A 1153433-nucleotide genomic window follows, 5' to 3' on the forward strand; every position below is an offset into this window, starting at 1 on the left:
TCTTGTATTAGTCCTTTTACATAATTTTGCACAAACAGGTGCTGTCCGGTCGCGGTGGTCATGTCTTGGCCACTGTAGTCGGAGAACACTGTCTCAAATCGGGAGAAGTATTCTGACACATCTTCCTGGGGTTTCTGTCGACAGGCCGTGACTATCGACCAGTCTACTTTTCTTTCCGGGACCAGTGTTTTTAATTTCTGAACTATTTTATCTGGGAGTTCCAGTATGTCCTTCACTGGTTTACTCCCCGGCTCTCGCTGTCTATCTAGTTTACCGAGTTGGTCCCAGGTATGTCCAAACAGATCCGTGTGGTCAGCCTTCCGGATTTGCTTCCACACGTCAGCCGGCAGACATAGCCCAAAGAACAAGTCAATATCTGCTAAAGTCATTATTGTCGAACCCAAGGCTGTGCCTAATTCGGTATAAAATGCTGTCGGGTTCTTTCTTAAGTCGGGCAGGGTTTGCTTAAAGGTTAGGATATCTTGTCGGTCCCATGGTTGGTAAACCCAATTGTACACAACCCTTCCCTTTGCATTTTCGTTATTAATATCATCGCTCGTTCCCTGGCCCCGTGGCGGGATCCAGTAAGGAGCCGCTTCTCTGATAGGCATCATAGTATTGGCTACTTCTGCCGAGGTTGTTTCAGGGACCGTAACCTTGGCTTCTGGTTTCTGTTCCGCGAGGTGGCGGAAGACCTCAAGCATTTGCATGAAGAGCTCCGTCGCCTCATGTTCCGTCCCATCTCCAACATCAATTTTCCTATACAGTGTTGTTAGTTTAGCGGGTCCCTTGCTCTGATACCTATCTTCATACGCGTTCAGGGTATAGTAGCTGAATCGCAAGATGAAATGCCGTCTGTGGCTGTCGGCATGTGAATTGTATATGCTCATTGTATAATCTTCGCTCTCCCTTCGTTCTACTAATGTCTTTGCTATTTTGTCGATCCCATCCCGCTCATCTTTGCTCAACCTATTTAGTCTGGCTGGTGATTGTTTGCTAGGCTCGGGGTCGTCTGATGAGGTTGTTAATGTGGCTGGTGCAAAGGCCGTAAGGGCTGGTGCACTAGCACTGAGATCGCTTTCGCTCACACTCGGAGCGTGAAAGCTTTGTCGGCAGGGGGCATATGGAGGGGGCATGTAGATGATTGGGGGACCTAGTAGTAACTCATCGTTCGCCCGTTGTTTGGAGGGCAATTCAGGGTAGAGCGCAGAGGGGGTCCTAACAGGACATTGGCCTGTCGACCCTGATTCTTGGTTTTACATAGTATCTTTTCTTTCTTTTATTTCTTCTTCTAGTTGCTTCGCGGCTAGGTGGGCTGCCTTTCGTAATTCTTTCCCTATTTTTGCTTCTTCTCTTTTCTTTCGTTGTTCCGTTTCTTTGCGCCACATGCCGATACTGTCGAGCATAGTGGGCGTGGTTTTATTCTTCTGGAGCGCTATTTCTAATGTTTTTATTTTATTTTCGTCAAAGGAACCTATCAGTGGCCACTGACTTTCAGGGTTCTTTTTCGTATATTTATGCCATAGTTTAGTGTAAGCTATAGCGACTAGTCCATACTTAGTGAACATGTCCTTATTAGGGGTGCCCTCCAGTGGAGCTGGATGGTTCATCTCTAATAAGCGGTCCGGGCTAAACAGGCTACCAACCAGTGGGGAGAAGACAGGCATGACGGATTACAACGGGGACAAAAGTCTGCACTACCTATCTTATCACGGCGGACAAAGACTAGACAGAATATTTCTATTCTACGTTATTTGGAGGCCGTGAATACCTCAAAAGAACCAATACCGAATAATCGGCCAATCAGACAATCCAGTGGGGAGAATAAGTAGGCACGAAAAGTTATCGTTACCCACTCTTTCTCTACCTGCAAAGAGAGACCTTGTTCTTCCCTGTTTGCAGACAAAGAATCTCCAGACAATAATCCATGAACGACAGTTCGGGAAACAGTGGGGGAGGAAGATAGGCACGACGGATTACAATGGGGACAAAAGTCTGCGTTACCTATCCTTCACTGCTTGCAAAGAGAGAGCCTGTTTGTTTTTCCCCGTTTGCAGACAGTGAATCTCCAGAGGGTTTCAACAAAGCGTAATACTAGTATTATCCAAACAAAAACAATTTTCCTCAATTCGTCGTGTTTACACGACCTTACCCGGACCGCATGGACGGTTTCCTGTCCTCTGGATCCAGCGCCCGATCGTCCTCTCTCCTTCGTGTTGTTCGCGGCACTCCTGATGGTTCCCAGTCAGGACCGTAGATCACTCGAGAGAGGTCTGTTCAGAACTAGTGAAGGTCGGATGATCGGCTGTCAGACGAGGGTCTATCGGACACGAGCTCTTCCCGATCGTTGCAGTCGTTCACTCTGTCATCGGGACCTCTCCCACTGGATCCACGTGTCGCTGATGGGCCCCACGCTTTGGGACGCCAATTGTAGAAAAAGGTAGGGCTAGGACCTTTCTCAAGATTTGCCCGGCGCTAACCGCCCTTGTACCATTCAAGTTTACCAAGCAATGAGGCAGGCGCCGGAGACCAGAAGGCAGGAAACAGAAGTTTTATTCCGACGGAGCAGAACACATCAGATCAGACAACAAGGTATCATCTCGAGGTGCTCTAACAAGTGAGCTTGAGACTCTTGCTTTTATACCTTGCAAAACATTTGATGGTACAATCAGGACAGTATGACGCAAAAGAAAGACATCCCTATAATCCTCGTGGTGATCCTACTCCACATACGTTCACAATGGGGACCCTTGACCTGCTGATAAGAGGGGAGGGCAATCACGCAGCTGAGTGTTTCGTAGGATGTGTACGCCTGATCATGGCCCAGGGGGTGGGGTGGCTAGGCATACAATAAGGGCAGTAAATGGTATCTCCTGGCTTAGGTGATGGCCTCGGACATGTGTGGTCAGCCGGACACGGGGTGAGGGGCCATCAATGGAGTGGTATTCATGCTGCGTGGACAATCCAGCGCAGGAGGGAGGTTTATCAACAGAGGGGCATTCATGGGAGGAGAGGAGGTGTTGGTCAGGCGCTGGCGTGACTCCCAAGGACAGGGTCATGCAGAAGGATCATGCTCATAAGGAGGGGGAGGGAGGGGGAGCCAGGGTGTGCGGAGGATGCTTGCTGGGTCAGAGGGACGTGCTGGCGATCGATCGTGGACAGGGAGACCATGATATCTAAAATGGCTGCCGTGCACGTAGTACATAGGTGACAAGCTGGCGCAGATAATGTTCAGATCGCAAATTAAAATTCCACAGGATCTGATCACATTCATGAGTGTTCAACGTAGATTCCTCAGGGCTGCGTAGAATGCTCTTTTCCGCATTTGTTATTGTGCCCCTGAGATCCTTTTGTGACATTCCCTAACTAAGGCGAAGAAGAATTTGAAGTACAACAGATCCTAGACTCTAGAAGACAGAGAGGAAAACTCCAATATCTGATAGATTGGGTTGGGTATTCCCCAGAAGACAGAACTTGGGAACCTGCTGAGGATGTACATGCTCCTAGATTGATAAGGAGGTTCCACCGATTGCATCCAATGAAACCCGGCCCGGGAGGGGGGTTTTGAGGGGGAGAACTGTTAGGGGTGGTCGGATCTGATCACATTCATGAGTGTTCAACGTAGATTCCTCATGGCTGCGTAGAATGCTCTTTTCCGCATTTGTTATTGTGCCCCTGAGATCCTTTTGTGACATTCCCTAACTCTCTTACTGCTTTAGGCTACGGTATTTGAGACGCTCCCTAACTAGCAGAAAAGGGAGTTTCACCCGCCAATCCTTGCTTGGCTTACTGTTTGGTTAGTGACCACGCCCCCTCTACTCAGCGTTCTGCTCTGTGAGGTTCCCGTAGCGTTCTGAGATCCTGTTTTCCCTAGCGATCCCGTTTAGGCTCCTTTCCTGTTCCTGTGGCATTCGCCCTTGAGTCACGGTATTTCTTTTCCTTGCCTGTGTCCTGCCCGTTGTTTGTACCTCCCGCTCTGTTCCGCTAACTTGCTCCTTCCCGGCACGACCTCCCCCGGTGCCTATCTCTCCCTTCCGCCTCGTTTCCCCGGCTATCCTTCTCTCCTAGTTTCTGTCAGTTAGTCTGGCACTTCAGCCCTGAATTTCTCAGCGGTCATTTCTGTCGTCATTTGCAGAGTGATCGAAGGGGTTCTGTTTGTGTGTGTTTACGCGCTCCGCTCCATCTTTTGTTTACGAGTGGAGCGCTGCGTCGTCTATCTCGTATTGTTACATGTACACCCGCTCCACTCCGTCCTAAGTTTACGAGTTGGACGTGGTGTGTATATTGTGGGGATTGTCTGTGTTGTGTGTTATTTGTTCCTCACTCCGCTCTGTCTTAAGTTTAGGAGCGGGAAGTGGGGATTGTCTGTGTTGTGTGTTATTTGTTCCTCACTCCGCTCTGTCTTAAGTTTATGAGCTGGAAGTGGGAGTTTCCGTGTCACTTTGTCTTTAGCTCTATAAGTGACACGAGCTTGTCATCTGCTGCTCTTGTGGCCCAGTCTTGCTCTGTCTTCAGTTTAAGAGCAGGACTGGAATTGTGTACCTTCTGCCTTAGAGGTATCCTTGCTGGTAGTCATCCAGGTTCCCTTCTGTACCTCCTGGTTCTCCACTTGACTGCTAGCTTAAAGCCCTGACGCTCACCTGGTGAGGTAAGTGGAATGCTATGTTGAACACTTATGTATCAGTCCTGTAAATTACTGGTGAGGTTAGTATTGTTGTACGTTTATTTCCAGCCATCTCCTGCCATCAAGACTGCAGCTACATCGTCCTGGCTGGGGGAGAGTGGTATACTCCCTGGGAAAATTCCCCCCACACTTTTTGGTAGCAGCTGACTTTGAACAAGTTATCTCTTCTCGCTTGGGTCGTTGTTGTCTGGAAGTGTGTGGGACATTCATCTTTGCTCATGTGGATGAACAGCCTCCTCTACCGAGGGGGATCCTTGACAGCATCACTCACCCACTGTGCTGCCGAGCGCCGCGGTCGCTTGGGGCCAACTGCCACACACTCCGGGACACCAAGGCCGAGCAGGTCACCACGCCCCGCCTCACGAGGACGCGAACCGCGTCCTTGACGACGTTCAAGGCCATGCCCCAAATTCCGAAAAAACACCTCAGCGTGAAAGGAGGGGCCGTTGCCACAAACAAACACTGCCAGACGAATCCCTCAAGTGAGGCGTTCCCGCCCAGGAAAAACCTGCCTACGCCACCCGCACTAAGGTCCCGCCCACTACCTCGCTCCTGCCCTATTGCGTTCGATGGATTGTTCCATGGCGCGAACAATCTCAGGGGGACACCGGCTCGCGCCAGGATCCCCCTGGGTCCCATTCTCCAGCCCTGCTGTTCAATGCAGCCGTGCTGGAGAAACCTAAGTGTGCATTTGTGTTTGGCAGCCCGAGAAGGCCGGCCAAACACACATGAGCACTTAGAACTTAGTGCACCTAGCACTCCTCCTCCCCCTTCTATGCCTTGGCCCTGCCCTAATCTGCTCACGCTGGCTCACACCTGATGAATTAAAAATAAAACAATGATAGAGCATCGTTTTATTTTTCCTTGCGGAGGAGCCGCGGCTGTTACTGAATATAGCTAAAAATGGAATGAAGAATTGGTACACAAAATGTATACCAATTTATGGAGGGAAAGATCAATTGATAATACTTGTGCGTCTGACTCAACAAACATAAAAAACACTTTACTTCTTCCTAGTAAAACAATTCGGACACCAGCACATTCATAAAAGCAAATCCAAGGACAGCCATACATCGCGCACACAGTCAAAACAAAATTGGCTTATATAAGCAATTTTTTTTTTATTGCACCAGATGAATATCTTCTGTAAAGACGTATGCAGCAAATTCTAATATATTTTGAATATAGCAACACTACTTAACTTACACCCAACCATTTTCGGGCTTAGATCCACCTTAGAAAAATATACATGCAATTTTGTTGGCATTACATTATTACACACAATTGGAAAGTCTATAATTATTTGTCCCGGTGAAGCAGCGAAAAATTTTATAGGTATCATTTGGAAAGGAATTCTTTAGATTCTCTGAGAAAATTCCAGATATTTGAAAAATATTGATATTCTCTTTAGAAATATGTATTTGAAAATGCTCTATGGGAGGTAAAAAGTACTTAATCAACCATAATTTAATTTTATGGCATGTCTATTCCTTATTATGAATTTCCACAGCCTCATACTATCAAGTTCCTGATTGCCAATTTGTCTCTTTTTATCCAGTATATGATTGTTGATCAATTTGTTTTTATTTAACGGAGTATTTTAGGATTACATTGCATACAGAATTGAGGCTCTATAATTTATAATTGAATTCATTGACCTACTTTGACTGTTGTGAGCAAAATGAACAATAACATTGGTAACAAAAATACGATGATAAAATGTTATTGAAAAATATTCATGAATGCACGTGAAAATAGCAAACAACTGAACCAAGGTTAGATTCACGGGGGCGGGGGGGGGGGGGGGGGGGTTCTGATGTGAATTGATGAATATGTACAGTTACAACCGAAAGCCTGGTCAGAGCTTGTAGAATCCCATTTAGAATGATTAAGTTAGACATCAGACATGGTGACAAAGGCATAATAAAACGAGGAACTGGAATAGAATAAACCCTAGCCCTCCTACTTTAAAATGCTCATAATTTCAACAAGTGTCCCCATCCTCTACCTAGGGTTTACATGAGAGCGGGGAGTTAGATTTTGGTCAGTAATTAAAACACGTTTCTGTGTCCAGTGAGGCTGGTTGTTGAGAGGATCACTCTGGTTTCTTTAAGGGCCCCTGAAATAGATTCATTGTAACATCTAACATTTCCTTCTGGGTAGGTGCTTTCAAACCAACCAAAGGGGGTTCCGAGTGAGGCAGTTTTATGATAGTTGTATTATTTTCTGGAGAAGGTGCAATTAAAATTGCCTGACCTGATTAACATTGATTGGATGGTTTTCCAATGCATAAATGCAGATGGCTGCATACTGGTAATCGCTCATCCCATCTGTGTCGTCTGAATGGTGATGGCGGATGCTACCCACAAAAGGGTGTGGTGATTAGTGGGTGGTCCATGTACAGGAATCCCCTACACACTGACACCCAGAGGATAATCTGGTGTTAACAGCATCCTCCGGATAATGTTGCTACTTCACTGTCATGGTTTTTCTTGGGTGGATTTACCATCTAATGTTCATAAGAATGTGGACAACTGGAATGTTTAGGCGTACCCTACCAGAAAACTGCACGGTGCACCTGTGTCCTCAGCATTTTTGCCAAAGATATACCTCCTGGTGGTACTTGTGGAGCATAAAAGCATGTGCCAGCACAAATAGTACAAAAAACACAGTTGATGGACAGAATGCAGAACAATGTCTTACATTCACCCCCATTACAAAGATCTGGGCCTAAATCCATAGTATTTTTGCACTCCACACCACCCTAGGTCAGACACTGGCTATATGCAAATCAGCCTTGACCCTGTGCCTCATGGGAACAGTCCAGCCCGAACTACCAAGCCATGTCTTTCCTAGACCGGAATCAAGCATCCAAGGACCGGTTTCTGGCCATCAGCCTTCTTCAGCCTGGATAGCTTAACTCCAGTGATGTGGAGAGCCTGGTACTCAAGTCTGAGCATACCCAGCCCACTCGGGGTGAAAATTGCAAAAAACACAGTTGATGGACAAAATGCAGAACAATGTCTTACATTCACCCCAGTACAAAGATCTGGGCCTAAATCCATCGTTTTTTTGCACTCCACACCACCCTAGGTCAGACACTGGCTATATGCAAATCAGCCTTGACCCTGTGCCTCATGGGAACAGTCCAGCCCGAACTACCAAGCCATGTCCTTCCTAGACCGGAATCAAGCATCCAAGGATCTGCTTCTGGCTATCAGCCTTCTTCAGCCTGGATAGCTTGACTCCAGTGAGGTGGAGAGCCTGGGACTCACGTCTGAGCATACCCAGCCCACTCGGGGTGAAAATTGCAAAAAACACAGTTGATGGGCAGAATGCAGAACAATGTCTTACATTCACCCCAGTACAAAGATCTGGGCCTAAATCCATCGTTTTTTTGCACTCCACACCACCCTAGGTCAGACACTGGCTATATGCAAATCAGGCTTGACCCTGTGCCTCATGGGAACAGTCCAGCCCGAACTACCAAGCCATGTCTTTCCTAGACCGGAATCAAGCATTCAAGGACCGGTTTCTGGCTATCAGCCTTCTTCAGCCTGGATAGCTTGACTCCAGTAATGTGGAGAGCCTGGGACTCACGTCTGAGCTTACTCAGCCCACTCGGGGTGAAAATTGCAAAAAACACAGTTGATCGACAGAATGCAAAACAATGCCTTACATTCACCCCAGTACAAAGATCTGGGCCTAAATCCATCGTTTTTTTGCACTCCACACCACCCTAGGTCAGACACTGGCTATATGCAAATCAGCCTTGACCCTGTGCCTCATGGGAACAGTCCAGCCCGAACTACCAAGCCATGTCTTTCCTAGACCGGAATCAAGCATCCAAGGACCGGTTTCCTATAGCCATGTCTGAACTGGGGAGGCAGAGTGATGGATTAAACCCAGATCCTTTGACTGGGTGTGAGTGTTTGATTGATTCTGATGCTCCGTCCATCACCACCCCCTTTTGTACCGCTTTTGGCCACCATAAGTGTGGCAGGATATGCTCAGACGTGAGTCCCTTGCTCACTTTGCCACTGGATTCAAGCAAGACGGGTCGAAGATGGCTGGAATGCCAGAAACCGGTCCTCGGAAGCTTGTTTCCGGTCCAGGGAAGACATGGCTTGGCAGTTCGGGCTGGACTGTTCCCATGAGGCACATGGTCAGACTGATTTGCATATAGCCATGTCTGAACTGGGGTGGCAGAGTGGGCTAAAGAACGGTGATGGATTAAACCCAGATCTTTTGACTGGGTGTGAGTGTTTGATTGATTCAGATGCTCCGTCCATCACCACCCCCTTTTGTACCGCTTTTGGCCGCCATAAGTGTGGCAGGGTATGCTCAGACGTGAGTCCCTTGCTCACTCTGCCACTGGATTCAAGCAAGCCGGGCTGAAGATGGCTGGAATGCCAGAAACCGGTCCTCGGAAGCTTGTTTCCGGTCCAGGGAAGACATGGCTTGGCAGTTCGGGCTGGACTGTTCCCATGAGGCACAGGGTCAGACTGATTTTCATATAGCCATGTCTGAACTGGGGTGGCAGAGTGGGCTAAAGAACGGTGATGGATTAAACCCAGATCTTTTGACTGGGTGTGAGTGTTTGATTGATTCAGATGCTCCATCCATCACCACCCCCTTTTGTACAGCACAAATAGTACAGCGCAAATGTGTGCATTGTCATTAGGGCCCTGCACACTATTAACCGTTATTATGTCACCTCTGTATGATGGTTCAATAATGTTCATGTAAAGTTCACCAATTTCACTGTTGCTCTAAGGTTCCTTTCTCCTCTACGGCATCTAGTACCCCAACCAGACCCAGGGGACACAAGATTAACATGACTCTCTCCTTCCAAGTTCTCAATCTGAGTTGAGGTGCTGATTGGTCACCAGTGGCCGCACCCCAGATCCTAGCTGCGTCATGTCACGGTCCCTCTCACTGGCCTCGTGAGAGTTCTCCATCTTTTCTTGATATCATTTCCTTGCTCAACAGTAAGTGGACATTGCGTTCAACTTGTCTTCATCAGCCAGCCAATTCTTGCACCTGGCTTTGGGTGTTGTCTTCATCATCAGGCGGCCAAAAAACTTGGCTTAACTTCAACTCAAATAGTCTGCCAGTTCCGAAATGCTATTTCTAGGTGTTTATGCATGTACGACAATTGTACATGCAGTACAATCACATGCAGTTGTAGCACCAGGTGGAGCATTCGTGAATATTGATACAGTGCAAAGTAATTTTTAGGAGCAGTGGTGTTTGTTGTATGCAGTGTTACTGTACATTAATAGTATTAATCAATGCTGCTCTTTTTTGAAGTTTTACAGCCATGCACAGAATGAACGTGTAGGTGTTCACAATAATATGTGGAAGTAGGGTGGATAAACTCTTGTTTAAAATTAGTGTCAATTTGAGTAACTCTATCCCAGCCTATGGATTTTTTCCATCTTTTTGACTTTTTCCTTTAACTTTTTTATAATACACTTCAATCTTACTACTTTGATAACTGTCTAAGTATACTCAGACATTTGAACTCTGTCTTCATTATTGCCCCTTACGTCTCCACTCTAACAAGGGATCGGTGATGTATGGCCTATGCAAATACGCTATTTACTTCCTAAATTAGCCTAAACATGACACCCATTCAGAAACCTCGTCTATTCTTTGTGCACACGCCTCTCTGCCTGCCTGTTATTCACGAAGCCCTTTCACACAAACTTTGTTTAGGAACTGCTTGGCACAGTTTGGTAATCGTAAAGTACCTTTTTTTTCATTATACGATTTATTCATTCATGTCTATTAGCTATTGTGTATGTCACATAGAACTGTAACATATAATGTGCAATTCACTGATGCAGGAGCTTTGATTTGACTACACCAGAAGCGATTGGAGTTTGTCTCAGCTCGATGCCTTAGCTCTCTACACAGGAATGTTTTTTTCAAACAGCTGAAGACAATAATGTATGGCTTGACTACAAAGGTACCAAGTGTGCTTCTCAAAAGCGCAATGTTTGTATTCATCCTCAAAGTTCCAATGTGGGTAGAACTAGTACCAATTCTGACACACACCACATTGAATCTATTGCTGACTATTCTACTGTTGATAATTTTGTGTTACAAAAAAGTACTGCCAAGGTACCTAAAAAGTTTGATGATTAAATGTTGCAATTTCTTTTTTATGTATTTCTTTTCTTAAAGGAAACATGTGGTAATAGTATCCTACCTTTATTTTCCTTATAGAATGTAGAGTCATTCAAGGGTAATAGCTATTGTTTATGTCACATGCAACTGTAACATGTAATATGCAATTCACTGATGCAGAAGCTTACATTTGAATACAGCAGAAGTGGTTCAACTTTGCATCATCTGGTTGCCCTAACTCTTGCACCAGTAGGTCCAATTATGGCACTTAAATAAAGACACTTTCTACATAATTTTCACACTCCATCCCTTTATTACACACAGCCGCTTTTTTAGACATACCTCATTTCACCATTTGTCTTCTATGGCATTGCAACATTCTGCATTATATTCTTCACAATTATTTCTTTATTCCTGCTTTCTAAAACACTTCATTTGAGTCTTCAGACCGGTAGGGGTGAGTAGTTCACTTCCCACTCCGTGTATAGTATAAACACACACTAACACTACTTACACAGGCATGCTACAGTGGCCAGTATTCGACAGCGCCCACAGCACATCACTTTACAGCAATAAACAAAGGACTTACACTCACAGTTTCATCCCTGAGTCTTCAGACCGGTACCAATTATTAAATTCCTTCCCACTTCCGCTATACTCTAAATGCATACTAACACCACCTTCACACATATGCTACAGCAGCCAGTATGCTACAGCGCCCACAGCACATCAGTTAACAGCTCTCAGCTCATAGTTTAAGCACACGCTTTCATGCCCGACTTTACCAGTACCTCACCTCAACACCATCTCACTCTAGGCAAAAAAGCACTTTCACACCGGTAAGGGTAAATACTTTGCTTCTACCAGTATGCTACAAAGCACTCAGCTCACAGTTTAGGCACATGCTTTCATCGGCGAGTTCACCGGCCCCTCACCTCCGCACCATCTCACAGTGGGCAAAACAGCACTTTCACACCTGTAGGGGTAAATACTTTGCTTCGGCTAGTATGCTACAGCGTCCAGAGCACATCAGTTTACAGCACTCAGCTCACGGTTTACACGCACGCTTTCACAGCTCTCCTACCCTCCTCTTTCCCACTTTTTTCTCCCTTTTTTCCCCTTACTCGCTTCAACTGAATCACAAAATGGTGGCCAACACTTCCTGGTTGCAACTGCTTGCACCGATCGCAGCCAATCAGCAGCAAGCTCGTGCTTGTAACACCTCAGCCAATCAGATGGCAGAATTCCCAAATATAAATATCTGCTACATTTTGATATTTCTCAAAAACTACTGAACCGATTTACACCAAATAAACAAAAGCATACTTTCTAGACCAAGGCCCTTCTCCCTACCAAATTTGGGGCAATTCTGTTTTTGGGCCCCCCTTTTTTCTCAGCCCCCCCCTTGACGAATCACCCCCAAACTTTCAACATAGGAGCTGATATGAACAAAGAATTAGTTTTGGAAATTTCATGAGGATTCACAACACGACGCCAAAGTTATAAGCAAAATAAAAATGTTCTTCCCATGGAAAGTCGGTCCTAACTATAACTACCTACTGGCAACCGCCAGTAGGTAATATATAAATATATATATATATATGTATATATATATGAAACAGCAGTCCTATCTCATCTTCTCCAATGCGGAGGATTCAATGCAGGTACGGACCTAAAAAAACGCCTCCGCAGAATCCAATGTATTTCGCAGTTCTTATTTCATTTTCTTGAACACCACACAGTGAAACAGACAAGTGTTAACCCTGATGCGTTTTGATCGCTCCACTGACACTGATGAATCACTACTAAAATACCAAGGGTATCCAATCATTGCAGAGGAGTGGTAAAAATTAGTTCACAGAAGTAAAAAACAGTCTATTAAATGTATTTGTTAAGAAAACAGACTAAAATACATAAACACTTGTAGAAATTAGGCACCTAAATACATGGATATATTCTATTAGTGCGGAAATAAATATTGCCTTAGGTTTAAAAACATATAAATGCTTAAAGGAGAGAGCAGATTAAAACATATATCATATTGAAAAATATCATGATAAAATAACATGTAAAACAACAGTCAGAGCACATAAGCAAAATAAAATTGTGGTCTGTGCCACGTAATAATAAAGTGCAAGTGCAAAGAATGAAAACTAACGCATGTTTATCAATAAACTCTCCTCTCCTATATAAACCCTATTATGCTACAAACCATATGGGCAAAATACACTATAATAAATTACACAATGTAAAAATTATTATTTGTGCAAACAAGTATAAATATTATCAATTAAAAGTCTATTAAAAAATGACTATCATCTGAAACATATGTGCAAATGTGCAAACAAATGTGCAAATAACCTAGGTAAACCCTATACACAATATGAAAAGTATTGGAGGCTGTGCAAAGGCGCAAGAAATACTCATAGAATGCAACCACCAGGTTACTGATCAAAGTGCTAGTGCTGAATCTACATGGTACCTGTGCCAAATACACAATTTATATGGAGATACAGTCATAGGATGGAAAACACAAAACATTCATGTATATACAGCAAACAGTGAGGCTTTAAGAATCATATAAGCACAGTACTGACAAGATGAAGAGACACTGAGTCATATAGACACAAGCAGGCTCTCAGAGCACTGCAAATAAAAGAAACTTAGTTTCTAATAATGCTATCAAAAAATTATGCAAGTCCCCGCATATGTTAAACCCGTTTGGCATCTTAGTATCAAGAGTCATAATAAAATATGACTCAAGTTGTCACAGCTTCCTCTCTCCATTACCCGAGAATAGATAAGGGGACTGCCCCGATCACAGAATATTTTAATTCATTGACTTTATACTGGTGTACTGCTTTGAAGTGGATAATTTGGGTCAAAGTTGATGATTGCTCGTAAGTGCCTTAGAATTCTGTTAAACACAGGGAGCTTTGTACTGCCAATATATTTTAGATGACAAGTGCACTCTAACATGTATACCGCGTATTCAGTACGACAGGTATAATGATCCTTTAAAGGAACCGGACTAGCACTAAAGGCAGTCCTATACTCAGTTAAATTGGCCCCAAATTTGCAGGCCTGCCACGACGAACTTTAAAAAAGAATTGTCTTATAAAGCCAAGTGTTTTTTGTGTCAGTTCAGGACTAGATTTAACTAGAGCATCCCTCATGGAGGGTGCTCTTCCAAACGTAATAGCAGGAAGTGGCGGCAAGAGTGTATTAAGAGTTAAATCTGTGAGTACAATGGGCCACTGAGCATATATTATTTTGCGAATATGTTTTTCCTGCTTGCTGTACCGTGTTAGTAATCTGATAGGTTGAATGTCAATATTGTCCTCATCAGCTGCTGACTGGGCTGAAGAGTCTAAATTACGCTCCCTCTTCGGTATTTAATAGAACTCACCTGGTTGAGAATTAGCTTTGCCCAAAGCCCTCTGTAAATCCAGTTGTTTGTACCCACGTTCTAAGAAGCAATCAAAGGTCTCTTGTTGGAAATGGTCTAAGTCTGAGTCAAGGCTGCAGATACACTGTATGTGAAGAAATTCGCCATACGGTATACTGCGAATCAAGTGTTGGGGTGTGAGCTGGTGAAATGTAATGTAGAATTTCGGGCAGTACTCTTTCTGTGTAATTTAGTTTGAATTCTATTCTCATGAATATACACTTCCACATCAAGAAATTCTACCTTATGGTCATTGATGGTGGCAGTAAAACTGAGCTTGTGCTCATTGTTATTGATTGTCGTCACAAACTGAGATGCTTCCTCCTTTGTACCCTCCCACACAATAAAGACATCATCAATGTACCTACAATAGTATTTAATACAGGTGTCCCAGATGTCTTTGTGAAGTGTCCTGAGAGCGTGCTCCTCCCACCAGCCCACCAGTAAACAAGCATAGGTGGGGGAGAAGCACGTCCACACAGCCACTCCTCTCAGTTGTTGATACAAAATTTTGTTGAAAAGGAACAAGTTATTATTGAGGCACAAATCAATCATAGTTAACAGCATACAGTTGTGATCATGTAAAGAAATGGCTCTATCATTAAGGAAATATTTGACTGCCTCATGTCCATCAGTGTGGTGAATGCTCGTATATAGAGAAGCTATGTCCATTGCAATCACCAAGCAATTTGAATGCCACTCAACTTCATTGATTTTCCTCAAAAAAACACCTGTGTCCTTAATAAAGGAGGGCAATCTGGTCATGTGGTCTTGCAGAAAGAAGTCTACATATTTAGACATAGCTTCAAATATGTTGTTCCTAGCTGAGATTATAGGTCTGCCTGGAACCGGAGATATGCCTTTATGTACCTTAGCAATGAAGTACAACATTGGAATGGTGGGGTGGTCATTCTTCAAGAAATTGTATTAATTCTTGGACAATAGGCCTGTTCTTTTCCATTGCAGGAGATATTTGAAGACGTTATCTTTTACTGTGCTCAGATGTTGACGAGAGACTATGCAATAGCAACTGGTGTCAGAAAATTGACGTTGAGCTTCAATTAAGTAATCAGATTTGGGCCATAAGGCGACATTACCTCCCTTGTCGGCACTGCTCACAATAACCTCATGTTTAGTTTGTAATTTTTTCATGAGGGCACAGTAGCATTTTAATTGATGGTTGTTATGATTGCGTTTAGAGTTGATGGAACTATAGAGTCGTTTCATTTCATCAATAAACGTATCGCTAAAGACGTCGATAGAATCCCTAGGCATAAGTGAATAAAAAGAAGATGGAGGACGAAAAGGACTGGAAGCTGCAACTCCCATGTGGATACCTTCTACAGACAGACTGTCATTAACAGAACTAGAAAAATCAGGATTCTCATTTGCCAGAGACTGTAACAAACGAATGGTTGCTAAGTCCTTGACTTGTAAATTGCTAGTATCAGTAGCTACTCCTGCTGGATCGATGATTTTCGTAGAAGGCTTGTTAAGTTGGAAAAATGTCCTATGTTTCAATTTACGGATAAACTTGTATATGTCTTTTTCTGTGATTGTATGAAAAGTTAGACTCCGGGTAGAATGTTAAGCCCAATGTTAAAAGTTGCTTGTCTGCTTTGGTAAGTACTGACATTATCAGTAAGGTTGATAATGGTACTGACCTCATGCTTGATTAACGTCTCCATTTCCTTGTTGATGTTCCCCTGTTTGAAATCACTGTTAGGTTACTGCACTTGTAAATTACATATGATCGGCTCCATGGGTCACGAGAGGGGGTGGTAGCATATTTGGCACACCGCCCTAGACGCCAGGCACCCTCTCAGAACCTGCTGCTCCCTCGACCGGACCCCGACTTGTAATTTACAAGTGCAGTAACCTTACAGTTGGTAAGCCTCCTAAACCAGGAGTTACCGGGAAGGAGCAAGCTCTTTCCTATTGCACTTTTTACTTTTTCATCTTTAACTTTCACTTCCCATGGTTAGAGTGAGCCTAAGGGTGCTCAGACCACCAGGGTTTAGTCCATTTTGTTGTCCTGACGAATGCCTGGTAAAATTACTCCGTTTCAAAGGCAGAAACATGTTGACTGATGTAAACATCTATTGGAATTAACCTAACAATTAATTTGGGTTCATCTTCCAACACTAGATTTTACTAATGTCCTAGTGATCATATAATAAATTATTTTTGACACACTGAAGACATTTTTTATCTCACACTACCACTAATTAGTTTCACATCACGCCTGAACTCACAAAAAAACCCACTCCGCAGTAGATCTGGCGTCGCAGCACACTGAAGAGGCACTCGGCCTCTTCAGTGGGGCCCGATGATGAAGCATGTCATCGACCAGGTCGGTGAGTGAGGGCTTTTCTAACTGACCAAAGCGAGGCCAGTGACATTTCCCTTCTCTTTGCTCCAAGTGTGGTTCTCTATGTACCATTGAACACTCTTTCTTTGTTTGCAAAAACTTGACCGGGGATTAAGAGTGGTTCCTTATTCTCCCTACCTCTCTTCTTGTTGTTTGATGCTATAAATTACTCAAGTCTGCCCGAATTGTGTGGGTAAAATTGATACCTGGTCACTTTGAATAAGAATGTACTTACGTCTCGTCTAACATTTGGAATAAATATCTAGTTATATGACAACAGGATACTGACATCACTCTTTGCCCTGACCTACTTCCAGGAACCTAAAAAAAGCTCTACAGGACACTCACCTGCTTTCCACCTCCAGAGAGCAGCGGCGGCCGGCTGGGTGCTGATCGTCTCGGCGGGCTCTCAGCGGCCGGGGGCGCCATCTTGGGTTGGGTTGGTCAGGCAAATGTGACATCATCGCCACACCCCCCGAGATTCGCCCCTACTTAGGAGAGACATCCCCGCTTTCCAGTGATTGCAGGCTGGCAACCCGGTGGCAGGGGGTCCACGCCTGTTGCTGAAGAAGCAGCGATGTTGTGACTATGACTTGGGCACTTGTATAGTGATTTTACTAGCGCTTTGCTGAACCAAAAGCAGAGGCGCGTTTTATCTTGTGATCATTACTCTTTGCCCTGACCTACTTCCAGGAACCTATAAAAAGCTCTACAGGACACTCTTCTGCTTTCCACCTCCAGAGAGCACCGGCGGCCTGCTGGGTGCTGATCGTCTCGGCGGGCTCTCAGCGGCCGGGGGTGCCATCTTGGGTTGGGTTGGTCAGGCGAGTGACATCATCGCCCCACCCCCCGAGATCCGCCCCTACTTAGGAGAGACATCCCCGCCTTCCAGTGATTGCAGGCTGGCGACCTGGTGGCAGGGGGTCCACACCTGTTGCTGAAGAAGCAGCGATGTTGTGACTGTGACTTGGACACTTGTATAGTGATTTTACCAGCGCTTTGCTGAACCAAAAGCAGAGGCACGTTTTATCTCGTGATCATTACTCTTTGCCCTGACCTACTTCCAGGAACCTAAAAAAAGCTCTACAGGACACTCACCTGCTTTCCACCTCCAGAGAGCACCGACGGCCGGCTGGGTGCTGATCGTCTCGGCGGGCTCTCAGCGGCCGGGGGCGCCATCTTGGGTTGGGTTGGTCAGGCGAGTGACATCATCGCCACACCCCTCGAGATCCGCCCCTACTTAAACGGGCCTCATGTGTCTGCGCAGCGGACGAGCCCAACGGGCGCGACGAAGGCGCGCCGGAGGTGCGCCTGAGTTAAGCCCGTCTGCGCCCGTCCGCGGCCGACTGGGGCACGGGGCACGTCATTATGCCTGTCCTCTTGCATATTCCCGCTCTTCCCTTATTCATCTCCATGATTTCACGCTCCCCCCCCCCTGAGTCCTACTCCAGGCTTGCTTCATTGGGTTTGCTTACGGCTAGAAAGGTCTTTCCCGAGATTACATCTCTATCGAGCGCCTCCAGACCGGCTGACCTGGTTTCCAGGACTAGTTCCCCACCATCTGTAAGGGCCCGCAAACCTAAATTATCAGTGATCTACCTCAACACTCGCTCCCTGGTTAGCCATCAGCTGGATGTTTTCCATCTTCTGGGGTCCGAGCAACCTGATATTTTATTTCTCACCGAGACCTGGCTCACTGAAGACTCCTCTCCCGACATTTTGGCTGCAATCCCGCCGGGCTATTACATACTTCAAGTAAACCGCCCTTCTGGCAAATCAGGCGGTGGCGTTGCAGCCATCATCAGGCACCTGATTTGTTTCTCCCCAGTGGTCACTACCAGTATTCCTATGACCGACTGCTTGGTGCTTAGGTTGGAGCAGCCAGGTTTGTCTCTTATATGCGTCCTGGTCTATCGTCCTCCCCAGCCTATGCCCAGCTTTTCGGCCCAGTTTGGTGATCTTATCTCCCAACTTGCCATTAACAACACTAACATCTTGGTCCTAGGTGACTTTAACTATTGGCCTTCCGATGCTCATGAATCCCCATGTTCTCTTGCTTTCTCTGACCTTATTTTGGGTCTGAACTGCACCCAGCACATACTCTCACCCACTCACATTAAGGGCCACATTTTGGACCAGGTCTGGACCTCCTGTCTGGACATCTCCACTCCCCTCATCCTCCCATGTCTCTGGTCAGACCATTCCATGATCACCTTCACTTTAGCCATGCCCTTGCCTGTTACCAATGTTTTAGAAACCAACTTTCCCGCGCGTAACTGGAACAGGGCTGACCTGAGCAAATTCACCTCCCTTCTTAGCACATCCGTCCCTTCTAGCACTGGATCTATTGACTCTCAAGCCCAGGGCCTGACCTGTTGGCTCACTTCTGCCTCCGACTCCGTGGCACCTTTAAAACTGGTTAAAGCCAGGCGCCGCCATGATGCCCAAAGGTGGTTTACTGAAGATCTTAAAGCGATGAAACTCGGGCTTCGACAGGCTGAACGGCGCTGGCGCCGGGGCTACTCCCCTGAAACCAAACTGATATTCTCTTCTCTGCTTAAAAAGTATAAGCTAGCTATATTTTCAGCCAAGTCTTTTTACTTTTCTAATAAAATTTCGGATTCAGCCAACAAATCTAGGGACATCTTTTCAATAGTTGAGGAACTATCCAACCCTGAAAGAGTAACTATTGCACCTCTCCCTTCCCAGTCACTTTGTGACTCTCTTAATCAATTCTTTGTCGATAAAATAATTAAGATTAAAAACAGTATCCCCGCTCAAGCCTCGCTTGCCCTCCCTCAGCCTGTTGTTTTCTGTCCCCCACCAGACTCCCACACTTTAACCCAGATTCCCCCCATCTTGAAGGAAGGCTTTCTTGCCCTCCTACACAAAGTCTCCTCTGGTTCTCCCAGCGATTGCTGCCCTCCCATAGTTCTCCGCGAAGCCTTCACTGTCTGCCCCGAACCCCCCCTGGCTCTTTTGAACAACTCTCTCGCCATGGGCGAGGTCCCTCGCTCCTTTAAGCAGGCAGAGGTGGTGGCCATTTTAAAGAAACCCTCGGCAGATCCTTCCATCATGAGCAACTTTCGGCCCATATCTCTCCTCCCTTTCCTCAGTAAGGTTCTGGAGTCACATGTTACCCAGACTCTCAGCTCTTTTATTGAGGAATCTCGCTTTTTGGATTCCCAGCAAGCTGGGTTCAGACCTGCGCACTCCACAGAGGCAGTTATACTCTCTGTGATGGAGGAATTGCGCAGAGGGGCCGACGCCAACATCTGTCAGGCCCTGGTGCTTCTGGATTTGTCAGCCGCCTTCGACACGGTCGACCATGGTATCCTTGTCGACCGTGTCAGAGAGGCCGGCATCCAGGGCACCGCCCTTGACTGGATCCACTCTTTCCTGCCTGGCCGCCAACAGGCAGTCAGACTGTCCCAATTTTCAGCAGTTCAGGTTGGGATGACCTGCGGTGTCCCTCAGGGTTCCTCCTTGTCCCCACTCCTTTTTAATTTGTACCTGGCTCCTTTGATCCGCTCTCTCCGTAGGTTGAATGTCACCGCGTTTAACTATACGGATGACATTCAACTGGTCTTTACCATCGACCCCTCGGATGAATCAATCTCCACTTTTCAAACCACCCTTTGCTTCATCAGTGACTGGATGAGCTCAAACCATCTTAAGCTTAACCCCGACAAGACCGAGCTGGTTCTTGTCGGGGGCCCTCTATTCCCTGGCAACCCTCTTTTTGGCCGTCAAGTTTAGGCAGCCCCCCTTGCCCAGTGAACTCAGCTAAAAGCTTGGGGGTTATCATAAGCAGCGATCTTTCTATGAAACCCCAGATTAGCGCGGTAGTGTCTTCCAGCCACTTTCAGCTAAGGAAGATTCGTAAAATCTCCCGCCTCCTCACTATCGAGTCCCTCACCCTGGCCCTGTTAGCGTTAGTCATTTCAAGACTTGACTACGCAAACGAGCTTTACGTAGGCATTCCTGACTACCAAGCCAAGAGACTCCAGCTGATTCAAAACCAGGCCGCCCGTCTCATCTTCCGCCAACCCAGACACCAACATGTTCGCCCTCTTCTAAAAAGTCTTCTTTGGCTTCCGGTCACTGCACGCTGCAAGTTTAAATTAGGCTGCATAATCTTTAAATCCCTTGCAGGCGGAGGCCCCTCTTTCATTTCTTCTCTCCTTCACCCATATGTCCCTTCACGCAATCTTCGCTCGTCTCAACTGGCTTTGTTATCAGTCCCGAGATTCAAGAGGAAGAAATATGGTGGCCTTAGGTTTTCTTTTTTAGCCCCCTTTTTCTGGAATGCCCTCCCCTCCCTCTAAGGCTGTCCTCCTCCTATTCTAGGTTCAGATCCCTCCTAAAAACCTTTTTGTTTACTGAGGCCTACAATTAGCTTTGTCCCTCACTTTTTCTCTGTTCCCTCAGCACAAGCGCCAAGAAACCTTCAGGTGTTAGCAGCACTATATAAATTTTTTAACATAACATAACATTTAACATGACATAACTTGAAGGAAATAAGAACGCCCTGAAGAAGTTCTGTTGTACAGAATGAAACGCGTCGGCTGGCTGTGGTACATAAAATTAAGGAAAATAAAAGCATTTGAAAATACACCAAGATTCAGCGCTTCAATAAGGACTCTAAGTGATATGATTTGATTGGACTTGTTGTGCAAGTGGTTCTGTGCCAAACTTTGGAATATTCTCCACTACTCTCTTCTACTCACTCTCTACTACTCCACTACTCTCTAATACTCACTCTCTACTACTCATTCTCTACTACTCTAGTACTCTCTATTACTCTCTCTCTACTACTCACTCCCTACTACTCACTATCTACTACTCTCTACTACTCACTCTCTACTACTCTCTACTCTCTACTACTCACTCTCTACTACTCTCTCTCTACTACTCACTCTTTACTACTCACTCTCTACTACTCTCTACTACTCACTCTCTACTTCTCACTCTCTACTACTCTCTACTACTCTCTACTCTCTACTACTCACTCTCTACTACTCTCTCTCTACTACTCACTCTTTACTACTCACTCTCTACTACTCTCTACTACTCACTCTCTACTTCTCACTCTCTACTACTCTCTACTACTCACTCTCTACTACACTCTCTCTACTACTCTCTACTACTCACTCTCTACTACTCACTCTACTACTCACTCTACTACTCTCTACTACTCACTCTCTACTACTCTCTCTACTACTCTCTACTACTCACTCTCTACTACTCACTCTACTACTCACTCTACTACTCACTCTCTGCTACTCTCTACTACTCACTCTCTACTACTCTCTCTCTACTACTCTCTACTACTCACTTTACTACTTACTCTCTACTACTCTCTGCTATTCTCTCTCTCTGCTACTCACTGTCTACTACTCACTCTCTACTACTCTCTACTACTCACTCACTACTACTCACTCTCTGCTACTCTCTACTATGCACTCTTTATTACTCTCTACTACTCACTCTCTACTGCTCTCTACTACTCACTCTACTACTTACTCTCTACTACTCCCTACTACTCACTCTCTACTACTCTCTACTACTCACTCTACTACTCTCTACTACACACTCTCTGCTACTCTCTCTACTGCTCTCTACTACTCTCTATTACTCACTCTCTACTCTCTATTACTCACTCTCTACTCTCTACCTCTCTACCTCTCTCTACTAGTCTCTACCTCTCTACCGCTACCTCTCTACTTCTCTCTACACACACACATATACACATATATATATGCATATATATGCATATGCATTTATATATATCTATGTGTGTATATATTTATACATACATATATAAACATATATAATCTACATATCTATATAAATACAAATATAAATGCATGCATACATATACATATATGCATATTATATATATGAAAGTTTGAAAAACACTAATAAAAGCAAAGCTAAAAAGCCACCTCATTACCAACAGAATGGCTTTAACTTAAACGAGGGCGAGATCTATTCCATTTTCAATGCTTGTTTATTTTGGTTCCATCAAGAAGGCATTCAGATGTGTCACACGTTTGCCATAAATTCTGAATGTTAGCACTCTAGTTGCTCATTAGATCACTGTAGTAAAGCTACTGCTCACCAGGGAAGTCCGCTGCTGGTACTCAAAGTGCATGTTTCAGTCTGCATGTCAGAATTGTTTTAATGAAATAAAAGAGGATTTGAGAAGTCACTAAAAATGTGCCCTAGTTTTTCTTTCTGAAGCACTAATCATACTTTCTATGGCTAAATGAACCCCCTCATTTTGTTCCTTTTTAAATTAAATGTTTTCAGACTTACCACTTCATTCCAATCAAGATGGCTTCTGGTGTGCCATACTTTTGTCATAAGTAAGACTGTTAGGGCTCTGTCATTGGGCTATACTTGGGCTACATCTGGGTGATATTTGGGTTACATTTGGGCTCTTTTGTCTCCTTCCTGCAAGTCTCTACACTACCTCCCCTACAAACTAGCCTCACTGACACACCACCCTCCACGGTAGTTCCTGCACTTGAATTTGTCAATGATCCAATGGACCACAAGGGAACTAACAGCATTATCTCCAATCCCCAATTGAAAAACAACACAAGCTGGTCGGTCTTCAAACCCATTACAGAAATTGAAGTCTTCAACATTATTGCGCAGCTAAAGCCCACTTCACCCCCTAATGATACCCTCCCTTCAAAAATAATACATAATCTAAGCCACATCAGTGCCCCATATTGGACAAAAATCATCAACACTTCTCTTGCCTCAGGTTGTATACCTGATTCCCTCCAACTTTGTCACATCACACCTATTCTTGAAAAATCCCAGAGCTGACCCAAATGATTTTGACAACCTCAGACCTATCGCCAACCTCCTAGCCAAAACTATGGAAAAATGTGTCTTACAACAACTCAACCTACATATTGGAGAATTCAACCTACTTGACTCCTTCCAATCTGGGTTCAGGAAAGACTGTAGCACCGAAACTACCCTGCTCAATATCTCAGATGACATCCATAGTTCCTTAGAGGGAGGTGATGCATGGCTACTTTTCCTATTCGACTTATCAGCTGCTTTTGATAGAGTTAATCACCCAGCCTTACTGGAGTCACTGACGATCCACTCCAGTATCAATTGCACTGTGTTAAAATGGTTCACATCTTAACTACAACACAGTTCACAACAATTCAAAATAAAATCTTGCCTCTCAAAACACACACCTATCACACTTGGTGTCTCTCAGGGCTCAATCCTCTTTCCTTCACTTTTCAATCTCTTCATGGAACCCCTCACTATCATCCTGACACAAGCAGGGATCAAATATCACCTTTATGCCAACAACACTCAACTGTACTACAAAATCAAATCAGCCAGCGACTTCCTACATCTCAACGTCACAATGAGTAAGATACAAGCTTGGTTTAACTCCAACCATCTCAAATTAACCCCATCAAAACAGAAGTTCTTCTGTTTTCTCCCAAAAACAACCACTTTCCAATCCAAGATTGGCTCAGGGACCTGAAGGCTCTAAATTGTTCTCTTACCCTATCTAACTCAGCTAAATCCTTGGGCTTCACTCTGGACAAAAACTTGTCAATGAAGGATCGCATAAAAAAACTCAGCCAAGGGAGTGCTGTACACATTAAAACACCTTGAAAAAATCAAACCATTCATCTCCTCAGAGGATTTCAAGTGGGTTGTGCAATCTCTGGTCCTCTCCAAACTCGACTACGGGAATGGTATCCTCACAAGGACCACGAAAACCCACCTAATCCCCCCTCAGATCAGTATTAAACATTGCAGCCCGGTTCCTAACAGATACTAAACTATACTAAACGATTTGAACACATCACTCCTGCCCTCAAGACCCTCAACTGGCTTTCCATTGAAGGAAGATGTACCTACAAGACTGCCTGCATCACCCACAAAGCCCTTCACTCACATTCCCTAGACTATTTAGACAATAAAATCACAAAAGCAGGAAGAACCCAAACTCTGAGAAGCTCCAACATGCTTCTTCTTGTTCTGCCCAAACTTAAAAGGAAATAAACCCAGGCACACTCCACCCACCCAGCAAATGGAACTCTCTCCCAATGGACTACAATGCAACCCTTTCTTCTCCAGATTCAAAATAGACCTGAAACTCTATCTCCTCACCAAATACTGGAACACATGAACAATCTTGAACTCTGTTCAAGTTGGCTCTCTTTGAAGGTTTTCTGACCCCATTGACAAGTTGGCTGGAATTTGTGTTTGCTTCTATTGTCTAGAAAATCTTCCTCTTCTTGGTCTCATACTGTGCTTATTTGCCACAAGCAGAAATTCCTTCCTAATGTTCTAACAATATTTTGCGTTTATATATCCTATTGTGTTCCACACGCACTGCCTAATTACTTTTCCCTTGCATGTATTTCGTATGTGCTTGAACCTAGATTGTTGCACGTCCTTCTCTCAGCAACTGGATTATTGCCTTGCTCCGGATTTCTGGAAAGCACTCTGATACCTTTGGGTCTAGCTAGCGCTATGCAAAACCTATAAATGAAGGAAAATAAATTAAATGGAGGGAGGGCATCAGAAAAGAGTTGGGCGGAGTCTTCATCATCTGCATCTCTAGAATGTAGGAAGGGAGAAGTTCCTAGCCAATGGGTCAACCATCACCCTTAGACTTTCTCGAGTAATGGTGGGGCTAGGCAAAACACAAATGTAAAACTTGTTATGATCATCAATGTCAGAGATGTCATTCCTTTTTATATTCCATATGTTTTACTTAATCTTGTATTATATTTTTGTTTACGAATTCCAGGATGCTGTGTTTCTTTATTTTTTCTTCATGTAGCATAGTAATCTTGTATACTGCATACTTTGAACTGAGTCCCACCATAACAGGTCATGATTGGGAACTCTGGAGTTGAAGGCCTGTTTCTCACAGTATCTGTCAGTGAGTGAGAAAGATGTTCAGAATACGTGGCTGTGGTTCTGTGAAAACGGGCCTTGTTACTTAAGGTTATGGTTCCGTCATGATTTTGGTGATGTCGAACCGTATTTAGTGAGTGCGGCTAATGTGGAGTGAATTTGTCACGTTAGCTAGCGAGTACGTTATGTATTTGGAGATTTTGTTTCGAACATGGTTCCATTTTGTTTAAGTCTCCATTTTGTCTTGCCATCATGCAGGCCGACGAATATGGTCGAACGAATAAAGCGGCCTGGCCTTCATGTATTGGTATACATTAACAGGGTCTTTCTTGACTCCGAGGTGAATTGGAAGGATTTGATTCCTTCACCTGAAACTGACCCTGCCTAGTCATTTTCCCTGGTTTGATCGTTGTATGAGATTGCCAATCATTGTTCAGGACATCGTTAACTTTTAACCTCCTTACACATGCCTTATCTTGCTCACTATCAGACATTGTTTCCTTTTCTATGTTCTTTATTACATGCATTGTGCCTTTCAATTATGGGTTTGTCCGGCTTGTGAAGATTGGATTTGGGACATTCCCAATGATTAACTTTGGGTTGGGATGTTGCAAACTGAGCTTTTAGTCATGTGATACTTTGTTTGAGAATGTACCTCATTGGTCAACTTTTTGCGCAGTGGGAGTATGTTTGTAAATGTGAATATTGTGTATAAAAGGAGATGTCTTGCTCTACGAATTTGAGCAGTCTCCTGAAATACCCCCATGCTGTATTTCTAGGATCACTGTTACTGGCTGCAGCTAATACACTTGGTCTTTGACGCCACCCAGAAGTATTCCGTGTCTCTGTAAACCAAGACAGGTGAATCCGAAGACTTTGGGCATGCCCCTGGCGCAGCTGGGTTCTAAAAAGCCCGATTCTTCAGTTGGCGCCTAACGTTGGGTGACTTCAGCGGTACCGGTCCAAGCCCGAAGATTGTGAGGAGCTTCATGAGGAAGCTCTGGAAGAGGGCCCCACTTCATCGACCCCGGCATGTCGAATGGGGACTGAAGGTTTTTGTTGCAAGGCTTCCTCTTTCTGACGGCTACGAAGGACTGCTGCCCTGACTGTCGCCCTGTCTTGGACCCTTTTGTGATGATTTGTAGAGCGAGACGATAGACAGTCTTCTGGTGGCGTGACAAGACATTTTGGTTAAGTATAAGTGGGTTGCTCCCACGACTTGGTTTTGTTTCTTGGGTTCTTTGATTTGGTTTTTGCAAATACCAAAGCCGAGGGGCTCGTACATTTGTGAGTATATCGTGTTTGATAACCCCTTGAAGTTTGAAGCTAGATTAGTGAGCGAAGATGCCTGGTCTTAGCAAACTTAGGAATTTTTTTTGTTGTACTTGCAACAGAGATTCCCGATTGGAGGACTCGTATCCGATACCTCCGGTTGGAACTCCGACTTATGAGCTCTATTCAAAGCATGGTGTGGGTCCGATTACGTATAATGAAGTATGGGTCCGCTATACACGTAAAGATGGTGTCTTAAAATGGCCACAACATGGTAGTTTCGAATCAGATGTTTTAGATAATTTGGAAGTTGCGCTATTTAGGAAGAAAGCCCGGCCGGCGATGTTTGACTCTTTCCGCCTCTGGCGTAAGGAAGCCAAACAGCGAGAAATTAATCAAGCTAAAAGAGATAGGAAAGATAAGAATATGTTGATAATGCAAGCTGCTAGGCAGTTTAAAGAAGATGAAGAAGATAGTGCGTTTGAGGTGTCAGATAGACAACATTGCATGGCCATTGATAAGTGTTATCCGGCTTTGCTACCTCTTGTCCCGAATGTGACTAAGGACCCTGAAAGGATCCTTTGATGTCGCATTTGTTGAGATTACCACGCCCTTATGTGCAAAGTGCTACGGCACCTCCACAACCCCCAGTTGTTTAACCTCCTGCTGTTGTTCAGCCACCCGTTCTTCCACAGTTGTTTCTCTCTCCATTGGTGAAGCCTTCTCCAGAGCCGCCAGCTTTGCCTCAAACTCCTTTGCCTTCTACTCCTTTGCCTTTAACTTCTTTTTCTACTGACCCTATGTCTTTGTCGTCTCAAAACATTTTGTCTCCTGTCCTCATGTTGACTTCTTCTCCTTCTGCTCGTCAACGAATGACTGAGACTGTCACTAGCCTTTTGTCTTCTCTTTTTGGGTCACTAAATATGACCCCAGTTTCTGTACGGAAACAAACGCGTAGTCAGCTCCCGAGTTCTGAGGAGCGGGCAGTGTTAGATCTCCTTGCTCGTAGATGGGTTTTGAATGCCTCTAGGTATGACCTGCAAGCGGTTATGGATGTTTTCCTACAGTGGGAAGCGCCAAAACAAAGGTATGTTTTTGATGTTTTTGATGGAGTGGTGTGGCTCACTGGTTATAGGTGGCAGACCCGGAAGCAGAGAACGGCCCGGGACCAGGGTTCAATTCCCGAGGCGGCAGGGTCGTGGACCAGGGTCTGAAGAAAAGTGGAAAATGACTCACTCTCCCCACCAGGGATCTATCCAGCAGTTTGCATAATAAAGCAGCAAAGGAAATTGACAGCCAATCTGTAAAATTAAAAGACATCTTTATTATAATTAATTATGAGGCTTCGTCGTCCAACCGTAGTTTTACAATTGAAAGAGGGAGCCTGCCTGAGCTTTCTCAGGCAGGCCTTTTATACAAAAAGTTTGGCCCTAGGCTCACATTCTTGCTGACGAACACATCATTGTAGGTCGCTCCCATGGTACCATAACAAAGCAGGCTATAATTATGAATTCCATTCTACTTGCCCAAACTGACCAACCCATCTTCCATCATGAACATATGTCAAACTTCACATATTTTCCTGTGCAGGCCGGAGGAGCTCACCATAGAACTGGTTTCCTCCCCATCATATAAACAGTCACCTCCCCATTGTAAAAGCCCAGAAGCAGAGAAACAGAGCCAGGTGTGGAAGATAGAAATGTAGGATAAGGGATGCTTGTGGGTCATAAACAGGCATGGCTACTGTATTCGGCCTTCTAATCTTGCTCAGGCCAATGTACACAACAAGTTGCTCAGATCTTTAATATAGATTGACTAGAGGGCATGGACTGGTTTGGTGAGGCCAACATCACGTAGGCAGATTCAGCCTGTTCAGGTCAAATGGGAGTCAGGAAGAACTCAAGCTAAGGAATACGTGTCCTTTAAGAATCATTGGCTCATGTATATGCCTATGTAAAGGGCAACAACTAAAATGGACGCTTGTTCACAACCTAGAGCCTGTGGGCTCAGAATGAATTTGCCAATAACTCCTGCATGCATCATTGTATCGTGATGAAAATACACAGGCATAATGTCCTGATCATTACCGGTCTATTGATACCAAATTCGTCGTGGTATGATGATATTTTCTGCACGAGTGTTTAGGCCATGGTACACCATTATGGCAGGGTCCGGAATTTTCAGAACCACAGACGCCCCTTTTGCCCTTATATAGGCAATAACCTAAACCCATGTCAGTCTGAATCTAGGTCTATACTTATCAGATCATCAAAGGGGTTGCTGTAGTATTATCTTACTACTTAGCAACTCTCTCGGGACAAGTCTTCTTACACACGTAGTGGTACAAAGGCCATATATGGCAGGACCAAATAGTGAACACCTCTATCTGTAGTATGTGGTATAAGATCACCCACCCAACAATTATTGATGTTCTAGTGTTGATGTAGAAGCTGTACAGAAGGGTCTATCAGTAAACTCTGGCCTAACCAATGTATGTTCAGGTAAAATATGAAAGTCATGTGAAGAAACAGTAAAGAAAGAGTAGGTTGAGAAGTTGGTGCAGACGTAATATAATAACTAATAGAATACATAAAAGTATTAAAATAGATAAAGTTATACCACACTTAGAGAACAACATTCTATAATTTCGGTTTTTCATCTCTTGCTTTTCATCGTCATTCCTCAATACAATCTCCATTTTCTAATGTCGCTCACGCGATCTTGATAGAGTACTTCAGCTGTGATTATTAGCAGGTCATAGGGACACTGCAAGTCCTGCAGGCCTACTGCCACTACTCAGGTCACAAACTGAACCGTTGGTACTCCTACGTGACCCTGCAACTGGCAAATGGTAACCAATCAAAAATTTAACAAAAAACCATAATACAATTTCAGAAAAAGCAAGAGAAAAAGAAAAACAAAAGTCAAATGCAAAATACTTGCACAATCCTAAACAAAAAGCAAATCCTAGAATTTAATAACATTTTATATAGCTTCCTATGCATTTCAGTAATCTATTATATGTTCAAGTGAAACAGTGGCGTTCCTGATCAATGCTCTCAGATGAAAAAGGGATACACTTCCACAGAGAGACTTCATTCTGCTTATACTAAACAGAATAGTACTTTAAAACAAATGCCAGCAAAGCAGCAAAAATTAGTTTCCAAACTCCAATTCTATGCAAGCTCACAGAAAATACCCAGAGTCCGCCAAAGCCTCTCATTGCAGGCTTCTATTGTCCATCAAATCCGCTTCCAGTGTCTTCTTCGCGTTGGGCCTCTTCAATTCAGGCTTTTTCATGAGAAGACAATACTGTTTAGTACGAGTGCCCTCCGGGCAAACACTCACAGCTCACTCGAAAGTCTCAATGTCTTAAAACAATGCACCAGTGTCTCTTCTTTGTGGCAGACACTACAAATGATGCGCTCTTCATTAATCAAGGGCACAAAGCATCTCGTGCAGATCCAAGCACTACTTAGCAAAAAACCTAGCAAGGTCAGCAGCACTTTCAGACTCCAACACTCATCATTTAGTGTCAGAGGACGCTCAAGCTGCTCTCTTATGGGCACCGGAATGTAGTGCCTTTTCCAAACTTGGATTCTCAGGTGCACTGCCTTTCTGCTGGAGCAAAGGGAAAAGAGGTGTGTGTGGGGAAAGGCCAAAAACTCAGGCCAAGGGGGTCAGGGGACCGCGCGCTGCCAGAGGTTCAAGCACATGACAGTTTGAACAAATTGCACAAAGTGGATGACAGTCCTGCCATCAAAAGCAGGGATCCTTCGCATCTTTGCACTGAACTTCTGAGGCAAAACAGAAAATCAGCTCCTTTTTTCTTTTCTTTTCACAACGCCTTCTGATGAAACAAATGGCTTGCTTAGGAGGTACCACTGGAGGCACGCTGATGATCGCTGTCCATGCTGATGACCGCTGCCCACGCTGCTGATTGCTGTTCACGCTGCTGATTGCTGTTCACGCTGCTGATTGCTGTCACGCTGCTGATTGCTGTCAGGAATTGCAAGGCCAAGAAGTCTGTAGTCGTCTGCCATGTTTACTGAAGGGGACCAGGCTTTTTTGATTACCGGTCTGCAGGGTAACATTCTTCCTTTTTGACTCTGGAAGATTCCCGCAGAACCTAGTGGTATAGGAAGTGTAACACAATTGTTAGTTTCCTTCAAGTCAGATATAAAAACAGTTCATGGGTTGGCTTTTTGACAAGAGGGCTGCAAGCAAGTGGCCTGCAATCTGTAAAGGAGTGGCAATACGTCATGGCAACCTAAATGGATGCCCTCATACAGTGGCATTATCTAATAGGATACATTATTTAATGGGGTAAATACATATTCTCCTTAATGATGAAGCCTAGGTGTTCCTAAACTCCTTATCTAGAACATCTCAAATAGAGCAATGGCATAATACACATTATCAAGGACATGAAGAAAAGTCCCTTTTTAAAACAATGTGCATCAAGTGCGCTATGTAATACAAAGGCTAATGATCAACTGTGCAGACAAGAGGACAAGAACTAGAGAGTCCTGGTATCTGCATGATTAGAACACATCTTATTAAAAAATTGAAACAGCAGAAACAGAAGGGAACTGAAAAATTAAAAATAGACATAAAAATATGCCGTACTAAAAAAGAATGTAAACTTGAGATATCTCCTATTGAGATGGAAAACTTGTATTGGGTCATTTAACCAGGCTATCACTATCCTGACAGTCAGTCTGAAAAAGACATTTGAAGTGGGCCTAAAGTAAATTCTTGAAAATTAGTCTCATCAATCAAAAGGGAATGTATGTGGAACATGAACAATACACCCATAATAATAAATGGGCTGACTGGTGAAAGGAAGATGGAGAAGGGAAAAAAAATGGAAGTAGGACACAACTAAAATCTTCAATAACTAAACATGATGCAACATTGGTCAGGGAAAAAGCAAAAAGAAAAATCTATAGGAAGGACAAGAGTTTGCTTGGGTGGCCTAAGGCATGTGACACAGCACCAAGAGCACGGGGATACATGAAAAGACCAATGTTACAGAATTTTAACTCTACCACTGACAATCTATAACCTACACGATAATTCTAACATATGTTCAGTTGTCTCTTCAGCGAAAAAAATGAATCCATAGGCTTATTCAGGAATCAAAAAATGCGATCAAAAAAATGCGATATCAAAATTAGGCCACCTTTAGTCACGGATCTATAATTCCATCCTTAGGCCCAATCAAGGATACATAAATGCAGAGCTGCCTGTCCTTAAGGAAAAAGGCAGTTAAGTGACTAACAACGGATGGCAATCTATGATCCAGTATATCATTTTAGTTTTCTTAAAAAAATTATTACAGCCAAATTTAGGCGTGCACTGGAAAAACTGCTGCCTTACTGCTCACAGTATGAGATCCATATCTGTGAAATTTATCTTAATACAAATTCATCCACATTATTGTGAAACAATGCATATCGTCATATGTGTTCCTTCACAACAAAAACGGGAACTTGTAATTCAAAGTAGCACCATAGAACAGAACATACACAAAAAACATTAAAAAATAAATACACATATCAAGCCATCTCAAGCCATAAGATATACCTGCTGTATATCAAGCACAAGGAAAAACAGCCCAGACAAACAAACAGCATATATGAATAAACGGTCATGCATAATATTATGGCACATGCCCTTCTTTTGACAGCAGGGCATCAGGTAATTGATACCCTGCAGTCAACTATAATGTCGCTGTGTCAAATAACGCGTTTCAATGGACCAAATGTACAAATGAAACATAAACACACACATTTTTTCTTAAAGAAATTACGCAAAAAAAAACATTTCTCTTCAACCAGCCAACTCACGTGTCTTGTGAATTAATCCATGAATTATCTGTAGGAAGAAGCAGAAAAGATACACAACACACACATTTCTTATAATACAACATTAATTTTAACCCTTTTTATCAGACTACAAAACATGGCACAACGTGACATACAAAAACTTTTCATTACTTACCTGTAACCTATTTTCCATGTACCTTGCAAAAACGCGCATTCTCACTCAGGCCTAAAGCCTTTAAGTTGCAGAATTTTGGGGAAGGGCTTCTACTTATTGCCTATCTAAAACTCAATGTAACACTTCGTTTTTCATTTTGTCAAATAAACTTAACTAAAAAAAATTCGTTCCTAGCATGGAGACACACATATACCAGTTCTACAGATCATTTAGCAGAACGTTTGATATTTGTTTTCTCAAAGAAATCACTTTTGCATTTGCCCTTTTTAAATCATGTTCCTTCATTTTACACAGTGCTTAATTTGTAAGACATGAAGTGCAGGTGCTACAATTTTGCATGAGGAATACCTTTCCTATTTGTTTATTATCTCAGATGTGCGCTTTTAACGCAGATGTAATGTGAATGCGGCAAAAGAGAACAAGCCAGCCTGCAATGAATGAAGGTTACATATTTAAATCATATACAATCAACTACATCTCATATAAAGCGCTTGTGTGCAGCATTTTGAAAGCAACTGGGAGCTATGCAAACCACGTGTGGGCTGTACAATCCTTTAGGGTACTGACAAATGAGGCTGCAGTTTTACAAATTAAATAGTGTTCCTTTTATTATTATTAGCGGGATGCAATGCTGTGTCAACCCTGCCGTATTTCTAATTTGAGATAAATGTGTTGAGGACATAATTTACCGAACAACAAGCGTTTTGTGGGAACATGCTGGAGCTATTATTTATTCTTTGGCTAAAATGCAATCATCATTGCTGTACATATGCCTTGCATCCTCTGCTCATTTTAGTTCAAAAAAAACAAAAACCCCATCCCAGCTAATGTCAAATTTGTAACACTTTAAGAAGACACTTTTAAACAAGTCAGGCTATTCAAGTGACCTCAGGTCAGGACCGTGGCATGGGCAGGGATTTAAATACAAAGAGGCAGCTGATGCATGTTTAACCATGGCATGCTGCATTCCACAGGCGAGGCCCTAATTAAAAGGTCACAAATGTCAACAAGACAGCCTTACAAGATAACATCTCAGCCGCTACTGCTGGAAACACGTTATACAGGTTCTGCCAGTCCCCTGCTCCTGGTAACTGAAGCTGACAAGGCCAGTAGGTTTAACCATTTTCACATAACCTGCAATATTTCACTATATTTAAAACAATTTCTATGACACATTGCCTCGCTGAATCCTAAGAAGGCACAACCTGCAAACATATATATTAAGATCTAAATGTATGTATTTTACTGAAAAGACACTTTAAAAAGGGGCCCTGAAACCATTTAAAACAGTCTATTTATCTGAAAATCGACTTTTGTATTCTGGATACTAAGAAATAAATATTCTATAATTTTATTGGTTAATGGGTATTACTAGAATGTCTACTACCCAATTTACGAGAAATGCTTTTGAAAATACTAAGTTATACCTTATAGAAATGAGCTTGTTTGCGCCTGGGGTAAGGGAAATTGCGCACAGAAGTGTTTGGTCATTTTCGTGGTACAACATAACTTAAATCAAACATTTTAATGCTAGGGGGTCATAGCATGAGTGTTAAGCTTCACAAATATTAAAAAACGATTTTTGTAGCACTTTGTTTTTAATAATTATTTTTCATAATTAATAATTATTTTTTCCTAATGAAGCCTAATTATTGCTATTTGTGACTGTTCTACATATAAAATGCTCACTACATCCCTTGCCTATTATTTAGATACATATTAACACACAAGGCTAAGCGCAGCTACCTAACTGGGAATGCGTGAGATTACTGCGCCACATTTAGAAAGGACTGTTTGCAAAATTCCACCACCCGTGTTTAACTAGAGAGGTGCTGGCTGAATGATTAGATATACTGCAGCTGAAAAGACTTGGCTGTGAACATCTAACACTGTGCGTCTAAAGAACAGGCAATTTCGTTTTTTCATTTTTTTTCTTTGGAGCCTTATTTACATCTATTGAAGGTGACCCATACACATACATACATTGAGCTCATTCCAGACACAAAACAGAAGGGGGGTCAAACACTCAGGACACACAAAGCAGCGCGCTCTAAACATTTCTTGTAAATCGCGCAGTCGCAATTTACAACAAAACCCACAAACAACATAGACATTTAAACACACATTTTAACCCGTAGGTCAACACTTAGGACAGGAACAAGGAACAGCCTACGGACTGTCTTCAAAAATAACCTGCCAAAACTAGTTGTAAACCATATTTACAACAAAAACGTTTTAGTTCCTTTTTTTTAAAAATTCTTCAACAGATTTCCAGAAGGCTGCAAAAGAGACAGCCTCACAGACCTTTAAAGAGAGCTCATAAATTGGAGTTCCAACTGGAGGTATCAGACGCGAATCCTCCAACCGGGAATCCTTTGTTGCAACCTAGTCAATACTAATACCAAACAAAATACCGCGACCAGGCATCTGCGCTCACTAGTCGGGTTTCAAACTTCATGGGGCTATCTCCAACGATATACACGCAAATGTACGTGACCCACGGTTTTTGAATACTGCAGTGTTCAAATAAAACCAAGGAACCAATACTGAGGAAGATTATCCAACGATAATCTGAACCACAGCAACCAAAAGGCCTACCAACTGAACCAAATGTACCGGTACCCAAACCAAAACGTCACATTTCTGCGACCAATAAATAACCAAGGACTGCGTCACATTTCTGCGACCAATAAATAACCAAGGACTCAGAACCAAAAAAGGACTGGGAGCGACCCATTTTTATTCTTCAACTAAAACAGATGGAGAAAATATCTCTTGAACTGCCTATACAAATTGCAATTTGCATATACACAAATATTTGTCCAGATTATAACTGTCAATTCCCCACTGCACTAACAGTCTGTTAAAAAAAAACTTACAGCAAAAAAAGAATGGGTTCCTTAGTCAGGAGTGACATCTTTAGGAGAGTTTTAAGTCAGAAAAATCAAAAAAACGTACTGTGCCACAGAGACAGATAATCCCCCAGAAAACCCTGTGCCCAGAGTACCTCTTTTTGGTAGAATTCTGTCCTGCCTCCAGTAGTTTTTCCATCCTTTGACAAAACACTCCTGCAGATAACCACTCCATGATAAGGCCCCGAGTTGGGCAGCCAACTGAAGAAAAGTGGAAAATGACTCACTCTCCCCACCAGGGATCTATCCAGCAGTTTGCATAATAAAGCAGCAAAGGAAATTGACAGCCAATCTGTAAAATTAAAAGACATCTTTATTATAATTAATTATGAGGCTTCGTCGTCCAACCGTAGTTTTACAATTGAAAGAGGGAGCCTGCCTGAGCTTTCTCAGGCAGGCCTTTTATACAAAAAGTTTGGCCCTAGGCTCACATTCTTGCTGACGAACACATCATTGTAGGTCGCTCCCATGGTACCATAACAAAGCAGGCTATAATTATGAATTCCATTCTACTTGCCCAAACTGACCAACCCATCTTCCATCATGAACATATGTCAAACTTCACATATTTTCCTGTGCAGGCCGGAGGAGCTCACCATAGAACTGGTTTCCTCCCCATCATATAAACAGTCACCTCCCCATTGTAAAAGCCCAGAAGCAGAGAAACAGAGCCAGGTGTGGAAGATAGAAATGTAGGATAAGGGATGCTTGTGGGTCATAAACAGGCATGGCTACTGTATTCGGCCTTCTAATCTTGCTCAGGCCAATGTACACAACAAGTTGCTCAGATCTTTAATATAGATTGACTAGAGGGCATGGACTGGTTTGGTGAGGCCAACATCACGTAGGCAGATTCAGCCTGTTCAGGTCAAATGGGAGTCAGGAAGAACTCAAGCTAAGGAATACGTGTCCTTTAAGAATCATTGGCTCATGTATATGCCTATGTAAAGGGCAACAACTAAAATGGACGCTTGTTCACAACCTAGAGCCTGTGGGCTCAGAATGAATTTGCCAATAACTCCTGCATGCATCATTGTATCGTGATGAAAATACACAGGCATAATGTCCTGATCATTACCGGTCTATTGATACCAAATTCGTCGTGGTATGATGATATTTTCTGCACGAGTGTTTAGGCCATGGTACACCATTATGGCAGGGTCCGGAATTTTCAGAACCACAGGTCAGCGGACTCGATAATTCTCGCCTCGGTGTCTACTCTAACCAGGGATCACACTCGGCAACTCTGGGCATTAGCTTGCCTCATCTCTACAACGGCCCCCCACATTCGCCGGGGATGCCTGGTTTCAACTTGGAGATACCCAGTAGGGACCATCTCAAAGGGATAGCCAGGACGGGTTCCCCAGCGGTCTACAGTGCCACGACGCCTCAGGGCAGCAGTGCCCTTTACAAGACACATTACATTACATTACATGTTATGTGTACTTTCCTCCATGAAGAGTGGGACGATGCTAAATTGGGTCCGATTCCATCGGAGTTACTTAATGGTCAGTCCGACTTTGCTAAAGGGACGATAGTGGGTTCCGATGTTGAAAAAGCGGTAGAGACGCTTCTTGCGTTTAGGTATAGACTTCCTTCTCAGTTGTTGTTTGAACCTGATCCTTCGGTTAGGAGAAAAGTGAAGCAATATCCGATGAGAGAGGTTCCTACTGTATGGAGAGAGGAAGTTGTGGCTAATCTTAATCAGGGTATTCATGGAGTACCAGCTCATTTTCAGCGTGTTTGGGTACATGTTCCTTGGAAGAGAGCTGAAGTTCTGGCTCTTAAGCAGACTCTACCTGACCCCCGTAAAAATCCTGCAGGTTATTATAAAGAGTTGTCCCAGACAGTTGATGCGTGTGTGTTGAATTTGGCTGATATAGATATGTTGTTGGGGAATGTAGTCCCTCAACCTTTGTGGGCGAAGATCCGTCACAAGGATCATGCAGTAGAGTTAGGAGATACATGGGTTAATATTGTTGCTACAGATGGTCGACAGGTAGGAGGGGCTAAACCTGAGCCTTTAGTTGCGGATCTACCAGGTAGGATTATTAATTTAATGAAGACTTTGATGCCTCCTATGCAAGTGAATTGGGATAAGTTAGCAGCATGTAAGCAGAAGAAAGATGAAAGTGTGTCTGATTTCTTCACTAGGTTTGAAGAAACATTCATCGATCATAGTGGTCAAGATATGAGTACAGAAGGTGGCCAAAGGTTGTTTGTGGATAAATTTGTCTATAATTTGCTCCCCGAGCTTTGTAATAAGTTGAAGGACTCTGAGAGTTCATGGGCTGTTTCTTCTTCGGCACAGATATTGGCTACTGCACAATATTACGAGAATAGAGATAAAGATGAGAAAGATAGAGCAGAGAAAAAGACGAAAGAATTGAAGACGAAGGTTTGTTTGCAGTGGGCGTATCCGACTCGTTTTAATCAGAGTGAGTTTCAGCAACCTCCACAGTTTCAGAAAGTGTTGCAGAAGCCCAAGTCTTTTCCTCAGCGAATTCCGGTAGGCCCTAATCAGTGCGCTTATTGTAAGGAAGAAGGCCACTTCAAGCATAGTTGTCCGATTCTGCTACAACGTGCGAATGGTACGTCTGGTGTGAGAGGTCGAGGTGTCCAGCAAGTACCTAGGGGTAGAGGACGTGGTGTGTTCCCCCAGAATGGACGTTCCTTTCCCGCACAGAATTCTATGAATTGTTTTGATCAGCAGAATGCCGCGACTGGTCAGTCGGCTCAATAATTTGCTGATGATTACTATTTTGAGAGTGAGAATGCTGACTTCAATGATTGCTAGGACAGTCATAGACAAAGAGAGGGAGTAGTGTCAGTTCCAGTAGACCAGAGTGGACCTTATGTTGTAGTGATTACATCAGGTGTGTCAGAACCTTTTCTTTTGGATACTGGTGCGGTGAAGAGTTCTATCATGCACTCTAAACTCCCTGGCGCACCTTTATCTGGCTTGACAAATGTTTCGGTAGGTTTTTCTGACGCCCCAGTTCGTAACCCGGTTTCTTGTCCTTTGTCTCTTTCTGTTGGGCTTTGTGAATTGGAAGCACCTCTTATTCTAACGACAGGTTGTGGTGAGAATCTGTTGGGTTTGGACTTGTTGAAAAGATTGCATACGACATTGTATTGTTCTCCTTCGGGTGTACATCTTACATTGGGTAAGAGAGTGATTTCTCCGATGTATTTGCCTAAAGATCGGCTTCCGCTGGAATTGCGTTCTCTCCCTGATACTCTTTGGGCTACGGGTCCAAATGATGTTGGCCTTTTGCAGATTCCCCCATACGTTGTTACCCTCAAGGCGAATGTTAAGTTGCCTCGCATTCCACAATACTGAATCTCTAGCGATGGTGAGAGAGCTCTTTTAGTGATTATCTATGATTTGGTTAAGAAAGATGTAATTAAAGAAACAAGATGTAATGTGTGTAACAGTCCGGTTTTGCCTGTTCTTAAACGAACTGACTCTTCCCAGCCACCTGTGTATCGGTTTGTGATCGACCTTCGAGAGGTTAACAAGATTGTTGTTCTGCAGTTTCCTGTTGTTCCGGACATTACTGCTTTATTGACTATGATCCCTGCTTCGGCTGCTTGGTTTTCTGTTATAGATCTGAAGAATGCTTTCTTTAGTATTCCTATTGCTGAAGAAAGTAGAGATATTTTTGGCTTCTCTTTAGGAGGCCGAAGCTTCCGGTTTAATCGTGCTCCTCAAGGTTATTGTGAGAGTCCATCAATCTATAGTCAGGCTTTAAATACTCAGCTTGATTCTTTTGTTTTGCCTTCTGGTGCGACTCTTATTCAGTACCTGGATGATTTGTTGTTTGCTGCTGATGATGAAGAGACTTGTAAAGAAGCTACGCTTTCTTTGTTACGACATTTGTCTGACCTTCATCATAAAGTGTCACTTTCGAAGTTGCAATATTGTCGCCAAGAAGTGACCTACTTAGGTCCTCTCTTGTCGAAGGAGTGAAGACGATTGACCCCAGAGCATATACATGCGATTGCGCAAATAACTGTACCATCCACACAGAGAGAAGTGCGTGCTTTCTTGGGTATCACCTCGTATTGTAGACAGTAGATTCCGAATGTTTCTTTGTTGGCGAAACCTCTGTTGGCACTTACTCTTAAGGATACACCGAATCCTCTTCCTTGGTCTGACGAATGTTAGAGAAGTTTTTCTGAATTGCGCGATGCGCTGTGTTCTGCGCCGGTGTTGGGTACCCCCGATTACAGTTAGCCTTTTACGCTGTACGTGCACGAGAGAAAAGGATGTGCGTTGTCAGTGTTGACACAACAGTTTGGGGACAAGCAACGCCCATGCGCGTATTTTTCAGCTACTTTAAATCCGGAAGCTAAAGCATTGCCGAGTTGTTTGAGAGCTACAGCGGCAGCAGCTGTTTCTATCCGACAGTCTGCTGGTCTGGTATTGGATAATACGTTGAATGTGATGGTCCCACATGCAGTGGATACCTTATTGAATAAAACAAACACTCAGCACCTTACTAGTGCATGTTTGTCAGGTTATGAGTTGACGCTTTTGGCGAGTCACGTGCATATAAAACGATGTAACATGTTGAATCCAGCTACGTTGTTGCCGATTTCTGTAGAGACAGATGTTCAGGAACAGTATGATTGCTTTCTTCGGACAGAGGAAGAAACGAAGGGTAGAATTGATTTGAAAGATACTCCTCTTTCGAATTCTGATGGTACCTTATGGGTAGACGGTTCATGCTTTAAGCTCCCGAATGGAGATAAGACTGCAGCGTATGCGGTTACGACTTTGCACACGATTGTTGAAGCTGCACGTATTCCACAGAATTCAGCTCAAGTAGCAGAGTTGATTGCATTGACAAGAGCGTGTGTGTTGTCGAAAGGAAAGAGAATGACTGTTTATACCGATAGCCAATATGCGTTTGGTGTTGCTCATAGTTTTGGACGTTTGTGGAGAGAAAGAGGATTTCTTACTTCCCATGGTACGAAGATTCAGCTTGGACAGTTGGTGAATGAACTTCTTGAGTCACTTACTTTGCCGACACAAGTTGCGATTGTGAAATGCAGTGCACATAAGAAGGTTACGGATGATGTTGGTCGTGGTAATGCGTTTGCGGATGAAGTAGCGAGAGAAACGGCGAAAGATGTGACGAGCCGAATATATGTTTCAGGCCCTGCTAGATGGGTTCCGGAAAGAGGAATGTGTGAAGATACAATAGAGAGTGTGAAATCGATTCAGGCTGAAGCTACTGAGAAATATTTGAATGTGTGGAGAGAGACTACGGGAATGTTGGATTCAACTGGCTGTTGGATTGAGTTGTCAGAACACCAGCGATGGTTGTTGTCTGATGTGCATGTGCTTCCAGTGGTTACGATGGCACATGGATTGGCTCACATCAGTTCGAAAGGGATATGTAAATTGTTGGCTCCAGTACGGCAGAATGCTGAAATTCCTAAATGTGCTGAGAATCTGGTGAAAAATTGTATGGTTTGTTTGAAGCATAATCCTGGTAAGGGAACCCCAACTCCAGCAGGTCATTTCGCTCCTCCGACGTATTCGTTTGAGGTTCTACAGTTGGACTTTATTCATATGGAGGGATGCAACAACCCAAAGTATGTCCTTGTGGTTGTTTGTGCCTTTTCAAGATGGATAGAGGCTTACCCTCTAAAGGATAATACTGCCTTATCGACAGCCAAGGTCTTATTGAAGGAGTTCTTCCCCAGATTTGGATTGCCGAGAATGGTATGGAGTGACAACGGAAGTGAATTTGTGGGTCAGATTATGAAGAAAGTGTGTGTAGGTTTGGGAATAAGGCAGAAATTTCATGCTGCGAATCACCCCCAGTCAGCTGGTTTGGTCGAATGCTACAATGGCACCCTTAAGCTAAAGTTGGCTAAGATACAAGCAAGCTCTGGCCTAGCATGGCCCGATGCTTTGCCGTTGGCACTTTTGTCAACGAGGACGACAGTACATTCTCGTGTGGGACTTAGCCCATACAAGATTGTTTTTGGTCGCCCGGCGAATGTTTGGGGTGTGCCGAGGCCAAAGAAGTATAGCGACATCGAGTACTCTATGTTGGTTGACTATTTACATGATTTGACTGCTAAATTGCGTGTTCTTCACCAACAGGTGCACGATACCTTGCCTTCAGCTTCTGTGGATGCAGGCCACTCGATTCAACCTGGAGATTGGGTGTTAATCCGGAATTTCCAAAGGGCGAAGAACCTCGAGCCGAGGTGGAACAGTCCTTTCCAGGTCCTGTTAACTACTCGAACAGCCGTCAAGGTTTTCGGCAAGAAAAACTGGTTGCACGCCACCCACTCCAAGAAGCTTCCACTTCCCTTGGCATATGACCGATGGATTGCTGATGGTGTTGCTGATTCAGAGAACGAGAGAGTTGTGGAGTTTGTCCCCTTTAGTGATGCGCATTTGAAATGGACTCAGTCGGAACGTGAGGATGATGAAGTTTTGCAAGAAGCTGTGCCTCCGCTGATGAGACTCGATACTATACATCCAGAGACACTCTTCTAGGATCAGACCGTGTCTGGTAAAGAACGCTATAATCTGAGGCAGATTGGACAAATAATGATCACACATTTTTTTGGTGCACTATACTCTATCAGACAAGAGACTTTTTTTGTCTTTTTTCTTTTTTGAACCACCATCCGGGTTCAGCTTCAGGGTCACGGTATAAGTTCTTAAGGGGTGACCCTCGTATTGACACAAGGTCTGCGGTCCCGGGAGTGTCTAGGACGCCTGGACACACACTTAAGTGAAGAAGGAAAATTGCCGTGAGCAGCACGGTAGAGGATGGAGTCTTTTGTAATGGATAGAGTTGTTGAGAAAATGAATTTTAAGATGAGATTGTGTACATTGGTCCGTAACAAATGTTTTATTATACTGTGTTCTTTTGTGTTTTTAAGTATCACATTGGCTTGTGTGGGTTGGATTGTATATGCTACACCATTGATTTCTGCACCCACCATCCAACCTATGCTTTCTTCTACTACTGTTTCTTTGCACCAATTCTATACGTTGCCTGAACATGAACAGACAAGACAATTGGAATTTGTTAACAATTCATTTATACAGCTCCTGCATCAGCATCAGTTGGTAGACAATACTACAAATTGCTGGGTATTTGGTCTTATGCCTCATACGACAGATAGAGGTATGCCATATCTGGTTTTGCCTTTTTCTTTCAATGGGTCTGTATGGGCTTTTCAGACCATGTTCATCTATGCGAATGAGGTATACCCTATGCGTTCCATGAGAGACAACCCGAGCAATAGTGCTTTGATAAAGGGAATAGTAGATATGATCCGAGATATCGATGCATACAATGCTATCCCTAAGGATGAAGCGCAGGCATATATTTGTTGGAATGTCACTGGGTATAGCACTAGTTTGACAGAGAAGGAGAGACGAAAGAGGTCTCCCCCGATTTGGATTGTACCCCATCGAGGCCACTTTTGTCTACGAGGTAATGATCGAAATCCGAGAGCTCATCTAGGTGAGAGTGTGTGTGCTCAAACCTATGTTTATGCATCCCAGACTTCTCCTCCGTTTGTGCCAGCTAAAGGTACATATTTTGTATGCCACGATAGAGCTTATACATGGTTGCCACCTGATTTTTCAGGCACATGTTATGTGGCATTTTTGCTTCCCCTTACATATACGGCTGCTATGGATTATCACAGAACAAGATATGTTAGGGGTCTCTTTGATCAGGAAGATACCGCGACAGGAAGTAGGAGATTTTTCAAGGGTTTCCTACCCTTTTGGGGTCCTATGGCCAATGGCAGACATATACGAAAGCTTACGAGAGTGGTTGAGGCCACTATAAATGAAACTGCAGGTGCTCTCGGCAATATCACGGTGGAGCTCCAAGCTGATCGTGTTATGACATTGCAGAATCGTGTTGCGTTAGATGTCATACTTGCTGATCGAGGAGGGGTATGCAAATTGATCCAATCTAGTTGCTGTATTTACATACCAGATAATGCCCCGACAGTGTACCAAGCCATTTCCAGATTGCATAAGGTTTCTGAGTCTATTCATGTAGTCGAAGAAAACTGGTCGTTGATTGGATTGAAGAACCGGGCTTTTAGAACCCAGCGGCGCCAGGGGCACGCCCAAAGTCTTCGGATTCACCTGTCTTGGTTTACAGAGACACAGAATACTTCTGGGTGGCGTCAGAGACCAAGTTTATTAGCTGCAGTCAGTAACAGTGATCCTAGAAACACAGCATGGAGATATGTCAGGAGACTGCTCAAATTCGTAGAGCAAGACATCTCTTTTTATACACAATATTCACATTTTAAGAGCAAACACTCCCACTGCGCCAACAGTTAACCAATGAAATACATTCTCAAAGAAAGTATCACATGACGAAAAGCTCAGTTTGCAACGTCCCAACCCAAAGTTAATCATTGGGAATGTCCCAAATCCAATTTCCACAAGCAGGACAAACCCATAATTGAAAAGCACAATGCATGTAATAAAGAACATAGGAAAGGAAACAATGTCTGATAGTGAACAAGATAAGGCATGTGTAAGGAGACTAAAAGTTAAGAATGTCCTGAACAATGATTGGCAATCTCAGACAACAATCAAACCAGGGAAATTGACTCGGCAGGGTCAGCTTCAGGTGAAGGAATCAGATTCTTACAATTCACCTCGAAAGTCAAGAAAGACCCTATTAATGAATGGCAATACATGAAGGCCAGGTTGCTTCGTTCGTTTGACCATATTCGTCGGCCTGTGTGATGGCAAGACAAAATTGAGGCTTAAACAAAATGGAACCCATGTTCGAACTGAGATCTCCAAATACTTGGTGAACTCGCTAGCTAACGTGACGAATTCACTCCACATTAGCCACATTCGCTAAATACGGTCCGACATCACCAAAATCGTGACGGTACCATGACCTTACGTAACAAGGCCCGTTTTCACAGAACCACAGACCCTCCTTTTGCCATTACGTAGGCAATCACCTAAACTCACGTCAATCTGAATCTAGGTCTATCATCATCAGACCATCTAGGTGTTGCTGGAGCATCATCCTATTACTCTCCACTTCTCTCGAGACAGGTCTCCGCACACACATCGTAGCACAAAGACCACAAATGGTGGGAGCACACTGGATACAAACACAACAAGAGAAGAGAATAGCTAGAGCCATACCAAGGAAAATCAGAACTTTCCATCCCCATTTAGACAACAATTCCCAAAACCATCCAATCAACGACCAGTTCCCTTCATCTACATGAATAGACTCAGAAACCTTATGCAATCTGGAAATGGCTTGGTACACTGTCCGGGCATTATCTGGTATGTAAATGCAACAACGAGATTGGATCAATTTGCATACCCCTCCTCGATCAGCAAGTATAACATCCAACGCAACACGATTCTGCAATGTCATAACACGATCAGCCTGTAGCTCCATTGTAATATTGCTGAGAGCACCTACAGTTTCATTTATAGTGGCCTCAACCACTCTCGTCAGCTGTCGTATATGTCTGCTATTGGCCATAGGACCCCGAAAGGGTAGGAAACGCTTGAAGAAATCTACTTCCTGTGCTGCGGTATCTTCCTGATCAAAGACACCTCTAACATATCTTGTCCTGTGGTAATCCACAGCAGCCGTGTACGTAGGTGGAAGCAAAAACGCTACATAACATGTGCCTGAAAAATCAGGTGGCAACCATGTAAAGGCTCTGTCGCGACATACAAAATATGTACCTTTAGCTGGCACAAACGGAGGAGAAGTCTGGGATGAATAAACGTAGGTTTGAGCACATACACTCTCACCTAGCTGAGCTCTCGGATTTCGTCCATTACCACATAAACAAAAGTGGACTCGATGGGGTCCGATCCAAATCGGGGGAGACCTCTTCCGTCTCTCCTTCTCTGTCAAACTAGTGCTATACCCAGTGACATTCCAACCAATATATGCCTGCGCTTCATCCTTAGGGATAGCATTGTATGCATCGATATCTCTGATCATATCTACTATTCCCTTTATCAAAGCACGGGTTGTCTCTCATGTAAAGCATAGGGTATACCTCATTCGCATAAATGAGCATAGTCTGCAAAGCCCATACAGACCCATTTGAAGAAAAGGCAAAACCAGATAGGGCATACCTCTATCCGTCGTATGGGGCATAAGGCCACATACCCAGCAATTTGTAGTATTGACTACCAACTGATGCTGATGCAAAAGCTGTATGAATGAGTTGTTTATGAATTCCGATCTTCGTGTCTGTTCATGTTCAGGCAACGTATAGAATTTGTGCAAAGAAACAGTAGTAGAAAAAAGCATAGGTTGTATGGTGGGTGCAGAAATCAGTGGTGTAGCATATACAACCCATCCCACACAAGCCAATGTGATACTCAAAAACACAAAATAACACAGTATAATAAAACATTTGTTACGAACCAATCTACACAATCTCATTCTAAAATTCATTTTCTCAACAACTCTATCCATTACAAAAGACTCCATCCTCTAACCGTGCTGTTCGCGGCAGTTGTTTTTTTTTCGCTCAAGTGTGCGTCTGTAAGTCCAGGGAACGCCCTAGAACAAACCAGAACCGCTGACCTTGCGTCCACACGGCTCACAACCTTGAGTCTTTATACCGCGACCCTACAGCTGAACCCAGATGGTGGTTGGAAAAAGAAAAACACAAAAAAAAATCTCTTGTCTGATAGAGTATAGTTCACTCAAAAATATCGAAAACACTCGTAATCTTTATTAGTCCAATCTGCTTCGCAGATTATAGCGCTCTTTACCAGAAACAGTCTGATCCCGAAACAATGTCTCTGGATTGGTAGTGTCGAGTCTCATCGACGGAGGCACAGCTTCTTGCAAAACTTCATCATCCTCACGTTCCGACTGAGTCCATGTCAAATGTGCATCACTAAAGGGGACAAACTCCACAACTCTCTCGCTTTCAGAATCGGGAATACCATCAGCAATACATTGATCATACGGCAAAGGAAGTGGAAGCTTCTTGGTGTGGGTGGCATGCACCCAATTTTTCTTCCAGGAAACTTTGACGGCCGTTCGAGTAGTTAGAAGAACTTGAAAAGGGCCGATCCACCTTGGCTCGAGGTTCTTCGTCCTCTGGAAGTTCCGGACCAGTACCCAATCACCAGGTTGGATCGTATGTCCTGCATCCACAGAAGCTGAAGGTAAGGTATCGTGAACCTGTTGGTGAAGAATACGCAATATAGCAGTCAAATCATGTAAGTTGTCAACCAACATAGGGTACTCGATGTCACTGTATTTCTTTGGCCGCGGCACACCCCAATCATTCGCCGGACGACCAAACACAACTTCATACGGACTAAGTCTCATACGAGAATGCACTGTCGTCCTCGTTGACACAAGTGCCAACGGCAAAGCATCGGCCATGCTAGGCCAGAGCTCGCTTGTATCTTAGCCAACTTCAAATTAAGGGTGCCATTATAGCATTCAACCAAAACCAGCTGACTGGGGATGATTTGCAGCATGAAACTTCTGCCTTATTCCCAAACCTGCACACACTTTCTTCATAATCTGACCCACAAATTCAAGCCATCCTGACAGCCAAAACAGAATACTTTTCTGGGCGCATCTTAGCCGCAGAAAACCAGTCTCGGGAGATTTTCTCCACCGTCCACGAGCTGGCATTATCAGACAGAACCTCACCCAAAATCCCCCCCTCCCAGTCCTTATGCAACTCGCTTAACGAGTTCTTCATCGAAAAAATAGTCCGCATCAAAGCCAACATCCCACCTCCCTCGCCCACTTTCACCCATCCGCAGCCACCGGACAATAATTGGTCCCTCACTACTATTCCCTCACTGACTAAAGATTCTCTGCTCCCTCTACTGAGGCGTGTCAAGTCAGGCTCCCCAGCTGACATCTGCCCGGCACGAATCCTCTGTCAGATCTTTACTCAATGCCCAGCCCCCGCCCTCACCCTCCTGAATAATTCCTTTACGCTTGGTTCTGTCACTGCTTCCTTCAAAACTGCCACAATTCTTCCAATACTAAAAAAAAACGTCCTCCCCGGCAAACTATCGCCCCATATCCCTTTTCCCTTATCTGGGAAAGGTAGCTGAGTCCCACGTCACTCAGGTGCTCAGCTCTTTTATAGAGGACAGTAATTACCTTGCACCCTGTCAGGCGGGCTTTCGTCCCCGCCTCTCCACTGAGAAGGTGGTCATCTCCATCATGGACCAACTCAGGGAGAGACTTGACACTAACACCCCTCAAGCCCTGGTCCTCCTAGATCTGTCCGCCATATTTGACACGGTGGACCATTCCATCCTTTTGTCCCGTGTCAAGGCGGCGGGCATGGGGGGAACAGGTACTGACCCGGATTGGTTCCTTCCTGGCCGATCGTACTCAGGCAGTCCACCTTGCTGAATTCTCTGCCCTGCCTTGCAGGGTGAATTGTGGTGTTCCCCAGGGATCTTCCCTCTCCTCCCTCTTATTCAATCTTTACATTTTCCCCCTTATTTCTGCACTGCAACAACTGGAGGTCACAGTCTACAACTATGCTGATGACCTCCAACACATTCTTAATTTCTCCTCCCCCCTATCTGGCGCCGCTAGCCTCCAGTCCGGCATGCTGTTTATCCGGGATTGGATGAATGCAAACCATCTCAAACTCAACCCAGATAAGACAGAACTGATTTTGACTGAAGGCAGTGGCAACCCCTGGTCTCCTTCATTTTGGCCCCCTTCCCTTGGCTCACCTCCCACTTCCTCTTTTTCTGTCAAAACCCTTATTATTACTCTCAATCAGGATTTGACACTCCATTCTCACATCAGTTCTGTTGTTTCTTCTTGTTTTTTCACCCTGCGCATTATCAGGAAAGTATCCCGGTTCTTTTCCCTCTCTGCACTGAAACTTATAGTGATGGCCATGGTCTTATCCAAGATCGATTACGGGAACATAATTTATAATGGTGCTCCCGCCTACGCACTCCAGCGTCTCCAACTGGTGCAGACCCAGGCTGCTCGCCTGGTACATAGCCTATCCAAATATCATCACTCTTCACCCCTTCTCATTGCCCTTCACTGGCTCCCCATCAAACAACGCGCTCTTTTCAAACTTGGCTGTCTCACTTTTCAAGCACGGGCGGGCACTTCCCCTGCATTTATCAACTCCACCATCGCTAATTACTGCCCCTCTAGAGCGCTACGCTCCTCTTCTAAATCTTTATTAGTTATCCCCCGATTTAAGAAAAAAAGATCGGGAGGTCAGAAATTCTCGGTTCTTGCACCCACCTTTTGGAACTCTCTCCCACCCCAAGTCAGACTTTCCCCCTCCTATCTTGAGTTTCGCAAAGCTCTCAAGACTTTTCTGTTCCAACAAGCTTTCAGCCCATAGCCCCTTGTGTCCGCCTTAGTTCAAGAACCCTCTAGCGCCAAGAAACTGCACAGTGAACGCGCGCTTTATAAATTTTTTAAAATTCAAATTCAAATACAAATTCACTTCCGTTGTCACTCCATACCATTCTCGGCAAACCAAACCTAGGGAAAAACTCCTTCAGTAAAACCTTAGCTGTAGATAAGGCAGTATTGTCCTTTAGAGGGTAAGCCTCTTCCCATCTTGAAAAGGCGCAAACAACCACAAGGACATACTTTAGGTTGTTGCATCTCTCCATATGAATAAAGTCCAACTGTAGAACCTCAAACGGATAAGTCAGAGGAGCAAAATGGCCTGCTGGAGTTGGGATTCCCTTACCAGGATTGTGCATCAAACAAACCATACAATTTCTCACCAGATTCTCAGCACATTTTGGAATTCCAGAATTCTGCCATACTGGAGCCAACAATTTACATATCCCCTTCACACTGATGTGAGCCATTCCATGTGCCATCGTAACCACTGGAAGCACATACGCATCAGACAAACAACCATTGCTGGTGTTCTGACAACTCAATCCAACAACCAGTCGAATCCAACATTCCCGTACTCTCTCTCCACACACCCAATTCTTTCTCAGTAGCTTCAGACTGAATCGATTACACATTCTCTATTGTATCTTCACACATTACTCTATCCGGAACCCATCTCGCAGGGCCTGCAACATCCATTCGACTCTTCACATCTTTTGCTGTTTCTCTCGCCTCTTCATCCGCAAACGCATTACCACGACCAACGTCATCCGTAACCTTCTTATGTGCACTTCATTTCACAATCGCAAGTTGCACCGGCAAAGTAAGTGACTCAAGAAGTTCATTCACCAACTGTCCATGCTGAATCTTCGTACCATGGCAAGTAAGAAACCCTTGTTCTCTCCACAAACGTCCAAAGCTATGGGCAACACCAAACGCATATTGGCTATCAGTATACACAGTTACTCTCTTTCCTTTCGACAACACACATGCTCTCGTCAGTGCAATCAACTCTGCTGCTTGAGCTGAATTCTGTGGAATACGTGCAGCTTCAACAATCGTGTGCAAAGTCGTAACCGCATACGCTGCAGTCGTATCTCCATTCGGGAGCTCAAAGCATGAACCATCTACCCATAAGGTACCATCGGAATTCGAAAGAGGAGTATCTTTCAGATCAATTCTACCCTTCGTTTCTTCCTCTGTCTTGAGAAAGCAATCATGCTGCTCCTGAACATCTGTCTCCACAGAAATTGGCAACAACGTAGCTGGATTCAACATGTTGCATCGTTTTATATGCACATGACTCGCCAAGAGCGTCAACTCATAACCTGACAGACGTGCACTAGTAAGGTGCTGTGTCTTAGTCTTATTCAATAAAGTATCCACTGCATGTGGGACCATCACAATCAACGTATTATCCAATACCAGACCAGCAGACTGTCGGAGAGAAACAGCCGCTGCAGCTCTCAAACAACTCAGCAACGCCTTAGCTACTTGAGCTAAAGTAGCCATAAAATACGCTCTGGGGTCAATCGTCTTCACTCCTTCGACAAGAGAGGACCTAAGTAGGTCACTTCTTGGCGACAATATTGCAACTTCGAAAGCGACAATTTATGATGGAGGTCAGACAAATGCCGTAACAAAGAAAGCGTAGCTTCTTCACAAATCTCCTCATCATCAGCAGCAACCAACAAATCATCCACGTATTGGATAAGAGTCGCACCAGAAGGCAAAACAAAAGAATCAAGCTGAGTCTTTAAAGCTTGACTATAGATTGATGGACTCTCACAATAACCTTGAGGAGCACGCTTAAACCGGAAGCTTGGGCCTCCTAAAGAGAAGCTAAAAATATCTCTACTCTCTTCAGCAATAGGAATACTAAAGAAAGCATTCTTCAGGTCAGTCACAGAAAACCAAGTAGCCGAAGCTGGAATCATAGTCAGTAAAGCAGTAATGTCCGGGACAACAGGAAACTGCGGAACAACAATCTTGTTAACCTCACGAAGGTTGATCACAAACCGAAACACAGGTGGCTGAAAGGAGTCAGTACTTTTAAGGACAGGCAAAACCGGACTGTTAAACACATTACCTCTCGTTTCCTCAGTCACATCTTTCTCAACCAAATCATAGATGATCGCTAAAAGAGCCCTCTCACCATCACTCGAGAGTCGGTATTGTGGAATGCGAGGCAACTTAGCATTCGCCTTAAGGGTAACCACGTGTGGTGGAATCTGCAAAAGGCCAACATCATTCGGACCCGTAGCCCAAAGAGTATCAGGGAGAGAACGCAATTCCAGTGGAAGCCGATCTTCAGACAAGTACATCGGAGAAATCACTCTCTTACCCAATGTAAGATGTACTCCCGTAGGAGAACAATACAATGTCGCATTCAATCTCTTCAACAAGTCCAAACACAACAGATTCTCACCACAACCTGTCGTTAGAATCAGAGGTGCTTCCAATTCACAAGGCCCAACAGAAAGAGACAAAGGACAAGAAACCGGGTCACGAACTTGGTCGCCAGAAAAACCTACCGAAACATTCGTCAAGCCAGACAAAGGTGCGCCAGGGAGTTTAGAGTGCATAATAGAACACTTTGCCGCACCAGTATCCAAAAGAAAGGCTCTGACACACCTGATGTAATCACTTCAACATAAGGTCCACTCTGGTCTACTGGAACTGACACTACTCCCTCTCTTTGTCTATGGCTGTCCTAACTATCATTACAGTCAGCATTCTCACTCTCAACATAGTAATCATCAGCGTAATATTGAGCCGACTGACCAGACGCAACATTCTGTTGGTCAAAACAGTTCATAGAATTCTGTGGGGGAAAGGAACGTTCATTCTGGGGGAACACACCACGTCCTCTGCCCCTAGGTACTTGCTGGACACCTCGACCTCTCACACCAGCACACCATTCGCACGTTGTAGCAGAATCGGACAACTATTCTTGAAGTGGCCCTCCTCCTTACAATAAGCGCACTGATTAGGGCCTACCGGAATCCGCTGCGGAAAAGACTCGGGCTTCTGCATCACTCTTTGAAACTGCTGAGGTTGCTGAAACTCATGCTGATTAAAACGAGGCGGATATGCCTGCTGCAAAAGTACCTTCGTCTTCAATTCTTTAGTCTTTTTCTCTGCTTTATCCTTCTCATCTTTATCTCTATTCTCGTAATATTGTGCAGTAGCCAATATCTGTAATCCTTAAATGCCCACGGGATTGGGTTGAGGGTTGTATTCCAAGACCTCTGCACTGTTCCACAGAAATAAGGACAGGACAGGCTGTAAGCAGTTAAGTAGTTTTATGTAGCACCAACAAAACCCTGTTTGAGTAAGTGTTATACCGTTTAGCACTTACAGAGAAAAGGAGTTAACGCCACCCTGGATTTCTCTCTCTGGGTTCTTACCGTCCTCCGCACGAGCGCCGTTCCTGACGCTCCCCAATGGAGGGCACAGTGCTAAGCAGTGGCCGACAATGCCACTCGGTACGTCAGCGTCTTTCTATTCGTCCCCCGCAGAATGCCGGTCCTGACACTCGCCAACGGGGGGCAAAGGAAAACCGAGGTTAACTTCACCTACCGGCTCCTCTGTCGTAGTATTATTGATGCACCCTGAGTAAGTGTGAGCGGGAAATCCGTTACACTCGCGGATTTTGCGGATTTTTGGAAAATCCGCAATCCGCGAACTTTGCGCATTTCCCGCAAAATCCGCAAAAAAAAATCCGCGAACGTAACGGGTTCAAAAGTTGAACCCCCACTCATGCAACTATTTTACAATGGCGCCAGCAAGCTGCCAGCGCCGTTGTAAAATAGTTACCAAGTTAGCTTGCACAGGAACCACTAGATAAAACGAAGCAGGTGCTGCTTTATTTTATCTAAGTGCTTCCTGTGCAAGCTAACTTTGTAACTATTTTACAACGGCGCTGGCAGCTTGCTGGCGCCATTGTAAAATAGTTGCATGGCTGGGCACAGGTCTGCAGCTCACTCAAGGGACCCCTGCGCCCTTCGGGGCGATTGCATAGTAACACACAAATGGTCGCTCGAACTAGTTGATGCTCAAATTCAGTGACTCATTCATTAGCCCAAAAACAATCGTGAGCGTCGTCGAGGCTGGATAGGTGTGCCTTCTTCCCAAATCTACCGTGGAAAATCAGCTGTGATGCTGGATAGGCTTTGCATCCTTGACTTTCACGAGCGCAATACCTGTGCTGTTCCTGTGACCAGGAGCTTCTTTCTCTTCATCTGCAGGACTGATCTTTCTCTGACCTTTTATTCACACAAGACGAGGCACATACCCTACTGGGCACATTGTGTTCGCACAGGTTTCTGCAAGTTCGCACGCGTTTTGTACAATTTCGCAATTTGCGAAATTGTACAAAACCCTCGCGAACTTGCAGAAACCCGTGCGAACATAAAAAAAAAAAATCCGCAAATACGCGGGAATTCGCAGATTTTGCGGATTGCGAGTTCGCAAATCCGCAAAATTCGCGAACGCGAGATTCGCAAAATTCGCCCATACTTAACCCTGAGCAGTGTCTCTCAAGTTCTGCAATGTCTCGGGTCTCGTTCTGCTTGTCCGACAAGTACCCAATAAGAGACTCCTTACAATGGTGAGTCACACCGGTACTGTCCTGTAACCCCTGGCGTGTATCGTGGATGTGGAGGAGCAGCCGCTCACTCGCTTCCTTTGTTCCGTTTACCAACCAAGGCTCGCAATACCCCTTAGTATTGCAACACAGACACAGTCTCACAGGGGCTTAAAACGTCCATACGTTCGTCTTGGCTATCGCAACTATAAGCTCTTAGAGATCCGGTCTCGGCACTACAACTAGGAAAGCAGTTTAGGAACGTCGTTCCTTACCTCACAGAGTCTCTCATAGCCTTCAGCGTTGCTCGATAATATCCGACATCGATTCCTGGCGCCGCCATCGTTAAATACCCCTCCGAAGTGTGCGCGTGCGCCGCGCGCGGCATCATGGGACATGTAGTTCGTTTAGAGCCCGATGCTGGGAATTATAGTTCCTTCCGTCTTTGTTGGCGATACGAGTGTTCTCCTGCCTCCTGGTGTTCGTATCCCCAATCCGGACCATGGCAATATCTGGGCCGAAGAAGAAACAGCCCATGAACTCTCGGAGTCCTTCAACTTATTACAAAGCTCGGGGAGCAAATTATAGACGAACTTATCCACAAACAACCTTTGGCCACCTTCTGTACTCATATCTTGACCACTGTGATCGATGAACGTCTCTTCAAACCTAGTGAAGAAATCAGACACATTTTTGTCTTTCTTCTGCTTACACGCTGCTAACTTATCCCAATTCACTCGCATAGCAGGCATCAAAGTCTTCATTAAATTAATAATTCTACCAGGGAGTTCTGTAACTAAAGGCTCAGGTTTAGCCCCTCCACCTTGACGACCATCTGCAGCAACAATATTAGCCCACGTATCTCCTAACTCTACTGCATGATCCTCGTGACAGATCTTCCCCCACAAAGGTTGAGGGACTACATTCCCCAACAACATATCTATCGGCTAAATTCGTCACATATGCATCAACTGTCTGAGACAACTCTTTATAATATCCCGCAGGATTCTTACGGGGGTCAGGTAGAGTCTGCTTAAGAGCCAGAACTTCAGCTCTCTTCCAAGGAACATGTACCCAAACACGCTGGTACACCCTGAATATTATTAGGGACATCAGCCAAAACTTCCTCTCTCCATACCGGAGGAACTTCTCTCATCGGATACTGCTTCACTTTTCTCCTAACAGAAGGATCAGGTTCAAACAACAACTGAGAAGAAAGTCTACACCTAAACGCAAGAAGCGTCTCTACCGCTTCTTCAACATCGGGACCCACTATCATCCCTTTTGCAAAGTCCGACTGAACATTAAGTAACTCCGATGGAATCTGACCCATTTTAGCATCGTCCCACTCTTCACGAAGGAAAGTACACATAACATCAAAAACATACCTTTGCTTTGGCGCTTCCCACTGTAGGAAAACATCCATAACCGCTTGCAGATCATACCTGGAAGCAGTCAAAACCCATCTACGAGTAAGGAGATCTAACACTGCTCGCTCCTCTGAACTCGGGAGCTGACTACGCGTTTGTTTCCTCACGGAAACTGGGGTCATATTAAACGACCCGAAAAGAGGAGACAAAAGGCTATTGACAGTTTCAGCCATTCGCTGTCGAGTAGAAGGAGAAGAAGTCGACATGAGAACAGGAGACAAAGTATTCTGAGAAGACAAAGACATAGGGTCAGTAGAAAAGGAAGTTAAAGGCAAAGGAGTAGAAGACAAAGGAGTTTGAGGCAAAGCTGTAAGCAAAGCTGGTGGCCCTAGAGAAGGCTATGCCAGAGGCGGGAGAACCAACTGTGGAAGAACCGGTGGCTGAACAAGAGCAGGAGGTTGAACAACTGGGGGTTGCGGAGGTGCCATAGCACTGTGCATATAAGGGGGTGGTGAACTCAACAAATGCGACATCAAAGGATCCTTTTCAGGGTCCTTAGTCACATTTGAGACAGGAGGTGGCAAAGCCGGATAACACTTATCAATGGCCATGCAACGTTGTCTATCTGACACCTCAATCGCACAATCTTCTTCATCTTCTTTAAACTGTCTAGCAGCTTGCATTATCGACATATTCTTATCTTTCCTATCTCTTTTAGATCGCTTAATTTATCGCTGTTTGGCTTCCTTATGCCAGAGGCGGAAAGAGTCAAACATCGCCGGCCGGGCTTTCTTCCTAAATAGTGCAACTTCCAAATTATCTAGAACATCTGATTCGAGACTACCATGTTGTGGCCATTTTAAGACACCATCTTTTCGTGTATAGCGGACCCATACTTCATTATACGTAATGGGACCCACTCCATGCTTTGAATAGAGCTCATAAGTCGGAGTTCCAACCGGAGGTATCGGACATGAGTCCTCCAATCGGGAATCCCTGTTGCAACTACAACAAAACAAATTCCTAAGTTTGCTAAGACCAGGCATCTTCGCTCACTAATCTAGCTTCAAACTTCAAGGGGTTATCTAACACGATATACTAGCAAATGTACGAGCCCCTCGGCTTTGGTATTTGCAAAAACCAAATCAAAGAACCCAAGAAACAAAACCAAGTCGTGGTAGCGACCCACTTATACTTAACCAAAATGTCTTGTCACGCCACCAGAAGACCGTCTATCGTCTCGCTCTACAAATCATCACAAAAGGGTCCAAGACAGGGTGACAGTCAGGGCAGCAGTCCTTCGTAGCCGTCGGAAAGGGGAAACCTCGCAGCAAAAACCTTCAGTCCACATTCAACATGCTGGGGTCGATGAAGTGGGGGCCCTCTTCCAGAATTTCCTCACGAAGCTCCTCACGATCTTCAGGCTTGGACCGGTACTGCTGAAGTCGCCCCACGTTGGGCGCCAGTTGAAGAATCGGGCTTTTAGAACCCAGCGGCGCCAGGGGCACGCCCAAAGTCTTTGGATTCACCTGTCTTGGTTTACAGAGACACGGAATACTTCTGGGTGGCGTCAGAGACCAAGTTTATTAGCTGCAACCAGTAACAGTGATCCTAGAAACACAGCATGGAGATATTTCAGGAGACTGCTCAAATTCGTAGAGCAAGACATCTCTTTTTATACACAATATTCACATTTTACGAGCATACACTCCCACTGCACCAAAAGTTAATCAATGAAATACATTCTCAAACTAAGTATCACATGACGAAAAGCTCTGTTTGCAACGTCCCAACCCAAAGTTAATCATTGGGAATGTCCCAAATCCAATTTCCACAATCAGGACAAACCCATAATTGAAAAGCACAATGCATGTAATAAAGAACATAGGAAAGGAAACAATGTCCGATAGTGAACAAGATAAGGCATGTGTAAGGAGACTAAAAGTTAACGATGTTCTGAACAATGATTGGCAATCTCAGACAACGATCAAACCAGGGAAATTGACTCGACAGGGTCAGCTTCAGGTGAAGGAATCAGAATCTTACAATTCACATCGAAGTCAAGAAAGACCCTATTAATGTATAGCAATACATGAAGGCCAGGTTGCTTCCTTCGTTTGACCATATTCGTCGGCCTGCGTGATGGCAAGACAAAATGGAGGCTTAAACAAAATGGAATCGGGTTGCTGTTGTCTCCGTGCACTCCTTTATTATCGGTCAAAGTTTAAGGAAATTTGTAAGGCGCAATCCTTGTCACACTGTGCCTGTCAGTGCCTTATATAATCAGGAGAATGTGTGATTTGGAAATTACTAAGGGCGCGCTCATTTAACGTGGAACCATAATGTTAGGAGAATGTGTGATTTGGAAATCACTAAGGGCGCGCTCATTTAGCATGAAACCATAATGTTTCACACATTCTCCTGATTAAACAAAATGGAACCCATGTTCGAAACGAGATCTCCAAATACGTGGTGAACTCGCTAGCTAACGTGACGAATTCGCTCCACATTAGCCGCATTCGCTAAATACGGTCCGACATCACCAAAATCATGATGGAACCATGACCTTACGTAACAAGGCCTGTTTTCACAGAACCACAGGATGGTTTTGGGAACTGTTGTCCAAATGGGGATGGAAAGTTCTGATTTTCCTTGGTATGCCTTTAGCTATTCTCTTCTCTTGTTGTCTTTGCATCCAGTGTGCTCCCGCCGGTTGTAGTCTTTGTGCTACCACATGTGTGCGGAGACCTGTCTCGAGAGAAGTACAGAGTAATAGGATGATGCTCCAGCAACACCTAGATGGCCTGATGAAGATTGATGTAGACCTAGATTCAGATTAACGTGAGTTTAGGTTATTGCCTACATAATGGCAAAAGGAGGGACTGTGGTTCTGTGAAAACAGGCCTTGTTACGTAAGGTTATGGTTCCGTCATTATTTTGGTGATGTCGAACCGTATTTAGTGAGTGCGGCTAATGTGGAGTGAATTTGTCACGTTAGCTAGCGAGTACATTATGTATTTGGAGATTTCGTTTCGAGCATGGGTTCCATTTTGTTTAAGTCTCCATTTTGTCTTGCCATCACGCAGGCCGATGAATATGGTCGAACGAATGAAGCGGCCTGGCCTTCATGTATTGGTATAGTGTAGTTCCTATTTTCCCTATAGGCCCTGCGCATTGGAATAACATAAACAGCAGTGTAGACGTAGGACTGCGGTCTTCTAGGTCTCTACTGACTATGTTAGACTTAATTGGGTTTGTACCAGCTAGCTCGGAGGTCACTGGAAACTTTCTTGACTGAATAGAAAGTGATCAGCTTCCCTGGCTCAGACAAGAAGGGATTCAGTTTTCAAACAACCGCATTAACATGACAACTTTGCTCCTCAGAATAAGAGTCAATCTCTAGAGTCGTGTGAAACAATAGACTGCTATTTCACTCAGTTAGTTGTGCAGAATTACTTTCACCAGTATGCAGAGAATAGAGAGACAGGCGTTTTCAATAAAAGGTATTATTTATTGAACAGTCTTCCTTCTCATGCAAGAGAAATGAATTGCCACAATTGCAAGACTTGTTATTATAAAAAGTGCGTACAGTAAAAGTAGTATTACGAAATAATACTGTAAAAGCATTGATATGTTTTCTTAGCCATACGATAGTTAAAATGAATAACATATATACATTCATATATACATTTGGCTAATGTCCTCAACTAGTGCTTCTAACTACGCCTACCCCAATGTACCTGACCTAAGCCTAATACGTGGGAGGGAGTAAGTAAGTAGCAGTTTAAGTTAAGTTGGTTTTGCCAAGGGTTTGCTTCAAGAATTCTCTCTAATGGTTTAGTCAGCACCGTACTTCTGGAATAGAATCCAGGAGGTCTGGTATCTTCTTCTTAGGACCCGATATCCCAGTCACCCGCAAGGGTAGGCTGGAACCGCCGGAGCTGGATTTTCTCGGCAGGAGAAAAGACAGCGTCTTTCTCAGCGCGTCAAGGAGGAGGGACAGCGTCCGTGGGCTTCTCGCATCTGCTGGGCTCTCTGCAAGGGACAGCTGTTCTGCTCCAGTATTCACCACCACCGTGTTTGCTTAAGGCAATGTTGGTATATTTATACCTGAAAGGTGCCGAGTTTGACGTAGGTTTTTGGACATAAGACGTCAATAAAGATGTCACTAAGAACTGGTCGTTCTTACAGTGCTCGCAAGAGTTCTATTACTAATCAAAACAAAGCAAGCGGGGCTTTCCCAGGTTACTGGTGGGTTTGAGCTGTCGAAAGACCTCGGTGTGTTATCTAGGAATCTAAGGAAGTGGCTTCTGCTGTGTCATGTACTGCAATGAGCTGCAGAGACGAGTTACTGAAATATGGCTCTGATCGTTTATGCCATTATAGGGATATCTATTGATTATAGCCGTATAGGGGCATGAGGTCACAATATTGATCGGGGTCCTAGATAGAACACAACATTGGTATACATTAACAGGGTCTTTCTTGACTCCGAGGTGAATTGCAAAGATTTGATTACTTCACCTGAAACTGACCCTGCTGAGTCAATTTCCCTGGTTTGATCGTTGTCTGAGATTGCCAATCATTGTTCAGGACATCGTTAACTTTTAGTCTCCTTACACATGCCTTATCTTGCTCACTATAAGACATTGTTTCCTTTTCTATGTTCTTTATTACATGCATTGTGCCTTTCAATTATGGGTTTCGTCGGCTTGTACAGATTGGATGGCGACATTCCCAATGATTAACTTTGGGTTGGGATTTTGAAAACTGAGCTTTTCGTCATGTGATACTTTGTTTGAGAATGTGCCTCATTGGTTAACTTTATGCGCAGTAGGAGTATGTTTGTAAATGTGAATATTATGTATAAAAGGAGATGTCTTGCTCTACGAATTTGAGCAGTCTCCTGAAATACCCCCATGCTGTATTTCTAGGATCACTGTTACTGGCTGCAGCTAATAAACTTGGTCTTTGACGCCACCCAGAAGTATTCCGTGTCTCTGTAAACCAAGACAGGTGAATCCGAAGACTTTGGGCGTGCCCCTGGCGCCGCTGGGTTCTAAAAAGCCCAGTTCTTCATGGCCATCCAATCCTTGGCTTCTGTGCAGAAGTCACATGCTCCAGTTGCAACTGTGATTTTTCTGCAAGTAGGTATGAAGTAGGTACACGCTTGTCAAAATATTGAGAGGGTGAAAATGAAAGAAAATGCATTGCATACAGGTGAGTGGGTGTGTTGCATGTTTGAGGGTGTTGCAGTGAGGGAGATACGAGGAAGTGCATTCAGTTTAGAGTGAAAAGAGGGCGCTGAAGAGGAAAGAGATGAGGTGCAGATGGACGAGATGTGAAGAGAAAAAGGACATACATGTCAGAGTGAAAATGACTAGAGTGATTGAGACATTCTGGAGACCACTACCCCTCCCTCATGCCTCAGCATTGTTTAATTCATTGTTTTGTACTTTCAGGTTGAAAACATTTCCAATATTAATTATTTACAACATAAATATTGTTGTCACTCATTTATCTTAAACAAATAACAATCATTGACAAAACCAATAATCCTGGCTGGTGTTATGTGTATGTCAATTGTATTATATAACTGGATGCACTAATAGAAAGCTCAGAGGCATCAAAATACTGGTCAAGTATGTAAATCACAGAAATGTAGTTTACACGTTTAAGTCACACCATTAATTACATAGGCTACACCCATTTTAGAGACCCCATACACTTTTTTTTATCCCACTTAAAGCCTTGGACCCATTCTCGGGACACCCCGGTTTATTAAAGAGGCCTGGTTAATGAGTCTGTGATCTGTCGTAGTATTGCATTTTCCGTCAATTTGCATGAGGCACTTAAACAAGGTCAACACCTCATCAAAGAAGACCACTTCCGGGGTGATGCAGAGCACTGCAGCTACAAGAAGTAATAAGAACACCTAACCCTGTCCATAGAGCACCATTCGTGCAAATGATTTTGGGATACGAAGGAAGCTCCCTGGTCTTTGAGTCCCCTGCGATTGAAACATGTGCATTGGTTTACTGGAAGCATTTTTATTTCATCTAAATTAATGGCAATGGTTATAGCTCAAAAGTGTCATGATGAGGAGAGCGCATTACATTTGCAACTGCGCATGGCATTATACCCTGTTACTTAACGGCTAAGAAAATGTGCTGTTCATAAACAGGGTTATTTCCAAGTTGAGGAAGTTAGAAAGCAGGCTGCAACTGGTGCGCCTGGGGAGCACACATGAAGGGGTGACCTCCCTCGTACGTGACCAGACGGGACCCGCACGAGTGCGTATCTGCTCAGCGCACCCAGGGTGCCAAGCAGGCGTGTCTCTGCGTGCAAACGCCCAGGCTAACAGGAGAAAATTAGGAATCCGCAAACTGGGTGGCCATCGCTGAAATTCAGACCCCCGCTAATAAGAAGCAGCCAGCCACACTACAGTGTACCACAGTTACAGATCCAAACATGGAACCACCTCTGCCTCCCGAGAGGCTGATAAAGGAATAAGGGTGAAAACACCACACAGCACCCCACGGAGCACTCACCAGTCTGCTGCAGCATCGCGCCACACTCCAACTCCCAGCTGTGCACGGACTCCCAGCTGTCCTCGGATGCAGTGGTGGCAGAGGGCTGAGATCTGTCAGTAATCCTTTGGCCGGGATGCGAGTGTCCTCCCGTGACCCGGCGGGACAGCAGGAGTCCCCATGCCCGAGACTGTGGTTTCACACCCGTCCAGTGCCCGGGTTCACTGCCATGGCGTGCAAGGACTTCTGTGGTGTTTACAAACACGCCTGCTCCAGCGCATTCACCTGCAGATATACTGCCCCTCCCCGCTTGATTTAGAAGATATGTTTTGCACAATGCAACAGAAGGTGACGGTTAAAACTCTAGCTCATTCCATTTTTCACAAATGTTTTTCCTCTTCATTTTCTTTGAAAGCTGTCAGTAGGAAGCCAACAGAAATGCGTACACAGAAGAGGAAATCACAACTAGCCCAAATCAGATCCTACAAAGAGCGTCACATGCTGGAGTCCAATCGGTGCTTCCTGTGGTTGCAAATGGAATAACAACGAGGCGAACGTGCGCTGCTGCATGTGCTAGCGATGGACGGGAATGGGCATTGCAAAGTCGTTACATGTGCCCGCCTTTGACCAATCGCGTGCCTTTTAAAAAAAAAATAAGCATGCGAAATCCAATGACTGCCAGTGAAAGGCTGATCACACGCACAAGCGTGTGGTCAGCTTTCAAATCCCCTTCCAAGAGGTCTTGCGCTGCGCAATAGTGCTATGCACTGCAACGCTAGGTGCGAGACCTAAAAAAGGCTTTCAAGTGGTAGAAATAGTTCAGTTCAGTGTAAGTTGTAAATGCAACACTTTTCTCAAAAGTACCTTAGATACATCACGCAAAACAAACAAAATGGCTGCAAGGAAGAGGTGAACCGGTTCCTTACACTCGGAGGAGGTGATGCGTCGATTCCTTACTGCGTGGGGAGTTGATGTGTCTGTTTCTTACTGCGGTCCCCAACAATGCTACAGTCTTGGCACCTCGATGCGATGTTGTGTCGAGTTCCCAGTTGGCAGCGACAAACAGTCTCCAGGGGTCCTAAACAGAATCAGGCACCTCTTTGCAGGTTGAAATTTGCAGCAAGGAAATTCAGAGGAGCTAGTGGTGAAGTCTTTGTGCCCATGAGACTTCAGAACAGGAGGCAAGCTCAGTTTCAAGCCATTGGAGATCTTCCTCAAGATGACAAAGCAAATAACAAAGTCCTTTTCTCCTTTTCTTGGCAGCAAGCAGCCACTGTAGGCCAACCCCAGACAGCAAACTGCAGAGGGGCAGTATTCCTCCTCAGCTTATCCGTCTCTACTCCTTGGCAAAGGTTTCTCTTGATTCTAAGAAGTGATCTAAAAATCTGGGGTCTGGGCCCCTTTTTTATATTCAAAAATTCTTTGTTCTCTGAATGCAGAGAGTGTCTGTACCCAGCGAAAACCAGTTCTGTGGGGCACTTTGCAAGTACACAACAACCTTAATTGTCAATGTCAGCCCTAGCTTAAGACACACAACAGGGAGGGGGGGGGCAGAGCCATCATTGTGGAAGGAAGGCACAGTCCTATTCTGGTGAAGGTGCTACTCCTCCCACCACTCCACATGCAGACCAGGCCAATTCAGCCAAACCCGACTTATCAGACTTCTGGAGCTGTTGTCACTCTCCAGCCCCTGTCATCCAAAATTATAGAACAACGGTTCCTGTGGTATGATATTTGTATAAGAAATTCAAATGTTTGCTAAATAGCAGTTTCTAGTGACACAGAAAGGTTGGACAGAGATGTCGAAAAGAAGTGCACAAAAAAGTTTGAGTCAGTCTCAACAATGTTTATATTTCAAAACATACGTAGCTTAGTTATACAACGATATACAGTTTGTCACATAATCATGTGAAAAGCACAACACAAAAACCATAAGGGTGCACAGTGTCCCAAGTGTATACATATGAAACCAAAAAATAATTCAAACAACACACAAATAAACGTAAGCACAACGGTTTCTTATAGGATGATCAGATAAGGAATATGACCCAAATATTGATAAATAATTCTAACTAGTGACCATATCTAGTCATAGGCACTAGTTGTAGGTTCAGTTCCTTATAGCGTCAACGGCGTTGTAACCCTTGAGAATATGGGTCTCATCAGGACAGGACATATGGGGACATCTGTATAGGGACTTGTTATCACCCATGCGTGATGAAAAGTTAGAAATAGACTTACAGGTAGCCCAGCAGGGTACCCTGTAGTGGTCAGCGACTCAAAATAATGAGGATAAGCACTCCAGGGAGTTTATTATATCTGCAGGACAATGCCTGAAAATATTATTGCGCTGGCACCTAATAGTGCAGGATGTATCAGCGTCGTGATAAAGTAATGTTTTCCATGCAGGACGATGCCTGAAAGGATCTTCTAACGCTCAATGGTGTTACAACAGTGTGTCTCCGTGGATCGTAGTCAATCGGCATTGTCCTGCAGATATAATAAACTCCCTGGAGTGCTTATCCTCATAATTTTGAGTCGCTGACCACTACAGGGTACCCGGCTGGGCTACCTGTAAGTCTATTTCTAACTTTTCATCACGCATGGGTGATAACAAGTCCCTATACAGATGTCCCCATATGACCTGTCCTGATGAGACCCATATTCTCAAGGGTTGAAACGCCGTCAACGCTATAAGGAACTGAACCTACAACTAGTGCCTATGACTAGATATGGTCACTAGTTAGAATTATTTATCAATATTTGGGTCATTTTCCTTATCTGATCATCCTATAAGAAACCGTTGTGCTTACGTTTATTTGTGTGTTGCTTGAATTATTTTTTGGTTTCATATGTATACACTTGGGACACTGTACACCCTTATGGTTTTTGTGTTGTGCTTTTCACATGATTATGTGACAAACTGTATATCGTTGTATAACTAAGCTACGTATGTTTTGAAATATAAACATTGTTGAGACTGACTCAAACTTTTTTGTACACTTCTTTTCGACATCTCTGTCCAACCTTTCTGTGTCACTAGAAACTGCTATTTAGCAAACATTTGAATTTCTTATACAAATATCATACCACAGGAACCGTTGTTCTATGATATAATAAGATGCCCTGGTTCCTATGTGAGTAGGGTTCTCCTTGTCCTCCTTAGAGGCCTGTCATCCAAAAGCCAGACATGCAATACACAAACCTAGCAGAGGCACACTGGATGGTTAGGAAAGAAAATACCTACTTTCTAAAAGTGGTATTTTTTAAACACAGAATGAAAATGTCACCCTCACTAAAAGATACACTTTATTTTTCTACCTTGTTCCCAGGGCCAGTTATGTTTATAAGATCTTATAAACAAACTCCCCTTTCTGTCCCATGGGAACAGGTAGCCTTGCAATAGTGGAAAACGAAATTGGCAGTAATTCACTATCAGGACATATCCCACACACCAGGGCATTTTCTAAATGTAAATGTAAATGTACAGGAATTTATATAGCGCAAATCACCGAGCGGTTTCTAAGCGCTTGCTTAGGGAACCCGTCCTGGTATTCCCCTGTGAGATAACCCCGGCAGGGTATCCGCAAGGTGAAAGCCAGGCATCCCGCCGCGAGGGGCCGTTGTGGAGATTAAGCAAGCTATTGCCCAGAGTCGCAGAGTGTGAACCCATGAATTTAGTAGGCACCGGAGCGAGAATTGTCAAGTCCATGGACATTTTAGGACTCAAGACCCCGCCAAGCCGGGAATTGAACCCTGGCCCCGGGCTGACCTCTGCTTCCAGGTCTGCCTCCTCTAACCAGTGAGCCACACTTCTCCAGAGTACAATGCACCCTGCCCACAGGGGTACCTTGGGCCTACCTTAGGGGTGACTAACCTGTAGAAAAGGGAAGGTTTAAGGACTGGCAAGTGTGTGCACTTGCCAAGTTGACATGGCAGTCCCAGACCGCACACAGGCTCTGCAATGGCAGTTACATTTTACAGGCTTCTCCTGTGGTTGGCACAATCAGTGCTGCAGCCCACTAGCAGCATTTGATTTACAGGCCCTGGGCACATACAGTGCACTATACTAGGGTCTGACAAGTAAATCAAATATGCCAATCATGGACTCATTCATTCATAACAATTTACATCGGGGAGCAATTGTACTGTTGCACTGAACAGCAGTGGCAAAGTGCCCAAAGCATCCAGACCAGCAAAATGGAGTCCAATACACAGTAAAAACACAGAAAGCAACAGCATAAAATGGAAGGGAGACCCATGCTGATGGTGCCAGGTCTAACATCACTCATTCATATAGTTCAAAAATAGAGAAACCCCAGAAATTCTATTGTGCTCGACCATCACCGCACTTGAAAACCTAGCTATCACTTGCCATCACACAATACCAACAGCACAGCCCACACATCCAGTGCTTAATTTGGGGCTGATTAGGATGGAGGATTTTCCGCATTCTCCGGGCCGGCGGAAGCCACCGCCGGCCTGGAGGATGCGGAAAATCCTCTGTGGACCCACCAAGACCCACCGCCACATTAGGATGGCTGGTGTGTCCTGGTTTCCGTCCGCAGCTTTTCCTCCGCGGTTGGCGGAAAAGCACTAATTTGGTGACGGTGTCTCTCAGACACCGTCAGCCAGATTAGGATGTGCTTGGAAACATGCTTTTCCGCGGCGGCTTTTCCGCCGTGGAAAAGCATGTGTAACTTCACTGCGGGGCCCGTTGCAGGCCCCCTAGGTGAAGGGGGTGTCGGGGTGCACATGGGGGGTACCTATGGTACCCCCCTGCATTTGTATGCAATAAGCGGCAGGCACCGCGCGGTGCCTGCCACTTTCTACATTCAAATGCAATGTGTGCATTTTTAACATTGCTGCGGGTGCAGCTTGAAGCTTCACCCGCCGCAATGTTAAAAATAGAGGATGTGACCGCCACCCTGGCGGTCACATCCTAATCTGCACAGAGGGAACGCCGCAGCCCATGCGGACGTTCCCTCCTACTCAGGGGTCGCGGACGGACTCAAGTCCATCCGCGATCCTTATGACCCTGTTAGTGCAGTCTGTTGCAGGTGGTCGCACGGACATTCAGTTTTGGGTTGTGCCACCACTATGCCACATGCTTTAAATAGCATGACAAAAAAATTGCATTCTCTATATTGCAAAGTAAGTCTAGGTAACCTGACCTCGTGATTAAAATAGAAATGTAAACTTACCTTGACGATGTAGTGGTATGCAAGGAACAGGATGCAATATTTTTGTAGGTTGATATTACTTACCTTGACAAAGGGCCCAATTACGATGGCAGACGGGCGAACGTTCGACCACTATCACAGTGGGATTGAGACCGACCAACAAGTAATTGGCAGTCCCACCAGCCAAATTATGATGCGACCCCGTATAGGCGGTCAAAAACGTGGCTTTTTCCATTGTGGCTTTTTTTTGGGCTGAAAAGGGCCACAGCACAATCTGCAATGGAAAAAAATATATTTTTAAACATTCATCCCCCCTGTGCCAAGCACCACATGGTGTCAGGCACACGGGGCTTGGATGTTTGGTGCCCCCAGGCTTCATAGAGGAGGCCCACGGGGGACAGGGGCCCTGCTATGGCCCCCCAAAGTCCCCTTCCGACAGCCTATCCATGGCGGTCGGACTGTCATGGAAATGCTTTCCGAAGGGTCATCATAACGGTGGGGCCGGAGCAGGCACCTCCGCTATTGTAGGGAATACCATTCAACCGACAGATCAACGGAGCATCAGTTGGTCCTTCCGACCGACCACATCATAATCCTGCGTTCGGATTGCTCTGCTGGATGTCAGTCGGACTGCCACCAATGACCTATCAGTGGCGGTCCGACCGACATCCTAATGAGGTCCGCAGTATCTTGCAAACAATTTGGGAGCCTGGAAGTTATTTTTCAGCACAAGACTGATCTAGAGCAAGAGAGAGAAAGGCAGAGGAAAGAGAAATTATGAAAACAATGGTAAAGGGTGAAGGGAATAAAAGAACCTGAGAGACTGAGATAAAGAGACGGAAAGTGTAGGGTAGTGGAACAAATTACATTTAAGCAGAGTAGGAAGCCAGCTATCACACACCGTCCACAATAAATATTCCAATTGCACTAAATACTGTAATTGTGAAATTCACACACTCTTTAATGGACCACACAGCATCGTGACGCCACCCACATGCTAATAAGAGTTTTAAAACCCCACTGATAACTTAAACCTAGCTAATTGGAGATTCGTCGGCGGGACCTTTCATTTCAGCATTTAGCAATCTTACAAACAAGTTAGCACAGCGGTTTTGTCAGTCACATTATTTCTTCCAAAGCTGCCGTGACTTTGAAAGCCAGTGAACTCTAACAACTTTGTGCATCTGTGAAGCTGAACATTTTTTCCCGAATAAAAATTGCAGTGTCTGCAGATTAGCTGTCCCTATCTGCTGTCAGACTATGTTTCTATATTCATTGGAGCCTGGTATTAGACTTGACATTGTGTGGTCTGTGTCCAGAAACTACTGTATCAGAGCAAGGAGGGCGGTGCACAAGCAATTTGTAACTGCGAGAAGTATTCTTCCGTTTGTGCTAGCCGCTTATGCAGAGAGCTCTGTGCATACCGTCAGAAGCAAGGCACGGGTGTTTGCAGTTGCAAAATTGCAAATCGGCTGTCCTAAGTGGGTTGCAACTTTGCAGATGAGTGCACTAAATTAGCAAATGGTTTCCAACGTTTAAAATGCTGTTTTTGCCTAAAGTTGTCACCTGCTCAGTCGGGGTGGAAACCAGTCCCAGGCATCAATACAGCAGGAGTTTGCACCTGGCACTCATAGCCATAATGGGAGCATTGCTCACATATTTAAAAAGAAAAAAAACAAAGAAAGAAAAAAAAGAGGGAGGCGGTGAGGTGGCATTGGTGGCTCTGGAGCTGTAACGCCGGAGGAGGGCGAGAGATGTGTGCAGCTGCATCCCCCCAGTCTCAGTAAACAGAGGAGCAGATGTGTCAGTGAGACCGGTTTTGCAAGGGCGCTGTTTTGTACCCTGTAACTTAGATGATCCAAGCCCTTCATCCACATTCACAGGAGAAACGCTTCAAATATTAGCTGCGTTTGTTTATCGCGCCTACTGGCCTCAGACACCTTCTGATCAATGGCAGCCATGAAATTGACACATCAACCAAGCCTCCCTTTAAAGTGCTCAAGAGCTTCTTACTAGGAATGATTGACATGTGTAGGTTTGTTTTTAGTGCCATCGTTGTTTTCATGTATATACCTCGCTCCTGGCGCTGCTGTGCCCCCTTGCCTTTGGAGGTATGCAGGTGCATGCATGTATGGAGAAGCATGCTTATTTTTGTGAGCTTTGATTAGAGCTCAGTGTTGTTCGGCTGAATACTCAGATGTGCTGCTGAGGTTATGGTTGGAGCAGTACTGTACTTAAGAAACATAAAAAGGAAATCAAATGATCTAGGAAGGGGGTGGGCAGAGAGCCTTGGCATAGTGGTGGGGCATCGGAGTCCAGACTGGTAGCAGCAGTGTACAGGTGTGCGGAGGTGGGCTGTTAGTATGTGTAGGTGGTGGGCTTGGGGGCGAGAGATGTGCTCTGATCATGCGGCAGTGAGTGGCATACACTGTCTAGATGTGGAGAAGCTGGTCAAAGATTAGGGAGCAATGCAGAGCCTTGTCGCCCTTCTGTAAGGCATTGCACAAGATGTGTGCACATACGTAGTTGCTGCATGTGAGTCTCAAACTTTGGCTATGGTCGTGGCACGGTGAGTGCAAGCACATACCAAGAGAAGGGAAAGCGTCTTTTTAAACATATCAATTGGTTGACAGGAATCTGTTGATCGGTTTAGTGCTGTTGCGCTGTCGTCGTCGCTCCTCAAAGGGCTTATGACAGAAGGCAATTATGGCCTGTAGGGAAAAACAAATTTTTAGACCTTTACAAAAGTTATTTATTTATTTATTAAAGTTTCTGATGCATCTAGAAATTCTAGAAGCACATCTGAATCGCCATTTATCTTCCTTTCTTGAGGCCTCTGAGTATCTTGACATCACCCAACATGGTTTTCGAAAACATCATAGCACAGAATCTGCTCTCACCTTTGTAGTCGACAACATCCGACGCAAAGTTGATGCTGGACAAACTACTGTTCTAGTGCTATTGGACCTCACGGCCGCATTCGACACCTTGTCTCCTGCCATCTTAACATCTCGGCTTAGGGAGGCAGGTGTCACTGGGTCGGCCCTGAGCCTCCTCAACTCCTTTCTCCTTGATAGGGAACAGAGAGTGATGCTCGGAAACCACCTCTCCCCAGCTAGGTCTTTGCAATGTGGGGTGCCACAGGGGTCGGCATTAAGTCTGACCCTGTTTAACATCTACGTGGCCCCCCTCGCCAGGCTTGTAAGATCGCAGGGGATGGAGGTGGTATCATACGCCGATGACACCCAGATTATGGTGTCATTCACCCAGTCCTCTGTCATAACATCTGCCTCTTGCTTCAGATCCTGTATGCAACATGTTGCAGATTGGATGGTCATCAACTCCCTGAAGCTAAATGGCGACAAGACTGAGGTGCTGGTCTTTGGGAAGGACCAAGATGTTTGGTCAAGTGAGTGGTGGCCTCCTTCTCTTGGAGCCTGCCCCACCCCCTCTTAATCTGCCAGAAATGTGGGTGTGGTGTTTGATACGTCACTCTCGATGTCCCTTCAGGTGAATCGGATGGTTGCAACCTGTTGGGGAGTAATCAGAACTCTCAATAGAATTCGCAGCTATTTGTCCCATCAAGCCCGTAAGCAGATTGCAGTCGCCCTTGTTGGTTCCAGGTTAGATTACTGCAACTCTCTCTACATGGAGTCCAACAAGGGCCTCATACATCGGCTGCAAATCGTGCAGAATGCTGCTGCACGTTTCGTCCTAGATCTCCCTAGGGCATCTTCTGCTACTACTGCGAGGAGAGACCTCCACTGGCTGCCTATCCAGCACAGAATTTACTTTAAAATTCTCTGCTTGACCTATAGAGCCCTCGAGGATGGATCTAAAGGCGCCATCAGTTCCCTGCTTACTCGCTACCACCCCACAAGGTGTCTCCGTTCTTCGGGACACTTCCAGCTTGTTGTCCCTCGTTTCAAGCTCACCAGATGGGGAGCCAGGGCCTTCTCTGTCTCTGCCCCCCAGATCTGGAACATCGTGCCTGTGGAGATCAAAACTCTACCCTCCCTAGACATGTTTAAAAAGGCCCTAAAAACGTGGTGCTTTTCAAGAGCCTACATAGGTTGAACTGCAGGGTTTTTGTTATGAGCTTTTTCTTGAATTAGGCGCCTTGACGCCGATTGGGCTAAGTTTGCGCACGACAAGATTCATTTATTATTATCTATTAATGGAGTTCCATACTTCTGCTCTCTATGCAAAAAGTCGACTTTAAAATTCATTAAGTATCGTAATAAGGGATTTCCATTCAGAACTAGAACTTTGAGTGAAATATTTCAGAGCTTCACAAAATGTCATATGTTCATGAAAGTTTCTGATGTATAAATGAAGGGAGTCCGAGATACATAATTTTACTGCCTGCGTGGAGAAATTTGAATTTACAAGCCCTGATCTACTGTGTTTCGAGATTTCAATTCAGAGAGAGGACTCTGTACATAAACTTTGTCTGTGCATGATAAGTTAGCCATGTCCTCTGGAGAAAAGAAGGTCCTGTTCCATGTACTGCATGGTTGACGATGCAGAGAGCTTTGAAAGAGACTGACCTTCTACTGGAAGCAAGTGCAAAGCATGAAAAGCTGGGCTAAGGTGCTCCTCAGGCTGTAGATGCAGAATAAATCCTGCTGCAAAGTTCTATGTTCATTGAAGAAAATAATCAAGTGCTCTAAGGTAGAGGATGCTAGGTTAGTAAAGATGTGAAAGCCTTGAGGCCACAGCCTAAAATTGGTGAGAGAAACCAAAGAAAGAGAATATTCTCCTGAGTATTCTCTGGAGATTTTGCTACATGCAGATTTTATGACTCCAGTCTATACTATGCCACAGGTCTAATATTATATTGGAAAGGACACTTCACCCACTGTTCATTGTTGCATGCCTCATCATCGGCATTCTTTCCAAATCTAGGTAGGTTAATATCACCTATTTGTACTTGATCGAGATCAGGAGGACAGAGATAGTTTCAACTAGATATAGTCAGGGACCTAGATAACTTAAAACTGCTTCGTGGTATAGTCAAAGTATGTTGCATTATTGGACAGGTACCACTGTCAAGATTAAAAATAGAATTGCATGGATTCCCGCAGAAGGCTGTAATAGCTTATTGCATCCAAAACCATTGCCTACATGTTTTGACCATTAGGCTGCCCCCTGGGTCAATGACCTTCTTCAGGGCTGCAGGATCCCAAATAAATGTGCACCATTGAAGATGCAACACCTGCTATGAGGCTGAATCAATCAATCAATCAAGCATTACTAGAACGCACCACTCACCCATGAGGGTCTCAAGGCGCTTGAAGGGGGGTCTTGAGAAGTCTTCTGAAGGTCAGATGGTCTTGAGTCATACCTGTCTCTCATACCTGTCACCAAAACCATTTTATTCAGTAGACCCTGTACAAAGTTCAATCTTTCTTTATTGCCAGTGCTTAATTTGAGCTGGTGGATGCCGGTGGGTTCCACCAGCTCTTATTTTTGGGGGCGGGCACTTATTTTCTGAATCAGAGGGGACAACACTCAAACGTGAAAGAAGGGGGAAGAGAAAAACAGAAAAGCAGCCACAAACTGAAAAATCAAGAGTGAGCTAAAGGGGAAGGGGTGTTTGGAGGTGGATTAGAGAGGCCTGAGATGAATTCACTACTGTGCAACCTTTGTATTCTGTGTGCTGACGTTCTCTTGCATTGGTTGTAGTCTCTGAGTAGATCTTTGGGTACCGGCACTCTTTCTTTACAAATTGAGCACTGTCCCATTGCCTGAGCGGATGGAGGCATTTCCCTGTGTTCACACATTCATCAAGGGACAGCGCCTTCAGGAAACCAATTTGGTCCTCTCTGCTGCCTATGAAAATCTGATTTTTGTGAAGCAAGATAATATATTGGGGGAGTGAAGGCAGATGATCATTCACTCCCAATCTCTTTTGTGTGTGACATATTCTCTGGCGATAAAGGGTTCTGGTAACTGAGCTGACTTGAGCTCCAAGGCTTAGGAGTTCAGGGCGACTGTAGTTTTCGTTGAAGGTACCAACATGGGTGGCCCATCTATATTAGTGGGCCACTAGGCTCTAACAAGGATCGACATGCTGACGTTTCTGCTTTACTGTTCTTAAGTTTCAGATGAGTTTTGGTCATCTAGTTATGAGGGGCAGTGTGGCAGAATTTGATCCCTGTACAATCAATGTCTTATTGTGGTTCTAGTGTTAGTAGAATCTGTGTATCATCAGCATAATTTCAGAAGCTGAGAGCAATTAGTTCAATGTGATAGCACAGTGTTCTGAAGAAAATGTGGAATAGAATTAGAAAGGTGGCAGAACCCTGTGATATGCCACAGTTGAGAGGATGAGGGGAGTTGAAATGTAGAGTCAAGATTATCTAAGGGTGATTGAAGATTAGGTAAGAGATCCAATGCAATACCAGAAGGCTTAAGGAGTATATTACTAAGATTATTTAGGCACTTGTAGGTAGAAGAGAATCTAACAACACACTTTTGTTCTTGTTATTTTTCATAGTACCCTTTTGTAGCCCAGAATTTGGGAGTTTTACTTAAACAGCAGCATTTAAGAAAGGCTACTTTTAGGATGTTCATACACAGCATATTCTTCTTCATCGGGCTCTGGATGCTTCACTGGGTGTATGTCAAGTGAACTAGTTGGTCGGTAATATCGGAAGAGAGCCCCACATCAGAGCTTTGTCAGTGTATATCAAGAAGCCTACTTCTGAGGGTCTCCGTACCTCTGCCAGGGCTGCATGCCAGGGCTGCATAGAGAGTTCAGGCTGGGATTTGGCGTACTTTAAGGACAGGAGGGCCGAACTGTATTAAAAGACAAACTTCTGTAATTACTCGACAAAGAGCACCTACTGTTATAATAATGTTGCACCTCTTGGCAGCCTTCAATATGGGTGACAATTGTATTCTGGCAAAATGACTTGCTAGATGTGCCAAAGAGGAAGGATATACACTTTTGGCTTTCCTAATGTATTAACGACAGAGATCATAAGATTAAGTGCTGAAGCTTTTCTTCCCATCCTCTCTGGTAACTTCTAGCATTCCTCTGATATACCTCATTCACCTCCCCAACTCTTTTAACAACTAAATGGTTGAGCTTTAGTTCCTCTTTTTAAATCCTAACCTATGCAATCAGTCATAGCATGTCAGAACAATCATATGCGAACATCACACCGATTTTCTTTAAGATCAAGAAAAGCACAGAGCTGTTTAACAACGTGCCTGACACCTTAGTGAAACAGAGCGATTTGTGCACCCTAGTTGGCTCAAGCTGATTGCTAGAAAAGCAGAATTCATTATGTTTGAGACAAAAACCATGATAAACATACGCCTTGGTATTAGTTTGCTGTTTATGTTTTGTGGTAAAAAAGTCTGTGTCCAATAAGATTAAAAACTATAATAGCACCTTGATAACATCTGTAATATTTAAAGCTATAATGCCTGATTACAGTATCATGCGATGGCCATGATTTTCTGCTCAAGGCAACTCTGCTTAGCTCATATGCAAAGCAAGATGCATCTTGGCACTCGAAACGTAGATTTTAGCAACCAGTTTGATCAGCAAGTTTGTTAACTTTATCATTATTTGCATAGGTCAAATGTCTGCTCTGGTGAGCTCCCCTATGAACCTGCTTTATATTCTTATTGAGAATTGATTCTGAACTTCTTCTGTAGTACTGTATGAATTTGCATCTTGCCTTCACTCTGAGACTTTGTCTCCGTATTACAGTGTAGTGAGATCGCCTTCTCAGTATGCTCCATGAATGTAAATTTTTGTGATAAATATATTAAAGACTTAGCCCAAACATGAGAGTGAGTTTTCATCTTTAAATACACAAATGGAGATGGGCGTAAAAGCCACTATCTGTCCTCCCTAGACTAAACACTTCAACACAAAAAGATATGGTAGCTCAAGCAAGAAAGAAACTTCCTCTTCTGTTCGGAAAGTCAAGTCGGACCCCTAGTTGGATGTCACAGGAATTCTGTCAGCTCAGAAGACCAATCTTTTGGAAGAGAAAGCCTCACACACCGTTTGTCATGCTTCATTATAGGCAACCTCTCTCCACCCTTGTAGGACATTGCCACCAGGGTAGACTTGACCTCCTGATGGACTCAAACAAAGGAGGGAGTTTTTAGATAGAGTTCGACTAGACAGATGGCAGGATCCAGACTAGTTAAAATACCTTGTGGTGCCCAGGTTTATCACCTTTAATGTTGGGGACCTCAGGTATATCTAAAATCATCAATTAGATGGCCAGTGAGGGCAATGGATCAATCTATCTCCCTAAGGCAACATGTTTCTGCTCATATAGTTAGCCTATTCAGGTCTTGGGCATTCTTCGGGGCCAAACATCCCTTATGCACTGGCCTAATCACCAAAAGACATACAGGTAGATTCACCAAGCCGAAATCGACTCGCAAAGGGCCAGATTCGGAGAATCTGGCCCTTTGGGAGCGCTATTTTTGCATTTGGGATTCATCATCCCAAATGCAAAAATCGCAATTCTAGAAATCGCTAAATTGCGATTAATTGCATTTAAGGAATCTCAATTTGAGATTCCTTAAATGCAATTCATGAACCATTTAAAAATTGCGAATTCACAATCTGGGGCCGCTATTTACCGCAAAGTCTAACTACGTGGTAAATAGCAAAAACTTAGAAAAATGCACTTTAGTGCATTTTTCTAAGTTGTATGTTACACACACACATGTCCTTTGGACATGTGTGTGCGGAACACCAGTGTACATTACCATTTCAGGGGTGCTACAGGGTGTCCTTTGGACACCCTGGCACCCTTGAAATTGCTTTCTTATTTGCGATTCGCTAATTGCTAATCGCAAATAAGGAATGACCCCCCATTCATTCCTATGGGCCTTCAGGCCCATAGAAATGAATGGGGCCACCAAACAATCCTGAGGCTTGGGGGACGTCCCCCAAGCCTCAGGATTGTTTGGTGGCACCGACGGAGAGTTAGTTGCACTGTGTTTTCACCATTTTTTTCTTTACCATCATAAACTGGCTAACAATTGGTGGTTCATAGCCAACTGTGGACCTGAATCAGTATCAACAACTTACTGTGTGGCATGGGGTCTCGATGATCAAGGGACCTGCCAGGTCACAGTTTGGACGGTCAATTATATGACTGATCATCTGGTCTGTTTGATAGTTATCCACTATGAGATGATCTGGATTTTGTTGACCAGTTTTTGAATAAGCTTTATGCTTTGTGGTCTGAGTTCACTGCACATGTGTTTCTCCTCTTTCTTGCTCCTTATAATTTGCTTAATGGTAACTGTAGCACCCACTGACATAGTGTAATACATGCCAGTTGGGCCAGAATAATTGGCTTATCGACCTCCTAGGTTCTTTGTGTTGTTCATATTGTGTAGCTGGGGAAGTGAACCAGTTCTTTAAACTCTACTTCCCTATGACCCTCCTTTCTCTGTTTGTTGTGATACAAAATAGGATGTTGCCATTTCTGCCAAAATTGTAGTTCCCTTTTCCAATGAGGTGCGGAAGAACAGGGTTTACACAGGCAGAGCTTCAGCTGCCTCCACCACAAAATCCCTTGTACTTGAGTCACATCTGCCACAGGCCGGCCAGGTAACAGCGACTTGTTAAGTGCAAGGCAACCCTCACTTCATTTCCATCCCGAGGACCTCTGTGCATGTTCAATCAATCAATCATTTGTAAAGCGCACTACAGAACTGCAAGGGTCTCAAGATGCAGGGGGGGAGGGCGCTACTGATCGAACAGCCAGGTCTTGAGTATCCTCCTGAAGGTCAGCAGGTCTTGGGTCTGTCGTAGGCTCAGTGGGAAGGGTGTTTCATGTCTTGGCGGCAGGTGGAAGAAGGATCTCCCACCGGTGGTTGTTCTTCGAATGCGTGGGACAGTGGCGAGTGAGAGGTCGGCGGAGCATAGCTGGCGGTTGGGGTTGTAGAAGGAGAGCTGTCTGTTGAGGTAGGCTGGGCCAGTCTTGTGGAGTGCCTTGTGTGCGTCGATGAGGAGCTTGAAGGATATCCTCTTGATGACGGGGAGCCAGTGCAGGTTTCTCAGGTGGGGGGTGATGTGGCCGTGGCATGGTACGTTGAGGATCAGTTGTGCTGAGGCGTTTTGGATGTGTTGTAGTCATTTGATGAGCTTGGTCGAGTCTGCTGCTGACAAGGGCCTGGGTGACTGTCTTTCTTGTATCAGTCGGGATCCATCTGTAAATCTTGCGGAGCCTGCGGAGGGTGTTAAAGCAGGAGGAGGAGACGGCATTGACTTGCTTGGTCATTGAGAGCGTTGATTCGAGGATGATTCCCAGTTTGTGTGCATGGTCGGTGGGTGTCGGGGCTGCCCCCAGTGCCGTCGGCCACCAGGGGTCATCCCAGGCTGAAGGGTTGGAGCCGAGGATGAGGACCTCCGTCTTGTCCGAGGTCAGCTTTAGGCGGCTGGTCTTCATCCAGTCGGCGACAGCCTTCATTCCTTCATGGAGGTTGGCTTTGGCTGTGATGGTCTCCTTGGTGAGGGAGAGGATCAGCTGAGTGTCGTCGGCGTAGGAGATTATGTTGAGGTTGTGCTGTCGGACTATGTGTGCAAGCGGGGCCATGTAAATTTGGAACAGTGTCGGGCTGAAAGAGTATCCCTGGGGTACATCGCATATGATCTCGGGGGCTTTGGAACAGAATGGGGGGAGGCAGACGTTCTGGGTTCTGCCGGAGAGGAAGGAGGTGGTCCAATCCAGAGCCTTGTCTCGGATCCCTGCAGCGTGGTGGCGTGCGCGTAGTGTGCGGTGGCAGACGGTGTCGAAGGCGGCAAAGAGGTCTGGGAGGATGAGCGCTGCGGTCTCGCCTTTGTCCAGCAGTGTCCTGATGTCGTCGGAGGCGGCGATGAGGGCAGTCTCGGTGCTGTGATTGCTGCAGATTCCTGACTTTTCTTCAAGGTATCGGGTTAGCTGTCTGTTGACGGTTTTCTCGATGACCTTGGCCGGGAATGGGAGCAGAGAGATGGGCCAGAAGTTCTTGAGGTCTCTTGGGTCTGCCTTAGGTTTTCTGAGTAGGGCGTTGACCTCAGCGTGTTTCCAGATCTCTGGGAAAGTTGCAGTCTTGAGGGAGGGATTGATGACGTTGCGCTGGTGGGGTGCGATGGTGCTGCTTGCTCTGTTGAAGATGGGGTGCGGGAAAGGGTCAGAGGGAGAGCCGGAGTGGATTGAGCGCATGGTGTCATCGATGCTCACGCTGGCCCAGACTAGCAGTGGGTTGTGGTCAATGGTGTACGGAGGGTCTGTTGTGTTGCTGTCTGTTGGGGCTGTCTGGGTGTTGAAGCTGTTGTGGATGTCTGCTATCTTGCGGTGGAAGAAGGAGGCGAGGGAGTAGCACAGGGCTTGTGACGACGGGATGTCATTGGTGTTGGAGCAGGGGTTGGAGAGTTCCTTCATGATGTTGAAGAGCCCCTTGCTATTGTGTGCGTTTTTGTTGAGGGGGTCTTTGAAGGAAGTTCTCTTGGCCGTCCTGATGAGGAGGTGGGGGTTACGGATGGCGTCCTTGTGTGCTGCGTGGCTGTCCGGAGTTTGTTCGCTGTGCCATTTCTTCTCTAGTTTCCCGCATGCTTGCTTGGAGGCTAGGAGCTCTGGGGTGAACCAGCTGGCCCTCTTGCTGGTGTCTCTGTGGGGGGTTTCTTCAGCGGGGCGAGGGTGTTGGCGCAGTCCTCGATCCAACATCTGAGGCTGTGGGCAGCATCGTCGGTGTTGAAGGGTTCGGTGCGTGGGCTGGGAGCGAGATTTGCGTGTAGTTGGTTTTCGGTGATTTTGCTGCAGCAGCGGCGGGGGATCTTTTGGGTGCATGGTGTGTGGAGGGTTTCTGGAAGGCGAAGTGGATGCAGCGGTGGTCGGTCCAGAGGAGTTTGGTGATGTGGCTGATGGAGACGTATGGCCTTCAGGAGAAGACTGGGTCAAGCGTATGGCCGGTGGAGTGGGTGGGCGTTGTGACGAGTTGCTTCAGTCCGAGGTTGGCGAGGTTATCGATCAGGGTTGTGGAGTTGTTGTTGTTGTTCTCAAGGTGAAAGTTCAGGTCTCAGAGGAGGATGTAGTCGGTGGAGGTTAGGGCGTGTGTGCTGATCAAGTCGGCGATGGAGTCGCTGAACTGGGGGCAGTAGATGAGGGTGCCTCTGAGGGTGGAATTAGGGTCTGTGTGGATCTGGAAATGCATGTGTTTGGCGGTGCTGAGTGTGTCGTTGGTGCTAGTCGAGACCCTGATGCTGTTCTTGTGGACGATGGCGATGATTCCTCCTCCGACTCCGTTGGTGCAGTCTCTGTGGGTGATCTTGTAGCCGTCTGGGATGGCTATGGTGATGTTGGGTGCGGTGGAGTCGTTAAACCAGGTCTCTGTCAGGAAGGCGACTTCAGGGGATGTTGTGTCGAGCAGGTCACAGAGCTCGACGGCATGCTTGCATGCGCAGCGGGTGTTCAGTAGTATGCATCGGAGGTAGTTGGGGTCTTTCTTGGTGGGTGGTTCGTCGGCTCTGAGGCTGGAGTAGCTGCAGTTCCGGCAGGTGAAGGGGCTATGTGTGCGTTTCGGGGCGGCCTTGAAGCAGGTGTGGCTCCGTCCGGAGTTGAGAGCGTGCAGAGTGCTGGTGTTGTAGAGGCGGCTGTCATCGTGGCGGGTGCGGGGGCCAGGGGTTCTGGTGCTGGGCACGGTCCAGGCGCAGACGGGAGCGGACGAGCGCAGACGGGCTCGCCTTAGGCCTGCGGGTGGTGGAGGGCCTCGAACGTCCTCAGCAGCTGCAGCTGGGGCAGGTAGGCACAGGTGGTGCTGTGCGGAGGGGGAGCAACCTACCTGGTGGGGTCAAGGGTCGCTGTTAGGGCAATTTTTTTAAACAAATAGCCTCTTTGGTAAGAATTGTGCAAAATGTTATTTACAGAACCTCTTAACTACACAGCTGTGACAGTAAGTATTTTATAAGTCATTGCATTTTTGCATTCTATTTCTGGCAGGACTCTTTGCTAGTGTCTGGTAGGGCGACATCTGAAGTTTCCTTCTTCAAACAATGTCTATAGTTAGTAGTTCCGCTAACCAGACCTGATTCTTAAACAGAAATTCAGGAGATACATTGTGGCATCCGTCTTGACAGGGCACCAGCAGGAAGTAAGCAATTTAACAATCACAATTGAAAATTAGCTGAGAGTTCGAGGATTGATACACTGTTGCTTCTTTCCGGGGGTGTTTTTGCGCAAAAATTAAAAAATATACAATCGTATATAGTGGCAAGGAATTTCAGGGTATACAGTCTACATCCAGATTTACGGCGCAGATGGCTGATAGGGAAAAGAGAAGTAAGTGTACACTGGCTAATGTAAGCAGATGTTTTAGGGCTATGCTGTGGCTTCTTTTCTGCCAGGCGGGCCTAGCAGGGGAAATCCCGGCCATTGTTTCTGCACCGGTCATCCCAAGAGCTGAATCTGTCAGCAAATCAACCTCTACTCAATGACAGCAGCCAGGAAAGACACCTAAGACTACTACTCCCGGCATGCTTTTAGCCTCCAGCGCGCAGGCGCGGTAAAGGCTTTCCAGTTAGCCGGGGGGAATCTTGGAGCTCGGGAGGGTGCAGGCAGCATCAGGGAAGCAGCGAAAGCGAGGAAAGGAAACCCGGGGAGCCGCAACGGGGACCTGCATCTCTGTCCCTTTAACATAATGCAATAAAGAAAGACCTCCCGTTGGCCTGGAGGGCACCCCTCTGCTGTGGGCAGTTCTGTTTTATCGCTATATATTTTTTTCGTGCAGAGACGCTGGTAGGATGGGTGCTGTCAGCCTCTTGCAATCAGCCTGTGGTGCCCTGCTCTGCTGCAGCGCCGGCTCCCCTACAGGAGACATGTAATTTCTGCTGAAGAAGGAAGGGGCCAGGAAAACACACCTATACATACATACATATATATTTATACGCTCCCATTTTTTTGTATTAATCTGAGGACGGTAGGGGTCGGAAGATGAAGAAACAGTTTAACCGTATGAGACAGCTCGCCAACCAGACAGTGGGCAGGTAAGAGAGCCGAACGCAGCATTGTTTTGTACGTGTGGTATTTATTAATAGTGTCCTGATGGTTGCAGAATTGCAATATGGAATGTGGCGTGCGCGAGCCTCTGCGAGGGTTGGCTGTTTACCCCAAACACACTCAGCGACGCTTTTCAAAAGCAAAAACAAAAAAAACGTAATATTGCTGAGACCCGGGGATGTGTGTAGAAATAGAATGGAGGTGGGAGAGGCACCCCGAGGGTGGCACCGAGGGTCTTTTTTTCTGGGTGTGGTGGGCACTTGCAATTTCCTCGGCCCATCTCTGGGTCTTATTAACACCCAGCGCTGATGCTCACTGGCGTGAGTAGGTGTGTGCGCTGGGGAGCCGAGGCAGGGACGCGCTTCTGGCAGATTGCTGCACAAGAGAAGAAAAAAAAACACACAAGGTTGGGCGCTGCTAAGATACCAGAAGACACTACATTTGCTGGGCGAGGGCATTCTTGTTCCGTCTCTGCTCTCCAGCTGTGTTTATACGATATCTATAGATCTTTATCTAGATAGATAGATAGATAGATAGATCGATAGATCGATAGATAATCTGTGAATAGCAGATGCGTGTGTTTAATGTTTAGCGGAGTGCAGACACACATATACACAAATATTGGGCGTGTTCATGCATGAATGTCTGACTAGAAATTGTTGCCATGAATCTGACCGCCGCTACCTTTGCTTACTTTGCAGACATAAATAATGCTTGTGCTGACAGTGAGTGAAGAGTCACGCTAATCGAGTCAACATGAATTATTGACGCGCTAACCCCTCCTATATGCTTATAGTCTGTGCAATATACATACGCATAAATACGTCCTCCATGTTACAATTTATATGACTATGGATACACATAAAAACACTATATATACTTTTACCTTTCTAAATGGCATGTGTGCCCTATATGGGTTTGAAGAGAGTATTATATATGTATATAAACTACAGGTGAACCCAGCTACACCTACATCCTGGCATGTGGGATCTCACACTTAATGGTTATTGAAACCGACAATCCACCAGTTCACCGTGCAAGCACATCCTCTGTGAGAAGGGATGGTGTATCCCACTGTCTACTGGTACATAAGTTCCTTAGGTTTTATTATGTACATTGATGAGAGAGGTAGCAGTTAACAAATATAGCAAAACTTGGGCATGGCAGGGAAATGTATGGAAATGAATTAGTTACTATTTACGTTCATTGCAATGTATTTGTACACCAATAAACATAAATATAAATATGTATACATTCATTCCTGAGACTATTAACTCCAGGAGTTCAGGTTGGAACGAGTCCAAGCAAAAGACACATGCACAGTAAGGTATGATGTGTTGTAGGACCCGTTTTAATTCTGTTTTTTGCTTGTTGTACACTCCTGGTATGTCTGTGTTTGATTTGTTGTGTTTCATGAATGTTGAATGTAGCCAGTGGTATTTTTTGTGAACATAACGAAAGGCAGAGCAGCAGCCCAGGGGCAAGAATAAGACCAAGGAAGAGTTTGTGGGTGGTGCTAAGACTTCCCCAGAGAATTCTCTTGGGACTATCAATGGGCAGATGTTTGGGACAAACATACTTATAATGTTTCGTACATATTCTGACCACTGAAGAAGGAGAAAAGGAAAACTGCAGTCAGTCCGCTGATCGGCACACGTTTGTACAGGCAGAGGAGCACTGCTCTTTACATAGGATGTACCAGCTGTACCCCTAGGATTGAAGGGAGGACACCCCGCTACCCTTTCTCGGTATTGGGTCACCTATCACTTATAGTTGGACAATGGTCTGGTTATGTCTTCAGGTGTATCTGACATTCAGAACAGTGCTGTTCTTTGGCCTGGATTGCTTTTCATTGAACTTCTCCACGGACAGCCGTACCTGCCCAATCAGGATCATCTTAACACGTTGTCATGGTTCTAGGCAGGTGTGCAGCAGAGCGTCAGGGCGCAAGAATGCATCATGGTCCTGCAGTGCCTGCTTCCTCATAAAGTATCAATATATTGTAACAGTCTATGGGTGAATTTATGTGATGTTACATTATTCTATGTTATGTTATCGGCTTGCGCAACCCACACAATGAGCCTTTGCTATGGCAATGCTCTTAGCCTGCAGTCCTAATGGTAGACTTTCTATATAGTTCACGGGTTACTATTGCAGAATGCTGTTATTGTCAGATTGTTGAAACAATCACAAGGGTAGTAATCACAAGCATGCTGTGTCCTAATTAAATGACCTATGGAGGGACAATTGTCATAATGTTAAAGATCTTTGTTGTGTTTCAGGACATTTGTGTAGTGCCATATTCCAATTTCATAGCATCACAGCGCTATTACTCTTTATCACCTTAGGCACACACTTCAAGGTCAAGCACTACATACACGAACCCTTCCAGATGGCACACACCCAAATAGTAAAGACCTCCAGACATACAGCCTTAATTAACACTAATATACAGCCAAACACACATAGAAAAGCGTAAGCAGCATATTAACCACACCCACACTATTGAAGATGCCACTTAAACAATCTGAAAACAGGCTCCATGCTGTGTGCACTACACATAGGTCCATTGTATATGCCTCCGTACCCATATACATGTATGCTTTCCCTCTTGCATCCAAGGATAATGTTGAGGGTCTGAGACCAAGAGGCCCCACAGAGCAGGGTATGAGGTGTGCGCCCATGCAACTTGCCAGCGGTTCTAAGACCCACATTCACTTTTCACGTGTTAGCTGCTTCTTGTTTTTTGTGCAGGGATGGTTCCTTTATTTCAGCCGGGCTTCGCTGGTCTGGAAGGCCGCTGGTGCACGCATCCCCAGCTGCGCGGAATACGAACCACAGATGAAACTTGCTGCAGGCATGAGGGAGGGAGGGAGGGAGGAAGGCTGTTGTTGTATGGAGACGTGCGATGCCGTTTTTGAGCGGCCTGCGTTGCACAGGGCAGAGGCAGTGATTGACAGCGGTGATGCTGTGGCGGATGAACGTTGGATGCGGATGGCTGTCCACAGCTTTGGTTACGTTTTGGCGCACGTGCGACAGCAGCAGCTTGGATGGTGCCCGCATTACAAGCCACAGCGTGGTATTCGGTCGAAGGTTGTCGGATGGGCGCCAAGAATCCACCTCCCTCAAATGCAGTAGCTCTTGGATTGTGGCGTCCCCAAGGGATCTCTGCAGCCCCGAGCTGGGCAGGCAGCTTTCCAAATCACCATTTCTCATGAATTCCTGCAACGCCATTTCTGGCTTTCTGCTGTGATTGTAGAATGCCGCTCGCTGGGGGTGACGGGCGTGTTTGTTTTGGGCACGTTCTCTCCTGGGTTTGGTCGTCTTGTCCTTGTGCAGGGCATCTGTCCTCGTCCACACCTAGCACGTTTTCCTGCCCAACCCCTTAGGCTGAGGCATTTGACGGGGGTGGGGGCTGAGGCGGGCATTTGTGTGTTCACATACTCACTGGGACCGCGGCCAAGCGCATGGTTTTGTTTATTGTTGTACAGTGCGCGGTGATTTTGCAATAGTCGCTCTCTCTTTCTTGATCTTAATGAGGCCCGCTAGACATGTTTTCTTTCTGCTAATGGAACTGGCGGAGAAGGGGAGGGACTCCTTTCTTTATTGCAAACACTACGGTCAGTGCCTTTCAGGCCACAAGCTGCAACCACGCGAGGACGGAACTGTGTTTCTTTTTGGTTTTCAAATGAATAATTCTCCTTCAAGGAACGAAATAGGAGGCGAGGCAGCTAAACGCTTTCACAGAATCTACAGGAGCACGCAGAGCCCTCCCACAGCGGGTAATCATTCAGCAAGATTCTGCCATGTACTACAAGCTTATGCTGGCTCAGTGTGTGCATAACGATTGCTATGTCGGTATGGCTGTAGGATTACCACACTGCTGCCCCACAACAAATCTATGGAATGTACTTGGTGGTCATGGACTTAGAAGAAATTCAGGGGCCTATTCTGCAAGTGGCTTTAGCCCATTCTGCTCAACATCTTCCCTCACACTTATGTGCCGGATCGAACTTGAGTGCTAGAACAAATGAGCTCACTCCAGCGCGTTTGCTCGTGGGAACCCATTGCTGCACCTTGTGTTTTTTGGGTACGTTGACCGTAAAGCTGCAGTTTAAAATCAACAAGGCCTAGGTGGTGAATTCCGCTCTGTTCGCGGAGTTTGTAGACTTTTTGCACTCCACTGTCTGTGGAAAGCGGAGCAGAGCTTTTTCCTCCCTCATACTCACCAACTTTAAGTTGGCAAGCACGAGCGAGGTAAATCCAATGTTACACCACCTCCCAGCATGATTTTTCAATGCGAGAGGTCGCGGATGGTCACTACCGCTCGCATTGAGAAACCTTCTGTTCGCGTTGAGGGAGCTGCTGTTCGAGTAGAACTTCTACTCGAGCAGCAGAAAGAAGCAGCGCCATCTTGAGCTGCGCATGATGCAGTTCGTGCTGCTTTACAGCTCAGGACACCCGGCACAAAAAATTTGCACACACAGCGTGAGGTAATGGACACAACCGCTTGCTGAACTCCTCATAACACAGCAGAGTTTTATTGTCACTTCATGGAGTTCCGCATAGCGGAACTTCACCCAGACGTAAAAACAAACTCCTTACTCCAGGTTCTGCACTCGAGGACAGTTACAGAATTTGGAAGTTCATGACCCAAGTGCACGGATGTGGCCACACGGTGGCTTGGATCTCAAAATGTCCTAGTGCTCAACAAACCTCCTAAACTGTATGCTTCCCTGGTTGGCATGGGCTATACTTAAGGTGAAGAGAGCACTCGTCTTTCCTACTAGTGCCACTCCGTGTCATGTTTCATGGGGCCATTCTTTGAAGCCCCCTAGATATTTGCCCTCTTGGAATCCGACTTCACCAGTTACTATTGGTTGCTGCTGAATCCAGATATCTGAGATGTACCATGATAGCTTTTGGCTAAATTACCATATTTGTGTAGCAAGGTCTTGTGACTCAGTTCCCAATGCAGGTATCTGTGGTTGAGCCCATAGTAACAGCTATGAATCACAGTGGTTTCCACTGTGCCTTCCACTGTGCCTTTCATCTTTCTGAGGTCGATAAAATGGATTTTTTTGAGTTGAGCAACAATAATCATCTGTTAATGATTAAACTCAAAATGTCTACCTTGGTGGTGTCTGAGTCTAGCCTAAGCTGTCATAACTGTGAAATAAGCTGATACACGTATGCATGACTGCTTGCTAAGTTGTGTAACTGTTTGTGTACTACTTGAGGCATTTTCAGGCTTCCCTCCCCGCCCCCTATGTTGTCTGAGTATTTTTTAGCAAACAAAACAATGTGGCTTGAGGCAGACCTTTTGCAAAACATCCTCAGAAGTCTGTTTCTGATTAGTTTCTTTTTTTTACAACATATAATAGTTTCTCTGTGCACCATGCTGTTTGACTCTAAATCTTGCAGTGATCCAGACAGCCGCACGAAGGAAGTAAACATTTCTTTAATTCCTTAAATCAATGTCATGAGAAGCAAGGGATGAGGTATCCAGTGGCCTCTGTAGCTAAGAATGGGTCAAACCATTTCACACGAGTGGAGACAGCCTTCTGCCACCTTTGCATGAATTTTCCGTAATCAGTACCATTGCTTATTTGTCAAAGGTGCCATGAAACACTAATTTCTCGAGAATTTTTTATTTTCAAACTTTTGCTTATTTTTCAATAGATTTATACAAATAAATAATACATGACATAGATATCAAACACACAACATTAAATTACATTCTTCATCCATAGCACAACTTCTCATAAAAGACACCACAAACATACCGACTTCTCTTTCATCCAATCATTCATTCCTGAAACATAGCCAGCTCCACACACTCACAAGATTCACCAGTGGGCCGCTATTCAACAATGGCCCAACCCACAAAAGAGAAATATGCATGAGCCTCCTAGAGAGAGTAATCTATCATCAGTTGAACAAAATACACGCTCCAGGCAAAAATGAGTAATTATATCAGTGCAAAATACATTTTGAACAGCAAATTAATTATACATAAACTAGCAGCCCGCCCGACCTTGTCGGGGAGCAATCAGGCTTCCCCAACCCCGCCCCCCCCGACATAGCAGCAAGTCCCGAAATGAGTGTTCAGGGCCCCCGCCCGCCCCGTCCCCGGCCATGAGTGTTTAGGGCCCCCGTCCCCCGCCTGCCCCGACCCCCGCCTGCCCCGACATTGTCCGTGGGTCCGCCGGAGCCTTACCTCAGCCGCCGCTCCTCCCCCGCGCTCCTCAGTTCACCACTCCGCCGCTCCTCGCCACTCGTCACCGCTCCTCCCCGCCTGTCGGCCACTCCTCACCGCCTGTCCGCCGCTCCTCACCGCTCCTCCCGCATGTCCGCCGCTCCTCCCCGCGCTCCTGACATCAGCATGCAGGCCGCGCCGGCGCTTCTTCCACTGGACTACTTTTTTTTCGCTAAATTTTATAAATAACGTATATTTTTTAACTTTATATAGCCTATGTCCATCTGCACACCCTGACGATTACAACGATGTATCAGGTGTGTGGATTGGCGCTGTGGTTCCCGAGTTTACCTGCCTCAAAGGTTCAAAGTTCTTCCTTTACAATAGTAGTATAGATCAATTTGGCTACACATTACGCAAGGTCGACGCATTTCGAACCCTATTGGTTAGCAGGGTTCTCCTCAGGACCAGCACAATCTTGCTCCAAAACGAGTTAGACTGTTCTATTCCTAGTCTATCCCAAGTGTCTTTAATGTACTCCTCAGTCCTTGTGAATCATCACCAAGTATTGATATCCATGGATCTTTATAGAGTATCAGTGTGAGGCTGTCAATGTATGAATGCAATCCTCGTAGCCTCTCCTTGCGGTGGTTTGAACCATATCCAATGTCGGCCGCTGATCTCCCAAATCCTCAACCTGCGTTTGTGCTCCTCTGCCCGGCGTAGCTCGGTGCGAGTGTCCCGCAAGTTACATATCAATTATGTATGAGATCTGATTAAGTTGAGTCTGCCTGGCCTCACTTGCCTTTGAGAGACATTGGCCTTGTTGGTAAATAGAAATCCTTTCAGTTTCTTCTGAGAATTTAAGTAGTCACTGCCTTATTCAGGGTGTTTATGCCCTATATGCTGGTATTACACACTTCAGTGCCATGGATGCAAAAATAAGGCTGAGACTTTGACTTATCAACTCCGCCTCTCTGGCTGCCTATTCTGTAACCCTTTCACCACAGACCCCTTCACTAGGGAACACTCCTCTTTGACATGTCTGCCATTGTCCATGGTAGTCTGGTCAGCATCCGCACCCACTTTTCATTGTCAACGTCCAACAAGAGATGCTTTCCCTTTAGCTAGAACCCTGCAACCTCACACTCTTCTCCTTTCTTCCCTGCTATAGTGTTACAGCTCAGTGTGGGATTCATCTCATATTCTCTCATTTTTCATACTCATTCCTTAACTTCAACTCCCAACTCCTTTCAACTCTATCATCCTCAATTATTCTACCAATGTGTGCACTCTACATGTGCATGTTTGCACCCCCACTCGAAACTAGGTGAAACTCAAATCATCACATAATCTAGCACCATTCTTGCCCTAAAGTGGACCTCACGCTTGTCACTGGAACCGATAGCCCGTTAGCAAATCTATCCTTCACCTTCAATCTCCATAACATCCCAGATAATAAAAGCCCTGTCTCTGCCAACTCTCGATGTACTCTCTCAGTTCTTAAAACTTATTCTAAACATTGAACTCTCATGTGATTGCTGTTAATGCTATCTGGTATCCCATTACAAAAATCCGTTGGAGGATCTTTATATCTTTTCAAGTAATGTTTCAACTGCTTTTTCCAGTTTTTTAAATGTTCCAGGAGATGCTAATCTTTTCGAGACTCAAGCAATACGACATACACTTATTCCTGGCTGCTTCCTGCAACTATGCTTCTATGGACACCACTTCTTTGAGAACCCTAGTCCCTTATCATACACCATCCCCTGGGCTAACCACAGCCATGAATGCTCATTTCATATTCTAGATATTTCTGTGACTTGTGACATTGTTGCTCTCACAATTTTCATGTACATCTCACTGCATCACTGCCGCAACACTGCCCCGGTATAGATTCCACCTGGACAATCATTCATAGGTTGTACCTTTGCTGTCAACCCCTGTCTTTCCAAAAGTATTGTTCTCTGTGTGCCCAACGGCTCTCCTCTGGTCCCAACATCTAGTAACACATTCGCCCCAATCCCAAAACATCCTCAATATTCAGGTCCTTTGTGTTCACAGGACACACAGGATCACCCTTCGACTGGAGAAGAAATCAGTAACCCCTTTTTGCACATTCAGAATGGTGCTCAGTTACAAATTCTAGCCATCTTATTAGTAAAAATCTGATCTTCAGTGAATTGTTAAAAATAATTCTTTAAAACAACATAATTTCAGTGAATGCTGGTGAATTAACCACCACTATTAAAGTAATAAAATATCTCTATATATATGAACGTGTTTTTATTTGTATACCTCTCTCTCTTTGGGGGGAGGGGGTGCCCAGGTTTGGTGCTTGGATACATTAAGATTGCAGGGCAAGCTAGAGTTACTACATATATGCAGTTGAGTAGGATTTTACAATGCAAGGAATTTTAGATATGTCCGTTCAGCTCTTAAGGTTATGGAACACCCTCCCTCTAAACATCAGAACCTCTCCCTCTCTTCTTAAGTTACATAAGAAGTGTAAGACCTGGCTGTTCGAATAGTCCGCCACCTACACTTAGGAAGCGTATGTACACTTGGAAGGTTGGAGTGAGGTCATATGGGTAGGGTTAAGAGTGAGAATATATGGGTAGAGAACTGGAAGTGCACAAGAGCCGGTAAAGTGAGCATACATGGGCAAGAGAAAGGGATTATAAGTGAGTAAAGAAATACTACGTTATTGGATTAGTTTCATGCAGTTGTGAGAGGAAGTTCATGAAAACTGTTTGAGTAGTTATGTGCTGATGATTGTAAGAAAAGTTTCATGCTGGTTTTGAAAGGAATTTCATGCAGTATTTGGACTGTAGGAGAAAAAAAACATGTTAATGCTATCTGGTATCAAATTCGTGCTAACTGCCAGAGCAATTTCATGTCAGCTATGGGAGCAATTTCATGTAAATTGTAAGGCCAATTTGAAGCTTTTTGTAAGAGCAGTCTCATAGTTTCATACTGATTAGAGGAGCACTGTTATTCAGTCTTAGAGCACTTTCATGCTCTTTAATGTAGATAATCCATGCCACTGTTAGATTCATTCTGATCAAAATGAATTCTATTAATTTCTTGTAGATTTTGAGCGATTGGCTACATATATAAGGTGACGTTTACCTCGGGAAGTCTCTTGATATAGGTCTTAGCAATGTAGTAGGACTGTCTTCACTGCTTTCCTGAATGCAACCAATGATTCATTTTGCCATAGTACATCAGAATCAGAATACATTTTATTGTTTTAGTTAATGAAATCCATAACAATATACCAATAGGGCTAAATACATTACACCATAAAATATACATTAAAATGTACCTGCAAAATAATTTCAAGTTGCTGCAGAATCACAAACATACAGTTAAGGTATACAATCTAGATTGTTATACAGTACAAAAGACGGGAGACATTGTCTCTAAAGTGCCGTTGTTCTTCACCCATAACCGTCTTACAATACTTTCTCACATTTGAAAAGAAAGGGTTTTACTAAGTCAGCATGCCATTTAGGATAAGCAAAATAAGTAAGTTATGCAATGCATAGGATAACAAAAAGGAGACACGAACATACAGCCTGATTCATCATAGACCCGTTTTGCGAGTCTATAATAGCGATTCATAAGGAATCGCTATTACAGACTCGCAAAACGGGATTCATGTAGGAATCGCAAAAAGATTTGCGATTCCTACACAATCATTATTTGCGATTAGCAAATTGCTAATCACAAATAAGGAATAACTCCCCATTCATTCCTATGGGCCAAAAGGCCCATAGGAATGAATGGGGAGTATTCCTTATTTGCGATTAGCTATTAGCTAATCGCAAATAAGATAGCGATTTAAAGGGTGCCAGGGGTGTCCAAAGGACACCCTATAGCACCCCTTAAATGCAAATTGAAACAGGTGTTGCGCACACACATGTCCAAAGGACATGTGTGTGTGCAACATGCAACTTAGAAAAATGCTTATAAAAGCATTTTTCTGAGTTTTCGCTATTTACCACGAGGTTTGACCTCGCGGTAAATAGCGGGCCGAAATTGCGAATTCGCAATTTTTAAATGGATGATGAATTGCATTTAAGGAATCTCAAATAGAGATTCCTTAAATGTAATTCCTCGCAAAATTGCGACATCGCTATTACCGATTTTTGCATTTGGGATGATGAATCCCAAATGCAAAAATAGTGCTTGCAAAGGGCCAGATTCTCAGAATCTGGCCCTTTGCGAGCCGATTTCGGCTTGATGAATCAGGCTGATGGTCTCTAAGGTGCTGTTGTGCTTCAACACTAGCCGTGTGTTAGAGTTTTCTCGTACTTCATACATTTTTTTACCAAATGATAGTTTAGCTGTGGGTCATTTGGGTTGAGGCATTTTAGTATAGCAGATCTACAGGTATGAATGCCTCTTGCATCAAGTAAATTCTTCAGCAGTTGGCGACGGTGCAGACTTAGCACTGGACAGATGCATATTAATTGAACAAAGTCCTGTATTGGAGCTTCAGAAACGCTGCATGACTTCGGACCCTGATACTTCCAGCTTGTCTGGTCTGCATTAGACGGCAGCATTTCAAATCGTATTAAAAAACAACTTGGTCTTTAGATGAGAAGAGAAAGACAGACCCAGATATGTTGCTGGTTGCAGTTTTGTATATGATTATAAGACCATCCATGCATGGGCTCGCTTGGATAGCCTTGCTTTGTCCTCTACAAATGAATGCTGCCTACCAGCCTTCTTCAGTGCTTGTTGAAAAGAAGTAAATGGTAGGTTCCACTGCCAACGGTCTACAGTGTTTGTAAGCTTTAGAGATGGTTGTAGGTACTTCATGTAGGCGGAGTGGGGATCGCCTTGTAGTGCCATCCAAAGTGCGTTGTTAATCTGGTTTCCTCGGTTACACCAGACTTTGTACCAGATTTTTATTGTCATGTATCTTCTATGTAGATACACTTCTGTTGCAGCCAAAATTCTAACCGAACCTGTGCCGGCGAGGAGTTAAAGGGTGAGGAGAAAACAGTTTTGTATATCTTTCTTTGAAGGCTGTCCAAGATCGCCAAATCTTTCCCGTGCTGGATTTTGCTTCCATAGGCTATAGTCACTAGAAGTTTTCCTTTAATGATGGTCAAAAGTGGGGTGAACAATGGGCCTTTTAGACGTGTTGATATTGAGCAGAAAGCAAATATTAGGCCATTTCCCTTTTTCAGCAGTGTCTCATTCTGCTTTTGAAAGGTTAATCGATTGTTCAAATATACCCCTAGGTATTTTCTAACGTCTGACCAATTCCAGTTCTATATTGCTAATTTTGAATGATGCCATTTTGCCATAGTAGAAAAAGCTCTACCACCTTAAGAATTTGGTTTAATACAGGAGTGAAAACACATATACTTTGTGGGTTTTCACAAACTTGCACCTGTGAGACGGTCTGAGTTTATTTCTGGGAAGGCTGCAGTTAGTCACCCAAGTAGTGAGTATATAAGGAAAGTGGATTCTCCTTGAGGAAACATATTTCCGTCAGGTTGGAAATGAAGTAACGTTAAAAAAAATACAATTGCCTAAATATGACGAAGTTTCACATGTACATTTGTAGACTATATAAATTTAAGTGTGTAGAATACCCTTCGCAGCGACGCAAGTATGGATTCACAAAACCTTTCCTGGACTACTCCTGGAAACGTGTCTGTGGCTGATTATCAGCATGCTGTATCACTGACAATTCCCAAAATGTGGAAATCTGTGACCAGGAGAGGTAGTAGACCTACGAAGCTCAGCTTCCGGCCTGCTATTTAAAAGCTCAGCAGGTCGCTGCGCCGTAGCAGTTGTGTGTATTTGCTTGGCAGTGGCTGTGATAACCAACATCCCTTTTTTCACTGAGTTATCTTTTGCTAGCCCCTTCTCTGCTACTAATGAGAGGTAGCTGCAAACAAAAAGTATAATAATATGTTATTCATGTTACCCGGGCTGGGGATATAGGCAGGTGTTCTACTGTATTATGCTGTTTAAGTTGTTTAAGTTATTTCTTCCTAAAATGTCGATATTGGTGTTGTTGGCACATGGTAGATGAAGATTGAACCATCCAACCAAAGCTTAATTTGTTGTTTCAACATGTCCTTAATGCAGCTCCGTAGCGTGGGTTACCAGTACCCGGGGCAAAGCAAGCATTACGTGGTGCAATTTGCCACCCTAAGAATTTTGGGTCCAGGGCAACAGCCCCTGTGGCCCCTCCCCAAGCTACGCCACTTCCTTAACCCCTTGGCTGTGGGGTGTTCCCCCCCCCCCGACCGTGCGGGAGGGGGGTGAGGGGAGCCGCTTGCGGCGCCGCTGTTCTGTCGATGAGCTCGGCTCGTCATGAGGCACAGCGGAGCTGCGGTCGTGACGAGCTGAGCTTGTCACACCACACCCGTTTTTAGAACGTTCAGCACAGCGGGGAAATATCCCCGCGTGCGAACGTTCCAATGGCTGTGGGCAGCTCAACCGTCCCTCATGACGAGCTGAGCTCGTCAACAGCACACAAGGGGTTAATGCATCTCTTCAGTGACGAGGGGCATAGCTGGCAAAATGCAGCCTCTTTTTTCTGCTTTTCTCTCTCTTTTGCTCCGGTTCAAAGTTTGATGCTTCAAAGCAATTCCTTGACCCCCAAAAATCAATGCCTTTGCTAACCACTTGAAATACTTGCATGAATTGACTATTGCAAGTGCTATTTCTCGGAGTGTGGGGTGAGGTCTGCCACGAAGGCTCCAAGCAGCAGGAAGTGTGAAGTGACCATGCCACACAGATATTTTTGCATGAAGAAGTGATAATTCTCAGACATCACTGTGACAACAGCTACTTCTCATCCAAAGGCATCCTCTTCAAACTGAGCGGCCAACATTCCATTCACATCAACATATGTTTTAGTGAACATTGTGAATAATACATTTGCTAGGGGTGGATCAAATGTGTGGGTTAAGATGAACATACAAAACACAATTCTAGCAATGATAACCTCAGTATGATATGGCGGCCTTCAAATCTACTACAGAGCGCTCACATGCACACAACACACTAATGACCAAAACACATATTTGCAACAGCACACAGATACAAAAAGCAATTAAATCGATATCAACATTGGAGTCGACCATTAGTTATTTCATGTTTGTGTGCATTTCTAAACATAATTGGCAACTTTCAGTGGTTTTACGTGTTTGAGCCTCAAACATACCTCACAATGTAAGTGTGTTTTTTCAGAGAATCTAGATATGGCTGTTAGTATTTATTTTTTATTGAAAAGCTGTTCTTTTTTCTTAATACCTTTAGTATCATTTGATAAATAAGCACAAAACATTCCAAAAAGAAGTTAATTCAATTTGGATTCAGCCTGGCAAATTTCCTGCGGATATATGTACCATTAATTTGTAGATCCTCTATGGGTTCATCAATTCCCTAGAAATCCACCAATAACTTCTGTTTTGTATACTATTACCAAAAACGGTGCACCGAGCACTATGCTGGAAAAAATAAAAACAAAAATGGTTTGTGAGCAATGCAAGCCTATACTGACCCATCTCCCAGCCCCCCCCCCCCCCACAGGTCTACAAGGGCAGATTGCTGGAATTAAAATACATAATAAAATAATTTTTTAATTGTATATTCGTGAACCCTGTGCTTGATTTGCAGTTTCTCCTGTTGGCCCTACTAGAGGTCTCCAGGATTTGTGAATCTGGAATTTTTCAAAAAAGAATGTGGCACACTACTGTATAATCAAATAACACATACATTTACTGAAAAACCTACAGTATTAGTAACGTTTGTATATCTTAAAGGACATTCATGTTTACCAAGTAAAACTAAAAAAGCACTGACATGTACAATATATGTTGGGCTCTGCAATCTATAACATGCTCAACAGCACCATGCAAGTTATTACTTGCACACTGAAACCAATGCTTATGACCTCACCCTTGATGTAAATGAGGTAATTACAAATGTTATAATTGATCATTAAGATTACATATCACATTAAGACTAACACTATCAATGAGCCAACTATAAATATAACATTACTCATTGGTTTGAGTGTTTGCTCTAATTTATTGAGCTTGTATTATTAGAAGTTGTTACTTATTTTTATAAATAGTGTTAGGTAGTAAATATGATATTTGGTATGCAAGTTATAGAAGCATGTGGCTGACACAGTGCCTGTGGGCCGACCAGGCACTATGCTTAAAACCCACTACACCCAGACCATTGCTTGTTCGCATAGGAGATCACACTTGTCTAGGCATTCCCTGCACCCAGAGCCCACAATCTATGGCCGAAGGCAGAAAGCTGTGTGCAGTGGGTTTCTAGGAATAGAGGTGAATGTCCATATCCAGTCGTGCAAGGCCAAAGGATGATCATAGAGGGCTTGGTAGCATTCTAGCATGTGACCGCATTCAACAGTACTAAGTCTTCGGGATTTGGTGGCTTGAACCCTGGTGCAGGTTTTGTACACATAGCCAACTGTGCAAGGCAAAAGGCCATGCATGGTGTGTTTTCTGGTTTTGGGACTGGTGGGCGCCTTATTTATAGACAAAGTCCAACACCAAGAGCCTGCAATACACAACCAAAGGCAATGCACATGCCAAGTCCTATACCTAGAGCCTTAAGAAACAGACAAAGGCCATGTATAGCAGACTCGCCTTTTAGCTGGCACAGAAACATGGCAGTAGGCCAATATCTGCTATCCGAGCCCACTGTGTATGGCCTTTGGCCTTGTGCAGCCACTCCATGGCACAGGGCGGGCACATTTTCTAATCACAGACCAGGACCGTTGGCCTGAAACCTCCTGCCAACTGCCTACACATTCTCTTATACCAGCATGGAAACTAAATCACAAAATTCACTAAAACACCTCTTAATGATAAGATATGGCAAATTTTGCTTATAAGACAATACAATTTGTTTAAAAAAGCACACATGCTTACTGAAAAATCATAGTTAAAATGACTTTATGGTTGTATTTTCTAGTAAAAAAAACCCTGCAAGTCACCAGTTATGTATAACCTTAAACGACCCCCACTGTTCATGACCTCACTCATGATGTGATGGTTGATATCACTGCTGTCATTACCGATCATTGTTGAGCTGTGAATTTGTATACATCTAGCAAAAACAATCCTGATTTTATAGCATTAATCATGTGATTCAGCATTTGATCCACAGGGAGGTTTGAACATGCATTAGCATTACTAACATAGGGGCCGATTAGGATTGCGGTGAATCCGTATCCTCGGGGCCGGCGGAAGCCACCGCCGGCCTGGAGGATGCGGATTCACCGCTGCGGTGATTGCAAAGACCCCCCGCCAGATTAGGATGGCAGGGGGGTCATCTGCGGACGTGAAGACCGTCCGCCGCTTTTCCGCCGCGGTCCCGCGGCGGAAAAGCTCTAATATGGTGGCAGTGTCTATCAGCCATATTAGGATTCATGCAGAAACATGCTTTTCCACGGCAGGTTTTCCACCGTGGAAAAGCATGTGGTCTTTGGTGTTTGGGGGCCCGTTGCGGGCCCCCAGGGTGTCGGGGGTTGGGGGGTGCACATGGGGGGTACCTATGGTACTCCCCAGCATTTACATGCACAAAGCGGCAGGCACCGCACGGTGCCTGCCGCTTTGTGCATGTAAATGTTAAACATACATTTTTAACATTTCAGCGGGTGCTCCTTCAAGCAGCACCCGCCGCAAGGTTAAAGGAACAGGATGTGACCGCCAGGGAGGCGGTCACATCCTAATTTGCATGGAGGGACCGCCGCTGCCTATGCGGACGGTCCCTCTTCCTCTGGGGTGGCGGACGGACGCAGGTCCGTCTGCCATCCTAATGACCCCCATTAGCATTACTACTGGTGATGGCTTCAGTATTTGTCCCCTCTAGTGGCAATTTTTTATTTAATGGTGATTTTGTTTTTGAAGAAGCAAACAACAGCTATGGGCACAATGTTTGCTCTCTCTTATGACAATTTATTAATTATTTTTGCATGTACATATTTGGATTAGATTTACTGGTGATATTTTAACATTTTGAATATAATTGGTTATGCAATATTACAATGCTGTTAGATCCTAAACACAAATTAAAGTCCCCTTGAACTATCTATGAATTGGAGTAAAAGTGGAATTGTATTTAGATAACTGGCGTGCTAAAATAGGGACATAATTACAACTGTTCCAAGGAACTCCATGGAATATACATTGAATCTAATCTGTAAATGATGACTTAGAAAATAGTTTATCTCCAAAACAAAATGCATGAATCAAGTGTTCAAAATGTGAGACTTGCACTTTTGCCAAAATAACACAAATCTTGTTTTGCCAAAATAACACAAATCTTGTCTTACAAAATATTTGACACTGAATTATGTTAATCCATTTCTCGCTAGACATGCAGGAAGTATACAAATACAAATATACAGCAGTCCCAGTATATACCTGTGGAACACAGCTAGGAATCAGGTAGGGATAATTTTCTTAGAGTCTTACTTTCTGAGGAACACAATAAGAATATCATTTAAATCAAAGGGCATTGACATAAAGCCAACCAATAAAAAAACAAAAGCAGATGCAAGCAGTGGTTTAAATTTTGTCTCGCAGCTCAGTTAAGGTAAATCACAGAACATTTTATGTGAGTGCAAGTCAAAAAATAGTTACCAATTTTGAACGCTTCATTCCCAAGGCACAATTTTATGTGTGCAGATGAAACCACATATGCTGGCTTGCACATTTCTGCAAAAAGAAGGTAGGCCTGTGGGTGTCACCAACAGGTGGGCTCATCTTTCACCCTTTCTTCCTTTGACTTTTGCAATGCTCCACTGTGTGGGTTAATAGCCACGGGTCTGATTTAGGGTTTGACAGATGGATACTTGTTAAAAAATGTGACAGACATTCCGGCTGCTTATTACAAGTGCATTATGGTATAATCTGAAATAATGCACTTGTAAGAAGGTAGGCATGATATCCATCATGTTTGTGACAGAGTACCTATCTGCAAACTCTAATTCAGGATCTAAGTTTCAGTGAATGGCCAATTTGTAATTATTCATGAAAGGTGGCCTACTGATCTGGTGGATTTATATTGGACATTCATCTGGCATGGATTCACATTTCATAATATTTTGCTGCATTGCCTCCTCTGATGGTCTCCTTATTAAATATATAATTTGTACTCTGATCAGCTACTCTGAAACAATTGTCTTTGTTATACACTTCTGCATTTATGTCCGGTTATCTCCCCTCAACCAAGAGTGAAGCTTTGTACCCCACACGAGACTGAGAGTCCTCCTTTGATATTGAACACAGACTATAAAATACTGAAAAAGATTCTTGCTAAGTGGTTAATGCTGGGCCTACCTAGGTTGATCCATATGAATCAAAACTGATGTATTCCAGGAATAAAAAGCTTCTTATATCTTAGATTAGAAAAAAAATACATGCTGCTCCCTCACACGGATTTGATCGACCTGCATATTGCTTGACCTAGATATGATATTTGACTCTGTAAGTTGGCAATACAAATTTTACGGCCATGAAAAGTCATCTTTTGTTCACAATACAATATAATGGCTAAAACTATTGATGCATAACTGGCTGGGTTAAGAACAGGCAAGCACACCTTTTCTGCATAAAAAGGGAATAGGATCACTTAGCAGGGTGCCAGCTTTCCTCCCTACTGTTTGCTTTAGCAATGGACCTGGTTACAGCCAGACTGCACCTGGAAGGGCACAAATGGGGCATCCAGTGATGGATGAAACCCACTCATTACCATGTTACTATTTATTACAGATGTGAGGTCCAACTTGGTCAGGCCTACAAGACTTTAAATAAGTTTTCAGTTTGGGAGTTATTCGGTCAAAACTGTAATTACTCTTATTAACCCTATTATGCCCGGGCATAGAATAGAAGTAGAGGGTGGGAGAGATTAAGCAGGAACAAATTAACTTTCATTATCTGGGGGTTAGAGTCTAGTAGTCAGAAGTAGATGAACTAGATGGAAATCTGAGTAAGGCTGTAGGTATTCTGAGATCTCGGGTAGGATTTTGGAAAATCCAGCTGGTGGCCTAACAAGTAGTATCACATTAGGTAAAATGGTTATGCTCATTCGCCTTCTTTATTATTCCACTATGGCATTTTTTAAGGAACTAGACATTATGTTGGGTGTCCTAGACTAGATTTCTCAAAGGCACAGGTTGGCAATGGCTAAACTAAAACTTTCAGTGGAATGAGGCAGCTTTGGCACACTGAATGTTGTGGGTGCTTGTTGGCTGTTGTGGAATTCTCTGGCTGAAGCTAATTGAAATCACTCCAGATTATAGATGGACTACTGGATAAGCTTTGTTTCCCCTATCCTCGATTGTTGGGGTATGCCCCATCTGGTAAGAGCAATAGAAATTTGAAGCAGAATTTAGAAATCACAGGGTTAATACACTGTATAGCACAGCAATACTGCTACGCATCATCCCTAAACAAAAAAGTTGTTATACAACAAGAGAATTAGTCTATTGGGAGGAGACAAGTATTATGACATTGGGAGAATTGCTCTATGAAAGCCATCTTGCCTTTGAGATACATGTAGAACAAATGGAGCTCCATAAGGGGCAATTTCTTACCCACAGGGATTTAGTATAGGCAATGCAAACATATTGCGGGATCACTGAACACAAGCTTCAAATGGAAGCGCTACGCCCTGTGGGCGATGGTGGAAGGCTGGCCAGCTGGTCTCTTAAGGCGGTCATGGTCCATATGAGAATATCTATTACTTGCCAAGGAGCAAAATAGGATGCCAAGACAGGGAATTTGAACAAGTCTTAGTCTAACCACATAACATATCCTGCATCACCATATTCATGTATATTCAATTTAATCTTCTGCATAGGGCTATCTAACCACAAGCAAAATTAATAGAATATTTCCTGGAATAACTTCTGTTAGCCCTGGGTGTCATGAATAGCAAGCTGGGTTTAAAGATATGATTTGAGAGTGTCCCGAAATAACTGGATAATCGCTGGTAGTCATCGATATAATAACAAACATAACAGGTTTCAAGATCTTATTAACATGGAGGGATGCATCCCAGGCCTTTTTCAGTAATCATAAACACACAAAGCAGATGTTAAATTCATAGATTTATCCTTGCTCTTCGCTCAGAGGGCTGTTACAATGAATGATATGTAAGGATCCGGCTTCCCCTTCGCTGGTTAAATGATGGAAAGTGTTTATCTAGGCCAGACCAGGGGCGGCTCTCGGCTCATGGTGGCCCTGGGCAGGGATCGTAGGTAGGGGGCCCCGGAAGAGGGAGTCCGGGCAGGGCCGAGCACAGAGGCCAGTGAAGAGGGGGGGGGTCAGAGTGTTTGGAAGTGGAACAGAGCTGGAGGCCCCCAAATCCCTGCCAGGGGCCGCCACGCAAATATGTATCCATCCTCAGAGGATTATTATATGAAGGATATATACTGGCGTGGTGGCCCCTGTGGTTTGGTGGCCCTGTGCAGGTGCACAGCTTGCACATGCCTAAGGCCGCCCCTGGCCAGACTGTCCGTACCGGGCATCGGGTGTTTCGCTGGAAGACTGGAAGGGTCCGGCAGGTTTGGTAAATGTCACCCGCTGCAGAGTTACTTGGATGTCCAGCAGTTTTCAGACAACAGTAAAAGTGCCCATACAACTTTGGTGATTAATCTTCCTGCTGGAGAAAGATCGAAGCTTTGTATAGTGGCAGTTTTGGCTCATCTAAAGTAGCTTAAAGGGTAAATATGCCTGCTGCAAATAACGTGCGCCATGCAGATCACAGAACTGCATTCTTTAAGCATAGCTCATTGCATTAATGCTTTTGTCACAGAGATCCTATTGTTACTGGGCTGTTCACAGGTTTCAGTCATAATCAAGCACAGTGAACTATAAACTGCCAGCAGAAAAACTGCATGCAAACTGCATGGTACAGGCTAGAAAGTTCTGTTTTTTTCAGTCTTAATTATACTAATGTTGTTAAAAAAGGGTTTGTTTGGATAGAAATAAATTGTTATCAATAAAGCTAACCCTAACCACTCTGTTACATTTTGAATAGCAAGTTTGCGCTTCTCCAGACCAAGCACTCATAAAAAATGCCTGTCAGTATGGATGACATGTGAATCCTACAACTCTTATTCCCCTTTGTCTTATGTAATATTTCCTAAACACTGATTTACAAACACATTATTCATTGTCTGTATGTCTATGAAATATAAAGTGCTCCGGCACCCAACACTGGTTTGATAGGTGCTATAAAACAAATTACATACATGTGATAAAGGGGCCATGGAGAGATAGGGAAACTGTTTAAAGGGGATAGGGCGGGAACCATTGAAGAGCCACAACAAGATTGTCACATCATGGTGCCAGGTCTTCATTTACTATGCTTTAAAAGCTAATATTCTTGAATATATAATGAAAGTTGTGTTGTAAAGTGCGGTATTTATGCCAGTTTTCCCAAAGTCTCTTGTATGGAGAACCCCCCCAAAGCCTCCTTGTAGTGGTCAGGCTTGCTGGCTGCGTTCACTCACTATGCAACATAATTTCCCAGGGCTTCTTTGGGTTCCCAGTCCAGCCATCGTGGTTATGCATCAGGCTGAGGCAGAGAGTACTGCACAGAGAGGGAACAAGAGGGCTCCGAAAATATCACATAGCCCGACAGTAGAACGAGCTGGTTTATACTTTAAGAAATGAAAATAGAGATGATGCTAGGCCACTGTGAGATTCAAAGTCATAAAACAGTAATATTTCATGTTTTTCAGTTTGTATGATTGCTATTAAACACTATGGTAATCCTCCTTCAGATGGGCTCCAATTCTTCCAGATATACTATAAGCAGAAACATTCAGTATTGTATCAATTGAAGTGTCCTCCAAACCTGTAACAAATTGTCTCACCTGTCAAGTTTGTTTTTGTTGTGAATGTCATTTGTTCACTTTTCGTAATGTACAATTTAATGCCAGTCATGTCACAAGAGAATGTGAACAAGACATTATTGTTTAATGTAATAAACCATAACATCAATATGAAGATGAACCACATTTATTTTCTAAGTGGGTGATGAGTCACTGAGGAAATGGTGATCATATTGAATAGGTGTAATTGATTGTTCAAGTATGGTATTGAATGTACGAACCAAAAGTCGATGGTTAAATAATTTCATGATTGTATTTAAAAAGGGTCTCTCTAACGTAATTAATTTAAAGGTTAACTGAGTCATATTCAACTGAAGCTTTTATAAAAACATCAGAACTGCATGATGAGTCTAGGACAATTGTGATTGTCCTATTACCATGACAAGAGAATCTGGATTTCATTAAAGACACGGAGTGTAACATTTTGCATATTTCTTTTAATGCCGTCCAAGCAGCCGCATACTTCATAAAGCAAAAAGGTTCCAGAACAGAACATTAAAAACATATAAAAGGCATGAACCCATAACAATCTGCTTCTTTTAAATGTGGTGAAGAATAGAATAAGTCCCAAAATTTTAAGTTTCCGAACACTTCTTTAAATCATCATAAAACGAAGGAAAAGGAAGAACGATGAAGAATCCAACGGTCAAAACCATGAAGTTATGAGAGATTACCTGAAAAAAGAGAGATATAACTACTTCAAGAAAAAGTAAAAAGTCAAACAATGTAATTAGACAGAGGTATTCTCTAGTCATGGTAATAGGAGAATCACAATTTTATTACAAGACCGGAGGCTACCATTATGCATGTAGGTAGCTTTGTAAGACTACATCAGACATGTGATCAATTGGTTAACAGTAATGCTGTGCGAAAGTCCTGGCATTAGACCAGTCAGCAGCTTTAAGAATGTCATCCAACTTACCAGTGGACCAGAAGGATTTACTGGCCATAGCACCTCTAAGAGAATGAGCTTAGAACTTCTTTAAATCAATATCTGCTAAATTCATAACAATTTTAACCCATCTGGCAATAGAGGTCGAAGTTATAGCTTTGTGAGGTTTAACAAAGGAAATAAGAAGCTGATTCACACCTTGAGCACGAAGTCCATTCCTTCTGCAGTCGTACTCTCTCATACAGTCTACCACACAAACATTTTTGCAAAGATCAAAATGTGGATAAATCAGACATGGTCTTGGTTCTTCTAAATAATTCAAATTTGACTCCAAACATGTTATAGGATCTATTGGTGATTTCAAGAGCTTTAACATCAGAGGCCCTATGACAAGAGACTAGGCATAACAGTGTAACAAGCTTGATAGATAGGTTTTTCCTATTCAAGTGAGTATTATCAGGCCACTTAGTGGAAAGATCTAGAATTAACTTAACATCCCAGAGAGACTGATATTTTGGTTTACGAGGTCTTCTGAGTCTAATACTTTTGAGGACTCTACAAATTATGGCGTTCTTACCTACTGTTTTACCGTTAACAAGAACATGTCCTGCGGAGATAGCCGATCTATAACAATTCATAGATCTATAGCTAAGACCCCTTTCAAATTGTTCAACAAGGAAGTTTACTATGTCAACGATAGGTTCCTCCAAGGTATCCAGGTTCCTCTCCACGCACCAACAAACCCAGCATTTCCATATGTTGTTATACCTGCAGTGAGTGCCTGGGGCCCAAGACTCTCCGAGGAGAGTTGCAGCTGTTGACGAAAGTTCCGAGATTTCATTGTAGCTCCTGACATTCTCCAGGCAAGAAGGTTCAAATTCCCTGCTGGAACTAGGGGATGAGCTCCTCCATCTACATCTGTAAGAAGGTCCACTCGGGATGGAATTAGGAAGGGAATGTTGCAAGCTAGCGCCAGCGTAGTGGGTAACCAGGCCAGGGATGGCTAGAAGGCTGTTACTAGAACAATGGAACATCATTCCTGTCTCACTTTCTGAATAACTCTCTGGATCATGGCAAAGGGGGGGGGGGGGAGCATATGCATTGACTCCTTTCCAGCATGGTAGAAATGCGTTCGCTGCCAGAGCACCCGGGTCTGGCATCCAGCTGTAATATTTCTCCAGCTGGAAGGTTAGTCTGCTCGCAAAGAGATCTATTTCCAGAGGATCCCCTATTTTGTTGAGAGACTTGAAACGGAAACATTGAGCTTCCAATCGCTCTGGTCTAAAAGGAATCTCAAAATCCAATCCGCAAATATGTTTGTTTTCCCTGGAAGGTATTCCGCTCTTATGGGGATCTTGTGTTCCAGACAGAACATTCACAGTTTCTTGGCTCAATTTGAGAGATCTGCAGACTTGGTATCCCGCAGACGATTTATATAGGCAACTGCGGACATGTTGTCCATCTTTAGAATGACTGACCGGCCCTGGAGGGAGTGTCTGAAGCTCATTAACTCGTAAAGACCAGCAGTCAGTTCTAAGTAGTTTATGGGGTGAGAGGATTCCTCTTGTGAGCAGACACCGCTGTGTTCTTATCGAGGAGGCAGGCTCACCAGCCGTGAAGGCTCGCATTTGATTCTAAAACAAATTCTGGTGCTGAACCAAATATTGCTGTGCCATTCCATGCATCCAAGTTCTCTAGCTACAAGATCAGTTCTAATGTGGCCTCCTAGTCTAGGGAAATGTGATCCCCGTACCAGAGGCCAGATCTTAGAGCTCTCGCTTTTACCCTTTAAAGAGCTCCATAATTTAGGGGGCCCGGAAAGATGGCTTGAATAGAGGAAGAAAGGAGACCTAGCAGCGTGGCTAGTTCTCTCAGGGATAGATTCTCTTGTTTCAGGACGTGTCTTATCTTTTTCCTGATCTTGGTTATTTTCTTTGATGGGAGTAAAAGGAGACATTTCATAGTATCTACCGTGAAACCTACGAATTCCAGGGGTCTGGAGGGAGACAATATCGATTTATCTTTGTTTATAATGAACCCCAAAGGCAAACAATGTAATTAGACAGAGGTGCCTCCATGTCTTTAATGATATCCAGATTCTCTAGTCATGGTAATAGGAGAATCGCAATTTCATTACAAGACCGGAGGCTACTATTATGCGTGTTGGTAGCTTTGTAAGACTACATCAAACATGTGATCGATTGGTTTACAGTAATGCTTTGCGAAAGTACTAGCATTAGACCAGTCAGCAGTTTTAAGAATGTCATCCAACTTACGGAACAGATGTGACGAATATCCAATATGACTTATTACAAGTGCATTATATTCCATGACACTTGTAATATGGTGAAGAGGGTATCCATTATATTTGTGATGGAATTATCCACCCACTAAACACGAACTAAGGCCCTAGGTGTTGGGTAGGAAGTGTAAAAAGACTGGTGTATTTCTCACGTGGTGGAGTCAGTCTGCCTTGTCTGCCTACTGGCAATTGCCTCATAATATTGTTAATTTTTTTCCTCATCATATAGCTGGCAACCTCACTACATATGGTTGCTGTTTATTCTGCACCATATTATTGTTGGTAACTCAGATATACTATTCTTCCTTTCCCACATATTATTTTTATTTCTGGTCTTTGATTCATTTTCTGGTGGACACCGTACCCTGACTGCTGGTAATTTTCTCTGCCAACATAATACAAACATTCAGTGCCACAACAATGATGCCCCATTTAATCTAGCGTGATGATAGGCACCTGTATTGGCTCAATGATAAACATATTCTCTAGGATAATCACTAAACTCAGTTATGTATGAGGTTATAATGCCATGTCCTAGAAAAGAAGGAGACTTCTCTGAATAAATTATAACAAGAATGACAGCATAACAGCTGATAGACCTAGGAGTAAAATTCACAGTGAGGTGGACGACCTTCACAATAAGTTGCCAGAGGCCCATAATCAGCTGCCACAGCTCTACTTTGACCTGCAGGTTTCACACTGTGAGCTATTAGAGCACATTAATGAGCCACAGGAGCCTCTCAGTACCTTCCAGGAATCCTTTGATCTCTAGGTAGGTGCTAGAAACCCACAGGGAGCCACATGTGCAATGGTGAACTCTAGGCGCCCCTGGTGTGTTATAAGAACCTCCCAGCAAGAAATTAAATTCTGCAGTGAGATGGAAGAATATCACCCTAATCTGAGGGACTTCCCATTAAGGCTGAAGGAGCACTGGAGTGAAGTAAATATGCCTCACAGTGAGCTTAGAAAATATCACAGGGAGCTGTAGAAGCCCCACAGTGGTCTGATGGGAGTCCCATACTTAGTGCTGTAGCACCAAAGGCAGCCACAGGAGCCCTGAAGCAAGCTAGAGAAGCGTGCAGTGTCCAGCTGGTGCCTAACAGTGAGTCAGTGAGCTGCAACACAGCTAGTTGCAGTAGCTACACAGTGGTATTCAGGAGTCCAGATCTTAGATGAGGAAGGACTCTCCACTTTGAGCAGAGGGATCTTATCAGTGTGCTACCTGAAGTCGAGAGTGATCTGCAGGAACTCTAAAGTGAACTACAGGAACCCTATCAATCAGACATTAAGTAAACCGACCACTATAGTGAGCAGCAGGGACCGAAACAGTTATCTTCATCAGTCTAGCAGTCAGCTGCAGAAGCCAACCCTTGGGCTGCAGGAACCTGCAGTGAGCTGCAGGAGCACACAATGAGCTGCAGAAACTGCATCCTGAGCAGCGGGTGCCACGCAGTGAGTAGTGGGATCCACAAGACGAGCTGCCTGCAGTAAGCTGCAGTCCTCGCTTTAGCTGCAGGAACTCTGCAGGAGAGCTGTAATAGTCTTGCATGCAGCTGGTAGCAGACATATTGGGTCCTCCCTTCTTTGAATTCCCAAAGGCTGAGAGAAAGAGTCCAATGCAATAGCTAATTGTGAGGTAGTCAGAAACTATTTCTTTGGCAAACAAGGTAGCTGGATAAAATATCCGAATTCTGACTACATCTGTCCTTCTTGGAAACCAGAGAACTTCGAGGACCAGCCAACCCGTACTTCACCTTTTGTTGGTGACTGGCAGGGCATGATAAGGGTGGGTATGATTCAGATAACCCAGTGTGACAGTGACATGGTAATTTGTTCCTTTCAATGGCTCCTAACAATGCATTCTCATATTTGTAATCCGGCCTCTCCCTTTCTAAGGAGATCATATATTGCATTTTGTTCAGAGATAGCCTAAATTCAAATGAATCTTCTTTATTAAATTGAGAGCTTTACCTGTTCTTTTATGTTACTCTATGGAATTACCAGGAACATATGTTCAAGCCTTTAAAACTACAGCTTGCTGTCTGATTTATGGAAATACTAGAGGGAGTGGAAAATTAAATCCTGTGACATTACGAAACATGCGGCCCGCATGGCATCAAATGCAGTGCCACATCATCTTTGACCCAAAAATGAACATCCACTAGTGTGCAGCCATGAAATAACAGAGGCATAGCTTTTAGGTATCATTCATTAAGCCACGAGAGTGGAAAACAGCATAAAAAATATAAATACATAGTAATAATTATTTCAGAGTTTAAAAAGAGAAAAACTGAATTCCACTTAAATATTTTAAAATTTGAAGTAAATCAGGACAAAATATAAGTAAATCAGAATTTTAAAACTCTGCTTAAATTAGCAAATACATATTTTTAAATACCTCCAAGAAAAGTAATTAAAAACTGTTATTAATTAAAAAATAGAAATTGTTTTAGAATAAAAAAGTAACATTTTTAATTACCTTTCTTTCACTTATGAATCAATTAGAATTTAATAATATCTTGTACAAAACACTATCCACCAATTCCCACAATATACAACAGAGCAGGTAATAAAAATTTAATTACCAAAGATTAATATACCTGTTAGAAATAACCCTACTCACCACTACACAAATACTTTTATAATTGAAAAATAAACATATGAAATATAATTTGCAGTTACAAAAAAGAAGCACATGAATGAATTGCTATCAATTAACATATATTTTATTTAAAACACTACCCAGCTAATCCCAAATAAAACCTGCAGTCTGAAATGTAAGTTAATTACATAATTAACAAATTAATAAAACATGTTAACACATAAATAAACCTTTTAGAAAAATTGATAACACATTTACCGATAAACATTGATTAATATATAATATAATTTTTTATTTAAACACTACCCACGATCCCCCAATAAATCCAACAACCCTGCCCTTGCATTTCGGCTGTAGTTTGAATAAAAGAAGCAGACCTAGTCACTGGTTCTTCTGTGGCAACACCCACCTGACTCACTCTATTGTAGAAAGTCCTTTGCACAGTGACCTTAGTGATCAAGGGCCATATGTATGGAGCCAATTTGCGATCGCAAAAGCTGAAATTCGCAGAATTTCAGCATTTGCAATCGCAAATTAGCAGTGTGCAATGTAGCACACAAAAACCCCCTCACAAAATAAGAAATCGCAAATTTTGCGATTCCCTATTTTGCGATTGCATTTAAGGAATCGCAAATTGCGATTCCTTAAATGCAATGTAAGAAGCACATAAGAAAGTGCGATTTAGCCTTAAGGAATCACAAATTACCACCAACTTCAAGTTGGTGGTAATTTGCGATTCCACTTAAAAATGCACTATTTTGAATTTTTTAAAGTGCCATGTGGCGCAAATATATGCCCTTAGGGCATGTATGTGTGCCACATGTGCACACATGCACATTTCAGGGGTGCAACATGGTGTCCTTTTGACACCCAGGCACCCTTGAAATTGCAATCTCAGTTCGCAATTCTCTATTTTCTAATCACAAATTGAGAATGCCTTCCCATTCATTCCTATGGGCCTCTCGGCCCATAGGAATGAATGGGAAGGTATTCCTTATTTGCGAATCTCAATTTGCGATTTGCAAATGAGGAATATGTGGAATTCGCAAAATTATTAACAAATCCCACATACATTGCATTTTGGGTTTCTCAATTTGCGATTAGCTGAAAATCGCAATTTGAGAATTGCAAAACTCTATTTTCATACATATGGCCCCAAGAGACTAGAATTATACATTTATCATCTGACATTTAAGAAACTTTACTGGCTTCTCATACCTACCCTCATCTTCAAGGTGAGTGTTGTCACCTAAACACTGCACCTCTCCTGAAGAGACAAATACCTCCTGTTGCCTATGCAACCTTATTAGATACTTCTTTACCAGTCTCCTAGAAAGAAATACCAGAAAGAGACGACCAAAAGATACGCCTTCTTCTACTTTGTGTACTGTATTTCGGAGTATAGCTGAATGTAGCTTCAACAAGCATTCTCCACACAACATTTCTAGAAGGAACAGAATATCCGTCTTTTTAAGGAACACGTCTGTTTGGTTACAGTCCTGTTGCTCCACGACCACCGACACTACAGAAAGTGATACTATTCCCTCATATACAATCTGTCAAGTCAAGTATACAACTAGAGAAATGTTACCAGTCTAAAATAGGTGGTAATTAAACATCTCCAATTGAAGGTAGGACTCCATCCCACTAACTGATTTCACAATAATATACTTTCCTATCGACTGTTTAATTAAAGCAGAGGCCTCCCGCTCAGCTACCACTCTGAGACAAACAAACACACCTTCAACCAAACAAGATCTATTTTCATGAAGCGAACTGAATCAAGAAGAGCTCAGGTCTCCCTAGGTCCTCAAGAGTGGACTTTATTTAGCGCAACCATGGAATATGTAACCTATTATCCAGGCCAAATCAAGCACAGATGATTAACCTATTTAACTTCAACTCTTCCTTCATCCAGACTGAGAACCAAAGTAAGAGGGGTCGGAGGTGTATAATGTCTAATAGATAGCCCATTCCCAACTCTTCGTGTACAATCTCTGAGGGGGTACCCTACACCACACCTAAGAGATCCCTCACAAATATATTTTCTAGAGCCTGAAGTGGGCATTAGGAACATACCCCCAGATTTCACAACCACAACTAGCTGTTGGGATACACTTAGCTTTACATGCATCTAGCAGGATCTTGATTGGTTTTAGTCACAATTTTAGCGAGAAATCTTTTAGGCTGTATATAACCCTCTTCAAGCGGACTGTATTAATCTTACTCAGGGTATGTCAACTAAATCCATAATCCAGAAGGATGCCCAAACAGGAGACATTTCCCCCCCACTAATATTCCGGCCCCAATCAAAAGCCTATTAGCTTTTAGTGCAACTAGCAGCTCTGTACGTTCCCTCGAACAATTCCTGTCAAACCATCTAAAAAGAGGAGGGGGTGTAGCTGTACCTAGTTTAGTTAGGGCCAATTTAATAAACCCACATAGTGAATCATACGCCATCAAGATACAGGCATCAGATAGGTCTTCCTTCAAAAAAATATGGACATCTGAATGACAAATTAATAACAACTTGTCTGTTGTGATATTTGCCCCTTTTTAACCTACACCTCTGATCTTTGAGAATGACAGGCTCCTTGAAAGTGGAGCATGTGCCCACTGGCTACTTTCCTCACAGGAGTGTAGCCAAGAGGGGATTATGGTCACTAGAAATATTCCATTCAAATGTATCACTGAAGAAAATAAGCCAGCAGAAACAAAAATGTCATCAATAATAGACCTTCTACCCGCTCCTTTAAAGATGGGCACTCCGTCTGCCAAATTTGTGCGTTTTTTGCTCCTTAGGTTGACTAAATTATATTCTGAAAACCAAATTATTTAACTTCAGTGTCAAGCAGATCATACCAATAATATTCCAGGTAAGGATGCATAATCTCCCATCAACATCAATTCTGTATGAGGAGAACGGCAGGAAGAAAAGAAATCCTTTAAAAACTTACTAAGGTCCCTGATCACCGAATTTTTCAAGCACAAGAGAAAACCGAGTAGGAAGGGCGAATTTGTGGTAATCAACTCCGAATTACCATTCAATTCCAGTTTGACTAGCATCATTAAACCCCCTCTAGCTCTACTCAGAGTAGAGGAAATAGCCTTAGAGCAGGAGGTAACATACCCATCTAAATAAATGATTCCCTCAGCATCTCGGGTCTCCTGGAGTCTAGTAACATCATAACAATTGAGGAACTTAACCCAACCTTCATGACATATTTTACCATGTACCTCCCCCCAAATGTTCCAACTTAATACCTTACAGATCTCTTTCAGTGCTAGTGCTAATGCCTCATCCATGATCTAGTTTAACCACCTCATGTCCCAGTCGACCTTGAGCGTGTAGCCCACCCAGGGGCTCAAAACGATTATTCAAGGCAATATTGGATACCTGCCCCTGAGAATCCATCCAATGAAGTCTCCCCTGTATAAGTTTGCCCTCTGCCCCTCCCTCCCATTCAAAGGTTTGATAAAGAACCATAGAGGAAGCACTGGGATTCTACTGGGATTTACTAAATTGGTGATACAATTGTTCCACATAAAACCCACCATCCCTGCGTTACACAAATTCACCACAATACAGTCCCCTTCAAAGGTTTTTGAAGAGTTCCCAATCCAGCCCACTCTCCGCATCAATATGATTTCCTCAAACAGAGCATGCCTGATATTAAAATTAACCCTCCCAGACAGCCAACGTACAACCTTATTTTTGAGTTGCTGGTGACTTTCCAATTCATTCTGTTTTAAAAGTGGGACATTGGTCAAGACAATAACATACGGGGTCAGGGTTGGATTGGGATAAATAATCGCCCCAGGCACACCAAAAAAAAAAGTGTCCCACATTTGTATATTGCCTTTCCGCAAAACACTGCTTCAGCAAAAAAAATTGTAAAGAAAGGGGGTGGGAGGCATGTTTTATTATCTTCACTTAGATAAAAAAAAATGCTCAGATTATTCACGCTGCTGAGCCACACATGAATGCAAGTAAGATCACTTCTGCTGAGGCCCACTGCCCCTTCTCAATCAGCATACATTAATTGGCCAGCCCAGCGAGAGAAAGGGAGTGATACCTCCGCCCATCTGCCTCTAGAAAGGCCACTCAGGCACCCACTGGGCCGTTGGCGGCATCCTAACAGCACAGACAGCCCCAAGGCTGTCCAAAAGAAGCCGACAGCTGGAACTCGGCCACCGGCCCTTTGGCCATTTCCAGAGTGCCTGCGTTACCAATCTGACCCTGTACGGGGTGCATGCTGGAGGTAGTTCAATTAACACATCACATGGAGCATTACCCTGGAGAAAGACTTGCCTACGATACAAGAGAGTCATCCTGAATTACCTTCTTCTAGGTATGAGCCATGCTGAATAGATGGGTTCCCCCATCCTGTCAACCCATTAGAGACCCCTGTGTCTATAACTGCCCCTGTGTTATTATTGGGATGTTAATGGAACTTATTTCTGAATTTCCTGGGTTCCTGCCTCTACCCTTGCATGCCTTAATGATTTAAAGAGGTAGGGCCTACAGGCACCTTCCCTCTTGTGCTGGATTATTATGGGTAGAGGGAGTCCGTCAGACACTTTGCTTAAAATATTTACAGCATAACCGCAGATGGAGCCCATTGATTCCCAAATTTTGCTCATGAATTCCTCCAACTTGGCAATTCACTCATTGAGGCCTTCAAAGGCAGTTTACATTTTTGAGTCCAGTGTAGCAGGGAAAAACCTGGTTCAAACCATTTCCCGAGGTCACTACAAGAGATCCCCCTTTCCTTCCTCTACAAGATGTATTACCTGATTTAGTTTTTCCGGGTGACACCCCTTTTTTGCTATTTAGGCCTAAATCCCCCCACCAATCTCCCGGACAATTGTGTAGATGCAAGCTGCCCCTGCAACTGATTAGGAATGTCATTGTCCTGCATGGCCTGCATGTCAGGACTACACACAGCTCTACATGTGCCATTTGTTTTAAAAACGTTATCCAATAAAACCATAGACAAGTCTGACAACTGGCTGGTTTGTATCAACTGCTCCTCCACACCCGGGATAACTTTGGTAAGCGTCCCTAAATTGTTCAAAAATGATAGAATTGTATTGCTTATCGACCACTTTTCGCAGCTCCACTTTTCTCTTTCCCATAGCACTAAAGCAAAGTGGGGACAGAGGAAAAAAACACGGTCTAGGCTGTCCAAACAACAAAGTGGGCAGTATGCCCCATGGTCGCTCCCGAACTAGGCCCAAAGTCAACTCACCACTGTTGTTGAAAATACGCTCTCAGAGGGGAGGCACAGTCCACCCTTCTCCAGCCTCTGACTGATGCAGACCAGGCACGTGCCCAGGTGAGTCCCGTGCTGCGATGCCACCCAGGAAATATATGGCTGTGCAGTAAGTGAAATGCTGGAGGACTTAGCTGCACCTAATATCAACAGGAGAGAGAGGGAAAATCCTTAAAAGAACACTCTTGGTCCCCCAGTGAAGGACTTAGCTTCACCCCAGCTGCGGACCTTGTCCAAATTGTGGGCTCCCCAGCACAAAGGGATGCTGAGAAGCACCACTTGGTTGCGGCCAAACCTAGAAAACTGACTCTCATGCTGCGGGAGCTGAGCGGCAAATATATGGGCATGGGCATCCCGCCTTGTATTCACTGGAATGCTGGGGATCGAGTCCCACCCTAGCTCCGTGCTTCAGTGGCGTAGCTCGACGTTGTGCCGCCTGAGGCGTTCACTGTGTTTTCTGCCAAGCGGGCTGCATGTAAGAGCGGGGGGATGTTGGTGAGTCCCAGAGTGTCCGCCCGCAAGGCCACAGGTAAGTGCAGGGTGGCGACGCCCCCAAAACTTGTGCCGTCTGGGGCAGATCACCCCCCCTGCATCCACCTGGACAACTCTGTACAGCACTTTCGCTTTGGAACTAGATTTGAATTATATAAATACACACATGCGTACATATAAGCAGGAATGGCTTTAGGGCGATGCAACCTGTGCAGTCGCAGCGGGCTGGGCACTGTGTTTAAAAATAACTTATGGGTTTAAGAGCACATGAACTTCCTTGTGCGTCCAGCAATTTTCAGGCAACTATAAAAATGTCAACATAACTTTGGTGATTATTGTTCCTGCTGGTGAGGGATTGAATTTTTTCTAGTGGCTGTTTTGACTCCTCATAAAGTAGCGCAGAGGGTTAATGTGCCTGCTGCAAAGAACATGTTCCATGCAGATTACACAACTGAGTGTGAGGCAACTATGAGTAGCACTATAAAAAAAATAATTATGTCAGAGAGGGGCAATGGAGAGGTGAGGAACACTGTTGGAGAGTGGCAGTGGGCCGGGAATGCGTGGAGAAGTAGATCATAGGAGGGTGGTGGTGGGGCATAAAAAAAAGACTGTTGCACCGTGCGCCACCAACGCTAAAGTCGTTCCTGCATAAATGCAAGGATACTTGCTGAAGAAGGAATCCCTACTTTGGTATGTTAGGAAAGCACACTGTCGGCTTCTTCATGTGCATAGATGAATTGAGGCCCAGATAACAGTGGCACAGATCTCAGGTGCTCAATGTGAGCGTACGAGAACTTTAGATACTGCTGATAAAGCGGACCGTCCCATCCCCCCTCCCCTCCAGAGGTGACGCAGTATGTGGAGCCCTGAGGGAATTCTCCCCAAATGAAACCAAGGTGTCTTTTACATGAGCTTCAAGAGGATAACATTAATAGAGAGTGGAGGGGGTCTTAAACTGTATATACATACATTTATGGGTACCACCTTTTGCCCCATGTGAACTCCTAACTGAATTTGTGATCTGCACTCCATGTTATAGTTGTGACGATTCATTGATGTGTATTTATTCTTGTGTGCTTCAAATGCACTCGTTTAATTCTCAAAGAACATAAGCAGTGTTCTACATCATGCTTTGGTTCAACAAGTGAAGCAGGGAGGCAGATCTGTTGCAAGTAAATTGCATCAAAACAAGATGGGGCGGGATTATACCCAGAGTTCCCTATCAGTAGAGTATGGGAGGGTGTTAATGTAGATAAAAGAAGAAACATAAGACGGGTTAGACTGCGGGGTGAAGGTCTCAAGATGTTGTGGGAGGAAGAGACGGTAGTTGCAGGCGCATATCGGTTTATCAAGGAATGTTCTAATTTGCACTAAGGTGTATATATATATATATATACCAACTTAACCCAGTCTTAGGAAAAATAAATCCACTGGTGCCGTGGCCACGTTTATATAAACGGTCTTTATTTAGGCTTTCGGGCAGACCCGACGCGTTTCGCAGTTACCTCACTGCCTTGACAAAGCAGTGAGGTAACTGCGAAACGCGTCGGGTCTGCCCGAAAGCCTAAATAAAGACCTTTATATAAACGTGGCCATGGCACCAGTGGATTTATTTTTCCTAAGACTGGGTTAAGTTGGAAATTGTGGGAGTGGCGTTCCCTGCCGTGTTGCCCGCCGTGACTGTGGCTTGGTTTTCTGCCAAAACTACGTCGTGATATATATATATATATATATATATATATATATATATATATATATGCTCTCAGAAAACAAAGTCAGTATCCCACGCTCTCAGGAAACGACACGGAGACACCAAATTGAAGCCAGTGCTGTTTTAATTCACAACGCGTTTCGCCGTGAAACGGCTTGATCACGTGAATTAGCGTTAACGAATCAGTGCCATATAATACAAAAAAGTGGAAATAAACAGAGGACTGTACTGGCATTTCATGGTATGAGTAAAGTTTCTGTTTACAGGCTCAACGCACACAATCGATAAAGATATGCTGAGAAAAAAATGTTAAGTAATCACATACTTTTCACACTGAAATATTTGCAATATAAAGATAACTTTTGCAATATCAAGATAACTGCGCCCACATGTAAAATAATAATACAAAAGAAAGTAAGCAACCAGAAATTGGCCAATAGCGCAATGAAAGAAAGGCAAATGCAGCCACTGGGTCTCCAAACGTTCTGCCTGCACGTCCAATTTGTGCGAGGCAGGGAGGCTCCCTTAGACTCACACGCGTATGACAGTGATTACGCGCCTGCGCACAAGAACAAATATAGGCACTTGTGACCATGAATGGATGTCAAGATAAACAATGCCACCTGGGAGGAGCAGGGGGAGAGAACTTAATGGCAAGTGCCCAAAGACATACTCTCAAAAAACTTAATCCAGGCACAAGAGCAATAACACAAGTGCTTAAAGAGTCACAGACTGTGCAGGGGAAAAGGTGATCTTAATGGCAAGTGCCTGAAAATAATCTCACAGCATAGTCAGTCCAGTTAAATTCCATTTCTTAGTGATGGCAGATCCATAACGCAAAAGTGCTCATGTGACAAGAACCGGATACGGGGAGAGGTCCCGTGAGGTGAAGTGCCGGTGAGTTGGGCCCCATATCCCGGTCCTACAACAAAACAAATAACAAAAAACAATTAAAAACAGTTTCATCAAATAGAAAAGTTACATGAAGCTAAAATATAATCTTCAGACAGTCAAACATGGTAAAAGACGAAGAACATTATTCCTTAAGGTGTACGGCTAGCTCCTCATCCTGGTTGAGACCCCCCGGGGTCTTGGTTTGGAAGTCTATGATAAGTTTGGACTCTCTTTGACGTAACTTGAGGACCCTATTGCCCCCTCTGGGATTTTTACCTATCTGTTCCAAGATGAAAAAACTCAGATCTTTGACATTAGAGAAATGTTTTTCTCTAAAGTGTCTTGCCACTGGGTATTTAGGGTCAAAGTTACTGATGGCTCTCGTATGTTCCAATATTCTTTTTTTGGCCATACATGTCGTACTCCCTATATACCATTTGTTGCATGTGCATGTAATGGCATATATCACATAAGTTGAGCTGCATGTCAGGAAAGGTGCAATCTTTTTCTGGACACCATTGTACGTCACTTCTTTCACAGATTTACTGTTGGCACAGGCTTTACAGTGCCCACATGGGAAGAAACCATCTAATCCCTGTATGGTACTGGGTGGGTACACTGTGATATCGCTGTGAACTAGCATATCCCGGATACTCCTACCCCTTCTGTATGTTATGTTAGGTCTTGGGGGTAGTTCATTCTCTATAACACTGTCTGCTTTGAGAATGACCCAATTTTTGGCTACAATTCTCTTGATGTCTTGGGAGTCAGTGCTATAGGTAAGGATGAGTCTGCTGATATCCTCCCCTTCCTCTTTGTTCTCAGTGTTGTCTAAGAGGGTATCAGGTCTTTGGATGTTGTTGGCTCTCTCCTTAGCTCTTTTAAGAACCCAATTAGGATAACCTCGCTCCTTGAATCTATCAAGAATGATACCACTCTCTTCCAAGTATGCTGTCTCAGTGTTACAGTTGCGTCTGGCCCTCAATAGTTCCCCAAAAGGAATACTCCATTTCAGTTTATCTGGATGACTACTGAGGGCATGAAGTACACTGTTGCCAGCAGTTGCCTTGCGAAAAAGTGAAGTATGGATCTCACTGTTCACAATCTTGATTTTGACATCAAGATATTCAATGTCTGTATGACTTTTACAGCCACTGAGAACGATGTTCCGGGAATTGCAGTTTAATTTCATAATGAAATTATCTGCTTCCTCCATGGTGCCCTTCCATACAATAAAAAGGTCATCGATGTACCTCAGCCACATCGATACCTTTTTGAAATCCTGTTGTAGAATGGGGTCAGATCGAATATCACTTTCCCATTTACCCATAAACAAGTTGGCAAAACTGGGCGAAAAGCACGAGCCCATGGCTGAACCACTGACCTGTCTAAACAGTTCACCATTGAACAGGAAGATGTTGTTTTCCAGACAGTATCTCACCATATTGAGCAACATGCGGGTATGTTCTCTAAATTTGATATGTCTACTTTTCAGAAATTCTTCACAGGCTTCCACACCTTGCTCGTGATTAATAATGGTATACAGACTCTGTACATCAAGTGTTATGAGCACTGAGCCTGCCTCCCATTTGAATTTCTCAATCTTATTGAGAAAATCCTTAGTATCACGAACATAGCTGTCTAGTTCCATGACGTGTTCTCTCAGAAAATGATCTATATATTTTGAGACTCTTTCAGACACACTACCCCGTGAAGACACAATAGGTCTTCCCGGTGGCACAGTGGCATTTTTGTGTACTTTAGGTAGCAAATAAAGTACCGGCAAAACAGGAAAATCACATTTCAAATATTCATATTCCTCCCATGTCAAAATACCCCTCTCTTTCCATTCAAACAGTAGATCCCACAAAACACCAATGCTTTTTTCATAAATTTCCATTTCAATGCATTCATAGAACTTGTTATCAGATAATTGTCTATTTGCTTCCTCCAAGTACATTTCCCTGTCGAGGACAACAATATTACCTCCCTTATCAGCAGGGCGGATGACGATAGTTTCATCTTCCATTAAAGATCTAATGGCCTCTCTTTGTTTGTATTTGAGATTCTGTTTGTTTCTAGTTTTGTGTCTCTGTTTGTGTCGTAGATCATTTAAGTTTTTGTTGACACACTCATGAAAAGAGTCAATATTGTCATGAGGTAGGATAGGTATAAAGTTAGATTTGTTCTTAAACTTGGTATTTGCTGCAGCGTCTGTACATATATCCAAGTCTGTAAGCATTTGTGTGGAACTACAAGGGGTGCCTCCCTCCCCATCATTGATACCCAATTCCATTACAGTGTCCAAATTCTCAACATCAGCTATGTTAAAATTATATACACTTGAGATGTCAGTAATGTCTGAAGGATTTTCACTGCGATCCCCCTTAAGTTTGTACCATTTCTGTAATTTCAATTTACGGGTATACTTGAATAAATCTATGCGGTTATCTGTATATCTAGATGGGAAAGAGGGGCAAAATGACAAACCTAAACACAGGGTTCTCTTCTCATTCATGTTGAGTTTTCTTTTTGATAGGTTCACTATGGTCATATTTACCATTTGGTCATCCATCAGTATTTCTTTTTGGCGCGTCCCTTGTTGGTTCCCATGTCGCCACGTCCCTTGTCGCTTTTGCCATCTTTGTCTGATCCGCGTTCTTCTGTTGTGGCGTTTCCCCTTCCTCGCCCTCTTCCGCGAGATCCCCGTCCCCTGGGCTTTGGTACCGGTGTCTCCCTGGTTGTTAAGCGCCCCCTTCTTAGGGTCCGGTACTCGTCTAAAAAAGTCTGCTTTTTTCCTTTTGGTGGTCCTGTTTCACTGACCAAAGAGATATCTGACTCACTCCCGCTGGTGATGATTTCTTCAGTGCCCCCTGTCGCTCCCAATTCCTCGGCACCTACTTCTTCATTTCTATATAAGTGGTCATATTTGTGGCTGAATGTAAGAATGCGACCACTGTCATAGTCAGCATAATCACGATCAAGTTTCCTCTCTTTTCTCGCTTTGATGTCTTCCTCATGTTTGGCTAATCTCTCTTGTATAGGTTTAAGTTTAGCCTCCAGGTTCTCAGCTGACAAGCTTTTTTTCAGATCTTCCATGATATCCTTGATTTCTTTCATCAACTCCTCTCGGTCTAACCACGCATACTTGATTAGAATTTCTAACATTCTGCGCGAGCTGTTGGCAGAGTTGGTTGACCATTCCTCTAGCATTGCTGGGTTCGGTTTTTCATAGGTCGGGGTCGTGAAGATACGTAAACCCCTAGGTACCATGTTTTGCTCCACATAGTATTGCAGGGATGTCGCTTCCCACCACTTAGTTATTTCTGTCTTTTTATGTTTTTCATACAGTTTCAGTTTCAGCTCTACTGGTTCGGTTTTCTTGATAGCATCACTCACTTTTGTGGCAGTTTTATTAGTGTTATCTTTTCTCACAAAAAGAGTTTTTGCAGCTCTAGTGCGTTCTTCGTCTTCCTCCATGCTGTCTTGATAAAACAGCGTTTGTTATCCTGGCTATGTAGTTTTTAAAGGTATCTCTCCGTTGTCTCCCCCCAGTAATTACCGGGTTCCTTTTGCCAGTTACAATATCCTGAAGGCAGTGTAATCGCCGCGATACCAGTGTCTGAGTGCCAATACAACGCGAGCACTCGGAAAATGTCACAGAGTGTGTAGACCCCCACAAGCAACCGTTTGCTACAGAATAGATCCAGGGCGGTATGCAAATAATCTCCCGCTGCCCCGGAGTGTCAAGGTAACGCCGAGCAACCTCCGCTGCCCGTTGTTCCCCCCCGCACCCCAAAGGACGGAAAGAAGAAGTGCTCCCGCTTACCTGGTGATGCGACTGCTGGGGTTCACAACTCTACCACTGCTCTCTTCAGGAAAGTTTGCTGGCCGGTCGGAAATGGGATCCTCCATACGTATTCGTTGCTCAACAGAACTCCTTCCGGGTCCCTTGACCCATGAAAGGTGGCGTGGACGTCGGCGGAGTGAATCCGACAAAAGTATGCTCTCAGAAAACAAAGTCAGTATCCCACGCTCTCAGGAAACGACACGGAGACACCAAATTGAAGCCAGTGCTGTTTTAATTCACAACGCGTTTCGCCGTGAAACGGCTTGATCACGTGAATTAGCGTTAACGAATCAGTGCCATATAATACAAAAAAGTGGAAATAAACAGAGGACTGTACTGGCATTTCATGGTATGAGTAAAGTTTCTGTTTACAGGCTCAACGCACACAATCGATAAAGATATGCTGAGAAAAAAATGTTAAGTAATCACATACTTTTCACACTGAAATATTTGCAATATAAAGATAACTTTTGCAATATCAAGATAACTGCGCCCACATGTAAAATAATAATACAAAAGAAAGTAAGCAACCAGAAATTGGCCAATAGCGCAATGAAAGAAAGGCAAATGCAGCCACTGGGTCTCCAAATCGTTTCCTGAGAGCGTGGGATACTGACTTTGTTTTCTGAGAGCATACTTTTGTCGGATTCACTCCGCCGACGTCCACGCCACCTTTCATGGGTCAAGGGACCCGGAAGGAGTTCTGTTGAGCAACGAATACGTATGGAGGATCCCATTTCCGACCGGCCAGCAAACTTTCCTGAAGAGAGCAGTGGTAGAGTTGTGAACCCCAGCAGTCGCATCACCAGGTAAGCGGGAGCACTTCTTCTTTCCGTCCTTTGGGGTGCGGGGGGGAACAACGGGCAGCGGAGGTTGCTCGGCGTTACCTTGACACTCCGGGGCAGCGGGAGATTATTTGCATACCGCCCTGGATCTATTCTGTAGCAAACGGTTGCTTGTGGGGGTCTACACACTCTGTGACATTTTCCGAGTGCTCGCGTTGTATTGGCACTCAGACACTGGTATCGCGGCGATTACACTGCCTTCAGGATATTGTAACTGGCAAAAGGAACCCGGTAATTACTGGGGGGAGACAACGGAGAGATACCTTTAAAAACTACATAGCCAGGATAACAAACGCTGTTTTATCAAGACAGCATGGAGGAAGACGAAGAACGCACTAGAGCTGCAAAAACTCTTTTTGTGAGAAAAGATAACACTAATAAAACTGCCACAAAAGTGAGTGATGCTATCAAGAAAACCGAACCAGTAGAGCTGAAACTGAAACTGTATGAAAAACATAAAAAGACAGAAATAACTAAGTGGTGGGAAGCGACATCCCTGCAATACTATGTGGAGCAAAACATGGTACCTAGGGGTTTACGTATCTTCACGACCCCGACCTATGAAAAACCGAACCCAGCAATGCTAGAGGAATGGTCAACCAACTCTGCCAACAGCTCGCGCAGAATGTTAGAAATTCTAATCAAGTATGCGTGGTTAGACCGAGAGGAGTTGATGAAAGAAATCAAGGATATCATGGAAGATCTGAAAAAAAGCTTGTCAGCTGAGAACCTGGAGGCTAAACTTAAACCTATACAAGAGAGATTAGCCAAACATGAGGAAGACATCAAAGCGAGAAAAGAGAGGAAACTTGATCGTGATTATGCTGACTATGACAGTGGTCGCATTCTTACATTCAGCCACAAATATGACCACTTATATAGAAATGAAGAAGTAGGTGCCGAGGAATTGGGAGCGACAGGGGGCACTGAAGAAATCATCACCAGCGGGAGTGAGTCAGATATCTCTTTGGTCAGTGAAACAGGACCACCAAAAGGAAAAAAGCAGACTTTTTTAGACGAGTACCGGACCCTAAGAAGGGGGCGCTTAACAACCAGGGAGACACCGGTACCAAAGCCCAGGGGACGGGGATCTCGCGGAAGAGGGCGAGGAAGGGGAAACGCCGCAACAGAAGAACGCGGATCAGACAAAGATGGCAAAAGCGACAAGGGACGTGGCGACATGGGAACCAACAAGGGACGCGCCAAAAAGAAATACTGATGGATGACCAAATGGTAAATATGACCATAGTGAACCTATCAAAAAGAAAACTCAACATGAATGAGAAGAGAACCCTGTGTTTAGGTTTGTCATTTTGCCCCTCTTTCCCATCTAGATATACAGATAACCGCATAGATTTATTCAAGTATACCCGTAAATTGAAATTACAGAAATGGTACAAACTTAAGGGGGATCGCAGTGAAAATCCTTCAGACATTACTGACATCTCAAGTGTATATAATTTTAACATAGCTGATGTTGAGAATTTGGACACTGTAATGGAATTGGGTATCAATGATGGGGAGGGAGGCACCCCTTGTAGTTCCACACAAATGCTTACAGACTTGGATATATGTACAGACGCTGCAGCAAATACCAAGTTTAAGAACAAATCTAACTTTATACCTATCCTACCTCATGACAATATTGACTCTTTTCATGAGTGTGTCAACAAAAACTTAAATGATCTACGACACAAACAGAGACACAAAACTAGAAACAAACAGAATCTCAAATACAAACAAAGAGAGGCCATTAGATCTTTAATGGAAGATGAAACTATCGTCATCCGCCCTGCTGATAAGGGAGGTAATATTGTTGTCCTCGACAGGGAAATGTACTTGGAGGAAGCAAATAGACAATTATCTGATAACAAGTTCTATGAATGCATTGAAATGGAAATTTATGAAAAAAGCATTGGTGTTTTGTGGGATCTACTGTTTGAATGGAAAGAGAGGGGTATTTTGACATGGGAGGAATATGAATATTTGAAATGTGATTTTCCTGTTTTGCCGGTACTTTATTTGCTACCTAAAGTACACAAAAATGCCACTGTGCCACCGGGAAGACCTATTGTGTCTTCACGGGGTAGTGTGTCTGAAAGAGTCTCAAAATATATAGATCATTTTCTGAGAGAACACGTCATGGAACTAGACAGCTATGTTCGTGATACTAAGGATTTTCTCAATAAGATTGAGAAATTCAAATGGGAGGCAGGCTCAGTGCTCATAACACTTGATGTACAGAGTCTGTATACCATTATTAATCACGAGCAAGGTGTGGAAGCCTGTGAAGAATTTCTGAAAAGTAGACATATCAAATTTAGAGAACATACCCGCATGTTGCTCAATATGGTGAGATACTGTCTGGAAAACAACATCTTCCTGTTCAATGGTGAACTGTTTAGACAGGTCAGTGGTTCAGCCATGGGCTCGTGCTTTTCGCCCAGTTTTGCCAACTTGTTTATGGGTAAATGGGAAAGTGATATTCGATCTGACCCCATTCTACAACAGGATTTCAAAAAGGTATCGATGTGGCTGAGGTACATCGATGACCTTTTTATTGTATGGAAGGGCACCATGGAGGAAGCAGATAATTTCATTATGAAATTAAACTGCAATTCCCGGAACATCGTTCTCAGTGGCTGTAAAAGTCATACAGACATTGAATATCTTGATGTCAAAATCAAGATTGTGAACAGTGCGATCCATACTTCACTTTTTCGCAAGGCAACTGCTGGCAACAGTGTACTTCATGCCCTCAGTAGTCATCCAGATAAACTGAAATGGAGTATTCCTTTTGGGGAACTATTGAGGGCCAGACGCAACTGTAACACTGAGACAGCATACTTGGAAGAGAGTGGTATCATTCTTGATAGATTCAAGGAGCGAGGTTATCCTAATTGGGTTCTTAAAAGAGCTAAGGAGAGAGCCAACAACATCCAAAGACCTGATACCCTCTTAGACAACACTGAGAACAAAGAGGAAGGGGAGGATATCAGCAGACTCATCCTTACCTATAGCACTGACTCCCAAGACATCAAGAGAATTGTAGCCAAAAATTGGGTCATTCTCAAAGCAGACAGTGTTATAGGGAATGAACTACCCCCAAGACCTAACATAACATACAGAAGGGGTAGGAGTATCCGGGATATGCTAGTTCACAGCGATATCACAGTGTACCCACCCAGTACCATACAGGGATTAGATGGTTTCTTCCCATGTGGGCACTGTAAAGCCTGTGCCAACAGTAAATCTGTGAAAGAAGTGACGTACAATGGTTTCCAGAAAAAGATTGCACCTTTCCTGACATGCAGCTCAACTTATGTGATATATGCCATTACATGCACATGCAACAAATGGTATATAGGGAGTACGACATGTATGGCCAAAAAAAGAATATTGGAACATACGAGAGCCATCAGTAACTTTGACCCTAAATACCCAGTGGCAAGACACTTTAGAGAAAAACATTTCTCTAATGTCAAAGATCTGAGTTTTTTCATCTTGGAACAGATAGGTAAAAATCCCAGAGGGGGCAATAGGGTCCTCAAGTTACGTCAAAGAGAGTCCAAACTTATCATAGACTTCCAAACCAAGACCCCGGGGGGTCTCAACCAGGATGAGGAGCTAGCCGTACACCTTAAGGAATAATGTTCTTCGTCTTTTACCATGTTTGACTGTCTGAAGATTATATTTTAGCTTCATGTAACTTTTCTATTTGATGAAACTGTTTTTAATTGTTTTTTGTTATTTGTTTTGTTGTAGGACCGGGATATGGGGCCCAACTCACCGGCACTTCACCTCACGGGACCTCTCCCCGTATCCGGTTCTTGTCACATGAGCACTTTTGCGTTATGGATCTGCCATCACTAAGAAATGGAATTTAACTGGACTGACTATGCTGTGAGATTATTTTCAGGCACTTGCCATTAAGATCACCTTTTCCCCTGCACAGTCTGTGACTCTTTAAGCACTTGTGTTATTGCTCTTGTGCCTGGATTAAGTTTTTTGAGAGTATGTCTTTGGGCACTTGCCATTAAGTTCTCTCCCCCTGCTCCTCCCAGGTGGCATTGTTTATCTTGACATCCATTCATGGTCACAAGTGCCTATATTTGTTCTTGTGCGCAGGCGCGTAATCACTGTCATACGCGTGTGAGTCTAAGGGAGCCTCCCTGCCTCGCACAAATTGGACGTGCAGGCAGAACGTTTGGAGACCCAGTGGCTGCATTTGCCTTTCTTTCATTGCGCTATTGGCCAATTTCTGGTTGCTTACTTTCTTTTGTATTATTATTTTACATGTGGGCGCAGTTATCTTGATATTGCAAAAGTTATCTTTATATTGCAAATATTTCAGTGTGAAAAGTATGTGATTACTTAACATTTTTTTCTCAGCATATCTTTATTGATTGTGTGCGTTGAGCCTGTAAACAGAAACTTTACTCATACCATGAAATGCCAGTACAGTCCTCCTGTTTATTTCCACTTTTTTGTATTATATGGCACTGATTCGTTAACGCTAATTCACGTGATCAAGCCGTTTCACGGCGAAACGCGTTGTGAATTAAAACAGCACTGGCTTCAATTTGGTGTCTCCGTGTCGTTTCCTGAGAGCGTGGGATACTGACTTTGTTTTCTGAGAGCATACTTTTGTCGGATTCACTCCGCCGACGTCCACGCCACCTTTCATGGGTCAAGGGACCCGGAAGGAGTTCTGTTGAGCAACGAATATATATATATATATATATATATATATATATATATATATATATATATATATATATATATATATATATATATTACACCCTTGATCCTTTTGCCGAGGTGCGTGTCCCGTTGACAAATGGCAAGTCAAACCGGGCAGGTCTCCCGGTGAAAATTTCTGAAAGAAGGACTTGCACTCAGAATCAATACCAAAAGTTTATTTCGCCGTGACGCGTTTCGTCAGTAGAACTGATCAATTCTACTGACGAAACGCGTCACGTTGAAAGAAGATTTGGTGGGAAAAATAAATATATAAATATAAATATATATATATATATATATATGCCAAACAGCTCCCAATTTCACCGCAGAGACGGCTAACAGTCAGGACACGGACCACACGGCAAGTTCCAAAATGAAGGTGCTTTATTTTCCCATCAGACAGACATGATGCGTTTCGTCCGGTCACCCCGGACTTGATCACATGGCATGCCGTGACCACCACAGTGCATAAATACTGTTATCAACTATCTATGGCTCCTCCCCTATTTTCAATGGATATGTAAAACAGACTTAGGAGATTATCTAAATACATGAATAAATAGATGCATGCAATATAATATGTGTATATGTACAAAAATCTTTCTTTACAATTATGTGAAAAAACGGAAAGAAACCTAGGACATAAATACAATTAATATTGAAAGGGGCTACAGATATAATGGGCAAGTGCCCATAATAACATAAGAGTATATATCCTATGTCCACCATGTATTCAATTAAAATTTTGGGCAAGTGCCCTCATATACACCAAATATATATTCATTACAAAACAGTCCTATTGTACATTTAGTCCAAAACTGAAAATTAAAAATAAGGAGCCCTATAGAAAAAGAAAACAGTTAATTATTCTAATAGATATTGTATAAGAAAACCCAAATAGTGCAATTATAAAGGTATAATCATTATTCGAATCCTTGGTAACTGATAAGTAGCATATTTCATCAATTTGTTACATCCTATTCAATGACAATATATAATAATAATTCATATGTACATCCGTATATATATCTTTTTCTGTATCTCTTAACATTCACCTATTCAAATGAAAGTGACTAGTGCAAAACCAAAGAAAATCAGAGTATCTACTCATAAATACCACACAGCCTTATTTCTTATTCATATTATCTTCAATGCACCCAATTATAACATCCCTCTTTTTCTCAGTCAAGGTGTATCTCAGTATCTGGATGTATATATAAGGTGGCATCTAAAATATAAAGTGGCAAGTGCAAAAAAGGAAAAAGCAGTAGTCCTGATTAAGACGTTTAGAAATATCAGTAGGCAAAGCTCACAAAAAATAGCTGTCCATATATGTGTAAATAGCAAAGCGTAAACATTCCACCCAAAAGACACCAGATAAAAACCAGTAAAACCAAGTAATTGGTAAAACTCGTTAAAATCTAGTATAAATAAGGCCAAAAATTCACACAATACCATCTACACACATAAAAACTATAAAAGACAGTTATAAAATATAGACATTAAAGTCATCCATATTGCAGAATATTAAGATACCAGCAGATATAAAAAAGACTCACAATATTTCTTAAAAGTTCCGCTCAAAAACATTTATAAGAAATTGTACAAATCCTCCCCTGTATTTAATCCATTTGGTATTTTAGTGTCAAATTGCATGATATACCGACTTTCCAGCTGTCTTAATTTTTTATCCCTGTTTCCTCCTCTTAGTTCCTTGGGCACCGCATCTAATACAAAATAAGTTAAATCATTAAGATTATTATTATGTACAAGTTTAAAATGGCGGACCACAGGGTAGCTGGCGTCCGAATTGACAATAGCTCGTAAGTGTTGTAAAATACGATTAGATACAGGTAACTTAGTACTGCCTATATATTTGAGTTTGCAAGTGCATTCAAGGACGTAAACTGCAAATTCAGTTTTGCACGAAAATAGACCTCTCAATTGATATAATTCTGTGGAAAAAGCATCTTGAATTTCCCTTATATTGATACCGAATTTGCAAGCTCTGCACGAGCTGCATTTATTGAAACCTTTCCTGTTAGTTAGCCAATCACTCTTAATTTTTATTTTAGTTGCTACCTCTGGCATAGTCCTATCTAAAAAATCCCGCATAGAAGGAGCTCTTCTATAGGTGATGCTAGGGGAGTCTTAAATTTCAGGTGCCAAAGTTATGTCAGATTTAAGAATGGGCCAATTTTTAGCTATTATCTGTCTTCCTTTTTATGTTGGCAATTGTAAGCAGTAATTAATCTAATAGGTGCTTTTTCATTAGTGGTTTCAGTGTTACCTTCTAACAGGGTCTCATCTGGCGTGGTTATAGGTGTCTCCAGTTTCAATAATGATTTCGTGAGATCCTCTATTTTATATCCTCTAGCTATAAATCTCTGCACTGCTTCATCTAGGCAAACCTTTAAGTTCTCATTATTGCTGCAAATTCTTTTAAACCTTAAAAATTCTCCATATGGGATGCTTTTAACAAGGTGTCTCGGGTGGGTACTGCTGGCATGAAGAATGGAGTTACCCGCTGTGGCTTTTCTGTGTAGTTTGGTGTTAATTTTGCCTTTAGAAATATAAATTTCTACGTCCAAGAACTCCATTCTTTCTTTGCTAATATTAGCCGTGAATCTGAGATTCAAATCATTAATGTTGATTTCATTAATAAATGTCTGAGCTGATTCTACAGAGCCGTGGCAAATAACACAAACGTCATCAATAAATCGCCACCAAGCAACTACCTTATTAGAGAAGTGTTCCTCCAGGATGGGCTTTAAGACATGCTCCTCCCACCAGCCTACATGTAAACATGCAAAACTGGGGGAGAAGTATGCCCCCATCGCCACACCCCGGAGTTGTTGGTACACCACTGCATTGAACAGGAAATAATTATATTTGAGACACATATCAGCCATTTGCAGGATATTTGTAGATTGGTTCCATCAGTCCTCCCTGCGCAGATATAATAGGGCGCCCTGGCACTGGGTTGGTCTGTTTATGTACCTTTGGCAGGAAATATAAAGTAGGAGTAATTGGATGATCTGTTTTTAAAAAATTGTACTCCTCTTTATTGATGAGACCTCTCCGTTTCCATTGGGCTAGTTCCTTGAACAACAGTTCTTTCCCAGTTCTAAGCTCTTTGAATGTTGCTTTTTTATAGCAACCCACATCATTCAAATGTTTGTTGGCCTCCTCAATGTACATCACTCTTGGCCATAAAACTATGTTCCCACCCTTGTCTGCATTTTTTACGATAATATTGTCTGCATCCTTGATTTTTTTCATCAGTTTAGTGTACTGTTGTTCTTTGAAACTTCTCTTAGGTTTTTTGTTACTCATGTCTCTGTTCAATTGCTTGAGGTCATCAATAACAACCTCGCTGAGTATATCAATAGCATCACGTGGCATGATCGGCATGAGAGTTGAAGCTTGTTTAAATGGGCTTTCTGCGGGGCTTGTACATATAATGCCCATATCTCTCAATTCTTGTTGAGTATTTTCATATTCTCTTTCATCTGTCGTATCAGCCAATGCTTGTACAGTTCTTAGTCCTGCAATGTCAGAGACTTGGAATTGCATGCTGGGTGTATTAGAGACAGCGATGTTCGTTGCCTTTTCATTGGCTTTTTTAATTTGTGAAACTTTACCAACTTTAATTTTCGAATACATCTGAAGACATCAATTCTAGCTTGTGTGTACTGAAAGCCGGTTTTAGGGCAAAATGAGAGGCCTAAGGATAATAGTTGTAGTTCCGCAGCATCAAGATCCAGGTCACTCAAGTTGATCACTGTATTCTTTTTACTTTCCTCATGCTCCGTTACTTGGGTAATTGTGTTTTCCCTGTATATATATATGTATATATATATATATATATATATATATATATATATATATATATATTCATATATATATATATATATATATATATATATATATATATATATATTCATATATTCATAGCCACTGCTGATCGCCGGGGTCTAGTCTTGATTCCACCTCATGTATCTCTTTCCTCCTCCATCACATGCTTCCTGTCTCTACATCTCAATCTTGCAGATTCGTGTTCATCCTTCCCTGCTTTGTTGCTGTTTTCCTACCTTCCGCTTCCTTCTTTCTCTCTTTGCTACCTTTCTTTCTCTTGCGTGGTCTAAAGACGGATGAAGGAAGACCAGTCCGGATCCCTAAAATGGTGCCCACCACCTGCAACGACCGACGTTAATTAGGCACTGAATGTGGCTTCACCCCAAATCATACTTTTATAGAGATGCTTCCTCGATCCATCAGTGTCTTCAGTAATTTGGTTTATAATGTCATACACTTCAACACTGTCATCAGAGCACAAGCCTGGGTCATGTGTCCCAGAGGTAACTATGAGCACACTATAACTATTAGAGATGGGTAAAGAGTAATGTTTGTTGTGAAAGGCACCTTAAGTATTATGGCCTCATTGTTTTCTGTTAATATTTTACACGACCTTTATGCAGTATATCTGGTCATAGCAGCATAAGTTTAGCCCAATGATTATTACTTTTCTGCCGGTAGATAATTAAGGGTCCAATAAAGTGAATGTTTTTTCTTTTAAATGGGAATTGCGTTGTATAGAACGTTTTTCCTGCCGTAAGAAAGACCCACGTTTGATCAATACACCTTGGCATAGAGTTACTTTTATTATCTGAGAGTGACTATTAATCATAAAATATACACCTGAGCTCAGAGTGTCACGAATTGAGTCTAACATATTTGCCGGACTAAGTTCGCAGGCGAACAAGCGCTTCTTGAAAGAGAATTGCGCTAGACAGAGTTTATTTAATATATTTATACCATTTAATTTGGCACATGGCATGTTGGGATCACTTAGTCTACAAATGTTGTTGAAATCAAAATATATGAGTAACTTATATGAGACCGATTAATAATTTTCTTGGACTTTCTGCAGTTTTTAACGTTTTACAGCCCCACCCCATCCAATTGCTGCTCTGGGTTGGGGCATCCATTGCTTGTATAATGGCTGAGTTGCAGGTTCATCCATGCATAGCTACAGTAGCCTGCAAACAACGAGCAACCAAAAGGATTGATACAAAAAAGCAATCATTACAATAAAAATGTGAGTTTCCCTTTAAACCAGATTGCTGCTTTGCCGTGCTCCAGGAGCAGCTGCATTCTCCATTTCCCCTGCCCTTTTCTCCCTGGCTGAATATGTAGGCCATTGGCAGCCGTCCATTCGCCGTCCGCGGGCTGAAGGAGCACGCTGAGGAAAGATGGCATCAGCGGGTTTCATTTCTTTCCACTCAGGGGCAGCGGCGGTATCTGATAGCAAACCCTTTGCTTTTTAGTAGCTTTGCTTTTGGCACTCGCAGTCATTTACTGTTCCTCATTTGTATCTGGATGCTTCAAAGTCTCAAAAGCCCAATGATAGCGGAACAAACAAGCGCCCCACAAAGGCGCTGCATCTGGATGGTGAGATTGTTCTAAAGCAGATGGTATCTGCTTCACCCTCGCTGGTGCCAAACCGGAGCAGAGAGGACGGCAGCGGCATCTGAAAAATTGGTGGACATTGAGTCCAGCGGCTGCTCATTTCAGTTGATGCCTAAACCCACAGCCGTAGCACTCGGCATCAATCTGAGCTGCCACGCTTTGGATTTATAAAGTACCTAATTTATTAGAAACCCAGTGATATCAACTGGGATGGGCTCAAAATGGTAGAAGGAAGCACATTTCTTGCTATGGCTATAGTCCAAAGCCTTCTGTACAAGACGTTTTGGAGCCTTTATGGAGCTCCTTTACCCCTTAAATAAATGCCAACTTTTAGACCATTAGTTGCAATTTAAAGCCATCTTGTGGTCAGTTATGGTGTTGCTTTAAGGCAGCTGCCTGTAATGGCCTTGATGTAGCACCATTTCCAATGAGATGAAAAAGGTGGCGGTTCTCTTAAAGTAGGGTGACCTAAAAAGCGTAACTGGCGACCCTCTACAAGAGATGTTGTCTGTGTAACTAGGAGTGTGAGTTTGTTGTTCGTCAAATTCATAAATAGAGTTTTATTGGACAAACAATCACCAGTGGCATAAGGCAATATAATATTTACTTAGCATAAGACAAATGTGCTTTATAATATGTTATCTATCATAGACTGTAAAAGGTAAATTGCATGTCTTTTCATCACTGACCTATAAGAGTTAAGTGTATAAAGGAGGATAACCTGTTTTGTCTCTTCAAATACATTGGACTGTGAGGCCATGGAATGTAAAAGTTGAACAACAGTATCCACCACAGTCAGTGAACCCCAAGAAAAGGCCTCACAAACTCCGACTGACTTTGGTCTCTTCCTGCAAACATTGAGAGTGCTTCGAAAGAAGGACAATTCATGCAGCGCTATAAAGAAATCCCCGTTTGACACCCAACAATGTGGGAAATGTACTGGGTTGGGAAGGTATATGTCACCACCTCACGAATAGCAGATGCCCAGTGCACGTGGCATCTAATCCTGGCTTTAGAAACAATATGTTGGTTTTAACATCTGGGCTTATCGCCCAACACTATGCTTTTCACTTGAGCTGTGATTTTTTTTTCACTTCAGCTGAGGAAAGAGGAATTAGCAGGCCCTATATGCCCCTGTTTCCTTGTCTGCTTTGTATTGCCTTTAAAGGCACAGACCTGCTCCAACCAGTGCTTAATTTGTAAAAAAATTAAGTGCATTGGCCCTTCTCAGAAGGTCACTGCAGCTTGCACCACCCATATCCTGCCATCACTGCCACGGACATACCAACATAACACCTATCCATCGCAGTCCTGCAAGTATGACAATTCAGACTATTTCAGGCCACACAAAGCTATAATAATGGCATGAGAAGCTGGTATTATTAATTTTCAATGTATATTGACTTAAACACGGTTGTTGTGCTCATCTCAAAATTAAAAAGGTAGTGCCACCATGTGGTGGGCTGCCTCTAGAGCAGGCGCTGACAATTAAGTGCAGATGCTGAGCACTGCAAACCACCAGTACAAATTAAGCATCTGGCCCCACCTAAGGGTTAAATCTACCTCCCAGTCATTCCTGCCATATCTCAAACTGAGAGACGTGGCTATAGCAAACAGAAATCCACACCTGTACTATACTTACACTTTTGAATGCAGCACCCTCTAGGATACAATATGTTCTGCTGAATGTATCCATTGCTGCAAGAGTTCAGGCACAGCATACTGATATCCTCTTCACTGTGACATCTTCTGCAAGAAAATGTACCCAAGGGCTACAATTTATGGTGCATAACCAGCACTTTTACAAGAGAGCAGAGGTATGTGCCCGCAATTGAGGATTCACAAGTAAATACAGCGGATCCGGAAAAGTGCAAAGACCAGGAGTGTAGTGTGAAGTCCAGGGTCAGTGATGCAGGATTCACTGTAAATTATAAACCTGCTGTAAGTGGGTTCCGGCCAGGAATAACGGATTCACTGCAAAACCAACCACTACTTCAAGAGCACAGAGGACAGAGGTACTAGATTCACCGCCGCAAAAGACGACTACAGAGATCATGGGCCCGATGTAGGTAAGTTCAATTTACCACTTCTTAAATACCGAATCATACCGATTCGGTATTTAAGAAGTGGTAAAATGGAGGGGGGGGGGGGGATGTAGGTATTTCAGATTCGGTAAATACCGAATCGTTAAGATTCGGTATTTACCGATTCTGTAAATACCGAATGGGTAAAGCCCATTGATTCCTATGGGCATTGAAGCCCATAGGAATCAATGGTCATTACCGAATCGGTATTTACCGATTCGGTAAATACCGATTTTTGCAAGGGTGCAGGGGTGTCACTTTGACACCCTCTAGGACCCTGAATTCAGGCACGTGTGCCATGTGGCACACAGACATGCCCTAAGGGCATGTCTGTCTGTCACATGGCACTGTTGTGCATGCACACATGTGCATGCACACCTGGATTCGGTATTTTACCACCCAATTGGATTGGGTGGTAAAATACCGAATCGGTAAGGCCTGTGGGACTCAGAAGAGTCCCACCTACATCTCCAATTTACCGAATCGGTAAAAATACCGATTCGGTATTTTACCGATTCGGTAAATTTACCGATTCGGCAAATTTACAGAATCGGTAAAATAGGTCACCTACATCAGGAATGACCATTTACCGATCGGTAACGGCCGTTACCGGTCGGTAAATGGACACCTACATCAGGCCATTAGTCACTACCTCAACAGAGCAGAGGTGAGGGATTAAATATTCTCTGCCACTAGAGCATAGGGACATGGGAATTATTGCTGTAAGGTATCCAAGTAAAGATATATCACTTTTCCTGTTCAGTACAGAAGTGATCCAAGAACGCAAATTCTAAGGATGGAGGAATCATCTCTGTAAAGATTCAGAGCAAATGTATACAGGATTCATGGATGTGAGAGAGAAGAGTACAGGGATACGAGATTCGTTAGTATGAGAAAGAAGAGTAGAGGAATATGGCATTCATTGATGCGAGAGAGAAGAGTACATGGATACAGGAGTGATTGATGCGAGTGAGAAGAGTACATTAATACAGGATTCGTTGATGCAAGAGCAAAGAGTACAGGGATACAGGATTCATTCATGCGAGAGAGAGAAGGGTACAGGGATACAGGAGTCATTGGTGTGAGGGAGAAGAGTACAGGGATATGAGATTCATTGATGCAAGAGAGAAGAGTGCAGGGATACGAGAGTCATTAGTATGAGAAAGAACAGTAAAGGAATATGGCATTCATTGATGCGAGAGAGAAGAGTACATGGATACAGGAGTGATTGATACGAGTGAGAAGAGTACATTAATATGGGATTCATTGATGCAAGAGCAAAGAGTACAGGGATACAGGATTCATTGATGTGAGAGAGAGAAGGGTACAGGGATGTGGGAGTCATTGGTGTGAGGGAGAAGAGTACAGGGATATGAGATTCATTGATGTGAGAGAGAAGAGTACAGGGATACGGGAATCATTGGTGCGAGAGTGAAGAGTACAGAAGTACAGGATTCATTGGTACGAGAGAGAAGAGTACAGGGATACAAGATTCATTGATGTAAGAGAGAAAAGTACAGGGATACAGGAGTCATTGATGTGAAAGTAAAGAGTATGGGGATACATGATTCATTGATGTCAGAGAGAAGAGTACGGGATATGAGATTCATTGATATGAGAGAGAAGAGTACAGGGATACGGGATTCATTGATGCTAGAGAAAAGAGTACAGGGAGACAGAAGTCATTGGTGTGAGAGAGAAGAGTACAGACATACGGGATTTATTGATGCAAGGGAGAAGAGTACAGGGAGACAGGAGTGTGATGCGAGAGAGAAGAGTATAGTGATACCAGATTCATTGATGTGTGAGAGAAGAGTTCGGGATACAGGATTCATCGATACGAGAGAGAAGAGTACGGGTATACAGGATTCATTGATGGGAGAGAGTAGAGTACGGGTATACAGGATTCATTGATGGGAGAGAGTAGAGTACAGGGATGCAGGATTCATTGAGAGAGAAGACTATGGGGATACAGTATTCATTTATGTGAGAGAGAAGAGTATGGGGATACTGTACTTATTGATGTGAAATAGGAGTATGGGTATACAGGATTAATTGATAAGAGAGAGAAAAGTTTAAAGTTTCAGGATTCTTTGGTGCGAGACATCGGACTACAGTGATGCAGGATTCATTGATACAAGAGAGAAGAGATTAGGGAGGTGGAATTCATTGATGCAAGAGAGAAGAGTACAGGGATACTAGATTCATTGATGTGAGGGGGAAAAACAGTACAGGGATACAGGATTCATTGGTGCAAGAGAGAAGAGTACTGCAATTAAGATTCATTGACGCAAGAGAGAAGAGTTTGGTGATGCAGGATTTGTTGGTGCGAGAGAGAGGAGTGCAGGGATACATGATTCGTTGATGCAAGAGGGAACAGTACGGGGATGCAGGAGTCATTGATACAAGAGAGAAGACTTTGGTGATGCAGGATTTATTGGTGAGAGAGAGAGGAGTACAGGGATACATGATTCATTGATGCGAGAGCGAACAGTACAGGGATGCAGTATTCATTGATGCGAGAGAGAAGAGTATAGGGATACAGTTGTCAATGATATGAGAGAGAAGAGTACAGGGATGGGGGATTCATTGATGGAAGAGAAGAGTAAAGGGATACAGGATTCATTGATGTGAGACAGAAGAGTACAGGGATACTGGAGCCATTGGTGCAAGAGAGAAGAAAACAGGAATACAGGATTCATTGATGCAAGAGACACGGATACAGGATTTATTGATGCAAGAGAGAAGAATACAGGGTTACAGGATTCACTGATGCAAAAGAGAAGAGTATAGGTATACAGGAGTCATTGGTGCAAGAGAACAGGGATACAGGATTCATTGATGCGAGGGAGAACAGCACAGGGAGACAGGAGTCATTGGTGCAAGAGAGAAGATAACAGGAATACAGGATTCATTGGTGCAAGAGAACCGGGATACAGGATTCATTGATGCAAGAGACAGGGATACAGGATTCATTGATGCAAGAGACACGGATACAGGATTTATTGATGCAAGAGAGAAGAATACAGGGTTACAGGATTCACTGATGCAAAAGAGAAGAGTATAGGTATACAGGAGTCATTGGTGCAAGAGAACAGGGATACAGGATTCATTGATGCGAGGGAGAACAGCACAGGGAGACAGGAGTCATTGGTGCAAGAGAGAAGATAACAGGAATACAGGATTCATTGGTGCAAGAGAACCGGGATACAGGATTCATTGATGCAAGAGACAGGGATACAGGATTCATTGGTGCAAGAGAGAAGAGTAGAGGGGTAAAGTATTCATTGATGCAAGAGTGAAGATTACAGGTGTACAGGATTCATCGGTGCAATAGAGGAGAGTGCAGGGATTCAGTATTCATTGGTGCAAGAGAGAAGAGTACAAGGATACCGAATTTGTCAGTACAGGAGAGAGGGGTACAGCGATACAAGATTCATCAGTGCAAGAGCAAGGAATACAGGGATACACAATTTATCATTCCAAGGGAGAAGAGTACAGTGAGACAGGATTCCTTGGTGCAAGAGAAAAGCTTACAGGGATACAAGATTCATTGATGCAAGAAAGAAGAGAACAGGGATACAGGATTCGTTTGTGCATGAGAGAATTTTAAAGGGATACAGGATTCACTGCTGCAGCAGCACTGAGCCAAGGAAATAGTATTCATTGTAAATACAACACTGCTGCTAGTACGGATCCGAGGGATAGTGGAATTATCTGTGCAAGAGCACAGAGCCCTGGTACACAAAGTTCACTGTAAAAAGGCATACCCAATACAAGAGAGCAGAGACTGTAGTACAGTATGTACTCCTAAAAGAGTAAGGAGTCCAGGGTTATAGAGTGCACTGTAAAATACATGTCGGCTACAAGAGTGCAGAGCTTATGGATAGAGAGTTTATAGACCAATTCATTGCCACGGCAAGAATGCAAAACCCGGTGATGTAGCAAGAGTGCAGAGTACACTATTCATCATATCAGGGGCCCAAAGCATGAGGATACAAATCGGCTCAGAAATTCACGATTGCAACAAGAACAAGGATACATGACTCAATGTTGCAGCTGGGTACAGTTCAAGAATACAGGATTCCTGCTGCAAGAGCGCAGAGGAGAGCGATACTAGTTTTATTGCTACAAATGCACAGAGTACATCAGTAAAGTATACACTGCATATTCTACAAACACTGCAGAAACATAGAGGCCGGGCCTAGAGATAGTGGCTTCACAGAGTCAAGCAGTATTGGATTTACTGCTTCATGTGAGCAGAACCAGAGGATACAACATTCACTGCAATTATCACCAATGCAACAGAGCCAGTAGATATAGGACTCACTGGTACCTAGATTAGGAATACAGGATTCCTGCAGGAAGAGCCCAGAGGGCGGGTATGCAACATTCACTGGAAATATCACGCATGCAACAGAGCCATCAGATATAGGACTCACTGGTGCTAGAGTACCTAGATTAGGAATACAGGATTCCTGCAGGAAAAGCCCAGAGGTATGGTAAGCAACATTCACTGCAAATATCATGCATGCAACAGAGCCATTAGATATAGGATTCACTGGTGCTAGAGTACCTAGATTAGGAATACAGGATTCCTGCGGCAAGAGCCAAGAGGACAGCTATGCAGAATTCACTGCAAATATCACTCATGGATCCGAACCATTAGATATTGGACTCACTGTTGCTAGAGTACCTAGATTAGGAATACAGCATTCCTGCAGGAAGAGCCCAGAGGGCAGGTATGCAACATTCAATGCAAATATCACGCATGCAACAGAGCCATTAGATATAGGACTCACTGGTGCTAGAGTACCTAGATTAGGAATACAGCATTCCTGCAGGAAGAGCCCAGAGGGCAGGTATGCAACATTCAATGGAAATATCACGCATGCAACAGAGCCATTAGATATAGGACTCACTGGTGCTAGAGTACCTAGATTAGGAATACAGGATTTCTGCAGCAAGAGCCCGGAGGACAGGATTTCAGAATTCACTGCAAATATCACTCCTGGATCTGAACCATTAGATATTGGACTCACTGGTGCTAGAGTACCTAGATTAGGAATACAGGATTCCTGCAGTAAAAGCCCAGAGGACAGGGATGCAGAATTCACTGCAAATATCACTCATGCATCAGAACCATTAGATATAGGACTCACTGGTGCTAGAGTACCTAGATTAGGAATACAGGATTCCTGCAGTAAAATCCCAGAGGACAGGGATGCAGAATTCACTGCAAATATCACTCATGCATCAGAACCATTAGATATAGGACTCACTGGTGCTAGAGTACCTAGATTAGGAATACAGGATTCCTGCAGTAAAATCCCAGAGGACAGGGATGCAGAATTCACTGCTGCTAAAAAGGATATCCCAGGAACAGGAATACAGGATTCCTGCAGTAAAAGCCCAGAGGACAGGGATGCAGAATTCACTGCAAATATCACTCATGCATCAGAACCATTAGATATAGGACTCACTGGTGCTAGAGTACCTAGATTAGGAATACAGGATTCCTGCAGTAAAATCCCAGAGGACAGGGATGCAGAATTCACTGCAAATATCACTCATGCATCAGAACCATTAGATATAGGACTCACTAGTGCTAGAGTACCTAGATTAGGAATACGGGATTCCTGCAGCAAGAGCCCGGAGGACAGGAATTCAGAATTCACTGCAAATATCACTCCTGGATCCGAACCATTAGATATTGGACTCACTGGTGCTAGAGTACCTAGATTAGGAATACAGGATTCCTGAAGTAAAAGCCCAGAGGACAGGGATGCAGAATTCACTGCAAATATCACTCATGCATCAGAACCATTAGATATAGGACTCACTGGTGCTAGAGTACCTAGATTAGGAATACAGGATTCCTGCAGGAAGAGCCCAGAGGGCAGGTATGCAACATTCACTGGAAATATCACGCATGCAACAGAGCCATTAGATATAGGACTCACTGGTGCTAGAGTACCTAGATTAGGAGTACGGGATTCCTGTAGGAAGAGCCCAGAGGTATGGTTAGCAACATTCACTGGAAATATCACGCATGCAACAGAGCCATTAGATATAGGATTCACTAGTGCTAGAGTACCTAGATTAGGAATACGGGATTCCTGTAGGAAGAGCCCAGAGGACAGGAATGCAGAATTCACTGAAAATATCACTCCTGGATCCGAACCATTAGATATTGGACTCATTAGTGCTAGAGTACCTAGATTAGGAATACAGGATTCCTGCAGTAAAAGCCCAGAGGACAGGGATGCAGAATTTACTGCAAATATCACTCATGCATCAGAACCATTAGATATAGGACTCACTGGTGCTAGAGTACCTAGATTAGGAATACAGGATTCCTGCAGGAAGAGCCCAGACCGCAGGTATGCAACATTCACTGCAAATATCACGCATGCAACAGAGCCATTAGATATAGGACTCACTAGTGCTAGAGTACCTAGATTAGGAATACAGGATTCCTGCAGGAAGAGCCCAGAGGACAGGAATTCAGAATTCACTGAAAATATCACTCCTGGATCCGAACCATTAGATATAGGACTCACTGGTGCTAGAGTACCTAGATTAGGAGTACGGGATGCCTGCAGCAAGAGCACAGAGGACAGGGATGCAGAATTCACTGCAAATATCACTCGTGGAAGAGAGCCATTAGATATAGGATCCACTGGTGCTAGAATACCTAGATTGGGATTACAGGTTTCCAGCACCAGGAGTCCAGAGGGCAGGGAGGCAGAATTCACTGCTGCTAAAAAGGATATCCCAGGAACAGGGATACAGGATTCCCACAGCGGAAGCCCAGAGGGCAGGGATGCAGAATTCACTGCTGCTGAAACGGATATTCCAGTCACAGGGAGACGGGATTTCTGCAGCAGAAGTCTAGAGGAAAGGAACGCAGAAATCGCTGCTGCTGAAACGGATATTCCAGGGATACTGGATTGCTCCATCAAAAGCGTGTAAATCATGGTTGTGAGATGCACTGCTGCATGTTTGAGTAAAAGGTGCTTGTGGTGTCTAACCCTGCAGTTCATTACATAGGTTAGGGCGGTGGAGGCTGTCTGCAGTGTTCTGATTGGATGGGCGTGCGATGTGCCCTGCCGCTCGGATGGGTGTGAAGAAGAGTGCTGGGAGAGGGGTACTGGTTTGTGTTCTGAGCTTCACGGCTTCTGACTACGCAGCGCTCCCAGCTTCACGTCCATTTTGGTCAAGAAAATGTTGTCGAAGGAAATCTCACGAACAGAATAAATATGTGATATGAAAGCTCGCCAGGTGCTTGGCATATCGACAGCCCCCCGCGTGGCACGGTGCTTGCTTCCTCACTGCAGCCGGCCGCCCTCTGAAAGGGGAATTCGTCTATCAGAGTTATCCAATTTCAGACACCTGCACCGAGCTCCAGGCCTAGGGCCAGCGCACTGCGAGCAGAGGCAAGCTCTTTTCAGCTCGCCAGGGTGGCCCTTTGGCAGCTTGGAGCGCGCACTGGTATTCAAAGAGCTAAAACCCGCAGTGTGTGGGCAAACTCAACCTGTGTAGCAACAGCCTTCTTCAGACACGCCACCAAAACCTACTGCCAGGTCGGAGATTATGGGTTCAAGAATTGCGATCTTGCCTACTTATGTAAAGCATGCTGCTGACTCGAGTTACTCTTGGCCAACAGATGAAGCCTCTGTTTATCACCCACAGAAGGATGAACTGCTGAGTAAACAATGATCTGAATATAGATTCATATTAGTTACATACAGGTGTCTTCAGACTAAGAGATGCTTCATCCGGTGGGGTGTATAACAAGAAAAAATGTCAATACTGATTCCTTATTCACAACTATTTGGCAAAAAAGCATAGGCCACAAGACAATGCATCTAAAAGCTCATTAGTAGCTTTTTATTCAAATGTACTATTTTTCAATCAGAGCAAAAAAAATGTTGCAAATAAAACCAAACCACATGTAATGAAATTGAGTGTGGACGCCGGGGCTAGTGAAAAAATCAAACAACCATTCATACAATCTCACAGACTCACTCTATTCATCACACACAAAACGCATTCAACATGCTGGGTGCAAACACAATAAGGGAAATTCAATAAACCTCTTGAGAAGCACCTGGACTGCCAAAACCTACTATTATATTTTTCTACTATACAACCAATCAAAAATAGTCACAATAATTAGGTGTAACTCCGCAGAAATTATTTTTTTGCAGGAGAACTAATTGGCAGAACCAATGGTCCGGTGTGGGGAGCACAGCGGAGTGGCTGATGGTTTATGTACTGCATGTATGGATACAATGGTGGCTCCTCCGCTAAGGCGCCCCACTGCTTTTAAGCAGTGTACTAAAGGAAAAGTTAAACAACATTAACTGAATGTTATTATCATTTAATTTGTTCCTTTGCGGCCGGGATGGGTGGGGCTTTTCTGCTCTCAGGGCCGGGGAGGAGTGGTATGCACACTCCAAGTGCGCATTAATGCTTGTCCGGCCCTCTTGGGTCGGTCAAACAGTCATGTACACTTTGCATGTTCTCCACGCAGGCTGCATTACAGCCTGTGTTGAGAACATGCCCAGGTCCACATTCCATGGTTCTCAGACCAATCACAACGTTGCATGGTTAGGGGAGCCTGGGTGCCAGTGTCGGATTGCCAATGTGGGAACTTGGGCATGGGCGGATGGGCAGGTGCTTAAGTGCCAGCAGGGGGCTTTTTTTAGGTCTCACTTATGCAGCGCACATACGCTGCATAGGAGTACTTTAGCCGTCGTGCAGCTCTTTTTCAAAGCACATACTCGCGCTTGTGGCGGCATACAGCTTGCGGGAGTGCGCAGCGGCGCGCCACAAGCACGAGTAGGTGCTTCGAAAAACAGCAGACTGCTCTCCACAGCGCGCAGTAACTTTTGCGGCCGTGGGGCCGCGCTTGTATTTACGTGCTTGTTTGCTTTTCTGTCTCTCTACCTATCGGTCTCTCATCTCCTTTTGTTTTACACACCACCACAGCATCACTCAGCACTACCACAGCATCACTCAGCGCCACAACAATATCACTCAGCACCACCTCAGCATCACTCAGCATCACTCAGCAGCACCACAGCATCACTCAGCAACACCACAGCATCACTCAGGGTCCCCATAGCATCACTCAGCACCACCACAGCATCACTCAGCACCACCACATCATCTCTCAGTGCCACCACAACATCACCACAGCATCACTCAGCACCACCACAGCATCACTCAGCACCACCACAGCATCACTCAGCACCACCACAGCATCACTCAGCGCCACCTCAGCACCACAACAATATCACTCAGCACCACCACAGCATCACTCAGCGTCACAACAATATCACTCAGCACTACCATAGCATCACTCAGTACCACAACAGCATCACTCAGCACCACCACAGCATCACTCAGCACCACCCCAGCATCACTCAGCGGCACCACAGCATCACTAAGCTCCACTACAGCATCACTCAGTGCCACCACATCATCACCACAGCATCACTCAGCACCACCACAGCATCACTCAGCACCACCACAGCACCACCACAGCATCACTCAGCACCACCACAGCATCACTCAGCACCACCACAGCATCACTCTACTCCACCACAGCATCACTCAGCACCAGCACAGCATCACTCAGCACCACGAAAATATCACTCAGCACCACCACAGCATCACACAGCTCCACCACAGCATCACTCAGTACCACCACATCATCACTCAGCACCACCGCAGCATCACTTAGCGCCACCACAGCATCACTCAGCGCCACAACAATATCACTCAGCACCACCACAGCATCACTCAGTACAACGACAGCATCACTCAGCACCACCACAGCATCACTCAGCACCACCACATCATCACTCAGCGCCACCACAGCATCACTCAGCACCACCACAGCATCACACAGTGCCACAAAAATATCACTCAGCACCACCACAGCATCACTCAGCACCACATCCGTATCACTCAGCATCGCCTTTGCACTAGTACACCACCACATCATCATCACTCAGCAAGACCTGAGTATCATTCAGCATCACCTCAGCATCGTCTCCGCACCAGTCACCACCCCCACCACCACCACTACCTCCTCAGCATCACTCAGCACCAGCTCAGCCTGCTCTCAGAATCTGGCATCTGTTGATTCTCCCCTAGCGTCTGGCCGCTGCCAGTGTTATAATAGAGGTACTAGTTCCCAACCTTCACCCACAGATTGTTTATGCCCCCTCAAAAAAACTTTTACAAACAACCATTGGAATAGGCAGAAACAAGTTGCCAGCATTGCAAGAACAAAAGAAAACCCGGGGACATTTTTTATCGTAAATACTTTTTTCTAATATGGTCGTTCAGTTGTACATAATGCCTTCTTGGTCATATATAAGGTATCAGAAGCATTTTTGTTACTTTTTTATTATAACTTTTCAACATGCTGCACAGCAGCCACACTTCTCTACTGCACAGCTTGAAGACGTTGGCAAAGTCAATAGCTCTGGCTAAACACTTATAAAGCCCCAAATGCGAGACCTATTGGCTATGCCAATGCTTGTTTTTTTTAGCCTCTTTCAAGTGCCCACAGTGTGCTTAGAGGCCAGGTGTTGTTGTGGCCTTTGGGCCATTCTCACCTAGTTGCCAGTTCTCACCTTGGCCCCCATGGACCAGCCCGTCCCAGAAGAGAAGCAATGCCATTCTATGTCACCTTGCCCCTCCTCCACTAGGACTTCACATTTAGGTTACAGAGGGAGGGGGTGGGGGAGTGCACAAAGGCTGACCGTCCTCTTTGGAAGGCCAGGCCAGGGCAGGTATTGTGTCGATTTTCCCCTTGACCTGGCTGGTTCAGATTTCATTAGGTAATCTACCCAGCACATGTCCAGTATATTTTGTTTACTTGTGGCATTTATTTACTGGGGAGATCTGTGTTTTGTCTAGTCAGGTTTAACTCATCAAAGGTTAGCAGAGAGGGTTTATATGCCTGCTGCAAACACAACATGTTGTAGCTAGCAGATCACAGATTTGTATTTTATGCAGAAAGTTAATTTGGTTTCTGCTCTTTTGTTACTTGCACCTTATAAATTATAATCACTGCCAATGGAGTTATGTGGTAGGTAGGACCAAATTATGCGTCAGTTGACTAAATTTGGGGCACGAAAAGATATATTATGCAACTTTTTGATGGTATTGTTTCATTATTTTGTAACTTTATAACATTGTCCTCCCGGTCTGAGAAAACGTTTCACCCCATTAGTATCAGCTTAACAATCAAATACAGCAATAAAAACAGAAAGATGACCAGTCAACCTTTGAGGAAGGTCTTTCAATGCGCAGGAACACGTGTCACCAAGTTTTTTGTAACTTTTCAACTGACTGAGCTACAAAAATGTTTTTCCTTAAAATCTGCATATTATGCAGTAGATGAAGAATTAAGCGGCAAATCCATAATTACACAGACATTGCTGTGCCTGCTGATTCACATAATACCGGTGCCCATAGTTATGGGCGCTATGAACCAGCATCAAGAAGCTGCATGCAGACTGCAAAGCATAGAAGATTATGGGAGAGGTGTGGCGCTGCGGCCAGGTTGATTGACTTCAGAATCTGGGGATCACGGTTCGATCCCCGGGGCCGGCGACAGATTAGCCCAGCACCATGTAATTCTGGGCAATAGCTTGCTTAATCTTCCTGACGGCCCCCAGCGCCTAGAGACCCTAACGGGTGATGGTTCGCGCTTAACAAATGTGGATTATTATTATTATTATTAGTATTACAAATGTGGAATATTATTATTATTAATATTATTAATATTTCATTTTTAATCAATCTTTCTTAATTTTGATATTTCTAAAAAAGGGTTCTTTGGGTAGTAATAAACTCTTATTAGTGCAAACAACCCCAACCACTGAGTTATGTTTTAATTCTTCTCTGTTTCACCAGACCAAGCACTCTTAACATATTATACCAACCAATATGGAAGATATGCTACTTTTACACCTTGTAAACATCATTGCCTTATGTAATATTTCCTATGAATTGATGTACACACTTTTATGATTCATATGTGAGTATGATGTAAATCGCAATGTAATCCTACACTAGGACACATAGCACTATAAAATAAATTAAAAATGAAAATAAATGGTGCCTGTCCCTTACATACAGGGGTTAATCAAAGTCAAAAAGCTGCTGCTTTGAAAGTGGAGTGGTGTAATACTTGCTCTGCATTCCTGTGAGTAAGCAAAGCGAGTATGCCCAAATTCAAAGAAGGGTCACGGGGTGTCTCCCCTAAAAAATTATTTTTAAAAGGAAGTTAAATAGTGTGCTTTAAAGCAGAATTTTTATATAAACTTGCTGAAAAACCATTGTCTCTCAAAGTGCACTTACTAAAAAATGAAGTACTTCAAATGTGTGCCAAGTCAATGAATACGTTTATTTATTTGTATTTTTATTTATTTATTTTGAAAGTTTTATAGAGCGCGAACAAGACCCTTGCGGGTATCAGAGCGCTTTACAGTCAAAGAGTATAGTTAAAGTGTGACTCAATGGTTAGAGGAGGCATACCCGGAAGCTGAGGTCAGACCCGGGACCAGGGTTCAATTCCCGACGCGGCAGGGTCTGAGCCCAAGTGTCCACGGACTTGATAATTCTCACTTCGGTGCCTACTCAAATCACGGGTTCACACTCTGCAACTCTGGGCAATAGCTTGCTTAATCTTCACTACGGCCCCCGCGGCGGGATGCCTGGCTTTCACCTTGGGGATGCCCAGTACGGGTTATCTCACAGGGAAAAGCCAGGACGGGTTCCCAATGCAAGCGCCGGGACACCCCGTTGGGGTAGCCGTGCGCTATATAAGATACACTAAAAAAAAAAAAAAAAATCACACAATAAAGATTTACCAGGATCATAGAGCATAACAACAGAAAGCACAACAAACAAATCAAAAAGATGTAGGACAGGAGCGGCCTGATGATTCATTGTAATACAATATTGATAAGCATGTCAAATAAAAACAACATTGAGCATATAAAAGAGGGGAAGTTAGGTGCAAAGCCAGGATGAACCGACAAAGAATAGTAATGGCAAATATAAAGATTAGGTTGACCGAATTGATAAAGGGTATGGAAGTCCATAGAAACAGAAACCTGGGACTGGGTTTACGTGAATTTTGCCATAAGGATGCCTTTTACTTCCAATTTGAAGGCTGAAGTGGAGGGGATCAGTCTAGTTTCCGGTGGAAGGGCATTCCATATCCTGGGTGCCATACCTGAGAACGATTGTTTATACGTTTTTTTCTTGTTGAATTTTTGTGGTTTCAAAATGAGGTTTTCAGCACTTCTTGTAGCTCTTGTTCCACCGGATATAGTGAGTTTTCGAGTGAGATAGCTGGGTGCATTCCGATGTATGGGCTTATGCGTCATGCACGCTATTTTCAGGTGGATTCTGGCTTCAAATGACAGCCAGTTTGGAGATTTAAGTTCAGTGGAGATGTGGTCTCTTCTTTTCGAGCCAGTGATGAGTCTTGCTGCAGCATTGGTAGAAGCTCTAAGGGGAGCTGTAGTGGCTTTGGGGAGGCCGCAAAGCGAGACACTTCCATAGTCCAGCCGTGGTAGAACTAGAGCTTGAACGGCCATCTTGAAGTCACTGGGGGGTAGGAAGGGCTTCAGCTTCCTTAGAGTATTAATCTGAAGGTTTGCTCCCTTTGTTGCGTTATTAATGTGTTTCTGCATATTGAGGTTGCAGTCCAGAGTTACACCCAATGATTTTGCTGAGTCCACAATGGTTGGTTGGACGTTGAGTGCTGTAAGATGTTTGATCCAGTTGTGCATTAAGGGGACTTTGGCAGGTGGGGCAATAAGGCAATAAGGGGGAATTCAGTTTTTAACGCATTCAGTTTGAGGTGATTCTCTGCAAGCCAAGTTTGGGTGGTCTTAAGAGTAGTGTTAAGCAGATTAATGTCATCCAGGGTGTTGATCTTGAGGTATAGCTGGGTAATATCAGCGTACATGTGGAATGTGCAGCGGGTGCCCTTATATGTTAATAATTATCTCCATGTATCAGGGCTAGAATTATTTTGGTAAAGATGGTTCCCATATGCCACAGGCACTCTGTTAATTCCAAGAATTACATACAGTATGCCAGGGGCAGAATGTTGCCATCGACTGCATCCATATACATGTGATGGGTGACCCAAAGTTCAAAATTACCACTAGAATGTCAAGGACAGAATTTTGTTCCACTTGCCTGCTTCCCCCGCCCCATATGCCATGGTTGTCCTGCCTAAAGTCCAGAATGATCTTGAGTAAGGTAGTACCAGCATTTTGCTGTAGGTGTCCCATATGCCAAGAATGATTTACAATATGCCAGTGCCAGCTTTTTAGCACTGGCGTCCCATAGACAACAAACAAACTACCTCTAGTGTGCCAGTACCACATTTTGCCATGGGTGCTGCAACCCATATGCCAAAAATTACCTCCAATATGCCAGTGCCTGCATTTTGCCATAGTTTACCTTGAACCAAGAATTATGCCCAGTGTGTCAGCACCAGCATTTTGCCACAGCTGTTCCATATGCCAGGAATTACAGCTTGTGTGCTTGCATTTTACATAGGTACATTATATTACAAGAATTACTGACGTCACTCTTCTTTATTCTCTCTCACTCAGTTACTCTAGCTCCCACTCACTTGCACTCACTTTAACTCACTCTCTAATACTACCTCTGTGTAAATTATTCCCACTCCAGCTGACTCACTCAATCTCACTTAGCTACACTATCACTCATATACACAGCACACATACACTTACACAACATTTCACAGGGTTTTATTTTACATCCTTACCTTCAGCTACCTGACCTGTTATGCTTCAGAAAATGGTATTGGATAGTCTCTCAGGGCAGGTACACAGCTTCTTCCAGCCTCAGGAACTGAAGTGCAAAGTCTGCACAGTGATGCATATGCTCCAGCTGTCAGTTTCTTGCTTTTTCACCTCATCTTGTCATAAGGTACGGGGCGGTGAATGAGACTCTTTCCAACCTCTCTCCCCGTGATGAGATGGTAGAGGTTGAGCTGACAGCTGATGGGTAGCCCTGGGCACAGTAGGGATTACCACAACAGCGCCCAGAGCTACCTGTACCTGTGATACTACATCATGCCACTTATGGGGGTGTCTTGAGTCCTGACTTGATCCAGAGGCCAAGGCTAGGACTTTGCTAGTCCTGGTCAATATCGCTGATGACTATTGCTGGTGCCTCTATGCGCCTTTGTCAGCCATGATTTACTGCCTCAGGCCGCAGAAAGGATGGGCATATTTTTTGTTATACTTGTGAATAATAGGTTATTATTAAGACTCCTTGTTTTCTGTTTTTACTGATTTTTTAAGATAACTACAGACAGAAAAACATTTATTTTCTTGTCTGTATTTATTTTTGACTGTGGCTAAAAACGGAAATTGGGTTATTTTTAGTGTTTCTAAATACACTTTGCCATGACTGCGAGGCCAATAACTGTGTGGATTGATAGGGAAGGGGGTTAGAAAAAGGACTTAGCAAAGAGGCTTAAACAGCAGTAGATAATCACAAGGCTCACACTGAAATGTGCATATTTTCATATACGTGCATTGATTTATCTTCTACGGGTGTTCATATCACTGAAACCTGGCAGGCATTCAAGCATGACTGCATATTTATTGGTTAAATAAATGTGGAAATATACCAGTTTCAGTTTTATTTTATTAAAAAAAATATAAAAAATATGGATAATACAGATAAAGTTGACAAAAAATAAATATAGGTCCATGCAGATGGAAATGTCAAAAAAATAAATACAAGAAACCCGGGAGCCCTAGTTATTATTAATTACTGGTGTTGTAGAAAAAGGGGCCGAAACAAGGGTGAGCGCTACTGAACGTAACTGATTTTATGCTATGAAACACATATGTAGTTAATCAAGAGGAGGTATTTCAGAGCCCCTTTTACTCTTCCACTTGTCATTGTAGGTTCTTTTCCCAGGGATCCTGACCTAACCCATTTTGCCTCTTCGATTTGAACTAGATTTCTGATTGATGTTATAATCAAAGTTGAGGACCTAGTTGATTGAGAGCAGGATTCTTGCAACCTTGTACAAAGCTGACTGAAATAAGTATTCAGTTTTTACAGCTGCAGTGGTTCCAGTCTTTACCAATAGAACTGACCCTTCAAGCTTAAAAATGCTTAATGTACCACAAATTTCTCAAACAATGAGCCTCCTGATGCTAACCAAGCAATGTTTTGTGAAAGGCCGCACACCTTCAATGTGGGCCACTTTTTTGGGGCTGCCCTGGCCTATTTTTGGTCCCAATCCGACCCTGCTGGGTGCTTCCTGCTTCCTGTTCCGGTTGAGTCGTGATGCAGAGGAGAGACTGGAGAGACGTCCCGGCGATAAGGTCCATTTTTGTTTTACATTTCCATATCCCCCTCCCATCACCCACTCCCATAAATCCGTGCCGGCCGCCACTGTATGGATATCATTCATGGGTAAATACTGTGCATGTGTATGTGGTGTTGGGCCTCAGGCCCACATAGCAGCAATAGTGGACACAGACACCAGGCGATGTGGTACGGTAAACTTGGGCACAAGCACGTGCACCCAGGCCCTTTAATTAGCGGGGGTCACGTCACTCGTGACACCCGTGATGGATGGGCGTGTGGGTGTAGTGTGTCCAGCCCTCAAGTGAGTGGCTGGAAGTCCAGCTTCCTGCAGAACACTAGAACGTGTCCCATAGGACACTACATTCCTCCCCAACTTTATTGAGGAATAAACAAAGTGTTAGTCCAACCTGTGGGGACAAAACAAACAGTTAACTAAATACCACAGGGTCCATCAGTCTATAGAGTCAGGTGGCAGGACGACATCGGACATAGGCTGGTGACTTTGCTTGCAGCATAACCTTCTCGGCGGTCACCTGTAGTTTAACCTGAGAGGCTCAGGACCCGACCGCTGACTTGGAGACGTCCGCTGCATACCGTCAGTTCGCCGATGATGACATGTCTTGCTGTCTTGCATGGCTTCCACTTTGCTGACGTCGATGATGGTCTGTGGTGAGTTCTAACAGTTCCTTTTAGGGGGTTGCATCGTTAATACGGATGGAGTCCCAGGTGAGAGTTCACAGAGGTGTGGCTGGACCGACTGTCCCTGTTGAACTGCTTGGCTGTGACTGGTAACCTGTTGGTGGGGCAATGTCTCTTCACGCTCGCCTGCCTGGGGAGGCCTGTCGACAGGGTTGCTGCAGGACTGTAGGAGGGATGTGCTGGGGGCCGCTTCTGTGCCTTCTGGGGGCAGCTGCAGGACCGCCGAGGAGCCGTTACTTAGTTGCACGCGCAACCCTCACAGGTGGATGAGTCTTGGCCAAGACTTGCACTTGCTGCCGTGGGTCCGTTGTAGGCCAGGTTCACAGGTGGCCTCTGGTTTCTTTTGTCCGCTGGTGTGACTCCAGTCCGCCGATATTCTGGGAGTGGTGTTGTTTGACGCCGGTGCTGATGGCTGGCATGATTGCGGTTGCCAGCCATGTGGTGGCTCGCGATGACAGGTGGTGGTGGCTTGCTTGGAGTGTTGGAGTGTTGGATGTAAGGAGGGACTTGGTAGCCATGTGCCTCCGCCTTGCTGAGGTGGAGTGTTTGTGGCTGCTTGACACGTAGAGTGTGGGGATACTCTCTTGCCTGGTTTGAGGCCCTGCCGACTTCATCTTGAGGCGGTGTGAGGACGGACACTCTGTGCTGATCTTCACCCGTGGCATCTGCGGACAGTAGCAGGGATGCTGCTTGACTTACACTGGCGATGCTCGGGGACGGATGGTCGCCTGGGGAAGCCTTAGGATGAGACGCGGTTGGCACTTGCTGCGGCTTACGTTTGGTTCACGCATGAGGCTGTATCCCGGGGACGTCGGTCTGCCTTGGTGGCTGTCTGGTGTGTCAGGGTGTGCTCTTGGCTTGGTGTGAATCCTCGGTCTCCTCTTTTTATTGGTTTGTACAGCCCACCTGTGCTCATCCGTTTTTCGGGGTGACAGGGCTGTCACTCTCTTTTTTTCTTCGAGGGCGTTGCGCTTGGACCTCAAGGCGGCGCTGTCATGACGCCGGCTTCTGCCTTCGCTCCGGTGTGCTTGTATGGACTGGTCACTTGCTTGCTGGGCGACGTGACGTCTGTTCTCGTGTCGCTGTTTGTTGGAGAGCATAGTGGTGTAGTGGCCTGCCACGTGGGGTGTACGACTCCTCTCTTGCCAATCTTGCGTCGCGGCCAACTCCGTCTTCAGGCAGTGTGAGGGAGGACACAGTGTGTGGTCTTCGGCCTACTGCGGGGCTTCGCTGGGGTGATGGAGACGTGGGTGCCCTCCTACCTTCATTCAGCAGTGCTTCTGTATGGAGAGGTCTCCTGGGTGCTGTCTGTTCAGTCAGGTTCACTGGCATGGCTCTCTGCATGCTTCTGGCTTTGCGTGCTCTTTGCGTGCTTGGTCTCGTTCTTGGACGCTTTCTTCTGGCACTTGGGGTGCCTGTGGTGTGGCTTGCGGTGGTGCCTGTACACTGGGAGGATCAAATGACGCGATCTCTTCTCCAACGCTGGTGTTTGGTCAGCCGCGTGTGGTGCGTGCTCTGCACCAGCATCTTCTTTCACCTTTGGCAGGGATAGCCACTTTGAGACGTTGCTGTCTGGCTGGTCTTCTCCTCTCTAGTGGGCTTGGTTCGCAGTGTCTTCGGTGTTGCTGCTTGAGCTTGATCGGCACTTGCTTGGACGAGAGAGGCTTTGGGGTTCCTGAGAGCCCTTTGTGACACGCAACAGTTTTTTTCCTTTGAAAATCTAAGCAGCCCATTGGGGCATGTGGTGCACTCTTCTCACCTGTGGTGGCAGGAGACAGCCTCTTGGGGGCGTGGACAGTGCACGTTGTTCTGATGAAGTCTGTTCCCCTCTGGGGGTGCGTGTAGCAGACCACTTGCTTGCCATGGCATCTGACGGCCACTGGTAGTTGCATGTTCTGCGCCCACTTCTTTGGTGCTTCAGAAGGGCTTGCTGCCTTCTTGGGCCTTGCTGCTCTCGGCTCCGTGTCTCTTGCTGTCCTCACCTGCAGGATGGAGAGGACCACTCTCTGGCATTTCTCTCTGAGGGCATGCCTCACTGTACTTGGTGCAGTCTGTCTTAATAATTGGGCTTGAGTAGGCAGTGTCTCATAATGGCAATGTGCACTCTTGGACCTGGTGACTGTTGTTGGTTGGTAATGCCTTGAGGTGCTCAAGGAACCACTGTCACCTGCCTGCGATGAGCAGGGTGCTGTATGGTCGCTTATTTGAATATGTGTGCTGTGCTCAAGTACCCTTGATCAGAAGGCTGCCATACCTCCCAATGCTGTGCCGCTCTCACCTCTGATCGTTGGCCGCTGTAGGCAGTCAGGGTGCTTGACTGTTCTGCAGGACCTGAGCCTGAATCTTTCTACCAGGTTCAGTGTTCCTTTCTGCTGACTTGGCACCTGCAGGCAATTTCCTGGTGCAGCAGGGCCTCTCACCCCACCTGTGTTCACAGTCTGGGAGACGAGGTCGTGGAGGCACTGCTGGCTACATGCTCGAGCCGGGTAGCATGTTTCCTTTTAGCCAGTTGCCTTTTGACAGCCACTAGGTGGCACTGTCCTTTCTTCTCCGCGCTCGCTGCCTCACTGCAGGCTGATGGGTGAGTGTAGTGAAACGGCTCCTAGGTGGCACTGTGCTGTGTTCCTTCTCGGCTGTCCATGGCACTCCTATTTCCTGCTCCTAGCCTTGCGGTTGTTTAACGCGTCAGTGCAGGATTCTTGGCGCTAGCCCTGTGACGCTGCTGATTTGGGGAAGAGAGGCTGCCGCCAGTCCAAAGTTGTGGCATGCAGTCTATGCCATTGATCACCAGGTGGTTCTGGCGTCGGTAGTGGAGGCCGCAGCAGGTTTATTATTGTGGTAGGCTTCCTGGGATGTGGGCGCAGGTACGGTGCTTCTCACCTCTTTCCCCGATCATGTGGTCGCAGGTACGGTGCTTCTCACCTCTTCCCTGGATGAGACGCGCTGCTGGCCCCTGGTAGCCTGTTGGCACCGCTGGCACTTTTCAGCTGGTGCGACTGGGTGCAAACCCCTCCTCTCCGGCTGCGATGTTGCAGATCATTACCGGGGAAGATGCATCCAACCAGTCGTGCCTCTGTGACCTGTCACGGCAGGGAGGACGTGACCCACAGTGCTTCACGCCACCCCAAGCCATGGCGCTGTGATGCATGTGACCAACCCACTGGGCACAGTTCAGCAGTAAGTGCTAGTTAGTGCGCCGTTATGCTAGTACTCACAGTGGGCAGGCTGCAGTGAGCGATCCTTGTCACTGGGGCCATGGGATGTACAGGCGATGCAGCTGCGCTGCATTTCCCGGTGATCCACCAGCTCGGGCCTCAGGCTGGTATTAGTAGTGCAGGGATCCGGCCTGTTGGGCCATGTCCGGACGCAGCCTTCTCGCTCTCGGGCCGGTCAGTGCCAGGGCTGCAGGGATATCCTCAGGCACTGGGAGACCTTCCTCCTCAGCACTCCCCTTATTTATTTATTTATTTATTTATTATAGTGTTTTGTATAGCGCGAACAAGACCCGTGGGTATCAGAGCGCTTAACATCGAGGTAGGTTACATATTGGCAATACAGAATCATTTATAAAAACAAACAGATATGAGGTAGAGGTAGCATGACCCTTACTTGTAGGGTGGGCAGCAGGCATGGGGAAGCCGACACGCAGGCCATACTTCTCCTCATGGGGATTGACAAGTCAGCCACCAGCCTACACGTGGGACTCAACCCCCTCGTCACCAATGTGGTGTTGGGCCTCAGGCCCACATAGCAGCAATAGTGAACACAGAGACCAGGCGATGTGGGACGGAAAACTAGCCACGAGCACATGCACCCGGTTCCTTTTATTAGCAGGGGTCACATCACTCGTGACACCCGTGATGGATGGGTGTGTGGGTGTAGTGTGTCCAGCCCTCAAGGGAGTGGCTGGAAGTCCAGCTTCCTGCGGAACACTAGAACGTGTCCTGCAGGACACTACAGTGTATTGCCTTCGTTTTTTATTCAGCACAAATAAAGGTCCCCTAAACTGACATTGCTGCTCCCGTGAGTTGGTGATCAGTTAGAGTTGGTGATCAGTTTCCCCTAAGGAGTTTCATACGAGTCCTGTGCGATGCAGGCTATGAATCAGAGCGCAAACAGTGAGCATGCCCTTTTTTTTTTACAGATGCTAAGACTGAAGAGCACTGAGGCCTGCTGGTTTTGCAAAATCTGTCCACTGCCTATGTAAAAGGCGGCACTCCAAACTTAGTGGTGGACTTCTGTAATAAGGAGAGCTCAGTCAGATATCTAAAAGTGAATGATGTAAAACGAGACCTATGCTGCTAATCAAGAAGCAGCTGTCACTTCGGGCATCCATTTGCAGAGATGGACGAGAGAGCTAGGCTTTCATCTAACACTGGAGGAGGCTGGGCTCATCATGTTGACATAACCATATGTGTCTTGTCCTCCTACAGTACGATGCATAGGATTCAAGCACTTGGGAGGTAGACGATGTGTTTTTTCTGCCAATTATATGATAGCTCCTTGAGGCAATTGTCACGTCACACAATGCATAATTTGACTTCTGTCCTTTTAGATTATAGAGAAAAGGAACCTACTCAAGCATGTGATTTGGGAGCCACCGTAGACAAAATAAACTAGTGGGCACATTCTATTCATATAAATTGGCTAAAAACACAAAGATTTTTTTAAAAAAGATTTGAGGTGTGGGGCTCATGAAATTTTTCAGCATCTTAAGATTTTGCATAGTTGTTTTACTACTCACTGTTGCACATTTATTTTGGACACATCAGAAAATGGTGGGTCTTTTCCTGTAGCACTGACTGGTGTTTGTGCCACATCGGAAATAATGACCATGTACGGTGCAGTGCAGGTCAAGGGATTCTAGGGAGGCATTGAGTGTGAATTTGTCGATGATTGCATATTCTGCAGCAAATTGAAGGCCATAGCATGTGGCAAAGTTACTGGTACATTCTAAAGTGCAATCGTGGCCATATCCTGTAGCACACTTCTGGTAACTTCCTCTTGTACAAATACTACGAAAAGTGATGGACATATTGTTTAGTGAGTTTTGTGACCATGGCTTAGTATTAAAAAAATTAATTCAGCCCATTTTTCTTAAAGGGAAGCAAATCTCATTAAAAATAGACCACAGTATTTAAATGCAATCACAGACATAGTGGTCTGCTGACCCAAAAGGCCCTGTGATGCCAACGAACCATAGTGGATCACAATTTGTGACCTCACTCGTTAATAGTAGAATTTTTTTAACTGACCTATTAGTACATAGATTGGTTCAGAAAATACCAGTGCATTCGGTAAAAGTCAGTGCTCAAATTGCGACGACTTTTAACTAATATATTTTTTATATACATCTGGCCCATATTTAGTTGTATATTTACAAAATGATAGCACTGGAAATGGTTTCCCTGCACCTATATTGACTGCACAACATAGGCTTCCAACATATCATCAAGGCATGGCGATGTAAAGTTTAAATGGGAAATTTAAAATTCCTAAAGTATGCTCACCTTGTTGATATTTTGTAAGTCGGAGTTTTGAAGTTGATGTATTTATAGGTGGACACTCTTGACCTCGATATTTTGATGTATCCTACCACTAAGTTATTCTTTCACCACAGTATAGAATGCACATGTTTGCAATAAAGGCAATTCTGAACTTAGAGTTATTTAAGTAGAATGCAAGAAAAGTCTGTAAAAAAGCGAAACAAGTGAAATCCACTGCAGTTCAGTTCAGTTCAGCTTTATTCGGATACAATAGCACATGAAACACAAATTCTATGTCAGGACCGGAGGCTTCAGATTATGCTATATCTTCCTTCGCTTTATTAACATAAAGACTCCACAGCAGCTTAGGAAAAGATATATAATAGTAACAAAAATGCTTTCAGACATAAAGCATTGACGGAACGTTCAACAAATCAAAACAACAACTCCCGAGAGTCTCTTTGTATAACGACAGTCCATAGTCCTTCCACTCTGTCCATCACCGCTATAAATCCGGCCTTCTCTTCCTCTTCCCCCTCTTTCTTCGCTGCTCCCGCAGCCAGATAAGTGCTTTTCATGTTTTTTCCTTTCGGTGTTTGCTAGATTGTATTGTGTGTACGATCGTTGGGGACTCACTCCATGGTTTATTCCCTTGCAGAGTCCCCGGTCGCGGGAACGCTCTATCGTCCCTACGCGATCTTTCTTTCCCACTTGTGTGCGGTGTGTAAGTAGGCCGCCAGGGGGCGCCCTGACGTCTCGCCGACCCTTCGGCGCGCCTCCGCAGTTACAGGGGCCGCGCCGTGGAGTCTGCTTGCGCAGGAGCCAGCCCTCGCGTACCCCTCTGACACCTGGTGCTCCGGGTCTGTACCTCCCTGCTCCTGACGCCCCGTTGGTGTCTGTATTGCGGCTTTGACCGCGTGAAACACCTTCGGGTGAACTTTGTGCACCTCTTTGATCGAAGTGTGGCTTAGCGCGCTAGAGGGGTGCGGAGACCCGGTCCCGGCGAGGAGGGTCTGCGCGCTGGGGTATTGGTGCAGCCCACCTGCCACTTCAGTTGGCCCAAAAAAGTGATCGCAGCCAGTTGGCCTGCCCATATCCGAGACCTATCTCGACTGCCGCCCTACAGGGTGCCCCGGATTTACCCCTGTGCTTCAGGATGGAAGGGGAGTACGAGGAGGAACCCTACCCCTATCTGCAGGACGACGAATTTTACCAGGCGGTGGACAATTCGATTTACCGCTGCGTGACGGAGGTGGTAGGCCCTATGGAGGACCGCCTCTCCGCCCGCATCGTGGAAGAGTGCGCGAAGCTGGCATCAGCGCACGTGCCTCCGAACCCTGATCTCCCAGGGACGTCTGGCGGGTTGCCACCCGCCCCGAAGAGGCCTTGTAAGGAAGGGCCGTCATCGGAGACCCAAGGAGTGGAGAGGGGCGCGTTTGAGCGTCTTCGGGACGCCTTCCTGGCGAAAGCAACGGCGGTGCCCCCTGCCCCCTTGGTGGATCCTGGGGCTTCGGGGGACGTGTCGACGGCCCCCGCTTCCCCTGTGTACGACTCTCCAGACAACGACGACGACGGGGAGTCGACCCGATCTTGGCTTCCGGCGTCCTCTGCCAAGGAGATGCCAAAGGATGAGTCGGGCATGCTGGATCCGGACGAGATCGTCCACCCCCGCTCCGCGGCTTGGACACCGGGGGTGATGGTGGCTAAGTTTGTGGCGGGCAGGCTGCGCAAGCCCCTGGAGAAGGAGGCGCGGGGTTGCCTGCGTGGGGAGTGCCCTAGGCCAACTCTGGAAGGTAAGGTGGCCATGACCCCGGAATTGGATGCCAAGATGGCCACCTTCCTGGCGAAGTTTATGAAGGATCCCAGGAAAGGCATCGATCGGTCCTGGCGGGCCTGCCAGGATAAACTGCTGGATGCGGTTGGGCCTGCCACGAAGATCCTCGATATGGCGGAGGAGGCGAAGGCGAATGGCACCGTCATTTCCCCGGAGGTGCTTTCGAATTGGGCCCAGAGGGTGATAGTGTTCTTAGGCAACGCCAACTGCGCCCTATCTACAGAGAGGCGGCGCTCACTCCTGATCAAATTAGACCCGAAATTGGGAGACCTGGCCTCGTCGGAGGCGGGTGCTGTGGCCCAGGGAGGCCTCTTTGGCGAACCCTTCATCAGGGAGCTGGGCAAGTTCGTGAACACGTTCACGTCGCTGGATAAGGCCCAATCCAGCATTAAACGGGTGTTTCACCAACGTTTCTCCGGAGGGGCCGGTCGCGGTAGGGGCCGCGCGATCGGCCGTGGCCAGCAGACCACCAATAAGGGACAAGGCTCCGGAAGAGGCCAATACCAGACCTCTGCGAACTTTAACAACTTCTACCCCACCAGAGGGCAGCGCTTCGGCGGCAGAGGGTTCAGGAAGAACTCCGGACAAGGAAATGCCCCCGGTAAGTGTCCTTTGTTTGGATCAAGTTCCAATTGGGGGGCGGCTGGCAACCTTTTACGAGGAGTGGGAATTGCTCACTGCCGACGCTTGGGTCTTGCAAACTGTACGTGGGTTCCACATAGAATTTTACGACCAGCCCACGCAAGCGATGCCCCCGCACCCAATGGTCTTTTCAGAGTCCGACGCGCGGTTGATAGACGGGGAGGTCTCGGACTTGCTCCGCAAAGGGGCCATCCGCCTATCAACGCGCCACCCGCACGGGTTCCTCAGCAACGTCTTTTTGGTGGACAAGACAGATGGGGGCAAGAGACCTGTGATCAATCTCAAGGATTTCAATGGGTGGTTGGTCTATCGACATTTCAAGATGGAGGGTATACACCTCCTTCGAGACGTACTCCTCCCTCGGGACTGGATGGTGAGACTGGATCTCAAGGATGCCTATTTAGTCGTCCCCATCCATCCCCCGCATCGTCGTTTTCTTCAGTTTCTATGGGACGGCAGGGTGTTCGAGTTCACCGCACTGCCGTTCGGTCTGTCGTCGGCCCCCTGGTGCTTCACGAAAGTTCTCAATCCGGTAGTGGAGTTCCTCGGAAGTCAGGGGGTCAGGATGTTGGTGTACTTGGACGACATCCTCCTCATGGGGCAGTGCCCGGAGGTGTTGGCGGGCCAGCTTCGGCAGGCCGTACACCTTCTCCAGAGGCTGGGGTTCGTGATCAACGGCTCCAAGTCGGTTTTGGTTCCTACTCAGAAGATCACCTTCTTAGGTTTCGTGGTGGACTCGGTGCAGGCGGTCTTGAGCCTGCCGGGTCGGAAAGTCGCGAAAATTCGACACCTGCTTCGGCAGACGATCGCAAAGGATCGCACTTCCTTGCGCCATATCGCCAAGGTGGTAGGGCTTCTGTCGTCCTCCATCCAGGCGATTTTCCCAGGCCCCCTGCATTACAGGGCGCTCCAGCGTCTGAAGGTGCAACACTTACGTCGTGGGATGAGTTACGATCAGTGGGTTCCCCTCACGGACGAAGTGAAGGAGGAAATGTCCTGGTGGCTGTCTCACATGGAGGCATGGAATGGTCGGGCGATCTTCGGTTCGGCCCCGGACCTGGTCATAGAGTCCGACGCCAGCAGGTCGGGCTGGGGCGCCCGGTGCGGGGATTTTTCCACCGGCGGCGCCTGGTCTTCAGAAGAACAACGGTTGCATATCAATTGTTTGGAGCTCCTGGCGGGCTCTTTCGCTGTCCGTTGTTGGACCAAGGATTCGGTCAGGGCCTGTGTCCTTTTGCGGATGGACAACGTTTCGGCGGTTCGTTATGTGAACCACCTAGGGGGTCCTCGTTCCCGCGCTTTGGCGGACCTGTCGAAGGACTTCTGGGACTATTGCCTGTCACGTCACATTGCGGTGACAGCGGAATATCTACCGGGTCAGTCCAACCAAGTAGCGGATTGGCACTCCAGACACCTCAGGGACGCCAGCCAGTGGAAACTGGATCCGGAGGTTTTCCGGTGGTTACAAACTCTCTGGGGTCCCTTTTCGGTGGACCTGTTTGCGTCCCGGCTCGACCACCAGCTGCCGCGTTTTTTCAGCTGGAGGCCGGACCCTCTGGCGGAGGCCACGGACGCCTTTCTGCAGGATTGGAGTCGGGAACAGCCGTTTGCGTTTCCCCCGTTCTCCATGATAATGCGAACGGCGGCCCAAATACGCCGCCAGGGAGCGGAGTTGGTGTTGGTTACACCGCTCTGGAGGTCTCAAGTGTGGTTTCCGGTTCTTCTGGAACTTTCTTGGGATTTTCCAATCCTACTCCCCCTGTTTCCTCTGCTCCTGACAAATCCGGATCGGGAACCGCATCCTCTCATCACGCAGAGTTCTCTCCGCCTCGTGGCGTGGAGGCTCTCAGGAGACGCTGGTCGCTCCCAGGCCTTTCGGGGTCTGCTGAACACTTGCTCTCCAAAGCATGGGCCGATAGTACGACGAAGCGCTACAGATCCGCTTGGCTTAAGTGGATGCGTTGGTGTCTACGAAGGGATTTGGATCCCTTGGTCGCAGGCCTCGTTCCCGTGCTGAATTTCCTGGCTCGCCTAGCCGACAAGGGCTTGGCCTATAGAACGATCAATGCTATTCGATCGGCGATTTCGGCAGGCCATGACAACATCGATGGCCACCCAGTAGGGGAACATCCTTTTGTTTGCCGGCTTCTGCGGGCTATTCGCCTCGCGTTACCTCATGAGCCCAGGTCCTCCGTCCTTTGGGACGTCAATTTGGTTCTGAACTTGTTCTTGTCCTGGCCGGCCAATTCCTATCTGTCTCTTAAGGAGCTGTCGGCGAAGTTGGCCATGTTGTTATGTTTGATCTCTTGCAGACGCGTCTCTGATGTGCGCGCGCTGGATGTCTCTGCACGCATTTTTTCCCCGGATGGGGTTACTTTTACCGTGGGCCGACGCACTAAAACGTCGTCGCGATCCATTTCCTATCCAGCTTTTCTTGACACTCCTAAGTTGTGTGTCGTGCAATGCCTCAAAGCATATGAGGATCTGACCTTGGAGTTGCGCCCTCCGGGCGAGCGTCAGTTGCTGATTGCCCTGCGAAAGCCACACAAAGCTGTCTCCTCCTCCACTATTGCTCGGTGGGTGCGGTGGGTCATGCAGGAAGCGGGCATCAATACTTCTCTCTTTGGAGCACACTCCGCCAGGGGGGCCATGGCCTCTAAGGCATTCTCAGTGGGTGCTCGCTTGGAGGACCTAATGCGAGCGGCGGATTGGTCCTCGGATTCCACCTTTAAGAGGTTTTATTTTAAGCCGGTGGTGGATTTGGCCCAGTTGGTGGTAAGTAAGCTTTGAACTAGCATAATCTGTAGCCTCCGGTCCTGACATAGAATCGAAATTTGCCTAGCTTACGTAACGGTAAGTTTCAATTCTATTAAGGACACGGAGGCGAGGATTATCCCACCCAGGCTACAGTGGTGTCTCTACCCACCCGTATGGCAGTAAGTAAAGCGTTTTCCTTTACATTGTCTGTACTGTACTAGTCACTGAATGCTCCTCGCCTTATTGTTGCATTCCTGGGCCACCTCGCTGATGCTGTTTCCTTTTTCGACAGGCAACGAGGGTGCTAAGCAGGATCAATGAGGTTCAGGCGTGATCTGCGCGAAGAAAGAGGAGGAAGAGGAAGAGAAGGCCGGATTTATAGCGGTGATGGACAGAGTGGAAGGACTATGGACTGTCGTTATACAAAGAGACTCTCAGGAGTTGTTGTTTTGATTTGTTGAACGTTCCGTCAATGCTTTATGTCTGAAAGCATTTTTGTTACTATTATATATCTTTTCCTAAGCTGCTGTGGAGTCTATATGTTAATAAAGCGAAGGAAGATATAGCATAATCCTCGCCTCCGTGTCCTTAATAGAATTGAAACTTACCGTTACGTAAGCTAGGCAAATTTCGATTCATCACAATAGTTAATACAAAAGATTAAAATTCAATATACAAATATCCAAAGTGCTTTGTGCAAGACTAACCATCATGTTGATATATACAATTATTAAAAACAATTCACAAATTATATCATACAGTGTCAGGGGTCCATTATAGATCTCCGCGCCCTTGTTGCGGTTTTGAGAATAGTGCCAGTGTGGAAGATTAGTTCAACACCATCTAAATCTAGTATTGATCGGTGCGCTACCTCCAGGGTGATTGGTCTTCTTTTGTTAAAATATGGATATAAAAACTGCTTAGAGTATTTGATGTAATGTTTATAGAAAAATATAAAGTGCATAATAGTTTGCTCACTCCTCCCATCACAAGAACACAAGTTAAAATTGAGATTTGGGCTATAACCAAGTGGAAAGCAAAGTGCAAATCGAATTGTACCAGCTCTTAGTCGAAACAATAGGCTCAATTCCCAGCGGCTCATCGGTAAAGTCAGATACATGTGAAGCGGATAACAATACTGTTCAATAGCCATGTAGTTACGCACAGTTGATTTCCTGGACTCTACCAACTCCCGCTCATTATTATATAGGGAGTAAAAAGCATTCTGCAGTTCCTTTTTTGCAACTGAGGCTGCTAATATATGATCCCGGAAGACGTTTTCTCTATACTGCGCAAGCTACTCAGCAATCTAAATCTACGAAACAATCCTTAATAATCAGCTGTGTCAAGGATGCCGCTCAGTTCTTCCACACTGATACCCACATAAGTGCCGTACATGCCCGGATAAAATCAGTTATAAAATTAATATTGAGCTCTTTGTGACATATGTATTGGGGGTAGAAATTGGGATGCTCAGTCATTTTCTGCAAAACCTGTTTTCTTCCTGCTGGATTACTGAGCAGTTGACTGTTCCCCAGATCTCGGCGCCGTATGTGGCCACGGGGTGCACTGAAGTTTATATATTTTCTGTACAGCTAAAAGAGCGCCCGTGGTCTTAGGACGAGGTAAACTTAAAATTGAATTGGTGGCCTTTGAGAACTTGCTCCTGGCGTGAGCTAAATGCTCCCTGCATGAGCCGTTCGCAGCAAAGGCCAATCCTAAATAAACAAAAGATCTTACGAAGTCAATTTTTGGCCATCTATTGTAATTGGGCCTATATCACGCTTCCCCGGGCCACTACTCATCAAAAAGGATTTCTTAAAAATCCACTGCATTTTAAATGGCATACCTGTAATGGAACCTAGAGTATTCTGCTATAAAATGCTCCTCCTTCTACCTCCTCAGAACTCCCTTTGCTATAGGAAGGCTGCATGGTGCTTCAGCCAATCAGATGATTAACTGCCGAGTTACCATTCAGATTGATCTATTTTCAGGTGTTAATCAGATTAGTTGCCTGATGCGTTGGCCTTACGTTGCGGTGCATCCCATGTAGAATGGTAGGATGCTGGATGTCACAAATCATTTTAACAGGGTAGCTGGACTCTTCTGCCTCGCCTGGTACTACACCCTATTTAAGATAATATTTCCACAGGTGTGGAACTCTGCTGAGGGGACGCAGAAAAACCAGCGCTTAATTTGTAAATAAAAACGTGACGCTGCCCCCCATCAGGAGGCCACTGCAGCTTGCACCACCCATTTCCCCTGTCAGTGCTGCTAATTACAGTATTAACGCTACTACTAACCCTCACACTCCTACAAGTGTGAGATTTTAGACTGTTCAGGGCTCCAAAGCTATCAGAATTAGTTGGGCGACATGTGTTAGTCATTTTAAATGTGCATTAAATTAATAAAATACTGTTGTGCTTATCTCTAAACTAGATAAACAGTGCCACCATGTGGCAGACTGTCATAGGAGCCGGTGTTGACAATTAGGTGTCGGTGCTGAGATCCAGAAATCATTGGCTCAAATTAAGCACTTGCAGAAATGCTTTGCACTCCGCTGTTGTGTTTCACAGAGAGTTGAGGTCAGTTCCCGCGCCTATATGTGTATTGCTCCTAAATTTGGCAGTGGTTAGAAGGTGGGATCATTGTTATGGGGTGTGAAGTGATCTAAACCTTCTTGCAAATTCAGTGCAGCTAAACAGACAGGGCACCCAAGTCCTTTAGATGGTCTGTCAACAAATAGAAAGAACTGGGTTAGGACTGTGGTAGGAGGCTTGTATAAAAGAAAGGGATCCTAAATCCTCTCCCATTTTCTGCATATTGATTATTGGACATTAACTTCACCCAAGAGAACTGTAGGAAAATTGGAGTCTGGCTTGCTCCGTACACAGACAGTATAGCTGTATTGATTTTAAAGGTCAGAGCTCAGCAGCATGCACCAGTGTCTTTTTAATATTCAATTTATGGTTGGAGTCACAGAAGAGAGTGTCAGATATTATGTGTGTTTTCGTTAGGCAGACAGAAACTCAGGGAGGCTTGCAACTGCGTTTAATTTTAGCTTCAGAGCTGTCACAACCGTTCTTTGACAATTTTGGGGCAAAGTTCCCAAAAGCGACAGCTGCACTGTGACAGAAGAAGAAACACAACATGGCCAGAAAACTGCTCTCTTTTATATTTTTCCAGTTCTAAACAAAGAGCCTGAAATACCGAACATGGCCTCCGGGGTGATTTTGTAGTGAGTCCAGAGATATCATGCTAGGCTGTCCCGTCTGCAAAGCTTGTTAGGCCAAGCAGAGAGTCAATTCGTCATCAAGCAATTGACCCTGCCCTGGTTCTAGGGATGCTGTTGGGAATTCTCTCGGGCTTAGATCGGACAATAGCCAATCCAAAGATGGGCTAAGAGAAGAAAAAACAGTCATTTAGAAACACACACACTTCCTATTTTATCTGAGAGTTAAGATTAGGAGGGGGAGATACAATTTCGCACAGCGTTGACACACATTCATTCATCCATCTGCTTCCCTTTGACAACTGATGACTCAGCATCTTCAACACCTCTGTGAATTCATGATACTGAACATCTGTGGTAATATAAACATGACTCCATACCTTCAACAAGAGGAAACAGAAAAACGTTCCTGCATGGCACTCCTATTTAAATGAAAAAGTGTGCAGAATAATCCAGCAGGGACATGCTCCCTTAGTATGTTCACTATCTAAGAACACAATAATGAAAGAATCGCTGTTGTCAGATGCGAACATAGTCCCAGGGCGCGCTGACACGCTTTCAGCCAGTCAGGAGCTTGAAGAACATGTACCCAAATATTCACAGAAATGTATCTATCAATGTTTGCGTTTTGCATTCTTTTCAAACCTTGTAAAATATACTGAGCATCCTCATGAATCCATATATTTTTCTAATGCATATTGTCATCCTCCAATAATAAATATGATTTATGAATCCAAAACAGATAAAAGTTTATATGCTGTTTTATAAGCACATGATGGCAACCCCAATGCATTTTGGACCCACCCGGCCCTTCATCAGGGGGAATGTTCTCATAGCCGAGGGTCACTGGTCATACTTCGACGGGTGTAAACTAAGGTGAATATTGCATACATGTTCGTCTAGCACTGGAGTGGCTTGAAAAGGGGCAGTGTGCCCTGGGACTATCTCCACGCCTGAGAACAGTGATTCCTTCACCATACCCTCAGCATCACATGGCCAGGATAGACCTTTACACGTCAATGTTCATACTGATGCCAAGGGCGTCCAGCATGGCTTGCTGCATCCAGAGTTTGAGTACAGTTGGTGCAACCTCATTCCGTGTGATGTGAACCCGCCCCCCAAACCAGAATTAATTTATTGTCTCGCTCCCCTTTTAAAGGGTATCTGTATACTGTACTGCGGTAATCTACGTTGAATGTGTATTTATAGGCTGACTAACTGGATAACATAAACTTTGACCTGAAGCCCAAAAAATATTTTCATTCTTGATCATATGGGAAATTGGCGCTGGTGGGCAGTTTGGTGATTTAACATTGATTTAATATTGATATTCAGCATGTGAATGTCACCTGGGTGGGCACGGCAGGGCAGTGTGAGATGGTCATACTACTACTGTGACGTATTATTTCTCCCCAAAAAGCTTATTTTACCTGCAGAGAATTAAATCTCAGAAGTGCCTAGTGGTGATTGTGTTTACCTAGTGCTCTAGCCTATCTCTTCTACCTTTGCTGTGTCACCTGTCCTTCTCTTTCTTCTACTCACTTCACTGTTCCTGCTAAGTGTCTTTCCAATCACAGAGACTCCAGTCCAATTTCTAGCCTAATGCAGCTAACCATATGAAATTTCAGTTTCTTAAAGAACCACATAATCGTGTGTATTATATTGTATTACAATTGAATTTATATAGCGCTTACTTCCCCTTACAAGGTTTTGAAGCACTTTACACCAGGCAGCACGCTGCTCAATAATTCAAGGTTTGTGGTTACTGTTGGTGATTGGGTTTAGTCTTGTTCTCTCAAGGAGAGTGTTCTATTCATTTATTTCAATGTCTTTGTGGTGGAATACATTAGTAGGAGTTAGATGTGGCCATTAGTGTGGGAGTTTGTGAGTTCATGCAGAAGGCTAGTAGGATTTGTGCACGAGCTAGAGGAAGTTAGGTATTGCTAAATTGCAGGGTATAACTTTCAAAGGAGAACAGGTTATGATCTAATGAGGTGCGGGCAATTTGCATACAAACAACAATGGAGATTAGTGCAAACATGCTCACGATCTGCAAATGTTAAAGCGGATGTCTTTTAATGTTTACCCTTACATTTTGTCTCACAGTATTATTTTCCAAGGCACAGTAGGATCCACTTGAATGCCCTTAGCTTAGCATGGAACTGTATTATTCCTGCAGCGGAAGGGAGGAGGGAGTACTGAACCTATGGCATAGGTGTGGATTGAGTGCCTCAGCCTGTGGTACAACCTTGGAACCAACCCTTATGGGTATACCTGTGTTTAATGGAGTGAGGCACTAGTACAAAAGTGATGGGTAAAAATGCTTTGATTAGCCTGAAATACCTTAAAATATTCTAGGCATAATCCACCCCATCATTTTGCCATTACAGGTAAAGTCCATCCTATTCATCTTTTCCATGGCCCCCACCCCTACATGAAGCTTGCAGCCCTATGGCCAGAGCTACCTACTTTCGAACTGGTGAACTAGGTTCTAATTTCGGAGTCGGTTCAACATCCTGTGATTCTGGGTAAATTATTTAATCTTCCCTTGCCTAAAACAGGAATTTGACCTTGTGTACTATAGCTGGTGCTCGTGCAAAGCGCTCCAATACCTGTGAATCGAGTTTGTCCTATATAAAACTGCAAAAAAAACAGCTGTAGGTCCACTGTCCGCTCAAGCAAACACAAATGTGTTTTGGATTTACTGGGCCACATTAATGTGTTGATCTTGAGTTTATATGGTACCGCAACCTCGAAACCCACCTATGGGCAAACCATTGCCTAGAACAAAGGCATGTTCTAGGAAGGGGTAATTCAAGAGGATTTCTATTTTAATTTTACATTTTTATAAAGCGTAAGTTCGATTGCGTGGGACATCAGGGCACTTTATAGGAGAGGGTGAATACATATTTATTTATTTTATTTATGGGTTTGTAACGCGCCGGAATCACACCCAAAGGTGTATCTCCGCGCAGTGCTGTCTGAGGGTGCAGGGAGAGGTAAGCTCTAGTACTGGAACAGAGTGGTCTTAAGACTCTTCCTGAATAATGAGTGGCTGGTACACTGCCTAAGGGAATAGGGAAGGCTGTTCCACAGACGGGGACCCATAACAGAGAGAGCACGTCCTCCCTGTCTGGTCTTGCTGAAACGGGGAATCTGCAGTAGGAGCTGGTTACTGGAACGCAGGTTACGTGAGGGGCGATGATAGACAAATTTTTCGGCTAGATAGGATGGCCCTAGATTATGCAGACTTTTGTGCACCACACAGCAGGTCTTAAATTCCACCGTTTCCGGATGGGCAGCCAGTGGAGCAGTTTAAGAAGGGGCCGGGAGGGAGTTCTGGGGGGAGCATTTGCCACCAGGCGTGCAGCGGTATTCTGTACCACTTGGAGTTTGTTTAACACTCCTTCATTGGCCGCTAGGAGAAGACCGTTACAGTAGTCAAGGCGACTCAACACGAGGGCCTGAACCAAGGTCTTCCTCGAGCTGTCGGGGAGAAGAGGGAACACCTTCCGAAGGAGGCTGATGACATGAAAGCAGGACCCCACCGTAATGTTGACATGATGTACAAGTGTGAGGTCGTGGTCAAGGCGGACCCCCAGATTTTTCACCACCTGTTTAGGGGAGGGGGCCTCTCCCAAACTAGTGGGCCACCAGTCAGGAGTCCACAAGATCTTAGCTTCCCCGAACAACATGACTTCAGACTTTCCCACATTACACTGGAGAAAGTTTTTGGCCATCCAGCTGGCGACCGCCGTCATGCCACTCGAGAAAGCCTGCCTTACCTCAGGGGTAAAGGTTTTAAAGGTAAACAACAACTGAGTGTCATCGGCGTATGAAATGGGTACAAACCCGTACGACCTCATAATGTTAGCCAAAGAGGCAACATAGATATTAAATAGCGTTGGGCAAAGGCAGGAGCCCTGCGGGACTCCTCTAGTGATTTTAGAAGGATTGGAACTGAAAGTGCCCATGTTCACCTACTGGGTACGTTCTGTAAGGAAGCTTGTGAACCACGCCAAGGCAGATTTTTCTAGGCCGATCTCCTCTAGTCTTCTTAGAAGAGTGGTGTGTGATATGGTGTCGAATGCTGCGGACAAGTCCAACAGCACCAACACCACAGACAGACCCCTGTCCAAGGACATACGTATAGTATCCGTAACCGAAAGAAGAGCAGTCTCGGTACTATACTTTCGCCTGAACCCTGATTGGGAATGGTCCAAGCAGCCGGTCCGCTCAATAAAACTGGAGAGGTGAAGGTTGACGTGTTTCTCCATCAGTTTGCTGACAAACGGCAAGAGGGAGATGGGCCTCAAGTTGGACATATCAGACCAAGGGACGGAGGTGTTTTTCCTTATGGGCTTAACCAGGGCATTTTTCCACTCCAGAGGAACTAAGCCTTCAGATAGCGAGCGGTTAATCAGGGTCTGAATAGTGGGACTAAGAACGTTCCCTATGAGATGCATCACTCGGCCAGGAACAAGGTCCGCCGGGCAACCCGATTTAATAGTGCCAATCAGAGAATTGGCCTCGTCCAGACTGATCTCAGGAATGCAGGACAGTTTAGTAGGGCCAGATTCAACAGTCTCTAGCTGAGCGCTTGGAAAGGAATCACTAGTATCGACCAAATTAGTAGATTGAGCAATTTTTTGGTAGATAGAGTCGATTTTATTCAAGAAGAACCCAGCAGTGTCATCACACAGTTGTTGGGACACCGTCTCTGGAATTTCACAAGCAACAGGCTTGGTGAAGGTTTGGAGAACCTGATAAAGTATTTTAGGGTCATTGCCTGCCTCCGATAGTTGAGTAATAATATGTTTTTTACGAGCAGCTCTGATGTTTCTGTGATAGGATCTCATGGCAGAGTGGTAGCGAAATTTGTCTACTACAGTATGGGAGCTTCTCCAGGTCTTCTCCAACTTCCTACATACTTTCTTTTCAGCACGCAGTAGGTCAGAGTACCATAATTCCTGCCTGTGGTTAGACCGCTGGTTACAAACTCGTAAAGGGGCAATGCGATTAACTGTCGTATTCAGAGCAGCATTGTATTTGGAATGGGCCATGTCCGGGGTATCCGAAGTGGAGATGTCCGGGGAGACAAAGATGTTTTTAAAGGCCTCCACGGACACCTTGTGCCACTGCCTGCGCCGTAAAGGGAGAGGAGCGGGTTGAGGGCGATCCTCAATAAGAGTTGGGAGGGTAAAACCTATCACAAAATGGTCAGTCCACTCCTCCTGAGTAGGAGGATGACAGGTCAACATACCAAAACATTTACATGCATGCAGAGTTTCAGAGGAGTATCACAGCTACATGTGAATATAATCTGACTTCTTTACAGGAGGAGGTTAGTTAATTCTTCACATCTCCCCTTCCTATTGTATACACAAAGGCAAGAGCTACAAACCAATGGAATGTATAGAGGTATTTTTCATAACAGCGGACAGTCTGTTATTTATGTCATTGTTGGGAAGATCTCGGGTCACTCTACACGTCCAGTGTAAATTAATGCACTGGGGGTTGGCGATGATTTTGTACAAAACCACGTCACTAGGTCAAGCTTGGCTGGTTGTCATTATCATATCCATTATTGACAGTAATGCATAAATAGAAACCCCAGTGATCAAAGGGGCGCCTTTTTATCCATCTGTAACAATTCTATCATTTCCATTGAGTTGGTCCAATTATAACATCAGGTATTTTATTGTGCTCAGAAAATGCAACTGTGGGACTAAGCATCTGATATACTTCGGCTGAGGCGCATAGCAGTCACTAGATTTTGGAAAGCAAACACCTTGCAACCTGATCTCAGTTTTGCACTGTGATGTGAATCCAAAAATGAAAAGTTGGCAAGATTTGTAAAATCCTGCTCCATAAATATGAATGAGGCTGCATTCAATTTGTAAATCCCACAAAATGGTCTGTAAATGCAGAGATGGAGGCATGCGACGGACAGCGGACCAGTATCCCTGCATATGCATTCACAGATTGGCAAGCTGTTTTTTAATGCAGCCTTTGCTCCTGTCCATTAAAGGGACAAGGCCATCATAAAAAACACAGCATTGGCAAAACCAGTGTAGGTGGCCTTGCCAAGGCAGTGTATTTTATTTTTATTGCAAGCATGTTCCACAAAATAAAAAAAGGATAGGAAATTATGCTGTTCCCTAAATGTGGTGATATGTTTGCAATAGATTTAAAATTAAAAAAAAAACAATAATCAACCTTTATAATTTTAACAGGACAGTACAGGAGCTTTCTAGTCGACGGGTGTACTTAAAACAGTTGTGGAAATAATTTTAGTTTTGATGCACATGGTAGTAAGTATGTTTCTTAAAGAAAAGTTACTATTGGCTTTGACTTGCCATCAACTAAAGACAGTTTAAAAAATAAAAAAAGATAAACAATAGGAAAAAATTACATTGGCAGAGTAAAGTATTGCCCCCCAGCCAGCACTGGTAATGAAGTGTATTTCTTTTTAGGTGAATGTGCACATGTGATCTGGAAAATGCTGCCACACTCATAGTGCAAGAATACAATAGCAGAAGTGGGCTGAACTACTGACCCACACTGTATTCTGTTCTATGCGGAAGCAAGATGTGTATGAGAGCTGAACAGACCAATGGATGAAGAGGACTGACCTAAAGCCTCTCTATGCAAGCATTTATATATCTATTATATGTTTTTAGTTATCATTTTTTCAATAACTTGAAGCTGGCAGACAGCTAGAGCTGTCTCTAAGACCAGACCTAACAAGTAGGGCAGGGGCTGCATTGAAAAACTGAAATTTGCATTCTGTCAATGGCCCTGATGGGAGTAATCAGCACTGTGGGGATGGGGGAGGCTGGGGTTTTTTGGACCTCTGCATGCTCCCCCAACATTCACAAAACAAAGCAAATAAATGCTAGCCTCTTGTGGGAATTGATATTTAGTCAATGGTTTGTGACTGCTATTGCAGTCGCAAAACAGTTATAAAGAGCAGCGCAGTTTGGAAGGAAGAGGAGGTGTCTCTTTTTGTACCACAATTATTCAATTTGCACTGTGCTTCATTTATAGCTTGAAAAGTACCTTTTAATCAGCCTGAATTGGTATTCTGCAATTACAAAACCTGTGATATTGTCAATTAGGGGAGGAATTGGCAGAATTTGGCGACTCCACGTTACTCTTGGAATGCGTAGTTCTGGCCAAATTCCTCTAATCGTCAAGTGGCGGAATTATTTCCAGAGAGGCTCCAGAAATTCGAGAAAGATTTGGTGTCCTCTAGCGTCATTTTCTAACACAGATGGTCACGGCCAGTCGCGAGCGGTTGCAGGCAGAGGGCTGCTTCTCAAGTAGATTTGCTGCCTTTCGAGTAGATTTTCTACTCGAGTGGGAGCAAAATCAACTCGAATGGCAGCATGATTTTGCACACTGCATGGTGCTGTTCGCACGATTTTTCAGTGCTGCTCGCGATACTGGCGGTAAATTGCAGCAGATCAGCATGACATGTATATTTTTCACCCGTTGGCGGAACTCTGTGGAATCTCATGGAGTCTTTATGTAACTCCGTAGAATTCCATGAGGTGTAACTCTGCTGCTTCCGCCCACCCCTAATTGCGATTAGCAGGCTGTCCAATCACAAAACCGTTTTATCTATTTGTCTCTGAATGCTCATATACATAATCAGATCATTCCTGTAATACTATTATCATCATCACTCTCGTTGTTATTATGATCAATAGTAGCATCACTTAATAATAATAATCATAATCATATGCATGCAAGAGAGAGGTTGTACACAGACAGGACAAGAGAGACATGCTTGATTCACCAGCACAGACAGAAGAAACATTCACTCTTGAGTATTCCTAGACAAAATTTAATCTAGCAATTTTATTCGAATTAAGAAAACCTGCTAGGGCTCAATGTGGTGGATAGTAGATTATATAGATGAGCTGGTAATGGAATGTAGCTGGAAGGGTGAAATGTTGACCCAGTGTGCAAACCTGCAGTACTATAGGGGGACACAGTCAAATTACTCTGAGTACCGACAACCATAGGCACAGTTAAGAGGACAATACTAAAACACACATTAAATGATTTCTGCATTCCCGGAAACCATATAGAGGGTATATGCTCCCCGTGGGCCTGAGATAGCCTGCAATGGAAGCAATTAGGTGAAATCAGTCACACTGTTTTCACAGTTTTGCGTTTCCTATAAGACTGCATGAAACATAATTGGATTTTTTCTCTTTCAAGATGTTTTCCTTCCCCAAAGGGTTTGGTAATCTGGGTCTGTGTGGATCATGGCATTCCTAATTTATCGTCCACTGACACTTTCTTGGGGTTGACATGGACACTGGAGCTAGCAGAACCAGATGGACACCTTTGTGTTCTGAAATTGAGATGGTGTGTGGGCCTTAATGGCCCTGAAGATCCTTAGAGTATTAGATTTTATTAATGAAAGATAAAACAAATATTAGCTGGAGCCTCAAGTCTCATAGTTATTGCAGCTGGGCGTGTTTTGAATTTTAGCTCATGCTGAAAGCGCCTGTAGGAAACGGGAAGAAAAAGATGTTTAATTGAAGCGTGTAGCTTCGACTCTCTTGCTCAGAATGCACATTGTGCAAGAATACACACAATTTACATCTTTTATTTTCCCATTAGCATACCAACGGGATTTGACACAAAGCCGGAAATATTACAGCCACGAGCTCACTTGTCATTTTCGCACCGCGGGGCATTTTTAAATTATATTTCTTTACGTGAGAGTGTTGTGAAGCAGCAACTTGGTCGTGGAATTATCGATCTGTAATTGGCGTGAGGGTATGGAGACGTACCTGGTGTAAGCCTAAGGGGATAAAGCGTAGCCTGGAGATACATTCAGTTGATCTCCTTGAGTAATTTGCAAATTGTTTTCAAGCACATACTGACAATAAGGTAGTTTTTTAGAGACAGAAATGTAAATGCAAATGTGTTTGTATTTATATAGCGCCTTCTACCCAGAGGTCTCGTAGCGCTGTATTCATACCGCTGTGGAACCCTTCCTGGCTTTCCTGTGAGATGTCCACTCCTGGGCACCCCCAAGGTGAAGCCAGGCATCCAAGCGCTGCTGGGGCCGTTGTGGAGATTAAGCAAGCTATTGCCCAGAGTCACAGAGTGGGACCCATGATTAGACTAGGCACCGAGGCGAGAATTATCAGGTCCGGGGAGATTGAGTCCAAGAGCCGCCGAGGCGGGCATTGAACCCTGGCTCTGGGCCAGACCTCTGCATCAGGGCCTGCCGCTCTAACCATTGAGCCACGCTTCTCCAAAGAGTGCAGTGTCTTTCAGGCTTTTAACAAGAATGTTTTTAAGTTGCTTGTGGTTTTGTATGAAGAGGTCTCTTCAGTAAACAGCAGAGTCGGCTAGAAGAAGAGAAGCACTTTAAGATCTTTCCCAATGTGCGGAAACCTATCTGCGTGTGATGTGGAACATGGATGTGGAACCCCTTTAACCATAGACCACCTGAGCCAAGCCTGGGATCATATCTTCTAAAAAACCCTAATGCCCGTAGTGTGCCATCTGGTTTCACGGTAGGGCTCCTCCACAGCCAAAGAGGCATGCTAATCCACTCCCCCTCCTGTGCCAAGTCTTCTGTCTCACATTCTTATGACCCATCTGTTTCCACCAGTGGCAACATTCCAGGTATATTCTTACCCATTACTTCCTTCTATGCCAATTCCTGGTAGTTGACCTTTTTCAGAAGCTCTAAGCAGAGAAAACGAGACTGTTATCCTCTGGATTGGGAATGACATCTGCTGAAAAAGTATGGATGGACAGATGGATGAATGGATAAATAAGCTTGTGATATCAACATAGGCGAATACATGACATTTACCCATAACCCTTTTGCCACGAAATTCTGCGAAGTGAGACTGTCCTATTAGGAAGTTTGAAACATTTCTGAAAGCCTTGCAATGCTGGGGCTGAACCAATAATATCTCACACAACTTGTCTGATACATTAAACAAAGCAGGCGGACTCCAGTCTCCAACCAGACATACAAGGAAAGACTGCAGTAAGACCTCACCATTGCGAGAAGGTTGCTATACAATGACATTAACCTAAATCTGTGAAATCGTGGTATTTCTCAAACATAGAGTGAACGTGCTTTATGCCCAGAATAATTAAACACATATTCAGTGCATGGCCCAGAGAAGTTTAAAAAGCCGCCTGCAAAGAGCTCAACCACAAACTACACCACAAGTAGGACTTATATCTACACTGGAAGAGATATTTTAATTTTTTTAGACTGCATCAACTATCAGAATCAATAAATTCAGTTTCAAGTAGACAGAGTGCAGATCTGCTCCTGCTAAAGTGACTGTCCGAAAGGTTCCCAAACTACCCTTGGCATTTGGCATGAGGCATGCGATGATTCTCTGTATAGTCAAAGATTTGGTGTGGTGGGCTACGGTGGATGTCGCTGGAGATGTGTGGTCACTCGGGATGTAGGAGGTATTTCAAGGTGGCGGCAACTAGCGGCAAACGGTACCTCCTTAGACCGAAGCAAGAGTAAATTGGAATATCTCAAGTGGCCCAGCAGGGTGCTGTGATTAGCCCAAGTGTGATGTCCCTCATGAAGGGTGGAGGCATGGGCCGTGCAGAGGTGCCAGTCAGACACCAGCATGTCTTTGATTGCTGACTAGAGCGAGGATCTGCAGCACTCAAGATGTATGGAGTAACTACAGAAAAACACTGCCGTTTAAATAGGCGAATGAAGAGGAAACCGAACACCTGTAGGGAAGAGGTTTAACCCCTCTAATGATCTATCACTGGCCATAAGATATTTGAACTGGGATTTAAAAACACAGGAAAGGAATGGTTTAAAGCTGCAAACATTTCAGCAAAGGTCTCTATAGGATTTAATGAAGTTCCTTAGATATTATACGTGGTGACCTATAAGCAGTTTTTTACTGCAATGTAATCATGCCTTTTAGTCTCATCATTTCTCATGATCTGTTTTCTTGAATATGGGTTTCCACCTATTTTTTGTGATCCGTTTTTTAGACTGGCCCTGATAATTCTGCTGCTGAATTACACACCACACATGAACCCCCTCCCCAGCCCCCCGCAGTCGAGCAATTTCTTCCCCCATAATTTGTGAGGCTCACATTTTCAGAAACTTATGCCCACTTTTTCCATTCAGCAATTCAAAGAAAAAGGTGCAATAATGTCACCGTATTTATTTATTTATTGAGTTTTATAGAGCGCCAACTTGACCCGTAAGGGTATCAGAGCGCCTTACAGGAATCAGCAGTGGTATGCAAAAGACTTGGAGCGGGGTGGGGAGGGGCTTGCTAGATAGGGATAAAAAGGACAAATAAGTACAATTTACATTTACATTTTACGAGAAACGAAGATCCCAAGGTCCACGGAGGGATGCCCAGAGGTGCTGGGAGGATAGTGTCTGGGTACTCAAGGGGATGCATTAGAAAGGAAATAGAGCAAGGTCTCTGGGTGAAGTAGAAGGAAAAATTCAGGTAAGGAATTTGCCCATTAGGAAGGTTTTGGCATCCTTTTTGTAAACCCTTTTGTTGGCTGTAGCCTCACTGGCCTAACTATTGGATATTAAGAGATCTCCTGCACACTGCCCTCTGTTGTATTTATACCACTCTGGGATTCAAGGTGTCTCATGTCTCTCCCCTGCCTCCTTTAATGTATTTGTACACGTGAATGGATATTAAGAGATCTACTGACAGGCCAATTCCTCTGAAATTCTGGTATCGATCAGTCGAAATCGTTTATTAAGCACTAAAACCTCAACAAGACAACTAGAGGTACCATCAAAACTGTTCTCATCCAACTTAATATGTGTGCTCATGACATGGATGAGTTGATAGATATTTCTCTATTAGGTAACACTGGAAGGCATTCCGTTGTAGACAGACATTCGACTGACCCTGCCACAACCCTACCCACCTTTTAGATTCTGCGCCTATTAGGAGAGTTCCCGACTCCTCTATGCCATTTTGGTTCTGTCCGGGATCTCACTCTCAAACTCCCCTCTCTGTTAAACTCTTTCCAGATGTTGTGCTGTGCGGCAGGCAGGTCCACTCGGGCACCTTTCCCAGGGACCCTGCCTTGAGGTCAAGTGAGGCAAACTTAGGAAGGAAGAAAGGAAGGGTGGGGAAGGAAGTAGCTTTCCTTACTCCTAGTGTTAATGCATCCGCAGACCTCACCGTGGTTGTCATCACTTGTAGCATTGCAATGTTTACCTTCAGTGGCCAATGTACACACAAATGCCCCTGATGTTTGGCCCGGGGCATAAATTAAAAATATTTTTTTTCTCGATAAATTGTCGGTACAAACACTGATCGTACACTGAAAGTACCGTTTTGCATCAGCTGGTTAGTCAGTGCAAATAGCAGTGTATAATTGCTTAGCACTGTTGCATGTGTGCAGTGCTGCCTTACAAAGTGGTAATTCGTCTAGTACAGGGGATAAAAGCACGAAAAAGATTGAATGAAGAACTATCCCCCTCTTCTCCTCCTACGGCCCCGCCCCCTTTAGCGGCTCTGGCCCCGCCCCTTTCTGCTCCTAGCAGCGCCTTGATGAGACCTAAGGGTTGCATTAAGTGCTTTGCAAGCACCAATAGGAAGCAACGTCACCCCCTGTCTCTCCTTTCAGCTGACACCTCTGTCCATTCTTTCCCATCCTGCTTCCAGCAGGGCTTTCAAGGCTGCAAGAATCTCTATCCATGTACCAAGATCACATGATAACAGCACATGGAGGCAGGGATCAGACATGCTAGCATGTTACAGGAGAAGCAGCGTCAAAGGGAGTGACTTTCAGAGAGATTGTGAGAGCCACTCACATAGACAGCATTGGATGAAGAGATTGATGACCACATTAACTACACACAAGGGCTGTGTTTGCAACCCGCCAGTATAGAAACGCTGTCCTCGGTTGTATTTATAACGCTGTGGGATTTAATGTATGTCTAATGTCTCTCCGTCCCACCCCTTCTGCATCTGTACCCTTGAATGGATCTCAAACCCGACCCTCCTCTACTGTGTCTGTCCCCTTGAGAGATTCAAATGTCTCTTTCATATCTCACCTCTTCTGGATATTTTGCATTATACGAGACATATCAACATGTCTCTATAATATCTCTCCCCTCCCTCTCTCATATCTTCCCTCTCCCACTACGGGTATAATCTGTTCCACAAACATGTGGATGTATCTCTAACCCTTCCCTTCTCTGCGTGGTCACAATAAACGCAGTTTGCAAAATCACTGGCTTTGCAATGGTATGGAAAACTCACTTTATGAGCTGGAAATGTGAAGGTGTGATTGGCAAACCATAACAAATTACAGAGGAAATGGGGTGTATAATGGGAGTCCACTTTCTTTTTATGACTGTAGGTAATATGTGTATGGCACAAACCCAGCCAAAAGGTAGCACAGTGTTGCGCCTGGTCAAAGTCGAGGACACAGTCAACAAGAGATTGAAGAGGTGGCTAGTTTGTGGACTGTTACTGCTTCATGGTGTGACGCTCTTCAAAGAGGAGCATCTTTAACTCTTTCCCGTGGATCCGGTTTGGAGTGGTCCTGATGGAAATGGAGATGTTCTTTCAGATTGTGGAAAAGGTCTGTCGCCTTGTTTTTTTTCTTTGCACTTCTTTGTCTCCAGTCTGATAGTGTCTTGGCTGAGGGTGTGCCGAATGCCACCAGCGATGGTGAGCTTGTCAGCCAGATAGGCAAGAGGGCAGGCCGTCACAGCTTTGTAAACCATGCAGCTTCTTCTGTAGATGGTGCAGGCCAACAAGGGGAGCCGGTGCAGTTACCTCAGGGTGGAGGTGTGACTTACTATACAATATACAATGCTTGTCACTAACGTTTATCTGCTGCTGACTTCTGTAGGTAGTTATGCATTGCAATGTGGACAACTTTCATCTTGTGAATAGGGGCAACCGATTGTAATCCAAGGGACTGCTGCATGCTTCCGCGAAAGTCATGTCATTGTCTCAGTACCAGCTTTCAAAATTGCAAACAGCCCCTGACTCCTAAGACAACAGGAACTGCGACTGAGTGAGTCCGAATGCAGGGATGGAGGTCCTCTGTGTCTTGCAGGCCTCATCTCTCCATTCACAATGTTTTCAGGGAGTTGCAAAAGGACTTCTGTCTCAAAATATAAATGTCTAGTAACTCCCTAAGTATGGGCATTTTATCCTCTGTCAGATTAGAGCATCCGTTACAGTGCAAAATAAAGGTGACGTCACAAGCACTCATGTGAAATATGCAAACTGCTTTGCACTGTATGGTGATTTCCCTTGTACAAACCTAGCATCATCTGGACCTCTCTCCAGTGGCCTGCCTCTCATCTGTCTTAATCCTTAAAGAGAGGTGTCCTTTAGAATGCTGTTCCCTACTGTTTAACAACACCTTAAAATTGTATGTCAGGTAAGGCAACCAGCCGAGTGTTCAGGGACACTATATCTAAAGGGATGGTCAACAGTCATCTTCTCTCAATGTGCTGCCATTTCACCCATCACTGCACATATCCCTAATACAGGTGTGAAGGCACCAGCTTTATGAGATTTTAGGAGGTCCATGCCTCTGAAAGAAATCTTACTGATTCCCAGTTTGAAAGATGTGCCATGGACCATACTTGGAGTTGGCCTTGATCACCAGTCTGACATTAATGCTCATGATTCAGTTGACTGGTGTTTTACATGCCCCCTTATTTGAGTCTGAGATGTCATTTGCAGCAGTGGGCCTTAATTTGCTGCTACGTATGACAAATGATGTCTTGCAACTTCCTGGAGTAATCTAGCATAGGTTTTAGGGAACAAAAAGCAAGCAAGGAAATAAGCCCTAAAACAAATGGCTAGGTAGCAAGAACCTGCCATAAGTTGTGTGAAGAGAGATCCTCAACACCTTTAACGCTGAAGCCGTTACACCTGATGCCCTAATACTAGTGACCCCATATTCTCGACCCATTTCCCTGCTAGCGGCACCTGCAAAAATTCTGGAACAAATAGATATGGAGCTACTGCAACAATCTGGAATCTAGAAATCTTTTTCATGACTCTCAATCCGGCTTCAGAGCTGGCTACAGCACGGAGACTGCCCTCCTTGAAGTATCCGAGAGTATCTGCGAGAGTATACATTTGGGCAAAGCAGCTATGCTTGTGCTACTCAATCTGTCCGCCGCCTTCGACAAGGTTGCCTATCCCATTCTAATGGATAGGTTAAGAGATTTGGGTATTCAGGACACGCCTCTGTCCTGGATCCAGTCCTTTCTGGGGAACCAGTCTCAACAAGTCTTTCTCCGTCCTTTCATCTTGGATGAGAAACCCTTGCTCTGCGGGGTTCCACAAAGCTCTGCCTTGAGTACTCTCTTCTTCAATGCCTACCTTTCACCCCTTGCGGCATTGGTGGAATCGTGCGGGATGAGGATGGTCTCCTACGCTGATGACACCCAACTGGTGTTCTCCTTCGAGGAGCACTCGGAAGATGCCTTTTCCAAGTTTAGAAATTGCCTGAGTAACATCTCGGCTTGGATGTCAATAAATTGTTCCAAGCTTAACTCAAACAAAACCAAGCTACTTTTTTTAACCAAAAATCTCCCCCCTCCAAACCCCCCATCCTTCCCTCTCCCTCCTGTGCTCTGGTGGTCACGGGAGATGAATCCTCCTCCTGAGTCTGCTGACTCAGTGAGAAATCTCGGTTTTAGATTCGACAACAACCTCTTCTGCAAAATACAAATCAGGCCAGTCTCCTCCTCATGCATTGGGAAGCGCCGCATGTTGCGGAAATTTCTACACTTTCTTCCTGTTGAATGCCGTCGCACAGTTGTTCATGCATTAAACACATCCCACCTTGATTACACGAACAGTCTCTATCTGGGTGTTCCAGCCTATCTGACTCGGCGTCTGCAGATACTTCAAAACGCGGCTGCCAGATTGATTTGTAAAATACCTTTCCAACACTCTATTACCTCCCACCTGAGGATCCTTCACTGGTTACCTGTCATCAAGCGCATTGAATTTGAGGCCCTTACCTTGGCATTCAGAGCATTCTGGGGACTAAGCCTGGCGTATCTGAGAGCTAGACTCCAACACTACTACCATGGCTGGACCTTGAGATCTAACCACCAGTATCCCCTTGCCATCCCCCGCTTTTGTAAGGCAAGGGCGGGTGGCAGAGCCTTTGCGATTAGAACCTCTAAACTTTGGAATGCCTCGCAACTCTCCATCCGCTTATCGGAGTCAGAACTAACTTTTCGGCGTGCCCTGAAAACCTGTTTTTTCACCAGCACCTAGTTTTCTTTTCTTGCCTGTCTTCTACAGTCTGTCTCAGAGTTGGGACACCCCCGTTGGGGGTAGCTGTACGCTCTACAAATTCCTTAATAATAATAATAATAATAATCATAATCATAATAATAATATAATACTAGCTATGCGACTGACCTCCTTGCTGTTCGAGTGACATACAAAGACACTAAGGAAGTAATTATTGCAAAATCACTGCTGAGGTTTATTACTTCATGTCCTGTGTTTGGCTTTTGCTGAAGCATTGCTTGTTTTAGGTCTTGACTGAGACAGTACAAATATTGTCACTTGCAAGTGTTTTGTTTACATACATCAGGCTTAGAGCTCACCCATTGCTTACCATTTGTTGGCTTTATTGTTAATGTTATTTGCTAGCTCCTGTTTGGTCAGTGTGTGCTGACTTCACTTTGGCTTCACTTTTTGTTTGTGTGTTTCCCCTTCTAGTTGGAGCACTTCGTAAGAGTGCATGTGTTTTTAAATGATCTTGTACCTTGTTTTGCACCGTTATATTATATCACCAATTGTTTTGTTCCCTTTTACTCTTTATCCTCCCTCATTCTACTCTTTGATGCAGCATAACAACAGCAGGCCACAGTTTGTTAGTGTCACTTTTAACAATGATTTCAAAATATATTGATGGCATAGTTTTCCCAGCTTTATTGGATGTTTAGTTTATGATTTAACCCCTTGCATGCTTCAGACGGCCTGGCCATCCGATGTCACGGTGGGCGTGTGCGGAGGACGGCCGGGGGCCGTCCGAATCCCGCGCACTATTGAAATCGCCCACACAGCATGAAAATGTGTGCAGCATGCAAGGGGTTAATGTTTTATTTTAAAACCAGGCTGTGTTTTCAATTGACTTACATTTCCACAAATGTGGGTTGAATAGAACATTTTAGCATGAAAATAACATTATATTGTAAAGTGTTTTTTACTTGTTTTCTGATCCTATTGTGTTTCCTTCCATAGCTTAATGTGTACATTGTAACACAAATTAACATACCGTACCATACTGCACAATTTCAGGTCATACCTACCATAATATACCATATCATACCATATATTGACAATACTTACTATACCATACCATACTATAAAATGACAGATCATACCATACCATACCATACCACATCATACAATGACAAGCCGTACCATACCAAACTATACAATGGCAGGCTTGGTCACACCATACTGTACAATGACAGGCCATACCATATACAATAAGAGGCCATACCATACTATACCATACCATACTATACTATACCACACCATACCATATGGTCTTTCACTATAGACCGTACCATATGGTTCGTCATTACAGACCATGACATACCATAACATAACATACCATCCAATCCCATACTATGACAGGCCATACAATACCTTTATCATACCATACTATACAATGCCAGGCGACACCATCCCATTCTATCCCATACTACACTCTACAATGACAGGTCATACCATATCATACTATACCATACGATGACTGACCATGCCATACCACATCATACTCTACAATGATAGACCATAACATACCTTACATTACATTGACAAGACATACCATGCCATTCCATATCACATCATACCATGCTATACAATGACAGGCCATGTAATTACAGGCTACATCATACTATATTATACAAAGACTGGCCATACTATATCAACTCATACAATGCTATACAATGACAGACCCTACCATATCATATCATATACCATACCATACAAGGATAGGCCATACCATGCCATACTACCCCATGACAGGCCATTCTATGCTGTACTATACAATACAATATCATACCATATTATGCCATAGCTTACTACATAAACATTATCATACCATCATAATACTGTTATGATGTATTATATTATAGTATAGTAATCATTGTACAACACGCCTAAAAAACATTGTGAAAGCTAATAAATCCCACATACGTGAGATGGATTGGCTTTACTAGTGCTTGTTAGGAATTACTGCCTACATACCTGAGTGTCCTCCATTTAACACCTTCTTCAAAATGTTTTCGTTCAAGAAAATACTACGGGGAAGTATAAGGAAAAATTACATAGCATGGGTGTTATGATACCACATAAATATATAGAAACAGAATATTTTTCGTCAAATATGTCTGCTCTGGTAATGCCCCCTCATATAACAAATAAAACAAACAAGCATTGGTAAAGCCAATAGGTCTTGTCTTTGGGACCTCTTCGCTTTGCCAGTGCCTTTTTGCAATGCTGTAGTTGGTCCGGTAATTGCAAATATTGTACAGAAAAAATGAAAAAAGGTTCAATAAAGAGATCGCTGCGGCTGGGGCAGGATCACAATATTTTTTAGCCGCACGCATGCATTATTATTCAGAGTGAAAAAAACAGGAGTATAACCCATAGACCAAAATGGGACTGGGTACGTTAATTGTAATAAGAAACAATGTCCCACTAGGTATCATTGATGAAGGCAGTTCAAAATTATGCATACAATATGTATTACAAGAAAGGAACACCAGGGAGTCTCAGTACATTTTGTGATAGGGTTATTAATCACCAATTGCATCAAACACGGGAAGCACAGTTAAAGGCAGCACTGTACATGAAAAAACATCATGAAGCAACCCAAAGAACACTTGGTGAAAATGTGATGACGCAGTGATAGTGACGACGCAAGTGAAAGTGAGAAAAACAGCGTGGTCGGCGCAAAGTGATAAAAACAATCAATTAAAGGCTTTCACATTAGGTATATACAATTAGACAAGTTGAATTTGAGATAGTGATAAGCCTATTGGTAGTGCGCCGTGAAATTGCGCTGTTGTAGTCGACGGCGTTTCGATCCTCTGTAAATCGGGATCCTCTTCAGGACAGGGTTGGCGTTGAATTAAGGTGCTGCATGGGAAGATAATTAAGATTAGGAGACAGGGCAAGAACCGGAGGCTAAAAGGACCGTGGGAGTGTGCCGGGTGATATGGCATTTCACAGTTATCGCAAAGTTAAAAAGGGGGGGGGGGAAAAGGGGGGGGGGAAAAATTAATTGGTGTGGCCGGTGCAGGATAGCATGCTGTAATAAGTGCTTAAGGAGGGTGATACTCGAGAGGAGGTGGTGCAGGGGACGGGAGGGGGCGGGGGGGAGGGCTGGGAGGGAATGGGGGGACAAGGGTTAAATGAGACCAACCTGGTAGATAGGTACATAGACTGGATCCAGAGATATATAGTGGGTCCAGGACCTAATACACACTGAAGGTGTATAGTGATTGCAGCGCCTGAAATTACACAAGGGGGTGCATCGATCAGTCTTCGGGTTTTAGACCATCGGTTGGATCAAGGTGACAATAGGTGTCTGATGCCGGCGAGTTTAGGGTCGGTGTAACAAGTACCTGAATCGCTGGAGGCAGAGCGTTGTCGGTTAGAAATCAGGCGATAACGCTGGGCGATTTGGAAACTCTATTCGGTCTGCAGTGCCTAAATGGTGGAAGGAAAGAGCGGTTAGGCGCTGAGGTGTGTGGCTCTGATCGGCGCTGACAATCGTAGCGTGAGTAAAAAACGGAAGGGCTGTTCCCACCCCTTCCCGCCCTCACCTCCATGCAGCCCCGCCCCCTCCGGATCGGTTACTTCCTGGTTTGGCTACCGACCGGCAGTCCACCCGCTACTCTGCACGGGACGACACTGCCTTGATCAAATCGGCTACCGCTGCCTGACTCATCCAGGTAACTAATTACCCCCGAGTTGTTTAACTCACGCTACGATTGTCAGCGCCGATCAGAGCCACACACCTCAGCGCCTAACCGCTCTTTCCTTCCACCATTTAGGCACTGCAGACCGAATAGAGTTTCCAAATCGCCCAGCGTTATCGCCTGATTTCTAACCGACAACGCTCTGCCTCCAGCGATTCAGGTACTTGTTACACCGACCCTAAACTCGCCGGCATCAGACACCTATTGTCACCTTGATCCAACCGATGGTCTAAAACCCGAAGACTGATCGATGCACCCCCTTGTGTAATTTCAGGCGCTGCAATCACTATACACCTTCAGTGTGTATTAGGTCCTGGACCCACTATATATCTCTGGATCCAGTCTATGTACCTATCTACCAGGTTGGTCTCATTTAACCCTTGTCCCCCCATTCCCTCCCAGCCCTCCCCCCCGCCCCCTCCCGTCCCCTGCACCACCTCCTCTCGAGTATCACCCTCCTTAAGCACTTATTACAGCATGCTATCCTGCACCGGCCACACCAATTAATTTTCCCCCCCCCCCCCATTTTTCCCCCCCCCTTTTTAACTTCGCGATAACTGTGAAATGCCATATCACCCGGCACACTCCCACGGTCCTTTTAGCCTCCGGTTCTTGCCCTGTCTCCTAATCTTAATTATCTTCCCATGCAGCACCTTAATTCAACGCCAACCCTGTCCTGAAGAGGATCCCGATTTACAGAGGATCGAAACGCCGTCGACTACAACAGCGCAATTTCACGGCGCACTACCAATAGGCTTATCACTATCTCAAATTCAACTTGTCTAATTGTATATACCTAATGTGAAAGCCTTTAATTGATTGTTTTTATCACTTTGCGCCGACCACGCTGTTTTTCTCACTTTCACTTGCGTCGTCACTATCACTGCGTCATCACATTTTCACCAAGTGTTCTTTGGGTTGCTTCATGATGTTTTTTCATGTACAGTGCTGCCTTTAACTGTGCTTCCCGTGTTTGATGCAATTGGTGATTAATAACCCTATCACAAAATGTACTGAGACTCCCTGGTGTTCCTTTCTTGTAATACATATTGTATGCATTATTATTCAGGCATCTTTACCTTTGTGTTTTATTTACTGATCCAAGATGGCGTACACCATTTGGATCAGTAAAACAAAAAGGACCACAGGGATTGGGGATGCAATGCAGGCGTGGGAGAGTGGTAACAGGTGGGGAGGAGGGAGAAAACAATTCATGAGGGAGACAGCAACCCAGGGTAGGGGAGAAGCACATGATGGAGAGAAGAATGCGAGGTGGAGAAGCACACAAGGGAGAAAGTAACACGGACTGAGGAGAAATTCATGAGAGAACAGCACATGTGAGAGAGCAACATGAAGCACGGGAGCATATGAGAGAGAAAGCTGGAAAATACACATTTTTTCATATGCACATTATGGAGTGCTTTTTCAAAACAAAACAAAAAGTTCCCAAAAGTGAGCAGTGGAATGATACAAATCAGCCAAACAAAGAGTTGGTAAAGGGGCTATGCTCTAGGGTACAAGACGAGATGGGTACGCTGTGACAAGGAAAGCCATCGAATAAGAAGCAAGCAAATGAGAGTGACAATAATGTCAACCGATGGTAAGCAATGGGTGGGATAGAAGCCTCTATAAGTTCTTTGTAAGCCCACAATAGGTTTTTCGCAACCATATGTGGACTCTAAAAAGACTGTCCTTGGCCCAGCACATGGATACCACAGGAGGGGGGATGAGGGGTGACACAACATACTTAGTTTCATTAGCAGCCCTTGTTCACCTAAGACTTGGTTTTCTGTTGAGTTTCTGGCACCTTTACAAGTGAAGTTATTGCTGCTACCCTGCACCACCCCTCCTGCAAGGAAACGGCGGCCCCACAATTGTTGTTAATGGCAGGACTTCACACACGATCTCCTGGGTGTGCTGCAGTGCCCTCTGCACTCCTCTCCTGCTATGCTCCATTCCATCTGTGTCTCAGAGATTTAAACGTAAAGGTTTACATTTAATGTGTGATTTATTAATCTTAGGGGTCAAAGGTTGCGTAGTATACCTTCTTGTGATGGTGGAGAAGGTCAAAGTTAATGTTATTTCACTTTCAGTGATGTGTTTTGGAGGTCAAAGGGCGAATGAAGTCACTTGTTTAATTTTTATGAATTTGATGAAATGATGCCAGTGGCAATGCTAGCCCCTAACTTTGCCTCTCTCTTGGAAAGGGAACCATTCCCTTGGCAAATGGAGGATCTGGGTTCAGAGAACTGAAAATGACTGTTGGCAAATATTACATTTTGCACTATATCTGGATTTTTTCACTTTCCTGAAACTCCACTCCTGTTTCGACGTTCAGTCCTTTATTTGGTTCCCGGTCTTCACATAGCAATGATATACCACTGCACGACTTGAGATGGGAGGCAAAAAACATAAAACATACAAAAACCGTAGCGTAATTCTGGTAAGCAAAGTGAACGTTGTGCATCAGGGTTTTAGCAAACACAGAAACTCATGAAGGAATTGTTTTAGAAGATCTTTCAAACATACATTTGATGTCAAATAAATCCAAGGAAAAACATCATTCAAACTCAAAAACAAAACAAAATATTATATCAGCTTACTCATCGCTGGGATTCTAATATAAATATTCATATACCTAACGTAAGCGTACAGTCTTTACAAGGCAGTAACATATATTAATCACAATCACTAGCAGTTTTTTAAAGTTGTTTTTTCAATTGAAAATCAACAATAGCATATTATCAAACAGTTGTAGAGTCAAATAGACATTTTTTACACAGCAAGGTCGTAAAGTATTCCCATGAGTGTTTCTGAGAATAGACCGTGCCTTATTGAGAACCACTCAACAAAATTCCAAAGACTCTATGCCTAAAGTACCAATGGTTTTGTTATCTAAATTGTAAAGGTTGATGTGGGGGAAAAGGAGGATGTTTGGGGCCAGATGTAGGTGGTAGATTTTGGCCATTTACCGGCCGGTAACGGCCGAATTCGGCCGTTACCGACCGGTAAATGGCCATGGAGATGTAGGGGGATAACAAACATGCATTTTCGGTAATCTTACCGAATCGGTAAATACCGATTTTTACCGATTCGGTAAAATTTTCCGAATTGGTACCTACATTAGAAATACCTACTCTTATTTACCGAATCGGTAAAATTCGGTAATTAAGAGTCGGTATTTCTGATTTTGCTACATCTGGCCCTTGGTCTCCTAGTGTGTCAAAATCATGAAACTATCTTCTAGACAGAATAGATTGAAAAGGACCCTTAGGTCTGTTAAAAAACTAAGAGTTTCATGGACATTTGTAGTGAGGGCAGTTTCAATTTTGTTTTTAGATGGACAAGGTCTGACTATCAAATGGACATGATGACAGCAGCTGAAAATCTGCTAACAGCAAGGTACAGGAGCCAGTTTGACTCCCTACTTGCTATGTACTAATTAATATATATATTTTGTTTATTTATTTTGATTGATTGGATCTGTTTAACCAATCATCCAATATAGATTTGAAAGATCTTCTAAAACAAGTCAGTGTCTGTGTTGATTGCATTACATACCCATCTCCTGAGGCAAGACGGGATTGCCCTTTTGTGGGTTTTAGGGTGTTATCGTGCTGATGATGAGCATAATGGGCACTCAGGGACACATTTGAACTCTGCTGGAAAGAAAGGGAATTGCAATGGGGCCCGTTTCAAGTAGCTGTTTCAGGCCAGATCTGGGATCCTGCTATGTTGAATTTGTCTTGGTGTCAATTTCTATTTGTGGCACTAACTGGGATGGGTTTGCCCAGCCGTGGGTCCTGTGCAAACAGTGTCACTGGAACCAAGCTATACATGGATAATCAGGGAATATCTGGTCCTGGGTTGCTTTTGTTCCGGTTCAGGTCTGGCAGTTCAGACCAGACTGTTTTCATTGGAGCCAGGTCAAGACTGATTTGGGTAAGGCTGGGTCCAAATTGAGGTGGCATGGTGTGTTGTCATGTGGTTACATTAGGCCCGGGCAAGAACACAGTTATTTTACATACCCACATTTAAAGTTGACATCTTTCCTTGAACAACAACGTTTGACTCACATTTGCTTGCGTGCTTGTATGGGATAATGTTCCATGAAATAACTTTGCTTACATTTACACATCTTCGTTGGCATATCATCAGAGCCTTGAACATTGTGTACGAAAGCTAAAGTTCACTGCGCAAAATATTGTATAGACTGGGATGTGGCCCAAGTAATTACCAGTGGCTGGGATTAATTGAAGCATTTCATCCATCACTTTTTGTATACTACAGTTGTCCTTGTAGGCAATTTCTGTGCAGGAGATTTGATTTTTAAATAAAGGTATAAAATGACATTCAGACTCTGCTTTTAAAGCTCCCATCCTCGTGACTTCACACCGTTATCTGCCACACCTTGAACCCCATTTACCCAGTTCCAGCACTGCTCTATTTTAACTTCGATTTTATAGTAAGAAACAGTAAAAAAAAGCCCATCTTGTCAATCTGTTTCCCTATCCTTTCTCAGTCTCCGGACTTCCCTAGCAAACTCAACTGATACTGTCTTGCATTGTGGGTGCTTGCTTTCCATTTCTGCTGTGAACCGTGGACAAGGACAGGCCAGTTAAAAGCAGGATTTCCTTCCCCACTCCTCTCCCCGCCCTTACGTAATGTCTAATGTTGTCTCAACGAGAATGATGCAGTCCAGGGTATCTGAGAAGACACTGGGCCAGATGTCTGAACAATTTTAGCATGCACAAATGGGTTAGCGATCCGTTTGCACATGCTAAAATTGTCATGGCCACGTACCAACACAATTTTGGGAGTCACAAATGAAGTCGACTCGCAAAAAAGTGTTTGGAGACTTGCTATTTGAAAGGGGCATTCCTTTCCAAATAGCGAGTCTCAAACCCATGTACTAATGTTTTGCGACGGCAATTGAGGTTGCAAAACACTTGCAATTATCACCTACTTCAAGTACGTGGTAATGCATTCTCAAATGGGAAAGGTTCCCCAGGGGACCCCTTGCAACTGGCGAATGCATGCAAAATTATTTTTTAAGGGCAGGCGGTGGTCCCAGGGCAGGCGGTGGTCCCAGGGACCACTGCCTTCCCTTAAAAAATTTAAACGAAAACATTTTCTTTTTTTTCTTTTTTATTCATCCCACTTTCCTTTAAGAAAAACAGGCTGCATTTTAAAAAAAACTGCTTTATTTAAAAGCAGCCCCAGACATGGTGGTCTGCTGAGCCCAGCAGGCCACCATCCCTGTGAGGGCCTGCCATTCCCAATGGGCTCGCAAATTGTGGGAGGCTCATTAATATTAATGAGCCTCGCAATTTGCGACCCCATTGGGAATCGCAAACAGTGTTAAACACACTGTTGTACATTTGACTTTGTACCTTCACAATTTGAAGACTCGCAATTTGTGACAAATTGCGTGGTGCAAAATCAAATGGTTATACATCTGGCCTACTAGTTTTAAAGTCGGCTTAGACACTTCATTGACATCTCCTTGGCATCAAGCCATAGTCTACATTTCCTTCAAGGGCCACCCAACCTACATATTGCACGAACGTAGGCAAGTTAATATCGAATTCGTCCTCACTGCAGGCGATGGCCTCGAGCCCTCGTGTGGATGTTCTGCTGCACGGCCTGCCTGGGCAGCTATTTATAGATTCCCGCCGCTTTGTTTTGCGTGCCATCCAGTGCCGGGTTTCCTTTCTGGCTATTCTTAGCTGGGGGCTGTACCTGTGTTTGCAAGTACTGCAGATCACACTTGCTCTGAACTCAGAGCCTTGTGGTCACACGAAGCCATGCATGGCAATGGGGTTCTTGTCCTCTTCATACCCGCTCACAATTAACCCTTTAGGGTTGTAGCTTTATGAATATGGCACCGAGTCTCCCCACTGTATCTCTAGGGATGCACCAGAAAAAAGCAGGAGTGCGGGGACAGGGCTGGGCGAACTGGCCGTGGCGTGCATGTTACCCAGAGACCGTAAGAACCAGAGGTGTCTCTGAAAGGTCAGTAGGGCTGGATTGAATCGGGGGCGGACTGGCCGAAAGGACAATCGCACAAAGCCAGACTGATCAGTCTGGCAGGCCAGTGTGTGGACGGGTGTGGTGTGGTGGGCTAGTTTTGTAGCTGTGTGTGGCATGGTGTTGTAAAATTCTTTCAGTAGACTAGGCGGCAGTAGCAAGCAGCTCTGAGCAGGCTGTGGATGCTGCTATCTCATCCCATGCAGAGTAGATGGACCAATCACACCAGAGCGGGGATTTGTCAATGTTTTTATCTCCATGATTGAGAAGGAGCATTATCCATTTCACTACCACATTTCCCTAACATTACCACTGACACTGCCCACAGCACGCACAAATACCTGTGGCTCCCCATCCCTCAGGGACCACTCAGCTGCATGTCTTAAAAGTCCAGAGATGATCGACTTACAAACGTGGGCCACTTGTTTTTACTACCCAGTTCATAAATCTGGGCCATATCATTTTGGTGCCCCAGCCTACTTTCAGCCCCATCCTATCCAAGCCGCATTGACATATTAGGCATGTTGCACATCACAATATGCTCCTTAGACATGTAGCAATCACTCATTCAGTCACTTTCTTAAAACTGTGATGAAAATGTTGTAAGTGAGCCCTGCCTCTCCTTGGCATATGAACTGTCCTGACGTGAGTAATGCATTGCTCAAACGGATTAGAATAGAGCATTGTATGTACCATTGGTGAAGGACCACACATTTACCAATAGTTGGACAACATGCTGCAGTATCAGAGAAGAAAAAAGTGTGTGTCCCTGCGTCAGAATATTATGCAGCAATACAACTATTGGAGGACCATAGATTTAAGAACATCTGGGTAGCATAGATCAGTGTCAGAGTAGTAAGGCTGTGCACGTGAGACAATCAGACTAAAACACAGCAACATTTGGTGATGGACATTGGGCATACCACCAATGGATAACGAACTTCAGTATCTGTGAAGACCATCAGAATAACAAAGTGCAGCATCAGTGAAGATGGGGTATGCCTGCATCCAGTTGCATATACCACCATTAGGATGAGAGTGAAGTGTCAGTCAGTGTGGAAGAGCCTTGCATGCACCAACCCCAGAATAACACATAATAGTGCCATTGTGGAAGTACCACACACACATTTTAAAGTGTTTGGAATGCATGCTAACACACAGCAATGACATCAGTGAAGGACTGTGCATTTACCACCATCAGGATAGAATATTGCACTGACAGTGGTTAAGGACTTTCGGGCAGATTCATCAAGCCAAAAACGGCTCACAAAGGGCCAGATTCTGAGAATCTGGCCCTTTGCGAGCGCTATTTTTGCATTTGGGATTCATCATCCCAAATGCAAAAATCGCATTTTTAGAAATTGCATATTTGCGAATAATTGCATTTAAGGAATCTCAATTAGAGATTCCTTAAATGCAATTCAAGAAGCATTTAAAAATTGCGAAATCACTATTTTTGGCCTCTATTTACCGTGAAGTCTGACTTCGTGGTAAATAGCGAAAACTGAGAAAAATGCACTTTTGTGCATTTTCCTCAGTTGTATGTTACACACACACATGTCCTTTGGACTTGTGTGTGCGCAACATCAGTCTACATTTTCATTTATGGGGTGCTACAGGGTGTCCTTTGGACACCCCTGGCACCCTTGAAATCGCATCCTGATTTGCGATTAGCAAATTGCTAATCGCAAATAAGGAATAACTCCCCATTCATTCCCATGGGCCTTTAGCCCATAGGAATGAATGGGGAGTTATTATTTATTTGCGATTAGCAATTTGCTAATCGCAAATAAGGAATGTGTAGGAATCGCTGTTTATTTAGCGATTCCTACATGAATCCTGTTTTGCAAGTCCTTACTAGCGATTCCTTAATAATCACTATTAAGGACTCGCAAAACGGGACAATGATGAATCTAGCTGTAAGCGTGCACTACCAACCGAATAACATACCGCGATTTCCCATGGAAGGAACATGCATTATCAGACACAGTTCACAAAGCTCAGTGTCTGTAAAAGAAGTCATGGCTTTGCCACCAAACACCATCTGGCTTAGGAGGACACATGCAGCTCTTTTTATGGAGAAGGATCACTACCTTACTACAAGTTCACTAATGCAACATGCGAGGCCTTGTACCTGGTGACGCCATGACTCTTGCAAGGATATTGGCAAGGTACACCCACACCTCTTACTGTGTTCTCGTCTTTGATGGTTATTCAGTAAGCAAGAGGAATCACTTCTACAGGGTTGAAGAGCAAAGTAAAATCAAAGGTGGAATGGACATCTGATGAGGTAGTAACCAAGTAGGTGGTAGCATCCCACGAATTAGAATTAGGAAGAAAGCATAAGGTACAGTACTCAAAGTATCCACAATGCACAGTGAGATGCAATATAACCATTTGATGCTCTATCTCTACTTCCCTTCAATTCTAAAGTCTTTGCCTACTACCTGGAACATAGAGCAAAGTGAAAAGCCACTGAGTGGGGGGACTTTTATTTATTAAAATTGAATTTCAAAACTTAGAACATTTGAATAGATTTGTAAAATACTTAGGAAACTGGTGGAGACCCAGTCTCAATTCTTGTGTTTGTAGTATCTCCTCTAGTTGCATAGACGCTGATTTGAGAAATGAGTCAATCTGAAATCTGCGGCTGATCTTCTGCAGCTGTAGTCAATGCTCTTTATGCATGAGGCTGAACTTCCTGCTAAGAAGAACAGTGGCCATCTTTTCTCAATTACTGGTCAGTGCCATGCATGATTGTGATTGGCCGCTTGCTTTCAGATAAACACATGTGCCATCTTGCACAACTGGGAACCGCCCTTCCAAAGACATATTCAGTGTGCAAGCCTCGAGGAAAGTTGCTGAATTGCTATTTGAAAGGTGTTTACGGGGGTGCATGAGGCCTTTAGTTGAGGTTATCTCAGCTGCACTGAATTGCTATGTCTCGACATCATTGTCCTTTTTGCACCATAGCCACCACAGCTGCACTCTCTGTGGCTCCCACAGCACCCAAGAAGAGCAGAGATCGTAGGAATCATTGGCAGAAAGCGTCATAACTTTATTAACACCTGGCTAATGTTGGGCAATATCACTGGAGATTGACCATAAATTGACCTCTATCCAATTTGCGTTTAATACCATTCAGCTAACATAGGAATTTAGTTGTATGTATGTATGTATTTGAGCTTGTAAAGCGCACTGCTACCCGTCCATAGGTCTCCTGGCGCTGTATAACTCTGGGGAACCCGTCCTGGCTTTCCCTGTGGGATGGTCCCTGCTGGGAGTCCCCAAGGTGGAGCCAGGCATCCCCGGAATTGATGGGGCCGTTGTGGAGATGAGGCAAGCTAATTCCCAGAGTTGCTGAGTGGAACCCCTGATTACAGTATGCACTGAAGTGAGAATTATCGAGTCTGCTGACCAAGGTCCACGACCCTGCCATGTCAGGAATTGAACCAAGGTCCCGGGCCGACTTCTGCTCTCGGGTCTGCCGCCTCTAACCAGTGAGCCACACTTCTCCACTAGTTGAAAAGGACAGTGTGTCATCCCCCCATCCATTTTTTATAAACTGTTTGAGAAGATCCTTAATATTACAGCCCTCCAACTATCATATGGCAATGGAATTTACCCAGCTCACATATTGTAAATTACTCATTTAAATACTTTATATTTTCCTCAGTCTGCCTCCGGAGCGTGAAGATAGTTCGAAAAGAATATACAATTCAACAGTCTGCTGCCAAAGTGTAATGAGAAGTGAAAGTGAGAAAAGCATGCTTCTAACACCATCTGAGAAGTATCATGCCGTTTCAGTTTCTAAGGAAGATCTATTTGGCTAACAAAGTGTAATTCCTGTTGAACTCAACCTCGGATTTATCATCATCTGTCTAACACACACCAGCATTCTGTAAGGAGGTCCATGCTTTCTGAAACTGACCACCATGGCATAATGACAATGCAGAAAGACGGTCAGCTTACCAGCAGACAGCTAACATCAGTGTCATTGGAGGACCATGAAATTGCCGCTTCTTGGTAACAAACTGCACTGTAAGGCAAATGCAGCCATCTGGTTGATAAACAGGACTTTACTACCACTTGGCTTCCAAAGGGAATTTTCAGATGAGAAGGAATATTAATGTACTTCTACTTGTCTAACATTGTGCAATGCAAGATGAGAATGTTCACAAATTTACGACCATCCGACTAAAATGACACCACTTCATTTGCGATTGGCAGTGCATTAACCACCATTAACCTAGCGCGTGAAAACAGCAGGGAAGCATATTCGCCATCACAAGGCTAACATAATGCGGTGTCCGTTTAGAAAGGCTTTTAAGTTTAAATTACCAGCATCTCACTAACATGGTGCAGCCTGACCGAAGAAAGGAAATTAACTCGCCGCTGTCTAGCTAACAAAGAACAATGTCGATAGAGAAGGAAGTGCAAGGTCAGCGACAGTGGAGCGGACCATGCATTTACCTCCATCTGGGTAACGTATTCTCATGTCAGTGGAGCGATACCATAAGTTATCAATATCCAGGTAACAACATACTGCCATTTGGGAATGATCATAAATTTATCACCGTTTTAAAACCCTGTGTGAAATCAGTTGAGAAGATGAGAAGAAAGAGAAATTAAGTTAACTAAGTAGAGAATCAGGGGATGACCGCCATGAATAAACCTACAGAAAGATAGCATTGCAACATTATTTGAGATGGGTCACCAACTTACCACCTGCAAAATAGTAGAATCCAACTCTGTGTGTTGTAGACTTTGAATATATTGTCACCTGCCTAAAGGCTGCAGTGTCAGTTTCAAAAAGCCCTAAAGTTACAACATGGGCTAAAGAGTGCACGACGAGTTGAGAAGCTTCATGAATGTATCACGCTCAGGCTGACACAGTGCAATATCATTGCAGAAGATGCACACATTTTACCTCCTTCAGACATAATTTACTTTAATTGGAGAAGGACTCTGAATGTATAGACAAAAATCAGGCCATTTACATTTACTGCATAGATTGATGATATAATGCAACCGAACGGGTGCATTCAGTGTGCTTGATCTCGGGAGGTGTCCCTGGAGCACACTGCTGTGTACTTGGAGCATCATCTTCTCCAGGCAGATGAGGTGAGAGGTTGTGAAGGAAGCTGCAGCCCCAGGGATTCAAGCCTTGCTGGAGCTGACAGCAGAGTTGTGGTTACTCGTGTTATTGCAAAGTGCATTTCAGTGTCTTTTCTCGTTCCATATGGTACTGCCTGCTTTCAGAACTAGGGGAGGGAATAAAATGCATCTATCTATCTATCTATCTATCTATCTATCTATCTATCTATCTATCTGTCTGTCTGTCTGTCTGTCTGTCTGTCTGTCTGTCTGTCTATCTCTCTGTCTATCTCTCTGTCTGTCTATCTCTCTGTCTATCTTTCTCTCTGTCTATCTTTCTCTCTATCTGTCTATCTCTCTAAATTTCTCTCTCTATCTTTCTCTCTCTCTGTCTGTCTACCTATCAAATCTAAAGAGATGAAGAAAAAGAGGAAGGGACCATTAAAACAGAGGAGGATAGAGTGAGAAATAAATTTAGTTGGGGTGAAAACAGACAAGACTACATAAGTTACAGGGTGGATGAATTTAAGAGAGAGACAGATATATGATTAAAGATGGTGAGGGAAGAGTGAGTTGTGAGAAGGTGATTGTTATAGCTGGGGGTCTCTAGTTGGCAGAGGTAGGTACCACTGTCCAAATAGGGACCCTTACTTCTAGTCAGGGTAAGAAGGATACACTCTCTAGATAACCCCTGCTCACCCCCTTGGTAGCTTGGCACGAGCAGTCAGGCTTATCAAAGGCAATGTGTAAAGTATTTGTACTAACACTCACAGTAACACAGTGAAAACACCACAAATGGACTCCACAAAAGTTTAGAAAAATAGAAGTATTTAATCTAAACTAACCAGGACCAAAACGAAAAAAATCCAACATACACAGTTCAAGAATATGGTTTCAAAAGAGTTCTTAAGGTTGCGTTAAAATAATCCACAGTTGCGTCACGTTTTAGCCAACAGTACCTTTAGATGCGACAAAAGTTCTAAGTGAAAGCTGCACCGTTGCAAAACAAGTGATGCATCACTCCTGAGACCCTGGGGAGGCGAAGTGACAACACCGCTGGACGCAGCGGGCGTGTTGCGATGACTCCGGTCTGTATGGGGAGGGATGTGATATCTTGTATGGATTCCGATGCGCAGGTATCGTAGAAAGCGTCTCGCAAAAGGTACGATACGACGATCTTCGGGATGGCGGCGATCCCAGGTGCAGCAACAATGCGCGGCACAGAGGCGATCTTCTCCTACCACGACCCCTTGATGCGATGGCTCTGCGATGTGATGCAGTCCGCAAGCAAGCGGTGCGACAATCTAACCCAGTGACGACCGGCTCTGCATCGATACTCGCAGCGATGATACTCTTCCCACACCGGAGTGATGCATTCCGCAAGCGAAGGATGTGTCAGTTCTTGCAAAGGCAGATCTCGATCTTCGCGGTGGTGAGAATTTCCTCGCACTGACGGGGATGCGATCCACGAGGGAGGCGTAAAACTTTGCAGAAAGTCTTTCGTATCTTCTTTTCCAGCTTTCCAAACAACTGGTACAACTTCCAGAGTCAGCACAACTGGCCCAAGCACTCTAGGAAGGACAGAACTCTCTCACTAGAGTTCAGAGGGGAAGCAGGGGGGTAAGTCCTTTTGTTCCTGGGACTTCTTAACAGGGAGCCAGCTCAACTCAGGCCCTTGGAGATCTCTTCAAGCAAGGGGACACAGAACAAAGCAAAGGCCTTCCCCTCTCCTTGGCAGCAAAGCAACTGCAGGTCAGCCCACAAACACACAGCAGGACAGTCCTTCCTCTTCAGTCTTCCAGCTTTCTCCTTGGCAGAGGTTCCTTCTTGATTCCAGGATGATATCATTTTCTGTAGTCTGGGGTCCTATACTCATACCCCTAAAAGTCTTTGTTCCCTTTATGCAGCAGGGATCCGAGCCCGGTCTGAACCAGTTCTGGGTGTTCCTTGAGCACTTCGTTTTCCTGGCTTCTCCTTTTCTTTCAGAGAGAGGGGCAGGGTCGTCAGCCGCCCAGCAGGAGGTGGAGCCAGCATTGTGGAAGGCAGGCACAGCTCTATTCAGGCCCAGGTGCTCCCCCCTCCACCACTCTGGATGCAGATGGAGCTATTCAACCTAGGGATGGCCCACTCAGCCTCTGGGAGCCACCCAGCCCCTGCCACTCACAAACCAGACAGTCAATACACAAACAGGCCAAGGCACAGAGAAAGGTCAGACAAGAGAACAGCAACTTTCTAAAAGTGCTGTTCTCAAACACAGGATTTAAAAAAACCCTTTCCTAAAAGATGTGTTATTACATTCTGAGTTCAGGGATACTAGACTCTTATGTCCTATTTGCTGCTATGGGAAGATATGCAGGTAGCCACTGTAGCCAGCATTCCGCATGATAGCCTATGGGCAAGATAGCCTTACAATAGTGAAAAACGAAAATGGCTGTAATTCACTACCAGAGCATGTCACCTGCACCAGTACATGCTCTACCTTTCACATACACTGCACCCTGCCCAAGGGGGTATCTTGGGCCTTCCATATGGGTGACCAATGTGTACAGAAGGGGAAGGTTTAGGCCTGGTCAGTGGAGACACTGTCCAGGTTGACATGGCAGTTCACAGACTGCACACAGGCACTGCGGTGGCAGGCCTGAGACACCATTTTAGGACTACTCATGTGGGTGGCACAATCAGTGCTGCAGGCCCACTAGTAGCATTTGTATCACCAGCCCTGGCACACTCAGTGCACTTTACTAGGGACTTCTTGGTGATACAAATATGCCAATCATGGATAACCAATTACAATAACAATTTACTCCGGGAGCACTTGCACTTGGACACTGATCAGCAGTGGCAAAGTGCCCAAAGCATCTAAACCAGCAAAAACAAAATCCAGCACAGCATCAAAAATACAGGCGGTAGAGGCAAAAAGACAGGGGAAACCACTCCAAAAATGCCAGGTCTAACAGCGATATGGAAATTAATTCAATATATAAAACATGAGAAAGATACAGTTCCGGAGAGTGAGTGGGGGGCACATGTAGAAGCAAGGAGAGTGGGTCTTTGAGTGATATGGTGGCAAGTGGAGAGAACAGTTTCAGTAGGAAGAGGGGAACCAAGAGTATAGAGGCAAGACCAGAGAGTGGCCGATAGAAGGAATGAGTGAGATACTACAACTGTTGCATAAAAAGTCATATAGGTGTAGATTTTTAGAGCAAAAGAAAGATCAGTCAGTAAGAACTTAAAGTTCAAGCTCTGTAAAGCCAGTTACCCTACGGCCCAATTCCTCTTTGGAGAAGCTCTGAATTTCCTCATAACTGGGATGCGTATGAGAAAGTATCTTACGCAGGGCCAAGATCGTATTGTTGACAAATGTTATCTATCTTTTTCACATGAGCTACTTAATTTGTTCAGTCTCTTTTGCTTGCAAGTTCAGGCTTTTTTTGTTCGGAATGTCTGTTGTTTGTTAATTTGAAAAAAGATATATTTTTAGGCTCTGTAGTGAGGAGATCTTTGCTTTCTTTGGCTACAAGGCGTCTGATGTATTATTTTACTGAGTTTGTATGGCATTGAACTAAAACGTTTTATTTCTTTTTGAAGGTAAATATACATATTACAGTCTTTTTTCTTTGGGTAATGGTGGGTGTTATCCTAGTTGTGATCAACATGCATTGTAAGGCACATTCTATATTTGCTTGCAGATTACTGGGTACACAATTTCCATATATTCAGGGTAGGCCTGTGAGAAGTAACAACGCTTTGCGGCCTGCAACTCTTACCCAACAGAGCATTAGAGCGCTAGGATAAAAGACACACACCAAACACATTTGAAACACTGGGACAGAAAACGTTGACTTATTGTCACCCCCTATTCCTTTCTATCTCCGGATCTCCGACCGACCCCTGCCCTCACCACATCTTCAACAAGGCCGACGCTGTCATCGCACCCCACCTGCGGGACATCATCAACACCTCCTTCGACACCGCCACCTTCCCGGAAAGCTGGAAGCACGCCGGACTCAGCGCTCTACTAAAGAAACCAACAGCGGACCCCACCGAACTCAAGAATTACCGCCCCATCTCGCTCCTCCCGTTTCCAGCCAAAGTCATCGAGAAGACCGTCAACAAACAAGTGGCCGCCTTCCTCGAGACGAATGGATCCCTCGACCCCTCACAGTCTGGCTTCCGAGCCAACCACAGCACCGAGACCGCCCTCATCGCTGCCACCGATGACATCCGAGCCCTGATGGACAACGGAGAAACAGCGGCCCTCATCCTCCTAGACCTCTCCGCGGCATTCGACACTGTCTGCCACCGCACCCTAGTGCAGCGCCTCAGCAACGTCGGAATCCAGAGAAGGCACTGGAATGGATCATCTCCTTCCTCGACGGAAGAACACAGAGAGTCCGGCTACCACCGTACAAGTCAGAGGCCACCGAAGTCCTCTGCGGCGTCCCTCAAGGATCCTCGCTGAGCCCCACCCTCTTCAACGTCTACATGAGCCCCCTCGCGGCCATCGCACGCCAACACAACCTCAACATCATTTCCTACGCCGACGACACCCAGCTGATCCTCTCCCTGACCAACGACCCCGCCGCCGCCAGAGCCAACCTTCACGAAGGGATGAAGGACGTAGCCGAATGGATGACGACCAGCCGCCTAAAACTGAACTCCGACAAGACGGATGTCCTCATCCTGGGCTCCTCGCCCTCCGACTGGGACGACTCCTGGTGGCCCCCCGCCCTGGGCACCGCACCCAAACCGACAGACCACGCACGCAACCTGGGCTTCATCCTGGACTCCTCCCTCTCCATGACCAGACAAGTCAACGCCGTCTCCTCGTCGTGCTTCAACATCCTGCGCATGCTACGGAAGATCTTCTGGTGGATCCCCACCGAGACCAGGAAGACGGTCACCCAGGCCCTCGTCACCAGCCGACTGGACTACGGCAACGCCCTCTACGCCGGAACCACCGCCAAGCTCCAGAAGAGACTCCAGCGGATCCAGAACACCTCAGCCAGACTCATCCTCGACATCCCACGACACAGCCACATCTCCGGACATCTGAGAGACCTGCATTGGCTCCCCGTCAACAAAAGAATCACCTTCCGTCTCCTCACCCACGCACACAAAGCCCTACACGATCAAGGCCCGAGCTACCTCAACAACCGCATCAACTTCTACGCTCCCAAACGCCACCTCCGATCAGCCAGTCACGCTCTCGCCGCCGTCCCCCGCATCCGAAGAAAGACAACAGGAGGAAGGTCCTTCTCCTACCTGGCGGCCAAGACCTGGAACTCCCTCCCGACCGACCTGCGCCTGACCCAAGACCACCTCTCCTTCAGGAAGAAGCTCAAGACCTGGCTGTTCGAGCAGTAGCAGCACCCCCCCCCCCCCCCCACCCCCCCTAGCGCCTTGAGACCCTCCGGGTAAGTAGAGCGCTCTATAAATGTCTTGATTGATTGATTGATTGATTGATTGATTGATTCTATGCCTCCAACACTGGTTAGCTATTCCTGAGTGGGCTAGTCACATCCAAAGAAGATAGTGAAATGGCTTTCTGTTATCCATCTAGTTTCCATAGAAGCTCTCAAAACCCTACTTCACTTTTCCTGGACAAGTTACAGAGAGCTAGTCCTCTGTTGAGAGGTAAGATTGACCGTCAACACCTTGTTGTATGGATCATATTTTCATGTTAGGCATCCTTCCATGTATCTCAGAGATCCACCTACTGCAAGCACTACTGGCCCTTTCTTTACTCATCACAGATGAAATCTATCTGCTTTGGTAATCCAACAACACAGAAGTGGTGACAGTCACATACTATCAATACTGACTGCCCAGGCGTGGAATTAGCCTTCAACAGCATTCACAGGAGTGGTTGCCATGTTAAGTTTTTGCTGCAGATCCTAGTCCTGGTTAAGGAGATCGCCTTATTAGTGTACACATGGCCAGTAATCCTATAAGAAATCATTTTTGTATTCTGGTTAGAATGTTTTTGCCATTGGTAAATGTCTGCCATGTTTGTGGAGGATGCACAGGACTCTTTTCTTGATGTGCTAGTTATGCAACTAATTTTGTTAATGTATTTGTTGGTATGCAAGAGGACATCTTTTTTTAATGTAGGTGTTGATAAGCACTTCCTACATGCTGTGAAGAACTGCCTTGAGTCGAGAGCTAGACTGAAAATGTTAGCCATTATTAAGGGATTTGTCTTTTCTGGTCCCATCCCTGTTTCTATGCTCCTCGTTTGCTCCTGCAGTTTCTTATGATGTGCCTCTGTGTGGTTCTGCTGTAGTTAATGCTGAGCTGGCAACATTCTAAAGGATATTTGAAAGGATTTGTATGTAGCAGATAGAGGCACTGGGTACTTTCTCGTACCTGTGTCTCAGAGGAGCTGTGTTCCCATTCCTATCTGTCGAACGTTTCCTGTTTTTACTAGGATGGTGTCTTGCAACGGCTCGTTAATAGATGGCACATGTACTTAGGTTTAGGATGGTAGTAGTGGTTGTAGCAGTATGTAGTGGTCGTAGCAGTGTGTAGATGAACCGATAGAGAGAGCCTCATTGAGGTATTCCAGTATTCCGGTGACTGAATAGTCTATCATAATTTACAGCCGGGGGGGTGGGGGTGGGGGGGGGGGGGCTGTGCATGCATTTTCCTCGTACGTCCCCTCTCATTCAGCCAGCAGATAGTTGCTGCTTTAAAGCATTGCAGGAATTAGGTAGTTTTCTTCCATGTCTCTGTGCCTTGGTTTAGTTTATTTAGTTTGACATTATTCTGCTCTGGACTCAGGTTTCTATGCCTGCTCTCGTGTGAAGGTCCAACCATGTTTGAGTATATGCCTAATGCCTTAGATTGCATGCAGAGGCTTTCTGGTTCCATTGTGTGTAGTGGCATATGTTGTTAAGTATAGTGAGCAGAGGCAAAGTTCTGCCTGTTCTTTGAATGATGTTCTTGATATATTAACCAATGTACGGCTCACGCCTCTTTCTGTGGTGTTGTGTTTGGCTAGTTCTCTCATGAAGCGTTTTTTATGTCTCCTGACTGCATTCCTTATTTTTTTTTGAGTTTCCAGGGATGGCATCTCCAGTTCTTGGCCTCTGATGCTACATTCCAGAATTGTTGCAGTCGTGTGCCCTATCTCACTAAAAATGATGACATTGAGGTTATCAGACTTTTACTCTTACTGTTTTTTCTCCATAGATAAATGACTTCATCTCTTGTACGTTTTGTTTACTGATAATAAAGAAAGTCTGTTCGATACAAGACTTCGGTTCTAGAGATTCTGTGAATTATATCAAGTTGTGGTTCTGAGAAATCAGTCTCTGCATCTGTTTCAGTTGTTTTGTTTCCCAAAGAACTGCCTTCCGTGCTGTGATTGATAAGCATGTGATACTCCCTTCCAGAGTTACTCTCAGATAATAAATATGGGTGTTCTTTTTAAAGCTGATGACATTGATCAAGGCTCATTGAGGGTGGGTCCATTTTAATGGAGAAAGGTCTAGGGGAATAGATTAAGTTTTAAAGGCCTCTGTGCAGCATACAAATAGCTAAGAATATGACATCTTCAAAGTTGACATTTTGGTATAGCATTAAGGAAAGAGCCAACATTTGGGGACTCAACCATCTGGACCTTTAGTGTTCTGTGGCGTGTCACATGATTGGCTGCGTAGAACATTGTGAAGGGAAATATGAGGACATGTAGACAATCTCACTTTTGCCCCGGAAGTGGAGTACATCGTCAACAACTTCTATGGTGCAAGTTAGCACGCTGAAAGCTGGCCTGCTTCCTGACTGTAATTCCCTCAGGAGCTTCTTTTCTCTGGCAAACTATGTTAATTGCATGTCTACACAGCTGGCAGCCATTTGACCGGAAATGATTGGCCTCTGGCCAGGTGGTAATGATTCACAATTGAATGGTTTGTTGTAGGTTCTTTGAAAAAAGGGGATACATGTTCTCATTTCTTTGTGGTAGGGAAACCCGGCTTCTAGTACAGGTTGATGACCTTGAGCATATTTGACCTGTACATTGGAGAGGCTTCTTTGGCATAGCTGTTGACCTTGGGTCTAAAGAGTTGTTGGACAACCTCATTGAGTGCAGTTATCGCTTTATCTAAGAGGTTCACTGAGAGGTGAATTCAAGCGAGCCTGCGGCCAATGTCCCGAGTGGCTTACTGATGGCATTTGTGAAATGTTGTCATTTCTTTTTCTTGTCCCATGTATTTAGTCAGCAAAAATTGCAGCAAAAAAGAGGCACTGTGCTTGATTGAGAGATTGGTGTCAGGGAGATTTGGGATTTATACTGCATGTTTGACAACTGCCTGCGGCTCCTAATATTTGAGGTGGTTTGAATTAGGCAGCAGTTTTTATTTTTGTTTCATGGAATACCGCACGATAAAACGATCTTTAGTTGGTTGTAATGCTCAAGAATTTTGTGTCTGTGCAAGACGAGTTTTTCAAGTTCCAGGCCACCGTGAACCATTCTGCAGATTATTTTTGCTTTTCCATCTGTAAAGTTAAAGGCACAACTTTGTTCATTATACTGATCATGACATTCAAGGATGTGCTTTCCTCTATCATCGTCCACTGCATCTACTGCGCACTAGCCATGGTCGTCAAATCTGGTCTTGACAGTGTGTTCTTGTTTCTGAACCGGTTTTTCCTACCCATGAGTTGACCTAATCAGCTGCTGGCATTGAAGTCTATATGTGCTAGAGAGAAAGTGATTTAAAAGTATCCCATTGTGCAAGTTGGTATGTCACTCCTCACACATGCCCGATGCCCTCTCTGAAAGAGTGGCCAGTCATATTTCTCAAAAGACATAGTGTTACACTGATTCTGATTTGATATTTAATCTATCAATCAGAATAGATCTGTGTGTTAGAACCATTCTGTAGTTTGTGAGAACCACTGTGGCATGAGGCACCCCTGGGTCGCTTGCAGGTTTCAGTCTTTCAGTCGTCCTCTGACTGCTGCGGATGCCACTTGTGGTTCTTAGGTCTTGTGTAGCGAATGCAGCACAGCTGCTTCGCTTGGCGAGCTCTATTGCTGTGGCTTTGGTTCGCAAAGGGAGACAGGAGGTGGCACGCGCGGACAGGAGATGTGCACTTCGTGCGCGTTCACATCTCCTGTCCCTGGAAGCTGGCACGAGCATGGTGCGCTTTCACTTTCGTGGTTTCTCTCCCCCCGTCAGCGCTGCCCGCCCCTCTGCCTGCTGTGCCTGGTCTGCTAACTCGTATCTGCATACTTTCGCTTTTTTTTTCTAGGCAGCATGTGAGCGCGTGTGGCGTGTTGCGCAAAGCAGGGTTCATAAACCCAGCCCGCTGCAGACACCAGCGAACCGGCAGGGCGCGCGACTCCTTGGGGCTTGTTTCAGCGGTAGCCCCAGCGCCAGTATACGTGCTTGCACGGACCCGAAGCGCTGCACTGTGCCGTATAAAAGCAGTGCCGTGACAGATGGGCCTATTCCTGACTTGTGTAATCCTCATTACTCCTGACCTCTGACCCTGTCACCCTGAGCGCCTTATCTTGGCCACATAGTGTGAAGGGAAGATCTCTCTGGCGTGGGGAGCGATGTTGAGAGAGTTGTAGTGCTTGCAGTGTGGTGTCGGGCTGGAGGACTGCTGTGCTCAGGCGACAGGTGTGACATGCGAGGCCAAAATATTCCTCTGAGCTTTCCCTCTAAAGCACGGGCCGGAGAGGCGGTGCATGTGCAGACCCAAGGAACGGATGTTCATGTCACATATTTTGTTGTTTCATTCAGAACGATAACGCCTGCTCCACCCGGCCGAGGTGACCTGCTTCTCAGTTTCACCAGGTCACCGGTCTGCCCTCATCTGAGGCACCCGGTGTCCCCATGGAGGTGAACCGGGCGGCCGGTGTACGGAGGGCACACCGCGGCGAGGGTGGCCTCTTGTGCTAGTGTGTGTAATGCCACACACTGTGTACCCTTTGCGTCCATCCGTTGTGCGACATCTCCCCTCTCATCTGTCTTCATTGTACTTGGTTTATGCTCCTCTTGTTACGCAATTAGGAATTGTGGCTCAGACTAAAAACAAGCATCGGCAAAGAACACAGGTCTCACCTGTGCCACATGGTGCTCAGAGGAGTAGTCAGAAAAAATAAATACCCCCCATTTGGACCTGAGAACGAGCAAGTCCATTTTCTCTATGTCTATTGCTCTTCCTTTTACCCAACCTCTAGCTTTTCTATATTCTCTCCCATCTTTTCGCATTGTCTGCCTCTACGAGAGGTTAGTGTAATCGCTGAAGGCTAACGCAAATATGGTTCGCTAAAATTACCAGTAGGTATTCATTTACAAATACATTCTCTGCACCTGTGATTGTCATGCACTACCAGTTCTGTGTTTTTTTTAATCTAATTTCGTTCACCATTCTGAAACATGGGAGCTCATGGGGAAAGAGCAATACTACAACTCCCAGAATGCAGAGCGCTGGTTCTTCCAACCTTGATTAGCGCAGGGTGTGTGATACATGGCATGAGGTAACTTGATAGCACTGCCAAAACATACTTTTGCCAGTGTTCCGCTATTGCTGTTTTTAAACACATAATAATTTGTTTAAACATCCAAATGTTTAGTTCACCGCACATTCCCTCAAACTCTTATGATGTGGGAGTAGTGTGTTATCGTGTTTGTAGCACAAGTTCTCATTCCATTTATCTGCTTGTTGGAAGTCACCTTGTAACGGTTTCCTGTGGTGGTACACACTTGCACATGGTAGGGCTTTACAGTAGCGATTTCAAATTGCATCAGCTTTCTTATCACCAGTGAGCTGAGGGCGGGTCCTGCACCAGAAACTTTCTTTTCCACGTTGCAAAGTTTCTTGATTGCACAGAAGTGGGGTGTGGGGACCGTACCGACATTACCAAATTGGTGTAAAGATATGGATATGATCATGGTAGCAGAGAAGGCCGCACTTGTAAATAGGAAATGCCCCCCAAAAATGGGGAAGGGTGTGGGGAAAAGGGAACTTATCTAGGGGTAATATTGCACACCCCGTAAGAAGATAGCGACTTAATGTTGTCAAAGTCCTATGGGGGCCAATATGGAAATCTAAGTCAAGTGACTGTAAAGAAATGCCATCAAGATTGTGAAATTGTATATGCAGATTATCGTTGTTTTAATTTTTTTTTTTAAATGACTACACGGGACAGATGTCCAAAGTTGGTGTAGGAAGGCTGAATAGGCACTGTAGCTATCATTAGTTGAGCAGATGCAGTTACACCGGGGATGATAGCTGTAACGTGTACGGAATTGGTGTTTTGTAATACGCAACAAGTGGGCAAGAGAACCCAATTTACTGGCTTGTATTAGGGCCTTGACTCCCTCGACGCCGCTGGGTTGGATCCATGCCAGATTTTAAGGATAGCCACATAGGATACATTTATGCACAGTTAGTGGCAAAAGTAATTATTTACTTAGGGGATAGTTATCTAAGAATGTTGCATTTGCTCTTCTCCTGAATCTCCATCCTTCTGCTTTGCGCTACTCTTCTCCTCAATCACCATCCTTCCGCTTCGGTAAACAACCTTTACAACAAAACTTTTACAATGCACTAACATTACGACGCAACTTTTACAATGCAAACCATTACAACGCATTGCGCTGGGAGGCGCTCTAGGATAGGGAATAGGTTTAATGTACTATCCAACACCTTCCCTACTATCCACAGGTACTGGAGTTGGAATAGTAAATTAAACTATTCACTATCCAGCGCCCCAAAGCACTATGCGTTGTAAAGGCATGCGTTGTAAAAACCACGTTGTAAAGGCATACGTGGTAAAAGCATGCGTTGTAACGTCATACATGCTTCTGCTTCACACTACTCTTCCCGTAACTCTCCATCCTTGTGCCTCACACTGCTCTTCTCACACTCTGTCCTTGTGCACACAATACTCTTCTCCCCACTCTCCTTCCTTGTGCCTCACGCTGCTCTTTTCTTCCTCACTCTCCTTCCTTGTGCCTCACGTTGCTCTCCTCCTCACTCTCCTTTCATGGGCGTCACGCTGCTCTTCTCCTCCTCACTCTCCTTCCTTGTGCCTCATGCTGCTCTTCACCTCCTCACTCTCCTTCCTTGTGCCTCATGCTGCTCTTCTCCTCGCTCTCCTTCCTTGTGCTTCACGCTTCTCTTCTCCTCACTCTCCTTCCTTATGCCTCATGCTGGTCTTCTCCTCCTCACTTTCTATCAATGTGCCTCACGCTGCTCTTCTCACTCTCCGTCCTTGTGCCTCGCAATACTCTTCTCCTCACTCTCCTTTCTTGTGCCTTGCACTGCTCTTCTCCTCCTCACTCTCCTTCCTTGTGCCTCACGCTGCTCTTCTCCTCCTCACTCTCCTTCCTTGTGCCTCACGCAGCACTTCTCCTCCTTACTATCCTTCCTTGTGCCTCACGCTGCTCTTCTCCTTCTCACTCTCCTTCCTCGTGCCTCATGCTGCACTTCTCCTCGCTCTCCTTCGTGTGCTTCACGCTTCTCTTCTCCTCACTCTCCTTCCTTATGCCTCAAGCTGCTCTTCTCCTCACTCTTTATCAATGTGCCTCACGCTGCTCTTCTCACTCTCCGTCCTTGTGCCTCGCAATACTCTTCTCCTCACTCTCCTTTCTTGTGCCTCGCACTGCTCTTCTCCTCCTCACTCTCCTTCCTTGTGCCTCACGCAGCACTTCTCCTCCTTACTATCCTTCCTTGTGCCTCACGCTGCTCTTCTCCTCACTCTCCTTCCTTGTGCCTCATGCTGCTCTTCTCCTCGCTCTCCTCCCTTGTGCTTCACGCTTCTCTTCTCTTCACTCTCCTTCCTTATGCCTCATGCTGCTCTTCTCCTCACTCTCCTTCCTTATGCCTCATGCTGCTCTTCTCCTCCTCACTTTCCATCAATGTGCCTCACACTGCTCTTCTCACTCTCCGTCCTTGTGCCTCTTGATACTCTTCTCCTCACTCTCCTTTCTTGTGTCTCACGCTGCTATTCTCCTCCTCACTCTCCTTCCTTGTGCCTCATGCTGCTCTCCTCCTCACTCTCCGTCCTTGTGCCTCTTGATACTCTTCTCCTCACTCTCCTTTCTTGTGCCTCACGCTGCTCTTCTCCTCCTCACTCTCCTTCCTTGTGCCTCAGGTTGCTCTTCTCCTCCTCACTCTCCATCCTTATGCCTCACGTTGCACTTCTCCTCCTCACTCTCTGTCCGTGTGCCTAACGCTACTCTTCTCCTCTTCGCTATTCATCTTTGTGCCTCACGCTGCCCTTCTCCTCCTCACTCTCCATCCTTGTGCCTCACACTGCTCTTCTCCTCACTCTCCGTCCTTGTGCCTCGTGCTACTTTTCTGCTCACCCCTTCCTTCTTCATGCTGCTCTTCTTACTCCTTCCTTCTGCTTCACGCTGCTCTACTCTCACTCTCCTTACTTATGCCACTCCACAATTAACAATTACAATCCAACCCACATAATTCCACTACACACCACATACATAAACTCCATTACACATGGGTAAAATACATTACCGTTTACAACACCAAAAGCTTTAACTCAAACAAATGCGAGACCTATTGCATTTCCAATGCTTGTTGTATTTCTTTTAGAACATGGTATGTGGAAGTGAATCCTTCCATACCCTAAAATAAATTCAGTCATAATAGCTGTTGGGAGCCTATGTCAGTCAATGTCTACTCAGACCACATTTCGTGGTCCAGAGTTGGGCAAACATCCTAAGGTGGGTAGTTTTTTCTGTGTTTGGGCATCATTTCCACCGGTTCATGTAGTGCACGGATTTTGGCAGTTTTTCAGATCAATTTCCTGTGTGTAGGCAGACTTAAATGAAGGATTTCACTGATTTTGCATTTCAGTTTTTTTCTTCTTACCTTTTCTAACTTGTCCTATGGTGAAGAGTGTTGCACACAGCGTCAAGATGCCTATGGTGACTGTGCGCCTTATAAATCTGTTATAACATAACATCAGTAGCGGTCGGTGGTGGGAGTAGCTGCTGAGCGGTGATGTGGGGAGGGGCAGGGTGGGGAGAAGTAATCTATGGATTACGGAGGATTACCAGTAAGTAAACATATAAATAAATAAAACGAATTTTGTTGCGTGCCCTGCATCGCATTTGGGGATGCAGTGCGCGCAACAAAATTCTTTTTATTTATTTATATGTTTACTTACCTGTAATCTTCAGTAATCCATAGATTACTACCCCCTACCCTACCACTCCCCCTTCCCACTTCACCTCCCGGCAGCTACTCCCACCACCGATCGCTACCGCATAACATAACACTACTGCTGTACACAAGGCAGTGATACTCCGGCAAGAGTACCAAGCGCTTGCTCATAATGAAGCGAAAGTACAGAATGTTGCCACACAACACAGTCTATAATTTGATGCGGGTGACAAAGTTTAACGAATACTGGCATGGCTGGGTAGAAAAGAGGCAGAGACACGATGGGTCCACACAATGACAGGGGACCAGGGAGAAACCTATGACACAGCTCAAGAGATAGCCCAAGAATGTACTACACAGACTTCGATAAGGCCCGTCCACTGACAGATGAAACTCAAATAAGAGAATATCTGCACAGGGTACCATCCCAAACGTAACACTAGAAGACAGGGTGACATTAGAGGAAGACGTAACACTTCCGGAGATTCTGGGCGCCATTGGTGGACACATGATGGAAAACCCCAGGCCCAAATGGGATACTGGCTGGATTCTTCATGAAAAATGCCGCGCTCTTAGGTCCACACTCGCTTTAACTGTATACAACAGCGAAGAAAGAGGAAACTGTCCTGCCAGAACTTAACTGCACTACCTCTGATCCATAAAGACCAATTTGGCTTTATGTCCAAAGGTCGAAAAGAGTCAACCTCCGCAGACTCTTCTACTGGCTAGATACAGTCAGAATGAGGGAGGACCCACACATATTCTTGCTATTAGATTCTGAAAAAGCATTTGATGCTGTCCACTGGCCTATTATGATACAGGCCCGGGAGAGGTTCGGATTCAGACCCAAATACTTGGCTTGGGTATAGTTATTATACTGAAACCCAGGGGAAAATGTAAAGAGTAAATGGTGAGATATTAATGGATTTCCCTATAGGGCTGCCCCTTGTCCCCTCTACTGTTTGCCCTAGTGCTGGAGCCACTGGCTTGCATAATAGAGGCAAGCCCAGGTATAACAGGCTTCCAAGGTAGGGTGGATGAGATGAAAGACGAGTTGATTTCACTCTATACAGATGTCCTCCTTTTGCATGTCACACGCCCAATGGAAAGACGACTGGATGGGCTCGGAGTCTTCGAACAATACGGGGCTCACGCAGGGTACACAATAAACAGGGACAAATCCGGTCTATACCTCACAAGGACAAACCTAGATGAACTTGTCCTACTATGGCGCCAAATTATAGACAGGGGAGCTTTCCACTACTTGGGGATATACGTGACGTCAGACAGGGAGAACAGTAAGAACTGAAATATTCGGAAAGTTCTGTTGGAGTTCCACAGAGATGTGAAAAGATGGAGAGTTCTGCCCCTAATGTTGCAGAGAAAGGTCGCCATGTAGAAAATGACAATTGCCCAAGCTCCTATACATTTTCCAAAACGTCTATCAAAAAGTGCCAGAAGAGATTTTCTTTAAAATAGACATGGAAGTTCGAAACCTACTATGGAGCATGGAACATCCAAGAGTGGCACTGAAAACACTACAGAGGATCCAGTATGGGGGGACTAGCCCTTTCAGACATACAAGCATATTACTGGGCAGCACATTTAATAGTGATCGGTCATTGGTGCTAGATACCCTGAGACCAACCCACGCTTGAGAGATTGTAATTTCAATACAGCTCCTACCTACAATATTTGTATGGCGGGGTAGCACGGAAATTACTACCAGGATGGGACAGAAGAGTCAACGGGGAAACTCCCTTATGAGTGGCGACACTCCTGAAAGAAATAGGGAAATTAAAGGCATACACAGACTGGGACATGATCAGAACATCCAATTTGGGGGACCTGCTGGAAGAAGGGACCCTGATCTCATTTAGCTCATTATAAAAAGAATACCAAGTGAGCAGGACACAATATTTCAAATACTGTCAGCTCAAACATGCATGGGGAGCAAAACAATTAATACAGGCATTTTCAAATATCAAAACAACACAGTGGTCCAGCACACCTAATTAGATTAGCAAATTGATTAACAAAGGTTTTTATTGAAGTGATCCTTGGTATAGTTGAAACAGTCATTCACAAATCAAATATCAAAACAGAAATGGCAATTCAGCAGTGTTGTTCTTTAAATCCTTTAGTGGAGACTTCTTTTTTCATACAAGGTAAAAACCGTAGCCATCCCCAAAAATACCCGCAGGTGGGGAGACTGCTTCTGGGAGAAATACAGGCCAAAGCAGTCTCTTAGACGTACAAAACAGTTAATAATAATGTGCCAGACAGCCTACTGAAATTCAGAAACAGGTGGGAGAATGATTTAGGGAGATAGATGACACAAACTACGGTGCGGCCCTGATGCACCCAAGAAAAACCAATATCAAATCCAGATTAAAGTTGATTCCGTTTATTAGAGCAAGGTCACCAGATTGTTTCAGATGTGGCACAGACCTGAGATCTTTCCTTAACACATTTTGGGAATGACCAAGATACAAGGGTACTGGACTGACATACTAGGGGAGTTGAATAATCTCCTGGGGTAAAATATCCCTGCAGACCCTAAATATATCCTATTGTGCGTACTGACAGAGGTCGATATTCACCAAATCAAGCTACTTTTCAGGAATCTGGGTCTGATACTGGCCAAAAGGGATGTGGCCAAAAACTGGGGAGCACCGGAGCAGCCGATCCTCAGAGAATGGAAAGTAGGGATGGACGTCTACATGGTGATGGAGAAGTTCACATATAAGGTCAGAGGTTGCCCGAGGAAGTTCTGTGAATTATTGGGCCCCTGGATGAAACATCATGATATAGACCAGGGGGATAATGAGGGTGGGCCACCTTCAACTCAACCTCACTAACCCATTTCAGACTTAAGTCGTTAATACCATGCTACTTTTAGACTAAATGATCGCTGAAATCGAATTTAAAGAATGTGATGTATTTACACAACTTGGTTCAAATATATTTCCACTTCAGTGCAGATGTGATTGCTGGTGCATTGTTGAGCACCCTGGTTGTCCGTAATAAAATCAATCAAAATATTTTTTCATTAAAGAGTATTGCACACAGTGATAGTTCAAGCAACGCCAATAAAGTGGTTCTCTCTCGTGAATTGAGCTGTTTCCCATAGGTTAAGAATCATGGTTCTTATTGTGTCTTTGGATATGACTCTGTGTTGTGTCCCTGGAGATGCATTTTCTCCAGGTGGATTTGGAGTGGGACGAGAAAGCTTAGAAAGGAGCTGTTGGTGATGTGACAAGAGTTATCATGGATCAAAGAATGCTGTCTTGAAAATCTGACTATACAATTATATGTTCAAGATTTGGGCACTGTAACTTCTTCAGATGGGATGCCGGTGGATTTGGAACTCCTATTGCTATAAACCTACCTGAGATGCATATCCTGAGATACTTAACGTGAGATATGGGTCTTTGGGACCGAATATGTTAAAGGACTGTAACCTTTTGTAATCAAATAAAGCAAAATGAATTTAAAGCATGGCAGGCCCTCTTTTTGAGGAATACTGTTTCCTCTCTGGAGACATTGAGCTGATCTTTTAGTTGGCTTGTGAGTGGTTGTTGATCAATGTGGAAGTGTTATTAACAAGGCTTAATTAAGTCATTAGGAGCCCCTAAACACTTAAAAGATTTTGGCCCTCCGTTCATATCTTATTCGAAATATAAATTATAAATAAACCATAAAATATAATGTTATTGTACAAAAGGAAACAAATCTTACAGTAACATGGAAAATAATCAATAATGTTTATTTTTGTATACTTCCACTTTATTTATAGGTTCAGCTGCACCATTTCCAGTTCTGCAGCATATGGTCCATGGTAAATTCGGCAATGGAAAATTTCTGTGGTGCCCCCTTCCCTTGATGCCCTAAGCACGTGCTTATTTGCTTAACTGTTAATCCAGCCGTGATTATTATTATTGTTGTTGATATTAATATTATTAGTATTATTATTCTGTACTTATATTTAGTTCTGCAACTTTGAGTGCCAGTTTTAATACTAATATAATAATAACTGTAATAGTTTAGAAACAAAATAATAATATGGCTTATTTTGTGCAGTAGCTAATTTTTTATATATGTAGCGCATCATACTGATGTTTGCCATTTTTAAACGCCTTAAGTGACAGAAGTCCTTTTAGTCAGTTTTAATGGTGTTCAATTTACCGACCTCAGAAGAATGGAAAGCTGAAACGGTCTTCAGAATTCAAACCATTCAACTATAGATCAGTTGATGTCAGCGGGGAGCATTAAGTCAACAACCCATAATGGTGGCATAGTACTAACTCACACAGGAATACCGGTGACCCAGAGGCTGTACACTGATCTCTGCAGCAGACTAGTTTACCAGTGGGTCTACTTCCAGAACCTAGACATTTCTTTAAGTAACCTCACATATTGCTCTTTCCATGAAATGACAATATTTTAATATGCAATTTAAATGTTTACTAATGGTTAACAGTGCACAAATATGAACAATTATTTCTAAAAGTCTGAGAGTCAACCAATAACAAGCAGAACAAGGAATCCCCTGTGCAGACGAAACTTTCACACAACATTGTGCTAGTATGAATTTCTGTTCCCTAGTCAAACAAGCATGGCAAAGCCAAAAGGTCTCACAGATGGGAGACCTATTGCTTGGTCAATCGGGTGGGGGTGGTTAACAGGGGTGGTGAAGAAACAGAGTGGAGGTGGGTAGGAGGCGAGGAAGACACATGGGTGAAAACACAGGGAGGGGTTGGGGATAAGTAAAGAACCACGTTTATAATGCCTTGCCTCTGTGTTTTTAAGCAGAATAAAGGGAGTCGTGCAGCCTCTGTGCTTTGGAAGTGCTGGTGGCCTAGGCAGTCTCAAAGTGTCTAGCATTCCACAGTCCATTATAGGAACTGGCCACCGCGCTGGCGCCTTCTGAAGTAACGAGCCATGCACAGAGAGTGTGCCAATGCTCAGTGTGCTGGGTGTTTGCCCGCCCTCTCATGAACGATTCTTTCAGGAGGTCTGGCTCTGCAAATGGATCGAGCGTTATCAGGATGAAAATGAGCAAAGGATTTTTACATCACATACCAACATTTTAAAAATAGAACTATGGTTAAAAGAAAGTAAAAACCAAAATGACAACACAATGGAAATAAAATGGCAAATGCGATGATTAACAGGAACGGATCTTGTGTATGTCGGAGAGACACCAACTTAAAAAGTAGAGCACCCCAACAAACAGAAATAGTCAAAAGTGAAAGCCTACTAGTAATTGGCTGGGCTCCGCGGGATGGAGCAAGATACCAAAAGGAGGTACAAAGAACGCATATTAACCAGATGGAAGCAAGACCTTTAGAAGGGCTTGGGAAGAAACAGATAGAAAGTGATGGGTGGGCTGTAAATACTTAGAGTAGCTACAGCATGTCTCAAAGAGGAAGCGCATGCACTGCCTAGGCGAGACCTAAAAAGGCATTAATCATGGCTACTGTGGAGAAAACATTATTTACTTTACTGGAAAATACGCTCACAGTTGTGATTTGAAGATGACCTGTTTTATTTTGTTTCCCTCCACTATCTGCTCATACTTTGAAAGTAGCATGCTAAGTGCCATGTATCAGGGGTTAGACTAATGCAATTTAGTGCTGATGTCTTCGCTAATGTCATGAGTTACTAACTCTTAGTAGCATTGACAAGGCATTGCTGACAGCTCTAAAGTAGTAATCAAAGCATCCGGTGTGCTTGCTGCGTGCTGCTGCTTCAGGCAATAATAAGCTTCCGGAACCAGGTTGAGGAGGACTTACTTGTTGCTAATTGTGATAGCCTGAGCCTGGTCAGGTTAGCCAGGCTAGAAGTTGTTAATTTGTAAATTCTTTCACTCACAAATTAAGCTGCCGCCTTCGAGTCACGTAGACCCAGGGCATCACTCACTTGAAAAGCAAAAACATGCTCTAGGCCCATCCTCTGGCACATTTTCTTCTCCAGGCCCACAGTTGTTGATTAGCCGGCCTCACTTAATTCTTTTTTTCCTGTTTCCACACCCTGCCCAGAGAATGTGTGCCACGTAGCACTCATGGATGCTCACTGGACTTTGATGGTCGCTAGTACAGTGGGTGTGGCACAAAATGTTTTTCACCTTGGGGTCTCTGGGGATCAGTTATCACCAGCTTCTCTACCTGGGCCTCACGTAAGCCATGGACATGCCACCAGATTTTGTTGACTCAAGTCGAGTCCACTATAACCCACCTATGCCCTCTTCTAGTCACATGACACACGTGTACACATCCAGTCCAGGCCGGGCAGTCCCATGATGAAGCCAGCCTATGGTCATAGTAGGGGCTCCCAGCAAGGGGAAGCAGGCCGTATTTCAGCACTTAACAGCACTGAAATTTGCAATAAATTTAAGAAGCACCTTCTCAGGCCAGTTCTGGCAGGCCTCCGCCTAAAATAAAAGTACCCCCGGTCTGGGCAGAAGACGCTCTGGCTCAGCCTGGCTTTGCTAGCGGACCTGCCCTACCCTACCCCACGGACAGTAGAGTGGGTGCAATGCAGGACAGTGAGGCCAGGATGGAGGTCGTGGGCACAGCCCCGACTCCAGATGACACGGTACCTTCTTAGTTGCCAGCCGGTCCTATACCAAGCTTCACGGGTAAAGAGAGCAGGCAGTGTGTGGGGCTGGCAGAGAAGAACAGTCACTGGGCACTTCTTGGCATAAGTGACTCCAACACTGGGAAATATTTACTTATTGCATGAGTATTAGTCATTACATTTACATGAGGGTCATGATAATCCTAGGCGGAGGATGGTGCAGAATGGGGATTGGAGTCTGAGAAATTTTGTATTTACCTGCATGTGTCTTCCATATGCCAATACAACTTTAATAAAATACTGCCTCCGAAGATTTGCTTATTGTTTAATATCATGGCACAACAATTATTTACAGTGCGATCATCTTAGAAAAGGGAAGTAGGTTAGTGTCCTTCCATTTCATGGGGTTTGCAGCATTTTCAAGACCCTTTTAGAGCTCAGTGCTCAAAAAGAGGTCTCTTTCAATGGACTTTATTGTTTGGTTTTACTCATAAAAAACAGTCAGTCAGTGTGTCACACATTTGGCAGGGGAATGTCACACTTACACCCACTGAAACCATGGAGACGCCACACACATTAGCAATGTGAAAACGTGCCTGCTATGCATGTGTGATCTTTTTCAGTCTGCACGTAACACATATGCCTGCACATTAGAAGAAGGCTTTACCTTGGAATTAGCTCAATTGATCATATATATGTGTGCAAAATATGCTGCATGTGTGAAACTTCTGTTAAGTGCATGCAAACATGCCATGCAGATATGTGTGCTTTAGGAATAGCCAGGTAACACCAACAGATTCACCAAGGAATGCTGCTGTGTTGGCACTCTCTTTAAACATCATGGCACACGACTGTTGTAGACAAAGTCACAATGCCCACGACGGCCACATGACTCCTCTCTTTGCGGTGTTCACCCCCTGAGGCCATGCACAAGTGTTAAACTTGTTAAGTAGCATTACATATTTTGCTGTTTAAACAAATATGTTTACCAGGTAGGTCTAGGGTAATGAACTTGCAGATTGCAATGTGAGATTGCTTCTAACATGCCTGTGTGTATCTGCCTCTCTATAAAGAAAATATTGCTTTTTGGGTCACCTGTGTGAATGGCCAGTGCTGTCAGGCCTTCTGCGGCCTGGTTGACCCTCTATGATGCATCATGCCACCATGCATTTAAATGAATACATTGCTGCCCTTAATTAGGAACAGGAGTGAACTCCGTAACAAGATGTAATATGACCCTCTAAAGCAGGGGCGTTTAAAGGCATGGCCGAAGTGGGCAATTGCTCAGGGTCCCCACCTGTCAGGGGTGCCCCTGGGATTGTGATTGTCCCTCCATATCACCTCTGTGACTCTATATCTGTATCTCATCCTCTCTCTCTCCCTCCCTCTGCCCACCTCTACTTCTCACTCGGATTCTGTTTGCCCAGAGTGATCGTAAGGATTTTTGGACCCCTGGCTTGGTATATTTCGACAGTTTTCAGCTAGCCCATATCTGAAAGTCTATTTGGCATGTGTGGGCTTAAATCAGTAGAAACAAAAATCGGTAATAAAATTCAAAATTGTTTTGTACAGGAGCCCCCAAAATATTTCTTGCCTAGGACCCCAGAAATCTTTGAGTTAACACTGCTCTAAGGCCCGTCCTGTAAAATGCACTGCTCAGCCACTCGGGTGCAGCTGCATAGGTGTTGTGACATCAGCAAGACCCACCCCTCCCTTCACCTGGCTGATTATAGACAATGCATACACGTGTTGTGTGTGCAGGAACAGGGCACGAATTTTCAGACGTCGAGGCCACATAGAACGTTGCATGCTGGAGTGCCCCCAAAGGACTGCAGGATGACTCAGTGAGCTGAACGTTTGCCCTTGAAACATGCAGTGATTTGAAAGTCATGAGTTTGAATAACAACAAAGTTGAAACAGCGTTCTGCCCAGTGAGATCGAGAGACCTTGCGTACCATCAAATTAGGTAACAGTAACACCCAATATTTACAGGTTATGGAAACATCAAATGTACAGTATGGCATCTTAAGTAGAACTTTTTTTTATAATATGCGAAAAATCATTTTTTGGCCATTTGCAGTTGTTTGGAACCACAACTATGGGCAACCCTGAGCAATAAAGTGGAGAAGTGTGGCTCACTGGTTAGAAGTGGCAGACCCTGAGGCAGAGGTCTGACCTGGGACCAGGGTTCAATTCCTGACACGGCAGGGTCTTGGTCTTGGGCTCAATGTCCACGGACACGATGATTCTCGCCTCTGTGGCCTACTCTAATCATGGGTCCCACTCTGCAACTCTGGGCAATAGCTTGCTTAATCTCCACAACGGCCCCGAAAGCACTGGGATACCTGGCTTCACCTTGGGGGTGCCCAGTAGGGGGCATCTCACAGGGAAAGCCAGGAAGGGTTCCACAGCGGTATACAGCGCCAAGATGCCTGTCAGGTGATAGTGCGCTTTACAAGTATACATACTTTTACACATACTTTTACATACATACATAAAAGCACTGATCGTGTGTGCATCAAATCGCTCATATTTCAGCAGTGCCAAAGAGCACTGCCAGTACATCCCTTCCTTTGCTTGACATCTAATCACACTTGTACATTTAACATGAGGATAGGGCAATTCCACTTCAGCGCCTTCAATGAGACAGCTGCTTGACCTCAGATCTCCAAGGCCACTCCTCTGAATCTGGCTCTGAATGTGTATGTGCAGAAAAGGAATAGGTAGAGACATCAGACTTTTCCCACACTGCCCACCCAAATACTGACTGGAATTCGCTGAATGGATGGTCAGTGATAATGGGGGCCTTCAGAATTTGAGTTCTGGTGCATCACTCCGTTTCTACTTTGTTCTGTGTCTCTAATTGAAGGCTGTATTTACAGTCTCTGCTCGGTAAGTGTGCCCTAACTTCCTCTGCTCCATCTGAGAAATTATAGAATTATATGCATTTATCAATGGCACCACTTTTAGTCTCACTGGCCTTCCAAGTCATGGTGTGGCCGCATGGGTAACTGCCTCATGGTCCACTCCGGATTGGCACTGTCCCTTTAAAAAATGAAAAATGTAGTGTTTTTCTCTCCAGTGTCTTTGGTCACAGAGCGCTCAAGCCTTGGAATCTACAACGCGTCCCTGCACACTCAAGCCTTCTTAATCTGAATAAAATAGCCTGATGATTAATAATAAATAGAGAAAATCTCTTTTATGTTACGGGTTGGCATTGAATGTCATCTGCAGTTGGATGGCATGAACGCTGAGGTCTTTATTTGTTCGCCATAAAAGCTTAGGTGTTTTAGTTTTGTATTCAGAGGCAAACTCCTTTTATCGGTCTAGTCCACCATGATCTGTGAGCAGAAGCAATACCACCAAAATCCTCGAAGGTTCAAGCCTGCTGGTTTGATGTGTAGAGCCTGGCCTCCTGCATTGTTGCAGGGATCTCTGATGCCACTTTTGGGCTTAAAGACCTGCTGGTTGTGCATTTGGTGGCCCCTTATTTTTTTACCTACTCCATGATAGACTTATTCACCCAGTACCCAACCAGAAATGTCTAGCAGTGTACCCAAGGTGCACTGCATACAAACATTTGTCTCTACAGAGAGGTGACTGCCTAGGTATCAGTTAAATGGGGCCGTCCCACAAAATATTCTTTAAAATCAGATAGAGTGAGGTAGATTTCAGTACTTGTAGACTTTGGGCCTGATTTAGAAATGTCATGTTTGAAATATCTCATTTCTGGAGGAAATCCCAAATACTGCATAGAATCCACCAAGTGAATTCCCCCCACAATATATGTCTAGGGTGGAGGAAGATCCACCGGTGGGTTGTCCTCGCTATTTAGCATTTCTACCAGAAATTGGAGCATTTTCAGTTATCACTAACTATTAGGCCCATTATTGAATAAGATTACTTTAAAACAACTCTGTGAACTATTCAAAGCCAGTATAGCAATGGATTTATCAAGTTTGTATGATAAGATATGCCTGTTCCCAAAGCACTAGCGATGCTACAGTTTTTTCCGAGTGATCTCAAGGTGTTAGCTGTGTGGTGCCTATTCTTAGTTCAGTCATTGAATTCTTACACTTATGGTTTGGTTTTTGCCTTTCTAAATGTCTGAGTATACATACCATGAGGCAAATGAAAATGACAGCACCTAATAGGCCGCTCCTTTTTTATGATGGGCAGATTGAGGTTTGGGCTTCCTTCGAGCTTTATCGCTCAGTAGATGATTGTTCCTGGTCTATCTCTTCCATTAGACGTGGTGATCCAGCCCTTGGACATCACCTTGAGGTGACACCAAATTACCAGTGTCCCTAAAACGTTCTCATTCTCCTGTATGAGGAGTTCTTCATCAGGCAAATTAACATTTTGGATAACGTGCTGGGAATCCTTGCTCTCTTCCCGGTGGCTGATGGCCATGCATAACTGCTGAGATTCACATGTGTATCCTTCCGCTCTAAGGCCCCAGCGCTTTGGAATGTGCTTCCTCTGTCCATTTGGAGTGTCCAGAACCACTGGACGTTCAAGAAAATGCTGAAGACCTGGCTACTCTCCTCTCAGCTGCTCCCTGTAGCACTTTGTGATTGGTCGCTTTTGGTAGTGCTCTCTTTGAGGACTAGCGTTGAGATGTCCAGTTGTTGGGGCAGCAACGCACTCTACAAATCTTTTAACATAACATGTTGAACTTCAGAATTTTTTTCTTGTTATGAATTACCAGATAATGCCATGGACGTCGATTACTCCTGATATCAACTGTGTTGTTACTCTAGGCTTACCTCTGGGAAACCAGAGGAAAGTAGCAGCTGAAGCAGAAATTATGCAGGGTGCTACAAGCCATTTTTATTATATTCTGCAGTCTCTTTTCCTTCCTTTGACCCCTCAACAAGAGCTCAATAAGGGGCTAAGTGAGTGGGATAAGAGTGTCAACCCTGGAATGTCACCTGGTGACATCAAAGGAATCATGATCGCTCTTCTGTCTCCTCTGATATATTACTGAATCTACATCTTTGGACAAGATTATTATAACCTGTGGATATTTGTAGGCATTAGGGCATCCAATTGATTAAAAAGGAGAGCATATTTACTTCAATAAATTTGTATTTACTTGTACTTAATCACTATTAAGTTCTATAAATTGATGATACGGTCTTCATATTTTGGAGCTTCCAGGAGAGTAAAGGTCCCACCACAAAAAAACAGAATGGCATGTACTTAGAGCATGTGCACACAATTAATTCGTATATTAAACAATATAATGCCTTTCAACAATGGCTTAGTAAAAATTTTTACATTCTTGGAGGAACCCTTCTTGCCAATGGTTAGTGCTCGCTGCACACTTGTCACTCACTCGATATCTATCCATTTTTGCAAGTACGCGAGCGTAATCATCTACCCAGCAATGATAATAGTCTCCATCTTTGATTTGAGAAAGTGATGGTGAACCAAGATAATGTTCCTCAACCATTAACCTCATGGCTTTCTAGCTCTATGTAAAAGAGTTCATCGTTTTTAGAAATGAATCAGCTGCATTTTTTAATTTCGTGAGTTTGTGCAGCTATTGTTTACGTTTGTTGTTGCTGTGGATCAGATGTTTGTATCATGGGGACTGTGCTTTGAACAGAGGCGTAACACAGGCCCCCACAGCCCCTCTGGTGCAGGGCGGACCCCGACTCTTCATAGTGCCCCCATTCCACCAAAGGCTAATGTAAAGCTGTGAGATATGGAATACTAAGGGGTTCACATTCTGCAGGAGACCCCTCCATTTTACATTGTGCCTCTTGTTTTGAGTACACATGGATCTATCACAAAAACACATGCCAACTGCGATGTGCACAGTCTACGCTTGAGTATGGTCTACTGCGCGAGAGCTGCTTCAAGGTGAGCTGTGCATGTTGGAGAAGGAAGGTTAAAAACACCTAGGGATTGGATCCTAACCTGTTCGGATACTGTCGGCCCAATCAGGAAAAAAAAGCTCATCTGTCCCCGTAAAGATACTCCTACGAAGAGGTACAGATTTACCACTTTTTGGTGTTCACAAGCATTGACAGTAGTAAGCCGAGAAAGCTGCTCTAGTCACAGGTTTCCAAGCACTACTGGCCCTGTCATCTGACACATTTACAAGGGGCCATTCCCCCCAAGGGTAAATGTACACACACTGAAATTAGCACTGAGAGGAAAAAATATTTGCTCTGCAATTGCACATTATTTAGTCTTTTTCTTCATTTTTTCATTTACTTGTGAAATGAGTTTTTGTCTGCTGAGAAACCCTTTCTTCCCCATCCCAATTCAACCTCCCATGAAGTTCGAGGTATTCCATTCGCCTTCCCACCCTGGAGGGGCATTTACCCCACATGTTTGCTTGAACAAATATTCAACCACTGCCAGGGTGGGATAGAGTTGGAGAATAGTTTGTGAATGCCCACAAGTTTTTAGTAGTTCAAAACTCTCAAAGGAAGCCACACCTTGCCTACCTATACCCCACCGTGTATGTGGTGTTATAAGTTAAGTAAGTAATCCTGGTGTACAATTACACAGTAGTAAGTTATTTATCCATGGCAGGTATCCTTTCGTGGACAGCTAGCAGGAGTAAATTGAGCCATTTTGGCCCATAAACAGTTCACGGCTGTAAAATGGTTTGTGAACTGGACCTTGCATTTCTAGGTGGAGATGTTTGTTTAAGGGTTCAGACCGCTGTCTTGGAGTTCAAAAGCTTGTCAGAAACGACGTATTTTAAGGACTTTTGATGATATAAGCAAGTGCGTTCTTTGCAAAGTGAGAAACTTTTTTTCCCTGTCTTTTCCCATCCCCCATGTGTTTCACTCTGCACCATGTATATATGCTTTTTTTCAATAACAATTACTGAAATAAAAAAGAAAGTCAATTCAGAGGGAAACCCTTTTACATATAATGTTCTGTGCTGAAAACGATTGCATTATATCAGATGAAGGAGAACCTGATTTTGAGTGGACAGCTTTAGGTATTGATTGTATGGTGCAGTGTCATCAGCTGTGACAAGATTGTGCATGAACCACGTAGTGCTGAAACCAACCCTTTTTTGGCGGTGTGACATTGGTGCTGGTGAGATCTAACCTGTTTGCGTTTGGCAGTGGATGATGTGGGTGCCATGGTTTTTTACTCTTCATCTTGACATGAAGCCCTCCGTAGACGCTGGTGCAGTTTTCACATCGCTAATATGGGCATTCTTTGTGGTAGGAGGAGCAGAGATGGAGTTCTGCAGATGACACAGAGGTAGTAAAAGGCATTTTGGAGTGGCAGCTCACCTATCGTTCACCATGGACAGGTTTGCATCAAGTTTAAACATGCAATATGCAGTATTCAACACAAAACAACAATTTAGAGACACTCTTTACGTGTTTGCATATGTGGCAGTTCTTTTCCCACACAGTTGCGATTCTGTGGAACTGTCTCCTGCTTGCACTTAATTGCATTGAGGAACATTTCTTGCGCCACAAAAACATATCATCCACCTTTTTTTCTTCCTTATGTTTTTTCTTCCTGGCCTTTTTCACCAATAGTACTAGAGTGCTGCATAAGCTCGTCATTTTACATGCATACATGGAGGCTCTGAAGGCAAGCTCAGTAACAGTGTCATTCCGAATTAAGGAGTTTGAGGGAGGTGGCAAATGAACAATGAATGGTGTTGTGGACGGGAAGCCGGTTTATGGGAACACTCAGGAAGGCTTTCAGTGGAGACCTCCCTCCCCGCTTCTTGAAGTAGTTCACATTCGTGCTGTGGCTCTTTATGCATCAAATATGTAAAGTGCCTGTTCCCAACCCTTTCTACCCCAGGAGAGCCGCAGAACACAACATTTCTTTTAAAAGCAGAAGGAAATGGTTCACTGACTTTCTGGGCGTCATCAACTATTTATAATGTTTTACTTAAACTACTGCAAAGGTCTGGTATGTTAGAAAAAAGTCAATGTTCATACCTTTCATAAATTAAGACTGACAAACTTCAGGGAGTGTGAGGGGTGGAAGGTTTTCGGGAAGATGCCTTTATTCATGTGCTTTATACTTGGACCAACTCAAAGTTCCTGCGTTGATGTCATTATTCTCTGTCCGAGTTTCCCTGCTCTTGATTCAATGGTTTCCCATCCTATTCTTGTGTTTGCGCCACCCAGGAGCGTGGCTTTTTACTGTCCCTTTGATGTTGAGTTGTATCCTTCCACTGCTGACATAAGGGAACTACTTCCTCCTTAGTCATTTAGTCCTCAATGGCAGAGGATAGCTTTCCTCCCTTTCCCTTCCACTCTTTTCCCGATGATTAAAAAACAGTTTCTAAGATTTGTGTAAAATGATTATTGTTTATTCTAGAGCCAAAACCTAAAGTTCTCTGAACCAGGTGTGAATGAATATTTCGACCAGTCCTGAATTTATCCTTTGCATTCTGGTACTTGCAGTTCTTTATTCTGTGTAATGGTAATTTGTCTGAATTTGAGTTTAGATCTAACATGTATAGATTGTGCACCCGTTCAACTGAATTTTCTCTGTTGGTTAGAGTAAATTGACATTTTGATTACATTGTTACATGAATGCTATGATTAAAAGTCTATAATTCACAGGACTGGCGTCTCCCCTTGAGCTGCAGGTTTTGAGCTCACTGGCAGGGATTTGGCAGCCTGCGGCTCTGTTCCACTTCCAAACACCCTGACCCTCCTCCCTCTTAACTGGCCTCCGTACTCCGCCCCGCCCGGACCCCCACTTCGGGGGGCCTCCTACCTACGCTCCCTGCAGGGGCGGCCTTAGGCATGTGCAAGCTGTGCACCTGCACAGCGCCACCAAACCCTAGGGGCCACCACGCCAATATATATCCTTAATATAATAATCCTCTGAGGGTGGATACATATTTGCGTGGTGGCCCCTGGCAGGGATTTGGTGGCCTCCGGCTCTGTTCCACTTCCAAATACCCTGACCCCCCCCCCTTTAAATTGGCCTCCACGCTCCGCCCCCCGCCCGGACGAACTCACTGGGCTTCAGCCCCCCCCCCCCCGTCGTGTGTGGCAGCCCGGGATGAGACAGATCCTGGGCGTACACAGAGCCGCACCCGAACGTTTAACAGGTCAGTTGTTTCACCCCATCTTAGAGCGCCTGCAGCACCACTCTGCATACTAAGGTTTAGCCCCCCAAAAATTTTTCTTAGCCCCCCCCCCTGAAATTTGGCTCTAGTTGCGCCTCTGGCTCCCTGCCCAGGGCCACCATGAGCCTAGAGCCGCTCCTGCTCACTGCTACCTCTGCCATACAAGTAGTGTAAAATCATGGTCAGCGACTGGCTGCCGCCCCCCTCCCAAATGACCACACCAACTCCCGGACACATGAACATGAAACATGGTTATCTTTGGAAGGCGGGGGGTCGCGAAACCCCCCGGCCGTATTTATTAAGATATAAAAATTAAAAAATTTTAATAGCATGATAAACAATTTATACAAAAATCAGCAGGACATTAGATACAATATTGTCAACAAGCTTGAGAGACTAACCTTAACAGAAACTCTGATACAGGTTGTTTCCTAACCGAATCTAACATCCTCATCTAGATTTTTGTATACTACATTTCTGGCCATATGGCAAGGTCGCTAACCGGTGTCAGGTCCTCCTAGCTGCGCCTCACCTAGAGATGTGCGCATGCGCAGCCGGGCCTGGTAATTACCCGGTCCACGCCGTGAACTCAATTACTAGCTGCGCCTCACCTAGAGATGTGCGCATGCGCAGCCGGGCCTGGTAATTACCCGGTCCACGCCGTGAACTTAATTACTAGCTGCGCCTCACCTAGAGATGTGCGCATGCGCAGCCGGGCCTGGTAATTACCCGGTCCACGCCGTGAACTCCATTTACCCACTAAAGGAGGGCCCTTACTCTGCGCCATCCGGTGACGTCATGAGTATGCGTGCGCGGGGTGGCTACCAGCCTAAGGAAAGCGTGACTACTCCAACCCGCGCCCCTTTGAAACAGCAATTACCTTGCCCCTGAAGTTCTGGGAGGTGCCAGGGGCTCCTCCCCTTGGGCGGGAACCTCCATGGGATGATGCCCGCCCCCTCAGACCTTAAAATAGCTGCTCACCGGTCATGACCTTACCGCATGCCCCAAACCTAATAAATACGACGACCTATGGGAAAAAACGCTAAAGGACAACTACTCTAACTAAATTACATTAAAAGTCAACGTATCGCTACAAAGGAAAAAAGGTCCTAACATAAACACCACAACAAAACATATTATAGCATATTTCACTAAACGGGGGAAAAAATTCCTAAAAGAAAACAGTATCAAACAATATATTAATCACATAAAACAAGGAATTGTACTAACAATAACCCAGCAAAGTATATATACATCGAACTAGTACAGCATCAACCATGTAGTTCCAGGGACGGTGGGTGGGAAAACAAGAAGCCCCGAGCGCGGGGCACGACACTCTGTGGGGGAGCGTCCAGAGAACAAGAGGGTCTCCTGGGCGCTCCTCGCTTCTTTATTCACAAGGGGCCAGGTGAGGGCGGTCACGCCCCCACCCAACCCCTCCTGCAGCCCGCCCCCCCTGACCCGGAAGTCCTACAATGACATCCGGGTCAGGGAGGGCGCAAACCAATCGGTGGTGAGACGCGCCCGGAAGGGCACGCCCCACCACCGAGAAGCACTGAGGAGGGGGACGATCGCCGCGCCGCCATGCGGGCAGGGGGGCCAAGAGCCCCCCCTTTTCACATGGTCAGCGACTGGCTGCCGCCCCCCTCCCAAATGACCACACCAACTCCCGGACACATGAACATGAAACATGGTTATCTTTGGAAGGCGGGGGGTCGCGAAACCCCCCGGCCGTATTTATTAAGATATAAAAATTAAAAAAATTTAATAGCATGATAAACAATTTATACAAAAATCAGCAGGACATTAGATACAATATTGTCAACAAGCTTGAGAGACTAACCTTAACAGAAACTCTAATACAGGTTGTTTCCTAACCGAATCTAACATCCTCATCTAGATTTTTGTATACTACATTTCTGGCCATATGGCAAGGTCGCTAACCGGTGTCAGGTCCTACTAGCTGCGCCTCACCTAGAGATGTGCGCATGCGCAGCCGGGCCTGGTAATTACCCGGTCCACGCCGTGAACTCAATTACTAGCTGCGCCTCACCTAGAGATGTGCGCATGCGCAGCCGGGCCTGGTAATTACCCGGTCCACGCCGTGAACTCCATTTACCCACTAAAGGAGGGCCCTTACTCTGCGCCATCCGGTGACGTCATGAGTATGCGCGCGCGGGGTGGCTACCAGCCTAAGGAAAGCGTGACTACTCCAACCCGTGCCCCTTTGAAACAGCAATTACCTTGCCCCTGAAGTTCTAGGAGATGCCAGGGGCTCCTCCCCTTGGGCGGGAACCTCCATGGGATGATGCCCGCCCCCTCAGACCGTAAAATAGCTGCTCACCGGTCATGACCTTACCGCCACAGGCCAGCATTGTTAACCGACGATCTGGCCTCCCCTATTCAAGAATTAACCCAGGAGTGTGTTTACCCAGCAAAACCTTCCAACCAGACCCAGAGATTATTAGACCACAGGACATTCCCTGCCTCCGTTAAATGAACCCCATCCTTCAGGTAGAACCTTTCGCCCCAGATGCACCCATGTGGAATTGTCTGCAACCGGGGGGCTCGAAATAGTTTGTCCAACTGAGTGTTGATCCTCTTTACTGAGTGATTCAAAGCCCTGACCGAGTCCCCCCCTCGCCACTGCCATCGAGGAATAAGTTGAGACCACACTACCGTGCAACCCGGGAAAGTCTTGGCCACCCACCCTGCAGTGGAGATGATCTCTTCAATCAGGATGCGCCTCCCCAGTTTTGCCAGGTCATTCTCCTCTAACTGGAGTATCACCACCGACGGGGTGGCGGGCTGCTGAGCTAAAAGTCCCTGGAAAAAACCCTTAAACTGGCTGAGGCACAGACCCCCTCTCCCAAAGAATGAGATAGCAAACCCTTTACGCGCCGCCCTTTCCTCACGGTCTCCTGAAAGAAAAACACGTTCAGCACACCTTACGTAAGAGTGCCCCACAATCCAGATAACCTTTGTCCTGTGTTCATCATGTTGCTTGTGCTGTGATGGTGCAGATCGCTGACGCCCGGCGGCGAGTTCCTCCCCCGCGTCACAGGTTTGAGAAACTGAAACCAAAACATACTAAGCGTGAGCACCCACTTGTTACAACATGTCAATTCGTATATAACGTTTATAACACTCAGATGTCCATCTCCCAATACTCTTCACATTTTCAGCGGAGAGACCCCTCAATGCCGCTTCAGTTGCTGCCCCTATATGCCTGCTTGCCGCCGCCACTGTGCGTCCTTTCTTGTGCATCCATTCTAAATAGGCCTCAAAACTGGCCTCTTGTGCCCACTTAACTTCCCATTCCTGACCCAAGAAAATACAGTAAGACAAAAACGCCCCTTCGTATGCTGTCCTGGTCCTGGGGGCTAAGCTAGCAACCACGAGGTCCTGTAATCTGGGGCACCAATCTGCCAAAGAACTGCCAGGAAGTGAGTTGGCAAGGGGTTTGCTGCAGGAAGGTGTTCCCTGAAGACCCGCATTTTAAAACGAGAAAGGGAATCGGCTGCATTGTTAAGGATGCCTGGGACATGCCTGGCTCTGAAAACTACATTCCACTTTAAGCATTGCAGCACAATCTCTTTTATCAGGCGTAGTATAAACGGACAGCGAGCCCCCTGTTGGTTTATACATTCCACCACTGTCATGTTATCCGACCAGAACACCACTGACTGGTTACATAGGTGTTCTGGCCAGACCTTTACTGCCACCCATATTGGGAAAAGTTCCAGGAACCCAATGTTGGTGGTCAGACCCCATGCTCTCCATTCTTCCGGCCACCGCTGTGAGACCCATTTGTTCCCAAGGATGGCACCGAAGCCCACACTCCCAGCAGCATCAGTCCACAGGCCTAACTCTGCTGATGTAGCAGGGGGACCTGACCACACTCCCTGCCATTAAAGTCCTCCAGGAATGCCATCCATATATGCAAATCCTGGCGCACCTCAGATGACAGCCTAGTGCGGTGATGCTTCTCCCGGAATCCCTTCATAGCCTGGGCAATGGAGCGTGAGAATGGGCGGGCCATAGGGATGACCCGTAGTGCAAAGTTCAACTGACCGATTACTTCTTGCAGCTGCTGCAAGGAAACCTTGTTTTTACATAGGCATTGGCGCAGAGCCGCCTTAAATTAGACACCTTGTCCTTGGGTAAACTGAAGCATCCCTAAACTGAGTCCATTTCGATGCCAAGGAATTCCAGGCAGGTGGCTGGCCCAACTGTCTTCCCCGGTGCCAGCGGGACCCCAAAAGCCCGCATGAGCACGCAAAATTCCTGCAATGCCCAAGCACACTCCTGAGAGTCCGCCGCACCTAAGAAAAGGAAGTCATCCAAGTAATGCATGACCTGTTGGTGGCCAGTGACCTGTCTCATAGCCCATTCTAGGAATGAGCTAAATGTCTCAAAGTATGCACATGATATGGAGCAGCCCATGGGCATGCATTTGTCCATGTAAAACTTGCCCTCAAAAGTGAAACCTAAGAGGTGGTGGTCCAACGGATGTACCGGGAGAAGACGGAAAGCAGACTCAATGTCAGACTTTGCCATTAGTGCTCCTGTACCCAGAGCACGCAATAAATCAACCGCCTGATCAAATGAGGCATACTTGACACTACAAATCCCCTCATCAATCGCATCATTCAAGGATGTCCCCCTCGGGGCCGACAGGTTGTGGATCAGTCTAAATTGACCTCTCTCCTTCTTGGGCACTACCCCCAGAGGAGAACAAACAAAATTGGGGACGGGCACCTCCTGGAAGGGGCTAGCTATTCTGCCTAGGGACAATTCTTTGGAAATCTTAGCGGCCACCACCTCTGGATTCTGTGCTACTGAAAGTTGATTTCTGCAGTGTGGGCTACCTGTGTAACCCATCGCTGGGATCCTAAAACCTTGAGAAAAACCCTCCTGAAGTAGAGTGGCCGCTGTGCGATCAGGGTATCTATTCAAAAAAGGGATCATTGCAAAAACGTCTATTGGCGTTGGGGGGGTGGGTCAGCTGGACTGAATTACTCAGGCTTCCCCCTTCCCCTGTGACCGTGGTTACCCTGCTTGTTCCTACACGTTGTCTCGGGGTGGGACGGGTGACCACAGATTGCACACGCATGTCTAAATCTACAGGTGCCCTGAGGCCTTGAGCAGGAGCGCTTATTAAAGTCCCAACACACCCCCTTTCTCTCTGACCCCCCCCCCCCCTTATTCTTCCCGGGGACCTCACTGCCCTGGTGTGACCGAAAGGGTTGTTGGGGCCTGGGGGAGAACACCCTGACAGCACTGGTAGACTGTGTAGGGGTCGTATCCCCTGAGAACTGCTTGTGCCATGACATGGAATCCACCCTGTCCCACGTTAATGATGTATCAAACTCTTTGGCCTTCCTGAAATTAACATCCTACTCCTTCCAGCCATCGCCGGTGTACTGTTCGCTCCACCCCACAATCCTACTCATGTAGCAAGACATAGCTGCCTGGACATTTGGGGGGCGTTCTGCCGTAATCGCGGAAAGGACGGCAAACGCCCTGATCCAATTCTTCAAAGTCTCCTCTACCTTGAACCTGGAGCACTGTGCACTCCATTCCCTTGGATGCATCCATTCCTTCAACAACTTAGCCTGTTCCATCTCCCTATTGTCTAACAACAAGGAAAAAATGTATACATACTTTCCCGCCCAAATCAATTCCTTCACTGCCTGAGACACATGTTGCCCCAAGTTTTCACTCCTGGGTGGCACTATGCCGTTACCCAAGAGGGGCAGTGCCACCTCCTTACCATTTACGGGCACCTGTGCTGGTGGCACACTATCTCCTTTTGGTTGGGCTGGACTGGAACCTGCAAATGAAGAATATACGGGCACCGCAGTACTATCAGCCGCCGTTGCAGCCTTAATCTTCTCTACTATTTTAACCGCTTCTGCCGCATGGTCGGATGAGGCAAGACACACACCCCCTTTACGCAGCCAAGGCAACAATGCCGCTATCTGAGATTCCAACTCAACCGGGACTGGGTCCGGGTTACCCGCTGGCACATTTGGGACCCCAGGAGGAACATCTGAGGGACCAGGCGTATTAGGCAATGGGGCCGGTGACGGTGGCCCACCCGGGACTGGTACCGGTCCCCCAGGCGCAGGCTGGGTAGGTGCCGCAGGAGGGGCCGGGGCAGCAGGAAGCACCAGTGCCACAGGCGCTGGGATCGCTGGCTGAGGTGCAAGTGGAACTGGTATCGCGGGTACTGGCACAGTAGGGACTGGTACTAAAGGTACAGGGGCTGGGGCACTGAACCTCGGCTTTTTAGCCCTGGATTTCCTAGGTGGGGTAACGAAATCCCCCCTTGGCAAAGGTGCCGTTCTCTCCCGCACTGGCCTACCTGATGGGCCCGGTGGGTCAGCGAATCTATCATTCATGCGGGCCTCTAGTTCATCAACCTTCCCCAACTTTTTGTTAATTTGAGCCATTTCACGCATCATGGCCTGCATCATCGCCTCCATGCTAGACCCCCTTTTTCCACCCCTTTGCCCTGGCATGGTTCGCACGCCCCTGCCCTACACTCCTTATAGTTGACAGACTGTGCGCCTTGTACCTTCACCAGTTGGAGGATGTACAGGGGGCTGTAAGCACCATGCAACAGCAACCGCAACGCCCCGGCTTATCCGGTTTGTCAGGGGTGAGTAAACTCTAACGTAGACCCACCCGGCGGCAACTAGAAGCTATGGAATGCTAGCCCCCCGCTTTCCTCTCACCGATAAACCCTGCGTGCACCAAGCCGGTATTGGATCAGCAACAACGTCTTATGTCCCTCTCCTTGCGCGAAGTGCCCCAAAATTGTCGTTAGTTGCCTGTAATAGAAGATTGCATCAATACCGTGGAACAAAGCAGGAGCAGATTTATGAACACACCAAAGGAAAATATAGGAGGCTTGAACCCCCTCAGTACACCCTTTGTGACTTCTAAACTAACAGAGTATCATCAAATGCACAATAAATCTCACTTTATACAGGAACGTTTATATTCAGTAAATAAACCCTCTTTGTAATTTCGAATTTTAAATTCACTGCTTTACATTAAAAACTGCCCGTTTTACCAAGGGTCTCCCATCCAGGTCCTGCCCTGGTCGACCCTGCTTCGCTTCCTCGCCGTGAATCCCTGCAAAGTATACACAGCCCGATTGTGGCGCCAGGCGCGCGGAAAACAAAGCGCTAATGCGGTCGGTTTCAAATTAACCCCCTCACTTTTCCCGCCCTGCCTGTACAGCGTGCAATCCTTCCTATCCGCCTAAAAAAGGAATATGACACCGCCGTTACTGCCCGAGTCCGTGTTTGCCCCAGAAACCTGTACGCCGACCTCTAAACAAATATCACACCGCCGTTACTGCCCGGGTCCGTGTGTGCCCCCGAGATCTACAATCCGGCCTCTGGACAAGCTGCCGGCTGGCACACCGCTCTCCCCTTCGGCGCCTCACCCCTCCCGCAAAATACCTTTGCCGTCCGATTCCAGCGCCTCCCTACAATTGCTCTCCAAACCCGCTCCGTGTCCCGGTCGATCTTCGCTCGAGCCCGATACCGCCGACGGCCTCCCTTCCCAATGTTGCGCGATGTCCTCGTGCAAACATCCGCCCTGGTATCCACGAAGCCTGTAAAATAAACGGAAAAAATTAAACAAAACAAGAAGCCCCGAGCGCGGGGCAATACACTCTGTGGGGGAGCGTCCAGAGAACAAGTGGGTCTCCTGGGCGCTCCCCGCTTCTTTATTCACAAGGGGCCAGGTGAGGGCGGTCACGCCCCCACCCAGCCCCTCCTGCAGCCCGCCCCCCCCTGACCCGGAAGTCCTACAATGACATCCGGGTCAGGGAGGGCGCAAACCAATCGGTGGTGAGGCGCGCCCGGAAGGGCACGCCCCACCACCGAGAAGCACTGAGGAGGGGGACGATCGCCGCGCCGCCATGCGGGCGGGGTGGGCCAAGAGCCCCCCCTTTTCAAATGTGTGTATTTGCGATGTCAGTGCGGTGCGTCCGTGGGAGTGCAGGGATGGTTCTCTTCAGGCGCGCAGGACGTGGGTATCACGACGGGGGCGGGCGGGGCAGATGGAATGAACGCTGCCCTCTGCCGTGGCTCCCGGGAGCGCTGCTAATGTGCTCCCACCCACGCTGGCGCGGATGATTGCCTGCAACAGTGACTAAACTCCTAATTGAATCGTTCATGTGTTCATTAAAGAGAGCTGCGGCTCGAGCCCTGCTTCCACAGAAAGACTTTCCCTGTTTTACTCTCCTCTTCGGAGCTTCTAACGCCTCTTACAAGCACGAGCAGCTGCCTACTATTGCAGAGTCGCGTGAGCTTCCAGGGCTTCCGGTGCGTAGAAAGCGCATGCAGATGCATTTCAAGTTGTTCTCAAAGACACGTGTTTCCAAATATACTGGCTAAAAAAGCATCAGTGTCTACGTCCATTAGTGTGAAGACACTTCTGTGCCCGCTGTAAAATTGTGTACCCTGCAGAAACAGGAGGTGACCAGCAGAAGCGCTTGGCACCACTGAAATATTAATAGTGCCTCTAGGATACGCTCTGCCTTAGAGGGAACTAGTCCAAACATCCCTGTGCTGCGAACAGATATAATGCATGTTTGTTTGCCTGATCAGACATAATATAAAGCTGCGAGAGTTTCTGCGACTGTACCCGAGGGAGACAGAGGTTGCCCGAAGGTTGCTCCGTGCTGATGAAATAACCCTTGGTTCTGAAAATTAAATCAAAAATCAAAATGCATTTTGGTATGGCAGGTGTGTAATCCATATGCCAGTGCAGGGCTATAGATATTAGGCACTCCGCCGATTTCTTGGGTGCTGTTTAATATGACCGGGTGCAGCTTAAAGAGGCTGCGGTGCTGATGACAAATGTTGAGGTGCTGCTAAAAGTGACTGCATGTTGCCTGAACTGCCGGGTTGCTTTTATGGATGCCAGCATACACTCGATCCGATGTGCCAACCTACTGGTCGGTGTGTCCCTCTACTGCTCAGATATGCTATGCTACTGTTCGGATGTGCCAGGGTGCTGCCCAAATAAGCCAGCGTTCTGGAAATATACTCAGCTTTTGATTAATTGTGCCAGAGTTCATACCTTTTTTTATTTGTATTCAATTCACAACTGACAAAAAGATTCCAGACCATCAACTTAACTTACTCAAATAAATAACCTTCAAGTTCAAACGCAGAATAGAACTATTACAACAAAGTATATATGGAGTCAGAAAAGAACTCTAGCTGCTGTAAACTAGTATTAGGTAAGAGATAATCAGACCATAGAACATCCATTATTTTCGAAGGCAACGCATGGAACTAATCATTCTTTTCAAGATGTGTATGATACATAAACCATACATTGGGGACTCAAATACCTGAGCGAGGTGACTACCTCCCCGCCAACCTCCTCATAACCTGAGATCTCTTACAGATACATTTGTTACAGCATCATTCATGAAAAAGGTTGATGGAGGGAGAGCCCCTCCTAGAGTATCCTGTCTCAACCATTGAAGCCAGCTAAACCCTGCACTAAGACAACACTTGTAGTATGTGGAGAAGTGTGGCTCAATGGTTAGAGCGGCAGACCCTGATGCAGAGGTCTGGCCCGGGACCAGGGTTCAATTTCCGCCTCGGCGGCTCTTGGACTCAATTTCCTCGGACCTGATCATTCTCGCCTCGGTGCCTACTCTAATCATGGGCCCCACTCTGCAACTCTGGGCAATAGCTTGCTTAATCTCCACAACGGCCCCAGCAGCGCTTGGATGCCTGGCTTCACCTTGGGGGTGCCCAGGAGTGGACATTTCACAGGAAAGCCAGGATGGGTTCCACAGCGGTATGAATACAGCGCTACGAGGCCTCCAGGTAGAAGTGCGCTATATAAATACTTTACATTCATTCTACTTCATGTCCATGATATAGGTAAGAGACACCTGTTTTATGAGGACATGAATGCCTGCTGACCTACAGAAACCTAGACTAGAGGAGGCAGGAGACTGTGGCTCAGACTCCTAGTACACAGGGAGCAGCCATGCCATGCCATCCCCTGGCAAGCTGCCAGTCAAACAGGACTGGGGCTTGATGAATCAAAGCTAGAAAGTGTCTGGTTTATCCCACGTGCCCTTTGTTTGCCCTCACTCCCATCCCTTGGGGTGCTCTGAAGTAGCACACAAATAAATCCCCAATACACAAAAAAAAATTGTACAGGGTAATACCATTTTTGATTTCTGATGATCATTCCAGTTGGCCACGTATGGTTTTGTAATCTCAGTGGTTCTGGAACAGCTTTCAGTGGGGGCGCTGCCAATCAATGTTACATCAGTGACGTTGCAGCTGTGAAAAAGCCAAGCTCCGCACAAAGAGCAAGCGAAGCAAATGAGCAAAACCTCCATTCAACAAGAGGGTGGTAAGGCTGTGGTATGTAGCCGGTGCTGCTTTTTGGCTCAAATATATAACTAAAGCATGGTGTGGTAGTGCCCCGTCATTTACAGACAGCAGATGTTCCATTGAAATGGCCACAAGATTCGCAAAGACATGCAATTTTAATGATAAAACTATATAGTGCACAACGATATCATGTGGAAATAGTTTTTCAGTAAATATTTACCATTTGAACAGCAAGTAAAGCATCTTAATTCGTGTTGATCGTCTCAAAATTTTTGTTTCCACCACCCTTCATATATACAAAAACATGTGCTTCATTTGTGCTTTCCTAATTACTGAAATTTTCGAAATATTCTTACAATTATTTTACAAGTATCAAATTCCTCTACTTTCCAGTAAGAGACAAAAGGAAACACTAATCTCCATGTTAAAAGAATAAGCAACAATTGATCAGGAGATATGTGACCACTGTCTTTGAACGCACAGGAAATGTGACTATATGCAAATAAAATATACAGGCATCTTTATTGCTCATTCACCTTCTGAACTCGAACATGGTTATTTTAGGGGTGCTGCAGCACTGCCCCACAACCCTACCAATTGATTATGCCATGGCCTCGCTTAGTTATACTTCCCTTCCGTGCTGCTTGCGTGGCCTGGGGTGCTGTTCAGTGTGTTGGAGGGCTCCTCAGAATGGATAGGATGGGGCTGGTACTCCTGAAGCATCCTAAATGGGGCAATGGGAGAGTACTGCCACACAGACACCAGGGGCTTTCATAAAGAGCAGGCGCAGCAGTCTGTCTCCAGGCAAGAGAAGGTCTGTCAGTGCCATGATGGTAGAGCACCTCCCTTTGTAACGTGGTGGCGTAGGAACCACGCCCCATAGATGGGAGAGGGCAGGGCTAGGCCTTGCAGCCCCCTTTGAGCCCATAAATGGCCAACCAATAGCTGAAGAGCTTGCATACAACAGGAAGTGGCAGCACTAACTTCCCTACACGCTGCACAGGAGCATCAGTAACAGCAGCAGTGCAAGCTTACTACGCTACGGTGACCAGACGTCCCCGTTTTCCCAGGACGGTCCTTGTTTTTAGAGAAGTGTCCCCGTGTCCCGACACTTGTCTCCAAGTGACTCAAATGTCCCTGTTTTCAAACAGTGTCCCCGTTAAACACAGAAATGTCCCTGTTTTTCATTGGCTGCCCTTCGGCAATGTAGCATTTTGCAGTTTACCTCCCATGCTTTTCTGTCATGAGCAACTAAGCAACATTAGTGAGTTGTACTTTACGTGGTGCTGACACGCAGCTATAGAAAAGAACATTGATAAAGCTAATAAATCTGGTGTTTGCTAGCCTATGATGTTTTATTGATTTTTGGCAAATATATGCTATAGTCCTTAAAAGTGTAAAGTAATAAAAAGTACTAATGCTGCTGCGTAAAGGAGAGGGTGCCAATAAAAGACCTAGGATTTGTTGTCTGTAATGCTTCATCTCGGTCTGTGGAGGGAGCTGTCATTGTAGTCCTTTTTCTGTCTATGACAGCTGTCAAATAGTCCTACTTTTATGTTGATGGTTACTGCAAACCGTAGTCCTACTTCTATGTCAATGACCTGTCCCCGTTTTTTGTTTTGAGAATCTGGTCACCCTATACTACGCACACATGCAGAACAGGTACAGCACAGAAAAAGCAGTGGTTTCTTCCCACGAATACGCTAACAGGTACTGCACGCGTTCTCGCATCTGTCACTAGTAATCACTGTGGTGTAGCAGATGGTGCATTAGATGCATAATTTATAGCACTTTAAATAAAATGCTTTATAAATAAGTAAACATTGACTTGTTGCTGTGAGCAACGCAGTGGTATGTCCTCGCTTGGTTAATGCTATGGATTGCAGTGACAAGTTCGTAAAATAACTTTGAGTGAACCATTTTTGTAAAATGACAGTCTGGCGCTAATGAGCAGTCAATCAGCACATACCCAAGTGTCAGTGGTAGCCCGTGCAGGTTTGCACGGTGTGGCGGGTGAAAGTGACAGTTGTCAATTTAACCCCCGCAATCCTCTCACCGCTCCCCTCTGCCCCATCGACCTACCGCGCTTACCTGCACGGGCTGCCACTGCCAAGTGTGCTTGTCATTGTGCATCTAAAGCCCTCATCCTTACACCTGCATTACTGGTGACTCCTTAAATTGTGCCCCCCTGGGCAAATATCTGTTTCTGAGGAAGTTGCAATTGCAAGAGTTGAAATAATGATCAACTCCTCTGGGTTTTTCCCCCATTTAACTTTTAGGCAGGCAAACTGGATTTTGTTATAGAAAGTACCAACAATGTCCATGTTATGCTCCATTTCAGGGTCTAATTAATTTTATTCATAGCATGTGGTGAATTCCAAATCCCAGGGCATTGGATTTTACAGGGTGCCATAAATAGCAATTGTGGCTACAGTTCATGTTCGTTGTTTTGTTTGTCTGTCTATCCACCCACCTTCCTGTAAGTCTGCTTCCCCATATCTTGCTCTTGTCTATACGTCCTTCAGTTCGTTCATCCATCTATTAATCTCAATTAACCCTGGCATTTTCTTCATGTGCGGCCTGCCATTTTTAAATAAGTGCAATACAGGTATAGCATTGCCACACACCATGACAGGGTAAAAAGGTTAAGACATCTTCCTTGAAAGGATCTGTACTTAGACATCACACACAAGTACATTAAGACATATTATACCTTTGCATTTATCCCACCCTTCCAGAAGCATTCAAAATAATCAGACAACATTCTCCTTCCTGTAAGTACATCACTATACATCTTAAGGATTTTACCACTATTTTAAATAGATATATTCGTACTTATGAATGTGCTATTCTTAATAAAAGTGTTAATCATATTTAGGTGCTAAACAAATGATGGTCATGTCAGTAAAGACTTAAGCACCTTCTCTTGATTTGGAAGGGAAATATCTCAGAAATTGTAAAATTCCCCTCACACACTGAAACCTGATTCAGTGTCATGCTTCATCATTGGGGTCTTCCCGCCCCTCTACGGTCGGGGCTTGCTAAGACCTACGTAGACGCGGGAGCACTTTGAATCGTGATTAGTGATTTTGTGTAGTGTGTGGGATTGTGAAAAAAATATATGTGCAGTAGTTAAAAATTCTCTGGCTAGTGGAAAAAATATATTTTATTGCCTTCCCTAGCTGAGAATAGTAAAAATAGGGCACCGCCATCCATATTATGATGTGGCATTTTCAATGCCTTTCCATGGCGGAGACTCCGCCATGGAAAGGCATGCAAAGTTTTCTTTGGGCCCCCAGGGGGATGGGGGACTGCACTTGGGGGATACCCATGGTACCCCCCAACATTGGCATGCACAAGGTAGCAGGCACCACGCGGTGCCTGTCACGTAGTGCATGCCAATGCACAACATGCATATATTGCATTGTGGCGGGTGCTGCTTACAGCACCACCCGCTACAATGTAATATATGCAGGATGCCACCGTGGCAGTGGCATCCTAATTGGCGGTGCGGGACCGCTGCACCACTGGCAGCCGGTCCCAGCACAGCTAGGGTTGCGGGCAGACTGGAGTACGCCCACCATCCTAATAGACCCCTAGGTGTTGATACTGTTTGTATGTCTCGGGGTCACAGGGAAACCCTTGCGTTAACACTGTCCTTAACGGGACAGGTAGTACTAGGTCAGCCTCAGGTCTGGCATTTGTTTGGTTTGATTTCAGTAGCTCACGTGGAAGATACAAGTGGGAGTTTCCTAAATTAATACATTATGCTAGACTAAATTGGTGGTCGTAATCTGCAGCTCTGTGAACTTTTTCAAGCTTTGGTCATGCTCTCCCTGCACCATGCTGACAAAGTCATATACTTTTCAGATGGCAAACAGCAGAACAGCATTCTATAATATGTGTATCAGGAGGGTTAGCAAATCCTAACATTTTGTAAATGTATCTACTAACAACGAATGTGTATACCAGGCAGCGAGTGGCTGCAGTGCTTAATTTGTAAGACAAATGTATGTATTTCTTAGGAGCCCAACACTGTTGCGGAAACACAAACAAAAAGCCTACAACCCCAGGGGCCGGCCGCGTTAAGTACAATTTCTATTCAATACTGTCGGAGTAACACAGCCCTTCAGCCGACAACCCTGGGGTCCGGCGGCGTGGTAGAGTAAGGTGTGCATAGATCAGGCAGTTCGTGTTCCGGATAACCTATAGGTCTAGGTTTTGTTTCATATAAACACTCTTGATTAAATAAGAAACTAACAGAGAACATACAGTGTAGCAGACACGGTAACTAGGGCACAACACTAGTCCAGTTGTTCAGGTGACACCTATTACTTGTGGGTGGACACATGTCTCTTATATCGTCGAGTTTAGTGTAGAACATACATTTGAGTGGGCATGCCAATCTGAGTGCCTCATTGGTTTAGGCAAGCAGGCCTCGTATACCCCACCTGCCTGTATTGCGTGCCTTTGGTTGTGGTTCAAGTCTCTGAGTTTGTCTACCCCACCTCACCCTGTCTCACTCTTCATCATCATCTTCGTCTCAGTCTGATTGTTCGTCCTCCTGCAGTGGTTCGCAAATCTCCCCCCTAAAGACGTTCCATTGGGTCTATATCTTGTTCCATCTGCGTGGGCTTGCCCTTGCTGTATAGACCGCCCGTTCCGTAATCATCACCCTATCCATGTCCGTACACCACTGTGCTAACGTGGGGGCATATGGCACATATTTTACTGGGTGTGCTGGGTGCAGATCTGGTTAGCGCGCCCTATTTCAGATAATGCGTTACTTCCAGGGCAGCTGGGATCTCGCACCTGCTCACGAGGCGGCGCATTAGTGATAGGAAGATCAGCTGTTTGAACGAGCTGCATCACCTTTCCCCTTGCAGGCAGCAAGTGCCGGGAACTTCAGAATATCCCCTTGCTGGCAGGTGCAGTGAGTGTCTGCCCTCAGGGGCACGCATGTGACTGTACCCCACCTTTTTGTGGTGCACCTCCTAACTGCCCCTTTGCTTCTACACCCATGTCTTTAATACTTTACCGGCACAGAGGCCAAATGTTCCCTCATTTGCATGAGGCCAGGTCCCAGGCAAATGAGAAAAACGCCCTATTGAGATGTAGCTAGTGCTACACGCACGCCGGCGCAGTCTACTATGGAAGGCGCCATGCGAGAGCCTGTGGCCCCTTCTGTAATTCCAAAGTGCTCGGGGGTGCAGAAAGTGGACATACACACATATTGCACCCCCTCCAACCCCGTTTGCTCTTTGCATAATACAGCCCTATTCTTCATTCCACCTTATGCCTCTTCCACCCTTCACTACCTGCCTCCTCATCTCACTCTTTCAGGATCTTTATCATCCCAGTTTTCTCCCTCTACCTCTCTTTTTGTCTCTTTCTCTTCCTTCTTTCTTTCTTTTCTGTCTCTTTCTCCTGGTCTGAGCCAAAGTCTGATGATGAAAAATAAGTCTCTGGCCCCAAAACGTAGTGCCGGTGCTCCAGCTCGACTACGTGCCGACCCACAAGAAACTCCTTTGCCAGCACCGCGCCTGTCGATGGCGTGCAGAAGTGTTTGCTTCCTCGATCACTCAGCCTGTCTTTGTCTTGCTTAATCAGCTTTCATCTCTGTCGAGCAGGCCCTCTCCCCGGGCTCCGGAGCGCTCAATACTCTACTCCATTGTTTTCCTGTTTTCATCTGAATTGTCAATCCTTCCGGGGATCACAGTTAATAGCCTGCGGCAGAGGCCCCCATGATCGACTGCAGAGGCAGCAGGGCCGTCGCATCCGCAAGGCCAATCGATACGATTTACGGGCTTACTTCCCTTTCTTCCTTTGGAATTATGGGATGGGAAGTACGCAGGTTCACGCATGAGACTGGGTTTTAGAGCAGAGTCCACAGGCCTCGGTTCCTTTCATTGGACTAACGGAGGTGATGCAATCCATAGGCTATGAAAGGCACAAAGACTTTTTGTTGAACGTGGGCCTGGAGGCATCTCATTGGTGGAGCTCCATTGGCCAGGAGTTGTAAGCGCATCATGGGCCCACAACAAACTAACGAGGAGCCAGGAACCATCCTTGGACACTGTTCCTCCATCCCCAGTGGGAGCATTGAATCAGAGCAATCCCCCTCGGCTGGCTCTGGGGAGAGCCATGCATTTAGACATGCATCACTGTGGTTAATTCCATATAAAAAGAAATGTGCTCCAAAGTATCATTCCACAGCGCGTCCTCCTTTTTAAGTGCCAAAGATTCACTGTGGAGCGCAAAATATAATACAACCCTGAGCTTGTAGAAATCGGAGACACTGATCAAAATGCCTGCCCACAATCAAAGAACTCTAAAGTAAATCTTATGTTTCACACTACCACTAATTAATAGTTGCAAAAACTGCAGTCTCCTAGAGCAATATAATTATGCCTTTAAAGTAGAGTGTTATTTTATTGGCTCACAATCCGTATTGTTGAGGCTGGTAAAAGGAGTAATATTGCATAGTGTTTGTCCCCATCCATTTTCCTTACACTACGTTATGAAATAGTCAGTAGTCAGAACTCTACAGGCAGCACAAGTTCTTAGGGGTAAGCACTGAGGTTCCACCTTTGGAGCTCTAGTTTTTTGGGTAGGAAAGTGGGGGATTAATAGGTGGGGTGGGGTATTCACCCACAACTAGTAATAATACACAATCACTAATTGGTCCTGTCAAGTCTCTGTAAATTTATCCTTGCTTAATGCTTGGTAGATTGGCAAACGAGCAGTCAGGCTTAACTTAGGAGAAAGGCATCTGTAAATCACTTAATATGACCAAAACAGTAAATAAGTGAAAGACACAACACAATAAACATCCAACGCCGATTTATAACAATAGAGAATATTTAGATTCTTAAAAGACACCAAAATGACAAAAATCCAATGTAGGGAATAAGCAGTATGAATTTTTAAAGATGAAATGTGCATTCTAGCGCCAAAAAGCTTTATGCGCCACTCACGGCTATCTGGCCGCGATGGATCAGGACAAAGTCAATCAATCAATGGATTTTTTAAAGCGCTGGCTACTCACCCGGAACGGGTCTCAAGGCTCGTTGGGAAGATGGGTAAGGATGGGGTCCGCAGATCCTAGAGGTTACCTGAGTTTCATCGAAGAGCCAGGTCTGAGGTCCTTTAGGAACTTAGGGAGTGATGGAGTCTACTGAAGGTGCAGAGGGAGGGAGTTCCATTCCTTGGCCTTGAGGCGGGAGAAGGAGCACCCTCCTGCTCTAGTTTTCTTGATCTGAGGTATCGTCGCGAGGGAGAGCTAGGCCGAGCTGAGTGAAGGCTGGGGAGCATGGAATGTGAGGCAGTGGTTAAGGTGGGCGTGTCCAGTGTTATGGAGGGCCTTGTGTGCGTGGGTGAGGAGCATGAAGGCCATTCTCTTCTCAACGGGGAGCCAGTGTAGAGTGCTTAGGTGTTGGCTGATGTGGCAGTGGCACAGTAGGTTAAGGACTAGTCTAGCAGCGGAGTTCTGGACATTCTGGAGTTTGCGGCTGAGGTTCTTGTTGATCCCAGCATAAAGTGTGTTGCCGTAGTCCAGTCTGCTACTGATAAGGGCGTGTGTGACAGTTTTCCTGTGTTAAGTGGGGATTGAGTTGAAGGTCTTTCGGAGTATATATAGCAGTGGTTCAGCACTCAATTTCAGGTTCCATTATATGTACAGCATAAATCTTCAATACACAGTGCGCAATTTGAAACAGTAAATCGTTATCATTTCAATAAACAAATCTGAGAGTGGTTTCTTCTTCCAAAAAATCTTTATTCGTCATTCTTTTCTTAAAAACACAGCAAACGTGCAGTAGCCAACACGTTTCGTCCACCAAAGATTTCTTCAGGTCTCAATACACATGTTGTCATCTCCTATATTCTTCATTATGTAAATGATGTAAATGGATGTTGTTTTAAAAAAATGATTGGAGTATAATTGCTCCGATAGAGTTCCAGCGGGGCATCCGGTTCTGACCAAATTTACTGTTTAAAATTGTGAACTGTGTATTGAAGATTTATGATATACATATAATGAAACCTGAAATTGAGTGCTGAAACACTGCTGTATATGTTCATTTTGGGAAGCAATCCCTTTTAGGGGTGTAGAAGGGTCGCACCTCTGGTTCGTTGCACCATTGTGAACTCTATTCCACGTTCTCTATTCAGTGCTGATGGGTGCAAGCTTTGTGTGCCTTGATACTTCTTTTGTGCTATTGTCTTTCGGAGTAGGCGGAGTGTGTGGTAGCAGGAGGAGGTGATGGCGTTCACCTGGTCCAGGATGATTCTGAGGTTGCGTGCGTGGTCCATGGGGCTGGGGAGATCCCTGAGGGTGGGGGGCCACCAGGGATTGGGGTGTGGGCCCATGATGAGTACCTCAGTTTTGTCCGTGTTGAGTTGTAGGCAGCTGTTCTTCATTCATCTGGCGACGGCCTCCGTTCCATCTTGAAATTTGCGTTTGGTGATGTTGGGTTCGTTGGATAGGGAGAGGATGAGTTGGGTGCTGTCTTCATACAATATGATGTTGAGTCCGTGTACTCCTACGATGGATGCGAGCGGGGCCATGTAGATGTTGAATAGTGTTGGGCTGATGGAGGATCCTTGTGTGACCTGCAGGTGGTTGGTGTCGGCTCTGAGAGAAATGGGGGGAGTCTGACTCGTTGTGTTCCGCCAGAGAGGAAAGCGAGGATCCAGTCGAGGGCCTCGTTCTGGATTCCTGCATCGTGGAGTCTGGGGGCTAGGGTGCAATGAGAGATAGTGTTGAAGGCAGCAGAAAGGACTTAGGAGGATGAGGGCCACAGTCTCTCGTTTGTCAAGGAAGGCGCAGATGTCATCTGTTGCCACGAGAAGTGTGATTTCAGTGCTGTGGTTTTTCCTGAAGCCTGATTGTGAAGATTCAGTGGTGTATGTTTTCTTCTATGAAGGCGGCGAGTTGGCTGTTGATATTTTTTTCCATGACTTTGGCTGGTTAAGGGTGTATGGAGATCGGTCTAAAATTCTTCAGGTCGGTGGAGTCTGCTGGAGTTTTGTTCAGGAGAGGGTTGATCTTGGTGTGTTTCCAGTCATCGGGGAAGGAGGCAGTCTCGAAGGAGTGGTTGATGATTCGTTGTAGCTCGAGGGTGATGATATCAGCCTCTGTGCGGTCGATATGGTGGGGGCAGGTGTCCTTGGGGGCCCTGCAGTTTGTGGACTTCATTATCTTCAGAGTGCTTTTGATGATGAGAGCGACCCAGCTGTGTCGTGTCAGCTGCGTGCTGCTGGAAGTTGAGGGAGCGGGTTCTTCGTGGGTGTTGTTGGCGTCGAAGTTGTCATAGATGGTCTTGATTATGTGATGGAAGAAAGCGCTGAGTCTGTTGCAGAGGTCTTGAGAGGGTGTGATGTCTATGCTTGCTGTTTGATAGGGCAAATTCTTTGATGATGAAGTAGAGTTCCTTGCTGTTGTATGCGTTGGTGGAGATTCTGTCCTGAAGTGCTTTCTTCCTGGTGAGTTTGATGAGTTTGTGGTAGGCAGCGGTAGCTGTTTTAAAGTTGTCGAGGTCTGCCTTAGTTTAAGAATACTTCCATAGTTTTTCGAGCCCTCTGCAGGTGCGTCTGGAGTCTCTTGAGGGGGACGATGATGTTAGCGCAGCCGGAGATCCAGTTGTTTAGAGTGCCGGCGGCGGCTGTGGGATCATCGTCTGTTGTGGTGGGAGCGGAGCTGCCGAGGGCAGCGTTAAGCTGGTCGTTTGAGATCTTGTTCCGATTCCTGCCCTGGAGCTGATGCGGGTGTCTGCGTGGTATGTTGGATTTGAAGAGGACACAGCGGTGGTCCATACATGGGAGTTCTGAGGTGTGGCTGAAGGTGATTGAGTTCTCTGCTGTGAAAACGGGATTGAAGATGTGCCCTGCTGAGTGCATTGGTTGTGGTACAATCTGCTTGAGTCCTATGATGTGGAGGTTGTGCAGGAGGGAATGGGGTTGGGGTCCTGGCGGTTGTCGAGGTGGAAATTGAGGTCTCTCAGCAGCGTGTAGTCTGTGGAGGTGATGGCATGTGCGTGATGATGTCGGTGATGGAGTCGGAGAACGGCCTCTGGATCCGGGGGTCTGTAGGTGAGGGTTCCTCAGGGGGTGGAGGACGGGTTGGTCTGGATCTTGACATGGAGGTGTTCCAGCAAGTCTGTGGGCCCATCGGAGTAGATGCCAGATGAAGATTATCCTTGTGGGCGACAGCAGTGCCTCCTCCGGGGCAGTTGGGACAATCCTTACGGGTGAACTTGAATCCTTCGGGGATGGCAATCGCGATGTCTGCTCCAGAGGCGGTTTTAGGCTGCCCATGATGGAATGCTGGTCGCATAGGCTGAGGGCTAAGTCCCTGTCAAAAATTTACCTTTGGAGCTTTTCCCTCGCTGACGAGTCCTTGGGTTCCTCAGATACGGAGCTTGATTCGACGACTTAGGCCTGCTGCAGCTCGATACCTCAGTGAGCCTCTGAAAATCTTTATCCTCAACATTGATGGCAAGGAGCTGTGGAACTTTCAGCAGGACAAACCATTGCAGTCAGACTGATTTGCATGTCAACAATGGCGGCTTGACTCTTTACATTGAGCTGATCTCCTCTTGGAGCTTTTTTGCAAAACTTTGGAGAAAGTTTACAAACTTTGAAATCTTCGTGTCTGAGTTCCTTTGGGAAAAATAAGTGTCCACTAACTTAGGCCAAGGGTTCAGAGACTCTGGATTGCCTCTTGGGGACTAGGACTTACTCTCCCTCAATGCACCTGTGCAGTCCAGGAAATTTCCACTTGCCACTGGTCAGCTGCCCAGTTCCTTTCTTTGGATTTGCAGGTGACTTCTTCCAGCTCTGTTGTACATGTTGCTGATCAGGAAGTCCACTCCTTTCTCTTTGAGTCAAGCACACTCTTGGTGGAGCCTTGTGAACTCAGCAGTTACAGTCATCCAGTTGCAGGCCTTCTATAGTGCACTCCAGGGATCCAGCAGAACAGTCCTTCTTCTGTTAGTCCAGGCAGAGATTTGAGGAGCTCCTGCAGCTCCTCCATATTTATTCTCCATTCTAGGCCGGCAGGAGGGGGTATCTTAACCAATAGGGTAAAGTACAGCTCTCTGCTATGACCACTTCCTGTGAAGTGTGTCATCTTTTTGTCCCAGAATGCACCCACAAATCAAAATGGAAAAATATTTCCTTGGTGTGTGTTTCTATGTAACCCAACCCAAAGGTGTGGTTAACAACTGACTGCAATCTCTACCATCCCCTCTCCTAATCTAATTAGGGGGCTCCCATCTGGCTGGGGATCAAGGAAGTGGGGACTGGCCTGAGTCTTGTGACATCTGTTCTCCTGCCTCAGAAGCCAAGCTTATTTCCCCAGCCACTTTCCTCTCCCTGGCTTCTCCAGGAAGCAAATCTCTTCCCACCAAATGGCTGTATTGTTGTAGCATATGGTACGGGGTAGTGAGATGCACACCTTCCCTTAAAACACTTTACTGTTCAGTATTATTTCATCATCTATGTAATCTTCCATTTAGGCTTTGTAGGCGTGCAAGCTTACTCCGCGCTCTGTCCCAATGCGCTGCAATAGAAATCCTGAACACGTGGGCACCACTTTACTGAACCCCTATCAAACTGCACTGTAAAAAACGAATCCAATGAATCAAGTTCATGAACCATTCAACTTTTCCCACATTTTTTCCGTGCAACTTCATCATTTTTACTCTTAAATATTTGTCAATTCATTTTACTAATTTTCATAGCCGTTCAATCTTATTAAAAAAAGGCCCAGGAATGCCGTTTATTTCCACGTGTCACGTTTTATTGGTCACCCAATGCATTTCGGGAAGATTCCCTTCGTCGGGGGTGTGCCTATAATGCAAAAGAATAAATCACCTAGTAGTTTTACATATAGTGTTAAAAAAGCTTAAAACATACTTCTCTTGTTACTTATGTTACCCTATAATCTGCCTATTATGTGCTCGTTTCTTAAATACTGTGCTTGTCCATGTTTTTATCATAGGTAAATATCCCTTTTATCTTTGTTGATTTAATACCCATATCTGTTCAGCCAACTCGCCCTTTCTCACTGAATCTCAACATCAAAAACTGACTAAAGCACTCATTGCACACTTTTAAATTAACCCACGTACTATTTATGTTACCGTACTCACTCTGAGTGTAACCAGCTTACCGTGGCATGAATAAATCTATCTCTATGTCAACCTCTCGTCAGCACATAATAAGCAGATGATGAAATAATACTGAACAGTAAAGTGTTTTAAGGGACGGTGTGCATCTCACTACCCCGTGCCATATACTGAATGACTTTCTGTCCTATTGTGAGATTGCACCCAGGAAATAGAAGCAACATGATGAACAATTTCGGAATAAACAGACAATACAATCTAAAAACTGGCCAGGAGTGCTGTTTCCCTATCACGCCTAAAGACAATCACGCAAAAGAATTGGATTTAATCACGTACTTTTTTATTAACACTAACTCAAGATAACGCATGTGTATAATGTTCTTATTTGTGCATAGTTCATCTTCGGTCAAAATGTTCACCACTCTTAAATGAGTAGATTTTCAAGATGTAGTTTAGCAGCACCGCAGTGATTTGGCAGTATATGTTTGTTCTAACGTAGTTGAGATGTGTTCTGGGTATTGCAGTTTATCACATTGGTAGAAGTAGAATGGCCTCATAAATTCAGATAGGTGATTGGTGTTGGTATAGAGTGCGTGTGAACAACACGTGATCGTTCGCCGTAGGCCAGTTTAATTGAAATTATCTGAGGCTAGTTTATTTAAAATAGGGAGGGAGAAACCGGAGACAGTTAAATTGACACCCTTTAGAAGGACAAGCAGCAGCATTTCAGCGGCGTGCACCGCAGAAAAAAGGTTAACAGCATGAAAGGGAAATGGAATTGCTGACGAGAGGTTGACATAGAGATAGATTTATTCATGCCACGGTAAGCTGGTTACACTCAGAGTGAGTACGGTAACACGAATAGTACGTTGGTTAATTTAAAAGTGTGCAATGAGTGCTTTAGTCAGCATTTGATGTTGAGATTCAGTGAGAAAGGGCGAGTTGGCTGAACAGATATGGGTATTAAATCAACAAAGATAAAAGGGATATTTACCTATGATAACAACATGGACAAGCACAGTATTTAAGAAACGAGCACATAATAAGCAGATTATAGGGTAACATAAGTAACGAGAGAAGTATGTTTTATGCTTTTTTAACACTATGTGTAAAACACTAGGGGCCCGATGTAGGTAAACTCCAATTTACCACTTCTTAAATACCGAATCATACCGATTCGGTATTTAAGAAGTGGTAAATTGGAGGGGGGGAGATGTGGGTATTTCAGAATCGGTAAATACCGAATCTGTAAGATTCGGTATTTACCGATTCTGTAAATACCGAATCGGTATCCCCCATTGATTCCTATGGGCCTTGAAGCCCATAGGAATCAATGTGCATTACCGAATCGGTATTTACCGATTCGGTAATTACCGATTTTGCAAGGGTGCAGGGGGTGTCACTTTGACACCCTCTAGCACCCCCAATACTGGCTTGTGTGCCATGTGGCACACAGACATGCCGTCTGTCACATGGCATAGGTGTGCATGCACACATGTGCATGCACACCTGGATTCGGTATTTTAAAACCCAATTGGATTGGGTGTTAAAATACCGAATCTGAAGGGCCTGTGGGACTCAGAAGAGTCCCACCTACATCCCGAATTTTAAAACTCGGTAAACTTACCGATTCGGTATTTTTCAAATTCGGTAATTTTACCGAATTGGTAAAATACCGAATCGTACAAAAAAAGGTCCCCTACATCTCTAAAGGCCAAATACCGGTCGGAAACGGCCGAATTCGGCTGTTTCCGACCGGTATTGGCCACCTACATCGGGCCCTAGGTGATGTATTCTTTTGCATTATAGGCACACCCCCGAAGAAGGGAATCTTCCCGAAATGCATTGGGTGACCAATAAAACGTGACACGTGGAAATAAACGGCATTCCTGGGCCTTTTTGAATAAGATTGAACGGCTATGAAAATGAGTAAAATGAATTGACAAATATTTAAGAGTAAAAATGATGAAGTTGCACGGAAAAAATGTGGGAAAAGTTGAAAGGTTCATGAACTTGATTCATTGGATTTGTTTTGGCAGTGCAATTTGAAAGGGGATCAGTAAAGTGGTGCCCACGTGTTCAGGATTTGTATTGTTGTAGCCCCATGCCTCTTCACATCTACTCAGGGAGCAGCTTGACTCAGGCTGTCAAAGGCTGGCCAATCAGAAGAGGCTGCTACAGGGCTGCTTCAGGCAACTTCAGGATAGTACGTTCTAAAGCTACTTTCCTGTACTAGTTGTATTAAATCCAAGTTGTTGCTTTTATTGGAATCATTATTAAGATACTCTGAATTACACTGCTAGCTAGCTCAGATGCAAAGATAGACGTTAGTACATTTAATAAAGCCTTCCCCATGTTATCTTATGGGGCTAAGAGCACTACAATAGGGAAAGACGACGTTGGCTTTTTTTTCCTTAGCAGGCCATATGAAACATCTTTAATGTTGTCCCTGCTTTTTACAACAACGCACCCTACCCTTGGGGCATCTAGGGCAGACCTTAGGGGTGACTTGAAAGTAACTAATAGGTAGTTTGAGATTTTGGACATACTTTTAATTTCAAAGTTGATATTTTAGGCAAGGCAGGCTTGGCTTAAACTCACAACAGACACCACAGTAGTGCACACTTAAGTGCATTAAGTCCACCAGAGTCTCGAAACCTACATGCCCTACCAAATACTTGGGACTTATAGGTAGATTGTCTTTGCCAATTAGAGTTACACTATTTGCCATATACCTTTAGGGGACAGAGCAATGGCCCTGGGTCTGGTTAGCAGAGCAGAGGGCACTTTCAGAATCGGTAGCCACCAGTATCAGCCGAAAAATGGGAGTGATCATGGCAAAAAGGATAACTTTCATACACCTTGTGATGGAGGCAGGTGCCTGAAACCTGAATGGTTGACTTTTCAAGGTTAAAAGGGCAGGCGTTCTAACTTTTGCTGCCACCTGCACGATAGTGATCACTGTTGTTGATTTTCACTGACACAATGTCAATGCAATCAACTGTCTTAAGAGTAGAGGCCTCTTTGCAAAGTCCAGTACTATGTTCTCTTCGTCATCACATCCTCATCTTTTCTGCTATTACAATACAGGTACCATGGACCACTTAGTGACATAGTCAACTTGTTTGTTTAGTTGAAAGAGTTGTCTGCAGTGGTTGCCCTAAGTTAGGCTAACCAGATGGTAAGGCAGCCAATCTTTAAGCTAAGAAGATAAATCGTAAAACTTCCCCATCATCAGTTTTGGTGAGTAAACAATTCACACCATTATCCTTTCGAAATAATCCTCTAAAAGCTTAAAAACAATTTGGCCACATCATCTACCCTTCCTGTTATGCACCGCATGCACCAAGAGCCTGTGCATGCCAGAACTGTTCACAGCTACTGTAAATAAAGCTCTTTCTTATAACAGTAGTTGATCAATTGTCCTTCCAGTCATAACTGGTGCCCACGTGCTTTCATTAGAGTTCTGTGAATGAAGAGATGGCCTGCCAAACTCTATATGAATAGGACTCTCTATGAGGTAATAGACCACCTTTCTCTAAGGAAAAGTGCTCTGACTGGTTAGGCTTGTCCTCATAACTCAAGGCTTCAGGCACTTTAATTATGGTTGTCACCTGGCCAGTACGTTTCCTATTCTTTAATATGAATCCCGGCCAAAAGTGAAAACGATTGTCTCTGTTGAAAAGGCCATATGACTGAAAATGGTTAGATTTGCATCTGTCAGGTATCCGCAAAAGCATACCTAATGGCATAATTGCACGTTTATCACTGTGTAATTGTATTCCCTAACTGCCTACACTTATACAGTAATACACCTCACACAAGGGGTGGGGAGTGGATGATAATTAATGGTGTGGTTTACCTTGCGAGTGGTGAATGCTCACAAATTGTGAGTTCACAAACACCTGCCCAACCCTTTTCCACCATGGAAATCATAAACGATGTTGGCCAGTGAAGGCCTTGAGTAAATCTCTTTCAGACTGGGAAGAGGAATGGAACTTTCTAAGACATTATGGGGACTGTAAGCAGAGAGGTTTATCCAAGGAGGGGGAAAAACATTTTGCTTCTGGAGAAGGAAAAACAAATATAAAAGGCGCTTTTCGAAAGGGGGGGGGGTGGTATGCAGATATGTTTTAGCCGAAGAGTCAGGTCTTGAGGGTCTTCTTGAAGGTGTTCAGGGGGGGGGGTTTGCGTCTGATGTCTGTCGGTACCTTTTTCCAGGTTTTGGCTGCAATGTGGGAGAACGATCTTCCGCCTACTCTGGCTCGGTGGATGCGCCGGGTTTCAGCTAGTGCAAGGTTGGCAGATCGGAGATTTATTTTGGGCACGTGAAAGTTTATTCTGTCGTTGGGGTATTTGGGTCCGCTGTTGTGCAGGCATTTGTAGGCGTGAGTGAGGATTTTGAAGGTGACTCTCTTCTCCATGGGGAGCCAGTGGAGTCTCTGCAGGTCTTGGCTGATATGTTCGTGCCGTGGGATGCCGAGGACGAGTCTGGCCGCGGTGTTCTGTATAGTCTGGAGTTTGCGGAGTAGGGATGTGTAAAATGTAAAAAATGTAAATTGATACTTGTATAGCGCACTACTCACCCACAAGGGTCTCAAGGCGCTTGTACGAATACCGCTGTGGAACCCATCCTGGCTTTCCCTGTGAGGCATCCACTCCTGGGCACTCCCAAGGTGAAGCCAGGCATCCTTAGTGTTGTGGGGGCCATTGTGGAGATTAAGCAAGCTATTGCCCAGAGTTGCAGAGTGGGACTCCATGATTGGTAAGGCACCGAGGCGAGAATTATCAGGTCTGTGGAATTTTTGAGCACAAGACCCGCCGAGGCGGGGACTTGAACCCTGGTCCCGGGCTAGACCTCTGCATCAGGGTCTGCCGCTCTAATCATTCAGCCACACTTCTCCACATATGTTGATGCCGACGCAGAGAGCATTTCCATGGTCAAGTTTGCTGATGATGCATGCGTGGGTGACTATCTTCCTTGACTCAGGGGAGATCCATTTGAAGGTCTTTCGAAGGATGCTGAGGGTGTTGAAGCAGCTGGAGGTGACAGCGTTGACCTTTCGGGTCATGGCGAGTGATGAATCGAGTATGTTGCTGTGGTTTTTGGCATGGTCTGAGGGGGTAGGCGGGCTTCTGAGGGCGGTGGGCCACCAGGTGTTCGTCCCATGCTGAAGGGGTGGTTCCAAGGGCGAGGACTTCAGTCTTTTTGGCGTTGAGTTTTAGGCAGCTGTTGGTCATCCAGACTGTGACATCTTGCATTGCTCTCTGGAAGTTGAGTTTTGCAGTGGTGGGTTCCCTGGTGATGGAGAGGATGAGGTGGGTGTTGTCGGCGTAGGAAAGAATGTTGAGGCCGTGACGTCTGACGATGGCTGTGAGGGGGGCCATGGAGAGCTATTGGGTTTGCCAGTATGTTTTAGCCATTTTGTACACCATTGTGGTTGCTGTTCAGCATAGCTAAAAATTAGTTAGTTAGGTAAAGGAAAGTGGAGTGGAGTGTCACAAAGTGGAGTGGCGTAGAGAGTCGTAGAGTGGTGTGGAGTGGCGTAGAGTTGTGTGGCGTGGCATGGAGTGAAGTGGAGTGTCATGGAGACGCATAGATTGGAAGGGTGTGGAGTGGTTTTGAGTAGCAGAGAGTGGAGTAAAGTGTCGGAGTGAAGTGGCATACTATGTCTCGGAGTGGTGTAGAGTGGAATGGCGTAGAGGGTGGTGAGTGAAGTGGAGTAGAGTGTTGTATTAGAGTAGAGTGACATAGAGTGGAGTAGATTGTTGTAGAGTGGAGTGGCATAGATGCTGTAGTGTAGGAGAGTGCCGTAGCATAGAGTTGACTAGACTGTTGGAGAGTCGAGCAGCTTAGAGTAGAGTTGAGTGGTATAGAGTGTCAGAGTGGAGTGACGTAGAGTGGAGTGGAGTAGAGTGGAGCAGTGGAGTAGTGTGTCGTAGAATAGATTGGAGTAAAGTGGCATGGAGTGGTGTATATGGAGTTACGTAGAGTGGAGTAGTGTCGTAGAGGGGAGTGTCATCGAATGAAGTATTGTAGAGTAGAGTGTTGTAGAGTGGACTATAGTGAAGTTGCATAAAGTATAATGTGGCAGAGAATACAGTAACGTAGAGTGGTTCAGCGTAGATTGTAGTGACATACAGTGCAATGGCATAGAGTAGAGTGGCGCAGAGTGGAGTAGAGTGGCATAGAGTGCAGTGACGTAGAGTAGATTGATTAAGAGTAGAATGAAGTGGTGTTGAGTGGAGTGATGCAGGGTAAAGTACACTGGCGTTGAGTGGTGCAGAGTAGAGTGCAGTGGCATAGAGTGCAGTAGCATGAAGTGTAATGGCATAAAGCATGAGTGGCATAGAGCAGAGTGACGTTGAGTTCAGTGGCAGAGATTGCATTATTGCAGACTAGAGAGTCATAGAGTGCATTGGCATAGAGCAGAGTGGTACAGAGTAGAGAGACGTAGCCTGAAGTGGTGTAGAGTACAGTGTCACAGAGTGCAGTAATGCACAGTGGATTAGAGTGGCAAAGAGTGGATTAGAGTGGCATTAGAGTAGAATGGCATAAAGTGCATTGGGATAGAGTGCAGGATAGTGGAGTAGATTGATGCAAGGTAGAGTGCAGTGGAACAGATTAGAGTGGCACAGAGTAGACTGGCATAGAATTCAGTGGCAGAGAGTTGTAGGAAAGTGGGTTTCTGTTTCAGTAACCCCCCACACTTTTTGCCAGACACTGATGCACTTTTTCTTGGTGTGCCCTGGGTCCCTGCCAATCAGGTTCCTAGGGCCTGTGTTCTTTCCCCAAAACGAGCCCAATTGGCATCTCTAGCCACAGGTCAGCCCCTGTTAAATGGTACCACAGGTACCCAGGGCACTGTCACCAGGGAAGACCTCTAAGGGCTGCAGCGCTTATTGTGCCACCCTTAGAGGCCCTGTACCCTGACATTCACACACTGCCTTTGCAGGCTGTGTGTCTTGGTGCAGAACAAAGTGCATCCCTGTGTGCCATGCCCACAAACCACTGCTATGGCATACATCAGTCACCCCTCTAGCTGGGTGCCCTGTGCCAGTGGTGAGGATACAGGTGCATTAGCCCTGTACCCCTTCAGCACCCAGGTACATTTCTGGACACTGAAAGTGCAGTGCTGCCATTAAGAGTATATGGTGCTGGGAGTTTGTCATTACGAACTCCACAGCACCATAATGGCTACACTGAAGACTGGGAAGTTTGATATCAAACTCCATAGCACATTAACCCACACAGATGCCAGTGTGAGGTTTAAGGTAAAATGCACAGCAGAGTGCATCTTAGAGATGCCCCCTGAAACTCGACCAACTCCTAGTGAGCTGACTGAGTGGCTGCTTAGGCTGCCACCACCAGACATGTTTCTGGACCCCTGGGTCGAGAGCTTGCTGCTCTCGGGGGCCTGAAACAATGCACATCCTGGGACAAGGTGCCAACCCTCCTCCCCCAGGATGGGCAGGGTTCACGAATGGGAAACGTCAAAGGCATGCCGCTTTTGTGAGCCTCTCCACACCATTTGCTGCTTTCAGCAACTGGTCCCCACTGGTTCTACCCCCCACTTTGGGCGGGTGAACCAGTGGGAAAAACAAGTGAGGAAGAGACTGCCAACTTTACCCCTAAGGTGGGGGAGGTGAGGTGAAGCAAAACCTCAAGTCCCGGTCATCTTGAGGATGGGGGGACCCAGCCAACCAGGGACAGGCTCCTGCCCCCCTCCCACTGGACAGTGGCAGAATAGGGGGTGTACCCACCCTAGGGAAGGGACCCATTGGTCCCTGACCTTTACTTACTTGTAACACCCTTAAATTTAGTATTTAGGGGGCACCCTGAACCTTCCTTCCTTAGATCCAGCAATCACAAGAAAAGGAGAGAAGAAGAAGAAGGATGAAATGCCCTGCAGAGCTAACAAGAGGACGACGCTCACTGACTTGGCCCCAGCCCTACAGGTCTGTGTCCCATCGAACCTCCTCCTGCAAAACCCCAGCGTGTCCAGTGGCCAGCAACCTCAAAAACCCCAGAGGACCTGCCTGCATTCACTTTCCAAGCTGTTTCTCCCGTGAACACCAGACGTGTTTGAACTTCAGCTTCTGGTGCCAGGCAGAAACCGCGAATCCAGCCCACTCTGCACCTGCCGAGCCCACCCGAGTTTGAGTGAACAAACACCACGAGGAGGTCCCCCTGACGACGCCTGCAGCCTCTATCCAGAGGCCCCCCCCACCGCGACCAGAGGGTAAGAAAATCCAACGTCTCAAGGCACCCCTGCACCCTACGCCCCACGGCCTTGTGTGTCCAGCCCAGTGGTGCCTATCCATCCCTCTACATCCCTACTTACCCTTCGAAGTTTTGGTCACCCCAGGAAGATCCTCGTCCCCGAGCCTGCAGTGTTTCTTTGTCCCGGAGAATCTCCTTTGGAATAAACAGGGCACCCGACCTCAAAACAGCACCCTGCACCCGGCCGCCCTAGTGCCACTGAGAGTGCCCCTTTTGTGCTAACTTGGTCACCAACTTGCCCTGAGCTTAACCCTAGGATCTTTGCTCCCACAACCCTGTGGCCTACTTGCCAGCAGCCACCAACTGGAGGACGGATAATATTGGGCCTGAACACCCGGCTGCCCGAGTGCCGCTGAGGGTGCAACAACAGTGCATCCCTGACCCTGGGAGACCCCTGAGTTTAACCCCAGGACCATAACTCCAAAGACCGATTACCTTCCTGGAAACCGATAACCTCTTTTTCCTCATACCATAATATTGACACTTTTTCTCCTAAAAAGTTTCCGTCGACTTTTAAAAACTACAAATATTCCTTAAAAATCAGCCGAATAACAAAAACACATTTTCTCAACTGTTTTCAGGAAATGTCCAAGTGCTGAATCCAGAATCCAGCACTGAATAAGAAAAAGTATTGATAACCTAACTTACCTGCTAAGTGAATTCCCTCCCATAGGATAACATTGGTGATTCTATGTGAAAAAGTTTTTGTGTCAACTTTTGAAATGAAATTATATTCTTAAAAAAATCGTACCTTTAACCAAAACGCATTTAGTCACATGTTTTCAGAAAATGTCCCAGGGCTGAATCTAGGATCCAGTCCTGTGTTAGCAAAAGTAATCTGAAAAGTAATTAAATGCATTTTACTTAAAAAGCCCATTTATCCAGATGTAATGTACCATCGATGTGTTGCAAACTGCTTACTTAAAACTGTAACCAAAACAGGTACAAGTTACACTGCAATTTTGAACTGTGTTCATACAAGTAATTTACTACTGAAAAGTATTTTTATGTTTACCTGTACCAGGCTTGCTTGGTTCTAGGAATAAAACAACAGTATATTTTTTATACAAAACAATTGGCCTAGAGTTCAGTTCTTGAGTGTGTGAGACCATTTGCTGACTGAGTGTGTACATGAAATGTTTTACACTGTCCTCTGATACTGCCTTACTGCTCGACCAAGCTACCACTTTAGAGAGTAAGGTTCTATCAACCTTTAATCTCTGCCAAACCTCTGGAGACCCGTGGACTCTATAAACACTGTAACACACTTTGGTGCAGTGTATACAGAGCCAGTTTCTTACAAGAGTGCAGTATTGCAGAGTAGAGTGCTGCAGAGTGCAATGGTGTAGACTGCATATAGTACATTGGTGTAGAGTAAAGTAGCGTTGAGTTGTACAGAGTAAAGTAACAGAGTGCAATGGTGTAGAGTAAAGTGACATAGAATGCAGTGGCACAGAGTAAAATGTTGCAGTGTAGAGTATCGTAGCGTACGGAGCAGAGTAGATTGGCGTAAGTTCAGTGGCGTAGAGTATATTGGTTTTGAGTAAAGTGGTCTAGAGTGCAGTGCCATAGATTGCAGTGGCATAAAATAGAGTGGCGTAAAGTGTTGCAGGTTAGATTGCAATGGCGAAGAGTGGAGTGGATTAGAGTAGAATGGTCCAGAGTGGAAAAGAGTGGTGTATAGTAAATTGTTTCAGATTAGAGTGAAATGGCATAGAGTGCAGTGGAATAGAGTAGAGTGTCATAGAGTGCAGTGCTGGAGAGTGAAATGGTGCAGAGCAGATTGAGTTGCTTAGAGTGGATTGGTCTAGAGTGCTGTGGCAAAGAGTGCAGTGGTGTATAGTAGAGTAGCACAGGGTAGAGTGTAGTGGCGCATCGTGGAATATTGTGGGGTAGAGTGCACTGGCATAGAGTAGAGTGGTGTAGAGTAGAGGGGTGCTGAGTGAAGAGGCGTTGAGTAGACTGACATAGAGTTTAATATATATGGTGTGGTAGCGCACACTGCCATTACAGAGAAAGCATCTTCAATTGAATCGACCATCACATTTGCACAGATATACACTACAGTTTCAATGATAAAAGTATACAGTGCACTAACCATAATTTGTGAAAATGTCATCACCTAGTGTTTTGATTTGTTTTGGTCGCATTTGCGGGGAATGAGATTTTGATATCTTTTCTGATCACTTTGATACCTATCTCATTCATCTATTTTGGATCGATTATTTTCTGTCATTGAGTAAAAGGCAAACCCCACATAGGTTAAATCAACCCCATAGACTGACGCAACTCTGAAGAACCACTTACGACTGATAAAGTTTTAAAAGTTTAATATAAAATCAGAATTAAGTGCATATACAATCCTCTCAGGATAAGATTCAACAAATACACAGGAACTAGAAGGAACATAAATTCCCTAAAGAACCTAAGTCTACAAAAGAATACGATTAAAGTCAATTCAAGAATCAGCAGATTAAAAAGCATAGATACAAAGTGGTTCCGTTGCGTCATCTATAAAAAGAAAAGAATACAAGTTAAATCTGTCCCTACTCTATGCTAGGTGACATCCCTACTTCTCAAGTTCCTTTTACCCTAAAAAGGTGTCAGCAGTTTGACTTCCAAAGAAGTTCAAACTCTCTTAGCCTCTAACGGTAACTTATGTCGAGAAGCAGTACCCTTTCTGCCTACCCATCCGCTCTCTAAGGGTCCTCGGCCTACTGCTCTCTTGCGCTCTGCTCTTTCTGCGCTCGCTCTGAGCTCTTGTGCTGCCCTTCTCCCCTGGGTGCTGTCACTAAATACACAATCACAGTATGGATGGAACGCCCCTTGACGCCCACCGCATACACATACATATGATGTCATTCTCTAGGTCTTTCCATAGCTTCGTCTCTTCGCGTCGTCCGTTAAGTTGACCTTTCTTCTTAGACGCCATCTTCGTCTTCGTGCTGGTGACTTCATTGACATTCCAGTTGACACTTTCAGAGCAAAGTCTATCACCTCATCAGAACTTCATTCTTTACGACTATGTTCTTAACCTCATTTGGTCCTGTGAATGGTCATTTCTAAACAAGACCCAAATTCCAAGCGTCTCTTATCTCACTTAGGCCATAAACTTCGTCTAGCATTGTCACCTTAAATCTAACAAAAACTTTGACTCTTGGCTCGCACATTTAGATCAAAGCTATCCACGATTCCTGTGAGCCCACTAAATTACATACAGCGGACTACACTCCTGCGAACCCTTGGTCAGTCAGGTTAAAATCACACATGACCAAACTCTTCTAACATTCCTACAAACTCTTCTACACAGTATAACCTTTAACACACATTTATATATAATCGAATTTAGCAAATCCCTTGATTATAAGCGAATGCATCTTACATAGAATAAATCTTACATAGAATAAATCTTACATAGAATAAAATGTTGTATTCTCATTCCTATACTTACACCGTGCTATATATGCTCTGCACATTTCTTCACTTTACATTTCTCGCCGCTTTCTCCATTTAGAATTATACACGTACATGAATTCTGTTTTGCACGTTCTGGTGTCCGTAAGCGTTTCTATACATTTCTATATTAGCCCAATACGTATACGGCCTTCTAATACTAATGTAAATACAAATACATTTCCTATTACATTGGTTACATCGGCTACTACATTTATGCTACAAGTGCTATTTCACGTTACAACTTCTACGTTTATGCGATATGCTTGTGACTATGGTTCGGATATACTTTTTATTCAAATTGCGCTCTCTCAGTTCCCCCCTTTGATGACCTCTAGGGGTCATCACTAAAATGCAATTTGAATAACTCTTTACACAGAACTAGTTACAAGATTCCCTCTTTTGATCGTTTCGAGAGCTCTTAAACTTTTATACTGTTGATCTTGTAAAGCAGCTAATCTCCTCTCTTGCTCTCTCATGGACCTTTGTAACCGGTTCGTCCTATACCATTTATACAGTTTCACTGACCCTAACAATGTGATTATGCAAATCAATATTATCAATACAGGTTTTAATATATACCACACAATGCTTTTACCAAGGTTGGCAAACCAACTTCCAACCTTTCCCACTCCATGACCTACTTTTTCCCAAACATTTATTTTTGTTAAATCTTCGATTTCTTGATGTATCTCTGTAATGTTATGTATGACTTTCTCAAGTGGTTTTGAATTATCAGGAATATAAGTACAACATTCCTGGACCTTCAGAGCCTTGCAGACTCCGCCCTCTTTTGCTAGCAGAACATCTAAAGCAAGACGGTTCTGAAGAACCATTGCTCTAATCGACTGCATCTCTCCTTCTACTAGCATCAATGACCTTGCAGTACTTGCAGATAATCTATCTACAACTATAGCTAGTCTCCTGATCTTAACATCGTTAAGTATTAAACCTAACATAGGAAACATTGCTCCAAATATGTCTCCAACTACTTCAGCATCTCCTACTTCTCTTTTCGTTCTTGTCGAAGCCTTTCCTTCTATGATCGCTAAATCCTTCGCATTATATATTTTGGGGAAGACAATTGCCAAGTAACACGAACCATACCAATTGTCAGGCAGTTTTACATAGGCATTTCTTCCACATACAAAATATACATTAGGAATAGCTTGCATCTCTTTCATGAAATCTTTCGTATAGTACTCTAACCTAAAAGCATGTTCGCAATTTACTTCACCTACAAATACACTCTCATAATATGTCTTGCTTCGAGTTAAACATAACTTTCCTTTTTGCGTTCTATCCAAAGGTATTGGACCATTGCTCCCTTTCTTCTTGTGTGCTTTTTCTTCTTCGGTCCAATCAGTTTTCCACTGTCCTGACATCTTCAGAATCTTCTGCCTCCTGTATCTGTCATCTACTTGTCCAATGAATTTCTTCTCTACCTCTGACACCTTGCAAGTCAGATTATTTCTGCGTGCATATGAAGTATCTAATGTATCCCAAGGAAGAAAGAATTTGGCTAATCTATCCTCCTTTTTATAATAGTCCCACTTATTCATTTGTTTATAATTCGGAACTTCAGGCAGTACCGAATCATAATTTGAAAAGTAGTACTCAAACCCTTCTCTACCATAAAATATACTGAGCAATAAACTACATGTTATCCCATATGTCAGTGGGAGATGATGATATCTGATGCCTTCATCTACAGAAGCCGGCAATTGCATACATACATAGCAATCTTTGGCCTCCATGGCATCGATATACTCGTACAATAGTTTGGCATATGCGTTTGACCTAAAATTTCCCTGCGACTCGTCTACGTGTAACCTACGAGCTTCATCTGCTAGTAACGCCTTTTCACGAATAACATTGCTCTCCTCCTTCTTCCCAACAAGAGCTGGTTTCAAAGTCGTTACAGGCTTTACATCTTCTGTTTCTTTATCACTTTCATGTCCTACTATGTATGATATGGTCACTACTGTAATAATAAGAAAAATTACTACTGCTATTAGTGTACCTATTATGCATTTAGCTTTTCGGTTTGGGTTGCCGTTCTCCATGTTATCAAACAGCGTAACTCTTTCTTTCTCGCGGAAAAGTTTTCTTTTTCAAGTCTTTATTTGCTTTATTTGATTTCTCAGTCTGTGAAGCGTTCTTAATCAACAAAAGTCTCTTTTTCACAACAATGTCTCTTTATCTTTAGCAACAGACAACCCTAACCCTTCTCCGTCCTCTAAATGTAATCCCTAATTTTATTCTTCTTTCCACTCGGCGCTAGGTTATCTTTTTCTTTATAGCTTAAACACAAAAGTCTTTATGCATCTACAATGATTCTCGTACCTGCAGCTTCAATAACATATTCCAATAGTTCCAAATGAATGACTTTTTCTTCTTGTGCTGGTATTTGATGTCCAAAAGTCGGAAACTCTAATCGATTTAGCACTAGATCTTTGATCCGACTTAGGTAAAGGGGAATGGGAAGTGTGAAAGTCAGTAACCCCTCAGTCTCGATTCCAGGCGTCAACATCCATATCTCCACTGCCACAAATGGATCGAGATTGATCACCTTCACGTCTCTCACTCTCCCAGATCTCTGTCCCCAAGACATCTGCTAGATAAGTCCACTCTGGGGTGGCGTACCTTCTGCAGGGCACACGTACCCTTCTTGATCTTCTCGGACTCTCAGAACCTGAATCCGTAACTTCTTCTTCTTGATCGGAATCTTCAGCGATCGGGACAAGGGTGCTCTCTGTATTCGCTCTCAAGCTTGACCTTCTCCTTTCCGGCCAACTAGCTTCTCCATTCCTTGTCCTCCTGCTCCTTGTTCTTGGACTCGTCTCTTGATCACTTATAGCTTGTTCGATGTCTGAGTCGAACTCCCAGCTACTTTCCTCTTCTGAGACAGCTTCGGTCTCACTGGTGTCTTGGCCGTCGTCGGCCTGCTCCGACACAGGTTCAACTTCTTCAATCACCTCTACAGCTTGACTTTCCCTCTCTGTGGCTTCTCCGCTTTCTGCTGGATTTTCATTCGAGAGAGGGGCTGTTTCTTCCAGAGGTGTTGGCACTCTTCGGGTGTGTGAGGCGTGTATCCAGTTGGGCAAGCCTCCACACTTTACTGCAGTGTTCGTAACTAGTATGACTTGAAATGGTCCTCGCCAGCGCACGTCTAGACAGTTCTTCCTGACATGCTTCTTCACAAGGACCCAGTCCCCTGGACACACGTCATGGCACAGGTCTTGAGCTGACGGAACCTCTGCAGCCTGGACCTGGAGGGACACAGAATGAATGGCATCAGATAGTCCCTTGCAGTAGTCCAAGATCAAATCGTCTGTGATGTTCAACAATGCTGCAGTCGGAACCGATGGCAATCTCATAGCTCTCCCCATTAGCACCTCGTGTGGTGAGAGACCTGTCCTTCTATCTGGTGTGCTACGTATGCTCATAAGAACCAATGGAAGTGCATCTGGCCAACTCAGGGATGTCGATGAACAAACTTTGGCAAGTCTGGACTTTATTGTGCAGTTGATTTGTTCTACGATCCCTGAAGCTTCTGGTCGATAACTGCAATGGAGCTTCTGATCGATACTCAAAGCTGAACATAGCATCTTCACTATTTCGCTGTTGAAATGAGTTCCTCTGTCCGATTCCAAAGAGGATGGCACCCCAAACCTCGGTATTAACTCTCTAAGCAACAATTTTGCTACTGTGAGTGTATCGCACCTACGTGTAGGATAAGCTTCAACCCATCTAGAAAATATACAGACAATCACTAAAACGTATCTGAGTCGATTGCATTTGGGCATTTCAATAAAATCCAGCTGCATTCTATTGAAAGGCCCCCCAGAACTCCCTATGTGACTCAATGTAACTGGTGTTCTCTTTCCTACGTTTAGTTGCTGACAGATCGCACAACGCTGACATACTGCTTCTGCCGCTACTCTAAACTTCGGATTAAACCACGTTTGTCTGAATACTCTCACCATAGCATCTCTACCTATGTGTGCTGATCCATGCAGTTTCCTTGCCATTGGACTAACAAGTTCATTTGGTAAAACTGCTCTCCCATCTGCAGAAACCCAAAAATTCATTTCACTTTTTGTACATCCAGCTGTTTCCCAGCCCTTTTTCTCATCATCTGGTGCATTTTCCTGAACACATTTTAATTTGTCCCACGTATCCACAGTGTCTAACAACATAGTCAAATCAGTTCTTTCTTGTATTCCCCCCACTTCTACATTGGTGTGAGAATACCCCTGTTCTGCACAATAACGTGCAACTTCGTCTGCGTATCGGTTGCCCTGCGACACAAAGTCTACATTCTTTGTGTGCGCGGCACATTTGACAACTGCGATAGCTGTTGGTCCTTGCAATGCTTCTAACAATAATCTCACGAATTCTCCATTCCTAATAGGAGAACCCGAGGAGGTCATGTAACCTCTTTGAGACCACAACTGCCCATAGTCATGAACTACCCCGAAACCATATTGGCTATCGGTGTATATGGTGACTCGAATTTTGTTGCCTGCCAGACAGGCACGCGTCAAAGCAATGATTTCAGCTACCTGAGCGGAATGTACTCCTTCCAGGCAAGCGGCTTCCACAACTCTGGTAATTGTACAAACTGCATATGCTGCTCTCAGCTGACCAATATCGTCTCTTACGCATGAACCATCAACAAAGAAAATTTCATCGGGGTCAGTCAATGGCTCATCTACGATATCCGGTCTCGGTTTGGTGCATAGTTCAGTCACATCAAGGCAGTCATGATCTGTACAAATTTCATCATCAATCTCACTTGGAAGTGGCATCAAAGTAGCAGGATTCAAAACAGAGCATCTCTTCAGGGTCACATTCTCGGCAGCCAATATGACTTGCTCGTAGCGTGTGAGCCTGCTATTCGTCAGATGCTGAGTCTTGGTCCTGGTCATTAACAATTCCACAGAATGCGGTACGTACACCACTAACTGATGTCCCATCACCACATTTTCACATCTTTCAATGCTGACACCCGTTGCAGCTACGGATTTGAGACATCCGGGCAACGCTGCGGCTACTGGATCTAATGTAGCCGAAAAATACGCAACTGGCCTACGCGCATTTCCGTGTATCTGGGCCAAAACTGCTAAAGCGCAACCCTCTCTCTCGCAGCAGTAAAGCAAGAATGGCTTCTCATAGTCAGGCATTCCCAAAGCCGGGGCACGACACAAGTCCTCCCTCAACTGCAAAAATGCCATCAAACAATCTTTGTCCCATGGTACCGGATCACTCACTCCTTTGTGCGTCAGTTGTAGTAACGGTTTTGCCTTCAGTGAAAAGTTGGCTATCCACTGCCGACAATAACCGACCATGCCTAGAAACATCCTGACTTCTCTTTGTGTTTTAGGCGCATTCATTTTCATGATCGCCTCTATTCTGTCTGGAGACACCTTCCGTTTTCCCTTTTCAATCCTATGGCCCAAGTATTGCACTTCGGTCAGACAATACTGCAATTTACTTGGAGACACCTTGTGTCCGTTCTCGGCCAAGTGATTCACCAAGGTGATGGTGTCTGTTTTGCATGCTTCCTCAGTTTCTGACGCCACTAGGAGGTCGTCTATGTACTGGACCAGAACGGAGTTCTTGGGCAGTACTAGACTTTCAAGATTTTTCTTCAGCAGCTGGTTAAAAATCGATGGGCTTTCTGTATACCCCTGGGGAATACGACACCATGTTAAAACGCGATTTTCCAGCTTAAAAGCGAAAAGATATTGGCTATCTTCATCTAAAGGAATCGAAAAGAAAGCCTGGCATAAGTCTATCACTGTGAACCATTCAGCTTGGAACGGTATCTGAAACAATATCACTGATGGATTCGGTACCACTGGACAACATGAAACAACAATATTATTAATCTTTCGAAGGTCCTGCACTATTCTGTATTTTCCACTAGGCTTCTGCAAACCCATAATCGGGGAGTTACATGGACTTCCCACGATCTCCTTCAGTATTCCCTGTTTAATCATTGACTCGATCACAGGCTTTATTCCTGCAATCGTCTCCGGTGTCAACTTATATTGTGGTATTCTTGGATACTCGGCATTGGGCTTTACCATGATCTTTACCGGTTCTACCCCTTTGATCAGTCCTATTTCTTCCCCAGTAAAATCCCACACCTCAGCTGACACAGTCTCCTTCAAATCCTGTGGAAGTTCCTCCACCGTTAAGGTAGGGTATAATTCCACGCATTCCTGCGAGTTTACAACCTTAAAATCTGCATCATCATCATTAGTCTGCACTTCTACTCCTTCAGGTGTGCAATATATTGTGCAATTTAATTTACACAACAGATCTCTTCCTAGCAAACACACAGGACTAGAATCACAAATCACAAACTGATGTTCATCACTGTAATTCCCTATTTTTACTGACACTGGTTCTGTCAGAGGATTCGCATTCTCCTATTTGCGACTCCTACCACCTGAATCGTCTCTCCCGACATTGGCAGACCTGGGACTACCGCTGATCTCAAAGTGGATCGAGTGGCCCCCGTATCCACCAAAAAGGTCGTAGGACATCCAGCTACTTCAGCTTCCACGTATGGTCCTCTCTGATCTACCTCCAGGGCTGCTCCTAGAGTACAGTCTTCATCCCTATTCACTTGTTGTCCCGTAAGGGGATCAACGTAGTAGCATTCTTCTCCTCCTACGAACAGTGGCATTTGTCTGTAGGTTTTCCCTCCATTTGCAATGCGAGGCGGTTGAGGAAACGGGGCTCGAGGAGTCTGAGTCCCCCCTTTGATAAACTTTCCCTTTGGGACTGCTGTTCCCTTTATCATGCTGGTTTGAACCTCATCCTCCTCCTGTTCTAATTCCCCCGTCTCGACATTATAAGGACACTCGCGTCTCCAATGTCCCACCTCGTTACACTGATGGCACCTCGTTGTCTTTTTCAGTGTCGCGATCTCTATCCTCGGTCTCGGCCTTTCTTCCTCTTCTCTGTTCTGATTATTCTGTTTCTTTCCTAGTGTTCCTGTTCCCTGTTGGCGCTGTCCACCCTTTCCAGCTGATTGCATCTGCACCAACATCAGCTTTTCCTTAAGTTTCTTTGCCTTCGAATCTATTTCATCGCTACAGTACCTCGCATACCTCAGAATCTCATCTAAAGGTTTGTTTTGCCAACAGATCAAATGCTGTTGAATCATCAGGCTTATGTCTGGTCTCAATCCTAGGACGAACTTCGACACAAACTGTCCTATGTCTTTGGGGTCCATTACATCCAACCCACTGTACTGTTTGAATGCTTTCAACAATCTCTCATAGAAATCGTGTACGGTCTCTTTAGGTTCCTGAGTTGTTCGATCTATCTTAACCCAGTCTATGTCCTGCACCGGCACTTTCTCTTTTAACCATGCAATTACCCTCTCGTACTTTTCCATGACTCTCTCTGATGGACCATTCGTCTGTGCATCCCTCGCGGGTTCACAAGTGGGCCATTCGATACTAAGCTTGCATGCCGTCCACAAATCTCTGGGTACTACGATATCGAACAGAGTGTTCAAATCGATCCACAGTTCCTTAGAGATCTTCACAAACCTCTCTACCTGCTTATACCACTCAACGGGGTTCTCTCTTAGCTTTGGAAAGGAATTGGTAAATGCCGCTAAATCCCCCCTACTCCAGGGCACATGCACGTAGTTTCCGTTCGCGATTTCTCGCAAAGGGAAAGCTTCCATTCGCATTAGCTCTCCGTCCGGGGACCTAGTAAGTGTACTCCTTCTGACGGATCCCCTCTTGGACCATCTTTCCTCCCATTTATCCAAATCCCTCCATACTCTGATACTCAGGATCAGTTCCTTTATGTGCACTTTCAGCCCAATCGTCCTACGCTCATCTAGATCCTGATCCGTGCAAGTTAGCCTATGGTTACCCTGTAAAGCTTTAGTTCGCGATAAGTCTATCATATATCTGTTTGCCAAATTAGATAAATTTTCATGAACTGACCTCGCTTTTCGAGTAACATCTTTAGACATATACAGTATCTCATCCGGTTCATACAGCTCTATCCTTTCCATTGGCAAGGTACCGTCTATTATGTCCTCCAAATCTGATTTTAAACTCATTACATCGAGCCGTTTTGCTTTTATCTCGGCTCTCAGTATCTCACTCCTAGGTGGTTCTTTTACATCCCTCTCACCCCCACTGCGAGTCCTACGTCTAGGTACAGGTGAGCTATGAGGAGTTCTTCTTGCTTCTCTTTGTTCCCACCTCTCTAAATCCCAAGCTTTCCCATCTTCCCTTGGGGTATGGTGGAACAATGATCTATTCCCCATCACTGCATCCTGTCTTTTCGGATCGGACTCTTTAGGTGCGAGATAGGATCCTCTGTTCTGTTCTAAAGCACTGTAACTCCCTTGCTGTCTGGTGTCGCTCAATAAACGATAAGATCCTTCACGGTCCTCCATGTTTCCGCGATCTCGTCCGTGATCACCGGATGTATGGCGAGACCCTTCGCGACTCCCTATACTCTCGTGATTCCAATGTCGCACATTTTCGCCCGGGGCATGGTGAGTGCACCTGAAACTATCTCGGTACTCCTGCGTCTTTCGTTCTCCCTCACTAAGGATGAGGCGAGGCACTCCCCCACACCCTGCACTCCTGTCGTCGCACACTTGCCTACTGCCACTGGTGGTATGGCAAGTATCTCCTTTGCTTCCTTGACTCCCTCTTTCCCACTCCGGGCTGCTTTCGCCAGCTCCGCAGTGAGAGAGGATCCTGTTATCCTGATCTCTCCATTCTGCTTCTGTTTCTAATCTTTTATTCTGAGTCTCTTCGGCAGCATCCCATTCTTTCAAATACTCCCTTAATTCCTTAAAGGTTTTCGGTTTCGGTCCCCTCAGATCCATCTGTCCTCTCTGACCCCCCTGTTCTATCCAGGGACCCGTTGCTGAATCTAATGGGGTACTCCGACTCTTTGGTGCTAGCAACTGCCTTTGGGAATTGATCGTATTATTCCTACTTTCCATCTCTGCCCTTTCCCTGTCCCATCGTGCCTGTTCCTCCTGCTGGGCTCCCTCTGGGTTGTAGATTGACACTATAGGACCTATGGTAACAGGTACTTGTAGAGCATCCGGCAATTGATACGACCTTGCATGCTCCGTTTCTGGCACCTTCTGGACCACGAATCTTCCTACTACTCTCTGTACTGGACTAGATTGAGATACTTCCTCACCTTTCTTGGGATCCCACTCTGATGTGGGGAGCGATTTATATTCCCCCATCTAGCTCCGTCCCCTTGCTGTAGTTCGGGACTTTCGACTTCCCTGTTGTACGGAGGTGGTCTATCTAATAATAGCCTCTCTATCAGATCCTCATCTGGCTCGCTATCCTCATCTTCTTCTAGAGGTTTCTTTTCTCCCGTAGTCTCTAACATTGTGAACAGTTTATCTGCTTCTATCCTTTGCACTCTCCACTTTTTAGCTTCATCGTCCCATTTAGCATCCTGCACTGCTTTTACCGATCGTCTCACTCTTTCTTGGCGTCTATTCAAGCTCTTTTCATGTGCTGCTCTAAACCATGCACTAAGGGCTTCGAACTGTGTTGGCCTCGGTAGAGGTCTCGTTGCGAGCATTACCGCTTTCAGTTGGTTCAATGCTTCTACCCTAAACGTCCCGTATCTCGGGAACGTCAGTTCCTTATTCCCTTCTGTTAGCTTATTCCACTCGGAGATCCATAGTATTGAGTGTAACCCTACATTCACAGCCATATGATAAGCTGGTGTGCCTTCTGGTGGAGCTTCTTCTCCTGCATACAAGTTTCCTCTATCTCTCTTAAAGATCGCCCTTAAACGCTTAAAACACTTCATTTTCAGTAATCTACGATTTTCCTTTATTACTTCTCTTCCTTGTTTACGTCCCGATGACAAACCACCAATCCCTACGCGTCTCTCGCTAACCAGCCTATCCCAGCGCGGTTCTACGCTGATCGGTCAATCTCAGCGCGGCTCTACGCTGACGTCACTCGTCCCCTCTGCAGCAGTTCCCCTCCTTTCTCAGCTTGCCTCGCGGTCTTGCATACGTCTCATTCATACGCCGAAAAATGACTACTTCCGTCCAAGCGATCACTTTTCTCTGACTGTACGGCCACAGTCTAACTGTAATTGTCACCTCAACTGACGAGACGTCTTCCTCTCACTTCAGACGCTCGCCTTAACTGATAGGTTACTTACACACAGTAAACGTACGACCAGCGTCCGTTACTCATACACTCACTCAAACACTCCCCCTATCATCGGTCTGCGGGCGATCAATGGTACCTCATGACCCCCTTTAAAATGGTAGACAAATTACTCTGGGTGTTCGATACACCCGAACCACTTAAGCCCTCTCTGGACTTAAGATTTTATCCGGTTGCGCGCACTCACAACCTTCCCTCAATCACACTACAGGCATTCAACTCCGCTTGACATTACAACACAGGTACAACACAAAACACCGCAATCTGGCAACGCATGACCCTTATACTCACTCTCGACCGACTCTGCTGCTTTTCTCTCGACACACCGTCAGCACCTTCTTCGGCAGGGATTCTTCTTCTGGTCGTCGATGACTAGGGACCTTGGGGTAATCTAGACCTGACCTAGGTTGCCTTCCTCAAGAAGAAAACCATCTTTCTCTGCTACCAACTGCGGGGAATGAGATTTTGATATCTTTTCTGATCACTTTGATACCTATCTCATTCATCTATTTTGGATCGATTATTTTCTGTCATTGAGTAAAAGGCAAACCCCACATAGGTTAAATCAACCCCATAGACTGACGCAACTCTGAAGAACCACTTACGACTGATAAAGTTTTAAAAGTTTAATATAAAATCAGAATTAAGTGCATATACAATCCTCTCAGGATAAGATTCAACAAATACACAGGAACTAGAAGGAACATAAATTCCCTAAAGAACCTAAGTCTACAAAAGAATACGATTAAAGTCAATTCAAGAATCAGCAGATTAAAAAGCATAGATACAAAGTGGTTCCGTTGCGTCATCTATAAAAAGAAAAGAATACAAGTTAAATCTGTCCCTACTCTATGCTAGGTGACATCCCTACTTCTCAAGTTCCTTTTACCCTAAAAAGGTGTCAGCAGTTTGACTTCCAAAGAAGTTCAAACTCTCTTAGCCTCTAACGGTAACTTATGTCGAGAAGCAGTACCCTTTCTGCCTACCCATCCGCTCTCTAAGGGTCCTCGGCCTACTGCTCTCTTGCGCTCTGCTCTTTCTGCGCTCGCTCTGAGCTCTTGTGCTGCCCTTCTCCCCTGGGTGCTGTCCCTAAATACACAATCACAGTATGGATGGAACGCCCCTTGACGCCCACCGCATACACATACATATGATGTCATTCTCTAGGTCTTTCCATAGCTTCGTCTCTTCGCGTCGTCCGTTAAGTTGACCTTTCTTCTTAGACGCCATCTTCGTCTTCGTGCTGGTGACTTCATTGACATTCCAGTTGACACTTTCAGAGCAAAGTCTATCACCTCATCAGAACTTCATTCTTTACGACTATGTTCTTAACCTCATTTGGTCCTGTGAATGGTCATTTCTAAACAAGACCCAAATTCCAAGCGTCTCTTATCTCACTTAGGCCATAAACTTAGTCTAGCATTGTCACCTTAAATCTAACAAAAACTTTGACTCTTGGCTCGCACATTTAGATCAAAGCTATCCACGATTCCTGTGAGCCCACTAAATTACATACAGCGGACTACACTCCTGCGAACCCTTGGTCAGTCAGGTTAAAATCACACATGACCAAACTCTTCTAACATTCCTACAAACTCTTCTACACAGTATAACCTTTAACACACATTTATATATAATCGAATTTAGCAAATCCCTTGATTATAAGCGAATGCATCTTACATAGAATAAATCTTACATAGAATAAATCTTACATAGAATAAAATGTTGTATTCTCATTCCTATACTTACACCGTGCTATATATGCTCTGCACATTTCTTCACTTTACATTTCTCGCCGCTTTCTCCATTTAGAATTATACACGTACATGAATTCTGTTTTGCACGTTCTGGTGTCCGTAAGCGTTTCTATACATTTCTATATTAGCCCAATACGTATACGGCCTTCTAATACTAATGTAAATACAAATACATTTCCTATTACATTGGTTACATCGGCTACTACATTTATGCTACAAGTGCTATTTCACGTTACAACTTCTACGTTTATGCGATATGCTTGTGACTATGGTTCGGATATACTTTTTATTCAAATTGCGCTCTCTCACATTCAAATATTTGTTTCCACCACACTTCAGAATTACAAAAACAAATGTGCTTCATTTGTGCTTTCCATATTCGGAAATATCAGCCTATTAATTTATGGACATTTATATTTTGTTTTGTGCTAGTAAAAAAAACGTTGTACAGCACACTTCGAGTATCCAGTTAGAAAAAATAAATTCCTACAGCCTTTCTGTATCATATTGGTACTCAGCAGAGTTCTCACATAAATCCTCTCACTTTGAAGTCAGAAAGTGAAAAGAAAAGAAGCTCCTTGGAGGACAAAGCCTGACATTTGACCCCTGCCTTTGAATGAAAGGCTAATGTGATAAGATAAGAACAAGATTTAAAGGCCTGTTAATAGAAATTCAGTACTGTGGAAGAATACAGTAAATAAAGTTTGTGCAAGGGAAGGTGCAAACTCAAGCTGGGCAACCTAAAACAAATAAAGTCAGCAAATAGAAAGCAAGGAAATGTGAGTTACAAATCGCAAAGCCAATGGTAAGCAATGGGCGGAATGCATTCTCAGGAAGCTTTCAGAATGTCCTCAAGATGTTGTTAGAAAACCAGACAACTGTGCTGTCTGGTAGGCTTTGACCTAAAAATATCACCTCACATTGCCAATTGCCAGAAGTTCACTTGGAAACCTGTGACTTGTGCACCCTCCGGAGGTACTACTCAGAATGTTTGAGATTTGCAAAAATGCAGCAGAGGAGTACTAATATGAGTGGAGATTTATGAGTTGGGTCCATTATTCCAAATTAGCCAAGCTATGGTGCTCTGTATGGGGGTAGAGACTCCTGAAGCGCTGCTCAATAGTGCAACCGGAGCGTCAGATCTATGGCTTTAATTCAGTGGTGTCCTATGCAGGTCCTCTACAATGGGATTCAAGCCAGATTATCAGAATAGCCACTGACTGTTTGAGATTCATTTACATTTGCTGTATGTAAAGTCAAATGATTTGGATATGATACATCTGTCATGGATCTGGCCGTCTTCGACCCACGTCGGACACGTCTGCTTTAATTATAGCCACTTGTAGCGTGGGGCATCTTTCAGGCCTCGTTGTCCCTATTGAAGCAATGCCATGGATAAATTCCTGAACCGAGAAAATGTAACATTGTTTGACCAATGTTCCTTGAAATCAAATATTCCAATATATCATGGCTAAAAATAACTCACAGCGACCAGGCCACACCAGATGGCAACCTTATTTTCCTAGTGCAGTTGTGAGAGCATTGTATTTCCACGATAGAAGTCATAATTCCACTATAAGGCAGTAACCACTCACTACAGTAATGAATGAATATTTATTTATCTGATCAATTGCTTGATCATTGCAAAAAGGAATACAGTTTAAAATAATAAAAATTTCTCATAAAACAACGATTAAAAAATTCTAGTTAAAAAACATTTGATCCCAAGACCCTTTAGCAGCAAACTTAATTAAGAACAAATCAGATAACAGTCATAATTCATCTGTCAGTGTGTACTAATGTGGGCATAGTCAGATTCCAAAAACAGTTACAATACATCAGCGTCAATACAGACTTATATAAACAGTATCGAGATCATAATCTACTCCCCAGAGTAGATTTGATTATCTTGTATCTCCTCCACCAAGCAAATAACAAATATCTGGAAAAAGCAAAAGCCAATCACCTCGCAGTGTCAGATGAAAATATTCTAAATGCCTCGACTGGCCTACTACAAGACAGTAGCCTACAAACTGGTACAATCCATTGTCTCCTATGGTCATCGTATTCATGGCAATGAAAAAGAAAATGTATGTTGGACTCAGATGCAGAAAAGCATGCAGGGCATAGTGAAGTTAAGCCAGTGTTACTCCAACTTGATCTCCAACTATTAAGGGGCAAAGTCCCATATCTAAATTGGAGAAACAATACTCTAGCTTGGGGTGGCTCGATATCATCCAGACATACCTCAACATCGTAACAAGCCTTTGCATTTAGGAAGCTGGATGTCAAGGAGCCATGTACATTGCACTCAAGACTAGATCGATTTTGGAATTCCCAGTACCTTAGTTTTAATGTAGGGACCATACTGCTTTTGATAGAGCCAGGATCCTCCCATAGGGAAGCCAGATTTAATCTGACTAACCAGTCCCTGATCAAATTTAGCCACTTTATACGTCTGGTTGTTTTTGAAGAGCAATCCGCTCTATCAAGGCTTCCATTATGGGAACTTGTGATTTACTATCCCAGATCCTGATCCAAAAGATCAGGGCTCTAAGGATAGCAAAGTGGCCAATCGGTCTGAGCCCCAGGTCCAATCTCAATGGTAACAAGGGAGTATTCTTTGGCAGATTCAGAATGGCCCTAATAAATTTATTCTCAGCGAGCTATAATTCCTGTAGATTTTCGAGACCCCACAGCTCTGCTCCATATAGTGCCGCTCCCAGGCCCTTGGCCCTGTGCAACTCAAGTAGCGGAGAAATGGGTCTAAACTGAGATGTTCTGGATCTCTTGACAATCGCGCTATCTATATGTTAGAGGCAAATGGTACTCTTTTCAATTTGATAAGACCATGCTAGATTCTCACTAATACAGACCCCAAGATAATCGAACACCTTAACCCACTCTAGGACTTAGGAATACAACATTAATTTTCCCTTATCATGTTTATATGGGTTAAACACCATTCTTACAATTAATCGTCAGTCCTCGAGCTCGACAAGCCCTTTTGAAACTACTTAGTAAATTCTGAATTCCCCTTGGGGTTCTAGCCATTAGGAGTGTATCATCCGCAAAGAGCAAGCAGGGTACCACTCTACCCCCATTTTAGGAGGATCACCACCACAATTAAAGAGATCACCTATAATCCCATTAATAAAGAGTGAAAATAGGGTGGGGACTAAGACACACCTTTGTCTGACACCTTTTTGGATCGGGATCTTTCCGGTTAGGCCACCATCACTGTTCCATCTAACTCTAGCAAAGGTATTAAAATGCATACAGATCAATATGTCAACTAGATATAATGGTAGGCCCATATCTCTCAGAACAGACCACAGGATGGATCGATCAATGGAATCAAAAGCAATCTTAAGGTCCACGAACACAACGTACAGGTGGCCTCTAGCGATGGTAACTTCTTTTGAGACTAACATCAGAAATCTGAACACCTGATCAGTTGTGCTTGTGGATATCCTGAAGCCTGCCTGGAGATCGAAAAGGATGTTATGTTCCACGATCCATAGATGAATTCTGGCTAGGACAATTTTGCCAAAGATTTTCTGGGAGACATCTATGAGGCTAATTGGCTTATAATTTTCCGGGGACCCATTATCTCCTTTCCTGTATATTGGGATGATTTCGGCACCTTTCCATGACCCTGGAATCTCACCTCCTCCCATGATGGCAATAAAGAATGAAGTAAGTAAGGGACCCCAGATTTCCGGTTCCGCCCCATACATGTCTCCTGGTAGCTTGTCCAAGCCAGGTGCCTTCCCTTTCTTGAGGGTTTTTATAGCCAATATGGTCTCACCAACCGTGATCAGACTACCATCCTCCGAGGTCAAGCTGGATGAATTTACTCTCAGGGGCATAACAGACCGATCACTCTGATCTAGGTACAGGTTCCGAAAGTACTCCTCCCAAATTTGAGGTTGCAGATGGAAATTTTCCACTATTTTGGGATTTGCCGTCTGATTGAAGACACCAAAAGGCTTGACTATTTCTCTCTTTAGATGCCACCAGAAGTGACCTCCACTTTTCACCCTCCCAATCCCTTTTTGCCTCCCCTTGCGCAGCCTTATACCTCTTCTTGCTTTCTGTAATGGCTTGTGGTGATTTATTTTTAACTGCAGTTATCAAGTTAGTGCTAGCTTGTTCACAGTTCCTGTTAAACCAGGGAGCATTGTGTCTTACAGGAATAATTTTTCCATACTCCCTAGAGAAGTGGGCTCTGAGCTTGGAATTTAGACGTGAAAAGATTGTCATAGTATCTGCCACTCCACCATTAATCAGCATAAGGTCAGAAAGAGCTAGCTCAACCTTTTGGTATATCTTAGGGAGAGATTCCCCATCAGATAGTATCATCGGCCACCTTATCCTTTTCTCATTATTACTTGCTGCCACAGGAGCGCTTTTTTGAATGGTTTCCCTTTGCCACGCTACTAGGTTAGACATTGTTAATACAAGGGCATTACGGTCGCTATCAGACCTATTCTGGACCATCATATCCTTTACATTGGGCATAGATCGATATCGACCAAGATGTAGTCTATTCTGGATCTACTTGACCCTCTCTGGAATGTATGGCTTGCAGTTCTTTCAGATGTTGTTCTGCCATTACAGGCCCGAACACCAAAATCAATAGTAAGGGACATGACCTGTTGTGCAAACCTTGTACTCTTTTTGATTGGCGGGATTTCTAGTTTCTTAATGCCTCTTACTTCATCTTTCTCAGCTATTAGTTCCTGAATATAATCTACCGGCTCAAACGAGACATTAAAATCGCCAGCAACTATCAATTGATGGTTCCCTCTATCTAGTTCTAAACGGTTTGACAATGTAGTTATAGTGTCAGAAAGTTTGTGTGGATTACAACAACGATTATATAAGTTTATTAACTATATTGGGGGTTTCCCTTTCAGAATCCCTAATGACAACCCCAAAATATCCACTGAGCCTAAATCGAGAACTTTGAGTTTGCAGGCTATTGTATTTTTAATCCAAATCAGAAGACCACCTACAGGTCGACCCATTTGCCCCTTTTTGGCTTCAATATTTAAAGTAGTATAGCCAACCCTGTACACCTTTTCTACTGCCCAGGTTTCTTGCAGAAGACAAATGTGAAATGTATCCATCATGGAACACCAGTCTGGATCATGTAGTTTCGGTGTAATACCTGCCACATTCCAGGAGATGATTTCCAGATCTTGGACGTTTTTCCCTATGGCCCGGGGATTCCTTTCAGAGAGGGATGTCCTCCCCTCACCCCCACCATCTAGCTGTGACAGGGAAAAGTTGCATAATACGGTAGGGGATTTAGGTATGACAGCTACCTTTCTGGGCTAGACAATCGATTTTGTCAGGTCTGTGCCTCACTACAGTAAAATACCACATTTAAACTTTGAATTGGAAACACAAACAGAAAATAAATGACAGGTTTTACAAGAGCTGTGTGATCCTCGCAGTCCAGCTTGTTAATCTTGCCCATTTTCGTGGTCAGAGAATTGATGTACGCTCGTGCCATGTGCTGCAGCCTGCCTGTGGTCCTCTGCCATCAATCGCTTTGTAATTCATGAAATAAAACTGAAGGCATTCCTATTCCCTGTAGGATGCTTGTCACTGTGTGCTAAATCAGCAAGCATTAAGACACCTTAGGCCAAACAAGCACTCTATAAGCAGCAGATAGTTTATGCTGGATCTGGTGAGAGCCGATGCATCTGGGATCTGAGTGTGCCCCGCTAGTCACAAGATCTCCCATACCAGCAAGTAAAGGAAGCCTTTCATCCTTTCGTGGTGATAACAAGAGTATGATTGATAATTTCAAAAATACAGCCAGCAGTGGTGTTTCTGGATGGCACCAGTCAAATATCCCAATCTTATTGTATTGCTTTTGCATTTATATAGCGCTTACTACCCCTGACGAGGTGTCGAAGCTGGAGTTCTGCCCACAAAACTCAAATCCAAAAATGTAGAAAATGTAATGTAAAAATAAGAACCAGAGTTGTTGATTTTAATAAGTGAGAAGTATTGATTACATGTTTTTAAAACAAAATGGGTTTAGGCCCTGATGAATTCCCTACAAGGGGTGAAACGTGGTGGCTGGGTCTGTTTGAAATATGATGGAATAGGATACTTAATAAAAAGAACTTAATGGAAAAAGACAACAACGTCTGGAAATTTATTGAAAAACTATATTTGGAAAGTAATGGAAAACAAAAGAGCGACTACAGATACATGCAATTCGAACTGGAAAGTTCAATGTGAACAAGGAAATTAGGTTTCCCTCCTCTTATTGTGAAAGCATGAATGTGAATGAGTTGCGCAACAATAGACATCCCTTATCTGTCACCACTGCCAAAATACTCCTTGGGGTGAATGTATGCTCTAAAAGCAAATCCTTTCAAGTCATATAATATCATGCTATGTTATGTTATGGAATTATTAGGCAAATCCAGATTATAGGAACCAGATTTATGAAAAATGCATGATGGTATTAGTGAAAAAGTAATACCCACAGTTGTGGAGTAAGATTTTCCATCTCATCAAAGATCAGAAACTGGCTTATTTTGAGTTCTCTTGTGATTTAGAGTCTGGGTTAAATAGGATTTTCCACCCCAACTAGGATTCCGTGTTGTTAGGAAAATCCCACACATCAGGTAATTTTCCCTGTTCACACTTCATCAGAAAAGTGATGAGATGTAAATTGAGACAAATACTCAGAAAGAGGCAAACCATGTGTAAATCAGTGCGTAGAAGATCAATCCTGCATGCATGCGTTATTCCAACGGAAAACATTTAAAACATATATCAATACTATACCCAGGCCAAATCAACCACACAGTATTGATAATTCTGTGTGCAGTAATACCTCTTCATTTTACTGGTAAGCTCATAGTAAGACCTGGAGTCTTCATTGTCCAGTCCTAAAATTTGACTGAACTGGACCTAAGTGAGGTTTCAATAATCTCTAGTAAAAAGTAGCTTTGCAGGTTCTCAAATGACTCCATTTTCTTTGAAGTGGGACAGAACCTTCATTGTGAGTTAACACAAGGAGAGTGGTGCTAGAGACTAGAAGGTAAGGGAAATTAGTGAAAACAAAGGTATTGAACGTTCGAGGTTTTTGATTAACAAAAATGGCTTTCAATAAAACATCTGTAAAGCCGAGGTTGCCTGGCTTCTTGCAGCTGAAGTAAGCCAGGGTGAGAAAGGCTCATTTTGAATCAACAAAAGGTTATCACTCCTTCTCAACTCATTGTGAGGCTTTGTGAATTGCAAGTTCAAGGCTGAGTTATTAATCCTCCTTCTGACTCACAAGGACACACTTGAATGCCTTGTGACTGCTTATGTTGCCTTTAAGCACTGTAAGATTATTGACTGCAATTGCTAGTCAGTAAAGTTTTGCAAAGTGGGAGCGGTTCGTGAAGGATGTTGCAAAAGTGAATGCATATATGGAGGTTGCCTCTTCCTTTCAGACCTCCACCTTGGCAGTTAGAGCTGTTTGCATGGTTTGCAGAAGAAATTCTGCTTCAGTTCTTTGATGAGGCTTGCATTTGTGCATGTAACTTTTTTACCTGTGGGAAAAAAAACATTACACTAACCCCTTATAAGTATGGGCGTACCCTCCCTTTTTCACACCCTGGAAAGGCCCTTACTCTTTTGATAGGAGCAAATTAGTATGTATTTACAGACTTGGAAACTTTCTGCAGTAGGCACAGAAGTGTGGCTCAATGATTAGAGCGCCAAACTCTGATGCAGAGGTCTAGCCCGGGACCAGGGTTCGATTCCCCGCCTCGGCGGGTCTTGGGCTCAAAATTCCAGGAACCTGATAATTCTTGCCTTGGTGCCTATTCCAATCATGGAGTCCCACTATGCAACTCTGGGCAATAGCTTGCTTAATCTCCACAATGGCCCCCACAACGCTAAGGATGCCTGGCCTCTACCTTGGGGGTGCCCAGGAGTGGTGCCTCTCAGGGAAAGCCAGGATGGGTTCCACAGCAGTATTAGTACAATCGCCTTGAGACCCTTGCGGGTGAATAGTGCGCTATACAAGTATCAATTTTATTTACATTTACTTAAAATTAATGTTCTTGTAGAGTTCACCTACTTTTTCAGGGAAGCTAACAAAGAAACACTCATGAAAATGCTTTTAATCCCAACATTGTGAATGTGAAATGTATGCTATTGAAGCAGAAGTTTCAATCTCTAAACACAACAGTCCACCAATCTTCATAAATGACATTTTATATCCAGAAAATGTTCTTGTTCTTTTGTTTATGCGTGTTCAAATTAAATGGAGAAAAGGCTTTGTGGATTTCAAATTAAATGGACAAAAGGCTTTTTGGATTGGACCCTGAATTTGGGGGGAAAATATGACAGTGTTTTATGCTTAAAGAGGAGCTATTCATAGGGGGTCACACATTCAGCTATGGCTTTGTAAAGTACTGGTCACATTTAGGGCTTAACTACAAGTGCTACAGTGAAGTCTGGAGTATTTATAGCACATGGTAAATGCAATTACCTCGGGTGAGGCTTTTACCAGGCATTGCCACTAACTCCTACTCTACATTTGTATAGCAAGATAGGAAATTAAATGCGGACTTTGTATTCCACATTTTCAGCCAATAAATTTCAACACATCTTACCTGGCAAAATGTGTCAGGGAAAATCGTGGTGTGTATAGTATTCTCTGTGTCCCCATTCCCTACATGTCTGAGTGTTATACTGTGCTAATATATGTTATGCTTCCATGTTGTGCTATGCCCTACATTATGTTATGTTACTATGTATAGCAAATTGTGGCATTAGTATAACTTCATAGCTGTCGTAGTCGGATGTGGCCGACCATACAGTTTAAATGATTCTTTATAAAAAAATTGAATATATATGGGATAAAGTACCCCTCCCATGTATTATAGGGATATTGCAAGTCACTGAGGAGTTACATGACCATATACAAGAACCAGGTGGAGGCCCAATTCCTTTATAAGGTTATGGAACTTCGAGATGACTTGTAATATCCTTAGCATGTATAGCAGGGAGTATTGTATTCCTTATAATTCATTGTCACCCCATCACCTTTCCCATAAACCACTTAAATCATGGGTACTTAACTCTTTCATATGGAAGAGAGAGCGTGTTTGCAAAAATAAAGAACACAAATAGAATCTTGCAGAAAGATTCTAAGTTTTCTCTAATTACCACAGGAGTGCATATAATAAACATATTGTCATAAATATCTCCTTTCTTCTTCTCAATGTACAGCTAAAAAAGCAGAGCAGAAGAAAGATAGGCAATGTTGCCATTTTTGCTCTGTAAACAGCTGCTTTAATTATGCTCTGTGATTTCACCTGCTTTTCCACTGGACTGCTGGCTCTGGCAGCAGACATTGTGATGTCATAACTCAACTGTAATAAGTTATTACAGTGGAATTCTAACATAATTCCTTTAAAATCGGCAACTGACTGTGTCACAATTCTCCAATAATATATAGAGTTATAGATGGATAACAGTGAATTACGGGGATGTTTTTCAATGAGGGGTTCTGAGTGTTGTCAAATAGACAACAAGAGCAATGCTCGAGTTGTCTATGTCACTCAGAACCCGGAGGTGAAAAAATCCTAGTAATTCACGTTTTACCCTTCTATAATTTTATATTATGCATGGCCCCCCAAAATTCATCTGCCCCTGCTTTCAACTACTGTGACCGGGTAGAGGATAATGGGAGGGCAACATAACATGCCCACTCCTCCCTGACGCAAATGTGAAAAACAAATATCTTACCTGCTATCCATAACCAAAACCTTCCCTACCTTCCTTTCCCCTTCTGCAGCTGTCTTTCTGCATTCAGTCAAAGCAGACAAGCAGAGCCTTACGGACAGGCTCTCAGAGAGCCAATTCACTTGGCCTGGAAAGCATTTATGACGTCACAACTGTTGAAAAACAGTTTTGTTATCAACTGTTGTGATGTCATAGCAATGAGTTATGAAATTCAGAAACTGAAATAAATGATAGAGCGCTCCATGAGAGCCATATAAAACAATTGGAATTATAGATGGGTAACTGTACAACAAGAGCATGCACAACAATAACTATGAACCCCATGGTAGCACGCGACTCATAGTGATGCATAACATTAGAACATTACAACATCTTCCCCCTTAGAAGGGCGAAAAAGGAGTGCGAAAACTTCAAAATGGAGCATGGAAACAATTGTACAGGAGTATGAAGATGAAGAAGCAAAAATGGTAAAAACAAGTAAACATTGTTATTCTAAAACATAATCTCTTAATATACAAGAAATTTGCCTAAGGCGTGAGGCCCTCTTACAAATTGCCTCTGGCGAGTATTTAATAACTTTGACCTGAGGCTGAGCAGTTTGGACAATAACTGGGTCAAAACCAACATCAGAATTTGCCTCTTTTCCCTGATATAAATCAAACCAGTCACAATGTTCAGACTCTGAAACGGTATGTTTACTGATAACAACCTGGAAGGGGGTAACCTTTACAAGCGCCCTTTTGTTCCACCATTCCTTATCAAGATGAGCGGAACCTCTACTCACTTGTATAACCAATATTGGTGAGGAGAACTTGGAACAACCTTTAGAATGTACAACAAAAACATGCACAGCAATAACCATGAGTTGTGTGGTAGCACGCGACTCATAGTGAAGCATAACATTATAACATTACTGTAACTGTGAATTATGGGGATATTTTTCACAGAGAGAATATAAGTGAAATCAAATAGACAATGAGGGCAAAGCACAATTTGTCCATGATGTCACTCAGAACCCCGTGGTGAAAAACATCCTTGTAGTAGACTTTTTACCTGTCTATAATTTTGTAATGTATGACCCTATAAATCAGCTGGCCCTGCTTTCAACTCCTACCGTGGCCTCTGTTATGTATCCGTGTCCCAAAGGCAGGGCCGGCTTTAGCACTGGTGACGCCTGGTGCAACAGCCTCTTTTGGCGCCCCCTCAAAGACCTCCTTCTCCACAGATTCCCCTACTACCACCCTCCAACAGTGCCCCTCATCTCTCCATAGCCTCCTCTTTGACATGCATTTCATTTTTTTTTTAGTGCTACATAGTTCACTCACACTTAGTTATGTGATCTGCATGGTACACATCCTTTGCAGCGGGCACCTTCACATCCACTCTAGAGTAGGATGAGTCAAAACTGCTGCCAGACAAAACTTTGATCTCTCTCCAGCAGGAAGATTAATCACCAGAGTTACCTTTTCTTTTTTATAGTTACCCGAAAACTACTGGACACAAGGATCTCTGCAGGATGTGCTTTTAAGCCGTGTTATTTTTAAACAGTGACCCCCCCCTCCCCCCCATGTCAGCATCAAGTGAGGCTGCATTGGTCTCACCGCCCTGAAGTTCGCCCTTCCCAAAGGTAGAAAAAAACCTTATCTACCATCCTTGCCCCAGCCCCACAACTCTCCCTGCTTTCCTTTCCTCTGGCAACAGTGGATAACGAGTTTTGTTATCAACTGTTGCTTTGTCGTAACAGTGGGTTATGAGATTTAGGGCCAGTATAACAAAGCCTTTTTGCTGTCGCAAATGGATTTGTCAATCCAAAAAGGCTTTTTTTAATGTATCAAAACCAAACTGCACAGTGATTAATTTGTAAAATAAGAAGTGCCAAGGAACAACACAATTCATAGGAGTCCACTCCAGCTGGCAACGCCAACAGACTTGCCACTGCTGCTGAATTCAATACCAGGATTTCCTGTGTGCAACATTCGTCAGTTTTAAATAAACACCTCACTGACAAATTTGGCAGAAGAATAGACACACAGCGCCACCATGTGGTGTAACCCCATGATAGGGGCTGGTGTCGAGAAATACGTGCTGGTGCTGAGCACTGGAAAATACTGCTACAAATTAAGCACTGAAATTGCAATACATTAACATGTTACGAAACAAATTGCAATACATTAACATGTTACGAAACTTCCATTTAGGTTTGTGACAAAATACTGATACAGTATTTGTAAAGGGTGTGTCTAAGGTGTCCCTTCAAATTAATGAATCGCAATGGTATGTATACATGTTTTGAGTCTGAATTCCCATTGCAAAACATTAATATTTTATCGTAAACCATTCGTAAATGAGAAGAGGTCCTCATGGGATGCCTTCCCCTTTGTGAATATTACAATTATACTTTTAAGAGCTGGAAGTGGTCTCACGGACCATTACCTACTCTTAAAAAATGAAAGTTAAACATTTCAATTTTTTTTACTGAAACACCTCCTGTTTTCCTACAAGGAATACAGGTTGTATTTAAAAAAAAATATTGTTTTAAAACCAATCTTAGACATAGTGGTCTGCTGACCCCTTGCAACCCACCTTCCCTGTGATGGCTTTCACTTCTAGTAGGTCGCAAACTGCGACCTACATCAAAATATTCATGATGTAGGTCGATTTGTGACCCACTAGGAATTAGTAATTTAAAAAGAAAGTTAGGAATGACAGACACTGATAACCATGCGATTGGCTATAGTTTGCTCGCTACGTATTTACAGCAAAATATATAAATGCACCTCTATGCCTATATAATACGGGTTCTTTATTACTCCCATTCCGACCCTGATATTGGCCCTTATGGACTTGCCTAACTTCGTCCTGGCGTGTGACGGACTTTGGAAGCCCTACAAACCTTTGCTAGAGGCAGCATCAGCCTACATGAACATCACACTGTTCCTAATTGCCCATACAGGTCCGGCAGCTGGCAATAGACAATGCAAGGTTCCAGCTTTATGAAATTAAAAAACGTATCAAGGGAAAAGCGCCAGAAAAAGGCGCGCATGGTAGTGGCTGACCCCAAATACATGTTTTGTGAGTTAGCGTACTTCCTCCAGGGGGTCGTGAATCATGAGCTGACAGCATCCCCCCCTGCTGACTCTCACTTCCATCTCTGAGCCAAGGGGTAAAGGGGGGCGGGGGTGGGGGGGGGGGGTGGCCTGTGAATTGTTTATTCAAAGTCTACAATAAAAACTTCATGGACACGCAGAGCAGTGCACACAGGCATGTACGCCGAGAGATTGGAAACGTGCCCATGCCTTGTGTTGTATCAGTGCATGCAATATCCTTGGCCAATGCTTGCAAGACATGATCGGGAACCATGCTCACTTCACCCAGTTGCAAGTAGCGGTCTATGTATGTTCTGGCATGTGCGGGCCGCAACAGAATTAACACATATCTCTGCAGCCCTTTCGTACCCCATGCATTCCTCACCGCACATTGAAGTCACATATGACGTCTTTCCACTCTATAGTACCACTGTACTACGGAGATTCAACCGCACCTACGAGCCACAGCCACACCTCTCACAGGACACAACACACTGCTTTCCTCTGCAAAACAGCAACACAACAAGCCTCAACATAGAACACCAGACACCACCGCCGATCCATAGTCAAACTCCAACAGACACGCCATGTTACATCACTGGAAAGATCATGCAATATAATCGGCTCGCAAAGAGCTACTGACACATAATCAATCAATCAATCATTGACACTTATAAAGCGCGCTACATACCCGTAGGGTCTCAAGGCGCTGGGGGGGGGCCGCTACTGCTCGAACAGCCAGGTCTTCAGCTTCTTCCTGAAGGAGAGGTGGTCTTGGGTCAGGCGCAGGTCGGTCGGGAGGGAGTTCCAGGTCTTGGCGGCCAGGTAGGAGAAGGACCTTCCTCCTGTAGTCGCTCTTCGGATGCGGGGGACGGCGGCGAGGGCGTGGTTGGCTGATCGGAGGTGGCGTTTGGGAGCGTAGAAGTTGACTCGGCTGTTGAGGTAGCTCGGGCCTTGGTCGTGTAGGGCTTTGTGTGCGTGGGTGAGGAGGCGGAAGGTGATTCTTTTGTTGACGGAGAGCCAGTGAAGGTCTCTCAGATGTTCGGAGATGTGACTGGTTCGTGGGATGTCGAGGATGAGTCTGGCTGAGGCGTTCTGGATACATAAATGATGTAATAGAAGAAACAAGGACCTTAACACCCATTCACGATAAAACGGCACAGCTTTGCGCCCAATCACTCACCACTCAGCAGCTTGCAAATCGTAACGTCCAATAAAGCAGATGTCTGCTCAAGGCACTTTAGCAAAAACATGCAGTGACAATCGATTCTGGATGCAACCGCACAACATGTACAATTCTGACATTCAACCACCGAGGGTTTGCGTTCACAGCGAACACGTGATAGCCATTCATTCAGTATGGGACAGCTCAATAAATACATGTGATGTCCGTCAAGTCAAGATTTGACAGCTCAGTAAATATCATGTGACTTCCGTCGGTTCAGTATGTGACAGCACAACAAACACATGTGGCATCTATCCGCTCAGGATGTGACACCACAGCCAACACATATGACCTCTATCCATTCAGGATGTGACAGCACAGGAAAAACTTGTGACGCCTGTCCTTTCAGGATGTGACAGCACAGCAAATATACATGTGACCCATGTAGAGTTTACCAGTGACAGACAACAGTATGAGATGGGGGATTAGAGGCTGCCACCCACTTGGACGGATATGGTGGAATGTCCCATCATCACAGGGGAAATGTTAATAAAAGGTTACGCCGGATTGAGGCCTGGCTGAAAAGGCTAGGACCGGATCGCAGCCAACCAGCCTCTGCAATGGTGGTGTTGAACATATCTTTTAGTCTTGTCGGTTTCACCTTAGCCTATGCAGGCTAGGGACGACACTGCCTCGCGCGTCAGGCCCAGGGCGAAGACAATCACAGAAGTGACCTTGAAGACATATGCAACACTAGTGACCGCCCTTAAAGCCCACTTTGATCCAATGGCTAATCAGGATTACAAACGATTCATCTTCTGACAAGCCAGACAAAGCCCGAAGAGTTGATAGGCACGCTCTATACTAGACTGAAGGAAGCTCCAAGCACATGAGCATTCGCAGAAGAGATCCAAGGAAAAATCATACAAGCATGTGCATCCACGAGGTTGAAAGAAAACATACTGCAAGAGTCAGGATAATCGCTGAAAGACATCCTGACATTAGGCCGTTCCAAAGAACTGTCCAAGGCGTGAGCTTCTCACATGGAGGCAGTGCTGCCAGAAGTGGTGATTACAGAACCGGTCAACACTGTGATCCCCAAATGAGGGCCTGAAAAACCTAAGGCGACCCTTGACATGCTCCTAGCCTGCGGTCACTGTCAATAGCGGGCCATCAACAGGCAGGCTGCCCAGCACGAGCAAAGAAATGTGCGTACAATCATTTTGTGTGAATCAAAATATTAACATGCACTCTATGTACTAAAAATAGTCTTGGTCTGGGAAAAATCGGAAGCCCCACCATCAATCAATGCCATGCCAGAAACCATAGCGAAGGTGGATGACATGGACGAAGATGATGTCCCAGAGTGCATGTTACACTCCATTTTCATCGTTGGATAACTCGCGAAGAGAACACACCAACTACCCCAATGCCTTATACAGTTTGGAACCCTCTCTTTGAAAGCCGTAGTAAATACAGAGGCCTCCACTGACATCATGTCTGCAGGCGTTTGTAAGACACTGTAACCTGCTCAGGCCCTCCAGAAAGCAAAGGTGCGAGTGTTTGCATACAGCCAGGATAGACCACTGCCCGTGCTTGGCATGTTCCAGGCACCTGTTCCGCGCAGAGAAGTGACGGTAGACACCAACATATATGGCGTGCAACAAAGGCAGAACATGTTACTGATTTACCATACCACAGAAATTAGTAACAAGAAAGCTGAAACACCCAGTAGAAGTCCACATCTGTGTGGATATGAGTCTCCCACATGTTGCCATAAAATGGAAACGACAACAGACCCTCACAATCAATGACCTGATCGTAAAACCAAGTACTAGTACTAAGAGCTGTACTGACACAACAGCAAGAGTGTGGAGAATGAGCACCATGGCCTATGCGAGTGGCTCACTGATCCGAATGGAACAAAGCTACTCGCAAATAGAAAAGGAAGCGATTGCTATCCACTCGGGGTGCCGGGACTTCCATCTCCATGTCTATGGGTACCACTTCATGGTCACCACGAACCATAAGCCCTTAATTCCCCTCATTCGAGGCACATCATTGAAACTGTTGACACGCATAGAAAAATGGATGTTACAGCCACAAGAATACAACTGGCAGGAAGATTACCATCCTGGATCCAACAACCTGGTGGACAATCTGCCACGGCACCCATGAGTGATGACGCTAGAGGAAGAGATTAGGCCCATGAAACAGAGAAGTATGTCCGCTATGTTTGACACAGGGCACGCCGCCTGCCGATCCTGTTAGACATGATATGTCCAGAGACCGCTAAGGATGAATGCCTACAACTTGCCCTAGAAGCTGTTAAATCTGGGCTGTGCCACGAGCTAAAAGTCAATGGTCCCAGCGAAAACCAGAGGCACAGCGCATCCTCTACTAACTCCATCAAGTATGCCATGAGGTGGGTGCCGATCCAGATAGATGCCTACTATTGCGATGCCAAATCATCATTCCCACCTGCCTAAGTGGTGCAATTGGCCCACGCTGGCCATCAACGATGGTCAAGACAAAAAAAAGTCCCCAGAGTAAGGTGCAGTTTCTCCTCATGGATGAGTTGGTAGAGATGACGATAAGGGTTCCTGAACTGCCTGCACTGATCATCATGGAACGGGGCAAGCAGCCATAGGTCTCCTGGATGGCAGATACGCCCTAGTCCTTAAAGATGACAACTCAAATACCGGGAGGTAGAAATCATTGACACCCAAGGGGCCAGCCATGTGCTCCCCAAGTTAGAAAGAATAATATTAAACCATGGACTCCTCAAAGAAATCAGGACAGACAATGGCTCACCATTCCATAGCCACAAAGTAGCCACTTACCTGAATCCCTAAACATCAAGCACAAAAAAATCCCCCCTTGCTGGCCTCGGGCTAATGGAGAAGTGGAACAAGTGCTGGGGACTCCAATCATGTGAACAAGATTACGCGTGCCAACCAACATCACTCGAGTGGGCCATCTACTGCTTTCGTAGGGAGTATCACCAGATTTCTCTACATTACCATCGGGCGAGCCCAAGGGCATCTGAGCAGGACCCTCAAAGGACACCTTCCCCCATTGACAGCCACCAGACACTAGCACTCTGAAGTACAACAAACACCAGTGCCAGCAAATGCAAGGTGGGGGTTCAAAAAATCAAACATTAAATAGAGTGACCATGTGCTAGTCAATGGTTGATTCCCTGGGAGCAAGTTTCGTCTTCTGTTTGAGCGCCGCCACCCATTGGTGTTCACAATAAGACGAGGCACTGAGAATACGGTCAAAAGAGGCAATGGAGAAATCACCAGAAACATCTTGTACTTTAAAAAATTCCACTATCTACCCAATCCCATATCCAAAGACAAATGGCCAGCCACCCCTGAGGCAGATTTCGAGGATTAAGGGTGGACAACCTCAAGCCTTACAGGAGCTTCATCATTGACTAATCAAATCCCTGAGAAGATGGTGCCAGTTCCAGCAGGAGCTTCTGAATGCCTAGAGTCACCTGATTGAACAACCCAACATAATCTAGTGGCAGGAGGTAGTCCAGAACGTCGGGAAAACAGGACCTGGTACCATCTTTGAGGGAACCCTGTTGACCAGACTTGAAGACCATGCAATATAGTACGAGAATTTTAGCCCGTGTTATGAGACAGTTCTGTATCTTTGCCAGTTGACATGTCGGGGTGCTGGCTAGTTATTGGCACCCAGAGTTTCTGTTTGTTTGGTAAACCTTCGTAATGATTGGTGTTTTTGTCTGTTTTTCTTGAGGAGGAGGACGTAATGTACTGTTTACCAGTGATACAACTGGTAAGCACCAACAGACAGCCTTATTGGAGGCGGGATTGGAGGCTGCCATCTATTGGGACAGATATGATGAAATGTCCCACAATCAAGTGGGAAACATTAATAATAGGTTAGGTCGGGATGAGGCGTTGCAGAAAAGGCAAGCCCGGACCACAGCCAACCAACTCAGCAATGGTGGGGTCCCATATATCTTTTAGTCAGCGCACTTTCACCATGGCTGACGCAGGCTGGGCCCGACACCACCTTACCCTCAGGCCTAGCAATGTATCACACACTGCCACCTCTACAACCACCATCCGTTTATGAGGTGATAGCTCAGCAAATACATGTAATTTGCACCTATTCAGCATATGACAGTACATCACATAAATCTATTGTCCATCTATTCACGATTTGGTAACACAGCAAATGCATGTGATGTACAAGACCATGTAACAGCCGTTCACTCTGGGTACAAACAACCGGCAGCACATGTGACTATTACATTTGTGTTTGAATGAATTACTCCCTTTCATAAAATGACAATCTCCAACAAATCACTAAACATCAAGCATGCAGACACGAGCATCACCTATATCTTGTGTTCTTGTAACTCACCAGGCTGAAGCAACATAAAGTACGTGGGTGATCTTTGTGAGAACCAACATAAGTTGCACATACTGCAGACAGCATTCCTCACGTCCTCACTGGAGCGGGAATGATGGCCAATGCTCAATACTTACCCATCACCCACCAAAACAAGTCACTGAATTGTAACTAACCTTGTAATAACAAAATTGACTCTAGATTAATTAGATGAGTAAGGTTGTCAATTGAGTTGAAACTTTAACTAGTGTCGCAAATCACTTGAATTCATAAACATGTAACATGTAAATTCAAATGCATGAAAGAAACCCATTCAGAGTCCAAGAACAATATTACCCTGAGTGACCATGTTTTAAACTTAATGAAGGAGCCAGTCTTATGTATGAACAGAGTAAAAACGAAATCCTGGCATTTTCAGTGATAACACCTCAGTTCTTCCCCTTCAACCTTTCCTCCCAACCACCTCACCGTGAATTAGTAATCTGGGCATCATCTTTGATGTAAAACTCTTGTCCACATTTCACGTCAATGCCTTAAATAAACCAGTCAATATGCAGCTCTCCATCCTTTGAAAATGACTCCCACTGATCCAAACTAGCCGCTGCATGGAACTCGCCAGATCTTTTCTCTTTGTATGCCTGGATTACTATGATAAAAGAACAATTGATGGACAGAATGCAGAACAATGTCATACATTCACCCCAGTACAGACATCTGGGCCTAAATCCATCGTTTTTAGCTCACCATGCCATTCCAGTTTGGACACAGCCATATGCAAATCAGTCTTGACCCTGCACCCAATGGGAACAGTGCAGCCCGAACTGCCAGGCCAGGTCCTCCCTGGACTGAAAACAAGCATCCTAGGACCTGTTTCGGGCTTTCAGCCCTCATCAGCCAGGATAGGTTGAATCCAGTGTGAGGAAGAGCACGGGACCCACGACTAGGCATACACGTCCCACTCGGGGTGACAAATGCAAAAAGAACAATTGATGGACAGAATGCAGAACAATGTCATACATTCACCCCAGTAAAGAGATCTGGGCCTAAATCGATCGTTTTTTTTCTCACCATGCCATTCCAGTTTGGACCCAGGCACATGCAAATCGGTCTTGACCCTGCACCCAAAGGGAACAGTTCAGCCCGAACTGCCAGGCCATGTCCTCCCTGGACTGGAAACAAGCATCCTAGGACCGGGCTTACTGTGTCACTGGATTCAAACTATCCTGGCTAAAGAGGGGTGAAACCCCGAAACCGGTCCTAGGATGCTTGTTTCCGGTCCAGGGAGGCACAGGGTCAAGACTGATTTGCATATGGCCAGGGCTAAAATGGGGTGGCATGATGAGAAAAAGAATGATGGATTTTACACAGATCTCTTGACTGGGGGAGAATGTTTTAATTTGATCTGCATTCCGTCCATCAATTGTGTGTCTTTTTCAATTGTGTGTCTTTCAATTACTATGATGTCATCTAGATTGTAGTCCCAAAGTACCACAAGGAGAGGCTTCAAAGACTGCGAAATATGGCAGCCTGAATGTCCCTGATCCTTCCCAAATGTGACACATTAAGTTAGCATTAAAAGGCCTACATTGGCTCCCAGTTGTAGGATTAACTTCAAAGTCCTCTTTACTGTCCACAAAGCATTCTGGGGAAAGAACCAAAGTATGTATGCCCTGTGCCCCTTTTTACTTACCATCTAGAACGATTCGCTCTTCAACAGCACATCAGTTAATACACTGTCATTTCAGAGGACTGAAGCATGGAGGCAGAAAGGATAGAGGAAAATGGATCCAGAGTTTTTGTAATGCGAAACATCAATATTCAGTAATTGAATATGAGCACCTTATCTGCATCTATGAAATAGAGTACTTCAGCATGCTCCTGCAGGAGTTTAACTTTGCGCCCTGCACAGACCTTAGGTGATCATGCTGTCTCCAGGCGGAGGAAGAACCCTAACTACCAGACTAGACCGGTTAGCTGCAAAACTTCAGGCTTTCCCGTTTGAAATCCAGAATGATGATTTGAAACACAATCAGCACACTGACTGTAGGTTAAGATTATCTTTGTCTGCCTATGATGGTCAGTAAAATGAAGAGAAATGTGGAGTAACTTTTACTGTTCGTGATGTGAGAACTGCAAGAGAATACTTTTTAGAAGAGATCATGCAATGCAGGCTGACACAGTTCTCATCAAAGTGAAAATCTACCTCTGAAGGCTAGAGGAGAGGAATTTGCAAGGTGAGATGAAATTATTTTTAAAGGTACAAAGGGAATTAGTGTGGGAAAACAATATTCTTATGAAAGCAGGCACAATCACACTGACTCTTGGCCTGAGGGTTACGATTGTCAAGCGGGTGAATGAAGAGCACCAAGGCAATTCAATTCTAAGAATTAGGATTGAATATTTTTATTTCAAACGATTTTATTAGGTATTTTCAATAATAATCCCCCCCCCCAAAATACATCATACGGCATACAGTGTACAGAAATATAAAATTGACCCGATGCAACAGTTGGGAAGAAAAATAACCGCCTCAGCAGTATGAAGAACAGGAAATATTATCACAAGCAATATACAAGAATCTAGGATTGAATACTTTTGCTGTCCATATTAGATAATATGATTGACAGATGAGTGAAGCAATGTACTCTCTGTGATAATTGCGACAAATGTGCCAATGCTTGTGTTGTGAATCCCACACCTGTTAACCTACCTGAGGGTCTCCAGAGTAATCCTAAATTAGGCATAATAGGTTACTGTCATGTCCTCGCTTAAATGTGTGTCCTTTTTTTCTGGTATCCAAATAATAACGTAGTACTGTATGTAATGTCTGACTGTGAGTATCTAGTCGGGTATGTGGTCCATGACAGAAGAATTGCAGTTTACCATCCAGAGGCAAGTGAACAGGTCGAATGCTTTACCGACATTATTAAGGAGACTATTTGAATGCCAATTTAAAGGACAATTAATTGGAATAAATCATTTCGGACAATGAAGCTAATATATAGAGCCACTGTCAACTCACAGCTGTCACATCATTTGAGTTTCTAAGATGTTGAAAGTAGGGATCGTCAATTGTTCACTGGTTGTTGAAAAAAAAGTTAGGAATATCAGGCAAGGGGATTGTCTTAAAAATTACCGTTTATAATGATACAAAGAGTAGTGCTATTAAGTACAAGTAAAGAATAGGGCAACATAAGTCCATTGCGGGTTGTATAGTCTCTCTTAGGAATCCTTGTGATGTAGACTTAGTTTGCATCAAGTTGCTGGGTGGACAGAGGAATTCCCATGCAAGATGGCTTGATGCTGTAAAGGTTATCAGTGCATGGAATAATGCTGTTAGCGAAGATGGAGGGGGGTTTGAAATCATGATAATGTATCAATTTTCAAAGGTATGGGTGTTATGGTCGCAGTATGACTAGAGCATCAGCAAAGGTTTATATGGGGCAGGGGTTACGCAAAATCAGGCCCCCTTAACATTGTGGAAAATAAATTCTTGTGCAGATTGTTATCAATCCACAAATCTTCCCCATCTCATTTCTCATAGTGATATGGCCTACGCTTCATAGAGGACGAGGTAAGCCTGTCACATATTCTATGGCATAAAGGGTTCGTTACTCCTGAAATGAGCTTCTCTTGCAAAAAAGTAGAGGATTTCCCAGGGTTGGTATCCCTCAAAGATCTTGGGTTAAGTAAATGTTTTGATGCCCCAACAAACACCACCATCATTGATAAAGTTAGATTAAGAAGATTGTTTTTTGTACACAGGGAGAGAGATAGAATTGTTTTATCTTTAAATATGGTCACCATCTCTCGATCTATTCCACTCTCCACAACCTTGGATATTGAGCCATATCTTAGCTGGATAGAGAACCCGGAGTAAAGATTTTACCATACCCTTAAGACTATGTACAATTCATTACCTAGTGGCTTTTCCTCAAACAAGGTCTTGGTTTAAATCACTCATGTGATGGCCCTGTGATGGCATTTTGACTCCATCTACTTTGCACTTTATGCTTTTTTGCACACTGTATAGCACTTTTAGAGACCACAATGTGTATTATTTTTATGGGCCATGAATTTTAGATCACATAAGAAAGGGTTGCAGTATATTCAGCACCTAAATTCCCCTGCTTGATGCCATTCGGTTTTAAATGTTATTGCCTCTGCTTTATAATTAAGGAAGATGTATGCTAATAGATCATGACTGAGTCTCGCTTAATGCCTAAATTAGTTTTATTTTACTATAACAAATTTTCTATTTAAAGGTATATAAATAGTTGATATTTTTGGGATAACATAACCATGTTTCTTGCATCTGTTTGCTGTGACCTTTTTTGGGAGACAACCATTTAGTAATGACTTTTTAAGTTTTGATTTTTAATTGTTTATTGATGATTCATTTTTGTGTGTTGTATGTATATTTTTATGTGTGCTTTTATGGTAATTAATTTGACCGAATAAAGAATTTTGATTAAATGATTGATTGACTAAAGCATTTGAGGAGAATGGTAATGTGTTTCATGGGCAGGATGTTGCCAGTTAGGAAAGTGGAGGGTCAGGAGGTCAAGTTGACAATATTCATTATCGGGGCTATTGAATGCTAGACATCTGATTTTCTTCATCTCTGGTATGTATTGTCTCTGGTAGAGGGGTTGGAGTGAGATGAAGTATTATGAACATAATTCTCCTGTAATAATCTCTTTTCGGATTAGAACTCTGTATGAAATAGCTTGTAATTACCAAATTGGATTGCTATTCATTACATCTTTATATAACTGTTATTGATGTAAATTGTACGATCCATACCTTTATTTTCACATCTACCCTTTCTCATGACTTAGAGCGTTCCATTTTGTTAGTTGATTAGCAACTGTTTGTTTGCCTTGAAGTGAGGCGGAGAGCTTGTGGACGAATAAAGAACCTGCTACACCAAATCTGTAGAGCGTTATTTTCTTATTTTAACACTAGTGACAAGCTATGCTGTGAAGGGGACAACATTTGTCGCCCTCCTCACGATACTCTCCGAGACATTGTGCTGCAGTATTCATCTGCATATAACTCATGAAGATTACCTCAAGTGTCGCTTGTTTTCACACTTCAGGATCAGCATGAAGTGAAGTGGAGTGTTGAGCAATTGAGGCAGGAATTGATGGCAAGGAAATACCATCAGAATGCCTCATTGAGCAATAAGAAGAAGGATCACTTTTCTGTGGTGGCACTGCGTTGAACTATCCGCAGCTGTTAAGTGTTAGCTGGGAAACGGAAGAGGAGAAGAAATCTAGCGTGGCATTGGAAAAAGGCAGAGCAGTGTCAATGGGAGTGCCATAGTATCGGTACTGGGCGGTGCAGTAACTATCAATCAGCAACGTATGAGTTGAGGCAGACTACTCGTCTACACCAAAATGAGTGGCGTAGTTTCCGAGCAGGGCTGTTCAGCATCCAACAGTCAGCGATGATCGACAAACTTTATCTCTTAGCTTGTATAGGAGTCATTTATAGCTACTGTGTGCAAAGGAGAGTAAGGGAGACAGATATATTTTAATCTTGCACACAAAGAATATTATACTCACATCTGGGGTATGACCTATGAGAAGCGTGTGGAAATACTCTAAGATATAAGTTCAAGACTTACATTTTTGCCCTTACATTTGAAAATAGTTTATAAAGTGAATTTTTTTTCTGTGTGCTACCTTTCTTAGAAATGGTATGGATTGAGAACTATTATTAGACTTAACAATTCAGTGTACACCAGTTGTTAATTAGTATTGATTGTTGCCCCTATGGTACAGTACTCTAGAATACAATATTATGTAAACCAAACTAATTTTGGAGATATTTAATAGCTCTTCATAGCTTGTTTAACAGTTACAAGTTCAACTCAAGTAAAGTGCTATTGCATTATGCTGTAAATTGTTGTTTCAGGGGCCTTTTATATACAATTAACGATATTTTAAGGTAAAAGTAATTGTGATAAGGATGGGGTTTCCAAATTGAGTAGGTGCATGTTAATACACCTCAGAATGTCAATACAACATAGTCATTGCACAGTATGCGTATTCATGGCAGCAGCAAGCATCAATCAGCCACCGTTATTTTTAAATGCTATAGGACAACAAGATTTACCGTGGAAGGAATGGGTTAAGTTATTTAAATCATGTTTAATTGCAGTAGGTGGAGAGAAATTCAGTGCTGTGAGAAAATAACATATACTCCCACATAACTTAGGTGTGTATGGTAGAAAGATTTATGAAACAGCCCAGAACTTAGACTATTCAGACGGTGCGGATGAAGCATACTTTGATGCCTAACAAGTTACCTTTATGAAACTAGAATTACACTTTGGTGATAAGATTAAAGTTGTACTAGATTGCCATAAATTCTCCAGCAGATGTCAAAATAAGGACAAAAGTATGACAAATTATATTGCGGTACTAAGGGGGCTGTCAAAGTTGCGTGACTTTGGTCCACTGGGTAACTCCTTATTCAGGGACCAACTTGTTAAATGCACTAATAACCCTCGGATCCAAGACACAATCCCAATTTATGAGAAGCAATAGAATTAAAAAAATCAATGGAACGCAGTGCATTAAAGAAATAAAAATTGGTATCAGAACTGAGAAACAAGGAGAAGATGGATGTAAAATAAAAGATGACAATGGCATTAAAAAAAAAACAGACACAGGAAACTAGCAAGTTGAAGTTTTTTCGTAATTGGAACAGTAACCATTTGTCTAAAATCCTAATTGTCAAGCTAAAAGTGCTGTATGTTAGAGGTGCAATAAGAGTGGCCACTTGCTGGGGTATGCAAGGAAATCAACTATAAACTAGTATATTCCATAGAAAACTTATTACATTAGGAGAAGTAATTTGTATTTCAAATGATGAACAATGGTCCTAAAGAAATAGTAAGTTATCCTGAATGTAAAATATCTTTAGATGGGAATTAAATATGAATATATGCAGACCTTGGCACATGTACATGTTAATAAATAAACAGTTCAACAATTTGGAAAAAATCACAGAGCATAGTCCAGAAACTGCTCCTAAGGGTTATAATATACATTCAATTCCTCTAGAAGGGGGAATTAATATGAGATCAATTTTAAAGATAGAGGAACATTTGGCAAGGTATATATTTTAAAGGAAGGTCCTAATGTGGTGGTGTGGCAACACCAATATAGAGTTTAGCATCAAACTTGATCCCAACAACAAGGAACACATGCTATCGGTTGATAGATGTATTGGTGCCAACTCTATTTGTGATGAGTTCCCTGAGTTAAAATAACATTGAAAGATGGAGCGAAACCATTTGTGCACGAGCATTTCAAGTACCTAATTTATTGAAAGATCCTTAGAAAAGGAATTATAAAACTATCTGATCATGGTGTAATTGAACCATAAGAATGCTCAGGATGGTTGTTACCTGATGTATTGTCCAAGAAAGCCCATGGGGAAGTTTAAAGGTTATGTGTGGACCATAGAGACCTGAATAATAATATTTGGTTAGAACGTCATCCCATATACCGAATAAATGAAATGTTGAGCACAATGGGAGAGGCATGTTGTTTCAGTGTAAAAGGCCTGTCAATGGCATACCAGCAGGTTGAACTTCATCCTGAGTCTATTGCCAACTAATCAATCAATCAATCAGTGAACTTGTAAAGCGCACTACTTACCTGTGAGGATCTCAAGGCACTGAGGGGGGTGCTGTTACTGCTCGAAGAGCCAGGTCTTGAGGAGCCTTCTGAAGGTGAGCAGGTCTTGGGTCTGCCGCAGATGGGTGGGGAGGGTGTTCCAGGTCTTGGTGGCTAGGAAGGAGAAGGATCTGCCTCCAGAGGTTGTTTGTTGGATGCGCGGGACGGTGGCGAGGGCGAGGCTGGCGGAGCGGAACTAGTGACTTTGAGAGAGCTGTTTAGTTTCATATTCTAGATGTTTTAGTGCCAGCTTTCTCAAAAAAGAATGGAGTGAAAGTATGGGAAACTTGCCTAAATAAAATCATGGACAACATATTGAAACAGTGGCATATGAAACATCCTGAGTTAGATTAAGAGATACATGTGATTTCTGGGCAGTCAGACACATATTGAACGTACAAAATAATATTTTTACCCAATTGAGACAATAATATCTCCTTCCAATTTGCAGGCCGAAATTATTGACCTTGCTCATGAAGGGCACTTGGGCTGTAGTTTCACGAAAAACAAAGTGAGATGCAATTTCTGATTTCCTAGAATAGATACATATGTAGAGAAAAAGTAAAATATTGCATTGCCTGTGCTAGAAGTGATGAGTAAAGTGACCAGGAAACCCCCTTTGTCTCCCGTTCCAGTACTGGACAAGCCCTGGAACAAGTTGTCATTAGACATTATAGGAACTATGAACTATAATGGCCATGCAAAAAAGATTTATGTTTGCACTAATTGATTACACATCTCAATGGAATGTCACAAAATTAACTTATCAAACTAGCACAGTAGAACTGATAAGCTTTCTAAGAGGCAGTTTCTGTGTTGAAGGAATACCTTCAGTGTTAGTCACTGATAATGGTGTTGAATTTTCTTCAGAAGAAATGATGGAGTTCCTGCCTGAGTTTTCAATCAAACACGAAAAAGCTTTTTCTTTATTGTCCCCAGACCAGTGGTTTGGTTGAAAAGACTCATATAATGTAGAAAGGATACATTCAGTTAGCAAGTATTAATGGTTTGTTAGTTGAAAGATCGTTAAAAAATGCTATGGTCCTCCCACAAAACCCCTAACATGATTAACAGGGGTAACTCAAGTCACAGCACATAAAGGGCGAGAATAAATCCCCAAACTCTGTCCAAGTTGGTTGGGTGGAGGCAGGTGTGTACAGTTTGAAGCTTAAGCATGTAGAGAAAGAGTGGTCAAACACTAAAACAAATATAAGCAGTGGTTTGATATTAAATATGGAGTAAAGAAACAGCTGCGGAAGGTGGGTGAATAGGCACAGATAAAAAAAAAGCTGCCTGTCCCTATGAGATACTTTCTGTACTCTTTCAGACTTTTGGTTGGCCGGGGTTTAATTGGCAAAGCCTATAAGAAACTTTTAGCTACTGCCAGTGAGGATGGTATACAAATTGCAGCAAAGTTAAGTCGGGTTTTTCAAACCAATATAACTAGTAATGAAATAAAGGAATCCATGGCGACCATAGATACAACAGAAGCATCGATCAACCTGAAGCTACAACAACACAGGGTAATTGTTATGCAGTACTATACTCCCGAGCTAATTTCTAAATAGGTTGTGAATCAAATATCTTCACCTAAAGCATACCGTCCAAAGTGTCAAAAGTATTCTGCTGATTTATGACATATGCTCATTATGTGTCCAGGGCTCAGTGTATTTTGGCTTAAAGTTAACCATGCTTTTTCAATTATGGCTGGGCACAGTATTCAGATGACAGAGAAGGAAATTGTGTTGGGGCTAATACAGGGTCTAGGTTGTCTTTTGGGTTCATTTGTATCAATTTTAGTTGTATGTGCTCGCCTGTTCATTGCTCGTGTTTGGATCCAAAAAACAGGACCCAGTATCAATGAACTTTAGACTTTGCTGTGTGAAATATATGTAATGGAAATGGCCCTTGCCAGCGCTAGAGGTCCACGTTCTTGGCGAAAATTGAAACGGATGTGGTCTGGTATTCAGTGGGGCTAGAATTGTGTTGTATACGTACTCTGTTGGAGTTTATATCTAGCAACTATATTTGAGTTCATAATTAATCGTTTTTTTCTGCCCTTTCATGTTCCCTTGTTCTCCCTCTTTCTTCTTTTTTGAAATTCGTTAATGTTATTTCCCGATGTGCTCATTTCCTGTATATTGTTTTGCATTTATGGCTAAATAAAAAATAAAAAAATAAAGCTGCCAAGTATAAGTACAATATCAATACGTTTTCCAAAACGTTCAAGATTGTAAAGATAAGAAACAACGTACTACAACTAAGTAAGTAAGGGCCAAATATACAGTATATATAGACTTGCCAGATCTTCAGACCTTATATCTAGAGATTGTCAACTAGACTCAGAAAATAAATCCAAGGGAGCAGCCATTTGTTCCAAGAAACGACTAAGATTTTCTCCCAAAGGGCACAATGACTATATGATGGACGAATAATAAATTGTGTATTTTGTTGCGAAGGGAAGGAGATGTGCTATAATCTCTTTTCAGATTAGAATTCTATATGAAATAGCTAGTAATCACCAAATTGTATTGTAGTAAATTACATCTTTATATAACTGTTATTACTGTAAATGGTACAATGCATACCTTTGTTTCCTCCTCTACCCTTTCTCATGTCTTAAAACGTTCCATTTTTACAGTTGCTTAGCGACAGTTTGTTTTCTCTGAAGGGAGGCAGAGAGCTTGTGGATGAATAAAGGAGCTACTACGCTTGATCTCTAGAGTCTTTTTTTATATTAACAAATCCCTAGTATATTGAAGTGATTTATTTCACATTAGTTATAAGGTGGATTGTATTTCCTTTGTCTTTCCCCTGGTGTATCTCTCTTTTTACTTTGCTCCTTGTTTATCATTTCCTTTCAATCTCTTTGCTCCTTGTCATGTTTAGAGAGGGATGGTGGGAGGTGGTCAGTTTGTCTGATGCCACCTGGATGGCAGTGTTCTGTGGAATAGTCATGGATGGAATGTAGAATCTGGAATGGGTTGTCATACGTGGGAGCTGTTGGAGAGAGCCATGGTCCATTTATCTTGTACTAGCAGCCCGCCCCGGCGTTGCCCGGGGCAGAAGGTGGGTGGGGGCAGCATCGCAGCAGGAGAGGCGCAGCAGAGTGGCCAGGAGCAGCAGAGCGTACTTACAGTGTTTCCTTGCTCCGGTTTTGTTGGTCCTGGCCGCTTCTGCCCACGCTCGTGTCCGCTGTTCCCCCCGACGTCCCGACTTTGAGAAAAAGGCTTCCGAGCACTCATGGCCCCCGCCCGTCCCCCCGCCTGTCCCTCGGTGCGCACCCGCGGCTCTTGTCCGCTGTTTCCCTCGATGTCCCGACTTTGAGTAAAAAGCTTGCGAGCACTCATGGCCCACGCCCGTCCCTCGGTGCGCACCCGCGGCTGCTTCACTTACCTCAGCCGCCGCTCCTCCCCGCGCTGCTGAGTTTACCGCTCCACTACTCCTCACCGCTTGTCCGCAGCTCGCCACTCCTCCCCCCCTGTCCGCAGCTCCTCTTGCTCCTGAACACCGCTCCTCCCCGCGCTCCCGATGTCATCACGCACGTCGCGGCCGGCGCTACTTGCAAGGGACTACTTTTTTTTTATTCCTAAATTTTTTAAAGAACGTATATTTTTTTTTTTTATATAGCCTATGTCCTTCTGCTTGCCCTGAGGTTTCCAAAGATGTCTTGGGTGTTTGGATTGGTGGTGTACTTTTCGAGTTTACCTGGCTCAAAGGACACAGTTCTCTCTTTATAATAGTAGTATAGATGCTGCCAACATGTTTCACATACAGATAAGCCGTATGGTCACGTAATGCACCTGCGGCCTCCATCAAAGGGGCCATGGAAGAATATTGGAATGGGTAATACCTTTCAAATTACTCTCCAGCACACCATTTAACTGTTAAATTCTCTGAAGATCGTAACATTTTGAAGTAACTGCAAAAAGAAATGGAGTGCTCTACACAATTTATAAATATATAAACAAATAAGTAAGTTTAAGAAGATACACAGTACCAGCACTCCTTGACTCCCACAATGGAGTCCAACCACCTCACTGGCAAGGGATATTTTGCCAAACTATAATTTTGGTGTGTGACTCAATACCTACACAGGATAACTTTCAATTTCCATGAATGTGTACAGCTTCAGACGCATCCATTTATGCAATTCCAGATTACATACCATAACAGTATAGTGGCCAGGGTGATGAGGTTAGTAAAGAGTCATTGTCAGTCCTTAAAACTGAGCCACCATATAAAAAATGTACGGTAAAATTGATTCATTTAATCTGAACATCCTTTATCTGCTCTCTAGAGTGGTATGCCCTCTTGCTGCTGATCTCCATTAAATCCTAATTTTTGTGTTTACATGGTGCAGGTTTTCTCAACTGCTGCATCCCTTTTTTCACACAGCATTCCTTTCACATGGCCACATGCGTACCCGATGCTCATCATCCTATTTTTGATTCTAGAAAGATTTATGCCACCAGTCCTTTCCCTGACATAATGATACACATTTCATGTCTAGTCACAGGTCTCCAACTAGCAATGATTTGGGAATGCATTTTGTAGCAACCACTTATAATGACATTTCAAGGCACTCCAGCCAATGCACATGCATAATAAACACCATTGTCCCAATGCAGTTTGGATGCTCATCACTAAATGAGTCTATTCATCAGGCATGTCCAACTGACATCCATGCCACGTTATCAATTTACCTGACCGTGTGGACTGTATCAGCTCAACAGAAAAGGTCCCTCTGATCCTCACCTCAGCTTCCTAAGGCAGCTGGATGGCCACATTTGCTGAAGGAATTTCAGTTACCCATAGATCCTCTGAGGATGCTTCAATTTTTAAGGTACTACTGGGCGTGCAGTAGCATGACGTCCTTCTCCCTCATTGCCACATATGGTATCTGAAGAGGATGCTATCATGAAGAAAGCAGGATACGATCAGATACCACATGCTTCTTTGTTAAGATGCATGGAATATTGCAAGAACAGATAGGACCCTCCAGAGGCACACTTTCTCCATTCTCAGGCCCATCCTCTGAATGACCTAGCCAATCGAGTGAATTCCACTCAAAACCAGACCCAATCCACAATTTATAGACACACATCAGTATATTATTCTACAGAGGAGGAAGGCACACTGATAAACACATCACACACATATACATAGCATAAGATAGAACAGCGCATGCTATAGACTGTAAGACATGTTTCAACAATCTAATCGAGCCTGAGCTGGCTGCCTTGTTATTTATTAGAGTTGGTTTGTAACAATAGAATGGGCTTGATTCACTAAGATTTTTCTGTGAGTAGGTGTGACTTACTTTGGACTTTCTTCTGAATTTCTGGGAGTAGATCACATGTAGTTATGAAAAACAAGACTTTGTGGACTAGGCTTAGTATACATACAGTAACTCTAGAATGACAGGATTATAGTAGAAAATCTTTGAGGCAAGTGTTGTGCTGTGTGGTCTTGGTACTTCTTTTATTTGAAGACATCCTAGGACCCTAGATGGAGATCATCCTGTAGGACTTGAAGAACGAGTCATAGTATATTGAACTTAACTCTGGCCGCCACCACCAGTTATGCAGCGCCCATCATGCCGTTGACGCAGAATACCATTTTTTAGCTTAGGCTGAAGCTCAATAGCAGTGTTCTGACTGGACTTGGATTTGTGGATGAGGCACAGAAGAAGCAACATGAATAAGAAGTTAGTATAGTCCGAAAAGGAGTTCAGTGACCCACAACGAGAAGACTGGCTCTGGAAGGGATGCGCTGGGCAATGAATTTCTGCAGAGAAAGGTGAAAGCAGTCTCACTTAGTAATTACTTTATATTTGACAGCTACTTTGGAAATGCCAATTAGTAATTACGAGATTGCAAACCGGGGTAGCCGCAAGGGTATTGGGTATAAAGAAGGTCTGAAGAGGTGACTCTTGAAGGCTTCTCTATTGATGCAAAGTAAGATTAGTTCAGGTTTACTCTAATTCAGTTGCGGTTGGCTTCTTGCCATTCAGCTTTTCAGATCTTTTAGAGCATTTATCCAGAGTGACTAATTAATCTGGTTGATAAATAGGCAAACTACTAGTTGGTTTTCGTCAGCAAATGGAGACATATTGATTTTTCCCTGTCAAGAAATCCTGGAACAAGCAACAGCCATGTTTGACACTCCCACCATGGATGGTAGGCAATCTCATCTCTGCAACGGGAGGGTAAATGTAGTAGGTAAGGAGTCCGTCTCCTCCCTAATATTACTCCACACTTCAAGGAGAGCAGCTTCAGTCCTTTGCAAAGTCTAGCGCATACATTTGTGCTGTTTCCATGAGCTTAAACAGGCGGGCAGGGAGAAGGAGTGGTGAATTGCTTGTAGCTGCGGAAGCCATATTTTCACATATTAGGTTGTTTATTACATTTAATTTCACTAATTTTCGAATCTTGGAATGCTCGCTCGGTTGTGTTGGCAGATCAGTTCCCTTTTCTTGGACAGGAACCAGCTGCTGTCTGCAGTCGCTTAGGGTGGTGCCTGCAAGCTATGATGTGTCTTTGTGTACGGCCCACGCTATGCTGGACGCGATACCCAGGCCTGGCACTGCTTACTTTGCCACCAGACATTATGGACTGTACTCTACAGCAGGGTGGGTGCCACCTGTGTCTGTCTGGTTGGTAAACCCTCTCAGCACATAGAAATCTGCGTGAGGACCTGTGCAGACCCATTGACTACAATGCGCTGGACACACTTCTGTTAGACACCACACACGTCTACAGTGACAACAGACTATTAGCAAGTGAAGTTGGTCTGTCGGAGGAACTGGTAGTCATGTCACCATGGCATTGGCACCTTGCAGGCTTGTATATCCTCCTTCTTAAGGTTAGAACATGTGGGAGGTAAATGCAGACTAAATATAATGGTAGTCAAAGAAATCTGAGGGATGTTCCAAATGAAACAGGATTCTCAGGCTCTTGTCCCCCTCATCATGGTCTGGTGACCTACCCCATCTCTGTTTTCACTTTTTTGAGATGCTTGACAATAAATAAGATAGAGAGAACGTAGTGTATAAGCCCAGTTTAGCACTCATCCAAAACCTTGTGGGCTGGTTCACAGCAGTTGTAATGTAATTTGGTTGCATGAAAAGAAAAGTGCATTTCAGAATCCTACATCCAGGTTTACAGAAGCAGGAGTAGTGGATTATTGGAAGTGCAAAGAGCACTCACGATAGAAAATGCCAATCGTATGGCAGATTTGCCACTATTACATATTTAGGATTTGTGAAGGAATATAATGGTGGCCTTGGAAGTAATTATCACTCACAGGTTGCTAAATTTGCAGTTATTCACAAATTTTTGTAGGTTAAAAACAGGAAAAAGTGCCCTTTCTAAGAGGCAGAAGAAAGTGACTATTCATAATGGGAAAGCAAAACGAGCAACACATATTTTATGAGGGTGTAGGAAAAGGTTTTTTCTCGTACAAAATTTCGCCCTAGAGGAAATCCTCGAGTACATTTTGACCTATCGGAGTTCACCTGGAATTCTTCTTGACCCTTCGAAAAGCTGGTAACCTGCGTTACCAAACAAACATTGACAGCACTGCTTTATGCTTCTGGTCCTGTGTGATTCAGTGGGAAAACAATACATATGTGCAAAGGAATATATAAAAAAAAACATTATTGTCTGTTGTGTATTTTATTTGCCTGCACTTTACCTTGAATCATTGCAGAGTATAACTGTGGTCGAGATGCTACGTTGATTTTTATTGTTGGGCGTTTTAGTGCCTTTCAACCTACTTTTCTCTGGAATGTACTAATGGTGTTTGTACTCTCGCCAACCTGTTCCCCCACTCACATAAATTGACGTTTTAGGAAACAGGAAATGCTAAAATGTGCAGGTCAGCAGAGAACTCTGGTACCTGGCGTTTGGCCATTGTAAAATATGTGCAGGATTCAGGAAGGGGACACTTGCTGGAAAAATATGTCGTTCCTTTGAATGTTTCCAAATACTGAAGTTCACCATAAAAACAAAAGTCTAGCGCGTCAGGATTGCGTGGCCAGCAGTACAGGCTGACTTATATCAATGCAGATTCTTAAATAATGTGTATTAAAGTAAAGAAATTAATATTTGCCAGAACCTATGTCAATGTGCCTGCGACCATGAACATTTGTGACCCAGGCTCAGGTTACCATTTAACGCATTGGTGGATGGTGGTAGCCCTTTGCAAAGGAGGCGCGAGTAACGATTCCTCCCTTGTTGAGATGCAGTGTTCTCTGTAGAGGGTACTATTTTTTGAAATGCAGGGTGTTTGGGGCAGTTTCCAAGTGGATAGAGATATTGTTCAAGATCTTGAACATAATCATACAAAATTCTGTCTTCTGGGTATCACTTTTCAGCAAGTTTTTGTTTCCCATTTTGTTGATCTCCTCACTACTGGTGTTGCTCTGTCCCCGTCAGGTGGTTCAGTTATTGGGGCCATTTCTGCTGGCATTTTATTTGATGTAGTTGGTCTTGTGCATGATGCTTTCTTGAAGTGGAAGCCAGTGAAGTTCCTTCAGGGTTGGGGTTAATATGATCGAAAAAAAATGCTGCTTATTGCGACAAGTAGAATGCATTAAGTATCAGGCAGTGTGATATTAGAGAATCCGTAGGATATCTCTCAAACTTTCTGAAAAAGATGGGCTAGATTAAGGCCTCAGTGGACTACGTGTCAAAACATGATATTCGACTGCTGTAATATTACGGAGAGTGACATCACAAGCCCTTTGACTGCATGCTTATCACAGGAAGTCAAAAGAACTAGTGCTAGGACTGGGGCGCCCATTCTGTTCCAAAGCCATCCATAAAATATTTGGGAATGTGGCTCGACCACAAGCTGTCCATGGAAACTCAAGCTATAAAACTCTTAGCTGTCTGTTTCGACATACTGCGCATGATTCGTAAGATCATTGACCTCATTCCGGGACAGGCACGCCAAACGGTGGTCCAGACCCTAGTAACCTCAAGATTGGACTATGGCAACTCCCTGTATTTGGGTTCTCCCAAATACTTTGTGGACAGGCTACAAGTTGTGCAGAATGCGGCAGCCAGGATGCTCCTAAAAATTCCCAGACAGAAGTCAGTCAGAGCCTCGCTTAAAAAACTGCACTGGATCCCCATCCAGTCCAGGGTGAGGTTCAAAAACCTTTGCATTGCTCACAGAAACATGTACGATAGGGGTCAAGCCCTGCTAACAACTATGGTCACCCTCTATGTCTCTAATAGATCTCTTAGGTCCTCCTCTGACTATCTTATGATGACTCAAATGATAAAAAGATCGAGATGGGGAGGGGGATCTTTTACACACCGGGCCCCAAAGCTCTGGATTCAATGACCAAGGAGCTGAGACTGACCAGGGATTAAGCATGAGCGGATTTTGAGGATTGGCAATCCGCGAATTTTGTGGATTTGCGGATTCGCAATCCGCAAAATCCGCGAATTCCCGCGAATTTGCAGATTTTTTTTTTTTTGTGTTCGCCCGTGTTTCTGCCAGTTCGCGAGGGTTTTTACAATTTCGCAATTTGCGAACTTACCTGTCGGGTCGCAAGTTTTGCGAACTTGTTGTTTTTACGTGTCCAGCCTGTTTGGGACACTCTTCTTCATCACTGCCACTCTCTGTCACCACTGCCACTCTCTGACTACTCATGCCACCCTCTGGCCCACCCATGCCACCCTCTGTTTCATCACCACACCCTCTGGTTGTCCAGTGTACATTATTTTCGGCAAAGCAAAGCACACCTTCCCTGCCTCAAGTGACCTGAATTAATTTGGGGCTGATTAATGTGTCACAGAATATTTTTTTAGCTGGCACCTGCTTCCTTAGTGCGCCCTGATTAGTGATCTTTTGCACTTGCTAAGTGCTTTCATTGTTGCAAAATTAGTTACAACACCTGCCCTGCCCCAACTGACAATAATGAATTAGGGGCTGATTAATGGATTTTAACTTCCAGCCTGGCTCCTGCTTGTCTCCCTTAGCTGTAATTCAGGACCTTTGTGGCATATGTGTAACTATTCTGAGGTTCAGAGCAGGGTCACATAATAGTTTCAACTGGCAACTGAACTCTGGAGGGGCCCCTCAGGAAGCACTACAGGAAATGGCTACTAATGATGTGCCTGAACTTTTGAACCTGGTAAGTAGTTACTTTCAGTTTTGCTAAGATCGTATTTCTGCAATTTTGCACTTATTCGCGGGGCGCGAACTCACGCGAACAGTGCGAGCAGTGCGAGCAAAATCCGCTGCTCGCGGATTTGCGGATTTTGCGGGAAATTCGCAAATCTCGCGGATTGCGGATTTCCCGAAAATCCGCAAAATCCGCGAGCGTAACGGATTTTCCGCCCATGCTTACCAGGGATGAAGGAAGTTTCAGGAAAAAACTCAAGACCTGGCTGTTTCCTTGATGTTCTTCTCCACACTCTGCTTCCCAGGGCACACGTCCTAAAATCAGAAGTGGGGGACGCTGACATCACGACAGGAAGTGATGTCATGAAAGGTGGCTTGCATCATCAGACTCATTGCCTCCCTATTCACCCCTTAGATACGATTGCATCAGAGAAGCCAGCCTGTGAGCAGTGTTCTGAATGAACTCTGATCTCGTACCAGAGAGGTCAAAGAGTGAATGGGTGGCTCCATTTGCTCCAGTTATCGAGCTCCCAGTATAATAAGTGGGGGGACGCCGTCCACCCTCGTGGTACACTGACTCGAGCCCTGCTGCTTCCTCTCGGCAGCGCTAGTAAGCCTCTGGCAGCCATGCGCTTTATAAATCACATAAACATAGTGCTCACATTCATAGAAAATACATTTTGGATCAAGCTGATTAAGACCATTCATACATTTTATTAGAGCGTTACCATAATATGCCAATCTACAACCATTAATGCACCAGTTAATGTAAAGTAAAGCTTTTGTACATCATTCTGAACAGTATTCCAACTGGTCAAGTCAGCTTTCACAGGCAGTCTGGCTACTCCTCGGTTCTGTGGAACATATCATGCTTGATATGCATGCATCTGTTTTTTTTGTTGGTTTATGCGCACCCACTGCAATGACAAATTGAAATGATGTGCCATGGTAAGAATCCGGAAGACTGCTGGCATGCGCTTCTGTTTCCAATTACATCTGCATTGCACTGTTGCTTATATGAATGCATCTTACAACTCAATGAAGTGACAATTTACAGTAAATTAAGCTAGCATGTCAGCGACCACCATCTTAGAACTGGTAACTGGCGACGGCAAATGAAGTGGTTTAGTTTCAGGGTGAGCAGGCCCTGTGACTGTCTAATGACACCCACCGACAGTGGGTGAGCTGATTAGAGAGGTATGCTGTACAGTAGGATGTTACCACCATCCAGGTACATGTGGACTAATGTTTGGACTGTTGCTCTAAACTAAGTATAAAGGAGAAAGGGTTTCATTTTCTTCAAGAGCGAGAGCTATTGCTATGCTCTCATGGAGAAATCCGTGTCAAAGTGGAATACTAGTAATTATGCATTGAATATCAGGTGGGGGTGAGTCAGGATTGTATCCGTGTTTCCTTTGCTGCTGTTGGCAAACAGGAGGAATTGTGTTTTGTCTGGTTAAGTCTTGGGTAGGTGCTGGACATTCTGAATGATACTGAGGCAGGGTTTGAGTTACTGAATGTCATGGGGAGTAGAGTTTTTCATGTAGAGCTGTGTATCACTGGCATATTAAACATAACGTGCATTTGTAAAGCGCACGTTCACCCATAGGTATCTTGGCGCTGAATAACAGATGTTTATTGTTGCCCAACTCAATGGTACTCATTTTATCGACCTCAGATGGATGAAAGGCTGAATGGATCGCCGGGATTTGAACCTGTGACCATGAGGTCGAACACAAGCCCCTGTAGTGGAAGCATTAGTCCACTATTCCACCAGAACCGGCATGGGATTTTGGTGCTGCTTTTGATGAATAAGGAGTTTCCAGTATAGGATGGAAATCATGAGGGACAGGAGGAGGCTTTTGGTAGTGTGTCACAAATAGGTAATTTATGGGATTTGAAGGTTCCCATGAGGATGGCCTGGTGGTTGGTAAGATAAGAAATGAGTTTCTAGTTTATATATCAAAAGTTGGTGGTTGACAAAGTTCCGGATGTAGTTTGCAAACGTACACTGTTTATCTTTTGCTTAAAATACACTGCAAGAATCATTCATTCATTCACTCACATGCTCAATTACTCTCTAACTCATGGGCACTCACAAACATTTTTGCAGGTGCCAAAAGGTTTATCTTTGATGTGACCAAAGGCCCCATGTTTTGACAGCAGGGTGGAGTTCGGGCGGGAGGTGGTCCAACACGGGGCCAGTAAGGTGGGTGTGGGGAAAGCGAAGAATATACATCCAATGGCTTAATTGCACAATGTGAAACCAGAAAACCTTGGATTAATCCCGGCTTCCCCACTTTACCAAACATTGTGATCCTAGGAAATTGTTTATTCAACTTTTCCTCCTTTTTCTTCATTATCATGCGTAAAGGGCATCAAAATACATGACTTCTAGATGTGCATTGTAGAAAACCTTCTCTTGGGTTTGTTTTAATAAACTATAATGTTTTTCATGTGTAATAGGAACGCAGCCCAAAGACTGCACTTAACAACTAACTTGCATTTTAGTTCACTATTGACATTATTGTCAGACTGTATGGGCCAGGTGGGGAGGACGAATGTTTAAAAAATCATGTTTTAAAACTTGTTTTCAAAAGAAATCTTTCTCAATGCACTGATATTAAGTTCTGCAGGTTAATGAAATACACTTTTGGAATTTTGAAGAGACCTCATCATATTTTTACACTTGTGCTGTATTTAAAAATACAAGTTTTTTTTAAAGTTAGTCATGCTGGAAGGCCTTCCTTTCTTTAACTTTAATTAAAGGCTTGCCTGTTTATTTAACTTCTTCCTCAGCGCTAGTGCGGAGTCCAGAAAACAACAGCCCAGAGCTGCTGTTGACCATAGGGCTGCATGAAGGTCAAGAGGGCCGCATGCAGCCCCTGGGCCGCACTTTGAGTATCACTGCTTTAACTCTTTCCTGCAGTCACACTTCAAGATACTCCTATACACACCCCTGACGGGGACTTTTGCCATATTCACCTCATCTACAGACATACCCGACTGAACTCACTCACTTACTTATTCTGCCATTGCAATCCAAGACCCTGAAATTCTAGATGGGTGCCCTAAACACGCCTAAATGTAAGATCTTGGAGTACAGCAAAGAAATGATTCCTCAAAGGATTGCATTAGAATTATGGGCTGACAAGACGCTTAAAATCATATGAAATCAAAAGAAATACTTAAATGTCTGACCGTATACTCATCTTTGACTTTTATTTTATTTTGCTCCTATCCAGTACTTTGGCATCATCACTAGAAATAAAATAATTGATTTAACTGCGTTCTGTGGCTAACAAAAGCATTTAATATTTTTTTTAAATTAAATGAAAATGAGAGCATGTTCTGAAGAAATGGGTTTTATAGAACTATGCCACCTTACAAACAGATTTGACTTAAACTTCTCCTGATCACTTGCCGCAAATAAATTGTTTTTCATGAAGCCAGTTGCCTCAAGATGTTGACCTTTGACCGAGCAGCGTAGTGTAGGTTGCCAGCTATCAGGGCAAATTTTTAAAAGTAAGTATGGCGCCCCCTGACCCGTAGACCATTAGCTCAGGAAGTGATAATGGTCCATGTGTTACGGGGCTCAATACTTTCTTTAAAAATGTTGCACCCCCTAAGAATATTGCACCCAAGGCAACCGCCCCTGTGGGCCACCCCATGCTACGCCACTACTTTAACCATACCTTGTGTTACTAAATGCCTTGTCCTTTGACTTGGTGGACAAAGGAGCAGTCAACTTTTCCAAGTGCTGCTAAGTAATAAAGTCTACAAGGATGACCCAGATATCTTGTGTAATGCTGTTACTACAATAGAGACACGCAAAACCACCAATGCCAGCATATGTACAGGAAAACACAGCTGTGCCAAACATAAACACAGTCCGTGAATATATGTAATTGTCGGTGTCTTGATCAATTTTCGTTTCACGTCGTCAATGGAAAGATACCTAATTAGAGTTTCCAGCTTAGCTTGAATAAGGGGTGATGCTGGAGAATTGTAGTGTGCGCATGGATGAGCAGATTCAAGACTTATTTTGTTTTGATTACATTTATCTAACAATTGGTACCAACAAAGTGCACTGGCATTTATTTACTTGTCACATTGGGATTGGCCAGATATTCGCTCTCTTGTTGGTCACACATCCATGTTCTGGGTCTAGTCACGGTCCAAGTTACAATGAATGCAATCGTATTTACTAAATTTACTATATAAAAATGCCAGTGACTACTTAACAAATGCTGTAGCGTGGCTCCAAGAAAAATGTGGCTATCTTGTCTTCAAGTTGGTGTTCTTATATACTTTGTAGTATATCATACATACTTTTTATCTGCTTTGTTTTTTAAGATCATGCTGGTTATTATACACATTACAAATCATAGAATTCATTCCTAAATAAAGATAGCTTAAATGTAACTTTAGAATAGGTATGCTGTGTTATGGATATTACAAACAATCAACACACTTTTTAAATAACAAAGGTGTCCTCTAGTTTAGATCTGTCTCCTCCACAGCCTAAGTGGTGTGTCTGCTAATTTTCTGACACCTCTGTATGCCAGTTCATATCTCAGCGTAGGAAAGGCATTAAAAATCACAATTATGTGAGTCTGTGCTATGATGCACCAAACAGTAGATGGTACTTTACTGCCAGCAACACTTTTGAGTATTTTGAGGTCTAGGCAATTTAGTGAGGTACAAGAAATAACAAAAATCTAATTAAGTAAAATGGAAGATGCCAGATGTGAGAAAGAGGATTATTAGTTGAGATGGATGGTAGTCCACCACAATTAATAATGTCACTGGTCTTACTAGCTCTAGTAAAGGGTTTAGCAATTTAAAGTAGAGCTCAACCAGTGGTAGCCATGGCACAGAGCAGAGAAGCTTAACTTAAGAAAATATGTAAACCATTTAGAAGTATCAAAACAGTTAAAAAGTCAAAAACACAATACCATAAAAATCCCACTCCAATTTATAAAAATAAAGGATTTTAAAATAAACAGAATTCCACAAAAAGGACAAAAGCCCCTTAAGGAGTACCAAAGATGTGAATTTTTTAATTAAAAAATAAAATTGTGCCAGGAAGCGGAAAGCGCCGACTGATCATGCTAGACTGGGACGAGGGTAAGGTTTGAGGCCGAGTGCGATGGATCACGAGTCAGATATGAGGACTAGGTTGGTCCTGGTCAAAGAGTTACCTTTGAACTTTCCTGAGAAGGTAGAGTCTTTAGCAGGGCAACACAGCAGTTTGGATACAAAGACGGGGTCAATGGCTGCGGGTGACTGCTTTTCGAAGTTCTGGTGAAGCTGTCAACAGAGGCGGGAAAAGCTTCTTAGCAGGAAAAGTCTGGGTTTCACACCCAGGATGTCTTCAGTGTCATTCAGCTTCCACTCGTTGTCAGGCCGAGAGAAGTTTACTACCTGTGGACATACATATTTTTCTGGAAGTCAGATTCCCAAAGTGGGGCAAGGCTTCAGGCTGATATCGAAGAGGCTCTGATGTTGTTGGTTGCTGGTCAGCCCCAGGCCTACTGAAACAGATGTGCTGCTGTGGAGAACACCATAATCAGGCCCACCAGCAATGCAGCTTTGGTGGTTTGGCTTGGCAGGTTGGTCCCAGACTTCTGTCGGTGCTCCAGGCAAAAAGTATTGAAAACTTTTCCAAGTTCCAGGTTTTAGGGTTAGGCAGGAGCTGTACAGGAGGAGTACACTCTGATACCATACAAAGGTTCCAGGGCCGCAGGAACAGCACTTGGGATTCAGGATATTTTCTCTAACAGAAGTCACCAGCAGGGTTTAGGGCATGTCCAGTACAAATTGTTCAGCTGGACTCTTCCAGGAAAGAGAAGGACAGCCAACTGACCCTTGGAGATCACTTCTTGGTCCTGGGTACAATAGGGAGCAGGTCCTTCCCTTAGGGCTCTCCTCACAGGTCTCAACAGCAGGTGTAGTCTTATATGTTCCACTGGTCCCGCAGTGATCTGAAGAGGGTGCTCAGTGGTGCCACATGTATGGCTGGCATTAGCCTTTGAGTGCAGTTAACACCTGCCTCCTCCCTAACCAATAGAGAAAAGGTTACCAAGGGTAACCCTTCCTACTTTTGCATCAGGTCCTCTACCTAAAAACAAGATGGCAGAACCTGTCTTACCCTGTGCAATGCTCCAGTACCCACCATAGAGTTGTGGGCAGGGAAATGAGCAACCTATCCTTTGTGGCCATTCAAACCTGTTTTGTAGTTAGCTCCTCTCCCACTGGGATTGGCGTCTGGTTGGCTAATAGGACAAAGGAGGTGGCAGACCCAGATATTAGCTACTTTTGCCCGTGACAGTCTAGGGCTCTGAAGATAATTAAGCACTGATGGTCATCCTGTCAGAGAATAAGGCACCTCCCCACATCCAAGGCCTTTGTCTGAGCTCTGGGAGCAAGTTCACACCTCATCAAGGAGCTATTCAGCTTCTCAGTGACAATTGGAAGCTAATGCAAATAAGCTTCTAGAGGATTTAGGTAGACAAAAAGTGACTTTTAAAAGTACCTTTTGTAAACATTTTGTACAAATCCAACTTTACTGATGAATTTGAAATGTAATAAATAGTTTACAAAGTACAGAAATTAACTTTTTAACTGATTTCTAGGTGGAGATAACATTATTTAATTTTAGCCATTTTGCTGCGGCTCTCGGGTATTGGCTGACAGCCACACTGCCTCCCCAGGGCGGATGTCGGGCATTGGCAGACACTAGAAAAGGCTGGCTGGTACTTTGCATTAGAATCTTTTTTTTCTTTTTCTGCAGCTCAGGCTGCTCAGTCAGAGCTTCCTGAGCAGCTTGAGTGTTTTTGTTAAATTGTAATGACGATCAGTAATGAACGTTTTTATTGGCACAAATGAGATGATGCTGGGTGGTAGGTATTTTGTGGATCCCTGCGGCTTCTGAAAGTTTCCATCACAAAAATGTAAGGAAAATGTGTGATTTCAGCCACATTTTGAGGTTTGTAGGGCACTGTGGGTATGTAAACTTTTTAGGATTTAAGTGAGGCGAATGACATTGGACTCCCCCAGGCAGGGCCGGACTGGAAACTTAAAACAGCCCTGGCAAAAATTAAAAATTCAGGCCGCATGGGCAGACGTCCTAATGTGTGCTAGAATAAAAGCAACTATTTTAAGTTGCGGCCGGGATCGGTAATGAGCACCACCATTCCAAGTGTCAATATCGGCCTCCTCGGGCTCGAGCCTCCCGGGGAATTGCCTGCTTGCCCGGCTGGCCAGTCCGGCATTGCCCCCAGGTATCATACTCTCAGGTACAAACACATCCTGAAAATCAGGAATTCAATCATACTCATACCAACAATACAAGAGATAAGAACAAATGGGCCAATTTTAACTGATAGAGATGATAATGATCATAATCTAAAAACAGATGAATATTCCAACATTTAAGTTGTTTCTACTCTATGGACCACATATAATTCATGATTTATACTCTTTGTTATCATCCTAATTCTAATGTATCTTGAGGACCCTGGATATATTTGGCACTACTTAAATGTTGGAGTATTCATCTGTTTTTAGATTATGATGGGTTGGGGCCTCCAGCAATTTTCAGGCATGATTTAAAACGTCAAGATAACTCTGGTGATTAATTGTGTTCCTGGAAAGAGACCGGAGGTTTGTCTAGTGGAAGTTTTGACTCATTCAAAGGTAGTGCAGAGGGTTAAAATGCCTGCTGCTAAGAACGTGTACCATGCAGATCACAAAGCGCATATAATGTGAATAGATCAGTGGGTTCCTGCTTCTGTAAAAGAGCTCTTTTTGTTATTTGTAGTTTATAAGTCAAAATCCTAATATAGAACATTGAGCTATCATCTGTCATCAAAGAGCTGCATGAAAACTGCAAGGTATATGTTAGAGCTATATGTTGAACAGTCTTTCATTATCCTCCTAATCTTCCCAAAAGGATACATTTGGGTAGAAAATAATTCTTATTATTAAAGAGAACCCCTAACAATGGTGTTACATTTCAAAGTCTGAATTTGTGCTTTTAAAGAATAAGGGCTCTTAAACTATATTACCTACCAGTACCGATGACATATCACTCCTACACTACACCTTGTAGTCCTGTCTGATATAACAATTCCTATACACTGATTTACACACAAATGATTGTCTCTGTGCAATGCCTGTGTGATGTAAAGTGCTCTGACACTGGTATGAGTGGTGCTATAGAACTAAATAAATCTGAGAGACAATGGTTATGGAGACTTGAGGGGCACTGTTAAAGGGTGCTGGTGAGGGAATCTGTGCTAAAGGTGGCCATTGGGGGGGCGCCAACAAACATTGTCGCACAGGGCGCCTCCAGTGTTAAAGCCGGCCCTGAGCGCTGGGCAATATTCCTGTTACCCAGAAGAAGATGAAGTGGGCTAACCCTGAACTCCATGCCGTGGTGGGCATATATCAACATGTGAATGACAGTCTAACTGGTCAAAGGATGAAGACAACTGCTCGAAGGTCCATAAAAGTAATATATTATATGATAGATAGATAGATAGATAGATAGATAGATAGATAGATAGATAGATAGATATAAAGGTGCGAAAATCAAAAGATATTGGCTAATACCAGAGCTAAAATGCAATACCGATCAACGAGAATTTAAAAGAACGAGGAGGAAAAAGATGAGCGTTGGTTAGAAAAATATTAAACCATGCTTAACACTGAATTTGACCTTAATTGTGGCATTCCACATCAAAATGAGGTCAGGAGACGTGAGCCTCAAATGGTCCCAGCACTCTTACGTGATGCGACTGCTGTCGAAACCATTGCCACCGAGACTTTGTAAGATGGAAGCCGGGCCGACGGGCTTGCAGAGCTACGACAAATGTATTTTTATCTCATTCCGGGGGCTGGGGACTGCACCGGCATCGCTTAGCAACATATTTTTACAGGCAGCATATTGAGGCATGAATCACACAGGTTGGGTGTGAGTATTCAGAAGCTGACACTGCTCTGATGGGGCAGCGCGCGCGGCTGCGGTTTGATTTTCTTTTCAGTGAAATGCATTTTATGAAATGACATTACAGCTGCACCAATCACGTGAGAGGGTTTGTTGTGATAGAGCCAAATATGTAAATTATGTTCATGATAACTGCAGTGTTTTTATTATTCAGGGCAGTGCATCTCTTCTCGATTAATCTTAAATCAGTTGCACGGAAGCATACATACATGTGCATACATGCTAAGGAGCACCTCTATGCGCAGATTACAGGATCACAGCGTTTTGATTGGTGTTTAACAAAGGTTTGAAAGCTGGTAATTAGCTGGGTGCAGATCAAGAGTGTAGAAGCAAGTTGTAAGTGATCTCATAAAGGACAACTAATTACAGCAGAGTCGGGGGTCGTCCCATAAGTCTGTGCTGCCTGCACAGAAGATGCACTTCCACCAGCCCGCCCTCCTGAATCTGGGGATGGGTGGTCCTACTTTGTCGGGACTTCCGGCATCGTGGTTTCCTTGTAGCTTTCGTTTCATTGGACACATCTGCATAACATTTTGCACATAATATTCTGTTGAGGTATGACATGCTAGTTTTAGTTTACGAGTAAAATGTATAAAAAAATTCCTGTGGAAACTTGGTCAGCTTCGTGACCAAGGTGCATGTTTTGCACTGAAACGCATTGGCGCTTGTGCCACTGCCGATGCGTGGAATACATTTCTTTACAACTGCACCCGGGTGCTGTGGGCTCCATTTATTGCTGCTTGGAACCATTTGAAAATAAATAAAATAAATTATATATATATATATATATATGTATATATCTCTATCACGATCAGAATTCTACTGATAACTCTACACGATTGAATGCGGTAAAGCGCACTGCAGTGGGGAAATTCTACACAGCTAATGCCCTACTAGGGTACCCATGTCACCGGGACACAGTCTGTTCAGGCCTGCACTTTCCGTTTACAAACCTTTCATTTCCAGTTGGCTCAAGTGAACTTGAACTGCGCGACGACTACAGCTCCCGGAATGGCGGAATGCACTGATTTGTTAAATTACAGCTAAGAAGCAAGCGTCTGGATGACGTGGAGCCATCTGGTCGCTCTAGGCACATCCTACTGTGAGAAGGTAAAGGCAGCAGCGCTGAAACCGCGGTTTTACTGCGGAGCTGCATGAGAGGGCCTTCCATGTTCATAGCAGCAGAGATGGCTGTACCAGGCTGTGGTATGGTATGCCTATCACTATCGGATTGCTCTGGTGCCTGCATTTGCATAGAACTTTGGAAGCATATGACACCGCTCGTCTAGCTTTTATTTCCCTTTTCTTCTTCCCCCTTCTCTTTTCTTTTCTCTCCCTTTCAACTTGTCTTTCTTTTATTGTTCATCAATCGGGTTAGCCTCTTGATACTCTCATATGCGTATTAACCTCATGTTTTGCTTTTATATGTGACATTATTGGCCTTATAAATATGATATGCTAACCCTCCAACAGAATCGCTCTTTGTATTTTTCTTCTGGAAAATCAATAAAGTATTTTGAACTTAAAAAAGAGAAGGCTTTATGCTTGGAGACAGGACGAGGAGGAAAATGAGAAGGCAGGCGGGATCACTGTAATATATAATGTTAAGCATCTCCAAGGGCTCACAATAGGACAGGGAAAGTCTATATTTCAGTAGCAAAAGCCACAAATTCTTTATCTTAACTACCGTTATTAATTTCATATTCGGCCCCTGAGCCGGTTCAGCACTAAAAGTTCCTTTCGCTTTCTCTTTTTATTTTTATTTATACTTATCTTTCTCTTTTATTCCTTTTTCTGTTTGTCTTTCATTTTCTTTGTCTGTTCTTCTCTTTCACTTTCTTTTTTCTCTATTTCTCTTTCTCTCTCTCCCTTTCTCTTTGTCTCACTCTGACTTGTCAGACAGTCTCATAAGTTTACTTAGATAGGGTAGGAATAAGATTAGATGAGTGATGTATACCAGACTGGATTACAGTGCCGTATTAATGCATGGCACGCTGGACAGTTGCCCGGGGCCCCATGAGCTTAGGGGCCCCAGGCAGACCAGAATTTAACACAAATTTTCTGTTAAACATTATTATTGCTGTGAGTGGTTGTGTAGGCAGCGCTCAGGGACCAATAATGCTGTTAAGACGGCCCAGCTGGGTAACATCTGTTGTACAGCACCAAGAAATGCCGCATGGTAAGTCTGCTTTACAAACACTCGTTGTGTTATGTTTGTGGAATGTTTGGTCCGTAGATTAAGAGATAGGATCAGCCTAACAAAGTCAACAAAATGTGATAAAGAAAGATTAGGTGACAACACAACACACTCGGCATCCCCATAGGTAATTTATGCTGCTAAAATGATCACATTTCTGGTAAGAATCTCCATAGGGGCTAATATTGGGAAAAGATTATCCTTATTGGGGGAATTCCATGTGTTTTTAAGGTTCCATTTAAATGCAACCTACGAGTCTGGTGAATTTGAAAGGTCGGCTTTGTTTGGAGTGATAGTGGGGAAAATTGAAGCAGATATTCTGGTGTAATAATGGTTGTTTCTTGTTTTAAAGCTCAGTAACAGTTCTACTCTTTCTCTATAGTAAGCCTTGCCCTTAAGTATCAAAGACAGTGCTTAGTATAATCGCAAATAGATCTGTAAAAAGCGACGGTGGCCGCTTCAGCGGGCTGCCATTTTCCTTGCTATCGTAAACCTCACCCAGTGTCCTCTCAACACGCTAGTGCAGTTTCAGACGCCTTTGAAAGTGAATCCTCGATCAGTTGAAGACTGCACTCTGTGCTCAAAGTAATGTGATGGACACAACGGTCGAGGGTATCAGATAAACCTCAAGGGTAATATATGTATAAATATGGAGAGCATGGAGCCACATCTCGTCTCTATGCAAACGCAACATATTGCCGTGGCTATTCTGGGACCCATCCAGCCACAATATCCCTTCTCAACTCAGTCATAAAGCTTCACCCTGATGATGGCATCCCTTTAAGACTATGATCTGTCACCACTCCAGCAAATCAGCCTGCAATCTAATCTATGCTGATTTAAAGCATTTTCAAACCATTTCAGATCTCAAATCCCTCCCTAAATACACCATTTTTTGAAGTCTAACGTTGCCCATTACAACACAGATTGGAAACAGGCTCATAGAAACTGGAAATATAGTGATCAAAATTAACACAAAGGCTGTGATCACTAGCGTTTAATGGTATTATCATGTGGACAACCGCCATTGAAGATGAGTGCACAACAACACATATCACCAAAACCATTTTGGAGAGGCTAACGGTTCCAGGGGTCTCCAACCTTTTCTGGATTGAGAGCTAATTATGTTCAATAAAACACATTAACATCTACTAATATTATGAATGCAGTATAATTTCAATTTCTTTATATGTATATTAATTCAACCAAGCAAAACCTTTCAAATTTAATAAGCTGGGCTGCACACAGGCGAGCTACTCAGAGTTAGCTCAAAAGCTACATTAGCTCACGAGCTACTGGTTGGAGACCCGTCACCTGACCATCACATCACTACTTTAGGAACCTGCTCCTGGATTGACAATAGGCCCGTGTGAAATGACTATTGATCAAAATCTCGCAGTAGGGTTGAAGCTCCATACCCTATTCTTTTCACTGGTACAAGACATGTGGATCAGCCCCACAGAGATTCCTTCACGGGCAAGGAGATGAATGCACAATGGACTTTTTACCAAGGTCTACCCATCTTGGGACTGTAAACTCTTTTCTTCATGACCTCATATTCACTTTGCGAATCTCAGTTTGTTTGAGTGCTGCACTTTGACACATTTACAGGCTGTTACACCCCAGAACATTACATTATTTTATATTCTTAACAACTCCTTCACTGTAGTCTCTATCATAAGGCGTGCTCTGGAAGGTCTCATTTCTATAAGGTCTATAAGGTGTCACCATGCTCTGGAGCGAGATACATGCCCCGATTATCCTGAGCCCATCATGCACAATATCGAGACTGTGGCTACATCGTCTTCTTATGGCACCTTCAGGCCCTACAAACCTATCTTTGACTCACACCGTTAACAATGCATGCATTTTGAAACCATGCACCAATCCGCTTAACACATGGAAATGCAGCGTCATTATGAAGAAAAGGAGGAAAATGTAGGGAAAAATGCCTGCAGATATTGCCTCATACATAATGAGACCAAAGAAAGACTTCTGCCGGGCATAGCGGTGAGAGGTCATTCAAGGGCAGAGCTCAGTGTTTGGCAATTTGATCAAGTGAGGCAACTCATGGAAGAATTACAGTTCCAGGCTTCCATTAGAAGTCCCCATCTTTGTCTCCACACAACAATTTCTCCTTAGATCCCCACATACATAACCTTTCAGCAGTGTATGCACAGTTCACGCCACTTTTCATTGCACAATGTCCCATATGCACTTTTAAGCCATGTAAACATGACTGGTGCTTAAGTATGCATAAGGCCGTGCCACTCGCCTCTATTGTGGAATGCCACCTTCTCAACCGCTTGCGATGTTTCACTCGACACATTCTCTTGATATTCTCAAACTAATCTCCACTGTTGTTCGTTAGCTGTGTAAACTTCACATTGCATAGTTACTTTTCCCTGCTGTCAATCTTGAATGGCTACATAGTAATGGATGAACAGCATTTTGCATGACACTGCTGTATAGGCTGTGCAGCTCTCACAATGCCCGCTTAATATTATTATTATTAAATGAATTTGTAAGGTGCAACAGCTACCCAAAAAGGGTTTCCCGGCACCAGAACAGGGACTGAGAGCAGGAAAAAGCAGAAATGGAAAGAAGTTACTGATTGAAGAACCAGGTCTTCAGGGAAGAGCGAAAACGAAAATAGTTAGAATCTTTGCGGATGGCAAGAGGGAGAGCATTCTTGAGAGTAGGACCAAGATAAGAAAAAGAGCGGCCCACCCATCCTAGCAAGTTTAAATCTGGGCTCCACGAATTTTTCCAGGTAAGCTGAACGGAGATGGCGAGGAGGAACATATGGGCAAGCCAAAGAGAGCAGTTATTGAGGAGCTAGATCCCATTTGATCTTAAACATATAACTCAGGGCTTTACATTTTATACAGTTTTCCACCCTGAGCCAATGTAAGTCGCAGAGATGACCGGAGATGGGTGTGAATCTGGCGACACTGCATAGTAGTTCTGCACCAGCTGCAGCCTTCGGGTCACAGCCTTATAGCACCCAGAAAAAGGACATTACCATAATCCAGCCGCGAGGTGATAAGGGCATGGATCACAGTCTTCTGGGTGGTCTTAGGTAACATCCAAAAGATTTTCCTAAGCCATTTTAAGATGGTGAAGCAGGTGGCTGTGACCTTGACTGCATGATGATGCATGGATAAAGAATCATCAATATAAACGCCCAGATTATGGACGTGACTGGAGGGCTGCGGGAGAATTCCCATCTCAGCAGGCCAATGGAATGGGCCCCATAGATCTTTCTCCTTGCCGAGAACTAATACCTCGTTTTTTTCACCGTTCAATTTCAAGAAGTTCTGGTTCAACCACGTAGCAATACGCATAAGGCCTGATTGGAGGCAGTATATAGAACCAGGGTCAGAACGAAATAATGAAAAGATGATCTGAGAATCATCAGCATAGGTAAAAAGAGTCAGGCCGACCTCCTCAGCAATATCCACTAGAGGTCTAACATATATATTAAAAAGTAAGGGACTCAGTGTCGAGCCCTGAGGTACCCCAAAGGAAGATGGTTAGATGTTAGACCTATCTGTAGCGGAAACGATCTGAAAGGTACGACCATCTAGAAAAGAAACAATCCAGTCCAGAGTAGAACCACAGATGCCAAAGGACCTCAGCATGTTAGCAAGTGTGGGATGGGAGATAGTTCCGAACGGTGCACTACGATCTAATAATACGAGCGCAACAGTTTCCCCATCATCCAGGAGGTGACAAAGCCTCTCTGTGACCCCCACCAAAGTGGTTTCAGTTGAAAATCCTGCTCTGAACCCAGATTGAGAAGGGTGAAGGATTGTATTGGTCTCAATAAACTGGGACAGATGAAAATGAATGTGCCTTTCAAGAATTTTAGAAAAAATCGGAAGGAGAGAAATCGGACGATAGTTAGTAAGAATAGCAGGATCAGCAGTCCTTTTTTTAAGAAGAGGAGTTACCATGGCATGTTTCCACAATAGAGGAACCTTGGACTCCGTTAGGGAAGAGTTTAATTTATCCAAGATAACCTTCATGTGGCAGCAGTCGAGTTGCTTAAGAATAGAAGTTGGTAATGGGTCATTAGGAGAGCCGGACTTGACTTTATCCAAAATAAGAGAGAGAGAGGACAAGTCAAGAGGGGGCCAACAATCCAAACGAGGGGAAGTAGTGCAACACTCCATAACTGAGTGTGACCTATCAGCAGTCGAGTTAGACGAAGATAGTGTGCTTAGCTTTAGCTCTGCCCATATCTACCCATATCTGACTTCAAAAATGGGACAGAAGCGGTGGACTAGATGTATTTTATTTTGTACTAGGCTTTTAAATATAGCACTCTATCCTTTCTCCTTAGATCCAGCTAATACCCAGCGTTCCTGTAATCCTTGACCCAGTTTAATGCCAGAATCACAAACTCACATTGGGGGCAGTCAAAAGCAAATGTAATTGGACCAAAAATGCCTGCTGATCTTTTGTCCTAAGCAAAATCCAAGAACTAAATATCTAAACACACATTGTTTATGTATGCACTTTGCTATTTATGTTAACAGAGAATGTCCTTAGAAATACTTAAAAAGTGGAAGTCGCAGTGTAATCTTTTCAGAGAAGCCCGAATGTGTACACAAAAGTAGAGGACGGTCAGACGTGGCTTCCAGAAGTGAGTCCTTAATAGTGTGGCTTCACTGTCTCTCTTTTTCCAACTCTCTCCTTTAGAGTGATCTTTGAGGTCATGCTAAAAAATCATTGAAAAGATGGAAGGGGTGATAGTGCAACGAATTGTTTGTGAAAGGAACCTTTAGATATGTTTTAGGGAATGGGAATGTAGTGTCCTGCTGGACACGTTCTAGTGTTCCACTTTGTATTACACCCACACTGTACACCCACCCATTCACAGGCGTCACCGGTCAGGTGACCCTGCTAATAAAAGGTGCCGGGGCGCACATGCCCTGCGCCAGTTCCAGTACACTACTACTGTGTCTGCGTGGTCACTTCATCCAGCATGTGGGCCTGGGACCCAAGACATTACAGGGGGAGGGGCACAGGGAGGTGAGCTGCTGAGCCTATATCTCAAAATGTTCTTCTTTGGGATTTTAACAAGGGTTTCCTGGATCGATAGTAAACAATCTGTCTACTAGAACATGTCTGCAGGCCACCCTCACCTTCCAATACGCACAGATAAAAGTCTTGATTGTCCATATTTCCTGCGGGCCCTCGCTGATACATTCTACACCCCCGTTGAGGATTGTATAATCCTCATTTTTCTCCCATACTTGAATCTATAGACCTCTTCAACTCTTCACGGTAGGAACCCCAACACCTCCTTTGCAAGCGAGACCTGCACCGTGGGGCCTTTGATAAGCCACTTTCAGCCATTGCAAATGAGGTGTGCCTAAAAGGTGAATTTACGCTGTGATGCACAATGTTTCTTAATTGACAAACACTTTGGCTACTTGAATCAAAGGATACATGACCTCCCCAAATACAGTAACATTGCGAATGTGGAGAGGATGGAAAAGCCACTAGGACTGTCTCAGACCCCAATGCCAGAACTACCAGTCGTGACAACTTTGTTAAAAGTTAGTGCAGCTCAACAAACAGCCTTCCGAAATATTTAACAACCACAGAGGAGCAAAAAACACTCCCAATAGCCTTTCAGACTGCTGCTGCTTATTTTTTTGTTTCAGATTTTATATAGCGCAAACTCGAAGCCAAGGCGTTGGAGCGCTTTACATGTACACCAGTTACCCTACACAAGGATGCATTCATTTTTGGTAGGCACAGGGACATGAAGGGATTTGCCTAGAATCACAGGATGTTGAGCCGATGGTGTTTCGAACCTGGTTCCCCGGATCTAAAGTCAGCAGCTGTGGCCGTTAGGCCACATCCTCTCTCCAGTGCTTCATAGAAGGAAACCATCTTCATTGAGAATACCGTACAATGCCTCTACTGCTCAGCACCAAAGCGTTATTTCTCATCCTTGCACTGTGACTTTTGTTTTAAGAACAGAGTATTTCCACCACTTGTTCTTCAGACAACTATTGGCCCTCTGATGTTTACACCTCAAGAGATGTGTGTGTGCTGTACAGGCATCACTCATCCTGTGGTAGTAGTTCACGCCCCCAAGCGATAGCCTAAGGTTTAATAGACAATGAGCAGCCATATTCATCAACCTGAATTGCGCTCGCAAATGGCCAGATTCTGAGAATCTGGCCGTTTGCGAGTGCGATTTTTGCATTTGGGATTCATCATCCCAAATGCAAAAATCGCTATTTGCGAAATCGCATATTTGCGAGGAATTGGATTTAAGGAATCTCTAATAGAGATTCCTTAAATGCAATTCATCACCCTATTTGAATTTGCGAATTCGCAATATTTGGTCACAATTTACCACAAAATCTGACTTCGTGATGAATTGCGAAAAACGAGTAAAAAGCACTTTAGTGCATTTTTTACTTTTGCATGTTACACACACACATGTCCTCTGGACATGTGTGTGCGCAACACCTGTTCAAATGTGCATTTGAGGGGTGCTACAGGGTGTCCTTTGGACACCCCTGGCACCCTTCACATCACAATCTTATTTGCGATTAGCAAATTGCTAATCGCAAATAAGGAATACTCCCCATTCATTCCTATGGGCCTTTTGGCCCATAGGAATGAATGGGGAGTTTTTCCTTATTTGCGATTAGCAAAAAAGGCCCATAGGAATGAATTGGGAGTATTCCTTATTTGCGATTAGCAATTTGCTAATCGCAAATAAGGAATCAGTAGGAATCGCAATAAATTTTGCTAATAATACATGAATCCCGTTTTGCGAGTCCTTAATAGCGAATCGCTATAATTCGCTATTAGGGCCTCGCAAAACGGGAGATTGATGAATCAGGCTGATTGTTCCTCTCATGTCGGTCTGTAACCTTGTTGGTTAAGCAGAATAATGATCTGTTTTCATTTCACTTTCAGTTCATAATTATTGAGCCTCTGACAACAATTAACGCCCCCTAAATGATCAGCAGCCGGCTGGGCTAATGACTGAACAGATGATTCTCAGATATCAGTTTCCACAACTAAGAGAGATTTCCAGAATCCACAATGCGATTGGACATGTGATATCAGTAGAGATATCTATGGGTTCACCAAACACTATTGGTCTTATCATTTCAGTTCACACTCTTAAGAGATATTTGTAGGTTTAACAATAAATACTTTTGATCTTCTGATATACTTTTAAAAAAAAGAAGTGACATTTATAGGTTCAACGAAGCTGTGACATGGACTCATCCTCTTCAGAGACATTGGTGTCTTTATTTAAACTATTGCGGGGGCGAGATTTTGATCGATACCTTATCACTATTGATCTAAACCCCGATCTGGTCGACTGAACCTTTATTGCCTGTCATTGAGGGAAGAAAGTGCATCTCTTACCAAGTTAGTTCACCCAATAAAGGACTCCGCTTCGAAAGATCACAGACAACTTCTAGCTTTCAAAGATTTATTATATAGTCAGAATAAGCTGCAAGTACAGGCATCTCAGAATGAGATTCACAAGATACACGGGCCCAATTACATACATGTGCTCTCTGAAAACCCTCAGACGAGCAAAGAAGACTACAAGTACCAGTTCTAGGAATAACAAAGCTATCAACATAGACACGTATTGAGATCTCTCCGACATTTAAGTTGGAGGAAAAACACAGGTTAGGCTGTCCCTACCCTGCTCTAGATGATATCCCTACTTAACCAAGTCCCAACCTATCAAAAGGTGTCAGCGGTGAATGACCCCCTAGGGAAGTCACCCACTCTTAGTCTCTTGGTGAAAACCTCCAATTCTCCAGTCATGACCCCTCTCTGCCTACCCATCCGCTCTCTAGAGGGTCCTCAGGCATCTGCTCTAACTCCACCCAGGGGTGCTGTCCCTAATACAAAACAGTCAACAACATTTGAGACGCCCCTTGTGAGACGCCCCTCACGTGGTGTATCTGCTGGCTTTTTCCATGCTGCTTTGTGTTGGGCCCCGTGCGTAAGAGTTGACCTTGCTTCTCAGACTCTTCTCCGGCCCGCTGATACCCCTTAAAACATTCCGGAACCCTCCTCCATGTCTGGGCCTTTTCCTGAACAAACCTCTATTCATTTTTCTTATAATTGGATCCCCCCTTTCTCTTGCAGACAGACATCTGCGGCCAAGATCCCAATTCTCATAGACTTCCAAAAAGGTCTGCAACATTTCTCGGCCCAGACTAATACGTGTAAATCAAAGTCTATACATTTCATGCCTACAGCATTTCTCATAATGATTATAACATTCAAATCCTACATTAATTAATAACATGTTAATACCCTTGTTCTATTATCCAGTAAACACATCTATAAGTCATGGCCCATCAATTCTTATTGCTAAAGCATTAGTGCAATCCATGTCGTGAAAGGAAACACATCTCTGGCCCTGAGGCCTACCACGTTCTACGTTTACCCGCATGCCATCTTACATTTAGCAGCTACACGACATGGATTCAGGAATTATCACGTCTATTAAAATCATATGATTTCACACATTTCTGCATTAGTTCCACTTCTACTTAAATTTCTAAGTTAACTACACATTTCAGAATATAGTTGCAGGTACTATTAGCACTCATGGCATTTCTCTTCATGACTTGTGCTTACTACGTGTAAGTGTGATGTACTTATACATTTAGGTCAGTTTGCGCTCTCTCAGTTCCCCCCTTTGATGACCTCTCGGGGTCATCACTAACATTTAAACTGCAGTGATTGCTAGCATACCTCGTTTCTGCGTTTCCAGAGCCCTCAGACTCCTGTACTGATTATCTTGTATGGCAGCCAATCTCTGCAGCTGTTCCTCCCGAGCCTTTTCAATTCTCCTGGCTCTGTACCATTTGAATACCCTCACCAATCCCCACAACACGATCCCACAGATCAATATTATGATGATAGGTTTCAGGATATACCACACAAAGCTTTTGCCTAATGTGGTGAGCCAACCTCCAGCTTCACTCATTCCGTGGCCCACCTTTTCCCAGACATTTTCTCTACTCAGGTCTTCGATCTCCTTGTGAATATCAGTTATGTTCCTAATAACTTTCTCAAGGGGTTTGGAATTGTCTGGAATGTAGGTACAACATTCCTGGACCTTCAAAGCCTTACAGACTCCGCCCTCTTTTGCTAATAGGACGTCTAAGGCAAGACGGTTCTGAAGAACCATAGCCCTTATCGATTGCATCTCTCCTTCTACCAGCATTAAGGACTGAGCAGTGCTGGCAGACAACCTGTCTACGACTGTTGCCAGTCGTCTAATTTTGACATCATTAAGGATTAGTCCCAACATAGGGAACACAGCTCCAAATACATCTCCGACCATTTCTGCGTCTCCTATATCTCTCCTTCCTCTCGATGATGTCTTGCCCTCGATGATCTCTAAGTCTTGGGCATGATATATTTTGGGGAAGATAATTGCCAGGTAACATGATCCATACCAGTTATCAGGTAGTCTCACGTAGGCATTCCTTCCACAAACAAAATATACATTTGGAATCACTTGCATTCCCTTCAGGAAATCTTTGGTGTAATACTCTAAGTTGAAAGCATGTTCACAGCTAACTTCTCCCACGTATACATTTTCATAATACGTTTTGGCTCGGTGAAGACATAACTTCCCTCTCTGCGTTCTATCTAAAGCTATTGGACCACTACTACCCTTTCTTTTATGTGCCTTCTCTTCCTCGGTCCAATCTGTTTTCCATTGTCCAGATTTCTTCAAAATCTTTTGTCTCCTGTATCGATCATCCACCTGCCCTATGAACTTCTTCTCGACTTCTGACACCTTGCATGTCAGGTTATTTCTCCGGGCATGTGAAATATCTAAAGTAATCCAAGGAATGAAGAACTTGGCCAATCTGTCTTCACTCTTCCAGTAGTCCTATTTGTTCATCTGCTTATAATTTGGGACTTCTGGCAACACTGAGTCATAATTGGAGAAGTAGTATTCAAAACTATCTCTCCCATAGAATATACTAAGCAATAAGCTACATGTAATGCCATATGTCAGCGGGAGGTGATGATATCTAATGCCTTCATCTACCGACGCCGGCAACTGCATGCAGACGTAGCAGTCCTTTACCTCCATGGCATCCACGTATTCATATAAGAGTTTAGCGTAAGCATTTGACCTAAAGTCGCCTTGGGACTCATCTACGTGTAACCTGCGAGCTTCTGCAGCTAATAACGCCTTCTCTTGAGTGTTTTCCCCCTTCTCACCAGCAACAGTGGGTATAGGCGTTTCTACAGATTTCACATCAGTTACCTTTGCCTCTTCCTCATGTCCCTTTACATAAGAAACTGTGACCACTAAAACTATTAATATTATCACTCCTACTATTAGTGTGCCTATTATACATTTAGCTCTGCGGTTCGGGGTGCCGGCTTCCATTTCGTCAGACAGTATGGCTCTCTCGTATTCCAGCACAAAGTTCCTTTCTTCTCGTTCCTTTACAGTCTCTTTTACTCCTTTTGTCCTTAGAACCACACAACTGGAAGCTGACAACCTTCTTCGAAAAAGGTCCTTTAATAGTTCAATACAGACAACCCTAGCCCTTCTCCGTCAACTCAAGGGAAGGTCCCTAAGATTCTCTGCTTCCTGGGCGCTAGGTAATCTTCTTTTTCTTCTCGCTTATTTACAAAGTCTCTAAGCATCCACAATCAAGTTCGTGCCTGCTGCTTCGACAGCATAGTTCAATATTTCCAAACGAAGATTGTGCTCTTCATGGGCTGTTATCTTGGTACCAAAATCGGGGAATTGCAATTCTGTGAAAAACATGTGCTTTATCTTACTGAGGCGGGGAGGTCTGGGGAGCATGAATGTCAGTGACCCTTCTTGTTCTATTCCGGGTACTAACAGTCGTATCTCCACTGTGATGATGGGCTCAGAGCTGGACACCACCACCGCTCGTATCCTCCCTGTTTTCTGTTCCAAAGACATTTGTCGCCAGATATGTCCACTCAGGGGTGGCGTACCTTCTGTTAGGCACACGCACTCTTCTTGACCTTCTCAAGTCCGGTGCTTCAGCGCCCTGAGCACCTTCTTCCGGGTCGGAATCCTCTGATATCGGAGGAAGGGTTCTCTCTGGAGTTGACCTCAGGCTAGAGCTCCTTCTTTGCGGCCAACTAGCTTCTCCACGTACCCTTCTACTCCTTCTTCTTCTGGTCTGCTCACTTTCTCTGTCAGACCGATCAGGGTCTGACTCGTACTCCCAGCTACTTTCTCCTTCAGTAGCGTCATCCGTTTCGCTGTTGTACTGACCGTCCTCAGCCTGGTCAGACTCGTTCCCTGCTTCTTCTGGCACCTCTACAGCTTGGCTGGCCCCCTCTATGGCTTCTCGGTCCGCAGCTGGACTTCTATCCGAGAGAGGAGCTGTTTCTTCCAGGGGTGCTGGAACCCTCCGCGTATGCGACGCGTGGATCCAATTGGGCAGGCCTCCCACCTTGACTGCAGTGTTCGTGATCAGGATGATCTGGAAGGGCCCACGCCAACGAACATCCAGGCAGCTTCGCCTCACGTGCTTTCGTACAAGCACCCAGTCTCCAGGGCACAGGTCATGGCACAGGTCCTGGCACGACGGAACTTCTGCAGCCTGCACCTGAAGGGACACAGAATGAATGGCGTCAGACAGCCCCTTACAATAGTCCAGGATCATATCATCTGTGATGTTTAACAGTGCAGCAGTTGGTACAGACGGCAACCTCATTGCTCTCCCCATCAACACCTCATGAGGTGACAGCCCCGTTCTTCTATCTGGGGTACTACGGAGGCTCATAAGGACCAATGGCAGAGCGTCAGGCCAACTCAGAGACGTTGATGAACACATTTTTGCAATTCTGGCCTTAATGGTGCTATTTATCTGCTCCACAATTCCTGAGGCTTCAGGTCGGTAACTGCAATGCAATTTCTGATCTATGTTCAGAGCAGCACAAATCATCTTCACAAGCTCGCTGTTGAAATGCGTTCCCCTATCTGATTCCAAAGAGGCCGGCACCCCGAAACGCGGAATGAGCTCCCTAAGCAGTAACTTGGCCACTGTGAGGGTGTCGCACCTACGTGTAGGGTATGCCTCAACCCATCTGGAGAATACGCAAACAACCACCAGGACATAACGGAGGCGGTTGCACCTCGGCAATTCGATGAAATCCAATTGCATGCGGTTGAATGGGCCCCCCGACCTCCCTATGTGGCTCAGTGCAACTGGTGTCTTTTTCCCTACATTCAACTGCTGACAGGTCACACAACGCTGGCACACTGCTTCTGCCGCTATTCTGAACTTAGGATTGTACCACGTCTGTCTAAAAACTCTCAACATAGCGTCCCTCCCTAGGTGTACAGGACCATGGATTTGTCTAGCCATTGGGCTCACCATCTTATTTGGTAACACTGCTCTGCCGTCTGCTGAGACCCAGAAATGAGCCTCACCCACCACACATCCTGCCTTTTCCCATGTTTCTTTTTCAAAATCTGGAGCATTTTCTTGCATGCACTTCAATTCGTCCCAAGAGTCAACAGTTTCCAGTATCATAGCTAATTCAGTTCTTACATTTATTCCACCCACTTCCACCTCTGTGAAAGAGTACCCTTGTTCTGCACAATACCGTGCGACTTCGTCGGCATATCTATTGCCCTGTGACACGAAGTCCATGTTTCTGGTATGTGCGGTGCATTTCACAACTGCGATACCTGCTGGACATTGCAGCGCCTCCAACAACAAGCGCACAAACTCTCCATTGCGAATGGGAGAGCCTGAAGAGGTCATGAACCCTCTTTGAGACCACAACTGCCCGTAATCATGAACTACCCCGTAACCATATTGGCTGTCGGTGTATATGGTGACTCGAATTTGATTGCTTGCCAAGCAAGCACGCGTCAGGGCAATAATCTCGGCTACCTGAGCGGAGTGTACTCCTTCCAGGCATCCAGCTTCCACAACTCCAGTAATTGTACAAACAGCGTAAGCTGCTCTCAACTGCCCAACTTCGTCTCTTACACATGAGCCATCGACAAAGAAAATTTCGTCTGGATCAGTCAGTGGCTCATCTACGATGTCGGGTCTTGGTTTGGTGCATAGTTCAGTCACATCGAGGCAGTCATGGTCTGTACATTCATCATCGTCTATGTCATTTGGGAGTGGCATCAAGGTGGCAGGGTTCAAAACAGAGCATCTCCTGAGGGTCATGTTCTCTGCAGCAAGTATGACTTGCTCATAGCGCGTGAGCCTACTGTTGGTCAGATGCTGGGTTTTGGTCCTGGTCATCAACAGTTCAACAGAATGGGGCACGTACACCTCTAACGGGTGCCCCATTACGATATTCTCACATCTCTCAATGCTGACACCCGTTGCAGCAACGGATTTGAGACATCCGGGCAACGCTGCGGCTACTGGGTCTAAAGTAGCCGAGAAGTAAGCAACTGGTCTACGGGCATTCCCATGGATTTGGACTAACACAGACAACGCGCCACCCTCTCTCTCACAACAGTAAAGCAAGAATGGTTTATCGTAATCAGGCATTCCCAATGCCGGAGCACGACACAGGTCCTCTCGCAGCTGTAGGAACGCCATCAAACAGTCTTTGTCCCATGGTACCGGATCACTCACCTCCTTGTGCGTCAGTTTTTGCAAGGGTTTTGCTTTCAGTGAAAAGTTCGCAATCCACTGTCGGCAATAACCCACCATCCCTAGGAACATCCTGACTTCTCTCTGTGTCTTAGGCGCATTCATTTTCATGATCGCCTCTATCCTGTCTGGTGATACTTTTCGTTTGCCTTTCTCAATTCTGTGTCCCAAGTACTGCACTTCTGTCAGGCAGTACTGTAACTTTCCCGGGGACACCTTGTGCCCATTTGCAGCTAGGTGATTTAACAAAGCAATGGAGTCCTCCCTGCAAGCTTCTTCTGTTTCTGACGCCACAAGGAGGTCGTCTATGTACTGGACCAGAACGGACTTCTGGGGCAGCACTAGACTTTCAAGATTTTTCTTCAAAAGCTGGTTAAAGATCGATGGGCTCTCTGTATACCCCTGAGGAATACGACACCATGTTAGAACGCGACCTTCCAGCTTAAATGCGAAAAGAAAGTGGCTTTCTTCGTCCAGAGGGATCGAAAAGAAAGCCTGACAAAGATCAATCACAGTGAACCACTCAGCTTGGAATGGTATCTGAAACAGTATCACTGATGGATTCGGTACCACTGGACAACACGAAACAACAATATTATTAATCTTTCGGAGGTCCTGCACTATCCGGAATTTCCCATTTGGTTTCTGCAAACCCATAATCGGGGAGTTACATGGACTACCCACTATTTCCTTCAGTATACCCTGCTTAATCATGGACTCGATCACGGGCTTTATACCTGCAATCGTTTCTGGAGTTAATTTGTATTGGGGTGTTCTTGGAAACTCAGCATGTGGCTTCACCACAATTTTCACTGGGTCCACCCCTTTGACCAACCCAATCTCTTCCCCAGTGAAGTCCCATACTTCTGGTGCCACTGTCTCTCTCAAGTCCCAGGGGAGCTCGTCTACTGTCAAAGTAGGGTACAGCTCCACACAGATTCTTGAATTTGCGACTTTGAAGTCAGCATCGTCGTCATTGGTCAATACTTCCACTCCTTGCGGGGTGCAGTATATAGTGCAATTTAACTTGCACAAAAGATCTCTTCCTAGCAGACATACCGGACTAGAATCGCAAACCACAAATTGATGCTCATCGCTGTACTTCCCTATTTTCACCTGTACTGGTTCTGTCAATTGGCTGGTTATTCTCCTGTTTGCGACCCCCACCACTTGTATGGTCTCTCCAGACATAGGCAGGTCTGGGACTGCAGCTGATCTCATCGTGGATCGAGTGGCTCCTGTGTCCACTAGGAATGTCGTGGGGCACCCTGCTACTTCTGCCTCAACGTAGGGTCCCCTCTGATCTACCTCCAAGGCTGCCCCGAGGGTGCAGTCCTCTCTCTCCACTCTCTGTCCAGTTAGTGGATCTACGTAATAGCATTCCTCTCCACCTACAAACAGAGGCATCTGTCTATATGTCTTGCCCATAGTCCCTACTCTGGGTGGCTGTGGGAACTGGGCTCGGGGAGGAGGACCCCCCCCTTTGAGCACCTTTCCCTGGTATGGCGTTACCCCTCTTGTAGGCGCACTCTGGACCTCTTCCTCCTCTAACTCTTGTTCTCCTATTTCAACGTTATAGGGACACTCGCGTTTCCAATGCCCCACCTCGTTACACTGGTGGCACCTAGTCGTTTTCTTCAAGGCAGCTATGTCTATTCTAGGTTTAAAGGTGGAGTTCTCCTCACTACCCTTGTTCTGGCTATACTGTTTCTTGCCTCCAGTACCGGTTCCTTGTTGCTGTTGCTGCGGTCCCCCCTTCCCGGCTGCCTGCATCTGTACCACCATCAGTTTCTCCTTTAGTTTCTTTGCCTTGGAGTCTATCTCATCACAGCAGTACCTGGCATACCTCAGTATTTCATCTAGGGGTTTATTTTGCCAGCAAATCAAGTGTTGCTGAATCATTAAACTAATATCCGGTCTCAAACCCAGGACGAATTTGGACACAAATTGCCCTATGTCCTTTGGATCCATTACATCCAGACCGCTATACTGTTTAAACGCTTTCAACAATCTCTCATAATATTCGTGAACTGTCTCTTTGGGTTCCTGTCTGGTTCGGTCTATTTTGACCCAATCTATGTCTTGCATTGGCACTTTCTCTTTCAGCCAAGTCATCACTCTCTCGAATTTTGCCATCACAATCTCGGACGGCCCATTAGTCTTAGCATCTCTCTCCGGCTCCGTTGTGGGCCACTCAGCGCTAACCTTGCATGCCGTCCACAAATCTCCTGGCACTACAATGTCAAACAGCGTGTTCAGATCTATCCATAGGACCTTTGATATTTTTACAAATCTCTCAACCTGCTTGTACCACTCCACTGGGTTTTCCCGCAATTTGGGGAAGGAGGTGGTAAATCAGCTAAGTCTCCCCTACTCCAAGGGACGTGCACATAGTTCCCATTTGCGACTTCACGCAAAGGGTATGCCTCTATTCCCTGCAGTCTTCCTGGCGTCATACCAATCGTGCTTCTCCTGACGGTCCCCTTCTTGGACCACCTCTCTTCCCATTTATCTAGTGCCCTCCATGTCCTGATTCCAGTGATCAATTCCCTTATGTGTGTTTTCAATGCTATTGTTCTCCTCTCATCCAGGTCTCGATCTGAATAATGTAGCCTGTGGTTCCCCTGTAATGCTTTGGTCTTTGACAGGTCCACCATATATTTGCCTGCTAGTTCGACTAACTTCTCATGAATTGTTCTCGCTTTTCGAGTGATGTCCTTTGCCATGAACAGTATTTCATCTTGCTCATACATTTCCATTCTTTCCAAAGGCAGGGTACCATCTACCATGTCATCCAGGTCTGACCTTAAGCTGGCGACATCGAGTCTCTTGGCTTTCATCTCAGCTCGTAGTATCTCTTTCGAAGGGGGCTCACTGGTCTCTCTACCATCCCAACTCCGAGCCCTACGTTTGGGCTCGGGAGAGTTAATGAGTGCCCTCCCTTGCTCCCATCTTTCCAGGTCCCATGCTCGGCCATCCGATCTTGGAAGGTGATGGAACACGGGCCTGTTACCCCCAATCTTACTCTGCTCATTCTCTCTTTCTTCTCTCTTTTCACAGTAGGACTCTCTGCTATTCTCCCTCCGGTCGCCATTCTCTCTCTTTCTAGTATCACTCAGTATCCGATATGATCCTTATTGGTTGCCCATATTCCCTGGACTGCGCTCATGTCCGTCATCACAGGGACTGTGGCGCGGCCTCTCACAACTCCCATTCTGTTCTCTGGTGCCGGGCACACAGTGGGTACACTTAAAGCTGTTTCTGTACTCTTGCGTTCTCCTTTCCCCTTCACTGAGTATCGGGCGGGACACCCCTCCACTCTCGTGGCCCCCGTTTTCCAGGTCTGATCTACCTCCACTCCGGGCCCAGTGGGTGCCTCCCCTACTGCCCTTCTCCCTCCCGTCCCACTCCGGGCTGCTCTCCCCAGCCCCGCAGTGAGTCCGGGCTCCGCTATCCTGGCTTTCCCTTTCAGCTTCCGCAGCTATGATGCTCTTGTGAGCCTCGACTGCCTCATCCCACTTCTTCATGTACTCGTTTAGCTCCTGAAAGGATTTTCGTCCAGATCCCCTCATATCCACTGGCCATCTATGGCCCCCAGGATCCCCTCCTGGATCCTCTGCTGTGTGTACCGGGGTGCTCCACTCTCTTGGTATCGGCATCTGACTTGGGGAATTGATCGTATCGTTCCTTCTTGCCATTTCTGCTCTTTCTCTGTCCCTCCGTACCCGTTCCTCCCCTCTAGCTCTCTCTGGGTCATATATCGATACTATAGGACCTATGGTAACAGGTACCTGTAGTGCATCTGGCAATGCGTAGGATGTGGCACACTCCGTTTCCGGCGCCCTTTGTACCACAAACCTCCCGACTACCTGCTGCACCTGACTAGGCTGGGACAGTTCTTTCTTTGCAACGGGATCCCAATCGGAACTGGGAAGTGACCCATGCTCTCCTGCATTGCCCCCCTCCTTTTCACTATGCTCGACATCTCCCCCTGCTCTGTTATACGGGGGTGGCCTGTCTGTCAACAATCTGTTTATCAGGCTGTCCTCTGTTTCGCTCTCATCATCTTCTTCTAGGGGGCTTTTGTTCCCGGGCATCTCTAACACTGGATACAATTTATTTACTTCCATGTTATGCACCCTCCATCTTTTAGCATCCGCATCCCACTTGGCATCCTGTACTGCTCTTACCGATCGTTTCACCCTTTCCTGTCGTCTGTTCAGGTTCTTTTCGTGCGCTGCCCTAATCCATGCATTAAGGGCTTCAAACTGGGTTGGTCTAGGCAAGGGTCTTGTTGCGGTCATAACTGCTTTTAGTCGGTGTAGTACTTCTAATCTAAACGTCCCGTACTTCGGGAACGTCAGTTCCTCATTTCCTTCTGTAATCTTACTCCACTCTGATATCCATAAGATCGTATGCAGCCCAACATTTACCGCCATGTAACGAGCCGGCGTACCCTCCGGCGGGGCTTCTTCCCCTTCATACGATCCCCGCCTCTCTTTTTTAAACACCGCTCTCAACCATTTAAAACACTTCATAATTATACGCACAATTTCCAGCCTCAATACTCTGTTTACTTCCTGATGACAATCCACCAATCCTAGCGCGGCTTTGCTAGCTTGGCCTATCGCAGCACGGTCTTTCTCCGGCCGGCCAATCCCAGCGCGGCACTTTCTGACGTCTTTGCTAGCTGGCCTATCGCAGCGCGGTCTTTCTCCGGCCGGCCAATCCCAGCGCGGCACTTTCTGACGTCACTCGTCTCCGCTTCGCAGCAGCACCCCTCCTTTCTCAGCTCTTCTCCCGGTCATGCATGCGTCCCATTCATACACTGAAAAGAAATGACTACTTCCGACCAAGCGGTCAGTTCCCTCGACTGTACGTCCACAGTCTGTCTGTAATTGTCAATACAACTGACGAAATGTCTATCGTCTCTCTGATAGGTTCCTTACACTCACAGTAACCTCCGACCAGCGTCCGTTACTCACGCACTCACTCTTACGTTCCCCCTATCTCGGTCTTTCGGGTGATCAATGGTACCTCATGACCCCCTTCACACTAATTGACAATTACTCTGGGTGTCCGATACACCCGAACCACTTAAGCTCTCCTTGAACTTAAGATTTCCACCGGTTGCGCGCGCTCACAACCTGTTCCACAGTCTCTCTACAGGCATTCAACTCCGCCAGACATTACAACATAGATACAACACAAAAACACCGCAATCTAGCACGCATGACCCTTTATACTCACTCTCGACCGATACTGCTGCTTTTCTGTCTCACGTCATCCGGACCTTCTTCGGCAGGCGGTTCTTCCGATCATCGGTCTCTAGGGGCCTTGGGGTAATCTAACCTGGCCTAGATCACCTTCCTCAAGAAGGCAACCATCCTCTATAGCTACCAACTGCGGGGGCGAGATTTTGATCGATACCTTATCACTATTGATCTAAACCCCGATCTGGTCGACTGAACCTTTATTGCCTGTCATTGAGGGAAGAAAGTGCATCTCTTACCAAGTTAGTTCACCCAATAAAGGACTCCGCTTCGAAAGATCACAGACAACTTCTAGCTTTCAAAGATTTATTATATAGTCAGAATAAGCTGCAAGTACAGGCATCTCAGAATGAGATTCACAAGATACACGGGCCCAATTACATACATGTGCTCTCTGAAAACCCTCAGACGAGCAAAGAAGACTACAAGTACCAGTTCTAGGAATAACAAAGCTATCAACATAGACACGTATTGAGATCTCTCCGACATTTAAGTTGGAGGAAAAACACAGGTTAGGCTGTCCCTACCCTGCTCTAGATGATATCCCTACTTAACCAAGTCCCAACCTATCAAAAGGTGTCAGCGGTGAATGACCCCCTAGGGAAGTCACCCACTCTTAGTCTCTTGGTGAAAACCTACAATTCTCCAGTCATGACCCCTCTCTGCCTACCCATCCGCTCTCTAGAGGGTCCTCAGGCATCTGCTCTAACTCCACCCAGGGGTGCTGTCCCTAATACAAAACAGTCAACAACATTTGAGACGCCCCTTGTGAGACGCCCCTCACGTGGTGTATCTGCTGGTTTTTTCCATGCTGCTTTGTGTTGGGCCCCGTGCGTAAGAGTTGACCTTGCTTCTCAGACTCTTCTCCGGCCCGCTGATACCCCTTAAAACATTCCGGAACCCTCCTCCATGTCTGGGCCTTTTCCTGAACAAACCTCTATTCATTTTTCTTATAATTGGATCCCCCCTTTCTCTTGCAGACAGACATCTGCGGCCAAGATCCCAATTCTCATAGACTTCCAAAAAGGTCTGCAACATTTCTCGGCCCAGACTAATACGTGTAAATCAAAGTCTATACATTTCAGGCCTACAGCATTTCTCATAATGATTATAACATTCAAATCCTACATTAATTAATAACATGTTAATACTCTTGTTCTATTATCCAGTAAACACATCTATAAATCATGGCCCATCAATTCTTATTGCTAAAGCATTAGTGCAATCCATGTCGTGAAAGGAAACACATCTCTGGCCCTGAGGCCTACCACGTTCTACGTTTACCCGCATGCCATCTTACATTTAGCAGCTACACGACATGGATTCAGGAATTATCACGTCTATTAAAATCATATGATTTCACACATTTCTGCATTAGTTCCACTTCTACTTAAATTTCTAAGTTAACTACACATTTCAGAATATAGTTGCAGGTACTATTAGCACTCATGGCATTTCTCTTCATGACTTGTGCTTACTACGTGTAAGTGTGATGTACTTATACATTTAGGTCAGTTTGCGCTCTCTCACTATTACTCATCTATTGTGTGGAGAGGAGAGGAGCAAATATATGCAGAGACTGATAACATTCAACTTCCACTCCAAGGTAATTGATTGAAACTCATATTTATTAATGGTTTCTTTATGGATGGATATACAAGCTAGTTACAAAAAAATATTCTTCGCATACATTACAAATCATATCAAAAGCATTTAAATAAAGAGAGAAGTCTGTTTTACTAACCACAGCCCCAAAGGTCAGTAAATGGAAAAACACTTAGGAAGAGAGCTAGATCTTAATTCAGCATCAGTATCATAACGGAATTAAACACTGTTGACTGTGATATAAACATATCCAGTTCTCAAGAAATCAAAAACTTCATGGGGTATATTAGCAAGGTCCTGCGATAATTATTGCTCAGCGCTTTTAGCGCGAGGATAATTATCGCAGGCTAACGCTGAATTCCATCACGGAGATCGCGTGCTATCAGCAACACTTATCTCCCAAGCAATAGGAATCCATTTCTTAGCTGGTAAACAGTGTGATTATAGCTGGAAATCCAGCGATAATCACACTGCAACCAGCGAAACCTTGCTAATAGGGCAGGGTGATCTTAGCCATGTAATCCACCTCCCATTGGATTACATGGCTAAGTCTGAAAATTAGCAGACGTAAAAAAGCAGTGTTAACCGTGGTTAGCGCTGCTTTTTTTGTCTTTAACAGGGTTAGCGTGCAGCTTCATAATAAGAGAAATGTCACTTAGCGACATTTCTCCTATTATTTTGCTCTGGAACGCCCACTTTGGATCTCATTAGAGATGCAAAGGGAAGCGTAGTGGAAAAGGGTGCTAACATGCGATTTTGCATGTTAGCACCCTGTTGTTGATAGGGAGATATTTCTATCTTCGATTTTCTGGCTTTTAAAGCCAAAAAAAGCGGAGATAAAGCCCTTGATAATATAGCCCCAGGTTCCCAGGCGAGGTTGACGTTTCACCAGGGCAACACTGGTGGATTGTTAAACAGAAACTGGCAATAAAATGCCTTGTATGTGATGCACTCTCAGGAAACCAGGTACTCACCAGGCTCACACAAAGGTTTATCATATGAGGGTACAACAAGTTTCCAACGTGGAGTAACTCCAAGGGGCCAGTGTGGAATATTTGCTGTCATGTTGTTGCAATCACGTGTTCCAGTGCCAAGAAGGGAGACTATAATAACTCTTTAATTGAAGATTCCCATCATCGAAAACAGTTCTTACCACACGCTTCTCCAAAATGCTCTTAGAATAGGACAATCTCTACTACATATAAATGCCATAAAACTGTTCCAGTATGCAAACAGTGTCAAAAATTGTCATCTCCGACAAAGCACATGCAATGGTGTCCTAATTGGTAGCATGGTATCATGTTTCATAGGTTACCAATCGAACGATCAAAGAAAAGTAAAATATATAAATAGATGTAGATTTGAAGACATGGTATAGTGTGCAACTCGACTCTAAAATGCCCTCAATACTAAGTGGCCAATGGGTCTCTTTTTTTTTTTTAGCCCTGCGCAAGCTCATTAAATATCGCACCTTTCATTAAATTTTGGCAGGTCAAACCTATATGGATTTTGCAGGGGAAAAAACTATGGTATTTACTGAAACATGTGTTTTTTTGTGTTATAGGTGCTATTTATCACTCCTGAAAAAATTCGAACCCTGGGGAGTAGGATTTATTGGGGCGATAAATAACACCTGCTTTTCTGACAGACTCTTAATGAGGGCCAGGGACTCCTTCAGAATCATGTGTGGTTCTCCTGTGGGTGAAGGCTTGGGAGTGTTCTCCTTCATGCTGAGACAAGGGCTGAGGTAGGTGTTTTGTTTCAGTAGTAGACTGATCCTCAGAGGGCTTAGAGGGCTTCCCATGTTACTGGCCTTTCCACGGTGGTACTGTCATTTGAGAGGCACCAATGCTTCTTGACTATAAGAGTCTACATTTGTGCACAGAGTTTTTCTGCGGGACTCAAGATTTTTTTAGGTTTCTTCAAATTCTTGGTTGTCCACATATTTTGGACATTTTACGCATATTTTTTAACTTTTGGAAACTATATACAGATTATATATCTTTGATTTACAGGCATATAGAGTGCACGTATGAATGTCAGAAAGGAGGGTGGAATGACAAGGGCCAAGGAGGCAGGCTACAGAAGCAGCCATTACCATAGACTAGCTGTAGGAAGTGACTGAGTTGCAGAGTTTTATATAGCGCGAACTTGTTTACCCGAATCGGGTATCAGAGTGCTTTACATAGAACCAGGTATGTTAAATAAGGACACACATTCATTTTTGTTAGGCACAGGGAGATTAAGTGATTTGCCCAGAATCACAGGATGTACAGCGTCATTGCCCAGACTTGAACCCAGTTCCCCACATTCGAGGTCGACCGCCCTAGCCGTTAGGCCAACTCCTCTCCCCAGCACAGCTGTGTTGCAGGCTGCAAGAGAGTGAAAAATACACTTTAGCTTACAACAATTGTTCACATGGAACTAATTTCCAAAGACAATCGTCCATTGTCACAGAAAGTTTCAGTATAGAATTGTATCAAAAATAAAAATATTCAGGATATAAAACAGTATTAGTCTGTCATAAAGATTAGAACATTCTCACTAATTCTTATCTAAAGTTTTCAGAGCAGCCAAACGGAGTTATTTTTTGTTGTTGTATGCTATATATATATATATATATATATATATATATATATATATATATATATATATATATATTTATATATATATATTTATATACATACATACATGCAAACACTTGGTACATATTGATTCAATTATAAGACTTTCTTAGATATAAGTGATAAACAACCCCAGGTGAAGTGACCATAACGAAACATCTAGAAAAAGTGCCAGTGAAGTGACTTATCGAAATACAGTGCATTTGTAATGTTATTAGTATATTGAAGGAGGTCTATTGCTTGTTGAGACAGTAGAGAAGGAGCGACCAAAGCATATTAGGTGCCTTCTCCTAAAGTCTGTCCTTTCCTTGGTGTCAACGGTGTTTCAATCCATTAAGGAATATCAGGGTCTCATCAGGACTGTAATGACCTGGGGGCCAGGATAGTGGGCAAATAAGGATTCTTTTGAGGAATATTTTAATTATCCATGGTGGGAAGTGTTAGGAGGATTCTCTTCTTTCTGGCAAATTACTAGCAACTGGTCTTCTTTTCTGTTAACAGAAATAACTCAGTTCAGCTGGACTGGGGTGTTGCTAAAACTTTAGATCAGACTAAAGAATTATTTAAAAATGTTCTAATCGTTATGACAGACTAATACTGTTGGAAGGGGAGGTCCCTGTCGCTTACCGCCGCCACCCAATGCTGGAGGGGTGCGTCCCCGACCCCTCACTTCAACATTAGGCTAAGTAAGGACACCGCCTGAGATAGCCCTGCTCACCCCCTTAGTAGCTTGGCACGAACAGCCAGGCTTATCTCCAAGGCACAAGTGTTCAGTATGTGCAACCATGCTCACAGAAACCCCATGATGTCATCACAAACAGAGTATTGATAAAAATGAGTATAATCTTTATATAAGCAATTATACAATACGACCACACAATACAAAATCAACATATAAGAATGAGTAGTATTCTTTCCGGTGGGTTGGTAGGTTCTAATCCCAACCACCTCTTCTAACCAACAGTTAACCGCACTTCTAACTGTTTCCCAAAAGGTTAGGCAAGTTGTATGACTAGAATCACACACTCCTCTTCTCCCGGTGCACACGATGTCTAGGCGCTCTTCACCAACACTCTGGCTGCACCACAATACGCACTCTTGCGCATTTGAGTCTCACATCTTCTCCTGGTGCCCATGATGCCCAGGCGCACTTCCCTAATGCCCCGGCTGCACCACAAAATTCACTCTTGCACGTTGGAGACTCACTTCTTTTTTTGGTGCCTACGAGGCCCCAGCGCTCTTCCCCAACGCTCTGGCTGCATCACGACATGCACACTGTCTGTCCAAATCTTGCGTCTTCCTTTGGTGCACACGAGGCCCAGGGACTCTCCACCAACACCCGGGCTGCACCACAACACGTACCCTTGCGTGTCCTCGCCTCGTCTCATCTCCCTGTACACACCACAACCAGACGCTCCTCACTAACACCTTGGCCTGCACCACGACACGCACTCTGCGTGTCTCTGTGTCCACGATCACAAGGCACAACTTCTGAGGGTCTCAAGTCCCAAGCAACACGCACACCGCCTTGCTTGAGACTTCTCTGGAAACTTTTATGATCCTGTATTTACAAACAGGGAGCCAGCTCCCCTTGGGCCCTTGAGGTTACAAGACACAGCACAAAGCACAGTCTTCTTCAAGCATGGGGAGCCAGCGCCTCCAAGCACAGTCCCAACAGCCTCTTTCTTAGTTAGAACAGCAAACTTCAGACCAGCCCCGATCATGAAGCAAGGATTTGTCTATCCACAGCAGTCTCTTCAGTTGTTCCTTGTTTAGCAGAGGTTCCTCTTGACCACAGAAGGGGTCCAAGCCTTTTCAGTCTCAATCCATATCTGTTTCATTCCAACATTCAGGGGCTTCAGCTCTCATAGTTATACCCCTTGATGTATTTGAAGTTTCAATGTGCTCAGGGATCCCTGACCCCTCCCTAAATCAGTTCTGTATGTCTCCCTCCCAGTGGCACCTCTCTCCCTTTGATACTGGGGGTCTGGATCCTTAATCACTCAGCAGGAGATGGGTCAATTGGTTTATAGCATCAACTCAGGATTTTTTATTTCCAGGGCTTCTCCTCCCCCTACTCCCCAGATGCAGGGCAGCCTGGTGCCATCTCAACCCTCCCTGGGTCAAGGCCTCTCCCAGCTCCTCTCACCTTTCAGTTCCAGACCGACAACCCACATTTCAGAGACACACAGAAAGGCTCAGAGCACAGAACTCAGCCACTTTCTAAAAGAGTGGTTTATTAACACACAGTGACAAAACCACCTTCCCAGAAAGATGCTTTATGACACTGTGAGTCCATACATACTAAACGTTACTTCTCCATTATAAACTCACAGGAATGTAGGCTAAAAAAACACAACACCCAGCCTCCCCCATTCTGTGCCATGGGTAGAAAGGCCTTTCAGCAGTGAAAAACGAAATGGAGAGTTTTTCACTGTCAGAACATAACACACACCTCAGTTTATGTTCTGCCTTTTACCTACAATGCAGGTGTACCCCATGTGTATGGAAAAGGGAAAGACAGGCCTGACAAGTGGTTGCACTTGTCAGGACTACATTGTAACTTAGCATTCTGCATGCAGGCCCTACACTGAAGGCCTGAGTTCCCTTCTCTGAGCGCCCTTGCATTACTAACCCTTGCACACGCAGTGCACACCACTAGGGACTTTTACTAGTAAGGCAAACATACCAACCATGGCAAACCAATCACCATTACATTTTACATAGGGAACTCCTGTACTTTGACACTTATCAGCAGTGGCAAAGTACCCAAAGCATCTAAATTGGCATCTCTGGGTTAGGAAAACTGTCTAGGGGGAAAGCAAAAAGTTTAGGGAACTTTAACAAAACAGGCCAAGCTCTACAAATACTGTTTTATATTCTGAATCTTTTTTTTTTAATACAATTCTACATGCAAACTTTCTGTGACAATAGAAGTTTGTCTTTCCAAATGAGTTCCATGAGAACAGTAGTTGTTGACTAAAGTTTAGTACCAGTCACATGGACACAAGGGATGCTCTTGTCCTTTAAAAATATGAAAAATATACAAGACAGAAAGATGGAGGAATAGAAAGACAGAAAACCTGTGCCAAAGGAAGAAAGTAGGAACTTTCAAGAGTAAGATAAAAAGACAGCGGGTGTTCGGTGGTGGATTAAAAAGGCATTAGGTGGAATTAGGATTATGTAACCTTGGTATTTAGCACTCAACTTTCAATAGCACCAGAGGCGGGCTTCTGAGGAAAGCTTTGAGTCCCTGGGCTTACTTTGGAAAGAAAGTACCTGGCCATTGACATCTAGAAGCCAATCGCACTGCTGATGCAAGTGGCTGGTTGCACAAGTATGTCACCAAAGGATTTTACTGATAAAAGAATGAGGGAAATAGTTTTCTGTACACAACATAAACCGCTACCTCATTTTATTAAGGATGACTAACTCCTGCAAGAGAAGTTCTGAAGCAAACATGTGAAACTAATCAAAAGTCAACATAAAAACACATGAATCAGTCCAGACACTCAGCGGGGATATGGTGGGAAAAGTGTCTAAGAAGAACTAATACATACTGGGCTGGCAGAAATTAGCGCCCGCAATGCAGGGTCCATCAAGTTGTTCCACCCACCAACGCCATGACGCCACCAACTTCCATGGTGCAGACATTTTCAGTGGATTTCTGTCTTGGAAGGTTAAGGCAGATTTTAACTTGATTGAGCAGATGCCGAACACGCCCTCGGATGGGATGATCTTAAGTGCAGTCAGAATGTGGTTCTAATGGCGACAGGGGGTAGGTTTGAAGCATTGCATTTTATTATATTACAGCAGCATTTGTAGAGGGCCGAATACCCCATAGGTCAGACTGATCTAAACAGGGCACTGTGTTGAAGTGCTGCCTACAGTCTCCATGGAGGCAGGTGGGTGACAATACAGTGGTCTTGCCACTTCCGTGTGTTTTGGGTGGAGATGACACTGGCCACCAGTGCACTTGTTGACAATATGTGGTGCATGTTACATCAGAGCGAAACACTGAGGGAAAGCTGGTATTGCACAGCTGGATGTGTGTTAGTCAAAGGTTTCAAGTTGTGTTTCATCTTGATCTTAAGTGCTCTGTAGAGTGAGCTTCATCCGCCTTTGAGTCACTGGAATCAGCATGTCGAGAAGACATCATTAGTGACTTTGTGCATCTTGCCATAATGCTCCCCAGATGGCAAGGTAATTCAGAATGAGTCCGTCACGCCTTTGGTGCAGGGTTGTTTGGATTTTAGCTTGCCTCATCAACTTGCTTAAAGTATTGAACAATTTTAATGTGAAAAGAAAGGCTGGCAATGTGAGCAAGCTAAATAAAAACTCATTTTTAGCAGGAACTTCACAATAGATTCCAATCCATCAATTATGTGCGATTCAATAACATTTATATCTCACTTTAATACGTTTCTATGTTAAAGAACGTGTGCATGATATTTCTGTTAAGCGTGAATTAAGCATCATTTATGATGAGCTGGTGTAGGGGGGAGATAGTGTCAGAGGAAGACACGTTTTATGATGTTTCACGTTGTAACTACTGCTGTGGCAAGTGGAGCTAGTGCAGTAACATTATAGACAGCCAGCCCTTAAACTTCAGACAGTCTATCTATCTATCTATCTATCTATCTATCTATCTATCTATCTATCTATCTATCTATCTATAGATCTATCTTTGCAACTCCATTCCATCTGACTGTCTATCTCTCTGGCTATCCATCTACCAGTATATCTAATTGTTTGTTTGTCTATTTATATACCTGTCTGCCTCTCTATCTACCTCTCAACCTACATGGTACATGACTACCTACCTATCTTCAGTCCATGTCGCTTTGCCTGTCTGTCTGTCTGGCTGTCTATTCCCATCTATCGGTCTATCTGTCTGTCTAGTTATCTAGGCAATCCTATCGATCCATCTTTGCAACCCTGTGTATCTATATCTATATTTGCAACCATATCTATCCATCCATCCATCCATCTATCCATCCATCTATCCATCCATCCATCCAACACTATCCATATATGCAACACTATCTATAAAACTCTTGCTATCTTTTCAATACTCTCCATGTATCTATGTTTTAATCCTCTCTATTTATCTGCAATAAAGATTTACTAAATCATTACAAAAAACATTATCAAAGGCAAAAGGTTGTCAGCCTGTTCCAGACTACTTGGCTTTTTTAGGTCTGGTGTTAGCCAAGACCTTTTGACTTTAGTACATTTTGTTGCTTAGTTAGTTGTAGGGGTTACAGCACAACGTCCTCTATTAACCTGTTGATGTGTCATTCACATTTGTCTTGCACCCACTGAAGCATGCACTGGGTCAATGCACTTCAGCCATTGGCTGACTTCACATTGAGTTACAGCATGCTGACCTTACACAAGGAGCACATCCACACACAAAGTGGTTGCTTTCAGTGCAAGTGATTACTAGGTAATGTGTGCTTTTTGACACCAAAATATATTTTTGACTCAAAGCCAGTTTTTCAGACTGATCAGGGCTCAGCTACTTCCCCAAGAGTAAAGTTTCCCAAAACAATAAAACAACAAAACAAGAATTGCCAAAGCCAAAAGGCTGGTGGTGAGTGCCAAACCAACTGTCTTTGCCAATGCGTGTAATTCTTGGAGTTAGCAAGGGTATACAAGGGTATACAAGCCATTTGAGATTGCTTACAGAGACAGAGTCATGTGTTAAGGAATGTCAAAATCTTCAACTCCATGCTGAATTCCAGATGTTCCTCATCTTGGCCAGTAATAAATTCTACAGCTTGGATGTCTGAAGGCGCCTTTTGGTAATAAACTCATTATTTAAGGTACTCTTGTGGCCCTCTCCCAGCACACAGGTGCTCCTATGTATGGACGAGGGCGGTGTTGGTTGTCGTGACCGAAGTATGGAGCAGAGTGGGTTGGTGAAAGGTGCTCTGGTCAAATCGCTGCTGGCTTCAAGCGGGAGTGATAAACATAATCTTGCGATGTCCCAAGGAAAGGATGTAGTCAAGTGGGAGGGACTGCGAGGATGAGGGAAGCCTTGAAGTATGCTCTCTTTTATACTCCAGTGTTTCCACTGTATTTGTTTACTTTATTGTTCCTTTGACACCGGCAAGCTCAATTCAGGAGTGGTGTCTCTCATCTAGCTCCAAGGGACTTTCCATATACTAGTCTAATAGCATATCGATACTGCGCCACCCGCCTTGTATAGTTTAGCGTTCCGACAGAGATAAGCGTGATACTTGTTATATAAGGCCATTTCTGAGATACATACTTAAAAGAAGTAAGGTCTGGAGCAACTAAAAAAAGTTCTAGAATTTTGGAGAAGAAATGGAGGATTGCTGACATTTGTGTTGTTTCCAGATAATAGCAGTATATTGTTGAAGGGAGGTGAAAGGCCTTAAAGGTCAAAAGTCGGCCTGGGTGGAATTCCAATCACACCAGATTAATCTGAGTAATTCCGGCTACTCTTTGCCACAGAATTACTGATAACGTGATTACTCCTACTTAATTAAGAGTAGTCTGGGGGGAAATCCTAACGTGAGGGCACATTTTGCGAACGCTAGCGGCTGCTCGTGGTCGCTATTCATGTTCTGTATTTAGTGCTATTTCTTAGGCTAAATGCATCATCTTGACCTTTTTGGATGCAAAGGTGCATTTGCGCTAATAAATTAGCGCTAAATATCGATAGTAAATTGGGGGCAATTCTACCCCAAGAGCACATTTTGTGAGTACGAGTTGCTGCTCATACTCGCTATACGCTTTCTGCTTTGTTTAGCGCAATTTTTTCCTGCAAATTGCATCCTTGCTCCTATTTCCAATGCGGATGTTGCATTTTTGCTCAAAGAAATAACGCTGAACGTAGAATTACTCTTTGCGCGTTATTTCATGTAATCTCGCAGAACTGTTCTGTAATGCAACGTGATTTCGCTACGTCGAATTGAGCTAATTAAGTCCACCCCTAGCCAAAGGCTGTCCGGCAGACAGTCGGACAGAGCCAGTTGAGATACTTCTGACATGAGTCTGTGGTAGGAAGAGTTTGAGCTCATGTGGGCTCTTGTGCACTGCACTCGTTTTAGTGGGAGAGTCTACTTCTGCTCAAGATTGCCAGCAGTGCAGATCTGTTGTGGAATTGGAAATTAAATACTTGCACTACTGTTTGAAGGTCGTTTGAAGGCATACATTTCTAAAATATTTCTAACCAATGGGGCCAGAATTTCTCGCATATCACTCACACAAAATGTTAAAATAATCGAAGTCCTGCTAGAAATATAAAATAATTTGCAGAGCGATAAATGTTATATCCGTGAGATCATTACTCTCACACTCACACACACACACACTAGCCAACTGAGATTTGAGCTTTTCGTTTTCTATATAAATATTTTGTGGACTAAAAATAGGGAACAAAGGGATTTCTCATTGGGGACTAGTGAAGAGAAGAAACCTTTAACTGATTAATAGAACCTATTTGATCACCTTGGATCTTTGATCTGCAGGTTACATACAGATCTCTGTAGCAAGCGCTCAATCAATTATCCTATCCTTCCCCTATGTTCACTTATGTTGAGGTTTTGAGTCCTACCTTGAACCGGCTTGCGTTGTGTCCAAGTCATCTCTACCTTGCTACGCGATGAGGAACCCTGACAGCAATGCTTGGTGGGAACATTCCGATGGGAGCCTCCTGCATCCTTGCTGGCCTTTAATCGTCCGCGCCCTCTGCATCACTGCCCCCGCACAGTCCAGCGGCCCTGACATGCTGTCACCCTCACTTAGCGTCACTGTGGAAGCCGCGCAACATTCTGTGCTGCTCTGCTAGGTATTATTCCTCCTCTGGGCATTGGAGCGGATCTCAGATTCTAGAGCTCATTGGCCAGCTCCCTGTGGAAGGCCATGCTGCCTTACGAGCACAGACAGTTGTTTATTGTTGCAAACTAATGATATGTTAATTTCACTGGCTCAGAAAGGCATCAAGTCTCAAGACTAAAGATCTCTCATTATTTCATCTTAAAACTTCAAATTTCTATAGAGGAGCCATCCTAAAAGAAAAAAGTTTGTCTTTTTACCCAATCATCAACAATCGCCAACAGCATGGGTTCCTTCACTGTTTGATGACATTGTGTTGGTTTGTAAAATCTATTGTGACATCTTTCACCAGATGGCCCCTTTAAGGTTAAACCTGCACCTTCATTGACATCCTCCTCTTAGGTGTGGACTATCTGATAGTTCTCTTAATGGTATATTTGGCTCATTCCAGGGATATTAATGCAATTTAGGAAATCGTGAAAAATGTCTTAATGCTTAAATGTATTGGATGACCCTGATATTTTAGGGCAGAAAATATGTTTCGCATTTTGCTATAAATGCTAGATTCACCCTCAAATTTCAGGACATATGGGAAGCAGAAGTCATCACTTGTGTTCTCATTACAAGAGAGTACGCGTCATGGTGTTGATGAAGCTTAATGCATTTAATCAAAGAAATATTAATATTTTATCTTGCCACAACAGTAATTCAACATCGCTGGTGCAGGTGCTTTTGTATATATTTGTGTAGCACTTTAAGGCACTTTCACACCTATATGAACTTCAGACATTTTCCACCAGCAGGTATTAGAGGGATTTTTCCAGTAGATGCATCAACACAGTGTGCTTTCATGTTGAGATTAAGAGGCCAATTATGAGTTGAGTGGAGAAGTTTCTTCAGGAGGGAGCCTACCCAGGTAGATTCTGAGAGTTATGGTGTTTCCCTCACAAAAAAAATCAGTGCTTAATTTATAGCAGTGGTTGCCGGTGGGGGCCCGTCGCTTATCTTTTCACATTAGACATTTTCCGAGAGCAAAAAAGGAAAAAGCCCACAAAGCAGAAAGATAGAGGATGGGAAAGATCGAACCGGATTAGTAAAAGGTGTAAACACATGAGACAGGAGGAGCTCCACTAAAAAAGGTAGGTCTTCAAATGACACCAGACATGTATTGACTTAGTAATGTAGCTTAGCTCAGTGGACAAAGCCATCCAGAGCTGTGCTCCCAACATTCAAAAGGGCCTGCTACCTTATGAGCCTGAGTAAGGCAAGTCACAGGTAGGAGCCAAGTCTTAACAGATTCTTTAGCATTACTGACTGCAGAGCAAGTCAATATCACTAGGTATTGGACCTCACCCAGGCACAATCTCACTAATGAAACACACATACAGAGGTTTCACAAAGGAACTCTGTTACAACTCATAGGGTGTGCTGGAATTTTAGTACAGAGATACCCGGAGCCTCTCAAACTGCATTTGGCTCAACTACCTTCAGTAGAGAGTTCAAGCAATGCAGTCTTCCCGTGTGACAGCTCAGGCACTTACATGTCTACTGTGGAAATCTGTTTTACGTTCAGGTTCATAACTTAAGATCCCTGGTGGGCCAACTCAGGGGTTAATCCTTTCTCACTCAAGAAAGGCAAACATTTAGTCTACTAATAAGAACTTGTATTATTGACTGCCTGGAGGTAATTCAGTTTAAGTGGTCCAAGGAAACACTCCCTATTTCATCTGGATATGCCAAGCACAAATGCATAGGAACAGAGGAGTGCTGTACAGAAAACATTTTTATGTCAACAGGAGCATCTCAAACTGGAAGCGCTAGGGAGCATCTCAAACTGGAAGCGCTAGGGCAGTAGAATAGTATCTATTATGTATGGTTGAAGCCAAATTACGACTATCATAACGGATGTGGAGGGGTTGGAAACATGTAGTTGGGATAGTACTTGAAAGCTGACTGTAATTTAAGGTTTCTGTTACGCAACTTTTTCAACTTGAGGTACAGGGGAGGTAAAGCAGTATGTTCACAGTGAACCACACGATTGTTGGTCAGGTTTAGAACCAATATCTTCAGGGTCCAAGCCAAAAATAGCTGCATTTGGATAGTATAATAACATGGTAATGATAAAAAACAGTTTCTTCATTTGGCAGATGAGATGACTGGTACATATGCAGACTTCCTTCCCTTAAAAAGATAGTTGTAACATTTAGGCCAGATGTAGGTAATCCAGATTTAATGATTCTAAATTACCGAATGTTAACGATTCGGTATTTCAGAATCGGTAAATGGGATGTAGGTATTTATTCGGTAAATTTTACCAAATCGGTAAGATTCGGTAAATACCGAATCGGTAATTCCCATTCATTCCTATGGGCCTCCAGGCCCATAGGAATGAATGGGAATTACCGAATCGGTAAATACCGATTACCGATTCGGTAAAAGGGAGAACACATTCAAATGTGGCAGGGTGTCACTTTGACACCCTGTTGCACCCCTGAATCGTGCATGTGTGCACATGTGGCACACATACATGTCCTAAGGGCATGTATATCTAGTTAAAAAAGCACAAAATTGCTTTTTTTTAAGGATTTCGATATTTACCACCAACTTGTAGTTGGTGGTAAATAACGAATCCTTAAACGAGGAATGCACTCACTTGAGTGCTCCCTGCATAAAGGATTTGGGAAATTACCGATTCGGTATCTTAAGGATTCGGTAATTTACTGATTCCTTAAATTACCGATGTGGTAAATTACCGAATCCTTCAATTTGGCCTCCTACATCTCACAAGCCTAATACCGGTCGGTAACGGCCGGTAATTTCGGCCGTTACTGACCGGTATTAGGCTACCTACATCTGGCCCTTAGAGAGCAATGTTTAATCAATTGCCGATGTGTATGTTTCAGGGTTAGTTAAAGAGGGACAACTTGAAAAGTATGAAGGTATAAGGAGATCTTTAAGCACATGTCTTACTTCATCCTATAAAAATATAAATAAACAGGGGTGAATGTCTTGTATATTTGCTCATGTCTTCTACTGCTGACCCCACAAAAACCACGTTAGAGCTGTGGGCTAGTCAGAGGACAACTATGAAGAAAGAAGACTGTGAAACCACATTGGGCACTTGTTTTTCGTATATATCATTTTTAGTGAGTCGTAGAGATTTTAGCCATGAAATACTGAGGCATGGATAATGTCCTCCTTCAAAAGATAAAATTACTGATGTTGGTGATGAAGAGGACATATTTATGGAGCACGAATAGAGATGCCTCGTAGATGTTGCTGTATTTTTGCTCCTTAATTCGTCGAAAAACAAAATCGCTGAATTTGCCTCAAACGCATTTCCGTATTTTACATTTTGAAAGGGGTGATGTATTTTAATCTCTTCTTTAGCGTGGAATCAGTGTGATCCAAGTTTTGACCTTTTCGTGTTAAATAATCAGCAACAACAAAGCAAAATGACATTTGTGACATGGCTGGGAACCGACTCATGCACTTCACCTCTGAGTCTTATGGTCTTTCTTTTGTTGTGTGCTGAAGAAGTATGCAGGGTCTCTGTTTTTGCATAGTAAACGGGCCAAATGTTGTAGTAAAAACTTTATGAGCCCTCATCAGAGAGGGGAAGTTAATCTGCATATTGTTCTGGACGGTGCAGCAGTAACTAGATGTCTAATTGCTCCAGGGAGAGCTGCGGTTAAGCTGTTTATAGACTGCAACCATCTGTGCCAGCCTGGGTATTACCCTTTCTGCCCTGAAAGTAAAACTGCTTTTAAACGTTGGAGTGATACGCGGGTCCGCATCGCCTCAGCGTAAGGGGCAGTAAGTGTGTGTGTTGATCTCAGGAGATCCAACCGCAGTCATTGCATCTCCAAAGAGGTCCTTGCGAACAGGAGTTTATTGGAAGATTTGTGTTTTATTGATTTATTTTTATAGTAAATGTATGTATTTAGGCATACGAAGAAACATGAATGTGTTGAAAAAGAATGCTCTTTCATGAGAATCAAACATTCAGCGCACACATCAATGCAGTTATGGATGGAAACTGTCCAAGTGGCATTGCAATTGATACGGAGCGTTAAAAAATATGCTCATTTGAAGAGAAGCATTTATGGGTAAGTGGATAAAGATGATACCCTAAAGATTCTGCTTTTAGAAGGTGGCTCCTCAGTGCAGGTATAAAAGCCTTTGGAAAGAGCAGACATGAGCTCTGGATGGAGATCATGCCACTGATGTGGCTGAGAAGATAGAACAAGTCCAGGCACTAAGGGGTTAAAACACTGTGAGGACTTGTAAGGAGGAGAATGCAGAACAGCTTATAGGGTGTAACTGGGTACGGTCTCAACCATTGAAGGAGTGATTGGCCATAGATAGACTCAAACCTAAGGACAATAAACTTGCATAGGACTCTACTGCACGCCTGTATACTGTGAAGTAAGTGGAGAAGTAAGAAACATATGCGAGAAGAGCTTATTTACATACACACTTCTGCCTTTCGGGTGGCCTTCTAGTGTCATTCCCAGTGGCCATGTCTGGCACTGTTATTCACAATGTCTGCATGTGGGCCCTATCTTTTGGGTGCCTGTTTGTGCCTTGTTTTCCCTCTGACTGAGACTTTTGCACCATTGTCTGACAATGTTGTCCCACGTGCCTGGCTATCCCTGCCCCTTGTCTCCCTGTCTCAGTGTCTGTCATGCCCAGTCCTGAGTCTTCAAGTCTTGGAGTAAAACATTAATTGCCTGTTGTAAGATGAATGCTAAGCCCGAAAAACCCACCAGGTGTGACCATCCCCTCAAATGCTTTGTTGCCAAAATTTGGAAACTGTTGCTACAAACTCATAGACATATACTGAATTGCAGGTCTGTGCTTGGTTTAGTGTAGTAGATAATACATTATATAAGAGTTGCTTACTCCTACCAGACTGAATGTAGAGGAAGTACTTCTCTGGAGCACTGACTTACTAGGCCTTTGAGGGCTTAAAACCTGAAAGCATATACATTGACAGGCAAGTGACCCTTGTTGACTTGACATCTATTGCCCCGATAATATTAAAAGCTAGTCAGCTCTGGCCATTAATTGATAACTCTTTGGTTTGTCTTCCCTAGTTCTTCTTTAAAGACCTTGTTGGATTCCTTCAGCCCGAAACCCCCTAGAAAGTATAAAGGGGACATTATAGAATGTCACATCTGTTATGTTATGTTATGTTATGTTATGTTATGTTAATTGGGTCTTTTATAGCGCTCGACTACTCAAAGAGTGTCCCGGCGCTTTATTGACAGCCTGAAAAAGACAAACACAACACAAAGATAAAGAAAAACGGAGTCAGCAGAATAAAGGGAGTCTAAGAAGTAAAAAGGCAAGTTTTCAAGCCCTTCCTGAAGGCCAATAAGTTCGAGGTACTGCGCAATGTCAGGGGCAGAGAGTTCCAGAGTTGTGGAGCCCGAGAGATAAAGGAGCGACCTCCAGTACGGGGAACAATGGCAAGAAACATCGACTCTGATCTCAGAGATCGTGACGGACGATAGAAGGCAAGCCTACTTTGAAGGTATTTAGCCCCCGCGGCATAGAGGGCCTTGTGTGCGAGAGTTAGGGCTTTGAAAACTATCCGCTTCCGGATAGGCAGCCAGTGGAGCGACTGCAACAAGCCAAAAACTCTGCTCGCCTGTGCAGGACAAAAATGGCACGCACTGCCGCATTCTTGACCACCTGCATCCGTTGCGGGAAGTACTCCGGCAGGCCAAGGTATAGGACGTTGGAGTAGTCCAATCTTGAGCCAATTAAGGCCTGTACCGTGGTCCTCCTATGGTCCTCAGATAGCAAAGGAAAGAACTTCCGAAGCATACGGAGGAGACCAAAACAGGTGCCAGTGAGGGCAAGGATCTGAGATCTTAAAGTCAAACCATTGTCAATTTTGATCCCCAAATTCTTAGCCAACTGAGACGATCGCATCGGAGGAAACAGATCAGCTGGCCACCCTACCTGCCAGTCTGGATCGGATAGACAACCGAAGAGAAGTACCTCCGATTTGTCTGAGTTGCACTTGAGGCTGTTCAGTTGGAGCCATTCGAAAACAGCCCCAAGGCACTCACGGATACTAATAAAAATCCTCTCCTTTCCGACAGGTAAAGAGCAGCTGGGTGTCGTCGGCATAGGATACGATCTGGGCCCCGAAAGACTCAGCCAATGCCGCCAGAGGGGTCATAAAGATGTTAAAGCGAGTCGGGCTCAACACAGAGCCCTGCGGGACTCCGACTCCCAAAGGCGGCATCTCAGCAGAGCTACCAGAGGCCCAGACCGTTTGTGTTTACAATATCACTTTCTGTTGTACACACAAAAACTTCCAGGTTTACATCTTTTTCTTAATCATCTCTCTAAGTGCCTCCTCCACTCTCTTTCTTCCAATTTATATTCAGATAACTCACTTTAGGTATATTAAATTCCATTATGATTTCACATTTGAGATATGGAGGCAACGGGCGGTCCACCTGAAACATCTTTTTATTTACTCCTAAGATCAGGTGCATGAAAGCACTTAGACCAAAATTGGTAGGACTCACAAAACAGACAGTCACATTATGGTATATGGCACAGGCAAAACTGGGATGGAAAAACACTATCACTAAACTTACCCCACTGTGGGACACCAAAGCACTGGGACAATTGAGGAACAGCAAAGGCTTTACGCAATGGGACAATATTGGAATATCCACGGTGGGTGACTTGTGGGATAAGGGAACAGTGCTCCCCTTTGCACAACTCCAACAACAATATGACTTGGGTCAGAAGGAAATTTATCGTTACGCGCAGATTAGGCATGCATTACTGACTGCACTCCCAGCTGACACAGTCGTCCCAGAAGCATCACCACTGGAAGACCGCTTACTCACAGATTTTATGCAACAACGCGCTACGTCCCTCACATATAAGAAGTTGATTAATAATTTGCCTGACCCCACACTTAAACTCTGAGATAAATGGGTGGAGGAGGTGGGAGATATGGATGATTCGGACTGGCTGATGGCTCTGGCATCCCCTAAGGAGGTGGGCATATCGGCTAAGTTTCGGCTGGTGCAACTCAAAATAGTACATCGAGTATACTACACCAGAACCACACAACACAGGATACAATGAGCGGCACATCCCTTCTGCCTCAGAGGGTGAGGGGAGGAGGGCACATTTTTTCACACCCTATGGGACTGTCCGGTAATAGTTGAATACTGGCGGCAGATCTTACGCACTCTGTCACAAACGCTGAGTGTTTCCCTCTTACCAGAACCTAGAAAGTGTATTCTAAATGTGTGGGACCCCACAGACCTCACTCGACAGGGATAAACCTGGGCTACACTTGGTCTAATAGTGGCAAAGAGAGACATAGCACAGAAATGGGGAGCGGCAGATCCCCCTACATTGGCGATGTGGTGTAGGCATATGGACTTAATTATGGCGACAGAGCGCACAGTTTATGAAAACAGGGGAAGCCCGCATAAATGGAACAAAATCTGGGCACCATGGAACACCTACAGGGGGGAACTATGCGATTTACTCCCGGAAGATGACGTAGATAGTTCAGAAGATGAGGATATGGAGGACTAATGACGCAATGCCTGAACAATCTGATCTATTTCATGAGACGTGTGTTGTGCATAGACTGTTTTGAGAATTGTGGATTTGCTTAAGCCTTGATGATCGAATGAACCTAATATTATGCGCCCTATTTGATTGCCTAAGTTATGCAAACCGAACTCATTTACTGCCTTGATTATTGTCTAATTTGCAATTGTTTTTCTTCAATAAAAACAATAAAAAAAAAAGAAAAACTGCACCCTACCATCCAGTTGAAAGCCCGACCTCTAATCGACATGTTGTTAGTGTAGAGAGATATGTTTGGCTAGCTGAGTAATAAACACCAATCCCATTACTTTGGACTGGAATGGGATGTTTAATGTTGGCCTGGGTTCCTCTATGGCACGTTAGACTCATACAGAGGAACCCGATGACACGCACATCTTTGACTTGGGCTCTTAAAGGTTGACATAGGATCAGTGGCGGCCCATAATGTAGCTGAGCACTAGAGCGGGCACGCCTGCACACACTCACTTCCGCCCATTCACTTACAAGCGCCCACCCATCCTCACACCCACCCATCCACGTGGACACTCACTGACACCCATCCATTCACAAGCCAGGCATTCACCCACCATTCAGAAGCACATACACATGAACACACCAATTCTCAGCACATAGGCACAGAGACTCAAATGGCCATACATACACACATGCACAGAACACTCAAGAAGTACCTACCGCCGGTTGGTGGGAGTAACAGAAAGACCTCGGTGGATCCTGGAGGCTTTGGGGAAGGAAGGGGAGGACAGAAGATCCTGCTGCCTCCCTTCATTGGCTAACCTTGTCATGAGAGTGGACCCCGCACTTGTGACAGGACCTCTGCAATGGGTTACTGCAGTACGGAGGTCCTGCCTCGAGCAGGGGCGGCCTTAGGCATGTGCAAGCTGTGCACCTGCACAGGGCCACCAAACCCCAGGGGCCACCACATATCCCTAATATAATAATCCTCTGAGGATGGATACATATTTGCGTGGCGGCCCCTGGCAGGGATTTGGCGGCCTCCGGCTCTGTTCCACTTCCAAACACCCTGTACCCCCCCCTCTTCACTGGCCTTGGCGCTCCGCCCCGCCCAGATCCCCTCTTCCAGGGCCCCCTACCTACGCTCCCTGCCCAGGGCCACCATGAGCCTAGAGCCGCCCCTGGCCACGAGGCACTTTGTGAATCGGGCACTCTGTATTCTTCTTAACCCTTTTGGGGTAGAGATGTCTACATCGAATAACTGTAAAGAGTCTGGTGATATGGTGAGTCTGGCGATCCGTGTGCAAACTGAAGGTCTCTCACGTGATTCCGCCACGGAAGGTGCAATGTTCCACTCTCAGGGGCTTGATAAAATGGCTCCCTATAAGTTGGAGAATAAAAATGCATGTTATTTACAGCGCAATAGAATAAAAGACGGGCATCAAGCGCTGTTAACAAATGCTCTCAGCATCCTTCAGGGAATGCTGCCAACGCTCTTCCACACCTAACATGCTTGCAGTGACCACTAGAGGGCGTCTGCGTTCTCGACTCAGCGATGGTGTGAAGAAGGGATTGTACCTATCTGCCTCTGCTTGCTGACATTAGAGGGAGGGTGCTTGTGGCATTAGTACTCACCTGTTTGAATTAGTTCGAATTAATTAAAGGTTAATGATTGCTTTTTTCTTATAATGTGCCTAATTCTCGCTCCCATAATTAAGGAGTGGGCAATTACCCGTACTTAATGCATTCAGAAGCTTAGATTTACGTATTGCCCTTAGACACCAATAGTACTTAATTTTCCATCCTTACAACTGTAGTATACTTAATTACAACTGTACTATGCTTAATTCGCGAATTCCTTTGCATTTTACGTACAACCTCAATTCCACAGTAGAATTTATTCGGTAAAAAACACACGTACAAAAAGGAGTTTGTAATAGAAAACCGATACAACCGTTTAGAAATGGTACATGAAACCTGTAAAGGGATACATTATTCATTGAGATATATATACATTCCTTAGATACTGACCATTAAGAACTCCTTTTCCTTTAATACATGTTCTAGTAAGGCCTAAAAAGACATGTAATCAGAAAGTTAGTGTGACTGGTACATAATGTTAGCTAAGTGGGATTAACTGCAACCATTTGTGCTCCAGCACAAGAATCCATTAGTGCTGGTGAGCAGCTGCGGCTTAGAGTCAGTGTGATGCTCACTTTTCTAGGATTACCTTCTCATTCCCCCTGCCAGGACTTCTCTGACTGTCAGGATACAGGGACAAAAGAAAGAAGGGATGCAGAATACAAACAATTCCGAGCTATAAGGGATAAGACGAACTCCCAGAGCACAAACATGAGGATTGTTGCACAAACTGTCCCAGGTTTGGCACAGCGGATTCCAGGATCAATGGGGGGCGTCATGGACCAGCTGAAACTATTGTGAAATTTGTATAAAAGAGTTGAGTGGCATATATCTTAAGCAGTCAACCACTTCTGTAAAATTCTTACTTTTTTTGGCTGAGATTAGCACACCACTTTTAGGCCGAAGCCTAAGAGATAGTGCAACTGTCTGGTTTGCTAAAGACATCTTGAGGACATTTGGAAAGCTTCTTGGAAATGCATTTTGCTCATTGCTTACCACTGGCTTTGTGGTTTGTAGCTCACGTTTATTTGCTTTCTGTTTGCTGGCTTTATTTGTTTTAGGGTGTCCAGTTTGAGTTTGTCCCTTCTGTTTCCCAAACTCTTATTTATGGTATCCTTCCACCAGTGCTCCATTTCTGTACACAGGTCTTTAAATCATGTTCTTATCTTGTCACATTTACAGTGCATTCAATGATTGAGGTCATATGTCAGGCTCTAATTTTGAGGGAACTTGGTCTTTTCTTTTTCTGACTTCAAAGTGAGAGGATTTATGTGACAATCTTGCTGTGAAAGGCTTTGTTTCTAGCACACAACAAAGTTTAATGTCTAATGAACTGTGCAGACATTTCAGAATATATCAGAATTAGGAATGCGCAAATAAAGCATATTTTTTGTAGTCTGAGTTATGTTGGAAAGAAATATTTTAATAAGATCAAAATGAATAAATACACTAGGTTATGACATCTACACACATTATTGTTTGTATGCTGCATACTTTTAATCAGTAAAACGGTAAGTGTGTGCAAATGTAATGGTCATTTCAATTTAAAATGTGTTGTCTGTAATGGCAGTGAGCTGTGTCACTACACTCTACTCCTCACCTCTTCACTCAATGCCGCTACACTCTACACCATTTCATTCTGTGCCTTTCTGCTCTACTGTGCGCTTCTGTACTTTATGCTAGTGCACTCTACACCACTAAAATCTTCACCAATCCACTGTACACCACTCCAGTCTAGGCCGCTCGACTCTATTCTGAACCACTCGACTCTACTCTGCTCTGCAGCACTCTATGCAACTTCACGCAACACTAATCTACAAAACTGCACTGTATGACACTGCACTCTATGCCAATTCACTGTACTCTGTACCACTCCACTCTATGCTACTGCACTTCGCGCCACTCTAATCTACTCTTCACCACTGCACTCTGCGCCACTTGACTTGATGCCACTGCACTCTACCCTGCACCTCTCCACCAGGCCCTGTACTTTATACCATTGCACTCGGCGCCACTGAACTCTAGGCCACTCGTTCTACTGTACTCTACACCACTCTACTCTACTCTGCATCACTTCATACTACACCACTGCACCCTAAGCTACTCTGCACCATTCTAGTCTACACCACCCTAATCTATGCCACTGTAAACCAATGCACTCTACTCCACTACACTCTACGCCACCCTACTGCGCAAGCTGTACTCCACTGCAGTCTACGCCACTACACTCTAATCTCCACCACTCTATGCCAATGCAATATCCGCCACTACGCTCTACATCACTCTATGCCATTACACACTATGTCACTGCACTCTGCAGCACTTCATTCTACACCACTCAATGCACTCTACTCTAGGCACTCTGCTCTGCACCAGTCTATGCCACTGCACTCTACTCTACACCACTGCACTCTAGGCCACACTACTCTACACCACTCTAATCTACCCCACTGAATTCTGCGACACTGAAACATTCCACTCCACGAAACTCCACCTTAGGACACTCCATGGCACATTATTGTAATCCACGCCACTCTCCTCTATGTCACAAACTTTTAGCCAGCTGAACAGCAGCCACACTGGTGCACAACATGGCTAAAACATATTGGAAAAGCCAATAGCTCTTGCATAGGCGCGACCTATTGGTTTTGCCAATGCTCAAGGACTGGTCTGTCCAGTAAACATTAACATTCAGTTTTTCTTTGCCTAGCAAACAACTCAAACAAATTTGCAACTTGACCCAGAGTTTGTCTGGTGAGCTTTACTGTTCTGAAAGTCAAGTGAACCTAGGAAGATGGTGCAATAATCTAACAAGCCATAATACCTGCTTCATACTATGATTCCTAAAATATATGTGTCGTGGATCTCTTCTGGCAGAAGACCTTAATGCACTAATTCTGTACCCGTAACAAGGCGAAACCACCTGCAAAGCACTAGCATGTCATTGTTCAAGTTTCTATCAACCATGCAATGCACGCACCTTCATAACACACGACCAGGCTCAGCAACACTGTGGAGGTACAGAAAACACCACGAAGTAAGGCAATACATAAATAATGCATGCACAAATAAGCACATTAATATATAAATAAACAAAGCACCTTTAGCCATTTCACGCAGTCCAAAATAGGCCTCACGCGCACCTCGACGTGGCAGTTTTGAAGCACGTATAACCACCTGAGTCCTTAAAAATGTGTTGTAGCTTAGTGTTTATATCAGGGCGTCATTTATATTGAGGGGCTGATCTGCTTTAGTAGGGAATGGGATATGTGTAGTGTCATAGGACACAGTAAACTACCCTCACCAGGGCTGCTGAGCTAATACTAAGCAGGTTTTCTGGAAAATATGAATAACTTCATAATTACTACAGAATAGAAAGTTGTACACATTCCTGTGATAAAGTTTGCTTTCTTGGAAGGGGGGAGGGGTGTGTGTGTGTGTGTGTGTGTGTGTATGTGTGTATATATATATATGTATAAAGCAAGGCAGAATGACTGAGGTATTTCGTCAACACAAGCATTCACCTCGCCTGGAGCCCTATCTGGACTTTATCACAAAGCCGAGAGACAGGACTCTTTATATCCATGTCAGGATGCGTACCCTTCCTCTTCGTGATCGTACCAGTAAATGGAAGCCCCCGCACCAAACAAATGCGGATTGTCCAAACTGTGCAGGTGTCGCTGAAAATATACCTCACCTTTTCTCTGTCTGCCCAGCCTATACAAAACCCAGACTGAAATGGCTTAAACCTGTGTGCCTGCAGCTTGAAACTAGGGACCACTCGGTTGCACTTAGAATACTTAAGGCTGATCCTAGTACAGCTCTAGCCTGTGGGGTGGCTAAATTCATAAGCTGGGCATGGTTGATCAGACGAAAGGCTATATAAAGAATTTGTATCATTAACTGTTTTTAAACATTCGCAAAGCTGTTAAAGTTTAATACAATTTTTATCTACCCGCTGTAAAAAAGTCTCTCAGATGAAATTCTCTTTTAAATGTATTTATTAAGAATTGTGTTTTTAATTTGTAAATGTGCTTTTATGATATCAAATATCAAAATAAAGCTTTGTTGATTGATTGATGTATATATATATCTATCTATATATCTATATCTATATATATCTATATATATCTATCTATATATATATATATATATATATATATATATATATATATATCTATATCTATATATATATATATATATATATATATATATATATATATATATATATATATATATATATATATGAAAGCTCGCGTGTCCAAGAACACAAGCCGAACTCGTGGGGCTGCTTTGACAAGGCTTTTATTCCAACCACAAAGAAGCTTGAATAGCTTGACAAAGGGAGACTTCAGTTCAGTTCTGTTTCGCCCAAGTCCCTGACGCGTTTCGAAGGCGTCTGCCTTCTTCCTCAGAGGGTGGCGATGATTAATATATATATATATGGGGCGTTGCAGTAAATGGGCTCCTTAAGTATAAAGGCACCGTGCCTGATAGACAAGAAACATGAAAAGGGTTGGATGTAGGTCCGATCCCTAACCACAAAATGAGGGTTGGATACCTGTAGTACCACTCCACGAACAGATGGGGCAGGAGAGTCTGGGTTTTGCTGTGTGGGCAAAGGTGTCCTCTCGATGTAGTTAGATAAAAAGTCAGAGAGGGCTGACAGTTAGAGACTTCTGAGCAGGGGATAAAGGCAGACTGAGAGTTTTAGGGACAATTACAGTAGATCTTCGGAAACTCCCATCTAGAGGCAGTCTCCCTGAAACATTTGAATACCGAATGCAGCACACCTTCAAAGGCGCAAGGAATACATTTTCCTGATAGGCTGACTGGAACCATCAGGTGCTGCATGATGGAGACCATTTCTGAAGGCATTGAAAACAAAGACATTAAACATGCAGTTTAACACGCTTGCTTTTAACAAGGCGTCTTCCTACTCCGACATTCACATCACAAATTAGCCCTGATCCTTGCAGTGGTAATGTCCACATGAGTCTAATACAATATCTTTTACACAGGAGGTCCCAACAGAGGACTCTCCGAACTTCAGAGGTTCCAAAACCTGGCTATCTGAGTCTCATTGGGCGTTCACAACTACATTACACCAGCACTGAAGACCCTACGCTGGCCACCAGTCAAATGTCCTAAGTCACAACCGTTCGTTCACACAGTCATACTTGCTCTGGCGGCAGGTTAGCCCAGCACCATGTGACTCTGGGCAATAGCTTGCATAATCTTCTCGACGGCCCCCAGCGCCGGGATGCCTCTCCGGAGGTAGCTGTGCACTTTACAAATGCTGGCACATTTACCCCCCCTGTTTGAAAAATCAATGAGTGCTACTGTGCTCATATGATCTGGTGCAAGAATAAAGCCTTTTAGTTTGATTGATAGAAACACCAACACTGCAATGTCATGGAGCAAGGATTTGTTTCTGGAGTCAAAACGTAATTGAATAGTTTGAGTCTTCACTATTCACAGACCTGTGTTCTGGAAATTCTTTGCATAAGGGTGATACTCTGTTGATTGATAGCTCTATGCACTCACTCTTCTGTGCTTGGGATCCTGTATGCCCCATGAACTACAGCAAGCCACCGTGTTATCAGAATCTGTTCATCTAGTGAGTTCCCAATCAAGTGCTGACATGGGTGGCTGTGGGTGGGAGATGATGCTGTATATTAGGTGTCCTCCATAACCTAGCTTTAGCAGTGTGGTGGGTTTCACATATGTTAGAATTTACACATCATCTGTCCTTATGTCATGGGTTTCTGTGCTGGAATTTGTGGGCTGTCTGGCATGCAGGAAGTGGCAGTTGTTGATTGGGTCTCCTACTTCTATATGTAAAAGATTGACTGGTAAAAGGACACAATTGATTTACAAATTATATAATTGGTTGTTTGGGATGGTGGAGATTGCTGTATAGTGTTTCAATCAATCAAACCAGGGTGTTTAGAGCGCACTACTCACCTGTGAGGATCTCAAGGCGCTGGAGGGGGGTAAAGGGGGGGGGGGAGGAGTGCAGCTCCGGCTCATACGAACAGCCAGGTCTTGAGGCTCTTCCTGAAGGTGTGCAGAGTAGGGGAGCATCTGATGTTGACTGGGAGCTCGTTGCAGGCACTGGCTACTGTGTAGGGGAAGGCTCCTCCACCGGCTCTGGATCTGCAGATGCGCAGGGTTTCTGCTAGTGGAGGTCGAGCAAGTGTTGTGTGATGTGCTCATGTCGTGGGCTTCCAAGGATGAGTCTGGCCGCGGTGTTCTGGATGGTCTGGAGTTTTCGCAGCAGCAATTTGTTGATTCCTGCATAGAGGACGTTTCAGTAGTCCAGTCTGCTTGTTATGAGTGTGTGGGTGATGGTCTTTCTGGCTTCAGGGGGGTCCATGTGAAGGTCTTGCAGAGGATGCAGAAGGTTTAGAATCAGGTGGAGGCGACGGCTTTGATCTGTCGGGTCATGATGAGGGAGATGTTGAGAATGATGCTGAGGTTCCGGGTGTGGTCCTTGGGGGTGAGGGGGTGCCGAGGGCAGAGTGCCACCAGGAGTTGTCCCAAGCTGAGGAGGTGGGACGAAGGATGGGGACTTCTGTCTTTTCCGAGTTGAGTTTCAGACAGCTGCTGCTCATCAAAGCTGCAACGTCTTGCATTCCTTCTTGGAAGCTGAGTCTGGTCGTTTCGGGGTTTTTCATGAGGGAGAGGATGAGCTGGGTGTCATTGGCGTATGATACAGTGCTGAGTGTTTGATGTAGTTGTATTGAAAACACAGAGATGCACATGAAAATCATCCATTGAGTGTCTTGAGAAGTAGAGAAACCGACACCAATTGAAACAGCATTGGAAACAAGAGTGGGTGAAACATGAGAGGCAAATGCATGAGAAGTTAGATGATGTAAAGCAAGAATCGGGAAGTGTAAAAAGGAGAATGGGTGCGGGTTGACCTAAGCATGTTGGTGTATAAAGGGTTAGCACAGTTGTATTTTCAGTAACACATGCGTAAGTGCTGGGCAAGGTGCATTAGAGTTAAATGAGTTTCAGACACCTGCACCTTTGTTCTACTGTAAAGTAGCCTAAAATCCAAGTTTGTTACCACGGGTCCAACACCCAGAGTATAATGAAGCTATCCTGCTTGCATCTATAATCAAGGTCCTGTGGATTATGTATATTAGCACTAACCCGATTGCAAAAGTAATACAAGCGTTGTTGGACCACTCAAAGAGCCAAATGATAGCATATATAATGACTATCCAACCTATTGGAATTGTGAGAATATGCCAGTAGACATGAAACCTTTAGGTCATATTGGAAAAGGGACTAGGGAACCATACCAAAATATATGTTCCATATTTTGGAATAGGCTTATTAGAGAATCCCGAGGCTCTAACAAACTGATTTACTGCTCAGGCAAGAGACAGGTCAGAATCATTTTGCATGTCTGACTGAGCGTCACCTCTACCAATTGAAAGGATTTTAATAGCTCTTTGTGTGTTACTTGCTCAAGAGCTTAAGGAAAGCGTTATTCGCCATAGGAAGAGGTACATTTAGTTTCTGACAGTTAATGCAAAAACGTATTAATATTGCCATATGATAGAAAATGCCTTCTTGAGTCACAGATGTTCAGAAAACCTGAAAGCTCACATGACAGGATTTTGTAACCCTATCTTATAATTACTTATTCTAACTGAAGCTCTTTTTATGCTCCAAATTGCAAATAAAATGTGTACTGTTTAGATCAATAAGTAATTTACTTTATTTCAGAGTAAGTGAAGCATACACCCTCTAGTTTTCTATTTCTAATCATCAGCTTTTCCCAGCCTCACTGTTGTGAAATAGGGAATTGACTTAGGTAGGTTTGTGTCGATATCTTATGCACATGAAAAATGCATCCTTCAAATACTGTTCATTAATATTCCCAATCAGTATATTGCCTTTAATGTCTCATAGCACTATACCAGAATATACAGAATTTGTTTTACGGTTAATAGATAAGTAAATTGATACTTCTTTAGATAACTGATATGTTAAAAAAGGGGGTCTCTAGTTGGTAATGGTTTGCACCTTTGTCCAAGTAGGTACCCTTCTTCCTAGTCAGGGTAAGCGGGATGTACTTCTATAATAATCCCTGCTCAACCCCTTGGTAGCTTGGCACGAGCAGACAGGCATATCTCAGAGGCAGTGTGTAAAGCATTTGTGCATGCATACAGTAACACAGTGAAAACACTATAATTGGACACCACACCAGTTAAAATAAAATAAGCAACTTTATCTAAACCAAAAATACCAAAAACGACAAAAATTTGACATACACTACTCTTAATAATAGTTACAATGTAAGATAACCTTTAAATTGCAGGAAAAACATGAAAATACAGTTCCTCTAACTCGGTAGCTCAGTTACCGCGATACTGAATACGACTGAGTCTAACAATTCCAGCCAACCGCGCCGAAACGGGTTAGCTAAATCGCTGACAGACTCAGAGACAGTACCTTTTGTTGTTGCGGCCATACCGATGGTATGAGCCTGGTCGGGGCAACTGTCACGGTTGCGATGTGAGATAGAAGCGTTGCAGCGTGCAGTGCCCTCACGGCTCGGTGCAGGTAGCAGCTTGTTGATGGAGTCGGTGAGACCAAGGCTTGTGTTGCCGGGTGAGACAGTGCTCGATGCAGTGCTGGCAGGTTATGGTGCGGCGACGTTGCCAGTATATGTTCCCGTCGGGCAGCAACGGAGTAGATGACATCAGTGCTGCGTGTAGTGTAGCGGTGCGGAGTGCGATGCCCACAAGACGCGGTGCATGCAGCGGCTCATTGACAGAGTTGGTGAGACCAGGGTTGCATTCGTAAACGAGGCGGTGCTCTCTATAATGCCTTCAGAACACGAAATTCTGCAGCGGACTCGCTATCAGAGTCGGTTACCCTTTTCTTCTCCAGGCAACTGAAAACAGCGTTCCATAGACAGTCCTCAGAAGCTTGGTGAGGTCTTTGATGTTCCTGAGACCTTGTGAACAGGGGGCAAGCTCCACTTCAAGCCCTTGGAGATCTTCCTCAAGCAGGGGACACAGCGCACAACAAAGTCTTTCTCCTTTCCTTGGTAGAAACAGCCACTGCAGGCCAACCCCAGACAGCAAACAGCAAAGGGCAGTACTCCTTCTCTAGTTTCTCCAGCTCTTCTCCTTGGCAAAGGTTCCTCTTGATTTTCCAGAAGTGATCTCAAAGTCTGGGGTCTGGGCCCCTCTTTTTATATGGGAAAATCCTTGGTAGAGAAGCCCTGTGCTCAGTCATAACCAGTTCTGTCCTCTCTTGTGCAGCTTCCTGGCAGGAGGTGGAGACAGCATTGTGTCAGGTAGACCAGGCCCATTCAGGTGAAAGGAAATCACCTCCCCCTACTCTAGATGCAGCCCAGGTCTATTCAGACCATCCCTGACCCATCAGACTCTCTGGAGCCACAGCTCACCCCCAGCCCCTGTCACTCCAAAGCCAGACAGTCAATACACAACCTAGCAGAGGCACACTAGATGGCTAAGCATGAACATATATACTTTCTAAAAGTGGTATTTTCAAACACAGAATGTAAAAATCACCTTCACTAAAAGATGCATTTTAACATTCTGAGTTCAGGCATACTAAATTTTATTTCCCTACCTTGTTCCCTGGGGTAGTTATGTTTATAAGATTTTATAAGCCAACTCCTGATTCTATCCTAAGGGGACAGGTAGCCTCGCAATAGTGAAAAACTAAATTGGCAGTATTTCACTATCAGGACATGCCACACACACCATGGCATGTCCTACCTTTTACATACACTGCACCCTGCCCACAGGGGTACCTTGGGCTTACCTTAGGGATGACTTACATGTACGAAAATGGAAGGTTAGGGCCTGGCAAGTGGGTGTACTTGCCAAGTGGACATGGCAGTCCTAGACTGCCCACAAGCTCTGCAATGGCAGACCTGGGTTACATTTACAAGTTGTTTATGTGGATGGCACAAAAAGTGCTGAAAGCCCACTAGCAGCATTTGATTTATATGCCCTAGCCACACACAGTGCCCTGTACTAGGGACTGACTAGTAAAACAAATATGCCAATCAGGGAATCACTAATCCATAACAATACTTTACAAAGGGAGCACTTGCACTTTGGCACTGAACAGTGGTGGCAAGGTGCCCAACGCATTTAGACCAGCAAAAACGAAGTCCAACACACAGCAACAACACAGGCGGCATAGGCAAAAATACAGGTGAAACCCACGCAAATGGTGCCAGGTCTAACACGATAGAATTGGATATCTTTCACGCTGCCTCCTCAACATTTCTATTCACATAAGTGGAGTGTGTATTGTATGAAAAACTGACATACCATGTTAAATATAAGAAAATACGATGTCATGGTCATGTCTTTAGTGATATACATGGGTTAGCTTAAGGTTGTGTTAAGATTGTACGTCATTGATTCTTCCACATGCAATTGAACATCTTTGTGTTCCTTAAGCCAGATCTGCCTTTTGAGCCAACAGGAGCCCAAACATCAGGACATTCACCCTCTGGCACAACAGACCGCCACCCAAGTATATGGGGTTTCAGCAAGGCCCACGTTTTTTGTGTGGCTCTTTCCTTAACATATCCCAGTTTTATTACATATACTCCTATGTTTATTTCAGTCAGTGCTTTTTTTTATCATTTTGCCATTTATTTAAGTGTTAGTGATGACAGGGGAGCATGTATAAGAGAATTAACAAGTTATCTAATTGCTCTGTGGCTATTTTGTCTGTAGTTGTTACATTTGTAACTCCTGCATTTTGATTCAGTAGGAGTGGTGGTGCCATTTAAAGCCTGAGTGGGATACCATATTAAGCCATATTGATTTTGGTTTGGGCAGCTCCTGGCCAGACGCTGCTCCTGCTCTTGAATTGCTGAAATGCGTCCAGGAAACCAATAATGATATTATTTCAATGTGCAGCATGGTCATTTAGAGTCTAGAACCCTCCATTGCAGAATATGCTTCCTTATTTACATTACTAGAATCACCTTTCGATTCAAAACACATAATTTAGGCAAGTATGTAGATTTTGGTCCTGCCAGTCCTTCAGCCGCCGGGCAGAAGGGCTGGCTGTGGTACAGTTTACAGGCCCTTAATCACCACCTTTCTCTACCCCCTTGGATTTCACATTCTTCAGAAAAGATAAGCACATTTGGGCCATTCTCAAGATGTACTGACTTCTGTTCTGGACAGATACCCGTACACCAGTGTGCACCCTGTGCAACGCTTTCAATGCTAGCCTTCTCTATATAAATACACAATCCTCTCTATGGCATTGTTCTATGTTTTTAAAAAACACTCCCAATGACTTAGATGCGTGTATTGCACAACATTGTCATAGTACTGTATTTGTGTCTCCAGTCTTTGTGTTATTTTCTCCACTCTCTGCATTGTTTAAACCTTTCACTACAAGTTTATGGGAATAATTACACGTTTGACATTTTCACATCATTGTGTAGGGCACAGTGTTGTCTCTCTGTAATGGCCCTGTGTCGTTCACAACAATCGTATTCTGTCAACATGCAGTGTATCACACAATGCATTGGCGTGTCAACGGTTTCAGGCATTGCGCACCACCTTCTGCAGCCTGCTTACCATAAAACACGTTTACTCTGTTACAATGTTTACATTGCCTCTTAACTTGCAGGGGTTAACATGCAGGTGTTCATTTATTTAGTGTGACCTACTCTTAAAGCTTGTACCAGTTCCCAAGAGACATCGGTGCCCTAAAGTATGCATACAGTGGGTTTGCAGAGGTTATTAGTTAGGGTCTGATGAAATAATAATAGACATTTAAGTGCTTCACGTCGGATTGCAGAATGTGACATTAGTTGGAAACCCATAATCCTGCAGGAGCCCTGAGCTGTCGCCCACTCATCAGAGGCTCCCAAACGAAGGTGGCCACCAATTGAAGGCAATGTATGAGGGCGTGCAGCTGGTGTCCCTGATCATGGGGTCATTCAGGGGAGGAGCAAATCACAGGCCGAGTAGATGAAGGCAGTGGGTGTGCTCAAGATGTAGGCAAGCACGGATATTGCATGTACACCTGGGTCCTTTAGAAGGGTAGTCCAAGTGGCAATAACCTACACAGTAGATAGGACACCAAACCAGAGCTGATGGCGTGTGGCCCATTAGAGGGTGCTTCCATGCCAGTCAGATAATTTCTGGGTAATACTCGAGCTACGAAAGATCCAAGTTACCCATTCATCCCCAAACCTCAAAGCTGTTAATGTAAAATATTGCCTTTAGATAGATTTCAAAGAGCAATGGATCCTTGGCAGACAGGATGGGCATAGGAGACCGGGAGATGGCATTGGTCCATACAGGTTCCATGCCCCACCAAGAAACGCGATCTTCTGGCTGTGGTCAAATATAACTCTCACCGAGCTGTAGAAATGGCCAAAAAAAGTCTTAGTGAAAGAAACTGGAGGTTGTATGGACAGAAGGTTAGCATGGACTGGCTGAAACCGGACTTAAAGCAAAAAGTACGAATTGTTTCAGAGAAAACCACTACCTCTCCTGATGAGCCAAATTGGACAATTTAATCTGGTCCTGCACAGCAGTCTGAGAAGAAGAAACAGGACCAGCTGAAATTCCGTGGCTGTATAGTGGATTTCCTATGCATACTCGACTATTGCAACACCCTCCTCCTTGAGTCCCCAAAGTTCCTGTTGGCTAGGATCCAGAGGTTACAGTCAACTGCAGCTAAACTAGCATTAGGCTGGACCAGTAGGTCCTAGGCCTCTTTGGCTTTGGCAGAGCTACACTGGTTGCCTGTGAAACAAAGGATCCAGTTTAAATCCCTCTGCCTGGTATTCAAGGCCTGCATGGAATTGGTCTTATCTCCTTGCAGCGCAAGTTTGAGTGGTATGCTCCTGTCCGTACATCGCCCTCCTCTGGGGCCCATCTGGTAAGAATCCCCAGATTTAAAAAAGTTAGAGCTGTTGGCAGATCTTTTGAGATCGCTGCGGCAAAACTCTGGAACACTCTTCCGGGGGGAGCTGAGACAAACTAATGATCTTCTGCCATTCAGAAGGAAGTTAAAAACATGGCTATTCCCTAAGATCTAAGGGGCTGCTGAGGTCTTGAAGGAGGTGGGCCAGTTCATTCACTTTTTAGCGCAAGGATGCTTGACAGGTGATAGTGTGCTCTATAAATGCAATAAATAAATAATACTTTGCAGAAAGATGCAGCTGGGCTATCCAGTATTCTTGACCAACATCTTAGCCCCGAAGAACTGATGCGCTTCTGGTATCAGGTTGTAATTCCAGGCTATCCAATTCCATTTAGTGGGTGCACTTGGGTCATGCCTGATAAAATGGGTTTGCGAAACGAGCATGATCAGGCAAATTAGGTTGTTGCTCCACTAGTTCTAAAATCACTTAGGGCCAGATGTAGGACATCAAATACCAGTCGGTATCGGCCGATTTCGGCCATTACCGACCAGTATTTGGTAATTGATATGTAGGGGGCCTAAAATTTACAGAATCGGTAAATCTAGATGTAGGTGGCACTGAAAACAGTGCCACAGGCCCTTAAGAATTCGTTATTTACCACAAAATAATATTTAGTGGTAAATAACGAATTCCTGTGTACATGCACATCTGTGCATGTACACCTGTGCCATGTGGCACACGTACATGCCCTAAGGGCATGTATGTGTGTCACATGGAACACAAGCCAGAATCAGGGGTGCAACAGGGTGTCAAAGTGACACCCTGTCCCCCTTGACAATTCGGTAATTTTACCGAATCGGTATTTACCGATTCGGTAATTGACATTGATTCCTATGGGCCTCAAGGCCCATAGGAATCAATGGCAATTACCGAATCGGTAAATACCGATTCGGTAATTACCGAATCATACCGATTTGGTAAAAATTACCGAAATATTTACCACATCTCATTTACCGAATCTAGAATAACGAATAGGTAAAATTCAGTATTCTAGAGTCGGTAAATGAGATTTACCTACATCGGGCCCTTAGTGAGTACAAAAATTAGGTAATTTGTTAGGAGGGTGAATATTAAAGCAAATTGTGTAAGAGTGTGCATGGGATAATCTGCCATGTTTAATGTATGCCTGCAAGTAAGGTGAGATTCACTCATAAAGGAATTTTCATTAAGGGAATGGACTTGACTACCCTGTGTAAGGATGGGCACACTTTCCTTCGTCTCTCTGTTCTGTTTCCTTCCGCTCCCACCTGCCGACAACTCACCGAGGATCTTCCGAAGATGGATGCAATTCAGAGTGGCCGACGCCTGATGGAGATGCCTGGGTGGCTATGGATGGGAAAGGCTGGGGATCAACTCTCCGGCCGTCTCCTGCCTTTCCCGGGTTTAACCGCAGTAGCCTGACCCCCTGCTTCGCCTTCTGGAATGGCGACTGGGACAAGTGAGTGTTGTTTTCCCCCGAATGGGTACAGCTGAGAGAGTTCCGCTGCACTACGATACATTTGCCCCAAGCTTGTTTTTCACTTTTTGAGTCGGGGTAGGAGCGCCCTCTTGGTCCCCGCTGCTGCCCCTCCCTTTCCCGGGGCTACTGCCTGGGCGCTGGAACTGACTTTGCGGCATACTGAATCGACGCGTCTGCTGCCTGGAACGAGTGCATGTAAATTACCTGAGTTTGATTGGCAACCTCCTGCCTATCTTGTTCCAGTTGGCTGCAACCCCCCCCCCCCCCCCCCTGCCCCCCCCCATCCCTATTCCGTGGAGAAAACTCCCTTGTGGTTTGCATTTTTGCATGTCTCACCATTTTGTGTTAATGCCATCGGCGCCCGTGACCCTGGTCCTCCATCCTGGCGACTTCAATCTGATTCAACATGCCACTGGACTATGCCCTATTTTGCCTTTCTGACCTTTAAGCTCTGTTGACTCCCTCCCTCCCTTGGGTCTCATACACCCCTCACATCTTGCTCAGTCACCACCAGGTTTGCTTTGACTTTCATATTGACTTTTGGCTTCCCTGAAGTGCTTTCCCCTTTACCGGTTCTACCCGGCCTGATCTTCTTCCCACCCCTTTTTACTTTTCCCCCTCTACCTTCGATTCCCCTACGACATGTGTATATGGTATTCTATTCTATAGTAACTCTTGCTACTGTGTAACACAGTTTTTTTTCCTATGTGAAACTAGGCTTCTGTAACTGATGTCATTTTGGATCTCGCTAACCCCATGTAAAGCGCTCTGATACCTCCGGGTCTAGCCAACGCTAAATAAAAATGAAAAAAAAAAAAGATTCCAGACTAAAATCATGCCAGCTCTTCAGGCTCACACCTGAAACATTTGAAGAGGACCAGGGATTGGTGTACAATCAAAACAGTGAAGCTTTCATTACTGAACCTAGTAAATACCGCAACCAGTGGCATGGGTACTTACTGATTCTGCGCCAAGTGACCTTGGTACTTACTGATTCTGCGCCAAGTGACATTGGTCTTTCTTGGGTGTGGCATTACCTTTAAAATAACAGGCAAGCTATTACGGCGCTTAGCGTCTTCTCTACAATACTCACAAGATCTGCCTGTAAATACACAGCTCTTGTATGGACCAGCTCCACATACACAGTTCCAGGTCTGAGGGCTCGAGGGTTCTCTTTAGCAGCAGAGAGTGTAGAAAGCCAGAATATAGCTTCTATGGCTCTCCCTCCTCATGCCACCCTCCATGTTTGGGCGTGTAAGGGCAAACACCCCCTGTCTAGTCCCCTCCTCCTTCGGTCCTGCACCACAGATTATACGCCAGTTCTGCCTCTGATGCACAGTTAGGGAAGAACCTATTTTTCTAATCTTTGCCTCAATTAGAGCATGCCTGGACTTTTGGACCGACGAATATTGCCAAAAAGTAAGGCCCTTTGGTGATGCGATGGACCATCAGTCAACCCCATGCTAATTTGCATACTTTGTCTGCTAGGATGAAAGCAATCCGAAAATCCAGACGTTCGGTGGAGATTAGCACGGGGAGCAGCCATATAATCCGGGACCCAGCGCAAAACCAATAATTGCATTAATGCATCTGAGGAGAAAAATTAGCCAGATCTGATTAGCGAGCAATCATGCCTGTAACAGATCCCCATACAGCGAATTTAGGTTAATTTATCCATTGGTTCCGCATTATCCAAAGCATTTGAGGCATGCAGTCGGTTTGCATTTGTGCATTAGCTTGGTTATCGGTGTATTTGCCATTTCTAATTAACATGTAAGGTCTCCTCATGGTGCAGGGTCCTTTACAAATGATTACTTGCACTACCTACTAACCTCATTTCCAAAGGAGCATTGGCAAAACCAATAGATCTGGGTTCAATGCAGAATTGTAAAAGAGAGAAATATGGGGAGGAACCAGCAGTAGCAGACAGGGAGGGCAATATTTGTAAAGTAATCCAGCATGGGGGTCAATGCAGGTGTTCGAATGAAAGTGAAAGGATGCACCCAAACTGCCAATATAATTAGGAAAGCGATGACTTCTCCAGTGAGCTGAGCCAAGAGATGATTACAAAGTTTCAAGTCAATGACTGAAAGAGGCTGATTGAAGGTAGTCCGTGGTATAAAAGGGTGAGCCTAAAGTCCACTAACCCCTTCGATGCTGATGACGAGCTCAGCTCGTCATCAGCCACGGGTGGCGTGTGCTGATGACGAGCTGAGCTGGTCATGAATAGAGGGGAACAGCAATTTCCAGCACAGGATGGGAATTGCCTTAGCAGCCAAGGTGTTTTAAGCAATAGGGCTCAGGCCCGGACTGGCCGTAGCGGGCACCGGGCCTGAGCACAGGTAGGTAACGGTTTGTTTTTGTGCATAGCTGCAATATCGGCCCTGTACCAAAATCGGCCGAAAACCGGCCACAGCAATGAGCTCGGCTCCACCTCCTATCAGTCCCAGTCCCCCCCGAGTGGGGAGGGGGGCCGGCCGAGCACTTTGCCAGGGCTGGTTGTGGTTCCCAGTCCGGCCCTGATAGGGCTGCTTGACTGCTGTGCTGTCAAAACCCAGACCTAATATGAAGTGATGTGGTCACTTGTTTACAAACCATACGTCTGAGGGGTATGTCACATTTCTTTACATGTGGTGAGTGAAAGCTAGCACTTCTAGTAGGTTGTGTTAGAAAATGTCACTGGTCACCTTAGCAGGTGGCACCAGCATATGTCAGACAGTGTGAAAAGTTGGAACTCGTGTGTAGTGTGAGAAGCTCACTGTGAGAAGCTGCCACTTGGCAATTCAAGTAGATGCCACTGGTGGGCAGTTTTACACGTGTGCATTGGAAATCAGCATGGAGCTGGGTTGCAGTATGAGAAGCTGGCACTAACAGGCAGTGTGAGAAGCTGGCACTGGTGGGCAGTGTGTGAGGTTTGCACTACTTTGCAGGACCTACTTGCTTTCAGTAGAACCACTTTTGCCAGCACCAGATACCAAACTTCAATCCCCCTGAAGAACAAAGATGATTCTGTCGGCAGTGTGCATTATGTAAGGAATCTGACCCCTATGTGTGTCACTTTATTATACACAGACTGAGAAGTAGTGCATGTTTTGGTTACAAACTAGGCACTTTCGAAAATATAAAACTTTAAAAAAAATACAGCTTATTTTTTATAAGTTTCCATCCATTACAGTGAAATCATTCATACCTTCCAAATGTCCTGCGGTAGGAGGAAACTTATTGCTTTTTGGGAGCTAAAAAGAATAATTCTGATATATTTTTCCTGATCTCATTGGCTGGTAAAAATGGGAACTGTTATTATTAACTTTCAAATGCAAGCCAGGGTACCACTCAGATATCCAGGTACATTTCAGTGAACAGAAAACGAAGGTTTGAACCGAGAGCTGGAAAGGAGGGTTGCAACGCTTGGTTATGTGAAGTGGTTCTAAATGGATAAGGGATATGCGTCTAGTATGTAAAGTGTTTATACATCTTAACGCCTTTACAACAAGCATTGGTAAAGCCTATAGGTCTTGGCTTTTGTCGATGCTGTACAGCATCCACAAGATGCTTTACAGCATGGCCAAAAGTAAAAGAAAAAAAAATGCACATGATAACACGCCCACCTCATTTTTTAGGTGTGCGCATGCATGATGGTGATGACGTGTGTGTGTGCGTGTATGTGCCATTTTTCATGCGCTCGAACAAATAGATTGGGAGCCATTTTTTTTAATTTTCTTAGCTTAGTTTGATTGGTAAATTACAAAAAATGCAAACGAAGAAGCACAAAAGCGCTTTTTCAAGCTATGAGGTCTGCAGCTAATTGCTGCCTGGTCCATCCCCCTAAAAAGCAAACAAAAAAAACGGTGGCATGGGGTAACAGAGGAGTAAATCAAGGTAGCAATAGGGAGTGGGTTGGGTGACAGGGAAAGCAGCTTATGGGGGAGAGGAAGTGGAACACTGGTTGGAAGAGAAGCACATGAGTGAGAAAGCCCATGGGGCACAGGGTAGGGAAGGAGTTTGGCGGGAGCACGTGCTCGGGTTAGTTAAGTACTGGTGTCCATGTTGTCTTTATACAGAGCAGGTTGGCCCAGGGCCCTCAACGGTCACCTCTCTGAGATGTCTTTGCAAATAGGTACTTGCAATTTGCGAGTACCTAATTGGTTCTCGCAAATTGCACATACAATTCCCATTCATTCCTTAATTGCGAGTCACTATTTGCAATTCACAATTAAGGAATATGTAGGAATCGCAATTTTTTTTATGATTCCTAAATGCATAAGGAATTGCGATTTCTAAATAGTTATTTCTAAAAAATCACTATTAAGGAATGGCAATTCCTTATGTTGATGCATGTGCCAGTTTATCCTTTAAGTGCTGTTTTGAAAAAAAAAATATTTTTTAAAATTGCATTTTGTTTGCCTTTTAAGAAGTAAATCTGATTTTGGAGTGATGATTGACGGTTAAAAGTTGTTCTTGTACACTTTGCCTCTAAGTTAAGCCTTACTGCTTTTTGTGCCAAGCGACCCGGAGTTAACACACCCCAGTAAACCAACAGTCAACAACCCAATTTCTCACTCTGGGCAATACTATGCAGTGCAAATAATACTAGACAATGCAGTGCTATATAATAACAAAGGGCAATGCGATGCTATGCAATCATGCAATACTTTGTAATACAGAAATAATACAAAATACCGTACAATCAATACTAGACATGCAAGTACTATACTGCAACAATGTGATGTAACACAATACTGTGAATTGCAAAATACTGTAAAATGCAGCACTACATTACAGTGGGGCAATACTATAGAATACAATGCAGTACAATGCAATTTAATGCAAAGCAATAGGATGCAATCCCGGTCTAATGTTTGCATTTACATAATATTAACAACTCTTGTCATTTCTGTAAAATCACCATGGCCTAAGCTTGTAGAATTGGCTTAATGTGGCTGCAAACATCATTTAATCATGCAATCAACCACCATACTCTCACTCATTTATCCATTGACTCCTCCATTTGTTAATTCATCAGTCGATCATTCACTCATTAATTCATCCATCCAGTTGTTTGCTGACCAGAATGCCCTTGGCTCACTTCTGCAGGATTTTTCAGCCTCTGACACAATATGTTACATCGCGCAACCAGCATTCATTACAGCAAACAACTGCAGATGAACACCCCATTACCTGTGTTTTCTTAGGGTCTTCCATTTCATTGACATTTTTAATCTGCATTGTCTTGGCAAATTGATGGGATCAGTCCTGTAACGGATTTGTTGCAAAGGCGAATCACTAGAAATAGACAGATGATGTAAATGAATCAGATAATCAACCACAAGGAGGGGGGGCCAAGAGCAATTACTGGTACCCATCCTCCCATTTTGGATTATCTCAACAAAAAGAGGGTATCTGTTCCTTTAACACCTTGGCTGCTAGAGGTTCCCCCCCCCTCCCCCCCCCCGGTGCTGGATTCCCAGATTTACCATTGTTCATGATGAGCTCAGCTCGTCATGAGCATCGAAGGGTTAAAGAAGAAGTACGGATGGAATGTACGAAACGTGATGAGATCTTCCTTATTGGAAGATTTTGCACTCACCCACCCATGTGGGTGTCATGCTTCATTATCTTTTCTTTTTAGCCGTAATGATGAGTGCAGGTGTGTGGGGATTCAGTGGTGAAACATGTTGGCCTTCTAATCACTGACCGCGAGATTGATACGTTTCATAGAACTTCTTTGACAATCTACTCTCACACTTTTTTATACCTGCCAAGGGGACCATTGATTAAAAACTTTAACGGTACCCTGTAGGTAGTTTTAATACACTCCTCACCACACACACCATTAAATCCCCACACACCTGCACTCATCATTATGGCTAACAAGAAAAGATTTCCACTAAACAGCCCTCTCGCGGGGCCTGTGGGGCGTTGCAGTACCAGCCCCACGAGGAGCTGAGCCCGATGATGAAGCATGACACCCACACGGGTGTTTGAGGGCAACATCTTCCATTAAGGTAGATCCCCTAATTTTTCATACATTCCATCCGTGCTTCTTCTTCAAAGGAACAGCTTCCCTCTTTTTGTTGAGGTAAATGAATCAGACGCCTCCATATATTCCTTGTAACTTGGGCTGTCGTAAGGCAGGTGGATGGGCATTATTCCCCAGGCCCTGCATTCCTTTAGGGCCACACTTTCCTACTCCAAAATGTATTTCTAGATTTTGAAGAAAGCCTGCCTTGTTTAATAATGATGAGGCAGCTAAGATGCCTGAGACTAATTAATTGTGGCATTCCCTAAAAGTACTGACACCATCTAAAGGGAGCCATGAATGTCAATTTCCGGCAGCCAAAGTTCTAGTTGCTGTTTTAATTTCATGCGTAGTTTGCATTGCAAACCATGTGCCAGCTATTAGCTTTTCCATAGACCCCTCGCAGTGCTGAATGTCTTGTGTAAGAGATTGTTTCCAACATCTGGTCACTTCTTTCACAGATAATGGTACAGCTGGACTAGCTCAAAAGCTGCTCTGTGCATTTTTTTGCGCCACATACTTCTTTGTCGGGTCACTTTTCGTTTAGATCTCACACACATATGTTTGGTGCCAGGACCAGGAAGATACTTTCTAGCCAAATGCTGCTTAAACTTTGCACACAGTCCGAACACCTGTCCACATGACATGAGTGTGAGATCTCATACATTGTAGATGACATACCGTTTTGCACCAAGAATGTCGCATGTGCCGTTATTTGCCAGATTTGGAGGGACGTACTTAAATGATAGCGTTTGAATTCTGAAGACACCATGTACATAGCTCTAAAATACTTTGTGATCTCAATTCGTGGCTGACGAGCAACCTAGCGAGCAGAAGGATAGATGCAGATTCACAATCAGGAAAGGATTTTAAATATATGTGCTCCAATGAGTAGGGGCCATATGTATCAAAAACGAATTTTGAGAATCTCTAATTGCGATTTTTTGCGAATCGCAATTAGAGAATCGCAAAATGCAAAGTATGTAGGATTTGCAAAAATTTTTGAGAATCCTAGATATTCCTTTTTTTGTGAATCGCAAATTGAGATTCGCAAATAAGGAATACCTTCCCGTTCATTCCTACGGGCTAGGGGGCACATAGGAATGATTGGGAATTTCAATTTTTATTGATATATGATTTGGAACTCGGTTGAGATCCACATATAAACAAGACATGAAGGACAACAGAAATTGCAAAGCATAAAATCCATAAAATACATTCTATAAACACAGAAACTGGAATATAGAGATCATATCCATTAATATAATTCTATAAAACATTTAAAGAAGTTAAAAATTCTGTAACAAAACATTTCATTGGGGGGGTTATAAGTAGCATCGATTAGAGATTTGGCAGACAAAATGCTTAATTGTAAACAAATTGGTCTCACCCACTTTCGACGATGAGCCATTAGGGCAGGGCATACGAAGAGAACATGGGCGATATCCTGAGTCGAATTATTATTATTGCATAGGTAACATTTGTCGGAGGAACCATACCATCTAGCTAATAATTTATTCAAAGGGAGGAGATCTTGCCTCAGGAGGAACCAAAAGCGGCATAAGCCGTGAGGAAGGTTCCAAGAGGTGTAAGGTTGTATGTGTTTAAATAAGTAAGAATTAACAATCTGAGTAACACCTTTCTTAGCAATAAGGTCATCTCTGTCCCTCCTAAAACTTAGCTCCCATGTTGCCAGTTTTAGGGTGGATTTTAGCTGATGTGAAGATAGCAAAAAAAGAGTTGATTCCTCCAAATCAAGTAATGTAACGGCCCTTCTAAAATTCTTTATAAGTAAGGAGTATTCTTTTAAGGGACCCAATAATTCTTTTTTGATAAGGAATCTTACAGTGGCCGGTTTTCCCTTGGCTAAGCAGGAGACACAACGTATTACTCCCGCAAGGGCCTGAACCAAGCTACTTCGTATGCCAAATTCGAGTCTAAGAGATGCCACTGTACAAGCATTATTCACCATAGTTAGATATCGCAAACGTCTGCCCTCGATGGTGTCTAAAAAACCCCATTGCCCCAGATCAATAAGCTCAATGCCATAGAGCAGAGAGGCTGGAATTTTTGCCCGGAAAGCCTCTAGCAAATGAACAAAATGTCTTTTGCCGGTGGCTTTGTAGAGAGCACTTAGTCCATTACCCTGTGTCTTGGCCTTTCGAGTGTTATTGTTTATGTGAGCCTTATCGCTCAAGTTATCGCATACTATTTTCCCTAGTAAAACATAGGATTTTACAATTTCCAGCTTATGGCCGCCTAGAGCAAAATGTCTTTTGCCGGTGGCTTTGTAGAGAGCACTTAGTCCATTACCCTGTGTCTTGGCCTTTCGAGTGTTATTGTCTATGTGAGCCTTATCGCTCAAGTTATCGCATACTATTTTCCCTAGAAAAACAATGATTGGGAAGACATTCTCAATTTGCGATTAGCGAATCTCAAATTGAGAATGCAATTTCAAGGTTGCAAGGGTGCCAAGAGGACACCCTGTTGCACCCCTGAAATATGCAAGTGTGCACATTTTGCGCACATACATGCCCATGTGTGACATATGGCACTTTTAAAAACAACAAAAAAGTGCTTTTTTAAAGAAAAGTGCAAACTACCACCAACTTGAAGTTGGTGGTAATTTGCGATTCCTTAAGGCCAAATCACACTATTTTGTGCTTCTAACATTGCATTTAAGGAATCCCAATTTGCGGTTCCTTAAATACATTCACAAAATAGGGAATCGCAAATTTTGCTATTCCTTATTTTGCGACTGGGTTTTTGTGTGATACATTGCACACTGCTAAATAGCTTGATGCATATGGCCCTAAGTGATCCAGCGTAGAAATAGGAGACCTATGTTCTCATCCTAACTTCGTAATTGGGCAACATTTTGTTCCTGTTGGAAAAACACAGTACCTCCCTGTGGCCCAGTGCAACATTGCAGCTCTTAGACTGGACCTTACCTTTCCTTTTCCCCAGAATAAGAACACCTATTGAAATACAACCTTCTTAGCTGTTGCCTTCAATAGTGTACCTCGTGCCTGCAGCAGAGAAGGTGCCACAGGTTCATCCACTCATGAGCGCTCAGGCAGGGGCGGGTCTAGGCTCATGGTGGCCCTGGACAGGGAGCGTAGGTCGGGGGCCCCGGGAGAGGGGGTCCGGGCGGGGCAGAGCGCTGAGGCCAGTGAAGAGGGGGGGGGGGGTTCAGGGTGTTTGGAAGTGGAACAGAGCCGGATGCCGCCAAATCCCAGCCAGAGGCCGCCACGCAAATATGTATCCATCCTCAGAGGATTATTATATTAAGGATATATATTGGCGTGGTGGCCCCTGGGGTTTGGTGGCCCTGTGCAGGTGCACAGCTTGCACATGCCTAAGGCCGCCCCTGGCTCAGTGTTGGGCACACTGTCATGTCATGTTTTCTGGATTGGGCCTTCCAGCCTGGCTTTATATTTGTGTACGTTTTCATCTATTACCAAGGACAAACTGTGATGCCCCTGGTGAGAGGGATCACAGTCAATGCTGTTCTCTGTTGGGACAACACTGTTCACTCATGTGCCATCTGCCCGTTGTTGTGGACCCCATCGAGGGCCTTGTGTCCACTACAGGCTGGATGATGGGGGATGACAATGGGCAGCAGTGGCCAATACTTTAGAAAGCATCTTTGCAAAGACATAGGTGGACCACTGGATAAGAGGACCACCCAGAGTGTAGAGATGGTTTAGGTTCGAGTGATGCGCTTTTGAAGAATTCCCCATCCCCCTAACTTCAGCTCACATGGTTGACATCCATTGGGCCTAGTCTCGAGCAACAATGGCATGAATCCGAAACATGTGTCTTGTGCTAGCACATCCGTGGGGAAATAGGACCTCTGAGGGCAGCCTGGAGCAGAACCTGGCAGTCACTCACCATCACTTCTCCCAAGAGCGACTGTTTTCAAAGACGAACCCTCATGTGCCAGCCCTGATCTCTAGTTCTAGAACACTAAATTCTCCGGGGTTTGTGCTAAGAAAAAATATTGCCTGCACCTCGATGGCACACAGGCTGCTCGTAGCACACTTGGACTGCCAAACTTATATGTTAAATACTGCTTATTGTATGAATCTTGCTCAAAAACTGATGTGAAGCGCTCTGATACCCTCGGGTCAGGCTAGCGCTGTGTAAAACTCCTTAATAAATAAATAAATAAGTGGTCATTTAGTGGTAAAAACTGAGCAGGAGGAGTTCAGTTCATCTGGTCATATCAGTTCTAAATGTACCATCATGCACACAGGCACGTTAAAATAGGCCGTGACGTGCTCCCTCCTCACCAGAGGCGTCCTTCCACGATGAATAAGTAATTAGAACTCTGTTAAAGGCCTTTAGAAGTCCCCTCCCTAATCTTCGTGGGATTTCTCTTTCATGTCACGTTCCTTAATTGAGTCTAAAATTAGACGGCGAAGACATCCGCAGGGAAGATGGAGGCAGGATGCCTGCTCTGCTCGGAGAGATGGAGCTCCACAGCTCAATGTTGCTCATTATTATCTCCGCTGTCCGTGACATCATCTGCCACGGTGCCCTGCTACCCAGGTGCCTCAGGAGTACCTTCAGATTGAGGACCAGCCCTCAAACCTCGCCTAGATCAAGGAGTAGGTTGCTATTAACGGGTACCACGAATCAAGAAAGCCCGCTCTGGAGGCAGAGCTTTCTCATATCTGACCCCCACTACTGGAACAAACTACCCATTCACATACGAGAGTGTACTGCTTACCGTATTTGCAAAAATGTTCTTAAAACCGAAAAATTGTAACACTATGGCCGCTCGTTGCTGGTCTCTGCTGCACTGAGATACCCCTTAGGGTGTGATTCGTGTGCATTATAAGTTAATTTAACAATAACAATTTAACATTAACAATTGGTCTGCCGCAAATGAGGGGAACATTGTAAAACCGTACATCTACTTCAGTTCTGGAGTTGGACTGGCTTCTGTGCTTCTCTTGTTGCAGCTAAAGAATACTCACCACGTGCCAGGGACTCCATTTCTAATCACAAGCAAACAGGAACCATGCTGCCAGACCGTGGAGACCCTCAGTATTTTTAACATGTGCCACTGGGAGGCAGGGATTTGCGCAGGGCCTATGCATTCAAATCTTGGCAAACAAGCTGGTACCTGTGCCCGTGCAGAGAATAGTTACTTAGGCGGAGGCTGGGCTGCTCCAAGTAACATGGACCTACTAGGTTATGGACACTTCTCAAAATGTGGAAATGGAAACCCAAAGAACCAACATAAACTCTAGCCTTTATTTTTCCAACTAAATATCACTGTTTCATCCTGAAATCATTATTGTAATGAATTAAGTCTCCAATCCGGCAGAGGATTTTCTCTACAGACCTTATTCGCATGGCCTTCATTTAGAAGTCACCAGTATTCGCAGCTACAACCCCTGCCTTTCCCCTTGCAACTCCTGGCACTGCTTTTGCGACTCCTGGCTTCAGAGGTGGCAACATTAGTGTGAAGAACAAGGGGCAGCATGCTCGTATGGTCGTTGTTACTCAGACTCAGCTCTGCTTCTTTATTGCCCATTTTTTTAGTCACACAAATAATGAATAGAAAATTACTATTCACGATTAGTTTGATTTAAAAAAATGGAACAAAAGGAGCAGGAAAGAGATTTCTGCAGGAACTAAGGTGTTTTTAAGTGTATGTGGTATGCGTGTTTGCTGGGTTTGCTGGGGAGAGTTTGTATGAGAGTGTGTATGTGTGAACATGTGTATGTGAGTGAAGGTGAGAGTCAATAACAGGTAGTGATTGACAATGAGTGAGACTGAGTCTCGTTAGTGGAGTATGAGTGAGTCAGAGTGAGTGAGAATAAAATTGACTGGCAGTGAATGTGAGTGGATGAATGAGAAGGAATAAGAATGAGTGACAGGGAGTGTTAAAGAGGGAGTCAGAACGACTGAGAGTGAGCAACAGATAGTGAATGTAATTGTGAGTAAAAATAAGTGAAAGCAGCAGTGAGTGAAAGTGGTTGTGAGTGAAAACATATGATTGAATGAGACTAAAAGTGATGTGAGTGACACCTATGGCAACATATTGGAACTAGTAGGACACAGGCAATCTTTACATGACCGGTACTTGTCACAAAATACTGGCACTGGCATACTGGAGGTAATTCTTGGCATCATGGAGTCCAATGGCAATATAAGGCACCAGTAGGAAGGAAAATTCTGACACTTGTACCTCGTGCATGTCATTTTTACATAAGGGCATCCATGGCATATGAAGGGCATCCATAACAAAACCCTGGCCCTGGCCCAATGAAATGTGGAGCAGCAAGGGCACATTTTGAAACAAATTGGGTCAACTCCCAAGGAGCATCCGGTTTTTATGGCTCAGCAAACCATGAAAGGACTTGACTGTTTTATGAGAGCCCTTTCAGAGCCTGTGGCATTTTAGGGAATGTATGTGTAAATTGTGCATTAAATGCAGTGTATAGCCTTGTTTTTTTCCTAAATGCTCCTAAAGGCAAACCCCCTTGAGCCCAGCTAGAAGAGGTCTGGCTCACTTGCGTCACTTTGTTCGCTACAAATCAGGCCAAGTATTACTCTCTGCCACTTTCAAAGATAATGGTAGCATCCTAATATATGAGGTACCTTAAAACAGATTTTTGTCTGTATTGTGTTGTTATATTAATCATGCAATTATTATGGAACATCAGCAGTATCAGTTATTGTGGTGTCATCAGGGGTTAGGTCATGCAAGAAAGGGCAGGGATCATAGGTCATAAGGTGTCACTTCCTGTGATGTCATTAAGTTAAAAGGGTGTGTAATGTCACTTTTGCTACTCCTGGAATTTTGGTGAATTGAGGTCAATGCCTATTTGCAGGTCCTCTAAGTTAATATTGCTTAATTGTGGAACCCAGCTTTCTTTTCAGCAGCATCATTTTCGAAAACATCAACATTTGCATGGGTGACAGAGAGGATAGAAACAGAGCCATCCTGGAGTGTGTACATTTCTCTGAGGGATAGATATTGAAAAAGCCAAAGTGCTTGTGGGAAAGTACAGGTGAGAAAGCGGTATGAACAAGAGTAGTCCGAGAATAAGGGCTGTTTGTGCGGCAGAGTGCAAGGGAGGTTAAGTGCATAAGAAGGGCAAAGTAAGTAGAGTTTGCTTAAAAAAATAGATTTTGAAAGAGGGAGCATGATGGGTGCATGCGTGTTTGTGAGAGCAGCATTCCATTGAGAAGTGAGGGTGTGGGAATGCGTCAGTGATAATGGGATGGTGGAAGGCGGGTGCAGGGCAGAAAAGAAGATCTTTGTGAGGAAGGCGTGAGAAGTGTTGGGACTAGAAGAGATGTGAAAAGAAGAAGGGAAATATGAGCTAAAATAGCAATATTTCTTCCAGGAAGATTGGTGTGTGAGGTGAGTTTGAGGGAAGGATCCATCTCATTTCCCTCAAACCGGGAGAGCAAGACACCAAAAGATGGACAGAAATGGGTGTGTGACTGAAACATTTGATAGCGTCTAGTTTGTTAGATAGCCGATGGTGGGTGAAGGGGTGAGTAGGGAAAGTGTGAGGAGCATGTGCTTAAGTAGAAGAAGGAGGGTGAATGATAAAATAAAGTGCTCAAGAGAGTAGATGTGAAAAGAGAGAATGGTGTGAGACACAGGAAAGAGTGGGGTACATTTTAAATATTTGGCAAGATAATTCCAGGAATATTCCTTGCCTGCCTAGGGGATCCAATATTACAAGAACAAGCAAATGTGCCACAACCTTTAGAGTGGGTGGTATAGAAAAATGTACCTTAAGCTAGGATGGCAGAAATCCTTGTGCTGGCACTGGGTGGTTCCAGATGAGATAGTAGTAGAGAGGAGGAAATAAGGCAGGTGGGAGGGGAAATGAGGGGGAGGGTAGAGTGGGAAAATGAGAAGAGTATGACAAATGGTACGTGTAATAAATTAAGATGTGATAGAAGAGGGTGAGAGATTTAGATGTGAATAAAGATTTTGAGGGAGTTAGGGGTAAGAGAAAAAGTTGAAAAGACAAATGAAGGTGAAACAGAGGAAAATGAGAAGAGAGAATAATGTAAACAAAAAATGTGAACATGAGAGAGTGGGAGGAAAAGAGAAAGGAAAATAGGAGGAAGTGAGAGAATGGGCAGAAGTAGGCACTGGACAGACAGTGATGGAGAAAGAAGGGGGGATATCTAATAGAAGGGGAAAATAGTCAGAAGTGGCAGGGTAAATCAAAAGAGCAACGTAGAAGATTTTTTTTTGTCTTTGCCATTTTTTTTTAAATGGTACTATTGACATCTCTCTCCAACCCCTTCATCACCAGGATATAAGAAGGTTTCTGTATTGGCATTGCAAGCGTCCAGCGTTTGAGAGCTAAGGTTCGTTGACAAAAGTGCATGTGAATGGCAGCCGTTGGAACAACAGACAATGACAGTAGCAAGACTGCAGGGTATGACGACATGAGTTACAACAGTGACCTCATGCCTCTGAGTGACAGCAGCAGCACTTTTAAGATGCTGGCGTGGAATATCACCTAAGTAAAGAGATCTTGAATAGTCAATCACTCATCCACCCACCAAGACATTTCTTTCAGTGAGTAAAGCACCCACCTGAGAGATCTGTCTATAACGGACCTGTTACTCGTACCTTAACTAGACATGTTCTGTGAACTAATCTGGCCTTCGAAATTTGTTCTGTAAGGAATAGAAGAGCGCACTTGCCCATACATTGATAGATTACCCTGTCGACGACTGAGAAGAGAAGTTTTAAAGCTGAGAATCTGTGTTAACCCTTGCTATTCCAATAATGAAATAAAAAGAGGAATGATCGATAGTAAGGGGAAATGTTACTGCTCCATGGGAACAACATGTGGCACCATACACATTTTATTGGATTGCCAACTGGTTATAGATATACGGAAAGAATTTTACGTCCGATTTTTAAAAAGTATACTATAAAAAACAGGGCACCGGGAGCAGAACTTTTACTAGAAATTAGAGATTTGGATATAGCCTGTGCAATGGGAAGGTTTATGAAAAAAGTAAAATAATTTTTTTAATGCGAATGGTATCCCAAAGGGCGCCAGATTGCAGGATATGCGTAGGAAGCACAGCTGAAAATAGAATAAATGATCTTACTCTGGATTCGTATGGTGTTGTGTTTAAAGTTGTGCCTCTGGGAGTGCATGCTACAAGCTAAAGTAATTTGAAATACTCCCGATAATGAGTCTTGTTTTAACCTATGAAACGTTTTAGAATATATTTTATGCTGGCAGTTAAGGAATGAACAATTTTTTACTCATTAATTATTATGATGTTGTACTGTTCATTGTGTAATTTGTGATCTTGAAGCACTGTTTTTATGACGATTTTTATAACTTTAAGGACTTTATAGTCCAAATAAACTTTGTCTTTGAACTGAACTGAAAAGTAGTATGAGATCTTGAATAGTCAATCACTCATCCACCCACTAATACATTTCTTTCGGTGAGTAAAGCACCCACTTGAGAGATCTGTCTATAACCTACCTGTTACTGATACCTTAACTAGACATGTTCTGTGAACTAGTCTGGCCTTCGAAATTCGTTGTGTAGTGAATAGAAGAGTGCACTTGTGGGCATATTTACAGAGGGAAGCTTGCTTTACTGATGTCATTCTGTACTTATTCTGTGAAGAAGAAAAGCTTGCATTGCTACTGACTTATTTGCACATGTCCTGTCATGGGGAAAGCTTGTGCTGCTACTGCCCTAGCTGCACTCTAAAGGAGGGAAGCCTGCCCTTTTTCTCCCCACGTTGTATCTGTTCTATGAAGAAGGTGAGTTTATGTTGCTGTTGCCCCAGCTTTTGAAAAAACAATATATTGAATACACTCGCATAGAACGATGCAGGATATGAGACCTATAATTCCAAGGAAAGTCCCTGGCTCCATTGAGGCAATATTCAAGCACCGAAAAATGTTGATGGAAAAGAGAAGCGTTGTCCATTGGTAAACCTTCCTGTTTTTAATCTTGTAGTAGGGGGAGAATAGTAAAAACATTTGAGCACACCAGCACACTATTTTACTATAAGCTTCTCAATTTAACAAAGGGAAAATATGAATGTCAACAAGAGGGACATAACTCCGTGCAAACTAGGAAACACATTCATGAAAGTTTATACAGTGACTCTTGGATGTTTCCCAGTGTGATAGATGTGGAACCCATTGATGTAACATACCACAGGATATGTGAGCTTTCATCATCCTATGTGAGTAAATAAAGGTATTTTAATTCCATGTTTGGCTGTTTCTTCTTGGAATGTTCTTCTTCGTTCATTTTGTACCTGGATGTGTGAGAGAACTGGGTGATGTCCCTCCTGCTCGTTTCCTTTACTTATTTTTTGTGATAGGGACGGTTGTGCTGCTGCTTCCATATAAAAACATTGTTGTGTGGGGAAGCTTGATATAATACTTTCCTGTACACAAAAGACAAAGAGATTTGCATTTGAATAATAGCTTGAAAAATAACAACACAACACTTCTGGCCTAGATAGAGCACCGTAGTGGGATGGCCTCCTCCAGGTATCTCCCAATTCGGTATTTGGACCTACCTGAGGCATCACGCCTAAGCTTCAATTCATTCGATTTGGTTGTTTTTTTGGTTTGAAAAACCATATACGCAAACATTGTATAATTATTTCAATTTCCATATATATGTAAATATCACAATATGTGATAAATCAATCAAAACTCTAGGGCCCTTATTCCGACTTATGCAGAAAAGGTGAGGTATTTACCACATGGGTAAATATCATCATCATCATCATCAAAATCTTTATTCGACTATTACAAACAGCCATAAAAGCACAGGTAATATATTACATAAACATTGGCGCATATTAAAAAACACAAGCATTTGCTGTTACCCATTACTAATTTATAGCTCAATACTTTTCCTTGTGGTAATTGATTTTAGATTAAAGAGAGCAGTGTTATAACATGTCAAAGGATCCTCTAAGCTTACAAGAAATTTATTTGCCAGTTTATGGGACCTGATTCCACGGTTAACAAACATGGGCTTCAAATAAAAATTCCTAAAATTACAATAAAATGCAGCGTGCTTTGTTTACTCTTATTATCACACGGGGAGGGTACCTTATCTAAGGGACGTGTCTTCATTTTTGGGATGCGACATAATAGTGTACAATGCCACATCCGCCTCACTAAAACATACCGATGCAGTGCATGAGTCACATGCAACAGGTAACCATTTATTCCCTCTTCTAACACATATGTCTGTTATAGAGCCACAGTTGGTTTATTCAATTCCATTTTTGCTCTATGGTTTTGTCTAAATGACAGAAAAGAGGCCTTAATTTTTTCTTTTTAATAGTTAATATTTTTTCAGGATCCAACCATTCCAATATATTGAACAAATTCCCCAGTGTAGTATTAATATAAGACAGCCAGGAGATTTTCGGGGCTTTAATTCATTCGATTTGGTTGTTTTTTGGGTTTGAAAAACCATATAAACAAACATTGTAAAATCATTTCAATTTCTATATATATGTAAATATCACAACATGTGATAAATCAATCAAAACTCTGGGGCCCTTATTCCAACTTAGGCAGAATAGGTGATGTATTTACAACATGGGTAAATATAATTATTCCAAGTGAGGTACTTATCACACTTGGAGAAACCTCTTATTATGACATTTTAACTTGTAGATGAGGCATAACATGCAGAATACAAATTTCACACTCCAAATCCCACGTTTTGCTTTCTTATGGTCCTTGGCCCCCGATAATATTCTGCATGTTTGACCTGCTAGAATGTATTACATGTATTACAGGTATCAAATAACTTGTACTGTGCAAACATGTGTATGAACTGGGTTCCGAATTTATTCTGCCTTGTAACCAGGGCTCATAACTTTAATTCAATATGTTCAGTATATCAGCAACGTTAAATTCATCATTGAAAGTATCATAATCTTTCCAAAGAGGTTTCACAAATGTCAGATGTAGTTTGATAAGATGAGGGACAGGACAACAACTTATGTTCAAGAGACACAATTACCCTATTGCATAGATGACAAAGTCTTTCTTTGTCATGCAGGCCTTCCATGCTCCCACCACCGCTGATAGTGGTAATTGACTGAGATAGATCGACATTAACCTTTGTGATGTATCTGATCATTTTAATAGTTGATATTGCCTAATGCAAGACTTACTCTGATACATCTTGCAGTACCTTTGGTGAGCGTTATCATCACCTACTGCCCATAGATCAGAGCTGACTAATATCCTATTTCCTGTAACATGTTCCTGTGGTAAAGTATTAGTAATACTTCAGACATAGGTTAATCATCAACTGAAATAACCACACAAATGTCAACGCAGCTGTCTAGCTAGACATTATGGCATATTCCAAGAAAAAACATGCTATTGTCCAATCCTTAGAATTCTTCCTCATGACGGACTGCTCCACCCCATCTATTGGTAGACTCGTACAAGGCCACCAAACTGGAGATCCATAAGTGAACATTGTTATCACATTAGAATTGTACACAGCTAGCAATTGTTGTAAAATAATCATTTTTTATATGATTGAAACTATTCAAGGCATTGGGGATTATCTCAACTGAGTGCGTCCCTTGAGATGTAGTTAGGACTGCCAATTCAATTGACAATCAAAGGCAATCCCAGCACAGTTGTAATAAATCACCTGTTCTAATGGAAGTCTAGCAATAAATCAACGTCCCCTGTAAGTACTTTTTCCAGAAATCCTAATCTTGCTATTGTTACTGTTGAGATGTAAGGCCTTACGGTCTACATACTTTATCAAAGATGCAATCCAACTTTGGTCTGATAGCAAGTCGAAGGCAAGCTACGATGCTCTAAATAAAAAACTGACAATAACATGTGGAAAAGAATAAGAATTTAATATAGCAGAATCCTAGCCATTCATAAAAGCTTAAAAAGTGTCAGCGTGCGTATGCATCCTTGTCTAACACCAGAGTGAGAGTATATCCTGGTCCAAATCATTGAACTTTCAACTCTAGGGATTTATACCCTGGTTCTAAGTGATGATCGGAATATATATAAAGCCGAGCTGGGACCCTAACGGTAGGAGTTGTTATTCACTGCAAAACATGATCAAGATGATTAAATGCCTTAGAGGAATCAATAAATGACCATTTTGCAAGAAGACCAAAGGCTACTTGACTGTCAAACCTTTGGTAAAACCCCATTTAAGTAATTGTGTTTCTATCTCTGATCCAATCGAATATCTCAGTAAGAATGATTTCCCTGAACACTTTAGCTGGTAGGCATAACATTGCTCAAAGTTGATAGGCTTCTAAATTATTTTGGTTCCTTTTTTTAAAAAAAACGTAGTCCTTAGAGGGGTCCCCTCCAATTATCTGAGTATGGGTGTTCCTAACCTCTTCGCTGCTGATGACGAGCTCAGCTCGTCATCAGCCACGGTAGTCGTGTGCTGATGACAAGCTGAGCTCGTCATGTAAAACGGCTCTTTGAATTTTGCCGCACACAGCGGGAAAAGCCGCCGCAGCGATGCGGTTAAAGAATTGAATGAAAAAGAGGGGTGAACACAAACAACCACCTATGCGCATCAACTCTTCTACACAAAACTTGAAGGGGAGTTATTTTAAGGCCCTCTAGAACATCTAACACCTAGGGGATTAAGCACGGGCATTGGCAAGGATGGTAGTGTCTTCTACAAGGCCAACTCAGATGGGATATCAGTGATCTGAGTCATAGACCAGTCGGAAGCCATCATCAAATGCTGCTTTTTTCAGTAGTGGGAGAAAGCTTTAGTGCACACTCATCAATCTCCAACAGTGAGGGGTAATACTTGCTGCAGAAAGATCTTGTGCAGAGCAGACACAATAGGCAAGCAGAAACCAATTTATATGCTCAGGAAAGTGGGATACAATGAGGCGTAATCTTTTTTTTTCCAAAAGTTTTTTATTACAAGCCGTAGGTAAAGACATTACATTGGTACATTAATTTCTTCATAATTAGACGCACATTAGCCAAAAAATTTATAAAATCCAAGAGACAACCCTAGACAATAGAATACCACAGTAAAAATAATACATATTTTAAGATTATCCAATCAATAAACAACTGGTGATAAAGGGGCAACATCAAGAATAATATTACTATTATTATACCGAACATAGAGTGCAAATGCGAAGAGTAAAACGACCAACGCTTGAAGGTGCTATTATGTGCAACACGTAGCTTTAATAAAGTGACTAATGCAATAAAGTGCCAATATATAATTACACAAAATATTTCGTTCATAAAGTGCTAGTGCAAAAATCGAAAAACCGGCACTTGACAGTGCTAATGTTGTTGTGTGCAAAATTATTATTTTTTTTTTTAGCCAGTATAAAGTGACTGGTGCAATAAAGTACCGATATATAGAAGCAGAACTAATAACATGATAAAAGTACTTAGCAATTAGATATAGCATAGCATATGAATACTTATATTTCCTCAGATATAAATGTAATACCGTCTTTCAATTAGCTAGAATATAACAATCACCTTCCTTTTAATAGTTCAAGCTGGTCAAGATATTTCCAATTCCTTTCGAATCTTGCAGTCGCACCCACTCTACCTGCATAGGCTCTCTCAAAATTATAAGTTCTTTTCATTTTATTAACCCACTTAACATGGCAAGGACACACCGTGGATTTCCAATTTTGCAGAATCAGAGACCTTGCTACGGCAGAGGAAATAAAGATAAACAATTCTTCTGATTCATTGAACTTATTCCTATCTTTACTAATGCCAAAAAGGGCAACTTCCACTTCTGGAGGAAGAATTTTCCCTATTGCCATCTCCAGATCTGCGAAAATCCCCCTCCAGAAGGGTTCTAACTTTGGGCATGAGAAGAAAATGTGATACCAGCCACCCTGTCCCCTAGTTTTGCATCTAAAACATTTATTTTCATAATCGGGGAACATTCTTTGAAGGGCTTCCGGGGTATAATATGCCAACCAACGACAAAGAAAAGACATCCTCTTATAATTAGCTGCTCGGAGTGCCCTATTTCCTAAGTAACTTATTGTCTCCCAATCTTTGTCAGACACCACACACTGTAATGTGAGACTTATTTTCTCCAGATGGTTGCCTATTATATTGGTTGAACCCGGAAGAGGTAACTTTTTATACCAGAATCCAATACCCTTATGTTTCTCCCCATATAATGCTGTTAACAAAGCATTAGGTGTTCTAACAAGATTTCCTATAACTTTTCTTATAAAATAACTCAATTGTAAATATTGAAAAAACATGAGCCAATTCGGATGCATTCTGCCTCTGACCATTTGCCAGCTAATTAACGTATTTTGCGTGAGAAGATGCCTTATTTCACAAAATCCGGCCGATTCCCATTCTGTCAAATGGTTTGAAGAGATCCTAAGACCCATTTTAGTACATTCCGAAAGTTTCAAATAGATGGATCCATCTGGGCCATGTTTTTCAAATAGAAGCCGTAATCTTGATGAATACCCCACCAGTGTCTTATATTGTGTTCTCTTTGGAAGTTTTGCCGTTTTTAAGAAAATAGAAATTTGAGAACCTGATTCCTCAAGCATTCTATTAAAAAAAATTGTCTCTTGTCTGTCTAGCCTTTAATAATCCTGCCATTATATCAAAAAAAGCTGCCTCGTAGTATGTATAAAAATGGGGAAGAGCAAGTCCACCTTGGTTAACTGGAAGTTGAATTACCGCAAGTTTGACTCTATTGGCCTTTTTATTCCAAATAAATCTTCTTATCATGGAATCTAGTTCATTAAAAAAGGCCAAATTAACTTTAATTGGGATATTACTAAACAAAAATAAAAGCAGAGGTAATATGTTCATCTTTATCAATGCCACTCTGCCAATCAATGATAGGGGCAGTATATCCCAATGTTCTAAAAGGCTCTTGATTTTATTCATAGTTCTTATGTAATTCAATTGAAAAGGTTCTTGATAGTCTCTGGTCACGTAAATCCCTAGATATCTTATTGGGTCCCTTTTTTCTGCTTGAGACTGTAAATCTGGCGGAAGGAAATCTAAATTAGTATTCAAAATAAGAACCTCAGTTTTCTTTTCGTTGATTTTGTAACCCCCTACCTTCTCATATTTCTGTAGCTCTTTTATAAGATGTTCTATATTTTCTTCATCAGGAGCCATATAAAGAATAATGTCGTCTGCGAATAATTTTAACTTCGACATTCAGGCAATTGGAGCAGATATTGCGTTATTATTTCTTATTTTTATTACCAGGGGTTCGATAAAAAAGGTAAAAAGCAGGGGAGATAAAGGGCAACCTTGCCTTGTGCCTCGTTTTATTCTAATCTTCCCTGCTTGCTTGGCATTTATTATCACCTGGGCAGATGCCCCCTCATAAATGTTTTGTAGCATATTAATAATAGGGGAGGGGAATCCAAAATAGCCCAAGGAAAAAAATAACGTTGACCAGTTAACTAAATCAAATGCTTTTTCCGCATCGATCATAAGAATGCATGCAGAAATAGAATTAAGATTAAAATAATCTAGTGCCTGCAATAAATATTCTGTATTGGCAGCCATATAGCGTCCAGCTATGAAACCCGTTTGATCTTGATGTATCACCTCCTGGGCGGCCAACACGAATCTTTGAGCCCAAATTTTCATAAAAACCTTATAGTCAGAGTTTAAAAGACTAATTGGTCTATAGGAATTTACGTCCTCCGGGTTCTTGCCTTTCTTAACAAAACTAATAATTGTGGACTCTTTAAACTCTGAGGGGACCCTACCACCTCGTCTTATATAATTAAATAAATGTTTCAAGGGATCCTCCAGTTCCTTCAGAAAAACCTTATAAAATTCGATTGGGAATCCATCAATCCCTGAAGCCTTTGCTCCCGCTGTGGCTTTTATACTATTTTGAATTTCCAAATAACTTATATCGCCGCCTATTTGATTAAATCTAGATTTAGAAATTTTGGGGATATTTAAGTTGTCGAAATATTCCCTGATTAAATTTTCTTGAACTTGGATATCAGTAGAGTATATTCTCTCATAATGATCAAGGAATATTTTCGCGATTCCCTCACTTCTAGTATCCATCCTGCCTGATGGATCTTGAATTTTTAAGATGATGGAAGATTCTTGTTTTTTCCTAATCGAATTTGCCAACAGCTTGCCCATGAGTTGACTATCTTCATATAGCTTTTGTTGGAAGGCTTTTGAGCTATTCGTCTCTTCCAAGATGAAGAAGTCCCTAAGTAATACTTTAGCTTGTTCCCAGTTGTTTGGTTTTTGATTAAGTTTCAAGGCATACTCATTTTCTGCGGCATCCTGGAGGGCAGTTATTTTTCTTTTTCGTTCGTTTGCTTTGTTAGAAGAAAAGGCTATAATTTTTCCCCGAGCTGTTGCTTTGAATGCCCCCCATACTGCAAAGGGCTCTGCTGAGTCCTTATTTACTAGAAAAAATTCCCTTATCCATTCTTTAAAACCCTCAACCCATATCGTATTCTGTAGAAGGGTGCGATCCAGCTGCCACCTAGGTCGCTCCCCTGCCGTGCCCTCCAATATTAATTCAACCTCAATCCTCCCGTGATCTGAAAATGGATTGCAACCTATTAATGCGTTGGAAATTTGGAGCGATCTTGAGGATAGAAAGAAATCTATTCTAGAGGCTTTGTGAAACCTATTGGAATAGCACGTGTAAGATTCTAGGTTGGGATTTAGGGAGCGCCATGAGTCCCGCAATTGATATTCTGACATGAAAGCCTCTAACACCCCTTTTGTTTTTGGTTTTAATTGTTTCTTATTCTTATTAGAGGTGTCCTTTTTTAAATCCTGAATATAATTAAAATCACCTCCTACTATAATTTACCCAGCAGTACTCCTTAGAATTTCACTAATTTCAGTCAGGGCCGAGGTGTCATCAAAAATTGGGCCATAATAGTTAACAAAGTTGTATACCTTTCCCAACAATTTCACTGCCACCCAAAGCCATCTCCCTTTAGAATCTCTTTGCATTTGTAGAATCTCCCAGGGTAAATTTCTTGAGAAATAAATAGCTACACCCCTCTGGGCAACACCAGCTGAGGAAAAGAACCCATGGGAGAAATATCTAGGAAGAAACAACTTTGGGGAGTTTGATTTCAAGTGCGTCTCCTGGAGGAAGACTACGTGAGGTTTAATAGCGATTGCCCATTTCAAAAGTGCTCCATATTTCTGTTTATTTAACAGTCCATTTGCGTTAATGGACAGGATATTACATAAGTCAATTGTCATTGATAAGGCTATGAGATTCTAAACTCCTTCTGTACCAACCAAAGTTAAGGATAGAAAACATACTTCTCTTGTATGTTTTTGCTGCATTCACCCCCCTCCCCCACCAAGGACCCACCCATGGATGTGGGACCCCCCTTCCTGACCACGCTGCCCACATCCCACCCTTTCTTCTACTTCGGGTGTCTTCTTATTACACCCCGGTGTGTCCTGGTGTGATCCTGGACCCAGGAACCCCGGCCTATTTTCAAACTCTCTTTTTTTTTTTTTTTTTTGATTCCTCATATTTAACATTCAACATTCAATATAGCCAAGCCACAGAGCCTAGTCCCTTGTTGATATTTCATCAAGAAGGGTCTGTGCCTCTTCTAGATCAGTAAATAGAAAAAAATTTCCCTTGACGAGAACCTTCAACTTTGATTGCTGTGCAATCGAGGCCTGGGCTCCATTTGCCTTGAATAACTGCAGCAACTTTACAAACTCTTTCCTTCTTTTAGCCGCAGTTGCTGTCATATCCGAGAAAATCCTGCATTTTGTAGTTTCAGAAACGAAAAACTGGCGTTGTTGATATGCCTTTGAAAGTATCCGTTCCTTAATTCTAAAATCCGCACAATTTAATAGAATAGTTCTAGGAAATGGAGAATTCGCAAAGCGCTGAGCCGGAACTCTGTGGGCTCTTGTTATTGTCAAGTCTCCTTCAAAATCTGGCAGAACTACTTTCTGAATAAAAGAGTTAACCCATTGCACTGTATCGGATCCTTCCGTTCCTTCCGGAACCCCTACGATCCTCAGGTTAGATCGACGGGAGTGGTTTTCCAACTCCTCAAGTTTGTTCTCCATAGAAATCCTTTTTTTTGCGGCCTCTTTAGTCTCTCCTGAAACCAGATTCATCTGGTCTTCAAGGACTGCTATCCTTGAATCAGCTTCCAGGACCCTGTTGGGGAGCGCCAATGTTAATTCCTCCAGCTTATCTATTCTAGCGTGAATAGCAGCAAGTTCCGTTCGCTGATTGTTTTTGATTTCACGGATCTCATCGAGGATTAAGTTGAGCATCTCGCGAATATCTAGCTGGAATTTTACCTCCGATTTTACTTCCTTGTCGCTAAGACTAGAATCGAGTCTTAGAATTTCATCGTCCCCGGGAGTCATCTCTTGTATACACCCCCCATCTTGAATCGCTCCATTTGTTGCATTTACTGAAGAAGGCTGAGTTTGAGATGGAGATGGAGATGCTGTCATGTCAGGGCCTTTAGATAACTCCTTAGAGGCTGGGGGATCCAAAGTAAGAGAGACCAAAGAGGGCTGTGATGAATCAGAGAGGGAAGATTTTGGAGTAGTTCTTTTCATAAACAGAGGGTAATCTCTCATCTCCTTTTCTCCCGTCCCACTGTTTCTCCTCTCTTCTACCACCTGAGGCACTGTTGTTGCCAGTGCCGGTGTGGGATTAAGAGTTAGAGGATGGATTTCTGCTTCCACTTGCGGCTGTGCAAGTACATCTGCAAGTACATCTGCAAGTACGACATCCTTCATCTTATCTCCCTCTGCTGTCACTTCTTGCTGATCGTTGTGCTGTATGGAAGTCGAAGAGGAGGGCGACTCGTTATCTGAGGATTCAGGTGTTGTATCATCTGTTATAGGGCACCCCACCTCCTCCCCATTAGTGTCTTTATTTTTTCCACAAGCCGCTTTTAGTGCAGCTTTTTTAGCAAGAGCCAGGGCGAGGCGAGTCTTAGCTTTCTGACGGGCAGCCGCTTCCACTTTACTGAGTTTTACCGTGTCCTCATCTTTTAAAAGTTTGCCCATTTTTTTATTTTTTATTTTAGAGGAAGTATACTCCCCCTTTTTTTTGTGAAAAAAATGAGTTTTTTAATGTTCTTAATGCTCCCAATGAATTCAGGAACACCCAGCGAGTTTTTATTTTTGGTGTACAAACACTTCCCTTCAATGTACTTCAATGCAGTTACTCCTCCGTGGAGAATTAGCACAGCCTGACACAGTAGCTGTCCTGTATTTGACTGTATTTAGCCTGCTCCCCACAACCTCAAAGATGCAGTCCCAGCAGGATCGAAGAAAAATCCTTGATTGGCCCGCTATTAAAGACACGCACTTGCTCACCTCAGGAAGAATCAGATGAGCGGCGTGTCCTACGTTAACCAAGCTTTTCCGAGCCCCTGTCTGACTGACAGGTCAAAAGCAGCTTCTACAGCGACAGGCAGCATCATCTCCCTCGGCGCATTCCAGCGTTCTCCGGGGCTCCTCTGCTCAGCGCCTCACTTCACCCGTAGGACTGACTCTCCTTTCCACTTGAGCTCCCGGCGCCAGCAGCGGTAGTGTCAGCGTCTCGGCATTTCCAGAACTGCGTTTGCCATTACAGAGGCGGGGCCATGGGTCGAGGATCACGGGAGCCTAGGCAGAGGCGTGGAGCTCTGCGGACATCCCTCGGCTCTCTCCCGCATACACGTATATGATGAGGCGTAATCTGTCAACAATATCTGTGCCTAGCTGTTACACATGCCACAACCACAAGGCCAAACAAAACAGTGGAGTAATTTACAATCTCCACTTTATTGTATGCTGCTTACTGAGGCAGTGTCCTGCTTCACAAGAGCCTACCCTGACATCTACAGTTTAAAGGAGGAGCAAGGCAAAATCAGCCTTTCAACTTTTCAGGGTTTATAAATGAACAACATTGAAGTGATCAATAACACCTGCCATTCGCGGGCCTAGTAAGTATTTTTATTAAAACTATAATGATTATCATTAATCTGTTATTATTATCATTATTTGTATTGTTGTTCTTAATATCATTATTATCATCATGGTTCTATTTTTGTTAGCAATATTGTTAGCATTTTATTTACTGTTCTTCTCTCAGTCCCTGATGTGGTTTGATTTTGAAAGGCTGAGCATCACCTTCTATCAGGGTGGTGATGGGGTTGAAACGGTGATGAAAGGTGCTCTGAAAAGCAATTGTGTTGATAAGTGTTGCCCATGTCTCTATGGCAACTGAGCAGACAAGTGCAATTACTGTTTTATAAATGTCCCAGCTGAGTAGTGCTGCTGCTGTCCAATTAGAAGTGGCGGTGGTCTCATATCAAGAGCCGTATAACTACGTACCCAGTAATTCCAATGGAGCTGGTAACCAGAGCGACTGGCACTGTCTGAATTAAAGGCGAACTCCAAGCCTGCAGACCTGCCATTTTTCACTCAGGGAGAAATTAGGAACTACTAGCACGATTGGAATCAGAGTTAGACAGGAGTACTGCTCACAAAAAAATGACGGATCCAGTCTGACGCCTGTGGCTAATTCCAAGGTAAGGACTCTGCATCTAGATAGAGTCTCTACCAGATATGGTGTTATGGAAGATATGTATCTTGTTCTACAAGGCATTTTATGTGAGGCAGTGAAAGATGAACAAGCTAAAAGGTGCTTTGTGCTAGCGTTAATATTGCTTCTAAGTACTCCTGGTTTTTAGCAGGTAGGAGAAATGTTGCCGGTGGCTGATTTAGTGATTTGTTGAGCGTCACAGAATTTGGTCAAGTAGGGAAGCAGGCATTAGAACTAAAATATTATGGTTCCACAGTTGATGGCTTAACAAATGGACAAGATTTGTCTGGAAAATGCATACACCTGATACTGCACATCTCTTAGGCTTCAGGGTTCTGTGCATGGGCAGTTTTTCTGGTAATATGTAAGTGGGTGTGTTCCAGCACAAATAACCTATAGGTTACCCTATGTGCTGCCTAGGTCTCTCTAAGGCATGTTTAAATTCTAATGGGCAAGTAAAGCTTTTTATTCTGAGTGGTCAATAAAATAAGTGCCATTGGATCATTTGCAAGACACTAATTTCATGTTATTTAACATTGACATTATTGGTATTTACGTTTACCTTTAGTTTGTGCCACCATAGCCGACATTGATTTTTTATTCACTTATCCTGCAAACCACTGAGCTACTATTAAACTTTTATTTATTTAAGCAGTGCAGTGAGGATGGAAATTCTATAACTGTTCCATTCCATTTAATTTGTGTGCCCTTCAGTTGGTGCTAGGTGGCAATCAATCAATCGTCAGTGTCTTTTATATGGTGCTGCATGCTATTCTTATTGACCAATTTGCAATTGATCTAATACGAGGTGCCATTCAATTGATGCTTGAGTTTGCTATGAGACTAAGGTGGTCATTATGATGACTGGCGGACTTAGTCCACCCGCCATCCTACCGGGACTCTGGACCACCTGCCGTAAGGGCGGGGGTCCCGTGAGTGGTATTAGGATGCGGCCGCCACAGTGGCGGCCGCATCCTGCATTTATAACATTGTGGCGGGCGGTGCTCTCTGCACCGCCCGCCACAATGCCATAAATGCATGTATGCATTTGCATACACAATGCGTCAGGCACCGCGCGGTTCCTACCGCATTGTGTATGCAAATGCAGGGGGGTACCACAGGTACCCCCCGTGTGCATCCCCCACCCCTTCTTCACTTTGAGGGCCCGCAGGGGTCCCCCAAAGGGAATACCGCATGCCTTTCCATGGTGGCATTGCCGCCACAGAAAGGCATTGTTAAATGCCCATCATAATATGGCTGGCGGTGTCTGATAGACACCGCCACCATATTATTCCTTTTCCGCCCCGGCCGCAAGACGACTGGGGCGGAAAAGCGGCGGACGGTCTTACCGTCCGCCGTGGTCCCCCCGCCATACTAATATGGCGGGGGGGAATTCAGGAGATGATGTCGGGTGGATTGCCCCCGCCAGACCGGCGATGGCCACCGCCAGCCTGGCGGGGGCAATCAGCCCGACATCATAATGGGCCCCTAAGGGCCTACTTTAGATTTTGGCTGATGGGTTACTTCCTCACAATGGTGACGGATTTCCCGTCCCCAGAAATATAAATCTCATTGGACATAATGGGATTTATATTTTGGCCGATGGGATATCTGTCACCGTTGTTACAAAGTAACACAACAACCAAAATCTAAATTGGGTCCTAAATGATAACCAGTTGGCATGTTGCATGAGTTTGCCTGTAGTTCATGATATTTCACTTAGGTTCAGTGTTGCTCCTCCACAGTAGCCTATTGTGAGTGTTTCCTAAATGTCACCCGAACCTGAGGATAGCAATAGAGAACCATATTACAAATGTTACTCTTTATGTATATTTTATGTTTCATGAATTATTAATTCTTTTTAGTACTGTTTAGAAACAGAGCATTTAAACATCATCTATTTAGTGTTCATTGTTTGTATAACCCTTCAGATATGCCTGTCAATGTTTGGTGAAATGTGTGTTTTTGTGTGGGATAATATGATAACATTTAAAATCTATTTTATACCCTAATATGTATTATTAGAAATCAAATATTAAATGAAAACCATGTCATAAGGAATTCAAGAACATGCAAAGTAATATCAACTTTTCTTTTGTAGTACTTTGACACTATAGAGTAGGTTTACCAAGGCATATATAAATAAAGAAAATAAAGTGCAATGTGGGACGGTGTAACTTTTGTCTGACTGGGTTCTGCATTTACAATGTGTGCCCCCACTCCCTGGGGAGGATTCATTAGTAGATGTTTGCATCAAAGATGGGTCTGAGAGGGTGAGCTTGTGAGGTGTGCTGGTTAACTGTGTAAAAGCAGCAGCAGTTTTTTTTTCTTTTTTCAGTTTTTTACCAGCACTGAAACAAAGACGAAACGCTGTGTTTAAATTTGCTATATTTTAGGGAAGCAACATATCTTACATATAAATTAAACAATGTGGATTTTGAGAAATAATTCAGGGTAAGGTGTCTTTTCTATGAACTACGAGCTTTGAAACAACTCAAACCACCCAAAAATTCGCTATGTTGGCTTACCCGGACAATACATTGAGAATAAATAACAGGTTACGGTGTAGTATGGGCGTGTATTGCAATTGAGGTGTTCTGGTGCCTTTACAAAACATGAGGGTGAAGGTTTATAAATGTCACAATAACCCCTGAGATGGCAATATAGGACCATATTACACATTTACTTATTAAGCTTTTGTTCTGTTACTTTTTTCTTTACCCGCACAGAAAAAAAGACAAAAGGCTGAGCTAAATATCCTGCGATTTAATTCTGTACTGTGAATGGTGGGAAATAATTCACATTTAGACCTCTTCTATGAAATACTATGTTTGAAACTGCTGGCAAACATTCAATAATATTATTATATATGTGGAGAGAGAATGAGATAGAAATAACGGACATGGAAGCAAAGTGGGAGAAAGAGAGAGGGAGTGAATGAGAAGGGAGTATGTGCCTCCACCGTAGGAGAGATAAAGTGAAGCAGCCAGCCGCCTCCCCAGCACTATTTTGTCACACTTTGTACTTTTCTTGCGTAAACGAACACTTGGGATCGATACTGACAAAGTGTGAGAGAGAGTGGGAGAAAGGGGCAGAGAGAGAAAGAAACTGAGAAGAAAGTGAAAAATAAAGAAGCGAGAGAGCTAGAAGGAGAGCAGGAAAGAGATGAAGAAAGAGGCAGAAAAAGAGAGAGAGAAGGAGAGAGCGAGAGAGGGGGGAGTGAAACAATAAGGAAGAGATGCAAATGGAGAGAAAGTAGGGGACAAGGGAAGAGTAAGAGAAAAAAGACACAGTGAGAAAGACATTAGGGCAGGGCCTTTCTGTTGGCACTGTAGGGGAGAGTGGAGGTGATGCTTTCTTCCCGGGGGCTTGTTTGTCACATCTTGTACTGCTCTTACTCTCCCTCCTGACATCTTACTCATCAACAGAACTTGGTTCCTCTCATTGTGTGAAGTAACATAGATTTTGAGATAGTATTTGTGAGTTGTTTGTTTATGTTCATACTTTTGCGCCTCTGAGATTTGAATTGCACATCATGTGATTAGGTTTTCATAATTCCATCAGCTGTTTTTATAATTGACAGATAATTAATTGAGTCATGGGAAACACTTAAGGTATGACAGAATAAATTATGTCTGACTTGACCGAGTTACTGATTCTTATTAATAAATCTTTAATGGCGAACTCCTTTTGAGACAGTGTGCCGAGAGCTGGTTGCTGCAGTAATGGTTTTCATACAGTAATAATGTCAGCTCTGTTTGTGGATGTGTGGTGCTGTTCTCTATTTGCAATTCTAGGTTTTTCAACAAATTTAGCAGCTGAACCAGGAATGATTTCGAGGAATATAAATTGGCAGTGCAGTCTCAGCAGGGTAGTTTTTCACTCCAAGATGGAAAAGAGAATTAAAGATCAGGGCTAAACCCCTATGAAGTGAAACAGATGTTACAGTTGCCTAATCAACCCCGCCCACGCCCGCCACACCCACTTACTCCACCACAGTTACCCTTAATATTAAGAGGCCTTGGGTAGCGACTGTCAATTTAAAGTCTGAGTGACTCTACTACAATTGGCTGATCGGCTATCAACTATGAGCTGTTTAGAGATGGCTGATCAACTATCACATATGAGCTGTAAAAATATGGCATTTAGACATGGGCTCTGTAGGGATGGCTGAGCCACTATCAAATGCGAGTAGTATAGAGATGGCTGATCGAATATCAAATATAAAAACACATGCCAATGACTACAGTACATTATAAAAGCTACTTGCCATTCCCATGTCTTACAAAATTATGCCCTCGGCCAACTTAAAATTTCAGAGACCGCTAGTTAATCAGGCAGTTTGTTATGCGAAACTAATGCAATGCGGAACACATATATCCGGCAGTTCGGTATGCAACACTAATGCAATGTGTAATACGACAATCCGGCAGATCGTGATGCAGGACTAAGACATGGCAAAACACATCTATCAGGAAGTTCGTTATGCAAACCTAGTGCAATGCGTAACATACTGATCAGGCAGTTCATTAGGCAAACTAATGCAATGGGCAATACAACAAAACAGGCAGTCCATTGTGCAGGAATAAAGCAATACATTATACAATCATCAGATACTGCGGTATGCAGAAGTAATGCAATATGTAAGTTACTCCGGCACCGTTCACGGTGCCTCCGGCGGTCTCTCCGCCTCTCGTGCTGGCTTGCCACAGTTGCCCCCCTCCCCCACACGGGTAAGATAGAACACAGTAAATGCAGCTTCACACTCAGGCCCCGGTGCTGCCACTCCCATGGCACACGGGCCTCAACCCGAGCCGAGGCAGAGGCTCAGGTTGCAGGACAGAGAGAGAGGCTGAGAGCATCTTCCTCTGAGCCCGCGCCCTGCCCCAGGAGTCGACACACGTTACCTGGGACGCACAAACCCACTCTTCTCTCCTCGTCCAGCGACTTGGGCCTCCAATGAAATTTCTCTGAATTTCGGGGCAATGGGAAGATCCCAGGCTGCACATTACACCTGCACTCTGAGTCAGTGAGACTCACAGGAACTCCGGGTGCACGATAACCAGACAACCTCTCACGAGGGTCTCAGGCTGCGCACAGCACATGCACGCAGCGTCACTGAGACACACTTGATCTTCTGGTGCACACAACCACAGGGCACCACTTGCGCAGGTATCAGCCTGTATAAGGTACACGTACACAGCATTGCTGAAACACACTTTATCTCCCGGTGCCACCGATCACATGGCACCTCCTGCGCAGGTCTCAGGCAGTAGAAGGTACATGCACACAGCATCGCTGAGACACACTTTATTTTCCAGTGCCCCCGATCACAGGGCACCTCCAGCGAGGGGCTCAGGCTGCAAACAGCACACGCACACAGCGTCGCTGAGGCACACTTGTTCTTCTGATGTAAACGATCAGGGGCCAATCCACACGAAAGTCGCAGGCTGTCCCCCAGCACACGCACACTGCTGCACTGAGACTTACTTGACTCCCCAGTACACACGTTCACAGGACGATCCTTTTAGGGACTCAGGCTAGACAGAGCACAGTCACACCACGTCTCTGAGTCTAGTTTGGAACTCCAGGTGCCCAAGATCACAGGACACAACTTGCGAAGGTCTCAGGTTAGACAGAGCACATGCCACCACAGTGTATCTGAGAGTCTTCTCTGGAAACTTTTGAGTTCCTGTGTTTCCAAACAGAGAGCCAGCTCACCTTGGGCCCTTGAGGATAGTTACTTCAGGATACAGCACACAGCAACGTCCTTCAAGCAGGAGGACACAGCACACAGCAAAGTCCCTACAGCCTTTCCTTAGTTGAAACTGCAAAGTGCAGGCCAGCCCCAGATCATACAGCAAGAGCAGTCCTATCCAACAATCTCTTCAGTTGCTTCTTCCTTGGCAAAGGGTCCTCTTGATCCACAAAGTAGCTCCAGTCTTCTTCACACTTGATCAAGCCATTATCAGAAGTTCAGGGGCTTCAGCTCGCATAGTTATACCCCTCAATGGCTTTGAAGTCTTTGTGTTACAGGGGGCACTGGCCCCTGCTCAAACCAGTTCTGGATGCCTCCCTACCAGTGACACCCTCTTCCTTTGATCAGTGGGGGTCTGGGTTCTCAATCACTCAGCAGGAGATGGGACAATTGTTTTATAGCACCAGCATAGGCCTTTTCACATAAAACCCAGCCACTTCTGAAAGAGTGGCTTATAAACACATATTGCAAAAACCTCTTTATAAAGAGATGTGTTATTGCAGGGTGAGTTCAGGTATACTAAACTTCACCTTTCCATCTTAAGCCTTTGGGAAGATAGGCTGGCAAACACATTACACAGCCTTTCCATTCTATTCTAATGGGCAAGATGGCATTTCAGCAGTGAAAACAAACTGGCGATTATTTCACTACCAGGACATGGTACACAGCTTGGTACATGTCCCATCTTTCACATGACCTTCACCCTGTTCAGGGAGTACCCTAGACCTACCATAGGGGTGCCTGATGTGTATGGAAAGGGAAGGGCAGGGACTGGTTAGTGCGTGCACTTACCAGAGCAACATGGCAGTTTAGGAAACTGACGCAGGCCATGTAATGGCAGGCCTGAGTTCCCTTCACAAGGCTACTAGAATGGGTGGCACAATAAGTGCTGCAGGCCCACCAGTAGCATTTGCATTTCAAGTCCTGGCACACATAGTGTACTTTACTAGGGGCTTTACGAGTAAAGCAAACATACCAATAATTGGCAGCCAATCTCCCTTACTCTCTACACAGGGAGCACTTGCACTTTGACACTGTTTAGCAGTGGCAAAGTGGCAAAAGCATGTAAGTTGGCAACACATGTCAGAAAAAAGATCTAGGGGAAAAGCAAAAAGTTTAGGGAACTTTTGCCAAAAAGTGCCAAGTCCCACACTTAGCCACTATGAGCCTGATGTTCTTGAAACTTCCAGTGCTACTGTTTCGCAGGCTACTATCGGTTATTATTTTGAAGAGTCTCACACCATCGCTTCCACTCAGCCAGGTCTTCCCACATGGGTCTGATAGTTCTAATGTGCACAGGGTACTCCTGTGGCAGTCTGTTGTTGAAAACATGCTACTTGCTTCCCCCCATCAACAATATTATTAACTTTCTACTCTATGACTCACTTTCACCAGGCAGGCTGGTGTTGCAACAGTCTTAGGCCATTCTACAATCTCCTTTGCCTCTTCTTGATAGCTGTACTTAGCGTCTCACATCCATACATGGTTCAGACCATGTCCTGTTAGTATTCAACATAAATTCTGCCACCTTGCTAACCTTTTCTCCTTCTCTGGCCCAAAACCACCCTGCATATAACAAAAATTCAGATTAGCCATACTTCTTACCCTCCCCACTGTGACATCTGTCTTGTTGAAGGCAAAGCTGAATCGTCCCTTTCTCTTTTCAAAGCAGATGTGTAGACCATTTGGGGTTCAAGGCCCTTTTCAGGCATAGCCATAGACATCCCTCTGATTATTGTGCTGTCCTCCCACCTAACACGGACCTTGACCAACTGTAAATCCTGCACACACGGCCAGTAGTTAAGAATTGCCTAATTATTCACCTATTTGTTATCCGACCACTCCATAGACAATGTGCATAACCACTTACAGCTTATCATAGTGTCTTCGCTATTATATCCAGATTTGTTTGCTGGGAGGCATCCATTTATAAACTATTGACATTGTAATGTTGTGTATCATTCCATTGCACCATTTGTGAAAATCTCAAATCCACAACCAAGGAACTCTTTACTTATGTACTTACTTATCCCTACTACCCCTCCTGGGGTATAGGCCAGCACCAAAACTCTCCAGCCACCTCTATCCTGGGCTTTTATTTCAATCTGACTTTATGTGCAACACATCTCCTTGCAGTCAACCTCAAGGCCTCAGTTCCAGGCTTTTCTTGGCATTCTTCTTTTCCTTTTCCCTTGAAGATTCCAGGTCAGGGCTTTCCTGGTGGTCTTTGATACAGGCTTGCGGAGGGTGTGACCGCCCCATCTCTTTTCCTGATGTCTTCATGGGCAGGAAATTGGAAAGTCTACTACCCTAGGTCATTGTTGCTGGTGGTGTTTGGCCAGTGGATTTGGACGGTTTTCCTCAGACAGGTGTTGATGAAGGTCTTGACTTTGTTGGTGGTGGTCTTTGTTCGATATAGAAGGACCAATTTTACGTTGGTGTTAAAAAGCCTGACCTTGTATTGCAGCGTTAGATCCTTGGAGCTCCAGATCTTCTTTACCTGAATGCAGGCAGCCCTTTCTTTGCCAGGTCTTGACGTCTGCGTCTGTGCCGCCCTGGTTGTCTATGACACTACCCAGGTGGGTGAAGGCGTCAACCTCTTCCAGTGTATCACCTGCAAGAGTTACTGCAGTTGTGATAGCCTACAGGATCTTGGTTTTTCCCCGGAAGATGTTGATGCCAAGTTGTGCTGATATGGCTACCACATTGTCAGTCTTCTCTTGCATCTGCAAGGAACTGTTTACCATTATAAAATGACCAACACCACCATTACTACAATACGGGCTGGTCATTTTGCATTAAACGTTCACAACCCAGCTTGTCTTTGAACCTGTACAGTGCACTTCTACCTTTTGGCTAGATGCATACTATAGAAATATCATATACATATATACATTTCAGCATGCATAACTTTCACAGCAATGGGTGGAGGATAGGTGAGAGAAAGGTAAAAAAGATTTCCTCCACCCCTCCTACTAAATTGATGGCAACAAATATAGTAAAGATTGTGTTAATGGTTTGCTGATTGTGAGACTGAGGTAATGAACATCTCTGTATCTGGTTTATTTTCACATAGATCCTCCCACAGTGGGTACTAAGGCATTCCGCTGAGGATTACAGCCCTTCTCCTCTGCCTCTTCTGCAGCCTGCTTTGTCTCTCTGCCTCCGCACCATCACCCTAACCACTCTCCAGGCTGCCTGTTCATCCAGGCTGCTGTAAACCCTGATGTATGTTGTGTGACACTCACTGGAGCTGATCTCAGGATAGCCCAGGGAGTTTAATGCACTTACAAATAAATACTCCGTAGCATGTTAAAAGCCTTACGGTATATTTATTAGAGGCAGCTCAGTATATAAATAGACTCTCGGATGTCGAAGCTGGGCCTGTGCATTGCTCTTGCTGGGCTGGCAGCTCGGACATAGGTTTCATAGGGAACAAATGTGTAAGCTATTGGGTGTACACATGCAGAATAATACTGAAAAAAATGTGTTGTAAAGAAGACGCCTCGTAGTCCATGTATATTAAGAAGGTTGATTTATTAAGATAGATGTTATAATCTAGAGTCCAACCGGGAGCAGACTTCCTTCTGCTCAGCCCGTCCTCCAACTGACTCTCACTCACCAACTGACTCTCTCACTCACCAACATTCCACAGCATCATCACACACCAACATTCCACCACCACAGTCACATTGGCTGAGCAGCAGGTATAACAAAATCCACAAGCCAAGTTCATCCAAATGGCTTTGTAAAAATGGTCCGTGCTCTGCCTTAGTCCCACATTTTCTCAGAATTATACCCAGCTTTAGTCTTGTATAACATTTCTAATGTTTTGAATGAGTGAATGAGTGTTGTGCTGTCCTGTGTTAGGTTGTGTTTACTTGAATGTATTAAAAACTGTGTTTTTCACACTGACATAAAGAAACAGATTTTGTTGCAGCGCACATGTGCACATTGCAGAGCATCTTAGCACTATTGGCAGATAATAGATTTGCATTTGTGTAGTGCATTTCTGCTAATTGTGTGGCTTCCTGGCACTTGGAGGAGTCCAATGGTTCCTTCCCACATGGGTTCAATAGTTCTCATTGACTGTAGAAATGGTTCTCAGATACCGTTGGGTCTGTTTTCTCTGATGAAGTGTCTGTTCTGTGTAGCGCATAGAGGTTAATAGCTACTGATTTAACACGGGCCAGATGAGCTCCACTCCACTCTCTTTGATCTTGCATTGAATCATCTTCTCGTCAGCAATGCTTAGTTTATCGACATCAGAAGTATGACAGGCTGGAAGGATTTGATGGGAATCATCCTATGGCCATTCGATCCAGAACCGGCCTCCTCATTAAATGAATGTGTCCACCAAGCCAACAGACCTGGCTCTGATTACAGCTGGTAAGATAGCTCAGTAGGCTAATGCATTTACTTCATAGATCCGCTTGCAACCTGTAGGCCGCATATGTAAACAGACTTACTCATACTTCTGTACTTGAGAAATATGTTACTTGTAAGTTGGGTAATGGTAATTACTGTTACTTAGACTACATAATGTTTCATGCCCGGCAGCGAGCCGAGATACTTACATACCCATGGATAACATGGGTTACATCAGTTACAGACGTGGTCATTGGGGCTGGTTATATAATTCAACAGTGAAGCCATGGACCTGCTTTGTGTCAGAACGGTGTATGTTGGGGCAGCTGGTCCTTGGAGGCGGCCTGTAGTAAGGACGGTGGGTGGGCTTGCAATCAGTGGATTTGTTTTTCGTTCTGCCTGATGAGCATGCAGGATAGAGCAATGTGGGTAGGGGGGCAGTTCCACTTGGAACCTCCTATCTCCTCTGCTCTTGTCGCGTTCTAATCTAGGACCCCGATCAATACTGTGACCTTATGCCCCTATACGGCTATAATCCATTTATAACCCTATAATGGCATAAACGATCAAGAGCGATATTTCAGAAACTCGTCTCTGGCCTAACACGATCAGAGCCACATTTCAGAATCTCTTCCTCTGCAGCTCATTAGAGCAAATGACACAGCAGAAGCCACTATCTAAGATTCCTAGATTACATTCCGAGTTCTTCAACAAGATAAAATTCAGCAACCTGGGAAAGCCCCGCTTGCTATGTAATAGAACTCTAATGAGCACTGAGAGACGATCACTTCCTAGTGACATCTTTATTGACGTCTTATGTCCAAAAACTTACGTCAAACAAGGCACCTTTCAGGTATAAATATTACCAACGTTGCCTTAAGCAAACGCTGCCTCAACGACATCGATGATAGCGATGGTGTGGTGAACACAGGAGCAGAACAGCTGTCCCCCTGCAAAGCCCAGCAGATACAAGCTGCCCACGGACGCGGCCCCTCCTCCTCCTCGACGCGCTGAGAGAGACGCTGTCTTTTCTCCTGCCGAGAAAATCCAGCTCCGGCGTTTCCAGCCCACTCTTGCGAGTGACTGGGATATCGAGTCCTGGAAGGAGATACAAGACCTCCAACATTCTATTTTCAGAGGTATGGTGTTGACTAAACCCTTAGAGAGAATTCTTGAAGCAAACCTTGGCAAAACCAACTTAACTAAAACTGCTACTTACTTACTCCCTCCCACGTATTAGGCTTAGGTCAGGTACACTGGGGTAGGCGTAGTTAGAAGCACCAGTTGAGTACATTAGCTAAATGTATATATGAATGTGTATATTTTATTCATTTTAACAATTGTATGGCTAAGAAACCATATCAATGCTTTTACAGTATTATTTCGCAATCCTCATTTTACTGTACGCACTTTTTATAATAACAAGTCTTGAAATTGTGGCAATTAATTTCTCTTGCATGAGAAGAAAGACTGTTCAATAAATAATACCTTTTATTGAAAACGCCGGTCTCTCTATTCTCTGCATCTTGGTGAAAGTAATCTGCACAACTGACTGAGTAAAATAACTGTCTATTGTTTCACACAACTCTAGAGATTGACTCTTATTCTAAGGAGCAAAGTTGTCATGTTTATGTGGTTGTTGGAAAACTGAATCCCTTCTTGTCTGTACCAGGGAAGCTGATCACTTCCTATTTATTTATTTATTTATTTATATTCTTATAGCGCGCAAGAATCAGCCCCGAAGGGGTATCTCTGCGCGTAGCTACTGTATGAGTCGGACAAACTTTATTGTGGGAAGACAGAGAGAAAAAAAGTAAAATAAAGATTAATCTTGGGTGAACAGGTATGTTTTTAGTTTTTTTCTAAAGGAAAAAAGGTTGGAGACTTGTATTCAGTCAAGAAAGTTTCCAGTGACCTCTGAGCTAGTTGGTAACAAACCCAATTAAGTTTAGCATAGTCAGTAGAGACCTGGAAGACCGCACTTCTACGTCCATACTATTGTTTATGTTATTCCAATGCGCAGGGCCTATTGGGAAAATAGGCACTACACTACGCTCTGGGTGTCCTGTGGAACGTGGTAAGTGGGGGTTATTTTTTTTTTATCTTCTCCTTAAAGCATTTGCCACCAGATCCCCAGACACTTGTAGTGGAGGCAGCAGAGTTTGAATTGGATTCTTTCCGTGGAGATCCATCGGTGCCATTACAGATGGTCTGCCACGTGTTGTTGTGTTTGCCCCAGGATGAGGTGGCAAGCTGCATTTTGGGCATTTTGCAATCTCTTCATCTGGTACTGCGGGAAGTCCTGCATGTAAGGCGCTGCCATAAGCAATGGGAGAGTTGACGCATGTTCCTCTTGCACCGCATGGTTGTCTGTGGCTTGTTTGGAGTGTGTCTTTGTCTACTGCTCCTATCTGAGGGCGAAACCAGAAGCCAGTATTCCTTGCAGGTTTCTTCCTTTGCATTTGATGTGTTCTCTTTGGCTGGAGGAGGTGAGGGTTGTTGTAGTAAGTTGATCTGCTTGAGGGACAGTTGAAGGCCTGGGATTCGAATATCAGTTGTTGACCCGTTAAGTTTGTGGTTCTTATATGTGATGTGACTATGAGTTGCTTGGACTCTTTTGATGCACACAGGTAGGTTTGGGTGTTTGTGCAGGAGTGGAAGTGGCGGCGCTAAGGCGCATAAGATGCCCATTTGGCATTTGTTATCAATGTAAATTAATACGTTTCCACGAATTTACAACTGTATAACAATTAAATGAGTTAGATTTAAAGAGAATAGAATTAAATTCCATGCATTTTCTTACAGGGAGAAAAGTTACTCTAACCCTATGCAAAGACTGTGCTTCTTTCCATGGTCAGCATCTTTGAGAGTACATTTTAAGTTAGTTCCAGGGAGGGCAGAGAAGGCGAGGTTAGGGTAGCGTTGGGTTGGCTTATGTTACCTGTTGTGGTAGTAATTTGCTGCTGATACTTGGGTAGTGTTATGTTTATTTCGGAGTAAATTAGTGGGGATGTATGTCAATACAACGCAGTGTTTACACCTCGCTACCATTACAACGCAGTTATCACAACGCAAGTAGTTACAACGACTTGCGCTAGTGGCGCTGGACTTAGGAATAGTATAATTTACTATTCCAACTCCAAACTACGTAACAGTAGGGAAGGTGTTGGAATAGTAAATCATACTATTCCTTAGTATATAGCACCATCCAGCTCAAGTGGTTGTAACGACTTGCATTGTGATGACCGCGTCGTAATGGTAGCGCGGTGTAAAGACCGCGTTGTAATGGTCGTCTCCCATTAGTGGTGATCTTGGAAATAATTTCATGATTGATGTGCAGTTTGTTTAGTTATGATTGTGTCAGCAACTGAATGGAGATTATGGGAATAGTTTAATGCTGGTGGTGGGGTGATTTCATGATGGTTGTTGGAATCTTATAACACGGATTGTGGAAGCAAAGTAAAACTGGTTGTAGGAGGGGCCCAATTTTGCTTTTAGGAGTAGTTTAATCATGACCAGTGTTTTTAAAGAATAAAATGAAGTCAGTTACGGCGGGAAGAAAACTTCTCGATCACATGAATAATTAGATTACTTGTGCAAAAGTTTTTTCATTTGATTTTTTAAAAGTTTTTTAAATATATATTAATGGGATTTATGCCTTCCGATATATATCTTGTTTTATGTGGAGTACTTTTGAGTTGCAGAACATCAATAAAGAATTGAACTGAATAATAGTTATTCATATTGAATTCATTCAACTGAGTAGTTTAATCCAGGTCATTTGAACCCGAACCAAGGCTGATCTGCTTGGGGCTGCTCTCTATATGAAGGGGCACACTGGACAAAAAACAATGGTCTGGAATGTGGCCCGACTGATTGCCAGCAGTTGAGGCTTTTTGCAAGTATTGCATTCATCCATCACCTTTGTTTGTTGGTCAGAAAACTATAAAGCCATCATTATGGGTTGTCAAATGCCTGTAAAAAGCAGGAAAGTTTTACACAGTGCAAGGAAGAGGAGTTCCACAAATGTAACTTTTCCAGTCTCACACACTGCACAAGTCTTAGCGCTGATCACAAAATGTGTACTGGCCAGTGCTTAATTTGAACCGGTGGTTTCCGGTACTCAGCACCAGCACTTAATCATCAACACCAGTGCTTAATCATCAACACCGATGCTTTTCATGAGCACCAGTTCAGAAGACATTCATTTATGATGGGGCCTGGGAGATTGAGTGATTTGCCCAGAATAACAGGATGTGAGGCCGACACCGAGACTCAGACCTGGTTCCCCAGCTCCAAAGTCGGCAGTTCTGTCCATTACGCCACATCCTCTCCCCAATCGGTTAGTAGTTTGTTCTGTTTTAGGCGGCGTTAACTGGAGAAATGGGCTGATGAAGCTGCTTCCTGACGAGAGCCCCAGCACTTACAAATGAACTGCTGGTACTGACAGAAAAGGTTGCAGAGTACCAGTCATCTTGTAGAGATTGGGGTGGCATCTTCCCTAAGTCTTTTCATATCAATAGGAAATTATCTAATCTGAAAATGGAATGTAAATTGACTTTAGTGGATCCCACTTGTTCGTTCAACTTTGGTAACAACAGCTTTTCTTCGTAGCGTGTTCTATTGTTTTCTGTTTCTTTTAGTACTTGTAGTGAATTACTGACTGAGTCATTGAGTGGGAAGCTATGTATTATATTGCTCATTACAGCCCACAAAACCTTGGGGGCGTAATTTAGGCATCGTTTGAACCTGAGCTGATGAGACGCTTTACCTGTCAAAGGCCCATTGTTTTATCCCTAGTTGGAGCGAGCCTGGGAATATTAAGAACCTGGGACTCAATTAATAGCGATATGTTTTCTTTTTTAGGGCATAGGTTTATGAATATTATGGGATTCAGAAACATTTCAAAGCATGCGCACTCAAACATATATTACTCGAAGATTTGTGTGAGCAAGCTTGACCATAAACATGCACATGCATACATTTGCACTTTAACTTTATTTTCCCTTTTCACTGTGGAATAGCACTTATTCTTCACTTCCTGTGAATATTTGAGGGTGTTTTACACCTCATTTTCACATTTTTGCAGTAGGTTTCGGTGTATAAAGTGCTGCAGAAATCCATTGGAAATGTTGGTGTATACCCACAACATTATGACGTGGAGGGCATTTTGCACATTTCTAATGCTCATTCTTCTGCACCTCCCCTGTGGATATTCTTGTTCCGACACCTAACCCTAAACACACAATAGAGAAAACATGGAGTATGAAATTAGCGTGTTTGTGTATCGAGAGTCAGTAGAGCTCCCTGAGATGTGAAGTAATATGAGTTCTCTGTGGCAGGTTGAGGATCATTCTGGCTGCCAATTTCCGGATGGTTTGTAGTCTGCTGGTGAGATTCTTGGTGATCTTGCATAGAGGGTGTTCCCAAATTCCAACTTACAGATGACTAGGGAGTGAGGGACAGTTTTTCTAGTGTTGCTTGTGAAGAATTTGAATATCTTTCTCACCATCTTACTGTTGTGGAGCAGTATACAGTGATGGCGTTGACTTGTGTGGTCATGTCCACTTTGCTGTCAGTGGTGATTCCGAGGTTCTTGGCTTGGGTGCTGGGTGTGGTTCTGAGTTTGTCCGGCCCCCAGTTGGAGTCTCATGGTGAGGTGTTCTTGCAGAAGATCACTACTTCTGTCTTGTCAGTGTTGAGCTTAAGACAGCTGGCTTTACCTTTACGGTACTCAAGAAATGCCATATAAAAATGGATGCTAATGAGAGTAAAATAACCCTTTTTGTAGCATCTATACTTTGTGTTTGCAGTCCATTGCTTAAGGGCAAACTGATGTTTTATAAAGCTCTTACCTCTGAGTTTTGATTTGGTTTACTTTGGTTTGGCTTGGCTGAAAGTGGACATTTTCTGCTCAAATCAGTCTCCAGCTGGTTTCTTGCATGACTTTGTTAGGTGAAGTATGCCTTCGTATAAAAAAGAGAACATTGAAAATACCAGTAAACCACATACTTTCATGAAATTTCACCCAAAACATACAATTTAGCATATTTCGACAAATTGGACTTCCCATGCAGTAACACTCACTGGAGAACATGGTCCCGTCTCATTCTCTTAGTGTACCATATGGAGAGATCGTTTAGTGTGTTTGGATATATAGATTGATAGATAGATAGATAGATAGATAGATAGATAGATAGATAGATAGATAGATAGATAGAACTGAACCTCTGTGACTAGAAGTACCAGTATTAAGGTTCCTCATTTTGACGGCGGGCGCACAAAGAAGGGTACTAACTCATATGACCAGACACCTTTCACCTGTCTCTAGTGGGGAAAGAGAGTACTTATGCAGGGAAAGAAGGAAGAAAATCACATGGCGTGTGCAGTTTTCACTTAGCGTGCACGGTGCAGTGTTTTGATTTGCCTTGCCAATATTGAGTTGAATGAGGGTACGCTACCAGTTTGCAGGCTCGCATTTTTAGGTCTCGGCTAGCCGCGCGGAAGCGCGTCTCCGCCGAGAACCTTTTGTCGGCGAGTGTGCTTCCCAGGAGACACTCCTGGCCACGCGCAGGCGATTCTAAAGTGGCACGCGCACAAGTACGAGCGCTGCGCGAAGCTCCCACACAACACACGCATGCGCATACATAGAAACACTCGCAGAAGCGCACACGCACGCACATACATACAGAACCCCCCCCACTCATACACACACGCACACACACACACACACAAGTGCACAGCCCCCCCCCTCAACTTACTGTGGCAATCTGGGGGACTCCACTCTCCGCACGGGCAGGGAGAGTTGACGCTGTGGCTCTTGGTAGCTCCTTTCCCGGGACTCCCTCTTGGTCAAGGGAGCCCCGCAACACGTGTGCAACGTCCTGTTGTCGGCCCCAGGGCACTCGACCGCTCGCAGGAACCCCGGGCCGCTCGACGCATTTCCTCCGCCTGCCTCCTCTTCCGGTCCGGACGCGGCTCCGCCCCCGTCACAGGCGACCTTGCCTGACTTCCGGTGCGGCGGAATTCCGGGGGCAGTAAGAGTTATTTTATATTTTTCTAGTGTGTTTTCTCGTGATGATGGGGGCGTGATTGTTAGCAAGTTGTTGTATTTTCAAACTTTATTTCCCCTTGCACAGGATAGAACGGGCAACACGAATGTGGCACGCAGGGTGTGTTTATGGTTATTACAGGCTTGCTCCTTTGCACGAGCCGCTTAGGGTATGTGGACGCGCTTTGCAGAGTGTGAGTGCAGAGTTGTGATTGCAGAGTTGTGAGTGCAGAGTGAGTGTGCAGAGTGCAGAGTGTGAGTGCAGAGTTGTGAGTGCAGAGTTGTGAGTGCAGAGTAGTGAGTGCAGAGTAGTGAGTGCAGAGTAGTGAGTGCAGAGTAGTGAGTGCAGAGTAGTGAGTGCAGAGTGCAGAGTAGTGAGTGCAGAGTAGTGAGTGCAGAGTAGTGAGTGCAGAGTAGTGAGTGCAGAGTAGTGAGTGCAGAGTAGTGAGTGCAGAGTGCAGAGTAGTGAGTTCAGAGTAGTGAGTAGTGAGTAGTGAGTGCAGAGTAGTGAGTAGTGAGTGCAGAGTGCAGAGTAGTGAGTAGTGAGTGCAGAGTAGTGAGTAGTGAGTGCAGAGTAGTGAGTAGTGAGTGCAGAGAAGTGAGTGCAGAGTAGTGAGTGCAGAGTAGTGAGTAGTGAGTGCAGAGTAGTGAGTGCAGAGTAGTGAGTAGTGAGTGCAGAGTAGTGAGTGCAGAGTAGTGAGTAGTGAGTGCAGAGTAGTGAGTGCAGAGTAGTGAGTGCAGAGTAGTGAGTAGTGAGTGCAGAGTAGTGAGTGCAGAGTGCAGAGTAGTGAGTGCAGAGTAGTGAGTGCAGAGTAGTGAGTGCAGAGTAGTGAGTGCAGAGTAGTGAGTGCAGAGTAGTGAGTGCAGAGTAGTGAGTAGTGAGTGCAGAGTAGTGAGTAGTGAATGCAGAGTAGTGAGTGCAGAGTAGTGAGTGCAGAGTGCAGAGTAGTGAGTGCAGAGTGCAGAGTAGTGAGTAGTAAGTGCAGAGTAGTGAGTGCAGAGTAGTGAGTGCAGAGTAGTGAGTGCAGAGTAGTGAGTAGTGAGTGCAGAGTAGTGAGTGCAGAGTAGTGAGTGCAGAGGGCAGAGTAGTGAGTAGTGAGTGCAGAGTAGTGAGTAGTGAGTGCAGAGTAGTGAGTAGTGAGTGCAGAGTAGTGAGTAGTGAGTGCAGAGTAGTGAGTGCAGAGTGCAGAGTAGTGAGTGCAGAGTAGTGAGTGCAGAGTGCAGAGTAGTGAGTGCAGAGTAGTGAGTGCAGAGTAGTGAGTGCAGAGTAGTGAGTGAAGAGTAGTGAGTGAAGAGTAGTGAGTGAAGAGTAGTGAGTGCAGAGTAGTGAGTGCAGAGTAGTGAGTGCAGAGTAGTGAGTAGTGAGTGCAGAGTAGTGAGTGCAGAGTGCAGAGTAGTGAGTAGTGAGTGAAGAGTAGTGAGTGAAGAGTAGTGAGTGAAGAGTAGTGAGTGCAGAGTAGTGAGTAGTGAGTGAAGAGTAGTGAGTGAAGAGTAGTGAGTGAAAAGTAGTGAGTGCAGAGTAGTGAGTAGTGAGTGCAGAGTAGTGAGTAGTGAGTGCAGAGTAGTGAGTGCAGAGTAGTGAGTGCAGAGTAGTGAGTAGTGAGTGCAGAATAGTGAGTGCAGAGTAGTGAGTGCTGAGTAGTGAGTGCTGAGTAGTGAGTAGTGAGTGCAGAGTAGTGAGTGCAGAGTAGTGAGTGCTGAGTGCAGAGTAGTGAGTGCAGAGTAGTGAGTAGTGAGTGCAGAGTAGTGAGTAGTGAGTGCAGAGTAGTGAGTAGTGAGTGCAGAGTAGTGAGTACAGAGTAGTGAGTAGTGAGTGCAGAGTAGTGAGTGCAGAGTGCAGAGTAGTGAGTGCAAAGTGCAGAGTAGTGAGTGCAGAGTGCAGAGTAGTGAGTGCAGAGTGCAGAGTAGTGAGTGCAGAATGAGTGTGCAGAATGCAGAATAGTGAGTGCAGAGTAGTGAGTGCAGAGTGAGTGTGCAGAATGCAGAATAGTGAGTGCAGAATAGTCAGTGCAGAGTAGTTAGTGCAGAGTAGTGAGTGCAGAGTGAGTGTGCAGAGCAGTGAGTGCAGGTGCAGAGTGGTGTGTGCTGTTGAGTGCAGAGTGCTGTCTATTGGCAATGTAAATGACAATGCCATTTATTTATGATTTAAAGAAAAAAAAAGAAATGTCATGAGCAATGCCAATAGATGTACCTTTAATGATGCCGAGACCATTGCATTGCAAATGCTTGTTAGAGTATATTTTGGTCTTGGTGAGTTCAGGCCCAGTAGGGTACAAGAAAATCCCTATTCACAGGGAAGCGGGTCGTAGCAAATCAGTAGCACGTTAGAAACCAGTATGCCCAGCTTGCATTTAATCTGGGCACACACTGGCCTTGCCAGCTGGCATTACCCCACAAACCACTACTTCTCTCAGGGCATGAGAGCCAGTGTGCAAATTGAATGTTCATGCATTTATGGCATCCTGTATTATCTTTTGCTGCTGTTTGGGTGCTACACGTATCTTCGCAGTCACTTCAAAGTGTCTGAGGTATGGCAAATTCCTTGGCATGCTTTACCTACTGAGTGAAGGCCTGTGGGAGTCAGTCACATGCCAGGGTGGCATAAAGGGAGATGACTGGTAAAGACTGGCAGAAGAACAAGAATGGAGTCAAAAGTGGCAAAGATCTGTGACTCTTTAATGTATGTACTACAAGCACTGATAATGTGTGTTCTCTCACCTTTTCAACGCGTGTCTTGATGTAATGTGAGCTTTCTTTTAGGGATCTCTGCATAGAGTCTAGAGGAGAACAAGAGAGGCTGTCCAAATAACCAGACTCCTTGTTTACGTCAGACGCCTTCACTTTCAATTCCAGCCTTGACTGCAGAAGCGTAGATCACTTTTTGGGGGGAAAGGGAGCCGAAAAGAAAAGTGGGTTGTACAACTGTTGTGTTAACTGAATTTTGTTTCTCAGTCTTGCATGCTTCCTTAAAGCTGCTTCAGAGCGTTTCCAGAACCTGAGGCACACATTAGCAACTCACTGGGTGTGATATATCTATCTAAAGGTTGCATCCTCTGCACATCACCCTCCTGTGCAGCACTTTCATAAGTGTCTGATCATGGATGACAAATCACCACTTTAAACTAAACCCTCCGATTATGATATCTCTGAAGAAAGTCAATCTGTCTGTACAAGATTTATTGAAATTCCTCATAGCCTTGAAGTGCCAACCCTCCATTGTTCAGAATGGCAAGTCACGTGACTTTACTCTCAACAGCTGACTCAACCTTGAGAGCCACATTGAAGCAATGCCCAAGAACTAAGGCTGCTCTGGGAATTCAGGCAGCTCAGCCAAGAATAAGACCTAATGTCTTTCTAGACTTTACTACGGGATCTTCCTCCTTTCAGGCACCCTCAGAGTTTACTTAGGTCCATTCAAGGAAATTCTACATACTGCTGTCTGCTTTGTTACTGGTCACATGAAACTTAGCCACATCCCTCCCATCCTGCTAACCCTTCAAGGGCCTAGGTTAAAACTGCCTGCAACGCACACAAGGCACTGCACTCCTTTTCGCCAGCATACCTAGCTGTAAACTTGAACTTTTTGGCCAATAAATGGGCATGAAATGCTCAATCCCTCTGCCTGGAGCTCCCTACCTTCAAACGCAAGTGATTCATGAACCAGTCATTCTCCAGAAGCGCCACAGAATTTGAAACTCCCTTCATCCAACCCTACCTATGACACATGCCATGCCAACTTCAAAAAAGACTCAAAGCCCTCTCTTTCAAAGAGACTTGGGTTGAACCCCTTTTGCTCCCACTCGCCCTTAATATCTGCTTTAATTCTTCCGATGTTTTATCTGAATTGTACTCCTGCGCTGATTGTTTAGGAACTACAATCATGTACAGCTTTCCTCCCACTTACTCTTGATGCAGGATTGTATCTCTAATGTACTCCTGGTGTGATTGGTAACTGGTCTCTTGTAAAGCACTCTGATTGCCCATGTCTGCGCCATAAAGAAAATAAATAAATATAAATGGGCACTATCGGAATATTGGTTCGACAAGCCAGGATCAATGCAGAAAGCAACGACTGTGAATGTCAGTGAGGGGTGTTGACCAGTCCAAGATTACACTGTTGGTCAGGGGGAAGATGGCTCACATTCATGGATACCGAGATACATACCAACCCACTCCTACATTGCATACATTTCTCCTGACCCCTCCCATCAGTATTGGCTGCTAGTGAGTGCCCCCCTCTTTCAGCAGGCGGTGAAAGGCCTGCGTCTTCACGCTGTGTAGGTGGCTGCCTTGGTGAAGGACAGGGAGACAGCCCTCCCTCCACCTGAGTATAAATAGCCTCTTACATCAACGCTGATGTCTGCTGTGCTTACCTAGCAAGAAGGTGTGAGCAACCAGCACCACTGTCTGCTGAAGAAATGCGGTGTGCGGTACTGTTCGTTTGATTACCCAGCAGCTGACTGACATCTGTCAATCAGTGGTAAAGGATGTGCTCATGTGGTCTTGCACCCACAAATATCCCACTCTGGTGCAGAAAAAGCTTTGTCTCTTGTGTGTTAAAACAAACAGGGACCTTTAGAGATTCTGGGGCATATTTACGAGGAGCTTGTGACGCGTCATGTTGGTTTTACGCAGCAGCAGCCCTTTATTTGCTCCATATTTACAACGTGACGCATCTGAGGGGTCTGACTGGCCTCTTGTGCTGACTGGTGTGGGGAACGGCACAGAGGGTCTCTTAGATCTTTCTGACCAGACCTAAGTGGGGTTCTGTGATGTGTCTCACAGGCATAGCATGGATCTCTGAAGTGTCTGACAGGCTGATGTAGCTCTCTGACGTGCCTGCCTGTCACTGTGGAGCTCTCAGATGTGTCATATCGGCGTGGTGTGGGTGCTTTGAGGTGACTGACCATTCCCGTGGGTATCTAAACGTTTGTGCAATACGAATGATGGGTGGCGGCAATTCATTTCTAATGCACTACAGTAATTAGGGCTGTCGATATATTTTCTTTTCTTTATCTTTTTGCATTTCAGTATATAAAAGGGTTGTTAACAATTCATCTATTAACTTGCAATTGATTATTCGATATTACCACTCATTGTATTAAGTATTTGATGCACTTTGCATGATAATATAAATGTTTTGTGGCGATTTTCACTTTTTTGTGATAAAAGGCCAGGTCCGGGTTTACGATACATAAACTCAGCAGCACTGAATTTAAGGTACTCTGATTCCGATTGATGCAGCTCATAGGCCATCGGTTTACCAGAAATTAAGTTGTGGCACTTTAATTGTTCTGAATTAAAAGGGTTTATTAGGACCCACAATTCTTTATTGATATTTTCACTTGTTTTTGTTTTGTCTAATCCCCGGGATTACATAAAAAGGTTCATGTTTTTGTGGCAATCTGTTCTGATTTGAGGTTACAAAAGGCAACATTTGTATTTTGCCGACGTGGCCACAATGCAGAAATGTGTTTTTTTTTGCTGTTGTAAAACAGCATTGATTGATCACTGCAACAAGCAATGGGCCATAATAGTACACTCCTACATTTACATATGGGCATATTTACAATGCCCCTGCGGCACTATTACACCGCCGGACCTTCACTTTTGGTGCAGTGTGCCCCATCAGGCTGGTTAAATCTATCAAAGGGCCCACGTCATAATAAATAAGCATGGGCGAAAAATCAGTCCCGTTCGTGGATTTTTCGGATTTTCGGTAAATCTGCAATCCGCGAACTCCCGCGAATTTACCGAAAATCTGCAAATCTGCGAGCGGCGGATTTTATTGCTTGCTCGCACTATTCGCGGCTTCCCAGTTCAATTTCGCGCTTATTCGCGCCCCGCGAATAAGCGCTAAATTGCAGAAAAACGATTTTTGGAAAACTGAAACTACTTACCAGGTTCAAAAGTTCAAGCTCATCATTAGTAGCCATTTCCTGTAGTGCTTCCTGAGGGGCCCCTCCAGAGTTCAGTTGCCTACTTGCAACTATTGTGTGACCCTGCTCTGACCCTCAGAATAGTTACATGTATGCCACAAAGGTCCTGAATTACAGCTAAGGGAGACAAGCAGGAGCCAGGCTGGAAGTTCAAATTCAGTGACACATTAATCAGCCCCTAATTCATTAATGTCAGTTGGGGCAGGTCAGGTGTTGTAACTAATTTTGCAAAAATTAAAGCACTTAGCAGGTGCAAAAGTTCAAGCACATCATTAATCAGGAAGCAGGTGCCAGCTAAAAAAATATTCTGTGACACATTAATCAGCCCCAAATTAATTCAGGTCACTTGAGGCAGGGAAGGTGTGCTTTGCTTTGCCACAATAATGTACACTGGTCAACCAGAGGGTGCTGTGATGAAACAGAGGGTGGCATGGGTGAGCCAGAGGGTGGCATGGGTGAACCAGAGAGTGGCAGTGGTGACAGAGGGTGGCAGTGATGAAGAAGAGGGTCGCAAACAGGCTGGACACGTAGAAAGAACAAGTTTGCAAAACTTGCGACCCGACAGGTAAGTTCGCCGTTTGCGAAATTGTACAAAAACTCTCACGAACTGGCAGAAACCCGTGCAAACACACAAAAAAGAAAATCCACAAATCCGTGGGAATTCGCAGATTTTTGCTGAATTGCGAATCCGCAAATCCGCAAATTCGCGGATCGCGAATCCGCAAAATCCGCCCATGCTTAATAATAACAAGCCAATATCTGGACCCTCCATACAAGAAATGTCACAAAAAGTTTAGTTTTGCTGCCTACTAAGTTGTCTACTAACACGTTTAATAAATCACTAATTGTGTATTCAGAGACTGTAAATAAAGTTTCGGTGAATGGTGTGAAATAAAGGAATTCCTTCCAATTGGTCCAGTCGGTTAGAGAATCTTTGTTTTCCCAGAAGGGTGTATCTACTCTGTTGTACGTGTTGTATACAGTGCGAGTCAATGCATTTTATTCCATAAGGGCTACTTTAAATTCTTACCTCACTAGTGTGGCCTCACATACCGCAGTCATGACAGTGCAAGTTCCTGTGTGGGCCAGGTGTGTGCAATGTGCGTTTAGTATGCTACATTTGGGTGTAGTGGGCTTGTGACCTCTAAGTGATCAAAGGCCACAGTGGCCTTTGAGAATGTTAAAATTGAGTTGGGGAGGCCACCAAAGGTTCGGTTAGATTACTATACCTCATGTCTGCTCTCAGGGTCCATCAAACAAGTGTATGTTGCATTTCAGGCATGTGTGGGCACTCTCCGGAAGAAAAGCACACATTTTCCCCATCAGGACTTTTTTTAACATGCTTCTTGTACCATTTGTAGGTTGGGCCTACTAGACAGCACATATGCTGCCTATTGAAAGGCACAGTGAGGCTTACCAAGAATATAGAAGGAATGAGAGCCCGTCCTTGGCTTACCTTTGGTTGGCTTTCCTTGTCCTTCTCATCTGCCTGCTTCTGATTGGTGTCCCTGCTTGTCAATCTTGTGTTTGTAACCTCCCATGAAACATTGTCTGTTGACAATCTTTTTGATTGCCTGGCATCGCTGCTTCCACCGTTTGCTTTTCAAGCACCCCATTAGAATGCATTTGTTTTCTAGTTATCTGCCTCATGTACATTTCTCCTAATGCACTCTGCTTCTCCCCTCTCTCTCTTGCACTACTCCAAGTGCTTCTCCCACTGTTGCTTTAGCATCCCCTTCCATGTTTCTTCTGCGTTCCCGGTCACCCTCCCCTGTGATGCTTTGCTGTCGCCCCAACCCTCCCCTACCTTCCTGGTGTTGCTTCCATCCTCCTGCCCGCCCGCTTTTCCAGAACAATGCTTCTGTGTGTTTTATTTTTTTTTTACCAATCAAACTTCGATGCAAAACTCCACATCCAACACAACAGAGCAACCTCTCTATTCCAGGATCATGCCACCTATTCCACCGTGCCACCTATTCCAGTATGTTTTCACTTCATCTTGACTGGTGCTAAATTTGGAAGTCCAAACAAAAGAGTCAAACTCCCATATGGACCCTAGCTCGGCTGCATGCCTCAAATAATTCTTAACTCTACCTCAGCGATCACCACAAGTATTCTAAATGCTTCACTTCATTCTGACCTCAAACCATTTACCTTTGAAACATGTCATCATTAGCCCTCTCTTGTAAATAAAATGTGCAGCCAGACCTGATTGTGATCAAATAAGTGAAGAATAATATAAGTATAAACATAAATGTGAAAGGATGGTATGGTTAACAGAGAGGAGGAGCACTTGAAATGTTTCCCCTTGTCTTCTGAAAAGAACAGACAGTAGTAGATGCTATGAGATGCCTGATACGCGTGCTTCCTTTCTGAACTAGAGACCAGAAACAAGCCATTGTCCACAGTATGTACATCTGTTACCAGTATTTTCCTACTGTTGCATCTAAGCTGTAAAAGACACAACTCCTGTGTCACAATGCCCTGAAGTAGTGCAATGGGCAACCCTTGTGTCCTACTCCAAATCCACTGGTATTCCCCAGGCTTGAGCCGACATGTGGAACCCCACGTGGCGTTCATCCATCCCACTAACTTTCCACACCTGCCCAAGGGTTCTGCAGACCACAGCAGAGTCATGAAGGATGAGTGCTGAGGAGTCACCGGCAGCCAGTTCTGCAGCCTTCTTTTAGTCTGTATAGACCCATTTGGTGGAGTTAATCCTTTTCATGCTCAGCAATAACTCTGTACAGATCCCACAAGGTGTGGTGCCTGGACACCACTTTTCAATCATTAGTGAGATCAGGAGGGAAAGGGGAGGGAGGGTTTGAGGCAGATCGAGGAGGATGGTAGTGGCAAATGCTCCTTTTAGGATACTTGTGAAATGGGGCGGATGTGTTTGGGGAGGCTGGCAAGACACAGTATTTTGAAATTATATTTCAAGGAAATGAGGAAAACATCTATAAAAGGATGTTAAGGACGCCAGAAATTTCTGTCAATATGAAGGTAACCATGGATTCGGATGGCGCGTATTGCCATTGGTATAGCCTCACTGTGCTGTCAGGTTTTGGTACTGTCATGTCTCGTTCTCAAGGGTTAATTCACAGACCAGAGTCTCCTTTTGTCTGAGTAGAGTCAACATATTGTAGATGTGGTTAATCTTACATGTATTTATTTAGTTGAAAGTGTGCTGTATGGTTAGTGTTTTAGGTGTGTGCAGCCACAGATTTTTACAGATCAAGTATGTGCCAACTAAGAGATTGGTATATGCATTCCCAACCTTTAAATATGCATATGTGGAAGTTGTGATTTTTTTTTAGGGTTTAAATCAATCTGTATGTGGGCTGTTGGGTGGGTGTTATGTGTTGTTGTGAAGAGGTATATTGCTCCATGACATGGTGAGTGGTGATGTGAACTTGGTGTGAACCATATGGTGCCCAGTATCGGAACGAATGTTGAGGAGGTCCCCCTGCAAAGTACATTGAGGGCCCCCCTCTGGACTCACTCAGGAGCTCTCAGGCCAGGGGACTATGCTGAAGGCCTCCCAGGAGCTTTGCCAACCCGCCCTGCGGGGGTTGCAGAGGCCTTTGTTATGCCACTGAACTTTGCTGGACATGTGTGCATTATTCTGACTAGTGGATGTTGGGATGGAGTTTCTAATTGCCTTTTATTATGGTTTGTACAGTTGCTCATTATGGTTTGAACAGAGTTGGTGATACACAACTATTTGGAATATATGAGTTGTGTCATATCTGTGCCCAGTATTCTGTATAACATACTCTGCTGAATGTTGGTTGTTACCGATCGCAGTGTATTGTTTTGTGCACAGAGACTTCTATTAAGGGTTGCCCTCACTTGGCTCTGACCTCCCCAGAGCAGCCCTGTGTGAGGCACACGGCTGTGTTTGTATTTATTAACACTCATGCTGAGGTGAGCTTGTTCATACTCAACTATATGGAATATCTGATCCATGTTGGGTGGGTGTGAAATTCCTTGTCTAATGTTCTGCATTGAGTGTTTGCTTTTGGTAGGATGGACTTCTATTATGAGTGGAGTGAAATCCACCAACATGGCGCCTCTGCACCGTGTCGGATCTATACTCATTGTTCTGTAAAATATATCTTGTTGGGTACAGGTCTCTAAATATGGCTCTAATACAGGCCAGCCAGTTACAAAGGTATCCTTTTGAGGAATCACAAGCTTGGCAAGCTAGCCTTATGCTCTCAGATATATGTGGAGGGAGTAGGCCTCGACAAGTACATGAACAAGAAGCTTGGGGTAGGCCAGATAACAGCCATTGAGGTCTGCTGTCCTTCAGTGCAGGCTCCCCAGGCAAACCAACCCAACAAGGGTGGACAGCATGCATGCAGAAGCGGAGCGAGGCTCAACCAAGGAGCTTCCCACAACTCCTCCTTTCTGTGTCTTAATAAACTTTGCGTGGTTACCCCATGACTCCTCTCACCCTGCACAGACCCATAAGGGGAAAAAAGTCTCTCACTCAGGTCCTTTCACTCTCAAGGCCATGGACACCTCAAGCTTCACTATCCTAGTCCTTGATATCACTTGGCAACCCGTCGCTTATACCTACCCATCTGCAATTGTGTATGTTGGATTTGATTCAGTTAACACGCATTACATGTAACAACAAATTCTAACTTCTGTTGTCAGCTGGTTTGACGTCACCAAAAACGACCTAACCTAATGTACCATGCTTACAGAGGGAAGGCGAGCAGAGGCAATGGTGAGGGTGGATTTTAGGAGGCCCATTACCTTTTTAATATACAAATGTGGGCATAGAGGAGTTATTGGAGCAGGCGGGACTAACTAGGGGGTGAGTGAGTGACTGAACACAACATTCCAATTCATTAACAGTACACAAAACAGCTGCCTCCCCTATCACAGGTGGGCTTTGTGTTTGTCTTTGACGCTGTACAATGCTTCACTGCCTTTTGGCTAGGTTTGCACTATAAAACATACATATATGCATACATACATACTGAAGACACTACTAGTGCCTCATATCATCTCTCCTCCTTCCTTAATTTATTTATCCAGGAGGGTGTGTAAGGTGAAATAGAAACAAATAAAATTCATGATATTAGAGAGAGCATTGACATATGCCAACTACAGGTTTCAAGGTAATGTGGTCAATTCATTATTTACTGTTGTTTTTTATATTATCCAGAACTCCCTTAGTAGAATACATGTTTGTTATGTATATTTACCTGAACATTATTTTCTGCATTGTGTTTTAAATGGTATTATGGCTAAACAGTGCCAATAAAACAAAATGTTTAAAAGAGAAACATGATATTTCTGCCATCAGTGTATGATACATTTATAAATGTTGTATACTGTCATATAGTGAATTCTTTTCATACACTTTTTGTTTCATTTTGTTTCTACTTAGGGCTGAAAAAACAGAAGTTCTGAGCGATGACCTTTTGCAGGTAAGCTGTCATTTCCTGTGCACGTAACTCAAAGATACGTAATGATTAAGCCTATGGGATGGATCTGGTTGCTTTAATTATGCGGGACATATTTCGATTTGTTGCCTTGTAATCAACTGAAATCCTTTGCTTTCAACTTCTAAACTCAATATAACCATAAACAGGCAGTAGCTATCCCTGAACCTGAGGCAGTATCAATGGCTGGTTAATATTCTCCATGATTCATAACTAGAATAAGCCCATCCTCAGTTCTTTTCGAAAATATATGCAACTTCTGCAGAATATAAGAATGAGAATTGCATTCTGGGAAGCCTAAATCAAACACATTAAGTAATTACTCCCATTTATCATTGAAGCTGATATTTCACATAGTCAAATGTGGTCTGAGAACTACTTAACAGGGTTGTCACAAGGAAGGGGGTCTGGGGTGACTGTAGTATTGCACCCAAAGGGCTTCCCTGAGGCTGGCTCCACCCTAAGAGACTTTGGCAAAGCTTCAGCTTGTTCCTGACATAGAAGCGAGGCTTGATTGTGGCCTTTTTTTTCCTAAGAACCAAGGGGCATATTACCAAGCAATAGCGATAATTATCGCTATTGCTTGGTTAGAGACAAAAATTTACCGCTAAGCTGCGGCGATTTTTATCGCAGATAAACCTTGGTATTACCAAGGTTTATCGCAAATGCGATAAAAATCGCCGCAATGCATGAATATCTCTGAAAAGTCAGCGATATTCATGCATTACCGAGCTAATGCTCTTAGCCATGTTATCCACCCCCCATTGGATAACATGGCTAAGAACTGCTCAGGGCAGGTGTTAGCTTTTGGAGATATTCACGCTTAGCGCGAATATCTCCAAAAGTTGGTAATAGGAGATAACGATGTTAGCGGCTGTTTCCAGTCACTAACATCTTGGCACGCCCACTTTGCATGTCATTAGTGATAAATATCACTGACATGCAAAGTGGGGCCCAAGATGGTCGCTATCTCCTACTAGCTGTCGCTAAGTGGTGTTAGTGACAGCTAGATAATAGGGAGATAATTTTATCTCCGCTTTCTTGGCTTTTAAAGCCAAAAAAGCGGAGATAAACCCCCTTGATAATATGCCCCCAAGTCTCTTCCACCGAAAGGAAACTGAGCCGATCCAATATTAAATTTGCTATTGAACGAAGAACCATCTGTCATAAGTCCTCCTATAATGCTGCCTTGGCAACTGAAACAACAAGCCAGGTATCTACCATTAGTAAATCGGAAGCCCAGTCATTGCTAAAAAATCCATTGCTGGCAAATAATGCAAAAATTAGCCACATGTTCTACTTTTGCAAGCAAGAGATTGGAGCTGGGGAGCAAAGAACCACTGAAGTTCAACAGTCAGCACAAGAAACACCTGCTCAAGGAAGTGGTCTAAGAGTCTTCAGCAGTGGTTCAGAATGAAGCCTTTACATAATTTACTATACATTTAAGCATTGCTAATCTCTGTTCCAGGTGTTAGATTGTGATTTTACCCCCCTGCGGTTATAGGTTGGAGTTTAAATCAAGGGTGCATAACGATATGCAAATGTGCTGTTAATGCCCTATCTCACTTGGGATATAAAGGCTACACCCAACATTACCTATAATCTCAACCAATTCATGTAAATAAACACACCCACTGTTTCATGTCCATCCCTACTTCACACTTACACCAAAAGCAGAATGCAGGCAAACGACACCAGTTAATGCCAGCAAATTAGGCATTTTATTATGTTTTAAAATTATTATAGAAACTTATAAATCACTGCTGTTACCTGCAGAAGGCATGCCGGCACTGACTATCCTGAATGATAAAAACGTAAGGAAAACAGCTGTGGGTGATCCTTATACGAACGCTGCTCTGAACATATATTGATGGCTGATGGCTTGAAAACTAGGAGCGAAGCGGTTCCACTGTTCAGGAGTCTCAACCAAAAAAGCTTGGCCGTCCGCTTAAGCCTTGTTGTACTCAGGAACCTTTAGGAGGTTAGCGTCGGCAGAGCATAGTGATCTGCGGGGATATAGTGTACCCGTTTATCCTGAAGAGAGCGCATTCCTGCTTGATGGATAGCTCTGTGGGCCACACAAAGAGATTCAGATTGAACATGCTTTGGAACAGGGAGCCAGTGAAGAGAATCCAAGTTGGCTGGGGTGGTAGAGCTCATGGAAGGGAGAGAGCTACCCTAGTAGCACGTAAGGGGATAGGAATGAGATATTTAAGAAGGTACATTGAAGCCCCCAGAAACAGTGCACTTCCTTAATCAGGTATAATCAGAATGACACTGCACTATTAGTTGGAGAAACTGGCTGTGAAGCAAAGATAAAACATTGTGTAATATCGGAATTAATGAAAAGTAGGAAGATGTAGGTTTGTTACTATGGCTCATAAGCAAAAGGTTGCTATCCATATGCACTCCCACATTCTAACCTGAAGTCGCCACCACTGGAACAGAGTTCTTCTCAGTAGGCCAAAATCTGTCTGCAGTTGGTGCATAGGTTTCCCTGTATAACAGCTTATGACTTCAGTTTTATCGCTGTTGAGTTTAAGTGAGTTGGGCCATAGCCACTTCGAGATGTTGCTCATGCAGTTATGGAACAAGGTCAGCGGTTCCTCATGCAAGGAATGATCGAGGATAAGGAATCAGTTGGTTGTCATATGCATGATTAACACATTCTATGCCATGAGATCCGATCAGAAGTGCCAGTGGTCTGAAATAGGGGTGGGCGGACGTCGAGTTTTACTCCACGGAATTCTGCGGAGTGAGCTAAACATTCAGCAAGATTCCATGGAGTTCCATGAGTGGCAGAATTCTGGTCGGTCTCGCTTCTCACGCTAATTTTTAGCACCCCAAGCTTGCCCCGCACTGTAATATCAGCGCGAACAACACCATGCGGTGCACCAGAGAGCGCTGCATCTTTCTTCCGCACGAGTAGATATTTTACTCGAGCTGCAGATTTTGCAAAGGGAGCGGCAATGTTCTCAACACGAGCGGTAGTGGCTTGCCGTGACTGCCCGTGTTAAGGAATCTCACCGGGAGGAGTTCTGGCTCTTGTTTTTCTTACTCAAGATTGTCAAATTAATGTTGGTGAGCCGCATGCAAGAAGAACTCTCTGGTAGTTGGCACAGTTTTTGCCAAACTCTGCACTCCAAGCGAAGCGTAGAGAGGGCAAAACTCTATGAACTCTGCCTGTGAAGCAGAGTTTACCGCCCACCCCTAGTCTGAAGCAGACATTAAACAATTTTGCATTCAGGAGAGAACCATGAGGTACCCCCTGACCGACTGTTTTGAAAATGGCACAGAAGTTAGGAGATGTATTGCATTCTTTCCTCCAAATGTAATTTACAAACAATTCAAGCCCTTCCTCTGACGCCTCGCTCTACAAATCCAGAGATTGGATTTCATTGGTAACTATGTTGAAGGCAGCGGAAAGGTCAGGCAGCATTAACGCTGCCAGATGACAAATTTCCCCTGCCATTCGAAGATCATCTAACACAGTAACCAGCACTGACTCAGTCCCATGTAGATGACGAAAACCACATTGTGTCTCATCCAATAAAGAATGTTCTTCCAAGAATTCCGATAACCTGTTGTTGACATCGTTTTCCAGCATTTTGCAAAGAAATAGCAAAAGTGAGATTGGTCTAAAATTGCCTGAGGACTGTGGGGTCCACTGTAGCGTTTCTTGTAGGAGAGGAAGACCTGGATCCTTCTCCAGGCAGGTGGTACTGTGGCTATTTGTAAAGGAAGATTACATATTTCTGAAAGAGGGGCAACTATTTGGTGTGACAGCAACCTCCATACCCGAGTGGGAGCAGGTCAGGTGGGGAGCCAAATAAAACTGGGGTAGCAATATTAGCAAAGTCAACATCTGACAGTAGCACACAGTCTTCCAAGGTTAATGAAAGATTATGTGTTTGCAGAGTGCTAGCTTTATTCAGAGCAGTAACAGAGGTACTGTATGATGAATGTACATTTTTATTTGGAGTTAGTGATGCTATGATATTTTTTACTTTATTTTCGAAACAGTGTGCCAAGTTGTCACATAAGAATTGATTGGTTATGACAAAATGCGAGACGCAAGCATGATTAGATAGGCCTCGTGCAATGGAGAAAAAAAATATTTGCAACTTTGGGTGCTTCCAAATTTTCTTTTGTGAAGAACTGTGCTTTGGTATTTTTTTCAAGGCCACTTCTTTGTTCATATTTGAATTCCATGGAACAGTTAGCAAGCCAAGCTTGTTCCATATTTTTGCACACAGGCTTAGCATCCTTTAGAGAATCATTACACCAAGGCTCTAAAGGGCGAAGTAGAGGAACCATTTTTTGAATAGTAAAATAGTATCTACTGCCCTGATTATCCATGTTCGATTTGAGTTGTCGAACTCCTCTGTCACAGACTGCCAGGATGTGGAAGAAAAGGGGACAATGCCAAAAGTTCCCTGAGAACTACTTGAGATGGTTTAGCCCAGGGGTGCTCTAGGCTAGCTGGATAATGTATTATTATGACCATGAATCAGGGAATTGTCAGATGCACGAATACTAAACGCAAAAAGAAAATGGCCCGTCTGTCCAGACTTGAGGTAGGATATCTGGCATTGAAATCAAGTGTTCTTGGGCAAAGATCAAGTCATGTGTATGTCCATGTTCATGGGTGGGTCCTGTACCTAATCGCAGAACACCTAAGGGTGCTAAAATGTACTATATATGAAGTAGCAGGATAATAAGGGTCATCGACCCAGATGTTAAATTCTCCTAGCATGAAAGGGCTATATGAGACATCATTAACGGGCAATATAATCGGCAAGAGATTGTGTAACGTCCACATGTGTACACAGTAGACCTGCAGTGGAGCAAGATGCAGAAAGACTAATTGAGAAGCCGAAAAACTCTGCCTTAGTGAAATCCCTCAGTTGTAGTTGTTTTACAGATAGAGAGCATCTAAAAAGTACTGCTAAACCACCCCTCTACACAGGGGCTATGGACATCCACGCTTCTATACACGACAGGGCATAGTGCCTCTATGTTTTGATTGTATGTGCCAATCCCAACATGCCATACAGAGTGCAAATTCTTTCATGTTGCATTTCTTTATTACTGTGAATTGTTCCTGAGCAAAAAATACTTAACTACTGCTGTCAGGGGGTATTTGCACAATGGCAACATTGTGTGCCATCTTTTCATTTTACAGCCTGAAATAATTCTATGGTTAGTTCTGCGGTCTGGAGCTTTGTAAGCAGGGGCTTGAGTTTCACGGACAGAGTAGTGCAAATTTCTGTTTGTGAGGATGAGTAAAGTAAAACTGCCTTGCAAATTCAGATACTCTTTCTAGTAATTGACAATTGGGGTGCTCTGGTCACTTCATAAGATATTGCTGTGACGACGAGTGGATGTTTTTACTCCTAACAGGTAGAGAAACGGTTGGAGCTCGTCAAGCAAGTCACCCACAGCACACACAAGAAGCTGACGGCATGCCTGCAGGGACATCAAGGGCTGGAGGCCGACAAGAAATCGGTAAGTGGCTGACAGAGTTTGAGGGGTTATGGTCTGTGAGGAACTGGAGACTCTGCAGTTATGACATTGATAGTTTGTATACTTTAAAATTGAAATATTAACTGTCAACAGCCGCAGCCCATGCAGGTAAGAGCGTTATGGCCGGTTGGGTGGGATTCGACAGATGACCATGAGGGGAAATGAAATAAATAATTAATTTACCCTCTTCGTCGTCTGTCGAAATCCCCCCGCTCCACCCGGCCCCACAGCACTTACCTGCAAGGGTTGCAGCTGACTGACCGGCTACATTTTGCAATGCGTAGAAGTGCAGACTGTTTGCTAAACCCTCAGACTTACAGGAAAAAAGCATTCACTACAATTGCGACAAACAAACTCATTCAAGATCGATAAACAAATAGTTCCCTTATTATCCAGAAGCAACCCCAAACTTTATCTCAGTAGAGCGATAGTCTTGTTGGGGAAACCATTATCACCTATTGTGATACAGCTAGTAAAGGCAGTATTCTATCAATGACACTTGGGGTCCACCTCCCAGAGCCCTGTCTCAGGATCCATATCATAGACAACAGCAATTTTCTCAGTCTGAATGATTTATTTAAGGGGCTGAATATAAAACAGCATTGACCTAAGAGAAGAGGCCATTAAAGTCAAATGAAAATAGCAAATTTTACATTATCTCAAAGTATTGTCAAACACATGTGATTCATCATACTTTATCTCCTCCCTAAATTCCATAACTCCCAATTTTGGTCTGTGACCACTGAATGCATGGCATGATTTATGGATATGCACATAAATAAATGTACTCAAAAATAAATGAATGATACACTGTTTACATATTCCAACCCCTAAGTGTATGGTTTGAAGTCATTGTGCTTAAAGAACGACAAAAATATACTTGCAAACTGTGGCAAACTTTTCCAAAAACGTACCTTGCCTAGAAATACATTTTTCACTGAATTACCTTAACAAGCCCCCCTGCGACTTGTCGTAGAATTATAGTACACAACATTAAATAACTCAGGAAAATTTTCATGTTTCTCTATAAAAAACAGCTAGAGGATAACGAGTGTTATCTACAAAGGAATTGGATATGACTATGCAACTGCATGCCTTATGTACACATTTCTGATAACAAATGCACTTTCTTTCCAGCTATATTGGATAGTCGCATGGTCTCACTGTTAATTTGTGTCTCAAAGGATTCTGTGCCAAATTAAAATAATAACATTTCTCCCAGACTTTTTATTCTGAGCAAAACCAAGCTAAATGGTTGTACTTCACATCCTACCTCAAGCCTCCATGTCCCTCATTTGCAGCAGTGAAGAGGATTTCAGTTAACATGACTATACTCCATTCAGTTAAAGATCTCAATGACTGGCACATGCGCAAAGTTTTAGTGGCCATATCTTTGATGAAATCTCTGCTCGTTGACTATTTTCCACAGCTCTTGTCTCAAGATGTTACCCGCAAGGCAGGTAGCCAGATGAGTACAACTGGAACAGCAGGATGAAGACAGGCATGGAATTCCTCTTAGCCATAGCCTTCGGGACACACATCCAGGCAGAAGATGAATGAAAAACATCTGAGGCATGATCATACCCATCCCAGCCAGCTGCTGTCCAACACGAAACAGTATTTATAAAACAAGTACACAAGAGAGATATTTCTTTCTCTAATTAAACACAACGTCTCACATCACTTTAACTCTGGCCTAGGAGAGTCCACAAGTGTAAAGAATGCACAGACCTAAGAAGCACTGTTGGGAAATACAGAAAAGAGAAGAACGCCAAAAGTGCGAGTGTCATAATGTCAGGTGAGGGAGGTCACTCCATCCTAGTATTTTTACTTTTGGAACTGTCAGTGAAATCCAGCATCTGCCATTTTTGTGAGCCAGTGTGTACACCAAGGGCCTTATCCTCAAACAATGATGCAGCGAGGCGCCAAAGCCATCTAGCTGTGCCATGCTGCATCATTTTCAAAGCACAGAGATGCATCCTACTAACAGCAATGTGACGCATCCCTGTGCTTTCCCCTGCGCTGGCGCACAATTGGCTGCCATGCGCAGGCACCCTTGAGTCATTTTGCAAGGTTGCCTGCGCTGCAGGGATGATTGTTTTTGTGCAGGAAGGGCACTTTCCTGCTCAAAAACAATAATTAATGGCGTTTTCCTCTTTCTATGCATGCTACAGAATGCACATGTGTAGAAAGAGGAAAGAATGAGGAGAAATAAAAGAATTTCTCCTTGATGCGCCATTCGAGGCGTAGGATTCTGACGCATTCCTAGTTTTACAAAATGTTGTAAATCTGACCATGCATCAAGTTCCAAGGATGTTGCATGGAAATACCCACTGCAAACCCATGGAACTCCCCTTTTACACAGACTAATGCGTAAAAGGGGCCCATATTTACAAGGCTATGAAAAGTCATCCAGGGTGACTTTATGTGACCTTCTAAATATGGGCAAACCCATTGTGCAAGTGGTGTGTGTAAAGAAAGTGGCGCACAGGCGTTGCAATCATCTAATTTAGAGCCTGAAGGTTGGCAGCTGAGGCAGCACCACTGATAGCATTAAACTAAGCTGAGGAAGACCTGCTGGGCAAAGGTTAATGTAAAAAAATAAAAATAAAACAGCAACTCTAGTGTGCATTCTTTGTATGGCAGTCCCAGTGAAGGAAACAAGTGGCTGTCGCCTCACCCTAAATAGGGCAGGTTAAGCACCAGTGTACTGTGGTGGTCCTGTGGCAGATGGGCCTCCAGATCAAGGGTGTATGATGGCAGAGCCCACCGAGCCTCTGCCGGTGTAACCTCAGTGCTTCCTATGATGCTAAATAGAGTGCGAGTACCACAAATTTGACGAGGCGGGAGCACTGCCAGTTTACCGCAGTGTCCGTGTTCTGCCAGACACTAAATGGCGACCTAATTCTTACTGTTGCAGAAGAGTGTATCTCATAAGAGTTCTGTATACAACTGTGGTCCACTGTGAACATATTAGCATATAGGTATGCATCAGGTGGGCACTTTGAAGACACTTACGGGTTGTGGAAGTCGTCCTTGATAAGTAAGTTGATATACTTGGTGGGATATTCAATGGACAGGGAGGTCACCAAGGTCAGATCTTGCAGAGAAATTAGAATAGCAACTGTTCCTATTAAGCAGAGGACAATTTCTGAGTGCCAGGTGTGTCTGGATCTGAGGTGACAATAGCTCTACAGATATTGGCACACAACTCAAGGTCACGTGTGAAAAAAATATATCCTGACAGTTGAGTCATCTCAACACCCACTCGTTGAAGACGAGTATCTGATACCAGGCAATTAGGGGCACCTCGAGGAGATGTATTGGGATTTACAAACTTTTCTGGAAAGGTTCTATGAAAACAGGGTTTTGGAGAACTTTGCCTTTTAAGGTCGCATTTCAAGGTCGTCCAGTCTTCTTCTATATACCAAAATATTTGTATTTGTTGCAAAATTGTCAATAGTGAGCAAACTTTATATGCTTACTCGGGAAAGAAAAGGTGTGTTTTTAAAGTGTCTACCCTCTAAAGTCCAACATTTAGACTAAACATGAACTAAAATGATGAGTCTTACTTGCCCAATAGGGTCAAATGGTTTACTTATGCAAACAAAATCAAAACAAATGGTAAAATGTGTAATTGGAAAAGAAAAGAAAAAGTACAACAGTTACATCAACGTGATGTAAAAGTGGAATTATGGCATAAACACAGACATTTATGTACTTGCAAGTCTGTAAATTCTCTTTCGCTGGTATTTGCCCTGCTATGCAGTGTTCAGAATGTTGTTCAAAGGGTGGTCACCTGCAAAAATAAGTTACTAGGAAACTTGGGGCGAACTGGAAATTGAATCAGACTCTTGAGCATCCATCGTTTTCATCAGGCATTTCCACCTCTTTCCTGAATGGCGTGTAAGGTGCACACCAGCGAATAAATATTTCCCCACGCTCGGATGCAGTTGTTGGAACATATGATTCAATTCCTTGGCTGCTATATTGGGAGATGTGGACACCGGCTGCGTTTTTTTTGGCTTTGAACAAATTCAAAATGAGACAGGAGAGAAGTTGACTGTGCTTGGGGTCAAATTCCCACAGAAAGCTAAATCTCGGTTGATGGAACTGAGACAGAGTTCATCCCAAAGCAAGTGCATGTCTGGCAAAGTCACCTGCATAACTTGTGCCTGACTCTCTTCCAGGCCCCTCTGCTTCCTAATAATTCTATATTGTTTGAAAATATAAGATTCCTCTTTAGGCCATGAAAACTTCTGGAAATTCTCCTCTAAATGAACTCCACAGACAAAACAGTGATGTCATTATTTTTAAACATTTTCACAAACTATATTATGCCGAAAACATCTGAATGTGTTCCAATAAAAATCTGATTATTAACACATCTGCAATGAAATGCTTCCAAACGTTGTCATTAGACATGCAAAATCCCAAAAATTAAATGTCTCAAAGATTGTATAACCACAATTTCCTCGCATGAAATGGCAACGGAGCATGGAATTTCCACCAAATCCCTGAAGGTGCAATAATGGAAAGTAAACCCAACATAACAAGATATGCTGCAAGTTACAACCAGTGCCAAGGGAATGGAACATCCATAAAGTCCATTAGCTCATGAATGCCCATGTCATGATAATATCAGCCAAATAACACATGACAAAATCAGACATGAAATGCATTCATAAAGTAAATGTTTCCATTAAATATCAACTGCCCATAAAATAATCATCACCCGCCAACATTGATGACATGCACGCATCATATGGCATCGGTCATAAATTGCCTTATATATTCCTCAATGCCCCTTTGAGTGCGATTCCCCTTCCAGTGACATTGTTAGCAACATGTGTATTGACGCAACCCAGCATGCAAAGTCTAAGCCAATGAATAAGGAGCCAAGGAGCAGGAGGATTGCATACAGGAGATTCATTATGGATCTCACAGGTAAGAGCTTGCAGCAGCCCCAGTAAACTTGAATCATTTTCTAAGCCTAATTGTTAATTTGGATTCCAGCATCATCTCTTACGTTGGTGCTTGCTAAAATTAACACAGAACTACATAGGATCTCTCCTAGCTGTACGTCAATGCACATGGAAATGCTTTTACGGAGAAACCTCAAGAGAAAAGTCGTTACAGATAAATAGCATTCTAGAGAAACCACTGAAGTGAAAATTAGCAATACAGTGATGAATGAAAAAGAACATACATTTGGAAGTATTTATGTCAGGATTAGTTGAACCAAGAGATAGTTTATTAAATTATTTAAACCTGGTACAAAAGGATTTCGGAGAGGTATAAGTTTAAGGGATAAGGGTAGGATTAGGATTTCGGTTAAATACACTGGCATTAGCCTCCAGCGATGGTGAGGTTGTCATCTTTATATTTCTTGGTCTCAAGGCTTGAGGGCTTTTCAAGTCAGCAATGAGGATAAACATTTCCACTGTGCTTTGATCAAGAGTCTGTGTAACAAGAATTATAAGGGCGTGATTGCATTGAACTGGTGTATGCTTGTGATCAGGATACCAGCTCTATGTGGAACAGCCGATTACTGCACAACCTGGATTTTATGTTTTAGAAAGCGCAGTCTGGAGGGCGTTCCAGTAGGCCACCTTGATATTGTTGGCTAATAAAAATAATCCCCACCTCACTGGTGATGTCATAATCATGGATAACCGTCCGGGCTTGGCAATGTACTTTCACCAAGTACAGTAGAAAACAGAGTAATACAAAGTAAATATCTGAGTGTCATGACGATGTTACAAAATATTATTCCTGAATTCCATACATCCAGAGTAGTGAACGGTGACAAATGTCTGCTTAACTGTAAGTATTATTCTTATTTTCCAGCTTTTCTCTTGGTCTGGCGTCGTTGCTTCTTCTAGTGTAACTATTCTTTCCCTTCATCTTCAGTCTTGAATGAATTTTTTTTTGTTTCAGAAAAAGCTGCCTTTGACCACTTTGGCCCAGTGTCTTATGGAAGGTTCCACCATCCTTGGAGATGACTCTCTGCTTGGGTAAGACTCAACATACACATCATTTGTGAGGTGGGAGCTGTATGACTAGAAGCAACATGTCAGAATCTATTGTGGGTTGAGAGATGAATACAGGAAATGCATAGTTGGTCAATAAATTTGACTGTGAGTATCCGGGTATATGATTCTTGATTTATCTACAGATTAGCCATTACTGTTACTCAGTCTGTCACCAGAGCTGATTTTTCAGAGTCTGCAAAAAAATGAATATATACAAAGTTGACAAAATACATTTAACACAGTCAGGCAACACAGTTCCATTTTCTCCTACTGCAAAATTCAGCTGAAGATGGTCAACAGAGTCCAGTTATAGGTGAAAGGATTCACTGTCCTTCACAACAGGTCTGTTTTCATTTTACTGCAAACCTAAAAAAAACTATTTTATAGCAAACCGAATTTAACTGAAAGTCAGAGAATCATTAGGTCAATAAAAGAGTTGGATAATCAACCTTTGAAGTCTATGGCCAAATTGGATTCTCTTTAATTGTGCACTGCATTGTTCTGTTCTTTCTCTCCCATGGCATCCCTTGTGCATCCTGGCTACCCTTGAGTTGATCTGCACTTTTTCTATTGGAGAAGCAGATAAACGTTAAACAACTATACACTTATATACTGGGAAGTTGGTTCACTTTGGAAGTACTCGTCTGGCCTGATATGTTTTGCGGTATATGGTTGGCAGAGGTTGCCCAAATGTGTCTTTGAACAACTCTCTGTCTACAAAATCTTCAGCCATAAATACATGACTCTGGTTCCAGTTGAGTCTAGACTGGAAATTCTGTTTTCCACCTTAGCCCCCTCTTCCCATCAGGCTATAAACCTAGGAAATGGGTTTCCAATTCCATTTCACATTATAGAGGAAATGTGGGATGGCCATCAAAGACCTGCTGTGCAGAATCCAGATCTTGACCGTTATTTTAGTTCCATCAGCACAGCATGGGTTCCAATGTCAATTCATTCCAAGTGTTAGCTCAAGCTATTACTAAGATTTAAGGTGGCATGGAAATCATGCAATAAGAAAAACCATTCTAATTATCCATTGTGCGGGCAAACCCTGCTGCTGCTCCTAGCAATAGAGATACAGAGTAAGCTAGAGTGAATCCTGATCAAAGACTGATAAAAGCACCTGCGGCAGGAAGTTGGGTTACTGCTTTAGACTCACCGTAAAAGTATGCTGTCAGTCCTTAAGGATGCTGGGCCTTCATTGTTCAATATAAATTACAATTTAGGTTGGGGCCTGAGAATGTATTAACTCAGTTGTTGAAGGTCCCCTCTATGTTATTGTATTTGACGAATAATGCACGCGGTCACTCATCTAATTAATCAAGTAAAGCCATTTTCAATAGTTTTGACCAGTTGCTGCAGTGATTCATAACAGTATTATGATATGGCCAAAGACTTCAGGTCACATGGGTCTACTTACATTATGGCAGGGAAGTAAAGACCTCAATACATGTACCAGCCAGTTTAGAAACTTCAGATAAAAGCAAGCTGGACAAACGAATCAGCGGCTGCTGCCTTTTCCAATGTTCTTGGAGAGAAGTTAAAATACATCTTGTATTTGTTGTGAATTGACCCATAGAGATAACTTTGCAAATTCATGCACAGGAAAATTCATGAAGCTATGAAAGAAGATGGGCACCCCGGATCTTGGTGCCTTTAAATTCTTCAGAGAAGAATCAGAATGGCACAGGATCTGTGGAGCCAATGCAGACTGGATTATTACGGTGTCCTCCTACTAAAGAGGAAAAGGAGCAATGAAGACCAGAAGTACTTTGCTTATAATATAGCCAGTAGGTTATATGTGAAGCAAAGCAATGTCTCCAGCGTTTGGGAAACAGGAAAGGCTCGTGTCTGATTAGCTAATCCAGGGTGGGCTCAGGTCAATTAGAAAAATGTGCTACTGATAAAAGACATTTAATTGTAGAAGTAATGCTAGCGACCACTACAAACAATGGCATTGATTGACAGTGGAGGTACAAGGTGCTTTATGGATTAAATATTTAATTCCCAGTCTAGTATTTGGCTGCAAAGAAAGGAAGGATTTGGGGTTATTAAACACATCAAATCAAATATACTTTATTCGGTTTTTGTGGTACAAAACCATAAAAGTTCATAATACAAACAAATTACGATCCAGATTACAATAAAAACACTTTAAGAGACCAAGATACAGTAAGACAGGGTCCCAGTCATAAAAAATCTTTTCCACTCCAAGGTTGAGACAGTATCAGAGGAGTTCATGGTTAGTCATCGTTACATGTCCAGGTGTTTCCCAAAAATTCATGATACATTTTATGAATCCTGCCGCATGGGGTATGATTTCGGAAGAGGAGGAAAACACGGAATTTTGGGATAGAAGTCATGTAAATCCCATATGGATATTGGGCCGTCTCTTTCTTGAGGCGGCCAAGTTTTCAAGTAAAGGACAATATTTCTGTCTCTAAATCTCACAAGAACCAAGTCCCCAGCAACATCTTTAGGAAGGGAGCCCAACCAGCCCACCCTTCTGACGCTCCTTATTGCTCCGTATAAATTACGGGGCAGTGGCCTATTTTTTGACAGCCAGAATTTGGTTTTATTAACTAAGTCATGTTGTCTCTCGGTTTTACCAAGTGGAAGAGCAGGTACACCCGCAAGGATGCACACATATGGGGCCGTTCCGGTGGTAAATGAATAGAATTAACTCTAGGTGCGGTCAACTGGGGAAGGGAAACTTTAACCCCTTCGATGCTGATGACGAGCTCAGCTCGTCATCAGCCACGGCGGGCGTGTGCGGATGACGAGCTGAGCTCGTCATCTAACGCTGCTTTTAGAAAAAAGCAGCGTAGCGCGAAAATAACCGCCGCAGCGATGCGGTTAACGGGGTATTGAGCTTTTTTTTGCCCTGATGCACTAGGGCCAGTTGGTTGTATTTGGGGCCTTTTATCCTGCACAAATGGTTTAGAGCCTAGGTGAGTAGGAGGTGACTTCGGGCGGTTGAATGTGTCACTGCATTTGTCAGCCAGCGGGTTTGACTTGGTGGCTTTCTCTATTCCAGAGAGTCTATCCCCTAACATGTTAATTTTTTCTAACAACGGAGCTATCATGGAGATAACCAATTGTTCAATTAGGGGTAGTATGTGCAGGTGGGGAGAAGGTGTTATGGCATCTGGCTACTCAACAATCGCTGGGGTCAATGAGGAATTAGCAGAGGATGAGCTTAGGCACAGTTTTTGGATTTTGGGGTCGTTTCCACCTTGATTGACACCGTTATGTTTCCTTTTCAAAGATGGGACCTGAGGGGGTTCGATACTTTGAGTGTTCGGGCTGCAGGTTTTGTTAAATAATATGGGGGGATCTCAGATTGTAGCCTTGTCTGGTAGTGTACTAACGCTTTTGGGCGGAGGGGGAGTTTCCAATGTAGCATAGTTGGTTTGACATAGGAGGTTTAACTCGTCTACCAGGGAGAACATTTGCCCAATGCCTGCCACGCTAGTTGAATGGTCCCCCTTGGAGGTCATGGTGATAAAGGGATATAGGGCGGCAATATGTGAGCAAGTCCATAAATATGGAGACAAATCGGTTTGAGGGGGTCTTTACCTTCTTGATAGTAGGCCTTCACTATGGCAGCCAAAGGGGGTGGCCCATCCCGTCCTTATCCGGCCTTTGAGGGCCGTAGAGGGCCCGCCCTTTGCCCAGGCTTAGCCCCGGGCTCAGTCCCACGCGTGTCCCGCGTCGCCGGACCTTCCGTGTGTTTTTAAGCGCCTCCAGGTGCGTCTCGGGCGTCAGCGCCCACAAGGGATGCCGGGAGTGGTAGTTCTCCTCCCTCCGCACAGCGGCCACATGATGTTCCTCGGCGGCGGCGGGAGGGAGGGCAGCCGGTGAGTGGGGGAATTCGGAGACCACCCCACTGGGTTTGCTGGCAACAGAGGAAGCGAGCGTTCCTGGCTGGTCAAGGTAGCGCTGGGGAGCCCGCTCTGCCGGACCTTCCGTGTGTTTTTAAGCGCCTCCAGGCGCGTCTCGGGCGTCAGCGCCCGCAGGGGATGCCGGGAGTGGTAGTTCTCCTCCCTCCGCACAGCGGCCACCTGATGTTCCTCGGCGGCGGCGGGAGGGAGGGCAGCTGGTGAATGGGGGAATTCGGAGACCACCCCACTGGGTTTGTTGGCAACAGAGGAAGCGAGCATTCCTGGCTGCTCAAGGTAGCGCTGGGGAGCCCGCTCTGCCGGACCTTCCGTGTGTTTTTAAGCGCTACCAGGCGCGTCTCGGGCGTCAGCGCCCGCAGGGGACCCGGGAGTGGTAGTTCTCCTCCCTCCGCACAGCGGCCACCTGATGTTCCTCGGCGGCGGCGGGAGGGAGGGCAGCCGGTGAGTTGGGGAATTCGGAGACCACCCCACTGGGTTTGCTGGCAACAGAGGAAGCGAGCGTTCCTGGCTGGTCAAGGTAGCGCTGGGGAGCCCGCTCTGCCGGACCTTCCGTGTGTTTTTAAGCGCCTCCAGGCGTGTCTCGGGCGTTAGCGCCCTCAGGGGATGCCGGGAGTGGTAGTTCTCCTCCCTCCGCACAGCGGCCACCTGATGTTCCTCGGCGGCGGCGGGAGGGAGGGCAGCTGGTGAATGGGGGAATTCGGAGACCACCCCACTGGGTTTGCTGGCAACAGAGGAAGCGAGCGTTCCTGGCTGGTCAAGGTAGCGCTGGGGAGCCCGCTCTGCCGGACCTTCCGTGTGCTTTTAAGCGCCTCCAGGCGCGTCTCGGGCATCAGCGCCCGCAGGGGACCCGGGAGTGGTAGTTCTCCTCCCTCCGCACAGCGGCCACCTGATGTTCCTCGGCAGCGGCGGGAGGGAGGGCAGCCGGTGAGTGGGGGAATTCGGAGACCACCCCACTGGGTTTGCTGGCAACAGAGGAAGCCAGCGTTCCTGGCTGGTCAAGGTAGCGCTGGGGAGCCCGCTCTGCCGGACCTTCCGTGTGTTTTTAAGCGCCTCCAGGCGCGTCTCGGGCGTTAGCGCCCGCAGGGGATGCCGGGAGTGGTAGTTCTCCTCCCTCCGCACAGCGGCCACCTGATGTTCCTCGGCGGCGGCGGGAGAGAGGGCAGCCGGTGAGTGGGGGAATTCGGAGACCACCCCACTGGGTTTGCTGGCAACAGAGGTAGCGAGCGTTCCTGGCTGGTCAAGGTAGCGCTGGGGAGCCCGCTCTGCGGGACCTTCCGTGTGTTCCGGGGGAGCACATAAATTGAACTTCATTAGCATCAGGAGATGTGATTTGGAGACACACGAAGTGATTGTGGTTATGGGAGAGAGTCATGTAGAAACCTGCATATTTAAGCAATGCACGGGCAAATATGGTCATGTTATGCATGACTTGGCTTTATTGTCCTACCCTGCACATAGTAATCATTAGATGAACACATTTATCAAAGTTTTGCCAAGAGCATTGTTTTCCTCATCTTGGTCTGCGTCACATACTGACATTAAAGCCTTTAGCTGTTTCGAAATGTATCAGATTTGGAAAATACAATACCAACATTTTCTGGATATCTTTAGTTAGGAGGGAGCTGAAACGCTGCTGCCACATCAGAGATGAGATTGCACCATCAACTTGATCCCTGGGGCTAAAATCCATCATGGCAGGATCTAGTCCCTCACTGTGAAAGAAGCACTGAAAGTGTATCTGAAAGAGAACATAAAGAAAGGATTCTTAAGACGTTTACCAGCAGGAGCAGTGATCTTTTTTTATCTTGACACCTAATGCAACTTTTAGACCTTGCATTGATCATTGTAAATAGATTACATAACCATTGTGGTATTGGTTGAGGGACAACCTTATTTTGAGATAGATGCCATATTATATTCTTGAATCAGGAAAGGACAATTGCAATATGTTGTTGGATTTAAATGGCTTAATATACCAAAAAAATCCTGGGAGCCTACCTCATTGGTATATGCTTCTAAGCTAAAGAGTTCAATCATAGATTCCCAGCAAACTTTGAATAACTTCCCAGCAGAGGGGATGTTTACGAGCAAGCAGAACTAAAAGGATTCACTATCCATCATGACAGATCCAGCTTTATTCTCTTGCAAACCTGAGGAACAAGTTAAGAGTGACATGTATTTTCCGAATGCCAGAGTAGTGTCAAGTCAATAGAAGAGGTGGTGAACGGGTCTTTGGAGGGTGGGGCACAGATTAAGGGTGGGATGGAGAATATACAGGACATGGTGGATGTAGCACAGGAGAGATCTTGTAAGTTTCCTGCTTATTATTTCTGTTCACACTCTGCTTTCTTCAGCGTTATTTTGTTTTGTCCGTTGGTTACCTCGTATTCATTTAGTTTGTCTACTTGTACATTGTTATCTCTTACCCTTTTGTATGGCAGTGTTCTGTTTTGCCTCTTCTGTGTAGTTGGATTATACTCTTTGCTCAGGAACTGGTGTTCCTACAGTTCCTCGGGGAGCATGACCCACAGGCTCCCTGAGGTAAAGCCGTACCCATATTTCTCCCCTTGTACTCAGAGACTGTGGTGATAATGTGCTGTCCAACATGAACAGGCATTTTCTTGTCTCTTCACAGGAAGATGCTCCGGTTATGCGGGGAAGCCGAGGATAAACTTGCCCAGGAGCTGACACACTTCGAGGTGGAGGTGGAACGAGATGTTATAGACCCTTTATTTGTTTTGGCCGAGGTAAGGGTTTCTAATGCCACTTCCCAACAGTAGGATGGAAGAGAGGACAGTTTTTTTCAGACTGAGAGAGTGGTCAGATCTTGTGTGTCTGACCTTTTATGTTTTAGAGCCTAACTTGATATTTTCTCATTCCAAATGAATTAAGGAGGCTGAATCAGGTTAAGAATGGCACTGTGCAAAGGGTAACACAAGTCATTTTTAAATGTAAGCCTCATAACTGTTTGGTATTAAATAATATTCTTTTTTTGTGAAGCTGTAGGGCCCAGATTTGCAAAGGGCTCCTGTCGCCATTGCATCACACAAGGCGACACAAGCTTTAAGTCAGATTTACTAAGCCATGCAAAGCCACCTTGCGTGGCGTAGTAAATCTGGGGTAACGCAGTACAGCGCAAGCTGCTGGCTTTCGTTAATCTTCATTGGGAGGGTGTTTCATGGATAGAGCATGCGTATTTCCATGCATCCACCCATGGTTTTTGTACCATTTCCAGATTTATTTCTCCTCGATATGTCTTCTTTCTAGGAGTGCTGCATTGTGCAGCACACTTAGAAGGAGGAAAGCGCCTCTGAGGATTGTTTTTGTACAGGAAGGTGTCCCTTTCTGCACAAAAACAATCCTGCTTTAAACACGGTACCTGTGTTGGTTTTAAGCAGCACGCAGTGCCCCAGCAGAGAGAGAGAGCAGGAATACGCCATATATTAGTAAACATGGGTCAATTCTGCTCTCTTCGTTTGATTCTGCACAGCAAGTTGTCTTGCTGCGTTGCATCGTGCCAAATCTTAGTAAATCTGAGCCCAAGTGTTATTATATTTTTATAAATTCTTGTTACAGTACAGCTACTTCATAGGAAAACTGATAAAAGACAGACCAGCAGAGCTGAATCAGAGTTATTCAAATGTCAGGCTGCATTTGGCATGTGACAACCTGACAGTGACCAACTCAATCACTGCCATATCAGGCTGTTAGTAAATCCTACAAACTTTTTATAAGAAGAAACGTTCATCTAGTTCAATATGAGTCAATACAGAGAGTCTTTGTTGTCAACTAAGCCTTAAAAGGACAGTGATCTGTTTTACATTTGATGGGCTCCATCAGTTTTTTACTTTTGTAAAGTTTTTCATTGCGTCTTACCAAATCTCTTTGGTTGACAGTGTCAAGTTGGTCACATATTATCTTCTTCCTTGGGTCCTTCAGGTGGAGATACCCAACATCCAAAAACAGAGGAAGCACCTAGCAAAGTTAGTCCTGGACATGGATTCCTCGAGAACAAGGTAAGCCAATAATTCATTAGCAGTGGCAGCTGATGACATTTAAACATGGTGAGCCGTAAAAGTTGCGACGGAGTGCAATGTGGCAAACAACTGAGAACATTTTGAAAAAAGAGCGGGCAAATGTTTCATTTTCAAGCAAATGTGAGAAAGTAAGAAGGTTACTAATGCAATTGTGAAAGTATAGTTAAGACATCAATAAAGAGATTTCATATGATAAAACGTGGGTAACTGCTTATTCAGTATAACCACAGAACTTCATAACAGGCTTCGAACTTGCATTACACACAGTATAAAATAGGCTGCTTCAGAATACACTAAAAAGTTTAAGATAAAAAGTGTTTCCAAAATATAGATTTTCTGCAGACTGCACTCAGTAAGTGCAGTTTTGTTTATAATGCCACGGTCTTTTAAAAGCACACACTTCACACAGCTTAGCCTGTAGCTCCCTTACAATACCCCTCAAAAAGAATGAATATGTGTCTTCAGGAAACCCTGTTTTTTGGTAACCATCTTTAAAAGCTCACACTTTACATTATAGCTGTTAGGTCCCTTACAATACATCTGATAAAGAATAACAGCCTGATTCATCAAGCTGATTTGCGCTCGCAAAGGGCCAGATTCTGAGAATCTGGCCCTTTGCGAGTGCGATTTTTGCATTTGGGATTCATCATCCCAAATGCAAAAATCGGTAATAGCGATTTCGCTATTTTGCGAGGAATTACATTTAAGGAATTTCTATTTGAGATTCCTTAAATGCAATTCATCATCCATTTTTAAATAGCGAATTCGCAATTTCGGCCCGCTATTTACCGCGAGGTCAAACCTTGTGGTAAATAGCGAAAACTTAGAAAAATGCTTTTAAAAGCATTTTTCTAAGTTGCATGTTGCGCAACACCTGTTTAAATTTGCATTTAAGGGGTGCTACAGGGTGTCCTTTGGACACCCCTGGCACCCTTTAAATCGCTATCTTATTTGCCATTAGCAAATTGCTAATCGCAAATAAGGAATACTCCCCATTCATTCCTCTGGGCCTTTTGGCCCAGAGGAATGAATGGGGAGTTATTCCTTATTTGCGATTAGCAATTTGCTAATCGCAAATAAGGAATATGTAGGAATCGCAAAAAATATGCGATTCCTACATGAATCCCGTTTTGCGAGCCTGTAATAGCGATACCTTATGAATCTCTATTATAGACTCGCAAAACGGGTTGTTGATGAATCAGGCTGCTAGTGTCTACCTTCAAGTGATTCCATCAATCAGCCAAAAAAACTGGCTTCCAGCCCAGCCACGGTTTGAAGACGGGCGCCCATTTACCTGTCCCACCTCACCCGTGACCCCTCCCACAATAGTTCACCTGTCAGCAACCCACCTTCCAAAGGGAAGAAGGAATGAGACATCTAAGAGGGAGAAGGCAGAGAGAGTTCACAGTTATCCGGCCAGCCCCAACATGATGCTTCTGCCGCTACTCGCTGCTGGAGTCTGCCTCTCCCTGCTTGCTCTTCCATCCACCGCATGGTTTGGTAAGAGCAAGGAAAAGTTATTCAATGGTCACTCTTAACTTCCTGCATCTGGCTGTCTAGGAGCAAGCGACCTGTCAAGGCAAAGTGTACCCCAAAACTGTCCACTTTGACTGAACACTATACAAATCTCGGTCCAGCCCTATTGCTTATTACATAATAGACACCAGGCATATTTGTATCTATTTGTGCAGAAAAACACAAAATCTATTTACGCACGGCATGCCTTTCTAATCCTAAAGTTGTTAAATTTCCCAGTATATTATGGGAGACCGTTGACAGACTTTTACATAATCCTGCAGAAAGACAGAAGACCCTAAACTGCTCAGTTTTAATTTTTGTATTTAAATATACATGTGCCCGGTTTGTGCCAAATTCCATGGACGAAAACAAGGACCGACAAACAGAAACTCACAGGCACCCATGAACAGAGGCAGAGAAGAATGCAGACAGGTGTAACAAATAAAAGCCAACGACAACACACAGTGCCGGTCCTAGGCCTTCTGAGGCCCCGGGCGAAAGGGAAGATGTGAGGCCCCTCCAAGTGACATCACAGAAAGTGACTTCGCAGGACTTATGATCTTAGTTATTTGGCATCAGTTGAGTGCGTCACACTGAGCAGGGGCTGGCCATAAAATCATGTCCAGGGCCGTCATTGGTAGCACTTTCGCTCGCTACCAGATTGACGGCCCTGGGACCCACTGTCACCTGCATGAGGAAGATTCAAGGCGGGCGACGCCGGCGTCACGTCACCAACAGGGCACGCACCACCACCAACCACGCTAGGTGGTGGGGGGCATGCAGGTGTCTTTGCATGCGTGCGCAGGAAGTGTTGTTCCCTATATTGTGCAGGACCTGCTGACTTAAAAGTAGCAGCAGGCTCTGCTCAAAGATGGGACGCAGAGACCCTAGGTGAAGTAAGAGAGAGAGAGGGGGCTACGGGGGCCCAGGGGGCAGTGATGCCTAATGAATAATGGCTGAATGAATACAGAGCTCTTAGAAGTCTCCTCTCGCACTTTCTTTGCAGCCAGCAGACACCCTTGAATTGAATATCGCAGAAATGCAGATTGTAGGCACACGCATCAGAGGCGGTAACAGATGTTCCCAATGTCAAGTCAGAGTTCAGTCAGGCACTTCGACCTCGGGGCCACGTGCAACAGATTGTGGAGAACGAGGCCTGGTAACTGTCTGCAAAATAAACACACACAATATTATTGGACGGAAGAATGCAGAAATAAATCTGAACCTTTGATACCAGAGCTCCGCCGAAGCACCCGACCCTCTTTACCTTCAGCTCCAGCCATCGTTCATAATAAAGACTTGACTAGCCTGTCCTAGGGGCCTCGCATTCTATGCCCCTATCTTTAATACCAGAGCTGAACACGCCTGTCCTAGCACCTCGGATCACTGTTCTCCCACTGCCTTCATAACCGGAACATTGACTTCTCCCAGGCCTCCTTCCCTGCCTTAGTTACTTACTGCCTGCAGCCTGCGGCCCGGCCCCTGCGTGAGTGCTGTGCTCACTGCGCAGCACTTTTCCCCATCATCATTTATTTATTCCCGCAACTGCGGGGCCGGCGGCGGGGCCCCCCTGAGCGTGAGGCCCTGGGCAGCTGCCCATACCGCCCATGGCTAGGACCGGCCCTGACAACACACATCCAAACTTGGCACCCTTTACATTTGCAGATTGAGCAGTTGGTGCGCACATTTACATTTCTTTATGTTCAGTCACGGCCACGGCCGGCAAGCAAGGTTGGGTAGAAGGGTCTAGCGGGTGGGGGGGACAGTAATTCAAATAAAAAATTTACCTTCCTCGACCTCCAGATAAGCAGGCCCGCCGCCTCAGCTCCTGCCTGCCACTGCTCCTGACGGCGTTTTGCCTCGGCAGCCTCCCTCCCCTCCACTAAGCCAATGTTGTGATTTGTAAGGCGCAGCGGAGAACGCCCGTTCGTGTCACTTTCTCTATGTAGGCTGAATGCAGCCTACATGGAGAAAAAGTGGGAGTGCGCATGACTGCTTTGTTCGGCCCTGGGGCCGACCAAACAGTCAGTACCCACAACAGTGGGTAAGCCACTCCCCCCTGCCCTCGAGCAGGACAGCCCACCTGCCAGCCCACAACCAGGCCCTCCAGGCACTTCTGCTTTCTCGCAGAGTGGGAAGCAGAAACATAAAATGGTAGTTTTACCATTTCATGTTTCTGCCTTCTCGCACTGCGAGAAAGCAGGGGGGCGATGCCCCCATGGAGGAGCCGCCACTGGTCATTAGAGGTCTATTGTTCATAACTATAATAACCCAGTAGTTGAGATTAGAAGCCTGACCTCAGACACTGGCTTTTAAGACCTATTGGCAACCTGTAGGTCACTCATTTGAATCCAGTTATCCTTGTGTAGGAATCTGAACCCCCGCTACCAGGCAAAACATATTGTTCTAAGCAGCGGAAAAACTCAGAAAATCAGTAGGTTGTCTAGTCCATTCAAGGTCTTACTGGTAGCCACGGCCACTGAAATTATGTGATTCTGGGGCTGCACCATTTCTGCATATTAATGGATTTGCTGCATTTGCCATGTGATCCATTATCTGCCATGCTGCATAATCTATAGCTTTAAAAAAATGGTTTCTAGCTCAAACAGGAGAATTACTAAAAACCCGGTGACTCGTGTTACCACGCATTGGAAGGTCTTTCATGCAGATTGAATGGTGATCTTTCAGTTGCTTATTGCTGTTTCTGATGTTTAAACTGGTACTAATGAGATGAAATATTTGCCCACACTGTGCTCCCATGTGTGAAAATTATAAAATAATGAAGTAATACTATCACAAAATGTGCTGCAATATGCCACATCATTTGCCTGTTCTTGCCAAATAATTGAGTCAACCCTGCCACGTAATTTGCTCCTCCCCTGCTACATAATTTATGTGACCCTGCTGGCAGCCCAGCCAGTGACAGTAGCTTTATCTTAAGCAAAATAGAGGCATCTGTAAGCACTGTGCCATAACACAAAGAAACTTTCATAAAAATCATTGGCAAAGTCCTGGCTTGCATTTTGAGTCCTTTAATTGAAAATGTCAGTCATAACCCTGTTTAGAAACCAAGCTTAGGCACAGGTAACATGAAGGACTGAACTGTCCAGTTTGCCATTCATTACCATGGCCTAATTCTAGTCACTGCCTCTTGCTTTGTTTGGCTTTTTAGAATTTATATATGCAAATGCTGATTTTAGCTTTGAGTATGACTCCGGTAACATGAAAATTGCACACCTACATATATTTTATATTGTAAGACAAACTGAGGTATTCAACAATCATTGCTGAATAACTGTAATTTGTAAATAATGATTTGCTAGACAAATTTGAGATGGTCTACCACCCTTCTCAAAAATAGAACCTCTAATGTTGCTAGATTATGGTAGCTTGCTGCCGGCGAGGATGGTCCTGCTTTACAACGGGAACAGCGCTGAAAAAGTGGAACTTTATGCTCCTGCCAGGAAAAAGAAATATGCACACTCTAACTTGGTGAGTTGTGACTCAAATGGTGGATGGTGCACTGTTATTGCGTGCAACCAGTACCTTTGTATTCAGATGCCTACATCTGTGGTATAAATCTACGCAAAGTCAGCAACTCATTTTAAGTAGGCCATGCCCACTTACATTGCACTGATGGCAACTTTGCACCTGTCTAATAGGTATTACAGACAGGGCATGGAAAGAGTCGGATGCCTCTTTCATCTTACTTGAGGACAGAGGGTGCTTCAAGACTCAATGGCTTTAAAACACTATGATGTCATATCAACTTGTTAGGTGCAGGAGTGCAGCCTGACATATTATGGTGGACATTTATTGTAAAGTAATGACGTAATAGAGGACTCTAAGAGATCTGGGAAACCCAATATACCCTTGTAGGCTTGGGCAATAAACAATTCAGAGCAAAGACTGTCTACAAGGGATTTTGTTTCTAGTACATTTGTAATTTTTAAATTCAATTTGGAGAGTAAGTCATGTAAGATCAAACTCAAACGTGTCCAAAAGACAACAACACTCAATGTAAATTGATAATACAATGCACACGGAAAATACTATTTATATAGAAAAAGTTTATATTTTTATATATCAAAGTAGATGGGGGTACATTAAGAGGACAAACATCTGCAAAAACTGTCATGAAAAGATGCACAATTCAATCAGACAAACAGTTTATAACATACATCAGCTCCAAACATAATCAAAAAGCAACTGTTATCCAACAGTGAATAAACGTTACTGAAAAGACAGTGAATTTCTTTGGAGTTGGAGAAGTCGACGTTTCGGTCTTTGTGGCATTGTTATTGTTATTGTTATTTTTGATTTGTAGCGCGCTCAATCACCTACAGGCCTCTAAGCGTTCGGGAATCGATGGTAAACAACAACTTCGACAGTACAGAGGGCATCCACTAGCCTAAGTGGCTCATAGGGCTCTCCTAAATAACAACGTTTTCAGCCCCTTTCTGAAACGTAGGAGGTTTCCTTCCTTACGTAGTGGCTCAGGTAGTGTGTTCCATAGATGCGGAACCAGCACCGAAAAGGCTCTTCCGCCCTTGGTGGCAAGTTTGTACCGAGGGCAGGCTAGTAGCTGAGAGTCTGAGGATCTGAGAGCTCTCTTTGGGCTATACACTGCCAGACGATCTTTAATGTATGCGGGCGCCATGCCATAGATGGCTTTATGGGCTATGCACAAGTTTTTAAATTCCACTCGCTCCTTGATAGGGAGCCAATGGAGACTTTGTAGTAGGGGGGATGCTTTAGTGCGTCTTGGCAGTCTGAAGATAAGACGGGCGGCGTTGTTCATCACCACCTGTAGCCTATTTGTCAGGGTTTTTGGTAGGCCAAGGTAGAGGGCATTTCCATAATCTATACGTGAGATCACAGTAGCTGTGACGATGGAACGTAGCATAGATTGGGAAATGATAGGCACTAATTTCCGTAACTGTCGGATAATATTAGTACAGCTGCCCACAACTGAGGAGATTTGGCTGACCATAGAGAGGTCACCGTCCAATTTGATCCCCAGGCTCTTCACGTTCAGGCTGGGTTTTGGGGCTGGACCTAACTCTGCGGGCCAGTAGAGGTCACACCATGGTGAGGTGGCAGATGAAATCACCAGGACCTCAGTCTTATCTGGATTGATTTTTAGGAGGTTTCCTGTCATCCACTGGACCATGTGTCTCAAGATATTCTGAGTGTGGAGTTGGGCGGTGTTTGTGTTGTCAACACTCAGCAGCAGCTGCGTGTCATCCGCATAATTGTATACTGTGCAGCCCATACTCGCCAGGGAGGCAATCAGAGGCTGCAAGTATAAATTAAACAGCAGTGGGGATAGGGCATTAGGCACCAGTCTATTAGACTATCATCAGGACAGTTATTTTTTGCAAGAAAAGACCCTTCTATTAAAATAAAAGTTGGTTAGGCAAACACAGTAAATGTGGCCTGAGTTTGAGGTGGCAGCCAAGACCGCGTTGCAATCACTGACGGTCAACCAAGACTAATTTTCTGTATAGAGACCCAGCGTCAATGGTGGTATACTCTTGGAGTACGTAGTTACTAGAAATTATTTCACAAATAAATGTCAGCGAGGGCAAAGTGTGGTGAGAAGGAATCCAAGCCTGAAAAAGGAGGGGATTGGATTTGCACCTTGCAAGACACTGGTGCAAACTCAAGTACAAGCTGCAGATGAATCTTTAGTCCCGTCTGAGGTGTCCCATTGACAAATCAGCAATACATCAATAGCACATTAGGCTCCAAAAGAATAACAGAGATTTACAAATCATCAAGGTTTAGTAGCTAACAAAGTTACAAACTCAAATTATTCAACCAGTCATACATCGATTATCATCCTATAGACACATGAGTCAAGTTAATTCAGAGCTATTCAAAATAGCAAATAGAAAGATTCAGGGCCTTAATACGACTTTGGCGGTCCTACCGGGGATGGTGCAATGCACCGCCAACTGTAGGACCGCCAAAGCTGTGGTGTGAACCCCGGTGAGATTAGGAATTAAATCCTGGTCTGGCGGGTAGTCCTCAGGCAGTGTGATGGCGGCGGACTGCTAGGCTCATAGGAGAGTCTATCATGTAGAGCGCCGACTGCACCTTTCTGCATGGTGTGACACATGCCACACTGGGCAGGTAGGCGGGGTGCAAATCTCGGGGGCTACATTTTCCCCCTGCATGCACATTCAGGCCCAAATCCAACAGGGGGCCCCTAATGTTGCCATTCCGCAACCCTTTTCATGGTGGTTTCACCGCCTTGAAAAGGGCGGTAAAATGGCAACTTAGAATTTGCTTGGTGGTGCCGGCTGCAGCACCACCAGCATATCCCTGCCAGTGAAAGACTGGTAGCCCAGCGGGATCCCTGATCCCAGCGGTGCCAGCGATCTTGTGGTGGTCCGACCACCGTAGTCCTAATACAGCAGGTGTTCTGGCAGCGTGATGGTCGTTGGACTGCCACCACGTGTACGGCGAGTCTATGGGCTGCCTTACTCATAATATGGGCCTTTCTCTGGGAAGTGAGAATGGATATGCTTAGGAGTCTATCTCTTTTGAGCTGGAGCAAAGTAGGGCGTTGGATCTCAAGAGAGTTGAAAGGGGTATTGAGTCTGACTAGCTCAGCAATGCGTAATTAAAAGATACAATTTTCAAGCATATGCAACAATCCCCATGGTTCTCTGGGAGAGGGGACCAATCAGGATAGAGCTTTGCCCAATAAGAAGGCTTCACCCTTCTTCCCAGCCATTTTCTACTTCACGATCTTCAAGAGATATCTTGTAACAGAATAATACCTCATGGTCAGCTTACCCCAGTCACAGTTGTTGAACTTCACTAACCACTCTCTATAGTACACACACATCTCACAGACACCAAAACATTGTAACTATCTAATTAACACAAACTACAGCATCTTGGTTGCTGAAATGAGAGAAAGTACACAGCTGACAAAAGTAAATCTTTGTGTCTGCGTGAGTCTTTAAAACTGAGCCCTATATTTACTATGGCTACCATAACATGAACATAATTTTCTATTGTCAGTCTTAACGCGAAAATCACACTTTATATCACATAGTCATCACACAATACATTCAACTAAGGAGGGTCCCTTGCCTCATGACTTCTCGTACTTCGTCCCTCTACTTTCCTTTTCCTCATAATGTCACCATGCTCATTGCCTATGCTTCCTACTGTTGCTAAGTTTACTGGGTCAAGTAGTTTATTTGTGTATATAATGATTTTGTAAAAGTTTATCTCATGTAATGTTATGCTGTGACCACTTAAAACAGGATTTGGTCAAGTCTTTTTTCTTTTTTTTACTGAATTTGAAGTTATAATGTCGTTTTTAGGTCAAAGACTCCGTCACACTGCGTAAGCAGTGGGCAGAGCTCCAAGATTTTATGTTTCTTAGTGTAGGGGGCTTGAACCCGCCCCTCTTCTCCATTGGCTGACCTCGTAAATGCTACCCAACCGTTGGAGGAGAGGGGCGTCACTCCCTCTAAGTCCCGTCTTTTTTCGGATTCGGGGGTGGGTTTTTTAGGTTCTTTCTATCTGTGACGTCATCCGTCACTCACCAAAAAACACGCCCCGATTCCGAAAATTTCGGAGCTTTGCGGCAGCCATTTCTGCCCGACCGCATTTCATACAGTCCAGTGATTTGATTTGCTTTCATGGCTTTGTTATCCTGTTGGAACTGTTTAAAATTCAGGACTACAAATCGCCAACTACAAATCGCAGAACAAAGAAAAAACGTTACCTGGAAGAACTTCTCACGCGTTCGACATGAAACTTGAGAGCTTTGTGTACTTTCACGCAGTCACCCCTGAAAAGACAACACATAGATCTAGTGCTGCTTTATTGTGATCCAATTGCCTCCCCCCAGCTTACTGTAAATGGGCTCTCTCCCCAACCTTTTTATTTTGGCGCTACGAAAAACTGGCCATATTTTGAAAGAAAAGCTGTTTGTTTTGATGACTCCCGTAAAGCGGCTGTGTACCGTTTTAAGATGCTTTGGCGGCCAACGTAGCGCCTGCTGCTACAGGTGCACGGTAACTAGATCTACCAAAACCCCTTCGGGCTCCCCAGGGTCCCACAGGTGGTGGGAACAGGCAGTGAACGGGGGGGGGGGGGGAGCGAGCACCTCCCGTACCAGCTGCCTGTGGAGCCAGGAGTGCACTTCGTGGAGGCTCCGTAGCCGCTTCAGCGGAGCTTGGTTTTGCCGCCCTCCAGCACCAGAAAACAAACAAACACTCGGGCTTGAAGAGCAGGTAAGGAGAGACCGTGCTGCTGCTGTGTTTGTAAACAACGCACGTGAACAGCTTGGAGTGGCTGAGCAGGCGCTGTTCGCATTGCCTAATGCTAGACCCGGTGTGCCATGTAAATCTCGTTTGCAGTGTATTGTGTGGGGGTTGGCAAGCAGCACGGATAAGCCTAGATTTGGGTAGCCCAGACTCAGCTGAAAAGTTGGTAACCTCATCCACACAGGAACGGCTCCGCTCTAGGAAGGAGCCGCAGGTGCAGCACCTGCAGGTCTGCATGGATAATCCAAGCGGCAGCCAGCGTCCCACCCACAGGTGCCTGCCTGCGCGGGGAAGGTGAAGCCATCTCACGCCTCTTCTCAATTGCGTTGGCTTCCAGTGCCCGTGCATATGCCACTAGACCCCCACTCTTTTGTCACTCCTTATCCTATGGTTGTCTCCGTTACATTGTAGATTGTGTGTGCCTTAAAGCAGCGCCATCTTCTGTAGCGCTCTGCCAACCAGGAATGCGTGCCTATTGCTTTGTAGAATGCATCTGCTATCCATAAGCAGCTGCTGGCCACGAGGGCCACTGACTCGGACCCCCTGCATTGTCGCCCTCTTTCAACTTCGGGAACCATGCTGGCAGCATGATGCATAAAACCATGCGGAGAGCCGAAAATTCACAGGTACAACTGGCGGTTTGTTGTTGTTTTTGAACTGCAGTTGCGCTGGGAAGCGGTCTACCCGGATTATAGTTGAGCCTTTCGGAGCCCCTGGCCGTTGTAGTCATCCACGCTGATGCAGTGGGGTTCCTTTAAAAAAAGCTTGTTTCAAGATCACTCATGCTTTGTCATGTAACACACATGTACGTGTTTTGCTGCTGTGGCACAACCAGGCACTCTATTTATCGGTGACAAACGGTCTTCAAAGATTCTGACGAAAGGCCACCTTGTCACTGCTGTAGAAGCTATAATTAATTTCTGCGATGAGACGGTCCATGCGACTAAATTCTAAACATTTACAGTCTTTTAAGCGACCATGTTTTGTTCCTTGTTGTTAATGTATATCTTTTGACAATATTGAATCGTTTTAATTTTCCTTTATATTCTGTATTTGGATGAAGAGTTAAAATGCAGAACACACTAGAAGTTTATCTGAACCCTCATTTTCTTTTACTGAGATCACAGCTTCCTCCCCCCGCTCCACCAAAGTCTACAAAACTCCTAAGTAACACACTGAGACACCAAATTCTCCCACGAGACCCACTACGGTTCTATCAACTTATATTTTTCATCCAGCTAATTAAACCAGATAGCCAGTTACATCACCGCCTTAGGTTTCATCAGCAGAAGTCTTTCGTTTTATTATTTTAGAAAGATTATTTTAGAAAGTGTACCAGATACCTAGACACCTCACATTGTTTTGTGTTTTTTTCCAACATATCGGTCTATAGATCAGTGCCAACGCGCAGTTTCCTTTAAACAGTAAGTGTCATACAGATATTTGCATAATGCCGTATTTCCATAAGTATGGCCTTGCAGCAATCCCATAGTTCTAGACTCTTGTCTAGATTAACAACTGCTTGATAAAATGCACGTTCTGTCTGGATTGTGCTGACCAAAACATAATTCTACAATACTTTACATGTCTCTGCCAGTATTCACTGCATGGTGAGTGAATCATTCCTTCCCCCTACAGGTCCGATTTCGCCCCCCCCCCCTCCTCGCGCGCCCGATTTTCAAACCCACATTTAAAAAGTAGGAAGTCTACACATGTAGGCATGTGGGTTTTAGTTTTAGTTGGAAGTAGATTTGTCAGTTTTGATATATTCACAACAATCGCAGTGGGTACTCCTTAGAGTCAGGGCGACTCTAGATTTCTAGTAGTTGTCTTCCTTGTCCGTACTCAGGTAGATTTGTTTCATTAAGTGGATAGTTTACATATGTATAGCAAAAGTACATTTGCACATTGACTTCTTGCTTCTGATTTCCTTCAAGGAGTAAATATGTTTTACCTGTGAACATTCTTTCCCATAATACCACATTACATTTTTTTTTCTCCTATCAGAGAAACAGTTGCTTTGTTTTTCTGCAAGTTACTTCGAGTGTATACGTTGTAAGGCTTAGCATACAAATGTTTGTGAATTAACTTTAAAGAAGCAATCTACTAACAGGGCCTCTAAATCCTCACCCTGGTATAATGATACTCTTAGACAAGAAAAACAAAAATGCAGACGTCAGGCACGTAGATGGAGACGAGACTATGACCCAGAACAAAAATCCTGCTATAAAGTCATGATGTCTAACTATAAGCAGCTTATCATTATGGAGAAAAGTACATTTTACAGGACCCAGATCAATCTCGCACATGACTCTACTAAACAACTGTTTCAGGATGTAACACGTCTTTCTGGACAAGCAGCAACCTCCCCCATCATAGCCACGCAAGAGCTCTGTGACTCCTTTGCAAATCACTTTCAAAAGAAAGTGACTGATATCTTCACCCAATTCAAGGCTCACACTACTATTACTGGGCATCCATCTACTGCCCCCAATGAACATATATCCCTTCCACGGACACGCCCCAGCCCGCCTGATTCATTCCTCCCCCACTCCTTCCAGGAATTTACTCAGCCCCCGTTGGAACTGGTATCTCACCTTATTTGTACCACGAACTCTGGTTCACCAGAGGATCCATGTCCCCCCTCCATTCTTAAAAATGTCTCAGATATTGTAAGTCCTAAACTTACAGATATTTTTAACGCCATGTTTTCATCTAACATTTTTCCTTCCATCTGGAAGAAGGCGACTATAATACCTCTTATTAAGAAGAGCTCCTTAGACCCTTCTATAGTCGCTAATTACCGCCCTAGAGCTTGCCTCCCTCTCCCCGCCAAAATTGTGGAAAAGATTATGAACACCCAAATCTCTGATTTCATAGATCAGAACAATTGCCTAGATAATTCACAATTTGGTTTTCGAAAAGGACATGGAACGGAAACAATGCTTATTAAAGCTACAGATGAAATCAGGATGACACTTGATGACGGAGGAGCAGCAGTGCTGATCCTGCTGGACCTATCGGCTGCTTTTGACACGGTCGACCATTCTATCTTGATCGACCGTGTCGCAGTGGCAGGGATCACAGGTGGCGCTAAAGATCTTATCTCTTCTTTCCTCACTGATCGTGTGCAATCAGTCGACTTTGGCAATTTCAATTCACCCCCTTTCACTCTTCCCTGTCCGACACTATTTAACATTTATGTGTCTGACTTGGCGAGGATCATAAAAATTCATCACCTGGCGGTGACATCCTACGCTGATGACACCCAGATTGTCTTGGCCATTAACAAAAATGGAGATGAAGTGGCCTCCAATTTTAATCAGGGAATGTTAGCCATACGTGATTGGATGTCCACAAACTACCTGAAGCTAAACTCCGATAAAACGGAGGTGATGGTATTCGGCAATCTCTCCCCAGCCTGGTAACCTACCTAGTGGCCTGCCGCACTGGGACCACCCCCTTCCCCGGTGACCAAAGCAAGAAATTTGGGAGCTTTGTTGGACACTAAACTCATTTTTACGCACCATGTTAATGCGGTAGTATCATCCTCTTTCTACACCATGAGAATGATTAAAAAACTCTTACCTTATCTCCCCATAAACATGGCTAGAACCCTGGTTAGCACTCTAGTTATGTCTCGCTAGACTATTGCAATGCGCTCTTAGTCAATGCTCAGGAAGGAGTCCTAAAAAAGCTACTGCTGGTGCAGAATGCTGCGACCAGATTGATTACGGCCACCCCTAAATACGCATCCATCTCTGGCACTATTCAACAGCTTCATTGGCTGCCAGTGAAGAAGAAAACTAAATTTAAAGCACTTTGCATTGCTTATAAGGCAATCCACTCTCAAGGGCCTGCTTTTTTAAAGGATGCACTCTGCCCTTACAACCCGGCTAGATCCCTTCGTTCCTCTACGGCCGGTCTGATGCCGGTTCCCAGGACTAAGAAGGTCTCTTGGGGAGACAGGTCCTTTATAGTGACCACTACCAAACTGTGAAACAGTCTTCCAATTTACATCAAAACCTGTACTTCCCTTCTCTCTTTTCGTAAACAGATAAAGACCTGGTTGTTCAAACAATAACCATTCACGAACAACATAACCTGGCTGCACTATTTAATAACTACTCATGGATAAGTATAGTGGATACTCAGCGCCGAGACACCCTCAGGTATTTGTGCGCTTAACAAATTTCCTACATAAATAATAAATAAATACCACTCTTCTCATCAACCCTAAGTTGGCAAACATGGAAAATAGTGTTTTCCATGCTCTGAGTGCGCTACATGATCTTGATTTTAAAATTCGTAAATGCATTTTTGCATAACTAACTTTGTGCTTGGATGTGCAAAAAGCTAGTGCCCTCCCCTTCCCCCATCCAGGCCTTCCCTGAAGGTATGTCCTCGAGTAAACAAAGAGTAGGTCAATTTTAATGACAACAAGGTCCAGAAAATATCATGTGCCACTATTGAAGGATTCTCGACTGGCAGTCAGTTCTCTGTGGCCTTTGAGTATAGTTTTTCTTAGACCAGAGTGTCTTAGGTGATGTTACATGCCTACTATGGACTAATCTGAAGCTCTTGTTGTTTTAGATTTGGTAGTCACTATAGGATCATACAAAAATATGCTGGCTTTCAAACTTGAAAAGCAGATGAAGTACAGAAAAGATGCAATAATCAGCCTTGTGCTGTCAGTTAGTAGAGAGCTCTCTAGTCTGCATCTTACTCCTGTTCCCTGCTTGTCATCCCGGTTTTTCTCTGCCTCTGTTCCCCCGGTTTTTCTGTTCCTCTGTCCCCCCGGTTTTTCTGTGCCTCTGTTCCCTGCTTGTCATCCCGGTTTTTCTGTGCCTGTGTGTGAGTGGCTCTGTCTGTGTGTGTGCGTGGCTCTGTCTATGTGTGTGTGCGTGGCTCTGTCTGTGTGTGTGCATGGCTCTGTCTGTGTGTGTGCGTGGCTCTGTCTGTGAGTGTGCGTGGCTCTGTGTGTGTGCGTGGCTCTGTCTGTGTGTGTGCGTGGCTCTGTCTGTGTATGTGTGCGTGGCTCTGTCTGTGCATGTGTGCGTGGCTCTGTCTGTGTGTGTGTGTGTGGCTCTGTCTGTGTGTGTGCGTGGCTCTGTGTGTGTGTGTTCGTGGCTCTGTCTATGTGTGTGTGTGTGTGTGGCTTTGTCTGTGTGTGTGTGCGTGGCTCTGTCTGTGTGTGTGTGCGTGGCTCTGTCTGTGTGTGTGTGCGCAGCTCTGTCTGTGTGTGTGTGCGTGGCTCTGTCTGTGTGTATGTGCGCGGCTCTGTTTGTGTGTGTGTGTGTGTGTGTGGCTCTGTGTCCGCAAATACTCTCAACTACTCTCTAAAGCTCACCTATTGCCATTGTAAATGACAATACCATTTATTTATGTTTTAAAAAATAAAATGAAAAAAAATGTCATGAGCAATGCCAATAGCTCTACCTTTAATAATGCCGAGACCATTGCATTGTAAATGCTTGTTTATTGTTCATGTATGGTTTTCTTATCGATTGTAATGATTTCATTTAATCAATAAATAAATATTTACTTTACTTTAAAAAAAAGCCCATAATGACTTGTTGTCAGCGTTTCTTAAACATGGACACAATGGTCTATGACATTGTCAAATCTGACTCCAACCAAACTGCTATATTCCAATCTACAAACGATCACAATAATTCATCATATTTTGTGTCTACCATTCAGTGGTGTACAGGTAGGACCTCTGTTCATAACTTTCATAACTACCAAACTTCATGTCAAAATTCATTACAGAGAACCCAAGACTTTTGGCGTGCATGTAAAGTTCTGACCACGAGACTGAATCAGATGTGTGACTGATTGAAGAGGCATAGCAGTCAGAGAGGGATGAGGAAATGTCTTTAAGACAAATGTTATGTTTGGTTTTGGGCAATTTGAGGGTCGGGGGTACTGCAGTGGGAGTAGTCATGTGGCTGATAGCATGGTGAGATGGGAATAGGTTGAATCGTTTTAATGTTTTTGTTCAATTGATTAAAATACAGCTTTATAATATCTCAGTTATTGAACCTTGCGCTCTGGATCAAGTTTGAGCAAATTGACTACCTAATTGAGTTAGGTCCAGGGAAAAGTCATCTAAAGCCAAGATACAATGAATGTTTTACTTCCAAGACAGTAGTCTGTTATAGACAGGACATTGAGGCTTTTTTGTTGTGAATTTCTTCTGTATAACTTCAACAGTACTTCTGGAAGGACAGCCACTCTCAGGGTCATATTATTACATAAATGGCTAAAGCAACTTTTTATCAAGTGTAATGGCGCGGATGCCTGCAGAGGGTGTGCCAGTTCTGCCAAAAAAACAAAAAAAACATGTCTGCACCTGGATGGTACAATAACACATCATGCTGCCCCTACAACCGTCGCTTCTCTGCCTTTTTAGCTGAGATCAAATGTAGTATCTGTTCATATCAGTTTAATGCTACTTCTACAGCTAAGAAACTTCTGGCTCTACAGAACACATTAACTATTACAGCTTCACAGTACCTCCCATAATTTCTTGGTAACCAGATTACATTTTCTCTTGCATCACAAAACTTTCTCACCTCATGAGGCAGCTTTAGTTAATTTACCGCACCTCCTTTACAGTGGATCACCGAAACACGAGTCTCTGTAATGTGTATTAATTAATTTCCACCTGTCTCTGAAACACTGGGCTATATCGACTCCAACCACTGTGATATTCTTTATATTGTTTTTATTACTGAGTTTAGGTTACCAATAATTGCAGCCAGTCGAAATCCTTTGGAATTAGCGACTCATCAGTTATAGCTAAGAAATGAGTGGTCAAGTGAAGACTATGGGGCATATTATCAAGAAAGGGTATTAAAATTATCACCGCTTTAGGGCGATAATGGGCTTGATAATATGCGAATATGTGAATTCCGATAATAGCCCAGGTTAACACCAGAACCTGGGCTGCTAAGGGAATTCACAAGAGCATATTATCAAGCCCATTATCTCCGCTTTAGAGGCAGTTTCCTGCCGCTAAAGCAGCGATAATTTGTATCGCTGTTCTTGATAATATGCCCCTTCCTTCTTATCTCTTGTTGCCCTCATGCAGATCCCAATTTTCTCAATGATCGTGCTGATCATGTAGGTCAAGTTGCATCATTTTTAGTTAGTTAACTGGCTTTTCCTCTCCAACTCTCTTCGGTATCTTCAATGTCTGGGATGATGACTCCCTTCCCAATGCACCCTAGGCCATATTTAACAATGATTTAAAATAGACTTAAAGGAAAGACTGTAAAGTCTGATTCACGGTGGGGGCCATACCCTCAATCTTATTTTTAGCGCTGGCAAAGCCAACATGACAGTTAACATTTCTCATCTTAGACTATGTAGACTGATCAGTGCTCATTCAGGGCCATATTTCTGAGCCCCTTTGCGTCACTCCTGCACCACGCAACATGGTGCAAAAGTGACGCAAATTAAAAATAAGATTTATGAAGTCGCACTGAGTGACTACACAAATCTTTAGTAATGTAACACAGTGTAAATTGCTGCATTGTATTACTCTGCACCAGGGAAGCATTTCCATGGGCATTGATTGCGTGAGTGTTCCCATGCAACATTCATGGCTTTTTATGTATTCCTAGATATAACAGAAGTGGTAGACGAGCGAATGCACCAAAAACCTATATCTCCTCAGGTTAGGCTTCAAAACGAAATATCTATATCATGAGCATGTAAGAGCATGGCGTGAAATATAATAAATAAATGAATGCAATTTTATCATAATCATATCAAACTTATCATTAGCCTTCCCATCTCTAATGTACCACCCCTGTGCATCAACCACCACTTGAGTGAAACTAAAGACCACATGCGTCAGACCATGTCGTACTTTTGAGACTATAGTTGACGAGGATTCAGTACCTCTCTACAAGGGATTATTGTGTTCTGTGCTATCTGGTTCTGCTCCACTCATCATCTCCTGCTCACTGTGCTGTTTCCACTTTCTCCATTTTAATGTTGCTCCACCTTCTCCTCTAGATCTCTCTACACTTCATCTCTGCTCTCCTTCTCCTTCTAATGTTCATCCTCCTGTGAATCACCAAAGTAGTACTTGCTTCTCCACTTCCTACCCATCTCACCTCCAATTATCATATATAAGTTGATTTGAATAATGGAGTGAAGAATTTGGGTACAAACCAAAATAACGGCCCAGCAAATAATATAATGAGGTACCAAAAGGCCATTTGATTGCCAAGCATTCCTTCTCTATAGGTGAATTATGAATTTCTCTGGGTAGTACGTTTCTAATAACATACAAGGGAGGGTGTTCTTCGTTGCTGGTTTCTCGCTGAGATAGTACGGTACCCACAGCAACCCTAAAGTGTCTTTTTACAAGAAGGAAAGAAGGTGGTAGAAAAAAATGGGACAATTTCTTTATGAGACACTCTAAGGATACTGCATTCTCTGCATAATGATGTATGAATCAGGCATAGTTCCAAATCAGTTTTAAAATGACCTTAAAGCTTTCTTAGTATTCGGGAAGGCAAGTACTGCCTAGCCTGTGTTTTATCTATGTGAAGGTGGATGAACCCATGAACCCATTGCATTGCGCAGGGTACAGCAAATTACTGGACTTCAGTGATCTCTATTCTTGGGATTGGCATTTAATACCGGTTTACCAATGTGGATGGAAATAAAATGTTTCTAATGTACAAAATGTGTGATGTAAATGATGATGTCATCAAGGTACACATAAGTGTATTGAACATTGGTTCGTTGTAGAGCATACTACAACTTTTGAACTGTAGCTGGTGCCCAATTATGAAAGTAAGTTCCCGAAAAAGTAGAGAAACTTCACTTTTGCTATTGTGAAGTGTAAGGGGAATCTGCTAATACCCATTGGTTAAATTGATTGTATCAAGGAACCGGGCATTGCCTAGTATTTCTGTTAATCCGTCTACCCAGGGCACAGGACAATGGTTTAATTGGGTGCGGTAATTTGCTCATTTGAAGTCCATACATACTCTCATTAAATCGTCTGGTTTCAGAAGTAAAACAATGTGAACATCTCAGAATGATTCAATTATGTCTTCTGCTAACACTCTCTGGACGTTCTGTTCTATGTCATCTTGTCAGGTCTTTGTCATATCACGTTACGTTGTTCTGTCAGAATCTGATATTGTGTTAAAGATTTTTTAGGTGGTTTTTCTGAACAAGTTTCAAAATAGACCGTGTAAATGGCTGAGATCCTTTTCTAGGCTTGGGTTTCAGTTGTGGCCCATTGGAACAAAACATTCTGGTGATGAGCACAAAAAGGTGTAATCCACATGTTAGCGAGAATTGCCACAGAAAAATTAGGAGGCCAAGTCTCTGAGTCTGGTGGTACTTCAAATGGTCATCCCATTTCTTTAACTGATTAACGTGCTAGAACTGTTCTGGTCGCCTTCGATGGAGTGGAGATATTTGGTAGGTGTCTCAAATGATCTTTAGCGATGAGGAGAGACCCTACCGACTACCCTGTAGCTTTTTATCTGCCAAGAGAAAGAGTACAAGCACTTTTTCCTCTGTTTTGAACATCATACGCCTAGTGTTGTTTTGATATATTCTGGTCTTTTGTCATACATACTCTTTTTGTCTCCCACAAGACACAACCTACAATTACATTGTTCTGCAGTTAGAATAAATTGGAATCTGCCAAGCAGCACTTGAATTGAGTCCTTCTTTCTTGTTGCCCAGAGCAGAAGTCCTTGCCATTTCCCATCTTTTGCTTCCCGTCAAGGCTTGACCTTCTTGCCTCTGGGTATAATATTCTGTGCTCTCCCTGCTTAAACCTATCGGGAATATCGTCAAATAATGTCTTCATTTGCCTCTGAGCAGTTGATAACTGGACTGCCTGTACCAAACTAAGAATGAATTTCTCCAGAAGGAGATATTGATTGTGAGGTTCCAGGTCGATTCCTGGAAAGCTGGCTTTCCCCAATGGGTTTATGGCCAATGCTGTTATAAATAATAATATTGAGGCATCTTCAGCAAACTCAAGATGAAAGTGATCATGCTAGTAGCAGCTGTCACTCGGTCTAGCTCTTTCTATTTTGTGTGTTGTGAAGGATGTTTGCTAACATTTCCACATAAGGTAGGGGAAATATCATTGCTTGTCATATGCAGTATTGACTCAATACTAACATTTACATGGGTTAACCAAAATACCTCGCAAAACATTTGCATTGTCTGTGAAATGCAGCAGCCGTATATTCTTATAATAATAGTACCAAGCATGTGTTTCTCCTGTACTAAAATTACTGGATACATGTGGTATCCTGTATGTTCCCATTCACAGTATGTCTAGGGATGTATGTTGTTACAACACGATGTTTTACATTGCAGTACTTTACGACGCATGTTTTACAACGCAAGTCATTACCACGACTTGCGTTGTTGGGGGCTGGATAGTGAATAGTTTAATTTACTATTCCAACTCCAGTCCCCGTGGATAGTAGGGAAGGAGTTGGATAGTAAATTAAACTATTTACTATCCTGGAGCGCCCCCCAGCGCAATTCGTTGTTAAAACTTGCGTTGTAAAAGTTGCGTCGTAAGGGAACTGCGGTGTAACATCCGCGTTGTAAAGGATGTTCCCCTAGGAGACAGGTAGTTGGAGGGAGGATGAAGCCCTGACAGGACCTGCCTGCTGTTCCTGTATCCTAACATGAAATAAAGAGCGTACCTCCTACCTGAATACCTTTAAACTCTTTTATGAAGATCCTGCCTTCTGACTTTATCACTACCAGTGTCCAACTGAGAGACCTTGACATTGTCCATTGTGTACTTTATCGAGTAGGCACCCCATTTCAAGCTGTGATATGCAGGCACTATTGCCCGGTGCAGTCAATGTTTTCTTCAACTTCTTGTCTGCTCGGCACATGACATTTCTAAAGATGGTGTGTTCTGGATAATCATCTTCCTATTCTCCCACCCTTTGAAATCAGAGATTCTGATAACCATCTTTCAATCAAAAGACACCGGAACAAATCACTATATCTGGTATATTATGAGTATATCCCTAGTATTGTATTGGTATTGTAAGGGGGGTAAAGCAAATCCGGGCAACAGAATGGTTAAGAAAACCGACTTAGTGAAACATAATATAGCAACCAAATGTATGAACAGTAGAGCGCAGCGACTTAAATTCAGCTTTGTAGAATTTAATTTGGTCTAGTTGGATCGCCATGCGTCTTAATCACTTACCAATAGAACTCGATGACATTTTGTTACAGCTATGTACCATTGCCATAACACTCGAGGACATCACCGTGCATCTTGATGAAACAATGGAGCCCAATGACATTGCAATGCAGCTTTGCATTATTGTAAAACAACTTAAATTACACTGCGATGCACCTTTATTACTTAACAGCAGACTTCAATTACATTGTGATCAAGCTTTATAGCACTGCGGGAAAGCTCAATGATCTCCTCAGACACTTTGATGACATAACAATAAGGCTCAATGAGCTTGCGATGCATCTTTGAAGCATTCCTTTGAAGTTTAAGGGCCTCACAACACACTATGGTGATCTAGCAATGCAACTTAGGGCCATTGCCCCAAAGCTGGATGACATCACCATAGTGATTTGTTTGCATCAATATACGGGTTGTTTAGATTTGTTACCTTATTTGTTTGATTTACAAAATCTCATTTTGAGAGATTCTTCTTTTTTCTCACTTTTATCATCTGAGTGGACTGGTTTATTTTGATTTATTACATTTCTTTATGATAAAAGAAATAATTATTATATGCTTAATCTCTATTTCACCCTCCTTCTGTCACTGAGTAGTTCTATCATTTTCTTCAGTAACGCCATATCAATGATGTCCACATGATACACTCAGAAAGTCAAACGTCTGATCAGTGGAAGCAGAACAAATAGCAGAGTAACAGTATCAGAGGATGATTACTAGCAGAGGAATGCATGTGGCATCATGGACTGTGTCTTTTCCAACCTCTCATGCATTGAACTGAACCCAGAGCTCTTAGGTCAAGGCTGATGCTGCGCAGGTATTTCATGCACCTTGTTTGAGTGGTATGTTATTAGAATCACCCTGGGAGGGGTATCTCGACGCATCAACAGATCATAGGCAAGAGTAGGCAGCTATGTTACAACAGTGTGTCCTTTCCTACACAAAAACAATAATTGATGGGTTTTCCTCTTTCTTCAGAAAGAAAAATAAAATGAGGACAAATAAAAGTGTTTCTTCTCGTCGTGCCTCCTTATGCCTTCCCTGGGGAGCCATAGGATTCTGACGCATTCCCAGGCTTACGAAATGTTGTAAATCTGGATTGCGGCTTAATTCATGGGTGTCGCATGGAAACACACACAGGAACAACCATGGCATTCCCCTGTTAAGCAAAATGATGCATGAAAAGAGGCAGTATTTACAAGGCCATAAAAAGCCACGCAGGGTGGCTTTGTGTGGCCTTGTAAATATGGGCCAGCACACTGCGCCGCAGGTGCGTGAAAAAAGTGACATACCAGCAGCGCAAGGGGCTTGTAAATAAGCCCCACAATATTTTGTAAAATAACCAACATTTTTGAGGACTATTAAAATAGAAATAGAAAAAGGAAGAGATTGTGTGTGAATTTTTGTCTGTGTTTATGTAAAAATTCCTGGTAAAATCTGACAGGCATGTCACCATACCCCACTAACAACGCATGTCCCCCCTCCCCTCCCCTGAAGCTTCACCCCTGGGTACCAGGGATGTCAAGGGCATTGGTAGCAAAGGGCAGGGGCGGCTCTAGGCTCATGGTGGCCCTGGGCAGGGAGCGTAGGTAGGGGGCCCCGGAAGAGGGGGTCCGGGCAGGGCAAAGCGCTGAGGCCAGTGTAGAGAGGGAGGGTCAGGGTGTTTGGAAGTGGAACAGAGCCGGAAGCCCCCAAATCCTTGCCAGGGGCCGCCACGCAAATATGTATCCATCCTCAGAGGATTTTTATATTAAGGATATATATTGGCGTGGTGGCCCCTTGGGGTTGGTGGCCCTGTGCAGGTGCACAGCTTGCACATGCCTAAGGCCGCCCCTGCAAAGGGGTCCCGAGAGTTCCAGCATGAGTTTGTGCCACCCTGGGTGACCCATGCAACCTACTGACAGCAGTCCTGCCATTGCAGACTGCAGGAGCAGTGCAAACTACTCAAACTTAACTGTCCACCACCATGTGTGGCACAGTCAGCTACACTGCCTTTAATGTATGTAAAGCACCCGTAAGGAAGGCCTCCTCAGCCGAGGAGACAGAGTGCATTATAGTTCAGGTGTGGACATGTAAGTGCAAGCCTATATGTCCATATATCAATCAATCAATCAGGGGTTTATAAAGCGCACTACTTACCCGTGAGGGTCTCAAGGTGCTGGGGTGGGGGGTGCAGCTCCAGATCAGTCGAAGAGCCAGGTCTTGAGGCTCTTCCTGAAGGTGTGCAGAGTGGGGGAGTGTCTGTTGCTGACTGGAAGCTCGTTCCAGGTCTTTGCTGCGACGTAGGAGAAGGCTCTTCCACCTGCTCTGGTTCTGCGGATGCACGGGGTCTATGCCAGGGCGAGGTCGGTGGAGGGGAGGTTACTTTTGGGTACATGGAAGGAGACTCTTTTGTTGAGGTATTTGGGTCCGATGTTGTGGAGGGATTTGTAGGCATGGGTGAGTAGCTTGAATGTTACTCTCTTCTCGATGGGGAGCCTGTGGAGGTCTCGTAGGTGCTGGGCCATGTGCTCGTGTCGTGGTGTTCCGAGGATGAGTCTGGCTGCGTTTCTAATTGGGAACCACTTTATGTGTTAGTGGTCCATAGGATCACATGGGCTGCCAACTGGGCACCCTCGAGATTGGCAGCTCCATTATGGTACCACTAAAATAAGTCATGTTTGGTATCAGGTAATGTGCCTTCTCACCTCTTCCACGATTGTTGTGCCCTGGGTGACATGACATGCACCCATAGGGCACCTTAGAGGTTGCCCACTGGTTGTCCCCAGCGTTACTGTGTTCTGCTGACCAGCCTGTGCGTTCCCCCACCTGCTGCCAACAGGAAAAAGATTCTGACCTGCCAGGCAGTGTGATCACTCCCAGGAGTCAAAGACAATGGCTGGGCAGGAAGGAGGTTACACATCCCTCCTCCCCAGATGGCTGGGGAATTGGCACATCAGAGCTGTGAGCTTGAAATGCTACAAAACCTCTGATATGCATTGGAGCTGCCCCCTGAGGAGGAAACATCCCTTCCCTTGCCCCAGGTGTGCTTGCACCTGGGCAAGGTGGGAACGTTGCTATGCAGGATGTGTACATGGCCAGGAAGGCTGACCACACCTTTAGGGTGGGCAGCCTGATCTGTACATCTGACATTGGAATTTGCCATCTTTACATGGGTAGAAATACTGAGTTCTGGGTAGAAAAGTTGACCTACCCCACCATGTGTGGGCACCTCAGGGTTGCACTAGCTGCAGGGACTAGCTGTCCTAACTCTCCTAAATCTAGGATTCAAGGAATCCCCCAACACCCTGAGTTCAAATCTGAACAACTGACTTCAGGACAACAAAGAGGAGACCCATGTCGCTGGCAACAGGACTTTGCCCACCAATACAAAGCAAAAGAGGGATACTTTGGGGCATAGGTTAAAGGAAATGGTGCAGTGCGGTGCTACAGCAACTTTTGCAGTGCCGTGCTGCATCATTTAAAAAATGCAGGGCTGTGCCGTATTTACAAAAATGCGATGCACCTCTGTGTTTTTCCTTGCACTGGCCCTAAAAATAGCTGCCTAGTGCCAAAATAGACACCCTTGCATGAAAGTGCGTTGCAGGGATGAATGTTTATGTGCAAGAACATGTCCCTTCCTGCACATAGACAATCAATAATGGTGATTTACTGCTTCTATGTGTTCAGCATTTTGCAGCACACATAGAAGTAGAAAATTACCATTATTTAAGGATTCTTTTTGTGCAGGAAGGGACACCGTCCTGCACATAAACACTCATTAATGGCGTTTTGCTCTTTCTATTTGTGTTGCAGAATGCAGCACACATAGAAAAAGCAAAAATGAAGATAAATAATAGTATTTCACCTCGTTGCTGTAATCTAATGCCTGCTTTTGCAGTGGAACGCCCACAGCAACACCCATTGCACGCCCCTTTCACGCGATACCTGCATGAAATTGTACCAAATTTACAAAGAGAAGTTAAGCCATGCAACATGGCTTAATGCCTCTTTGTAAATATGGTGCAGGGCATTGCGCCACTGGAACGTTGATAAAAGTGACATTCCGGTGGTGCAATGCCCTTGCATATATATACGTTTGTCCCTGAGGCAACAGGCTGGGAATTGAGTGAACGAACCTCTTACTTCACTAATACTCGACACTCCCAAAGAATGGGACTTTTATGGAAGCCAGAAGCAGCCTCAGTGTCCCCTGGGCTAGTGCTACTAGTCCCCTGCAAAATATTGGTAAAAAATGCTCAACGGATCTAAAGATTCGCTGTCCATCGGGCTCTCTGAGGGATTGCCCAAATCCAGGCAGTCCAGTGCTTTGTTGAAGTTGTAGTCTTGCCTGCCCCGAAGTGTCAGGCCACTGTGTTACTCGTTTGGAATCAGTGACTTGTAACTTTTTGTGCTTACCAATGTCAATGGTTGATGGTCACCAGTCCGGTAACTGACCCCCACACTCGACGTTTCAGCTACAGAGAATATCGTGCAACCATCATCCGACATGAGCAGCTGTATACCTGTTGCGTTTTGCTTTTTGTTTCTTGCAGCACCATATAATTAAGCGGTAAAAACTGCAACTTCCTTGTCTTCCGTTCAGCACCAAGGACAGCCAAAACAGTTCTGCACCCGGCCTCCACAGGTTAGGTAAAATTGATCTGACTGTTGTGGCCTGGTCCTGGGGCCCGCATGATCTTACCCCTGTAAGTGTCCCAAGTAAATCGACCTGCAAGTGACCGATTGTCACTAGTGGATTTTGCCATTTACCCAAGTTATTTTGTCTATGTATTTTACTGCACTGATTTAATAGTGCTTCACAAATCTATAACTCGGGTTGTATATATGATATCCCATTCATTTAGGTGTCTAAATTAAGATAAAAATACACTCTATTTTCATAAATTGGTGTCGAATTTCTCTTGAGTTGTGCCAATTACTCATCGTCCATGCCGATACTCTGAAATATGTATCACAGGTTCCTCTTGTAAAGCCTGACTGCTCTTTGCAACTCTACCAAGACTGAGTTAAGGATTTATTAGTGTGAATCCAAGGACCATCTTTGGGGTATTGTGATAATGTTACATGGTAAGGCCACCCAGCCATATCACATAAAATTCCACTTTCCTACAACCACTAACTTGCCAGGCATGTGCTAGCCAAACAAACAGTGTAAACAAATATAGGAATGCCATTCCAGTTGTTTTTCATGTATCACTGTTTGCTCTGGGCTTTTGGCTTTCTAGTTCTTCTTTAGTAAAGGCTGGATAAGAATGGATCTTGCGGAAAATGATTTAGCACAAGATTTGAAAGCAAATTTGCTTGGTTTCTTTCATGCCCATGCCAGTGGCATAACATAAAATGATGCCTTCCGCTGCAGAATATGATAGCGCCACCCCCCCCAATTCTCTCCTACCTAGCATATATTGATTGGCCTTAGGATAGACGGCGGTCTATTGAGGATTTTGGGGCACTTAAATGGTTGGGTCCTCCCTAACCACAGGAGGTGCGGGTCTTACGTTACACCCCGGGGCCCATGCCACAAACTGCTGTAACCACATTTTTACCCTTCAGGAAGATGCCCTGTGACCTTTGGCAAATGTGTTGGTTGGTGGCCTCGGGGAATTCTAATAAATGTGGCATCTGTATTGGAGATACCTACAGTTGGGACAAGTGTAGGGGATGGGTTAGCAAAAATTAATAGTGAATGCTTCATTTAGAGTTTGTTGCAAATGCTTCAGAGTACCTGGGCTGCCAAATGGTCTGTCCACCTTCCTCATTTATAGATAGACAGACCCCAAGTTTTCTTCAACAGACCCCCCCATTGGTTCTGTTAATGAAAAACTTTCCTAACAGTCTGATGGAGTAGGGGCCATTGGAGGAAGGACATTACACTGCGTGCCTTGTTTAGGGTAGATAGTTGAATGTCTTTTTTTCTGCCAGGAAAAATGAGGTGGTAGGGGGCAAAAAATAGAATGAATGAATGACCACCATACCCTGGAAGAAAGCTGCCTGGGTGTGGAGGTCATTAGCTGTATGTTTTTCTGAAACATACTCCCACTTTGGGAGTTTGTTTCTGACAAACAAAAACTTGTTAAACGCTTGGTGAATGGCCGTAACAACAAATGGTGGCCATTCAATAAAACATTTGTACATTGAAAGGAACTGCTATGATGATGGATCCTTTCAAAGAATAGAGATGACTGCTGGGCTGGAGGCCATCTTTACATATGACAGACTGGCGTTAATCAGTCAAGGTGCGAGGTAATATCCTTCGCCACCATGATGAACGGAGTACTATTCGTCAGAGTGTAAATCAGACCGTTAGGGCCAAATGCATCTTTGAAAATACCGGTCGCAAAGGGGCAGATTCTGTGAATCTGCCCCTTTGCAACCGGTATTTTTGCATTTGGGATGCATCATCCCAAATGCAAAAATTGCGATTTAAGTAATCGCTAAATTTGCGATTACTTAAATTGCGTTTGCATTTAGGGAATCACATATTGCAATTCCCTTAATGCAATGTAGGTTGCAATCACAAATAGTGATTTCTCTATTAGGGATCGCAAGTTACGATCAATTTAAACTTGATGGTAATTTGCGAAAAATTTGAAAAATGTAACTAAAGGGCATTTTTCAAGGTTCCATGTTACACACACACACACATGCCCTTGGGGCATAAGTGTGCACAACATGTGCACACATGCACATTTCAGGGGAGCAAATGGGTGTCCTTTTGGCACCCTTGCATCCTTGAAATTGCATGCACAATTTGAGAGTACCTATTAGGTACTTGCAAATTGTGCATTGAATTCCCATTCATTCCTATGGGTCTCTAAGCCCATGGAAATGAATGGGAAGCCATTCCTTAATTGCAACTCGCAGTTTGCAAGTCACAATTAAGGAATGTGTGGGAATCACAATATTTTTTAGCAATTCCAACATGCATTGGCAATTGCGATTCCTTAATAATCGCAATTAAGGAATCAAAATTGCCTATCTTAATGCATGTGCCCCTAAGTTCCTTGTGAGAGTAGAAAGTTTTAAGTTTTAGTTTCACTGAAGCATATTTATTTTTGAATAGACCTTTAAATCTAAATGCAGTTCGTCATTTTTTTGTGTGTAATTTAAGAGCTTGCAAGCCACAAAGGTTTTTCTAACCCCTGAGGGCTTTGAGTCATAGATTAAAATTCCTCTCTCTAAGAGGCAATCTTAGTAGGTTGGTTGCTAATAACGTCTTGATGGTGGGTTTTTAATTTTAATGTTTTGACGTTATTGCTACATGTTTTCAAAGTAATCAAGAGATTTAATTTCCATACAACTATTTAAAATCAGTTTTAAAATTGCCTTGTAATCAAACCCAGATTTACCCTTTTGAAGAACAAATGCATTGTTCATAGGAAGAGCTGAATGTCTGAAAAGTGTGGATTAAAAGAACAGCTGCCTCTCTGGGGCAAAAATACTTTCAGAAAATAATAAAACCGTGAGACCATCCCTCAATAATATCCTTGCGGTATGTCAGGCCTCTAATGCAGCAAACAGCTCACCTGCTCTTCTCAGCAGACTGCTACAGCATAGTAGGCATTGGTTCCTGTGTAAAGAAGGAGCATCACAGGATGCCAGCAATATATGGCTTGTTGAAAGACGAGCCTCGATTCCATTCTTTTCCGCCATGTATTGGATCCCATCAAGTCTGGAAGCAGTTTGAATTTTAATTGAACCATGCACACTTTCAAAATATCGCATTTGTTTGTGTGGTCTTTCCCTCCACACCCATCAATGGTGCTAAGCAAACACATTCTGCTGGTCTGCTTGCCACAACCTCATCAGTGTCTGCTTGGATGATACCTTGGTTCGATCACAGTAGCACCAGGCTCCTGACTGCATTGGTACACTGGTCTGTAACATTCACCTTATTTGCACTCATCTGAATGCCTTCACTCTGAGGCAATGACTGCAGGTGGTGTGGTTTTTTGAATGTTTGAGACGACGAGGCCTAACGGCCAGATCTGCCGACTTTGGAGCTGGGGAAACAGGTTCGAGCCTCAGCATTTGCTCAACATTTTGTGATTCTGGGCAAATCACTTAATCTCCCTGCGCCTACAAAAGAAATGAATGTGGAGGATGGATCCGCAAAGTTCGCAACCTTCTTCCCCCGGCGGCACTTACCCAAACGTTATTTCGCTGGTACTTTCCCGTATGGATTTTTCTAATGCCATCTACCATGGTCTGCCGCAATTTCTGATACAACGTCTCCAAGTTGTCCAGAACCAAGCGGCCCGCTTGATTCATGGAACCCCCAGATGGCAATCAGCCAAGCCTCTGCTCACGAGCCTCCACTGGCTCCCAGTCGATCGAAGGGTCGCCTTCAAGGTGGCATGCCTCACTTTCAAAGCACTTCACTGCCCTGGTCCCGCCTTCCTAAAATCCCTCATTCACCCTCACTGTCCCACACGCAATCTGCGATCAGCTCACCGCGATCTGCTGATCACCCCCAAGAGTAAAACTAAGAGATTCGGCGGACGCCGTTTCTCCTACCTAGCCCCTGTGCTTTGGAATCTCCTCCCTCTCCCAATCAAATCCTCCCCTTCCCTCTCGAACTTCAGAAAAATGTTAAAAACCCATCTCTTCCCCATCTCTGGCTAGATCTTGTCATCTATGCTCCCCCCTCATCTGGTCTGTCTATCAGCGCCAGGAAGCTTCGGTGTCAGTGCGCTTTATAAATTGCATTTAACATAACATAACATAACATGTGCCCTTCCGTAACGTAACTGGTGCTCATGTAAAGCGCTCCAATACCTTTGGGTCGATTTCTCCCTGTATCAAACTGCAAAAAAATAAGAAGTTAAACAATACATCTTCCTTCCTGCCTTTGGAAAGATCTAAACAAAAGATCCCAAAATGCAGCAATAGTCAACATATGTGCCCCTGTTTGGTTTAATCTAGTGCTTTAAGGCCATTCTGCATCTACAAGCACAAAAGATCCTTTGAGGAAGTTCCTCCAAGCTTCAGCCTTGCAGTGTGTGATATGTAATCATTTGTAGTCTATCTACAGCCTTGGTATTCAAACTATTATAGAACTTGTCAATGCATTGAACATGGCCCCAAAGTTCTACTGCTGAAATAATGAACATTGTCTTACCGCAGAGGATTTCATTGAGTTACATCAAGTCCCCTTTAACTCCCATTGACCCATATACCATTCCAGGTCACATCCACAGATTGCATAGTGATTTGGGTAATGGCAATTTTGAAGGTATTGCTTGTTAAGTTAATAGAACGAGCTCAATAATATCGATATATTTGACAGTGTCTTACAATGTACTCTACTGTATCTCAAAACGACCCCATGTTTTTTTAATGTTTTTAATCCACCACCCTCACAATTCTTCCTGAATTGATCTATTTATTTGTAAAGTTTTATACAACGCGAACATGACCTTTGCGGGTATCAGAGCGTTTCACAATGTTCAAAGCTACATGTATAAAAATACCAAGATTTCTGCTTCCCTTCTTCATGTTACTTTTCCTTTCATTTTAATGTGTCCTCTGGTACTCTACCTCGTGCGGGGGGAGGGGGAGGGAGAAGATGGGCTTTGTTATGCCTTGTGGTTATAACTAAGCTCTCTCTCTCCTGTATATTTTCTGTAATTGGCAGGGCTCCTCCATCTGACACCGGGTAGAGATGGAGGTGTAGGCGAGGGAGGTAATAACTAGATGAGGTCAAGAACATTCGATGCGAATGCCCAGGATGATCGTGGCAATGAGACATTTGCAAATATCAAGTGCAATTTACAGCAAAGGGCTTTTGAGTAGCACTGTGCGCAGTCATTCCATTTGAGTAAATATGTGGATAATAAAGCTGTGTTCTAGCCTCTTCTGCGTCTCTCAATATCCCAGTAGACCCAGAGGCGCAGGTTCCAAGAAATTATATATGATTGGTGTCTCAGCTCAAGGAAAGCTCGGCGAATCCTATTTTAGCCTGAGTTAAATTGCTAAAATGTACAGTTGACTTACATCTAGGTTTGCACTGCCTAAAATTCATAACTCGTCCTGTTAGCAAGGTGCGGTTCCGGATGATTTGCAAAAATGTATGGGTCGTCTCAATTGACGCACTTCCACATACCTTGAAGACAGCTGGAACTAACCGTTGATTGGTTTGAGCATATGTACAATCCTTTTCGCACTCATAATCGATTTATTGTTACGTAATTATTCGTAACCTTTCTAGGATTCACTAAGGACTAAGTCAACACCGGCAAAAAGACTTTGGAATTCCTTTGGCTGAACGAGTTATTTCTTTTACACTCTTGAATCCAGTATGATGACATATCTGTGCCATCAAGCAATATTCTTTTTTAAGATGTTAATTGTAAAGGTGCAAGCTGAAAGGGTTGCAAAAATAACATAAGGAAACATATTGTGCTTGTTGCTGACTGTATCCTTTTCTCTTGCTCCTCAGGTGGCAGCAGTCGGCCAAGGGATCGGGAATGTCCACTATCCCCCAGCCTTCGGGTGCCAAAGCCGATGCCCTCAGGGAAGAAATGGAGGAGGCGGCCAATCGAGTTGAGATTTGCAGGGTAGGTGCATCTTCCCCAGCATGCCCTGGAAACTGGCTGTAATCAGAACCTTTCGATGCTCTACATAGAGACCGAAGCAAGCACATCATAGTCTGATTGTATGCAAAAGGCATGACTCTCACGAAACACAAAGATTAAATAAGATCTTGTTGGCATAAGCCTGAGTAAGTGCCGAACTGGGGCTAGGAAACATCAACCAGATTTGATCTAGATGTTCTTCCTCGATATTCATTCTACCTAAATTGTTAGATTGGATGGAGGATGAAGAAGACGCGGTCTGGCGCGAGACTGCAGGCTTTGGAACAGTAAACCTGGCCTCTAATGCCATTTTTTCCATTTGATAAAAAAAAGTAGTGACTGCGTACAAATTACTAGATACTGACCAAAATGGAGGCCACGTTATTGTGCTTCATGCAACAAGTGTCGAATAACAGTAATACTATTGATAAACTTTTCCTTTAGTATGGTTGTACCTAAAGGCAATTCACGTTGATGGTTCATGAACAGATCTCTTCACTCACTCAGTCGGCTTTCATTATTCTGCATCCCAGCAACAAACCCAATGAAATTCCCCTCTCAATGCCCAACATGTTCTCAGCTGTTAACTCTCTCCTATGCAATGCTCAGGGGTGTTACTTATTGTGCTAGTGCCGCGACTGGTTGTAGTGCACACCAACAGGCCACCATTAGCAGGCTCCTTTATGCTTTGCATGCTGTGACACAAGTCAAAAGAGTATATCCTAAGATCACAAGAACGGATGACCTTCGTGCAACTAATTTGTATAATACATAAATAATGTTTTCAGAATACGTGATGACCTTGTCCAGAAAATAAGCATCTTGGGGTCAGTGCCTACTTCGAAAGAGGGACAACCTTCTTTCTGAAAGGCCTGGGTTTAACACGAAAAAACTCTCATACAGTCATTCTCTGGAAATACACCTACTGTGTGTAACTCCATTCCTTTAGCTATATGAACAATTTCATCCTGTTCTACGATATTTTACAAAAGTACTGAGGAACCTACTGTTTTTACGACACTTTCCGCAATTAAATAATTCCCTCTCTCTGAAGTAGTTTCTGAAAAGAGTAATGGTTTTGACAATGATCCAACTGTATGTCATGTCCTTTGCATATTCCATTCACTCTAAGTAACTTTTTATAGGACCATATTATGTATTTTACTGCATTACATAAAATTCTACATAATGTACTATAGTGTAGTTTGTATGACAGTTTGACCATGTACAAAAACCACAGTTGATGGACAGAATGCAGAACAATGAAATACATTCACCCTAATACAGAGATCTGGGCCTACATCCATCGTTTTTTGCACTCCACACCACCCCAGTTCAGACATGGCCATATGCAAATAAGTCTGACCCTGTGCCTCATGGGAACAGTCCAGCCCGAACTGCCAAGCCATGCCTTCCCTGGACCGGAAACAAGCTTCCGAGGACCGGTTTCTGGCATGGTCTATAATCCCAGTGAGAGCAATGTATCAAGAATGGTAACAGAATTGTGTGTAACGAGGTCCCTGCCATTTCTTTCAATTGGATCACAAATACAGAGGGAATGTTACTGCTTAATTTGAGCTGCTGGTTTCCGGTGCTCAGCATAAGCACCTAATTGTTAATAATGGCATTTATGATAGTCTGCCACATGGTGGCGCTGTCTGCCTAGTTGAGAGCACAACAACAGTTGGTTATTCTTTCAGTACACATTAAAAATGACTAATACCTGCCGTCCAAACCGTTTTTGCAGCTTTAGGGGTGTGGAATAGTCTGAATTACCACACTTATAGGAGTGTGATGCTTTGTAGATGTGTTGGTACAGTCATTGGCAGTGCTGGCAGGGGCAATGGTTGGAGCAAGCTGTAGCGGCTTGACAAGGAGGGCCCTGGCAATTATTTCTTTACAGATTAAGCCCTGCTTGGGGAGTGGTATAGGTTCTGACCCTGCAAACAGAAACGCTGCTCATGAATGAAGCTTGACCCACTGGTTTTGTGTATTAGATGTTTTGTGCTAGTGGGCAATGTCTGAAAATGTGGAGTAATTTTCGTTTGGAGCAGAACGTTTGACGTATTTTTCTGACTTTCTTACCCATATGATGTCTTTTTGTACCATGTGTGACCTTTGGCCAGATTTAATCTGTTATTTGCTAACTAGCTTTTGTATGTTGGGTCAGTTTTAGATAAACCTGATACCATGTTGTAATCAAGGACCTACATGTTTCATTTGATTTTCCAATGTCGTATTGATCATTCATGTGAAAACATTTATTAAAATCTTGTACATAGAAATGACCTCTATAATTGCAGTGGCTTTAACACGTTGGTTCCTATTGTTTATCGTATACCATAATTTGCCTCTTGCTGTGGGAACTGCTGACACTGTAGATCCGTAGACACTGCAGATTTGTGTAATGTGTATAAATAATCAAATGTCTGTGCAGTGCACTGTGCAACACATTTCAAGAAATATTGAAACATTCCACTGTGCAGGTAGGGGATTGGGCCGAACTGTAATAATATGCGTCATAAAAAATTATTGAAACTTGGAAGGAGGTTTATCCTGTCAGTGAGCAGAGGCAGATATGAGAACGGGTAGTTCTGTAAAGAAGAACTAAATTGAACCTTCCTAGTGTCAGCTGCACACCCATGTACATTGCTATATTTCAATCTCACATGACTGCCCTAATAAGATGTTCTTTTATTTCTTCAGGACCAGCTGTCAGCTGACATGTACAGTTTTGTGGCCAAAGAAATCGACTATGCAAACTACTTTCAGACTGTAAGCCTCCAATTCTCTCAACTCAATATTTTCTAATATATGTTGAGCTATCATGGTGTGACAAGCTGCGGCTGTTTTGCATAAAGAATATTATTTTATTTTTTTGTGTATGTCTCAGCTAATAGAGGTTCAAGCAGAATATCATCGAAAGTCACTGGAGCTCTTACAAACCATGCTTCCTCAGATTAAAGCACAGCAAGGTGAGTAAATGTTATGTTTAAGGTCTTCTAAGGCACTGGCTAACATGAAAATCATCACCATTGTTGGCTATGGTTGATCCTCAGTTGACGAATATTATCTTGAGAAAATCAAAATGACAATGTGATTTGGTACCATTTGTGTGTCATGCTCCTTTAGGCCAGGGCTGAGGTTTTCTGGAATAAAATAGACCTAGATCAATGTTAATTACTTGTAGGAATCCGCTATACTGACCTTTAAGTACTTGCAAAAATGTATTGGATCCATTGCCAGTATGCACAGTATTGTTATGCAGTTAATAGCTAGTTAAATAGTGGTCAACCCAAATGGTGCATCTTCCAATGAGTACTCTGGTCACTTTTCCTCCTTATTTATTGTTGTATTTCCAGAGTACAATAATGTAATGAAGAAAGAAGAACAGGTGGTAGGATATTAAGGGTCAAACATGACCCTCTGACAGGAAGGGGAGGTTATATTTGGCTTTAGTGCTTTGCCTACATTTATGTATGTAGAAAGAGTTTTATATAGTGCACTTACACCTAAAGGATTCCTTTCATTGAAGCAATACAGGGTTAAATGTACCATGCTGAGATACTAGTAGCTTCATTTAGAGCTGGTCTGGGCCTGGCTTTGCTTCTGCCAAAATGGTGGAAGCAGTTCCACCAAAAAGAGAGAACACTGATTGGTCCAACATGAGAGAACAGCTGGTATTTTTTTTAATGTTCAAGAGAAAAACTTTGAAAGCAGGTGTTTGTTTTTAGAAAACGAAAAAATCAGTGTACTTGCTGTGCTAAAAGTACCCTTGAGTCGTGCTTTAAATGTTATGCATGTGGACCATTTTTGCACTGCTAGGGTCTACATTTTTCCTGGTGAGGCAGGGAATTGAGCGGGTTAGACTTCTGGTGGGTACCAAATAGCACTTTTTGTTTATTCTTTACATGATTTCAATTTGGTTTTGCTCATTTATAATTGTTGCACACAGAGTGTGTCTATACTTTTAGTAAACACAATTTTTGTAATAAAAATAGCACCTATAGCCTATGTATAATGTTTTCTACCAGGCCAGTAAAAGTGGAAGGTAAATAGATGCAAATGTCAGAGGCCAGTGATAGCCAAGTTGCAGAGTTTTTTGGAAAGTGAAATGGAAAGCTGCAAAATAAGTTGGGTGTGCCATAGCATAGCGCACTGGTGGTAGATTTCTACAGCTGAAATTGCCTAGAGAAACATACCCATATAGCCAACAGTCAGGTTTGTGGATATTATGAGTAAATTACATTTCTTGCATCTCTCTTTTTTTCTATCAGAGGCATGGATTGAGAAGCCCTCTTTTGGCAAACCACTTGATGACCATCTGACTCTAAGCGGACGTGAAATTGCATTTCCTGTGGAAGCCTGTGTCACAATGCTGCTTGAATGTGGAATGCAAGAAGAGGTAGGGCTGGCTACCAGTCCTTCCCCATGCTACCACATTATTAACTTGTGTTCATACTTGATCTCATGGCTCAATGTTCTTTGTCATGACCAGTTCTTCCCACACACTTTAGAAAATATCCTTTGTCAGGCCCACTCATCTTCCCTGATGTCCATGTTACTCAGCCCAGTCTCATATTGCATTTGTTACACTCACTAAATTCCCTGATGTCTTGTGTCATCCGCTCCAGACAGAATGTCATTCTCCTTGGCGACCCAAAAGGTCCTATTACTGGCCCCTGAGTTTCATGATGTCGTTTCAGACAGATTTCCACTTACTTCATCCTGTCGTGTGTCCTGTCTCCAGTGTCACCTAGTATCTCTATAGACCTAACAGTATGCTTTTTGCTGCTTTTTACCCTGTCTCCTCAAACTTGTTACAATAGTAAACATCACAATCTGGATAGCCGAACGACATGGCTGGAAGGCCGCACCAACACTGACTAAGCGTGATACTGTGATCAATAGGGACCAATGAGATTCCTACATCTTCACCCCCTGGTACTAAATCCCTGACTCTGAACTTTTAATGTAGATTTTTAGTCAAGAAATTAGTGAATTGTATAAGATTGTTCCTATTAAAAAAAATGGAAACTAATAAGAGAAAGACATCAAATGTTGAGTATGATGCAGTCACCTGATTAATAGCCAAGTGGAATGAATTTAACAAATGCCTGCAAGTGCTAATTGCACGGCACCTAATTATTAGCTGTTAGGTTTTGCGCACCCAGGTTAACTGAGAATGGAAGATAATGACCCAAATTTCCAACTGGAAAAAAGTGGCTGCTTAAATTGCATGAGACTTTGGCTGCAGTAGTAGCCACGTTGTGCATCTCTTGTGTTCTTATTGGGGAAGTTCCCCTTGTTATAAAAAGTTCACATTCATTGGCTACCTCTCCAACCCCCCGGACCCCATCCCAACACCCCTGCCTCAACCCCCATCCCACGCACTAGCTCGGAGCAGGTGGTAAATGCATGTGGTGAAACTGCATGGACTGGTGGCATCCTCGAGGTTTTATGGCCTGAAATATTGGCCCCACACAGTAATTCCCCATTCCACGCGGGTCCACTTGCAACTACAATGTACCGGGGCGTTTTTAACGAACAGAAATGGTAAAATCACGCTCAGAAAAATCACCCCACTACTGTGGAGCTCGTCTTTCGTGTCTTAATAATAAAAACCAAAGCAAATGTTGCTTCTAAATTCAGAGAGATCAAATTTACCAAAATGATATATGGTGTATATTTGGAGATTGCGGCTCCTCCTCAGTGATATATCACACACTTTGGAGAATCGTTGTTGCCTTCAGTTCAGGAAATGCCAGGGACATTTATTGTAGGTCTTGAATGCACTCATCCAAAATTCACCAGAATTTGTTTAATTCCAGCGGGAAGACTCGCTCAACTTCCAGAAGATGCTCCAGGCACCCAAGAACCTCTTTAAGACTCATAGTGAATAGTGTGAAAGAAGTCTGGGTGCCTTAAAATCTCTTCATGTTTCTTTCACTATTTCTCAGAGCATATTGTAGTGTATCCGGCCCACAGTGTCAAATACGTAACAAGGGTGAGCATTTATCTTTACAGTTTCTGACCCTCACTCTTCTGTCTGTTTCATTTTAAGGGACTGTTCCGGGTGGCACCTTCAGCCTCGAAGTTAAAAAAGCTCAAGGCAGCTCTGGATTGCTGTGTGGTAGATGTAGCAGAGTATTCTGTTGACCCGCATGCAATAGCAGGTAAGTGTGAGCCGATGCTCAGTGAAGGAGCAAAAGGATCCTTTGATAAATTCATGGGAGACAGCGCTCTGCCACTCGCAGGCCAGACTCACTCTACTGACGGAAGCCAGAGGCGTTCACTTCTTATTCTTTCTCCTTGTAATGCATTCTTGATGTCCCTCTGTCTTCCAGGAGCTTTGAAGTCATATCTTCGAGAGCTTCCAGAACCCTTGATGACATTCGAACTCTATGACGAGTGGATACAAGCATCCAAGTGAGTCTTTATTTATGTGGTACAGCTATCATTGAGCATGGGGGGAATGTGATCTAACTCATTCATGCAAGCATAGTCTATATATGGGAATATTTGCCATGTTTGCTGACTCTGGTGTCGCTCGGAGCCAAGATAGCAAACAGCACTTTCTCCAATTCTTCCAGAGTCCTGAGACGTTCACAGTGATTCCTCCATCATTTTAAGGTTCAGTTTAACCTTTTTTATTATTGCCTCAAGAGATTAGCTGTTTTGTTGGCAAATGGGAGATGTAGTCAATCACCTGTCCGGCTAGTCTTGCGGGAGAGGGACTCCATCGAAGCTCTACCAACCGTTCAGTCATCAGCTCTCTGAGAATTGTCCAGAACCAATAATCCCGCCCTCTTTGCTTTTATTATCTGGGGCGCTATCATCACAGGCTTTTTTGGTGCCGCCCGCAGCCAAGCACATATTTTATGCGCCTGCAGGGCGAAAGATGAATTCATTTAACCCAATATTTAGGTGAGCAAATTCTTTATTTTCAGATAACACAGCTCGTAAACTGTGTTTTCTATTTTTGAGAGGTGCTGTCTGAGAATAAACCCCTTACTCAGAAAAATATTGGGTTAAATGAATTTACTTAACGCCCTGCAGTTGCATAAAGCCGGTGGTCGGCTGTACCCTGGCCAGTAAAGCCCATTATACGGCCCCTTTTTCTTTGTAAAGGCATTTAGGGAGAGCAAAAGATCATCTCTCATATCTCCTACTTCGATTTCCTAACCATGAACTCATATACAGATGGACCAACAGCCTTCACTAGTGGAATTGTGCTCTGTTTGGATAGTAGAATAGTGATTCGTGTCTTTCACAGTGCAGGCATCCAGTTTTCCTCTACTAAATCCACCAGTCAGATGGTCTCAGTTTGGCAAGTGATCTTTTGGGCCCACTAAGCAAAGACACATCTTTTCATTTTGGTTTTGTTTTAGTATGTGACCAAGTTTATATATGAAATACATGTTTCCTACAAGAGCAGATGCTGCCCAGTGCCTCTGAACTCACAGGTTCTGTCTACTACACTTCTCTCATCTCATGCAGGTAATATCAAAGCCACACATGTATCTATCCAAAGCACTACCACACTGCAGTTTATAATTCTAGTGGTCCTGGTAACTTATGTTACTGGGCTCATTGGAATTAACAGAACACTCCAAACCAGGGCCCAGATTTAATAAAATGTTGGTCCTGATTGCACCACTGTATAGTGCAGTCTCCACGTAAAATGCTAGTCGAGATTTACAGAGCCACACAAGGGCCGTTTTGTGTTGCCCTGCATGGATTTGTAAAAAAAAAAGTAATGCAATGCAGTGTCAGGTAGGCATTACATGGGTGGAGCATTGAGGCATCCATCCATCTATTTTGAAGGAATCCCAGATTTGATAAAGGCAGTACAACCTGGATTAACTTCCTCTTTACTGCAACAGCCATTGAAATTGGAATATGGCTCTAAGGAATCCCTTCCTTCACAAAAACAATCCTGCCTGTAACTCGGGTCCCTTTTGACCATGGCTCAAGGGGGCCTAAGTTGGTGCTACGCTCCCTGAAGTGCTCCAGTACTGTTAGAGAGCAGAAGTGTGCCATATCTTAGTGGATATGGCACATTACAGCTCTCTCCATTTCACACAATGTAGCTCAGCAAGCTGCCTGGCTGTGCTGCCTGCAAGGTTAGTAAATCCGGGCCCAGTATCTTGGGGGTATGTCGAGTTTGGTGAACACCAGACATCCAACCAAAATGTAATTGGATTGCTCTAAAAAGGACGAATTGAACATCCTCCAGTTTTTGGTTGATGCACGCAAACCAGCAAACTTTAAGTAAGCCCCTCACTTATTTCGGTATTTTCCTGGGTAAGTCAATAGTGACTCTTGAATACAAAGTGAGGAATCATTAATGGTTCTTGTCATTAATGGGAAGGAAGGGTGTAACAAAGAGAATTTGACATATAATCAAAATAATAAGCTTCTGATAGTTATATCCTGGGCCAATGTGCCAGTGGGGAGGTCTTTCTCTAACATGTCCAATTGTTGCTCGTAATGGAGGTCTTTCTCTAATATGTCCAATTGTTGCTCCTAATGGAGGTCTTTCTCTAATATGTCCAAATGTTGTTCCTAATAGAGGTCTTTCTCTAATATGTCCAAATGTTGTTCCTAATGGAGGTCTTTCTCTAATATGTCCAATTGTTGCTCGTAGTGGAGGTCTTTCTGTAATATGTCCAATTGTTGCTCCTAATGGAGGTTTTTCTCTAATATGTCCAAATGTTGTTCCTAATGGAGGTCTTTCTCTAATATGTCCAAATGTTGTTCCTAATAGAGGTCTTTCTCTAATATGTCCAATTGTTGCTCCTAATGGAGGTATTTCTCTAATATGTCCAAATGTTGTTCCTCATGGAGCTCTTTCTTTAATATGTCCAATTGTTGCTCCTAATGGAGGTCTTTCTCTAATATGTCCAAATGTTGTTCCTAATGGAGGACTTTCTCTTACATGTCCAATTGTTGCTCCTAATGAAATTCTTTCTCTAATATGTCCAAATTGTTGCTCCTAATGGACGTCTTTCTCGTAATATGTTCAATTGTTGTTCCTAATGGAGGTCTTTCTCTTATATGTCCAAATGTTGCTCCTAATGGAGGTCATTCTCTAACATGAACAATTGTTGTTCCTAATGGAAGTCTTTCTCTTATATGTCCAAATGTTGTTCCTAATGGAGGTCTTTCTCTAATATGTCCAATTGTTGCTCCTAATGGAGGTCTTTCTCTAATATGTCCAAATGTTGTTCCTAATGGAGGTCATTCTCTAACATGTCCAATTGTTGCTCCTAATGAAATTCTTTCTCTAATATGTCCAAGTTGTTGCTCCTAATGGACGTCTTTCTCGTAATATGTTCAATTGTTGTTCCTAATGGAGGTCTTTCTCTTATATGTCCAAATGTTGCTCCTAATGGAGGTCATTCTCTAACATGAACAATTGTTGCTCCTAATGGAGGTCTTTCTCTAACATGTCCAATTGTTGCTCCTAATGGGCGTCTTTCTCTAACATGTCAATTGTTGCTCCTAATGGAGGTCTTTCTCTAATATGTCCAAATGTTGTTCCTAATGGAGGTCTTTCTCTAACATGTCCAATTGTTGCTCCTAATGAAGGCCTTTCTCTAATATGTCCAAATGTTTGCTCCTAATGGATCTCTTTCTCGTAATATGTTCAATTGTTGTTCCTAATTGAGGTCTTTCTCTTATATGTCCAAATGTTGCTCCTAATGGAGGTCATTCTCTAACATGAACAATTGTTGCTCCTAATGGAGGTCTTTCTCTAGCATGTCCAATTGTTGCTCCTAATGGACGTCTTTCTCTAACATGTCCAATTGTCGCTCCTAATTGAGGATTTCTCTAATATGTCCAATTGTTGCTCCTAACCCTGGTGGAAGTTTGTTAGCTCAGGGAAAAAAACTCCAAGGTGCACTGGAACAGTCAGCTATATTTAAATTATTTTGTTAATTCACAATAATATATGAAACCAACTTTCCTTCCATAGCATCCAGGACCAAGACAAGAGGCTGCAGGCTCTCTGGAACGCATGCGAGAAGCTTCCGAAGACCAACTATAATAACTTAAGGTTTGTTACTGCATTATCAGAGACCATCACTAGAGGCTGGTCCTGTAATGGTTTCCTGTATTAAAGCCAACTCTCATCAGATATCATAGTCATTTTGTCTGAAGTCATCATAGTGACATTCATTCCATCCGCCCAGTGATATTCATTACCTAAAATCATAGTGGTAGAGAAGTTACTTAAATCATTCTGTTGCTCTGACCTGGATGTCTGCACGAAGAAGTGAACCCTAGACAGGAAGTACAATCAGATGACCCTTGAACCACAGTAGCATAACAAATAATGACATAGTGAAAATGAATCAACAAACTTCTTAAGGGTCTATAACTCCTTACTCCGTGATCATCCAAAATAAATCCCCCTTTTTGGCAGTTTCTAACTCCAGCATCTGTAATCTCTCTTTCACTTCATTTATTTGATTGGACACCATATGCTACAACTGTACAACTTGAAGATGCTACAAGTTTGCAATTTGAAGAGGTCATACAAAGTACACTGTTTATACCCATTCAGAAGTCAGAACCTTGATAACGCTACCTTAAAGAAACTTGCAACATGTAATTACGGTCATGAGAAAAGAGGCATTTTCAGATCTTTCTGTTGACCTGGCTCTGTGTTTCTGAACTCTTTGGGAACTATTTTGCTGATGGTAGAGTTACCTTTGTACCTGGTGTATTGACTGGAACTCAACCTGGCCACACATTCCAGAAAAGGTGTGAAGCAAAAGTATCTTTTCACAGTTTTCACACTGTGCAATGTGCTATCTAGACACAGTAGCAACGGCATGGGTTGGAGGGAGCCAGTAATGTGCCTCACCCACCATTTAGACTTCGTGACCAGGCAGCTCTCAGATTTTTTATTTAGTACCATTTACTGCTGCTGAAGCAATAGAGCAGACGCCAGGACACCCTGTTCCCAGCTGTCCAATTTCCTTTAAAAAAACATTATATAGTGTTTTTGCATTCCAGTTTACTCAAGTGTGAACCAACACTAAAGCACCTAGAAAGTATGAAAAGTCCAGAAGCAGAAACCTGATTTCCTCTTGCCAAAAATCAATATGGTCAACCTCGTTCTCTTCAGAGACAGCTATTGGGCGTGGTTCTGGCATTTGCATTCCTGAATACAGAATTGTTATTAGTGGGACTTCACATGCCAACTTTGTTACTGCCAGTCCAGAAACACAGCACTTACTATTCCACTGTTTTTTTCCAGATACTTGATAAAGTTTTTAGCTAAACTGACAGAATACCAGGATGCAAACAAAATGACGCCAAGCAACATGGCCATAGTACTGGGGCCCAACCTGCTCTGGCCACAGGCAGAGGGGTGAGTATGCAGATAGAACTGTGGGTACAGTCGTGTGGGCTAAGCCATAACATGGATGCTGGTCGACAACCTACACAGTGTCTTTTATGTCATGTATATTGCTTTCTGAGTTCAATCCTTTTCCCTGAATAGCTTAAGCATGCTCAATAAACTTGAGAGAAAGGGACTGGCCTTTAGAAAATCCCTTGTTTTGTCCAACAGAGAAGAGCAAGAAAGACAAGAGCTTAGGACAAGGTCTGTGATAGTTCCTAAGTCTATCCACCCACAGTCCTGTGCGTTGTCCTCAAATATCAGCAAAACTGCCCCTTTGCATAGGGGTATAGGCTGCCTCTGGCTGTTGGTTAGCATGGGGTGCAGAGGTCACTTACTGATACCACTAACTAAATTTGCTGGAGAATGGGTTTAGTCAGTAGCGGGAGGAGAGTCAGTACAACTACTAAATCTTCAGGGTCCTTTGCAGTGTACTGACAGATTACCCCATCTGCACATATGGATTATTTGGTCTCTCAAGTCTGCAGGTAGGCAGGTGGTTTAGAAACCTTCTTTTTGATGCTGATTCACCATCTCCCTCTTCCAGTCCAGTCTTGTTTTAGGCCTTTATGCCCTGCATATGAAAAGGAAGACTTGTTGCGAGATACACATTTTTTAAAAAATGAAATTGGTCTGAGCTGCTTTTCATACCATGTCTTTCTTCAGGAACATCACTGAGATGATGACCACCGTGTCCCTGCAGATAGTAGGAATCATCGAGCCCATAATTCAGCATGCAGACTGGTTCTTTCCTGGAGGTATTTTCTCTATTCCATTTTTGGCAGTAAATGATACTCTAGCATTACTGCATGCAAAATGTAGACAATAGTAAAAACTGTAAAATAAAAGGTAAATGTGTGCATGCATTCATGCGTGAGATCAGATAATTCCTCCTGGACACAACCTAAAGTTTTATGTTACGTAGCATGGATGGAAGTTTGAGGAAGCATAAAGCTGCACCCCTCTATCGAACTGGCCAAGATAAGAGATGCAAAGTCAGTGAACCAACTTACGTAGCATCACAGACTTCAAAGAGGATGTGGACTAACTGCTAGGGATGTCGACCACAAACCTGGGGAACCGGGTTACAATCTTGGCAGGCATGCTCAGCATCCTGTGATTCTGGGCAAATCACTTAATCTCCCTGTGCCTAACAAAAAAATTCATGTCTCCGTCTGTAACGTAACTGGTCCCCATGTAAAGCAGTCTGATACCTTCGGGTCAGGTTGGCGCTATATAAAACTCCCACCACCACCCCCAAAAAAGCTGTGCAGTGACTGCATGATCTTTACCAAGCAGCACAGTCATGGGGGTCTGCCAGAAATTATATTGTACTGCTTGTGGCAGTGGTGGTCCATTGCAGCCTGCTCCTGCTGTTCTCTGAATGCACTCATTTAACTCATGTAGCCTGGTCTCGGTGGCATGTGGAGACCAGGTAACAGATGTGCCTGAATGGTGACGTCTGCTCTGTAACCAATGCCCCCTCCCCTGCTTGGCTTAGATCATTTGGGCGTGTGCTTGGGTGTCTACGTGGCACCAGTGGTGGGGATTGCTCAGCATACTTTACTCTCTAACCTCTCAAAATGTGGTCTGACGCAGCTCCATACTAAGTTATTCTTTTTCTGGGACAGAGATCGAATTTAATGTGACCGGAAACTATGGAAGCCCAGTGCATATCAACCATAATGCCAACTACAGCTCTATGCCATCTCCGGACATGGACCACTCTGACCGAAAACTTCATGACCAGGCTCGACGCCCCCTCAGTGTTGCCACCGACAACATGATGCTGGAATTCTACAGAAAGGATGGGTAGGATGTGTCTTATTTTGTTTCTTGTCTAAAGCATCGCTTGTATATTCACTCACCGCGAAGCTGCTCAGTGTGTCGCATCAGCTGTTCATTGGGCAAGCACCAAAGAGACGAGAAACCATTACTCGCTGGATTCAAGTGGGGCTGGGACTCCCTTCCAAAGTCTTCCTACCCTTACTGAGATGGTTCCTCAGTATGTGTACTTTCCCTTCTGTATTGCACCCCTTTATCATTTTCTTTATCCAAAGAAAATTCCTACACTTCCTGCCCTCCACCCACCCCAAATGACCTCTATCCTTGTTGCTTGAACCCCAGACCTCTCTGTGTTTCAATGGTTTTCCAGCTGCCCAAACTACCTTAAGCAGGTCCGGGAGTTTGAGAGTCAGGAAAGTGAGGGGGCATCCTTATTTGTGAAGTCCTAAACATTAAGGAATGTACTTAGGGAATGTATTTAGGGATACGACACTGTTAAGATGTGACATCACTGTTAACTTCGAACTACCTGCAATACTTTCAACTTTTGTGTTTCACCTGCACTGTTAGTCCCACCTCCTCTTCTGAGTGTTTAACTTTTTATATTTATTGCTATCATTCTCGTAGGAAAACACAAAAGGCCTATATGGAATAAGACTTTAGGGCTGTTCTTTATCTGCACAATACAGTAGGGGCACTTTTGGTTAACTTGTATCTCTGTTCTCTGCTTTATATTCGCGCCCTGTCCCTTGAATTTTGACTTTTTAGACAAAGTCTTGCACTGTCTTTTACAAGCATTCTGGATGACTGTAACTAAAAAAAACGTAACGATTGTCCGTTTTATCCAATCAAAACATTTGGCAGCATTTAGACTTTTCTGAGTAAGGTGGAGATGTTGACGTTTTAGGCTGAAGATGGCTGATAGCCAGAAACCGGTCGTAGGATGCTTGATTCCGGTCCAGGAAAGACATGGCTTGGCAGTTCGGGCTGGACTGTTCCCATGAGGCACAGGGTCAAGACTGATTTGCATATGGCCATGTCTGAACTGGGGTGGTGTGGAGTGCAAAAAAACGATGGATTTAGGCCCAGATCTCTGTACTGGGGTGAATGTATGACATTGTTCTGCATTCTGTCCATCAACTGTTGTTTTTGACGTTTTAGGGTAAATCCTTTCATATAAACCTTTAATGCCTTGGGTTGAAAGAGCTGTTGTCCTTTGTTGATCCCAAACTCTTCAGGTAGAAACATATGCAGCATGCCATGGTCTTTAATAGGTCCTGAATATAGTCTGGGCTATCACGCTTTTCATGAACAAATACATGCCATGGTATGTAGCTTTTCTGACATTCTGATATCAGTGTAGGCCTAGACGTATAACTTTTAACTGACCATTGGAATGTTGGGAGCTTCATTGAAGACAATTAAGTGGCTGTCCGCCAATCATAGCTGGTATAAGCCTTCTGCTCTAACGCTACAATATTTATATTTCTGTTTCTCCCTTTTAAATTTAGGACATTCAATTCTCAGTGGGTGCAATATTCTAATGGTCATATTGGCTTCCGCCTTTGGCTCTACAGGTGTTCAAGGCACTTGGGTTCAGAGCCTGTAACAACCTGTATAGCCCTTGACAGTGGGCTAGTCAGCTATATTATACAACAAAGATAAATAAGTCACATGGGCTGCCAAGCTGATATCTGGTGAGAGAAACATACATCACACTAGGGTAGGACAATATACCACAGTGAAAAACATTGCTATAATATCACAAGCCTCTTAACCCCTTGTCTGCTGATGACGGAACCGCTCCGTCATCAGCTGCGGTGGCGCTGTGCTGATGACGGAGCGGTTCCGTCATGGCCCGCTCGGAACGCCTGCGCGGCGCGAATTTCGCGCCTGCGCTGAGCGTTCCATTGAGCGGGGCGGGCCATGACGGAACCACTCCGTCATAAGCACAGCGCCACCGACGCTGGTGACAGAGCGGTTCCGTCACCAGCATGCGGCCGCCGCGCGGCCGCCCCGCCCCTTAGCACTGCGACGGAATAGCCGCCGCAGTGAAGGGGTTAATGGCCTAGGATTTTTAACATGAAACAGTATGCAGCACATTCTTGTATATGTTAAGTGAAAGAAAAGGAAAGAGAAAAACGTAGAACCTACAGTAGGAACACATGAGGAAGGGGCTGCAAAATGCAATAGAATCCAGCTCATATGTTGTACGTTTAAATATATGATAACACTGCCCTGCAGAACACCGTCCATCCATGCTTTGCATAATGCCTCCCTCTTAGATGATGACCACAACTATATTGGCAGGAATTCAGCGGAGCTCATGCACAAGTGTCTGAATGAAGAAACCCAGAAAAGTGAATTAGATATGTTGAACAAATCAGTTCCAACATCGGAAGTGATCCTTTATAAACAATATATAAGGTGGATTCCTACATTGTCTCACTAGAAGTATTCCCAGGCATCCTTACCTACTGGAACAGTTAATGGTCTAACATATGGAAATACATTTTGCCTACTGGAACAGTTAATGTATAGAACTACATCCTAAGTGGACATCTACTAAGACAAAATGGTGCGCTGAGTTCCATGATGAAAACTAGTTGAAAATGATGGAAAATGGTTGCGTTGAAGGAAATACAGTTGGGTGCCGGCAACATTTCTTATACTGTTGGGAAAGTGCTGGTGGGAGCATTTAGGAAAAGACACAATTGGCGGTGGCTTTCATTTTCATATTTATATGTTTATTTATTTATAGGGCACACACTGCAACTCCCACTCAGCATTTAGTCTACAGTTAGTTTGCAGTGTGTGCAAACCTTAGGACAAAATCTATATAAAATCTGTAGACAACTTGGATATCAACCCAAGGATCAGAGTCACCACCACTTTCTTAGTCCTGAAAGAGAAGTATTTTTATGTAGACATTTCCTAAAGTGATCAACTGAACAAAACAAATTTTGTTGCACAGGCAACCTTTTGCAGATTTGTGGCCCCTGAAGATCCCAAGCAAGTGTCCAAAAACAACCTGCGAATCATGGGTGTATGTTGATATTTCGGAACCTGTCAGTGAGAACACTAAGGTGCAGTGGCTTGAAGATCATCCACTGTTCCACTTTCAGTCAATGCAGCTTTAAGGACAATGCATGTGACACTCATTGGGCTTGAAAAGGTTGACGCACATCACAGACACCATTGTCCAATCTGCTGGTGATCAGAGGTACCATCACAACCTCTCAATGATGGGGTGCGAGGAACAGAACAGCTCTCTTTTAGCTCCCATAAGTGGAGCTCCTTCGTGAACTACTGCTCTATATTGCTGTTAGCACATGTTAGCACCCCAACAACAAACAATGCTTTTAGCTTTTTTACTATAGGCAATCTCATGCTGAAAAATCTAAAGCTCGGCTTGTGTAGGGCTTGTAGTCCTTTTAGCGTCTATTTGGATCAAACGTGGACCACTGTGTAGCACCATTGAGGTGTGGAAGTGATCCTTAGCAAGGAAACCGTTACATATCCTAAGAAAACCTTGATAGTAAAATGGTCTACTCCATTGAATTAAGGGCGGCAAACAAACACATATTACTGCCCGTCTTTTTCTTTTCATCAACACAAGCAGCTCATGCTCTTAAGCAACTAACAAAAAGCCTCATAACATGTCTATCTACATGTCATCCAAGCTTTCAACCACTCCATGCAGCCAAAATACCAAGTGTTCCACTTCCTCTGGTAGAGTAGTGCAGTCAAGCGTGATAGATGGAGAACTTGTCGTCTGAAGAGCTTGATCGCACAGAGGCACACATGCCATGTTCATTCTAGGGGTTCCTCCGTATGCAAGCATGGTAGGTAACTTCTCTTTTCGTGAAGGCCAAGGGAACCTTGGTGCCGGGTCCACCAACGTGGCCCACTTGGGGAAGAGTTGCAAGAAGCAACCGGGCCTGAGACTGACTGCACGTCCTCTCGCCGCCTGTCTCTGCCATGTTGTTTCTTTGATGGACATTCATATCTGCAGTTACTACACCATCGCACCTAGGTCGACAAGACGAGATTTCAGTAGGTGCACATCCGAACAATCCCTTGTGGTGGACCGCCTGGGATATGCGCTGAATGAACAGAATAATTTCTTGTAATGTTGGGCTCAACAGCTATATCTGAACTATAGACAATGCAAATAAATCCCAAATAAGGAAAGTAGTTTCCTTAATTTGCAACAGGGAAATGATAGTCAAATACCTACAGGACTACTTTTATCCAGTCTTATTTTTTTGCAGACATCAGTTGTTTAGTTTCTCTTCTGATGTTTCTGGCCTTGGTTGAGATGAGCCAAAGCATAAAATCCAAGACTTTGCAATTTTACGTCACGCTTGATAGTGCAGTTGTCTGCATTTTCTACTGTTACCAATTCTCTAAAATATACATAGATTTGGAATTAGCTCCGCACAGAGAAGGTTATTTTGTCATTTCATGCTACTGACAGTTTCCTGCATCATTCCGCCTCCATTGGATTACTTGCATTGCCATGAGTCATTATTTTACATCACTAAAGTGAACTGAATCATCACTCATTGTTTACCTTACATATGCATTCAAAACGGAAACAATAGTTTTTTGGGGGGGGTTTCACTGCAGCAGGCTTATTATGTATTTTAACAAGCGGTTTACAAAAAATAGGCCTAGACTCTAGGTACCGCACCTATCAAACTGTAGGGTGTATTCCAAATAATTGGTGCTCAGATCAAGGGAAAACAGCCTTCTGGGTCCCTATAACTGGATATGATCCACACACTCCTACACCAAATAGATCCGCACTCACCATTTATTATTTTTCCTAATATTATCTTTTCTGGTCAAAACAAAATGAATCATTTTCAACGCTGGATTTGAGCTGATTTATTTTAGTATGTTTTAATTGGGAATCTACAATCTTTGGCTCCAGTAGTAACACTCATTCCTATTGGGCTATTTACAATGTGTTACTACCTTAGTCATCCAAAGCCTTTTAAGAAGACATTTCTCCATTCAGGATAAGGGTGTGGAGTGTAACTGTTTAAGTAGAATATTTAATCTGATGAAGTCTGTTGTCCTTTTGTCCTTGAAAAGCTGCTACTTTACTGTAATGTTGTGGTCAGAAGTACTTGTGAAAAAAACAACTGTAATGTAAAAGAGTCAGCCCACAGTGATCACTTGCACACCAAAAGTCACTTCGGCCTTCTTTTAAACATGTACACCATTAAACAATACACAACCAGAAGGTACAGGAACCTAGATATTAGCATTTCATTATCTGAAGACAAACTTTAAGCATTCCTTTGTCTTCCTAAGACATACATCTAAAGGATGCCTCATATGTTTTCTTTTGTTAAGATAAATGAAGATCACATATGTTGAGAGTATGAATGTTTTAGGGTGGGGAATAGCAATTTCAAGGAGATGATGTGTGTAACGTGGGACAAATGTCCAACATAGGTTTTAGTAGCTGGCAATGGCTTACATTTTCCATTAGGGATCTTAAAATAAATGGTTGTTCCTATTGAGCATGCGTGTACCCTGTGATTGTGGCTTGATTCTTGGCTGACAAACTGTTGAGTAAAGTCTGTTAAAGGCCTCAGTTTGTAGATGAGAAATGTGGAATGTTGTCTACTACTATGTAGCAAGAAAAAATATATTTTCTTACAGCTCCTGTTCTGTACAATTACAAGGGTTACATTGATCTTTCTGGATTTACCATTATATTAAATGAGAATTGAACTAGCCTTGCATTTTTATCAACCAAAACACTTTATCTTAGCATTTGCAGTCTGTGGGCCCGATTCACAGAACTAGCTTAAGACAAAATCCTAAACTTCCTACCATTTTGGTATTCACAGAAGGCACTTACTCATTTCGGGATTCACAGAAGGCACTTACTCATGTTGGTATTCACAGAAGTTAGGAGTCCTAACTTTAGGACTCCTAAATGCCTTCTGTGAATACCGAAAGTCCTAAAGTTAGGATTCTTCTCAGTTTAGGAGTAGTAAAGTTAGGAGTCCTAACTTTACTACTCCTAAACTGAGAGAAATCCTAACTTTAAGACTTTCGGTATTCACAGAAGGCATTTAGGAGTCCTAAAGTTAGGACTCCTAACTTCTGTGAATACCGAAATGAGTAAGTGCCTTCTGTGAATACCAAAATGGTAGTAAGTTTAGGATTTTGTCTTAGGTTAGTTCTGTGAATCGGCCCTTATTGTTGGCGCCGACAGCACCCTGCACTGATATTAGGAACGTAATGTAAACAGTTTAAATGATAATATCAATCAACATTAGATCTCTGGACTCGGAACGCAATGACTCACTGATTTTCTACTTCATTGGTAACTAGTGATTCATTGTCAAGGCACAAAAGTAACTAGGCTATCTATGATAACCATGCATATTCCTGATAAATAAAATCCCCCATTTAGAAAGACATGCCCGTCAAAATCAGAGGTCAGTCTCTCAAAGAGGCTGGTTTTGAATCCGCTTTAAAGAAACTTGGGTGATGATAGAGTTATTTGGTATCAGCAACGATATAGGCTCACCACCCTTCGAGAGAGTCACAAACGTATTCGGCCAACCAACTAATTGAGCCTTTGTTTTAATGTGGTTACTTGGTAGCTGCATTTTACTTCATCTTTCACAATGGAAAGCTGCTAACCTTAATTGTTTATTTAAACTTTTTCCTGCATCTTCCATCCCATTTGATCCTAAGACTTCACCCAACCCTATCCTCCCGAATTCCCCGAGGGCCTGGCTGCACCTAGCACTTGCAACTGAATCTTCCACAGTTTAGTCAACTGATACACTAATTCTTCTTGTGTTTCTGTCCATGCAGCCTTAGGAAAATCCAAAGGTATAGTATCTTATCCTAGCTACTAGACCATCTTCAGCCTAGAAAAGGGTTTGTATTCCTGTGGACACCAAGACAAGCTTTGCTACCCATCTGCAGCATTGTGTTATATGAATGTGAAGCCCGATGTGTCCCAAGCTGGAATCTGATTGGCAGTGCATTGCCTTATGGTAATGTCAAGACCATGCTTCTTGCTAGTGAGCGCTTCTTCATGACATCATCCTCTCATAAAGCAAAGGCACATCCTTATTTCTCCTAACTCTGCTTATCATTGGATGAAACATGCTAAGACTGATCATTGCATTTCACTTCAAGTTGCTTTATCCATGGGCCTGTCTAATGGAGTGAAGTATCCTGCAGTGCAGGACAGTACTCAACTCAGTTGAAGATAGCGTTGCTTTTTAGGTCTCGCCTATGACAGCAAATTCTATACATGCGCTCTTGCTTGTGAGGGGTATTGGTTATAATAAAGGGCTTGGAGCCTACACATTGCTTACTATCAGTTGGCTTCACTGTCACTCTTCTTTGCTGCCTCCTAATTGACCAGCGGTGCTGGGCATCAATTCCTTTCTTTCTCTGGAGCATGGACCAAGCATAGATAACTTCCTCTTAATTAGTGTCCATCTTCTGATTGCACTGTGATTGAAGTACTGTTTCTTTCACTGCTGCACTTTTAATATACCTATTTTTTAATATTATTTCTCACAATACACTTAAACGTTTCAGGATACTTCCTCTGTTTCCAGTTCTCCTGCCGCTTTCTTCATTTGTTCTGTTCTGTTTTCAAACAAATTTTTGGACGTTGCTTATTTACAACTGCATCTTTTGGCTTGCACAACTAAAATAAAATTAGTTTATGTGGGTTGGATTAAGCCCTTATAAAGTATAAATGCCAAAGTAACAGCTCATTTACACCTTGAAGAATCTTGTCACTGCACACCAAATTTCGTTGCATTTCAGCCATTTATTGTGTTGATTTTAAGTTTGGTTCTTTGCTTAAGTTACTTACACCCACAACTGTACTCCCCTATGGCATTCTATTAGATGCTACTCCACTCCACCCCTATCCACTCCTCCCCAATCTATACCATTCCACTGCACACTATTCCACTCTATGCCATACCACTCTATGCCGCTCTTCACCATTCCACTCTACTTTATCTATGCCACTCTACTCCACACCATTCCACTCTGCTCTATGACACTACACTCCAATTTATGCAATTCCACTCCACTCTACGGAACTTTACTCTATGCCAATTTATGTCATTCTACTCCATACAATGTCACTCTGCGGCTCTCTATTCTGCACCACTCTACTCAACTCCACTCTACACCAAGTGACTCCACCCCATGCCACTCTACTCTACCTCACTGTATGCCACTCCACACCACTCTATGCCACTCCACTCCACACTACTCTGCCATACGCCACTCTGCTATACACCTCTCCACTCCACTCTATGCCACTCCACTCCACGCCACACCACCCTCTGTGCCACTTTACTCTATGCCACTTCAATTCACTCCATTCCACACCACTCTGTGCCACCCTACTCTACGCCACTCCAGTCCATGCCACCCCTTTACTATATGCTACTCCACCCACTGCACTCTACTCTATGCCACTCTACTCTGTCTCTCCACTCAATACCACTCCACTCTACACCACTTCAGTCTACCCCACTCCTATATGCCTCTCTAAGCCAATCCACACCACTCTTTTCCACTCTACTCTATGTCCCTCTATGCCATTTAACTCCCCCCATGTCACTCTATTCTGTGCCACTCTATGCCTCTCTCTGCCACTCAATGGCAAGCCACTCTATGCCACTCTACTCTAAAACACTCCACTTTGCTCTGTCTCTCCACACCACTTTATGCCAGTCTTCTCTACACCACTGTATTCCACTCCACACGACTCTACTGTCACTCCACACTACCCTAAACCCCTCTATGTAACTCTACACCATTCAACTACATAGTACGCCACTCAACTCTACCCTACACCTCTCCACTCTCACCACTCCACTCTACTGTGTTCTACATTACTCCATGCCACTCATTGCCACTTCTATGTAGCAAAACAAAGGCCAAAGCTGAGAAATTCAATTTACCAGCAAATAATTTACGAGAGTAGCTGTTTTGAATAGAGCAAAAACAACTTGCTTAAGGTATAGCAACGTACGAGATTTATTCTCTTTTGTTTTTAAATTTTTGTCTTCACTTATTATGACACTATTTTAGTGCATGGAAATACAAACAAATTTATGTACAATATATACATGAACAAACATAAATCACAGTGAAACATTTACACACTTCATACATGCTTGGCCATTCAATCATACGAAACACATTCACACAAACATGACCTAAAAGAAACAAAACAAAAACAATAGGTCCACGTATTGGTTATAAATCAATGGAAAAAATCCTTTCGTAATTTCAGTTTTTAGAGTCTTAGCAGATCAGAGTTCAAAGAGAGTATCCACATCTCTTGTAGATAGTGAAAGGGTCGTTGTGAAACCCCAGTTGTAAACCAGATACGGGACAGGGTCAAAAACCGACCCTGTCCCGTATCTGGTTTACAACTGGGGTTTCACAACGACCCTTTCACTATCTACAAGAGATGTGGATACTCTCTTTGAACTCTGATCTGCTAAGACTCTAAAAACTGAAATTACAAAAGGATTGTTTCCATTGTTTTATAACCAATACGTGGACCTATTGTTTTTGTTTTGTTTCTTTTAGGTCATGTTTGTGTGAATGTGTTTCGTATGATTGAATGGCCAAGCATGTATGAAGTGTGTAAATGTTTCACTGCGATTTATGTTGGTTCATGTATATATTGTACATAAATTTGTTTGTATTTCCATGCACTAAAATAGTGTCATAATAAGTGAAGAAAAAAATTAAAAAACAAAAGAGAATAAATCTCGTACGTTGCTATACCTTAAGCAAGTTGTTTTTGCTCTATTCAAAACAGCTACTCTCCAAAATTATTTGCTGGTAAATTGAATTTCTCAGCTTTGGCCTTTGTTTTGCTACATAGTTTTGTTGGACTCAGCCTGCTGAGATAAGAGTCAAGGCCCTTGTGTGTTTTTTGACTCATTGCCACTTCATCAGCGGCGGCCGGCACAGGTAAACGCGGTGGGGGTGCGGTGGGGGAAAGTCAACAAATGACCAAATAGGTTTAATTAAATAAATAAATATTACCATTTACATTGACTGTCAACTTCGCCCTGCCCCGCCCCACCATGCTTACCTGTGCCGGCTGCTTCTGCATTTCCTTCTATGCCACTCCACTCTATGCTACTCCACTCTACACCACTCCACTCTATGCCATTCTATACCACTGCAATCTGTGCCACTCCACTCAACGCCACTCAACTCCAGTACGTTACTCCACTTTAACCAGAACACTCTTTTGTATGCCCCTCCATTCTACGCCACACCACTGTACTCCACTCCGTTCTACATTATTCAACTCTACTCCATTCCTTGCCACTCCATTATACACCACTTTATTGTACTCCACTTCACTGCAATCTACTCTACACCACTCCACTCTATGCCACTTCACTCTGCCCCTTTCTACTGAATGCCACTCTACGGCACTCCATTCCACTCTATAACACTCAATGTTACTCAATCAGTTAATCACTCTGTGGGTCTTGTAGAGCTCATCTTGTCACCAGAGGAGAGGGGGAGGTGGGTCTCCAGGTGATGGTTGGTTGTGCTAGCCTCAGTTGTAGAGGTGGTGGTTGAAAAGCCAGGCCTTGAGCTGTTTCCTCAAGTCCATCAGAGATTTGGAGGTGCACAAGTGGAGGGGAAGGTCGTTTCAGGACTTTGTGGTGGGATAGGAGAAGGAGCGGACTCTGAGGTGGCTGCAACGATTGTGGAGGATCTGGGCCAAGGTGAGAGTGAAGGATCGGAGCTCTCTTGTCAGTCAGTGGAATTTAGGTGGTTATTGATGTAAGAGTATCCGGTTTTGTGGAGGGTTTTGCAGGGGTATGTGAGGAGTGTGAAGAGGCATCTCTTCTGGACTGGGAGCCAGTGTTGGGCCCTGAGGTGCGTGTGATGCTGGCCCTTCAGGGAAGGTCGAGGATTATTCTTGCTGCCAAATTCGATTCAGGAGTTGCTAGGTGGTTCTGGCGTAGGGTGCATTGCCATAGTCGATTTGGCTCATGATGAGGACTTGGGTGACTCTCTTCCTGGTTGAGATGGGGATCAATCGGAATATCTTGCGGAGCATGTGGAAGCAAGCAGAGGAGACAACATTGATCTGTTGCTTAATGGTAAGTTGAGTGTCCAGGATGGTTCTGAGGTTGCAAGCGTGGTCAGTAGGGTTGAGTGCTGGGCCATGAGCGGGGGGCCACCAGGTGTCATCCCAGGGGGAGGACTTGTTGCCAAAGATGATGACCTCTGTCTTGTACTAGATGAGTTTCAAGCAGTTGGTCCTCATCCAGGTGGCAATGTCGGTCATGGTGGTTTGGAAGTTGAATCTTGTGGTATCTGTGTCTTCTGCGAGGGATAAAACAAGTTGGATGTTGTTAGAGTAGGGGATGATGTTGAGTCCGTGGGTGCCATGTAGGTGATGAAGAGGGTGGGGCTGAGGGAGGAGCCCTGGGGGACGCTGCATATAATGTCTTTGGGTGTGGAGGAGAAGGGAGGTAGGTGTATCCTCTGTGTTCATTCAGAGAGATAGAAGGAGATTTAGTTGAGTGCCTTACCTTGGAGGTATCTGATGTCATCCTTTGCTGCGATCAGGGCGGTTTTGGTGGTGTGATTAGGCCGAAAGCATGATTAGGAGGGGTTGAACAGGTTGTTTTTTTCGAGGTAGTCCATGAGCTGGCGGTTGATGGCTTTCTTCAAGACTTTGGCACGGAAGGGGAGGAGTGAGATGAGTCAGTAGTTTTTGAGTGTGTTGGCGTTAGCTGTGGGTTTCTTCAGGAGAGGTTTGACCTCAGCGTGCCTCCAAGCATTGGGGACGGTAGCTGTGGTGATGCCGGTGTTGAGGGTTCCTGCCAGGGAGCAGCCGAATGCTTCTCTTCCTAGGTTGTAGATGTGGTGGGGGCAGAAGTCCGATGGAGAAACGGAGTAGATGGAATTCATGATTGAGATGGTGTCTTCGGTTGAGAGCTGCATCCAGTCATTCATTCGGTGGGGGTGGGTGGCATTGGTTAGGGTGCAGAGATGGTTGAGGGCGATTTGTTGGGGCTAGAAGTTGCCATAGTTGCCGGTGATCTTGCTGTGAAATTAGTTTGATAGAGGGTCACAGAGGGCTTAGGATTGGTTGATCATGTACTCAGTGGAGGAAGGGCAGGAGAATTCATGGACGATGCAGAAGAGTTCCTTGGTGTGGTTGGCACTTGCCTCGATGCGGGGGTGAGGGCTTCCTTCTTGTTTCCTCTGAGCTGGTGGTGGTAGTTGTTGAGGGTGGTCCTGAAGGAGTCAAGGCTGGCGGGGTTCTTGTTGGAGCGCCAGTGTCTCTCCAGTTTCTTACAGTGCCGCTTGAGGGTTAGTAGTTATGGGGTTAACCAGCTGGCTTGCTTGGCGGGTCTTCTGTTGGTGGTATTCTTCCGGGGGGGTTGATGGTATCAGCGGTTGAGGAGATCCAGTTGGAGAAGTTTTGGATGTCAAGTTCGATGGAATCAGTAGGAACAGGTCTTGCTTCATTGAGGGTGTTAGTGGAGAGGAGTTTGGTGACTTTGCTCCAGCTGCATTGGGGGAGAGATTGGTGTTTTGTCGGGGGTTCCACTGGGCTGCTGATGGAGATGTGAATGATGTTGTGGTCTGTCTAGGTCAGTTCGGTGGTGTGGGAGAATTTGCATTGTCGTTGGTGAAGAAGATGGAGTCAAGGGTGTGTCTAGCACTGTGCGTGGGGGTGGTAACAAGTTGTGAACGGCCGACGATGTTCATATTTTTGAGAAGCGTGGTGGAGTTGGTGTGAATGGGGTCCTCTAGGTGGAAGTTCAGGTCCCCAGCAAGATACAGTGATTTGTAGTCTATAGCCAAGGTAGCAATGAAGTCTGGGATGGCACTGTAGGGGGGCTTGGTGGTCTGTAGGAGAGAGTTCCTCTGATGGTGGTTTTGGCGTTGGGTTTGATCTGGAAGTTGAGGTGTTCGATTATTGGGGGTTGCAGTTGTTTGAGTCCTTGTGGATGATGGCAATGCCTCCGCTGGGTCTGTGGGGGTGGTCGCCGTGGATCATCTTGTATCCGGGGTGGGTGTATAAGTGGTAATGTCCGGTGCGGACAGGAGGTTGAGCCAGGTTTCGGTGATAAACATCACTTTGGGGGCAAGGATGGATATGGTGTCCCATATTTCCATTGCATGCTTGCACAGGGATGTAACCTTGAGTAGATCTGTGTCTCTGGTAGGGTGTGTATTGCTCATTGGAGGTTCTAGGGGTTCATACAATGCAGGAGAAGCGGCAGTGGTAGAAGGTGAAGGGTGCTTTGGTGGAGTGGGGAGAGGCTTTGCTGCAGTTGTGAGGCAGAATAACAGAGTTGGGCTGAATATCCAGAGATTTGGTGCTGGGTGCGTGACAGGCATCAATGGGCATAGATGGGCTTGCATTTGGCACTCCTGCGGTGCGACTGCGCAAATGCCTCCATTAAGTAGCCCTGGGAGGTGGGCGGGGCAGTCTGGGAAAGGGAGGGCAGGGGCTGGGCGGGGAGGCATGGACCGGAGTGAACCGATCGGCTGCAGGGAAAGAAGTGCACGAGAGGGGTGTGGCGAGAGGCTGGGGAGGCGCAAAACAAGCAAGAATAGGGCACAGAGAAAGGAGAGCAGGGCCAAAGTGAAAATAAAGGGCACAGAGAAGGATGGAAAACAGATCCGAAGTAGGAGGGATAAGAAAACGGAGCAGAAGAGTAGATAAGGGCACAGAGAGAGAGAAGAGGAAATGGAGCAGAAGTGAAGATAAAGGGCACAGAGAAAGATAGCAAAGATAAGAAAAATGGAGTGGAAGTGAAAATAAAGGGCAAGAGAAAGATGGGAGAGATAAGGAAGTGGAGCAGAAGTGTGAATAAAGGGGACAGATAAATATAATAGAGATAAGAACATGGAGTAGAAGTGAAATAAAGGGCAATGTGAGAGCTAAGAAACAGAAAGTGCTGCAAGAGGACTGGCGGGACCAGGTTTGAACCACTACTGCTCCATGCCACATCATGGTACATTACTCTGTGCCACTCCACTGTAGACAACTCGACCCTACACCACTCCTCACTACATTACATCACTCCATTCTATGCCACTCCACTATACACCACACTACTCTATGCCAATCGACTCAACACCAATCCACTCTATGCCACTTATGCCTGTCTACTCCACACCACTCTATACCTTTCCACTCTACACCACTCTGTACTGTCCCACTCCAATTTGTGCCACCACACTCCACCCCACTAAACTCCAATCAACTCCATGCCACTCTACTCCACTCAATGAAACTTCATTCTACGCCATGCCTCTCTACTCTACACCACTCTACTATCCTCTACTCAGTGCCACTCTACTCTATCTATGCCACTCCTCTCCACTCTACTGCACTCCATGCCACTCCACGTCACTCCACACCACTCTATGTCACTGCACTCCATGGCTTTCTACACTATGCCATTCCACTCTATTCCACTCCAATCCACTCTGCCACTCCACTCTATGCCCTTCCAATCCACTCTTTGCCACTCTAATCCACTCCACTCTATTGTGCGTCACTCCGCTCTATGCCACTTCACGCCTCTCTGCTCCACTCCACTCTATGCCACTTTACTATGTGCCTCTCCACTGTACTCTGTGTCACTCCACGCTCTTCTGCGCCAATCCACACTACTCTACAACCCTCTATTCCATTCCACTGCACTCTGTCCTACTCCACTCTAATCTATGCCGGTCCACTCTACATCACTCAACATCACTCCACGCCACTCTGTCACTACACTGTACACCAACCCATTCTACAGCACTCCACTCATTGCCACTCAACTCTACATCACCTCATTCTACTCCAATCCATATACCTCCTCTTCATTTCACTCACATCTCTCTAAGCCACTCCACTTTACACCATGCTTCGCTAGTCCTCACTATACTATGCCACTCTGCTCTGCTCCTCTTCACTCCACTTTATGCCACACCACTACAAGGCACACAACTCTATGCTATTCCACTCTACACTGCCCCCACTCCACTCTACACCACTCCACACCGCTACATGCCACTCCACTCCACACCGATCCTTGCCACTCCACTCAACTCTGTGCCAGTACACTGTGCGCTGCAGTACTCTGCTCCACTGTACTCTACGCCACTCCACTCTACGTCACTCCTGCCCACTTCACAACACTCCATGCCACAGCACTCCACACCATTATATGCCATTCCACTCTAGGCCACTCTACTCTGCTATTCCATTCCACTCCACTCTGTGCTACTCCACTCTAATCTATGCCGGTCCACTCTACATCACTCAACATCACTCCACGCCACTCTGTAACTACACTGTACACCAACCCATTCTACAGCACTCCACTCATTGCCACTCCACTCTACACCACCTCACTCTACTCCAATCCATATACCTCCTCTTCATTTCACTCACATCTCTCTATGCCACTCCACTCTACACCATGCTTCGCTAGTCCTCACTATACTATGCCACTCCGCTCTGCTCCTCTTCACTCCACTTTATGCCACACCACTACAAGGCATACAACTCTATGCTATTCCACTCTACACTGCCCCCACTCCACTTTACGCCACTCCACACCGCTACATGCCACTCCACTCCACACCGATCCATGCCACTCAACTCTGTGCCAGTACACTGTGCGCTGCAGTACTCTGCTCCACTGTACTCTACGCCACTCTACGTCACTCCTGCCCACTTCACAACACTCCACTCCATGCCACAGCACTCCACACCATTATATGCCATTCCACTCTAGGCCACTCTACTCTGCTATGCCATTTCACTCCACGTCACTCCACTCTGCCACACCACCCCACTCTATGCCACTCCACTCTATGTCACTCCACTCTAACCCGAGCCTACGCCAGTGCAATTCCTGTCACGCCAGTCCACTCCAATCCACTCCACTCCAAGCCACTCCACTCTATGCTACTCTGTGCCACTCAACTTGACTCCACTCTATACCCCTTTACTCCACTGTCCTCTACACCCCCTACTCTTTACCACTCTACAATAGGCCATGGCACCACATTTTTGCTAAGCTGAACAGCAGCCACACTTCTGTACAGCACGGCTAAAAGACAATGGCAAAGCCAATAGCTCTCGTATAGGCACCTATTCTTCTTTATGAATGCTTGTTGTGCCACTATCTTGATAAATGGAGCCATATAAAGTTATAGAAAAAGTGGTCACCCTAATAGAATGGAATGCCATGTTCTCTAGTAATCATTCTCTATGATTGGATGGTGGTATCGACTACTTGATATACCAGTTATTCCTCCCAGTAAGACATTCCTATTTATAAATACTTTTTGCGCTGTTCCTGAAGAAAGACACATTTTCTCAATGGAACTCAACCACGCCCATTGAGAAAAGGCCTCAGTTTTTAAAAGACATCCAGTTGAATTGAAGGATTTTTTTCAGTGTTAATCCCTTTCACTCTTTAGGAGACAGATTCACCCTTTTGGAGTCCTTCTTGCCAACACGAAGGATCCTCGGTCCTAAAACACCAGTCGCAAACACAGTTGATCATCATAAATAATGGGAGGGAGGGAGGTATAGCAATTGTATGTCATTATGCACCATATGTTGCTCCTGCCAAGCTGAAGGCTTTCTCACCCAGTTACTTACCTGCTGTATAAGAAGCAGTCTCACAAACCACCCAAACCGCCCATCCTTCCTTTGCAATAAAGTCTCAACCATCACAGTTTGAATAACTCCACCATTCTAAATTAAAAAGGGAGACCAACAAAGACACGTCGGAAAGTGTTATGGAATTTAGCAATTTTACATCACTCGGTAGTTAATTGGCGTGTCTGTGGCATACATTTGTATTACTTTCTTCTATCTTTACTAAAACTGCTCAATTTGATTCATGTGTTCCTTTTTCAGTTATAGGGTCTGTAGGGCAAAGTTTGTAGGGAAAACACACATTTACAGCTGTTTGGATATTAAAACAATGATCAGTTTTCTAGCGTGCAACATGGAATGTAAAATCCCGTTCTATTTCATTGCTGTAATGTCTCAAATTGATTTAAAGGAAATATGTAGTATTTAACAGTCTGGTTCAAATCCAAAATTATTATGTTTGCCCGATACTCTGGCTTTAAAAAAATATATCAATGTGAAGTGAATATGTATTGTTCTGATCATTCAGGTTTTATGAGTGATGAATATGTCATCAAGGGCGTTGGACATTTCAACACAAATTGATAATATATTTATGCTGGCCTTTATTCGTCCTTATACAAGTTTGAATCTTGAACTCAACCAGTGATTGGCCCGACCATAATGAGTTTGGTTGGTTCAACTAATTTCCCTAGTGATGTGCTAGCTTATGTCTGTCACTTGTGCATCAGTACACCAACAAAAGAACATTTCACAATTTGGCACATTCTCAAAAGGTGATAATTCTGCTTTAGCAGACAAGACTGAGAGTACCAATGATAGTAAGTTCAGCAAACAAGCAAAGGCTTTTAGAAAGCCATTCAAACTCTAGGTAGTGTGGGTGACCACAGCAGGCACCTCTATTGTCGAGCGGATAAATAAATGGGAGCTGGGTCACTCGTAGCTAGTCCTGAATAGTAGCCCCAAGTATGACCAGTGGTCTGTACCATCTGAGTGTGCGGTTAGGGTTAGACCTCCCCTCCCTCTGCAGCACATTGGCGAAAAGGTTGGAGTTCCTCATCTACCCCTGGCTCCATGCTCTCGCCTCACCTCATCCTCCCTACGGCATGCACTGCCATTACGGGGGGAGACAGAGTGCCTAGACTCAGCCCAGCACCTGAAACGCAGGGCACCAAGCACCCATAGGCGACTTTAGTGTGTGGAGTCAACACCACACAAGTCCTTAAACTCCAGAAGGCCGACTTCCACACCACAACCCAGCTGAATGACTTTGGCGAAAGTTTAGCACATGTGATATAAGGAGCGGTGGGAGGCAAAACTAGTTGAATTGAGGAAGAACACACACACCCACTAAAGCCTCATCCCAACTACACTAGAGAGGCCGCACACACACACACACTAAAGCCACATCCCAACTACACTAGAGAGGCTGCAAACGAATAGATAGGGAAACACATGCGTGCTGCCTTCCACCCCGCTCCAAAGACTTCCATTAAATAAATTGAATGATCAGAAATCCAAGCGCAGAAGAACCATGGCTGACAAGGTGCTAAGTGTACAAGGGCAGGCCCGTGTTCCATGACCTGCAGCACACGTAGTAGGGGTGCCAGCACTCACACGTCCATGGCAACACTCTCCTTCAGTGAGCTCACCGACCCTGCCACAGAGTTCCCCAGATGTAAAAAAAAATAAGTCGGTCACATCAATAATTATTTCAAGGCCACTAGAGAAACAGATTGGACTTTGAAAACGTCACTACTCCTTCCTTTTGTGGGGTAAGAGATATATAAGTTGTTCTAACACCTCCATGCAAAGGGAACTGCAGACAACTACAATACAGCCATCACAGTGCCCATTGCACATTTCGACCCCATCCTAACCCGGACTTCGAAAGATTGAAACTAAGACAAGCCTGGCAGCTTTTATGCTCAAAGCACGTGTATGGACGATGACCAGTCAAAGGAAGTCCGGTGCAGTTGATATGAGGGTGCCGCTTAACCATATTGAGCATGTGAGCCTCCACCAGCCGGGAATCAAACTAGAGGACATGCTTACCCTGGCCAGTCCAAAAATGGTTCACCTTTTCACAAGTGGAGCAGGACTTTAGAGGTTTCTCAAGTCCTGCTCCACTTGTGAATAGGTGAACCATTTCACCAAGGTGTGCCAGAGCAGAAACTGAGGGTGCAGGAGAGGCAGAGGTCTCCAAATTGGCTGTCTCGGGCTCATGCTAGATGAAGGAGAGATACCCCAGACAACAGACAGACCCCAGAACATGGTTGAGTGAGAGGCCCAGTACAAAGAGACAGAGGACAAAGAGACCTTTGTCATTTCATTTGCAGCACCTGGAAAGAACGGGCGATGACTCCAAACGGTCTGAAAAGTGAAGATCATGGGCACCACGATGTAAACTTCCATTGGTAATGGGACATCTGTGAATGATATGACTGTGGACCAGTACAAGAGACTGAAGACTTGGTCCATTCTAGTGCCGACAAAAATATACACCTACAGAGGACAACAAACTCTACACCTGGTGGGAGTGATAGACGAGACTATATGCCATAGCAGAATGGACCACTGTACCACTGATGGGGGTAAGAATGCTCCATGAGGGAAACGCCTGGGGCTTGCAGGGGTCCGTCCTACATTTAAGAATTTTTTTTCTTATATATTCAGCAACCCTAGCTGACTGCCATCAAATCCTACGGGGCACATTGCAGTGACTCAGCGAATATGGACTCACACTACACAAGGATAAATGCCAACGTTTCGAGTCTCATATCAAATTCTTTGGATGACTTCTTGAAGAATGGCCTTCAGGTAGACACCCATAAATGGGACGCCATCAAGATGCACATGACCTGCAAAATGCAACAGAGATCCGCAGATTCTTAGTTATGGCGACATACTGCAGAAAATTCCTGCCAAACCTAGCAACATTGTCAGAACTAAGCATGGGCGAATTTTGCGAATCTGGCGTTTGCGAATTTTGCGAATTAGCGAACTCGCAATCCGCAAAATCCGCGAATTCTCGCGAATTTGCGGATTTTTTTTTTTTGTGTTCGCAAGGATTTCTGCCAGTTCGCACGGATTTCTGACAGTTCACGAGGGTTTTGTAACAGTTCGCAATCACGAACTTACATGTCGGCTCGCAACGGTCACGATTATGTTGTTTCTACGTCTGGTTCATCATCATAGGTTCCCAGCACCCTCTGTTTCACCCCTTCCACCCTCTGTTTTACCCATGCCACCCTCTGGTACATCAATGCCTTATGCCACCCTCTGGTTCATCATCACTGTAGATTATGGGGGGAAAAAGCAGGCACACCTGCCTGCTTCAACTGACATGAATTAATTTGGGGTTGATTTATTAATGTGTCACTGTTTTAAAATTCCAGTCTGGCACCTGCATCCTTATCTGTAATTTGCTTTCTGTTCTAGTGCAATTTTTTTTTCCCAGGACCTTTGTGGCCTACTTGTAGCTATTCTATGAGCCTGCTGTGAGGGTCAGAGCAGGGTCATACAATTGTTGCAACTAGCAACTGAACTCTGGAGGGGCCCTTGTCAGGAAGCACTACAGGGAATGGTTACTAATGATGAGTTTGAACTTTTGAACCTGCTGAATGCTTTTTTGTGTTCGCAAGGAATTCTGCCAGTTCGCAAGGATTTCTGCCAGTTCGCGAGGGTTTTGTACCAGTTTGCAATTGCGAACTTACATGTCGGCTCGCAACGGTCACGATTATGTTGTTTCTACGTCTGGTTCATCATCACAGGTTCCCAGCACCCTCTGTTTCACCCCTGCCACCCTCTGTTTTACCCATGCCACCCTCTGGTACATATATGCCTTATGCCACCCTCTGGTTCATCATCACTGTAGATTATGGGGGGAAAAAGCAAGCACACCTGCCTGCTTCAACTGACATGAATTAATTTGGGGTTGATTTATTAATGTGTCACTGTTTTAAAATTCCAGTCTGGCACCTGCATCCTTATCTGTAATTTGCTTTCTGTTGCAGTGCAATTTTTTTTCCCAGGACCTTTGTGGCCTACTTGTAGCTATTCTATGGGCCTGCTGTGAGGGTCAGAGCAGGGTCATACAATTGTTGCAACTAGCAACTGAACTCTGGAGGGGCCCTTGTCAGGAAGCACTACAGGGAACAGTTACTAATGATGAGTTTGAACTTTTGAACCTGCTTTCACTTTTGCAAAACTCGTTTTTCTGCAGAGCAGCATTACAGCAACTTTAATGCCCCACCAAGCTTATATGAGAAAGTTGATTTCTAATCCAAAAGTTATCCAAAGAAAATCAAAAGGCCTCAAATCTAAAAAACTGCAGGCAAATGTCAACCTGAGGAGTTATTCTGATAAAAATAATCATTTTCAGAAGGTCTATGCTGCTTGCTAGTAGATTTCTTGTGCGGAATTGCAATTTTTGTAATTTCGCGAGTGCAAGATTGTTGCTGCCCGCCGCACATACATGTTCGCAATTGCGAACTTACACCGCAAAGAAAAAAAATCCGCTGCGTGCGAATTTGCGGATTTTGCGGGAAATTCGCGAATCTCGCGGATTGCGAATTTACCGAAAATCCGCAAAATCCGCGAGCGTAGCGGATTTTCCGCCCATGCTTAGTCAGAACCATTGTTGATCCTCACCAAGGCAATGGCTAAGTGGAAGTGGGGTTCTTAGGATGCGTCGGTTCCAACAGCATCAAGTTTGGCTGTTGGCCCACACCACAATGGCCTACTTCAATTCTTAGAAAGCCACAGAGCTAGTTGTGGGTGCTGGCCCGGTGGGGCTGGGAGGAGAGTACTCACACAGGAACATGAGCCAAGTGTGTGGGCCTTCCTAGCCTTCGCCAGCCAGGCACTCACAGCCACAGAAGCATGATACTCACAAATTGAAAGAGAGGTGCTGCATATCAAGTGGGGGTGCCACCATTTCCACTTGCCCCTATATGGATGATAATTCCAAATCATCATGATCACCAAGTTCTCATGAGCCTGCTTCAGTGCACTGACCAACACCCGCCCCTAAGGATTGAAAGATGGTTGGTCCAGCTACTGCTGTATAACTTTACCCTCACATACGGTGCTGGGGCAGGGAACCCGGCTGACTTTTTCTCTCAACACCCACCAGCTCCAGGAAGCTGACACATGGACTCAGAGGATGACATGAAACAATGCGCGCATGGTGTCTCAATGTGCCTTTCTGAAGGCGATGACCTTCAACCAGAGAGCAGTACTGGTCGACATTGGGCTGTACAAGTTGATGAAAGTGTTGCAGCGAAATGCCTGGAAGATATTTCTACAGAATGCTCACAGGTGAATGCCAGCTCACTCACAAAACCATGCTATCCCACGTCTAGAAGGTCCAGTATGAAGTGAGGGTGACCATAAATTGATTCCTGCTGAAAGGGGACAAATGGGTGACTTTGCAAGCCCTCCAGTCAAGAGTAGTGGAACTGGCTCCTAACGGCCACCAAGGTATAGAGAAGACGAAATATGACTTCTGTTAAAAGGTGTGGTTCCCAGGGCTAGACAATGTCATGGAGACACTGTGAGAAGATGCCCATGATACCATTTCATGGGCCGAGCAAGTCATCTTGCCCCCTTTGTCACTAAAGAGCCCAATAAGGCACCATGGACCAAGGTCAGTCTTGACTGTGACAGCTTCCCGGATGGGTAGCTCACCATGGTGTTGATCGATCGGTACTCTAAATACCACGTCATTGAGTTAACAATCTCAAATTCACTTTCACAATGGTGCAACTTCTGTTGGAGAAGGCATTTGCAATGTTTTGCATTTCAGAGGTGATACAAATTGACATTGGGCCCAATTCCAAGGGGTTGAATTTAAGGAACACAGACAAATGGGGTTTCACCATCTAAAGATAGCACCACAGTGACTCCAGGTCAATGGAGATGTGAAGTGTCTCATGTGCACCCTCCACAAAGCCTTCAGGATCACAATCAAACAGGGAGCTGACCTCGAATGAAGCCTACACTATTTTGTTCATACTTACCAGAACATGCCCCATTGCACAACACAGAACACCACATAACCATGATGCTAGGAAGACCAGTGAAGGACAAAATCCATAAGGGGATAGGATAGAAACCCCTGCGACTATAACCCGATCAGCACAGAAAGAACATAGGGAGTGAACGAACAAATGACCAAACAAGTATGGCTGGGGGGGACCAAGAAATGGATGCGCAATAAGGAACCTGGTCATGATTCGAGCCAGACATCACAGGTGGAAATTCTGAACGCCATTTGAGAAAGGTGCATGCACAGTGGTTGGGGTTAAAGGAACCCTTGTTTGTGTCTGCAAGGGAGAGGAGGCGGTCACTCGAAACATCTTGTGGTTCAAGAAGGTAGCAGCCTCAATGGACCCTTCCACACCTGAGGAAATGGATGAGATGTTGCTTAACCACGGCAGCCCCGAAGGGTGGATGGTGACACCTCTGATGTCAACTCCGGAGAGGCCAGACCACTCAGCCTCACACCCCCACTCCTAGATAACTCGTCTCATCCAGAAAGCCTAGCGCAGTTCTACCTCTGGTTAAAGATGAGCGTACGGGACTGACTCAAAGTCAGCAGTATGCTATGAGGCCCATTCCAGCTCACAGTCAACAGCTCAGAGATTATGCTTGCTCACTAAGGAGAGTCTGACGTCTGGCCGAAACCAAGCCAGTCACCATTTAAAGTGGGAAGGGATAGAGTGAGCCATCCAGGCTGAAATAACTCGGGGTGACCGGACACCCCTAAAACCTGGCACGGCTGAAGGGATATATAAAAGAGGAGGTGGGTTGCTTGTGTGAATAATAGCCCGAAGTGTGAGGAGTGGTCTGTTCCCACTGAATGTGCAATTAGCCGCGCCCCCTTCTGCACATGGGTCTAAGTAGGCCCCAGGGAATTTTTGTTACGCAAGCATAATGTCGCATAAATCCTGATTTATATGTTTCTGGTATTTTGCATGATTTTTTTTTTGCCTTTATACCCCTTTTTCTAATTTTCTTTCTTGGGAGAGTTTTTAAGCGGAAACGGATTTGAGGAAAGTGGGAAATTGGACTCGCGCCTTGGCAGAATGTTTTGCACAAGCAATGTTTCTCGCATTACTTAGAGATTGTAAGCAAATACATAAAGCATATATCTTACTTGGGTTTTGTATGAGAGAAGATCCCTCACATGACATTTTAATACGGATGGTTGCTTTAAAGTATTTCCCATGATATTTGTAATTATTGTAAAAATTACCCGTATTTCTTGTTTTAAAAAGTTGCCAATGTACCCACAAACAGGAGCAGTTCATGCATGTAAGAGCTGTGGGGCAGTGGGACCGGGTGGGGGGGAGAGGGGTTTGACAGACAACCACAAGGGAAAATTAAATAAATAATTATTTTTCCCTCGTCGTGGTCTCCCGAATTCTTCCCCACAACGGACCCACCTCTGTTACCTGCACAGGCCGCTGCTGCCCACACCTACTTCTAAGGCATGGTGCTCGAGATATTCATCTATCTCACTTAAATAGCTGAGAACTTAGGGGCATATCAGCAAGGGCCTGCGATAATTATCGCTGAGCGCTTTTAGCGCAAGGATATTTATTGCAGGCTATTGCTGGATTCTATTGCGGAGATAGAGTGCTATGAGCAACGCTTATCTCCCAAGCGATAGGAATCTATGCGTTAGCTGGAAAACAGTGTGATTATCGCTGGAAATCCAGCGATAATCGCACTGCGACCAGAGATACCTTGCTGATAGGGCAGGGTGGTCTTAGCCATGTAATCCACCTCCCATTGGATTACATGGCTAAGTCAGATGACAATCAGGCGTAAGGAAAGTAGCGATAACTGTGGTCAGCGATACTTTTCTTATCGCTCTGCTTGTTTGCGTGCAGCTTGATAATTGAAGAAATGTCGGTTAGCGACATTTCTCCAGTGATTTTTTCACGGAACGCCCACTTTGCAGCACATTTGAGATGCAAAGCTGGTCGTTGTTGTAAGGGGTGCTAAATCAGCAAAACACGCAATAGCGTGTCTTTGCTGATAAGGCAATTAAATTATTGCAGCGTTTCGCCTTGAAAACGGACGCAAAAGCGGCAATAATTTCATAGCCCTGCCTTGTTGATATGTCCCTTAATCCTTTTGGCCTGTTCATGTTATAAGAGTAGCATAAAGTACGATTACTTGCCTTTAACTGTATACTATTTTTAATGATTTGGAGTGGTCACAATATTAGTACTGCTCTTTTGGCAAAGCATTCCTTGCGGCAAGTTTTGAGACGCAAGATGGCTGACACATTTGCATGCACTCCTGTGGGAGGATGGTACCTTGATAGTCATTTATTTCTTTGCATAAGATATCTACAATCTTGAAACCAGGGGCTTATTGTAAATACCAAGCGTCAGTGTTGGATGTGAATAAACGGATATTAGAGCCCAGGGTTCTGGGAATTTAATGCAATAAAAAAAAGCATTGCTGGGCAGAAGAAAAGCAGTTGGTTTCCATTAGAAGTGGGTTTGAAGAAGACCTCAATATGTGAAAACTGCAGTACTGTTTGTATTGAAGGCATTAACCAGATTGAACTTTCCTTTATATATCAGTTTGCATTCTTTCTTTAAATGGGTTGTTGAAATGGTTTTCTGTTTCCCCAGCATGGGCGTGAAGGTGATGGACACCTCTTGGGTTGCCCGCCGAAGTTCCTCTTTGGTCCGGAAGACATCCTCCACGCCACCAGCCATTCAGCCTCCAGCACCTCCGTCTGAGCTTGCTGCCACCCCACAGTCTCCAATTCCTGAGCAGGTTTTTGAATTTCCAGGGACTCCCTCCCCTACACCTCCATCTGTCACCTTGCAGCCAGCCCCAGAGTGGACAAGGTAAGCTTTGTTGGCACAGTGGGTGAATTTTATTCTGCAATCTGTTTACATGTTCGCTGTATATCACAACCTGAATCTCTGCCTATCACTTTTCCTAATTTGTTTTCAGGTTGAGGTAGGGAATGTTTGTGCTGTCTTAATGATACTTTTGAAATACAAGTATATTATTTGCTTACTCTAACTCTGTTCAGTGCGTTGATTTGGTTTGGAACAGCCTTTCTTGCTCAGTGCTTCTTTTTGCATACTAACAATATGAGGTATTTTCCAACATTAAAATCAAGGGAATAAGGGCTAGCTGTAGGTAATTTAGATTTACCATTCGAAAATACCGAATTTTACAGATTCAGTATTTTCGAATCAGTAAATTCAATGTAGGTAATTATTCGGTACAAAATACCGAATCGTTAAGATTCGGTATTTACCGAATCGGTAATTACCGATTCGGTATTTGCCATTCATTCCTATAGGCCTGGAGGCCAATAGGAATGAATGTCAATTACCGAATCAGTAATTACCGATTCGGTAAAATTGGAAAAAAGTCAAGGGTGGCAGGGTATCACTTTGACACCCTGCTGCACCCCTGATTAGTGCTTGTGTGCACATGTGGCACACATACATGCCCTAAGGGCATGTATGTCTGTCACATGGAACAGGTGTAAATGCACATATTTGCATTTACATAGGCATTCGTTATTTACCACCAACTAATCCTTAAGGCCCAGAAGCACTGTTTACAGTGCTTCGTACATCTCATTTACCGATTTGGTAAATACCGAATCGGTAAATGATGATTCGGTAAATACCGAATCGGTAAATACCGATTTGGTATTTACCGAATCGGTAAAAAAGCCTCCTACATAGGAAAAGTCAATTACCGGTCGGTAACGTCCGATTTCGGCCTTTACCGACTGGTAATAGGCCACCTACATCTGGCCCCAAGTTACTAGGCATCTGTGTCAGTGCTGCTCTGCCCTAAACCTCGCCACCTGTGCCCCTCCAATGCACTTAAGAAAGCAAAATCCAAAGTTCCACACCCTTATGAGCTGAGAGTTTATTACGAAAAAAACTATTTTCTAACAGATTTTACTGTTGGCAATTCCATCACAATCCAAAGCATTTATTTATTGGATTTGTAGAGTGCATGGCTGTCCGAGGGCTTCCCAGCGCTAAGGAGAATTCTGCCGGTGAAGAGCTGAGCCAACGCCTTTTTATTGTGGAAAAAGCCAGGTTTTCAGATTTTTCCTGAAAAAAGTTTTGTTTGGTGCAGCTCGGATTTCCAGTGGAATGGCATTCCACAGCTTGGGTGTCAGATAGGCGAAAGAACTACCGCCCCATCTAGCTCTTTTAATTCTGGTAGTCTTTAGGAGCTGTTGCTGGGAAGATCTGTCATGTCTAGTTGGGGTGTACCTAGATATCAGGTTCCTCAGTTTTCCGCGCCCAGTGTTATTGATAGCTTTACGAGCTATACACGGAGTTTTAAACTTAACTCTAGCCTCTATAGGCAGCCAATGGAGTTAGCAGAGATGTGGTTGGGGATTTTTAACAGGAGTCTGGCTGCCGCATTCTGTACAACTTGCAGCATCCTAGTGACATATTTAGGTATTGAGGATTTAGCATCATTGAGAATGGATTAATCTTTATCGATTTCAATATATACATCTATTTAAAGACCCTCATAATAGTGCTCCACAGGTGCATGGTAAAGTCTTGTTTTCATAAAGGTGAAAACAAACCGCCCCCCCCAGGCCCCTCCAACCTCCATCATCCTTTCCTAAAAATGTGACTGCCGCTTCAGCACCAGCGATAATGTGGTTGCTGTTATCTGGATTGCTGGGCTCATCCTCAGGTTGCTGTAGGTTCAAGGAGAGAAATGCAGGGTGCTAGGACTATTTGGACATCCAATGCTCCATGAGGGGGAGTGGTTTTACCTACAAATAATATAGGGCTAGCCGTTTCGTGACTCTGTATGTTATATAAGTACATTGTGGTGAATGAGCCTTCTTTCCCGTCCAGTATGCACAGTCATGCAGGAGAGCATTCCAATGCAAATTCTTATAATGCACAGTCTTGCTGCAGAGAATGGAAGGACTTCACACCGTTTCACTAGATTTACTATGGCAACAGTCTTTGGCCTTCATTGCAGGAGCTGTAGTAGTCCAGTGAGCTAAGGCTGACTGGGAATATTCTGCAGATGCATTTATTTGCCTGTGAGGTATTACCTATTCATTATAAAATACACTGAGCCTCATTTACAAGAAAGTAACACAGTGCAGTGCCCCCATTGGGTAGCGCCATGTTGCGTCACTTTCAAAGCACAGAGATGCGTCATATTTACAACAATATGATATATCCCTGAGCTCTCCCCTACACTGACGCACAATTGGCTGCCATGCACCAACGCAAGCACCCTTGCACCGCGTTGAAAGGGTGCCTGCATTACGGGAATGGTTGTTGTTGTGCAGGAAGGTGCAAGGGTGCCTGCTTTGTGGGAATGATCGTTGTTGTGCATGATGGGACACCTTCCTGCACAAAAAGAATCATGTGTGGTGTTTTCCTTTTTCTACACATGCAGCAAAATGCAGCACGCATAGAAAGAGGAAAAACAAGGAGAAATACAAGTATTTCTTCTCGTTGTGCCTGAGGCATAGGATTCTGATGCATTCCCAGGTTTACAAAACAGTTGTAGATCTGTAAATGCAGCAGAATCTATGGGTGTTAAGTGGGAATGCCCAGAACAACGCCCATGGCATGCCCCCTTTCACACAAAGTGCTGAGGGAAAAGATGCCATATTTACAAGGCCACGAATAGACATGCAGGGTGGCTTTACATGCAAAAAGAACAATTGATGGAGAGAATGCTGATCAATGTCAAGCATTCACCCCAGTACAGAGATCTGGGCCTAAATCTATCATGACTTTGCTCCCCATGCTTAAGCACAGCCACATGCAAATCAGTCTTGACCCTGTTCCCCATGGGAACAGCCCAGCCCGAACTGCCAGGCCAGGTCTTCCCTGGATGGAAACAAGCATCCTGGCTTTACATTCCTTGTAAATAATGGAGCACTTTTCTGCGTCGCCGGTGTGTCAAAAAAAGGTAAGCACCAGCAGCGCAAGGGGCTTGTAAATATGCCCCACTGTTTGGAATCGAATGTAACACAGTTATGCAGCTCTGGTGTGTAAAAGCGATATGTTTTTCTTCATATGATGGACAGGTATAGAGGGTGCAATTAACTTACTCTTTTTACCTTCAAGGGATCAGCCCTAGGAAGTCCTGGTACACTTAGTGCACTGCCCATCCAGTTTTTCACTGCTGCCTAATAGCAATACCATGTATTCTGTGCAGGATGATCACATGTATATGACATCACCTCCCTTTTCCCACAAAATGGATGTTCTGCTACTTAACCCTTTCGATGCTCATGACGGAACGGTTCCGTCATGAGCATCGGTCGAGCTGTGCTCATGACGGAACCGTTCCATCATGAGTACACCCATTTGCATTAGGGCCCAGTAGCGGACGGATGAGGTTAATATCAAAGCATCCCACGTAAAAAACTTCTCAAGCTGTTGGCGCATCCCCTTCTTGATCATTAACCATATATCAAATCAATCCTGTTGGCTCAGTATTGTCAGTCCTGCTGCACGGCATATGGAGCGTTACCATACAAACCCAAAAAGTTCAGCATGGAGTGCCAGGCATACGGAAATGTGGACCCAGATTTAGTATTATTTTGTGTCTTGGCCACATCACTTTTGTGAGGCAGCCCCAACACGATATCCTTTTTAGCATTTACAAAGCCATTTTGAGGGACTTTGAGTGGTTTGGTAAATACGAATAAACACGACACAACACATAGCTCTGTCTTGCAATACTTCGCATCAGAGAGGCAAAACATGGGTGTAGCATGAGCATTCCCATGCACTCACCCATGTATTTTGACACAAACTCAGATTACCAAAGGCTTGTAAACCTAGGATCTCATCAAAATGGTGCACCTGCAGGACAAAGGCTTGACGAGGGAAAATATCTTTATTTCTCCTTGTTACATCCTCTAACCATGTGTGCAGCATTCTGCAGCACACATGGAAAGAGGAATTTGCGTCTAAGGATTGTTTCTGCGCAGGAAGGCGACCCTTCCTCCACAAAAACAATTCTGCCTGTAATGCACACACCTTTGCACTAAGGTGCAAGGGTGCCTTTGGTGGTGCTAGACAGCAGACAGTGCTCCAGCCCAAGGAGAAAGAGAAATGCTCCATATCTTTGTAAGTGTGGAGCATTTCTGCTCTCTACCTTTCATATAATGCGGCACAGCGAGTTACCTTGCTGCAGCACGTTGCATGGATTCATAGTAAATGTGCCCTGTGGTTTAAATAAGATGAGGGATTCGGAGGTTGGTGGGGTGATGTTGTTTGTCAAATGCAGTTTGAATCCAATTTGAATGTTAGTGAGTCATCATTTCATCTTTCTTTGATAGCTGTGGCTTCCTTCGGCTACATTTGAAAATACTCTGCTTTTTACCCGTCCTACAAGGCTGTGTTGAGTTCAATGTCTGACTTTTTGGTTGTGAATATCTGATTTTTTTGCATGCTGGTGGATGTAGATGATTGTGCTACTACATTATTGAATGGTTGTTTTGTGGTCAAACTGTAGTGGACCACACTCTGCCTCTATGATGTCACTTTCTTGTCTCTATGTAAAGTAAATATATCTCTCTCAATAACCATGCGCTATATTAAACTGTAAATAAATCACCTGATGATCCTATAAAACCTTCGTACAGCCAGAAGAAAGTTCTTCACAGGAGCCAAAGCAAAAGATATTACCGTCCTCTGAAAAGCCACCAATCAAAAGGCTATGATGGCCATCAAGCTTTGTGTCAATTCAACTTGGGGCTCACCTCTACAACTCTATAGGGAAAAGTACGCCATGATACTTTTTCAAGTAGATTGACAAAATAAAATGAAAAATAAATGAAAAAAGAAGTTACAGCGATCCATCCTGCAATCTCCGTCGATAATCTCTCAATGCTCATGAACTCAAGGCAGCATCCAGGGACATTATGCGAGCATCAACAGTGAAGGCAGTCTCCAGACAAGCTCTCAAACTCGCCCCAATGTAGTCAGGCATCCTTCACCCAAGACAGCCTCCTTATTTCCCTCAAGACTGTACAGATCCTGTCATTGCTAATGAACCCCAAACTGTACCAAAACTATCTTGCTAATCACTGATCCATCACTCCTGTGGAAATATCCAAGAAATCACTGCTGCCACCCAGATTCATGAAAATGCTGACAAGCAATGCATTCCCTCAATATTACCAATTCAATTTAATTGTAAAGTATAGCACAGAGAAGGTTTCCGTTGAGTACACAGTGACAATGACAACCCATGCCTCCTCATCCTGATAGCTCTCTCTGCAGTCTTCAATACCATTAACCATCGTGTCTTGCATAACATCCCATCCACTAACGTGGGCTTTGAAAGCATAGTGCTGTAGTGGTTCTCATCCTACCTAAATAACAGATTGCAGCTCATTCAATAGAGCTCCTGTAGATGTCAACACATTGTGTAACCTATGGCATTGCCCCGGACTTGTCCTATCAGCAGTGCAATATGGAACCATGTATCTATTTAGTTATTTATGTGCAGTATAAGTTTTATATAGCGCTGGCTATACCCGGAGGTATCAGAGCGCTTTACATGAGGATCAGCGAGTTACAGGTTACATAATTACATCAATTACCGGAGCAAAGTATAGACATAGAAGAAAACAAAAAACATAAGATTACACAATAATATGAGGTATTAGCACGTAGAATATCCAAGACGTACGTCTTAATTTATGGGGAAAGGAAGGTAAGGTAGAGGGGGAATGGTAAAAGGGTAAGGAATGCAGATAGTCAGGCAGACCGGCAGGGGGGAAAAGTACAACAGGGGGAACAAAGCAGTCATGGCAGTCAAAGTGAAAGACAGTATATGAGGGGAGGGGTGAGAAGACTAGAAGAAAAGGACAAACAGGCAATGGGTTAAAACCGCCAAGCCAAGATGTAGGACCCACGTCGCCGATAGCAATTATCCCAAAATGGCGGGATATACAAAATCAAATCAAGGTAGCTGAACTCAACGGCTCGAAGTAGGACTGGGAAACAGCCAAAGAATCATTGAGGGAGGAGGAGGTGGGGGGAAGGAAACACAACGGGGAGACACGTACAAACAATGTCAGATCTCCGGCTGGGTAGGTGACGTCTGACGGGGTGAACCGGAGCCAAACTCTTCTATAGCTGCATAGGGCAGCTCCACCGGGCATCGGCCAAGGTTGCTCGGGCACCACAGTAAGTAGAAAAATAGTAATGGTATCCTCCCAGTAGGCCTCGTGAAAGTTCCATTGAAAAACACCGGTCCTTGCTTTACTGGGAAGCGCCGTCTGCATCACCCTCCAGCTCATCCCCAGGTGAAGAGTGGTGAGAGGAGAGGTGGAAGGGACTGATTCCAAAGTCTGCAGATTGTGGGACAACTCATCGTTCTTACCTTCAATCCTCTTGGCAGGAGTGAAGCTGAAGAGGAGTTGTGTAAATGAAATTAAATGAAATGAAAAGTAGTTTTTCTATAGCACAACTGCCACTCCTAACGGAGTCTCCTGGCGCTGTGAGTAACAACAGATCAGATATATAAAGCAGACATAGATAAGATTTGGCAGCAAGCATCCGATCACATAGTTCGAAGTCAGCGAGACAAGAGGACCCATATATACTTTAAACAACAGAGGACTTAAAAAAGCCCCCTGGGGAACCCCTATAGCGATGACTTGTACTGATGACGGTAAAGGTCCCAGCAAGATCGCTTGTTTCCTATTTGCCAAAAAGGATGTGATCCATGCCAATGCATGATCTGATATACCACAAGATCACAATCTGGCCAACAGGATTTTGTGTGAAATCGACTCAAACGCTTCTGACAAGTCTAAAAGGATTAAGACTGCCCTCTTACCCTCATCCAGAATGAATTTGATGGTGTCTGATATTTCAAGTTGCGCCAAGTCAGTTGAGTGTTTTTGCCGGAAACCGGATTGATGGGGATGAAAAATCTGTGCTGACTCTAGATCGCTAAAGAGCTCCTTATACACTATTTTCTCTGTGATTTTGCCTAAAATTGGTAATAGAGATATGGGCCTATAATTAGCAAGATTTGAGAAATCGATGTTCAACTTCTTCTTCAGGGGTTTTACTATGGCAAGTTTCCATATGTCTGGCACCGTCCCCATGGTTAGTGAAGAATTCTCAATGTCATTGATCACCGGGTTAACAATATCGATCATGTGATGTAGAAGCATCGGGGGACAAGCATCCAAAGGTGAGCCCGATTTACAGGCCAGTATTGCCTCCTTGGTCTGGGAGAGAGTGGCCAATTCGAAGGCTTGGAGGCCAGGTCTATAATCACTATTTCCAGACACCTGTGACCCAAGGGGCTCCAAATGGTCCTGGGTCCAAAGGTTCTTTTGTATGGCCTTAATCTTTTCTTCAAAGTAAATTGCGATATCTTCAGATAACTTCTGGGAGGGAGGAATTTCTATGTATACTCCCTAGGGATCAATGAATGTTTTCACAATTGTAAAGATCTCTTTTTGATTATGTTTTTCCATGGTTAGTTGATTATGGAAATATACCTTTTTTGCTGATTTATTAGCTGAGTGGTATCTTTTTCTATATATTTTTTTTAATCTGTCGATTAGATTCCTCATAGATCTTTCTCCATCTGCGTTCCAACTGTTTGGACTGCAGGTGTAGTCCTCTAGTTCTTTCAAGAACCAACGGTCCCTATGGGGTTTCCTTTTACTTGATCTAACCAGGCGACCAGTTGGAAGCAATTCTTCCCCTATCGACGACATCCAATCAGGGAACCAGTGAGAGTCCTCTCCAGGCGCCCCTGTGAGAATTGGGACCTTGTATTGTGCCACTGTTTGCAATTAAGTATGCCTGATCCTCATCATACTCTAGTCCTTTATCGACCCTCACCGCGACATTGCATATTTGTTGTGGGCCCAATTTTAGAGTCAGGCAAGCCCGGGCCTGACCTTTCCTTGAGTTAGTAGGTCTCACTATGCCCCCAGTATAGAGCACTGAATTATAGGGAGCACCCTGGAGTGTCCCAGAATACCCGGTGAGTCCTCTTAGCTGAGAACACATCACTGTTCAACAGTACATGGGTGATCATAAACTTTTCCTGAGGCTTTCATTGGGAAATGTCACTGCCCCGCTTAAAAAGTACATGTCAGCAGTCGAGTGCTGGATGTCAACAGTCTACCTGAAGCGCTTTCACCTGAAAACAAGTATTGGGCTGATTGACAGTGGAAGCTAACAAGAGAAGGTACAAGGCTGACTCTCAGAAATGAGTCTAGAAAGATTCACCTCTTACTTATCTGGGATCCTACATTGATATCAGCCTTAGTGTCAGGATGGTCGAAATGGATGAAAACCACCTGCCATCAACTGTCCCTGCTCTGCAGAGTGAAGGCTTTTCTTTGTAATTCAGACTTTAATATGTGCCATGCAAGCCTTATGCCTTGCACAACTCTGCAGTGACATCACACAGATTTCCTGTATCCCCTTGTCTCATCTGATTCAGTGCAGAATATCCCATATACCACAGACTATATTATCCATGGATTTCAGACGTTTGACAGAATCCGACTCACCCACCGAAAATTCCAAGAGCTTCATATACCCACCTGCATAACTTTCAAAGTATGCTGTATTTTCTTCAAAGTAGGGTAAAGCGACAGGAGTATAACCCATAGACCGAATTGAGATCTGGGTGTACATGTATTATCAACAACAGTATCTCAATCAGATCAGTAAAGGGGGCGAGTATATATATATGCACAAAACATTATGAGAACGTGGGAAAAAAAGGAAGAGAGACTTTGGATTTCAGTTTTTAGAAAGTGCACGTAGCATCATAAATTTAAAAACACATTTCATACAGAACAGTTAAAGCAGCACTGTAGCCATAAAATGCGGTGGCAACCCTAGGGGGCTTTGTGCACTAAGTGTTAGTGAAGCAAAGAGTGACGGCGCAAGTAACAAGTGGTTGAATACAGTGAAAGACACATGGTGACAATGTGACAAAAACGCAATATATATAAAGGCAATGGTTCGTCCTCCATCAATGACTGATGATTCTCTGTTTTGTGAACCAAGGTTGATGATGCGCCATAAGTCGGCGGCATTTCGATTTTATTTATTTAAGATCTTCATCAGGACCAGGTTGCCAGTTTGGTGAGTGAGCAGCCAGAATTGGCAGGGGGTTTAGTTGTGGTTCTCAGAGGGACCCAAGGCTGTGGGTACGGTCTTCACGGTTCCAGAAGAAATTTGTAGCGGCTCAACGGATGTCTCCAGGATGAACTTCCATCTTAGTAAGTCTATCTGTCAGCCAAAAGCTTGGTATTATATAATCCAAGTTATTTCTGTGATGATAAGTCTGACAACTGACCGCCTAGTCCTATACTCAGGTTCCTCACACTCCACCTCTAGGGATTTGTTCTGATTATCTTTGTTTTTCCTACTCTTCTCTCAATGTCCTTTGAGCACTGTTGCTGCCACATAATTTCAGGACTACATTCCCAAGGTGGAGAAACCAGGTTTGGCTCTGTACAAGATGTCACAAGTAGACAAATGAGACCTGGCTGAGCCAAAATGGCTGAAAGACTCACGGACAGTCAATTATGGGGCAATCTGCATGGGATGAACTTCACTGCAGGGACTATCCAATTAAGTGACACATCACACTGACTAGTAGTGACATAGAGGTGAATTACGCTGACCTCTGCTCGAAGATTACTTCAGTTTTGGATACCTCTGCTCCTTTAAAACATCATAGGAGTAGGGGGAGACCCTCAGCTCCCTGGTTCACGGACAGCCTCAAAAATTGAAGGCTGAAATGTAAACAAGCAGAGAGGAGGTGGAGACATGCATACCTGGGCAGGGATAGGCTTGCTTGGAAAGCCAAGCGGGTGGATTATAAGAAGGTGATCCATAGAGTTAAGGCATCGCACTTTTCTAAGGTGATTCTCGATGCCCCGAATAGCTCCCGTAGTATTTTCAATATTTTGAATAGCCTTATTAGCCCGGATTGTGCCAAGAATTAGTTCCCCCCCTCCCAGGAACTCTGTGAGAACCTAGCTAGGTTCTTTCAGGATAAAATCAAAATGATCATTGACGATCTGGGGGTGGAGCAGCAACAAACCGGAATTGACCCTCTAGCATTGGCTGATTGTGCCAGTCCGCTGAAGCAGGTCCCGATGAATTTTGGGGCCGTTCCTGAACAGGGGGGAGATAAGTCCCTCATGAAATTCGCGCAGTTGACTACAGATGAGTTCAGGGGAGTGGCCTTTGGTATTACATCCGGGTCTCCGCTTGATCCGATTCCACAAAAAATATGGAAGGAGTTCGAGGCTGAGCTCTTTCCCACGCTTCGGCTGGTTTGTAACCAGTCGCTTACTACTGGAGTGGTTCCACCTCAGTGGAAACAAGCGGTGGTGACCCCTTTATTGAAAAAGCCCACCCTTGATCCTGAGTGCCTGAAGAACTTTAGGCCCATCTCGCTTCTACCCTATCCAGCTAAAATTGTAGAGCGGGTGTGGCAGGCACTTTTTCTAGACACCTAGAACAGCATAAGCTCCTGGAGAAAGTCCAGTTTGGCTTTCGACCAGCCCATGGCACCGAGACGGTCCTGGTGACCGTACTGGATGAGCTTCGTTGGCGGGCAGACAGGGGTCAGGCAGGTGTTTAGATCCTGCTTGACCTGTCTGCCGCCTTCGATAGGGTGAACCATGGAATTCTGCTGGACAGGCTGAGAGAGGTGGGGGTTACAGGTAGTGCCCTTGGGTGGTTTGAGTCCGTTCTTCAGGACAGAGAACAAGCTGTGTCCCTTCCAATCCGCCTTTTCTACCATCTCGCATGGCGTTCCACAAGTCTCGGCAGTTAGCCCGATATTATTTAACATCTATATGAAGCCTTTAATCGCAGTCATCAAACAATACAATATTGAAATTGTTAACTATGCTGATGATGAGGGAGGAGCTATGACACCAACCAAGATGGCCGCATAGTCTCCCGGCTCCGCTGACCCCGTCCTCCGCTCGCTTATCCTGTCGAATATCCTGATCTACTGCCCCGGATTCGTGTGGGTGAACTAGTCTGCATCCCGATGGTGTGATGGCAGAATTTTTCTGATGTTCTGGTGTGAAGTAACATCGAAAATGTTTTGAGGCCTAACCCAGACTGGAAGCCGGGGTCTCGATTTCTGGTCTACCCGTGTCCAAAGTGAACAACAACGGACTGCCGAGGGTGGTTGGGTCCGGTCCCTGGAACTTTCGAAAATTTCTCTGAACTACTTTGCAACCATCTGCTGCCTGGTGCTGTACCTGAGGTGAGGCGACGGGTGGTGCGCGGTGCTGCGTCGCGGGGTGTCCCGGCCCGGAGGCCCGGCACTAGCACCGCTGGTGCCGCGGGGTAGGGGTCCCGCCGCGCGTTGCTGCATGTTGCTGGCCCGTCCGTCACGGCCTGTTTCTGCTCCGGCGTATCCTACCCCGGAGAGGGAGCCTCTCCGTGGGGATCGTTATGCCTGCGGCCGAATGGAACCCGGCGGAACGGACTCAATGTGACCCTTCCTTGCGGATGGTAATGGCGGAAGTTGCGGCGCTTCACGCGATGGTGAGGGCCCAGGTCAATCATTGGCTGTCGGCAACAGATGGAGTCATAGGACCGGGAACGAGCCCTGACTTGCTCTTTGAGACCCGGCAGCCGACTTGCCCCCTGTTGGAAGCCCTACTGGTGTGTTTGGACCTGGTGCTGGAAGCTGTGCCTGCCCCCGAAGAAACGGAATTCATCGTGTGTGCTGAGATTGGTGACTCTCTTAAGTTCTCGGAAACGTCGGTCCTACAGTTATCGGAGCATTTCACTGCTTCCCCCATCCTGGACACTGTTGGCCCACACTTTGATCTGTGTCGGAACGAGTCGCACCCCCTCCCCAATCGGTCTCCCAATATGGCGGATGGAACGATGCTTGGCTTCGGGGACGAGGAGGGACATCGTTGGTGCAAGCTGTGTGCGTTGGGACCTGCTATTCCTCTCCTAATTGCTGACTCAAGCTCCGGCTGGTTCTGTGTGAACTTTGACTTTCCGGGGATGTGGCTTTTCTTATCCGAGGGACATGGCAACTTTGTTAGACGGGGCCAAGGCTGAGATTGTGGGTTGAATTGTTTACGATGGATCTATTGGTAACAGGACTGCTTCATCAACAGACGGATTCCGGGGCGGGGGGTTTGTGGTTCCCCCCGGGGTATTTTTGTATGGTGGACAACTTTACTTGTGTTGGCTTAGGGGGGCCCCTTTGATAGGGCAGGGGGGAGAGACCGGGAGCGCATAGACTATCGCCTTCCTCCGCTTCCCCGTTAGGTGGGGTTTCCTTTCTTTCTCTTTTTTCTCTTCTTCTTCTATATTTCGGGTTTGGTTCTCAGGCGACAGGCACACTGCTGGGGGGGGGGGGCTGTAGTAATCTGCAGGGGTGCAGGGTGGGGGGTTGGGGGAGGGGATCTTTCGTTTTTATTATTGTTTCTATGGCCTTTTTTCTCTTCTCTTATCTTTCTTTGTCTTTTTTTTTTCTGGGTCAGTGCAGTGGGTTTCCTTTGGTATCAATCCCTGCTTTTTCATCTGTGCCTCAATTTTCGTGGTGTTTTTTGGGTCTTAGGGCAGGTAACTGCAGGCGCGAATTGACCGTAATATTCCTTCACATCCTGACCTCTTGTTTCAGCGCCATTGGTTTGATCGATTACTGTTTATTGCCGATACGTTTACTATTCTGCCTGCCATTTTCGCTGCTGGGAAATTGTTCGGCACCTGATCCTTCCATCTTATATTATAAAATGAAAACCTTTAATCTCCTGTTTTTCTAATTGTGCTGTTCAGTGGCCAAGAGTACGCTAGCATGGAGATTCTGCTCCCCGAGGTGCTGCATGTGATTAAAATTGCTCTCTGTTAATCTAACTGCTTAGCGGCCGGCCCCCGGGGTTGTAGGCCCATACTTGTATTTGGTTTAAATGTCAATAAAGGTTTTCAAAAAAACAAAAAAAAACAACAACAAAAAACTATGCTGATGATACGCAGTTGATTCTCTCCTTGGAGGGAGATGAGTCAACTTCTTTGGAAGGATTCCACAAGTGCCTGCGAGATACAGCGGGTTGGCTGAAGGCCAATTCCCTGCAATTCAATACAGGAAAAACGGAGGTGCAATATTGCCCAAGGCCTAGGGTGCAATCTCTTCTACCCTGCAACTTCTGGCCTGCGGATTTCTCCCCATTGGTGCAGCCAGTGAAGGTAGTGCGGAACCTGGGTGCGTTGTTTAACAGCGATCTTACCCTGCAGGCGCAGGTTTCGAAGATAGTAGCTGGCTGTCTGGCCATTATCAGAATCTTGAGGAAAATCCTTCCACTATTACCGCCTCTTGTCCGGGTAGAGGTGGTGCATTGCACCGTGCTCAGTAGGTTAGACTACTGTAATTCTCTGTTGTCGGAGTCTCCAAGTTATCATATGGATAGACTCCAGAGAATTCAGTCTGCGGCGGCAAAATTTGCCCTGGGGCGGCCAACAAGATCCTCCTCGTCAAGGGCTCTGGCTCAGCTGCACTGGCTCCCGGCGAGACAGAGGGTTCAATTTAAGTCTCTCTGTTTGGCCTTTAAAGCTCTCCATGGGTTCGGCCCTGTTCGTTTACACAGGAAGTTCATGTGGCATGCGCCGGATAGGTTGGTGACAATACCTAGGTTCAAGAAATCCAAAGCAGGAGGTAGATCGTTTGGCGTGGCCGCGGCGAAACTGTGGAATGCCCTCCCGGCTGAGCTTAGACATACCTCCGACCTCCTCTTGGTCAGGAGGAGTTTAAAAACATGGCTTTTTCCAAATCTTTAGTTCGCCATCAGTTCGGCCCCCCTCCTATATGAGTCTGTCAGCGCCAGGATGCCTTCTTTAGGTGATAGTATGCTTTAGAAGTGAAATAAATAAATAATTAATAAATATGTCACCATGAAGCCTCCACAAAGAAATTCAGTCAGGGGTGTTTCCACTAGTATATGTGTCTTTGAGGTCTCTTTAGCTGTGTGAGTGCTTTGTACCATTCTGCTTTGCAGGGCACAAGGAAAACCTACTCTGAATGGTAGCTCGGCTCCTGGTCCCTTCGTTACTGCTTTATTACACCTGCTGAAGTTGTGCAAGGCAGTGTAGAAGGAATACACTGTCCACAATCACAGGCTTCGAGTACTAAATCAAAGAAAGAAAGACCTGCATCATCCTCAAAGTTCTCCACACTGAGTTCCCTGTCACTAATTATCACAAAGCTCCCAGCCAGAGCACAAACATAGGCTTATCTTTGGCCTGAGTAAGTAAGTAGTGCACTAAAAAACATAAGCATGAGATGAACATCAAAATCAGCCCTCTAACCATATGATGGACTACCTCTACAGATTACTTCACAACACTCTGCCACCTTTCATCCAGGTTCCTAACTCAGCACATCTCAGCATTCCCTTCAAGTGTACAGACTTACATTGTAAATCCGTATTTGTAAAGCGCGAACTACTCACCCTTATGGGTCTTAAGGCCCTGGGGGCCATCGTGGAGTGAGCTATTGCCCAGAGTCACATGGCGCTGAGCTGAGCTGCCGCCAGAGCCGGGGATCGAACCGTGAACCCTGTGCTCCGAAGTCAGCTGCCCTGGCCGCTGCACCACACCTCTCCACCTTGGTTATCTTCCATACAGCGCTCACTCACCGCTTCAGAAAAGTCAGCTTATATGGGTTCCAAATGGCTCCTCTTCAATCCCGTCTGTCACTCTGAATGGCAGAGGTGACATTAGATCACCTCTTGGAAATATGCCTGTCCCAGACTCAGTCCAGTCTGTTCTCGTAGAAAAGCTCAACCCATGTGGGACCCTCTTAGAGCAATCATTGTAGTGCTTCAGGTCTGTCCACTTGGCAGGTCTCCTCAGGTTCCAGCTCAATGGCCGCCATGGTAAATTGTTTTTATCCACACACAGCGAGCGCCCAGCAGCACATCATTAATAGGATACCGACAGACAAAGCCAGATACACCAGTCTCACAATGCTCAGGAACACTGTTCTCTCAGAGTCATACATAACATGAAACCCAACCAGACGACACATGTCCACTCTCACTTCTATGAAAGCGGTCCCAACAATCCTGCAGCTATAAAAGTGCACATTGTGTGCTGACCTTGAAGAGAATTACTCATAAAATGTAGGCATATGCACCACATTATTAAATGTTGCAAATTATGCCCTTACTATATTTGTCAATATATACAATTTACACCAGTCGTGAAAATTCTGAAAGTTCTCCTTGTGAGAACTACACTCTATTCAATCTAAATCATGCCATTTGAAACCATTTTTCTCTGCATTAAAGAAAGCATCTGTTGCCTATCCTATCGTGTTACACGCTATGAATTTAACACAACCCCAAAGTGGTCTAGTGGGGAAGATGCTGACCATTTAATCTTTTTAGCAAAAAACAAAGACATTGTGTAACTGGGGACAAAAGTATCTCCTTGCACCTCATACTGTAAATATATGACTGGAGTTGCGTCACTCTTGCACCACGCAACCTGGTACATGCATGGCGCCAGCCCAAAATGCGATTTATGAAGCCACAGAAGGCCACCTTGCGTGGCCCTGAGTGGCTTCATAAATCCAAAGTAACGCAACACAGCACAAATCGTTGCACTCTTCCCTGGGAAGGCGTTTTGTGGGTGTTCCCACACAACTCCCATGGATATTGACGCATTCCCGCATATACCCATATGGTAGACATTGGAATGAACCAAAAAGGTACGACTTCTTCGGGCAGGCGTACTGAGAAGAAATACCTTTATTTCTTCTTGTTACTTTTTCTTTTTATGTGTGCTGCGAAAGAGGAATATGCAGGAAGGTTAATCCTTCCTGCACAAAAACATTCCTGCATGCAACACAGGCATCCTTGCACCATGGTGCACGGGTGCCTTCGTTGGCGCTAGGCAGCGAAAACTGCACCAGTACAAGGACAAAGGAAGGAAGGCACAATATTCTTTTAAATACAGCACATTCCTGCCTTTTCCCTGTCATGCAGTGCAGCACAGCTAGGTGACTTGCAGTGCCGCGTGACTTTATAGATACACCCCTCAGTATATTACACTTTTCACCTGCATCCACGACATCACTGCCACAACCCTCCCTGTAACATTTAGCTTTGTACAACGCAATGTGCTTTTTAAAACAGTGCATTGCTGTTTTTTCAAGCTGTGTATAATATGCAAAATTCTTTGATTTAATTGCAATGCCAACTCATGCTTGACTCTCACCTGCCCATAATCCCGACGTGTGTTTAACTATAGAGCGTTGAAATTGAATGTTTTTTCTTTTTAAATTAGTGGTGCTATATTTACTGTATTTAACCCATTTAAGCAACTGGCACAAATTACACCAATTTCCAGGTATAACCTGGGATTTTAATTCAGCTATTTGAAGTCAGTTCTTTTTGTTTCACTTCTCTCAGATTTTCCGATGCTTTCACGTAAAAAAATTCAAAATACAGATTTATAGTTTGTGCCCTGTAAATCCGTTTCATTACAACGTTGCGCCAGCACCATGAACTAGAGCACAGGAGAATGTCTAGTTGTGTATCATATGCATATATCTCGAAATAAAGGCGGCAGAACTTTTTTTTCTGAACCAGAAAGCACATGCAGGCATTGCACAGTGTGGTAAGAGGGCACCTGAGAATTTACAACTCGTAATTTAGCAGGGCCAACAGTTTTTTTTTTTACACTGTTGTCTTGGAGGAAAAACTGCATTCACTATGAGGCAATTCCCTCGTTTTCCATTTAAGACGCAAGTCTTTAATTTCCAGATGACATTAGGTTTCAAAGAATTTCAAAACTGTGAACCCAGAAACCTAGGATTGTGAGACTGGTCAGCAAGTAACTCAAAAATAAAATGAGAGAAGACATACAGCAGGTAACAATTATGAAAAATCCGGGTAAAGGAAAATATCGAGGCTTAAGACAAGCAAAGAGAATACTAGCATACCAGAAGGAAGGATAGAAGAGAGAACCGCGAAGACCAGTAGAAAACAGGAAACAAGCTAGATAATTGGTAAAGAAAGGGGCAGAGGACAGGTGGACTAAAGGGCAAAGAAGGAGCAGTTCAAATACGTTGAGCAAGAGAGTACAGGAGGGTTGGAAACTAATTAGAATATGTGTTTACTGGGAGGACAATACTATGGGGGGTGCAGGTGCACACCTATATTATAAACAGTTGTTTAACGATTCTAGATTTAAGGTAGGATATTTAGTGGGTATGTAAGGAAGGTGCGTGCTATTCCCTGAAGGAAAACGACCCTAGTTTCCTATGTCAAGACATCAAAAGAGGCTGTGGGAGAACCCACAGTTAGGGGAATGCACAGCTCTAAGACAAAATGTCTAAATCACAGTTTTACCAATAACAGTGTGCTAATCATGAGAAATGCTCAAAGGCAATGAGTTCATCATTTCATCTACAATTTTTACTGGTGTAGCATTATACAAAATCAAATATGATAAAGCATTGTTGACATATACAAAAAAACATTGAAGTACAATATAGACTGTCCCTGTCTATTTTCAAAATAATACTGTACAAACACTAGATTATAATCATCTACATTTGACTACAATAACATGTCATCCTTTGTTTCATCAGTCCCAATGCATTTCGGGTTACGAGGTTTAGTGTATTGAATCATTTCAAAGTCTTTCTTAACCAAAAGTTCGAAGGTGTCAAGTGATTTATGGGTGATGGGAGCCATAAATTTGCTTTTGGGGCGACATTTCCGTGATTCTTGACTGTGCTCCTCAAGGTTGGGCAAAGTTGGAAAAAACCATCTTAGGCGTAATTTGCGCATAAATTTGAACAGTGCTGTCTCAGTTTCTAATTCACTCGATGAGTAGGTGGGAACAAAAGAGATGCCTTTGTTTAATATTCTCAATTCAACTGGGTTGAGAGTTCTGTGGGAAATGTTCATCACTAGGGATTCGGTTTCTTTACAGTCCTCTGAGGTCTTCCTGTGTCGGGGGCTTTTTTTGTTTTGTCCCCTTCGGGTGCGGGTTCTGATTGCAGTGTTGTTTTGTCTGGGGGTCCCTTGGTTGGTGGGCCAACCTCTAAAAAAGGTTGCTGTTTGCTAGATGTAGATGCCTCTCCTTCTGTTGTCATGGCCTGAGGTGTAGTAGAGGGTTGTTTGGGACGTTGAACTGTTAGATCTTGATCCGGTACCAGACTTTCCTCAGAAGAATTGGTGTTTGGTTTTTTAAAGAAACGTTTTTGGGTGTAAGTTTCCACCCATGAGTAGACCTCATCTAGTTTATAGTCTATGGTGTCCCTTCGGAACTTCCTGATCTTGCGTTCGTGTACCTCTTTCGCATGTTTGTCCAGGTTAGTGTTGATATTCTCCAATACTTTGTCCCAATCTTCGGTGTCCATTTTTTGTGTATTGCCCAAAATTCAGCGGGGTTTAGCAACTGATAGCGTGTTACGACCAGCGCATATTGGAAGGTACAGGCAAGGCGTAACAGCCTTACTATACTGGTTTCGGGATCTTTACCTCAGTACCCCTTACATTCTAGAGCACATACCTTTTAGTAATTGCATGCATCTATCATTTGGACACTCACTCACACTTTTCCTTTCAGTGCACAATTCGGGGTGCAAATCCTACTTGCTCAGCAGTAATCTTACTGCATGTTGTTGTGTTTTAGATTTCAGTGGCGACATTGATTTTGAAGATTTCCATATTCATGAAAACCTATTCCCCTGACGAAGGGTTTTCGTAACCCGAAATGCATTGGGACTGATGAAACAAAGGATGACATGTTATTGTAGTCAAATGTAGATGATTATAATCTAGTGTTTGTACAGTATTATTTTGAAAATAGACAGGGACAGTCTATATTGTACTTCAATGTTTTTTTGTATATGTCAACAATGCTTTATCATATTTGATTTTGTATAATGCTACACCAGTAAAAATTGTAGATGAAATGATGAACTCATTGCCTTTGAGCATTTCTCATGATTAGCACACTGTTATTGGTAAAACTGTGATTTAGACATTTTGTCTTAGAGCTGTGCATTCCCCTAACTGTGGGTTCTCCCACAGCCTCTTTTGATTTACTGGGAGGACACCAGGTGGCTATGTCAGAGAGAAGAGCAGCTGGAGAGGGATGGACGAGGTTGGCATGAGGACATAGAGTCATTGTGAAGATACTGACTCCAGCTGATTCCATGTGGTATAGTTGATTAAAGCTATATACTGGAATGCAACACAGAGTGATTACCAGTGCTGAGAATTTTGCAAGCATTCTAGCCATCACCTTTTTGTGTTATTCATTGCAACTGGAATGCTCAGACTTGAGTCCCGTTCTCGCTGTGCGACCAGACTCACTCCTCACCTCACTGTTGAGGCTGAAGCTGGTCTGGGGTTGCTTATTTTGCCACTCAAAGGGGACTTGTCCTGCCAGTTCAGACTAGTCTATTTCTTTTTTAAGTTCAGTGCAGCACAAACTCTGATTTTCATAAAGTGGGATCTCTCCTTCTGATGGACTGGAATGTAACCTGAGCGAGTCATCACAAAAGGTAAAAAGCTAGAAGAGAATGCGTGGGCCTGGTCCCTTATGATAATAGATGCAAAAAAAATCTTGCTCCAGATGAGGAATTAATAGAGACAGGACTGACGGAGACAGGCACGGAACTAATGATCAGATGATATGTAAACAGAGAAACCATGCAGTATAGGTATAGGTATAGAACTATGGACAGGAAGTTATGTTTCTACTGTTGCACACAAATTGTCACGGCAAAGGGGAGGGTGGAGGGAATGCTTGATTTGTTCTTTATTCCTTGTTGTTAAGAGGGTATGTAAAGCATATGTCTTATAACTTGTATAAATGAACCAAAAAAAGCATACAGGCTGCGTCATAATCCTCCACCAGCCAAATATGATCCTTCCGTGACGAGATGTACTAAGGATTTTTGCAGGCGCAAATGGGTAATAGACCCATTTGCACGTGCAAAACACCTGTGGCCCATGTACTAATCCTATTTTGGGAGTCGCAAATCAATTTGCGAATCACAAAATAGGATTAGCGACTCGCTATTAGGAAAGGGCGTTCCCTTCCTAATAACAATTCCAAAAGCTATGTAAGAAGGCTTTGCGACTTCAATTGAAGTCGCAAAACACTCACAGTTTACCACTCTTCTCAGAAGGGTGGTGAAGCACTCGCAAACAGAAAGAGGTCTCCAGGGGACAACTTACCCTTTGGGAATGCATGCTCAAACATTTTTTAAGGACTGGCAGTGGTCCCAGAGACCACTGCCTGCCCTTAAAAAATGAAAATTAAAAGTTACATTGTGATTTTTTTAATGCATCCCGTTTTCCTTTCAGGAAAAAGGGCTGCATTGAAAAAAAAACTGCTTTATTTAAAAGCAGTCCCAGACATGGAAGTCTGCTGACCACAGCAGGCCAAAATCCCTGGGAGTGCCAGCCATTCCCAATGGGGTCGCAAATTGCGACAGCCTCATTAATATGCATGAGGCATGCAATTTGCGACCCCATTGGGAATCGCAAACAGTGTCTCTGACACTGATGTACATTGATGTTTGCGACTCGCAAATTGTGACTCGCAATTTAATGCGATTTGCGAGTCGTACATCTGGCACTTAATCTCTTATATTCCCAAGATAATGCACCAGGGAAAACCTGTTCAAAATTATATCTTTCATACCCTCCTGCAGTTGACAAAACCGGAGGAAATTCTGTCACATAATGATACCATGCCCTTTTTGCCAGTGGGGACATAAGTGTGTGCACGTTCACCAGTAGCTAAACACCAGAGGGCCCTTTAGAATTGTAAGACATGGAAATAACAAACATTGAACTCAAGGGCAGAGCTTGAAACACAACCAACACAAAGGCATGGTGCTCTGTGAGCCAGGAGAAAGAAACAGACTACATGAAGAACACAGGCGAGAAACCTTACAAGGAGAGGCACTGGAGCAGAAGAAGATGAAAGAAATTAAGGCAGAATGCAAGAGAGGGAGATGAAAAAAGCAGGCAGCATGAGGGGTAAGATGCTCCTCCAAGAAAATAAGATACAGGCACCAACGGCACAGAAAGTGCCTTACCCGAATAACTATCTTTCTGAAAACGTAAAACATTTTAAGTGTGTGATAACAGAAGTCCCCAAAACACTCTTGCAGATGATTTTTTAGGTCTAGCCTGAGCCAGCGCATGCGCTGTCTGCAAGACATTTAGTTAGTGGGCTTTAAAAAGCCCAACCACAGCTTTTTAGAGCGTGCGGTTACCCACACAATGACGAGCAGAGGCGCCATTTGGCTTTCCTGTTTCCTCATGGTGCACGCACATCGCACACCACTCGCCAGACGTGCCTCCTTTTTTTTTTTTTACTTGCAGCGCAAGGGGCACGCTAGTGAAACATGGCTGTTGGCTGCCTTCTTTTCTATGTTTAACAAGCTCGAGGCGCCCGCGCTTGTTTTAGTTACTCTAGGTGTTTTCTCATTTGCTATATGATAGTGTATGTTGTGGAAGGTCGCCAGTCCCTAGCCAACTATGCTCTGCGAAAGTTCAATGTATGTTTTTGTTCAGAGAACAATTTGGCTGTGGCCTGAAAGCATGAACGTCCCCTGGCTGCCAGCTCGCCTCCTCCCCCTCCCACTTACACACTGACACGAGCACTCACACCCCATCCATTCCCTCTTGATCAAAGCTGGAGGATTTATGACCCAGTGCCATCCCTTTTCCCTCGGGGATGGGTCTTAATAGCTCTGGGACCGACCACGCCGCAACCCTTCCCTTCCAGGGCATTCTGTTGCTTTATAGCTCTCCACCCGAAAGTGATTCCTTATAGCCCCACAGCCTGGCCTCCTCCCTTGAAGCCAAAAAACACCTTTAACATAATGAGCGCAGCAAATAAACAGACAGATAATCACCAACCACTCACAGTCACACACAGGGCATAAACCAGTAATCCCAGGACACAAACCTGGAACAACTACCTCCCATAAGCCTCCCGAACAAGGGATCTGTCATGATTCAAGCCAGGAATGAATATCTGTTTGGGGGCATTCCAATATGGTGCAATGTTGGAAGCATGGAGGGTAATCCGAGGTATTCCCCATGGTCTGGGGACAGATAGCCCCATCCTAATTACTAAGATCACCTTATCTGCGGTGTGAGCACCCCAGACAAAAGGTGAATCCCTGGCGAGAGAATGCCCTGAATTCTCCTTTTCTCGCAATTGTTCTAGAGTACTCCAGAAAAGGTAACTCTAAGAATTACCATAGTGTCTTATGGTGACAGGAGTCTTTTTTCCTTCCCGGAAATTGCAGGTGAATCCCTGAACCCAGGGAAGGTAGACTTTATGGACTACTACCACCTTACCAGGTTGGTGGTATACTCCCCCACCCACCTCAAAAAGTATCCTTCCTTCTTGTCAGGCAATGTAAAAAAGAGACCATGAATACGGACACTCCATTTCTACATGGGAAGGCATTGTTACAGGCGAAGGTATCTTCATTTGATCTGTTCTATCCCCCACCTCTGTCCTTCCTTGTAAATTGGTTGGTTCAGAGGCAGACAGAAATATCTTGGCACAGCAAGGTATAAAATAGGCCATAAGAGTATGACATCTAATTTAAATAAGAAACTTACCCAGTGCATTCAGTGCTGTGGATTTTGGAGTTAATCTCGGAAGGTAAGGTGAGAATACCAAATATTTTACAAACAAATAATTTTGACCTAGCTGTCTATCATTAAGATTTCTGACGCTAACACAGATGAATATCTTACTCAGGGCATTTAAACTCAAAGTGTTTTGACTACTATGATTTCTACTCCTCCGGTCTAGAACTACCTGGGAGTGCCTTCCCCTTAGACAATGTTGGAGACGCCAGCCGGGGATTACGGGATCAACCCCGACAGGTAACTACCTTAAGGTGACTTCGTATTGCGTCTTAATAGGAGAACAAGAGGTGGGACCATTGGACTGTGCAACGTGCATACATCATACTAATAAGGCGAATACCGTGTTGCATATCCAATATACGAGTGAGAATTTCACTTGTACAACTGAGATAAAAATATCCTCGAGCTTGAGCTCACCTTAGTAGGATTATCCGAATAGAGGAAATGGATATATATTGAAATGACGATCTGGCTTGGAAAATACACACGCTTGGTGACATCGTTTGCGCCCTGAATAAGTTCTGCTTGACAGAACGAAACGCGTTGGCTGGTTTCTTAAAATGGATTATTAAAAGAACTTTGAACTTTTTGCAATCACGATTCAGCGTCTTTATATCTGGACAGTTCAACGACTTATTTATCTCTCATGTCTGGTGGAGATTTATTTCTGAAGCCTGCATGGGTCCTGTAGCCAGTGTGCACATCCACGAGGTCGACCCCAACTTGGCCCCGTCCAGCACATCCTGTAACCTTTTAAGCACTACTTCTAAGCACTTGAATGAATTTATTTCTTCAAAATTCTGAATCTCAGTTTATACACATTGGAGATTTGTTGTTTTGGTCTTGTTTCACACAGAGAAATATTCTCTATTTTTCTGAACTGTTGTGGGTTTTTTGGGTGGTGTTCTCACTATGTTACTGTATGAGTTATTGCACAAATCCTTTACACGTTGCCTTCTAGTTTAAGCCTGCAGGCTCTGTGCCAAGCTACCAGAGGTTGAGCACAGGATAATTTAGGATTGTGTTGTGACTTACCCTGACAAGAATTTTGGTCCCTACCAGGACAGGGTGTATACCTCTGTAAATTAGAGAGCCAGTTTCTGACACTTTGTAAAATTTTTGTAGAAATAGGTGTTATTTTAACCCTCCAACAAGTGTGCAGGATAAGATTTTTTTAGCGATGTCTCTGACCATTTACAGACAGATCTCGTATTTAGAATGACTAGACTGGGGGATCGCACTTAAAGTGAGACCCTCTGAATGAGTTGCAGTTTAGACATTTCAAAGTTGCATCTGCCTAAATTAATGACAAGTGACTTCAAAATCATTTACATTGTGAGGATGCAAGGAAAAGAAAATGCAAAATTAGAAATATATATTTATTGTCTATGAATATATCTCTCTGTATACCTTATAACTGACTACATTCAAATGCAATTCATTGAAACATATTTTAAAATAAGTAACACTGTAAATTAGCCAGAACAACAAGATACCTCTTTACAACAGAATGAAAACTACCATGAACTACACAATTTTCACAGACTGGGAACACTTTAAATATATAACAGAACCATATGAGAAGAAATATTTTTGGGGACTGATTTCAGGAATTAGTAGCAGAAGAGATAATAAAAATGTTCATGTGCATTTGTATCCTTCTGCAAAGGAAAGGGGCTGATTCAAATGCTGTCTTCTCCAGCTAGATGTCTCATTTTGCAGGCATATTAAGTAAACTAGGTGAATACTATTATTTTTCTTTTAGAACTCTTTGTTTTTCACGGGCTGCTGATAGGAGAATAAGGCATAGAAATATATGAATTAATACTGAGCCACCTCTCAACTGCTCCCTACATTAGCCCGTCTAGAACTAAAAGTCAACACTAGCCTAGAAAAAATGTCATCACTTCGCATGGAGGCGATGGCTAAGAACTCCATACCCTTACAGCTTGCATCTATGCCGGACTCCAGCCCTGTACATCACGTCTGTTCTTACTCCACAAACCACACCACCAATGAATCCACATACCATACGTACCAGTACCCAAACACCGAAAACAACACTGCTGGTTTGTCACAGCAAGCAAAATGACAGAACTCATTGAAGAAGTCGCACGCCTGAAACTCAAGAAGTATCCTCTCCAGATCCTGGTTTAACAATAACTTCAACAATAAAAGATGTCAACTACATTAAGCGGAAGAACATGGCGACAACAACCTTCCGAATGCAATCTCTCAATCCTCTGGGCACGAACGCCTTAAATATATAAAATATATCTTCAGAGAAAAATCCTCCTATTTCTGACAACAACAGGACCAGTCAAAAAACTGGCCCAAAGAACTATTCAACATCATCAAGCAGCAAACATCATCTTTCCCTCAACACACAAATAATTTGACAAAAAAAATGCGAAGAAGTCGCATCATTCGTCTGTTAAAAAAAGTCTAGTATCAAACTCTCTCTTAAGCCTCTCACCCCTTTTTTTCACATCATGGATACCCCTATGAAATAACCTCTCCACCATAGACTGCCTGTCAACCCCATCGTCACAGCCCCACGCCCTCAATACAGCTCTCCAACCCCACTCCCCTGCAACTGAAAAACAGTGCAACCGGGTCCGAATTCAACCCTGACCGTGAAGAAGAAGTTTGCAAAATACTTAAAAGGCGAAGCCGATATCTCAAACACTCTTTCAGCGACTCTTGTATAAAAGGTCAGTCACATCATCTCCCTTGTATGTACCAAAATCATCAATCCCTTCCTATCTAGCGGCACCATGCTGGCTCCCCTCCAAGGCCTTCATCAAAAAAACTGACGTCAATCCAAATGACCTGAACAAGTACAGACCCATAACTAACCTCACTCTCCTCGCCAAAACCGCCGAAAAGTGTGTACTAACTCAACTCAACACCCCCATTGAAAAATACAACTAATGAGACACCTTCTAGTCAGGCTTCAGGAAAGGCTGCAGTACAAAAACTGCCATCCTTAACATTGTAGATGGTCTCCACAGAGCACCCGACGATGTTAAGGTATGCCTCCTAGTCTTCCTGCATTTATCATCCGCTTTCGACACTGTCAACCACAATATCCTCCTAAACACCCTCCCAAAGAGAGTAGGCATCCAAGGAACTGTCCTCCAATGGTTCACATGGTTCCTAAGTATGCATATGCAGCTAATCAAATTCAATAATGAAACCTCTGAGGCATCGCCAGTCTCATTAGGTGGTCCACAACTGTCAATCCTACCTCCTACACTATTCAACCTCTTTATGGAACCTCTAGTCATGATCCTGAAGAAAGCTAAAATTGCCTATCACCTCTATGCAGATGACACCCAACTCTGCATGAAAATCTCATCAGACAGTGACCTCCAACACCTAAACAACCCTCTACACAAAGTCCAATACTTGCTAGCTGTAAACAGCCTCAAACTCAACCCCAACAAAACAGAGCTCCTCCTCATCCAACCCAAAGAAAAACCCTTTCCCATAGCATACTGGCTCAACAACCGCAATACACTAAACTGCAAACTGTCCACTTCGTACTACGTTAAATCCCTGGGAATCACACTCAACAGACACCTCAACATGAAGGACCATATTAACACCTCAGCTAAAAGTGACCGCTATGCACTGAAACATCTAAAAAAAGTCAAGTACTTCATACTCAGTGATGACTTAAGGACTGTGGTGCAAGCCCTCGTCCGCACCAAGTTGGACTATGGCAATGCTACGCTCATGGGCACCCTAAAGCATACCTAGCCACTCGGAAAGCAACACTCCATCTGGAGGGAGGCACCAAGACCAAATCACTCCCACTCTCAAACAGTTCAGCTGGCTTCCAATAGAAGCAAGAGCTATATTCACCAAAACTGCTTGCATAACACACAAAGCCCTACACACTGATAAACCACTCTACCTCTCAAATAAACTAGCTAAAGCCGGACAAAAGAGACCATTTTGAAGTTCAAATAGCCGTCTCCTGATCCCGCCTAAATTCAAGAAAGAAAAATTGCGAGCCTGCTCTTTCTCACGAAATGCCCCCAGAATCAGGAACACTCTGCTTCTTGCGCCACAATCAATCCTTCCCCACTTCAAGTAAAAATGTAAACTCCTCCTCAACAAATATCTAAACCCACCCCCTTAAAGCTGGCCTGCTCTGCCACCTACTAAACCAAGATTCAGGCCAGCACCATAATCCGGGTAAAACTCTTATGACCCACAACCCTGTGCTTCCAGTGGGTCTCACCCCTTGCTTCCCTTGAGCTATCTCGCCCATCCACTTGACTGCATGCCGCAGCCCATTATTCTTATTTGGCCCTATGTACGCTCAGCAATCCCCCACGTAACACTATGTAAATGTATCTATGCACTGCTAATCTCTATAATTATATTGGCATGTGCCGTATCTACCTAAAAAATAAATGTATCCGCTACAGATCCTAATGCCTTCTTTTACTCAACCTGTACTATGTCATTGTGTCTGTGTGTCCACCCCAATATGTTCTGCTAAATATGCGTTGCTGAAAAATATGTAGATCTGGGTCTGCCACTCGAATGTATACTTCCATTGTTATTTGGCCTTATATTGGTCTACTCACTCCCCGTGTAACCCTGTACAAATATAACTATTCGCTGCTAAATAGTATTTATATATATGTGCTGTATCTACCTCCAAAATGTATCAGCTACTGATCCCAATGTCTCCATACATTTCGTTTCATTTACTGTTTCTACTTCAAAATCTGTGCCAGCTACTTATATTCATGCCGTCTTATGTTTCGCTCACCTACTGCCTATGTTTGGCTTCTATGCTTACCTCAATCTGTAAACCTATAACTACTGCTATGCAAAATATTTGTGGAGCGCTCTGATGCCTTTGGGTCAAGTTTACGCTATATAAACCGCTATAAATAAATAAATACTGTAATGTGGCTTGACTCGGGTGCTAGCTGTGGGTTTCCTGAGTATATATGCACTGGCTAACAACCAATCAAAAGATACTATCATGGGAGTCTGTAGCTGTCTGATTTCCATGTCCTCCTATTACAAGTTAAACCCCATGGTAAAGGAAATAACTGTGCGGTCCCTAATTTAGTAGGCAAAATTATTAATGAAATTCCCAGGTCTGTGTGGTTTAATACAGATATTTAGTACCTGCTTAAAACAGGCTGTGAAAGTCTGCAGGGTGATGGGTGTGAGGTAGAGCGGCATTGGGGATTTGTTGTCAGGGAAGAGGAGAATGTAGCCTGGTTGGGACTGTCTTTTCCACGATGATTTTACCAGCTGATAGAATCAGGTCCTGTGTTCCTACCCACCCGGAAATCAGGGTGTGGGAACACCAGCAAATTCATGGACTGAGAGTGGAGAGTTCCAAATTCAGGGAGTCTGCGTGAATACCTAATCCAGGCTGCTATCAAGCGATGAAGATAATACTAAAACAGTATTTAATATTTTTAGAGGATTTGTGTAGGCTTGGAGAATCAAAAAAGAAAGATAAGAGCTTTCATTCTTATTATGTTAAGCTGCACATTAATACAAGCGTTTCTGACCGGTGCTTGCTGTCTGATTACAGTGACTGAGTCTCAGCGTTATAGTCTCGATTTTAAGATAACGTACAATAACTCAATCCAACCGCCTCCAGGAACTTCCTCGGATAAGACATGTTTTATTAAAAATCAATTCCAAACATTCTGCATCAGTGCCATATATGGGTTGTTAAGAAAGTGCCAGTGTGTGGGAACTAGAAGAGCTTGTCTCGAGCATATCAAAATATTCGGCTTCCAGACTGCGGGAACTGCTTGACCTCCAAGTGTCAATTGTGTTTTTTGTCTCTTTTTTTTGCTAATGTGTCTCTTTTGATATACTTACTCCTTAATGAGTTGGTCATTTTTTGTGCCACACACTTTACATATCCGACAACCTTCCCTTGTCAATTATGTGGATTTGTGCCATGTATTGACTCAAGACTACGGATGGGCCACAAAATATTGCAAAGTGAAACTGGTAAAATTGCTGATTCTTTTTTTAGTCTGCCTTCACAATAAATTTGGCTTGGAAATTGGCTTGAATCCACTGCATTCAGGCAAGGGAAGAGACTGATTTGATGCCGGTTCACAGAAAACGATCTATATTTGAACTCACTGCACTTTCTGGATCCCAAATCATGGCCCAGAGTGGCACGGTCAGCCCACAGCAAATCTGTCTGACAGTAGCCAATCAGAGTGATCTTAAGAGTGGAAACTATCCTACTGTGATTGACAGTGTGGAAAATTAGATTGCTATTGTTTCTGAAATCATATTAGCCACCCTTTAATCAACCAGATAACAATCCATTCTAATTGACTGCTGGCAGGCAATCTGAATATCACACTGCCTATTGACTTTGACTTAGATGTCGACTATTCAGTCATATTCCAGCAGACAACTGAAAAATATCAGTGCATAATGGGCAAGACACATGGCGATATTTGCTTCAGTTTACTGTGGAGTGAAAAGTATTTCCCAGCCCTATATAAAACCTATATGTAGTCCTGTGACAGATTGGGCATGTATTAGCTGTGGGTCACAAAACAATACCTGGACGAATATAAAGGGCATACTAGCTCAAAATCTCAAGAGTGGCAGGTATTGTATGACTTCATTCTGTTCTGAAGAATGAGCTAAAGTACTTTATTTTTTTGTATTGTTTAATTTTCTCTTAGTCTTTGTTTCATTACTACATCCTACTAGACTCTGTTTTCTGACTTTGTTGATTTGCTTTCTCTTTCTTTTTTCCCTTTTGTCATTCTTCTCTTTCTTAAGTTTTTTGTTTCTTTGTTTCTTTATAACTTTATATCATTACATCTTTTTTTGTAGATTTACTGTTTGCATTTTCTTTCTCCATATCTCACATAAACTAGTCTATATTTTGCTTCATTTTTTCCTGTCTCATCTCAATATTCCTTTTCTTTATTTCCTTCTTTCTTTCCATTATTTTCCTTTTGTTCTTCGTTCATTTTCTCCCTCACTTAGACCTTTCGTTATTTAACCCATACACCCTCTTTCCTCCTGCATTTCGGGCTTCTCTTTGTTCTTTCTCTCCTTCATTATACATCTTTGCACTGTAGTCGCTAACCTTTTCTGTCCTTGTATCCTCTGAAATCTGTCCTTCTCCCTAAAACATTTGTCAGTCTGCTCTCTTACTTTGTTCTCTCCTAATGTACAAACATTTTTATTGTCTTTTATTCGTTTTGTTTTTATTTGTTTGTTTTGTTCCCTACATTTTACAGCACGGGTGATGTGTCGTCCCAGTGTCCGGATTCCTGTTACGACTGTGTGTCCCCTGAGGATGACAGGCCTCCCTCTTACCCCGGCTACCCACACTCCCATCATCACCTCCTCCCCAAGGCTCAGCCATCTGCTAAGCCTGAGACCCCCTCCACCTACAGGTGGACAGGGTACAGCCACACCTTGCCTGCCTCCCATCAGCCGCTTGACATTAACTCAAATCCTAAACCGTGCTTTTTACACCTTCCTAAACAAAGCTCCCTCACTGAACCGCATGCTCCTGAAACTAACATATCACCCCTGTACATCAAAACTCCCCTTGTATTAACCAAGCCTGACCCATCCGGCACACCTTGTATCCTCCCTCCTATGTCAGCCGCTTCCCCATGGGCCAACTGGTCCAGTTCCAGAGAAAGAGGAGCCAGGCTGACTGGGTAAATACAAAAATCTTTACTTTGCGTGAAAAGTGCTGCAAATTATTAGCTACCATTTTAAAGTGCCTTACAATCCCAGCTAGTTAAGATGAATGTCTTTCTTGTGCATTCACTTCGAAGAAATCTGCTTTACTTGTATTCCTGGTTTGCAAATGTAACACATAACTGGGCCCCAAGTAAAACCATCCATGTTAGGTGCAGATACTGTTAATGTAATGTTTGTAACAAGCACGTGTTTGTAATTGAAAGCGCTGTGATAGCTAACCATACCTCAAAGACACACTCAGTGTATCTGAAGCTCAGTATAGCTCAAATTCGATTATTTTTTGAAAAACTGCATAGTAGTGTGATAGTTGTATGCTTGTGTGGTGGCCTGGAGTCTGAGACGAGGTAGGTAGCTTTTAATTGCTCCTGCTGCTCTAAAGTATTGGGAGTCTGTAAGTGCAAGACACTGAGACATTCCCAGTGCTTTCTGAATCCTAATTCTTAAACATCCCAAGCTTTTCGTACAGATCTCGCTCATTTATGAAGGGCTGTGTTAAAGCGCTTTTATCGCTGGAGAACAGTCATTACATAAAAGGGCACATGGCAGCCGGTCAAGGACATCAGTGCCCCAGGATTGGTCCCCTGCTGGGTTGAGGCTGCATCATATGGTTTGTCTGTATCAACAATAGTTGCTGAGAGCGGTATATTTTAAAAATGTAGTGCCTCGTTTACATCCCTGGCTACGGTTTGTACTGCATCGGGGCGATACTCCGTTGTCTTGACTGAGATGTTCGACAGCCTTGTGGACATCTCTAGCCATTGGCAGAATTAGTGAATGTGCTAAAAGTTTACAGATGGCTCCATCAAACATGACCGCCACCCGTTAAAATAATAACAATTTTTTTTTAAACTAAATCCAAAATGGAATTTTGTTTTAAAATAAGCAAAAGCTATAGACCCCACACAATAGGAGTGGCCTCATATAGATTGCGGGATCATTCTTTGTTTTTTTTACTGTTCCTCACCCCGAGGATTTTACAAACAGTAGAAACAACTTGTAACACCATCCTCTCTAAATTGGGTGGACGCGTAATATCAGTGGCGTAACAAAACTTCAGGGTCCCCCCTGCAAAGTATATGCAGGGGGCCCCCAGGCTCCGGACCCTGTCCAGAGCTCTCAGGCCAGGGACCTGCCAATTCTGAAGGGGCCCCCTCGGAGCTCGGGCCCCCTCACCGCAGGGGCTGCGGGGGCTTTTGTTACGCCACTGGGCTCACTTGGTTCTATGCACACCCCTTTGCTAGGAATCTTAGAATTATCACTACATAAGACTTCCTCTTCCCAGTCCTAAGATTTGAAGGATGCAAATCTCTAAGGACTGACTTCTAAAATCTTTAACTAAAAATCTGAAAGATTTTTGCACCACTCCTCCAGGGGAAGGATAGGACAGAACTGTAGCATGGCACAGGCTTGTATGGCACTTGTGGTAGACAGGTAATGTTTGTTTTATTATTTAGTTCAGTGAGGTTTGAAGGACTTATTCAAAGAGAATGAATTAAAGAGGAGGCTCCATCTTCTTTATGATTAAGGCATAAGTCTTGTTAGGTGAGCAGCCATTGGATTCCTGCATGCCACTTCTCCTCTTTGCCCTGATGATGCCATGAAACTGTTTATGTACTCCACAATGCACAGCAAGCAGCATGGTGGGGAGAGTTTACAAAATAAACTTTCTTTTTCCTTGTCTGTGTAACATTTGGAAAATTGTTATGGAGCCTTGCTTGGCTTATCTCTTGAAGTAGATCTCAGGATGCATAGGGTTGTAACTGAGGCTTCTCGGCCAGTTTTGTGCTGTATCCCAGTAGTATTTGCACACACTTTTCATTGGAGCTTTCTTTATTTAAGAAGAAGCTTGGTTTTACATCGTTAGTAGTTTCACTAAGCATATTTTGTGCTAAAAGTATCTCTTGTATGCTATGAACTTGCACACACAGATGACACGGGCATAACAGGAGAGAGCAATAGCATTGGTCTGTTTTCCCTACATCTCCTGCTACTCTATTCCAGTTAACAAATATTTTGAGGCTGATGATTGAAAAGACTGAATGCTGTCATTGATCTGCATTTTCAACCTCAGTTGCATCTGCATGGTCCTGGTCTTATTCCAAATGAATGGCCTTCTCAACCTGGTTATCATCTGGGAGGGAATGATGAATATTTTGTCTCTTTGATAAATCATGATGAAATCCTTACAGTGGAGCAAAATGGTGTTATATTTTTTTAAGTGTTTTCATTCAAAGACCTAAGATATGATTTTTTGGTTCCTTCCTGAGATCTTCCATTAGTTGCAAAGGTTTCCAGGTGGCCCGTTTGAGCCCATAAACAGGTCCCTTTTAATATCCTTTCTGCTAAGGTAGTTTTTCTGGAGGCCATCGCTTTAGCAAGGAGAATAGAGCAAATTGGTGCCCTACATTTTTTTCTTCTTTTCTTTCCTGTGGTCTTTGTCTTACGTCTCTCTCCTGCTTTCATTCCAAAATAAATTATTCGTACTTATCTATATCCTTCCACATCTTTACCTGGGGAGATTCTTCTGCACTCTCTAGATGTGGACAGAGCTGTATGCATTTACCTTCAGAGAACTTCTGAACTTCGTTCCTCAGATCATTTTCTATGACTTTTGGTTCACTAAGAAAATGATATAAACCTTCAGTGGCTACCTTTAGTGATCGAGTATGAAATTCAAATTTAACCTCTTATAAGTCGTCACGTATTCCTTTCTCTCCTTCTATTTTGGGCTGCTCCATATGGCGTATGGAGCCTTGTTGGGCAGTGGCCCTAAGAATTTCAGTTTACAGACTAGACTGCATGTGTTAATTGTTGTGGTTATGTTGGTTGCTTCAGTCTTTGAAGCAGTGAATAGATAATATATTTTATTTATTTTCCAGGTAAATGTATGGGTGCAGCATCAATTTCTTTTTTTGTTTGTTCAACCATGCCTCTTTTGTTTGTTATATCCTCAAATCCTATAACTGAGAGAAAGAAGTGTAACAAAGCAGTAATACCCTGATTACGTACTGGCACTTTTCATTATCCTGAGTATACTTTTCCTTGCCCCAGACCTACTCCCTCCATCCCTTTCTTGAAGTTGTGAGAGGCATAGATGTATTTTGTTATGCTAACAATTTCAGTAGGTGTTTAGGGTAGAGCTCTGTCTAGTACCTTCCTTGGAGGAGGGTCAGAAGCCAGTCCTTCCTCAACTCTTAGGACTGGAAAAAGTAAGAGTATATAATGAAAGTAACTGGTAAGTAATAAAGGAGTTCTGTAAAACTCAGCACTGGAAGCTTCTAAGCTTTCCTCTCACCACTGCCCAACAACAGGATACAAGGTAATATACATGAAATCGTCTGCAGAGGCCTATCAAAGCCTTATTAATGAGCAAAATAGACAACTGTAAAGGCTCCTTTCCAACCTTCCATGATATGCTCTTGCCTTACTGGACAAGGACCTCAGCTTTGCCAATCAACCCCTCTTTGACCACCCCAAACAATTTTTCCCCTCCTCTTTCATACACAATACCTGATGTTTGTCTGCAAAAAACTACTGATGCAAGTGTGGCCTATTTTCCTGATCACACGCTCTCGCTGTATACCCGCATGCAAGATACACTTCGCTGTTCGCCACATACTATCCACTCCCAAGCTGCGTGGCTCCACATCCACTTTTGAATCTTTCAGCCTCTTTGCTCTGCTGCGTTTGTACACACTCTAGTGTGTTCTAAGTAGCCACCTCCCTCTCCTCTTTAAAACTGAACTCATAGTGCACCTCACTTTAATCAGATGAGTGGAATGCTGCTTATAGAGTGCAACCGCTACACAAAGGAAGCCCCAACACAGAACAAGGAAAACAGAAAGAAATTGTGAAAGCGTTTTACAGAAATGAAGGGAAGGGAAAGGAAGGGAAAGAAAGGGAAAGGGAAAAGGAAGGGAAGGGAAGAAGGATAATAGATGTGATAGGAAGAAATAGAAAAGAAGGAAGAAAGAAATAGGGGGGGTGAAGAGAGAGAAACACAAGCAAAATAAATAAGAGTAGGAAACAACAAAAACGAATGAAATAAACAGAAAATAAAGAAACAGAAGGAGGTGAAAAAGAAAGATGAAAGAAATGAGAGGTAAAGAGGAAGGGAAATGTAAAGGCAGGAAGATGGAGGTGTTAGAAATAGAAAATGCTGATGTCGTACAAGTTCTTGAGACACCCTCTCCTCAGCACCTTTCTGGTAAGCTCTGTCAGAGAAATGAGGAAGTGAGCAGGGTGCTGCGTGCTGCACTCGAAACATGCAGGGTAAGAGTGTGAGAAGCAGAACTGAGGAGAGACAGGCACGGAGGAGAGACAGACAGGCACAGAAGAGAGACATGCACAGAGGAGTGGCTGCAGGGAGAGTGGAGGAACAGAGGGATAGGAGAGACAGCAGGGGGGAGACACAGGGGGCTAGGATAGACAGACAGGAATGCCAGATACAGTGGGGGAGAGGTGGGGCAGAGCGAGAAGAAGCACACATATGAAAGAGGTACATAGGAGAATAGATAAAGGGGATTAGCCACAGTCGAGAGCAGCAGAGAGGCAGCCGAAGCCAAGAGTAACATGGAGAAGAGACGGGCACAGAAAAGAAATAGATAAAAAGACAGTCCGAGAGTAGCAATAGATAAAAGAAAAGACTGAGGGCGAGAAGGCACGCTGTCACACTGGGGTGGAGAGAGACAGACGAGAAAGGCACAGAGGCACCAGAGTGGAGAGATACATACACTGTGACACAGGTCACCACGAGTACAACCACTGGCGGAAGACAACTCGGGGGTGGGGGAACTTGCGCAGAACTTCTCAAGGTCGGGGTCAGAGAGAAGTTTGCTTTGTTGAGGTCCCTGGTGGCCGTGGCCCTCAACATGTTGAACATATGCAGCGCTGAGTTTGGGACTGCATACTGCTGAGCATGCACACACGCTTCAGTCTTTTCAAAGAGGTGCAAGTCTGTGTGCCTGAAGATCCCACGAGGTGCGAGCTGCAACGACGGCATGACAAGCGTAACGTAGGTTACGTAACCTAGCCAACATATAAACAAATCCCAGGCCCAGTAATGTGTGCAGTGCTTTCTTGCCTTGCGGATGGGGCCCCCTGGAGCGCAGGGCCCCCCCCGCAACGCGGGGGCTGCGGGGGCCTGTTACGCCCCTGCGTAATATGTAAACCTCCAATGGCCCGCATTCTGTCGGGCTTTGGGAGGAGTACGTCAGCGCTAGAGCTGGAGTAGGGTCCATCACTGACATGCTTAAAGGTAATGGAGTATCCTCTCTGGCAAACTCTAAATCAGGCCATGAGCCATTTAGGAACTTTTCATGTTGCACTTGTGTTGTATCCAGGACAATAAATGTCACCTTTTTTTCAAAGATAAGAGAGACTGCCCCATATATGTGTTTAAATCGTGCATCGTGGCTTCCAAATAGATCTTTAAACATCAGGCTAAAAAAAAAACAGATTGTGCTTCCGACAAAATAATGGTGCCATCTGTCATTTGAAGAATTCAATTAAATCTAAATTAGACTAGGTCACAGTACGTTTTGGGATGTTGTAATGCCACACAAAAGATAGCATCAATTTGCTTTCCATCTTGAAGCCTGAGTGTGCACCGCTAAATTGCATTTCATGATCTCAACCCTTGAGAATGTCAGATCTCAATGCAGAAATATAAAATTATCTAAACATATTTTGTTGTGGGCTAAAGTCCAACAGTTGCATGAAGGGTCGGATTGGTAATGCAGGCACTTGGGAATTGGCCAAAGGGTTGATAGCTGAGTTCTAGATGTGAGCTGCTTTTTTGGGCAGCCTGGGGGATGTCTGTGCTGTTACATTGCTGCCAGTGGTCCAGTGGGTACCTGAGTGGCCTTTCTAGAGACAGATGGTATAAGGACAAACGCTGCTACAATAACTGCTTGTTTTAATGCGTTGTAAATATCATTAGGTTATGATGTCTTTTAATTGGTTTTAATCTGCAAGGAGATATTTTGTAGCAATGGTTTTAAGTAACTATGCTAAATAAACTTTAAACTTAAACTTAGAGACAGATGGGCGGAGGTATCACTCCTTTTCTCTCGCTGAGCCAGCCAATTAATGCATGCTGATTGAGCGGGGGCAGGGGGCCGGAGCAGAAGTGGTCTCACTTGCATTATGTGTGGCTCAGCAGTGTAAACTAATCTGTGCATTTTGGTTTTATCTAAGTGAAGTTAATAAAACATGCCTCCCACCCCTTTTCTTTTCATAAAACTTTGCTGAAGCAGTGTTTTGCGGAAAAGCAATAGAAAATGTGGGCCACTTTTTTTTGGTGTGCCCATGTCGATTTTTTATCCCAACCCAACCCTGGTTTCATGGAAAAATGCCCTAAACCGTATTACATTTTTTGGGCAGAACCTCAGTTTAGAGGTCAAATTTGAAACTAAAAAACAGTTTTGCAGTCTAATAGACATGAGTGAATGGAAGTGTATGTTGTGCTTCCACCTAACTTGGGCCATTTCTAGCCATTCTTCTATTGTAAAGAAAGAAGGATGCGCAGCAGGCAATATTAATTTACAATACAGTTGTACAGGTTAGCAGGTTAGTTATCCTATAGCATTTTCTATAATGATATATTGAATTCAGTTTCACTTTGGCATGCATTATTGAAGCATTTAGCAGACGTGACTAAAAGCTGCAGTATGGGCAAACCAAATGTGTACCTGTTAGACCTGGCATCTTTGGCGTGGTTTCCCCTGTCTTTTTGCCTCTGCCTCCTGCATTTTTGATTCTGTGCTGGATTTCGTTTTTGCTGGTTTAGATGCTTTGGGCACTTTGCCACTGCTGATCTGTGTCAAAGTGCAAGTGCTCCCTGTGTAAATTGTGACTGTAATTGGTTATCCATGATTGGCATATTTGTCTCACCAAGAAGTCCCTAGTAAAGTGCACTGAGTGTGCCAGGGCTGGTGATCCAAATGATCCAAATGCTACTAATGGGCCTGCAGCACTGATTGTGCCACCCACATGAGTAGCCCTAAAATGGTATCTCAGGCCTGACACCGTAGTGCCTGTGTGCAGTCTGTTAACTGCCATGTCCTCCTGGTCGGTGTCCCCACTGACCAGGCTTAACCCTTCCCTTTCTGTACACATTGGTCGCCCCTATGGAAGGCCCAAGGTCCCCCCTTGGTCAGGATGCAGTGTATGTGAAAGGTAGAGCATGTACCAGTGCAGGTGACATGACTCTGGTAGTGAATTACATCCATTTTCGTTGTTCACTATTGTAAGGCTGTCTTACTCATAGGCTATCATGGGGAATGCTGCCTACAGTGGTTACCTGCATATCTTCCCATAGGAGCAAGATAGGACTCAGAATTTAATAACACATCTTTTAGGATAGGTGGTTTTTAAATCCTGTGTTTGAGAACAGCACTTTTGTAAAGTTGCTGTTCTCTTGTCTGACCCTTCAGTGTGCCTTGGCTTGTTTGTGAATTGACTGTCTGCTTTGTGAGTGGCAGGGGCTGGGTGGCTCCCAAAGGCTGAGTGGGCCATCCCTGGGCTGAATAGCTCCATCTGCATCAAGAGTGGTGGAGGGGGTAGCACCTGGGCCTGAATAGGGCTTTGCCTGCCTTCCACAATGCTGGCTTCATCTCCTGCTGGGTGGCTGACAACCCTGCCCCTCTCTCTGAAAGGAAAGGAGAAGCCAAAACCAAAGAGCTCAAGGAACACACAGAACTGGTTCAGACCGGGCTCAGAGCCCTCCTGCACAAAGGGAACAAAGACTTTTAGGGGTAAAAGTATAGGACCCCAGACTACAGAAGATTAGATCATCCTGGAATCAAGAAGGAGCCTCTGCCACGGAGAAAGCTGGAAGACTGAAGAAGGAAGATTGTCCTGCTGTTGCTTTGGTGGACTGACCTGCAGTTGCTTTGCTGCCAAGGAGAGGGGAAAGACTGTTTTGTGCTGTATCCCCTTGCTTGAAGGAATCTCCAAGGGCCTGAAGAAGAGTTGGCTCTCTGTTACGAAGTACCAGGAACAAAAGGACTCCTCCCCCCCCCCCCCAGCTTTCCTGAACTCTGCTGAGAAAGTTCTGTCCTTCCTAGAGTGCTTGGGCCAGTTGTGGTGCCTCTGGAAGTTGTACCTGTGTTGGGAAGTTGGAAACCAAGATTTTAAAGACTTTCTGCAAGTTTTGATGCATCGCTCGCTTGTGGAGCGTATCCCCATCAGTGCGAGGAAATTCCCGCCGCTACGAAGTCCGAGATCGTCGCAGCACCTGTTGTTGCTGCCAGAGTCGTCGCATCCTTCGTTTGCGGGACACACCAGCCCGGTGCGGGAAGATTACCATTGTTGAGAGTATTGTCGCAGAGCCTGTCGTCACTGGGTGAGATTGTCGCACCTCTTGCTTGCGGACTGCATCACATCGTTGCGAGAGTCGTTGCAGAGCCATCGCATTGAGGGGCCGCGAGAGGAGAAGATTGCCGCTGAGCCACACATTGTCGTCGCACCGGAGATCGTCGACGCTTGAAGATTGTCGCATCGTACCTTTTACGAGCCGCTTCCACCGAAACCTGTGCACCAGAATCCACGCAAGGTATCGCATCCCTCCCCATACAGACCGGAGTCACCGCAACACGCCTGCTACGTCCAGCGGGGTTGTCGCAACGCCTCCCCAGGGTCTCAGGAGGGATGCATTGCCTACTTTTCAACGCTTCAGCTTTCACTTGGAACTTTTGTCACATCTAAAGGTACTGTTGGCTAAACCGTGACGCAACTGTGGATTATTTTAATGCAACCTTAAGAACTCCTTTGAAACCATATTCTTGAACTGTGTATGCTGGATGTTTGTCGTTTTGGTCTTGTGTAGGTTAGATTAAATACCTTTATTTTTCTAAACTGTTGTGGAGTCAGTTTGTGGTGTTTTCACTGTGTTACCATGAGTGTAGGTACAAATACTTAGCACATTGCCTTTGACAAGCCTGACTGCTCGTGCCAAGCTACCAAGGGGGTGACCAGCGGTTATGTAAAAATTGCATTGTTCTTACCCTGACTAGAAGCAAGGGTTCCTATTTGGACAGTGGTACCTACTTCTGCCAACTAGAGACCCCCAGTTCTAACAGTGCCATATGGACTATTTTAAGGCAAAGTAAATTATGCAACACGTTCTTTGATATTCCTTTACAGTCCTAAAGGTTTTCAACACTAAACTGTTCCAAAAAGAATCTAAAAACATTACTCATCCTGGGAATACATCTCAAGATGGTAATCCTTCTGTCCCTCTTCAACCAAAGACACACTATCTCACAAATAGCCCCTGTCTAGCCAATAGAGTTAAAACGTTTGTGTAATACTGACAGTAACCCCCTCAAGAGAATACAAACCTGTATGCGCATCCTATATTAAAAGCTGCACCTCTTTTAGTCTGCGAATGCCATAAGTGTCATGAAACCTACTCTGGAATTCAGTGTCTGTATATTCTGTGTGTCGAAAATTGGTTTATGAAAAGTTTATGTAAAAGTATAAAATGCTCTGCACAACATGATATGAATGAATATATGATTGAATGGATATTTATTCATAAAACACAGGCTGTCATCCCAAAAATGGGTATCCTGGTGCTATGGAATCGTCGTACCCTTAATTGTGAGGGATCATGAAAAGTGAGATATAGTGGACATGGAAGTATAAGGCTTCTTAAGTTCAAAATCAGTTCATTTAGTATTGCGAAAATAAGAAAGTCTTAAGTTCTTTCCTATAAAAAAATGAGGGACCTTGGAGGGAATGTGTCCCATACGTTTGCAGCTAGAAATCACAGGGAGCCTCCGCCAATTTTAAGTCGGTTGTCGGATAAAGGGCTGAGGCTACTTCCTGCACGCAGCGTTTAAACTTCTGTTGTCGGAAGAAAGGGATAGATTTGGGAAGGCTCGGTGGACAATGAGCCCTGTCATAGGATACCGGTGTAAATATTCAGAGTCATTGTATTCATGTCCATTGTAATTTTGAAGGTGGCACACTAGGTGGCGCTTCAATATTTGAAATAGCTGCTACCTCAAACCTGAATTTTTGGCAATAATAATACACAACATATTCTTGGCAAACAAAGAAGCATTCTTTACAGCATGTTCCAATAATTTTTAAATTGTATATATTTTGGTTTCCTGGAAAAACAATTCACAAAAGCACTTCCATCAATCCACCCCAGAAAATAGATAAGGTATTTAGGACAATTAAAATCAGATTATCACCACTTTAACAACAAAATACAGCAATCGCCAAGCAAAAGGTGACCTAATGCCTTTTGAAAACAGGAAGGAACTAACATTACATTATTATATACAATAGTCTTTGCAACACCATATTACTTTAAGAAATAGATGAAAATGGTAAAAATGCAGCGTAGTGCATTTTGGGGCATATTAGCAAGGGCGCCAATATAATTATCGCCGCTTTAGCATCCGTTTTCAGGCGATAAGCGGCGATAATTATATCGCAATATCATCAAGGACAAGCTAGCGCGTGTTTCCTTGATGTAGAGCCCGCTTTTCACAGCCTCGCATCGCCAATGAGATGCAAAGAAGGCGTGGCTGTGAAAAAAACACATGAAAGTATCGCAAAGGCAGCTTTGCGATATTAACAAGGAGGTGCAGCGATAAAAAAAATTGCGATACCTCTGTCTTTATGCTGGAATTTCTCGTCTGTTAAATTCCAGACTAAGGCATACTAATAATGGTAGGTGGGTTATGCTGATAAGACCACAGGGTTGTATCAGCAATGTTATCGCTGTTTACCATGGAACATCGCTGGTAAACCAGCGATGTTCAATGGTAAACACCGCTATCGCTGAAATATTATCGCCATAGCGCTATGCATTGTAAATATAGCGTTATCAGGGCGATCATTTTCAGCGATAGCCGGCGATAATATTTCTATTGCTATGTGGGGCCAGCGATAATTATCTCTGGCCCTTGTTAATATGCCCCTTTGTGTTTTATTCATAACCATCCTTAAGGCTTCCAATTGAGCAGTCACATGTGTGTCAAGCCAGACATGCTGGAACCAAAGTGTTGTGAGGATACATTTTGGGCACACTAGTAACGGGCCACTGAGCTAGGGTTCAACGTGTAGACTCACCGTGTTGGGTAAGGAGGTTTTTAGGTTTGTCCAGTCTTTTTTTATGTTGTGTCTGGCTTAAGACAAACAAATGGATCAAAAGTTTACATGCACTTTGAAGTTCACGTTTGGTTTCTTTATGACCTTCCTAAGCGGTTTCATGGGAACGTCGTTTTTGATCTGGTTCTTTTAAAGTGACAATCTCCAAAGAAAGTAGGCAGGCATTATATGTTCAGTAGGTGGTGAACCCAAAATCAAAAAATAGTGGGGCAGATTTACAAGCCCGGTGCGCCACTTTTGCATCACTTTTAACATGGGAAAAGTGATGCAAAAGTGGCGCAAGGGGCTTGTAAATCTGCCCCAGTGTATATAATTCTCTGTAAAGTGCATAACAGATAAGCAAACACTGGGGGATGGGAGCCAAGAGGGTCCTCCGAATTATATGCATTGTGTTCTTGTAAAGATATTTCCTTTTCCCCGAACACAAGTATACACTTGCAAACTATCTATGGAATAAGGAAAACTGAAGACGATGAGTGCTTGCTTTGTCAAACTAAGGTATGTCAATCCAAGCCTGTAGGGTACCATTATCATTATGAGACCTGTGGAGAAGTGGGAAAGTGCAGTGTGAGCATTTTAAACTAGATACCTCATGACCGGGGGGCGGCTGGTAACATATGAAAGTGGTGAGCGAGTGAAATGCTCCACTGCTTCCCAAAACAGACAATAAAATAGGCCTGCAAAAAAAAAACCACATTGGCATGCATTAAAAAAAAATGTTTTAATTACTTACCCGGGCTGCATCCTCCATGTGCTGTCTGGCTCTGAGCCCGATTCAAACTGCAAACTTCCCTGAGCAAACTTGGCGCTGCTTATGAGAGCAGCGCCAGGATAGAATGGAGCGGGCTGGCTAGGCACTCCATCAGGCCAACAGCTTGATGGAGACCTGCAAAGTGCACGTGTCAAGCTGGCTGTCACAAGACAGCCGGCCAAACTGACATGCATACTTTGCATTTTCTGGCCAGCCTTCCTCTAGTTCTCCATGCGGCCAATCGTCAGCAGAGGACGAGACACCTCCCATTTCTCTCGCTCCCAGAGGCTGGCTGACTTGTGACTGCAGTACAATTAAATAATTTAATTGCCATTTTATTGTCCACATTTACCGCAGCTCACAGAGGGCAGGTGGGCGACGTACCCCTGCCCTCAAAGAAACCGCAGCAGCTCATGACTTGTGGTCAGACGCAAACATGGTTGTGTAGAGCGTGTTTTCGGACAATATTCTCTCAACACATGAGCATTGTAGCATTAGGAGGCCTGTGGGGAAGTAGGAGGGTGCAATGCGATCCATTAGCAGTAGAATTTGGCAAGTTTGCAGTCAAATGCAAACATGAGCGAGTACATTGTGCTTTCACACAATGGCTTCTCACTCAATGTAGAGTTGCCACATGAGCAAAGCGGGTATGGGATTTTTTCCATCTAAACATAAGGTATTATCATCTGAGGTGTGAGCTACTGTTTGCTAGATTCTCATGTTTCAAGGCTTCCAATGCAGTTTCAGGGCTTTGGAGCAAAACTGAAGTCTGCAAACCATACACTATCCTTCTGCAGTTTGAGCCCCAGTCCTGTCACCTAAATTAATTCCAGGCATGTTTGGTATGGTGTGTTTGTGGACGAGTGCAGAAATGTAGGGGGTATGGGAAGTTGCTGATTGCAGTGCATTATGAATAAGAAAACTGAAGTGATGAAGGTCCACACAGGAGGGTGTAATTCAGGGTGTTTATTTCATGAATAAAACAAGTAGTAATGTTCAGAACATTAAATAGTTAAGTAAATCAGAGCCCCACCAGGAGCAGCCTGCCTGCTGCTCAGCTCATGCTCAGCTCATGCTCAGCTATCACTTCACCTCTCTGTGTCCCAACATTCCGAGGCACATCACACTCCAACATTCTATTGGGCACAGAGCATAGGCACTGGCTGAGCAGGAGGTGTGAAATACATTACAATACAAATGCAGGATACTACATATCCCCTTTCCTTCCAACAGAAGCACAAATGCAATATAAGAACAAAATCTAACAAGAGCAAACCAAGAAAAGCTTAAGTAGGAGGATCAATGGTGTGACAACATAAACACCAAAGAGAAGAGCAAGCAAGGCAGAGCGAAGAGACAGGTGGAAGAAGACGAGGAGGAAGTAAAGAGCAAGTATACACAAATGGGAAATCCCTAAACTACAACAACGAATACAATGAGGCAGCAAAGAAATGACCAAACAGAAGAGAGGGAAGAGATAGATTAAAGAAGCGAAGATTGAATATGTACAAAAGGAAAAGAGGCATACCCTCCAGAAAGGTGTTAGAAAGGAGAAGGAAGCAGACATAAAACGAAGGAAACAACCAAAGAACAGAGAGACAAAGACGCAGCAAAGTCTACCCCGAAACATACCCACTGGCCAGGCAGGCAAGAAAGGAAGGAAGGGCAGGACGCAAACCGAACACCAGCCTACACACATACACAATGAAGAGGGAATAACGGATCTCCTCCTGAACAGGGAAGAAAAGAGAATGAAAGTACGAATGAGGGAAGGCTGGAGACAAAGGATGACAACAAGCAATGTAAATACAGAAACCAAGGATGAAAATTATGTATGACATCACGAGGAAAGCTGGATATATTAGAAATCAGAGAAGAGGAAAATAAATACAATTAGTGCAACTAATCCTGTCCTAATTAAAAAAAAAACCAATACAAATAAGATAAGAGAGTAAGACTGAGTTGTAAAAACAGCAATGTAACTTAATGTAGAAAGACAATATCAGCCTGTGGGACTAAAACCCATGACCGTCCTCTACCCTTAGGCAGGAGTGTGAGGAGCACTGTGCATGGGAATAGGACCCATGACAATACCACCTGTGTAGGGGCTACCTCTGTGTAGGGGTAAGATGCAGTGCAAAGAAGAAATGGGGCTAACACTCATAAGATGCACCCTATGTGAGGTTAACAATGTAGATGTAAATGGGACTATGACCCATGATACGGTGCCCTGTGAAAGGGTGAAACCCTTATGTAGCCTGTGTAGGCAAGTGTAAGAGGGAAGAAACCTTCAGTAGCCCATGGAGGCAAACGTACACTGTGAGAAAGGGAATAACATCCATTACAATACATAATGTAAGAGGGAGTAAACACATCTGCCATTGGTGAGATAACTCCCAAGAATACAATATTCACAGAAAAAAAGCAGAAATAACATTAGTGTATGCAGCTTTAAAAGTTTAAGGTGTGAGTGAAGCCTGAATATTGTAACACACAGACGCTGAAATTTGTAAGCAGATAAACTTGCCTATCCTCAATTAAGATGTGCAAGTTAAAAACACTGACCATTGTGCATATTACTATCACTAAATAGCATGCGACCAAGACGTGAGGAAACATATGTTGAGCACAAAAACTTTTCTAAATAATGGAAAAACAGTACTGCGTGAGATCGCGAAGTGCTTGCTCTGCAAAAGCTCAAATGTGTAAAGCCGCACTGCTCGTGGTTGACAGAACGTGAATAAACAGGGTCCTCTTGCAACAAAGATGACACAACTGATGTACACCAACAGGAAGTTTTCGGAGGTTTACAGCAGAAGTCAGGAAATAAAAGCATGGCTGCACGTACAATGTGCAGAGCCGGGTGGCTCACGGCGGGCTCCGCTCGGGTGCCAAAAGGTGTCCCTTAGAAACTAGAGGCGTGACGTCACAGAGGGCTCTAGACATGAAAATCCAAGATCTCCGCTGAGTGAGAAGAGGAGCACGCCCAGCAGGCACTCTGTCAAGCAACAGAAATAACGGTAATAACGGTTGCAGCAACAGCCATACCTTTAACTCTGTGAGGAGAATGGAAAGGGGCGACCAATCGGTCCCCCCGAACGTATGGCAGAGTACCACGATCCCCCCGGGAAGCCATCTTGGGCGGGAGGCGAGTCTCGGCTGGTATGCCCGAAGCGGCGTAGCCGGGGCGTGCCTTTTTCCCGCCCTAGAGTGGGTTGGCCTAGACACTGACGCGGCTGGCCACGCCCTTGGGGCAGGCAGGGGCGGGTTTACGCCCGCCCTGAAGACGGATAAAAGGAGGAACAAGACCAGAAAGCATCCTCTGGTTCCTGTGCTCTGAAGCTGCACCTCCTCGCTGCACGTGAGCTCGAGACGGAACGAAGAGCCAATTTTGAGCGTTGTAATCGTTCTTGTTTGTTTTCCAGATACTCTGTTGGAGAATGCCGAAGAAAGCGGGAAAGCGAATGACTACCGACCAGATGCTGCGTGTTCTCATGAAAGAGGTGACCGACCTAAAGAGGCGAATGGATAAAGACGAGGAAGGGGGACCGAAACGTCCTTTGGTGGGAGCAGCCCCGGGAGGAAAAGGCAAGAGGCCCAGGAGGGGAGCAGCTGGGGGAGATATCCCGGGTCCCAGTGTCCCGCTCGAAGCACCCACTCCCGTGCCGGAGGAAGGGAATCCGATTCCCGTTGTGGTCACCCCCGTGTCCGGGGAAGATATGCCGCCCGAGCTGGCAGCACAATTGGCAGCGTGGTTGGGTAAAGATAGCGAGGGCGCCACGGCTGTCGACGCGCAGGTGTTGATGAAGCAACTGCGTGAAACACGGGAAGCAGCGAGGGTATCCACGCCGGCTGCGGCCGTAGAGAAGCCACAGGGGACGGTTTCAGTCACAGACACAGCGTCCGGTTCAGGAAAGCGGCCATTGCCGATTGCGAGGGAGGAGTCGGCACCCTCTCGAAGGGAAAAGTTGGGTCAGCATGTCCCTTTAGCTATTAAAGAAAAGATATGGGCAGGGGAATATGTAAACATCTTCTCGTTGCTTACTGATCATTATGAGATGGAGCATGTTAAAGGCCAGAAGGACCTCATGCATCCGAGTGTTTGGCGCGCAAAGATGGCCGCCTTTAAGGTAAATGAAAACATTGGCAATTGGGGAAAGGCGTGGGGGGTTTTCACATCGATCTTGGGAGAACGAAGGCCCGAATTGCTACCCGAATTGCCGATTTATCAGTCACGGATCATGGGGTACTCTGTATCACACGAGGGTAATCATTGGTTCTGCTATGATAATATTTTCAGAAAAGCAAAAGAACATGATAAAAACTTAACTTGGGATTGTTATGATTCTGTGTCCTGGTCCAAAATGAAGGATACTGGTATGTTGAAATTGCCATTGGTAGGGAGTAACGTGGGCGAATCCTCCCGTCAGTATGCGGGGACACCCTTTCGATCAGGTACGGGTACCGACAATCACTCGAGGCCTACCGGTAATACAGGTAAAAAGGGGGTTTGTTGGAACTTTAACAGGGGAAAATGTTCTAGGCCCCAGGGGTCGTGCAAATTTAGACACGAATGTAGTGGGTGTGGGCAATCATCCCATCCTGAGTCCACGTGCAGAGCCAAAACGGGTGATAACGGGGGTAGAGGAGGTGCCAAACAGGTCTAACATAGTCCGAGGGGCGCCTTTACCTACCCCGATTGATACCTTGGCAATGATTCCCTGGCTCAGTGAATACCCGGATCGTGCTTCCGCTGGGGTGGTGCGGAACGGGTTTTCATATGGTTTCCGCATCCCAGTGGGGGACTTTCAGGGTGTGGAAAAATGCAAGAATCAGATATCGGTCTTGCAGCATACGACCGTGGTACAGGAAAAGATCCGGAAGGAGGTTACTCGAGGTCGAGTCGCCGGTCCGTTTAGTGTACCCCCGGTTGCTAACTTTGTTTGTTCGCCTTTAGGAGTGGTCCCCAAGAAGGACCCGTGTGAGTTTCGGCTGATACATAATTTGTCAGCCCCACGTGGTCTTTCTGTAAACGAAGCGATAGACCCGGAAATGTGTTCGGTGCGGTACGCATCCTTCGATGAGGCCGTAGCCATTTTGAATCGCCTGGGGCCTGGTGCGCTGATGGCAAAATCTGATATCGAGTCAGCGTTCCGGTTGCTCCCGGTACATCCAGACGATCAGCGTCTCCTGGGATTCATGTTTCAGGGTCAGTATTACATGGATAGGTGTATGCCGATGGGATGCTCCATATCTTGTGCCTATTTCGAGAAATTCAGTAGTTTCCTACAATGGGTCTTCACTAAGAAGACGGGTTTCCAACATGTGATGCATTATCTCGATGATTTTTTGTTCCTGGGGGCAGCCGGGGATCCGGAATGTGGGCAAGCTTTGGCTGCATTTTGTGTTTTAATGAATCAGTTTGGCGTGCCATTAGCACCAGGTAAGACGGCGGGTCCTTCGACTTGCCTCGAGTTTCTGGGGATCGAGTTAGACTCCGGAGAAGGTTGTTTCCGTTTGCCAGGTGATAAAGTGTTAAAGTTCAGGGCATCCCTGCAAATGTGTATGAGTGAATCTAAGGTTAAGCTGCATCAATTACAGCAGTTAGTGGGACAGTTGAATTTTGCCCTAAGAGTTATACCAATGGCCCGCCCTTTTTCCCGTTCGATCGCTCAAGCCATGGTCGGACTGAAGGAGGGCCATCATCGCACAAGGCTCTCGGCAGAGGTCCGCCAGGACATGCGCATTTGGTTGGCATTTCTGGCGGATTTCAATGGTCGAGTCGTCTGGAACAAACCGGCCGTGTCCTCTGATGAGCTGGGGCTGTGGACAGATTCGGCAGGGAGCATGGGTTTTGGTGCCATTTTCGGCACTCGATGGTCTGCACAAAAATGGCCCGCATGGTGGCATAACAGTGGACTGACAAGTAACATTGCTTTCCTGGCACTTTTCCCCATTTTGGTGGCCTTGAGAACGTGGCCCGAGGGGTTCAGAGATCACTCTGTGGTATTTTGGTCTGACAATATGACCGTGGTTGAGTGTATCAATAGCCAGGCAGCACGATGCAAATGGATTTTGAGACTGCTCAAGGAAATCGTATTACTGTGTATGCAATTGAATGTGCTATTCAAAGCAAGACATGTCCCGGGGGTAATGAACCAGGCGGCTGATGCCCTTTCTCGTTTTCGTATGCAGGCCTTCTGGGGTTTTCTTCCCACAGCGGACCCGGAGCCAGCACCCTTTCCCGAAGCTCTCTGGTCTCTCGGTGCCCCGAACTTCGTAACCTCGTGGGAGAGAGTTTAGCACCCAGGACGAGGAAGGCATATGAAGGGGCGTTCCGGTCCTATTTAGCCTTTTTGGGGACCGCTAGGGAGGAGCTTTGGGGCCAGGAAGAATGGGTAGTGAACTTTCTGATGTCGTTACATCTGGCAGGGAAATCGGTGGCCACGGCCCAGAGGCATCGGGCTGCCATTTCCTTTGTTGCTAGGGCTCATGGGATCCAGGACCCGACAGCGTCTTTCGTTGTGCAAAAAGCGCTACGTGGGTGGCAACGCCTTGAGGGTCGCAGAGTAGATGAGAGGCGCCCGATAGGTTTGGATAGGTTGGCCCAGTTATTATCCAGACTCCCTACAACATGTTCATCTCAGTTTGAGACAGTGTTATTCCGAGCCGCTTTTACGCTGGCATTTCATGGGGCTATGCGGGTAAGCGAATTAGTGGCGAGGAACAAGCAGGATGTGACGGGAGGGCTGTGCGCAGAGCACGTTCAGTTCAGAGGGGAGACAATGACTGTCTCGTTTGTGAGGTCCAAGACCGATCAGAGTGGGATGGGAGACTGCATAATTATACGCAGGATTCCCGGGTCGTCCATGTGCCCAGTGAAGTGTTTAGAGGATTATTTAACACGAAGGGTGGCATCATGGGGGGGGACCTTGTTGAGACACGCGGACGCCACCCCACTGACAAGGTTTCAGTTTCAGCGGGTGCTTGCGATGTCGATTACAGCTGCGTGCTTGAACCCGGGCGAGTTTGGGACCCATTCCTTTCGGATAGGGGCTGCTACAGAGGCTACAGCCAGGGGTCTGAATGTGGAACAAGTTAAACGTGTGGGGCGTTGGTCCTCCAATTGTTATAAAAGGTATGTGCGTTTGCACATGTTGTGAAGCTGTAATGATGTACTCACGCTTCTTGTTTTGTTTGGTTTTCAGTTACGCAAGCCTACGAGGCGGGGCGGACTATGCAGTCGACCCAACACCGGGCCAGCGGTCAGACATCACCGGCTGTGAAAAAGGAGGTGTGGGTCGTGGGCCACTCATACGTGAGGCGTGCCGCGGACGTATTCAAGGCAGGTGACATGGTGCACGTGGCTGGGGAATACGGGTACAGTGTGTCCTTCTACGGAAAGGGCGGTCTCTGTATTGACCAGTTTCAATCATTTTTCGAGGGTTTGCTAGGGCGGACGAGGTCACCGCCGTCTGTAGTCATAGTACATCTTGGGGGCAATGATTTGGTCACCACTGGTAGACGACTTTTCCTGGAGGCGATGCTTTCCACTGTAAGTTGGTTAGCGAGGAGAGTTCCAGGGTGCACAATTGCGTGGTCCCATATGATCCCACAAAAAGTGTGGCGGGGGGCTTTTTCTGTTTCTGCTTTAAATCATTCTGTGAGAAAAATTAATAACAAAGTGAGTAGGTTGTTCCGTTCCAATGCACTGCATTCTATCTCGCATGGGTGTATTAATGATGACAGTATGTACTTGGGGGATGGTGTTCATTTGTCTCGGATGGGGAATGAGTTACTCATAGGAGACTTCATAGCTTGGCTGAAGACGTTAAAACATGACCTTTAGGTAGGAGTGTGGTGGGGGGTCCGGATAGCCGGTCAACTATCCGGACCTGTGGCGGTAAGGTCATGATCGGTGAGCACTAATTGGAAGATCCCTATGAGTGGGCGTCACCCATTACGGATGGGGGCGCTCGGGGGAGGTGGCCATTGGCCCCTCAACGGGGAGGCGGTCCCTTCTAAGGATGGGTCGCCGAAAGGAAAGGGAAGGCGGTCAAGGCCCCTTCATGGGTAGGAGGGGTTACAGCCCCCTCCTGGGGAATTTCCCGGGGCCAGGACGTCTGCGACGGCAGATGTGGTAAGTTGTGTGGGGTTTGGGGGGGGTCTACGCTACCTTCTAGATACCTCACACGAGTCCTCGTACGACCTTTAAGTGGCGTCGAGTTTTATTGGGGCCCCCGTCAAGTCAAGGGAAATTGGTAGTTGCACTTGAGGTATGCCTCCGTGCCGCCCCTCACAAGTGAGGGGGATATGTCTGGGTTAGGGATCTTGACACCGGTTACGACCTTGCCGTTGGCCCTTAAACGTTAGGATGTACAATTTCAAAAGTTAAGTAAATGTTTGGTAGGATGTTAGTTCGGCTAGGAGAACCTTTGTATTAGAGGATATGTTAAGGTTAGCCAAACATCGCAATGTGGTAATGAAATTGTACATAATATGAAACTGTTGATTTTATGTTTTAATTTTGTTTCATATTTTAATAAATACGGCCGGGAGGGTCACTCCCTCCCGTCTTCCAAAAACTTCAGAACTGTTTCCGGTTTACCATCCTTGGGGATTGTGTTGAGAGGGGGTGGCGGGTATCTCAGCCATATGGAAAGAGGCGACCAATCGGTCCCCCCGAACGTATGGCAGAGTACCACGATCCCCCCGGGAAGCCATCTTGGGCGGGAGGCGAGTCTCGGCTGGTATGCCCAAAGCGGCGTAGCCGGGGCGCGCCTTTTTCCCGCCCTAGAGTGGGTTGGCCTAGACACTGACGCGGCTGGCCACGCCCTTGGGGCAGGCAGGGGCGGGTTTACGCCCGCCCTGAAGACGGATAAAAGGAGGAACAAGACCAGAAAGCATCCTCTGGTTCCTGTGCTCTGAAGCTGCACCTCCTCGCTGCACGTGAGCTCGAGACGGAACGAAGAGCCAATTTTGACCCACCCACCAGCCCCTGAAGACAGCGAGTGGTTTTAAATAAAGTTTGATGGATAATTCTGATTTTCGTTTACAGGTTGTGGTATTATCGTGAAGATTTTGAGTATGCAATAAAGAATGATCGATTTGTGTTATGTTTTGCAAATAAAGTAATTCTGCTTTAGTGTTCATCAGTAAGCATGCTTTGAATAAAGTTGTTGTTGCTACTGTCTGTTATATTTAGTCTTTAGTTATTTAGTTATCATTGTCGTATTTATTTTGGTCGGGCGGTAAGGTCATGATCGGTGAGCACTAATTGGAAGATCCCTATGAGTGGGCGTCACCCATTACGGATGGGGGCGCTCGGGGGAGGTGGCCATTGGCCCCTCAACGGGGAGGCGGTCCCTTCTAAGGATGGGTCGCCGAAAGGAAAGGGAAGGCGGTCAAGGCCCCTTCATGGGTAGGAGGGGTTACAGCCCCCTCCTGGGGAATTTCCCGGGGCCAGGACGTCTGCGACGGCAGATGTGGTAAGTTGTGTGGGGTTTGGGGGGGTCTACGCTACCTTCTAGATACCTCACACGAGTCCTCGTACAACCTTTAAGTGGCGTCGAGTTTTATTGGGGCCCCCGTCAAGTCAAGGGAAATTGGTAGTTGCACTTGAGGTATGCCTCCGTGCCGCCCCTCACAAGTGAGGGGGATATGTCTGGGTTAGGGATCTTGACACCGGTTACGACCTTGCCGTTGGCCCTTAAACGTTAGGATGTACAATTTCAAAAGTTAAGTAAATGTTTGGTAGGATGTTAGTTCGGCTAGGAGAACCTTTGTATTAGAGGATATGTTAAGGTTAGCCAAACATCGCAATGTGGTAATGAAATTGTACATAATATGAAACTGTTGATTTTATGTTTTAATTTTGTTTCATATTTTAATAAATACGGCCGGGAGGGTCACTCCCTCCCGTCTTCCAAAAACTTCAGAACTGTTTCCGGTTTACCATCCTTGGGGATTGTGTTGAGAGGGGGTGGCGGGTATCTCAGCCATATACACAATGAAAGGGTTCTGACCACAAACGATGTTTAGAGGGAAAAGATAAAGTAGCTTAGGAGACTGACCAACAAAGTCCCTCGCCTGTCAAAGTAACTTCAGCGTAGGCAGAGATTAAACACCTAGGGCCTCATTTATGAAAAGTGACGCATCGCTGCGTGAAAACAGGGATGCGTCACTTTTCACTGCGCACTCCTTGCGACACCAATGATGCGTCATATTTAATGTATGACGCATCATGTCGCATTACTTACAGATACATCAGTATTTCTGACGCATCTGTAAGCGCAAAAGGGACGCATTGCTGGAGTGTGTCACAAAAGTGACGCAACTCCAGCAATGCGTCCTTTCACATGGGGAAAGCCCATGTGAAAGGGCTTGCGTCAGTCTTACGCCTGCTGTGAGGCAGGTGCAAGATTTTGACGCAACAGCATCCTAAAAGTGGTGCAGTGAAATCTCATAGATTTCACTGCGTCACTATTACGAGGATTTTTGCGGGGGAACGCCCCCTCTGCATACATTATACCTGACGCAGGTATAATGTGGCGCAGGGGTTTAAAAAGTGACGCATCTACCTAGATGCGTCACTTTTTAAATATGGCGCAACAAGGCGCATTTTGTACGCCGCTGGTGCGTCACAAAAAGTTACGCACCGGTGGCGCAAAACCGATGCAAGGCCTCATAAATAAGGGCACAGAACTTTCTAGAAGGGTGGAGGGAAATTAGTCACAGAATTGTGGTAACGGTCTAGTTGTTTCCAACTAGCGCCGGAACCGGAACACCTGAACAGGAACCGGAAGGCGGCCATTTTGTGAGGCGCCGACCGGCTCAATGAGAGTCACGCAAACCCGGCGCTCCGGGAAATAAAGTGCAACCTAAATACACGCCTGGCTCCTAGTTTCCTTTACGAGAAGGGTTCCCACAATGGCGACGAGGCGGGACACGAGCCAGTGCTAGGCATAACAAAAAAAAAGGAAGAAACAGAACCAACGAAACGCACATGCACGGAGCATCAGGCGCCAATCCCGGAGCGCGGCAGAGGGCGAATGACGGTGCAACGACCGACTGAATTGAAAGTACCCGCTACGCTCAGCAACGCAGGGGAGGTACAAGGTGGTGCCGTGCCAAGGCACAAGGGCACAGAGTGACCAGTTGGCGGCCCATAAGGGAAAGCGCAGGAAGAGAGTGTGCAACGCACTACGCGAGATCAACGCGGCGAGCCCAGTACCACGCACAGTAGGAGAGGGAAGCACAGCCCGACTCGCACTCACCCTCCGGCCACGGCAAGCTGGCGGAACAGCAGGGACGAGGAGAGGGGCCAAGCGAAGCGGACAGGGCCAGACCGCGAGCGAGCCCAACAACTGAGGGGGCAACAGGAGGTGCAAACAGCAGGGGGAACAGTGAGGAAGACGGAGACGAAAGACAAGCGCCAGGCAGCCCGCCCAAACGCGCAGTTCCTGCACAGGCAGGCCCGAGGGGCGACAGAAGGATGTCTACGCCGTCTACTTCCCTCACCCACATTGTGCCATTCCTCCCAAAAAGAGGAGAACCCATGATGCCCTGGGAAGATTGGAAACGGTACTTCCTAAATTATTTAGAGGCATTGGAAGACAAAAGTGAAGCGGCGTACTCGAGCCCGAGGAGAAGGAAGATACTGTTACACAACCTGGGCCCAGAGGGGCTGAGAGTATTTAACACCGTCAAAGGTCCGAGTGACGCGACTGACACGGATGTGTTTAGACATGCCATAGAGGACTTGGATGCGCACTACAGACCGGTAGTGTGCGTGGCCATAGACAGACACCATTTTTTCCAGAGGAAACAAGAGAGAGGAGAGACGGTCGATGAGTACGTGGCGGCTCTACAGAAGTTGGCACTGACGTGTAAATTCGGGAACCTCCACGACGAGCTGGTGAGGGACCAGATCATAATGCACACGTCGAGCACACACATCCAGGAAAAACTGTGGGTAAACGGCGATGCTCCCCTGAAGAAGGTATGGGCCTTAGTGAAAAAGGTGGCAATGTCCAAACGATGTGCCAAGGCGGCCAGGAAAGACACAGGAGGAACACAAACGGTCTGTAGAGTCATGACGCACAACAAGAGTGACAAGACCAGACAAAGGGAACCACCCAGGGGCCAAGACACCAGAAGGGGCCCACAGACAGGGGGGGCAACCCCGAAGACAGGAAGGGGAGGACGACCAAGCTGTTACAGATGTGGAAGCACATCGCACCTGGGCAACGACAAGGTGTGTCCGGCGTTTAGGGCGAAGTGTGCATTCTGTGGAGTATTTGGCCATTATGAAAAGGTGTGCCGCCGGAAAACCAAGAGCGCCGCCATCACATACATAGACCAGGGAAACACGGAAGAAGACGATACACAGGTGGAGAAAGAGGACCTCGAGGAAGTCCTCTACATTGATGCCCAAGTCCTGGACGTGGGATATAAAGAGTCAGACAAACCAAGACTCAACATGCACATCGGAGGAGTACTGATTGAAATAATAGCAGACTCAGGAGCCCCCATCACCATTGTTCAAAGCCAGTTATGGGAAGAAAAGTTTGGGACTAAAATAAAGGAAGAACTGCGTCCCATGGACGTGAGACCAGTTACTTACACTGGCCAGAGAATACCCATGCTGGGCTATTACCCATTGCTCTTCGAATTCAAAGGGCGACAGGCCAACTGCAAACTGTACATCGCAGAGAAGGGGCCATCTGTGCTCAGCTGGAAGGACCAAGGTGCGCTGGGAATCCAACTTAACCCAGGAGGAATAGAAAAGGTGCTACTGATGAAAATGGAGGAAGGACGCGAAGATGAGGCCTGGCACAGAGAATACCCGAAGGTGTTCAATGGACAGATAGGAGAATTGGCCAAGTACAAGCACCTGATACGGTTGAAGGAAGGAGCTAAACCGGTCATCCACAAGGTGCAAAACATCCCTTTCCGATGCAGAGAGGCAGTGCAAGCGGAAATCGACAGATTGGAGAAAAGCGGGGTGATACAGGCCATAGAGAGAGCGGAGTGGGTCTCACCCTTGGTGGTAGCTCAAAAGCCGAACGGAAAGGTGAGGCTGTGTGTCGACCTCAAGAAACTTAACAAAAGCATCTTGATAGACACATTTCCCCTCCTGCGCATAAATGAGATGCTGGCCAGGACAAAAGGAATTAAATGGTTCTCTACGGTGGACTTGTCATCGGCCTACCATCAGGTAAAACTCCATCCCTCCAGCAGTCATCTTACATCCTTCATAACACCTTTCGGGTGTTACAAGTTCCTGAGAATGCTGTTTGGGTTGGCATCGGCCGCTGCCGTCTTTCAAAAACTGATGCACAGACTCTTTCAGAAGGTGGAAGGAGTTCAGTTCTTCCAGGACGACATCCTAGTCATGGGCAAATCCAAACAGGAGCACAATGAGAAACTGCATACCGTGCTACGCACATTACAAGAAAACGGACTCACCGCGGAGTGGACAAAATGCAAATTTGGTGTACCGTCAGTGACCTACCTCGGTCATGAGGTTAGCGAGAAGGGAATAGAGCCAAAGAGAGCCAACATGAAAGCGATAATGGACGCACCAGCCCCAGGGAAGAAAGAAGACATTAGGTCATTCCTGGGCATGGCCGAATTCTGCAGTAAATTCATTCCCAACTTTGCCACCAAGACGCACTACCTACGCCAATTACTTAAAGAGAGAAATGGGTTCAAATGGAACAAGGAAGAGCAAGAGGAATTTGAGATCCTAAAGCAGGAAATGGGCGAAGCCATACCGCTGAAAGGATTTGACCAAGACGCACAATCCGTACTCACTACCGATGCCAGTGACCGGGGCCTGGGGGCAGTGTTAATGCAGAAGTCAGACAATGGTGAAACATTTACAGTCAGCTTCGCATCCAGATCCCTGGTGCCCAACGAGGAGAAATTCAGTGTCATCGAAAAGGAAATGTTAGCTGTGGTGTGGGCGATGGAACGCTTCAGACAATAATTGTGGGGAGCCAAGTTCCTAGTCCGCACAGACCATAAGCCCCTGATAAAAGTTTTAACATCAAATGGTCATGCACATGCCACTCCGAGAATTGCAAAAATTACATTAAGGCTACTAGACTTTGTGTACGAAGTGGAGTACATACCGGGGCCCCAGAACAAAGTAGCAGACTTTCTAAGTAGAGCGGCGGCCAAGGAAGAAGCGGACAAACAAGAGACACCGGGGTGGGAATGCTACATGGTGGCGACCGTACAAGACATGGAGCAAGTGATCAGTGAGCATGAGTGGGCAGAGGCCTACAGACTAGATGAGGACCTGGAGGCGGTAAAGGGATACGTTATCCACGGGTGGCCGGAGAAAAGGCACCTGAAAGAAACCTTGAGGAGGTACTGGGAAGTGAGGGAGGAACTGTCACTCGGGGAAAACCCCCTATTCCTGCTAAGGGGCGACAAGGTCATCCCCCCCAGGGACTCATAGACCATTTGATGGCGTTGTTACATGAAGGACACCAGGGGATCACAAAGACCAAAGCCCTAGCTAGACAAGCGTACTGGTGGCCGGCTATTGACGCACAAGTGGAAAGGTATGTGAGACTATGCAACTCCTGCTCCAAGGCGGATAAATCCCAGTCTGTGATGAGACCGCAGTTAGGGAAGTTCCCTGTGCCTGAAGGACCTTGGGAGATGGTGTCCATCGACATCATTGGACCCATCCTGAACACGGAAGGCATACAGAAGTATGCTATAGTATTGGTTGACAGATACTCCAAGTGGCCGGAGGTGGAAGTGAAAGACACAGTGGAAACTGAAGCGGTCATAACGTTTCTGAACGCCATATTTACAAAGGAAGGAATCCTCAAGGTCATAACATGCGACAATGGGCCACAATTCACCTCGGCCAAATGGGAGGCTTTCATTTCCAGGAATGGGATAGAGGTTAAGCACACCCCCGTATAACACACAGCGGGAAATGGACAGGTGGAACGTTTTAACAGGGTAATAATGGGGACAGTCCAAGCAGCTATAAACGATGGGCAAGATTGGGAGGAGTTGCCCAAGATGCTATGGGCCTACCGTATTACGCCAGGCAGCACAGGCTACAGCCCCTTTAAGGTACTGAGGGGGAGAGAACCATTCACTAAAGACAATGTCGCGTGGAGGCAAATGGTGGTGCAGAGCAAATGGTCACAGCGATAGTACGAAGAAATCTGGAAAAAGCGCAAGAGATGTACACCGAACATTTCAACAGGAGACGCAATGCGCAAGGAGTGTCACTGGAGAAGGGTGATTGGGTGAGAGTGAAGGTAGTGACCATGAGAAGGAAAGGTGAGAGCAAGTTCACGCCGCCCCTGCAAGTTCTAGAGCCATATGCCAGATCGGCACTACTCAGTGATGGCAAGGTGTGGTCGCAGGACAGAATGGCGAGATGCAGCAAAATCCTGAAGTGGGGAGCGGAAACAGATGAAGAAGCGGGAGAGTATGTAGAGATAGTGAATGAGGAATGTCGAGGAAGGAGACAAGAGCAGGTAGGAGGAACGCAGCAAGTAGAAGAGAGAGAGAACGCACAGGATGGGTGTAACAGTGAATGAGAGAATGGATATGACACAAGTAGGAAAGGAAGTGAGAAAGAGAGACCAGAAGGGATAAAGGAAGGAACTGAGACACGGGGTATGGTGGCGGTGCCAGAAGCACAAAGAAGCGAGAAGGATGAAGGTGTGGTGAAGACGAGAGAAGGAAGAACTGTAAGAACTCCCAGGAGGTTCAAGGACTTTTATATGGACATTAAGTAAGATGTTTATTCCTGTTTTATGTTGACAGTTACATGAAGGGGGGAGATATGTGGTAACGGTCTAGTTGTTTCCAACTAGCGCCGGAACCGGAACACCTGAACAGGAACCGGAAGGCGGCCATTTTGTGAGGCGCCGACTGGCTCAATGACAGTCACGCAAACCCGGCGCTCCGGGAAATAAAGTGCAACCTAAATACACGCCTGGCTCCTAGTTTCCTTTACGAGAAGTGTTCCCACAAGAATTCCCTTCAGAGAAATAGCAGCTCCGTGGCAACATCTCGAGCGTGCACAATAATGAGATATTACGTCACATGCTGGATACTCGAACAAGGCAACCAGGGACTGGTGTGGCTCCTTAGACATGTTAAGCATGAGACCATGGTTAACAGACCAGCTCCGTGCTCCACCACAACGCTGCAACACATGTCCTCAGAATGCCAGTACATGTCAGTACATGTCCACTCAAACAAAAGAACACCGTAGAGGCAATTTGCAGCCAGTAACATACCTCCAAAATGTAGAAACGATATACCAGCAATGTGCTGCTTTGCAAAGATACGGATGTAGAATTCCTATGGTAATGGAACAAACTACTCCCATTCTTTTGGACAACAATATGTAGCCAAGTACCAAAATCCAAATGTGCTGGGGATCACACAATGTAGCTGACGCAAAGTCCCAGAATCAGTCACACAGTTCCTTGACAGATACAAGGAATTACCATAATGCTCAATGTTGATTTGAGATAAAGCTTCCACAACCTTAACTCTGTTTTGAGATGATGGTGAAAGCGTACAACAGACGGTAGTGTCAAATCCAAAGTCCAAATTCTGTATAGTATATGAGCATAGCACACCAGGACTAGGGATGTCCAATGGTGAGGACGCTGGTGGGGCTGAAAGGCGTACTGCTGCATCCTTACTTGTTTCATGATGTCTTCTTTGGTTTTTTGTGAGGAACATATTTCTTCCTTTTTGTCGTTGTAGTTGTTCTGTGTAGAACATCCTTGTTTCATGTACACAGTTTTACCTTTGCTGTGGATACCTCTTCTTGTGTACATTGTTCTTGTTTCCACCGTATTTTCTGTAGATTGCGCCATCTAGGTACACCTGTGTTTGCCAGGTACCTAAGATCCGCTTGTTCCACGTAGGATACATCACCAACCCATCGCCATCAAATGTAGTGAGGAGGTCAACGCAAGAAGGTTTTAATTCAGGAAGCTTTATTCAGGTAGATAACAAGTAGCGTAGTTCCATACAACAAGTTGTTAAGTTGTGAAGGTGAGCCCCACCAGGAGCAGCCTGCCTGCTGCTCAGCCTATGCTCAGTAGTCACTTCATCTCTCTGTCCCAACATTCCGAGGCACATCAGACTCCAACATTCTATTGGGCACGGAGCACAGGCACTGGCTGAGCAGGAGGTGGAAAATACATTACAATACAAATGCAGGATACTACAAAAACATTAGAGACCTGTGTGTGTCATTCAGTGCTGAATTTTGTGGATGGCAACATTTGTAGAATGCATAGAGTATTCTTAGTATACTGCTACCAAGGCGTGTTCCTTCTGTAACTCAAACTTTGGGCTAAAACGCAGTTGACATGGCTGTAGTTCTGACATCTCCTGGTCCATAACATATGTAAACCAACACTAGTGATGGTCGATTTTTACCAAAATGAGTGAGAATGTTGCAAGTTACAACATTTTCTGTTAGTAGGATTTTAATATGTAATTAATATAGTAGGTTTCCAGATCTGAACATGATCAATCAATCAGCATTTGTATGGCACAGCACTTTCACCCCTAGGGGGATCTGGGCGCTGAGGGTGCTGTGTCTCCGTCAAAAAGCCAGGTCTTGAGTTTCTTTCCAAAGTCCCCCAGAAAGGATGCTGTATGAAGGTGGAGGGGCAAGTCATTCCAGGTCTTGGCAGCGATGTTGGAGAAGGAGTGCCCCCCTGCTGTGGCTGTGATGTATGTGGAGGGTGTGAAGGCAAGTGTGGCAGAGCACAGCTGGCTGGTAGTTGGAAATTTTGTTGTAGAGCTTTGTGTGAGGATCTTGAACTGGCATATCTTCTGGATGGGGAGCCGGTGGAGGTTACTGAGGTGAGGGGTCATGTGGGTCCATTTTGGGAGGTCGAGGATGAGTCTCCTATGGAATTCTGTACGGGCTGGAGTCTTTTGTGGAGCTGGGTGGAAAATCCGACATAGGGAGCGTTGCCATCGTCAAGGTGGCTGGTGATTAGGGCTTCCGTGATGGTCTTCCTGGTGTTGATTGGGATCTGTAACCACTATGTGTCAGTGGAGAGTACCCCACTATCCACAATAAGGGGTAAGAGAGGTGAAGAATGAGGATACCTCCTCCCAAGCTCAAACTATACTCACAATAAGTGTATCCAAACCCTGAGCGAGCGCCGGGGACCGGGGATACCAAATAGGTTTACCAACGGGCAGGAACTTTGATGTACGTTTGACTACAAGGCTACCCCCCTCCCGGGACATGCATTTTTACCTCAAATAGGCCAGAATTTTTCGTGACAGAAGAAGGGAGATAAGTATTCTCCCGATCGTGATTGTTTTTGATTATCACTATATGCCACAATGGTTGTAGCTTTCTGCACCTTCAAAACATATACATAGGTCAACGTAGTTACTCTGATCAATTACAGGGAGGATATTACTTTTTGCCCTGACGAAAGCTCGGGAACATTTTTGGCCAACCACTTGGGCTGAAACATATTAGCAGTTTTTTTTTATCTTAGGGTCCTAACCTCCTAGAAAGACCAGCTTTTATTTTTTTTAACATCCACTACATCCCCACTAATAAAGGGATACCTAGAGGTGTAGTAGGATTTTTATTCTTTAAGTCCCCCTGGCCTATGTCTCCTAAGAGCTCCCTGAAAGACGGTTGAACCCATCCAGACCTTTAGGAGTCTGGGTGAACCCGATGATGAAGCCTGACACCAATAGGGTGTGTGAGGGTTAAATAACGAAAGGAAATCCTTTCTTTTCCACTTTTGTGGCTTTTCTGCCACCAAAGGAGTATCGGTTGATTGAGATTCATCTGAAGATTCTTTGCAGCATGCGAAGGATGTGGAAGCAAGAGGAGGCAACTGCGTTGACCAGTTCTGCTGGCCAACATCTGTGGTCCTATGCGTAGGTGTTCTTCCCAAAGATCAGTACTTCTGTTTTGTCGGAGTTGAGTTTGAGGCAGCGGTCTCTCATCCATTTGGCTACATCGGTCATGGCATTGCAGAACTTGGTTTTGGTGGTGGAGGGGTCCTTGGTGAGCGAGAGGATGAGTTGAGTGTCATCACCGTAAGAGACTACGTTGAGTCTGACAACATCTGCAAGGGAGGTCATGTAGATGTTGAACAGGGTGGAGCTGAGGGAAGATCCTTGGGGTACGCCGCATATGATGTACTTGGGTGCGGAGGTTAAGGGAGGTAGTCGGATGCTATGTGTGCATCCTGAAAGGAAAGAAGCAATCCAATTGAAATTGTTTTGCTGTATGCCAACGTTGTGGAATCCATCAATGAGGGTGTGGTGGGAGATGGTGGGAAACGCAGCAGAGAGGTCAAGTAGGATCAGAGTCATGGTTTCTCTGTAGTTGAGGAGCGTTCTGATGTCGTCTGTGAAGGCAGTCAGCACAGTTCAGTGCTGTGGTTGGCACAGAATCCTCATTGTGAGGCGTTGAGTAGGTGGCCTAGTTCCAGGTATTCGGTGAGCTGTTCGTTGATGGCTTCATCAAGTAGGGGAGCTGTGAGATTGGTCAGTAATTTTTTGGGTTACTAGGATCGTCTGAGCTCTTCTTTAGGAGAGGTCTGACCTCTGTGTGTCTGCATCCGTATGGGAAAGTTGCTGTGGAGATGGAGGTTTTGAGGATGCTGGTGTGCTATGTGCTGATTCTGATATCTCTGAGGTTGAAAAGATGGTGGGGGCAGGAGTTGCTGGGCGGGCTGGAGTGGATGGATGACTGTGGTGATCTGAGTGGTGAGCAGAGACCATGTGGTTATCGTTTGGCTGGTGTTCACTGATTGATTGACGTTATCAAAGCGTGGAGTGGTGGGTTGGGGGTAGTAGTAGTCTTGCTATGGAGGTTGTCTGAGAGTGTGTTGCAGAGATCTTGGGAGGGGTGGATGGTGTTTTCTGTGGCTGCTGGGTGGGAGAATTCATTGACAATTTAAAAAAGTTTCTTTGTGTGGTTGGCTGTGGTGTTGATGCGGTCAGTGTTGGCTGCTCTCTGGCTTCCTTGATGCACAGGTGGTAGTCACTGAGGGCTGCTTTGTGAGTGGTTCAGTTGGAGGGGTCCCTGGTGATGCACCATTGCTTCTGAATCACTAGCAGTTGTGCTTGGTGGTCATGAGCTCTGGGGTGTACAAGCTGGGTTGTTTTGAGGGTTGGTTGGTTTTTACTGGTTTTAGTGGGGCGACTTTGTCAGCGCATTTGTTGATCCAGGCGGAGAAGTTATGTTGGCCTGGCCAAGATCTGCTAAGGTTTTGATTTGTTTGGTGCTGAGGGCCTGAGGACATTGAGTCTTTGTTTCCTTGCACCAGCTGCAGTGGGTGACGTGGTGCTGCTTGTCGATGGTGTTCTGGTAAAGTGGACGATGGTATGGTCAGTCCAGGTGAGCTCTGCGAAATGGAAATGTTGGTATTTGGGCAATGCACTACAGCCATGAGGATTGATGTGAAGGGTAATGTTGCGGGAACAACACAAGCGTTCTCTGCACTGCATTTAGCAGCATATCCACTTTTCAGAAATGTTTGCTTTCACAGGTTGTACATGGAGTAGTTTGCCATGTGGTAAAGACAACTCATAAGCAGGTCACTTGTATAATTTTGATAAAAACAGGCAGAAAGCAACACATTTTGGACTTCCTCAGTACTTTCATCCACGTGAACACACATAAAGCAAGTGCAGTAATGTGGGAAGTGTTTTTTATTCTTGTTGCTGTTTGGTCGCTCTTTTAGAAGAGTTCAGCGAAAAATGTTTTCTTAAAATACTCAAAATAAGATGGCATTGTGCATATTGCCAGTTTTTTAGAAGAAGGCAAGTAAAACTAAACCCTGAATTCACATATATTCTTCAATTACCAATTAAAGATTTAGATCTAGGATAAAAAGGCGCATTTGACTCACATGTTATCTTCATAGCACACGTTGCCCATTGCCCATTTTAAATAAAAATCACAGTCATTTTCACATTTTATATTGTGTTTTTATTAAGCTACTATATTTTCACATTTTTTATTTTTGCTAGGTGGGTGTGGGGTCAATGTGTCAAAAGAACCTTAACCTTATGTCCCAAAAATGGCAAAAACTTTGTTGTTGAAACGTGAAAAAGTAAAACATATATTGAAAAGTTCATGACAGATTACATTTGTCAAATAATTTAGAGGGCATATAGCGAAATATTTTTTAAAAGTACCAAGTTATTTATAGGAACATTTATTCAGGGTTGCCTCTAATCATGAGTTGTGTTTTGCAGAAAGAAAGTTAACACATTCTTTCAGACAAAGTCAAGAAGGAACTTAAAGGAATATTTGAATTTGTTTCAGTAAGATGGTTAATTATACATTATTTTGATCACATTTATGCTGCAAAGATGGCGGTAAAAACTTAAAACAGAGATTATGGAGGGGAAAAAGTAGTACAAGGTTTATAAACAGCAGTCAACGGTGCAGGTAAGCGCAGTGGGATGTATGTCGACAGAAGATGCAGTAGGATTTATTTATTTAATTTTCCATATTCTGTTGACATCCCCCCGCCCGCCGGCCCACCTGACCATGCTTACCTGCACCAGCCGCTGCTGTGTATATGGTGTTACTATAATGTTCAGTATGGAAATTTAAAATATATGCTCTTTGCTCTCCTTTCTGTTTACGGACTACCATAATCTCTTTTTAGGTCTCGGCCTGGCGAAAGCAGCGCATGCGCTGCAGTCACCATGCAGGGGTCTTCTTGGAATCAATATGGATTTCGAAGCCGTGTCTCAGCTCGGCCTGCAGTTTTAATTTGTGCGCGTTGTTTGGCGTCACAAATTATGCAAAAGGCAGTGCAATGATTGCACCGGAGGAATTTCAATCCCTCCTGGTTGCCACCCTGTCCCCTTTTGGCCCTGTCCTCCAGTATTGGATCTTTTACTGGGGGCAGAACACACACTCCTTTAATTATTAGCTATGCACTTTTTTCCCATTCTTGTAATGTGTTGCAATAACAATTGTTATAACCGCTTGTTTTAACTTTGAAACTGAGCTCGGCGTCGCTTCTCGAATACCGCGCTTGGTTTATTGATATATTTATTAACTTTAACACTGAGCACAGCCCCCGCTTCAAGGACACCACGCTCTGAGTTAAAGTTATACAAAATATAAAGAAACTGAGCGCCATGTCGGTGAAGCGGCGCCGCGCTCAGCTTTAAACTTAATGCTTGTTCTTTTTCCCCTCGCAGCCTCATCCGTGTGCATGTTTATTTGTTTTATGTGGAGCCAGGTGTGCAAGCTGGTACGAAGTTTTGCAAGCTTAGTTTCAGCATGAGGCTGCACATGGAGCTCGCTTCTCCCCAGCTCGGACTGCCCCTGTAACCTTTTTGGGGTTTCTTATTAGATGGTATTTGTAGTTTTGCAAAACCTGCACTGTAGATAATTAGTGGGAAAAGTGATTGCGAAGTTTATTAGAAAAGAAGGCCTATATTATTATAGGAGTTACTCTGACTCTGACATGCAGACTCGCTGTAGTGTCACCAGGAGTACAATTGAAGGACGTGAGTTGCATATTTCAGCCCTCATCCTATGTTCCGGGGGGAGGTGGTGGGGGCTTGAGAAGAAGAGCCCACTCATGCATGCACATCTGCTCCACGCGGCCAGGCTTCACAAGCTCCTCAGCTGCTGCGTCACCGCGGCAGTACGCATGGGACCGTCGATGGAGAAAGTGTGTCGGGTTCTGGCAGTGACTTCACCCCTGGGCTTCTGACCATTCCTGAAAACCGTTCTCTTAGTCTTCGTTTATGAATCACTTCGGCACATCGCATTACCTTCCCTGAGAGATGCAGCTAATCCAAGGCCTTGCGCTTGCTGTAAAATCACTCTTCATCGTTCCTCCTTCACAAGTGAGGTTTTTGACTGACTTCCCACATGAAACGACCTCCTAGTAAGCCTGTGACATGTACATAATAAAGGCTCCTTGTTGGTGATGAACATACTCGTTTCTCTGACTCTACCTTTTAAATGAGTCGCCCTTGTTTTGTAAGCGGCCAAACACTGTGCATCCTAAATCCATAGGCAGGGAAATATGTTGGTTTCCTTCGGGTTGTCGGCAATGGCTGTTCAAGTGACAGATGCCGGCGCGTTGTGTTGGTGCTTTATAAAACCAGCAGGTTGCAGAAGATATATAGCGCTGCCTGTTATCGCCCTCTCTCAGCACTATCACAACAGGGCTCCGAGCGATTGCCAGTGACTGAGATTAATACAAGCATTCCATCCATCACCTTGTAGTTGACAACCTAAGTGCAATGGGTATGCACAGACATGGGTCCCGTGCTCACTATGCCACTGGAATCAAGATATACATGGCTGATCAGCCCTTATCAGGGCAACACCAGTCTGAGGTTACCTGTATTTCTGCTTCAGGGAGGACCTGTCTTGGCAGTTTGGGCTGGACCGTTTCCATAGGGAGCAGGGTCAAAGCTGAATTTCATATGGCTGGGTCCAAACTGAGGTGGTATGGTGGGCAAAAAAATATGGAATGGGATGCAGCCTAAGCGATTGCCAATGGATGATATTAATTCAAGCATCCCATCCATCACCTGGTTGCATTCAAATAAATAAAGGCACACGCACAGAAAAAATATAGTGGTCATCTCACTGGCCTTCAAATGAACACATAGGCCCATAGACACAACCTAACAATGTAAAATAGACTTAAAACATGATGTGAACAGCACAGGCAAATGTCTTAAGGCATCCTGAAAGTCATGAAGTTTAACGACAGTAGCTGTTTTGCATTATAACGTATAGGTTTCTGTCACCAAAAACCCTATTGCTATTATTATGCATATTAATTCCTTAGCAGGGATTGGTGTCATTACAACGCAGGCTATTACAACGCCTGCTGTTACAACGCGGTTTTTACATCGCATACCACTACAACGCATAGTGCTTTTAAGCGCTGGATAGTGATTTATTTAATTTACTATTCCAACTCCAGTCCCCGTGGATAGTAGGGAAGGTGTTGGATAGTAAATTAAATATATTCCCTATCCTAGAGCGCCCCCCAGTGCAATGCGTTGTAATGGTTTGCGTTGTAATGGTTGCGTTGTAATGGTAGTGCGTTGTAATAAATGCGTTGTAAGTGATGTTTCCCCCTTAGCAGACATCTCCCCATAACATTATAGAGCAAGAATAGGTGAAGATCAGACAATAAATCCGCATTTATTAGCCCACTCTTTTCTTGGTGATCTAAAAAAGAACAGGGCAGTGTGACACTGGTTTGGCATAATAGAGTACCCCACAATAAATACCTCATCTCTCAAGTAGAGAATCTTCAGTCGTTCTTTGTCATTTGTCTGAAGCATAGAGGAGCAGGAAGACATATTAAATGCTCACAATTATTTTCTATCTGCACCTTTTAGATCTTAATGTGATGTAGACATTTCGCCGTTCATGCACATCTGGGACATGGGGTGGTACTGGACTGCAGAAAAGAGGAGTTTCCTGAGAAATAAGGCAGACTTGAAGGTGTGAGAAATAATGAAAAGTTACTTGTATGAGAAAATTAAAGGAAAATGTATAGAGAAAGGAATAAGGAGCATGAAAGAAATGGCAATGGGAATAAATAAAAGCCATTTTGCTTATAATCACTGGAAATACGCCAGCCTCATGATTTGTATGGAGAAAAAAAGAATAAACAATGATAAGCCTTGGTTTAAAAAAAATTGAAAACCTAACAAGACACTGAAAAACCCTAATTGGAATTAACAAATTCTTACGGAAAACCGTAAAATCTGCCTATGTTTTATGAATGCCAAATATTTAGATATGCAGGATTTTATACATGTGTCCATCCCCCATCGCATTCCAGTCTCATACAAGCCCAAAAAACACAAATAAGTTCAGACTACCACTCATGAAAAATGTTAGAGCCCAATGTACTGAAAACTGGTCGCAGTTATCTTTGTGACTATAAGGATTTTACAAATTAAAATATGTACTGATAGACTTGGTCATAAAATTCCAATTTGGAGTGGTTTGCAATCTGACCTGCTTCATACATATCAACGAGGTAGGTTGTAACCTGCAACTCACTACAATTGATGGCCATTACAGGAATGGTGGCCTCCAAGGGTCAGCCAACCACCATGCCCATTATTGCCTTTGAATAAAAGTAACCTTTTTTTAATGCAGCCTTGTTCCTTAAAGGAAACAGTGCTGTGTTTAAACATTAAAGTTTACCTTTTTTAAAGTTTGTTTCAGAGTTATCAGTGGTCCACTGGATTACGACCTAATTCCTAACAAATTTTATTTTACACTCACAAAGGGGAAGGTATCGTTTTACGACCCCTTCCTCCCCCAACTAGGGAATATGTAATGTTTCAGTGTTCTGCAACTGGATTTCCAAACATTAATGCATCTCATAAGGAACCACGGTTTAGAATGGATGTCTACAATATACCGCTCCAAAAATAGTGATTTGGCATGCAGTCGCAAAGTAATTTTAGGAGTGAATCAAAAGTTACTGACTCCTAAATTGGCTTTAGTGAAATGAAATGAAATGAAAAAGGTTCTTAATAAAGCGCACTGTGACCAAGCGGCTTCCTGGCGCTAGAGGTAAAGAAAACTGAGGGAGATGGGAGAAGCCAGAAGTGATTAGCAGGGATAAGCATTAGAAAACAGATGGGTTTTTAGGGACCTGCGGAATTGGGAGTAGACAGTGATGGATCTGATAGGTAGGGGGAGACTGTTCCAGAAAGAAGGACCCAAAACAGAGAATCTGGTGCCTCCGGTTTTGGATCTACGAAACCGAGGTACATTGGAGAGGAACTGATTAGAGGAACGGAGGGAACGGTTGGGGGTATAGTGAGTGATAAGAGAGTTAGTACATTGTAAAACACGTTTTTGTGGTTGCAAACAGCAATATAAACTTTGTGACCATAAAATGGTTTTCTCCACAAACAAGTATTGTTAATACCGAAAAATATAATGTGGATTGGAACAGAAAAAAATAGGTGGCTATGGAAGAAAGAAACTAGCCGGTGTCTGAACTTGCCTTAGTCCGTTTACAGGGATATGACTTAGTAAAAAGCTCTAGGCTCAAAATGAATCAATTGACACCTTGCATTTGTAAACATGAGAGCCATTCCTTTTCAAAAAATGCTAAGCTTTGTGCCCATCTGGGGACGATTCAGAGAGGCATTTATGAGTACATAAAAGAGTATTACAGGAGTACTTTTGAATGTACTCTTACATACCTTTTTAAATCATTCCCTGTAATCAAAAGTGCAAAGAGAACCATCGTTCCTATTTGTATATGAATATTCTTACATATTTCCATTTTAGATGGTTTGGGGCCATTTAACAAAGATGTACACGCACAAAAAAAGTGCTACGGGAGTATTCTTTCATGTACTCTTAAATGCCTTTATGGATCAACCTCGCAGTGTGGATTCTGACTCCAGGTGGCACGGTCAGCACTGGCATTGTATTGAACACTGTCCTGTCTAAGCAGTTTAAGCTAATATTATGAATAAACAATTAAGTTCATCTTTTGCGGTTCATACAAGAGAAGGTGCATAGATTGTGAGTCTTCTCGGTATTCAGTAATGCAGCCAGCAATGGATGGCAATTCCAGTTTCTAAAGTATCATGTTATGACATGCTATTCATATTCTCGAGTCATGAAACTTTGTCTCCCAAATGTGCCAACTACCCTAACAGCCAATGGAATAGACAATGTTTTAAAGGGACTGTGGGCTGATGCTATTAGTGCTGTATTTATATGAATAGTGAGACAGTTGCTCTTTGAAAAATAAATTAGCAATATGTAACACAGAAAATTTAATAAAATCATGAATGCATATTAACATCAATTTTGAAATTATTTGTATTTTATTGTTATTGTTATTTTTGTTGTTTTTGCAGCACTTTGAAAAACAAAGAACTTTCTCCAGTGTCTGGTCCAAAAGGGAGTATGGGCTCTGGCTATGTGGCGCCTTCTGGTGGTGGTCCACAATCAGCAGTTGCCAGTCAGCTCTCCGTGGACCAGAGCCCTCTTTCCCTGAGAAAAGGTACAAGAATTTTTTTGAAGTGGGTGGGAGGGTAGGAAGGAGTGGACAGAAATAGCCAGAGTTGACTGCAGACAGAAGACTGACCAAGGCTGTCTTTCCTGCAATGGTCTGGTAAGTTTGAAAATCCACAAGGATTGCGGCAGAGTCAGATACAATCTGAAATATTGTTGGCCATATCTCAGACCTACCGACCTTTCAGTGACACCAGCCTCTCAGGAAAATCTCCCTTGATTCGTAAAGGCAAAGCCCACCTATACCCTTGGCAGTGTGCAAGTGCAGAACACAACGCCAACAATACATGCATATTCCTCATGGACTGTATGTGATCTTGTTTGGTCTGTTTTATCACTTACCTGCTGCTTTGAGTATTCTATCTGTGGTGCTAACACCTGTTAAATGTTTGACATTGACTTCTGTCTTTTTTCGATGTTGAATGAGAGGGTATGTAAATGTATAAATGTAACACAATCTCTTTATTCTACTCACAATTCCAATAAACTATGTATGAGTATAAGCTGAAATAAGGCAAAGTGCTTTATTATTAATGTATGGCAATGCTTAGTCCAAAGCAGAAGAAGTGAACTGCTTCGGCATTAATGTCCAAAGCAATACACTATGAGCTGAAGCTGGGAAACTATTTATGAGAAGTGGTGCCACAACGAAATAGGGCAGGCGATGAAGCATATTAAATACACGATTGCTCGATCTCTGGAATAACAAAAAGTGTGTCTGTTGCGATCTGATCATTAGTGCTAGAAAAGTATGTCAAGAATTGATTCAGGATTCGTGAAAATAACATAAAACTACATAAAAACGATTGAACTGAAAGTGTATGCTGTTAGTGGAAGCAAAGATTATATCTGAACATTCCTAAAGAACAGAATCAAGGACAAAGGCATTAACAGAGAGTTAATTAAAGACTGTTGTGCCCTGCTGCTAAAGCACTCCAGCTTCTGGATATATGTTTATGATTAGTCAAGGGCAGTGTGTCATAGAAAATGGGGTACATGGAAGAAGGAGGTTCCTCATTTTGTTGAAGAGCCGAAAAAAATACAATAAACAATTATCCTGAAACTGTTTTTGTAAGACTTTTAATAGTATTTCTCTCCAGTATTACTCTGAATGAACTGTGGACAGATTATATTAAATGTCTAACTCATATATTTCTAAAATCTTTATGTAGAACTTAATTATCCGAGACAAGTAGCTTTGTATTTATTTTAATGATTTATTCATTTGGTGTCTATTAACACATGCACCTATTATAAACAAAACAATATTTGTTATTCATGCACAATGGGTTAAGACATACTGTTCAAGTAGTCAAACAAATTTACAATTGTGAAATGCCTATCTTTTGTCTTGCATACCATGAATCACATAAGTAGGCTCACAAGAAAATAGAAAACTTAAAAGAGTATCTTCTTCATTAATATAAATAGCAATGTAGAGAATCACCCATTTATGAACATTTTTCTGTCTGTTAAAAGCTCCTTTAGTTCATGCAAACGTCAATTTAAAGCTTAATGGCAATAGTAAGGCACAACTAAATTAATCATAACAGTCATTGGTCTTGGGGGACCAACCTTATTAAAAAAAGAGAAAAAACTAGATTATTAGATTTAAATCAAATGTATCACCGATGCAATTTCAGCCCTCAAATTCATTTCTGTCAGCCTTTCCGGGATAAAATGGTGTTTGAAGCAACCTTTTGAATTAGCAATGGCAATTGCTCACTCCTTCATTGGAACAGTTGTGTTAAATAATTCTCCTGTGGAACAGACGAAAGGTTAACCTCTCATAAGAACAATTTGTCATGATCGATTTTTCCTGAACTTCAAGAAGTCCACTTATCACAATAATGTAGGTTAATGTCAGTGCATCTCACTTGTAGAAGAAATACTTAAAAAACAGATAGGCTTCTCATAACTTCATAGGATTCCAATTTATCTTGCAACTTTTTGTAGACTTCAGTGATGGCTGTTCTTAAATATCAGCTCAGTGTGATTAGCCGGTCATCGCTTTAATCATTTCAAAACCCACTGTAATATCAGTCTAACTCCTGATGCAATACATTAAATATGCTTCAATTATTCTAGTAAAAGGCTCCTCTGCTCCAAGATTCTTTAGAGTTTGGCAACACAAAAGAAAATGTAGACCCTTCCCAGTCTTCCCACCTCTTGAATTTGGTCTTTGCTCTGGAGGAAGGTCAGGTTGTTAGATTTCAGAACACATTGGGAGTGAAGGGATGACTTGTAGCCTTGAGATGCAAAGGGACTGAACCATGAAGGCATTACCGCTCAGACATAGCAATTTGAAGACAACTCACTTGGTGACAGGCAACCAAATGCAGTTTGATTAACTGCATGCTGGTTGTGATCACATTTTCTGACTTTTAAGATCAAGTAGATAGGATGTTTTGGACATGCTGAAATATGGGCAATTTAAATAGTAATCTAGTCAAAGTCATTGGGATAGTATAATTCCATGGTGATTAGGATTCCCACTTCTCCTTGATGAAGATCAACATCAATGCATGGAAGAGTGACTTGAAGGTCAGAGTTGCATCAAAGCTTTGTTCCAATTTCCTTGCCTTTTTTGCCTCTGAAGTGGGAAAGGTAAATATAATAGGATGATAATGGATTGTTTTTCTGATGAGTATATGTGCTGGCAGAGGCATGTTAGTATTACCTCTGTTTTATCAGCGTTCTGCTTTAGAGTGAAAGAACTCATCCAGGAGGCCTCTCACCCCTCGGAGACAATGGATAAATCAGGAAACTATCACAAAGATAAACTGAAGGTTATGCAATTTGTTCACATTGAAGAGAGGGCTGGTAAACTTGTTAAATAACATTAAGCCATTGGAGAACATTTAAGGCCTGATTAGGAGTATGGGTACTACTAAATAATGATATGACATGGTACGTTATCTATTTGGTGCAATAATTAGCACCTATTACGAGTTTCTAGGGAACAACATTCAGATTTTGATACCAAAATCCGCATAATGCTGTAAACACAATATGCTTTTCAATATTAAATTTTGGCAGGTTTCACCACCAGCAATGTGACAAATGTTTAGGTATTTAGCACCTCTGATAATTATTGGGTGTGTTAAATAACAATGTATTAGTAATTCTGACCCCTGGAGGGGGTTATACGGGAATCGGAAAATGATGACCCACTTGTAATCAAGCCTTTAATTGTAAGGTAGGTGGAAGTAAAAAACCCTATCGACTCATTGCTTCCTCACTGACATTAAAGAGCTAAATAATGGACTTCCAGAGTTAAAGAGAAGCTCCAAAATAGAAATACACTTGACATGGTACAGATAACTAAAGCATAATAGACAGAGATAGCTACTTTTGTCGTTCCACAAAGAGAACAGTATGTTTTAGTCACATGATAAGACTAACAGCCTGACTTATATGAGTCAAGACAATTGTCAGAATCCACAAAAACATGCAGTTGATCTGCCACGTTAAAACTTAACAATTGACCAATAGTTTTTTTATTTTTTAGGATGTAATGTTGGCTTCATTGATGGGCTCGGAATGGGGGTGGAGGGGGGTCTTTAACCACTGTGCAGCAATTCCAAATTGTGATGTCACCTTCATTAATTTAGACTCACCTGTGATAGGGAGGTTGGGAAATGCCAGTCAATGTTAAAAAGTAGATTTCTAAATATTTTATATTAAATTACATTATCAATCAGCCAAACAACTATTCTATTGAAAATATATGGACAGCCATGCTTTTCATAGAATATCTATAGTACTCTAAACATTATCTTTAGAGTGAAGAAATTATAATGGGTCATATGTGAATCTACATTAATAATTACCATGGAGATTTGGTCACACCATTTTGCGGAGCGCTGCTTTAGGATTAAGGGACCTCATAGAAATTGTATAAATGTGAGCCTGTGTATTGGGTTTTGGATATACCTTGAATTACGACTTCATTGTCCAAGTTCTTATAAAAAAATCTATATAAAGAAGTGATAACTACGTGCAACATTGACAAAGATGAGCTTGTGGCGGCAGTGGGCATGAAATACCATGCTTGTTAGTCAACACAAAGGCCAATCAGGACCTAGAAACTTACATTGTGGTAGAAATACCTTAGACACTTGCTTATGTCATATCATCTATGGAGGTTACTGCTTGCTTTCTAGGCACCTTTTCCAACTGTCCAAAGAGCCTTTTATTTAAATCATTACTTCCCTTCCTAAATATAAATTAAATTGCAGCCCCTGTGGCGTCTTTTCTGCATATATCATATAGCCCACAGTTTCTAGACAACCATTATATCTTCACCCTCAAAGCACAGTTCACAAAGTCAGCCCCAAGGCAAAAGTAGTCATTTTTTCTGAAACTTGTTAGGAATGTGATTTGAAAAACAGTCATACCAGTCATGAGTTATTCTATTTCATCAGATACCAGATTTGATTGGGTCTGTATTATTGTTTAACCCCTTAAGTGCTGCTGACGGCCAATGGTCGTCAGCAGCGCTACCTCCCCAGTGCTGCGCACGACCATTGAACGTCCATTCAGCACTAGTTCTAATGGACAGCGCAGCACTGGGGAGAAATGTTTACACGCAGCTAAGGTGTTAACGTAAGTGTTTACATTTTGATAAAGACTATGTGTTTGCTTGGAAATAATGATGCTGCAAGTGACGCAATTTTCCCTCATGTATGGTAATACATTACAGGGCACACATGATGCTCAAAATTATAATACCAATTGCCTCCCAATACAGATGAAAATAATTTGTGAAGTGTGCTTCCAAGTTTCCTGTGCTTTCATTTCATAAAATGTGAGTTGATGTGGCATGATGGCAGCTGCTACCTGCATATTGTGTACGTCTGATGGTCTTTGTGTTACAGCTCTGTTTGCTCTTCTTCTCCCTTTTCTTTCTTCTCTCCTTACAGTCTCCAAGAAGCTGGCACCAATTCCACCCAAGATTCCCTATGGTCAGTCTGGTGGTATGTCAGACCAATCTACAGGCCAGCCATCCCCGGTCAGCCTCTCCCCCACCCCTCCCAGCACCCCTTCGCCGTATGGACTCAACTACCAGCAAGGCTACTCTCTGCCTGTCTGCCAAGGCTCGGGGGCCACCACACCCTCCCTATCCTCACCGCCTTCCTTGACCAGCACTTTAACCAAATCCAGACCCACTCCTAAACCAAGGCAGAGGCCCACGCTACCACCCCCGCAACCCCCCTCAGCAAGCATGTCCGGAGCTAGCCCTCAGTCCGCGGAGCACCCTATATTAGATGGCCTGTCCCCGGGGGAAAGCATGTCCACAGGTAATCAAGTGCCCCATGGGTTAAAATGTATTGCATGTGGCAGGGGAGTGCTCGGGACAAAGACTTGGGGGGACTGGATGTGGGTGGACTGGGAATTGATGATAGAATGATGTAAATCAGATATCACAGCAGGAGACATAAAAAGCAGTATATGACAGGTAGAGCTCAGTAAAACTAGCTTACACAAGTCTAAACTACCAAGAAATGTTTTATAGTGGCAGGCTTAGAGTATTACATACTAAAAGAGCTATGTTTATAACAAAATACTCTTTAGGTACCAATGATAAAAAAATAAACAGCAAGTGGCATGCATTGCACATTGTGTATAACACATAGGTCAAACTAATGTTAGAGTTAGGTGTAATAAAAAGATCTGTTTTTGTTTTTTAAAAGACCTTAGAAATTCACAGAAAAAAGAAAGGGTTACACAACATTATAGTTAGATGAAATTGTCAGTGACAACATTAACGTTTTGATCTAAATTAAAAAAAAACAGAAATTCACCAATTATAGTTTGCAGAGCTAACTAAACCGTACACCCCAGCCATGCACTTCAAATGACTCACATATTCTATCACTCCCTACGTGTTGTATGACATCAATTATGACATCACTGATTACATCTCAAATGGCACCATTGATGACATCACTGATGACACCATCCAAGCTTCTTTTGCACTCACTGCTCTATAAACTGGTATCGTCATCACAGATACAGCTTTCATCATTAATGTCCTCACAGAAACAACTTGCATAATTAATGTCATCACAGAAACAACTACCTTAGGTGTAGAAAGCATGGGTTATGTGCCACATTGACCCAATGCCAATATGCTTCACAGGTGGCATAATTCGCATTAACAATTAACCACAGATATATGTGAAACCCTCATTGTCTACGGTGTTTTATCTGTATACAACCTTTAAGAGAAAGCCAAGTTTCCAAAAATACTGAACATCTGTTCCAAAATTAATGCTGTGCTATGGACAGCTTTTATATGTATCAAACCTGTGTAGGCACTGAACGAACCTACACTGAGAAATTAAGTTGATATGAGTAGAGAAGTGGGTACTGTAAACAGTAGTCACTCTACAGAGAAAGATTATACTGTAGCACACTTTTTGCAGACATTGAAGCTCTCATGAGAAATACACTACAGAGTATTAAAAAGTATCTTCTAAGAACAGTGTACACTCTACGCAACATTCTCAAAAAAGACACAATTGGCTTAAAATAAGCAATGTCTGAAGGTGCTAAATATTAAACTACCTGTAGCCTTCATACTGTGGTGAGAACTTAACAGATAGCCCATCTTCTGAAGCAAAACAAGCACATGTACATAGTTTAATATCGGGCGCACACAGTCTTCTATGTAACATAGAAATTGTGATGATGAGAGGATTCTTTCTAATAACTCAAGGCTGCTTACAACATTTAGTATGTTGTATGTATTGTCATTGCCCTCTGGCAAATATTTTCTGCAGAGCCTAAAAACTTGTGTGGAACATGCTGAACACAAGTTGTCAACTGTCATCTGTACACAGGGTTACTCTCCAACGTATAATTTTATAATGTGTTCAACACACCTATGATGCAATAGGAGTGGATTGTTTTTGTGAACACTTTCACCCACTTATACTCACAACAAAAACATCTTTTTATCACAACTAACTATAACGTTACTTTAACCTTTTTTTTCAGTGAATTTCTAGGGCTTTTTTAATGTAAATTAATATTTAAATACAATACACAAAGCCAACCCCGCCACATTGCCCCCCTCCCCAAACCTAATCAAGCTCAGTAGGCCCCGGGAACCCCAGGGCCTCTTTGATTTTAAAGGGGGCCATGCAGGCTCCCTTACCCTAGCCTATTAGGCCCTGGGGACCCCTTCCACTAGGGCCTTATTTTATGAAAAGGGAGGGGGCCATGTGGCCCTCCTCCCGAGCCTTATTAAGCCCTGGGGACCCCATCACTGAGGGTCATTTTTTAACTAAAGGGGATGGGGACCATTGCCCCCCCACAATCCTTATTAGGGCCTAGAGACCCCTTTCCCCAGGTACGTTTTTTGTAATCTAAAGGGAAGAGGGCCGCCTTCCCAAGGCTTATGAGGCCCACGGAGCCCATCCTTTTGGCCTTTTTTATGACTAGGGAGGGGGACTTAATGGCCCCACTCCCCAATCCGTATTTGGTCTGAGGAACCCATCCCCCAAGGCTGTATTTTTTTTTTTTATAAAAGCGAAGCATGGCAAACCACACCCCCAGGGCAATTTCTAAAATTAAAGGGGAGGGGGCTGCGCGGCACCTCTCATGAGCCTTGTTAGGCCCTATGGACCCCCATTCCCTATACTCTTTTAAATAAAGGGAAGGGAGGCTGCGCGTCCCCATCCCTGATTTTGTCAAGCCCTTAGGCACCCCATTCCCTAGGGCCATTTCTAAAAATGAAAGGAAAGGAGGGCAATGCGGCCTCCTCTCTCCATGCCTATTAAAGCCCTTAGGACCCCATTCCTCATCATCATACATATATATGAAAAACGGGAGGGGGATGCGCGACCCCTATGCCCAGGCCTCTTAAGGCCATGGGGACTCAATCCCCCAGGGTCAATGTTAAAAGGGGAGGGAGCTTCTGAGCCATTATCAGCCCAAGGGAGCCCGGGCCAGTGCTTCTAAAAGGTGGGTGCCCAAGTACCCCCACTATACACCTGTTGGGGCTCCAGGGGAAGCCCCAAAGCCATCAAGGCCTAAGCCTCCCCACATGCAGCAGAAGCCAGCATTGCTCCTTCCCAAGGAAGCAGCTACTAATGCTGCTCCCACCAGCCAGAAGCAATATGTTGATCTGTTTCCCTGCCTGCATCACTGAATGCAAGGAAACAGTTCAAAAGCCCACTCCTAGAAAGTGGAAGCATTTTTGAATGTCCCACCCACTGGGTGCAGACTTGGTGTTTGATCCTGCTTGGCGGGAAATTTAAAAATGCTTCCACCAAGTGAAAGCAAAGCATGGAAACTACCATGTCCCAGGAGTGGGCTCCCCAGGATATTACTAGTGAGCCGGTCCCAGCGATGGGATCCCCAGGCCATCAATGGCTCGGGGAGGGGGCTGTGTGGTTCGCTCCCCTAGTCTAAGTCATTTTGGACACGGGGGCTCCTTTGGGATCTTAGAGGCTTTGCATGGGGATATATAATTGTTGATGAATTGCATCCATTCCCATGCAAAAGCATCTGTGCCAGTATTGTCCATCAGCCATAATCCATCAGGTCAGTGTGCTGCATGCACCAGTCTTTGAAGTCATAGTAGGAAAGGTTCAGACAAGTAAGGCCCCTGTAGAAGGAAGGAAGGGCTAAGTGGCTGTGCTCCCAAGATGGTTGCTGTTTACCACCTGACATCTCTGCTAAGGGAGAGAGGGGATTTATTTAGCTACATGGGAAGTTTGTATTGTCAAAAGAGCCACTTATAATACCATTTTAATGATGTTGGTATAGAGTTAAAACAGGTGTTGCAGCACAACATTGGGGATGGATTTAAGTACTGTCTGAAAATGGGATGGTTGACTGGTATTTGTTTCCAAGAGGTTCCCTCTCCCATTTCTAATTGTCTTTATACCCTGTGCTCTATGTTCTGTGTAGCAAACCTTCTATGTAATGTACTAGTGTTCAGTGTTCTCTTTTGCCTTTACCAGTAAGAAATGCAACCTCCTACAACATAAAAACCCTCTGAACATTTTTTCTGTTGTGTTTTTCTTTCTCTTTCCTTTTTTTTCTCCCATATACCCCCTCATTGTGGGCTTGCAGCTGTTTGACGCGAGTGACACAATATTGGATAAGTGTGAGGGGGATTTTCCGGGTAAGCAAGGAGCTACGACTTCCCCTCTCTGGCCCTTCAAGCTTAAACCCACCTATCCCAATCCCTTTGGGCTGGCCTCCAGCTACTGCCTGAATGTCAGTCATCACCACTAACTCATACCTTCTCCGGCCTTGTGCATGGGGCTGTAAAGAAAGGTGCATGGCTTGAGACTGTTATCACGCCCTATGCAAGTTCACAATTCCTTCATCGGTAAACTTGTCCTGTGCCATGCTGCCTGATCTTTATGTATTTTTGGCATTGTTCAAAAGGCAAATCTAATCATACAATGATCAATTCCCTCCCTGCTTTCCTCTGGCTTTATAACGCCCTATTGATATCAGCCTTCACCCGTTCCATTACACGCGTGGCTACGCTGGGATGTCATAACATTGCTTATTTTAACAACTTGAACCAACACATTACAGGATTATCAAAGAACTATGTCATTTTGTTGGCACAAAATTGCTTATTGTTTTATTTGCAGGGATATGATGAGAATGCATGTTGGGAATTTTTTCCTACCTTCTCTAGGTTCTTGATTGTAGATGAACAAACATTTTGAGTAGTTTTGAGAGCAGAATGGCTTGAAAGATTGTAAAAATCAAGTTAATTATATTACCCTTTCATTCCTTAGACTGTCTTGAAAATAAAATGTTATCATTGGATACCAAATGATATGTTACAGAATAGAAATGGTCTTAATAGTGTTGTAGCAAAATGTGAGGTTTAGCTTACCTTAAGTTATTTAATTTTATTTTAGTTGGGGGTTTTATATTGTTCATGCATGTTGCTTTGAAACTACTTTGTAGCACTTTGTAGTACTAAGTTCAACAGAAAACTCAAAATTACATCTGCTCGTAGATAGTCACCATTCGGTACTAGTTGACGATTTCCAGACTGTTGCTAGAGTACCTGGTGCAATCCTTACAGATTGAGCACAAGTTTTCATGCACTGAACAGGTATCTAGACGCTTCATAAAGTGGAGATAAGGTTGGCCTGTACCAGCAGGGTCTTACAAGATCCCTTTGTTGTCATGCTTAAGTCAGGAGAGGTCATTCCAGTGGCATTTCCCAGCATTCTTGTTATTGTTGTTATTTCACATGTGTCTCGCTTGCGATACTTCTAGTTCTGAATCTTTTTTTAGAGGAATCTAAAATCCAATTCTATAGGAATGGCCAATTTCAGAGAGGGATACTATATGGCCAGAACCTTAAATTCGCCAGTTTTAATATTCATATAATATTTTTTGTCACTCCTCCCACCCTCTTGATGTGTTCAATCTCATATTGCCTACCCTCACTGCTCATATAAAAATCAACATAACTAGGTACCTAGGTTTACACTATATGAATACCAACATATTCATACATATATGCACCCCAGGTCATTATCTTAAATGTATATATTAGATTAGATTACTCATTGGTGGAAAAAAACAATCCTCCGAAAAGAAAGACACAGGTGCCATTTAGATTATTTAGACATAGATTTTATTGCCAGAAAAGACTTTGGGCCCAATTAGGATGATGGTGGGATCACCACTGACAGCCCGTCAATGGCAATCCCACCGCAATCATGTTTTCTGCCCAACACATTTGGATGGCGGGTGGATGTGTGGTGGTCGGAAAGACTGACTGCCACGAGTCACACAGTTGGAATTATTCTGACTGCCCATCGGACCTCCAGCATTCCACATAATGGCGGTGGTGCCTGCCAGGCACTGCTGTAGGCATAATGATATCCCTTTCCACCTGTCTGTCAGCGGCGGTTAACCCGCCGTAACCAGGCAGACGGAAACGGACTTGGGGGCCCGTAGCGGACCCCCTTACCACCTGGGCCTTGGACATGGGCCCTGGGGGAGCATGTATGGTGCCCCCAACATATCCTGCATGGTGCCTGCAATGCAGTGCAGGGGTATGTAACGGTTCGTTAATTGTACTGTGGCGGGTGCTTTAGACCGCAGCACCGCAGTACAATGAATAGACATAGCGACCGCCGTGTTGGCAGTGCATCGTAATTCGACGTGTGGGACCGCCACCTTGTAGTTGGGCGGTCCCCATTCCAAATGGATGGTGGAAGGATGGAAGTCCATCCACAATCTTAAGAGGCCCAAAACTCCAGGATCTCAAATCGACCAGTAAGTCATGTTAAATAAGAAACTCAAATATTTGAAAATATAATAATACCCAAAAATTCAGACCATGGTTTCAAAGAGGCATATTTACAACAAATGATGCATCAATGCATTAGATTTCTTTCACCTGCCGCAAATACCCTAACAATGCCATGCATGCGCTGTATTTATAATACAGTTCTCCATAGTGCATGGATTCACGGATCCGTCAAAAATTCTGACGCATCTTTTGGTGCTGAAATGACGCATTGCTGGAGTTGGTCGTAAGGCTGACACATCTCCAGCAATGCACAGAACACAGAGAAGAGTGCCATGTTAAAAGCCCTGCATCAATCCTTGCACCTGGTTTGAGAAGGCGTAAGTATTTTGACACAGTCAAGCCATAGAGTGACGCAGTGAAAAGTTGATATTTCACTGTATCAGTTCTTCATGACTGTTAACGTTGAAACACCTACCCTGCATACATTACACCTGTTGCTGGTATAAAATGATACAATCATCTACAAACTGACTGGGCCCAATGCATTTGTTTGTAAATATGGAACAGTGTGGAGCACTTATTGCACCTCTGTTAAGTGAAAAAACAAGCATTTGCAATGCAATAGGACTCACATTTACGCGAGACCTATTGCATTGGAAACTGGGGAGCGGGAGGGCAAAAAGGCACAAACAGGAGTGGGGGGTGAGGGGGGAGAAGTCAGGACTGCGGGCGAGGGCGGGGGGAGACAGGGAAGAAAATAGTGTTTGGTGTAAAGGGGCCAGTAGGCATGGAAGGATACAAATGAGGACATGGCTGTCATGAGGAGGGACAAACAAGCTAAAACCAATCGGAAGGCAGCATTTAGTACCTAAGCCAATGAAAAAGATGGGTGGAGAGTGGGCAGAGCTTCCACACTATACTAAATACTGCATGCCTTTCAAAGTGAGCAGCGCATGCGCTGCAACGCCAGCCTCGACCTAAGAAAAAATGGTGCTAGCTCCTTGTAAACATGCCCCTACGTTTCAATAGCACAGCAGTCAATCAACAACATAGATTAGACAATTGGGTTGCTAGGCAAAGAACATGGAATCTTAATTAAATGTAATTCCTACATCTTCTGCCCTTAGCCCAGAACAAAAATGAAAAGAATAACTGAAACATCACAATAGGCATAATTCTTTCTAGTGTAGTATTTAGTCACTTTTATCGAAGTATGGCTTCCCACTCCACAGGTGAAATCTATTATGAATGAACCATTAAGAAATATATTGTTCTATATAGATGCAGAAATGTGGGAGAATAGGCACAAGTACGTTAGACTCTATCAGAATCAATCTTTGTCCAGTTAGTAGGGATCACAATTCTGATTTAAAGTCTCATTGAATTTCTAAAGACATCTGACTTTCCCCACCTAGGGCAAGGTAGAGGTACTTTGCCGCAGCATTGTCAACTGCTCCTACTTCTGCTGTAATCTACCTCCAGACAATATGGCATTCAGCTAAGGTGTTTTCAAGGAACTGCCTACAACAACTGTTGAAAGGATTCTAGCCTAGTAGTACCCAGACTAGAAAGCATGAAATGCGGACTAAACCTGTGAGGTTGATACACGCAACATGCATGCTATGTACCTCTCTCTATCTGTTGTAACTGCTCAGTAAACAAACTTGCTTTTGGCATTGTAATGTAGAGGATTTGTAGGACGGAGGTTGACAGTTTTCCCAATGGGACACATTTCCAACAGCAGTAACATCATGTACAGGACAAGAACTAATATTTAACAATGTATGAGGAACCAGTATAACTGTTACTCAAGTGCCATTGTGCATCCAGGATGTCAGGCACACACATGAGCACTGAGTGTATAAGTGTGCAACTCCGTGTAAATAATGAAAGTACAATAAGTACATTTAAGGGTTCTATTCTTCAGGGATGAAATTGTACAGCATACGTACATCCTCTATAAGGGACTTGAGGTGTATTTTTGTATTGTATAAAGTACTAGAGTTACATTTCTATGACAAGGCCAGGAAGAACCATGATTTGATTCATGTTCTTGGTTCCCTTTCAGAGTCTGAAGTGCGAAGTTGACAGTGTTGTTGTTGTTGTTGTTTGGTATACATGAGAGGTGTTGGTCTAGGTGTTTGAAGTTCAAAGACATGCATCAAACATAGTTTGTAGAAATGTCACTGCACACAAGCTTGAGGTGTTTTGAAGAGTGAGAGAATAGATGCAAGCATGCATACCGGCCATTTTGGGATTGGTCAGCATCCTGAAGTCTGCATCACAAGTGGATAATTGAAGTCTACCAGGGAGTGTGTTGTATGGAGTACATACAGAAGCAGCTGAGACACAACCCCTTCATGCACTGTTAAATAAAGACAGTGTATGGAGCAAGTCCACTCAGAAGCAAACAAAGACACTGTTATTTAACCATGGTATAAACCACCTAAAGTCCACCTAAAAGCAAAAGAGGCAAAATCTTTAAGACACGGGAATGTAAGACTTCAGAAAAGGTGCAAATATAACCTGGAGCGCTCTTCATACAAGAACTGAAATCTTGCAGCACCCTTGGACAAACCTATTGGGAAAATTCTGGACTTCTACCCATTCAAGGATGTTGATATTGCCTCAGATTAGCCTCCATATTTCCTGGACATGTAGCCACAAACTGCTCACCGTTGGTATTGCACAGATATCACCCAAAATGCATTTTATAGTGGCATTTTAAATTTGAAGTTCCAGTCAGCACTGCCGGCTAGGAACTATATAATGTAGCTGCAATTGTATTGAATGCATAAGAAGTGTTCTCTCTGCTCTTTCCTGTTGGGGGTGAGAACTAGATGTCTAGATGTTCTGCCTACTAAGACCTACTGTATATATGTAAACCCTACAGTGAGGTTGAGGTTTAAACATGTAGGCATGTACATTGTCGCAGCCTAATAAAAAGGGCAGTGGGGCTCTGTATGAGAATTCTAAAAAAGAGAGCAATCACAGATAGCCCAGGAGTGGAGCTGGTAACATGTGCAAGGCACGGTTACAGCTGAATGACTTAAATTTCACCAAATGGGCAAGCACCAGCTGTGAAGCACCAACAAATGCTGGTGACCTGAGCAGGAGCCATGCAGCTTCATAAAGGCAGGGATTATGCCTACCTCTCTACATATGCAGCTCAAGAGTGAGGGGAGAAGTGGAAGTGCAATCAGAGTTAGCGCCCTGAGCAGAAACTACACAACCGTTCAAAGTACAGATCTGAGTTACTCCTCCCAGTCTGAAGAATGATAACATTTTGAGAATGGGTTTACACCCCAAGCCCCTCTGATTACCCAGAAGAAGAGCGATGCTGTTTCGGTGAACCCTAGTCTGATCATGGCTCCAATCCTAACCAGAATCATACTTTGCACATGTGTAGGTAAGACATGAAATGCTTGGTAGATTGCTGCTCTGACAGAACAAGGGTGAATAGGCCTGCTTTACTTCACCTTCATGTCCTGACCAGTCCAAGTGAGCCCAGTATTGAGGGAGGACCCTTGTGCCATTTTCACATACAGTTCCAATGTTGTTTATTAGTAAAAAATGACATTTCATTGTGATGGAAGGAGACTTACCCTGCTAGGACCCCAGTAGGCATAGATTTAGTAAGGCTCATTTCTAGGACCCCCATAGGCATAGATATATAGTAAGGCTCACTTTTAAAATCATAGTTCAGCTTTTCTCTCATCTATGGGTCCCACAATAAACAACTTTTATATGCGTCTTCGCCTTCACTTCCCCATCTGCGTTTCAGCCCCTTCGCACTCCTGGTTCCACCTTTAGCATGTGGCTTGGATCTACATTGCACCAAAAGCTGAGCCAGACTGCACCAAAAACTGCTACCATAAGACCTCATTGCTTGTTCTAGACAACGCCTAGTCAACCTCTCTGAATGCGGCTCCGGCTACAAAAGTGTGTTGATTGACTATACTTGACACTGCAGTTAGTCTTAGATAGCTAAGTGGGCTTACCCGTTGCATACATCAGTATGTAATGTGCAAACAATGATTGGGATCAATGGTTCGGATCCTGGAGAGGTCCATCTAACATTACATTAAATTGAAGGCCTCCATTGTGGTGGCTATTATTACTTCAAAGTTTGTGCCAAAAGAAAAATCGCTGCAAGGTGTGTTTTAAATAAAACACCACAGTATATGAGAAAATACTAAGTTACTTCTTGGTATTATGAGAGGAGGCACCTTTAAAATACATATAAGACCATTTAAATGATCCTATAAGACTTTCAAGCTTTGCATATCTGACACCATAACTAATATTTTCAAATGGTTCCATATATTGAAGTTCAGGGTTCTTATTGCTTTTTTCTGCATTACTGCTGGTGCTATGTTGCCTGGAGTACTAATGCACTTTCAGCCGTACAGTTGATGTTGATCAGGAATTAACCCCATCTTTTCTTGTACCCGTTTGCAGATCTCGTTCACTTTGACATCCCCTCCATACTCATAGAGATTGATGCCGCCTTGCAGCGGGATGCTTTGGAGGAGAAGAAGCGGAGGGACTCTGAAGCAGCAGGAGAGAAGACCCAGTCAGATGAGGAGTCTGAGAGCACAGCCCTATGACATTAGGACTTCCTTTGTGTAGGGGGAGCGGGTAGGGGTCTGAGGGGTTGTATATTGAAAATGGGACGATGTTCTGGCACAACCATTACTGCAAGACTTATGTTTTGCGAAATTGCCAAGAGAGGCTCTTTGCCCATTGGATGCCAACAACAACAAAATGGACCTAAGGAAACCACAAAATCGCCTATCCCTTTGGCACATTCATTTTGGTGCAATTTTATTTTGCCTTATCTATTTTATGCCTTCTATGTTTATTTATTTTTTTACTTGGTGCCTAGCTGTATTATTATTTTTTTGTAAATCCCACATGATTCATATGTATTTGTAAATATATATACATTTGAGATATATATATGTATATGTGTGTATTTCAAATGTGTATATCAAATGTGTGTGTGTATATATATATATATATATATATATATATATATATATATATATATATATATATATATATATAGCGTGAAGGAAGATAAGTGCAATATTGGACTTGAAATAAACAAAAAAAAAGGATAACAGTTACCCCAGATATGCAAGAAGCATGTAATTGCTCTGTATTTTTTCATCTTCCTTCACCCACCAGTTCATACATATCCGTCAATAATTCATGAATGCCTGAATGAAACATTAATTTATAGAAACCTTTCAATAGTGTTGCTGATACAAAAATGTAATGAACGTTAATTACAGACATACACACACTTTGGTACTATTGTGTAAATTGCAATTACCATTGGTGAAGATGAAGATGGCCATTATGATCCACTCAAGGTTTTGTCCCTTGTAAGTCTACGCCCAGCCTCCTCACCAATGGGAAAAAACAGCAACATATAAGTATCTGTTTATCCCCTTGCTGAGGAGGATGGCTGAAGATTACACACACACGCACATATATGTTCATATATACATACATACACATATGTGTGTATATATATATATATATATATATATATATATATATATATCTATATATATATATATATAGATATATATACATATATATATATATATATATATATACATATGTGTATATACACCAATATGCATCCACCATTAATGGAAGCAAACTTGCACTCCGTAATTCCTGTGACCAGCGATTTTTATTCCAACGGTAGCCCAGCATGTGTTGGCTGCATTGCGGCCTTATTCAAAAGTAACCACCACTGTGTACGAATGCATTTAATATCTAAGTCAGTAGAAACAAATAACGGTCACAACTAGAGTAGTGAACAGTCAGTAGAATTTGCATCAACCTGGAATGGTTGCTTTCGCAACACTTCCCCCCAAAAAACTAAATATAAACAATATAATATGAACATATCAAAGAGTGATAGGTGCATAATCACAATCTGTACAAGGGAAAAGCATACTTAAATACTGATAGCATAGAGTTACATCATATTGTCATTCTAAATCGTTGCAAAATCATTAGTGCAACATAAAATAAGCACCTAAGACCCAACTGCGGACACTGAAAGAGCATAATTACAAAACTATGATGTCCAGAGTAAGTACCAGTAGTAGTTAGGATCGATTCAAGGATTCCCATCAACAATTCTTTGCTTTCTTAAGACGTCTGTCAATTACTAACAAAAGTATGTTTACAAAAATGTAAGTTTTTGATTTTGAATACAAGATCTTCATCTTTCAATGACTCATTTTAGAATATTGAGTTACATCAGATTCACCTGTTATGAAAAGCTGCTATACATGGAAGTGAAATTAGTAACAGTGAAAGCAGCAGGAATCTACCGGTGCTAAGCAGCATTATCAAATGCAAGTTGGGCATCTGATGAATGTAGTCGTTATTGTTTAGTCTCTTTTCATTCTGGTTAAAAAATATTTGCAGTCATATTGTTGGACACAAAAGGTTATATAGCTGTGTGTTAGTTCGGTCTGTCGATCTGCCCAGTGAACACTTTTTTATTATTAAGCATTTCCCGGAAGTTCTACTACTTGAAGGTTTTATTTAAACCAGGCTGGTACATATCATATATATGGCCTCAGCCTATTTTCACACAAAAATTAAATATTATAATTAAAACCGGAGACATTCAGATAAGCCTCTAAGATGCAGCACAGTATTCTGTTTGTAAAAACAAAATTGCAGAAACACTTGCAGTGCTCATTTGATTGCCAAATGTTTGTAGTTTACTTAATGAATCTAAGTTTATACATTGTATAAGGTCTGTCCAAAGGAGTTTTTGGAACACTTTTCCTCTATTCTACTCTATAAAAGGCTGTGGGATAAATACATGTGCTAAGATTGAATCCTACATAGGACAATTCCTGTATACAACCAAAGTTTATTATTCTGGAAAATTCCTAATATTTCCCCCGAGTTACCCAATGCATTTCTATAAGAAAGAATTCATGTGACCTGCCCAGGTGATCACAATGGGAACAATTTAGGAACTCTTTCCAGTGGACTTATGTGAAAAGACACCTTGCGCTTTATCCAATTGATATAAATTGACATCTTCATTGTAGCCTTTTCTAAAAACGTATCTCATTGAGAATATTTCCAGTGGTCTGTCTAATACATCTTAATTTGGAAAAAAATCATGTAGAGTAGGTAATATGGAAGAATGAGAAGATTACATATGACCTAATCAATGAGTTTCAGTGCACTCAGATAACATAACATAACAATACAATATTTCCTTTTGTCCCAGCTATCGTCTCTCAACCTAAATAGGTTATGTGAGTATTTAGTTGGATCTGCATGGGCTCATTTCCTGAGGTCCACAAACTTTATCATATGGAAAATTCATGTAGGGTCTTCATCAAACCCACTGGTAAGATTGTCTATATAACCTGAAGCTACCTTAATGGTAACATTTTGTGTTCAGGTCCACTAAATCTCGGTAGGAGATTGTCATGTTATATGCTATATGGATCTCACTAGAAAATAGTTTCCGTGGAGCACGCATTAGATCACAATAAAATAGATTTTTACAGGGTTCCAATGTAGTCGGTAAAAATAACTTTTTCTGTGGGTAACCAAGTCGATATGTTTGAGCACATTTTAAATGGTCAGCCCAGTTGAGATCAAAGGAAGCGTGTCCTGTCGTTAGCCAAGTGGTTCACAAGCTCACAATACCTGTGGACTTAAATGACATATTTTTGGTAAACCTAAAAATAAAATGCTCTTTGCTGTCTTATGCTTGGGAATCAGCCATAACCAAGGCCACTGGAATTATGCAATTTAATGGCTGCAATTTCTTTTCCCATAAGTATGGATTTGTTACATGACCCAACATCTGCATAAAAAATAGTTGTTTCTAGCTGAAGTGGCTCAAAAGTTACTAAACCTGTGGCAACGTGTTTGTGCGCACAGTAAGGCCATTCACAAAGTTAACTGGTCTTCTTGTATTTGCTTATATCTGTATTTGGTTGTTAAACTGGCACTAACGAGATGAAATCTTTATCCAGACATTCTTGCCATGTGTAAATGATTCAGAATAATGAAGTAATACTATCACCAAATGTGCTACTTTATGCTCCATAATTTGTCTTTTCTTGCGCATAATTTAGTCAACCCTGCCACAGTATTTTGTGCTCCAATGCTGCATAATTCCACTGACTCTGACTATATAAATCTGCCCATTAAACGTGGACTACTTCTCTGCTACTGCAAACAAAGTACTTGGGTTTCTCAACTCCTGAAGTAATGTCATAGTAGAAAATGCAATATTGTTTTTCTTATACTTGACGTATGAGTTTGACTTCAACTTCAGTTTGCTATGTCTGTAGTTCTCCATCCTTTAGGATGTCACCCATTCATTGAATCCTTATGATTGTTATGTGGGGGAAGGTGAACTCTCATTGATAGTGATGACTTACTTTATTAGAACAACCGATATTCATGAAAGTATGTTACAATTCAATTCTAAGTTTTTATAATGAAAAAATGTTCTAAATGCCAAAGTACTAACCCTGTGGAATATCCTCCAAATGGAGGTGATACATATATAATATGATCAAAATAATAGCACTTAATTCTATTCAGAAATTCTAGAAATCTAGCTTTGTCCAAATTAATCTGCAAAGTTGAATTGAGCTACTAAAGAAAAATCTAATACGCATAAAAAACTGCTTCTGGTATTAGCCTTTGGTTGGTAAAACGATTTGGGGTTAGTCACAAGTTTGGCAAAGTTAATGAAACTTTTTTTGCAGTAAGAAAATCAATATTCCCACCAAAGGTAAATAAAATAAATGTATAATGACAACCATTGCCTAGTACCATAGCATGTGCTAGAAAGCAACATGTTTTTGAAGTCCTGTTAAAATCATGGCTTAAATGAAATACAGCAGATAAAGCCTAATTCAGTGAAGATGTTTGGCACATCACATATTCTATATCCATTAAAGTAGGCATACTGCTTAACTGTTTTATCACCCCCCCTAATTTCATTAAAGTTTAGAACAACATGATTATTAAAACACAGTGAAACAGCAAATGGAGGGAAATCTGCAAATATGCACATTATCTCTTAATACATGGCAGGAATGGTCGATGGAAGAGGTTTGTATTGTTATAAAATACAAATATTGCCAGAACCACAGATTACAAACAAGATCTTAGACAAGGTCACCTGATTCAGCTTGGTTACCAGAGGCTCAAGAGTCTACTCAAGGCTGGCTGTGTGTATTAAATTCACAGATACATTTCTTTGATGATGTAAAAATTATGTGAATCATTTAATTGAGTAAACACTTAATTCATGTGTGACGCGAGATGTAACCAATTTCTTGGATAGTGATGATCCCATTGATTTCCCTTTGCACACCCTGACATAAATGTTTTTTCAATATGATTCTCATTTTTTTTATTTGATGTTTCTGTCTTATAGTTTTCATGTTCAAGAAAGGGGTTTGTGAGCTTTTGGTTTCTTGTCCAGATTTCTTCAAAACTCTGCTCAAACAATTTGCCAACGAAATACTTCTATCCTGTTAAACTATAACATGATTTAAAAATCGACCCTGATTGAAAAACAAATATTGAGCTGCCAGATTGTCTGTGCAGTATCCTCTAAAAGATGTTTTTATTGATAATAATACATTTGTACTGCATATGTGAAATGATATGCCTACCTCCCTTGAGAAGGAAATCAATATGGATAAATAGAAATAATTCTGTTGCCTTGTCAGCAAAAGGCACCGTCTACCACAGCACTATTTGCCTTTATTTCAGCACAGTATTGACAAAAAAAATGATTTCTGACTGGTAACTCTAAACCAATGCTCAATCTCCCAACAGGTTCCTAGCAAATGTTGTAAAGGTGAGAGGGGTGGGACGGGAGATGTTGGGTTTGGATGTGTTCCAAGATGTAGATGTTTCCAATCTTTATTCAGTGGGAGTGAATAGCAATAATGTGCTTATGTCTCAAGGAATGCCTACAAGTGGAATGTTGAGTTTCACAGTTGAAGGGAATCCCTCTATGCCTTTGGGCACATCAGCATATCTCTCTTTGTTTTTACTTCTGTGTTCATCTAGCTCTTTATTGAACGTATTGGCTTCAGCAAAGACATGAGGAAAAAAGGAGTAACTAGACTCCATAGCGTAGACATATTTTCCCGGTGGAGATTAGGGGAAACAAAGGAAGGTAGATAAATGGCCTCTTAATTTTATTTCTTCCATTGAGGTATAGGTGCCCATGTATGCAACCTGCTGGAAACTACTATTAATCTCATAATTTTCTGCATTGCTCAGAAGAACCAACTGCAGGTATTGGTGAAACACCTGTAGACAAGATTTCTTCTCAGGTTTCAATAAATCAAGAGGAAATCAGAAGCACTGCTTAAAATGGGTTTTTGTTACATAAAATATGATTATTGTCCCATCTTATTAGATTCTCCATTTATTGACAACTTCCATTTTACCTCAGACTAAACAGAATTGGTTTGTTGAAGGAAATCAAAACTGTAATGAATACTGTATTTCAGTGCCAACTAGGAAGCCCTCCCTCAAAAAAGGAACAAAAAGGCCATCATTTTTAACATGTATGATCACTTGCTGGAATGCTTTTAAACTTTCCAACGTGAGCATAGGTTTAGCAATCTTTTTCATGAGTTTTCGGAAAGCGCCCTTATTATAGTCGTACTGCTAGAATAAAATGCAGTTTCCTATTCATCAAGAGAACTCAACCCTCTGCACCACCTGCTTTGACAATATAATTAAAAGTACAGTTTGCTACTGGGGTGGCCACTAGTACCAATGTAGACAGTTGTGCTCAACTTCACACTCCTGTCTAATTTATTTTGTAATTGTTGATAATGGACTGAACTGGGCTTCGAGGCTCAGTGGACTAACGCATCCACTGTAGTGAGCTGCTAGGTAACATTAAATACCCAGTACCTGCTGATAAATCTAAATGACCCCTTTGTGGTACAGTGGCCCCTTTTACTGATTGTTATTCTATGTTGTGCCCACATACTGCCATAAATGTGCACGGCAGGTAACAGTGACCAGTGTAAAGTTGTCAACTACTGGCAGGCTAATTCGGGTAGGAACATGTGCCTAGCAGCATTTCTGCAATTTTATAATCATGCTTATGCACTAGTATAAAACATGCAAGAAGATTTACCAAAACAACAACATCTGCTCTCTGGGCATTATTTCCCACTGGCATAATTAACATTTTGGGATATTATTAAAGACAGCTGCTACTCTGTCTTCATCTACTGAATTCGACATCTTGGAGTCATTCTAAAATCATGTTGCACTAGCCAATTTCCAGATACTATATAGACCATTTTCCTCCACCCTTTCTTGGCTCAATCCCCTATTAGAATTCAGATATACTTTCACAGCCACAGACTCACTTCCCAGTGACTTAGACAGTGAAATGCAATCTCACCTGTGATATCAGTGGTTATCCAGTTCTCGTAAATTGGCTACATTGATATATTGTCATGTTGAAGCACATTGCTCCCTACAGCTGTGGTCTACAGTTCTAGAGTCAGGTGTCTGGGTTTAGAAGTGCCTGGCGAGCCAGCCTGGGTAGTCTACAATATTAAGATTAAAGAGCACTGAATATTATGCACCATTATGGATGTCAGTGTTGTTGACAAATGGTGTAAAACAATAAAAAGAATGCAGGACATTCCCACTGTATACAGAAAGCAATCAGTGCGATTTAGAAAAGCTAGAGGACAGCTGCTGGTTGACTGTGTGGTTACAGTATACCCAAATCATACTTCATACTGTGAGTGGCAAGGGGTTCACTTCAAAGGTGATGTAGAATGGGTACATTTTCAAGAGGGAAAGGAGGGTATTTATTATAACCACTTTATAGAGGGCAGATTCAATAAAAGGTAGAGATGGTGATGTGCTTGAGTGTGCGCGTGTGTATGTGTGCGCAGAAACAAAACTGATTTTTATTATTAAAAGGAAAAAGATATATATATATAAATAAATATAATATATATTTGTTCTATAATTGAGCCATTCCATCAAAACTGGTGTACAAATGTACAATGTATAGAAGAAATATTTAATTGAGGTGTCAATATTGGAATCTTACCAGCTGCGATGTAAATGTAAAAATGATACAGACTCTTTTTACTTATTATAGCAGTATTTGCAAGTTTAAGGTGTTATGGCTTTTGCACAAACTGTGACAAGTGCATCTCATCACGGATTGTCTAATTGGAGGTTTGGGGTTTGAGGGAGGGTAGAGGGGCAGGGCATCAGGAGAAGAAAGTAACCCTAAGTAGATGTACAATTCTCTGTGAATATTATCTTGTTTTAAAATGGGTTCTTTCACTCCCTGTGTATCTCTTGTACCTGACTCAACAGACATGCTGCAAGTCCTTGTATCGTACTCGGTGTGTTTATCAATATGCAGAGATTATGCAGCCCTGGGGGGCTTATTTAAAAGAAACAGCACTTCCAGCCGCAATTCCTCAAAATGTTTTTTTTTGTTTTTATATTAAAGAAAAATAAACAATGTTGTGTTGGCTTGAATTTTATTTTACACTGTGAACTTTGGGAATTAAACTGTGCACATTACATCTTATATCATCAACAGGCACACAATAATGTTTGACTGAGTCACCCTGAACATGGTCTGTTTAATCATTACTGTATACTGATTCTTCTTCCGACATGGAACCATAGTGATGGCCTGTTTCTAAAATTAGAATTCTATAGTTATTATTGTTCTGGAGATGTACCTCGGGACCAGTGTTCAGAGGATGGATTACTTTGTCACAAACGTGACGGATATCCTGTCCACCATATTATAAGTATCATTGGATATAATGTACTTGAGATAAAGTGGATGGATATCTGTCATGTTTGTGATAGAGTAACTCATCCTCCGAACTCAAAGGGCATGCTTGAGATCTTAGCAGGCGGGTTACTTCGCCACAATGGTAACAGATATCCTGCCTGCATAAATCCCTAAGGATATAATGGGATTTATATTTCGGCAGATGGGATAACCATCACTCTTGTGATGGAATAACCCATCTGCCATGATCTAAATCAGGCCTTAAGTTATGTCCTTTTAAAAAAAACATTGTTCAGACAGTCCGCCATTGACATGACCCGTTATATTTCCATCCCAGCTACATCCGTGATAGAATTTCTTGCCTTATTACCTGATAAGTGCTAACAATGACATCAGTTTTCAAGTCATTGTTTTGACTATGATTCTAGCCGACCAGAAACCAGAGATGGAAAACAGGCAATGCACACAGGCCTCTGCTATCAGAACTGGGCCGAGACAACAGCCCGGCTTTACACTAAATGGCTGAATGATGCCTTTAATACCTTCGTACCTCCTAACAAAAAACAACTTAGTAACAGGCAGAACCCATCAGCGCCCTGGTTCTCTGAAGAATTGCGGAAGGAAAAGCAGCTCTGCCGACAATCAGAAAGACTCTGGCGGGCCAAGTACTGTCCGAACGAGAAAGATACAGACTTGCCTTAGCACAGTACAAGCGGCATCTTATAAGTAAAAAATACGGATTACTACACGAATCAGATTGAATCAGCAAAGAATTCATCTAAAGAACTCTTCGCTGTGGTGAAAAAACTTACTTCTGCTAAAATTCCAGGGATTAAGAGTGACCAAAAGCTGTGGGATAACATCACTACTGCGTTTCAAACAAAAGTATTGGACATTGTTAAAAAATGTCAAGACTCTACCTCCCCCTCCCCTAGGAAACCCATTAAAAGAGATCCCAATGCCAACACACTTCTCTCTTTCTCTCCTGTCACCCCGGATACAGTAGCCCAACACATTCTTGACTCCAGATCTGGGTCTCCCACTGACCCTTGTCCACCTAAAATTCTTAAAGAATTTGCCGACCTGGTCAGTCCAAACCTCACTGAAATTATTAATTCCATATTCTCTTACGGTTCCTTTCCCTCTATCTGGAAAGACACCTCCGTTCTGCCCCTCTTAAAAAAACCCTCCCTGGATGCCTTTGACTCTAACAACTACCGGCCCATAGCCCGGCTTCCATTACCGGCAAAAATTATTGATAAAATTATGAACTCCAATTGACCAAGTTCATTAACGAAAACAGCTTGCTTTACTCCTCCCAGTTCGACTTTCCCCGGGAACACAGTACCGAGACGACACTTATCAAGGCCTCTGAGGAAATCAGGGCGGTGATGGATCGAGGCGGCACAGCGGTGCTAATACTCCTCGATCTATCAGCCGCCTTTGATACGGTGGACCACTCTCTCCTACAAGAATGGCTGGTGAAGCTAGGGATAGGAGGTACAGCACTATCCCTGCTGTCCTCCTTTTTGAAAGACAGGAGGCTTACAGTATCGGTCGACACCTTTCTCTCGGACCCCTACTCCCTCCCCTGTGGAGTGCCACAAGGCTCTTCGCTGAGCCCTTCACTTTTTAATGTGCATGTATCAGAGCTGGCCCCGCTAATCCAAAGTTATGGTTTCAACCTTACATCCTACGCTGATGATACCCAGATAGTAGTAACTGCCCACAGAAACGAGGCTCCCCCCCATACTACAATTTTTCAATTGCATGTGCTCCATTAACCAATGGATGAACACACATTGCCTCAAATTGAACTCGGATAAAACCAAAGTTCTAATTTTTGGGAATCTACTGCCCAGCTGGGGAAACCTGTGTTGGCCCGCAGAATTAAGCGAGCCCCCCGCTCCGGTATCAAAAGCTAAGAACCTGGGTGTCTGGTTGGACCATAAACTATCCTTCATCCAGCATACCAACTGTCAGGGTCGCACTCCGCATGGTCCAGTTGCAGCAAATAGGCTCCACCTCCGGACCTCACCAACACACTGAGATATAAAATACACAGGGTGTTCGAGTGATCGGGCGAGGGAAAAAAGGGAAAGGACGGAAGGGAAACAGCAGGGAAGGGGAAGCTGAAAAAGAAAACACACCAGATTTAGAATACACACAGGTATATGCTACTCTCATTTCATTCTCCCTAATGTTCCTCTCCAATCACCTGGCTCAGGTTCTCCAAATCACTCCTGCTTCTGTAGAGGTTGTGAATGAACTCAATGTGTTCCCAGGTCCCTAAACAACATAAGAGACATGTTAATATCCCAGCCTATCAGACAATGATGAAGTAATCAATAAGGATTATAGCAGAGGAAAAATGCACCCATAGTTATATGACTGCACACTAGAAATCATGTCCCCTTATCAGACCCTTAAATTAAGGAGAGCCAAGCAACTCAAAAATAAATGGAAGAATCCTGCTCCTTTATATCGACAGTGCAAAGATCATGTGTAAATCATAAGGTTCCTTCGCCCAATGACTATTCCAAGTGTTTTAGTCTAAACACGGTAAGATGTAGCATCCTACCACTATCTTCCGCTTTGACTCAGTACTTATGTTCAATATCCAAGAAAACTCGAAACTCCAAATACGGCAAAGCGTAGGAACAACACCCACTACTTTTCGCTTTGGCACTTAACATGGTATCCCACCATTTCATCACTCCTTCGATAACTTCGTAACGGTAGTGTGTAGAGCTGCCACAATACTCCGCTTTCGCTATACGACAAGAACTCACTATGATCAATGATCCCCACAGCCGTAGAAATCAAAAGGCCACCCAAGCGTTTACTCACGCAATCTCATCGGGTAAAGAACTCCCTCGCCTCGCTCTGCCTGGAAAGCCCAGTCTCGTAATTCAAAACGGCCGAACCGCGCTAGCGGGAGAGAACCCGGTAGTCAGAAGAATCAGAAACCGCTCAGCAAGAGCGGAGCGCTAACAGAAAACAGTACCGGAATCCAGCGCTGGGAATTCAGGCACCTCCTCGGTTCTCGACAGGAAATATTCACCAGAATAGGACTTCAGAATCAATTGATGCGGAGATGACCAGAGAACAAACAAACAATCCAGAATCACACACAAAGTCTCTCAGCCCCGCCCTTCTTTAAATATCGTGAGAACAGCTAAAAGGCTCATGGGAGTTGTAGTTTATCAATAGTCAGGTAGGCGCGGTTAATCAAACCCTGACAGTATGTCCCCGTCCCAAGCGCCTCCTAGGACCAGGTTTGGCAGGGAACCTCCGATGGCAAGACCTAACAGCCCTCGGGGCATGAACATTCGACCACAGCTCCCAAGAGTCGTCCTCAGCTGAATAGCCTTTCCATGACACCAGATACCAAAGCACTTCCCTACGCAATTTGGAGTCCCGGATACATTTCACCTCATATTCGAGCCCTCCATCACACATTACTGGCGGGGGAGCCCTCCTCCTAGAAGTCAGGGCAGGTTTCAGCAGCTGCACATGAAACACCGGGTGAATCCGCAGAGACCCAGGCAGTTTCAATTTGTAGGCCACAGGGTTGATCTTTTTCACAATAGGATATGGGCCAATATATCCAGGGTGAAATACACTGCGTAATTTAAAACGTATGTTTTTGGTTGACAACCAAACCTTGTCCCCCACTTCATACTGCTGGCCCTGCATGCGGTGACGGTCTTCCCATCTTTTGTACACCTCCTTTGCCTTTATCAGGTGGGTTTGCAGCCCCTTGTGCACTTTCCTAAACAACCGTACCTTTTCCATCACAGAAGGCTGATTCTGTATTCCCTCAGGTAGTTCAACCGGCAGAGTGTTTGCATCATACCCAAAATTGGCTTTGAATGGTGACATTCCAGTGGAGCAATGCCATGTGTTATTATAAACCAGTTCAGCCATCCACAACAACTCAACCCACGATTCATGAGCCTCTTTAGAATAACAACTAAGATACTTTTTCAATGTCTGATTTAGCCTCTCTGTTTGACCATCGGTCTGTGGATGGAAACTTGTGGAGAGGGATGAGTCAATGTTCAATGCCTGACACCACATACGCCAAAAGCGGGCTATGAACTGGGGTCCTCGAGCAGACACTATCACCTTTGGAATACCATGCAAACGTATAACGTTGCTAGCTAGCAATTGAGCTGTCTGTCCTGCTGTGGGGAGGTTCTTACAAGGAATAAAATGCCCCATCTTCGTGAGGCTGTCAACAACCACTAGAATGGCAGAATATCCCTGGTCAGTGGGTAGACCCGACACAAAATCCAGACTAATGTTCTGCCAGGGTCGACTAGGGGTAGGCATAGGCACAAGTTTCCCTGCCTTCCTGGTATTCACCCCTTTTGCTTTTGCACATACTTAACAACGTGAGACCCATAGGGTTACATCTTTTGTCAGCGCTTCCCACCAGAAATGCCTTTGAACCGTACTGATGGTTTTACGGATGCCAGGATGCCCTGCCAGGGGTACATCATGGCACCAAAGAAAGGCCTTTTTGTAGTTCAACTGTGGGCAAGAACAATCGATCATTCTGAAAAGGTAACCCCTGCCTCACCATTCTTGCAGGTCTGCTAGCTGCCCATTCATCCCATTCCCTCGGGGTTTTGTGAATCTTCACCTCCTCCAGGAATGTTTTGGCCTGTACCACACATACCACCTTAGCTGTTGAATGATGGCCTGGGTGTCCCCTACTCTTGGCATAGCAGGTAATATCTGTCGAGACAAAGCGTCTTCCTTTCTGTTCTCACTACCAGGCCTAAACGTGACCACAAAATCAAATTCTGTGAAGAAGAGCATCCAACGCATCTGTCTCTGCGTCAGATGCCTTGCAGATGACATGTATTGGAGGTTCTGATGATCGGTGTACACAGTGATGGTATGACGTGCCCCCCACAAATACTGTCTCCACTCCTGGAAAGCTCTCTTGATGGAAAGGAGTTCTTTCTCAGCTATTGTATAGTTAAATTCTGCTGGACTCAGCTTTTTAGATAGATAGGCTACAGGATGGAGCTTCCCAGTATGTTGGTCCCTCTGAGATAGCACCGCCCCAATCGCCTCATCAGAAGCATCAGCTTCAACCACAAAAGGGTGCTCCAATTTGGGATGGGCAAGCACAGGTTCAGTGATAAATGAGTTCTTTAGGAATGCAAATGCCTCCCCAGCTTCAGTGGTCCAAACAAAAGGTACCCCCTTCCTCAACAGCTTAGTGATGGGAACAGCTACTTGCGAGAAATGAAGTATGAATCGGTGGTAGTAATTAGCGAACCCCAGAAAACTCTGGACCTCTATCACGTTCTTGGGGGCTGGCCAGTCCTGTACTGCTTGCACCTTGCATTCAGACATCTGCAAACCCCTAGGGCTAAGCATCACCCCCAGGAACTCCACTTCTGTCACCCTGAACTCACATTGAACTCAACTTGACATACAAACGATGCTCCTTTAATTTGTCCAACACCTTACACACTTGTTCTGTGTGACCAGACTCCTCCATCAAATAAACCAAGATGTCGTCTATGTAGACCACTACAAAGAGATCTACATACTCCTTCAACACATCGTTGATAAAAAATTGGAAACTGCCGGGGCATTGCATAAACCAAATGGCATGACCATGTATTCATACAGGCCATACCACGTCTTGAAAGCCGTTTTCCACTCATCTCCCTCACGGACCCTGACAAAGTGATAGGCACCCCGTAAGTCCAATTGGGTATAGATCTTTGCCTCCCTCACTTTATCAAGCAGAACTGGTATGAGGGGGAGAGGATACCTGTTTCGGATGGTGTTTTTATTCAAGACGCGGTAGTCCACACAGGCCCTCAAATCCACCTTGGCCTTCACTATAAAAAACAAAGGGGAGGCCGCAGGGGAGCGAGATGGTCTGATAAACCCTGTGCTTCCATAATGATCTATGTACTCTTTCAAATGGGTGGTTTCGGGCACAGACAACGCATAAACTCTACACGTAGGTATAGTGGCCCCATCCACCAGGTCTATTTCTACAGTCATACTCCCTATGGGGAGGTAATGTTTCTGCTTTGACTTTACTAAAAACTTCACCATAGGATGCATACTCCACTGGGAGCAAAACATCCTTCTCAACCGCAGTGGCCACCAGATAAGGACTAGCTAAAACAGCTACCTGCAAAACTACACATGGAATGAAATGTTCCTGGCAATACTCTGGCAAAAAATGGACGGTTTTCGTTTTCCAATCAATGGCGGGGTTATTGTAACTTAACCAGGGCATCCCCAAAATGATCTCATATTGAGGAGCATCTATGATGTTTAACGCTAGCACCTCTGAGTGTCTCTCATCCTGTACTGCTATTGACACAACCACTTCACATGTGTTTTCTGTGATGCGTCCAGATTTAGTAGGCTGACCATCTACTGCTAGCACTTCCTCCGGATTTTCCCTGGGTACCATGGGTAAAGCCAAATGGGTTACCAATCCGTCATCTATGAAATTACAGGTAGCCCCGGAATCAAGCATCACCATCACCTGATGAGATTGTTGCTCGCATTCCAGAGTCATGGTGAGCACAAGATGTGACTCAGTCTCCCCTATCCCTTTTGTGGATAAAGAAGTAAGCTTCCAATCCTGGGGGCCTTCTTCTCCCTGCCTCTGGTATGTAGTTTTCTCTGACTCATTAATAGTTGAGGATATTGCCACCCTTTTATTTCTGTTCCAATTGTTAGGAGCCTTGGGTTTAGAAGGGCATTCTCTCACATAAAGCCCCTTCTTACCACAGTACATACATAAACCCTGTACCCTCCTTCTTTCTCTTTCCTCTCTAGATAAAGGTGCTCTAAGGGTGCCTATTTCCATGGGTTCTGGACCAGTATCGGCTATGCCCATTACCTTGTGTGGCGAACTGTCATATCTGTATGAACTTCTCTCCCATTTCCTCCTGTCACCCCCTCTCTCAGCGATCCGGCTATCAAGTCTTAATACCAAATTAATCATATCCACACAAGTGGAAGGCTGAGGATCAATCTGTGCCACCACGTCCTTCAGCTCCTCTCTTAACCTCTGATAGAAGAGGGACATACGTTTTTCCTCCGGCCACTCAGCCTCAGCTACTAAACGATTCAAAGCAGTTAAATATGTTATCAGCTCACCCTTTCCTTGCCTTAACTCCAGTAAGTCTTTGTCAGCACTAAAGGTAGTGGCTCTGCGGTCGAACACTTTCTCAAATTCAGCTCTGAAAGCCGACCAAGCCGACAAAATGGCATCATTGTTTTTCACTAATGGCACTGCCCAATTTGCCGCTTCCCCCACCAGATAAGATATGGCAAACGCTACACGAGAATGGTTGTTCGGGAATGAGGCAGGTTTGCATGAGAAGTGCAACAACACTTGTGTGAGGAATACCTGTATCTTACGAGGATCTCCTGCATAACGTTCAGGGTTGGCTAACGGGATGGGGGGGTGGGACTGTGACTTGTATCTGTGATGTTCCTGATGAAACATTGAAGGGATTTTTGGAAAGCTGTTCTACCCTGTCTTTTAAGGCTGCTGTCTCTGCTTTAGAGGAAGCCAATTCCTGCTGCACTAGGACTAAGGCATGTAACACGTCTTCCATGGTAGCCATACTTGCTACAACGGGACCAGGCGGAGTGATATACTTGGGTGCGTGATTCTGTCAGGGTCGCACTCCGCAGGGTCCAGTTGCAGCAAATAGGCTCCACCTCCGGACCTCACCAACACACTGAGATATAAAATACACAGGGTGTTCGAGTGATCGGGCGAGGGAAAAAAGGGGAAGGACGGAAGGGAAAGAGCAGGGAAGGGGAAGCTGAAAAAGAAAACACACCAGATTTAGAATCCACACAGGTATATGCTACTCTCATTTCATTCTCACTAATGTTCCTCTCCAATCACCTGGCTCAGGTTCTCCAAATCACTCCTGCTTCTGCAGAGGTTGTGAATGAACTCAATGTGTTCCAAGGTCCCTAAACAACATAAGAGACACGTTAATATCCCAGCCTACCAGACAATGATGGTGTAATCAATAAGGATTATAGCAGAGGAAAAACACACCTATAGTTATATGACTGCACACTAGAAATCATGTACCCTTATCAGATCCTTAAATTAAGGAGAGCCGTGCAACTCAAAAATAAATGGAAGAATCCTGCTCCTTTATGTCGACAGTGCAAAGATCATGTGTAAATCATAAGGTTCCTTCACCCAATGACTATTCCAAGTGTTTTAGTCTAAACACGGTAAGATGTAGCGTCCTACCACTATCTTCCGCTTTGACTCATTACTTATGTTCAATATCCAAGAAAACTCTAAACTCCAAATATGGCAAAGCGTAGGAACAACACCCACTACTTTTCGCTTTGGCACTTAACATGGTATCCCACCATTTCCTCACTCCTTCGATAACTTCGTAACGGTAGTGTGTAGCACTGCCACAACACTCTGCTCTCACTATACGACAAGAACTCACTATGATGAATGATATCCACAGCCGTAGAAATCAAAATGCCACCAAAGCGTTTACTCACGCAATCTCATCGGGTAAAGAACTCCGTCGCCTCGCTCTGCCTGGAAAGCCCAGTCTCGTAATTCAAAAAGGCAGAACCACGCTAGCGGGAGAGAACCCGGAAGTCAGAAGAATCAGAAACCGCTCAGCAAGAGCGGAGCGCTAACAGAAAACAGTACCGGAATCCAGCGCTGGGAATTCAGGCACCTCCTCGGTTCTCAACAGGACATATTCACCGGAATAGGACTTCAGAATCAATTGATGCGGAGATGACCACAGAACAAACAAACAATCCAGAATCACGCACAAAGTCTCTCAGCCCCGCCCTTCTTTAAATATCGTGAGAACAGCTAAAAGGCTCATGGGAGTTGTAGTTTATCAATAGTCAGGTAGGTGCGGTTAATCAAACCCTGACACCAACGCCACGGTTTCTGCTAGTCACTGCCTCATAAAGAAAATAAGGAAGATTCTCCCATACCTTCCGGCAGACACTAAAAAACGTAGGCGCATATTATCAAGGGGGTTTATCTCCGCCCTTTTGGCTTTAAAAGCCAAGAAAGCGGAGATAAAATTATCTCCCTATTACCTAGCTGTCGCTAACACCAGTTAGCGACAGCTAGTAGGAGATAGCGACCATCTTGGGCCCCACTTTGCATGTCAGTGATATTTATCACTAATGACATGCAAAGTGGGTGTGCCAAGATGTTAGCGACTGAAAACAGTCGCTAACATCACTATCTCCTATTACCAACTTTTGGAGATATTCGCGCTAAGCGCGAATATCTCTAAAAGCTAACACCTGCCCTTAGCAGTTCTTAGCCATGTTATCCAATGGGAGGTGGATAACATGGCTAAGAGCATTAGCTCGCTAATGCATGAATATTGCGGACTTTTCAGCGATATTCATGCATTGCGGACGATTTTTATCACATTTGCGATAAACCTTGGTAATACCAAGGTTTGTCTGCGATAAAAATCGCCGCAGCTCAGCGTTAATTTTTTCACGCTAACCAAGCAATAGCGATAATTATCGCTATTGCTTGGTAATATGCCCCGTAGTAACATCCCTAATACAGTCCAAACTTGACTATTGCAACGGCTTCCTGGGTAATGTACAGAAACAATGGTTGAAGAAACTACAAAGCGTACAAAACTCAGCAGCACGTTTACTCGCCAACATCCCCAGGCACAGCTCGATTTCAGCAGAAATTTTCAAACTGCACTGGCTCCCGGTCGAGCAGCGGTTCAAGTTCAAGGTTCTCGCCTATAAATCCTTAAATCAAAGTGGCCCAGCTTTTCTACAGAATCTGCTTACCTGGTATGAGCCCATCAGACAGCTACGATCCTCTGGCACCAAACTCCTTCAGGTGCCAAAAATCTGCACCTTACAATGGGGCGGCCGTAGCTTCCACTATCACACGGCCAAGCTCTGGAATTCTCTGCCTCTGGAACTTAGGAGTGCCCCTACCCTAAAATCTTTCAGAAAGGGCCTTAAAACTTGGCTGTTTCAGAAGTAGAGGCTAGAACACTTCCCCATTGTCCATAGCGCCAACACACCTCCGGGTAAAGGTGCGCTCTATAAATCCCAATAACATTAACATTAACATCATTATCTTGTCAGTTACGGACGCTTGTCATGACTTGACACAAAATTGGAAACCTATCATTGTCCTGAAGATGCACATTCGGCATGACCTAATAGCAGCATTGGAAATCCATCATTGCTCTCAAGGTGCAGAATAGTCATGATCCTAGGGCATGTTGTATGCATTTCTTCCAAATGCCGAATTGCAATGCTATGTATTCATGTTATGCAACTGAAATCTGGTCGCAAAACATTGAAAATAAGGTGAGACCTCAAAGGATGTAGTAACCCATTGTAAAAGGAAAGAGGTCCCCTTAAGACACTTTTGTCTTCATGAATTAAAAAAGCTTGTTGTGAAATAGGCAGTGATCCATATGACCACTGCCAACTCTCTCTCAAAAACACTTTTCTTTTTATATACATCCCAGTTTCCTTTAAGAGAAGGGACTGCGGGGCATATTACCAACAACTAGCGATAATTATCCTTATGTTGGCTTAGCGGCAATATTTTTATCGCCGAGCTGCGGCGATTTTTATCGCTTAGGAACCATGCTATTATCAAGGTGTATCTCCTAAGCGATAAAAATCAGCCGAAATGCATGAATATCGCTGAAAAGTCAGCGATATTCATGCATTACCGAGCTAAAGCTCTTAGCCATGTTATCCACCTACCTTTGGATAACATGGCTAAGAACTGCTCAGGGGCAGGTGTTAGCTTTTGGAGATAATCGCGCTTAGCACGAATATCTCCAAAAGTTGGTCATAGGAGATAGCGATGCTAGCGACTGGTACCAGTCGCTAACATCTTGGCACGCCCACTTTGCATGTCATTAGTGATAAATTTCACTGACATCCAAAGCGGAGCCCAAGATGGTCGCTATCTCCTACTAGCTGTCGCTAACTGGTGTTAGCGACAGCTAGGTAATAGGGAGATAATTTTATCTCTGCTTTCTTGGCTTTTAAAGCCAAAAAAGCGGAGATAAACCCCCTTGATAATATGCCACTAGATCTTTAAAATCTTTTGCTTTATTTAAAAAGTAACCAGAGACCTGATGTTCTGCTTACCTCAGCAGGCCAACATCCTTGTGATGGCCTCAACATGTATGAGGTAGGTTGGCTGGAAACCTGTGAAAATACAGAATTGTATTAACTAACTTATTAGTAAATAGAGTAGTTCATAAAATTCTTTACTGGTTGCAAAAATTCTAGTTTAATTTAAATAATGGTTGCAATTTCCGACCAGTATTTTGTGATCAATTATTCATACATCTGGCCAAAAGTCTTGCACTGGTAGATGGAAATCAACACAAGACAGTAGACGGATTTTAGTTCTTTCAGTAACTTGGAAAAACAAGACTTAAATAAAAACTTCTAAGAAGGAGGAACTCCAAAACACATAAAGCTCAGAGCCAGCTTTGAATAAGAATAGAAAAAAAAGAACTCAAAAGAATCGCTGTCTTTGTAGCATAGAGTTTAAGAAGTGGCGCTGTTCCCTTTCTCAATAGTACAGAGACAGCACCGCAAGCAGTTGCTATCTTCCAGTGAGAACTTGCAAAGAAATGTTTGACTGACATAAGCAAATTGAAGAGCTGAGATGTCTAGTCCAAACACCAGTTCCCCTTGCATCTCCAGATGCTAAAATGAGTTGACACTAACATGAACCTGGACAAAATACAGCTGTGGCCGGCAATGGGAGTACCTGCAGGGCAGTGACGTGGGTAGGGGGAGGGGCAGGGTGGGGGGTAGTAATGTCTGGATTACGGAGTTTTACAGGTAAGTAAACATTTAAATAAATAAAATGAATTTCGTTGAGTGCACTGCATCCCCAAATGCGATGCAGTGCTTGCAACAAAATTTGTTTTATTTATTTAAATGTTTACTTACCTGTAAAACTTCGTAATCCATACATTACTACCCCCCACCCTGCCCCCCTCCCCTCCCCACGTCACCGCCCTGCAGGTACTCCCACTGCCGGGCATTGCTGACAAAATACTTAAATATATATAGGATTATGTACCTATCAATGTTATAGAAGTACATCCTAAACATAAAAAAGTTTGGAGCCTTTATGGAAAAAGATTTCCTAAATGCTCATTTTTCTGTGGTTATATTTCAGGTTATGTTCCGTCTGTGAGTGACCTCTATACCCAGCAAATGTGCTATGGGAGAGTCAAGGAGGAACAAGTTGACTTTTTTGATCTTACATACTCAATATGTAGCATTTATGTGAATATGAGTCACCATTTCTCTTAGTGACTGTCAGTGAGTTATGGTTCTTTAATTGCTGTTTCTTGCTGGAGTAACAGTTGAGTTAGTTGCATGGAGAAAGAATCACTTCATTGTATAATTGATGAGGTTGCATAACCACTTTACAAATGTACCTTGGTTGTTTGAATAATTCTTACCAGTCACCTTAGGGTTACAGCACCTTTGGGTACTCAAAATATAAGTAAGCTCACAAGGTTGGAAAAGGGCAGTGCATAGAAACATTATTGTTTATCATCTGTTAATAATGACTATCTACTTGTAGTCTGCAGTGATTGGAAATTTAATGATGTATATTACACCAATCACTCCTCTAAAGAGACAAAAGAATGTTTTTTGCTGATTAGACTATAATTACCAGTCAATTAATAACTAACCTAGTGAGAGAAGGATTTATCTTGACCAATAACTCAACCTATGCTGGAAATGGGGGCTCTATTTGGCAATGTTTTGCACCTTTGTCCAAGTGGGGACCCTTCTTCCTAGTCAGGGTAAGGGGGATGCACTTTTACAGTAACCCCAGCTCACCCCCTTGGTAGCTTGGCATGCGCAGACAGGCTTATCTCATAGGCAGTGTGTAAAGCATGTGTGCATGCATACAGTAACACAGTGAAAACACTACAAATGGACACCACACCAGTATAGAAAAATAAGTAAAAGTATATCTAAACCAACAAGACCAAGCATGCGTGCATGCATACAGTAACACAGTGAAAACACTACAAATGGACACCGCACCAGTTTAGAAAAATACGCAAAACTTTATCTAAACCAACAAGACAAATACAACAAAAATCCAGAATACAATACTGTAGAAATAGTTACTTTGCAAGATAACCTTCAATTTGAAAGAATAGCTGAAAAACACAGTTCCTCTGAGTTGGTAGCTCACTTAGGATTGAAATTGATATGGGATATGGACATAGAGTTATGACAAAAATAAATTAATATTTATCCCAATTAGTGCAGATTCTTAAATAAGGATAGTCTTATCATGTACTACAATCTGAACCAGAGACTGGACGTCCTGACGAAGGCCGCTGACCCATATGGCACCTTGGAGTTGGTCAAAATATGTTGATGGTAGTATAAGATAATAGGGTAATTGTCATCCCTTTAATATCGTTCACTCATGCTTTTAGAGGACAACCGATAATAAAATTGATTTAGGATATTTCTTGATAGTTTTAACTGTTCACTTATGGTTATTTCTGGTTTGATAGTGTTGAGTGCGCATTCGACAACTAAATATAAAAAATCCTCTCTCCCACTTACAGTGGTAGAGAACACCTTGGACTCAACTGGGTCCAAGGTGTGGGAAGCCTGATGATGAAGCATTCCACATTTCTTTCTGGGTGAGGGCCTTGCAATTTCCAGATATTATTCTGTCTGAGCAGAACAAAAAAGGAGACTATACATAGCTGGATCTTTTTAATGTGTTTCTGGATTGACTGGCAGGAAGAAGGTCCAGGTATATTATCTCCCACCCCTCTTGTGTGTAAGAGGAGTAAGCCAAATTTTCCATGTTTTAGGGAGTGAGCACAAGTACTTTAGTACCAGTTAGCAGTGCTAAAGTGCACAGAGCTTTAAAGCCAAAAGAAACAAATTCAGCAAAATAGGGGGGTGAAGGCAAAAGGTTTTGGGAAGGCCATCCTAAGGCTGTCAGGTCTAAAAGATGTGTAAAGATTCTTGTGGTCGCTAAATGTGCTCCCCGAGCAAATCGTACCCATAAAGATCCAGACAGTTTAGCAAGTTTCTGTCTACTTGGGTTATTTTCTATGCACACTTCCCTTACACTTTCATGAAGGTAGTAATCATTGAAAATAGTATTGCTTTATTGCATTTTAAGCACATCAGACAAGGTAATTATAGAGTTTGGGGCACATTAACTATTAACTGTATTTAATACAGCGTGGCACGCCATGGGATCTTGCTAAGCTGAGCTGCATGATAGGGAGAGAGCAGAAATGCTTCATTTTTACAAAGATAAGGACAATTTCTTCCCTCTCCTTGCACTTGCACCAAGACAGGCACCATAGTGCAAGGGTGCCAGTATTACAGGCAGGATTGTTTTGGGCAGGATCTTTTTCTGCAGCAATGGACATCTTCATGCAAAAACCAATCCTTAGGGGCATATTCCTCTTTCTGTGTGCGCTGTACATTGTAATACACATGGAAAGAGGAAGGAACAAGAAGAAATGATGATATTTCTCCTTGTTATGCCTCTGTCGGGAAGGAGCACCATTTTGGTGTAAACCCAGGTTTAAAAGTCTTTGTAAATCTGTGTTTGCCTAGAAATACTTGTGTGGATGCATGGGTAAGTCCATGTAATGCCTACCCAACAAAAAGTAACGCAAAACAGATCTATGCTATGTGTTACTTTATATTTACTAAACCACGCAAACCCATGCAAAGTGGATTTGCTTGGCTTAGTAAATGAAAGCAATGAGTTAGCCTCTGGGCTGTGTCGCAAAAGTGACTCAACCCCAAGGAAAAATCACATAAAATCTGGGCCTGTCTGTTTAACTTTCCAAAATAATTTTATATATTTAAAAAGTCATTTTAGAGAAGTCTTTTTAATATGTTATAGCTCATAGATTGTTCCCTTCCTTGAACTTTTTGTCAATGGCAACATGCATCTCTATGCTATATGAAGTACCAGTGATAAAACATTTTGCATTACCAAGCATACACTTAGGGGGATACTCCCTTACAATTCATGCAACGTAGAAAGGCATATTAACTGCACTGCATTAATAGGAGATAGCTGAAGAACGCTGTATCTACTAAGATATGGCGTTCTTCAGCTCTCTTCCCTGGTGCACTTGTGGTTGCACGATGGTGGAAGGGGGCCTGCTTTAATGGCAAGATTGTTTTTGTCCAGGAAGGGACACCTTCCTTCACAAAAACAACCCTTCAGGGCCATTTCCTCTTTCTATGTATGCTGCAGAATGCAGCGTGCACGAAAAGAGGCAGGAATGAGGAGAAATAAAGATATATCTCCCGGGTTGCACAAAGTTTAGCGAGGCACAGCATTTTGACACATTCACAGGTTTACAAGTCTTGGTTAATCGAAGAATGTGCCAAAATACATGGTTGGATGCATGGGAACCCCTTTGTTCTACCCTCGTAACACCCACCCAATGCAAAGAAATAGAAGTCAGCGCTGGCTTGAGTTTCTTTGTATTTAACAAACCATGCAAAGCTGCATAAAATGGGATTGTGTGGCTTAGTAAATACCAAAAAGCATTTTGCAATCAGGCTGCGCCATAAACGCGACTCAACCCCGATGCAAAACCTAAGTAAATGTGCCCCTCAATGTCTGCTAAGTTTGAGCACATGTTCAACATAGGGAGATCATTAGCTTGCTGTCATCTCGGTAGAAGATATGGATATTGTAGTCACTGAAAGGCTTAAACTGGCATATAATCAACATGCAGTATTGGTTTACCACTCCTGTGTCCCAGTGCATGAACCACAGGTACCCCAATTAATACAGTTTTGTTTTGTACATTAATGGTTTAGACTAAAGATGTCGTAATAGCACATTTTCCCACCCTCCAAAGGCTTCCTGAAGCTGTATGATATGTTCTCTTCCCAAATAAGGCTTGTCTAGAGAGGTTCTAAAAGATCCTTCTTTTTATGAAATGTGATCACGTTCCCATCTCTATCCATGCATGCTCCAACAACGTTCTGACAATGATATTGGAGTTCCTAACATGAAGTCCACAATCAGGCTGATAATTTAATCATCCACTAGAGACAGTTACAGGAATGGTTTTCGGTTTCAAGCTATTACCGCCAGAAATAAGCCCACTTGAAAAAAAATGTTAGTTTGTTTAAAAACGAAATCCACCATAAACAGCATCCGGATCCCAGCAGTCATACCTGCTGGTGAGGGCTCCCATCCCATGAAGGCCATGCGTCATCTGCTTGGAATGCTGGCAGGCCAACATTTGTATTTGAGGCCAGTGCCTTAAAGCCTCTCAGAATGCTATTCTCAACGAAGACATACATGCTAAGGGGCAGATCTACAAGAAACTAACGCAGCACGGTGCTGCAAGTCATTTTGCTGTGCCACACTGCATTAGTTTCGAAGCACCAGAATGGGATATATTTACAACAATATGTCACATCTCTGTGCTTCCCCCTGCACTTGCGCACAAACTGCTGCCACGTGCCGGCGCAGGCACCCTTGCACCATGGTGCAAGGATGCCTTAGTTGTGGGGAGATTGTTTTTGTGCAGGATGGGGCACCTTCTTGCACAAAAACAATCAATTGAGGTGATTTCCTCTTCCAATGTGTGCTGTAGAATGCAGCATGCATTGAAAGAGGAAAAAACAAGGAGAAATGAAAAAGATTCTCCCTGTTTCCAGTTTTACAATTTCTCATAAACCTGGAAATACATCAGTGAACATGGGTGTTGCATGGGAACACCCACAGCAACACCCATGTCATGTCCCTAACACACAAAGTGTTGCATGAACAGGGGCGATACTTACAAGTACAGGTTAAGTCACACATGGTGACTTTACCTGTGCTTGTAAATATCACTCAGCATGCTGCGCCACTGGTGCGTCACGCAACATGATGAACCGGTGGCGCAAGGGGCTTGTAAATCTGCCCCAGAGTTTCTAGGTCAGTGAAGGTTGAAATGCATATTTGGGGTGAGGAATTATGTCTCTTGACTTCACACCCACACTGAGGCAATGTTTCCTGTCCTGAAAGGCCCAAATGGGCATTTTCGAGGGCTCTTACATCATGCTGTGATGTCCAAATATCTCAACAATAATTTATATATTCATTCTGTAGAGCAGCACTCAAATAGGTTGCAAATGCCTCACTTAATGTATAATTTGACGCAAGTTATGTTAGGGCTGGATGAAGTTCAAACGGCCAGCTGGTTGTCCGCGCCTTGCTCCTAGACTGAACAGCCGATCGGAGCAAACAAAGATTTACAATTTCAAACCATGATGAGGCAGTGAAGCTAAACAAGAAGTAGAGAGGGCAATTATTCTTCACATCATATTCGGACTTCGCTAGAGGGGCTGCAATTTGGCTCAGGAGTGGCACGCCTTTTAGGCTAATAGAGCAGAGGATTGATAAGGATGGCAGATATGTGCTACTACATGGGTTACTCGATGGGGAACACATTGTATTAGGGAGTGTTTACATGCCAAATACAGAGCAGGACAAGTTCTGGGAAATTTTGAACACCTTACTGGTAGACTGGGAGGGATATCCCTGGGTGGTTGGGGGTGATTTTAATGCGGTGCTAGACATAGAGTTGGACAGGTCACACCCACCGATGCATACCACACTAAGTAAGAAGCTGGAGAGGATACTGAGGAACTGGGCATATGGTTGGAGGCTGGTAGACGCATGGAGGGCCAAGCACTCGAGAGTCAGGGAATATTCATTCTATTCCCCAATGCACAAATTACATACCCGCATTGACACGATATTCTGTTCAGCTATATTGGTGGATGCTGTTAGTGACTCCACACACCTGGGGAAAACATTGTCGGACCATAACCCGGTGGAGATCACGCTGCAATGGGGCAAAATGCTGACACTAGTGCCAACATGCAGACTGCAACCGCAGCTGCTAGAGGACTCAGTTTTCAAAACAACCTTAGCCTCGGCTATAGACAATTACTTCTAAGAAAATGCAAATACAGCGTCATCCGGACAGGTAGAGTGGGACGCATTCAAGACTGTGCTGAGGGGTGTAGCGATAGGCACGAGAGTGGGAATGCGACATGCCCACTGGGGAGATTTGAGCAGATGACTGCATCGGACGAGACACACAGGACACAGCTGCAAGAAGCTCACATATGATACGCAGAACTGTTGGAAGATCTGAGGCTCGTGGATTATAGGCTATATGCGCAGAAGCAGCATGCGGTAGCAGATAGAGCGGGACCTTTACTGGCTAGGATTATTAAGGATGCCCCACTGGATGTTCCTACATTAGAGATTAAGAATACACAAGGTGACCTGGTGTGTAAGCAATTAGACATAAATGAGGTTTTTAGGGAATACTATGAAACCTTATATATGAGACCGGATGTAGTGGGAGGAGCAGACCTAGATGCCTTCTTTGACGATCTGCATCTTCCCCAATTGTTGCAGGCACACAAAGAGGATCTTGGACTCCCAGTGACGGTGATAGAAAAGAAATTACAAAAGCGATTCATAGTTTGCTCCGTAATAAATCACCTGATGGGGACGGGCTGCCCATGGAATTTTATGCAGCATTTGCTGATCTGTTGGTGCCACATCTGCAGCGACTATATCACTCGTCCTTGGAGGAAGGCATCCTTCCACATACTACGCTACGGGCAACGGTGATTTCACTGTTAAAATCGGGTAGGGATAGTGCTGACATGGCAGGGTATAGGCCCCTTTCACTACTAAACGTAGATTATAAAATATTGAGCAAGATACTGGCAGTTCAGCTCTGTCAGTACATACCACAGCTGATATACAACAACCAATGCGGGTTTGTCCCAGGCAGCAACACAGCACTCAATATCAAGAGGCTGCCTCAGGTAATGGCCCATACCCTCCAGCACGCTTGCTCAATAGGTTGTATCTCGTTAGATCTACGCCAGGCCTTTGATTCCCTGAAATGGGAGTATATGTTTTACGCTCTGACTAAATACGGGATACCCGAAGAATATGTACAATGGGTGAAGTTGCTGTATACAGACCCTACAGCACGGGCGAGAACGGGCAGGAATATCTCGAGGCAATATGTGGTTGCGCGGGGTTATAGGCAGGGATGCCCACTGTTGCCTCTGCTGTTTATTTTGGCAATAGAACCACTACTACTGAAGTTACGCGGTAATGCGGGTCACAGGGGAATAGCGTTGGGTCAAAATACACACATAGTATCGGCATAAGCGGATGATTTAATACTGTTCTTAGATACTAAACAAGGGGGAATGGGGGGTCCCTGATCTGAAGGCCTACTGCTACGTGAGTCAATTGCAATGGTTGGCATACTGGCTGGCAGGGCGGAATTTGCAAGAAATAGACATGACACAAGTAGAGTGGCACAGAGGTGACGTACATATGCTTCTATTGCCTAATAGCAAAATTCCAACGACGGCAACACACCTTCTGAAAATTGCAATACTATATTGGAGGCATTTCCTTAGATATACTAGGGCGGCAGCCCCGTATGCCCCGCTATACCCCTACTGGGCATCCTCACTCAAGTGGGCAGGATCACTAGGCGGAGAATACGGGCATGGGAAGATGTGGGTATTACCACAGTGAGTGATCTCATTAGAGAGGGTAACCTGATGCCACATGATGTGTTTGTTAGAGAACATGGAGCATCTGACACACTGTTCCTTTTATATGCAAGTCTATCCCACTACATCCGTACTGCATGGGCACCTGGGGGGTGGAACCAGCCACGCATACGTTGATCACCATGCAACATCTGATGGGTAATGGCTGACACCTTACGAGGTGGATATACAGAGGTGTCCGCACAGTGTCAGCGGTGTCTCTACAGAGACTTTGTGACACGTGAGAAGTAGACGTAGGCCGGGCGCTCAGCGACAAGGAATGGGGTGTATTAGTGGAATATCCCAGAAAGGTGTCAAGAAACCCGAAATTTAAAATCATACAACTAATGCTCCTATATCGAGCCTATCTGACACCGTGCAAGTTAAAGGCAATGTACCCAGATGCATCAGATGAGTGCCCGCGATGTAAGCAGCAGCCGGCAGATTTGATACATATGCTGTGGAACTGTCCACGATTACGTCACTACTGGGTGTCAGTTTGTGAGATTTTAACAAATATAGCTCCAGTAAGGAACAAAGACAGCATGGAATATTGTTTGCTGGGGCAAGGACCCAAAGGGAAGAAAGGTAGCCCGGTCACTAAATGTAATAAACTGGCGCTCATTTTAGCCAAACGTAATATCACAATGAAATGGAAAGCTGCCAGACCACCGGCATTGAAGGATAGGTATGAAGAACTACTGAAGTGGGGCAGGGCATAAGGGGCAGAGCTGAAAAGGGAGGAACAACGGGGACTGCGCAAGACACCTATATCCATGGAATGGAATGTGTTGATAAAAGAGCTGGGCGCAGTGGACATGCTGGAGTATTGCCCCTAGAGTGTGTTCTGTTGGAGCTGGGTATGTGCGAAGAGGAAGAGGTGCTGGGGCTCTGAGGTAGGAAAAGGGAGTCTGCTAGAGGCCAGTGTACAAATGTATGGATGTCACAAGCGCACAATTTGCTTATCTGAACAATGTATACAGGTGCACAATTTCCCATTGCTTAGCCTACGGGGAGAGGGAGCGGGTGGGGAAGTTGAAACATTTTTTTTTCAAATTTTTATGCTCTGTCCCATGGCGGTGCAGTATAGACCACGTATGGTTCCTTATCACGAGTTGTAACCTGTCAGAGCTGTGTCACACTGGATATGGACAAGAGGGGATCTTTATTCCTAATGATAAAATGAAAGTGGGAATGAAAATGGGTACATTTAAAGGTGTAAACATGCTAAGATGTGACACTGCTGTAACTATTGGCCTAATATATGGTACTTACTATTATGTTGCATGTGACTCGTATCCTTATGACGCAATTATGTGGGATTCTATACCCAGCGATGTACTGTATTACAACCCTCTAATAAAAGTATGTTTAAAAATATATATATATATATATGAATGATGTGAGAAAGATTTGACACAGTACTCACGGCGGCTGAAATACAAAATTACTGTCTTTTTTACATAATGCAGAAAAGATAAATAGTTAGTGAGTGGAGACCATATGGCTTCTCTTCGAAGGAGTTGCAGAGAGGTTGTAGCGGAGGCTGTATCTAGCCTATGATGGTAGCAGAGAAGATTCCACCAGGCAGAAAAAGTAACATTAGAAGCATCCTTCCAATTGGAAGTGATAACCTGAAAAGCAATAGGAAGTAACACATCCACAAAATAACCCAATTTACGAGCTTCCAGCCAATCTATGGAGTTACTACCCATACATATGGAGTAAATGTCAAAAGGAAAGTTGGTGGTACTAATAGTGGTAATACGTTTACAGACAGACAGCAGTGTTGGTTTTATTAGACCTCAGTGCAGCATTCGACACCGTGCTGCACACAACGCTGTTGTCTCGCCTCTCTGACATGGGAGTGGAGGGACCTGCTCTTGCCTGGTTAAAATCTTTCCAGGCCAACAGAAGCTTCCAGATGCACTGTCCCCCCTTCACATCCTCCCTCCGGAAGCTGAGACATGGGGTCCCACAGGGCTCAAGCCTAAGCCCAACCCTGTTCAACCTTTATATGGAACCCCTGGCTCACATAGTTGAAGCTTTCGGGGTGGATATAGTGACCTATGCCGACGACACCCAACTGATGATCAAGCGGTCACTCGACCATACGGAAGATGCCACAAACTTTTCCAAATGCCTGTCATCAGTAGCATTATGGATGAACAACAACTGTCTGCGCCTTAACGGTGAAAAAACTGAACTTTTAGTCGTCTGCAAATCCCCCTCTGCCTGGTCGCACACATGGTGGCCGGCGGAACTGGGCAATTTTCCCTCCCCCGTAGACTCTGTCATAAATCTTGGAGTAATGCTTGACTCCGATCTCTCTTTCAGATCTCAGGTCAATAAAGTCACGGGAAGGTGCTTCAGCACATTAAAAACCCTCCGCAAAGTCCTTGACCTCCTCCCCATCAAGGCCAGAAAAGCATTAGTCCATGCCCTAGTCACACCCCATCTTGACTACGGCAATGTCCTGCTCCTAGGTCTAAGTAAAAAATGCTTACACCAACTGCAGTGCGTGCAAAATGCTGCTGCCCGCCTGGTCCTCAACTTGCCACGCAGAGCATCTGGGAAGAATGCCCTAGCGAAGCTTCACTCGCTCCCGGTCAAAGATCGCATCAAATTCAAAGCCTTATGCTTTACGCACCGCATCGCCCAGGGCAAAGGCCCAGGCTATTTGCAAAAGCTCCTCACAATTCACCGCCACACCAAAAACCTGAGATCGGCCGGAGCTATGCTATTCAAACTCCCTCGCACCCGCAGAGCCAAGATGGGTGGCCGTTCTTTCAGATTTCTGGCCCCTAAGCACTGGAATAAACTTCCTCTGGATCTTCGGATGGAACTTTCAGAAACAAGATTCCGAGCCAAACTCAAGACTCATCTGTATCCAGACACCTAATTCCCCCTCCTTCCTCTATCCCTCTTTCCCTTCTCCCTCGCTCTCTGTTTCCTGAGATGTAGTCGAATTCTAGCGCGGGGACACACTATTTTTAGTGCAGCCAGGCGCTTTAAAAATGGCTTTATTATTATTATTATTATTATTATTATTATTATTATTATTATTATTATTGTTATTATTATTGTTATTATTATTATTATACCTTTGTCCAAAAAGAGGAAATGTTAGGGCAAAGGAAAAAGGAGTGTAAGTATGTGCCAAAAGTGTTTTTCCAGGACCAGCAATTGGGGGACAGGTTGGAACTGAATTTAGAGACAGATAATTGGGTTAAAAAACAACCTCTGGTAAAAATAATAAAGAGTTTGAGTGGTGCTAGTATTGCAAGAAGTATGATGTAATCGTGCCCAAATAGAATTCCATGTGGGAATAGACAGAGTGCGTTGCAAATCGGATTCACATAAAATTTCAGTTTTGCTCTTGGGGAGGGTGGGAAGAGAGAAGTGGAGATACTTATATATGTGGGAGCCCCAAACGGAAAGGCCAGTAGGTAGCGGTTCTAATGGGGGTCACACGGAGAAGAGGATGTTCCCGAGATAAGAGAAAGCTGTTGAGTTAAAAGCAGTCTTAAGGAGTCATACTTCAAGAGGGAGGTGACAGGTAGACAGAACTTAGATTGTATTTCCTGAGAAGACAAAAATTGCATATCCAGTATTAGGTGTTTCACCTGAATAATCCCTTTGGCAACCCAATTTTTCCAAATATTAGTACGATTAGAGAGTTTAATGGACTTAATATGCCATATAGCGGAGTCCAGGAATAGTTGTAGAGGTAAAAGAGATTTTTTAAGGACCGGGTGAAAGGTTTTGTTATGTTATGTTACATACTCTTATAACGCGCACGGCTAATCTGAGGAGTGTCCCGGCGTGGGTCAAGATGGGTCACCTAACTGTCACTAGGGGAAGAGGTGAGTTTTTAAGAGTTTCTTGAAGGCTAACGGGTCTTGGGTATTGCGTAAAGGAAACGGAAGAGCATCCCAAGCCTGGGCAGCCTTGACGCACTACTTCTCTTGACAATTCCTAGCAGAAGCCTGGCGGCCTCATTCTGAATGACCTGGAGTCTATTCAAGGAGTATCCAGAGATGCCGGCATACATGCGTTGGCGTGATCCAAATGGGAAAGGATCAAGGCACGGATGACCGTCTCTTTAGCGGGCCTGGGGAGAAGAGGGAGAAAGCTCCTTAATGTTTTGAGGAGGCCAAAGCAGCAGCCGGAGCTTCTTTACCTGGGTGGAGAAGGAAAGGTTATCCTCGAACCACACCCCCAGGTTCTTATCGGATTTTCCCTTGGAGGTTGGTAGAGGAAACCCCAGAGGCCAGATCGTGTCTCTAAAGCCAAGCGGGAATTTACCATATAGGAGGATCTCTGGCTTGTCTTCGTTGCATTTAAGTTGAGCGGCTGCAAGCCACTCAAAGACCGAAGACAGGAAGTGCTGAACAAAAGATACAGAATCCTCATCCTTTTTCCACATAAAGAGAAGTTGGGTGTCGTCTGCGTAGGCTATCACCTTAGCCCCCAAGTCCTCTGCCAAATAGACCAGAGGAGTAACATAGATGTTAAAAAGAAGGGGGCTAAGGGAAAACCACGTGAGGGACACCTGTGGTAACCGGCTGTAAAGCTGATGTGACCAGCTGCAGCCAGACCTGTTAAAAAGAACAAAACCCAGGCTTAGCTGGATTCAAGACGTCTGATCCTTCAACAAACTCTGTAAGTTGTCTGGTCACCACCTTTTCACAGACTTTGGCCAAGCTGGGCAGGAGGGAGATAGGCCAATAGTTCCCCGGGATCAGGGGGTCGAGGGTGGTTTTTTTCAGAAGGGGAAGAATTTTAGCCTGTTTCTAGTCCTCTGGCACATGGGCCTCACAAAGGGAGGCGTTTATGATGGTGTTTACTTCAGGGTTGATGGCCTCCGCAACCGTGGCTAACATCCTAGCCCTGCAGGGGTCGGCGGGCGATCCTGATTTCAATCCCTTCAGGATTTTAAGAGAGCTAGACAGATCCACAGAGCAGAAAGCCCGCAGGGCATGCTGGGAAGCAGCAGGCAAAGAATCACCATGCGCAGGGTCAGAAGGAGATCCGACGCAGGGAGTGAAGGCCGCCTGGATTGTACGTATTTTATCCATGAAAAAGTTGGACAAAGTATCCTTGGAATTGTTGTGTGCCTTCTCAATGTGGGCTGCATAATAGTGCTTCTTAGCCTGTGTTATTGCAGCATAGTAGGTTTTTTGCCTGCACATGAGATTGCTCTTAGCCAATGGACAGTACTCACTAAGGCGCCAGGCATGTTCAAGTTTTTGCACTCCTGCTTGAGAGCGATCAAATCATAGGTGTACCAGAGTTTAGAAGGCGATTCCCTGGAGAACCTGGATGATGTTGGTGTGGCTAGCGTGTTCATAGAGTTGGATAACCAGTGTGAAAATCCTGCAAACCTCCCATCAAGATCCGAAGGGGGTGCGGGTCTGGAAGCCAACAGCACCGAGACGAGATTTGAAGGATCTATTTTTTGAAGGCTGGTTTCCGGGAGCAGGGGACAGAGGAGCTGGCTAAGGCTACCTCCCAGGAGAAGTAAGTGAGACCGTGGCCCGACCAAGGGATTGGTAGAGGGTCTTCAACTATGATAGAAAAGATGGAGCAAATTTGGTCAAGAATATGGCCTCCTTGGTGTGTGGGGAGCTTGACCCATTGGGAAAGTTGGGCGAGCTGAAGGATGTCGCAAAAAGCAAGGGAGTCACTCGAATCAGACTGGTCAAGATAAATATTCAGATCCCCCAGGACCATATACTGGGAGAATCGCAATGCCCTGGCAGTCACAGCATCGCCCCAAAAATGCAGAAAGGTGCTGATAGGGCCAGGAGGTCGATAGATAAGAGAACCTCCCAACAACAAATCTGATGCTGAAATCCAGAGCTTCGCAGTCACCCCATGCATTAGTGTCAACCCTAAGGAGATCCAATTTGTCCATGTACATAATAGCCACTCCGCCCCCCCCTCCCCTCAAGGCGGTCTGCTCTGGTGATCTTATAACCCACAGGGGTGGCCAGTGCAATGAATGGGTCAGATGTATTATCCAGCCAAGTTTCAGTGATGAACAGTAGGTCCACCGGTTTGTCAGAGAGGAGCTTGAATACATCTGAGTGGTGCTTCTTTAAGGAACGTACATTAATCAGAGCCGCCGAGATCAGCGGCAGCCTGGAGGACCTAAACAAGGGAGACGGGCATTGCCGGGATATAAGAGTGTCAGGACACAACCTGAAGCCACAAACATCACAAGTATGATCCTGGGCAGACAGCAAGTCTGGCTGGCTGCAGGCATTACATGCTGGTGAGCGGAGTGACCAAAGTGCCTTACTTGAATAACACACTCTATCTAGTATGGTGTTAGGCCAACTGGCAGAGTAACTGGCCTTGGCCGCTTCCGTGACGCTGACGGGCACAGACGGGCTTGCCTTAGGCGCGCCATCGGCGGGCCAGCGGCGCGTCCGCAAAGTGTGCATTTTTATGAGCTCGGCAGCCAGAAGAACTAGAGAGCGCACTGACTAAAATGGTATCTCTAACTGGCTGACCTGAGAAGCAGGAAGTTAGTTGAGCCCCCCTCGTAGTTAATTCAAATTCCCCACAGTAACATAAAACACAACAGTATTTAAAATATCGTTTTAAAACAGGCCTTACATTTGTCTGTTAAAATTGCTAAGAATTAAGACAGCAGAGAGTGTGTGCAAAAAAGGCAGAAACGGGAGAAGGGAGCGAGTGTGTGATCAGTGTGAAACCCCTCAAGGCACCTGCATCCACGCAGCGTGCATTTTTATGAGCTCGGCAGCTAGAAGAACTAGAGAGCGCACTGACTAAAATGGCGTCTCTAACTGGCTGACCGGAGAAGCAGGAAGTAAGGTGAGCCCCCTTGTAGTTAATTCAAATTTCCCACAGTAACATAAAGGTCAAATTGTGAAATGGTTGGGGACTTAAAGAAGCAAGGGGAGTGCACAAAGCTAGCCAATAGTGCAGGCGGGATACTACTGAATTGCCGATTCCTCCAATCTATACCACACCAATATGGGGTGGTTCTTCTGGTGAAGACTGATAATGTAAAACCTGACGGATTAAAAAGGAAGAATGGTATTCACGGAAATTGGGAAAATTGGCACCTCCCCTATTTTTAGGAGCAGACAAGAAAGATAAAGATATACGAGCTTTCCGGGTGATCCAGAGAAATTTGCTCAAAATGTCATTAAGAGTTTTAAATGTTTTAAAGGAAGTCTCACTGGTAGCATGGACAAGTAAAAATTGTTAAGAGGAAGCCTCATCATTTTGGAGGCGTCTAACCTGCCCCACCATGACCAATATAAAGGAGACCATTTCTCTACCATGCCAGATACCTTTAATAGAACATCCTCCAAATTAGGCTGAATCGTTCTAGCAATTGAAGAGGAGTATTTTATTCTCAAACATGTAATGTAATTGGTTTTCCATTTGAAATCCGTCCCTTCGAACATACTTATTAAGTAATACTTGTTTAATGGAAGGACATCAGATTAAATTTATTTTTTATTTATATCCGGACAGAGTGGCATAAGAAGATAAAAGATCTGTAAAAGCAGGTAAAGAAATAGAAGGATCGGAGAGATATAACAGAATATCATCTGCATAAGCAGTGAACTTGAGCTCCATTGACTTATGAGTAAAACCCTGAAAAGTAGAAGAATGCCGTAGAGAGTGAAAATAAGGTTCCAGAGATAAGATGAAGAGCAGAGATGAAAGAGGACAACCTTGACGGGTGCCTTGCTGGAGAGTGAAGTAAGAGGATTGAGTTCCATTAACAAAAACTGAAGTAGTTGGAGAGGAATATAGCAAACTTTTAAGGGATAAAATAACAGGGTCAAAAGCATGCCACTTGAGTGCATGCTTCATAAAAAGCCAGTGATTGTGGTCAAAAGCTTCCTCCGCATCCACGGTTATGGCTGCAACAGGGTAGGAACTCTTAGATGCAAGATGGATGATATTCAAAAAAGTTCTAAAATTATCTGCTAGTGTTCTACCTTTGACAAACCTTGTCTGTTTGTAGCCAATCAAATCAGGGATAACTTTATTAATACGAACCTTAGCAAAAAGTTTGCAATCTAGAGTAACTAAACAAATAGGGTGGTATTGGCACACAATGAGGGGTCTTTATCCTTCTTCGGAATTAAACAGATCATGGCTTCAAGAAGGGAACCACAAGCCTCTTCGTGAGAAATAAAGTTTTCAAAAGAGATAGAAAATGAGGGACTGTGAAAAGCAGGAATAAAACAAGGAGCACTGGGAGGCGGGAAACATCAAGGAAGGGTATCCGTGCTAGAAAGACACACCTGTAAAATGGAGATTGCAAAAATTGGTTATGAGAAAGCATTGCATTCTAAGGGAACAGACCAACAACAATTACATATAAAACAAAGAAGTAAAGCTAACAATTTGTCTATCCTGTGCAATAGAAAAACAAGGGTTATGTGAAAAGTGACAAAAACATATTGAACTAGTCCATATTCAGGATTTTCCTAATTCCATGTCTTCGCCCTTGGGACACAAACTAAACTGTCTTAAGTCCTCAGGCCGGTCAAAAGAGAAAGACCTTTCCTTATAGGTAACCTTAAAGAAATAGAGATGCACTAGACCATATCTGGCATTCATGGAGCGAAGAACCACATCTTGAGAGTAGAAAGACCTTCTGGCCAGTCCATAGCATCTGCTGTCTCTGCTTGGCCGTTGAGAGAACCATTAACAGTTCAGTATATTCCAAAAAAGGACAATTATCCCTCTGGAGTGGCCGATGACAAAGCAGAAGAGGGTCCTCCAGGTTTAGGACCACGTTGCACGTTAAGGGTAGTGCTTTGCTTAAGACCAACCAGTTTAGGAATATGAATTTTGAGGAAAGTGAGCATATCAGAACCATTATCCCTTTCAGGGATACCATTAATTCTATGGTTATTACAACAATTACGATTTTCCAAATCCTCCTTTTCTTGTTTAAGTAGAGCTATTTCCTTAAATATAGCGTCCATCTTAGGAATCACGGCTTGCACATCGCTAATCTTTTGCTCTACCAATGACACTCTGGCCTCAAGACTGTACCATTTCTCATCTAATCTCTGAAGAGTGGGATAATTGTCAATGACAAAAGGCTTCAAGTTTTACTTCCTCCATGAGGTCCTCTAACTTTAAGGTTAAAGGAGACTTAGTGGTGGAGCAAGGATCCTTCTTTTGCCTTTCAGAGGCAGTATTAATGGAGTTCTTTGCATAGGGAAGACATGGTCGTTGAGGTTCCCTTTTGAGTTGGAATGGAGGGAGACTCCATGTAGGATTAACAGAGGGAGTGATGAGTAAAGAACCACAGTCGTGATCACAGAGGAAAACCAGATTTAGTGAGGTGTGTGCAACGCGGGGGAAACAGGTTAAAATATGGCTGAGTTAAGTAAAAAAAAAACACACTATCTGAGCCCCGTGTTGGTGCGACTTGATTCTCTGCTGCATGATTACTAAAAAGAAAAAATGATATCATTTATGTGTTTGGTGTTTCTTTAGAAATTTAACCATAAGATGAACTAAAAAGTAGGACATCAGATCAAGTCATTGTAAATGTGTATAGTGGAGAGGGATAATTGACGGTATCCTTGTCCTTAAATAATTACGTTCAAATTGAACACCATTGGCATCACTTGTATTTTGCTTAATGCATGACAGGAATAAGCAGAACTTGCTTCTCCAGGGAGACGAAGGTCTCGGTCGTGGGCGGAGCTTCACCGAGACGTGGCCATCCTCTGGCGCGTCAAGCCACGCCCCCGATAAAGTGAGATTTGAATGTGGTTTTGCTTTTGAAACTCTATGTCCTTGTCTATAACACATAATACTCTGATTGTTTGCCACTAAATAAGGAGTATTTTTGACTAACCAACTGAACCCATTTTTAGGATGGAAGACTGAGTTAAAACCTTTACGAATTCCATCTCACACCTCACAGGTCACATGCAGCTGTTTGTAGCCTAGGCACACCTGGATAGATAACAACTCATCCGTTCCACATGAAATCTCTCCGGTGCACATGTACAGCTAAAGCTTTACAATAGGTGCTCGGCTTTGGGTTCCAGTAGGAATCTAGGTTGCTTTGCAGGTGGGGGGCATTCCGTCCCTCCTAGCTCCAACCCCACTTCCTCGATGTAGCACCATTGTTGGTTTAAGTGAAGTGCGTAAGAGGCAGGTCAGGGCCAGCTGCCAAAGACGACCAGCTGGGATGTATTAACTTATATAGGGAGGTCTTCAATCGCATTTCTACGCTTTCGTTCTTTTGTCCTACGTCTCCCAGTGCTTAATTTGAGCAAATGGTTTCAGATGGGGCCCACCAGCACTAATATTTGAGAACTGGCACTTACTTTTTTTTTCTCTTCAGGCTTCAACCCAGAACAGGTGAGAGAGAAAAGCATAAAAGGGGAAAGAAAGACAGAAAACTAGTGACAACGGGAGAAAGCAGGGACACAAAATAACTGTTAGAGTGAGGAGGAGGGGCAGGGATTGTCAGGTGATGAAATAAAGAGGTATGAGGTTGAATCAAGACTAGAAGCCTTGGTGTTCTGAACCAAGACCTTATGCAATGCCGACAGCAACTTCTGAGCAGATGTTTAGGCACAGTGCTTATTATTTTACAAATTAAGGGGCATATTTACATGGATCTGACACCATCAATTTTTATGATGCTACGGCAGCTTTTTTATCTTCAAATTTACAAACTGACCCAAAGCTCTATTAGCGACAGTTTTATAGATTTAGCGTCAATTATTCACAGCGCCGATTTGCTTAGCATGACTTACCGAAAATGAGATGCAAGGTAGGCATTCCCACGTAAAAACTCCCACAAAACACATGCCATATTTACAAGGATTTCCTTGTACGTCGCAAAAACTGCCGCTAAGTCTAATTAGCAGCAGTTTCTTACCGCTAGGAATTACCTGGTCTTAAAAATTACGCTAGCACACTTGTATAATAGGGGCTTCATGGCGTGGCTTGGGCGCCGATGGCGATGGTCGCCTGAGAGCTCGGCTCCGGGACTAAGCCCGAAATTATCCTGAATATCGGAGGCTGAGGGGCACCCCAGACCCCGCATTCGGTTGAGCGAGGCGACGACACCCTGCCGAGGACCCTGGTGGAGTTTGGACGGAGGTGGCTTTGAAGAAATGCCGAAGTTTGCGGAGTGGCGGAGTGCGACCCAATATGGCGCCCGGACCCCTTTGTCCCCTTGATCGATCCTACGGAGTTGAGGAGGTCTCGCGGATGTCGCCCGGCACCCGGCTCCACCAGCCTCAGTGGTTTTAGACATTGGACATTGGCTGGTTCGGACCCTCTACAGCGGGACCATACTCGATTGGACGACCGGGCGGGTGCCCACGCGTTAGAGGGTGCCGGGCACGGGTGCCCTCAGTTCCAGGCGGTGGTCTGCACCGCGACTCCCCAACTAGCTGCGAGTTCCTGGCCACCCCAACTACATGGATGGCGCGACACTCGGGCGCCACAGGACAACCGGGGGAGTTGGTGGCCCTTGCCCCGGAGCTATAGTGGGTGAATGGGCCTGCCCGACTCGGAGACGGGTGTCTCCGCCCCCTTATCGGTGCCCTCGGACGCCGTGGCGGTGGCGTGAGCCGAAACGGCGGAGTCTCCACAGGCTCTGGAGAAGGAGATCGCCCATTCCGGACTTGAGGGCGAAATCCCGGGAAAGTCGTGCTGGACACTTGCACACGGAGACGCCTACTCCGGGACCTTTGCGGAGAGCCCCTGGCAGCATGGGGAAACCTAAAGGAGCCAAGGGATCCAACCAGGCCACCTCGGACTCCGAGGCCCAGGACAAGGAAGAGCATGGAGATCCTAAACGACCTGGTGGCGCACCACTCCAGCAACAATTCGACCGTGTACTGGAAGCCATAGAGGCAACTCGGTCGGCTCTACAACAGGACATTGCCCAGGTGGCGACTGGCCTGGGCCTCCTTAGGGCAGACCATGGTAAACTCTCAGACCGGGTCAAGGAGGTGGAGAGCACGGTGAAGACTATCGAACCGGCGCAGAGAACCCTGGCTGCGACGATAAAGGATGCCATGTCCCGAATCGAGACCCTCGAACGGAGGGCGGAGGAGGCGGAAGGCCGAAACAGGAGGAATAACATTCGGGTAGTGGGCCTGCCAGAAAAGGTCGAGGAAGGCGATATGGTGCGCTATTTGGAGACCTGGCTCCGAGACACGGTGGTCCCGGAGGGCCTGTCCTCCTTTTACACTCTAGAACGGGCCCACAGAGTTCCAGCGCGGCCCCCACAGCTGGGACGAGCCCCAAGGCCGGTGGTGGCGCGGTTGCTACATTTCCGGGACAGAGACCTGATCCTAAATGCCGCCAGACACAATGGCCCATTCCAGGTTGCAAACAGTCAGGTGAATATCTTCCCTGACTATACCTACGAGACGCAGCGCAAGCGGTTCTCCTTCCTGGCGGTTAAGCGTGAACTCAGGAGTGAGGGCATCCAATATTCACTCCTATTTCCCGCGAGGCTCCGAGTCATTGTCGACGACAAAACCCAGTTCTTCGACACCCCGGAGCAGGTCTGTGACTGGCTCGAACTGTACCGAACGGGGAAGGATGGTTATAACGCCTCGACCCATCAGGCGGAGGAGCCGGAACAAAGGAGGCGCTTTAAAAGGGTCAGGAACCGCCGCGGCCGCACGGGAGGGCCCTCGACAGCGGAGACATCATCTGAGCGGAGGGGAGTGTTGGAAGTTCTGTCGGAACTGTCGGGAGCAAAGGGCGAAGACATCGATGAGGAGGAAGAAAACCCGGGTGCTCAGGGGGCACCATCGGACTCGGAAGACTCAGTGGCAGACAGTACCCACACACCGGTGATCACACCGAAATCGGTGGAGGACCTTTTGGACGGACAAGGGTAATGGGATGGGTTGCCTTGTTTTGGGTGGGGGCCCGACAGGGGGGAGGCGGCTGCCGTTCTTTATTGCTGACAATGGGAGAGGGAGGGTCGGGAGGCTTCTGTTCTTGCCCCGAAAGTTTTTGACACAGGGGGGGGCTTATTATAGTCCTGGTGGCCTGGGCGACGAGGGCCCACTGCCTCCGCTCAGCCCGCACCTGGCCCATAAGGCCTTCCTACGGTGGCGACCGTAGGACTAGTGGGGTTTTTGGGGTTGTTCTCCGTAGAAGTTTGGATGGGATCTAGATGGTGCAGTTTGGGTCCTGTTCTGGGGTGGTTGGGAGGGGGTTTTGTTGGTTTTTGGGGGGTTTGGTTCTGGTTGGGGAAAATGGCCGCCGTCAGCGCTGGGGGGATTGATGTCTTTTCTTTGTGGGGACCCGGACGGGGAGACTGTGCAAGAACACTCTGGGACAATGGCTGATGTTGCTAACTTGAAATGTATTACTTGGAACGTGAGGGGGCTTCACACTATGTCCAGGCGTCACAGGGTCCACGCTTATTTAGTGCGTAGGGGAGTGCAAATGGCGCTGCTGCAGGAAACGCATCTGAACAAGGCGGAAGGGGCGGCGCTTCAGCGTAGGTGGCGAGGGCAGGTCTTTTCCACGGCGTACTCTGCTTATGCCAGGGGGGCGCTAATATGGATCAGGGCAGGAGTCCCCTTCCAGGTCACGAGGACAGTGTTGGACCCAGAGGGGCGTTTCGTGGCCATATCAGGCACGCTGGGAGGGAGGGACTTGAATGTTTGCTGTGTGTATGCCCCTAATGTGGACCAGACTGCCTTCCTTTCCGGGTTATCGGGCTCGTTGGCTCACTTTTTCGCCGGTCCCCTCCTGCTGGGGGGAGACTTTAACTCCGTAGTAGATGTAGACATAGACCGCTTGCATCCCCCGCTCCCCGATTCCCCGGTCCGGCGGACGGCTAAGGGCCGTCAAGATTGGCAGACCCGCTGGGGTTTGACGGATATCTGGAGGGCGCATCACCCCGCGTCTAGAGATTATTCGTACTTTTCGAGCCTTCATGAGCTGCATGTCAGACTGGATGGCTTTCTTGGTTCGTCCGAATTAGTCTCGGCAGCGGTCCGATCGGAGTATTTATCGCGGACCATCTCGGACCATAACCCCCTCCTGCTGGACATTCGCTGGTTCCCTGGGATGCCGGCGGTACCCACCTGGAAGATGCGCCCCGAGATCCTCGAGGACAGTGTCTTCAAGGCAGACCTAGGGGAGAGAATCACGGATTATTTTGCATCCAACGGCGGCTCCGCGAGTACTAGGGCGTTCGAATGGGACGCTTTCAAGGTGGTGGTGAGGGGGTACTGTATCTCTAAGAAGGTGGGCATGCGGCGTGTTATCCTGGCTGATCTAGACGCAGCGGACAGAACGCTCCGCGAGCTCGAAATTAGCCGACCCGGACACCCGGAATTGCAAACACAAACGGTGGAGGCGAAGGAGAAGGTGGCGGTGGAGGTCGAACGGCTCCGCTGTTTCGATTATAAGGCCTACACGGTCCGATCTATAGCGGAGGGCGACAGATCGAGCGCGTTACTGGCGTGGTTGGCCAACCCTACGCGCCAGTCCCAAACGACGACTAGGATGCGTAGGGCGGATGGGACCGAGGTGTGCACCCAACCGGAGATTCTTAATTGCTTCCGGCATTATTACGAATGTTTATACCGCAGTCGCTCCGCGCGTGACCCGGACCGGCTTGATAACTATCTTAGCCCGCTGGAACTCCGCACAGTGGAACAGGAAGTGGCAGACACCCTGGGATCAGACATCGGCTTGGGGGAGATCCGCGGGGCCATCAAACGGATGGCGAGGAACAAGACCCCGGGCCTAGATGGCCTGCCGGTGGAGTTCTATGCAGCTTATGCTGACCTCCTGGCCCCTCGTTTACTGGTGGTCTACAGGGAGGCGAAGAGGCTGGGTCGCCTCCCCGGCTCGATGTGTGAGGCGTTGGTGGTTCCTCTCCTCAAGCCAGGCCGAGACTCGTCTGACCCGGGGTCCTACCGTCCCCTCTCAATGCTGACGGTGGACTACAAAATATTGAGCAGCATCTTGGCCTCGAGGCTGTTAGGACATATGAGCTCCCTAGTACACGAGGACCAAGCCGGTTTCATCCCACGGCGAAATACGACCATGAACATCCGAAGGTTGTTTCGCTTGCTTGGAGAACCATTCGTGGATGCCCCGTCCCCGGTAGTTCTGTCGGTGGACCTGGAGAAGGCTTTTGATAGCCTGGAGTGGGACTACTTAAGCGCGGTACTGCGGAAATTCGGCCTCGGGGAGAGATTTATCAAATGGACAGCAGTTCTCTACGCTTCCGCTTCAGCCAGGGTTAGATCGGGCCCTTTGATTTCATCGCGATATCCGGTGGCGCGTGGCACGCGGCAAGGGTGCTCCTTATCCCCGCTTCTTTTTGCACTAGCGGTGGAGCCACTAGCGATGCATCTTCGCTCGGGAGCCCACTATACGGGCTTATGGACAGCGGCGGGCCCACATTACGTCTCGCTCTATGCGGACGACCTGTTGCTCTTCCTGGAGGATCCGGTCGACGCATTACGGGGAGCGGAATTAGCGCTTACGGAGTTCGGAGACGTCTCAGGCCTACAAGTGAACTGGTCTAAGACCTGCCTCTTCCCGATGCGTAGGGGTGCCCCCACTCCGGCGCTAAGTAAGGAGATCAGATGGGAACCCGACTGCTTTAAATACCTTGGGGTAGTTGTGTACCACGACCAGCCCGACCTCCTAGACGGAAACATTGCCCGTTGCATACGAGCACTCCGAGGCAGCATGGACTTCTGGGCCACGCTGCCGCTTTCCGTGGCAGGACGCATCGCCCTGCTCAAAATGGTGGCGCTCCCCCGATTATTGTATTACTTTCGGACTTTGCCGATCTGGGTCCCGCCGGCTACGTTTCGCCGCTTGCGTTCTATGGTGGTCGGGTTCCTTTGGGGCACGGGCCGGCGGCGGGTGGCCCTCAATACCCTGATGAGGCCGAAGGACGAGGGGGGGCTCGCTGTGCCGGACTTCGAGAAGTATTACCTAGCGGCGCAGCTCCAGACATACACCCAGGAGATAGCCAGGGAGTTCAGAGGCCCGGAAGACGGTAGAGGGACGGGTATGGCCAGGCACGTCCTCTCCTTTATCGCGCTGCGACAGCGTTTAGTCCTTCGGGACCTGTCGATGGAGGAGCGGACTATCCGACTCTGTTGGAATCGGGCTCATAACAGAGGTCACCTGCGGACCCCATATGCACCTGAAATTCCATTGGGGATGCTGACGGCCCTCCCCCACGGAGGAGACTGGTCGCGATTGGCGGACTGGGAGGATTCGGGTTTGCAGCTCGTCGGGGACCTGTATGAGGACGGAGTGCTCCTGTCCTTTCAGGATCTCATTGACCGATTTGGGATCCCCCGGGGCGACTTCCTGCTGCACTCGGCCATTGTGCGAGTGATCCAGGCGCACTGGCAAAACGGACTAGAGGAACCTCAATTGTCCCAGGTGTGCCAGTATGTAATGATGTCGGCGGGCACAGTGAAGGCGGTCACTTGCCTTTACGGCAGGCTGATTACCGAGGGGTTGGTCCCTCTCGCCACACTGAAGTCCCGCTGGGAAGAGGACATCGGTAGGGAGATCCCGGAGACGGCCTGGTCCCAGCTGGTGAGGCGAGCATGGAAGGGTACACGTAGCGCCCGTTTCCAACTGGTCCACTATTATGTTCTCCATAGGGCGTCCCTGACCCCGGTTAAGATCAGGCGTTATTTTGCCACGGCTTCGGCGGAATGCCCTAGGTGCCCGGCTCAGGAGGCGGACCTCCTACACATGCTATGGGCCTGTCCAGGATTGACGTCCTACTGGCAGGTGGTGGCGGCGACTTTGGAAGAGGTGACGGGGAGGCACTTATCGTTCGATGCGGCGGTAGGGCTATTGCACTGGTTCCCCCACACCCCCCGGAATAAAATCACCAGTAAATTTATCGACCTGGGGCTCCTACTTGCTAAGCGAGAGGTGACCAGGAACTGGAAGGCTCGTGCTGGTCCTACGGGCAGCAGATGGCACGGTGAACTTTTGAAATGGGCGGCGGGTGAGAGCGCGCTGCGATATCAGATGGCTTGGAGGCAAAGCAACGAGAAGGCGCAGGAGGCCGCGTTAGAATGGGAAACGCTGGTGCAGGCCCTCAGGGATTATTGTGCCCCCAGCGACTCCGAAAGCGAAGAAGCAACTAGACCCGAGTCCCGTTAGACACTAGCATTAACAGCACTATTACCTTCCCCGTGGGTCAAGCAGTGAATCCTAAAGTGATAAGCTCCCTGGCGCTGATGGTGGGGGGGGGGGAGGGGGGAGTTTCACAATGACTGGAAGTTTGAGGGGGGGATATCTTTTTGGGGGTTGGGGTTTGTTTAGAAAAGCAGATGACGGACAGTGTGTTATCCGGACCAGCTCCCGCATCCTACTGACCCCAGCTACATTCGCCGCCCAACCCCAGGGATATGGGCTGCTTGGCTGTATAGCAATGCAATGGAAGGGGGTCGGTGGGCTATATCTTGTAAAAGTTGACTATAATATGATGCTGGTCGTTACTGTATTGTTGTACTGATTCCTGCAATAAAAATATATTTAAAAAAAAAAATAGGGGCTTCATTTTTTAGGTTTTGGCAGAGGGCAGTACCGCAAGGAATCCTGCTGCACTGCCCTGTATCAAACAAAAAAAAGGTCAGGAATGCCCCATATCTATAAGATACAGTGCATTCCTGCCCTTTTCTCCAGAACTGGCGCACAGTGGGTTGCCATGCGCCAACACAGGCATCCTTGCACTATGGGGAAGGGTGCCTGCCCTGCAGGGCTGATTGATTTTGTGGAGGAAGGAACGCCTTCCTGCACAAAATCAATCACAATAGGGCATTTCCTCTTTCTATGTGTGCTGCAGAATGCAGCACACTTAGAAAAAGGAAAGAATTAGGAAAAATAAAAACATTTCTCCTCGTTTCATACCTCTAATGCCACCCCTGGGGAGTGCACAAAGTTTGAGCGTCTTTTATAGCCCAGCGCTCGAGGTGCTGCACTTGGAGGTTTGCTGACAATGTGTCACCATCAAGTATGCCATGTGTGTGTGTTTACGGTTTTGTGAACACGTGCCATTGTTGCAAATGCAACATGCTTAATGTCTTTCGCATAACCAATGCTCCTCATCTGTACAATCATGTCATTGTTGGACATATCCATCCAGAGTTCACAAACATGTCATTCATGGAATGACCACTGCCATCAGAGATTACTCAGTTCACTACCAACATGCAGGACAGTTCCATAATACTAGCAATATTTGCACTCCAGGTGGACAAACGTGAGTCCGCACAATGTGCAAAAGCGGGGGAAGCAGGGTCATGACAACCACCACCTCAGCAGTGCCGTAGACGGGAGCGGATCTACTGCCATAGGATCACCCTTGTTTACTTCTGGCAAGAGGAGGTCATAGCCCATTACGTGCTTAAGACAGGGTCCATTGTCTGCCTCTTGAGCCAGATAGCCCCTGGCCTGCAGCACATATCCCATTACTACACCAACATCACTCCACAGACCAAACTACTCACTGTCCTCCATATGCTTGCATCAGGAACATTTCAACATACCACCGCCAGAGTCACAGGACAGGAGTATCCCAAGCATCCTTTTCCCGATACCTACCCACTGTCCTGGATGCCTACATAAGCCTGACAGCTAACGACGACATAGCGAGTGAGTGTCATAGAGGAAATCTGCACTGCTATGACCAGTGCACACACTATAAATGGATACTCAATACTCTCAAAGCTATGGATTACACTGGCCACAAGGTGTCTTGCATTGCAGTGTATGCAGGATACTTGTTCACTGGTGCTATGAAACCTCACAAAACATCTACTAACTTCTGTATAGTGTTCCTATAATGGAAATTGTGCACCACCATGTGCTGTAAAATATCTTGCAGGGCATCATACATCCACATTCATGTCCATGCCTCACACATTGAAACAACAAATTCCCAAATCAGAATTGTTAAGGGTAATCTATGATGAAAGGTCTGAGGCTGGTGTTGTGCAAAAATTGGTAGCACAGTGCTTTGTCTTGTCTCAACACACAAGGATGAGGCATATGTACCATATTTATGGTACATCCCTGTGCGTACCCTTGCGCTAGTGCCAACAAATCTGGGCAGTCCCAGTGCCGGCATACTTGTGCTTTATAGCAAGGGTGAGTGTGCTGCATGGTCATTTATTCTGTGCATTAAGGGACACCTTACAGCAGAAAAATAATCTAGAAAGGGGATTTGCCTGATCCATGTGTGCTGCAACATGCAGCACACATGGAATGAGCTGAAATGCACAAGAACTAAATACATGTCTCTTAGTCTTTCCTGTCTAAAGTAACATTTTCTGAGCAGACAAATTTGACACAGCCCCAGATATGTGAATCTGGAGCTGCATCAAAAGCTATGTGATGAGATGTGATGGAACGTCCAACCGAAAACCAATTGCAAAACCCATTTACTGTAGCAGACTGCTGTGGTAAGGCAAATATGAACAAGGTGGCGTAAATCAAGGTTAACTGGATTGCGCAACCCTGTAAATATGGGAATGTTTTTAACACTACAAGAACATAAACAAAAGTGATGTCCCTTTGGCGGCTGTGCCTTGTATGCATGCCCCCAAATTTTTAACACAAATAGTACTTGCTTGGTTGACACATATGTGCGTGTTTCAACCCTGTGACACTTACTGGAATAGGGTAAGTACTTGCCACATATATAGTCACATATAAAATATATGAAAAACTGTAACTTGTACCATTGAATGCATTGCCAATCAAACATTGTGAAGTATGCGCAGCATGCATCTGTGAAGGTTTGCATGTTGCGAGCCCAGACACATTTTGAACCAAAGACATCTGACCAATAAAAGCCACATACACCACATATGTAACAGCTAAAAATGCTACTAAAAATACAGGTCAACTACCACTTAGCGTTAATTTATTAACCACATTACACGTTAGTGTGCAGTTTTAATTGCTGAAATAAAACAACTCACAAAGTACATGAGTTGTTAATGGAAATTCAGCTCTTAACCGTTTGCAGCACAAAAATTCAAACAAACTACACTGGACTGCCAGCTATGGTCTGCAATGCTACCTGTCGATTGCTTGCCAGTTTCTGCTTAGTTTCGTGCTTGGCATCATGCAAGCGCTTCTTGCTGTCCTCTTGACTTAATGGAGTTCACCATGTTGACAATGGACTGCCATATATTGTGTATGGTACCCAATGGCACATTGGAGTTGGAGGTGACAAAGGGCTGGTATTGATGCTCCGTCACCTCCGCAATCAGGATCTCATTCTTCTCCTGACTAAAGCTGTGTTTTCTCTTCCTCTTCCTCTTCCTCTTCCCCTGGGACTTTGGCTGGTCATCCTGGCTGTTGGGGGCGTTGGGTGATTTGTTGCCCTGTGCTTAACTTGGTCCTGTCTGCTCTATTCTTCATTCAGGTAATTATGAATTATCTTTTTGCTTAGCGGTGTATTTGTAAGCTCATTTTGCTGCTAGACATTGAAAAGTGACATTAGGCTGACTAGTGTGCACTTTTTTACCTCAATATGGCTGGCCAGCACTTTTTTAATGCTAACATGAATTTTTTTATTGCCTTGATGCGTATTGTAAAAACTTCGCAAACATAGGGTTTGGTGATCAGCTGTAGTGAAAAACTTGCAGGTAAACAGCATGAAAACGGCTCAGATGCAATTGTTGTGAATATGCCCTTGGGTGCTGAATCCCGTACGCTCTTTCTGTAAAACAAAAGAGCTGCAATACTGGGTCATTGACTATGAGCCTCCAAGTACCTGCACATTTTTGAGCATTGTACTGTAAAAAAACGCTGAAAGTCACTGAGGTTCAGAGTTTGGGAAGAACACTGGAAAGTACGCAATGAAATTTACAAAAATAAACTCTGAAAACAGGAAGGCATATCCATCTTGGAACCGTAGGTCCACATGATACAACCCACCTTGAAAGGCATGCTCAATAAAAACAGAATGTGTGTCTAATTGTTTGTAGGTCATAGAATAGATTAAAATATCCTCTTAACAACAACATTTTAATTCTTCAAAGATGCTTCTTTCTCACTGGGCATATTAACATGTACACCATATTGCTCTGTGCAAAACCCACATGTATTTGATTCTGAGATGTGTCAAGGTATTGTTAATATGGATATTGAGGCGTTTATCGCCAAAAATGAACTATCGTCCCTATTAATAGAGTCACCAATCCCGAAAACCACATCTACCTCAAACGCAATTATGTAGTTAGGTGGGCCCTGTGACCTAGGCCCGAGATTACTAATTGATAGGCCACAGGTGGGAGGCTTCTTAGCTGGCATGCAAACACACAGGCGGGAAACTCTTGATCAATCCCACAGATAGGTGCAGCAAAGTCACAATGGTCAGGGGAGATTACCCCCCGACAGGGTACACACGCTTTAGAAAATACCAAAAAGTCAGATTCTACATGAGTTAGTAACACTTAGCCAATCAGGACCTAGCACATGTAGTGATCACTCTCTCTGCATGCCGGACATTTGTGCATATTCACCACCGGCCACACTGTTTCCACACAAGGTCGAGACCAACCTGTAGTAACCATTGACCATCCATTTATGATCCTAAGGTAGCAACTAACATTCCTCACCATGTATGGTATGTGGGATATGTTTATGACTTGATGTAACATTGTATATAAGACCAAAGTTAACCCAGTGTAAATTGAGACAATCTCAGAACTCATGCTTGTAGCAGTCTCCTGGCTGAATTGTTTAATTAAACAAAACTGTTCCTGTTGGGGGCGTGGCTTGGCGCCCAGCGGTAATGGCGGCGTATGAGTGAAGCTCTGACGAAGCTTCGGGAGACGAACCGCTTATACCTTGCCTTTTCCTGCTCGGAGGTTATGTCTGGCCTCTGGACCGTCGCGGGACATTTCTGAGCCACTTTCTGCCCCCTGTCGTGTCCTACAGCCGGAGATTTTCACGGACATCGGAAGCTCTGTTGCCTCAGATGCCGCGGCCGCCATTCTGATGCGAGGCCGTCACCGGAATCCCCTGTCAGAGCACGGAGCTTCCTTGATGAAGGGCGCCCTCTCTTCCCGGGTCACTGCCTCCTTCAACAACCCTGCCTCGAGCCTCTCTTTTGAGATTTACGCCTGGGGCACAGAATCAACCTTGGTTTCGGGGCAGTGTGCTTTCTGCAGCTTTTCAAGTGCGTCTAAGGCTACTGACTCAGCTTTCATCCTGCTCGTTACCATTCTACACCATATGTTTGGTTCTTTTCATAAGTGACTGGCAATAGAGGCATCTCTTCTATTTCAAGAACCTCCTTGCAACTCATATGCATCTTCCTGTGACACTTCTCATCCTAATGCAAGGCGGCACACCCTGCAGGGCTGTTACATTCTAGTTTAGTTTCTTTCTATATGGGGAGGCTCAAGTCTTTGTCGCGCCTACCTTCCTACTATCAAACGATTGAAGAAGGACCCCCCTTCACCACTCAAACAGTCTGCGCCTGTTTCAATGGAACTTTTGTTGGAGGAGATACGATCTTTCCGCCCCTTTCTGGAGGAAATCAACTCCTTGCATCCTTTTATGGAGGAAACCAATGCCAAGCTCCAAGTCCACACTGATAACTGGTCGCAACTTGAAACATGAGTCTCCTCGGTTGAACACTCTGTTGCTTCATTTCAGGAAAACTGGCTCCAAGGTGTCTCATCTCAATTCACAGGTGTGTACGCTCCAAAAGCAGGTGGAGGAGTTGGAAAATAGGAACAGGCGCAACAACCTCCACATTTATGGTTTGGCGGAGGGCCTTGAGGGGTCAGACCCGCTTGCTTTCTTCAGGTCCTTTCTTCCCAAACTACTTCGCCTGCCAGATGATACGATTCTTAACATTCAGCGCGCTCATCGCCTAGGTCGTCCACCTGCTTCTGCCTCCTCTTCACAACATCCAAGGGGTGTCATTCTCTATTTCTTGGAGTTCACTGATCTTCTAAAGGTCTTGTCATCTGCCAAAGCTTCTCCAAAACTAACCTGGTCTGGCTCCTCCTTGTTTTTTGCCCAGGATTATGCAAAAGCGACTGCCAATCGCCGAAAAGCCTTTCTAGACATGAAAGAGGATCTTCACTCCATGGGTGCTCGATATGGCCTCTATCACCTGTGTTTCTTCAAAGTCACATACAACAACAAGACAACCACGTATGAGGACCCAGTTCGATTGCAGAGCTTCATCAACGCGCATAAGACTGCAGCTATGGACTTATCTGGACCTTCCTCCTCCTGCCCTGGATGACCAGTAGTTTGTATTTTATGCATGCAGCTTTTGCTCTTTAGCTATGTTTTTCCTAGTTACGATGTTGTAATTCTTTCAATATTTACTTCTCTGTAGTTCTATTGTATTGCTGTTGTTTGTTGCTTCTGTTCTTTTTCATCTTGCGTCTATATTCTAATCCCGTGTCTTCCTTCCCGCCTCCACAGGAACCCTACCTCGTCTGACGATGTCTCCCTGGCTTCTGCTCAGTTGACCTTGGATGTGTTGCCTTACCTGTGTGGCTCCATCCCCCCTCGACACCTTCTCGTTTGTTCCTTGTCTAGGTATGTTCCCCCTATGTTTCTCACTTTTGATCCTCTTTTTGTTCCTCTTTTCGTTCTTCTACTTGTTCAGTTTTCTCTCCTCTGAACTTCTCCCTTCTCTTCTTTACATGGGTACAACTTTTCTTTTTCCCATACTTTCTCGATTATATATTTTTGGTGTCTTCATCCTAATGTTTTTCTTTTCTTCCCCTTTCTCTCAGTTCTTTCCTTTCCTTCTCTCCTTTCTCACTTGACCCTTCCTTTTTCTTCTGCTTTCTCATCACTTCTGTTGAACTTTCCTTTTTTGCACTTCAATTATTTTTCCATGGGTACTCTTTTCCAGTTTCATCTTTTCGATAACCATTGTTTCATTTATATGCAATGTCATTGAATATAATTTCATGGAATGTTAAGGGTATTAATTCACCAATCAAGCGTCAACGTATTCTGTCCCATCTTGCCAAGTTGAATGTTGATGTGGCTTTTTTACAGGAAACTCACCTCTCGGATACTGAATCTCTCAAACTTAATAGAGGATGGGTGGGTGAGATGTTTTACTCACACGGTGATGGTAAGCGTAATGGTGTCGCAATTCTCTGTCGCAAGTCGCTTCCCCTCACGCTTACCTCCCAGGAATCGGACACTAACGGCAGGTGGGCTTATGCCAAGTTATCCCTTAAAGATGTCCCAGTCTCTCTTTTTAATGTCTATGCTCCAACTGGGGGTGAGCCTCTTTTTTGGGCTGAGCTTTCCCAACATCTTACCCGATTTATGGATGATAACTTTATCCTTGCTGGCAATTGCAATCACCCCTTGGATCCTTTCGTAGACAGGCACTCTACCGCTCATTATATCCCTAATAGATCCCATAAACTTTTTACCCAAACCATCTCCCAACATAAACTCATTGACGCATGGCGACTCTGTAACCCTACGTTAAAAGAGTTCACTTTTTATTCTCCCTTGCACCATTCCCAGTCCAGAATTGACTACCTCTTTGTCTCGCATCACATTGCTCAGACCCTTAATACCTCTGAAATTGGTCCGATTTTACTCTCGTATCAAGCCCTGGTTCTGATCAGTATAGACGTACTCCCTAAAATTGCTGGTCCCAAGAGGTGGCGCTTTACCAACTCTCTCCTATTAGATCCCAAGTTTACTGCCTATTTTACTTCATTTTCTGATGAGTTTTTCCTACTTAATGATACTCCTTCTATTCCACCTCATACCATCTGGGACGCTTTTAAAGCCGCAGCGTGAGACTTTATTATTAGCTATGTAGCGCGGAAACGTAAAACTGCCCGTAAATTCACTGAGAAACTCCTTATTGACATTAAAAGGTTAGAACATGCCTATTTTACTTCGCACTCACAGGACAGCCTATCTGCTCTTGTGGCTGCCAAACTGAAGTTTAATCAAAAATCCACGGAGGATGCTTCACTGTATTTGTTAAAATCCAGTGCTAAATTTTATGGGGGACGTAACAAAGCTGGGAAGATCCTTGCTAATTATCTAAAGATTAAACACAATAAGTTAACATCGATTCCATTTATGATGCCAAGGCGGTTCTTAAACATACGGATGCCGATATCCTTACTGAGTTTTCCCTTTTCTACAGGAACCTGTATTCCTCTGAAACCCAGCCCTCTCCTCATGCTCTCGCGCACTTTTTCTCCAACATCCAGAAACCTGAGCACTTTCCTATACTCGATTGCTGTTTAACATCCTATCCAAATCCTCTTGCCTACAACACTCCCTCGCAGTGATTGCCCTGGATGCCGAGAAGGCATTTGATAGGGTCGAATGGTCCTACCTCTTCCATACTCTAGGCTGGTTTGGCTTTGGTCCCAAATTTATTTCCTTAATTTCCCTCCTTTACTCTGGCCCACGTACGGCGGTATGTGCCAACGGTCAGATTTCCCCCTTCTTTGAGTTGGGCAGAGGGGTTCGACAGGGCTGTCCCCTTTCACCCTTTCTTTTTAATTTGGCGTTGGAACCCTTTTTGTCTAAACTACACCAAAACCCCAGTATTCATGGTTTTCAGACTTCGAACTCCCACATTAAACTTGCTGCGTATGCAGATGATATTCTGCTCTTCCTCTCCAATCCGACAGATTCCATCCCTGCTTTTTTGGAGGAAGTCCGGAATTATTCCCATATCTCTGGTTATAAACTCAATAATGATAAATGTGAGATTCTGCCACTCACAAAATTTACGTTTAAACCTGACTTCAGCGCCTCCAACTTCACTTGGAGTCCATCGCAAATTAAGTATTTAGGTTTACACAATACCCCCTCCATTCCTACCACCATTTCCCTCTGTCTCACTAAGTCCATTCAAAAAATATTGGATTTAACGACCAGATGGCACCCTCTTTATTTATCATGGTGGGGTCGCCTTGACACTATTAAAATGATGTTATCCCCTATAATCCTTTACAACATATCCAACATTCCTGTGCCCATTCCCTTCAAATTCTTTAAGAAGATTAATACAGTTTTATCCTCCTTCTTGTGGACCAATAAAAAAACCTAGGATGTCCTTAACCAGACTGATCCGTCCTGCTTCAGAGGGTGGAGTGTATTTTCCAGAATTTCCTGCTTACCAGAAAGCCTTTTTGCTACGTAATGCCTACTTCTGGCTGCAGGACCCTACTTCTCCCTGTCCCCTATGGGTTAAGGTTGAGAGCCTTTTCCTCTCCCCTTTTTCCTTTGCTGAATATCTCTCTTTCTGACGGAAGCCTCCCTCGATCTCCACTCCCATCCATAAGTTCACGACCAAACTTCTCCTTTCCTCTAAACCCGCCCGTCCCACTACCGTTGCCACCTTTCTTTCTTCTACCATTTGGCACAATACTCATCTCCTAATTCACAACAAGCCCTTTTATTGGAAATCCTGGAGGCATAAAGGGTTAATTTGGGTATCACAACTATTCTTGGGTTCCACCCTTATGCCCTTCTCGACTCTTTCCTCTCATTTGATTTACCCCCCTCTTTTGCCTCTAAATATCTTTTACTTAAAACGTCAGTACTGGCTGTGTACAACCTGCTTTTGCAGGCACAACACCGCCTCCTGCTACCTCCTCACCCACTACACGACTTTATTCACTCCTGTGCGCTACTCCTAGGGCTTCTACTCTCTACAAGTACCTTCATGCCCATGAGTCCATTAGAGCCAAATCGAAGGTGGAGGAGCAATGGGAGTATGACTTTGACACTTCCTGGCCCGTGCTCATGTGGGATAAGTTATGGATTAGGATTCGCAAATCTTCCAGAGTGGCGTCCCTTACACAGTCCTTATTTTTTCTTTACAATAGGCTGCTATACACTCCCTCTGTCCTGCACAAACGATTTCCAACCTCCCCAGATGTTTGCTGGTCCTGTTCCTCTCCGAGTGCTACCCTGTTCCACATGCTCTTTCTCTGCAAACCCACACATGACTTTTGGATACAGGTTCGGACTCAAATTAATGTGATTTTTAATACTCATGTTACTTTTTCTCCTACTCATGTTTTCTTAGGAAGCCTCTCGCCGTGTTGGGACGATCTTGATTGTGATGGTCTAATTGTTGATTTATTGCTCGCTGTTGTGTTCCAACAGATCACTATTAATTGGAAGGCGTCTACTAACATTTCCTTTAGAGCCTGGTGGTATAATGTTTGTCATAATCACAGGCTTGATACTGCTTTTGTTTTCCCCCTTCACATGGCCGCGAAACGTGCAGAACTATGGCTTCCTGTCACACTGTATTAGGATAATTGTGCCATACGCTCCTCTTGTCCACAACCATCCCAACAAGAGGTTTCTAAACCACCCTGAATACCCTTTGCATTTCCTTTTATTTTCCTTATCACTTGTTATGTGAACATTCTTCCCTGATTGCATATGAACCCATTCTATCATTCCTGCTGTATTTACTGCCCGTGTTTTTCTCATGTTATTGAACCTGCTGTATTATTATTTTTCTTTCATTGATTTTATTTTTCCCTTCCCCTTTTATTTTTCCTCAACTTTTTGTTTATTGCTCTTCTGATTCCTTGCATTTTGACCAATAAAATCTTCTGAACTTAAAAAAAAACGTTCCTGTTTTGCCAAACACCTCTTGACTTCTGTTTATTAAGGAATTTGAACCCGAGAAATAGTATTTAATATTGTCCTTTAGTCCCGAGAAAACCAAATACCTTTGGTAATTTGCTGAGTTTCAACAGCTAAACCAATAACCCTTCTATATATAAGCACCACAGTAAACAGTATCAATTTTGATCCTGTGTAATGAGTTTCGTGGCAATTTTGTTTTTGATTATTGAAGAATATGAAATAGGAGTCTGAGACCCTGATTACAAGTATCACAGAGAATTTAGTGCCGGGATGCGGAGGGGGGGGCTAGCAGGGGATCGTAAACTCTGATTTCTGCTGGCGTCTCTGAATCAGATACCATCTCCTTTGAGGTGTTGGTACCCAATGAATGGTTTGTGATTGCAGTAAGCAGTCACAAATATTTTGATACATTCCATCATGAATCCCATACTCTCTCCTTATTGCGATATTCATAGGGTAACAAGAGCCCTTTGGTGCCGGAAAAGGTTTGTGATTGCAGTAGGCCAGTGCAAGCATTGATACATTCTGTTATGTCTCTCATACCCACTCCTTTTTGCAATTGGTAAAGGATCACATAAGCCTTTTTATGAGATACTTTGTTAAAATGTGTTTTGCATTAGCCAACCTTGTGTTTTTGTGAAAACCCTTGTACATAAGGTCCATACTTGTTTCATTCTGATGAGAATGGCTACTGTGTTCTACAGAGGTAAACAGCAACTTTGAAGGTGCATAGAGGATAACATTTCCCCTTTACAATGAGTCTGGATTATTGATCTAAAGACATTCTTTTCCGTAATGAAGCCTGTCTGCGACTGATATATATTTAACCATATATCTGTATATTAACTGCCATTATGCAAGCACCAATGTAGATTTTGAGACAAAAAAGGGTCTGTACAGCCAGAAGAGCCATGTCAGGTGATGTCAGTTTCTCTCGCCTATAATCAATATCTATCAATATCTTTGTAAAAAAAAATCATTGTAGGAGTAGAGACAAATCTGAACATGTCACTATTCTATATTATCGAGAGCCCACCAGTTTTATTTGTGGCCTCTTACATTTTTGAATAAAAACTAGGGGGCATATTATCAAGGGGGTTTATCTCCGCTTTTTTGGCTTTAAAAGCCAAGAAAGCGGAGATAAAATTATCTCCCTATTACCTAGCTGTCGCTAACACCAGTTAGCGACAGCTAGTAGGAGATAGCGACCATCTTGGGCCCCGCTTTGCATGTCAGTGATATTTATCACTAATGAAATGCAAAGTGGGCGTGCCAAGATGTTAGCGATTGGAAACAGTCGCTAACATCGCTATCTCCTATTACCAACTTTTGGAGATATTCGCGCTAAGCGCGAATATCTGCAAAAGCTAACACCTGCCCCTGAGCAGTTCTTAGCCTTGTTATCCAATGGCAGGTGGATAACATGGCTAAGAGCATTAGCTCGGTAATGCATGAATATCGCTGACTTTACAGAGATATTCATGCATTTCGGACGATTTTTATCCCTTAGGAGATATACCTTGATAATAGCATGGTTCCTAAGCGGTAAAAATCGCCGCAGCTCGGCGATAAAAATATCACCGCTAAACCAACATAGCGATAATTATCGCTAGTTGTTGGTAATATGCCCCTAGAGTCTATATGAATTGATCATACTAACTACAAATACTCAAAATCCTCTCCTCAGATAACTTTTCCAAAACATAATTACATCTGTAGCCTAAAACATAAACATAAGCGATGCCACCAACGGCAGAAGAACCATTTGCTAGACAGCCAAGCACTGCATCAACTCCCTGCTGGAACCATCGTTTTGACACGCCATAGAAAAGTACAATACCATCAGCCTCTTCTTCAGTGACAAAATACAAAAGATTGATGTGCTGGGAACAGCACTAATGGCTAGATGTTTCCTACTGTGCCATATTTTTAAATATTTCCTCTTTGACATGCCTGCTGTAGCCCATGTACGACTGCTGTATGTGCATCCATTCAACTCTTCACAGAAAAGGTGGGCGACATCAAATCATATAAATATATTACCTGCTTAGCAGAGGGTGGAAAATAAATCCTTCCAAAATTCAAGTATCCGATAAATTCTTGACATTTTCTTAATGTATTTGCGGGTTGCACAGTAGCACATTTTATAAAAAATCTTGTAACAATCTTTTCATTCCTGGAAATTCATATCCAAAATTATTCCCCTAGAGAAGTTAGTTTTTGACTAATGGAAATGTTGTTTACATTGGAGGTGGGCAAAATAGTCACCATTCTGTCTGCCCTTTCTAAACATTCTCCTATGTCACTGTCAGTGACATTTATTTAATCGGTGTATGATGAAACATCAAGAATATTTTATAGGATTACCATTATTCTTACTGCAAATAATCCTGGTCTGTTTATATACACTTGTGGTAATATTATGTATGTGTATAACACAGCTAAATGTGTACGTCATCATGCATTCTGTCTCAGGTCTTATGCCCTGACAAAGAAACCATTAGCGATTTCAAGTTGTTTTTTTCCCTTTACTATATTCCATACATTCAGTACTGTGAGCATTAAGCACGTGCGTGTCTAAGAGTTGCAATTTTACAAGCTGCTAGTGAAAAGAAAATAGAAATGTTATTAAAGACACAGAGGCTTAGGTTATGTGAAGTCTCCTTTAATGCACACCTCCGCAACCAGGAAAAAAAAGCCATAGCAACAGAACATTATAAACAGTCAATTTCTTCTGAAATACAGGCTCTTTAAAACTAAAAAAATGTAGAGTCGCTTGAGTTCATTAAAATGTCATAGAATTCTCTCTTTCTTTCCTTTTTCTCCAAATAGCTTCAAGACACCCTATCTTCCTCTAAACAAAGGCCACCCAATGTAAAATCTTATTTTTTTATCCTGAAAATAAATAAAGCATTAGGTGTACTCCATTTAGCACAGTGAACAGTCAAACTGTAAAAATAGTACTGAGAACTGTGTCAAATTTTAATTAAGCAAAATCAATCCCTTCCTTCTGTCCCTCCCTTAAGTGGAAACAATTTCATGGAGGGATTACCTGTTATTAATAAAATCTTAATTTTCTTTCTACTACCAGGTTGGAAAAGTGCATTGGAAGCAAGACCTATACTTTGATAATGGGCAAGTTTAAAACCCTTATACCACACACGCACAAACATGTTGAATATGTTTTATATATAATCTTCCGAAAGTTTCCGCACTTGATCAATCTGCAGAGTATAATAAATCTCTTAATCCACCTCACAAATAATGACTTTGATGACCCAGCACATTATCCGTCTCACTTCACAAAAGTAGCTACAAGTTTGAATGATTTGACGTAAGAAATCTAAATTTGGTTCGCATGATGTGGCCTCATATCTCTAATTTTTGATTAGCCATTTCAACGACAGGAACAACAGGATCCAAACCCCATTCGAAATGCCAATTACTCCATGTCTTGGAAACCAAATTATATATTTGTTGTTTCTGCTGCCCATGCAGCTTTTACCAGTTCTGAAGCATCTCTAAAAAGACCCTGATTCCCCAGGGATCCCTAAAAGTAACCATGCTACCAATTGTAATCAACTTATCTGAATCATGTTGTTGCACTCACCCTGGGTGTTCCTCAGCAATGATGGAAACACTAAGAGAACTAAAGGGATTCCCACAGTTATCGACATTAGCACCAGGAGCCATGCCTGTGTTGGCCACCAAAGAGTAATTAAAGTTACAACTTCATGCACTTGGGGCCAGATTTACCACTTACTTACACGGTGCACCAGCTGCAAATGCTGCGCTGCATGAAAAGAAGAGAGCAGGAGAGCGCCATATTTAAAAAAAAATATGGCACTCTCCTCCCCTTTCCCTAGCCCCAGTGCTGAAATCAGCTGCCAAGCTCCACGGAGACACATTTGTGCCAAGGGTGTCTCAGTGAGTCTAGCCTATTTTTTGTACTGGAAGGATAGCCTTCCCATACAAAATAATATGCTTAGGTTAACCCTTTTCCCTCTTTGTATGTGTGTTGTAAAGTGGAGAACACACATACAAGGTCAGAAATGGAGGAGAAGGAAGCATTTCTCCTTCTTTGAGCCTACTTCAAAAGGGTGCAGTTTTCTGATGCTAAACCCTGGTCTACTTTATTTAGTAAATAGGGATTTTGCATGGGAAATCTTAGGTGGTTGCATGGGAACACCCATGCCCCATTCATGGTATTCCCCCTAGGCGCTACGTAATGCAAAGCAGCGCTATGCGCTGCTTTGCGTTTCTTTCACAATACTGGAAAGTAAATCAGAACAATTATTTTGTGCCGAATTACATCACTTTTGTGATGCAAACACAGCATCAAATCTTAGTAAATCTCCCCCTGGGTCTCTTTCAGTCTCTAATAAAACTCTGGAAATCATTGAAATAGGTTGGAAAGCATGCCTGACCATACATAGACTACCTCTGCCTCGGGTCCAGAATACAACTTTAAAAAAAATAACCTTCCTCGACACAATAAACACAAAATTATCTAACACCAATTGGCTCCTCCTTACTTTCAATGTCTTGAACACCTGTTTTTCCAGCATCTACTCGCTCAAGTCTATCAAATACCTTGAATTTCAATATGGCACTACATTCAATTTCCCTGTTAAATGCTCTGACCTCTGTGACACATAATGATGCAGAAATGGATGACAGAATTCTTTTGCTAGTTATATCATCCTTCTTGACCTCCGACCCCCTATATGACCTATACATTAAACAGCTGGCACATTTTCCATTCTCAAAAGGATAGATTTGGGAGTGCCATATACCAAAGTCATCACTGCAAAAGAGCTTGCCACATGTTTCAGACAATTGATGTGTAAACTTTGTTTCTCCTTTCTCTCCCATTTTCCACCTGTTGAAAAATGAGTTCTCACACCCCATTCGCTGCAATTTGCATCTGATTCATTTCCACTTCGTCTCCAAAAATGGCCTGGCCAATCCTGGCTACCAGACTTTTTATACACCAAAAAATCTTCTTTACTGCTGCTGCTGCATTCAATCTTACTTGATGATGATGCCAACAATCCATCCGAAGGCATCTGCCTTTAATCTCTGTAATGTACTGTACTGTAATGTAAAGGACCGATGAAAATAGTTTGGTTTAGGGAGAATAACAGTTTTATGATCCTGATCAAATCTATAGATGGAAAACATTCTTTGTTCAACACTTTTCAAATCCTTTCTCACCTGACGCATCTTCTCTGCAGGAAGACAACACTGAATGATCTGAACCAACCACAAACCCTAAGAATTATTCTTTCCTCAATGGATCTATGATTGACTTTTCCCTTTTCACAACATGTCCCAGATCCTCCTGAACAGTGACTTTCATCATCAAATGCTCTAATAACATCACTTGATTCTGAGCTATTAACACTTCATCCAAACAGATGATCAACCTGGCTCCTCTCTGTCTCAAGTAACCCACAAAATGATGCAATAACTATAAAAAAAAACCCTATGGAGCAGGTGGAAGACCAGCCAGTAAACTTGAAAACTGTTGCAGTTTTCCATGTAAAAACTAAAAATGTCCAATATTCTTTGCAAATTTTAATTGCAAACAAAATATCCTTGAGAACCAGTCCTACCATCCAATTTTGAACCCTGACGAGCTCCATCAGATCCCTGTCCGCACCACATCTTCCACAGAGCTGCCACTGCCATCGCACCCGAGCTACGCCGCTCAATCGAAATCGCCACCTTCCCCAATAACTGGAAACATGCTGAGATCAATTCCCTGCTGAAGAAGCCTTCCGCAGACCCCACGTCAGCTCATCTCACTGCTCCCTGCCAAGCTGAGGTCATCGGAAAAGCCATCAAGGTACAGCTTGCCGAGTTCATCGAAGCCAACCACGACCTGGACATCTCCGAATCCGGATCCCACAACCACAGCACTGAGACGGCCCTCCTCGCCACCACCAACAACATACGCTCCCTCCCCGACCAGGGGAAAAACTAAGCCTCAGTTGGAGTTCGTGCAGCTGTGGTACCCGGATCTCCGTCAAGCGTTAAAAAAACTCTGCAGGGCTACGCGGAGCTACCCAAGCATGCAGTGTTGCTTGTTCCGCGTTCTCGCGCATGCTTGTGAGACGTTCCTGATACTGGGCAACTCGGATTGCGTGTTCGGGGGGAAATATTGTGTGAACTTCACAACGTGGTCAGACATGGGCACGACTATCTTGTTTTTTTGGTCTGGTTATTGTTCTGGGGCCTGTTTTTCAATCCTTCCTAAATCTTTCCAATCCTTTGTCCCTAATACTTTTTACTGGATCTATTTGATTTAAAATCTATTCCCCTCTCATCACAAGTGTATATTTTGTGTTTTTTATCTAGTTTTTGTGTGTTTTCGACTGCATTTTGTACTGTTTTTTCTACTTCCCTTCTTTTTCTCCTGACTTATTTTACTCCTACATTTTCTTTTTTTTGAGTCCCGCCTCCCCAGAACCATGCCCAAGACTTGTGCTTCCTCCAGTTCCCGGGGAACAACAACAGGAGGAGACGGCTTCCTTGCAGAAGGCAGCGCCCACAAGGGGTTCAGCCCCAGGCCTTATTCTCTGAGGTGGAGGTGGCTGCACTCGTATCTTTTTTGTGCAGCGCTACATCTCCTTAACCTTGGCAGTAGGCGGCAGGCCTGGTTCCGGGTATGGGTTCCAGGAGAGTCAATGCCGGTGGGTGAGGGTTATCCGGGCAGTGTTTCACTGCTCTGAGGTCCGGCGCATCCACAACTAACTGACTCACCGGTGGTCCAACATCCTGGATCGAGAGCAGAAACTGCTGGACCTGCTAGGTGTTAAGGTCGTGGGGCTTGGTTAGTAGCTAATTTATTACTATTGTGTATCCTGTTCTGTGTTATTGCTGATATTATTTTATTCCCAAATAGCAAGAATGATGCTGCTGCTAACATGCTAGTAAGTTATGTTTAATAATCTCATATTATGTGATTGCTATTTTCCTAGACAGGTGAAAGGCGCTACTGATCTTACTTGTTTGCAAGTTTGCGCTCACTTGGGCTGATTATGTAAGAGAGATTAGAGAACTTAAGTTAGGTATTGCAGACTAGAGAGACTACTTTCCTTTGTCCTGTCACTAAGATAGTTAGTTACTTAGTATTAGTTGTAATTTTTTAGCAGTCCGCATGACGCGTCCTCCCTCGCGTGCTTCTGACTCCTTAGGAGAAACTTTTGTAGTTTGTTAGTGAGTGAATAATATAGCAACTCAGCCTCAGCAATCAACCAACAATTAGGTGTATGCAATATCCATGCGTCCATCTATGCATTTTTGAGGACTAAAATAAATGCAGACTTGGAGCCAGATGTAGGAGAGGAAATACCGGTCGGTAACGGCCTAATTCGTCCGTTACCGACCGGTATTTAGGAATCGGCATGTAGGGGCCAGTATTTTACAGAATCTAATCGGTAATTTTACCGATTCAGTAATTCCACATGTAGGTGGCACTCCTGAGAGTGCCACAGGCCCTTTAGAGTCGGTATTTTACCACCCAATACCGAATGCAGGTGTGCATGCACCTAAGGGCATGTCTGTGTGCCACATGGCACACATGCCTGTATTTGGGGTGCTAGAGGGTGTCAAAGAGACACCCCCTGCACCCTTGCAGGATTCGGTATTTACCGATTCGGTAAACACCGAATCGGTATTGCCCATTGATTCCTATGGGCTTCAAGGCCCATAGGAATCAATGGGCACTACCGATTCTACCGATTCGGTATTTACCGAATCGGTAAATACCGAATGTTACCGATTCGGTAATTGAAAATTTAATTTTACCTACATCTCCCACCTTCTATTTTACCGATTCATAAATACCGAATCGGTAAAATTCGGTATTTATGAATCGGTAAAATAGAATTCCCTACATCTGGCCCTTAGTGATTGGCCTGTCAAAGGGGGTTGATTGATGATTGCGAATGAGATCGGAACTTACAAGAAACAAATATAATTTTGGGCAATTCATTCCAAAGTCTGTGGAGTAGGCGTGCTAGGTGGTACTTAGGTTTAGGATTCTGGAATCGGAATAGAACAGTGGAATTATAAAGAGATGGAATGGTCCTCGACCGTGATACTAGTCTATTACTACTAGTCGATTGATTAGTTAGGTCAATTTTATTGCAATTGCCGTCTCCTTGTTTTTGGGGCGATATTTGTAATATTTATTATTTCATATCAATCAATTTTTGTCTGTTTATTATATCTGACATGATCAGCATCCAGGGGCAAGAAGAAGACTGGGTCTGCTGAGTCAGGAGCTCGAGGTGACTCCTAGGATCGCTCCTTTACAGATGGCTCTGCTGCTGACCCCAGTAAGTCCTCCTGTTGTTAATATTAATAATTATGTTTCCCTAACTTTTACTCCACCTAATTTTTGTTAACTAATATTTCCATTTCCTAATTCTATTTTTTACCAAATCTTCTTTGATTTATCTGTTTCTAAATTCTTGTCATCTCTGCATTAACTACCAACTTAGTTATTTATATTTCTAGTGTCTGATATAAAATAAAAACAATCTAACTGCCTCTGACTCTGTACTATTAGTCTGTCTGTAGCTTGCCTTATCATTTATCCTGGTTTTTCAGTCAGTTTTTCCTCTCCCCTTATATTTTGTGGACTGCCTAGTTGTGGTACTACTGTAAGACTCAGAGAACACATTGGTCCTTTACTACTATACACAAAAAGACACAGGTGGTAGTGTTCCCAAAAGGGAAACGTCCGAACACACTCTACAGAACAATTATAATATCTCCAAATTCAGTACACATCAAACAGTATATGTTTTATAGGAAAAGTAATCAAAAAAGGGTGCTAAAGAAATTCAAGACACCTACCACCTCGAGGTGCCGTTAGTGCACACAGAAGTGATACACATACAATCAAGCAAAGTTTTGAGAAACTATTGACAGCACTCCTGTAGACAAGTAATTCTAACAGTTGGGGCATAAGTTATAAGCCCTGCTTATCTCCAATGTATCAAGCTCTACTCATTTTAGAGTTTTACAGAAAGGGAAACTGATGATAGAATAATATTCAAATGAGTGTTGTCAACACAGGGGGTTCAAAAATATAGTCCACTTATTTCGATTTCTTCAATCTTTATTCTTTCAATTTTCATTAAAACAGATATTCCCAGCAATAAGTAAAGATCACCAACACGTGTTTCGTCCTACACAAGGACTTTTTCAAGGCTGGAAAAAATATATAAACAATATACAATGTGATATCTATTTTAAAAAAGTTTTTACATATATATACATGCTGTGAGAACAATTTAAAGTAAAAAAAAACCTATATACATAAATACATTAGCACATGCTAACATTGCCTGCAACATATGTTACACAGAATCACCTATGATGTTATTTAGAATAGGAGTGTATTATCTCACATAATAACATGTAACATGTTGCAGGTCAAAAAAAATTTCGACAACATAAAACACAGATATCCCGAGTGACAGGGGGATATCACCATGTAGCAAAACAATCTCTAAGGGGTTTATGTATAAGGCGTGTAATACATATCATCTATATATACAGTTTAAGAAACATGCGTATATACATAAGCACACCCACCATAAGTAAGGCAACCTGGGTTGAGTGCGCGGCATCAAAGTAGGGCAGAACCAATCGTAGTTTTTAAATGAGGCTTAGTATCTGAGGAGATAGAATAGGTAGAGAAAAGAATAGGGATCAAGATTGAGAACTTTCGCTCACTGATACCTGTGTCGAAGCTAACGTCTGATGAATTTAAGACCACACGAAAACTGTATACGAAAACCTATATATATGGTGGAGCATGATAACTGAATAAGAACTTGGCCTAAAGTGATATGCTGCCTAAAGGGGAGTTTAGCAAGTGGGTGTGCGGTTGAGGAGACGGTAAGGAAACTCACCCAAGATGGAAATGTATGACAGGGTGAAGAATGCGGCACGTAGTGGAAATAGGGGAAGTCTTCTGGTTTGTGGCACCTTTTCCAGAGGTGAGAAGGCGTCCCAGCAAAATAGGCTATTGGCGGACAAGTGAAAGAACAAAATAAAAATATCACGCACGACTCAAAATAGGTATGCGACTCATGTATATTAATGCACCACAAATATAAGCAGAAAAAAAGAAGAACCCGGGTAGTTGATAGCAATTGCTAGGTGGGGACAAGTCTAACGTATAGAAAAGGCCTGAGTAGGTATTTAAGATGAAACATTATAGATTCAATTAATGTCAAAGAACAAAATTCACGAATTATATGATGAATGGGCAGCAGTGTTAACAACGGTTCTACACAGCGGTATACGTCATCTCTATATACGCACACAGATGTATCCGAAATTTGCCTCTTAGTAAAAAGGGCCCAAATGTAAGTGACTCACCTAGTTACAAATTATGTTGTTCGGTGGATAGAAGACCAGAAGACTAAAATTAAAAAAGTTCTTTGATACAAACAAAAAAGCGTCAACTGTTCCTGTGTATAATGTAGCTGAAAGTGGACAATCTATTAAAGATATACAGAATGTGCAGATGTTATTAGAACTCGATGATAGTGTAGATAATCCACCAGGAATACATGACATTATGATAGATTTGGGTATTGATGACAACTTCACAACAAATAGTGGTCTTAAACATAAATCTATCTTTGTTCCACAGCTTCCACATGATAATTTGATTGATGGCTTTTACAGAGCAGTAACAGCAGAACTCTATAAATTAGAAGATAAATGTAATTGGTCATCTACTATAAAATGTGACAATATAAGTTCGCAGGAAAGGAGAGCCCTCAAACAATTGGGTGGTTATGACAACACGGTGTTTAGAGAAGCCGATAAAGGAGGCAACATCGTCCTCATGGACAAAAGTGACTATTTTGCTGAAATAGACAGACAACTTATGGACACTACTTCATACACTTGTATTGCAGCTAATCCTACTTCTGAAGTTAATTCCTGTTTGAAGAAAATGTTACAATACTGGCATAGTACAGGGGTTTTGTCAGATGTAGAACTCAAATATCTATACAATCCCAATCCTATGGCAGCATATATATATATTCTTCCCAAAATACATAAGAGTACGACCAAACCACCGGGAAGACCTATAATATCAGGAATTGGCTGTCCTACAGAACACATCTCTGAGTATATAGACATTACACTACAACCCATTGTACGCAACTTGCCCTCATACATAGAGGATACAAAGGACCTCCTTAACAAACTTGAAAATCTGACTTGGTTGGATGATGCCATACTGGTGACACTAGATGTCTGTGCCTTGTACACCAGTATTCCAGTTGACAAAGGTATGGAGGCCCTCACTTATTTTCTTGCCAAACGGGATGCTACTTTATACTACCATACTGAAATGATCTTGGAATTTACTCGATTTGCCCTCAATAACAACTACTTTGTTCACAATAAAAAAATGGTTCCATCAGCATTTTGGTGTTGCAATGGGGGCCAAATTTTCGCCCTCATTTGCAAATATCTATATGGGTTTCTTTGAAGAATTCCATATTTGGAAAAATGGTCCCCCTGAATTGTCAAATCACATCATCTTTTGGTGTCGATTTATAGACTATATTTTTTTAATCTGGGGAGGTGATGAAACATCTCTTAACAAATTTGTCATGTACATCAATGACAACACTTATAATTTAAGTTTTACATCTCATCACAGTAAAAGCAGTGTAGATTTTCTAGACATTACCCTATTTGTGAACAATGACAAATTAGAAAGTAAACTATTCCGAAAAAGCACTGCTTGTAATGCAGTATTGCATGCCAGCAGTGCCCACCCATCCTCCCAGATTACTGCAATCCCATTTGGTGAAATGACCAGATTGCGCCGTAACTGTAGTTGTGAAACTGATTTCCAAAGTGAGATTAGTAACCCAAAATAACGTTTCATAGTAAGAGGATATGACAGGGCAATACTAGACAAAGCACATGATCGTATTAACAAAGTAGCGAGATCTGAAACTCTTTAACAGAAACCAAAGAAAAAGAACATGAAAAGAAGTACAGAGAAAGTAGCTTTTATCACTCAGTTCAATTCTCACAGCAACCAGGGATATAAGACCATCAACAAACATTGGAATATTCTTAGGATGGATCGGGATCTTGGACCCTACCTTACAAACAAACCTAGAATTGTATACAGGCGAGGACAAACTCTTAGAAATCAGATCAGTCCTTCTATAATCAAGGAACCAGTACCAACAAGAAATACTAACTCTTGGTTTCCAGACAAACCAAAGGGTTTCTTTAAATGTACCCAATGCTGTGTTTGCCAATTTGCTGATGACAAAAAGAAAAGTTTCAAATACAACTCCCAACAAACTCATAAAATTGATCAATTCATAAATTGTAACACAAAATTCACTGTGTATTGCATAGTATGTCAGTGTGGATTAATCTATGTTGGTAGCTCCACCAGACCACTCAAAGAAAGAATTCAAGAACACATACGAGCCATTCGAAACTGTAACCAAAGTTATCCTTTGGCAGTTCACTATAATACAGTTCATGCCGGTTCTGAAATAATTGCGATAAAATTTCATGGCATTACCGAGGTAAAAGCCAATCCCAGAGGAGGAGACAGAACCAGTGCACTTCGAAAATGTGAATCTCAATGGCTTATTAAACTACGAGCGGTTGATATGGGACTTTTCTCTCCTTATAATATGCTCTCTCCACAGCGCGGGGACACGCCGGGAGGCGTCACCAGGCGCTTTACAAACTCCTTTAAACTAAACTAAACTAAACTTAACTCTGACCGTGAGCTTTATGTCTTTCTTAAAGACTAGCTCATCAGTCACATTTATATCAGTGTTTTCTACTATGCATACACATATAGAGATGTTACTATAATAGAATTATCCACCTCTATATACATATATGTGTACTTCTTTGTAATAATTATGTACCTGTACTATTGTTACATTCTGATGAATTGTATGTTATACCTACTCTAAAGCGATCATTGCAGTAATGATAATATGTTCTCCTGCCCTTTTCTCAGCTTCATGTGTTACTACAAAATAATTTGACAATTTGCTCTAATTTCACTTTGACATGCCCACAATTGTTTGTTCGCGTATCAAGGCGAACTTTGAGAACTTGATGTAGCTGTTGCCAGTGTCGAAGAAAAATAATCAAAATCAGTCTCTCAAGTCCAATTCTTAGGCATAGAGAATGTACTTAATTTTCTCTTCAATTTCACCTTCTATAACTCAAGCACAAAACACATGCCTGTGTGTCTTTTTGACACTTCAACATGGATGCCGTTTTCTCTTGGATTACTTGGCACTCTACTAGCTAGTCCTTCCTCTACCTGTCGGGAACTTTGACCCACGCGGGTGACGGCGTTTTCGAATAATTGGCCAGCCCATATAATGCCGCGGGTTACTTCGCTTCGTTTCGCGACATTGAGACGATTTGGGTGAAGGGATGTGATAGCGGCGATTATGGTAAGCGTCGACAAGTCTTTTAACATGCACGGCACTAGTTGGTCAGTGGGAATAACTTTGATAAAACTTCCTTAATTTGTTACCTATGTCGTTTCAGCTGTTCAACTTATCATGGTTGTAAATTCGACATTGTGATCTATACTGGTCCGTTTTCGAGTGTTCGCATTTTGAACCCGACTGTAACTTCCACACTACTATCCACCGAACAACATAATTTGTAACTAGGTGAGTCACTTACATTTGGGCCCTTTTTACTAAGAGGCAGATTTCGGATACATCTGTGTGCGTATATAGAGATGACATATACCTCTGTGTAGAACCGTTGTTAACACTGCTGCCCATTCATCATATAATTTGTGAATTTTGTTCTTTGACATTAATTGAATCTATAATGTTTCATCTTAAATACCTACTCAGGCCTTTTCTATACGTTAGACTTGTCCCCACCTAGCAATTGCTATCAACTACCCGGGTTCTTCTTTTTTTCTGCTTATATTTGTGGTGCATTAATATACATGAGTCGCATACCTATTTTGAGTCGTGCGTGATATTTTTATTTTGTTCTTTCACTTGTCCGCCAATAGCCTATTTTGCTGGGACGCCTTCTCACCTCTGGAAAAGGTGCCACAAACCGGAAGACTTCCCCTATTTCCACTACGTGCCGCATTCTTCACCCTGTCATACATTTCCATCTTGGGTGAGTTTCCTTACCGTCTCCTCAACCGCACACCCACTTGCTAAACTCCCCTTTAGGCAGCATATCACTTTAGGCCAAGTTCTTATTCAGTTATCATGCTCCACCATATATATAGGTTTTCGTATACAGTTTTCGTGTGGTCTTAAATTCATCAGACGTTTGCTTCGACACAGGTATCAGTGAGCTAAAGTTCTCAATCTTGATCCCTATTCTGTTCTCTACCTATTCTATCTCCTCAGATACTAAGCCTCATTTAAAAACTACGATTGGTTCTGCCCTACTTTGATGCCGCGCACTCAACCCAGGTTGCCTTACTTATGGTGGGTGTGCTTATGTATATACGCATGTTTCTTAAACTGTATATATAGATGATATGTATTACACGCCTTATACATAAACCCCTTAGAGATTGTTTTGCTACATGGTGATATCCCCCTGTCACTCGGGATATCTGTGTTTTATGTTGTTGAAATTTTTTTTGACCTGCAACATATTACATGTTATTATGTGAGATAATACACTCCTATTCTAAATAACATCATAGGTGATTCTGTGTAACATATATTGCAGGCAATGTTAGCATGTGCTAATGTATTTATGTATATAGGTTTTTTTTAACTTTAAATTGTTCTCACAGCATGTATATATATGTAAAAACTTTTTTAAAATTGATATCACATTGTATATTGTTTATATATTTTTTCCAGCCTTGAAAAAGTCCTTGTGTAGGACGAAACACGTGTTGGTGATCTTTACTAATTGCTGGGAATATCTGTTTTAATGAAAATTGAAAGAATAAAGATTGAAGAAATCGAAATAAGTGGACTATATTTTTGAACCCCCTGTGTTGACAACACTCATTTGAATATTATTCTATCATCAGTTTCCCTTTCTGTAAAACTCTAAAATGAGTAGAGCTTGATACATTGGAGATAAGCAGGGCTTATAACTTATGCCCCAACTGTTAGAATTACTTGTCTACAGGAGTGCTGTCAATAGTTTCTCAAAACTTTGCTTGTCCTTTACTACTACTAGTTCTACTACTCTGCTGTGCAGATTGCATGCCCAACAAAGGCATTCCACTCATGTGTGTTAAGATTACAAGGATTTCTTTAACTTGGTTTATCATGCTCAATCCGTAAATAAAATGATGGTCACCTTGGAACCCCAAAGTGGTACTTTTTCTTTTTCTCGTCTCGGCCTAGTACTTTTATTCTCAGCAGCAGTTGAATGTGAACAACTGATTACCATGCACCATGGCTGGAATTAAGTATGAGAAGGAGGAGGGCACAATTATATTTTCCAACCAAGAGAGAGGACTCGAGAGACCTCAATCAATCAATCAATCAGAGCATTTATATAGCGCACTACTCACCCAGAGGGTCTCAAGGCGCTTAGGGGAGGGGGGTCTGCTACTGCTCGAACAGCCAGGTCTTGAGTTGCTTCCTGAAGTCGAGGTGGTCCTGGGTCAGGCGGAGGTGGGTAGGGAGGGAGTTCCATGTCTTGGCGGCGAGGTAGGAGAAGGACCGTCCCCCTGTGGTGGCTCTTCGGATGCGGGGGACGGCAGCGAGGGCGTGGCCGGTCGATCGAAGCTGGCGTTTGGGAGTGTAGAAGTTGAGGCGGCTGTTGAGGTATCCTGGGCCTTGGTTGTGTAGGGCTTTGTGTGCGTGGGTGAGGAGTCGGAAGGTGATTCTCTTGTTGACCGGGAGCCAGTGTAGGTCTCTCAGGTGTCCGGAGATGTGGCTGCGACGGGGGATGTCCAGGATGAGTCGTGCTGAGGTGTTCTGGATCCGTTGGAGTCTCTTCTGGAGTTTGGCGGTAGTTCCGGCGTGGAGGGAGTTGCCGTAGTCCAGACGGCTGGTGATGAGGGCCTGGGTGACCATCTTCCTGGTCTCGGTGGGAATCCACCGGAAGATCTTACGTAGCATGCGCAGGATGTTGAAGCACGACGAGGAGACGGCGTTGACTTGCCTGGTCATGGAGAGGGAGGAGTCCAGGATGAAGTCCAGGTTGCGTGCGTGGTCTGTAGGTTTGGGTGCGCTGCCTAGGGCGGGGGGCCACCAGGAGTCGTCCCAGGCGGAGGGTGAGGATCCCAGGATGAGGACTTCCGTCTTGTCCGAGTTCAGTTTTAGGCGGCTGTTCTTCATCCATTCGGCTACCTCTTTCATCCCTTCGTGTAGGTTGGCTCTGGCGGTGTTGGGGTCGTTGGTGAGGGAGAGGATCAGCTGGGTGTCGTCGGCGTAGGAGATGATGTTGAGGTTGTGCTGGCGTGCGATGTCTGCGAGGGGGCTCATGTAGACGTTGAAGAGGGTTGGACTGAGCGATGAGCCTTGAGGGACGCCGCAGATGACTTCGGTGGCTTCAGATCTGAACGGAGGGAGGCGTACTCTCTGTGTCCTTCCGGCGAGGAAGGAGATGATCCATTCCAGTGCCTTCTCCTGGACTCCGATGTTGCTGAGGCGCTGTACTAGGGTACGGTGGCAGACAGTGTCGAAGGCCGCAGAGAGGTCTCGGAGGATGAGGGCCGCTGTATCTCCGTTGTCGAGCAGAGCTCGGATGTCACCGGTGGCTGCGATCAGGGCGGTCTCGGTGCTGTGGTTGGCCCGGAAGCTAGACTGCGAGGGGTCGAGGGCGCCGTTCGTCTCGAGGAAGGCTGCCAGCTGCTTGTTGACGGTCTTCTCGATGACTTTTGCAGGAAACGGGAGCAGCGAGATGGGGCGGTAGTTCTTGAGGTCGGTGGGGTCGGCTGATGGCTTCTTGAGTAGGGCACTGAGTTCGGCGTGCTTCCAGCTCTCCGGGAAGGTAGCGGTGTCGAAGGAGGTGTTGATGATGTCCCGTAGGTGGGGTGCGATGACAGCGTCGGCCTTGTTGAAGACGTGGTGAGGGCAGGGGTCGGTCGGCGATCCGGAGTGGATGGAGTTCATCGTACGGATGGTGTCTTCGGTGCTGATCGGAGTCCAGGCGCGGAGGGTGGTGGTGGGGGGGCGGAGGTTCGGTCGTGGCGTGCGTCGGTTGAGTGCTGAAGCTGTTGTGTATGTCCACGATCTTGTTGTGGCAGTAGGAGGCGAGGGAGTTGCAGAGGTCTTGTGAAGGGGTGATGTCATTGTTTCTGGCGTTGGGGTTGGAGAGCTCTTTGACGATGTTGAAGAGTTCCTTGCTGTTGTGTGCGTTGTTGTCCAGTCGTTCTTTGAATGCGGTTTTCTTGGTGGCGTGGGTGAGTTGGTGGTGCTTGCGGATGGCGAGCTTGAGGGCAGCCATGTTGTCCGGAGTTGGGTCTCTGCGCCAGGTTCTCTCGAGGGCTCGGCAGTTCTTCTTGGAGCTCTTGAGTTCGTCGGTGAACCATGGGGCTTTCTTCCTGCTGGGTCTGCTGGGCGGGGTCCTCAGGGGGGCGAGGTCGTCTGCGCAGTCGCTGATCCACTTGGTGAGGTTGGTGGCCGCCTGGCTTGGGTTTGTTGTGCTGATGGGAAGGTTCCTGCTCAGGGAGCTTGCGAGCTGGTCGGCTGTGATCTTGTTCCAGCTTCTGTGTGCAACCTGTTGCTGGTGGTGGTGGATCGTGGTCCTTCCGAAGCTGAAGTGGACGTAGCTGTCGTCCATCCAGTGGAGTCCGGTGGCGTGGCTGAAGGCGATGTCCTTGCTGGATGAGAAGACGGGGTCGAGTGTGTGTCCGGCGTAGTGGGTGGGGGTGGTGACCAGCTGCTTGAGTCCCAGGTTTGCGAGGTTGTCCAGCAGGGTGGTGGTGTTGCGGTCGTTGTAGTTCTCCAGGTGGAAGTTGAGGTCCCCGAGGAGGATGTAGTCGGTGAAGCAGAGGGCGTGCGGGCTGATGAAGTCGGCGATGTCTTCGCTGAATTGTGTGCGTGGTCCCGGGGGTCTGTAGATGAGGGTGCCTCTGAGGGTGGTCTTGGGGTTGATGTGGACCTGGAAGTGCAGGTGCTCGGCGGGTGCGAGGGTGTCTTCGGTGTTGGTTGTGATGCGGATGGTGTTCCTGTGGATGATGGCGATGCCTCCTCCGGTGTGGTTGATGCGGTCCCTTCGGATGATCTTGTAGCCGTCTGGGATGGCGATGGCGATGTCGGCGCTGAAGAGGCGTTCATCCAGGTTTCCGTGAAGAAGGCGACGTCTGGGGCTGTGGTGTCAAGCAGGTTCCAGATCTCGACGGCGTGCCTGTGGACGGAGCGGGTGTTGAGCTGGATGCATTTCAGGTGGCTGCTGCTGTTGATCGTCTTGGTTTTGGTCGGTGCTGGTGTAGTGCAGGTCCGGATGCCCGAGAACTTGCAGGAGTTGCAGCAGAAGGGTCCGTGGGTGCGTCTCGGGGTGGCTCGGTAGCAGCCCGGGAATCGGCCGGCCTTGAGCGCGATGAGGGTGGCGGCGTCGTACGTCCGGCGGGTGGGCTGGGGTCTGCGGGGGCCAGGGGTCCTGGCACTGGGCATGGTCCAGGCGCGGACGGGCGCAGACGGGCTTACCTTTGCGCGCCTTCGGCGCACAATCGGCGCGCCCGCTGCGCGTCAACGCTGCGAGTTCGCACGGTCGCCATATATAGCGAAGTGCAGGGAGGGCGGAGCAGCTGGGAGGCGGGAGCGGGGAGGAAGGGGGCGTGTCCACACTCCCGGCAGCGGGAAGCGGGAGGCGGGGAGCGGGGCGGGTGAGCGCAGGGGACAGCAGCGAGGGGGGGATGAATGGGGTACAATACAAAGAAAAACAATCAGGACAAAATAATGCAGATACAAGAAACAGTACACAGAAGTCACGAAGCCCCACCAGGCAGAGGTGCGGCACAACAAGCAGCGGGAAGGCTGAGAGCAGGGCAGGCGGGAGCACACGCAGCAGCTGGTGGCCGTGCGGCACGGGGGTGTCCTAGAATAGGTCACACTCACCTGTGCCGCACGGTCGTGTGGTAAATATTTAATTACCGTCCTAATTTCTATGCAGGTAAGTACTTATAAAATAACTCAATCGGAAAGAAAGACGCAGAGTCCGAGGTGTTAGAGTTCTTAGGGGTTTTATTCCTTAAAAAGGAATGGTTCTTGAACCGGATATCGGGTTCCTGACACCACTGGGGTTCAGGAAGGGATAGAGCATACTTTATTGACAATACATAACTTTTATACTTAAAACACATAATGTTAACCAATACAGAAGGCGTAACAGCTGAGAGAAATGAGATAAGAACACACACGTGTTAGCAATACGTAATCAGAAGGCGTGAACTAGGCGTGAACACAGAGGTGTGTGCTAGGAACGTCACATGAAAGTGTCACAAGTGGGTGGGTACATAGCAGAATCTTGCAATGTCAGCAGAAATCTGAGGTCTGGATGCGCGCGCAGCTGCATGACGTGTGATTGACGTGAAGCTGGAGGGTGCAGGGGACTTGACATTTACACTAGAGGAAAGAGACAGAAGTCTGGCATGTCAGATCAACTCGTTCCTATATCATATCTGATATCTGATGTTTGGGAACCATATTATCTAGAAGGAAAGGTCTCTTGGGCAGAGGCTATCCTATACTTGACTATGAATGCGTGCATATGTGCCTACGTGTCTGTGTGTAGAGCGAGGGGGCCATGGACCTACCATGGTAACGGGAGCGGAGCTATGAATTACTTGCATGGAGACAGAAAGGCCGGGCCCTTTGCTCTGCAGCTGAGGGGTTGTTTATCTATTCTGCTGGACTGGAATGTGTTTTCGGGAAGCTGAGCTTGACTATGCTGATAGCGTGAAGGTAAAATACTGTCTTTGGCAGGCAAGCAGGCCGAGCCAGGCTCCGTTCGCCTCGAAGGAAGTAGGACAGAGTTCACGGGGGGCATCCCACGTTGCAGTTTCAGGAGGCAGAGATGACTTTGAAAAGAGGCTCGATGACAGAAAACAGGGCCTAGCTCGCACAGAGCCAGAAATACGTGAAAGTGCACCATACAAAGACGGTGGCAAGGCATACTTAGGAACGGAATATCCGACCCATTCAGGGTGGATCTGAAAGAGGACATGTTAACATTGGACGCAAATGTATTTGCGTCTTCATAACTGGCACAGGAGGGAAGTTACATGCACTTTAAGCTCGTACATGGAGACGGTGGGGTACACGTTAGGGAACATTTCTTGACCATAAAATTTATATTTCCTCATTCCCTCCTTGTTCCCTACGGACCCTTCATGATACATCAATCTTCATTAATCCATTTATCTGTGTAGTGAGCATCATCTGCTCATCCTTTTTCAAACGGGATTTAGAACGTTGACTTGAATGGGGAGTGCAGGATGTGGCGCACAAGCCGCAAATCGCTGGCCCACATTGTAAACATAGACAGCAACTGAATACTATAAGTAGTATTGTTCCAAGGAGTGACAGTATTTTCCATCCCCAAGCTGAAATAGTAGTCCAGAGCCAACCGGACCAAGTCCAAGTGCCTGGATTCTGATGTATCTGACTAGCTATCTTATGGAGACGTGTAATAGCCTTATATACGGACGGAGCATTATCTGGAATGAAAACACAGCAAGCTGACCCGAGGACCTTACAGGCTCCTCCTCGATCGGCTAGTATGACGTCAATAACAAGACGATTTTGAAGAACGACAAGTCTCATAGCAGACTGTTCCTCAGTCAAGTTACCTAGGGCGGAAGTAGTCTCTTTCACGACTGCTTCGAGAGTTCTGGTCAAGTGACGGATAGACTTACTATTAAAGATAGCTCCTAAATAGGGAAAGAAACCTTTATTGAAATCTGTGTACTGTTCCCATGCTGTCTCAGTATAGTCGACAATTGGGAGATCTCTTTTTGGTCTGTGAACTAGACGGGAATTTCTATGATAATCAGGTGGAGCTAGGAAAACAGGTGGCAGTAGGAATCCAATGTAGCAGGTACCATCCCAATCTAGTGGCAAACGTATGTATGCTGTCTGACCACAAATGAAATAGGAATGACGTGTAGCTTTGAATGTGGACTTGCCCTTATCACTAAATTCGACCACAGTAGTACATTTACTATGACCCAGGTGTACGGAACCATTCTTTCTGACACATAATTCACCTTTGACTGGTAGTACTGACATAGTGGGCAAGTCTGGCTCAGTTTCGGATTCAACATTCAGAATCATGAGGTTAAGTGTAAAATTTCCTAATCCATATACTTCATTTTCTAGATCAGTCCCTGTCCTTTTGGGAAGTCCCTCTTTGTCAGGATAACATATTCTATGCAAAACTGTGTTCAGGTTTCCCCATACCCAGTTACCCTGATAAACTACGGAATTTGAATCTAAGGAATTAATCAAACTAAACCAGGCGCCACATGAACCATTGTGTGTGAACGGGTACGGGAAAAGGGGCAGAACTCCCCTGTATTTCTGGTAGGGAGGGAGTCGGCCACATATCCAACAATTAGTAGCGTTGCTGGTCTGATGAGAGTGATGTAACATACTAATGAATGTATTGTTGCGCAGCGCAAGTCGGTAAGACAACTCGTGAGGGGGTAACTCACTAAAAGAATGCTCGGCAGTGTTATTAGAGGAAGAATGCGCACGTGTAGCAATAGGAAAATAGATATGCAAAATTATACTTGTGACAATAATAGTGAGACTTAAAGAAAACATAATCCATAAGGTAACAATACAGTAACTTTTGAGAGATTTGCAATATTGTTGCTTCTTGATCTGTTTCTCTCTATCTCTCTCTCTATTGGGGTCTAGGGGATACATGTCAGAAACTATTTAACCGATTCACCTAGGGGAGGACTTAAACAATTAAACTGTCTGACTTGCTAGACCGCAACTTTAATTTATACTCCTCTTGCGGAGTTTTCTCTACCATGGGAAGTTTAGAGTCACTAGAATCTGGGCAGTCCTTTGAGGGGGTGGAAGAGTCAGTCTCTGGCAACAGTTCATTACATTTTTTAATATGACTCGTATGAATCCACCCCTTACGGCCCTCAACCTTGATTGCAGTCCTCGTGGTCAGAAGGACGAGCTTCGGCTCCTGCCAACGGGGCTCCAGCGGACTCCTCCTATCGAAATTGCGTATCAGGACAGTATCTCCGGGACGGACATCGTGTGGCTTCACATCAGTGCTGTCGGGAAAGGCTGCGGCAACCTGTGAACGACATGATTGGAGTGCAGACATCAAGGAGGCAAGGTAATCTGTCAGCATATTACAGTCAACATCGGTTATTTTCTTAGGCATGGGCGTCCCCCACATATTTGGAGGCCGGCCAAAGACCACCTCATACAGGGATAGTCCTGATCTCGAATGTGGGACCATTCTCATATAGAATAGTGCAACTGGCAGGGCGACTATCCAGTCGACCCCTTTCTCTTTACATATTTTAGCAAGACGGGTTTTCAGTGTCTGATTGTGCCTCTCTACAAGGCCAGCTGCCTCGGGATGTCGGACGCAATGGAATTTCCACTGATATCCTAGCAGGAGTGAAACCTGCTTCATGAGCTCGGATGAGAATGGCTGTCCGTTATCTGAGTACACGATACGAGGCAAGCCGTACCGTGGAAAGAATTCTCGAACCAGCTGCTTGGCAGTGGTCGGGGCAGTGTAATCTGGGACTGGATATGCTTCGGTCCAACGGGAAAGTGCACAAACAACTACGAGGACGTACTTGAATCCTCGACAACGTTCCATCTGGATTTAATCCATCTGGAGGACTTCAAAAGGGTGATCGGGAGGATGAAATCCACCTTGCTCTACAGGGACGCTTTTACCTGGATTGAACTGACAACAGATCATGCAAGTACGCACTTTCTGTTTTGCTGCTGCTCGTAAATGTTTGTTGAACCAGAGATTCTGTAAACTGTCTAACATAGCTTTTTCTCCCAGGTGTGCTGGACTATGTGCTGTATTAATTATGACTTGAACCATAGAGTCGGGGAGAAACCATGTAGATTTTCCCTTCGTCATCCATCCCTGATCTGTCTGGATCCCTCCTAGTTCAATCCATTTCTTGATTTCGTCTGGAGTAGCATGTGTCTGAATATCGATTACATCTAGTGTGGGATCCCTAACTGTCATACAATGTGTCGGTACTATTGTCTTTGTCACATCAGTTGTCTGGGTGTGAGTCAATGCTGTATGTTTTGCTGTTTGGTCTGCCAGGTCGTTACCCTGGGAAATAGAGTCTGTAACTTTAGTATGTGCTTTACACTTCATGATGGATATGCCTGAAGGCAAATGTATTGCTTCTAGCAGTGCTTGAATGAGGGGACCGTGTTGGATCTTGGCACTGTGAGAGGTCAAGAAACCTCGTTCTTGCCATAACACTCCGAAGTCGTGTACAACTCCGAAAGCATAACGTGAATCTGTATATATGTTAACATTCCTGTTCTTGGCTAGTATACAGGCTCGGGTCAGAGCGATAAGCTCTGCTGCTTGAGCGGACAGTGTATCAATACGGTGTGTTTCTTTGACTTCAGTTTCAGTGGTCACTGCATATGCGGCCACCAATTCTCCTGTGCTTGTTCTCATACATGAACCATCCACGTAAAGTGTCATGTCTGGATTAGTCAGTGCAACATCTGTTAAGTCTCGTCGGGGCTTTGTTACTGCATTAATGATCTCTATACAATCATGCGGGGCTGAATCTGTCATAACCGAGGGTAACAATGTTGCAGGATTTAGAATGTTACAGCGTCTGATTTCTATGTGTGGCTGGAATAGCGTCAATTTATAACCTGTCAGTCGTGCTATAGTCAGGTGTTGAGTCTGTGTTCGGTTTAGAAGGACTTCTACAGAATGTGGAACTTGTACTGTCAATGGATGTCCTAATACTATTGAGTCGCTTTGTCTAATTGCTAGGGCTGTCGCTGCAACTGATTTTAAGCACGCAGGCAGAGCCTGGCCCACTGGATCTAATGTACTTGAAAAATAAGCGCAAGGCTTATGTGAACCTGCTTGATCTTGTGTGAGGACAGACAACGCTGTACCATCACGTTCTGTAACAAAAAGTGTAAAAGGTTTGCTGTAACATGGTGTCGCTAAAACTGGTGCTTGACATAAAGCTTTCTTTAATTCCTCAAAAGCCTGTGTATGTTCCTGAGTCCAAGGGAGGGCAGTCGAAGTCGCTGCCTCCTGTGTTGTCAACTGTATCAGTGGTTTAGCTAGAAATGCATACTGAGGAATCCATTGTCTGCAGTACGAGGTGAGGCCTATAAAGGCCCGCACTTCCTTTTGTGTCTTGGATTGTGGTAACTGTGCAATTAACTGAACTCGATCAGGTGTGAGCTGTCTTCCCCACTTGGACAGCAAGTGCCCAAGGTACACCACTTGCTGAACACAGAATTGCAGCTTCGAAGGAGACACCTTGTGTCCCTTGTCAGCCAGGAAATGTAAAACTGTCAGTGATGCTTGTTCACATTCGGGTTCACTTCGTGCGGTGATCAGCAGATCATCGACGTACTGGAGTAAGGCAGTGTTAACTGGCATTTGGATACAGTCAAGTTGTCTTTTCAGTGCTTGGCTATAGATGCTGGGGCTTTCTGTGAATCCTTGAGGTGCGCGTGAAAATTTGAAGCTTCGGCCATTTAAACTGAATCCGAAGAGATATTGGCTCTCTGGATCAATGGGTACACTGAAGAAGGCATTCTTGAGGTCAATTACAGTAAAGAACGTCGCTTCTGAATCAATAGCAGTCAATAAGGATGAGATGTCGGAAACCACAGGATACTGTGGTACAATGCATTTATTCAGTTCTCGTAAATCAATCACCAGCCGATATACTGGTGGTGCATTTGGATCAGTACGTTTAAGAATCGGAATGATAGGGGAATTACAGATATTGGAGTCGGTTTCTACGACCACTCCTTGGGCAATGAGCTCTTCAATGATTTCCAGTAAAGCCACTACAGCATCGGGCGGTAACTTGTATTGTCTGATTCGGGGTAATACAACTCCTGGTTTGAGTGTAACACGGTATGGTGTAATGTGCATACAACCTACATCGGTTGGGCCTTGTGCCCACAGGTGTTTCGGTACATTTTTCAATCTGACATCAAACTCTCGTAGTACATAGTGACCCTTAAAGTCACGTAGAAAAAGTCTAACTCCCTCCGGAGAACAACATATCACTGCTCCTAGAGCCTTCAGTGTCTTGATACCTAGCAAGTTTTCTGGACATGATTTCGTAAGTAACAGGTCTGTAACACGTGATAATGGACCTACTGCTAGGGGAACAGGTTTTGATACTTCATTTACAATAGGTTGTCCTGAAAAACCAAGGGAAACATTCTGTGAGCCTGAGAGGGGTGCCCCTGGAACTTCGTCGTGACTGATCGTGGTGCGACTTGCCCCTGTGTCAATTAAAAACTTTCTGTCTTTTCCTAATACTTGACTATGTACATAAGGACCCTCTTGATCTACAGGAATCTCAATAAGAGGCAAGCCAACCTCCCTCTCTAGGCTGTTTCATGTGTATCGCTGATAATCGGGATAATCAGATTGGGCATACTGGTACATCTGTTGTGAGACTTGCTGCGTCGCGGCAATGGGCTGTGGCTGTGATACCGCTACGGTCTGTACTGTATGTGGTGGAGCATGCATAGGCTGTATATTCTGTGAAGTCTGTTGCTGGACCTGGTCTTGTCTAGGCTGACGTGGTCTTTCTTTAGTTTTACCTGTTGATATATTGTGTTTCAGGACTGGACATTCGTTTACGTAGTGACCTGGTTGTTTGCAATAGTTGCATGTCCCTTTAACAGGAGCTGCTGAATTACTTGTCTGGGTCACACCCTTTTTCTGACCGTCGGCTGGAACCGACTGGGCCACTAGCATTTTCATTTTCGTGTCTTTCATACGTCTCTGTTCGTGATCTTGTTCTTCTCTAATTCTGTTCTGGTGATATTGTAACATTTGTAACATCTGGGATGGCGTATTTGCTTGCCATGTACTTTCGACTTTATATACACGGTTCTTAACTTGTGTCAGGGAATTCTCGACTAATTTTGTTACAAAAAGGTGCGGGTATGACTCGCTACCTGGTTTCAGGCCACTATTAATAATGAAACATTTCTCGAATCTTGAATAGAAGTCACTAGTATCTTCATCGTGTTTCTGTTTACAGGCTGAGATTGCGTCCCAGTCTTCCTTTTTAGTTGTCAATAATCTTGGCAAAACCTGTACTATTAAACCTGGTAATGCTTTAGCTTTGTCCCCAAGGCCTAGCCCTGGAGTACGACCTTTTTCCTCGTCTTCTATTTCAGTCCAAATAATCTTTTTATCTCCCACCTCCCATTCTTTTTCCTTGAGTTTCTCGTAAATGCCCGTGGGCAGCAGTACTTTTAACAATTTCATAATATCCGTATACGTGTAATCTCCCATGAGTAACATGTCTTTAATTTCTCGGTGAAAACCTGCAGGGTCTTTATCGTGACAGGGTACTAGTTTCTTCATTTCTAACAATTCCAACTTTGTTAAAGGTGTGTACACAAACACCCGTCTTAGGGTATTATCGTCATTCATAACTGGGTGTACTTCTCGTAAAGGATTCTGCCTGTCAAAATGAAACATTTTTCTTTCTGGGGGCGGAGCTGAAACATATTGTGGGCCTAAGAAAGCGTTATATCTGTGCCGTTGTTCTAGAATTATTTGAATTAACTTGGTACTTAGGCCTCTCCATCTATTCATAAGTAGTGCTTCTAATGTATCAGGTAGGGGACCTGGATCAGAATGCTGATGTCTGTATAACGTGATGAGATGCTGAATCATGTACATACCAGCTAATTTCTGCTCGTCTGGGGAAAGATTCAAAAATGTCTGTGCTACTGTATCATCATTATATGTGCTAGGATTGTCAGCCCATAGTACTGCTGACCGGGCTAGTTCTTGTTCATCCATAGAATTGAGTACATGGTACCCCATTCGTTCTTGAAGAATTTTATCGGTAACTTGAAACAGATATTCAGGAGAACTCGTTTTTGAGATGCCAGAGAGGAAAACTCTCTTGCTTTCTGGACGACTGCCTTTCTTAAGGTAATTTCCCTTACCTACATACGCTATCATTTCTTTAGCTGTGTCAGATTCCTCAAGTTCGTCCTCCTCGGAGGAGTCATTCCTGTCGCTATCTCCTTCCTTTTCTTGTTCCTTTCTTTCATGTATTTCTATTACTGCTTTTCTGATTTTTTTGTACATATTTGCTATAGAACTCTGTTTATCATGGTTTCCATCGGCTATATTCTGACCCCACTTGTTTAGTGCGTCCATCTCGTCCTTGTCTACTCCGGGCCTGTCTCGTTCTCTTATTAAACAATTTATGAAGAAGCGTAATATACAACCTTGAGTGTCAGCTTTCTGGTGCGCCAGGGCCTCTTTAATACTTTCAGGATCTTCCCCAGTCTGGACAAAATGATATATTCTATCTAGGTGTTCAGTCATTCCTGGAAATAACACTAAGTAATCTGTAACTTTTCGTAAGCGTAGTGATGCTAACAACATTCTATCGTCTTTACCGGGTACTGGATCGTATCTGCAAATTGAAAGGGGTTCTTTAAGCATGTCGTAACTTGGTGTTCGGGGTGTACGTTGCTTTACTACGTCCCTAAGGTTTAATCTGTGTGTTTGTGGCGGGGTCTGGTAACCTCCTGTCGCACCTCCTGAGGCGGAGGCTTGAGCATGGTTTGTCTGTGGAGTCTGTATGTGTAACTGAACCTGTCTTTTACCAGGATCAGGCCCAAACGGATTCAGTGTATTAATCTTAGGTGTGGGAAGTGGTGGAGGAGCAGGTGGTGCAGGATGTCGAACGGGTGAACTCTGTTGCGGTACGGGCTGGGCATTGTCTTGGAGTGGGTTGCCACCACCGTCACCGTCAGTAGGCGGTACGTGGGCACGTGGATTGGTGTAAGCGGGAGCTACATCGTCTAGATAGGAAGCAAGGAATATGTCTTTGGTGGTCCTGTGACTTACTTTAGTCGGAACCAATGGTGGCGGCAGATCTTTCGGTATTTCTGGAGTGGCCTTAGGCAAACCCTCGGCCACTAAATACATGCCATTTGCAAGAGTGTTTCGCATGCGGTCTACTTGTTCTGCTTTTACTCGGATACCTTCAGTAACTAATTCGTTTTCTCGGACTTCATCCGACTCTTCTCTATGTTTTTCGGCTTTTCGGAATGCTTTTTCTGTACGTTTATGCGATTCTTTACGCCACAATTCTATGGCATCTTTCTGGGATTGTCTGGCTTTCTTTTTCCATAGCGCTTCCTCTACTCTCATGATGCACTCGGCATCCCACGTTCCTGTAGCAGGCCACCTGTGTCTCTCTTCTAGGTGCTTGGTATAATCGGCCCATAAATCTAGATACAGTATGGCATCTAAGCCATGCTTATGGTACATAAAATTTCCAGGGGTGTCCCTAGGTGGGACAGGAATTTCTTCCTCTAATATCCCTTTCCTAGTTCCTATCTGTCTTAATTTATTGAAAAACGGCATCTTGTTACTTGGTACTGGACACTCGATACTTGTTACTTACTCTGAACACAGCTAGTTATACAAAAACACAGTAATGTACATCAAACAGTCACTCATACCACAACATTAATCACATGAAACATTTTGAACACATATGGACTACCCTTGAACTCCAGAAAACGAGAACAAAAAAAATCAAAACCTTGAATACTTTATGTACTGCTAAACAGTACAGATACACTGTCTAAAACAGCGCAGACCGTGTTTGTGTACCCAAACCCGTCTTTACCGGATACATAATAATGCACCCGTCTAGATGCGTCCCCAGCAACGGTACTCACCGGGAAGCACGGAACAGAAGGCCTCGGAAAAACTCGACTGGACTGGACCGGACTGGACCGGACTGGACTCGACTCGACTCGATACGTGGATACTTCGGAACTGGCGGGCCTCTTGACACCTCGGACCTTGCTTCTTTCGGCTAGGCTCTGGTCGGGATCCTCCGCACTCCTCACCGCCTCGTCTGGGTGCTGATCGCAGTCTCCGTCACCTCCGTAGGCCTGAGGGAGATACAGGAAATCCTGCGGGTACGCGTAGTTGTCCGTCTTGACTATGGCAGGGGGCAAAGGTTGCAACGCACCAACCGGCGCGTGGGGTGGGGGAGGGGTCCCTGTTCGGGCGCCAAATTAATGTGGTAAATATTTAATTACCGTCCTAATTTCTATGCAGGTAAGTACTTATAAAATAACTCAATCGGAAAGAAAAACGCAGAGTCCGTGGTGTTAGAGTTCTTAGGGGTTTTATTCCTTAAAAAGGAATGGTTCTTGAACCGGATATCGGGTTCCTGACACCACTGGGGTTCAGGAAGGGATAGAGCATACTTTATTGACAATACATAACTTTTATACTTAAAACACATAATGTTAACCAATACAGAAGGCGTAACAGCTGAGAGAAATGAGATAAGAACACACACGTGTTAGCAATACTTAATCAGAAGGCGTGAACTAGGCGTGAACACAGAGGTGTGTGCTAGGAACGTCACATGAAAGTGTCACAAGTGGGTGGGTACATAGCAGAATCTTGCAATGTCAGCAGAAATCTGAGGTCTGGATGCGCGCGCAGCTGCATGACGTGTGATTGACGTGAAGCTGGAGGGTGCAGGGGACTTGACATTTACACTAGAGGAAAGAGACAGAAGTCTGGCATGTCAGATCAACTCGTTCCTATATCATATCTGATATCTGATGTTTGGGAACCATATTATCTAGAAGGAAAGGTCTCTTGGGCAGAGGCTATCCTATACTTGACTATGAATGCGTGCATATGTGCCTACGTGTCTGTGTGTAGAGCGAGGGGGCCATGGACCTACCATGGTAACGGGAGCGGAGCTATGAATTACTTGCATGGAGACAGAAAGGCCGGGCCCTTTGCTCTGCAGCTGAGGGGTTGTTTATCTATTCTGCTGGACTGGAATGTGTTTTCGGGAAGCTGAGCTTGACTATGCTGATAGCGTGAAGGTAAAATACTGTCTTTGGCAGGCAAGCAGGCCGAGCCAGGCTCCGTTCGCCTCGAAGGAAGTAGGACAGAGTTCACGGGGGGGCATCCCATGTTGCAGTTTCAGGAGGCAGAGATGACTTTGAAAAGAGGCTCGATGACAGAAAACAGGGCCTAGCTCGCACAGAGCCAGAAATACGTGAAAGTGCACCATACAAAGACGGTGGCAAGGCATACTTAGGAACGGAATATCCGACCCATTCAGGGTGGATCTGAAAGAGGACATGTTAACATTGGACGCAAATGTATTTGCGTCTTCATAACTGGCACAGGAGGGAAGTTACATGCACTTTAAGCTCGTACATGGAGACGGTGGGGTACACGTTAGGGAACATTTCTTGACCATAAAATTTATATTTCCTCAGTCGCCATATATGGCCAAGTGCAGGGAGGGCGGAGCAGCTGGGAGGCGGGAGCGTGTCCGATTGTCTGCCCAGTTGGCCACTCTTTTTCTTTTTCTTTTAAAACTCAGATTCACCAATAGCTCTAGCCACTGAGTCCAGTCCTTTGGGTTGTCCTCTTTTTGAGGGACTTTTAGAAAATTGTCACCAACAAAATAACGAACCAGATATTTTATTATTTTTGATAGGATAGCACATACTGTCTACTCTACTCTAGTGCCCGATTTGTACTAGTGATGTGTATGGTGTATGTATGTATTGTATTTTCAATCTTGCTAGTAAAAAAAAAAAATAGGGAGAGGCATATATGGCATACAAAAATGTGCAATGTTTTTTCTAGGCGAATTGACCACCATTGCTGGGGCCAACAGCGAAGGCGACGCCAGTAAGGAGGGAGCAGCAGATGCAGCAGCTGCACGGGGTGAGCCAGCAGCAGTGGCAGGCGGTAGTAAGTTATATTCCTTATTTATTGACAATACACTCACTGCAAGGGTACACACTCTACTGTTGGGAGAGACTAAGTTGTTGTGAACAACGGTTGAAGAAGACACCCTTTACTTAGCATTAGCAATAGCATTAGCGGCAGGAGTTGAGTAACTAATGGCCTCTTCTATCTGACTTCAACGCAGCTGGGAAAGTTTTATGAAGAAGACTAAGAGTCAGATGACCTTGATGGATGGGTTGAACGAAAAGGGAAAAAAGGATGGAAGGAGGAAGGACGGGTGACATGTAATATATGATTGGCAGAGAAGGATATGTGGGTGAAGGAAGGGGGTCTGGGATGCATAGGTGGCAGATAGGATGCATGGGTGGTTGAAGGATGGGTGAAAGGTGAATAGAAGTATGCCTGCCTGGGTGGGTGAAACTGTATGGGTGAAAGGAATCCTCCAGGAGTTTGATGGGTCAAACTCAAAGGCAAGCAAAGACGCATAGGTGGTGGTTTAAAAAAATGATAAATGTATGTTGTTGGTGGAAGGTGTGTTGAGAGATTAAGAAGAACAATAGCCATGCTTACTTTGAATGGATGGATGCTGGGATGGTATTCAACCATAGCATAGGTAGAGGCTGTCACTGGATGAAGAGAATGTAAGAAAAAATAAATTGTGCCAGAGTAGCAAAGCCAAGGATGAAGAAAAAAATAACATTAGAATAAAAAAATAATGCTAGAAGAGCAATGCAATGATAAATGGAAAAATCGCTGGGAAGAAATAAGGACTGTTTTTTTTCAAGGTTTTTGATTCAAAGTTGCATTTCAGAATACTACTTGACTCACAGTAGTTTGTAAGGACAGCCTATATATTTTGTATGTATGTACCCATACCAATCCATTATCAATCGCCTCCCTCCGACTCTGACGCCCAATCCCTACCTATGTCATTTCAACTGTGTCAGCCTATCGGCTGCATGGTTACACAATCAAACAATAGTGGTACCTAACGTCGTCCTATAATCATTCATATCAGATAGCATCTGCCAGGTTGTAGTAGTCAGGGTGAAAGTAAAATTGAGCAGTTACCATTGATTTAACAGTGTATGGCCATTATAGAAAAATAGATAATTGTGTAGTTGTAGACTACATCTGCTCCACATGCAGACAGTAGTAAAGTAACTTGAGTCTGCGACTGGGACACGAGTATGTCTGTCTGAGGACAAGCTGACTAAGCTGGCATGCCTAACAGGTTAATTTAGATAAACAAGAGAGAGAAAAAGACTTGTCTACTCCATAGTGCCTAATATTGCCTGAAACGCCCACAAATGTTATGTACTGTGCTTTCTAGTGCTACTGTGTCACTATAATGTTATGTAATTAATTTTGCTTTACTGTTTTCCTGAGAGTATTGGTTAAAATTATCTTTTTTCTTTCTTGATATAGCTACTCATTCCCAACCAAAACAACAACCCAACAGGCAGGAGTTAGCAGCCAGGGCCCAGCAACAGAAGCTGGAGGCCATCCTGGATGAATATCGGCGGATGGTGGTTCTGGTGGAGGTGAGGAGGGGCAGCAGTAGTCTCCTCCAATGTCCCAGGCCCAGCCAACCCCCCCAGTGCCTCTGGTGGTATGGTGCTGTGGTCTGGTAGCCGCCCACCGCACTTCTTCAGACACTGCTGCCCACCCTTTTAATGCAAGACATTTCAGCGATGCGTGCTCCTCCGGATGGTGCACCTAGAGGAGTGGATAAACACCTTAGAAAGAAAGATCTGGCGAGACAGCTGCTAGACCTCCGTCGCCTTGCCCCTTTTTTAATCTTTTTTTAGGTGGGTAGGAATTGGCTGTTGGGGAAAACATGGGTTCTTTAAGGACATTTTAATTTATGGGCATTGGACATTTGGACTTAATGATGGACATTGGTTGGGGTTAGGGAGAGGGGTGGGTCACCTGCAGGTGTGTTTTTTTCATTCAAGCTAGTTTATTTGTTTGGGAAATCATTTATTTATAGTTTACATATGATGTGAATCTTTTGTGGGGGTTACTCTTTTACTTCACACTGTTTCCTTTGCTGCAGGACCGCAGCCAGTTTTTTTAATTGAAATCTGCTGATAGTGTAACACACCAACAGATAGATGCAGTACCCTCACTTGTCCTACTAGTACTGTCAGTTTCTCCTCCTAATCTATGTAGTCTGCAACTAAAACCCCTATGGACTCGCTAGGGTGTAGTTGTGTGAATTAATTAATTTCCATAGAATATACATTATGCCTCCCTCAAACTTATTCTCTTACCTGTGATTGATGTTTATACTTAGTTGAAGCAATGGCTGCATGGTGATGGCATGGTTTCCCAAGGTGACTCAAGAAATGTGGTATTGCACTCTGGTGTTCAATAGTTTTTATGTATGTTATACTGTCTTTATATATGTCGTTGGTGCAAAAGGTCGGTACCCTACTGAGCAGTTTAGGGTGTGCGTAAACAACTTTGACATGTGCGCTCTGCGTTCACAGGACCCACTCATTCCTTGCACTCCTTTTAATTTTCGTACAAATTTTACTCCATGCGTGTAGATGTCGGTTTGTAAATGTTATTTATATTTTCAAACATAATTCTGTAGCGAGTCTTTAATCCATATAGGTTATATTTCATTCATTGATTTTAACATGCTTGTAATTGTTCCCAATGCATTTCAAGCATTACGCTCTTCATCAGGGGATTATTAATCTCTTGCTGCCTCGCACTGCTGTCCGACCCCCTGTTTGCGGTGGCTCCTGCGGGCGGTGTTCCCAGCAAGAGATTAATAATCCCCTGATGAAGAGCGTAATGCTTGAAATGCATTGGGAACAATTACAAGCATGTTAAAATCAATGAATGAAATATAACCTATATGGATTAAAGACTCGCTACAGAATTATGTTTGAAAATATAAATAAAATTTACAAACCGACATCTACACGCATGGAGTAAAATTTGTACGAAAATTAAAAGGAGTGCAAGGAAGGAGTGGGTCCTGTGAACGCAGAGCGCACATGTCAAAATGGTTTCCCAAGGTGCCATGATGGTGGTAGTAGACACTGACAGTAGCATTTGCAAAAAAAGAAAATTAGACAGTCAGTCACCTGAGGGAGACTAGAGAACGAGTAGTAGAAGTACAGTACACAAGAAGACTGCCAAACAAGAAACCATGATGATGATAAGCATTGCTAAAGGCCTATATGGACACAGACTTCAAAAAATGGCTCCTGGCCACATGAGAAGGCTCAGTGAAGGCAAATGTGGGCCCATTATTACAAACACACTCACACACTGGCCAGACAAAGGAAGCATGCTAAACAACACATCTTTAATGCAACATGCCAAAACCGAAAATCCACAGGGTTAAAAAAAAGTTTGCAAGTTAAAAATCACATATATCCAACAAAGGCATTTATTTAACACACATGAAAAAAGTGAAATACCAAAAAACACACATTTTACATTTCAATCCATGCCCTAAATGATGTTTTCATTCAACACATTCATTAGAAAATGTAGTGAATGGTGCTTCATTTTTTTCTGGATAAAAGAAGAAATAATTGCATGCAAAACAGAAACCGGCAAGAAGGCATGGCCACCTCAAAGAAGGCATGCAGGCCTAATGCAGAAGAACACTGGTTGCCTTCACAAAATGGCCGCCAGACACACGGCCAGGCCACAACAACAAGAAAGGGAAGACAGACAATGCAAGCCTATGGCAAAAGCACACTGGTTGCCTTTATCTGCTGGCAGCCACAAGGCCAGGTCACAACAACAAGGAGATGGAAAACAGACAATGCAAGCCTATGGCAAAAGCACACTGGTTACCTTTACAAAATGGCCAGCAGCCACATGGCCAGGCTAGCACAAGAAGAAGCAAAAATCCAAAAGGAACAAAAACAGACTTGTAGGCCCTATGGCAAAAGCACACTAACTGCCACTACGAAATGGCCACCAGCCATGTGGTCACTCACAACAACAACAGGCAGGAGGCCTGGAAAACAATGAACTCAAGCAGGCCAATAAGTACACAGACTTTACAAAATGGCCCCTGGCAAGGTAAGATCGCTCAGCCAAGGCAAATGCTGGCCCACTATAACAAATGCACTCACACACTGGCCAGACAAAGGAGGCATGCTAAATAACACATCTTTAATGCAATAATGCCAAAAACGAAAAGCCACATGGCTATAAAAAGGTCTGCAAGTTACAACAACCACACACATACAACACAGGCATTTATTTAACACACATGAAAAAAAGTGAAATACCAAAGAAAAACAAATTTTGCATTTCAATCCAATGCCATCCATGCCCTATATGTTTCAATACAACAGACATCACAGAAACAGTTGTTTCATGCAGCCAGGAGTAGCTCTGGGCCTATTGGTTGTAAAAACTTGTGGCAGACCAGGCCACAAAGTGAATCAATGCAAATCAATAATATTGCAAATTTATTAGAAAATTTAGTGAACTGTTTTTTGCCGGATAAAAGAAGAAATATTTGCATGCAAATGACCAACCAGCAAGAAGGAATGGCCACCACAAAGAAGGTGTGCAGGCCTAATGCAGAAGCACACTGGCTGCCCCTTCAAAAAATGGCCACCACCCTCATGGTCACAAAGTCACAACAACAACAACAAGCAGGTGGCCTGGGAAAACAAATAAACAATGAATTTGAACTTGAGCAGGCCTATATGGACACAGCCTTTACAAAAAGGCCCCTGGCCATATGGAGAGGCTCAGTCAAGGCAAATGATGGTCGGCTATTACAAACAAACACATTCATACACTGCCCAGACAAATGAGATATGCTAAAAACACATCTTTAATGCAACAATGCCAGAAACAAAAATCCACAGGGCTAAAAAAAGGTTTGCAAGTTATTACAACCACAAACATCCAACAAAGGCACATGAAAAAAAGTGAAATACCCCAAAACAAACCGCATTTTGCATTTTAATCCAATGCCATCTGTGCCCTAAATGATGTTTAAATTCAAAAGACACAACAGAAATAGTTGTTTAATGCACCAATGAGTAGCTCTGGGCCTATTGGCTGGCTGAAAGGCCTACTGGCAGACTAGTGGGCTACATAGTGAATTAAATAAATATTGCAAATTGATGTTGGAGAAAATTTAGTGAACTGTGCAACATGTTTCCTTTATAAAAGAAGAAAAATTATTTACAAAGAAACAACTAGGCCCCTACTGAAACTACTGGCCACCCCCACAATAAAAAAAATTAAAACAATGAAAATTAAAAATAAATCTTGGTGCATTGCCCCAAACAAGCAAACAACACCAATTTCCCAACTTACTTATTAAATCTCAAATTCAAATGTCCTCAAATCCAATGATATATGATGCAGCAGCCCCTAAGAGTGATAATACCACCTCCAAATCCAAATGAAAAGTGAACAGATGGACAAAGCACTGGGGGGAGCCTGCTGAACAGCAACAGGAAGGTGGTGACTCAGGGGCACTTCATTCCTCTGAAAAAAAAGCCAAAAAAGAAAAAGGACTCCTTGCACAAAAAAGTACAGCCAAATGTCAATCAGAGGAATTTCTTTTATCCAAATCGTCATTTTGAGACGGTTTTGATGCAATTCGGGAGATAACCTTCTCCAGATTGCAGGTTCTGCGTGTTCGGGATCCCGTTCTTCACGAAACATCCGCTGGAAGTGTGATGGCACTTCCGAATGATGTGTTCACAATCGCAAACTCTTGCGGGACCATGCGGCCGCCTAGCAAATGTCGCAGCGCTCTCAAACGGCTCAGGAAATCTGGTCAGCGATCGTAACTACCTTTTCCGCAAAATGCATTTCGGGCAGGCGAAAAAAAAACTCTGCTCTGTTGCGGAGTGCAAAGTTTTTCCGCAATGCCGCATTCTGCGTGGAACGCAGAGTTGCCAAAAATCTGCAAACTCCACAAGTGTAGCGGAGTTTTATGCCCAGGGTTAAACAAAACTGGGGCCGGCATCATCCTGGAACTCTCCGCGGCCTTCGACACCGTCTCCCACCGCACCCTCACCACAAGACTCCATGATGCCGACATCCACGACAAAGCCCTGGACTAGATCCGCTCCTTCTTCTCCAGTCGAACACAGCGGGTCAGACTACCACCGTATCTCTCAGAACCTAGCTGTGGTGTGCCCCAGGGCTCCTCCTTGACCCCCACCCAACATCTATATGGCCCCACTCACAACCATCGTCACAAACCATGGACTCATCATTGCCTCCTACTCCTATTTGTTTATTTATTAAGGAGTTTTATATAGCGCTAGCCTGACCCGAGGGTATCGGAGCGCTTCACAACATTTTTTTAGCAAGATTCATACAATAAAGCAGTATTCTACATATAGGTTCGGATGTCCAAATATGCTGAGCAGCATTGAGGTAGTACACAAGTACTGAGATAACCTCATTGAGTGCACGTTGTTTTGGGGTTGATACAATAAAGCAGTATACTACATGTAGGTTCGGAAGTCCAAGTGTGCTGAGCAGCATTGAGGTAGTCTGTGATTCCTGAGATAACCTCATACAGTGCACGTTGTCTTGGGGTTGAACCACAGGGGGGGAGGAGTAGTTAGGGGTCAAATAGCAGGGAGGAGGTAAGTATTGGAGCTACAATGTCTGGGTGATAGAACCAGCAGGGATTTGCGTTTAGATGGTGACTATCCATTCGAGAGGGAGTGGTTGAAGAGAAGGACTTTTAGGTATTTTTTTTATTTTGTGAAGTCCTGATACTGACTGGAAAGGCGTTCCAAATTTTGCGTGCGTTTCCGGCGAAGGACTGTGCAGAAGTTTTTTGTTTGCGTGTTTTCATAGGGATGAGTAGTAGGGTGCTGGAGCTCCTGAGGCTTCTTGTCTGACCAGCCCTCTTGAATTTAGCAGCCAAATACTCAGGTTTTCCTGCGTGCAGGGCTTTGTGTGTGAGGCAGGCAGTTCTGAAACTGGCATGCAATTCTACTGGGAGCCATTTTGGTTCTCTGAGGGCTGATCAAATGTGGTCATATTTCCTGATTCCAGTGACCATTCTAGCTGCTGCTTTGAGAGTAGTTTTGAGGGGAGCTAGGTGGGATTTTGTTGTACCAGTGAGGGTGGCATTCCCATAGTTGAGTCTGGATAGCACCAGTGATTGGGTGGCTTGTTTGAGGTCGTTGGTTGGGATGAATGGATTTATTTTGTTAAGTAGCTTCAGGTTGACGAAGGCACTCTTTGCGGAGTTCTTGATGTGTTTGGCCATGTCGAGATTTGAGTCAAGGGTGATTCCTAATGATTTAACGGATTGGTTCAGAGTGTGATTGCCCTTAAGAGCATCCAAAGATTTTAGCCATTCTGAAATATGAGGGTTCTCTTCTTTGTTGGAGATGAGGAGTATTTCGGTTTTATCTTGGTTGAGATTTAAGTGGTAAAGCGACAGCCAATGTTGGATTTCTTTTAGAGTGACATTTAATCTGTGAATGTCATCTATGGAGGAGGGTTCTAGATAGATCTGGGTGTCATCTGCACGGAGGTGGAAAGGGATATTAGCATTTTTGAGTAGGGTTGTGAGAAGTTCCATGTATATGTTGAACAGTCGAGGTGACGCCCCTGTTGACGGGGTGCAGATCGGAGGTAACGTTGTTTATTTTTATCCTTTGTGAGCAGCTGTGTAATAAGGAGGAGAACCAGCGTAGGACCACCTCATCAGCACCTACCCTTTCTTGCAAAGCCTTGATGAGAAGCTGGTGATCAACCGTGTCAAAGGCTGCCGATAGGTCTAGGAGAATGAGGAGGCAACATTGGTCAGTATCGAGGGATTTGTGGATGTCGTCTGTGATGTTAAGAGTCACGGTCTCGGTGCTATAGCCTTTTCTGAAACCTGATTGGTGGGGGCCATGAAGGTTGATGCTATCCATGTGCTGAGTCAGTTGTTGGAGGACGCCTTTTTCAAGGATTTTGGATAGGAGGGGAGGATTGGAGACAGGTCTGGAGTTATTCAGTTCCTTGGAGTCAAGGCCTATTTTTTTAGTAGTGGCGTGACATGGCCAACTTTGAGGCATTCAGGTATGATGCCGGTTCTCAGGGAGCTGTTTATGATCTTGCACCAGAACGGGGCTATGGAGATTTTCAGTTTTTTGGCCAGTTGGGTGGGTATCGGCTCAAGGACGTGAGAGGCTGGTTTGGAGGTGGAGATCAGTTTGAGGATCTCTGTTTCTGGGATGGGGTTAAAGGACTTCCATGTTTTTGTGGGGTGCTTGAGTGTGCTCTCTTCTGTCCCTAGGGGTAGGCTTTTGCAGACGGGGTTGATGTTGATGTCTGGTGAGAGCTCACTCTTGGTGATTTTTTCTTCAAAGAAGTTGGCAAAGTTTTCACACAAGTCCTTGGAGGCCTGTAGGGAGGATTCCGAGGGCTTGGAGGTTTGTTGCCTGATGAGATTGATCAGTTCGTTGGGCCTGTTTTTTGCGTTGTCCAGGGTGGCATAGAAGAAGGTGGATTTTTCACTGCTGATGTGTTTTTTTGTATTTCCTTCGGGCTGCTTTGAGTTGTTCGAGTAGGCTTGAGGAAGTGTTGCTCCTCCATACTCTTTCTGTAGCCCTCAGTTGTCTTCTTTCATTGTTAATGTCTGTGTTGAACCAAGATCTGGCTAGGATGTTCCTTTTTAGTTTCAAGGGGGCTACTTGATCTAGAATGGATGTCATGTTTGTGTTGTAGTGGGGGTGAGGTCTGTTGTGGATAGATCATCCGTGGAGGCAGCGAGAAGAGAGTTAGCCCTTCCCTCTAGGTCAGTCATGTTAATCTGAGTGAAGTTTCTAGTCCATTTCGGAGGGTCTTGGGTGGGGGGGTTTAAGTGTGATCGGCTGAGTGAGGTGGAAAAGGATTAAGTGGTGGTCGGACCAGTCCATGGGCAGGGTGCGGTCTATCGTGACAGTGTCATACTGGAAGATAATGCTGTCTAAGATTGCTCCTTTGTTGTGGGTTTCCTCTAAGCAATGTTGGGTAAGGGTGTTGCTGTGAAGCAGCTCCTTCAGATTCTGGATTAGCAGGTTGTTTTTGATACCACACCCAGCATATCCTCCCCCTCACCAACAAACTCACAGTTGCCAGGAACGACTTTCACAAAGGTATGGAAGCTGTTGAAATCTGGATGAGAGACAGCTGCCTCAAACTCAACTCAGACAAGATAGAAGTCCTCATCCTGGGATCCACCCCCTCCACTTGGAATGACACCTGTTGGCCCTCTGCACTCGGAACACCCCCACACCCATGGATCACGCACACAACCTCAGCATCATACTGTACTCCGCGCTCACTATGCAGTGTCCCATCAATGCTGGCTCCTCATCATGTTTCAACACGCTCTGCCTGCTCCAAAACACCTTCAGATGGATCCCCACTGATTCCAGGAATACGGTCAGCCCGCATTCATCAGCAGCTGACTCGACTACGGCAACGCACTATATGCCTATGTCACCCAGAATCCCCTCCAGAAGCTCAAGAATGTTCAAAACCCAGCAGCCAGACTGGTCCTAACCATCACCCGCTGCTCCACCTCCCACAACACCTGTGTGAACTCCACAGGTTCCAAGTCGACAAAAGAATAACCTTCAAGCTCCTCACCCACACGTACAAGGCCCTCCACAATGCTGGACCAGCATACCAGAACCAATGCCTCTCATTCCACATACCCAACAGACCCCTCCACTCTACACAACTGTCACTGGCCAACATCCCACAGATCCACAGGACCAGAACCAGAGGAAGATCCTTCTCTTGCCTCACGCCAAGACCTGGAACACCATGCCCCGCAACCTCAGGCAATCCCCATCGCTGTCCCAATTCAGGAGGACCTCAAGACCTGGCTATTCAAATGAACCCAGCACCCAGACAAATCTGCAGTCCTCCCCCCTGTGCCTTGAGACCCTCAGGGATGTATAGCTGTGCTCTACAAGCCCTTGATTGATTGTTTGATTGAAGATGTTCCTTAATAGATGCTGTCCCTTCACCTTGAAGTGTTGAATTGAATTTAACTCCCTGAAATGTATAAGAGATTTCACTTATGGATTTTAACATCCTTTGTTTTTCTTCTTCTCAATGAACAAATTGCTCAAAAAGCTGCCTCTTCTGAGGAGTCCTCCTCTATTTCTTTTTCCTTTTGCACCTTCTGACCTTCCCTTTCCACCAATGCCTTTTCCTTCTATAAAAATGCATCTCTCCTGAACAGGTGTCTCCAGTACTTTTATCTTATAACCCATTACCGTCTCCAATACCTGGAATCTATGCTCATACTCTTCAAAGCATATAAATTAAGTTTCAACCTGCCTCCTTCATTTGGAAGGAAATAATCGGTAGGGGGGTTAGACTCACCTGAAGATTGGTTGGAATTTTGTCCTCTTCTTTTGTCCTCTCACCTTTCCCATGCTGATGGTGAAACCTCCTTCCATTCCTTTTCCTTTACAATAAAACTGCTGTCCTTCAAATAAATATTGAGGTCTTAATTGCCTTCAAAAAATACTTTCCTCATTATACCCGGGACCTTATCCAGATTTTAAACCATAACTACCTACTTCCCCAAATCTTTAGTGACATTATCTCCTGGCAATAAATGCTTTGCATGGGGCCCATCCTCCACTAAAGCCTTGTTCCCCAATCTGGAATCAATTCTAACAATAGATTTTCTTCTTTTGGTACAACAACAACATTACCCCACTTTCATTGAACTCCACAGAAATCTTCCACGTGTAGTGAGTTTCATGTTTATCATTAGAACAAAGGCCCATCCACCCTAACTGGGGGATCATTTGAAAAACGGGGTGTAGCTATATTCAAAAAGTTTTTTTTAAATCCCAAAAAGATGTGACATTGAGTGATGGCAACCAAATAAAATATAGAACGAAGCTAATAAATATACAGGTGGTGCCTCTCGCAGATAACCACTGTGAGCCTGTCGAAGAATTCTACAGACTGGCTAATATCTCATCATCCACACTAGCCTGAAAATGCAAGAGTAAACAGGGCCAATCCTTCTAAAACTACTAATTAGGGAGACACTAATACATAAGTGCCTCCATCCACAAAAGGTCTTAAAGTGAAAAGAGGGTTATATTGTCACTTTCTATGAAACAAAGTGACAAACTTAAAAATTAGTCCGAAGTACCCTCAAGTGTTTTTAATTAAATGGGTCTTCAGCGCATGATTAAAAACACTTTGGACATGCTCAGACCACAAAGTAATGAACAGCCTTCTTCTTCTTTTGCCTACAACAGTCTAACTTGCATTGCCTACTAATCTATTTTGGATCCATCCCTGTAAGCACCATTATATACATATTGACACCTTTGGAGATCGCTTACTTTGTCATGTCAAAGATGTGTGCCCCTGGGCCAACAACGTCAATCAATTTATTTTGACAAAGCCTTAAAGAATTTTCTAGCCCTTTCTTACCCAAGTTTATCACATACTTTGCCATTTTTGCCTCTGGTTCTGGAGTATAGTAAATGCTATCTTCAATAACTAGCCTAGAACATTCCGACCTTAGAACCTTCCTTTCCTCTGCCTCCAGAGGCTTTCTTAGTCAGGAATGTATAAAGTTAGCTACAGGATGTATTGGCCACCATTCTCTAATCCTAGCATGATGGATCCTACTCTAGCTCAAACATCTCCACACCTTGGGGGTCCCTTATCACTTTCTTCCTGTAATCACCCTTATTTATTTATTTTTTCAATCTGTATTTGCTAGTTTCTCAAGCAAAGCGATAAATGAATTTAATAAACATTGCAGTGATACATAACACAATGTAAAGACAAGGATTAATAAAAACTTTGCAGAAGTAAATATAAAGAATAACTCTCCACTGTCAGTGAAATCCAACCTCGAATGCAGATTGTGATAACATATCAGCTGTTCTTCTCCGACCCCCCACCCAGCAACTTATATTTTGCAAAGATAGCAGCTGGGCAGCATCAGAGCACACATGCAACGCTTAGTTTCGAGTTGTTCCATCTCCCAGGGCGTTCTTTCTGAATGTGATGTTGTAGTGTGAATTTTTGCTGTCCTTCAACCCACTCCCGTTGGGACCATCCCATGTTCTTGTTGTGAGGCGTGCGAGGATTGTAGAGCTGTTGTGTCGTTTTTTAACGGGCCCCATATGTCTTTGGGGCAGGAGGTTCTGGGTAAAGTACTGCTAATGCAAGTCGCTGTTAGTGTTGCAATATGTAAGGCTGTTTAACCAAGTTTTGAGCATGGGATCTGCTTTGTTCCCCCATCTGAGCACGATTTCCCTCTTTGCTAACAACAACGACATGGCGATGAATTTTCGGCACTCCTTTGGAAAGTTAACCACATACCCCAACAGAGCAACTTCAGGCGTGGGCGTGATATCCATGTCTACCATGTGTCCCAGTGCTCTAAATATTTCCATCACGTATGAATTAATTTTAGCACTGTTCCATGTGAGATGTACAAAGTCAGTATGTGGGGCACCGCATTTCAAATAGAAGTGAGGCCTGGAGTGGTCTATCTTATGAAGTTTCTCTGGAGTGACGAAGAGCCTGCGGAGGAATTTGAAATGTATGTATTCGCTTGTGGCGGCTATTTAGGGAAATTTCCTTCGTCTGTATACAGCACGCCTACCCCTGATTGTCCAAAATTTGATGACCCAAATCAGCCTTCCATTGCCCCCGAACCCTGGCATCATCAACAGGAGTGGTGTCCACGTATGCCCTGTGTAATATAGACGTGAGATGTTCAACCCCCCGCATTCTCGATGACAATAGAGAGTGGAACAAATGGGTCTGGTTCAAGAGGGAAATTTGGTAATAGTGGCTGCATCGCTGAACTCAGCCGGTTTAGAATAAATCTGTCCATGAAAGTCGCCTCCCTGAATTTCTCAACCTCTGCGATCGTAATCACCCATATCATCTTCAATCAAATCAGTGTCCAGATCCTGTTTATCTTGCAATACTAAAACATTACATAGGAATTGATCATCTGCATCTAAGGTTAATGTATCTCTCTTTTTTGCAGAGGTAGTTTATTCTTATCCTCCTTGCTCTCCTCTTGAGTGGATTTATCATTAACTGGAAGGTTACTCTTTGCAGGAAACACTCTTGGCTTTCTAAAAAAGAGGAAATATTTTCTTGAAAGTGCCTGGATAACTGGCTTCTTACTCCAGATGGACACTTAGGGCCTGATTCCGATCTTGTTCGGAATGCCATGCAGACGACTCAGATCTGGAGAGCTTTCCGAATGACTCGTGCTCCGGGAGTCCGAGCAACCGATTCCGATGTGTCTGTATAGTGACGGTCTCAGTTCGCTCAGACTCCCAATTAACTCAATGGGAGTCATGTACCGAACACACACACAGGTTCCCACTGCAAAAAGGGGTAGGGAAAAGCGTGCACCCTGTGGCAGGCATCCCATGGTGACCATTACACTTTGCATGCATGGAAAGGTGGACCCATGGGTACCCCGCTGTGACTGATTCAGAGGGCCCCGGGTAAAGGGGGCCTGCCACAGCCCCCGAAGTCCAATTCCCACAACAGTTTCGTCCTGGCAAATCCGGGTCGATATAGCTGTCCGAATCGTGCATCGTACTTGCTCGTTCAGAAGCCGGCTCCATTACTCGGCACAAATCGGCTGCAAATGAGTCAGACTGACAGGATCGCCTTCGAAAACAATTCAGTTGGCCGGACGAGATCTTCACATCACACTTAGTCGGGAACAGGGGACGATTTGGTCAAAAACGTAGGCTCTGAATCGGATTTGCTCGTACCTGGACCCATCTAGAGGCCTTCCAAATGAGATCGGAATCTAATTAGTAAACCTTCTCTTCTTACTACTCCTGACCTCACCTTCACCATCAGTATCAGATAATGAGAAAAAGTGTTCATCATCCTAATTGCTCATATTAATCTTTCTTTTTCCAGTCCTTTTCTTGTGTGCCTTTTATGTAAATGCTCCTTTAAACTCCTCATTTATAATCGCCCTAAAATCATTAGTTATCAAATTTCTAATCTCTTCCCTGTTTAAACACTGGATGAGGGAACAGGCTCCAAGACACTGCTACAAAACTTTTTGCCCTAAGTGGGAAGGGTTTGCCCAGACATAGGGGCATATTATCAAGGGGGTTTATCTCCGCTTTTTTGGCTTTAAAAGCCATGAAAGCGGAGATAAAATTATCTCCCTATTACCTAGCTGTCACTAACACCAGTTAGCGACAGCTAGTAGGAGATAGCGACCATCTTGGGCCCCGCTTTGCATGTCAGTGATATTTATCACTAATGACATGCAAAGTGGGCGTGCCAAGATGTTAGCGACTGGAAACAGTTGCTAACATCGCTATCTCCAATTACAAACTTTTGGAGATATTCGCGCTAAGTGCAAATATCTCCAAAAGCTAACACCTGCCCCTGAGCAGTTCTTAGCCATGTTATCCAATGGTAGGTGGATAACATGGCTAAGAGCATTAGCTCGGTAATGCATGAATATCGCTGACTTTTCAGCGATATTCATGCATTTTGGGCGATTTTTATCGCTTAGGAGATAAACCTTGATAATAGCAAGGGGGCATATTATCAAGGGGGTTTATCTCCGCTTTTTTGGCTTTAAAAGCCAAAAAAGCGGAGATAAAATTATCTCCCTATTACCTAGCTGTCGCTAACACCAGTTAGCGACAGCTAGTAGGAGATAGCGACCATCTTAGGCCCCACTTTGCATGTCAGTGATATTTATCACTAATGACATGCAAAGTGGGCGTGCCAAGATGTTAGAGACTGAAAACAGTCGCTAACATCGCTATCTCCTATTACCAACTTTTGGAGATATTCGCGCTAAGCGCGAATATCTCCAAAAGCTAACACCTGCATATGGTGCAGTGAGCATGGGAACTACGGAGCATATTACCAAGCAATAGCGATAATTATCGCTATTGCTTGGTAATATGCCCCAAGGTTCCTAATATCGCCGCAGCTCGGGGATAAAAATATCGCCGCTAAACCAACATAGCGATAATTATCGCTAGTTGTTGGTAATATGCTCCGTAGTTCCCATGCTCACTGCACCACTGGATTCAAGCTAGCCTGGCTCATGAGGGATGTTACCCCGAAACCAGTCCTAGGATGCTTGTTTGCGGTCCAGTGAGGATCTGCCTTAGCAGTTCGGGCTGGACTGTTCCCATGAGGAACAGGGTCAAGACTGATTTGCATATGGCTGGGTCCAAACTGGGGTGGCGTGGTGAGCAAAAGAAAGATGGATTAAACCGAGATCTTTGTGACTGGAGGTGAATGTTTGCATTGTTCAGCATTCCGTTCATCATTTATTCCTTTTACAAAAGGAATCCCAAGCAGTCTGAGCCCCAGCTGTCATCTCACCTGAAGAACAAAATGCAGCCCTAATTGCGTCTGCATCCCAAATCTCAAACAATCTCCACCTCATTTAAAACTATTCCATTCTACAAGAAACAACTTTCCCAAATCACAATCTGCCTCTAGTGGGCTCAAGCTCTCTGTAGCCCTCCCACCGGATAGGCAAAGCTTAGAGTTGGTCACATGCCCCTTCTTAAACTCAGGCAGAGTTTGCAGCGGATCAGGCTGCAACTCAGCATGAACCGAGCCAGCAATATGCTCTCGGATGCGCCTCCACTTGTGCACTTCAGTAACCACACCACATTGTACACATCCAACCCAACGGTGACAGTGTCGTGGATCCACTCATTCATTTACATATTCACTCACAAAAACTAAAGAACAATAATAAAATATGCCATACTTACAGATTAATTGAAATTAATTACAAGCGTCAGTCACTCAATCTTTATCCATTTAGAAAACATACAAGAATCATGAAATCTGATCACAAACATACAGTGTAAGAGAATTAAGGAAAAAGCAAAGTATCCATCTGGGAATCTGCATTAAAAGAGGTTATATTCCAGGAGTGATTAAGGGCCATATGTATCATCAAACTATTTTGCATTTCCTAAATAGCGAATTTTAAGGAATCGCTATTTAGGAAATGCAAAATGGTATGTATGAACAAAATAGCATTTATTTTGCGATTCCTTAAGCTTCCTTAATTGCGAATTTGCATTTTGCTAATCGCAATTTGAGAATTTTTGCAAGGATGCAGGGGTGTCTCAAGGACACCCTGCTGCACCCCTGTAAATTACATGTGTGTGCATCTCCAATGAATCAGAATGAATTCCAAATAATTCTCAAATTACGAATTCGCAAATTGCTAATCGCAATTTGAGAATTTTTGCAAGGGTGCAGGGGTGTCTCAAGGACACCCTGCTGCACCCCTGTAAATTACATGTGTGTGCATATGGTGCACATACATGCCCAATGGGCATGTATGTGCGTCATATGCCACCCTCACATATGCACAATTGTGCATATTTACAAGAAATCACAAATTACCACCAACTACAAGTTGGCGGTAATTTGCGATTCCTTAACCAAGATTCGCTAGCCAAAAATGCTACATACATAGCATTTAAGGAATCGCAAAATTGCGATTCCCTAAATGCTATGGCAAAATAAGGAATCGCACATGTTTGCAATTCCTTATTTTGGGAATGTTTCATACATCCCAAAACATGCAAAAAAGCCATTTGCGATTCGCAAAGGCTTCATACATATGGCCCTAAATGTTCTTGTTTAAGATTTTCTCGCACTATGGTATTTCGCAAAATTGTGGAACTGAGCATTAAAGGAGACTACAAATAATCAGAGCCCCTGGTTGTGCAATAAAATAAAAATTTCTGTTATGGAGTAGTATATGGCAGATATTGTCAGGTTTAACCACCAGAAAGGAGGAGTGTTCATTGTCAAGTGACAGAGCACTATCACTCCCTGATATTGCAATTGCGTCAGGATCATCTTTACGTTGCTCTTTGAATCAGGCACTTATGTACGGTGGGCTTGCACCTGTGGCTCATGACAAGGAATCATATGTGGCAGAGACTCTATCCCACCCATTTGACACTCTACAATGCTGGAGCTTGTTTCAAAGACCAGGCATGTGCACATTTGTCCATAAGATCCTCAAGTACTAAGGAAGACCACTATTACTTCCCCCCCCTGAGGTGAGCCCCTTTGAATAGGATGCCAGCGAGTTATCCTCAGCCAGGATGACATCACAGGCTTCCAATAATTGCGATCAGAAAAATACTTTTATGTTTCACCCTATCTCTATTTCTAAATCGCAAAATCCAATAGAGAAACTTACATGTCCATCCAGTAATTCTATCTGAATGCCATTGTTAGTAGGAGTCATATGTATATGTTTCTTGAGAGTTTGAAAAATTATTGTTATGTCCACTGCACTATCCAGAAGTGCTACTGCCCATATTTATGCCTGCAAAAGGACTACTATTCCGAGGCGTACTTGTTTCTTTTTAGTGGCCAGACTAGTCACTTTCTTCTTTTTATAATGAGCTTTTGGATCTGAACCTTATCCTAACTCACACCATGCTCAGTATCCTCAGACTGGATGTTTGGCGTCCTGACTTACATACCCATCTCTTCTTGAGTCCTTAGTTTGGATGTCCCTTCCATCTAAAGAGTACTTCTCTGAGCATCTACTGTCCCCAGAGTTCTGTAAATCAGATTACTGATATCAATCTGTTTATTTTATCACAGCCCCTCCAATTATAACGCCCCCCCCCCACACTGAACTACCAATGTTGCAGAGATTCAGACCATGTTTTCTGCTTAGCCTGGTATTTTTTATTTTTTATTTTTGCATCAGGAGCTTTATCTCTCTGAGTTCCTCAACCTTGAGTTGCAGTTTTGAACCTGAGGTTTCTCGACCTACGAAGGAGGTACATATTTCCAAAGCAATTTGAGGCGATTCCAGTTCCCGCTTATGTAGCAGCAAGAAGTAATAAGGGAACCACTTCAATTTCAATAATTGGAGCGGCCCCATGTTCACTATGTACTCGTTTCTGAACATCTGTGCTATTACTATTGAGGGAGGTGCACCATTCCTAATGGTATACAAGCAGCAAATATACTTCCCATGTATCTCTTTCTTCAATAGTTGGTGCCAGTCAGGGGCAAAGACACATAATCAATAATCTACGCTTGTCTTGGGGCATTTTATTAGGATTGATCGCCTATAATTGATTAGTTCTGCAAGCAATCTGCAACGGTATTTTACCTCACTGTGCCCATTAATATATTTGTAGTCTGCAAACCTACTATCTGCGTAGGAGGTCCATTGTGACTATTGACATCTAAGAGTGGTTGGCCGAGGCATGGCGGAGCTCCACACCTCCGCGTAGTCACCTGGGATCTTTGCTCCACCCTCCAATGTCGATGCTGATGGCGGATAGCTGCTGGCGTGTTGGCAGCGTGTTGGCATTTAGAACCTGTCCTATCCTGTGGAAAGGAAAGCGTTGAAAGAAGCGGCGCCACAAGCCCTTTCTATCGGGTTCTTTCTATCGGGGATGCCGAAGCCGAGTCTGAAATAACTTGCGCGAGTTATTGTTTCTTTGGAAAATAAGCAACGTAGCAGCTGTGAGCAGGTGAGCGGAGAGCCGGAGTGAAAGTCCGAGGCTCTCCGGGGAGTGGTATTTGCTGCAGACGACCTTGGATACCTTGCTGATGTCTCACTGAAGTTTTTTCTCACCTCTTGCTTCTTCACTGCTGACTCTGTTTCTGGCATCCCTGCGTTGGTCCCATGCTTAGGGGGAACGCATCCGAGGACATATTCGTAAATTAGTGGTTAATGCCAGATATCTAAGAGAGAAAAAAAAAGAAAACTTTAAAAACTATTGGTGCTATTGCTACAAAACCAACAGTTGTATAGCTGCCTGTACTCATTATAAGTAGCCCGAGGCTCCTGATTCAGCGTAACAGATAAAGGGAATCTTTAGGGAAAAGTGAAAAGTGAAAAGAACTTGGGAGGTATAAGGAGAAGAATAAGTTACAGTTCATCTGGCCTCAGCTGAGGGGAACAAAAGACCTTTGACATCTCTAGGAGCGATTTTGTTCCCCTGTAGAGGGAGGCACAGGACCAAGAAGAGCAGTGTACAGAACTCATTGATAATATGGGCAAGATCCTTAATGCACGGATTAAAGCCAAAGCTAGGCGGCTACAGGCTAAGGAAGTGAAAGATGCCGCTAAGTTGACTGGTAAGGAGTCCTCTGAAAGTACAGATGAGCAAGAGGGACCCTCCACCGAACAGCTCAATCAAATCAGCACCGTAGAAACCTCGGTGCTGGAGGAAACAATGATGTCAAACACCGGTCTGGATGCTGTTCAACCTGCTCAATCTGCGCAACCTACTCATTCCGATCACGACAGTCCAAATGAGGTTAAAAAACAATAAAATGGCTGGTTCACTTAAAGGATCAAAACAATTTCCCTTATTTGTTAAAATATCCAGCATACACTCTATTAGTAGTCCTGCTCAAAATTGGTCACATACAGACTGCAATTTAGGGGCTAGTCAACCAGGGGCTATTCAACCAGCCACTTCATCGGCACCCATTCAATTACCAGAAACATCGGTCATTACTAAGTCTGTTCTTGCAGAGCCTTCTATAATGTGCGATCCGGAGCCTAATAGCATCTCAGTGCCTGCTCTGATTCTTCTCCAAGATGAACAAACATCATTGCTGACAGTGCAAAGGGGAGATGATTCAGAGAGTGTAGAAACATCACAAGGCTGTAATCAATCGAGATCTGGAACCGCTTCTGAAGGAATACTGAGTCAGCAGGTGAAATCCAGATGACAGTAAAGGATATGTTGAACTTAATTCTGGATGAAGTGCGGGAGCTGAAAAGATTCCAAAAAGCTAAACTGGCTTCAATCCATCAGCGACTGGAGAAGATCAAGCACTCGGTATCTAGCTTTTCACTTCGACTTCAAGAAGCCGAGACGCGAACTTCAACCCTGGAGGATCAGATGACGGAGGTTAAAAAAGATGTCAAAGGGATCGATAAGAGCAGACGGGCACTTTAAATAAAACTGGACAATTTGGAAAATTATACCCGAAGATCGAACCTCCGAATAGTGGGAGTCCCTGAAGGGTTAGAGAGATCCAACACGGTGCAGTGGGTGATTACCTTTTTAAAACATAAAGTAATTCCAGAATATGAATGGGACTTAACGATAACCAGAGCGCACCGGGTAACGGCCCAACCTTTTCCTAATTCTACATTACCACGTACAATTCTGCTAAATTTTTCAGACTCCCGGATAACAGAAACCGTTCTATCTAAAGCAATTCAGCAAAGACAATTCACTGTGAATGAGACAACTAAGTGCCAAATCTTTTCTGATATGTCCGCTGCCGCAGCATGTAGGAGGAAAGAGTTCGTGAAAATCCTTCATCTATTGAAAGCAAATGGTGCCCAGGCTATGATTGCTCAGCAATCCAAACTGAAAGTATTGGTGAAGGGTAAATTCTATATGCTATCCGATTTGGATGAGGTACAAAATGGGGTGGTGATGGACGGGGCATCTGAATCAATCAAACACTCATATCCAGTCAAAAGATCTGGGTTTAATCCATCACCGTTCTTTAGCCGACTCTGCCACCCCAGTTCAGACATGGTCATATGCAAATCAGTCTGACCCTGTGCCTCATGGGAACAGTCCAGCCCGAACTGCCAAGCCATGTCTTCCCTGGACCGGAAACAAGCTTCCGAGGACCGGTTTCTGGCATTCCAGCCGTCTTCAGCCCGGCTTGCTTGAATCCAGTGGCAAAGTGAGCAAGAGACTCACGTCTGAGCATACCCTGCCACACTTATAGCGGCCAAAAGCGGTACAAAAGGGGGTGGTGATGGACGGAGCCTCTGAATCAATCAAACACTCATACCCAGTCAAAAGATCTGGGTTTAATCCATCACCGTTCTTTAACCCACTCTGCCACCCAAGTTCAGACATGGCCATATGCAAATCAGTCTGACCCTGTGCCTCATGGGAACAGTCCAGCCCGAACTGCCAAGCCATGTCTTCCCTGGACCGGAAACAAGCTTCCGAGGACCGGTTTCTGGCATTCCAGCCGTTTTCAGCCCTGCTTGCTTGAAACCAGTGGCAACGTGAGCAAGGGACTCACGTCTGAGCATACCCTGCCACACTTATGGTGGCCAAAAGTGGTACAAAAGGGGGTGGTGATGGACGGAGCATCTGAATCAATCAAACACTCATACCCAGTCAAAAGATCTGGGTTTAATCCATCACCGTTCTTTAGCCCACTCTTCCACCCCAGTTCAGACACGGCCATATGCAAATCAGTCTGACCCTGTGCCTCATGGGAACAGTCCAGCCCGAACTGCCAAGCCATGTCTTCCCTGGACCGGAAACAAGCTTCCGAGGACCGGTTTCTGGCATTCCAGCCGTCTTCAGCCCGGCTTGCTTGAATCCAGTGGCAAAGTGAGCAAGGGACTCACGTCCAATTTGGATGAAGCACAAGACCTACAGAAGGAAATTTCACATGGACATAAGGGATGAAAAGAGGGGGAAAAGAAGGGGAAAGAGAGAAAAGGTTTCCGCCTTATTACTTATAATGTTTTGCTAGAAATGAAGTGTTTTTTTTTTTTTTTTTTAGTTTTAGCTAAGGTTTATCCAAATAAGAATAAGATTTTAGGCACGTTAGGTATTGGGAGTATCAAAGGGATTTGCTTGTTTGTCTTTTCTGGACCCATTCATGGGTCATTATGGGGTGTGGAGGTGAAGAGGAGGGGTCCCAGGGCCCAAGGGGTGTAACAACAGGACACCCAAGTGTTAGAGGGTAGGGTTCTGTGGCTGGCGTGGGGAAGGAAGGAAGGGCCACAGGTTGGGGGGATGGGGGGCACGGGTAGGAGCACGTGGATTAAGACTGAAAATCCCTAGGTAATATTGTTTCAGGAAACACACATTTCATCGTTAAAACTGGCCGAGCTTTCAATGTTTAGAGCCTGGACCTCGTACCGAGGCTTCTGTTTGGTTACCGAATCTCAGAGAGGGGTTGCGATCTGTTTAAATAAGTATATCCACGCTGAAAATATGCATTTTGAGGATGGTGGTTCAGGGTGTTGGTGCTGGGCTACATGTAAAATTAAAACTAGGCAGAGACCCATCACTTTTGTAAGTTTCTACGCGCCAGTAGAAGATAACTTTAGAGCTTATGAAGATTTGTTTCAATTTCTATTGACGGTGGTAGGAGACATTATCATTGGAGGGGATTTTAATATTCTTATTAATTCAATTTTGGATTCTACTTCCAAGTCAAGAAAACAGCCCAAACCAAAATCGCTGAAAACTATCCTTAACTATATAACAACGCTCGAGCTCTGTGACCCATGGCGCACACATTACCCACCTAAAAAAGAATTTACATGCTGGTCAGGGAGATTTAAGTCCTCCTCACGGATAGATTTTTTTCTGGTTTCCAGACAACTTAACTTTAATCAGCAGAGGACTCTCCATAATGGGTTCTTCGATCATGCGATGTTAGTCATTGAGTTTTCGTTAGGGAAAATTGCAAAAATTCCTAAACGGTGGGTGTTTAACAAACAATATCTGTATGACGAGATATGGGTTGACTCTTTGAAAACAGAGATCAGAGAATTCATTTCTCGTAATATTGAGTCAGCACCACTCAATATTGTCTGGGATGCTCTAAAAGCTTTTATCCGTGGATTCGTGATAGGCAATGATGCAGCTATACTTAAAGCAGCTAGATTTAAGAAGAATTCGCTCGAACAAAGAATTCAAGTGTTAAACAATTTAAGGCATCTTAACCCATCCACCAGTAAGCAACATCAACTAGATGAGGCAAAACGGGAGCTCAGTGCGAATTACTATGCTCAAAGTGAGGAGCTCTTTCGCAGACAATCCCTGAAAACATATGAAGAAAGCAACTTTACGGGGAAGTTTTTAGCTTGGCAGGTCAGAGAGCAAGCTGCGGCTAACCTGATAAGAGGATTAAAGTGTCCACTCACCCATATAGATATAGTAGACACGGTTAAAATAGGAAATATAATGCTCAGTCATTACAATAACATCTATAGTCAGCAACATAGCTTAGACCATCGAAAGCTAGTAAATTTTTTACAAAAGTATACATTACCCACTCTTTCTCAGACTGAACAATTGACAATGGCAAGCTCATTCTCCATGGAAGAATTAGAATTAGTTGTTAAGGAGCTACCAAATGGCAAGGCCTGCGGCCCGGATGGCCTGCCTGCGGGGTTTTTTAAAGTTGTTTTTTGCGCTTTTTCTGATTTACTCCTCCAATTATTGAATTCTATGTTGGGGGGGCGGCTTGATACCAGACTATTTTCGGGAGGGTACTGTGGTGAGTTTTCTGAAGAAGGGGAAGGATGCTAAAGATACAAATTATTATCGACCCATAACTTTATTAAACTCGGACTACAAAATTGCAACAAAACTTCTATCAATACGATTTAATCAATTCAGAACAGATTTGATCCATCCGGATCAGAATGGTTTCATCGCCGGCAGGCAATTGATCACAAACACTCATTATTTGATTGAAGCTTTATATTATTTTGAGATACGAGGGATTCCTGCTTTGGTTTTGTTATTAGATGCAGAAAAAGCTTTTGATTTGTTGGTATGGGAGACACTGTTTATTATTTTGGAGCATTTTGGTATTCCGGGCAAAATCATTACTTTAATTCGGAATCTTTATACGGATGCTAAAGCCAATGTTATTATAAATACGGCAATGGTCGGGTCAGTTCTAGTTAAACGTGGAACAAGGCAAGGCTGCCCATTATCGCCAGTCCTCTTTGCGTTCTTTATCGAACCATTGACAGTCGCAATGAGGAACTGCGCGGATATTCTTCCTCCGATTCCAACAATGGCTAAGATTAAATTATATGCAGATGACATTATGCTTCTGATCAAACCTGAATTATGCTCCCAAGTTAGAGTATTTCAGACCTTTGAGGAATTTGAAACCCTGGGGGGATATCGTATTAATAAAAAGAAAACTGAAATCTTGGTATGTGGGGATAGGAATCGGAACTGCATCCCGACATACAAAGTTGTATTAATATTAAGTCTAAGGGATATCTTGGAGGTTTTTTTTCAGCATCAGTTAAAGATTTGTACGGGCTAAATTTTGATCCCCTGCTACAGAAGATTCGGGTAATGTTTGCTCAATGGAATACATTGCCATTGACGATCATGGGTCGGGTCGCCCTGATAAAAATGTCCGTTCTGCCTTTATTTAACTTTTTGTTTTCCACTATTTCATGTTTTTTACCAGGGACCTTTTTTTTCGAGGGTAGAATCTATGTTTTCGGCTTTTATTTGGGCAAAGAAGACACCCCGTATTGCAATACGTACCTTATATGAGGAACTGGATCAGGGAGGCCTCGCCCTACCAAATCTCAGGGATTACTATAATGCATACTTCGCACAGTATTTATCAAGATTCAAAGGCCAAACTCAAAGTAAAAATGTATTTATAAATTTCTTTTTTGATTTAATGTATACTGAAACTCAGATACCTCTCCCCTGCAGGTATTTAAATCTCCCAAATTAGTTCGTTATAAGACATTATTATGTTTTTTTTTTGAACGATGAGCCTTGTTTAAAAGATACTCACTTCCCCCGATTAACTCAATAACTTTATTGGCCACCATATTACTGTTAATAGGGATCAAACAAGGGTCAGACCTAGCTGAAAATTGGGCTGGGGCAGGATTTGTTAAAGATATTGATTTTTTGAGGAATGGATCATGGATAACCCCGTTAGAAATGTCACATTTAATCCATTGGAATTTTATGTTGTTAGGGTCCTATATTATGGTTTATAAGTTTCTGGTGCAACTCGACACTATACAGCTGAACCAAGCAAGTCAATTAATAAATGATCTTCTTGTGAACGAACTTGATAGAAAACCTGGGGACTGGAAGCGATGTTTAGCGCAGAGTATGAAGATGGATTTAAGTTAAAAGGCAATCAAAAAATGGCAGGAGCAGGAAAACCATTCAATGTCTTTGAATACCTGGACAACTATTAATAGATTTAACTTTAGCACGTTGCGGGGTGCCAATTGTCGTAGAATGTTATTCTTTGGTAAATGGCTGTTGTACCGTACTCCTGCCTCTATTTCTAAAATGTACGTTAATTATCCATCAAATTGTTTTAGAAGTTTACACCACTCTCCAGCTAATAGGTCCACGTTATGGTTTATTGTGTCAAAATTTGGAAGTTTTGGGATGAAATATTTGGGGGTTTTCAGACTCATTATAATATTATGATTTTGCTGAACGTAAAATTGATGCTATATGGTTTTGATCCTGACCTTAAGCTCTCCGACCAGCTAGCTAAATTATTTTACATTGCAATGGCAGTGGCCAGATCCTGGTTATTACAGCAATGGCGGTCTGAACAGATTCCATCTATGTTTGAATGGTTACAGAAAAAGAAGATTTAATAAAATTTGGAGATCTATTTTGATTGAAACTTAGGAGGGATACGGAGAAGTGAAGTGAACTGTAATTACCTGTTCTACTTGATGGTTTAAATTTGTTTTTGATGATTTTTTTTTTGTGATGTCAATCAGAAATGTCACTTAAGGACTTCAATAATTAAAAATTTAAAAAAAGTGACTATTGGATGCCCAAATTGGTCCCGACGTCTGTTAGATGTACTAAGTCATCTATATACTGTCACTAGTTTTAGCAATAACTGTCTTAAATGATTTGCAGTGAAATGTTGTGTATTGGGATGTAGTGTATATTCCCACTAACACTGGCCATGTGACCCATTCAAACTGGCTCCACATAGTGTGGTAATTCTCCATAGAAACATGAGGCATGTTCTTGATAGTTTATGGGCATCACTTTACTTTCTTATGGTATTTGTTGGAGGAGAATGAGGTGTCTGGCTTAAATGTGACAACAATGTGGCCAGTAGCTGCCTCAATTGCTGCACACTTTGCTCAGGAGTAAAATATTGCAAAATGTTAAGCAGTGACAACAAGTATTATTACCCCGCCCCAAAAGGGGACACCATTGAAACTTCGAGAAATGATTTACTCGACCTTTAATGTTTGTAGTCATCCACTATTTTTACAGAGATTCTATTCTATTAAAAAGATTCTCCATAATTTGATTGAGTGATATTCAAAACCAAATAGAAATATGGGGAATACTTTTAATAGTTAAGTGCATAACAAACTTCAGTTTATTATTCTCTAAAATGAGGAACAGATAAATAACCAATATTACAATGGACGGCTCCATATTATTAATAATTGCCAAGCATTTGTTTGTGGCCCTTGAGGGCACTCAGATTTCTAGCCCATGAGTTGATCCATGTTAAGTTATTAGCTCCATCTCATGAACATGATCCGGTTAGAATTCACTTCGCCCTAGGGCAAACATAGGTATGTGCCAACTTTCCAGCTTCAACAGGGAAAACAGACAACTTATGGCCCATACAGCTCTCTCTGCTTACCTAGGGAGAACAAGTGTTAGGGCTGGAACAGAACCTAAGAATGTTAGACATTGTTATTTTTGCTTTAAAATTCTGGCTACCTTTCACTCAGGAAATCCACACTATTATTTCTAAGAATATTGCAGCTATCAAAGCAATTGCAGCGAGTGTATAGATTGGGAAAATTATAAAAACAGAACACGTGGCATTTGATACTTTTTAAGGATCCCTACACTCCGATGTTTAGTACCAAAGATTTGCCATTCCTTTAAGGTTCCCATGCATACCTGAGCTTCATCCTATGTCCAGCCCGCAGCCTGTCTAAGAGATATATCTGAATTATATCTGTGCAGCCAAATGTTATGAGACAATGGCCTTGGTGCAGTTACATGGATAAATGCACTGCTTGTTGCTTATTGTGAAATCAAAGTCATGCTCTCTCGGTTACCCAACCCAGTGATTCACGTCACCGGGGGAAGATAAGAAATGAGAATTTACTCATATATTTATGTTAAAGCCTATACATTTTCCTAAGCATCACCCATTTAAATGGCTCCATTCCGGTCCGGAAGTGATGAAGGGGAGCTGCATATGAATGCCACTTCTATGTGCTGATGTCAATTTTTTTATTCTTTGAGGAGTGAGGGGAGCAAAGTACACGGATAGAGTGATGAATTGCCCAACATGGAGTGAAGTCAAACCTTTTGGTAAGAAGGCTGCCTGAGTCCTCAGTACCAATTTGTCAATGAAAAAGGTGGCATTGGGTTGTTGCATTGAAAGTGCCTGAAGTTCATTCACCCAACGAGCTGACATAAGCGCGATGAGGAAGACATCTATGTTTTGGGACATGATGTTCCATTGCAGCATCACATAAGGCTTCACAGGAAACGTGTCAAATCTTTTTTAAACCTGATCACAAAGGTGATTTGAACGAGGAAGATCTGTCTGGCAAATGTAAAAAGGTTACCAGAGCCAAACAAAAGCCTTTAGTAGTGGCACTGCAAGGCCTTTCTGGGCTAAAGACAACACAAACAAAAGGACTTCAGAGACAGCTTTGCCTGTTAGGGGTCAGTGTTGAGAACAGCACACCAGGTTACACATAGGCCCCTTTGTCTGGAATAAATCAATTTTGTGGAGGGGCACCAATCCGCAAGAATTACATCCATTACTCGAGGCAGCAAATTAAATGCAGTCTAGAAAGACACACAATTGGTGGCACATCAAACGCATTGCGGCTGCTCAATCTACATGCTTGTAGGTAGGTCGACATTGCATGGATAGCGCCGGGAAACCTACGGGTAGCTGAGCGCTTTACAAATTTAAATATAATAATAATAATGGATTCAGATGGAGGGCTGTGCCCTGTTGCTGAGACAGAAGGTCCTCACTGAAGTAGCAGTCTCATCGGTGGACAGACTCTCATACCCAGATGTTCAGGGTATCACACTATCCTGCCCAATCAGAGAGAACCAGGATTATTTGGGCTTGGTCATTTGTGATCTTCTTCAGAACTTGAGACAGAAGAAGTAGAAGCATGTTCCATTCTAGCTGGAATATGTCTCCTAATAAGTGTTCTTGCAGAAACTGCAATGTGCAAAATTGTTGCCACTGCGCATTCTTGATGGTGTCAAAATTATCTAGCCAAGGTTCTTAACCAGGATGATGGTCTGGTGCTCCAAACACCTTCAGAGATGCGGAACCTCTTGGCATGGGACCCAGGACCCCAGTCTACTTTGTTTGTTAGAGTACCACACAGTGGTAGTGATGCCTATGAGAGCCTGCACCAGCCTTCTGTTGACAGATGACAGGAAGGCCTTCAGAGGTGGCTCTAGCATATTTATGTGGAGTCGGCCCTCCTCCAGAGACCACAATACACTTATCCCCACACCCCCAGCTGACCTCACCAACCCAGCAATGATGCATCTATCACCACCATCAGGTCTGGGTGGGGAAGTGAGAAACCCCTTCTGCAACACCAATTGGATTGAGCAGCCTCCACTAATAATCTTGAGCTGTTTCCTCCAAGACCTGGATAGTGTTGGAAAGGTTGCATTGATGCTAGTCTCAACGGAAGCACAGAGCCTGAAACACTGGGATCATAGTATGGATGTCCTGAACTCGCTGCTGTGGACAAAATCCCTGAGCTCAACTGTTTCCAAGATTGCCGAAATAAATGGACCCTCTACGAAGGAATCAGGTTGGACTTCAGCTGGTTGATAATTAACCCAGATGATGTTAAGAGTTCCACTGTGATCCGGAGGTGGTTCATGACTGCAGTGAGACCACCTTCAGCAGCCAGCCATTGAGGCACAGGAATACAGGTATTCCTGACCTTCGAACATAAGCTGCGACCACTGCTGTCACTTTTGTGAATACCCAAGGGGCACTAGTGAGGCAGAAGAGGAACACAGCAAACTGAAAATGCTCCTGAACCCACCTTGAATCAGAGATAATGCCTGTGGGACTGTGAAAAGGGCATATGAAAACAAGGATCCTGCACGTGCAACACACCCTTCAGTCACCCTGGTCCAGAACATAGAGTATCTGGGCCAGTGAGTATTTTGTATTGCTAATTTTTTAGGAAGGCATTCAGGGGTTGACTGAGGTGGTCCAATCCTATGTTGCTAGCCGGCAATTTTTTCCTCACTATCAGCGCCATGAAACCCTTGGGTGCCCGTGCGCTTTAGAAATTGTTATTAACAAAACATAACGTAACAATCCTTTCTCGGGATGAGAAGGCCGTGGGAGTAACAACCCCCTGCGCTTTACAATTCTGGTGCCCTCTCAATATCGTGCTTGGAGAGCAAGAGGCACACCTGCTCCAATGAGATGGGCAGATGTTCCTCCGGAATCTGTTCTAGTGTGGGAGGAATAGTAAAAGGGCCAGAGAGAAAAGGCAGGGCTCAGTCATTTTGAAGAATCTGTAAGACCCATTTGCCAGATGTGATGGATCACCAACTACAAAGGAAATGTTGAATCCTAACCCCTCACCCCCTCCGCCCTCCTCCCTTTGACCCTGCCATTGGCAAGTTAAAGTGATTTATTGGCCATTGCAGCAGGGGAGGAGGAGTTGGAAGATTAATGCTCCTGCTGGCGCACACACTGCTGTCCAGAGTTCAGGTCAATGACCTCAAGAAGATTGGGGTATGAGCTGCATTACTGGCTGGGAAGGCTGTTGCTGTCTACATGCTGGTGCACTTGAATTGCCTGTAAATGTCTGGAACTGATGCAGATACTGGTTGGTGGTGGTAAACAGCCCCATGGAACATGCTGTAGCGTTGCTGTTGGTATAACATCCCTACTCAGAGTCCACCTTCTCACCAAAGAGGAGGGACCTAATAAGGGGTATATCTATTAGCAAGGCCTGCACATCAGTAGAGAATCCAGTAGATCGCATCCACTTCAGCCCTGCCCAGGCAATCCATGGTATCCAGGCCTACATGGATAACATATTTCACTGAGGCCTCCTCATCAAGTATTGCCTGGGCCAAGGAGGCTCTACGTTTTCCAGCACAGTTGGCAAGAGCTTGCTGGCCATGTCCCAAAGGCAATGTGTGAAGCAGTCCAGCAGCCAAACTGCATTCATGGACCACAGTGCCAGACAGGCGGAAACAAAATGTGCTTGTTAAAACCATCAGTGCTCTTGAATTCCCTATCTGGAGGAGTGATTGGAAATAAGTTTGGATTCCATTTAATGGTTGAGGCCTGCACAAAAAGGCTCTCTAGAGTGTGGTGCTTGGTGAGAAAATCCTGGTCACATAGCCCCAGTCTATGGTGACTACCGACCTGCCTATTCACCTGTAGGCAAGAACATGGGTTCGACCCAGTTCCTAACAAAGTATCTGTGATGGCATCATTAAAAGGAAGTAAGGGCCCAAATGTTGCTGGCCCAAGCTGCAGAATGTCTATCATGGCATTTGTTTCTGTCTCAATCGAGGGTAGCTGTATTTCTAGTGCCTCTAATGCAATGAAATATCCAGTGCAGTACTCTGCATGCAGTGACTTGGGCAAAAACATTGTCTAACACATCAACTTGTTGCCCTCCCTGAGAAACTGTTGGCATTGCATTCAATTGTTTTCATTGGAAACTCATAGTAATATGAAGATATACATTTCAGTCAAATAACATAATATTCTATATTGCTCCACAGTATATTGCAAGATCTAATGTGACATACCAGAAAAGTACAACACAGCCCAGGTATACCACACAAACATTCTGCCATTATTTCCTCAAATGCAGTAGAAAGGTGATTTGATTGCAGAAAGTACTATTAGGCTCATATCAAAGGCAAAATGTATGCTGTGCAAATTAGAATACCATAGCTAGTTAGAAATGGTGAATAATGACCCAGTCCCTACCCACTTCTCACTGGCTGATTTGTAGACATTACTTGCCTTCACATGTGCAGGTTGGCTTTCATTTCAGTAGAAAAGGTGTGCAGCAGTCTAGGCTGCCAGCCTGGGGATTGGTATGCTTCCACATGGAGGAGCCAGCTCCTGGGAGAGCACCGGTGTTCTACTTGTTCTACTCCTAAACTGCAGAAGTAGGCACAGCTCTCAACAGGAAAATTGAGCATGAGCATGAACCATGGACGAGAAGCTAGGACAGACTTGCATTGCTGCTGTCAGTTGACATTGCTAAGGCCAACCCTCTGGGTCAGGGAAGACAGCCAAGTAATTGACCGTGCTGGGGTCGTGACAGTGGATGGTGATGGGCATTGCTTGTGGCATCATGCCTCATGATTTCAGTTGTGTGACACTATTACCAGGTTCAAAAATGTGGATACCATTATATTGGAGTTATTGTTTCAGAGTAATATGGTTATATACCCTAATTTCGTATTCCAGTATTTTGTATTTTTAATGTGTAAAAAATTATTATTTAAATCCATTACTTCAACATTTTTTAAAAATGTATAAATATTTAAGTGGCACCCTCAGCATCTAAAACATTTTGATCCTATCAGTGCACCTGGACCATAATTTGTCAAACAAACTCTTCGTTTGCAAACATACAGTTTTTTTTATTCATTTTTGTTCCAACCATTAGGCCGACACCCATCCGAGCATGACATTCTCACTTATTACAAACTACCCGCTATTTTCCTACTTTGCGAGGCATGCAGTATTTAGTATGGAGTGGAACCTCCGTGGAAGTTCCGCCAACTCTCAGCCCATCTTTTTCATTGGCTTAGTTCCTTAATGCTGCCTTCTGATTGGTTTTAGGCTTGCTAGTCCCTCCTCATGATGGCCATGTCGTCATTTGTTTCCTTTCATGGCTACTGGCCCCTTTACTTCTAGTGTTGGACAGTATGTTTTATTTAGACTGTGAGCAATATTTTCTTCCCCTGCCTCTCCCCCTCTGGCAGTCCGTGCCTTCTCGCTCACCCGTTTGCAATGCAATAGGTCTCGCATAAATGTGAGTCCTATTGTATTGAAAATGCTTGTTTGTTTAATTTCTGGTTGGCTAAAGTGCATGGTTGCCATCTAGTGTCAATTTCAGATATTACACTTCAGTTTTGTTCCAACAAATGCCCTTAGCAACATGCCCATAGAAATATATGCTATTTGCTTCTAACAACCCCATCCCAGTTTTTTTTAGTTACGCATTTCCACGTTTTGCAGCAAGCACTGAGCTTAGCAATTTTTTTTGATTTTCTGAAATTTACCAGGGCTAAAATGCCTGATGAAATGCAGAAAATGCAAACTTTTGTGTAGAAGTCACCAAACTAATAATAATAAAAATAATACCCGATACATTCTTAACACCCCGGATTTGATTGCATACAGTGTTTATTGCATCCAATATCAGGCATTTTATAATGAAGGCCTTCTCCTATTTGAAGCAAGTGAAATCTCTTGGCGGAATACCAGTGTTTTTGCTGTACTCATTTTCCAATGGGCCTCAAAATCATTGTTTTAAGGATTTAATATGATCTCTAGCATTGATCCTTACAGTGAGATGGAGAGGAAAGAGGTGATAGGGTCAACAACCATATAAGCCGCTTCCTTATTGGTCTTTACTGCCGAGCACGTGTAACAAAGGCATTTACAGGTGATTTCTACTGATTGAGAAACAATGCATATTTCTTGGCTTTTGCATGAAGTGACGAGTTGGTTTCACACAGTTACATAACTCAAGTCCCAGTGATCTGTTTTTTAGGATGCATTTCCGAATAACACCAAAATGGCCCCTTTCATGAAAAAAAAATCAAAGTAGCAGCAAAGGTTAAAACCTCCATCTAAGCTTAAATTTGTGATTTTATGTTTTAATTCACTAACATTCCCAGTAAAGCACCTGTGAAATTGTGCTAGGCGCAGCCCATGTTTGACGTCCAGCACACCACATAGAATTATGGTGCCCCCTAGCCACATTTTCTGTTCCACGCTGAACAGGTGAGAAAAACAACTCCAGGTCACTGCGAGCAAAGAATGGCCCTGACGAGGAAAACACTCAGCATCGGTCTGTGTGTGGTGCCTGGCAATGCGCCGACTGAACGTGCTTGAATGACACCTACTAGATACCGGACTAACACTTGTTTAAATCAAACTTTACTATTTTTGGCAGGCAATAAATGGTTACTGCATTTAATGCACAATGCACTTATTATCTATTGGTAACTTGCCGCCTAAAAATTGTAAAGTTTGCTTCAATTTGAGTCCATAGTAAAACCTTGTTAATTGTATGTCTAGTGGCAAGCATTGTTTCATTTGAGCCGGTGGTTTCCAGTGCTCAGCACCGGCACTTAAAAATCAGCACCTGCGATTTTCACGAGCACCAGTGAAGGACAAATTCATTTATGGTAGTAACGTGCAAATTAAATGATTTGCCCAGAATCCCAGAATGTTGAGCCGACTGGCGCCGACAATTGAACATGGTTCCCCAGCTCCAAAATCAGCAGCTATGGCCAGTAGCCGCATCCTCTCCCCACTTTCATGGTTAGTAGTTGGTTCTGTGTTAGGTGGCGCTAACAGGAGAAATGGGCTGGTACAAGCTGCCTCCTGACGAGATCCCGGGCTCTTATTTTTTTTTACAAATTAACCACTGGATGCAACTCTGAGAAGCATACACACTGAGTGCCAGCACTGGGCCTAACTTTTAAAACATAACAATAGAAATGTTTCTGACGCTAAGCCCTGCTGACACACAGCATGTATATTGCTCAGAGGTGCGTGGCAGTGGCAGGGCCTAGCTTCAGAAACATTTCTATCTACATATTGTTATATGATATTCCTTTATTAATATAATAACTTCTCTTTAATAATTTCTTTATTAACCTTCCTGCTTCTCAAATTTGCTTGAGAATGCACCATTTACTCACTCTTTTTTTCAAACTTTTCTCGGGGGCAGGACCCCACCGAACTCCACTTAAGATGATCGGGCTTGCTCGCTATGCACACTCGCCACAGTGCACATCGACAGAAAGTTTATGCCCTACCACTTTCAAATGTCACCAGCCACCACTGTGCCTGTGTCATAAGAGCTCTTCATACGGGAAACTGGTACACAATATGGCTGCTCCACTTACACAAAAAGTGCATGATCCCTTCCTCCCCTTATGAGGATGACAATAAATACCAGAGGATTTCTTGGTGCAGGGAGAGTGTTCGCCAGAAGAACAGACCATGAAGAGGCCACGGAAGAACAGAAAATAAGGGTTTCAAGATATTCCTAAAGGTTCATACCTTTGAATTCTATCCTAGGGTCAGATTTAGCTGATTCCCTAAAAATGTTATACCCTGAAATCGCGATGAGGGGCCAACAATACAGGATTAATTGACTGCTGGAATTTTAAGCTGGTCCTTGCTTGGAGCCAGATATAGCTGACATGGAGGAGCAAAAGCACACTGTTCCAGGTGGTAGTAGAATTTGTGGATGAGGTAAAAAGATTTAAACTCAAGTGAAAGCCAAAATGTATTACGTCCTGTTTACTTTACTTGCACTACGATTAATATTGTGTAAAAAGCTGATAATAGGAGATGGAATAATTTGGCATGAAAATCTCCCTAACCCCAGTTTTCCTGTGTCGAATAATATCTGGGACAATTCAGAAAGGCATTTATGAATATGTGTAGATGTAATCATGAACCATCCCTTCACATACTCTTAAGTGCAATTGAGAAAGGTACGGGTGTTGATCTAGGCCTAAACTTTTAGGAATACAGTAGCTGAGTGTGAACATTTCTATGCAAGAAACTCATAGTTCTGACAAATAAAGAGAGGGAAAAGCACTATACCACATAGAAATGTGGCATTGGGTACCAAATATACAACAAGGTCCCCAGTGGAGTCCTTAAAACACTTAAAACAAAAGCATTTGTTGTGGTAACCTCGCAACACCAATTTTTCTAATTAAGAGATATAAATGTATGACCTTCTGATTATTTTTTTCACATCATTTTAATCAGAACAGTGACCTTAGTAAAACAATAAGTGTGGAACAGCATAGTGACATTTGAATACATGGGCAAAACAATATCAATCAACAACAACCTCAATGGGGTGTATGATACGATCCCTTGCCCGGGAGGGAAGAGAGATTTTCAATATATGGGTAAAGTGAAGCCCTCTCCCTGGTCAGACCTTACAAACAAGTATCCCATACCTGATTTCTTTTCTGGGAGGAAATAAAATATGTCCTCTAGTTATTACCCTGCTGGTAAAAACATTTTCTTTGGTAGACCCTCACCCACTCTAGTAGTGGCATGCTTGATCGTCGGGTCTCATACTGGTCCGTAATAGCAGGATGGGCTCAACGATATACCAGGGAGCTCTTTGAATATTATTTAAGCTGTGGTCTCAAATAGTTAATAAAAATACCTCAAACAACCTAGGTATTCCTTTATTAATGTATGTTTTGATATAAATAGAGTATAGCTCAAGCATATGTGGGACAGCTCATTGTTAGGTCACCAGACAGAAAATTCCCCAAATACTTTGTACTTGGAGAAGGTAGAAAACAGGCCAATAGAAAAAATAGACATGCGAAAATAGAGCAAAGGCTTCTAAAGTTAGACAAATCAGTTGTGCAGAACCAGCCACAATAGGACCAGCCCTAGCAGCAGCACTTACCAGTCAGTAGAAGCAGAGGTAAAGAGCTATCATGTGCAGAAGCAAACTGTTTGTCAAGTGCAGTTGTTACGACTATTTCACTTACACTTAAGTTCGCTCTCTTCCTACTTATCACCTTTGCTTAACTATATACACTTACCTTCTCGATATTTCAATCCTCAATATTTTTTGGCATGATATTATGGCAGTCAATATTCCGAGATACAACCACATTCTACACCATAACACAGCCTAACCATGTTATTAAAATATTGTAGACAGCAACCTGATATTCATTAGATTTGTTTTCTTCTCCATCTGCTAGTTCATGCGGCAGCAAAAACTCAAAAAATACCGGTCGTTCAAATCCTAAGCTATATTCCAATAAATATATTTTCCTTTTGGAACTGCATCTGTTCCCCCATTGTTTCCAGCTCTCAACCAAAAGCAGCTCATAGTCTCAAATTCCCACTAGCACTATAGAATCCACCCTTTCTGATGACTCAAAAGGCTTTATTATCCCTCAATGACACACTTCCCTCGACATCCCACTCAAATGTTGTCTAAAACTAAGTGAAACATTGCAATTTATGCTAGACATGATGGACATTCTCCATAAGTCTGGTTTCATGTTGAAACCTACAACCCTACCTAAATGTTCTTTGACACATCCTTGTATTTTGCCAGAACTTCTTCAATACCATGTGTTCCCCCACGGCACTAGAGATGGGATTTTCAGTAACTGTATGCAATATCATGGAACTATTTCTATGGTAACGCCCACCTAATAAACGTTGCCCCTTTTATAGTTATACCCACCTTACCAAAGAACTGGTTGTTTTTAAAGTGCATGCAAGAAATCATATATCCATCCTGTTAATAAATTTGCCCCAATTAAAAAAGAATCATATCAGGTTGCCGAAGTTCTTGATCATGCCACTTTTCTTTGAACACATATTTCATCAATAACAATGTTTGGGGAAGCTGAACTCATCCATAATAATGCAACTCTTTGGAGGAATGTAAAGTCATTCATCCACTCGATGACTCATTTCTGAAATAAATGGATATTTTCCAAAATCTATATTAGTAGGGGTGGGTACATTTGTTCCTCTGGAATTACAGTCCGTTTGAAATCCAAATTGCCTTTGTTGTTGTCTTAGATAGAGTTGATCCTCCTAGAGTTGTGTTTGTGGACATTAGCAAAATGACCCAATGTGCATCCCATTTACCACACCTTCAAAATAGTAGGACAACATTTGTTATTAGCTGCATGTATTGTTGAACCGCAATGATAGCATATGCAACAAGAGTCATTCCTTCTTCTTTGCCTTTAAGTTTGAATTCGGAATTTTCAGGTAATATTTAGTTTTTAATTGTGTAAATGTCATTGTAGGAAGATTGTAAGTCTGTTAATTCTTAGACTGTGCACATACACTCTTGCCTACTGTTTCTTTGTCGAAGAAGTTGTACTTGAATTTCACACAGAGATGCTGACACTCTTAAGCTGCAACATAAGAGTCTATCAGTTCATGTGAAAGCTGAAACCTGGCAGACAATTTGTGCCTTTCCATTACGAAATGAGGCTCATCAACAAATTGTATTCCACGCCTGCCAACATCTTCACTATATTCATCGTAATCACCTACAGCCACACCATTTGGAAACTGGACTCGCGGGTAACCCTCCTGTCCTAGGACAGTCAATAGTAGAGCTTTTTTTTACGTTGATCATTCGAGACTTCTTGTATATACTTTAGTATATGCTTATTATATACTTATATGTGTATGCACTTTGTGTGCTCTGGAGATCAGCCCTAGGAATTCTCTACTTCCACTTAGGGACTTTTTTATTTTCTGCTCAACTTCCTCTATGTAAGTGTCTTAATAGAAAACGACCAGCAGGGGTCAGGAAAATACCAGAATTACTTTCTGCCGAGGGACTTTTTTTTTTTCTGGCAACTGCCTCTATTCAACAGCTTAACTGCGGCGCAAATTCCGCCACTGTGCGGCGGTTTGAACGAGTGTGCGGGGCCACGTCGCCCAACGGAAGTGCACAGCATGGCCGACACGCACATCGAAGCGGTTAACTTTCTTTATAGAAAATGACCTGCAGAGGTCAGTAAAATACCAGAATCATTTTAGCATTCTCTAGATTCCAGTCCATAGAAATTGTCTTCCACGAGCACCCGTAGACAATAATATTTTTTTCAAATCATGTATTTTCAGTAATATGACCACCGAAGGCCCTGATTCAATATTAAAAACAGAGTGTTGCACCATTTTCTGCTGAAAGGCAATATTTCTCTCCATGTGTTCCCATACCTGGTGTGCCACAGTTTGGTGCTTACTTTCCCTCCATGTTAAAGAACAGTAGATGTTTCAGCACCCAGGCTAATGTGCTGCATAGCTAAAACATAAGGTCCCAAAGTCGAGACCAATTGCATTGCAAATGCTTGTTAAGTTAACCATCAGTGTCACTCTGCATTTGTAGTCATATCTATAATTAAACTGGGCTGATGACAATGGGCTAATGAAATTCGAAAGGAATCATCATTGATTAGTCAGTAGTTTGTGATTCCTTGTGATAAGCAACCTTATTCATTGCACTGCACTGTAAATTGCTGTATAAACACATGTAATACACCAATGTTATGAAGTGCCTTGTGCACCGACGCATAGCGAATGTTCATTGCATTTATACTGATATTCATAACACTTAAACTAGAGACCTTAATAAAGTGACCTATGCAACCATTTACTATGAATTGTTACATGAACAATACGTAAGTCTTATAAAGTGACGTGCATATATCTATGACAGGGGCACACTTACCCTTTGCACTTAAACCATAGATCTTAATAAAGTGACCTGTGCATTCATAATGGATGTTCGAGAGCCCATTACAATTGATCCAAAGATCCTGCTAATGTGTGTATACATAAAAAAAGTGCCTTGACAAATGCTGAATATAGTCATAAGACTGAATTCAGTCATATATCCTTAATGGTCTAAAGGTCGGTAAACCCTACTGCATCAATATTAGGATCTCATTTCCAGCATATGATGTCTCTATCTTAAAATACCATATTCTTTAAATCATTATTCAAGGTTATTATACTTTTGAAAATGTGACATTTATACACCTTTGCTAATTTGTTGTATTTCTGATGCCATGTATATAGCGAATATTTTTCTTCAGATAATATATGTATATATGTTTTTTTACTGTTCCATGTCTCATGTGGTCATAGTGCTGTAGTTGATATTTAAATTGATAAATGCATTTGCTCATCACTAAAAGATTAAGTCAATCAGATTGATCCTGATTCAATGTCTGGGATAATATGTGCAATACAACATACTCTAAAACCATAAAGGTATCTTAAAATGATAAAGCATGTGATGTTCTTAAATACTGAAATTCTTCCCAGTCCAAAAGCTCTCTCTTCCTTCCAGGTGATCTGTTTCCGAGGACTGGATTCGATAATTCATAATGTTCTTGATCCCATACATTTTTTATTGGCTTCTTCTAAATATTGTTTACTGTCGCATCAGGACAATGTTGCCATCCTTATCCCATGACTTTATAATCACTGATTTTGTATCTCTCAATTTATTGATATCTTGCCATTCGTTCTAAGACATTTTGGATTTCATAGAAGGAGCCAACCTTTTTACCAGCTGTAGTTTCAGGCAGAATTTGGATTTTAATTTGAAGCAACTTGAATCGGAAATATTTGTTTAAAATCCCAATCTCTCACAAGATTTCATCTGTGTTAATTGGTATATAGTACTCATATTTGTGTCTAGGCACTCTACCTCCTATGGTTCGGTTTGTAATGCCAATAGCTCAGGCTTGTCCAAGCCTCATAAAGGTTGAGATCACGTTCGATTCTTTCTCTTTGGCTCTTTTGGGGATCTCATTGCAAAGCATTGATGTAATACTTTAACGTGCATGTACATTAGTAGAGTTCGATTTCCAAGACAACACAAGTCATAGATGAAGAGGGGCAAAAACGTAAACCTCAATATAATAATATAATATTATTTCCCTGGCTGAATTCAATGTCATGGAAGAAATGTTAATAACAATAACAAGAAGTCTATCTGCCATTGCTTCTATTAAGTGATCCATATTTTCTATCTTGTTTATTGACTACTTTTGCGTTTCCCCTTCCACATCGTGTGTTTTCTTTGACTCGATGACAAGTGTAAAAGTCTAATTTCGTCAACAACAAAACAAAAATAGTACTCTCATTGGTGGCCTTCATTAGCTGATAAGCAATATTCAAAAGTAGTTTTTTTCAAGTGTAATGCATCCTTCTTTTGCGTTTCCCCTTCCACATCGTGTGTTTTCTTTGACTCGATGACAAGTGTAAAAGTCTAATTTCGTCAACAACAAAACAAAAATAGTATTCTCATTGGTGGCCTTCATTAGCTGATAAGCAATATTCAAAAGTAGTTTTTTTCAAGTGCAATGCATCCTCCTCAATGTCCGATCCCTCCACAAACACGCCACAGAAATCTGGGACCTCCTCCACAGCACCACCCCAGACATAGCATTCTTCACAAAAAACCTGGACCAACACCACCTCGGGACCGGACATCACCATCGCCATCCCCCAAGGATACAAGATCTCCAGGAAGGACCGCCCCACCCACCCAGGAGGAGGAATCGCCATCGTCCACAAATCCAGCCTCTGCCTGAGCACACTCCCTGACGAGTCCACAGAACTGATGGAACACCTTCACTTCAAGATACTGGCCAGCCCCACCGCCGCCCTCCGAGGAACCCTCATCTACCAACCCCCTGGACCCCGCGTACCCTTCGCCAACTCCATCACGGACATTATCTCCCCGCAGGCCATCGCATCCACCAACTACAACCTGCTGGGAGACCTCAACTTCCACCTCGACAAACAACTGGACCCCAACACCACATGCCTCCTGGACAACCTCCACAACATTGGACTCCGCCAGATCGTGACCGAGCCCACGCACTCAGCAGGACACACCCTCGACCCCCTCTTCACTACAGGAAACTCCATCACCTTCAGCCACACCACCAAACTCCCATGGACCGACCATCGTTGCGTCCACTTCACCTTCGGAACACCCACCATCCACAGACACCCGCACCTGCTTCCAGAAAGAAACTGGACCAAAATCACCGATGACCAGCTCACCTCCTCACTCAACAACTCCACCCCAACCATCGCGGAAAACGACGACCCCAACACCGCAGCCCGAACCCTGCATAAATGGATCTCGGACAGCACCAACACCATAGCCCCCCCTCAAGAAAAACAACAATACCCGTGCCAAAAAAGCCAGATGGTTTACCACCGAACTTCGAGAGTCCAGGCGCACATGCCGCTGCCTCGAAAAGGCCTGGAGAAACACCAAATCCACAGAAGCCCACAACAACTTCAGAGCCGCCACCAACGCCCACCATCAACTCATCAGAGAAACGAGGAAAAAAGCGATTGAAGACAGAATCTCCACCCACGCACACAACAGCAAGGAACTCTTCAGCATCATCAAGGAGTTCGCCCAACCCACCAGCGAGTCTACCGACATCCCTCCCTCACAAGACCTCTGCGACAAACTCAGCATCTTTTTCCACCACAAAATCAAGAGCATCTACGACAACTTCGATGAAGACAACCAACACACTGAACCCTCACCAACCACCCCGACACCCGGAAACCAGCGATTGATGACTGGACAGCCCTCACCACCGAAGACACACTGAAGACAATGAAGTCAATCCACTCAGGGGCCCCCACGGACCCCTGTCCCCACCACATCTTCAACAGAGCCGCCAACACCATCGCACCCATGCTCCGCCAAACCATCAACCGCTCCCTGGCGACCGCTTCGTTCCCCGACAACTGGAAACACGCCGAGGTCAACCCCCTCCTAAAGAAACCCTCAGCGGACCCCACCGACGCCAAAAACTACAGACCCATCTCCCTGCTCCCGTTCCCAGCGAAAGTCATTGAGAAAGCCATCAACAGCCAACTCGCCACACTCATTGAAGAACACAACATCCTCGACTCCTCCCAATCCGGCTTCAGAAAAAACCACAGTACGGAAACCGCCCTCCTCGCCACAACAGACGACATCCGCACCTTACTGGACAAAGGAGAAACACTAGCCCTCATCCTCCTTGACCTATCAGCGGCGTTCGACACAGTCTCCCACCGCACCCTAATACGCAGACTCTACGATGCAGGAATCCAGGACAAGGCCCTCGACTGGATCTGCTCCTTCCTCTCCGGCAGGACGCAGCGGGTCAGACTCCCCCCTTTCCTCTCAGACCCCACACCTACCACCTGCGGAGTCCCCCAGGGCTCCTCCCTCAGCCCGACGCTCTTCAACATCTACATGGCTCCACTTGCCCCCATCGTCAGAACCTACGGACTCAACATCGTGTCATACACCCAGCTCATCCTCTCCCTATCCAACGAGCCCAACACCGCCAGACGCAACTTTCGAGAAGGCATGGAAGCCGTCGCCAAATCGATGAAAAACAGCTGCCTACAACTAAAGACCAACAAAACAGAAGTACTCATCATGGGCCCAAACCCCGACGCCTGGATCGACACCTGGTGGCCCACCGCCCTCGGAAACCCACCAACCCCCACAGACCACGCACGCAACCTGGGAATCATCCTGGACTCCGAGCTCAAAATGCACCGCCAGATCAACTCTGTCTCATCTTCCTGCTTCCACACCCTCCGCCTCCTTCGTAAGACCTTCAAATGGACCCCCTCGAACACCGAAAGACAGTCACTCACGCCCTGGTCACCAGCAGACTCGACTACGGCAACGCACTCTACGCCGGAATAAACAAAAACCTCATCCGCAAGCTACAGAACATCCAGAACGCCGCCGCAAGACTGGTCCTCAACCTGCGAAAACACTGCCACATCTCCCAGCACCTGCGCACACTCCACTGGCTCCCCGTCGAGGCGAGAATCACCTTTAAGATGCTCACCCACGCGCACAAGGCCCTCCACGGCACCGTACCAGCATACCTGAACAGCCGACTCACATTCCACGCACCCCAAAGGACCCTACGATCAGCCCAGCTTTCCTACGCCGTGGTCCCCCGCACCAGAAATACCAGATCGGGAGGCCACTCCACCTCCTTCCTCGCGGCCAAAGCATGGAACGCCCTTCTGCTCCACCTCAGACAGACAACATCGCTCCCAATCTTCGCAAGAAACCTCAAAACCTGGCTCTTCGACAGACCCCCTCCTTGATGGAATGGAACCTGCACCCCCTTCCCCACCCGAACCCCTAGTGCCTTGAGACCCTTACGGGTGAGTAGTTACGCTTTAACAAACTCCTGATTGATTGATCCTTATTTTTTATACGTAATTGCTCATATTTTGTAGTGGAGGCCAAACTGGTAATCAAACCTAGCATGGTTGAACTTTTGTACTTTTCTGTCCTTTAACTCTTCCTTATTTTTATCCAGATTCTTCTTAATTTTCTCTGGTAAATTCTTCACTGCATCCTCTCCCTTCAAATCCACTTGTTCTTTTGCAAGAGCCTTAATCTTAGAGGTTTGTATCACCATTTTACAATTGGCATGTTTCACCAATGATTCCATGAGTTTTATAGAGCACTGTTTGATATGTTCCCTCTATTCCTCCAGTAGATCCTGGTCCATATTGTTAAATGTTGGAACCACCATAATCTTGAACTCTCTGGACATCCTTGGACATTTAATGAATTTGGTTAATGATCTCATTTGACACTATTTTTTTGATTTAAGGATGTATGCTTTTTCCAATTCCTTGATTACGTGTGTTGGAGTCGACATTCCTGGGCTTTTGTTGTACATTTTACACATTGGCTTTGTGTTCAATACCCACTGTGCATTGCAGTGGGTTGGCAAAGTTGAGTGCGGTAATAAATCTTATTTAACATTTTTTTAACCTAGACATTCACTGAAAAAACAACAGTTAAAGTGCCATTCTAGTTACGTACGGAAAAATATCTTACTTTACCTTAAAAAAGACTCACTGAAAAAAAGAAAGGTTAAAATGCTGTTAAGTGAAAATGTCATTTTAAATATAACATTTTAAACTAAAAGTACTCTGAAACTCATCAGAGTTGTAACTCATGACCTTGACATGCGCTAGTTAGGAGGACCTTACATATTCATCAGTCTTGATGTTCTATGACATCATTGATAACATCACAGATGACATCTGAAAATACATCATTGATGACAACACCGTGTATGGCTAGGCCACAAGATATAGTTACTAGTTACTACTTAGCAAACGATTAGCATAGGAGTGTTTGGTTTTTACTTATACGGGGTAGCTCCTTGAGTCAAGATATAGCTGTACTTCTTTGACAAGCTCTAATGAGAATGGAAACATGCATAAGGAGTTGCTTTTATTCATTTCAGGTTGGCTTGGATTGTATTTTACTAGTCCAAATCAGTAATACTGTGCCTGGACTAAAAGACTTTTTTGATTTATAAGCTTGGTGTGGACAGCACCATCTAGTCCTATGCGTAAAGACTTTGCTGCAAAAATGTCAAAGGGCTTTGTTGCTCTTCTAGCTTGACATGGGTAGCACTATGCTAATTGTATGCTTAAAAACTCTGCCAAAAATCAGACATTTGAGGTGAGCAAATTTAGAGCTTAGCTGGTGTTATAAATGTGCTTCAACAAAAGAAGCTCTCTACCTCAACTTGGGAACTACCCAGAGTTCTTCACTTTGTTTTGAAAGACACCCTGTGCCACCTTTGGCTGTAGATGCCATTTGTTATCTGCCAGGAGTCACCAGCTGAGTACATCCATCCTCGCATTTAAAGATCCTGCCAGGTGATGTATAATCAGGGATGTGTCCCAATGAGTCAGTCAGGGTCAGAGGTGTAGAGCCTGCTCGCGCAGACTCCACATCACCCTGCTTGTTGCAGCATCACATAACAGTGGACCTGCACCCGCCTCCCTTTGATGAATGGCAAGAGAGCTTACAACCCCAAGCTAATGGCCCGCAACTCCAGCATCTCCACCTCTCCCACATGACATCCCCAAATGATCATTGACATGTCTGTCACCACCATCATCTCTGGGTGAGGTAGGGAGAGGGGTCTGCCACTGGTCCAATTGTGTTTGAGCAGCCAACACTGCAGATCTTTTGTAGTCTCCTCAGAAACCTGGATGGAGTCTGACAGGTTCCCTTGGTGCTGGTCCTCTGAGACGTGTGCGACTTGGATGCAGGATATCAATAGACCAAGAAGCCATAGAGCGTTCTTCATTGAGCCCCAGAAGTGGAGCTGGAAAATCGGGGTCCCAGACCAAATGTCCCAGAATCTGTAATCCAGAGGAAAGGCATACAAATTCATGGCATCCCAGATGGCTCCAATAAAAAGGGCATCTGCGGAGTCATCTGTAACTTGAATATGCTGATTATCAACCACAGAAATATGAGGACTGGAAGTTCACTGCAGTCTGGAGGTGGTCTGTAACTGACTGTGTTGAGCTTGCCAGTTGTCAAGGTAGAGGAATACTGCTTTATCGGACCTCCGAAAACATGCTGCGACCACTGCCATCACATTTGTGAAACCCCCAAGAGGCACTGGTGAGGCTGAAAAGGAACAGCACAGTGAACTGAAAATGCTCATTGTCTACCCTAAACTGCAGGCAGCACCCTGTGGGCTTGCTGGGCAATGATATGGAAATTGGCATCTTGTAGATCCAATGGCACCATTGAGACTCCTCACTCCAAGATCGAAAATAGGATGAGGGCCTCTGCCCTTTTTGAGCGCTAGGAAATAACAGGAGTGGTAGCCATAGGAGTTACAGCCACACTTTTCTCCTAAAGAGCCCAACCTTTTGCAGCAAAATGCACATACTGTCCTCCAAAAGTCTTTCTGGTGTGGGAGGAAGATGTGGTGGGACGTAAAAGAATGACAGGTAGCAGCCCCATTGGCCTATCTGTAGGACCCACTTATTGCATGGTATGGCTGCCACCCATGGATAAAATGACTGATCCTGCCTTCCAACGGGTGGTTGTGTGCTGCTAAGGGTAAACTAAAGCAGTGTGGGGGTTGTTGCCAAAAGGCCTGGAGCCTGGGATGTTTGCTGTTCCTGTGAGCATGAATGCAGTCTCGTGGGTCACCTACCCTGATTACCAAAGGGCTGGGGTGGCTGTAGTTGAGCGAAGTGGCTCCTAATGCTGCCATTGAGTGAGCCCCCAGTGATACCTCAAAAGCAGTGAAATTTTTTTATGTACTGCCTTATGGGTGCAGTGGCTCTACTCTCTTTAAAGTGCTCAAGGAAGTTGGCCTTCTCACCAAAATGATGAGACCTGTCAAAAGGCATGCCCATGAGCAATACTCAAATGTCAACCAAAACACATGTAATTCTGGTCATTATGTGGAGCTCTCTGTCTAAACGGTTGTGTCTAGGCTTGACCGTTGTCGTGTAGTTCCTGGGAGTCCCACAGGACTTGTGTATTTTGGATGACCTGAACTGAGGGCTTGGTGTCCCAATCGATTTCGGACACCCCCACAGTATAGGTCAGCCGTTAGACCAGATAGCTCTACAGTGTCACTACCACCCCCTGTATTCTACAGTGGCGTAGATAGTCTCTGGCAACCACTGAACATGACAACCCTGATTGCTCAGGGATTGTGGAAAACACAGCACAGTACAGTCGGTTTCGCTTGGACACTCGTGCTTGCTTTCTCTCAGCAAATACACAGGACGGCGATTAGGACGTTTCAATAAGAATTTATTGGTCCAGCGACAGCCTTGTGTAAAACATATGGGCTGCAGCAATCAGAAGACAGAAGCATACAAAAGAGATTGCTAGTACCAAATAATGAATAGTAGAAACATTTCTACCATAGTGATAATAAGATGAACAGAAAACGTTCATATGAAAACAGTAGCACTTACATATTCCTAAAATTGCGTTCCCTAAGTAATTAGCAAAAATGTACCTAGCCACACCTGAATGTGTAGGTGCATATGTGTATAGATATGTGTATCTGTAGCCAAGAAACAACTAGGGAAGAACTCTCCCCCTCACCTGATGGTTTAGAACTAAGGACCCCATCTCTGCATCCAGGATGACAACACGCAAGGGATGTCAGACGGTTGTTTGTCGGAGATTCGGCATGCAGAACCCCTGTCTCAACTTGGAAGGAATTCATCTCTAATTTGTAGGGGGAGTGAGGGTCTTTCATACTAAAGTGGTCACTACAGGGTTTTTTCTAGAATCGATATGTTTTGAAAACAATCATGGATGTGTTGAAAACAATCATAAATGTGTTGAAAATAATCAACAATGCTTTTCTAAACACATGTGATCATGCACAGCTGGCTGTTGACCAAGGATGAAAAACAGAGGTGATCATTAAATCTGCTGTGCGTGGGGACATGTTTATGTACGTCAGGTACAGGGATTCAGATAGAAAACTAAGAGCCTGGTGTCAAAGAGACAGAGGCAAGCTATTAGGTAAAAGGTCACCTGTTTAGAATTGTTATAGTCGTGTGGATAGGATGATGTATGTAAAATGGTGAATACATGACAGGGCTATCCTAAAGGACATGACACCCACTCCTCATCAAAAGGTCAACAAGGTCAGCTAGTAATGATAAAGCTAACGCAAAAAAAAGGCATAAAATCATTTACAATAAAACATACTAAAAAGCACCTTACAAGTAATTTTTCTCTAAAAAAGCGTTCATAAGTTCCTCGAAACTTAAAATGTATATATTGTTATTATTGCTCTGAACACCTTGAAAGCCATAAATCTCAGTTAGAGCTGAGAAAAAAATAAAACAAAGCCAATTTCGAACTTCAATTTTAGTCAATGTTTAAAAAGTAGCCAAATGGTTCCCAGCACAAGAGAGGCCAGATTGTTTTAAGAATCCTGCGTAAGACTCAACATTGCTGAACATCATATCCGCAGATGGCGGCCCTCAAGAACGTCTAGCATCATATTCAATGAGCAAAGATGGTCATCTCTGGTTCCCACGGCAGCCGCAGGGGAAGAGTTAGATGCCTGCACGCCTGATACCGATGCCTGAACCTCTGGAGCAGAGCCGAGATCCCTTCCAATAGGAGCAGAAGCATTCCCTGGATGATCTAAAAATGCCATCATCAACATCGGAATACGATGTGGACAACTGCACGTATGTGCCTGCAAATGTGCCAGTAGCGCTTCTATGTCCGGCAGCAACAGAAGGAAGTGTCCAACACAGGTCCAACATGCAGCCAAATCCGCTGAAAAGGCAATGGAACACAGGCAGGACACAGTCTAGCCAGACCAGTCTGAAAGACAGGAACTAATGCTCACTCAGCTCTCGAAACTGAGGCGTAGTCAGGTAGAACACATAATGCGCTCACAACTACATCATTCCAGCAGTGTTCTCTCCTCCAAAAATTCTTCCAAGTACGGAGTCTATGAAGGCTGGAATTACTCTGAAGATGGTCTGAAAGGTGGTTAAGGGACCTTATCCAAGTCGCTTTAAATAAGAGTATGATCCCACTCGTATCAGACATGCTAAAAATACGATGAACCATTTCTTTGAAATGGATTGGGAAGTTCGTATGGACCAGGGCCTGTATCTTTGCTGAAGACATTGCAACCTGGAGATCAAAAGTCTCTCGGGCTGACGTTAAGGCCACATTATGATGAAACAACATGGCTTTCAGTTTGCTCAGCGAATCAAACCTTATACTGGAAACATTCAATGAAGGCCACAGTGGGGCCTCCCTAACTGTGCGAGCCGGATGAAACAATATTTGCTTACAACAAACATCCCTGAAGTTTACTGTGACTAGATATGCGATGCCTGATGCCATTCAACGACAGCCTTGATCATTCAGCACTAAATAACTTTCATTCGAAATTAATAAAAAAAACGGATGAATCACGGCAGCTGGGAGCCCTTCAATTAGCAAGATAACTTTGCTTTTGACGGAATACACGTTCCATGAAGCAATACTTCTTTGCACACTAAAGACCCAATTAAAGTCTTCCTGCAGTCTTTACCGCTTAAGAAACTTCATTGTCCTTATTTCTGCACCTATATCTATACGGTAACCCCCATGTTTCCAGTATGAACCCTTCACCCAACGCTTCACATCAGCCTGCTTGAATGTATGTAAGTCAGTATTGGAACTGAAATTTTGTGATTGGCAGTGTGATATAGCCATGAATTAACCATTCAATAGATGGTAACTCTGCTACAGTGAAAGGTAACTTCTCCGATATTTCAATGAGCAGCATGGTGTACTTTGTATCTCGTGTATAAACAAAACGAGGAGTATCACCATAGGACCAAGACGGTCCTAATGGAGTGTGGGGAAAGAGATGTAGTCAAAAGGAAGTTGTTCCTTTTATAGAAGACCCCTCACTAACCAACCTGGTTGGTGACATGCTTCATCATCGGGGTCCCACCCGGACAGTCGAGTGCCATCCGGCTGCGACACCTGATTACAGTGGAGAGGGTAGTCTTTTGTGAGTGTAGTGCAAAAAGTGATTTAAAAATTGGCACAGTATTCCTTCAATAAAACTTTATTCGGAAGTTACTGGACAATATTAAAATCAGATAAAGATATTAAAGTAGGTTAAATTGACCAACTATATCTATGTGAAAGTGTTAGGGTCTACATGTTTCAACCTGTAGAGGAAATTGCCAGGTTTTTGTCAGAACCAACTGAAAATAAAAGGAACCTGGGTGGTATACACACGCTAAGGTGCACCCAACCCTCGGCCCTTAGGACCTAGCTGTTACTTACAGTCAGGCAAAATAACATCCAGATTCTGGAGTCAGGAAAAATAAAAACCTGCATCTCTGCATGCCATAGTCAACTGTCTGCTGGTCAGATTGTAAACTGAGAACAAATTTGTGCTGTTAACCTTTTTTTATGGCAAGTGGCCTGAACGCATTGATCGCAGCATCCAGCTTAAAATAAGAATGGAGTGCAATTGAGATTGCCCATGTTGTAGAATAGACAAATCTTCTTCCATTATGTTGATTGCTGAGGAGACAATGTTTGCCAATGAATAAATACGTGAAGAAAGTGAGGTCATACCATTGTCTACCACAGCCAGGACCTTTTCAAGGTTAATCCTCTCAATTTAACGTAATCTCTCAGCAGCATCCGGTTGGGAGACTTTCCATAGTTTTTTGCATATGGCTCTAAAAGCCAAAAAAGCGGAGATAATATTATCACCTTATCTACAAGGGGATGCTAACATCCATTAGCGCATGTTAGCAGCCTTTTCACCAACGCCTCGCTCTGCATCTCTAATGAGATGCAAAGTGGGCGTCACTGGGCGTACCTCACAAAGGGGAACTTGTAAAACATCGCTAGGTGCACATCGCACTATTTACAAGGCTGACCACAGCATTTTAGCAGACGTTAGTTTTTGGTGAAAACTGCTGTTTTTGCCAAAAAACTAACATCTGCTAAAATCCTGACTAATATATGTGTAAAATGGAAGGTGGATTATTGTGTCATGACCACAGGGCTGTATCCTCAAGCATATCGCCATTTTGCAGGGAACATCGCTGAAAAATCAGCAATGTTACCTGCAAAACTGTGATTTCCCCGCGATCACTGGAATTTATATTGCCATTGCGCTATGCGTTGTTAATAAAGCGCAAGCAGGGCGATAAATTCCAGTGATAGCCGGCTTTAACAAAAACTGCGCTAAGCGCGGTCAGCGGTAATTAACGCGGACTCTTGTTGATATGCCCCCACCTTGTTTGATAGAAGGGACAAGTGTTGTTTCACCTGATGTAGTATTGAGGTTTTTAGCCATTCTAGGCACAACTTTCGAACACTATAAGAAGTCATTACCCCTGAAACATCTGGGTGTACATAGCATGGGTCAAGCCTATAGATATTAAACTCTTTGGTGTTACCCTTGAATCTCGCTCAACACCTATTTGTGTCGATAAGCCAAACAAACCATCCCTTCCAATTGGGAGCTTAAGAATTGTATGTACCATTCTGTATCATTGTACCCAGTGCCTCCTCACCAATCAGTGTCTCATTTGATATACCTTCAATAGGTTGAGGGCATGTATGGTGCTTTGGGCCTTTAACTTTTGCAAACCCTTAGCAGGTAGTCTGTTGCACTGTTCTGTTCAGGAATATTATCTGTAACAGTATAAGGCAAGCTCTAAAAAAAAAAAGCCTCTGTTCCCTGAACGTGCAAATCTTTTGTCCCCCAGATAGATTTAGTGTCTATCATGTCCCTCCAGTAGTTGAAACCTTGTTTAGACAGTTGGGAGATGAAATGTGCTGATTCTATGAGCTTTGTGTTAGTCAGCATCATTTTCTTCGCAGTTATATTCGTCAATCTTACCGTAGTATGACATTCGTTCTGATGTATTGAACGGTGAAAAAAATGCTAATATTTGTGCAAATATGTCCGAACAATCTTTCGGTGGTGTCAGGCAATGTTCCCATTGATGGTAAGTGTTTACAGTACGTGGAAAACTAGCTTTGTGCAAAATGTGATGACCATAATGCTGGTAACAAAACATGCTATCGTAGTCAGGAGTATCTTTCCACAATTTCCTGTAAGAAAATGCAGCAGATTGTTTGAAATCTGAGATCATAGTATGTACAGTCTCACTGTCCCAATCATAACAGTGTATTGGGGGTAATTAAATCATTCATTGAAATTTTAAACAAGTGTGGAATTTTCAAATGTTCGGTGGGACCAAATACATCAAATGAAACCCTATCCCAAACTATACCATCCGGTACTGTAATTTCTGAAATGTTCACTGGGGACAGGTCGCTCTGTTCACAGTGTGATGATGTATGAGGTTTCAAGACGAAGTTCATAGGTTGGACTGCAGCGCGTTGTGGGAGGTAATGTCCATTCAGTAGAAGGAAAAAGACAATTATTATACCAATCCAAATTAACAGGAAAAGGACCCCCAATGCAAACCAAAGATTCAGCCATGGGTATACTAAGTAAGTTTTTTCCAGCCAGAGAAAGAATTGTTGAAATTGTTCTTTCTTGGAAATGGATGGCGTTTGCTCAGGTTCACTTTGATCGGAAGAAAAGTCATCGAAGTTGATGAAGTATCCACACACAGTTTGATCTATCTTTGGGAGCTCAGCAGTGTTTGTAGAACTGGCAGTTGCTTGTTGTGAAGATAGGTTGAAGTAAAGTTCATTGTTGGGCCAAATCGCAATTTGTGTTTCAGTAGTATTTTTAATTCGTACTCCGTTATTGGTTACTCTGGCATCTTGCACAGAGGAGTCTTAAAACTTTATTAGTTTTTCCATCTGAACCTCCTGTATAGTAGCAAAAGGAAATCTGCCACTACTCAGGACTCCACACGGCCTGCTGTTGAGAATCAGCCACATAGTGTGGTTTGGTCATATCAATGGTGACAAATCTTTTTTCTTTTTGGCCGGCAAGAGGCGGAAGAAGTACTGTTCTTGTTCCTTGAACCGCCAGGACAGGTACAGGTGTACTGTAAGATGGCCCAAACTCCTTCTTCTCCACGATCTTTTCTCCGACTAGGTCCTCAACCTTTGGAACCAAGACAGGTCTTGTCGGAACCGGATTCACTTCCCCAGTGGCGGTGCATTTTAGTTAGACATTGCCTTGTAAAGCCCACAATTCATTGCGTTCCTGAAAAACAGCCAAACGATCATTCAATTCAAATGGTTTTACATCCAACACTTTGCTGGCACAACCAAGGTTAGGTACCTATATTCTTGACCCAAACAGGATTTCATAGGGGGTACGTCCTCCCAAGGATTTTCTTGGCATATTATTCAATGCCCTCTGGACCCCGTATAAGCGATTGACCCAACTACCGCCCGCACCAAATACCTTTGCTGTTAAGGATTGCTTTATGTCCCGGCTTTTCCTCTCCACCACCAAATTTCCGTTGGGATGGTAGGGGGAGGAATACTGCAAGGCCACACCCAAACATTTCATGGCTTCCTTGTACTCCAGAGAGCTAAACGGAGGGTCGGAATGTAACTTGCCAATTGCGTTTTCCCAATAAAGACTTGCAAATCCTTTATAACAGTTCGAGCGTCAGCCCAGCGATGAGGCCAAACCCATAGAAATCTAGAGCATGAATCCACTGCCACCAAGATGTACTTGTAAGCCCTGCCTGAATTTAAAGGGCTGCAGTGCTACAAATAGACATGCTGAAGTATAGTTATTCGGGCGTGCGTAAGGGAAAGAAGGCCAAAGATCACTAGATACATTTTCTAGTGATCTTTGAGAACTTCATCAGGGCTTCTTTCGCCAAGAAGGCCTATAAACTTTTTACCTTTTTGGCAACGATATACTTATATAAGTACCATCATTGCGAGGATCCTTCTACACTTCTGATGGTCTTCTACAATTCTACAGCACTTATGTACAAGATATTCCTTATTGGGAGCCTCTACTTGGAATCAACCAAACTCTTTCAGGAATAATCGTGATATTGACTGATTTCTTTGATGCAACGTACAAAACGGCGTTTCATGACTTTTAAGCCCTGATGAAGTTCTCAGATGGAGAACGAAACGCGTTAGTTGGACTGTAAAGAACTCATTTTTGAAAACCAAATAAAAGAAATTTTATCAAAATGTATCTAGTGATCTTTGGACTTCTTTCCCTTACGCACGTCCGAATAACTATAGTTTGGAGGATCTGGCGCACAGTGGCACCAATAGAAGGTTGATGCCAGGGTTGTTTGCGTGGGACATTGGATTTCAGAACTGGCACGAGGTGCAGAACTGTATAGTCAACCGTCTTTTCCCCTTTTTTTGCAAGACATGCTGGAGGTCTGTCTGAAAGGAGTAATGGTGATTGTGGTGGCTGTGCTACGGTGGAACCTTTCATCTGCTGACAGACGTCGCATTTCACGACATAAGCCTTTGTTTGCTTAGACAAACTTGGCCACCAGGTTGGCCGTTTCAGTAATAAAACTGTAGTGGTGACTCCTGCATGTACAGAGCCCAGACCCTTGTATGCAGCTAGAATTCAACCTAATCTGCGTGTTTTGCGCATCTAATTTATAGGAATATTTGAGTGGAAAGACTTTTGAAATGGCAGAGACATTCTTTGAGGCATTGACATCTATCAGTATGTCTGTGTCTATCCTTGTGCTAAAGAGAGTGATTGCAGCAGCGGCAGCAGTTCGCACTGTCGCCTTGGCAGCTTTATCAGCCAGTGAATTCCCTTCAACGTGTATGCCAACACGCTGGTGACTCAAGGTGTGAATACCTTGAGCACATTGCAGTCATGCTTTCAGCCACCTGTTCACATAACAATTTATGTTTAATTTTGCAACCCTTGGAGTCTCTAAACCCATTCTGGCCCCAGTAATGAAGATATTCATTGTAAGACTGCACACAATAAAACAAATTGCACACTATCAGTGTGGAGCATTCCCGATCCGTATACTGTAGGGTAAATATCAGGGCTTTCAGCTAAGCCAACTGCGCAATACAATCTCCTAGAGATTGTGTAGTCTTATTGCTGGGATCGAATTTACCATCCTTCATGCGACCCTTCACTGTAGCGCATGCAGCCCTATACTGTTGTTTACTTCCTATGGCAGGCTGAGCAGCTCCATCAGTGTAAATGATGTATTCATATTTGTCTAGAGGAAAGATTTCATTTGGGAGAGGATATTCTTGTTCGTACTGTAGGACCGCTTGTATTTTTTATGTAGAATCGTATCTGTAATCAACATCTGTTGCAGTGAGAGAATTAGCCCAATATATCTATTGCGGATGTAGTGCTTTCGCATTTGGAATGCTTGCTTTGGTAACGGCTTCTAAATTTGGTACTAGCGTTAAAAAAATAATATGTTTCCCCTGCGCTAGTGCTCTTTCTTTCTATACAACAGTCTGTACTGCGGTCAGTAGTTTTCTGCTGCCACAAATCGCATTGCAGCATTTGTGTATAAATGTGATTTGTATGCAATTGGGACTGTCTCACCGTCATTGAAAGTGAGATAAGTATATCCTGATAAACCAGGGACGACATGTTTCGGAGTGTGAAAACTCCTTCTTCAGGATGAGGATATGCACAACTATCCTCACCTTACTGTATATATAATGTAGATGTAAAAGTGAACTCTACAAAAAATATATAAAATTAGGTGTAATGTACCTAATAGTATTTAATCGGAGCCGCGTTAAGGGGAAGGCAGCCTACTGGGTCTTGCAGAAACCGTTGCCGTATTGAGCAGGAAGAAACCCCCAATACCACGCAAAGGCTTATGAGGCCATCTAGCCCTAGTTTATAAGTCTTGTTCTATAAACGCCAATTGGGCACAACAGACTACATTTCTAAACACTATTAGGTACATTACACCTAATTTTATATATTTTCTGAAGGAGTTTTCACACTCCGAAACATGTCGACGCACTTTCTGAGGTTGATGTACCCTAATATACAGTAACAACCTCATTCTGCACCCCTTTTAACGATACCAGCCGAGGGCTTAATAAATTTTATTTTTCCACCTACGAGCCAGGTATCTTTTAACCATCACATTTCACCACCTCACCACTCACACTTAATTTCCTCACACACACCAACACATAGTACACTTTAAGTGCTCCTACGTAGTCGTGAGTCGCAGCACTCCGCATCCCGTAGAGGGGTGCGAAGACCCCAATGATGAAGCATGACACCAAGGGGCCTGTTGGTGTGTGAGGGGTATTTAAAACAACACTGTGTGCTTCCCACCACTGTAGGGACCACTACCACTACCAGAGTGGATTCCATTCTGTTTATGTAAATTGCCAGGGGAGACCGAATCCACTGTTCCTCTCCCTCCCTCCTCTTGTTATACTTTTTTCAATTCTTAATGTAGTCATACATAAAGTACACATGGGCAAATATAAATATGTTTATCGTCATAATTATTGTACATTTTGCATACATATTAATCACACTAAAAATTATTTAACAGTGAGTACATTTCTGTACACAGAATTGCAAAATAAAATGACTGGAAAATTGAATGAATGCTGAATATGAAAATCTCCTTGTTTGATAAAAACTGATCATTTTGAACATGCGATATATCAACCAATGCCATCTTGACTACCTTCAGTGAAGGGGTGCTACACCACTTCACCAGTGGTTGTAGTTAGCAGCACCAACATCAGCTTCTCTCTCAACATGTTTGGAGCGTGGGAGTTATTAATTTACAAACAAAATACTGACAACATGAAATCCTTTCTTTAATGAGCCTATAACTTTTACTGTTTTGAAAATCACTGTACAAGGATCAGACTAAACAGAAGAACACTGCATATAAAGTATTGGTCAGATGTCACAATTGACTCATATACACATAAGGCTGACATACTACATGTACGGAGTCCCATAGACTTTGTCCAAAAGAGTTTTTAAATTACTTTCTTGATACAAAGCAGTTTGATTCGGGTTTCTGTAATCTTTCATCACACTTTTTCTTAGTTTGTCGAAAGAATCTAACACTGCATTTAAAACATAACTGGCATGTTTTCCTTAATGCCCACTGGTTACTTCATAGAGGGTCTGCCAAAAAAGATTTAATTTGAGAATCCAAAAAATGTACATAATTAGATGATTAAAGGTCTATATACAATTCTCCACTCCTGTGACAATACTGATAACAGTTTGCTTTGATTCCATCATGTTGCTAAGACCTCATTTCTAATGGTTTTATAGGGACTGGAGGTGGCCACACAACATCTGAAAAAGAAAAGCAGGCATCACGGTAAGAAAAACAAACTAGCAGTTTTTATCATGATAATTGTTATGATGAAGATTGTTATGACTATGGAATAATACTAATAATACTAATAAAAAGATGAAGACAAATATGTTATTATTAGGTGTTTTCAGGAGGACATTCAAAGGTGTGATCTTGAATTCTTTCAAAGATAAAAAAAAATCTTTCTTTAAGCAACCGGTGCGAACCAAATCACTGTAATGTGTACTATAATAAATGGAATAACGTTCCGTTTCATTTTCTGCTGCTTTTTATGCATGACATTAAACAACTCCCCATTGGACTGTTTTATTCTAATCTAGACCTTGCTAATCTCCTTTTCTAGAAAGAAAGATCTTAGCCTGGGATTCATTTTCATAACGTACTGACACACTAAAATCTCAATTTAAGGTGGCATGCAACTGACTTGTACCACTTGGTATAGTAAGTAAACTCATTTTGTAGGTGTGCATTAAAACAAACATCACAAGTCCTTTTTATACAATTATGCTGGTATTAATTAGTATTATTATGGTCATCCACAGATATCAAACAATAACAGAGTTGACTCTCAACATCATCAGGATTGCACATTTAGTACCTTATATGTTTCATTCTTCAACTGATGGACACTCCTTAGTTTTGGACTTTTAATAATAAACTTTATCGAAGTGTAATCTTAAATATGTTTTAATTGTGTAATATTTTGCATTTTTTTATTTAATTTTGCTGAACAAAAGGTGCCTATATTTATTTGTGGTGTTCCTTAGAACTGAGATGTTGAATAATAGAGTATTTCCCATTTCTTGCTCATTTCTATGAGCAGTAGAGTTCATATAGGCGCCTATCACGATCTTGTTTGGAAAACTTTCCAACCGAGGTTGTCGGATTTAAATTCCGACCACCTTTTTACAATTTAGGCAGTCTAAATTCAAACCAGCCGGTCATTCGGGCTGGATTCTGACATGCTCAAGGAGCCCGTCGGACAGTCGCATACCTGCACTTCATCCCAATGGACGGCATTTCCACCGTTGTGATTACTATGCTCAGTTTCACACAGGCTTTCCAAGTTGTGGTTTCCAACATGGAAAGCCTGTCGGAAAGTGAGTATGTGGGCCCCTAGCAGGGCCTCCTCCTCTTTACAGCCTAACAGGGGGCCCCTAGAGACCTGTTCACCCCTGCATGCTGTGGCAGGCACCCTGAGGTGTCTGCCAAGTGGTGCAGGAATGAACACAATCTCCCATTTCTCTATGGGAACTTGTGCAAGGACGGTTTACGGCTGCAGCACAATCTCCCATAGGGAAATAGGAGTAGGCGACTGCACTAGGTACGGTCGCATCGTAATTCGCTGGTCGGTCCTGATTCTGTTATGAAGGCGGTCGGACGCAACTTCATCCAACATCATAATCGTCCCCTATGAGTTTATTTATGTAGAGAGAGTTGAAAAATGTAATAGAAATGATTTTTGGAAAAGTATGGCATCCTTCTAGTGCAATAGACAGTATGATAACAGTTTTCAAATTGTGAATAACCATTTTTGAGTGAAATTGATCAAATATCAGAGTAGCACCGCAAAATATTGGAAGAACCAGAAACTTGTGCATGCCTATGAAGTGGGCTTGTATAGATTGCATAAGCAATTGTAAGACTTCTAGGCGGGAATAAGTGGGAAGCCTGAGATTATACATAGAAATAATTTGCTTTTCTTTAGCCCAGCTTAGCACTAGGTCATCTCAATAGCCCACACACCATCACTTTATTAAGCAATTGTGTGCTACATCAGTGGTTAGAGGTGGACTAGTAGGTTCATTACGGTTTCAACATGGCCTATAAATTACTGAATCAAGGTTCTCTTTTTGTCACTTCGCACCATGGCAGGAAGATGGAATGTGCTGCGGTTGGCCTCAAGGGCAGTGATTGGTGCAGGAAAATCATAAAAGATGGGCAGGGAGGAATTGACTCAAGCTGGCATATGGCTGATGGGAAATTCGATGGGCACTGGGTATAACCGGAAAATTTAAAACAGTGAAATTTAAGTAACCAGAGAAATGGAATGGGACAGAAGGGAAGAATTCTGAGACTAGGAGGGAGGAAGGATCACAGAGACAGAAATGACAAGGGACGGTATAGTGACTTGGAAAGGGACTGGAGAAGGCTCAATTCAGAAAAGCTTGCGAGCAGTTTGGACATTGAGAAGGTAAGGGGTGTACATGAGAAATTCCTCAATCCATGTATTTATTAGGATTTTGTTAGATGCAGTGGTTTCAAAGTGGCATATGTAGCACCACTGAATTTGACACATTAATACACATATATTTTACCCTGAGCCAAAGTGGTCTAATTAAGTCAATTTCATTAATATGTCGGTAGACCTTTATGTAACTGGTTGAATATGTCCAGGATGTTTAAATCAGTTTTAAGATGATATTCTATGGAGATTCAATAAAACCAGTTATGCATCTTTTGCCTCAACAAGTGAATATGGAGATAATTGTAGGCATCTATTTTCTACCTAAACTAAATCTAAAGAGATTAAATTCATAATTGAAAAATGAAAAATATCTGACTTCTGGGACATTATTATGAGCGAGAAATCTCAGTTGTTTTGAGGAATTGTTTCTAATCTGTATAAACATATTTGTATGACTAATGAGAAATAAATTCTATTATTCTTAAAATCTACTTCTCCTGTAATGTCAACTCAACGTGCTTTAAAGCACTAAGTGCTCCTATTCAGTTAGATGACATTTCATATTTCAAACACGAAAACTTTAAATTCTGACTTACTTTCCACCAAATGATAACTCATCATTCTACTAGATGTTTTGGTAATATTAGCAACATTATTTTGATCTACGTAAGATAGCCAAAAAAATAAATATGCATTGGCATAATTTTCTTTCTTTCCTATTGCACTGATAAAATAAGATTCTGAAATATTTGCACAAATCTTAGTGCTAAATAGAATTGTTTCAGACTTAATACCTTTGGACCAATAGGGGTTTATCGAAGGTAGATATCTGTACAGCAAATGGCTGAAAGTATTAGCAGTTCTACACTTTACTATCATTCACTGGGGGTCATTATGCATTATTCATTTTGATTCCAAGAAAGCCTTAGTCTGTGTCACTTGGAGTATTCTTGTGGCACTCAATGGTTCTATTGACTTTTATGGTAGCTGTGTTAGGTTAGTATAACCATTATACTTAATTTTGATTAGAAAACTGTAAACAAATCAAAGATTGTATCATTCACAATAGGCAGAGGTACAATAAGGTTTCTACTCTGGTCAGCATTATTTGCCTTTTATACCAGCCCTGTCACGCATAAAACATGACAGTCAACATCAGTTATGCCATTTCTTACCTACCCATGCCATAAAATTGACAAGAACTTTGATTTTTTTTTTTATTATCCTAGTGCTGTTTCTTTGAAATCTATTAACATCTTTAAAGATGTTAGTAAGTGTTGTGTGTATACCTTGTAACTGTGAAAAAGAGAAGCAGTGGCCGTGCAGTGTCCATATTTTGATAAATTTCAGCTATTGATGCCTTGGAATAATAAAATATGTTTCCTCTACTTGAAGAAATTGAACAACTACTTGATGCAAAGCAAAATCTTCCTCTCACAGAGATAGCTCAACATAATTCTGAATTATTTTTGCACAAACTTCACATCATGTCCTGGAGTTTTGTTTGTCATTTGTTTTATTTTAATGAGGATAGAATAAAAAAATACAATATTAACATAAAACTGGAGATCTTTTGACACCAAATTTTTGGGATAAAGTTTGGTCTGCGGCATTTCCTCAAAATCAATTTTTGATTGACCCAGATCAATGCAAAGCCTTTCAGCTGTTCTGTGCTTGAAAGTGTGATATTTTCACAATCTTAAATGGGTTTTCTTCTACGATCTACTGACACTAAGCACCCATAGCACTGAGCTTTTATAATAAGTTTACATTTATTTAAACTATTGCATAAAACGAGAAACTCTCAGGATACGAACACTTGTTCATCAAATCCCACTAAGGAATTATTTGAGGTTACTGAAGGTTTTTACATTAAAAACTAAAGAGGTGAAAACCTGGTACTCAATCTGATTTCCTAGAAGGACTATTTGATCAGGGAGGAATTTCCTGAAATGACGCACAAATAGAAACCCAACTCGGAGCTATTATAATACTTTTTTTTGTTAGCTTTTTTTAAATTTGACTTTTTTATTGCTTTGGGGTAGGACACTTGATTCAAGCTTTGCATAATAGATATTTTACAAAGAACACAGAGTCTGAACACATCTTACCTCATTGATTTTGAATATGGAATCATTTACTTTTAAAGCAAGGACAAACTAAATACCCTGGAAAAGGTCAAGTGTACACTTTAACTTCTTTCATGACATGTTCTGAAGTAGCATATTTTGTCCGATGAGCATTTTCATCAAGTGTTAAGTGTTGTCCTTTGTTCAACAAGTGCAATACTGTTCATGCGGACATCTTTGTGACCTGCTATCTCTACAATAGTTGAGGAAGATACTTCCACTGACTTAAGGTTAATCATTTTTTATACAAATTATATCGTTTGTAGGCGCTCTACACAAAATCATTCAATGATTTTCATTCTGATCATCTTTTAAGATGACACTGACGAAAGAGTAACCCTAAAAAGGTTTTAAATTGGTTACTTAAAATTAAAATGTTTTCATTAATTGAACTTTAGACTATAAAAGTGCACTATTGAAAGCTGAGCGAACCGTCTAGTGGCAAATGATGATTGATTACAAAGTTTCTTTCCTAACTTTTCTAATTTTTCTGTCCCACTTTTTTCTCTCAATTTATTTTGTATACTTTAATGTTGTTTTCTGCTATCCCTTCTTTACTTAATCATGTCCTTATTGTTTCTCATCTCAATGTTTTATCTACATTGTAAGTGACAACTTAAAATGATCTTCCTCCTCAGGCAGCATTTTGCTATTAGTCTTTTCTTTGGGAATTATATGCCTATGCTCATTAGCCATTGTGGATGTTACTCTATTTTGGTCATACCAACTGTGCCCATATAAGGACAGTGAAAGTAAATTATCTGAAATGTTGATAAGCCTGCAGACGAGATAGTCATATGTACTGTACCCTGGTGCGAAATTGACTATTTAACTCTATAAGCCTTTCAGAAGGACAGGCTTGTCAGGAAGTTTGATACATTCCCAATATAGCCCATGGGAGAATCTGAAAGCACCCAATATATCACAACTTCTACAAATCCAAATTCATTAAATATGGTTTCAGTAACACTGTTTAGATTGTGGACTCATGACGGAAGTAACTCACTCGCATTTGAACTAACAGGATCTGATAAATGTTGCCAAATTTAAGGGGCCATCAAATGTTGTCATTTTTTAAACCAAACACTCCCCACTGATATCCGTATATAGCCAAGCCACCCTAAAGAGTTAAACCTCACTGCTAGCAACTATGCTTCTCATTAAGACACAGTTCCCCTGGTAGTATTTACTTTTAGACTTATTCACAATGCACTTGGGGTTAGTTTAGGTACGAGGTAGACAACACTTAACAGGGCCTCCATTACAAAATAGTATGTGTTTCAAAAGCACCTAGCTAAATGACCAATGGGAATAGTTCATTTTCAAAAATAGTTAAACAAAAGTAGCTAAACATTGAAACCGGCTGCCCCAGGAGGTGACCACCCCATTTGTTTTCATACAAGAAAAATAGAAAATAACTTCTTTGGAGGCTACAGCTTCAGTGAGGGATGGACCGTATAAGCTGACATAACACTTTCTCCTCCTTCATTGGAAGGAAGACCAGACTCAATTGAAAATGGAAGGCTTTTCTTTATTTACATGGGAACAACAACTGCTTCCTAAATCCAAATCTCCAGACTATTTTACAAAACTATTAGGAGGCACCACTGTGAAGACAAAAGGATTGAGCATTTCTATTCAGGTGAGAGCATTATGCATGTGAATAGTTGTGTGAGTTTGGAGATCCCATTCAATAGATAATGCATACATATTTCCATGGCTAGTATTAGTGGCTAGTATGAATATTTCTAAACCAACATGCACAAAGTAACTACAGCCTTGTAGGTAGCAGCAGCTGTTATGTGTTAGCCATGGTACATGTTACAGACAGACAATGAATACACATGAATGAAGGGGGAACCATGCAAGTGCTGACATGCACATTTCTATGAAGACTTACTGTACCTTGACAGACCTACACAGATGATATGTTGCAACTTCCAAACACATGTCCTTAAAGTAAAATACACCAAATGTAATCACTGCAGTCTATTATTGTAGGTAAGTTTATATGCATTCCTTATAAATATCAACAATTCCTTAACAGACTAATTGACTGGGGCAGGTAATAACGAAGCCCGAATATCAATGGGTCAAATATCATTGCCACAATGTCAAGTGGCAAAATTCTGAACAGGTACGTGCACAGAAGAAGGTAGGGATTAATTATTCTTAACTCCACATCTACATACCTTGAATATCTATATCACAAAGGTACATTTATGTGGAGTTGGGCACAGAAAATGTATAGAAACTTACCTTTCGATATTTTGCCCCTCAATATTTTAGTGACAATATTCTGGATTCAATATTCCTGGCCTGCACCAGACCGATCATGCATAGATAGAAGAGGGCCATCCTGCTTAACTTCCATGGGTTTCTACATTATTCTGAGACTCCAAAGCGAGTCCCCTTTAGTAGCTAAATGTATAAGACCACTGATACACAACCAATTATAAGAAAATCATAATTTTACTGTGTGATGATCTGTATGCTGCATTGTGACAAGTAAGCAAACTGACATGTGCATATCATATAGGGATGCACACACATGTAGAATACTAGTCACAGTCTTGCAGCAAATTTCATGCAATCCATAAACTTATCACTGGTACAGAAGTCATAGTGCCTGAGAAGAAACTCAAGCTACTGATAATATTCACACAAATCAATACTAAATCCCAAATAAATCTAAAACCCAGTAGTTCACTTAAAAACCTTTTAAATATTTACCTACACATTATGACCTTTTTACACAAAAGTGGAGGGAAACGATTTTGATAGATGCTCAAAAAAGTATATTAAGGTGTTGAGTATTTTTAACTGAAACTTTAAAACGAAAATGCATTTCACCTGTAATGAACAATCATATCCACAAAACCGATTATAAGATGTATATTTTGCATTGTCTTTCTCCTTGTTCATTTTAGTCAAAGGAATTCTACACCAGTCAGTTACATTCATTGCCATTACATTCCATATTTATGCAGTGATGAAATCAAGAGAAAACAGAGGGGATTACTTATAGTTTGGTAACGTAGTACTTTGCCACAAATGTGACAGAGTAACCTGTCCACCAAAGTGACAGTCTGTCTTCTTTAGATTCTGATGGTGTTGCACCCACTGCCTCTGTTGGCGGAACCTTTAGACCAATGGCCTGATGGACTTTGGTCCATTAGTGTACGGACCTCAGACTGTCTGCCTATTTCGGGTGAATGTTTTTTAATGCTATTCATCCTGTTTTGGAAACCGGGAGAAGTCTGGAAGTGACACCCCTCCCCCAACACCCTGAGAGGGATGTCTTAAGGTATCAGGGTCATTAGTCATTCCTTTTCTGCAAAATAACCTTCTGCTTTTCGGAATTTGTTTTTGGAAGAACAAGTAGGATTGATGGGCAGCTAGCACTGTCAGGTGACCCGCCAGGGTGGGGGCTTCTCTGAAGGCACAAAGGCCTCAACAAGGCAGGCAGTGGTGCTGGGACAATTTACAGAGTAGGAATGCTGGCTGTCAATGTAATTTCATGTGTGTTAGAGGCCCTGGGGAGTGAGTGTAGGGGGTGGGGGGGGGGGGGGGTCACAGTGCATCAGTGTCACACCCAACTACCAAAGTGATAACCCCTATTTTATGGACAGTAGTTGTGATGACAACTCAATTATTATTCGTAGGGCATCTCTACAGCCCATGCATGCACGTTGGGACATGGCAACATTCGAGTACAATTAACAAGAACATAAATGACAAAAATACCGTACACATAGTAAAGCCTTGATAAACACTTATAGCACATTGTAAAAACAAAAGCGAGAATGCGTCGTGCAAAAGCTTTAACAAAACAACTTACGAAAAATGGTATCACCAGAAAACATGGCCACTCTGCAATGAGATTTACCAAACAGCAAACATTTCATTATAAACAGATATAGTATCATTCCCGACAGCAAACCCGGGTGTAAAACCAGTGGAATGAGCCGAGGCTTTGAGTGGTGCTTTTATGTGCATGATGTTGTTCTGATTATTTAATTAAATCACACTCAATGAATACAGATGGGGGGGGGGGGGCACAGAGTGGATGCAATTTTTTTTTCACCATGAAGCACGTTGTGCGTGTGCTTTTCTGCTGCATGGGAGTGGTGGATACGGCAAATGTTGCACATGTGTGTGAGGAAGGGCAGGAGGGACACAGGACACCTTTTGGACAGGGATCGGAGCCTTATCTCCCCAGTCCACTGACGCAATGTAACAGATCTGCTGTAATCCCTACCCAACCCAGGAAGCAGGTCTCTGTAAGTGTCACATGATGCGAAATTGGACAAGGGGACGCGCAGTGTAACTTACTATATAGCCTTCACTCGACCCCACCCTTCCCAAGATAGAAGTCTCTTTGTAGACTGGAATATAGTGTGGTAAGAGGGCCGATATTGCGAAGAGACAGTAAAGCTTGTGGGACACCCCCGCGCCGCACGGCCACCAGCTGCTGCGTGTGTTCCCCCTCTGCCTGCCTTCTGCCTCGCCGCCGGCCTCGCTGACGCCGTGGTCGCTCCCCTCTGGTTTCCCAGTGGTTTTGCCCTAAATTTGTGCTTGTCTGTTTCTGCCGTCTGCTCGCGTATTTTGCTGTTTTTCCTCGTTTTGCCCGTAATTTGTGCTTGTCTGTTTCTGCCGTCTGCTCGCGTATTTTGCTGTTTTTATTTGTTTTGCCCTAAATTTGTGCTTGTCTGTTTCTGCCGTCTGCTCGCGTATTTTGCCGTTTTTATTTGTTTTGCCCTAAATTTGTGCCTGTTAATTTCTTTGTATCCCCTGTGCCGTGTCCAGTTTCCTTCCTGATTGGCCGCCTACCTCGCCGCCCTCCGCTCTCGCTTCCCGCCACCGCCATTGGCCCCGCCCCTTTTTCTCTTCTGTTCCCTCCCCGCTCCCGCCTCCCAGCTGCTCCGCCCACCCGCGCACTTCGCCTTAAATGGCGACCGTGCGGACGCGCAGCGGTCACGCGCAGCGGGCGCGCCGATTGTGCGCCGAAGGCGCGCCAAAGGTAAGCCCGTCTACGCCCGTCCGCGACCGGATCGCGACCAGCGCCAGGACCCCTGGCCCACGAAGACCCCGACCGACCCGCCTGACGTACTCCGCCGCCACCCTCACCGCTCTCAACACCGGCCGACTCCCAGAATGCCATCAAGCCTCTCCACGACGTACCCACGGACCCTTCAGCTGCCACGCCTGCAAGTTCACCTGCATCCGGACCTGCCTCGCACCAGCACCCACCAAGCCGAACACCAGCAGTACCCACCTCAAGTGCATCCTGCTCAACACCCGCTCCATCCACAGACATGCCATCGAACTCTGGAACCTCCTCGACACCACAGCTCCAGACGATGCCTTCCTCACGGAGACCTGGATGAACGCCTCTTCAGCTCCCGACATCGCCATCGCCATCCCAGAGGGCTACAAGATCGTCCGGAGGGACCGAAACGCCAACCAGATGGGAGGAGGCATCGCCATCATCCACAGGAGCACCATCCGTCTCACGACCAGCACCGACAACTCCCTGACCACCGCCGAACACCTGCATTTCCAGATCCACACCAACCCGAACACCACCCTCAGAGGCACCCTGATCTACCGACCCCCTGGACCACGCACACAATTCAGCGAGGACATCGCCGACTTCGTCAGCCCACATGCCCTCCCCTCCGCTGACTACATCCTCCTGGGAGACCTCAACTTCCATCTGGAGAACAACAACGACCGCAACACCAGCACCCTGCTCGACAACCTCACCAACCTGGGACTCAAGCAACTGGTGTCCACCCCCACCCACCTCGCCGGACACACACTCGACGCTGTCTTCTCATCCAGCAAGGACATCAACTTCAGCCACACCACAGAGCTTCAATGGACGGACCACAGCTGCGTCCACTTCACCTTCAAGAAAACAACGACCCACCACCACCAGCAACAGACCGCCCGCAGAAGCTGGAACAAGATCACAGCAGACCAGCTCGCCACCTCCCTGAGCCAGCACCCTCCTGCCAGCTCAGCGAACCCCAGCCAGGCCGCCGACAACCTCACGAAGTGGATCAGCAACTGCGCGGACGAACTCGCCCCACTGAGGACCCCGCCCAGCAGACCCGGCAGCAAGAAAGCCCCATGGTTCACCGACGAACTCAAGAGCTCCAAGAAGAACTGCCGAGCCCTCGAGAAAGTCTGGAGAAGGGAACCGACACCGGACAACAGGACCTCCTTCAAACTTGCCACCCGGAAACACCACCAGCTGATCCGCGCCGCCAAGAAAACAGCATTCAAGGACCGGTTGGACAACAACGCACACAACTGCAAGGAACTCTTCAACATCGTCAAAGAGCTTTCCAACCCCAGCGCAGGAAACAACGACATCACCCCATCGCAAGACCTCTGCAACTCCCTGGCTTCATACTTCCACAACAAGATCGCGGACATACACAACAGCTTCAACAACCAACCAACGCACACCATGACCGAACAACCACCCCCCACCACCACCCTCCACGCCTGAACCCCGATCAGCACCGAAGACACCATCCGCACGATGAACTCCATCCACTCCGGATCACCGACCGACCCCTGCCCTCACCACGTCTTCAACAAAGCTGACGCTGTCATCGCACCCCACCTGCGAGACATCATCAACACATCCCTCGACACCACCATCTTCCCCGAGAGTTGGAAACACGCCGAACTCAGCGCCCTACTCAAGAAACCAACAGCGGACCCCACCGACCTCAAGAATTACCGCCCCATCTCGCTCCTCCCGTTTCCAGCCAAAGTCATCGAGAAGACCGTCAACAAGCAGATGGCCGCTTTCCTCGAGACAAACGGATCCCTCGACCCCTCACAGTCCGGCTTCCGAGCCAACCACAGCACCGAGACCGCCCTCATCGCCGCCACCGACGACATCCGAGCCCTGATGGACAATGGAGAAACAGCGGCCCTCATCCTCCTAGACCTCTCCGCGGCATTCGACACGGTCTGCCACCGCACCCTAGTACGGCGCCTCAGCAACGTCGGAATCCAGGACAAGGCGCTGGAGTGGATCACCTCCTTCCTCGACGGGAGAACACAGAGAGTCCGCCTACCACCGTACAAGTCAGAGGCCACCGAAGTCATCTGCGGCGTCCCCCAAGGATCATCTCTGAGCCCCACCCTCTTCAACGTCTACATGAGCCCCCTCGCGGCCATCGTACGCAAACACAACCTCAGCATAATCTCCTACGCCGACAACACCCAGCTGATCCTCTCTCTGACCAACGACCCCGCCGCCGCCAGAGCCAACCTGCACGAAGGGATGAAAGAGGTAGCCGAGTGGATGACGACCAGCCGCCTGAAACTGAACTCGGACAAGACGGAGGTCCTCATCCTGGGCTCCTCTCCCTCCGCCTGGGACGACTCCTGGTGGCCTCCCGCCCTGGGCACCGCACCCAAACCGACAGACCATGCACGCAACCTGGGCTTCATCCTGGACTCCTCCCTCTCCATGACCAGGCAAGTCAACAACGTCTCCTCGGCATGCTTCAACATCCTACGCATGCTACGGAAGATCTTCTGGTGGATCCCCACCGAGACCAGGAAGACCGTCACCCAGGCCCTCGTCACCAGCCGACTGGACTACGGCAACGCCCTCTACGCCGGGACCACCGCCAAGCTCCAGAAGAGACTCCAGCGGATCCAGAACGCCTCAGCCAGACTCATCCTCGACATCCCACGAACCAGCCACATCTCCGGACATCTGCGAGACCTTCACTGGCTCCCCGTCAACAAAAGAATCACCTTCCGCCTCCTCACCCACGCACACAAAGCCCTACACGACCAAGGCCCGAGCTACCTCAACAGCCGAGTCAACTTCTACGCTCCCAAACGCCACCTCCGATCAGCCAACCACGCCCTCGCCGCCGCCCCCCGCATCCGAAGAGCGACTACAGGAGGAAGGTCCTTCTCCCACCTGGCCGCCAAGACCTGGAACTCCCTCCCGACCGACCTGCGCCTGACCCAAGACCACCTCTCCTTCAGGAAGAAGCTGAAGACCTGGCTGTTCGAGCAGTAGCGGCTCCCCCCCCCCCCCAGCGCCTTGAGACCCCACGGGTATGTAGCGCGCTTTATAAGTGTCACTGATTGATTGATTGATTGATTGAAAGCTGTTGCCATACCCCAGCCTCCATGGGCACAAGGCCTGATGCCACTATAAATGGACAGTATTGTCTGTTCATTGTGTGATTAGCAAGCAAAATCGTGTTATGCTGCTAATATATTGGAGTAGGGGCACATGAATAATAGAGCAAATGAAAAGTTGCAATAGTTCCATACGTCTCCTGTTTTATTTTTCATATTTAGCAATGTGAGTTAGCACCCTTAATGGATGTAAATTATACACTGCTGGTCTGACCTATTAGAGGCTGAATGGATCGCTAAAATAGAAAGAGGATGCAGCCACACAAAGCGGAGGCAGCCGCACAGAGCGAGGTAGCCGCACAGGAACTGCACAAACAGAAACAAAATCAACTAAGGAAATAGTGCGGAGAAAGTAAAATAAATGGCCTAAAGCAAAATAATCCATGTTACAGGTCCAGTCTCCATATGCATGACAAACGTAACAAAAGGACCAAAGGACTAAACAACACTAATTCACCACATAAAATAATGACGTTTCAAAAGGCACGGGTGTGCCAAAAGCCTATAGAGTAGATACAGCATGTTTCAAACAAGACAGCACATGCGCTGCCTAGGCGAGACCTCAAAAATTATGAGGTAAAGTATTGTAATTTATTAATAGCACATTCATCACTGAAGTCACCAGAACAACCAATAGATTTACAGCTCACTTTTTGTTTGAAAAAAGTAGATTCTTTATTGTTTTGCCAACTTGCAATGGTGTGATTTATAGTCAGACCTGTGGAGTCTCAGCGAATATTTACACTGTGTACTCAGTGCTTTAAATGGGGTGGTACTCACCGGTACTGAGTACCGGCACTTCCGAATTTTCTTGCCATCAGTATTGGCACTTCTCTTTAGCCAAAGAGAGTACCGGTACCCTGATCAGCGCCACAACAGGCTCGGGTTAGGCATCTCCTCTAGGGCAGGGCTCCCGAGGAGCTTGTAAGCTTTTGCAGAGTCGCTGCTGAAGATTCCAGCAGCGTCCACCGGAGTGTTCCAGACTGCAGGGGATCGAACAGGGCTCACATAACGCTGTGATTAACAGGACAGGGTCTGGACAGACCCTGCACTGTTAATCAGATGCGCAAAGACCATTCGGCTGAAAGTGATTTCGCCCTCCACCCCTCCCCCCTTCCATTAGGTGACTGAATTGGGTTGGGCCTGCCAGACAGTCATCCATCCCCATTAAGTGTATTGCACTGGCCCTAGTAAAGCGTATGGCAGCGCAATACAATACTCGACCATCATCAAAGAGGCTTCATGTTTAGCACAGGAGCTGCTTCCCTTTGTGTGCCCTGTGTTGGACCAGGCCTTTTTTGGCAGGTTCACCCCGAAACTTTTTGCTTTTGCCTCGCCTGTTTCTGTAACCTGGTGTTGGTGATTTTAGGTCTCTGCGCACTTTTTCACTGTGGTCCAGTGTAAAGTGCGTGCGCTCTCTGTGTGTGTGGTGAGAGTGACCTGCCCTCACATAGGAATGCATGGGGAATATGTGTGACCATGGTAGTTCCTGATGTGTGGGGAGTGCAGGGTCGAGTTTGGTATGTGCGAACTCGTGAGATTGAATGCTGCGCAATGATGTATGTGGCATGATTGTGTCTAGTGTGGAAGTGCCACTTCTAGACATGGGTGTGCATGTGTAGTGAGTGTGCTGGCACGTGATTGGCTGGAGCTGGCTTGTGAGCCTGGCTCCAAGAGTCTGTATGGGTCTGCCCGGTGGTGAGTGGAGAGATTAGCATTCTGATGTGAGGGGAGGGGTGTACCTGGGACCTGAATAGGGCTGGGCTTTCCCCACACAATGCTGGCTCCACCCCCTGTGGTGCGTCTGATGTCCCTAGCCTGGCCAGTGAAAGGAGTTCCCCATAACCAGTTGTAGCTGGTTCTCACATTGCCTGCACCCTGCTAGACAAAGGATTATGTGTATAAAAAGAGGCTGTGACCTCTTGTAAAATGTTCTTGTCTTGCTACTTGAATCCTGCCAGGGGCATGCTGCTGCTTGGGCCCAGGGGAAGGCTTGCCTCCCTGGGCACTGCCCAGCCCCTGGATACCTGATGGACTTGGAGGCTGGAGGACTTTCCTTTTTCTTGGGAGCTGCTTGCTCCATCTTTTGGTGCCCAGGACTTTGTGGGTCCCTCCTGCCCTCTTCACCTACGGGGGCTGTGTTCCTGGGACCCTCCTTGTTGTAGGGGTCATTTTCTGGGGCCTCTGGTGCTGCCTGTGCCCCTAGTGCCTGGGAAGCGCTTTATTTGTCTTTAGCGCTGGGAGCGCTTTATTTTTATCTAGCGCAGGGAGCGCTTATTTTGACTTGGACCTTTGTTTGTCCCCTAGCGCTCAGGAGCGCTGTCTCTGAATTTGTGCAAGAGCCCCCGTCACTCGTGCAGGTGCCTACCCTGCATTTCCCTGTGATTTTCCCCACCTTGAGCCTCAGCAGCGCGACCTGAGCCGAGGGGGAAGGCTCGTCAGGGAGGCCGCACTGCCATTGGCTGCCGAGTCAGCCTATGACCAGAGAGGGAGAGGGGCCGGACGTCCCGCCCCCACCGCTGTCCGGAGCCGAGAACGGAAGCAAGCGGACTCCCCCGCGGGGCTCTCCCGGAGGAACGGAGAGAGAGAGCCCCGCCTTCTGAAGGAGCGCCCCGGCGAGAGCAGACCCCGGCAAGGAGCAACGCCGGGACAAGAGAGGAGTTCTCCCGCCAGATCCCGGTGAGTGGGACTCCAGCGATCTTGGGGGTGTTAGAAGTGCTCTTGAGCCCCCAGAGGGGGGGGGGGCTCCAACAACTGACACAATACTCTTCATGAGAGCCACGGAGGCTCTCAGTGGCAGAAATCTATTTCGAGCCCCCCGGAGAGGGGCTCTAACGTAGCAGGGTATTTCTGAAAACCGGGCCCACGAGGCTCAGAGGGCGCAGCGCGGTTCCGAGCCCACCCGAGCTCCGGGGGCCATTGTCTTTGTGAGTCCCCAGGAGGGGGACTCCAGCGAAGCAGGCGGCGTCTTTGTTTAGGAGCCCAGAGAGGCTCACAGCGCCACATTTGTTATTAGAGCCCCGAGAGGCTCACGGGGCATTTCTTTTAATCTCGAGTCCCCAGAGGGGGGACTCCAACATTTTGGGGGCATGGTTGATGTGAGGATGTGAGGAGCCCGAGTGCTCCAAGGGCCATGGATGTATTACAGAGCCTGTGTAGGCTCCAGCCTGTGCATATTTTCTTCAGAGCCTGTGTGGCTCCAACCCCTGCAGCGCAGTTTGTCCCAATGGCCAGTGAGAGCCCATGCCGCAGTTTTCCTTCCAGCTGCCCAGCACTTAGTGAGCAGCTGCACCGTTTAGGCCCTTGCGATTGTCCCCAGCTGCCCAGCAAGCAGTGGGCAGCTGCAACGTTTAGGTTTGCGCCAGTGGCGTGCCCCTGACTGGCGCTGCATTGGCAGCGCGCCCTGACATTCTGGACACAGGGCTTTTGAGTCCCCTTGTTTGATGACCAGTTGGCCAGGGGGCTGGTATGTGGGTAGGGCGCAAGGCCCTAATGTGATTATTGCGTAATGTGATTTTACTATGTTTATAATGATAATTGCCTAATGTGATTTTTGCGCAATGTGACGTTACTATGGTTATGAGGTTATTTTACCTATGTAGGTTTATGTTAGTGAGACTTTACTTCACTGTGAGTTACGCCCCTAAATGTGATTTATTCTCAGGAGGCAGAGTCAAATGGGTTTAGACTAGTGAGGAGATTGCCTACTGTATTTTTACTGGTTAGGCCTAAATGTGATTATGCGTAATGTGCTTTGCCTTTATGCTTGAGTTATATTTCTGAAGGTGCTCATGCTTAGAAGTTGGCTTTGCCTAGTGTAGTTTATACTAGAGAGGTTATGTGTCCATGCGTGATCTAGGCCTATGGTTATTAGTATTGTGTAGTGTGTACCTACCTGTTACCAGTGGTTACTGGTTGTGATCTTTAATTGTTATTTTGTGCTACACTTATTTAAAGTTCTAGAAGTGCTATTTCTGCTAAGTGTTTATTCTGACAGTGGCCCATGTAGCCCTGTCCTGGTGTAAATAATCCTGTGTGAATATTGCCCGTGCCAATTGACACAATGTATATTGTGTGATTACTATCTGATGTGTTATTGACAATACAAAAGTTATTTTTATATAACCTTGTGTGGAGTTCCTTTTGTGGTGTGCCTAGGATGTTGTTGCTGTTGTGAGCGTGCGCAAATGCTTTACACATTGCCTCCGGGAAAAGCCTGTCTGCTTGTGCCAAGCTACTAAGGGGGTGAGCAGGGGTTATCTTGGCGTGTGACTCCCTTGCCCTGACTAGAATTGTGGTTTCTGCCTGGCTTTGGCGTAAGCCAACCATCCAAAAATAGCCAGTTCTAAAACCCTGCAAACACCAATTGCTGCATTTATAAGATAACAGGGACTGACCAGGGTACTGGTACAATGGGTGTGACTTTAGCCCTGCCCATAGGGCAATGCAAAGCAGAGAACGTTGGAAAACTCCAGGAATTAGCTCCATTGACAACTGTTGATGCATTTGGTTGGGGGAAAGATGAGACAAACATAGAAGGACAGGTGAGGGAGGAATGTAAAGTGAGGTGACAGGATTGCAGCTTTTTCAGATAAAAATGCAAGATATTTGCTGAGTTCTGAAATCATTAATGGACCTACAAATGGCATTTTAACACACATTTGTGTACTTTCAAAAATCTGGTGCATTTCTTCTTAACACATGTGTCTTTAGATCATATATGTATGTAGGGACCAGTGGCAAAATGTAAGAGACGTGTGGAGATAGTAAGCAAGAGGTGGGGGTAAGAGAGGCAGAACCAGCGAGAGAAGGATAGAGGCTGGGTAAAGATGAGAGGCAAGTGGAGAGGACATTTGGATGTAAAGGCACGGAACCAGCAAGAGACATGATGAGCCTGGTCACAGGGAAAAGGGCAGTGGCAGTTCTTTAAATGGACCAGTACTCACAGGTACATAAATGTATTTCATGTTTTTGATACGTGCTGCAACTGGTACAGAAGCCAATATGTATCATCATATCTGTATCATACCGAAGTCATCTGTGGCGTACCTCAAGGATCCTCACTCAGTCCCACCCTCTTCAACGTCTACATGAGTCCTCTCGCCTCCATCGCGCGTCAACACAACCTCAACATCATCTCTTACGCCGACGACACCCAGTTAATCCTTTCTCTCACCAAAGACCCCAACACCGCCAAAACCAATCTTCACGAAGGCATGAAAGAAGTAGCCGTATGGATGAAACATAGCCGCCTAAAACTCAACTCAGACAAAACGGAGGTGCTCATCCTAGGATCTTCCCCCTCAGCCTGGGACGACTCTTGGTGGCCTTCCGCTCTGGGCACAGCACCCACTCCCAAAGACCATGCACGTAACCTTGGCTTCATCCTAGACTCCTCTCTCTCGATGTCCAGACAAGTCAACGCAGTCTCGTCCTCCTGCTTCAACGTACTTCGCATTCTCAAAAAGATCTTCCGCTGGATCCCCCTCGAGACAAGAAAGACTGTCACCCACGCACTGGTCACGAGTCGACTGGATTATGGTAACACACTATACGCCGGAATCACAGCTAAATTACAGAAAAAAATCCAACGCATCCAAAACGCGTCAGCGAGACTCATATTAGACATCCCTCGCCAAGATCACATCACCGGACAACTAAAAGACCTCCACTGGCTTCCCGTCAACAAAAGAATTACTTTCCGCCTTCTCACCCACGCACACAAGGCCCTCTACAATCTAGGACTCGAATGCCTCAACACTCGACTGTCCTTCTACAAACCCACTCGCCAACTAAGATCGTCCAATCAAGCCCTTGCCGCAGTCCTGCGCATCCGGAAATCCACCATGGGTGGCAGATCCTTCTCCTTCCTGGCTGCCAAGACCTGGAACTCACTCCCCACTCACCTCCACCTTACTCAGAACCACATCTCCTTCAGAAAAGAACTTAAAACCTGGCTATTCCACAAATAATGAACCCCTTCCCCAAGCGCCTTGAGACCCTCTGGGTGAGTAGTGCGCTATACAAATGCCCGAACTTGAACTTGAACTATATCTTGCCCTTAGCCCCGCCCCTAGCTCCGCCCACTTGCCACACCTCTAGCTTATTTTAATGAGTGCCTGCACTTATTTTTACCCATTTAAAGCACTGTGTGTACTTACACTTACAGCAAAGCAGGATCCTCAACCAAATTCCAATTGTGATTATTCCGAATAAATGTGTATAATCGGTGAAAGTGTTCTCAGTTGACTTCTGCGGTGTGATTTGCTTGTTTAGATAATTCTGTGCCCATCCATGAAATTTCCTTACTAGTTTAGCACTTCCAGAAAATTAATGTATTGTGCTTAGGAGAAGGTGCTACAGAATTCTAGAACTGGTGAGGTAGTTTCCTCTCTTTCTTGTAAAGGAACCTTTGCACTGTTCAGCTTTGAAGACAAGAAATAGTAGGGTCATTAGCCATTATCACACGGATTTTGAGAAAAAATCCATAATTTTATTGGGGAGCAGGTGTAAGACTAGATAGCACATAGATAACTTCATATCAAATGTCATATCAATGTGCAACACAGGAGAACATAAATAATATACCTATACTTGTCTTGTTCATTGTAGACGCTTCTGATCAAAGCACACAAAAAATGAAAATAATACATAGGAATACAATTTAACGGCCAACTGTGGACATCTGGCTCCATCTAGTGGCTAGTAAATGGACAACATTGTATAACTCAGTTTAAATAAGTAAAAGTGATTTGTAAAATGTCACAGACTAATCTCAGAGCACGGATCACAAAGGGTTTTGTGCCCGAAAAGTGAGACAAAAGCACTATCCACATTTACGAAGTGGCCTCCGAAAGAACCACTGATGCCGCTCCACAAGATTAAAAGATGAACTATAGACACAATTTAGCGCATTTCAAGCAGGTGGCACTTGAAAAGACAGCGAACAGCCACAAACTCATATTTGTTCACTACTAATTTGCAGGCAGTTTGACACTGTGCATATCATTGCAAAACTACTTCTGTCGGGGTCTTGATTACGTATTGTCCAGCGTGTGAAAAGAGAAGTATCACCGGCATATTTTATTATGTTATAGAAAAGGGCTTTCCCCGTGGACAAAATTAGTTTATTTGTGGGGAAAAAACTTCACAGATTTCCATTATTCATTACTACAATTCACAAAGCGTTATTCTGTTATTCTACAATAAATGTCTCATTTAATTCTTGAAACTCAAGAGTATGTCGCACAAACAATATTTCAGAATCGAGTCTTTGCGAATCACTTAAGAGTTGGAACAGTACTGCAAACAACTTATGGGTAACCCTATAAATCAAATTCCGGCTTTTCCCCCGTTTCATTTTTGAATTAAGAGCTTAGAGCCCACGCCAAAGACTGAGGCCCTGCGACCGTAATGCACATGGAATGCTGGCAGCCTACTTCATGAGAAACCCTCGGAGTGTTTCCAGGTCGAGTGGGTTTCTTTGTCTAAACCCCGCAGACCATGTCTGCCAAATGCATTTCACTAGTCGGAGGTTTGAGTCTATGGAACAATGGAGCATTCTTTTTAACCACTGAATGATAGAATGACAGGGCCCCGAATGTAACAGACTGAGCTAGTTCGGAGGTTAAACTTTGTAACATACAGGTCTATACTTTCCCCTCTGCACATTTCGCAACGGACATGACCTACAGGTTTTTTTTGTGCTATGCACAATACTCTCAGAGCAGAGCCATTTTTTGTTCATGTCCTGTGCACAGTAAATACAGAGCACAACTTAACTTAACTTCATAACTGTCAGCCATTACTGCACTAAGATTTTGCAGTTTCCCGCTCATACAACGCTTGCTTGCCCCAGTGAATACAGTCCTATCAGACCCCTCAGATTCTCTTGTATTTATGTGCACAGTCTCTGGCCTGGTGTATAGGCTTCTCTAAGCGCGTGCATAAGTCCATGCCCTTTGTCCATTCTTGCAAGGACAGGGCATTCTCTGACGCCAGTGCATAGTTATGTCTCTCTTTTAGCAAGAAGAGTATCACCCATCAGTGAGCTTTCTTTTCGGGTGCTGCCTAGCTCTTGCATCCCCCACACAGGGATTAATAGGCTGAGCCAGAACCCTAGACAATAGTGGAAGTATGTTCTGCCTATATGTATGAATCTGGTGAGATGGTCAAACTATGTGGAAGACATTCCTTGTCTGTGAGCGACACAGGCATTCAGGTGAAGGAGTTCTATCCTTCTTCCACAATTTACGTAGGGTAGAGTAAACAATTAAATTGGCTAAGCTATAGTTTCGAGGATATGGCCATTTCCCACACAGGCATCCATTTGTCTGTCCAGTCTGCCTCCCAAGTAATTCTCCCATTTAAATGTCAGCTGGGCAAGCATTGGACACTAGAGAGCGATAAAGTCTCAGTACACCCTCTTTGGCTGATCAATCTACAGCCAGTTTGGCCTCTAGAGGATTATAGTCAGGAATGGCAGTCTCGTCTGCTTGACAGACACCAAGAGCATGCCTCAGTAGTAAGTATGTGGGGCTTCCGAAGCTCAAATTCCTCCTGATTGCATGTGATTTCCCTCCAAAAGACTCCCCAATTTATAGATTCCTATGCGGTGCCACTTCTTGAAGCCGAAAGTGCGGTCAAAGTTCGGAGCCAAGAATCATGCCACAGTGGAGTTTTTGTGAAGGGAACAGATATCTGTACCTTCAATAGAGCTGAAATATAGGTCAACTGATAGAAGAACCAGGGAACCATCCACGTGAATAAAGGGATACCTGGGGAAGTGATAGGATTTTTTATCTTTAACCCCCTGGCCAATATCTCCTATAAGCTCCCTGAAAGATGGTCGAGCCCACCCAGACCTTCAGGAGTCTGGGTGAACCCGATGATGAAGCATGACACCAATAGGGAGTATGGGGGTTAATCAATAAAAGGAAATCCTTTACCTTCCTGCGACAGCGGAGCTCATTACCAGCAGGAGATTTAGAAACTAGTTTGAGCCAAATTGTTGGTTTGGATACAATTGTGTGATATGCAGCATGTCAGCCCAGCACCCTAAGTCCTCTTCTGCCTCTTCGTCTGTTCCCCCCCATTTCAGTTGCACTTCCTCCACTAATGCCAATTCCATTGTGTCTTTCCACTTGCCAACTGTGGGAGCGTTGATCACTAACGAATGTATCGCTATCCAATGTTAAGCCAGCAACAGGCCCAAATTAGAGAATTTTGCTGCATTTTTCCATGTTTGGGATTTTGGACTAGGCCAAACAATCACTGTTGAGTGTTGGTCACTCTTTGGAGCTGCTTCACCAGCCCTGCCAAGTACCATGCATCAGGCGTTAGAACATCGCATTTCAGTGAGGTGGTCCCCATCACTGCACTGAAATGCGAAGCCACGCATATTAGAGCCTTTGGTCCTCAGATGTCAAGTGCTGCGGTTGGTCGCTGGCCTGTATAATTACTAATGGCATGGCACAGCAGCCTGCAGCGTGTGGTGCGCACAGCTCAGCTGACTAAGAGGCTGGCCTGGGTAACCTTGCTATTAGGTACAAATCATGCAACACAGCTGGATTGTTGAAACAGTCACTGCGCAGCGGGCAGCATTCTGCACATTCAACTACGTCACAGTTGCTGCTGCCAATGTGTGGTCAGTGGGAGGCAGTTGAATTCTTCATTGTAAGTCAGCACGCTGTAAAATGTGCCCTATGAAGGGCTTTAAGTGGGCTGGGTCTCACTGGGTCTGAGCACCTGCAGTTTTTTAAAGGAGGCCTGGAAATGGGTCTCTATCAGGCTCTGTTTTGCGCCCTGGCACATGCTGTCCATTTTTCCGGACTGCAGTGACAGCAGTCTGCTGTCACTGCAGACCTGAAAAAAGTGCCGGGGCGCAAAACGGGGCCAGATAGAGACTCGTTTCGACACCGCAGGCATATCGATTTGTGCCTACTCAAACTGCTCACTTCTCACTACAGGACAAGTTACAGCATGACGTCATGCCAGGTGAGCTGTTGTAAGGAAAGGGAAATCCTCTAAAGAGTCATTTTCTCTCTGGATTTCCCTTCTCTTTTAGAAACTCAGGAGCAGCAACATTCTGGCGGTGTCACCAGGGCTTTAAGTGGAGCTTTTTCAATATTATATACCATCCATAGTTACTGCTTATTTATCTCATGCAACTAACAACCATTGACAAAGCCAATAGTATGACTTGTTGTAGGATTGATGTTACTTGTTGTATCATAGATCTGGATGCAATGACAGAAACAGCAAAATACAAGTTGGGTGGCACACTATGCTAAACACACATTTTTAGCGTATGTGTTTTTAAGCCATGTCCTTAATTACATTGGCCACACCCCTTTGAGAGACACCCCAGTTTTTTCATCCCACTTAAAGCCCTGGTCCTGGGGTGTCAGGACTAAGCATGAATATGACCCCAGAGGACCCCACAGAAGCCACAGTGGTCTGGGCGCTGCCCCACCAAGCCAGCCTGGGACCCCTGACTGCAAACCAGCGGACACTGAGCTGGCCCGAGCTAGCTAAGGTCTGCTGGTCACCAGACCAGCGGAGTCCGTGGCTTGCGCGGCCGACATGGAAATGCAGCTGCACTCTGAATGACGCTGCATAAAGTAAGTGTGTGCGTAAAGCAAGCCTTGGACGCATAAAATAATTGGTTGAAGTAGCGCATTCATTTAAGGTTGCTAACAGCGGCGGCTAGTCCATGGGGGCGTTTGGGCGCCGCCCCCCTGTTTTCTCGCCGTGCGAGAAGGCAAACAAAGGTAGTTATTATTACGAATGATAATAACAACCATTTGTTTCTGCCTTACCTTCTCGCATGGCGAGAAAGCAGAAGTTCCTGTGTGGGCGGTGTTACTCGAGGGCAGGGGGGAGCGGCTTGCCCACTGTTGGTAATACTGTCTGTTTTGGCAGCCTGAGAGGCTACCCAAACAGACAGTATTAACACAGTAGGCAAGCCGCTCCCCCCTGCCCTCGAGTAACCCCTCCCACTCTCCCTGTCTCTCTGTATGCTGCTGTGCTACAGCATACAGAGAGCAAAGACGTCAGTAGGGCAGCCGGCTGAACCAATCACAGCGCTGACTGCTGTGGAGGGGAGGGAAGCTGCCTGCTGCCTTCTGGTGATGTCGGAATTCTACAGCGACGGCGGGAGTCGGAAGTCTGGATCCTGGATCCTCGTCAGGAAAGAAAAGCGGGAAGCCATTAACTAAGGTAAGTTTCGGAGTCCCGAGCCAGCATTAATACTGCAGTGTAGTGTCAGCTTCTTCTGCAGACCTGTAGGCGCTTGGACTTTAGGCCTCTGGGCTGCTCCGACGGGGCCCCAGTGCTGAAGAAATGAAGCTGCTGCGGTCTTGTTTGTCGTGAAATGCACCAGGCTCACTGCAAGAACAGGTATGTGTGTAGGTGGGATTTCTGTCGTGTGAACCTAGCCAGAAATAGAAGAGCTGCAGAGGGTCGACGGAAAGGACACACTCCGTGTCAGCAGAGGTAGATTGGTTCTGGCAGCGAGAGTGGACTGTGACTGCACTGTGATGTGTGTCCTCAACTCTTTTCTGAATTGGAGCAGCATACTGGAGAAGTGTGGCTCAGGGGTTAGAGGCAGCAGACCCGGAAGCTGAGATCGGCCCTGGACCAGGGTTCAATTCCCCGCCTCGGCGGGTCTTGGGCTAAAAAATTCCACGGACTCGATAATTCTCGCTCCGGTACCTTCTCGACTCACGGGTTCACACTCTGCGACTCTGGCCAATAGCTTGCTTAATCTCCACAACGGCCCCTCGCGGCGGGATGCCTCTCTTTCACCTTGTGGATACCCTGCCGGGGTTATCTCACAGGGGAATACCAGGACGGGTTCCCTAAGCAAACGCTTAGATACCGACCTCGGTCAGTGATTTACGCTATATAAATACATTTACATGTACATGTACATAAGGGGATGCTGTTGTTTCACACCCTGGGTACATAGGAAGATGAAGCCCGCTGCCTTGTTTTTTCTTCTTTAACTTCCTGGTCTCCAGTCTGATGGTGTCTGGGCTCTGGGTGTGCCAGGAGCCACCATTGATGAGCAGGTTTGCTGGTTGTCACGGCTTTTGCTGCTTTGAAGATGGTGCGGCCAGTAAGGGAGCCAGTGGAGTTCCATCAGGATGGGAGAGGTGTGGCCCTACTTCTTCAGGCCATGGGTGAGATGCAGCGGCAGATAAGAAAGCTGGCCGTCCTGTGCGGGTGACTGATGTGGTGTGTGTTAGCAGTGCCCTCCCCTCTGTACCCTCTCCCTGCATTAACTTGCAAATTGTGTGTGTGTGTGTGTGGGAGAGACAATCAGGCTTGCTCGCCAACAGGTCCCAAACATTTGCGCCTCACCACTTTCAAATGTCACCAGCCGCCAACATTGTCATAATTTGGAGCCCCTGCCTGCCAGCAGTGTCTATTATTTAGGCGTATGAATTAATGATGAGCAAGGACTAGGAGCCCTGGTGTGAGGGAGCAGTGAGTAACGAACAAAACCAGCTCATTCGCGGTGTCTGCAAAGCCATGTCATGTGTCTGCACAGAGTGCAGCTTTTATTACTCAAAATGATAATGCGCAATGACAACACACCTCTCTTATTATTTAATTTATTTCGAACGAACTGTACATGTAGCGTGCTTCAGCCTCTCTGTCTTGAGACATGCCCAATGCCAGTCTGCAGTGACTCTAGTCAGCTGAGTGTTGTTGATGTATTCATTTATTAGGCAGCTGACGAGATGGGGCCTCTCACATCCTGGAAGACTCGGCCCGGGGCACACAAGACAGAAAAGTCCTGGAGTAGACTGATGCTATTTGATTGGTTATCAGGGATTAGGAAGAAGGCCAGACATTTACTCTATGTGCTTTATTACTTACCTAGGATAGCCAGGTGCGCACACTGCGACCTTTACTTCACTATTTGAGCCCTGTGCTGAGTGCAGACAACCACAATGTATCATAAAGAGCACACTTTTTAGCATTGCTGAGTGCAGGCATGAGGCAGAGTCCCAAACTCTAGACGCAAGGCTATTTTCATGTTGTGCACAGTACAAGCTTACGCACAAGGAGAGATTATTGTATGGAATGGAGCTCCACACCAGAATTGTATACAGTTAACAATTGGTTATTTGTAGCATTTATTCAGACTAGGTAAACTGACCTTCATTCCTTGATTTTGCTCGTGAGAAAGTGTCACTCATCGTCGTTGAATGCCACTCGTAGTTACACTGAATTTATCAAAATATCACACATAGCAATCTGAAACCTTGGCAGCTATTCGTCAATATCTCCGTCTAAATATCGTGCCAGCTGCCTGCACGTCCAGGCTATGTGTAGGGACGTGGTGGTACGGTGGTAAGGCATGGGCAGGGCGATGGTCTGTTCAGATACATTCTCTACAGTCGGGCTGGAGTCATTAACCCTCGCATGTGCCTATTCTGCGGAGACCCCTAGCCTCTATACTTACCGGCCCCCGCATTTTGCTGCTGCCAAAGGTGGGAAATAATGTCAGCCAACAAAGCCTGGTATCAGTAGTGGTCGTTGTTGGCCGCAGTTTATTAATAACCAAAGACATATTAATAACACAAACTGGTTTCAAGCAATCTTCCATTTTGCGAACATTACTCATCAATCATAATTGGCATATTACACATTATGACACCCTCTTCTAATAGCAGGTGTCAGTCTCTTTGTGCCCTCCTTAGTTCGAAAATGGGGCTTGTACGCAAACCAGTTTGTTGCCAGTCTATTGGTGCTCCAGTGGTTGGTTGCCCACGCCTTCTGCGTGTTGCGGAGGGGAGCTTTCCAGTCGGGAGTTAGGTCCCCAGCTCGCTACCAAATTGCGCCCTGCCATCCGGCCGGGTCTGGGCCGCGAGTGCCGTCTCCTCCTGTTACTCCCCTCCTTTATGCCGCCACGTCACCCTGCCGTGCGGCATTCAAAAGTGAGTGGCCATCCTCTTACACACCGCCCGCCGGTGTGTTTTCTTAGCCAACCAGTGTAGGATTTCCGCCACGCCGCAGGGAGGCCCACGTCTCACTGCGGCTCCCCCCCCCTGCACCTGGTTCGTGGCTCCCACCTTTCTCCATATTTTCCTTTATTTTTTTATTTTTTTTTTTAGTTGCAACCTGCGAGTGACATTGCACCCCACAAGTTATCCCAAAACACCTTCATCCCCTTTTCGGATAGGTGTACCCCGTCTTGCCCATAGAGTTCTGGGCGGCCCGGGTGGATGAGGCCGTGCCGAACTGATTCCAGGCCATTGGCGAGGCAAAACTTGTGCATTGCCACATTTAGCTTCCTTCTTGCGTTGTCGACGGCCTTGTTGGAATCGGCACTTCTCCAATGTTTCCTGCTGATCATCTCGGACCAGACCACCGTCGTGGGTCCCAGCCACGCTGCTGTCTTGGTGAGATCCCTTTGGATGGCTTGCCCGACTGCTTTTCGCCCTAGCCGGGTCAGGTCATTGCCCCCAAGGTGGATGATCAGGACGTCGGGCAACCAGGCCGAATCTGCCATGAGGCCGTCCAGCGTCGGCAGTAGCTGCTCCCATCTCATACCTGGCTGCCCTATCCACCGGATGTACGTCGCTTTGGGCCTGTTTATGCTGCGGCCCCCCTGCCGCCACCAAGACTCCATCCAGGACACGAATGAGTGCCCCACCACCCAGACCAGCTGCGGGCGTCCCCCTGTCGAGAGAAAGCATTCTGTTAGGTGGCTTTACTGCGCACCGTGTGCATTTAAGAGAGGGAGGGGGGTGTGTTGTCACCCTGCCGTGCGGCATCCCAAGGCGACTCCCTCTCCTTCCCCCCCCCCCTTCGGGGCTTTCTCTCTCCTTTGTCTTTTTTTTTTTTTTTTTTTGTCTTTTCTCTTCCCCCTTTTTTTTTTATTTATTTATATTTTTTTATACGAGGTGAGGGCGTATGTACGACTTGTACGCCCTGGAGCGCCATCTGCCCACTGCCTGGATCCTGTCCTCTGGCATGCCATGCTGCGCTGCCGAGGTCGCTGCGCCGATCCTGAAAGAGTGAGAGGCAAACGAAGCCGCGCAATACCCGGCTTTACCAAGGCCTTGGCGCATTATGGATGTAAACTGGAACTTACTCAGGTTCCTCCCGTCCTTATGTATGAAGAGAGGGCCCTCACCAGCTGGTCGAGCCCCCATGTACCTGAACAACCAGCATACCGCGCAGAGCCCCGACTCTGGGATGCAATGGAGACGTATCGTCGTCCCCCTCCTTGCCCTGTCCGTTTTGGACTGTCTCAGCGTTAACTCCACTGCCCTCTCCATTGGTTTAATGTCTCTTGCCTGCAGGCATTGCTGCGCTGGGCCCGACTTGCTGGGGGCTACCAATTCGCTGATACGGAATGCTCCGAAGAACGCCGTCGTGAAAGCCGCCCTAAATAGCAGCAGCTCGTATTTATCCGATATTAAGCCTGTGAGGGCTCCAAGGAGCTGCCCCAGTTTGGCAAAATCGATGGGACGCCTGTTGTCCTTCTTTCTACCTTCAACCCTCCTCCAGCCTTTCAAGGCCGTCTTTAGATAGGCCGAGGTAGTGGGGTCCTCGCCTGTGTAAAGCCTGGCAAAATGGGCAATGGCGGACAAATGCGCCTGGGCCCACGATCTCGTTTTTCTCGACTCGAATGCCCATTGCACGAATTTCTCGACTGCTGTGCGAGTCTTTGCCCTGTCTTCCAGCGATTTTAGGCCCCCAACTCTCATTACTGTGCCCGCGTATGTCCTGTATCTTCTGTTAGCTTCTGCGGTAAGTGATTGCCCTATTAGCCATGATAAGTCTACTCCCCCAGGTCCCAAAGGGACGATGGAAAGGGGGTCATCCCCTTGTCCGCCCCGGGCACCAGTTCTCTGAAACGCTTCATTTGGGACCGTGAGAGTGCGTCTGCTGCTGAGTTCTCTGCCCCTGGCACGTGGCGTGCTTTCAGCTCCAGGTTTCCTTCCAGCTGTAATTTAATTAACCGTCGCATTAGCCTCAGCATGTCCGGGCATCTCGCTGCGCCTCTGTTAATGGCCTGCACCACTCCCATGTTATCTGACCAAAGCGTGAGTTTCAGGTTTTTTATTTTCTCGCTCCAAATGGTCAGTGCCACAATGATCGGGAACAGCTCGAGAAACGTGATGTTCCTGGTGAGCCCCTGCGCATGCCACTCGTCCGGCCACTGGCTGGCGCACCAGCTGTTTCCCAGGACCGCGCCGAAGCCAAGGCTTCCGGCCGCGTCTGTGTAAAGGGCTATCTGTTCGGCCGTTACCCAACCTGCTCTCCAAATCAGCACCCCGTTGAAATCTTGTAGGAACTCGTCCCACACCTGCAGGTCCTGTTTCACGCCTGCGCTCAGCCTGATGTGGTGGTGCTTGTGGGTGACGCCGGCCGTTAGCCCTGTTAGGCGCCTTGAAAATACCCTGGCGGGCGGGATTACCCGAGCCGCGAAGTTGAGTCTACCTATCACTCGTTGGATCTCCCTCAGGGTGGCCTTGTTCCGACCCCGTAGCTTTGATACTTCCTCGCGAAATTCCTTTACTTTGCCTGGAGGCAGCCTGGCCGTTCCCGCTATAGAGTCCAATTCTATGCCCAGGAACGTGAGACTTGTGGTCGGGCTTGTAGTTTTTTCTTTTGCGAGGGGGACCCCTAGGGACCTGGCTAGCTCCTCGAAGGCTGCCAATGTGCTTGCGCACACTGAGGAACCTGCCGGGCCTGTGAACAGGAAATCGTCTAAGTAGTGCAGTTTTCCACCTTCCTGGTGCCGGTCATGCAGCGCCCATTCTAAGAAGGTGGCAAACTGCTCAAAATATGCGCATGATATCGCGCATCCCATGGGCATGGCTTTGTCAATAAACACGTCCTCGCCCCATTGGAAACCCAGTAAGTGGAAACTGGAAGGGTGGACCGGCAATAGTCGGAACGCAGATTCAATATCGGCTTTCGCCATGAGGGCTCCTCTGCCTGTCGCCTTCACCAGCTCGATTGCGTCGTCGACTGACGCGTAGCCCACTGAGCAAGCTTCGGGGTCGATACCGTCGTTCACGGAGGAACCTTCCGGAAACGAAAGGTGGTGTATCAGCCTGAATTGACCTTGTTCTTTCTTGGGGACCACGCCTAGCGGGGAGATGACTATGCCTCCTTGCAATTCCTTTGGGAGAGGGCCCTCAACTCTACCCAGTTTCAATTCTTTCTCTATCTTGGCGCTAACCACTTCGGGGTGTTGGCTTGCCGACTTCAGGTTGCTCGCCCCCGCCGAGGGGAGCGGGCCCTGGAATGGAATAACAAAGCCTTGCTCGAAGCCCTCTACCAGTGACCTGGCCTCTGCTTTGTTCGGGTATTTGTTTGTTAATCTGCGCAGCTGTTGTGTAATAATGGGGGATCTGGCCAGCTGGCGCCTACCAATGTCCGCCAGTCCCCTCCTTTCCCCTGCGTTGGGGCTAACGCTTCTTGCTCTTTTCTCTCTTCTCCCTTTTCGCTTCGTGTTTGGAACCTTTGCATGCAACGGTGGCGTGCTTGCCCCCGCAGCTAGCGCATGCGTGTTGAAACTTACAAGACGAGCCCCATGAGCAGTCCCCCGCCTCGTATCTCCAACAGATCGCCTTAGTTGCGGTTGGGGAGTACGATCTACCGTTCGACCGCCTTTGATAAGAACCACTCTTCCCCTTTTGGTATGAGCTCCGAAAGGGCTGGTCGCCTTTTCCCGCCCAGGCCCTAACATCTTTGGCTGTGAGCATCTTGTGGATGAACCCCGAGACATCCTCCTCATTCCACTCCATTTCGGGGTGCCTCTGCATTTTTAATCTAAACCCTTTATCGTATTCTAACCAGGCATCCCCCGGGAACTGCCTCTGTGCTAGGTGGATATTGGCCTCGTACAGCCACAAGTCGGCCGCGCAATGGGGAAACCTCTCCACTATAATGCATGCCATAATTCTGAAAGCGTCTAACCAATTGTCGAAACTGCGCTCTTTTCTGGCCCCACGCCTTTCTCTCCTGTCCTCCTCCTTCCTGTCGCACGTGGTTAGATCAAGTCCCTCTAGCTGTATTTCAAGCAGCGAAAATATGTCTATGAATTCCTTGCGCCATATCCTCTCTTTTACCGCTAGGGGGATAAGACATGCCAAGCCGGTGGCTTTCGTAGTCAGGGACGCCGGACCGGGGGATGGCCTGATGTAATGATCGTTGACTACCCCACTCGGAGGTGGGTTCCTGAAACCGGGCCGTTACCCCAACCGGGTAGTGGGGAAATTTGTTCCCCCTGAGCGGACAAGCTTACCTGCTCTTGCACTCTTGTCTGACGGGCCCACCCCGGGTCGACCATATGCCACGTGAGACCTGCCGCTTCCTCCGCGCGCTGCTCCCTAGGCCCTGGTACCCCTTGCCCTGTGCCATTAAGTAGCCCCGGCGCCAGCGATTTTAGACATTCCTTTACGATGTTGCTAATATGCTCACCCTTTTTCTTTTTGCCGGTCGTCTCGCCCTGTTCGCTGCCCTCTGGCCTCGGCGGAAGAGGTTTCTGCCGCACTTTCCTCGGAGGGTTCCTCTTCGATGTTCTCTTCATCGGCGTGTTTTTCAGCTTCTTGGGTGCGGAAGGCCCTGGTTCTTCGTCCGCCTGTTCCACCGGTCTGTTCTCTTTCCCTTTGCCCGGGTGAGGGTGAAGCCAGTCGTCGCCGTGGATGGCCGATAACTCGCGGATTTTCATCAGTACCTCTGCCATCTCGTCCGGCTGGCCTTCCGACATGTCGTGAGTCTCTGCGCACTTGTGTGTGGCTTCTTGGTTTCTCGCGTCTGCGTCAGGCCGTCTGCTGGGGGCACAGCTAACTGCGTGTGCTTATCCCGGGCCCTGAGCTTGCCGCGGTTTTTTACCTGTTGTTGCTTCGGGGGAGCTGGCACGGCGCGCCGCACCGCGCTCCGTAAGGCGTCCCGGCGATGATGACCTGGATCTTCCACCGGAGCCTCGCCGTCTTCCGCTTCGTCCTTCGCCGCGTCGCCTCTCTTGCTTCAGTCGTTGTTGCTGTCGCGCCGTTCTCCCAGCTCCTCGAATGCGATGTGCTTCTGCTGGGAGGGCGGCGTCGCTTAAATCCTCCTGAGCCCTCCATGCAGGCCTCAGGTGAGTCCCCCTGATTGGGGGGTTCAAACAAAGCCAGGTTGACCATTGGACGCCCTTTGGGGGCGCCAGGTCAACATGTCACTTCCGGTCGGGTGGCTGGTGCGCACCCCGTTTCCGCTGGTTCCTGTGCGCATCGAAGCGCCCAGAACCAGTTTTTCCCCGCTGGTGGCACCACGAGGGTTATGGCGCCGGCCTTCGAGCCTCCCCCACCCTTCGGGCGGGTGCGGCGGCCTCTGCAAGTACGTGTGATGTAAGAAGCTAATGTGAGTCAGTTTAAATCCGGTGTTACTGGCGGTCTTCTGTACTTGCGCACAGGACGATGCCCACTCCTTGTCCGTCAGGATATCGGGAAGTCATGGTCCCATGCCTTTCTGGCTCGCATCGGGAATAGGGTCTGACGTCCTTCAGAGCTGCATTTAAACGTGACACCAGCGTCCTCCATTCTCCTCCCTCCTGGTGGGTTTCCAGTGTAGCTGAGGGAGGCAGTACCTTTGGGATCTGCATCATTGAGCAACTAAAGGATGTTACGCACAGTTAAGAATGCATAAGATTTGATTATGTCCCGGTCCTGTGCCATGTGGTGGCGTCTGCCAGGCAATTGTCCACATCATACTGGCGATTCGCCATTATTTCGTTTGAAACCTGCCCCATAAGGCTTCCATCTCCTTCTCAACCATCCATGGAACCAATTAAGGATAGACCAGATGTGATGCAGCGTTGCTGATCCACTTAAGACATGGCAAGGCAAATTTAGAATCTTTCACGCAACGCAGGGCAGCAAACAAAGAAGCTGCGCTCTGTTGCGTAAAAGGGAGAGAGCAGAAATTCTCCATATTTACAAAGACATAGAGCATTTCTGCTTTCTCCTTACACTGGCACACTGTGTGCAGCCCAGTGTCAAAACATGCACCATTGTGACATGCTGCCTCATCAACATGATCGTCCTTTCGGCACACTTTCAATATATTTTTTTATTTTCCAAAATCAAATCCTAAAGCAGGATTTCTTTGTTGTAAATAACCAAACTGTGACTGGCCCACCTCACCATGGAAGTTTTATTCCATGGTGTGAGGGTCATTAAAATGTTGTTACTTTCACTTACTACCATATTCTCAATCAATCAATCATAGCATTTGTAAAGCGCACTACTTACCCATGAGGGTCTCAAGGCGCTGGGGAGTGGGGGGTGCTGCTACTACTTGAAGAGCCAGGTCTTGAGGTGTCTTCTGAAGGACAGCAGGTCTTGGGTCTGCCGTAGGTGGATGGGGAGGGTGTTCTAGGTCTTGGCGGCGAGGTGGGAGAACGATCTGCCGCCGGAGGTCGCTCTTTGGATGTGGGGGATTGTGGCCAGGGTGAGGTCGGCGGAGCGAAGCTGGCGGGTGGGGGTGTAGAAGCTGAGTCGGCTGCTGAGGTACGCTGGTCCGGTGTTGTGGAGTGCCTTGTGTGCATGGGTTAGGAGCTTGAAGGTAATCCTCTTGTTGATGGGGAGACCGTGCAGGTCTCTATGGTGGGGTGTGATAAGGCTGCCACGAGGGATGTCGAGGATCAGACGTGCAGAGGCGTTCTGAATGCGTTGAAGCCGTTTCAGGAGTTTGGCCGAGGCTCCTGCGTAGAGAGTGTTTCCGTAGTCCAACCTGCTGCTGACGAGGGCCTGGGTGACCGTTCTTCCTGTTTCGGTGGGGATCCAACTGTAGATCTTGCGGAGCATGCACAGGGTATTGAAGCAGGAGGAAGAGACTGCATTGACCTGCTTGGTCATGGAGAGGGTGGAGTCGAGGATGACCCCTAGGTTGCGTGTGTGGTCGGTGGGTGTTGGAGCTGTTGCCAGTGCGATCGGCCACCAGGAGTCGTTCCAGGCTGAAGGGGTGGGTCCGAGGATAAGGACCTCTGTCTTGTCCTGGTTCAGCTTCAAATGGCTGGTCCTCATCCAATCGGCGACAGCCTTCATTCCTTCGTGGAGGTTGGTTTTGGCGGTGTGGGGGTCCTTGGTGAGGGAGAGGATCAGCTGGGTGTCGTCGATGTAGGAGATGATGTTGAGGTCATGCAGTGCAGCGACGTGGGCGAGAGGTGCCATGTATATGTTGAACAGCTTTGGGCTGAGGGGTGAGCCCTGGGGTACGCCGCAGATGATCTCGGTGGCTTTGGAACGGAAGGGGGAGGTGGATGCTCTGTGTTCTGCCAGCAAGGAAGGAGGTGGTCCAGTCCAGGGCCTTCTCTTGGATCCCAGCGTCGTCGAGGCGTGTTCGTAGTGTGCGGTGGCAGACTGTGTCGAAGTCAGCTGACATGTCCAGGAGGATGAGGGCCGCGGTTTCTCCGTTGTCTAGCAGGGTCCTGATGTTATCAGTGGCAGCGATGAGGGCAGTCTCGGTGCTGTGGTTGCTGGGGAACCCCGACTGGGATAGATCCAGGATGCTGTTCTCCTCAAGGTAGCTGTTTGTTGACGGTCTTCTCGATGAACTTCACCGGGAACTGGAGCAGGGAGATGGGCCGGATTCTTTTGAGGTTCTTGGGGTCCGTCTTAGGATTCTTGATTAAGGCGTTAATCTCGGCGTGCTTCCAGCTCTCCCGGAAGGTTGCTGTCTCAAAGGCGATGCTGATGGTTTTTCGGAGATGGGGTGTGATTGCGGTGCTGGCTTTCTTGAAGATGTGGTGTGGGCAAGGGTCTGACGGAGATCCGGAGTTGATGGTGTTCATGGTCTTGATGGTGTCATCGTCGTTGATGTTGGTCCAGGACAGAAGGAGGTTGGTGCAGATGGTGGTTGTGGGGGCGGGGGGGTCTTAGTGGTAGTCGTGGCGGTCATGTTGAAGCTGTCGTGGATGTCTGCGATCTTGCTGTGGAAGAAGGTGATAGTGTGTGAAAGTAAAAACTGTATATGTGAAGTAACAATCCCAGGCATACACTTAAAGCAATTACACAATAGATTAAACAAACAAACTAGTTCAGTTTAGAGAAAATACATTTTTAATTTGGTTAAAAAGAGATATTAAAAATCAGTGCATTGATCAAAATTGATAAAATAACAATATAATGATACATGTGTATTCACAAAAGAATTAAAAAGAGGTTAGATGGCATCCGGTCGACGCGTTTCGACATAAAGAATATGCCTTCATCAGGACTTTTACCATCAAATTTCTAAAGTAGTACTCTTGTACCTGGACAATACTATTCTCATATAATGAAGCTGTAATGAGGCTGTATCAGGGCTGTATCGTCAAGCTTCAAACTTGATTTATTATTTATAGTTTTCTTGCATACATGTTAATATATTCGTTTATCGTTTCCAGTGATGTATTCATAGCATGGGTTTATTTAGGTCCAAAGGAGATGACAATTCCCCTCAAAAGATTTAGGATACGCTCTTCATCTGGGGTCTATTTATCGGTAGGGCACCACAACTTTACACTAATGCGTTGGATAGAGTCCTAAAGTATAAGAGAACGCTGTTGGTTAGTGGTGCCAGTCCTCCTCGTGGTAAGGTTTAAAAACTATATATATATATATATACGGCGTTGGCGTCGTGATTAAATTTTATTTTCACCGCCGTTCACACAGTGCTCCTAGATCTGATAGAACGCTTTTTACAAGTGGTGCCGTTCTCCCCTCGTGGTCAGGCTTACGAGTATACGGCGGTGGCGTCGTGATATCGAGTCTTTATTTGAAAGCCGTGCGCACGTTACTCCAGGAGAACTACACAAGGGAACAGCTGCTTCAGGATACTCTGCCGGCGGGTCAGGAAACCTTTTGTTTGTTTAATCTATTGTGTAATTGCTTTAAGTGTATGCCTGGGATTGTTACTTCACATATATTGTTTACCCTGTCCCAGGATATTGATCCGTATCAGGGGGTCCTTGTTGTTAACACATTGAAAGTAAAAACTGGCCATTTGCCAGCCCACTCCAAATTGGGCTGGCAGACAGATGGCCAAACTTCTGATGGCCATTACTCTGTCGGGCCATTAGAGGACTATGTCAGTGGTGGAGGCTGAGTAGTTTCAATCACGTACATGACCCAGCTCTAAATACAGTGGGCAGAACTTCAGTTTGGTGGAGAGGGTACACCGTCACTGTTGCAATGGGGTTTTTTGTGCCAAACTCTGAATCAGGCCCCAAGTTCCTAAATGTTTGGAGTACAACAAGGTGCCAAAGCTGGTCAAGTTATTTCAGAAGAGTGGAAGAAATTGTGGCCTACTGGTCAGGTCTGAGACACATTTATGCTTTGTGAGGGATGCTCTTTCACACAGCAGTATATAACCCTTGTCTGTGCTAACTTTGGCTTGACTTTCAGTCATTTAACCCCTTCTCTGCTGGGTATTTTTCCCCCGCTGTGTGGGGGAGAGGAGGGCCGCTCGTGGCACCACCGTGCTGATGACGAGCTCAGCTCGTCATAAGGCGCAACAGAGCTGCCCTCATGACGAGCTCAGCTCATCACGGCCACACCAGTTTTTAGCACAGCGGGGAAATTAGCCCCGCGTGCGAAGTGGATTCTGATGTTGTGTAACCAGCTCACAGGTCTCTGGTGGTTACAACTGATGTGGGCATCACATCAAAATCTTTAGTTGTCCCATGTCTTGGGTGACAATATTTTTCAGTTTAAAATTCTTATTCCATTCTGAAAGAACAAAACTAAGAGCCAGATCACGAAATGCAACACTAGAACAGAGGCATCAACCTACACTTCACATTGGGAACTGGAGATTGAGTTTAGATGCCTTTGACGGGCAAGTACACTCAGAATTCATGAATGGAATGGAATAATGAAAAGAGACCTTGTAGAAAATAATTTTGAACATACATCATTCTAGTACAGGGTGTTTCATCATTTCCATCCCAGCATAACTTATTGGATAGAATAGAATTTACACAAAATGATAAAGAACCATCATTGCAGTGAAAGCAGTGGGTGCAACCTCCAAGTGGTAAATCTAAATGTTGACTGATGGCTCTAGAGAGCACTGTTACTTTTATTAAAATGTTAACTCTGCGAAGCTGTATTATCTTTATCTGGTCTTCTGCCTAATCAAAATGATTGAAAAAGCACCGCAGAACTCTGAGACATCCCAACCTGATAGGTAGCCCGTTGTTTTCCATAAACATTATTCTGCTTTTTCGTAAAATGTTTTTTAGGGAAAACTATATTTGAACCTCACATAAACACAGTGCAATGCCCTTCACTGTGTGCTAACAACATACCCGAGTCCATGACGATGTTCATGGGTGCACTGTAGGTCCGAAGATACTGCTCAGGTGTAAGTAGCTCTTTGCACTGCAGGAGGTGGTAGATGGTGGCCTGGGGAATTATCAGCTCAGGCACCTTTTCGATGATGGAGTCTGCAAGGTGTTTGGAGGCCTGAAAGTCGGAGGGCACAGAAAGGTCAGGTTCATACAGCCATGAAAATTTGCATCAAATCCAGAAGTCAACAGGTATTTTCATGTTGCCATGACCTTCACTTACAACAGAGAGGCAGTAAGTTCACCACTTGGTTAAACTCGCCTTGTGGTACAAGCATTTAATCATGAGCAAGACACTTGAGCAGGTTGGACATCCTACCTCAAACTGATCATTGACTCAGGCTTTTAATTAAGCCCTATGTCTACATGGAAGCGACCAAAGGATGTCGGACTCAGATTATTCCCGTTCATCAAACTGCACTCTATGCCCTTGATCTCATGAAGTGACCACCAGACGTACTAACTTATGACAGATTTCTCCCACAGTTTTGGGGTGACAGGCATCTTAAAAAGATAAAGCTTTGGAGCAAGAGTATTTTTACACATTTGAGAGTGGTAAATGGTTGTTTGTCATTGGGACTGTAAAGGAATGTGTTGCTTTTAGCTGGAAGTTTTTGGCATCTCGAGAAAACACACAAGCCAATATTGTAACACCCAGCAAAACAATAACACAACAAAAATGTAACCGGCCACAACACAAACACAATGCACATAAAACCTGTAGTACAAAATAGGACAATAATGCAGCACAAAAAAGAAAAAACAATGCATCTTCACAACAACAAAATAAATATGTACAAATGTTCGTGTTGCCTAATGCCACATTCATAAATCTGCTTTCATAACACTGTGGATAAAGTGTTTGCACCAACCACTGCCTTAACCTGCCAACACGAACATGCAATGGCACCAGTAAACACGTTTTCCCACCACTTATTCGTTTTGCAATCCAGTCCCAGCTTTCTGTTCAGGCTCAAAAGTGGCCATGATGACATGTAGCGCTTTATAACACTCGAATTAGAATATCCAACATATGAATCCCCTGAATACTACATGACAATGTTGGTGGCTTTAGCTTTCAGTGGGTGCTCCATCTCTGCTTGGACTTAGGTGAGACCAAGCATTGAAATAGGCACTGGCACCCAATTGTTGTGTTGATACATCCGGAAGAGCTAAGCTTTTGTGTACCATTCCACAGATTGTAAAATGCTGGCGTTGTGTAATTCTTCAATAGGGAAGTCTTCCATGTACCTGGATCTCTAACTTGAAGAGGTATACCTGTCCACTTTCCGACCAAACAAGTTGGTGTATTGATTTAAATGTAGGACATCTGTGAAATTATAAATTTCACACGCACTGTTTGACAAGGAGACACATTAGTGACCTTTGCAACTTCACAAAGTTGGTCTGTTTGACAAAAATTTCCCTCGGATGAAACATCCTACCTCAAAATGTATTTTCCTGAGAAAAAAAAAACGTTTTCCTTGAGAAAATTCTTCTTTTTAGAGGCCAGGTTTTCTAGGGGCTGTGTTCTTTAAAGCCTACTTTTGTTGAATGTTCCTGTAAAATTCTCTTCTTAACACTTAACAGCCTTTATGAACTTACAACGTTTGTGAAGTTATTATAAAAAGGCGCAAAGTTAGCAGAAAAAAAGTGTAACTTCCCTTAGTTAAATGCATGCTCTCGGTTTTTAGCACATCTGAAGGTCATGGGCATGAATTCAACCTTGGTGAAGTCTATTGTGCATCCAGATATCGATAAACTGGATAACATTAAATTAGGTAGTAGTTACACCTTTTAAGTGCTGTAAAACAGCAGGACTACTATGCAACACTGTAATAAAACACAATAATATTATATCATAATTTATAGATGTGATGGATTTTTCATATTCTTTCCGTTATGCACTCCTCTAATGTTTTCCTGTAATCCTTTTTCTGTATATTTAGAATTTCTGATAAACTGGAACAATAAGATTTTTCAGTTTCTACAGGTATTGCATTTCTGCGCAAAGTTAATTGCATAGATTGATATATCATGAATTGGCTATTTTTCGAACGATATGAAGGTCCAATATTACTGCACCGCATGTTCTATAAAGATCATGAAAAGCCATTAGGATATGATAGAAAACACTATGAAATCTGTAGTCAATCTTCCATTTACACTAGAGTTGGAAAGGATTAGCATAACAATAATAACTTGTTTTAATAAAGTGCTTCAGAAAGCACTTATGCAATTTCTACGAGATGTAAATAACATAAGTTAATATTAAGCAAAATTAGACAATCAATCTACTGACTTCGGAAGGCTGAGTCTGTCTTGCCAGGATTCATAGTCCCCATTTCCAGAACATCACATTCATCAGTGGTGAGCATTCAGCTCAATGAGCTAGCCTGCCATCCAAACCTTGGGATTTTCTGTACAACACTTATCATTTCGAAACCTGTAGAATGGTTTTCATTCAAGTCATGTTTGAATGATATATGAAACTGTAATAAGGATACCCCCATGTTGCTTCTTTTGCCATCAATAAAATCAATATATATATATATATATATATATATATATATATATATATATATATATATATATATATATATATATATATATATATATATATATATATATATATATATATATATATATATATATGCAAAAATAATGACAACAAAATCCATTTAAATAGAAATTCTCTGCCACTAATTTCTTACCTTGGGGTACTTCAGAAGGTGAACACCGAGCTTTAGCAACTTTGTCAGGCACTCGCCAACGATGTTCTCCAGTAATTCGCCTTGATTTGCGTATCCTAGGTGGGATCCTGGCACATTGAGCACCTTATAGTTCCAGTGGTGAAAAAGCCGGGTGGGGATGTTATGGGACATCACCAGGATCCTGGGCTCCAACAATAAGGCACTGAAAGAGCACATGATGGTGACATTCAGACTTCAATGGCACCATTTACAACACAGACTACATAGTTAGAAAAGAACAGGAATGACAATCCTTGGCCAACAGGGCTGGATCCATGTCAAACTCTCATGATATGCACACATGATGCAATTACATAAAACAAATTTAATTGGAGCTCATTTATGCACTCTGTGCGTATTATGAAAATCTGGAATAGATCTGGTCTTCAAGAATCTATGCTGAACATACCTGGTAGAGATCTATCATGCTCAACTCTTTCCTTGTTAAAGACCAGAGGACTATATCCCACGGATGTTCAAGTCTACCTCAGAGGAACATCAGCCAACTTAGAGACAACGTATGTCCAGATTTAGAATTTGGTGCTAAGGCAAAATCCTAAAATTTGTGAAAGGAGTCCTACATATGATACAAAACCTACCTTTAGGAATTGCTCTACCAAAGGGATAGTCAGTCAGTCAGTCAATAAAACTTTATTTCGGCAGTTTTCAGCCATAAAAGTAAAATACAAAACACAATATAAAATCTACTAAAATTTGAGAACTATTGATCAAATGGATAATATAAAGCTTTACATAAAACCAGATTAAAACTACGAATGGAGTCCGAATACAAATATGACATATTATAAAATATTAAAATAACAATAAAAATAGGCAAGGAAGCGTATAGCGTACACCAATTGACAAAGATATTTAAGAACAAGGAGTACTTATCATTCATAGCAGTTGATGTACAGCAATATAGCAACACAGCCTTTCTATAGCCTTAATCCTAGCTCTGCGAGTGCACCACATTGAAAACAGAAACCTTGAGGTGGCAAAGGCAATCAATGGGGTAGAATCATATTTCAGGATCCTATATACTGCTAGATAGTTCCTGAAACCCAAGTTATTACATAGTTGCCAAATCCACCTTACTCTGGCTTTTTTATAAAGGGGGCAGAATAACACGACATGGAGGTCCGATTCCTCCTTTTCTGTGCAGCCCGGACCTCCAAAAAGCTATTGGTTAGGACACCCAGTAGACTATTCTGTGTTAAGCACGCCAAATTATATTCCTTTAATGCCAGGGGGAGTGATTTCTTAAAAATATAGGGGGCATGAATCCTCCGGTGAGTTCCAGAGGTTATGTCTCCCAATTTTAAAGCAAAGGTGTCTGATGTGCTGAAGCCATGGTAGCTTCCTCACTCCCAAAGTGAGTTGTCGAAGCAGTGACCCCACAGTTCGACCCTGTAAAGGGCTACCCCCCTAGCTTGGGTCTTATAAATTTCCACCGGGGGCCAACCATTTTCAAACTGCATTTATTATAGACCTTAAGGATACCACCGGAGGATTGTAACAATTTGAGATTTGCTTTTGTTACTTGAGGCCCCCAGTCCATTTGGTCATTAATACTGACCCCCAAGTATTCAAAAGTGGCCGTTCTCTCCAAAGCTATCCCATTCATTTGGGGATGAGGACAATTGAGAGTCTTTGCATGAAAAAACATATATTTTGTCTTAGAGAGATTAATCTCAAGGGTTCTCTTTTTACAAAAGTTACAAAACTCTATTGAAGTCCTTTGCAATCCCATAAGGGACTTGGATAATAAGAGCCTGTCATCCGCAAACATAAGCGCTGGAATCTTACGGTTCGCCAGCCTGGGGGAATCTAAGTCTTTTGTGGCCAATAGATCGGCAATCAAGCCATTGAGGAAGAGAGAAAAGAGTGTGGGGACCAGGACACAACTCTGCCTGACCCCCTTTTCCACCGGAAAGGGGGCTGTTAATTCCCCCTTTTTCCCAAAGCGTACCCTTGCGAATGTATCTTTATGCAAGCGTTCGATCTGATGGCATAGGTATGATGGCACACCCATGGCTCTCATTATGGCCCAGAGCTTATCGTGCCCGACCATGTCGAACACGGATCCTAAATCAACAAATGTAAGGTACAGGCTACCCTCTTCCATAGTAACAGTCTTCCAATGAATCAATTGCAGTCTAAATACCTGGTCAATGGTAGAAACCTTCGACCGGAATCCAGCTTGTAACGGTGTGAGGATCTGGTCTTCTTCCATCCAGGACTGCAATCTCGCCAATAGACATCTATTAAGCTAATTGGGTGATAATTCGCCGGATCTAAGGGAGAGCCCTTTTTAAATATGGGCACAATTTCCGCTCCCAGCCAGGTTGGAGGTAACTTCATGCCCTGAAGAAGGGCATTGAAGAATACCCATAGATAGGGGGCCCAAACCTTACGTTCGCTGCAGTACCAACCGCCAGGGATTTTGTCCAGACCCAGGGCCTTTGCTGGCAGTAAGGAATCCAGCGCCACCTCAACTTCTTGCATAGTACATGGAGGGATACTAATATCTATACTACTATAATAGAATGCACAACTGGGAGTCGCAAGAGCGACTAGAGAGTCAGAAGAAGTGTCTTCCATGCCTATAGAATATAATTTTTTTAAATGGAGACTCCAAACTGCTTCACTAACATTGGACTCTATTGCTGGTACTCCCTCAATCTTGCCAGATTTGACAAGATTCCAAAAAGTCCTTAAGTCACGATTGTCGAGGACAGATTTAATATTCTCCCATCTATCCGCCTCCCATTCCCGCTTCGCCTCAGTGATAATTTTCTTATAATGGGCCCTAGCAGCTCTTATACTCAAGGCTGTTCCCCTTTTAATTTCCACAAGTAAGGCAAGTTTGGCTAAACCGCATGATTTGTTGTGCCATTGGCTATTACTGTGAGGTTGTGCCTTAAAATCAGCAGTAGTATAAAAGAAACCCGCTAATTTACCACATAATTCTTGGTGGATGTTCTGGAAGGAGGAGAGGTAGACCTGGCTAAAGCTGTCATTTGTTAGGCTAAAAGCATTCTCTAGAGAGGGAATGGCAAGGTAGTATAATGCAGCAACCTTGTCCTCTGCCTGTACAAATTTGCTCCATCTAACTCTTCTACCTCTATTAACAGCTGTTAAATTAGAGTGAGGAGCAAGCTCCTCAGAAGGATGTTTTTTACTCTGTCCTACAAGAGATTTCTTTTCCAAGACCAGTGAGTTGCGGTCACTGTCGGGCCTAGAGCTTACCCTGAAGTTTTTTATGCAGCTCCAGAATTCAACACTGACCATAATGTAATCTATGGTGGAGCTGCTTCCAGGCCTGTTGTAAGTAAAATTACCAGGAGTATCCAGAGGGAATCTACCATTGCATGATCTAAGTGAGTGGGAGACTGTAAGCTTATAGAGCTGCACCCCTAAGGGGTCCAACCACGAGTGAGATACATATTACATTCTGGGATGGACTATACGAAATCTTCGTTGTGGGTTATAGAATTAATGCCAGGAAGTGGTTCATAATGGCAATTAAAATCTCCCCCTATAATTTTATATACAGAGGCAGAAAGGGAAGAAAGCAGGGTGTCAAGCAAGGTCAGAGTATGCGATGTCTGTGAAATTGATATAGGATGAGAATACACATTAATAAGGGCTACCTTGGGACCATCCACAAAAGATAAGAGGATACACAAAATATCTGGAGATTGAGTGTCAATCAAATTCACAAAGCAGCCTAAATGGGTGCCCACCCAAATGCAGAGACCCCCAAACGATCTCCCTCTAGCTCCATGGGAAGCGGGGTTTGAAAATGTAGTGAATCCCGCTCTGTGGGGGGCTGTCAAGGCCCAAGTTTCCTGGAATAGGCGCAGGTCAAACGTGTCTATGTATTCCCCCCAGTCAGGGATGTCCAGGTTTGAACTAATTCCTGCGATATTCCAGGATATAATCCTAATATTAGGGCACTCGACTAACAAGGTGCTGGGAGCAGGGGGGGAACTCAGAGCTAGCTCAGCTCGAATAGAGAAATACCCATTGCTTTCTATGTTTCCTGGAGGTAATCGCGGAACAAAAGGAGCACTCAATGCCTCCCTCCCAATGCATCTATCAACATTATTGGTCACCTCTGGACAAATGCTGTGGGAGTGTGGATACATCTCTGTGTGTGTTACTAATGGGGGTTGCAGTCAATCAACTAGTTCAAGGGCACTACCTCTATTATTAAAAGGGACATTAAGGTTCCCAGCATGCACTCCAGATGAAGATTGATAGTCCCTGTGGCCCCTAGGTGTACAAAATTCCCTTGTCATATAGTCAGGTCCTCCCTTAAAGGTCGTCGCATCAGATTGATAAAAGTAACCCAGTGGGAGTGACTGTATAGTACCAATTGTGCTCCCACACCCCCACTCAAGTATATGATTGACCACACCTCGGCCCCTGAAGTTAATCACTACACAGTCCCCCGAGACGTCTTTGTGCCTCGACCCGACCCAACTAACCCTGCGGGCAAACAATATTTCTCCCTGCTCGGGTCCATTAAGTGGTCTATTCCTATTCAACCAGTAGGTTATCTTGTTTTTAATTCAGGATAAGATTCTGGATGATCTGGTTTTAAATTCGGGACCCCGGCTAGAACAACTGCATAGGGAGATGCCGCTGGTGGCAAATTCAAACAGGGTAGAAGGCTGTTGGTATCATTGGAATGTGGTTTTGTTTTTGCACCAGTAGGTGCTAGTGTCAGTTGTTCGTGCCTTTGTCTTGCACCCTGGATGTTAGTTGATGTGTTTAGGACATTAGTCTCATTTGTACATTCTTTAGGCATTCTAGCCGTTGCTTTGGGCTTCGAAGTAGAGGACAATTCAAGAGGAAGCCTCACTATAGAGGAGCTTATAGAAGGTGCATGGGCTACTGGGGTCGAACTGTTTTCTCGGTTAGCAGAATCTATGGTAGTGATATTCTTCTCAATTACTGCTGCACAGATGTTCCCGCCCACACAACTTCCCTTGGTGTTTAACAGGGTAACACCTTTGTCAATCCAGCTTAGCACAGTTTTAAACTGTGCTTTAATAAAATTCTCTAGGTGGATTTGGAGATCTGTCAACAGATGACACGCCCATCCTGGAGGGATTTGTAAGTGCTGGACTGTGCCAGTACTTTCCTGGGCTCCCACAGTTTCCTCATTTTCCACTATGTGCGGTTTTTTAGCTATCATACCTCTTCTCACTTTCGTTTATGTCAGGCTAACCTTTTTGTTGTTTTTGGGACCCTTAGCGTATTCAGGCATTGTTGTTAAGGTTTCCACGGGTAGGGGTTGGGCACATGATATCTCTGCGATAGGAGATTCAATCGCAGTAGTACAAATATTAGAAGTGTGGGACAATCTTTCAATAGCGCTAGATACGGCACCAATTGCTTGTTGGAGCATTTTTTTTTTCTTTTTTTTTTTTTTTTGGAAAACCTTTATTGCAGCACTATAAAAATACAAGTACGGGCCTACAACCACAGGGGCCGGCCGCTGGTCAAAAATGTAACCAAACATATCACAGTTCAACACAGATCATCAGCCGACAACCCTGAGGTCCGGCAGCGATTCAGGATAACATTTATCTCGGAGTGTATAAATAGGGTACAGAATATAATAAAGGTTTCATTTTATATTATAGAGATAGACGGATCAGGTGCCATACAATCAAGTTAATGGAGACGGGGGACAGGTTAAGAGACAGGATATACGTAGAAACAACAATATGAGGGACCCTGGCGCCAATACCTATACAGCGAGATGAACAACAGTACGGGAGACATTTTTGTTGGAGCATTTTATCAATCGCAGTGGAATAAGTGACCAGGCCAGGTAATTTAGATTTATGCCTTGTCATAGGTCGAGCATATGAAGGTGAGGATTTACCCATTGGTAGCCAAGGACTGTGCTACTATTAAAGACTAATGTACTCTAGCGTGTATGATGGGCAGCCTGAAAGGAGATACCACTTAACTAAAGACATGCGAGCCCCAGGAATAACTCCCAGAACAAGCCCAACAGCTATGTCCCACAGCAATGACAGTGCAAGCAGAAGTATAGTCTGTTACCAAAGTCAAGTGGGGGGGGGGCCCAGTCCAGTCTCTCCAGACACGGACAGGCACAGACAGGTCCGCCCTTTGTCCGGGCTTCATCCCGGTCGTCGTACCGTGCCACGGAGGGAGAGGAACCGCTTTTGAGCGCGGTGGCAACGCCTCCCCCTCACTTGCGGTAGGTGAGTGGGTCCCGGTGCAGCTTGGGCACGCAAGTCCTTGCCCCAAATGCAGGTGATAATTCGGCCGGTCTTCTAGCGCAAAGGGACCCCACCTTCTCGAGGAGCCTCCAACAATTCCACAGCTCAAACAGTAAAGTCGCCCACTCCACGGGGGGAGAGGCAGCGCTTTTGAGCGCGATGGCAATGCCTCCCCCTCACTCGCAGCATGTGAGTGGGTCCCGGTGCAGCCTGGGTACTGAAGTCCTTGCCCCCAATGCAGGTGATAATTCAGCCTGTCTTCTAGCGCAAAGGGAACCCGCCTTCTCGAGGGGCCTCCAACAATTCCACAGCTCAAACAGCAAAGTCACCCACTACATTGGTACTTTTCCACATCTATTCACTGTGGGCACTGTTTGTGATGTGTCTGTTCGCGGCTGCCCTGGGCTTGGTGTGGCCCCACCGAGGTCATCATTTACAGTATATACAAGAACAGTATTTAAAAGAAGAATTCAAACTGCAATCAAGCTTGGTCAGTGTAGTAGTAGAAAAAACACGAAGGTGCAGTATCCAAGTAGGTAACTCCAGTAACGTCTGAAAGCGCAAATATTCAGAGATCTATATATCAAGAAAGTAAAAATGCTTCACTAGCACGGCGTTAAGTTCTCAAGTTTCAATCACAAGTCAATGGCGATATCCATGAGTCTCCTGAGAGAAATGACAGTGCAAGTGGCGAGTGCTACCCGGGGAGTACGGCACCTACTATCAAAGGGATAGTAGGTGGAGGAAATTACAAAAGTGGATTCTGAATTTGATGTAGTACTGACTCCACAGATCAGAGGATTTTTCTTACTAATTATATATGAGGTTTGTAGCTCCTATTCACGTATAAGAAGCCAGAAGAAATTCCTGAATCCAAAAACTATTACAAGAATATGGCCGCATTTGTAACACATCATCCCATTAAGAGGCCACTTATGGTGTGTTCTTAACATGCAATTTCACAATAATATATGACTTTGTTCTTTGCCTCTGTCTTTACATACCTCTACATAATCGACTTTCACATTCATTCTTGCCTCTTCCTTACAATGGTTCTAGTCTGCATTTAAGCAGCTTGCGCCCAGTCTGCTGTGAAGGTCACACTTCCTAGAAAGATGACTATATTGTGAATTTAACCAAATGATTAGGCATATATCCGTTGAATGGCACATTGGATTTTCTTTTGTCATATCAGAGAAAGAAAGAGAGCCTACTTGTTGGGACTGGATTCTGGGTTGAGAATCTGATGATGCTTGGAATATGATAATTAGAACTGTAATGGCAGTTGTAGCGGTTTCCCTGCTTGATTGATCTTGTTTCGACCTACTCACGTGAACTTCAATAAAGAAGTGGAATCTCACCCTAAGCATGTGGTACTTCTTTTCAGTGGCGACAAGGAAGGAAGAAGTGGTTCACAACAGGCTGAGGCTCAAGGATTTTGGAGTCTGTCACAATTTTCTGGAATTTGTGCATCTTCAGCGTGTGGTAATGTGTGGCACTGAAAGGCAGATAGTTCCTTGTGTAGTTCCTGGCTTCCTGGTTTCTTTGCTGTGAAGAATCTTGGTATTTGGGCTTAGCCAGAGCCCTACAAAATTGGACGCGCTTTCGCCTGGAGGATCCGTGCGTGAGGATGCATGATGCTACATGTTTGAGCCAGGCTCATGTGACGCACTGTGTTGCTTGGCAATGCAGCATGCAGGGACCGTCGTCACGGGTTGTGGCATTTACAATTGGGTGCCTGGTAACGTGTCGCACAGGTGACGCTGAGACACATCCTTCCAGTTGTCATCGTCTTTGTTAGTGGATTGCGGTGATCCACACATTTTTGTTGTGGTATTTTCAACCAGTGTGGTCACAAAGCTGCAGCGACCTGCAAGAGGCAACAGTGATCCGCACACCTTTATTGGTTATTTTCAACTGATGCGGCCACAAAAGTGCAGCGGCCTACAAGCTGCAAAAACTGTGAAAAGGTAACTTTGATAGCGGATCACTGTGATCCACATACCATTTCTTTAATTATACACTCAATTGTACCTCTTTAAGTGCAGATAAGCAGTGATTCACAATACACTATTTTACTGCTATTTTTGTCTCCTTCACTATTTAACTGCTATTTTTGCCTTTCTGTACCCTCTTTATTTGCTGAACTTAGGTGGTTTTGGTGATTTGCATACCTAGCACAGGTGTTTTCTGTTTTAGTGTTCACAATTGGTACTTTGCTTCTGTAACAGTTTATATAAGCAAACTGTGGGATTTTTAGTAGAACAAAGGATAACATGCAGCAGAGCATAATTCCTCCACTTTACTTTTTAGCAGCCATCGCGTGAGAACAATGGAAAGAGGGTTTCAAAGTGTATTTGAGGGCCATAGAAAGGGAGGCTTTTATGCAGAAGGAACCCAAGGTCCTTAGTGCAGGAAGGTGTTAAAACTTCTACAAAGCATCAGCATGTGGGGGGGATGTTTTGGATGAATGTGCCTCAGCCACCAAAACCTTGGATGCCCGTTTCAAGAAAAAGAAAAACGTTATTATGGAAAGGCATTCATTTTATGCTAGGCAACATTTGTCTTGTGAATCTGTTGAATCTTATGTCAGTGCAATACGAATTTTAGCTACTACATGTAGTTTTGGGGTATTTGCTGAAAAGATGATCAGGAATCAGACTGTGAATAAACCAAGAATAAGAAGATTTAGGAAAAGTTGTAAACCCGAAGCCTTGGACAGAACTGATGAAGTCTCTAGTAGCATCAAAGCTACCACAGGTTACATGGAACAGATTTCTCTGGGATCACAGGTACACACTATCCAAAGCGGGGGGACTTTCCAAAGCGTATGTATAAGAAAGGGGACTCTAGGGGGAAAATCATGGAATGTTACAGATGTGGGAATAGGTATCATTTTGGGAATTCCCCGAAGTGCCCTGCTGTTGGTAAAATGTGTGCGAATTGTAAGTCAAAGGGGCATTTTGCCAAGGTGTGTAAATCTGGTAATGAGAAGAGTAGTCCCAAACAAATTAATGGAACTGAACCCCCTTCAGCTATGGTGATTCATCTGAGGACTCTCATGATGAGAATGTATGTTGTGCACAAGAGAGTGGGGGAGATCTGGACAAAGGTGTGATGAAATTGAATCTGAAAAGGTCAATAGACAATTTTGCTTGGTGAATGTAGCAGACATTGCATTAAGGATCTTTTTTTACTCCGATTGGTATGGAAGACTGGGAACGGTTCAAAGATATTAGTTTAATGATGCCTAACGCACGACTAATTGGGTGCAGAGGAAAATCCATAGAGGTTGTTGGTTAATTTGAGACAGTGTTGGATTTTAAAGGCAACAGAGAGCGGTCTACTGTATATGTGGCCAAAGATGGATCATGTCAATTGCAGTGGTTGGAGCAGAGGACGTTAGGAATAGTCCTTGATTCCAATAGCCCTCAGCAGATGTTGTTGAAAGAGGAGTGTGTGGCAACTGTTAGTGATTGTCCATGGGTCACAGCATTCCCGGAGATTTTTCAAGAAAAACTGGGAAAACATAAGGGTTCTGGTGGTGCAACAAAGTGAGGCATGTGCCACTAACTATGAGGGAGGAAATCAGGAAGGAACTAAACCATTTGTGTGAGCAAGCATTATTGCAGCCATTGAAAGTTCTGAATGGTTATTCCTCTATGTGTTTGCAAAGAAGGCTACAGGAGTGTTGAGGATGTGCATTGACTTGAGGGACCTACGATGATAGAGTCTGGATAGATAGGCATCCCCCACCCGATATAAATGAGATGTAGACTCCTCTCAAGGGTGCCAAGGTTTTTTCAACTGTTGATATGACAGCTGCACCAGATTGCGCTGAAGCGTGAATTGAGGCATTTAACATTCTTTATCACAGCAGAAGATGCATTTATATTTAAAAGCATGCCTTTTGGTTTGGCTTTGGCCACCTCTGTTTTTCAGAGATTACTTGAGGCCTTGTACAATGGCATATCCATTGTTAGGTGTTTTCAGGACAATATCCAGATTTTTGGTCAAGACATGTCCTCCCATGACAAGTCATTGGCAATGGTCTTGGATGCTTTGAAAAACAAAAAACAAAGGTTGACCTTAGTTGAGAGCAGATAAGTTCAGGTTTGCAGTTGAGTGTGTGGACCATTTGGGTTTTAACATTTCTGGACAAAAGGTGTAACCGGAGGGAAGTTTAGTGAGGGCACTTGCTGAATTCCCAGTTCCCACTTACAAGGATCAGGTGTGGTCATTTTTCAGCATGTTGGATTTTTTTTCCCATTTTATACCCAAACTAGCAGCCCGTCCCGACGTTGTCCGGGTATGAATTCCTGCGGGCCAGTAGTATATTGTTTTGTAGGATTTTGTTTTGATAGCATTTCTCATCTGTGACAGGCCTGTCAAAGGCTCCAATTCACAGTGCACTGCTGATGCACTTAAGAGTGCGCGTTCAGTAGTGTGTGAACTCAAGTTTCCCTACTTTATTTTTCCTTGCAATATTATATAGCGCAAACTCGACAACATTGCATGAGCACAATTTACATTACAGAAGAACTCATTCATTTGTGGTAGGCACGGGGAGACAAAACGATTTGCCTGGAATCACAGGATGTTGAGCTGATGCCGAGATTCGAACGCAGCTCCCTAGCTCTAAAGTTTGCAATTCTAGAACTTGTGGCGGCAGGTGTGTCTAAAAGTGTATGTCGGCGCTGGCCATCAATGAGAGAGACCTGTGCATTTTTCAAATGGGTGGTGAAAAAATATGAGTATGTTGCTGGAGATGTGGGCCGCCGTGCCACCGATGTACTAACCAGGGGAGGGTAAACACCCATTATTCTGCAACTTTCTTTCCGCATACCATCACTCCGCATACTTTCATTACGAAAGTACCATGACTCCGCAATGCCATTATAATGCATAGCATTACATTTTATATGCTTTAACCACGCATACATTTACAACGAAATTCGTTGTAAATGCATGAATGGTAAAAGCATGTTTTTTTTAATGTTTGGATAAGGTAAGTATGGGTATAGGGGTATATGTTTTGGGGTACTGAGTTATATGTTTTGGGGTGTTTGGGTATTTTAAGGGTTCAGATATAGTTTGGGGTTATGGGGTACAGGGGTATTTTTAGGGTTCAGGGCTAGGTTTTGGGGTATAGGGGTATTTTAGGGTTCAGGGCTAGGTTTGGGGTACAGGGGTATTTTAAGGGTTCAGGGCAAGGTTTGGGTGTTGGGGTAAAGGGGTATTTTTAGGGTTCAGGGCTAGGTTTGGGTTTTGGGGTACAGGGGTATTTTAGGGTTCAGGAGTAGGTTTGGGTTTTGGGGTACAGGGTTATTTTTAGGGTTCAGGGCTAGGTTTGGGTTTTGGAGTACAGGGGTATTTTTAGGGTTAAGGGGTAGGTTTGGGTTTTGGGGTACAGGGGTATTTTAAGGGTACAGGGGTATTTTAGGGTTCAGGGCTAGGTTTGGGTTTTGGGGTAGAGTGGTATTTTTAGGGTTTAGGGATAGGTTTGGGTTTTGGGGTACAGGGTATATTTATAGGGTTAAGATGGGTTAGTGTTTAAGGGATGTTTGGGAATTTTAAGGAGTAAGGGTGGGTTATGATTATGGGGTGCAGGGGTATTTAAAGGCAGCAGTGTGGGATTAGCACACAATATGAGACATGGCATGAGGGGCGGAACGTACCGCACACCCCCAGCGTTTGTCACTCCCCTAGCGCACACACCCACAGCACAACGCAAACACGCCCACAAGGGACTACTTTGCTGGCACGGTTCTTTTACCTTTTAAAGGTATATGGTGGGCGTCTGCATAGCCTATGTCCTTCTGCTGCAACTGCCCTTTCCAACGCTGTATTGGGTGTTGTGATTGGTGCTGTGGTTCCTGAGATTACCCGCCTCAAAGGTTTGGGCTCTCTCTTTATTATATTAGTATGGATGTGCAGAAAGGACCAGTAATTTGAGAAGTTTACTCAAAAGGAATGAAAAATGTGTGTAGAGTAAGGAGGTAGATAGTGAATTTGATGTAATCATAAATGAAATTGCTATGGCTATTCCTTTAAAGTCTTTGACACTCTTGATTTCTCTGTCATTGTTACTGATAACACCCAATATAGTTTAGGGGCTGTGTTGTTGCAGATTCGTGGAGGGAAGGACAAAGTGGTTTCTTTTGCTTCTAGTACTTTGAGAGGTGCTGAAAGCACGTACTTTGTTAAGGAACATGAGGTCCTGGCCTTTTGGTGTAGAGGTAACCCCTCTGAAACTGCATGGCAGGAAATAACCAGTCTTAGAACAAGAGGGTGCAGCAACAGAGTCTTCATTCTCAGTAGGGTGGGAACAATCATGTACATGGCAGGACTGTGCTGCTGATGAGATGTGGGTCTCGTGCCTGTAGAGTGTCTTCAGTGACACTCTACAGGATAGAGAAACTACATCTAGATTACCATCTTCCCCCTCCAACTCACCTCACAAGGTAACACAGATGCTCAAGAGAAGAGCATCCATTAGTGTCAACAATCCATTCATGCAGACTACTTTTAGGTAACATTAGTGCATAGGCTAAATTCCACAACACATTGGATAACTACTGGTGGTCACAACCGTACAGCCATACAAGATTTATAATGAACGTTACAGAAGTTTCAATTGATTAACTGCAAAGACTTTTGTGGGAAACCTGATTGAAATTGTGCAGTGCTATAGACAGTAACCATATAATATTAAAGATAATAGAAGGGAAAGTTAAGGTCAAGTAAGGGCCAGTTCTCCTCGAAAGAATTCTTGGTCTTCCAGACATCTAACAAAGGTTACCGTAAGATGCAGGACACAGATCTCAATTGCTGGATTACATATGAGATGCTTGATCATTTAATCTAGAGAATGATTCCCAGGAAATGGGAAAGCCTAGCCAGTAGGACTATCTTTAAATCTCCTCAACATATCGCCCTTCCTGTCCTGAGGAACACAATGGGCGCCTCTAAAGACCAGGTCATAAACACAAAGCAAAAATGAGAACTGTCAGCGTGCCATCCATCATCTCACCTATTCCCTTGCTTTTTCATGTCCTTCATAGTCTTCAGCACAGAGTAAAGGGCATCGCTGGATGACTGGGAAGAGAAACAGGTGTATCTTGTTATCCTACCAACCTTTGTACTTTGCAGCTGCACTAAATCAAGAAGTATTGTGTTAGAAGTGACTTCTCAGCACATTCATAACCCCTTACCTCCAGCACGTGCACAGCATAAGCGGGGTAAAGCAGAAGAAGGCCAGTTACGCTCTCTCCCTGATAATAGCGTTGCAGGCTCATGAAATGACGGTCCCAAAACTCTGCAGAAGAATCGGTAATCCTGTTAGTGAGTGGCATTAAAAAGATATACTCACACTTTTTTTTTATTTGGTGTAAATCTGTATATTAGTTTTTGATAAATTATCATTTAAAAGGGTGTTCAGAGTGGGCATTTTAAGGTGAACAGCTAGAGATATCTGGTACCGTGGGAACTCCGCAGATCCAAAATCCTAAAACACTCAATTATGATTGGCAGTGGGGAGCTTTTTCTCCTGTCAGCTGTTTCAGTACTGCAGATCCTGAGATGGATCTGCAGAACAAAAACAAGTTGATTGGCTGGACACTGCATTGTTAGAAAATGCTGCGGCTGCCTTTAAAGTGATAGGGGACATAATCCTTGATCCCTTAAACAAACATTATATGGCTCATAAGGAGGAAAGGTGAGGACACCCTGACCCATGTTGGGTGGCTTCACAGGGACCGCACTGGTTCTTTCCCACCCCAATGGTTGAGAGTATTTAAATATAATATTTAAGATATAGATTTCTAGCACAACTACAGGACTCAATGAAGCCCCCAATGTAGTTCTGCGGCTTCACCGCAGGTGACATGCAGCAAGCTTTTCCATCATTGTGTTGCAGGTACGGGTCAATGTACTACAGTCCACACAACAGTGAATCATGGATTTATTGATGTTTTAAGGAAGTATGGAATGCGTTTCAGTGGTTCAAAAAGATACAAAATATTGTTATGGCTCTTTTTAAATGTAAGCAGGAAATATTTATTTTTAATTATACAAAACTGCATAATGTTTTCATTTATATTAATCAAACAAAACATTAAATTCATCAAACTGTATGGCATTGTTTGTTTAACTTTAAATGATATTTCAATTTTAGACTATGACATACAATCTATACTACTATTATAAAGAGAGAACACAAACCTTTGAGCCAGGTAAACTTGAAAAGTACACCACCAATCAAAACACCCAAGACATCTTTGAAAACCTCAGGGCAAGCAGAAGGACATAGGCTATTAAAAATACAAAATATACGTTGTTTAAAAAATGTCAAAATAAAAATAAAGTAGTCCCTTGCAAGTAGCGCCGGCCGCGACGTCTGCGTGATGACATCATTTGCGTTTGCGCTCCATGGCAACACTTCCGTAAATGGCGCCGAAGATCGCGACCTGCTGGGAGGACTGCCTGCCCTGCTTGCTGCTGGGCAAAGTGGGGGCCTGTGCGGGCGGGGTGCCTGGAGAATGGCGGCCTGTGCGGGCGGGGCGCCTGGAGAGTGGCGGCCTGTGCGGGCGGGGCGTCTGGAGAGTGGCGGCCTGTGCGGGCGGGGCGCCTGGAGCGGGACCGGCGGCTCAGGGAAGGATCAGGCTCTCCGGGACACGGGCGAGAGGGGCCGGGATGGGAGGGGGCCGGGACGGGAGGGGGCCAGGCCGGGGCGGGAGGGGGCCGGGGGGAGAAGTGCATGCAAGCCTCAAATGCTGCCCCCAGCCCCTTTCTGCCCCAGGCAACGCTGGGGTGGGCTGCTAGTTATTATATACATTTGATGAGAAGGTAGTTTTGGGGAACACTTTAACTATAATTCACCAAGTCAATGTAAATAGTAGATATCTGTTAGATTTGGGGGTCTTTAGTTGGTATAGGTAGGTACCTGTGACAAATAGGGACACTTGCGCCTAGTCAGGGTAAGGGGCTACACTCCTAAAATAACCCCTGCTCACCTCCTTGGTAGCTTGGCACGAGCAGGCAGGTTTATCTCAGAGGCAGTGTGTAAAGCATTTGTGAACACATACAGTAATACAGTGGCAACACTACAGATGGACACCACACGGGTTTTATTATAAAAATACGTATTTTTATATAGACTTAACACAAGACCAAACGACAAAAATCCACAATACTGTACTCAAAAATAGATTTTAAATGTTGTAAAATAGCTTGGTTCTCTCAAGTTGTAAATGCGACACTTTACTCTCAATGTACTTTAAATGCGAAAATAAAAGGGTCGCAGGGAAGGTGATGCGTTGGTTCCTTACACGCAGGGGAGTGGATGCGTTGGTACCATACTGCAGCCCAGGGGAGTTGATGCTCGCTTCCTTACTGTGTGGGTAGGTGATGCGTCGGTTTCTTACTACTCGCCAATACGATGCGACAAGATGGCACCTCAATGCAATACTCTTCTCCGGTGCGATGCGACAAAATGGTGTCTTGGTTGTGATGCGACAAAGTTGGGGTGATGCGTGCACGCCCGACGGCCGAGTGGTGACTCAATGATCTTTGGAGCTGCGACAGGCCCTGCGACGCGCTTCTCCGGTGATACGCCGCGCTTCGGCGATGGGATGATGACAGCGGCAGCAGCGGCTCGCTTCCTCAGCGATGCGATGACAGCAGCTGCGGCGGAGACAAGCTCCTTGTTGTTGCATCGCGCTTCCAGCTCCCAGCGACGCACAGTCTCTCAGAAGGCCAAGCACAACAGCAGGGCATTCAGGGGGGGAGCTGGTGGGTGAAGTCTTGTATCTCAGACTTCAGGCAAGAGGCAAGCTCTAGTTAAAGCCCTTGGAGATTCTTCTTCAAGTTGATAGAAAGCACACTCAGTCCTTTTCGCCTCTCTTTGGCAATGAAGCAACCACTGCTGGACAACCCCAAACACACAGCACCGGGGTAGTCTCCTCCTTCAGATTCCTGGTTCTTCTCCTCAGCAAAAATGTATCTTGATTCCCAGAAGTGATCTAAAGTTCTTGGGTCTGGGTCCCAATATTTATACACCAAAATCCTTTGTTTCTGAAGGCAGAGAGTGTCTGTACCTAACCCAAACCAGTCCTGGTCAGTCCTGGAGCACTTGTTTACAGGTCCTCCTTCTCCTCCTTTGACAGTGCAGCCAGGGACATCAGACACACCACAGGAGGTGGAGCCAGCATTGTGGAGGGAAGGCACAGCCCGATTCAGGTCCCGGGTGCAACTCCTCCCTCCCATCTGTATGTAGATCTCTCTATTCAGCCCTGTGCTGACCCACCCTGTATCCTGGAATCCCCCAGCCCCTGTCACTCAAACTCCATACAAGGAATACACAACCTAGCAGAGGCAGGCTTTGATAGTTAGGCAAGAAAATACCACTAATGGACTGTTGTTGTGGCCATCTCTAAATTAGCCAGACAGAGCCACCTTGTGGCAGACTGTCACAAGCGCCAGTGTTGACAATTAAGTGCTGGTGCCGAGCACCAGAAACCACTTGTTCAAAACAAGTAGGGGTGGGCAGAGCTTGCGTAGTGGTACTCTGCGGAATTTCACAGAGTTACTAGAAAACTCAGTGAAATTCTGCTGAATTCCATGGCTGTCGGAGTGCCGCCCTGCCCCTCATCCAACATCCACAACCCACCCCCCCTAAAGCCTCAACCACCCCACCTCTTCCAACTAAATCCCGAGCCCCACAGCCCCCCTCCCGCTAAAGCCGCGGGACCCCTTCACCCATCCCCCGTAGTCTAAGTAAAGAAGATTAAGAACTTAAGACTTGCCTTCCTCCCAGATCGGTCTCTCCTCTGTCATTCTGCTGCTGCTGGGCCTGGCTCCACTACTTCCGCTGCTCTGTGAGAGTTACAGGTAGAACTGCAGTGCGCATGGCGTACTGCTTGAAGGCATGCCTGACCTATAGGTCCTGTAATTCCTCTAATTCTTCCAGAGCAGCGGAAGTAGTGGAGCCAGGCCCAGCAGCAGGAGCAGGACAGAGGAGACACCGATTTGGGTGGAAGGTAAGTCTTCCTGCACTGGTGAACTCCGCTCCTCTGCATAAGCAGAGTTTTGGAAAACTTTACACTCCAAATGGAGTGCGGAGTTACTAAATCTCTGCAAACTTTGCTGGTGGAGAGGAGTTCACCGCCAGCCCTTAAAAATAAGTACTGAGTCAGCCATTTAGAAGGAAAGCGGTAGGGGAGTAGTATGCCTTCAGGGGATCATTTTGGAGCACATCTTCCCAAACATATAACTAAAGAATGGTGTGGTAAAGTACTGCCATTTTTCATATAAATGGTCTTTTGGAAATGGTCACAAGCTACCAGAATTTTAACTGTTTTAATATAAAATATTTTTTATATTTATGTATTGTTGTAGTTGTATAGTTCATAAAACCTGCACTACATCACTGAAATATTTCCAAAACATTAGAAAACATATCGGTAGAACTGTATCATGGTCTTTCACATTAAGATAGCCAAACCAGACAATTCATCAAAAACTAATGCAACCTTGAAGCAGGTGTTAACAAGGGAAAATGCTTTGATTTCTCCAAACAAAAACATGTGTTGAATGTGTGTTTAAGGAATGTGTCTAGGCATTGGATTTTGTAATGAAAAGGCATGGTTACAGTCAGTGCTTAATTTGTAAAATATGAAGTGCAGGTGTTCAAATGTTTGTTGGAGGCCACGCCTACTTTTTTTCTGGCTCCACCCACTTCCTGCCTTGGCTTCACCCACTTACTATATTAACTCCACTCACATCGTCAACGGGCACTGCTAAAACTCAGATGTAATATATAACTGATCTGAATTTCTGCAAGGGAGCCTTCCTCATAGTAAGGTTTTGATAGAAGGTTCCCCTGCCCTGTGAACATTTTGAAAAAGATTAACTCAAAAGTGCATTGAAAGCACAATTTTGGAATAAATTAGCTAAAATCACTAATGCATTGAAAAGGGAGAATGTCAGTGCTGTATGTGCTGATTTGGGGAAAGGACAATACAGGGGTATGGTATGCTATTTTTAACAGGGTCTATGAGGCCAGGAAGTCAATGGAAGGCCTTAGCGTTGCAAAGGGCGCACCAGGGACATGCATTGCTCTTTAACTACTGATAAATATTTTGGTGACATACTTTGGCAACGCATTTTTACATAATACATGAGAGCTTCAGATCTGTTGTTTAACTGTGACCCTGTACATTTTGTTGCCTCCTCCAGTGCTTTGGTCTGGTACTGTTTTTTTTTTAATTTTACTTTTATTTTAAATAACTCAGTATGAAATTGTCTCCTTGTGGATCACCATCTACAGTACATAACATTAGTCCACAAAGGGATCATGAGTCTCAGGTTCTTAGGGAGATAGGGGGTGTGAACTTCTTTGCTTTTAATGAACCTTCTCCTTTTTTCACCACAAGGGGCGATACTACATAAGTGCCACAGGGTACAGAAGGCATTGTGCCACATTTTGAAACCCACCCACTCTTGTGGCAGTTCTGTATTGCATAGAGTATTACAGACTCAAAGTTCCAGGGTGTTTCCTCATTTGTATGGTGAGTGGCCACATGGAAATGATGGAAACCTTTGTGGCCGAGAACATTTAGCAATGTATGTACAAGAGTAGAGTGTACTACTGTGTGCCATGTGGGAAGTGTTGCACAGTTAGGACGCCCACTAGAAACACATTTTAGGACAGGGCACAAAGATTCCTCCTTCCTGCGGGTTCAGTCACAGACCCCTGATAGGATTTCCATGCACCCTATTAATGCCAACCGTTTAGTTAGCAGCTCGAGAAATGGCATGTTTTTCGCTACAGCACTATTTTGGGGGGCTGCGGGGAAATGGGGATTCTTTGGGATCTCAGTTTGCATCTTCAGCACAAGTTGGGAATAAGGGCTAGAGATGTACAAAGGTTATGATTAGCGTCCTCAACGACAAGTCTCCAACAACTGAACAACGTCGTTCGCGCTTGGTGCTGCCTTACTTTCACTTAGACAGACTTACTTGGACTTAGTGAACGAACCAATATTGCAAGTAAATGCCGAAAACCACAGAATGGAAGTGCACACATTTAGAACTGAAGCAGAGAAATGCAGAATTAAAACAGACGAAGACTGAAGTCTGATGGGCCCCGAATGGAAGCTGATATCTGGGAATTTGTCAAACACAGAATGAAAGCAGACAAATGCATTGGCAAAGCCAATAGGTCTGGGTTTAAAGTGCTATGAAGTGCAGCATCAGCACATTAGAGCAAGACATATGGGAGCGAGGAAGCACAGGTCCAATAGTCATGGTCACTGGAATTATACAATCCTGCAGTTCTGGAATTGCCCACAACATTATAGATGTACCACATAATCCATCGTCTGCTGATAGTTTGCAGATTTTAACTAGATTGTTTTTTCTAGCTCGAACGGATCAAAAGTTACGATAAAGTCCACATGCATGTGATGTTTCGCACTAGGAGACCCTCTGCGATGGTTAATTGGTTACTTTTCAATTGCTACTCTGTTCAGGTGTTAAACTGGCAGCTAAGAGATGTAACCTTTGCCCAGACAGAATTAACGTGTGTTAAAATGTTAAAATAACAGAATACTGTCAGATAATAGGCTACATTACAGTACAAGTCATGTGCTGGTCTGTGGACACTCACCTCCGCCAATGTGTGAGGTAGTGCGTTGTGCAAGGCAGTCTAAGCAGAGCGTCAGCACAGAAGAGGAAGGCAGCACAGGCCAATGGCTCTGATTTGGTTAGCATGGCTCTGTGCTGTGTTTATGCCTTGCGCAATGCAGCACAGCAAATTTGGCTGTTGTGCTGGAAAATGTGTGAATATACCCCACTGTATACTAAAGATGGTGATAAGTGCTGTAGTTGACACAGAACCCCCTACCTGCAAAAATATCTTCCAATATATCACCAACCCTGCAACAAGGACCCACTCTCAACCAAGGGAGTTTCAAAATCAGTGGCAACAAGTCTCAGCGCAGAGGTATCTCAACATCAAGCCTGCCATGGCTAAACCTGATAAGTCAAATAAGAATAGGTTATATAAATTAGCAAAGTATTCAAAGAAAATATATTAAATCCTGCATAAGACATGGCCAGAGGAGTGAAAATGTGCAACGTTTTTTCTTCTTCAAAACTTTACGAGCTTTGTGAAAGTTGCAGACTTTAAGCTGTGAAAAAAAATATGTAAAGCTAGGTTTTGCGGAAAACAATCTCTGCAATGACTCAACTTTACAAGAAGAATTGTCCTGCAAAATAAGTTACTCCAAGCAACTTCTTCAGCAAGCAAATCTTGTGATGTTTACAAAGCTTTTCAACCTTCGCAAAGTGCACAGTTTGAAAAATTTGCAGCTGAAATTTTGATTTCACCTGCCTCTAGATTTGGCAGCAAGCCCAGACGGTTAGATGTTTAGTACGATGTTAATTTTACCTCCAGAAATCCTTTAAAAATAAAACATACATAAAAGGGGGACCATAGATGCCTTTATTGAAACTTGCAAAGCCAGTGTTCCACTTATTTGTGCCCTACTCTACAGGAAAGAATTAGTATTCCAGAGAAATACCTGAAAAAAGGACTAGATAATGCGAAATAGGAACCAACTTTCAGCTTTATCAAAAGGTTTCAGAAAATGCTCTGAGGGTCTATTAAATGTAACAAATCTCTCCCTTATTTTATTCAATAAGATTGTTACTAATGACCGATTTTTTGCAAATACATAAGTACAACAGCCTGCCCCAATTACAAAGAAAAACCTACTTCAAAGGATGTGAGTTAAGAAATGGCAGCAAGGTATTGTAACAGACACACACGTTGGTTGGAGTGGAAAAGGTCAGATGGGGCACAATAGGCCGAAACCACTGAGCCAATGAAATTCCAGTGATCTTGACGATCTAGGTAATATAAAATGTGAGAGTCTTTTGAGTTTTCGGATGAGTGCATAATTTGTCCAAGGTTGTGTGCCCTGTGCCAGTTCCCTGCAACAGCGAGGAACTTCAAGCTTGCCTGGGACACCCTTGCTGTAAACAGAATAGACTAGGACTCATCCCACACCTGCCACTCAACGGACCACTGAAAAGTAACAATGAACCATTGATTTGTTTCAGGTTTTTTTATAAGACCGGATTGTTAACATCTCCACTCAATAGCTACACTCAATCCACCTTTCTGAGCGCTACCCATAAACGACGATGGGCAGAAGGAAAAGGAGTGAGGGATATTAGTCAATGAAAATACTTCATGCAGAAGGTGTGCTTTGGTGGCAAAGCTGCCTGCCAGAGACCAGAATTGTTATCCCTGCTACACATTCGACTATACTCTGGACACATACATTTATTTCCTTGTAACCCAGTTCCCCTTGCATGCAGAAACTGAAAGCACTTTGAGGTGTCATACACCAGCATCACATATAATAAAAAAAGTGTCATGTATATAATTAACCCTCTCTCCGCTCCTTATCCAAGAGCCATTACTCCTATGCATCATACATCAAATATTTACCTCCCAAATCTCTTTTATCTGCAAGCTCTGGGGAGATCTTAGCCAGGAAGACCAGTCGGTGAAGAAGTGATTTCTAAACCGCAATTGAAACAAAATCAGATTTTAGTTGGAGAAAAAGATGCTATGCATAAAATTACAACCTGGAAACAGTTATAATTGTCAATCTTGGTGAAAAATTAATTCCTCTGTGCACTTAGTTGCTGTCCTGTTGCAGGAGCCTGTTCCTTACCCAGGAATATTTGAGGCATTCTAGCACCAGCAACTCAATAAACGCGCTCTTAGACGTGATAACTTAGAGCTCCTGTCTGAACTTCATCACTTGAAGTTGTTTTGGTGCTCTCAATGATAGATATATTGTAAAATGTAAAAGGTTTCTCTAAATTATAGACGAAGAAGGTTTGAGTAAGGTTTCAACATTCTCTGCCTGGAGCTGTTTGAAGACTTTGTTTGTGAATGAGCTCAATGATGTCCTTCAGCTTGGGCTGGTGACGTCCTGGGGGAACACAAGTAGAGATAATTTCTTGATCTGACCAAGAAACTGAGATTGGTTCAATTCACTGTGAGTAGAAAGGGCTGATACCTTTCATCCCCATTCATGACCGGAAAAGTGACAGCTGCCCCCCAGGGCCCTCGCACCCCCTCAGTGTGGCAGGAAAAAGTGTGTGGTTTGTCCGGAAAAAGTGACATGGTTGACCGGAAAAATGTGTGTGTCTTTAAATGTGACATGCCTCAAGCCCCCTGGAAATACAAAGGGTGCAGCAGGGAAAAAAAAAAGTGTATGGTTTGTCCGGAAAAAGTTGCATGCATGATTGGAAAAAAGATGCTTGTCCTTAAATGTGACATGCCTCAAGTCCCCTGGAAATACAAAGGGTGAGGCCCTGGGTTTTGTGTCCACGTGTGAGCGCCGAGCGCATGGTGAAGCCTGGATTGCTTAGCAGGTCATTTATGGTGTATTCATGTAAGAGAGAAATGTAAGGGCCTGTTTAAAAAAACACGAGCTGCAGGGCTGTGCCAGTCGGTGTCTACGCAAGCATACCCTAATTTCATGTAAGAGAGAAATGTAAGGGCCTGTTTAAAAAACACGAGCTGCAGGGCTGTGCCAGTTGGTGTCTATGCAAGCATACCCTAATTTCCGGACCAGGGGCATCAAAGATGTCTAACAATGGTTTACGGTGCAGAGGGTTTTTTTAAAAGGGTCTTTCTTTAGAAGCATGTTCCAATTTGAAATGCGGCCTGTCCGTAGCTGGGGCCAGAAGACAACCCATTAGGCTCACAAACCACAAAGTAAAACCTAGGAACAAAAGTCACAGCATGAAAGCACCTGAACAAAAGGCCATCTACCATTGCATTGAGAACAGGAAAACTAATCAGCAAGTCCCAAGCTTAGCCCGAGCCTTAATTTGTATAGGCTTGTTTATAAAACAGCAAGCCATCTTGCCCGGGAGCACGAGTCCTTAACATAGGTGATTAGACGGCCTGGCCTGTGGGTTTAATTAACAAATGTCAAGTGGCGAAGTGTGTCTTGAGCAAAAAACAATGCACTGGTCAGAAATGGACGCAATAATGATACTCACATGTCATACAACATTTCCCTAAAAGCTTCAGTCTGAGCCCAGCCCCAAAAATCAGGCCTCAGGCCGGAGGTTTAAGTACCCGATGAGGAGTTTTAATTAACATCAGTCAACAGGACAAGATAACACATAACAAAAAGAAGGCGATGGGCGGAAAACATTCTAAATAGTCTCAGCCGGGATGGATGGCGCCCTTCCAATCAGTATGCCGGACCCCTAAAACTTCTGTCTGAGCTCATCCTGCAGCAGGCCGGAGGTTTAATTAACAGTTGTCAAAGTTTAAAACGTCAGCTAGCAAATCAAGCCAATGGTCAGAAAACGGTTACCAATAATGATCAGCACTACAATGTTCTATTACCCTTAATGAACCGTACTACAAGTTTCTAAGCACACCCTATCAGTAAAGGGGGGCCGGCCCTCCAATTAGCAGATCCGTACATGTATAAAAAAGTATACTTCAGGGGTCCCTCAGAAGCAACCCTTCAAAGCACCTCTGAACAAAGTGCGTGCGTGGACTGTCCTGCTACACAGACACATCACTCCTGAAGATTAAAGGCCCCAATGGCGCAGAGCAACTTGTCACAGATCAACGCTGCGTGCGACAACTTACGGGAGGTAAATAAATAAGGGCCGGATTAGTGGTGGGTGCTTAAGGGATATTTTATGTATTGGTGGGGAATGTATTTAAGTGAACAGAGTTGTATTTTTAAAGGGTTTTAGAACTGTATAGGAAGGTGTTCAAAGTGTTGCAATTAAGTATGGGTTTGGGTGCTATGTTGTTTAAGGGTAATGCTGACGGTGCAAAGAGGGGTTGTATTTAATGTGATCAATGTTGTATTTTTTATGGGGTGTTTAACGCTGTGTATGTTGGTGTTTACGCTGTTTTTAAGTAATGTTAAATGAGGGTTGGTAGAATGTTTAAGGTGAACAATGCGTCCTTTTATTTTTAAACACAGTGTGATGTGCTTTAGGGGTGCATTTAAAGAGTGAATACCTAGAAAAGCTAACGTCTTTAACCCTGTATAGAAGCATGCCTCACGTGTGATATTAATGCCGTACAAATACAAACACTGTTTTACAAATAAATTAAATAACACATGTTGGTACTCACCATCAGGGGCAGGGGCTCTGCACAGGCGTAGGGAGGGCGTCAGGTTTCACAGAGTAGTCATGGTGTTGGTGTATGGCATTGCCGGAGGCTCCTGAGCACCATGGCAGGTGTTGGAGCGTGAGGCCACTCGTTTTTAAAAAATAAAATAATGCTCCCCGAGCCCATTGGGGCTCCATGCCCGGCTCAGGGGGCTTGTGGCGTGGTAGTGGGGCCGCCTTGACCCCTGAGGCAGTGTGTCCCGTCCGTGGTGGGGCGTGAGGCCCCCGTTTTAAAAAAAAATAAAATAATGCTCCCTGAACCCGTGGTCTTCCATGTCAGGGATTCCGGGCTCCTGCGCCCCAAGGTGGCCGAATTTTTAATGCTTATGAAACCCCGGAGACCCGTGGTGCTCCATGCCTGGGGGCTCCGGGGTGTTGAGGCTGGTTTGGTGGGCTCCAGGCCCCGTTTTTAAATTGAAACCCCACCGGAGTCCGAGCTGCTCCAAGCGGAGCTCCGGTGGGTCTGTGCAGCAGGGTTGGGACTCCGTCGGCACCTGGGGGTGCGATGCCCCATATAAAAAATAATAAATAAATAAATAAGTCCCGGAGTCCGCGGTGCTCCATGCGGGCTCCAGGGTCTGAGTGGCGGGGTGTTGGGACTCCAGGGGTGGTACGCTTGGGCTCTAGGCCCCTTTTTAAATTGAAACCCCACCGGAGCCCGAGCTGCTCCAAGCGGAGCTCCGGTGGGTCTGTGCAGCAGGGTTGGGACTCCGTCGGCACCTGGGGGTGCGATGTCCCATTTTAAAAAATCATAAATAAATCCCCGGAGTCCGCGGTGCTCCATGCGGCTCCAGGGTTTGAGTGGCGGGGTGTGGGACTCCGAAGGTGGTGCGCTTGGGCTCCAGGCCACGGTTTTTTAAACATTGAAGCCCCACCGGAGCCCCTGTGCTCCATGCGGAGCTCCGGTGGGTCTGCGCTGCGACGTTGGCGGGCTCCTGTGCCCGAGTTTGGAGATGTGGCATCGTTTTTAAAAATTGAAGCCCCGGAGCCCGCGGTGTTCCATGAGGGCTCCGGGTTCTGCTCGGCGGCTGTGGGGGCTGCTGGGGCGCAAGGTTGGCTGGGGTGGATAGCGGCGGTTTTCGCCGGTATGCACGCTTGAGGAAGGTGCAGCTCTGGTGGTTGGGGCGGATAGCGGCGGTTTCAAGGTTCCCACGATGGTGGCTTCATGGTGTTTTCCCCGCCGGGACTGCTGCGGTAGGGCCCGCCCCTCCAGTGACATCAGGGGAGTCCCGAGGATGTCCCTGGAGGGGCCGGGCCTTACCGCAACAGTGCCGGAGGGGAAATGTGTGGGGATTCCTTAATTTACTCCCGGGCATTTTATATGGCGCCGACTTTACCCGAAGGTGTCAGAGCGCTTCATAAAAGGAACAAAAAGGGTGCATGAGAACATTACAAGTGCGTAAAATACAAAAGCAAACGTTACACGGAATGAAGTAATAGTGACAAGCGTGAGCAAACAAAATACAAAACAGCGCCACCTGTGGGGTATTACAGAAGGGGGAAAAAAAAAAGTTACATGTGTGCAGGTTACAAACAGCGTACAAAGTACATGTAGCGGGATAATACTGCAATAAATTGGGTATCACGCAATGCCATGCAACATGCTGCTTACGTTATGGTGCACTAGGAATAGTGGCACTTGTGCAAGTATCTATAGACACCAGAATGTATGAGGTAGCAAACACAATGTTACATGTGAAAAAATAACGTGTGCATGTTACAACAGAGTCCCGAGCACATGTAGAAGGCTAATAATGTCATAAATGGTAGAACCTTTAGTAAGAGCAGAATTTCCTAGTCAGTTTTGAAGGCCTATGCAGGGTGTTTCAATTGGTTGCTTTTTACTTCAATATTATATACACGCCTAAGTCGTTGGATGTTTATTTTATGCAGCCACCCATAAGTAAGCACTAATACTCGTGTGTTGATCTTCATGGTGTGATATGTGTTTTTCTATAATGTTTGTACCTGTAACGTTGTGTTTATGAGGTGTGTTTTAAAGCATCCCTGTTCTTTTTTTAAATTTTTTTTATTTTGCATTTTATATATTTACCACTAGCCACAAGACCTGGCTGTATTAACCCTCACAGACTCGGACCTGCCTGTATTACCCCTCATAGACTCGGACCTGCCTGTATTAACCCTCACAGACTCGGACCTGGAGGAATTAATCCTCACAGACTCGCAAATGCAAACCATAGAGACAGGTATATGCACTTAGAGATTCTTACTTCCGCGTTACTGCACACCCTTGTATCTTAGAAGCCCTGCATTCCTAATGTGTTCTCACATGTGTATACTTTTTATAGGTCTGACTCCCGAACTACAGAGGATTCTTGACGATCTGCAGCGCATACCCGTGGCTCAAGACGCGTCGCCGAGTGCACAGGCTAATCCCCTTCCTACAGGTAAATCAAAAGGGGGTGGTTTTCAGAGGTTTAAGACCCGGGAGGAGGGCCTAGTACCCCCTAAAATAAAAGCAAGTGTGAACTATAGGAACGCACCTCAGCGGGGTCTGCTAAGGTCTGGCTTATACTACAACTGTGATTATTTTTTCTTTACAGGGCCCCCTGAGCCGCGCCAGGACATTGTGATTGTGCAAGAGTCGTCCCAACGTCCAAAAGAAACACCTGTGAAAAGGAAAGCTACATCATCTAAAGATGGACCCGCGAAAATGAAAGGATCTGGGAAAAGGCCTCTAAAAGGTGTGTTTTTACAAAAGGGTGTGAAACAAAAAAAGAACTCTCTGAGTTTTATTCTCTCAAAACCAAGGGGTCTCAGACAAGAGTACCAGGGTCCTGCGGCGGTCTCTCAAAATCAAGGGGGTCTCAGACTTAGAGTACCGGGGTCCTGCGGAGGGTAGTGTAAGCATCTTATACAAGATTCATGCGTGTTTCTAATATATATATTTTTTATTTTACATTTCTAGGAGCAGCTCAAAAGAACAGCGGAGCTGATACTCATAAGGCTAAGAGAGCTACGAAGCCGTTGGCGGATATCACAAAGATCGTTCTGAACAAGGGGCCTACGGCGAAAGGTGTGAGTAGGCGTGTTCGCCAGGATAAACTCTGTTCTTATTACCGCCATATACACCAGCCAACAGGTACATCTCAGAAATGCAAAATCAAGCCCACCACCAAACTGTTGAAGCCTTTTACAGGACTGCCTATTTTACCAGAGGGGGGTGTCAACCGTGGAGTAGGGCTCACAACCCCAGCCGCTGTAAAGCCCAGCTTGTGTAAAAACCCCTCAGCGGATCAGAAACCTCTCAAGGCCTCAAAGGGGAAGCTCATCACAACCAGGCCTGCCCTTAACAAAAAGCAGCTGAAACCCATACCCCATACCGGGCACATAAACCTCAAGAAGAAGGGCGGTTATATGTCCCAACAAGGTCCCTTAGACCTCAGCAAGAAACCTGTGGCTTCTGAACCCCCGACGCCTCCTGTAGATCTATCTTTAAAAAATGCTGTTAAGCAGGGGAGCGAACCCACTACAACGGGGCTCTCTAAGGACCCATCGACAGCGACGCCTGTTGCGGGAACTTTGTTACAACCACAAGCCCCTAAAGTCAGCAGGCTTTCAAGAAAATATCTTAAGAATAAGCAGAGGTTAGATGCGGCAGAAGTAGAAACACCTGAGGTCCCCTTAAGCACACCTGTTACACCTCAGACCTCTGATCCTCCTATGAAACCTTCGGGAGTTTCAAACAAACTAAAGAGTCATACAGAGGCGTGTCCCCGAGACCAAAACCTAAAAACTATGATAGTCGTCCCATCCGTTTTTAAGGACAAAGTGTCTGAAAAGGGTAGCCCCTTAGGTGGAACGGTAGACGGTCTTGAGGGAACATCAGAAGCAGCGTACGCGAGCCCTTCTAACACCAGCAATGGGGTTTTGCACAATATGGCCTTAGCTTGTGGCGTTCTTGATTATTGCGACAGTCAATTAAACGCACCCCTTCTTATGTCCCCTATACCACCTCCGGGCGTTTACGACCCAACCAGCCCCGCGACATCCCCGGCAATATACACTGCTGCTAGTACCGGGGAGGGCGAATGGTCCAATCAGAGTATGGAGGGGGTATTTAGTATGATCCCGTCCCCAGATGCCCCGGGGTGTTCGCACTGGGACCCTGTTTCCATGATTCCCCCAGGCCCGCAGTTACAGAATGGTGGGGGTTTTGAAAACACTATAGAGACCCCTGGCGTTGTAGAGGTTGCTACACACACAACACATGTATTCACCCCAAACCCTCCAAAATATGACTCTATAAATCCAAAGCCGGTACTAGATGCGTATGTAAAGGATATACAATTGGCTGTCAGAAAACTAAAGCGCCAAGCGGTCACCGCAACCTTAAAATGGGGCTTGGGGGGTAGCTGTGACATATCCATGGCTGCGGCACAGCAGAAGATATTGCAAAGGGTTGACCTCTGTAAAAGAGTAATCCTCCAAACTTGTCAGGAAGCAGGATCAGACATAGGGACTATACAACCGTGACTAGGACGACGACAGCTCCTAAAGAAACGACAGGCCCCCGGTGTTAGTAAAATACACACCTCAAAATATACCCGTAAGGTACAAACCATTCTAACAAAATCCCTTCGTTTCCTACGCTTACGTGGGCATAAAAAGTGCATAGAACACAGCAAACAGAGGCATGCTGTTTCAAAAGCCAAGTCCGAGTCATATACCGCGATACCGGCCATACACCAGAGCACAGGTCCGGGAGAGGACAGCCCCAGGGAAGGCAGGTTGAAGGGTTTTGATGTTAGAACACCAACACAACCCCAACCGGAACCCTTAGAGGCATCTTTGCATGGCCCTATAACAGAGGCCTCAAGGAACACTCCACACAGAGGTGCTGTACATACTGCACAGATAGGCAGGGGTCTGGCCCCTAGAAAAGCAGAGCCCCATAAAAAACAAAAGTGGGCCAATAGCGCTAAACAACGCCGGTGTTTAATCAGGAAGCTAAAGAAAGCCAGAATGTGTGCTACAAGACGCTTTAAAAGACAACAAGACCCCCTACTAAACCAGGACCCTCAAAATGATACCGCAACAAGCTCCCCAGAAAGTCAACCCCCTCAAGATGAGGATTCAGAGATTGTCTTTTTAGAGAGCGTTAGAAGCTACAGGCGTAATGTGGAGAGATTTAGGGCCACCGAGCACTACGAAGAGTTTAGGTTTGCTAACCTACACCTAATAACGTCCACCGAACAAGGGGTTTTTGCTATACATCAGGCGGTGCAAGCGCTCATTGAAAGGTTGTTACGCGATGTGGGGCCCAATGATTTTTTCCAGCTACGTTTCCAGGGGCAGGGTTTTGATAGTCCGCTGTTCACCAGAAGGGCAGCGCGAGATGTGTTTGACGCCGTAGACTTTTTAGAAAACCTGGAGCGGCTTTTACGGAGCAATGCGGAACTAGTCGCCTTTGGCACTTTCAGAGTCGTAGCCCTCATTGTACGGGGTCGTGAGGGGGGTGTTTCACGCCCTTTAAAGAGCGTTCTATACAGCAAGATAATAGGTAAGAAGCAGCGCTGGCTGCTCGACTTTAACAATAATTCAACCAACACTTGTCTTGCGGCCAGCATCGCTGGGTTGTTGATGGGGCGCGACACCCCCGACGCTGTCATCCTGGCAAGAGCGTCTGAAGCCCATAAGGTTCTTGAAATACCTCCAGACCGTCTGGTTGGTTTTGGGGACATCAGTCTATTTGAAAACTATTTCTCGGTGACCGTGAAAGTTCTTTATCACAACGGCTCTTGGAAGTATTTTACAACCGGGACCCGTGTGGGGCACAAGACTGTATATGTCCTTCACCATGATAACCACTTTTACGGCATCTTGAACCTTAAAGGTTTTCTGGGCGCCCGATACGTGTGTACACATTGCGACCACATTTACAGCAACACGGAACGTCATCAGTGTGAAATGCATTGTAAGATGTGCCAGAGGGATGGTTGCGTCGAAGACGCTGTCCTGAAGGCGAAGTGTCGCACCTGTAAGATGTTTTGTCGCTCTCAAGACTGTTTGAACATCCATAGGAAAGCTGCTAGATGCAGCCCTAAAATGGATTGTTTTGAGTGTGGCCGGTATGTGCCTGATGATCACAAATGCAGGGGTATGAAATGCCCCAGGTGTCGCGTGTCTTTTGATGCTGGTACCAACCATCAGTGCTACCTAGTTAAAGCCAGACCCCAGACCAAGACCGAAGCATACATCGTGTTTGATATAGAGTGCACGCAGGAGACGGGAGTACACCAGCCTAACTATATTTACGCCCACCATCTAACTTCCGCCGACAGCTGGGAGTTTGAAGGTAGAACGTGCGTTGGTGATTTCCTTAACACCTTCATTCAAACAGAATTCAAAGGCTACACCATGCTGGCCCACAATTCAAAAGCCTACGACTCATTCTTTATTTTGCAAAATATGATTCGTGAAAAGGTACAAGTAGACCTCATCACTCAGGGTTCCAAGCTGATGATGTTAACAGCCACACAGTTGCAAATAAGATTTATAGACACCTTGAATTTTCTACCCATGAAACTGAGCAAGCTTCCAAAAGCCTTTGGATTCCCAGGGTGTAAAGGATATTTTCCACAATTTTTTAATACCTGGGCTAACCAGGATTATGTGGGTCCCATGCCCCCTCCTGACAGTTACGGGGTTGAATACATGTTGCCTGCCGAGAAAGAGAACTTTCAACAATGGTACTCTGAAAACCGTGAAAAGGAGTTTCATTTTAAAACAGAGTTGAAAGCTTATTGCCAGGCGGATGTAATGATCCTGCGACAAGCGTGCAACCTCTTCAGAGATGTTGTGGTGGAGATGACTAAGAAAGTCAAGCGGTTAAAACCAAAGAAGTCTCAAAGACCAACGACGGTCAGAGCTATGACATCCAAGAAGTCTAAAACGGTAAAAAAAAGCAAGGCCTTGAAATCCAAGAAGGATCAGGCGTCAAAGGAGATCGAATACATCGACCCTTTTCAAAACATCACACTGGCCTCCATGTGTATGTCCATTTACAAAAACATGTTTTTAAAACCAGAAAGTATCGCTCTAGTCCCTCCAGATCTCTATAACGGCAAACAGAAACGCTATTCAACACCCTCTATCCGATGGCTCATGTACGTCTCTGAGAAGGAAGGCATACAGATTCAACACGCCTTACAGGGCGGTGTACGACGTGTGGGGCCCTACTACCTGGACGGGTACGCTGAAATTAAGGGAGTGCCGACGGCATTCGAATACAACGGCTGTTTTTACCACGGCTGCCCCCGTTGTTACAAGCCGCATGAGTTTAACAAATTGTTGGGTGCCAGATTTGAACACTTACACAGGCGTACCCTGTTGAAGGCCCAGTATGTTGAAAAATGTGGCTATGCTATGAGGTCTATTTGGGAGCACGAATGGTTAGAGATGCTAGCAACCGACACCGAGCTCTGTTCTTTCATACAGACTCATGCTTTACCCGAACCCCTGGAACCTCGCGACGCCTTATTCGGCGGTCGTACAAATGCCATACAATTGTACAGGGCAGCGGGTGATGGTGAGAAAATACACTACTACGATTTCACCAGTCTGTACCCGTTTGTGAACAAGATGAAGGTATACCCCTTAGGACACCCAACCATCATCTATAGAGATTTTAAGCCCATATCCGAATACTTTGGGCTAGTCAAATGTGAAATCTATCCTCCAAGACAGCTTTACTTTCCTGTGTTACCATACAGAGTCGATGGTAAACTGATGTTCCCCCTCTGTCGAACATGTGCTGTGTTTAAAGAGGCTGGTGATTGCGGGCACACCGAAGAACAAAGGATGCTCGCAGGGACATGGTGCAGCATCGAGGTAGAAGCTGCCTTAGAGAAAGGTTACAGGCTCGGGAGGATCCACGAGGTGTGGCATTTTAAGAGGACCTCTACACAACTCTTTGCTCCGTACATTAATCTGTTTCTCAGAGACAAACAGGAAGCCTCGGGGTATCCTGAATGGTGTACCAGTCAGGATGCAAAACAGAAGTACATCGATGACTACTACCTTCACGAGGGTATCCAGTTACGGCCCCATTTGATAGAGGTCAACCCCGCCCGGCGACAGTTAGCCAAGCTCTGTCTTAATTCCTTATGGGGAAAATTCGCTCAGCGTACAAATATGTCAAACACAACCTTAATAACAGATCCTGACGAACTGTTTAAGTACCTCTTTGCCCCTTGTTACGAGGTGTCCAGCTGCGAGTTTATCGACGACGATACCGCGGCACTATGCTGGAAATACACAAAAGCATACCCCACAACGTGTAACAACGTAAACATCTTCATAGCAAGCTTCACCCACGCCCGTCTAGAGCTTTACAGGGTTATGGATAAACTCCAGGACCGTTGTTTGTATCACGATACCGACTCTGTAATTTTTGTGAGTAAGCCGGGGGATGAAGACCCGCCCCTTGGAGATTATCTTGGTAATTTGACCAGCGAGCTCGATAAGGATGAGCATATAATAGAATATGCCCCATCCGGGCCTAAATCATACTCATACCGGACAAACAAGAACAAAGTGTGTATGAAGGTCAAAGGCATAACCCTAAACGTCAACAACACCCTAAAAATCAATTTCGACAGTCTAAAGAATCTGGTGCACGAATACGCGGCATCAGACAATTGCGAAAATGCTAAAACCATAGTTGTGAACCAGCCGTGCATAGTCAGATCCAAAAAGAAGTGGGAAATTACAACACAGCCCCTACATAAAACCTTACGCGTTGTTTTTGATAAAAGGGTCCTGACCACCGGCTATAAAACACTGCCGTGCGGCTATTAGACCCCATTAGAGAGACAAACCGGCCCCTAACATGGACACCCGGTTACAACATCCGTTCTCCTGCGTGTTAGCAGGGCCCTCAAACTGCGGTAAGAGCTACTTTATAAAAAAGCTCTTAGAAAACTCTGCATCTGTTCTATCCCAGACCCCTAATAACATTGTGTGGCTTTATTCATGCTGGCAGCCGCTTTATGCAACCCTGGCCCGCAGTTTCCCCCATATCCGATTTATAGAGGGTATCCCGGATAATCTCAACGATGATGAGTTACTGCCACCGGCCAAGGTTAACATGATAATTGTCGACGATCTTATGCGTGAAGGGGGCGATCATCCGGAGTTAGAGCGAGCGTTTACTCAATATTCACATCATCGCAATCTCAGCATCTGTTATATTGTGCAGAACTTGTTTTACAAGGGTAAGAACAGCAGATCTATAGCTCTCAGCGCTTCGTATCTTGTTTTATTTAAAAACCCCCGGGACAAACAACAAATAGCCGTCATAGCTAAACAGATGTACCCCGGAAACACCCACTTCTTCATGGAAGCCTTTAACGACGCTACAGCAAAGCCCCACGGTTACCTACTGGTAGACTTAAAAAATGAAACTCTAGAAGACTATAGATTGAGGGCTGATATTTTTCCCCCAGAGCTACCCGTAGTTTACACGCCAAAGGTCAAGAACAGGTCCTATAAAAAGAGGGTTTGATGACTTTTAGAGACATTTACACCCAGGACTTTATAATACAAGGTGTTGACCATGTCGGACCGTCTACGCCGTAATTTCGCTCTCCTGAAAATGCTGGTTACAGCCAGTCCCCAACACAGAAAGGCCATCCTGTGCGCTGCTTCTGATGACTTAGTGTCTGCCATTGCAGAAATAGCCCTAAATACCCTAAAAGGCAACGTTCCTATATCACGGGGGCAATTACAGGTTCTGAAGAAGAAGAAGGGTCTTATCAAGAAGCTCAGTAATAAAAGGGCCTCACTCAGTACCAAGAAGAAGCTGGTGAAACAGTCTGGAGGGTTTATAGGCGCTTTGCTGCGTATAGCTATACCTGTAATCACAAGCCTCCTCCCGACACGCTGATGGAGCACGCCACAAAAATGTATTTGGTTCCTAAACAACAAATGGAACAGCTGGGCTCTTCAGCGGACAATGTATGGGATATACGCCGAAATGAGACTCTATGGTTGGATGCTGAAAGTAAGGCTATATTGAATCGGACAGATCTAAACCCCTATGACAAGGCCAATCTTTACACCAGCAGTCTTAAAAACTTTTTAAGCTACTACAAACAGTGGAATGCCGAGAAAAACACGCTAACTCTACACACCCCGGACTCTGAGCAGCCAGCAGCCCCTACGAATGCTCCTCAACCCCTACAAGAACCGCCGGACTCCGAGCCACCCTCAGATACCTTTGTGGATGACCTCTTGCGAAATATCAGTCAAAGGCATCGAGGGGCTGCGCAAATGTTGATGAGTAAACTAGCCGCTTCTAAAGACCTGACATCCTGGAATGATCGCGGAGAATTCCTCTACAGGGGCCAGCCGATTGTAGGGTCGCACATGTATGATCTAGTCAAAGGTCTCACACACCCCAGAATCCTGACGCCTCAAAATACCCCACGCGGCTGGGAGCAGTTTCTACGAGCCGCTGCCGAACTCAACATTCCATCCACGCTGGTGGGCAATAACGAACACCGACGGCTGCTTGAACATTTAAAGACACCCCTTCCTCCATCGCCTGCAGGCTCGGACGCCCCTCTGCTATCCCCATCATGGAGTACCCCCTTGGTGCCGTCTGTACGGCGAAAAAGACATTTGTCCAAAACCAGTACTTGGATTGAGTCTTAATGGTTTTTAACTAAAAAATTTACAGTTTATGTGTATAAGCGTATCTGATTTTTTTCTTCCTATGCTTATTCGCCAGAGTTTGTCATTGTAATGTTCAACCTACAGGCCTTTTGTAATAAACGCTTTTATAACTTTTCAGACCGGCTCCCGCTCCTATTTTTAAAAAAAAAAAAACTTTTGAATTATGGTGCATGTATAAGCAATAAAAATACAGAGACTGAATGCTTGATTTTAAACAGATATGGTCTTTTATTTTTAGACGTTCATCATTAAAAACAGAAGTTATAAACTCTTACAATTTTGACAAGCAACATATTCGGTTTTCACAGGTCTGACAGATACCCGGGTGTTTTCTTTTACATATTTCACAACTATACTGTCGTTGTTAACAAGGTCCTTCGAATATAAATTTAAGAAATTTCTAAACGAAACACCCTCTGACATTTTACAGATAAAATAAATACAGTGTTCCCCGCATGTCATGGCTGTAGTATCCTGTATCCGCACCTTATTATACACCACCCTCTTTTTTAACAAACTTGAATATGGGTTGTGTATATAGGCGGTGTTCTGGGAACTCTGCTGTGCTGTCAAACACTATAACCTGATCATTCTCTATAAACAATGCCGCCCAATGTGTTCCACCCTTGTAGTGAGGATCAGTGTTAAAGACTAGGGTTCGGGGTCTTTCTACCCCTATTTCAGACGGTAACCCGTCGCTAGGGAAAACACCTAAAAAGTATTTCCTAGCGTGTTTATGCCTGCTTAAGACGTCCTGGATCTGCACAGTGTCCATTTTGCCTATGTATTAAAGATAGTCAAACAAAATCTGTCTGGCGTGGTTGATCTGGATGATGCTGTTGAATACCGAGAATACGACCATGTTCACATTCGTAGGTAGAGGATTACTGAATCGTATTTCAGCTTTTAGATTTCCGTTTTTGACCAGGTTGTAATGATCGCCGTCTTCCAGGTCTGGGGTCAGGTCGAACGCGAACAGCGTGTATCCAGCCCCATAGCCTTCGCGTGACACAGCCACTCCGCAGTCCCTCTGGTGCTTCCCGGTTATCGAAACCAGCCCCTGATATTCCCTGACGTAGTTGGAGGTTACAAAACTGGGGGTGTAGGGTTTTGCGGGAATCACATTGCCCTCGTGGACCAACGCTGCGTAGTTGATGCCGTAGTGTTTAAAATTGAAGGGGTTTGAGGCATAGGTACCGCTAAAGGCTGTATTGTCCACAAAACCGATAATGATGAGTTTGGGTAGTTGCCCAAGAAACAGGTTCTGCTGTTGTGTTAAGCGGGTACCTGCTGGGATGCTGAATACCTTCAGAGCTACTCTTTCCACAGCGTACTTGGCGTTTGATATTTGTAAAGCGTCGGCGTGCGCTAGCCTGACGCTCGGGGATACTTTCACTCTCTTTACAAACAGACTCGCTGACAGTATGTCCAGTTTGTACTGTTCCGCATCCCCGTTGATGAGGCAGAATGCGTCCTTGTTGCGGGTGAGCTTGATCTTAAGATCAATTCCGTTGATGAGCAGTTTATCTTGGAAGAATAGGTCTGAATGTATGCGTCCCAGAAGGTCAAAGTTACGACTGCCTGCTGCCAGCCCCGCTCTTTTTACAAAACCCTTATTGGCGCCGTCCAGAGCCGTGATTTCAAACTGGGAGTGTGTATCCCTGTAGAAGAGACCCGTTGAAAGCTGTGTGTCAAGGGCGTCGCTGCTGTAGTTTAGAATACTCTCGAGGTAGGCTCTGTAGGTGTACATGTTATCGTTCTGCGTGATGAGCCGATCACCCAGGGTGATGTCCACCTGATTAAACATTGTAGCTATGGGGTAAGCGATCGTCGCCACTTTAGCGGCTGCTGCGATGTCGGACCCATCCGCTTTCGTGATTTTACACACAAGATGCAGCAGCGTGTTGTTGAGATCCAAATACATATCCATGGACCCCGACACATAAAACTCCATAGGGGCCAGAGGCGTCAATGCGGCTAAAGGCGATACCTCCATGAGGAAGCTGTTTTCGATGCTTGTCTGCGTTGGTTTTAGAGTGAACAGGTCTAACTCGGATTTGGCGCACTCGCCAGATGCGCAATGTACAAAGGCCATGGTTTAGTTTACGAGGCTTTTCTAAAAAATATTTACTTTAGAGGCGGCTCTCTTCTTCTTCACAGCTCTCTTCCGTCTTGGAGCTCTTCTTTTCTGAGGACGTTTTGAAGAGCTCCTTCTTTTTTTATAGGGGGCCGGCGGGCCCTTGCGGCTCGACGCACGCCGCTTCCTTTTAACACGCGCACGCGGGGCGTACACCAGCCCCGATCCTTCTTGCGGCTGCTTGTTCATGCGCTCTGCAACTGCCGATGTAACAGAACCGACCACGTCCCCGGCAATGCTCGTAGCGGCCGTCTTAATATGCGGTTTTGCAATTTCATAGCCTCTTCTCAGGAATGGCATCGCTCTTCTAAACAGACTCCTGAAGAATCCCCCTAAACCAGCCCCGTACTAACCGGTGATCCTTGAAAGTACGGAGGCCCTCCATAGCCGGCTTGGTTTCTGTAATAGTCCCGGTACATAGAAGGGTCACCGTATGTTTTCACGACCACCATGTTGCCTGCTTAATAGCCGCTGTCGCGTCTCGGTCTTAAATGAAGCTTGACAATAACTTTCCCGTATTTAAACCCCACCGGCTCAGACTGATCATCGTAGATCATAATTGAAATAGTGTCAAAATGATTTTTAGAAACTGCGACGTAGTCGGGTTTATGAAACTGGATATTAACCATCCCATTATTTTCACCTTGTACCTGGACCCATCTTAACAGCGGCGAGTAGCTATCGCCGATCCTCTGGGCCTCTACTATATCGCTATATACATAGAGCGTATAGAACCCTCCGTTAATATCAGGACAAGATAGATCCTGTTCCGCCAGGCCTTTCGAAGCCGCATTCATCACTGTGCCTAAAATCCTTTTCAATTTACCGGAGCAGTTAAACGACGTTCCTCTAGTCGGGGCTTTAAGAAACACCTTCCTTCTGACGTGATCGAGCGTCAGCTGAATATTGGCATATCCTTCGAGGGCTGCTATGGATTTGTTGATGGCGTCGACAACACTTGCAACTGACGGGTAGTAGCCAAACGGGATGCCGGCGTGCATGTTCACATTGTCCTCACGCTTTATGAAAAACTTTGCCTCGCTCGATGTCAATGTATTCCATGTTCTAGGGTATTGTATTTCTGTTAGGGCCACCTCCCAATCCCCTTTCAGGTCCACCGGCTTTGCCAATTTCACGATGTAATTAGAAATCTGGTTGTCGGGGAACATGCCCTTTGAAGAGTTGGAAGGCAAAGTGATATAAAAGGGCTTCGTCTCCATCTTCTCAGCTGCTTGTAACAGGGCCTTAGCTCACACGCCCTTCAGAGAGCTGGCCAACACCCAACTGTTAAATTTCTCAGGCCAACCCCTCCATTTGACATACGCCTCACTGTTAACCCCTCGACCCCGCCTTTTCAGAACCTTTTCAACCCTATACACGCGGTTCGGATCATCCGGTACCGACTGTAGCTCTTCCTTGTAGAAGATACCCGATACCTCTTCCCCAGCGTAGTCCTTTAACCTGTAAATATACAGCCCCTCTTTGAGCTCCACACTTTCCACTATAAATATCTCGTCGCTAAATGTCTGCTGGTACCCCTTCGTGAAGACGCCTTTCAATTTTGAAATCCTGACGTGCTCTCCTTTTTTAAAAATAGGCTTCTTGATCTTTGCTGCAAAGTTGCGCCCGTACACCGTTCTCCACACAGTTAAAACATTACTAGGAGTCACCTCTGCGGGGGCTCTTTTGATGGTCCGGTGATAACTGGCATTATATACATCTAAAAAAGCCTTAAGAACATCCACGTATCTGTAGGTGTTGTTGGCCGTAAAGTACCTCCACATCTTAGACTTTAAAGTTCTGTTAAACCGCTCTACAACAGCCGCTTTTACCTCCGTGTGTGTCACAAAATGTTGAACACCATGATGGTTTAAAAATTTCTGAAATGTCTTGTTTAGGAATTCTTTGCCGGCGTCTGTTTGTAGTTTTTGGGGAATTCGGCCCCTAGCGAAGATGTCTTTAAAAGCGGCTGTGACACTCGTACCACTTTTATCGTGTAACGCTTCTGCGTAGGCGTACTTGGACAATACGTCTATGACTGTTAATATATACTGGGCGCCGTTGTTCTGTTTTGCTATATCTTGAAGGCTTATGATATCAGCCTGCCACTGATAATCTAATTGTGCATTAACGATTGTAGGGCGTCTCTTAAAACGCCTTCTGGCTGGTTTGTGGAGGGAATACGCCTCTTCTCCTGAAAGCCACGTCTTGACCTTGGCTCTTGTCACATGTTTGTTTTCAGCTACAGCCCTTCTATATAGAGCTTCGGCGCTTCCCAAGCCGCCCACACCGCCTGTATCGTAATAAAGTTTTCTTAACAGCTCCCCCGGCATGATATCAACGGCTACACCACAGCCAATGAATGACACTTGTTCTGCGTAAGGACATTTTATTAAAAAAATAGTGAATCTTAACAAATCATAAACAGAAAGCATTTTACATTTTTTTTGTTTTTCATAGTAAACTTTGTAACAACTGCTTAAACCCTAGTCACCTCGAGGTGTAACATTCTACTACTTCATTCATTCTAAAAACACGCTATCAAGGTCCTTTAGGTGTGACATTTTTTATTTAAAACAGTCTTCGAGGAGCCAGCGGCCTTATTCTTATATTTTTTTTATACAGCTTACATACCCGTCTTTCTATGAGTCTTTCAATCATCTTTCTATCCTTAACAGTGCACACCGCCCGCATACACAGCAGTTTTAAATCGGGATGGGGATCGTGTTGGGCTTCGGCGAGTGTCGCCGTGATGATCTTAACCATAGAAGGGTGAACATATTTCTTTTCATCTGACAACCCTTAAACTACCCTCAGCAGTTTATACATCCGTTGAGGGTCTAACGCACTACATATATAACGGGTTACCCTGTCTCTGTATGCATCGAGCAGACAATCGTGCGCGTCCTGCTGAGGATCATCCGCCTTATGTCCGTAACAAAGATCGTAATAGTCGTATTTGACACACGTTTGCACCACTGCCAACACGAAACCTTTAACAGACTTCAAATCGTCATAAGTTATTGCAATAACTTCTTTTACAACAACGTCTCTCTTAGAGACAACGACCCGCTTCTCAGGAGCATCAGCACCTTGACTTGTGGAACTTTCAGCCTGGTTTGCACAACATAGACAGTAAAAATTCACGCTGTCCGTTTTTGTAGGAGACTCGCCGACCTTAGTTCTTTTTGGGGTTCCGCCCTAGGTGGTAAAAGAAGAAAGATTGACGGATCATTAGTTTAGCTGGAGAAATAAAATACAACACGACGTACCAGACGAGGCATAACAGTTTTCTTACTAACCTCCGCATTTTCACAGCTCTCTGCGCTCGCTCTGAAATCTTGAGAGTCGCTAATGTCCTGCGAAGCCCCATCATCTTCGACGCTTGTGCCAGGTTGTTGCAGAACAACCTTCTCAGCAGCCGGTTGCTTCCGAAGATCCATGTCTTCATAGACTGGTGTTTTAGGATGCTCTACTGCTTTTTTAACAGCGGTTATGCCGGTGGTGCATCCCTCGGCGGCCGCTCTGAAATCCTGAGAGTCGCTAATGTCCTCCGAAAACCCGGCATCTTCGACTGGTGTACCCGACGGCGGCACAACGTCCTTCTCGGGATTCGTATCCTCCTGAAAACCAAGATCTTCATAGATGGGGGTGTCCGGCAGAACTACCGGATCTCCCAAGCTGCCCAACTCCACAAATTCGTAGCCCTCAGACGCACTGTCATTACAAGAGTCTTCACTCCCGCTGCTATCGCCCTTAATAGGGGATATACAACAGTCGCAAGCCTTGGGCCGAGGGGTTTCCATACTCCGGCGTAGGTCAGCGTCAAAACCAGTAACGTCGCTGCCTTGAGCCCCGGGTGGTTCTTGTTGAGCATTCTCATCCGTCACCCGGGGTGGCAAGCAGCTGTAATATCTATTGATAGTGGTCTGGGACCCACCCCACATAGGGCCTTTCACGCCGGGGTTGTATCGCTTCATTCCTTTTTCTTTTTTTCTTGCTCGGGGGGAACTGCGGCGTATTCAGGATTCCGGTTGCTGTACAATACTCCTAAGGAGACCTTATATGTATCCTAAGCAGCCCCAAAAAAGGGCGTGCCCTCTACTTCACAACAATGTCATACACGCGTCACAGGGCTATGGTTCGCCGAAGACTCCAGAAGAAGTACCGCCCCTATACGCCCCTGGGGACCCCTGGGACCCCACCCTTTGTATTTACAGGGGTTTGAGGCCTGTCACTTTTCCGGACACACATCTTTTTTCCTGCCACACTGAGGGGGGCGGGGCCCTGGGGGGCAGCTGTCACTTTTCCGGTCATGAATGGGGATGAAAGGTATCAGCCCTTTCTACTACTGTGAGCTGAAAAACTAGAACAGACTTATGGTGTGCCCCAGATCACAAATTAGTGAAATATTGAACTCTAAAACTTGAAGGTAGTCTCAATGCTTAATTTTATCATTAACTATAGAGGGGACCAAAGTAGTGAGAGCTTCTTCAAAGTTCTTATGTGCCACTTGTGGTCTACACATGGCAAAAACGGATGTGTTACTCTAGGTGATACAATAGCGTTACAGACCACTGCCTCAAAATGAGGAGTTACAAAAGGGGGGGATAGGCCCAACAGACTGGAACCAAGTAGGGCCTTTATATATAGTTTAAACAGTGAAATACCTGGTATCCTTGTCACTTAAATGTGTTAATTTTGAATAAACCACGCTATATTCTTTCCGTAATTGGGTTATTTATTCACCCTGTTTTTTCCAAAGTCTCATCATTTTTTTCAAAGGACTCTGGCCTTCACAAAGGGACACAACACATTTGTACCATATACTACACACATTTACGTCTATCACAATTTACACTTATCTGTACAAAAATACAAATTTTAACGAATGGATAAGACTTTTACAATACTTATTACAATATGACCACATGAAAACAAACCAATGCAGAACAAATACTCAATTCTTTTTGTTCACATTTGATAAAGAAAGTTTTATAATCCTTCCATGCTCCTTTTTACTGTGTATTTATAAAGACTCAATTCTACTCCTATATCTTGATCCTTTATTTCATCCAGCTAGATTAATAGCTGATTGCCAACGCGTTTCAAGCCTCATTGGTGTCTCTGTGGGCTCTCATCAGGGCATCTTAATCTCCCACATTGGCCTTTTCTGCCAATATGGTAAAATTATTTTTTGTCCTTGTCTTTACTGTCTTGAACGGTGAGCGTGTACAAACTATTCTGTGCTTGCATCTGAGTTCTTGTTACTCGGTTGCATAAAGAATTTTCAAATAGGTAGGATTCTGTTGGCGTTTGTGTTTTTCTTTTGCCTTCTATTTTTGGAATGGCCAGCACTCTCGCGTTACCCCCGTTTCCTTCGTCAGCTGACTCCTCTACTGACAGCTCTCTCCGCACTCGACTGTGATCACTGAGATTATGCCAAACACTTAAACCTTCTTAAGATATTGTAATGGACTCCCACAGGGCTACTGAAATTGAGTGCAAATACATGTTTATCATTTCACTGTCTGCAGCACAATCCGCTTTCAAAACGTCCTTACACGGGCCCTGCTCCAAACAATGTGGTGCTCCCACAAAGAGCTACTGTGATCAGGTGTGATTAAGAGCCAGATTTAGATTTTTGCCGATGGGTTACTCTGTTACAACAGTGAGAGATATCCAGTCAGTCAAACTATAAACCACATAGGACATAATGGGATTTATATTTCGGCGGACGAGTACCCAGTCTGAAAATATCTAAATCAGGCCCTAAATGAAAAGAAAGGTATACCTGGCACACATCCAGAAGCAGGCGGTGTTACGCTATACACTTAAGAACCTCTGAAAACACATTCTCTTCGACTAATTCAACACTTAGGTTTGCCGGAATCATGTTTGAGCCAATTGAGATTACTACTGAATATGGTGCGTGGCAAAGTACTGCACAAGAGATGGTTTGGGGGAGGTGTTTCAGAACTAGGGTGAATACTACTACATGGGGACACTGAATACTACTACATGTGGACACTGTCTACAGTGCTGAATTTTTCACCCAGCAATCATTCATTTCAGGTATGTTACTCTAATTAGTTTAAATGGGGGCATGACAAGACAATAGCACCTAAAATGCTTTAGGCTAACACAAAAGTCTAGGACTAGAAACCATGTACATAATGCCCTCGAGGAAGGGTCTATCCTATCCAGAACTTGTGTTACACACAACATCCCGGACTGACATTCGGGGTTGATATGCGCTGTGGCCTCAATGGGCTGATGGTTCCAGTATTTTTAAGCCATGTGCAAGTTGTGAAAAGAAGTGATTTTCTATCTGATTTGTTATATAAACATTTGAGAATTGTTAAGATAATTTATCTCTACACATAGCCAAGGATGAAAGAGTTGTTTCAGGGCCGGTGAGTTTTGTGCCTTCAGAGGGTTGATATAGGCTCCAGGTTTCCTCTGAGGCATTCAGGATACATTCATGGCTACAGAGGAGGCCAACCATATGAGACGCCCCGTGGACCCTGGCATATGATTCAGGCTAGGGTTAAAGATGAAAAGATAGGATTTTTTACAAGAAATTTTGTCCACATATTAGACCCTCTAATAGCCTTTCTGAACTAGGCCCAGGAGCAGGTGCTTCAAATTAGTAATACCCGTATCTTCATAGAATGGTACATCTCTTGGATGGCGGGACCATTAAGGATAGATGTATGCTATGCCGATGGTGGCAAGCAACTCTTCAGAAGAACAGATCACCAGTGGATTGGATCACAATTGGATTGTATGAAAATTTTAGGTTCTCAATAATTGAGGAACTGTCGAACTAGTATCTGAGAGGGATTTAACGCCTGTGTTAAATCCAGAAGAGGTGATCTGTCCTGTTTAATCCTATCCTGAACCCGTTACCTGGTAATTCTCACACTATCGTAGGAAAATATAAAATGTATTGTGTCAATGTGCCTTTTCTCTCTGTCCTCTCTTCCTGAGGTATTAGTCAATAAAATTATAGACAAATTTAGGCAAACGGAATTTACCTTCTCAGAATGATGGAGTTAACACTGTAATTTGGATTTGATTCACAAAAATACTTTCAGATAAAACGTTATCATTTTGAAACTGAGTCTATGTTTATTCAATGAAATTAAAATGGGTAAATGCTTAATATAATTAATTACCAATTCTAACTCAACTAAAAGATCCATGAGTAACAAAAGAGCTTAGTAAATAAATAAATAAGTTCAAATTCTCTTGGCAAACGGACATATAAAGAAGCCCAACCGGATACTGTAAGTGAGTGTGGTTAATGGGCCCGAATGTGTGTGATTTAGTGATACTTGTCCATAGGTTGGTGACCCGCTGGATCCCTATTAAAGGCAAAGACTGAAGGAAAATAACCCTCCATAGTCCCCTTGGGCAGGAACATGAATGCTATGGGTACATTCAAAGTCAAGGATTGTACAGGGCAGGTGAAAGCGATGTGGACTCTCAACACTTACAGATCTCTACAGTTAATTTCCAGACAGCTGGCTTCTAGGTCCTTGTAGCTCCTGGGTGACTTACCCCCTTCATACAACCTTGTATAGACCACAATCTGCACTAGCTTATCCTCATCCTCCTTGCTGTAGGCTACCTTTTCTCCATTCTGGACATTCTGGTAGAGCTTCTTCTTCTAGGCCAGGTCATAGCATTAGGGGTCTCAAGGACGCCTCTCTATTCTTATGCAACACAATTTCTCCATAAGTCCATGTGAGCACAAGGGATTTCTCCTGAAGGGTTCAGTTGTTTCCAGATGCAAGGAGTGGTTAAATGTGGTACCACTTTCAAAATCCAAGTCTAACCAACCCGAGTAGGGACCATCATCAAAGGATTTTCCTACAAAGGAGAAGTGCAGCAGTGACAAGGTGCGTATCTCAGCGTGACAGGGTATATTTTCAGAGTGTAGTATCAGTGACAGCTCTGGTGAAAGAAAAATAATAAGATTGTAGGACACCCCCGAATGGGGAAGGTAGGAGCGAAGTGCCAGACAATCCAAGCGAGTAGAGGCTGTTGATGGGAAGGGCTGAGATGGAATCCCTGATCTTTAGCAGTGACGCTGTGGTAAAGGGAATCCTCAATCTCTTGCAGGTGGGTTACCTGGCTCTGCAGAAGAATGATAGAGTAAGAAAAACAAATATACCTTGTGATGCATCATTCATATTGAGATGTATTGTATTGTAAAGTGCATGGCTGCCCAATCTAGGGCGTTCCAGCACAAAAAAAAGCTGAATCAATCTTCAGATACAGGTGCAAAGACCTCCTAAAAAACACATGTTTTTAGTTTCTTTCTAAACTGCGCCTTATTAGGGCATTGACGAAGATAAAGTGGAACACTTGAGAAGTTTGGAAGCAAAATACCTGAAAGAGTGTCCTTCCTGTCTAGCTTTTCCGATTCTGGGAATCTGGGCCAGACTAAGATTTCCATATCTCAGTGACCTGGAGGGTAATATGGCTTAATAATGTGTTGCAAATATATGGGTCCGGTAATGTCAAAGCTCGTTAGGCAAAATAAAGTGCTTTAAATGGAGAAGGGCCTGAGAGATGCCTCAGTAAAGGACATTACCATACCCAAGCGTGAGCAGATGATTGTTTTTTTTTTTTTTTTGCGTTTTATATAGCACAAACTAGATCAGAGACATCGGTATCAGAGCAATAGCAATTTTTTGGTGAGGAAGATAGAAGAGCCCATAGAAGTTTATAGATGCATTTCAGTAAACCAAAGAAGCAGGCAGGTAAACTATTCTTTACCAGTTGGTCTGTGTGTGGGAAAGGAGCCCAGCGTATCAGGCCACCGGATTTGGGACCAAAGGTTGGGCTGATTCCCCACTAGTATCACCACAGTCTTCTCGCCACTTAATCTGAGGCTATCAAGAACCATCCAACCAGCCACTACTGACAGACAAGTTTTTTAGCTGCCGGGACTGTTACCAGGATCGGAAGTAAAAGAGATCACCAGCTATTCGCTGCATCATTGATGAAGATATCACACACACACCAATAAACACAATGCAACAATCGTGCCACATATTGCAACTCACCACTTATTTCGCATAAGCGAAGGTTCCAGGTTCTGGATAGTTACATGGATTTTGCATTAGGAAGGCATCCTTATGAAAGGCCTGAAACTCCTCTTACCCCCTACTAGAATATCAGCTGCTAAAGTTGTCTATTTATAGGGCAATAACCATTCTCCACGGTTTGTGAGTGTACCCTTAGCCCGCACAGTCTTGTGTTTTTCTGGTAGGAAGCAAAGGATATTTTGTGCAACTTAGTAGAGAGACTTTTTTGCTGGTACTGGATCGGTTTTTCACCATTGCCTTTGTCTGTATAACGTGTAATTCGCAAAAACAACAAATTCCGCATTAATGAGGGATTACAACATGAATAATGTTGCTCCTTAGTCTCAATTCATGAGTAAAACAAACTTAGCATTGTGGTTCTTTTCAGAACTCAAAAAATTGAAAGTATACAAGGGGCAGATTCTTGCCATAAAGCATAAAACATCAGGGGCCAAAAGAACATCCGCCTTAACACCATGCGCGCGGTGGCTTTTCCCGCTGTGCGCTGACTTTTTTAAAAACCTGCGGTTCATGACGAGCTCAGCTCGTCATGAGCGTACGAGAACCGTAACTCATGACGAGCTGAGCTCGTCATGAGCGTCGAAGGGGTTAAATAGCCCTTCTGAAAACTTATAAATCAGCTAAAAATATATAGCAGGATTGTTCTAACACTGCATAGTATGGAGCACCCACTGTAGATTTGCTGATTGTTTAGCTCATTGAGATGGAAACTGGACAGAAACATTTAGACCAGGCAGGATGGCACAGCTTCCCTTGCACTGTAACCACTTTATGGCAATCCTTCCCAATTGCTTTGAAGAAAACTGTTGTTGACTACAAGAGCTCCCTGTTGCAACAAGTGGTGGTGGCCGTGGACATGTTGGGAGGGTTTTAACACACCCAGAATTATAACATGGGCATGATTCAAAATGGGTGTGGCCTGTGGGCAGTGGGTGCCCAAAAGGAGCCCTGGTTGGAGGAAAGGCATAGATCCAGAAGGAGGAAGTCCAAGTGCAGAACTTAAACAATACAGGGCATGACTACGTCTTGCTTTTTCTGTGACTTTAATGGATTGTGGTAGGTTCTCACTGTAGTTTTTTTTTATCAATTTGCCCATAGGTCCAGAAATGTTACATTTCTTTGTTCTTTTTATAAGCACTTACATATGTCAGAAATACACAGCAAACACCAGTAACAATACTAAACAAACATGAGCTTTGCCTGGAGGTCTTGCCATTAGAACTTGTTGGTTTTGCCAATGTTTATTTATTTATTTATTTTATTTGCAGACTTTTATATAGCACTGGCTAAACCCGGGAGGTATCTGAGCGCTTTACGGATTAGCGGGATCCAAAATGACATTTTATTTATTTATCTTATGGATTTAGAAGCGCTGGAAACTACCCCTGAAGGGGCATCTCAGCGCTCACGGACCCACATAGGAAAGGTGTCACACAGGAGCGAGTCTAGAACAGACAGTTTTTAAAGTCTTTCTAAACTGCAGATGGTCCGGGCACTGCCTCAATGAGATGGGAGGTTAGTTTCAATAGAGGGAAGCCAGATATGAAAAGGCTTTTCTCCCTGTCCTTAACTTCTTGACCTTAGGTATCTTGAGGAGGGATTTTGAACCAGAGCGGAGATCCCTACGGGGAGTGTAGCGGTTAAGTTTCTCCGCCAGGTAAATAGGTCTTTTGCCCCACATTGCTTTGTGGGCGATGCAGCAAATCTTAAACGTTATTCGTTTGGATACAGGCAGCCAGTGGAGCTTTTGGAGAAGGGGGAGTGAGGCTGTTCTGTAAGGGGCATTCAGTGTCAAACGAGCCGTATTCTGCACTACCTGTAGGCGGACCAGAGAGGACACGTTAGCCAGGGCCGGACTGGCCGTAGCAGGCACCAGGCAATCCCCCAGTGCGCCGCACGGGCTGGTTTGGGGCCCCTGGGGGTCGTTTTTGTTACAGGGCTGTATTTGCAGCATAACTGCAAATCGGCCATGTAACAAAATCGGCCAAAAAACGGCCCTGGCAAAGAGCTAGGCGGCACGCACAACCCCCCAGGGGAGGTGGAGGTCGAGCACTTTGCCAGGGCCGGTTTTGGTTCCCAGTCCAGCCCTGACGTTAGCTGCAATCAACAAGGCGTTGCAGTAGTCCGATCTGCTCAACACTAAAGTCTGAATGAGAGTCTTCTGTATGGAATCGTGAAGGAAGGGGAAGACTCTTCTCAGCAGGCTAAGCACATGGAAGCATGAGCCAACTGTGTGGGTCACATGCTCCTTCATGGTTACGGCCTGCTCAATGTGAACCCCTAGATTTGTTACTACTGTCTTTGGTTCTGGGGAAATCCCCAGCTCTCTTGGCCACCACTCTGGTATCCACAGCAGTGGAGCCACTCCAAAAAGGATGATCTCAGTCTTTCTGGCTTTTAGTTGTAAAAAGTTGTTACGCATCCATTGAGAGATTGCCCACATGCCGGTAGAGAAGGAGGCTTGAGCTGCCTGGAAAGATTTATTGAAAGAGAAGGTAAGCTGAGTTTCATCTGCATATGATATCTGGGTGAACCCGTAGTTCCTTAGAAGTGCGGCAAATGGAGCAATATAGATGTCAACCAAGGTGGGGCTTAGACTAGAGCCCTGGGGCACTACCTTGGTCAGTTCTTTAGATTTAAAATGATACGGCCCCAGAATAACTGTCTGGGAGCAATTAGTGAGGAAACATGTCATCCACTGCAGTGCCACTCCACCAATGCGGATTCCTCAAGTCTCCTGAGCAAAATCTGGTGGCCGACCATATCGAATGCGGCGGAAAGATCCAATAACACCAGAAGAGTGTATTGGCCGCTATCTAGTGTCAGCTTGATGTTATCCGTGACAGCCACCAGGGCTGTTTCGGTACTGTGTTTCGAATGAAAACTTGATTGCAATGGATCAAGGCAGCCTACATCAGTTACAGAAGCCTAGTTTCACATAGGAAAAAGGTCAGTCAGGCGACATTCGGCATAGTCCAGCTGCATGTTGAATCAGATTGAAGCCGCCAAGATGGAGGACCCCGGTTATGGGCACCGATGGCGTTAACAGAAAATGGTGGGAAATGCAGAAATCCAAACCACAAGGGAGTTGGCTCCCCAGGGTAAGGCTGGGTGAGGGTTGTAGCCATCGGAACAAGAAGGGCAGGAGATTGCCGATCAAACTCAGGTCATTTACATGCACACGTTCAGGGCAGCACACTAGTCGATTCGGTATGCAGCAAAGTCAGCTCGGGCATCCAGGCAGTAGCCCCGGAAAAGGGGGGGGGGGCAGCAGCATGGACCAAGAGGGCGCTCCTACCCAGACTCGAGAAGTGAAAAACAAGCTCGGGCGCATTTGGATCATAGCGCCGCGGAACTCTCTCAGCTGCACCCATGCTGGGAGAAACAACACTTGCTTGTCCCAATCGCCATTCCGGAAGGTGAAGCTGTGGGTCAGCCACTGAGGTTAAACCCGGAAAGGCAGGAGATGGCTGGAGGGTTGATATCCCCAGCCCATCCCCTGCATAGCCACTCTGGCATCTCCGTCAGGCGTCTGCCACTCTGAATTGCATCCGTCATCAGATCGGCAGATCCTCTGTGAGTTGTCAGCAGGCGGGGCAGAAGGAAACAGAACAGAGAGACGCAGGAAAGTGTGCCCATCCTTTCACAGGGTAGTCAAGTCCATTCCCTTAATGAAAATTCCTTAATGAGGGAATCTCACCTTACTTGCAGGCATACATTAAACATGGCATATTATCCCATGCAACTCTTACACATTTAGCTAGAACATTCACCCTCCTAATAAACTACTTGATTTTTGTACCCTCCAAGTGATTTTAGGACTAGTAGAGCATCAACCAATTTTGCCTGATCATGCTTGTTTCACAAACCCATTTTGTCAGGCATGACCCAGGTATACCCACTGAATGGAATTGGATAGCCTGGAATTACAATCGGGTGGTGGAAGCGCATCAGTCCCTCTGGGCTAAGAGCCAAGAGGTTGGTCAAGAATACTGGAAAGCCCAGCTGCATCGTTCTGCAAAGTATGCATAGGAAATCCACTATACAGCCACAGTATTTCAGCTGGTCCCGTTTCTTTTTCTCAGATAACTCGGCAGGAACAGATGAACTTGTCCAATTTCGCTCACCAGGAGAGGTAGTGGTTTTCTCTGAAACAATTCATAGTTTTTACTTTAAGTCTGGTTTCAGCCAGGCCACGCTAAGCTTCTGACCATACAACCTCAAGTTATCTTCCACTACGACTTTTTTGGCCATTGCTGCCACTCGGTGAGAGTTGTATTTGACTACAGCAAGGAGTTCGTGTTTCTTGATGGGGCTTGGGTATAAAGCAATGTCCTCAATTCCGGATGTCAGCTGCTGAAGTGCCATTTTGAGATCCCCATGCTCCAGGCGGCAAGGCACGCCGTCGACGCACAGCTCGCACTTCCCAGTGCTCCGACACACAACAATGCAGTGGATGTTCTGCACTTCGTAGCCGTTCAGCGCAGCTATGGCAGACTGGGCGTTTCGCCGGCTGGTGTACTGGGTGTAGTATAGACAACAATTGGTCCTCGACATAAATTTATCATTAAGAAAAAATCATAGTACTTAATCCAGTTGACTAACTCCACGTTGCGACTGAATCTGTCGTCTTAATAGTATAGAAGATACTAGCCCATCGCCTCAAAAATCATTTATAGCAGATGCCCATGGATCAATAAAACCAAAAAGAGGAATCCAATAGGGATAGTTAGTTTAATGTACCATATGTCAACGTATAGACTATCAATGCAATTATATACAAATATTTACATAAATCATGAAGTAAAAAACAGTTTCTTAAAAAAGGGGGAGAACGTGCACAGAGAAAGATAAAGTGTGTGCTCAAGTGAATGATCAAGAAAGATCAGGAAGAACAGTGTGAGTCATTTATACAAAGAAGAACATTGAGCCTGTCCTACGCAATGCTTGTAAAAAATACTTCTTTTTTACTTGCAGAATGCTATTTACAATTCCTTGGTCCTTAACCTGAACCACTGGCAATGGGATCGCCAGACAAAGGAATGGGGGTGGACAAGGGGCGGGGGTCAGTAGGTACAGGCTCCCAAAGGGGAGTGTCGTTGACGTTTCGACCCAACCATGTAGTGGGTGGTTCAAGTCCTCAACAACGGGTCTTCATCAGGACGGAGAAAATGGGGGAATATCTCTCAGAGTGCACGTCAAATTAAAAGTTCGTAGGGCACCCTTCCGTGGTGCCTTGACAAAACAAAAGTGCGACAATTGGTCCGCACTCGCAATGTGTCAGTATCCAAAGTTATACCAATGCGTTCAATTCGCTGGTAATTCTGTTGCCCACTTATTTGGCACGCTAAGCTTGCATCAAATGCCTGTTCGCTTAGTCGAACTAGAGGGAAATGAATCCGTAGCTCCGTGTATCCGTGACCAGCCTCCCGTCTGGAACCGCGTTATGGAATGCGGAAGTGGTGTAGGCAAAGCCCAGGTTCAGGCCGATGAAGGTCATCATGAGGCGGCATTCATACAGTTTGCCTACGCTCTGAAAGAGGGGGCTCAATTTGTCTTCGTAGATGTCTTGAGGCAGCTTGCCAATGAACACCTCCGAGCCGGAGGAAGGGGGGCACCTACCCATTCAGAGGGCGGTCTGCTGTACTTCCGCTGACCTTTCACCTGCACCAGGGAGGTTCCCATTTTTTTGTCCCAGGTCATTAGTGCAGCCTTGTTTACAGGGTTCGCAGCATTGATCCAGATCTCACACTGCTGGTTTTCCATCTCCATGGCTTCGCTTCGACTTTCGCTATCCTACCGCTCACACGCAGCTTCCTTCTGACGCACCTGCCGCTGCAGCCCTCGGATAATTATTTTGGAGATGCAGTAAAAGACTAGAAAAAAGGACTTTTGCCAATGATGTGTAGCATTGGTGAACAAAATAAAAAGGAGCAATTTTTATTTAGCAATCCATCAATAAATAAAATAAAGGGGCTGGTGTCTTTTGATAGGGGAGTGCCTTGTGATGACACATGGGTGCAAATGCATCATCAACCAAGTGTGCACGTTGCCATGCATGCCCTTGCCTAAGAAAGGATACAGGGTTTTTTCTTTTTTTTTAGTTACAGATCTAACATTAGTCAGTAAGAAAAAAATGATGTTGGAGTAGTGTGAAAGGGCTGTCAGAAATTTGATACTGTGTCCTCCAAAATTCTTTTTTTTCAAAAACCCCTGTGGGTGTACGGGAGAGAGAGGGAGGTGAGGGAAGCAATTGCGAGTTGGTGAAGGAAATAAAAACACAAAGCTGGGTGGAAGGAGGAATAGAAAAGCGATGCATAAGGGAGAGGGCAACATGGAGAGTTGAGGGAGAAGCACACAAGAGAGAGAGCAACACAGAGCGGGAGGCAGGGGAGAAGCACATGTACGACAGCAAGCAACACACAAGAAAGATGGCAAGTTTAGCATGAGGGGGAGTGTGTGTTTGAGTGGGAGAAACACAGAAGGGAGAGAGCTTAAAAAAAACATATGCACTCTCAAAGATATCTTCACCAAAAAGAAAAAAGTAGTTCCCTCTAATTGAGCAGTAGGAGAATATAAGTCAGTCAGTCAATAGGGATGGTATAAAGAATATGCTCTAAGGGAGACACACACATGATGGACAAAATGGACCATGAAAATCTATTGAATAAACAAGCAAAAACAGTGATTCTTACGCCACCCAATGGTAAGTAATGGGTGGGCTTGGTAAGACAACAATAGGTCTTTCTGAATTACATAGATTGCACTGTTTGGTAGGCAGGACCAAACATCCCAAGAAAGGAAAACTGAACATGTAATGGTTCCTCATTGGACAATAATACAGTCTAATACACTATTGGGAAAGTTTTACTCAGATATGGTAGACTCGACCCAGGTTCTAATGCCTTCCAAAGGCCTTCAATATACGCTGATTTGCCAATGGAGTTGGCTTGCTTTAAATAATTAATATTACTAACGGAGGTGGCAGGAATTGTTGGTAAAATGGAATCCCAGGTTTGGCAATGTAGAGCTCTGGTGACACAGAGCCGCTTTTGCAACAGTGCACAGTACCATTTGCTAATTTCAATTTATGTCTAATTCTATAGTAAAGGGAGTTCCACAAGGATCCTCTTTTAGTCCCACTATTATTATGGGATCTACTAAATTCTCTAGGACATCTGCCATTCTCTGCACTGGTATCCTAACCAGAAACATGCTATTTTTAAAGCTCTAGGGGCCAGATGTACCAAAGGGTTTTACCCATTCTGTGCCTATGGGAAAATGTGTTGATACATATGGCCCCTAGTTTTTCCCAGAGCAATCTTTTTGTTCTTATTCTAAAAACGATGAAGCTATTCCCAAAGGTAACTTACATTTGTTAGTAATTTACATGTCTAATTTTTTCTGAGCAACTTTACTACTTTTGGCTATTCACAAAATCCAAGTGTAAAGTTAATCAAAAGTGTAGACTAATACATAGCCACCTCCTGAGACAGAGAGAATTTTTTTATATATTTACTAGCTGTAGCTGACCATGCGTTGCTGTGGCTCCGTCTGGTTAAATGTAAGAGAAAGAAAAGAATAAGCGCACGTTTCTAATATGTTTAATTTCACAATGCTTGTGGGTATACAATATGTTTTTGTGACTATTGTCTGTATGCGTCCCTTGCAGTTGTTGCGCAGCAAGCAAACCAATAGGGTCTGTTCGTCCTTTAGATTAAAAACATGCGCGTATTGGACACGCACGTATTCAAATCCAATGTTGTGTATGTATAAACACGCGCTAATTTTGCAAATTGAACCAACTCCTCCCCTCCTCCCTCGACCCACTTCCCGGTGTGCCATCCTGACACCAACAGTCAATCCTAATATATGGAGACTAATGTCTCTATGCGTCCTTTCTTAATGTTGCAAAGTAAACCAACTCTCCCCCTCCACCCACTTCCCGTTCTGCCATCCTGACACCAACTGTACATCCTAATATATGTATACTATTGTCTCTATGCTTCCCTTGTAGTTGTTGCGCAGCAACCAAATCAATAGGGTATGTTCGGCCTTTCGATTAAAAACACGCGCGTATTCAAATCCAACCTTGTGTATATATAAACATGCGCTTAATCGAATCCAACATTGTTTCAAAATTTCAAAGCAATCGGTGAAGAAGTTTCGGAGATTTAAGATTTTGAACAAACGAACATTTACATTTTTATTTATATAGATTTTAAATGTAGAAGCATGATTAACCTAATTTTGAAATACATTTTTGATTATGTTAAATATATTCAATTAATTGAATCCGGTTTCTGAAGTTTATATTTTTAAAAAATCCATCCTAAATGTTATCATGAAGTAATTATTAAAAGTGATATATAGAATACATCCAAAAGAATATGAATACATTTTCTTTTTTTCTTTTTTTATTTGCATCAAGGGGAACAGCCAAAAAAAAAAATTATTAACATACAGCAAAAACAAAAACCGTACAAAAACATATCAATAACAAAATAGTAATAAAGTAATAATAAGGTAATTAAAAAAGCAATTTTTATGACATAAATAATCCCCACATTTTATCCACTTTCCGCTTACTATGCAGACCCCAGGTAATCGCAAGAGATTTGCTCCATATTATACATTTCCTTGACAAGACTTCACCACTAGATATCAAAAGTGTGTACAGAGTTCCCCATACGGTGTGGAGTAAAATGAGGGAGTGACTCTCTCTATGAAAAATGTTGGTCGTGCAGCAGGGAATAAGGTAATCCCTTGACGGAATTAAGGATGCCTCACACAATTAAAAGGCTGGACGACTGTTGCCATCCTACCCGATGATTGTATCGTGTCATCATTGGCCTCCTGCTCCAGCGACAGGCTGGCGGTGCAATGCCTGCGGGGTAGCACTGGGTGCTACTCTTTAGCGGAGTTCTTTTATTCCTAGGCCAATAGATGCGTGTGTGTGAGGGGCCTTAGGCACCATAGGCGAGGGTTGAACGAGGCCAAATTACCTTACTCTTTGTGCTTCGGTACCCCTCCCTTCACCAATTTTAACGAGACAGTGAGCCATATCATTAAAGTTTCCTTAATGGACTCTACTGACCTCTTTTAACTCTTCACTCACGCTCACTACGGCACTCTTTAGGTCTCATCACAGCAACCAGCTAACTTCATCCCTCAGCAACTCCACCCCAACACCACAGCCTGAACCCTGCACAGATGGATCTCCGACAGCGCCAACACTATAGCCCCCTCAAGAAAAACAACAACACGCACACCAAGAAAGCCAGATGGCTTACCACCAAACTTCGAGAGTCCAGACGCATTTGCCGTACCCTTGAAAAGGCTTGGAGGAACACCAAATCCACAGAAGCCTACAACAACTTCAGAGCTGCCACCAACGCCTACCACCAACTCATCAGAAAAATTAGGAAAAAAGCGATTGAAAACAGAATCTCCACTCACGCACACAACAGCAAAGAACTCTTCAACATCATCAAGGAGTTCGCCCAACCCACAAGCGAGTCCACCGACATCCCTCCCTCAAAAGACATCTGCAACAAACTCAGCATCTTTTTCCACCACCAAATCAAGAACATCTAAAACAACTTCGACGAAGACAACCAACACACTGAACCCTCACAAACCACCCCCGACACCCTGAAGCCACCGATCGACAACTGGACAGCCCTCACCACAGAAGACACACTGAAGACAATGAAGTCAATCCACTCACAGACCCCTGCCCCCACCACATTTTATCAGAGCCGCTGACACCATTGCGCCCATGCTCTGCCACACCATCAACTGCTATCTGGCAACCACCATGTTCCCCAACGACTGGCAACACACTGAGGTCAACCCCCTCCTTAAGAGACCCTTGACGGTCCCCACCGACCTCAAAAACTACAGACCCATCTCCCTGCTCCCGTTCTCAGTGAAAGCCATTGACAAAGCCATCAACAGCCAACTCGCCACATTCATCGAAGAGCACAATATCCTCGACTCCTCCCAATCCGGCTTCAGAAAAAAACCACGGTACGGAAACCGCCCTCCTCGCTGCAAAAAATGACATCCACACCCTACTGGACAAAGGAGAAACAGCAGCCCTCATACTCCTCAACCTTTCAGCGGTGTTTGAAACAGTCTCTCACTGCACCCTAATACGCAGCCTCCACAACGCAGGGATCCAAGACAAGGCCCTCAACTGGATCTGCTCCTTCCTCTCCGGCAGAACACAGCAGATCAGACTCCCCCTCCCCCTTTGCTCTCCGACCCTACACCTACAACCTGCGGAGTCCCCCAGGGGTCCTCCCTCAGCCCTGCACTCTTCAACATCTACATGGCTCTGCTCGCCCCCATTGTCAGAACCTACAGACTCAACATTGTGTCATACGCAGACAACACCAAACTCATCCTCTCCCTATCCAACGAACCCAATACCACCAGACACAATTTTCGAGAAGGCATGAAAGCCATCGCCAAATGGACTCATCATGGGCCCAAACCCCGACGCATTGAACGACACCTGGTGGCCGCCATCCTCAGAAGCCCGCCAACCCCCACGGACCAAGTACGCAACCTGGTAATCATCCTGGACTCAGAGCTCAAAATGGAAAGCCAGATCAACTCTGTCTCGTCCTCCTGCTTCCACACCCTCCGCCTCCTACGTAAGACCTTCAAATGGATCCCCCTCGAACATAGAAAGACCGTTACTTATGGTCTGGTCACCAGCAGACTCGACTACGGCAACGCACTCTACGCCGGAACAAACAAAAACCTCAGCCGCAAGCTACAGAACATCCAGAACGTCGTTGCAAGACTGGTCCTCGACCTGCCAAGACAATGCGACATCTCCCAGCACCTGCGCACACTCCACTGGCTCCCATCAAAGCTAGAGTCACCTTCAAGATGCTCACTCACGCCCACAAGGCCCTCGACAACACCGGACCAGCATACCTGAACAGCCAACTCAAATTTCATGCAGCCCAGAGGACCCTACAATCTAACCAGCTCTCCTAAGCTGTGGTCCCCCGCACCAGAAAGACCAGATCGGGAGGCCGCTCCTTCTCCTTTGCGGCCCGCGCCTGAAATGCCCTGCCGCTCCACCTCAGACAGAAAACATCGCTCCCCATCTTCGTAAGAAACTTCAAAACTTGGCTCTTTGACAGCCCCCCCCCCCCCCTTGATGGACTGGAGCCTGCCAATAACTCCCCCCCCCCCCTTCACACCGCCTTGAGACCCTTATGGATGAGTAGTCACGCTTAACAAACGCCTGATTGATAGAATTGCAGTTTGGGAATAGCAATGGGTGTACTCTTTTGTGGGTGGGTTACATATTTCCCTAAACCTCACCCTAGGCCAGCCAAACACCCTTACTACTCCTTAAACCCTCCCATTTGGTCATAAGTATGACCTTATTTCCAGCCACTCTTCTGGCCCCTCTCACATTTAGAACGTATTAACAAACTTAGAAGTCTGAGGATCTTTGCATTAGTAATGGTAGCAGAGGTGTAGATTTACACTCAGAGTATTGTGCATGACATTTTCTAGTACTATTGTAGTACAATAAATGCAGTTTGTGATTAGAGCCTGCCACCTCTTGTGTTCTTCTACCTCTTTTTATGACAGCTCCTCTTCCAAAAAATCATGTATGGGCAGCACTGCTCTCTCCACGGTCACTGGTCTGACCGAAAATAGTCCCCTCTTTGACTTACTATCCATTCAGCACCCCATTTGCTTATGTTTTGTAACCTTCTCGGAACTTATCTGTTTACACTCCGAGTTACACTATGCCTTTTTTTGACTACTGCCAGGACACCCACTGGTATTGGAAAGCTTAATAAAAATAAAACTCAAATCAATTTATCATGCGCATTAATACACAAAACAAAAAAATATGTCGTCCCATGCTCTTAAGAGCTAAAAAAAACACTTGGGATAATGTTTATATTTATTGAAACTTCAATCTCGCCGATTTTAAGCCAAACATGCAGGGTTTTAAGTAGGCCGGGTCTCACCAGGTCTGAGCATCGGCAGTTTTTAGGTCTCGTTCGAGACCTATTGCTGTGAAGTCGGGCCTCAAGGGACTTAGGTCTGGGTACGAGCGCAGATTGCACATCGTGGCCGCGCTCGCCCAGCCCCCCTCCCCCTCCCCCCAGCCGTGCACATCTTTCTCCACATTCACAGCCTCTCACAATCACGCGCGCGCGCGCGCACACACACACACACGCAGGCACACACACACTGCATACACACACGCCCACGCACACGCACGCACACGCACAGGCACACACACACACATTCCGCACCACTTACTGGGCTCTTTTGTCGTTGGCTCCTTCATTCCGTCGCATCACCGGATTTCTCTCCTCCTGCTGTCTCCCGAGAACGCCAGCACTCCCGGGATCCCTGCTTTCTTCTGGGCTCTCCGCTACCCACACCCCTCTGCCTCTAAGGTGCCCGCTCCGGACAAGCTACATCACCGCGAGCCTGGCTCAGAGGCGGGGCATCTCCCGGAACCTCGCAGGTTCAAAATAACTTTCCTGCCTTTCAAAGCAGAGCCCGCCTCTCTCGCCTGCGCTCGTAATATACGTGCGCGTGCTTGCTGCTGTGCTTTGAATTGGAAGGAGGTTTCCAGAAGAGTTCTTTCGAGGGGGTGGAGACATTTGGCAGCGGAGCTGTAGCTTTAAACTGGTTTTTTATAGGTTTGCTAAACGATTTTTCATAATAAATGTTTGCAAAAATAAATTAATAAAGCACATGCTCGCCAAGGCCAGACCTATTGGTCTTTTCGATGCTTCATTGTATTGAAGTCCACTGTGCAATGAATCACCTCCTAAAAGTGACTTGCCAGAGCAGAACATTTCAGGAGAAAGCTCAAAAGTTAGTGCTCGTTTTCATTGTTTAAACAGCAGCTGCAATTGTGCTTCGGGAAATGTCTTTCTTGTTTTAGAAAGGTGGGCAAACCACTGAAAGCTCGAGTGAGGCTCTAGCCAGGTGCCTGGCTGTGCCTCAGTCAGAGGTCGTCTTTGAATCTCGAGCCCAAAACAGGCCGAGAATTAATTTTGCCATTGCGTGCCGCCCACGCTCGAAACTCGTGCACGAAGAATTAAAGGCAAAAAAACTGCAACTGTTGTAAAAAAAAAAAAAAAGGCAAAACAGAGAATTGCACAATTTTAAACCAGAAATCCCCGCATCATTCCTGCTTACTTGCTTGCTCAAATTGTGTGTGATCCTCAGCAAATCTTTGATTTCATCAAGATTCCTTTTTTCTGAGATACAGGATTGGCGCTATACAAAAAGTTCTGCTGTTTGGTTTAATGGATTATAATGTTGCTCCATGCGTAATAAAAATCTTGACCACATTTAAAGAACATGACAATTGACTTGCCTCTTTGTTTGCTAGTGGCGATATTGTGATAGCAAGGGGGCATGAATGTTTTTAAGCTCATGTTTAAAAACGAACACTTTTAATATAGACCTTCCAGTGCAGAGAAATAATCTGATGTGCTAAGAGGAAACTCTTCGGCATATTAAAGAAATACACTTTTTTTCTAAATTTGAGAAGAAGTGATCTCATTTTACATGGCATTTGTTGCTTAATTTAACTGCCAGATATTTTCAAGGGTCGGCTCGTGCATGGTTCTGCTCTCGCCTTGCTCTCTATTAATTTGTTACTTCGCCCACTTCTACTTTGATGTCCTTGTGCTTCCGAACTCCTCCATCCATCAATTTGCTCAGAAAAATTTACATTTGGGATTATTGACGCTGTCCAGCCCGGTGTTATCGGACAGGACACGCCCATGTTAGCAGGCCAAAAAGTATAGAGACCTGGAGAAGGATCAATTCCATGGTAGTGATGCGCACAATTCACAAGAATGAATGCGAAGAGACGCCCCGAAAATGTATTCGGGGTACTAACAAAGGTGCGTACATGCCATGGTCTTGATCCTTTAGCCGACACAAGACAGTTACTATTTACTCGTGTTTAAATTCTCGAATTGAATTACGGGTGGGGGAGTTTTGAGGGGTTGTTTTGCGCGGGTGGAAACATCAAGACGTGAGTCCCCTTATTAATCATATATGATTTAAAAAAAGATGTCGATGAGAGTTCTCTACTTCTCCTTTTCTTGCTCAGCAGGGTGCAGCTTTCTGCCGCCTCCTAGCCGGTGCCGTCTTTACGCCGCCCAAGTTTCGGAGCCCCTGCAGTCTCTCTGGGCTGCGTGTTCCCATGCGTGGGGCACAGGACACCTCTGCCTCCCAGGAAGTTGTTCGTCTGCACTCCTCACTCACCACAGCACCTAGTGCTCGGTCCTCAACCATCTGCACTCTAAGGTGTCAAACCCTTCCCAGTCTCCGCCGCCTTCCCCTAACCCCCACAATCTGCAGGTCAACCAACCACAGGGGAGGGGGAACCGACAACTTATGCTTTACTGCTCATCTCTGCGCATCTCCCTTCCAGCACCCGCATGTACACCATGCCTTCCATGCTGTCGGATCCTGTCACGCTGGCCTCTCGAATGATCGGTTCTGTCCTTACTTGAGATCGTTTGCTGTGTCCACACCACCCCATCTCCCCATCACCCCGGTCTGCTTCGGTCTCTTTCTTTTTTTTTAATTAAAGGATCCACTCTTTCGTTGCTATGCAACGGATCGCTGTTAGGAGCCATTCGTGTCTCCTTTAATTGCACAGTGAACTAAGGGAGATTGCAAACATTAAGCAAAGATAGTGCATTTTTGGACCGAGGAGGTTGTGGTGGTCGCTTTGCGGAGGCGGATTCCTTGCTTTGGTGGGTCCTCTCCTCAGCCACTGGTCAGCAGCCCCAGAGGCCTGCTGTTGTGCAGACTAAAGAGGGGATTGGCTGACTGCAGTGCGTGGGCTTTCGAGACTGGGAGCCAGTCTGCTTGTGCTGCACTTCAGTAGGAGCTCCAGTGCATTTGCCAGAATAAAGTGGAAGCCCTTCTCTCGCTCAGCTCTTAGTCTTTGGCCAGAACGAAGCAGAGAGCTTGAAATGCTCTAATTGGGCCTGACAACCATCGAGGACCCCGGGGACAAGGCTGATATTCCCAAGGACACAACTTCCAAAAATACAGCTTGTCAACCTCAAATATCCACTGATCATACTGGAGATCCTGGAAACATAGGTGGTCGTCCACGGAGCCCTAAAGAACCCAGTTGTGAGACTAGAACTGCCATCTACTGACGAATCCCAAGACCTGCTCCACACACCAGGACAACCTTGGTGGGTCTCTATCAACCTCCCACACGGAACTTTCAGAACCCATGGACGTCTTTTTGCATTCCTGGATGCTGTGAAGGTGGTCCCAGCTCTGGCAAAAAACCTAGAGATGCTTTGCAGGTTGAAATGAGAGCAAAAAGAGTTGGAGCTTATAGAGAATCTGCCGTCGAATAAGGTGGATGAACGGTTCAGGATTCAAGTATTGGCCAGAGATTTTGTCTAATTTTCTTCTTCTCTTATAAGTTTCCCCTGGACACTTAACGTGAACTTTATGGACATGCAACCCTTTTTGGTGACATTTCACTAGGGCCATGCCTTAGCCTGAAAAAAATAATCATGGCATCTGACCAAGGTGCATTCTAGGAAAAGGGTTCACTCTTTCACCGTGAGACAGAAGTCTACAGGAGCTCCCTTTGGAAGCTGCCATAGTTAGGATTAATGCAAGGAGCATTAGATCAGATCTACCATGGGTACTGTCAGTGAATTGTGCGCCTCCAGTTTCCAAGCATTCCTTTTCTCCACGCGCCATGTAAAGCCAGGTGAGTGTTGTTTCCCCAGCAATCTGCGACAATTTTATCCTCACTCCCATCTTTTTCTCTGCTCCGCCTGTTTGTTCGCTTTGACATTGCATGTGCTCTCTCATGATTGCTGAGAGACTGGCACAGGAACTTTTTGTATGAAGAAGGGGTGCAAGGCCGCCTGCTCTGCTTTTTTCTTGGTGTTTTTGTAAGAAGGTCTGACCTAGTGAATTTTTAGGGGCCCCCTCGCCAAATTCTTCTGGGTGTAGGAGACCTCATTTTGTGTTATGGCCCTGGACTGAGAACACTTGATTGTGCACCTATTTTTCACAGTCCGAGCTTTCCACTGTTCTACGTCCACCCATCATTCTCTGTGTTCTATGCCACTTTTATTTCTTACTCCTTTCTTGTGGTTGTATAGAAAGGTGTGGTGATAGTGTAAATGTTACGAAGTATCTTTATACTAAAACTGCACCAAGGTACCTGCCAGGGTATTATGTTTCCGAGGACACAATCTATGATGCACATGTGCAGAATCTTATAAGTACATATTGGAAGAGATTTTGAGATTTATGACAGAAACCCCTGACCATATATATGTTGTTCTAGAGTAAAACTCATATTCAAGCAAATTTTTTCCAGAGAAACATTTGCAGTTCACCCTTTTTTCTTGAATGTTGCAAAATAGACAGGGTTTCCAAAGATGTCTAACGCATTTAGGTGAATGCCCTACTGGTCAAACAAAATTCTGCAGCTTTTATATCGAGGATCACGTCTCTTGTTCCTAATTTATTGCCTGAATCCCAGGCAATTTTTGTTTGTTTGTGGCTGGCAGACTCCTCCTCTCTTTTCTCTCCTTGAACCCTCTTCCTAAACCAAAGTTGGTCCCTCCTCCCTCCGCTCCACTGTTCTCTACCCCTGTCTCAACCACCCCCTGTAACCAAGTACCTCTACTAGTAACTTAACTCTAGTAGCTACCTCTGACTGTAGCATACTCCCTCTACCCTCTCTCATACCTATGTACCCCAACTATACCCTCGTACCTCGAACCCTCCCTAAACCCTAGTACCCCCACTTATACTCGAATATTTTGTACTCTAGTTCCTCTATTCCTACCAGAATCCTCGTTCCGCAAGTGTAATTCTACCTATACATTAGTAATTCCCCCTCTTACCCATTTTCTACTAACCTGTCTGGTGGCCTATGTTTTCTTTTTCTGATATGTTTTGTTTGTTTTGAATTTCCTCAAGTTGTTAAAGGCAAATCCCTTTCCTTAGTTTAAAAATTCACCAAACTTTAGTGTCACAAATCTGAGGTTTTCGTACTTTAATTCTCCATTTTCTTTTTCTCTTGGAATGAGGTAGGACCTCTAGGATGCCCCACAAATACCATATCAGTAAAAATACTGCAGTGCAAAAGAGACTGTTCCACAAACCATGTCTAGCCCAGACAGAATACTTCACACTTGGGTATCTAAAATATAAAACCATATAACTTGAAAGATCAATGTTGCCTCCTCACTTCTCTGCCTCTCCCCCACAAAAAGAGTGTTTTAGAAAGTTTGGAGGTCTCCATACCCTTCAGAAACTAGGCTACACACCACAGGGGGGAGATTCAATTTTCTAGCCCTATGTTCAGTTACTTGGTAGAAGGCTGCTGCAACACCACATTTAAATCCAGAGTGAGGGTACTTTAACTCTTTCACGACAAATGCTCGTGGAATGAGGTTCAGTTTAGTACGACCTTTTATTATTTGGAGAGTCGCACCCAAGATAGGATGGCATGAGAAACAGGCGTCTGCTTGCAGTTCTCAGTTATAAAACTCTTTATAGGTGGAGATTAGTTGGTGTTCTTTTCCTTTTTAAAAAAAATGTTTGGGTAATATAAATTCTAGCATGAGTGAGAAGTCTTGAGAAAAAATAATTAAAAAGTAGCTCTGATATTTAACCTTAATTAACATGCAATGGTATAGCTATTAGGTCTGGCCTTGGCATGCTGCAGTAGTTACTTTTATTTCATTGCAAGTGTATGCCATAAAATAACAAGCATTTGCAATACAACAGGTCTCGCATTCACGCGAGTTTAAGCTATTGACATTGTAAATGACAATGCCTTTTATTTATGTTTTAAAAACAAAACATAAATAAAAGGAATTGTCATTTACAATGCCAGTAGCTCAAACTCGCAAAATGCGAGACCTATTGCATTGCAAATGCTTGTTTTAAGGAGGCCTCGAAACGGGTCTCTATCCGCCTCTGTTTTGTGACCTGGGCGGTCCGTTTTTTTCGAGGGTTGTAGGCGAAGGGAAATCCTTTAAAAGGAGTCATTTTCTCTCTGGATTTCCCTTCTCTTTTTGAAACTCAGGAGCAGCATCATTGTTGTGGTGTCACCAAGGCTTTAAGTGGAAGCTTTTTCAATATTAATAAAAGCCATAGTTGCTGCTTATTTATCTTATGCAACTAACAACCATTGACAAAGCCAATAGTCTTGATTTGTTTTAGGTATGATGTTACTTGTTATATCATATATCTGGATGCAATGACAAACAGTAAAATACCAGTCGGGCAGCACAATATGCTAAGCACAAGATGTTTAGTATATGTGTTTTTAAACCAAGCCCTTAATTACATGAGCCACGCCCCCTTCAGAGACCCCCCAGTTTGTTATCCCACTTAAAGCCCTGCAAACACGGGTCCACTTCTGCACTGTCTGGTTCAGGGGCACCTTTTGTTTCCCTCCTGGGCCGCTGTTCTTAAGGCTAGTTGCTAAAACAGGCCGGCGTTGTTAATCGTGCCCACCACCCGCAACAAAACAGGAACTATTACCACAGGTCCTCGCCCTGTTAAGTTCTGTAAGAATGTGCGCTCTTCAGGCTGACGGGCGGTGCTTATGAAACTGGACAAGCACTTCTAGTCGCCGCACCGGTATTGACTTTGACTTGTCGCTCTGACGCACCAATGAGAACACTTCCGGGGTTCTCGGGCAGACAACACTCAAAGGAGGAAGGAGGGGGGGGGGGGTGATTAGCGTGCTAAGGGCCTGATTAATTAGGCTTCACTATGGAGACGCATTGCCACTTCCGAGGAAGTGAGAGGTAAATGTTCCCATGTGTAGCGGGAGCATTGAGGCTGGTATCACAGGGGACGAAACCACGTGGTCCTAATAATGAGCAAGGAACAAACCTACTGCAACATATTGAAAGCCGGAGGTCTCGTAATAGGTAATAACAGATGCATGTAAATTTAAAAGGGTGCCCGGGTTTTACAGTTCACACTGGTTTAGGAAATGTGTATTTTCTAATCTGCCTTTAAAGAGGACAAGTATGTAAAACGTCAAAAATGATGTTCTGCACACGCCATGCTCCGCAAAAGACACCTTCACGTTGTCAACAACAATTATCCCTAGTTTTCCAGGACCATGCCTCGGATTTTCATCTACTCCATGGTGTTTCCTTTGCATTCTGGGACTAGTAGTTCTGATTTTTCTAATGGGTTAAAACAGGGCAACAATCCCCAGATGCCGAAAACATATGGTTAGAGGAGGTATGTATGGAACCGGGAAATTTGAGAGTTCTGCAGCTAATTTGTAGTCTATGCACGTGAGCATGGTTTACACGGATATTTCTGCAACTGGTGTTTCAACACCGTAAGATATTTGAAAATGCAGTATTTGATAAACTAGTAAATGCAGAACTACTTTACCATCGCAGTCTGCTGTATTTCTATGTTCAGAAGTGCAGTTTCCCACGACATGTCCCATTTACAGGGTGCAAATCGGCTCGCCAGAAAATAGCCAAAAGTTACAGAAACTTTTCCAAATGTTGTCCACCTTCTCTGATCGATCTTCTGCTGAGCAAATGAAAGATCAGCAGTCATGATTTAAGTCCTACCCTTCATTTAAAAGAAAAAGTGCATTCTGGGAATTTCAGTTCATAATTGCGTTAAGTGGACTAACACAGTAAAGATGATGCCTTCTAAAAATAAACCCTAGCACTGGAAACAGAGACCTGAACACACGAAATAAGCACATAAATTCGAGTTCTTCAAACAATGTAGCCTCCCTGGCTCACACAGCTAGGTCGACGTGCTCTCGGTAAGAAACACAATAAGAAGATATGTCAAGCTATCATCCTGCCCCAAGGTCTGCTGGTGCGTGTAGTGTACAAACTACCACCAGTAGCAGAGAGGTATGGTAAACAACTTGACATGGTGAATTGTTCTCACTTAAAATGCAGCAACATGAGCTCGGAGCAGCACACATTTTAAGAAGCTGAGGCAAACACTATGCAACAGTGGAATTAATAGTGTGACAATGTATGACAACCACGCACGAAGAGGGTGCGGACAAGCACCGAGCAGCGTAGGCAAGGCCAAGAGAGAACGGAGGACTTTCAGTAAGAACAAAGGGGCGTTGACCTGGCCGAGCTCGGGCAGATTCCCGGCTAACAAAGTTCATGTGCCCCTTCTATGCTCATGAAAGGGCACAGACGGCTAAGGGGTCAGCGCCGTCAATGCAAGCAGCGCTTTAGGAGTCTTAGCGAGGCCTCTAGGAGAATCTACAAAGGGGCGGCACTGACCGTGTCCTCCTCGGCCGTCAGGAAAGTTCTCTTGCTCAGTATCTGATGGTACAGGCTGTTCCCGGCTCTCTCCAGCGCTGAGCCTCCCTTCCTCTTCACCTTGCGGTCGGCGCTCTTCAAGGAGCCCTCCGACCTGCCTTCCATCCTCGGCACGAAGACCAGCAAAGCGCCGAGTAGACTGGAAGCACCGACAGCGTCTGCAGCGCTCTCAAAGGATCACGCCAACTAGACGAAAATGCAAATCCAGCCGGGACAAGTAACCAGGAAACAGAAAACAATGGAAAGATAAAACCGAGAGAAAAGCACGACTAGGAAAAGAAAGGAAATAAGCTACAAGATAGAGACAGAAAATACAGAATGGCACACCAAAAGGGGGAATAAGAAATTATAGTAGGGGAGAAACGAAAAGAAAAAATATTGAAAGAAAAAAGTGGGGGAAGAAAACGGAAGACGAACAAATAAAAGAAAATACAGAACGCAATAGGCAAAGACTGAACAAAAAAATCAAAGCTAGGAAAAAAACGAAGAAAGGACAGTGATCAAGAAAGGATGGTAGAAGGAGGTGGAAAGCAGAAGGAAGAAAAAAATAACGACGGAGGAAAGAGCAGCAAAACTGCTGGGCGCCAAAGCCTGGGGTGCGATCTGGTCGCTGCCAAGGCTTGGGCTCTGCGCAGTGCGCTGGGTGAAGTCGCCAGTCCGGTCTGCGCAGTTTGTTGGCACTGCTATTTTCCGTTGCTGGTTTGGCTGTAGGGGAGTGTTGCCTTGGGAGCAAAGTATAGATCCTTTCCCCATTGAAGTTCTGCATCGTTTCTCGGCGCGTCAAAGGCCTCAGTGTTTGTTCGGGCGGCGGACTTTCGTCTTCCCCGCAGAGTTGTAAACGGCGCTGGTGGCCCGCCCGCCCCAGAGCCGCACTCAGAGGCTGCAGGGCCGCACGGGGGCTGAGCACGGGACACATGCAGGCCTGACGGAGCTCGTGCATTCCTCCCTGCGGGGCACGACTCCTTCTCCTATTACTATTCGATCGCAGTGCTGCACTTTTTTTACGTGTCCCCTGATACTCAAGATGCACCAGTCATTATCCAAGAAAAAGAGATAGGCACTGTTCAAAAGAGCAGGGCCCTGGCATGCAGTGCATAGCAGTATCACAGCATGCGGCGATACCCACAGTGCACGCAGGGTTGGATTGGCAACTTTCAATGTGGGCCGAGGAGCGTCGCCCCACTGGTTGCGTGCCGGTGGGTGCAGGGGCGGCCTTAGGCATGTGCAAGCTGTGCACATGCACAGGGCCACCACGCCAATATATCCTTAATATAGTAATCCTCTGAGGATTATTTATTATTATTATTAACTGAGCTTATAAAGCGCCTGGTTACACTAGTCAGTGTGTCCCCGCGCTAATAGTGGCCAAAAGATCCCTAACACAGCCAGAAAAGAGCGCTTCAATATTTGGGGAACAGATGTGTCTTGAGTTCCTTGCGGAAAACTCTTTCAGACGGCTCCATCCGGAGTCTGAGAGGAAGAGTGTTCCAACTCTGTGCTGCCAGAAGGCGGAAGGATCTGCCGCCCATCCTGGCCCTGCAAACCTTCGGGATACACATTAGCCCAGTGCCCTCCGACCGGAGGGGCCTAGTTGGTTTATACAGTGCCTAGTTGGTTTATACAGTGTGAGCAGATTCCTCAGGAAACTCGGGCACTTACCGTGAGCGATCCGATGGCCTATACACAGGATTTTAAACTGGACACGCTCTTTAATTGGGAGCCAGTGGAGCGTCCCCAATGCCTTTTTGGTGGAAGATCTTTTTGGCAGTGATAACACTAGGCGTGCAGCAGCATTTTGGATACCTTGCAAGCGTTGAAGACATCTCACGTTAGCTCCCAGATATAAGGCATTCCCGTAGTCCAGCCTGGAAGTCACCAGGGCATGGACCAGGGCCCTTCTAGCTGACACTGGGAGCAGGTCGAGTGTCTTTCTCAGACAACGGAGAATGCCAAAGCAAGTACCAGCTACACGTCTAGTGTGATACTCAAAAGATAGTTTTGAGTCCATCCAAATACCCAGATTCTTGACCTGTTCTTTAGGTTGAGGTAAGGGGCCCAGGGTCTGGGGCCACCATGCGGATGTCCAAACAGACGGAGACTTGCCTACAATAAGCACCTCCGTCTTGTCCCCATTTAATCTGAGACAATTGTTTGACATCCAATTAGCCAGGTCTTGCAGGCAGGATGTAAACTGACTGGCTGCCTGCTCAGCTGGCTGAGAAAGAGCTACAACCAGCTGAGTATCATCCGCGTAAGTCACCACAACAACCCCGTGTTTCTCCGCAATAGATGCCACTGGGGCAACATAGAGGTTGAATAAAGTGGGACTTAGGCTTGAGCCTTGGGGAACTCCTTGGCTCAGGGCAATAGCTCTGGACCTATGAGGCCCCTGCTCCACACAAAAGCTGCGGCCAAGGAGAAAGGACTTCAGCCAGTGCCACGCTTTGCCAGCAACTCCTCCCTCTCTCAGGCGCTGTAGCAGTGTGTGATGGGCCACAGTGTCAAACGCGGCACTGAGATCTAAAAGAATCAGTGCCGCAGTTTGACCCTCATCCACATGCTTCCTAAGCATCTCCGTGGAATAGAGGAGAGCCGACTCCGTGGAGTGGAGAGCACGGAAGCCAGCCTGGGTGGGGTGATAGAGTTGTTGGGTTTCAATGTGAGCCGTAAGTTGTTGGTTCGCCAATTTTTCCGCTATTTTGGCGATGTAAGGGAGAAGTGAAATAGGCCGTAAATTGCTCATTTGAGCGATGTTAATCTGTGGCTTCTTCTTAAGTGGAAGTACCACAGCCTGTTTCCATGTCGTTGGAACCGTGCCAGAGTCAAATGACAGTGTCAGGAGATGTCTAACATACGGCGCTAGTGTCTCCATATTGCTTCTCAGAATTTTGGCGGGTGCCGGATCTCTAGGAGAGCCTGATTTTATACTTCCAGCCACCTTTTTCAGTTCAACAATATCAGGAGTCAGAAAAGCGCACAGCTTATCTGTGGCTGAAGGTCCCTCATCCAGCAGGGTTTGGTCGCTGGAACCGGCCCTGGCTGTGTTGGAGAAGGCAGCATATATATCCTGTACCTTTTTATTAAAGTAGTCAGCTATCTGATTGCAAGATTGCACCGAGGTAGCTGCTCTTTCTTCCAGACAGGCCAGAGAGGATAATTCCTTATATACTGTGAAGAGTTCTTTGGCGGAGCAATCGGCCTTAGTAATCCTTTCAGTATAATAATCTGCCCGTGTTTTCCTTATCAGAGCATGATACTTTTTAAGGTTCAGCTTATATTCCCTCTCTTGGTCTGGTGCGTAATCCTGTCTCCAGATTCTTTCGAACCGCTTACATACGGTCTTAGCCCTTTTTAAGTCCTCATTAAACCAAGCCGCGGATTTAGTACGCCGCATAGGTCCCCTATTAGACCATGGTGCTGTAGCGTCCAAAGCAGCATGGATGCGTCGATCGAGTGTTTCGCACGCCCCATCAATTGTTAGGCCCAGACCTTCCGGTGGTCCTCCCTGTTCCAAACCGGTCTTGAAGTCTGCGGGGGAAAACCTGGCCCACCTCCTCTGTAGCTTGCGAGTACCATCCCTTTTCCCTTGGAGAATTCCAGGGGATTGATTAATCTGAAATGGTACCAAAAAGTGATCCGTCCATACCATTGGTTTTGGGGGATCAACTATGAGGGAGTCCCAGTTACAGAAAATAGGGTCTAACGTATGCCCTAGTCGGTGAGTGGGCAGTTCCGATTTAAGAACTAATTGCAGAGTTAGTAAGTCATTACGGACCTCTTGGGCCGAGATGCTCAAAGCATCGTTAAAATGAAGATTAAGGTCACCCAGCAACAGAAATTTCTCATAGCGCAAAGCTGGGGATAATATGTTCTGTATCAGACTGGCAGCAAACTGACTGCTACCTCCAGGGGGCCTGTATACTAGGAGGCCTTTTATTATATAGTTTTTAGAGACAGATATAGAAAAGGTTCCAGCCTCACTATCTGATATTGAAATGGCCTCCAGAGTGCATTCAATCCCGTGCTTATGAATAATCGCAATCCCTCCGCCTCTCCCACACGGTCTATCTAACCTACAAATGCCATAACCTGGGGGGAGTGCGTCTAGCACCTCGGGGGATGACTCCTCATCCAGCCAAGTTTCAGTAGTGAACAGGATATCTAGTTTACTATCCTCAAGTAAGTCCCGCACTTCCATGTGGTGCTTTCTGAGGGACCTGCAGTTGATCAATGCGCATCCAAGCTTTCTGGCGGATCCATTACAGGCCTTCCAGTGGCTGAATGAGTAGCCACAGTGACTGCACGTATTCCCAAGTCCATCAGTTGCACTATCCTTAATAGGCAAGCAGCTATACTCAGCGCATGTGCGCAAATCCAAAAGTTCCTGGCGGGTATAACAGAGGTCTATCTGAGATTGTGCAGGGGTTCTGGCCCCCGGCCCTCGGCAGCCGCGGACGGGCGCAGACGGGCTTGCCTTAGGCGCGCCTTCGGCGCGCTGCCGGCGCGCCCGCTGCGCTCGTCCGCTGCGCGGCCGGGAGAAACACATTCATATACCGGAGGTGGGGAGGTGTGGCCTGATGCAGTGGGCGTCGCCTGTGTCACCAGGAAAATGGCGTCAGGAATGAATCCCTCGGCAGCGCTAATATCGGCTGCGCGAGGAGAAGGAAGTAAGTGCCCAGGGAGGGGGTGAGGTTAAAACCAACACACTATCACACAAAAGTTACAATTTTAAAAGATAAACACGCTATCTCCCGGCTGTGCCTCAGGAGATCAATAGTCCACGGGCTCGCGCTAGCCTTCAGCGCGCTTTTATGGAGTGTCGGCGGGGGGCGTGGCCTGATGCAGTGGGCGTCGCCTGTGTCACCAGGGAAATGGCGTCAGGAATGAATCCCTCGGCAGCGCTAATATCGGCTGCGCGAGGAGAAGGAAGTAAGTGCCCAGGGAGGGGGTGAGGTTAAAACCAACACACTATCACACAAAAGTTACAATTTTAAAAGATAAACACGCTATCTCCCGGCTGTGCCTCAGGAGATCAATAGTCCACGGGCTCGCGCTAGCCTTCAGCGCGCTTTTATGGAGTGTCGGCGGGGGGCGTGGCCTGATGCAGTGGGCGTCGCCTGTGTCACCAGGGAAATGGCGTCAGGAATGAATCCCTCGGCAGCGCTAATATCGGCTGCGCGAGGAGAAGGAAGTAAGTGCCCAGGGAGGGGGTGAGGTTAAAACCAACACACTATCACACAAAAGTTACAATTTTAAAAGATAAACACGCTATCTCCCGGCTGTGCCTCAGGAGATCAATAGGATGGATACATATTTGTGTGGTGGCCCCTGTTCCACTTCCAAACACCCCCTCTTCACTGGCCTTCGCACTCAACACCGCCCGGACACCCTCTTCCTGGGCCCCCTACCTACACTTCCTGCCCAGGGCCGCCATGAGCCTAGAGCCGCCTCTGGTGGGTGGGCGGTCCTGCTCTAGTGCAGGGCAGTGGTCGAAGTGGAGAAAAAAAGTAGGGGAACTGTGGGCGGAGAATCCGAGGGCTGGAATAACCCGCAGATTGGGTTTGTGGCCAGAAAGAGCCAAACACACCCCCATTTTTCGTTTTTGTATGGTATTTTACTGGCCAGTTACAACTTATTACATTATTTAATTCAACCAATGGATACACGTTTATTAAAGGTTTAATATGAGTTATTGACATTAAAATATATTCACAAAGTGGGATACATTTCCAATCACAGAATGTCCTAAATACGCTAAAAAGTGGAATCACAAGTCATTTGTGACGGAGCCATGCAGTTTCTGTCATCAGCACTTCTCCTTTTTTCCACAAGAGCAATTCAAACATGAATGGCAATATATCCTAGTTTTCAAATGTTTTCCCCATAATTATGGCTATTTGCCACATAATACATCCTCTGCTGTATAATCTGATTTAAACTAACAAATAGTTTGTAGCCCAAACGGATCAAAAGTTACAAAAAAATTTGACTTATGTTGCTGAAAAGTTGTTGGCCCTTTGTAAAGGTTGACTGGCAACCTTTCTCACTGCTGCATTTGTATGATACACTGTCACTAATGAGGTAAGATGTTTGCAGAGACTGTTAGTATGTATAAAAATGTGAAAATAATAAAGTATCGGAAAATATACTGTATTACGCTGCAGCCTTAATTTAGTCAACACTGCAGCATAATTTTTTTCTCCATTGCTGCATAATTCTACTGCCCCCAAAGCAGGCAGCACATGTTAAAAGTGGTTGTGCATGAAGCAGAGACCGTGAAGATTGTGAACTTAGTTTGGTGTGAATGCAAATCCTGCATTGCCGATCCCTGGTGAGTGGCAGCTACTACTGCTGAAACAAGGCCTATGGAGGTACCAGTGGGTGAGGGGGACTGGCTTCAAGGGTCCTGTGACATCAGTGACAGAGTCACTGTCACTCTGGGGTGTGATGCTTCGTAAGCCTGCTCGCAAGCCTGGAGGTGAATTTCAGCATGGATTGTGATGGACAGGCCTTCAAGGTTAACCCACACTTGCTATTGCTAGAGTCCACCTGCTAAGACACCAGGCATTGTACAGTGTAGCGGGGGCTTCTATGGTCAAGCATGGGAATGTGCTCCCTCAGTAGAGTGGTCTGGTGGACTGGTTGTGAAGGCTGAGCCTGGTTCCCCAGTTCCAAATTCGATAGCTCTAGCCATAATGCCACATCCTCTCCCCCACTGAGCACCATACTGCACCACTGAGAGAAACTCACACTACCTTCAGCTAGAACCAAATTGTGCTGCGCTATAAACACCTGGATGTGACTCAATTCAAATTATGCACTAGACAAGAGTAATATGCTGCCTTAAAAAAGTAATAACATCTTGGAAAAAGCAATTACTCATAGGGAATGCAAGATTAAGTAAAGCATGTGAAATGAAGGCAGGAACAACCTGGTCTTAACAGGGCGCAACAGGGAGAAATGCTTTATTGTTCCTCGATTTTGCTGGTTTTTATATGTGCACATAAAAACAGCAAAACCCAGGCATGATTGTTTATGTAAAGGAAGGTGTCCCTTCCTGCACATAAACAATCATTTATAAAATGACGAGTTGCAACTTCTATATGTGCTGCGCAAAGCAGCACACATAGAAGTTACACATCACCATTTAAGATTGTTTATGTGCTGAAAGGGAGACCTTCCTGCACATGAACAATCATTCCCTGCAGTACAGGCACTCTTGCCCTACGGTGCAAGGGTGACTGCGTTGGCGCTAGCCAACTGAAATTAGCGCCTAGCACAGGGGGAAACGCAGGACTACACCATATTGTAGTAAATACGGTGCAGACATACGTTTCAGTGGCATAGCGCAGCATTAAGCCAGGAAGGCTAACGCCGCTGCTCTGTCACTTCTTTGTAAATATGCCCCGTTGTTAAATGAAAGATGAGCAAATGAAACAAGCGTTTCACTGGCAAACTCTGTAAAGTGGCCCTAATATGTTTGGGTATGAATAAAACCAATCTGACCACTTTACAACCACTCTGGCTTGCTTTCTTTAGTTACTTTTCGTATTTCAAATCTTTTTTCTCTCCGCCCGAGGCTGCACTTTGGAATAGAAAAATGTCAGGAAAAGACATTTCCAGCAGAAAGGTTTCCATTTCATGGGGGAATAAATAAATGAAAGATAGGGTAAGAGCTTGAAGTCATGGCTTTCAGCAACTGAGAAGGAGCGAGACAGAGAATGAAGAAGGGGGAAGAGGAAAAAAGAAGGAGAGATGGGGGCAGCTGCCAGCGGAAGAGCGGAAGCTCTCAGTACCGAAAATAATAGAATTCAAGGCCTTGACTTTGGCCTATCGGGCTCTTAAGGGAAAATGTTTCAGCTACCTTAAACAAAGACTCTTCTGCTATAAGCAGAATCGATCTCTGCGGTCAAATTCTCAGAATCTGCTCTGTGTTCCCCGCTTTTCTAAAGCCCGTCTGGATGGTACGGCATTCTCTACAAGAACAGCCAAAATGTGGAATGCCTTGCCTAGGTATCTCCGCCAAGCAAACACAGAGACCTGTTTTAGAAAAGCGTTGAAGAGTTTCCCTAACTACTCTGCATGCGTTACTTGCTACTAAAGCGCCGGGACACCTCTGTCATTGAGGTAGATGTTTGCACGATACAAACTCCTGTATTATTATTATTATTATTCTTAAGCTGACACTGTACTGGTCTTCTCTGGACAAGACAGAGACAGAGTCCTTCTCCTTCGCTGCCCACCCGCCCGTTCCCGAACGCCCACAAAGGCCGAGCCTTTTCTACAGGCTTTCACTATTTCTGCCATCCTGGGATGCATTTCTAAAAATCGAAAAGTAGGGGAACCGATTGCATCAAATTAAAGAAGTAGGGGCATGCTGTGCACTTCCGATCACGCCCACTTCGACCACTGGGGCAGGGGAGGAGTGGCTTGCCCACTCGGAGGGCGCTGACTACTTGGACGGCCCTCTGGGGCCAATCAAACCAGTCATGTGCACTCTCCCTTTTCTCCATGTAGCCTGTAAGCAGCCTACATGTAGAAAATCGCCTCCCCATAGACGCCTGTGCGGTCGGCGTCCCGGCCAATCCCAGCGCTGCCATTGTAGAGTTGTGAGTGACTTAGGGGAAGGAGGCTGCCTGCTTTCTGTGTGGATCAGCCAGAGAAGCAGAGACGATGCGGGACTGGACGGCAAAGGTAAGTTAACTTTGTTTTAAAATGTCAAATTAACCCCCCGCATGACCCCCTTCCCCCTGTGAGTCATACTGGCTGCGACTGTTGGCAAGGCAGGCAATCAGCGGTGCCCAATCGCGGGTGTATGATAGAGGAGAACTAAAGCAGCCCCACATACCTGTGCTGATTTTTGTAACCAATAGACTGTAGCAGATTTAGGTGAGAGAAAGTCTGGGCAAGCCATACATTAGGTCCATTCATTGTTATTTGCAGAATGACAATTGGGAGGCCAGAGGACACAGATCATGTGGTGCATCTTCTTCCATCCCAGGCCTCAGAAGGTGTCAGTGAGCCTTTGAGGGAGGTGGGTCTTTTGAGCAGCACAATTAACACGTCTTCACTGTAGGGAGGAAACTTTTGTCCTCCAGAGCAGGTCACGATTGGACATAAAAGCTGCAGGTGCCTGCTACCAGTTTCCTGAGATTGGCAGTTTCATTCAACACTAATAACCCAAAAAGTTTTAGATAACTTTGAAATTTGTTTTTCAAAAAAATGAATAGAAACGTATTGAAGGAAAACACCTTTTTTGGCAGTGTTGTTGTAAAAAAAAAAAAAGAAGGAACATTAATCCTCCATTATAGGAGAAAGGGGAGAGAAAAAGGGAAGGACAGAAAGAGACAAAAGGAATGAGAGACAGGGAGGGAGAGGAACAGAGAGACAAACGGTAATGGAGAGGAAAGATTGAGTGTCACAAATGGTTGAATAATAGATTGGTATAGAGGTCTCCAGCCTTTTCTTTAATAATAGCTACTTCTGTTCAGTGTAAATCACCCGAGCTAATAATATTATTTGTGTTGTTATACTGACCACATCAGACAAGAGTACATTAGTGGACACCATTCGCAAGATTACAAGCAGTGGTCACCTCAGTTTTCCAGGCATGGTTGCCAGCAGTAACATAATAAAGGGTTTGTCAATGTACAATACCTCTATGTGAGTATACATAACAACCATAACCCTAATAAGCCTGACATCAAGGTAAAATTAGCAATAAGTCTCCCGAAACCACATGATGTATTACTCATATCAGCTTAAATATATTTTGGGAATTCAGTCATTTTTCTCCAAACATCGGTTTATAAGTTCTGAAAATAAACACATCTTACTCTTGAATGCAAGCTTTCAATTTTGGTGTACATATATTAATTCAACAAAGCGAAAACTTCAAGATTGGTAGACTAGGATGCACAAAGGAGAGCTACTTACTGGAATCTAAGCTACGAGTCGATGACTCGTAGTATAGCTAGACAAAGCGGGGGGACTCTCCAAACCGTAAGTATAAGAAAGGGGACTCTGAGAGAAAAGCCATGGAATGTTACAGATGTGGGAATAGAAATAATTTTGGGAATTCCCCCAAGTGCCCTGCTGTTGAAAAAATCGCACGAAGAGCAAGTAAAAGGGGCATTTCACCAAGGTCAGTAAATCTGGTAATGATAAGAGTAGTCCCAAATAAATTAATGTAACTGAAACCACCATCAGCAATGGTGATTCATCTTAGGAATCTGATGGTGAGAATGTATTTTGTGCACAAGAGAGAGGGGATGAGATGGACAAGGTGTGATACAAATGAAATCTGAAAAGGTCAATAGAACATTTTGCTTGGTGGATGTAGCAGACATAACATTCAGTATGATGGCTGATTCAGGATCTTTTTTCACTCTGCTTGGTATGAAAGAGTGGGAACAGTTCAAAGATATTTGTTTAAGGAAGTCTAACTGGGCAGAGAGGGAAATCCATAGCGGTCGTTGGTGAATTTGATACAGTGTTGGAATTTAAGCGGAACAGAGAGCTGTCCACTGTATATGTGACCAAAGATGGATCGAGTCCATTGGGGTGGCTGGAGCAGAGGAAGTTAGGAATAATTCTTGATCCCTGTTGGACGTGGGCCTTTTTGGCAGGTTCACCCCTAAACTTTATGCCTTTAGCCTCTGGCATGGTGGTAGTGATTTTAGGCCTCTGTGCACTTTAGCACTGTGGGCCAGTGTAAAGTGCGTGTGCACTCTGAGTGTGTGTGCTCAGATGGTCTGCCCCCCATAGGAATGTATGGGGAATATATGTGTCCATGGTAGTTCCTGATGTGTGGGGAGTGCAAGGTCGAGTTTGGTATGTGCAAACTTGTGAGATTAAATGCTGCGCGATGATGTGTGCAGATTTATTGTATCTAGTGTGAAAGTGCCACTTCTAGAAGTTGGCCTGCCTGTGCAGTAAATGTGAATTGGCTGTCTGGCTTGTGATTGGCTGGAGTTGGCTGGTGTGCCTGGCTCCAGGAGTCAGGATGGGTCTGCCCCAGTGGTGAATGGAGAGATCTGCATGCTTGATGGCAGGGAGGAGTGCACCTTGGACCTGAATAGGGCTGGGCTTTTTCTCCACAATGCTGTCTCCGCCCCCTGTGGTGCGTCTGATGTCCCTGGCCTGTCTTGTGAATAGGGAGAGGGGTTGAGCAAAACAAAATGCTCAAGAACCAGTTGCATCTGGTTCTCCCCTTGCCTACACTGCTACATCAAAGGATTTCTGTATATAAAAGAGGAGCTGTGACCCCAAGTAAATGTTCTTGTTTGCGGACTTGAAACTACCAGGGGCGTGCTGCTGCTGGAGCTCAGGGGAAGGCTTGCCTCCCTGGGCTCTGCCCAGCCCCTGGATGCCTTGGAGGACTTCTGACTGGGGAACCTTCCCTTGCCCTGGAACCTTTTTTTGCATTACCTTGATTATTCCCAGGATGTTGGAAAGACTCTGACCTCCTTTCTTATCCTGGAGGACTTTGTGCTACCCCCCAGCGCCCTGTGAGCGCTTTATGTCCTCTCCCTGCAGCGCTGGACTACGCGCTGCTGAGGGATTCCCCCTGTCTGGGGATCCTCCCTACTTGTGCTCCATTGCAGGTGCCCACCCTGCATTATGTCCGCTTGATTTTTAATTAATTATCTCCGGTGCGCAGGTGCCCACCCTGCGTCTTCCTTTTTATTTATTTAATGATTCCAGAGGGAGCCTACCCCTCATTTTGTGCACAGGTGCCCAACCTGCGTCTTCATTTTGATGTAATCAACAGCGGGAGCCTACTCCGCTTTATGGGGTTTTTAATCTAAATCGCGGGTGCCAACCCCGCATTTCACAGCCGTGGCCCGAGCCGTGCTCTCTCCCCTTTGCAAAAGCTGCGGTGTTGCGCCGGCCCGTCCTGGAAGCCAGGCGGCCGTGCCTGACTTGGGCGGGCCTAGGACGCACCATTTCCATGTTTCCCCGTGGCCGGGGAGAAGCCGCATAGCGTCCCGTGGGCGCTACCTCAAATCTCGGTCCCGAGATGGGGGACCGGGTGAAGATGCGCCTCGCACCTGACGAGGCATTGTGTGTGATGGGGCTCCCTTGAGTGTAGGGGAGCCCCGGAGGCCGAGTCCCGCCAGCAGTCCCCGACAAGGAGACGGCGCCTGCAGAGATCCTCTAAAGCCCCGGTGACTGCGGGCTAAAATACTCCCACGTTGGGCGCCAGTTTATTTCTAGAGCCCCGTGTGGCTCCAACGGTTGGGGGCATGTTTTCTCTATTCTTGGGGCATAGTTATTTTTAGGGCACATTCATTATAAAGTGCCAGTGTTTAGGGGGCCAGTTCTTCCCCCTTATTGGGTGCAGCATTATTTCAGGAGCCAGAGTGCTCCCAGACACATGCCTATGTGTTTGGGAGCACACCTTTTGCGCAATTTATTTCAAGGGCTACAGAGAGCCCATGCGGCAGTTTGCTGATTCCCAGCTGCCCAGCAAGTAGAGGCTACATCTATTTCACATATTATTTCTAAGGATATAAGGTTACATGCGTTTAAACCTATCACCCTCGACACCACTCTCAATAAACTTAAGCTTTGTAAATCAGGCTCTCCTCTAGACCCCATGCCCGCTCATGTATTTTCCGTAGTGGCTCCAGCGATTCTACCTCCTCTTCTATCAATCTGGAATTCCTCCCTCCTTTCAGGCCAGTTTCCAGAGACTTGGAAGCAGGCCATCCTTATCCCCCTTCTGAAAAAATCTGAGGCACACCCTGCTGCTCTCAGCAATTTCCGTCCGATATCATTGCTACCCAAACCAGCTAAAATTCTGGAAAAAATAGTCCAAGAACAACTCACGGACTATTTTGAAAGCAATGATCTCCTGCATGACTCTCAATCCGGCTTTAGAACCGGGGACAGCATGGAGACAGCACTCTTGGAGGTGTCGGAGACCGTGCGGGAGGCTGTGGACAGGGGTGAGACAGCCATGCTTGTGCTCCTCGACCTGTCCGCGGCCTTCGACACGGTCTCCCACGACATCCTTCTGACAAGACTCCGAGAGTTGGGGATCTGTGACACCCCGTTAGCCTGGATCACCTCGTTCCTAACGGATCGGACACAACAAGTATGGTGTCGCCCATTCTGGTCTAAAGACAACAAACCGCTTGGTTGCGGGGTGCCCCAAGGATCTGCCCTCAGTCCTCTGTTTTTTAACGTTTACGTTGCCCCTCTCGCGAAATTGATTGAGTCATCCGAGGTGAGAGTGCTCTCCTACGCTGACGATACTCAGCTGATTTTCTCTTTTAAAGATCACTCGCCCCTTGGTTTTACACATTTTAGAACTTGTCTTGCCAATATTGTAGTCTGGATGACCCGTAATACGTTAAAACTCAATACGGACAAAACTGAGGTGCTGTTTTTTAATCAAATGAGTCCCATGTCTTCGACCACCTGGTGGCCACCTGAACTCAACCCAGCGCCTTCCCCAGTCACGGTAGCACGCAACCTGGGAGTTCAATTCGACAACGAACTCTCTTTTAAACCTCAGATCCAGAAAGTCACCTCAGCATGTTTTGGTAAGCTCCACATGTTAAAAAAAATGGCTCCCTTTCTCCCTACGGAATCACTGAAGACAGTGATGCACGCTTTAATCACTTCGCACTTGGACTATGCGAATAGCCTATATGTGGGACTTCCGGCCTATCTCCTGCATCGGCTGCAGATCGTGCAGAATGCCGCGGCCAGACTGATTTGTAAAGTCCCCTTTCATCATTCCATCTCACCCTTCTTGCGGAAACTACATTGGCTTCCGATCTCTGCTCGCGTTAAATTCAAGGCCCTGGTACTTGTTTTCAGGGCTCTGAATGGAAAGGGTCCCAAATATCTCAGACACAGACTAAAACCAGTCCACTCTTCTCTCAATCTCAGATCCAACCACCTCCGTCTCCTACTCCCTCCCAGATTTTGACGGGTAAGGAAAGGTGGTAGAGCTTTTGCTGTAATTGCTTCAAAATTATGGAACGCCCTCCCTATTAGCCTCCATCTCATCGACATCGAATCCCAATTCAGGGGTAAACTAAAGACCTTCCTATTCTCTGGCTGTTAACTCTCCATTGTTAACTCTCTCCTAAATCTGCAATCTTAGCGCCGGGACACCCCCGTCGGGGGTAGCCGTGCGCTTAACAAATGTCAATAATAATAATAATAAGTAGTGGGCAGCTGCACCGTTTAGGTTCTTTCTTTTAGGGAGACATATCTTTTTTAACCCAGGAGTGAGACGCACTCCTTCACACCTACCTTGGCCTGCACAGCTGCGCAGCACTTAGTGCCAGCTACAACGTTTAGGCCTTCATTGAACTTCCCAGCTGCCCAGCAAGTAGTGGGCAGCTGCCAAGTTTAGGTTTGCGCCAAGTGCGCCCTGTGACTGTCGCTGCATTGGCAGCGCGCCCTGACTTTGTGGACAGGGGGCATTTGAGCCCCTTAAAGATGGCCAGTTGGCCCAGGGGACTTTTAGGATTTGTAGGGCGCAAGGCCCTAATGTCATTTATATAGGTGCTAGGATGTGTAATGTTTGTAGAATGATTTATGCACCTTGATTTATGCTCATAGATGTGCTTTTATGCTTACTAGGTTTTAACTACTGTCTTATGGTTTATTTTGATTCTCTACTGTGGTCTAGGTTTGATTTATTCCCTACTGCAGGTTATGTTATTAAGTGTATTTCCTTATGTTTAGGAAATTATGGTTTATCATATTTTTGCTAATGAGGTTGGCGCAGAATAGAGTTCTCGCCTTATGTGATACTGTGCCTGTTATGATTTATATTACAGGTTGATGCTGAGTATAGTGTCTGCCAGTGATCACTGGCTGTGTTCTAAGTCCATATATATTCTTACTTTTACTATTCTTTACCAAGTGCTAATTCTGACAGTGGCCCACGTGACCCTGTCCTGTGTAAATTATCCCTTGTAAATATTGCCCGCGCCAGTTGGCACAATGCATATTGTGTGATTACTATCTGATGTGTTTTTATTATAATACAAAGGCTATTTTTATATAACTTTGTGTGGAGTTCCTTTTGTGGTGTGCCTAGTATGTTGTTACTGTGTGTGTTGTGCAAATGCTTTACACATCGCCACCGAGATAAGCCTAAATGCTTGTGCCAAGCTACCAAGGGGGTAAGCAGGGGTTATCTTTGACGTGTAACTCCCTTTCCCTGACTAGAGTGGTGGTCTCTGCTGGCTTTGGTGCAAGCCTTAGCAAAACCGAGATCCCCATTTCTAACAATCCCAATAGCCCACAGCAGGTGTTGTTGAAAGATGACTGTGTGGCAACTGTTCGTGATTGTCCCAGGGTCAAAACATTCCCAGAGATTTTTCAAGAAAAACTGGGAAAGCTTAATGGTTCCGGTGGTGCAACAAAGTTAAGCATGTGCCACTAACTATGAGGGAGAAACTCAGGAAGGAACTAAACAATGTTTGTGAGCAAGGCATTATTGAAGTCATTGAAAGTTCTGAATGTTTATTCCTCCATGTTTTAGCAAGGAAGGCCAAAGGGGCGTTGAAAATGTGCATTGACTTTAAGGACCTCAACGATAGAATCTGGGTAGATCGACATCCCCTGCCCAGTATAAATGAGATGTTGACTTTCCTCAAGGGTGCCAAGGTTTTTTCAACCGTAGATATGACATCTGCACATCACAAGATTGTACTCAAACATGAATTGAGGCATTTAACATTCTTTATCACGGCAGAAGTTGCATTTAGATTTAAAAGCTTGCCTTTCAGTTTGACTTCGACCTCCTTTGTTTTTCAGAGAGTAGTGAAGGCCTTTATGCAAGGGCATACCCTATTTTGGGTGTTTTCAGGACAATATCCTGATTTTTCGTCAAGACATGTCCTCCCATGACAAGTCATTGGCAATGCTCTTGGCTGCTTTGAAAAACAAAAAAATAAAGGTATGACACTGGGAAAATATAAGTGCAAGTTTGCAGTCGAACGTGTGGACCATTTGGGTTGCAAACCTATTTCTGGACAAAGGGTGGAACCAGTGGGAAGTTTAGTGAGGGCAATTGCTGAATTTCCAGTTCCCACTTACACTGATCAGGTGTGATTGTTTTTCAGTATGTTAGAATGTTATTACCATGTTATACCCAAATGTGCAGAAAGGACCTGTAAATTGATACGTTTACTCAAAAGGAATACAAAGTTTGTGTGGAGTGAGGAGGTAGATCGTACATTTCATGTAATCAAAAAGGAAGTTGCTAACGCTATTCCTTTAAAGCCTTTTGGCACTCATGAATTTACTGTCATTATTACTGATTCCAGTCAATATAGTTTAGGCCAGAGTTAAGGGTGGAAAACAAAAGTAGAGAGAAAGGAGTTGGCAAATAGAGGAATATGAGCAGCAAATTATGAAACAAAGCTTTGATGGAGAAGAGGATGTCAGAAGTTTCCTGTCAGTTGAAATAAGGAACAGGCAGATTAGTGCCTCATACACACTCCTTAGTTCTTTGACGGTCCAGTAGTCTATTGCTTGATTTAGAAGTTGGCAGACACCTAGAGGAAGTATTGAATCCACTTTCTCGAATCACCTTTGGAAGACTGCAGAAATCAAAGCACTCACAAAGACCAAAATGCATTGAATTTCCATGGAGAATGGTGGTCTTCTGAAAATGTTAAGGTTGGCTAAAGCAGATAGCTGCTGCCTGCAGGATGTATTGGTGCAGTCAGGAGTCTTTAAGAACTGAGAGTGAGCAAGGCGTTAGGTAACTAAGAGTGAGAATAAACCTCAGAAAGCTGAAAGTGTGCTGCAGGCTCAGGGAAATAAACGAAGCCATACCCCCAAAAGAAATATTCACCCCAGTAAATGCCCAATCAGAGTAAATAGAAGCTTTAGAGATCTGGTGGTAGCTATGTGGAGGAGTGTGGCTCAATAGTTAGAGCGGCAGACCTGATGCAGAGTTCTGGCCAGGGACCAGGGTTTGATTCCCGCCTCGGCAGGTCTCTGGCTCATAAATTCCGCTGACTGGATATTCTCGCCTCAGTGCCTATTCTAATCATGGGTCCCACACTGCAACTCTGGGCAATAGCTTGCTTAGCCTCCACAACGGCCCCCTACAGCGCTGGGGATGCCTGGTTGCACCCCGGGGATGCCCAGGAGTGGACATTTCACGGGGAAAAGCCAGGACGGGTTCCCTAGCGGTATGAGTACAGCGCCAGGACACACTGCTTGCCGGGGTATCAGTGCGCTTTACAAATACGTCTACATTTACATTTACATTTACATTTATGTGCCAAGCAGCAAGGGAACTACACAGTTGCAAAATCTCCTGGTTAACAGGGTTTTCAGTGATCTGAGGGTATCCTGCAGCTTTTAGGTATGAGTGAGCAAGAGCTACTGAGCCTAAGGGTAAACAGGGAAATCAGGTGACCAGAAGATGAGCTGGGGTCCAAAGGCTCCAGAGAGTGAGCTGACGCCTCAGAGATCTGAACCTAAACCGGATCCTCAGGGTGCCAAAGAGTGGAAATGAGTGTAAGGGTGCTATTGGTAAGTGGGTAGTTTAGGGACCAACTTGATAGGGAGTATGAGGCTTATGTCCTTAGGATTAGGAGAACCTATGGGTCCTTGAGGTTAGAAGAAACCCACAGACTTGAGGATGGGTATGAGGCTCTGGGGCCATGTTGGTTAGAAGTGACAGAAAACCCCTAAGGAAGACCAGGAGTTTTAGGTCCTGACTGGGATCTATAGATCCTAGGCTGAGCAAGGACTTGGGGATCTAAAAGAGAGAGCAAATCGTTCAAAGACCTGACAGTGAGAGCTTCATTGACCTTGAAGTATGTGTCAGAAGACGTAGGTGATCTGTAATGGAATAACAATGTTTCCAGTCTTGAATGATGCTACTGGCCTTTGAAACTTAACAAAACGTGATTTAACACAGATTACGACGCAAAATAAGCCTGTAATGCTAACCACACAATGATTTTTGAAAGGTTGCAATCAGCAAATATGGCCACTTTTTTGAGTGCCCAGTACAATTTTTCACCCCAATCTGATCCTGCAAGCATGCCCTGATACTACGTAATAAACAGGGGTTCTGCCCAAATTACCCTCCCATACCTGGGCAAGGAGCATCACAAGGATGAAAAAGTAGAATAAGTGGTACTGAGGAATCAATAAAACATGAGCTACTTCAAAACAAGATACATTTTATTATCCTGTTTTCTACAGTTATTTCTGTCGTCATTAAATGATATAATTTAAGAAGGACAATTATATGAATCACAAGACAAGGTGGCCAAAATATATACAATAGACAGAAAACAAGGACCTATAAATGCACTATATACATCATATATACAACAGTGTACCCTAAACAAAAAGAAAAAAGAACACAATCAATTTTCTGTCAATACCCACTCCTCAGTTTGAGTGGAATATCACAACCAAGGTAGTCCTTATAGCGCCTAAGTTATTATTCCTTATAATCACAAGCAGAGTAATGATTATTCAAGGCGCTTAATATTATTCGCAGAATATACAATGTGGTAGGACTCCTTAAGCAGATGTCGACGCAGTCGCGGTCGCGTTTCCGCCAGTAGTTTCTTATGGCTTCATCAGGACAGGGGTACTTTAAAGACTAAAGTGGTCCCCCCCAAGGGACACAGCCCTGGGGATACAGCCAACCTCCTCGTCAAGGGCATACAAGTCGGGCTCTCCTTAATACTCTAGGTTATAGATTCTGGATCTCAAAAATATATATTCCAAATGTACGTATTTAAACACATACCGGGGAGTTTCAAACACCCTCAGCTGAATCACAGGAAAACCTCTAAGACTTCAGCTCCCCAGATCACCAGTCAACAGGAGTCGCACTCAACGGTCGCCCAGCCGGTCCACCGTCCGTGAGTAACCAGACTTCTGTCTATTGTGTATATTTTGGCCACCTTGTCTTGTGATTCATATAATTGTCCTTCTTAAATTATATAATTTAATGTCGACAGAAATAACTGTAGAAAACAGGATAATAAAATGTATCTTGTTTTGAAGTAGCCCATGTTTTATTGATTCCTCAGTACCACTTATTCTACTTTTTCAGCATGCCCTGATAGGCACAGTGAATAACAGAATCCTAGTGCAGACATGCAGTATCTTAGAATGTCGTGATACCCACAGTGTAGAAGTACAGCAACCTTGCACGCCCTGATAGTCACAGTGGATAACATCATCCCAGCATGCAGTGATACCCACAGTGCAGAAGTATAGCATCCTAGCATGCCGTGATGCTCACAGTGAGTAACATTATCCCAGCATGAGGTGATACCCAGAGCGCAGACATGCAGCACCCTAGCATGTCGTGATACTCACAGTGAATAACAGTATCCTACTGAAGGAAGTGGCCCGTTCAGGATAACCCGGGTCACTCATGACCACCTCTCAGCCTTCCATACCAAATGAAGAGTCGGTCAGGCAGTAGAGAATACAAACCAATATATGTTTGTTCAGATACACTCGAGCGGAGCCCCATCTGCCCAGTCGCTTAAGGGTGCTGCAGAGAGGACTGACATCAGCAAACATTGAGATACATTATATACAATTCAGAACCAATGAAGGCACACCCATAATGGAATTTTCCAAGCAGATGCAGCTAAACAAAGAAGTACAGACGGATAGGTTTTGATTCTGAGGCCGGGCAAACACTATCTCCTAACCAAGGCCACTCTGTCTGCGCCCGCCACTAGACTGGTGGGAGAAAGCTTATTGCTCTCTGTCGCGCTTTGCTCGCATTGCTCCAGATCTATTTGTGTGCCAAATTTAAAACTCATCGTAGCGCTTTACTGCTTTGCTCGCATTGCTACAGAATTTACTGTGTGCATTATAGGAAATTTATCGTAGCGCTTTACTGCTGAGCTGCGCTTTGATTTTATTGTTTATTCTGTGTGTGCCGGTGACGCTTCCCTCTCTCAGCTTTCGTTTGGGGTCCCAGTCTCGTCCTTTGGCTTGCTGCCATTTTGTTGTTTGTTTGTGCCTCACAGCCCGGCCCTCCACCCGCTCCTGCCTCCCAGCTGACCCTCCCTCGCTCCGCCCCCCCCACTATCCACTTATGTCAGAGCAGCTTACGCGCAGCGTTCACGTGCAGCGATCGCGCCGCATGCGCGCCAAAGGTAAGCCCGTCTACGCCCGTCCGTGCCTGGACCGCGCCCAGTGCCAGACCCCCTGGCCCCCGCAAACCCATCACCTCCCGCATCACATACGACACCGCAACCCTCTCAGCCCCTAACCCCGGCCGACCACCAAACTGCTACCAAGCCGCCCCAGGACACACCCATGGACCCTTCACCTGCCACTCCTGCAAGTTCGACTGCATCAAGACCTACACCAAATCCTCATACTCCAAACAGAGCTCCGACCCCAACCACCTGAGGTGCATCCTGCTCAACACCCGCTCGGTCCACAAACACGCCATCGAACTATGGAACCTATTCGACACCACATCACCGGACGTCGCCTTTCTCACAGAAACCTGGATGAACACCTCATCAGCGCCCGACATCGCCATAGCCATACCGGACGGCTACAAGATCATCCGAAAGGACCACATCAACCAATCAGGAGGAGGCATCGCCATCGTCCATAAGAACACCATCCGCATCACGGCCAGTTCCGACGATAACCTCGCAGCCGCCGAACACCTTCACTTCCAGATCCACACCGACCCCAAGACCACACTCAGAGGCACCCTCATCTACAGACCACCAGGACCTCGCCCACAGTTCAGCGAAGACATCACTGGCTTCATCAGCCCTCACGCCCTCCCCTCCGAGGACTACATTCTACTGGGAGACCTCAACTTCCACCTGGAAAAGAACAGCGACGGCAACACCGCCACCCTCCTGGACAACCTCGCCAATCTCGGACTCAGACAACTTGTTAAACCCCCACCCACTGTGCTGGGCACACGCTAGACCCAATCTTCACCTCCAGCAAGCACATCTCCTTCAATCACACCACATCTCTCCATTGGACAGACCACAGCTGCGTTCACTTCAACTACAAAAAGACTACGACCCACAACCCCCCACAACCAATTCCCCGCGGAAACTGGAACAAAATGACAACCGTCCAACTCCTCACATCACTGCACCAAAACCCACCTGCAAAATCATCGGACCCAAACCTTGCAGCCACCAACCTCACACAATGGATCACCCACAGCGCTGACGAATTAGCACCCTTGAAAAAACCTCAAGTCAAACAAGATAACAAAAAAGCCCCCTGGTTCAATGAGGACCTCAAGATATCCAAGAAGATCTGTCGCACCCTCGAAAGCCTGGCGAAAAAACCGAACCTCTGACAACCTGGCCACCTTCAAGAACGCCATCCGCAAACACCACCAACTGATTCGATCCACCAAGAAATCAGCATTCAAGGCCCGACTCGACAACAACGCCCACAACAGCAAGGAACTATTCAACATTGTCAAAGAATTTACCAACTCCGCCGCCGGCACGAACGACATCACTCCCTCCCAAGACATCTGCGACTCCCCAGCCTCTTTCTTCCACAACAAAATCGCAGACATACATAACAGCTTCATTAGCCAGCCCGGAGTCCAGTCCACCCCACCCACCTCTGAACTAAAACCCCCCTCTAACAACCTTTGCGTCTGGAACCCAGTCACCACTGAAGAGACCATCCGCCTGATGAACTCCATTCACTCAGGATCACCAACCGATCCATGTCCCCACCACATTTTCAACAAAGCAGACTCCATCATCGCACCCCATCTCCGAGATGTCATCAACTGCTCCCTCAACTCCGCTACCTTCCCGGAAAGCTGGAAACATGCCGAACTCAGCGCCCTCCTAAAGAAACCCACAGCAGACCCCACTGAACTCAACAACTACCGCCCCATCTCGCTCCTCCCATTCCCTGCCAAAGTCATTGAGAAAGCCGTCAACAGTCAACTCGCCGGCTTCCTCGAATCCAACAAATCCCTCGACCCTTCACAGTCCGGCTTCCGAGCCAAACAAAGTACCGAGTCCGCCCTCATCGCAGCAACAGACGACATTCGAACACTTCTGGACAACGGAGAAACTATCGCCCTCATCCTACTTGACCTCTCCGCAGCCTTCGACACAGTCTGTCATAACACCCTTATTAAACGCCTAAGCAACGTCAGAATACAAGGAAAAGCATTGGACTGGATCATCTCGTTCCTCGCCGGAAGAACCCAGAGAGTCCGCCTCCCCCCTTTCAGACCAGAGGCCACCGAAGTCATCTGCGGCGTACCACAAGGATCATCACTCAGTCCCACCTTCTTCAATGTATACATGAGTCCCCTCGCATCCATCGCGCGCCAACACAACCTCAACATCATCTCCTACGCTGATGACATACAGCTGATCCTCTCCCTCACCAAAGACCCAAACACCGCCAAAACCAACCTACACGAAGGAATGAAAGAAGTAGCCGAGTGGATGAAGAACAGCCGTCTAAAACTGAACTCGGACAAAATGGAAGTCCTCCTCTTAGGTTCATCCCCCTCCGCCTGGCACGACTCATGGTGGCCACCGGCCCTGGGAAGCGCACCCATACCTACGGACCACGCACGTAACCTGGGCTTCATTCTGGACTCCTCCCTCTCGATGACCAGACAAGTCAACGCCGTATCATCATCGTGCTTCAACATCCTACGCATGCTCAAAAAAATCTTCTGTTGGATCCCCACTGAAACAAGAAAAACGGTCACCCACGCACTGGTCACTAGCCGACTGGACTACGGAAACACTCTCTACGCCAGAACCACAGCCAAACTACAGAAAAAACTCCAACACATCCAAAACACCTCAGCCAGACTCATACTAGAGATCCCACACCAAGCTCACATCTCCGGTCACCTGAAAGACCTCCACTGGCTCCCCGTCAACAAGAGAATAACATTCCGTCTCCTCACCCACGCACACAAAGCCCTCTACGACCTAGGACCCGATTGCCTCAACACGCGCCTGTACTTTTACACCCCCACCCGCCAACTACGATCACCCACTCAAGCCCTCGCCGCAATTCCACGCATCCACAAATCCACCATGGGGGGAAGATCCTTCTCCTACTTAGCGGCCAAAACCTGGAATTCTCTCCCCACCCACCTCCGCCTTACATAGAACCATCTCTCCTTCAGAAAAACAACTGAAAACTTGGATATTCGATAAGTAAAGCACCTCCCTCCCTAAAGCGCCTTGAGACTCTCTGGGTATATAGGGCGCTATACAAATGTCAAACTTCAACTTGAACTTGAACTTGAAAGGTATGCACTAGTAATAACAGTGTATTCATTAGCAAAGCAAAACCCAACCTTGGAAAAAACTACATTCAGCACAGGTAGTTTGATGAGAAAGCAGGTATTAGCCTTGATCATGGTTCAAAATGGCAGCCAAACATAAAATGGTGCAGCGAATGCTAACTTACATAGAATAATTCAATGGCAGGAATAGCAAAAACATTTTCATTCCAACACTAGCATGCGGTAAAACAGTGCAGAAGTACAGCACCCTCACACTCCCTGATAATAACCGTATCCCCATGCAGTGATAGCAAGAGTGCAGACATGCAGCACGCTAGCACGCTCTGATAGTCACAGTGAAAAACACTATCCTAGCATGGTGATACCCCGAGTGCAGACGTGCAGCACCCTAATACGCTCTGACAGTCACAGTGAATAACACCATCCTAGCATGCCGTGATACCCAGACTATGGATGTGCAGCATCCTGGCATGCTCTGATAGTCACAGTGAATAACACTGTCCTAGCATGCGTGATATCCTTCTAATCGTGCCTCTCTCAACAACTTTCCCATGCTAGATAGGGAATGTTTTTCTGGAATTGGTAGCGAAGGTTAAATCTGGCTCCCCAGGAATTCCCCATTAATATAAAGAAAGCAATCTATTGGGCTTTCCCTGATACCCTTCTTGAGCTCCTTAATCTCTCCCTGTCCCGGGAACTGTACCGGCAGCCTTTAAGGAAGCTGTAGTTATTCCACAAGGTTAGATCCTAAAAAGTTGGAAAATTATAGACCTATATCATTGCTCCAGTTTCCAGCAAAACTACTGGAAACTCATGTTGCACCCTGCCTCAGTTCTTTTCTAGAAGCATCCAAGTTTCTAGACACTCAGCAGGCTGGCTTCTGCCCTACACATTCTACCGAATCTGTGATCCTATCAGTCCTGGACGAACTTAAAGGACAGGCTGACATTGATCACACTCAGGCTCTGATCCTCCTTGACCTGTCTGCAGTATTTGACACCGTAAACAACAAAATCTTGTTGGGCCGTATTGCCGCAGCGGGTCTTGGGGTCCGAGCACTGGACTAATTTGGGTCCTCAAACAATCAGCGTGGCTTTCGCCCCACAAATCTAATTCTGTTGAAATGAGCTGTAGGATCTCACAGGGCTCATCCCTGGTGCCAATCCTTTTTAATATTTCTATACGTCCCTTAATTACGAGTCTTCGGCAGATGGGGGCAAAAATCTTCATGACGACATGCAGCTGATTTTTACTCTGGAGAACTCCACCGAATGCAAAAATGTTATTAGCTCCATGATGTATGTAAAAATCTGGATGGATAAGAACCAACTAAAACTCAACTCTGAAAAAAACTGAGATAATCATCCTGAGCAACAAACTTACTCACTGAACATTCTTTTACTGGCCACCTGAGTTAGGTGCGGCCCCAATCCTAAACCAGCAATCAAGAGTTTGGGTCTTCACATTGACGCTGACCTCTCTATGAGCGCCCAAATTAACGCAGTTACCTCTGCCTGCTTTGTCCAACTTCGTAAACTGCGTAAGATCAGATGCTTCTTTAGTAAAGAGGCCAGCATTCAAATTGTAATTGCCCTCATCCTCTCAAAATTAGGTTATGGATATCCCCTCTGCCTTGGCATTCCATTATATCTGAGACACCGCCTTCAGATGATTCAAAATCAAGCAGCTAGAATCATCCCTCTTAAGGATAGGAGATGTCACATTACTCGCTACTTAAAGATCTTCACTGGCTTCCAGTAGAGCAGCATATGATGTTTAAAATAGTCTGCTTCCTTTTCAAAGCTACTCAAGAAACCGGCCCAAGTTTCAATCTCTCATGCATCAGAAAGCACCTGCCTCAGCGTAATCTGAGATCGAAACATCTGAATCTTCTGATGGTGCCTAGAATTAAACAGAAACAAATTGGTGGGACCCGGTTTTCCCATCTGGGCCCGAAGTTCTGAAACTCATTGCCTATTTCTATTAGGCTGGAGGCGGACTACATGCGGTTCAGGAAATCTATAAAAACCTGGCTGTTCTCCCTGGTCTAGAATTATCTGATCTTCTATCAGTTTTCACTTTATTTTTCTGCTCAAACCCACCAGTGCCAAGAGACCTGTAGGTGAACGTGCGCTTACATGAATTCCAAAATAACATAACATACCCAGAGTGCGGATGTGCAGCACCCTAGCACACCCTGATAGTCACAGGAATAGCAGTATTCTACCATGCCGTGATACCCAGTGTGCAGACGTGCAGCACTGTAGCACGCCCTGATAGCAGGGGCGTAACAAACACCCCCGCTGCCCCCGCGGTGCGGGGGGCCCCCCCAGTCTCCAGTAGAGGAAGGGGGCCCCTCAGCTGAGCTCTCCGGTAGAGAGCTGTGTCTCTCTCTCTCTAAAGGAGCTGCTTCTGTCTGCAGCCTGCTCCTCGCGCTGCTGACCTTTGACTGAAGAGAAACAAAGTATCAACTTCCATTGTTTCTCTTCAGTCAAAGCCACGAGCCAGGCCCGGAAAGAGGAGGGGGTGGGGGCCCTAAGATAGTGCATTCTCCTCAGGGCACTATTCCTTTGAGAAGGGAGGAGGCCAGGGCTGTGAGTGTTGGGGGAGGGGGGTTGTCAGGGTTTGGGGGCCTACATGGGCTGGGGGCCTCTTAATGTGATTGTGGCACCCTTAAAAAAACTGCTTCCCTGCCTCCCCCTACAAGTTATCTAAAGACACAATTACAATGTTGAAGCTGGCTCTGTGTTTCCACAGCAGCATTTTAAAAGCATGCTTACCTTTTCTGGATGATTTTAGCCGGCTCGACTACGCATGTCCAACATGCGAAAGTGAAAGCGATTTGCACACCCCTCTTGAGTGGGCCTCGGTAAATGTGGAGAGCTGGCATGCTGGCATGTGGCGAAGACACAGTGTTCTGCTATGTGATTGTGCACAGGTTGGCCCATGGTGAATTATAATTATTAGAAAGAACGCTCCAGATGCAGAAGCACTTCCTCAGCCACCAAGTTTGGGACAAGGAACGAGACAGTGAGTACGTTTATTTTTATTGTTGAAAGGTGAAACAGAGGTCTCGGTGGAATGGGATAACGGGCCTGCAAGTAAGGGAAGATTATCTCTGTTCAGACAGCCTGTAGGTCCTTTCTCCAACATACGTGCCTGTGTAATATAGTTTGTAATCACTGTGACATTTTTAAGAACTTTTATACATAATAGAAATTGTGTTTTCCGACAAGTCATGGTTATTTTAAACAAAATACAATTTTAATTGCTTGCTTTATCGTAGTCCGTTTCACGCTCACCCTGACATCTGTTTAAGTCCTCCAATCATTTGTTATTCTCTCGGTGTACCAAGTCAACCTTCCCTCTGACTTCGATAAGCTGAGTTACAGTGACAATCGTTATGTACAGCACATAGAGGTGTCAAAATGGCATTTGTACAAACATTAATTTTATTGTGAGAGAAAAGCATCCTCATTAAAACATGAATGCATGTGAGGGTGATGTGCTCTCTGCCCACCCTTGTTTGGGCGATATTTTGTGTGTAGTTCTTAGTATTTAGTCTGTATCATTGGCTTGGGATGGTGGTACTTTCCTTGTATAGCCAGAGTACATATGGACACTGGATGAAAACTGCAAACTGATAGTAGAGCACCTGCCATGCATTTACTAAAAATAAAAAGCTTGTCTATTAGGTCAAAATTATTTTGCTTGAAGAAAGGGATCAGCTTACATTTTGGAGTCCAGGCGGAGGGGGAGAAGGGCGCACGGCAGAGAGGAGAAGGGTGCAAGGTAGAGAAAGGTGCAAGGCGGAGGGGAGAAGGGTGCAAGGCAGAGGGGAGAAGGGTGCAAGGCAGAGAGGAGAAGGGTGCACTGTAGAGAAGGGTGCAAGGCAGAGAGGGAGAAGGTTGCAAGGCAGAGAGGAGAATGGTGCAAGGCAGAGAGGAGAACGGTGTAAGTCAGAGGGGAGTAGGATGCAAGAATGAGAGGAGAAGGGTGCAAGGCGGAGGGGAGAAGGGTGCAAGGCAGAGGGGAGAAGGGTGCAAGGCAGAGAGGAGAAGGGTGCAAGGTGGAGAGGAGAAGGGTGCAAGGAAGAGGGGAGAATGGTGTAACGGGGAGGGGGAGAAGGGTGCAAGGCGGAGGGGAGAAGGGTGCAAGGTAGAGAGGAGAAGGGTGCCACGCGGAGGGGAGAAGGGTGCAAGGCAGAGAGGAGAAGGGTGCAAGGCAGAGAGGAGAAGGGTGCACGGTAGGGAAGGCTGCAAGGCAGAGAGGGAGAAGGTTGCAAGGCACAGGGTAGAAGGTTGCAAGGCAGAGAGGAGAAGGGTGCAAGGCAGAGAGGAGAAGGGTGCAAGGCAGAGGGGAGTAGGATGCAAGGCAGAGGGGTGCAAGGCAGAGGGGAGAAGGGTGCAAGGCAGAGGGGAGAAGAGTGCAAGGCAGAGGGGAGAAGGGTGCAAGGCAGAGGGGAGAAGGGTGCAAGGTAGAAAAGGGTTCAAGGCGGAGGTGGAGAAGGGTGCAAGGGGGAGGGGGAGAAGGGTGCAAGGGGGAGAAGGGTGCAAGGGGGAGGGCGAGAAGGGTGCTGCAAGGCAGAGGGGAGAAGGGTGCAAGGGGGATGGAGATGAAGTTAAAAATGTGCCCCCCGGAAACATTTCTGCGGATGCCCATGGAACGCACACTACTTTGTGAGAGAGAGTGGAGAGAGAGAGTGGAGAGAGAGAGTGGAGAGAGAGAGTAGAGAGAGAGAGAGGGTGGTGAGAGAGAGTGGAGAGAGAGAGTGGAGAGAGAGAGTGGAGAGAGGCAGTGGAGAGAGAGTAGAGAGAGAGTAGAGAGAGAGTGGAGAGAGAGAGTAGCTAGAGAGTAGAGAGAGAGAGACAGTGGAGAGAGAGTGGAGAGAGAGTAGAGAGAGTGGAGAGAAAGACAGTGGAGAGAGAGTAGAGCGAGTGGAGGGAGAGAGTGGAGGGAGAGTAGAGAGAGTGGAGAGAAAGACAGTGGAGAGAGAGTAGAGAGAGAGTGGAGGGAGAGAGTAGCGAGAGAGTAGAGAGAGACAGTGGATAGAGAGTGGAGAGAGTAGAGAGAGTGCAGAGAAAGACAGTGGAGAGAGAGTAGAGAGAGAGTGGAGGGAGAGAGTGGAGAGAGAGTAGAGAGAGTGGAGAGAAAGACAGTGGAGCGAGAGTAGAGAGAGAGTGGAGAGAGAGTAGAGAGAGAGTGGAGAGAGAGTAGAGAGAGAGTAGAGAGAGAAAGTGGAGAGAGAGAGTGGAGAGAGAGCGTGGAGAGAGAGCGTGGAGAGAGAGTAGAGAGAGAAAGAGGAGAGAGAGAGTGGAGGGAGAGAGGGTGGAGAGAGAGAGCGGGGAGAGAGCGTGGAGAGAGAGTAGAGAGAGAGTGGAGAGAGAGAGAGTGGAGCTAGACAGTGGAGAGAGAGAGAGAGTGGAGAGAGAGAGTGGAGAGAGCATGGAGACAGTGGAGAGAGTGAGCAAGAGAGTGGAGAGAGAGAGAGTGGAGGGAGACAGTGGAGAGAGGGTGGAGAGAGAGTGGAGAGAAAGACAGTGGAGAGAGAGTGGAGAGAGAGAAGAGAGAGAGAGTGGAGGGAGAGAGAGTGGAGAGAGAGAGTGGAGAGAGAGAGTGGAGAGGGAGTAGAGAGAGTGGAGAGAAAGTGGAGCTAGACAGTGGATAGAGAGTGGAGAGAGAGAGAGACAGTGGAGAGAGAGAAAGTGGAGAGAGAGAAAGTGGAGAGAGAGACAGTGGAGAGAGAGAGTGGAGAGAGAGAGAGAGAGAGTGGAGAGAGAGAGAGAGAGAGAGAGAGTGGAGAGAGAGAGAGAGTGGAGAGAGAGAGAGAGAGAGTGGAGAGAGAGAGAGAGAGAGGAGAGAGAGAGAGTGGAGAGAGAGAGAAGAGAGAGAGTGGAGAGAGAGCGAGAGAGAGAGAGAGAGGGAGAGAGAGAGAGGGAGAGAGAGAGAGGAGAGAGAGAGAGAGAGAGAGAGAGGAGAGAGAGAGTGGAGAGACTGGAGGGAGACAGTGGAGGAGACAGTGGAGAGAGAGAGAGAGAAGAGAGAGAGAGAGAGAGTGGAGAGAGAGAGAGTGGAGAGAGAGAGAGTGGAGAGAGGAGGGAGAGAGAGTGGAGAGAGTGGAGAGAGAGTGGAGGGAGAGTGGAGGGAGAGTGGAGAGAGAGTGGAGGGAGAGTGGGGGAGACAGTGGAGGGAGACAGTGGAGGGAGACAGTGGAGGGAGACAGTGGAGGAGACAGTGCAGAGAGAGAGTGGAGAGAGAGTGGAGAGGGAGTGGAGAGGGAGTAGAAAGAGGGTGGAGAGAGAGTAGATAGATGGTGGAGAGAGGGTGGAGAGAGAGTGAGAGAGTGAGAGAGTGAGAGAGTGTGAGAGTGAGAGAGTGTGAGAGAGTGGAGTGAGAGAGTGGAGAGAGAGAGTGAGAGAGTGGAGAGAGAGAGAGCGGAGAGAAAGCGAGAGTGGAGAGAAAGTAGAGAGAGAGTGTGAAGGGAGAGAGGGTGGAGAGAGTGGAGAGAGAGTGGGGAGAGAGTGGAGAGAGAGTGGAGAGAGAGTGGAGAGAGTGGAGGGAGACAGTGGAGAGAGAGTGGAGAGAGAGAAAGTGGAGAGAGAGACAGTGGAGATGGAGTGGACAGAGTTAAGAGAGAGGGAGAGAGAGTGAAGAGAGAGTAGAGACTGACTGACTCAGAGACTGAATACTGACTGACTGAGAGACTGACTGGCTGAGAAACTGACAGAGAGAGAGAGAGACTGGCTGACTAAGAGAGTGACTGACTGACTAACAGAGAGAGAGAGACTGATTGAGAGTTAGACTGACTGGCAGAGAGAGAGACTGACTGAGGTAGAGAGATACTGACTGACTGAGGTAGAGAGATACTGACTGACAGAGAGAGAGAGAGAGGCAGAGACTGACTGACAGAGAGATAGACTGATTGACTGCGAGAGAGACTGACTGAGAGAGACTGACAGAGAGAGAGAGACTGACTGAGAGGGGGACTGACAGGGAGAGAGAGAGAGACTGACTGAGGTAGAGAGAGAATGACTGACTGAGAGAGACTGACTGACTGGGAGAGAGAGAGACTGACAGGGAGAGAGCGAGACTGGCTGACAGAGAGAGAGACTAAGAGAGAGAGAGAGACTGGGAGACTTACTGGCTGAGAGAGAGACTGGCAGAGAGAGAGAGAGACTGACAGAGAGAGAGAGACTGACAGAGAGAGACTGACAGAGAGAGAGACTGACTGAGAGAGAGATTGACTGACAGAGACTGACAGAGAGAGAGACAGAGAGTGACAGAGAAAGAGAGACTGACAGAGAGAGAGACTGACTGACAGAGAGAGAGACTGACTGAGAGAGACTCACAGAGAGAGACTGACTGACAGAGAGACTGACTGACACAGAGAGAGACTGACAAAGAGAGTCACTGATTAAGGGAGAGATAGACTGACTGAGAGAAACTGGCTGACTGTGAGAGAGAGAATGCCTAACTGAGAGAGACTGACAGAGGGAGAGAGAGACTGTCTGCAAGACTGACTGACGGAGAGAGAGAGACTAAGAGAGAGACTGACTGACAGACAGAGAGACTGACTGAGAGAGAGACTGACTCACTGAGAGAGACTGACAGAAAGATAGAGAGACTGAGAGAGAGAGAGACTGAGAGAGAGACTGACTGAGAGCGGGACTGACTGACAGAGAGAGAGAGACGGACTGACTTACAGACTGACTGACTGACAGAGACTGACTGACTGAGAGAGACTAAATGACAGAGAGAGAGAGACTGACTGACAGAGAGAGAGAGACTGACTGACTGAGAGAGAGAGACTGACAGGGAGAGAGAGACTGAATGAGAGAGACTGACTGACTGAGCGAGAGAGAGAGAGACTGTGATGGAATTGAGGTCACAGTGTGTATGAAGCTATGTGTAGTAAAGGAAGATCAGGAGTCCACTTGATAGGTTAAGATCCTTTATTCAGGTTCCTTCCAGGTTAGACAGATAGATTACTTTATAATGTAATTAGATAGGAAACCCCACCAGGAGCTCGCTGTTGGTAGCTCAGCCTCAGGTGACCAACTGCCACAACAGGGAATAGAGAGGTACAATCAACTAGAGAGGCACCCTGGCATTCTATGATGTCATAAGTATAGTAGTATTGTCTAGCCAGAGAGGAACAGTGAAGATAGTGTTTACTACATATCCTCTCTCTTTATACAGTAATATCAGAACAAAGGAATAATCAGTAACAATACCTCATATGTCTCAAACAGCAAGGAAGTACACATTTTAGAACAACGAAAAGTAGTAGTGTACAATAAAAGATGACTTTAACATGAGGTATAGTTATTCGAGAAAAGAACAAAGATTCAGCATTATGACATCAGAATTATGGCATAATACACCACATCCCCTCTCCTTAACAAAAGAGCGAGGTTTTAAAACAAACCAAGACAACCCTCAACACAACCCTTGATGAAGAAATGTCAACACTTGATGTAAGACAAGAATGTAACTTGAAATCTCACCTAAATGAAGCCCTGGCCAGTAGCTACAAGAAGGTAGACTCAGATAAAGCATAGTGTAAACACAATCTTTATCAATAACAGGAGACTTTGAACCTGAGAAGGGTACTCTGCAGGACAGCATGTTACACTGCAGGACAGCATGGGCATTGACTACCCAAAAAAAACAAAGTTTCCCCTGGATAGGGTACACCGCAGAGCAGACTAAATATCTCTGGGAACAAAGGCATGGACTAGCCATTAAAACTTAAAAACATACTATGGGCGTTGACTACCCAAAAAAAAAACACATAACTTCCCCTGAAAAAGGGTACACCGCAGAGTAAACAAATATATCTCTGGGAGAAGGGGCATGGACTAGCCATAAATACTTATGGAACCTACTATGGGTGTTGACTACCCATCAACATCCCCGAACAACCAACCATGACATAGACTACCATAGACACCAACGTCCCTATGAGAGGATACAGCATAGAGTAAAAACTATAACCCTGGGACAATAGGTGGAGTAGGTACTACCTTTAAACACCAAGTACATGGTATAGACTACTCACACCAAAAACACCACCTTTATGTAGGGTCTGACCTCAAAAATGAACATGCACTATAACATGGGCATGGACTACCCACACAAAAACCTCAGGGTACTAATTCAGATAATATGGATGGGCATGGACTACCCAAAAACACCAAATTACATCCCTAACTTAGAATACAGACAACTCATAGCATTTACTACCTAAAGACACCTTACTATATCCCCAACGCAGAATACAGAGTTTTCATATGAGCACAACAGATTTGCTATATTAAAAACACACCACATTCCTGAAAAAAAAACACAGTGTTAGGTCAAATGCATTCATGAGATAACTGCAACACCAATACATAAATAAATAACGATATAAGCTCCGGTGAGCGATCTCTCACCCGGGTTCCTGCAAGTAGCTCCATCTGAAGGTGACAGACCTCGAAAGCGCAGAGGATGCAAGAGAAAAGCTGACCAAAGTCACACAAGTGAAAAATTCATGACCATGCACAGAAGAAATGCCGCTTTTCACTGGAACCATCACAGGACTGGTGAAGATTTGAGACGATCCAAAAGCACAGCCATAGGCTTGAGACGATACAAAAACACTGTTGCTCGTAAGCATGCTCCGCTTGACTGACATTTCCGCTTATGGTCAAAGGACGTGCTGACGCGGGTCACTCTGTGGGGCGGTATGCAGAAAAACAGAAGCGTCACAGGAGCGCGGGAATTGGAGAGAGTTCAATGCGTCATGAAGTAAACGAACAGCGGACTTCGGAGACGGGAAACGGAGCAAGCTGTTGCCCTGGCAACCAAACATACACAAAATGGCCGCCACGTCAATCATAGAGACGTAAGGAGCGTGAGGAACGTCACTCCAAGGAAGGCGTCACAGGAGCAGAGAATGCAGCTTCGCCAACACCCCAAAGCATCCTGGAGACGTCATCAGATGGGCAGCAGGCAGAAAGCAGAGAAGATCGCCTGTGACCAACGGTCGACGATGACACGAGACAGGTAAGACTGTGCGCGTAAGAAGAGCAGCGGTTGAACTGTCATCAAGCACAAATACCTTCAGTTACAAAGTGCCTCCCCATTCGCCGGCAAAACAGCGTGTGCGCCCAGCCTTCTCAAGCACGCACAACGGCTCACCTTAAATGACGCCTACTCCTCCGAGATTAATGTTCAGTGTAGAGCCACGTCCCCTCACGATAAGCGCGGATTTGAATGCGCTATATTGACCAATGTTGTGGCGAGTCCTCTCGTTGTGGCGAGTCTTCTCGCGATAAGCGCTCGTTTGAATGCGCAATCAATGTCACCATTAACATGCCAAAGTGAGGACTTAGAAAACACTTGGTTCTGCCTCCAACCACTCGAACACAACTCTGATTTGACGCTGGCAAACTGTTTCTTCTGATCACACTTGCAGACAGTGACAAGTTGCTGAAGCAGGAGAACAAATCCCACGCAGATTGCCAGGAGACAACAAATAAAATAAAGACATGCCCAGAGTGCAGGCTGTCTAGATGAAACACGACACTGGTGGGGTCAGCTGGGCATTACCTTAGAGTATAAATACAAATTTTTCCACGATTCCTGATGTCTTGGGTTCTTTCTTTTCCTTTGAAGTTGCTTAACCCCTTGTAGATAACTGCACGCGTAGATAAATCCAGTTCAAAACGTCGCCAAACTGTAGTAAAGGAAGATCAGGAGTCCACTTGATAGGTTAAGATCCTTTATTCAGGTTCCTTCCAGGTTAGACAGATAGATTACTTTATAATGTAATTAGATAGGAAACCCCACCAGGAGCTCGCTGTTGGTAGCTCAGCCTCAGGTGACCAACTGCCACAACAGGGAATAGAGAGGTACAATCAACTAGAGAGGCACCCTGGCATTCTATGATGTCATAAGTATAGTAGTATTGTCTAGCCAGAGAGGAACAGTGAAGATAGTGTTTACTACACTATGCAATGCCTCTTAAGATTGCTATTGTCTACTAATAAAAATGTATGATCAAAATGTGCTCTTTGTAGTTACATCTGCTTTTGAAATACTGCATTGTCGCTTTGTCTAATGATTTAAAACAGAAATGAGAAGGAGCAGTGGATGCACTTTTTTCAAAACTGAGCGATGAGTGGGCCCGGTGTTGTATATCATGACAGGAGTCTGCATCAGGAAACCCACCTAAAATTGGGCAAACTTCCCCGGCCTACTGATGACAGGGACCCTGTAATGAATGGACCACCACCTATGATAGCCTGCGGGCAGACTAAGCCCAACCTTTAACTCCACCATCCAGTGTCACTTATAACGGCTGTATTGGTGACAGTGGCGTAACAATTGCCCCACATCCCCTGCAGTATGGCGGGTCGCTGGCCTGAGAGCTCTAGACTAGCACGGAGAATGGGGGGCCCCCTCCATGAAGTTTGCAGGGGGGCCCCCTCAAGTTTCGTTACGCCACTGCCTGATAGTCATGGTGAATAACAGTATGCTAGCATGCAGTGATACCCAGAGTGATAGTTACAGTGAATAACACTGTCCTAGATGCGGTAATACACACACAGTGAAGACGTACAGCACTCTAACACGCCATGATAGTCACAGTGAATAACAGCATTCTACCATGTGGTGATACTCAGAGTGCAGACGTGCAGCCCCCTAGAATGTCCTGAAAGTCACAGTAAATAATAGTATACTGGTACAGTGTAGAAGCACATCACTATAACGTGCCCTGATAGTCACAGTGAATAACAGTATCCTACCATGTGGTGATACAGTAGAGAAGTTCAGCACCCTAGGACATCCCATTCCCCACCTATAAATAGTAGTAGTCCATACACTGTTTCTCTTGCTGCTGGGGATAATAGATTACAAAACATGGTTTTTTAGCATTGGATTGTGATTTATTGTAGTTGTATTTATTGCTTGTTTGGTGTTCAAACTGAAGTTTTGATTTCTTATGCCAATTTCAATGGACACCTTTTTTTGGTGCTAGAAATCTGTTTATTAAATTTGTATCATAGAATACGACACAGCATGGTTTCAGAGTCAAATCCACAATGATTATACAGAGTATATCACAGTAGTAATCATCAAAATAGGAATGTTTCACTATTGGATTAGAGCTGATGTGGAGAACAGTACAGGCATGGGCAACTAGTGAATGTCATAGACAAATCAATAACAAAACGAAGAACGCAACAAGTTCCAGGTCATGATGCACCTACGAGAGGGCCAGGCCCATGACAGTCCACCAGAGAGGCACGAGTCGGAACCATTCCAAGGGCTGAGCAGCGGGAAAAGGTCCAGCCCAATGCTTACAGTCACATTGGAAAATGAACCTCTTATTCAAAGAGTTGTAGTGCTTTGATCTGGTTTAGGGTAGGGGGGAGGAGCAGGTATGCTCAATTTGGGAAAAATAATTAATCAGCTGCTGCCAGACCCACGTGAATAGTTTATCCTTGTTAGCCAGTTTGTGGGATAACTGCTACATTGTAGGCACATTCCAGAGCCACGTGAAACAGTGGGTTATACGAGGGGCAATAGGTTTCTTTCAAACAAATGGTGAAAAAGACGCCAGTCTGCATGATGCGCCATTGTTTCAAGTGTAAGGAGACACATGCCTAATATGACAGTGAGATAGGACGCAGGGACTGGGAAGGCTATGGTGCATTTCATTAGCCCAAGAATCTTCTTCCAATATGTGGTGATGAGGGAGTAATACCACCAGATATGGTGAAAGTCACCTGGTGCCAATCACCAGCATTTAATAGGTGCTGTGCGGGGAATTGCATGCAGGCGTGTTGGAGTGTAGTACCAGTGTACCATACTTTTATAAGCTGTCTCTCATTGGGGTTTACTTGTGTACATCTTAGGTATGTTGCGCCAAAGTGTTTCCTATTGTTTTTTAGATACCCTCTGTGGTGCAGGAGTGCCATTACGTTTGGTACAGGTGGGCGAAGGAGGGCATTGAGTGTTGAATGGCTTGCTAAGTTTTGGATATGAACCCTCTGGAGCCTTCGAAGGCCCTGCCTAGCTTCTCAAAGCGTGTGAAAGTCTGTGTGGTTCCACGAGCGTTGAGTGGGGGAGTGCCGGAGCTGGCAGTATTGCAGACGGGTCGTTTCAGGGATCTTAAAGGCTGGTTTGCATTGCTCAAAGGGTTTGAGATTGCTGCCTACATTCGCCTGAGTTCGAGTTGCAAAATGTGTGGGGTTGGAGGGCTGGGATAAAATCAGGGGTTCGAGTAATCCGGGTGTTGGGAGACGGGAAGGTAGTGAGACCCCTCTTTAGCGGAAGTTTATCCAAGATCCTCTAGTACTATTCTGATGAGGGTAGCAATATATACACACTTTTGCACTGGTATGGATACCTACTTTTAAGGCTTGCATGTGGAATTTAGCGATATGGCTGGTGTGTTTATTTAAGGTCGAATGTGCCTGTTTCCAAGACTCATGTGTGAATTTTTACATTCTAGCAGAGCAAGGTTGCTGGCGAGTTTCACCTATATTTTTTTCATGGTTAGAAACTTTGTATTATTTGTTGTAAGGCAGATGCTTGCTTAGAGAAATGTTTATGGAAGCAGGAGCCTGGATTTAGGTGAATAAAATATACATGTGTGTGTGTATATATATGTTTGTGTGTGTATGTGTGTGTGTATATATGTGTGTGCGTGTGTGTGTGTATATATATATATATATATATATATATATATATATATATATATATATATATCAACCAGGATACACGCGCAGCTACCAGCAACGTGAGACCAGCCACACCATCGCACTCTTCAAAGGTTTTTATTCTTGGCAAAACAGCATGACGCGTTTCGAGGTACAGGTCCTCTTATTCATATGCTTAAAATCAATGGTGGGTTCGTTAGTTTATTTAAAACGTGGCTTGGGCATTGAAGAAGGACTAACGTCCATTACTTTTAAAGAGGCAGTCCATTATTCTGTGTTTTTCGGCAAATAAATGCGTTCAGTTAAGGTAAAAGTACTTTTGTAATTATTTTGACAAGTTTAGTACACAGGTTTCGAAAGTATCACAGTGTTCACCTTAACTCGCTGTCACTCCGCAGTTTCATTTCATCAAAGGACCACAAGTCCCACAGTGCCTCTTGTTGGTACACCAACCTTCACTTTTTCTCCAATGCTGCTCTTGGCAAATTTCCCAAGTGTTACCCCAGCGCTCTCCGAAGCCTTCATAGGTTTAGTACCATTTTCGGCTGGATTCCGATGGTCAGGGCAACTTTGGTAATTTTCGCAACCACCGATGTTTGTTCTTCCTTGCCATACAACATTCCTCGGTACGACGTGCTTAGGGAAATCCCTATTGGCAAACTCTGGCATGTTCAAAAAGTTCACATCAAAGGTGAAGCGGGCCAAACCTGTGGCCTCTTCCTTTCAACTTCTTCTGTGGCAATTATCTTCTGCCGGAGGGCGCTCCTTACGTTTGTTTCACACAAAAGTCACCAGAAGCCTGACAAATGAAGCACCTCATCCTCTCGAGTTTGGGCTGGTCACAGGTGTGTCAGACACCTCGTAAATCAACCAGGATACACGCGCAGCTACCAGCAACGTGAGACCCGCCACACCATCGCACTCTTCAAAGGTTTTTATTCTTGGCAAAACAGCATGACGCGTTTCGAGGTACAGGTCCTCTTATTCATATGCTTAAAATCAATGGTGGGTTCGTTAGTTTATTTAAAACGTGGCTTGGGCATTGAAGAAGGACTAACGTCCATTACTTTTAAAGAGGCAGTCCATTATTCTGTGTTTTTCGGCAAATAAATGCGTTCAGTTAAGGTAAAAGTACTTTTGTAATTATTTTGACAAGTTTAGTACACAGGTTTCGAAAGTATCACAGTGTTCACCTTAATATGGCCGAGATACCCGCCACCCCCTCTCAACACAATCCCCGAAAGGAGGGAAACCGGAAACAGTTCTTGAAGTTTTTGGAAGTGGGATGGAGTGACCATCCCGGCCGTATTTATTAAAACAAAATTAAAACATTAAACGTTTCATGTTATGTACAATTTCATTACCATATTGCGATGTTTGGCTAACCTTAACAGATTCTCTAATACAGAGGTTCTCCTAGCCGAACTAGCATCTTACAAAACATTTCTTGACATATTGAAATTGTACAACCTAACGTTTAAGGGCCAACGGCAAGGTCATAACCGGTGTCAAGATCCCTAACCAGACTTACCCCTCCCACTTGGGCTGGGCGACAGCACGGAGGCGTACCTCAAGTGCAACTATTACCAATTTCCCTTGACTTGACGGGGGCACCTAAAGACTCGACGCCAGTTAAAGGTCGTTCGAATACTCGTGTGAGGTATCTAGAAGGTACCGTAGACCTTATCCCAACCCCACACAACTTACCGCATCTGCCGTCGCAGATGTCACTGGCCCCGGGAAATTCCCCAGGAGGGGGCTGTAACCCCTCCTACAAAGGAAGGGGCCTTGACCGCCTTTCCTTTACTTCCAGCGACCCATCCTTAGAAGGGACCGCCTCCCCACTGAGGGGCCAATGGCCACCTCTCCCGAGCGCTCCCATCCGTGTTGGGTGACGCCCACTCATAGGGATCTACTAATTAGTGCTCACCGATCATGACCTTACCGCCTACCAAAATAAATACGACAGTGCAAATTAACCTACAAATCCATTGGCCACTATGACCGAAAGAGCATGCATTAAAAATCCAACACTGAACTGAATATCTTTAATGGCAAACATACTCAAAACGACCATTCTTTATTAACTCAACATGGCACTACAACCTGTATACGAAAACCGAAAAATTAATCAACTTTATTAAACACAACTGGCTGTCTTCAGGGGCTGGTGGGTGGGTCAAAATTGGCTCTTCGTTCTGTCCCGAGCTCACGTGCAGCGAGGAGGTGCAGCTTCAGAGCACAAGAACAAGAGGATGTCTTCTGGTCTTGCGTCCCTTTTTATCCGTCTTCAGGGCGGGCGTATACCCGCCCCTGCCTGCCCCGAGGGCGTGGCTGGCTACGTCGGTGTCTAGGCCAGCCCACTCTAGGGCGGGAACGAGCGCGCCCCAGCTACGCCGCTTCGGGCATACCAGCTGAGGCGCGCCTCCCGCCCAAAAATGGCTTCCCGGGGGGATCGAGGCACTCGGCCATACGTTCGGGGGGACCGAGTTGGTCGCCCCTTTCCATATGGCCGAGATACCCGCCACCCCCTCTCAACACAATCCCCGAAAGGAGGGAAACCGGAAACAGTTCTTGAAGTTTTTGGAAGTGGGATGGAGTGACCATCCCGGCCGTATTTATTAAAACAAAATTAAAACATTAAACGTTTCATGTTATGTACAATTTCATTACCATATTGCGATGTTTGGCTAACCTTAACAGATTCTCTAATACAGAGGTTCTCCTAGCCGAACTAGCATCTTACAAAACATTTCTTGACATATTGAAATTGTACAACCTAACGTTTAAGGGCCAACGGCAAGGTCATAACCGGTGTCAAGATCCCTAACCAGACTTACCCCTCCCACTTGGGCTGGGCGACAGCACGGAGGCGTACCTCAAGTGCAACTATTACCAATTTCCCTTGACTTGTCGGGGGCACCTAAAGACTCGACGCCAGTTAAAGGTCGTTCGAATACTCGTGTGAGGTATCTAGAAGGTACCGTAGACCTTATCCCAACCCCACACAACTTACCGCATCTGCCGTCGCAGATGTCACTGGCCCCGGGAAATTCCCCAGGAGGGGGCTGTAACCCCTCCTACAAAGGAAGGGGCCTTGACCGCCTTTCCTTTACTTCCGGCGACCCATCCTTAGAAGGGACCGCCTCCCCACTGAGGGGCCAATGGCCACCTCTCCCGAGCGCTCCCATCCGTGTTGGGTGACGCCCACTCATAGGGATCTACTAATTAGTGCTCACTGATCATGACCTTACCGCCACAGGCCCGGATAGTTGACCGGCTATCCGGGCCCCCCACAAAAACTCCTAGCTAAAGGTCATGTTCCAACGTTTTTAACCATGCTAAGAAGTCTCCTATAAGTAACTCATTTCCCACCCGAGACAAATGCACACCATCCCCCAGATACATACTGTCATCATTAATACAACCATGCGAGATAGAATGCAATGTCTTGGAACGGAACAACCTACTCACTTTGTTATTAAGTTTTCTAACAGAATGGTTCAAAGCAGGGATCGAAATAGCCCCCCGCCACACTTTTCGTGGGATCATATGAGACCACGCAATTATGCACCCCGGAACTTTCCTCGCCAACCAACTTACAGTGGAAAGCATTGCCTCCAGGAGAAGTCGTCTACCGGTGGTGACCAAATCATTGCCCCCTAAATGCACTATGACTATAGACGGCGGTGACCTCGTCCGCCCTAACAAACCCTCAAAGAATGCCTGAAACTGGTCAATACAGAGACCGCCCCTTCCGTAGAAGGACATTCTGTACCCGTATTCCCCAGCTACGTGAATCATGTCACCTGCTTCGAATACGTCTGCGGCACGCCTCACGTATGAGTGGCCCACGACCCACACCTCCTTTCTCACAGCCGGTGATGTCTGACCGCTGGCCTGGTGTTGGGTCGACTGCATAGTCCGCCCCGCCTCGAAGGCTTGCGTAACTGAAAACCAAACAAAAGACAAGAAGCGTGAGTACATTATTACAGCTTCACAACATGTGCAACCGCACATACCTCTTATAACAATTGGAGGACCAACGCCCCACTCGTTTTACTTGTTCCACATTAAGACCCCTGGCTGTAGCTTCAGTGGCAGCCCCTATCCGAAAGGAATGGGTCCCAAACTCACCCGGGTCCAAGCCCGCTGCGGTAATTGACATCGCGAGCACCCGCTGAAACTGAAACCTCGTCAGTGGGGTGGCGTCCGCGTGTCTCAACAATGTCCCCCCCCATGATGCCACCCTTCGTGCTAGGTAATCTTCTAAACACTTCACCGGACACATGGAAGACCCTGGAATCCTGCGAATGATTATGCAGTCTCCCACCCCACTTTGATCGGTTTTTGACTTGACAAAGGATACAGTCATCGTCTCACCCCTGATCTGCACGTGTTCCCGGCACAAACCCCCCACCACATCCCGCTTGCTCCTTGCTACCAGCTCACTTATCCTCATTGCCCCGTGAAATGCAAGCGTAAAAGCAGCTCGGAACAAACAGGCCTCGAACTGAGACGAGCATGTGGCGGGGAGTGTTGCCAGCAACTGGGACAACCTATCCAGACCTATCGGGCGCCTCTCATCTACTTTGCGACCCTCAAGGCGTTGCCACCCACGCAGCGCTTTCTGTACCACAAAAGACGCTGTCGGGTCCTGGATATTATGAGCCCTGGCAACAAAGGAAATGGCAGCACGATGCCTCTGGGCTGTAGCCACCGACTTCCCAGCCTTACGCAAGGACATCAGAAAATGTACTACCCAATCCTCATGCCCCCAAAGTCCCCCTCTCTCAGTCCCCAAAAAGGCTAAATAAGCCCGAAACGCCCCTTCGTATGCCTTCCTCGTCCTTGGTGCTAGACTCTCTCCCACGAGGTAACGAAGTTCGGGGCACCGAGAGACCAGAGAGCTTCGGGAAAGGGTGCTGGCTCGGGGTCCGCTGAGGGAAGGAAACCCGAGAAAGCCTGCATTTGAAAACGAGACAGTGCATCAGCAGCCTGATTCATCACCCCTGGGACATGTTTTGCTCTGAACACCACGTTCAGTTGCATACACAGTAAGACAATTTCTTTAAGCAGCCTTAAAATCATTTTACAACGTGCTGCCTGACTATTGATGCATTCTACAACGGTCATATTGTCAGACCAGAATATGACAGAGTGATTTTTGATTCCATCGGGCCAGGTTCTGAGGGCCACCAAAATGGGAAACAGTTCAAGGAAAGCAATATTACTCGTCAGCCCCTCTTCATGCCACCATGTTGGCCACCTTTGTGCCGACCATTTTGTGCCGAAGATGGCGCCGAAACCTATGCTTCCCGCTGAATCCGTCCATAGACCAAGCTCTTCAGAGGACAAGGCCGGTTTGTTCCAGACGACTCGACCATTGAAATCCGCCAAAAATGCTAACCAAATACGCATGTCTTGGCGGACCTCGGCCGATAATCTCGTGCGATGATGACCCTCTTTTAGGCCGACCATCGCCTGGGCAATAGAACGGGAGAAGGGGCGGGCCATCGGGATTACCCTCAGGGCAAAATTCAACTTCCCCACCAATTGCTGCAACTGATGCAGCGTAACTTTAGATGCAATAATACACATTTGCAGGGCTGCCCTGAATTTCGACACTTTGGCAGCTGGTAAACGAAAACAACCCTCACTAGAGTCCAACTCGATCCCGAGAAACTCGAGGCAAGTCGTGGGACCCACAGTTTTACCTGGTGCCAATGGCACGCCAAATTGATTCATTAGAACACAAAATTCAGACAAGGCCCGGGCACATTCATCATCCCCAGCGGCCCCAAGGAACAGAAAGTCATCGAGGTAATGCATCACATTCCGGAAACCCGTTTTCTTCGTGTAAACCCATTGTAGAAAACTACTGAATTTCTCGAAATATGCACAAGATATAGAGCACCCCATCGGCATACACCTATCCATGTAATACGAACCTTGAAACATGAATCCCAAAAGCCGTTGGTCTTCCGGGTATACCGGGAGCAAACGGAACGCTGACTCGATATCTGATTTCGCCATCAGCGTCCCGGGCCCCAGGCGATTCAAAATGGCTACGGCCTCATCGAATGATGCGTACCGCACCGAACATATCTCTGGGTCAATTGCGTCGTTTACAGAAAGGCCATGAGGCGCTGATAAATTGTGAATCAATCGAAACTCACCTGGGTCCTTCTTGGGGACCACCCCTAAAGGAGAACAAACAAAATTCTGTACCGGGGGAACACTAAACGGGCCGGCAACCCGACCTCGGGTAACCTCTTTCCGGATCTTATCCTGTACCACAATCGTATGCTGCAAGACGGAAAGTTGGTTTTTGCACGACCCGACACCCTGAAAGTTCCCCACCGGGATGCGGAAACCATATGAAAAACCGTTTTGTAGCACCCCAGCTGAAGTACGATCTGGGTATTCGCTGAGCCAGGGAATCATCGCCAGGGTATCAATCGGGGTTGGTAAAGGCGCCCCTCGGACTATATTAGACCTGTTTGGCGCCCCCTCTACCCCCATTTTCACCCGATTTGGCTCTGCACGAGGACTCAGGATGGGGTGCCCCACAACCACTACATTCGTGTTTGAATTTACAAGATCCCGGGGGCCTAGTACATTTACTTCTGTTGAAATTGAAACAGAAACCCCTCTTCCCTGTATTGCCGGCGGGTCTCGGGTAATCGTCTGTACCCGTACCCGACCGAAAGGGCGTCCCCCCATTTTGGCGGGAGGACTCACCAACAGTACTCCCCACCAACGGCACTTTCAACATCCCCGACTCTTTCATTTTATTCCATGTCAAAGAATCGTAACAGTCCCAGGTCAAACTTTTGTTATGCTCCATCGCTTTCCTGAAAAGGTTGTCATAACAGAACCATTGGTTACCTTGGTGCGATGTCGAGTACCCCATAATTCGTGACTGATATACTGGAAATTCAGGGAGCAATTCAGGCCTACGTTCCCCCAAAATTGACGTAAAAATTCCCCAAGCATTACCCCAGTTGCCAATATTCTCATTCACTTTGAAGGCGGCCATTTTTGCGCGCCAAACACTTGGATGCATCAGATCCTTTTGGCCCTTAACAGTTTCAACCTCATAATGATCAACGAGCAAGGAGAAAATGTTTACGTATTCCCCCGCCCAAATCTTTTCCTTTATTGCCAAAGGAACATGTTGCCCCAACTTTTCTCTACGAGAGGGTGTTGACTCATCCCTTGCGATCGGCAATGGCCGCTTACCTGCACCGGACGCTGCCTCCGCCACTCGTGGCTTGTCTATCACCGCATCCGACGCGGGCACCTTGGCTGTATCACGTTTCTCGCGCAACTGTTTAATGAGTGCTTGCGCTTCGGCAGCCGTGGCGCCCTCGCTACTGTCCCCCAACCACGCCGCTAACTGTGCCGCCAACTCGGGAGGCATATCTTCAGTGGATGTCGGGGTGACTACTACGGGAATCGGATTCCCCTCCTTCGGTACCGGGGCCGGTACCGGGGCTGGCGCCTCGAGCGGGGAACAGGGAACCGGGACGTCTCCCCCGACCGGCCCCCTTCTCGGCCTCTTTGGCTTCCCTCCGGCCGGTGGACGCCCCGATCCCTCCTCGCCGTCTCGCTCCGCCAACCGCTTCTTAATTTCGGACATGTCCTTCATGAGGGCCCGAACCAACTGATCAGTCGATATTCTCTTCGCGCCTTTCTTGGGCATCTTTTTAGACGAAGTATCTAGAAGACAAAAAGAGAGATTAAAACGCTCAAAATTGGCTCTTCGTTCTGTCCCGAGCTCACGTGCAGCGAGGAGGTGCAGCTTCAGAGCACAAGAACAAGAGGATGTCTTCTGGTCTTGCGTCCCTTTTTATCCGTCTTCAGGGCGGGCGTATACCCGCCCCTGCCTGCCCCGAGGGCGTGGCTGGCTACGTCGGTGTCTAGGCCAGCCCACTCTAGGGCGGGAACGAGCGCGCCCCAGCTACGCCGCTTCGGGCATACCAGCTGAGGCGCGCCTCCCGCCCAAAAATGGCTTCCCGGGGGGATCGAGGCACTCGGCCATACGTTCGGGGGGACCGAGTTGGTCGCCCCTTTCCACTCGCTGTCACTCCGCAGTTTCATTTCATCAACGGACCACAAGTCCCACAGTGCCTCTTGTTGGTACACCAACCTTCACTTTTTCTCCAATGCTGCTCTTGGCAAATTTCCCAAGTGTTACCCCAGCGCTCTCCGAAGCCTTCATAGGTTTAGTACCATTTTCGGCTGCATTCCGATGGTCAGGGCAACTTTGGTAATTTTCGCAACCACCGATGTTTGTTATATATATATATATATATTCACTGAAAAACCATAGGTTATAGACCATATATAGTTAGGAATTAGCATTTACAAAACCTTAATTTACTCGCACAAAACCATAGAAATTCGAATATATAGTTAGTTGCAATAACTATATATCGCGCACCCGCAATCCACTGCTGATGATGTCACATATTACATCATTCATGACATGCTTCTGTAAAGTTAAAATATGTCTTAAATATTGAAGAATGAGTGGATGTATAAGTGTCTGGATGAAGGATTTAGTAGGTGCATGACTGACTGTATGAGAGAGTGATTAAATGTGTCTCACTGAGTGCATGGGTTAGTGACTAAACTGTCTTAATTTGAGAACATTATATCTGTTGTTCTGTAAACTGCTGCATGTTTTGATCAGTAGCTATATGAGTAACTATATGGGTTATTGATTGGTTGCCCAAGTATTTGTATGGGAGAGTGAGTGTGTGTGTGTGGGTGTCTGGGAGGTGTGTGACTCTGTGCATAGATGTGTGAACAGTTGATTCACTAGATGTATGGGTTCAAAACTGCATGTGGAAACAGCTGTATGGGCGGTTGACTGTGTGCATGAGTGTATTGGTGAGTGAATGGATATCTCAGTGCTACATTTCAAAGTAAGTACATATGTAAAACACAGTACACGTGAGAGTTGGCATATATAAATAACTGTGCATAAGAGCCAGTGAATGTGTGAGTGGCTGTATGGATCATTGTGAACTTGTATCAGGGATTGTATAAGAGAGTAAATATGTGTTAGTATATGTTTGAATAAGTAAGGTGTGTATAACTGTATAGTTGAGGAAATGGAGGTGTGATTGATTCTTTGCATGACTGACTAGGTGTGTGAGTAACTCCATGGATGAGTGACAGTCTGTGAGTGTCTGTTTACACTGATTGTATCTAAGGTTATATTAGAGTCTGAAGAGGTTCATCGTATTATCACATGAATAATATTATCAGTGATGTGATCAGTAATGTCAAATGAGATGTCATCAGTGATGTCATCAGTGATACCATTTGAGATGTCATCCGTGATGTCATTTGAGATGTCATCAGTGATGTCATTTAAGATGTCATCAGTGATGTCATCAGTGATGTCACTGACCATGTCATGAATGATGTAATATGTGACATCATCAGCAGTGGATTGCGGGTGCGCGATATATAGTTATTGCAACTAACTATATATTCGAATTTCTATGGTTTTGTGCGAGTAAATTAAGGTTTTGTAAATGCTAATTCCTAACTATATATGGTCTATAACCTATGGTTTTTTCAGTGAATTTCAATGGTTTTTTAATAGCAAATATGAAAAGCTGTAAAATGTCAAGTACGTGGTAAGTAAAAACATTTTCGTATTTATGCACGCTGATGATTCTTGGAAGAGGTTGACACAGATGACATCTTAAGGAACAAAGAAAGACAAATTAAGGATGAGGAAGTTGTCACTTTAGTTTTTTCATCAGCTAGCGATAGCAACAAACACATTGTAATGGAGATTAGAGAGGCTACGGATGGGTGAATAAATTTTGAAAAGAAATGGCGACTCCCCCCTTTAGTAGATTAGCTAAATCTTTGCGTAATTTGGGCATAAAAGTTATATTATTGGAAGTAGATGGTTATAGTTCTGGTTAATTTCCATTCAGAGAGTCCTAGACAACCCACTCTAGGTAAACCCTACTTTATGTAAAACCTGGGACATAACACTCATTGGAATGTTTGTGATCTTTCCTGTTAAGATGCATCATAAGTTATTTTAACCATTCCATATAAAGTCATGCATAAAAATGAATACACAGACACAAATAACATGTGTATCCAAAAACAAAATACAGATTTCGGCCTTATTTATTGCCTCTAGTTTTCAAAGGCAAATTTCTGTGGAAAACATGCACATTAAGGGTTTGCCTTTCCTTAAACCTTTGTTTTTAAAAAAAATTGGAAGAAACAAAAAATCTTCCCTTCCATAAATAACCCAAGACTTTTTTTTTGTTATGGCAAGGTAACGAAATAGAGAATAAACTATAGTTGGTCACCATGGTCCGGACGAAAATGAAAAATCAATGATACTAAGTACCTGTAAACACTGAGCAGACATGTGAATGTGACATTCTGATTATTGCTATGCCCGAATATGTATATAACTGCTCCAATCACTATGCTAATAAACAATCTTTTTTTCTGTTTTGTAAAGTAAAACTATTGTGAACGCAAGTATTATACATAGTAAGTGTTTAATATAGCATTTGTCAGTCATTGGTTAAGCAGCTAGGACCTGTTCACTCTTGACACCCCAGGTGCTGTGTATGCAGATTTCGGCCTTATTTATTGCCTCTAGTTTTCAAAGGCAAATTTCTGTGGAAAACATGCACATTAAAGGTTGCCTTTCCTTAAACCTTTGTTTTTAAAAAAAATTGGAAGAAACAAAAAATCTTCCCTTCCATAAATAGCCCAAGACTTTTTTTTTGTTATGGCAAGGTAACGAAATAGAGAATAAACTATAGTTGGTCACCATGGTCCGGACGAAAATGAAAAATCAATGAAACTAAGTACCTGTAAACACTGAGCAGACATGTGAATGTGACATTCTGATTATTGCTATGCCCGAATATGTATATAACTGCTCCAATCACTATGCTAATAAACAATCTTTTGTTCTGTTTTGTAAAGTAAAACTATTGTGAACGCAAGTATTATACATAGTAAGTGTTTAATATAGCATTTGTCAGTCATTGGTTAAGCAGCTAGGACCTGCTCACTCTTGACACCCCAGGTGCTGTGTATGTTGCACTATAGTGCTGAATCGGGTACATTTTTCTATTTTTTTCTACAGCACCCTCAGTGCATGAACAACTATAGCAAGAGTAGAAAATATGATCATTGCCTTTTAGTCTAGACTTCATTTTATGTGTTTTGAGTGGGAGAAACGCCGTCTTTCGCCATTTTATGTGTTTTGAGTGGGAGACACGCCGTCTTTCGCCATTTTATATGTTTTGAGTGGGAGACACGCCGTCTTTCGCCATTTTATGTATTTTGAGTGGGAGACACGCCGTCTTTCGGCACAGCATTGTAGGATGGCCACACCAGTGCGGCAACTTGCTGGACACCACCTCGGTGCCATCCGGATCTCGGCGCGTTGTGCTGCCTTCGGCCTATTCGCACATCGGTCCGCTACTGACGCCGCCTCATGGGCCAACGAGTTTTGTATGCTTTTTATAACCAAAAGCCGCATAACAGGTCATGTGACTTGTTTATAAAACTTTTCATTGGTTCATTTTACTTTTGGTTTCCTAATGATGGAAGGCTTGATCATATGACCTAAAAATAACACTTTTCATTGGATTAAAACATTTTTTTTCCCAAACGATGAAAGACCCACCTTTTTTTTTCTCACTCGGCAATCAAAAAAGGTTCCGTTAGATGACAGCAGAGGGGACAGCCAACAAGAACCATCACTCAAAAAAGGGGAGGGCAAGTTCTTCCCTACCAGGTCACGTTGGGGCTCCACCGGAACTCATCGAATTGATAGTCTACAGTGTTTCTGGATGTTTCAGACTGAAGCTGGCGTCAGCATGAGAGCACCACCATCTCGTAGCTCCGTCGTGGCCATTCCGCAAGCAATCATGGCAGCCGCTCCCCACCGGAAGCCTGCGGGAGTCGGGGGACCCCAAGACTTTTATAGAATCTTCAAGGCTGAGGGGACGCTTTCGGGAATGGGGCCCATGCCCTAGCAGACAAGCGTCCGAGTTCCAAGGTGTCCCAGGGCCATTTTAGTGGACCACGCCCAAATCCGAAGAGCCGGCCGCCATTTTAAGAGTCCTGTGGCAGCCGCCTATCGCTGCACCGCAAGAGTGGAAGCAACTCAACTACATGGTGAGCGAGACGCTGTAGCTGCAAGAGCGGGCGGTAAACAGCTGAATGGCGGAAGAGGCACAGTGTAGCAAAAGCGGGCGGAATGGCAACTGAAACGGTAAAGGGGCGCCCCACTACAGCAGACGAGCCTCCACCTGGGGAGGCCCATTCACGCCGCCTTCCCCCGCCCCCCCCCCCCCCCGGGGCGCACCACGCCGTTTTTCGGAACAGCATTGTAGGATACCAAAACCAGTGCGGCAACTTACTGGACATGACCTGGGTGCCGTCCAGATCTCAGCGCGTTCTGCTGCCTTGGGACTATTCGCACAACAGACCGCTACTGACGAGACACAGTGCAGCAAAAGCGGGCGGAAAACCGCTGAATGGCAAGTGAAACGCTAGAACAACGCTAGAATAACATCTGGAATAATTGTCGCTCAGAAGAACAACACACAAAACTCTGTAGTGTCTGAGGAAAGTAAAACAGAGAAGGTCACTGTAGTTTCAGACACACTTAACACTAATGACTTAACAAAGATATCGTCTGTCTATGAAGCAGCTGTCATGTTTACAGAATTGACAAAGAAGTGTGCAGATACCAATGCTATTAAGAAACACAAGGACATCCCTAACGCATCTGCATTCTCGGAAGACGTTGACACAGATGACATCTTAAGGAACAAAGAAAGACAAATTAAGGATGAGGAAGTTGTCACTTTAGTTTTTTCAATAATGGAAAATATGCAGTCATTGGTTATGAAGGATGTCTAGTGAAGCAGAAAAAAGGCCATTTGATTAATCATCGAAAATTGAGTAATTGCGTAATTTGGGCATAAAAGTTATATTATTGGAAGTAGATGGTTATAGTTCTGGTTAATTTCCATTCAGAGTGTCCTACACAGCACCACTCTAGGTAAACACTACTTTATGTAAAACATGGGACATAGCACTCATTGGAATGTTTGTGATCTTTCCTGTTAAGTTGCATCATAAGTTATTTTAACCATTCCATATAAAGTCATGCATAAAAATGAATACACAGACACAAATAACATGTGTATCCAAAAACAAAATACAGATTTCGGCCTTATTTATTGCCTCTAGTTTTCAAAGGCAAATTTCTGTGGAAAACATGCACATTAAGGGTTGCCTTTCCTTAAACCTTTGTTTTTTAAAAAAAATTGGAAGAAACAAAAAGTCTTCCCTTCCATAAATAACCCAAGACTTTTATTTTGTTATGGCAAGGACACGAAATAGAGAATAAACTATAGTTGGTCACCATGGGGTTTAAAAAAGGGATGGTTCTTCACCAGATTAGATATTTACCCAGACCCTCATTCTCCAATGTGATGAACTAGGCTAAAATTCTTCTGGTGCCTGCACCCTGTCACAGAATATCACCCCAAAACATGAAAGCGCCCAAACACCAGATTGAGTTGAACCCCACAGTAAGCTTTATTTCTTCAGGGCCTCAGAATTTCTTTTGCTTTGCTCATGGAAATTGTGGGATATAGGACAGATAAGGTGTCACCATTAAGAAAGGGTAGTATTTAAATTTGCATATCAATTATGTTTAACCTTTTAAAAATATGATATGCTAGCTTGAACTTATGCTTTACATTTGAAGCCGAATTCAACAGCTTAAGTAAGTAGGTTTTCGTAGTTGTAACTTTAAAGGGTGATGTAGCAAACTAAAAAGATTTTCTTAAACAGTGGAGCGTATTTAGTTTTTTAATGTACATGTTTTTGAAACGATTACACAAATGAAACATTTGTGAGTTTTAAATTTCCGGAGAAGTATAATTTACCAATAGTTTTCTCTGTAGATGTTTTTCCATTAACAAACCCAGTTCCATCACCCGCCCAGGATATCACTACTGTTCCCCATGTCATAAAACCTTAGGATGTTCAATAACTGAAACAGCTAATATGGGTTTACTTACAGGGGACATCTTTTGTTCTGTTTTGTAAAGTAAAACTATTGTGAACGCAAGTATTATACATAGTAAGTGTTTAATATAGCATTTGTCAGTCATTGGTAAAGCAGCTAGGACCTGTTCACTCTTGACACCCCAGGTGCTGTGTATGTTGCACTATAGTGCTGCATCAGGAATACGGACAACCCTATTGATGTCGATTTTTCATTATTGATTATTGTAAAGAAATGGCGACTCCCCCCTTTAGCAGATTAGCTAAATCTTTGCGTAATTTGGGCATAAAAGTTATATTATTATAAGTAGATGGTTATAGTTCTGGTTAATTTCCATTCAGAATGTCCTACACAGCACCACTCTAAATAAATATGCTGCCTTGGGACTATTCGCACAACAGACCGCTACTGACCATTGTTCCTTCTGTTTTAATAAAAAATGTTTTAAGGTGTTTACTGTTTTTGTTGCGATGTATATATTTATAAGTTATTAAAGTGTTATAATCCTACTACTTTGTTGGAGTGCTATATATTTTTAATGTGACACATAATTGTGAAGACTTTGATGTACAAAAAGGCATCCCTGGAATCTTCCGCTTCAGGCTCGGTCCCACACACCCTCACAGTGAGAATCCCCTCCCCAATCACAATACAGGATGGTTATCAGATTGTAGGAACGTGTGTAGTGTGACGGATCTCATCGGGTGGGGGCCTTGATCTACTGTAACTCCTTTGAAGAGGGGTGATTCTTTACAGTTGAGGCCATAAACTACATCCGTAGGGCTAGGTGATAGCCTGGGACCGGCCTGGACAATCGGACACAGAGGAAGAGGAGTGTCAGAGGGTGCGGTAGTGAATATGGTGAAAGGGAGGTGTCGGACGGGCACAGGGTGTGATTCTCAGGGAAGAGCAGCGCAAATGGGGGGAGGTTTATGGCCCATGCATAAGACAGAGAGCGGGGGTGACCAGTGCGTGGGGGAGATGCTTGCAAGGGTGGGGAGCCATGCTGAGGATCGGCAGCGTGCAGAGAGTGGGTCTGGTCAAAGCATCTAAAATGGCTGCCGTGCACGACAAAAGTGTGGCATTGGAAAAAAAGCAAGATGGCGCACACAATGTTTATCAATACGGATTAATTTATAACAATTATTTTTAACAATATATTTACTCGCAGTGTCAAAATGGCGGTCAACACTTCCTGATTTCCTTCGAATCGAACGTCAACAGACGTCACGCAGCAAAAAAAAAACGCTCACGCGCAGCCGCTGGAAGACAAGTATCAACATATATGAGCCTCCTCAACCACCCTCGGAAAACATAGGGGGTCAGGATACGTCTCCCGTACCCCCTTATATCCATTTCTCACATTGTTTTTCATCCATCTTGTAATTTAATTAAATCGAAACACAAAATGGCGAATTCCCGTTTCGCTACCAGTTTGCGACCCGGTTCGTGAACCGGGAAGCGCTTCTACCGCGAAAAATTAAATTTTTTTTATTTGCTCCACGGGACCCTTTAATAACCCCAACATCATTCCTAGGGGGTCAAGAGGGGTCTACCTTGCCCCCTTTCATTAAATTCCCCCTTCGTTTTTCTCCTCCTCTTGTCTCTCGATCCTACCGAGAGACAAGATGGCGGCCGCACCAGACTGTTTAGAATGTTGACAGACACCAGAGAGCCAATCAGCTTCGCTTCGCAAAGCTCCGTTACGCGAAAAGTACGCGATCTGGAGCGCTATCCGGGACGCTGTCACAGATATATCTGTTTTTTTAAACGTTAATTTCTCGAAATCCACTGGAGCACATATATTGAGACCCAGCAAAGGCACATCGGGCTAACAGTCCCTACAATTTTGCCAAGTTTCGTGTAAATCCATTCAGCCGTTCGAGCTAAAAGTGAGGCCAAACGCCCTATGGAAAAATGAATGGGAAAAACGCGTTTTGGGACCCCCCTTTTTTCTCGGCCCCCCCTTGACGGATCTCCCCCAAATTTTCAGGGGCTGCTCAGAAACTAAATGTGCCATTTTCCTGAAAATGTCAGCCGATTCCGTCCACAAACGCCAAAGGTATTAGACATAGAATTTTCAAAAGTTCCATAGAGAAAAAATCCTAACTATATATACCTACTGGCGACCGCCAGTAGGTAGTATTTGTTCAACGATTGTTGGTTCAGGTCTCCGTCCGTGTTTTTGTCACTTCTTGCAGGTGCGTGGCTTCGTGCGGTGGAACCAAACCGCTTAATATAACAACTGAGTCTCCCAAAGAACACTATATCCCCCGGGAAACAAAATGAAGCCGCCACTCCAGCCACTCGAAAATTGTGTGAGACAGCTTAATTTATTCTTAAATCCATTGCAGCATATTCACAGCACAAAAAACCAACGTGTTTCGTTAGCTCCCCACTAACTTGATCACGGTTCAAGTAACGTGATCAAGTTAGTGGGGAGCTAACGAAGCGCGTTGGTCCGATACAGCATAGCACAGCGCAGCAGTAACACGCCGTGCAGCAGGAACGAAAGTTGAGTAAAGCCACAGACTCCGTGCTCTTGTTACCAGTGAATTTTATTCGTGATAGAATAACAGCCCACCAGTCGTCATGACGCGTTTCACCTCAGCCGAGGCTTGATCACATATCATGTTTAGGAAGAAGGAAGTAACTTAAATAGCATCATCGGTCACATGGTTAATAGTACCTCCCATTTACATTTAAAAGGGTATACTCCACAAAAATGAATATAGGGCGTAGTGCCCGTTTACCATCTGTAGTCATATGTCCAACATAATTTGCAGTTGTCATCTATTTACAATATACCAGAGAACTTAATTGGAATAAATTGAAGTATCAAAATGAGGCCAAAAGTTCATAAATTACAGAACAAATTCTAAAAACCATTCATTTTTATAGAAAAATAAATAACTATATAGATATACTGTTCATATTTAAATTCATATATTTACATAATATACAATAAATATATATCATAAAATTTATATTATACAAGCCTCATAGGTCCTGCAACATATATTTCATTTTAGCTAGTACCATATGTGTAAAGGATACCCAATATTTACATCAGTTATGGTATATTGTGTCGGAGAATAGCAGCATGTGACATATTAAAGAAAACGATAATACCCAAGTGGGTGTTGGAGGTAAACCAGACATTAAGCAACCGATTATATTGCATACATTTCTTAGCCCGTTACTATCCTTAGGGTTGCATATATTAATCAAAACTAAAGTGAATGTGCAATTGAAAATAAAAGTTAAAATATTAATTTTTCTTATTTGATAAGATTTCGCAGGCTACCAAACATAGTTTAAGAATATTCAAGAAGTTTCATCTAAGTCAAACAGATCAGAGAAAGAAAACAATGCTGACAATCATCTCACCAGTTATAGGCAGGTATACAGATCTTCCGTGCTGTTAAGCCCCCCAGGGTGTTTACTATTAAACTCGAGGATATATCGGGTCTCAAGCAGGCGTAGTTTTCTGTCCCTGTCTCCTCCCCATCTCAATGGTAGGACAGAGTCCAACAAATAGTATTTTAACAACTCTGGGTTGCTTTTGTGACATTTTTCGAAATGCCTCGCTACTGGATAGGCTTGGTCCTTCCCAGATATAGCTCTTAGGTGCTGTAGGATGCGTTTGTGGGCAGGGAGACGTGTACTTCCTATGTATTGTAGTCCGCATGGACATACCAACACATATACCACACATTCCGTCTTACACCCCAGTTTCTGTTTGATTGCTATGGGCTTTTCATGGAAAGGACTTATGTAATGGGTCTTATTTATTGCCTGCTTGCAGGCCTTGCAGATTTGACATTTTTCGAAGCCCACAATACGTTCCCACCACTTCTTTGGGACGTCCAAGGTATTGCTCACAATCACACTGCTTAGTGATGAGGACTTTCTGAAAGTGATCTCGGGTCTGTTCTGTACCAGATCCCCTATAATTGGATCTCCTTGTACGAGATTCCAATTCTTACTGAAAATCCTACGTATCTCAGCATGCTGCTGGCTGTACATAACAATGGCCCTACATTGTATTTTTTCTATCGGTATGGTCACAGTTTCTGTTGTAACAGTAGGGACAACACAAGTTCCTAATAGTTGTTCCCTTCTTGTTTTCATTGTTTTTCTCATGGCATCGTCTATCATTTTGTTACTGTACCCTCTTTCAAGAAAACGAGCCTTACACTGTAGTTGGGCAATGTTACATTCTTCTTCAGAACTACAGATGTGTTTTATACGTAGCATCTCCCCATATGGGATGCTACAAATCAAATGGTGGGGATGGCTACTAGAAGCATGCAATACCGTGTTCCCAGCGGTAACCTTTCTGTGCAATTTAGTTTCTATTTTGTCATTGGCAACATATACCTCAACATCTAGAAAATTGACAGAGACATTGCTGATCGTTGAAGTAAATTGCAGATTTAAATTATTTACATTCAATCCATCAACGAAATTAGCGGCACTTTCTTTGGATCCCCTCCAGATAAAAAACAGATCATCAATATATCTGAGGTACAATATTGCATGTTGTTCCATTGCCGCGCTGTGCTGTCCCATCAGGGTTTGCTCCTCCCACAGCCCCATGTGTAAACACGCGAAGCTGGGGGAGAAGCAAGAACCCATAGTCACCCCTCTTAGTTGTTGATAAGCCTGGCCTCCAAATGTAAAAAAGTTCTGTTGCAGGCATATGTTTAACATTCCCATAAGCATTTTATTGTGTTCCATATAGTACATGGGACGTTTATTTAGAAAGAATTGTGCTGCTTTTAGGCCATCTACATGTCTGATAGACGTATACAATGAATTGATGTCCAATGTCATGAGCAAATAATCTTCCAACCAGCTTTGCTTAGATAGTTTATACAAGAAATCAGTTGTGTCTCGTATATATGAGTTCAATCCCTTTACCCATTCTTGTAAAAAAAAGTCAATATACCTGGATAGGTTTTCTGTCGCGCTGTCAATTGCCGAGATTATCGGTCTCCCTGGTGGAACTAGTGGATCCTTGTGAATCTTTGGCAAAAGATAAAATGTGGGGATTACAGGAAATTCTTTTTTAAGGTATTTAAATTCGTCCATTGAAATCAGTCCACAGCTGCGCCATCCCATAAGTTTGGCATTAATTTAGTTCCAAACCATTTTAATTGCCGTGATGTTTCTCTTGCGATAGCATGCAGTGTCACAGAGTTGTTTCTCAGCCTCGGCTATGTATTTATCACGTGCCCATAGGACAATATTGCCCCCTTTATCTGCTTGCTTCACCACTAAGTTTTCATCAGATTTCAATTTTTTGGTCAACAGATTATAGCTCTGATTCTGTCGTGCAATGGCTTGTCGTTTCTTATTGGTATCAGTGTATAGTTTTTTAAGATCAGCTGTCATCAGATCCTGGTAGATGTCCAGATTGTCATGGGCTGAAATCGGGTTGAAAGTTGACTTTGGCTTAAATGGTGTAACCGCCTTTTCCTTATTAGTGCTGGGCAAACTGTTTCCAAGCACTGTATTCGAATTTGCTGTATTCTGTTCAGTCTGTAATTCCCAAATTTTTTCAAATGAGGGGGCATCTTCCGCTGTTAATATATTAGGGCTCAAAGATATTGCCTCAATGCTCTCTTTGTTTTTCGGCTGCAGACGGTGGAACTTAGTGAGTTTAAGTTTTCTCACAAACCTGTATGCGTCCATACGTGTTCCAGCATAATCAAAGGTTTGGGGTGGACAATAGGAGAGTCCCAAGCCAAGTATTTTCGTCTCTTTAGGGCTTAGAACTATATTGGTCAAGTTAATTATTGAGGGGCTCCCTGTTGATTGCCCCGTTTTTTGTTCGACCATCTCCCTTGGTTCCTCTTTTTGGTTGCTCCACTTTTCTTTGTGGCGCTTGCGTCGCTCTGCTCGTTTGCGGTTGACACTTTTTCTGTTTGCGCAAACGTTACTCTTGATCTCAGAGTCTCTCGTCTGGCCTCGCACAAACGGCTTACTTCTTGTGCAGGCGTTGGTGCGGTAAACCCCAATGGTGCATTCTGTAATTCACCTCCCATATCGCTTCCTTCTGTGGAGCTCAGGCTGATTGAAGAGGCAGAGCTGGTGTTTCCTTTTGTAAGGTTGGTTCGATTATTGCCTTTCAACTGTGCTTTATTTTTTTCTTCTTTTTCAAATCTTTTAGCAAAGGTGAATATGCGCCCATTTAGGTAGTCCAACCTGTCCCTTTCAAATTTGAACGCTTTGCGCTTTTTGATTATTTCTTCTTCTTTCTGAAGCCGGAAATCCATTTCCTCCCTCCATTTCTTTTTTTTCTTTCAAACTGGCCTCATCCTCTCCCAGCTTCCCCAATTCTGCTTCCACGGACTCAATTTCACCTTGCAATTTTAAACGGTCACTCTCGGCATAATGTATTAAAATCTTCATGAGTTTGGCCGAGGACTCTAAGTTTGTTGCAGCCCATTCCTCGAGCATGCGGGGATCCGGAGTCTCATAACTGGGAGCTAGGGTAATTCGGAGGCCTCGTGGCACACGGCCAACTTCCAGGTACATCGATAAAGATTTATTCTCCCACCATTTGGAAGTTTCTTTTTTCATCAGCTTTTCCAATTTACGAAACAGATCACGCGCTGTTGGATTTATAGCGCTTGCAGCATTGTCTACTGATGTTGACGTTGTTGCCCCTCCAGCCGGGGCGACAAAAACCAGTTCGGCAGCCTGCTCCCTACTCCTTAACACGGCAGCCGACATGGTGATTATGGCTTAATTTTATCAATTCTGGCAACAAAACGAATTCGGCAAAGGGAGATATTCTCCGAAACCAAATGCGTGCACACTCCTCACTGCGTTATATTGGACCTCCGTACCTTGGCTTGGTATGTCGAAATATCCCAGTAACGTTCAGATATTCGGCTCCTTTAGTCAAAGCTCAGTGTGTGTCCATTACGCAGGGGCTTCTCGCGGCTTCCTCCTCACTGGAGTACACAGTCCGGCTCCGGGTCACGGAACCAATTACTTCCTGCCGCTTCTCGCCACAAGTAGAGGAGGGGCTTTACTCGTACCTTGGAAGTCTCGTTGAGTACAAAATATTGCGCTAGGTCCGATACAGCATAGCACAGCGCAGCAGTAACACGCCGTGCAGCAGGAACGAAAGTTGAGTAAAGCCACAGACTCCGTGCTCTTGTTACCAGTGAATTTTATTCGTGATAGAATAACAGCCCACCAGTCGTCATGACGCGTTTCACCTCAGCCGAGGCTTGATCACATGTCATGTTTAGGAAGAAGGAAGTAACTTAAATAGCATCATCGGTCACATGGTTAATAGTACCTCCCATTTACATTTAAAAGGGTATACTCCACAAAAATGAATATAGGGCGTAGTGCCCGTTTACCATCTGTAGTCATATGTCCAACATAATTTGCAGTTGTCATCTATTTACAATATACCAGAGAACTAAATTGGAATAAATTGAAGTATCAAAATGAGGCCAAAAGTTCTTAAATTACAGAACAAATTCTAAAAACCATTCATTTTTATAGAAAAATAAATAACTATATAGATATACTGTTCATATTTAAATTCATATATTTACATAATATACAATAAATATATATCATAAAATTTATATTATACAAGCCTCATAGGTCCTGCAACATATATTTCATTTTAGCTAGTACCATATGTGTAAAGGATACCCAATATTTACATCAGTTACGGTATATTGTGTCGGAGAATAGCAGCATGTGACATATATATGATCAAGGCCACCCCGCTGGCTGAAACGCGTCATCTTGTCCGTTTTATTTGTGTATTTATGGATGAATAAAAGTCACTGTTGCCAGCAGTGAATGAAAAAATATTTGAAAGAGTCTGTTTTTCTCTTTGCGGTGGGTTCAAGCACCGAAGCGGTAATTGGATATATATATATATATTACCTACTGGCGGTCGCCAGTAGGTAGTTATAGTAAGGATTTTTTTCAATGCAAAATCTCAACATTCTATTGGGAATAACGTTGGCGCCGGTTGAGGAATCTGCCTGAAAATTTCCTCAAAATGGCCTCGTCGAGCTCCGGTCCTTCCCTGAAAGTTGGGAGGGGATTCGTCAAGCAGGGGCCGAGATAAAAGGGGGCTCCCAAAACACGTTTTCTCCATGTTAATTTCCATAGGGCGGTCAACCTCACTTTTAGCCCGAACGGCTGAATGGATTTCCACCAAACTTGGCAAAATTGTAGGGACTGGTAGCCCGATGTGCCTTTGCTATGTCTCAAGATATGTGCTCCAGTGGATTTTGAGTAATTTAGGTTAAAACAAATATATATATCTATAGGCACGACCCGTTACGCGCACCGGGGAGCGCACCGGGCGTGCTACGCGACTTGCGCATGGAAAGCTGATTGGCTCACGGGTGTCTGTAAACATTCGAAACAGTCCGGAGCGGCCGCCATCTTGTGTCTCGGTAGAATCGAGACACAAGAGGTGGCATAAAAAAAGGGGGAATTGACTGTAAGGGGGCAGGGTAGACCCCCCCCTGACCCCCTAGGTTTGATGTGGGGGCTAAAATAGGGTCCCGCGGGGCATTTAAAAAAAAAATTAGATTTGCGCGGGGGGAGTGCCCGGTACGCGCACCGGGGAGCGAAGCATAGGGAAAATCCAGGGCCTTATTTATGAAGGCCTTGCAACAGTTTTGCGCCGCCGGTGCGTCACTTTTTGTGACGCACCAGCGGTGTAAAAAATGCGCCTTGTTGCGCCATATTTAAAAAGTGACGCATCTAGGTAGGTGCGTTACTTTTTAAACCCCTGCGCCACATTATACCTGCGTCAGGTATAATGTATGCAGAGGGGGCGTTCCCCCGCAAAAAGCCTCGTAATAGTGACGCAGTGAAATCTATGAGATTTCACTGCGTCACTTTTAGGACGCTGTTGCGTCAAAAACTTGCGCCTGCCTCACAGCAGGCGTAAGACTGACGCAAGCCCTTTCACATGGGGCTTTCCCCATGTGAAAGGACGCATTACTGGAGTTGCGTCACTTTTGTGACACACTCCAGCAATGCGTCACTTTTGCGCTTACAGATACGTCAGAAATACTGACGTATCTGTAACTCCTTGCGACATGATTCGTCATACATTAAATATGACGCATCAGGAATGTCGTAAGGAGTGCGCACTGAAAAGTGACGCATCGCTGTTTTCACGCAGCGATGCGTCACTTTTCATAAATGAGGCCCCCAGTTTATTCACTGTGTCACCTCTACGACCCTTTCTTGCGTCAATACGTCCCTTTTGCATACATTACACCTGACGTAGGAATAATGTGGCGCAGGGGCTTACAAAGTGACGCAACTACCTAGATGCGTCACTTTGTAAATATGACTGAATAAGGTGCATTTTTTACAGCACTGGTGCTTCACAAAAAGTGACCCTCCGGTGGCGTTAAAGTGACGCATGGCCTCATAAATGAGTCCTTCAGTCTTCTACTCATGCGCCATATTAAATTTATGACTTATTATGTTGGAAGTTCTTACAGATACGTCAGTATTTCAGACGTATCTGTAAGCGCAAAAGTGACGCATTGCTGGAGTGTGTCACAAAAATGAAGCAACTCCAGCAATGCATCCTTTCACATGGGGCCAAGCCCCATGTGAAAGGGCCTGCACGCCTGCTGTGAAACAGGCGTAATATTTGGAAGCAACAGCGTCATAAAAGTGATGCAGTGATATCTCATAGATTTCACTGCGTCACCTATACGACCCTTTCTTGCGTCAATACATCCCTTTTGCATACATTACACCTGACATAGGTATAATGTGGCGCAGGGGCTAACAAAGTGACACATCTACCTAGATGCGTCACTTTGTAAATATGACTGAATAAGGTGCATTATTTACAGCACTGGTGCGTCACAAAAAGTGACGAACCGGTGGCGTTAAAGTGTCGCATGGCCTCATAAATGAGGCCTTTAGTCTTCTACTCATGCGTCATATTAAATTTATGACGTATTATGTTGGAAGTTCTTACAGATACGTCAGTATTTCAGACGTATCTGTAAGCGCAAAAGTGATTCATTGCTGGAGTGTGTCTCAAAAATGATGCAACTCCAGCAATGCTTCCTTTGACATGGGGCCAGGCCCCATGTGAAAGGGCCTGCACGTCTGTTGTGAAACAGGCGTAATATTTGGACGCAACAGCGTCCTAAAAGTGACGCAGTGATATCTCAGATTTCACTGCGTCACCTCTACGACCCTTTCTTGCGTCAATGCGTCCCTTTTGCATACATTACACCTGACATAGGAATAATGTGGCGCAGGGGCTTACAAAGTGACACATCTACCTAGATGTGCCACTTTGTAAATATGACTGAATAAGGTGCATTTTTTACTGTACTGATGCGTCACAAAAAGTGACGCTCTGGTGGCGTTAAAGTGACGCATGGCTTCATAAATGAGGCCTTCAGTCTTCAACTCCAGCAATGGATCTTTTCTTACCCTTCCACACCCCCGTTCCTTTTCAACATTTTCTTTGAATATCCACATTCCCCATATTCACTCTTCTTCTCCTTACTTTCCTTCCCAACACTCACCTTCTTTCAGTCCCCCTACTTCACTTCCTTTCTCCTCTCATACCTTTCTGTTCTTTCTTACTTATTTTCCTTTCCATTATCAATGCACTCCATTTCACTTACTCTTTTTCATTTTTTTAAGAATATAGCTCTTTGATGAGAATTGGAGGTAGTTCTGAAAAGAACTTTTTTTTTCTTCTTTTTTTAAGAACAGAAACAAAAATAGGGAATGGAAACTGCTCAACAGGAGCAAAAAAACTAAAAAAATTTAAGGATGGGAACGGCAGTGATGGTTCTCCAATGCTCGAACCATGAGCAGGACACTTTGCTCCCCATAGGTAAGGAGTTGATCGCAGTATCTGCATTTCAGGACAGCATTGTTGAAAGCAGGTTGAATATTTGGCACGAGCTCCTGCGATCGCCCCCTCCTAGAAGTAGTTGCTCCTCCGGTGAATGTAGAGGCCCCATCACTGGGAACCTCTTGTGCCAGAGCCCTGACACTTTCCCGGGCAAAATTCTGGGGGTGCTTCCTCTCCACATGCCGTATCATTGTAAAGTTCCCAAAAGAATATTTCTTCTTGGGGTCACCCCGTGACAGGACTTGTTTGCAGATCCTGCACTCCACTTTTGGAGCATTCACCTTTTTCTGGTTAGTTGGTATTTAAAAAAAATTCCAAATGAAATGCTCCTTCCCCTTTGCTGGAGGTGGTTCTTCATTGATGAATTCATGCTCATCTTCACTGCTGGATTCTCTGGCAGCCATGGTAAACCAAGAAAGATCCAAGAGCAAAAAACAGGTCTTTCAGTCACAAAAGTGAAAGAAGAAGTGAAGGAAATGGATGGGGATTTCATTCTTTGTAAAAAAAACTGTTAGCAACCAATGAAAAGTGTTATTTTAAGGTCACATGACTTGACGCGCTGACGCTGAGCGCACCGGAGCGCTTCCGGTTGCACATACGCGGCGCGAACATAGGCGCTTCCGGGGACGCACACGCGTTGCAAACGTAGGCGCTTCCGGAGCGCATACGCGACGCGAACGTAGGCGCTTCCGGGGCGCATACGCGGCGCAAATGTAGGCGTTTCCGGGGGCGCTTACGCGGCGCGCCGAAGTGACGTTTTGATAGTTTCACGGAAATGCAAAATCATTTTCATTTCCTTATTCAAAAAAACTGCTTTTATATGTATGGTACTAAATGTCTTGCGTTATTTACTTTTCATTCATATTTTTTTTCACGAACGAAAGTAGCGCTCTGGGTGCGCTTTCCGGAGAGCTTACCGGAGCGCGCACCCAGAGCGCCCCAGGAAAAAATGATAAAAAATAAAAAAAATTTAATACTTACACAAAACAGCAAATTAAAAAAAAAATCATAGGATAGAAACTCGATATAGAAAGGAATTAGCATTTAAAAAACCTATGAAATTCACTGAAAAAAACATAGGTTTCACACCAGTTATAGTTAGCTGGAAATTTTACTGACATAAAGCCATTGAAATTCCCACGTTCTAGTTAGTTGGACTCACTATAACTTGCGCACCTGCAATGCACTGCTGATGACATCACATATTACATCACTCATGACATGGTCAGTGACATCACTCATGACATCACTGATGACACCATCCTTGTGACAGACCTCCTTTCAGTGTAATGTAAGCCTTGAAACACATATTCAAAAATAGAAACAAAAATTTTCAAAAAAATAGAGATAGCCATACCAGTTACAACAAACAATTCAGTAATTCCACCATCTATATACACATCCACTCATTCACCAACAGTTCTATATAGTTACTCATACATATACTCACTCATTATATGTAGTGATACACCTATACATCCTGTTACACACCGACAGTCATCCAAAAGTTACCCACACACATATTCACACATGCAAAAAAATCTATTGAACATCCATTTATTTTCATATACAGCTATACACACACTACCACTTTACTTCTAAGGAAACTTACACATACTTACTCTCTTAAACAATCACTCATAGAAACACATACTTATTTAAACAGGAACTCTTACAATCTCTCACTCTCACATAGACTCACTTATATATATCAATACTCACATATACTAGATTAAAACATATGTCGTTACTGAAAAAGACAATAGTGAGACAGTCGTTTACTCACTAACATACAGATATACACACTCACCCATCCATACAGATCTGTACATATGCTGTCTTCAAAACACATACAAACAGTGAGTCAGTCACCAACCCATACAGCCACTTATACACAAAGTGAAACACCGATACATACATTTCAATATTTAAAAGTTACTTGCTAATATATGTATTCACTAAGATACACTTAAAAAGGCAGTTAACCAATCAATTCTTTTAAAAACAAACATCCATTTGCACACTTATTTAACCATTTATTCTTCCATCGTCCTTTACAAATACATATTTAAAACATATATGTTTTTCAGAAAGACACACATTCACTGGATGGTGTCATCAGTGATGTCATGAGTGATGTCACTGGCCATGTCATGAGTGATGTAATATGTGACGTCATCAGTAGTGCATTGCAGGCGCGCAAGTTATAGTGAGTCCAACTAACTATAACGTGGGAATTTCAATGGTTTTATGTCAGTAAAATTTCCAGCTAACTATAACTGGTGTGAAACCTATGGTTTTTTCAGTGAATATATATATATATTATTTGATTGGAAGGCATTTTGGCAGTGGTTGCTGGCGGCGTGTTGGGTGTTGGCTCGCCTCTGAGGAAGTTCGTGAAACAAACGAAATGCATTAGGAAAAAGCCACATGCTGTTCAACAAAGAAATAAATGTCTGCAAACAGAGAAGTCAAGTGTGCGACTCGTCTTTCCTTCGTGAGGGGGAGTTTTGGTGGAATATATATATATAGATATATATATAGATATATCTATATATATATATATATATATATATATGTGTGTGTGTGTGTGTGTGTGTGTGTGTGTGTGTGTATGTGTGTGTGTGTGTATGTGTGTGTGTGTATATAGTGGTCGCACAACTCTCCTTGGTCTTTTGTTGGGTCTTGATTTTCTTGCTCGCTAGTAGCTCCTGTCTTGACTACATAATCATGCTGTAACTAATGTGAAAGATTTGTAACTTGTAACATGCTGTTTCCTTATGTAAAGCGCTCTGATACCGCCGGGTCTAGCCAGCGCTATATAAAACTCAAATAAATAAATAAAGGCAAAACCGTTTTTCTGTTCGCACGTTTTAATATGTTGATTAAAATGGTTGCCCACCTTGTTAATAATGAGAAGGATGAGGTTTTTAAGAAAAACACTTGTGAATTTTTGGACTACTTAGTTTAAAATTCTGTTCATAAAGCGGTCTCTTCATCATTTAGCAGTGTGGGTACTGATATACCTAATTCCATGGCAAATGCTATAACAAGGTGTTTATTCCTGCGAATGGCAGGTTACATTCTAAGCAAGCAGAATTATGTAGCCATAGAGGTAAAAGAATAATTAAGAAAAATTGTACTTCCCCTCGTGATATAAGTATGATGAATATGGTTGCGGTTCAATTCTGCAAGGGGATAATGACTTTATTTCAATGCAGCAAAAGTCTATTCTGGGTAATATGAGAGGCCCCAGGTAAAGAGCTGTAAAACAGACTGCACATGGATTGCACCGGTATCCCCCTTGTGAGAGAAGGTCACTGTGCTGCTGCTGAGGTACGGGGCAGTGGACTGCGTACATGTAGACACGTGTGCACCTGTGTAAGAGCTGCACGGGGGAGATTCCTGTCGGGCGCAGCCCAAAAGCAGGTATAGATAGAATGGTGGGGCAGGAATTATGCAGAGTTGGGTGGTGATATGGTATAGGCTATATGGTATTGGGAGACACATGTGAGGGAATATCAGTGTGCTTTACTGTTTTCACTGTAGGGACACTCCTGTACTCTACTATGAAGATGGGGACCACATGGGGTAGTTTCACTTCCTTAGGGCCTACAGCTTCCATACATGCACCAAAGTACACTGTAAGCTGTGTAAACATTAGTATTCTGCTGAGTCCAAAGCCCTATCTGTACTGCTTATGGGTCATCCAGAAATGTCATATTCCTCTGACTTAGCTCATAACCAGATCCTGGCTGGGTGTGACCCTGCCAGGATAGATTAATTACCTTCCTCCCCAAGCTGTAGCATCATAGGCCTAGCCCTATACTGCAAGCATTCCAAGGGCATAGGTCTCCTCTCCAAGAGGGAGAGATAAGGGTGGGGCTGCAGGTTATCCATCAGCAACTGTCACCAGGTGCCAGGCACAAGGTCTGCAGCCATGAAGGCAGCAAGAGGGGAAGGGGGCATTTTAGAGACCATGTGGCATGACACTCCTGGACGCCGCCATTTTGAACTAACCCAAAGGCCTGTGCAGGAAGGAGGGAGCAGGAGCAGAGAGGTGATGTGTCTCTGCGGGATAGGGCAGAAAAGCCTTCCTGCCAGCCCCCTCCAAATTCTTTTAAAAGGTCTTGCACAGGAAGATGAGCTCTCTCTGGGTTGTGGTCTGCTGAGGAAGACTGTTGGATGGAGGGAACCTCCTGAATGTCTCACGACCCTGGACTGCACCTGAGGGGGGAGTCCAGTACCAGTGAAGATAAGCCTGGGTCTCTGCAGAAGGAGAGGAGAGGCACAGGAGGAGAGCCAGAAGAAAAGCTGGCACAGGGAGCCTGTGAAGATAGCTCCCTGCTGAGTTCATCCTCTTGGAGGCCGGGAGGGCAACATAAAGTTCTCCAGATGACTAGGGCTGGCCATTAAGAGCAAGAAGAGGCCAACATGGTGAAAATCGGTCACCTGGGGTCTGAGATATGCCCCCCAGAAGGTAGGCGACCATTGACCACTACTGGGACTGACGACGAAGTGCGTGGGGCTACGCTGCCAGTCTTAGATGTGTCTCTGGGGTTGGTCAGGTCCTGGGGGCTGCCACCACAAGAAGTAAAGTTGGGGAGTGTCATGCTCCCCATGAAACTGCCCAAAAGGGGTGCCAGGAGCCCACCTGGCCCCCAATGGCAACGGAAGGCAGGGAGCACCGTTGCGCCCTCCGCGAGGAGACCTCTAGGGCCCAGGACCCCTACTTCGGGCCCCAGTGACTGTGCTGATGAGGATGGGTGTGCCATCATGCCCCCCCTCTCACGAGAAGACAGGCCGGGGAGCACCGTCGCCATCCCCACGAATATTTCCCTGGGGCTCGGGACCCCAACTCCTGGCCCAAGGCTTAAGCAGAATTCAGGGAGGGCGATGGCGCTCCCCGTGAAGTTTGCTGGGGAGGGGCCTGGGATCCCCAACTCAGGGCCCTGGAGTGTGGATTGAGGAAGGGAGAGTGCTGCCACACTCCCCTGCAGCCGTGGGAGGAGTGCCATCACACTCCTGAGGACCCGCGAGTCCAGACGCAGCCTCCGTTTCTGCCCGCCGGAGCAGGCAGACCAGAAAGGAAGTGCCGGCTCCCGCAGCAGCACGTGAGGGTTCTGGTCAGTCGGGGAGCCGCCGGGAGCCACCGGTGGAGGGCTCCCAGAGCGGCTCTCCAGTGATCCTGAGATGCTGGGTACCCGGGTTGGACCGAAGCCCCCTGAGAAGAGAAGCGCAGGAGCGGCCGGGGTGGGCTCCCTGAGCTGAGCCTAACTCACCAGAAATAAGGGGTCTGCGTGGGACAGGCCCCCAACGAGGTCGTAAGGCTGCCCATCCACCCAGGATTATATTTACAACAAGGGGTGGTGAGGGACAGAGTCTCTGAATTAAGCAGAAAGCTCTCACCCAGTCAAGAGATCAGGGCTAGACCCAACACCGTTTTTTAGCTCACTGCACCATCCCAGTTTCAGAACCTGGCTGTATGCAAATTAGTCTGTTCCTGTCCCAGTGCATGATGGGAACAGGGCAAACCAAACTACAAAAGCCAATTCTTACACTGGGAAGGAAACAAGCTCCCGGGGACCGGTTTCTGGCATCACAGCCGTCTTCAGCCCGGTTTGCTTGAATCCTGATGGTGCAATGAGCAAGGGTCTCACATCTGAGAATACCCTTCCACGCTTAGGGTGGACAAAAATATTTACAACAAGGGGTGGTGAGGGACAGAGTCTCTGAATTAAGCAGAAAGCTCTCACCCAGTCAAGAGATCAGGGCTAGATCCAACACCGTTTTTTAGCTCACTGCACCATCCCAGTTTCAGAACCTGGCTGTATGCAAATTAGTCTGTTCCTGTCCCAGTGCATGATGGGAACAGGGCAAACCAAACTACAAAAGCCAATTCTTACACTGGGAAGGAAACAAGCTCCCGGGGACCGGTTTCTGGCATTACAGCCGTCTTCGGCCCGGTTTGCTTGAATCCTGATGGTGCAATGAGCAAGGGTCTCACATCTGAGAATACCCTTCCACGCTTAGGTGGACAAAAACATTTACAACAAGGGGTGGTGAGGGACAGAGTCTCTGAATTAAGCAGAAAGCTCTCACCCAGTCAAGAGATCAGGGCTAGATCCAACACCGTTTTTTAGCTCACTGCACCATCCCAGTTTCAGAACCTGGCTGTATGCAAATTAGTCTGTTCCTGTCCCAGTACATGATGGGAACAGGGCAAACCAAACTACAAAAGCCAATTCTTACACTGGGAAGGAAACAAGCTCCCGGGGACCGGTTTCTGGCATTACAGCCGTCTTCGGCCCGGTTTGCTTGAATCCTGATGGTGCAATGAGCAAGGGTCTCACATCTGAGAATACCCTTCCACGCTTAGGGTGGACAAAAATATTTACAACAAGGGGTGGTGAGGGACAGAGTCTCTGAATTAAGCAGAAAGCTCTCACCCAGTCAAGAGATCAGGGCTAGATCCAACACCGTTTTTTAGCTCACTGCACCATCCCAGTTTCAGAACCTGGCTGTATGCAAATTAGTCTGTTCCTGTCCCAGTGCATGATGGGAACAGGGCAAACCAAACTACAAAAGCCAATTCTTACACTGGGAAGGAAACAAGCTCCCGGGGACCGGTTTCTGGCATTACAGCCGTCTTCGGCCCGGTTTGCTTGAATCCTGATGGTGCAATGAGCAAGGGTCTCACATCTGAGAATACCCTTCCACGCTTAGGGTGGACAAAAATATTTACAACAAGGGGTGGTGAGGGACAGAGTCTCTGAATTAAGCAGAAAGCTCTCACCCAGTCAAGAGATCAGGGCTAGATCCAACACCGTTTTTTAGCTCACTGCACCATCCCAGTTTCAGAACCTGGCTGTATGCAAATTAGTCTGTTCCTGTCCCAGTACATGATGGGAACAGGGCAAACCAAACTACAAAAGCCAATTCTTACACTGGGAAGGAAACAAGCTCCCGGGGACCGGTTTCTGGCATTACAGCCGTCTTCGGCCCGGTTTGCTTGAATCCTGATGGTGCAATGAGCAAGGGTCTCACATCTGAGAATACCCTTCCACGCTTAGGGTGGACAAAAATATTTACAACAAGGGGTGGTGAGGGACAGAGTCTCTGAATTAAGCAGAAAGCTCTCACCCAGTCAAGAGATCAGGGCTAGATCCAACACCGTTTTTTAGCTCACTGCACCATCCCAGTTTCAGAACCTGGCTGTATGCAAATTAGTCTGTTCCTGTCCCAGTGCATGATGGGAACAGGGCAAACCAAACTACAAAAGCCAATTCTTACACTGGGAAGGAAACAAGCTCCCGGGGACCGGTTTCTGGCATTACAGCCGTCTTCGGCCCGGTTTGCTTGAATCCTGATGGTGCAATGAGCAAGGGTCTCACATCTGAGAATACCCTTCCACGCTTAGAGTGGACAAAAATATTTACAACAAGGGGTGGTGAGGGACAGAGTCTCTGAATTAAGCAGAAAGCTCTCACCCAGTCAAGAGATCAGGGCTAGATCCAACACCGTTTTTTAGCTCACTGCACCATCCCAGTTTCAGAACCTGGCTGTATGCAAACTAGTCTGTTCCTGTCCCACTGCATGATGGGAACAGGGCAAACCAAACTACAAAAGCCAATTCTTACACTGGGAAGGAAACAAGCTCCCGGGGACCGGTTTCTGGCATTACAGCCGTCTTCGGCCCGGTTTGCTTGAATCCTGATGGTGCAATGAGCAAGGGTCTCACATCTGAGAATACCCTTCCACGCTTAGGGTGGACAAAAATATTTACAACAAGGGGTGGTGATGGCAGCGCGGCTCTCCCCAGGCAGCTGGGAGCCGCTGCGCTGTTATTCACAAGCGGGGGAAGATCGCCCCATAATGCTTTGCAGGGCCTGGACAGGCCTGCATGAAAACATGCCCGTTTCCAGCGCGTGGTAGCCCCAGGAGGACGGGGTCACCACTAAGTGCTTGCAAAGGTGCAGGGGGAGCTGGAGGAGCTGATGAAATGAATATGTTTAGCTACCTTGTTTGTGCTTTGTCCTTATGTTAAGTTAGCATTCGCTACACCATTTTATGTTTAGCAGCTATTTTGAATCATGTCATCCGCTGCGTATTCCCTTCACGAGAAGCAGGCTGCTGAAAGTTCAATTTTCCAAGGTTAGGCCTTGTTTTGCTAATGAATACACTATTCTTATTAACACATTCCTTTCCCATAGATATAGGCTTTCTCCCACGAGCCTAATGGTAGACACGAACAGAACAACCTTGACATAGAGATAATGTGTGCCCGGCCTCAGAGTCTAAACTCATCTTTCTGTACTTCTTTGTTTTAGCTGCCTCTGCTAATAGATTTTTATTATGGGCGGGACTTTCTTGGTTCAGAAATGTACATGATGTATATCTATGTTTGCTGAAGTAAGTCCCTCTGCAACAATCCTAGGAGGATGGTCAGACTGGACTCCGCTCGAGTGTACCTGAATAAAATATACTTGGTTTGTATCCTCTACTGTCTGACTGTCTGACCGACTCTTCAATTGTATGGAAAGCTGAGAGGTGGTCGCGAGTTACCCGGGTGGCCCTAATCAGGTCATTTCCTTCAGAGCCAGCAGGCTCCCCCAGCACAAAGTTTGGAAGTCCCTCCCTAAGTCTCTGGGGACTTAACCAAAATAACCCCTCAAGGGCTCAGCCATGCTTCAACAGAAACCTGTGGCTGGGTGTGTGTGTTTGGTTCTGCACCAAGATGTGAAGGGCTGAACTGGTATGTCTGGAGAAGAGCATCCACTGGAGGTGAAGAGGTGCAATTGCACAAGAGGTGCATTTACCTGATGTTATTTCTTTAAAGGGACTGGAAGTCACTTGTGTAATGTGAAAGTGTAGGCAAGGTGGGATTACGCTACTGGCCAGCCCTGCTAGGGTGTCTGGCTGTACATGCTTAATCCTGGGATTGTAATGGTGATGCCTTTTTTGGGGCTTTAATTGCAATGCATTATAACTGTTATCAGCTATGATAAGTACTGTCAGTTTAAGTGATGCCTAAACATGTATTCTTGCTGCTGCGTTAGATGAAGAACAACCCAGACTGTTAGCCACTAAGATGTAGAGGTGTATACTGTATGGTCAGTATGAGATGTCAGTCAGGGTTATGTGTCACCATGGCAGGTGTGCCCATTTTAAATGCTTATTGAGATATGGTGGGGTGGGTCTCCACTGGGATGGTGCGATTGGATAAGGCCCGCACTCCATGTTATGGTCAACCTACTGCATTAGGGGTGTGAATGTTATGCAATGTCATGAAGTAATTCAAACAGCTTATGTACATTTGTAAATTGATGCATAGTATTGAGTACTGTGTGTGTAATAAATATACTCTTCCTTTTTATAAAGAAAAATATAGACTGGACAATCAATTATTGAGTGTTATTTCTGCATACTGGTAAATGGCGATTACTAGCCCACACCACCTCCCTTGAGTAAGCCTTTAACTGCTCTGCAACTCGACCTTCTGAGAGTCAAGCGTTACAATGGGGTATTTGATTTCCCAGTGAAGGACAAGTGTAGTAATGTTATTTGTGCAGGCCTCACAGATACTGCCTCGTTTTCCAACAAGGGCCCTATGATAATTTATGTTCACAGAATTGTGATAAATATTATGATAATGACAATTATTACAATTATGTTGATGGTGGAACTGATGTCCTGAAAAAGATAAAACCTGGGGATAAGCCATATGGATGAGGGAGATAATCACATTTTTGAGCTGGAGTTCACAGACCTTCCAAATTCAGAGAAGTTGGCTCATCCACAGTTTGTTGATGAATACATTTGGTCTAAAATAAAAGTTAAATGGACAGAAGCGTTGGGTACAAAAAGAGGGCAGCGTGTCCAAAGCCAAAAATATCTGAGAAAGCGACCATAACTACACATTGGGTGCTAAATTGTAACTTTTTAAGCAAAGGTGGGAAGGACCCCAGAAAAGATTTGAATAAGGCAAGATTCTTGTGCCTAAGTACATTATTGGATACCCTGTTTTCTGTATTTTGTGTGCTGCTGAAGAGGTGAAGTCAGGGGTCAACTTAATCCGTAAACAATTTCTGCATGGGCCCAAAGGGCAGTATGCTTTCTTGGGAATGCAAACACAGGCTTTCTCTTGGGAGACACAATGAAGAACCGGGTTTTAGAACCCAGCGGCACCAGGGGCACGCCCAAAGTCTTCGGGTTCACCTGTCTTAGAATACAGAGACACGGGATACTTCTCGGTGACGTCAAAGATCAAATTTATTGGCTGCAACCAGGAACAGAAGTCTACGAAGTACGACACAAGTAGGTTCGTCAGAGACTGCTCAATTTTCATAGTGCGAGACATCGTCTTTTATGCTAAAAATCACATCCCGGACAAACACCCACTATTTACAGTTTGTCCAATCATAGGTAACATTGCAAAAGGTATCGCATATCGACAAACCCACTCTTCAGTTGTCCAGCCCACCATTAATTACACAGGAAAGCCCAACATTCTTTCTCGAACAGGCCGGACAAACCCATAATAAAGGACCACAACCCATACCATAAATAGGCCATAAAGGAAGGAACAGAAACAGATGAGAAGTAGGATAAAGGGTGTGTATGTGCATACCAAACTTTACAATCTCCTGTGCTCTGATCCTTAATCTCGATCAGCTACCGGGCAAGGAACTGGCTTAACAAGGTCAGCTTCAGGCAACGGGGTCAGTTCACTCAGGTCATTCAGAAGTCAGCTAACGTGTATGTGTACTAAAGACTCGCTCAGCCGTAGTCATCAGCCTATGTGAGGGCAACCACAAAATGGCTGCCATACACAAAATGGAACCCGAGGGTTCAGAACGAAATCCCTAAATACGTAGTGAATCCATCGGTCTAGTATGGTGAAAACACTTGTACTTGCCGCACTCACTAGTTACGGTTCGCTACTATCAAATTTGTAACGAAACCATGACCTTTATGAAACGGGTTCAGAATTCACGGAACCTCAACAAGGGAGTGTTGTTGCGTAGTGTTGGAAATTACCACCCTTAGCATGATATTCCCTCAGTTTTTGCTTTCTATAGCTGAACCCATTTTGTTGGCCTTAGGACTCTGCTGCACACTTTACTTTACTCCTACTAACCAGTGGTAAAGTACTTGTGCCCTCCTTTTTAAACATGATAAAAATGGCATATACCTATTTGATACAGTACATTCATTTCTAAGTCCATGGTCTAGGATCCTGGGTCTGTAACTTATATGCTACTAGTGGACTGCTGAACTCATTGTGCCACCAACTTAAGTAGCACTGTAAAGTATGTCTGCAGGTCTGCTATTGCAGCCTGGGTGGGCAGCTTTAAACAGCCAATTTGACCTTGCAAAATAAACCTTTGGGCAGACCTAATCTTTCTTTTGAACACTTATAATGCACTCCAAAGGTAACCACAAAATGCACACAGGTCAGGGTACATGGTATTTAAAAAGTAGGACATGCATATTTAAAGTCTTACATAGTCCTGGCAATGATAACCTCCAAAGTTGTTTTCCACTCTAAGAAGGCCGGCTGTCCCATAGGGAAACATGTGTTACATTACAGCAATTTATAAAGCTTAATTTCGGTTTGGCAGCAGCTAAAAAGGATTCAATTACTTATTTTGATTGTAATTTAAAATCCAACCTAATAGTACAGTCAGATTTTAGACTACTATTTTGAAAATGAAACTTTTAGAAAGTTGTGAATTTAATGCCTAATGTAAATGCACCTTTCTGCCAGTGCCCAGTATCCCAACTCCTGAATGGCTCCCCTGTGGTTAGACATGGATTGCTCCAAGTCAGTGGACAAAAGTCGATGGTGTTAAAAGGTGTTTTTCTTCTTTGAGCAGGTTGACCTAGGAGTGTGCCTAGCCCCTCCCTGAGCTTCGAAGGGTGCCTACCCCTGTCACTGGTGCATGTAGCTCACACCTAGGCCTGCCACAGTTTGTCTTCCTAGTCAGCTTGGCTCCAAAACCAGTGGGAGGGGGAAGCTGCCCCAGAACTGGTTTGAAGGGACAACCAGGGAGGGTTTTCACATTATCATAGCTGCACATATGCCTGGGCACAGGGAGTTCTCACCAGGGGAACAAGGGTTGTGCCATGTTGAATTTAGGTACAGAAGGACACTTTGGGAAAGCTTCCAGTAGGTGTGTTGTTCCGGAGGCAAGATGGCGGCCGCTGCTGTGGCCGGTGAAGTGCTGTGAGCTGCGTCCTGCATGACTCCTCGCTAATCCCCCCTGCTAGATTCTCCCTACACCCTACACCCATTAGACGGCGGCTCACCGCAGACATCGATACCGTCCTTGGTCCATAGAACGTGAGGCTTCTCGAGCGGGTGTCCCTAGGGCACGGACGTGTCGGCTTGGGTCAGCGGTTTGGGGAAGCTGCTGAGGAGCTTGAGGAAGAGGCGGCCCCTGGAGTGAGCAGGGAGTGTCCGGCTGTTAGCCTGCAGACGCACTGCAGCTGTGTTCCTACGGTCAGTTTTTGGATTGTGTGCGGCAGAACGTTGCTGTGGAGAGCTGTAACGCGGCGGCTGGGACGCTATCGGCATAAAAGAAACTCCTGAGACCGAAACCTACATTGAAACGGTGAGCTGCGTTGAGGAAAGAAAAACAATTGGTGCTGCACTTCGTATACCACTTCGTATACCGTCGTATACCGTCTATTGCATGCATGGTGCTCTATTGCTTTATTGCAAATGCGAACCCAGTATAAACTATAGTGGGGGAAAAAAAAGCAAAGCAAAGGCCAATTTTTGGAGGTCTTTGAAGAGAGAGCCTGCTTTCATACTCGTTGTCGTATCGGAATCATAAATGGCGCCGAAAGGGAGAGGTGGCACGAGGAATCGGGGGGCCGCAGCTGCATCAGCACCTGTGGGTACGTCAACAGAAGGGGGTGCAGAAGTGAATATGGCAGGTAATACAGTGCAACCCTGTATTATGGATGGAACTCTGGGGACTGTACTTAATGGCGCACATTCCATGGGCGCGAGTAATGCGCAACAAGATGCATCAGCGACTCTGCCAATTCCCAGCTCTCAGCTGCCTCAAAAAAAGGTTTCGACTCAGTCAAGCCAAGGTTTACAAGAGGGGGCAGTGCGACAGCCAGTCGTCCCAGCAATCTTCAACAAAAAGGGTAACAAGTCCAAGGTCGGCGTCTCAAATTTGGAGCTCCACAATGATCAAGCGATGGTTGGATCTCAATATGACCCGCAGAAAACTCTGTTACCTGATAACGATCCGCCTTTAATATCCCAGCCCGAACTTGGGGAGGAAATTGAATTTGTCAATAGCGATGAAGAGCATATACTGAGGGAGACACATGGTGCAGTGAATACCACTAGCATAGGGGCGGATAATATTATAGCTACAGACACCCATCTGGAGGTCGAGAGAGGCAACGGGTCAGAATATGCAGGCTCAGATAGAAAATTTTACTGAATGTCAGATCTGACCACTCCATCAGATAAGGAAAATGAAGAAAATGATGAAGACAGCCTAAGTAACCTTGGTGACTGGGGGACAATGCCCGGTGAGGAAGAACATGACGGTTATGAACACGGCGTAACCTATGAGACAGTCAGGAAAGTGGCATAAGTGGCAGGAAACCTAGACCAGAACCAAGGCGCCCCATGTGCCCAGTTCATTCTGGATGAGGAGGAGATTACCGAAGATGCAGTCACTTTAGGGCTGATATACAAAAGCGTAATGGCTCACCAGAAGGAGACCAGAGCTGAAGGACTGCGGACACAAGGAGCGGTGAAGAAACTCCAGAATACAGTAAGGAGCCTAGTGAAAACCTTAACCGAGGTAACCACCCGGGTGACGGGGTGGAACAGCGAGTTTCCTCAACTGAAGACAGCCTGGGAAAACATCAATCGCCCATTTAAACACTGCAAAAGTCAAAGTCGGACACAGACTGGAAACTCACAGATCTTGAGAATCGCGCTAGGCGCAATAATCTACGTGTCCTGGGCATCCCGGAAGGTAAAGAGGGGTCGGACCCCCGTAGTTTCATCATTCAGGCGTTCAGGGAGGCCTTTCCGGAACTAAAATCTTGGAACTGGGACATTGAAATTATTCGCGCCCATAGGTTTCCGTTTGCGAATCGGCGGCGTGACAAAGGTCAGAATGCATATCCAAGGGCCATTCTGATCTGTTTGAATAACTTTCTTTTAAGGGAGGCTTTGTATGATCTCGCACGCCCAGAGAAAAGGAGGAATGGGGGTGGGTGTGAGTTTTTTGTCCGCCCTGACTTTTGCCCAACAACGGTGAATGAGAGATGGCAAATGTGGAAATTATTCGCGCCGTTCCAGGCAAAAGGCGCCCAATGCTTTCTACTCAACCCGGCTAAACTGAAGACTATATTTAAAGGACAAACTCGATATTTCACTTCTGGGTCTGAGGCTCAGCTATATTTGAATCAAATGAACAAACAGGCGAACATTTAATTCCAAGTACTAACCATAAGAAAATTAGCTATAATGGACATGTTGCACTTGTGGGAGGGCGTTTGAGTTGAGGTGTAATCTAAGAGGGTGACTAAGGGTGATCAGAGGTGTAGGGGAGGTAACTTTGTTTTGTTTTTAGACTGTAGGCTTTGCACATTTAATGGTTTGTATTCTCCCATTTAATTTTCTTTTAGGCAAATTTTATTCTGGAGTCAGCATTGGAAACTTAGAGCAGGAATATTGGATAGGCAATTGGTGCCCTGGGGACAAGGGCCTGAAATACTACAAACATGATGTAATGTTTGACTTGGTCATAGATAGAGGCCTGAGCCCTTAGATTATCTGTGGATGGGAGAAATACTATATGCATGATGTAATGATTGAAATGCTGGTTCTTGAGTTAGAGTTTATGGGGGAAATCCTGAAGAGGATATAATAAGCCTGAAGCAAGGCTGGTGATTCAGGGTGTGGAGCGACCGAATCTGTGGGGGGAGAAGGGGAGTCATGATATGCAGTGAAGGCACTTCTACATCGCAGAGGACATGCCTCGCGACAGGCGGTGGCGAGGGTGGGTGGGTGAGGGCGGGGAGGGAGAGGGAAGGAAAGGGAGAGGGTAAGGGGGGGTGTGGGGAAGTGGAGTGGAAAAAGAAAATAACAAATGAGTTAAGGTTGGGAAGAAACTTATATTTTGTTGCTGTCGGTGAGCACTTTGCAAAAATTAGTTGGATCAAAGGCGCAAAATTTGAAGTGGCTAAATGGCAGGTAGGGGTCTAAGGGTGGGCACGCTGAATGTTAGGGGGCTGAACTCAGTGGAGAAAAGACGAAGAGTTGCACAGGAGATACGGGCTTTGCAACGTGATGTCATATGTCAACAAGAGACCCATGTGGTTTGGTCTAAGAGACAACTTTTAACAGAACTAGGGTTTAATTTAATTGTATGCACTAAATATTCAGGGGCGGCTAGAGGAGTGGCAATTCTTGGCAATAATTATATAGGTACTACAGGGAGGATACAATCTGATGGGCTAGGACGTTGGGCAATAGCAGAATGTGTTGTGGGCCACACTAAAGTTACTGTGTGTGTGGTATATGGGGCAAGTCTAGATGAAGCGGAAACTCTCAATTTTCTAAATGTAAAATTAGCAGCTTGGCCCACACCATTGATCATGTGTGGTGATTTTACTATAAACCTAGCACCCAACGCGTTAAATAATGAGAAGTCGAGATATACTGGCAGGAAGCCGAGAGTATTTAAAGCCCTACAGGCACTCATGGGAGCTCATGGATTGGTGGATGCGTGGTAGTTTTTAAAAGGTTGGTCACCTGAGTACACTTTTTTTTCTTTTCCACATTGGACATTGGTTTGATTGGATTATTTCTTTACTTCTGTATTGTTGTTAAATCAGGGTGCAATTCAAGTATATCCTAGAGTGACATCAGACCATGGGCAAGTTGTAATGACTATCTAGCATCATTTCTAGTGAGCGTCCACGACAGTTCTCCTTTGATCGTAAATTATTGACTGAACAATTCTTCATTGAGCATATGAATGAGTGGATCGTATCTTTTTTTAACATTAATCGCGGGAGTAGTAATGAGGGTTGTATGACTGTTTCAAGGCTGCCTTTCATGGGGATTCAGAAAAGGGGGTGGTGATGAACAGAGTGTCTGAATTAAGCAGACCACTCTTACCCAGTCCAAAGATCAGGGCTTGATCCATCACCGTTATTTAGCTCACTGCACCATCCCAGCTCAGAACCTGGCTATATGCAAATTAGTCTGTCCCTGGCCCAGTGCATCATGGGAACAGGGCAGACCAAACTACCAAGCCAATTCTTCACCAGAAAGGAGACAAGCTTCCGGGGACCGGTTTCTGGCATTTCAGCCGTCGTCGGCCCGGCTTGCTTGAATCCTGATGGTGCAGTGAGCAAGGGACTCATGTCTGAGTATACCCTGCCACACCTATAGTGGCCAAAAACGATTCAGAAAAGGGGTGGTGATGAACAGAGTGTCTGAATTAAGCAGACCACTCTTACCCAGTCCAAAGATCAGGGCTTGATCCATCACCGTTATTTAGCTCACTGCACCATCCCAGCTCAGAACCTGGCTATATGCAAATTAGTCTGTCCCTGGCCCAGTGCATCATGGAAACAGGGCAGACCAAACTACCAAGCCAATTGTCCACCATAAGCGTGGAAGGGTATACTCAGATGTGAGTCCCTTGCTCATTGCACCATCAGGATTCAAGCAAGCCGGGCCGAAGACGGCTGTAATGCCAGAAACCGGTCCCCGGAAGCTTGTTTCCTTCCCAGTATAAGAATTGGCTTGGTAGTTGGGTCTGCCCTGTTCCCATGATGCACTGGGCCAGGGACAGACTAATTTGCATATAGCCAGGTTCTGAGCTGGGATGGTGAAGTGAGCTAAAAAACGGTGATGGATCAAGCCCTGATCTGTTGACTGGGTATGAGTGTTCTGTTTAATTCAGATACTATGTCCATCACCACCCCCTTTTCTGAATAGCCTTTCATGGGGAGACACTGAGTTTGGGTCTATATAATCAAAAAAAGCAGGCAGCTGAAATAAAGGTACTCTACCAAGAGTTGATTAGGGCCGAAGAGGCACTCATGGTGGGGATACAGGCAGGGATTAATATAGATGATGAGATCAATGAAGTAGCGCGTCTGAAGGCAAGGGTGAATTTGAGGTGGTCCCAGGAAGCAGCCAAGAATTTTTTTTCTAAAAAACAAATCCACTATGAATATGGCGAGGCAAGTGGCAGATGTCTCGCCCAAAAATTAAGAGCAAAAATTGCAGCCCAGCGCATTGATGAGGTACTAGATCAGAATGGTGATTCTGTCAAGGACGAGCAGGGTCTCTTGGAGGTATTCAGGCAGTTTTACGAGACGTTATATCAGAGTGATGAGTATAATGGTGATAATGCTGCATTATTGATTAGTCAATACTGTCTGAAGGATCTTTTGGTAGATGATAGGGCAATGCTGGAGGCGTCCATTACTTTGGAAGAACTAGAATTAGCGGTAAATGGACTGGCTCTGGGAAAGGCTGCAGGCCCAGATAAATTACCATTGGAAAAATACAAAATGTTTTTTACGCTTTTAAAAAAGGATCTCTTGGCAACAATGCTAGCAGCACAGAAAGGCTCATCTCCCAAATCATGGCAAGAAGCAAGTATAGTGGTATTTCATAAAAAGGGTAAACCAGTGAATCTACCGGGATCGTATCGCCCTATATCGCTCCTAAATGTAGATGGAAAAATATATTCAAAGATTTTAGCGAATAGACTTTCCATGGTCATCTCGGGTCTTGTATCAAAAACACAGCATGGGTTTATCCCTCAACGCAGCACTACTAATCATGTTAATCGAGTGATAACTTTACTTGACTATGCTAAGGCAACCCTTTTGTTTAATTTTATTAGACGCCGAGAAGGCCTTCGACCGTGTTGCATGGTCTTTTCTGTGGGATATTTTGAAGGGTCGAGGATTCGGGCCAGAGTTTATTAAATCAGTACAGGTCCTGTATCATCATCCGGTAGCCCGGATTAGTACCATGGGTTTGGAATCGGCGGTAGTACAAATCTGTAGGGGGACCAGGCAGGGTTGTCCCTGCTCCTACTTATTATTTTCTTTATACATTGAGCCTTTTTTAAGAATGCTGGATACTAATATGCATATAACCCCGTTAAAGATGCATATATATCAGGTTAAGGTGTTGGCATATGCCGATGATGTGGCAGTGGTCACATCCAAACCCATCATGGCAATGCAAGCTATCGAGCAGCTGGCGGTAGAATTTGGTAAATCGTCAGGATACAAGTTGAATTCGGCCAAAACCCAGCTACTCAGTATAAATATTCCAAGCTATACTGATTCAAGACTATGCCAAGAGGTGGTATATTTGGGAGTTACGTTACGAGCATGTACAACTTCTTTCGTTAAAGTTAATTGGGATCAACTCCTGGTTCGTGTACGGAAAAAATTAGACCAGGCAGAATGCTTGTATCTCTCATTAGCGGGACGATGTAACCTATTAAAAATGCTGATTCTTCCTCAAATTTTATATTTCTTTCTATGTGTACCCCTAGAAGTTCCCAAGACAAGTTTAGAACAACTGCAGGCAATATGTATGCACTTTATGTGGTCCGGGGGTAAAGCACGAAGGGCTAGGCACTTTATGATTCTGCCAAGAAACTTGGGGGGCTGGTCGGTACCAGACTTTATGTTATACTACTACGCTTGTATGTTGCAAGGTATGGGAATTTTACTAACCCGCAAAGGTCAAGCAAGGCCTGCGGATTGTCCTTCGATCTATCTAATGTTGCTGGGGGTAAAAGTTAAACATTGCCTATTTATGCATGTAGAACAAAGCTATTACAAACGCACGCGCTTTAAGACAATGAAGGCTGCATATAAGGTTTGGCGTATAGTTAGGGGGCTACTGGGCCTGGAAAAAATAAAGTGGTAGACTCCATTCTCATCGTCGTTCTACTTACCTGTAGATGTGTGGGATAGAGTAGTATACAATTGGAGGGAGAAAGGTATTACAGTGGTGGGTGACCTGTATGATGCTAGCTATTTTAAATCTTTTGAACAACTACGAGAACAATATCTTCTCCCTAGACAGCATTTTGTGAAATATCTACAGATTCAAAATTATTTAATGTGCACTGGGAGCAACTTTAAACCGAATCCTGTGATTGAGGACATTATGAAAGGGGCAAGGATTGGTGTTCTATATAATCATATGTTAAATACTAAAGAAGATGATATAGAGCAACAGAATAGTAAATGGGGCGCTAAACTTGGCAGACAGGACATTCAAATAGAAATTTCATTAGGTATGGCTAAAGACTTATTCCTGTCTGCAAAGTTGGCGGCGCAACATTTTAAATCAATTTACAATTTATATTACACCCCAGACAAAGTGTCCAAATGGACGGGTGATGCAATAGGGAAATGCTTTCGTTGTGGGCTTGTCTCAGCGGATGATGTCCACATTTTCTGTACATGCACTGTATTAGCTCCCTTGTCGTCTCAGATAGAAAAATGTATTTTGGCAGTTGTGGTTAGCCAGATACAGTTATCAGCAACACAGATATTATTTGGTGTTGAAATGGGCATACCGAGCACCAACATTCCGAAGAAGCATGTTAAGTTAATCTTCTTAGTGACTGCAGTCTATAGGCTGTGTATTGCATCTGCATGGTTGCAACAAGAACCGCCTGCTTTTGAAGCTTGGCGGTCCCGGTTTTTTTTCGGTACATAACATGGAGCACAGCTTGTATGTTTTAAAGGGCTCCCGCAAAAGGAAGATGGGGGTTAGTTACAAATTATTTGGAGATGTAAGGGGGGGTTTGAGGGGAATGTCTATAATTTATCTTGGTCCTAATTGTGGCTACCCTTATGAAATGTATACCTAACAGCTGTTTTTTTTCTGCTTTTTCTCTGTCTTTTTCTTCTTCCTTTTTTTCCATATCATTCTTGTAACCGTATGTATTAAAATGATATGATTTGAATTTGTATGTGCTCGACAAAAGGTCTTCTCCTTTTTCTGTTTTTGTTCCAACCGACTCATGTGTTTCTGTATAAATAAATACAATTTTAAAAAAAAGGGAAAGCTTCCAGTAAAACACACAGGAAATGTTGCAAAAGTGGGTAGGGCCGCCCCTGGGAACTTGAACTCCATTTATTAGGGAGTGACCAGGACTTTCCCCTACACACAGGCTGGCACTGTGTGTAAAAGTGGCATCCACAGTACCCCTCTTAGAACACTCTTGAAATTGTACAGAAAAAGGACTGTCCATATGTCTGAATTCCGAAGGAACACTAGACCTGCTTGCCTTTAATCTAGGACCCCAGAACTGACTCAAAGGGTCAGTTGGCTGACTTATTTGAACTACAGGGATACAACAAGCTACCAGAGGCCTTTCCAGCAACTGTCCAGCTGACCACTTATAACCCGACCTGCCATGAACCCTGCTGCTGGCCTCAGCTGGAGTGAGCCATGACTCCGCCCTTCACCCCCCCCCCCCTCCCACCGTGCTGTCCCAAAGGTCCTGGACCCCTTGGTTGGTGTCAAAGTATACCCTTCCTAAAGTTTCCTGGGACCGGCGGATGATCAGAACCAACTTGCCAAGCTCAACAGATGAAGGAGCATTGCTGCTGGGCCAATGATTCAGGTTGCACCCACTATGTTCTTCCCTGCAGCTTCAAATCTGGCTCAGTGGGACTTCAGGGAGATGGCCTTGTGGGGCCTGTAGGAAACTGGCTCTATATATACTACACCAAAATGAGGTATAGAGTCCAGGTGACCCCAGAGGTAGGCAGAGGTTAAAGTTAGATAGAACCTTACCCTCTATTTGTGGTAGAGTGGTCGAGCAGTAAGGCAGTATCAGAGGACAGTGTTAAGCATTGATGTACACACTCAGTTAACAAATGAATTCACACACTCAAGAACTGAACTCTAGACCAATTGTTTCTGTATAAAAAATATACTGTTTTATTTTTAGAACCAAGCAAGCCTGGCACAGGTAAGCATTAAATACTTTACAGTAGTAAGTTTGAAAATGCAATAGGAATTGTACTTTGATTACAGGGGATGCAGTAGGTTGCAATACTTACCAAATACAGTACATTGAAATGAATAGGATTTTTCAGTAAATTACAGGTAAGTTAATTTTCATGTTACTTTTCTAACTCTAGATACCTAGATTCAGCACTGGGACAATTCCTGCAAGCAGGTACATTTGTCAATGTTATCCTATGGAGGATAGGTTATCGGTTCAAAGGTAAGTTATCGACTGTGGGAGTTATGCTTCTGGGGTTAAACTCAGGGGTCCCTCAGGGTCAGTGATGCACTCCTGTTACACCCTCAGCGGCACTAGTGTGGCCGGGTGCAGAGTTCTGAGGCCCAATGTTATCCAATGGGGCATAGGAGGCCTCCGGTTGGTGGCTGCTAATGAGCAGGCAACTGGGTTGTGGGAGCAAAGCTCCTAGGGTTTAGGTCAGGGCAAATGGGGAAACAAAGTAGCACAAAAAGTGCACCCTCAGCAGCACTGAGGCGGCCGTGTGCAAAGTGCTGTTTCGACATGGGCACCCTGTGGTTTCCAATGGAGAACTTCCGGTTTTCAAAAGCACTGCAGCCAGGGAGACGAAGGACTTCTGTGTGCGACCACCACTTCAAGAGGTAAATGGGGAAGTTAAGGGTTGGTTAAGCACGGTTGGTTTGGGCACACAAGGCCGTGGGGCGTCGGGTGCAGCGGTACCTTTTGGGTTCAGATCTAAATACCAGCTCATGGTCTCGGTTATGGGTCCTTCTGGATTTAGACTGCAGGTGTCGGCCGGAGGCTTGAGGCAGGTCAGGGGTCACTGGATCTTAGTCAGTTCAGGATCACCAGGGAGACCTCCTCATGGTGTTTTTCCACTCGATCTCGGGATAGGTTCAACAGGTGCAGAGTGGGCTGGGTTTGCGGTTTCCAGCTGCTGCCAGAGATTGCAGTTGAACAAATCCGGTGTTCACGGGAGAAGCAGTCTTTGGAAGTGAAGGCAGGCAGGTCCTCCAGGGTTTACAAGGTTGCTGGCTCCAGGACACACTGGGGTTTCACAGGAGCAGGTTCGAGGGGAGACAGGCCTGTAGGGATGGGACCAAGTCAGTGGGCGTCGTCCTCTTGTAAGCTCTGCACGGCTCTTCGGTCCTTCTTATCGTCTTTCTTGTCATTTCTGGATCTGAGGAAGCAAGGTTCAGAGTGCCCCCTAAATACTAGATTTAGGGCTGTTGCAGGTAGATAGAGGTAGGTGGAGGGCAGGGACCAATGGGTCCCTTCCCTGGGGTGGGCACCCCCTATTGTGCCACCCTCCAGTGGGAGGGGGCAGGAGCCTGTCCCTGGTTAGTTGGGCCCCCCATCCTAAAGATGGCGGGGACTCAGAGTTGTGCTTCACCTCCCCTCCCTTACCTGAGGGGTGAGGTTGACAGAGGTGGACACACCTCTTTCCCTCACTTGTTTTTCCCACCAGGTCTCCTACCCAAAGTGGAGGGCAGAACCAGTGGGGACCAGGGACTGAAAGCAGCAAGTGGCCTGGGGAAGTTCACAAAGGCGGCATGCCGTTGAAGCTTCCCCTTCGTGAACCCTACCCATCCTACGGGCAGAGGCTTGGCACCTCATCCCAGGATGTGCATTTTTTCAGGCCCCAGAGAGCAGCAGGCTCTCAACCCAGGGGTCAAGAAACATGTCTGTTGATGGAAGCCTAAGCAGCCACTCAGTCGGGACACTAGAAGTTGGTCGAGCTTCAGGGGGCATCTCTAAGATGCCCTCTGTTGTGCATTTTACATTAAATACCACACTGGCATCAGTGTGAGTTTAATGTGCTGAGAGGTTTGATACCAAACTTCTCAGTTTTCAGTGTAGCCATCATAGTACTGTGGAGTTCGTAATGACAAACACCCAGCACCATATACTCTTATTGGCAGCACTGCACGTACAGTGTCTAAGAATGGACCTAGACACTGTAGGGGTACAGGGCTCATTCACCTGTACCCTCACCACTGGTATAGGGCACCCAACTAAAGGGGTGACTGATCTATGCCAGGGCAGTGGTTTGTTGGCATGGCACACAGGGATGTGTGCCATGTCGGCTCTTCACTTTGTTCTGCACCAAGACACGCAACCTGCAAAGCCAGTGTGTGAGTGTCAGGGTACAGGACCTCTAAGGGATGCACAATAAGTGCTGCAGCCCTTAGATGCCTTCTCTGGTCACAGTGCCCTGGGTACCTGTGGTACCATTTACCAGGGGCTGACCTGTGGCCAGAGATGCCAATTGGGTTTAGGCTTCAATGTAATTTTAGGGAAGGAACATAGGCCCTGGGTACCCGCTTAGCAGGAGCCCAGGGCACACTCAGTCAAAGAACATTAGCAAAAAGTGGGGGCATACCATGCAGAAAGAGGGCACTTTCTCACAGGGGCCTATTTAGCTACAGCCTGCAGCCTTGCCCTGCTAGAAGAATCAGCGCTATATAAAAAATTGACTGCACCCAAAAGTAGAAATCTTCACCAAGTAAAGCAATGAATAGTTTCCAGCCGACGACCGGTCTTCCCTGGATGAAAAATTACAATTCTTACAGCCCAGAGCTTTCCTGCCAAAAGTCAGCGACTTCATCATGACCTGATCCGGTGGCTATTTGATGATGTGAACCCTCTTGGCCACAGCCTGCCGCCTTGTCCCGCTGAGGATTTTTTAGGTCAATTCCAGAGACTAAGTCCGAAGGTAAAACATTTCCCTGGGATAGACCTGATCCCTGTATCCAACCCACACTCTATCACCGTTGGGCTTACATTCTGACTTTGTCCAAGTGAAGCACAACCAGACGACAGAGGTTGGCACTTAATTCTTTTTGGTGCTGTTCTGAACCTTAAAGTTGGAAAATTCATAACTCTGGTTCTACTCATTGGATTTTTGTCGTTTTGGTTATTTTATTTATTAAAATATTTTACAATTTTCACATTTGGTTTGGGATTTTTCTCGTGTAGTTTATTCACTTTATTACTGTTTGAGTGCTGCCTAAGTAATTTGCACATTCCTTTAGATTAAGCCTAACTGCTTTTTTGCCGAGCTAGCAGAGTTTTAAACACAGGTTTAATTAGTGACTTTGGACAAGGACAATTAATATTTGAGGAGGGTTCTCACCCCCTCAACTAATACTCCAATTTCTTGCATGTATTGATCCCAAACTTTAAGAGTTCTCAGGCTGTCGGATATAATGGCCAATTCTTAAGGATCTCTGTTTATGGCTGAATTTATTAAAGAAATTGTGTGGTATGTTCAGTCCATGATTTTGGACTAGTCTCTCCAAATGCATTGCATATGGGGGTCGTTGTACTGGCTGGCAGTTGTTCTACAGACTGTTCTACCACAAGCCTCATGGATACTCGAGGCCAACATTCTTCCCACTAAGAAGAAGTGGAGGATGCATTTTAATAAGCATGAGTCAAGCAAGGGGAGGCTGAATGCAAGGTAGGTCTGGTGTCCTTTCCCCTTGTGACAGTGGGAGGCAGGTGGGCATTTTGTGGTCTACTTTCAAGTTGTTTATTAATCAAAAGGCCCATCAGTATTACAGACATTGAGAGGGTTTCCAATTGAACTCTATGAAACCCCAACACAGAACTCCTGGCCTTTGCCACAAACATTTTCTCAGGAGGGCTGGGATCTGATTACCGCTAAGGCAAAGGAGCTGCTACAAAAGGAAAGGGGGCTACTGCATCATGTTGCTTACACCCCAAGGCTTTCGCCAATTTCAAAATGGACGTTATGAAATGGTTGTGGGACATCCTTCTTCTGGGTAAGTGGATGGTAGTTCTGGATTTAAAGGTCAACTACCTGTCAATGCCAATATATCAAGAGCACAGACAGTACCTGCAGTTTCTGTGGATCAAAGTGTGCATATTCAAGTCCCTACCATTCAGTGTATCCTCCACTCCTTGTTGCTTCACCAAGATAATTAGGCCTCTAACGCAGCCATCAGAGCACAGGACTGAGGAGGGAGGTACACCTGAGGCCGTATTACACAAGATGCCCCGGGAGCTCAGTGGGCGTTTGTGCCTGCTTTGCGCACCCCGAGGCACTTTGGTATTACAGAAGGGGCTGCAGACGCTTATGTGGACCCTCTGTAATATCGATAGCGCTGGCATGCATAAAGCACCAGCGTTATATTCAGGAGGCCTTCCCTCATTTACATGGGGGTGTACCCCATGCAAATGAGGGAATCCCTATGCCTCTGCACCTACGCTGAATTATAGACCTGGGTGCAGAGGCAAAGAAGCTTGTTAGTGCACCTCCTGATGGCAGACCTCTGTTGTGGGGACAAGGGATACCATGGACCCCCAGAAATCCCCTTTAAAATAGCAGCCAAGGGATATCAACTATATTATCCACCTGAATAAAATCATAAATTACTGTTATATTAAGAGTTAATTTTTCCTTGAGCCATACCGTGCACCATAACAAAAGAGGTCGTAGCTGGATGTAATCTACAAGCTCCTCATGCACTTTCTCGGTGGGAGTATATTGCCTAACTCCCCGGAGACCCCAGAGAAATGTGTTCTCTGCCACCCCAATTGGATCTAGGTTCACATAACCCCAAATTTCACAGCTAAAAGTGGAAGGGGGAAGCTTAGTTTTGGAAATCTCAAGGGCTTTTATCTCCGGTGAGTGGAGGAGTCACTGACTCCGGCACACGCCCTCTTAAGGTTTCAAATATTATTCTTTATTAGGGGTTGCCAACAGAGACTATGATCTATTAGAATTCCTAAATAGGTAACATTTTCTACCTTATTTAAAATCTGATCTTGAATAGAAAATGTGTCACTTTTTGTAATTTTTGGACTCAAAATCATGATATGACTTTTTAAAATTAGTAAGTAAATCCAAGCTATCCATGAAATGAACAAAAATATCTACAAGGTGCTGCAAACCTCTGGCAGTGCGGTCAATTAAAACAGTGCAATCAGCATAGAGGAGAGCCGGGGGCAATCTACTACAGCCTCACGGCACAATAATACCCGGCTCAAGGAGCGCATTCTTCAAACAAATAATATATATGATAAAAAGAAAGGGGGCCAGGATACAGCCCTTCCGGCCCCCTGCTAATGGTGAAGTGCTTGGTGCTTTCTCAGTTGCTACCATAGCGGACTGATGACGTCAACCCCCAACTTAAATCCACGAGGAAATTAAGCAAATTTGGTTCCAGCCCATGGAACTCCGCTCTGCTCAAAGCTTCTCTCTACTGACCATATCAATGGCAGAGCTGCGGTCCATGAAGGCAAGATGGAGGGACTCCTTCTTGGCTAGGATGCATTTTTTTATAACCAGGTGGACATTTAGTTTCTGCTCCACTGCACCCGGCCAGGTACGAAACCCTTATTGGACATCGGACAGCATTTTCCTTCCTCTGCGCAGTGAGTTAACCTTTTCAAATAAAATCCTACCTATGATCTTGACCTCCACCTCAATTAGAGAGATGAGCCTGTAACAAGTGAAGTCACTCCTATTTACCTTCTTAAACACAGGTACAATAACTGAGTGACAGCATGCATCGGGAATTGGCAGGATTAATATAACGCAGAATAAGAGGTGCCCAGAGATCCACAGAGGTCTTAAATGAATCCCCAGGTGCTTTTCCCACAGGCAAAAGTAAAACAGCATCTCTCCCTTCCTCACAGTACAGCATCAGCTTCCCTCCCTGCATAAGGGAGGAAGATGAGGGGAGAGAATCGTCCCCCTGATATAAGGATGACAAGTGATCCTCTCAAACCTGAGCAGGGCCTAAAGTGCCTCACTCCAATGTTGTGTCCACCTTAAAAAAAAGGGTGGTTAACCACATTCCAGAATAACACACTGTCTTTCAGAGCACTAGCCTGGAGTAGGACCTCCCAGAGCTCTTTTTTAGTTCAATTTTCCTAAATTTAGCGACTTTACACATTGCCCTACACTCTCCAACCCCACCCCCCCCCCATCCTCCCGTTGTTTTTTCAATGCCAACAAGCATTTGCAATGCAATAGGTCTCGAATTAGAAAGTTTTGAGCTATTGGTCTTGTAAATAACAATATTTCTAACTAAGTTGTTTGTTTAAAAAAAATAGGAAAGTTTATAGATTTGTCATTTAAAATGTGACACTGAGCATTTGTAATGTACTTTCTTGTAATATAGAAACAATATATTTGAACTAGTGATGATGTTGTGGTGCTGAGTGATGTGGTGAGTGGTGATGTGGTGGTATTGAGTAGTGTTGTAGTGATGTTGAGTCATGTTGTGGCAGTGCTGTGGCTGTACTGTGGTAGTACTGTGCTAGTGCTGAAGTACTGCAGTAGTGATGCGCAGTTGTGTTGTCTTGGTGCAGTGGCGGCGTTGAAGGATAGTGTAGTGGTGCTGTGAGTAAGGCTGACGTAAACGTTTTTTTTTGTATTGCGAGTGCAGTAAAGCGTGCATCGCCAGCTTGCTTATATATGTTAGAGGCACATAATAGAAGCTTCACTGACACTCTGCCAAACACTAGATGAGTAACGTTGCTGTAAAAACTCAAATTTAGATTGCGAGTACAGCAAAGGGTGCATATCTTATTGAAACTTGTAATTTTTTTAAAACTGCATTGTCATAAAAGGTTTCAGATGTGTGTGCTTGCTCATAAATGTTAGAGGCACGTAATAGAAGCTGCACTGACACTTTGTCAAAGACCACATGAGTAAAAGTGCTGTAAAAGTGTCCATTTAGATTGCGAGTACAGGAGAAAAACTAACTAATAAACTTGTTTCTTCAGCTAAACAAACGCGTTTTAAAACAATGCATGCACGTGCTTTTACTTCGGCAAACACCAGATGAGTAAAAGCGCTGTAAAAACATTTATGTAGATTGCGAGTACAGAGAAAAAAGTAACTAATATACCTGTTTTCTTCAACTAAACAAACGTGCTTTAAATCAATGCATGCGCGTGCTTTTTGCCGGAAACTGTCATAGGGCGGGACTTCCGTTCTCTAATAGAAGCTTGCGCTCATGGAATGCTAAGCTAAAGAAGCAGCCGTGATACAGAAGTCTAATGGTCGAGAGTTAGCTCAGTGGCTGCGGCTTAAGTGTAAATGTGAACATATGAGGTGAGTATTGCTTGAAGGCAAGGCGGGCGTTTGTGATTTATTGCGCTGGTGTGTTTTTGGCGTAGGAAGTATGTTCTGTGCACTGGTATATGCATAGGAAAAGGGCGCGTGTTTGCTCCTATGTGTGAAGGCTATGTGTATGCAGGCGCGTGTGAAAGCTAGCAGTTTACGAGTGTTAGAGCGCTTTATAATAGGAACAGCAACAATACATGAAGAAATATTTCCTATTCCAAAATGAGCAAATTACAAGACCAAGCGGTAAGTTCCATTTTAAAAAGCGAGAACAGCGAGCAACAAAAATACAGTGTGGTCTGTGCATTCGTATGTGCAGAGGAGAAAGGCGTGTGTTTGCTTTTATGCGTGAAGAATTGTACTTGTACCTCGAAATGCAATTCTAGATGGAATTATTGTAACTGACTGCACTTTAATTTAGAGGCACGCTTAATAATGAGTAGAATTTTCATTCAGAGACGCACATTGTACGAAAGCTGTACAAAATGGCGGCTTTAAGTTTAGTTGTGCGCGAATGTTCAGATAGCTGTTCTGGACACGCAGCTAACACTAGAAAGCGATAAAAGAGCATTTCAGCAAGGAATAGGCGTTACAGTAAGTAACGAAATGCGCTTTCAAAGCAAAGAGTAAATGGCGTGTTTTTACTTTTTTATGCATACAGTTAATTATGACTAAAGTGTCAGAAGGCCACTAGTGTCTTAGTAAGGGAACAGCAAAAAATATTTTACCTAGCGGTACTTTAGTGTAGACGTACAGATTGTACGAACGCTGTATAAAATGGCGGCTTTACTTTTCTATGTGTAAAGTTAATTATAACTGAAGTGTTCGAAGGCTGATACTGTCTTAGTTACTGTTAATATACAATACAACCCATATAAGTATTTTAACTAGCGGTACTTTATTGTAGACGTACAGATTGTACAAACGCTGTATAAAATCGCGGCTTTATTTTTTTATGCGTAAAGTTAATTATAACAGAAGTGTTCAAAGGTTGTTAGTGTCTTAGCTTTCTTGCATGAAAGTGCAAGTATTCATATAGTTTTGCCGTCTGCTATAAATTTACAATGCGATCTTAATATAATTATTGAAAGTAGCAGAACTTCAATTTAGAGGCTCAGATTGTACGAAAGCTGTACAAAATGGCAAGTTTAAGTTTAGTTGTGCGTGAATGTTCAGATAGCTGTTCTGGACACGCAGCTAACATTAGAAAACGATAAAGGAGCATTTCAGCAAGGAATATGCGTTACAGTAAATAACGAAGTGCGTTTCTAAAGCAAAGAGTAAACGGCGTCTTTACTGTTTTATGCATAAAGTTAAATGTGACGAAAGTGGCCGAAGGCCGTTAGTGTCTTAGTAAAGTGCATGTCTAAAAAACGACAATAGCAAGCAAATAAAATAGTGTGTTTTGTGCGCTCATATGTGTAGAGAAAAAGGGCGCATGCATACTTCCATGTGTGAGGGTTATGTGTATGCATGCTTGTGTTAAGGCTAGCGAGAATGTTTGCGCGTGTGAAGGCTAGCGCCTTGAGGATGTTAGGGCGCTTTAGAATAGGAACAGCAACAATATGTAAAGAGACATTTTCTATTAGTGTCTTAGTGATTCAGCATGAAATTGCAAGCGCGCATATAGTTTTGCCGTCTACATGAAATTTACAATGCGATCTGAATATAATTATTTTAAGCATTGGAACTGTAATTCAGAGGCGCAGATTGTACGAAAACTTGTATTTTCCCGCTTTTATTAGCATTAAATCACTGCGTACACGCTGAAATAGCATTAGCTGCATTAGCAGTCGCAATGTTACCGCGTTTATTACCATGAAATCACTGCGCGTACACGCTGACATAGCATTAGCCGTCGCAAGCTCTTTTTTATTTACTAAGCAGACATTCCGCCGCCAACGTGCCTTTTCAAGTACTTCTGGCACTTTTAGCACAGCTCCGAGGAAGCAAATCACAGTGTCACACCTGATAGTCAGTGCACGACCTAATTGCATTGTCTGTGGTGTAACGCCTCAATCCTCCTCACCTAGTGAAGTTAAACACGACTCACCCCGTCCTTATCGACATTTAAAAAGAAAACCTGCAATTCCCACTCCATATCAAACAACGCTCCCCACGCCATGTACAGCGTTTCCCACCACGCTATGTTTTTTTTATTATAACAAATACAGACATCATAGCGCGCCTGCCTACTTGTACGCATTGAACCCGCAAAACGCATTTAGCCCGTAAAACTGAACAAATATACTGCGCTCCCCACGCCATGTACATCGTTTCCCACCACGCTATTTTTTTGTATGAAAAAAAAAAACATTACGAGCTTAGCGCGCAACCACCCCGGTAACCATGTTTTTTCAAAACGTTGGTATGTATGAAAGATATGTATGTTCGTAAGGTATAACGTACGCAACCATGCTGTACGCCGCCGAAATTTAAATGTACACACCTTTGTTAACCAGGAGGTTAAACTCTAAACTTTACTTTTTTAAATCTGTGCAACTCTTAGATTAAAGTCCTGAGTAAATGTTGTATTTGATTTAGCTCAGGCGAAAGAGTCAAGCCTGAATTTATTGGGCCTGTGGCTTCCATTTTGTTTCAGACGTGTAACCCGGTGCCCCACTGCTCGTGGGCATGTCTCTGGCGCCGGGAGAGGGGCACAGGTCTACTTATACTCCAGTTCAGAACCGCAGCACACCCTCCACGTAATACAAGCACCGAAGAGGCGTTCAGGTGGGGGTGCAGGATCTGGAAAGTTCTCCAGAGTTGTGAGTCGTTGTGCTCGCACCCCACCTCCTCCCCCCAACCACACAGACCTTGTAAATAGAACTTCTCCATGTAAGTAAGCTTCGCACGTTTTAGAGGAAGGAGGAAGTACTACAGCCTACTACACCTAGCCGGTTCAGGTGCTAAACGTATCACAGCCTCTCACGTGCTTCTTTGATATTTACGAGTCTCCGCAGAATTTAGGGGCATCTGCAGTGGATTCACTGTTATTTATTTTTACTTTCTTAACTTCAATGCGTTTTTTTTAGGGAAAAAGGTGAAGTAAACCTAGAGCAATTCGTCCTGTTTGCCTGTTGTTATCTATGGACAGGGAATCTGTAAGGTATGCAGATTGCCACATGGAATGTGTGTCTGTTTCTTTTCGTATCGGCACACACACATCTAAGGCTAGGTGCATATGCCGAGGGGATCGATGTAATGTATAAGAATACATGTTTGAGTGCAGTTGTGAACACGCACAGGCATAAGTATCTATATAATGAGAGGTGTGTAATTGAATGTTGGTATATACTGAGATTGGGAAAGCTAGCATTAAACAAAAATAAGATGCACAGAAAACTGTCACACACTTTTGTCCCTATATACCGAGAAGAGCTAGACGAGATGATATATAGGTGTTGTTTTAATTATGTGAGTGTGTGTGTGTGGATATATATATATATATATATATATCTATTGGTGATATGTTTGGGAGTTTTATGCACAAAATGCAGTGGTATAAAAACCCATATATCAAAGAGAACTATGAAAACCACCCCACAGAGCTTTAACTTTATCAGGACTTCTAGGGTTATCCTGCATTGGGACTAAATCATGCAGCAAGATTACTAAATTATGCAGAGCAAAATTAAAATTATGCAGCACATTTACTGGCAATATTATTTTCATTCGTTTGTGCTGGACATACTAAATGTACTCCGTACACACTGTTAGCTGCTCTGAATAACACAGCCTTTTCAAGGGGACTGCTATAAAATCAACATGGAATATTAGATACATAATGGGGGCAACACCTGTAATGTGGGTGGATTGCCATCCTGACATTTACAAACAATGAGGCTATATATATATAATTATAGTCTGGCACACACAATTATGGATAGTGGCTAGGTAAAGACAGCAGTTTACACAGGTATATATGCATCAAAGTTTGCCCACATACCCAGAAGCACCGAAATATACTCTTACACCAGCCCCATGCTCACACACAGAAAAAGAAAACAGACTATCTCCGTTTTTTTTATTTCATGATTAATGGGGTTGGCGTATTGATCGATTGTAACGTAAAGTGCACGTAAAAGCTTGCAGACACACATGGTTTCAGAACGCCCATTTTGCAGTTTAAAAATAAGCCTGCTTTTTGGAAAACGACAATTTACTGCAGGGAAGGTGTGGTGGTTTTATGGGAGACTTGGGAACTTCTGTGTCAGCCATGGGGGTTGTTCAGAGTTTAGAGTCAAACAAACGCGTTGCTTCAGATGGTTACCAAACAGAAAACAAGACAAATACACACCAAATGTCCCGTGTGTCGCCAATATGCTCGAGTGTAAGGGGTGGGGGTTTTGGTGAGGTGGGGGAAGCAGGAGGGCGGCTGGGAAGCGCTTTGCAGATTCTCCGAGCGTGTTAGGTGAACTGGCAGATTTATGATGGTCATTGGAAGCAGGGGCTTTAAATCCCTAAACCACGCCGTTTTTTTTCTCACTGTATAAACGTAGGTTTTGTCTCTCGAAAGAAAGTGGCTTTGAAGCCCCCCTGGAAGCCTGCGCGAGCCTACTTGCTTCAAGTCCCCAGATCGGGCTATTTAGCAGTACCAGACCCATTGACGCCTGCACCTTGAAAGTGAAACTGACTATGAAGCAAACACCCGATTCACGGGGGAAAAAAAAAAAAATGAAACTGTAACTTTGTCAAGCCACACACGTTAGATGCAGTCAAGGCGCGCTCACGAGGTCAAATCTCCACCAGGAGAAGCTTGTGACAGTCTGTCTCCAGCAGCAGAAGCTCGTAAGAGTCTGCTGTCCACATTCCCCAGAAAGTGGCAACATAAGTTGTCTCGCATAGACAGCAAAAGCTTCGCTTTTGCTTTCGTCTAGGCGAGACCTAAAAAAAAACTTTATGGGCTTTTATACAGCCCTTATCAAACCAACAACAAGACATCTGAAAATCAGTCCTTGCCGATCTGGAAAGAGCAGTTTTAATGTGAGAGCATATTTTGTCATATGCCAAAATGATATTATGTTCTGGAGCCACTATGTTCAGACATGTCTGATACTCCAAAGGGCAGGTTATTACTACCTTGCCAGTAAAAGCCTCGGGTACGATATTTCCCCTCTTCAATCTTTGTCCCTGAGCCATTGACCTAACCTGAGTTTTAAGACATTGGAGAGATTCCACCTGTTTGAATTCCCAATAAAAGCTGGCGTCAAGACGGTTGTGGTCACTGGCAGTATTCCCGTCCACAGGAAAAGATTTAACAGAAGAAAACAACCCCCCCTGAGACATAGATGTAGTCAATATAAGATCCACAATCATGACCCGAAAAGGAAGGGGCAATGTTGCCCATGAGCAGGTACTCAATAATTAACCGAGAGCTCATTCATCACATCACCTTGCATGGTATGCTTAAGATGGACTTGAGCCTGAACCAATCCTTCACTTGATAACCTCCTCATAAAGATAGCAACCACTAGAGTGGTGGGGATTGAAATCACCAAGTATCATCAGAACAGTGTAGGAGCTAGAATGACCAGAAAAGAAATAATTAAGGACAGTGCTGAGTGATTCCAAAACGTCCTCAGTCCCATAAATCACATTGTAAATATTCATACATAAAATGGATGAACTGTTGTTGAAGGAGAGCAGAACACCCAAGATGGGAAGAACAACCCTCAATTACTTCCACTTTATAGGTAAAATCTTTTTTCGCAAATGTTACAAGGCCCTGCTTGCTTTCCGACTTGGTGATGGTGAGGCATAAAGAGCAAAAGACGCATAACCATCCAGATGAAAACCACACCCTCCTTGTATCCCATGTCTCCTGAAAAGCAATATTATCAAAAAGGGGCAAGGTCTTTACCAATTCAATGTCATCAAATTTCTCCCTCAGGCCAGCAATATTCCAGGACATAAGTTGGAAAACCCTGGGTGAAATGGGTACATCGACAGGAATACTAGAATTAAGATCCCTCCCCAGGCAGTCTTGATCGTTCAAGCCAGTTAGAGGCTCCAACTGAGTAAGATCCGAGCCCTGGGTTCCAGCATACCTTCTAACCGGAGCATTGGAAACACCACAAGAAGGAACCCCCTGAAGGGGCCGCAAGAGGAACACTGGTCTGTAGAAATAAACCAAGGGTAACGGTATGATGCCATTGGGAGTTGTAAGATCAGACCTACATTTCAATGCAAAAAAACAGACCTGTGGCTATTACAAAAGTTAACTACAATACAGCACCCCCAAAAAGATGTGGGGGCACTCCATATCCAACTCACCTGACGTACCATGATTATTCCCTCATCTAGCTTCTGTCTAAAATATAGGGGGACCCTTTCTGCAAGCAAATCTGCAACCTTTTTTTAAGTTGTGGGGACTCGTTCTGGACCGAATGTAACACAGGTGGTACATTAGCCAATACCACATCATAAGGGGTACATGCCGGTGAAAGGAACAAAGTGGCAGGTTGGGTGGTACAAATTTGGGAAGTCCTCTTATGGATTTTCTGTAATGAGCAGGAGGACAGCTGCGCTATGTTGGGTACTCGCGGGTACCCACCAGGGAAGCACTAACGTCACTTCCTGAATGAGACCCCTGGGATTCAACAGAAGTAGCTGGTACGTTTTGTACATCTCACATTCTGTCAGTAGGAACAGCCTTACTGACTGGCCACAATATAACACCAATGAAGGTAGAGGGATTCTGACTAGAGCTTGATGATATTGCTACAGGGGGGTCTTTAGCTTGTGCAATAATAGCAGTTGTACTTACAATATGATGGGGGGGGGGTCTAGTCTACGGAATTATTTCAAGCTGGTCTCTAAGGAGCCCAATAGAGCTTAACAAAGTTCCCACCCTATCTCCCAGCGTTGCAAGTTTAAGAGTTATGCTAAGAATTTTGCTTCCATGGTACTAGGTACAATCTGTGTATAGTGTTCATCTGTAGTGGTCACCTGACTCTTCTTAGGTTTCCTTGTATTAATTATATTAGGGCGTGTGGGAAGCGAAGACGCTCCGTTACTCCTGCTATCCTTACAGTTGCGACCACGTGTTGAAGCCGCTTTCCCCTGATATTCCCTTGTCCTGTGTAGCCGTTGGGGCAGCCAAGATAACACAATCCCCCAAACTCCCTCCAGTTGATGGTTTTTGGGTAACACAGTCCGGAACAGTTGCTGGGATTGAGGGAGCAGAAACCCCAACTGCTGCTAATGAGTCCAATCCCTGTCTGGAATGTGTAATCTGTTCTTCAACAGACGAGATTTCATTAGCAGGACTCCAACTGCATTATTTAAAAAAAGATATGATCGAATTTCTGGTTCTGGGATGTTTGTCAGTAAAGTTTCTGGCCTCTGCCTTCCTCTTCCCCATTCTACCAGATGACAGGCAGCTATTGGGTGCACAGCACTAACCACTGGCAGAGCTTAACAGGGTTGGCTTGTAGACAAACAATTTGAACATAAACACTACCTGGCTCCAGGGAAGACAAGTCAAAACACTGAAGGCCAGCTGAAGATTAAAAAAACTAAGAAGGGTGGCCCAGCCCAGCCTCCTCTGGGCTATGACAGGCTAAGATGGGCCCGTCTTGGCCTAGTCTTCACCCGGTTGCACGCCCGGGCGCGTCCCGCACTGCAGGCTGGTAAGAGTGCTTTTAGCTTGGTGCTGCTAGTTCCTGCCCCTTTGGACCCACAGTGAGCTGGGGGACCGAGCCCCACCGAGCCAGTCCTGTGAGCAGAACTGTGGAAGACAGCGGGCAGGGAAACAGTGAACTTGTGCTACCCACGCTGCTGGCTGGCTAGAGTGCTTTTAGCCCCGCCTAGCTTCCACCCTAGCCAGTCAGGTGAACTAACTGCGGCAAGACAGCGGGCAGGGAAACTGCCAACTTGTGGAGCTAAAGCGAAGCAAAATTAGTTATGTTGGGAGCAGAGTTGTTGGAGTTATAGTGTTCTTCTAAAGGAAGAAGAGAGGCTCCTTGATATTGGCCTTACTTATCATTAATATGATCAGGACTCTCCTTCGAGATTATCTAGGAGAATCCGCAATTCGCCGGCATATGCGCCATCATGCGTTCATGTGCAAATGTTCATGTGTGGCTTAACTTTAGCTGTTACATTATATTAATCAATTGCAATTTTGTTTGTTATTCCTGTTTAAATATGACTAAAGCAGTAATATTGCTACACATTTGCAAACTTTTTAACTACATTCTTGTTGTATTGTTCCATGTTGTACACTCCAAATTTCTGTTGAAGCATCCTAGCAAAGTGTAGCCTCATTCTGAAGTTGATACAACAAAGTGAGGATTTTAGAAAATAGTGGAGTCAGAGCTTGCATTGGTTGGCCAAGGTCCTTTCACATTCTCCCCTCGAGAACTTTGCATTTCTATCACGCTGTCACTTGTAAAAATATATAAATGTAGCACAAAATGTATGGGTTTTAGCATTATGTTCCCCTACTGATGTAGAGCGGGGAGCGTGGCCAAGCTGGCGGCGATGATGGTCGCCAGCTAGTGAGGCTCGTAACATCAGCCTGGCCCAGCGCCGTATATCCCCAGGCCCAGCAACGTCAGTGGCACCGAAACCATAGCTGCGGACAGCGGAAGTGGCGCTGGCACTGCGATCCTGATTGCAGCTCTCCAGCCCCTGCCTAATGAGGACTTTCGCCAAGGGACGTGGGGACCGGGCCTGCTGGCGCAGCAACATCGGGTGCTTCTGCAGACCCACACAGTGCGGCTACCTGCGGGCGATTAGCGGGACTGAGCCCTATGCACAAGAGATGCCCGGTGAGTCGTGCGGCGCTCCTGCGGCCTGCACCTCAATCTGCACGTGGGTTCAATAGTAGCTTCAGGCCTTGTTGCTTAGGCCTCGGCATTGGCTGTCCATTGGACCTTCTGCCCTGCTGGGAACATTGCCCATGCTGCTGCTGTTGTACCTTGCAGTTAGTGTGTATCAAATCCTAGGCAATCACAACATTAGCATAAGAAACAAGTGTAAACAGGAGGACATTAAGGAACATACTCTATAATAAAACCATATACAGTTTAATGAACACTTATATTAAAATTTTCATAAGATCATAAATCATGTTGAACATAGTACATACATAAATAAATACACAGTGATAATAGGACCGTAGTGAAAAAACAAAAATACAAAAATATCAATTAAAACACACACAGTTAATAATAAAAGTGGCAATTAATGTAATCGACGCGCGTTTCGGCGTTTAGCAAAATGCCTTCTTCAGGAGCTACATAGATTATTAAAAAAGAGAAGCGAAGCGAATCCCAGGTCTCTTAGATGTACATAGAAGACCATTAGACCAAGCGAACTAATCAGGAGAAATTCAATATGATCCTATACTCCCTCAATTGTTCACCTTTCTAATAAGGACTGAAGTTATTAAAATAGCAAAATTCTCCAGGCAATTAGTCGGAAGATAACAATCTGTACATTTCCCAGACAGGCATGCTTCACAAAGTTGCAATGATTATGTCGAAAAACTATTAAATAACGTCCACATGGGATAAAAGAATTTTAGAATTCTCCGAAAGGAATGTTCAGAGACGTGCTCAATTGCTGATGCAGACTGGAAATATACTGTTTTGCTCGTTTAGAATACGAGTAGCAGGACTCAAGATATACGAGTCGAGATAACAGCTGTTTGTATAACGAAGGGACGCTCACGCAAAATGTGGCTGTTAGCGTCTCACGTCGGTTCAAGATAGTTGCAACAGTGCTGAAGTGCTGCGGGCGGGCTGATTGCGGGAGGGCAGAGCGACCGCCTGTTGCCTACAACGTTTCCGCGCACCCGCCAGGGCCTTGTTGGGAATTACATTGCTGCCTCCCCTAACGTGCTGAGCTGGAGTTGCGCTTCAGGGGACTTCAGACCTCCCCATTATTATTTTTGCAGTGGGCTAGACGCCGGTGCCACCTGGAACATGAGATAGGCCTGCACCTCTATCTGAACATGGGTTCAAGAGTAGCTTCAGGCCCTGTTGCTTAGACCTCGGCATTGGCAGGCCATTGGACCTTCTGCCCTGCTGGGAACATTGCTCATGCTGCTGCTGTTGTACCTTGCGACAGCAAACTATAGCTCCGGAATGTCCGCGTAAGCCACAAGATTATAAACTGGTCTCCCTGGCCCACGCAAGTTGCCAGTGCCCACGGTGATCCCACTCCACCTAACTTCCCTCCAGGCGCTACCTCAGAGGCATGGGCCGCACTCTGCCCTTTGGGAAAACAACCGAAGGAACTGCATCACTTCCTCCTGCGATGGAGGAGAAGCCTCCAGTCGTAGAGGCGCTGGAACTTCCTGAGGCCTCAGTTGCGTCACTATTATTGGAGATGCGTGCGGGCTTCAAGGTGCTGACCTCCCGTTTCGACACCCTGGATCAAACCATTATGTCCCTGGGCACCAAAGTCCAGGCACATGACCGTCGGCTAGATGTGGTGGAGGCACAAGTATTGGATTTGGAGGATGGAACGGCCCAATCGCTGAAAAGGTTAGAACGGACTGAACGCCTGCTAAAGGAGGTTGCCATTAAGAATGAGGATTTGGAGATTCGTGGACGACGCAACAACATTCGCATCATGGGGGTTCCGGAGACAACTTTTACAGGCAGCATGGATCTCTTTGTGGAGAAACTGTTAACCGAGCTATTTGGCAGTGAATCCCTGATTCCTGGCTTTGTGGTAGAGAGAGCGCATCGTTCACTTGGCCCCAGACCAGATCCTGGCCTCTTACGAGATCGTGACACAGCCCTGAGGATGGCTAGAGAGCGTGGCATGATTGAGTGGCAGGGGTCCAAGCTGTCATTTTATCCTGATTTCACTCCAATGGTTCAGGAGGGAAGACGGAAATTCCGGGAGGTGAAGGCCACACTGCGCAATCTTGGGCTTAAATATGGGATGATGTACCCGGCAAGACTGAAAGTTGACTTTGGCGGTAGGTCCAGAATCTTTGACACTCCTGCAGAAGCCCAGGAATTTTGCTGCACACATAAAGTGCAGACCTCCCCGCCACACAGCAGATCGGATGCTAGTGCGGACCTTTTTTCAAACTCGGGGCATGGTGGATGGTCTGATCAGGTTAGACTGCATTATTAGTTTGAACTGGGGGTTTCATTCTGTTTAACGTCTTTAATTGAAACGACAATTGGCCTGGCCCCCTGGGTATATCCCGTGTGTCTGGGGGTTCCTGCATTTTTGGGGTCCACTCCTTGGTCCTCGATGGTTTGCCTGTTGGTTCCCTAGCAGTTCGGGCAGGGAAACTTAGTAGGCGGCTGGGTGGTGGGAGGGGGGGAAGGGGTTGGCTTTTTGGCTTTTGGTTATTGTTCACACTTTATGCTCACATTGCTTATCTCATTGACATAGCGCACACGTCCTGACAGATGGCGAACAACACTTTGGTTGAATGGTGCGGTTGGGTAATATACAGGGGCCCACGGCTGTCACCTTCATGTCCTGGAATGTCAGGGGTCTTAATAACACTCGAAAGAAGAGGCAGGTGATCCACTACCTTATCAGACACAAGGTTGATATAGCGTACTTGCAGGAAACCCACCTCCCAGCCACAGACTCCGCTCGTTTTGGCACTAGTTGGGGCATTCACAGATGCTTTGCTAATTACAGAAATTACGCTAGGGGCACTGCCATTCTGATTCACAAGAGAATCCCCTTTACACTCACAGACACGGCCCGGGATCCTGAGGGAAGATATGTTATAGTCTCAGGGTGTCTCCATGGCTGTAGAGTTACCTTGGTAAATGTTTATGCCCCCAATGTTGATGACCCGGAATTCTTTCATAGCTTGAATGCCTGGATTATGTCTCATGACCCCCATGCCCTCCTTCTGGGTGGGGACCTGAATTTGTTAATCCACCCTGTCATGGACAGCACTTCCAAACCATCAGATGCCAAGCCTCTGGCTCGGCGTGCCTTGAGGGGACTACGTGAGCAACACGCATTAATTGATATTGGGCGACGGCAGGACCCCACCCCCACTGCATACACTCATCACTCTGGCCCACATGGAACCTGGTCCAGGATAGGTTACTGGCTTATCTCTCCATTGGTTGCAGACTGGTTTAGCTCCCAACGCCACACTCCCATGCACATACTCTGACCATTCAACAATAGTACTGCATTTACTATTTCCACGACCGGAGGGATACGAGAGGCAGTGAAGGCTCCCCGGTAGAGCTCTCCAAGATGACCTGTTTAAGGCTGAACTTAAGGAGGCGATAGAAGACTATTTTGAACTTAACACAGGCTCGGTGGATACCGTGGCAGTTCTGTGGGAAGGATTCCAGGCAGTCATAAGAGGGGTGTGCATCTCCAAACAAGGGGAGTCCTTAGAGATCTCAGACAAACGTTGAGCCGCATTGAGCGTAAAATAGCTGCATTGGACGCCCAGCTGGCAAGACTTCCTGACACAGCGATGCAAACTGCGCGCCTTGCACTGCTAACGGAATACAGGGACACAGCCGACCGGGAAATTCTGTTCATGGGTTAATACCACATGGCACGAAGGTAGGGCGAGGGTGAGTGACCAGGTAGAGTGCTGGCGCACATGCTTCGACCACGTTACAGTAAGAATCACATTACAGAATTGCAATCATCCACCGGCATCTCTCTCACTTCTACAATGGCCATCCGTGACAAATTCTTGGAGTATTATTCTACTCTTTACACATCTAGGGCAGATCCCGACAGTACGGCACTGACCACGTTTCTGGACGAGATCGCGTTGCTATTTAAAAAAAAATATATGTTAGATTTCATGGCAGAGCCTATTACCGTTGATGACGTCATACTGGCCATAGACATTCTGCAGGGATCCACTGCCCCAGGATTGGACGGTTTTACTGGGGACTTCTATAAGGAGTTTAAAGACCTTTTGGCCCCCCCCAGTTAATCGAAGTATATGAGGAGGCGCTAGAAAAGCAAAGTCTCCCCCCACAATGCGGGAAGCAGTGATTATCCTGCTTCCAAAGCCGGGCAAGGACCCCAAAGACTGTGGCTCTTACCGACCACTATTTTCATTAAATTTAGACTACAAAATGGAGTACATCATCTCCCGTGTACAGTCTGGCTTTGTCCCCAATCGCTCGACATCCCTGAACCTCCGGAAGCTGTTCACTATACTGCATAGGATACAACCTGAAGTGCCGGCCGCGGCGGTGCTCCTTGATGCTGAAAAAGCGTTTGATTCCTTAGAATGGCCATTTTTAGTTTAGGTAAAATGCAGCGAATGGGGTTACCCTATGGTTTCATTGCAACTGTCTCCTTATTATACAAAGGCCCAACGGCGCGTCTTCGCTTGAACGGCATGCTGTCCACGCCGTTTTGTTTATACCGAGAGACTAGACAGGGCTGTCCTCTGTTTCCCCTACTGTTTATTCTGGCAATGGACCCACTAATCAGACACTTCCAAGAGCACCGCCTGCATAGAGGCCTGCAATTTAAAACGGGCCCGCTGTTGGCTTCCCTGTATGTGGACGATACCATTCTATATGTCCGGGATCCCCATTTAAATCTGGCTCCCCTGATCCGGGAAATTATTTGTTTTGGCAGGTTTTCGGGATTAGGCATCAACTGGCACAAATCTATCATATTCCCGCTAATGGAGAGCACAGTTCAATGGGAATGTGAATTCCTGCTTGAGTGGTGCCACGACTAGGTGAAATACCTGGGGGTTCATATCCACTTGGACACTGCCCAGATGATACGCTTAAATTATGGTCAAACCTTTCAAAAGCTGGAGACACAAGTGGACAGCTGGCTGAAACTGCCACTGTCAATGGTGGGCAGGGTGGCAATACTGAAGATGATGGTTCTCCCCATGTTTTTTAATAACATCCCTGTTCTCCTGTCGGACTGGTTTTTTTGAACTCTCCGGTCACTCATGATCCGACTGGTGTGGGGGATGGAAAGAGGCCGCGCGTTCGCTGGTCCATTCTGACCCTGCCATACGATAGGGGGGGCTTTAATGTATCACACTTTCATTTGTACTACTTGGTGGCGCAGCGTCGCTATGCGCACGCTTGATTTCACCCTGACGCCCGTATCCCTTTTTTGAGACCAGAGGCTGACCTTGTTCTCCCAGACAAGCTGTGTGAGGTACTGCAGAGGGGTTTTTCAACAGGATCGGCATGACATTCAGACGGTATCCACGACTACTTGGGCGTGGGATAAACTGAGGACGAGAGTCGGGGCTCCTTTTTTTGTATCCTTCTGCATTACCATTACCCAATGCTAGATGGTTCCTGATAATGGGAGAGGGTACAGTACAGTGTACTCTGACAGCATCAGACATTGGGAAGGTGGGCGACCTGTTCCCTGGGGGACACGTTCTCTCCGTGGATGAGGATGACAGGTTCTCTGATTGCATTTTTCTGACCCGCTTCAATATGTGCACGCAACGTTTCCCACTTACCCAGTGGAACCAGATTCATTCCCTCCCCTTACTTTGGTCCTGGAAAACTCTGGTGGCACGCGGCTGATTTCCAAATTGTACAAGGCCTGCGCTCAGATGCTCCCTGTAGATGACTCCAAGCTTAGACAGGCATGGGAGGCAGACACGGAAGGGGAAATTTCAGATGAACAATAGGCGAAATGTTGTGAGACCACCAGGGACATTTCACTTAACAGCCGACATAAGGTGAGGTGCGAGGTCACAAGGCTGCGTGACATTCTGGGATAAGTCCTCGGTGGCAGGCAGTTCCTTTGTACGATCGCTATGCATGGAGGGCTTACAGCGTGCCTACTAGGTTGGGGGTTGTGGGAGAGGGTGGCAATGAGGGGCTGGGGTCCTGTGTTTGCTGAAGTGTTGCCATTCTACTGATCGATATAATGTACACAATTGTCCTGCGACTGTCAGGAACGGTATGTTTTGGTTGTAACTAAGCTATATGCAATGTGATGTGAATTCTCTCCTTTATCTGAAAATAATGTGTTATTTAAAAAAAAAAACTGATGTAAAGCGAACCTCTGCTACATTAAAATGACAATTGCCTTGCTTATTTTGATAGTTTGCTGGATATTTTTGCCTTAAACATATCTTAGTCTTATATGCACTATTCTGAGTGTTCTGCTTTCTTTTACAGAACCTGGGGACATATGTACAGAATGTAGGGATTGCAATTTCCTAATTGTAAATGGCAATTAGGAAATCACAATTCCTAATGTGTAAAAAAATAGAAGTTGGAAATAGCGATTCCTAATGGGGTTGCAATAGACCTACATTATAAATATTAATGAGGTAGGTCGCAGTGTGCGACCTTTTAGGAATTGCAGTCATCACAGAGATTGTGGCCTGCTGGGGTCAGCAGGCCACTATGTCTGATTGTTTTTAATAAAGCAATTTGTTTTGTTTAAATGCAGCCCGTTTTCCCTAAAGAAAAAAATTAAACATTTAGGTTTCATTTTTAGGTCTCGCCTTCACAGCGCGCATGCGCTGCAAAAGGCAAATGACCTTTTGCCGTCGCTTTGGCTTTTCAGCCAAGCACGTGCACACATTCCTTTGCCTTCATTGGCAACGCGTGCATGTCAGGAGATTCACTTGTGGGAGCGTGCGGCCCATCTGGTCCTAATTATCGCTCCAGCGAGTGAATCGCGCCCGCCCCCCTTCACTCCACCTCCCCACGCGAGGCGCTCTTGTTTGTTGCTTGTTGTACTCGAAGGGACAATAAGATACTGGTCATGCCGATATAAATCCAGCCAGGTGGCTACCCTCCACGTTGTATAAAAGTTAAATAAAATATGTTAAAAAACAGACAGCTCCAATATTTACAGTATTCGGTTGCTGGTCCCTAGTGAGACCTTTGTTTATTCTGTTTTGTACTGCCTTTTACATCACAGTGTTTCAGATGATATTTCTGTCAATTTAAGAAACATTGCAGGAAAGAAATTATTGACCTATAATAACATTTGCTTTTCTACATAACTTAAGTGTGGCTTGTAGTTTACTTTACCACACGGCACACCGAGTGAGGAGCAGTTTGTAACCTTCGCGTGGCTGCAAATGTGTCAGCTAGGCAGCGCAGAACTGAGTGAAGCATTTCCATGGTGACAAATAGACTCATTGTTTGAAACTAAAAGCTGTCCTTCCACAGTGATTTGAGTGCCCGGTCAGCATTCGTTAGATGGATTTGAAAGGATTGAAGAATGGATTCAATCCAAATGTACTAACAAAATGAATTTTTCTTCTAGCGTATTGTTATTTAATATCGATAAGTCGAAACTTTGAAGGTACAGCCTAGGAATGAGTCAGGTTGTTTCGTGGAGAGATGTTTATCACTGTGAAACTAATTTATTCCAGACAGTTGCACAGTAGTGGGCTATTGGATCCTAATCCACAATGTATAATAGCCTTTTATTGTTAGTACTTTCTGCTGGAGACCATGGACGAACAGAGCGTAGAGGTGAGTCAGACCAGGGCTGCATAAATGAGTTGGGGTGCTTATGCAGTTGACTCATAGATACATTAACAAGGCATATGTTATTGTTATTTGGACTAAAAGGCGTCCAAGAAGAGGATGAGACCAGAGGACAGTCTGTTTCGGTGGAGAGTGGTAAGGATACTGGTCGCAAGCGAGATCAGGCTTGGTAGAGAGTAGCATAAAAGCATGAGTGCATGGTACTGTTTAAGTTGTTTACGAAGAGGTGATACTTTTAAGTATATTTGTATTGAGTTCTACACTTTTATTTACAGGTAGAATATTGGTATCAATTGTTATGGCATCTGTACAGTACATCTTTCACGAGTTCCAAAACACTTTAGTTACTCTAGTGTGTATGTCCTAACTTTCTTGCATACATTTACTATAGCAATATTTTCACCAGTGGTTATGTTTTTGGGTCAAATTGTACATTTTCCATAGCTGGTGATTATGTTAAGTGCCAGAGAGTCTTTTTAATTTTTTTTATTTCAGATTACCTTTACTGAGCTTTGATAGGATATAAATGGAAGAAAACAAAAAAGAAAAGAAAACACTATACAGTATGAAAAATTCTAGTTAACACAACGGCCTTAGTACATTGTTGTCCGAGCAGAATTATGCTAGTCATATAGGGAGGATTGCAGATGGTGGTTGACATGTTATACATCAGATCTGTTTTCAGAGTTCAAGGTTTGCAACTTGTAATTATAATCTCATGTACGTTGGTTAAACGTGTATTTCTCGGTGTAATGATTAAGCCTGCTGAAATCGTATGTTTATGTTGTCATTCACTTGGCCAATCAAACATATTGAAAACGGTGTGGTAATCAGTGAATCCAGGGATGCGTTATGATTAATTAGTTTATGGCCAGTGACTTTAGAATCTGTATGGTGTGCTAATGGAGAAGGAGGATTAGTGTAAAAGAGTTTGATTTAGTCTATTTCACAGTAAAGTCGTAATTTTAGGAAGCTTTCTTCTTCAAGAAAGAACCCAGCAAGGCTTATGAAAATATTGAAGAAATGATTAGCCGAGGTTTTTCTCACCCTTTTTATCGAAACTTTTCACATTTTATAGCAATTAATATTCATAACTAGAGACAGTCAAGCAATATAGTAATTTAACTTGCAACTGAGACCCGATATTGGTCCTGTATTGTATAACCTTTTTTGTAGATCGCATAAACATGCCAGTGGTTCTCAGAGTGAGAGACTTAAACTGAACAGTTGTGAATACTAAGAGAAATTATTTAACTTCATTTGTAAACAAATAATAATAGAGCTTCAAGAGGAGGTCAATAGTAGTTCTATTCTATGCCATAGGTGTAACATTAATAGAGTTCTCCCATCAGGGCCTGCGGTGTCTCCATCCAAGAAAGCACAACAGTTGAATTTTAAAATAATGCAAACATAATAGTAGGGAGCATTGTTGGAGTTTTTTTAATTAATACAGGTCATGAAAAAAAACACATTGAATAACGCTTAAATGTGATACAATGGCAAACAGGGAGAAGGTGAACATATATAATACTGCCATCATTTATACTGTCTTGGTGTATACCACAAAATTGTCCTAATAAATTCCAGTATAGTTTTATTTTTAGATGTTGAGTGACAACCCTCCACACCTTGCTGTCTGCACTGTTCTCCTACGTATTTCGGTTGACTCTCAGGGTAGCAAGAGCGAGCAGTCGCAGGCTTCTCATAGAGGTAGTGTGAGAGTGGTCGAGCTATAAGCACAATAATCAATTAACAACACAATTAAGTGATTGCCTAGCCCATTGTTCATCTTTATTTTCAAGAAAGAAAGTCCATTATTACTCAAAGACAGTAAATACTACACACTACTAGTAGCAGAACACAAGTCAGTGTAACTGGGTGCAATGCAGCAGGTGGTATGCCTGTCATCGCTCCTGCTTTGTACCCACTGTACCTAGGCTCTCTTCTCCGTTCTAGGTTGCCCCTCCATTTTTCGGGGATGGGGCAGGAGTAGTGTGAAGTTAGCACAGGTGCAGTCTCCTCCAAACCGTATGTGCACACAGTTCTCCTAGTCTCTTACCCGCTTTCGGGGTAATTTCATCCTCTCTGGCTCATCTGGTATTTGCGAACAAGCCTGAACACTCTGATGAGGGTCTGTGCTTCGGCAGGCAGTGGTGGTATACTTCTCGCCTCTGGTGCCTGGCTGCATTCTGCAGTACATCCACTCCAGTTCTTCTGTTTGCTGCGGGAAGTGGCAACCCTAAGATAAATTTGTCTCAAGTAGATTGGCGGTATGTGTCTTGCATTTATAGGTCTGGCGTTTGAGTCTATCCTGTGGTCAGAAGGAGCAAGGATGAAGACCCCCAACAGGGAGGTGCGACATTTGGGAGATACAGCCCCCATGTCAGCTGGTTTACGAATTCCGTTGATGTAGCGCTTCACAGACTTGTCACAACTTCAGCAGTTACAGCCCTGCGCAGGCAAATTGCAACGTGCAATTACAGCCCTGATTGGGACTCAGGTTGTACTATTGTGTAGTCACAGTTCCCATCTAGAACCGCAAGTAGATTCTGTGGACGGGTGGGGGTGCGGTCACAGATGCCTGGGTCCTCCTGGACTGATCAACAGTAGTCTGCTACTCTGGCACCCCATAACCACTGGGGAAGCATGGTACCTCGCTCCTTCCTGGAAGCGTCTCCTCCTGCAGGGTAGGCAGGATCTTTCTCTCAGCAGGCAGACAAACTTATAGGTGTTTCATGACTGGTAGACAGCTTCTCCAATAAGAGATTGAGGCTTCAAGTGATGTCTTCTTACCTAAAGGAGTATGGCTGTTGGGCAGACTTGAGTCCCAGTTGCTCAGCAGCTGTCTGAGTAATTTACAGAGCACTCCCTTCCTTGGCCATAAAAGACCTGGAACCCTTTTTATAAACAATTGCCTAAGAGGAGATGTGGCTCAACAGCCTAAAAACTGTAGTGCTGGTTTAGGGTGGTTCATCTTTCAAATACCTTTTTCAGGCTGTGCTCCAGACACCTGATTGGCGAGGAGGGATGCTTCTCATAGTAGGGTTGTCTCCATCCTGTAGAATCCACAGCAAATACACAAAAAGATGTGAGGTTTTTTTGCACCTGGCTGTCATCAGTCAGCCCAACTGATGGAATAATCTGGGGAAAACAGGCAGACCTTGAATAAAATGCTTCCTTGCCTTTATAACTGAGTCTACAATACCACCTCTTACCCTACCATCCTCCAAATAGTAGTGTTCAGAAAGACTGACCAATAGCTCTGTGGAAACAAAAAGCCTCATCGAATATCTAAAAGGAGCTCGCTCTCCTCTTCCCACCTTCACTTTCTAGGTCTCCTCCCTTTAGCTACAGGAAGGACATCAATACTGTTGGACAGTACAGTCCTCTCCATCTTGTGCAAGGCCTGGCCAGGGTTATCGACTGCTCTCCAATACGCTGGTACATTCACACACCATGCATGTACACTTTTTGCTACACACATCAATGTGCTTAACACACACTTGTGATGTTAGTGCTAAGGACTGGGTAGGCCCATAGGAGAGAAACTTCACATGAGTGGGCCAGGCCTCCAGTCAGTGACTCAGATAAAAAGGTCTTGTCAGACTATTCATTTTCAAAATATAGTATGTTGCTACCACTGCTCTATCTGCTGTACCAATGGAAGGGATTGTAATTCGATGTCACCAAATGAAGGCATGCTTGGCACAACCCTCTAAGTCACAGGAAAAGTGTAGGACAGACTCCTGTTAGGGACTGGCCTAGGGCTTGGGTCACTCACTAGATCAGTGTGTGATGCCAGATACGCGCAGTCCGGCCTCGGGATAGTGACAACACGTCTATATATAATTCAGAAAACATTCCAGTTCCATCATATGCTCTTTCCATTGTTACATGAAAACCTGTTTCAGTATGTTCTAAACATACCATTTACTAATGTGCCCTCATAACTCTTGGAATGTTACTTAGTCTGCAATGTGTGTATTAGATTCAAGGGAGTCATGGAAAGTTTGAGTGATGGAGTCAACGTTGCTAGCAGCAGTGTTCTTGAGTAGCTTGAGACTTAAGAAATGATATAGGTGCAGGCAGTCCTATACTCAGTGTTGGCATAATCCAGACACAACATATTATGCAATTTAGCCATAATTAGCCTTCCATCTTGAGTCAATGGTGGGAAAGATTTTCTGTAAGACTTTAAGCTGATGAAGGAAGAATATGACTGCATTCATACGAGGCAGAATTAAGAGTGCCAAGTCAAAGTGGAAACCAAGGGTACAAGTAGACTTGATCTTAAAGAAGGTGAATCCCTCGCCACCTCTGTGCACTGAGGTAATAAGCCCAGATATTGGAGTGGCAAAGTGTGTGCCTCTTCTGCCTCAAGGAGTCAATCCAAATCATTAAGGCCCACCACAGGAGCATAATGGTTTGAAAGCCACTGGTGGCACCCGCTCTGTTATCTATGCAACCACTGCCCAGTTTCTGTTCTACCCTTGGGACGCTCATGTGGGGAGGGGGGCGTTTATAAAAGAAGCCCAACTTGAGTAGTTTTACACAGGTCCCCAAGAGATACAATTTTGATGCTCCCCACAAAATGCTTTCCTAGTGATCTCTATTCAAGAAATCCTCAGGGCCATCAAATATCTTGGAAAAATCTGTGTGTATACCTATCCAGTGTGAGGCCTTATTAATCAGTTGGGCCCTCGATAGTCCTGGGGAGTTTTGATACCCATTGCCCAGGGGAGACACTTATGCTGGATGCAAATAGACACTAATGTTTTCAGTCATAGCCTTTTTGCTCTTTGCCAGCAGAAGACACTCACCTACCTGGATCTTTCAACACCTGGCAAGGAGATCGTAAGTTCTTTTTCCTCCATCGCGTAGGCAGTCTCTGGGCTACTATCGACCCAGGCGGTTGGGCATTGTACTGCTCTTCCTTCATGGTGTGACCCCAAGTGTTTTGAGGCCCTAAAGCAGTTGAAGAAAGCCCTCAAACAGTCGCCTTGTGACAAGAAATGGGTGTTACACTGCCATCAAAACTATAAAGCGGCTCTAAAAGACCAGAGGCATCAATTACAGAAACAGGCATGGGCTGATTTAATCTAAGCTGGTGAACTGAGGGACTCTAAACTTTTTTGGAAAATAATCAATACCCCTTGCTTCTCAGATCCATCAAAGCCTATCCTGTGCAATCACATCACTCCAGATCAGTGGGTTTCCCATTTTGAAAGGGTATATAATGCTGGCCTTCTTGAAAGGTCTTGAATAGAATAGAGATAGTGCCTCGTCCAGCAGCCACAAAAGTTACCTCCTTGTTGGAGGAAGTTTACAGGAGCATTGAGTCCTTGTCTCGAAACAAAGCCTTGGGCTCTGATGGGATTCCCCCAGATCTCTTCCAAGACAACATTGAAGTCTGGGCTCCGGTTCTGACACTGGTGTTGAATGCAGCAGCGTTGAAAGGGACTTTGCCCTCCTGCTCTGCCACCACCATCATTCCAATTTATAACAAGTATTGGCATAGCCCATAGGTCTCGCCTTTGGGACCTTATAAGTGTTTAGCCATGCAACAGTTGATGTTGCACCAAGGATATTGTGCTGCATAACTAAATACTTAAAAAGTCCCAAAAGCGAGATCTATTGGCTATGCCAATGCTTGTTAAAGAGTAGACACTAGTCTGTGGGACCACTGGCTGCTCTTAAAAAATACATCTATCAACATTCACAATGAGGAAGGGGTCCCATTGCACATGGTTATCACCACCCTTGAGGTGTCTGATAAAAATTAATGTTTTGCTACTGTAATTTGGTCTGAAAACATTCATACACACCACTGCGAATAAGTGTTAGGAAGGGGATGCCCTAAACACGCTCCTTCCAAATACACAATGTGCCACCAGTACTTTAAAGCTGTGTGCAAGTTTCTAACATAGTGAGTAGGACTCACGAACGAGGATGGAAGAAGTACTTAAAGAGAGATTAGAGATTTTGAATAAGAAGTTAAAAGATCCTAAAAACAAGATAGACGTTTACCATTGGCTGTTTTTTTTGTAATGGCCTGGCAATGTCCATAAACAGAAGCAAAACATTTCAAGAATGTAGAATGAAAAACATCCAGAATACCAATTAAGTCACAGAGTTAGGATTTGAGCTCCTATTGCTCCACCTCCTCCCTGTCTATTCCCCCAAATGATTGAACCACAGGAGAAAGAGAGCGAAGGCCAAAGGGAGGAGGTTCTGCAGAGGAGCAGCCGCTGATGCACACAGTCTGTGGACAGAGCACAAGGAGGTAATGCTCAAGTGAGAGCTGCAATAGACAGTAAAGCGACAGACAGAGGCTTGTGAGTGCCCAGACAGTCCACTACTGGAGATCAGTCTATACTCAAGTGTGTTCCATCCCAGCATGAATATAGCCCCACAATCCCAAGTGAAAGCTTAAGATGGCAGCAGAATGACTGCTACCCCTCCATCATTATAATTTTTTGGTCAACTAACTTTATAATTGTTCTATGCTGCAGCATAAGACAACCAGTGACACAGACAAATATGAGCATAATAAAGTGTACACTAATGGGTATGCTATCCCCCCAGCAGTCAGTAATAAACAAGAGGCCACTGAGAATGCCGAAGCTGAGGTACGCATAACAGGGAGCCGCAATCCTCCCATAGGTCTAGAAGGTTTACACGCGTATCCTTCCGGCAGTGAAACGATGTACGTACCTCTTCCCAGCTATCGAGGTACTTAAACCCCCGCCACCACCCTCCAACTCCTGTGGTGTCCGCTGCACCATCGCCCGTCAGCAAAATGATGGATCCAATATAGGCGAGACAAGCACCAATGTCCTCCTTGTGCTACTCATGACATCTTCACCAGTACGGGGGAGCTTCAGTGAGGCAATGGGGGTGACGGCTGACACCATTGCCTTGTAACAAATATTCTAATGTTTGGAGACAGTCTGGACCTGGGCAACCAAGTGAGCACAACATACAACCCCTAATCAGAGAGAGAATGAATCATCAATCTCAACTGTATCTCCCAGCAGATCTGCTAGTAGAGCTTCTCAAGCTCTTTTGGATTCTATAGGTCTCCTGCCCTGATGAGCCTCAAGCAGCAGCGCACTCCCCACCCAGTCCACCCACCTCAAAAGGTACGCCTTTCAGTGTTCAATCCTAGGGTCCTGCTGCCGCCTGCTTCCAGTGCATTGTAATACTGCACTTTGCTAACAATAGGGTCAAATCAAGGAACTGGGTTGTTATTTTATATTTAGGTGGCCAGGTGGACAGGACCAGCAGGCAGAATCAGGGGGATGCGGTCAGGGAGTGGTCCATAACCTCAGTCCGCTCTGTCCAGTAAAGGTTAAATGAGCACAACTCCATAACATGTGAAGGAGAGCCCCAGTATCAGAGTGGCAGCAAGGAGAAGTCCGCAGGAAATAGACGGTATGTTTCTGGGGCTGGAGGTAGGCGCGATGCAATATATACTAATGGATACGTTTGAAATGGCAATCGCAAGATATCTTGGACGCCTCCTCATTTTAGCCCAGTTCCCATCAGTCACAGGAGAACCCAGGTCATTTTCCCACCATTCCTGCAATAACGTGAGGGGGAGAGCACATCCACACTCAGCGCCCTGTATACTCTTGTGAACAATCTTCGAATGTATGTAACAACACAGAGAAATTTGCTCTTCCTCCTGTCTCCCCCACAGTCTATGCACTGCCACCCAATAGGGTACCATATAAGAGGAATTATTCCGCAGGGAGGTCAAACTCCACGCATATCTTCTCATATGGGGCATAACATACCATCTGCATAAAGCGCACCAACCACATCCAATCCTGCCTCGACCCTCAACTCCCACGGCCTGCGTGAGGAGGGCCGAAAGCATAAGGCTTTAAGAACACTGGGTTTGCAGCCCCCTTCGAAGGAGCACTCTCAGCCAGCAGGTCCAAAGTACTATCAGGTCGCGCTGTCCCGCAGTGGAGGCCCATTTAGGATTAAGCAAAAGGGTCCACAACAGATTCTGGCAGGGTCGGGGGGACTGGCAACTCCAGCATTCCCGGAGCCCCCCTCTACCTGGTTCTGTGGATCGAGTCCACTGTAGGGGCCTGTGTTTGACCTCATGGTCACAAGTTCACATCCCGGTGGGCCCACTCAGCCTTTCATCCATCTGAGGTCAATAAAATGTGTACAATTGAGTTGGGTAACAATAAACATGTTATTCAGCGCTAAGATGCCCACGGGTGAACACGCGCTTAACAAATATACGTTATGTTATGTTGTTCACTACAGCAGTTGCACTGCCAGGTCATATAATTCAAAGTCTGTGGCATTCATCCCCCATCACTGTAACTTAGCTAGAGCAACATCCTGCCGGCCTTTGTTCCAAATTAAATCAACCAAGATCGTATCCCAATCCAAAATGTACTCCGTGGCACCACAATCAGGAGGACTGCAGTAAAAGACAGGAGAAGAGGCAGTGCCAACATCTTAGCTATGGCTATCTTGCCCACCACAGGCAGGGGCAGTGTCCTCCAACGTCCCGCGCTGGCCTGGAAAGCTGACACAACAGCACCCACATTGCCCACTAATGGTTCAGAGGCCATACAACATATCTGGTCCCTAAATATTACACAGCGTCATGCATAGCTGCCAAGGTTTCAAATTGCTATGTGTGACATTTCTATAATTTCAGTGTAATTATGAGTGACATTTCAATGACTATGAGTGACACTTTCTCGTGAGCAAAATCAAGGAATGATGACGAAGGAAACCTAAAAATATCATCCATTTACATCCATTTGACCAACAAGAACCTCTAAGAAGATCTTGAAACTGCTGCAAAGCACCAGAAATGGAAGGGTACTCAGCGGAGACAGACTTCATGACTGCAGTTCTCAGTAACAGAGGGTAGGCAGGCACTCCAGCTGCTCAGAAGACAATCTCGTTGATCTGATCATTCATGGACTGCGTGCTAGCCTAGATAAGTATGGTTGATCGCATAGCAAGTGCAACTATGAGAATATACTGTCACTCCGTTTCAGGGAATTACTGTTTTTGCGAATCTGGTGAGCTAGAGCTGCGGCAACAGGCAGGCCCTGTCACACTGCAGCCCACCTGCCGGTCTCCATGGCAGCATAAACTTTATGAGACCGTGTAGGAGCTACTTAAACAAATGCAGGATTTAACAGAATCTATATATTTCCTTAAACAAAAACACAGGTAGCCTTTGGACAGAAAGTGTCCACCTGTGTTGAAAGGCAACAACTGACGCAACTCTTGGGATATACATTGCAAATATGTAAAAATACCAGATAATGTCAGATATATAAGGAGTAGCAGTGCACTCTTGGGGTCACATGCTTGTATACTTTAAATTAGGCAGTGTTCGGACATGGAATTTGTTGAAAGTCATGCCCTGTTTGCACGAGATACGTGCAGAAACTTACAAGTGCACGTGTCGCAGGCCTATTTCTCCTGCCCATCACCCCAGCAAGGGCTTGTTTAAGGTGTTGAATTTGGATGTTGTGGGTGAGACCACAGTAAAGAGATTGCAACATAAGCAAGTGCCCGCTGGACTCCCCTCTCCCAACAAACACACCCACCACATACACACCTTGCGCCCATCCCTCTGCTGGGCTTGCAGCCGGCCGTACAGCGACAGCCGCTCGAGGAAGGCCCAGTCCCCGGACTCCACTTCATAATTCCTTCGGCTCCGCTCCCTCCGGCCTTTGGACGCCATGAGAGGAGCAGCGGCGGTAACCAGGCAACCATCAGCAAACAGGGCCCCCGGGGAATGAATGACTGCAGGGCACAGGCGGTGGTAAAACGGAAATCAAACTCCACCCGGAAAGACAAATGCTGAAAACCGACCCATGCATATCACATCACTCTTGCTACCAAAATAAACAACTCAAATTCATTCAGTTCCCAAAAACATACTTTTTTGCTATTGCGTTGTATTTGTAAAACCTAACAAGAAAAATTATTATAGTCTTTTGTGAATTTAAAACTTATTTGTACATATTGCTTGCTAAGGAAAAGCTAATTAAGGGTGTATTTTTAATACAACGCATCTCTGATAGGCTGACAGGAGATATCATAAGCAATCAAATGAATGTGTGGAACCCGGTGTCACCTACAGCTTCCCGGTGTCACCTACATCTTCCAGGTGTCACTTACATTGAAAACTTCCCAAGAAAAGGAGTGAAGAGGAGATTGTGAAGCCTACAACCTGTTACGCACTCCGGACAGATTTGATCTCACGTCCGGTCCAAATCTCTGATACTAGCTGTTAGTCAGCAGCCGTGCTAATGGAAGGCGCACACCTGCCCAGCAGTGATGGACCGGTCTTAGACAGTCAGCCAGTCAAAAGAACTTTATTCGGTTAGTTAAAACCATAAAAGCAGCACATAATACATAAAATCAAGTTAAAAATACAATTAAACAGATGTAAAGAATTGATTGCTACTCCTTCATAATAAACACAAAGAGGACAAGTTTAAAAAAGGATCGATAGATATGGGGACTACCTATATCAGCATGTTTAAAACATTCCCATCAAGGTTATGCAAGAGTCAGATTTCATGATTAGTTGATGCGGCAGCTCTTAGTTTATTTTGTCTGGCGGCTGCTACCAAAAAACAAGCAACACCATATGTAACCTGCACCGAGTTCAGCATCTGTAGATATAACAAGGCTGGCCGTACCTGGACAAAGTTCAAGTGTTTCAGAATAGGGACAAGAAATTTTTTCTGAGGCACCAAATAATGTTCACAACGCATGACTAGATGCAGAGTGTCCTGTGTGGAAAAACAGTCAAAGGTACAGGGGGGGGGATTTTCTGGGGTACCCCACTCTGTATACGAGCCAAGGACAAGGTGGATCAGGTTAAACCTGAACCTTATAAGCAGAAACCGATGATAAGGCTTAGTAACATATTTCAAATAAGGTTCCATGGCTGTAGATGTGGAAAGTTGAAAAAGTGATCTCACCGTGGGTTTACAAAGTTCGACCGTTTCCCTTTCGCACTCCATCAAAGTACGAAAATGCTGCTTCACCCACTTTGCATCCTCTTTTTTAAGGTTTTGTGGCAGAGAGTACATTTCCGGGCGCCCTAGCCTCGCGCATGCCGCTCTAACATACGCCAACCACGGTATATTGTCAGCTTTGTCCAGAGACGTACAATCTTTAAGGATACGATGGTTCAAACTGATTTCCTCATTTGTCCAGGTTTTGATCCAGCATAACACTGGGGACATTTTTGAGAGATCAGAGACGTATCCCAAGCCTATTTCATTGTGAATTGAATGTGTGGGAGAAGATTTCGGGAGTGACAACAGGGCACGTATTAAATTGTTTTCTGCAATTTGGATACCTGGGGTTGGGACGTAGCCCCATATGTCTGCCCCATAGGATGCGATTGCCACGCATTTGACTCTGTAGATCCTGGTCATAGCTTCCATAGGTCTTGAGCCCAGTCTTTTGGAAAAACTCAGAAGTGCTGATTTGGATCTGATGACTCCATTCTCCTTAAGTTTCGTTTGAGCCTTCCAAGTTCCTCTCTCATCGAAAGTAACACCCAAGTAACAAAAGAAAGGGACCCTCGAAATTGGCGAGTTATTACAGCTAAAAGATCTAATCTTCATATTTTTCTTCCGTGAGCCAACGACCATGACGTGAGATTTAGCGGTGTTAATCTTTAGGTCGATGGCTTCCATAAAGAGGCCAAAGTGGTCTAAAAGTCTTTGCAAACCTGTGCCAGTCCGAGCTATAAGGACTGCATCGTCTGCGTATAGGAGGACCGGGATAGGTAGCCCCCCCATACGCGGCATGTCCAGGGTGGCTGAGTTCAACGATTTCCCCAGGGAGTTGATGTACAGTGTGAAGAGGAGAGGGGCCAGGATGCAGCCTTGTCTGACCCCTCTCCCTGACTTGAACTTTGCTGTACACCTTCCTTCCCTTGTTACCCTAACAGACGCAAACAAATTTAAATGGAGGTCGTGCAGAAAATTAACCAAGGTCGTGTCCAAGCCCAAGTTACGCAAAATAATCCACAGCTTAGAACGATTGACCGAATCAAAGGCGGAAGATAAATCCATAAATCCCAAATAAAGAAGCCCCCCCTTCACCACGGTGTATTTTCTGATAATAAGGTGAAGGTTTAAGCATTGGTCCATCGTCCCTCTATGTGCTCTGAAGCCATACTGTAAGTCTGAAAGGATCCCGCTCTCCTCCAGCCAATTCCCCAGTCTTTGCAAAATGACTTTGCCCAAGATCTTGACGGCAGAGTCCAGCAGGGAGATTGGCCTATAGCAGGCCGGGTCCCCCCTGTTCCCTTTCTTAAATATGGGCACAATAATAGAGGTGGACCAGGAAGATGGGAAGCCAGCTGCGGGTATCGCATTAAAAACGTTGGTTAAAATCTTTGACCAAAATTGTGGATACTGGATGTAGAGATCTGCAGGGACCCCATCAGGTCCCGGAGCCTTGTGTTTGCTTGTGTCTCTTATCGCCCTTTCAACCTCCATGGTGTTAAACTCCATGACCAAGTTCGATGAATCATGGGCATTGGCAGGTGAAGTAGGAGCTGTAGATTCATAGATTTTTTCAAAGTGGCCTAGCCATCTATTATCTTCTATGACACAGTCCAAATCAGATTTCCCATTTTCAGAAAAAAAGGGCTGATTTACTATGGCCCAACATTTTTTGCTGTCTCTCAACACATCCGTGGATAAAAGGCTATCCCACGCTTCCTCCTTGATTCGGGTTTTACGATTAAGAACTGCAATTTTATATTCCTTCCTTAAGTTAACCACTAAGAGCCTGTCTCTGGGTTTTTCTTTTAAGGCTTTCATCAAGGCAGTGTGTTTTTGCGAGCATTCGTTATTAAACCATTTATGAATCTTCATGTTCCTTTGTCCGACTGACCTTCGCTCCAGGTTCTTGGATATCCTTACACAGATCTCCTCATATGCAGCCACGACATCAGAGCCCCGGGCGGTTGAATCTAAACACACTGCCATATTAGCCTCAGACTCTTAGGCAAGTGAATGAAAGAATTGATCAGGGACAATCATCTCCCATTTTAAGCGCCTTCCCTGATCCTTGGACTTCAGGTCCTTTGGGGCTGCCACACCTGTCGGTCTGCCGGTCCGGAAACAGTCTAGATCCAGCGTCAGGAGGACAGGATAATGATCACTGAAAGTAACAGTAACCACCTTGTACTCACGTGCCTTTGCCAGAACCCCATTTGAAACAAAGATATAGTCTATGACGGTGTTAGCGTCTCTCCCGACAAAGGTTGGGGCTCTAGGATCATTGATACTTTGGTCAAATTCAAAAAGGTTTAGGTTCGCTAAGAGGGTCTCAAGATACTCGCCCTCATTTGTGTGCTCGAAGTGGGGAATGGCATCAGTCGGTAAACCCCCGTATCTATCGTTGTAGCAACCACCCTCACAGGGGTGAATGTAAAAATCAAGCCTATAGACTGACAGAAAGTTTAACAAAGAGATCAAATGTTCATTCACGGAGGAGGACTCCTTAGAATTATAAAAGTTAATCAATAAAAAAGTCTTTGAATCAGGTAGGGTCCACTCCACCACTTGCGTGTTAGTTGGTGCGGTGTCTAATTTTTTAAAAACCCCTGCCAGTTCCAGGGAACACAATGTAAGTAGGCCACCCTTTGCTCTCCCTCTTGCTCCTGGTACTGCAGGAGTGGAAAAACTACAGAAACCATCCAAAGAGAAATTTGTTGTGGTATCCCATGTTTCTTGGATTCCCAGGATATGATATTGTTTTATGAACTCTTGCCATATTGGGTCTAAAGCCTTTGCATTTAAACCCGCCACATTCCAGGTAAGGAATTTACATAGTAATAAGTCTGTGTTAGGGGGAATGGGCATGGCCATGCCCCGGCTCTCACCCTCCGCCAAGCTGTTCTCAGATGTAAGAGATGAGTTATCTAAGGTCAAATCCGCCATTGCAACATCCTTGCAGGAAGAGATTGAACCAGTCCGGGGGCTCCGTCCCCCCAGGGAGCCCTGTGTATGTCAGTCAACCCAATCTGTGGTTGACAGGCATTCAAAGCGATTCGCTATGGGGAAGTGCATGGGGTTAGCTGGACCATTTAACGGTTGGTGGTATGGATAGTGTTGGATAAGATGAGGACCGTAAAAGGGACCACCTTGCCGTGGTCTACCTCCTCTACTCCTCACCAAGTTCCATCCCCCATCCCATCCCTCCTCCCGGGCAGGGGGTTGTGTGTCCCAGGGAAAGTTGAATCTCTGTCTGGGTTTGCGGTCATGTGGGCCTTTAAGCCAGCTCCATCGATTGTCAGCTTGATTTTGAGGGAGATAAAAGTACGAGAGAGATCTAGCAGTCACCGTACTCGCCTGATATCTGGGGGCCCCACTACTGCAGATGAAGTCTACAACCTCCGGGTTCTCGAAAGTGACCACCACACAATCCCCTGGCAGATTTTTTCTGTTGCCTCCTACCCATGGGGCTCTCTCTATCATTAAGATGTTACTTGGTATGTTTGGCGGAAGAGGATAATTGTTGGATAGCCAGTGACATACTTTGTTTTTGAGAGCCTGGTATGATTCTTCTTCTGATGAGGGGATTTCAGTGACTCCAGTGAGGATGACCACATAGGGAGAAGCATCAGGGGGGAGGTGAATATTTCTGTGAGCCATACCCTTGGCTTTATCATGTACATCAAGGTTTGGAGGCTGAGATAAGCCATCGCTGGATTTGGCCTGGAGAGTTGAGTTATTTTTAGATGGAATCTGAGTTGAATCTGTTTTCTTAGTCTGATCTGCTACAGAGGGCTTAGTTTTAGGACCAGTCTGGTTTGGGGTGTTGCTAAGTTTCTTAGCCGTCACTTTGTTGGTCTCCATTGCTTTGTTAGCGACCACCGGGGTCTTTGCCAATTTGGTTGGATTAGTGACCTGGATGGGTTTATTATTTAAGGTGAAGCTAGGGGCACTTATTTCCCTATGTATATTTTTTAAGACCATTTCCAAGCAGCGTAATCTTGCCTCTATTGGTTCTAACAATACTTTTAACATATTGAAGATTGCGTTGTTATTTATGCTTGAACCAGGCCCCTCCTGTAGCGGTGGTATTGATGAATTACCTATGACTGCGCTAAGCTCCAAAATTTCTTCCAGACTTTGATCAATTATGGTATCGTCTGGGAGACTAAGGGGTAAACCAATCTTGTTGGGAAGTGAGCCCTCTGTGGAACTAGGTGGAGCGGCTAGCGGTTTTTCCATGTTAGGGAGATTGGGCAGAGCAAGAGCCTTCTTTCCTTTCGGAATGGATGGTTTGTTGGCCTTACGTTTCTGCTTGGGGATTGCCCCTTCTATCCGACCCCTTTCTTTAGTGGTGGCTGTGGAGTTGCCGATATTTGACTCGCTAAGTTGCGTTCCACTTTCAGTCAAAATATTTAGGTTAGGTGAAGCCTCCAAATCCTGAACAATGTTTGAGGCATCCAAATCCCCATTACCTCCTGAGTTATGTACTAAGGCCTGTATATCTGTCCGGGAATCAGTTTTAGGTGTCTGTACCTGAGCAATGAGGCCAAGGGAGGAACACTTGGCCATGGCCAGGTCTTGGGAGACTCTCCTGTCCATAAGTATAATCCCTTCATCAATTAGCGCATGTGTGCGGGTGATAAAATCATCCAAAGTCCCAGTAAGTTTTTTTGCTCCTGCAGCGGCCATGCTTCTGGTTTCACGGCAGGACATAACCCGTGTATCCTAGATGGAATGGCGATTGGGAGCTATATGTGCCCAGCCAGGATTTGTGGCCCAGCCCAGCCTCCTCAGGCCTCTGAGGGCCACAGAGGGCCCGCCCTTTGCCCGGGCTTAGCCCCGGGCGTCCCGCGACGCTGGGGGCTTGCTCCTTTTCTAGCCCCTCCTGGCGCATGTTGCGCGTCAGGGAACGCGCCGCCGCTGAGCCAGCCGGGATGTGTAGTCCCGGGATGGCGGGCGCGTCTGGAGGGAGCGGTGACTGTGCTCCTAGGTTGCCGGCCGAAGGTCTGCCTGGTTCCCGCCTTGCGGTGTGGCCGAAAATCGCCTCACCTTGATCCCAAACGTCTGCAGGTAAGCTTGTGGCAATTGGCAATTGGTTTTCTCGTCCCCCCGCTCCCCCGAGGGCTTGCTCCTTTTCTAGCCCCTCCTGGCGCGTGTTGCGCGTCAGGGAACGCGTCGCCGCTGAGCCAGCCGGGATGTGTAGTCCCGGGATGGCGGGCGCGTCTGGAGGGAGCGGTGACTGTGCTCCTAGGTTGCCGGCCGAAGGTCTGCCTGGTTCCCGCCTTGCGGTGTGGCCGAAAATTGCCTCACCTTGATCCCAAACCTCTGCAGGTAAGCTTGTGGCAATTGGCAATTGGTTTTCTCGTCCCCCCGCTCCCCCGAGGGCTTGCTCCTTTTCTAGCCCCTCCTGGCGCGTGTTGAGCGTCAGGGAACGCGCCGCCGCTGAGCCAGCCGGGATGTGTAGTCCCGGGATGGCGGGCGCGTCTGGAGGGAGCGGTGACTGTGCTCCTAGGTTGCCGGCCGAAGGTCTGCCTGGTTCCCGCCTTGCGGTGTGGCCGAAAATCGCCTCACCTTGATCCCAAACGTCTGCAGGTAAGCTTGTGGCAATTGGCAATTGGTTTTCTCGTCCCCCCGCTCCCCCGAGGGCTTGCTCCTTTTCTAGCCCCTCCTGGCGCGTGTTGCGCGTCAGGGAACGCGCCGCCGCTGAGCCAGCCGGGATGTGTAGTCCCGGGATGGCGGGCGCATCTGGAGGAAGCGGTGACTGTGCTCCTAGGTTGCCGGCCGAAGGTCTGCCTGGTTCCCGCCTTGCGGTGTGGCCGAAAATCGCCTCACCTTGATCCCAAAAGTCTGCAGGTAAGCTTGTGGCAATTGGCAATTGGTTTTCTCATCCCCCCGCTCCCCCGAGGGCTTGCTCCTTTTCTAGCCCCTCCTGGCGCATGTTGCGCGTCAGGGAACGCGCCGCCGCTGAGCCAGCCGGGATGTGTAGTCCCGGGATGGCGGGCGCGTCTGGAGGGAGCGGTGACTGTGCTCCTAGGTTGCCGGCCGAAGGTCTGCCTGGTTCCCGCCTTGCGGTGTGGCCGAAAATCGCCTCACCTTGATCCCAAACGTCTGCAGGTAAGCTTGTGGCAATTGGCAATTGGTTTTCTCGTCCCCCCGCTCCCCCGAGGGCTTGCTCCTTTTCTAGCCCCTCCTGGCACGTGTTGCGCGTCAGGGAACGCGCCGCCGCTGAGCCAGCCGGGATGTGTAGTCCCGGGATGGCGGGCGCGTCTGGAGGGAGCGGTGACTGTGCTCCTAGGTTGCCGGCCGAAGGTCTGCCTGGTTCCCGCCTTGCGGTGTGGCCGAAAATCGCCTCACCTTGATCCCAAACGTCTGCAGGTAAGCTTGCGGTCTTAGACAACTACTGCCATTAGAAATAGACAATCAGGTCCACTATGCGTATCTTACCGACTCGTGACAGCTCCAGCAAATTGTGCCTCAAGAAGTCAGTCACATCCAGTGAGTGCGAGCGTGCTCAAAAGGGACATACCTTGCACCATATTAGAGAGACTGTGCAGCAAGGCATGAGACTTGCACTCAGTGAGTGAACTTACCTCCCGTGCACTTCTGCTCAATGAGCTTCTCTACTATTCAACATCTGTCTATGGTGGACTTGGGCCACTAGACGCAGGACTTTCGAGCACATGGAATGGATGCACTAACAGAAGCGTAAAATAATGGATTGCACCAGGACATAAATAGTTAAATCATGTTAATGAGGAGTTTCTGTAAATCTTCTTTAATAAGTTACTTCCTGTCCTGCTGGTTTGCTTTCTTAAGTTATGTGCAACAACTTAGCTTTAATTAGTCTATGGTATAATCGGTCTATGGATTCTGCATGCCTTCCATTGCACCTTTCGCGTTTTGTTTATCACGTTGCCTAATAATCGAATGGCCAGTCCCATTATTCATGTGAGATTATTTCCCAAAGAGTTCACTTCTGGTGTAAAGTATAATTTCATTACCATACATTTTGAGCCTTCTGCATTTCAAAAGGAGGAATGTGCTAGAGGCTCGGTATTCTGGTTGGAAACCAGCAGAGAGTAGAGAAGGCCTTGCCGCATTTATTTGGAGCTCATTGTGTATTGTTTTTTTGCTGTGCATAGACTTGCAATACTTATCAAATCATTCAATTAATTATTAAATCACACATTTTTATTGCAGTTCAATAATACTCCTCTATTTCATCATATTTATTATCTTAAATCCTTGCTTGTTTCCCCCCAGGAGATTTATTTATTCTGTCCACCATTCAGGGAACCCCGAAAAATTTATTTATTTATTTATTTTTAATATTTATAGAGCGCTGCATTTACCCATGGGCGTCTTGGCGCTGATAAACCATTTATTTGAATACGAAAATGTGAGGTAATGAACCAGTTAATTAAGACAGATTGTGAAGGATGAAATGATTATTGAGTGAACAGCCAAGTTTTCAGGAGTTTACGGAACTGAAGGAGCGTGGCACTTTGTCTGATGTTAAGAGGCAGGGTGTTCCAAAGTCTGGGGGCCGCCACCAAAAAGCCTCGGTCACCCCAGGTGACTGTTTTGGTGCGGGGGACGACCAGTTGATTGACAGTGGCTGATCGTAGAGCTCTGGTGGGTTTGTGATGTTGTAGTTGATCCTTTAGGAAGTGTGGTCCTTGATTGTTAACTGCTTTGAACACAATGCAGAGGGATTTGAAATGAATTCTTTTTTGTACAGTGAGCCAATGAAAGTCCTTTATATTTTTGGAGATGGATTCAAACTTTGTCTTGCTAGAGAGCAGACGAGCTGCCGCGTTTTGTATCGTTTGGAGTTTTGTAATTACTCTAGTTTGAGCATTAAGGAATAGCCCATTGCAATAGTCCAAGGATGAGAGGACAAGGGCAGTGACAAGTGTCTTGATGGCAGAGTCAGGGAGAAAAGGGCGTATTTTCCGGATCAATTTTAATTTCAGGTGTGCCGTCGACACTGTTTTGTTGGCGTGGTCCATGAAAATTAGACCATCATCGAAGATGACTCCGAGGTTCCTAACCTTCGTGGTAGGAGTGGGAGGGGTACCGAAGGTCTCTGGCCACCAACTAGTAGGCCAGGCTGGTAGGAGTGGTCCAAAGATGAGAACCTCGGTTTTTTCCGACTTTAACTTTAGGCAGTTGGTAGCCATCCATTCTCCTATATCTAGGAGCCCTTTCTTAAATTTTTCGGCTACTTGCTCTCCATCCCCTTTGATTGCCAACACTAGTTGGGTGTCGTCGGCGTAAGAGGTTAGGCTCATCCCATGTGCTTTGATGGTCTTAGCAAGGTCCGACACATAAATGTTAAAAAGTGTCGGACTCAAGGATGAGCCTTGAGGAACTCCACAAGGAGCAGAGAGTTGGGCTGATTGAAAGGGTCCCAGAATGACAGCCTGCGTTCTTTTGGCTAGAAAGGACGCAATTAAGTCTTTGGCAGTGTGGCAAATGCCAAATCCCTGGACACGTATGTTGTATGTAGCTTCTCTTCATCTAGTCCAAACTAATAAAATGTGCTATAGTTTTTGAATAAAATACAAGTTATATTTCGAATCTCTCGACTGTATTTATTTAGATTCTTGCATTTTTCATAAGCACAGTACTTCCTCAAATACTTTTAGGCATTTATGAATGAATAATGGGGAGTGCAATAGTAAGCTCAAAAGATATCTTGATGTTAACAAGAAGGAGTTTGATGAAAACAGTGAACCATGGAACCAGGGAGAAAATAGCCATGTCTTGACAGCCTTTTAAAAATCCAGATGATTGCTCCGTAAGCATAGATTAACCGGAAGAGATTTTCACAGTTTAGCGTCAAGGTATAATAGAGAACATACCGCCTATACAAATCCGTTTATTTCTGGGGGTAGCAAGCTAGCAAGCAGAGGGCTTGATTTGGAAACAGACTTGTGACAACCACAAATGCATTTTATTTTCTCCATTTCTAGATTGGTAGCCATTATTGAGTTCGAATGTGACATGAGCATAAGATGCCTGTCAACACAGAGAGCTGTGAAAGTCAGCTAACTGTGGGTATGTAGGTATCATGTGGGATTTGTTCTGCTAGCTGTTCCTGTTCACACCTTGGATTTCAAATCCTTATTAAGTAACCATTTGCCTACAACACTTCTGCCTTCCTGGGTCCACAGACCAAGCCATTATCTCCCATGAGCCAGATCAGTGGTATGTGATTTCAAAGAAAACACATTTAATAAAATACCATTGGTGAGAAACCATGAATGACATTTACCATTTCGTAGAACCCTATTCATAGACTGTCCTATTTTTAAAAATGAGCTTCTGCATACTTAGGACCGTATTATGAGTTTGGCATATGAATACTCTGTCACAAAAATGACTGGTATCCTGCAGTGCTTAGTTTGAGCCGGTGCTTTCCGGTGCTCAGCACCGGCACTTAATTGATTTCCTGTGCTAGGCACCGGCACCCAACTGTTTTAAGTGTGGTGTTGACAGTCTATCACATGGTGGCACTGCTCATCTAATTTAGAGATGAGCAGAACAACCGTTGTTTAGGAATACAATATACATTAAAATAGTGCTTATACCTGCCACACCAGCCATTCGTTTAGCTTTGGGGACCCTAAATCTAAACTGTTGCATTTACATTCGAGAGAGATGATTAGTAGTTGTTTTGGCAGTGATGACAAGGGCAATGTGTGGTGCAGGCTGCCGTGGCCTCAGAGCCCTGGCACTTAATATTTTAAAATTAGACACTGCCGGCATATTACAAGTTCTGTGATATCCTATAAAACATGGAATACGGCAAATGGGATATCCTCCAAGATTGTAATCAGGCCCTTCGTTTTTAAGGAATAAATGAAATGGTTGCAGATCTTACTTTCAGAAACATTTTTATCAATGGTATTTATTTAAAATCATTTGCATCAGGGGACATGATTATGGATTTATATCTATTACGTTGTCAAACAATTGCATTGGATGATATTAATTCGCTGAACCCTCACTATCCCTAAACACCAGCAATGTTGGCCCCCCTTATAGTGGAGAAGTGTGGCTCACTGTTTAGAGGAGGCAGACCTGGAAGCAGAGGTCAGCCCGGGACCAGGGTTCAATTCCCGCTCGGCGGGGTCTTGAGTCCTAAAATGTCCATGGACTCGACAATTCTCGCTCCGGGGCCTACTCGATTCACGGGTTCACACTCTGTGACTCTGGGCAATAGCTTGCTTAATCTCCACAACGGCCCCTCGCGGTGGGATGCCTGGCTTTCACCTTGCGGATACCCTGCCGGGGTTATCTCACAGGGGAATACTAGGACGGGTTCCCTAAGCAAGCGCTTAGAGACCGGTTGGTGATTTGCGCTATAGAAAAATTCCTGTACGTCCTGTACATTTAAATGCCACCCCACGACAAATCTTCACCCATCCCTGACCCCTAAACTCTACCAATCCCTGAACCCTGAAATCCCTTTCTAACAAATTCAACCCTTCCTTGTTCTCTAAAAAACCTTCACCACACCTAAACTCCACCCATCTCTGAACTCTACGCTCTACCCATACCTGTACCATTAAAATCCTCACTACCCCAAACCTCCACCCATTCCTAAACCCTAAAAATCCCTTTCTACGTCTAAACCCCACCCATCCCTGTTCCCATAAAATCCAGCGCCACCTCTAACCTCCACTCATGCCTGAACCCTAAAAACTGATGACACTTAAAACCCCCTACCAATGCTAAACTCCCTTCCTTCCTGATCCCTAAAAATCCTTTCTACATATAAACTCCACCTATCCCTGAACCCTTAAAAACCCACACCATCCTAACCTCCAACCATTCCCGAACATTAAAAACCCCTCACAATCCCAAAACTCTACCAATCACTGAACCTTAAAAACATTCACCAGCCCTAAAGTCCACCCATCCGTAAAACCCCAAACCCCTCAATACCCCTACACACCACACACCTCTGTACCCTAAAAAATGCTCATGATCCCTAAACTCCACTCATCTGTGAATCCTAAAAATCCTTCACCACCCCAAACTCCACCCGTGCCTGATCCCTGAAAAAGAACCTCACCACTCCTAAACTCCATCCATCCTTGAAATCTAAAAAACACTCATCACCCCTAAACACCCATCCCTGAACCCAAAAAGCCTTCACTACCCCTAATCCTCACCCAAGTGTGTGTTTTTGGATGTTTCCTTAGAGGTATCTTTCATTCAAAATGTTTCCTTTGCATTTTCAATTTACTTGTATTTCTTTAAAATGGTCTTTCCTTAAAATTGTTTTGCCATGATTTGGTTTCCTCCAATGTGGTTTCTCAGTTTTCCTTTTTCATTATTTCACATACTACAGCAGGGTCATTGGCAGGCCAGCAATGGATGTGTATTGGGCCTCTGGGGTACAGTTGAGATGCAAACTAGTTTTAAACTAGTATTCTCTCAACAGCACCCAGTACAATTTCTTAAAGAGACTTTTACACTTAAGTTGACAAATATCTACCTTTACTATCTATACTACTAATATAAAGAGAGAATACAAACCTTTTGGCAAGGTAAACTCGGAAACCACAGCGCCAATCCATACACCCAATACATTGTTGTAATCCTCAGGGTGTGCAGATGGACATAGACCATAGAAAATTTAAAAAAAACTAATTTAAAAATTAACTTAAAAAAAAAGTAGTGCCCTGAAAGTAGCGCCGGCCACGACGCTGACGGCCACGACGTAGCGCTGGCCGCAACGTACGTGATGACAAGGAGGAGCGGTGGTGAAGTGAGGAGCTCGGGGAGGAGCGGCGGCTCAGGTAAGGCTCTGGGACACGGGACGGGAGGGAGCCGGTGCGGGAGGTTGGCCCGGAACAACTGCGTAAGGCTCAGGGTCTGGGGGCAGCATTTCAAGGACACGGGACGGGAAGGAGCCGGTGCGGGAGGTTGGCCCGGAACAACTGCGTAAGGCTCACGGTCTGGGGGCAGCATTTCAGGCTTGCGTGCACTCCCACCCCGGACCCCGCCCGCCACAACATTGTCCGGAACACAGACAGTGTCGTGGCGGGCGGGGGCCGGGGCGGGAGTGCGCGCAAGCCTGAAATGCTGCCCCCAGCCCCTTTCTGCCCCAGGCAACGCTGGGGCGGGCTGCTAGTTGAATTATAATTTTGGAACATTATGAAATAAATAATCATTGATCTAGCATTTTCCCAGACAGAAATATGAAAATATGATTGTTTTCATTGCTAGGTCAGTTCATGAAAAATATAACTTCAACTACACAGTGAAAACCGATTTTCTTTTCTTATAATTCAGTTTGTTGATATTGGTAAACATTAACACAACAAACTATTATACAGGTGGTATGCAGGCACGTAAAATATTGTAACTGTTTGGAACACAGTAAAAAGAAGGGAAACTGATTCATTATACATTGTGTTCAAAAGTATGATATGAACAGCAGAGCATTATTGTCAGAGCCCCTATCTTTGAATACGAGCTCTTCAATTCTTGCACAATGGTCCATGCCCCTGTTCCACTCTGCTACAGCTGGGGGCAGTTCATCTCACCAGTGATGTGCTAGGTGCCGTTTTGCACTAAGGAAGCACAAGGCAATCAGTGTGCATGTGTGTTTGGAACCCCCTAGGTCACGGGTACTCATAGTACAGCCTGCGGGCCGCCAGCGGCCCGGCAAGACTTACCTGGAGGCCCGCGGACCTTGCAGACATCTACCCGTGTTTTACATTTTTTTTAAAGTGTCAGCAAACACCCCTGCGGCAGTGCGACTCAGAGACTCTGCTGCTCTGTGGGGGCCGGGTGATTCCTGCCATAGTCAGAGTGGGGCTGCATGGGCGCTAAGAGGTGAACAAAGCCTCATTAAAATACGAGTGGTCTTTTAAAGACCTGTAAAGTGATCGGGTGCGGCTGTGTGTGTGTGTGCCCGGAAGCTGTCTCAGCCCGGGCACACACAGGCAGGGTGAGATGACAGAGGGAGTTCGAGAAAGGGAGGGAGACAGAGGGAGAGGGAGGAAGGGAGAGGGAGGAAGGGAAAGGGAGGGAGACAGAGGGGGAGGGAGGGAAAGGGAGGGAGACAGAGGGAGATGGATGGAGGGAAAGTCAGGGTGAGGAAAACAGAGGAAGGAAGGGAGAGGGAGGGAGGGAGAGGGAGGAAAGGAGAGGGAGGAAGGGAGAGGGAGGAAGGGAGAGGGAGGGAGACAGAGGGGGAGGGAGGGAAAGGGAGGGAGACAGAGGGAGATGGATGGAGGGAAAGTCAGGGTGAGGAAAACAGAGGAAGGAAGGGAGAGGGAGGGAGAGGGAGGAAGGGAGAGGGAGAAAGGGAGAGGGAGGAAGGGAGAGGGAGGGAGACAGAGGGGGAGGGAGGGAAAGGGAGGGAGACAGAGGGAGATGGATGGAGGGAAAGTCAGGGTGAGGAAAACAGAGTAAGGGAGGGAGAGGGAGACAGAGGGAGAGGGTGGGAGACAGAGTGAGGGAGAGGGAGGGAGATGAAGGGAGAGAGAGGGAGGGAGACAGAGGGAGGGAAAGGGAGGAAGAGGGAGGCAGAGGGAGAGAGAGGGGGAGGGAGGGGAGAGGGAGAAGGAGGGAGGGAAAGGGAGGGATACAGTAAGAGAGGGAGGAGGGAGACAGAGGGAGGAGGGAGACAGAGGGAGGGAGAGTGAGGGATGGAGACAGAGAGAGGGAGGGACGGAACGGGAGGGAGACAGAGGGAGGGAAAGGGAGGGAGAAGGATGGAGGGAGACAGAGAGAGGGAGAGGAAGGGAGGGAAAGGGAGGGAGAGGGAAAGGGAGGGAGGTAAAGGGAAGGAGAGGGAGACAGAGGGAGGAAGGGAGAGGGAGGAAGGGAAAGGGAGGGAGACCGCGGGAGACAGAGGGGGAAAAGGAGGGAGAGGGAGGGAGGGAAAGGGAGAGAGACAGAGGGAGGGAGAAAGGGATGGAGAGGGAGACAGAGGGAGAGGGAGGGAGACGGAGGGAGGGAGGGAGGGAAAGAGATGGAGAGGGAGAGGAAGACAGAGGGAGAGGGAGGGAGGGAGACAGAGGGAGAGGGAGGGAAGGAGAGAAAGGGGGGGAGAGGGAGGGAGAAGGAGACAGAGGGAGAGGGAGGGAGGGAGAGTGAGACAGAGGGAGAGGGAGGGGGAGAGGGTGACAGAGGGAGATGGAGGGAGGGAGGTAGTGGGAGGGAGAGAGAGGGAGGTAGAGGAAGAAAGGGAGAGGGAGACAGAGAAAGGAAGAGAGACAGATTGAGGGAGAAAGAGTGAGGGAGACCTCAGAGTGAGGGAGAGGGAAGGAGACAGTGGAGACCTCAGAGTGAGGGAGACAGAGGGAGACATCAGAGTGAGGGAGACCTCAGAGTGAGAGAGACAGAGGGAAGGAGAGAGAGGGAGACAGAGGGAAGGAGAGAAAGGGAGACAGAGCGAGGGATCAGAGTGAGGGAGACAGAGTGAGGGATGGAGACCTCAGGGTGAGGGAGAGGGAAGGAGGGAGAGGGAAGGAGAGAGAGGGAGACAGAGGGAATGAGGGAGAGGGAGACAGAGTGAAGGAGAGGGAAACAGAGTGAGGGAGAGGGAAACAGAGTGAGGGAGAGGTACACAGAGTAAGGGAGAGGTACACAGAGTGAGGGAGAGGGAAACAGGGAGAGAGGGAGAGAGAAACAGAGAGGGAGAGGGAAACAGAGAGCGGGAGGGAGACAGAGAGAGAGAGAGAGAGACAGAGAGAGAGAGAGTGAGACAGAGAGAGAGAGTGAGACAGAGAGAGAGAGAGTGTGAGAGAGAGAGTGAGACAGTCAAAGTGAGTGAGACAGAGGGAGAGAAGTAGTGAGACAGTCAGAGTGAATGAGAGAGTGGGAGTGAGAGGGAGTGAGACTGTCAGAGTGAGTGAGACAGTCAGAGTGAGTGAAACAGAGGGAGAGAGAGAGAGAGATAGAGAGAGGGAAGGAGAGGGAGAGAGAGAGAGAGGGAGGGATCAACCACATGGTCACAGAAGTTTTTCGCCCCCTCCCTCACTGACCCCGCCCCCACCGGTTCGGCCCTCGGACACAAACCACACTGTAAATTTGGCCCCCAAGAGAAAGTTTATGAGTATCCATGCCCTAGGTCTTCCATAACTCCTAGAAAGTTCAGATCCAGGTTTGTGTACGTCACTTTCACCAAATCACTACTATTATACTACCGGGGGGTGTGTATATATATATATATATATATATATATATATATATATATATATATATATATATATATGAAGAAGACAGTCCAGGTTCCGGATAGATATCCGAACCAACGGTCAGGATCTCAAAATGCCCCGAAACCAGCAGTTGACACGAGCCTCAAAAAAGTAAATCCACCAGTGGAAAACAGGGAAGACGTTGTTTTATTAGGATGACGCGTTTCACTCTACGAGAGAGCTTGTTCACACAGCGCGCCAGAAACAAAAAAGGTGTTTAAATAGTAAACAGAGACAAAGGGTTGAAATGAAAATCACTAATGTTACACGCCTTCTCCAGGTAATAAACACAAAGGATGGACTAAAAAGGAACGTAATATAAAGACAAAGTAACAATGAATGTGACATGTTAAATATTGAAAAGCTCATGGTCACACACAATTACTTGAAGTGTAAACACACTGAAATGTATCAAGTCATAATACTATGTACACAGGGATGATTTACAAAAGGGAACAATATATTTACAAGAAACATTGACGGCAAGTGCCCGAATGACCCTTCTAAGGCAATGCTGTTCGAATGAACATAAACAAGAAAATAATGACATAGTGCCAAAATAACATTGCCAAGCTAAACTTATAATAAGCAGCTAAGAATAAAGTCCTGTGCAGTGCATTACTAACATATTGCATGAATGTATATGGGACCAAAGCAAAGTACTTCGAAGAGTAAAACATAGACCAAAATAAAACAAATAATGAATGAGAGAAAGCAAGAAAAAATGGAAAAAAAAGGGTAATAGCATAGGGGAAAGTATAAAAAAATTATATAGACAGTCACAGCTTTAGAGGAATATGTTTGACAGGACCAAACAAAATTGTACAACATGAAACTTTGCAAGTAGGTGTCAAATATACCAAAAATCAGTCTTTCAATATAATTGAAAAGGAACACCTAAACAAAGTATGTACAAATGAAGGCTGACCAGCCGGCCAACCACTCAGTGATAATCTACTCCACATCAGAAAACATGAATCAAAATACACAAAGAGTTTACATCATAACCTGTCACTATACAGTTTACAGAAAATTGCTCAAATCTTCGGTCAAGTTTAAACCATTCGGTGCCTTGGTGTCTAAGGCAAGAATTAAATGAGATTCTTTCTGCCGAAGAAGTTTCATCCTATCACCTCCCCGTCCGGGTTGAGGTACAGAGCACAAAACTGTGTATTCGCGATCCCTCAATTTTTTATCGTGTACAGCTCGAAAGTGTCTCGCGACAGAATAGTTGTTGTCGCTATTGACAATAGCACGGATGTGCTGCAATATCCGTTGGTGTACCGGAAGTTTAGTACTTCCGATGTACTCCAGATTGCATGTGCATTTGAGTTTGTAAACAACAAAATCTGATCTACATGTGAGGTTTTCACGAATAGGGACAGGTGTGGAACAAAATGCGGTAAAATAATGGGTACTATTCTTGGCAAAGGTGCAGGCTCTGCACGAAGTGCAACGGAAGAACCCAGTTTTAGTGATTAGACTCCTTTTAGGTGGATCTTCGGGCATGGGTCTGTCAAGAGCGTCTTGCATGCTAGGAGATCTTCTGAATGTGATGTTAGGACTTGTAGATAGTATAGGTCCAAGAATGACATCCGTGAGGATTATGGGCCATTCAGAAGTAATGATGCCCCTGATTTTGTGCTCCTGGGTGCTGTAGTTAGTAATAAGGCGCACAGTGCTTTCATCAGTAGAGATGTTAGGAGTTTTGGGCTTCAATAGTGTTTTACGCTCAAAAGCGCAAGCTTTGTGGAGAGCCTTGTCAAGGATGGAATCAGAGTAACCCCTATGAATAAAACGTTGTCTAGATTCATTGAGACATTTCTCAAGGGAGTCATTTTCACTGCATATTCTGCAGATGCGAATGAACTCCCCATAGGGGATGCTTCGAATAGTGTGGGCAGGGTGAGAACTGTGAGCATGCAAAACTGAATTGCCTGCAGTGGCCTTTCTGTGCAGGCAAGTTTCAATTTGGTCATTCTTAATGAAAATGTTGACATCAAGGAATTCGGCTGAGTCAGTCGTGATGGTGGAGGTGAATTTGAGATTAAAGGGATTCATGTTAACCTCTCTAACAAACATTTCAGCCTCATTTGCTTAACCCTGCCAGATGATGCAGACGTCATCTATAAAACGCCAATAGTGTTTGATGTGAGGTAACCAATGGCGATGTGTGGTTTTGAGCTCGTGCTCCTCCCACCAGCCCACATGCAAGCATGAGTAGCTGGGGGAGAAACACGAGCCCATCGCCACACTGCGAAGTTGTTGGTATATCTGACCCTGGAACTTAAAAAAGTTAGTAGTTAGACAGATATTTAACATTTCCATTAACATGATATTATGCTCACGAAAACAATTGTCTCTTCTGTCCAAATAATGTTTACACGCTTGCACGCCATGTGGATGGTGTATCGACGTGTAAAGCGATTCAATGTCCATTACCAAAAATAGTAAATTCGCATTCCATTCCACTTCCATGAGCTTAGTGAGAAAATCCGTGGTGTCCTTAACAAAGGACGGAAGATTCTGCATATAGGGCTGCAAAAAAAAGTCAATGTACTTGGAGAGGTTTTCATTGCTGCTTCCAATGGCAGCTATAATAGGACGACCTGGAGTGGGTGTTACCTGTTTGTGAATTTTCGGTAGAAAATATAATACCGGTGTAATGGGATGATCTTTTACCAGAAAATTACACTCGTCTTTAGTAAGCAAACCTTTCCGCTTCCATGTGTGTATTTGTTTGCGTGTAGACTCATTGCATTTGTTCATCGCAAACTAGGAAGTTAAATGATAGCAGGAGGTGTCATTAAGGTGTCTCTGGGCTTCAGTGATGTAGTCCTTAGTCGACCAAAGCACTGTATTCCCTCCCTTATCAGCATTTTTGATTATAATGTCTTTGTTCTTTTGAAGTTTGCTCACTAGTCTATGATATTGCTTATCATTGTAGTTGGACTGATTCTTCTGACTCAGAATTTTTCTGTTAAGTGTTTTCAATTCAACAATCACTCTGTCACTGAAAACATCTACCGAATCATGGGGCATGATTGGTAGAAAGGTAGATTTTGGGCGAAAAGGAGTGATAGCTGAGCAACTCGTCTCAGTACTCTGACTCACAGTAGGAGTAGGTTGTGAATCATTGTCGAAAGCTAGATCCAACAAGTTTTGTAACCCAGCAGCATCTTGGACTTGCAATCCTGGTGTCATCGTGTTGACTTCAGTACTAGACTCAGTTTGTTTTCTTTTGGCTTCGAGTCTGAAATATTTGATAAGTTTAATCTTGCGGATAAACTTGTAAATGTCAATCCGGGTTTGATTATATGAAAACCTGTTGGGTGGACAATATGACAGCCCCAGAGAGAGCAATTGTTATTCTTTTGTAGACAGAGGAAATTCAGTCAGATTGATAACAGTATTTTCTACCTTGGTCGTTATCTTCTCCAATTCTTTTTTGCTTTTCCGCGTGTGGTATTTGCGTTTGAAGAGGACCCTCCTTGCGTGCCTGCGCTGGCTGTTTGATTGCCTGGTTTGTTCTGAGGTTGCCGGGAGCGCAGGGAGTAACGCCGGTCCTCGCTCACAAAATTCAGTTAATCGATTAATGTGAAGTTTTCACAGTTGGAAAGACCTTCTGCAGATCTTGCTTGTGCAATGTCGTCTTCACTTCCGGATGTAAGCGAGTTCAAAGAGAGATTGTCCCTATTGTCAGGTGGTATAGTATTGGCAGAGGTTGATGGTTGATTGGCTTGAGCGATGCCTGAATTAGCCACTGCTTTACGTTTTAGATTATCGTATTTTCTAGAGAATGTAAAAATTCTCCCTGTGGCATAGTCATTCTTGTCTCTGGCGAATTTTGTAATTTTACGCTCAATGATGGTTTCTTCCAACTTTTTTATCCTTATGTCAATCTCTGCCTCAGTTTTCGTGATTAGATCGGTTTTTCCTTATGCTTCCAATAGACCATTCACTCGGTCAATTTCAAGTAGCAGTTTGTTTCGGTCAGATTCAGCGTACTTGATTAAAATATGTAGCATATTCATTGAGCTTTTTAAGTTGTTTTCTGCCCATTCTTGGAGCATCTGGGGGTCCGGATTCTCGTAAGTAGGGACAATAAGTACTCTTAAACCACGGGGTATTCTGTTGGCATCCCTATACTTCGAGGGATTTCTTCTCCCACCATTTGGAAATTTCACCACGGAGGAGTTTTTCCAATGTTTTAAGCAGATTTTTCACATCGCTGTCAGCCGAGCCCGGTGCCTCATTAGTTTGTTTGTTTGGGGCATTAACAGGGAGACTGTCAGAGCGTGCCGCAGCTGTGGCTTCTCTGTTTCTTAGCGCGTCACTAGAAATCATAATCTCGTGTCTAGAATACACGTACGTCTGACTCAGATGAAAAATAACAATCCGAGTCCCTGTGTTGAAGTATAGAGGCTAAACGCTGGTCAAAGTAGGAGGCAATCCCCACACCCGCTACTGCGCAAATGACTAAGCAGCCCGCAAAAAGGAGAAAAGAAGAAACCTTACCGAAATCGGTGTTGGGTTGTCCCCCAGTCAGCAGACCAGCGGAACGAGCCTTTCACCACGCCGGAAAGGTTCACAGCTTCCTCTCTCGCAGTGCGTGGCAGCTGATGTAAAATTTCAGCGCGTAGACGGGGGGCACAGCAAAGGCAGAATCCAACGATTCAAAAAAGATGGATGGGCGTTGCAACACCTCGGAAGCAGCGCCAACACTGTGCCTCGAAGAACGGGGAGGGTCCAGAAACCGGGAGCAGCCAATCCCGGATAAATTGAATGAAGAAGACAGTCCAGGTTCCGGATAGATATCGGAACCAACGGTCGGGACCTCAAAATGCCCCGAAACCAGCAGTTGACACGAGCCTCAAAAAAGTAAATCCACCAGTGGAAAACAGGGAAGACGTTGTTTTATTAGGATGACGCGTTTCACTCTACGAGAGAGCTTGTTCACACAGCGCGCCAGAAACAAAAAAGGTGTTTAAATAGTAAACAGAGACAAAGGGTTGAAATGAAAATCACTAATGTTACACGCCTTCTCCAGGTAATAAACACAAAGGATGGACTAAAAAGGAACGTAATATAAAGACAAAGTAACAATGAATGTGACATGTTAAATACTGAAAAGCTCATGGTCACACATAATTACTTGAAGTGTAAACACACTGAAATGTATCAAGTCATAATACTATGTACACAGGGATGATTTACAAAAGGGAACAATATATTTACAACAAACATTGACATATATATATATATATATTATATATTATATATATAAATATATATATATATATATATATATATATATATATATATATATATATATATATATATATATATATATATATATATATTGCTACACGTTTTCTGCATCCAGAAAAGAAAAGGCTGGCACACTGGTATCCGATTTCCAAGATTTAATCACCAAAAACCCCTCTCACCCCAAGCAAAAAAAAAAATAGTGCTGAAACGCGTCTGATTTAATTTTCTTTGCGCTAATAAACCTGACCTGGTTTATATCTGCTGTGAGTGCCGTCTTGTTGCTTTCTGCTGCCGGTCCCCGGTCGCAGAGTTGCGGAGCTTTAAATATATATATATATATATATATATATATATATATATATATATATATATATATATATATATATACACACATATATATATATACACATATATATATATACACATATATATATATGAAACAAAACTCGCCAGGCGCAGCCTGCGCCTCCAATTAGTAATTCAACTGGATGAAATGACAAAGAGTTGAACCCGTTTCTGGTGCCAAAACAAACGTGCCTTTATTTAGGCATATTGTTGCTCAGCTTGTCCGCCATTACGCGTTTCGACTGTCTCCACAGTCTGATCACATGGTAAGGTTGCATTGCCACAGTTGGGGTATAAATAGCAAACACAAAGGGCGGACTTATCATTCCCGCCCCCAACATCATTTCAAAATGGTTCTCTTTAAAGGAAACAAACAAAAGACTATGTACAATTTTGCAGTCTTTGACCTCAAGTAATGAAACTCATAGTGAGTGATTTCATTTAGTACACAATATAATATTTGTGTGCAACATATCACAATAGTAATAAATATTTATAAATATTCACATAAATAAATAAATACATGTTTAAACCACTAAAATCGATATGTTAATATATTGGTATATGAGGTCCTGTGTTTCCTAATTAAATAAAACCTCCAAAATTTCATGTACCCCAAGTGGGGATCCATCAAAAGTGCTTGTGCAAATGAACACATTGTAAAATGTAAACATATTCTACGTTTAAACCCATTAAAGTGGCATGGAGCAGCTATAACAGCATAGTGCAATAAGTATTCTTAAAAGTGCAATGTGCTAATGTGTGTATAATCATAAATTTCATTAATCTTTTTCAAAAGATAGATAGATAGATAGATAGATAGATAGATAGATAGATAGATAGATAGATAGATAGATAGATAGAAATAATACCTACTGGCGGTCGCCAGTAAGTTTTAATTTTTAATTTAATTTTAAAAGTAATATAGCATTGCTAGACCCGGAGGTATCAAAGTGCTTTACATGAGCATCAGATCATAGTTACAGGTTACATCGTTACAAAGGTTACACAGTTCTTAGAGCATGGCAACATAGTTACTTGTAAGGTCGAGATAAACAATAAGCACAAATACCTAAGGGGAAAAGAAGGCAAGGTGAGAGATTCAGGGGGGGGGGGGGTTGGAGTAGGGGAAGTAGACAGATAATGAAGGTGGGAAAGAGGAGGGGAGGAGAGGGTGAGAGACACAGCATGGGGAGAGGAGGGGAAGGGTGATGAGGACACAAACCGGTAGACGAGTCAAGGCAAAATCCATGTTCCAGTAAGCTGTGATTCCAGGGGAAGTGGTATCCCTTCCCTATCTCTATTGCGAGAGGCTCCCTTTACGCAGTGGACTTTCTCAGAGGGGACTCTGAGACTCCAAGGCCTACATACTGGATCCTTCCCAGAAAAGGGGAGAGGGAGTGCTTTGGCAAAGGGTGCCATACCATACCTCAAGTGTGAGTGGCTCCCTTGGCGCAGTGGACTCACTCAGCGGGTTCGCTGAGACTCCAGAGTATAAGTATTGGATCTTTCTCCAAAAAGGGGAGAAGAAGTCCTTAGTCAAAGGGCACAAAGGACAGGGGGTAGGCAGAGTAGCAGGCAAGGGTAGAGATTCAGGGGAGAGAGGATAGGAGCTAGGGAAGAGACAATAAGGAGAGACGAAAAGAAGTCTGCCTAAAGACCGACTGGGTAGGTGACGACCAAGGAGGGAATCTACGGCCCATCTCCCCTATAGCTAAACCAAGTAGCTTCATCGGGCATCAGACAAAATAGTTCAGTCTCAAAACATTGAGAGAGGAGGGAGGGAGAGACATAAATAGAGGGAGGATGCGGTAGGAGACGATCGGAGAAACGAAAGGAAGTGCAACAATGTGGTTCAACAATATACTAGAAGAAGAGCAACAAGTAAACATTAAATCAAACAATCAGCAATACAATTAGGGGAGGAGAGAAAGGAAAGAGAAAGTAGTGGGGCGTAGTGGAGGGGGAAAGTGAGGATAAGAGAAGAGACAACCGTAGAGACGAAAGGAAGTCTGTCTAAAGACCGACTGGGTAGGTGACGATCAAGGAGGGAATCCACGGCCCATCTCCCCTATAGCTAAACCAGGTAGCTCCATCGGGCATCAGACAAAATAGATCAGTCTCAAATGGCGAGGGAAGAGGTTCACAAAAAAACAGGGTGGGGACAAAGGGCAAGGGCATGTGAGGGCAGAGGACAGAAGCTGGAAAGAGTAGGAGCGGAGAGGGGGGAGGGCTGAAGAAGGTGAGGATCGCTAGGTTCAGGATCAAAAATACCGGGTCATCAATCTGCACAGATTCTCACAGTGGGTGCATTGTTAAAAAAAGGCCACAAGGTGAAGGTCCAGGCTAAGGAAGGGAGCATTTTAAAATTCAAAGGAGAAATAGATCAGGAGTGTTTCTGTTGAAAAAAGGCGGTGTTATTCTAATGGCAACGCGTCCACCTTGAGGGGCCTAGAAGTCATCAGATATCGGCTTTGGCACCATTTTGTAAGGCTAGTTGGATCACGCAATTTTAGTGCAGCAGTTACTACTCCATTCATGCAAGCGCTGCTTCGCTCCTGAATTTCAATCTGTCCTACCACTATAACCATTAAACCCCCAATTTGACATCAGCGCTCCCAGAAAGTGTCTTCCTTCGGGTCCAAACAATAAATCAACTAGGGCATTGCTGGGCTAGGCGAGGGAGGCCTCACTTGGTGCCAGTGCTGAGTTCCAAAGCTCTGCCTGCAATCCCCGCTAAGAATCCCTTCAGCCGATCTCGCAAGTCAGATCTTGCGCCAAGAAACTGTATAGTGTACGTAGCGCTTTATTAATGCCTTTCACATCACATCACATCACATCACATCACAGATCTCCCAAAGTCAGTTGTAGTTAAGACCTAGTTTCCATAGGAAAGGCATTTTTCGGCTTGCATATAACCTTGGAGTCGTGTGACCAATCTTCATGAAATTTACCATAAAAAGAATCAAAGCAGGTTCTGTGTGTCATGGAAAGTTTGGGGGTGATTCATGCAGTGGGGACTGAGAAATAGGGGCGTGAAAAAATGGTGTGCTTGTAATGTTAATTCTCCTAGGAACGCGTTGTCAAACCTACAGCCAGAACCGCTGGATGGCATTATACCAAATTTGGCAGAAAGGTAGATGTAGTTATGCAGATTGTGCTTTTTGGTATTTGGTGCAAATCCATCCAGTAGTTTTTGAAGAATTTAAGATGAAAATTATAGCCTTATCTCTAGTCGCAGTTATTTCGCGATGAATCGCGAATGCATGCGCCAACAGGAAGGTTCGATTGACTAGATGTAACTTGAATAGAAAGCCGTGGACGCCATTTTATCATCCAAGTACCGTTCCAGGGGCTGAAAATATGTGTGAAAGCTAACATAATGGGTCAGGGTGGAGATACTCTGTCCCCATGTTTGAGAAATGGGTATGTCAGTGCTGAAAGTTATGTGTTCAAAACTGATTTTTTTTCATCGCTTGTGATATTTGCTACGATGCTGTGACTGCTAGCGTTTCACCCGTGTTCCATTAAGGGTAAGTCGCAACTACAGATGTTGCGAATATTGGGGGAATTTTGAGATATATATATATATATATATATTACCTACTGGCGGTCGCCAGTAGGTATATATAGTTAGGATTTTTTTCCTATGGGATTTTTGAAAATTCTATGTCTAATAACTTTGGCGTTTGTGGACGGAATTGGCTGAAATTTTCAGGAAAATGGCACATTGTGTTTCTGAGCAGCCCCTGAAAATTTGGGGGGGCTTCGTCAAGGGGGGGCTGAGAAAAAAGGGGGGTCCCAAAACGCGTTTTTAACATTGAGTTTTCCATAGGGCGGTTGGCCTCACTTTTAGCTCGAACGGCTGAATGGATTTGCACGAAACTTGGCAAAATTGTAGGGACTGTTAGCCCGATGTGCCTTTGCTAGGTCTCAATATATGTGCTCCAGTGGACTTTGAGAAATTAACGTTTTAAAAAACAGATATATCTGTGACAGCGTCCCGGGTAGCGCTCCGGTTCGCGTACATTTCGCGTAACGGAACTTTGCGAAGCGAAGCTGATTGGCTCTCCGGTGTCTGTCAACATTCTAAACAGTCCGGAGCGGCCGTCATCTTGTCTCTCGGTAGGATCAAGAGACAAGAGGAGGCCAAAACGAAGGGGGAAATGACCATAAGGGGGCATAGTAGATCCTCCCTGACCCCCTAGGTTTGATGTGGAGGCTTTAAAAGGGCCCCGCAGGGCAAAAAAATAATAATAAAAAAATTGGGTTTTTTGCGTGGGGTGCGCCCGGTACGCGCACCGGAAAGCGGTCCAGGGAGCGTACTATAAGGAAACAAGAATGATAGACTTTTTAAATATTGTATGCTTATTGATTGTTCATTTTGTTGTTGTTTTTTTTGTTTTTTTTTATTTAAGTAGCAAAATATAGGTACCAATGCAGTAACATAAAAAAGTTGCACAGTATACTATAAGTCTGACTTTACATTATAATCAATTTGGTACTAGTTTATGAATTGCATATAAAAATGATTAAAGACTCAAACAATTTTTGATTATTAAATATAAATTTATTCTTCTGATTCTTTTTCAAAATTTAATAGACTATCTAACATTTGACTGTCCGAAATGTCCTCTTGTTGAGTGAACATAACTTCCCACATTTTATCGTCCTCATAATGAAGTAACAAATCCACAGATTCTACACATTGTAGAAGTTCTTGGTCTTGTGATTCGTCCATGAATTCCAAGTCAATGCTTTCAATTATTTCCTCATTTTTTATCTCTAGGGCAATTTCAAAGGAAACGTTCTGTTCTCCTTCCATTTTTGTGCTGAAATGTGCATAAAAAATAAATATATCAGTAGAGATAGGGCAATGTTGGGTTTAAGTTCAGACAGGTACTTGTGAGTTTATAACAGAGAAGTTATCTATGGGGTCTGTATGGTTTCAGGCGTGAAGTAGTACTATTAAAAAGTGCTTGCGAAAAAGCCTAAGTAAATTCATAATTATAACACAGAAACGTAAATCAATCCATAATTATAATGAACAAGCCTTTCTCAATGTCTAAGTCTAACTCTTACAGAGGGATAGTATATAACTATCTGAAAATGTTTTCCAAATTAATTTAAATTGTATAACATAGTTCTCCGGTCAAATTTTTAAAATAACATCTTACCTTTTAAAAACAAGTTTAAGTTGTCAGTGAAAATGTTTTTGCAATGTACTTCAGGAAATAGTAGTCAAAATGGCTGTGTTTTTCTCTCTTTATATATATTCAGGTAATAATCAATCAAATGTTAGGTAAAAAAAGTAGAAAATGAAAGTAACATTTTAATTGGTTGTCAATTCCAACACTTCAGATGTGTTTTGTGAAGTAATTTACCTCAGGGAATTTAGAGAGGTCTACATGCTAAATGGCTAAATGGAATTCCAACCAAATTTGTGAAAATGGTAGGGATTGGTATGTAGTATGAGCTAATGTATATTTGGTGAAAGTGTCTCCAGTGGTTTTTCTGTAAATTACTTTCCCACCTTTTTTAAGCGAGCGCTTCTCAGTACGTGCCCCGGTACGCGAACCTGCAGCGTTACGGGAGTCCTCCATTTTGTGCTTCGGTAGAATTGAGATACAAGATGGAGGGTAAATAATGTTCAGAATGGGTAGAAGGGGGCACGGTAGACGTATCCTGACCTCCTAGGTTTTCTGAGGGTGGCTGAGGAGTCCCATATGTGCGAGAAAAAATAAAAAAAAATTTAATTTTTCGCGCGGTTAGCTGCCGGTACGCGAACCGGGAAGCGAACATATGTAAAAATTAGTGAAAAAAGGTACATTCGAAATTTTTAAAGAGTAATTAAAGTAAAGGTAGCTCTGAAAAGAGCTTTTGGGTTCTGTGTAAGTTTTAGGTACTTATAAGTAGGTACCAATGCACAGTCTTAAATTTTGTATGAAAACTCAGTTCCCCTCATCTGAGAAGTGCACGCCATCTCCTCTGTAGTTATCTTGCATGTAGTAACGCAAGTTATTGTTGTAGATGGAGCCCATTCCATGGTCTCTCATATAAGCTGAAACAGACTTATTTACATGCTTCTTCGATTTCTCAATTTGTGGATAAAATTGATTGGACCACTTCCATTTCTGTCTTTGGCATATTTTAGAATATACCAAGGCAGTTTGAGGAAAAAGTGCCATCAATTGCTCAAAGGTGTCCTTTAAAAAGCATTTCCAGACCTACCCCCAGAGAAGGAAAAAATGGTGTCTGCTTCTTTAAACAAATATTTCACTTGCCCCGTGATTCAGGGAGAATAATTTGCTTACTTGATGTGTATAAAAATGTTTCTTGAAGTCATTTAGGTTTCTTGATATGTACTGCTAGAGTTTTATAGCCAGCATGGGGCATATTTACAAGGCCTTTGAGCCACTTTCAAGTTATTTTTCCCATGTTAAAAGTGATGCAAAAGTGGTGCAAGGGCCTTGTAAATACGCCCTCATGTGTGTTAGGGCATTTTAAGTAAAATCCCCATGAATGGGGGAGAATAATTTGCTTACTTGATGTGTTTAAAAACGTTTATTGAAGTCATTTAGTTTTCTTGATATATACTGCTAGAGATTCATAGTCAGCATGGGGCATATTTACAAAGCCTTTGAGCCATTTTAAGTCAAAAAACACATTTTTAAAACACATCAAGTAAGTAAATTATTCTCCTAGATTCATGGGAAAGTAGAAACAGATCCTTTGAGCACTCCCTGAGCACATAGTAATATAAAAATGTTGTACTCTTTACCATTAGTCTGACTTTTTTTTATAATTACTCTACTATTATATCTTAAATTTTGAAAAAAAATGAATAATGCCTTAAACAATTTTTAATTTATCAATAAAATTTTATTGATATTAATTTTAAAAATCTATGGAAATTTCAAGTAGTACTTCATCTGAAATTTCATGATCTTTATTTTCATAAATTGTCTCTTGTTTATCAAAATTGTCCATAAATTCCAACAGTTGTTCGTCTACTGTCTCATGAAAAAAATCGTCATTATTGTCATGTATTTCAGGTTGTACTTTGGGTTCCTGTGCTTCTTTATCCATAATTGCTGTTAAGGTAGAATAAAAAGAGAGAGACAAATAGAGTTTAAGTAAGAAACTTCAACATTTTTATTTTTAACTTAACGTGTACAACATAGTTCTGAGTTTTTAAGAGTGAATTTATGTTTGGGCAGTGTAATCTACAAGGCAGGAAGTAGAAATATAAAGTACTGCATGTGATCAAGTCTAACTCAATCTATGACTACAACAGAGAAGCGTTACTCAATCTATAACTATAACTGAGGGACAGTAAATATCTAATAGGAAACGTTTTTATAAAAATAACTTTAGGTGCACAACATATTTCTCCTTCAAAACTATTAACTTACCTTTGGAAAAGTGTCTTAGGTTTCTCAGGAAATGCTCTGTAAATGTGCCTCAGGGAGTTCCAGTCAAAATGGCTGTCTTTCCTTCTTATTTTTCCTATATATTCATGTACCAAACCAATCAAATGTCAGCACATAAAAATACAACTTGAAAGTAATGTTATCATTGGTTGAAAATGTCAACTCTTTCTAATGTGTTTTTGGCATGTAATTTACCTCAGGTTATTTAGACAGGGCTACAACTTGAATGGCTCTATGGAATTCCATCAAATTTTGGAAAATGGTAGGGACTGGTATGTAGTAGGGGCTAATCCAAATTTGGTGAAAGTGTCTGTAGTATTTTTTCTGTAAAGTACTTTCCCACCTTTTTTTATCGAGCGCTTACCGGTGCGCTCCCCGGTACGCGAACCGGCAGCGTTACGGGAGTCCTCCATTTTGTGTATCGGTAGAATTGATACATAAGATGGAGGACAAACAATGTACGGAAAGGGTAGAAGGGGGCACGGTAGACAGTTTATGATCCTCTAGGTTTTCTGAGGGGGGATTAGGACGCTGATATATGGAAAAATATGAAAATTTCGCGGGGGGAGCGCCCGGTACGCGCACCGGTAAGCGAACCGGGGAGCGTACTTTGGTGAAGAAAAAAAATTTGAAAAAGATAAACGTTTTGAATGATCAGAGGTAGGGTAGCTCTGAAAAGAGCTATTGTGTTCTGTGGCTAATTTAGGTACCTACAAGTAGGTTCCAATGCACACTTTTAAATAAAGGACGAATATTCTATTGCCTTCATCAGAGAAGTGCACACCATCTCTTCTGTAGATGTGTTGAATGTTGGAACGCAAGTTATTGTTGTATATTAAACCCATTCCATAGTCTCTCATGTAAGCAGAAACAGATTTATTCACATGTTTCTGTGCTTCCTCAAATTGTGCAAATAATTGATTGGACCACTTACATTTTTGTCTTTGACGTACATTGGAATATACCAAGGCAGTTTGGGGAAAAAGTGTCATTTAAAAGAAGAATACATTTTACAGCTTTTGATATTTGCTATTAAAAAAACATTGAAATTCACTGAGAAAACCATAGGTTATAGGCCATATATAGTTAGGAATTAGCATTTACAAAACCTTGAAAATTCACTGAAAAAACCATAGGTTATAGACCATATATAGTTAGGGATTAGCATTTACAAAACCTTATTTTACTCGCACAAAACCATTGAAATTCCCATATATAGTTAGTTGCACTAACTATATATCGTGCACCCGCAATCCATGCTGATGATGTCATATATTACATCATTCATGACATGGTCAGTGACATCACTGATGACATCACTGATGACATCTCAAATGACATCACTGATGACATCTCATTTGACATTACTGATCACATCACTGATGATATTATTCATGTGATAATACGATGAACCTCTTCAGACTCTAATATAACCTTACATACACTCAGTGTAAACAGACACTCACAGACTGTCACTCATCCATGGAGTTACTCACACACCTAGTCAGTCATGCAAAGAATCAATCACACCTCCATTTCCTCAACTATACAGTTATACACACCTTACTTATTCAAACATATTCTAACACATATTTACTCTCATACAATCCCTGATACAAGCTCACAATGATCCATACAGCCACTCACACATTCACTGGCTCTTATCCACAGTTATTTATATATGTCAACTCTCACATGTACTGTGTTTACATATGTACTTACTTGCACATGTAGCTCTGAGATATCCATTCACTCACCAACACACCCATGCACAGTCAACCACCCATATAGCTGTTTCCACATGCACTCTTGAACTCATACACCTAGTGAATCAACTGCTTACACATCTATGCAAAGAGTCATACACCTCCCAGCCACCCACACACACACTCAGTCTCCCATACAAATACTTGGGCAACCAATCAATAACCCATATCGTTACTCATATAGCTACTGATCAACACATGCAGCAGTTTACAGAACAACAGACATAATGATGCACAAATTAAGACAGTTTAGTCACTAACCCATGAATTTAGTAAGACACATTTAATCACTCACTCATACAGTCAGTCACGCACCTACTAAATCCTTCATCCAGACACTTATACATCCACTCATTCTTCAATATGTAAGACATATTTTAACTTTACAGAAACATACAGTCACTGGATGTTGTCATCAGTGATGTCATCAGTGATGTCATTTGAGATGTCATCAGTGATGTCATCAGAGATGTCACTGACCATGTCATGAATGATGTAATATGTGACATCATCAGCAGTGGATTGCGGGTGCGCAATATATAGTTAGTGCAACTAACTATATATAGGAATTTCAATGGTTTTGTGCGAGTAAAATAAGGTTTTGTAAATGCTAATCCCTAACTATATATGGTCTATAACCTATGGTTTTTTCAGTGAATTTTCAAGGTTTTGTAAATGCTAATTCCTAACTATATATGGTCTATAACCTATGTTTTTTTCAGTGAATATTTATATTTATATATATATATATATTTATATATATATATATATATATATATATATATATCCAGTCACAGTCGCCGATGCCCCAGCCAACTTTCACCAAGAGAGTGCGGCGAGGTAGCGTACCTCCACTTCTCATCACCAACTGTAATATCGGCCAGTAAGAATTCCCTGGCTCGAACACCACAGTACCGCCACTCGAATTTGTTGCCCAGCGTATATTTATTCGTCACTTGGCAACAAAAAACAAATTCAACGTGTTTCGGAGTTTCCTCACTCCTTGGTCATGGTGTAGATGTATGCCTCATTTCCATCCTGTTTTAAAGGAACAGTTTGTGCGTTTCAAAATAATTGACAAATAAAATACTGTTGTTGGTTGATATACTTCTCAATATGGAATATAGTGAAATGGCAAATGAACTTCAATAACATTATTATCAGCAGCATTGTGTTTGGCATAATGTTTGACAATCATACTGGTTGTAAATAACAATCTGAGTTATACATCATAATATACCAGCGCCTTCAGTTTGTTACCCAAATTACATAATACGGCAACACATTATTGCCCCTGTGGGCTATCGTACGAGACTTGTGCGTGAAACCAACGATTCACAAATATGAACCGCCATGTAATGGAGGTGCTTCAAGCCACCGTTCCTTAATCTAATTATGTCATCGCTTACATTTACACCCCTATCGATAAAGTTATATTGATGGCAAAAAATACACAGTCGCATGGTAAACAATAAAGCCCAAGTGGGAGTTGCATGAACGTAATTTTTAATTATTACAATGCTTTAAAGACCAAGTAAAATCATGATTATGATAACCGGACAACAGACATTCTATAGCCAATTCATATAGCCAATAGTCAATTCCGCCCAACTGGGCATATCAAGTCCCTACATAAGTTTAAAGATCTAAAAGCGTTTCTGCCTTTCCGTATTCTTCAATCTGAAACAAACCAACAAAGAAAACATTGATTAAAATTTACAATTTTTGGTGGTATTTATATAAATATGCAATGCCCAAGGGGCCGGTTTTCTGTTCCAGCTGTGGGCTGCCTTTTAGGCCTTTGGGTGGTTTCTGTGTTGTTAGGATGCCACCAGCGGCCCAGTGGGTACCTGAGTGGCCTTTCTGGAGGCAGATGGGCGCACATTACCTCCCTTTTTATCAAATAGTTTAAAATGACTGTTTTGCAGCTGAAATCTATTCCGGTCATCCGAGGGTGATGTAGCATCTGTCGCCCCCTACTTCCAGCACCATAATTAAAGTCACCTTCTACGAAATCACCATCAATTAAGCCAACAACTGTTGCAACACGTTATTCATGGCTGTGGAGCTATGCATTAATTAACACATTAACCCAACAATGTCAAGTGTAACTCAATTAACTACTTACTAATTGAAAAGATAAACAAAATGAAAATCCACTCTGTCGCCCATCTACCATTCAGGGACGTAACACCGGCCCCGGAAGCCCCCGCGATGCGGGGGGCCCGAGCTCCGGGGGCCCCACTCGGCACACAGTACATTTATTTGCCTACAGCAGTGCGCATGCTCTGTAGTCATAAGAACTTCTGCCAGCTTGTGTGAGTGAACTTCTCAAAGTTCTGCTTCGCCTGAAGTGGCTTCTGCTCTCTCACCTTTCTCTCTTCCCTTTCTACACGTTGAGGTGTGAATGAGGTGACAGGTCTGTACTCTCATAACAACAAAATGGTGGGGTAGGGTCCTAGGGAATTAATTCTAGAGACCAACGAGGAAAGCTTCCCCTATATATAATCTATAGCACCATACTACCTCGAGTCTATGTTTTTAGCATGAGTTGTGTGTAGTGAAAGTGCAAGTTCGCTCAAAAAGATGACTTGTGAGATATAACCAATAAGGGGGGAATTATCCCTTAAGGACTAGAACCCTCACTCACCCGCAGGCGACATGTTTCATCATATGGGTTCCTCCTCCCAGCAGGAAATCCTAGTCCTGCTGAGGGCTACAGCTCCCTCCCTGCGAGGGAGGAGCTCAGGGATGTTTTCAAAAGATGTTCCCTAGTGTAACTAGGATTCTAAAAACCCATATGTGATGGTGTAGTGTTGTGAGGGTGCAGCGCAAAACAAGGGGGATTAATAGTGATCTAAAACTGCCTAGGAAGATGCAAAACGTATTTCTTTTACCGCCAGTGAGAGCCACACAATAAAAGAGAGAATATGATGAAGCATGTCACCTGCGGGTGAGTGAGTGTTCTAGTCCTTAAGGGATAATTCCCCCCTTATTGGTTATATCTCACTTACAAGTCATCTTTTTGAGCGAACTTGCACTTTCACTACACACTACTCACATGCTAAATACATAGACGAGGTAGAATGATGCTATAGGTCTGTACTCTCTCCAACTCCCTGGGAGGCTGGTGCATGAGGAACGTAGCAGGAATGTAAACTGTGCTGATACGTCTGTGTGCTAAGAGTATGGTGACTGTTATGGAACTGGACATCATGTGTCATGGTTCGGCTGCGTCACTTCTAACAAAATAGTTCAATTAAGTAGGTTAATGAAATCTCCCGTGATCCGCGAGCACATGTCCATTAGGCCAAGGCACGTGTGTCTTTAAGGCCAGGCTGAGGATCAGCACCGGCCAACTATTCAGCTCTCCTTAGTCAGTTCATCATGCTGAGGTGACGAACATCTCAGGCATCAGCGGGAGTCTTAATGATGAAAGACACTGAGTGAAGCAGTGAGTGAGTGAAATCACCTAAGGCAAGAGTGGAGGAATTGGAAACTGCTCAAAGTGAGAATTTCCCTACAGTTTGCACCATGCATGTGTCTGTTGTGATGTACTTAGGCTGTCTCAGCTAAGGCTGCTACTGCATAACTTTATGATGTACTTTGGTTCTATCGTGATGTCAGAATGCTTGGTGGATGGTTTGGCAGTTGGTCCAGCTGTGTCTGGTGAAGATGTGGTGTGGGTTTCATCTCTGCTGAATAAACCTACTTCAATTGAAAAGCTGCATCTGTGTCGTGCTTTTCAACATAATAGTGTCCTTCCCATTGATTATTAAAATATTTCTTGTTTAGGGCTTATTCCCAGGTAGGGTGCGTCACGTCCACCCCAGTTCTGGAACATGCAAATGACCACGCCACACACACAGCTCTGTAAAACGTCTTTATTCTTCAACATGGAATGTTTGGCTGAGTGCACTACATCATAAACTTTATTGACCGCACCCAATTACTTCCCAACATATTACGTAACTTTGTAAGGCATTAACCGAGGACCACACTACTGCACATGATCACACAACACTACATCTGTCTCTTTGTTAAAAAAAAAGTGCTGGGAGTTTTTGTCCCAGGGCTCGGCAGCTATCTAGGGAAACCTACCAAACCCACACATTTCTGGAAACTAGACACCTGGGGGAACTTCTGGGTAGGAAAACGTTAGCGGACCCACGCAAGCCATACCTCGCTAGACTCCCCCTGGTGTCTAGTTTTCAGAAATGTGTAGGTTTGGTAGGTTTCCCTAGATGAACGCCGAGCCCGGGGTCAAAAACTCATGGGACCCCCCTTGCAAAACTAGGTTGTTTAAGTGATCGGTAATTTTGATGTCGCCTCAATAGATTTTGGGCCCTTGCCTGCCGCGAGTACTTGACCCACCCATGCGGGTGAAGTATAATTTTTATTGGAAGACCTGGGGGAACGCTGGGTGGGAGGACATTTGTGGATCCACGTAGATTCTAGAACTTTCCCACACAGAAATTTGAGAAAAAAGTGATTTTTTTCAGCTACATTTGAGGTTTGCAGGGGATTGTGGGTAGGAAAACGTTAGGGGACCGACGCAAGCCATACCTCGCTGAACTCCTTTTCTGAAATGTGTGGGTTTGGTAGGTTTCCCTAGATGGGCGCCAAGCCCGGGGCCAAAAACTCATGGGACCCCCCCTTGCAAAACCAGGTTGTTTTGTGATAGGTCATTTTGATGTCGCCACAATAGGTTTTGGGCCCTTGCCTGGCGTGGGCACTAGGCCTACCCACGCAAGTGAGGTACCCTTTTTCTCTGAAGATTTTGGGGAACGCTGGGTGAGTGGATATTAGTGGATCCACGCAGATTCCAGAACTTTCCACCACAGAAATGTGAGGAAAATATGTTTCTTTAAACACATTTTTAGGTTTGCAAGGGATTCTGGGTAACAAAACCTGGTGAGAGCCAGTCAAGTCACCCCATCCTGGATTCCCCTGGGTATCTAGCTTTCAACAATATATAGGTTTTCTAGGTGTGCTTGGTTTCTCTATGTTACGGCAGAGCTAGGGTTCAAAATCTACAGCTAGGCACTTTGCAAAAAAAAAAATAAAGGTCAGATTTCACTGTGAAAATGTGGTGCCCACGTTGCGTTTTGGGCCTTTTCCTGTCACGGTCCCCCCTTGCAAAACCAGGTTGTTTTGTGATAGGTAATTTTGAGGTCGCCTCAATAGGTTTTGGGTCCTTGCCTGGCGTGGGCACTAGGCCTGCCCAAGCAAGTGAGTACCATTTTTCTCTGAAGACTTTGGAGAACGCAAGGTGGGTGGAAATTTGTGGATCCACGCAGATTCTAGAATTTTCCACCACAGAAATGTGAGGAAAATGTGTTTTTTTTTAAACAAATTTTTAGGTTTGCAAGGGATTGTGGGTAATAGCCAGTCAAGTCACCCCATCCTGGATTCTCCTGGGTCTAGTTTTAAAAAATGTACAGGTTTGCTAGGTTTCCCTATGTGCCGGCTGCGCTAGGGCCCAAAATCCACAGGTAGGCATATTGCTAAAAACAAATTCGTGCCTACTAGGCTTTCTGACACTCTGGTGGGGGGGACAGGAAGGCTGTAATGTTTGCAGGGGAGGAGGTGGGGGCATGGGCATTGCCGTTTTGGGAGCCCCCACTAATTCAAATTTGCCCCAAAAAATCCCTGGTGTCTAGTGGGCTTTCTGCCCACCCCCGGTGGGGCATATTGTGGGCTAATGCCCCCATCTGCCCCCCAAGGGGGGCAGAAAGTTCACTAGATGTCAGTGAGTTTTTTGGGCAAATTTTAATTAGGGTGGGGGCAGCCCAAAACAAAAATCCCTGGTGTCTATGGGCTTTTTGCCCCCTGGGTGGGCAGATTGGGGGCTACTGCCCCATCTGCCCCCCAGGGGGGCAGAAAGGCTGTCAATTTTGCAGGGGTGGATGGGGGCATGGGCATGTCCATATTGGGCAGCCCCCACCACACACTTTTAAAAAATCCCTGGCGTATAGTGGGCTTTCTGCCCCCTCGGGGGGCAGATTGGGGGCTACTGCCCCAAACTGCAGAAAGGCTGTACATTTTGCGGGGGTCGGGTCATGGACACGCCCTTTATGGGGCAATTCCCCAAGCAGGGATCCACTGGGGAGAGGAGCCATTGGGAAGGGGAGATTGTCCCTTTTTAGGTCGAAGGCCTAAAAGGCTGCGCTTGCGCAGACTTAGGTCTGAGATTTAATGACTCTCAGTAGCGCAGAAGGTCCCGCCTCCCTGCCCTGTCTCTCCTTCATTGGCTGGCTTCCTAAACGGAGGCCAGCCATTGGAGGAGAGATCAGTCACTCCGATGTAGCCCCGTCCTTTTCGGATTTGGGGGCGTAATTTTTGATGTTCTTTAGACAGTGACGTCGTCCGTCACTCAGAACATCAAAACCACGCCCCCAAATCCGAAAAATGCCGTAAGCTTTGTGGCCGCCATTGTTGCCCAGCCAGCGCCGAGTAAGGAGGCCTCCGTTCGAGGCCCACGCATCCTTTTGTCCCATATTTCTACCGGTGACTGCAGGCAGCCCTGATGCGGTGCTCAGCGAGAGGCGGACTGTGTATTGGCAACCGGGAGAGAAGCAAGGACACGCAGCTGCCCTCCACCGCCCTCCTCCAAATGAATATCTGCCAGTACAGTGTAAGTGCTTACGAAGGGAGACCTCATTCGAACTGACATTTCCCATTCCCGTTTCATAGTATCCTACTTTCCCCAAATTCTCAACCAGTGGACAACTAAAGAGGGGGAGGGGACAACAGGTCCGCTTCCGGCCCGGGCGCTCTGTGAGTAAAGTCCAGCTCCGGTTTCAGAGCGCCTGAATTCAGCAAAGTAAGCGCCGAAAACAGACTCCGGCTCCCGGGGACATTTCAGCCTCTTCCACTACAAAATGTTCTCTCTTCCCCTGCACCTCCCAACAACCGTCAGAGGGGGCTTAAGTGAAATCCATATACACCGCTCACAAGGCCCCGCTGAGCACATCTTCCACGCCCGGCGTCACTTGGAAACAAAGCGGCCCCGTCGCCTCCCCTCGCCCGCCCTCACCTGTAGCCCTTTCTTGTGCCACGGCTGCGGGTTGTCGCGCTTAGGCGAGCTTAGAGGATTTGGGCAAACACCGCTTCGAGCTGTTGATTAGCGTCGTGGCGCTTGGGTTTAATTGGTGCGCGGTGTAATGGCGCGGAATCCGGGAGGTGCTTTAATTAACAGCGCAGAGGCGGCTCCCGGCTCCTGTCAATGCTGCAAGCCTTTGTTCTGGGGCCAGGGATCGGTTCTCTGTCGATGGCAGCCGGCTCCTGCGAGATGCCTCAGGATCAAACCGTGAATACTTTACCGGCTCCTCGAGGATAGCTCATAGCAAAACCCTCTAGTGGCGTTTTAACTGAGCGCTGACGGGTAGCATGAGACAGACAGCCCGACAGAATGACTTCAATTCACCCAGCCAGGGGGAGGGGACGTGACATCACACACCTCTGAACCCGCGCCCCCCTTTGCTACAGAAAGGCTGACCACTTCTCACACCTTTCACTTGTCGACTCATCTGGCTGCAGAGAGATGCAAGGGAAAGAACTCTGTTCAGCAAATATTTATGAAAGGCCTATGTATTTAATTATTTCAGTGTATTGGGGGGCGTCCGGCAGGCAAAATTATATTCTGCCTACACAGACAAAATCTACACCCGGGAAGACGCCATGTTCTACGACAGCTGAGGGGCGGCTCCGGCCTGCCTGGTCTGTAAACTGAGAAAAGCCTGTGAGAAATAAGATATACGGCTTAAGGCGCGAGCTGTTGGGAGTGAAGTGACGCCCCCATCACTTTCACTATAAGCTGTTCCCGGGACTACGCATGCTAATGAGTGAAACCATCATAAATAACCCAGTAACTGCAAATGCTTCTTTCTGAACTGTGCATTAACAAAGCCATCGACTTTTCATAGTTAATGTATTTTACAACGGAGCTGTACCTTTGCACATTGTTTTGTGTTATGCCACGTAGAAAGGGTGCTCTTGAACCTTCAGGTTGTTTTTACCAGTTGCCTCCTTAAAAGACAATGATTGAGAGTGACAGCAGAGTGATGCCCCCCCCGTTGTCTGTCTCCTTTCCCGCCCCTCCCCCTCCCACTCCCGCTGTCCGTGTCTCCTTTCCGGCCACTCCCCCTCCCGCTGTCCGTGTCTCCATTCCGCCCACCCCCCCGCTGTCCGTGTCTCCTTTACGCCCCCCCCGCTGTCCGTGTCTCCTTTCCGGCCACCCCCCCCTGTCCGTGTCTCCTTTCCCGCCCCCCCGCCGTCCGTGTCTCCTTTCCGGTATCCCCCCCCCCACTGTCCGTGTCTCCTTCCCCCCCCCCCCCCAACAGCTGAGGTGAAGTAAAGTAGGCACCTGCTCTGAAGTTGACATTTGTGCACCGGGGTGCCGGACTGTTGGACCAGGGTGCCGGACTGGTCGGGGGTAGATACGTGTGCACGGGGAGCAGGGGGCTGACTGCTGTGCGGTGGGCATTATTGCACGGGGGACTGCTGTGGACACTAGTGCAAGTGAGGCAGTTTCCTTCCTGTACCACTTCGGGACGAGCACCGGTGAGAGGGGCCAGGGGGTTGCTCCGCTCTGTGGGAGCACTAGTGCACGGGAACCTAGGAGCTGGCATCTGTCTTTATGTATGATGTGTGTGTGCCGCTAGCCGTGTCTCCTTTCTCCCCCCCCCCTCCCGCTGTCCGTGTCTCCTTTCCGGCCACTGCCTCCCCCTTCCCCCCTCCCCCATCCCCCCCCCCCCTGTCCGTGTCTCCGTTCCTGCACGGGGACCAGGGGGCTGACTGCTGTGCGGTGGGCATTATTGCACGGGGTCCAGGGCGCCGAACTGCTGTGGACACTAGTGCAATTGAGGCAGTGTCCTTCCTGTACCACTTTGGGACGAGCACCAGTGAGAGGGGCCAGGGGGTTGCTCCGCTCTGTGGGAGCACTAGTGCACGGGAACCTAGGAGGTGCACCATCCTGGTGGAACACTCGTGAACAGAAGACGGAGGTGTCAGTCTTCCATCGGCTCTGCAAGGATGAAGGTCCAGGGAGTGTGTCTAACCCTCCTCGCCCTTCCTCTCATTGTTAAGGCGTCTGGAGGAGGTGAGTCCACAGGGGACATGTTGGGGTGTCTCAGTCTTTGCAGGGTGCATTCTCCCCCCCTCCATCCCTTCAGGAACTCTTGCGCATTGCAGGAGTTCGGTAGAGAGGGCAGGAAGGAATCTATCTGCATACACCCACACATTGTAAATCACAAAGCTAGTTCTGAAGTACAATTTGGCCTTATGGCCAGAGCTGCTGACTTTGGACTTGGACAACGAAGTTCCATTCCTGGCTTTAGCTCAACAACCTGTGATTCTGGGCAAATTACTTAATCTCCCTGCGCTTTAAAACAGAGAGTAATATAATCTGGGGCTCATGCAAAGCGCTGTAAGGACCCTAGGCTAAATTTGCGCTATAAAAAAATCAATAGATCCGATGTTTGGGCTTTGGTACCCCTGACATTGCTCGTCTACCCGTAGTCTAAAGCCAGTAGAAGTAACAGGAAGTATACTGGGGTGTTGCAACTCTGTTTCCAAACTGTTCCTGGCTTAATGCCCCTATGTAAAGGCTGTCAGGATAGATGAGTTTAATATTTACTGATGAAACATGCAGTGATCTCCAAGTCATTGAATTCGAATCTTGGCAAGGCTGGCTCTGACTTTCACCCTTCTGAGGTCGGTAAATTAGGTATCATTAAAGTGGGCGATAGTCACATTATTGTTTACAGTATTTAAAAACGGAAGGAGTGTGGTATGAATCGTTATATTAAGATTAATGTATTCTGCCATGCAATTCTATTCAATATTTTTATTGATAATGGCCCAAAAATTATATATTTGAAGGTTGTTTTTCAGCTGATGTGTACACAGCATCCTGCTCAGACGGTGCTGTGCTGTTGTGTGCTACATGGTATTGACACTCTTCACACGGTCACATCGGGTGATGAGACATTTTTGCACGATGAACAGCCATGTGATTTGGAACACCTTACATGTAGCTTTCCAGGTCTTGGCTGGTAGCTCTGCACTGTTGGAACTCAGTGCAGTGTTTTCAGCTTTGATGGGAGGCAGCATCGGGTACTTTTGGTGGTTCTGTTGGGGTTGTTAACTGTAGTTCCTGAGCTGCTTTGACAAAGTCAACTCTCAAAAGCCACGGCCACCCTTAATGGCTCATGCCCAAACCCTAAAGGATCACACTTTCAAAACATTACAAGTTTGCCAGGCCTTTGTAGGCCAGTGCACCTTCCTGTCTCTCCCACGCTGTCTCACTCTCTCTCTCTCTCTCTCACACACACACACACACACACACACACACACCCATACACACACACACACACACACTCTCACTCACACACACACACACACACTCTCTCACACACACACACTCACACTCGCACACACACACACTCACACACACTCTCTCACACACACACACTCTCACAAACACACACACACTCTCACAAACACACACACTTTCTCACAAACGCACACTCTCTCTCACAAACGCACACTCTCTCTCACAAACGCACACTCTCTCTCACAAACGCACACTCTCTCTCACAAACGCACACTCTCTCTCACAAACGCACACTCTCTCTCACAAACGCACACTCTCTCTCAAACGCACTCTCTCTCACAAACGCACTCTCTCTCACAAACGCACTCTCTCTCACAAACGCACACTCTCTCTCACAAACGCACACTCTCTCTCACAAACGCACACTCTCTCTCACAAACGCACACTCTCTCTCACAAACACACTCTCTCTCACACACACACTCTCTCTCTCACACACTCTCTCTCACACACACACACACACACACACATTACTACTCAACACTACTCACTCATAATTAGTCACTCTATACTACTCACTCTTTACTACTGAAACTAAAAATACACTTTGTATATGTAAGGGTGTGGCTGTGCATGTAAATGTGTGTGGCTCTAGGACTATTTACTACTCACTCTCTCACTATTTAATACTCACTCTTTCACTTTGTACTACTCGCTCTCTAATACTCGCTTTCCTAATAACTCTCTCCTACTCACTATCAACTACTCACTCTACTACTTACTCTGTGTGTGGGTACTAATGCAATAGGTCTCGCATATGCAAGCTATTGGCAATATAAATGATAATGCCATTTATTCATGATTTAAAAAAAAAGTCATGAGCAATGCCAATAGCTCTACCTTTAATAATGCCGAGACCATTGCATTTTAAATGCTTGTTCAATGATACCTCTCTCATCTGTCTAGTGCCTGTTGGGCTGAGATAGCCACCTGAGCACACAGAAAGTGAAACTGAAATGAGCCCAAAGGCTCATTTCAGTTTCGGTTTCTGTGCCATGACGACAGCATCGAAATGCACGCTGATGGTCATGGCACAGAAACCAGGGAGGGGGCCTTGGGAGCTGGGGAAGCTCTTCCCCAGCTTCCAAGGCCACAGGGAAATAATAGAAATCCCAAGCTGTCTGCAGCAGAGGGAATTCGTGCCCCTGGCCTCATGACGGAAGGGTTCCGTCATGAGCACAGGGGCACCGATGCTCATGACGGAACCATTCCGTCATGAGCATCGAAGGGTTTAAAACTCCAAGCCTTCCAAGGATGTCAGCAAGGCCATCCAGCTTTCAGATACGCACCCAGTAAGTTATTGGGCGCAACCTTGCCACCAGGCCCGAAGGACGTAAATCAAGATCAAACCATACAGGTAGCAGGGGACTGTGGGAGTAATAGTAATAACCACACAAACATTTTTCTTGCAATCCAGATTAGTCAAGTCTGAATGGGCCCATAATTCGCTTACACATAGTACTGCAGTTAGAACCTGTGCCATATATATTTGGAGGGGAGGGTTAATAGGATAAGAATAAGGCCTCGGCCCATTGTTTTAATATGGCAACACTCTTTTGGATCTGGGCCTCCCACGAATTGGACTCTGATATCCAAATGCTGAGGGTGTCAAAATCCCTCACTTTATCAAGGGAGTCTCCATGCAGAGATAATCTCCCCCTAAAGTTTTTTCATGATTAAAAGAACATACACTTGGTCATAGCTGTATTCAACTCAAGGCCGCACTGATCGCAGAAGAGGGAAACAACAAGGCAGGGACCTTAGCTCCAGCTAAAGCGGGAGAGTCATTCTGGCAAGCTAACATAAAATATAATAAAAATCCACACACCCCTTAATAAATAATACAAACAGGGAGGGGCCAGGATGCAACCCGGGTGAACCCCTCTTTGGACAGGAATATGCCTACTTAATTACCCATTAGGGCCCCATCTAACCTGGGAATACTTACTCTCGTGCAATCTGATTAGGATGTCTAAAAGTTAATGGGCATCCCCTGCTCCCTCAATATGCCAAACAGTTTCTCTCTCGAAGAACAAGTCAAAGGTCGAACGGAGGTCTACAAAGGCGATGAACATGTTGCCGCCTCTTATGTCCACTGTCTTCCACTTGGTGACCAAGAATCTGAAGGTTTGATCAACAGTGCCCACATCATCTTGATGACCAGCTTGAAAGTGGGTTATCACTTGGCTGTCCGCTAACCACTCATTAATTTTATCAGAAGTGGTTTAGGGCGGCAGTCACTACACTAGCAAGAAACAGAATTGTAGCTACAACTACACGTGGTTCAGAAATCGAGGGGCGCTGTTTCCATACAGCGATTTAAAGTGATTCTCCAACACTTCACCCTGAATGTGGATTCTGGTCGTATTGCTGCATTTGAGGAGCCATGTTCGATAATATGCCAACATTTATTAACATCTTTGCCAATTGGTATGTTTAAAAGTTCGGCCCAATTTATTTGAGCTCTCCTAAGTACAGTTTTACAATGTGATCTAGCAAATGTTATCGCAGTTCTATTCCCTTCTTTGATGGCTGTCAATAAAGCAAGCATAGCTTCCTTGCATGCACAGTTGAACCAGAGATTAGGTTTAGCTGATTTCCTAGCAGGCTTAAAATCCTTCAAAACACCTCTATAAGCTTGGCAAAACCAGCATTATGGCTAGCTAGAAAGAGATAACTTTTGTCTAGCACATCGGCTACTGGATTTAATGCGGAGAATAAGATGTCAAATTTTTGTAATAGCATCTTCAGAGGTATGAATAGCATTCCCCTTTAGGGCCCTCCTAGAGTTAGCGACCAGGCAAAACGCCATCTGGAGCATTTCTCATGGCCTCTTCCCAAGCTGCCCTTGGCCCAAGGCCAAAACAAGAGGGAAACGGTTGCTTTCAAATCTATGGGGAATTGCCATACCAATCAAGAACTCCCACGCTCTAACATCTAGGAGGTTGTAATAAACTCTACTCTATAACTAAGTCTATAAAAAGAAGGGGACAGTGAGGCTTCTGACTTTGATCAACCATTACAAGCTCTCAGCCCATATCATAAGCAAATACTAGCAACTTGCAGGGCTGCAGCAGATAATCCAGCAACAGGTGGTACGTCTATGGCGAGGATGCCCCAAAGTGAATCCTCTTCAAGTATTAGTTCTGAGAAATATGCCCTAGGCTCGAATGTAGCGTTACTATCACCTACAGAGATGATAATGTGTAGCCTATCATAACTAATAAAACCATCTAAAATCTCTAGAGCTGGGGGGGGGGGGTACTCTAAAAGATGTGGGCCTGCTGTAGAAATTAATAAGCATTACAGCCACTAGAGAAGGTCACTCTTGCTTTCTAAATCCAGTTTCCATCCGCTAGATTGTAGCGTGGCACAACATATTGCATCAAAGTATGAGATCACCACCCAGGTGAATCTGTGAGATCAATACACCTAATATGATATATTGTTGGGTCTTCACCCGTGACATGCTTCATTATTGGACCCACGCCTCACTCACCTAGTGAAGAAAGCCAACAGACCCTCATGGGCATTTAAACAGGGAAACATGTCAACTATAGTTGTATGGGACGACAATACATTGCACTGTCAAAGGACCAACTAAATAAAAATACAAATAGGATCCAGCAGGCAATTTTAACATAGCAAAACCCTAACACAAATCTAAGCGCTCCTTTGTGCAAATGTGTCAAGTCTGCCCATCCACACATGGTGAGTGAGGCGCTGGTCTGATGAAACAAACCACAGATGGTACCTGTGGGTGAGGACCCAAAAATATAAGGTTTATTGATCCCACCAATTCACCTGGGTGATGATCTCACACTTTGATGCTATATGTTGGACTACGCAACAATCTTGCAGATGAAGATGGGATTTAGAAAGCTAGGGTGACCCTCTCTAGTGATTGTAATATTGTTTTGAAAGAAGAAGGTTCCAACCGAATCATATGCTTCTCACTCCTCCAAGTGTTGACAGACATTAAAAAGTAGTCAAAACTTCCTCCTGGACTCGACAACCTCTAGCCCAACATATCCGGTGACTATCTGAAAATCTCTCCCATCATTTGCCCCCTCAAAGTAGTTTTGACCCATATTAGCAAGCCACTAGATTAGAAGGACAGCCGGTCATTGAGCGAATGGCAAATTTGCTGTAACTTCGAAAAATGTCCCTTTGCTCACTTTTTGTGGCCTATGTCTCCTGAAACACAAATAGGTGAAATCCATCAATAAAAGCACCCCATTGCGGGTCAGCCAGTTTGGCGGAGAGATATGCTACATTCCAGGAGACTAAAGAGAACGTTCCATTACACTCTGCTCGTAGGCCCATCAGCAATCAAAGAACCTTCCATTACACTCTGCTCGTAGGCCCATCAGCAATCACAATAATGGGGGCTGCAGCAATACCAGAGGGAAAGGACACCCTTAGTTCCTGTTTGGATCCATCTAAGGCTAGGATAGCAATGGGGGAGGAGGCTGTTTATCTATGTCTCTAAAATAAGGCCATGGCCTAGACATCACCTCCACCCCAACTGTGGGAATAACTACAGCCTCGGGTGGATCCTCTGCTTCCTCAGAGAGTCAATCAGTTTCCTGAATGTCAGAGAGTTTACACAAAGTCAGGAGGATCTAAAATGAACAATAACACAGTCACCTTCTATATTTTTCTTGGAGGGCCAAATCAACTCACTCTATGAGGCATTATTACTTCATCATAAAAACAAGCACGCGAGTCCACATTATCATGAGGCCTGTGAGTAGTCCCTCAAAATATTCAACCTTATAGTAGAAAGAGCATGAGGGGGTCTCTCGCCTTCATTACTTCTCACTGGTTCATAGCATGATTATTATTACCTTGGTGGACCAATGACCCCAGCGACCCCACACAAAACATCGCTAACCTTTTCCCCTGCTGCCCTGTCCACCGACCCAAGTACTGAATTGATGGCAGGGGTAGCACTAGCAGCTAATCGGGTGGGAGGCTGTAAGAGAGTGGCTATTTGAGATTCTATAGATTGAAGTGTGTCCATCAATGGAGAAAGTTCAGCCAATAAGAGTGTCTGAACTTTCATACAGTAATCCTCGATGAAATGCTCAAAAAGTGAGTGGCTAGAGCTTAAATCACCCAAAATCCCCACCACAGAAGGAGAGGAAAGGCAATGTGAGGAGGACTGGGACAAGGCCTGGGGAGCTGGGTTCATGGCCAATGTCTGGCTGGTATAGCAAGAGGGCATTCCATACCAGTTAAAAGTCCCCCATTTTGCCCTCCTGCTGGTTGGGGGTTGGTGCTGAGGGCCACTGATATTGCTCTCCTTCATAATAGGAGAGTTCGTGGTGCAGGAGGTCTTACCAGCTGATGCAGTGGTTAATGTAGCAGTAAGCGGAGTCAACCCTGGCACGGGCTCAGAATGGAAGTCAATAGCAGCCTGAATAAGAGAGGGTGCCAAAGCAGGTCCCACATTCAATTAAAGCCTTTTCTCAGTCAAAGCGATCTTGGTGGTTATAACCTCCATAGCTCTCTCTAGCATTCCATCAATTGAAGTGCACTTCACAGAAGGGGTAGAGACAGATTGACCATCAGTAGTCTTCTTCTTTCCCATATTGCTAAACAGGGAGGCAGCCACAATCAGCCCTTCAGACAAGGCAGGACATCTTAGGCTTGCAAATACAAGCTTGCAAATCAAAAACAATAAAAGCAGGTGGTTCCTGATAGGCTTGCCCAACTACCCCTTGTGGGCTGCCAAGTTGATGGAGCAAGGGTGGAGACAGGTATAGGTGGAGGTGGAGGTCCACTGTTGGAAGATAGTGTCTGGGAGCCACCCAATCCCTAACAATGCTGCAAAAACCTCATAGGCACTTCTTCAGGTCGAAGTATGAGTTTGAAGATGCAGGCCGAACAATCACTTACTTCCTTTGGGCACCGTCCAGGGTTCGTGGCTCGAAACCCAGGATACTGGTCTCTGCCACTGAGCTCTCCAAGCTCTTCACCTCTAGTTCCTCTGGTTCCTCTACTACTTCTTCCATACAACTGCCATTCAGCAATCGTTCAGCCTGGAAGGAATGTAAGGAGGAAGCCACTATCAACTGCTACAAATCACGCTCATCCAGAGGCTCGCTCCAGTACTAGGCATGGGCGGAAAATCCGTTCCGCTCGCGGATTTTGCGGATTTTCGGGAAATTCGCAATCCGCGAGATTCGCGAATCTCCCGCAAAATCCGCAAATCCGCGAGCAGCGGATTTTGCTCGCACTGTTCGCGTGAGTTCGCGTGAGTTCGCGCCCCGCGAATAAGTGCAAAATTGCAGAAATACGATTTTAGCAAAACTGAAAGTAACTACTTACCAGGTTCAAAAGTTCAGGCTCATCATTAGTAGCCATTTCCTGTAGTGCTTCCTGAGGGGCCCCTCCAGAGTTCAGTTGCCAGTTGAAACTATTATGTGACCCTGCTCTGAACCTCAGAATAGTTACACATATGCCACAAAGGTCCTGAATTACAGCTAAGGGAGACAAGCAGGAGCCAGGCTGGAAGTTAAAATCCATTAATCAGCCCCTAATTCATTATTGTCAGTTGGGGCAGGGCAGGTGTTGTAACTAATTTTGCAACAATGAAAGCACTTAGCAAGTGCAAAAGATCACTAATCAGGGCGCACTAAGGAAGCAGGTGCCAGCTAAAAAAATATTCTGTGACACATTAATCAGCCCCAAATTAATTCAGGTCACTTGAGGCAGGGAAGGTGTGCTTTGCTTTGCCGAAAATAATGTACACTGGACAACCAGAGGGTGTGGTGATGAAACAGAGGGTGGCATGGGTGGGCCAGAGGGTGGCATGAGTAGTCAGAGAGTGGCAGTGGTGACAGAGAGTGGCAGTGATGAAGAAGAGTGTCCCAAACAGGCTGGACACGTAGAAACAACAAGTTCGCAAAACTTGCGACCCGACAGGTAAGTTCGCAAATTGCGAAATTGTAAAAACCCTCGCGAACTGGCAGAAACACGGGCGAACACACAAAAAAAAAAAATCCGCAAATTCGCGGGAATTCGCGGATTTTGCGGATTGCGAATCCGCAAATCCGCAAAATTCGCGAACGCGAGATCCGCAAAATTCGCCCATGCTTATCCAGTACTCCATCAAGGACCACCACATTTACATGGGCCACATGCACCGCTAGGGAGGCCACAGGAAAAAACAAGAAAAGCAAGCTGCGCGGGGCAGGCCTGCCAGCAACAATCGCAAACCGCACTAGGACCTGGTTCAGCTGTTTTCGCAGAGTTGCCCACCCGCCTGCAGCCTCTCTGGAACATAACCCGCTGGGGAGGCCTCACAAGCAATATGCTGACACCTTGTGTCCTCGTTCTCTGTGTCTTGGTTGGTAGTGTCTTGGCTGGTAGCACCAGCAGCACTGAGCTCTGCGGGGAACCTACAGCTGCAGGCGGTCGGTAGAGTGGGCAGCAATGATTACCCGTCCTGCCTCCACTAAGGGGCACTGCGAGAAGGCCCCATTAAATGTAGACTCTTTCGCGTTGAAATAAACTAACACTTACTTCATCAAGAGGTAGATGCATCCTTTTTTACCTACTCATCCCCCACACTGCCATATAGTAGACAGGAAAACCTCGCAGTGTGGGGTAATTTTTAAAGCATCTATGTTGTGACGTATACGTGCATACCATACGTGCAACGCCACGTTGCATGGAATGATGAGAAATGGAGTCTGAACGGAGGTTAAATAAAATTGAAAAGTAGCCTTCTCCACAACTTGACACCAGCAAGTAGCCAATGCTGTAATCAACCTCCGTGATCACCATTTCTAGGAGACCCATTTGAAGTTACTCAAAAAAGGTCTAGGAATTGTCCCCACAACTAAACAAGACATTTTTGAACTTCGGAAAGAACTGCCACAATTTTTTCATATAATTTGTCTTAAGGTTTTTTTAACAAAAGACCTATCTAAGAAAGGGAGGCCAACACTCGACTGAAAAGAACATTACAGTTGTATTTGGCCACGAGCCTGGAAGTATGATGGAAGGTTAACTCGAGACATTTCTTGGGTGCATTGAATTCTTACATCTCCTCCAACCGGGTTGTATGTCCAATTATGGAAAAGAGTCAGTCCTAAAGACCCTGATGTATGAACTCACCCAGATGGCAGGAGTAAAGGGGAATCACTGCTGTTATACTGCTGAATATTTTATTTTATTTTTAAAAAAAATTTAAAACCTTTATTGTGCAGTATCAACAAACAAATACGGGCCCACAACCATCCGGCCGGCCTCGACATCTTTTTAAGCACTGTAACAAGCTATACGGCGACTCAGTAGCACCTCAATACAAAATAACAATCAGCCTGGGTTACACTGGATATCTTCGCACTACTGAGAAAAAGGAGAATTTAAGGTTAATTTTTTAAAAGTTTTTTAGAGTGTGTTTTAAATTATAGGAACTAAGAAGGATCAGAGTCCATAAAGTCCACCGAAGACATGCGTGGGCAACGTCTACCAGAAGAAATCCAACAAGCAGAATAACATAATCAGAATGGCGGCATAGGGATAACACAAAGGGATAAACAATCACAAATTATGTTGCATGCCGGTCGCTACCCACCTCACACCGAACCACCCTACTGACCCAAAGAAAAAGAATTTAAGAATAAAAAGAAAAATAAGGCCCATAGAAACTGAAACGGACAAAATAAACCCCCCCTACCCCCCACCCTACACGCATGCAGAGGCTACGGCCTACCCCCCCCCTAGCAGTGTGCCTGTCGCCCAAAAAAAGAGTACCCGAAATACAGAAGAAGAAAGAAAAGGAAGAAAGAGAGGAATCATATAAAACCGGAGGAGGGACAAACGTATGTGCTGAAGACAACCAACATGTGCATTCTCGGCCGCCCATCCCCGGACCCCCGAACCGATGTAAAACCAACGTTCAACTCCCCCGTCTGTCCTTCATAGTCCCAGCAGTGCGAGCAACAGCAATCAAAAAAAAGGGAAACATCCTCAACCTTGCCCCTCGCGATCTGGTGTATCGACAAAGTGCAGCTGCACAGTAGCCATCTTGGATGGGATAAGCAGACGGGATGACCACAACAGAGTAGGACGCTGTCCACCAAAGTCTGTCCAACTCAAAGCCATGTGTTAAACAACGGTACAAAAAGAAGCAACACATATCAGCAATCCTCCAAGGTCGGCCGGCCAAAGCAGTAGCATCAGCTCCAGGATAAGATAATGATTCACGCCAGTAGACCACAAAGGAGTTGCCGGACATGGCGTCCGGAGACGATTCCCCAGCCACTGCACAAGTCCACGAACACCAGACCTCTTCACAACCTTTACAGTCAGCACCTCGGCGGTATCAGGATCCCGTACCTCCAACACCTCCGTGTACATCTGGGTAGGCAGTCCACAGTAGTCAGATACAGGGTGTGGCGCAGTGCCCCGCACTCGAGAGCAAACTCGGCCAGTCGAGGGCACGTCAGATGAAATGGCATCCAGTCGGCCCCCCAGATCCTGGGCATTATTATGTAGGGCAGCTCGCAAAGTACCTAGAGCGCCCAGAATATCTCCAATATTCAATGGTGCCTCAGGAAGAAAGGATGCAGCAGCTCCCTGCACACGGGGCTCACGGACATGTAATAGTCCTCGAAACTGGCCGCCAACATCCCTTGCGAACAGCCGATCACCCAGTCGCCGCTCCGCATAGCACAACCGGGCTGGGGGCACAAGGGCAGCACACTTCATTCCGACACCACACACGGTGCCAATGCAGTGTCGGCAGTCGTCCGTACCCTCAGTAGCAGCCCGGGGTCGTCAGTTTCAAGTGCCGAGTGCTCCATCTCCAAAATGGCACCCACCACAGTGCCTGGAGAGACGAAAAAGCTATCAGGGCCGTCTACGGGCTGGGGAGAGGATACAATGTAGCACTCGCAACTGCGATATCCTTCAAGCCTATAGATGAGCGGAGCAGAGTGGATCACTGCAGCGGAAAACACAGTGCGGCAGCTACTCTCCGCCGGCCGACTCCGCCCCGTCTTCAATGGCCGCTGTTGTTGTGGTCAGGGCCGGCCGTCCCCGAGGAACAAAGACCCGGTCACCGCCATTAAGCGCCGAGGAGGAAGCAAGGACGTCCCATCACTCCTACCGCAGGGAGCGTGCCGGGGAACACACCGTTGGAATCGGAGTCACCTCCCGGTTCCGATAACTCGGCTCAAATGCAGGATAGCTTGCAGGATAAATTGCAATACGGGAGGAAAGCGAGAGGGTCGGCGGAGCCGAGGGATTAAGCGGCCATCATGGTTGCAGGCTAGGCTCCTCCCCACTGCTGAATATTTTGGCATCATTTGATATGATGGATCATCCCATTTACAACGGTCAAATGGTGCAATTGGGAGTATGTGGTATGGTGTTCCATAACCCCCTTGTCTTCTTACTGTCCAGAATGAAATTTATTACCCACTTTGAACTCCACTCAGCAGTCTTTTTTGGGTTGTGTACAGAGTGTTCACGGGGAGCTCCATTTAAAGCATATGGAGTTCTCTAGCTAAACTGATGGAGATTCATGGGCTTCTTCTATTCACATGTGCAGAAAAAACTCACATTCTTCCTCTAAACCCACTGCTTCGGCCGAGGATGAGGACCTGCTTGGAAGACATTTCAATGGTGGGTTACGGAATGTTAACAAGAAAGAGAATTTACGTAGATCAGTGGTTAGCCTTTTAAAGTCTGTGGAACCCCACACAATGCTTATTGGAATCTGTGGACCCCCACTGAGTCATTATTGGATGCCAGGTACTCGAGCTGAAGGAATTTCAATAATTTGAACTGGAAATAAATACACAAATTAGAGAAAACAAACAATCATCAAACAAATACGCAAATGATTACATGTGTTTAATTCACAAATATAGAAAGATCTACATTTTAATGAGAAGTGTTTTTCTAAGGTAAATTGAGGGCACCCATCGTCCATACTAAACTCTGTGTGATGTGCTTGCACTGTTTTCACAAGTCAATCTTAGGACACCAACATAATTTTTAGCCTCCAATTTCAAATTCTTTTACATTTACAGAATGTTTTAAAACATTCAATTTTACATTTTAATTCTTTATTGATATACCCTTTCTTAACCTGCTATTATTTAATTTTCTAATCAGTCCCTCCTGAGTAAGCTTTGCGGACCCCCATAGGTCACTGGACCACAGAATAATAACTACTGGCTTAATATCTAGGTCCTTTTCCAGTTCCCTCCAGTAGAAAACCAACCTGTAGTACTGATCTGATTAATGAAAGCCGATCCTTAGAAGCTCAAGTGCCTGCTGTGGTTAGACCTGGTTACTTTTACCTTTATATTATTTGGAAAATGCTGCTCTTGTTACCACAGTATTAGCTTAATCTAATTGCAGCAGCAATCATTTTGGATGATATGATTTTGGTACTGGTGTCTTTTTTGGGACAAATCCAAGAGAACCTGACCTGTCTGCAGCACTTACAAAATGATGCAGGAGTCTAAGAAACTATCTACCAATTATGCTTTATGGCACCAGAAATCATAAATCTGCTAAATGTTAACAGGAACCTAGTTTCTAAGTTACACTTGTTACTTTGGATCCCGACATGCAGAATAACAAAGAATTACAAAGAGCATCAGAACCGGCGTCAAAAGGAAAATGGTGCCAAGGTAAAGAATGATCCATGCAACATGTGTCTAGGAAGAAGAGGTGTATGCTTACTCTAAGTCTGATTGAGCACTACTGAGACCCCAGAAAAGGCAGGTGGTGAGGCATGAAGAAAGTGGTAATTTTCAGAAGTGCAAGACGTTTTTGACCTACAGCATGAACAAGGGCACTCTGAGATTAAATGATTGCATTTCCAGGTCCGTGATACAGACGCTAGACTGAGTGCCGTTCGCAGCCATCTTGGAAGGATGTATTCGGGTGTACAATAAAGTTGTTGAAACAGCACAATCGTGTTTTGTACTCTTTGCTTTTCAATTATTTCTGAGCGTTATCCAATCATCTAAACACAGTTTGGGATTTGTTTACACCAAATTATCATTTATGTGCCTTCAATGACGCGAAAGAGTGTTTTATAAACTCGTTTCCCGTTGATGTTGAGAGAGTTGACAGTTTTATGTCTGGTATGTGCAGAGTAAAGGAAAACCTCTTGGAAATGATTCATAGATGGGTTTTGTTGATATTCAAATGGGTAATATGAACACCAACAAAAAAGGCAGCTGGGCATATTTTTAAATTAGCAACAGATAGGAGGAGTCACCGTTTTGTGCAGCCATCTCGGTGTATTGTAGGCGCTTACTGAGAGGTGCGATCATTTATTGGGGGTACCTTGTAGCTTACAGTTTAGTATGTTGGCATTGTATTGACTGCATACTAATGCGGGTTCTATTCTGCTCTTGCACACAAAATTATTGCAAAACCTTGTTTATTCCATATGACTAGTGCATAAATTCATTCGTCCTGTTCAGTTTAGGGCAAAGGAGAATTTTATTATGAACCTAACTTTTGTTATTAAAGTGAGAATAAGCCTTTCAGATCCAAAACGTTAGATACTGACGTGAGATCCAAATGAGGTCCTGGATCTCTTGTACCACACCACTCTGGGTAGTTGCTAAATGCACCCCGAGGGATGTCGTCGTTGAGCCCCTGTGTGTCAGTACGTAGTTTGAAAACCCATCTTTGTTCTCGTTCATGCAGTATCCTCACAAGATTTTCTTTGTTTTTGACGCATTCCAAAACTACCCATGTGAGGTCATTGGGTGTATGGTTTTTCTCAATGAAATGGTCCGTCATGCGAGTGGTAGCACGTTTACAGGGAATGTTGCTCCTGTGTTCCACTATGCGGGAACTGACCTTTCTAGTGGTCATACCTACATAGTGTAGGTTGCAAACACAGGTGATCAAATAGATCACCCCGCAAGTATTGCAATTTGAAAAATTCTGTAACTCCCATCTGGTGGTGTTGTTGAATACGACAGATTTTGTCATGGTGGTCAAATGGCACACACTGCAATTATTGCAAGGACAATGTCCAGTTGGTAGTGGGTGTAGTCTTAGAGTGGAAATGGTCGGTGGCGGTCGGGTATGTACTAGATAATGTCTTAGGTTCTTTCCCCGACGGTGACTGAACATGGGCATCGGTATGTTTAATCCAAAACTATTGATCATTTGCCAATGTTTCTCAACAATTTTTGTTACATTTTCAGATATTTGGTTGAAAGTCGTGATGCAAATGGGTCTTTTGTTTTCTGTTGGGGTTTTCAATTTGGGTTCCAGCAAGGCAGCCCTGTCATTATTGCTTGCTCTCTTTTTTGCATCTTTTACCAGTTTCTTTGGGTATTTCCTGAATTGTAGTTTCTTGCTTAGGTCTTCTGCTTGTGTGAGGTAGTCATGCTTGTTACTACAATTCCTTCACAGCCGTATAAATTGACAAAAGGGGAGGTTTTGTTTTAGATGTCGCGGATGGAAACGGTCATAAGTCAGTAGACAGTTCCGGGCAGTTTCCTTGAAATGTGTTGTTGTTATCAGAGCGTCCGAGTCCGCCCAGATGTTCAAATCCAAGAACACTAGATGTGATCTGCTCATGGAATTAGTAAATTTCAGGAATCTATCTTGCTCATTGAGCCAGGTGAAGGAGTATTCCGCTTCCTCTTCAGTTCCTTGCCAGATCAGGAGAACATCATCTATATAACGCTTCCATAGTTTTATATGGTGCCTATATGGGTTGTTGTTGTTCAGGATTTTCTTCTTCTCTAAATGATGGACATACAATCCAGCTATGCTCGGCGCGAAAGTGCTGCCGATGCTGGTCCTGTGTTGTTGTCGGTATAGTGTCTCCTCAAATCGGAAACATTTTTCTGTGAGCGCTAAGTGGCAACACTCCATCACCACATGTCGAGGATTGTGATATTTCCAGTCTTCCTCGAAAAGAACTTCCTCCAGTATTTCTAGGGGTTCCTTATGTGGGAGGCTGGTGTATAGACTCTCCACATCCAGACTAATGAGAATGCTGGATGTGGGGTCAAAGTTTTGTTCCTTCAGTAGGCAGAGAACATCTTTGATATCTTTTAGGTAGGTGTCCGTCCCTTGTACCAGTGGTCTCAAAAAGGCTTCCGCATATTTTGATAGGGGTTCCAAAATTGATTCAATCCCCGAGACTATAGGTCTCCCAGGTGAATTGTCAAGTCGCTTATGAATTTTCGGGATCGTGTAGAAGTAGGGGATTATTGGTTTGTTGTGCACCAGAAAATCTGCTTCCTTTTAACTTATCCAGTCATTGGCAAGAGATTCCTCAATAAGGTATGCTATAGATACCCTCAAACGTTCTGTTGGGTCTTCTTTTATGATGGTGAAGTTTCTGGTATCTGCAAGGAGGCGTAAGCATTCCTTCCTGTAGTCTGTGGTGTTTTGCAGGGCAATCGCCCCACCCTTGTCGGCTGGTTTGATTGTGATGGTGTCATTTTTAGATAGTTCCTGTATTGCTGCCAGTTCCACCTTACTTGTATTTTTGAAAACTTTCACTGTACGAGGATCTAGATATTTCACCTCCTTCATAACGGCCTTCTCAAAAGCCAAAAGTTCAACTGGTAGATTACTCAACCGGGGGACAAAGGTTGATTTCTTCTTTAGTCCTGTGTCGCTTCTGGTTTGTTCACTGGGTTCTTTGTCTTGGAAAAAAAAATTACGTTTTAGTTTTCTTAGGAATTCCTTCAACTCACAGCAGAGTTTGAATTTTTTTCTGTGAGGGGTTGGTACAAAGCCCAGACCTTTATTGAGTACTTGTGTCTGTATTTCAGATAGATTGATAGAGGCAAATTAACTACTAGATTTAATTGCTGCTCGTTGTTGGTTCCGGGGACCCTTGCTGCGTGTGTTACGTCCTGCTGTCACTAAAGGTTCGGCACATTGTAGGTGTTGGCCGGTTTTGTTTTTCGCCCGCTGTGTGGGTCTGCCCCCGCCTAAAAAAGGCCGGCCTTGGTTTCCTTGGTTTTTGCCCCAATTTCAAAGTTCGGTTTATGGTACATAGGGGGCCCATAGTAGAAGGGTGGTGGTGGTGGGCCGTAAGTATACGGGTCTTGGTACGGGGCCACATGGGGGCCTGATTTCCTCAGTACCTCCCGCCATTTCCTCTTCCTCTCCTGGGTCTTCTAACTGTGGGGTTGTTGTAATTACCAGACCCTGAGTCTGACCCGTCACTGTCAGTGTTGAATCAACACTGACAGTGACGGGTCAGACTCAGGGTCTGATAGTTCAGGAGCTACTATGGGCCCCCTATGTTCCATCAACAGAACTTTCAACTTTCATTTGCATCACGACTTTCAACCAAGTATCTGACAATGTAATAAAAATAGTTAAGAAACATTGGCCAATGATCAATAGTGGTGGATTAAACATACCGATGCCCATGTTCAGTCACCGTCGGGGAAAGAACCTAAGAGATTATCTAGTACATACCCAACCGCCACCGACCATTTCCACTCTAAGACTACACCCACTACCAACTGGACATTATCCTTGCAATAATTGCAGTGTGTGCCATTTGACCACCATGACAAAATCTGTCGTATTCAACAACAACACCAGATGGGAGTTACGGAATTTTTCAAATTGCAATACTTGCGGGTGATCTATTTGATCACCTGTGTTTGCAACCTACACTATGTAGGTATGACCACTAGAAAGGTCAGTACCCGCATAGTGGAACACAGGAGCAACATTGCTGTAAACGTGCTACCACTCGCATGACGAACCATTTCATTGAGAAAAACCATACACCCAATGACCTCACATGGGTAGTTTTGGAATGCATCAAAAACAAAGAAAATCTTGAGAGGATACTGCATGAACGAGAACAAAGATGAGTTTTCAAACTATGTACTGACACACAGGGGCTCAACGACGACATCCCTCGGGGTGCATTTAGCAGCTAACCAGAGTGGTGTGGTACAAGAGATCCAGGACCTCATTTGGATCTCACGTAAGTATCTAACGTTTTGGATCTGAAAGGCTTATTCTCACTTTAATAACAAAAAGTTAGGTTCATAATAAAATTCTCCTTTGCCCTAAACTGAATTAGTCATATGGAATAAACAAGGTTTTGCAATAATTTTGTGTGCAAGAGCAGAACAGAACCCGCATTAGTATGCAGCCAATACAATGCCAACATACTAAACTGTATGCTATAAGGTACCCCCAATAATTGTTTGCACTCTCAGTAAGCGCCTACAATACACCGAGATGGCCGCACAAAACGGTGACTCCTCCTATCTGTTGCTAATTTAAAAATATGCCCAGCTGCCTTTTTTGTCGGTGTTCATATTACCCGTTTGAAAATCAACAAAACCCATCTATGAATCATTTCCAATAGGTTTCCCTTTACTCTGCACATACTAGACATAAAACTGTCAACTCTCTCAACATCAATGGGAAACAAGTTTATAAAACACTCTTTCGCGTCATTGAACGCACATAAATGATAATTTGGTGTAAACAAAGCCCAAACTGTGTTTAGATGATTGGATAACGCGCAGAAATAATCGAAAATCAAAGGGTACAAAACACGATTGTGCTGTTTCAACAACTTTTTGTACACCCCGATTCCATCCTTCCAAGATGGCCGCGAACGACACGCAGTCTAGCGTCTGTATCACGTACCCAGAAATGCAATCATTTAAAAACATTCCACGCCGAACCTGCGTCAAGATGGGGTCGGGAGGGGTAGTGATTAGGTAATTTGATGCGGTTTCACCGTGAAGGAAGTAAGTACCTTTCTTTCTTGAACGACGAGAAGGTCCCGATCTTCTAAACGGACCTTGACATTTTTCATGGGAATAAAGCAGACGCTGATTAATCTGTGTTCCCATTTTCATTTCTCAATTGGCAGCAATCTTTCCATAAGGTGATCCTGCCCCCTACCAGAGACCATAAAGTGTTACTAGGCACAAAAACATATAAACATGCAGTTTTGCCATAACGAGATCTATGTTTTATGTGTCATTTGTCCTTAGTCACATTAAGTCCTCTGTTGTTTATATGTGTTAATTCACAATCACTTTTTACACATTTAATATTTTATGAAATATGCACTGGACCTGAAAGCCTGCACGCACCAATATGGGGCAAACCAAACACCATATACTCTGAAATGCGGCATGAAGGAATAATTTGTAACACCCTTTCTCTTTTAGAAGTGGTTTTTTGCCACTAACCATGTGTCATTCTCTTTACAGAAACAGCAAAAACAGTACAAACGTATGTATGATACGCATGTTCTAGAATTAGCAGTGTTACATGTTGTTTATTTTATTTAATACGCACACCCCAAATAGGGGCTCATAGGAGTGGCAAATATAGGGCTGGTCCCTATATGGTCCTGATGAAATGCTAGGGGAAGCATGAAACATGTCGACCAAACACTGATTTAATCCTCATTATAGGTTAAATTGCAGTGTCACACTCCATTTTAATATACCAACCTAGGAGCAAAATAAATTTGTTGAGGCCCACTAGCACTGTATTTTTAATCACTCGCACCCACTCCACCATATTCTCACTTACACCACACATAGTCCTTCACAACCAAGTGCTCCTACGTAGTTCGCAAGTCGCAGCACGCCCCTTTTCGTAGAGAACTGGGATGGCCCCAATGATGAAGCATGTCACCGTGGGGAAACCCCGGTGAGTGAGGGGACACTAGAAATAAGTTTTTCTTTCTCACTGGTCTATTCTGACAAAATTTGATCAGTGACCACAATACAAGCTAGGTCTCTGAACCGAGTATATTGGGTTCCTACTGTCATGTTACGTCCCTGGAGGCCGACCTAGTCTTTGAGTTCCTCCTTCTCCCTCCCTTTTTTTGCATTTTTTTAAATATATCTATCTACAGCTTCTGCTTATGTCTTGCATCTGAAGTTTACATTATTATTCAAACAGCTACAGTAGTGTAGTGTGTCATGTTGGATATTCAGTCCATCAGTGCTACATTATATTAGATGGTATTGGTTTCTCATCTCAGTTTGGAACTATAATACTGAAATTGTTTATTATGAATGTTCCTACAAACACTCTTGATAGAGACAGCAAAGATTTTCCAAATCAATTAATTCAAATCCGTTGCCATTCTTTTTTAAACAACACAGCTGGAGACGTTTTTCAGTGATAATTGTTTTTAATAAAAAAAGATATGCAAAAGAGGACGGAGTAAAATAGCAAACAAAAGTACAAAAATCAGTAAAAATTCATTATTGCATAGTCAATTTTAAAAGAAAAAACATTATTTTTTTTTGTTTTTGTGTTTCTCGTACCAAAATAGCTGCTTTTAAAAAACACTTCTTCACATACTCTGTCATAAAGGTTTCTGATATCTCATATAATAAATACTCTTGACTTCATCCTTCAGTTAAATCCTTCCTTCATGTACATTTTTTAGGTAGACCCTCCACCACCCTGTCTTATCCATACTCGTTCCACAGAGAGATTGAGGCCTCATTTCTTACTCCTTCTATGGAGTTTTGTAATTCAAAGCATTTATTAAGGTCAAGGTTTAATAAAGAATCTTGGCATAAAATTTAGTAAAGCTGTGCATATATATATATTCAAAATATTCTCTATAGATATTTTTAACTCTAAGATTTCACCAAAACATTGATTGTATAAAAACCCTGTTTACTTTCATTATAGAGCAGAATTTGGGATTTTAACTTAATAAAATATCCTTTACTTTAGCTTATTTCAAATTTATGAAACAGTTTTTCATGCAGGACGATTAAACTATTTCATGTGGGTAAAGAAAATGTTATCATGCTGACGTGGCTTCAGACATCAGATTGGAGGATCGTTGGATGCTTAAAACAATCTCTCATACTTTTTTAATCTTATTTGGATAAAGTTCCAAAATATGCCCTTATGGTGTAGATAGGGTTTCAATAATGCTGTGCATCTCTGGCCCACGATGCTTGCTGCTAGTAACTTAAGTTACAGGTAAGTAACCTTAGCTCTCCTGTATACTAGTATAGAGTAGCATGTTATGTCTTAGGAGAAGGCGGGCTTTATATAATACAAAAGACCACTATGCTTTCTGAAGGTGGACAGCCTATCTGGAAATTAGATTTTGAATCTGAGTCGATAAAATTGTGTCCAGAGAATGCAACACAAGGAGGCACATGCGTCTGTGCTCCTCTAAGCAAAGTGACATTGTGTAACCACCTCTTGTCCCCTCTACCTAGTTTACTTTTTAGCCAAACTTGTAACCCCATTTGGTAGAGTAGAAGGGCTTGCTGGAAGCAGCTCTAACACCAGGTGGTAGTCTCCACCCTCCCCCACCCCAAAATAAGAGTGAGCTCTCGGCTAATCAGGCAAAGGATAAGGGACAATCTGGTGCACAACAGTTTAACGGGGGATTCCCTGCAGGGAGGCAGACTTCCTCTTTGACTAGCCACATCCAGGAGTAGCTCTTAAAATGAATGAACATTTGATTTGTTTCTTTTTATTCAGACTTGAATTTGGCCAGTTCATTCAATGGGAAGAAAATTGGCACAAACAGACTGATTCTTATAGAAGTCAGAATTTGTTTTAAGCATAAATGAGGAATACCTATTAATAAAGAAGAATGGTAAATGGCTTCTCAATGGCTAGAGCATGCAGCTCACGGACACGAAAGGCAGAAGTAAATGCTCAAATAAAAATAAACAAAGAGAAAAGAGCAGAAAGTCTTAATGATGGTTTCTACTAGCTTAATAAAGAGCCAGCTGTAGCTTCCAAATGAGTGAGTGAAGCATAGGACTTTGTCATTTCTGTCGTTGCAGAAGGGTTAATGACTGTGCCTTACTTACCAAGCTGTCTTAAGTTGTTTTGCTAGATGTATTTTGTTACAGCAATGCCGCGTTGGTGTTGTGTTCTTTTGACTGGCAATGCAGGCTAGAGGTGATAAAATGAGGCCAAAAAGCACCAGCTTTAAATGTTTGGAGATTGGAGCCTCCAACTTAAATAACCCTCTACTGCGGCATTCAGTGTGAGGACTGGATGTCCCAGAATGCTCCATGATTTATCAGGACTTGGTGGCAAGGCAATGACAAAGGGTTGGCATAGAGGGAATCTCCCTAAGGTCCCCTGTGTCCTCTTCCCCATCATTTACTTCGACATTAAGATTTTCTTGTGAAAAAGATCTAACAAATAAGCTACCCTGTCTTGTCGTACGTTGGTGGCCAGTGAATATAGTCATCACACAAGCCACTACCAGCCGTCTTCCTCCAGCAGAGCTTGTCAAACTTGAACAGAATCGCCTCCATTTAAAACCATAAGTCTAGGGTGAATAAAAAATATCTTTATGCGCTGGCACAAATAAAGCCCAAAACTTTGGTCACAAGCAGTCACAAAACGAAGAGTCTAACAATCTGTGAAAAGGACTAAGAAGAATGTGTTGTGACCATCCCTTTCTTCTGTGTGTGGTTATGGAACCATCTGATGTCCTAGGCAGTGTGGACTATGGGAATTAGAATGTTGAGGTCAGTTGGAGAGAACCAGCCCAGCTGCCTGGTTCTTGGTGTTCTGTCTCTGTGATCATTAAAGTCTGTTGAATACTAGAGCCGTCCTTATTGTCAGGGCTGGAGGGAGACTGAACAGAAACCTTCAGGGGTTGGAGTAATGTAGAGCACACCTGAGCAGCACTGTACACAGATGCTCCCATGTCAACAAAGAAAATGGGTCTGAGGGTGGCACTCGAGTAGATGGCTTTCTGGGTGTCTTCTCAACTTAATTGCAGCTTTTTTTAAATTAAAAAAATATTCAGTTTGGTTATGCTGATTAGCAGCATTGGGGGGAAGGGGGTGGCAACCATATTCCCTTCTAATAAAGCCTATACGGTTTAAAACAAAAAGCAAGAAAGATGTTATCAATCTTTTTCAATTCTCCATCATGAGATCTGGAGAGATACCAGTATTAGAACTCTGATGCTGGAGAAAAATACCTCTGTGGTGTTCTCAGTGGTTCCTGTCCGACGTTTGTTGAGGTACTGTCTCAGTTTGGCGACTCCCTTGGACAATGACACAGCAACACAAGACAACCAATCATATAGTGTCATTAAGAAGAACATATGGGGCTGTGCTTTGTAAGGTAGTAGGAGCATATGGAAGGATTAGTGCACCCTGTTTATGTCATACTACAACAACTGTTCGGTTATTGGACACACATATCTTGCTAGTTGGTTTGCACACAGAAGTGGAGTCTCCCCAAACCTTGACTGTTAGCAATACACAATACAACAATACCACCAACTCCTATTCACTGCAGGCACTTGACGCAGGGAAACAGATGATTGTCAATCTTATTAGCTGCCAATATTGAGTCCTTTGTTTTTCACTCTGATTCACTCACAAGCCCGTTAAAGGGCGAGAAACGCTTAGCACTGAAATTCCCTCCATCCCACACACATGGGCCTGCAATCCTGCACAGGAGTAGCATTTTATTTTGAGTAAGAAGGGTATTTGCAGGAGGGTTCATCATACCAGTAGGTCTAACCTCCAAGAAGGCAGTCAGTCTCTTGTCAGGCATGTCTGGTGTGTGACTGATTATGTTCCTGACCACTCAGGCTTTCTAAGAAAGTCTCCTCCTTTTCACATAGGTCGGCTTCCTTCCCACAATGATTACCACTCTGAAGCAAAGGACATCTTTTATTGCTTTGGTCCTAATAAATCTGAAAATGTCAGTCTTTAATTTGTTTCTTCAGACGTGGATCCCTGAGCTCCAGCATCCATTCTAAAGACATTTTCCAAGGATGCGGTCACATATTAAAAATACACACTACAGCTTCTTGATATAGCGTTTGCAGCCACAGTCTTCTCAGAGCTATAAATAGCATGGAATATCAATGTCCCACGTAACAAAGAGAGTTACCTTACTAGGATTCAAACCTGTGACCTGCATATGCAGCACGTGCATTCATTCACCGAGCTGCTTGCAGGCTTCAAGCAAACGCGCTTTTGGTCATGCTGGTGACCCGGGCAATGCTGGTTATTGTCCTGCTTATCATCACCTTGACATGCTTATCAGCACAATCATCAACATTGTCCTTTAAGTGAGCGTGACGTGTGTGCTAAGCACGAAACAATTTAGAATTTTGATAATTTTTCTCAAAGTGTATGGGACAAGCCAAGGCTCAAAAGTACAGTTTTTTGGACAAACCACGTGGAAGCATGGGTATGTAAGGTTAAGTTTTGCACACGTCCAGAATGAAACGATGTGAATATATCCGGATCATTTTTTTTATTTTTGAATAAAATTCTCAAATGTCAAGAGTGCTCTGTTTTTGGAGTGCCTATCTATACATTGTGGGTTTAGAATGACTGACAGAGGCCAGTAAAAATAATGCCCGGTATAAAACACGGGATAAGATTCCTCACATGCTACCAGGCTTCCGAAAATAATACTGCATCTGCTACTGGGAACTGGGTAGGGATTGCCTTGTGTCTTAATCTTCAATAAAACAGTTCTCCGCATTTTGAGAAAATAAATAACATGTCTGTATCCTGGTGGAAACATGTTAGAAGACAAATTAACTGTAGGCGCTGGGTATTAAAGTGAAAGCGGTTTGTGCTGATGGGACTGCTAATCTGGTCCTTGCAGTTAATCTCTTACAGATTTCCCGCAGTCACAAATTGTCATTTTATACCTCAGAAGGATAAATGGCTAACTTTACCGAGATGGGTCTAAAATTTGTGGATGAAATTCGCTACAAAAATAAGCCTAAATTCTGCAGATCTAGGGAAAATCTCCCCCAGATGAAATGACTGCTGGAGTGAGTTCCATAGTTTAGTGTATTAAAACACCCCTCAAAATCTACTGTAAGTAACTCGGGAGGCTCAAAATGAATCACGACTTGTACTTTCTGGCCACAAGGTTCTATTACTTTCAACGCTGTTTAATCCATCCCCTAGTTCAAAAGTCTAAGGGTGTTAAACTGTGGTGAGCTTGAAACTCAGTGCGTTAACACAGCTTGTGAAGGTGTATGCTGGTCACAGTATCGAAACCTGAGGGAGGCTAAATAATCAAATGCTATTTTATATTCGCTCCTGAAAATTAAAGGGGTGTTTGTCCCATAATGCACCCAGAAAAGGCTGTCCGTAAAGAATTGTTTGGGGGGATTTAGGCTTACCACCAGTACTGAAAGAGCTTAAAATAGCTCTTTTCCAACAATCTTACCGTTAAACTAATTACATGAGCTATCTGTCTATTCACATGAGCAAGCTCACCCATTAACTGAGATACCCATTGAACCGACTGAACTTCCATCTCATCTTTTAGAAAGAAACACCCCAGCAGACGATGTGTGAGCTAAGACCAAGGTAAGCGCACTGACCCTCACCCACCATTTAAGATCAGCTGCATGAGACAGAAGGCGGCCTAAAAGAAAAATAGTCTGATACAGTGACAATAAAATACATTGTGCTACCGCCCTGTGTGTTTGTGCTCTTCTTGGGTGGAATGGTAGTGATCATTCCACCACACTGGGTTTCAAAGAGTAAACCGCAAAGAGGTCTGTCCCATCCCAGCAGGGGTCGCCATGATTCTTAAATACATGGTCCGGACTGGGGGCTCTAAAATGCAGGATGGCCATACGTTGTGCAGCAATGCAGAAGAAGCCTCCCTCATCGCTATGACGTTTCCTCCTTACAATTTATGATCTTTTCTAATTGTGTACGGCGGCAGATCGAGCACCATTTACCAGGATATGAGGTCTAACAGCATGATGTATGGTGTACTGGCCTTGTATGTAGCGACAGGGAGCTTGGTTTAATTGTGCATACAGATGTGATGAGCTCTCATACGCAAACCACATACTTAGGGATTCAACTTGCCTTTGCTGTTCCCTGGAGAGTGAGGGTGTTGCCCCTTACTAGGATACTGCACTGGAGATCAATAAAAGGTGCCTTTAGTAGTTGGTGGTGCCCAGTTCACAGCTAGAATTCACAGAAGCCAAGTAGGTTCCATGATACACTCTGAAATGTTCCTGGTATCTAGTATTTCGGTTAAAAAAATAACTTTAAAGAGATATGCATGTTTACGAAAAGCTTCAGACCACTCCAATTAGGACTCGGATCACATTTTTGATAATGTGGCCTCCAGCTTATTGTTTTGACAGCACAAACCGTGACAGTGTATGTTTGCCCTGTTCCATAACCTGGATGCAATTTACGATGTCGTAAATGTTTACATCCTGCACAAATTCCAACTTGATCCCACAGTTGATAGTATTAACAGCCTGTAGCGACTCCCAACTGCTGCCCACTCTGAGAGGCAATCGCTCACAAAGCCTCTGGCTTTCCTCCAGTTTCTTAATAATGCAATAAACCTTTCTGGATCTTGACTCAAGGTTCCTTGGCGCCCGTAAGCAAGATACCATCAAGATAGGCAAGGCCGTCTGGTGAAAATATGCTCCAGGTCCAAGTGGCTAGCTGCATATTTTGTTTAGCAGTTTTGCCACTCAGGGATGGCTTCATTCACAATGACCTCTGGTATTTTTTCATGCTAGTGTTTTTCTCCTGGCAATGGGGTCCCCAAGATTCTGAAGCGGTAGCAGAACGTCAAAACCTATACTGTCAACATTTTGCAAAACGTTCTCATATCAACCCCCCTAGAAATTCCCTTTCGACCCTTCTAGCATCAAGTGTGCACTTCTGTGCTCCATTTTGCCTTTCAGCTTGTGCTGAAAACAAATTGGTCATGGTACTTGAAGATGATTTGGCTACTCATTGTGCCCACACTCACTCCTAAGGCAGAAACCACCAACTGTTTCTTTACCAGGCACCTCTCTTATCTTCACATAGTGCTTCAATGATGGACCACCAACATTACCATACATAAAATTACAGTTCAATATTGGAGGCACAGAGAGATATGGACTTCTCAATTACAGCATATCCTGCCAAGTATGAGCAGGAGGCTTTAAGATTACTGCTGTAAATGTGAATGCCAACCAGTACCACCTGCTTCCGTTTACATGACACATGTATATTCATCAGTCTTCTCAATTTGTCCTAAAAGCTGGATTCTGGCACATTTTTCTTTCTTCCTAGGGATGACGTGTGGTATCTCATTCGCTGCAAAGTGCTGGAAGAGCTCTTCTCTGATGGCGTGCCCCTGCTCTGCTGGTGGAATGTGCTTCCATTCTTATGAAGAGATGCTGACCTCTTCAGAGAGTTATCTGTCTTGCTCTGTACGTTGGAGGCACTCTGGGATCGTTTGATCTCTATTTCCGACCTGCTCAGCCGCCCATTGGATTGGCTCTCTTTGAACCCCCGTGGGAGTGTGCCAGTCGTCCTTCGATCACTCAGAAGAATCGGGGTGCCATTGGACAGGGAAGCCCTTGATGATGTCATAGATACCTCCAATAGGTTGGGTTTCTCAGTACCGCAGGGCTTCTTGGAATCCTTCCTTAAGAAGCTGTTCCTCAACAGTGAGAAGCGTCCTTCATGTTGCTTCTCTCCCTCAGGTGTTTTGGATCTCCCACTGGACCCTGCCTTGGCAGATGTTCTTTGGTCGAAGTCTCTATTCTTGTCTGACAACCCCCTTATTCTCAGAAAGCTGCTCGCGGGTGATAAGTTCTGACCCAAACAACTGCCTCCATTAGAGCTTGGTTGTTTTACATTGCTTTTTGGCTGAACAGGTTCCTCCACTTTTGTCGATGGCACAATATTCGTTGGCAGAGTCTTAGAGTTCTTCTTTTGCAGGGAGGCATCTTCCTTTGGTTTGCTGTTTCGTTTAAGGGTATTTGACTTTTCAGGGACAGGAGTTCGACTAGCTCTGCTCTCAACAGGGTTTGTTATATCAGCAGTCCTTGAGCTCCCGCAGGCCCTGCCTAAGCCTGGGTCCTTTATGGTGGCTGCAGACTTTGGCTCAGAATCCATTGGTACAAGTCCATTTTCAGGGCTATTCGTTCCAGTCATCAAGGGGACAATAGATTCATTGGTATACCTGGGCCTACGGCCAGACTCGAGATACTCAACCAGCTCCCCAGACACGCACTGTGGCCGCTCCTTGGATCCAAAGGACCAACGTAAGGGCATTGCCTTGGTGAGACTGGGCCTTCCTTTTGATCCGGATGGAGCCTTCATGCTGAGGCTTCGCCCTTGGATGCTGCGCACCAATGGTCTGGATTCAAATCCTCCTGAAAGAGAAAATAGACATTGCCGTTATCAGCATCAAAGTAGCCCCTACTTTACATTTTATGTTTGAGGGTAATGCAGATAAAGTATAGCCCACAATATTTTTATCCAATTTAACTTTTTGTTACCTCCAACAAGCCATCTAATGGTAAAGCTGTCTGCCACAATACACTGTAATGACAGTCACATTAGTAAGAGGATTAGAATGATGCTTTGAACTGTTCAATACTCCCCGATTATCGAAATACAGCCACACTTTTTTTCAAGGTATACTATTGAAGTTTAATACAATTGTTGTTCCGTATGAACTCGAAGTATAGAGTAATACCTCTGAGAAGCAAAACCAGTAGTGCAATGCAAAATAGACAGCATAGGGAAGTATTAAACAGAACAGGCTTTTTGGGTCTAACTTACACTGAAACCTATTGTGTGCAGAGTATGGCAAGGAAAGAGAGAGAAGGGGAGCAAAGGTACACAGGAATATGTCTAACCCGGGGGTCTCCAACAAGTAGATAATGAGATACTAGTAGCTCTCCAGCTACCAGTCAGTAGCTCTCCTGTGTGCTTCCCATTCTGCTAAATTGGAACTTTTTCCTTGGTTAAATTAACATATGTATGACAAAACTGTGTATTCCAAGATGAACATGTTTTTACTTTCAGAACTCATAAGTTAATATTTGGAGAAGAAAGGTTGAATTTTAAAAATACATCCAAAGTGATTTTGAGTGATAAATCACGTGTGTAGACTTTTTACTATTAGGATGACTTTTGTGCCATGGGCACTGTGGCTGTCATGTATTACCTACATATAGACATTCCATTGACAAAGCCTTTTTGGAATTACTGCTGGCAACCCGCCTGATGCACTGAGGTGGTCACTGCTGGTAAACTTGGACATGGTGGTCACTATGGTAATCTTGTCTGATGTGGTCACTGTTACAACACTAATAATATTAGTAGCTTGTGATGAATTTCGTTTAACATAAGTAGCTCTTATTACACAAAAGGTTGGAGACCCCTGGTCTAACCTAATTGAATGGGACAGCTATGTTTCAAGTTTTTTACCAACCAGGGAGGTTTCAATGGGAATATTGTGGCCAGTTCTTAAGGTCACACATTCAGGTAGATATACAGAGTCCAACCAATAGCTACCAAGATTAATCACTTACAGTTGCAGTAGCCCCTACTTTGCAGATTCCTAGAGGGCAGAAGCTAGAATACTATACGTGACTTTTGATATAGAACCATCTTTACCCAAGTAAATGGTGAAAGTCTCAAGGCCTTAATAGACAGATTCAAAAACGTAATACAACTTACGAGTAGGAAAAATATATAAAAAATCCAAACCGTACATCAGCACAAGAAAATATGATACCCTTTACAAGCATAGGTACATTACAAGCACCATGTCCAGTGTAATAAAGGTACCTCATCATATCAAAACTTTTCGCAACAAACACCAGGCCATCCTGTAGAATGAACTTGCCTTGCTTGAAAGAGAAAAGCAGTTAATGCATATTGGAAGCACCACATTACCACTGAATAGATAAGCACTAATCCAATTACCAAAACCTGAGGCTGCGTTATTTATACTGGTGCATAAATCTTTGTTGTATATGGGTTTTGCCCACTTAGTCCACCAGGATTCTTCGTTTTTGATCACCCGTTTTGTTTTTACCTATAATAATAATAATACTAAAGTTTATAAAGCGCCTGGTTACACTAGGCTAATATGTCCCCGCGCTGCGATACAGACCTAAAGCACACATACCAAAAGACCCTGAACTAGGGAAAAAGAAGACAGATCGCTAATCTGACGGGAAAAGAGGAGTTTTCAGCTCTTTACGAAAAGTCAAGTCAAGTCAAGTCAAAAAATTTGTATAGCGCACTACATACCCAGAGGGTTTCAAGGCGCTTAGGAAGGGGAGGAGGATTATTTGTCAAATATCCACGTTTTAAGCTGCTTTCTGAATGCTAGGTGGTTCTGGGTGAGGCGAAGGTAAGCGGGGAGTGAGTTCCAAGTCTTAGCAGCCAGGTATGAAAAGGATCTGCCTCCCATGGTGGTCTTGTTGATGCGAGGTACAGTGGCGAGGGCTTGGCCGGAAGAACGTAGCTGGCGGGGGGGGGTGTAGAAGGACAGTCGAGAGTTGAGGCGATCTGGTCCGATGTCGTGGAGTGATTTGTGTGCGTGGGTAAGCAGTCGGAAAGTGATTCTCTTATTGACGGGTAGCCAGTGGAGGTCTTTAAGGTGACCAGAGATGTGTTCGTTGCGTGGGATGTCTAATATGAGCCTGGCTGAGGCGTTTTGGATTCGTTGGAGTTTCTTCTGGAGTTTAGCGGTGGTACCTGCGTAGAGGGTGTTTCCGTAGTCCAGTCGGCTCGTGACCAGAGCGTGGGTGACTGTTTTCCTTGTTTCGGAGGGGATCCAGCGAAATGTTTTTCTGAGCATGCGAAGAATGTTGAAGCAGGAGGAGGATACGGCGCTGACTTGTCTGTTCATTGAGAGTGAAGAATCCAGGATGACGCCAAGGTTCCGTGCGTGGTCTGTCGGGATGGGTGCTTTTCCGAGGGCTTCCGGCCACCAGGAGTCGTCCCAAGCAGAGGGGGATGTACCTAAGATGAGGACTTCTGTTTTGTCTGAGTTCAGTTTCAGACGGCTTTGTTTCATCCATTCGGCAACTTCTTTCATTCCTTCGTGTAGGTTAGTTTTGGCGGTGCTGGGGTCATTGGTGAGAGAAAGGATCAGTTGAGTGTCGTCCGCGTAAGAGATGATGTTGAGGTTGTGTTGGCGTGCGATGGCCGCGAGGGGGCTCATGTATACGTTGAAGAGGGTGGGACTGAGTGAGGATCCTTGGGGTACGCCGCAGATGACTTCAGAGGCCTCGGACTTGAATGGAGGAAGGCGGACTCTCTGGGTTCTTCCGGTGAGGAACGAGGTGATCCATTCAAGTGCTTTTCCTTGAATTCCGATGTTATTGAGGCGTTGTAGAAGGGTGCTGTGGCAGACTGTATCGAATGCTGCAGAGAGGTCGAGGAGGATGAGGGCGACTGTGTCTCCATTGTCCAGTAGAGTTCGAATGTCGTCTGTTGCTGCGATGAGGGCGGTCTCAGTGCTGTGTTTTGCTCGGAAGCCAGATTGTGAGGGGTCGAGGGATTTGTTGGCTTCGAGGAAGGCGGCGAGCTGGTTGTTGACGGCTTTCTCGATGACTTTGGCCGGGAATGGAGGAAGCGAGATGGGGCGGTAATTTTTGAGTTCGGTGGGGTCCGCTGTTGGTTTTTTCAGAAGGGCGGTGAGTTCAGCGTGTTTCCAGTCTTCTGGGAAGGTAGCGGAGTTGAGGGAGCAGTTGATGACGTCTCGGAGGTGCGGTGCTATGACAGAGTCTGCTTTGTTGAAGATGTAGTGAGGGCATGGGTCTGTGGGTGATCCTGAGTGGATGGAATTCATCAGGCGGATGGTGTCCTCAGTGGAGATTGGGTTCCAGGCGTTAAGGGTGTTCACGGGGGGAAGATGGTCAGAGTTTGTTCCACTGCTGTACCACCAAAAAACGAAAGGAGCGACCGCCCATCCTTGCCCTGACCTGCTCCATCCTGTTCGATCCTAATTGACGGGTTGCGACCGCCCATCCTTGCCCTGACCTGCTCCATCCTGTTCGATCCTAATTGACGGGTTGGGGCATAAGGAGTTAGGAGGTTGTGTAGGTAGGTGCGCCTCTTCCTTTGTAGAATCCGATGGCTAACACAGAGAGCCTTAAACAAGATTCGCTCCTTGGTCGGAAGGCAGTGCAGGGAATCTAAGGCCCTCATAGAAGGGGCTCTCTTAGGTAGCATCAGAACCAAGAAAGCTGCTGCATTCTGGATACGTTGGGGCCTCTGTATACATTTGCTCCCAGGTGTCACTACCTGATTCTCACTCACAGTCACTTCATGGTAATGGGACCGAACATGTTTACTGCCAGTATCTGCTTTTTAAGGGCAGTGTAGCAAGGATAAAGGGCACTAGGTTGTTTTTTATGTAAACACGTGTGTACACACCTGTGCAGGCTGCATGTTTGAGACTGTCGTCTTGTGCAGTACAGTAGTTGCACACAAGTAGACTGGCGCAGAAGGTACTCTGAAACAATAGGTGTTATCCTGGGGTAGACTTTATATTATTAGTCAGAATTCATAGATAGTCAGTAGAGTTTACTGCAAAATCTACAGTGCTTTCACTGTATTATACATATTGGTCTTAAAGTTTACCTCCGCTTTGGCCTACATAGTCCAGTGAGATGTCACACTGGGGTAAAACATGCACACAGTGTTTGATTTTGCAGTCCAATTACATAAATATTCATCTTATGGGACGTCAAGAATTCTCCTATTGCTCTGGCTCAGCTCAATCAGATTCCAGGCTTTTGTTCTGTCTGCTGGGCCAAGTTGATTACTCTGCTCTCTAGCTTGGGGCCATAGGCATCAGCACACAAAAAATACAATTATAAGTGATTCACCTGGTTCTTGAGAGAGGAAATGGGCATGGGGAAATTTGCATCTGATAATTATCTGCTTCACTGCACCTGTACTCTGACAAGTCAGGCCCACTGAACAAAGGAGGAAGCCCAGATATCTGGAGCCAACACATAAGGGGCTGCCATTTGAAGTTTTGGTGGGAAGACATCTGGCAGTGATGTCAGCTAGGGGTGGAGTTGAGCTAGTCAGAGAAGCTCTTCACAGAGAAAACATAACAGCACCATATTGGATTGCCCTCGAATGATGTGCAGGAGAGTTGGAGGGATAATGTGGTATCCCAGGATAGGCCAGGGTTGCATGGCATCTACAATTCTCCACTCCCACATAGAGAGAAAAATGAGAGAAGAGAGAAAAGAGAGAGAGAAGAGAGAAGAGAGGAACAGAGAAAGAGAGAAGAGAGGAAGAGAGAAAGAGAGAAGAGAGAAAGAGAGAGGTAAGCAGAGAGAGAGGTAAGCAGAGAGACTGGTAGGGTTACAGATTTTACCCTTGTAGCATAGTTTGAATATATACCATAGCTTAAATACCCTAACGAAGACCAGAGACCTTGTTAGGCTGGATTGGTGTTGAAACATGATGAAAATATCTTCATTTAAGGGAAGGTGATTCATTGTTAATTACTAGCTGACCAAAACCTCTCTAATGTTTTTAAACATACCAGAGGTACTCACCAAATAAAGGAATCCATCAAGTATACCTCTAGCTATATTTTAAAACTCTTTTTCTTGTCCACAAAAAACTGAATCAAGTGCTTTGTCCTGACCATAGATTTATAAGAACTCCCAGGGGGAGACTAGCTTCCTCTGGTCGAGTCCGTAGGGGTGGCATTGTTCCTACGCCGGTGTGAGAGGTCATCAAAAGATGAAGTATGCCTTGATAAATTGAGGGTGAGACAACCTCTCAAAAATCTAGGGGCATATTATCAAGGGGGTTTATCTCCGCTTTTTTGGCTTTAAAAGCCAAGAAAGTGGAGATAAAATTATCTCCCTATTACCTAGCTGTCGCTAACACCAGTTAGCGACAGCTAGTAGGAGATAGCGACCATCTTGGGCCCCACTTTGCATGTCAGTGATATTTATCACTAATGACATGCAAAGTGGGCGTGCCAAGATGTTAGCGACTGGAAACAGTCGCTAACATCGCTATCTCCTATTACCAACTTTTGGAGATATTCGCGCTAAGCGCGGATATATCCAAAAGCTAACACCTGCCCTGAGCAGTTCTTAGCCATGTTACCCAATGGGAGGTGGATAACATGGCTAAGAGCATTAGCTCGGTAATGCATGAATATCGCTGACTTTTCAGCGATATTCATGCATTGCGGCCGTTTTTTATCGCATTTGCGATAAACCTTGGTAATACCAAGGTTTATCTGCGATAAAAATCGCCGCAGCTCAGCGGTAAATTTTTGTCTCTAACCAGCAATAGCGATAATTATCGCTATTGCTTGGTAATATGCCCCCTAATGAAGGACGAAAATCACTTTAAACTGGCACGTCAGACAGAAACGTACAGGCAGGGACAAGGACAGGGCTGGAGCAAGATGATAAGGACACTGCTGTTGGCATAACCTTAATGCAAACAGATCTGTGCACTTTTCAGAATATTGGTGCCCTTGTCCCAACTCGCCCATGATAAAGGTCGGTCCTGTTTTGGGCAATCATTTTATCTCCTTGTGCCTTAAAAAACTGCATAATACAATCTGCCGCTCATATAAGGCACTCTAAAGACCCTGACCCTTTCTGAACTTTGTGACAAAAGTGGAAGAGCAGGGACGCCATAAAGGAAGTGCTCCCTCCATCCAGCAGAAAGATGTCCTCATGGAATGAGGAAAACAACAAGGCAATGTATGGAATGCTTGTCAGTCTATTGTTTTTTTCATGCTCTCTGTGCCACTCCAGACAAGAACCATGCGAAGGCAGATCAAGCGTGGTCCCACTTCATTGCAACTGCCAGGCCACCCTACTCTGACCGGGTAACAACTAAACTCAGATCGCCTTCGGGGTTCAGCTGGATTCCCATGGAAGAGAGAGCGGAGATGCAGGTCTGGCAATGCTGGTAGCACTTAAGAAACAACGACGGAGGAATGAGGGCCAGCACCATGCAAGATGCAGACTGTGTGCTCTTTACTTTACAAATGAATGCAAGCTGATCCATGGATGTCACTTCATTAACATGCTTGTGATTGCTAAAGAGGCATCACTTCCACTTCGACCTAAAAGACATCACAGGGTTGACTGCTCCATGGTTGACTGCTCATTCCAGCCTTAACCCCTCAATGTTCTTCCATTTATTACTGAGGATGTATGGGATGGTCACCGAGTGAAATCGATTAATAGGATCTATGGTTCTTTCAGATCGCTTTACTTTTTATTCTCACACCTGTGATTCTTGGGCAAGTCAGCATCAGGGATTCCAAAGTGCATGGTAGGCAGCTGGTATCCCTGGCTGCTCTGCTGTCAGCCTATTTCTGGAAGTTCCACCCTCCGAAGAGAAGGTAAACAACCACGCTATTCGGGTAGTCCTTCTAAGAGAACATATAGATAGCCATCGAAGCTGACAAAAGTGCAGCACGGTTATGTTTACCTTGAGATGCACCTTCACTAGCTGCCTCCTGCACAAGTGAAATAAAAATTCCTATAGTTACTACAAGGAGAAAAAAATTGAGGACGATCGAAAAAACCATTTATTACGAGTCTGAAAAAACCCAATTCATAACAATTGCAGTCAGTTCACAACATGGACGACCCAAGTAATGGGGCAGGTGCATCGACCTAGTTCATTCCACTGATTGGCATTGCATGAGACCAGCGACTTATGCCAATGGTGGACTTTAGTGGCGGGAGCTGAAAGCCGCCAGTCTGAAGCAGAGATGATGGACCAAAGAAAATAAGATGCACACATAATCAGGAGCTTTGCAAGAACCATAAAAAGTAGAAAATAGCAAATCAGGAAATCTGAAGAACTTCTAGGGATTAAAAATTGCTGGCTACGTATTTATGGGGGATATTCACAAGGAAGTGGCGGAGAGAGGCAATAGCCTTCTTGTCTTAACGCCTCTGTCCGAGACTTCAGATAACCAAGGCTGCACCATATTCACAAGGACATGGTGCAGCTTTGCTTTTCCCCCTGCAATGGCGCCAAATTTCACAACTTAACGCCAACGCAGGCACCCTTGCACCAGAGTGCAAGGGTGCCTGCAAACAGGGAGGTTTGTTTGAGTACAGGAAGGTGTCCCTTCCTGCACATAAACACCAGAGTGCAAGGGTGTCTGCAAGCAGGGAGGGTTGTTTGTGTACAGGAAGAGGTCCCTTCCTGCACATAAACAAACATAAAATGTCGTTTGTAACTTGCATGTGTGCTGCTTCATGCAGCACACATGTAAGATACAAAACTGCTTTTTTTTTTTAAAAAAAAGGTTTATGTACAGGAAGGGACACCTTCCTGTACGTAAACAAACTATGGCATTTAGCATTTTCCATGTGTGCTGCACAAGGCAGCACACATGGAAAATGCAAAAACTAGGAGAAATAAAATATTTCTCCTCATATCGCCAACTTAAGTCCAATGTTTTCCTGGTCTTAAGTTTGGCGTTAGCTCCTATTTACGCTGCCCTTGTGAATAGGGGGCAGCGTAAATTATCAATGGGTGTTGCGGTGGAACGTCCACCACAACCCCTCCCGGACGCCCTTTTCACGCTAAACACAGCATGAAAGGGGGCCTATTCACAAGGCAGCGTTGAGCCACATGAAGTGGCTTAATGCTCCTTGTGAATAAGGCGAGGCCCCTATCGCCACCACAACGTCACTTAGTGACGTTGTGGTGGCGCTAGGGGCTTGTGAATATGCCCCAATATGTATAACTTTTTTGTTCTCTTGCTGCACAGTGAGAAGAAAAGATGGAGGTATGAGGAACAGGCAGGTGCAGCATGCAGCTGTGCGTGTCGGTCAGACTCCCTTTCCAAACTCTTGCTTATCTGTACAAAGAATACGCCTGCATGCTGTACCCCAGCAAGAGCACTCCATGACTCGAGCTAGAGGAACAGATGTGCCCATACCATACTTACGCCTTCATCTCTGCTTCCTACACTTAAGACAAACTACAGTTGAAACTGGCTATAGATATCCAAATGGTAAAAATGACCAATCCACATGAGTAAATATGACGCAGTCAAGTACATCTTCAGTATTAAGTATCCGTTTCAGCTAAATAGGCAGTACCTCATTTAGATATTTAGTCATTAAAATCAGCCCACATGCAGCAAGCCAAGTGAAGGATTGAACTGTACAAGACAATTAAGAGAAATAAATCAGAGCAGAAGAAAACGTACCCTTTTCTGGCTTGGAAGGAACATCGAGGAAAACTGGAGAATCTGGGCCCGTCGGCAACGGGGTGCAGATCGGTGAACTTCCAGACACTAAACTTCCCCTGTTGCTGCTCTCACTAAGTCTGACCAGCCAGTGGTCTGAAAAGGCCGTGCTGGTAGATCCTGAAATGAAAGCAAAGTATCCGCCACTTAGATTTGGTGCACATGGAATAGGTCCCCTTTAAGGCATGCCATGCAAGTACCCACTTCTTGATTGGATGAAACGTTGGCGGCACTCAACAGTGAGTTGACATGGTCTGGTCTTCTGAAAATTCACTCTCAAATTGTCTATACTTGTACATGCTGTCAGAAAACTAATAACTATGTTTATCTCATGAAGCCCAAGTTAGACCCCAGCCTAGTAAAGACCCACTGGCCTAATGAAATCACAGCAAGAATTATCGCTGTAAAAACCCTTCCAGAGATTCGTTATTACAGTTTTGAGGGTGGCTATACATTACATATTTTAAAAATACACTTTACAAAGCAACATGCCTACCAAAAATCGTGAAAGCTGAATTAATTTTGAGAGTTATTATATTACATGTTCTAGCCAAAGCATGTCCATAGCCCCCTTGATGAGGAATAGTTCTATTTTTTCACTTGTTATGGATCAAAATGTCATCATGTCCAACAAATTGTAAGCAACCATTTAGCCTTTTCATATTATTTATTTGGAAAGCCATCTGCATTTAATGTAAAGTCTTCTTTAAAATAAAGTACTAGGAAAACAAAAAAAAATAAAGATGATTTCCATCCTGAAATCTTTTATCTCTATCAAGATGTGGTGTTCTCCCAATTATCCAGCTTGTTGATGGTCCAGAGATACTTATTGATAGAGCGATGCCTTGTTCTAGTCCAGCATAAGTAGGGGAGAATGAGGCCAGACTGGATTTGGGATGAGAGGCAGGCGGAGGCAACTGTTTTGATAAGCAAGGATGAAGGTATATACTACAATTTATGGTCTGATAAGGCCTCCTTTATAAATCACTATCATGAATCACCACCTATTCATTCATTTAGGACCAGGAATAGTCATTGCCAGGGTGTCCTAGTTTGCTAGGTACAGTGAAGTAGGAATGTATAAGTCTTAACATTGTGACTGAGGAAACAGGGCAAAGACGGTGAAGGTAGGACTTAGTGTCTGAGGTATCAGAACAGTAATGCTACAGGCAGACGTTTCTGTAGGAGGAATGCTGTGATAGCTGCCCCAAAGCACAAGTGGGCCACTCCCAACATTAGATCTAATGTAGACAGTGGGTCATAGCAGGCTGGGGGTGAAACTTCTTAGGGGACCCATTATCCTTTGTTATCTCAAGGAGGAAACCCCCACATGGAGGAAAATGGTGTCCAGCACCTTAATTTCAATAAAAAATTGCGGGCACCACCACACATTAGGGAACCTCCCTGGTAGCGAGAGTAGAGTATAGCCTCTTTTTTGCTACTGTAGGATTACTCATTGCATGGCCTGCTCGCCAGGCCGTGTAATGCGGCCCTCTGACCCCTGGGGCCACTAACGATCAGAAAGAGAACAGCCAAACAGCTGCAGGCTGTAAAGCCTCATGGTGCCCTGCCAGAATGCAACTTCGACTCTGAACAAGAGCACCTAGGTGCCTGTGAAGGGCCAATGTTTACTTAAGAGCTAAATGTGATAAAAGGGCTGCAGCACCTAATAAAGACTAATGTGATCAATCGGTCCTGATCCAGCAGGGGAGAAGCATGAAACTAGCAGATGTCAGTCCAAAAGCCCTAATATTTCTGTTACGGAGTTAATGGCATCTATGGACTTGTAAACAAGTCTCAGGAGCTCCATTTCTAGATCAACTACCGCAGCAATTCCTTTTGTTCCAGCTGTGGTGACACGAAGGGTGTTATGTAGGAGTGCGAGTAAGAAGTAAGAGTACTGAATTGCCATCAGGGGTGTAACACAGGTCCCTGCAGCCCCCGCAGTGGGGGTGGGGGTGGGGGGGGGGGGGGGGGAGGGCCCCCTCAGCACAGCACTCAGACTGGAGAGCTCCTGATTGAGCCTGAAGGGGGCCCCTCCACGTACCCTGCAGGGAGGCCCCCTCAATTTTCATTAAGCCAGTGATTGCCATATATGTAATTAGGTCAAGCCTGGACAGCGCATGCGCTGCTCTGCAAGCCATGCTGTATTGAGTTAGGGATTTGAAGCTCCGCCTATTCTCTGCCCATATTTTTCATTGGCTTGTATCATTGTCCTTTGTAGATGCTGGCTTCTGATTCCTTAATCGCCTTGTTAGTCCCTCAGTACTGCATTGTCTTCATTTGAAACCTCCCATGGCGACTGGCCCTTTTACTTTTGTATGGACAAGGTATGTTTTATTTGGTCTGTAAGCACTATTTTCTATAATGGGGTTTGTCCTCCTGCAGGCAAGACTTGCTTTCCTTACATTCAGGGCGCCATGCATTTAAGCAACCGGGACAATTACCTGTTATTTGCATAGGTGATTTCACTGCTTGAGAGCACAGCGGGGTCGTGTGTGATCACTTCAGGGCCTCACTACTTCAAGTTGTGCTCAGAAGTCTGTTTGCTTATTTTGTGAGGAGCAGCCATGTCCTGTCAGGAAACAAGCATTTGCAATGCAATAGGTCTCACATTTACGCACGTTTGAGCTATTGGAATAAATGACAATGCCTTTTATTTATGTTTTGATTTGTAAAACATAAATAAAAGGCATTGTCATTTACAATGCTAATAGCTTAAACTCTTGCAAATGTGAGACCTATCGCATTATAAATGCTTGTATTTACTGCCCGTGTTGCGCCCATGTAAACACAATGCATACACTTACCAGGCACTCAGAATGAACACGTTTATCACATGCATGTGTTTGTTGTCGGTTTGCACTTCTTGCAGTTTTTGCCTCCTTCATGTCTCCATTGTCTGATGGTCTCAGTTAACGTGAGGCTACCAGCTCGCCAGAGAATGAAGCATCCAGGTCATGCACCCCACTACACCCTTCGAAGACCAGAGGGATTGTAAACCATTGGCTCATTATCACTGAACATGCCAAATAAACAATCACGTACCCACAATTTACGGGTTCTTATCTTGTGGAAAACAAAGTTATCTGTTTACTCATTTCGAGCCAGAGAAAACAAGAGTACAAGGAGCAGTTCTATTGCTTTCCACCCCAATTCCAGCCATATTAAAACCATGTCCATCTCAAAAGTCAAAAACACAGAAGTAAGAGTGGTGTGTTAACGTTATTTGCTTTTTGCCCTAATGAATGTAGGAAGCCTTCCCCTCCACCCCAAAATACATCGCGGTAACAGCAGCAAAACCTACGACCACAAAAGTATGGTCTGTGGAGGGAGTTAGGCATGCAGGGCCTTGTACCCACTGTGGCATCAGTGGGGAGAGCCAGTAGTTTAAAGTAGCTCAATAGGCCCCCAAAGACATTTGGGATAAAAGAGCTAAAAAGTGTATGTTTACTCTGTTTTGGAATAGCGCATTTATTGAACAAAACACGTTTTAGCCCAGAAGGTATGGGCATCTATAAAAACACACATCCAGCCCATTCTAAAACAAGCATTTGCAATGCAATAGGTCTTGCGTTTTCAAAACTTTGACCTATTGGTTTTGTAAATCACAATGCCTTATATTATTGCAGGTGTTTTAAACACATAAATAAAAGGCATTGTCATTTACAATGCCAATAGCTCAAAATCTCGCGAGACCTAATGCATTGCAAATGCTTGCTTTTCCTTACTCCCTTGTCCTGCTCTACTGATTTCCCAGTTGACTGTGAACCTCATTTCACAGCTTCATATGCTGGGAGAGAGGGGAGCATATACCTGAAGACTCAAGCAACCAGTCTACACAGAAACCACCCTTGACTCTCAATCCTCATCTCATCTCTTGTGACTGATGTGTCCAGAGAGTGGTGCCTGCAATAATGAGGCGAGGTCCATGAAGCTGTGGTACAAATGCCTGTGGTGAGGTTGGCCACCAGTGCTTCCTTGGGTCAAGGGGACAAGCATGAAAGCTCCAAGGAGCCTGAAATACTCAATGTTGTAACATTCGTAAATGCAGACAACCTGGCCAGAGTGGTAGTAACCGCTTTATTGCCAAGAATAAGACCACTACAACACACACAAAACTGTGTTGTCATTTCCATGCAACATTTTGAGCTCTGGGGACACCTAATTGTGAAGAGTTTCGTCAGTGGAAGAAGCATGCGACGTAGAACAAAAAATATAGATTATTTTTGGTGTAACTGAAGACAACTAATACCTTCAGAATAAAGGTATAGCCCATTGAAAGGAAAAGCTTAATTTCATGAAAGACAATTTAGGGGTCTTCAGCTGAAAGAACCCAAAGCTTACCAGTCCTTCGAACTAAGATAAGTGACAGAAAAAACTCCTTCTAATTTATTAAGTCTATGTGACGGGAGATAATGGTTTCGTGGCTAGGCTACTTTATTTTTAATTGCTTCCTTTCATGCTGCTAAAACTGACGGCAAACAATAGATGGTGACCACAAATTGAGGCACTGTGGCCTTATGGTCGGCGACATCGGGATTCATGCTGACTGCATGCAATAAATTATATTTTTTCTAAAAATATATATTAATTCAACCACTAGATGATAGAATAATGCACAAGGACTTGTTAATCAGTCTCAGCAGAGAGATTAAGACCCAGATGTACAAAGCCATATAGCATTTCTTAACTGGCGGAATCACTATTTCCCCAAGTTAAGAAATGCTAAAGGGCCTTTTCAGATGTACAAATGCCAAAACCGGTCGCAATTTATAATTTCTATACTGTAGAAATCGCAAATTGCGACTGTGATTTAGGAATTTCAAATAGAGATTACCTATTTGGATTCCTAAAGCACAAGTACAAAGCATTTCCTAAATGTGAATTGGGCATTTAGGAAATGCAATTACCATCAACTTCAAGTCGATGGTAATCATGTGCAAAATAAAAAAAATGCATTAAAATGCTTTTTTTATTATGACATGAAGTGCACACATGCCCTGAGGACATATGTGCACTAAGGAATTTTGGAAATGCAATCCATTTCCTATTTCGCCCATAGGCAGGAATGCAATGTTTTTCCCTATTTGCGATTCCCTAATAGCGATTCCTAATCTGTAGGAATCGTTATTAGAGAATCGCAAATTTTGTACATATCCTTCTGCATTTCTTAAATAGCGATTCCTACAGAGCACCTATTTAAGAAACGCAAATGGTAACCTTAGTACATCTGGCCCGAAGAATGAAATCATATTGTGTATGAACTAGCCTCACTCTCCAGAGCAAGTGTGTTGTGACATGGTAGCAGTGTGAAAAACATGCACAGCTGATGGTGACATCTTGTTCCAAAGTTCTCAAAACAGCACCGTTTGTGTTTCCTTTGGTTATAAGCCAGCCCTTGACCAGGCCGTTAGTGTTGGGGAAAGTTAGTCGCATGTGTAGAATACATTACAGAGGACTGGCACCAATCTGATGGAAGAGATGTGTAGTCTGAGTGACCATGCACTATTTTGAGACCTTGACCGAGTGCGCCAGGGGGATACTGTTTTGCAGCATTTAAATCACGGAAGGATAAGAGTTGCCGGACTCTAGAGAACAGGAAGAGGAGCTGGTGGTCCGCTAACATAGGGTTTTTAGCAGACAGGCGGTGACTGTGTTCGCCTGCCAGCAAGAAGATTTAATTGAGTATCTGCGGTATTACCCGACGCACAGTTAAGTTTGGGAGAATAGTTCTTTATTCACCCTTGTCCTGAGGAGGCCAAGATTCCTGGAGGCCGAAACGCGTCAACAAACTATTTTGACAAGGAGTCTTTGTGATATTTTGTATTTGATTTATTTGTATGGATGCACACAATCTTTGAACTGAGGTTCTGAATTTATTAGAACGGATTGTGGGAATATACGACTCTTGAGTGTACTACCTGATCGTATATAGGGGGGCACCTCTTTGATTGTGCATATCTTATTGGGTGAAAACAAGAAAACAAAATGTATTAGTATGTTGTTCAATGTTAGTTTCCTTTGTATGTATTTCATTATGAAATAATGATGCGTATATATACGTGTATTGGGTATGACTAATAACATCATATATAAAAAAGAAAAATACTACTTTGGAGTATAGATTGGCATCCATGAATAAAATTGGTGATCGTGATGACTACATGGCATGTGATCATTGTGTTCAAAGTTAAAAACTAAGATTGAGAATTAGGTTTTCAGTGTAGAGGGAATTTATAGTCCCTGTACTCACAGTAAAATCTGAGATCGATCCATCCCTACCACTCTTTGTATTGCTGAACTTGTAATGGTGTGCTCACAGTATCCTGCCTGTTGTATGTATATCTAACGTAAATGCAGACACGTTTTCCTTGCCTGAACCCCTCACTCAATGTTGTTTGTGTGTTTATGTCAGTAGGACGCAAGTTGTGTCCCATTTGGAATTTTATCCCTTAATTTGTGTTATAAGTTTATTGCATATTAAAAACCTGTACGGCTGGACAGAGAATATAGCACTGATTGGGTCTATATTAATTTACACTTTATCTGACTTACTAGGGACCATTGTCTTTAGAAATAGTAACGCATCCAAATTCCCTGACCAATTGCATATTGGGTTCCCTTGTGTTTTGTAACAACGGTCTTTGTCCAAGGCAACAGGCCTTTTCCATCCATGTACCCAAGGATATGGAACAACATCCCTAGATCAATCAGCACCCCGATCCGTGCTCCGTTTTAGGAAAGAGTTGATGATGCAGCTTTTTAAAGAACACTACATTGCGATGCAGGAAGAGTCCACTACTGTCCTCGAAACCAGCAGCCTCTCCAATTACTCATTGACTCTATCCTTGCCTTTGACACCTTAAACTGCTCAGATGCCGTTTGTTTAGGTTTATATTATACAAATTACACACACACACATATACAAACATCTGGCACACTTTCTCTTGTCTGTTTCATCAGTACTTCCTCAGAAGTTAGAAGCTTTCTTCATCCAGATTTATAAGATTAATTCTTATAATAAATAATAATTATAATAATTCCTATTTGTAGAGCGTGAACATGTCACCCTTAAGTGTTTCAAGACGCTGGGGGCCATCGGGGAGATTAAGTGAGCTACTGCCCAGAGTCGCATGATGCTGAGATGAGCTGCCGCCGGGGATCGGACAGCGAGCCCTGTGCTCTGGAGTCAGCCACTCTGGCCATTGTGCCACATCTCCCGTGCTCCGGAGTCAGCAGCTCTGGCCTTTAAGCCACACCTCACCCCTCACAATTCTTCACCCCTGCTTCTGTTTTATCCATCCATCCTCCCCATGCCCTTCATCTAACCTCTCACAGAGCTGCTTGCTGACCAGTCGGGGATGCTGTTCCTCTTCTGGTAGAAGAGAATGTAAGCCCCGCGGGTGCACACCTCATCCTCCGGCACCGGCTCCACATTGCTGTCATCATAGCTGTACCATCGTGAGTCCAGAGAGTTCCTGCAGTAAGCTGGGAAGAAGTAAGCAGGGTTGTGGATTAAAGAGATTATCGCATAGTCTGGGAAAGGGTGGAGAGAAATTTCAGGGTAGACCATATGGTATTTGGACATGCTAGCTGGGTTTAAATCACAGTCTGACCTGGGAACTCCCTGAGAGGGGGCAAAATATACTTGTTTATATTATTTAAAGACCTAAAAACCCTTATTGCCAGGGAAAAAGACAGAACTGATCATATACAACAACTCGTAGAGTTCACCCTACTTCACCAGAGTGATATCTGACAACTCAGGTACTGCTTCAGAGAAGCAGGCTTTTCCAGAGCTCTATGCAAAAGGAAAATGCTACTTACCAGTATGCATCTGTTCTTGGCATGTAGAGCTGCAGAGTTACACACTGTGCATAGATCGCCACCTAGTGTTGGGCCCGGATGTTTGCAGTTTGTTGTTGTCCTGAAAAGTTCTTTGGAAGTCACGAGATAGGGGACTCCTCCTTTGGACCACATTACGCATGGGTATCTGCTCCATCCTCAGATAGTTTTTCAGCATTAGGGAAATGATGGAGCTTTGCAAGAAAATGAAGGATGTCCATGTAAGCTGTATCTAATGAAGATAATACTGGAAAAGACAAGGGTAGCCGGGGAGGCGGGTGGGCGTGTGTAACTCTGCAGCTCTACATGCCAAGAACAGATGCATACTGGTAAGTAGCATTTTCCGTTCGAGGCATATGAGCTGCAGATTACACACTGTGCATAGATTGTTTAGCAGTACCCACACTTAGCGGCGACCACCCCGATCTGTTGCATTAGTTTGAAATAATGTTTTGAGAACAGCCTGGCCCATTAGCTTGTTGTTTGGTTGCACATCTAAACAATAGGTTGCGGTGTAGACCATGTAGCTGCTCGGCAGATGTCATATAGGGGAATGTTCCCTTAAAATGCCATTGAAGCCCCTATTTTTCTTGTAGAATGGGCTTTAGGAGGAACAGATAAAGTACGTTTAGCTTTGTGGTAACAAATCTGTATGCATTTGACAATCCATCTAGCTATCCCAGATTTTGAAATGGGATTACACTTGTGCGGTGGTGATAAAGACACAAAAAGTTGTTTTGTCTTACAAAAGGGTTGTGTTCTCTCTATGTAGTATAGCAATGCTCTTTTGACATCTAGTGTATGAAGAGCTCTTTCTGCTACGGTCTGTGGCTGCGAGAAGAAAATGGGCAGTTCCACAGATTGATTGAGGTGGAAGGGAGAAATGACTTTGGGCAGGAATTTTGGATTAGTACGTAGAACAACCTTACTAAGATGCATTTGCAATAAGGGTTCTTGAATTGTTAGTGCTTGTAGTTCACTAACTCTTCGCAGAGAAGTAATAGCTACTAGGAACGCAACCGTCCATGTTAAAAATTGTAGTTCACATTTATGTAATGGTTCGAAGGGAGGTCCCATTAGCCGTGTGAGAACAATGTTTAGATTCCACACAGGTGAAGGTGGCACTCTGGGAGGAATTATTCTTTTAAGACCTTTCTTAAAGGCTTTAATAGGAGGCACTCTGAACAGAGACAGATGATGTCTGTTTTGCAGATACTCTGCTATTGCAGCAAGATGCAGTCTAATAGGCGCGTAAGGCTAAGTTACATCTTTGGAGGTGCAGTAAGTATCCTATGATGTGTTGAATAGACATGTCTAAGGGGTTAATATTATTGTTGTGACAATATATTACAAAGCGTTTCCACTTGGATGCGTAGCATGCTCTAGTGGTAGGACGTCTAGCTTCTTTTATGACATTCATGCAGTCTGGAGGAAGGTTCATATATCCAAATTCTAAGACCTCAGGAGCCAAATCGCTAGGTTGAGCTGAGCTGGGTCCGGGTTGAGCTGAGCTGGGTCCGGGTGCCTGATCTCTCCATGGTTCTGTGTTAAAAGGTGTGGAGACAGGTATAATGTTTGGTGCGGTACCACAGTGCAGCAGTGTTGTGTACCACAGCTGTCTGGCCCACGTTGGAGCAATTAGGATGAGTGTTAGAGAATGCTGCTGTAGTTTGCGTACTACTAGTGGCATGAGTGGTAGAGGTGGAAAAGCGTACGCAAATCTGTTTGACCAGTTCATCCATATTGCATTGCCTTTGGACAATGGGTGTGGATATTTCGCGGCGAAGCTTGGGCATTTGGCATTTTCGTGAGTGGCAAAGAGATCTATCTGAGGTTGTCCCCACATCTGAAAGAATGGTTGAAGAACTTGCATATGAATTTCTCACTTGTGGGTTTGTTGTGTCTGAGGACTTAACAGATCTGCTTTGGTGTTTTATACTCCTGGAACATGTTGGGCTAGAAGGACTATGTTTTAAGGTATAGCCCAGCGCCATATGTCCTGAGCTAGTCGAGAAAGTTTCAGGAAGTGTTCCGCCCTGTTTCTGAATGTAGTACATGACTGTCATGTTGTCCGTGTGGACTAACACAGCCTTGTTTGACACTTGTTTTTGGAAAGCTTTCAGTGCTAGGAATGTAGCTAGTAACTCCAGGTGATTGATATGGAGTAACTTTTGTTGTGGTGTCCACCTGCCTTGCATGGTGTGTGCAGCAGGTGGGCTCCCCAGCCGTAGAGCGATGCGTCCGCTGTCAAGACTATTTGGGGAACTGGCTCTAGGAACGGTCGCCCTTTGGAAAGGTTTTTGGTGTTCCACCACTGCGGAGAGAGATGAGTCTGACCGTCTACCAAAACTAGGTCTGTTAATTGAGCTTGAGCCTTGTTCCATTGACGTGATAGGCCCTCTTGTAGAGGACGCATTTGAAGTCTTGCATGGGGCATTATAAAAATGCAAGAGACCATCATCCCTAAGAGTTGTATGAACACTCGTGCTGGAAGGGAGTGTTGTGGCTGAAACTTTATGAGAAGAGTTTGCATGCTGGCTATCCTTACAGGAGTGGGATAACCTAGCGCTGTTGAGGTGTTTATTGTAGCACCGAGGTACTGTTGTACTTTGGATGGTTGCAGATGAGACTTGGTGTGGTTTATTGTGAACCCCAAGTTGTGGAGCAGTTGGATTGTTCCACACACTGGTTGTATGAGCTGTCTTTTATGAGCCAGTCGTCGAGGTACGGGAAGACATGTATGTGCTGTCTTCATAAATGTACTGCCACTACTGCTAGGCACTTGGTGAATACTATTGGAGCTGTTGTGACTCCGAATGGGAGTACTTTGAATTGATAGTGCTGCCCGTCTATTACAAACCTGAGATACTTCCTGTGAGCCTTGTGAATGGGAATGTGGAAGTATGCGTTCTTGAGATCTAGAGTAGCAAGGAAGTTGTTTTGTAACAGGAGAGGAAGGACTTGGAGTGTGACCATGTGAGAATGGTCTGACTGTATGTATATGTTTAGCAGTCTGAGGTCTAGAATAGGCCTTAGAGAGCTGTTCTTTTTTGGAATAAGAAAATATAGGGAGTAAACCCCCTTGTTTTGTTGGTGCAGAGGAACTGGTTCTATTGCACTTTTTTCTAGCAGAGACATTACTTCTTGCTTTAACAGTGACAGATGTTCTTGCGACATTGGACGCTGTTTGGATGGTATGTTTGGGGGGGTAGATGTTAGTTTTAGACAGTAACCCGACTGAATAATTTGTCGCACCCACCTGTCTGATGCGATGCTGATCCAGGCAGGAAGGAATTGCTGCAGTCTTCCCCCCACAGAAGTGGAATATTGGGGGGGAGGGGAGGAAAGTCATTGGGTAGAGGTGGAGGCAGAGCGGGAGTGATTGGTTTTGCCTCTGCCTTTGTTGTTGTTACCCCTGTAACCCCCTCTTTGATAGCCCTTAGTGTATGTGGATTGACTAGGGGTTTTGAAGGAAGTGGAGGGGCTTTCAGAGGAGTACCCTCTTGTGTTGCCTCTGTATGATGAGCGACGAAAAGAACGTCTGGAAGATTGCAGCTGCAAGGCTCCCATAGATTTAGCTGTTTCAGTGTCTTTTTTCATCTTTTCTAAAGACACATCAACATTTGGGCCAAATAAATGTGTCTCATCAAATGGCTGATTGAGGATGGAATTTTGTACCTCAGGTTTAAGACCTGAAATACGTAGCCAGACATGTCTCCGCAAAAGGGTACTGGTATTGATTGCCCTTGAGGCAGTATCTGCAGCATCTAGGGCACAACGAATGGAAGTATTAGTAATATTTTTACCTTCCTGTATGAGTTCATTGGCCCTATTTTTATATTTGTCTGGTAGATGCTGCATTATGGACTCGAGCTCATCATAATGTGCTCTGTCATATCTTGCCAACAACGCCTGGGTACTGGCAATGTGCCAAATGTTAGCTGCCTGTGACACTGTTCGTTTACCAGAGGCGTCAAGGAGCTTAGATTCTTTATCTGGTGGTGAGACCTCACCTGATGTTTGTGAATTAGCACATTTACGTGCATTAGACACTACTAAAGAATCTAGTGGTGCTGGACCTTTGATGTAAACAGGGTCCGTAGGGGCAGCTTTATATTTCTTCTCAATGCGAGGGTTGAGGACCCGAGCCCTAACAGGATCTTTAAAAACCTCTGTTACGTGCTTAATGACACCTTTAAGCATTGGCAAAATGGCAGTAGACCTTTGTGTGTTATCAAAAGTGTCTTAAAGAGAATCTTTCTCCACAGCATCAGTGTGCATGTCAACCCCATGGTACAGGGCAGCTCTTTGGACTAGTAGGTTAAAACCTATATTGCCCTTTGGTGGGAAAGGCCTGGAAGGGTATACATCATATTGGAGGAAGTAAGGCACATTAGGAGTGTTATAATCATCCCAAGGATGAGGTGATTAAGGGGGACTATTGGTCTCTGCTGGGTCATGTGCACCCCAACCTGTGTCATCAGAGTCTGTATCCACATCATCATCTGGATTAGTGGATGGTGTAGAAGAATGATGTGGTGGAGGAGTAGGAACAGTATGGGGAGGTGGTGGAGAAGGGACCCTTAATGAAGAGGTTGCAATGTCTCTTCTTTGGAGGAGGAGAAGGGGCTGGCTCTTCTAGTGGTCTCTTCTTGGAACTAAGAGCTAGTTGGTCAGTCTTAGAGTCTTTAACAAGAGTTTTTTGGTGAGGATCAGGTGTAAAAAGTTCTTCTGTATAGGGCAGATCCTTTGGGGTCTAAGTTTTCGGTTCCAGAGGTTTTTTCGGCACCGAGTCTGTAGATGATCTAGAGTATTTTGGTTTAGAAGTGTGACCTTTTGAAATGTCCTTCACCGGAACTTGTTTTTTCAGTTCCAGGTGTTTCTTTGGCTTCGAAGCGTGTGAGTCAGGGCCTTTGGGTGGTTTTTTACTCGGCTCCGAGTAAGGTTTCAGCATGGATGAGCCGCTGCCAGTCTTCGGTGCCGAGTGCTTAGGTGTCGGAGCAACGGTCTGCGTGGTTGAGGAAGATGGCTTCTTCTTTGGTGTCGGTTTTGGACTGGCACTGGGAATAGGCTGGCTCGAGCCTGAGCCGCCTGAAGGCTTAGTAGGCTTCTTTTCCGGGCCCGAAGGCGGGGAGTGGGAAGCAGTCTCGGTGTGCACCCGGGCCCGAAGGGGAGGGTGTGACCGAAGCCTTTTTTGAGGGTGTTGAGGAAGGGTTGGGGTCTACGGTCTTACTTAAGACCCATTGAGCCGGACTGATGTCCTCGACATCTGAGTCTTCGGCATCAGAAAAGCTGGAGTTTTCTTCGGCATGCTGGTGTTCTGGCACATCGATGCCCTCTCCAAAGATGTCGTCTGGAATCGAAGCTGACGAGCGAGCCATTGTTCTTCGAGCTCGTCGGTCCTGAATCGTCTTCTTGGAGCGGAAAGAGGCACAAGGAGAACAGTCTTTGGCCCCGTGCTCCGGTGAGAGGCAAAGGTTGCACACCTCATGTAGATCGGAGGGGGGAAACTTCGACCCGCATTGAGGACACTTCTTAAATGGCATCCTTTCCATGAGCCAGAAGATGAGGCCCGGAATCGAAGACTTCGAAGTTGTTGAAGAATCGCGTCGATGTAGATCGCGATCAAGACAATACCGTCAAACCGGGTGAGGATTGCATGTCGAAGGAAATTCTGTTCCAAACCGGAGCGCAGGAAAAACATCTGAGCCCGATGGCAGAAAAAAACTATCTGAGGATGGAGCCGATGCCCATGCGCAATGTGGTCCAAAGGAGGAGTCACCTATCTTGTGACTTCCAAAGAACTTTTCAGGACAACAACAAACTGCAAACATCCGGGCCCAACACTAGGTGGCGATCTATGCACAGTGTGTAATCTGCAGCTCATATGCCTCAAACACAGTATTTTGTCATTGGAGCTCTCCCCAAGACAGCTTTTCGGCCCATAGGGCGTTGTGCAAAACCTCCTGGTGGTGGAGTCCTTAGGCTGCATCACATCTCTGATTGAACCCTAAGTGAGAATGCAAAATGGGAATTTATTTATGCAATGTTGAAACCAAGAATCTTCAACCCCATGCCATCAAAGGCTAAGGGTCGGAGTTTGAGCTGGGTGGTAATAGAAACTCCATTAGATATGGAGAGAGTGCTGTGCTGTACCTGAAGAGGAATGTACTGGTGGAATCTCCTCCATCATAAACATATTGTGGAAGGCATGATTCTACTGGTGGGATTTAGCACTTTTTCTGTAAAGAGGAGGATTATCTATCATCATACAACTCTAAACCAGGTTGTACGTAGTTATGTACCACTTTTTCGGAAGTGACTTGTAGGTAACATTTAAGTACAAAATGTTTAGGTTATGTTAGGCTCAGCTGTAGTAGTTTTTTTTCCAACTTGAGCCAGCATCTAATATGCTACTCTCTCCTTTCTCAATGTGTGCATCTTTCTGCAGATGCACCTCATCTCTTTTGCTTTGCAAGGGTTGCATAAGCTTCTGCGGCTTTATTTCCTTACTATTGTCGTCCCTACCCACTGACGGCTAAGGTTGTGTTGATGCCATTTTCGTAAGCAGATTTTGCTGGCAGTTTTATTAAAACTTTACTATATCACACGTTGTTTTCTTACTTTTTTGCATTATTTGGCAGACTTTATTTATTTCTTCTGCTTTGCAAACACCCTGCTTACCGCCATTAACTGCTCCACCTGAAATTTCTTGTAAGAGAATCGAGTGATACTTTAGGTGTGAATTGACAGCGTAGCTGTGTCGGGAAGTCATATGAACAACATTAAAAAATTGCTTTGAAAAGTACTACTTAAACAAGGGCTTTGGTCCCACCCCAAAATATATATTGTCTTAACTAAAGCATTTAATTGAGTGAAAGTTGTGTGCTTCCACTGTAAAAGGGAGCTTCCATTGCACATTATGCCTGGTTGGAAAGATTGTGCTCAATAACTGTAGTTATGTTGACAAGCCAATTGTGCCACTTGTAAGATGCCCTGTGTATGATCTGTTATGAAAAGTTACTAAAAAGGAAGTAGGTCTGGATTATTTATTGTTGAAATGCATGATAAAGTGAATAGGTCTCTAACCATGAATTGTTATTACACAGTTGACGCCTGAATTTAGGTATTTTGTGACATGGATTCTCACAGACAATTGTAGACAAGAGTTTTGGCATTGGTTTCCCTCTGACAAACCCTGGTAAGGTAGAGGAGTTGCCCTGTGATAATCCTGGATAGGTGATTTTAAGAGGGGTTGTATATTGATTGCTTTGTCAACTGTAATTTTGAACATCATTTTAATTTTACCACTGTATGCCTGGTGGTTGCTGTGTGGGACAGCTTAGGTTAAAAACACCAGGCCTGGTTTGGTTATGGAGAAAAGCCAATGAAACAGGTTGTTGGCTTGAATAGTTAATTGGGGATAACTGTGTCAATACCACAGTCCCTCGTGAGTTTAGACATTCAGTACCTCTTGCACTCATCCTTGCACTCATGTATCCATTATTCTGCTGCTGTGTCAGAAGCAGTGTTTGACCTGTTTATTATGAAAAATTACTAAAAATCTTAGGCATGGGTAAAATAAAAAAAGGTAATGCATGGAACACCTGAGATAATATCAGCAACTGGCAATTACTTGGGCAGCATTCCAGTCTATATTTTGTTTGGCCCACTATGCCACTTCAGACAGGAACCATCCATATGTAAATCCGCATTGAACCTGCTCCAATACGAATAGTCAAGCTTGAACTGCCATGCCAGGCCCCTTCTTAACAGGAACACAAGCAACCACAGACTGGTTTCAGCCTTGTTAGGCCTCATCAGTGAGATATAATTTAGTTCTTGTGGCACAGTAGGCCTAACTTGTTTATTGGTGGATTTTATTACACTGGTAGAGTCTACAGATAGGTGTTTATTCACATGAAATCTAACAGATTATCATAGGTTTTGGTGTTTGTTACCTTCTCTGACAAAACCTTGGCTGTAGCAGATTTGAACTGTGAGAATGTTGCTCAAACCTCTTTAAAGAGGGTGTGTATTGTTTTGCAAACTGTAATTCTTTACAAAATGGTAATTATCTTCCTAGTACTTAGTTTTATTAGAAGCACTTTTTAGATCTGACCTGAGAACATTAGTTATCTGCCGGGACCTTGTAATAATGCAATTCCTGAAAACACATGCATATACATAAAAAAAGGGTTTGGGATCAGCCCTCTTCAGCCACTGGTCTGTTCAGGTATCATTCACTTTCTGTTTCCACTCATGAATGCATATATCATGCTTCACTGGGTCAGCCCATTTCAGCCATTGGCTCTACTGTCATGTGAATGATGACATTTTTCCCAATCATATGTGCTCATCTACTTCAGTGCCAGGGTTTGTGAGTCAGTCGGTTTGTTCTCACCTTCTAAAGGTCTCCTTTTTTTCTTCCCATCTTTGTTTATTTATTTAGTTTTTGGAGACATCCAGAAGCTTCCCAGGCAGTACTACCAGGCTACTCACTTACTGCTCATTTAATCTGCAGTACATTGTTTTATCGTTCAGTCACCAATTCAAAAGTAGTTGGCCATCTTGAAATGGTATTGCCTATGGTATACAAATCCTTTACTCTTTTAAGGTGGCCACCATGCTTAAAAGCCACAAGTTGGCCATCTTGCATCCATACAGAAATGATGAATTAGGCACAATACTTTTCTGAGATGGCTTCCCATTGCAGTTACATTTTTTTTTCTTACTTTTATTAGGAGGACATTCTCACCCTAGTTATGAAGCAGAATGTTTTCTTTTTGCTACATATATTTTTTTATGCATCTTTTGTGCATGTGCTTGGTGAGTTTGTGAGTGTGACTTACTTTAAGTGGGTGAACGCAGAAGTGGAAGACTGGATACAGGAGTGCAAGGATCAGTGAAATTATGAGGAGGTACTGAATGCCTGAACTCACCAGGGACTGTGCTTTTCACACAGGTATTTTTCATTATACTATGAGATGGCACAGCTGTGCCTGCCACATAGAACAGCTAACATTTTGCCATTTGTTATAGCCAACCTGTCTAATACAATTGCACATCAGTTTTTTAGTCCGGTACTTGCCTGAACAGAATCGAAATAGTGTCCTGACGCAGCAGTGGCGTAAACCAAGCGCCACGTCGAGACTTATTTACAACTTGAAGCATCTAGGCAGATGCATCACATTGTAAAGCCCTGCGCCACATGAACCCTGCATCAGGTTTCATGTGGGCGCTCTGTCGCAGGGTGGGCGTTCCCTCGCAGGAAAACCCTGTAAAACTGATGCAGAGAAATCTACAAGATTTCACGGAGTCAGTTTTACGACGCTGCTGCGTCAAATCCTTACGCCTGCTTGAAGCAGGCGTAAGAGTGACGCACCACGTTAAGTATGGGCGTCCCCTGTGCGTTGCAGGAGTTGCATCGCGCTTGCGACGCGACTCCAGCAGTGCGCCGCCCGTACGCCACAAGATTCGTCATGTATCTGCCACTCCTTGCACCATGGTGCACCGCATTGTAAATGAGACGCATTCGTGGTGGCGCAAGGGGGGAATTACGTGACACATCTATTCTGGCGCATCCCTGCTGAATTGCAGAGATGCGCCAGACGTTGTAAATCTGCCCTTACGTTTGCAATACAAGATCGCATATCTCAGTATGTTAAGTGGAATGCAAAAGGTAGGAGAGGCACCTCTAAAAGGGGCGTGGCCTAAGAAACCACAGTCAGAAATCCTTTACAAGAAGTGTGGCACGTGTAATTAAAGGCATGGCCTAAAACAGGATAATTCAACTCCTGTGTTTGTCACAGCGTGCCACCTGACCCGCACTAGGGTGCGTCTATGCATGTTTACTGCTTTTTCATCAGCACTCATCACACAACAACAAATACAACTCAAACAAGCCACGCTTGCTGACTTTGCAAAGCTTGTTAATAGGGTTTTTGTACACTGTCAGCTAGAATGGTAACTACAGTTGGCCAACATTCTCTGCACTCTGAAGAGCGGCCAAGGATTGGATGTGCACTTAGTTTGAACACCTCCATAACCAAATACAAGCACTGTTGGCAACTTACACTGCTCTCACACTGAACTCTGGAGCTCTCAATTGTGCACGGTCACGAACATCCATTCAGAAAGTGAACTATATCCAGACACCTAGAATTGACTCCGTTTTCAAATTGTGTTAAAACAGATGCATGAATAAACCTACAAAATGACATTTGTTAAAAGAAATACTCTTAGGTAGTATGAACACATATACCATGCAGTATGAGGTAAAAATATGTGAAATTTAAACATGGACTTAATTACTGGCTTGGATTACGTGAAGGGTTCTTACACTCATTATCGAGAACAAGATCAGTGTTTTACTTTAAAAGTCAAGGAGAAGAATATGTGGTTTGGTAAGGACCAGTTTCAGTGCCAGTGTTCCTACATGTGCTGAGCACTGGCAGGAGCCACCACACTGAAAGCCCCTGTTCAGCCCATTCTTGGTGTGAGGGCAAGAGGGTTCCATTTATCCTGTTGTAGAAACCTTACTAAATAAGTTTCCTCTTCTACTGAGTGACATAGTTATTGCTTAACCATTTCACTGCGGCGGCTATTCCGCCGCAGTGCTAAGGGGGCGGGGCGAGAGAGCGGCGGGCGCATCCTGGTGATGGAACGGCCCCGTCACTAGTGTCGGTTGCGCTGTGCTTATGACGGAGCGGTTCCGTCATGGCCCTGTCCGCTCAATAGAACGCTCAGCGCAGGCACGGAATTCGCGCCGGGCGGGCCATGACGGAACCGCTCCGTCATCAGCACGGTGCCACCGCAGCTGATGACGGAGCGGTTCCGTCATCAGCAGGCAACGGGTTAAACTAACCTCGGATTGCTCCATCCCTCATACTGATTATTGTAATGATGACCACCACTATCTCTTGCTAATAAAGGCCTCTAAGCCCTCTTGGGACTAAAACCATGAATAGATGGGAGAGTCCACATGCTAATCTTTTCCACAGTATTAGACAGCATGGACAGGACACAAATATTGGTATTGAAAACTGTACTCACCTGTGTAGTGACCTCCTTGCATGCTTCCATGGTGGTTACACACTGCATACAAATCATACAGGACATCTGGCTGGCTGCTCTCACTGCGATTTGGGGGTTGTTTCCATGTGGCCCACTGACCCAACATGCTCTTGTTGCCTTGGCTCCTCTTGACCACATGAGGCGCCATGTCCAGCCCAGTGAGAGGAAACTTCACCAGGGTGGACAGCTTGGTCCTCCGCTCTCCAGACTGCCGGAACCTCTTCAGGTGAATGATGAGGATGTCGGGGAGGGTCCAGAGGCTCAGCTTCACCATCCCCTGCTGCAGCACCTTGCAGTGAGGGCATTTCCAAGCGTCATCTGGGGCAAGCTGTAGAGATGGGTGAATCAGTATTATCTCAACACTTCCAATTTTTACTTCCACATTTATTACTTTTAAAGTTTTATTTGGCAAAAGAGTTCAATGTGTTAATGGACCTGCTGCTGAGATCTGCCTAGAACTACAATTCTCAACCACTGTCCAGAGACTCCAGGGTGAACAATGCACATTAGATAAGGACAGGCACAAATATCATCTTGGTGAATGACAAATCATCATTAGTTTGTTGCCCAGGGAGCGTGACAAAGCTTAGGTTTAAATTGGAGCCCGGCTCGCTGCTTAGCCTTTGGTTATTCGCCTAAAATGAAGTCGCGTTGGTATGATTTTGACTGGGTCATTTCGTCAGCAGCATAATTCATAGCTTTCTTTAAACAAATATATTTTATTGTTTTCAATTTAAAACAAAGAAAAATAGTAGAAGTATTGTTTTATCATGGGATTTGAAAGTTTGAAAGAGCAAACATTTGGATTAAGTGTACAGAACACACATCAGATTCACACATCAGATTTGCACTCGAGTCATATGATGAATACTTTATTCTATTTTAATTCAGTTTAGACATCTCCTTGAAGAATTTCATCTAAAGCTAACAAGAAGATGCAAAAAGATGCAGCCACGGATGTTGCCTCAAGTCAAGCTCTCAATGTAATGATAAGAAGGCTTATGCTTAAAAGAATCACAAAATAGGCAGTCACTGAATAGACAGAGTACTCAAAACAGGTATTGCTTTAAGAAGCTTAGAAAGAACAGTATTCGTGATTCTGAATAAAGGAGAAAACTTACACACTACCCTCTTTTGCCTCCCATATCCTTTCCTTTATTTTGTGCATTAGCTAATTTCTGAATAATCGTTAAGGGGAGTCTATTCGAACACAATATAGTCCGTTAAACCACATTGTTATAATGTTAGCTAGAGCAGGGATGTGAGTGGTGAGAAAGTAAGAGTCAGCATAGCCTACAATAGATCTGTGGATTTGCTGGTAGATGCACTTGGCATGTGATTAACTTTTTCCCACCTCCCCCAGTTCATAGGCTCTGACCTAATAAGTTGCATCTAATCACTCAGTATCTTGATCCTCCACTCACGGGCACAAAAGCACCGGCTCCATCCCTATACTTGGCCCAAATGTTGCCTCTGTCACCAAACAGTATGTGCCTTCCAGGATGTCTCTGCTTGTTATTATTTGCAGATTTTTCCAACTGGGCATGTAATTGCACATATGTAATATGAAAGTATGCCAACTCTCTCTAGTGGTATAACAAATCCAGCAGGAGTCTAGTGTATCCAAGAAAAGCAAATGTATTATAACTAAAGAACCTTATCCACCATCTAGCACACATCAGCTCAGATTCCTAGAGAAATTCAACATTCATAATACATTGTATATGGGATCATCATAAGAGGTTCTAAGGGAAAGAGAAGAAAGCTAACTCTTATACAAATACCCAATCACTCACACCACCTCCCTTTCACAGATAACTGAAACAAAATGGAAGAAATAAGGGAAGGTGATGTGCTCTTAGACAACATAAAAACAGAATAAAGACAGAAAAGGGGAAAAGAGGCAAGCTATAACTGAGAATAAAGCAAGAACATATAATTATTTCCTAACAACAGAAATACAATTAGGACTCCAAATACACCCTTCTTCCAGTTTCACAGTTACTCTAAAATGCTTCACACCTGAAGATGGGAGCTAAACTTTGATATCACTTACCTGTAAATCAATTTTGGTAGCAGATTTACATTTGTCAAAAAAAGTTCCCATTTTACTGGGCTGTCAAATCTTTTTCCATACTTCTTGTGTCTACCTCTTCATCGAGATTCTCCATAGTGATCTTCCTAACCCATGGAGGTGGCAACATGGTCCAAGCTTTTCTTTTCCTAAATAATTTAGGAGTTACTCCTATAGTTGTGTGCAGAGTAAATCTATGTTCTTCTACCCTTCTGTGCGACTCATTTCTTCAGTCTCTCCTCATACTTCTTGACAGCTAAATGCTCTTTTAAAGTCCAGTTGAAATGTTCCACCATCCTGATGTTCTTGGGATGATATAAAGCACACCTTTTGTGAAGAACTCATGTCAATCCCAAACAACTCTCCACCTTAACAATCCACCGTGTAATCCTTTTCATAACCTGTTCAATGTATCTGACCTTTTTTCAATTTTCTGGTCCCTTCCAACTCGTTTACCTAGCTGCAGCGATGTGCATACAGAACCTATTGTGTTGTCCATTGCCATCTTTTCCAACCATTCTTTCTGAGTAACACATCTTTTTGTAACTCCACAGAACTTGACTCTTTCATCTGGCCATAATTCACCTCTCTCTTTACTTTTTTGGCTCTCAATCCCAACCATTATAGAAAGATCATCTGCTATTTTATTGGAGATACCCCAAAAATACCCAACGGAAGAATGACAATTCAGCAGTTAGACAATCAACAATTTGCAAAATCGGGCAGAAACTGCATCTAATCTTTTCATGTTAAAGTTGTCTTGCAACAGATTGTGATCCGAGTACACTTTGAACCAAGTTGTTGACAAGAACTGCTTAAACTTCCTAAAAGCCCAAAAAACAGAAAGAACTTCCTTTTCAGTAACCGAATAACTACACGCTGCACCTTGCAAAGCCCTGAAGACAAACACAATGGTGACCAACTTTTCACCCTGAATCTGATTTAGAACAGTGCCTAATCCTCCATTACAGGTGTCTGTGATCATGCGTTACACTCAACCTAAATATGATCGTAAGCTGAAGTCAGGTAGAGGGTGGTTAAGAACCAGAATCCAGCTGTCAGCCCCGCTCTCTCATTGTTATTTGCCAAAGGGTACCACTACTCTCATGTTGAGCTCTTACAATCAAAAGCCCGATCTCATCGTTGGCTTTGTGCATTACAGCCACAGGCGCCAATCACTCTGTGGCTCCCACTGGCTCAATATTTTTTAAGCTCACAATCGATACGCTTCTTTCTTGCCAAGACCCTGAGAAGCTTCCTTCTGACTATACATGTTAAAGTTGTATCTTCCTATTTTAAATGACTGTTGTGAACTTATTTCTGAACACTCTCAAACTTATCTATAAACACTTCATTAAATTCTACTACCAATTTCTCTTGCAAATTGAGAAGTTGAGTGCTAGTTTAGTTTAATTTATTTACCTGTGCTTGGGGGAAAGCATTTGGATCAAAAGATATACCTCATTGTAATTAAATGCAATGTCCATACTATTAGTGATTTGTATGCCTACTTCTCCTATATTAGGAGAGATTCCGGTAATCTTTATCATTCACCTTCATACTTCTGCGACATTTAGCAAAATGTTCCCGTTTTCCACAAATGTTACATACAGTTCTGATAGCAGGATAATCTTTGTGCTGGGCAAAATACCCTGTTCTGCCACAACAATAACATGTTCTTTTAGGTCTTTGAACTTCTTAGATCTGACGAATAATTAAGAGAGAACAACACACTTATCTCGGCATATTTCTTTAAAACAAAAAAATATGATCATAATATTTGGCAATGGCTTCACTCAACTTGGGATCACCTTTTAACAAAAGTTCTTCCCTTACTTTATCATATTTTCACCTAAGCACGCATTGTTCATTAATTCTTTCATCAGAAGTTTCCCTAAAATTGCAAGAGGGTGCTAATTTGCATATAGCAATAAAATCCTCTCCATCTGTTTCATGCTGCTTTTGTGTCCTCACTGAAAAATGTTGTAGCACTTTAGAAGCTTTGAGAAGGTAATGATTATCAAGTTTTTTTGAAGCAATTTCATATTCTTTTAGGCTGGCAGTGACCCCATTCATCCTCATCATCAGATAAATCAGGCAAATTCTCAAAAACATCTTGATTTTCAGGACCCACACAATGAAGTACTAATGAAACCTTTTTATCTGCTGTTAAGTTCGAGCCACGAACTTTCAATTAGTTTGTAAAAACATTTCTCTATTTGGGACATTTGATTGTACGTGATTGCATGCTCATCAGGAGATATTAGAAAAAATGTTGGAGGAGTAATATTCTGCGTTTTGAAAATAAGGAAACAGAAGTTGGAAAAGGGAAGGCAAAAAAAAAAAGAGGAGAGACTTGTCTTGCACACATGAATAAAGGATTAGTAATTGAAAACTATCTAAAAATTAAATACATCATACGCATATTTATACACATATATATTTATACACACCCATATATACACACACATACACACACACATATACACACACACACACACAAACACCTATCCACACACACACACACATATATAAATAAATATAGATATATATATATATATACATATATCCTACAGGTGGTTGCCAGTAGCTAGTTATAGTTAAGAGGAAAATCATTTTTGGGTTTGCTTATAACTTTAACGTATAGCCAATAAATAACCATAACATGTGCCCTACTGGTCTAGTTGTGCATGGAAAGTTCCAGGGTGATCCGTCAAGCAGGAGTTGAGAAAAAAGGGTAGTCAATAAAAAAGTTTTTCCCATGTTATTTCTCATTGGTATTGCAGACACTACTGCAGCCTGAACCGTTGAACGGAATGACACCAAATTTTGCAGAAAACTAGATCTGGGTCCAGAAAGAGTTATTTTTGTGATTTAGTGCAAATATGTTCAGTAGTTCTGGAAAAAATAAAGACAAATAAATATGTATATCTAGGGGCACAAATCCACTCACAGAGGATCTGTGGCTCGGAGGGGGGGGGGCCCTAATTGGCTGACCGCAACTTTAGAGAAGAGATGCAGATGCCATTTTATTTTTGCATCAGGCTGGGGGGGGGGGGCAATAAAAAATGACATAGGGGTCATGATACTGGTATTTAAACTCCATAGGAGTGATGGAGGGGTAGGGCAAAAATTGACCAATTTCTTTCTTCTGATGATCGGACTATACATGATGGCGTTCAGCGTGGCCCCTTATCTAAACTTGCTAAAGAACCGCAGATTAAAAAAAACAATGAAAAAAAACTGCTGTCACACACCAAAAGACACTGCACACAGCCTAAGGCCATGCGCGGTGTGTAGTTGGGTGCATGCAGGAATTGTATTAACGTGCAGTAATTCGATATTTAGAGCCACGTTGTATGTATATTTATGTACAAATTATGTGTTTTTTGCTTTTAAGTGTGAGCAATAAAATAATGTTGATAATTATTTTGTACTTATGTGTTGAGCTCTGTTCATTATCAAATATTGTGTTAGCTAGTATATAGAACGGTTGCCCGAGGGTTACATTATAGTTGTTCTTTTCCCTGCCTCAGGAACTCTTCACCTTTGCAGGGGGTCTCGTTTTACATACATTGATATATCTATTGACACCAGTTCTCCGTCTATAGTTCCGAATTTGAATAAAAGCTTGGATTTTTCTGCATGTATGCTTCCTTTACTCGGGGAAATTCTTTTACATGGTGGCACTCAAGCTTCAAGGCCCTTAAATTGACAGAATGATAACTAGCCAGAAAACAGTTGTAAAAACTGCACATGGTTCCATCTAGGTCATTGTGACTGATCCTCAATGTTGCCTAAAATGGGTGCAGGTTTTAATTTCAATCATGCTGATTTGCCTTCCTTTATGATGTCCTAAAGAGGCAGAATGACACACACAGAAGACCCTTATTCACTTTGTCAGTGGGTCGAAAGAGGCAGCATCTCCTTTATTTACAACTTCTCCTGTCACGCAAACTTAGGCGGCTACAATTAGAGTCCCACTTTATACCCCTACCAACTATTTGTTCCTCATTCTGCTACAAAGCCTCATTCGGAGTAGTTATAGCAGTATTTTAGTGCTTCTACGAATCAGCATCACTCGCATCGCACACTATTCATTATGGCTGCAATGCCGCTGCACCAGGCGAAGGGGAGTGAAAGTGGGCTCTGCCTTGAGCTTTGACCGTGGCTGCTAGCTCAGCTTTGGCAATGGCCACTACGCCAATCTTGAGTATATGGTGTTGCATGGAGCTTTGTATATCGAATCGTCTTGTGCTGCTGAAGTCAGTGTTACTCCCTACCTGCTCCTCCTTGGTGTAGAGCTGGAAGCACTCATCCAGGGTGCAGCTGTGCTGCTGCTGCTGATGCACTTGCTGCTGACCCCGGACGCTGTCGGCATCCTGAACCACCTCTTCCTGGATATTTCCAAACAACCTGTGCAAGGAAAGGGGAACAGAATGTGTCACCGATTGTCAAAGAACCTCCATGTTCAGCAAGCTTTTTCTTTCTCACTAGATCACAAAAATGCCATAAGTCAACACCGTCATAGACCTTTGTTTCTCCCTGCCACTAGGTCTCCTCTCTGAGGCCACGCACACTTTTTGGGGGCGCACCTCTCTCCCTAGACAAACCCCTTTACTCTCACTCCACAACTTCTCCCCAGACCATGTCTACTCCCTTAGAATACACCACCTTCTCCAAGCCAAGCTTCCTCATCTAAAAAAAAGTCCTACTCTGCAAGAGCGGCTCCTCCGCCTTAGCAGAGGAGCATCGCCCCACTGAGCAGGTCAAAATGGAGAAAATAAAATGATTACTCATTGTTATTATCATTTTACTTTTCTGTAGTCGCTCTGCTGGGTAGGGGCGAAGCACTCACATGGAACCTGGAGGAGGAGTGGTTCGCACTCTCTTTAGTGCGCATGATGGTTTGGCAGGCCGTCTCTGGCCTGCCAAACTGTCATGCACACTTTGCATTTTCTTCACCCAGGCTGAATTATAGCCTGGGTGGAGTACATGCCCAGACTTCCTGTCCCCATGTGAGCGCCGAACGACAGTGCTCAGAACTATCACAATGCTGCATTACACTCTTGTGATTGGGTATGGGGTGCCTGGAAGCCTGAGTGCTTCTTAGAAGTGAGCTGCTTGCACAGAAGACCGAGAGGCGGCGGTGGTGGCACATAGGTAAGTAATTGTTAAAAAAAATCATTCCTCCCTATCCCTCCTTCGGCCTGCCCCTGCCACCTTTAAATAGTAGCCACCACTGCTACTCTGCAACATTCCATCTTTTTTTTAAACATGCACCTCAATTAATTCATTTCCTCTTCTGGGCTATTGCTTCAAACACTCACAGACCTCCTCTGGTTCTTGTGTGAGCTCCACATAACCTGGTATGTGTTTGAAAAGGAGACTCACAGATTGTTCTTGAAGGCATCTTGACAGAGTGTTTATGATATGCATCCAACCCAGGTTCCCTTTATCACACTAAATGGACTTGTCCAAGGGCTCAGGTGTCCTGGTTGGTGATCAACAGACACATAGGGCGGGTGGTGGGCTTCTCTTTGGCCTTTTGCCTCCAAAATTGCCCTGCTGGGGGTCATAGACTCTGGGTGACTCTAGAACAATCTGCATCTTTCTCACGATGGCTTATATGATGGCCACAAGGGATCTTGCTAGACATTGGAGGGGTGTGCAACCTCCGTCCATATACAAGTAGGTTTGAGGAATGTACTCTTGCGCAGCGCTTGAAAAACTGGACTGTAAGGCGCGGGGAGTGTCCCAGAAATTCAACTCCATATGTGGGATGTTGACCGAGAACTTGATGCAAACTCCCTGAGACTCTTGTTATCTCTACCATTCTACGTGCTCATGATTTGGGGACAGTGATGGCTGTCACCTTTGCTGTTGTGTATGGCTCTGTGGGCCTTCATGAAGGCCTGCATCACTTTTCCGCCACTATTATGTCACTTTTAGTGAAGCAGCGGCGGCGTAAATAATGTGCCATATTTAAAAAGTGACTGATCTAGGCAGATGTGTCTCTTCGTAAAGCCCAGCGCTACATTTTACCTGCGCCAGGTATAATGTATGGAGGGTGGGCGTTCCCCCACAAGAAAGGGTTGTAGGAGTGGTGCAGTGAAATCTGAGATTTCGCTGCGCCAATTCTAGAACGCCAATGCGTCAAAACCTTATGACTGCCTTATGGTAGGCCGAAGGGTGATGCAGGCCCATTGTTGGAGTTGTGTTAATCTTCCGACACAACTCCAGCAATGTGCCACTTTTGCGCCAACAGATACATCAGTAATACTGACCTATCTGTCATTCCTTGCGACATGATGTGTCATACTGTAATATGATGCATCATTGGTCTTACAAGGAGAGCGCACTGAGATGTGTTGCATCTCTGCTTTCATGCTGCGATGCACCACTTCTCATAAATGAGCCCCTGTATATTTTCTCTACATTGTTCGATACCTACACAGTGGCCCTCATGGCTCGGGCTTCATGTGTTAAATGTATGTGTTGGTGAATAGTAAATTCAATAAAAAGACTTACCTAATGGGACTGGAGCATGAACAGCACAAGCACTTGAGGTACCCGAAGGTTGTGCACTGTTCCAAGCTAGAGATGCAGTAAAACTACCTCAGCCTTCATCTGCACACTTACCTTTCTTTGTTCTTTGGTTCCCACTCTACCAGCAGCTTCACGTGGGGAGGGCCCCCTGCTCCGCAGAACTGCAAGGCCCTAGAAGAGCGAAGATAAGTGTCTTTAGGACTCTAATGCTGAAAAAGACACTATGTGTAATGTTAATCTGCTGTTTGCTGGGTGAAAACATTATGCAACTGGATGATGTTGCACAGAACGATGCACAGGGCACAAACTATTTACGATGCACAGTGTACCGGTGGCATCAACTCTCAAACGAACCATGTGAAAGGGCAAACAACATGAGGGCCATTACATATGGAGGTACAATAATGTAAAGAACAGAATATCTGACAGTAAGGCACCTGGTTACAACTCAAGAAAGGGGAAAAGATATCTGGAGAGCAATCAGGTAAGGGGCACTCGATCTGTGGGCACAACAAGTAACAGGTAAGGGGCATACCATCACAGGTGTAGGTAACTGGAGGGCAAACCCCTGAAAGAACAAACCATATGTGAGCCTGTTGTAAGTGTTCTTCAATATGGCACAAACTATAGATCTGGTTCAAAGGATGTATTGCCTTTGATTGTATCTTCACTGAGAAGGTTTCCAGAGTTGTACATTCAATTAGTCTGACATGTCTACCCGGAAAAATCAGAGTACAGCTGTCAAAAAGGGCTATGTGCCCCTAGGTACAACGATAAATTGGGAACAGAGATCATTTATTTGCAGTGGTTAATGTGATACGGTGCTTGCAGGTAGGGCCACTGTTACTCTTGTTTGGGGACCGATGCTTATTTTTCATTCATTAGACTATAACCCAGGCAAAAGAGAGAAAGGCAGAATGGGGGAAAGAAGAAGCAAGAGAATGATGGAACAGTGAGAAAGGAGGAATGATAAAGAACATGCAAAAGTGAGCTAAAAATGCAAGAAGTGTATGGCGCTGGATGAAAGAGTCTTTAAGCATAGGACTAGCACAGTGCTGTCCATGCCGAACTGTAAAATGACAAAAGCCATTTACCACTCCATGCATAGTATTAGAACTTTGAATTGGTAAAATACCAGCCAAGTCAACCTGAAATGAGTAAAAACAACCCCTTGACTTATACTGTGTGCTCCCTTGTGTCTGGACAAAGCTATACCTGTCTGAAGAGCTCTAAGTAGAGCGAAACACAGTGTCAGGGGTTACTTTTACTTATTGCAGGTTGGCTTGGTAGGTATATTACCAATTCAAAGCTCGAAAACTGTGCCTGGAGTGGTAAATGGCTTCTGTCATTGTACAGCTCAACATGGACAGCACTGTGCCAGTTCTATGCTTAAAGACTTTGCTGTACAAATGGAAAAATACTTTGTGCCTTTCTACCTCGGCGTGGATGGCACTGCGCTTATCCTATGCTTAAAGACTTTGATAGTGAAACAGACATTTGAGGTGAGCAGATCTAGAATGTCACTGGTGTTGAGTGCTCTATACACGAGCTGCTTTCCACATAAACTTGAGAACTACCCAGCGTTCTCTACTTCTTTTTTGCATAATGTATGCGTCACTCTATGCCTGAAAGGGTATTGTTTTGAGATATATATATATATATATATATATATATATATATATATATATATATATATACACACACATATATTCATAGACTCTACCCGGTCTGTGGATTTCTAAAGGCTTTTATTGCACAAAATACACATGAAATATTTCATGTTTGGCTGTGAAATTCGAAATACATTATCATCATAATAACAGTCCTGCATATTTTTGACATAGTCAGCGCCAATAGGTTAATGTGGTGTGGCATAGAGGACAACATTATGTGACAAGATTATCTAAATTATGCAGCAAAATTTTTAATTATGCAATAGAGTTTCTGTCAGAATTAAGCTCATCCATTTGAGACAAACAAAAATTGGGCAAAGTCTGTAAATTTTGCAAATTGGGAGGCAAATGAGTCAATGTGGCGAGTACAACACATTTATAATTACATGGAAGAAGTTCCAGTCACAAGGCTGCATAAATCAACTGATTCTCAGTACTGACCACTGCTTTATTAATGCTTTTTTCAGGAAAAGTTAAGAAAGACTAAACATTCTGTGGTCTTTTTTAACTGCATTTTGAAGAAAACAGATTTTTCAAGCTAACTGTCCCAAAATGAACAAATAATATAAAAAAAAATGTAAGGGGTACCATGTATAATATAGTCCTATCCCAGTGTTATGTAGACATATACAAACTCCTGGCCTTCGGCCTCATGGCTTATGTCACCAAAACCCTTTGATGACAATATTTGATGATATTCAGTATTAACCTATTATGCATTCATTCAAAGATGTTATTTACCTTCTCATGAGTAAAGAAAAAAGTGAGGTCACAAGTAGTGCATAACGAGGCGCAAATTATAGTTAGTTCACACAACTTTATCTGGTGAATGTCAGTGTTTTTGGCTTTTAAATGTAATTATCACATTCCAACAGCTAACTATAACATTGCTTTAACCTTTTTCTTTCTTCAGTGAATTTCTGGTTTTGTTTTTACCTCTGGCAAGATCTTATCACCATATCGAACTATAAAATCACTTTAAAGTCTGGTTGTTTAAAGGAATTTCTATGTTTTTTTAAAATGTAAAGTAAGATATTACTGTACCTAGCTATAACATCCATTTAATCTTTGTTTTCATAGATGCCAAAAAAACACTGAAATTGACAAGTTTGGTTACCTCTGCAATCCATAACACACATCAGCCATGAAAGCAATAACTAGCATACCAAATGAAATGCCCTTGACCTCACCTTGATATAACAGATGGAATTACAAATGTCATAAATGATCTTTCAGGTCCTTCACTGCTGGTCAGCAAACGATTCTGCATGGTAGACGGTTAGAATATGGCAAAATATACTTTTTTAAAGATATTTTTGTCATTGGGGGCCCCTTCGGGACTCTCCACCTGAGCCAGTGATCAGAAGTCGCTCCCCTTGCCTCCTTATGGCTCCTTATGTTTTTTTTCGAGAACATGGGAATCATGACCCGCCTCGTGTAAAGGCAGATGCAACATACACCCAGCTTTGGCTTCGTAGTTTATGATGTCATCAAAACCCTTGGATTGCAACATGAAATCATCTTCAACGATCACAGCTACCCAAAATTAACTATAGTGTTTTTAAAACCTCAAGCCAAATTCCATGTGCTCGTAATGAAAAAGAAAAATAATTACTATAAGGATACATTCGAGTTTAAAGAAATTACTCGAATTACTTTAAGGGCGATTGTTTGGTATGTTGACAATATTTGTCCAAACGGGGTGCTACTCTTCAGTGGTTCCTTCGCTCAGCCCAATTGCAGAACTTTCAAAAAGTGCACGGGAAAGGGGATGGTGCCAGTAAGGGTTATTTTACATTTTTCTACTGTTGGACGCATATGACACCCCCTAAACTATACCAACACAAAGCAACCAGCCTGAGCACAGCATAACCCCAACCAAGGGCCGAGTCAGTAGCAAGAATAGCAAACTTCTTGTATTTTTCTCCTCCTTTCTTTTTTTCTTTTTCCTTCTTTCCTTTTCACGCCTCCGCCCTACACTCTAAGGGGGAAATTGGATAAGGGGTTCAGCCTAGCGCAAACAATCTGTAAAGTGGCGCTACAAAAACCAGCGATCCTTGGCTGGAAACCCTGTAACGAACGAGATTTCCACGATGACTGTATGTTTTATATTTTATGTGTATGTTTTATGTGTATGTTAAAACAATAAAAACTTGTTGAATTAAAAAAAAAATGTACCGGGAATAATGTTGCTGTTTCTTCTTCCATATGAGTGCAATATCACAATAATCCAGAAGGTGGAGGCATTTACCAGCAGAAGAAGAAGACTTTCGCGTACTGTATTAACTGTGCTGATGGATGGAGTTGATGGTAACATTACAGTTTAACATTATTGTTGCATGTTCTCCCTAGGTTCGTGGTCTTCAAAATGACCGATCCTCTTGTGTGTCTTGATGCTATAAGAAAGGTGGTGCCTTCCAGGCTTAACCGTGAGGGGCGATCGGGAAGAAAGCAGGTCCCACAACAAAGAAAATGGTTTTTTGTGTGTTTTTTTAATTACTTAAGGTGGATTTGAAAAGCGTGACTGTCTGCCAAAAAAGACCCAAAATAAGGTAACGTCAACAAATGACAGCGATAAGAGTGTCACCATCATTGTATGGGTAACCTGCCTTCAGGGATTTTTTTATGGCTCTTGTTCTTGTTCTGTTGAAACTTTTCTTCCTGCTGTGTGGCGGCTGCTATGAAGAGCTGGGTCCAGATGCTGGGTTGAGGAGAGGTTGGATACAGATGAGTTGTAGGAAAGCTGTCCACAATCAAAATATGCGGAGTTTATTAAGTAAAGGCTGATAGTGCTGGGAACAGTTAGTTACTTACTAAGCCACTTCTGCCCAGCACTAGCAACCTTGGGTAGTGATTGGAGACAGGGCTGCAATAGGAAGAGGAAGTGAGCCCGAAGTGCTGGAACGATCTTCAGAATGGGGGTGGTCATTAATACTATGACACTGAAGTCAAAAGAATTGTGACAAATCCTAGTCACACAAAAAACAAGTGTAGCAAATGTGTGATGCCCAGTCAGTGGGTGAGTGGTATGGTTAGGGTATGTAGCCGGTGGTGCATTTTGGAGCACTCGTGTGGTACGGTGGGTACTGCCCCTTTCAAAGGAAATGGCCACTAAAATTGAATTGACATGCCATTTTACTGGTAAAACTGTGCTGCGCGCAAACGATGATGGGTGAAAATCGTAGTTCAGTGAATATGTATCTCTTGCGCATCACCAAGTAAATAGTCTCGATTGGTTTTAATCGTATTAAAATCTCAAACCTCAGAATGACAAAAAAAATGTGGCTCATTTGTTCGTTCCTAAATGCTGATATATTTTGAAATATGTGCAGAGTTCATTGACCGGTATTGAAATGGTATTTCAGAAAAAGACTGACATCCTACTGCTCCTTTCACTTTCTGTGCCTCAGCAAGATTATCACCTAGGTCTCGTTTGCAACATCCTCTCACTTTGCAGCCAGAGAAGTAAAAGTAAACACCAGTTTACCATTTCGCAGAAGTTTGTCTGAAGACATACCCTGACATTTGACCTTTGTCTCGGAATGCACAGCAAATGTGACACAATAAACACAAAATGTAAAGGCATCAAAATTGCTCATTCACCTTCTGAATTCTGATGACTATTTATGTGGGTGCTGCAGCACCCCCTATACCCCTACTTCCAGCGCCTATGGTGACAGGAGTGGTTGACAGCACTAAGAGTGGGAGGTGAGAAGGGCAGGGGTGGAGAGGTGGGCAATGGAAGGGGACAGGAAAGAGGAAGTGTTTACGAACAATGATTGACAGGAGAGAGGAAGGGCACTGGAGAGGGCACAAGAGAATAAGTGAACTTTTACAGAAGCCACGGTGACATGATGATATTGGCAGAAAAGAAGGGCATTGACAAGAGATTTGGGCAGTTTTGAAGAGCTGAGTGGTGGTGGCAAGGTGGGCACTGAGATGACGTGGGCATTGACAAAGGAGGTAGGCAGTCATGTAGGGGCTGTGGAAGTGACAGGAATGGTGGACACTGAGTGGAGATGTGGACACTTATGGGGGGAAGTGGATACTGTCTGGAAAGGGGCCAGTGACAGCAGAGAGGGGCACTGACAGTAGAAGTGTTTAGTGATAGAGGTTCCTACTGATGAACAGTGGCGGCTGGTGGATTTTAAAAGTGGTATTGTGGAAATGTTATACCCCAGTATAATTCATGAGCAAATGCAGGAACTTAAAAAGGTGTGGGGTGGGGTAGAGGTGGGGTACTGAGGAAGAAGGGATGGGTAGGTGATGCAGGGATGGAACCCTAAATAGGGATCACAACAGAGCAGGTGTGGCAGAGGCACCCACAACAGCAACAGGTGTACATCTGTCCTGTTGAACACTGAACACAGTGTGGTTGAGAAGCTTCAGCAATGTCACATAGACAATAAGACAACACCGTTTTTCAGCACAAACCGACCACAGTTAAAATTGTCAGATGTTGCAATCTCATCTGTTGCCATTTGACAGCCATGCACAGCCTACTAAAGTTCATCGACATCAACACAATAACACAGTGAAGTTAGTGTACCATAACAGCAGCTACAGCCACAACATTCCATAATTAAAGTCACCCGACAATAAACACACTAACAATAAAAACACTATTCCATGACAGCAATCACCCTTGAATTCATTATTTTTAGCTCCGATTTTTCTTTTTTTTATTCAGCGTCTTGAGGTTCCGTGATTCTGAACTCGTTCAATAAAGGTCGTCGTATCAAGACGATTTTACCAGCGGACCGCAAATGACGAGTGCGGTATGTACGAGTGTTTTCGTGGTAATCGATTGATGGATACACTGTGTATTCAGGGATTTCGTTCGAACCTACGGGTTCCATTTTGTGTACGGCAGCCATTTTGTGGTTGCCCTCACATAGGCAGATGATTACGGCCGAACGAGTCTTTGGGGCATGTACACCTTTAGCTGACTTCTGTGTGACCTGAACGAACTGACTCCATTGCCCGAAGCTGACCTTGTTGAGCCAGTTCCTTGTTAGGCAGCTGGTCAGATAGAGATCAAAGAGCAGGACATTGCTGAGTTTATGGTACACGTACACACCCTTCGATCTTGCTTCTCATCTGTTTCTGTTCCTTCTTTTATGGCCTATTTATGGTGTGGGTTGAGGTCCTTTTATCATGGGTTTGTCTGGCCTGTCCGAGCTAGAATGTTGGATTTTGCCTTGTCATTTATGGTGGGCTGGACAACTGAAAGTGGGCTTGTCGTTATGCGATATCTTTTGAAATGTCACTGTGTGATTGGACAGTTCGTAAGTAATTGATGCTAGTCAGGAATGTGATTTTTAGCATAAAAGCCGATGGCTCGCTCTACTAAATTGTACAGTCTCTGACGAACCACCCGTGTTGTGCTTCGTAGACCTCTGTTCCTGGTTGCAGCCAATAAATTTGATCCTTGACGTCACCGAGAAGTATCCCGTGTCTCTGTATTCTATGACAGGTGAACCCGAAGACATTGGGCGTGCCCCTGGCGCCGCTGGGTTCTAAAACCCGGTTCTTCAGTTGGTGCTCAACGTGGGGCGACTTCAGTGGTACCGGTCCAAGCCTGAAGATCGTGAGGAGCTTCGTGTGAAAATTCTGGAGGAAGGCCTGCCACTTCATCGACCCCTGTATGTCGTCGTGGTCTGAAAGTCTTTGCTGCGAGGTTCCCCGCATTCCGACGGCTACGAAGGACTGCTGCCCTGACTGTCGCCCTGTCTTGGAGCCGCTTGATGATTTGTAGAGCGAGACAATAGACGGGTCTTCTGGCGACGTCATCGATATTTCAGTTAAGTATGAGTGGAGCGTCTCCCAGTCCTTTGTTTTGTTTTGGGTATCCCCTTGGGATCTTTGATTTGGGACTTGCAAGCTCCAAAGCCAAGGGACTTGTGTATTCACGAGGCTATCGTATTCGATATTCCCTTGAAGTTTGAAGCTAGACTAGTGAGCGAAGATGCCTGGTCTTAGCAGACTTGGAAAGATATTTTGTTGTGGTTGTAATAGGGATTCCCGATTGGAGGACTCGTGTCCGGTGCTTCCGATTGGAACTACGACCTATGAGCTCTATTTAGAACATGGCGTGGGCCCCATCACGTATAATGAAGTATGGATTAGATATACTAGGAAGGATGGTGTCCTAAAGTGGCCCCAATATGGTAGTTATGACACAGAGATTTTAGATAATTTGGAAGTTAAACTCTTCAAGAAGAAAGCCCGGCCGGCGATGTTTGACTCTTTCCGCCTCTGGCGAAAGAAAGCCAAACAGAAATAAATTAAGTTAGCGAAGAGAAATAAAAGAGAGAAAGGTATTTCGATAATGCAAGCTGCTATACAGTTTAAAGATAACGAAGAAGAACAAGCGAGTGAGCAGTTTCACAGACAACGTAAAATGGCGATTGATAAGTGTTATCCAGCTTTGCCACCTAAACAGCAAGGTGCAAAGAAGGACCTTGAGAAAGATCCTTTGATGTCACATTTGTTGAGTTCGGCACCCCCTTATGTGCAGAGTGCTACAGCACCTCCGCAACATTTAGTTGTGCAACCTCCGGTTGCTTTGCCTCCTGCTATCGTACAACCGCCAGCTCCTCTTCAGTTGGCTCCTATTCCTTTGGCGCAGCCTTCTCAAGGGCCGCCGACTTTGCCACGTGTTCCGTCTCCAACTCCTACGACTTTGTCTCCTGTACTTGCTACTTCGTCTGCTACTGTTCCTACGTTGGTTTCCTCTCAGTCTGCTTTGTCTCCTGTTCTTATGTCAACTTCTCCTTCTGTTCGACAGAGAATGACTGATACTGTTACTGGTCTCTTTTCTCCTCTCTTTGGGTCATTGGGTATGACCCCAGTTTCAGCGCGTACACAGTTGCATAGCCAACTGCCTGGTCCCGATGAGCGGGAAGTACTGGATTCTTTAGCACGTAAATGGGTTACTATTCCTTTAAGATATGATTTAAAGTCTGTTATGGATGTCTTCCGTCAATGGGAAGCACCGAAGCAGAGATATGTTTTTGAGAAGATGTGTACTTTCCTTCGTGAAGAATGGGAAGATGGTGATTTGGGACAGACCCCGTCTGAGTTGTTCCGTGTACAGTCAGAGTTTGCGAAGGGAACTATAGTGGGTTTCGAAGTTGAAAGAGCAGTTGCGACGTTGTTGTCATTTAGGAGTGAGTCTGCTTCTCAACGGTTGTTTGAGCCTGATCCTTCGGTTCGGAGAATAGTGCGACAATATCCAATGAGAGAGGTTCCTCCGGTATGGAAAGATGCAGTTCAGGGCGATGTCGTTGCGGGTATTGCAGCTGTACCGGCTCATTTTCAGCATGTTTGGGTACATGTTCCATGGAAGCGAGCTGAAGTTTTGTCCCTTAAGCAGACTTTGCCTGATCCACGTAAAAATCCTGCAGGGTACTATAAGGAATTATCACAGACTGCAGATTCATGTATTATGAATTTGGCCGATATAGACATGTTGTTTGGGAATGTAGTTCCACAGCCTTTATGGGGATTGATTCGTCATAGGGATCATGCGCAAGAGTTAGGTGACACAGGGGCTAATATTGGTGCTGCAGATGGCCGACAAGTTGGTGGTGCTAAACCTGAGCCTTTAGTTGCAGAACTCCCTGGTAGGATTATTAACTACATGAAGACGTTGATGCCTGCTATGCGAGTAAACTGGGACAAATTGTCTGCATGTAAGCAGAAGAAAGACGAAAGTGTGTCTGATTTCTTCACTAGGTTTGAAGAGACGTTTATCGACCATAGTGGCCAGGACATGAGTACGGAAGGTGGTCGACGATTGTTTGTCGATAAGTTCGTTCATAATTTGCTTCCAGATTTGTGCATTAAGTTGAAGGATTCTGAGAGTTCTTGGGCTGTTTCTTCGTCAGCGCAGATATTGGCTACTGCACAGTACTATGAGAATAGGGATAAGGATGAGAAAGATAGAGCCGACAAGAAGACTAAAGAGTTAAAGACGAAGGTTCTTTTGCAGCAAGCGTATCCGCCTCGTAATACTCAGCGCGATTATCAGCAACCTCAGCAGTATCCGAGAAACTCGCAAAGGTTCGAGTCGTCTCAGCAGCGTTTTCCTGTAGGCCCTAATCAGTGTGCGTATTGTAAAGAAGAGACTCATTTTAAAAATAGTTGTCCGGTTCTGTTACAGCGCACCAATGGTGCTTCTGGTGTGAGAGGTCGAAGTGTTCAGCAAGCTCCTAGAGGTAGAGGGCGTGGTGCGCTTCCTCAGAATGCGCGTTCCTTGCCTCCACAGAATTCTATGAATAGTTTTGATCAACGGAATGGTGCGTCTGGTAGGACGGCTCAGTACCATGCGGACGGCTACTATGTCGAAGGTGAGAATATGGATGGTAAGGATTGCTAGGACAGCCATAGACAAAGAGAGGGAGTTGTTTCAGTTCCAGTAGATCAGAGTGGACCTTATGTTGAAGTGATTACATCAGGTGTGTCAGAGCCTTTTCTGTTGGATACTGGTGCTGCGAAGAGTTCTATTATGCACTCTAAACTCCCTGGCGCACTTTTGTCTGGCTTAACGAATGTTTCAGTAGGTTTTTCTGGCGCCCCAGTTAGTAATCCGATTTCTAGTCCGTTGTCTCTTTCTGTTGGACCTTGTGAATTCGAAGCACCCCTTATTCAGACAACAGGTTGTGGTGAGAACTTGTTGGGATTGGATTTGTTGAAAAGATTGTATGCAACATTACATTGCTCTCCTTCAGGAGTACAGCTTACATTAGGTAAGAGAGTGATCTCTCCGATGTACTTGTCTAAAGATAGACTTCCAGCTGAATTGTCTTCTCTTGCTGATTCTCTTTGGGCTACTGTTCCTAATGATGTGGGTCTTTTGGAGATTCCACCGTATGTTGTGACGTTGAAAGCGAATGCTAGATTCCCCAATATGGGATCTCTAGTGATGGTGAAAGGGCACTTTTAGCGATTATCTATGATCTGATTGAGAAAGGAGTGATTGAAGAAACGAGAGGTAATGTGTGCAATAGTCCGGTTTTGCCTGTTCTGAAACGTACAGATTCTTCACAACCGCCTGTGTATAGGTTTGTGATCGATCTTTGCAAGGTGAATAAGATTGTAGTTCCGCAATTTCCTGTTGTGCCAGATATCACTGCTTTACTGACTTTGATTCCAGCTTCTCCCACGTGGTTTTCGGTGATTGACTTGAAGAATGCTTTCTTCAGCATCCCGATTGCCGAGGAGAGTAGGGATATTTTTGGCTTCTCTTTGGGAGGCCGAAGTTTCCGGTTCAAGCGCGCTCCTCAAGGCTATTGTGAGAGTACATCGATCTATAGTCAGGGTTTGAAAACACAGCTTGATACGTTTGTTTTACCTGATGGTGCTGCTCTTATTCAGTATGTTGATGACTTGTTAGTTGCTGCTGATAATGAAGAGATTTGTAAAGAGGCTACTTTGTCGTTGTTGCGTCATTTGTCTGATTTCCATCATAAGGTGTCTCTTTCGAAGTTGCAGTATTGTCGACAAGAAGTGACCTACTTAGGTCATCTCTTATCGAAGGAGGGAAGAAGATTGACCCCAGAACGAATTCAAGCGATTGCGAAAATGAATGTGCCAACCACACAGAGAGAAGTGCGTGCTTTCCTGGGTATTACATCGTATTGTAGACAGTGGATTCCGAATTTTTCGCTTCTTGCGAAGCCTTTGATAGCCCTTACTGTTAAGGATACTCCGAATCCTATTCCTTGGACTGACAAATGTCAGAAGAGTTTTTCAGAATTGCGTGATGCGTTGTGTTCGGCTCCTGTGTTGGGTACTCCCGATTACAGTAAGCCTTTTACACTATGTCCACGAGAGAGAGGGATGTGCATTGTCAGTTTTGACACAGCAGTTCGGTGATAAGCAACGTCCATGTGCGTATTTTTCGCCGACTTTGGATCCGGTAGCTAGAGCGTTGCCGAGTTGTTTGAGAGCTACAGCAGCACCGTCTGTCTCTATTCGACAGTCTGCTGGCTTGGTGATGGATAATACGTTGATTGTGATGTTCCACATGCAGTGGATACCTTGTTGAATAGGACAAAGACACAGCACTTAACTAGTGCTCGGTTGTCAGGTTATGAGTTGACACTCTTAGCGGGTCACGTGTACATAAAGAGATGTAATACGTTGAATCCAGCTACGTTGTTGCCGATTTTAGTTGAGACAGATGTTTCTGAACATCTTGATTGCTTTCTTAGGACAGAGAAAGAAACAAAAAGGGAGGATAGACCTTAGGGATACTCCTCTTGCAAAGTGTGATGGTACCTTATGGGTTGATGGTTCGTGCTTCAAGCTTCCGAATGGTGATACGACTGCGGCATATGCTGTTACGACTTTGCATACGATTGTTGAAGCTGCACGTATCCCACATAATTCAGCACAAGCAGCAGAGTTGATTGCATTGACGAGCGTGTGTGTTGTCGAAAGGGAAACAAGTGACTGTGTACACTGATAGCCAGTATGCGTTTAGTGTGGCTCATAGTTTGACGTTTGTGGAAGGAACGTGGGTTCCTGACTTAGCATGGAACTAAGATTCAGCATGGTCAGTTGGTGGATGAACTTCTTGAGTCACTTACCTTGCCGTTGCAAGTTGCGATTGTGAAATGCAGTGCGCATAAGAAAGTTACTGATGATGTTGGTTGTGGTAATGCGTTTGCAGATGAAGTTGCGAAAGAAACGGCGAGAGATGTGATGAGTCGAATGTATGTTGCGGGTCCGGCGAGATGGGTTCCGGAGAGAAGTATGTGTGAAGATACGATAGAGAGCGTGAAGTCCATTCAAGCTGAAGCTACAGAGAAAGAGTTGAATGAATGGAGAGAAAGCAAGGGTAAATTGGATCCGAATGGTTGTTGGGTTGAGTTTTCAGAGCATCAACAATGGTTGGTACCCGATGCGTATGTGCTTCCAGTGGTTACGATGGCGCATGGAATGGCTCATATCAGTGTGAAAGGGATTTGTAAGTTGTTAGCTCCAGTATGGCAAAATGCTGGAATTTCTAAGTGTGCAGAGAACTTGGTTAAGAATTGTATGGTTTGTCTGATGTACAATCCTGGTAAGGGAACTCCAACTCCAGCTGGTCATTTTGCACCTTCGACGTATCCGTTTGAGGTTTTGCAGCTAGATTTCATCCACATGGAGAGGTGCAACAATTTAAAATACATGGTTGTTTGTGCCTTTTCGAGATGGGTAGAAGCATATCCCCTGAAAGATAACACTGCCTTGTCCACAGCTAAAGCCCTTGTTAAATAATTTTTTCCTAGGTTTGGTTTGCAGAGAATGGTCTGGAGTGACAATGGGAGTGAATTTGTGGGTCAAGTGATGAAGAGAGTGTGTGATGGTTTAGGAATCTGTCAGAAATTTCATGCTGCAAATCACCCCCAATCAGCTGGTTTGGTAGAATGCTATAATGGCACCCTTAAGCTGAAAATGGCCAAGATTCAGGCGAGCTCCGGTCTACAATGGCCCGATGCCTTGCCATTAGCACTTCTGTCAACAAGAATGACTGTACATTCGCGAATGGGACTTAGTCCCGATGAAGTAGTTTTTGGCTGCCCGGCAAATATATGGGGAGTGCTGCTGCTGACCAAATTTAGTGAAATAGAGCACCCTGTATTGCTTGATTACCTTTATGAATTGACGGCTAAATTGTGAGTTTTCCATCAACAGGTTCATGATATACTGCCACAAGCATCTGAAGATCCAGGACATGTTATCGAACCTGGATCTTGGGTTTTCGTGAAGAAGTTCCAGCGGACTAAGAACGATCAGCCCCGCCTGATTGGACCCTACTTGGTGCTACTGTCCACGCGATCAGCAGTGCGAGTGCGCGGTAAAAAAAACTGGATCCACGGCGTACATTGTAAGAGGGCCCCTTTGCCTCTGCCGTACGACCAGTGGGTCCAGAATGGTATTTCTGACTCTGAAACTGAAACCGTGCCTCGTTTTCTGCCTTTTAGCGATGCATGTTTGATTGGGACGAACTCTGAACGAGAAAGCGACGATCTTGTGCAAGAGGCTGTGCCTCCGTCAAATCGTTTGGACACTTCCAAACCTAAACTTTTGTTCCATGATGAGACATTGCCTGGCAAAGGCCGTTATAATTTGCGACCAAGAGTCGTGGGACAAATAAAATGAAATTCTTTCTTTTCTATTTTTGAAATTGTGTTCTCTCCTCCGAGGTACTATTTCTGATTTTGGTTTTTCGAACCGCCATCCTGGTTCAGCTGTAAGGTCGCAGTGCAAAGACTTGGGAGTGCAAGCCGAAGACACTAGGTCGACGGTTCTGGTTAGTCATAGGGCATTCCCTAGACTGACAGACGCATTCCTTAGCACGGAAGACCCAACCGCCGCAAACAGCACGGTTAGAGGATGGAGTTTTTCGAGATGGAGAGACCTGTTGAAAGAATGAGCTTCAAGAGCAAAATATGTACAGTGATGAGCAGAAAATGTTTTTTAATATTATGTTTGTTGATGTTATTTAGTTTAATGATGTTTCTGATGGGATATATAATATTCTCTTTTCAAGTGACGTTTGCACCCACTACACAACCTATGCCTCCTTCTACTGTTTCCTCGCATTCTTTTCACCCTCTGCCTGAACATGAGTCTATTAGGAGATTGGAATTTGTGAATAATTCCTTTGTTCAGCTTCTGCACCAACACCAGCTAGTAGTGAACACGACTAATTGTTGGGTGTGTGGTCTTATGCCTCATACTACTGATAAAGGTATTCCTTACCTGGTCCTGCCTTTTAGTTATAATGGTTTTGTGTGGGCATACAGAACGATGTTTATCTATGCTCGTGAAGTTTACCCCCTACGTTCTGTGAAGGATAGTCCAAAGAATAGTGCTCTAGTTAAGGGTATAGTCGATATGATTAGAGGAATTAGTTCTCTATGAGACTATCCCGAGAGATGAGACACTAGCGTATATTGGATGGAACGTTACTGGATATGGAGTTAGTCTGAGTGAGAACCAGCGAGCGGAAAGATCCTCTCCGATTTGGATTGTACCCCATCAGGGTCATTATTGTCTGCAAGGTAATGGCAAGAATCAGAGAGCTCAGTTAGGGAAGAGTATTTGCACTGAGACGTATGTTTTTGCTTCCCAGACTTACCCATCATTTTTAGCAGCTAAGGGTACCTATTTTATCTGCTATGATAGAGCATACACATGGTTGCCCCCTGATTTCTCGGGCACATGTTTTGTTTCGTTCCTGTTGCCTCCTACGTATACAGCTGCGGCAGATTACCACAAGACAAGAGTTGTTAGAGGTGTCTTCAGTAAGGAAGATACTGCAGGACAAGAATTGGGAGATTTCTTGAAGGGTTTTCTGCCGTTTTGGGGACCTCTGGCTAACAGCAGGAACATTAGACAGCTGACGAGAGTGGTTGAGTCCACCATAGTTGAGACTGCCGGTGCCCATAGTAATTTGACTGCTGAGCTCCAGTCGGATCGCCTTATGACTCTTCAGAACAGAGTTGCATTAGATGTCATACTTGCAGATAGAGGAGGGGTATGCAAATTGATTCAATCGAGCTGCTGCGTTTTCATTCCAGACAACACTCCGACAGTTTTCCAAGCCATTTCCAGGCTACATAAGATCTCCGAGTCTGTACATGTGGACGAAGGAGATTGGTCATTAATGGGATGGTTTTGGGGATTGTTATCCACCTGGGGATGGAAGATTCTGATGGTTATTGGGATGATCTTAGCTATCCTTTTCCTGTTCTGTCTTTGCGTGCAGTGTGCTCCTGCAATATGTGGCCATTGTGCTACTTTGTGTGCGAGGAGACCTGTCCAGAGAGAGCTACTAAGTAATAGGATGATGCTACAGCAACATCTTGATGATCGAATGAATATAGACCTGGATTCAGACTGACGTGAGTTTGGGTTTATTGCCTATGTAAGGGCAAAAGGAGGGTCTGAGGTTCCGTGATTCTGAACTCGTTCAATAAAGGTCGTTGTATCAAGACTATTTTGGTATCAGCGGACCGCAAATGACGAGTGCGGTATGTACGAGTGTTTCCGTCGTAATCGATTGATGGATACACTGTGTATTCAGGGATTTCGTTCGAACCTCCAGGTTCCATTTTGTGTACGGCAGCCATTTTGTGGTTGCCCTCACATAGGCCGATGATTACGGCCGAATGAGTCTTTGGGACACGTACACCTTTAGCTGACTTCTGTGTGACCTGAACGAACTGACTCCATTGCCCGAAGCGGACCTTGTTGAGCCAGTTCCTTGTTAGGCAGCTGGTCAGATAGAGATCAAAGAGCAGGACATTGCTGAGTTTATGGTACATGCACACACCCTTCTATCTTGCTTCTCATCTGTTTCTGTTCCTTCTTTTATGGCCTATTTATGGTTTGGGTTGAGGTCCTTTTATTATGGGTTTGTCCGGCCTGTCCGAGCAAGAATGTTGGATTTTGCCTTGTCATTTAAGGTGGGCTGGACAACTGAAAGTGGGCTTGTCGGTATGCGATATCTTTTGAAATGTCACTGTGTGATTGGACAGTTCGTAAGTAATTGATGCTAGTCAGGAATGTGATTTTTAGCATAAAAGACGATGTCTCGCTCTACTAAATTGTACAGTCTCTGACGAACCACCCGTGTTGTGCTTCGTAGACCTCTGTTCCTGGTTGCAGCCAATAAATTTGATCCTTGACGTCACCGAGAAGTATCCTGTGTCTCTGTATTCTAAAACAGGTGAACCCGAAGACATTGGGCGTGCCCCTGACGCCGCTGGGTTCTAAAACCCGGTTCTTCAGTCTCTGGCTGCTGCCTTTCAGAGGAATATGTAAGACAGGCAGAAAGACAATTTGGCAGTGGCTATGCAAAGAAGGTTGTAGTAAGTTCCAGTCTCTAAATAAATCATAGCAGGACCGCCAGAACAGAAACGTCCTCTCTCACTGGCAAGCATTTTTTGCGACTAATTTTTTTTGATGAGGAAGAGTCTGACTTGAAACATAACATTAATCTATTCATGAGATGGCAGTGTGTGTGCTGGCCCAGCTGTACTGCCATTTTGTAACTCATGTGACTACTGATGATCAGGGACGTTTTAAGGATTTTGGAGGCCCTGGGACAAATGTATTTTGGGGCCCCTGTTTGGAACAGCTTTGATTTTATGGTCCAGTTCAGCTCTTTCATGCCCTGTGTGGTCACATTCTAAATGTGTACATCTGATATTCAGGGATAGTGATGTATTTTTTTCAGTATTGTAACACAACAGCAGCTCCCTAATATTACTGCAAATAATCTGTCGCACCCTCCCATTTCTCATATGTGAGGTCCCACGTTGATCTAAAAGAAACTTTTTATATGGATGTTACATGAAACAAACACAATCTGCCTCCAAAATGTCTGTAATAGACTCACACATTAAAAATAAATGATAAAAAATGCTATTTACAACAATTTGCTTAATAATTATTCAAGGTCATCAGGGCAAGACTCTCTGCAGAACATAGCTGGCTCTATCAGACGAGGGCCCCTGAAAGTCTGGGGCCTTGGGCAAGAGCCCACTTTGCCGATTCCTTAAAACGTCTCTGCTGATGACGCAGCAAGTAATTGGTGTATTTGATTTTTTTTTAAACACAGGCATCGGTGAAGCTTCTTGGATGTCACACAATCCACCATAAATTCAGGTAGGCAAAGATCACATTTGCAGAAGGAATAAGTGTAAGAGTAGTCAGTCTTCATTGGAGCATCCATGTACAATTGAGCCAGATCCCAACTGATAAAGAAACTTTTCAAAGGAGCTTGGAATGCACCACTGACAAATCTTGATGAATGAATACAAAGGTAAACATCAACCATGTAGTTATATACATGCAGTACAGAAATTTGGCTATAGAGCTTATAGAAAAAGGAATACTGGATAAGAATACTAAGCACATAACCTACCACAGCACATTAACACAATTAAGATTCTACAAACTACAAGAGTAATTAATTATATGGTTTCACTTGCCAGTGCCACAACAAAGCTAGTATGCCACTCAGTTTGTCTCAGCATTAGTATTGTGAGTCGCTCAGTCGCAGAGCCATGAAACCCATGATATTTATTTTATTCATGAGCATTGGCTTCAAGGCGCACAGAATTGCAGACTCCTTGATTGAGTCACATCTGATTTTTTAATACGAGTGCATCTTATACTTATGGTTGCATTCTTTGCCTTGTCTGTAATGACTTAGCTTTGCATTCAGGGCCCGAGCTGATCCCTGTGTCATCATGTCAGACATCGACAGAAACAAACTTAATATGAATCATCGTAGGAAATAAAAAATGTTGCATATATGATCTTTAATATTGCGCGAGTCACCCCTTCCAATACACACTATTTTTTATGTTGTTCAAGGTCACACCTTTCCCATACACACTCAGTCCTTTATGTTGTTCAAGGTCATGCCTTTTCCATGCACACATGATCTTGTCTGTTGTTCAAGGTCATACCATCCTCATAGGCTTATAACAACCTCGCTATACTTCTGTGGTATTGGAAAACTTCCACCAGGTTTATGGTAAAACAGCTGAAGGCTTTGATGTTTTATTTCATTTTATGTTTTAGAACCTATAATGTATTTAAGTAATAATAGTGTATTGATAATTTCCTTTTTTTTGTGACCTTAAACACTTAAAAAAAAAATCAATTGAGCTTGTTGATTTCTTTACTCCTAAAAAACTCTAGCGATGTATAGTTTGGCTGTTCATGATGAATGCCTGGTCAAATGAAAATTGGTTTCCCTACCTAGACATTCTTCCCAACCGTGGCTACAGGCAGGAGATATTAAGGCTGCGGATTGGGATTCACCCATGGTTAATGAATAAAGACCTGAAAGCAGAAATGCTAGATCAGGCAGGGTGTTGCAGGTGTAGTTTAGGATGCAAAGGAGACCTGGTACATAAACTACTTGATTGTCTGTCATTTTTAGAACAGCGGAAAATGTGGCTGCGACCTGTGTTTGTAAAACACGATATAAGAACAAGGGCGCAGGCAACAAAATTTACTATTTGAAATTCCAACTATTGACATTGCAATTGCCCTGGGGAAATATATAAAGGTGATATTAAGTGCATTAAGAAATCAGGATTAATATGTAGTACTGCATGAACTTTTATATGAAGGAAATTATACTAGAACTAAAGGAAAGAAATCTGTTTTAAATGTAAGAATAAGTTTTATCTTAAGATGCAAATTTTAGTGAAGTTGATAAACGTAAAAAGGCGTGTAAGAGTTTTATTTGATATTGGACTATTTTACACTGTTTTATGGGTTTTATGTGAATATTTTAAACTCGTGCTACTGTCTCTTGCTCTTGTTTAAAGAATATGGTCATAATAAACATAATTTTGACTTGACTTGTATTGATAATTTGCCTTTTTTTGTGACCTTAAACACTTTAAAAAAAAATCAATTGAGCTTGTTGATTTCTTTACTCCTAAAAGAACTCTAGCGATGCATAGTTTGGCTGTTCAGGGACGAATTCTATTAGTGTGTCACGGGGCACTTGAGGGGAGCCCTCTGGCTTGCTTCGTTTGTGAACATCAGAATAATACATTGTGGGATGTCAGTTAAAGAGTTGGACATCTAGTCTCTCTCCCGCCTCTCTGAGTCATTATCTTGAGGGTCAGTCCATGCCCCGAAGCACACTGCTCAGCAGATGCCCTCTGAGACTCCGAGTGTAAATGACAGTTGAGAGTTTAGAATTGAGACTGCAGATGGACATTCGTTTTGGTTCCCGCCATCTCCTTACTAACACCACCTCTTCACTGGACTTTGTATGCGGGGCTGACACAGATACAGTTTTTCTACAGTAAAAGAGTCCCCGAGGCACCCGGCAGCGTCTCAGCTGGCAATACTGCGAGACGATGAGTAGAAGCAGGTTAAAAAAAATCCTTAAGTGCCTGTTACCCCTCAGGGTTCTGTGAAGCAATGCATTCAGGTTGATGCTATCACTGGCTCTCGCTCAAAGCGATGTCATTAAAACATGCGTTTATTTTGGTTACGCGGTGCCTTTAAGATGTGATTGTGATCATACAACAATCAGTAAGCCTTGCTTCAATAAAGAAAGTGCACAGTGTTCTGAAGTTTGGAAACACTCCTGTGGTTGTAGGGCAGGAATTAACAGACAAACCTTGAAAAAGGAGAGGAAAAATGAGGAAAGAAAGAACACAGGAGGAAGAGAAATAGGAAAACAAGAAGTACAGGGTGGGAAAGGAGGAGACATGAGCTGGAATAAAGACTAGAACAGCTTTGGAATTCGCAGACCTGGCATTCAGCATGCTGGGCTTTTAAGAAAAATGTTGAGCCCTGCATTTTCTTGTAACAAATTAAGCAAGGAACTAGATGAACTCACAAACTATTGTGAAATCAAGAGCAGGGTGGCTCCAGATGAGTTTGGTGGCATGGCGAAGTTCTTGACTACTTCATGGTAGTCCACACTGAGTGGCGGTAATATCCTTCTGTACCTCTGTCGATCCAAGCTGGTACCCTTAGAATATCATTTTTAAGCAACTGAACTCTCAGGCTACCAGGTAAAGACCATCATCTGACAAAAGACTGATCTGGCAGAAAACTTGGTCTTGCTCAATAAAGTTGCTTTAGAACAGGGGTATTTCAAACCCTTCGAGAGCCTCAAGTGATCCCAGGAGGGATGCCAGGCTCTGCCCAAAAGATGCATTGTGTTGATAATAGTGCTTTGTTTTCAACTAACAAAAATAAGGAGCGGCTGGGAGAATGTGTCAAAAGGGAAAGGACTCTAAATATTCTTCAAAACCCCCACCCCCATTTCTAATAATCACACTGTGGATACACTTAATAAGACCTTCCTGACCAGAATAGTATGTTTGGCAATCATGCATTTGATTGCATTTTTTAAACGTAACAGAACTTAACTGCCATGTTTAAATAAGTCTAGACATCTTTAAACACTGCCAGTTTAACAGAATAATTGTGAACATTTTTGAGGAGGGTGGCAATGATTTTTTTCCTCATTGAGAAGGCACAGCATCAAAAGGTTTGAAGACCACTGTTCTAGAACGCCACTTCACTAAGCGGCCACCTTGCTTCAATAACTTAACAGGCTGCGCCCGTGCATCCTGAGACGATGATGTAGGGCTGTCTCAGAGGACCGTCTGTATCTCGTATATCTCCATGCACCCTCTCCCACTCGCCAACAGACTCCTCAGTGACCTGAGAAGACACTTCAGTGGGGTAAGAAGGGCAGAGGGGACTGTTGGAGAGGAGAAACAGACGCCTCATTAGCTTACCCTTTCCACCGCAGCGGAAGCTTCCATTACTAAGCTTTTTTTTAAGCTGAAGCACTTTTACCAAACCTCTCTAAAGACTTGAGAAGAGAACCACAGGACCGATTTTATCCAGTCACTGGCAAGTTGTGCAGTAAAACTACGGCCACTGATTCACAACACACCACTGTTATGCGGCGGCCTTTAGCTAATCCCCTACATGTGCAGCATCTGGGTAAATTACTAGGAAGCGGTGCACCATAGCAGGTCGTTGATACATGCTGCAAGCATAATATGTGTTTAAACAAATATGTTCCATTATTGAATACAGTTAAAAGTCTTCTTTCAGTTATTGAGTGTCTCTTGTGTCAGTGGTTGGGAAGATCACTATATTTAATTCCAATCCTCTTCTTATTTTTGTTTTACTTTTTGACCATCCTAAGTATTTTACATAAGTTTTTTCTTGATGAATTAGAAAGTTTATCTTCCAATTTTATTTTTTCACTTCTATTACACTGATGCTTCCGTTTTACAACTCCGCGTTTCTCTATTGCATTTTCCTATTTCCTATTTTGATAAAACCATAATTACAATACTTCAAAGAAATATAGGTATATCCAGTCTGCCTTGTTGTATAAAAGACCTGAATGTTCCAAAAAAGTGAGATATAAGACTTTACACCATATATGGAAAATAAGAGAAAAAATTATTCACCAGTATGGGATTCCATTTTATCATGCTGAAATACCTCTTTAATGATGTACACATTTAACCCTGGGCACTATAAAAGGGCTGATAAAAACAGATGCAATAGCGCATAGTTAAAATTATTATTATTTTTAGATGCAGATTTTAAAGACCTCATAATGCTTCTCCCACAAAATATCCCAATAGATGCAGCAGATTTTTCTTTTTTGTAGATAAAATCTGCGTTTAAGACTTTACTAAAGATGAAAAAATTGAATCAGTATGCTTGTTTTGAGATAAAAGACATAGGGACTGATTTAGAGTTAGTGATAGGTTCCCCTGCCACAAACGTGAAAGATATCCTGTCCAATTTATTAGAAGTGCATATTATCCTATGGCACTTGTAATAAGGTGGACGGGAGATCCATCTTGTTGTGATGGAGTAACCTGTCCACCGAACTTTAACTTCAGTCCAAGGCTATATTTCCATGAGTTGCTGGTACAGGGAGCAATGTTCTGACTCCACTCAGCTAAATATTGAGATGAGAATTAAGGGAGAAACTATAATTCAAACAGGTATCAACTCTTGGAAAAGCCATTTCAACTTAGGCTACACATCTTTGAGAAGGTCTAACTTTCGCTGTATGGCATACTATAATGGTTACATGCTTTATTTTACCCCTCGCATAATAAGCAAAATGTTTCCGACTGCCACCAATAAATGCGTCAATTGTAATAAATGGATGACTGACTGCATATGTTCTGGTTATGTGGGCGAACTAACTCCGCTTTATTTATTTATTTATTCAAAGTTTTATATAGCGCGAACAAGTTCTTAACAGATATCAGAGCGCTTCACAGGGGGGTGGAGTGGGCAAACAGGAGGGAGAGTAGACATAATAATTGGGTACAGTATAGTGAACGGTAGCATAATAGGATAACAGTCATGTGCTAATAAGATACAGGTAAACACTCAGATAGACAGTAAAATAAGGCGGTGCAGAGTCTTTGATCTAACTAAAATAGAGATCATGAAATAGCAGAGAACACTCAAATAGACAAAAATATAAGACGGTGCTGAGTCTGAGCTAGCTACAATACAGTTCTAGAGATAACAATAAACATTCAAATAGACATTATGATATGGCGGTGCAAAGACTCTGATCCTGCCATAGAGATCAGTGGATACCAGTAAACCCTCAAAAGACAATACCATAGGACGGTACATAGTCTTTGATCCAACTGCAAAAGAGGTCAGTAGGTCATGAACATAAAGTTATTGGAACATTAAGTATCAACGTTACAAGATCGGTGCAAAGTCTCTGAGCAGCAACAGTAAGGATCAGGTGAACTTGGCCATAAGGATGGCTTTCACTTCTTTTTTGAAGAGTACAGTGGAGGAGATAATCCTCGTTTCAGGAGGGAGTGCATTCCAGATCCTGGGTGCCATTCCTGAGAAGGAGCGTTTGTAGGTTTTTTCCTTACGGAATCTGCGAGGTTTCAGGAGCAGACTTTTTGTACTTCTATTGGATCTCGAGCCTCCTGATATAGTCAACTTTTGAGTGAGGTAGGTGGGAGACTTGTGGTGTATGGCTGAGTGTGTCATAACTGCAATTTTCAATTGTATTCTGGCTTCGAGGGGAAGCCATTTCAGGGATTTCAGGTCAGGGGTTATATGAGATTGTTTCCTTGAGCCCGTAATGAGTCTCGCTGCAGCATTTAGGGAGGCTCTTATGGGTGCTGTTGTTGCTTGAGGGAGACCGCTGAGGGCCACAATTCCATAGTCTATGCGGGGGATGACTAGTGCTTGTACAGCAGTTTGGAAGTCCTTGGCTGGGAGGAAGGGTTTGAGTTTCCTCAAAGTGTTGATTTGAAAGTTAGCTCCTTTCGTTGTTTTGCTAATGTGCTGTTGCATATTGAGCTTTGCGTCAAGTGTGATGCCTAAGGATTTCGCAGAGTCCACGACGGTGGGTTGGACATTGAAAGCTGTTAGGTGATTGAGCCATATTTGGGTGGTGGTAATTTTAGCAGGGGGTGATATCAGGAGGAACTCAGTTTTCAACGCATTTAGTTTGAGGTGATTGTCGGCCAACCAAGATTGGGTGTTCCTAAGGGTGCAGTTCAGAAGTTTGATATCTTCCGGGGATTGTACCTTTAGGTAAAGTTGAGTGTCATCGGCATACATGTGGAAGTGTACATTGGATGCCTGGAGCATGGTAGCGAGTGGTTCCATGATGAGGTTGAACAGCGTGGGTGAGAGGGGAGATCCTTGTGGGACGCCTAAATCTACTGGCACTGGAGAGGACAGCATGTTGTTGATCTTGAACTTCTGGGATCGGTTGTGTAGGAAGGAAGTGAACCATTTGAGTACAGTCCCGGATAAGCCCATTCTGGTATTCAGGAGCTCTAATAGGTTCTCATTTTTGACCGTGTTGAATGCTGAGGAGAGGTCCAGGAGAATGAGGAGGCATGAGTCGTTGCGATCCAGGATTTGGAGGGCGTCATCAATTATGTGTGTCATGGCCGTTTCCTTGCTGTGTTTCGCTCGGAAGCCTGATTGATGAGGGTCGAGGAGTTCGGGTCACATTTGTTTGAGAATGTTAGTAAACGTGTCTGGAGGTCTATCCCAAAACAGCCATCCTTGATTTAATAGATCCCTCTTTTCCAATTGATATGAAAAACTAAAAATCTGTCCTCATATCTGTTCTAATAGCCTGCTATTGAGTCACCACCCATTGGAAGTCATACATCAAAATTCAGAATAGCAGGCCATAATGCTCAAAAGAAGTGAGTGGGAATTTAGGTACCATGTTCGAATGAATTATTTGATCTTGTATTTCAAAAAAGGGGTAAGGGTTTCCTTCCATTGAAATGATATCGCTGTAATGAAGTCTACATATGGATACATGAAATAACATATTCAGGCTAACTTGCTGATAAAGTGATGAAGATTCAATGATGGATTGGCACAAACACTAAAAAGTTTTAGGGTAAACTGCTGCTAGAGGATATTGTACAATGAGAAATTTTAACTAGAACCAACACTTTAAAGAAATAGTTCTTACCTATATTTGTTATTTTCCTTTAACAATAAATTGTATTAAATAAAATGTGACTATAAGACTCGAATGAGATTTACTGCAAGCACTTGCCTGTTTGTGGAAATGGCACAGATGCTCAGTTGAAAAACACTTGAAATGCCGCCGCCGAACGCAGGTGTAAAAGCGCGAACATAATCATATTGACAGCCAAGCAAGGCAAATTCACATCCCAACAAATCAATGCCAGGTTCGAAGTAGAGAGACCGGTGAGACATGTGTAAAGAAAATACCACCTGGCAGACACACTGCACGGCGGAAGGCAGCCTGCCTGTACATGCACACTTGAGGGGGGGGGGGATTAATGCAGCCCTGAGGGTTCTCTCCAACTTTCCGTACGGCCCCCTTGCCCCTCCAAGCCCCCCTACATGCAGAGGTGCACAGCTCCAGGCATTTCAGTGTCACTCATAGGTTATTGTCAGATGCAACATTTTATATGTGAGCAGTTTTTACTCAACACCCTCTGTAAACATTAACACCCAGATACACCTAATCCTAAAGTACTGTCTTTACCAGGATGCAGTAGTGCGCAGCGCTGGTCACAGACAATCGTTACAGCCCACCCCTAAGTGATGTTGAGAGAGAATTAATGAGGATGAACAGGTGAGCTACACAGATCTATTACACATTCAAGAGGGCTTAACTGATTGGAAAACAGATTAGGTTCTTGTTTGTCTTGTGTCTGTTTGACTTATCCTCCTGTCATGTTGTGTAACTCTCTTACACTTCGTCCAGGAAAGTAGTTGTTGGAGGAGAGAAGGGGGCTGCAGGGGTGGAGCGTGTGGAAAAGAAACAACAAGCATTGGCAATATCAATAGGTCTAGCTTTAAAGGTGTGTTGAATGGTAATGTGAAGCATTACAGGCAAATAGCATGAGAATGAATATGTATTTGTGTGGAAGCAAAGAACTGTAGAATAATATTGGTGGAGGTTATGAGGTCAGGTGACTCAAGAGCTGGACACAAGGTGAGTTATCTGCACTAGATGGTTCAAGGTCTGAAGCTGAGACGACTACCTATGGAAGCCACCTTGCCAGCCAGTGAAGGGGACACAAAGCTGGAATGTGCCGTCCAAGGAAAACGCCAGATGGAAAAAGCGTTACAGCAGAAAAAAACTCCTGAATTCACCAATACAACAACAGCAAGCAGGGAACGAAGAAGGAAACCAGAAACCAGGAATCCAGGAGGGTTGCGACGATTCGGGAGGGTCTTGTCTTCTAATTCTCTTTGAACTTTCTGGAGCCTTTGGCACTGTCAATCTCAACACTCTCCTCAACACTCTTCAACAGAGAATTGGCATGGAGGGCACTGTGCTTAAATGGTTTGCTTCCTTCCTCTCTGATAGATCTCAAATGATCAAAATAGCGAACAGTCTTTCACCTCCGTCTGCATTAGGTCAAGTTGTTCCTCAAGGCTCTATACTTGCACCCACACTGTTCAATCTCTATTTAGAACCACAGAGATCTCCTAAGTAAATCCGGGGTCCACTATCATCTCTACGCAGACAACACCCAAATCTACCTCAAGGTTGCCTCTACTCACGATCTCTCCGTCCTAAGCTCTACTCTGGACTCCATTCAAAACTGGATGTCAACACATCAACTGATTCTGAATCCCTCCAAAACTGAATTCCTCCTCCTCTTCTCCTCACTCTCTCCTCCCCCGGTTCAATCATGGATGGATCAGTTGAATCTACTTCACAATAAACCCATCATTGTTGACAGCGCAAAATCCCTGGGTGTCATACTCGACAAAAAACTCAATCTAATCTCCCACACCAACTCCATTGCAAAGTCTGCTCGATACCAACTACGCCTTCTTTGGGGAATTCGTCACCTCTTCCCGGCGCAAGACCTTAAAGCCCTGGTCCAATTGCTGGTCCTCTCCAGACTGGACTATTGCAATTCTCTTCTCACTGGCCTCCCCAAATCCCACCTGTCCCCCCCTTAAATCTATTCTCCATTCAGCAACTCGATCCATTCATGGGGCCAAAAGAAGAGACCACATCACACCCATACTATCCACCCTCCGCTGGCTTCCCATCGAGGCAAGATCTATCTACAAGACTGCCTGTATCACCCACAAAGCCTTGCACTGCTCCTCTCCTTGCTACCTTGCGAACAAACTGAAACTCTCTGGAGGCTCTAGACCATCTCGTCATGCGGAAAATTTCCTGCTTGAACCTCCCACTTTCAAGAAGGAAAGATTGATGGCCCAATCCTTTTCAGGCAACGCAGTGAGAATCTGGAACTCACTTCCGCCTCAGCTCCGGACCACCACCTCCCCCCAGGCCTTCAAAACTGACCTCAAAGTTTTCCTCCTTCAAAAACACTTCCAAATGTTATTCACACCCTCTCTATTATCTGAAGGAAGACCCTCCATTATAGAGAATCCTTTTCTCCATGACTATGGAAGTGCCTTCCTAGTGTATTCTACCAGTTACTGTAGTAATATTCTTCTACCTGTGTTTGGTACTCGTTTGTAACATGCACACGTCACTTTTCTCTTGTAACACACTGTTTGCTACCTATTACACTTTGTTTGCTTTAGATACATGCACAAGTGCCACCATTGCCTACGTAACTTTTGTTCTTGTGCTTGAGTGTCTGCCATGTATTGCAGTATTATACCTCTATTTGTTCTTTGTACGCTTTTGTAACCTGCACGCGTCACTTTTTCCTCCTGTAATGCACCGTTTTCTACCTCTTGCATTTTGTTTGCTCACAATTGTCATTTTTGCCTCATGTAACTTAACGTTTGCTTTTGTAATTTGTTCATTTGTAATGTTTCTCCTCATGGATCAGTTCTGTTCCTACTGTGAAGCGCTCCGACACCATCGGGTAAAGTCTGCGCTATATATAAAAACGCATAAAATAAAATAAAATAAAAATAACTGTGTGGCCCTCATAGCCAGACATAGGTAAATGACAGCCCTCCTCCCATCTGTGCTGCTGCCATTGAAAGACGAACACCATAAATCATGTAGTTATCTAAGACACTTTTACAGCATTACAGTGTCATGTGTGTGCCCCTGAAAGATCGACCTCCGCTAGTTGGATAAATAACAAAATGATCACAGCTATGTAGAGGGCAAGGCCTGTTCGGTAGAAGCGGCACAACTTTTGCCCAATCAAAACATGTACTCCTGGTTCTGAACATGTGGGTGGAGCTGATGCCCCTGTCTAATGAATCACACAATTGTCATGCAACAGCTGCACTGTCAAGCCGGACCATAAAAAGAGCAGAGAAATTCCCAAACAGAGTGCAAGAGGCATTTCAAGATGATTTTCCTAATAAAAATGTGTACGCTCTCTTAGGACCACATATGACGTCACACAGTTACTACCTTGTACTTTGCATTTCTGGGCTATGTCCAGGGTCTTTGCCACACATGAATGCAGTGAATATAGCAAGCGATCTATCAGGTTTTTAAACAGTAATGCTGGATTGTGTATGGTGCCGTCCAAATCATGTATATTTTACAGACATACAAAAATGACCCTCAGCCTGACACATGCTTGCTGCCACTGGATAAATCTGCCCACATCCTTTGAATCTTTCAGAAACCTCGAAGTGTTGTTAATTTTGTATCGCCCCAAAGACCTTTACATCTCTACTGGGTTACATTGATAACAGAACACACAAGCCTATTGAGTATGAAATATGATGGGGAATGGGTTGTAGTCAAAAGGGGTAAAAAAATAGACAATGTCTCAGAAGTTTAAAAATTCTGTTTGTTCAACTGGAATCATTAGACCTTCAACGAATAGCACCGTATGCACCCTTAAGCAGTATATAAGAACTGTAGCAGCAGGGAAGACGCACAGAAGTAGATTTTGGCACGTGTCAATTTGAGTATTGCAACCAAGGGTGTAGCTTTGGGGGGTGTTTGGAGTGTTGATAAGTGTTTTCAGTCTGGTATGGTGATTTCACCAGAAATTTTCACTTACATACAGACAAAAAGGCAAACACACTCTCTCCTTCGCTCCGTTTTTAAAGTCTTAAAAAACATGAGTTAGTTTACGAAATATTGTGTTTTCCCTCACTTAGTACCCCTCCCAATCTCCCCTCCATTTCCACTGCCCCTTAAGCCCCTGTCATGTTTCCTGCTTGTCATCCTAAAACAAGGATGTATTCTTGCACCCATACTTTTCAACCTGCATCTAGCAGACCTCCTAAATTTCTAGCTGGATGCCGAGCCTTCCCCCCGCGAATCGAACTAACAAAGATCCAAACCTTGCAGTATGCTGACGACACCATCTTACTCGATCAGACCCAGGTGGGCCTCCAAAGAATATTCAACTCCCTCATGCAGTACTGTAACACCAAAATAATGGAAATTAACATTGCCAAAACGAAAGTTATGACAGTTTCATCCTTGAAAACAAGAAAAAGCACTTGGTTTATCGAGGGCAAGGCACTGGAATTAGTCTCTACATACATATATTTGGGTGTTTGGATAGACCATAAGGGGAGATCGACCGCGCACATTACCGCAATGCAGAGCGTTGCCCGAAGTTTGGAGGGAGCATTCATTAGAACAAAGAGCGCCCTCCACTCTCCTGATCTCGCCCCACTAATAAGACTGATAGGCGCAAAACATCTGCCGACAATAGCTTTCGGTGCTATAACCTACAAAGACAAAATGTCCTGCTGGCTACATAGAGCTCAGTCAGCATGCTTTCGCAGAATGTTTTTACTACCAAACTAGACCCCTCATGCACAAATCCGAATGGAATTTTCTTTGTCTTCCCAACACTGGGCCATGAGTGCCAGGTTTATTGCTTATAGTCTCAAGGCAAAACTAGCTCGCCCCCATACTTTAAAGAGCACTATATGGTCATTATTCAGCAATCCGGATACATCTTGGAACAAATATCTGTCATATTGCTTCGACTCGCTAAAAGCCCAAGACATATGGTCAGCCTCGCTACCAATAGAGATGACATCAAAACTCTTGACTAAACAAGCAAAAACTCTCTCTTACGAAAATGATGCCCAATCAGTATCAAAGGTCTTCTACCGCAGTTGGGCCTCTAAACTCTACGCTCCCAAAACACTACTGCTCTACCTTTCATCATCAATGAAACCACACATCAAGCACCAATTAATGCGGCTCCGGTTTGGTCTAATTCCGCTAACGGCGTACAAATATGGACAAGGATACAAGAAAGGAATTTCTACAAAATGCCGTTTTTGCAATCTAGAGGAAGAAAATTTAATCCACATCCTGTGCATATGTAGACCTTTGATTGAGTCTTCTGGTTTCGTCCGATTTGGCTTTCTTTCAACATTAGGACATGTCATGAAGCACTAGAACTGTGTTTAAGGGGCGACTCACCTCAGATGGTCACTCGCTTTGTAAGATTTATGTTAGGAATCAAACATTTATTATCCAAAGAATGAACTTTAATCCCCAAAATTATCACCTTTTTCTTTTTTATGCTACAGTTCTCTCTTTTCTTTTAATCCCAATTGTCTGTACAAATTGCAATGATTTTAATTAATTATGCAAATAAAAAATACTTACTTACTTACTCCTGCTTGTCATCAGGGCTGGCTTTAGGGCAGCCACACTGGACGCTGACCTGGGGAGGGGGTGATGACCACAACTTAGGATTTAAAACACCTTCAATAGAGTTGCTTGTCTGTCCAGTTTTCAGTCAAAATTAAAACTGTCAAGATAATTCTTGTGATTAATGTTTCTGCTAGTGAAAGAGGTCAGAGTTTTGTCCATGGGTAGTTTTGACTTCCCATCAAGTAGCGCAGAGGGTTAGTATGCCTGCTGCAATGAATGCATACCATGAAGATCCCAGATCTGCATTTTATGTATATAGCTGAGTGGATTACTGCTTTTGCCACAGAAATCCTTTTGTTACCGCAGTTCATAAGATACAACCCTAATATAGAAAGAACAGTGACAGTTACGAACTGCCATCAAAGAGCTGCATTCAAACTACATAAAATAGGTTAGGTCGCTATGTCCCCACCCCCATCTTTCATTATCTATCCCGATATTGCTAAAAGGGTTTGTTTGGGTAGATATCCATTCTTATTAGTAAAATCAACCTTTACCAGTGCTTTAAAATACATTACATTTATGTGAGAGAGGGGCTATGGAGAGATAAGGGGCACTTTTGCCTGGTGGTCGTGAGGGAATCTGAGGAGGTGGTCATGGGGAGGGGTTTCAAAATGATTGTCGCAACGGGCACCTACAGCTCCAAGCCTGGCCCTGCTTGTTATGTAAAGTATTTTACCAATATATACATGCATGATTATTGGAAAACCTGAAGCTCACCACCCCATCCCCCTAATCGTACTGACCAAGCTACGCACCTGATTGCAACACTGACAAGATTATGTTTTCGAATAATAGTATAAGGGGTATTCAAAGTTTTTATTATGCTGTGTAAAATTTGGATAACTGGTATAATTGCAGAGTTTTCCATTTTCCTACGCCTAAGACATCTTTGTCTACTACTGGCATGTCAGTACACATTTTAACACTCAAGATTCAGAAGGCCCATTCAAGTCTAGAGGATGTCCCAAGAAATGGGATAGAAAATGGGGTAAATGGAATGTGTATCGGGGTAAAATGTGTATATCGCCTACTACTGAGATGGAAATGACAGAGAATTGATGGAACAGATAGGATATAAATGGCTGAATAACAGTGAACGTTTGTTGCATATGTATTGTGGGAAACATTTGTGTGGAAATGTACTAAGTGCTAAAATACTTGTGACTGATATGCTTTTCGAAATAATAAAAACCTCTTTGAGATTAAAACATTTTTTTTTTTAAAGATTCAGAAGGCCTTCCATTTCCTCTGCCTTTACCTCTGTTCCCTTGTTCTAGCTTAATAGTGAACAACAACACCTCGATTCAATAGGGTTTAAAACTGAGCATCTGATGAGCAAGCCACATCATAAATTCATCCATCGAAAGAGGGGTGAAAAAAATCTGGAACTATATGTTCAGTTCTTGGGCGATTCCCATGGGAAGGAGGTTTAGCCATCCCATGTGGTGGCCTTGCGGGACTAGCAGAAGTTCACTGATGCACACAGTGTTTGTGTTTTGATAGACTTTTTGGTTATTTTAGGTTTTAATATAGGTGAGCCCTCCCTCTAAGGTGCAGTTGAATTACTGTAGAGCACAAAGCTTCTGTCGTAGTAGAGGTACCTTCAATAAACTGTGTAATTCACCGAAGAGTAGAATTTGTGATGACAATTGACGGTACCAGGATGTGATGACAGGCACAGGGAGATACCTGGATCTAGTCCTTCACCCAACTCCTCGCCTTTTCCATCATCTTTGCACACAACTGGTTTGCTTTGTGGTTAATTGGGCCCCATCTATACATAGATTCAAGTACTGAAGCTAGTATTAGAATCAAGGTGTTCATCTTTTATGATCAAATGTCTAGCCACAATCCACATATCTATGCTATGTATTCACTTTGACACAGTTTGGTGGCTTCACACCGATCTATACACAATTCGAAAAACACATTTTCTACTTTACCCTGTTCATGATGGAAGACCAAGAGCATAAGGAGGGAAGGCCCACAAAATCCTAGCTTTAGTTGATGTAAACTGAGTACATGATATCCAAAACCCATGATGTACAAGCCATCATAGGTGATGACTGAACATGGTAAAAGAGGCAGACCAAAAGAACTATATAAGCAATTGCAAAATATATAGGAATACACAGTAGAAAGCTGTTGAGGCAACTTGAAAGCGCCACAATAAATCTGCCATAGAAAATCAAACTTCCTATTAGCGCAAGGGTTGCCATCAATATGTTAACCGCAAAAAACACAGTTGATGGACAGAATGCAGAACAATGTCTTACATTCACCCCAGTACAAAGATCTGGGCCTAAATCCATCGTTTTTTTGCACTCCACACCACCCTAGGTCAGACACTGGCTATATGCAAATCAGCCTTGACCCTGTGCCTCATGGGAACAGTCCAGCCCGAACTACCAAGCCAAGACCTCGAACAGGGGGTAATGACCAATGATCATGAAGTGTGGTGTTTTTCGTATTTGCAAGGCTGCCCTCACCAGCTGATCTTTGAGATTTTTGCTTTTTTTGAAAGCAAAGAGGGGAGTTTCCCAGTTGAGTAGGCCTGAATTCAATATGTGCCAGTTCCGTTTTAAACTTTGTTTGACACGGTTGGAGATGGTCGAAAAGGTAGTGACACATACCATCTTGTCAGAGGTTTGTTTAGGACTGGGCTCCAGAAGAGTTTCACGGGGGCAATACCAGGCTCTTTTCATTGAGTTTTTAATTATGCTCCCCTGGTTGAACATTTTACCAATAAAGGACATACAGAAAATGAAATCCGCTGGACTGTGATCACCCAAGTCATCATCCCACCCAGGGGCGGTGACCTGACCCGTATGCTCAACAGAGAGGAGCTTAAATGGATATTAAAAACGGACAGTCTGAACTCCGGATTGAGCCTGCAGGAGGAATGGACTGCTCTAATTTGAAATCTGCTTCGCACTCTTGAAACCACATTTTGCTCTGGCGCCTGTGTCTATCATGGTGTTCTTCTGTGACCTCCTTGGTCAAATGTAATTAATATGGTTTTTAAATATGTGTCATCTGCACTAAAGACTATGCACCTCCGTTTTAATAACACCTCATCCAAGATGGCCGTCGGGGCATGCACCCTTCGTCTATGTCTATGCCCTTGAAGGCGTCACTATCACAGGCCAATCAGCTCCCTTTCACCCACTCTTCACTCCCCCCGTCCATTGCCCGAGCACGCCAGGGAACACATTGGAAGACCGACTAAGCCGGTAAGTTATTAGGAACCTGCAGCTCCTCTACTTCGAAAGAGCGCTATATGCAAGTTTCGGATGTCCCATATTTCCCGACAGGCACTACCCTGGCGCCGCCTGATTACGCTACTGTAACGCGGCAACTCGCGGCTGATTCCGGTAAGGAGCTGTGCATGGCCGCGGCCACCCGGTCTCCGCCTTTTGATTATTCTTGTCCTTAAATTCATTTATTTCCTTCCCTCCTTAAGACTGCTGTTTTGGATACAGGATAATTCTCCCTGCCAATCTAGTACCAGTGCATTGTCCTGGTAAGCTTATCTGTCCAGCCTACAACGGCGCTCGGCGAACCGTGCGAACACCCCCTTTTTTTAAATTCTCCACAGCTTCCTCAATATAGGCACGAATTGCGTATGTTCACTCCCTATAGTCACGTAATCCTTCCTCGCATTACCACGCCCATGACTGCTGGAGCATGATCGTTAACGCTTCCTCGAATTAGGCACGAATTGCGAATGCTCATTTCTTATTACCACGCATTACCAAATCTATGAACGGCGGAGCATGTTCGTCCTCGGTGGCCTGTACCTCGGTGGTATTAAGCATACGCTCCTAGCCTGATTCCCACCTTGGCACTGCCCCTGCCTTCCGCCCATCTGTAAGCACGCTCGAACTCACTCGCCTTGTGGTAACACCACCCCAAATCGCGAGGCATTTCACCCTTAAAGCGGTCGGATGCACGTTTAACTCCCAGTCACTTGATTAAACATAATGAATATCTTGTTTCTAAAACGTACATATTTTCTCTATTTCCTTTTCCTTTTTCAGGCATTTTGAGGTTAAATAACGTTAAGGCAATTATTGAATGTCCTGATGATGGTCCCCATGACCTAATAGGGGGACCAAAACGCCGTCGACCTGTCTAGCACCCTATACAAAACTTGATTTCTATGTATTGTAATGGTGCTTTTTTGACACTTCTGTATAATTTGAATTTAAACAGAAACACGTTTGTTTGCCTTAAAAAACCCTTCTATGTTTCTAATCTACCTTCTGTACTCACCCCGTTAGTGTTGGGCACAGGCTTGTGCACCACACGGGTGTATTGTGGAAGGTATTCTCGCTGTATGGATCAACTGTTTATTGAGTAAACTTGAATGACCTCTGTCCGGCTGGACATGTCGCTCCAAATATAGATTTGATTTTGTCTATATTTATTGCTTCATATATTTTTGAATGCATGGGACCACTGTTGTTCTAAAAAGCGTGCATCAAGGTACTTGTCTTTCTGTCTTTGCATTAAAAAGCCTTGAATTGTGTTCATACAGGTTTCCTGAGGCAAGCATGTATTCCTGAATCACACTGCATGACCCAGTGTTTAGTAATTATATAGCTCTTCAAACACTGGCAGCACAGCACCCAGGATAATCTGCTGCATAGCGAAACACTTATAAGGTCCCAAAGGCGGGACCTATTGGCTCTGCCAATGCTTGTTTTGGGTGCGAGTGTGTTCACGTAGATGGCCATGCTTCAAACCGGGAAGCACTCCAGCAATTTCCGTTCTCCCTGAAACTCCAAAGCTAGCAGCCATACGCCCCTGCACTCAACTACTTACCACTACATCACGCTCAAACTATAAATGGAGAGGAGTTTCACCGAGCTTTGCATCATTGACTTAGGCTTTCAATGTTGAATATATGACCAAGTAAGTCCATGTTAGACTCACAGACGATGCCATCACCCTGGTAAATGACCCAACTGAGGGTTACCTTTCAAGCTGCACCTTTCGTGCATGAATATTTCTCCCAAACGCTCCAGTTGAGCAAGATTATTTATTAAATAATGCAGCATACAGAAAATGCGTCACACAAACACCTACAATAATCAGTAATACAAAAACCCACATTGCAGGGCACCAACGACCTTAGAATGTTCAACCTATCAAAACACCATCCAGCTCAAAAACAATCACGGGGAGGTGTGATCACACAGTCACATAGGACTCCACACAACCTCGTTGGAAAGCAATCACACAACTTGCACAAGATCACGACGTCTGCAGCATGGCTGAAAAGTGCACAGTCTAAAATGAAAATGGAAGAGTATGCTTCGAAATTAAAAACAAAATTAAACTATTTGCCCTAGGAAGGAGTGTTTGACTTCTATGGTAGATCAACACAATATTTGACGACACTGGCAAATCTCAGGAAGGAACGTTTATTGCAGAGGCCAGAGCCAACAGTCACCAATGTATAGTACTTTTATCAAAAAGATTAATGTAATGTAATGTAATGTATAAATTATTTCTAAAGCGCAACTAACACCTGGCGGTTTCTTGGCGCTCCCTGGCGGTTTCTTGGCGCTAAAGGGGAAGGCAACAAGTGTCTTTTCTGCCAAGCAGTAAATGAAGAGAAAAAGCACCCTATTGTGCTCTACCCAGCACATAAACACCCTTCAAGAGTGGAAGATATTTTTCCATCTGAAGATGGAAGGCATAATACACTCACAACAGAGCTTTTTAGGTCTGGCTTGATATGACAGCTGTTGCCAGATATTATGTGATCGACAGAAAAGGGGCTGTCAAAAGTAATACTGAGAGATACTTAGGCCCCACCCACATGTGTATTAGCTTGAGTACAGCCTTTAATTGGGCAGACATTGTGTGATTCTACTCAAAAAGAGTGCATCCATTGCCCTTTTTGCTTGGTGGGGAAGATTTTGCTCAGTACATCAGGACACATTTGTATGCATAATGGTTACGTGCTTATGCACAATTTGGTAGGCCTTTTTTGGTTATGATTGGTTATTCGCGAATGAGAACAACAAAATTATAAATATAAAAAATCCATGTATTAGTAAGTGATTTGATATAGATCACAGAGACGTGGCAATAACAAATAGAATTGACATGTGGGTAGCCATTAATTAAATTACAGGGTTGTTTTCCACCGAGGAATTCTGAGAAGCGTTTTAAGTAACGAGTGCGATTCTAGAGTTGTCTCGGTCCTTCAGAACCCTGAGGTGAGACACATTCCCATAACTGATGGCTATCCAGCTATAATGTTATATTGTATATACTTCTAATGGGCGTTCACAATTGTGAACAGGATTTTCCAAATGCTATAACCCGGTATAAGTACAAATAATGTTTAAAAATGATATTTTATTTTTAACATTAAGACTGCATTCCTGTAATAACATGCTGCAGATTCCTAAAGTCAAAAGTTCGTGCCCTTTTGATTTGTACCTTTTCAGACTGAAATGTACTGTGGGGTGTAATGTGTTTCCTCTTGTTTGAGTTCTTGCCCGAGGCTACGCTGGGTACAGTACGACCTCGTCTCCTACTTTTAAACGCTTGTAGGTGTTCTTCTTTGAATTGCCCATGTAGAGGCAGACAGGGACAAGGTCTGTCACGTCTTTGGCAGTTTTTCCCTTAATGTGGCGTGAGGAAGCAGGTAACGACGGTTGTTTATGCCTTGGTGGCTTCCATCTTACAAACTGCTGTGTGGCGAGAGGCTCTGTGACGCGTTTAAAGTGCTTGTTGAATTTCTCCTAAAGGAACGCAGCTTCACACGACTTTCTTTTAAGGCAGTGGAACTTTGTTTCGTATTGGCAAACTGAGGGCTGTTCAGACGTATAAGGACGGCCACCCAGGGCTTTAAGTGGGATGAAAAAACTGGGGGGGTCTCTCAAGGGGGCGTGGTCAATGTAATTAAGGGCGTGGCTTAAAACACGTAAGCTAAAAGTTGGTGCTTAGCATAGTGTGCCGCCCGACTAGTATTTTGTGGTTTCTGTCATTGCATCCCGATATATGATACAATAAGTAACATTATACTTACAACAAGTCCGGACTATTGGCTTTGTCAATGGTTGTTAGTTGCATAAGATAAATAAGCAGCAACTGTGGCTTGTATATAATATTGTAAAAGCTTCCACATAAAGCCCTGACACCACAACAATGTTGCTGCTCCTTAGTTCCGAAAAGAGAAGAGAAATCCAGAGAGAAAATGACTCTTTAACCCCTTCGCCACGTGGCTAATTCCCCCGTGACATGGGGGATAGGAGGCAGCGCACTGTGCCGCGGGGTTCGTGACAAGCTCAGCTCGTCACGCAGCATGGTGGCGCTTTGCTCATCACGAGCTCAGCTTGTCATGACCACGCCCGTATGATGGAACGCCCAGCACAGCTGGGGAATTATACCCGCGGGGGCGTTCTGCCACTGTGCCTCATGATGTACTGAGCTAGTCATGAGCACCTAACTTGTTAAAGGATTTCCCTTCCCCTATAATGGTCGAAAAAAAACAGACCTCCTGTGCCCTGGCAAATACAGAGCCCGATAGAGACCCGTTTGGAGGCCTCCTTAAAAAAACCTGCTATGCTCAGACCCGCGACCCGGCCCACTTAAAGCCCTGCTGCCCCCAGTCCAGTGAGAGGCCCACCAGAACCGTAGCACGTTACAGTGGTGGTGCATGAGATTTGTTAACCACCCTTGTGACGGAGTGGACTATCACTTTCAGCAAACCCTGTTCACGATAGTAAAGGGGTAACAGAAGCATATATAACATTCATGAGACAACTTTGAGCATCTGCATGGTGCAATGGACAGTGATGCAGAGCAGAGCAGGGGCAGCTGATCGGGAGTGAGGCAGGGAGAGTATGGTCTTGTGGCAAGCTTGGACCGAAACATTGGCGGTGAGAATGAAGCAGTTTGGGAATGGTGACAGGGAGAGGATCAGGGCAGTCTGCAGTGGCTGGCGGTTTGATGCAGGCTGGTGTCTCTGGGTAGGGCTGTGTCAGAGGAGCATTTGGAAAAGGGGAAGTGTGCTTAATGTAGACTTGGCTTCAGAGTCAGAGGGACAAGTTTATAGGAGGCCCAACAATGGGGCTTACTAGTGCTTAATTTGTTTAAAAACAACAACAAAAAACTGTGGCTGAAGCGCACGACCACTACTGATAGCTGCCAGCCCGCTGTCTCAGCATAAACACCATGGGAGTGCAGAAAACAGTTCTTCTGTTATGCCCATTCTGCTTTGTAGAATTAAAATGATGGCTGAAATACACTGACTGGTGAATGATAAGTGTATTGACAGTGCTTTTGTTTCCATGATCTTAATGGAAGTAAATGATGGACTGCTGATCTGACAATACACAACTTCTCACACTAGATCACAAACATCCCAATGCTATTAGCAATTTTAAGATGTGTCTGACTGACATATTTCAATGGATGCATGATAGTCTCAGATGTAATGAGTGCAATAACAAAATTTAGCTTATTGACCCCACCACCCCAAATCTGGAATAATTGCCTTTAGCCACAGGATATTACCCCATATATATCTGGCAATGAAAGCGTGCAATCTTGGAGTGAAGTTTTTTAATTCTGTGTCTTTTGTGCCTCAGGTGGCAGTGGGAGTAGGTACATGCTTTGGCCTGTTAAAAATGTTTTTTTTAAAAATCCTTTACTTTTCTCCCTTAAACAGCTCAAAATTGTGATTCAGATCACGTCTAGGTTAGACTACGCCTACTCACTCTGAGGTTACCTGCCTATGTCATGAGAAGACTACAACTAGTGCAGAATGCTACCATCCAACTTCCTGCATCTCCCTAGGAGAGCTTATATGCAGGCAGCCCTAAAACATTTACATTGGTTACCTGTAAAAGATTACGTAGTGTTCAAAGGCTAGGGGCTCATTATGATGGCAGAAGAGAAACCTTTACAACACAACTTTTACATTGCACTACCATTACAACGCAGTCGTTACATCGCAACATCCTATACATCGCATGCCATTACAATGCAACCATTACATCGGATGTCACTACAACGCATACCACTACAACGAATAGCATTACAACGCATACCATTACAACGCATACCATTACACGGCATACCATTACAACGCATACCATTACAACGCATATCATTACAACGCATATCATTACAACGCATACCAATACAACGCATACCAATACAACGCATACCAATACAACGCATAGTACCCTTACACTATCCAACACTTACCCTACTGTTGCACCCCCTGGAGTTAAAATAGTAATGTTTACCCCTATACTATATAATACTTACCATAAATGCAATGTAATGGTATGCGTTGTAATGGTATGGTAGTGGTAAAAGTAGTATGCGATGTAATGGAATGCATTGTATATGTAGTTTCTTAAAATGCGATGTAATGGAATACGTTGTAAAGGACGTTGCGATATGAAAAATGCGTTGTTACAACGCATACTGTTACAACGCATGCCTTTACATCATACAACCATGGCAGAAGGACTGCCACTGCCGGGCAGGAAGTGGGGGTCGTTCCGCCATCACACAGGAAATGCCCACTGCCAAATTAGGATGGTGGTGGGAATCCTAATGTGTCTGCGGTGGATGGAAAGTCCGTCCGCCATGGTTCGGCAAGGTGGTCCTTTCCAGCCCGCCTTGTGGAACCAGGACACAGTGCAGCATTGCGGCGGTGCCTTGCAGGCACTGCTGTATGGATTACGAAATACCTTTCCGCCTGTCTTTTTGTGGCGGTTATTCCGCCGCAAAAGGACAGGCCGAGGCTGGATTCAGGGGCCCGTTGCAGGCCCCCTCGGTGGGGGTGCACTGCGGTTTCCAGGCATCAAGAGGCGGCCACCGCGTGGTGCCTGCCAAGTAGTGCAGGGAAATGCAGTGCAATCACTTTTAACATTGCGTACGGTGCTTCAGCCAGCAGCACTGTCCGCAATGTTAAAAACCCAGGATGCGTCCACCAGATGGCGGGCGCATCCTAATATGTGTGGTGGGATCACCGCATGTCTGGTGGGCTGTCCCAGCACCACAGCGATGGCCGGCGGACTGATGTCCACCAACCATCGTAAGGAGCCCTTAGGTTCTCACTCACAGAGCTTTCCATCATAAGGACCCTCAGTAGCTGCCCGACAGACTTATTCCATATCAACTTATTAGATCTCTTCGGCCCTTCAATTCTCTGTTTTGGGCATCTTTCGGCTTAGAAAGAAAAAATGGGGTGGCAGCTTGTATTCCTACCTGCCCGCCAAGTAGTGGAATGCTCTTCCACTACAACTACAGGCCTCTAAGGACATTTTGCTTTTTTTAAAACGTCTAAAAACTTGGCTTTTTCGTGTCTCCTTTTTATTGCCTCCTATGAATCTAGACTTGACTATTATCACCTGGACACTCTCTGGAATAGCTGTCACGTTTTATAAATGCGTTATTCATCATAATACTAATAATAACTGGCACAAACGAAGTACAGCAGCTGGGGTTGCTGCAGAGAAAAACGTCGTAAATACAATGTTTATGACTGGCCTATGGTAGCAAGTGTTCTTCCCCCTAAGTTGCTAATAATTAGGGTATTGATGAGTGACTTGGCTGAGGGAAGGAGGGGTCTAATATTAGTTGAAGTCTTTCTGCACCGGTGGTGCTGTAGATGAAGGATTTCAGTCACATATTCTGATCAACTACTCCCAAGTGTATGGCAGGTTGGGAAGGAGCATCCGAGAATGGAGCCAAAAGAGGATGGGAAATAGAAGGCACACAATTAGCTGCTAATTAATGCACCTAAACAGACAAATGAAAAGAAATTGTACATATTGGCAAAACTATGGATCTTACCGGTCCACAGCTGGGTGGTGCAGAGGCTTCCCGTCCTGAGGCGAGAGGTAGCTGCCAGTCACCGGGCCCCCGGCCACCCGAATTCGGAATAAAACACTGCCATTCTGCAAGAAGAAAAGACAGGATCACAATCACAAGGGAGTACATGTCATTTCGAAACCAGTGATGTATATCATGTACATTCGCATGTGGTTAGTGTATTTGAACTTCCACAAACCAAACGTCACAGTGGAATGTTCTAGAAAAAAATGCCTGAAGTCTCAACATTCCAGAACACTTTTTTTAAATTATTTCTTGACCAGATTAAATTGTCTCACAGAGCACCCTGTTTTCTGAATTTCCTGGCTGTTTGAATTTTTACAAGACTTTCAATTGTCGGCATTGCTCAGTTGTTTTGTCTGCGTAATGCTGTGACCTTTAACTAGGGTGACCAACCGCCCGTAAATTTCACGGACAGTCCGTAATTTCGGCCGTCTGTCCGTTGTCCGTGAAGGATCTTTTAACGGACGCCATTTGTCCGTAATTTTAACCGGCACCGGTCGCAACTCCCTGAAGCCGGCGCATCTTCCACCCACCTCTCTTCTTGACTCCGATGCTGAGGGCCAGTGTAACAGACTCCGAGGCAGTACAAAAGCTCACATACCCAGCAGCATTGGAGAGGCACAGCGGGGTGGCAATCCTCACACCTCCAGCCCTTGATGAGCTGTTAAAGGTGCTTGCTTGAAGGTGACAGAGAGGGGGGGGCGGCAGCTTCAGGAGCAGGGGAATCTATTCAGATGCAAACAGCCCTGAATGCGCCATGTCTCCACAATTTAGAGGGGCTTCACACATTCCATTTCTGCCCAGGGCCCCAAGTAATAACGTGGCAAAGAAAATTTCTCAGAGGTGATAATATTAAGCCATACGCTTCATTACTTCTAAGATTTCCACTAATCAGTGAGCAGCGGTAAAATAAAGTAGCAGCGTGCAAATTGGTCCGATCACATCTCAGGCAATCCCTTTTTGCTGTAGTCGGGCTGGGGCTGAGTCAGTCAATTGCCAGCAGGGCTGGAACTGAGGCAAGGGAGGGGGTGGCGGCTGAAATGGGGCGAGTGAGTCACCATACACTGCAAGGAGGAAAAGAGCAGGTGACACAGTGACAGTCCGCCTTTGGTCTGGCAGTACGTATAGATTCATTTTACAAACACTGTCCACAAAATAATTTGACATTGAGAAAAATGTGATAGTAAAACTGTTCTGCCTGGCCTGCCTTAATTTTCCAAAACCACAATTTAAGATTCCTTAGAGGGTTTAAGGCACCTGCTGCAGGCATCTCTCGCATCAGGCAAGTCGCATGATATGCCAGTAATACAGCTTAGGTGGTTAATGCACTTGCTGGAGAGGTCTGTGTTCACTCTGATCATAGGTTTGAATTATAAAATAACTTAGAGGGTCAAAAGAACCTACTGCAGAATGTTGCATGTAAGTTGTAGGTCACTTATTTGAATTATCGGTAACATTGCTCAGTGAGTTGTTGCATGTGTTCAGAGATGCATGTATAACCGGCAGATCACGCGTTACAAAAGTGTTAAAGTAGCTGTATGAGGTATGCACCCACTGCAAAACCTGTAAGGCAACTGAAACTTTTATTGTTTTAATGTTGGTTAAAGTGGTTATTTTTGACAAGTATCAATCCTTATTATAAAGTGCCAAAAACCAGTTCAGTGTGCAGTGGTACAATGAATGACTCAGTGAGTTGAACACTTGCCGATTGAACCTTCCGTACCTTATAGCTCACAAGTGAAAATCTGAGCCTTCAAACTTCCACACACTTCAGTTGACAATTGGCTGAGTTGCTATAGATGATGTTTTGAACGCTCTGTGTGTTCATGCCATATTTAGAGCGCCTAGAGCGTGGCCACATAGTCCTCCAAGCGCTGTCTTGTTTACAGTCGGAGATGCCAATCCTAGGGAAAAGGGGATCCCATGTCCCAGGCCTTTCCCTCCAGTGCCTGATCTTTCAACTGTTGCTCATTTAAAATTCCAGTCACAACCTGTGCTTTTAATAAAGTTATTAAAGCAGTGGTGAAGCTATTACTAATTAAAGGGTCGAGTTTTTCTGGTGAGGAGGAAATTTAAAGAAAGGGCGCAAAACGAAGTGGCATGTCCAAGATCACACAGTTCTTGTCACCCGGGGAGGCGAAGGCTGAACGTTGGTTCCCTGGCTCTGCCGTCATCGTTTTAGACCATTGTGTATATCAGGTATGACGATGAAGCACCGAGATTCAATGCTATTTGTTGTTATGTGTGATGTAAAAGATTAACACCAGCAATAATACCATTTATGTATGAAATTTACTGCTCCGATTTTAGACTCCCTGGTGTAAATTGTATTTTAACTGTGACAATTGTTCTTGCTGTGTCCAGCAAGTGGGGTCTGTGAGAGCAGAGACAGACAGGAGTGATATGCAAGGGCACATGGAGAGGCAAAGGCACAGATGAGAGATATGTAAGGACACGGACAAAGGAAAGGCACACAGGGGAGTGATCTGCAAGGGCACAGGGGGAGCAAAGATACAGATGAGGGATATGTAAGGGAACTGGGAGAGCAAAGACACAGAGGAGTGATATGTAAGGAGTGGACACAGGGAGAGCAAAGGCACACATACTGAATAAGCAGCTACCTATGTTATTTGACATCTCTTTATTAATGTAATAACTGCACTTTCACAATTGCTTTATTAACCTTTTCTGCTTTCTCAAATTTGCTTGAAAATGCACCATTTGTCCACTATTTTTTCAAAATTTTCTCCCCCGAACCCGCCGTAAGTTGTTCCGGCTTGCTCGCTACGCTCGCTCACTGCGGTGCATTAGGACAATATAGTTATGCCTCACCACTTTCAAATGTCACCAGCCGCCACTGGCCCCAAACATCCTAGAACTGGCCCTGATTACACCGAGGCTGCACGTGGTTCTCTTCACAGATTGTAATTACTGTCACTAGATTGTAAGCAAACCTCAGTTCTTCAAACATGCAGTCTATAATGTAAGAAAATAAAGAAATGGCACAATCGCACCCACACTGATTAACAAAGTATGGAGGACAATCAGTTAAATCAGTCCTCTTGGAGTATCTCCTTTAAGTACTGTACATCAGTGTGTGGGGGGCAAAACTAACATTTTGGAAAGAGAGTCTGTCTTCTCGTTGTCTTGTCCAGGAGGGGGAGAGGAGCCCTACCCCACCCTGGAAGAGACCAAGATGATACTAGAATACTGCATGCCCACCCCTGTGCCCACCCTGGTGGATCCTGTTCCCGCTCCTGTGATGGCTCCTGCCCCCCACCCACCCCCAGTGATGGCTCCTGTCCCCACCTGTGTTGGATCCTGTCTCCGCCCTGGGTGGCTTCTGTCCCAGTCCTGGAATGGCTCCGGCAGCGAGGGTGAAGTTCTTGATGGGACTCTTCTCAAAAAGGCTCAGCTCAAAATTAATATGAAAAAGGTGGGCGAGTGAGCAAGTGAAGGGATGGCTGGTTGGCTGGATGAATAGTGAAAGGGTGAATGGATGAATGAAAGATTGAATACATGGATAATGAGAGGATGGATGATAGATGAGTGAGTGGAAGGATGGAAGAGAGAAAAGGTAAATAGATGGATGTATGGGTGGAAGGGTAGCTGGATGGGTAAAAGGGTGGATGGATGAGTGAAAAGGTGGATGATGAGTGAGTGAGTGGGTGGATGCATGAGTGAAATGATGGATGGATTGATGAACTGATAAGTGTAGGGTGAATGGATGGACAGATGAGCGAAAGGGTGGATGTAAGGATGGATGAGTGAGTGAGTGAGTGAAAAGGAAGGTAGATGGCCAAAAGGATGAATAGATGAGTGAAGGAGTGAAAGGATAAATGGATGAGAGAAAGGATGGGTGAGTGATAGGGTCAATGAATGGATTCATGAGTGGATGAGTAGATGGGTGGGAGGGTGGATGGATGGATGGAAGGAAGGATTGCTAAGTGAAAGGGTCGATGGAGAGAGAAAGGGAGGATGGATGACTGAAAGGGTGGAAGGGTGAGTGACTGAGTGGATGGATAGTAAGTGAAAGGATGCCTGGATGGGTGAAAGGGTAAATGGCTGGATGGATGAGTGAATGAATGGATGGATGGGTAGAAGAGTGGATGGATGAGTGTACAGATGGATAGGGTGACAGGGTGGATGGATGAGTGAAAGGATGAATGAAGGGATGGATGAGTGAAATTATAGATGGAAGGATACATGATGGATAGGTCTGCAAATGGTTGAATATGTTTGGATATGGCTGGGCTTGCTTATATACTATTGCGCGACCTCTGATGTGTCTGTAAAACTTATCCAATTGTCCTGAAGTTTTGTCCTGAATTTTGAACTCCTGTCCTGAATTTGTGTCCTGAATTTTGACCCTTTGTCCTGAATTTTTACACTCACCGTCCTGAATTTGCACCAATGCCAGTTGGTCACCCTACCTTTAACGTGTTAATCCGCAAACTGGTTCCACAAATATGATTTTACTCAGTCAGACTTTATCTGGCTAAAACATCATGCATTTTTGCTGGCTTGTGTTACTTGTTATGTCTTTTTTGGAGCTTAACTCACAGAACTTATTTAGAAGGGTACATAGGCGTAGAGGAGTATTAGAGCCCATATGGCTGTTGTCAGCTAACATTAGTGTCACCGTTTGTCTTTTCCACCAATAGTGGGGCCATCAATAGAATCTGCCCACGCTGCCCCGATCACCTTGTTCATGTGTAAAGAGAATAACAAGAGTGCTAGCGTTTTCCGGCAGACCCCTAACGAACCCTGGCAAAACTTCGCTCATGGGGTCTGATTAACATATGTAAAATGCCGGGAGGGATAACCTGCTCTGAAAACGAAGAATATAGAAGATCCCTGGAGACATTGATAAAGGCATGAATACCACAGAAAAATACAGTTTCCCTAATATTACATATTTTGTTATTAACAAATCTAAAAGGTTGATCCACAGTGCTAATGTTTGTTTGGAAGCCTGCTTGGCAGTGGGACAGGATCTCGTATCTTTCACCAAATTCTCAAGTCTGGACAGTAATGCACAGCAAACATTTGTTGGATGCTATCAAGTAGAATAATAGGTCGGTAATTTCCCAAGTTATTTTTAATACCTTTCTTAAACAGAGAAACACGTTCAGCTCCTCCTGGCCAACATGCGGGCACCGGTGCACCATTTATGACTGCACTACTCAGAGATGTGTGGGAAGTTCCAATAGAATAGGATAATTTTTTACATATGATGCCCGGGGCCTTGATCTTTTTTGTATATCTAAGGCAGATATTGATCTCCTATAGTGTAAAGTGCTCATGTCGCTTGGTCTTGACAGCACCAGCCTTTCAAAGGAATAGGAGCTCCCTCCAGTACGGATCACCAGCATAATTAAAGCGAGAGTAGAACACTACTATGAGGTTCAGTTATAGGGCTGCGTATCTTACCAAACACAGCTATGTACCAAAAGTAACCCTAGTCCCTTGGTCTTCATGCAACAAGTAGTTCCTGCCATCAGATATATGTCCACCCAGCTCTTGTTGTATTATCTATAATTTGATTTCGGTGGCTTGCACCCTTACTTTTATCTGGGGTAGCACAATTCACTGCTTCAATTAGAGCTGACCTAGCTGCCCGGCAGTTGTCATTCAACTAATGGTCTCTTACATGTTTATGTAGTCTCTTGACCAGAACTGGGTGGACAAGAGTAGGGCTATGTGTAGGGCCGTATATTATTGGGGCTCTAAACTATGAGTCATGATGAAGATTACACTATATTCAACACATTTTAATCAAATTAAAAAGATGTTTTTAGAGTTGTGATTTTTGATTTTTATTGCATTTATAGTTTTATTGTGGTCTAGCTACAGACAGCTTCAGATGTCTCTCTGAAGCATACAAAAAATCAAAGGATGGAATGCTTGAATAAATCTCAGCCACTGACAATTACTAGGGACCGCATCCGAGGCTGCCGATATTTTGCATACCGTGCCACCCCTTGACCCTGCTCCAATGTGCACAGTCCAGCCCGGACTGCCTGGCAGTTCCTCTCGGAGCAGGATGAAGACTGATGTGCATACGGCTGGGTCCAAACTGAGGTGCAATAATGGTCAAAATAATGATGAGTAATTACCAGTGTCTGAGAATAATTCAAGTGTTCCATCCATCACTTTTTGAAAATCTCAGTGTGACGACCTAAGTGGGAAGGGTATGCCTAGGCCCCGTGCACACTGCACCACGGGAGTCAAGGTGTACCCAATTAATGAGCATCAATGAGTGCAAAACCGGTCCAGGGTTGATTGTGTTCCAGTTCAGGGAGGACCTGCCCTTGCAGTTCTGGCTCGACTATTCCCTCTGGAGCAGAGTCAAGACTGATTCCCAGTGGCTGAGATTGATTCAAGCATTCCATCCATCACTTTTTCGTGCTTGAGCTGTCTGGCATGACCCCTTGCCATCTTAAATCATACAAGCAGACAATCCAAAATATAAACTATCCATCAATTAATCTCAAATACTGTATGGTAATCGTGCATAGCTGTACTGTCTGCATAGAACACAAGTAAACCTAAACTGCTGGTGTATAATGGAAGGTAGGAAGAGGCTGCTGGCCTTCAAAGGACCAAGACCTATCCGTAGTTCACAGCAACAGCAACCATCTAAGTGATTAGAGGTGCCCCAGGAAAAAATAAGAGCTATCTAAAAAATTATTATGTTTCTGTAATCTCGACACTGTAACTGGAAGTTTGTGTTTCCAGTTCATATACCGATTTGGAAAACTGCCTCAGGTCAGCCTCATAATTCACCTGCCCATGTGGCATCGAGCATAGGAAAACATAGCCATATCGATTCAACTGGGAAACTATCATTCTGTCTTCCTGCTGAAACACGCGAGAATTGTCGCTGCATGGGCTCCTTATCAAGTAATAGAATCCAATTAAGCAGACAGCTCTGCTCGTTAGACAAAAGAGGCAATTTCGACCAATAGTCTGTCATCAGGCTTGAGGGACGTGTCAAGCTTTGGACATTGGTATGCTGTGACGCTGCTTGTAGACTTACGCACCACCACTGGGGTAAGATATTACGTACCTTATCACAAAGCAGGGCTTTAAACATAGGAAAAAGGTTCCTATTGGTTTAGTCGTATATCTAGAATAGATTTGACGTTTTGAAGAATACATAGAGAGTCACAGGCGCAGGAAAAAAGAGGGAAGAGGAGGAGACTAGCAGACTCCCCTGTCTCACGCCCACCATCGAAGGAGGCAGTAGACATGTAGCAAAGCAGCATGCACTCAAGCTCACTGCATTTCAGAATCGGATTTATCCAGGGCCACTGGAATTATACGTTCCGTGGCCACGCCTTTTTCCGCATAATTATGGATTTCCACTTTCGCCACATAATCCATCTACTGCATAATCTGCATATTTTAACAAATAAAATAGTTTCTAGCTCAAACGGTTCAACAGTTACTAAAAACACAGCAGCGTGGGTTTGTGCACAGTGGAAAACCTTTGCAAAGGTTAACCAGTTATTGTTCTGTTCCTTTCTCCATTGTTTTGTTGTTAAACTTGTACTAATGAGAGGAAATCTGTGCCCAGACAGTATTTCCATGTGTAAAAATTACAAAACATAAGTATTGGCATTATATAAATGTGCAACATTATGATGCATAATTTGCTTTTTCCTGCTGCATAATTTGGTGCCACCCTGCCACATAATTCCAGGGGCTCTGGATATATTCAATAACGATGCAGAAGTGTATGCCCAGTGATCTACTACGTCCCTACCTCTGTCTTTCTCTGGAACCCATCCCCAGTTTGGAGGAGGTGACAGGGCAGTTCATCCATGTCTAGGGATAGCAAGTCGAATCCACATTTAGCGGCCATATTGTATGTGTGTCTAGGTGAATGTAAGTCTGTGTCAGCATGCATGTCTGCCTATGTCTGTGGGTGTGTATCTGTCTACTGGTGACCCTGGTATTTTCTGAACCTATTTTGCCAGGATGGTGACCACCCCTGGAATAATAACACTGAGGCATATTGTGATCATCCATATCAGTTGTGTGTCAGAACACGAATAACAGAAATATTGTCTGGCATAAATATTTTGGTCTACATATAATTTATAAAAATATTACTTGACTAAGTGTAGATGTTATATTACTAACTTCAAAGGAGTGATGTTTTTGTGAACAATACTTAGAGAATTATACTTTGTCAGATGATATTGTGATACCATACCTCCATGGTATAGTGATGGCCACTTTATGAATTATGGTGCACGTCCCTAAAATACTAATGATCGTTCTTGGCATAATGGTGGTTAGACCGGGCATAATGGTGGACCTGTACACATTTTTTTTTGTTGTAAAAATATACTTTATTTATAAAATAATTTGTCATAGGTACATGTTAACCAATCCCATTCTGGGTGGCATACTTTTTAACTGGACTAGGTGTTGCACGCAGGCAAAGACCTGTCAGTTTTCCATCTAGATATGTTTCATTGTAAGAAAGACACTTTTATGCTAAAGTGTTTTCCTAAGTAAGTTTAAGTTACCCATTCTGCCCACTTTTTTTGTTTCCATATTTTTTCTGCTTTTTGTTTGCCTTGTTTTTTAATGTCAACATAATAAAAAACCATTATTTTATCCAGTGCAATGTTTATACAATCTTTGGTGGAGAAGGTCTTGTGCTGGTATACTCCTAGGTTTCTTGTTGTCCATAAACTTTCTTTTACACATGATATGATTTTCAGCAGTAGGTTGTGTTTGTCTTTGGTGCATGTTGTAGGGAAGCCATACAGGATGAGTTCATAGTTTATGTTGTTTTGTCCTGTGATCCCTTTTATCAGGGGACCTATGGATTTCCATGTCTGCTGCGCGAAGTAGCAGTTCCAGAGGAAATGCAGTACTGATTCGTCCGCTGTACAATTGTCTCTTGGGCAGGTGGCTTCCTTTGCTAGTCCTCTCTTATGTTGGAAGCTTTTTACTGGTAAAGCTTTGTGGATGGTCAGCCATGCCAGATCCTTTTGACTATTGGTGATCTCTTTGCTGTTCGCCATTGTCCATGCTCTTTTGGAGAGTTTTTCATTTAGGTTGTTTGCCGGTGTCATGATTTCTTTGTCTTTTATGGCTTCTTTCAGGGCCATTCTGTGTATGAAGTCCTCTGGTTTCAGTTGTATTTTCTTCATGTTTTTCAGGAAATCCTCAATGCTGTGATACATTTTTGGTGGGACAAAAGCTGTGGGCAGTCTGTTATCTTGTTCTAAGAGTTTTGCTGTTCTAAAAATGTTTGCAGCTCCATATCTGATGAAATGTGCTTCACTTGCTGTACGCATCCTTGTCACTTTAATGGTCATCTCTGTCATAATGATGGCCATCACATGCATAATATTTTGCCCTGCTATCATTATGGTGACTACCACTGGCAATGTGCCTTGGACTCAAGTTGAACTTCACTGAGGACACCAAAAATAGGCCACCACCAGACTGAAGTTTATTGTGTTCCAATTTGCAGAAGAGACCGGTCTTGACAGTTTCTGCTGGAGGTTTCCTATTGGAGAAGGAACGTTTCTGATTTGCATATGGCTGATCTTAGCCTAGAGTGACATAGCGGGACAAACAATGAACTGGAATGCGGCCCCTCAAAAGAGCCAGCGGCTGAGATTCATGCACACACAAGAGGAAAGAGAGGTACAAGGTTACAGGGATTCAAAGTGGACATAGAGAGAAGTATGGGGACAGTACAGGAATGTGCATACACAGAGAAACAAGGACACTGCGAGAGAAGGGAAAACAGAAAAAAAAATCGAAGGGAAACAGACGCCCAATACTGCTAAACGAGACAGCAGAAGAAGAAAACGGCACGTCTAAGCGAAAACTCACACTCCATCAATCGAACAGAGACACACAGCCATAGCAATGGCAGACATGCGCGTTAAAAATACGAAGTACGGTAACATAACAAAAAAACAGCCATCAATTAATTTGTCAGATTGCTATGGTGAGAACGACAGAGCCACGCGAAAAAAATACTTTACACTAGATGGCAGCAAAGGATAACTGAAAAGGATTTTAGCGCTTGCCATAATTTGTACTTGGATGTCTGGGTTCACACACCAGTGAGTTGGGGCTAAGAGTTAACACACCAGGCCAGACCACGCCCAACGTGACAAGCGACTGACTTAGACTTAGCTTTTCATATGTCCATGTCTGAAACACAACCTAACGGTCCCATATATGAAAGGGCGACCAAACCATACATATGATGTGCTCCTCTCATCTTTCCGTCATGGGATAGTACGAGAGGTGCGCAAGTCACTGAAAAGGCTCGAGCCTGGCGGCTCTGGTTTAGCTCGAGGTCCTTTTGGACTCTCGAGCCCAAAACGAGCCGAGCTTTCATGTGGCTTTTGCCTTCCACCAACTCTCTAACCTCATGCACAAAGCACTAAAAAAACAGTGACCTTTGATATACAATTAGAAGCATCGTCCCAATAAACACTATTTAACAGATAGTCTGAGCAGTGCCTACTTTGTAAACAAAATAAGTGTCAAGGCTCTCGCCAGCAGGCCACTGCAGCTTGCACCACACATTGCCCCTCATATACTGCCAATGATAGTAAGAACACAACTACTAACCATCACATGCCTACAAGTGTGACATTTCGGACTATTTCAGGTCCCCAAAGCTATTGCCAGACAGCACCACCTTGTGGCAGACTGTCACAAGTGCTACTGTTGCAATTAAGTGCTTATGCCTAGCACCGGAAACCACCGGCTCAAATTAAGCACTGTTTAGGGGACCATGTGCTCTTTATTTAATATATCTGGATGTTTTAAAGATTGCTGCTCAGTGGCTCTTGTGGCCTCTTCACAGCGCTGCACTGCTATGTGGACAATGAATAGGGAGGCATTCCCAACAGGGGGTTCGGTCATTTAAGCTTTTAAGGGGGTGACTGGATAGGGGCATTCAGCTAGAAGGCTCACATTGTGCCTAACATACTTTTTATGCATAAATCAGGACCGTACAGGTGAAAGCTTGGCAGCACGTATGAAGCACTAAACAGTTTTAGGTCTGACTGGACAACGCAGCTGTCTCCAATATCTATTGTTACCAATGATTTGAATACATATTGAGCAGGCTCTGACTCCACCCAGAGGAGGATTTCGCTAACACTTCACTATGTTGGCAGCCTGGTATTTCATGCCACCTCCAATGGAGTGTTTGCATTGCAATTCACTAGGATGTATACTAAACCTCAAAAGTACAAAGAAGCAAGATGCAATTATTCTCATAACTGCAAGGAATACAGAACACAAACTTTTTCACTTCAGCAGCTGTTTTTTCCCCAATATTTTAGTCAGTACTCAAAATGCATGCTAGAACATGGCGCGCTTGTGTAACCGCGCTCTTAGAGACAATAGTAGGAAGGCTGTAGGGAAATTTTCAAGTGCTGCAGTTTTCATGCCCTGCGCCTGTCTGGTTCACTTTCTAGAATTTGTAGGACTACTGTGGTGGAATGGGACGGTTGTAAGGTATGTATCGTATCTCACATTTCCCCAGGTCTTCCCCTCAATGGCACATATCACACCGGGACAAATGCAGGTGTTTTTTGCAAGATGCACACTCACGTGCATTTGCAATTTGTGAATCATCACAATCGCAAAGTGTGTGACAGAGGAAGAAAAAAATAATTTGTCAATGTAGCCTTTACACAGATAACTTTGCCTTTTGCGATACGGCCTCAGTCCATGTGGACTGATACTCATCTGTAACAGTCAAACACAACAATTCCTGTTCTAACTTTCAGGAAGGAACTAGAGTCCAAATGTACAACACTTCCATTTTGAGAATGCAAATAAAGCATTTTGGTATGTATGAAGGCCCATTTCCCTCCTGGATTCCTTGGGGAAGGTCGCCGGACGCCTGATCCTGGAACGCCTCCAGGACTGGGCGTCTGAGAATAACATCATGACCGACCTACAGTATGGATTCCGGGAGGGGCTGGGTACTGTGGAGCAGGCCTTAAACCTAACCCTTTTAATAGGCAAGTACGTAGGAGCGAAGGGGGGTAATTTGTACTTGGTCTACGTCGACCTTAGTGCGGCGTTTGACTGCGTAATCCACGCCAAACTATGGTCCATCTTAGAAGGTCTGGGTGTGGACCCCCCACTTATTAGGTTTCTGCGCGAGCTCTACTCAGATGCTACCGCCTGCGTGAGGTATGGGATTGGAGGCGAACTCACACCCCTATTTCCAGTCACCCGAGGTGTTAGACAGGGTTGTGTTCTGGCTTCCTTTTTATTCCACCTGTATACCAACTGGCTGGAAACTGCCATGTTGGAAGGGAGCCAGGACCTACCATCCATCAGTCATCGCCCCATCCCAGCACTACTTTACGCAGACGACTCTGTAATTCTTGCAAGAACCCTAGTGCAGCTACAAATACAGCTTGACAAATACTGTAATTTCATGCTTTCCTTAGGACTGAAGGTAAATAAAAGTAAAACCTTTGTAATGTATACAGGACCCAAGATTAAGAATCCAAAACCTCTCTTTATTGAGCATACCAGGCTGGAACGAGCTAGAGAGTATCCGTATTTGGGGGTGTTGGTGGATGACCAACTGTCCTGGAAGAGAGGGCTGGCAAGTAGAAAGCTCCTCTTTCAAAGGGCGACCTCGGCGTTAGTTTCCTTTTCTAGGAAGCTGGGTAAACCCGCCCCGCCTGAATTGCTAAAAATCCACCAAGCAAAATGCCAAAGCATAGCAATCTACGGCGCGGGAGTCTGGGGCTATGTACCCACCGATGAATTACAGAAGGTTCAAAATGGCCTCTTAAAATATCTTCTGGCTCTTCCAAGTAGCGCCCCAAATTATGCTTGCCACATTGAGCTTGGTGTGGATTATCTTTCCGATGTCATCAAATGCCAACCAATTCTCCTATGGCATCGCATATGGACGAAGCCACAATGCCACCTAACACGCTCCTTGATTCTCGATTGTTTAAACCTGGCTCGTTGGAAGAAGATTCCATGGCTACTTTACACTTTTAACTTCTTCAACGACCTGAACTGCCCACAATACTTTACTGAGCCCTCAACAATGGTAGACATTACTAGAAAGTCCTTGAAAAATTTATGTTTTAACCTACTAAGGGATTTGCGCCTTCTGTCTGAAGTAACAAAGAAAACTAACACGCATCTGTTGACGGTTCAAGTTTCTTTTAGTATACAGCCTTATCTTACTTTTTATTTATCAAACTATGAAAAGTATTTACTGACCAGGTTTCGCTTTAATTTACTTTTTTGCCTTGTTACTTTTCCAACTGTGTCTGACTGGTCTCACGAACTAATCAAATGCCCATGTGATCATGAGTCCATTCAATCAACTATTCACGTTATTTTGTTCTGTGGTTATTATAAAGAAGCACGCAAGCGCTGGATCACCCCACTTTTGAGACAAATGGGGTTGAGGTCCTGTCGCCCAGCATTTCTGGCGTTACAGATGCTAGAAACTCAATATGTAGCCAAAAATGTTGCTCTGTTTTTAAAATCCTGCTTGTTGATTCGTAGCAAAATGAATTCTACCATTTAAATACTGTTGATAATATGATCTATATTTTTATCTTTTTATTCCTACTTCTATTTTTATTCTGTAACAATGTTTTTATATAAATTGTACTGTATGATGCACTTTTTATGATTATCACAAGTTAATCGAATAAAAGTATTTTGAACTGAACTATGTATGAATTCAAAATACTGAATCCTAATTTGGAATTGCGAATACATACAGATTCGGTATTTGAAAGGGGTGTGCTTAGGGCATCCATTACAAATATCGAATCTGAATGGGATGTATCAATGTTTAAAAACTAAATTCCTAAAGCAAAACATTAATATTTTACCGACACGTCAGCGGAGGCGGTTGGTTACTTATCCGCAAAAGGAAAGGTGTCCACAGTGGATCCCTTATCCTTTGAGAATGTTAGAATAAATGTTTAAGAGCAGAGAGTGGTCAACACTGCTCTTACAAAATAAAACTTAAATGTTTAATTTTTGAACACATCCTTTTTTCTTTTAAGGAAAATGGCCTGAATTAAAATAAATATATATCTATTGCTTTATTGAAAAGCAATCACAGACATGGTGGTTAGGTGACCCCAGCAGGCCACCATCTTTGTGAAAGCCATCATTCCTAATGGGGCGCAAACTGCAACCTATCACATTAATATTCATGAGGTTGGTCGATTTGCAACCCACTAGGAATCACTATTCAATATTTGTAAGCTATCTTACATCAGGAATTATGATTTCCTAATTACGGTTAAGCAAGAATCGAAATCACAATTCCTATTTTTGTTCATCTTGCTTCAAAACAGTGCTAATGAATAGTAATGGGGGTAGAGAAAAGGGCCAAGGGGGAAATAGAAAAAAAAATGGACTTACCTGTTGTTGCCTCTCCTCCATCTTTCTTCTGTTGACAAAGCAGAAAGCATACAGACTCCCAGACTCCTCTAGCCAATCACGTCCCTGCTGTCACCTGCATAACAGCAGCCTAGTGAATGGCCGGAGTACCCTGGTTTAGCGTTCAGACAGGGAGTGGGATCCTGTCTATGTTCTCTATCCAAGCTGTGCAATACAGCCAGGTGGAGGAATGCTAAATGCGCATGACTGTTTGGCCGGGCCAAGACAGTCGGCCAAATCATCATGCGCACTTAGAAAGTGCCCACCACTCCTCCTCCTGCTGACTGTGACGACAGCCCAGCCCCGCCCCACATCGCACCTAAAATGCATCAGAACTGAGCAAAGGCGGAAACATAAAATGATATCAAAGTGTCATTCTAATTTTATTTTTCATTTTTGCACTGCTCAGAGAGCAGTGAGGCGACGCTCCTCCGTCTTAGCACAGGAGCCGCCGCTGTCACAAAATCTTCCATATTTCATAAAGAACAGCTGACAGTGTGAGGGACGAGCTCAGTGAAAATCTTATCTCTTTTGAAGAAATCCAGCTACTGTGTAATCACACACCTGTTGTCTATGCAGTGTGTTTAGGTAGCCCATCCGTGCTGCTCTGAGGCTTGTTTAGCACTATACCAAATGTACAAATAGCATTAAATAACTGCAGGAGAGGGGCTCGGGTGAAAAAGATGCTGCAAGGAACATATCTGCCTCTTTGAAAGTAACAACAGGATTCTGGGGAAGCCTGAATGAATATTTATAAGACTGGAGCATACAATAATACCCCAAGGAGTCTGGCTTAGAGTACATTTAAATATTTAAGAAACATGTCTCTCTGCAATTGCTAACTACTGGTTTGCTATACATAATTAATACAGATGTCAGCCCGCATAAGCACAGATCAAGCATGCTTGGAAGCACCAGCCCTTCCAGGATGGGACCGCGAAACGTGTACTGTGCTCGCAATCTGAGCAGGAGGGTCAGGCCTAGAGGAAGCTGAGAGAGACTTCATGATCGGTTGATGCATCTAGAACAGTGTTTCCCAGACTGTGGGTGGTCGCGAGCCGATTTTGGTGGGTCGCAAAAGTCAAAGCAAGAAATAAAGATGCCTTTAAATTATGTATTTACCCTTGTCACATTTGCTGTGTTACAAAGACAGAGGTTAAATGTCATGCTTTGTCTTACACTTTCTACTGCATTATTTTCTAACATTGGGACTGGTGTTTACAAACTACCCTCACTTTGCAGTCAGACAAAGAAATGAAAAGTGAATCATATGACAGTTTGGCTGGGTTACATGGAGGGTTAAAGGAAAGGTTATAGGATGTAATTTGTTCTTAGCACACAACAAAATGTAAATACTTGTTAGTGAACTGCACACATTCAGCAGTTAGGAAAGCAAAAATGAAGCACTTTCTGGTAATTCGGAAATGTGATGGAAACAAAGATTTTAATAGAATCAGAACAAAAGAAGAACCATTACTTGGTGATGCACTGGAACCCAATTTCTAACCATTATGATTTGTGTGTAATATGCTTTGATCAATAAAACTGTATGTCTGTGCAAATTTACTGACCATTACATGGAAAATGGGCTGGCTGTAATTGACAATATGCTACCACACAATGCTTTAGTTACATTAACAAAATCTAACGCCTCATGTCCATTAAGGCTGAGTTGCAAAAGTTTGTCGTACAAAACAGTGAACCGTGGTTCTAAACCGTTTGGAAAGGGCTGATCTAGAAGACGACAGGCAGGGCACAGTCTGTGACATGTCATTCAAACACATTTGCATATTGATCTAATTTCTTTAGTGCTTTACAATGTTCCTTTGAGAGAGTAGTTGCAGGTGCAAGATATGAATTTTTAAGGATTAAATAAAAATGCGGTGTTTAAAAGTCTATAACTCCAACTGGAGCTATCTGGTCGCGCTTGACCTGGACAATTCCAAAAGCGCAGTACCACTGTGATGGAGAGCGAGCCGGATACAGTAATCATGCTGAGCCCCTTACACTTCCTTGGACGCGTTGGAAATCAAAGACGATGCATGGGTAGAGGAGGTGAGGCATTGTGGATGCAGGTGAGGCATCTGTTCCTTAAGGCGGTGCAGGGTCATTGAAGTGTAACCATTCCAGGATATTGCGTGACATAGACGATGTGTCAGTTGTTTGCATGAGACCTCAGTTCCTGAAGGCAACGTGGTGTCAATGATGTGTCGATGTCAAGAGCACACTGTGTCGATGTTCAATGGCTGGGCTTTAGGCAATGTGTTGTTTGAAGGCCACCCACAGCCAGGGTTGCTTCGGGGTCAGAGTGGGGTGTCACAGACTTTGGTGAGGCAGTGCTTGAGACTCCTGCAGCAGCGGTTCTTCAGAAGCACTAAATCAAAGTCTGGACTGCATTGAAAGTCAAGGCTGTTGCATCAAGCACTCGGTGAGTGGTGTCCATTGCTTTGTGCAGGCAGCAGCCATGCTTCACTTTCGCAGCAATGTGTCGGTTCCGAACTAACACTTAAAGGCAATTCGTAGGTTTCTTGGTTGCAGTGCCAAATTCACCTCCAAAGGCTGAGCACTGGATTTGACACCACTTGGTAGGACAGGACTCACAGCAGAGGAGCCGAGGTGCTGGTGGCAAGATGCAGGTGACAAGCTCAGTCAAGCCCTTGGAGAACCTTAGAAAGAAGGATGCAGGGAGTAAAGTCTAGTCCTCTCACTCCTAGCAAGAAGCAGCAGGCCATCACAGCAAAGCAAGCAGTCAAGTGGCAGTGCCTCCTGCCAAGACCACAGCTCTTCTTCCTGGCAGAATGTCTTCAGTCCAAAAGAGTTCGGAGTATATGGTCTCAGAGGTCCAGTATGTATACCTATTTTAGCCTTTGAAGTAGGGAGATTTCAAAGAAATGTCTTTGTAGTGCACAGGACCCTGCCCTTTCTGGCCCTTGCTCAAGATCAGATACACTGCAGGGAGGTATGCAGATCTTTATGTGGGGACAGGCACAGCCTTATTCAGTTGCAAGTGTCAGCTCCTCCCACCACTCCAGTTCAGGAAGCCTGGTGATGAACCATCACCATATTCAAGGCACGCCTCAGCTCCCTTTGTGTGTGACTGTCTTGAGTGAATTCACTAAGATCAACTGTATCAAGCCCAGATGTGTATTATCGGGACAGAGGCACAGAATGGTTAAAGTGAGAAAATTACAACTTTCTAAAAAATCATCAAAATAATGTTCGAGCTGTCTATTTAAACTATTATGTGCTTATACAAAACAGGACCAATTCATCATTATTCTTGGCCCTTGTATTTATTAATTACAATTCTTTCATCAATTTTCTTGAAATCATAATACATTTTCAGTCAGAAAAGGAACCACAATCAATTGGAAGTGCGCCTATCGTGAGCCATTACATAGAAAATAATTATACTGCAAAGGATCTGAAATGGACTATACTGAGCGTAATCAAATTTAACCCAAGAGTGGGAGACCTGGAGGTAGCCCTAACAAAGAGAGAAGCTTACTTAATTTTCAAATTCCACCGTACTATAAGAAGATTGAACAAAATGTCAGAGATAGGCAGATTTTAGGAAAACAAGGAGTTCAGTTAGTAATTTAAATTGCTCAAGTTGTGGCTGATTCAATGAGAACGGGAACTGTGTTGATGCTTTAAACTACATCACCATGCACCAGATGATAATGCTTGACCTGTTCAAATTAGATTGAAACCGTAAGACGTCTGCAAGAGATTTCATGCTTGGGGCGAGAACAGATAGGCGCAGGAACGGTTCGAACAACATCACAGGAGTGATGCAAGTTTTTGTGATGTTCCGAAACTACGGCCTTTGTCAACCTTACTGAAATATTAACAAATGCTGCGAGCTCAGATTCGGCACTCCATACATTGTTAAACATTAAAAGGCTGCTCATCCGCACTACGCCACTCACAGATTAGAATTAATGAGACATATTGCCAAAGTAGTACAAAGTGGATTAGTTTGCAACACTGCAACCTGGAGCCTAGAAACATATTTCGCAGTGGATGTATTCCAAGACTTATATATCTCAAAGTACGTGCCCCTACAGTTGATTCAAAAAACAGTAATTCATGGCGTGGCTAAAGCAGAAGTTTTCTTGATCGGACCTATGACAAATATAAAACTTCTAGGAAAGCGTCTTATAAGGACGAGTAGAAGATTACCAGTATTAACAAGGTACTGTTGATTATTAATTATAACTAAGCAAAATAGGAGGAGATAGAGGGTTAGTGAGAAAGGAAACGAATCCAAATTCCTATATTATTATTCACAGAGCATACCCAGTTGTTGTCCTGAGGAGAACCCCAATAACGATAATGAGGTACGAAACGCATCAGCACAACACAATACCTTGGGGAAAGCAACTGTAAAAATAGGATTACTTAGGGAAAAGTTACACATTTTCAACCCTAGAAACTAAGTTAACAGTTCCCTAGAGCTATCAACATTAGTATAGAATCATGTTTGACTAAGGGAATTATGGCTACTACTGTTTGATCATATAAATATATGACCGGAAGGAGTATTTGTGAAATTGCATTTATATGCCCTGGTTTTAACTTGTTTAAATTTTATTTTTCCTTGATTTCTGTTTTGCTTTATTTAAAAAGTTGGTCATAATTATTGTCATAATGTGTATATATATATTGAAAAAAATCAATCGTGGTACCTTTTCTGACAAAAAAGTATTATGATTTCAAAAAAACTGATGTAAGAATCAGAATTAATATAACAAAGGGCCAAGGAAATTGAAGTGATTTGTCCTGCTCTGTATAAGTGCATGATAGTTTAAACAGACAGCTAGAACAGTCAGTCAGTCAAAATACGTTATTCGATAATTCAATATCATAAAAAGACAGTATTGATAAATCTAAAAATTACAGTTACGTACATAAAAAAATTCACAAAATTTCACAAGTTTCATAAATATAAAATAGTTAGAGAAATATTAAAGCTAGAACATTCTTTAGGAGAATATATAGAAGGTCCTATTCTAGCCGAAAATAAAGGCCCAACCCCTTTGAATATGTTATAACTTTCTAAAAGTGGCATTTTCCGACCTGCAATTCAACAACTTCACTAAAATATGTGTTTTTAAATTGTGAGTCCACAGACCCCAAACTCCAACTTTCTATCAGCTCCCAACTAGAAGATACACTTGTAAGATGTTACAAGGCAGCTCCAAAGCTAACTAATGGGAGAGTCAGGCCTTGCTATAATGAAAAACAATGTAGCAGTTTTTAACTCCCACAATATGTAAAACTTACAAGTGCATGTCCTACCTTTTACACTGAACTCTGCCCATGGGGCTACCTAGAGACTACCTTTGGGGTACCTTACATGTGATAAAAGGGAAGGTTTAGGCCTGGTAAGTATGTAGGTGAACTTGCCAGGTCGAAATGGCAGTTTAAAACTGCACACAGTGGCTCTGCAGTGGCATATTTGAGACAGGTTTGAAGGGCTGCTTATGTCGGTGGCACAACCAGGCCCACTAATAGCATTTGATTTACAGACCCTGGGTACAGACAGTGCACTGTATTAGGGACTTACTAGTAAATCAAATATGCCAATCATGGAGAAACTAGATACCACTACAATTTAGTCACAGAACACATGTACTTTAACACTGGTCAGCAGTGGGAAGTGCCCAGGGTTCTAAAACCAGCAAAACCAACGTTCAGGACACAGTCATATACGGGTCAGAAGCAAAAAGACAGGGGAAAGCATGCCAAAAGATGCCAGGTCTAATATCAATGATGTCATAGGACATATTGTGAGTGATGTATTATGTAAGGTAATTAGCAGTGCATGGCGATGGAACAAGTTATAGTTACTTTAGGGCATGATTATAGTTAGTTGAGATAACTAAGACTGGTGGATTTCAGTGGTTTTGTTTTTTAAAATAGTATGTTTTGGCTGACATTTTCACCTAACTACAATGTTAATCAAACCTTTTTTTCAGTGAATTTCTAAGTTTTTTGTTTTTCTTAATGTAAAGTAAGATGTCCATTGCCATGCATGGTGTGGGGTTGGGTGCAGGGGATTTGTCTGCAGCTAGGCCCTGTACCCAATGCCCAATGGGCTCCAATCCACAACCCCTCATGGCCTTCAGCCATACACAGCATTGGGTTGCGCACAGCACCTGGCCTACAGCTAGGATCTGCATCCTGCCTGCTGGGGGGGCACACCTCTACCACTTATAGTGAAAGGCCGTGCACAGTGCTTAAATAAAAAATATGGTAAGCTCTCATGAAGTATGGATTCAATGACCCAGGAGATTTACTGTGTTTTTCTTTTAATGTTGCGGGGGGTTGCTGCACTCCCTGGAGCCCTCCAAAACTTGAAAGCCCTCACTGGGCATTAGGAGATGCTCTTTCCCGAATATCAGAGAATAATAAATGTGTGATCCTGCTACTCATCTTCTTTTGGGGATTTTTTATGTGTGCCCCAGCCCACTCACGACACCCACAATGTAGCCAATGTTGGTGTTCAGAGGGCGCAAGAACCCCCACGACCCTGCAAGCTCCCTAGTCTGCACCCTGTACAGGTGCCAGCAAGAGACAGGGCACCCACAATGTAGCTAACAATAGGTGGCTACTAGGGGTGTGTCCCGTCTCTCGTGCCCACTGTTGGCACCCCAGCCAGCACCCATCTGGGTGCTGGCAGAAGTGGGCTCCATTACTTTGCTCCAGTCCAGGCAGGAACGGCTTCTTGCTCTACTCGCACCCAGGCAGTAGCACCGTTGTGTTCCCTGCCCAGGAGAGTGTGGGTTTGCAATGCCTGTACTCTCCTGGGCAGGAAACAGCAGTGACCTGGGGATGAGATCCCCGGAACACAGCTCTCATCAGAACCTGGGGTCCCAGGGCCAGTGAACAGCACAGAAAGGCAGCCGTGTGCTCCCTCCCCTAAATGATAAAGTAAACCCCAATGTATGGGGTCCCCTGCTTCTGCAACATCCCTCTCTCAACCCGCTCTGACTTCCCCGCACTAACCCATTCACATCACTCCATAGCCATCTCATGGCTAAATACCATGTCTAGCTCTATATAAACAATATACAAATCTGCAGCACTCCTGTTCTTCTAAACAGTTGAAACCTTTTTTTCGAAAGCACTTACTTATGCAGTTATGCTCTTATTGTGGGTCTCTTTTCCTCTGGTGCGCACCTGTGGGCGGTACTCACTGATCTCTAAGTAACATGTAAAGTGAATGAGAACTGTGTAATTGCAGGAAAGCCGGAGAGGGTTGAGAGAGGGATGCAGTGAAGATGCAGCGAAAGAGGACTGATGTATAGGAGAGGAACAGGGTGGGGCAGGTAAAAGATGGAAGATGAAATCATTTCATACAGTTAAGATGCTCTGTCAAGTCTGATTGGTGAAATGGTAGAGGTGTGTTGGGTGGGGGTGTCACTATTATTTATTATCAGACCCACCACACCTTGTAACAGCACTGCCATACAAACTATCCAACAAGCAAGCACCAATCTTATATTCTGATGTCTGGTGTCTGGTACCCAGGAGAACTGGGAGAAATTCATTTCTAGGGTCAGACCCAAAGGGTTAATGAGTTTCTCGAGCTCCCGATGCGCAGTGTTGCGGTTGCTAGGGACTGTCAAACATCTCTCTCAGAGCATCATCCACCCAAGGCTCACCTGTGGAAATGTGAGTGACACCGGCAGCCGGGCAGCAGCATCCGAGGGGCTAACACCATCTAAGCATCTTCGCAAGACAGACTGGTCTGTATGGAAATGAAGAGATGCCTCAAAAAGGCAGGGTCCTGTGCAAGGCCAATAGGATTTTGAAATTCATTCATATGTCAGGCATTCGGTCATATCTTAACTTATGTGTATAGGGCAGGGGCAAGCAATATCTGAAAGGCCCTAAGGGCTAGGGCAAAGTCAGTCAATAATCAGGCAAAGCAGCTTTGAAAGGCCAGAAGAGCTGGAGCAGCGCCAGTCACAGTCCAGGCAGCCAGGATCATCGCAGAGGCTTTGAAAGGCAGCCATGGATAAAACCAAACACTCAGATGTTAAAAGCCTAAGCCAGAGCACATTCGATCATATTTAGGCACAGAAACTTTGAAAGGGTAGCTTTTCTGAGGAAGACTCTTATATTGAATATTTCGCTAGCTAAAAAAAACAAAAAAACAAAAAAACTTTGTGTCTCAACTATTCACATTGAAATTTTATTCAAAATCCCTCAAGTGGAGGAAGATAAAAGTGAGCATCTTTGCACCATTCGATTTTGGGAATAGAGGCCCATCTGCTCTTCGGATTATACGCAATAGTTATCGGTTTCTGTATATAATGGCTCATTTGAAGGGATAAACACTTTTTAAATACTTGTTTTCCACTTTCCGTGGAGACTTTGATCGCCTGAATTTCCGTGGGAGGGACCCACTAGCAGAGACATAGCAAATGATAAACATTAATAATAATCTGTCATAACTTCTCTTTATACTAGTGCAAATTCGGAAAGAGCTCCCTCCCTATGGACGCAAATATCCGCAGAGAGAGTCACAAAATACCCCTTGAGAAGTAAAGTCGAGGATCATTTAATTTTGGCAGATTTTTTTTCGGACTATAATTTCCTAGTTCTTCTGCCTGCTCTTTGCTGATGGTGGGTGGACTTTTTTTGGAGGAATATGTGTCTCATTTCTGTTTTCTACAGATTACAAGTGGCGGTGAAGTGCCATCTTGCTAATGTCGCTGACGTGGTCGCGATGCCACTATGCCAAAATAAGCATGAGTTCCAATTTTGGAGACCAATGCAGAATAGAAATATTAGAAGTCGCACTGGAAAAGAAGTTAGCTTGGCAGGCCATGAAGAGAGTAACCCTTGATAAGAACCAAGTTTCATCAGTGCAAAGACGACACCCGGGAAGGATAGATAAATATACTTTTCATTAATTTAAATAATTACAACTTGCATTAAAATGTTAGGTTGCTCTTGATTACATTAAATTACAAAATGAACATTAATACAATCAAGAGAACTGAACCATACCAAATTCTTTACATTTTCAGTTGGACTGAAAAGACCTTAGAATCGTGCAAGGAGGTTATGAACCAGAAGGTAAGAAAAACAAACGGTGGCAATATTTCAAAAATGGTATATCAATAAGGTGCCTTAGCAAAAGCGTCAAGTGATCCTAAAATATCTTTAATAAGATGCCGCCTAGTCATTTAAACATTCACTAAAGACCGAGCTTAGCAATTTCATAGAGACTATGACTAGGACTTCTGGTGCTTACAAATTGGCAATAGGGCACTAAACAATTTGAGGAGCGAAAGTAAGATATGTTAAAAGCGACATGGCTAGAAAGACTGTTTGGTGCCCTCAGATGTCCCAGTAATCACTAGCCAAACAGAAGTCCAATAATGCATTCGTAGTATGTTTAGTCTTTGTGGTGGGGTCTCAGGATATGGTCATGCCCTTTGCTATCAGCGCTTCCCCTATGGAGCCACAGGAATCAGTTAGTTCAATGGTGCCCAGGTGTTGATGGTCATCAGTTGGCAGGAGTCTCCCTTCAAGCAGGTTTCAATTGCCTTACATCAGTCTCCATGTAAACTATTTGGACACGCATGTTCCTGCAAATGCAACCACATGGACTAAGGAATCCTCGGCCAAACCACAAAAGCGACATTGCTGGTCCATACTACCACTTAAGCAGCTGTAATGATAAGCCTTAAGTAAGATGCAGCCAAACGTAAGCTGTACCAGTTGTCTTATTACGGCCAAGGTAAGTGGTTTACTCAGATGAACTGTCCAGGTCGAAAAATCGTATACATTTGCTACTAATTTTTCATGGGGCAGTTTACGAAGTTCCAATCGGTCATGTTCAATTGATATCATTTTGCCTGTTTTAGCACCACCTTCGAAAACTGATTGATGGGGATTAGGTCTTGAGCTTCCAAATACCGATTCCTCTTAGGTGTTCAAAGGAACCTTGCTTTTTTTGAAGACTCTCCCTCAAAAGATGTTTCAGGGTACCTTCTCCAGCTGTGTTGACATTCATACAAAAGACTACAAATCTAGTCTGTAGAATTGTATCTTACCTCTTTAAATTAAAATTTGAGATCAAATTTGAATGTCGCTGTGGAATCTGGGAGCTAAAAAGGGCAAGCAAGGAAAAGAGACAAGGTCTTGTGGTAAGGTTGCCGGCTGTAAAGCCAAGACGTCAAAGTAATTATCCTTACTACCAAGACCAGCTACATATTATAAGCCAATTTACCTAATTTCAGAGCTCTGAGCTGCTAAAACCTGAGAGTGCCTAGAAACGGAGATGGAGCAAATGGTATATCAAACTATCACAATGGCTCCCATGGGCTAGCTGGGGCTGAGCTTGAAGAACCGGGTTTTAGAACCCAGCGGCGCCAGGGGCACGCCCAAAGTCTTCGGGTTCACCTGTCTTAGAATACAGGGACACAGGATACTTCTCGGTGACGTCAAAGATCAAATTTATTGGCTGCAGCCAGGAACAGAAGTCTATGAAGTACGACACGGGTAGTTCGCTAGAGACTGCTCAATTTTCGTATTGCGAGACATTGTCTTTTATGCTAAAAATCACATTCCTGACAAACAACAATTATTTACAAACTATCCAATCACAGGTGACATTGCAAAAGGTATCGCATAACGACAAGCCCACTTTTTAGTTGTCCAGCCCACCATCAATTACACGGGAAAACCCAACATTCCTGCTCGGACAGGCTGGACGAACCCATAATAAAAGACCACAAACCCAAATCATAAATAGGCCGTAAAAGAGGTAACAGAAACAGATGAGAAGCAAGATAGAAGGGTGTGTGCATGTACCATAAACTCAGCAATGTCCTGCTCTTTGATCTCTATCTTGACCAGCTGCCGAACAAGGAACTGGCTCAACAAGGTTAGCTTCGGGCAATGGAGTCAGTTCACTCAGGTCATCTAAAAGTCGGCTAAAGGTGTACGTGTCCCAAAGACTCGTTCGGCCGTAGTCATCGGCCTATGTGAGGGCAACCACAAAATGGCTGCCGTACACAAAATGGAGCCCGAAGGTTCAGAACGAAATCTATGAATAGATAGTGAATCCATCAATCGAACATGACGAAAACACTCGTACTTGCCGCACTCGTCATTTGCGGTTCGCTATTACCAAAATCGTAACGATACAATGACCTTTACGAAACGGGTTCAGAATCACAGAACCTCAAGCTAAGTAAGTGGAAATAGGGTGTGTTCTGTTCTTTCATCTCTGTGGTCGACTCGTTCAGAGCAGTGTTGAGGTTGCAATTTTCTTTCCAAAACCTTCAAGCCAGCATTCAGTGCTTGCTCTTCTTTAACAAGCATTTGCAATGCAATAGGTCTCGCATTTTTGCGATTTTGAGCTATTGACATTGCAAATGACAATGCCTTTTATTCTTGTTTTCGTTTTTAAAACATAAATAAAAGGCATTGTGATTTACAATGCCAATAGCTTAAACTTGCCTAAATGCGAGACCTATTGCATTGCAAATGCTTGTGTTGGACTTCGGAGGTAGACATTGCAAGAGATCCTGGATTTTGTGTCTCAGGACCAACTGGAAGATGAGTTCTGGTAACATCCCCTTCAAAGAAGGTGTAGTCTTCCTGATAACACTGTGGTGAATCACCTGTTCTTATTAGAACATCATGCCAGGAACTCTCTCATTAAGCAGAAGTAATACTATCTTTTGAGCTTGAAGCATGGTGTCTTGCCAGAACTGAACCATTCCGTTTTAGGTCTGACTTGATAGTGCACCCATCTTCAAGACATATTGCTACCAATTCTTAAAAATAGACATTGAGTGGGCTTTGCTGTTCCCCAGAGGAATATTACTCACAAACATCTTGCTATTGACTGTTTGGTGTCTCATTTCACCTTTCAGGAAGAACTTCCACTGAAATGCATGAGGAACTATTTTACAAGTGCAAGTACACTCAAACATCACGTTTTTCGTCACAGCCAATTCTTTATTTTCTATACGGATTCTAGACAGAATACAATCCTTTTTTCGTGCGTTTTCCCAGCATTGGCCAAGGCCAATGGGTAGACTTTGATGTGTTAAACAGGTTTTGTACAGGCAATGCATGGAAACTGCATTATGAAAGGCCTATGTTTACATACACTGGTATATTAAACCACCACCTGTAGGCTTTTCCAAGGAGTGTTTATGTTTGGGGGTGCGGATTAGCCAGTAGCACATGTAAGAAATACCATTCACCACCTAGAAAATATTAACTGGCTATCAATACAGCAAATTAATGAATTAGCAAGGGCTACATGTAGGCCTGAACATTAGCATTGTACTGTCTGTGCCAGCCTACCCCTGCAAATGTGCTACCCTGGCAGTACATTTTCCAGATTGGGATGTGGATGTAGGCATCTGACTACTGTACACCAATTATCTCCCTCTGATGGGAAGGCTATGATTTGGGCTAACGAAGTACCTATCTTGAATTTCGAACGAGCAAGAGGAAGATTGTTCAGCTGTGCACAGGTCATATACTGTCCATCTTTGTCATAGCTGACGTATCCAGGAGTAGGAGCCCTTAGTAACAACAGTACACCAGGAACAGCTAAATGACATGCTGAATTACTTGATGCGTCACAAACTGATAGTAGGAATGTACCTCGCATCTAGATTCTGTTGATAGGGAGAATATGAAATGGTGGATTTTCTTCAGTTTTAAAACATTCAAAATCAGCATTGGATCACTGACCCCTTAAAGCGCTGGAGCAGATTTTACTCCAAAACACTGAGGTGGCACATAAAAACACCCACCTCGAATAACAATGTTTTTGGGAAGACATTTAATCTCCTAAATTTTGGTGGCAGACTTTTTCAAATGATTGATCTCTTTGTTGGCATGCACCTCTTAAAACACTGTAGAAAACCAAACAAAACATAATAGTGATGGATGGGTTGCCTGTATTAATCTTAGCCACTGGTAATTACTATGAGCCGCAATCCAGTCCATCGTAAACGCTGCAACACAAACTAATGCTCCTCATGCTTTATCTAGCTGGGGCACAGTGAAACAATCTCGTAATTACGCAAGTCTCCTTCAATGAAGTTCTTTAGGCGTTTACAACTGCTGCTGGCAAACTAATGAAAAAGACCACTGTAGTTCCTTCTGTACTGGCCTTGTGTGCTGAAACCTATCCATCTCAGTCATGCTCATAGTTGCTGCATAATGCAGTGATTGGCATTTTTTCATTAATCTATTCTTCATGCCCGATAAGAATCAAGGGAGTAATTGGATTCTTCTTAAGGCCATGTAATTGCTGGCAAATGGAACTGCATCTCGGGAGATGTTGTTGTATATTTTTCAGGGCCTGTTAAGGAATTAAACGTCAGCAATGCTAATTATATTCAAAATGCAAAATAGAGGACAGGTGTCAGAATGATCACTTAATTGGGTATTTTTGCTATGAACCTCGCTTTCTTCATAGGGATTGGAAATAGACATTTAAAGGTGCCACCTTCTCTATCACGTTACGGACACGCTGAATGTTTGCTAATTAGGTTTTACTTTCCTTCATGCTCCACTTCAAATACACTGCAACACCATGCCAACGGCAGACTGTGCGCTATTCAAGTATTCAAGTACCAGTTAACAATAAAATAATGAAACAAGGTGGAAGACACGGAGACTAGTGAATTGCCCAGAATCCCAGAACGGTGAGCAGACTCCGAGACCGCTAATGCAGTGCAGGGTTCCAGGGACTTCCATGATGATCTGTAGCCGACGGGGGAGGGGAAGTGAAAGCGCGCCACATGCGCGTTGTAGGCACGCCATGAGCGTGCACATCCGCGTGGGCTGCGGCTCGTGCACAGTGGCGGCGCCTGCGGACTTCGCTATACCTCAAGAGTGCTGCGTAGGATTTCAGGCCGGGCCGGTTGAAGACGGAGACTAGCGGAGGAGCAGAGTCCCGTAGCCGGTAAGTGGGGAGAGGCATCATCCACAGTGACAGATACTTTTGGATCTGAGATGGAATGTAATGTAAGTTAACTAGTAAAGCATAAATATTATTGAAATGTGAGGTATTGCGCAACTAAAGCAGGAAAGTGGAGACTCCAAGAAGCTGTACATTTTGAATGCTTTTGCTATTGTAGCACAACACTGCAGCTACACGCTGCACTATTCGATAATTTCACTAAAGCATGCGTATGCTTTTTAAATAGTATACAATATTGCTATGCTATCAAAAAACTATTTATATATTTCGCACTGTTTATGCACGAAAGAATGTCATTGCTCACTATAATGGTTAAGCAACGTAGTGCTGCAGGTTAACTGCCAGCAAACGATGTCTTGGAGAAAATAAATAACAATTAGGTCTGGTGAGACTGCAAGTTGTTTTTATTCAGCAAAAGGCATATAGGAGCATAATAGATTGTAAAATACGTACAGAAATTACCTGTGTACTTAATTTTTTTTGCACAACACAATTGTTGAAATGAACAATTTGCTGCAAACTAACAAATGTATAGCGTACGAGCAGCAGCAGCAGAGTAAGCACTATTTGTTGTAACACGTAAAAATAAATGTCAAATGAAGCTTCTACCACATGGCGCCAATGAGACGACCACTCACGAAACAAAGTAATTATCTCGGCATGCCGCCAGGCGCCTCACATGCTGCTGAATGCTAGCACGCCTTCCGGAGCGCAGCGCGTTCACACTTGACTCAACCCTAATTAACACACAGCCGCTGTACACACTTTGTGGCAAGCACGTTCACAGACCACTATCTGTTCGTGCACCGGTCTGTACCACTTGGGAGGCAACACAATCACAATAAGTCTCGCTGGTGACAGCGCTTCGCGCTGCAACGGCATGCGAGACCTAAAAAGGGCATTTTCTATTTTTAAGTCCAGGACCATCACTCAGAATTTTGAAGTTCCAAAATAACTGAAAGCAGCCCTTGGCCCAAAAATACTAGCTACACTTTACAACTTAGGAAAGATTCATCCTACCACTCAGAGAGCTCAAGTCAATATGCAACAAGCCTGAACTGGAAACTCCACACCACATACTCCAGGATTATACCTTGAAAGAGGAGGCTCGAGATAAAATGCTCGTGGGCATCCTGGGTGTGGACGCCTAGAAAGACCAAGAGCTAGATGTGGTGTTTCTGGCTAGACAAAGACTCAAACACGTTTCTACTTAGACCGCAGCAAAATAAAGGGGCAACATTCCTGGATACAGAAATACAGAAACATTTGAGAACAAAAAAACACAAACCTTCACAAATCCCCTGTATGCAAGAAGAGGAAGTCTAAGACAAGGAGCCCTTACAAGAAAAACAGAAAAGACCAGGTTTTCAGTAAAATGGAGCCCAAGTAAAAACTTCCATAAAGATTGTTACGGTTCACCTGAGGAAGGATTCATTGCATGCTCTATTTGGTCGCTTCTTCCAAGGTGTTTTACCGATAGGTTGGCCATAACCGCGCCCGGTATCTTAATAAAACAAACCTACACTACACTAACTAGCCACAATTAAGAGGTGCAGTCACTTGCTTATAATGGGGCACTTTAAGTAGAATCAGGAATCACACTACGTTGAGTGAATATATTGAGCGTCTGCTCGCCTTGTTATAAAACCACACCCACTTCCCTCCATCTCCCAACTCAGTAGCAGTGTTCTCTCTGCATTCCCTTTACCACTCATGGTTCTCTTCTTTATATGTATATAATGTTTTATTACATTACCTTGTAATTGCGAATAATTACAACCAAATGAAGAAATAAAAACTTAAAATGCTAAAAATAAATAAAATACATATTATATGTTTACCACCTCTCTTCTGAACTAAATGCACAAAGGTATCTGAATTAGAAAATCTGACCCACTGTTTCAATACTTCAGTTACATAAGCAAACAAGCATTTGCAATGCAATGGTCTCGGCATCATTAAAGGTAGAGCTATTGGCATTGCTCATGACATTATTTTTTCTTTAAATCACAAATAATCGGCATTGTCATTAACATTGCCAATACACAGCACTCTGCACTCAACAGCACACAATGCTCTGCACACAATGCTCTGCACACTCACTCTGCACACTCACTCTGCACACTCACTCTGCACACTCACTACTCTGCGCACTCACTACTCTGCGCACTCACTACTCTGCGCACTCACTACTCTGCGCACTCACTACTCTGCGCACTCACTACTCTGCGCACTCACTACTCTGCGCACTCACTACTCTGCGCACTCACTACTCTGCGCACTCACTACTCTGCGCACTCACTACTCTGCGCACTCACTACTCTGCGCACTCACTACTCTGCGCACTCACTACTCTGCGCACACACTACTCTGCGCACACACTACTCTGCGCACACTACTCTGCACCCACTACTCTGCACCCACTACTCTGCACCCACTACTCTGCACCCACTACTCTGCACCCACTACTCTGCACCCACTACTCTGCACCCACTACTCTGCACCCTCTACTCTGCACCCTCTACTCTGCACCCTCTACTCTGCACCCTCTACTCTGCACCCTCTACTCTGCACCCTCTACTCTGCACCCTCTACTCTGCGCTCACTACTCTGCGCTCACTACTCTGCGCTCACTACTCTGCGCTCACTACTCTGCGCTCACTACTCTGCGCTCACTACTCTGCGCTCACTACTCTGCGCTCACTACTCTGCGCTCACTACTCTGCGCTCACTACTCTGCACTCACTACTCTGCACTCACTACTCTGCACTCACTACTCTGCACTCACTACTCTGCACTCACTACTCTGCACTCACTACTCTGCACTCACTACTCTGCACTCACTACTCTGCACTCACTACTCTGCACTCACTACTCACTACTCTGCACTCACTACTCACTGCTCTGCACTCACTACTCACTGCTCTGCACTCACTACTCACTACCCTGCACTCACTACTCTGCACTCACTACTCTGCACTCACTACTCTGCACTCACTACTCTGCACTCACTACTCTGCACTCACTACTCTGCACTCACTACTCACTACTCTCCACTCACTACTCACTACTCTCCACTCACTACTCTGCGCTTCTGTGCAACACTGTAAGACCCCAATAATAGCAAAAGTTTTCGCTTGCACGAAAAACTGTTCCCGTTTTGTCAATGCTTGTTTATTTCTTTGTTTCCTTTTGTTTATGGCCCTCTGTCTGCTCACTGACACTTTCTTTCACAAAAGTAAGAGCGTGCCTGGTTCCATACACGAGGTAATGTCAAACAGCCGGCAAATAGTGCCACAATTGTCCTTGACTATGCTCCTAAAAACATTTAATTTATTTTATAGTGTTCGCTATTACAACATGTAGCCGTGAGGCTAAAGGCGGTTCGATTTTATCTATAGAAGGGCTTGAGCGAGTCTTTAAGGGCCAAAAGTCTTGAAGATAGGATGTGAAAGTTGTCACTTGTGACTCCACACACGACATTTGCTGGTAGATAGCAGTGGGTGCTGCTAGCAGCCATGAAGCCCTCAGTCCCTTCCTTGCAGGGCTTTAGCGAGCGTGTGTGGCCAGGAGAGCAGGAGTGCTGCTGCATCGACTCCGGCGTGCGTTTAGCGGTTCATAAATACTGGTAATAAAGGGGAGCATTTGAAGAGGTAAAGAAGCAGCCACCTCACCTATGTGCTTGAAACAGGCAGCATTGTGGTCGAAGCAAGCATTCCCACACAGCTAACACCCACGGATCAGAGCAAAGTGTTTCAGTTATTAAACTTGCATTTCAGTAAAACACAATCAAAAGGCTTTAATGTACATTGTACAATGTCAATAGGTGTGTCACAAAATAAAATAAGGTAGAAAAAACAATTACTATTACAATTTGGTGCATTACAATTAATAGACAGCTGTATTAAAAAATAAATTAGGCAAGCTGCCTTGTAAATACTGGCAATGTAACATGCATTAGTTAAATAGCAATGTCGTTAACATTTTCTGTAAAAAGTATGTGAACAGAATGTGAAACATATTATGCAACTGCTAATTTAAAATTATAATGCCCTGTAAGGATAGAGAATTTATTTAATGTTGAAGTTTACGTTTTCACCCCTTTTATGTTCATATTCTGAATGACATGTACAGCAGCAAATGAGAGTGCTGCGTTGTATTACGTTGCGTAGCAACTGTTGGCGGTTAATTAGGAAATTACAAGATGGTTGATGCCGTGCTTCCCTGAAGGACTGTAGCGTTTGCTGTGTGTTTCCTATCCTGTTTGCCAGGTAATAAAAGCATCTTGTAAACGATTTGTGGTGCGAAAGAGCTTCAGATGGTCTGGTGGGAACGGGTGCGTTGTACTTGTGCGTTAACGGACATTGTTTTTCGTATTTGTTGCCAATTTTCTAATAAGTTAATTAAGGGCAGTTGTTTAAAGATTTCAACTTAGAATGGTATGGAGTTTGCATTGTAATGTAATTAGCTCTCGACAGTTGTATTTTTAAAAGTAGGCAGAAAGGGGATGGGTGTAAGTAGTTCACAGGGGGGTGGGGTATATAGGTATGCAAAAGTGAATAGAGATCAGGGAATGGGGGAGAGGGGCGGCTGGCAGCGTACAGAAGGAGGTGGAGTTTTTGTTACAGGATAGAGATAGCATAAAGAGGATAGATACTGTAGAAATATAGACGTTTATCTGGAATTTTCTAGATCGTCCCAGCCCTCTTTTCTACAGAGTGTAGCATTTGCTGTTTGTGTCCTACCTTGTTTCAAAGGTAAAAAAAAAGGGATCTTGTAATGTTTTGGGCGTCTGAGAGCACTTTATATGTTATGGCGAATGGTGTGCTTTTTATATGGTGGTTACTGAACGATGGAATATTTTTCCTGTTGCCGATCTGCTGGAAAGTTAAACAAGTTGGCCCATTGGCACTGCCGACCTTACCTGGGCTCCAGCTCTATCGTTGCACTGTCTGTAGTCTTGTGCTTTACAGGCCGGGGCACACTGTAGCGGTGGGAGGCACAGGTGAGGAGACGAGGGAAAGAACTGAGTAAAGAGGGAATGAAGAATGCAATGGGAAGACGACGGCTGAAAAGAGGAACGGGAAGGCGGCTTCGAAAAACAAGCCTACTCATTTCGCGGCCGCCCCGGAAGTCAGGCACGGTCGCCTGTGACGGGGGCGGGGCCACGTTCACACCGGAAGAGGAGGCAGGCGGAGTCGTAGCGTCTCGCGGCCCGGAGCTCCTGTGAGCGGTGTAAAGCCCCGGGGCCGCGCCAGCAGGAGGTTGGGCGCCGCGTGCTGAGGTAAGGTAAGTTCCAAAAGGCTGGAGCGCGATTGGTGCACTTGTGTGTGTGTATGCTCGTGTGTGCGTGTGTGTATGTATGTGTGCGACGGTGACGGCGGGGGAGGGGGAGGGGGGGCCTCGGTGCACTAGTGTGTGTGCGCGCGTGTGTGTATGAGTCAGGGGTGGTGTCTCTATATGTATGTATGTGCGTGCGTGCATGGGCGCTTGTGTGTGTGTGTGTATGCGCATGCGTGTGTGGTGCTTGCGCTTCCCAGGAGACAGCGCCTGGCCACAGCGCGCGTTCCAGTTACAAATCGCCTGGAAGGATGCGCGTGGCCGGGACTGTCTCCTGGGAATGATAGTCGCTGACAAAAGATCTCGGCGGAGACGCGCTTCCGCGCGTTGACGCCGAGACCTAAAAAGGCCATGTAGAATGCTTTCTCCTTTGCACCGCCATGATGAAGCTTACGTAAGATCACATTTGACTTGACTCAAACATTCCCACCCCACAGAGAACAACCAAAGCTATGAAAGATGATCAATTGGTTCCCAAAGAACTTCCTAACAGAGCCTCTGCACACAATTGACGTCCCATACAACCCAATCTAACCCGAGTACAGAAACTGAATCTCTGTCCCAAAAATTAAACGAGCCCTTTAGAGAACAGTAGGTGCTCATGTCCCAATCAAGTCATGCTCTATGGAGGCCAAGCCTTCTGGACCATGGTCTACCAGGGTATATGTGGGATATTGTTGACAGCAAAGGAACCATCAGATTTTAAGGAGAGCATCTAAGGCACACACATAGACATGAGGGCCTGTGAATCCCTGTTGGGATTTTATGTAGCACACACTCACTCCTGCTCCAACCTCTTGGTGCTGAAAAACTTCTGCCTCATCAGCAGTTAATCATCACAGAGGTCAGGGCCGGATACTACAATGTTATTAGCAACAAATCACTTTTCAAGATGATCAAACACTATATGCACTCCACAAACTCCACTCAACCACTGTACAGTAAACTGCACATGTATCAATTATGTCTTCAAAAGAATGACAAGTTCTGGCATCACATCAGCACACCTTACTTCTGAAATCTCCACAATAGTCCTACATTGTAAAATAACATATCACACATTCAACAGTCCAATCTGTGATGACCTGGAACACTTTCTCTAATCACTAAAGGTAACATGGTATAAAAATGCTTCAATCCCAGCAAGCATCTTATGAAGCCTTGAATCCTCAACTCAACATCGCTATCACATTCATCACTAAAGACCCCATTCCTTTAGAATAGACTGATCCTGCCCTTCCTACAGAAGATGCTTCTGGACTCAGTAGCCATGCAATGTTCAGCTCCGGTAGACATCTGCCATTCTTGCAAAGTCATTAAGAAAGTGGTCATCAACAAGCACAAGTTGAGAGTGCAATGCAGTACAAAAATGGCTACAATACATGTGACAATAACTCTCTTCTGATCCCTAACATTGTCCTGTCTCCTGTTATTGCCTGACTTATGTGCAGCATTCAACTATGTTACCCACCAAGCTTTGCTCGACATGCAGGAGCTCCACATCATTTTCGTTGGCACATACCTGATGAACAGAGCCCAGGTGGTCAACTGGTTTCTTTCTGATCCAAGCGCCACCCCATAACTGCACCAAGGTTCCATGCACTCACTTGTCATTGTCAACCTGTACATGGAGTCTTTGGGGATTCAACAAGAGAATCAGTGTTTACCACAAAATGCAGCTCTTCCTGAAGGTTCACGAATCCACTGAGAAACTGCAATATTCATTGCTCCACTCATCAAAAGGATGTCTTCATATTTTAAGGATACAACAGATTTTTGGAAGTACATTTACAATATTCCCTTCTGACTAAGCCATGCTATTGCAACAATGGATGCTAAATCCCTATATACTTTCATTTCACATAAAGATGGTCTACATTGCATAAGATCATTTTTAAATACTAGACCTGTAAAATCTGTTATTACACTCAGAAATGTTAATAGAACTGGCTGAGGTTTCCCTATTGGATTTTTTTTTCTATGAGAATGTATTTTTCCAGAAAATTTGAGGCGTAGCAATGGTCTCAAATTCAGTCCCTCTTTGACCTCCTTATCTATGGACCAGACTTACAAAGATTTGATCGCAATGTATTGTTAACATATTTCTAAACTGAAAAGTCTCAAGGAATTCCATATAGGACTGAAGAAACATTTTGTGAATATAGAATTATCACTAGAGATAATTAAATCTGGCATCCAGTTTGATTGTGAGATTTCGGTTTTGGATAATACACTGCATAGAAAGGAAACAGACATCAGCCAATAGTGAGTTACATGTTTCCCTTACGTATACACAACATCAGATTAATAGTGCTCCACTTCGTGAGTTTTTAAGGGCCAAGCAATTATGCACACTACCCACCGATTTCAATGAAGAAGTAACACAAATATAAGATCGTTTTCTGGACAGAGGATATGAGGGAAATGTAATATCTAAAGGATCTAAAAAAAAGTGTTCTATTTCTAGACATGATTAAAGAAAGTGAAACCCATAACGCCAGAGAAACATAAATCCAGGTTTGTCACTAATTATAGGCAAGAGAACTCCCAGACATGTCAAATATTAAACAATAGTATTTTCTAATGTTAGACCCAGAAGTGGCAAAATATATCACTTCAAAACCGTCAATGACCTTCAAGAGAGGGAACACCTTAAAAACATTCTATGCCCTAGTGAAACTATTAATACACACAAACGTCCACTAGAAAGAGAACTTTAATAGACATACATGGATTTTACTAACACAGTTATCGTATATGTTGTTCCTCTGTCAAAGACAAGCAATGCTCAAAAATCTATTTGTAATAAGACTAAGGAAGTTTTAAATTGCAATTCAAGACATTGTGTCGATCTGACCACTTTTGCTAGCAAAAATATGCATATTGGTTCTACCATCAGACCAGTGAAAGGAAGATGGAAGAAACATTTAAGGGCTTTCCGAAAATGGATGTCAAAATCCCTATTTCTGTTTATAAACATATAAGAAGTGGGATCTCTAATTATTAGTGGTTTGCACCCTGTCCAAGTAAGAACCCTCACTCTAGTCAGGGTAAGGGGATTACACAACTAAAATAACCCCTGCAACCCCCCCCCCCCCCCCCCACCCCTCCCGGTAGCTTGGCATGAGCAGCCAGGCTTACCTCAGAGGCAATGTGTAAAGTATTTATACACACCCACACTGTAACACAGTGAAAATACCCCAAAAGTACTGCACACCAGTTGAGAAAAATTGACCATAACAACAAAAACCAGCATACACAAGTCAGGATATCACTTTTGGACGATCACTTAAAAGTATAGCTCTTAGAAATCAATAGATCTAGCTGGGGCTATTTTAATGTCATGACGGGTACTAATCCAACCGTTCGGCGCCAACCACGAGGAAGTGTGGGCCGACTGTGGCGTCACACGGACCCCAGTTACAGTACCTTTAAAGATGATGAAAAACAGACGTTGCACAGCGTCGGAGAGGTGAATCATCACTGGTGCCATGCAGTGTTTATTTTATTTTTCACAAACAGATTTTCTCTTCAAAATTCCATAGCCAACGTGTTTCATCTCCGG

General features: G+C 44.4%; 3 protein-coding genes and 2 pseudogenes across 7 annotated transcripts in view; 2 read left to right on the forward strand and 3 right to left on the reverse strand.

The window, feature by feature from the left end:
• Positions 1–80406: 80406 nt before the first annotated feature.
• On the forward strand, positions 80407–605299 carry ARHGAP44 (Rho GTPase activating protein 44). The gene is made up of 21 exons (XM_086928736.1): positions 80407–80835; positions 429634–429673; positions 435092–435196; positions 441155–441231; positions 447787–447898; positions 449091–449167; positions 480675–480792; positions 483517–483585; positions 483704–483785; positions 485088–485215; positions 486875–486986; positions 487158–487239; positions 490793–490873; positions 492083–492196; positions 492893–492984; positions 493858–494038; positions 519368–519589; positions 549702–550133; positions 588977–589122; positions 594059–594436; positions 604852–605299. The coding sequence occupies exons 1-21, from the start codon at positions 80783–80785 to the stop codon at positions 604998–605000; spliced, it is 2850 nt and encodes a 949-aa protein (XP_086784862.1). The 5' UTR covers positions 80407–80782; the 3' UTR covers positions 605001–605299.
• On the forward strand, positions 465398–465578 carry LOC147702004 (U2 spliceosomal RNA; annotated as a pseudogene).
• A 141635-nt stretch (positions 605300–746934) lies between the features above and the next one.
• On the reverse strand, positions 746935–970582 carry LOC147702005 (testis-expressed protein 47-like). 5 transcript variants are annotated; one of them, XM_086930621.1, is made up of 8 exons: positions 970457–970582; positions 809204–809276; positions 800898–801001; positions 800717–800781; positions 787376–787577; positions 784623–784779; positions 754025–754072; positions 746935–747780 (listed from the first exon to the last, which is right to left on the reverse strand). In XM_086930621.1, the coding sequence occupies exons 1-7, from the start codon at positions 970580–970582 to the stop codon at positions 754035–754037; spliced, it is 765 nt and encodes a 254-aa protein (XP_086786747.1). In that variant the 3' UTR covers positions 746935–747780; positions 754025–754034. The 5 variants fall into 5 exon arrangements, with proteins under 5 accessions (XP_086786747.1, XP_086786745.1, XP_086786746.1 ...); XM_086930619.1 differs by lacking the exon at positions 970457–970582 and adding an exon at positions 854214–854488; XM_086930620.1 differs by lacking the exon at positions 754025–754072.
• Positions 837661–839655, reverse strand: LOC147702006 (dead end protein homolog 1 pseudogene; annotated as a pseudogene).
• Positions 970583–1037338: 66756 nt separating the features above from the next.
• USP43 (ubiquitin specific peptidase 43) overlaps positions 1037339–1153433 on the reverse strand; it is a 929425-nt gene continuing 813330 nt past the window's right edge. The window contains 7 exon segments of the mRNA XM_086930623.1: positions 1037339–1038483; positions 1047315–1047473; positions 1054686–1054844; positions 1066257–1066605; positions 1072635–1072767; positions 1074994–1075071; positions 1116052–1116155. Of these exon segments, the coding sequence (XP_086786749.1) occupies positions 1037354–1038483; positions 1047315–1047473; positions 1054686–1054844; positions 1066257–1066605; positions 1072635–1072767; positions 1074994–1075071; positions 1116052–1116155 (2112 nt within the window). The 3' untranslated portion in view covers positions 1037339–1037353.

This window comes from Lissotriton vulgaris, chromosome 7 (genome assembly GCF_964263255.1).
Source record: "Lissotriton vulgaris chromosome 7, aLisVul1.2, whole genome shotgun sequence".
In the NCBI taxonomy this organism is placed as follows: domain Eukaryota; kingdom Metazoa; phylum Chordata; class Amphibia; order Caudata; family Salamandridae; genus Lissotriton; species Lissotriton vulgaris.

Coding starts and splice junctions, on each gene's coding strand:
- LOC147702005 (XM_086930618.1), bottom strand. CDS start 854,357: ATGGAAGGCAGGTCGGAGGGCTCCTTGAAGAGCGCCGACCGCAAGGTG. Junction 801,002..809,203: donor AGATAAAAGAGATTTGGGAG/GTAAATATTTGA, acceptor ATTCTTCTGCAG/AGTTTTGGGACCGTCATTTC. Junction 784,780..787,375: donor ACCTTCTGAAGTACCCCAAG/GTAAGAAATTAG, acceptor TCCGACTTTCAG/GCCTCCAAACACCTTGCAGA.
- ARHGAP44 (XM_086928736.1), top strand. CDS start 80,783: ATGAAGAAACAGTTTAACCGTATGAGACAGCTCGCCAACCAGACAGTG. Junction 80,836..429,633: donor GCCAACCAGACAGTGGGCAG/GTAAGAGAGCCG, acceptor GTTTCTACTTAG/GGCTGAAAAAACAGAAGTTC. Junction 483,586..483,703: donor ATGCAAACTACTTTCAGACT/GTAAGCCTCCAA, acceptor TGTATGTCTCAG/CTAATAGAGGTTCAAGCAGA.